Source organism: Felis catus, chromosome A2 (assembly GCF_018350175.1).
Source record: "Felis catus isolate Fca126 chromosome A2, F.catus_Fca126_mat1.0, whole genome shotgun sequence".
NCBI lineage: Eukaryota > Metazoa > Chordata > Mammalia > Carnivora > Felidae > Felis > Felis catus.
Genome location: NC_058369.1, coordinates 21,619,728 through 22,506,681, shown reverse-complemented (window position 1 = coordinate 22,506,681; position 886,954 = coordinate 21,619,728). Strand labels below are relative to the sequence as shown.

The 886,954-nt window shown below is 46.1% G+C and overlaps 9 protein-coding genes, 4 long non-coding RNA genes and 1 pseudogene across 44 annotated transcripts; 9 read left to right on the top strand and 5 right to left on the bottom strand.

Annotated features, from left to right (window-relative positions):
* Positions 1–877: 877 nt before the first annotated feature.
* LOC109496164 lies at positions 878–136,235 on the bottom strand. 2 transcript variants are annotated; one of them, XR_006593539.1, is made up of 4 exons: positions 136,103–136,178; positions 44,522–44,648; positions 25,976–25,985; positions 878–1,500 (listed from the first exon to the last, which is right to left on the bottom strand). It is a non-coding gene; the product is annotated as an uncharacterized LOC109496164 (long non-coding RNA). The 2 variants fall into 2 exon arrangements; XR_002152044.3 differs by lacking the exons at positions 878–1,500; positions 25,976–25,985; positions 44,522–44,648 and adding an exon at positions 69,466–70,340 and having other exon boundaries at positions 136,103–136,235.
* Positions 136,205–143,012, top strand: SELENOK (selenoprotein K). Its single transcript, XM_003982351.6, has 5 exons — positions 136,205–136,362; positions 139,832–139,922; positions 141,641–141,724; positions 142,293–142,379; positions 142,646–143,012. Exons 1-5 carry the CDS (start codon positions 136,344–136,346, stop codon positions 142,647–142,649), a joined length of 285 nt encoding a protein of 94 aa, XP_003982400.4. The 5' UTR covers positions 136,205–136,343; the 3' UTR covers positions 142,650–143,012.
* A 2,398-nt stretch (positions 143,013–145,410) lies between these two features.
* ACTR8 (actin related protein 8) lies at positions 145,411–161,544 on the top strand. 6 transcript variants are annotated; one of them, XM_045051489.1, is made up of 14 exons: positions 145,520–145,661; positions 147,564–147,650; positions 148,635–148,805; positions 150,047–150,157; positions 150,817–150,921; positions 151,472–151,645; positions 153,842–153,935; positions 154,152–154,284; positions 155,987–156,140; positions 157,147–157,242; positions 158,230–158,370; positions 159,311–159,575; positions 160,294–160,457; positions 161,260–161,544. In XM_045051489.1, the coding sequence occupies exons 4-14, from the start codon at positions 150,086–150,088 to the stop codon at positions 161,401–161,403; spliced, it is 1,542 nt and encodes a 513-aa protein (XP_044907424.1). In that variant the 5' UTR covers positions 145,520–145,661; positions 147,564–147,650; positions 148,635–148,805; positions 150,047–150,085; the 3' UTR covers positions 161,404–161,544. The 6 variants fall into 6 exon arrangements, with proteins under 6 accessions (XP_011277938.1, XP_019678502.1, XP_044907424.1 ...); XM_019822949.3 differs by lacking the exon at positions 145,520–145,661 and adding an exon at positions 145,754–146,133; XM_011279636.3 differs by lacking the exon at positions 147,564–147,650 and having other exon boundaries at positions 145,411–145,661.
* A 1,143-nt stretch (positions 161,545–162,687) lies between these two features.
* IL17RB (interleukin 17 receptor B) lies at positions 162,688–178,801 on the bottom strand. 3 transcript variants are annotated; one of them, XM_006928870.4, is made up of 11 exons: positions 178,688–178,801; positions 175,928–175,952; positions 175,047–175,184; positions 173,050–173,177; positions 172,471–172,597; positions 170,535–170,582; positions 169,018–169,160; positions 168,571–168,639; positions 167,436–167,535; positions 165,948–166,046; positions 162,688–164,792 (listed from the first exon to the last, which is right to left on the bottom strand). In XM_006928870.4, the coding sequence occupies exons 3-11, from the start codon at positions 175,165–175,167 to the stop codon at positions 164,245–164,247; spliced, it is 1,383 nt and encodes a 460-aa protein (XP_006928932.1). In that variant the 5' UTR covers positions 175,168–175,184; positions 175,928–175,952; positions 178,688–178,801; the 3' UTR covers positions 162,688–164,244. The 3 variants fall into 3 exon arrangements, with proteins under 3 accessions (XP_006928932.1, XP_006928931.1, XP_044907480.1); XM_006928869.4 differs by lacking the exon at positions 178,688–178,801 and adding an exon at positions 177,964–178,078; XM_045051545.1 differs by lacking the exon at positions 178,688–178,801 and adding an exon at positions 177,627–177,933.
* CHDH (choline dehydrogenase) lies at positions 178,442–218,553 on the top strand. Of its 4 annotated transcripts, none has more exons than XM_023249823.2 (10): positions 178,442–178,499; positions 182,862–182,924; positions 208,956–209,714; positions 210,314–210,465; positions 211,331–211,460; positions 212,430–212,564; positions 213,786–213,928; positions 214,422–214,524; positions 215,250–215,708; positions 216,370–218,553. In XM_023249823.2, exons 3-9 carry the CDS (start codon positions 209,012–209,014, stop codon positions 215,666–215,668), a joined length of 1,785 nt encoding a protein of 594 aa, XP_023105591.1. In that variant the 5' UTR covers positions 178,442–178,499; positions 182,862–182,924; positions 208,956–209,011; the 3' UTR covers positions 215,669–215,708; positions 216,370–218,553. The 4 variants fall into 4 exon arrangements, with proteins under 4 accessions (XP_023105591.1, XP_044907460.1, XP_044907475.1 ...); XM_045051540.1 differs by lacking the exon at positions 178,442–178,499 and adding exons at positions 178,991–179,895; positions 181,844–181,920 and having other exon boundaries at positions 215,250–218,553; XM_045051525.1 differs by having other exon boundaries at positions 215,250–218,553.
* Positions 218,554–220,570: 2,017 nt separating this feature from the next.
* CACNA1D (calcium voltage-gated channel subunit alpha1 D) lies at positions 220,571–650,225 on the bottom strand. 12 transcript variants are annotated; one of them, XM_045051395.1, is made up of 51 exons: positions 522,361–522,818; positions 520,104–520,413; positions 516,292–516,397; positions 376,570–376,709; positions 375,104–375,217; positions 367,638–367,780; positions 363,136–363,288; positions 362,418–362,614; positions 356,251–356,354; positions 324,272–324,441; positions 308,287–308,374; positions 307,948–308,007; positions 306,909–306,935; positions 303,390–303,550; positions 302,383–302,608; positions 302,048–302,255; positions 298,990–299,110; positions 295,354–295,468; positions 294,903–294,972; positions 293,973–294,039; positions 293,076–293,223; positions 290,329–290,458; positions 286,996–287,055; positions 283,565–283,671; positions 281,869–281,956; positions 280,745–280,852; positions 280,606–280,658; positions 278,990–279,136; positions 277,345–277,546; positions 275,116–275,274; positions 273,681–273,791; positions 267,230–267,313; positions 266,683–266,766; positions 259,418–259,462; positions 258,887–259,015; positions 256,583–256,648; positions 254,794–254,885; positions 253,504–253,663; positions 252,569–252,696; positions 252,334–252,430; positions 249,852–249,954; positions 248,420–248,521; positions 243,350–243,480; positions 230,347–230,463; positions 229,292–229,659; positions 228,560–228,586; positions 227,253–227,402; positions 226,726–226,889; positions 223,957–224,078; positions 222,087–222,407; positions 220,571–221,600 (listed from the first exon to the last, which is right to left on the bottom strand). In XM_045051395.1, the coding sequence occupies exons 1-51, from the start codon at positions 522,425–522,427 to the stop codon at positions 221,307–221,309; spliced, it is 6,744 nt and encodes a 2,247-aa protein (XP_044907330.1). In that variant the 5' UTR covers positions 522,428–522,818; the 3' UTR covers positions 220,571–221,306. The 12 variants fall into 12 exon arrangements, with proteins under 12 accessions (XP_044907330.1, XP_044907325.1, XP_044907340.1 ...); XM_045051390.1 differs by lacking the exons at positions 259,418–259,462; positions 522,361–522,818 and adding an exon at positions 649,020–650,225; XM_045051405.1 differs by lacking the exons at positions 266,683–266,766; positions 522,361–522,818 and adding an exon at positions 649,020–650,224.
* DCP1A (decapping mRNA 1A) lies at positions 635,711–694,026 on the top strand. Of its 2 annotated transcripts, XM_003982326.6 has the most exons (10): positions 635,711–635,941; positions 637,953–637,993; positions 640,115–640,242; positions 664,263–664,329; positions 669,908–670,046; positions 675,047–675,160; positions 685,254–686,006; positions 687,944–688,009; positions 689,532–689,750; positions 690,062–694,026. In XM_003982326.6, exons 1-10 carry the CDS (start codon positions 635,747–635,749, stop codon positions 690,140–690,142), a joined length of 1,803 nt encoding a protein of 600 aa, XP_003982375.3. In that variant the 5' UTR covers positions 635,711–635,746; the 3' UTR covers positions 690,143–694,026. The 2 variants fall into 2 exon arrangements, with proteins under 2 accessions (XP_003982375.3, XP_044907453.1); XM_045051518.1 differs by lacking the exons at positions 635,711–635,941; positions 640,115–640,242.
* LOC102902513 lies at positions 662,183–664,254 on the top strand (annotated as a pseudogene).
* Positions 672,611–695,519, bottom strand: LOC111559170. 2 transcript variants are annotated; one of them, XR_002740156.2, is made up of 3 exons: positions 695,385–695,519; positions 674,910–675,143; positions 672,611–673,110 (listed from the first exon to the last, which is right to left on the bottom strand). It is a non-coding gene; the product is annotated as an uncharacterized LOC111559170 (long non-coding RNA). The 2 variants fall into 2 exon arrangements; XR_006593527.1 differs by having other exon boundaries at positions 695,260–695,390.
* Positions 695,520–695,578: 59 nt separating this feature from the next.
* LOC102902144 lies at positions 695,579–713,701 on the top strand. Of its 6 annotated transcripts, none has more exons than XR_006593519.1 (5): positions 695,592–695,607; positions 699,932–699,997; positions 701,083–701,215; positions 705,351–705,562; positions 713,432–713,701. It is a non-coding gene; the product is annotated as an uncharacterized LOC102902144 (long non-coding RNA). The 6 variants fall into 6 exon arrangements; XR_006593518.1 differs by lacking the exon at positions 695,592–695,607 and adding an exon at positions 697,672–698,191; XR_002740144.2 differs by lacking the exon at positions 701,083–701,215 and having other exon boundaries at positions 695,579–695,607.
* A 2,965-nt stretch (positions 713,702–716,666) lies between these two features.
* TKT (transketolase) lies at positions 716,667–742,642 on the top strand. 3 transcript variants are annotated; one of them, XM_023249714.2, is made up of 15 exons: positions 716,742–716,889; positions 725,581–725,626; positions 726,978–727,095; positions 727,955–728,068; positions 728,825–728,922; positions 732,745–732,936; positions 734,916–735,034; positions 736,494–736,687; positions 737,458–737,622; positions 738,716–738,872; positions 739,003–739,133; positions 740,029–740,112; positions 740,219–740,312; positions 741,518–741,640; positions 742,360–742,642. In XM_023249714.2, exons 2-15 carry the CDS (start codon positions 725,619–725,621, stop codon positions 742,533–742,535), a joined length of 1,773 nt encoding a protein of 590 aa, XP_023105482.1. In that variant the 5' UTR covers positions 716,742–716,889; positions 725,581–725,618; the 3' UTR covers positions 742,536–742,642. The 3 variants fall into 3 exon arrangements, with proteins under 3 accessions (XP_023105481.1, XP_023105482.1, XP_019678430.1); XM_019822871.2 differs by lacking the exon at positions 716,742–716,889 and adding an exon at positions 724,941–725,037; XM_023249713.2 differs by lacking the exon at positions 725,581–725,626 and having other exon boundaries at positions 716,667–716,889.
* A 19,837-nt stretch (positions 742,643–762,479) lies between these two features.
* PRKCD (protein kinase C delta) lies at positions 762,480–792,564 on the bottom strand. The gene is made up of 19 exons (XM_003982325.6): positions 792,339–792,564; positions 788,727–788,840; positions 776,272–776,405; positions 774,962–775,161; positions 773,568–773,628; positions 773,234–773,396; positions 773,112–773,143; positions 771,608–771,693; positions 771,187–771,316; positions 770,405–770,505; positions 769,481–769,568; positions 769,164–769,261; positions 768,820–768,993; positions 768,539–768,630; positions 767,895–767,957; positions 766,741–766,879; positions 766,389–766,577; positions 765,657–765,785; positions 762,480–763,207 (listed from the first exon to the last, which is right to left on the bottom strand). The coding sequence occupies exons 3-19, from the start codon at positions 776,384–776,386 to the stop codon at positions 763,049–763,051; spliced, it is 2,019 nt and encodes a 672-aa protein (XP_003982374.1). The 5' UTR covers positions 776,387–776,405; positions 788,727–788,840; positions 792,339–792,564; the 3' UTR covers positions 762,480–763,048.
* On the top strand, positions 773,869–777,201 carry LOC123383524. The gene is made up of 2 exons (XR_006593370.1): positions 773,869–774,415; positions 774,802–777,201. It is a non-coding gene; the product is annotated as an uncharacterized LOC123383524 (long non-coding RNA).
* Positions 792,565–821,852: 29,288 nt separating the features above from the next.
* On the top strand, positions 821,853–860,504 carry RFT1 (RFT1 homolog). The gene is made up of 13 exons (XM_011279564.4): positions 821,853–821,986; positions 825,472–825,557; positions 827,883–827,999; positions 829,104–829,293; positions 830,300–830,401; positions 834,763–834,900; positions 841,453–841,531; positions 844,429–844,479; positions 845,401–845,531; positions 847,107–847,251; positions 850,863–850,968; positions 855,783–856,032; positions 856,594–860,504. Exons 1-13 carry the CDS (start codon positions 821,924–821,926, stop codon positions 856,759–856,761), a joined length of 1,626 nt encoding a protein of 541 aa, XP_011277866.1. The 5' UTR covers positions 821,853–821,923; the 3' UTR covers positions 856,762–860,504.
* The last annotated feature ends 26,450 nt before the right edge of the window (positions 860,505–886,954 follow it).

Below are 886,954 nucleotides of genomic sequence, written 5' to 3'. Positions count from 1 at the left end.
CCAAAAGGGCAGGCCTGGTCCAGCCTAATATATCCTGGGTCCATGCCTCTGTGCTATTAGCAGCTAACGAATCAGAAAATCAAGAGCTGTGACATGGAAGTGTTGCCTTCAAGGAAGGCATGCGGCCCTAGGAGGCTGTGTTTAGGATTAAGGGAATGACAATCAGGTCCAGGATAGCTGAACCAGACCAGTCAGAGTCCCATTTTTCTCTGACAGAAAAATGCTGAAAAGGACCAATTATAGCTTCACCACATCTCAAGTGTCTTTCTTGGTCATTCTCTCCTCTGCTTCATTATTTTGCTTTCCGTTCTGATGGGCTGTTCTCCATTGGCTCCTCTCCTCCCCTTCCCTCGGCTCTGCAGTGGACCCCACCCGCTGTGGGACTCTCCTTGCTCCCCAGCTGGGGTGGTGGCCTCTTGTGCAGAGCATCTTCCTAGGGGTGCTGGCTCTTTTCCCCTGCCATCTCTCACTTCTTCACTTAGCCCACAACTCTTTGTTCTTCTTCTGCCTTGGGCTTAAATCTTAACTGAGCATCTGTCACACCACCCCTCCCACAGAGCCGAGGTCAGCACCTTGGATGGCTCCTGGGCCCTTCTTTCTTTTACTAAAACAATCCTCTCTTTTCATCCCTTTTCTTGGGAGCTCAGGATTCCAACAGCCCTTCTTATCTCATCTTCAAATCCTTACCATTTAGGATTCTTTGTGAGTTAGTAGGATGGTGATAAAGAAGCATGTCTAGCCTTTCATATAATAAAGTTACTCCAGTTTACTAAAGTTTTTAAGAGAGGTAAGAACGCCCCCCCCCCCCCCCCGCCAGAGATAGTTCTTATCACAAAAATCACTTTTCTGTACACTGGAACTTTTTCAGGTACTTGTATCTGGGATAGGGAAGTCTCTACCAAATGAGGCAGCATGGTATAATGACAATGTAACAAACCCAGTTCTGCTCCTTCCCAGCTCTGTGATCTTAACAAAGATGCAGCTTCTTTCTGGTGTAATTTCCTCATTTCTACAACAGGATGATCATGTCGCTCTGCAGGGCTACGTGAGGTCTCAAAATGATGCCTGGCACACAGTGGGTTCTAAAGAAGACCTGCTCTTGGAAAGTTCTTATTCCCTTATTCCCAGTGGTTTATCTTGTGGGAACTACTTCATGTTTATAGGGAAATCTTCATTTCCACTGTCTCACTGGGGCCCATATCCCCATCAGAGTTCAGTTGTAGAATATAGGGTATTCTCTAGCCATCATAAGAAAGAAGGATTTATTTCAAGGTATCAGATGGTTTACAGTATCATTCGAGACTTGACCCTCCCCAGCTCCATCACCGTTGCCGTCATCAGATGCTGTGGAAACATGGCCTCTACCTCATTTCTACCTTCCGGATTTCCCCTGAGCATGTGTGCTTGGCTGAAGTTGGAGCGCATCGGGAAACCTAGCCGCAAGGGAGTCTGGGAAATTCCATCTTCACCTTTCCAGCCTCTGCAGTACAGGAAGGCAGACTTCAAAGAGATCAGAATTGATGCAGAGAATCAGTCTTCCATTTCCACAACAGCCTGACAAGTGATTTTCTGGTAGAAATCTTGTAGCATGGCACCCTGTTTGACTGCTCTTTCCCTGCTGATGGCGCTGAGTGCACTGGGAGCTAAGGGAATCTATGAGCACTGTCTGCTTCTGGAAGCACATCTTTCCTCAGGTCTCTCAGGTGGGACCTGCTTTATTTCCCAAAGGTGGGGCCACTATCTTCTTTGTTCCTCATTGTCACATCCAGACCACTTCCCCTCCTTTCTCTCTCCAAAATCGCAACTCCTGTGAATCCTAGACCATCCTCTCCCTCCCTTTTTAGACACCTTTTTTTAAGAATCTTTTGACTTTTTTAGACAATTATGACTCTTCATTAGAGATTTTATTACCTTGCTCACTGTCTTCCTCTCCACCTCTGCTCTATTCATCATCCTCAGGGACTTCAACACCTATATAGATGATCCTCGAGCACCCTTGCACTGTCCCTTGATCTTTACTTTCACCAACTTTTTCCTCCACCCCACCTCAGTCACCATCTTTCAGCACACCCTAGGCCTTATCATTTCCAACATCAGCACCCCCTCTATGTCAGCTGCATCCATCCTACTTGCTGAACACCACTTCTTGAGTCTCCAGTGCACTTATTAAATGATACCACATTCTTTGAATCTAACAGGAGCTGAAGTCCATTAACCTTTTTGCTTTCTATTATTCATCATGTCCTTTCCGCCTTTACTTCCCTGCTTAGATACCATAGCCCGTCACTATGCTAATTCACTCTATTACCAACTTTTTACCTCTCTACCCCATTTATCAAAACACTTCAGCAAAAGCCCAATCCTAGTTAAACCCAAACCACCCAGCTCTGCACCTGAGCTGCTGAATTTGGCTATAGGGGAATACACCATGTAAACAGGTCTCACTTTAACTACACAACTCTATTTCTTTGCAGTGCCTAGCAATTTACCTAGGAAATCTGCTTCCTAACCCTTGAGACTGTGTTCAGAACTTCTCCTTTCTATTTATTTTTTTATACTGGGTTTTAAGGGGGAAATGAGTTCAATTTTGGAGATTTTGAGTCTGGGATGCCTGTAAGATGTGGAGGCATCCAAAAGGTACTAGAATATACACCTCTGGTCTTAGGAGATGTGTTGGGGTTACAGGTAGACTGGGAAGCATCAGCATATAACTAATACCTGAGCTGTGTTTCCAGTTCTGAACACACACCCGCCCCCCCCAACATACACCCAGATACTCATCAAGAGTCCATATACCACTCAACCTTGACATATACCAATGTCAACCCCAGTTGGACATTTGAGGCCACAACGAAGCAAATCTTGCTAAGTCCTTTCCCAGTTTCTACCTTTTCTCACCCTCAACTTATGACTGTTCAGAAGAGCATTGAGAAAAGTGGGACCCTGTCATTCCCACTTCTGGTCCACCAACCTTGTGAGCTGGACCATGTACACTGCCTTCCTTCTTCCATGGGTGTCCTGTCCCCCTCCTATCTGACCTATTCTGCTTCCTTACCTCCTGTGGTTCTCTATTTAAGTCATCCACTGAATCTACTCTTGTCAAAGTAACCCATGACCTCCATCTTGATGAATCCACTGATCCATCCACTGTGCTCATGTTACCCGTTCCAGGCATGGAATGTTTGAACCTGCCCCCACCCCAGTCAGTAACTTGCCTGTCCTGGGGGATGCTGACCTTGTTGCCTAACCTTAGGAATACATTTCCTCCTAAAGACATTTCAGTTTTAATGGAATAATTCAGCCTTCAGGGTCATGCACACAAAGACGGAGTGAGCTCCACTCTCTTCAGGAGTCCCCTGCGGTGGGGATGGAGAGAGACAGAGAAATGTAAGCTCATGCTCTCTGGGAGTCATCCCACCAGGGGCAAACTGCCAAACCAAATGTCCCTCCGTGGGCAGAGCCATACAGCTACCTACAAACAAATGAATTTTTAGAAGGTGGAAATATTGGTGGCTCTCAGGATTAGACGAGGCTCTGGCAACCATCCAGTCTATTCAGCTCACCTTTCAGAGAAGGGACATGAGGCCCTATGATATAAGGGACTTACACAGGGTCATGCGGACAAGGCATGGTGATACTGCTTCCCTGGGAAGAATTCATTCAGCCAATCAGTACACTTAGCATAGTGGTTGTCTCTGGTCAGGTTCCCTAGAAGCAAAAACCTGAGAGGGATTTGTTTAAAAGGCATTTATTAAGGGAATGATCTCAGGAGAAGCTGCATGGTAGGGAGAGAAGTAGGATAGGAAGGAGAAGTCAAGCAAGAATGTAGTTCAGGTGATAGTTATGTCTAGCCACAGCCTGATTCTGCAGAGAGCTCTAGGGCAACACTGTATCATGGAACTTGCACCACCCTAAAACAAGGTTGCTGGTCTTTTATGTTCTGCTCCAGCTATTTATCAGCTATAGGCTGTTCCAGGCTGGGCGTTGTTACTGCCAGGTACTTCCAGGCAAAGTGGCTGTAGTCTCGAAGGGCAATACTCCCCATAGGGTTTCAGGCGTGAGCTGTTAACAGCAACAACTCTAGCATGGGGGGATGGGTCAAAGGGTCTCCGGAGATCTAGGTGGGGCACCGAGATGTCTGCTACAGTGGTTGTGAGAAAATTCTCTGGATCCCAGCATTAACAGCTGTGATTTAATGTCAGCTCTGTGACCTTAAGCAAGTCACTTAGCCTCTCTAAGCCTCAGTTCCCACGTCTGAAAATTAAGAAAACAATCCTCCCTCCTAGGGTTGTTGGGAACATTTAGTGAGCTAATGCCTATGAAGTGTACAGCCCAGCAACTACAATTTAGTAAGTCTTATTGTAATTATCAGTGCTTACTATTGATAATTATATCACTAAAATGATCACAAGTAATTACAGCGATGATAAAAATTGACAGCCCAGAAAGTGGAGCTGTATGAAGCCCCCCTCTCTCACTGTCCTATGGAACTGGGTACGCACTGTCCACATCTCAACGACAAAATCAGAATTATCCAAGGAGTGGCATTATTTTTATCCACGATGTGGATGTAAATGTGTGCCTTTGCTGCTCCCAGCTCACCACGGAGATAATTAACCAGAAGCAATTACAATGCACTTGGCAAATTGCAGCTTTGCCCTCTTTGCAAGGGACATGTTTTATTTATACTTCCTCCCTCGTGGCTTGCTGATTGATCACATTCCACGTCCAACATTTCCACGTCCAATGAGCTGCCAACGCAGACTTCACCTGGGTTTCCCTCAGGGTTCTCACAGACTTGAGTCTGGGCGAGAAATTTCCCCTTGTCTTTCTGAACGCAGCCATCTCTCTGACAATCCACATATCCGGGTAGGTCCCGATGCCCCCGCCTCTGGCACATGTACAGAGGATCGCCATTGAGTCAGTGCCATATCCTGAGCGAGACACCTCATCTCCTCTGCTTCAAGGACTGCGGTAAGCCAGCACACTTGTAGAATATTGGATCCACAGAAGGCTTTCAAAGTGGACGTTAAAAGTGGAGATCCCAGTAATGCTATTTCTGGGAATCTGGAGAACGAAACCTGGAATGTGGACCTATGCTGAGATTTCTGTGTGAGATGGTCACCTGAGCATTTCTTATTATAGTTAGTGATGGGGGAGGGAAATGAAATGTCCTAACGACGTTTGATATGGTATGTCCAGACATGAGATAGTAGGCAGACATTAAAATAATACAAAGACTATTTAAGTATATAGGAAAATATTGATGAATGGCTTTTCTATACAAAATGAATTTCTTCTATATATTATCCCCATGACCATTTGTATTAGTATTTTTTTTATTGATAGAAGTTTGATATTAATTCTTTGAAACCCAGTGAGTTGCTAGTATTTTAATAAACAATACTCTTCACATATATTAAAGGTTCAAAGTTAATAAACCCTTTATTTTAAATGTTTATTTATTTTTGAGAGAGAGAGAGAGAGTGCAAGCAGGGGAGGGGCAGAGACAGGGAGACAGAGAATCCAAAGCAGGCTCCACACTGTCAGCACAGGGCCTGACGTGGGGCTCAAACTCACAAACCATGAGATCCTGACCTAAGGGGAAGTCAGATGCTTAACCGACTGAGCCACCCAGGTGCCCCTCAAAGCATATAAACTCTTTCATTTCTTAACCCAACACCTGTACTTTTGCATTCAATGAAACAGAAAAAGTAGTACCCACAAGAAATCCTGTATCTTGACTATATTCTCATTTCTCATCAAAATCTATATCCATGGTTTTTGATTCAGATTAGAGAGAAAGATTAGATTTAGATTAGACAGAGAGAGAAGATCTACCTTCATCAGGTGACAAAGTAAGAAAGAGAAAAGGGGGTGGGTGGGGTTATCTTTTGTCCCCGTGAGAGCGGCCATAACAGTGCGGTAAGTTTCACTTAACCACATGGTGTTGCCAGCACTTCCTACATCCTCTCCTTCCCCTGCCTGCACATGCTGAGCACCTCCAGTGGTGCCAACTGGAAAACATCCTCTCTATTAGTCTGCAAGAAAATACTTGAAATAAACAGGATAAACACTTATGTTACATTTTGAAGATTATGTTTCATGCTGATACACTGACACCTAACCTCTGTTTAAAATGAGCTTCAGGGACACATGGGGGGCTCCGTTGTTAAGCTTCCGACTCTCGATTTCAGCTCAGGTCATGATCTTACAGTTCGTGAGATCAAGCCCCACGTTGGACGCTTCGCTGATAGCGCAGAGCCCGCTTGGGGGTTCCCTCTCCCTCTGCCCCTCCCCCACTCGTGCTTGCTCTCTCCCTCTCTCAAATAAATAAATAAACATTAAAAAAAAGTAAAATGAGCTTCAATCACTCTTTTTTTATTTAGAAATTATTTATTTAGCACCTTACACATTTCAAGCACTGGGAGGCCCAGAAAATAAAAATAATGATGAAGTAATCTCTGCCCAGAGGGAGTCCAGAGTTAGTTGGGGGGGGGAGGGGGGGAACACATGTTAATCAAAAAAAGATCCTATTCACTAAAGACTGACAATAGCATGTGCTAGAAAGGAAAGAAGGGATTTCACTTAGTAGAAGTAAGTAAGAACTGAGCTGACACTTGGAGGGTAAGTAGGATTTAATGAAAAAAAAAAAAAAATAGGAGAGGAGGAAGAGCATCCCAAGAAGAAAGACAGCTTGTGCCAAGGCCCTGAGGTGGAGACTATGACCACCTTAACAGAAATTGGAATCAACAAAGAGGTGGGAAAACATAGCACAAAGTGAGATTAGAAGGTTTGAGTACGCAGGAATAACACTGTAAAGGGGCCCTTTTGCTGAACAATGTTGGATGCCTATCCAGCATCTAACCCAACTTTCTCAATAGAATTCCAATTTTGTTTAGGTATTCAACCTACTGCATACAGCTTATGTAATGCAGGAGGAGAGGACACCACCCTCAGCTCCAGGGATGGGTTCCAACAGGTCTAACTCAATCCTCCCAGATCCCAGATTTAGGCACTGCCGTGGGGCCAGAGTAAAAATGTAACCTGAATCGGACCAATCAGACCCCCAAAGGATGGGGAGAATATCATCCCATGACAGGGAGAGGCCTTTCTCTCCCTCTGGGCATAAATAAGGAAGCCTGTTGACCTAATTGCTACTGTCAACCATGGGATGAAGCCAACTGGGTGGACAGCAAAGAGGACAGATGAGAAGAACCTTGGTCCTCGACCATATTCGTATGTCACTAATCAAGCAACCCTGAAGCTTGAATTACCCCTGGACTTCTTAAAATGTGAGACAGATGGGGCGCCTGGGTGGCGCAGTCGGTTAAGCGTCCGACTTCAGCCAGGTCACGATCTCGCGGTCCGGGAGTTCGAGCCCCGCGTCGGGCTCTGGGCTGATGGCTCGGAGCCTGGAGCCTGTTTCCCATTCTGTGTCTCCCTCTCTCTCTGCCCCTCCCCCGTTCATGCTCTGTCTCTCTCTGTCCCAAAAATAAATAAAAATGTTGAAAAAAAAATTAAAAAAAAAATAATAAAATGTGAGACAGTAAGTTTCTTTGCCGTTCAAGCCAGTTTGAGCCAGGTTCTCTCACACCTGCTTCTGAAAGCATCACACCAGATACTTCCTTGTGCGTAAGGATTGTTGCCTTTATCCCAAGCAGAACACTGTTCTGGAATTCGGGTGAAGAGTGCATAATTCTGAGAAAAATGTTAGGGGATCTGGTACATTCCTTACCGCCACTACCCCCAAATATTCCGATATTAAATGAAAAGATGCAGAAAATGAAATTACACATGATCCCAACTGAATTAAGCACCCATGTGCACGCACACACACGCACACACACTGAAAGAAAGACTAGCAAGAAAAGTGCTATGTTAAATTCTTGCTCCTAGGTCGGGATTATGACTAGAGTTTTAGCTGTGTTAGGGTTGGTTTAGTTTGGTCCCCAATGTTCTTCAGCGCTTTCTGACTTCCCTACAATGAATCCACTTTACTTGTTACACATAAACGTCAAAGGCAATAGGTGTGTTTTCCATCTACATTTATACTCCCTGTCACAAAAGAGGCTTTTAAATTTGTTTAAATACAATGGCCAAAACAAAACTAAAGAGTAGCCCATCGCACATAATCTACTGGAAAAGGTAAACATTTCTAGTCTTTAGGTACTATATCCATAGTTATGGATTTTTCCTTGGTCATGTACTAGAATATAATATCTTGAGAGCATGAGTATGTCCAATTTTATTTTAAATCCTCAATTTATAAAATAGTTACTCTTGCTCATTTTCAAGCCCCAGTATATAAAGCAGAGACACTTGCAAATGGTGAGACCCTCAGGAGATATCATTTAGCATCTCTGAGTAACATACTTAATTATCATAGCGTGAGGTACTTTTAATGGCACATTCTAACACCAAGATTGAAAACTGATTTCTGAGAGGAAAATTAAGTGATATTTCCACTCACATGCTTTACTTAAATACAAACCGCATGCATAATTATCCTTGATTTCCACTGCCATTTAAAAAATAAAATTAAAAAAGTGAAAATATGACACACTCATGGAGTTTTTCTTTTTCCATAACTACAGTTACCAAAAAAGTAACAATTACCAAATACCCCTCCCAAATGGTTCATGTACTCCTTATGGGTTGGAGAGCCCTATTTGCTCTATTATAGGACTAAAATTCCAAAGCCAGCCTTCCTGCAATCACACTCATTTGAGAAGGTTTCATTCCAGGAAGTAAGATGGTATCATTTTTACTAATTACCTTTAAACATAAAATTTGCATTTTTTGTTCAATCTTTGCTCAGCTATGCACATCTTCCTTTTTTTCCCCCAAAAGTAACAAATTGAACTTCTTATTTTGCATTACCCATTTACTCTCTAAAATGGCAGGGGCATTTAAAAAAATTTTTTTTAATGTTTATTTATTTTTTTGAGACAGAGAGAGACAGAGCATGAACGGGGGAGGGGCAGAGAGAGAGGGAGACACAGAATCTGAAACAGGCTCCAGGCTCTGAGCTGTCAGCACAGAGCCCGAAGCGGGGCTCGAACTCACGGACCGGGAGATAATGACCTGAGCCTAAGTCAACACTTAACCGACTGAGCCACCCAGGTGCCCCAAGAGGTCTTTGTTTTGATCTGTAATTTGTAAAGCAAACAGGAAATAGACAACAGGAAATTGTCAACATTTTGTTTTAATGTTTATTTTTGAGAGAGAGAGAGAGAGGGGGAGCCCGCACACACACACAAACACACACACACACACACACACACACACACACACACACACACACACACAAATGGGGGAGGGTCAGAGAGAGAGGGAGACAGTGAATCTGAAGCAGGCTTCAGGCTCTGTCCTCTGTCGGCACAGAGCCCAACGCAGGGCTTGAACTCACAGACCGCGAGATCACGACCTGAGCCGGAGTCAGACGCTCAACCGACTGAGCCACCCAGGCGCCCCTGGCAGGGGCATTTTTAGATAACAAAACCAGACAACCTAACAGGTACATCAGAGGCAGCATGTCTTCCCGCGGGTGCTGCTTCTGTAATGAGGGAACGATGATGAAGAGAAAGGCAGTGGGCATGAAGGTGGGGCAGAAATATTCTGGTTCTCCCCTCTGTGAGCACATGATAGGACTGTACTGCTTTGAAAACAGAGTGGCTCTTTAACCTTCTGTGGCGAATGGCTTCTGTGCACAAATGATGTGTGTCATTTCTAAGCTGAAGTTGAGAGAGCCCCACACGGGTCATTACACCCCCTTCCACAGCCAGGGAGGTGCTGGAGGCACATGTCAAAGTTAACCCTCCATCAGTGGGAGTCCTCAAGTGACCACAGACGCAGAAGGCCACTCCCAACCAGCACTGGAGAAATGCCACTGTGATTTGGGGGTTGTTTCTTGGTGCAACATAACCAGGCCTATCCTGATGTACAGAAGAAAAAAAAAATGGAAAAGAGACTGTGAATTCCTTCAAAGGCCCTTCATGCTCCTGTTGAAACATTAATTCCCCATTTGGTAAACTATAAGTTAGTGAACTCCATATAAAAGTATAAAATCGTCCTAGAAATGCTTAAAGGTCACTGTATTATAATTAAAACCTTTTCCTTATAATCCTGAGTTTAGTTTAATTTTTTTAAATGTTTTTATTTATTTTTGAGACAGAGAGAGACAGAGCGCGAGTGGGGGAGGGGCAGAGAGAGGGGGAGACACAGAATCTGAAACAGGCTCCAGGCTCTGAGCTGTCAACACAGAGCCCGACACGGGGCTCGAACTCACAGACTGTGAGATCATGACCTGAGCTGAAGTCGGACGCTCAACCGACAGCCACTCAGGCGCCCCAGCCTGAGTTTAGTTTAACTCTAAACCTGTATTTACTGGGTTAACGGGATGAATTTATGGGTTGCTGTGAGTTTCTAATTTGGGGTTTTCATGTTGATGACTAAAAAAGTGGCCATCAATACTAGCACATTGTGCATAACTTGGAGGGCCAACCTATGCAAGTCAATGCCAGAGCCCAGGTTTACGTCTGTGTTTAGACTTCTCTTGGCACCCAATGGGGCTACTTTGTCAAGGGCTAGGGGATAAAGAACCAAATTGGAAGTGCTGCATTTGTGCCAAAGGAACATTCCAAGAAGACACAATGTAGCTCTAGTCTCTTTTTGATTAGATATTGTTCGAGCTATTTCTTTTTGCTAAGCACTATAACTGATAAGCATTAGGTTTTGTTTCCTGAGACCTGTTTCCTCCCTATGCCTAAAGCTACCCGCGCCTAAAGATGTACCTGGAGAACCAGCGGCCGGTGCTAGAAAAGAAGGACCAATGCAGACCAGTCCCTGGATCCCAGCCACATCAGACGGCGCACATGTGTGCCAGCAATAGGACCACAATGCATATGAAAGTACTTAGAAATCAGCACAGCACTGTCCTGACACAAAATGAAATCAGTGAAGGAGAAGAAAACGATGACAGAGAAGGTGATGAAGACGATGACAGGCTGGATTCTCTCCTGGGTTCAGAAGCATTTAGCACTGGTGTCAGGAACCAGTGACTCCGGAGAGGAGAAAACCCTGGTGAGACACGCGCTCTGGCCTCAATGGGCTTCCAGGCCAGGAAGGGGGCAAAACAAGAAAATGCGCACATCACAGGAGGAGACTGTAGAAAAGAGAGGCATCGGTTCTGCTCAAAACAAAGGTTGGAAAGCAGGTGTTGTGACAGAAGCCACTGGGATGGCTAATTTTATGTGTCCCCTTGACTGGTCATGATTTGTTGTTATGGTCACCCCATGCTAGGCAGTGGGCACCCAGTTCTACGGGAAACCTTGAGCTCGACTCAGCCTTCATGGAATTTACAGCAGAGCTGTTTGTGTGGAATTGTTTCCTGCTCTGACCACACTCTTATACGCTCGTGAAGCACAAATCTCACACACTCCCCATATTACGCCTTTCTTTGATGCCAGTTACTATTAAATAGTACTTTTTAGTTCCTTGTAGCAGGCAGCGGCTGTGCACTCGGCTTTACATTCTATCTGCTCGGTCACTGCTGGGAATTTCCTCCTCGTTAGAACAAATTAACTCCACGCGTTCATCAGAATTTGGCGGCTCACCTGTAAAGGACTGAGGCCATGCACATCGTTTGAAAAATAATGTTCCAGAAGAGTAGGAAGGCAAATTCTGTCCCTACTCTTGAGTTTATTGACTGCCACTCAGTATTCTGGTTTTGAAGAGCACTTTTGAAAAACACTTCCCTCACCACCTTAAATCTGTTCAACTCTATTTTAAAGGGAAAATGCAATTCATCTGATCCTGATTTGTTTGCACTTAACTCATCACAATGTTGTTTTGAAGAAGCTGATGTGCAAAAAGCCTTTTCATCAGCTTTGTGAAGAGCTTTTCTCTTCAAGGGGAAAAAAGAAATCAGACAGTGTTTACCAAAGGTAAACAAACCAAAGCCTTAAAAAAAAAATCCAAGTTTATTTCTAAAGACTGAACACACCAAAGGTCAAGGGGGTTTGAGACTTACAGTCCCTGCTCCCTCACTTGAAAAAAGAAATGTGGCCCAGAATCAACCACCTGGTCTTCCAGGCAGAAGCTGGTGAAGCCCTACAGAATGTTCCAGAGCTGCGATGTGTGTTTGCTATAGCCAATAAACACTCCTAATGATGCTCTCAACAAAAGCCCATATTTTGAGCCTTGTTTTCTCTTTTCTTTTCATGTTGTTTCTCTCAGTGAAAGGATCAAAGCAATGAGGCTACTTTTTCTCCACTCAATCAGACAGGAGTTCTTTGAAGTAAATGTATTTTTTTTGCTTTTGCCCTTTTCCTTTTCTCCTTAAGGAAGAATCTTTATGATCAGAGGCTGACTTTGTGAATTTCCTAACACTAGTGCCTTAGCAGGTGCATGCATGTCCCAGGAAGCAGAGCCTGTCTTTTGCTTGGATTTCCCCTTCCTGTCTTCGACTTGATGAGAGCCATCGGGTGATTTTAATGCACCCCAGGATGGTTGAGAACATCTGAAGACGACATCATCCATTCATCAAAAACATATGAAGACAAAGACACAAGAGTTCAGCTGAACAGAAAAATAAATCAGGGACTTTTGAAAAGGCATTTGTAGTTACAGCTTAAGGCTGTCTTGTGTAAAAAAAAAGTATCAAAATAACTCCATTAATGATCATCTCAGAAGCAAAATGAAGCTGAAAGCTTGTTACTATGGTTCTTGCTTCCACGGGGGAATTCAGAATATCTTATAAAAAATAATGGGATGGTGAATAAAAAAAAAGATGCAGAAGTCAAATTGAACATGACTTCATCAGGAGCCTGACAGTGGCATATACTGTAGAAAACCAGAGAGTCTCCATGAATGGGTAGCTTCTCATGAGTGATAAACAATTAATAACAGTAGCTAATGCAAACTGAGCACTTACTATGTTCTGGACATTGTACCAAATATTTTTACACATTATTTCTTTTAATCTTCAAATCAACCCTATTAAGTAGGTGTTATTTCTAGTCCTATTTCACAGAAGAGAAACTGAGGTTTAAAATACCCAAGGTTGAGGCACCTGGGTGGCTCAGTTGGTTAAGCCACCAACTCTTGACCTCAGCTCAGGTCGTGACCTCACGGTTCATGAGTTTGAGCCCCACATCTGGCTATACACTGTCAGTGCAGGGCCTGCTTGGGATTCTCTCTCTCTCTGTCTCTCTCTCTCTCTGTCCCTCCCCAACTTGTGTGTTCTCTCGCTCTCTCTCAAAATAAACAAACTTAAAAATAAAAAATAAAATAAAATACCCAAGGTCAACATAGGTTGAAAGTGGCTGAGCCAGAACCCAACCCCTGATCAATTTGAGGCTAAAGCCCGAGCTCTGTGGTTTATCATATGTGGCTTATGTGGTTTATCAGAAACCTGTTACTTATATTCATATTCTTTGCTACTCAGAGGCTGAAGTCACTTCTGTCCTGGTTAAGCAAACTGAAGCAATAATCCAATTGTTTTAGACAAAATTCCTTTTTCACTATTAATTAACTCAAAGAAAGAAAAATCGTTTTATAGATGTTTCCAGAAATTCCCTCCATATTCCCTTTTGTAGAGTGGTAGTATAAACCTATTTCCCTGTACATTTTCCTCATCAAAGATGTAATGGGTTTAATGAAACCCATCAAACTCTACACCTAAAATGCCAGCATTTTATCATATATAAATTGTATCTCAAAAGAAATTGTCTCAAAAATAAAGATCCCAGAACACTCAATGGGACATGGTCCCAGTATGTCTTTGCTTCCCCATGTCCTAGATTTTATGTCAAATTATTCTCAAGCTGAACTACATGACATTGCCATATGTACATGTCAGCCCCATATAGACCAACTTTTAAAAGTTTTAAAATAGCATTCACATGCTTGTGCCATATAATCTGCAACGATTCTCACCCTCTGTTCTAGGAATACGTTTTCACTTAGATGAGTTTCTGGACCAGTAAATGCACCGGGTGAATGGGATTTTTTTCATTGCCTGCCTTCTTTGCCTTTCTTCTAGCTTTCCACCCCAACACTCAGCTGGATTACATTTCCCAGTCTCCCCTGTGTTAAGGCACAGCCTTGTGACTGAGTTCTGCACAATAGAATGTGAATAGAAGTAACATGTATGAAAATCTCCTAAAGGCTATGTTCTGCTCTTTTTCCCATCTAAGGTCTGGAAGTAAAGAATTCTGAGGCCTTTGACTGAGGCACAAGACAGAAAAAACCTCGGTCTCTGAATCAGAGTGTGAGAGATCACCTTCCTATCCAGCACCTTTAAAAGAGCAAGAACTCACTTCTGCTGCATTAAGCCACTGAAACATGGAGATTCGATCTTACAACTAGTGCTATTTTACCAATAGTCTTTCTTTCAATAATATTTATTGTGGATTGTCTACATCCCTTAGAGACCAACTCAATGTACCAAAAATTAAACAAATACTCTTCAAAGCTATTGAACTTTGAGAAATGAGGATATACAGAAGATAAACTTCCCATTTATAGAAGCCTTCTGTTATCGGTGACCCATCATTCATTCAGCCACTTCCTAGGAATAGTCTCCCCATTTTTCCTTTGGGAAACCACCCTCCTCTGAGCCCAGCCATGTGATTTAGACGAGGCAGAAACCCCATCTGTGTGTGGGCTCACACTGGCTTAAGCCAACCAGTACTCCTGACCCTCTGGCTCCAAGGACTGGCCAGTGAAACACAAAGGTGTAGGAGGCATTGCTGAGTCCTTCTATCAAAAAAAAAGATTCCTCTTCTTCTGCCAAAGCTAGTGCAGAAGCCAAAGTTTCTTCTGCCAAAGCTGAGAGACCCTCTCTCTCAGCCTAGAGAGTGCATCACAACGTTGTTAAAGCCTGGGACTGTAGTTTTTTTTAAGGAACATTTTTAGGCTCTCAGCAAAACTGAGATAAAGATACAGAGATTTCCCATATACCCCTTGCCCCATACATGCTCAGCCTCCCCCACTATCAACATCCCGCACCAGAGTAGTACATTTGTTACAAACAGTGAACCTATCTTGACACATAATCACCACACAAAGTCCATAGTTTACATTAGAGGTCACTCTGGATGTTGTACATCCTATGGATTTGGACAAATGTATGACATGTATCTACCATTGTATCACACAGAGTACTGTATCATATAGAACAGATTCGCTGCCCTAAAAATCCTCTGTATCTCTCCTATCATCTCTCCATCCCCACTGACCCCCAGCAACCACTGATCTTTTCATTGTTTCCAGAATTTCATATAGGTAAAATCATACGGTTTTTAGATTGGCTTCTTTCACTTAGTAATATGCATTTAAGTTTCCTCCATATCTTTTCATGGCTTGATAGCACTTCTTTTTAGAGCCAAATAACATTCCCACTGTCTGAATGTACCACAGTTTGTTTATCCATTCACCTACTGATGGACATCTTGGTTGTTTCCAAGTTTTGGTAATTATGAATAAAGCTCCTATAAACATCTGTGTGCAAGTTTTCGTGTGAACACAAGTTTTCAACTTCTTCGGGTAAATACCAAGGAGCTTAATTGCTGGATTGTATGGTAAGAGTATGTTTAGTTTTGTAAGACACCGTCAACAAAGTGGCTTGTACCATTTTGGATTCTTAGCAGCAACGAATGAGAGTTCCTCTTGTTCCACATCCTCTCCAGGATTTGGTGTTCTCAGTGTTCCAGACTTTAGCCATCCTAATAGGTATGTAGCTGTATCTCACTGTTGTCCTGATTCACATTTCCCTGATGACTTATGATGTGGAGCATCTTGCCATATGCTTGTTGGCCATCTATGCATCTTCTTTGGTGAAGTGTTCTGTAGCTAGTTTGCTGCCACCCAAGGGAAGCTGGCCTGGCAGACCTGCTGTGTGAAGCCTGCAGATGGAGATCCTGCTCCATGAGGAAAATCTGAGGAATTGGGGGAAATGGGTCATGAAGGACTTCATTCTACTATCTCGGTCAACACTGACCTCACATCTGGTCTTCTGGATTTCTCGGTTTTTTAGGGCTATTACTCTCTTATAGTTCAACCAATTTGAGTTGAGTTTTCAATCCTAAATTATGCAAATTTGCTATTCATTCATTCAACCATTCTGAATTTGGCTGAGTAAGGAAGTATAATGATTACTATGAATTTGAAAATGGACCAAGGAAAACTCAATACTGAAAATACTTATTGAAATGTTCATATTATTGTCTGCCTTATGAAGACTGTTCTTTTTTTCCTTCTTTCACAATTAGTAAAGCTTCCAACTCAAGCCTAACTATAACGGTACAATCACTCCTGCGATGATAATTGAGCCTCGGCATTTGGGAAAAATTCAAGCTGGACCACGGCTGATTGTCAAATAATTTACAGGTATTGCATTTATTTGTACATCCTGCATTATAATATATATTCATTATGTAAGTTAAAGTTGTAACCATTTGTTCTGACACATCACATTTTCAAACATGATATAGAAAAACAGCGTGTAGCTCTAGCTGAGGTGGTGTTGTAATCCTAAGACCTTTTACCAATTGCTCTTGTGTTTTAGCTGAATCTTAGTCTACTCTCCCCACGTCTCTCTGGCCCCTATTACCTTTCATTCATTCGTTCGTTCTGAAATCGAGTGGATAAAGACCGACGATGTAGAAAGTCAACTGCCAGAAGAACACAGGATAGTGAGCACACCACTGAACCTATAGCTGCTTTTGTTTTATTTTCATTCAGTCCCCTCTCATCTTTACTGCCTACATAAGTCAATATTCTTTTGGTGAAAGTGACAACACCCCTACCCCAAATGACATAATCAAAAGAGGGACATAACCTACTGGCTGGGCAACTGAAACATCCTGGGAAGATCAAATGTGATTAGACCCAGAGCTTGGGTGGTGCCAGATGGTCACACAGTCTCAGGCTCCCTGTCTCATGACTCTGATCTCTATGACCACTCACTCCTCATGTAGTTGCCCTCAGAAGCTTGTGCTCTTATCACAGCTTCAAATCTAGCAGAAAAGAGCCTTCCCCAAGGGCACTGCTTGGCTCAAATGCCCATTTCTGAACCAACTGCTGTGCCTGTGGGAGGGGGGGGATGCAATGCTCTGATTGGTCAGGACTGTATTACTTATAAATCCTCTGGAACATCTTCCTGTCCTGTCCCCACCATAGCTACTGGCTTGCTGCCATTTGCTCTTATCAAGCATGGGATAGCAGAAATGGGGTTGGTTTTATAGCTAGATGGACCTGAGTTCAAACCCTAGTTCCATCTGTTTTTAGACTGAGTGAGCGGTTAAGCTCTATGAGCCACAGTTCACTTATTGTCCAGAGAAAGCATTCAACAAGCATTAGATTTCTGTTCTCTTCTCATTATTTCTTCTTCTTTTTTTAATGTTTATTTATGTTCAAGTGAGAGAGAGAGAGAGAGAGAGAGAGAGAGAGAATAAGTCAGGGAGGGGCAGAGAGAGAAAGGGACAGAGGATCCAAAGCAGGTTCTGCACTGACAGCAGTAAGCCTGACACGGGGCCCAAACTCATGCCATGAGATTGTGACCTGAGCCAAAGTCAGACGTTTAACCAACTGAGCCACACGGGCATCCCTCTTCTCATTATTTCTTATTGCAACACCAGCGATACCTAGAGTTTTCTAGGTGTGGCTGATAATTAGTCATCTAAAGGTCCTGGGTATATTTTCCCAATGTTTTGTGGCTAGGGCACTGAAACTGAACCGTACAAGCTCTAAGACTGAGAGAAACCATCCCTTTTAAGAGGTGAATTTGCCTTTGTGTAGTAAACATTTCACTCCCAGAATGCATTTTGCTGACATAGTCATCACAGTTCAACAACTTGGCTAGCTAAGCTAAAAATGAAAAAAATGGAGAAATGGAGATAGACTAGCTCCTCTCCAGGACTTGAATGAGGATAGCAATCTTTTCCTGGGAGGAAGTGGCCCCATTTTGGGAGGTAACTGAATTCTAGGTGCTTTGCAAGCCCATGCCCCCATAGACTGCCACCTAGTGGGAGAAATGAATCTTCCCATTTGCGCACATCAGACCCTAATCCACACTCCTAGGGTGGTAAACACCATGCCTGAGGCTTTAAGCCAACCTTCTAACTCCAAGCTTCCATGTCCTTTCAAAGGAAACTAAGCTGTTTGCAAAGACAAAGCTCTGACCAGTCCCAGTAAGGCTATACCAGGTGGCTAGCTTGGTTTCCAATACTGGGAATAGCCACCCCAGAATTCCCCACTGTGGAAGCTTCCCCACCCAGGTAGCCCTCCAATCTCAGGGTTTTTCTTCCCTTGCTTAACACATCAAAACTCATCTGGTGTATGGCTCATTCGCTCAGATCTTGGCCAAGCACTCAGTCAGTGAACCAACCTGATAATGTAAGGCATGGCTTGCCCATCACAGCATTTCCCAAATAACGTGTATTTCTTTGAGACAAATTACCTCCCTCAATGCAAAAAAGTACATCTAAAAATTCTGGTGGAATGAGTTTGGTTGAGAAGATATCTCTCTGTCCTGGAAATCTGATCAGTTTAGGTTTGGCTAAAAGTATACCACACAAGAAAAGTTGGCTTCAGGACTTGAGGCAGTTAGGATTCCACAAGAAATGTGACTGCAGATACATCTAAATTCCCACCATGTTGCATTAAGCTTCTGGGTAGGAGGCATTATAATTGTAATGCTTTTATCATTTTGTGCATTTGCTCACCAGGCTACATAAAACATCATTATAAAGTACTTTTTTTTCCCCCATTGGAAAATTTCTGGGAGGAAGTCTCTATTTTATCAACAGAATGAGAAACATTATGGTTTTGTCTTCCTAACACAAGCTTTTTCAAGGAACTTCTTTTATCCCTTCTGTTTTGTTTTGTTTTGTTTTGTTTTGTTTCGTTTTTTTAGCTGACCTTCAGAGACTGACCCATAAAAGTGTGCCTGAAGTATGGAAAGCCCAAATGGATTTCATTTCACCTTGGGTTATTCTAACACTCTAACTTCTGCTTTTGAAAGGTACATAGCAGTATAACCATCATGAAAGTTTCTATTCAAGATCCTTTCTGATAGACTATAATTCAGGGCTTTCCAAAAAGCATTGAGGGAACACTTCTCAGAGATTACCCTCCACCCACGGGCCCCAAACCTTGGTATTTGCACCCCAAAATAGCTTGACACACATACCTCACTGGTGCTCAATTTCAGTTGCAGTCACACCTGGATCTTATGCATTTCATAGACACTTGAATATTGAGGTCGCTTCTTAAAAACAGACCTGTTTAAACTTATATTCGGTTGACTAGAGAGAAGGCACTGACATGGCTGGAGCCAAGGCCACTCAGCTTCTGAGAACTGACCTCTAAGAGCAAGGATTCTCATTTTTGTCCAGGCTAGGAGGGATGGAATTGTTTGTTCAAACCTCTGCCTCCCTTCCCTGTGCCCTGAGACAGCTCATACGGTGGAGAGAGCCCTGGCTGAGGACTCAGGAGACTCGAGACTCTGCCAAGAGCTGGACGTGATGTGACCTTCTGCAAACTGTTCTCGGAGGCTCAGTTTCCCTGCTTGCAAAATGGGGTGGGGTATGGAGGCCTTGGCTTGTATTGGACTCAACATTCTCATTGCTGGGACCTGGGAAGGGGGAGGCTTTCCCTTCCAAGAAACAGAGGAGAGGTTTGGACCTTCTCCCTACAAAGTATACCGAGATCCAAAATATTACCTAGAATTGATGGCCCAAGAGTATCAGCTTAAAACTGCCAAGCAAGGTACCCTCAAAACTTCCTTCTCCCAGTAAAATGAAAACAAAATAAACAGCTAATTTTTCATTCCAAAACTCTGATGGCCATGCTCGAGTCTTCTCTTCCTCTCGTCTCTGCCCCCACCCCCACATCTCATCTGCCATGATTACCTGCCAACAAACACAAGACAGATGCAAAGATCCATTTCTCTCCACCTGCCCCACTTCCCCTGAGTCCAAACCACCATGGCGGCCCTCACTGATACCTCTTACCCTGACCTCCTATGGTCCATTCCTTCACACATGACTCCTCTGCCCATTGGATGTCCCAGCCTATCGCCCACCACTCTCCGCCACCAGCCTTACCCTCCTGCTTTCTGCCCCTTGTATCTGCCAAAGTTCCTGCCCCAAGGTCCCTTCCACCCAGACCATTCCATTCCCATAGGTTCACATCCAGTCCCAGTGCAAATGCCACCCCACCTCCCAAAGTGGAGAAGCCCACCTGCTACACTTGTTTTCTGTCCTCCTGTCTTGGTGTCTTCACAGCATTTATCATTGACTAGCATGATCCTGTTTCTCTATGGTTTCCTAGCTTACAGCCCGTCCTTCCTCCCTCCCTCCCTCCCCATCCTTGACAACAAAATGTAAGTCCTACCAGAGGAGGGACCTTGTTTACTATGTATCTGAGCCATGGTGGCTGCTTACTACATATTTGCTGAATTCATTAAATAAAATAATAGTTAAACCATTCCTTTACCATTGTATAATAAAACTAGCAGATTAGCTCCTGTTTTAAAATATTTTAATTGATTCTCATGAAGACATCGGTGGAATGCCATTAATTAGCCCCTAGAATTTATTTCTCCAGATTAAATTACTCTTATTCCTCTGAGCCTTCTCACCAGTGTTATTCTCGTCCTCTTAATCACTTTCCAGGACCTTCCCTGGAGGCTCTCCAATTTCTCCTTGTCCTCCTGAGAAGCTGAATAACCTTGGTCTTAGCAGGGCCCACTGTGAACCTGCAGAGGAGTTAGGGCAATAATTCTGCATGGCAGAGGGCTTCAGAGTTTGGTTTTCTTAGCAGGTGTAGCTTCAGATCTGGCCACTTTCTGGCAAGGTGACCTTGAATGAGGCCCTCTCTCCACCTTGGTCTCCTCCTCTGTAAACTAGGAGTGTTTACACTCCTTAGTGTGTAAGGGCTGTCTGTAGTGAAGCTTCATGGAGCTTTCTCCTACAAAGAATGTAGCACGGGGGCTGGGTGCACACTAAAACCTCAGTAAATAATGACTGACTATTGCTAATAATGAAGTTAAACCCTGAGCCACTTGAAATAAACAGGAGAGCCGTGAAAGGGAGCTGAGCTACAGAAGTGATGTTAGATGGCTTTGGATTTTGTAGGGACAAAAAGATACGTGAGGGAACAGGTTATTTATTAGAACCCTGAATAAAGCAAAAAGGGAAACGGAAGACTATCTGCAGCCTGTTATTGGAGCGGCGCTCGTGAAGCAGACATCACTAATTGTAGTGTGCGCAGTGAGAGAGCAAGCTGAACGTGAAACGGAAGCAAGTGTAGGGGGGCAAAAGGTGAAGCTGCTTGAATGGAAATAACACCTCCTTTCACCTGGTGAAAGATGAGCTAATACCAGGATGTCAGCCAGGGTTTCGCACGCTGGCTTTTTCAAATGCAGAGTTCCTCAACCCTCAGAGGAGTGACAGAGACTTGGCTGTGTTCCCTTCAATGGCCCCAGGACCTCCGCAGAGATGGGAGCCATCCTTGTTAATGGAAGGCCTCGGAGGCCCCATTTGGTTGTGAGAGTCCTTGGAGGATACACATGCACCAAACTCAGAAAGATTATTTTGAGGAGGCTTATATTTAGAGCACACACTTCGACAATGACATGGCACACATGGGTTTGCCCTTAGGGCCCCCCAGAAATGACACATTTCAAACGGAGTTGGGTGAGCCTCCAATGATCTGGAGATCAGGTTTCATCAGGCCACCCATACAGTGGACTACTAAGCAGCCACAGAAAAGCATGAATCAGATCCCCATGTTTGGACATAAAAAGACGCCCAAATGTATGGTCTGGTGCCATACAAACGCCAGGTGCAAGATTCTCTGTAGGATGACAGGTCAGGGAGAACCTTACCTGTCCTCCTCCTCGTCACCCTGCACATGCAGGGAGGAGACCCGCAGCAAACACTTCCCATCTCTGTCTCCACCCCTGACTCGTCCTGGACTCATGCCTCCCCAGGATGGCTGGCCATCCCTTGCACCATGGTTCTTAAAGGGCAGGGGAGTGGGAGAAAGACCCAAGGCCTCCTAGATCTTGAGCTGCCTGCTACCGGGTGTGGCAGGTGCTTGTCCCATCTCTCAGGGGCCCTTCCCTGGGCTTCTTGTCCCCAGGCAGGAAACCAGAAGGATAGGACCAAGAGGAGGTGAGCAGACCTGCCCTTCTCTAGCTCTGGTTTAGCTACTCCTCCCACATCAGGGAGTTGAGATCAGGCCCACCCTGTCCTGCCATAAGGCTGGCCATCTCCAGTTCAAGGTGCCATTCTGGCCTTACCCTGAGCCAAGTGCTCCAATCCAACCATTATCAGAAAACTATGAAAAATATAAAAGTTAAAGAAGCGAGGATGCTCCTGTATCATTGGATACAGGCTAGCCCCCTAAATGCAGCCTAGCACGGGGACTTGCTTGCAATGAGTAGAATATGGCAAGAGCGATGGGGTGTCCCTCTGTGATTAGGTTCCACCAGATAGTAATTTCCAGATGGGCAGACTCTCTCTCTTGCTGACTTTGATGAGCCAGCTGTCATGAAGAGGCCCACGCAGTGAGGAACTGAGGGCAGCCTCTGGCTAACAGCCAGTAAGGATCTGAGGTCCTCCTCAGTCCAAGGGCTCACAAGGACTGCCAACAACTCCATGAGCTTGGAAGTGGGTCCACCCTCAGCCCAGTCTCAGGGGAGCCCCTGCACAACACCTTCATTATGGGCTTGAAAGACCCTGAGCAACCAGCCCAGCAAGTCACACCTGGATTCCTGACCCACAGAACCTGCCAGATGATCAGTGCTCATTGTTTTAAGTCCCAAAGTTTATGGTAATTTGTTATGCAGCAATGGACAACATAAATAAGTAGCAACAATAATAAAATGAGAAGCTATATGGTCTGGTGGTTGAGGGCCCAGGCTCTTGAGCCCAACTGCCCAGGTTCAGATTCTGCTCCCCCAGCTCAACCTCTCCATGACTAAGTTTCCTCATCTTCAGCACAAAGGTAGGATTAGTCCTCCCCACTAGTCCTCCCCACTGGCCTTGTGGTAAGGACTTGATGCATTTCAAGCAGGTGAAGTGCTTGAAACAATGTGTCCTGTCAGGGCCCAACAAGATTGGGGCCTGCTGGTTTGTGTCTGCTCATGCTCCTTCCTCTGCCTCCAAAATATCTAGAGCAATTATCTCTTGCTGGGAGTGTTGTAGGAATTTCCACATTTGAAGATAAAACTTTTCTGTTGTTTTATAACGAGTATTTATAATTTTATATTTGGAAAAAGTAACAAAGTTCTTTTAAATATTCATATTAGGGGGGCGCCTGGGTGGCTCAGTTGGTTGAGTGTCCAATTCTTGATCTCGGCTCAGGTCGTGATCTCATGGTTTGTGAGTTTGTGCCCCGTGTTGGGCTCTGAGTTGAAAGCGCAGAGTCTGCTTGGGATTCTCTCTCTCTCTCTCTCTCTCTCTCTCTCTCTCTCTCTCTCAAAAATAAATAAATAAACATTTAAAAAAATTCCTATTGGCTTTCTGTTGGGCCCTTCTGAGGATGGGATCTCTCTCAGGTTGCTATAGATGACAAGTATCTGTGCAAACTGGCTTAAACGAAATAGCAAAGGAGGTATAGAATGGATTCTGGAGTGGGGCACAGAATACATCCCCAGGGCTTTGAGGGAAGCTGGGCTGGGGTCAGCTAGTATGGTTGATGCAGCAGGCAAGGGAGGCCTCAGCCTCTCTTTGGGTACATGGTCTCTCTCTGTACCTTTCCTTTCTGCTTCTCTCACCTCAGAGTAGGAGGTGGTGACCCATACTGTTTCTATGACCAGACATCTAACAAAACCCATTAGCTACTCTGTGTCCCAATTCCAAATTCCCTGAGGAATCTGATGGATCAGATGAACACTCATGGTCTCACCAGCAATGATCATGAGAGGGGAGCATGGTCCATAACACATATACTGGATAGTTAAGACTACACTAGGCAGTGGCAGAACAGGTTGCAAAGAGGAGAGTAAAGAGGATGCCCAGAGGGTGACTATATCAAGCCCATTCCTTCCTTTTACTAAGGAGCGGCAAGGGAATTGAGCAACTTTCGACAAGAGATAGTGTTTGCCATGAATACTGGAAACCAGTAGAAGTATCTCATTTGGAAATGAATTTAATAAGTCCTTTTAATTGGTTGGGTTCATCCTTTTCTCCTCGATACCCTACTCAGTATGTGGTTGTTGCTATCCCATTGGGCACAGAATATCGAAGAAGTGTAAGAAGGTGGCTCTGCCGAGGTGATACTCAGCCTTAGTGTGCCAGGTCCAACAAGGTGTGTGGGGCCATGGGCACTGGTACTTACGATGCCAGTTAGTGGGCCAGGGTGCCCATTATCCATAACACAACTCAAAGAAAAATGTGTCCCACTTGCTTTGTCCTCCTAAAAGTAACGATTTCAAAGTACAGGCCCAGGTCCAAGGCAAACTTTGTATCTAATGCAATAATGCTAAAGATAAAAATACCATTGAACTTGAAATTATACCTCACTTAGTAGAAACATTATCTCCAATTAGCATAATTATCCAACAAACATTCAAAGGGGAAAAACTAATTACTTGGTTCAGAGGTTCTCCGGGTTGGAAGCAAACTGACAGGTCAGTGTAAATGTCCGCCCTCTCCCCTCGCCCTTCCCAACCCCCAACTGGTACAAGAATCCCCTTTATTGTGTCCCTACCAGGTAGAGGCTGATTTTGCTTCCTACCTCAGCCAAAGCAACACCTCCATTCCTGGATACCTACGGCTATCGGGAAATCTTGACTCGAGTAGGACTAAAAATTGGTTTCCTCACAAAGTCCACCAGTTGGCACAACATCTGCCCAAACTCTGTGTCCAGAGCCTCATAAACAAACCCCTTTGCACACACCAAGGAGAAGCATCTCCTCATATTTGAAAAGTAAGCTCTGCCCGGTGTCAGATACATTTGGTGGCCCAGCGACAGCCATTTCTCATACCTCCTCCTTTTGAGCTAAGAGGATGCTGACTTTGTTTTCTTCCAAGATGGGCAGAAAGATGTGCATCAATGAAAAACATCCCTTCCCCAACCCCAGCGATGAGATTTAGTCAGTCTTTGAAACTGAAGGACCAAAGGGATGGGAATCTGACACAACCTGCCTAGCGATACAAGGGAAGCCCACAGAGAAACTTCTGAAACAGTTTTTTTGTTCCTGATAGAACAGTAGTATGCTTGCAAGAGCCCACTGGCTCTGCCTCTTCCCACTCCTCCATGCCATGAATGCGGTTGTGTGAAGTGTGACTCTTGGATCTACAGCAATCACCTTGGTTCCTTGAGGTGACAAGCTGAAAGATGAGAAATCTAGAAGGAGCCTAGGCCTTAGAAGATAGCAGTAAGTCACTGCTGCTCACCATAAGGTTGGCCTACATCCAGACATCTTGTTCTATGAGACAATCACGTTTTTATCACCCAACCACTGCGAGTCGAGCTTTCTAGAAGTTGTAATGGAACCAATAACAGCTCGCCAGAGCTCTAGGTTCCCTCTGCCTAGATTCATATGACCTTTCGAGCCCTGACCTCAGCCCCACCATTCTCAATACAATCCCTGTTAGTCAGGTGTGGCAAAGAAAGCCCCACATGGGCCGCCCAGGGACAGTGGCCCAAGACAGAGCTGTTTCCTTTCCATTCTCACACCCCTAACTTCACTTTCTTGGCGGCCACCTCACCTCGAGGCTGCCGTTGGCTACAACACATGACGCTTTCCCAGATGCCTAGGCTGTGTCTCTTACCTGCCATTCTTCCTGCAAGATGTCATTTGGACCCAAGTATTGGACTTCGTGTTGGTCTCTGTCATGGACCAGCCTAAAAACATTGCTGTGGCTCAATATTCTTTCATCTAGTCTATTAGCTCTACTCACAGCCCCACGGCAGCCTGGAAATCTGATCAGCATGCCATCAATGTACTCACCCACTCAGATCTGAAAAAAAAAGAAAACAACACTGAATAAGATAGCAACTAGAGACTAAATGCAAACACAATACTAGCAGTTGGTCTGACAACGATAACAAATGATAACTGACCTACCAGTGTCTCCAAAAATACACCAACTTGATACCCATTTGGATTGAGCCTTTTCTGGTATTAATGCCAGCAGGAGAGGAAGGGCAGGATACATCCCACAGGCATTAACGGTGCTGAGGAGGGAACAGTAAAGGGTGCTCAACACACCCCATGGGTCATTGTCATGGCAGTTGTCAGCCTCTCCATTCTGGGCACCCTACAATTACAGCTTGTTAGGTTATGTGCAACAAAACACAAGTTGAAAGGAAGTCCTGGAGATTTAAGAGCTTTGTTCTGAAAAGACCACGTTTTATAGAATGCAGCCATTTGTTGCATAACAACAGAACACTGTCATGATTTATAAAGCAAAGCGAAGATCTATGGTCTGCCATCCTAATAATATATATTTTTATTCTTGACATAATAAGCAGATCCAAAGTAAAGAGAACCCCTAAATGAAGTCAGATACCTGTGATACCAAGAATGCAGGAGATAAAGAAAGAAAAAATGGGTAAAGGAAGATAAATTCTGGAAAAGTAACAATACCTGCTTTTGCATTTGCTAAACTTTACCTTTTGATCTTATTGATGACGTTCAGGTTCGTCCTATACCTACCGCCTTTCTCCATATTGCCTCTAGTACCACCTCCGCTAACAAGAGCGCATCATCACCACCACCAGCACCGCCACCACCGCCACAAACCCGTCACTGCTACTGCCAGCAACAACACCACCATCACTGCTGCTATTACCACCATTATCACTCCACCAACCACCGTGGCCAACCACTAACACCGCTGTTGCCACTCCCATCATCACCACCATCACTTCGCCTCCCACCATCCCCAGGAACAAGACCTGTGATCTTCCCTGAGCGTTGCCTCATGTTCTCTAGAGGACAAGAAGACCTGATTCTGCTTATTAATTGAATTGGTGACCTTGGGCAAGTCATTTTACTCCTCTGCATCTCCGATCAATAAATACATGTTGAATGAATGAAAGAAAGAATTAATTAATATTCTATAGAGCTATTTTGTGTCTGTCCTTCATAAGGTCAGCAGAAACGCCATACAAATTGTACTAAAAGCTCATATTTTTCTAGTTATTGAGGTTTGCAAATTAAGTTTCTATATGTGATACCATTAAATACTACGCATCAAAAACTGTGACTTACTATTTCCCTCAGTGTCCTTTCTGTCAGGGTTGGCTTTTTTTGTTTTTGTTTTGATCAAAAGTCTAATCGGTACGGCAGTTACTTACCTGCCTCTCTAGTCTGAAATAGTTCCCCATCTTTGTTTTGCATTGCTTTTCATGACATCAATATTTTAAGAGAATTCAAACTAGTTGTTTTACATAATATCCTTCAATTTGTATTTGCTGAGTTATTCCTAACAGATTTGGGTGAAACTTTTTGGCAAGAGTATGGCATGACTGGTGCTGTGTTTTTCTCAATGCGTGCCATCAGGAGGTACCTGATATCTTGGTTTTGTCTTGGTTTTGGCCATGGCAAGTTTGATTATGTGGTTAAAGTGCTAACTACCAGATTCCTCCATCATCAAGTTACTTTTTTCTGTTTTTGATGAGTAAATAATCTATGGGATACATGAAAATTATTTTTAAATATGAAGGGCTTGAGGGGCGTCTGGGTGGCTCAGTAGGTTAAGCATTTGACTCTTGATTTCAGCTCAAGTCATGGTCTTGAGGTTCATGAGTTCGTGCCCCACATCAGGCTCTGGGATAACAGGGTGGAACCTGCTTGGGATTCCCTCTCTTTCCCTCTCTCTCTGCCCCTATCCTGCTTGTGCGCTCTCTCTCTCTCTCTCTCTCTCTCTCTCTCTCTCTCTCTCTCTCTCTCTCTCAAAATAAATAAACTTAATTTTTTTTTAATATGAAGGGCTTGAGAAATCTGTGAGATATATAAAAAACTTTTTCAATATCAAGAGTTCAAGGAATCTTAAATGCTGTTAAGGCAAGTCAGCATAAATATCTCCCATCAGTGTTCACCCCCAGGGAATAGAGGCTCTGGCTGAGCTGGGCCCTATTCCCCATGTCTCTTTATTCTCCCAGGACAGGAATCCTTATCCAGGACCCATGAAGTCCCCTGAGACCATACGCAGGAAACGGTGAGCACCCATAGCCTTTAGTGTGTTCTTAAAGTGGTCCCTATCTCAAAACATTAAGAATCACTCTTATGTGCTAACATTGTTAATAAAGACCTAGAAGTTAGGAAGGAAAATCTTACTGAGGGAAAGAAATGAGTTTTATTTTTGACTGACTGATGTGAGGTTATGGAGGGTCATATAGGAAGACTTGTCTCAAAGATACTTAGAAATATTCATTTTCAGGGCGCCTGGGTGGCTCAGTTGGTTAAGTCTCTGACTTCGGCTCAGGTCATGATCTCCCAGTTCATGGGTTTGAACCCCACATTGGGCTCTGTGCTGACAGCTCAGAGCCTGGAGCCTGCTTCTGATTCTGTGTCTCCCTCATTCTGTCCCTCCCCTGCTTGCTCACTCTCTCTCTCTCTCTCTCAAAGATAAACATTTAAATAATTAAGAAAAAAAAGCAATATTCATTTCCTTCATGACACTTGATATTTTGAAATTGTTTGAATGTTTTAATGTCTGTCTTTCTCCCTTAGGCTCCTTGAAGGAAAAGCCTATTTCTGAGTGTTTACTTCAGCCCTGCATCACCAGGACTGGGCACGGTGCCTGGCACAAAGGAGGTTCTCAACTAATTTTACTGAATGAAAAAAAAAAAAAAAAAAAGAAGAACAGACAGATGCATCAATGAGAATGGTTGAGAGAGAGAGAACAGAAAAGCTGGGGGCGGAAAAGGGAACATTTTAAAGTTTAAAAAATATTTGTTGAAGGAACACATGAATGAATTCATATAGGCATGGTTTTTTTCCCACACAAAAGAAAATGGAATAACATGAATCCATTCTGACATGATAAGCCATACTGAATTCTGGTCTGACCTTTTGACACCACCTGAGCCTAAAATCAAAGTAAATTCGTCTTATTTTTAGATAGAACCAGAAATCCAAATTTTAAAACGCTGATAAAATGGAGTGTAACCCAGGGTGTGATGAAAGCAGGTCTTTCGGGGGAACTGGGTTCCCAGCACGTTATCGGGCATTAGTGATACAGGTGTGTGAGGCCAGGTGCTGAGTACTTGCCCCGACAACATCCCCAAGCCCAGCAGCTCCTCTCTGGCTTGAGCCCTTACTGTGCCGGCAGGGTGCTTCCTCTGTCCTTGTTTCTTGGAAGCTGGACTTGGTGGGGAGAGAACTGGCTCGGGTTTTGAAGACTTGGAGTCAAGCGACCGCTCTGCCCCAAGCTGACTGAACACCCCTGGATAAGCCACTGCTTTGTCCTCAGCGTCCCACTCTGCTAACGGAAGGCTAATGAGACTCTCAGTTCCCATCCAGCACCAAACTCCTCTGCCTCCATGAGCGGTCAAATGAGCTTCCAAGCACCCCTCCTCTCCTTTCTCCTCTGGGGATCGATGCCAAGGTCTAACCCAATGGGTTTAGTCAGGAAGCACCTGACTGCTTGAATCGTAGAAGCCAAGTGAAAAAGCCAGATTTTGCTTCAAATGGTGACATTCCTCATTGAGGCCCCCCACATGGATTACTGGGGCGGGGGTGGGGGGGGAATCCTTCTAAGCAAGGCTGGTCCACACTGGACACAATGACTTCACAAAGCCTTTACCCTAAGTACTAATTCTACATGAAGTTGAGTATCAATGAACACAGGTTCCTGGAAGACCTGAGTCACTGTGGACCGTGGGAGACAGGAAGCCACCCACCTCCGCAGCTCCCAGCAAAGTGGGATTAAGCCAGGGTGGGGGAGAGCCAGACAACAACCAGGATTCAGTGTCCAAGTCTACAGAAATGATCATCTCCTTAGAGATGCTTTCATCGCTCTTTCTTTTCTCTCCATTAACCAGATTCCCTAGCAGGTTTTTCTCAGTAATTTGGGAGACTCCAAAATTCAATCCTTATTCACTGTTCATGGAGCATTTAAGGACACTGTTCTGAGCACTCTACATGTATTAAATTCCTAAAACACAGGGTAGATACCTACTTGTTACTCCCCTTATTTGTCTGAGGAAACTGAGGCCCAGCACTGTCAGGGAGTTGACAGTCTGAGCTCCACAATCACAGTGGTCGACAGCCCTGGCCAGTCTCTACCCTTGAGGAGCTGACTTTTCTAGAATAGGGAACCAGAAAATGAGTAAAAGAACAAACACAATACTTTCCAGAACAAATAATAGCAGTGAAGAAATCAAATGTAGGAGACTAGTCCATCTTGTCCAACTTCACATAATGGGTCCCAGGGCCGGACTCTGGGTTCTCAAAGGCGCTTATCCGCCATTTCCAACCTGGCTCCTTTGGGGGAACTGAAGTGAATTATTACACACAAGATAACATAGAAAAGAAGAATTATTAAAAACTGTCTTTCTAAAAATTTTTGGCAAATAAATAAGAAGATGAATGATAATCCTCTTATCTATATTTTGCTTAAACCCTGTACTTTAAAAAAAATTTTAATGTTTATTTATTTATTTATTTATTTATTTATTTATTTATTTATTTTAACGTTTATTTATTTTTCAGACAGAGAGAGACAGAGCATGAATGGGGGAAGGTCAGAGAGAGAGGGAGACACAGAACCTGAAACAGGCTCCAGGCTCTGAGCTGTCAGCACACAGCCCAACGTGGGGCTCAAACTCACAGACTGCGAGATCATGACCTGAGCCGAAGTAGGACGCTTAACCGACTGAGCCACCCAAGCACCCTGATGATTATTTATTTTTGAAGGAGAGACAGAACGTGAGGGGGGAGGGGCAGACAGAGAGGGAGACACAGAATCCAAAGCAGGCTCCAGTCTCAGAGCTGTCAGCACAGAGCCCGACGCAGGGCTCGAACCCGTAAACCACGAGATCATGACCTGAGCCGAAGTCGGAGGCTTAACCAACTGAGCCACCCAGGCACCCCTAAACCCTGTACTTTCTTAAGATGCAGACTAGGGGTGGGATTTCTGGTTCAAAGATTATGCAAAAAAAAAAAAAAAAAATATATATATATATATATATATATATATATATATATATATGTCCAAAATACAGATCATGTTACTGTGAAATTATTCCCACAAAGATTGTACCTATGCAAACTTTTACCAGCTCCACTGCCTATGTCAGAGTATTCATCATCGGTAGGAATTTTTTTAGTTTGGTGGGAGAAAAATGCCATCTTGTTGCTGCCTTCCTTTGCATTTCTTTAATTATTAATAGAATTTTAAAATCCTTATCTTAAACACTTTTTCTATGACTTTGAGAGAGAATTTGTGAACTCGGTGAGTAGGGCATTCATACAAGGAAAAAGCACTGGATATTTCTAACTTAATCATTACATCATTAAAATGAGCTCTGCACAGTGTATCTGGAAATGGGCTTTTGTCTGAGAGACAGAGAAGAGTACGTGTGGTTTCTTTTCCAAATTGGAAGCCAGAAGTCCAAGCAGAGCGGTATCACGGAAGCCGGTACCACCTCCATGTTCCCACCTATCTTGGGTAAGGACCTTGCCAAACAGCTTCCCTTTGCTCCTAGCAATTCCCATTTTAAATCTTTACAGCACCGTAAAGTTTGGGGTATGCATGTATGTATGTATGTATTGAAATTCAAGTCAGTTAACATACAGTGCATTACTGGTTTCAGGGGTAGAACCCAGTGATTCATCACTTACATAGAACACCCAGTGCTCATCCCAACAAGTGCCCTCCCTAATGCCCATCACGCATTTAGTCCATCCCTCAACCCCACACTCCTCCAGCAACCCTCACTTTGTTCTCTATAGTTAAGAGTCCCTTATGGTTTGGGGCGCCTGGGTGGCTCAGTCAGTTGAGGACCCGACTTCAGCACGGGTCATAATCTCGTGCCTCGTGGGCCCTGCGTCGGGCTCTGTGCTGACAGCTTAGATCCTGAAGTCTGCTTCGGGTTCTGTGTCTCTGTTTCTCTCTGACCCTCCCCCACTCACGCTCTGTCTCTCTCTCTCAAAAATAAATAAAAATATTTTAAAAAAGAAAATCTTTTATGGTTTGCTTTCCTCTCTGTTTTTATCTTGTTTTTCCTATCTTTCTCCTATGTTCATCTGCTGAAAGCACTGTAAAGTTTTTAAGAAGAGAGATACAGGAAGCAGTTCTCCAATTTTTTGTGTGTGGCTAATTTAAGTTGTAGTAACACAAAAATACTTTTCACTTGAATAGCCTTTAAGATTCATTTTGAAAACAGCAGTGGCCACCTTGAGACATATTTATTGTAAGTTTTCCGTACTCTACCAGTGGGGGTACAAAGAAAAATACTAAAATAACTACTTATAAAGCTCAAATGAATTTAATTAGCCTGCCAAAGATGAAAAAAATACTAAATTATAAACCACCATAGACATGATTAATTACATTCACATTATGCACAAAGCACAAGAATGAAACCACCCCACCGCTCGTTCTTCCCAGATTCGGAGGTATGTACTGTCACCAGCAAGACGGCTCCCGGTGGAGGCAGACTGAGAGCCAGCAGCTGCAACCCGAGCAGTAAGAGTTTGATCACAAAGGGCCCCTGAGGCCTCTGCAGCCTCCTGACCACCCGGCCACCCTGCTTCCTGGAGAGGGTCCTGAAGTCCCTCTCCTTGGTGTTCCCCAGCCGGATTCTAAGCTTTCCCCCATGCCAGGACTGGCCTTTCCTCATCCCCTCCCATTCCCCGTGGACCCACGGCACACCACTGGTTTTGACCTGTCCTGCCCGCTGTCATTATAATAGGTGCTCACCAAGTACCGAGAGAGCGAATGAGCACCAGGAAAGTGACCTCTCCCTCAGGAGATGAAGAAGACAGGCACATCAAGATGTCCGTGGCGTGTTAAGTGGGAAAAAGTGGATCTTCAAACAGTGTGAAAGAGGATGATCTGATTTTTTTTAAGTTTATTTATTTTAAGAGAGAGACAGAGCAAGAGAACACAAGGGGGAAGGGGCAGAGAGAGAGGGAGAGAGAGAATCCCAAGCAGGCTCCATGCTGTCAACACCAAGCCCAACGCGGGGCTCGCACACACAAACCGTGAGATCCTGACCTGAGCTGAAACTGAGAGTCAGACAGTCCACTGACTGAGCCACCCAGGTTCCCAGAGGATAATCTGATTTTTTATTTTATTTTAAAAAGTATGTAAATGAAGAAATGTCTTTCAAATCCTTGCCCATTAAAAAAAAAAACTGGGTTGTCTTTTCATGACTTATGTTTTAAAAGCCTTATTCTGACTTCTGTGTTGAGATAGTGTATACACAGAACACAAATCACTTTTATAAATGTAAGAAAAAACATGTTTTAAAATATTTTTCCAAAGGTCCTAGTATTGGAATCAAAGGAGCTGAGTACAAGGTCAGGTCCTCACGGTCCGTCCTCGGCCAGGCATGGATTCTGGACCAGGTGTAGGGCCAGAAAACCAGATTCTCCCTGGGCCTCGGTACCCTAACCTGTAAATAGAAATACTGAGCCCTAATTAGGATGTAGCACTGATGGAAGACTGAATGTGAGGAAACTAGGGTACCCGGGGCTTGCGTGTCATGGCACAAGACACAAGGGCAGAGTTTCAGGCTTATACATAGTAGAAAGATGGCTGCATTACCCTAGAATCTTAAGAACCTCAGATATATTTGATGATCCTGTGGGAACTGCATTCTGCCAGCAGGTGCCTGAGGTTGAAGGACTTCTCAAATCAGAGGTATACAATGGGGGGTTTGTAGCTTGACTGCCATTTTTAATTATATCGTACTGGAATTCAATGGTGAGTCTGGACCCATGGGTCCCTAAGGAGGATCATACAATATGAGGAAAAGGACAAATAACTAAGAGAGCCAGCATGTGAAAAATGACTAAACATATTCCACAGGAAGAAAATTAGAAGGAAATATACCATCATAGTCAGGGAAAGCTGCTGTAACAAACAGACGCAACAATACAATGACCTGAGAAACAGAGAATGGTATTTCTCTTTTAACAGTGTCACGGTGGGGTGAGGGGCACAGCAAGTGGACACCCCTCTGCATTCTGTACTCCCCTATGCCCCCCCCCAGCACTGCCGTCACAAACACGGTGGACGCTGGGTGGCCACGTGTGTGGATGCCAGCCAACAGGAAGGGGAATGAGTGAGGAGGGTTCACCCCTGCTGTCACCCCAAGCCCATGGACGGCCCACATTATCTCTTCCCATGTTCCACAGGTGATAACTGTATCACCTTCCAGGCAGGCTGGGACAGACTGTCCACCTGAGCAGATGAGGCCTGACTATCATTCCATCACTGCAGAAGAAGACAGAATGGCTTTTGCTGGACCGTCTGAGGTGTCTGTCACATGCACCAAAACTCTCATGTGGCTGCAACTGTGAAACTGGCTTATGGGTATTTTTATTTTCTTCTGCAGGTGTCTGGATTTTTTCTGAAATTTTCACATGGCCCTCAGGTGGTGTACAAAAGAACAGTGATGGATGTAATAATCTGGGGTTCTGGAGTCAGACTGTCTGGATGCAAATCAGCCTTACTAAGTGGATGACCTTCTCCTCCGTGATCAGTGTTTTCCTCAACTGTGTCCTGGGAACAATAGAACCCACCTCGGTGGTAGCGTGAGCATCGAAGGAGCTAAGACCTGCAACGTGCGTGGCCTCAGGCGTAGTCCACAGTGACTAGGGTGTACAGCACTGGGCATCACTAGCGTCACCTGATGATCACATGAACCGCTAGCATCAGGCTGCCTCACACACGGGTCTCAGTTGTGCTGGGAGCCTCATTCTCCCCGAACCGAGCCTTCTTTATCTTCCCTCTCCTACTTTGTCCTCAGCCCCTTCACCAAACTCATGCATTCACTGATCACTGGAGGCTCCTCTCTCTCCTCTCTCCCTCTGTCTTCATCCCCACCCTCTAACTCCACCATCTCCCTCACCTCCCTGCAGATTTCTAAGATTGGGGACCACTCAGGGGTCCCGCTTGCAGGCAGAAGCCGTGACTGACTCTCAGGTCCCAGAGTTATTTAGATCTGAGCGCAAGGGTGAAAACAGTGCTCCCTGAACATCCCTGGGACCTCCTGGACGGACACTAACACCCTCCCCCCACTGGTCCCCTTCCTGTACCCGAGCTAGCAGGCTGGAACCCCCTCTCCTACATTCTCCTCATTCCCCTTTCTTCATCTCCTCTTTTCCTCCTTGCACCCAAACATGTGCAAGCTTGGGTGAGGAGCCTTTTAAACAGCTCATTAAAACTATTAAAAGCAGAAAATTGACCTTGGGAAATGATTGTGCAATAGCTTTATTAGATTGCTTGGGGGAAAAAAGTTAGAAAGCCTGGCTGTCTTACTACTGATTTCTCAGGGCTCTCCATACAGGCTTCTAAATTTGGATCTCAAGAATTACTGAGCTTTGACTGGAAAAAAAATAAAAAGCGAAAACAAAAGAATTTGAAGTCCTGCCAGAGCCCGGAGTAATTCTCCAGCTCTTTCTCCCAGAGCTCTTAGAGAGGGAAGGGCCTGCTTTGTCCATCTGGGGGAGGGAGGGTCACTGTGTGGAGTATTTGTTGGGGTGGGGGGAGCATAGGCAGATTGAGGGTTCCCTACTAAACTGCCCTCTCTCTTTACAACCCTGAAATGAATTTTTGCAGGCATTCATGATTGATAGATAGGAAGTGAGAGGTGGACAAAACACCAAAGCCTCACCTGGTAAAGACAAGCAAACGATTCAAAACACATTTCAAAGACAAAGGTGCAAGACAGTTCTTTAGAAGCAAAGAACTGCTTCTAAAAGGTCTGTGTGTTGGAGTGGGGGCCCAGCAGCTGGAGGAGAGGTGGGAGTGAGGTGTGAGCACACGCGTGCGCACACACACACACACACACACACACACACACAACACACACGCGCGTGCAGAAGCCCATGTGTGTTTGAGGCTCCAGGTCTGGCCTGGCGAGTGCGGCAATGAGGGCCTGGTGCGGGGGTCAGAAGGCTGGCTTCCAGAGCCAGCCTGGCCCCTGCTCAGAGCAAGGCAAGAGGAGGTCTCTCCCCACCCACACCCCCAGACACAGGGAGAAGAATGAATGCTGGACCTCCAAGAGGGGTCAGATTCTGTGGGCATTTCCTGAGCACCTACTCTGCACCAGGCGCTGTCCCAACCGTGCCCTCTGGCCCTCCTCACTTCATCTCACGGCACTCCCCACCCCCGTCCCAGGGGCAGAAGGCCTGTTTTCCAGAGGAGCAGACTGGGACTTAGCAGGGTAAGGGCCTTGTCCCGAACCCCAGGGCCATGAAGCAACATTGCCAGAGCCCAAACCCAACCTTTCCTGAGGCTGGTCCTGCATGTATGCGCTACGCGGGCTGGTGTGCTTGCACGCACACACGTGTGATAACAGGAGGGGGCTTGGGGTATGACTTTCATTGCAGCAACCTAGTCCTATGCCTCCCTCACCCCCTCCTCAGCTCCGTCCCCACTGTATCCCCCTAGACCCAGCCTGGTGCCGACTGAAGACAGAAGACAAAGAAACTGAAGAAATCCCTTTAGCACCCTCAAGGTGCTGAAGGCAGCGAGCACAGAGCTTTTTTCCTCTACTTTCCCAACCCTGACCAAAATCCATCTCGTGGAGGATCCGGGCAGGCACTGGCCACAGGGGGTGCATCTTGTCATCTTGTTGGGGCTTCCGCCTCAGCTGGCAGAGCCCCTGAGAAGACCTGAGACCCAGCCTCCCTCTGAAGAATGGCCAGAACCAGTCCCCCCTTCCGCCCCCACTCACTCACTGGAGTACGATGTAAGGCTAAAGCTGAGTATCTTATGTGGATAGTTAAGTGCGTAAAGCAGTATTTCAATAATCACATGGCACTGGACAGAAAGACACTCACTTAGAAGTCTGAATTTGCTAGGTTTTAGTTTCTGAGTTGATTCCTCTTTTCTAGAATCCATTCTTATTTTCGTGTCTTCTTTAAAAAACTGGAGGGGAGGAAAGACACACGTACTAATATTGTATTAATGGGGCTCCGAAGTGCGCAATGGAACAGTTACAGGGTGGCTCCCCATTTTCCATCATCCGGGCTGCATCCTCCTTGGCCTGAGCCCTCCTGACCACCATCCGGCCCAGGCCACCATGGGCCCAGCTGCTACCATCAAGGAATGGCCTGTGATATCCCTCTCCCTGCCCTTGAAGCCACCGGGACAGATGATTGCTGTTGACAGCAGCTCCGTAAGGTGGCTCCAAGTAAGAAAGAAGGACTGGATCCTGGGTGAAGCTCACACCTGGGGCTGTGCTGTCCTGCAGGTGAGCAGAGCAGCTCAGAGCAGTTCCTGAACAGACAACCCAGACAACCATGGCCCAAATCTGGTCTCCACTTCCCTGCCGTGGGACACTAGACAAGGGTACTCACTCTTTCTGTGCCTCAGTGTCCTCCCCATAATGGGCAATATGACTTTTCTTCCTTGGAGGATTGAGGATTAAGTAAAATAAAATAACATATGTGCCGAACGGTTGTTGGCAATATTATTGTTTCTCTGCAAATTGCTTCTTTCCTCCGCAAATGCAGAATTCACCCTGAACCCATTTTCTTTTGAAACTTCATTTAAAGAAATGAAGATGACCATGAGATACCACTTCTCATTTATCAGACTGGCAAAAATCCCAAAGTTTGAGAAGATAGTCTGCTGGTGAGGCTCTGGGGAAAAGGGCACTCTCCCCAATGAGGAGCACAAGCCCCTAATCTCTGTAGAGGGCAACTTTAAACACTAGCAAAATTACACATGCCCTTATCCTTTGACCCAACAAAGTCACGTCAAGCAATCTATCCCAGAGATATACCAGCAAAAATGCACAAAAACACATTAAGAGACTATTAACCAATTGCAGCGTATGAACCTTCTTTAGGTCCAGATTTGAACAAACTGTAATCACAAGACAAGGAAATGTGAACACTGGTTGGATACATGATCCTTCTAAGGAATTACTGTTAGTACTTTCAGGTGTGATCATGGCATCATAGTTCTATTTTTCTCAAAGGGTCTTTATCTGTTAGAGATACTTACTGAAATATACATGAATGGAAGACAATGTCTGGAACGTACTTAAAAATAATCCTTGGGGAGGGAATGTGTGGGTGACGGGTACTTGGGGGTTTGTGACAGTGTCCTATTTTTGTAAATGTTTCAGTTTCCATAGTAAAGTTAAGACATTACAGATAAAGCTGAAATTCCCCTTGACCCCACCTAATCCAAGCACTTGGAGAAATTTTACATGTGTATTTTGATTAATCTAATTAATTTTCACCTCTCCCCTTAGATCTCAAGCACTAGGAGGGCAGTGCTTTTTTTTTTTTTTTTTTTTTTTTTTTTTTGCTCACCACCATACACCCAGCGTCCATCACAGTGCCAAGAACATAATAGGGACTCAGTGTATAGTCATTGAGTAAATGAATGAATAAGCGAAGAAACTATAGAATGCCTATTCACATAGGACAACTCCCTCCATTTGCACATTGTACTAAACTCCTACTTCTATCAAGAAGTAGATCTTGTGGGATCTCGCACAAGATCCAATGGCAGAATAGATGTAAACACCTAATGGGCCACACTGGCCAGAATTCCCTTTAAGGTCCTTTTGCAGATATGAAGTTCCTTCTTTTTTTTTTTTTTAATTTACATCCAAATTAGTTAGCATATAGTGCAGCAATGATTTCAGGAGTAGATTCTTTAATGTCCCTTACCCATTTAGCCTATCCCCCCTCCTACACCCTTTCCCATAACCCTCTGTTTGTTCTCCATATTTAAGAGTCTCTTATGTTTTGTCCCCTTCCCTGTTTTTATATTATTTTTGCTTCCCTTCCCTTCCCTTGTGTTCGGCTGTTCTGAAGTTCCATTTGTTAACAACATAGCAGCTCCTTCATAAGTAGCTATAAGAGGTGGCTCGCAGTTGCCTGCCTTTCCATCCCTATAGTAACCCTCAGAAGATGGCTAGTGTTTAATCTGCTATACTATCACTCATGGTCAAGCCTCCTTGCCTATTGGACCTAGTGGGCAGTGTCTAGATCTTAGCTGTCTCTGCCTCCCCTGGGCCTGACAGCTGCACGTCTCCTAACAAATATTTGCTAGAACGTCCCTGAGACAGTGTATGAGTGAAGGAGTTATTGTGGGGCCCTTAAATACCAATTTTCTCCTAGCTGTGAGGTTTCACTGAGTTCTGGTCTAAGAGCTAGAATACACCCCAAAGTGCTTTCAAGAAAAAAAAGCGGGGCTGTCTGGGTGGCTCAGATGGTTAAGTGTCCAACTTCAGCTCAGGTCATGATCTCGCAGTTCATGGGTTCAAGCCTTGCATCGGGCTCTGTGCTGACTGACAGCTCAGAGCCTGGAGCCTGCTTCAGATTCTGTGTTTCCCTCTCTCTCTGTTTCTCCCCCGCTTGCACTCTGTCTCTCTCTCTCTTGAAAATAAATAAAGGTAGGGGCGCCTGGGTGGCGCAGTCGGTTAAGTGTCCGACTTCAGCCAGGTCACGATCTCGCGGTCCGGGAGTTTGAGCCCGCGTCAGGCTCTGGGCTGATGGCCCAGAGCCTGGAGCCTGTTTCCGATTCTGTGTCTCCCTCTCTCTCTGCCCCTCCCCCGTTCATGCTCTGTCTCTCTCTGTCCCAAAAATAAATAAAAACGTTGGAAAAAAAAAATTAAAAAAAAAAAAGAAAATAAATAAAGGTTAAAAAAATACATATCCTGGCCTTGCTGCTCCCTCTCCACAGCATATTCCAAGTCTATCTGGCCAGAATGCCACCCTAAAAGGCTCTTTATTCCCACAGCACAGTGCCAGCTGGGCCCCTTGCTGCCATGCCTGCCTTTGCCAGCAGGTCAGAGTCTCTGAAGGTGTTCTCTGAGCACTGGGCATCTTCTCCCCATGCAGTTCCTTCTTTAATTTGGCTGCCAAAATGTTGAATACCAAGTTATTCTGGGCAAGCCCAGCAACTTTTGTTGCTGGCATATCTGTTTTCCTCCTCTTTCTACCATTTTTTTTTCCCTTCAAAAAATTCTTATTCCATATTTTTTTGGTATAAAAATGTTGGTAAGTTGCTTCAAATTCAATCAAGGAAGGAAAAGAGCCAGACAAGTATCCTGAATAAAATTTTACATTGAAAGTCTCCCCTTTCTGTTTCTACCACATGAATTAGGAAAGAATCTCAAGATTGAAATGATTCAGGCAACATGTGCACCTTCAGAAAATTGCACCCTTCCCTGGAGAAATGGTTGGCTCCAAGGCTGTGGCAGAGAAAGTGCAAAATGAACTTGGAACATCTTGGGCCAGAAGTCAGGAAGTGCTGAAAGAATGATGGGGGATATGTCAAAATATGGCCCAGCTTGAAGGGGCCAAATTTGGGACAATATGAGCATCACAATAAATAATAAGAGAAGAGTTTAACCCATTGCATAAAATAAGAATGAACAATCCCACACTCAATTAATTTATTAATTGTTTGGGGGAAATGTTGTCTTCCTTACAGTAGGAAGACAACCAACAAATGTAAAAGGAATGAAGGAATTAGGAAAATCACCATTTGGCAACCATCACATTAATCATTTTCAGGCAAGAACCATCAATGGATGAAAATGCATTGGGTGGGTGAAAATTTGAGGAGTAGCAGAATATTTACACAGTCTCCAACATCATCAATTGTAGTGGGGGAACCAACACCAAGTGCTTCTTGATGTGATGCATTTTTCTGAATGCATTATTCTGAATTCAGAAAAATGCATCACATCCCTCCTGTGGAATTTTGGTAAAGAATCAGTCTGGGAGCACCGGGGTGGCTCAGCTGGTTAAGTGTTTGACTTTGGCTCAGTTCACGACCTCACCGTGTGTGAGTTCAACCCCCGCATCCGGCTCTCTGTTATCAGCACAGAGCCCGCTTTGGATCTTCTGTCTCCCTCTCTCTCTGTCCCTCCCCTGCTCGCTCTCTCTCTCTCAAAAATAAATAAACACTAAAAAGAAGAAGAAGAAGAAGAAGAAGAAGAAGAAGAAGAAGAAGACGACAACTCACAGTCTGAATCCAAGCATGGGGAAACCTCAGACAGACCCAGTGTTAGGGCCCTTCTATAAGATAACTGGCTTGAGAAATGTCCCTCTCAAAAGGGTGAGTTTTAATGTACAAAAGCTACATCTTGATACACCTGAGTTTTAAAAATTCACTAACCTGCACTCCTTCCAAATAGCAATGTCTGGGAAAACAAAGAAAAAGTAGGAAGTATTCCATATCAAAGGAGACTGAAGAACCTGGACAAGCAAATACAACATGTGGTACCTGATTTCCCTTTGTTAGGAAGAACATTATTGGGACAAGGGGTGAAATCTGAATAAGATTTGTGCATAGACAATAATACTGTATAAATGTTAATTTCCTGATTTTGATAAGTGATACTATGATTATGTAAGATAATTTTATTCAGCAGTAAAGGGACATTTTATCCCACCTACAACTTAAGATCAAACAGTACATGGATAGACAGATTAGATGAATGGCTGGCTGGCTGGCTGGATAGTGTTAAAATAAAAGAGAGACCAGGTTTGCCAACCTCCTAGCAGACAAAAGCAGTTAAGGCACATAGGCAATGCCTATTCTAGCTTATTTCATTAACATAAGCAAAACTTAACTTAGGTTATCTATTGTCAGTACCTCTCATAATCATAAGCAAAACTTAAGTCATCTTCCTAAAATGATATAATAACTTTAACCAATCCCCCTCATCTGGAAAACTTCATTGAAATAGCCAATCATTCTAAAGTTTAAACAACTTCCTTATTTTCTTTCTTTCTTTCTTTCTTTCTTTCTTTCTTTCTTTCTTTCTTTCTTTCTTTCTAGTTTATTATTTTGAGAGAGAGCTCAGGCAAGTGGGGGAGGGACAGAGAGAGAGGAAGAGAGAGAATCCCAAGCAAGCTCTGCACTGTCAGCACAGAGCCCAATATGAGGCTCAGTCCCATGAACCGTGAACCTGAACTGAAACCTGAGTCAGATGCTTAACCAACTGAGCCACCCAGGCACCCCTAAACAACTTTCTTGTTGTCACTATGTAAGCCATCCCATAATGTCATGCTGCTGTGCTACCTACCACTTTCGGATCTGACATCTCCATGTTCATGAACACTTTTTTTCCAAATCAAAATATTCACATCTAGTAAGGCCCTCTGAATTTCCTTTTGACAATGGGTAGATGGATGGATGGATACACAGATAAGATACACATGATAAAATGTAACATCTGGATGATGGGTATATAGGAATACTTTGTACTATTCTTTCAACTTTTCTGTAAGACTGAAATTATGTCAAACTAAAACGTTAAAAGAGAAAACTCAAAATAAAAGAGAGAAAGGTTTGCACCCAAAGCACTTGACCTGGCAAGTAGATATCCTCCTAATCTTTATCACCTTGAGGGGGAAACTTGCCCTCCTTTCTCGAAAGCCTGTGTTGGTCTTCCAACACGTTCACTTTTGGTGGGCCCTGGTTCACAAATGATTAAGAATTTCAAGACAGCAACAGCACAGCATTAAACTAAGCGCCATTGAACTAAGAGCAGGGGGCTCTCCCTGTTCAAGTGCAAAGGCTGCTCACCCATGAAGAGCATTGCCCAGCGCTGTACCTGGTGCAGAAGAGGGGCCTGGTAAATGTTTGCTACACGAATAGATGAGTAAATAAAAGTTCTTAGAACACATTTCCAAGCTGTATATAAAGCTGAGGTCTCCTCCAGCCACAACTTCTATATGGGTAATTGACACAAGCCTTCATAAACCAACTCTGAAAGGATTCTGCACTGCAGAGGGTACCAATTCCCACCAAGCAGCTGAGAAAGAGAGCCCCCAGAGCCCCACAGGGTCCCCCCTCCACTGTGACCTCTCCCAGGTCATCCCAGGCTCTCAGACCTTCTGAGTCTCCACACAGGGGCACAGGTCATACTAGCCTGGTTCACCACTTCAGTGCCTATTTCCACCACCACCCTCCATGCCTGCGTCTCTTCTCAGTCCTACAACAGAACATTCTGGGGAATGTGAGCCCCTCCGGAGCCCCCAGCATGAACAATCTCCAGCTATGCCAAATGGAGGCAAAGCCACCAAACCCCTTTTCACTCGTGACCTACATTGCCACTGGCTCCATGGACTGTGCCTTCTGCAAGTCGAGAGGGAAATGTTACTATGACAACAGCTCCTGGAGCTGCAGGGATGTAAAACACCTACTTAAAAAAGTTCACTTAACCCATATGGCAAATGGACTTCATTAGCTGTTTCTATATCAAATATCCAAGCAAAGGTGGGCTGGAAGGGGGATATTTTTAAAAGGCTAATTCAGATTATGGCACCAGAGCCACCCGTTGAGAGTGAAGAGTACCACAGGGTTTTTTTTGTTTTTGTTTTTGTTTTTTTTTTTTAGAGACAAATATTAATACACATCAGCAGTGTGCTCCCTGGCTCACATGATCTCTTTTGCAAATCCAACTTGGTTGGTTCCTATCAAGTTCCCCTTGTGGCTGTATGGGTTTTCTAGGTCTTTCCACACCAGCATCCAGCAAACACCATGTGTGACAGAAAGAGAATGAGGTTCTTAGGTCTGATATTCTAGCTTGGCTACTGATGAGCTGTGTGATCTCAGGTAAGTTCTTTCTTCTCTGAAGCCCAGTTTCTTTACTAGGACCATTCATTTCTTCATTCATCTGAATGTTCACAAATGTGTCTAGAGCAATCGCTATGTGCCTGAAGTAATAACACCTCTCTCAGGGGGTTGTGTGGCCTGAGACCACTGTTGGGGCTAAAGTCATTATAGAAATCATGACCACTCCTCCTCACTTTCCTCCCCTGCCCCATGCCCCAACCAACAGTGGTAACAGCCTCTTACGACTTCCACAGCCCCCGGCCAAGGTTCCCGATCATAGTCCAATTTGGTTGGGTTACGTCATCAACTATGAGTCTGTCATCTTCTAAGACTCTGAGAAGGCTCCTCAGGGATGAGACGGGCTTCTACCCCAGCCCCATCTCCCAAGACCTGGCACCAAATCATCATAAGCCAGATCCTGTGTGATTAAAGTGGCTGCGAGAGCCAGTGTCAGTAAGCAGTTTTGCATTTCCCCCCCTGTTCCTCATATAACCAATGAATGCAAATCATAACCACCTTACAATGGTGGTTTCAGAATTCCTCTATGGGGGGTGGCACTTAAGAGGGTTGCCTGGGTGCTAAGAGCAGTACCTGATGATCAGTGGTCTTGTTTTAAATAGACCGCTCTGGCACAGCTGTTTGCGGGGAGCCTGACGCTGCCTTCGCAGGGTGTGCAGTCTGTCTTTGCTTGGATTGTTGGTATATGGGGTGACTTGGGCAGGGTGTGCGTGGAGATTATGAAGAGGTTCGGAGCCCCCGGTTCTCGTTACCTTCCAGCCAAGGGTCTGTAATCTGACGGTGCATCTCGCAAAGTGATCTGTGATAGTCATCACTACCCTCCTCCAAAAGGACATCCTTCTTTACTTTCTTAGCTGAAAGCCTGGTCCCAGTGGAGCTCTACAGAGAAGAAAAATCCAAATAAAACAGGGCATCAAAACTCCAGGGACATGAACCTAAATCCATGTCACCCTTCCTTAATTTCAGAGTTTCCCCAGCAGGGCTTGGAGAGAAATGTGGAACATCACTCTGGTAGTCCCTTCTGGACACGATTATGTCCTGGTTACTGCCTCCAGGAGCCTACTTGGTATTTCTCATCTTACTCTGATTGCATTCAAAACTTGATTAGATTCTATTGATTCTGTCATAAAAAAAAAATAAAGTTGGCCTGCTTTCCCCCCTGTGGTCTTTCGCTTGCTTAATATAAAAATCCCACCTGTGCCTCATGGGCTTAAACCTACATTTCTTTGCTCTGCTCCACTTCTAGTCCCTTCTCTTTCCCTTCTTAAAGCTGACATCTCCCCTCAGTCTTGTGCCCGGACTTTAGTTTTTATTGCCGTTATTTGCAGATCTCTGTTAGGGCTATTTGCCGTCCCAGCTACCAGAAGAGAAAGGAGAAATATTTCTCCAATTCTCAGATAGTTTCATGGGGAAAACTGGTTGTCAATGAATTCTTCTCTATTTTTTGTCTCCAAGTGCTATTTCTTCTCATCATAAGCAATTTCCCTTGTGGTGATGGAAAGGCTGACGGTGACCTGCATCGGAGGTCAGCCACCTTGAGGGCTTTGTATGTCCACTCTCTGTGATGTGGCAAATGCTCACTCATCTTTGAGGACCCAACTAAATGTCCCTACTGTGTGGACTTTTCCTTGGCTCCCCAGGGCAGTTGAGAGTAGATGAGAAAGAAGAAGAAGAAAAAAAAAGAAGAAGAAGAAGAAATTAAAAAACAGACCGAGGACCCACAATGGATTCATGAATGATAATCATACAAAGACAGTTTTAAGAGCTCACACTGTGACCATGAGACCTGGGTTGCTCACTTTTCACCCAAATTGCAGTTACTTGTATCATGATTTTTTAGTTACTAACTAATAATTTTTCTTGATGTCTACTTGCTTTTTCCACTTATTTTGAAAGAAATCTTATTAGGATCTCTAAGGGTTAGGTCCTTCCTGGAGTGGGCAGGAGCTAGGCCAGAATTCTGGCCATAGACACACAAGATTAAAAAAATATTTTTTTTAAGTTTTAAAAATCCAGTTTAGCAGCAAAACTATCCTCTCCTCCTATCCTTCTTCTCCTACTGTTTTATACCTTTGTCTCTTTCCAAAGTGTTCTTGACTGACAAGTCCCCTAAACTAGAAGTAAAGACAAACAACAAACAAAAACACTCATGGAGAATCTGTGCAGATACTACTCCCCAGGAAAACCAAACTTCATATGAGGGGATGTTTTAGGGATGGGCCTTAGCTAGCAATAATAATGTTCATTATGAGTGCCAAAAGGGGAAATTCCAAATCCCAGCAATGAGGTATTGATTCTGCAAGCTATGGAACGACCATACAACAGAATTCCATGAAGCCATGAAAAATTATGTTTCAGGAGCATGGACCTGACATGGAGAGAAATTTACTTCATAGAACCAATTCAGGCAGTCTCTCTAGCATGACCACATAGACTAAGTATGAACTAGGACTTAAGATCAAGTATTGCTTAGCTCCCTTGGCTTCTATAAAACATTTCATTCATTCCTTGGGCTACAGAAAATAAAGATTCCATACTCGAGTTCCTTTGAAACACTCTACATGAATCACAGTGAAATGAAGTCCATTGCCACTAAATTTCTCAAAGCTTCAGGTATGCTAATGTGCTTCACAAATCTCCAAGAGGGGTTGCTTTGATGACCTATTTTCTAGACTTACTTAATCATGAAACTGGTGTCCTAGGGACCACACTTTGGAAAAGGAAGATAGATGGATGATTGAATGCATGCATCAATTAATCAATACAGAAGTCTAGAAGGCACAAACAAAATGTTAACAATGGTTCCTTCTGGCTATTAAAAATATAGGTGAATTTTATGGAAGTATTATTATCTGTGATTTTCCTTCAATGAACATTTCTATTTATGTACTTTTAAAATAAGAAAGCTGGTCTATTATTTTTTTAAGATGTTTGGAGAAGGGATGGAGATGGGAGAGTTCTCGTTCTCAAAACCAGCTGTGCATCTGCCTTGTACACATGCCAATGTTAATTATTCCTCTTCGAAAGCAATGAGGCAGATTCCCTGGATGACTTTCCCATTGTTCCCATTGGCCGTCATGGAAAACCCTGCCTTTAACTAGTGCCTAGTCATCACCATCAGCATCATCATCATCAAAGTCACTGATATGATGGCTTTTTCAATTTTTCTATTGAGGTAAAATTCACCTAACATAAAATCAGTGACTTTTGAGTGTACAACAATCACTTTTACCTAGTTCCAACTGATAGGCATTTAATGAGGATGTCCAGTACTGCCTTGAATTTATGCCTCACTCCCCATCTTTTTCCAAAAGGAATTGAGGTGGACTGTCAAAGGAATAGATATATACTAAGGTTAATAAAGCAGAAAATCAGAGTCATGGAAAGAGAAAGGGATAAATATACCACCCATGAGATTAATACAATGCTTGTGGCTGAGCACCATGAGTATCTCTGAACTCCCTGGCAGCCGGGGCAAAATAGGAAACACAGAAACAAATGGCTACTATCAGAAAGGAGAAAGCTTGGTATAACTCAGGGAGTTTAAGTGCTTTTCTGGAACTTAATTCCTTTTTTTTTTTTTTATTTGAGAGAGAAAGCACAAGCTGGAGAGAGGGACACAGGGAGAAAGAGAATCTTAAGTAGTCTCAGTGTGGAGCTCAATGTGGGGCTTAATCCCACAGCCCGGATCATGACCTGAGCCTAAATCAAGAATTGAACACTCAGGGAACGTGGGTGGCTCAGTCAATTGAGCGTCAGACTTCAGCTCAGGTCATGATCTCACAGTTCGTGAGTCTGAGCCCTACATCGGTCTCCCTACTGTCAGTGCAGAGCCTGCTTCAGATTTTCTGTCTCCCTCTATCTCTGCCCTACCCCTGTGCTCTCTCTCTCAAAAATAAACATTTTTTTAAATGCAAGAACTAAAATTATTTAAAAAAAAAAAAAGTCGGACACTCAACCAACTGAACCACCCAGGCACCCCTGGAACTTAATTCTTTTTTTTTTTTTTATTTTTTTTTTCAACGTTTTTTATTTATTTTTGGGACAGAGAGAGACAGAGCATGAACGGGGGAGGGGCAGAGAGAGAGGGAGACACAGAATCGGAAACAGGCTCCAGGCTCTGAGCCATCAGCCCAGAGCCCGACACGGGGCTCGAACTCCCGGACCGCGAGATCGTGACCTGGCTGAAGTCGGATGCTTAACCGACTGCGCCACCCAGGTGCCCCTAACTTAATTCTTAAAGGTTTTCATGTGGATTTCCTGCATACAACATCAATATACACAATAGGCAATGCCCTTGACTATAATTTTATAACAAATGCACAAGGAAGGATTTTCATATAGTTGTTTTCCAACAAATATTTACTAGATGAATTAATAAGTAAATGAATAAATGAATGAATAAAAGAAAAATCTCTAATAGCTCAGCTGTGATATCATCATACAAACCCTTTATGAGTTTGTCAGTATGACAGAACTAAATGAAGATGGCAATCATTGCTAGGCCAATAAAGAAATTCTTTTTGCATAAACTACAACAGTATGGAAGATATTAACTGTTTTAACCCAATGAAAATATTAGGAAAGCCTGGATTATCTCCTGATAGTACTAACGATGTAGAAAAACCATGAGTCCTTGGGAGCTACTTAATTGCTTATAATACGGAGGGTTTTTTTTTAAGTTTATTTATTTTGAGAGAGAGAGAGAGAGAGAGAGAGAGAGAGAGAGAGAGAGAGAGAGAGAGAAAGCGGGAGAGGGGCAGAGAGAGAGAGGGAGATAAAGAATCCCAAACAGCCTCCACACTGGCAGTGCAGAGCCTGATGTGCAGCTCGAACCCGTGAACCATGAGATCAAAACCTGATCCAAAATGAAGAGTCAGACGCTTAACTGACTGAGCTATGCAGGCTCCCCTTACAAGTTTTAGAATGAAATTGTCTCCAGTCTTCATTCCTGATATACATAAGCTGTACATAAGCTCAATTTTTAGTTAAAAAAGATTTTCACCAGGGCCTGGAATGTATCTGCTCTCCAGACCTTGCAAGTATGAGAGAACACAGTCACCCTTTACCCTGCCTCATTCCATCCTGTGGAGTCGACTCATTCCACTCAAAGCTCCAATTCCTCAGTCATTCTTCTCTTAGATTTTAGGAAAGGAAATTCTGCCACCCAACCATGGTTTTATGGTTTTTCTAGACTCTAGCCTCAAGAACAAGTATTTCTCCTCCTTCCGCACTTCCCAAATGAGGAAAACATACTAAAAGTTCCCTGTGAGAGATCTGCAGGAGGATCACAGTGGCAGCTGCAAGAGAAGTGTCCTCGAAGGTATGACCAAGAGGTATATGGTAGCTATACCAGGGTTGACATTACAGACGACTTGTTATTTCAAGGTGACTTTTTCTCTTTGTCATATTCCTCCTTCTCTAACTGTTCTAAAATTGACTCGTGAAAAGTTATTTGGTTTTGTTTTAATCAGAAGGTTGAAAGTGAGAGACGTCATGGTGTGGAAGGCCGCTTGTCTGCGTCCTCAGCAGTTGTGTCACTGGAAGGCCCCTTCACCTCTTGCCCATGTGCCAGAGATAAACATCCCCATCTCACAGACATTCCGGGAGGATTAAATGAGATAATGCAGAACTCAGTGGCCCAGATCGAGCCTACACGTATTACTGCATTATTAATACAATAACAAATGGTAGCTATTAACATTAGTTGCTATTTTTATTTTACATAATAGCAGAAACATTAACACAGCGATAGTAGAAAGAAGAAAAAGTTGTCTTCAATCCCATTTCCCCAACAAATCAAACTATTGTCACTTGCCCACAGCCTCTTCCAGTCCTGACCCATGTGATTCATACACATATTGTAAATGCACTTTTGCATTCTGGTTTTTTTTTCAGCCAACATTATATGATAAGCATTTGCTGCTACAAATGAATCATCAAGTGGTGATTTTAAAAGCTATACGTATTCAGGGACAATAAGATGCAGTGACCCTCTCTATAGCATAAGTAGTCTCCTTTATATTTTCTAAATTAAAATCCCTCGAGATGACCGATGCTGGTCCTGGAAGTAACCAAATTCAGTATAATAAAACCAATGTCACAAGGAGGCAAGGAAATCAGGGTACTTTGGGTGATGGGGGGAGCATTAACCTTTGATAATCTTGAAAGATGACGGGCTTCAGTTTGCTACAATGTACAAGAGGTACCTCTGAATAGGATGGTGATCTCGGAGGATGTACTGCCTTTCTGATGTGAGTGCAGGGTCTGACCTCCAAAACCAAACTAAGAGTATCTGAAACCTGCAGATCAAGGAGGGCAGCTCCGGAATGCGGCTTCTCCCTCCTGCTGTGCAGAGGTCTGAGCAGATGGAAGACAGGACAGGCTGGACAGGAATTTCCAGCCAGAGCAAGGAGGTGACAGAGAGCACAGAGGCTGCCTAGGAACAAAGATAGGGTGCCTTTAGGCAGAAACATCAGGCATGGGTCAGGAAATGTCAGGGAAGTATATTGGCCACACTGGTGGCCTGGAAAATGGAAAGCCTTGAATTCTGCCAAGGAGATTTTGAGTGTAATTGGGTGGGTGTTGGAGGGGCCCTGGGAGTTGTTGGATACGGAAGTGGACCAGCCACGGTGGCCAGTTGGAAAGAGGGGAGAACAAAGTGGTGGCAGTAGAGAGAGGAGAAAGCAACTCTAACAGAGGTATAGGAGACAGGGAATCACAAGAGAGACAGTGGCTGGCTGATAGGAACTAGGTTGCCCTGTTCTAGGTTCTGTTCTGTGTATTTGCCAATTCAATCTTAAAACAATCCTCTGGCTTGGGTACCATTACCGTCATTTCTGTTTTCCAGACGCAAAATGGGGGTCCTGAATTATTGGGTGACTTGGACAACCTGCACGGGCCACAAGATATAAGTGGCAGTGGCTCCCCCAGCACGGAAGTCCAAGTAGGCTGGCTCCAGAGCCTGAGGGCCCCTCCACCCCAGCCTGCCTGTACAGACGCGTACACAGGTGAGGGGCCACCAGGTGTGGGCAGTGGTGACGAGACATGCAGAGACACAGAGATGAAAACCAGTGCGAGACTTACGGGGAAGGCAAAAGTTCCAAGGAAGAGGGGCGCCTGGGTGGCTCGGTCGGTTAAGCATCCGACTTCGGCTCAGGTCATGATCTCACGGTCCGTGGGTTCGAGCCCTGCGTTGGGCTCTGTGCTGACAGCTCAGAGCCTGGAGCCTGTTTCAGATTCTGTGTCTCCCTCTCTCTGTGACCCTCCCCCGTTCATGCTCTGTCTCTCTCTGTCTCAAAAATAAATAAACGTTAAAAAAAAAAAAAAAAGTTCCAAGGAAGAAATCTCCCGGTGCAGACGGACAGGCCAGAGAAGGACATCCCTACTTCTTCGAATCTCTGGGACTGGCAGTCCAGAGGGCCCAGCGACAGAGGCCAGGAAGCCCTGCTCCCCGCTCCTTGTTCCCTGAGATAGCTGACCCCATTCACCTGCACAAGAACTTGGTTTCACACGCTCGTTTACAGTTGGTAAGGATTATTTTGGCTGAGGCTGCCTTCTTTCTGACTAGTCTCAATAGAGTCATTCATCCATCCACCAAACTTTTATTGTGTGCCTCTCAATGGATTTCAGTGCACTGGCTATGCAGAGATTAACGAAATGACACGGTGCCTACAAAAATCCACGCCTGAGGTAAACTTCCTTCCACCCGGCATGCAACTACCTCAGGCAAAGGGTCTCCCTATAAGCTACCTCAAGCCTTCGTGTCCTTTCTTGGGAAAAGCTCATCCCACAGAGCAGTGAGCTTGCGTAAGCCGCTTCCTGCTGAAGAACACCAGGTTTTACTTACTTGCTGCTGATAATACAAGCGGCCAGGATACGTGCTTTCACCTTGAGTACAGCTGCGTAGGAACCTCATGATCCAAGCTGGCGTGTTTCTTGCCATACTCAGACTCGTTCAGCCCAAGGTGTGTCCAGGAAGCCAGCCTCTCCTTTCAGGTCCCTACACCGAGGACACCAAGGTTGGTTCCCCAACATGAGCTCTAAAGATGGAGGTGCTGGAACCCAGGGTCCTCTGGGTCTCTGAGTGCTTCCTCTGAGGGAATGTGGAAATTCTGCCAATGGTGGGCTCTACTCTGCTGCAAAGATATCGAGCTCAGTAGGTTCTCTGAAGCTGGGTCATCCGTGGGACCGTGACTTGAAAATCACTGCTCAAACCACTGTTGTTCAAACAGCCCACTGGCTTGTGTTGTGAGCACCCACCGCTCCATTCTCAAAACCACCATTTCAGTTACGACCTAGCTCAAGACCCTTTAGATGACATCATCAGCACTGGGGCGAACTTGCATCGAGTAGGGGGTATGCGGAGAATCGCCGAGCCTCTGTAGAAGCAGCAAACGGCCCAGATACAGCTCAACACACCGATGGGCAATTCTCACGGAAATAAAGGTGCATTGAAAAGAGCAGCAGCAGCAGCAAAGTCCTGTCTAGCCCAGGTTTGCAAAAGGACCCACAGCTCTACTTAAGAAAGATTACTTCTTATGCAATTAAAACGAGTCTTCCATCCGTCTAAAAACCACTTACATAAAGCACCCCCTCCTCCCTCGCCCCCACAGGTTCTTCATCTGTGGGCCAGGTCAGGCTTTTGGCCCGCATACACCAAGCCGATGGCTAATGTGTGCACAGTCACGTACGGCCCGCTCACTGCTAGGGAGAAAAGCCCCTTAGAGGAGAGCTTGCTTTCAACATCCATAGGAGCAGTCCTCACGTGGGGCGCAGGCTTCTCCCACGACCATTAGCATATAGTTCCATCTGCACCCTGCTGCGAGCAGTTTGGATGTAGAGAAAGTCTGAAAATATTACATATGTATGTCTGTACACACACTCACCCAGAGCATGTCCCTGAGCAGAATGGATGAAGAGGTGGCTTTCCTGGAAAGAGCTCAAATCTTCCCTCTCTCTACCTACACACAGACACATGCTCATGTGTCCCTTTAAAGATGAGGATACTGAGAGGGTTGTTTCCCAAGATGGACTTGAAGGGTAGTACTGGTGGCCTGTTTGCCGCCCACATCCCAGAGGCTCAGGAAGAGGCAACACAAACCAGCCGGCAGGGGCCAGGGGCGGGAGGGCTCCCGTGGCTCCGGGAGACCAGCTGAGCCCTGCCCCCCAGTCCCTGCCCCAGCTTCTCCTGGTGCCCGCCTTCTAGGCAGACCTCGGGCTCACACCTTCCTGCTCGGCCTCCGCGCTCTGGGAGAAGCCACAGCACGAGGGCAGGAGTGAGAAGTTGAAGCCAGCGACAGGCCTGGGTGTGGGCATCAGGAAGGGAGGAACTCCGTCTGGGCTCCGCACTTACTAGCTAAGTGACCTCCACACAGCTTCCCCAATCCCTCCAAGCCTCATCTGCCTCATCGGCGCAATAGGGATGACAAGGCCTGTCTACCAGGCTGCTGAGGGGGTTGGATGAGATAATGCACGCCCAAAGCTTCCTCCGGTGTGCAAGCACACCCCACCAATGGTAGCTCTCCACAGCATTTGGCAGGTTCGTCGTCTCGCCTGCTTAGTTACCGCTTGTGAGACTGTCGCTTCTTTGAAAGCAGGATTAGCAGCTTATTAACTGCTATATTCCAATGGGTAACACAACTGGAATGTGTTCCAGGCACACAATAGGCACTCAGTAAATATTCATTGAATTCACAATTAATTTAGACCCCGGCCCAGAGTATACCTGTGATAGTTATTTTTAGGTGTCAACTTGACCAGGCCATGGCACCCAGGTTGCTCGTTCATTTGTTTGTTCTTTTTCTTTCCTTCTTTCTTTCTCTTTCTTTTTCTTTCCTTTCTGTTTTCTTCTTCCTTCTTTTCTTTCATTTATTTTTGAGAGAAAGAGAGAGAGAGAGAGAGAGAGAGCAAGCACAAGTAGGGGAGGGGCAGAGAGAGAGAGAGAGGGAGAGAGCGAATCCCAAGTAGGCTCTGTGCTGTCAGCACAGAGCCCAACATAGGGCTCGATCCCACAAACTTTGAGATCATAACCTGAGCTGAAACCAAGCGTTGGATGCTTAACCAATTGAGCCACCCAGGTGACCCAATGCCCTGGTATTTTCTAACATTATTCTAGATGTTTCTGTGAGGGTGGTTTTGGGGTAAGATTAACATTTAAATCTGTGGGCTTTGAGTAAAGCAACTTGACTTTCATGATGTGGGTGAGGCCTCATCCAATCAGTTGAAGGCCTTAATAGAACTAAGACTGACATCCACTGAGCAAGAAGGAATTCTGGCAGCCAATTGCCTTTGGACTAGACTGCAACTCTCCCCTGAGTCTCCTGTCTACCTCCCCTGCAGATTTTGGACCTGCCAAGCCTGTACAATCACATGAAATAGTTCCTTTAAAATAAATTTCACTCTCTCTGTATATATACCCTCTTTTGGTTCTATTTGTCTGGAGAACCCTTTAACTAATGTAGTACCTAACCTGCTAATGGAGAAACTAGCCACAGGAGTATGTATGTACACTCTTTAGCCTGGAAGCTTACATAGCACTTCTGTAAGCTTAAATAGCCATGAATCACACCCATTCAACCCAATGCTCTCCTTTGATCCTCACACAGTTTTGATGGCTAGGGATCATGAATGGTCTATTTCAAAAGAAGGGGAAAGTCAGGCTCAGAGAGGCCAATTCACTTTCCCAAGGCCACACAGCATAGTAGTTTGCAAAAATGACCCAAATTCTTCACCTCTTTCTGTCTCTAAGCTCTTAGCCATGTAACTGTAGTGTTCCATCTACTCCAACTCCGGGTTCACCCATGTGCCTTGCTTTGGCCAAATGAGATGTTAGCAAATGTGATGCTTAAACAGTGTCTGTCTGACTGAGCCTCTTCTCACTCTTGCTCTACCACTGCCATGAGCCTCTTCTCGCTCTTGGTCTACCACTGCCATGAGAGCAAGCCCAGGCTAACCTTCTGGAGGCTGGGAGGTAAGTGGCACACAGTCAAGACATCCCATTACCCTGGCCTAGGCCATCCTCAGTCAGCTGTCCGTGACCCCCTAGATATATGAGGAAGATTGTTAAGATCAACAGAGCTGCCTAGCTGATGACCCCAGAAGTGGGACTGATAAAAGCTTTGGGCGCCATGGAGGTTTTCTTTTTTGTTCTGAGGCATTATCTTCACAATTGATGGCTGATACACAGAACGAATGAGTGGTCTTACTAAGCCTGTCCAGCTCCACAGTCTGAGCCTCCCAGTGCATGAGACAGTGCTGGGATGTCACCTGAGGGCAGGTCTCCCAGGTGGGACAGAACTCTTACAAAGTGAAGAAGAGGTTCCCTTGCAAGTTAGCCAGAGAGCAGCATGCCTACCGTCACCATGCTGCCCAAGACGCAAGCGAAGCGTGCTGCCAAGCGTGCTAGAAAAGGAGGGGCAGGACCATGAAAATGAAACTTTTTTTTTAAAGAACTTGGTATTTCAAAAAATAGGCATTGAAGTAGTCATCATAACTTTTTCAGAATTCCGTATGCTATTTTATGGTCTAGGGTTTTTTTTTAATGAGAATTACATTCTAAGGAAGTAGGTGTGTCCCCGGAATCTGTTGCAGGTTTAGGGCCTCCAGGGCCACTGTGCCCCCTGTTCCTTAGGGCTGGGGGGGGGCGGGGTGCGGAGGGGGGCGAGCAGGGACTGCATTTAGCCTGAGGAGCCACCGCAGGGCAGGCAGGAAGTAGCACATGAAGCAGCTTGGGGGGCAGGGGGTGGGGGACACCCAAGTGAAGGAGCTGGGCATCTGCAATCTGTTTCCAACTGCTTGGGCCTATGAATCATCTACATCCACACTCCCTCGCAACCCGCATGTTACATAAATAATGTACCAAATGAGCAAAATCCAGCCGCCGCCATGGCTGAGCTTGACCTTGGCTTGTCACGGTGGGTGGACCCAGGAGAAAGGGCAGCCTTAGAGAGTTGTGGGCTCTCTCCAGAAGGGCAGGTTTGGCTTGGCTTCTCTAGGTCAGTGATAGCTTTTTTAAAAAAGTCAGTCACCTTCAAGGCCCAAGCCCTAAGGAAACGGCCTTCAATGTAAATTTCTCACCCAGTAAAATCCCTGAAAAGGAAAATAAAAGCAGGCTTGCCTTCTGAGAAGAAAAAGGAGCTGAGAGCAATCCCAGAGGATTTGGAAAGCTGGTGAGATCCAACTTGGCGGGTAGGGTGGGTGTAGGAGGGGGATGGTCACTAAGTAAATGAGCAAAAATGTAAGTGCTGAACTCTTTTGTAAAATCTAGGGACACAAAATCTCTATGTGCTTCCTCTCTGAACATTCAAAAGCTACACGAAAATGTTCCTGCCGGATGGGGCTGCACAGTGGCCCCTGGGAAGCTTCCCCACGCTGTAACCTGCTTCCAGGGGAGACCAGCCGAGAAAGCGAGCGGAACAAATTGCCAATGCCCAGCTTAGTTAGCAGGAGAGAAAGGATGAGGAAGAGGAAGGAATAGGAAGGAGGTGGAAGGGGAGAAATTTTTACTAGATGCTTATTTTGTGCCAAGCATTATCTTATTCAATCTTTCTGACAACCCTATGAAGTCATTCTTATTATTCCCATTATATAGATGAGAAAACTCTCAGAGAGCTTAGGTAGCTTAGCCAAGACCAGGGAGCTCGTGTGCATCAGGGCTGGGTTTAGAGCCCAAGTTCTCTGACTTAAATTCCATGAGCCAAGTCATGGACCTATAACCGACTCAAAGCAAACAGCTCCGTTATCTTGACACATATTTGAATGTTTCCCGTTTGGAGAAATGTAGCAAGAGCTGCAAAGCAGTTTATTCCCTATCAATACAGGAAGTGGTTTATTCTCAAAACACAACATTTATTTGTGAAGTAGACTTTGTATTTAACAGAGTCTTTCTTAGCATGCTTTAAATGAATACCACATGAGCTTATTTGGGTAGAGGAGGCCTCCTTCCCCCATCATAGAAATGCTGTTAACTTATATGTATGGCCCTTTGTTCATTCATCCTTCATTCCTCCACTTAGAAATATTTATTGAGGACCTATTAAGTACCAGGCACCCTGCCGGTTCCTAGGACTTAGCAGATGAAGTTCCTATCCTGAAGGGACTCAGTCTGTATCAGAGTTGTTCAAGATGAGATATCCAAAATTCAGTCTATTAGTGGGAGTTTAGGTGTGAAAAACAGAATCTCAGCACAAGAAGAGAATAGATTCTCTTGATCTCGGATCTTAAGAATTCACTGCAACTGACACTAAATGACCAAATGATTATCAGACCTCTGACCGTCATCCATATTTAAAAAAAAAAAAGGCAAAAAAAAAAAAAAAAGAATCCCCACATTATGCTCACAACTCGCTGCTTCCTCATTTGATTCCACCAGTATAGTACACGCCTAAAATAAAACAAAAAGAGTCAAACATTTCAGCTTTCCAAAACTGGACCAAAGCCAGTACACTGGGCTTCTGCTATAGAATAACTAAGACCCTTTCTGTAAACCTATAAATAAATTTCAGCAGATGCTTGGACTCAAAGAGTCCAAGTGGAAAACCAACCCTCTGGTCCTCAGAATTTGCATGCTGCCTCCTTTCCTGACCTCTCTCCAGCTTTAGAAAGCTATTAGTGCAGAAAACAGTAGTTCCAAAATGATGAGTTACCCCAGAAAACCCTGCAAAAAATAGGTAGCCCCATAGAGAAGCGAGTGAGCGCTATGTCCTAGTTCCAAGAAGTCTCTTCTACCCTGAGGTTCTGAGGGAAGCTGGGAGTGAGAGCCACTGGATAGGCCTCTTTCAAGATGCTCTGATGAGCTCCCTGCTGAGCTGCTCCGTCTCTATCACGAGCCACTCAGAACACCAAGTCACAAACTGTGAATGCCCACCCCACCCTACCATAGGATTAGACAGGACATTGAACTGCCAGTCTCCAACTCTGGTTTTGCAACATCGCTGGAAGGACCACATATCTAAAGGGTGGCACATAATTTTCAAAACAAATTACGTTTAATCCATCTCATGTGAAAAAGGTAAGGAGCCTTTTAGGAGGAGAACAAAGAGACCCAATAATGAGTGGAGTAAATAGTAAGAATTAGAATAAACGAGAACCTGGGTTTTTTAAGAGCAGAGACTTTGTCTATCTTATTCCCTGTTGAATCCATGGTGCCTGAATACTCAGGTGCCTAACCAAGTCCACTGAATGGATGGATGGATGATACTAATAAGGACTGATGTTTGCCACATCTCAGATTCTGTGCTAAATACACAGATTTTATAGAACCTGAAACTTACACAGTGTGAGCATTCCTGCTTTAAGGAACACAAAACTCCAAAATAAATTTAGGCATGTAAGAGGATATTTATTTAGGATGAGGAAAGAAATTGCAACAAATTACAAGTGCAAAAGTATTACAAATATCATGAAATCTGGAAAAATAGCAGTAATTTTTATCATCTGCCCGCCATACCTCTATAGTTTTTCCTAAATTTCTTGACCGTATATTTTTTCTATAAAAAGAAAACAAAGATAATATATCTTTCCTGTATTGTGGTTGATCAAAGTTTGCTTTTATTATTGATAGTTGAGGAAATACCTTTCAGCTTCATGACTCATTATAGATGATAGCAGGTAATTCCTTAGGGTTGTCGTCAAATTTAGGTAAAAGCTCTTTCAAGTCTCTTTCATATCTGAGCCATAAAGATTTCAGGGTACTTCAAGTTTCCTTTTCAATGACCAATCTTGAATCAACACCACTGAGTTAACAACACTCATTAACCTGTTTGCTGTTGACAGATGTCCTCACTATAATAATGCATGAATGAATTTTATGTTCTCTTTGTTCTGTGTTAAATCAGCAAATGATTTACATATTTTCCCAATATGCTTCTATGATTCACTCCTCTTCATTAACTGAATTATCAAAATTCCAAGTCCTTCTTCATTATTTCTAGTCCGTATTTCTTTTTTCCTAAATGAATGGAATAGGATTTACCTTTCTGTGAATGAGTTCATTTGACAGGATCTGAAATTTTTTGTCATAATTTTCTTCTCAGTGTCTGTTGATTTTATTGTTCATCTTTGTCACTTCTTTTTCACATTTTTATATCTGTATGAATTTTCTTTCAGTTCCTCCGTAAGTTTTAAGATGGCCACCAAAAAAGTACCATTCACGTATGCTCAAGTCAGAAGTCTGTGATTTCTCACTTGTTTTATTGACACATTCCAAAAGGACATTCCAAACTGCAGTTAAGATGGTGTATTCCCCACTCAACTTCCCCTTAACCAGATCTCCAAAATGCCCTTGGCCATTCTAGCACCATCCTACAAAGCTAAAGGGAGACCAGGGGCAGTCAGAGTGGAAAGAGACAGTAGTCTGAATTGACTATGTTGGCCACATAGCTAGGGCTCCTCTGGAAAGGGAAGCATCCCAGACTTGAATTTTTAGCTTCATGGTAAACTGTCCTTTGCATAGCTATTGTGTGGTGAAGAGCTAATCCAAAATTGATTGGCTCCAGGCCCTGAGCACCTGACCTCTACACATTTGGCTATGTAAGAAATTAACAAAAGGGAGTGCAACTACGTTAGGCATTCTCCTCTAGCAATAGTCTTCCAAGAAGTTGCCAAAAGAATATCCAAGATGCGGGGCGCCTTGGTGGCTCAGTCGGTTGAGCGTCTGACTTCAGCTCATGTCATGATCTCACACTCTGTGAGTTCGAGCCCCGTGTCAGGCTCTGTGCTGACAGCTCAGAGTCTGGAGCCCGCTTCGGATTCTGTGTCTCCCCCTCTCTCTGCCCCTCCCCTGCTCATGCTCTGTCTCTGTCTCAAAAAAAAAAAAAATAGAAACATTAAAAAAAAAAAAAAGAATATCCAAGATGCTTTCTGTAAGGTCACATACAGAATACAATTTCCAAGGAAGCCTTGAGTTCAAAAGGGCTAAGCTAAAACCCAGGTGAAGAGTCCTCGGACAAATTCAAATTCATCACATACCAAAAAATAAGTAGAAAAAGGAAGTAGGAACCAGCTTTGCATCCCCTTGGGCTCTTCTGTGGAGGTCAGCTGGGAAGGCTTGCTGGTCAACCCAGGCCACAGACAGCCCTCCCTTTTCCCAGGCGGTTCCTGCCTGTAAGCACCAGCAGGCCCTTGTAACCAAACTCATCCCCTGAGAGCTGAGATTCCCCAGCCCTCTGGGAATAGCAGACCTTCTACTCAGTGTTGTAATTGGAGACACATCTGTTCTCCTCCCACAGGGGCAGGGTAGGATCCCCACTCCTTTCAAAGGTCTGTGTGTGTGTGTGTGTGTGTGTGTGTGTGTGTGTGTGTTTCTGTATCTCTTTAAATTTTACATAATCCCTGAGAATCATAAACACATATAACTAAAAAAAATTGGTTTGCAGATGAAACATCTATCTTTTCCTCCTACAAATTATTAAAGATATAAATGGAGTATGAATTCTCCATCTCAGAGTCACCAAAACATGCATTCCATGAGAAAAATTCTCATTATAAAATTATTTTATAACTCAATTTTAAAAATCATATTCTTAAAATAAGAACCCCACCTACTCATGCCACTAGAGAATTCACTGTTGCTAAAGCACATGCAAGTATATGTCTACTCTCAATAAATTCACAATCTAGCAAGGGAGTGAAGTCATGGACACAAACACCAATAACACCATGTAGTGAGGAATGACTAAAGAATAGAACTGACACAGAGCGATGGGGGTTCAGATGAAACATATTTCCAAATACTAGAGGCACTTAAAGCAATATCAATCATCGAAATCAGAATTGTATTTAAAAAAGAAAAACCCAACTAATACAGAACTTGAAAATGTCTCAAAAAGTGGAAATAAAAAAAGGAAAGATGACAAACAGCCTCCTTTTTCTTGCCTTCTGTGGGTGATTTTTACACAAAAATCGATATCGTATTTATTCCGTGTAATTGTGCTTCACTAATCAGAGATCCTGTTCTATCATCCTCTCGATTAGCTTGTTTTCCTGCCTCATTTGCTTTCTGCTTCCAAACTCTGGCAATATTATCCTACAACATTATCGCAAAGTAGATTTTAACCGAATTTGCAATTTGAAATCATTGATTTTTTCTAAGTTTAAACAAACAGAAGCAACTGCCAGAGATTTCATAAGGAAAATCTTTTGAAGCGGAGTACTAGATTGTTTCATGTAATTCCAGTCTGGAAGGAGAAATGCCAAAGGCTTAGGATTGCGAAAGTTAAAAATGCATGTGAAAAATGAACAATAAGCAGAGGGGCCTGAGTATTCTCCAGCAGCAGAGGGAATGCGAGATGACCCTCTCTTACTATAAGCAGGCAGAGAACTTTCCCATGAGGCACCCTGCAAAGCCGTGCACGTGCCACTCAACCACCCTTGGCAGTCACTTTCTCTTACGTCCGTTGCATGGGGAGGCTGTCAGAAGATTGGGGAGCAAAAGATGCTATTTTGAAGAACCGAGGATAAGTTTAACTCTGACGGCACTAGAGGGCTCCCTACTTTGGCAGGGATGGGTTTAGCGTCAAGGTCTACGGTGGTGGAAGAAGCACCAACATGGATGCGAGAAACCGGAGTCAGTGCAACAGGAAAAAGCAATTAGGTAAAGCCTCAATGGCAACATCAAGAAGCCAGTGTAGGGGTGCCTGCATGGGTCAGTCGCTTAAGCGTCCGACTTCAGCTCAGGTCATGATCTCGCGGTTCGTGGGTTTGAACGACGTGTGGGACTCTGTGCTGACAGCTTGGAACCTGGAGCCTGCTTCGGATTCTGAGTCTCCCTCCCTCTCTGCTCCTCCCACCGCTCACTCGCGTGCTCTCTCTCTCTCTCTCTCTCTCTCAAAAATAAACAAAAATTTAAAAAAAAATTTTTTTTAATTTAAAAAATAAAAGAAGCCAGTGTAGAAGGACAGGGGAACAGCAGTGAGAAAGAGGGAGCGGCAGAACGGGCAGGCAGAAAACTTTAATGACAACTTGAAGAAAGCTCCAGAAACCTGGGAAAGGAAGGGAAGGACAGGGCTTGAGGGTACTGAGTTCCAAAGAGGACTGTGGATGGGGATTCAGAGCCAGAGACTGTTACCATTGATTGACATCACACCCCACGCTCACTGGTTGCTCTCCTTCTTGAGGAAGGAAGAGACTTCAAAATAGCCTGGGCTTCCCCAGGCACCGTGCAAGTCATATTAAAAGGGCCCCAAATTCACTGGCTCTTGTCCCACACAAAGTCTTACCCAGTGACTTCTGAGACATCCTAAGGTGTCTTGTCTGAATCACAAACAGCCCTTTGGGGTTCTACTTGAGCCCCCAGGTGACGTCAACTCTCCGCAAAGATTCATCCCTGTTGTTGCCGCTGCCCGCCGTCCGTGGGAAAGTGTCCAGGCCCTGAGTGCTCATTGAGACCGTCCCAGAGTGATATTCCTGCAGGTGCCAAGGCAGAGCCAGGTTCACTGGAGTTTTCACCACAGCAAAGCAGCTCTCTCTGGCAGCCTCTGTCCCACTCTGTGCTTTCCTGAGTCTCCTGGGCCCTGAAGGGGCTCATACTGCCACAAGCCACTACCCTAATGAAAACCGCTGCTGAGCATGTGCCTGTAGCCCTCTCCAAAGGACTCGGATGAGGCCCAGGGGCCCAGTAAGAGGACCCATGCTTGAAACATACAACATACCATTCTCCTGTCCTCCCCCCGCCCCCGTCTCTTCGCGGCTGTACGGCTTCCTCTCTGAGCAGGCCAACCTGGCTGCACTAATTCATCAGACACACCCTTGAACTGTCAGAACTGCAAGCACGGGCCCGGCCAGGACTGCTGCTCCTCAGTTAGCCACCATCGCTGGGAGGCTGGCACTTTCGGTAAGATATGAGGCACAGGGGTGCAAGGGGAGAGGGGTTCAGAAGGCCCCTCTCTGAAACACAGAGAGCGAATACGACCTCTGGACTGTTTCCAAGAGCTTTTTACCCTCTATGCCCCCAGGCAGCAGAGGCTAGAGACGAGGGGCTTAGGGTCAGGACAGCTTGAAACAACTACACTGCCTGGGCATTCCAAAAAGATGCAAGAGCCAGAGCAAACTGTGTTAGTGCCAGAGTCATTTTTTGCGATTCTAAATTTACCAATAAATTTTTGGGTCAACCCACCCACTTATCACACAAATGTGCATTATATGAACTTCCTAGGGAGTAAACAAAAGCTCCAGAGGAGTGAATTCCAGACACGAAATTATTAAAGCTATTTTGCTTGTAAATTCATGGAACCTGCCAGGCCCAGATGGGAAATTGGTAATTGATATTTATGAACAATACTCTCCACAGCTGGGGGAACCTGGCTGGCTCGTGGCGGGTCACCCACTCCCAGCAGGCCTCACTTCCACCCCCCATCCCCCCATGCCCATCTCGGCAGTAAGAGCCCCACAGATGGTTTTCCTGACTCCTTTGGCTGTCGCACATTTGCTGGAAGCCTGTGTGGACTCTGGGGCCTGAGCAGCTGACCACGTGTCCCCGTGCCACTCCACTCACCCAGATTCTGTTGATGCTCATCAACATCTTACTTCACGGGAACACCCTGCACCAGATTCTCTGGAGTTCTCAGAGATCCGGGATGAGGAGTCAGTTCTGCTGCCAAGACCTCAGAAATAGCACAGAGTGAAATCTGCCAGCTTGTGGCTTTAAAAAATCCGCTCACCTTTCTCAAGAGAAATTAGCGCATAGCAAGTGAAAATCACTAATGTTCCTATTCATCAGGCACATTATTCCCCTTGGATGTGAAATGGCTCTTCTCAAGGTTGCATCTAATGGACGTCTTGACCTCTGACTTGCAAATCCGGGAGCCGCACGCAGTCAGGTCATCAGCAAGCAGCAAGGGGCAAGGAGCAGGGAGAGGGCACAAAGCTGCAGCCCTGCCTCCAGATCCGCCAAGCACTGCGCATTTTATGCTAGTCCTTTCTGTCCCTGTGCCTCAGTTTCCCCAGGTCCAGAGCATAAACAAGAACTCCTAGCTGTCCCCTCCCTCAGGATATCAAGATCCTACTGGGTCTAAGAGATGCAAACCACTTGAATTCTTAAAAGCCAAAGGAGGGATCAGATGTGGGGCTGATCTGTGGCTCAAAAGACTTGCTAGCTTTGTGGCCTCAGGTGACACCTATTAAGGATCTCTCCCACCCCACCATCATCTGCCATTAACTGGTGTTGATTGGGGGGGCAGAGAGAGGAGAGAGGGTATTCTAGGACATACAGGAGGGGCCTCACAGAGCAAGGAAGGCCAGGGAGGCCCTATTATATTTCGGCTACCCTAATATTTAAAAATGTGAACCACTAAGCAGAAAAAGTAAGAGCTTATTATCTGCATTGTAAAGGAATTCTTAGTACCAAAGAGAATATCAAGCAGCAATACATCTAAGTTCTTGTTTCTGGGCAGAATGGGGAAACCTCGGCTGATGGTCTCCATCACTATGAGCTAATGATGGTGGTACTTTCATGTTAATTATTCCCTCTCGTCCTCCTGCTAACCTGAGGCCCATGCAGGTCAGGTGACCTGCCTGAGGGTCCACAAGTAATAAATGCTGGTGAGATTTCAACTCAGGTTGTTTGACTTCAAGACTTATGTCTTTCCCACCATCCCATACCCTTCCCAGGCACAAGGAGGCTCAACTTAAAATAATAAATAATTAGGTGTCTAGTTTGTGGAAGAGTTCCCTAAAAGGAGGCATAATGTAGGTTAAAGGAAAAATAGCATTCTAGTAAAACAAGTATGTCCCTTCCATTTCAGGCCTCAGAAATCTAACCGCTGTAGAATGTGAGGCTCACCTATATTGCTTTATTGTTGAGACACCCTCGGTTTTTGTCCCCTGAGTAATCGATACAAGGCTCTGTGCTAGGAAACGGAGGAAGATGACCTCTTCACCAACTGCCTATCTTACCATGCCTGGCTCTCAGCACTTAGACCTTAATTCCAAATCCAACACAGAACTTTTTAATTTTCCCCAAGAAAATAAAAAACATTTTATTTGAGTGTTAGCACCTACATCAAAGGAAAAACTTTCTAAGAAAAGATAAACAGATTTGAGTATAAAGTTTACATTTTTTTACACGGCAAGAACACCGTAAATGAAGTTAAAGAAAAGCGACAATTTGGAAAAAATATTAGAACACATGATAACCATCAAGTAAATATTAAATATATAAGGGACCCCTTTATGTTATTTTTTAAATGAGTATCACAAGTGAAAATGGGCAAAGGATCTCAACAGGCAATTGGTGAGTAATCAAAAAGTACAGATTAATACTTTTTTTTTACTTATTAGATTGGTTGATAAGACAACAGGGCAAGAGGAAAGCGGTAAGAATATAGGGAAATCGATCCCTTTGTAAGCTAATTAAATTGGATTGGCACAACATTTCAGAATGGCGACGTGTATTAAAACAGGTGATGTTTCTACCATTTCGGTGTTCTTTTTCTTCAACAAGCATCCACCGCTTTTGCAACAACAAAAAATGAGAAAATATTTTTAATGTGCCCCTTACCCTGACACAATTATTTCCTCAGCATAAATTCTAAGGAACTACTCATGGATGTGTAAAAACATTAGCTAGAATGCATACGTAACACCATTGATAGTAAGGGCAAAAACTGGTGTTGCAGAAGCCACTAGATACACGATAGCCATTCTTCCCTTTCTTTTCTTCCTTTTTTTTGTCTTTTCACGGAACTCTTTTGACTCCCCTTCACAGTCTCTCCAGCAGCTGAATCTGCCCAATGACAAGAAAGTGGACGTGTTAGGTGGGACTTCTGGGGAGGCTATTTAAAGGCTGGGGAGGAGCCCTTTGGAGCCTTCCTTCCTTTCTCCGCTGCACTACCTAGGACTTGGGGGTGATGTCCAGAGCTCCTGCAATCATTTTGGGCCAAGGAGTGACCGTGAGGATGGAAGCTCTCCAGAAAAATGATAAGAGGTGAAAACGTGAAAGAAGTGTGAGTCTCTGGATGTCTGCCATGCCAGCCCATCTCTGTACTATTTTACATTAAGAAGAAATAAACATCCATCTTGGTTAAGCCTCTACCATTTGGAGTTTTCTGTAAATGAAGCTGAGCTGAATTCTAGCTTGTACAGGGGATTAACAACCTAAACATCCAACAATCGAAAACTAGTTAAATACAATTTGTGCTATACCTAAGTAGCCATTTAGGATGGTACTATATGGATGGATGTTCATAATATATTGGTATTTGATAAAGGCAGGTTTAAAAGCACTGTGGGGGCACCTGGGTGGCTCAGTCAGTTAAGCGTCCAATTTCGGCTCAGGTCATGATCTCATGGCTCAGGAGCTTGAGCCCCGAGTCTGGCTCTGGGCTGACAACTCAGAGCCTGGAGTCTGCTTCAGATTCTGTGTCTCCTTTTCTCTCTGCCCTTCCCCTGCTCATACTCTTTCTCTCCTTCAAAAATAAATAAACATTTAAAAAATGTTTTTAAAGCACTGTGCGTACAGTATAATCTCATTTCTGTAAAAGATGAAAATTGATCTTCATGTATTAAAAAAAGTCTAGATGGTTATACACCAAAATGTGACAATAGTTATCAAAGGGAAGTTGTACTACACTGATTAGCCTGTGTTTTTATGCAGAATATCTAGTTAATTTCATATCACAAGTAGGTATTATGTATCTGACCTGTGTGAGATGCTTAGTACCATCTAAACACCTATTCACTTCTAGTTGAACAGAAAGAAACAGAGACAGATATGTAGCCTCCCTGAAGGCAGTGCTACCACATGGCACATGGGAACATGGAGGGCGCTAAGGGGACTTTTAGGAGGGTGTATTCACTCTTGCAGATGATTAGGGAGCCGCTAAATAAATCAAAGCTCAACTCCACAAAACAGTTCCTTTAAGACTTGAAGGGTTAAATACAAAGGCGTATTATTTTCCAGGGGCCATATGTGTCTTAAGCAAAGGAAGGAGCCTGCAGAGTGGTTTCCAAATGTTCAAAGGACAACCTTCCAGGTCTACAGCTGTGCTTTATTAAGGAGCTACAGTCAATATCCGTAAGAATTTGGCGTGAACTTATTCGAGAAAATGTTAACGTGCATTGAAAGCACATTTCATATGTATAGAAGGGGGGGGGGGATTGATCATCCACTTCATGGAACACAGAAATTAAACAGTCTACTAGATGTGTTTAAAAGCTCTCTGTGGGTCTTTGTAGGTATCTTCTCTTCTGTCACTACGGAGCTCAATTTCCTGATGCAAGAGGCCACGGGGGACTCTACTCCACAGAAGGGCATTGTCCCAGAGCCCTGTAATTAGCATGGCACCTCAGCAATGCCGTAATTAAGGGCCTCCTCTTTTCAAGGGTGATGAGTTTTTGCTCTAACATCTCTTCCTTTCCTGAACAGCGGCAGTGGAGTTGGCAGCAAGAACTCGCGGGCAGCCCCTCTGTGCTGTGGTCAGCCATTTCTCAGGCATGTGAAAATCAACCAGGAAAGACCGTTGGGGTTTCAAACAGCTTTATGTTCCCATCTGGCGTCCCAAAAAAGGCTCATTTAACTTAACACAGCCACATTTCTCAAACACCTGGTTCTTTATTGGCATTCTGTCTTTAAAAGTCCTTCTAAAACAAGAACAAAACCTCAGTTCTCATTTGCCCATTCCTCGGTGTGGGTGCTGGGAAATGTTCACCATCCGTATGCTTTGGCTTCAGGTGTGGAACTCCAGAGTTAACAGTGATGGTAATTCACTACCTCAACTGGCACCTCCACACCATTCGAATCTCACTCTTTGTGCTAAGCGCGGGCTAGATAATTCTACCTGCCTACTAAACTAGGCATTATTATCTCTACTGTTAAAATAAGAAAACGGGCGCCTGGGTGGCTGAGTTGGTTAAGCGGCTGATTCTTGATTTCTGCTCAGGTCACAGTCTCACAGTGGTGAGATTGAGCCCCACATGGGCTCAAGCTCCTAGCTGGGTGTGGAGCTTGCTTGAGACTCTCTTTCTCCCTCTCTCTCTGCCCCTCCCCAGCTTGTGTGCTCTCTCTCTCTCTTTCTCTCACCCGTCTCTAAAAATAAATAAATAAACTTAAAAAAAATGAGAAAACAGATGCAGAGGCACCAAGTCACTTGCCCAATTCACACAGGTAAGAGGCCATTCTGAGATTCACACCAACACCTGCTTGACTCTTCCATCATGCCAGGCTTTTTTATTTTTTATTATTTTTTTAACGTTTATTCATTTTTGAGAAACAGAGAGAGAGCATGAGTGGGGGAGGAGCAGAGACAGAGGGAGGCACAGAATCTGAAGCAGGCTCCAGGCTCTGAGCTGTCAGCACAGAGCCTGAGGCAGGGCTTGAACTCACTGACTGAAAGATCATGACCTGAGCTGAAGTCAGATGCCCAACCGACTGAGCCACCCAAGCGCCCCCCCCTTTTTTAATTGTAATAAACATATGCACAACGTGAAGTTTACCATTGTAACCATTTTTAAGTAAACAATTCAGTGTCATTAAGTACATTTCCAATGTTAAGTACAATAACTACCACCGCTATTTCCAAAACTTTTTCAAGACTCAGAATGTAAATACTGGAACCCAATCCAGTAGTCCAATCCCTAGGGATTGGAACCCAATCCCTAGTCTCCCTCTCCTGGTAACCTCATTCTACTTTCTGTCTCTATGAATTTGTCTGTTCTGGATAACTCATAAAAGTGGAATCATACAGTATTTTCCTTTTGTGACTGGCTTCTTGCACTTAGCATAATGTCTTTATGCTTCATCCGGTAGTAGTATGTGCCAGAACTTCACCCCTTTTTTAAAGCTGGATAGTATTACATTGCATGTATAACCATATTTTGTTTATCCATTCATCCATCAGTGACCATTTCGGTTGTTTCTACCTTTTGGCCTCTGTGAATAATGTTACAATGAACATTGGTATACAAGTATCTGAGTTCCTATTTTCAGTTCTTTGAGATCTATACCCAGGAGTGGAATTGCTGGGTCATATCCTAATTCTATGCTTGACTTTTTGAGAAATCTAGACTTTCTCCATACGTAAAGTATGGCCCCAATTTTATGTAGACATAAATATAGACACACTGCACACTCACACCCACACAATCTTTTGTTGATTCAGTGTAGAAAGAGAATGTCCTTGAAATCACACAGATCTGGGCTTAAACCCTTGCTGCACCACTTACTAGATTGTGGGCAAGTCACTTCACCTCTTTGAGCACAAGCTTCCTCATCTGTAAAATGGGAATAATAAAATCTATCTTGAGGATGTGAAAATTTGGTTTCAATTGGACAAAATGACTAGGACGTGCCTGGACAGAATGGGCAATGGATAAACTAACTATTTCCTCAGTTTTCTGCAACAGTAGAGGACTGTATTTTAAACGTATAAGACATAATGCTTCTCTGTAGGTCCAGTTTATGTGACGAGCAGAAGCAAAGCAACATCACGACAAGTCTGGGGACTTTGGATGGCTCGAGGACAGTAGGATCCACAGTCCGCTGGTTCTTGCCCGGGGCGGCAGTGAGTGGGATGGACACACTTGGCTGGCCATCATTAGCTCTCTCTTGTGCCTTTCCTGCGGCCAAGGGATTGTGAATCAATCAACGTCGTTATTCAATAAAGCTCCCTGACTGCACGTGGCTCAAAGCACTAAACAACTAAATCTAATTTACCTGGAATACAAAGACATGTCACATCTCCGCAGATGAGAATAAATGCCCTTTAAATACAGATTATTTTTTAATATATCTATGGGTCCAAATTGGTTGGAGTCAGTGGAACCACTGACGTCTTGCGCAGCAAAAATGGAATCCATATGGCCAAGGATCCTTCTCCCTGTCCTCCTCCTGAGCCCCAACCGAAGACCAGGGCTGCTCCCAAGCTCTGAGTGCGCTGCCCTTGAAGAGATGAACAGCTAGTGTCCAAAAGCAGTGATAACTTACACCCAGAGGGCACTTCCAGAAATGTAACTTGATGAGGGTGATTAACTCTTCTGATCAATTTTGCTTTGGGTTCATATGCATTTAATGACTTTTTATTCCATTTAATAATGATAAGGCTGTTTAACACGATCACTTGTTCCTCAATGTCAATTTTGCAATTTTCATCTTGCTGTGCCGATTTCCTCTGACCTTCCTAAAAGACTGCTATGGATGGGTCTTCGCTTTCTTCTGCTAAAACAGGAACGCATGTTGAGAGATGAAAATTTTACCAAGGATATAAAATTGATGCAATTCAAAAGTGTCCAACTTCCTAACTACAGCCACAGACAGAAGCCATCTTCGAAGAGTGCAGTTCTCACCTGAAATCCAGAGCCTTACTTGTTATTATTTACATCTGAAATTACAGTCCTAACCAGACACTCTGATTGGTGAATTGCTTCAGGAGCTGCCTCCATATGCAGAATCCCTGTCTTGGCTACTTCTCCATCAGAGAGGCCAAGAGAGAAATAATGATATGCTACCAGAAGCTGGATGCCCGTGTTTGGGATAACATAACGAAGTTCAGAGCGCCATGTTTTATCTTTTCTTCCGCCCTCCAAGTCTAAAGATGTAGGCTGACATTTAGAACATGTGAGTACTTCTTCAACCTCCATCTGTAAGCGGAAAATAGTTCATTAAATAAATGTCTGTCGGTAGTACAGCTTGAACATAAAGTCTGGTATTTTATTCGGCCCCGAAGTTTTCTAAAATGATAATGAGCCAGTTCATAAGCACCCTCATTATGTTAATCCAGATTCCTTCAGGAGCAACCAGGATAAAAGCCGGGGCTGACAGAACCTATTGGTGGATGAACAGAGAACTCCCTGCCCTCACATGTCTGTGGTGCATGTTGGTGTGACCGAAATGCTTTGTTCCTAATCTTTTGAGCTGTTCCTTCATTAGACATGTAAAGCTTGCCCCGTCTTAATTTGGCTAGAAGCAGCATGCAGATCATTTGTATTTTAGGAAGGGCAATGGGCACCCAGAAATGTGACTGAAATATTACTGCTGGGCCGATTAGGGAGGTTACAAAGCTGCCTGTGTCTGCTTTGGACAATTGTAACAGGGTGATTGCTCTCGTGCTGGCTGCATCGGGCAGCTACTGAGCATGAAGAGGAGGATCAGAGCATTCAGAGCACCTGAATCACAAGTTCACTACCCAAAAGATTTCACGACTCAGGGCTTTTAAGGGCAATGCCAAGGGAAGACTGTTATTTGGGGGGAGGTTTTAAACTCTGAAGCCTTGCAAAGAGAATTACATTTTTAAGTTCCTTGATTCGAGGATTTCATTCTTTTAAGTAGATGCAAGCCCAACTATTATATGAGATCTTTTCACTCCTTCATTCGCTCAACAAATATTATTTTACTTCAAAAATTGCACACACTTAAGATGCACCAGCACCATGTTGGATGTCAAGAATGAGATAATAAGAAAGTCACATTGTCTATCCACATGGCACTTACAATTTTGTAAGTGAGAGTCACAAAAGTGATGGAGGTGTGACGGATATGATGAGGCACAGAAAACTCACTAACCCCAAGTGGGGTCGGAGAAACAGCAAACAGGGGGGTGGCCAGGAAAAGCTCCAAGAAAAGGGTGAAAGCTGATCTAATTCTTGCAGGAAGGGCAGGATTGGCGGTGGGGGCTACAGGGCTGACAAGTGGAACTTGGGGGATAAGGATGTAGCACCTGTGAATCACAAGTTGGGGAGGGGGAAGACATCCGGCCACCCTGCACAGAGTTGCCATACATCATGAAGGCTCAGGAGATTTGCATTTGGGAGAGAGGATCCTGGCTGATCTGGGGAGAATAGTTCAAGCCAATATCTGAGTCTCTAGGCAGCCAAACTAGATGCCACCAAGTCCATGAAATCACATTTTCCCTTATACCTTAGGAGAGCCCCCCTTGGGAGCCTTATTTCAGTCTAACATGAATGGCAGTTCAATTTTCTAGTTCACAGACTATTTGTAATAGAGAGGAGGAAGGGAGAAGGGTCAAGCCTTAGCGGCAGTCGCAATACCGGCTGCCATTTATGGAGTGGTGACCTTGTTCTGGGTGCTGTGTCCAGATCTCCAGTTCTCACTACAATCACATGGGGTAGATCGTATTATTCATCCCATCAGACAGATGAAGAAAGTGAATTTCTGAAGGTGAAGTGATTTGGCCAAAGTCACACAGCTGGTAAGTGATGTGAGTGGGGCTGGTTCGGAGGCCTTTGAAAGCCAACAGCTACATCCTCAACAAATACATTCCTGGGCTGAAGGGAGAGCACAGTGGGCAGCCGGAGCACAATGCAGAACAGATACCAGTATTTAGAAAGCAGACACCGGGTACTGGGTTAAAGATGGCCAAGTGAACACACCTGTCTAATTTTGCTTCCGTCTGAGACCCTACTAAAATTATCATTAAAAAAAAAAAAATTACTACGGGATTTGGAGAACGGAAGAGGAGGCAATCACACGTCATTTGGGAAGCCAGAGGAGGCCAGGTCATCGGCAGCCAGGAGAATGCTGATTCCTAAGTCAGCAGTGGGGAAAGGAGAGAACGAAGTCTGTTTACATGCAGAATCCCCACATGACAGAGCTTTCTAGCAGGTCCACCATCCAAATAATAGAATTTCCAGGAAGAGAAAATGAAGGAATCATGCAAGAACATTTCCTAGAACTAAAACACTTCACCAAGTGCCCGCCATAATGAACACAAGTAAACCCAGGTCATGTGAAGCATCTTCCAAGCTTCCACAAATCAAAACAGGGCGTCTAAAAGGGTTCTGCAAGCAGCATGGTTTTAGGCCTCTCTACAACAACACTGGGAGCTGGAAGACAAGAAAGCTGAGGAAAAATGAGATCCAACCGAGAATTCCATACTCAGCCAAATAAGTGGTCTGGAGAGTAAAATGAAAACTTCCCCAGTTTTTGACATTTGAACTCTCAGAAAATTTTATTTTTCACACACCCTTTTCCAGAAAGCTATTGGAGGATAGGCTCCATAAAAACGAAGGAGTAAATCAAGTATGAGGAAGGCATGGGAACCCGAATAAAAGAGAGGCAAAGGGAAGCCTGAAGCTTAAGGAGGAGAACTCGGACCCTTGGAACAGCTGAATACCTGGTAAACAGAAGGCAGTCAATCAGTCCAGACGGGCAAGTCGGAAGGCTCTGAAGAGGCTTCTTCAAGAAGACAGAACTGGGGCACCTGGGTGGCTCAGTCAGTTGAGCATCCAACTCTTGATTTCTACTCAGATCGTGATCTCATGTTTCGTGGGGTTGAGCCCTGTGTCAGGCTCTGCACTAACAGCGTGGAGCCTGCTTGGGATTTTTCTCTCTCCCCCTCTCTCTGCCCCTCCCCTGCTTGTGCTCTCTTTCTCAAAATAAAAAAAAAAAACTTAAAAAAAAAAAGATAAATCTGACAGAATGCTTGTGCTCCCTCTCGCTCTCAAAATAAAAAAAACAAACATTAAAAAAAAGACAAAACTGACAGAATGCTCAATGTGTTTATATATAATAATAGGAGATCCTTCAGTGTTAAAGTACTGTTGATGGACTGGTGCTATACACAAACTGTCCCAGAAATGTACTTTTTTTAATATCATAAAAGTATCTATCTGTAACAGATTAGAAAGTGGGAAAAAAAAAGCTAGTCCTTCAACACAGATAGTTTGAGAAGCACTAATTTAGACAATGGGTTGAATCAGAAATAAATACACAGAAAACTGAAGCAAATTTTTAAAAAAGACAATTATTGACTTGAAAGAAAACAAAATTGTGCAGGAAAGGAAAAGTAATTATTGTTTTCTCCATGGTTGAGCTGTGAATAGCATATAGAGTCAAAATAATGTAAACACTGAATGTTGATTTAGCTGAAATTATGATGAATTATCTTTGGAGGATGGAAAGTGAGCATGTGTGGTAGGGATGGGAGAAAAAGCAAGAGTTAAGTCCTCATCTTCCATAGTGGAAAATCAATAGAGCTGAAAAGAGAAAAATAAACAAGTAGCACACAACCATGTTATTTACAGATATGGAAGGAAATTTTTAAGTCGGCTAAAACATTTAAAAGTGCTTCCCTGTGGCAGAGGGCTGATGGGGGCAAGGCAGGCTGGGGACCAGCACTTTTCTTAACAAACCTTACAGAACTTGTCTCTCTGAAGTAGTGCCCGTGTAACTAACAAAACTAAAAATCTGGCAGTGCCCAGGTGGTCAGTAGGTTAAGCGTCTGACCCTCGGTTTTGGCTCAGGTCGTGATCTCACAGTTCCTGAGATCCAGCCTCAGGCTCTGTGCTAACAGTGCAGAGCCTGCTTGGGATTTTCTCTCTCTTCCTCTCTCTGCCCCTTCCCTGCTCACACACTCTCTCTCAAAAATAAACAAATATACATTTAAAAAAAATAACTAAAAATATGTAGTCCAGGGCAAACAATTCTGCATATATTTCAACAGGTAATAAGATTACCTAAACCAACAGATTATTAAAGACTGTCACATGATATAATAATCAATGCTACTGGGGGGCTATGTTCCAGATAATATGTTTAAGAAGGCACTTAAGTACATAGCACATTTCACAAAGATATCTCTGTAAAATGGCTAGAGGAAAAGAAAAGATTTAGTATTTCAAGGGGTAAATCCTCAGCCAATTAGAAAATATCATTATCTGGGGCACCTAGGTGGCTCATTCAGTTAAGCATCCAACTTCAGCTCAGGACATGATCTCACCGCTTCTGAGTTCAAGCCCCACATTGAGCTCTGTGCTGACAGCTCAGAGCCTGGAGCCTGCTTCAGATTCTGTGTCTCCCTCTCTCTCTCTGCCCCTCCCCCCCTCATGCTGTCTCTCTCTCTCTCTCTCTCTCTCTCTCTCTCTCTCAAAAATAAATAAACATTTTTAAAAATAAAAAAAAAAAGAAAAGAAAGAAAATATCACTATCGAAGCCAAATCTTTCCATTAGGGTTCCAGGTAGTATATAGAAAGCTAACCTTGACTATCAAAGAGTCTTAAAGAATAGTAAGTCTAATGATCAATCTTGATAACTTCAAATAATTCACGAAAATATATTCAATATATAATTCATGAATATATATTCTCTCTCTCTGTGTGTATATATATTCTCATATATTCTGATACTCTGTGAGACATGGGTTCTTAGAGATAAACTCCTGGGGATATTTCATTAACCCTACATTGTAACATGGAAACACAAGTTGGCTTATAAATTCCCTTACATGTTGTCAATCTATTTTGTACAGGTTTTTAAGATATTAAGAATCTGTGCTAAATTTATCAAGGCTTAAAGATGACATTATACCACAAACCATATTATTATAATTAGGCATTGTTGAGCATCCAACTGCATTCTATCTGCTGGAACAAATACAAAGACAGAGACAGCCTTTGCCCCAGGGACTCCACTCTAAATAGATGATCGGGTAATTCAAAGGGGGAAAGAAAGAACACAGCAGCTAAGAAAGGCAGCACCATTTTTATCCTTGTTTCTTTGGAAGAGATAAGGTGATTTAAAATGCTGAAGAGGCATGCCTTTGTTCGCAGAATCATAAAATCAGAGAATTTAAGAGCGTGAAAAAGAGCTTTGGAAACCATTTAATCCATGAGTGTTGAGCATAAGAAGAAGGGGTAAACTCCATGAAAGGGTGCCTGAACGCTTCATGCATTTTCCTAGGGAGATGGTCCTCAGTGTTCATCAAATTATCAAAGAAGCTTATGAAACTGCCTAATCCAACTCTTTCATTTGGCAAATGTATGTGTTTTGAAGTTAACAGGACTCAGACTTGTAATGTATGTGTTTGTTCAAGAGAAGGGAGGCCTGGGGAGGAGACAGGATCTGTCCAGCAGGCAACCAGAAAGCCAGTGGCCACGCTGGGAAAAGAATCTGGTTTCCTGACTTCCAGTGTGGGTGTCTCTGCCCATCTCACTGCCTCTAGCTTCTGCCTGTTTACAAATCACCACATGTTTAGGTAATTATATCAGTCTTAACATAAGGAGTTAATTTTTAAGAAGTGGTCAGAGATTTTTATGTAAAACATATTTCTACCAAGTTGCTCAAACCAGAAATCTGTGTAGCATCTCTGGTTCCTTCCCTTCCCCTCAATACCCTCTTCCCCAATATCTAATCTGTCATTAAATCTTACTTTTTCTCAGCCTAAGTACTTCTGAGATTGCCTCCATCCTCACATCCAGGTCACCCACCTACCTCTGACCAGGACAGCCTCCTAACCTGACTCCCCAGAGAGGATGCCGAGGAAAACATACAAGGAATTCAGAATCTAATGGGACGGTTGAGAGTATAATTTAATCCAGTCACGTGGTGACCAAGTAGCCACTATACAGGTAATGAGTTAAAGGAAGCGAAGGGGAATAACGAACAATGGTGAAAGCCTCCCAAAGGAAATGGAATGCAGTGGGTTGCGATAAATCCCAGTGGAAGGTACGGTCATGGAAGGCCTCCACCAAGGGAAGTCAGAAACTGACTGTAAGAAAGGGCCCAGTGTGTTCCCCAGTGCCATGGTGGACGGTAGGTAGCACCAGGTCCCGGTGATTGAGAAGCAACAACGTTTTGATCCTAATTTTTTTGACCTAGCACCCCCAGCCTGCCTACGGTGGGTGGTAAAGTTGCTCCTCTTAACTAACTTGGGTAAGTGACTTTACAAACTGAGGTGGTTTCGAAAGAAGTACCTTAAACTTATAATTTAATACTGTTAACTAAGAGGACTAAGATCTGTAATTCTCAGGACAATCTGTGTACCTTTGGTTTTTTTAAAACAAGCAACGGTTGATAGAGCATATTGGTGAACCTATGTGATTTATTGCAGATGTGGGACTTTTAAAAAAACTTTCAAAAGATGTACTCAAATTTGACCAGGTTGGTATAAGTTTTTAGAATATTTAAAATAATATGGCTTGTGATACTTAAGAATTTTGATTTATTATATTTGCAAGAAATGCTTCAATGCTTAAGAAGCCTGTTGCCTGTGAGGGTTATCAATCTTCCCAACCAGGCATTTGCAGAGCTTGAAAGAAGTCAGATATATTAAACAAATCTATACATGTGCTATAATGTGTTTAAGACCATTTAATTGGCTAATGGTATAATTAGGGATAAATGTTTAGGGGAATTTAATACACATTAAAGAAAGTGATTGCTCTTGTTTGCAGCTCTAATTTAAATACCTGCAACTGTAAATAGTTCTCTCTGAAGATAACAAGGCACTCTATATACGGATGATGTTCAGACTCTATAAAAATACATATGTTTTCATAAAAATAGAACAGGGACCCACAACCTGCAGCAAGCTGCCCACAAAATGAACCCCTTCTCTGAAATAACCAGTCCAGGAGACCAGCCTGCGAGACTTTTAGGAGGTCCGACTGCTATCTCTAGTAATAATCCAAGAAGCCAAACAATAACTTTTATAACAGTCAACCCAAAATGGTCAGGACTTGATGAATCACTGACAGCTTTCCTAATTGTTGTCCCTGCTTCCAACATGGGACCAACCGGAATAAACCAAATACGTACCCCTAACTAAACACATAGAATGCCCCACTTCTGGTTGGTCTGCCTACAGCTCCCCATGCCAATTATGGCTGCTCAGGACACATCTAAAGCCTTCCCCTTTTTCCCACTCTGCCTGCCATTGAGTCTCTGCCCAAAAGCAAGTGGCAGTGTCTGACTCCCTTGTATAGCAAGCTCTGAATAAATAGCCTTTGCTCCTTCTCATTTGGTTGGTCTTCATTTCTTTCCACAAGAAAATACTCCCTTGGACATTAAAAGTCCAAACTGACTTAGGTGTTGGTCTCCCCAAATCATCCTCCATGCTGTGGTCAGAGGCACCTTTCATCCTTCCCCTCCCCTCCTCAGTATCCATTCCAAACTCTACCACCCAGGGAACATGGCTTCTCCCAACCTGCCCTGGCCAACCTCCGTTGCTGCCTCTCCCCTCTCTGTGCCTTTCTCCGTAGGCTCTGGCTCTACCTCATTTTGGTTCCTTGTGCCTGGAACCTCTTTCCCATCCGTATCATCTGACTCATGCCTCCTTGCCCTTCAAATCTTAGCTTAGACACCACTTCTGCTCTTTTGTCCTATGTTCCACCCTAGAGGTACTCACCACACTGGTGTCACTTCTTTTTCCTCTGCCTGGCCTTGACCATGAGCACCACAAGTTCAGACACCCCCATCTGACTTGCTCACTGTATCTCCAGCTACTAGCTCGGTGCCTGGCATATGAGAGGCATTCAAAAAATGAACTCATCAGTGGGAAGCCAGAGTTCCTACAGGTGGCCAATGGCTGGGAACATTAAATACAGTAATGGTTGTAATGGGCCATACTAACAAGAGGATTTTGATAAGTGCAAACAATCTGCGCTATTTCCAAAGAAGGAAACTTATAGTTAGCTATTTCAATTCAACAAATATTTTCTCAATGCCCCCAAATGCTAGTCCCTAAGCCAGGTGCCAAGGATAGAAAGAAAATAAGACATGAATCCCACTGTCAACCACCCCACGGGGTACTGGCGATATACAGATGATTAAGGTGTGCTCCCTGCCAGCAACAGACTCACATTATAATGGTAATAACAGACACGAAAACAAATGCTCACGATGTACAGAGTACGATAGATGGAATCACAGAAATATGTACAGGGTTTAGAAGCAGCACACGCATTTATGCCCACACAAATCACACTTGTCTACCTTCCTCTCTACACCTTAGATCTTCCTGAAGGGTTGTGTGCAAATTAAATCATTTGAAATGCCTCCAAGGTACCTTTCTGTTTAAAGAAAGCTTGTGGTGAGTCTTCTTAAAATCAATTCCTAATTTAATTCTTTTGTAAATTTGACACTTAAATAGAATAATCTTTTTTCTGCAAAGCAGATCACAATTGTATTACATCCTAAGGAGCCAGAATGACCATAGATGAGGGAACACAGTAAACCTTAAGAGGAGGAATTTTCCCTTGGAAGCTTCCTTAGCTGCATTTAAAATTTTTTTTTTCAACGTTTTTATTTTTATTTTTGGGACAGAGAGAGACAGAGCATGAACAGGGGAGGGGCAGAGAGAGAGGGAGACACAGAATCGGGAACAGGCTCCAGGCTCCGAGCCATCAGCCCAGAGCCTGACGCGGGGCTTGAACTCACGGACCGCGAGATCGTGACCTGGCTGAAGTCCCGGACGCTTAACCGACTGCGCCACCCAGGCGCCCCCCTTAGCTGCATTTAAAATACCCCACCAGAAGAGGCCTTCAGGTGTTACGTGTGCAAGGAGGGAGGGGCGGAACACCATCCGGTCACTAGTGCCTGCCTCTTAGGGCCTGGCTGACTTATTCAGTCGCCTGAACAAAGCTTGTGCCACTCCTGATATTGCCTCCTTCTCTCAACTCCTGGATGCTAGCGAGAAAGCTCTGTCAACCATGAAGTGTTCCAAAAGCACAAGTGAGAATTAAAATCCAAAAAGCTGCTCTCAAGGGCAGAGGGTAACCCTTCTAGGGTCTTAAGTTCCAGTGAGCAGGAAGCAAATGGTCTCAGTTTCCAGCCTTCTAGTATTTTAGTTCTCGGTGGAACATCTCACAGGGAAAGGACATTACTGGAGACAAGTTACCCTTGAGATGTAAGCTCCCTGAGCCAGACACAGCAAGGAAGCTCCACCCTATGTCAGCAGAGACGGCTGAGCAAAGGGAGCTTTGCTCCCTCAGGTACCCCGGATTGATACAGAGCACGAGAAATGAAGCGGGGTACCTGGGGGGCTCAGTTGGTTGTGTGTCTGGCTTCAGCTTAAGTCATGACCCCACGGTGTGAGTTTGAGCCCCACATCAGGCTCTGTCCTGACAGCGCAGAGCCTGGAGCCTGCTTCAGATTCTGTGTCTCCCTCTCTCTGTACATCCCCTGTTCATACTCTGTCTCTCTCTCTCAAAAATAAATATATATTAGGGGAAAAAATTCTTGGGGAAATCTGTGGTTCTGTATGTGTAAAGTACATAGTACAGCGCCTGGCACAGAGGAGGCTGTCTTAGTTCTGGCTGCTGTAACAGAACACCAACTGGTTGGCTTAAGGGACAAACATTTTTATTCCTCACAGTCCTGGAGCCTGGTAAGGTCAAGATAAAGGTACCAGCAGATCCAATGTCTAATGAGAACCTGCTTCATGCTCCTTAGATGGCCATCTTCTCACTGTGACCTCACATGGCCGAAGGGCCAAGAGAGCTCTCTAGAGTCTCTTTGATAAGCGCACTAATCCCATTCATGAGGGCTCTACCTTAATACCTAAGGACTTAATTGCCTCCCCAAAGTCCCCATCTCTTAATACCATTATTAGATTAGGTTTCTACACATGAATCGGGTGTTGAGGGTGGGACACAAACATTCAATCCTCGGCAGAAGCACTTGATAAACAGTGGTTTTTATTACACACTTGTCATTAACACTGCTCACTGAATATTCTGGTTCTCCACCTTCTGAGCACATGGTGAGATTATACTTCTTGGTCTCCTGCAATTGAGTAGAAACACACGACCAGTTTTGGCCAATGAGCTGTGAGCAGAAATGAGGCATGTCATCGGCACTGGGTGCTGATTTGAGACCCTCCAGAGCTCCCTCTGCCATAGCAACCAGCCAAGTTCTACCAGCCTGGGTCTCAGAGTAAGGATGATGGTGATGTGGAGCAGAGTACTCAGTCCACCTAATCCAGACTTGTAGGATAAGGGAGAAAAACATCTCGTCTTAGGCTGCTAACATTATAGCTTATTTTCCCGCTCTACATCTGTGGTGTTAATATCAGTAATGCGAGCAAGAGAGTAACTAATGGAAAATACAAGTCAAATGCCACATTACAGTTTTTCTTGGGCCAAAGATGGTATTAGCTGCTCTGCATACAGATTGCCTATTCTGTGCCAGGACCTGGACCGATAGCTTAATGTACATGACCTTATTTAATCTCCCCACAAAAAGAATGTCATTATTCCTACTTTATGGAAGGGTTCTGAATTCAAAAAAGCTAACCATGTACCCAATACGTTGTTGTTGCTGTTTTTAATGGAAAGGACACAATATGATGTCTATTTGACATTGTATCTCGGATTCTGCCACTGTACCCCATCATTGCACAGAGAACTTTGTCAGCCTTGTTGTTCCATCTCAGACAAATTCAAGTCCGAAAAAAGAATGAAAGGAGTAGAATTCTATACATTGAAGCAGCAGTTCTTTTGATCTCTGCCTGGAATATTAAAAGTTTAGTACAACTTAAAGACAACACTAGCTGTGAACTCACAGACATAACCAAACAGACAACTGGCAGGTTGGATGGTCCTTAAGGACATCTGTGAAACCTGCTTCCCCTCCTTTCTTTCCATGACAAATGGAGCATCTGACTACCTGGCTTCACACTAGAGGATCCTCAACACTGTATAGAGACATAGTCAGGGCCAGACATTTTGCTGAACCCCAAGCAGACAATGAGGAAGAACCAAAGCCACTGCCTTCAGGACAGTCACAATACAAAGGACAGACTGACAACACCCAAGTAAGCGAGAAAGTACATAAAGTAACCATCAATTGGGAGAAGGACTAGAACGACGCAGCAAACTGGCCTCTGTTCCTTTTGGGAATATCAGCAGCTCTGGGTGCTTAAAGCAGGTCGGTGTGCTGTATACCCCACTGCTACCAACTTGCTGTGAGAGCAAATCTAGACCAAATTCTGCTCATGAGCAGACATTTTGTTACGGAGCAGGAAAAGTCCTCAGCCTATTGGCAGGCAAGGAGGGCCCCCTCTCTGCTCTGGTATGGGGGCTAGCACGTTGCTGGAAGAGACAGACACCCAGTACACTTAGGAAAAGATCTACAGGCTTTCCAACAGGACCCCAGAAGCCCTGTGCTGCTGCCGGGGTTGGGCCTCCCACTTCCCACATCTTACCCAATGGCCCTCACTCCTGAGCCATTGTGTGCCCTCAGGGCCAGCTTCACAGGCAAGCCAACAGGGCAGGCACAGAGGAGAGCTCACACTTGGGCTTAACGGTCTACAGTCACCTATTGAATTCCCAATACTTTTATCTTTGAATTTGTGTTTTGTAAGCGAAGTGTACAGGGACAATGCAGCAGATGCCGAGGCTCCGAACCACTGTCTGGCCTCCTGCTGCCTCCTAAGGACAGGTTCTCTGTCCTCCTCCTGATCGGCCTCCTCCTCCAGGCCTTGTCCCACTCCATGACTGTTGCTACACTTTGCCCCCACTGGGGACCAGGACATGAGTGTGGAGATTGTTGGGGTCGGCTTAGGTGGCCTGCAGTGTTTCTGGTTGAAACATGGCATGACTGTCCAAACCCCAAGTTGGCAGCACCACAGACACAAGCTCCGCGTCCTGCTCAATCAGATAATTAGCATGTCCTGGCTAGCCAGAAGTTGCAATACTCTTGGGTGCCACCTACCCAGGGTGAGCTAGGCAGTGGGCCCACGGAAAGAGCACGTGCCTGGCTCCCAGCTGGGCAGTGTCCTGAGACAGAGATTGGCAGGAAACTGGAAATCAGTGGGCCCTGTGAGCAAACAGGATCCCAGAGGAAGACCCCTCACCCCCACCTGGGTGCCTGTGTGGGTCTGCACTCCTCCACATGTATCCCTGTTGCCCTGCTGTTGAGGGAATATGGAGCTAAATAAGAAATTTTTAAAACTACATTACAGGTCAAGAAAGAAACCCTGGAAGAAAGAAAAAGCATTATGTCTCAGTATCTTTAATGGCACTTTTTCCTGTTTTTTGAACAAGGGGCCCTGTATTTTTGTTTTGCACTGAACTCCCCCAATTGTGTGGCCCATGCGGCAGACCCTAACCACCATTAATTTCACCAAACATTAATTCTAATCTTCCTACACTTATTAACCAGGCCTAAGGGGTTGATTCAGATTAGGGCTTTTCATATGCTAATGAGCCATCCCCAGGATGTCGGATGGAATCAATTTGTTGGTACATTCATTTCAAAGCCAAACACCAGCCAATCCAATATAACAAAGGAAACACACAGGGCCTTGAGAGGCTGTAGAGATGGAGGGAGATTGTTTCAGGTCCTTCAGGCTTCTGTAACAAAAATACCACCGCCTGGGTGGGTTAAACAGTACACTTTTACTCCCATAGTTCAGGAAAGTTTGGAAGTCCCAAGATCAAGATGCCAGCCAACTAGTGTCTGGCGAGAGTCTGCTTCCTGGTTCATCTCACTGTGTCTTCGCATAGTGGAAGGGGTGAGGAATCTCTCTGGGGTCTCTTTCATAAAGGCACTAATCTCATTCATGAGGACCCGCCTTTGTGACCTAATCACCTCCCAAAGGCCCCACCTCCTAACACCATCACCTTGGGGATTAGGGTTTCAATATATAGACTTGGGGGCAGTACACAAACATCCAGTCCACAGCAGGATTGCTACTTTCACTAAAGTGAAATTACAAACACAGAGAGGTGCGGTAGATTGAATTTACTTGCAAAAAACTTGTCTGCAAAACACACCACCAGTTTCCACTCTTTGTTTTGAGAAATGATTCCAGTTTTGTAGAAACCTATGGGAGTGTTTGTCAAAGGCTGGGGAAAAGGTTTGGAAAGATACACAGCAAGCTGTTGTCAGTGGTCACGTCTGGTGAGGGATGATTAAGTAGGGGTTGGGGGGATTTACTCCTTATTTTTTCAACTTCTTCATCGTTTACATTTTTCATAATGATAGTGATGAAGTTTTGGGGTGATGGGGGGTTCTTGGGGTCCAGAGCCAACGGCCAAGAAAGTATTCTTGAAGACGTCTTTGGTGCAAAAAGGTGATTTTATTAAAGCACTGGGACAGGGCCCATGGGCAGGAAGAGCTGGGGGATGGTGGTGACTTTCATGGACTCCGGGGAGATAAAGTCAAGAGGGAGTTTCCAAAGAGACTTTCCCATGCTAAAGACTTACTGGAGGCCTAGCTATTGTCAAACTAAGGGTGTTTTTCCCTCTACCAAAGCATTAACATTAAGACTGTAGGGAGTTCCTGGACCTGATGGGATTCCCTTTTTCTGGTAGACTGGTGAAGACCCTCATATGTTTTTTGTCCCTTCCTGTTTTCAGGTAGCTGGGAGTATCCAAGGAATATCATACAAGTCCCACCTGGGTGGCGGGGGGGGGGGGGGGGGGGGGGTGAGGGATGGGGGTTGCTGTTAGCCTGTATGTTGTCATCAACATGCCCCATGCTCCCTCATCAACAGCAGCAGGTTCCAGTGGCTTTGGAGTCCATTCGTGTTCTAAGAATCAACTTTTGTTGTAAATGAAGCACCACAGAGCATCTAAGATACCAGGGTGTGTGCTACAGGTTCGAACCAGACACTGCATAATTTGGGGCGATTACTTTCTCTGTGCCTTAATTTCCTCCTACATAAAATGAAGATGACATTAGGCCTGCTTTATAGCATATGTGTGATTAAGTGAACTAATCCATATAAAAGACTTAAAACAATGCCTGCATTTAGCAGTTAGCACATAGTAAGCACTGGCCTGAGGGCCAGGCAGGGACAGGGAGATTACCATCAACTTGACCTCAGGGTCCACAGAACCAGGTCCAGGGGGCTTGAGCAGAGTGGGCCTCAAGCAAGGCTGTTCTGCACTGCCCTGACCCTTCTGGAGACAGAGACCTCACTGTACCGAACAGGATGGCCTTGATGGGGTTTCGGGTGGTGGGCAGAAAGAGCTACACTGAGGCTGTGAAGGGTGTCTGGTTATATACTGTGGAGTTGGGGGAGGTAGAGTCAAGAGGAAGTTTCTTAAAAGGATTTCCATATGCTAAAGACGATTTACAGATTACTGGAGGCTTAGTTATTGTCCAGCTAGGGTCTTTTTTCCCTCTAGCAAAGCATGATCATGAAGATAGTAGGGAGTTCCCGGAGATGAGGCTATTGATAAGACTGCCTTTTTCTTATAATATTACCCAGGTATCTTGTAAACTGATGGGGACTCTAGCAGGTTAACCATTTGTTTTCTGTGTTTTCCTTTGTTCTTGGGCAGCCACGAGTGCCTGAGGAATGTCATCCATATCCCCCTGGAGGGAGGCGGTGTTTGCAGCTGTGGGCTTGCCTGACGCTCCCTCATGAGTCTCCCTGGAGAGTTGGAACCTCACTCCCGGCTCCTTGGCCTGCAGCGCCCACTGCTGAGTGGACCACCGGCCAGGAGAGGAGAGGCTTCCTCCTTTCCCAAACCCTGAGAAAACTGGCAAGACCAGACACAGCACCATGCGGCTCGCCCACCCCCCTCCCGCTCCCCCCAGACCCCCTGCAATGGATAGGAGCTGCCCGGTGCAGGGGGAAGAGGTTTCCCTTGACCCTCTGAGGGCCCCCTGCTGGGTCTGAAAAGTAAACTGGCAAAGGCAGGTTAGCAGGAGAAAAGCACACAAATGTATCTGGTGTAAGTTTTACATGACACAAACGCCTTCACAAGGAAATGAAACCCCTAAGCATCAGTGAGACTGTACTTTTATGTCAGGTTTATGAAAAGTGGACAGTTGTGAAGGAATATGATAGCTTAAGGAGTATAAAGTGCAGTAAACCGGGGGTTTGTTCGGATTCGTCTTGGCATCCCTTGGCCTTCGGAGACAAGGACACTCCTTTTCCCCGGGTACCCCTCTCACATGAAGGTTCCAGGATGAAGGGCAAAGGGGAAGAGCTCAGAGTGGCTCTCCTGCTTGAAGGATTCAATATGCCAATTGGGTAACAGGTCCTGGACTCTATCATCGGGACCCCTGGACTTTCAGTTGAATGCAGTGACACCAAAGGCAATGAACACTGATCCCCCTGAACTGAGTCAGCCCTGGGATTCCCAGACTTACTAGAAGAAGGGAGCCTCAGGGAGAGCAGGACCAGACTTCCTCCCCATATGGGACTGTGGGGATGGGGCATCCAGAGTTTCCACTGGTCGTTACCTCAGGTCACTTTTTGGGGCCACGAATCATAAAGCAGAAGGCCCCAGCGTCACGAGCCAAGGCATTAGTCTCCCACCTGAGGATTTTCAGAAGTAGAACCACACTGCTTGAGATAGTGAATTCTATTTCCCCAATTTCACAAATCAATTAGACATCATGTCTATTCATTCCTTCTTTTCTATCCAAACAATCTGATAGGTGATTGCCGTCTTACCATCAAGCACTCACACCAACGTGCACACAAAAAATGCCTACTGAAGAGACACTCTAAAGACATGGATGGCTTACAAAGAGGACAGAAATGCATTCACCACCCCTCTCCTTGGACTCGGAGGCAGGTGCCAGATGTGCCGTGGAGCTGCAGCGCCAGTACGAACGGCAGCACATTTTCTCTCTGCCCCATAAAGTAGCAATAACAAGTCTTTAATCAGAAAGCTTCATCATCTGAGCGGAGGCTCGTGCCTTTACCGGCACCTGTGATTAGGAACCTCTCTGCTCACAATGAGCGCCTTTCTGTGAAAGGAAGCGGTGCCTTCGGAGGGGCTGGCCTGGCAGCGGCAGCAAGGGAGGCCTGACTGCTTGCTGGCTCTCCTCGAGCCCCCGGCCCTCGCACAGTGTGGGGGAGAAGCGTCGAGAGGACGCTGGTCGACGTGACCCAGTCCCTCCTCCAGCCGAGCACCGACTCACTGTTCTACCCCTCAGACACTCCCCGCACCCAAGTGGCAGGCACGGTGCCGGCCAAGGGCGTTAACAGCGGGCAAGCCTATCACCTTCTTCCCCTTCATTGAGCTCAGAGTCTAGTGGAGCCGTGGGCCATAGTACAAGTGCCTCAGGAGCTTGTGTGCCCACCAAAAGCCATGCCCCTCCCTCTGTATTACAACCGTCACTGAACAGCAGCTGCCCCCAGGAACCAGGCAGCACCATGTTCATGCCAACGGAATGGGGCGGACAGGACTCAGGGAGCCTTCGCATCAAGGCATTAAGGGGAAGATGTGCTCTCGAGCCCCCCTTTCTCCTTCTGCCCCGGCTGGACGCTGAGGACTCAGAGCCTCCGGAAGATGGCAGAGCTATAAGATGGAAAGAGCTTGGGGCCTTGAATCACCCGGGAGAGAACTGCCTAACAGCCAGGAACACCTGCCCTGGATGGCTAGATGCGGGAGAGAGAAAATTCTATTGCATGAAGCCACTGAGATTTGGAGGTTTGTCTCTGCAGCTGGCATTTTCCTAGTTAATACAACACTATAGTCCGACAAAGCAAAGGATGTTATGTAACATCCAGCACCTCCAGGACCACTCCCCAGAGAGACGAATTTCTGAGCTGTAACCTGCAATAGAAGCAGGTAGAGGCATTCTAATGGATGCAAGGCTAAAAAACAGTTTTCCAGGAGGAAGGAATAGCACACACCTGGGCCTGGAGGAAGAAGGAGAATATGAGAAGCTCAAGGAGCTGAAAAGCGTGGGCAGCTGCAGAGCAGCAGTGGTGAAGCTTGGGGAGGGTTGAGGCTGGAGAGCAGCCGAGGGTCGGATCAGCACACTCAGACCTGCAGCTTGCTCCTGAGGGGCATGGCTTTTCATCAGGGAGGCGACCTGGTGAGATTTATGTTTTAGAAGGACGGCGGTGCCTGAGGCATGGAGAGGGAATTGGAGAGTTCTTGGAAGAACACATGTCAGTTATTTCCTCTTCCTGCCAAACATGCACAAGGACAATGCCGCTGGAAGGATGTGAGTGGCCTACTGCTGGAGCCTGGAGGAGATCCCAAACCCCATAAAGGCCTCAGGAGGTTTTAAGGAGCCGGTGCTGGGCCACTGGAGGACAGCTTTAGTGGTCCTTGTGGAGCACATGCCAGGGCGCCAGGTGAACACCCAGGGCCTTGAAGGAGGCCTGCATGTAGGAGGGAGGCTGAGATGAGGACCTCCAGCCCCTCACCGATGGCTGAGGGGCACCAGCCAGTTGGGCTCGTGAGGCACCCATCACGATCTGTGGCACACCTTGGGAACTTGCTCTGCCTGCAGACTCATGGACCCAGGCACCCTTCGAGGCCACTGCGAAGAGCCAGATGTTCTTGCTGTTGGAAGATGACTGTCCCCACCTGGGGAAGCATGAGACCCAACTACCACCATTCCACCTCCAACCCTTTGCCCATCACACATGCCCATGCACCCTTCCTCCTGGGTGCTTCTCCTTTTAAAGCTCCCAAACACAAAAAGGGAGATTGAAGCCCTTTCCCAAACCTTGACGCTCTCTCCAAATGCCTATGACTGCTTACCCTTGCACTAAAGCACAGGAAAGAACGTGCACACACACACATTAAACTTCTGAAGGGGCTCAGCTGAGAAGAGACAGTGTTTATGGAGGACTGCTTGCCCATATACTCCTCTAGATACTCTTAATCTATGCCTTGGTTAAACCAGCAATGCATAGAGAACGTGAAATACCTCCCTTTGATCCCTGTAGGGAGTTTTTGCTGAATTCTTCTAGGGTATGATGTCGCAGGCAGATACAAGTGATAAAACACAGGCGGAAGAATTTGTCATTTCTTCTGGGAGGATGTTGCTGAGGATTCTGCTCACTGAATTCCACAGGGGTCCTGTCTGTGCAGCCTGGTGGGAGAAATTTCTCTCTGGTCTAAGTTCCAGGAATTATTGAGCTGCTTCTGACCAACTGACGTGTGACTCATGGGACTGATTGTTTCCCGCTTTTTGAGCTGGTTGCTAGGAAGCCAAATTGGGGGCCCAAATTTCCCTGGCAAAGACTCAGAGTCTCATGGAGCACATTTTGTATTCCCATTTTCTTATTTTTCCCACCTTTGCCCTAACTTCCTCACTTTGCTAATCTTTGTTTCATCTTGTGTAGTGCATGTGTATTTGCAACCCACCTTAAATCCTTTTTGGAACAAAGTAGGAGTGAAAATAAATAAATAATAGAACTATTAGCTATCTTTTGCCATCATTATTGGAAAGCAGTTACTAATGACCAAAATATAACTTTCCTGAGTTATATGGCTCCTGTTAATTAGGATACAAACTAGAAGTACTTCGTAATTCTCTTCAGTGCAGAATTCTGTTCTGTTTTAGCAAACAGAATAGAAAAGGATGCTTGTATATCAGGACTTGGTAAAAGATAAATGTTACAACCAACTAGCTGGGTGTCTAGCATCGGTGATCTTTGGGGCCACTCAACAAATAGACTTCAACAGTTTTTTATGCAGAGCCAAATTCTTGTCTCACTATATATGCATATTCTAAGTAACAACTTTGCTGGACTTTTACATTCTATTTTGGGGGATCCTTTCAAGAGAGGGAAATCCTTTCAAGGGAGGGTAATATATTAATTATTGTGTATATTATTATATATAGTTATGGGCAGTCATGTATATATATATTCACATATATAAACTATATGTCATGCATTAATGCAAAGATGGTTCGTGGGATATTTTGGGCACACAGTCTTCTTTGGAAACTACGAACTCTCCTTTCCCCCTTGGCTGCACCTTAGATTCAAGATACATGGGTTGTGCACATTATCCTAAACCCTAATCTTTTATTTGCCTCACCACATAAGGCATCACACACAAAGTCATTTCCTAGCATGTCGACCCCAGCCCTCAAAGCTGCTTATCAGTCACTCTCTCGAACACCTGTTGAATTTTAGCCCCAAGCTTAGTTCTTCCAATGCCACGTGGAATTCTTACAAAATTGGTGCTTTCATTTTCCCCTTCTCCTGTCACTCTGCATTCATTTCTCAACAGATCAATGAACCTGCTCAGAGTAGAACAGAAAAGATTCATTTTGAGGTGCCTGGGTGGCTCAGTCGGTTGGGTGTCCGACTTCAGCTCAGGTCATGATCTCGCTGTTCCTGAGTTTGAGCCCTGTGTTGGGCTCTGTGCTGACAGCTCAGAGCCTGGAGCCTGCTTTGGATTCTGTGTCCCCCTCTCTCTCTGCCCCTCCCCTGCTCACGCTCTCTCTCTCTCTCAAAAATAAATAAACATTTTAAAAAATTAAAAAAAAAAAAGATTTATCTTTACAATTTTCCCAGAAAATGTGCTTTTCCGGCTTTCTCTCCTTCCTCCAGGAATGTTTGAGGCCGCTTGGAGGGATATTGACAAGAAGAGAATAAAATTCCTTCATTTTCATGCATTGCTTTCCAGGAAATGCCAGCTCTCTGCCTCAATCCTTCTTCTGGAGAAGTTGGGACACATATTAGTTTCCTACTGCTGCTACCACAAACTACCACAGATTCAGTGGCTTAAAACAACACAGGTGTATTATCTGAGAGTTCTAGAGGTCAGAAGTCTGAAGGTGGGGTCTCATTGGGCTAAATCAAGATGTCAGAAGGGCTGCATTCCTTCTGGAGGCTGTAGGGGAAAATCCACTTCCTTGCCTTTTGCTGGCTTCTAGGGCCTACCCACATTCCTTGGCTTGTGGCCCCCTTCCTCCATCTTCAAAACCAGCCACATCAGCGTAAGTCTTTTCATGCTGTCATCTCTCTGGTGCTGATCTCCCTCTTCCACTTTAAATGACCCTTGTGATTATATTGGGTCCATTCAAGTAATCCAGGATAATCTCTTTTCTTTAAGTTTATATTTATATTTGAGAGACAGAGAAAGCACATGCATGAGCAAGGCAAGGACAGAGGCAGAGGGAGAAAGAGAGAATCCCAAGTAGGCTCCACACTGTCAGTGCAGAGCCCAATATGGGGCTCAATCCCACAAACCATGAGATTCATGACTTGAGCTGAAATCAAGAGTCAGATGCTTAACGGCTTAACCAACTGAGCCACCCAGGGTCCCCCAGGATAATCTCTTTATCTGAAAGTCAGCTGATGACTTCTATCCGCAGTCTGAAGCCCTCCTTGCCCTGTTATACACACAACAGATTCACAGGTTCCAGAGATTAGGGCCTGGACATTTTTGAGGGGGCATCACTCTGCCAACCACCGCACATGAGTCCTCTAAGAGGAAGTCCACACATAGTCTCCCTTAAGGCATTTAATAAGTTCATATTTCTGAAGACACCAACATATGCAGATTCTCAGTAGTTACTTTTGATTTCTGTGGCACAGTCATTTCAATAATCGAGAAGCATCTTCCACATTTATTCCATCAAAATCACACTGAAGAAAATTTCATTCAGGAACATTTATTTGCTTTTCCAGTTCACTAATCAAAGGAGAGACAAAAGTTCTCCTGGATTTTGTTTTTCTTTTTAACAAATTTAATGTTTATATTTGAGAGAGAGACTGTGCATGAGCAGGGGAGGGGCAGAGAGACGGAGACAGAATCTGAAGCAGGCTCCAGGCTCCCAGCTGTGAGCACAGAGCCCAACGCGGGGCTCGAACTCACGAGCCATGAAATCATATCCTGAGCCAAAGGTGGACGCTTAACCGACCGAGCCACCCAGCGCCCCCTCTCCTGGATTTTCTAACTGACAAGCATCCTTTCCATCAATGTCTGGATATCTGCTGCTTTCAGGTTGTTACTCCTCTGAAGTTGAACATGGCCAAGTGACCCTCAATCCTTCCATAAGCCTGGAAGTGGCACATTCATTTCAATGTGAGAGTATTTAATTGGCATTGCCCCGTTCTCCAGGCCTTTCTTCCCCTACCACAATGATTGCCACAGAGCATGTTAGCATAGATGTGGCAGGAGACTGACACTTCCTGGAATGATGATTGATGAATCAACACACTGAGGGCAGCTGCTTTGGAGAGCTGCTCTGATTTACAGTAGACTTGCATGAGTGAGGAATACTCTTTCATTATGCTAAGCCAGGGATATTCGGGGTTACTTGCTATGAAGAGTGGCAGAACATGTCACCCCAATACATGACCGTAGAACTGAGGACATCCCACCACAGAATATTCCTGTTTTGCATATTGATTATTTTAAACTGTAGGCATCTGAAAACAGTATGTGCAAGGAGAGGCTTTCTGTGATCTCCCCTTACCTGCTTAAAGGCCGATCTTCCAAAAGGAACCCAATTATCACAAATCCCCTCCCTGGGAGTTTCATCAACCAGGAAAGATTGACTTACCAGAGGAGAGGAGACTAGGGGTCAATGCCACAACCTGACAAACTTAGTCACAAACTATCATATCTCTCATTTACTCTTTTAAGGGCCCATTCATCTTTCCTAAAAATCATTTACTCTCCCCTAAGAGGCCCACATACCCTCTTCCCCTTTCCCTATTAAGATGGTATTTAATCTCAAATTCTAAGCCACCTCAGAGAGTTACTCATTTCCCCTGGGTATCTCCCATGCATGCATGACATATATATGTCAATAAACTTGTTCATTTTTCTCTTTTGAATTTGTCTTTTATTACAGGGGTCTCAGCCAAGAACTCAGAAGGGCAAGTAGGAAATTATTCCTACAGTTACTGTAACATAATGTTGCCTACCTTGATGGGTATATGGTCTATCTATGAACTAAAAGTACCTTCTTCAATACTACCACCAAAAGAAGGGAAATGATAACATTATCATTAAGGACATTACTGGCATCCCACTCAAGCTGGAGTTTATCTGACGCACTTCCTAAGCTGTCAGATTCTACTTTCGTGATATTTATGAAAGTCCACCACAATACAGTAAGGAACGAATATTAATCTAGATATTCTTATATTGACAAAAAAAAAAGAGCTTTAGAATCCTGATATATTATGTAACAAAATATTTTGCTTGTTAACATAATATTGACAATGAACTTAATAATAATTGTTAATCCTTATTGATGATGCACTGAAGGCTCAGAGGGAAAACCTTTTGGTTAAAGGGGGTCACTGACAAATGCTGACAAATGCTCAGCAACCAGGGGATTTCAGAGCACTGATCATAGTCTGTGGTTGGGATTTAGAAACCAACTCCATATTAAAGTGGAGTTAAACTTTTGTTTTCTTTCCTGCATTCCTAACAATCACTAGAATAGCCGGTGCTTTGGGGACAGATGTTTTGGGCACAGTGGTATATACACGGCAGGATTCTAATAAATACTTGTTGAATGGTAGTATAATCCTCATGGCACCTGATATTCAGAACAAGTCTGTTACTGCATTTTTTTACTCCCAAAAAGGAAAACTTTTCCCTTGTTCCATGCCTCTAGCACTGGTCATGAGAGCATCAAAATACGAATACCAACCCAGTAGTTTTTCCCACTGCAACCCAAACTTCTGATTAAATCAACATGCTTCCTCCTGTTGGCTCAGGCTTAAATGATTGGACCAATCATATGGAATATTAGTTCCACATGCAAATGAGGCATTAGTAATCATTGACTAGTGTGAATCACGAACCATTACTTATTTACCAGTTTAGTCCTGTTGTGTGGAATTTACTAAAAACTTCTCTAATTTTCCAAATAAAAGAGAATGAATTAGTCACACATGACCTTCATTTCCTGAGGAATTGAGCTGTCCTGGAACCTGCAAGTGGGGGTGCCTGCTTTAAGCCTCAGGCTGCCAAGGCACCTTAGGGGGCAGGAAAGAAGAGAGGAATTGGCAGATCTTGCAGAAGGCAGAGACAGCATGCTGGGTGCACTTGGACCCTGATGTGCTGGGCCACATGGACACCCGCAGCAGGTCTCAAGTTCATGAATAGGCAGGTCATGCACCGTCACACACAGAGGTCAATCAGAGGCATGCATAGCTGAGGGATCAGACTAAGGTGACTACACCCCTGTGGGGTCCCACAGAGACTGGGACAAGCCCTGGTTGTTGGTAAAGAAGCAAGTACCTAAAAATGGAACCCCTCTTTTGAACATCTCTCTGCATTGTGTTTATTTCATACTATTCCTTTGTGTGTCTTTTCCCCATAGTCTAAAGTCTTCGAGACTGTGCTTGGGGGTGTGAACAGCTGCACCCCCGCCCTCCCCAATTCTGTTTCTGTCCCTATCAAAGGAAACTGAGAGGGCATAGCAAAAAGGGGACAGAAGGTATTCTTAATCCCTGGGTGTCCAGTCTAGGAGACTGTAAATTCTAGTACAAAGTCAACAGAGTGCTGAAAGAAACACATTCCATAGCTCCGAAGTGCCATTTACCTTGACCACATGTGCAGATGCACCCCAGCAGACTCTGAAGCTTAGGTGGATGACGGTGAGGCCAAATAAGAGACCTAGAGACAGTGATTGAGACATAGGTTTGTTGGGGGAACTTACTACTGTACAGGGAGTCCAGGAGCAGCCAACTGGACAAAGCATCCATTGCTGGAATCTACGTGCAGCAAGTTCTTATATCATAGCAACTAGCCTAGCAACTATCTGTAGCCCTTCCCAGGGTACAGCCAGTGTTCCAAGGAGATCACTGCCTGCCATCAGGACACTGTGTTACAAAGGAGACGCTCCGCCACCCCAGAGCCCCTGACATTGAACACCGAACAGCACATTCTTCTGCACATTCCACTTGATGGGAATATAGAAGGAGGACATGATCTCTACATTCTCAAGACAGTCATTAACAGGAGCATTCAGGGTGTGCTTGCACAAACTAGCTATCCAGCGTGTACCATCCACCACATGCTAGAGATGGATGTAAGGTATTTTTATGCCTGTGATTGGTGCATGGCATGTGGGTCGGATTTATTCCCCCTTCCATACTAAATGAACCCACATTGTAAAACTACTCAGCAGTAGTGAATAGACAGGGAAGATCTCCAAAAAAGATGCTGGGCCACAGATCTCCCATCTGCCACCAGGCTGAGACATGGTGATGAATTTTCATGGGGTGGAAAAGAACAACTATACTATATACCAAGAGGACAGCAAAAAACGAAGGTCAGGGAGAAATCTGTTTCAAAGCAGGAGAAGTTCTGGACACATTTGCACTTGCTGATAAGATCCTGCCTAAACATCAGCTATTTCACAATTAACTTTACTTCATGTAATGCCACCCATACATTGTATTTAATTATAGAGTTAGTTGTTCAAACTTTACCAGTGTTGTATTTCATGAAACACTGGTTTGAAAAGTTAATGTCTTTGCCCCAAATTAACTATTTTTACTTACATTATGTCCAAAATAATTTGGCTATATTTTTAAAAATGAACTAACTGCTTTGGGGGCTGAATGGACTAAACTAGCTAAATATGTTGTGACTAGATGATAAATCTTGGAAGTTTGACGGGTTTCCTCCTTTGTAGCAGTTGACTAGAAGTGGTTCCTAGGAGCTCTGTATTTACAGGGATTCTGAGGTCATGCTCAGCTCAGTGGGAAAACAATTACTAAATGATTAGTGATGCCCACCACGGATGTGTGACAGGGGCTGGGGGTGATGGGAGAGGATGGGGGGTGTGGGGTAAGTAGGGGGTGGGAGTAGGATTTAACGGGGGGAGAACCAGTACCTGTTAAAGGTATTGACCCAATGATAATGCATCTGATGTTCATAATATTGGAGAAATGGTACTGAATAATTGTCATACTTAACGGGACTCCTTGGTCCTTTGTTGAAAACAAATCAAAAGTACAAATATACTATTTACATTTTTAAATTTTTTTCTAAGTACAGTTTTCTCAATTATCACATTAAATTATTAAATAAATATGGCCAAGAACACAACATCCTCTTTCCTGAGATGCACAATAACCATGTATAGATACTGCCTGGCCTTCATAACTTCTACAGCTGAATTGGCTGTTGGTGTGACCTGACCTTTTTCTTCCTACGTGCTGGGGAAGGCAGCATTAAGGAACGAGCAAAATTCGTAACAACTGCAAGTCAGAGTTACTCTGCTTTGGTACGGCAATACATTGCAAACACATCACTTGTAATTACGAAGCCATTAAAGAAACATTTTAAGAAGGTGGAAGTGCATTAATTCTACCCAAGAGAGCAGACACAAGAACATGGTCTGAGATCATCTCTTGGAACACATTTAATGTGTCGAAAGTTGCTTCATTTGAAAATAATAAAAAATGTCCAAGAATTATAAAAGACATTTTAAAATTAAAAGTCTATACTCAGGAAAAGAACAAATACTTTTGGGGGGCTGCCTTAATGACTAATACAAATTATCAGATAAGTGATTGAGCCCTGATGAGAGAGAAGTCAAAATGAACAAAAGATTCTTCTTCATACAGACATAGAACATAAGCTGTGATGGCTTAGCATGAAATCTTAGTTTATTTTGTCTACTTCCAATTCCATTTATCAAATTTCTTTCAGTGCTACAAGAGTGGAAAGCATAAATAAAGAAAATGAAGGCCTAGAAAAATGGGGGTTTGATCCTGAATCTTTCTAAAATATTAACAGCAGTAGTGGCTTCCATTTATGAATGACTCCTGACCATGTCTTGGGCACTGAGCTAGGCATTTTTTAAAATATATCACTACATTTAACATTCAACATAATCCTTTAAGGTAAGGATTATTATTATCCTCAAGTGATAGATGAGGAAATCTCCTTTCCTGCAGAGAGCCTCACCCCCAAACCCCACAACTGTAATGAAAATCGTCTGTTAATACCCCAAATCAGAATTACATAGGTCTGGGCTATCTGAAATGGGAAACAGAGAGCCACAGGTTTGGCTCAGCCGTCAGCTGAGTCTGTCTGGACTCCTGCTGGAAGTCAGAGAACAACTCTATCCCAGCTGCAAAATTTCTTCGCAATACACACAGACACCTGACTTACTCTCTCATTTTCATCCTCCGGAGACTAATAAATACCATTGCAACATCCAAACTTTCCAATCTCAAACTAGCAACAGTTTAGCACGTATGCATCTAGACTGTGTTTCAATGTATACTCTCACACACACATTTTTTTGTTTTTACAAAATTGGAATCCCACAGCACATGATGTTTTGCAACACATGATTTTTGCTTGATTGACGTGCCTATCTTTTCACATCATTATACATAACTCTCCCTTATTCTTTTCAAAGACTGCCTAGAATTTCACTGAATAAATGTTCTTTTGTCTATTAAACATCTTCCCACTGTGCCACATGTTGTCTATCGTTTTTTGTTGTTACAGTTTTTTGCTATTGTAAATACGCTCTAATAAACATCCTTGTATGCGTATTTCTGGAGTATGGATACCCAGAAGTACTACTGCTGGGTCGAAAAGTTAGAAACGCAAATATTTGGTAAGTACTGTCAAACAGCTCTCTAACCGACTTTCACAATTTCTTCTGGTCTGCAGGTGTGTTTCTCTTTTGCTTTGGGCATGGTGTTTAGGTTGTGTGTCCCTACCCTCTGCCCCTCCTATCTGTCTTTTGATGTTTCCTTCCTCTGTTTGATTCTTCTTCTTCCCTCTTTCCTTGTCTACTCTCCACTTCTTCTTCTTTTTTAATGTTTATTTTTTTATTTTTGAGAGAGAGAGAGAGAGAGAGAGAGAGAGAGATTGTGAAGGGATGAGGGGGCAGAGAGGAAAACAGAGAGAATCCCAAGCAGTCTGATCTCTGCACTGTCAGAGCAGAGCCTGACATGAGACTTGAACCCACAAACACAATATTATTTCCACGTGACCTTTGATTTCAATGACCCTGGCAGGGAAAAATGCTCCACCTTTACCCCAGATACACAACAAAATGTCAAAATACATCCACATAGAAAATTTTAAATTCAGTTCATTATCAGAAATTATTTTGGGTACATGGTGCTGAAACATCAAGATAGTTAAGGTTTTAGATATGCAATGTCAGTAGATAGAATAAGATATAAGTTATCATGATCACAGAAAGCAGTTGTGAGAATTATTTTTTTTTCCAGCAAATATTTTGAATAGCAGAATAATAATCAGGGAGAATCTGCCTGACTTTCATTTCTGCATAACCAATTTCTCCAAGGACAAGTCTCCACCTAGTCTCATATACTACGTCCCTCTAGGACGTAAACTGCCCTGGGCAAACACACAGAGGGTAGTTCAAGGACTTGGAACACCACGGAAACAAATCTTGCAGACTTTTAACTTATTTATCAATTAAAAAAAAAACTTGATTTTCTGTTGCTAAGGTAAACTCTGCAGAGAGATGTAAATGGCTAACTCTGATGGACAAACAGAAAAAAACATCTATATGTTATGCAAAGCAAACAGCAAAGTTCATGGAATAAACCCATTAAGTAGAAAAGCTGAAATTTCCTTGGACTACATATAGAATAAGAAATGAAGAAAATACATATGCATGTATATTGGGGGGGGAGGCTGTTTATCTCACTGAAAAAGTCTATGAGGATATCCAAATGCTAATACTGGTATCTCAGAGGTTGGGATTATAGGTAGGTTTGTTTTTTTTTTTTTTTTTTCATTTTGTCTGAACTTCGTAATGTTTCTCTGATGATTACAGATAACTTATTTTTTAAATAATCAATAAAAGTTAAAAATATAAATGTTCGTGGGGCACCTGGGTGGCCCAGTCAGTTAAGCATCCAACTCTTGATTTCGGCCCAAGTCACAATCTCATGGTTCATGAGATCGAGCCCCGCATCAGGTTCTGTGCTGACAACACAGAGCCTGCTTGGGAATCTCTCTCTCCCTCTCTCTCTCTCTCTCTCAAAATAAATAAATAAACTTTAAAAACAATTTTTGAAAATATATAAATGTTTTTAAAAGACTCAAGATATTTAAAAGTCTTTGCAAAATATATCTAAGGCTCTGTCCAACTCCAAATACCTGATATTTGACTTACCAATTTTGTTAGATTCCAGATTTCCACACTTTAACAAGTGAAAGATGGTTCACAGAGTTGATAACTAGTACAATAAAATGGAAATTCCCGGAAATATTAATTAAAGATGGTCAAGCAATTTGGTTGTAGGTATTAAACAAGTCAATATTTGCTTATGACAGTTAATAAGAAATGATATTTGCTATCAAGGACTCTTTCCCAAAATAGTTTAGGAGCTTAGAAAAATGAATAATATCGGGGCGCCTGGGTGGCGCAGTCGGTTGAGCGTCCGACTTCAGCCAGGTCACGATCTCGCGGTCCGTGAGTTCGAGCCCCGCGTCGGGCTCTGGGCTGATGGCTCAGAGCCTGGAGCCTGTTTCCGATTCTGTGTCTCCCTCTCTCTCTGCCCCTCCCCCGTTCATGCTCTGTCTCTCTCTGTCCCAAAAATAAATAAACGTTGAAAAAAAAAATTAAAAAAAAAAGAAAAATGAATAATATCAAAGTGATTCAAACCAACATGTACCCCAAGCGGAACTTCTTAACAAACAGTACTGGATCTGTTACATAAGCCATAGCTGGTTTGGTCTGCCAAAGGACAAACTTATTCAGATGCCAAGGGATGTTCATAGTTTACACCTTAAATTTACTGCAACTTCAAGGCTATGCATTGCAGCATTATGTATTATAGCAAAGACTGGAAACAATCCCAATGGTCACAACCAAGAAACTGGCTGAATAAACCATGGGACATCTACAGCATGGATTACCATGGCAAAGGAATGGGTGCCATGTCCCCCCCCATGGCATAATCACTAGGATATATATTGTTAAGGGGGAGAAGGAGCAGGGGACAAGGTTTACAGCCTGGTATCTTTTGGTGAGAAAGGAGGAAGAAAAAAATAAAACATACATGTGTGCTTATATTTTCAAAAAATGAAACAATTGAAGGATAATCCAAAAAAAACCAAAAAAAAAACAAACTAAAAAGTGATTACCTAGAGAGGGAAGAAGGGGACAAGGAACAGGAAAGGGGGATAGAAGCTAGACTTCTAGAATGACTTTACTGTGTGGTTTCTGACTCAGGAACTGTATGAATATTTTGCATACCTAAATGTTTTAGACAAAAACAAAAACACTTACTGTGTCTTGACTGAAGTTTACTCTAGGTACCAAAATCTTTCACTTTACCTAAGTTGGAATTTCATCAATGGAAATGATGAAGCCTTCTAGTTTCATTATTCCTTAAAGTGAATTTTTTGCCTATTTGATCTGTTAAACCAAATTTTGCTTCCCACAAGTGTTTTTTCCTCACCTATCAGTTTTTCTGTGCTACAGATAGTTAGTGTTGAAAAAAAGGTAAGTAGGCTTTGGGGGGTTGTTTTTTTTATTAATAATAAGACTTCACTCTTTAAGAATAGTTTTAGGTTCACAGCAGGGTGAATTGAGGGTCAGGTATAGAGTTCCCACATACCTTTGCCCTACACATGCTCAGCCTCCCTACTATCAGCATCCCCCAGCAGGGTGGTACATTTGTTACAAGTGATGAACCTACACTGACATCATTCTCACCCCAAATCCATAGTTCACATATGGTTCACTCTTGGTGTTATATATTCCATAGATTTGGATAAATGTATGACATGTATCCATCATTATGATCTCATACAGAATATTTTCAGTGCCCTAAACAATCCTCTGTGGTCCACTGATTTATCCCCTTTTCTCCACCCTCCACCCCCGGCAACCACTGATCTTTCTACTGTCTCCATAGTTCTGCCTTTTCCAGAGAGTCATTTGGTTGGAATTATACAATATGTAGTCTTTCCAGATCGGCTTCTTTCACTTAGGCATTTAAGGTCCTACATGTCTTTTTAAGTGGTTTTTAGCAGTTTATTTTTTTAAGTTTATTTATTTTGAGACAAAGAGAAAGAGTGTGTGTGTGGTGGGGAGGGGCAGAGAGAAAGTGGGGGCGGAGAGAGAGAGAGAGAAAGAGAGAGAGATATCCACAGATCTGGGCTCTGTCAGCACAGAGCCCAACGCGGGGCTCAAACTCAAACGGTGAGATCATGACCTGAACCAAAGTCAGACACTTAACCAACTGAGCCATCCAGGCACCCCTCAAGTGGTTATTAACATACCAGTATCATCTATAAAAGAAACAAACTTCTTATCTTTCATACCTTTGTTCTAATCTTTAAAAAAATCATAGAAACTGGTATTTAAATGAATGTTCACTATATGCCAGGCACTCTGACTTTAAACATTACATATATATTTTCTCACTGGGTCTGTCCAATGACCTATGAGGTAAATACTCTCATTATCTTCATTTTATAGATGACAAGCTAAAGCATAGAGAAGTTAGTCATCTGTCCAGTCACATGCTTTTTCTTAAACAGCTTTATTGAGGTATATTTCACATGTCATAAAATTCTCTCCATTCAAGTGTACAATTCTATACTTTTTAGTTAACTTTACTAAATAGCACAACCATGACCATAATGCTCCAGGTCATTTTCATCTCCCCAGTAAGATCCCTCCTGCCCATTGGTAGTTAATCCTTGTTCATATCCTAAGCCACAGGCATCTGCTAATCTACTTTCTGTTTCTGTATTTCTGAGCATTCCATATAAATGAAATCATACCATATGTGTTTCTGGCTTCTTTCACTTAGCATAATGTTTTTTGAGGTTCACTCACAATTAGCATGTGTAAGTAGTTCATGATATTCCATTGTGTGTGTGTGTGTGTGTGTGTGTGTGTGTGTGTGTGCAATACATTGAATATATACCATATTTTGTCTATCCACTCTCCAGCTAATGGACATTTTGGTTTCCCCAGTTTGGGGCTATTATGAATAACAGTTACGAACAATTGTGTGTAAGTCTTTATGTGGACTTATGTTTTCATTTTTTCTTTTATTTCTCTCTACCTACGAGTGGAATTGCATAATGGTTTTATGTTTACCTTTTCGAAACTGCTACAGGGCTCCAGGTGGCTCAGTCACTTAAGTGTCCAATTCTGGATTTTGGCTCAGGTCATGATCTCAAGGTTGGTGAGATCTAGGCTTTGAGCTGACAGCATGGAGCCTGCTTGGGATTCTCTCTCCCTCTCTCTCTGCCCCTACCCTGCTCGTGCTCTCTCTCTCAAAATAAAGAAATAAACTAAAAAAACAAAAACAAAAACAAAAAAACACTTCCAAATTGCTTCCAAAGTAGCTGTACCATTTTACATTCCCATCCACAGTGTGTGAGAGTTCCTGTTTCTCCACATCTTCACTAACATTTGTTACCATCTGTCTTACTTCTTACAGCCATTCTAGTGAGTGTGAAATGGGATCCCATTGTGGTTTTGATTTGCATTTCCCTATTGACTAATCATGTTGGGCATCTGTTTGTTTGTTTTTTAAGTTTATTTATCTATCCTGAGAGAGAGAGAGAGAGAGAGAGAGAGAGAGAGAAAGGTGCACTGGGCTTGAACTAACTGTAAGATCATGCCCTGAGCTGAAATCAAGAGTCAGATGCTTCACTGACTGAGCCACCCAGGCACCCCGAGCATCTTTTCATGTACCTCTTGACCATTCATTTGGGGGAGGGGGGAGTGTAATTTCCATGCTTACATCTTTTGCCCTTTCTTTTTTGATTTGGTTATTTATCTTATAATTCAATTGTGTTTATATGTTTGTAAATTCTTAATACAAGTCCTTAATTGGATATGTGTTTTGCCAATATTTTCTCCCAGTCTGAGTCCTGTCTTTTCATTTTCTTAATGGTGTCTTCTGAAGGGCAAAAGTTTTAAATTTTGATAAGATCTAAGTTATCAACTTTTCATTTTACTGACTATGTTTTCCTTGTATTGTACCTAAGAAATCTTTGCCTAATTCATGGTCTTGAAGATCCTCTTGTAGGTTTTTTTTTCCTAAGAATTTTATTATTTTAACTCTTCCATTTAAGTCTGTAACCCATTTTAAATTAATTTTTGTGTATGGTATGAGGTGAAAGTCTAAGCTTATCTACTTATCCCAGCACCTTTTGTTGCACAGACTATCCATTCCCCAATAAATTACCTTGGCATTTGTTAAAAACAAAATCAATTGACTATAGATATAGACATATATTTCTGGGCTCTTAATTCTATTCCTTTGATTTATAGATCTATCCTTGTGACAATATCAGAGTGTATATAAGTGCAGCTTAGTAGTAAGTTTTGAAACTGGGAGATGAAAATCCTTCAATTTTATTCTTCTTTTCCAAAATTGCTTTGGTTAGTCTAAGTATTTCCATATAAAGTTTAGGATCCCTTTGTCAATTTTACCCCAAAAAAGTATGCTGGAATTTTGACAAGAATTGCACTGAATCTACAAATCAATTTGGAGATAACCAACATCTTAACAGTATTGTGTCTTCCAATCCATGGACATGAAATATCTATTTACTTAAATCTTCTTTAATTTTTCCTCAGCAAAATTTTATTATTTTCAGCATACAACTCTTGGATTTCTTTTTAAAAATTTGTTCCTATGTATTTTACTATTTTTGATGCTATTGTGAATAGATTACATATATGGGTGGGTGTGGGTGTGGGTGTGGGTGTGGGTGTGTGTGTGTGTATATATAATTTTTTTAGAAAAAGACCGAGCACGTGAGACAGTGAGAGAGAGGGGCAGAGAGAATCTTAAGCAGTCTCCACGCTCAGCCCGGAGCCCAACATGACACTTGATCCCACGATCCTGGGATCATGACCTGAGCCCAAATTAAGAGTAGGCCATTCAACTGAATGATCCACACATGCACCCCTGGAATTATATTCTTAATTTCATTTTTGGATTGCACATTGCTTATATACACAAATACAATTGATTTCTGTATATTGATCCTGTATCCTACAATCTTGCTGAACTTGTTTATTAGTTCTGTGTGTGAGTGTGTGTGTGTGTGTGTGTGTGTGTGTGTGTGTGGTATATGTGTAGGTGCTTCAGAATATTCTATACACAGGGTCATAACATCTGTAAATCAAAACAGTTTTACTTCTTCCTTTCTAATCTGTATGCCTTTTATTTTTCTTGCCTGATTTCACTGGCTAGAATCTCCAATATATTGTTGAATAAAAAAAGGTGACAATAGATAACAGTGCTTTGGTCCTCATGTTAGGAGGAAAGTATTCAGTCTTTCACCATTAAGTGAGATTTTTCACAGATGCCCTTTACCAGCTTGAAGAAGTTCCCTTATATTCCAAGTTTCTGTTTTTAAATCACAAATGTGTACTGAATATTGGCAAATGATTTTTCTGTGTCTACTGAGATGATCGTGTGGTTTTTGGCGTATTATCTTGGTTGATTTTTATTTTATTTTTAATTTTATTTTTTAAAATTTACATCCAAATTAGTTAGCATATAGTGCAACAATGATTTCAGGAGTAGATTCCTTAGTGCCCCTACCCATTTACCCCATCCCCCCTCCCACAACCCCTCCAGTAACTCAGTTTGTTCTCCGAATTTATGAGTCTCTTCTGTTTCGTCCCCCTCCCTGTTTTTGTTATTTTTGTTTCCCTTCCCTTATGCTCATCTGTTTTGTCTCTTAAAGTCCTCATATAAGTGGAGTCATTTGATTTTTGTCTTTCTCTGACTAATTTCACTTAGCATAATACCCTCCAGTTCCATCCACGTAGTTGCAAATGGCAAGATTTCATTCTTTTTTGATTGCCGAGTAATACTCCATTGTGTGTGTGTGTGTGTGTATATACCACATCTTCTTTATCCATTCATCCATCGATGGATATTTGGGCTCTTTCCATACTTTGGCTATTATTGATAGTGCTGCTATAAACATGGGGGTGCATGTGTCCCTTCAAAACAGCACACTTGTATCCCATGGATAAATGCCTAGTAGTGCAATTGCTGGGTTGTAGGGTAGTTCTAGTTTTTTGAAGAACCTCCATACTGTTTTCCAGAGTGGCTGCGCCAGCCTGCATTCCCATATCTTGGTTGATTTTTAGTTGTTAAACCAACCTCGCGTTTCTGGATAAATCCTACTTGATCATGCTGTATAATCTTTTTGGTATATTGTTGGATTCTGCTAATATTTTGTTGAGGACTTTCATGTCTGTAATTATGTGGGGTATTGATCTTTAGTTTTCCTTTCTTACGATGTCTTTTTCTAGCCACCGCATCTGTATGATACTGGTCTCACAGAGTGAGTTGGGAGAATTTTTTGGAAGAATTTGTGCGATATTGGGATTATTTCTTCTGTAAACAATAACATTTAATAAAATTCACCAGTGAAACCATCTGGGCCAGGACTTTTGTGTGTGTGTAAAGATTTTTAATTACTAATTCAATTTCTTACTTATTAAAGGTCTATTTAATTTTTAAAATGTCTTCTTCAGTCAGTTTCATTAGTTTGTGTCTATCTAAGAACTTGTCCATTTCATGCAAGTTATCAAATTTATTTGTATAAAATTGACCCTCAAACTCACATGATTTTAAGGACTGGATCTCGGATTTAAACAGAAGGAGGTCTAATTCACACCCCCCATGCAAGGCCCTATAGCTCAGGGGTTAGAGCACTGGTCTTGTAATTCACACCCCAACTTTTACTGTTATGCATACTGCCTCCCATTCATTTATTATTCAGTATGCTGTTGCAGAAACCAGGCATCAAATGGCAGGCACAATGATGCTAATTCAGTCCAGTCCCCAGAAGTTGTAGCAATGACATGACCCATCTACCAGGGACATGATTTTCAAAATAAATTGGAACATATATTTTACAAATGTGTCCTCCTGATTTTAAAACTCTTCCTGGGTGTTCCCAGATGTGACTTCTTGACGATTTGTGCTCTGAGGTCAAAAGGCCCCCAAATTCCTTTGGGTCCATACAACCAATGAGTGACATTGAACAGGAGCAGACTACAAACATAATATGTACAATAAAGAGCATTCTCTGCGATGGGGGCTTTTCATGGGCAGTCTACGATCCAATTAAAAAAATTTTCTAATGTTTATTTATTTTTGAGAGAGATACAGACAGAGTGTGAGTGGGGGAGGGGCAGAGAGAGAGGGAGACACAGAATCTGAAGCAGGCTCTAGGCTCTGAGCTGTCAGCACAGAGCCTGACGTGGGGCTCAAACTCACAAACCTTGAGATCATGACCTGAGCTAAAGTGGACATTCAACCGACTGTGCCACCCAGGCGCCCCATGATCCAATTTTTAGTAGTTTTGTGCATTCCTATTAGCCTAAATGGAAAACCATACTTGTGAATAAATAGAAAAATATGAATTCCAGAATTTTAAGGTTAAGACCTTAGTGGTTAATCTAAGCTAACTGCACTCTTCCTAGGTAAAGAGAACAGGAACTCTCAGTAGCTTTGGCCAGGGTCACCGAGGCACTGGATGACAAGGTCTTCATTGAGATGTGGTCAGGTTGGTTGAAGAACAGATGTATAGAGGAGAAAAATAAAAGACAAGGAAAGTTGTTCAGGATGGCATGGTCATTTTCTTAGTGCATCAACAATATCTTTCAACTCTGTGATGACTTAAAAATAACTATAGAAATATTTAAAAATTTCAAATGTATAGTATTAACATTTTCAGATTAAGAAACCTGTGCATTTTTGGCCTTTTATGTGTTTATAATGTTTAAAAGAATTTGGTCTAATGAGGCAAGAGGTCATCCTTGTGATTCTAATTTTAAATGTGGACTTGATTTAGACTTGTGGTTTTAAGTTCAAATCATAGTAAGTTTATTATGGAACTGAATAATTTAATAGAACTGAAGGCTTACCATATTTATAAGTTTGATGTATTAGATTTATGAGAGTTATGTGAGTATTCAGGAAGGTTTTGTTAAGTCAGACAGTTACAGTACTTAAAAGGAAATTTAATATATTAAATTTATAAAAGCAGTTTAAAAGGAAATTAACCAAGTTGTAAATTGGACCAAGCATTAATCAAAGACCCCTTAAAAGTGACTTTCTGGGTTTACAAGCAAAATAATAAGATTTACAATATAAACTTAAAAGCCTATGAAATACCAAGTTTCTTTTTTAATTCTAACTTCAATATACGAAAGATTAATTTAAAAATCAACGTTACTTACGAATAATCTCTTTTGCGCACAAAAACTACCATTGAGGACCTTAAAAATCACATTTCACAAACAGAAGCAATATATCTCTTGTTTTAGATATGCTGTCATTCAACAGGCATGTATGAAGTGCCTACTGTGTACCAGACACTATGCTGGGTGCCAGAGACTGAGGAGCTCACAGACTCTTCAGGGCAGTGCTCACACGAAGATTGTAAAGCCAACCTGTACAGGTATTAGCCAGGCAACGAAAAGTAGTGAGTTGCTTAGCATTCTCCATAAAATAAAGCCCTGCTGCTACAGCAGGGTACCCTTTTGATACAGTAGAACACAACAAATACAGGGATCAATGTTTGGCTTTTGAGTTTCAAGAGCATCTCCTTGAGTTAGTCAAAAGACTTGCAAGAATATACGGTAGGGAATGGCTTATCCTGTCCAACAGCGCTCCCCCTCCCCTGCTCCAGGTTAGATCAAAATTCCCCAGACTTGGAGGGACAGAGCAAGTGGGAAAGAGGGGAAGAAAAAAAAAAGATACTGATACATCCCTTGAGAAGGGTCCCTACACCCTGTTTCTCTGGCCAAATTCCTGTGAAGAAGAGGACAGGTTTCTCCCAGATAACTTCGAACATTTGAGAAAGGGAGAGCAATGCCCTTGTCCTCAGGGAGCCCACTAGGTCGCAAGACCCAGATGTCCCCAGGGCTTGTGTGGTGAGATTTGTCTGGACAGCGCGATCCTTACCAAGTGTCTTGGGAACGGCAACATGATCCCAGGTGACCCTGAAGGGCACAGAAGTGGAATCTCCCCAGACAAGCGCGAGGCTGGAGTACTGGCACTGTGCCGAGCATCCTCCACCCTATCTCATCCCACCCTGATGACGGATGGCCCTAGGAGGGAGGCAGTCTTGGGATCTGTACTGGATGCTTGAAAAAACCAAGGCTCTGAATTAAATGACATGCTCAAGGACACACAGCTCGGCAGGCAGTGTTGGAACGAGGACTGGAATGCACCCTTCTAACTTACATGTTATGTTGCTCTCCATTAAATTATATATAATACCTATCAGCTTTCTTGAGAGATGGATGAGGTGGAGACCTGTCTTCATCCCTTGTAGCACGCAGAGAATGGCAGCAAGCCAAAGGCAAGAACCTCAGCAGAGAAAAAGATAATTCAGGCCCTGACTCAGCATTGTTCTTGATGACAGTTAAGCTAATGGAAGCTACAAAACAAAGCCAAGAAAATTCTTTTTTTCTCCATTTGCTGAATAGGATCTGGCTGTTTGGGGGTCATTGGAAGGCTCTGGGGTGTATCGTTAGCAGTGAGCCCCACGCTGGCCTGGTGCCCTTCTCAGCGTCCCACCCCACAATCTGCCTATTTGTACCGGAAGAACCCTGCAGGAGGGGAGGGAGGGATTTACTTTAAAGATGGTTATTTTTGAGTACATTGCTAAGAGAAAGAACAATTACAAATAGCACATATAGTAGGATCCAGTTTTGTCTACTGTATATGTGTGAATGCATTTGTGTGGAGAATGGGTTCTCTCTGGGCAGTAGAATGCTAGGTCATTCCATTAGCTTCAGGGCCCTAGTGCTAGGTGGTTAAGGTACAAGTCCCTGTGCCAGCTGGACTGGGTCTGAATCCTCACTCTGCCTCTTACTGGCCGTGGGACATTGGGTGAAGTGACCGAAACTCTCAGAGTCTCAGGTTGTTCATCTGTGAAATAAGGGGACTAGCGGCACTCCCCTCACGGGGCTGTTATGAGGATTCTTCTATCAATTGTCCCTGAACTGTGCTCAGCGAATTGTTTGGCACATGGCAAACGTGTTATCATATGGGAAGAATTCCTCCCCCTTCTGCCAGAGGTGATAACCCAGCTTCCTGGTTTCATATCTACCTTACAGACCACCTGACCTAACCTCCTACGGATCTGGAGTCCCAGGGCTGAAGTGGCGAAGCTCAGACCGGAGCCCAGGGCGCCAGCCACCATTCCCGCCTCCCTCCAGCCCTTCAGGGACTTCTCTCCCCGGAGCATCTTCTGTGCCTCAGAGTGTCTCCCTTGTCGCTTGTCAGTCCTCTCAGGTTCTGTGTGTTCAGACAAGGAGAATCTGGCTGTAAACAGCTATGTCAAGGAAATCCAAACAAACCCTGTCAGATACTCCTAATCTTAAAGGAATTCTGTGTTCCGCCTAATTCAGAGCATTGACAACGTAGACTATGAAGAACTACAGAAACTATTGCATTGTTTTAAGAATCATGCCACAAATGTACATTCTAAACAGAAATATTATATCAGATAGAGAATAAATGGAATCTAGATACAGCAAGACAGAAACTTATCTCAATGTGAAGTTTTTTCACTTTGAGTCACATGGCTGTTAGACAAGGAGAAACAGAACTCTGTGAGACCAATTTCAGGGATCTTGTATAAAACATTCTTTGAACGTGAGCCCCAGCAGAGGGGTTGAGAGAAAACAGGACAAGACTGAAGATGACTTGAAGTTCTTAAGAACAGAAGTCTGAGGGCTATGGAAGTAGACAGACTTTGGTTTAAACACCTTCTTCTCTACTTGCTGTGTAACCAAGGGCAAGTAACAACCTCTCTGAGTCTTGGTTTCCCTATCTGAACGATGAGAACAATCCCTAACTCACAGAGTGAATGTAAGAATTATAAAAAATGGGGCACCTGGGTGGCTCAGTCGGTTGAGAGTCTGACTTCAGCTCAGGTCATGACCTCACGGTTTGTGAGTTTGAGCCCCATGTCGGGCTCTGTGCTGACAGCTCAAAGCCTGGAGCCTGCTTCGGATTCTGTGTCTCCCTCTCTGCCTTCCCCCTGCTCATGCTCTGTCTCTCTCTCTCTCTCAAAAATAAATAAACATTTAAAAAAATTATAAAAACTAATATATATATGAGAGTCCCTTCCTTACTTAGAAAACTACATCCTTAAAATCTATCAGCAATTTGTTTAAGGCTTATGAATTTTATTTCATGAGGATTTGGCTCTGAGGGAAAGGAATATATGCAAAACTTGGAAGCTGAAACTGTCCAGACAGGATTTAAATCCTATCTCTGCCATTCACTTCCTTGTAACCTTGGACAAGTTGCCTCGGTTTCCTCAAGCGTACACTGGGACCCATCATAGTAACTCAAAGGGGTTGAGGATAAAGCTTGTAAAGATTTGGCATGACCCCTAACATTCTAAAAATGTTGGCTATTTATTTTTGGGTTTGTTTTCATCTCCCTAAGAATTATTCATATAATTGCCTTGTACCTTTCTTTCAACGTATGCCTAAATTCATAGCCACAGATTTTCCATTTCACAGCATGGCACATTTCCACTGCAACAATTTAATCCATATACAACTTGGACAAAAAAAAAATATGGAAATGTTTACTTACATAGACCTGAGAAACTGACATGAAAATAATAGAGCAAAATAGTTTCTCCACTTTAAAAGCACCTGACCCAGTCTAAGACAGCTCAAAGGGTCCATCTGCAGACTAAAATGAAGAGATCACAAATATGTCCAGTAGAAAATTACTACTCAGTCTGCTCAGAGAGTCTATAAAGCCCCTGGCAGCCCAATTAAGTGTGGTGAGGAGGGAATGAATGTTTGTTAAGTAGCTGCTAGGTGTCAAGGGCTACACTTCTATCCTCTGCCTTATCAATCATATTGCCACATCCAGCCACATCACAACTAATGCCGGGCACAGTGGGGTTCTTTGTTCTCTTTTGTTCTTTTTAAACATTTCTTTCAACACTTAACAGAGCCTAACTCATCAATTCCTCTCAATAACCCTTCAAAGTAGGATTTATCATCATCTATTAAACAAAGAACTGAGGCACAGAGAAGTTACATAGATCTGCCCTAGGTCACACAACTAATAAGTAACAGAGGCAAAATTTAACCCCAGCACTAAATTATACTGTCATGTTAATCATGAAGCTGTGCCACCCAAGTGAATCAGCAATGAGTTGACCACTCTGTGAGAATACTGTATGTTAGACTGCTACAGTGATTATCATACATCTTGGGTGAGGTTTTCTCTTTTGGGAAGGGGGGGTGGTGCAAGGGAGATCTCACCATTTAAATATTACTATTATTGAGTTAGGGAATACATTCATGTAGTTCAAAATTCAGAAGGCACAAAAGGTATGCAATAAGTGTCTTCTATCTCTGTCCATGCAGTGAGCATTTTGCCCTGGAAAAAAACAATGCTATTAGTTTCTTGGATATCTTTCCAGAAATTTCTCATGCATATACAAGCAGGTAAATACACACACACACACACACACACACACACACACACACACACAGAGAGAGAGAGAGAGAGATATTCGAGGTAACATTACCCACACATTTCTGCACCTTGCTCCTCTCTTGGGACCCTGGGAGACCACCCCATACATACAGCTTCCTCGTTGCCTGTGAGGGCTGCCAAATTTTCCATTGTGTGATACATCCTTTATTGGATATTTAGGTTGCTTCCAATCTTTTGCTGTTACCTATAATGCAGCCATGAATAATTCTGTCTATAGATCATTTTTCATGTTTGCGAGTACATCTGATAACATCATAGAAGTGGAATTGCTGGGTTAAACACTACGTGTTTTGGATAGATATTCTCGTCTTCCCCTCGACAAAGATCACCCAAATTTCAAAATATGTGATCCCTGTCATTCTTATTTATGAGCATGTGAATCTGTTTGACTCAAGCATCTTTAAAAATTCACCTGCTCATCTGCATGACCTGAGATGCTGATGCTGATAAAATTTTCAACCATAGCTCATGATTTCAAATTTTTATGTTCATCAAAAGGCCATTTCCCACTGATGGGCTACAAAATGAAGGTTCAAAAGTGAAACGTACAATTTTTATATCAACAATATACTGCTTTTATCTGCTTCACGTGTTGGGGTACTGTTCAGGCACCAGCTACGGTTATGCAGACAACAATGCACACGGCACCCCCTGGAGTTGTGCACAACTCTACATGCAACCCGGGCTCTGCCTGAGATTTCATTTAGAAGTACAGAGGAGGAGGTGTTCGATTTAGTGTAAAACGTGTTTGAGACCCCCTCCCGTCCCACATTAGATACAGAGAGTTACCTTATGAATGCTGCTGGGTGCTAATAATGGTGGCTGAATCCCAGTACTCCTTCTAAGAGCTTGCATACTTTCAGGACATTTTTACAGCAATCTCGGATGACCCAGCTGAAATGACACTTTAAACTTTGCACCGAAAGGAAGGCCAGATATTTCAGCGGCATCTTGTCCTTGTCCAAGAGCAGAACACAGAGTAATCACCGGCCTACCAGCTTTTGACCCCTGGATGTCAAATTATCACCCATGGGAAGTTGGATAATGGTACCCAGGGAGCCCTGTCTTGGAGATGGAAGGGGTCAGCCTAGTGGAGCTAAGCTTCATTCGATTTAGATACATTTACAAGTGTTTATCACTCATCCTGTGAGATACACAGAATTAGCTGTGTTTTGGTTTCCATTGAGCATCCCGATATCCTAAATTAGATTTGAGATCAAACTGATATTCACGGGCCTGGCCTGTGGAGGCTGGATGTTCAGGGAATAGGAAGGATCTTTTATACCACCAGCAGGATGGCTTGGCAACTGGGGTGTTGGAAATGAAATGCTGCGGAGGCTGCCATGTTCACTCCTCCCTTATCTCTGGCATCTTATCTTTGCCTTCACAGAAGAGTGACCACAAAGGAGGTGCCAGGAGGAGGAAGGATGTTAAAGCACTGTGGATGGAGAAGGATCGTGTCTAATCCCCAGCAGCCGCAAGAGCTCAGCTCTGGTGATAAAAAGATCTAGCAGTAATCCAACCTCTCAACAAAGAGGCTTAATATCCTGAGGGGTGAGATCCACCTAGCCTCGCAGAGTCATCGGCTGATTTAAGCCAGCCAGGTTTTTTACAGATAGAGTAAGTGACTGTAAACTCCCCTCTGCTTGGGTTTCCAGGACTGATGGCATTTTAAGAGTGTGAATGAATGAGGTAACTTACTCTCTGGCCTGATTTTATGTGATTTTCATATCTTAAAGATACAGTTTATTAAATAAACGAATTACGCTCACTGTGCTGCTAACCTAAATGCAGACATTTCTCTATAAAGTCTGGAAGCCAGTCACAGTCTACCAGGCATTTCCTCTCATTTGTTGTGTAGTGTGGTGACACCTAGTGGGAGAAAGAGGGGCAGCACCCAAGCAGGAACCTGACAAAATTTGTATTTTGGGTAACTATTTCCATGAAGGTTATAGACACGGCACCTTGGGGTGGGCGGGGCCACCAGGTCCAATTTAAAAGTTCTTGTTTGTTCCCTCCACTGCCTATAACAAATGTAGCCTTATCTCCTTTTAAAATCTTTGTGACCTGGGGCGCCTGGGTGGCTCAGTTGGTTAAGAGTCCGACTGCGGCTCAGGTCATGATTTTACGGTTTGTGAGTTCAAGTCCCACGTCGGGCTCTGTGCTGACAGCTCAGAGTCTAGAGCCTGCTTCTGATTCTGTGTCTCCTCTCTCTCTGCCCCTCCCACACTCATGCTCTGTCTCAGAAATAAACATTAAAAAAAAAAAAAGTTTTAAAATCTTTGTGACCTAAATAAGGCAGAGAGGGAAGACATTAGTAAGCCCTGTTCTGTCCAAAACACTTCTCCCACAGAAATGACATTTGTTTTAGGCCCAGGAGAAGCCCAAATACAGCCATTCAAGGACTGGAATGCCTAAAGCAGTTAAATCAAGCAGCCTCACAGCTGGCCAGGGTGCTTTAAGAATAGGCGGGCTAGGGGTGCCTGGGTGGCGCAGTCGGTTAAGCGTCCGACTTCAGCCAGGTCACGATCTCGCGGTCCGTGAGTTCGAGCCCCGCGTCAGGCTCTGGGCTGATGGCTCGGAGCCTGGAGCCTGTTTCCGATTCTGTGTCTCCCTCTCTCTCTGCCCCTCCCCCGTTCATGCTCTGTCTCTCTCTATCCCAAAATAAATAAAAAACGTTGAAAAAAAATTAAAAGGAAAAAAAAAAAGAATAGGCGGGCTAGGAAATAGCCTATTTAGTCTCATACTAGGGAAGCTGGAAAGGCTTCTCTGTCTCCCAAATGTTTACTTCTTCACCCATATCACTACCCAGATTTCCATCTCTTTGTAGCTCATTCCATTGACACTGGAAAACTTTCTGCAGTGCTTCAAAACACGCTAAGTGCAAATGACCCTGACATGGGTAATAGCTTGCTAACATTCTGAGGAAGGAAGGGAAATTAAAGCTGAGACCAAATGACTTATAAAGAAGCTAGAAGGGGAATTTATACATTGAGTCAAATTGGATGACTTCAAGAGTTCTTTGTATGGTTACAGCAACTAGCTGAGGTCTAGATCCTGATGAAAATGGACCAAACACAGTTGTGGGGAAAAGAATAAAGCCTTGGGGGATGAGAATTAAAATGAGAAGAAAGGGGAACCCCTGCGTGGCTCAGTTAAGCATCCCAGCTCAGGTCATTATCTCATGGTCATGAGATCAAGCCCCACATCAGGCTCCATGCCTGCTTAAGATTCTCTCTCTCATTAAAAAAAAAAAAAAAAAAAAGATATTCTCTCTCTCTCTATCTCTCTCCCTTTCACCCTCCCCTGCTCAAGGGCACACACACTCTATTTGTTTGTTTATTTACTTATTTATAAAATGAGGGGAAAGGTAGGAGGAACCCAAGACCCTTTGTCACCTCCAGACTGTGGTTATTCACAGCAGTTCTAACACCAAATGCATGGTGTCTTTTCAACACTTCTCCAGCTATCTGCATCCAATTCAATTCTAACACTATCTACCTGGAGACAGCATCAGACCCCACAGGTAAAGGGCTCAGTCCTGCAAGACTGCCCCCACTTCAGATGCCAGTCACAAGTCCTGTGTTTTCACTTCCAACCAACTGGCAACACATTCAGGGGTTCCCACAACCTCTTCTCAGTTTCGGTAACTCACCAGAACGTCTCACAGAACTCAGGAAACACTTTTCTTACTATTACCAGTTCATTATAAAGGATATTATAAAGGATACAGCCTTTTTAATATATTATAAATGAACAGCCAGATAAAGGGGTACGTATGGCCAGGTCTAGAAGGGTCTGGAGCACAGGAGCTCCTGTCCCATGGAGTTGGGGCATGCCACCCTCCCAGCAAGCAGGCAGATTCACTGAACCCCATCTTTTAGGGAGTTTATGGAGGTTCTAATACATAGGCACAACTAATTTATCAATTGTTGGCTATCATTGGCCATCAGTAATTGTGCTCAATTATTTAGCCCCTGTCATCTCCCCAGAGATCAGGGAATGGGACTAAAAGCTCCAATCTTCACATCATGCCTAGTATTTCTGGGGGTGATGACCAGCCCTCATCCCAGTAGGATCTAAAAGCCCCCAGTCACCAATCATTTCATTAGCATACAAAAGACACTCTTGTCATTCCTGAGATTCTATAAGTTTTAGGAGCTGTGTGCCAGCAACTGAGCATTTTGATCAAGTATTTATTTGTTATTATATCACACTCCCTCACGGTCCTCCTCAGGTTCCACCTTTAAGTACTCCGGGATAGTTTTTTTAAAAACCTTCCTCAGTAGGGTGCCTGGGAGGCTCAGTCAGTTAAACAATCCACTTTGGCTCAGGTCACTATCTCAGGTTCCTGGATTTGAGCCCCCATGTCAGGCTTTGTGCTGACAGCTCAGAGCCTGGAGCCTCCTTCGGATTCTGTGTCTCCCTCTCTCTCTGCCCCTCCCCCACTTGTGCTCGGTCTGTCTCTCTCTTTCAAACATAAACAAACATTAAAAAAGAAAAATTTTAAAAATTAAAAATAAAAACCTTCCTCAGTAAATTTTGTCAAGTACAGGCTACTCAACTGAACTTTTAATTATTTATAAAAACAGACAAATCTGTGCTCGGAAGTTGAAGACTGTGTCAACCGAGAAAGAATTCACTGAAAATTTAAGCAAACAGGCACTTATTTGGGCAATTAGAATTGCAATTCAGGAGACAGGGATTCAGGTAGAAACCTGACTCCTGCTCCAAGGAAGACAAAGAAGAAGTAGAGTTATAGAGGTAAGAAGTTGCCTATGGGAAATAGGGATTGAAACTCAGTTAACTGGGATTGGTTGGGTTGATATGCAAATGAAGGACTGAAAGTTGTGGAATCACATTAGCTCTTTTCCAAGTTAAGTGTGAAAGAAGCCAGCCCAACAGAATGCCTAAGATTCAGGGGTCATGGTGAGGAGGGAGGTAAGTCCAGGCTGAGGGCTTGCAGCTGGCAACAAGTTCACGGTTCCTCTGCGGAGGATGGGCAAAATCCCCTCCTCCCCTATGGCCTCCTGACCCTATCTTAAGAGACAATTAGCTAGGTTTGCTTGCTCTATTTTGAAATCTCTTTTCATAATAGACTTGTGAATTGTATGAAATATTTGAATACGGAGTTTGGTTCAAGATGCAAGGTTGTCTTAACGTACAAAAATTAATCAATGTAATTCAGAATATTAAGATAATAAGAGAGAAAATCCATATAATCATTTCAACGTATGTAGAAAAAGCACTCGACAAAACTCATGATTTTTTTAACAGCTCAGAAAACTGGGAACAGAAGTTCACTTTCTCAATCTAATAAGGTATATGTAAGAAAAAACTACAGCAAAGATCATTCTTAATGGTGAAATACTGAATGCTAAGATTGTGAACAAAGTAAGGATGCCGCCTCTCACCACAACTATTCACCAATGTACCAGCGGTCATAGCCAGTGCAATAAGGCAGGGGAAAAGAAATGAAAAGGCACAGATTGAAAAGGAAAATTATCTCTACAGAACAGGCTTGTTTATGAAGGAGTTCAGAATGTGCCACCCCAGAATGTGCCACTTTGGCATCTTGACTATTTTGAGCCGAAGGCATTTGAGAAACAACAGATGCAGGAAGGGTTCTTTGACCTCCCCCTTTCTACCTAAAAGCAGGTTATAAAATTTCCGGTGAGACCTCACTGCACCAGAAAGAAAACATTCCTATCACCAGACACTGGGATGGGTCAATACTAAAAACCTACTAAAATAAACCTTATCTCCCAATAGCTTCCCCTAAATATTCCTTAGTCACTGTTCCACAACTTACTGTCCCTTGACCAAGTCCCTCTGTTTTTTCACATCCCCACAATTCATTATTTTTGTTTAAAAAGATATATAAGCTTTGGGTCCTAATGGCTTCCTCAGGTCTTCATTTTCCTTCCAAAGACACTTGTAAACATGTCAACGTATCAAACAAAATGTGCATTTTTTTCCTATTAATCTGTCTTATGTAGTTCAATTCTTAGGTCCAGCATGGAACCTAAGAGAGTAGAAGGAAGGTTTCTTCCCCTGTATGTAAATTAGGAAATTCTAAGGAATCTACCAAACAACTACAATGAATAAGTGAATTTAGCAAGATTGCAGCATCCAAAATTAATGTACAAAAATTAATCGCATTTTTATATGTAACTGAAAAATAAAACTTTAAAACAATTCCATTACCAATGCTATTTTTAAAGAAATAGATGCATAGTGATCAATTTAACAAAAGATGTGTAAGATCTCCATACTGAAAACCATGACATATTCTGAGAGAATTTAATGAAAATGATACCATGTTCAACAGATTAGATGATTCACTATTATTAGCATGTGAATTCTCCCCACATTGATCTATAGATTTAACACGATTTCAATTATACTTCCAGCAAATTTTTTTTTTTGTAGAAATTGAAAAACTGAATCTAAAATGTACATAGAAATGGAAAGGGCCTAGAATATCCAAAGAAACCTTGAAAAGGAAGAACAAAGTTGGAAGTTTGAAATGAATAAAAAAAAAAATGAAATACTGATGGATGGGTACAGGCATGGATTGATGGAGAGATAAAGTAAGTATAATAAAATGTGAACAGTTGAAACTAGGGAGTAGATATATGAGTGTTCACCAAACGGTCTTTAGGCTTTTCTATACATTTAAAAATGTTCATCATAAAATGTTGGGGAAAACTTGTATGAGTCTTTATTGGAGGTCTTTTGGGAGGGACAGTTTAAGTCCCAACACACAGAAAAACCTCCTAAAAACCCTCTATTCATTTATTTCCTAAAGGCTCACCCCTAGTTTATCATTATAGTCACGCATCATTCTTCTGTTCCAGAATGTGAAGAAATGCATCTACTTTTTTTTTAATAAAAAGAAAGATCTCAAATGAAGATATCAAAAGTAGAAGCAAGTAAAAATACAAATACCTAAGGCAAGTAACCAACTGCATTCCTTATAATCACAGTGTTTCTGACCTCAGATGGTAACTTAGACTTGATTCCAAGTGACTACAATGTACTTCCCAAATCAAATTTATCTTCAACAGATGAGATCATTCCCCCACTAAGGAAATCAGAAGCAATATGACTAAAGCTAAGTAGGACATTCGGAAGGAAGAGTTTCAAACATGTTGCACACAGTAACAGCATTATCAGAATAGTATAAAAGCTCACAAGATAACTATTTTGAAAAGGACCAAATCCAATTATAGGTATTCATTAAAAGAGCTTTCTAAAATAATTACATTATTTCACATTCTGGCACAGAACAATAATGGGTGTTCATAATGATAAGCTTGTGTTATCAAGATTAAATTACAAGTAGTATACTGTTTGCCACAAGGCATTATAAATAATTTCAAAAGACTTATAATAATAAAAAGAATAAATCTTTAAAGGCTCTGATGCTTGACTATCAGTTATCTGAAGAATTTACTATGTGGGATAGTTCAGTCTATTTCAGAATATCATATATTACTAAATTCACTTCTGAATACATCTTGACATTTTTTTTCTTCTAGCCTGGCATGATCTTCAAGCCAAGACTCCAAAACATCAGCTATTTCTACAGGTGTATTGAAAGATATCACAATGTGACCATCAGAGATTTATGTTCTAGCAGCAACAGAATGACTAAAAGGGGGTAAAAAATTATGTCTACTTCTGTTTGAACAGTCCATCAAATGGATAGTGAATCCAATGAAAGGACACTACATCCAAATGATGTTTTGTGGAGTTTGGTATTTATGGCATATTCCTAACAATAATACCTGTGTGGTTAACTCTCTGACATTCACCCTTTCTCCTCCTTAGGATTCTGGTGAGGACTGAAGGTGAAGACATCACCATGTCCAACATATTCAGTGTTCAGTTAGTGCAGACTACTGTTATTTTTTTTTTATGGATTGTGGGGACAGCATTTCAAAAAGTGTAACATGAGGGGCGACTGGGTGGCTCAGTTGGTTAAGCATCCAACTTTGGCTCAGGTCATGATCTCACCGTTCGTGAGTCCGAGCCCCATTTTGGGCTCTGTGCTGACAGCCCAGAGCCTGGAGCCTGCTTCAGATTCTGTCTCCCGCTCTCTCTGCCCCTCCCTTCTTATTTTCTCTCTCTCTCTCTCTCTCTCTCTCAAATATACATAAGAATTAAAAAAAAAAAACCTTTTTAAGCATAACATGAGAATCATGAAAGAGAAAATGAGAAAATTTTGTTTCTGTTCATTAGTCCACACCCACTAATTTTCCCAAAAGCATCTTTAAAATGTTTGGTGTTAATTACCCAAGTAGTTTGGTTTTGTTTTCATTTTAGTTCATGATTTATATTTTTATCTCCATTGATAAAACTCTCATTTTCAAATATTCATTTTCAAATAACACAAATACTCTCATTTTCAAAAAAAAATCAAAACAAATTGAAACATATAGGATAATATGGGAAAACTCCCCTATCTGCCTCCTAGTCCTGTCCCCAGTCTTCCCAAGAGATGTCAACGTGTATCTGTACCCCCACGTCACTCATCCGCACAGCAAACAGCATTCACATTCCATGGCCTCAGCCTGGGCATTTCAACCTAAGATTGGATACTCTTAGTGACTGCATAAAAATGTCATGTCATCCTACAAGTGAAGTTACCTCTGTAGCTTTGATAATAATCTTGATAACATTTGAAAGGATGTGACAAACCCACCCACCCCCATTCTCCCCAAATGCATGTGCCGCTGGGCTAATTTAGGAATTCAGGAGACAGGTACACCAAAAAAGTTTTGGAGACCCAATTCAGAACCTGGAAATGGGAGACTCAAAAGCTCACTGCTATAGCCAACCAAGTGAGTCATATAACCATCTGGAACTGGCTAATTTCTTCCTGTCTGTCTGTCTGTTCTCTGAGGAATACAGTACAAAATGGGCCACAATTTAATAAAAGTATCATGGAGAGATTCCACAAGGCTGGAAGGCCTCTCTTTCTCTATGCAAGTTATTAGGCTGTGAAATGAAAAAAGTGGCTATCAAAATTAAATGATTCCATAGCAAATACGCCAAGTGGATGATTAAAATTCAGCAGGCTATACTTGCTGTCATTCTTACAGGTGGTTGTCTAGGCAGTCATTATATTTTGTGACAATCTGTTCTGTAGCTTTTGGTATTCTGGAAGGATTGACGACATCCATTTCCTTTCAAATAGAGCAGTTTTCAATTTAGCTACATTCAGCAACCTACAAATCAGTCTGCAAGGCACTATGAGGAAGATGGCTTTCAGACCTCAGCTACATTGCAGGTGAATTCTGCCGAGAACCATGATATACAGATGCCCTGAAACCTTTGATGAGCCGTAAGTAGAACAACATCAAAAGTGAGTTTCCCTTTGAGCAAGACACATGCAAGTGAAAACTTAGCTGACAGCATTACGTCATAGGACTGTTTTCAAATAACGGAAAGAAATGAGGCAAGTGCAGTATTTATTTGCTCTTCGAATCAAAGTAGATCTCCGTTAAGAAAAGATGCATGACATAGAAATAATCTGCAAATTCTTGTGAACTTTATTTTTTTTTTACGTTTATTCATTTTTGAGAGACAGAGTGTGAGTGAGGGAGGGGCCAAGAGAGAGGGAGACACAATTCAAAGGAGGCTCCTTTGACATCGACATGGGGCTCGAACTCACAAATCATGAGATCATGACCTCAGCCAAAGTCGGACGCTCAACCGACTGAGCCACCCAGGTGCCTCTCTTGTCAACTTTAAAAACAGCAAAACGAAAATTGTCACAAAATATTCCTATTTTGTTTTTGAGAGAGAGGGGGCGCAAATGAGCGAGGGAGGGAGAGGGAGAGAGAGACAGAGAGACAGAGACAGAGAAGCAGGGATCACCCAAAGCAGGGCTCGTTTTCACCCAAAATGGGGCTTGAACTCACACGATGTGGGGCTCAAACTCATAAACCATGAGATCATGACCTGAGCCAGTCAGATGCTTAACTTACTGAGCCACCCAGGAACCCAAAATACTCCCATTTCTATAGTCTTCTAGAGCTTTTGTTGAAGAGTTGGGTGGCTTCAAAAAATATCTGGTAAGTAATGAGTTAGTCTGCCAGTGGTGCCACAACAAAGTATCACGAATGGCGGGGGGGTAGGGGGGGGACAGGGGGAAGGGTGTCTTAAACAACAGAAATTTACTGTCTCACAGTTTTGGAAGCAAAAAGTCCAAAATTAGAGCATCAGCGGGGCTGGTTTCTTTTGAGAGAAGGATCTGTTCTATGCCTTCCTCATTAGCTTGTGATGGCCATGTTCTTCATATATATCTCCATATCATCTTCCTTCTATGTATATCTCTGTGCCCAGATCCCCCCTTTATGTATGGGCACCAGTCATATTAAATTAGACCCTACTCTAATGACCTATCATTGATTCACTCTGTAACTTGATTCACTCTGTAAAGACCATATCTCCAAATAGGGTCACATTCTGAGGTACTGGGGGTTAGGACTTAAACATGAATTTTGGGGCACCTGGGTGGCTCAGTCCTTTAAGCACCTGACTCTTGATCTCAGTGTCATGAGTTTAAGGCCCATGTTGGGCTCTGGGCTGGGCATGAAACCTATTTTAAATAAATAAATAAATAAAAATAAAACTTCTAAACCTATCATTTGTGATACATTTCAAGATATGACATTCCTAATTTTCCTTTTACTCTCTTTCCTTTTTAGCCTCAGCAAAATCAGTTTTGAACTAGAACATACTGTCTCACACATAATAGATGTACAATAAATGTGCTGATTTGAATTTGATTTTAACATAACCCTAATAATGAATCTGCCAAATAGTCATCGGATCCCATGGCATTAAGCAGATTCCAACTGCCCACAAAACACTTTGTATCTCTAATTGTTCAGATATAAAATAAATTGTCTGGATGTGTTGGCCTGTGAATTTTTATTCTGTAGAGCTTGCAGGTTAAACATGGCCATAAGTCACCAATTTTTTTGTTGAAAACTAGACATTTCAAATAACATAAAGTGGCAACCTCACAAATAAGGCTCTTCTCCCTCCTCTCATATGTTGTTGTTGTTTGTAGTTTGTTTAGTAACTTTTCAGAAGAAATTCTATAAAGGCTGTATTCTTTGTCACGTGTAGTCATTGAAGTCCCTGCTCAGTTGGCTTAGCGGTTAGAGATTTCTTTCAGTGTTTGGAACCAATAGGTTTCCCACAGTGCTGAAGGACTCTGTTTGTTCGAGCACGCCTTCAATGTTCAGTCCGGCAATTGGCGATTCTACCTTGCCCTTTACTTCCTGCTTGTGCGGAGTCTCAAGGCCAGCCAGGGTTGAGCACTTAGGGCCTTCTGGGGTCTTTCTTGAGCATGCAGTTATCCCTAGGCATGAGCACGATCCTATTCGTACAGGTGACCTTTTAGATTCCCAAGAACATGTTAGAGCTTTTCAAAGTCCCTATGGTCATCTCATTACCCAGTTTTTCCTTTTAAGTTTTTGGGTAGCCTATCGTTTGTCCCAACTGTTACTTGCTGCCTCAGGTGGTCACAAAGTTAATCCATTGCTTTTAATTGTTTTCAAACAAATGTCCCTGGGAAAAGTCTTTTGTACACTTTGTGAGTTCTGGCAGCCTTGCAGTTGGTGTCTGAAAGGGAATCTCCAGACAGGTCAAATAATGACAATTTCCTATTAATGAGGTTTTAGTGATGCACCAAGCCCATTCTGCCCCTCTGGTGGTGGTCAGGCTGAGGGCTCTCAAGACTACTGCAGCCCTGGAGAAGGGAAGGGGGATAGGACAAGTTAACATGCCAGAAAGACTGCTATTACCAAGATTCGGCCATTTTTCTTGATCAAATGCTCTCCAAACAAAAAATGAAAAAATGTTCTCCCAAATGTTGCAAGCTTTTGGTTCATTTACACAGTTCTGAAAAGGTGATTCTGCCCATTTTTGCCAGTTGTCTCACTGCTTTTATGGAGAAGATAGTCTTTGGAGATTCTTGCTCCACTATTTTTGCTGATGTCTTTCTCGTGTACTATTTTTATGATTTTTTTTAAGTTAAAAATACTTCTTAAAAAGTACTGTGGTAATAAAGTGATGGTGGGGGTCTCCATTGTATTTGGTACTTTACTAGTTCCCGGAAAACTTACCACATCATCATTCATCAAATCACCAGAACAGATTTTTCTCCCATGGGTATAAGTTTTGTTGTTTTTTCTTCTTTATTAAGTTTTTTTAATTAAAATGTTGTGTTCATGTATACATTAAAAGAGATTTATCAAGAGATATCAACCAACCCCCCCCCCCAGTATATTTCAATCCTGATTTGAAAAATGAAAACTAAAAAAAAAAAAAAAAAGTGACAATTAGGGGATTTTGGAACATTGGATATTTCATGATGTTGAGAAATTATTGTTAATATTTGGTTGGTGGGAAAATGACATTGCAGTCATATATATTTTTAAGAGTCCTTGTCTTTTACAGATGCATGCCAAAATATTTACAAATAAAGCTATATGAATGATGTCTAGGAATTGCTTCAAAATAATCTGAGGAAAATAGGGAAAGTAGATGGAAGTATGGATGAAGCAAGACTAACTATGAGCGGATAATTGTCCAAACTGGATAATGGGTACAAAGGGGTCATTATATTATTCTGCTTTTCAGAGTTTGAAATTTTCCACAATAAAAGGCTTGGTGCATAGTTGTTGTTTGTCATGTTATGTTTCTTCAGGCCTGGGCCTGTGAGGAATTTTAGCAATTTCTAGTGGGTATATCTTAAAGCAAATATTGTAAACAGGTGATCCTTGGGTTGTATTTGGCCCATAGGCATGTTTTGTTTAGCCAGCACTGATTTTTTTCTTTTTTAATATGAATTAGTTAACCAACATTTTAACACTTTACAACAGGGAAATTTCAGGCAACTATCCATATTTCAAGCTTTTCTTGAAACCATCAGAAGCCCTGGCTACACTGGACCTGCACCCCCATGGTGTCAGCTGACTGGAGTGGAAAAGCTTCTGTACCCTTAAGAGAGGAAAGTGACTCTCCATTTGCCGCAGTGCCCATTTTCCTGGCTTTCACAGTCACCCACATGTGTCATTCCTGCCTTAGTCTGCTTCAAAACCTTGTTGACAATGGGAGATGACAATGAACAATAATCAATAAACTTGAGTTTAATCAATGTACAGTGCAGCTAGACAGTTGGTTCTGAAGAAGAAAAATGGTTTAACATATAACATTTCTCCCATCTACAAAGCGTTCAAAAGAGACAGGAGAATACCTTATGTAAGATTTGATGCCAATTAGAACATTTGTAATGTGACAGTCTACCAGCTAGGCTTCAGCAGGTAGCCGGCAAAGCTACATCAATGACAAAGTACTTGTCTTTCATAAGAGAAAACTTGGAAATCAGATGCTTAAAAAAAGTCAATTCAATTAAGGAGGGCACTTGTGATGAGCACTGGGTGTTGTATGGAAGTTCTGGATCGCTGTATTGTACGCCTGAAACTAATATTACATTGTAGGTTAACTAACTGGAGTTTAAATAAAAACTTTGAAAAAACAGCCAATTCAACTTCATCTCATCATATAAGTCTTACTAGGTTTAAGACATGTGATCACTTGGAGATCTGGTTAAAGTGGAAGGACTTCTGAGTGGTAGATGCAATTTCATGCATCCTTCATTTCATTTCTAGCTCCTACTGCTCCTCTCAGGATCCTCTTTTTTTTTTTTTTTCAATTTTTTAAAACATTTTTATTTATTTTTGAGAGAGAGAAAGAGACAGAGCACGAGCAGGGGAGTGGCAGAGAGAGAGGGAGACACAGAATCCGAAGCAGGCTCCAGGCTCCTAGCCGTCAGCACAGAGGCCAATGTGAGGCTCGAACTCACAGACTGCGAGATCATGACCTGAGCTGAAGTCTGAGGCTCAACCAACTGACCACCCAGGCGCCCCAGGATACTCTCTATGTTACACTTCAACCGTCACTTCTCAGGAATCCTTTTCTTTTTTACTTTGTTTTACTTTAGAGAGGGAGAGAGAGCAAGGGAGAGGGGCAGACAGAGAAAGAGAAAGAATCCTAAGCAAACTCCACACCCAGCGTGGAACCCAACACAGGGTTTGATCCCACAACCCTGGGCTCACGATATGAGCTGAAATCAAGAGTTCCACACTCAACCGACTGAGTCCCCCAGGTGACCCTCAGGAATCCTTCTCTGCTTCCCACCAGGTAACACGTACTCTCCCTCTTCCACATCCCAGGGGCACTTAGTGTGTGATTCTCTTATGGCGCTCGACCTTCCTCAGTCTTACATTAGTGAGTTGTGCTTTCATCAATCCCCCTTTTCCTTGAGGAGAAGGGAAGTTCCTTAGTCACAGACTCTGCAGCCAGACTGCCTGAGTTCCAATCTCAGCTCTACCACTTACTAGCTGTGCACAGATTACTAAATCTCTCTAGGCCTCAGTTTCCTCTTCTATGAAATGGGGATGACAATCATTCCAACTTTATAGAGCCATTGGGAGGATTCACTGAAGTCATACACGTGTAACAGGGTGTTAAAATGGAAATCTTGACTGCAGGGTCTGGATAAAATAGATACAACATTTTGAAAAAAGAACTAGAGCAAGATGTATCTTTTTAAAACAATTTTTTTAATGTTTATTTATTTTTGAGAGAGAGAGCTAGTGAGCAGGGGAGGGTCAGAGAAAGGGAGAGAGAGAATCCCAAGCACGCTTTGCACTGTCAGCACGGAGCCTGATGTGGGGATCTATCTGGCAAATAATGACATCATGACCTGAGCTGAAAGCAATAGCCAGATGCTTAACTGACTGCACCACCCAGGCACTCGTATCTTTTTTTTTTTTTATTAAAGGTGGTTTTGTGGGTTTTTTTTTTTTTTTTTGAGAGAGAGAGAGAGAGAGAGCGAGCGAGCGAGCATGAGCAGGGGAGGGGCAGAGAGAGAGAATCACAAGCAGGCTCCTCTGTCAGTGCAGAGCCCAATATGGGGCTTAATCTCATGAACAATGAGGTCATGACTGAGCCAAAATCAAGATCCAGTCTCTTAACCAACTGAGCCACCAGGTACCCTGAGATGAATCTTTTCAAGGTAGTCATTTGAAAACCAGCTCCTTGTCTACAGCCAGCCGCCAGCCATACCACCCTGAATGTGTCTGAAAACTAGTTTCTGAACTCCTAAGCCCTCTCCACATGGAATATGAAAGGGTTCAAGGGCAGAGACTGAAGAAAAAATTTTTAAGTAAATTTCTCTGGAGATAATTATTCTATGATTCCCACCCCAAGGAGAATGGGTAGACAGCTTCACTACTTTCATCTTAGTCATGAGAGGGAGGCTTTAAGGAAACCACTATAAAGAGGAATATGTACTCCTAAGTTTTAGAAGGAATTTTATGTGTGCTTATTACATTTAAACTATGCAACTCTGTGACAGAAGACAAGAAGAACAAATAGTGTGGATGTTAAAAGATAGTCTGTTAGTAACATCTAAGGTGTGTTAAAGATAACGAGAATAATAGATCATACCATTTTTTTAATGGAATAAATGAGAGTGTGCCTTATGGATAGAAAAGGATGGAAAGACAAAGTCATAAGGTAGGTAATGGACCGTGCCACCTCCAGACTGACAACTACTTTATCTCTAAATCACTCATCCACCTGTGATACCCTTTATGGTCCCACTGTGCTCTTCCCAAGATAGGCACATAAAACCCATTCCTGACACAAAACAGGGCAAAGCAAAGCAAAACAAAACAAACCATTGCTGCTCAACAGGCTAACTGGGTCTCTGACAGAGTAAGCATGTTGGCTCTAAACATCTTCTATATGCTGAGCCCCTTTGCTCATTTTCAGATCTGGTTCTTATAACCACACCGTCAATGGGGAAACTGATGTGGCAAGGGGTCAGGGATGAGAGGGGACATACAAACAATGACAAACAAAGGATTCAGATAGTGTAGCCCTTCAACTCCGCTTGTATACTACCCTAAGGTGTGGTAAACCTACCCATTTGTTTCTCTTTGTTCCTCATTGTGTGTTTTAAATTGATTGAATGAATCATGCCATTTGAGCATCCTATTTTTGTCTATGAGTGATTCTATTCTGTAACCTCTGGGATAGCTTGCCAGGTAATGTACTAGAAGTTACTGCTGCATCAAAGTAATATCCCATATGACAAAGACACACAAGGCTGGTGTCTGCTTCCTGCCTAGAAAACCTAAAAGGTGAGGAATGGTCTGGATCACTGCCTTAAAGGCAAGACTGAAGACACTGCTGCTATCATGTTGGACTTGGTGGGCTCTCCCAAAATTTGTCAGGCAAAGGATGTGGGAGGGACCTGGGATTGTGTTGACCCGGCAGCCTGGCAGGTACAGGGACATCAGCAGAAAAGGCTGAAGGTAAAATGTGGATGACCAGAAACAGAAGAATGATCTGTGAGCAATCCAAGAACAGTAGAGATGCTTCTGGTCTATCAAGGGAGCTGTTCGTGACACATTCCATATAAATTGAGAGAACTTCCAAAGGACCCACAAAAGTTGGGTTCAGAGAGCACCAAGTCAAGATTATGAAGGGCCAAAGGTAAGAAGTTTTCTGGTTCTCTTTCCCTCCCCTCCCATGTCTGGAGGAGTCTGAAACCACAGTAAGCCAGCTCTAGGAGGTGGAGGGAAAACCTGGGCTAGTGGCCAAGAAGAGGGAACCATCTAGTCATAGATACCTCCTGCCCATAGCAAGCCTCACCTGGGGAAGGGAAAAGCCTCAATTTTCAATCAAGATCAGGAGTTTTACCATTACTTAAGAATGGACATTTTTCTTATTAGATAGTCTGACCTATGAGAGACCAGAGAAGTCATGGGACTTGCCCAAATTTTCATTTAGCACCCCCCCCCCCCCGAACAAAATGTAAGGGAGTAGTGGAGACAAAAATAAAATCATTATCAGAACCCATAGTTCTGGCTTACTCAATATGATATTGCAAAGCATTTACGTATGCAAAGTGCTTAGAACAGTACCTGGCATGTAATAAGCACTAAGTAAATAATTACCTATTAGCTATTATTACTATTATTATTACCTTGCTATTATCATCATTGCTTAGCATGATGACTTATAAGAGCTTAATAAATGTTTTATCAAGTTAAACTGAATTCATACTACAGGTGATTGAACAATTTAGTAAATCTTTAAGATCTACAGCAAAAAGTAGTGTCCAGAATTTTGGGGGAGGATCTCTCTGGAAATCTATAGCTCATTAAAAAGGACAGAAAAGAGAATACCATAGAGCATCCAAAGGTCTTTTTTTTTCTTCCTGCCTTAGAGCATAAAACCAGACAAGCTCTGAAATAGGCCTCACATCGTGCGGAGGATCGAAGAAAACCATTTCCATCATGACGAGTCTTAAATTTCAAAAGCAATTTCTTTATCCCGAAAGCTGAAATACTGCTTGAGAGAGAACTAAAGAAAACAAATTGCCTATAGAGGATGTGCCAGGGCACATTTGGTGGGCACTATGCGGACAGATATTCCAGGATTTCTCCGGCCTTTGTGGAACACAGGCATAACCCCGGGTCTCTGCAGTTCATCTCCACTCTGTTTTAGAAAGCGGCTTAAATCTTGCATTTTACTGTATACATATTGAAAAGAACTTATTTTCAGGGTCAACTCCTGCATGCTATTTCCAGAGAGTGCCTTCAAGTTAGGAGGCAAAAATCATTGAGTTGGATTCTAATTTATTCCCCCAAAAGTAAGAAAGTTGCTGCAGTGTATTTTTTGTAGCATCTAAATTCTATTAAAGGAAAGGATGTTAGATCGAACACCCATACAACCTTTTGAGTTTTTGTTCTTTTGTTTTTGAGGATTTATTTTCTTGCTTCAAAGTTACTTGCCTTCATATCAAATTCCATAAATTTTCTTGATTCACGGTTTATTTCTTTTCATCATGGTCCAAACACTGGTAAGATGATTTTACTGTCAACAATCAGCTACCCCAAAGAAGGGCTAAAGATCTATTAAGGTCCATAGCCCTATTTTAATGCTTCAAACAATTTTTTTTAATTGAATTGTATGACAGGACTCTGAAAAGTCATGTTTAAAATGAATGTTTTTGTTCAGTAACGTTGCCAATGGATCATTCACAAAATATGAACATGTGAGTCTGCATTTTGATCAGCTTTTGGGATTATTCTGAGCTGACTAGCAAGGAATTTTAAACTATGTTTACTTGATTCTTACCAGACTCTATTCCTACTTAGGGAAAACCAAAAAACATTGACTAACTCGTGAGGCCTGCTGAAGGCAGGAAGTGTCTATGACTAGGTGGTTCCCTCTTCTTGCCTCCAGCCCAACTTTCTCCTTCACCTTCTGGAGCTGGCTTACTGTGGTTTCAGACTCCTCCAGGGATGGGAGGGGATGCAAAGAGGACCAGGAAACTTCTTATCTATGGTCCCCTGTAATCGCAGTTGGTGCTCTCTGAACCCAGCTCTTATGGGCCCTTTGAAAATTCTTTGGTCCTTTGTGGTCCTTTGGAAATTAATTGCTGGGGATCTATTGCATGTGTATACTTTCATATGTATCATGTGTTATTATACAATGACTTTGTGTATTAGAGCAAGTGGGCACAGCAAACATAACTTTATTAGATACAATGGCCTTTAAGTTGTATCCAAATGTTAACAACTACCTGTGCAAATCCTTTAGTTTTTAATTTTCTATCACTTCTGCTAGAAAGAAATATTTTGGGGCAATTTTTTAACAATTGCTCAAACCATTACATGAAACTAAAGATGAACCCTCAGTTTCTAACAAATGTAACTTTTAAAAATTATAGATAGGGGCGCCTGGGTGGCGCAGTCGGTTAAGCGTCCGACTTCGGCCAGGTCACGATCTCGCGGTCCGTGAGTTCGAGCCCCGCGTCGGGCTCTGGGCTGATGGCTCAGAGCCTGGAGCCTGTTTCCGATTCTGTGTCTCCCTCTTTCTCTGCCCCTCGCCCGTTCATGCTCTGTCTCTCTCTGTCCCAAAAATAAATAAATGTTGAAAAAAAAATTAAAAATTATAGATATCTTAACTGATTTTTATTGCTATTTGATATTATTTATATTTCTAATAACAAAAGGAACACAAATTTATCATAGAAAATTCAAGAACTATAGAAAAGCAAAAAGGAAAAATTATAGCTCTCATAATCCACGTTTAGTGTATTTCCATATACATGCATCTTTTTTTTTGCACTGATATACTATACATACTGCTTTGTTTTTTTCCACTTATCGTTTCCCATTCAAGTATAATATGCTATTATATTCTAAAATTTAGCCAGTTATATGGTGACCATTTTCTTCATTCCAAATAACATGGGGTAAATATCCTCGCACATAAATTCGTTCGAACTCTCATTGTTTCTTTAGGAATTCTAGAAATGGAAACACCGGGTCACGGATATGAACATTTTCAAAGCTTACGATGGGAAGGGTAGTTTAGCATGCTTCCTTTGGAATTTTACATTTCTAAAAGTAGTGACTCCAATGAAATGACTAGAGTCCTCTGGGTGGTTTTCTTCAGCAGCAACAGTCCCAAGGTTGAACTCACCTGTACCTGCTCAGCCTACTAAGTCCCCGTGTGATGTGTCGATGCTGCCCTCTCTGCTGCAGCGGTAAGCCTGAGCACCAGCCCTTCTGTCTCGTGTGCCAGCCCCGTTGGCAGCCTCTACATCTGCTCCGTCCTCATGCCAGCCAGCACAGGAACCGGAGAGATCAAACAGGTCAGCAACCCAAGGTGACTCCATCCATTTCCACTTGCTTCTCCACTTTTCTGGGCATATGGTCTCCAACGCACTTGTGAAATGTCTCAGTCTGAACGTGAAAGACTGGGTGCCACTAAGGAGTAGCTAAATGCGTTCAAGATGAAACGAGAAAATAATATCAAGCAACACTTCTTCAGTTGCCAGATTCCATTTTCAGAGTCTCTGTTTCATACTTCCCATCAAAAACAAGTTAGGGTTTCAAAGCAAAAGAGAGGAATGACTGATAATTGTGAAAGATGATTTCGTGAAGTTAAGAACCATATTTGACTTTGGGTGATGTTAACCAAGCTGCCGTGTTATACAATTAGTAAGGAAAAATGAAGTGATTGGGGAGGCATCAGCAATAGCCTGTTTAGCCAGCGAGTTGAGGTGACAGTGATCTCCTTCATGGTATCCTTTTGAACCTGGTTAGCAGTCTTTCAAAGGAACACCCATCACTGGGTCATAAAGAACTTGCCCCTAAGAGACTATAAACCCATTTTCAATGAACCCATCATTGAAGGAACCAAGAATGTCAAGCCCAAGTAAGGTTTTATTCATCTCTTTGGTAGTAGAAAGATTAAAAGCAGAATGTTTATTGGCAAAATAATTTTTTAATCACCCACACATTTTAATTTGCTGTGTAAAATGATTCTGCTCACAAGTAATAATGTGTTTTGACTTTATTAGGAAAGCAGCTGTAGAAAATTTATTTATACATACATAACAGAATTTTTAAAGTCAAAGGCAGAGACTTAACCTAACTCCTCACTCTGATTTTGTTAAATAAATGCATCAACTTCCACTTCTGCTATGGAGGATTAAGTAGTTTGTACTAACTTTCCTTCAGAGGACAACTAAAAAGAATTTGACCAAAACAATGAGAAATAATTTTTTTCAAAATATCAGAGAGCTAACGAGTGAGAAATTGCTTGATAAAGATCCAAGAGAAGATAGAACTTAAAGAGAGGTGAGTCTGTCATGAAGGTTACTACTGCCCAAGAGGAATTTGCCAAGCAGTGCTTACGACAGCCTCACGAAGTTAGAGGATCAAAATTTAGCATCTCGAGTTATGGGGGAAGTAAGGAGACTTATTCTTCATGGCATACCCATATGTATCTTTTGATTTCTTATATTATGCTCAGGTATCACATTAAAACAAAAATATATCTAAAGACTATTAAATCCTCTGCTCTGAACCATTTAGTGAATAAGAATAATAAATCATGGGGTGACGGGTGGCTCAGTCAGTTGAGCGTCAGACTCTTGATTTCAGCTCAGGTCACAGTCTCACAATTTGTGAGTTTGAGCCCCACGTTGGGCTCTACACTGACAGTGCAGAGCCTGCTTGGGATTCTCTCTCTTCCTTTCTCTCTGTCCCTTCCTCTTCACTTGCACGCATGCATGCTTTCTTTTTCTCTCTCAAAATAAACTTTAAAAAAAAAATAATAAATCATATGTTCCTTAAAATCAGTGGGTACATATCTATACTTCTAATTTTTCCAAATATAAAAATCGGTGTTAAGACTTATAAACATAGTAATAGAATGTACATTTCTATTTCTTCACTCCATTTTCAGGGATCTAGAGATAAGGCTTGGAAAGCAATAATCTTTTTGTACCAGAGAATACAAGTCTAAAAATATTAAAAATCTGCTTTTAATGATGAGTCAAAAAAATGAGACAATTAAAGGGCTAAGATTTCTGAGCCCGAATGCAATAAAGAATACAAGGCAGTAACTGTAAGAACAAACACAGAAAAGGTTAATAAAGAATATAAATGCCAAGTGTTTTCCACATTCCCTAAAGGCAGAATTGAGGGCATGTTATTGTTTTGATGGAACCCATATCCCTTCACTATCTTGTGGTAAACACTACCCCTCTTCAGCTCTCAAACCATGAGGTTTAGGTGAGATTGACTCCAGCTCGAGGTAGCTGTCTTTCAGAACAGCCCATCCCTCTGGCCAAGGGATTGATGTAGAGACGGGAAGGTAATTAACTTGGCTGCTTAGGGGAATTTAATGCACAGGATGTCTAGAAAAGAAAAAACTGGGGGAAGCTATTTTGCAACTGAGAAAACTGAGATACAATCTTCAGAAACCACTTCCCATTCTATGCTGAGGACTACTGTTTTAATAACTGTTATTGTGTGGAGAGGCAGTATAGTACAGGAGTCAAAAGCACAAACTATAGAGCCAGACTTGGTCTTAATCTCTGCTCTGTTTCATAACTAGCTGTGTCATTTGAGCTATTTATGACTCAGTTTCCCCATCTATAAATGGGAATAATAGTGGAGCCCACTTAGTAAGGTTGAAGTTTAAATGAACTAATACATGAAAAGCACTTAGGATATTGCGTGGCACAGGGTGAGTGCTATATAAATGTTAGCTATTATTCTTTTTCTTGTAAGGATTAAATAAACTAAGAAATAGAAAGTGTTTAGAACAGTGCCTGACATATAGTAAACTCTGTGTAGTTTACTATATGTCACTATTCACTATTGTGCTGATGTTGGCAGCACATATACTAAAATACTAGTCATTATTAAGACCATTCATTCATTCATCCATTCAACAAATATTTACTCAGTGCCTTTTCTGTGCCAGGCCAATGTCTTCATTCTGGACCAGCAGTATCCAACAGAAATGTAACATGAACTATAAATATAAGCCAAGTATATAATTTAAAATTTTCTGGCAGTCACATTAAAAAAGTAAAAAGAAATTGTTAAACGTATTTTTAATAAAATATTTTATGTAGTCCAATATTCAAAATATTATAATTTCAATGTGTAATCAATATAAAAAATTGAGATACTTCACATCCTTTTGTTTTTTTATTTTAAGTCCTTGTAACCTAGTGTGTATTTTGTGCGCAGAGCACGTATCAATTCAAACTAACCACATTTCAACTGCTCAACAGTCACATGTGGCTAGTAGTTAACCTGCAGTTCTAGACACTGAAGGTTAGGGAAACAAAGGGAATGGTTTCTTTGTCCCCCAACCACCATGCTACTAATTACACTCTTTTTTCCAATTTGCAAAGTCCTTTCACATTCATTATTTCACTTGATAGCAACATACCTGGCTTTGAAGGATAGATTAGATTTTACGAGGTGGGAAACATTTCCATTCAGAGGAAACAGATGAGTAGAAGCAACAGGACAGGAAAACAAGGGGTCTGTCAGGGAATTAGAAGTCAGGGAGATTAATGTGAGATATATCAGGGAATCCCTCAGTGCCAGACCAGGGAGTCTGGGTATTATTTGTTAGGTGGTAGGGAGGAGAGAAAGCGAAAGTAGTGAGCAGGAAAGAAGCTAGGTTGGATTAAACTGGCAGCTATGTATACCATGAAATGGAGTGACAGGCTAGAGATAGTTCATTAGGAAATCACTGCATTATATCTCATTTAGAAATGATCAAGACAGGGCGCCTGGGTGGCGCAGTCGGTTAAGCGTCCGACTTCAGCCAGGTCACGATCTCGCGGTCCGGGAGTTCGAGCCCCGCGTCAGGCTCTGGGCTGATGGCTCAGAGCCTGGAGCCTGTTTCCGACTCTGTGTCTCCCTCTCTCTCTGCCCCTCCCCCATTCATGCTCTGTCTCTCTCTGTCCCAAAAAATAAATAAACGTTGAAAAAAAATTTAAAAAAAAAAAAAAAAAAAAGAAATGATCAAGACAGAAAAAGAGAAAGGAAGAGATAACTCAGCAGTGTCCGGTACTCAGGGGATCCCCATGTTAGTTCCCTTCCTCCTTTGGTGACTGGGCAAGTTTTCAGAAAGATATCCCCCCCAGCCAACTAACAAATATCTGTGTACCTACTATCCACCAAGGACTAGGACAGACCTTGAAGAGATAAAAGGGAACAAGGCAGGTAGGGCTCATGACCTCTTAGAGCTTATGTTTTCTTGAGAGAGACAAAGATCAATTTTCAGGTAATAAAATAATTTTGCATTGTGTTAAGCACTATGAACAATCATGGAGATGAGGGGCCAGGGAAAGGCTCTCAGAAGTGGTGACACAAACTGAGATCTAAGGGATAAAGGCAGCTGATGTGCAAGGCACCAGAAGACCGCTCCAGGTAGAAGGGAAAGCATGTGCAGAGCCTTGGAAGCATAAGAGAACTTGGGGTGCTCAAGAAACTAAAAGTACAATGTTGGTAGCGATAACATCGGTGGGGATTGTAGAAGATAACAGTTTGAAAGACAGAATCAAGTGAACAGGTCCTGACGGGCCTGAGGACCATGAAAAGGAACTGGATTTCATTTTAAGAGCAATAGGAAATCACTAGGAATGAGGATTTTCATTTTAAAATCATTCTTGCTGCAGTGTGGAAAAACTGCTTAAGGCTGACAAAGGTGGAAGCTGGGATTTCAGGTAAGGCGCAAGGAGAGTAGAGCGCGTTGAGATGATAATAGCGGGTTAAAAAAGTCCTTGGTACGGGGCGCCTGGGTGGCGCAGTCGGTTAAGCGTCCGACTTCAGCCAGGTCACGATCTCGCGGTCCGGGAGTTCGAGCCCCGCGTCGGGCTCTGGGCTGATGGCTCAGAGCCTGGAGCCTGTTTCCGATTCTGTGTCTCCCTCTCTCTCTGCCCCTCCCCCGTTCATGCTCTGTCTCTCTCTGTCCCAAAAATAAATAAACGTTGAAAAAAAAAAGATTTAAAAAAAAAAAAGTCCTTGGTACAATTAATGACCCTTTCCAGTATTTTCTGCAAAAATAATCCATGATTGTGCTGCAAAAATCACAAAATAAGTAAAGGATGTTGTCTTGTTCTGTTATGCACTTTGGGGGGGGGGGATGCTCCCAAAAAATTCAACATTAAATATTTGTTCTAAATATTAGAACATACTTAAAATCTTAACCCAAACTACTAAATGCAAGATACGATTTTCTCCAAAATGTAATTTTCTGCTTCATTTTAAATGAGATGATAACCTTTTTCCAGATAACACATGGCTTCAGCACTGCGGGCTGGAGGGGGGGGGGGGGTCGGCACAGCCATCAGGACTCCATCTAGAAAGCCAGCGAAGTACCAAAGTCCTTGAGACAGGAATGCGATTGCCACGTTCAAGGAACAGAAAGTCGCCCACTGGCTGGCGCAGAGTAAAACCACCATCAAGGCACACAGTACACGGTCCACATTTAATCAGTGACCACCTAATAACTTCTTACACATCTGTCGCGTTCACAATGCTTGCGTGCAGTCGCCATCAATAAGAAACAAGAACAGAAAGGTCTCGCGCTACACTATTTCTTTTTTCACGGTTGCCTTAAAAAGAGCTAACAATTCCATTCACTTCTGGCGAACCAAGAGCAGAAACACTGGTTTTAAAAAGAATGAGTACATCTAGAGGGTGCCTGTCTGTGCATTCCGAAAACACGACAATAGAGCTCCCTACGGTTTGATCACCGCCTCAGCCCGAAGGCACTTCCCTCCACACCCTCAAATACCAACACTTCTGGAATATTCTGAGGAACCCCCTCCTGCCAGCAGTTTCTTCAAGCCTTCGCACATAGAGCAGCTTCGCATTCCCGAACTGGACCCACGGGCCCATCAAGCAACTAGAACATAGCTTTTCTTCACCGTGCGGGGCAAACGAGCTCCTAGAGCTCAAACCCAAAAGGAGACAGGAAAGCGCGCGTTTACGGGTTAAAATCCCAAACATCATTTCCGCTTACCTGACCGGCAGCCCTCGCTCTACCGGAAGTTGCCGGCGTGACGAAGCAAAAAAAAAAAAAAGCCGCCAGTCATGCGCGTCCCCCTTCCAGCAGCCAATGGGCTCCGTCCACCTCCTTCCTCCGTCGCCGTTGTGTGCACCCGTGGGCTGTGACGTCCGAGGGCGGGTCGCGGAGGGAGATACCGGGGCCGAGAGGGGCCAAGCCCCTCAGTCGCTACGGAGGCGGGGAACAAGGGGCAAAGATGGTTTACATCTCGAATGGTGAGTCGCAGGGGCCGCGAGGGCGACCGCTGGCCTGCGAGGGCCGACCCGGGTTTCTTCCATCCTCGCCCGCCGGCCCGGCTTTCCCGGAGTCGCCCGGGCCTGCGCCGCGTCAGCCGAGCGTCCCTGAGCCCGCGGGCGGGGGCCGAGGTCCCGGTGGTGACGACGGTGCCGGCTGCCCGGCGCCCTCGCCCAGCTTCTGACTGTGGGTCTCGCGAACGTGGGCTTTCGCGTGTTTCACGAGGCATGACAACAGGGTCGACACCGTCTGCGCGGTGCCTGTGTTTGGGGCGCAGTGATAGCGCTCTTCCCGATCAACCCATTCGGCCTCTGTGGCAGCCCTATTCACGTAGTAGTTTATTGTCCCGTTTAGGGGTGAGGACTGACGCGCAGCAAGGTCCACTAGGTTGCTCAGCATCACAGACGAAGGGAGGCGACTGTCGGCAGGGTCCTTGCTGGTATCTACTAGCCGGTCTTTCTCTAAAACCTGTAAAGAGAACTAGATATATAGGATAAGGGGGCACCTGGGTGGCACAGTCGTTTAAGGTCCGATTCTTGATTTCCATCTCACTGCTCACGAACTGAGAGATCGAGCCCCATCTCGAGCTCTAGGCTGACAGCGCAGAGCCAGCTTAGGATTCTCTCTCTGCCTGCACCTCCCCTGCTTGCTCTCTCTTTCTCAAAATAAATAAATAAACTTAAAAACTGGATAGGCTCCACCCGCCAGGAGTAGGTGGCTAGTCACACACGCAGTTGTTTTGCCCTAATTCCAAGGGGCACAGGGAGAAGCCCCGCCCCCTGTAGGAACAAAGGTAACTGTTCCTGGAGTAGAGAATCAGAGAAGAGGCTTAATTCAGAGACTCCACGAAGAAAGTGTCTGGAAAGGAAGGACACAAGATCACTGGGTCAGACCGCTGCCAAAAGTGCCCGCCCACCTGTTTGACTCAGGTGGAATCAATGCCTTAGTGCAATCTTAACCAGTAGGATCACTGGAGCTAGGGAGGTCCTTGTTCTATTTGAATCATCCGTCTTCAGAGATGATTAAGGTGTGATGGGGAGAAGTCTGGCTGGGTGCACTTTGCATTTCTTTGCTCTTCAAAATCTCTGCCTCCTCTTCTCCCAATTAAAAATCTTTGAGGGGCACCTGGATGGCTCAGTCTGTTGAGCATCCCACTCTTGATTTGGGCTCTGGGCATGATCTCACAGTTCCTGAGTTACCCCCCCCCCCCAGCCCTCCCCCCTCCCACCCACCCAAGCGCTGCACCTGCTTGGGATCCTCTCTCTCTCTCTCTGTCTCTCTCTCTCTCAAAATAAATAAGCTTTAGTGTTTATTTACTTTTGAAGGAGAGAGAGACAGAGTGAGAGCAGGAGAGGAGCAGAGAGAGAGGGAGACACAGAATCTGAAGCAGGCTCCAGGCTCCCAGCTGTCAGACAGTGCCCGATGCGGGGCTCGAACTCACAAATTGGGAGACCATGACCTGAGCCCAAGTCGGATGCCGGACATTTAACTGACTGAGCCACCCAGGCACCCCTCTAAAATAAATAAACTTAATTTTTTTTCTTTTTTAATCTTTGAAACAAGTAGGTTTATGGACACTAAACAAAAACATTAAAGTTTCATCTTATTTTGGGCACTTGCAGACTTTGTGTTATATCCTTTGTGGGTAAGGCTGGCAGCTTCTATTTATGCATTATTGAGTAATTCTTTGTAGTGGGTCTTTCTGTGTATGCATTGTCCTATTGGATCCACATAAATAACACAAAGTTCCCTTTAAGTTCTTTTATGTCACTTTTATAGTTGAGAAATGCCAGCTGCATCCAAGCAAGTTATTTCCTTCTGCATATGTTGGGAGGGGAGGTTTCTGCCTTCAGAAACTAGGAGAGAAAGTACCAAACATGAGGTAGAACATTGCAAAGCGTTCCTTAGAATCGCAAAGAGAATTGGTATGTTCTAGTTAAATCTCTTTTAGAAGGACTGAATTTATCAGCACTTTACAGTCAGCAAAACATTTTTCTTACTGTCAAATGACTTCTTTTTGAATAATCCTATATTACTAGCCTGGGAATACTTCTTTTCAGAGAAGGAAAATGTCCCACCAGCCAACGAAGCAGAGCTAGTAAGAGGCAGCCACGCTCTGTCTTGAAGTGTATCCCTTTTTTCTCAATAGCTCCCTTGAGACCTCAGGTCCAAGTGAATCCCTGAAAGACTGTCAAAGAAAGAGGAATTGTAGACCCTGATTGAGGGGGTGAAAGTGAGTATGGGGAAGCCCTTGAGCAAATGGAGAGGAGAGGTTGGCACGTAGTTCTTCTCCCAAAATATTCTGACATCTTGATTTGCAAGGCTAAAAACCTTAGAGAACTAACTTTTCATGTTGTAACTTCCATTATTTAAAGTGGTTTGAAAAATAGGTTTGTTTGTGCTTAAGATAAAACTGGAGTCTATAATTAGAATCAACAGCATCCCGTTACAGAAAAATGTGGTTATTTTAATGAACAAGGCAAATTCTCTTTCATACTTAGAGCACACAAATTCTTTGATGTCTGAAAATTTTAACATAACTGATTCTAAACAATTGTAAGAGTGTGTATATATATATATTTTTTAATCCAGGAAAGAGACTTTGCAGGTGAAAAGAAATATTTTGAACACATTTAGGAAGATGGAAGTAGTGTAAACATTTTTTATATTCACTCATTCCATTTGTTTCTTCAAAATACTTGAGTAAAGAGATTCATGCACCAGTATTCATTCATGCTAGCATTGTCACAACAGCCAGTAGGTGGAAGCAACCCAAGGATGTACGCACGCATGAGCGAAATGTGGTACATACATATGATGCGATATGAATCAGCCTTAAAAAAGGAGATTTTGACACATTTACAACATGGATGAAACTTGAAGACCAAAGCCTACCACCAAAGTCAGAATACCGTATGATTCCTCATAATGAGGTTCCTAGAGCAGTCAAATTCATAGAGACAAAGTAGAATGGTGGTTGCCAGGGACTAGGAGAAGGGAGAAAAGGGGAGTTAGTGTTGAATGGGTACAGAGTTTCAGTTGGGGAAGGTAAAAAAGTTCTGGAGATGGATGATGGTGAACGTTGTACAACAGTGTGAATGTACTTAATGCCATAGAGCTGTACACTTAAAAATGGTTAAAATGGAAAATTTTAAAGCCTATTTTACCGCAATTGAAAAAGAGAAAAAATACTTGAAGTGTAACTCACCAAAATTAAGAACATAGGAAGGCATTTGACGTATTAAAAGTATGACCCCTAGATCATTGAGCTTTACTTCCCTGAACCCTTCCTTAGAAGGATGCACATAGAACAGACCTTTCCTTGTGCTGACCATCTGAACAGTGAACAGGTCGAAAACTGAGTCTCATGTTTCCTAAGTGATTAATTGTAATATATCTTGTGTCAGGGATTTGTAGCACTAACTGAAGTTTCTTTTTTCTTGTCTGTAGGACAAGTGTTGGACAGCCGGAGTCAGTCCCCATGGAGATTATCTTTGATAACAGATTTCTTTTGGGGAATAGCTGAGTTCGTGGTTTTGTTGTAAGTGTAATAATTAATAATGTTCTTAATAGCCCTGATATTTCAGTTAACGGAAATACATTGGATACATTATGTGGAGTATCTTACACAAGCTGAGCTTTCCTGAAGCAGTTTTTAATTGTAAGTTTTTTATTATTATCATTAGCTCTTCTAAGGGAAATGAAGACTTCTTTGGTGATGAAGCTGCCCCCAAACATCTTACGAGTATGAATCTGATAGTGGAGTTAGTAAAGCTTGACTGTGTCTTAGCCTTAGTGGTAACGATTTCAGTCTGCAGCTCTGGAGCCAGGCCTCCGTATTCTAATGCCAAATGACAGTGCCTCACTTTCTCTCTACTATTCCAGCTGTAATGGATATGTGCAGCTTTTATTCCATATTGTACAATAAACAAACAAGGGGAATTAGATCTTGATAAAAAAATATCCCAAGGAGTAAAGTTGTTTTTTCAATTGTTAACATCAATACAGGAGACAAAAACTTAAACTTTACTATAAGTCCAAGCAATTCTTAGTTAAATGCATTTTTCTGGTCTTTCCCATGCTGTTTTGTAAAAATTATTCATCAATTACCAACAAGTCTTACTCATGCTAAGTTTGAATATACGTTTGAATGTCACATAGCAGAGAACTGCAGGGATGCAGAGATACGAGAGATCGCCCCTTCCTTTATTGACTCTAATTCATATTACAATGGGTATTGGGTTGGATGTGATTGTGGAAGGTGGAAAAAACACAGGAAAGACGGCAAAGAAGTTTGAATAGCAGACTGCGATCTTTACACTTAATTGGATTGTAGCTGTGGTGTAGAAAAATAATCTGATGGCTGCATGTAGCATAAGTTTAAAGGGGTTAAAGAAAAAATGGAAGAGATGGTTCCATAGAAAAATACAGTGGGACAGAGGGTCCTTAATTTGCCTACTGCAAAACTTCACTAAAGTCTCTTACAAGCTTCGCCTATTCTCTGTTGTTTATTTAAAGTATTGGTTTAGGGGCTCCTGGGTGGCTCCGCCCCTTAAGTGGCTGTCTTTTGGTTTCGGCTCAGGTCATGACCTTATGGTTCGTGATTTCGAGCCCTGCGCTGGGCTCTATGCTAACAGTACAGAGGTTGCTTGAGATTTTCTCGCCTTCCTCTCTGTCCTTCCCCTGCTCATGGTCTCTCTAAATGAATGAATGAATCAATCAATCAATCAATAAGGAAGCAAATAAATAAACCAACTTAAAAAAAAACCAACATTGTTTTAACTTAAATTCGTCTCCCTCTACCAATAAAATTCCATCCAAATGGATTCCCAGAAGCCCTGTGTCTCTAGCATACTACCTTGGGCTCCTCCCTCAGCAAGGTACCATCAAGTAGGCTGTTGGCTGGGGAAGTGCAGGGGAAATGAATGTGCAATGCTGTGAAAACAGACTCTGGGACTTGACAACTGATGTAGAGTAGAGGGAGGAAGTTGGGCATGGCTCTCGTTTCAGAGTCACTCCTAGACTCCGTCAAGGAGAGTTATTAGCACATATGAAGGACAGGAGTGGTAGCTTTTGCCCAGAACATGGCACAAATGCAGACATATGCTCGTGCTAGATGGTGCTGTCCAGCTGGCTTTGAAAAATGTGGGGTTGGAACTAAGTTGGTTTTAGTTATCTTCTCACAGATATAATTGAAACCATGGAAATACATTTTATGTTGAAAGCGGTATTTCTGTTGTTTTCTGCCCCTTGTTTCAGTTTCAAGACTCTGCTTCAGCAAGATGTGAAAAAGAGAAGAGGCTACGGAAACTCCTCTGATTCCAGATATGATGATGGAAGAGGGTAGAGCTTTCTAAGTTGATAATAGATATTTTTACCAGTCTGTAATTTTAATTAAATTAGATATTATGGATAGATAGATATAGTTTGGCTCATGGAAATAAAAGGTTTAAATTCTATTTCACAAGATTAATGCATTGCCGTAAATTAAATCAAGTTGCTTCTGATTTCATAACCAGAGTCAATTTGATAAAGCTAAGATGTATATCAAATATCCTCTGGGCAAAGTCTAAATTAGAGGCTGAAAGTGATGACCAACATTAAATCTAGAGATTTTCACTGTGGAATCTGGATTTCCACTGCTAAGAAAAACCAGAGAAGATCAAGCAGCACTTCCATGGAGCGGAGTTTCAGTTGGGCATTTATTTACAGGAGACACTGTTCAGGCCATCACAGTCCTTGCTTGACCCACTTCCTCATGTGCATTAAGTGTCTGGTCCCTGTAGGGGTTTGAATTTTCTCAACTCCTGACCTAGTTGGTAATTCCTATTTTAAATAGAGAAGAGGGTCTGTTTGAGTGTTTGAAAGGAACCACTTGATGTCTACTAAACAGTAGAAATTTTTCTTTTAGGCCACCAGGAAACCCTCCCAGAAGAATGGGTCGAATTAATCATCTGCGTGGCCCTAGTCCTCCTCCAATGGCTGGTGGATGAGGAAGGTACCGTGAAATCTGAAATTACTGTGCAGAGATTTCGTTTTGAAAATACCTTCCTAGGGAAGTTTTCTTTAGGAAAACAGAAGTTGCCCAACATTTTGTAATTATTCAGACATCTTGTATGGAAAAATATCTCAACCCTTAAAAATTTGTTGAATTGTATTATCAAAGTGTGTTTTGAAAACAGGTAAAAAAAAAAAAAAAAGATAGTTGGACTTTTTTGTGCAGATCCAAATTAATAACTATTAACTTATAATGCTTTCTTTTAGGTAAATGTCTGCTCTAAGAAGCAGACAACTGGACATGCACATCCATAGCAGAAGGAAACCATCAAGAGGTAGAGGACTGACCGTGCTGGACAAGCAAATGAATGTGTATGTCTAAACGAGAATTGCTCTGTGTCCTCACAGACAGATGAGGTCGTGCTGGGAATTCCCTCCCCAGGGATCTGGCATGACTGACATGCAGTTCTATAAATGCACATGTTTGTCTCATTCTTTTTTGTATAGTTTATGAAAGTATTAATATAGTTTTAATAAGTAAATATTTTTAGGTTACAAAACTTGATTTGTCATCTTTGTATAATTAAAAAACTCCAAATTTGAAGAAAAATAAAAGGTTGTGTATTCAGTACAACTAGTGTCTCCTTTTTAACTTCTGAAATACTATTCACTGTTAATTTGTTCTCATTTATAAATAAATCACATTGTATTTATTTCAATAGTATGCATACAATTTTATCTCAAAACATATTTGTCCTGTGAATCTTTAATACAAAATATCGGATTTGCTACCAAATATAATTAGGGTATTTATAAAGCCATAACCAACAAACCTGAGCTACATACAAAATGAAGATTGGCTAGGTGGGTTTAATATCATAGGCTTCTGTGCTGTCTTCACAAATTTGAATTCTAAACCATTGCTTAAGATACTGCCTGTTGGCTTTCACCCCCATGAATGCTAGTAACTCTCATATTCTTTCACTACAATGGAAGCTCTATGAGGTTAGGGATTTTTGTCTTTTTTACCCCAGTGCTTTGAATAGTGATTAAATGTGATAGGCCCTGCAATATTTGTTGGAAAAACGAATAATACAGATAATTCTGCTTTGTGTTCAGCAGTCTTTGAATTTTTTTTTTTTTAACGTTTATTTATTTTTGAGACAGGGAGGGACAGAGCATCAACAGGGGAGGGTCAGAGAGAGGGAGACACAGAATGGGAAGCAGGCTCCAGGCTCTGAGCTGTCAGCACAGAGCCCGACGTGGGGCTAGAACTCACAGACCGCAAGATCATGACCTGAGCTGAAGTCGGCTGCTTAACTGACTGAGCTGAGCCACCCAGGGGCCCCCAGCAGTCTTTGAAACAAAATTTCAGGTAAAAGCATTTTTATATTTTATTTAGAAGCATTTATTTAACCCTGTTTGTCAGGAAATGAGGATGTAGTGGCATGAGACACTGGTCTTCAAACATAAGGAAAGGGACAATTATAACACAATTTTAAGGAGAAGAATAATAAAGACAGTTTATTGACCACTCAAGCCCGTGAGACATTTTATCTTTCACATATTGTTAATTCTGATGCACTGGGTTAGGTAGATGACATTGCATTATACAGATAACATGCAAAGGGTCAGCAAAGTTTTATGATGTCCAGATTGTATGGCTGGTGAACGGCAGGGTCATTCTGTCAAACCTCCACCTAAGGCTGTAGTGGGGAGGAGACCAGGACAGAGTCTCAGGAAGTGACAGGCTTCTCTGTGCATGTGATTGGTGATCCCTGCCGCCCTGCCCCTGCCCAGCACTGCTCTGCAGTACTCTTCTTTAGGGTTATCCTATAGTCCTGACTTCATCAAATATCAAGCAAGCTAAGTACAGATTTAATTCCTGCTTCAAAGGAAATAAGATGACAAGGTAACTGGGGGAGTCTTCTCTGAGGTGACATTTGAGTTGAGACAGGATGAGAATGAGCCAGCTGAGGAAGAGCACCCAAGACAAAGGGAACAACAAGAGCAATGGTCCAATGAAGGGAAGGGCTTGGCACGGGTGAGAAGCTGAAAGAAAGCAAGGGTAGCCGGAAATGCCAACAGAAGGAAAGAGATGAGGTGAACTTAGAGGTAGCAGAAACTGGGTTAAGAATGGCCTTCTAGGCTATGGTGAGTTTGTTTAGATTCTGTTCCACGAACAAGGGGAAACCATGAGAGTAAAGCAGGGGTTTAATTTTTGTCCAAGATAACTCACAGGTGGTATTAAGTGGAATGCTGCATAGATGGTATTGATTACTTCATAATTTAGAAGTTGACATTTGGGCAAGTGCATTAAGAACACATTGCAGGAGGACAAGATGGAAGCAGGGAGTTGGGTTAAGCTGTTGCAGTCCAGATGACAGGATAGTAGTTTGGACTAGGTAACCGTAGGGATGGAGAAGTGGATTCATTCAAGATATATTTTAGAGACTGCAGGATTTACTGATAGATTGGACAACTGCAGAATCAAAGTGATGTTTACTGAGATGGTGAAAATGGGAGTAGGCTGGGGGCGGAGGGGATGGCGCGGGTATCAAGAGTTCCAGTTTGGACGCATGTAAGTTTGCTGTGCCTTGTGGACATACACGTGGAGATACCAAATAGGCTGTTGGTTATCAGTCTGGATCTCAGGGTCACTTCCAGACTGGAATCATGAACTTGGGAGTTATATTCATATGCAAAGCCATGAAACCGGATAAAGTCATCCAAGGGGTGCGGAGAGAGGCGCCCTAACTCAAAACCTTAACATCAGAAGCTGTTCTGAACCTAACCAGCGCAGTATGAGGAAAAGTAGGAGCATTTAGGGTCTAGGAAACCAAGAATAGAGGCTTCCTATTGTGAGAGCAAAACGCGATGCCGGGTGTAGCGCTCGAAAGGAAAAACAAGGAGGCTTCGGGCATCCCACCGCCAGGACAAATCACAGCAACACCCACCCATCCACGCCCCACTCCCGCCCCGTCCTCCTCTGGACAGCGCCGCCCCTCCGCTTTCCCGGAAGCCTCTGGGGCGGCTGTCCGTCGGCCATCTTGGCTGCCGGGCACCAGGCTGGGAGGCTGCGCGTGCGCGGGGGCCCAGCCGGCTCCGGCGGGCGCGGTGCGTCCCTGAGGCTGGAGGTCGGGGTTTGTCAGCGGCCGCGATGACCCAGGCGGAGAAGGGGGACGCTGAGAACGGGAAAGAGAAGGGCGGAGAGAAGGAGAAGGAGCAGCGCGGCGTGAAACGACCCATCGTGCCAGCGCTGGTGCCGGAATCGCTGCAGGAGGTGCGGCGCGGCGCAGGGGGCGGGTCTCGAAGAAGGCCTTCCGGTTGGGCGGGGGTGAAAAGGCAGGAGGCGAGGCAAGGTTTCCGGCCCCCACCCTCGTGGCTGGCGCGGGTGGTGGTTGTCTCTCCGGTCGGCCGCGGTATGGGCCCCGGCCCCTTGCCTGCCTTCCAAGCAGCTGTGGAGTGTCAGTGAGCGCAGGTGGAGTTTAGCGCCGGGCAGGGACACTTGGCGGTGCAGGCGTTTTCCTGTGTGAAGGCTATCTTTGGGAGTGGAGGCCGATTCCAGCATAAAACAAGGAAAAGGCAGACGATCGTCTGAATGGACAAGAAGAGTTTGTGTGTCAAAATCAGAACAAGATGAAGTCATACCAACCAGAAAAAAATTATTTGTCGTAGCATGACCGGCAAAGGACCTGTGTGTGTGTATTCCTACTGATGAATGAAAAAATACCAACATTCCCATAGGAAAATGGGTAAATTCATAGCAAAAATAAGGCATTTACGTGGTCAGAATTTCACGTTGGACATCTGTGAGGCAGCTTCCTAACTGGTGGCTGGGTTAAGGATAACACCCAACTGTTCAGGCAGCTGTAGGATGTTTAGCACCGTGCTGGCTCATGGGAATCCCCCAGGGTGATAGTTACTGTTGCCCTGGCCTGTTTCTCCGCCCTTCTAGTTGAGGGGGCAGGCTGGATGGTCTGTATGGGCCTTGCACATTCCCACCATGTATGATTCTTTAGCATTCTGTGACTGGGAGGCAGGAGGGTAGAGCTCACAGTTGGGCAGCAGGTATCAGGGCATATGGTGTCAGATGGGCTAGTACAGAAGGCCATAGGGAAGTGTTGGGCACACACAGCAGGTGTCTCCTCTGGCCCTGATGGTCTGAGAAGGTTTTAAAGGAAATGACGTTTGGACTAAGACCCAAAGAGTGATTAGGAGTTGGGGGAAATCTCGGAAGGAGAGCAGTGTGGAAGAGACCTGGGTCAGGAGAGGAGATCAAGTGTTGGTGATCAGGGTGTCTGGAAGTGAGGAAGAAGAGGGAGCGAGAGGTGGGACAGGAGATTGTAGCGGGGCCTATCATGAGAGGCATAAAGAAAGAGTCTGGTCTCTTCTGAAGGCAGTGCAGAACTTTGGAAGGTTAGACGGACCCTGGGCTGCAGGATCAATTCGCTTAAGCCTCACAATAGCTCTGTGAGGTAGGAACCTCATCTAGAGCAAGGAAGTGGTGCAGTATGAATTTGAAGACAAATCTGTGAATCCAGATCCTGGGCCCTTAACCACTATAGCAACATTTCCTTAATCCAGTCAGTTGTAGAACACCCTTTAGTTTTTCCGTGTTCTCTATGGTTTTTTCATATCCATTATTTGCTTAATAACTTCTTTTACTTGGTGTTATTTAAGTAATAATATTCAGGAAGTGATGTGTGGGATGTACTGGCTAGTTTTTTCCTGAAATGTTAAAATAAATATGTAGTTGTTAAAAAATATTTGTCCATGCTTTGGAAAACTGCCATTACTACCCCAGAGCTTTCTGATCAATGTGCTGCAGCCTGTGTGCCATTAATGAGGTACAGGTATCTCCAATGGCAAGCAGTTTCATCTTTTCACTCCAGTCTGCTGGACAAATGTCTGCCATAGCACAAAAAAGCTTGGGAAGTACTGTTTAACATCACGCCAGCCATGTGAAAGTGCTGCTTTCAATATCTCCTAGGATCCTGTGCGCTGTGCACTGGGCATAGATAGTGAACGAGACAGAAGTGATCCCTTTTTACATGAAGGTTTTTGTCTGTTGGGAGGGCAGACAGTAAAAAATTACAAGAATGACAAGTGTCAAGAAAAAGGGTACCATAAGGTTATATTGTAAGGGGACAAGCAAAACTAATCTGATGACGTTTAACTTCAGAACTGAAGGGGAAAGTAGGATTTACCAGGGAGAAAGGACGTGGCAGGCAAAGGGAGCTGCCTGTGTGAAGATCTGGAAGTCAGAGTGGTGAGTTAAATCAAGAGATAGCTAAAATTAAAAAAAAATTTTTTTAAATGTTTATTTACTTTTGACAGAGAGAGATGGTATGAGTGGAGGGAGGGGTAGAGAGAGAGGGAGACACAGAATCTGAAGCAGGCTCCAGGCTCTATGCTGTCAGCACAAAGCCGACGAGGGACTTGAACTCATGAGCTGTGAGATCATGACCTGAGCCGAAGTCCGATGCTTAACCAGATGAACCACCCAGGTACCCCCCCCCCCCCCAGGAAATCAAGAGAGATCTAGATTAGGAAGATTAAAGAGAAAGGAAGTGGTCCTCAAGTAAGGTTAGAGAAGTAGACAGGGTCTTGATCTCAGAGGTTCCTGACTGTATCTTATGGGCAAACTATGGAAATGTTTTAAATGGATACGTACAAGAAGACACATCCGTAGCTCAAGGGCAGCTCCTTACTAGCTAAGGAGTCGTGCAGGAATGGTGGCTCTCCCTGGAAATTCTGAATCAGAAAATGTGTAGTGGAGGCTTAGAATCTAAGCATCTTTAAGTGATTCAGCTTTAGCTAGTAGTACTTCACTAGTCGTGGTATTTCCCACGTGTATTCCTTGCCTGTGACCCCTAGTAATCTGAAACTTCTCTGGTGGTCAGGATTTTGTCTTGGTCACCATTGTACCCCCAGTACCTAGCACAGAAATGCCCAGTAATTATAGGTTAACTTGCATTAGATAATTATGGTTTTGTTCATTTAAACAAATACTGACCTGTGTACTGTGGTCAGATCCTGGGAGCACAGAAATACTAAAAGAGTTTGCATTCAGGCAGAGAGCAATAATTGGATGCCTCTCAAAGAGCTACCTTCAGTGAATTATTTTGATACCTTTGAGTCTGATAGTCATAGGAAACTTAACTTCTTAGTCTCGCCTGTTACCTACATGTTATTTAACTTGTTACCTGCATATTATTTACCAAGGTCACACTCCTGTGTTTTGTATTTGCAGCAAATCCAGAGCAACTTCATTGTTGTCATACACCCAGGTTCAACAACCCTAAGGATTGGGCGAGCTACAGACACACTTCCTGCTAGCATTCCTCATGTAATTGCACGAAGGCACAAACAACAAGGGCAGCCACTATACAAGGACAACTGGCTCCTAAGGGAAGGACTAAATGTAAGTCAGAAATGGAGGATCTGGAGAGAAAGCCCAAGGTGGTTTCTTTGGGAGAGCTTACACATTCAGGTATACACAGTATACTTGAATAAACATCTCCATCTTCATAGCTTTAATGCGTTTTAAAATAATAACATCATTCAGGGTTACAAGTAGTATTTTTCATCTGAGCTAGCGGTGTTAGATTGTACACAAATAATTACAACAAAAGTAAATTCAACATTTTTTCACCAATCAATATGAATTGGGTATTGATGAAGGTGATGTCACTCACTTAAAATAATGCCTTAAGGTCTCTATTAACTGACTGCCAAATTTTTCTCTTCCAGATACTTACAGTCTATATTGAGCTTGTATTTTCAATCTATAAGTAAATTGAATTGTTATAATCAGTTACTACAATCTTAGGTCAAATTGTAATCTGAAGGCAAAACTACATATATCCTTATAGGTAGCATTTACTTTATCTTATCTTGCAGATAGTAATTATGAGAAAGTATTTCATGGTAGATGTTAAAATATATATTTTGCATCGTAATCCACGTTTAAGTTTTAGATCGAAGGTAGTTTTAGGAATTTGCAGTTTCTATACTTCAAATAGTAAACTTTAGGATTTTTTTTTTTTTAGCATGACTGGAAGACTGTGTAAGTCCCATTTCTAAGCCTAAATGTAACTTGAGAGTATAAGAGTCTAAATTCATTTATATTTTTGGATCTTACAATTCTTTTGTAGGGCATAAATGTCAGGAGTAAAAGTTGATAGGAAACAATAACTTTTTCACAGAGATGTTTACAGATCTATTCCTTATAATGTCACAGCAACTTGAATACCTGCTGATTAAACAAAATAACACATGAGTGAATGTAGCATTGTTACAAAATCGAGAATAATGAGAATTATGTACATGTACAGAAAAGTCTCTGAAATACTTTATAAATACAAAGTAGCTATCCTGATCAGTGCTGTGAAAAATTTTGTCATTCATACTTCCTTAAGGTTATAGATTTTTGCAAATAGTTGGGTTTATGGGTGAGGGTTCCTTTCTGACTTTTTAATTTATAAATAGTGAAATGATTACTTTGAGTTCTTAAGATTGATACGTATGACAAAGATGAAGGAAATACTGCTACTTGTTGATGAGGGAGCATTTCTTCTTGGTGGATTAATTTAGTAGTTTGCCAAATTGCTTTCTCTTTTCACTGAATCCTTTGTACTGCTCATCTCTCACTTTTCCCCCCAGAAACCAGAAAGTAATGAACAAAGACAAAATGGCCTTAAAATGGTGGATCAAGCAATATGGTCTAAAAAGATGTCAAATGGTACAAGACGGATTCCCGTGTCCCCTGAACAGGTTCACCCTTAACTCTTTCTTCAGATTTATTCTTTAACTGCTATTGTGTCATAATGCCAATCGTGTGCTCTCTTGGTTTCATTATGCAAATTAAAGATAGGATTTCCTTGAAAGAGGAAGAAAAAACCATTCATAACCACCTACAGAATATCCAAATCAGTGTCACAAATGCTTGGGCATGCTGAATAATTGAAAAGATGGTGTTTCTTATGTCAAGTTCATAAACATTTATAGTTTATCTGATGGTCTTAAGTGTATAATTCCAGGATCTGTAAGAACATGGGAAGCTATGTTCTTCCTACATTTGTCATTTTAATATGATAAAAAAATACTGTTAGGAGTGGACGTGAGTTGGTATGATACACAAATGTGTATTCAGTTTTAAGCAGAGTATAGTAGTGATTTTGGACTGCTTATGAATCACAGTCTAGGTTTTAAAACCATGGGTAAAAAAATCACAATTGTAGAAAAGGCCAAGAAAATCTTCCTGTGACCAGTCAGTATTTTGCCAGATATTTAGGGCTTGTGATTACATTTTGTAATCTACTATATCTGGTATGTGAGAGAGGAGAAAAGAGGACTCATGCTACATTTCTCCTTCCCCCTCTCCTTTTTTCTTGCAAAAATTCAGAGAGTTTTCTGATGTTCTTTTATTTCAGGCACGCTCCTACAACAAGCAGATGCGACCTGCAATTTTAGATCACTGTTCTGGAAATAAGTGGACAAACACGTCTCATCACCCTGAGTTTTTGGTGGGAGAAGAGGTAGGGAACTTTGCAGCACCATCCAGTTCTAGTTGTTTCCTAGAATTCACCATCTTCCATCTTCCTTGCAGGCCCAGATACTCACACAGGCTCCTGTGATGTTAGGTACTCCACTCTCAACATTTAGAATAGTGAGCAAATGGGGGCGCCTGGGTAGTCGGTTAAGCATCTGACTTCAGCTCAGGTTCGTGAGTTCAAACCCCGCGTTGGCCTCTGTGCTGACAGCTTGGAGCCCAGAGCCTGCTTCGGATTCCGTGTCTCCTTCTCTCTCTTTCCCTCCCCCGCTCATTCTTGTCTCTCTCTCAACAACAATAAAAAAAATAAACATTAAAAAAAATTAATTAGAATAGTGAGCAAATGTTAATCGTAACTCTGGTCTTAGATTTTTTTTTTTTTTATGAATTTATTGTCAAATTGGTTTCCATACAACACCCAGTGCTCATCCCAAAAGATGCCCTCTTCAATGCCCATGATCTTAGATGTTTAAATGTGAATTCAGAAAATGCCCAAGGAAAGTTTAACGATGCATTCATCTCTCTGTCTTTTCTAGGCCTTGTATGTTAATCCATTGGACTGTTATAATATTCACTGGCCTATCAGAAGAGGTCAGTTAAATATTCACCCAGGACCTGGGGGCTCCCTTACGGCTGTTCTGGCAGATATTGAAGTAATATGGTCTCACGCAATACAAAAATACTTGGAAATTCCACTCAAAGATTTAAAGGTGAGCTAAAATTCCCAGTTACTTGGATTGCCTTTAAGAGTCTTGTCTTACTTGTGTTTAAGTACGTATTCCTGAGTTGTTTGTAATCTAGTGTCCTTGAAGCATTCTCAGCCTTAAGGTGTGGAGGGTATCTTCCTTCTTGGCTGACTTCAGTTCCGGTGCCTTCTCTTTTTCTTACTGTTTCTTTGGTGTCTGTCTCTACTGCTCTGCAACCAGCAAACTTGCTCATGTTTATGCCTTCTCTCTGGGCCTTTTTTGGGACATATGTTTGTCTTATTTTTAATTTCACAAAATTTGTTTTTGGTTTTGGTTTTCTTTTTTAATCGAAGTATAGTTGACATACAATGACACATTAGTTTCAGGTACAGCACAGTGATTTGGCAACACTATACATAATGCTGCGCTTACCCCAAGTGTAGCTACTGTCTGTCCCCATACTGTGCTGTTACAATACCGAGGACTGTATTCCCTATGCTGTATTTTTCATCCCCATTCATTCTATTCATTCTATAACTGGAAACCGCTATCTCCCACTTTCTTTCACGCATTTTTCCCATCCCCCACCTTCCTTGCATCTGGCAACTACTAATTTGTTCTCTGTATTTATGGGTCTGTTTCTGCTTTTTTGGTTTTTCATTTGTTTTGTATTTTAGATTCCACATGTAAGTGAAATCGTATGGTATTTATCTTTCTTTGACTTACTGTACTTAGCATAATACCTTCTAGGTCCATCCATGTTATTGCAGATAGCAAGATCTCATTCTTTTATATAGCTGAGTAATATTCTATTATATGTATATACCAATCTTCTTTATCCATTTATCTATTAGTGGACACTTAGGTTGCTTCCATATCTTGGCTGTAGTAAATAATGCTTCACTGAAATTAGGAATGCATATATTTTTTAAAATTACTGTTTTCATTTTCTTTGGGTAATAGTAGTGGAGTTACTACTACCGTGGATTGTGCGTTATTTCTATTTCTAATTTTTTTAGAATCTCCATTCTGTTGTCCGTAGCAGCTGTACCAATTTACATTCCTACCAACAGTGTTCCTTTTTCTTCACATCCTTGCCAACACCCATTATTTCTTGTCTGTTTGATGCTAGCCATTCTGACAGTTGTGAGGTGATATCTCATTGTGGTTTTGATTTGCATTTGCCTAATGATTAGTGATGTTGAGCATCCTTTCATGTGTCTGTTGGCCATCTCTATGTCTTTGGAAAACTGTGTCTATTGAGGTCCAAGGCCCATTTTCTAATTGGATTATTTGTTCTTCTGGTATTGGGTTGTAGAAGTTCTTTATATATTTTGGCTGTTAATCACTTACCAGATATATCATTTGCAAATACCTTCTCCAATCAGGTAAGGTTGCCTTTTCGTTTTGTTGATGGCTTTCTTCATTGTGCAAACGTATTTTACTCCAATAGTTGTAACTATAGTTATAGCTATAGTTATATAGTTATAGCTTATAGTTTATAGTTTATAGTTTAACTTACAAACTTATAGTTTATAGGTTATAGTTATAGCTATAGACTTATAGCTCCAATAGTTTAGTTTTACTTTTGCTTCCCTTGCCTCAGGAAACCAGAAAAATGTTGCTAAGGCTGATGTCAAAGAATTTTCTGCCTGTGTTTTCTTCTAGGAGTTTTATCATTTCAGGTCTCACCTCTCCATTTTTAATTCATTTCTAATGTATTTTTGTGAATGGTTTAAGAAAGTGGTCCAGTTTCGTTCTTTTGCGTGTAACTGTCCAGTTTTTCCAGCACCATTTGCTGAAGAGATATTTTCCCATTGTATATCCTTGCCTCCTGTGTCAAATTGACCATATATGTGTGGGTTTATTTCTGGGTTCTATTCTGTTCATTGATCTATATGTGTATTTTTGTGCCAGTATCATACGGTCTTGATTATTATAGCTTTGTAGTATATTTTGAAATCTGGGGTTGTGATACCATTTGACAAGTTTTTAATAATTTAAAGGGAAAAAAAAATCCTCACACAACTTCAACATTAGTGTTTTCATTAAACCCCAAAGATAGCAGGGGGGTTGAGGTTTTGTTTCGTGCCCCTAATCATTGTTGCCATCCTTTAGAGAGAATCCTCTCTGAAGACAAATGTAGTGACATTTATTTTGACCGGACTTTAGCATTAACTGTTTTATCTTTTTTTTTTCCCCCTTTGTTTTTCTTTTTAGTATTATAGATGTATCTTGCTGATTCCTGATATCTATAATAAACAGCATGTGAAAGAACTAGTGAATATGATCTTAATGAAGATGGGTTTTTCAGGTATGTCCTATATTCCAGAGAAATCTACCTGAAATGAGATTGGTTTTCTGTTTTTATTGACAAAGTTAATCTAATTCACTGCTTTCTTGAAATGTTTATTCTGAGAGGATCTGCTGTGCTTGGACGATTGCTCAGGGGTTTCCAGCTTTAACTGAATGTCTGTCTTACGATCTTTACTGCTGCCTAGCTGATGGCTCCTCTGCCTTTGTGTCTCAGGGATTGTGGTCCATCAGGAGTCTGTGTGTGCCACCTTTGGAAGTGGTTTAAGCAGCACTTGTATCGTAGATGTTGGAGATCAGAAGACAAGTGTGTGTTGTGTGGAGGATGGGGTCTCTCATCGGAATACTCGGTAAGGACCTTGGAAGGTGGCTTTCTCTGCTCCTTCTCCCCTCACAGCCTGTTCAGCTATAAAGCGTCACAAGTTAGAAATGAATTTTTTTTTTTTTTTTTTAGGGGCGCCTGGGTGGCGCAGTCGGTTAAGTGTCCGACTTCAGCCAGGTCACGATCTCGCGGTCCGTGAGTTCGAGCCCCGCGTCGGGCTCTGGGCTGATGGCTCAGAGCCTGGAGCCTGTTTCCGATTCTGTGTCTCCCTCTCTCTGCCCCTCCCCCGTTCATGCTCTGTCTCTCTCTGTCCCAAAAATAAATAAACGTTGAAAAAAAAATAAAAAAAAAAAAAGAAATGAATTTTTTTTTTAATTTTTTTTTTTTTTACATTTATTCATTTTTGATAGACAGAGAGAGACAGAGCACAAGTGGGGGAGGGGCAGAGAGAGAGGGAGACACACAATGGGAAGCAGGCTCCAGGCTGTGAGCCGTCAGCACAGAGCCCGATGCGGGGCTCGAACTCACAAACCGCGAGATCACGATTTGAGCGGAAGTCGGACGCTTAACAGACTGAGCCACCCAGGGGCCCCTTAGAAATGAAATTTTTATAAGGAATTATATTCACAGTTGTGGAAATACAAATTCTAGCAAGGCTACAGAGCACTGATTTTACCTTTGCTGTTGGAATTCTCTGCTGTGAGTTCACATCAGCAGCTCCTGAAGATCCCTGCTTGGTGTAGTGTTAGCTCTGTGTCTTGTTGTGGTCTGGAGTGAAAATACCAATTATGCTCATAGCAAAGTTTTATTTAGACAAGACGTGTAGGGGAAAATAGGTTTTCAGGTCTGAATTCTCTAACTAGCTAGCATTTGAGTATTTGCTTTTGTCGTAATTGTTCAGTGAGTGATGAGTAGCTTCCTTGTCCGTTCCCTTTGTGATGTCATCACTGATATGAGAGATATCAGGCACAAGTTTGCTGCTTGTCCTTCCCTAGACAAGCCCAACACAGGCAGTGCACATACAGGTTCTCTGCAACATCTTGTGCTCCCAGGATGGCTTCTTCAGGATGCTGTAGTTCTTATCCCTCACATAGGTAGTTTGAGTCACAGGGTAGAGAAACATTGGAAAGCGGGCCTAACCAGTCCCTGAGGAAGGTTAATCTCTATTGCTTCCCACCCCAAGTTATGGTGCATTCGAAAACCCAGTGTGAGTTATTGTGGCTCATCCACTGTTTGTATTGGCTGATGCTGTTGGTTCTTAAAGTGTGGAGAAAATACTGGACCTAGGTCTCCTACTGCTAAAATAACATAGCAGTGTTCTTTCCGAATTGTAGAACCATTCAGTTAGTGGGTAGTACACTCTAAACTTTCTTCCCATGAGTTTGTCCTATGATGTCACTGCCTGTGAACTTGATATGCTAGTGAATACAAGACAGGCAAACAGCTAGCGTATGATAAACATAGTGACTTAGGAATGAGCTGCATTTAGTCATGTGTATTCTGTTTCTTGGACTTTTTGCAAATAGCATGACTTCTCCTAGGTGCCCGCCCCTGGTTGTGTGCTGGAGTCCATTTCTCCATCCCATCCGTCCATCCTGTCCTTTCAGTCTATTCATGCATTAGACATCTTTTGAGACTTGTCATGTTTCTCTGCATGATGGATTTTTTGAAACGCCCTTTGCACCTTCTTGACTGACAGATTACCCACCTGCCTTTTCTTTTAACTCTAGGCTCTGTCTGGCGTATGGGGGCTCTGACGTGTCAAGGTGTTTCTACTGGCTGATGCAGCGAGCTGGGTTCCCTTACCGAGAATGCCAGCTAACAAATAAAATGGATTGTCTTCTTCTACAGCACCTTAAAGAAACTTTTTGTCATTTAGATCAGGTGGGAGCAAAATCAAAATTGCTGATTATTTTTATTTCCAGGAAAAATTTAAGACATTTAAAAGGCAGTTAAAAATGTAACCATGTTGGGGCGCCTGGGTAGCTCAGTCAGTTGAGCATCTGACGTCAGCCTAGGTCATGATCTCACCGTTCCCGAGTTTGAGCTCTGCGTTGGGCTCTGTGCTGCCATCTCAGAGCCTGGAGCCTGTTTCGGATTCTGTGTCTCCCTCTCTGTCTCTGCCACTCCCCTGCTTGTGCTCTGTCTCTCTGTCTCTCTTTCTCTCTCTCTCTCTCTCTCTCTCTCAAAAATAAACATTAAAAAAAAAAACGTAACAATGTTATGCCACCCTTTCAACCCAAGTTGACAGAGCCTTGAAGTGGAAGCTCTTAAGGAGTGAGGGTGTTTTGGTAAGGTCAGAGCCATCAGGATGTGTCTCAGGCTCTAGAAAATACAGCTGGCTTTTTAAAGAAAGAGTGTGTAAGAAATTCCTTTCTTTTTAGGATCTTTGATCATTCCGATAAAGGTTGAAGATACACCTTTACATGTAATAAATATATAGGTGCAGACATTTAATAAAATGGCATCATTTGAAGCACTTAATGTTGCCAACATTGTTGTATGTGGATTCCTACCTTTTTATGCATCTGTGTCAGACTTTTTTTTCCCTAACATTTTTCAGACTATCTAATTCTGAATAATGGAATTTTGAGGAACCTAAGACTGGTAGCATTTCGCAGTTATTGAGAAAATTTGCTTATTGATTTGGGTAATTGTATTCATATGTCTCAATAATGAAAAAAATGCAGATGGTAGAAATTTTGGAATTGTTAAAAGGGAAGCAAGGTACATTTTGACTCTTATTTTACTAAGTTCCAGGTGGATGGTACAAAGTTGCAGGGCAGTCTTGTTATAAGTGAGATTTGGATTGTGGAGAGGCTTAACTATAATTTGAGGAGTTTACATGCACTTTTACTGGCTCACTGACAGCATCTTTTCCTGGAATCAGGACATCTCTGGGCTTCAGGATCATGAGTTTCAGATTCGACATCCGGATTCCCCTGCCCTACTTTACCAGTTTCGATTAGGAGATGAAAAACTCCAGGTAACATATGGGTGTATATTTCTATGGGTGGAAAGAAAGCTGACCTGGTTCACTCACACTGAGAGAATATGCACTTGTGTGAAACCTTGTGAGGTTAGAATGTCAACTGGTATAGATTAGCTGCTAAGCCAGCTTTTTTTTTTTTTAAACATTATGTTTAGTGTTTATTTTAAAAAAAAACATTTTTTTTTTTATTTTAGTCTTTATTTTTGAGAGGGAGAGAGAACATGAGCAAGGGAGGAGCAGAGAGAGAAGGAGACACAGAATTCGAAGCAGGCTCCAGGCTCTGAGCTGTCAGCACAGAGCCTGACACGGGGCTCAAACTCACAAACCGTGAGATCATGACCTGAGCCGAAGTCTGATGCCCAACTGACTGAGCCACCCAGGCGCCCCTGTTTAGTGTTTATTTTTGAGAGAGAGAGGGTGAGGGAGGGAGGGGCAGAGAGAGAGAGAGAGGGAGACAGAGAATCCAAAGCAGGCTGCACGCTGTGAATGCAAAGCCTGGTGTGGGGCTTGAACCCACCAAATGTGAGATCATGACCTGGGCCAAAGTCAGACACTCAACTGACTGAGCCACCCAGGTGCCCCTGCTAAACCAGCTTTTAAGCCACTGATAGAGTACAGATTAGAATAGATGATGAGGGCCATCTTTTTAATTAGCTGCTATGTGATTTGTTACTATTTAGAGAGAGAAGGACTGTTCTTATTAGGAAATTATAAAGTAGCTTATTTGCCACTTGCATTACACGTTTTGACATTTCTCTTTGTGGTGTCACATCACTCATTCAGTTTGATGATTTCTGTTAAGTTTTCTGGCCTCTTGTGCAATAAAGAAATAATGCTACTCCCAAAAGAGAATGCTTATTGAGTCTGCCTTCTAGGATCTGATCTGCCAATTTTGTTTTGGGAAGGACAGAATTTATAGATCGTTTTTTTTTCAGAAAGCCACGTGTCCTTGGTTGATCATTCTTTTCCTTACTTGCACAGGCTCCAATGGCTTTGTTTTACCCAGCAACTTTTGGAATTGTTGGACAGAAGATGACAACCTTGCAGCACAGATCCCAGGGTGACCCTGAGGATCCTCATGATGAGCATTATCTGCTGGCCACGCAGAGCAAGCAAGAACAGGTCTGCAGAAATTCTGGTGTGAGAGGAGACAGCTTGGTCCCTGAGGAAGTTTGCCCGTGATTAGTGGCTCGGCGCAGTCACTGCAGTCTACTACATACTGAAGCTAATACTGTTTTTAGAACTAGAGATGTGATGAAGTCTAAATTTCAAGTCAGATGACAGATTTCTTCATTCAGCAGACATGAAGCCAATTTTCAGAATACCAGTCCACATTTAAAAGTTAATTTAATAAAGATATTTATTTTTGGTGTGAAAGCTATCTACTTTTGAATGTTTATCCAGTAGTGAGTATTTTTAGTAAAATCTCACCTATTTTTAAAATTATAATGTAAAAGGTATGTGGCCTAGGCAAAAAGCTGAATTCTTTTGTCCGGAGCTGATGATCCAAGTAATAGGATGTCTGATATAGGGGCACAAATGAAAGGTCTTCTCTCCCAGTGAAACAGCAGCTCAGGATGGAGAGAGGAGGGCTTATAAACCTTTTCTAGTCTTTGTCCCTGTCCCAATGGTGAGCATGAGGTGGTTGGATAAGGTCTGAAAGTGAGGATTAGGTAGGAGGCACAGGCACAAGAATTCTACTGAAATTCTCCACTTAAAAACTCAGTTCAAGGGGGAAATGTCCGTGTACACTGTCATTTCAATTTGCATATCCAACCAGTAATAGTTGTGAGACTTGCCCTTCTTGCCAATGGCTGCTTTGGAATTGTCAGCACACCCTCATCTTTTGTACACCACGTCTCACTCCCAGGTGATGTGGGAGTGGGTGCAGGTGCTTGGCCACCTGCTAGTGTGTATTCCCTCTGCACCACAGTGGTGGACCTTTGTTTTATAGTAGTATAAAGTAGTGTAGTAGGGAGGGGTGGGGTCTAGCTGGAGAACATCAGCACTATTCTGTTACATTCATACCATCCATTTGATTGTCCTTTTGTTTGATTTAAAGTCTGCAAAAGCTACTGCTGACCGAAAGTCTGCATCCAAACCCATTGGATTTGAAGGGGATCTTCGTGGCCAGTCCTCTGATCTTCCAGAAAGACTCCATGCCCAGGAGGTGGATTTGGGATCCTCCCAGGGAGACTGTTTGATGGCCGGCAATGAATCTGAAGAGGCTCTCACAGCACTGATGTCCAGGAAGACTGCCATCTCGCTGTTTGAAGGGAAGGCCCTGGGCCTGGATAAAGCCATTCTTCACAGCATAGACTGCTGTTGTAAGCACGTTGTAAGATAGCAGTTAGGTGAATTGGTTCAGGCTAGGGTGTGGTTGTGCTGCGTAGCATATGCATTGAAAAACTGTTGGGCACATGCTTTGTGCCTGCGTTGTCCGGTGTTAGGAAGTGGTTCCCAGCCTTGTTGAGCATATAGCCTAGTGGAGGAAACCAAAGAAGTTAAATTGTCACACAAGTGTGAAATTACAACTCTGACTGGTGCTGCAAAGTTGAACAAAAGGGAAAATTGAGCTGACTCTGAGAGCTTCTGATTGAGGGACTTAATAAGGGATTTTTACTGGTAGGAGGAGGTATAGATGGTGGGAGGCAGGGAATCTTTTCTTAGGGAAGAGCCATTTGAGAACGGTCTAGGAGGTGAGAAGGTCACCAGGTGGCATTCCAGGCAAAGGAAGAGGCCTGTGTGGAGGCCAGCGTGGCTGGGAGGTGAGAGGCCAGGATAGGGCTGGAGAAGCAGTGAGTCACGCCACAGTAGACTTTGTAGGCCCCCGTAGAAATTTTGGTCCTAATCCTGCAAGTCGCAGGGTGGGGGGTGCAGCAGCATGTTCACTTTGGTGTTTTGCAAGGTTCTTCTGGCTGCATTGTTGAGGGTGGGTTGGAGAGAGAGCTTTGAGGAGCCTCAATTGTCCAAACGAGATGGTGGTGGCTTGGCCCAGTGGTGGATATGGAAGAAAGAGTGGAAGGAATATCATTGTCTTTTCAGCATCTGATGATACCAAAAAGAAGATGTACAGTTCCATCCTGGTGGTAGGAGGTGGTTTGATGTTTCATAAAGCTCAAGAATTTCTGCAGCACAGAATTCTCAACAAAATGCCACCTTCATTCAGGCGAATTATTGAGAATGTGGACGTGATCACAAGGCCCAAGGTCTGTTGTCCATGGTGCAGTTGGATTGTATGCGAACGAAACCAGCACTGATTCTAATTGTAATAAAATCCTGGAAGGCATGAGCTTGCATCTGGGCAGCTCTTGAGGGTGTGGGCAAGTGGAAAGACTTCTTTCAATAGGTCACAGATTTGGTGCAAGGACCTCTGGGTGGGCACCTGGATTCCTGGGTGTTAGACCCCGCTGTGCTCTCCAGACCAGCACGGCTGGCTTCCAGAAGCCATGCCTTTGGAAAAGGACTGGGTGGGCAAGGAGAAGACTGGCGGGTCTTGGCCAGAAAAACTTCAGTTTTAGCTTTCATGTTAAAGATCTGCTGCTGGTCCCCGGACCAGGGCATCATTAAGGATCCTTTTGGCCTGAACTATCTTGGAAAGAAACATAAGCCCAGGAATTTAGAAAGAGATTGTATCTGTATTTCATTATATCTCACAAACAGTTCCTGGAAATGTTCTTATTTAATTTTAATCCTGAGGGAGGGATTACGGGATACATTTACTCCCCTCTAACTTCAGAATAAGTAATTTCCTTATGTCTGTTTCTGTGTATGGGGCCTATTGGTGGAATAATAGTAGTAGCATCTTCAATAATAAACACTAAAAAGTTTTCCTGTCACTTGGAACAGAGAGATGTCTGTAGTTCATGGGTCCTGCATGAATGAGTCTTTAATGCAGGTTGAAAATCTGGCTGTTTTAAGTATTGATTCAGCAGGGTTTTTTTCTACTCCCAAATACAAGGAAATTATTAAGTATACGTCTTGTCTGCTTTTGCTGTGTCACTGCTCTAGGACATGGATCCCCGGCTGATTGCATGGAAAGGAGGGGCCGTGCTGGCTTGTTTGGACACGACACAGGAGCTGTGGATCTATCAGAGAGAATGGCAGCGCTTTGGTGTCCGCATGTTACGAGAGCGAGCTGCTTTTGTGTGGTGAAAGTGAGCAGGAAGTCAGTGTTGAAGACCAAAAATAAGCATCCTGGTATAAAGACTCTTAAAGAATATATGTATTTTAATTTATTGACTCAGATGCTTAAGTTTCATGGAAAATAAATGAATTTTAACTTTTATGTTGACAGCAGGACTTTGGTGTGAAATTATAAGCTGTTTTTGTAGTCAGGACATTTAAGGATAAATGCGAACTTAGTCTTCAGTGGCAAACTCTCCTGCCCCTTTCTCAGGGTGGCAGGAGCTCCCTGATGACAGGAAATGTTGCTGTTGTATGGCTCTCATATGTATGCCTTGGTTTAAGTTGACCTCAGTGTCCTCAGACAATCACATGCAGCCATAGGGGTGGGTATATGACTCGTGTACCTGAATCCTGAGAACTGTCCAGTCATGCCATTTCCCTCATGTGTTACAGCAGGCACACATGTTGTGACTCCTCTGTGCTCTTGGAATTCCAACTAAGAAGAAAAAAAGGTTTTTTCTTTTTTTCTGTTGGATTACAAAAAAGATAGTGACCAGTAGAGGTTTGGATTTCCAGAGGCAAAGACTTAAAGCTGGGTGGGCCGGCTTTTGTTACCTGACATGCTTCCAGGTGGGCTTGGGGAAAGAAAACCGTCATTATCTGACCAAAACAACAAAAACTGAGAAGGAAAATTCATTTCCTTCCTAAAGCCAAATAGAAATAATTCGGGTATAATTTCGAGTTGTTAACTTCTGTTGTAATTACTACTAACTTAGTCATTGAGCCCCCCAGTTTTCCTGTACCTGAGGAACCAAGAGAAAGGTTTTGGAGCTCTTTGTGCCCAGTACGATTATTTGACCTTAATCTGTGAGCAATCTGAAGCAAAATCTCAGTACAGACAGCTAGTAGCATCAGTGGTCCAGGCCTTGGTGAAGCCTTCCTGGCCCCAGGAAGAGAAGGCATTGTCTGGAGACAGGAGTCAGTCAGCAAGCACAGCACTAGAGGCTCAGAGACCTGGGGGCCTGGGAGAGTGCCGGATCTCTGCCACCCCTTGCTGGGTACCTGCTCCCACCATCTGCTTATCCAGAACTGGAGATGGAGGGGGACAGAGACACAGAAGTAGGGATGGATAAGAGATGGAAGGAAGAGTGGAATATAGAGAAAGAGAGTAAGGGTGGTTAGAAGTCTCAGGATGTGGAGAAATGCTGGTACCAGATCATTTGCATAAATGGAAGCATCTTACATACCTGCTCAGTAGGTCAGGAACAGGGAAGAGCCCACCAGTATAAGAAAACAACTTTAACATGTTGGTACTATTGAAGATGTGTGCCTTCAATTTGAAAATTATGCGTTCTTTATTTTTTATTTTTTTTTAACAAAATATACAATATTGATCTTATTTATGTATCTGGGCTGTTTCAACACAATTTATTAGTGGCTACCTAATTCCAAAAGCAAAATGTTAGTTTTGTTCATAATCTTTTTTTTAAATAATAACATATTCTTATAACTGGTAGATGTTGATTCAGAGGAAGTTGGTTTCTGATCCAAGTTTAGACATAAGCCATGTCCGTCTTCTTTTACCAGCACTTTATTAAGCACCATGAAAACAGATCATGACAAGTGAGCTTAACCACATTAAACATATTGTCTCAGCCATTACTAAGTATCTGCTTGGGGAGCTGAACATGGTGAGTTTTCACTCTGTGCTTCCTTGTTTTGGTTTTTATTTTATCCATAAGACATGTATTAGAAGGGGTGGCATGGCCCTTTAAGGATAGTTTTGACACTTCACGAATATATTTTAACAGTCATCCACCTGAAACTGAGCCACATTCTAGAGCAGATACAGGATTGCATGTGTGAAAGACCAGCAATCTTAGAAAAATGGGCATAACATAAATATAAATAATATATATAGCCCCTTGGTAACCTCTGCATTAAAAAGATGCTTTTAGAGAAAGAAGTTGGAAGACTTAAAATATCATACATTTCTATGTCATGGAGCTCTATGGTAATTTAAACCATTATAACTGATTTATAAAAGACTACTTCAAGAGGGCTAACTTTCTAAAGAGCAGGAACAATTTGTGTTTTGAACATGAAAAGTTAACATAATAACCAAGAAACTGAACTCTTGACGTGACCTCTAATAGGTAACTTTGGGCAAAAGTGGATAGGAGTTCTGCAAGTAATGTATATTGGTGTCCATGTTAAAAGTCACCTGTACGAGAATCAGACAGGTCATGAATTAGTTCAGAGAGGTCCTATACAAGCGCCAAATAGTATGAGCAGTTACCTGTATGCTATGCTATCTGGCCAGCAGAGATGAGTTCAGCTCGTTATTCCCTATTCTGTTTTTTTAAAATAGTTTTTGTATGTAATAGAGGGTTTTTCACCTATGAAGTTACTTGAGTGAATTAGTGAAGCCTTCTTAAATTTGATACTCATTAGTTTAGAAGGTTACAGAAGTAAAGTTTTACCTACAGTGCAGTGCATGGACTGTTCAAGATTGGATGTTTGGCTGGAAGATGCTTTATCACTGCATTATCAAAATGGTTATAATTTTGCATTATTACTCTCCTTGATTTTGATTTAGCTTTATAATTATAAATTTAGTTTCTGTCCTTTAGTTAATGTTACAGTAGTTAGTATTTATAACAGTTTTATTGGCATGAAAGTTTTGATTAAGCTAAGGCATATGTATTTAGTTATGAATCCTCCCTATATTCCTATTGCTAAATAAAGCAGGTGTATGTAAAATCCTCCCTGCACGTAGTCCATACAGAAACTTTAGAATCCTGAGACGCTTTCCCCCTATAATGTGGAGGAGTAGGAAGGCTTCAGGGCCCCTCACTTCTGGGTGGCCTACATGGAACAGGCTGTCAGCCTCTTTCCCGCTGACATGTGCTGCTCGACACGGAGAAGTTCTGTACAGAAAGCAGGAGCGTCCTTCATGAGGCGGTACTTGGGGCAGACACTGAGCGCACTGTACTCATCTTTGGTATCTGCCTCTCTAAAATAGACCACCATGTATTTGCGAAGGGGAGTCTGGTTTCTCAGATCGCTGCAGAACAGGTTAAAGGCAAGGGGGAACAGGTCTTGGGAGTTCTCATGGGGGCTGCCCTCACTCTTGTCACAGGTACTATCACACATGGTGTTGACGTCATTGGAAAGTAGGAAAATGATTTTATCCACTGCTTTCTTCTGAGTGGTAAGCCACTGCACTGGACCCATCTCCGCTATTTTCTTTTTCTGCCACTCTTCAAGAATAACCTCGCTTCTGCAGTGGTTTTGAAGAAATTCAGTGAAGTGACACACTGTGTGATGGAAGCATATTTCAGATGGGTAAACCACAAGAACCTTAATGGGGGACAGGAGGGTGGCAGTAGGGAAGGAGGCCTTCTTGATCCTTTCTGTGGGGGGAAGAGAGCGTTTGTTAGCTAGGAATGGCACACAGCAGGCAGTCAGTCTAGTCTGAACCACCACTAGTAAATGAACCCCAGCGAGGGAATATTGGCTGAGCACCAGGGACGTTGTTACTGCCAGCAAGGAAAATACCCCCAATGTTCCTTTTGAACATACCACCTGAAACACACTGATGCTCAACACAACCTTAAAGATGCTCTAAATGATGTATTTTCAAGTCCCCATCACTACGTCAGTCTTCTTAACCCATATCTTTTCAAATGAAGTCACAGAAACTATTTAGGTTGGAGGTACTTTGTTTTAGGTGGGTGGTTCTAACCAGTATTACATAGTGTCCTATATAAACAGGGCTACCTGACCTGTGCCCTTCACATCACATTTTGAATTAAGTCAACTCAGTAATTGATCCATCTGATGCCTGCAAATGGTAGTCTTTGTGTGGTTGTGTTAGGTTAACTGGTACCCCATTTCAGCTGGAACTTGACTGGAATTCTGTACGTGCTACAGAACAGAAACCACATATGAAAGTACTATAACTAATACAGGCCAGATCATATCCCCTGAATAGAAGTATTCCCAAGGTCAGGGTTCCACATGGCTTTCTTACTTAGGTTATGAGATTAATCTTGTTCTGTCCACAACATCACAAAGGACTCATACGGTAAAAGGAGAAGCAGTGGGCTTCCTTCTCGCGTGTATCTGTAAAAATACTCTGACTTCTGTATTTAAGTTCTTGATGTTTAAAGAGTTGGCAAGGACCCTGAGGTACACAAATTCAAGTGAGTATTGTTCTTATGCTATGGGACAATTATTTTTAAAAAGTAGGAACTAGCTTGGAGTACCTGTTACAGGCAAAAATGCAATCCGCTATTCGCTGTCTTGTGCCCATTGTAGTGCTTATAGGTGCCCCAATGGTAAAAATAAAACCGGTGGTAGTCACCGGATCGAGAGGTCCCCATCCCTGCTTTGCCTTGGTGGTTGTGACTAAGTCATCATTATCAGTATTTTTGGAGAGTTCTAGGGCATTACATCAGTGCTCTTGCCTTGATGCCAAAATGTAACTGCTTCTGGAGGAATCTTTTAAAAAATTCACTGTTATTTCCTCATTCAGGTTTCTTTAAAGAACTAATCATAACACTTACTATGCCTCCATATTACGTAGATCCCAGCCGCCAGCAATGCTGTGGCCCCCAGCAGGGCTGGGAGGAGGAAAGGCTGCCAGCCACCCATCATGCTTCTGCCTGGAGAAAACAAAGTTGATTTACTTTCAGCAAAACAAAGCCAAATTTATCTCCTATTTGTAAACAAGATTTTTACTCTATACTCTGTAGAAGTTTAGATTTCTTTTTTTTTTTTTTAACATTTATTTATTTTTGAGACAGAGACAGAGCATGAATGGGGGAAGGGTCAGAGAGAGAGGGAGACACAGAATCGGAAGCAGGCTCCAGGCTCCGAGCTGTCAGCACAGAGCCCGACGCGGGGCTCGAACTCATGAACCGCGAGATCATGACCTGAGCCGAAGTCGGACACTTAACCGACTGAGCCACCCAGGCGCCCCGAAGTTTAGATTCCTATTAACGCCAAGGGTCAGTAGATCTCTAGGGGGTCTGCAGATTGGTGCATTTTTCCGTAGAGTGTCCAGGCCATTTGTTAGATTCTCAAAAGGGATATGGGACCCAGGAGGTTAAGAAAGTTCTGCCAAAATCATTTTGGCTTCTTACTGCGCTTACATGCAGGCATTTTCACCCTGGTAACCAGAGTTTGCATTCAGGTTTTTTGTTCTGTGATGAATTGATGTTATTCTCAGTGTGATTACTTAATACATGGGACACACAGATGCCATTTTTCAAGGCTGTTTTGTTAGACTGACAAACACGGTGGGTAATACCACCTCCCACAGGAATATCTGTCAGGTAAGCTCAGGAATCCATAGGCACTGTGCCCACACAGAAGTCAGGACTGTTAGGCACCTAGGTTGTCAGTTTGTTGGGCTGAGTTTCTGAGAGTAACACTTTGCAACTTTTGACTCCAGCCCGGGCTAGTTCTGGGAACATTTGTCTGTCTGTAATGAGAGAACTACCATCTCTAAATCCAGAAGGACATTTTCCCCAAATATGCTGCTCTCAGGCATCAGTGAGGTGTGTCTTTGGGGGCCAATATTGCTAATTTGTGGCTGAGTGACCATATCAAATTACAGGAACAGGCCGGGCCACTGAGGCTGGTAAGAAAATCACAGTGCGGTGAAATGCACATTCCCTCATGGACTCAGTCCTTTAGCGCCACTGACTTTTCAGCAGGTCCTTGTAGCACAATGAACATCCATTCTGCGCTGTTTATTTTTCCCCCTTCTTGTGTGCATCCTGTTTCATAAAGGATCTTGTGGTGGATTCCCAAATGAAGCCTCCATTCCCGATCAGCTGTCAGGGCCTCTGGCACGGTGGCGTGGACATCTTCCCCTGCACCCCAGCCCCTCACCGTGTACACAGCAGGGGCTCCTGCACCCTCCTGCAGGTGCATGCCCACCCTGGCCCGTATTGAATGGGGTAGTGCTGCTGGGCCTCTCAGGCCCTGAACCTCTCTGATCACCCTGCACCTCTCTGATCACCCTGCACAAATGGCTGGGCACTTACGACCATCCAGTGGGAAGGAGATGCCAGTCTGTGGGCAAAGCACAACTGTTCCTTTGCGTCGGATGCAGTCATTGCCACAAGTATGGAAATACGGAGTCAGCTGAGGGAAAAACAAGAGGCTTGGGAAGCTCGCATCATGCTTCGGAGCAGAAGCTCAGCATAATGCCTACTCCCACCAAAATGTCTCCACCCTTTCTCTCCTGGTTTGAACTGCACCCCCACCCCAGCATTGTAATAGGGTGAAAAAAAAAACAAAACACATTTTTTGCCTTGGTCACACTTCCATAACAAAGCCCTAAAATCCAACCCAGCAACCTGAGACCAAACACCTGACTCCTGAATTGTGAATGTAAACTTTGTACATGTTGCTAACATGTTGGCTTCCTTATCTAAAAGGGTTAGGTCACAGCCTAATACATATACAAATATTTCATCTAAAAAAAAAAAACAACCCAGAGCAGTAGAGCTCCTATTGACAGATATATCCTCCGGGACTAGGAAAGTCTGGTTCCCTGGAAAAGGGGTGCAGTCACAATATGCAGACAGGTATCTGCTCCCTCTGGCGTGCCTGAGTGCTACCTTTATGTTCCAGGGAATGAAAAACAAAAGCTCCTTATGCCTTGGGTGTGGCGGTGTCCCTCTATGACCCTCCATGTCCCCACATCATAAACTCGGAGCTGAAAGAGACCTGAGAGCATCTGCCCGGGCCAGCTTCCTGTTTTCCAGCTAGCTAGACTCACGTCGAGAGGACAGGCAGCTGCCCTTCAAAGTTCATACGCTGCTCGAAACCCAAACCTTCTGATTTTAAATCCTTTGTTGCTTCATTTTGCAGTTAAAACCAAAACTTGGGAAAATTAAATGGTACTCCTGTCTCGGAAGTTCTCTGAGGCTCTGTGACTAAAACGGAAAGTCAATAGCCACTAATAAAAGCAAAAGGGATCATGGCCTGAAGGTTTGCTTCCACCTTTGCCTCCATAACGAATGAGGCAAGGGTTCCCCACTTGTTGCTTAGTGCAGGCAGCCGGCAGAAGCGAACCGGGGGTGGGAGCTCATCAGCGCCCGTGACCGGTGGCCTGTGCAGCAGCAGCCAGTCCCCCAGCGCCCCTGCCCTCGCGGACGGCTCGGTGAGCCTTACCTGGACCATAGCACCTTCACTCTCCCCAGTCACCGGGATCACCACAGAAGTTCGCGTTGGGGGTTTGTTCTGGGGCAGATTGAATGAGACAGCATGGAGAATCATGAGCCAGGGGAGTGAGAACCAAGATTGCCAGTGAAAAGACTGCTCTTCCCAAACTGACTCAACTCCTCAGACTCTGCGTGAATAAGCATTCATTTCCTACTTCGGATACGTCTACCTCTGGTTGGTTTTAGATTCCCAGGGACAGTTGCAGGGATGTTCCCAGAGACTTGTGTTCATTTGTTAAAGGAGTCAAAACAGCCCCGCACACCTAGATCAGGGACCCACCCGCCTGTGCCGTTACAATGGAGAGCCTGTCCAGGGAATCCTAGGGGACCTGCATTTTCCTCGTCAGCAAGGTGAGCAAGGCTGGGGGTGATGTTAGGAAATGAAGGGAAGAGGTACCTCCAGCACGTTAGAAAACCCGATCACAATGCGATTTTGGATGAGAGCCATGTATTTGTTTCCAAGGGGGCTGGTTGTAAAATTCACTTCCACCACCGTCTTGTTCTTCTTACAGGCAGTGACGTTGGGATCCCACAGACTTCCTGAGTCCAGAGAGAATCACACGGACGGTGTTGCAAACTGCCCCTCATTTAAGTCTCCCAAAGGGCTTGGCCAAAACAAATCTAAGTTCTCTGGCATGCGTGCATCCAAGGGCTCTCTGCACAGTGTACCTTTTACTAGTCCTTGCTCCCAGCATCGCAAAGTACCTGCTGCCCAAGAAAGTTTAGGGGCCCCATATCACCACTTTGCTGAGATAGCTTCCCTGGGCTGGGGGCGGGGGGTGGTGTTGGAGGCACAGATGGGGTTCTACTACTCCCTTCAATTCTCAACATCCATTTTGAGTTAAGGGTTGAGGTCAGCATTTTTTCCTTCCCAGGATGGGGAGGAGGAGCCCCAGGCCAGAAGACATGTTTAAGGTTATAGAGCGAGTGGATACCCTGACAGGCCTATTCAGTGAGACAAAGTCAGTTGTTTGATTTTTGGGACTTGCAAATCAGTACCAGGTTAATTTCCAGGAACAGAAGAGATGGGAGTGTGTGGTGTTTTCCCCACGGGGGAGAGCATGTCAGGCCCTAGCTCAGAACCGTCTTTGGAGGGGGGGTCTAGGACTGATGGAAGGCCCTCAGAGCTCCCCACACCCACTGTGCCCTCCACAGTCCAGATCTCTTTTGGTGGGAGGCAAGAAAGGAAGCATAAAGCTCCAAGTCTGCCTTCCACGAAGGAGTCTGTGTGCAGTTCGGTCTGATGGGGTGCACAGGGATGCCCGCTGGGTTGGGGGTGCCTAAAAGATGGGGATTGGTTCCCTCATGTGCCACTAGCCTCATTAGCATCATAAGACTGTATTACCCAGAAATTTACAAGCACCCTTGTAAAATCCTTGGAAATCGGACACTTAGGACTGATTATCCTCAAGATACTTATTTCAAAACTCCAAGGGTAGAGGCAGGTTCTAATAGTTTAGCCTGTGAGAGGTGAACTCCAGTGAAGACACAAGTTGAGAATATGCTTTGAGGTCATTACTTTAGCTAACACTCCCACCTCGAATGCTTGCTAATCCAAATGGAAGGTTCATTGGGCCCCCAGGGCCAGAGGTCAGTGGAAGGACTTACAGATTCCCCTCCAGTCAGGAAGGGCCTCCAATCAGCACCACTGTAAGTGCAGTTTGTACAGCGGGTGTTTTTCTGTGACTGTTGGCTCATTACCTAAACCTACTCAGAATGGGTCCTTCTCTGGACAGGCTGCTTGACTGAGTCGGCACAGTGCTGGCCAGGAGTGCTGGCCAGGGATCAGCCCTCTCTGTGCAACTTGGACACAGAACTCCCCTGCTCTGGGCCTCAGTTTCTTCATGGAAGATGGATTGGGTTGTGCTGGCTCCAGGTTCCTCTAATGACAAAAGCAAACATGTATTTACTTACCTGCCTTGATGCACTTTTTTTGGTATTTCATTATGTGGTCTAGGCAGCCTGGAGATTTGAATGGAAGTTTTTACGTTAGAAAAAGGGATCTCTGCTTCACTCCCTCGCCAGCAAGCACACATGCACACATGCTTACCACACTTGTAACAAACTGCCAGAATACTCAAGATGTGAGGTAAGATAGCAAATTTAAATGGGACGCTAACATTTGGCATTTGGTGGTTAAACAGAAGACTACCCACGAAGTGATAACCAGAGTCTAATTTAAATACAACCTTTATCAGAATAGTATCTATGATCCCCGGGAGAAGACTTGAACCTTTGAAAAGGTTTGATAATATATGTAAATACCGCCTCTTCCAGGAAGTGGAACTCAATCCACCCCACCCCCCTACCCCAGAATAGGGGGACATTTAGTCATTTGCTTTTTTAAAAAAGTCATAGTAGAGAAATGGAAAATCAGTAGATTTACAAGGGAGATGCCTGGCAGGTACCACTTAACCAAGTGACGATGGTGAACATGACCAGTGACGTGGTGTGTATGTCACCCGCCCCTGATAGGAAGCGAGGACAAGGACACTCGACCTCTGCACTGTCTCTCCAAAAACTCACACCCCCAATCTAATCAGGAGACAAATATCAGACAAGCCCAGACTAGGGGACGTTCTGCAGGATGCCTGGCCGGCACCCTAGATTGTCAAGGTCCTGAAGAACAAAGGAAGACAAGACTCAAACCTGTTACCAGAGGAGACCGAGGGACATGAGGACTAAATGGGACTGGCACAGAAAGAGGGCATTCATGGAAAAGCAGGTGACATCCAAATAAAGTCTGGAGTTTAGTTAATAGGGATGTACCCATGTTGGCTTCTTAGCTTTGATAAACGTACCACGGTGACATAAAAGGTGAATGAATGATCGGGGAAACTGAGTGAGAGCTATATGGAGATCCTTCGGACATCCACACAGTTCTTTGTATTATCTTTGCAACTTTTCTGTAAAGCTAAAATTACTCCAAAATAAGACATTTATGTTTTTTAAAATGGGGTTTGGTCGCATCAAGAAAACTGGAAACTACTATGTAGTAAGTTGTGGGGCAAAAAGAACACCCTGGACCACACTCTCAAAGAACAGCAAGGAATCAGAAATTTACCCCATTTGGCTTGGACACTTTGCCAGAGGCAGAGGACAGGAGTGGAGTACAGAACAGGTGACCCATCCCAGGTGAGGGTGGCATGGGAACCACTGTAGCCGGGCACCGCGCTGGCCCCTCTACACATGACACACGATCCTGTCTCATCCGCGCGGCAGCCCCGTGTGTGACCCTGAAGGTGTGATACTGGAGGGCTGGTTGTGTGCTGTAGCATAGGGGAAATAACCCAGCGTTCAACCCAGTGCCACCTGCATTTCACTGACAGCCCCGGGGGCCGACTGGGGTCCATGTGTCCTCAGAGACCCAGCCACTCCTCAAACACCACAGCCAGTGAGGAAGCCAGCCGACACTGGAGCCCACATTGTACCCACAACATTCTGCATTAGTGGCAGATGGTTAAAGTCACTGATCAAGAAGGCCCAGGGTTGGGACGTCAGCTTCACTCTTCCTGTGTGTGTAACCCAGGGCAAGTCACTTAAGCTCTCAATGTCTTCATCTATCCAACAACCTCAGGGCTGTTGGAAGCTTTGGTGACAGGATGCACGTCAGGTGCTCAGCTGGTGCCTGACGCACAGGAACAGGCTTTTCCCTACTTTTTATCTGACTTCCTCCTCTCCCCCACTCTGTGAGTGAGGTATAGTCACTACTGTGTCTCACGAGGAAACCAGACTCGGCGAAGCCAAATGCCTTGTCGAGGCACCCCAGCCTCTCTGTGCCAAACCACACACCAGACAGCAAGCATCCCCGCAAGACAGAGGATGACAGAGGGAGGAGTGAGGGAGTTACCTGGTGAGGTGAAATTCACAGACATGGAGGGGCTGTCTTCATTTATATTTGCATTGGGGATATTGTGGGCCCCAATGAAGTAGACTGTGTTCAGCTCCACAGGAAAACCTACGTAGGAAAACGTCCACTGCAAGGCAAAGCAAAGAACCCCTGAATTCCCAAAGCACTGCAATGCAGAAATGTAGTGCCTTTGTGTGCTGCCCTTTCCATTTATAATTGCATTCCTCTACCTACTGCTGAAACTTCTGTCTCCAGCTGATGTCTACTACGGGAACAGAGCTCACACCATTTGCCAGTGTAAGTCACAGAATCAGAGAAGTGTAAACTTTTAGAGCCAGGATATAATTTAAGTTCAGCTCCCCTCACTTTGTGGATGGGGAAACTGAGGCCCAGAGATGCTGACTTGCCCACGGCACACAGCCCAGAAGTGGCCAAAAATAGGATTTGAACCCAGGCATCCTACTCTAGGCTCCAAGCTGTGGCCGCTCAGCAGCCTGTGTGTACTGCACGTCACGTCTGCCCCCCAAGCAAAGGGGCGAGCTTTAACGACAATTAGCCGAAGTGCCTCAGCGCGCTCACTCTGCCGCCAGAGGGTCTGGTCTGAGTCTGGAAGGCTTCTGTGTAATTGCACCTCACGCAGCTGTAGGACTGGAGGTTACTCTTGCCTGTCACGCAGATCTTGGTGGCCTTCAACAAGCGGATGCTGGCTGCAGAGACAGGCAAGAAGGCAGCTGTTTATTTAGCACCTACTATGCGGCCAGCTTGATGCTGGAGGGTTTACATGCCTTATCCCAGTTCATATTCACAACAGTCCTGTAAGGTAGGCACCTTTGCTGTCCTCTGTTTACAGATAGGGTGAGTGAGGCTTGGGGGATTTCAGGGAGCACTGCCTAAGCTTACAAAGCTCACCAGTGGCAGATATGGATTTAACTCCAAAACCCAAGCTCTTTCCTCCTCACCGGTAACCCTCAATTTCACAGGATCCTGCAAAGGGGACTCTGGCTCTGCACTACCGTGGGTGTCTTTTAAGAGGAACAGGCCCCTCAGAGTGTCACCATCAAACCAGGCTGTTCTGACTGCCCCTCCCTCACCCTATTCCCTGCCTGGAAGGCTGACCACTCCTTCAAGGCCAAGCTCTCCTGTAATAACAGCTAACAAATGCAAATGCTCACTCTGTACTCGGTGTAGGGCCACTGCCTCACTGCACCACCTAGTTACAGTGCTCCCTGAGGACCCTCGCCAGCTCCCCGCTGCCTCCACCCCATTCAGATGGAGCACAGCTCCTTCTGGGACCCCCTGACACTGAGCCTGTGCCCCTCTGCTTGCCTCCCCCCGTCCTCTGAGAGCCCTACTGGGTGGGAACTGTGGCCGCCTCACCTCTCTGTGCCTGGCACTCCTGAATTCCTGACTTGATGGAATTGAACTGAATTGAGCGGGTGGAAAGCAGAGACATGGGCTTTAGGCCCCCAGGATTGGTTCATTGAAAGAACTTGCAAGCTGCCTTGGAGGAAATGCCAGGACTTTCATGGTGCCATTTGGGAAACAGAAATGTACCTGAGCCAGCACTTTTCCTAAACTTGGTGGTGGTTGGGGGCTGGGGCGGGGGGGAGGGAAATCATCTCTGCACTTACTCTGTTTTCTTCCACAAGATCTAACAAACCAAAGAGTACAAAGATCGTAAGTAGACCACATGATGGGTCGTCACGCTCACGTAGCCAGTACCCAGGCTGAGAAACACACCAGGAATGCCCTTCGTGCTGTCAGTTGCTCCCTACCCAAGAAGAACCACTACTGTGGCTTCCAACCACTTAGTTTTGCATTCAGATGTGGATGTGGACTCTGGAATCTGGTGTCTTATGTTTGTGAGATTCATTCATCCATACTGTGTTTAGTGACAGATCATCATACTCATTGCTGCATCGGGTTGGTTCTGTGATTCCAATTCTACTGTCAGGCATTTGATGCATTCCATTTTTTGGCTGTTATGAATAATGCTACCAAGAATAATCTAGTACAGCAGCACCCCACCCCCTTGCTCACAGGGGATATATTCCAAGACCCCCAGTGGATGCCTAAAACTGTGGAGAGTACTGAACCCTATCTACATTTTTTTCCCTATACACATATACCTATGATAAAGTTTAATTTATAAATCAGGCACAGCAAGAGATTAACAATAGTTGATAATAAAATAGAACAATTATAACAACAGACTGTAATAAAAGTTATGTGAATGTGATCTCTATCTGAAAATATTGTGCTGTGCTCGTCCATCTTCTATGTGATGAGGTGAAGCGAGGTGAATGTGGTTGGCGCTGACATAGCATTAAGCTACTATGGACCTTCTGAAGATACGTCAGAAGGAGGACCGTCTGCTTGCAGCCTCTGGTTGACCGTGAGTAACTGAAACCATGGAAAGTAAAACCACAGATAAGGGGGGACCACAGTATGTGGCTTTTGGTGCACTTATGTATTTACAGTATTCTGTGTGGTTCCCGCCAGCGGTGGAATTAATGGGTCACACAATCTGCACTTTTCTGCTTTAGTAGATACTTTATTGCTTGATGCAGACTTACCATCTGCCCGGAGTACCCAGCTCACATTCATCAAAATTGAATAGTCCATTGCAACTCTGCTTCTAACAGGTTCCACTCGGAGGTCCCTCAAGTCTCCTGGGGTCAGAGTGTGTTGGACCATCCACTCTGGAGACGGTCCTGGGAAGAGGCAAAACTGCCTAAGAGGCTCTCCTCCCTGGCCCTACCCAACGCCATCTCCTCTGAGTGGCCCACCCCGATCCATCCTTCACTCCCTATTCATCTCTTCTTCCTGCTAAGGCAGCACACGTCTCTTAGTGCTGGCTGATTTATGGCCAAGGAGATTGGCAACCTTCCGGCCCCACCCCACAGGGCACTTGGGACCACCCCATGCGCCTGTGCACTTAAGGATGTATTTAGCAAATTTGACATGCTTGTCCCTCATGTATCAGCCTGGACTCCAGCCAGCTGGCCCACACAACTCCCACTTCCTAATCACTGGTGGCCCCAACCCTCCTCCAGCTCACCTTTTTCCATCCACAATTCTTGGGCGGGAGCCCACTCATTCTTCAAAGGCTACCATCTCAAACACTCCTCCTTTTCTAAGACAGCTGCTTCCTGTTCTCCACTGTAAGTGACCTCCTTATCACAGCACTTGATCTCCCAGAGCGGCAGGCTTCACTTTCCACCATGAACGGGGATTCCGGCCCTGCCTGTGCCCCTCTTACTGGCCAGGAAGCCAGCCCATCTGAAACACTGGGAGCTCTGCCTTGCTGGGTAGAGGCTTCATCCACGTTGGCTAACAAAGCAATGTTTCACCCTCTCCCTGGTCTCCAGTGACCCACTGTCTGGATTTGGGCCCTCTAAAAGTCCACTGTTCTGTCAGTATAAAGCCCCAAATGCCCATTCCCTAGCACACCTACCAGGTTCAGAGCCACACTGAATGGTCTGCAAGAGAGAAAGAAACAAAGTATTGTGTTGAATGTCAGCAAACCATAAGCCTTCATTTGCCAAATTAGACAAAACACCATATTTTTCTTAAAATGTATATACGAGTGGCAAACTTTCAGAGAAAAGTTGGGCTGGTTCCACTTCAGTTTAGGGGAGACTAAGCTGGCCCATCGTAGGCTACGATAGACCTTAGATTAGCTATCAATATACTTAGATCCTCAAGCCTGCTCATCGCCACACTTAAAAACTAGAGTTGGGTCTCCACTCTTCTCTGCGCCTCACCCCCTTTCCCTGCTATAAGCAGGGGTGATCTGGACCATCATGAAGACCCCTTCCCACTCTAATGTTCAAGTGTAGATTTTGAGGACCATCCAGAGAACCTATTGATTCTCTCCAGGTTAAGGACTAGCTGTGCCAAGAAGATAAATGGAAGAAAGTTATGAACGCAATCCAAGGTGCTGTCCCAGTGTCTTTAAAATATTCCTCCTCTGATAGAAAAGGACTCACCTGAGCTAGCTATTCAGAAAATCAAAAAGCAGTTGTGATTTCATCATGTTATCTTTTGAAAAGAGTTTTTAAAAACTCTTGATCATTAGTGCCCAAAAAGGCCAGTACTAAATCCTTTAGGGTTCATGGCTCATGTCATTTTAAGAAACAAATAATCAGTACTTTTGTTTTGGAAGAAAATACTGGATCTAAAATATTTAACTTTCAGGCAGCAGCAAGTTCCAGTGACAAGACCCTATACAATAAAAGTCAACCAGCTCTGGAGTCTGATCCCTCTCAGCCTGTACATTTCCAAACATCTTGTAAGACAGAAGGTAAGACTTTCGATGGTTTGAGTAATATGGGTTTGGGTGAAATTGTTAGTCCCTCATCTTTGTCTTTTTAAAGCTGAACTCCAAGTAATATCAGACATTTTTTTAAACAAATAAGACACCATAGTGGGAGCTGAGTTCTTGTCAAAGGGCTGGTGAGACCAATTTTAGGAAGAAGCAAAGCAACAAGGAGAGTAGCTGGAAGCACCAGGGCACATGATCGGGGTTCATCTTTCCATAATCATGGACAAGTAACCACCATGTTTTACGTTCTATGCTAAGACAGCAGGGATATAGTTTCAAATGCTGTTTCATAAGATTTTTCTTCACTAGTGACCCAAAAGATTCCCTCAATCCTTTGAGGCACTGGGGAGAAAAGGAAACCAGCCAGAGTTCAACAGATTACTAGCTCCGGGTCATGGTACCCTAGCACAGCATCAATCAACATGGCAAAAAAGGGCAAGCAGTAATGGAGAAGCAGGGGTTTTTTGTTTGTTTGTTTTGTTTTGTTTTTTAACGTTTATTAATTTATTTTTGAGAGAGAGAGAGAGAGAGAGAGAAAGAGAGAGAGAATATTCTCTATAAGTATGGGAGGGGCAGAGAGAGAGAGAGAGAGAGAGACAGACAGACAGACAGACAGACTGACAGAATCTGAAGCAGGCTCCAGGCTCTGAGCTAGCATCACAGGGCAGGACACGGGGCTCGAACCCACGAATCACGAGACCATGACCTGAGCCGAAGCCGGATGCTTCGGGTGCCTGAGCCACCCAGGCGCCCCGAGAAGCAGTTCTTGTACCCAAAAGTGGGCAGACCTCGATTGCAAGCGTACCAATTAACAATATTGAGTGCCTACCATGTGCCAGGCTCTTTGCTGCTGCCTTGCAAGCCCTGTCGCTGTTCCTCACTAGACCCAAGTGAGTCTTCCTTCTACAGATGAAGACACCGAGCCTCAGTGAGCATAAATGACCGAATCCAGAACACCGGCTGGCATTTGAGCCCGGGGCCCTCTGATTCCGACGCCCCTGACTCGAGTCTGAAGCCCAGGACCGCGTGTCGGGCTGACCCGGAGGGCGCATGTGTGCCCCTTCCAGGGGGCCCTCGGAGAACAAGCATGAGATGGGGCGTCGGACGCCGTCAGGGTCGGGGCTCCAGGGAGGGAACGTGGGAAAGGGGCGCGGGCGGAGGCTTACCGGCTCCGTGGACACCAATCCCCAGCACAGCGCGGCCAGACTCAGCAGCGCTAGCGACATCGCGGAACCCCCTTCAGCCCCCGGCCGGCCGCACTCTTATCACGGCACCCGGGGCCATCCCTCGGGGCCCCGCCTCCTGCAGCACCGCCCCAGCCCCGCCGCCCGCGCCGAGGGCGGACCCCTCTCTGGGTGGCAACGTAGGAGCGCCTGGGCCCGCCTGCCGGGGCTCGCGGGAATGGGCCGCGTCCCAGAGCCTCGGGGCGCCTGGTGAGCAGAGCACCGGTGGTCCCGGCGCGCTCCGGACCCCGTGCACACGTGTGAGCAGTGAGCCAAGTGCAGAATTGCACACGCGCGCTCGGGCCAGCCCGCAGACCCGGTCCGAACCGCCCGCCCGTCGTTCCCCTCCAGGCCGCGGAGAGCGCGCGGTGCGCCGGCGCCGCCAGTTACAGGGTAGCGGGGTGAGGGGCCTGACGCCGCCGCCGCCGCTCCGCCGCAGCCCCCCCCCCCCGCCCCGCCCCGGGCCCCAGCTGCCGAGGGTGAGTAGCATGGGGCGCGCCCCGACCCGCACGGCCCTGGCCGCAGACCGGAGCCCCGGGCGGCCTCGGGCCGGGAGTGGGTGAGTCGGGAGGACCCGGGCTGGACGCCGAGGCAGGAGCCCGACCTTCCGCACCGGCGCTCCTTCCCCCCCCCCCGAGACAAAAGGGTGGGACGCGGGCAGCCGAACCTCGCTGAGTTCTTCGCGGCAGCTAGTACTTCTGAGGAACTAAGTTGTGTGTTGTTAGAGTAATGGAAACCTGGTGTGTTTACTGCCAAACAAAACGAGGTCTGAAAGTAACACTTGGGTGTCCGAAGGCGGAAGCGTTGGACGCTGTCAGGATTTCGCTGTTCGCAAGAATCACGTGTCGCCTTAAATGCAAATCCCCGGCCGGCCCTCAGACCCTTGTTCTGACCCCTGGACACCCACTGGGCTCTGCTTTTACAAGCCCTCTTTTGGTAATTCTGCCGCCTGCGGCTGGCTGGAACCATCCCTTGAGACACAGTGATTTGGGAACAGGTTAACAAAAAATTAGTTGGGCTAACAGTGGATCTCAGAGCTTAGATCTGGGCTGCTGCAGTCCCCTGTGTGCAAAGGACCAAGTTAGGTTGACCAACTCCAGGCCACTGAAACTTGCAGGCCATGTTAGCCGCCTTCCTACAGATGAAGAGATGAAGGCCTAGAGATGGCCCTGAAACTTATGGAGGGAATTGTCAGCTGGTGAGAGGTTGACTTTATCAAGCAGCTGGTTTTGCTGAGGTCCTACTATGTGCCAGGCCTGGCTCACTTGCCGGGTACAGATTTCGGGCTACATGGACTGGAGCTCAGTCTCAAGGTCAGCTAGAGCTCTGGCATGCGTACATGTGGGGCTCCAGGTGACGTTTCCAGAGGATTGGTCTGGTTCCTGACCCTGGAGAATTGACTGACGGGAGATTGTTGCCTCATCACTGCCTGGGGCTGGGTCACTCTGGGCCCCTTACTCAACCTCTCTGAGTTGCTTTGACCTATGTGGTCCTTGAGACCTTTTACAGCTCTGATAGTTGTCTGTCTTCTCAGCAAACACCTGCAGGGTGCCAGTCCTGGGGTGCAAAGGTGAATGACACACAGGTACTGGCTGATGGGCGCTCTCTGGGGATGAATGTGGTGAGTGCATGTTCAAGGGCATGTGTGCCTGCCCTGGCTGTGAAATTGCAGTTGGAGACAGGCCCCTAGGCCCGGTGGAGATCGTGAACTTTGTCCCCGGGTGCCAAGGAACAACAACAGCCGAGGTTTAGGCAGTGTTCAGTTTAAGCTTTAGAAAGGCCACTTGGGTGACTGTGCAGGGCAATGGGGGGCCAGCCCCTCTGACACCAGCGAGAAAGTGGCTGCTAACCAATATGCATTCCCTCAATGAACAGGTGAGTGTCCGTTGTGGGCCAGGCTCCGAGCTATGCTGGCTTTACAGCTGTGTGTTGGGACCATGAGTGCGAGAGGTGTGGGAACGAGCAGGGATGCAGAGCTGAGGCCTGGAGATAGGATTTATGAGTAGGACATTTATAGGGGGTGAAAAAAACCCGGGATGAGGGAGCAGCCCCGGGGGATCAAATGGGGCAGAGAGGTCAGGGTGCGTCACTCGCAGTCAGGGTGGCTTTGACAAGAGGGGATGAAATGGACATGGGAGGAAATGCATTCAGAGATGGGAGTGGGGTGGGGGTGGTTTTAAGAAAAGGAGGGTCGAAGGTTCTTTCTCCAGGGGCAGGAGCTGATGAGTGAAGGGGGAGGTGAGTGTGGTGTGGATGTCACTGAGCATGTGGTAGCAGGGGTGGAAGGAGGGACGCTGAGCAGCGTGGGGTGTGGGCACAGTGCTGACAGCGCCCTGGCCCTCTGGGGCTCTGGGATGGTGATGATGCCCATGACCAGCTCTGTAGACAGGACTGCGGGATGGGCGTGGAGGGGAAGGACTTGTAGCCACCGCTGGTGTTCTCTGTAGACAAGCAAGCTGTGCCTGCTTGGGGGGTGGACGGCGGGGGGGGGGGGGCGGTCCATGCTGGCTCGGAAGGTCATTCCAAAAAGTGTTCTTCATGAGAGGTCCTTGTTGGTAAGCATACAGCCTTCGAGGGGCCCGTTGGAAGGGACACCATTGCTTTGAATACCTAAGCCCAATAACATTGTGGCTTTATAAACTGGAGGCAGGGCCACTAAGTATCCAGGTGTCTTAGCTTCCTCTCTCTCTGTGACCTGTGGCATGTCGCTGCCCTTCTCAAGGCCTCAGTTTCCTTTTCTGTAAAATGGGGCAGATGAGACCGTGAAGTGGCTCAGTGAGGTGACTTGAGCCTGTGAGGGAAGCAGCCTTTGGAGAGACTTGGACCTTCCCCCTTCAGTCCTGAATTCTGCCAGGTCTGGGTTTCTCAAAGGGCCACCACGCAGTGCACCTTTGCGTCCACAGTGGCCTTGGCATCCCGGTATTCAGGAGGCACTGTTAAATGCTTGAATGAATCAATTATGTGCACCTTCCCCCCATGGTGGTGCTTACACCCGCCTACCCGGGAGAGCTGCTTTGGGCTTCTTCCTCTTTCTCCTCTGGTGGAGTGAAGGTCGGGGCCTCTGCCGGAGCCCAGAAGTCCACCCTGTCTAGTCCCTGTGACACCTGACCCCAGACTCCCTGGAACAGGCTCTGTGCCACCGCTGGCAGTTGAGACACCAGGGTTTGCCTGGATGTGCTACTCACCAGCTGCTGGCCTTGGGCGAAGCTCTCATTGTGTTGGAGTCTCAGTTTCCCTATCTGTAACATGGGGCCAGCATCAGCTCTGCTGGTCTGGCAGGGCTATTGGGAGACTACAGAGAGAGAAAGAGAGTTGAAGGATTTCAAGGTGTTGGTCAGTTTAGGGGCAGGAAAGTCAGGATGACAAAAAAATTAATGCCTCCCTGACCCAAATAAGGAATTTCCTTTGGATCCAAGTGCATTGACACTCTCAGGTTCTGTATCCTTTATCGGGCCTTTGTTTCTCTGCCTGGTCCATCCCGGGGAGAACAAGGCCATTGAGGTTGTTGACACTTCCCCTGGGCCCTGCCTCCGCCCAGGTGGAATTTTCCACTTTGCTCCTTTTGCAAATATTAATCAAGGTCCCGGCCAGTAACAGTGGACTCATTGTCTCATGAAGAGCAAGCCGGTTCTGGCTGCTTCCCAGGGCCTCAGCGGCCCACCCCAGCTGGGGCTTGGGTCTAGTGGGAGCACCTGTGTCCTCGGTACTCCTCTCACCCGTGTTCTCCTCCAGCTCGTTGGACTTCGCAGGGTCAAGGGTAATGCCTGCTTTGAGCCAGGGACATGAAGCCTCACTGAGGCCCCGCGCCCACTCTTCCCTGCAGGGCCACAGGACGCTGTTGTCTGCTCTGCTGCCGTGGCGTGGAGGGGCCAGCCCAGAAAGGAACACAGATGGGGCCAGGTGGTGAACTCCATGTTAATATGACTTCTGCTTGTTCTGGGACAAAACCCTGTGAAGTCGCAGCCCACGTGCACTTGCATTAGTGTTTGTGTGTGTTGCCATGCTGGGACCTGAAAGCAAGTCTGAATGCAAAGGGGGCAGGGACTGCTGTTCTCCCAGAGCCCCAGCTGTACATGGGGTGATGAAGTGGGCCCCAAAGGACTGGAGGGAGGGTTCCTGGAGGTGTCAGGCACACACAGGAGGGTTGGTGATCTATTTTTTTGATCAATGATACTTTAGTTAATCTATTATCAGTAATACTGTGTTTGGCCGTGGTTGCACTTGATGGAGGTAGAAACAGGGTGAGTGAGGCTATGCAGGGAGTAGGGCAGGGACAGGGCCCAGGCCACACTGGGAGTGTGACAAAATCTCCATGTGGTTTGGCTTAACACTTTTCATTCTTTGAAGGGTGTTTTTGGCTCTGAGTTCCTTTTGTTCTATCAAACCTACAGAAGAGGTGGCTCTGTTCCCATTTTATGGATGAGGAAACTGAGGCCCAGAGGTGCTAAATAAACCTTGAGTGGCGACGGCATTGGGGCTGCAACCCAAGGATCTTGACCACCAGCTCCCTTTACTTTTTATTTTATTTTCTTAAAAAAAATTTTTTTTAACTTTTATTCAGTTTTGAGAGACAGAGGGACAGAGTGCCAGCAGGGGAGGGGCAGAGAGAGAGGGGGACACAGAATCCGAAGCAGGTTCCAGGCTCCGAGCTGTCAGCACAGAGCTGGACGCGGGCTCAGGGTCTCAAACTCACGAAGGGTGGGATCATGACCTGAGCGGACTGAGCCACGCCCCCCTTCACTTTTTAAAGCCATTATCTTAAGGACGACACCCAGCAGACATAGTAACTGTGTGACATTGCTGTAGAAGTTTCTCAGCTCTGACTTTCTTCTCTTTCACAGACAATCCATAACAGTGTGTATGCTGGCACTGGTGGCCTGAATCCTGCCATATCTGGGTGTGAGGTGGGTTGTTTTTTTTTTTAATGTTTATTTATTTTTGAGAGAGAGAGAGCGCGTGCCTGCAAGTGAGCAGGGGGAGGGGCGGAGAGACAGGGGGGACACAGGATCCAAATGGGTTCTGGCTGTCATCGCAGAGCCCGCCCACCCGAGGCTTGAACTCACAGTGAGATCATGACTTGTGCTGAAGTCCCAGGTGCCCGAGGTGGGTGTTTTTTAACTGAGACTTGAAAACTGCACAGAGCACAGAATGTGTACGCATTTGCAGTGGAATGGTTGGGGACCCTCCAGCCTAGACCTGGCCCCCTGCCTGGAGGGGTTCTCCGGCCTACCCTCCTTTCTTTCCCTCACTCCTTTGGTGGCGATATTTGAGATTTAAAACAGACAACAACAACAACAGCACCCTTTTCTTTATGGAAAATTTGCAGCAAAATTAGCCAGGAGCCTTTGCTGAGCCCCACGTGTCCATCACAAAGCAGCTGTGATCCTATTTTGTCCACCCCCTCATGACGCCCTGGGTTGTTTTAAAGCAAATCCCAAATCCTATTTCTTCTATTTCTTAGTATGTATTTCTGAGAGAGTCATTTTAAACAACATAACCACAGGGCCATTGTCACATCTGACAAGCAGTGACGCCCTTCTTAACCTCCTCAAAAATCCAGCCAGTGTTCACATTTCCAGGGTCTAAGGAAGATCCACACGTTATTCCATAGATTTCCTTCCATCACTTTCTGTCTTATTTTGCACTTGAATCTCTTCTCAAAGAAATCTATGGAGCTTCCCTTAACCTGGGTTCTGTTGATGGGCCCTGTGGGTGTCCTTTCCTATGCTCCTGTGACTTTCCTCCGAATTGGTGGATCTGAGCAGATTCGGGTTTGAATTTTTTGGCAAGGGTATTTTGTGGGTGCGGTGTCTCTCCTAATTGGTTGAGGGCCCCCCAAATCTGGGGTGATGATCAGAAGCTGGTGGCTTGGCCTTCACCTGAGGCAGAACAAAGGAGATAGAAGTTTATTGAATACACCACAAGGGAGCGGCAGGGCAGGACAGCAGAGGAGAGACTGTCTGCCAGGAGGCGGTGGGTGGGGGCTCTTTTTAAAGGGGGAAGAGAGGAGGTATGGCGACATTTGGAATTCTCCCTTTTTTTTTGGCAACTTCCTGGTTGTAAATAGCCCATTGGTTAATTAGGGCCTATAGATATCTTGAGGTGGGTCACCTTATGAGTCTGTCAGTATTCAGCCAGGGGGTTACTGTGGCCCTTTCCACATTCCACGCCTCAATTGCCTCAAAGCGGCCTCTACGGTAAGCAGTGTTGTGTTCTTCCCTTCAGACCCCTCTCTGGACCCAAAGGAGTTGTTCGTCGTCTTGTTTTCTTTGTGTGGAGTTACTTTGGTGAGGCCCAAGCTGACCTTCAGCCACCGTGTGGGGAGCAGATTGTAAGGTGGTGTGGAGTGGGGGTCCTGGTAGCACAGACGCCGCTAGGAACCATTAGGAGGGTCCCAGGGGGAGATGATGGAGCCTGATCCAGGCAGGTGTCTGTGGGGTGGACAGATTCAGCAATACTGGCCCCAGCTCTTGTAAGAGAAGTCACTGTCCCTCTGTGCCTGTTTCCACGTCTGTCTCCTCTCCTGAAGTGAACGTATTTTTATTTATTAAAAAAAAAATCGTTTTTGAGTTTATTTATTTTTGAGAGAGAGAAAGAGAGAGCACGAGCTGGGGAGGGGCAGAGAGAGAAAAGGAGACACAGAATCCGAAGCAGGCTCCAGGCTCCGAGCTGCCAGTACAGAGCCGGGTGTTGGGCTCGCACCCACGAACTGTGAGATTATGACCTGAGCCAAAGTTGGACGTTCAACTGACTGAGCCACCCAGGCGCCCCATGAAGTGAATTATATTTTTTTTTCTAAATTTATTTTTGAGAGAGAGAGAGACAGAGAGTGAGCAGGGGAGGAGCAGAGAGAGAGGGAGACACAGAATCCGAAGCACAGAGCTGTCAGCACAGAGCCCGATGCAGGGCTTGAACTCATGAACCGTGAGATCATGACCTGAGCAGAATTCAGACGCCCAACCGCCCAACCGACTGAGCCACCCAGGTGCCCCGTGAATATATTTTTATATACTAGTCACACAGCAAGTGTTTACTAAGGAACAGCAGGAAACCCTGGGCCTAGGTCATGTAGCAGGTCCTGGCAGAGCTGGGGACAAAAGCCCAGCCTTTGGTGTGGCCTCAGGCACGGAGGCTCCCATCGGGGGGCTTTCCTGACAGCTTGAGGCACATCCCAACCAGCCTCTGCCCTACCCTATGTCCTGCCACAGCTGCTGTACCAGGGGGTTCCCGGGGCAGGTGGGTTCTGTCCAGGCAGCCTGGGGTCCTGTCTAAAGCAGCAAATGATGAGCCATTTGAAGAAGTGAGAAGAGGATTTCTGATTTATTTGTTGATTGTGCACCAATATGTGACAGATGAGATTTCTAGGAAGAAGAACTTGACTTTTGGAGGAAGTGTCTTCTTGTCATAATTTTTATAAAATTAAGCTACAGCATACATAGAGTAAAGTGTACCGGTGGTGAATTTTGATCTCTATATCCCCTGGGGGAGCACCACCACGTCAGGACACAGAACATTCCGTGAGCCCCTCTGTCCACTCTGGCACAGATGCATGAGTTCAGTGGCCGTGTTTCATACTGCCCAGGCTCAGGGCGTTGTAGGCTGCAGGTAGGCCCATCCTCCTTAGGTGTCTGGCCAGCCAGCATTCCAGAATGCCAGCCCCAGGCCAGTGTTGCAGGGGGTGAGGCTGCAGAGCCCTTGTCTCAGGGGATGGGCCTTGGACAGCTCATCTCACTCTTAGTTTGTTGAGATCCCAGTAAGTGTGGTACAAGAAGTCCCACGTGGATGTGGCCAGTGGCCCAGGAAGGTTTCCCAGAGGAATTAATGGCTGAGTGGGGCCTGAGGGAAGGCAAAGAGTGGCCCAGGTGAAAGGATGTGGGGCCACATATTTGGAAAGAGGCGTAGCACATGCAGAGGCCCTGGGTGAGGAAGGGAGGGTGGTCGTGCACCTGGAACCCAGACAGCAAGGCTCATGGTGGGGTGGAAGGTGATAGAGTGGGCAGGGGGCAGACTAGGCAGGGCTGTTGGGACAAGAGGAGCCAGGAGGCCCGGAGGAAGCTAATTCCACCATCTTGGGGAGCACGGATGGCCTGGGTTAGAGGTGGTAGTGAGGGTCCCGTGGGAGGAGACAGCGCCCCAGGGTTATTTACTAGACCTTCACCTCTCAGCCAGGTTTCATCTCTGACCAAGATTCCTACCCTAGGCCATGACCCTGCACTTACCTCAGTCTGCCACAGGGCTGGGCAGTTAGATGGTTGTGCCATTGGGAAGGCTTTGCCAAGCTGCAGGAAAGCTGATCCTTCACCACTTCTTGGCCTCCAGAGCCCTGGTGTGGATACATGGTGCCTTGCACCCTTTCCATGTGCTGACCATGACTTTTTGGCTCCTGTGATGTGGTTTTGTTGCTCAGGCCTGTGGTGGGATGGGTCCTGGCCTCCAGCTTGAAACAGGCCAGGGGCTCCATCCCTCAGGCTTCTGTCCATTTCTGTAACGTGAGTTGATGATGATGATGATGATGATGATGGAGAAGGAGAAGACCCCCTCCCCATGCTCCATCCCCATCCATGTCTCTGGGGGATTCAATGTGCGTGGTGACCCATGTGAAGCACCCCTATTATTACTAGTATAATTATAACTCTGGTTCCATGGCTTAATGGAGCTTCATGGTCAGACAAAGGCAGATTCAGAGCACTACTCATTTTACCCACACAAAGCCCAGCCTAGAAGGTTGAAACTTCATTGGATAGTGATACTTAATAGGGTGAGGTGGCCCCTATATTTGTTGCCCCTCATTGAGTGTCATCTCTGTGCCTGACCCATCCGCTGTGTCCATTGCTGGCATTGGGGGTTGGGGCCTGAACTGACCAAAGCCTTGCTTCCCAGACAGAAGTGCCACAGGGACCAGGTGCCCAGCTCCAAGATGGATGGAAGGGGTGGCTTGGTGCGACTGCCCCAGGAAGACGAGTGTGGCATGAGGGTCTTCTCCCCTGGACCGGGAGCCAAGAAGGGTAGAAGTCTCTGCTTGCCCCTTCCTCTGCTGCTCAGAGCCACAGGAGTGGCCAGACAGGGCCCTAGACAGAGCCAAGGTCGGTCCCATGAAACAGAGCAGGTCAGGGGTAGAGGCATCCAGACTCAGAAGGAAGCCTTGGATGCTACCCCACCCATGATAGGACTCCCCACCCACCCCCCAAACACACACACACCCTCAAATGAACACACGCTATCCTGGCTTTCTCTGGCTCCTTACCTCCACCCCCACTCCAGCCCTCACTTCCCACACCGTCCATGCCAGGGAGCTCCTGTTGGTCTGTCTACCCACCCAGTCTGGAAGCCTGAGAGGACACTGCACTAAGGGTTAGGGGGTCCCCGACCTCAAGGAGTTCCCTTTGGGTAGTGGGCCCTCCCTCTTCAACCCCACTCCCTCCACCCCCTTACTCCCTTGCACACGGTCAGCATGTTGTAGGGCCAGTCACCTTCCAACACTGTGAGCCAGGAGCCTGATTGACTCCTCTGCTTCCCCCAGCCCAAGGCCTGCCTCCTGAGGGGAGGGGGGAGCCAGCCCCTGTTGGATGCATCTCAGGAGCAGGGAAGTGTTGCTCTGAGGTAGGAGCCTGCCTGGGGCAACGGGCACTAAGCCTGCCTGGAGAGAAGAGGAAAGCCCAGCCCCACCCCTGGCCGTGGTATGGGGTGGAGAGCTGAACCACATGCATCCTGAGAAGGGGAAGTGAGAGGGGCAAGTGCCCTGAGCTCTCCTGTCTCCATTATTCAGCAGATCCTGGGTTGCAGTGGGGGAGGGAGGCAGAGGCGCTGGAGGGACTTTCCCAACTTCAACAGAGGTGGGGACCAGACAGATAAGCCCCAGTTTAGTCTACCCTGCCCAGAGGCTGGAGAGATGTGTGCCTAGTTGAAGGCCAGGCCCAGAACTTTGAGAGCAATTAAAGGTCCCTCCATGGTGGAGCATGTGGAGGGGGGTGTTGGAGCCAGAGCTGTGGTAGGAGGTGGGGTTTAGAGTGACTGGGGTCAAGGAGAGTAAGTGACCGGGCATCACCCCAAGAATAAGGGACCTGTCTTCACCTCTCCACAATAAGCTTGGTGCCTCCTGGTAAAGCTGCCACATTGCTTCCTAATCCCGTCGACTTTGATTATTAATTATTTCAGACGTTCAGTGGAGCTATACCAACATACTGTGTCTGTCACCAAGATTAAAGATCAAAACATGGCGGGTGCAAGTGGAAACACCTGGGTACACCCTACTCAGAGACAGTATCCTGGATTTCTTTATACTTTCCTCAGTCCTAGGTTTGAGTCACTCAACCTCCAGAATTGTATTGCATGTGATAGGGGAGAGTTTTTTGCAGTTTTTTTTTTTTATTATGGCAAAATATACATACCATAAAAATCACCACTTTAACCATTTTTAAGTGTACAATTCAGTGGCATTAAGTACATTCACAATGTTGTACAACTATCACTGCTATCCATTTCCAAAACATTCCTCACCCCACACAGAAGTTCTGTACCCGCTAAAGAGTACAGGCATGCCTTGATTTATTGCACTTTGCTTTAAGGTGCTGTGTAGATCTGGGTTTTTCACAAATGCAAGTTTGTGACAATCCTGCATCAAGCAAGTCTGTTGGCACCATTTTTTCAACAGAATTTGCCCACCTCATGTCTGTGTCACATTTTGGTAATTCTTGCAGTATTTCAAACTTTATTATCATGCTATGGTGATGTGTGATCAGTGATCTTTGATGTTGCTGTTGTAATTGTTCTGGAGTGCCACGAACCATCCCTTCAGAAGATGGTGAACTTGATTTGTAAATCTTATGTGTCCTGTCTGCTCCACCGATCTGCCCTTCCCTGTCTCTCTCCCTCTCCTTGCTTCTTCCTATTCCTTGAGACGAAACAATATTGAACCAAGGCCAATTAATAAGCCTACAATGGCCTCCAAGTATTCAAATGAAAGGAAGAGTCCCATCTCTCAATTTAAATCAGAAGCTAGAAATGATTAAGCTTAGTGAAGGAGGCATGTTGAAAGCTGAGACAGGCCCAAAGGTAGGCCTCTGGAGTTAAACAGTTAGCCAAGCTGTAAATGCAAAGAAAGCCCTTGAAGGAAATTAAAAGTGCTACTTTAGGGGCACCTGGGTGACTCGGTTCGTTGAGCATCTGACTCTTGATTTTGACTCAGGTCATGATCCCAGGGTCGTGGCATTGAGCCCTTCTTTGGGCTCCACACTCACAGCACAGAGACTGCTTGGGATTCTCTCTCTTTCTCTCTCTTCCTTCCTCTGCCCCTCTCCCCCTCTCTCCTTCTCATGTGTGCCCTCTCTCTCTAAAATAAAATTAAAAGACCTTTTTTTTTTTTTTAAAGTGGTACTTCAGTGAACACACCAAAGATAAGAAAGCAGAACAGCTTATTGCTGATATGGAGAAAGTTTGAGTGGTCTGGATAGAAGACCGAACCATGGGGCGCCTGGGTGGCTCAGTCGGTTAAGTGTCCAACTTCGGCTCAGGCCATGATCTCGCGGTTTGTGAGTTTGAGCCCCGCATTGGGCTCTGTGCTGACAGCTCAGAGCCCGGAGCCTGCTTTGAATTCTGTGTCTCCTTTCTCTCTGCCCTCCCCCACTTGTGCTCTGTCTCTCTTTTTCTCTCTCAAAAATAAATGTAAAAAAAAAAAAAATTTTTTTTTTTTTTTTTTTAAAGAAGATCGAACCAGCCACAACATTCCCTTAAGCTGAAGCCTAATCCGAGTAAGGCTGTAACTAACTCTCTTCAATTCTGTGAAGGCTGAGAGAGGTGAGGAAGCTGCAGAACAGTTGGAAGCTAGCAGAGATTTGGTCACGAGGTTTAAGGAAGGAAGCCGTCTCCCTAACATAAAAATACAAGGTGAAGCAGCAAGTGCTGATGTAGAAGCTGCAGCAAATTCTTTGGAAGGTCTAGCTAAGCTAATTGATGAAGGTGGCTATGCTAACCAGATTTTCAGTGTAGATATAATAGTCTTACACTGAAAGAAGACACCGTCTGGGACTTTCATAGCTGGAGAGGAGAAGTCAGTGCCTGGCTTCTAAGCTTCAGAGGACAAGTTGCCTGTTTTTAGTGTGAATGTAGCTGGTGACTTTAAGGCGAAGCTAATGTTCATTTACCATTCCAAAAGTACTAGGGCCCTGAAGAATTACGCTAAATCTGGGCCATCTGAGCGGCTCCCGTGGTTAAGCGTCCAACTCTTAGTTTTGGCTCAGGTCATGAGCTCACAATTTTGTATGTTCAAGCCCCACGTCGGGCTCTGCACTGGCAGGCAGCCTAGAGCCTACTTGGGATTCTCTCTCTCCTCTCTCTGTGCCCCTCCCCTACTCGCACTGTCTCTCTCAAAGTAAATAAAAAAGAAAAAAAGAATTATGCTAAACCTATTCTGTCTGTACTCTATAAATGAACAACAAAGCCTGGATGACAGCACATCAGTTTATAACATGGTTTAGTAAATATTTTAAGCCCACTATTGAGACCTATTGCTCAGGAAAAAAGATTCAAAATATTACTGCTCATTGACAAAGCACCTGGTCACCCGAGAGTTCTAATGGAGATGTACAACAAGATCAGTGTTATTTTCCTGTCTGCTAACATAACATCCATTCTTCAATCCATGGGTCAAGGAGTAATTTCAAATGTCAAGTTTTATTATTTAAGAAACACATTTCATAAGGCTATAGCTGCTGTAGACAGTGATTCCTCTGATGGATCTGGGCAAAGTCAATTGAAAACCTTCTGGAAAGGATTCACTATCTAGATGCCATTAAGAACATTCATGACTTAATGGAAGGGTCAAAATATCAACATGAACAGGAATTTGGAAGAAGTTGATTCCAGCCCTCATGAAGGTCTTTGAGAGGTTTAAGACTTCAGTGGAGGAAGTTACTGCAGATGTAGTGGAAACAGCAAGAGAACTGGAATCAGAAGTGGAGCCTGAAGATAGGACCGGATTGCTGCTATCCCATGAAAACACTTGAACGGATGAGGGATTGCTTCTCAGGGATAAACCAAGAGCGTAGTTTCTTGGGTTGGAATCATTCCAGGTGAAGATGCTGTGAAGATTTTTGAAATGAAAACACATTATAATATCACATGAATTTAGGTGATAAAAGTAGCAGCAGGATTTGAGAAGATTGACTCCAATTTTGAAAGAAGTTCTATGCATCACATGCTACAGAGAAATCATTTGTGAAAGCAAGAATCACTCAATGCAGCAAACTTCACCGTTGTCTTAAAGAAATTGCCACAGCAGCCCCAGCCATCTGCAGCCACTGCCCTGATCAGTCAGCTGCTGTCAACACAGCAGGATCCTCCATCAGCAAAAAGATTGACTTGCTGAAATCTCAGATGATGGTTAGCATTTTTTATTCTATTTTTTTTAATATTTATTTATTTTGAGAGGGCACAAGCAGGAGACGGGCAGAGAGAGAGGGAGAGAAGAATCCCAAACAGGCTTCATGCTGTCAGCACAGAGCCTGATATGGGGCTCAATCCCCATATCATGGGGCTCAATCCACAGTTCAAAAACCGAACTGTGAAATCATGACCTGAGCTGAAATCAAGGGTTGGACGCATCATCGGCTGAGCCGCCCACGCACCCCATGGTTAGCATTTTTCAGTAGTAAGATATTCTTAAATTAAGGTATATACATTTTTTTTGGCATAATACTATTGCATACTTAATAGACTGCACTATAGTGTAAACATAACTTTTATATGCACTGGGAACCTAAAAACTTCATTTGACTCACTTTATTGTGATACTTGCTTTATGATCTGGATGATCTTCCAATGATCTGGAACCACACCTGCAGTGTCCTGGAGGTGTGCCTGTAACTCCCCATTTCCTCTCTCCCTAGCCCCTGGTCACCTCTAATCTACTTTCTGTCTCTATGAATTGATCTCATATAAGTGGAACCATGCAACAGTTGTCCTTTTGTGGCAGAATTACTTCACTTCACATAGTTTTTAAGATTCATCCTTGTTGTAGCATGTATTAGAATGTTCCTTTTTGTGGCTGAATAATATTCCATTGTGTGTATATACCACATCTTGCTCATTCAGTCATCTATCGATAGACATTTATGTTGTTTTTACCTTTTTGCTATTTTGAATAATTCTGCTAAAAGCATTGGGGTACAAATATCTGAGACCTTGCTTTCAGTTGTTTTGGGTATATACCTAGGAGTGGAATTGCCAGATCATAAGGTAATTCTATGTTTAACTTTTTGAGGAACCACCAAACTATCTTTTTGTGTGTTTTTTTGTTTTGTTTCGTTTTTTTTGCAGTAACCATGCCATTTTACATTCCAGCTGATGGTGCACGAGGGCTCCAATTTCTCCACATCCTTGTCAACACTTGTTGCTTTCCTTTTTTAAAAAAATTTTGTTTTAGACATCCTAATGTGTGTGAGGTGGTATCCTATTGTGGCTTTAAGTTGTTTTAGTGATGTTGAGCATCTTTCATATGGTTATTGGCCATTTGTATATTTTTGGAGAAATTTCTATTTCAGTCGTTTGCTCAATCTTTTTTTATTGGGTTGTTTGTTTTTTCCTGTAATTGAATAGTAGGAGTTTTTAAAAAATATATTCTAGATGTTAATCCCTTTTCAGATATATCATTGGCAAATATTTTCTCCCATTCTGTGGGTTATCATTCTACTCTCTTGATGGAGTCCTTTGGTGCACAGAGTTTTTAATGTTGATGAAGTCCAATTTATCTATTGTGTTGTTGTTGCCTGTGCTTTTGGTGTTTATACAAGAAATCATTACCAAATCCAATGTCATGAAGATGTTCCCCTATGTTTTAATCTAAGGGTTTTGTAATTTTAGTTCTTATATTTAGGTTTTTTATCTATTTTAATTTTAATACGTGGCATAAGGTAAGGGTCCAACTTAATGCAAGACCAAACTTTCTGCATGGAGTAGTCTTGGCACACTGTCAAAAATCAGTTAACCACATTTTTTTTTTAATTTTTTTTCAACGTTTATTTATTTTTGGGACAGAGAGAGACAGAGCATGAACGGGGGAGGGGCAGAGAGAGAGGGAGACACAGAATCGGAAACAGGCTCCAGGCTCTGAGCCATCAGCCCAGAGCCTGACGCGGGGCTCGAACTCACGGACCGTGAGATCGTGACCTGGCTGAAGTCGGACGCTTAACCGACTGCGCCATCCAGGCGCCCCAACCACATTTTTTTTTAATCTATGAAGGAAGATATTATTATCCGGATATTAAATAGCACATATTACATTTCCGAAGATAAATGACAAAACTACATATATTACTTTCAATAATCTCTAGGCTCATATTTTATGTAGAATTGTAATATTTTAAAATAGTAATTTTCTATTATTTCCTTTTATTGTTTCTTATTATGACACAACCAGAATGACATAAATCAATGAAAAAAATCGAAAATGATTAAACTATGGACAGATTTTAAAAATTCTAAGTTAGCTCTAAAAACCATGTTACTTATTTAAGTGATATGTTTGAATATTAAACAGTCAAAAATTGTCTGATTTATTTTAAATTTGGTATCTAATTTCATTTGAGTAAAATAGTGCGAGAGAAACTGAATTAGCTGTAATTATCTAATTTATTTTATTAACTAGGTATGAATGTGGAAAATGTATTTATTTGTTTTTTAAATTTTATTATTTATTTTTTTAAATTTACATCCAAATTAGTTAGCATATAGTGCAACAATGATTTCAGGAGTAGATTCCTTAGTGCCCCTTACCCATTTAGCCCATCCCCCCTCCCACAACCCCTCCAGTAACCCTCAGTTTGTTCTCCATATTTATGAGTCTCTTCTGTTTTGTCCCCCTCCCTGTTTTTATATTATTTTTGTTTCCCTTCCCTTATGTTCATCTGTTTTGTCTCTTAAAGTCCTCATATGAGTGAAATCATATGATTTTTGTCTTTCTCTGACTAACTTCACTTAGCATAATGCTGTCCAGTTCCATCCACATAGTTGCAAATGGCAAGATTTCATTCTTTTTGATTGCCGAGTAATACTCCATTGTATATATATATATACCACATCTTCCTTATCCATTCACCCATCGATGGACATTTGGGCTCTTTCCATACTTTGGCTATTGTTGATAGTACTGCTATAAAGATGGGGGTGGATATGTCCCTTCGAAACAGCACACCTGTATCCCTTGGATAAATGCCTAGTAGTGCAATTGCTGGGTCGTAGGGTAGTTCTGTTTTTAGTTTTTTGAGGAACCTCCATACTGTTTTCCAGAGTGGCTGCACCAGCTTGCATTCCCAACCATTTTTTTTTTAATGTTTGTTTACTTTTGAGAGAGAGACAGTGTGAGCGGACGAGGGACAGAGAGAGGGAGACACAGAATCTGAAGCAGGCTCTAGGCTCTGAGCTGTCATCACAGAACCCAACATTGGACTCACACTCACGAATCATGAGATCATGATCTGAGCCAAAGTCAGACGCTTAACAGACCCAGACACCCCCAGTTAACCACTTACGCAAGGGTTTATTTCTAGGCTCTCTATTCTGTTGGTGTACATGTCTGTTCTTATGCCACCACCACACTGTTTTGATTACTGTAGCTTTGTAGTAAGTATTGAAATCAGGAAGTGTGATTCCTCCAACTTTCTTCTTTTCTAAGACTATTTTGGATATTTGGGGTCTCTTGAGATGCCATATGAATTTTAGGTTAAGTTTCTCTGTTTTTGCAAAAAAAAAAACACTATTGGGCTTTTGATAGAGATTACATTGAATCTATATATTACATTGTATCTATTACATTGCTTTGAGTAGTATTATCACTAACAATATTAAGTCCATGAACGTGGGGTTTTTTCCTTTTCTTTATGTCTTCTTTAATTTTGTTCAGCCATGTTTTGTAGTGTGTTTAAACTCTGTGGATAAATTTATTTCTAAGTGTTTTATTCTTTTTGATGCTATTATAAATGGAATGGTTTCTATCATGAAAATGTTTAATTTTCTAAAATGTTTTTTTCTTCATCGGTTGAGATGATTATATAGTTTTTATTCCTTCATTCTGTTAGTGTGGTGTATTATATTGATTGATTTTTGTATGTTGAACCATCCTTGAATTCCTGGAACAAATTCCACTTGGTGCATAATCTTCTTTAATATAATGAATTGAGTTTGCTTATATTTTGTTAATAATTTTTGCATTGATATTCATAAGATATATTGGTCGGTAGTTTTCTTGTTAGTGTCTGTCTGACTTTGGTTTCTAGGTAATGCCAGCCTCATACAATGAATTAGGAAATTTTCTCTCCCCTTCATTTTTTGGAATAATTTGAGAAGTATTGATGTTAACTTTTTAAACATTTGGTAGAATCCATGAGTGAAGCCATCTTGTCCAGGGCTTTTCTTTGTTTGGAGGGTTTTGATTACTGATTCTATCTCCTTACTAGTTACAGGTTTATTCATATTTTCTATTTCTTCATAATTCAGTTTTGATGGATGGTCTATTTCTGGGAATTTTTTGGGAATTTCATCTAGGATATCTAATTTGTTGATATACAGTTATTCATAGTGCTTATAATCCTTTTTATTTCTGTAAAATCAGTAGTGATGTCCCCACTTTCATTTCTGATTTTACTAATTTGAGTCTTCTCTCTTTTTTCTTAGCCATTCTACTCAAAGGTTCATCATTTTTTTTTTTTTTTTTTGAAGAATAACTTTTGGCTTGATTTTCTCTATTTTTCTGTTCTTTATTTCATTAATCTCTGTTCTAATCTATTATTTCCTTCCTTCTGCTAGCTTTGGGCTTAGTTTGCTCTTCTTTTGTAGTATCTTAAGATTTAAAGTTAGGTTATTTTTTTTTTTTTGAGATGTTTCTTCTTTTTAAATGTATGCATTTGCAACTAAAAATTTCCCACTTAGCACTGCTTTTGCTCCATCTCCTAAGTTTTGTTATGTTGTTTTCATTTTCATTTGTCTCTAATTTTCCTTGTGATTTCTTCTTTGACAAGTTGGCTGTTTAAGAGTGTGTTGTTTAATTTCCACCTTTTTGTGAATTTTCTAGTTTTCCTTTTGATATTGATCTCTACTTTCATTTCATTATTAGAAAAGATACTTTGTATGATTTCAATCTTTTAAAATTTATTAAGATTTATAGGCTAACATATGTCTGTCCTGGAAGAATGTTCCATGTGCACTTGAGAAAAATGTATATTCTGCTGTTGGATGGAGTATTCTGTATATGTCTACTGGGTCCAGTTGGTTTGTAGTGTTAAATCATCTATTTCCTATTGATCTATAATGGTTATTCTATCCATTATTGAAATTTGAGTATAGAAGTCTCCACTAATTACTGTTGAATTATATGATAACCCTTCAAATCTGTTAATGCTTGCTTCACATATTTTGGGGCTCTGATGTTAGGTACATACATGGATTACATGTTTTGAAACTATTTATATAAAGGTCTTATTTAGGTCATACCATCCATAAGTTTGCTTTTATATTTGAATATATTTCTAGGATTCATTTGTGTTGATGTGAAGTTCTGTGTTCCTTCATTTTCACTATTGTGAAGAGTTTCTTTGTACGACTCTACTACAACTTTCTATGTTCTTTGTATTTCCATATACATTTTGAAGTCAGCATGTCAGTTTCTATAAACAAACATCCTGCTGAGATCTGATTGCCATTGCATTATATCTATAAATCAATTTAGAGAGTATTGACATCATAACAGTGTTATGTCTTCCTGTTCATGGTATCTCTTTCTATTTATTTAGGTTTTCTTTAATTTCTATCAGCGGGTTTTTGTAGTTTTCATTGTATAAGTCTTGCACATATTTTGTTAAATGTGCTCCTAAGCATTTCACATTTCCTGATGCTCTTGTAAATGATACTGTTTTGTTTTGTGGTTGCCCCACAGAAGATGGGATCAGCCCTACCACCACCCAAAATTTGTTTGAATGTTGAGACTGATGACACCACACATATACCAAGAGGCTACGACAGGGCTTGTTTTTCACAGAATGGGGTTTTCTGGGGAGAGCAGTGCAGGCACACGAGTTGTTCTGGGGTAGCTTGAGTGAAGGGAAGGGTGAGTGGCTCCGGTTTTTATTATGGTTGGGGAACAGGAGCAAGGTGAAGATACCTGTGTATAGGTTGGATTTTTATGATTTGAACTCCCCTGTCCCCCTGCCCCAACTGACAGTGAGGGCAGAAATGCCAGGGCTATCTTATTGACTTGCCCAGATACACGGCAAGAAGGAGGGAATGGAGCTTAAACCTGCCAGCAGTCAAACATCAAAACTAAATTCATTTTTTTTACTTACGTTTACATTTAAATTTCCAATTGTTTATAGTATATAAAAATACAATTGACTTTTGTATGTTGACCTTGTATCCTATATCCTTGTTAAATTCGGTTATTAATTCTCAGTACCCTTCATAAATTCCTTGGGAATTTCTATGTAGATGCTCATGTTATCTGCAAATAAAGACATTTATAATTCTTTCTCTCTAATCTGTGTGCCTTCCACTTTTAAAAAACACTTTTAAAAAACTGTTTTTAAATATTTTATTTTTTTGAGAGACAGAGACAGAGTGTAGGCAGGGGAGGGTCAGAGAGAGAAGGGGACACAGAATCCAAAGCAGGCTCCAGGCTCTGAGCTGTCAGCACAGAGCCTGATGCGGGGCCTGAAACCACGACCGTGAGATCATGACCTGAGCCGAAGTCAAACGCTTAACCCTGACTGAGCCACCCAGGTACCCGGGTCTTCCACTTTTATATTAATGAATTAATTAGCCTTAAAATTCTGGTTAGAACCTTTGCACAGTATTGAATAAATGTGGTGAGGGTGAATATCCTTGCCTTGTTCCTGACCTCAGGGAGAAAGTTTTTAGCCTTTCACTATTGAATATATAGTTAGGTGTAGGTATTTCATAGATGCTCTTTACTGGGAAGTTCTCTTTAATTCCTTGGGTACACAGATTTTATGGATGGAATGTGGAATATTGCTAAATGCTTTCTGCATTAAGACAATCATATGGTTTTTCTTTTTTAGTTTCTTAATATGATGAAACATGTTGATTTTTCTGCTGTTGAACCAACTTTGCATTCCTGGGATAAACTGTAATTGGTTATAATGTATGTTGCTGGATTTGATTTGCTAAAAATTTGTTAAAGATTTTTGCATCTTTGTTCATGAAGGATATTGGTGTGTAGTCTTCTTGTGATGTCTTCAGTAACAGGATTCTGCTGGCTTTATAAAATGAATCGGAGAGTGTTCTCTACTCTTCTGTTTTCTGTAGAATCAGTATTATTATATCTTTGATGTTTGTTAGATTTTACCAATGAAGTCTACAGTTTTCTTTGTGGGAAAAATTTAAATAATGAATTCGATCTCTTTAATAGGTATGTAGAGCTATTTAGGTTATATAGTTCTTGAGTGAGCTTGGATAATCTTTCAAGAAATTTATCCATACTGTCTTAATGATCACATTTGTTGGCATAAAAATTTCAGAATACTGTTTTTTATTGTCTGTAGAATATGTAGCAATACCCCCTCTGTCATTTGCTGGTGTTGGTAATTTGTGTTACCTTTCTTTTTTTGGGTAGAGGTTTATTAATTTAATTGTTTTAAAGAACCAAATTTTGGTTTTATTTTTTCTACTTTTAAATTTGTTTTCTAAATAAATGAACTTAAAAAAATTTTTTAAAAACGGGGCACCTGGGTGGGTCAATCAGTTAAGCATCTGACTCTTGGTTTCATCTCAGGTCATGATCTCACAGTCTCTGAGTTTGAGCCCTGCATTAGGCTCTGTGCTGACAGCGTGGAGCCTGCTTTGGATTCTCTCCCTCCCATCCTCTGCTTGCTCTTTCTCTGTCTCTTGTCTCTCTTTCTCTCTAAATAAGTAAACTGAAAACTTTTTTAAAATTTGTTTTCAATTTTACTTATTTTTACTGTTAATGTTTATTATTTATGATGACTCTGGGATTGTTTTTTCTGATTTTTTTCTTTTTTTAGAGGTAAAAAAGTATAGACCATCAATTTGAGATCTGGCTTTTCTAATATAAGCATTATAATGCCATATATTTCCTCAAAGCACTGCTTTACCTGAATTCCACACATTTTGGTCTCTTGTGTTTTCATTTTCATTCAGTCAAACATGTGCTAATTTCTCTTGTGATCTCTTTTTTAAAATTTTTTTTTTCAACGTTTATTTATTTTTGGGACAGAGAGAGACAGAGCATGAACGGGGGAGGGGCAGAGAGAGAGGGAGACACAGAGTCGGAAACAGGTTCCAGGCTCTGAGCCATCAGCCCAGAGCCCGACGCGGGGCTCGAACTCCCGGACCGCGAGATCGTGACCTGGCTGAAGTCGGACGCTTAACCGACTGCGCCACCCAGGCGCCCCTCTTGTGATCTCTTTTTTGATTCATGGGTTTTATAGAAGAGTGTTGCTTAATTTCTTGGTGATATACATATAGATATCTATCTCTCTCTACATAATTTCTAAATCATTTTGTGGACAGACAACATACTTTGTGTCATTTCAGTCCTTTTGCATTTGTTGAGATTCTTATTATAGCCCAGAACAAGGTCTCTCTTAGTGAGGTATATTTGCAAAGAACATGTATTCTGCTGTTGTTTGGGTGTTTAATAATAAGTGTTAATTAGGTCAATGTAGTTCATAATGTTCAAGTTTTCTATATAATGATTTTTTGCCTAGTTGTTTTATCTGTTACTGAGAGGGGAAATGTTGAAGTCTCCAGGTGTAACTGTGTATTTATTTATTCATTTCTCCTTTCAGTTCTGTCATTTTTGCTTCACGATTTTGAAGCTCTATTAGGCACATACACATTTAGAACTGTTTTGTCTTTGATAAATTAGCCCTTTTATCATCTTGAAATGTCTTCCTAACCTTGGTAATATTCTTTGTACTGAAGTCTACATTGTCTAAAATTAATATATTCAGTCTAATTGTTTTTTTGTAGACTGTTTTTATATACAGTTTATGTGGTGCATCTATTTTTCCATTTTTTTATTATCTGTGTCCTTGTATTTAAAGTGGTGTGTTTTTTTTCTGTAGGCAGCACATACTTGAGTCTTTTTAAAAATTCCACCTGACAATTTCTGCATTTTTATTAGAGTGTTTATACTATTTACAGTTAATGTAATTATTGATATGGTTTGATTTAAATCTAACATTTTACTATTTGCTCTTTATTTGTCCTATCTCTTTTAAGTTTCTTTTACCTCTTGATTATTTTATATTATTTTATCTCCACTATTGATTTATTAGCTGCAATTCTTATTTACTTTTTAGTGATTATGATAGGGTTTACGATACATACCTTTCACTTATCACAGTATACCTTCAAATAATATTGTACCACTTCATGTAGGGTGTAAAAACCTTACAAAAGTATACTTCTATTTCCCCCATGCCATACTTTGTGCTTTTATTGTTATATATATTTTAATGCTACATATATTATAAACCCTATTATATATTTTACTACCTTTGCTTTTGACAGTCAATTATATTCTGAAAAGATAAAAAAATAAGGGGAGTTTGGTTTTTTGTCTCATTTTTTCTTTGTTCATTTGTTTCTTAAATTACACATATTAATGAAATTATATGGTATCTATCTTTCTGTGACTTATTTCACTTAGCATTATACCATCTAGATCCCTTCATGTTGTTGCCAATGGCAATATTTTATTATTTTTATAGCTGAGTAATATTCCATTGTGTAATACACCACATTTTCTTTATTCATTCATCTATCCAAGGACACATACGTTGCTTTCATATCTTGACTATTGTGAATAATGCTCAGTAAACAGAGATGCATATATCTTTTTAAATTAGTGTTTTTGTTTTCTCTGGGTAAATACCCAGAAGTGGAATTACTGGATCATATAGTATTTCTGTTTTTAATAATTTGAGGAAACTACATTTTCCATAGTGGCTGCACCAATTTACATTCCTACCACTAATACAGGAGAGTTCCCTTTTCTCCACATCCTTGCCAACACTTGTTTTTTCTTGTCCTTTTGATACTAGCCATTCTGGCTGGTGTGAGGCGATTTCTCATTGTGGTTTTGATTTATATTTCTGTAATGATTTGTAATGCTGAACATCTTTTCATGTGTCTGTTGACCATCTGTATGTCTTCTTTGGAAAAATAGGTCTATTCAGGTCCTCTGCCCATTTTTAATTTTTTTTTTTCAACGTTTATTTATTTTTGGGACAGAGAGAGACAGAGCATGAACGGGGGAGGGGCAGAGAGAGAGGGAGACACAGAATCGGAAACAGGCTCCAGGCTCCGAGCCATCAGCCCAGAGCCTGACGTGGGGCTCGAACTCACGGACCGCGAAATCGTGACCTGGCTGAAGTCGGACGCTTAACCGACTGCGCCACCCAGGCGCCCCCTCTGCCCATTTTTAAATTAGATTATTTGTTTTTCTGGTGTTGAGTTGTGCAAGTTCTTTATCTTTTTTGGATATTTACCCCTTATCAGATAAATCATTTTGCAGATATTTTCTCCCATCCATTCATTCTTCTCTCAAACATCTTGTGTTTTCATTTTGTTGATGGTTTCCTTTCCTGTGCAAAAGTTTTTTAACTTGATGTAATCCCAGTTTTTTCTTTTCTCTTTTGTTTGTTTTGCCTGGAGAGACCAATCCAGAAAAATAATGCTAAAGCAGATGTCAGAATTTACTATCTATGTTTACTTCTCTGATTCTTATGGTTTTAGATGTTACATTTAGGTCCTTAATCCATTTTGAGTTTATTTTTGTGTATGGTGTAAGAAAGTGGCCCAATTTCATTCTTTTGCACATAGCTGTCCCATTTGCCCAACAAAAAGAGACTTTTTCCTATTGTGTATTCTTGCCTCCTTTGTGATAGATTATTTGACCATGTAAGTACAGGTTTATTTCTGGGCTCTCTGTTCTGTTCCATTGATCTATGTGTCTGTTTTTGTGCCAGTATCATACTGTTTTGATTACTATGGCTTTGTAGTGTAGTTTGAAATCTGGGAGCATTATATCTCCAGCCTTGTTCTTCTTTCTGAAGAATGTTTTGGCTATTCAGGGTCTTTTGTGGTTCCATACAAATCTGAGGACTACTTGTTCTAGTTCTGTGAAAAATCAATTGTTACTTTGATAGGGATTGCATTGAATCTGTAGATTGCTTGGTGAAGTATGGACATTTTTTTTTAACTTTTTTTTTTTAACGTTTATTTATTTTTGAGACAGAGAGAGACAGAGCATGAACGGGGGAGGGGCAGAGAGAGAGGGAGACACAGAATCGGAAACAGGCTCCAGGCTCTGAGCCATCAGCCCAGAGCCCGACGCGGGGCTCGAACCCATGGACCGTGAGATCGTGACCTGAGCTGAAGTCGGATGCTTAACCGACTGAGCCACCCAGGTGCCCCAAGTATGGACATTTTAATGATATTAATTCTTCAGACCTATCTTTCCATTTATTTGTGTCATTTCCAATTTCATTCATTGATAACTTATAGTTCAGAATACAGGTCTTTGATCTCCTTGGTTAAATTTATTCTTAGGTATTTTATTCTTTTTGATACAATTGTAAATGGGATTATTTTCTTTATTTCTCTTTCTGCCAGTTGATTATTAGTGTATAGAAACTCAACAGAGTTCTGTATATTAATTTTGTATCCTGAAACTTTACTGAATTCATTTATTAGTTCCAGTGTTTTGTTTTTTTTAATCTTTAGGTGTTTTTGTTTTTGTTTTTTAATCTATAGTATCATGCCATCTGTCAAGAGTGACAGTTTTACTTTTTCTTTACTAATTTGGATGCCTTTTATTTCTTTTTCTTGTCTGATTGCTGTGGCTAGGGCTTCTGGTACTATGTTGAATGAACGTGGTGAGAGTGGACATCCTTGTCTTATTCCTGATGTTAGAGGGAAAGCTTTTAGCTTTTCACCATTGACTATGAAATTAGCTGTGGGTGTGTCATATATGGCCATTATTATTTTGAGACATGTTTCGTCTCTGCCCGTTTTGTTGATAGTTTTTATCATGAATAGATGTTGAATTTTGTGATTTTTTTTCTGTATTTATTGAGAGGATTGCATGATTTTTATTCTTCATTTTGTTAATATGGTGTATCAGGTTGATTGATTTGCAAATATTGAATCACCCTTGCATCCCTGAAATAAATCCCACTTGATTGTGGTGAATGATCCTTTTAATATCTTGTTTTATAATTGGGTTTGCTAATATTTTGTCGAGAAATTTTGCATCATTGTTTATCAGGGATATTGGTCTATAATTTTCTTGTAGTATCTTTGTGTGGTTTTGGTATCAGGGTAATGCTGGCCTCATAGAATGAATTTGGAAGCATTCCTGTCTCTTCTATTTTTTGGGATAGTTTGAGAAGGATGGGTATTAATGCTAATTCAAATGTTTGATACAGTTCACCTGTGAAGCTATGTGGTCCTGGACTTTTGTTTGTTGAGATCTTTGTCATTACTGATTCAATTTCATTACTACTAGTAGGTCTGTTCCAATTTTTTTTTATTAAATTTTTTTTTAACATTTATTAATGAGAGACAGAGAGAGACAGAGCATGAGCATGGGAGGGGCCAAGAGACTGGGAGACACAGAATCTGAAGCAAGCTCCAGGCTCTGAGCTGTCAGCACAGAGCCCAACACGGGGCTTGAACTCAGAAACTGAGAGATCACGACCTGAGCCGAAGTAGGATGCTTAACCAACTGAGCCACCCAGGTGCCCCTGGTCTGTTCCAATTTTTTTATTTATTCCTGATTCAGTCTTGGAAAATTGTATGTTTCTAGAAATTTATCCACTTCTAGGTTTTTCAGTTTGTTGATGTATAATTTTTCATAGTTGTTTCATAATCCTTTGTATTTCTGTGGTGTTGGTTGTAATTTCTCTTTTTCGTGAGTTTTCTTTTTTTTCCTTGATGAATCTGGCTAGAGGTTTATCAATTTTGCTTATCTTTTCAAAGAACCAGCTCTTAGTTTCATTGATCTTTTCTATAGTGTTTTTTTAGTCTGTGTATTTCTGCTCTGATATTAATTCCTTCCTTCTGCTGACTTTGGGCTTTCTTCTTTTTCTAGTTAGATTGAGATTTTTGTTTGTTTCTTGAGGTAGGACTGTATCATTATAAATTTCTCTCTTAGAACTACTTTTGCTAAGTCCCAAAGATTTTGAACCATTGTGTTTCCATTTTCATTTGTCTCTAGGTATTTTTAAATTTCCTCCTTTATTTCTTCATTGACTTATTGGTTGTTTAGTAGCATGTTGTTTAGTTTCTGTGTGTTTGCGTTTTTTTCTAGTAATTGATTTCTAGTTTCATACCATCGTGGTTGGAAAAGATGCTTGATACGATTTCATGCTTTTAAAATTTATTGAAACTTGTATTTTGGCCTAACATGAGAGCTATTTTGGAGAACATTACATGTGCACTTTAAAAGAATGTATATTCTGTTGTTTTGGGATGGAATGTTCTGTATATATCTGTTAAGTCTATCTGGTCTTAATTTCCATTCTAAACTACTGTTTCCTTATTGATTTTTTTTGCATGGATGATCTATCTAGTCTTGAAGTGGGATTTTAAACTCCTCTACTAATATTGTATTACTATCAATTTCTCCCTGTAAGTCTGCTCATATTTGTTTCATATGTTTAGGTCCTCCTATGTTGGGTGCGCAGATATTTACAACTGTTATATTCTCTTGTATTGATCACTTTATCATTATGTATCTCTTGGTACAGTCTTTATTTTAATGTTTATTTATTTTAGAAAGAGAGAGGGTGTGAGGGGGCAAGGGGCAAAGAGAGAGAGGGAGACAGAATCCCAAGCAGGCTCTGTACTTTTGGCACAGAGCCCGATGCAGGGCTTGAACCCACAGACTGTGAGATCATGACCTGAGTTTTTTTTTTTGTTTGTTTTTTGTTTTTGTTTTTTTTGCTTCCAATATCTTTTTCTACTTCTTCACTTTGAATCTGCTTGTGTCTATTTGTCTTTAGGTCTGAAGCGAGTCTTTTATAGACAGCATATAGATGGGTCTTATTTTTGTATTCATCCAGTCATCCTGTGTCTTTTGATTGAAGCATTTATCCATTTACATTTAAAGTAATTATTGATAGGTATATACTTATTACCATTTTGTAAATTGTTTTCTGGTTGTTTTTTGTAGTTGTTCTATACTCCTTTCTTCTTGCTCTCTTCCATTCTGATTTGGTGACTTTTTTTTAGTGTTGTGCTTTGGTTCCTTTGTCTTTATTTTTGTGTACTTATTACACATTTTTGGTTTGTGGTTACTATAAGACTCATATATGACATCCTCTGTATGTAACACTCTATATTAAGTCAGTCATTTAAGTTTGAACATATTCTGAAAGTACTACATTTTTAATGTATATGACATGTTTTAATGTATATGACATAATATTTTTATATCTTTTTATTTTGTGTATCCCTTAACTAATTTTTGTAGGTATAATTGATTTTACTACTTTTGTCTTTTACCTTCATACTAGCTTTTTAAGTGATTATGTTATTACTATGTTTGCTTTTGCCAGTGAAATTTACTGGTGAATTTACCAGTGAAATTTACTTTACTTTTTATGTTTCCTTTCTTAATTTTCTTCTAATTATGATCTTTTATTTTCCTCTTAAAGAGATCCCTTTAACATTTCTTGTAAGGTTGGTTTAGTGGTGATGAACATTTTCAACTTTTGTTTGTCTGAAAAACTATCTCCCCTTTAATTCTAAGCAATAACTTTGCCAGATAAAGTATTCTTGGTTATAGGCTTTTTCCTTTCAGCACTTTGGATATATCATATCCCTCTCTTCTTCTTGCAAAGTTTCTGCTGAAAATCTGGTGATAGCCCTATTGGGGTTTTCCTTCTATGTAGCTATTTGCTTTTCTCTTCCTGCTTTTAAGATTCTCTGTAATTTCTGCCATTTTAATTATCATGTGCCTTGGTGTAGACCTCCTGGGTCCATTGTGTTAGGGGCTTTTTGTGCTTCCTGAACCTGGATGTCTGTTTTCATCCCCAAGTTAAGAAAATTTTCAGCTATTATTTCTTAAAATAAGTTTTCTGCCCCATTCTCTCTCTTGCTCTCTGTCTCTCTGTCTCTCTCTCTTTTCTCTTTCTGGGATCTCTTTAATGTGAAGAGGTTAGTGTTAGTACACTTGATGTTGTCTCAGGGGTCCCTTCATCTGTCCTCATTAAAAATTCTTTTTCTTTTTGCTGTTCACCTTGGGTGCTTTCCCCTACCCTGTGTTCCAGATTGCCGAGCTGTTCCTCTGCATCCTCTAATCTGCTGTTGATTTCCTCTATTGTTCAGTTACTTTTAGGCCACTCTGATTTGTTCCTTTTTATATTTTCTGTCTCCTTGTTGATGTTCTCTCTGAGCTCCTCTACTCTTCTCACAAGTCAAATGAGCATCCTTATCACCATTACTTTGGATTCTTCAGCAGGTAGATTGCCAATCTCCACTTTGCTTAGTTCTTTTTCTGAGGCCCTGTCATCATCTTGTGTTTGGAACATATTCCTCTGTGTCCTCATTCTGTTTGACTCTGTGTTTGTTTCTGTGCATTAGGTAGGGTAGGTATGTCTCCCGGTCTTAAAAGTAACGGCCTTGTGCGGAAGTGCAGTCTCCCCTGGTCACCAGAACCAGGCACTCAAGGAGTGTCCCTGTGTGGGCTGCTTGCACCCTCCTGTTGTGACAGGGCCACAACTTGTGTGGTGTAATGATGGGCAGGACTGGCCCCTGGTGTGGCTGGCTGAATGGCTCGGCTGTAGCCGCTGCAGGCATGCTGGTGTGTGGTGCCAGCTGTCTGCTTCCCCAGGGCAGGTGTCACTTTGGAATGGTGCCAGTACTGGCCGAGGCTGCCTTCCAGGTGTGCAGGGGCAGGAGCCACTTTGGAGGGACACCTGCTGGGGCACGTGGGTTGGGTGGTGTGGGTCCACAGGGGAATGCTGGTGGGGGACGAGCGATGCCAGCAAGGTGGATGAAGTATCAGAACTGGCTCCTGTAAGCAGCCAGCCACCTAGGCTGAAGGAGGGCAAGAAAAATGGTGTCACCAGCACTTCCATCTCTGGAGAAATCTCCTACGGATCCCTGCCCTTTCAGCAAACGTGGTAAAATTAGTCAATAAATCTTCTTCACATTTAAGCCAGGTGCTTTTCAAACTGCTGCTCTCCTGTTGGGTCTCAGACTGAGTGATGTAGCGCACTGGCCCTTTAAGAGCAGACTCTTGGTTTCTCCTATAGCCCTCCAGCTCTCCCACAGTTAAGCCTACTGATTTTTAAAGCCAGATATTATAGGGGCTCATCTTTCCGGGGCACATCCCCGGGGTGGGGATGCCCAGTGTGGGGTTTGATCCCCTTGCTCCTCAGGGAGGACCTCCTCAGGGAGGGAGCAGACCTCCTCTGGGATGGTATTCTCCCCACTTGTGGACTGTGTGCCTGGGGTTTGGTTCCCAATCATGTCTCTGACCCTCCCACCCTTCTTGATAGGACCTTCTCTTTACGTCATTAGCTGTGGAATAGCTGGTCTGCCAGTCTTCAGGTGGTTTTCAGAGTGAGCTGCATTCTGTGTACTTGTTGCCCTCCTGTGTCTGTGGGAGGAGGTGAGCTCAGGGTCCTCCTCCTTCACCGTCTTCCCCTGCTCCTAATCTGTGTCTCTCAAATTTGTGTTAAATGCTGGACCTTATGTGTAACAGGACAGTAGTGACCTAGGTAAATAGTATTAATGCCTAGAAAAGAACATGCCTTCATTCTACCAGGTCATCAGTGTGGAGTGTTGAGCCACGGCTGGGAATTGAATGGTGGGCCCTGCTACCCCCTACTAGTATGGGGCCTGGAGTGCTAGAAGTCTCTTCGGTGTTCTGGCTTTCAGGAGGCCTGGGGCTTCTTTCTCCTGTGCCTGAGTAAACGGGGGTCTGGCTCTTTCTCTACACTCTTACCTCTTAGCCTGCCTCCAGTGGTAGGCTGTTGTTGTTACTTGGGGCAGGCTCATGGGCGGGGGGGGGGGGGGGGGAGAGGGTTTTTTTGAGGCTCTTTAGCTCTCTTGTGGCATCAGTCTTGGGCAGGTCTCAGGTGGGGCTCTCTCAGATGTTCTTGTGTCAGTAGAGTGGGATATCCTGGTTCTTTTTCACCTCTGTGCACTAAGTGTGTTGGAATTAATTTGCACATTGTTGGGAAAGGCCCCTTAAGAAGCTATTGGCATTTGGTTATTTGAACTCCAGCACTCCACAGAGTGAACGTTGAAGATTGTAGCTCTGACCCCATCATCTGCTGAAAAGCCGTCTAGGACACCCATGGCCCTCAGGTCAGAGGCTTTGAGCTTTGCAGCCTCCAGCCCCTCACTCTGCCCTTCCTTCAGTTACTGAAGTCTTGTCTGTCTCCCTAGGCCAGCCCATCAGTCTTGAGGGCAGATTCTTGTTCTCTGTGTACTGCTAGAGATGAAATGGTGCCTGGTAGGGTCTCAGCAACTGCCTTAGGTGGGCGAACAATGAGTGCAAGCCTAGAAAGCCCTTACCTCCCCTGCATTCCAGCAGATAGACATACACCTGCCAGGTCCAGGTTTAGGCACACATGTCACAGAGAGGCCTTTCTGGGGACCACCCTACTTCGCAAGTTTAGAGAGGAGCCTCTCTCCTGTGCCCCCAGCCCTGTGTTTGTCAGCCCTGGCAGGGATCTCACAGTACTGATCTCCTGTGTCTACCTCTGCTCCCTCCTTCTAGTTCCCCAGCACAGGGACTTGCCTGCCAGGCCTGCCTCACCCAGCCTGAGGTGGGCACTTGGTGAGCCTGTGGGGGACCTTTGCAGCACTGATGCAGCTGCCCTAGCTTTGGGCTGATTCTGCAAGTGCATGTCAAGTTAAAAATTTTAAAGCTTCTTTTCCTGTTTTAGGAACAGTGAGTCATCACACTCCTTTTGGTGGATGCACGAGGACTTGGGCTGGAAGCATGTGGAGTGTCCTGCGAGGCTGGAGGAGAAGGCATCTGAGCGCATGGGGAGCCCTGGGGCGGCAGCGGCCCCCCAGTGTCCGTGCTCTGGCCAGCGCGGGCCCCGGGACTGGGGATGAGTACAGTCACGTGGTGGTGGGTGCGGGCTCGGCGGGCTGCGTGCTGGCCGGGCGGCTCACCGAGGACACGGACAGGCGTGTGCTGCTGCTGGAGGCCGGGCCCAAGGACATGCTCGCCAGGAGCAAGCGGCTCTCGTGGAAGATCCACATGCCCGCGGCCCTCGTGGCCAACCTGTGCGATGACAGGTACAACTGGTGCTACCACACGGAACCGCAGCCAGGCCTCGACGGCCGCGTGCTGTACTGGCCGCGCGGCCGGGTCTGGGGAGGCTCGTCGTCGCTCAACGCCATGGTCTACATCCGCGGGCACGCAGAGGACTACAACCGCTGGCAGCGGGAAGGCGCGGCCGGCTGGGACTACGAACACTGCCTGCCCTACTTCCGCAAGGCGCAGAGCCACGAACTGGGTGCCAACAGGTACCGCGGCGGCGACGGGCCACTACACGTGTCCCGGGGCAAGACCAACCACGCGCTGCACCGCGCCTTCCTGGAGGCGGCGCAGCAGGCTGGCTACCCCCTCACTGAGGACATGAACGGCTTCCAGCAAGAAGGCTTCGGATGGATGGACATGACCATCCACCAAGGTAGCACAAGGCTCCCGTCCCCCATCTCCCTGGTTCCTCCTTTTGCCCATCACAGCCCCATCCCCCTGCCCCCATCATGGTAAGTGAGGATAAACGGGCTAGTATGAGGCCGAGATGACAGAGGTCTCACGCCCCCTACAGGCCACAGAATACAATTCGTAGCTAGTGAGAAATGACTTGGAGACAGACTCTTGGGCATCCTTTAGGCCTCTGGCCTCTGTTGTGGAGAGTCAGCTCTTTGACCAAAGAGCCTTACAGATGAGGAAACTGAGGCAAAGAGCACTGAAGTGCCTTGCACACAGCAGGACAGAGGCAGGGCCTGGGTTGACCCAGGGCCCTTGCCTGCCTCTATAGAGTTCTTACCCCCTTGTATTAGGTGCTCCTGGTCATCCTGTTGGGAGTGGAGGGTGTTTTTCCACCCCAGATGGATGTGGATTTCAGTCCTGCAGAGATTGGTTTTAGCCCTACTTTGCAGTCAGAGCTTGTCCTGCCAGGGGAAGGGCACATTCCATCTTTCTTCAGCCCCAGCCCCACCCTCCCACCCCCACATCAGGCAAAGGGGCAGGGGCTGTGCCTGATCGCCTTGCTCTGTCTGCCAGGCAAGCGCTGGAGCACAGCCTGTGCGTACCTGCATCCAGCACTGAGCCGCCCCAACCTCACCGCCGAGGCCCAGACGTTTGTGAACAGGGTACTATTTGAAGGCACGCGTGCAGTGGGTGTGGAGTACATCAAGAATGGCCAGAGCCACCGGGTGAGTGAGTTACTTCCAGGCTGGTGCAGTCGAGATGGAAGGGAATGAGCAGTCACCCTAGCAGTCATGCTTAGTGTGGGTAGCAGTTGGGCTCTTGTCCCCAGGGTCTCAGAGGTGAGGAAGCCCTCAGTCCAGCCACCTGCAGAGAGCCCATGGTGGCTCCTGTGAGCCTCTGTCTGCCCCTCCCCACCTCAGAGCAGGCTCCTAGAACCTTCCATACCTTTTGAGAAATTGATAGGTTTGTACTAAGGCTTTAAAAACCACAAATGTGATCATAATCCGTATTTCAACACTACACTTTTTAAAAATATGTATTCATTTATTTTTGAGAGAAAATGTGCAAGCAGGGGAAGGGGCAGAGAGAGAGAGAGAATCCCAAGAAGGCTCCATTATGTCAGCACAGAACCCAATGCAGGGCTTGATCCCATGAACTGAGCCAAAATCAAGAGCCAGATGCCTAACTGGCTGAGCCACCCAGTGCCCCCAGCACTATGCTGTTCTCCACTTAGCAGTGTGTCAGGATCATTCTGCCTCTATGTGAAGATCTGACTCACTGCTTGCTTTATTGAAGCTGCTTGTTGGAGTGTCTGGGGCTCTACAGTCCCGTTTTTAAGACCATCGTTACAGTGTGACTGTTGCAGAACGTATCAGCATGTGAAGCGCGCTTCAGTGTTGCACCTGCACCCGGAAGCTGCATGTGTGGAGCGCCCTTCATAGAGCGGCCCGCTGAGCATCCCCTTCCTTACTCTGGGGCCTGGGAACGGGATCCCCACCCACCACTCGGGGACATCACACCAAGGCCACACTCTCGGTGTTCTGTCTCGCTTTTCAGGAAGCGTGACCTACGTGCCTCTGCCTCTTCCAGGCTTATGCCAGCAAGGAGGTGATTCTGAGCGGGGGCGCCATCAACTCTCCACAGCTGCTCATGCTCTCGGGTGTCGGCAACGCAGACGACCTCAGGAAACTGGGTATCCCGGTGGTGTGCCACCTTCCCGGTGAGCTCCCTTTGCTGCTGCTCCTCAGAGGGGGCCTCTGCTAATAAAACAGCTTACTGAAGTGCATTAGCGTGGAGCTGGGGAGGGGGCAGCAGTCAGCTTTCCTCAGAACGGCCACATTCTTCCCATGAGCCTCACTGGACAGCCCTATCCCAGGGACCCCAGTCTTTGTGTTGTTTTTCCCCTTTCCTGGCCCTACTGTCCCACTGAGAAGTGATGTCCCTCCAGCAGCGAGCTTCCACCTGAAAAGCCCACTGGGCCAGGCTCGGATATGTCACCATGGCAGCCCAAGGGTGAGAGGGGTCCAGGCCTATGTGTTTTCTGTCCTCAGGACTCAGCAGCAGCCCTGACATTAAAGAAGCCAACTCGGTGTTTCAGAGCATGCTTTTCATGTTAAGACAATTATTCCAAGCCTAAAATTTATCTTACAAACTGTCTTTAATGCCCATCAGAGCTTCTTATCTCTCTTATAACCCAAACTGCCCCCAAAATGACCCTTTGTGTATTGAGGCTTTATCAGAAGAGGTTTGTGAAAGTGCTGGCCTGTGACAGTGTCTGCCCAGCATGACAAGCCCTGATTCCCTCCTTCCCTGGAGGTGCAGGTGGGGCCGTCGGTCCATCTGACAACAGCTTACTGAGTGGTGCCTGCTGAATGCCTGGGCCCTACCCTCAGGGAGGGTGCTGCATGGCAGGAAGGCATCGGGATGGTTACAGGGACTGCCCCGGGAGTGAGTGATAAGGGCAGGTGGCTTGGGCAGCGTGAGAGGACTAGACTTGGCAATGAGCGTAGGGATGGCGTCCCAGGAGGCAACCTTTAAGCAGAAACTGAGGAATAAGCAGGAGCTGGCTCAGCAGGTATGTGGATAGGTTTAGGGGAAGTTTTCAAAACCAGGGGAAGTCAAGAGGCCAGGTACAGCTAATAAGCCCCTCTTGGAAGCCATCTTTCTTAACCATTCCCTCCCATTTCAGGAGTTGGCCAGAACCTGCAAGACCACCTGGAGATATATGTCCAGCAGGCATGTACCCTCCCCATCACTCTCCATTCAGCACAGAAGCCCTTGAGGAAAGTCCGGATTGGTCTAGAGTGGCTCTGGAAGTTCACAGGTAGGTGTGCTGGTCTGGGACCATAGTAGAACTGGTCTGTGGTCAGCACAGCCTCCTTCCTAAGGTGCTGAGCAAGGGCTCTGGCTTCAAGTCACTTGTTCAGAACTTAGCTATACCATCTGCCTCAGCTTCCCTATCTGTATGATGGGGATACATAGTCCTGCCTGGAAGGCTGTTGTGAGGACCAGATGAGGTGGCCCAGGGCCTGTCCAGGGTGAGACTCCCGAACCTGGGTGCCACTCTTCCTTACAGATAGCCAGGGATGGCCTCATGCTGGACACCCTCTGGGCTCCAAGGAGCCTGGAGAAAAAGCACACTCAGCATCCATTTCTTAGCAGTTTGTTTGTTTTCAGAGTCCCAGAGCAGTCCCCCGGGTAGGAAGTGGTGCTTTGAAATCGTATTCAGCATGTGTTTTTCCCACACCTGCCACGTACTGTGTGCTGTGCCAATAAGGCAGGTTCCCTTGGGGAGCTTACACTTTGGTGGGGTCAGTGGAAAGAAACCATGTAAACATGCTTAAGTTTTAAGATCAGGGTGTTAATAAAGTAGAGAATGGTGACAGAGTATATCTGAGAGCTAGGGAGAGCATGTACAAAGGCCCCAGGTCTAGGCGTCTGGTACTTGAAGAACAAGTCTGTTGGGCCAGGGAGACTGCAGCATGTTGAGGAGAAAGCAGGGGTGCGATGGAAGAGACTCCATCATGAGGGTAGGCCGGGACACCAGCAAGGAGTCCACTGGAGCTGCCAGTGAGGAGGGGGTCTCAGCCTGGGCTGAGGGAGGGGGTGGGGGGGTATTGCCAAGTAGATGAATCCCAGTCGATTTTGGAGCTGAAGTCAGTGAGGCTTTCTGAGGGTCAGATGGTGGGCGACGAAGAAGAGGAGGAGGCAGGGACAGCTCGAATGTCTGACTTAGGCCTTGTATGAAAGAACAGCCTGTCAGGGGTAGAGCCTGGGGTGGGAAAGTTCAGGATACCGGGCCACATCAGGCCTCACAGTTGGGTCTGTGGTGGAGGACGCCGGGGGGGGGGGGGGGGGGGGAGGCGTGGCAAAGCCGAAAGGCCCTTGGCATGTAGCTGATTTTAAAACCTGTGGTGTTGGGTGAGCCCACCTGAGGGAGAGACACCAGAGTTGAGCACATGGGTCCAGGCACCAGAACAGAGGCCAGGAGGGGTGAGGGTGGGGGGTAGCCTGCCATGCCCTGATCCACTCTTCTGATCCTCAGGGGATGGAGCCACAGCCCATCTGGAAACAGGCGGATTCATCCGGAGCCAGCCTGGGGTCCCTCACCCGGACATCCAGTTCCATTTCCTGCCATCCCAAGTGATCGACCACGGACGGGTCCCCACCCAGCAGGAAGCTTACCAGGTGAGCAGACAGCTTCATCTTTGTCATCAAGCAGCACCCTGCTCAATGCAGCAGGGCCCTCGGTTGGGGGTGGGGTGAGGCCCAGGAGCCTGTGCCCTGCCCCCCAGCTGCTCAGTGGGTCGGAGGGGAGAGGAGGAGTCTGGAGTCATCATGAGGCAGTGTGTGTGGTACGTGGAAAGCGGAGACCTGCGCCCAGCTGAGGGCAGATGCTCTAGGGATCTAGACTGCCAGAAATAGACAAATGAGGCCAACGGCCCTGGGATTTCCAGCGCCTGGAAGTTTAAGACATCATGTATAAAGCCAGGAAGCAGCAGTGATTCAGCAAGGTGATCACTTGTGGAAGCGGGGAAGGGGGTAAGATGCAAACAAATACTAAAATGTGTCTGCTCTTAATTGCCTTTGGATGTGGAGTCTCAGCCCACAGGAAACCCCAGGGCCTAAGCTACTGACTCAGAAAGTTGAAGGAGGTCACAGCTTCCTCTGGTTCTTCTAGGTGCATGTGGGGACCATGCGGGGCACGAGTGTGGGCTGGCTCAAACTGAGAAGTGCCAACCCCCGGGACCACCCGGTGATTCAACCCAACTACTTGTCAACAGGTAATTCTCCAACCTCTCTGTCTCCCCCGGACCTGGGCTTGCCGAGTCATTTGTTCAATGAATGAATGAATGAATGCCTTCATGGGGTTTACATTTATCTCTGAATCCTACTCCTGGACCACATTTTCTGAGACACATCACCCCGTCCCCCGTCCCAATTCTAGGCTATAAACTGGGCACATGCTGCTAGGTAGTGCCCTGGGGCCCTTAAAGTAACCCTGGGATGTCCTTTTACACAGCAGGAGAGATTTGTTGCTTTCAGAACAATCTGCCAGAAGGTGCAAGGAGATCTGGCTGTGTACACTGGGGCTCACAGAGACTGTTGCTCGTTACTCTGAGTTTCGTCCAGAAGCAGATTACATTCTTGGGCCTGCCTCTTTGCATGCAGCAAAACCGAGCACTCCCCACTGGGCAGGTTTTGCTCGATAATGACCCGTAGCATGCTCACAGCCACACTGGCGGAGGCAGGGTGTACGGTCTCACCTCCAAGTTAAACCTAGGGCCCCCCGGGGCAGGCTGTGTCCACCTAGGGTGCTGTTTGCCTTCCTGGGATGCTGCTTGGTTGCAGTCTAACTGGCTCTGAGTAGGTGACAGGCAATCTGGTGGCTCCATGTCCCTGAACTGTGTCCCCTGGGGCAGCTTACTGAGCCTCTCTGTGCTCAGAATCTGTTGGCAGAGCCAGCATGGTAAAAGGAATCACCTCAACTATTTCTTCTCATCAACAGAAGCCGACATTAAGGACTTCCGACAGTGTGTGAAGCTGACCAGAGAAATTTTTGCTCAGAAAGCCCTAGAACCGTTCCGGGGGAAAGAGCTCCAGCCAGGAAGCCACGTGCAGTCAGATAAAGAGATAGATGCCTTTGTGCGGGCAAAAGCGGACAGCGCCTACCACCCCTCGTGCACCTGTAAGATGGGCCAGCCCTCTGACCCCACTGCCGTGGTGGACCCACAGACCAGGGTGCTTGGAGTGGAAAACCTCAGGGTGGTTGATGCCTCCATCATGCCCAGTGTGGTCAGCGGCAACCTTAACGCCCCCACCATCATGATCGCAGAGAAAGCAGCTGACATCATCAAGGGGCAGCCTGCACTCCAGGACAAGGACGTCCCTGTCTATAAGCCCAGAAGTCTGGCCACCCAGCGCTGAGGCAGTCGCTGCCTGAGAAGCCTCCTGACAAGCCAAGAGGGTCAGCAGAGTCCCTGCCCTCAGTGCCCTTTCCTGAAACTGTCTAGAATGTTAGGATTCAGTGGCTGAGAATGGGTTAATCTCTTAGGATGGGAGACCAGTATCAGGGCAGCAAAGCAGGTTTCTTTTCCCCAGCATTTTCCTGCGGGCCCCTCCCCCTGCCTCCTGAAGGGGCAGCAGAGGGGACCAAGGGACAGGCCAAAGGAGGATGATGGTTAACTTCTGCCATGGCCTTGTCTTAATAGTCCAGGTTCTGGTCAGACTTGAGGGAAGTGGTTCCCTCTCAGGCCTCCCTCTTAAGGCGAGCCGCTCTAAGAGCAGGGTGCTGTGCCCAGAGGCTAGGTGGTGGCTAGACCACACTGGGTTCTCAGGGTGGGGGCATCCCCCACCTCAGGCTGCACGCTGTAGCTGAGGCCTGTGCGTAAGCCTCCGGTGTCCCTGTTTGGAGGGCTAGCTGCCTGCTGGGAGAAACACAGTCTTCCCCCGTGCTTCCCGATCCCACTCGGGCCACTCTGAGGGCCCACCTCGCCAGTGCTCTGGTTCTTACTAAACACAGCCCAATGGGAAGATTTCTGGACCTTGATCGAAAGAAGCTTCTGGAGAGTCTCTTCACTCCCATAGGTTTCATGATTTAACATTTTAAAAGATTTTCCTGTTACCAGGGAAACCTAGAAATCCAGAGCAGACCCACAGACCAGACCACTGCTCCATGCCAAAGCAGCTAGCCCAAGAGGACCCTTTCCCATCAGCCTGGGGAAGCGACTCACAGCGGACAAAGCCGGCTAATTCGTATTCTGCGGACATCCACAGGACCCGACTGGGATGGAGCTGAGGCTGATGGAAAAAGTTGTCAAGTCAAACTAGGTACCCGATCCTGTAAAAGTACAACTGAGTGAAAGAAAAAATAAGTTGACAAAGATTTGAGTTGGGGGGGGGGGCGGAGAGCAGATACAAGAAGCGTTTAAAATAGTTCTTTGATCTTTAAACTTCCTATAATCCAATAATGTAATCCAGTAACTTCTTTTTGAATGGAGATGCCTTAGCCAGACTGCTCTCACAGGGTAATGGAAATTAAATGTGTTTTGGATGGATCTTTCTAAAGATCTCCAAGGCCACTTCCCACAGCAGGGGAGAAAAGGGTTGTTCCATGGAAAGCTGCTGTGCTAGACACAGAACAGGGAGGGGAAGAAAATGGGGGCGTTCCAGGCTTCCCCCCGGGGTCAGAGTGGATCGAGGTATCATGGAGGCCAGACAGCCACAACTTGTGTTTGTGAGACAGACCTTCCAGAAAGATGGAGAGAAGGAAACCATGACACCTCTCCTTCCTTTAAAAATTTTAAGTGGCTCTGGTTTACTCTTACCTGTATCTTGCTGCATTTTCTGTCCCACGGGAGGTTCTAAATCTGCCAAGAGATTGATTTCTTCTAGGGAAATCCCCGTGTGCCCCTGCAGCCGTGGTCTACAACTGTCAGCCTCAGGGCCTGGGAGCCGCCTGCAGGGGTGAAGGAAGATCAGAGGAGGGCAGCTGCCAATCTCACTGCTCTGAGGGCCAATGAGTGACAAGTTGGGTAGGTGGAGGGGTCCAGGCCTGCCTGTGACTGTGCTGACCTTGTCTAGTGCAGGTAAGCCAGGTGACACAGCCATTCTATGGTGGTCTCAGTCTCTGGGGCAGTGGCTGCTTTGCCTCCTGTGTCTGTATTGTAAGATAAGCAGAGGTGAGAGGAGGTACGTGATCTTGCACGGCTGGATTACATCTAGGCCCCTCTCCCGCTCTCGGTCACCGAGCCTCATCCTGTATGATCATACAGTGTAGCCAGATGCAGAAATAGAGTGGACTGCGAGTGTTCTGTATCCAGGCCCCACAGAAGTCAAGGCGAAACACTGTGTTGTCGGGGTTCAGCCACAAGATGGAATAGTGTGCTTTGAAGTGGCTCCTCGCTCCAGCCAGGACAGGGGAGCGTGCAGCCGTCTGGCGGAGTGGAATAGTGGCCCGTGTCATAATAGGCCATCTCAAGGTTCCATTGCCATGAGGGAACCTTCGGCCTCAGAAAGAGGGCTGTTGGCTGGGGAAGCCAGAGAGGGGAGAAAAGTGCCTATCGGGTTAGGGAGGCTGAGCCACAGTCAGGCGTCCCTTGGGGGCCCCCAGAGACCAGGCCAGCACTCAGCCCTGAGAGAATCTTCTTGAAGCCCCTTGGCAAAGCACCCATGATACCTAAACAGAAGAATGTACTTTTCAAAAAACGGTTGAAAAAGCGTAACAGGAAGCTGTGTATGTACCTGAATGGGCTCCGGGCACGGACCCCTTTGAAGAAGACTGCGTTCAAGCTGCTGCACCAACAGAAGGTTCTTCCTGGTAGAACGGAGGACAGACGGCACGGAAACCGGAGCAGCTCGCCAGCAGCATGACCAGGAATGGCAGGTCCTGGAAGCCGGATCCTGGCTTCCAGACGTGCAGCCTCTCTGCTTCCGGGCCAACTGTAGGAATCCTCATTTCCATAAAATCAGATAGCTTCTCTCCAGCCAAACCCTTTTCCTCCCCACAAAGGCCGTTTCCTGTTTCTGCCAACTTAACATCAAATCTAATATCTACATCCTTTTCCCTTAAAACCTAGAGGGAAACACATGCCTTCTCCACCAGCCCTGTCCTGAGACCCAGGCCGTCTCCCATTCCCTCTCTCCTGCCACCATCCCCACAGGGTGTCTGCAAGGCCACTCTCGCTGGTGCTCCCATGTTGGAGGCAAGGGCCCCAGGCCTGCTCCCCATTCTCCTATTCTCGCCTGCCCTCTGAAGCCCCCAGGAAGGAAAGAATATTATTTTGGAGAAATAAAAACTTTGTCAACAATGAGAGCCCAGCTGGTGTCTGTTTTTGAGTCTGGTAGGAGCTGGAGCTCTGTGCCAGACGATAGCTCTGTGGCTGACCAGTGTTCAGAACAAACCGCCCATGATAACAGCGGAAACCTTTGTAGGAGAACAGGCAGTTGGCAAAGACACTAAAGACCATAAAAAATAATGTGAAATAAACTTCCCTGGTTCCTTTCATAAGCGTGGGGTCAGCAGTAAGGTAGGTAAAGCCCATGCTGTGTGCCCTGTGTACCAAGAAGCTTCCCAGGCTTGGGCAGACTCCCAGACAGAGCTAGAAAGCCCCGTCTGGCCAGGCTGCCAGGAGAGAAACAATGAGGATCCTGCTCACTGGTAGTTAAATCCAAACTGACATATCTATTTGTGATATTAAGAAAAACATGAGAAACCAAATGTACTATTTTTTAGGGGGTGGGAGGGGGCCCAAAAAGGAGAGACATTTAATCTTAAAACTTTCTAAAGCAAAGGAAAAAATAACACATCCTCTACAACTTCAGTTTTTTGTTTTTTGTTTTTTTTGTTTTTTTGTTTTTTTTACAAAGAACAACTTAATGGTTGATAGGAGATTGAACCAGGCTTAAAGCAGACCTGTTAAGAGCAGTACAGCTTATAAAAATGCTAGTTTTTAAGTACTGACTGGAAAAGATTGTGGCCTGCACCAAAAAAAAACCCCCATCCTGGGAGGGCAGTTTGGGCTGCTGCTAAGTCGTAGTAATGCCCAGCGGAGACGATGGGGACAGTGGGTTAGCCCTTTAGGAGAAAGTGCTCTCGGCAGCTGGTGTTACCTTCTGCATTAAGGAGGGAGCCGTGAGGGTAACACAAAGTTATGCAGTTAGAGAACCGCCCTCGGCAGAGTGCCCCTTCTGAAACTCTCCCTGCCCTGCTCCAGGTCTTTGCAAGGAGAGCTCCCTAACACAAAATTCTTACACAGTTTTGTTCTGAAGAACATTTTGCGTTTTAATAAAAAAAAAATTATGTCAGGAAATAGTCATTTACAAACCTGGAAGTGTTTTTGCCTGGATCTGGAGTAAGAATGTCTTAAGAAGAGGTTTGTAAGGTCTTCATAACAAAGTGTTGTTATTTATAAAACAAAACGAAACAAAAACCCAAAACATTAACAGGTCATGTAGGTGATATTTAAAAATTTTGAACCAAAAACTGCTACCTGTATTTTTGACTGCAGGGAATCCCTGCCAAGGAAAGTTGACAAACGGCGTAATTCTTTGAAAAGAAAAGGAAGCCTGGGTGGGTCTAATGGTCCAAAAGTGGGTTTTCATCAGGAGGTACAATCGGGGTGTGAGTACGTTCTAATGAAAACTTCAGCCCTCATTCAGTTGCATATAAAAGCCCTCGGAGAGAACACACAGTACAGCAATGTTTTGTAAAAAGGCAACAATACGATTTGTGGACACCTCTGACGGTCTCATCCCACAGATCATCACTTTGCCTCCCCCCTCCCCGTTTCCCCACCCCCGCCCCAACTCCTTATTTAAGACAAGCACAGTAGCCATCCCCAGGGAGCAAGGAAGGGCAGAGGAACTTCAAAAATGCCTTGTGGGGGCAGCTGAGGAAACCACCACTGTGAACGCCACAGGGTCAGAGTAACCAGCTCGACCTACTGTAATGAACTTGTCGAAGGGTCAGTAGAATAAAAGTTGCAACCCACAGTGGACCAGAGGTCCACTATCAGATCCTAGCACTCTTGCCCAAAGCCAAGACTGTAAATCGTCATCTGGTGTATCTTGGGTTAAGGTAGATTTATAGTAACTCAAAATATTTTAGAAAAATCTCTGTAGTGTCAAGTTCTTTCGAACTTAAAATGTCATCCCCAAAAGATTTTTCACTGAATAAAGGAGAATTGGCTCTATTTCTTCTACTTCTGTACAGCCCAAGTAAAAATGCTAATAATTTCTAGATTTCAGTGGGGAACTACCATTATTAGGACCCATAGATATTGCTGCAGTTCAAATACGGTACAATAATTACAAAATATAGACCATCTCTTTACAAATACAAATTATAGTATATTACAAGTCATGTACAGTAAATCTATAATTTTTAAACAAACTAGCGTATCTAAGTTTACCTGGTTGTGAGTGCATGATTATTCCAGTTTACAGTTGCCCTTAACCTGACAGTCAGAAACCAACTGAGTGACGCTCTCTCTTGTAAACTGGGGTCACATAACAGAAAACCTCGTGGATAAGGTCCTGCTGCCCTCTCAGGATGACGGCTGGTAGGTAGGTCCTGATTTACACACTGTATTTCAGAACAGCTAAACAGAAACCAGGAAGCAGTGTATCTGGGGGAAGAGGGTTTAAAAATGGATATGCTGGGCCCAGTGACTGTCTGATATGCTAGACCGATGGCTGAGGTAATGACACAGGTGTGGTGATCGTCATCACCTTTAACCTTCCCCACCATGCCAGCAGGTGGGTGGGCGTGGGTGAGCGCCTGGGGGGGGCACTCTGGACAAGTGGGCTGGGCTTGTCCGACCTCCTCGCCGGTCCTCCCCAAGAGGGCTGGACCTGCTGCTTCCGACAGCTGGAGCCGGGCACATGTGTGCGGCTGTTCCCTACCAGGTTTATGGCTTCCTTGAGGCATGACATCACTTGTACAAAAGTCTAATTGAATATGGACTCCACACTAGTGCCTAAACTTTCCTAACTACGAGGCACTTTTTCCCTGGCCCTCTGGCGCCCCACCTGAGGCCAGAGCCAGTCTGCCCCTCCCTGGGGGCTACAGGGTGGTGATGCATATCATTTCATCTGCCAGGTCCTCCTCATCCCTTCCAGGGTCGGGCTCTTCATCGCTGTAGCCTGGCCCGAAGTCCTGGAGCTCATAGTCCTGCCGGTGTGACACGGGGCCCACACCCCCGTTGGCCCGGGGATGTACAGTCCCGTTGAGCAGGTTGCTGGCTGCACTCTCCATCTCGTCGATGGTTAGGTCACAGGCATCGGCGATTTCGTGTTTTGTGGCCGATACAAATTTTGGGTCCCTTGCATACCGTCCTAAACCTTCGGATATCAGGACCTGTATGGGACAAATGCATCGCGTGAATGTGTTACAAGGCTTTGGGGGTGGGGGTGGGGCGGGGAATGACAAAGGAGCCACCTTGAGCCCTAACTGCAGGACATGATTTTATGTTCATTAGACCTCACACGTGATAGCTCAATGTCAATGGCTTTGAAAACATCACAGACTTCAAACACTACATATGGCCCAACAAGAACAAGCCCCATTGGGGAAAAAGATTTCAGGAGAAGCTGGCAATATTTGCAGGTACAGCACGTGCAATCCTAGGTACAGCTCCTTCATGAGAACTGGCAGTGGTGGTATTTGTATATTGGTGCTGTCCGTCCCATCTTTGCTTTGGAGCAGTGGGCAGTATCGGACAAAAAGCGACACAGCTGGGCTCTAGGGCCTCCCACCCTCACAACCACCGCTGCTCCAGCGGGTCCCCCTCCGCCGGGCGGAGCCTGCCCATCTGTGGCACACTCTTGGGGGGGCCATACTCACTGCTTCCACCAAGCTGTCTGCGCTCCTCTGCTTGTCACTGTTTTTGTTGCGGAAGCTGCTGGGGACAGTCAGGCTGGCTGGTGTGAAAGTTCGGTACGAGATGCCCGGCTCGTCCGTGTACCAGGAGCTTCGGTGCAGGGACGGCAGGCTGCCGTTGACCTGGTCCAGGGCCTCTGGCCGCTCCACCTGGATCAGGGGTGCATAGCACGGTGTCCAGTCCCGGTACGGAGGAGTCGCCGGAGGGGTGGCCCATGACCGGGTTGAGTGGCTCGGTGAATACTTCTGGGCTTTACTGGAATCCAGGCCCGCAACTGCCATGATCTGAGGGGAGAGGGGAGGTGGGAAGGCCAGAGGTCCTCAGGTGCAGGCCGCAGGCCTCACGCAGACCAAGCAGGAGGCACAAAAGCTGGACAAAGGCAGCCTCGGACAATGACTTTAAAAGGACATGGGCAGTAAAAGCCGGCTTTCTAGCGGACCGTTTTGTGTTTCCCCAAATGCGCTGCCTGTGACTGTTCGCAAGTAGGAATCAGCCACTAATTCACGAAATTGCTGCTGAGCAGTGGAGAATTAGGGAAGACACTGGCCCTGTGGCATGTGAACATACCAGCCAGATCACTCTACGTTTAAATATGAAGTCCATTCGGGGCAAACGAGCAGTTCCCAGCCCAGCTGGGAAGGAGCACAGATCCCTTTCTCTAATGCAAGTCCTCACAGCAGCTGGCACAGGGTCTGCTCCTCCCACCTACAGCTGCACCACAGCAGATGCGTCCTGATGCTCCCTCTGCACAGAGGGCCCCGGACGCCCGGTCTTGTGAACAGCACAGTCCTGTGGCCCACTGGAAGCCGTGGCCACCCGAGGGAGGCAGGGCAGACACGAACCAGGCCCTCATTGGGACGGGACGGCAGAGGGAAGGGCATTTTCGCACATGTGCTCGTGTAGACTTCTGTGCCTACTTGGTTCATGGCATTTGACGGCTGGGCCTGCCCAAACTTTGTCCTTTCACAATAAAGTAGGACATGATTAAAAATTAATATAAAAACCGAAGGCAGAAGAGTAAAAAGTTGGCAGAGACCCGTAGTGGAAGCTAGTGTTCGTGTGCTCATGTAGGGGGAGCTGGCTCTCTGCACATGTACGGACTGGGTGCTCCCTGCACGCCTCCCCCCACCGACACACATACATGGTGGACGGCATCTCCGATGCGCTCTTTTCAGGAAGAAAAAGTACCATATTCTTGTCCTTGAGGCAAAGCCTTGGTGAGTGGGCTGCACCCCCACCCTCCCTTCAGACCTTGGGCCCCCTCCTGTCCAACCACCTAACTGTGGACGGTCCTCCTCTCTGAACCACGTGCCCCTCGCAGTCTGGGCTGGGGGCTCACCCCGCCCCCTTGGGGCCACAGGACCCTGCCCGCAGAGGGCTCTAGAGACGTGTTTTAATGAAAGAACAACGTCTCAGAACAAATAAAGGGCCGCACTAATTGTTCAGGATCAGGCAAACGGTCGCCACTCCCTGGGTCAGGGGTTGTACCAGATCCCATCTCCTGCACCCAGGACAGAAGGCAGCGTGCACCAAGGCTGAGTGCCCAGCTTCGGAAGCTGGCAGCCTTGGATTCAAATGCCAACTTGGTTACACACCCCCTGTGTGAGCTCAGGCAAGCCACCTACCCTGTCCCTGACATTTGCTCATCTGTGAAATGGGTTCACGATCGTATCTATTTGATAGGGTTGCTACAGGATTGAACCCGAGTGCACATGAAGGTTCTCTCTGACCCTCCTGCTGCTGGCAGTCAGAGAGAAGGGGGTGTCCTGAGGGTGGGTCCCATGCAGGGTGCCCATCGGGCCCGTGATGTCCAGGCCAGGTGGACCAGCTCACCTGCTGCTGCATCAGGTGCAGGGGCAGGGCTGTGCGGTGGGGGAAGGCGGGGGGCGGCGGGGCCTCTTCCTGGCTGCTCTGCCGGCGCAGACACTCGAAGTTGAAGGAGGATCTCCGGCGGGCTGAGAAGTGAAGCACAGCAGCACTTGTGAACCGAGCGCTCTGTCAGGACACCGGGGCCCTGGGGTTGAGGGTGGCCCGCTGGACATTCAGCAGAGAGCCCAAGAGGAAGCAAGCGACAGGTCCGAGGAAAAGCATCAGGTAGGGAGGCCTCAGAACTTTGGGAGGGAGGATGAAGAAGCTGCCCAGCCGAGGGACGTTTTTAACAAGTTCAAGCTGGTTTCTTGTGAATGCAGTGCCTGTTCTCACGGGGCAGAGCTAAAGGCTCCGGAGTGCGGCTGTTCTGATTCGAAGCCCCGGCCCTGTGGATACGTTGTGGGAGCATGGCGTTTCAGGCCAAGAACAACAAGGTCATTCTAGAATCCTACGGCTGCTTGCTGACTGACCCCCTTCTCACCCTGCAGACATCCTAAGTGTCTCTGGGGGATGTGGCCTCTCGCTGGTGCTCCCATGCTTCTACCTGCTTTAAGGGGTGGGGGGGTGACCTGCTACCAGCTCAGCCAGATACGAAGCAAATTCTTTTGTTGGGAAAGACCCAGCTTCTCTAGCACTGAAGACAAAAACAGAAAAGAACACCTCTAAGGATAAAGAACATGGTTGTCCTATTAATGCCCACTTTAAAGAAAGGCTCCTGCATGGGGTTGAGCGATGACAAGGGATCCAGGAGGTCAGTCTGAATCCTGGGCCCCCAAGCACAGGCCAGAGGCTGACTCTGGAAACAGCTCCACCCTCCAAAGGTGCTGGCTCACTGGGGGCCTGATAGTTTGCAAGGCAGGAGCGAGGTCTGTTTAACCTCTGCTTTCTAAGATCCCAGGGCATTTGTCATGCCCCAGCAAAAATGCTGCACACCCCTAATTCCTGTACTGGAAAACTGCAGAGGCGAGCCTCCCAGACCTCCTGGGACCACACATGGAGCTGTAGGAACCAGGTTCTGTGAGCTCTAATCTAAAAGTGCATGAAGACTGGGCTGAGCCCTTGGCTGGCTCTGCCCTGTGGGCATGCCGGGCCCCCTCCTCCTCGCTGAGTTGCATGACAGCTGCTGTCCTCCATGCACCACACGGGGGGATGGGCCTCCCCTGGCTGCACATCCTCTAGAACCGTCCTAGGATCAGATGGCAAGGGCCAGAGGCTCGGAGCCAGGAGAGGAAGCCACCATCCCTCTCATTTGGGAAGTGCCTTTCAGTTTTGAAAATCGGTCCGCGTACACCTGTCATCTTATCTGCTGTGCACAACCACCTCTGACAGAGGAAGCGATCCCACTGCGGCTGAGAACATAGGTTGAAGACTTCTATGTTCTCCTCCCTGCCCAAAGTCTGAACTGATGGGCAGTAAAGCAAATAAAATACATTTTATTTATTTGCCCTTACGAATACAAAGGGCATCTGCTCTAGCCCACTCAGCTTCACCAGGGCAGAGCCTCTGAATGGTGGGCATTAATGTGGCCACCACAGGGGACACAGGGAGGTCCAGGGAGGGCAATGGTCCTCTGGTGGGCCACGGGCTCTACCTGGCCTCACCTGCATGTGTCATCCAGTATTTATGGAGCTCAGGATTGCTCTGTTTAGCAGCATGTGTTTGGGGCTGCAGAATTAAATATTAACCATGGAAATGGGTCTGATTACACTCCCCAGCAGGTCAGTGACAGCTGGAGAGAGGCAGAGGGCCCCAGGCACCACCCAGCCACACTTGTTATTGCACGCGGAGTTAGCAGACGCGGAGCCAACGTGTCTTGGCTATTTTTGGTTCCTGATTAGAGTCCTACTCACAAATATGCTTCATTCCTCAGAAACACCAGGAATGGATATTTTTTAACCAATCACCAAAATGCCCACGTGTGCAAAATCAAACTCCCCGGCCGGGAGCAGCAGGGGCCACTGCTACATTTCTTACCCCAGCCCACGTTCCTCACTTGGGGTGACCCAGATCTCCTGCAGCACTGCTGAGGCCACCTGCATAGGCAAAACAGGTGGGGAGCAGCCAGCCCCCACGTCTTCTCAGCAGGATGGGATTCCTCCAGCCCCAGGATGGGGGTGCTGACCTTAGAAGTCACCACCAAGGCCAAAACCTGCCCCGTGAACAATGGCATTGGCTGACCCATGGCAAAGATGAAAGATGGGGGGACGGGGAGGTGAGGGGGCACCCCCTGGTGGGGACTGAGAAGAGATGGACATCAAGAGTCCCCAGGTGGCCTTCAGAGGCATGGGGCTGGGTGGGATAGGCCCAGGCTCAGGTCCAGCTCTGCACAGGGCTGATCCCTTCCACCCTCCTCTGACAGGAGAGGGCCTGACAACGATATGGCACACATCTTACCTACCTCACAGGATGGGCCTCGGGCTCAAAGGCAATGATAACATGCACAAAAAGCCCCTTATCAGATGCCACATACTATGGACATTTAGGCCACATACTGCCTTCCTCTGTTCTCAGAGAGTCAAGAACAGAACTAAAGTTGTCCGAGCTCTATCACGTGAGATACAGATGAGACAGAAAGGAAAGCCGGTAGGATCTCCAACCAGGGGAGGTTGGAGGGCTGACAGTCCCTAACAAAGCAGGACCACATTTGTCACACTCCCCCAGGGGGGCTGGGGCTGGGGGAGGGGCACACTGTTCCTTGGAAGGCTTCACCCAAAACAAAAAATCTGGCCTCACATGTTGGGGTGGGAGGTAGTAGGCGTCTCCTTGGAGATCTCCGAGAGTCATAGCAAATGGGTGAGTCGTCATCTTCCAAGAAGCCTTGGGGGTGATGGTAGCCTCGAGGCCGCTCGAAGTCCCAGTTGCTGCCTGGGTATCTGTTGTAGTAGCTGTAGTTCTGCCTGGTGGTCAAAAAGGCCAAAAGAGACGGTAAGGGGCGCCCGAGATCCTAGTTAACAAGTCCTGCCTGTCAGCTCGGACAGACCCACCTTTCTTGAACACCCTGGACTGGCTGAGAGCAAGGCAGTCCTCGGCCTCACGGAAGACTCGGGGCCCTGGTAGCAGCTGGTCTGAAAGAGCAGCCTCCACCCTGCCTTTCTGGCCCTATTCCTCCTGCTCCCGCTTTCCCTCTGGCCCAGAGTCTGTGCTCTGCCTCACTTCCCAGGGCAGGCCAGGTGTAGTGCACGTGGGCCCTGGCTTCAGGGCACGAGGGGCGGGAGACAGCCAGGCCTCCTACCATCAGCCCGAGCCGCAGAGCCGCTCACCTGCTCCCGGCCGGTGAGCCGGCATCCTCGGAGCCCTCCTCACCACTGAAATACTCCTGCTCCTCCAAGCAGCGGGGGTCGCTGAAGTAGCCGTGTACCTCTGGATCTTCCCGGCAAATAGTTGGGAACTGCTCATCTCCTGAGTCAGACCTGCGGTTGCGAGACAGGGCCTGAGCGCCCAGGCAGGCGGCAGACACCTCCCGTAGCCAGGCCGCGGTGGGAGGCCAGCTCCCCCCGCCCCCCACATGCCCCTGACTTCTCCCCGGTGCACCCGGGACTGGACTGCTCAGGCTCCACGTGTGAGCACATCTCTCTCTCGGTACCCTGCACGATGCCGGCGCCAAACCACTATGCCCAGGGGCCACAGCGCCAAAGGAGTTGGTGTAATTTGGGGGAAGAGAACAAGGAAATGGACACAGAGGCCTGCAGGGATCCGTAGTCCCAGGGAAAAGGCTCTGATCCTTCCTGCCCTGGCCTGTGTGACTTCAGGGTCTGGAACAAAGAGGACCCCTAACCAATTTCCCACTGCGTCCACCCCAGGAAAAGTCACAGGGGTTTGCAACTCAGTGTCCCAGGGGGACTCACACGTGTGACACCTGGCGTGTTTTCAAAGCCTGCCTTGCCCACATGGCAAGACTGTCATGCTGTCTCCCTGAAAGCCACCGTCCTGGCCTCGGTCCTCAGGAAAACCAGCCAGGCTCTGTTATATCAACTCCCTCCAAAGAGAGGACTGTGCTCCCTCCAAGTTCATGCTCTCAAGTTGCTCCTGAGCAGCTGGTTTCTCTTGATACAATGAAAGCAAGAGACCAAGCCCCCCGTTCCCAGGAAAATGATCATCCCACTCACAATTCAACCCGCTTTAGCAAATGCGTAGCAGGGTACACAGCACAGACGTTGGGAGCTCCAGGACAGACAGAGAAGATCTGGTCCCTGGTCTTCAGGAGGTTGGGGTCACTTTCTTATCAAGTCCCCACAAGAGGCTTGAACTCAGAGAGCAGCAGGCACTGGCCGGCCTCCCAGGGCCAGGCAGCCGGAAGTGCACAGTGGGCTCTCCCTATGCTATCATGAGGCCAGTGGGCACACTGGCGCATCAATACCAGCACATCCTTGGCTGTAACAGACTGTGTAGTCTACACACATATGGACCTCAAAGCTCATTTGCTTAGAAAGCAGCAGCTACCTCTGCCCCTGGAGTCCACAGGCCCAAGCAGTTGCCTCTAGGGAAGTTTCATCCCTCAGTGTTGAGAGGCCGGTAGGTCACACTTACGACACAGAGTATTTAACACACAAACGCAATGAGCACATACCTAATGTAAGTTTCATAATAGCGGGTTCTATCCAGGACAAGCATAACATGGGAGGGAGGGAGGGAGAAGATAAAAGTTAAATCCTTCCAACAAAATTTAAAATGCAGATATTAGGCTAGTTCTTAGCACAGAGGTCAGCAAACTATGGTTTATAGGCCATATACTGTCCATGAGCTACGAACCGTTCTTACTTTCAGAGGATTGCAAAAAACAAACAAACAAACAAACAAACAAAAAAACCAAAGGAATAAAAATATTTCATCACATGTGACTATATGAAGTTCACATTGCAGTGTCTGTAAATAAAGTTTTATCGGGCTATGGCTGCACCCATGCGTTTACACATGGTCTATGACTGCTTTCTGTCTACAACAACAGAGCTCAGTGGCTGCAATGGAGATTGTATGGTGCCCCAAACCTAAAATGCTTACTATGTAGCCCTTTACAGACAAAGTTTGCCAACCCCTGCCCCAAAGTATGTTGGCATCACTGGGGAAGGTAGAGCCTGTAACTGCTGCTGTTTCAGGGGGCATCACACTTGGATGGCTGGTGGCCCTTTATCTTCCGGGTGCATCACTGGCTAGTGCCTGATGAGGCTGTGAGCTCACAGTACTCCCAGGTTCTAGTGCAAATGCCTCCCAGAAATCTCCCGTGTGTGCCAGAGCACAGGGGAGAAAAAATTGCCTTGGGCAGACACTACATTACCAAGTGCAAACACATTTTAAAGGTTACCTTTTAATACTGGACCTTCTTTGAGCCTCACGGTCACGCTTGTGGGAGGAGTGATGCCCATTTTCAGACATATGCTCAAGGTTCCCAATGCTGGGCCGCTTTCCAGGGGCAGCTTTGGACATATTGGCATTATTGAGATTGGCATTTGTTGAGCTGGGAGCTTGCTTTCCTATGGAATTATGGTTATGATGGTTATGACACACCGAATTTCCTGCTGGAGGAAACAGCGGTTTCTCAGTATCACTTGCAGGTGGAATTGAAGGCCTTTGGACATGCAGGGGACGGTGGGTGGTATTGGTCTGCTGAAGGGAATCTCTCCTATCACTATTAACATGATTGACATGGTTTCCAAGCAGGGCACCATTTCTCTGCAAAATAATGGGAGACAACACCAGGTAATTTAACAAGTATTTGATGCAGGCTAGCTATGTTAGGTAACTTTTTCTACACGAAAAACAAATTCTAGGTAAGCTCCGTAGGATCCCTGTAAAACAATCTGAGTTTCTCACAGATCAGGGTGAATGTGTCTGCGTGGCAGCTGGTCCCCCCTGAAATGAGGAAGGTTACCGATTCCTGAGCTGGGGAGCAAGCTCTTGGCTATCACACGAGTGCGCTCTTGCAGTCGCTCCAAGTTGAGGTGACTTATACCCAGCACGGCTGGCTGGCTGAGGTTGGGCAGAAGGCATACTCTCGGGCTGAGGGGCTGGGGGCCGGCTGGCAGGTCAAAGAACTGGCCCAGGGAAGAAGGGGGTGGTGCAGGTAGGCAGCTGCTAGTGGGACTCAGGATGCTCAGCCACACTGGCCAAGCAGCCGTGGCCAGGCTCCTCTGAAGCTGCTAGTGTGGGACAGAGGGGTGAGCTCAGGAATGGAGCAGGCCTGGCCCTAGAGGAGGTGCCGAAGGTCTGCTGTGGGGAGAGCACAGTCCATAAGCCCCTCTAGGCCCAGGGGCTGCTTTGCATTCTCCAGGCTCTTTTGTGGATCACCGACTGCCCAAACTGGAGTCCTGCCCCACTATTTCCAAGTGGCCAGTGTGTAGCTAGGCGTGGAATAATTACTTTGAATACATCTTCTTCTTCTTCTCGTTTTGTTTCCTCCGGCTCGTCATCTTGCAAATCACATGATATAGCACGCCGGATTTCTGGCCCAATGTCATGCAGTGTCCTTAATCCTGCCTAGATCAACACAAATGGCAAAACGGATTAGACAACATGGATGCGCTGGGCCCGGCCTGGATCCTGGCTCTGCTCCTGCCTGATTCAGCGGTGGGAAGGGAAGTTTCTCCAAAGGCAACCTGGGGAACTGACTGCTCGTGTGAATGTGACTGAAGGGTCCCTGAAGCCCCAGTGTCGAAGGATGTGGTCAGGAATTCAAGACGGTCCTAGGCTGGGATGCTTGAGGTCTTCAACCCAGTAACCTCCTTCTCAATTACCTGCACTTGTAGGGAGCAATGTCTGCCGTGGTCAAGAGCACATGTTCACGTCTAAATGACAGAAGGATGGCCTGCAGAGTCCTCTCCCAGAGCCCCAGAGGGGGCAAGGAACACAATCAGGCCATTCTACAAGGACTCACTGGCTGCGTCCAGGATAAGGAGGTCTAAGTCCAAGTACAAGGGGGCAAGCCGACCAAGTAGCCATCAGGGCCACCGGTTCTGCTAGAAAGCCATGGGAACAAGGGAGTGACACCACACACTACAATCACCAGCACACTCAGGACCATGACGAGATGGGTCGACACGCACACAGACCTGGGCCGCTGTGCAGCGCCAGCCTCCATGGCCATCCGTGGTGCCCTGGCCTGTAGCCTGGGGTCAGGCCAAGAACTTGCCAACAGTTGGATCATCCTCTTGAAGACCACAACACATTGAAAGGGGCTCACCAGCCTCTGGAGGCTGTGCAGGACCCACCAGGTGACCCCTCCTAGGCCCTCGCAGACATACTCCTTTTCCTGAGACTCTTGCAGTTGGCCTACCTTATATTGGGCCCCGGTTCCACTGGGTTCCACGGGGACAGGCCCTGGGAGGAGCCCTTCTGTTGTTCTCCACTTTGTTAGGAGAACATTACAGGTGCTTACGCTATACATGGAGAAAGTGGAGTTGCTGGCTCTGAGAAAATTATATTTTGACCATCAGTTTGAAGAAAAATTGTATGCTGACTTTAAAGACTAATAGGGACAGTACAGCTACTTTATCCCTTTTCAAAGAAAGACTTACTTCCTGCCTGCCAGCAGGCCTAAGCCCACCTGTCCTATCTCTGGGCAGGACCCCCTCATTTGCTGGCAGTCCTTCTGCAACTCAGCAGCCACACTGGAGCATGAACCCCAGCTGTATGGGGCCGCATCTGTAGTTAAAACTCCACATCAGGGTGGTCAGCAGGGGAGCCCTGGGCCTAGAGGTAGGTCATCGGGGGGAGGGGCCTACCTCCCGGCCCTTCCTTCATGAGCCCCAGCGGTATGAGTGGGGAGGGGAGGGGGTCTGGCCAGATCCCACAGGGCTGACCCCCCTGGTGTGGGAACGCTCAGAACTGGTCTTCTCCAGATGCCAGTGGTGACAGTAATTTAGGATGTAAAGTCCTATAGGAACTTCCTAAGAGGCTCCTGTGAAAACAGCCTCATCCACGTGAGTTGATGCTGTTCAAAACGGCATACCAGGCTAGGTCTGGTTTGATCCATTCCTTGGATAGAGGAGGAGGGGGTCTTTCCATTTCGTGAATTGTGGGCATGAAAGAGCTGCCAGATTCAGAGCTCTCAGGTTCTTGGCTAGGAATGCTGTGGTCTTGTAGGGGAAAGACACACGTCGTGGGGCCAAACCTGGAACAGTCTGCGGCATGGTCAGTGAGGCTGCCTCTCACTCTCCTGTCCCTCCGACCACAGGCATGAGATGCACGCACATACGCAGACATGAACACACTCATATCTATGCACACACACACGCTTTCCCTCTCTCAGATCCCCAGGGCCAGCACATCTGAGCCAGGGGAATCATCTGGCTTGGAGGTAGACCCACTTGCCATTCTCTTGGAAACATCAAGAAGGCAACTCTAATGTCAAGTGGGGGAAAGCTCTTTCACATGGAGCTGCAGGCATGTGCAGGAAGGTCAAGCCTAGCACTATCGAACAGCCTGCGGCTCAATCGTTCAGTGTCTTCCAGAGCACGGTCATCAAGGGAAGGTGAGCTAAGTTAGGGTTTCATCGTCTGGTTTTGGATCACAGAGAGGAAAGGGCGATCACAGATCTGAGGCTCCCAAGTCAAAGACCAGGTTTGAGACACCCACTGCCTTGTCCACAAAATAAACATAGGTGACAAAGCACTAAGTCAGTAGCCCCAGGTAAATTATGTATATGAACGCATGTCACGAGGCACCACGGGCTAGGAACACTCCTGAGGTTGAGAAACAACAGATAATCCTATTCACTGTCATTCAACTGATTGGACTGGGTCTGATTAAAAGAAATAGAAAACTATTTATTTGGATAATTTTTAACATCATCCTCTGTTGACGGGTTGACATTTCACTGAAATACACATATAACATAATTGCATCATAAAAACAAAAACGGTCTCCAGCATGTCTTCAATGGTACACAAGATCAGGAGAGTGGTGAACAGACACAGGACAGAGAATTTGTTTGCAACATAAATCATGGAGAAAACTGAGAGGCGGCTCAAGAGGCCACTTCCAAGGACAAATAATGACAACATATTTATTAAAGAGACATCAAAGGAGGATAGAAAGCATCACCCTTCCTCGACACAAAAGCAGAGGTTTAGAGATCATGGTTATGTTTTGCTTGCTCCACGCAGGAAGAAACACATCTTCTGCGAGTCAGGGCCTGACTTGACTCTTTCACACGGGATCTGGGGAAGGACGGGGCGGGGGGCTATGGGAGGTGGGGTGTCTGCTAGGTCTGGGAATGAAGGAAACAGATGTTCCCAAACTTGAACTGAAATGAAGCTTAAGCACAGCACCCTGAATTTATTACATATCACAAAACATGGTAATGAAATTTTTCTAGCACACATATCAAGCTAACAGGTAGCTTAGGCTGCTCCAAAGTTTCCATAGGCACAAATTCCAATCCCAGAAAACTATCTTAAACTCTTGAAAAAATTACTTTTTTTCATACCACTAAAAAAAAAAAAAAACATTTTTTTTTTTTAAATAAACACTTTACAACCAGTAAAATGATCTGTTCTTTCATTTTTCATATCGGTGTCTACCTCAATCAGCAAAATACTACTTTAATTTGAAACGTGGTCATTTAGCACTTAAACCAACACAATGAAAGCTGTATAGTCATTCCATTAACATCACAGTAGAATTATGGTTTTGAATAAACACAGAATTGCTATAAAATAGAAACATTTTTGATTTAAGATGTCCAATCATATAAAATATTAAACAGAATCAAGCCTAGTTTCTGGTTGATTTTTAAATGCTAGATGGTATCATAAATATCTTTTAAAAAAAGAAACGTTGGCGCTTTGCCCGTAGACTGCTGCTTTAAATTTTAGACACCATTTAATTGGAATTTTATAGATATTTACTCTATAGAATGATTAGGTCACCCAAACAAACAAACAAACAAAAACAAACTATAAAATCTCTCTAAATATTTCTGAAGCAATAGCATAAAACTATGGTATTTTAACATCAGATATGAATATTCATTTACCTTCCTTTCTCTCACCCACTGTTAGAGTGAGTTCTCCCTACCTGGGTGCATGAGATGCCGTGCTGGCTGCCTTCCTAAGCTAGCTCTGTCAGACACACCAGGAGCCGCCGGCTCTCAGCACCAGAGAAAGCAGAGACAGACGCCAGAACACTCCCCCGAACATACACTGTAACAGTGGAGATAAGAGATGTGCGTCTCCAGTCGGGACCGGGCCGGGCCATTCATCTTCGGACGCCAGTGCCAGGCTTTCAGACTCCAGCCAAAGACCCCCCCGTCTGCTATAGCCTGTTCTCCATCACAGGCTTCGCTTGGCCAGGGCCGGCCCTACACACCCGTCTCATTAAAGGCAAGTTCTGATTAACCCTTTAGCAGGATTCAGCCCCTGTCGCATCAGAGGGCATTGTTTCAGACTAGCTCCATCAGGAGAAAGAACTGGAGACTGAATTCTTATAGAATAAACCAGCTCATCTACAAGCTGTCCTCCACTGCCCCCGCAAACACACAGGCACACATAGCACACACGGGCACACCCTTTCTTTTGTCATCCTTTTCCTCCAGGGAAAATGTGACAGTGGGGCCTTTGCGCCCATAATGCACCGTCCTTGAGTCATATGTAAAGGGTTAGAATCAAGAGCGCGGCACTCCGTGGGCCACCCACAGGGATTCTGATCCTGGCTGAAAGGTCAACTGTAATGTCACTGCCTAAGTGACTCCTGGCATCGCACTCAGCAGTACACATCAAGTTTGTTACCACCACTTTGAAAGATAAAGGAATCTTTTTTTAAAAAAAAATTAAAGAGATCTATGACGTCTCCCTGCAAGCGATCTGACAGACCTATCTGAGCAACCTTGATTCTTGGTTGTAGTCTGACACCAGACTCAGAGCAATTCCTGCCAGTTTCTTGATAACGGAGTATTACTTAAAGTTCAGCAGAAGCCTCAAATCATGATTTCTATTCTGTTAGCATCTTTGCACCTGCCATAATGATCTCACATACTTTATCCTACTATATCCCGGGAAGCCAGGATTATCCCCATTTGGTTGGGTGGCCTGCCTGACTGACGAAAGCTCAGCTGGGACTCTGGTCCCCAGGCCTGCCCCACCCCGACCACCACCAAGACAAAGCCATTGAGTCTCCAGGAGCAAGGGCTGGGATGGAGTCTCAGTTGTGTGCTCACTTAGCCCTGTGACCCCACACATGACCTCAGTCAAGGTTAACCTTCTTCCATCTAACTTGGCAGAACTCTTGTATCACTAAGGTCAACAGGGAAGTGGACCAGTGATCATAAGGTGTCAAGAAAACTGACCCTGTACTTAGCACACGTCCTGGTCTCAGCTGTGCCGCTCTGAGGAGTACCGATCTTTGAAAACACTGTCTATCACTCAGACCCCCATTCCTCCAGATCAGCATAGGCACGGGGGTATGACCTACGACACTCCTTCTGAACTTAGCTGGACACAGGGCTCACAGGTAGCTTTATGTCTAGTCAGTGGGTTGGGCCTAGGGTGGCACCTGGGAGGGACAAAAAAGTTCAAGGTAGGGGCAGTGCAATATGCAGGAGGCTCTCTCACTAGGGAGATCCTAAAAAGGCTCTAGTACCCTTTCCCTTTGTGGGGAGGGGTATGTGGGATCATTTCCCTAGAGCAGCAGTTCTCAAAGTATGGCCTGGGGACATCTCCAGGGACTGACGAGGTGACTGTAATGTCCACACTACCAGGACATTCTTTGCCTTATACACGCATTCCCTCAGAGCACAATGGGGTTATTTGAAGGCTATACGACATGTGAGGATGTCACCTTTCTGGTACCTTTATGCATGTATATTCTGTATTTTGAAATTTTCTGTTTTATTTTTTAATGTAAGTACTGATATACAAGGGCCCTCAATAATTTTTAAGAATATAAAAGAGACCCGGAAGTTTGAGAACGGCTGACAGCTCATCCCCAGACAGGCCACACAAACCTTTCTTCAGGCCCTGGCCCCTCACCTCACCTACGATTCCTGTGGTTCTGCTGACCTTTCTCTGCTTTTGGAAGAAATGTCCTTACCATGGCTTCTCTTGAGCTAGCCTTTGGCACTTCTTAATGGGGATTGCCTTCACCATGGCCTTAGAATGACGTACCCTTCTGTTACCCCAAATAGTCACCTCTCTTAGATGTGAGGTATGCCACAGAGAACGAATTTGCACAGTTCCCAACCTAGGAACTGTTAGTAGTTGACAGTAAGCTCCTTCCCATGAAAAATTGAATCATGACATACGAGGGCTAATGAAGGGTGTCAGATTGGTATTCTTCAATAGCACACCATGATAATTAAGACCTTTTGCTACTACATAGTATCACCTGCTGTAACTTCTGTTCAGTAATTCTATCTTCTCAAAGTCTTTCGAAAATAATTACAATTATTGTCAGAGGGAAAAGAACTCCTGCCTTTCAGAAAGAGAACAGAAGGCAGTACCCAATAATCCTACGAATTTATAGTTGGGTCCCGCCATAGTGTAATCTATTTATGAACAGCCAGCCTGGTGCCCAGTCTCACAGGTTGTGATGGATACTGGCCTGCATCCTGTCTTCTATCCAGGAGCTTAAGAGTTTAGCACCATGGATTCTGGTGTTGGGTACCATGTTTGCTGAGTGGGGGAAGATTCTCAGATAACTTGAGTTGTCTCCTGCAACGTTTCTACACTCAAAGCTACATTCTTCTGGCAAGGTTTAAGGAGGAAGGACAGAGGCGTCTGCAGTCTGACTGGACGCCAAGTTTTAGGGAAGCCTTGTTTCCCTTTTGAGTTGAAGTCAGAGGTATACCTCCTGACTTCTGGCTGTTTCCATGAACTGCCCTTGGCTAGCAGCCACAGTCAGTGCCGTCACTGAGCAAAACAGCCAGGCCCATGTGGGGCCAGAGACTCTTGTTTCATTTAAACCATTCCCTAATCCCATCTAGAAAGTTCACTGCTTTCTAGTTTTTCCTTATTTGGAAAGACTGCAGAGAGGTGTGTGAAAATGCCTGCCATGCACACTGCTTGGGGGCTGTCCTGCTGAGACTTTACCCTATGGAGACTCCATTTAGCAGTTGGCTGGTCACAGTGGACCTCTGAGACAGGGCCCCTTGATTGTTTAATAAGCTTGACGTTCTGGTGGATCAGAAACAGGGGGTCATTTATCTGATGGGGAATTAGCCCCACACCTGTGCTCCCAGGGCTGACTAGCCTCCTTTTCAGGGACGATACACCAAATTCTTAACAAACGGTACATCCCAAGCACTCCCTGATCGGGGCAGAGGAGACCTTCAGACCAGAGCACAATCCCAGAAATCCCTGCTACAGCAGGCATTAGCCTTTTACCGCCTAGACCACAGAGGGATGTGGAGAGGGGCTAGATGTTGGCAGGGGGGGCCACCGCTGTGAAGTGGCATGTACAGACAGGCTTCAACATCTTCGCAAGGGGTGCAACCATCCCGCGGTGTGCTGGCCGGCTTTCAACCCCACCCCACATCACTGCCCTGGGCGCTGCGCGAAGTCAGACCTGCTCTTTGGCCCCGTAGACTCTGCTGTGAGAATCCATAAAGCCCACCATGAGCTCCCAGACTTACAGCAGTCTACACAACGGGAGCAGAATCAGGGGCCGGACCTGTTTCCATGAGTGAGGCCAGGGAATCCACCTAAGTGCAGGCAGGCCAGACCACTGGTAACATAAGCCACTGTGACCAAAGGGCAAAGGTCACAGTACAAAAGACAACACTGGAACAGCCCTCAGGGCTGGGAGGGACCCTGACGGCTGTGCCCAGGATGGGCCTGTAGGCCTTCCGCTAACACAGTTCTTCCTGTCGGTGACACCACTTGCCCACTTGAGCTGCTCCTGCACGAGTGCAGCCAGGAACAGGGCTTCCCCATGTTCTGCCGGCCCTGTCCACCACCTTCCCCATGCCCCCTCATGCACGCACACACACGCACACAGCCTCGTCTGCACTGACCAGGGCAGGCAAAAGGGGCTTCTAAGACTTCTTTTCTCCAGGTGCTTCAGAAACTTCTAGTTTTCACACTACAGTTACTTTTGAATATTGATTTCAAAACTCAGGTTGGCTCCTCTGGGGGTCTTGGGCTCAGCACTGGATGTACAGACCTCCTTAAGCACCGCTTGTGATCGGCTGAGAATTTCACACGGGACTCCCTCATGAAGCAACTTCTCAGCAAAAGTCTACCATTTGTAAGATGTGAAAACACGACCTGTACAGGTACCTCTGTGTACATCTGTATACACTTCCCAGAGATCTTTGAAAGGGGAGAACTCTTTTTCTCAGTGGATAACTACAGTACAGAACAGAAAAGAGATCAAAGAAAAACAAGAATTTCTTAAAGTTCTGGTAGTAAACAGGCATAGGATATTATTATTGTTGTAGTCTTAATAATAAGCAATTATACGTTCAAAGTGCTTTACAATCACTTAGCTATTCCTCACAACAGCCCTGTGAGGTAGGTCGACATTATTACCCCCATTTTACAGATGGGGAAACTGAGGCACAGAGAGGTTAAGTGTCTTGCCCAAGGTCACGCAGCAAGTGAACGCTGGAGCTGGGACTAGAACCCAGGTTCCCTGACTCCCAGTGTCCTTGAAACTAGACCACACTGCTTCCAAAGAGGCATCCCCAGACTGGCTTTGAGCACGAATTAAAGACGGACAATGTTGGATGAGGTTTGGGTGTGGTGGTGTTTCCCGTGGACACGTTAAGATGGAACCTGAGGTGTTACCTGGACTGGTTTGGGCATGCGGGTGTATGTGTTAGTTTAAATGGTGTGTCTGAGCTTCCTGGCCTGCCCACTTCTCACGCATTCTGGACGGGGTCACTGCAGAGAGTGGGGGCCGGAGGGTCAGTAGGTCATGGCGGACTGGCATATAAAAGGAACTCTGTCAGCTCGGCGCCAAGGGGCCTGCCAGTCTTTGGGAGTTCGGACAAACTAGGGACGCAGAACTTTGGAACAAAGTCAGCTGCCCACCTTAGGCAGGTCTGCTTAATCTTTTTATTGTGTTATTTTTTACTGGCCAGCATCAGGAAGTTGTGTTCATTTCATTCTCTGTGGGGCGGCTGCCCCCCTCCTTTGCTCGCTCTCTCTCTCTCTCTCTCTCTCTCTCTCTCTCTTTCCCTTTCTCTGAGTCTCTGCTTGGAGGGGAAAACTGTTAAGCCTTGCACGTTCCCTTTCATGAAAAAGAGCCACCGTGAGCAGCGTCCGCGACAGGAGGCCATGGCTCTGCAGATGAGCCACGGCCCCGCTTCCGCCTTCTGGAGGAGTGCTTTGCTTGGAAGGGGTCTCCCTGGGGCCTTGGGTTTGCTTTTTTTCTGCATTTCTCCCGAAATGCTGTTTCAGTAGAAATAAGCCCACTTGAGACTTTTCCCTTTCAAGGCCTTAGCCACAAACGCCTTCCGACTAACGAGCTTGGTGCTGTAGCTCAGGCAGAAAATTCTAAAGCATCCGTTCAAGCATCTGAAACAAACGAATCAGCCAGTGAAATCTCATCTGTTAGCATCTGTTCTCTTCTTAGATTAAAAAAGAAAAAAAAGAGCCTTTTTTTATGGCTTTAAATGGACTCATGCTTTTAAAAAAAGAAAAATACCTCACTATGTTTTCAACTAAGGTGCCTAGGTAACAGGAGTCTGACACTGCACAGGTTAAGTGTCTGTGGCGTGAGTTCCCCTCTCTTTCTGCACCGAGCCTCCCCAAGGTGACCACGTCAGGGCACACCAGGGACTAAGAGTCACTGGGTTCCCGTGTGCCACCCCCGCGTCCGCTCGACCACCTGCATCCCCATCTGTCGGCTTTCACATAAACCCTAATGACTCCGTTCTTTACAAGCTGGGAATAATGGTGTCCTCCCTCAACCCAACTTCCAACCAGGTGAGGAAGAGACCATCCCGCTTAAGTCTCCCTGTCATTAACGAAGGGCAGGCTCCCATCTGGGATGCCTGGGGGATAAGTCTCCTTGGATCTCACCAGAGTGTCTTTTGCACAAAGGAAATCCTTGAATGTTGAAAGAAAAAGAAATGAACAAAACTTTTCCCACTTTGGGATTTTTTTTCTTTTTTCTTATCCATGAGACACTGGACTAATTCATGTCTGTATCTTGCATGGAAGTCTTCATCTGGAAGGTCTGGTGGGGCTTTACTATTTGAGGGGAGGGGACTGAGCGCTTTCAAGGCTGCAGAGCTGCGTTCCTTTGTTTACTTGCTCTTGGCGGAAACTTGCGGGTCAGTCGGATGCAGCAATAATGGATGAACAGCAGATGTGGGGTCAAACTCAAGTGAATATGGCACATGGGGGGTGGAGGTGTGTGGGGGGAAACAAAAAGGCAGCCTGATGCAGCTTCTCTCCCACCCGCTCTCTTCCCACAGAGGGTGGGAGAGAAGGCTGGCTTTAATGAAGATGGATGGACAGATGGAAACTGCACACTCATTCAGACCACAGAGGCCAGAGGACACCGGGTGCCGAGCTCCTCCCCACACACGGATCCAGGAGCTCAAGCCATTCTCCCTCATGTAGAAGGGGACACCGCAGCGGGTCTGGACAGAGGGAGACCAGACGGAGCCCATGGGGTTGAAAACCACAGTGCATCTGTGTGCCCTTGAGAACCATTCCACGGGGAGCAGAGTGTGTGGACCAGTGGTGATCCCGCTCAGACAGACTGCACTCTACGCAGCACAAGCACGCACATGCCTACGTCCTCCTCCCGCGCTCACACTCCACCTGCCATGAGCAATCCGTCCGTCAGCGTGTGACGCCCGGGCGCGGCGAGAAGCAGCTCATCCTGCTTCTCAGCAGACCACGCCCACGTCCGTGTGCTGGACCTAGGGACACTGTGGGTGCCGCTGTCATTCGACCCTGTGGCCCTAGCTCCACGGCATCACATAATATTTCATCACACAGAGAGGAAGAGCCTCCTTGCGCTTACTAAATGTAGAGTGACAAATCACATTTAAAGCCACTTCTAGGGCAGAGGAGGCCAAAGATGTAATTAGAGTTATCCTTCAAGGAGACACAAATTTTCTATTTTTCATGTTTGCTTCAGAATCCAAAGCACTTTGAGAATTTATCTGTCAAGATCACGAACACAATTTAATTTTCTAGGCTGTGTACTCAACGTAAATTACAGTCATAGCCTCAACTCCAACCAGGTGTAGATGTGCTGGCATTATCATCTAACAGGAAACGTTTGGATTTCGCCAGGGAAATGAAACACTTTCTACAAACAACAAAATGAAAAATGTTTGGGAGAAAAACATTATCACAACACATAACGTAATTGTCTTTTACCCACGACTTATAAACGTAGTTTTAGCATCATTTGAACCTGCAACTTAAAAGACTCAGGGAAGCCCATCCATGAAATGTGATAATTAATTACTCAGCCATGTGTTGTTTTTCAGGTTTTAAAACATCAAGACACTATATCCAGCTACTAGAGCAGGAACTGAAGCCATCTGGTTGCAAAGTCTTGGGGATTCAGGAAAGGGAAAACTCTGTATCCAGGTGACCATCATACATGCCTTCCCCAGAAAACAGAAGCGTCTCATAACATGGACATTACGGTTACTGGAAATTATGGCATAACCATCCATGAAAGAGTATGTTTCCCCCTCCAGAGAAGTCATCAGGTCCTACCAACCCCACCAACTAGAATCTGAGAATAGCAAGCAGTTTCCTACAGGCGGAGGGAACCATGACACTCTAAAATCCAGCCAGTCTAGGTCTCCAGGCCCAAGGCTGTTCAAGGAAGCTCCTTCAGAAACTCGTTCATCACACCTCCTCCTTGCACCCAACCTGGCCACGCTGCTCTCAAGAGCCCACGGATGGACCAGAGGCCCGTTCAAATCTGTAAACACGTCTTTTCCATTTGCTTCATCTCTCTAAGGCTACTTGTGAACTGTGATCACTTTTGAGGACTGGCAGGGCCAGAAGAGAGAGTTTTACTCGCAAACTCCACAGCCTGAGACGGCAGTGGGCCATTGGACTGGGCCTCTGATTCACTGAGCCACCTTTAGGACAGGCGATGAGAGAAACAAAAGACCAGAAACTGTCTTTAGTTGCTTCCCCTAGCTCTGCGGCTGTCTGGGCAGAACAGAGGCTTCCTCATGAATCCTCAAGTCACTGTCACACAAGGTCATCTGCTAACCCAGCATCTGCATGTGCACCACATTTCTTCACTCACGGCCATTCATGCTCCCATTCTCTCTCTCAGTGAGGCCACAGGCCAGCCCTCACCGCACCTCACCGGCACTCTGGACACCAAACAACGCTGGGACCTTCTCCTCGGAAGGGACTGATAGAAGGACTGTTCCACACTGAACCCTGTTAATAACTACACGGCCCAACCTGAGACATGTGATAAGAGGGACATAAAGGTAATTTTAGAGTAAACAAATTAGCAGGAGAAAAACATCCTTGATCTTATTCATGATGGACTTCAAGCACTCAGGGAGCAGAGACGATGGGGCTTTTGATTAGTTTGGACAGGTGTTTCTGACAGCTTGCCAACAGTTCCCTCGTGCCGGTTCTTCATGCCTTGTCATTCCCTCTTCCCCCTGCCTTTCTCCATCGCCAGCACTCACTCACAAGCTTTCCTGCCTCGCCCCTCTTCCTGCAGGCTTCACGGTGACCCCCTTCCTCCACATACCTGCTTCCCATGCCAGAGCTCTGGGATTACCCAGGATTCTACATCCTCAAATGCACGGACCCCTGGCCGGAACCAGAGGTTCTACACTCCGGGAGCCTGGGGCAGGCCGGGGCTGGCATAGGGGGAGGGACCAGAGGCTGGCCTGGGCACAGAGCAGTGTTTGCACAGCGCAGAGAGACAGACACACCGCAACACACGTGCGCGCACACACATATGCACATACACACACATCAGGAGGTGATGGATGTTACTGAAATGGACCGAAAACCAACAAGCAGTGGGGTAAGAAACAAACAGAAACAAAACAAAGCACTTGCGTTCAGATGGAGAGCTGTTTCCGGGGCAGCTAGGGCCTGAGCCCAGGGCCAGGGCTGGGGAGGTGGGTGCCTACCTAAGGTTAATGCCTTTGGAGAAGCCTGGAGGAGACAGGGTGCAAGGCGAGCGCTGGCCCCCCGCCCGCCAGGGCTGTGCCTCTGCCGCTGTCCTGGGGGCCCTGCCACTAGGGCCACGGCAGGTGCGGGCACAACAGAGAAGAAGCAAGGAGAGGGAGGCACTTACCTCGGAGCCCAGAAATGACTAGTCCACATTTTGGGGGGTGTGCGGTATCTCAGTTTAAACAAAATCCTTGTGGCACTGCTCAACCATGAATAGTCAGCTCTCTAGTATTTCAAATAAGCTTGTAAAATCGTTAGTGAAAAGAAAGGGTAACAAAAGGACAATTCACCTGTAGGGCAATGGTGGTGTTCTTCGCAGGGTATTTTCCCACCAGGCCTTGTTCTTTCCGTTTCTTGAATTTCCTAAAGTAGTCCTGTATCAGGAAAGTGGCATAGAACTTCCCCACGGTTACCTCATCATCTAAACGGAGAGACCAGACAGAGCTCTCCCGAATCAGCACATTTGCACCAGGAGCCTAAACTCTCTCGCTCGGGGCCGGGGCTGGGGGGGGGGGGGGGGGGGTGGGACTGTGCTCAAGGCACTGAGCTCTGGGCTTAGACACGGGAGACTAAATCTAGCAAAAAGCAAGGTTTTGCAAAGCAGTTAAGGCTCAAAATTAGAGTCAGTCACACGAACTGATACTCAAAAGTTGCAGAAAACAATATGTTTGTCATGAGTTTATTAGAGCAGCGTATTAGTAACACTATGAAGTGCTGTCTTGGTTATTTACTTAAAATAAAAATTACAAAACAAAAAGAGGCTTCCTGGGTCCTATTTTCACCCCTGTGCATAGGGATTTGCATGTGTAATTACCATGAACACCGAGGGCAATTAAGCACCCAAATCCCGATGCCTGGAGATAAAGACAGAGACCTCAGAAAGTGACAGACAAGCTTGGAAGAGGAGGAAGGTTCAGGAAAGTGGCTGCAAACCCAGATTTTCACGTGCCCCCGTGACTGTTCCAATAGCCTCCATATGCCATTTCTGCGTTTGTAACCCAGAGCTGCTTGTTTTCGGCACAGCGAGCGACAGCTCCAACTAACCTTGGAGTTGAGCTTATTTCTGCTTTAATGGGAAACAACTCCAGCACGTACCGCTGGGGGCTGGAACTCTGCTGAGCATTTTAAAGGTGATGCATGAGGCAGAATAGAGGCGCTGGCTGTCTCACGGTAAACCACGTCGGTGGTGCAGGTGTGCCTGGGGGTGTCGGCCAGCCTCGCTCTCCCTGGGGTGCACGCTCCCAGATCTGCAGTGGCTCCTAGGCAAGAAGCTTAGGGCCCCAGGGCTTGTAGAGGCCGAGAGGAGGACGGGCTGCCGGCCCTCAGGCCTTAGGACAGCTGAACTTGCACCCAGGCCACCTTCCCCTCACAAGAGTCGCGTGTTGATCTGGGGCAAGGGGCTTGTGGAGCTGTGAACACCACAGGAGATGAAGCCCCGAAGCACTCGGCCTCCTGCCTGGGCTGGAGGACAGTGAGCTGGCAGCCTGCTGACAATGGCATCCACTGCAATGATGGTGGAACATGATGGGTTAGGGGTCACTGGGACCCTCTGTATTCACTAATGCATCTGGGTGGGGTTCATTTGTGCCCAGGTGGGACGTGTCCCCATCTGGACACCACTAGTGTCCTGCCAGAAGCCACTCAGCGTTACTGAGTAAGAAGATGCCTTGGGGAGGCCGGCCTTGAGAAGTGTGCTGCCTTCCTCCCAAACCTCAGCCAAGAAGTCCTGGACTGGGGCAGGGGTCACCAAAGTGACCAAGGCTTTGGGTAGCTTGTAAAAACATGTCCTACATCAGTCTCAGGCTGGTCCAAATGGCCTAATGATGTACTGTCCATGGGCAAGGAGGCCAAGAGGTGAACAGACCGTTCAGGTCTCAGGACTTCAGCCCTGCTTTGCTCCTAAGCCACTCCACATTTTGCCCAGGATGCATCTGGAATACTGGTTCTAGCTGCTGTTACTCTGGGGCACCCATGCTCCCAGAGGAACTCCATGTGGGTCTCATGGCCTCTTCACGACAGCTCTGAGATGGGGGACCTGTTGGTCCCTCCGACAGGCGGGGTGGGGCTGAAGGACTTGTCTTGGCCAGTGCAACTGGGATGTGAGCCCAGGGCAGCAGGCCTCCCAAGCCCGAGCTCCCCTCCTCGTTACCCCCTCAGGGATGGCCCAGCTCTGGCCACACAGAGGGACTTCTTTGGGGCTGCCTCCCCCAGAGTATGTCTCTGTACCGAGCTGCGTTCCGCGGGCGGCTCACAGCTGCCAGCAGACAACCCCGAAAGCCCAGGAAGACTCTGCCTACCGTACTACAGCTGTCCCCTGCAGCCCATGGTGTCACGTCTTCTCCGTGGGCTCCCAGAAAAAACACACTGGGTCTGCAGAAGGCCCACCTCATTCCATACTGGGACGTTTCCTGAAAATACAGGCCTAACCCTCTTCTCCCTGGAGCCGAAATGGCCCAGGGGGCTCCTGAGGCCCAGGGGGCTCTCCCGGCCCAGAACCGGGGGCAACAGGGGGCTCAGCGCAGACTATGGTTCTGCCCGAGCGGCCGCTCCAGAGCACAGGCAGGCCCACCACTTGGCCTTCTCCACTGAGATGCTAAGTTAATTGAGGCTGGGCTGAGGATGAGCTCTCAAGAACAGAAAAAGTCAAAGCTACAGCAGGTTAGAAAAGGAAGGGACAGAAGGAACGGATGCAGTGAGGCCATCCGGGCTCAGGCCTGGAGAGAAAGAGATGGGGTCAGCTTTTTGCACTCTTCGGGGCAAAGGAGCCGGAGATCCAGGTCAAGGAGTAGAGGCCCAAAGGCAAGGACAGCCTCTGGGAGGAGAGGGGACTTCTAAAGAAAGGGCAAAGAGCCATGAAATGGCAGAAGACTAAAGAGCAGAGCAGAGAGAGAACATGAGCAAGATGCAGAGATGGGCAAGGAGACCACTTAGCCCAGATGGTAGAGAGAACGGATGGGCTGTGCCTGCAGCCACAGGCCCCTGCACTGTTCCTCCGAGGCTGGCCCCTGGATGTCACCTCCTTCTCAAGCTTGTGATGGCCTGGGGGCCACCTCACACCCCCTGGGCTACAAAGCCCTGCTGTCACCAGTCCTGTAAGGGGCTCCCTGAGCACCCCACATGGGCCGGTCCCAGGCGCCAGGAGCAGCCAGCCTGGCGGGGTCTGCTGCTCCGACCGGGTTACAGCCTGAGCCCCGTGGCCCTGGGGATCTATCCGTCTGCTGGCCCAGAGGGCTGGCCCGACATTCCCATTTTCCAAGGGTGCCATGATGTGGGTGAGTCTGGGAACCCCTGGTCTACTGGAAGAGAAAAGAAAAAACAAAGAGCCAAGTGGCAAACGCAGGCACTAAACCCTGCCCTGACTTCATTCAGAGTTTGTCCCCCGATGCCTGAGAGGCACTGCCTCGTGAACCTCTTCAGCGCAGTAGCACTTATCTGAGATTGGGCCTGGGTGAGCACCACCCCAGGAGCATATCAATGATGGGAGCCCCACGGCATTCTACCTCCTGCCAAGGCCCCACTGCCTTCTTCTTGGGTTCCACCAAGCCCCCTGCTGCCATTCTGGAAGAGGGTAACACCTGTCATCCTGAACCCCGATCTTTTCTGAGAAATAGAGAGAAAAGGCCAGGCCCAGTTATTGAGCCAAGAAAGCGGAGGGATATTTAGCCTCTGTTGGCAGTCTAGCAGGGCTAAAAGTTGACCTGTTTTTCAGAGGAAGGGTGCTTACAGGGTGAGCCAAACTCTAGACCTTCTCTTTCTGGTATAATTAAGAGAAATAAAGCTTCACAGTGATGTGAACACGCTCGCCAAGATGTCGGGGTGAGACTGGTTTGTGAAGAAGGCGGCGTGTGGACAGAGGTGAGGTGAGGCGGGGAGGGCCTGCCGGCCCTGGGAGGAGGGTTTACTCGGAGGGGCGCAGCCGCTATTCTGAAGCATGCATCTGTGTTTCAGAAACATCGTAGGGGAATACGGCTGCCAAGAGATAACCCTGATTCCATGCCACCACCCTAAAACAGAATTGCTTCAGAATATTCTGAAAGACTGAGACTTGAAAGGAATGGAGGCTGCAGAAAAAGCTCAAGCACATCGTTACAACAATTTTAAGAAAGCAATTTATCTAAGCCATGCGAGCACTGGGTGCAGCAGCTGCGAGGAAAAGAACGAAAACCAAAGAGTCGTTTTAAATGTGCAGTATCCGTTCTCCTGTGGGGAGCCAGCGTTCTCTACGTGGGAGTGTGGGGGGTTGTTGTTGTTGTTGTTGTTGTTCTTTGGTGTTTGGGGGGTTTTGCTTGTTGGTTTTTTTGCCTTTCTCATTTCTTTGGGGCCATCATCCCCTGCTCTGAGCAGGTGGCTCCACCAGCTACTGGGGACTCCGTCCGGTGGCAAAAGCTCACACTGCTCTGGCTTCATGCAGAGGGCCAGAGCGGGCCACCATGCTCCTGTCTCTCTCTCTCTGCCACCCAAGAGCCAGAATTGTCACGTCAGAGAGAGAGGCCTTGGCCATGTCCTGGCCCAGGGTCCTGGGTCGGCTTCTAGGCCTGAGCCAGGACCAACCTGGAAAGCTGCAGGAGAGGTGACGCTAGAAAAGTTCAGTTGGTCGTAAAGCAAAATGGTGCTCACAATGGGCCCAGGGCTGGGGACGGCTAGAATGTGGGTGTGGTGGCACTAAGCCCACGGATGCTGCACCTTTAAAACTGAAAACGAAATAGTCACAAAACAACCACCTCCACGTCTAAGTCCGGTGTACTTAAACAAAAAATGGAAAAACAGCATATATATTATATATATGTGTATCATATATATATATACATCTGAAAAAGTTTAGTCAGTTATTTTATGACAAATAACAAAAGGAAATAAGCATGCCTGTTAGTTCTGTCTCTAAACTCCAGTTGAAGGGACATTCTGGGTAATTACGATGGTAAATTCAGTCTGGAGAAGAACATTTCAAAAATATCATTTTCTGAAAGCTATCTATTTCTTCTGAAACCTTTTCAACAGTATGTTGAAAGATAAGTGGAAACTAGTTTTAAATATTTCATTTTGGTTGAGAAAATATAAGCTTTCCGTTTTGCAACCGTAATCTCATTCCCCAACGGTAAGCCCTCCACCGAGAAAACCCCTGCTCCAGCCATCTGAGTCTTGGGTTTCCTTCCCACTGAAGCCTCTCTTTTTCTGGAATGGTCCTCCTGTTACCCCAAATCATGACACCAAAAGGCCAAAGAGCCTTCTTTAGCTGTGGGCCTGAATGCTCTAGCGGATACATAAAGCATTCTGCAAACACCCTGTGGGCTTGCTGGAGATAACTTTCATTAAAACCAATGTGTTGGCCAAGAACTACTTAGGAAAGAGATTGCACTGACCACCAGCTGGAGGGACAACTTGGTCAAGCAGTTTCATGCTGGTTTTCTTCCAGATTTTCTTTATCACAGCTCGGAGCTCTTCATTAGCTTGTTCCAGGTTCCCTGAATCCAGAAAGCAAGAGGGGAAAACAAGCCTTGTGTCTCTTAGCCAGCTCTCCTGTCTGATCCCACCGAGGCTGCCTCCCTCCCAGCCTGGCCTGGGGCACACCCCTCGGATGGGGCGGGGCTCTCGTCTCCCCAGGGCTCTCCAAGTGGGGGTCACAGGCAAATGGTGGGAACCACTGTGGAACCACTGTTCCACAGTGGGAACAACCACGTTTTATTTCGGAATTCAAGGTCTATGCAGTCTGATCTGTCCTACCCTCCCACAGCCAAGACCCACCCCTTCCTTCCCACCGCCTCCAGCTACAATGTCTTCTCCTTCTCAGCTGCCTGTTCTAAACCCTGCCTCCATCCTTAAAGATCAGACTAAATTTCCCCCAAATGAGACTCTTGCAATCCCTACTGCATGTACTCGTCAGCACCACAGAATCCTGGTCTTTCATTATATGGGCTGATGCCTGTCTCCTCCACTAACCTGTCAGTACCTAAGACCACCCTGCCTTCCGCATCGCTCGGAGACACTGGCTGGGGCCAGCTATGGGTGTGCACCCTGCAAGGGGTACCTGGGAGCTTGGAGAGACTGGCTTTGTGGAGAGGTTCGCCTAGCACTCTGGGGCTGCCAGAAAACAGCCGTCTGCAGACTGTAGGCGTGCCTTGCTGGCCACTCTTCCTTCTGGTCCAGGGTGTCAACAACTGGGTCCTTCACAGCCTCCAGCCTCCCACCTCCTGGTCACTCCTCAACTTGCTTTCTGTCCCATCTCTGGAGTCATCACCGAGCCGACCCCAATGGCCATGCTCCAGGGCTGGGTGTGGCCATGAAGACCACTCTGGTTTGGTCTCAGCTAGGGAGAGGCTCCTTTGAACAGTCCCCAGGTGCCAGCTCTGTGCCCACCCCGCAGAGGGGCTCCCGCAGGTCTCCTCTCATCTCATCCTCAGGACTTCTGATGGAGGTGTATTTCTTTTCAATAGAGAAAGGAGCTACAGCTCAGCACGGTGGAGTCCCTCTCTGAAGATCACACAGTAGGAAGGGACAGCTGGAGTGAATGTATTTGTGACGGTCCTGTCTCTGCCCTAACCTCCCGTTTCTTCTGCTCTGTAGCAAGCAGTGGCAGAGGCAGGGGTCACCTCAAAACTCTCGGGGACAAAGTGAAGCATAAAGGCAGGCGGGAAGGGATGGGGAAGGCAGGGACAGCCAGCTGGCTCAGCACTCACCACCCCCTCCCCAGGGGAAGGCCCAGACAGGACAAGGAAAGGCCTAGATGGGAGAACCCAATGTGGGGTATGGCGTCCCTCGCTCATGTACCACCTGTCCTGTCCCGGAGATGCTCACCTTCCGTCTTGATTTTAAGAGCCGTCCGAACCAAAGCAAACAGAGTTGCATTAAACATGACTGTCCCATCACTGTTGAGAGGCATGTTCATGGCAACTAGTCTCTGTAAACAGAAAGAAGTTTCTCAACAGAAGGCAAATGATGGAGGATGACCACGTCCCTTGACGGTGTTTATTCTCAGTTTATCCCTCACCTTCTTTCCAGTCGACATGTAGTTCAATTCAACAACTCGCTGGGAGAGTACCCACCATCTGTGGGGACCCTGGAGCTGACACAGATCAAAGCTTTATCATGAAATGCAAATGCTGGCACTAAATGGTGTGCTTTGCTTGTTTTTAAGCCCCACTGTTTAATCACCTCACTGTTCAAGTCTTCTTCTCTCCCCTTCTGCTAAGCGGCCATCCCTGCGTCCTGGGGTCGGGCCTCCCTTCAGGGCACGTCCTTAAGGCTGTCATGAGGGGTGAAATAATACACCAGGTACAACCAGCCAGGCACAGGGCTTGGGACTTGGGTCCTCACTGTTCCTAGCACAGGGAGTGTCCTTCAGGGAACCCTGCCCCGTGGGGCTGTCATGTAGTGCTTCCTGTGAGTCCTCGCGGTGGCTCTGTCTGGTCTTCCAGGGCAGGACCCCCACCTCCTGTTCCTCTTCCCGCTCCTGGTCCCTTGAACACCAGCCCTGAGAGCTGGGGAGGGGACTTGAGTGAGTGACACCCTCTCTGGGCCCCAGTTACCTCCCCTGCAAATGCAGGTGGCACGCCTAGCTGGGATTAAGGGAGATCATGGATGCTAAGATTTCGGGGGACGCCTGGCACGTGGTCAGAGCTGAGTTAAGTGCTACTTGTAATTGTTAATAGTTCCAAACTTCTTATTTTTGGCTGGCAAGCCATCCTAAGAGATTTGTAACAATTTTTCTCTTCCCTATTAGCAGCCTGGAATCTTGTGTTCACGTGACTCATCCCACCTAAATTTCTAGCCCTGAGACGAACCATGTCTGTCTCCAAAACTAGCACTGGCAGCCAGGATGGCTAGCATGTGCATTTGCTTTTCCCAGAAAGTTTCTGAATCGGCAAAATGGACCACTTTGTGCCTCAAGGATACTTAGATCCTTTATGTAAAAAGGTCTGGAAACGTAAACACAAAACGGCAGCCATGAGCTGGAACCCATCTTGTTCTTGGAAAGCAGAAAAGAGGCTGGTACTGGAAAATTTAAGAAAAAAAAGTCAACTTCGGTGGCTTATTCTCTGTACCTACATCCGGAGTCCAGGCTACAGAGAAGCAAAGACAGTGGCAAAGATCCCAAGGACTTGCCAACAAGGGTTTCTGGACTTTCAGGGCAGGGAACAAAGAGTTTTTCTCCAAAGATTTTTTGAAAGCCTAAGATGCAGTGTAGACCCCACTCTGTTACAGTGGGTTCTGTCTAGAGCTGGCCCCGCAACCCTGGAGCAGTAAAACCCCCGATCCCAGAAGCACCTCAGACCTGCAGGGAGAGGGCCCAGCTGTCGTGTGGACTGGCTGGATTTCTAGGGGCAGAGTCGCAGTTTCCATCTCCTTCAGAAAGGAGAATTCTCTTCTGTTGCTACTGCTACACTGACTCAAAGCGGTTCCCTGTGAGCTCTAAGGAAGGAGAACAAATCTCAGTTGGGGCTCACAGACAGCTTGGTATGGTGTGAAAACTACAGGGATGGGGTGGGGATCTGGACCCATCCCCGAGAGGCCACTGCTGATGCACGGCCCATGGGGACAGGTGCTCTGGCAGCAGAGGGGCACGCCACCACGATCATGGTCACTCAAGCGAGTAAATAAATGTTCAGGGCACCAAGTCTTCTCCATTCTACTTCCCAAGGAGAGCTTCGGTCGGCCGTACCCTCCTCTACCCCACCTCCACTGCCCTCGCTCTGGCTCCTGTCGCTTTACATGGAGACTCCAGCAGCTCTCAGGGAGGTCCCCCGCCTCGGTTCACTCTCCCGTCGCCAAGAGGCCACTTTCCACCGTGAAAGTCCACCCGTGCTTCTTTCACGGGACTCGGCGTGGCATGGGAGGCTCCTTGGAGCTGTGCTCGGCTTGTGCCTGCAGTCCTCTGCCATTTCCTCTTATGTTCTAGGCACACCAGTGACTCTCCGTTTGCCAACATGGTGACCGTTCCCCTGCCTCTGCATCTGAGCTCTCTGTGTTCCCTTTCTGCAATGCCCTTCCTGCTCCCACAAACTCCCACTTCTCTCCTTCTGGACCTGACACAAATGTCACCTTCCCCTCCACCCACCCAGTGACAAATTACTTAACTCCCTTTCTATTCTTCCTGTCGCTGACAGGGTGTCTTAAGAGTTACCAATGTGATAGCTCCTCAGGACAGGAACCACATATTATTTATCTCTGCAGCCCCAGCACGTCTGATGTAAGGCTGGCAGAATGTTACTTAACGTTTGTTGAATGAAGCAGGGAGTCCCTGCAGAGAGGCCATCAGACACGCAGACAGGACACTTACCTTACAGGCTACTCTGTGTGGGCATAATTTCCCAAACCCCAGGGGAGGCTGGATTCTGCGGAGCAGAGTGACCACATCAAGGTGCTTGATCCTTCCCCTGGAGACAAAGTACAGCAGGAGGTCCAGGGAAGCGTTGGCTGGCCTGAGCTCTCAGCCCATCCTGCCTTCCACAGAAATCATGGCCAACGTTCCAGAAACAGCCCACACAAATCACACGGAACCCTTTTCAACTTACTTTGCCTCAGGGTCATATTCTGACCATATTCTTTTGAATTCATCCAAATGGTGAGGCCCCAGAATAGACCAGTCCCGGGTCAGATAATCAAAGTTGTCCATGATGACAGCTACAAACAGGTTGATGATCTGAAAAAGCAAATCAGAGGCAAAGAAGCTGCAGCTGTCATAGTGGAATGGCTAGGGTTAGACCTTAGTAAGGGCCTCCTAATTATAAGGGTCATGAAACGTTTGGAACCCATTTTTCTACGAGAGGCAGTAAAAACTTTCTTTCTGGAAAATGTTTAAGAAAAAGGCAGGCTTCCAGCTTTCCAAAATGACTTTGGTATAGTCCCGGGGGAGGCAGGGGGCTGTATTATCCTGCCTTTTTGAAGCACATTCATTGCCACCAAATAACTCGCACTGTTAGGTCACTGCTACCTGCAGTGGCTTTGAAACTTTTTATAAAGACACCAGCAGCCCTAAGAAGCTTGGTGAGTGTCCCAAGCCTGTTAGTGAGCCTCAAGCCCCTGTTTACAACCAAGGTGATGGTTATGCACCTGGTGAAGCAAAACCTCCAACTGCCAAATGAAGCCTAGAGTGCTCATCAACATACAATGCCCATAGCAGGGGTGCCTGGGTGGCTCTGTTGGTTAAACGGCCGACTTTGGCTTAGGTCGTAATCTCCGAGGCCCATGGGTTCATGTCCCATGTTGGGCTTTGAGCTGACAGCTCGGAGCCTGCAGCCTGCTTCAGATTCTGTGTCTCCCCTCACCGCCCCCCCACTCTGTCCCTCCCCCACTCGTACTCTCACTCTTTCAAAAATAAATATAACATTAAAAAAAATTAAAAAAAAATACCCCACAGCAATTCGATGGGGACAATATTCATGATCTGAATCCCAAATGCTATACAAGCACCTGTCAATTGAGAAAGGGAGCTCTCGTGATCACCCACCAGAAATGCGCAGAGCATGTAAAAACTGATGAAATAAACAATGGCGAAGTTGCTTCCACACGTGTACTCCTCCCCGGGGCTGTAATCCGACTCGGGGTCACAGAGCTTCCCCGGGAGGCAGGCCAGCATGATCTCCTGCCAGGCTTCCCCTGTGGCACACCTTGTTTAGATTAACAAGAGAAAGGACTTTAGCAGAAGAAGAAGGGATTTGAAGCTTAGACCTTTCCGAAATTTTTAAGAATTTTTTTAAAAACAAAAGTTTTAAGTAGAGCAAAATCTAAGTAATTTGGGGGAGAGGGCACTTCAGATTAGTGAAAATTCTTAAATTGAAATTCCTACTTATTTTCAAATGCAACGTCTCTGAGTCCACAGAGGCCCTGCTACAGCTCCCTTTGGTTTAAAACAATCATTTGAAGGGTGCCTGGGTGGCTCAGTTGGTTAAGCATCTGATTTTGGCTCAGGTCATGACCTCATGGTTCCTGGGTTCGAGCCCCCTGTCAGGCTCTGTGCTGACAGCTCAGAGCCTGGAGCCTGCTTCAGATTCTGTGTCTGCCCCTCTCCCACTCGTGCTCTGTGTCTTTCTCAAAAATAAACATTAAAAAGTAAAAAAATCATTGGATACATGCACATCAATTCTTTTTGCATAAACAGATGTTTGTTTTTGTGTCTTCTCTTCTTTAAATGCTCATGTTCCAATCTTTAAATAATTATTAATTATGTTTTAATGACTTAACACCTGACTTGAGTAGATACCCATTCAATTTTGTTGGAAACAAAGAACTGGAAACCACCCAACTGGCAAATGACTTGCTATTCAATCACTAGAATCATTAGAAAGTACGTGTATAACTTCTAGAAAGTTCTTTCACCTCAAAGCACCTTGTTCACAAAGTTCACTGGGGTTAAAAACAATCCTATAAAATCTGAAATTGTGTATGTTCCCCACTGGCTGTGTAAAGGTCTCTCTGTTCCTGCTAAATTTCATGGTTGTATTTAGACACATGCTCCCATGTGTCAGCATATAACCTACCATTTTCCTGGTGGCAGTAGAAGACCTACTAACTTACAAAGGGATAACTCTTAAGCCAGCCATGGTCTGAATGACCACAGCAATTTTCACCATCCAGAAAAGTTCCTCTGTGACTGACATGCCAGCGTCTCTGTTCAAGAATTCAAAACAAATACAAAAAGCCACCATGATCAACCAGGAAAGGCCCCGCAAAACACATGTCCCGTGTCACACTGGAGCCTGGAGCCTGGAGAGAGATGCGCCTCGTGGGATGAAGTCACCTGAAGAGTAGCAGCACTGCCTGGGGAAAGGTCTGGAAATTGTTGTTCCTGTTGATCTGGTTGTTATCTCTCATAGCAACCTTCCCAAACATCTAGGTGGAAAAATTTTTAGGGAAATAAAGATTTTGTCAAACAAACAAACAAAAAACCCCCACAATTATCCCTCCCCCGCAAAAAACTATCCAAAAAGCAGATTCCACATGTGAATTTAGAACTAACACGAGTTTGATCAACACCCACTAGGGCTTTCTCACGGTGCTTGGGCACTTCATTCACTCAACAAACATGCCAGGCAGGGTGCTAACCACGGGTGGCGTGGTGCTGAAGTCAGGCACACCCTCACATCAGGGAGTAACTACCAGGAAATCAGACAGACAGCCCCCACCCCCGAGGACAGCTGGGATGATCCAGATGGACAAGGAAGCACATAATGTATCTGAGGCCTCTGGAGCAGTGACATTTAGGCCCAGAACTGAAGGAAAAGTAGAGGCTGGTCAGGTGACGAGGAGGACTCAGTGTTCAGGCAGAGGAAGCATGGCCTGTGAAGGAGCAGAGGCAACACGGCCCCGGAGCTCCAGGAAATGAAAAGAACATGAGTGTACACAGACAAAAGATCGGGCTGCAGACAAGCGTGGGGCTGGTGAGCTGCGGAAAGGAGGGCAGCCTCTACTTGAAGGGCCAGGGGAAGTCAGCTGTGGAACTTGGAGGAGCAGGCCAGTTTAGAAGAGTGTGATGCCCGGCAAAGCCTCCCAAGTGAACCGGTGACGGAACGTGCAATATGCAGTGTGCAGTTTCCTGAGACCGCTCTCGTTCTGTGGGAGGACACCAGGTCATCGAAGACCCTTCAGGGCACACAGCATCCCATGCTGAGCTGCAGGTGCTCAACTGTGTCAACTCTATGTTCATAACTCCCAATAAGATCCCTAGCGAACTGCCAATGTTCCTATGCCTTCAGATAAGTAAGCACAGCCACCTCTCTGCTCTGGAGTCCCCCACCTCTTTGACACTCACATCCCTCTTATCTGAAAGACAGCATCCAAGCCAGCAGAGAATGTGGCAGAGAAACCCCCCAGGGGGTCCAGCAGGCTGTGCTCCATCCCCCTCTCCTCCTGGAGGCTGCACCTACTCCACTGGGGCTCAGCAGGGAATGAAGCCCCAATCCCTTTCCTCCACTCCAGGAGAAGCAGGGAACAATCCTGTGGCACCTCAGTCATGGTCACAGAAAGGCCTGGTTTCATGCTTCTTTTTTAAAGGGGGTGCTACCGATGCCAACTAATGGTTCCAGTTCAGCCCCAGCCCCAGCATCTGGGAGCCGCCGGTCTCAAGTAAAAATCTCACTTGGTTGCGATAAAACCTAACTTTCCGGACTATAAACAGCCTTCTGTATCACTAATATCTCCTTAGTTACATCAGTACAGAAACTAGAACAACTACAGCTTTTTTTAAGTGCTGCATTTCCTGTTGCTAAACCAACTGTGGGTTTTCTCAATCAGTTGAGTCTCCCAGGACTCAGAGTGGGGGGTGAAGAGTACCACTAAACCCAGCCTTCCTTGGCATATCCCTACCTCTGCTGGCTCCTGAGCCTGGCTCTCCCTGGCACAGGTGCTTTCCTGTGGAGTGCTCTCCTACAGAGCCACGTCCTTCTCATCTCCACGTGTCTTCAGTAGCCAAGGCGTTTGGCTGGAAAATCACAACCCTGTCTTTCCATTCTGCCTGGCCAAGGCAATCTTGCCACAGATTTGGGGCTACCCAGAGAAGGGGAAGCTAGGGGAAAGTGGCTGGTGCTTACCTGCATGCCAATAACCGCGTAGATGAAGAATAGCATGGCTATGAGGAGGGCGACATAGGGCAGTGCCTGGAAGAGAGGAAGCCTTTGGCTCAGTACCAGCTTCTTGTGTCCCCCTCCACCCCCCGTGACTGCTCAGGTGCAGAATGAAGACCCAACACAGGGTCACATGCTTCTCTTTTCCAGGTTGTGTTGAAAGGATGCCAACAGTGAACAACGACTTTTTAAACCACAGCCCAGCACGATGATTTCAGTCCCGAGGGCACCATCCATCTGTACGCCTAGTGTCATGAAGCTACAGGCAGAAGTGCTTTCCACCATCATTAACAGTGTGCCCTGATCCGAAACAGTGTCAACGCAGACACATCACCCTCACAACAACGTTTACATCCGTCATTAGATTCCTTTGTGAAATTACCATAAGTGATCAAACCATTCCAGAAAACTGGATGTTTGGATTGCTTCCACTTTCTTTTGTGGGCATGTTTGGGGTGGGGGCGAGGGGCTACTGTAGATCACGTTGCAGAGGAACATCTTTATGCAAAATCTCCCATGTCTGCTGAAGTATTTCTTTAAGGGGAGGTCTTAGGAATGACACTGCTGGGGCAGAGGAGAAGAACCCCTTTCCAGATGCTGCTATAGAAAGCAAGATAGCTTTCTTAAAATGAACACCTCCTGAAGGAACCAGAGTTGGGGGTTGGGTCAGGGAAGAAAAGGAGCTAGCCGGGTGGTGGCCAAACCTGGGTTCTCCTTAGGACTGAACATTAAATACACATATATGTGTCGGGTCCTTCAATCCATAATCTTCACCTGCTTTTCTACATCATGTTGTGTGACAGGAGATATCTGTGCACGTGGCACGCCTCCAGGCAGAGGCCGGGTTGTTGAGCTCAATGCCAAGCACACATGCTTAAAGCATCCGCTTTCCCTTTTACTCAAAAAAGACCACCAGAAAGCCAGCGGCTATAAGCTCCCTGACCTGTGCCAGCTCTGGATCTGTGACTGCCAACTGCTGATCAGAGCCCCGCAGAGTTAGTTCCAGGCTTTCCTCACCACACCTACACGCATTTTCTTCCTAGATGACGGAGTCTTTCAGAATTCCTTTGGCACCGTTTCTCAGTTTTTGTGAACTACCACCCTGTGAAATGAATTTATCTACAGCGACCAAATCTTTAAAAAGGAAAACTTTAATAATTTCTTGAAAAGCGAGGATGACACGATTACGTAAAACTATTCCATTTTTTTACAGCAGTTCGTTCTCAGACTTTGGTACTTTATATTAATAACAAACATCTGGGATTTTGTCTCTTACCGAGACCAAGGCTCCCGTGAGGCCCCACTTGCTCTCTCTCAGAGCTTCGTGCCTGGTTCTTCCTACAACCTCATTTCCCCTGCCAGGATTTGGAATTTTCCTTCTTTGAGTTTTTAGATCTACCCCCTTCCCCAGATGCCATCCCTTCCCTTTATGTGTTAAAATCCCACCCACTGCAGAAAAATGCTATGTGGGATGTTAACCGGTGTTACTTCTCAATGTGAATGTTTATTACTTTCAAACTAAAGATAGTCAAACAAAGAAAGATTCATGATTTGCACATAGCTATGGATCCCCTACATAGGTGAATCTTTTTGATGAGAATCTGTACCCTGTCCTCAGTTAATTCCATCTAGAAGACTAGAACGTCTGGGATGGAGTACTAGACAGTACCGGAGAAGCCGGGTCCTGATTGAGGAATAGACTAGAACCAGCCTGCACCAGCCTGGAGAGTCACAGATGACAAGGGAGGCTTGGCTTATGCCCAAATGTCCTCAACGCTCTGATCCTTCCAGGCACTGGGTAACACATTGCTCCGTGATGGTGTGCCGGCCCGGGTGAAGGGGTCTCTGATTCATGTGTAGACCGGCCAACAGATAGGACCATGGCAGCCCAAGAAGCTGTCCTGGCAGGAGGCTGTTAGGTTTGCAGGGGTCACCTGGGACGTGCCCTCTCTCAGATGTCACCATTCACCACTGGGTATCCCAGGGAGGACTGAGGGGCTTCGAGGCTCCCCATCCCTACTAGTCTTAGAAAGGTTACACCTGTCCTCAGCTGTGGGTCCTTACTGCCTTTGGTTTCCTCTTAGCAAGTGATCCTGTTTGATTCACTGAGTCCAGCTGGGTCAGGTGCCTTCCACATTCCACTCCCTCTATCGACTCAGGGGATCCCAGTGGCCATGCCGAAGGGAGTCCCGGTCCTCCATGACAGAGGATGCTCACTGGTTCACATGTGGTCTTCAGGAGCAACAGATAAGCCCCTTGTGGGGCTCTTACCTGAAAGGACTTTATAAAAGTCCACAGCAGTGTCCGGATGCCTTCCCCCCTGCTGAGAAGCTTCACCAACCGCATCACTCGGAAAAGACGGAAAAAGGTGATGGAGATTCTATTGCTCTCTTCAGAGTTCTGAAGGGTTATCATGGAGAGGTCAAACCCAATGCAAAGTAGAACATGCAACACTTTCAGAAAAACAGCAACAGAGGCAAACAAAGGTGACAGAGGTAAGAGTTGAAGATGTGTTTCTAGGGCCTTTTCACCTTAAAAAGCATGATATGAAAGGAAGAGTTACATGCTAACAACACAGGGCTTGGAAAACCGCGTCCACACAGCACATGCATGCCCACGTGGTCTAGTGTGTTAAGAGGAGAACGCCGGGCTGGCCAAGAGTACTGGACACTGATGATGAATGCAAACCACTGCAGACACTGTTCTGGAAGGACAATCATGGAGAATACAGAAACACTAGTGGAAAACTCAGCATGGTCAAGGAAAAGGCCCAGCCCCGGGGGGACTCATCACTGATCTTACCCCGGGTGTAGCGGTGGGGACAGGGACATTGTCACTTTCAGTTGGCTTTAAGAAATCAAAGATTGAAAATGTATTAATGAATGGAAAGGAAGCAGTGGTTCAGAAGGATGGGCCCCTCCCCCCTTTATAACAATGTGTGGTTAATGTCCCAGGACAATGCAGCTGCTCCCTCCCTGAGAAGATGCCAGGGGCTCTGCCTGGACCCGGACTTGAGGGTGGGCAGCCTCGGACACAGGCTCAGACACGCTACTTTCTAATTCACATCCTGGGACACAATGCACCAAGGTGGGCGGGCATCCAGTGAAAGAGAACACTACAGGACCTCAGTTGCTCCCAAAGACAGAAATGCGCGGTGGGACCCTGCATCTCACGGGCAGGCTAGTTCTCTTGGCCGAGGCTGGGTTGTGGGTCCAGGGAACGAACTGCTCTTCAGGCCACCCCTAGCCCCGAGGAACAGAATGAGGCTACTGAACGGGGCAGGGAGACTGGCACCTGCCTGTGGCCCACACACCTCCTGGGCCACGTGCCTGGGCAAGGTGTCCTACAGCCCTTGTGGTGGAGGTGAGCAAACCAAGTCAGTGTGGGTGGGAGAGGGGCTTTAATGCCCAGCCTACAGCCCAGACTGCTGGCAGAGAGGACGGCGCTCAGCACCGTGTGACTCCTGGGAAGCAGCAGCATGGGACCAGCCCGCCCTGAGCTTCCATACTTCCACCTCATCCGAGGTCTGGCTGGGTGCCTCTCACTCGGGCCCCAGGGGGCTGAACCACAGGGCTCGCCACCCAGTGGACACCTGCCTCTTCTTCAGGTTGGGGGCCCCCTGAGGGTGGGACCTTGCTTCACTCCACTTGGTGCCCTGCATGAGGCACTTACTCATTAGATGTTCAGTAAGTGTTTAGGAGAGTGGAAAGAGGTCGTAAGCAAGCTCTTCCGGACGTCGGGAGGCGCCATGAAATTAAACAGAAGACTGAGCAAGAGATAGGAACAGCCTCTCTGTTCCCTTTAGGAGGGTCAGCTCCACGGAAGCAGCTGGTCTACCTGGTAACTGGCAAAGGAATGAGCCTCTTCTGGTTGGGGGCCCGGGCTGCTGAGTATTTACCAGGGTTTCCAGGGAGCCTTCTGCATGGTGTGTCTGCACAGCTAAGGTACATATGCACACACATAGATGTGCACACAAATCTGAGGGAGGGGTTCTCCTCCCTGGGGATACAGGGAAAGTAAGGGCTCCGTTCTGGAATCTCACTCTTATTAACAGCTGCCTCCTGAGACCAAATACAAAAATCACAGAAAACAAGAGTTGGGCATGTCACATCACTACTGAAATTCAGCAGTGTGACAACAAGCCCAGGACTGACAGGTTCTGAAAGGGTGGAAAGGGGGTTCCTGGTTCACCTGGGATGCTCAGAATGCAAACTCTCCAATGGCACAGTCCAAGCCCCTGTCACTGTTTCTATTTTCCTCTTTTCTCTCACCTCAAGACAAAGAACATCCCCTTAAAGGGACAGATGATGGTTTTTAACTTCTGACTTTAACAAATGAAGGAATTCGTTTTCCAAACCTCTGTCTCCCAACCCCATCTCCCTCAGGGTTGTCAGCACGAGGCTTGGGTCGCACCCATGCAGCCAGAGTGCAAGGGCATGAGTATAAGGGTGTGTGCAAGCATGCACACCCCTGCCTGCCTGTGCTCAAGGGGGCCAGAGGGTGCACAAGAGAGAGCACTCTACAGTTATACTTTGGAGATGTCCGACCTGCAAGAATAAGAGGTCTGTTGGTCGGGGAAGACACTCTCTGGCTACGACCTGGCCACAGCCCCTTCTGCCTGTCCTCCACATCCCGTTCCAAGTCGGATGGACCTCTCACCGCCCCCTCCCCCTCACAATGTGGGAAGTTAGCAGCCAAACTGACTTTTGAGAGGGACATCTCTTTTCCAACTGATATCTTTGAAGTATGGCAAATCTTAGACTAGGAACTTGAAACCCTGGATATCCTTTTAAAAAAAGGAAAACAAAGAGGAGGACAAGACAGCATTTGTGGAGGGACAGGTCAGCACAACATGCAGCAAGGGCAGAGACAACAAACAGCACAGCAATCCACGTGCACCCCCAGCGCAGCCTGCGACACCTTCTCCTGCGCTCAGCGCCACGCCGGCCAGGGGGCACAGGTGCAGGGGAGGACGCTGCTGGCCGCACCGGGGGACGGTGCAAGTTGCCAAAATATCTTACGGATTGGAAGGACCCTAAAGATGGCTTTGCCCAAACTACAAATGCCAGCCAGATGCAAAGGGCGGGCCAGCTCTCCACCCTGGGCTGCACATTCCAACTGCCTGGGGGTCTTTGACAGAATCTACTGCCTGGGTTCCACTCCAAAGATTCTTCTCTAATTGGGCTGGGGTGTGCCGGGGCTTTAGGAATTTTAAAAGCTCCCAGGTGGGCGCCTGGGTGGCTCAGTCAGTTGGGCATCCGACTTCAGCTCAGGTCATGATCTCACACTCCGTGAGTTCGAGCCCCACGTCAGGCTTTGTGCTGACAGCTCAGGGCCTGGAGTCTGCTTTGGATTCTGTGTCTCCCTCTCTCTCTGCCCCTCCCCTGCTCATGCTCTGTCTCTCTCTGTCTCAAAAATAAATAAATACACTAAAAAAAATAAAGAAAGAAAAGCTGCCAGGTGATTCTAAGGCCCTGCTAGAGGGGAATGGCAGTCCTAGGCCAGGGTAAAGCTGGGCTCTCTTCAGATGGTCACTCACACCAGCAAATTCCTTTAAGGTGTGGATTGGCCATACCGAGTGGGGCCCCTAGAAAAGCCCACTTAGGCCATTACAGCTGAGCAGTGGGTTCTACTCGAGTTGATGAGGGTTCAGTACTCTAACAATGTAAACAGGTTAGAATGCATCCCCATCTTTCCCCTGGGGGTGGGGGGTGGGGGCTCGGAAACAGCAGGCTGTGAAGTGTGCGGTGGGAACGTGGGTGAGCTGACTCTCTATGCGATTCCAGAATCAATGACAGGATGCTCTCAGAGGCTGAAAGTGGAAAAGAGCTCACTCCCTGGGGAGTTTTCCAAAACCAATCGCCGGGGCTGCATGGCCGGTCCTCACAGAGGGGACTGCGGTGCCACCCCTGGCCTTGGGCTAGTGGGCCTGGGCAGCTCCTTCTAACCATGAGGTGCCAGTGTCTTCATCTGGGAGCCCCACAGAGAGACTGCCCTCAGCCCCAGGTGGCCAAACCATATGCAGGGGCCCAGAAATCTCTGTAGATCCCTGGGAGCTCTCCTGACATTCCCTCCAGCCTCTTCACACAGGAAGACCAGTGAAAGGCTCTTGAGAGGCAGGGCCAGGGCCAGCCCCCAGCAACTATAGGAACCAAACAAGCCCTGAGTTTCCCAAGTGCAACAAAGATCAGTCTGCACTTGCTGTATGAATTCCCATCTTTTCCTGGTAAGGCTGAGATGACGTGGTTTTCCAATTCAGACAGGAAGCAAACCGGCATCCCAGAACCAGTTAACTCAAGGCATCCCACTCTTTGCAGGGGATGGGATGGGGAACTTCCCTCTGGCTACTTCTGACTGGGCACATAACACTGCTGGGAGAGGCAGCTTCTGTATATGGGAATGCTGAGTCTGTGAAATCAGTGACCTGGCCCCTGGAAAAGGGCTGGCTTCTGGAATGGAGAGCTGAACAACCAGAAGCTGAGCACAGCTGTTGGTCACCTGGTCCAAACTGGGTACCTGACAGGTCAGGGACAACTGTTGGGTCCCTGGGAGTACGCTCCCTACTGACTTTTCACATGTTCTTCAGTAAGTGAGAACAAGGCAGTCACGGTTTCTGCACAAATATTTTGCCTCTCCAGCAATAACAACAGTGGGAAAAGACTCCGTGCTGGCAACAGCCACTGCCCGGGTTAAGGAGAATGGGGTGCTCTGTCATTTCCCCATTCAAGGCACCAACAGGCATCTGAGGGGGAGCAAAAGCAAGCCTACCAGTCGCCATCTGACATTTTAGCAGCTTGGTGATGTTACGACCAGATGTGATAAAGACAAGTCTTCGAGAGCCATCAGACCATGGTCAGAGCAGGGTAGGGTATGTGGGGCGGGGGCAGCAGGAGAGGGCTGGGTAAGCATCAAGCAGGACAACAGAAAGGGCCATCCAAAATGTTTTTGCAAACAGTGTAAGCACGAGCTAGGTTTCTCATTTGCGGGCCAGATCAATCATTCTCGAGGACTACGTTGGCAAGTCACAGAGCCAAGCGTGACTGACCAAGACGGCCCTGGCCCAGACCCCAGCTGGAGATTGGACACAGGGGAAAGGAAACAATTTAGATGACCCTGAGCCATACATAGCACACCCCGTGAAACTCAGTGAAAACCACAGGTGGGGGAAGCCAAAAACAAGTATACAGTCTTTAGAGTGCTTTTGCTTTAACGACATCACCGTATATATGTTTATATATACTTGCCGCTACAATTTTCTAAAAATAAAACCAACATGAAAATCAATTAGGTAACAGAAAAGGAAGATCGACAGAGATTGGGGGAGAGAGCACAGCAGGTTAAATATCGCAAAAAATGATGACTTATTGCAGCTAAAAACAGCCAACGTGGACCAAGGGCGTTCAAGCTGATCTGGCCCAGGGTCTTGGGGGATGAGGCCAGCAAGGGGTACGATGTGAGTTGCTCTACCAGGGAACTAGGCATGCGCAGGAGAGGGCGATGTAGGAATTCCCAGCTCCACCCAGTTATACCATCAGGGGTTGAGGACATCTGGTCTCTTTTATCTTTGTGTCCATGACCCGCGAATTCTACGTGCCCAGGACATGTGCGGGGAGAGACTGAGTGAATGAGAAGGTGGCCTTGAGCAATCGCTGTGCAATGCAGCCCAGCACAGAGCTGCCAATCTCCCCTAGGGGTTCTACTTCTACCAGAGTGGACAACCGGCTTGGCCACCAGCTGAGGGAGGTTTTGTCTCAGGCTAGATCTGACCGCAGGGAAAGTCACCGACTAGGAAACAGTAGGAGACTGTTCACCAGTGTGATTTTGAAAGTCCAACTGAGTTCCAGAAATGGGCCCAGTGAAAGGTTGCTTTGTGCAGACACCCCAAAGTCAAGTGCTAACTAGGAAATCCAGTGTGGGTTCTTGTACCCCTGCAGCTTTCCTGACTGTCCGATACAACACGAGGGAGGACACGTGTGAGACACCGATGAGCAAGGCTGGGCTAGAGGGGATGGGCGTGGTGCACGCCTGCCCCCAGCATACGGAAGGGCAGCCAGGAAGCTGGGCACGTGCTGTCGACCGAGGCCACCAGCGCCACACCCTGCCAGCCAGCGGGTGGTTGAGGCACTGGAGATCTGGCTTGTTGGCTCGGCCAACAAACCTTGGCCACATCCTGGTACCCAGAAACTAAGTAGTTATGCCCACTGCCTGCACATCACTTTGAGCACAGAGCACTCCAGGGAGACCTGCTGAAACTGTAGCTTATTCAATTTTCATCCCCATTATAGGCCATCTCTGACTTACGTAAGGGTCTGTTCCAGAACTTCCACGTAAGCATACTTTGATGAAGGCTCTAAGCGGTTTACATCAGGAGACGGTTAAGCAGGCATATGTCTGGTCATAAATTCAGGAGAGAGCCCCTGGCAGCCCAGTTAGGGTCCTGCTGTTCTGCCATTAGCATTAGATTATTTTATAACCGAGCATAACTTACACGTTATGAATGACAACTTTATAGCTGAGTTATGGAATATTTCACATAAAGTGGAATTTACATAAGTCTGGGCTTATGGAGGTTAGGGAGGGTGTATCTTCCTAAGCCTAGTAAAATACCACTTTGCTGCCTTGTCGTGGCATGGATTTGGGTGTCATGAGGCTTAAATCACACCCTCGTGGACCTGTCTTATAGTCCATTTTACCTATCTGTGCACGGAAAATCTACACTTGGAATAATAGCTTTGTATCTCCCTAATATGTTAGGTTTTGTAGCAGATATTTTCACAAAATTTCACCCCAACATACCTATGAAGTTGGAAGGGCACATAGCACTCACCCCAGTCGATCCATGGGGGGAACTGAGGCCCCGGGTCCAACGAGTCAGTTTTGAACCAGGACCAGGACTGACTGTCAGGCCTGAGGAGTGTCAGGCCAGCAGCTGTCCCACTGTTCTGTGCTCCAGGATTAGCTTGGCCCCGAAGCAGTGGCATTAAAAGGGACTGCACCGTCCCTGTTTGATACAGGCTGTCTGGACACCAGGATGGGCTGTACAACCCTGCAAATGTCAGCCAGGCAGAGCGAGGAGGCCTCTTCCCAGCCAGGGGTTGGGGAGGAGGGCTGGGCTGGCCACACGGAGCAGAAAGCCAACACCACACAGCAGTCCTACCCCATGCTCCACTCATCCCCACAACGGGCTCTACACAACAGGGGTACACACGTCGGACACCCACTCAGACTCGCTGACGAACTGGGGACAGACCAGGCGAGCAGGGCCGTTTCTGCTTCACATCTTTCTGGTTTAGGCACGGGTTAGATGCAAGAGGAGCTAGATGGAGGCAGTGCTCCCCGTGAAGGAGGGTTCTTAGGATGCTTCCTGAAGGGTGGGGGTCACTCCACCTACCACACTGCTACTGCACTTGTTTCCTTACTAAAGGGTTTGATCAAGTGCAACAATGGAGAATGGACACCCTCTCCCAATACACACGAGGCCCCCCTTCCCTTGGTCCAGGGCAGCCTTCGACCTACATCATCGTTTGGGGAGCTAGGACAGCGGGTATTCCCCAGTGCCACCAGCCAGACTCAGCAGGTACACAAGGTACAGGTGAGGACACAGCAGCAGCTGCCACGGGTTCATGGTGTGGCTGTGAAGTTTCCCTCCTGTGCCTTCACAGAACTGCTGCGGGTACCAGGGCACACGTTATGAACTCCGTTTTGCAGCTAGAAAAACTGAGGCTCAAAGCAGTCAGGTGACCAGCCAAGGTCACACAGCTAGTGAGTGATAATGTTCACATACTCACATACGTTAACTCCAAGCCCTTAAGAACTTAATAAGAACTTTTTTTAAAAAAATAATGCTTTAGTTCCAAAATGGCAATTCTACATTTACTTCTCCACTCTCTTTTGGGGGAGAGGGGTGGGGTGAGGGAAGGGGGCGACTACAAAATGTTCGTCTTTTAGAACAAGCATACGTCCGAATTTCTAAAGTGTAGGAAGGCCCACGGATAGCGTTTCTAGGCACCCGAGTGTTAGACTTAACAAAAACAATCACGTTACAGGACACAAAATTTGCTACTTACATTCACTTCAGTTATAGCAATATCAACGACGCTACCAACAACAATTAAGGCATCAAAAGTGTTCCATGCATCAGTGAAATAGTGCTGTTAGGGCAAGCATTCAGAAGCCACAGAGAGGAAGCACAACAGGAAAAAAGAAGAAAAGGACAGTGTTATAAAAGGGGAACATTCTAGCATTATGCCACCCGGCTACTTGAAAAATCACCCTAAAACAAACACACGTTACAGGTACATCACTTTGGGTGTTGCTGCTGACACAGCGAATAAAAACAATTAGAGACGCCCATCTCGCCCTGCCTACCGGTGACTTGGGAAATGCTGCAGGAGTCAGCCCTCCAAAAGGTGATCTGTGTCTGGAAAGGCCTGGGATAAAGCTCTACCCTCACAAGCCTCTTGTCCACGGCTCTCATTAGAAATGCCTGGTTTTAGATCAAGTGAAGTTGGGACCTGTGACTTGTCCAGGTGATGCCAGTGCGGGACAGGGAGCGGAATGTGCACAGACAGAGAGAGAACACGAGGCGGGCGGCCACGGCGGGCGCATACTCACGTCGGCTTCGCTGAGGGCCACGTCTATAATGCTGCCGATTACGATGAGGGAGTCAAACGTGTTCCAGGCGTCACTAAAATACCCCTGGACAGAGCAGGCAGGGGGCAGACGTTTATGAGCACGTAGGAACGAAACGCCACACGGATCATACGGGGATATATCCGAGGCCCCGCAGCACCCATGGCAACCAGGTGGGGTGGGAGAGCCAGAGGGAGGCAACAATACCATCCACTGGTAGAAAGGGACACAGGATAGGGGGCACCTGCATGTGTGAGAGAGGGCACACACACACACACTCAAACACGTGCATACACTCACGGCGCAGACCCACGGCCCTGAGCAGCACCAGGCCAAGCAGAGCATCTGCAGGGCAGGGGCAGAGGGGCAGCACCCGGAAATCCTGCCCTTGTGCCTGGGATCACGACTTCACACTTTCTGGGATTTCAGCCCTTACACAGGGGAGTCAGCAGGCCCTCCCCCTGCTCCTTCCATGGGGTCCCCAGCCACACCACGTCCTTCTCTTTCCCAGTGAAAGAGCACTGTGACCAGGCATTTCACACGTTCTCCATTCTGTGCCCTTAAAGCAGCAACCGTTTCTGTTCCTCATGCATGCAAGAGTTACAGAAGGTGTGCTCTGTCCTCCCAGGGCTCTTGGGCACACGAGGACAGAGGCACAGCAATGCACACAGTCCAGGGCACAGAGCTGTGCCAGGGGAACTCACTCTGGGCTGGGGGGCAGGAGACCGTCTAGGGAGCCCACTGGAGGTCTCACAAAGGAAAGGGACCATCAAGGGTTATGATGTGCTAAGCGTCCCATTGACTTTGAGAGAATCCACCTTGGTCCCCAGCTCTCCTCCTTTCCCTCTCCACCCTCCAGGCCAGGAGGACTCCTTGCCAGCCCTCAGAACCACCAACAGGTTCTTCCCCTGCTCCTGATGGCTCTACAATCCCAGCCCTAACTCTGTCTACCCAAACCCACTTCCTCCTTCAAGGTCGGACCAAATGCCCGCCCCTCGAAGGGATCTTTTCAGATCCTCCTGACGTCCACTTCTGCCTCTCTCTCTCTCACGTTCTCATCACTGAATTTTGGGTCTTTTCAGGTTTAACCCACTGAAAACCCTCTATGCTGACTCTTCCATCCCCTCCTCTACTGACCCCACTATCTACCTTGGAACTTTGAGCCTGCTGCTCAACATACTGCAGGGTCTTTCTTCCACTGACCTAGCATCCTATCATCCTTCGGATCTCCATATCCTACAGCGATCATGATGGCACAATGTCCCTAGGACTGTGACTTATCAATCCATCTATCTATCTCCCTATCTACGGCATACATTTTACATATTCCCTCTCGTGGGCTCACACATTTTATGCCTGCTGCCTCCTGACATTCTGTCTGCAAATCAACGATGTCTTTTCAAGAAATCAGAACATGTTTTGGAAATAAAAAATTTCAGGTCTGAATTACATAGAAAGCGGTCAAGCATGCTTACAACTGGGTACACTTAGTGCAGATGAAGAAAACCAGAACAGAAGGTACTTTGAAGTGTCAGGTTCCATGAACTCATGATCAATACAGGCCCCAAGGAAGCCACTGCAGAGCCCAGCCTTTGGCGACACGATAGAAAATGTGGACATGTTGGCCATCCTGATAACTGGAGTAGGGTTGCTTATTCTGGTTACCGTTGATCACTCTAAGTGCATTTACGGGGAAGCTATGATACTGACTGATGGTTTGGGCTTTTAAAAGTTTCATCTTGAATAATGTAAGATTTTCCCACCCAACTGCCATGACTTCTCACCCACTGCTCCCCTCTCTCCTCCCGTCCTCTGTCACATGTTACCTCGTTGGCTGCCATCCTCCCAGACCCCCTTCTCTGGCCTCTGACAGGTAAACAGAGGGATTCTGCCTGCACCAATTCTGATGACCTGTGTGCACATGTCTAAATGGGACAAGTCTTCACGAACACCACATTTAGCGCCTTCTGGCTTTTCTTCCCAATGATCCATGATTCTTGGCTGCCAGATGGGGCCAAGGCCAGCCCCCGTGAGGACCAGACTAGGCCCGCTGAGCACGCCAGTCCTGCTGGCTGGCCAGGAGACAGCGCTCACACCTGGACCCAAATGAGCACACGGCTTCCTTCAGGGGGGAAGGCCTCCTAACACACAAGGCAGCTGGGTCGGGGTGCTGAGTTGCTGCTGTGCGGGTGCCCTGATCGTCCAAGTGCCGGGTTCCCTTATTCACGGGCAACAGGCATCTGACTGGCAGCCTTGCCACAGATTCTACTCTGAGGGCCAGAGCCCATCCTTCCCTTCCTGGATTTAACAGCAACTCCAAAGTTAAGGAGAGGATGCTGGTCATTCCCACCTCCTCTAGAGAGGGGCTGATGCCTCACTGAGACAGCAGGGCACCGTAACACTCAGGCCTCCAGGGTTCAGAGAGCAGCTGAAAATCCCGAGTTCCTCCTCCTCTCCTGTCTGGGCACACAACCAGCCCCTGCTCACTTCTGCACCCTGCACACTGCTCCCCCCCGACCCCTGTTACAGCAGGCTGTTTGCCTGAGGCCAAGGCCACCACCTGCGTACCTACTTTGGACTTTATTCCTAAACAGCTCCTCCCTTGCTTTTCTAGAATTATCAGTACTTACCTTTGGATCATTCCCATTGGCCTACACACTATTCACCAAGTGGCCCATTCTGAAAATCACCTTAAACCAATGCAATAGGGGCTTAACATTGGGGGTCCTGGAACGTTTTGGCAATCTTGTCAACCCTCTTCAGAAGATCCCTTACACTCACAAAATTGTGCCCACGTCCTAGAGGACTCCTGGGCGGATGGTACACACCCCTGACCCAGGCAACAGGCACAGTCTGAGCCCATGAAGTCTGGCCCAAAGTCCTGGCTAGGGAGAGGGATATTTGGTCTCAAGTGTTATTTGGCATTAGAATAAATCATCTAGAGTAGATGTGGTCACTGAAGAGCTGTAACAACAGTATCAAATTTTCTTTCCAGGAGGTGGAGGACGTCCTTGAAAAAGATTGCTAAGGCTTTGTTTGATAGGAGCCCTTATTCCTGTCAGGGACCCTGGGGCAGGGAATGCCATCCCGGGGGGCTGGCGGAAGAAGATCCCAGCCTCCATGGTGTTGCAGCTCTGCATGGACGTATGAGAATGGCACCAAAACACTCTATTCTTCCCCCAAACCCAACTACCCTTTACTTTTCCCAAGCCCAAGTGGCCAGGAGTATCAATTAGACATTTTCGAGGTAGAACCAAGATCAAAATGCAGACCTGGGAACAAAGTGTGGCTGTTTGGAGAAAAGCCCACAGCCAAGGCAGCTAACCTGGCCTCGGGCACATGCTGAACAAAGACAGGTGACATGAGGAAGCACAAAGAGGGGCCTCAGGAAAATGGAAGTGCTCCTTACTTCCTGCAGGGACCAGTACTTTGGAAAAGGCCCTTCTTTTCAATCTCCCTCCCTGGAGCAAGAGAATTCATCAGAGAATTCCAGTGGCTTCCCCTCAGAGTACTGGAGGGAAAGGCCAGGGAAGTGGCTTATTTCTTACTTAAGTCATGACCTCTCTTCCATTTACAACCTGAGGATGGCACAGTCACCTCCAAGTCAAAAGCGCAGTCTAGAGCGTGTAAGATCAACACCGATGGTGGGTTTTCCCTTGGGGAGCAGACAATACACTCAACAGCTTGCTTGCTTTTCCCTAATTCTTGGGCTCTTCGGCTCCTTACCACCCTCCACTCTGGCCTAACCAACACTCAGAATACCTCTTCCCACACAGTGAGCCTGCCTCGCCGGCCAGGGCAGCTCCAGCTCTGGGTTCCCTACCTCGGTCCTCCCTGCTTGTGGAGGTGGGGTGACCTGATGTGCGGATCCCGGACTTCTCCCTAAATGTGTGCTCCTGGGAGGCCCCACCTCTCCATTAGCCTCTTGAATACAGAAGTCCCCATGGTTAGGTTTCACAGCTCCTTTTAACCGATCCTCCTGACAGTGCTTCCTCGTCCATCCATGAGGGAGGATTTTGTCCAACTTCACTCTCTGGATTTGTATCCCAGAAGGGCTGCAAGCCCATCTCTCCTGACAGATGCTGACAAGTTTTCCTAGAAGGTGCTCCCCTCACTATGGAGAATGCTGCCCCGAGGGGCCCTGCAACAAATTCCAAACAGAGACAAGGGCTTTCCTGAGACGAGACCCAGGGGCTAGGGTTCCCAACCCTTTGTCCCACGTGTCCATCTCCTGGAAGATTCTTCCTCAGCAGCCTCTACAACTGGGTTCCTCAGCCCTACTGCTCCTCCGAGAGGGAGGAGGGGCCTCACTGACTTCTTGGTGAAAGCCTCCTCACCTGGGTTGGCTTTGTCAACCCAGAAGAGAAAAACAAGGAAAAGTCTGGGAGCATTTTAAGAAGAGCTTTGTTTCCTGGTGAATTGATTCTTTCCTGCTCCTCAACATAAAATCTGTCTCTCCTGGCTTCAGTGAATGCAGACGCCGTGCTCTGCAAGCAAAGAGATGCTCCTATTGCTATTTTATGCTATGGAAATACCTTGCTGGGCAAAACAACAAAGCAGCACAATTTCTAGCGGAAATCACTCATTTTAAAACCCTGATTAATCAGCACTGATTAAAAGTTAGCTACTCATTTCCCTCTTGATATCAACCACTCTTATCACATGCCACCAAACCCTCCTCCCAGGTCTGGTCTCAGCAGGTTACAGGGCAGAGGGGTGTATGAGCCCCTTGGTGTGCTGGCCGGCTAGCAGGCGCATGTTCGCACGCACGCACACACACACGCATGCACGCACGCGTGCGCTCTCTCACACATACATGCCATGGGTGAGTGTGCCTTCTCTTCAGCCCAGAATAAGCTCTCAAAAACTTCAGAGCTTAATCACCAGGCAGGGGAAGACACGGTAAGGGCATCTAGAATGTTCCAGAGATATGTTCCGTGTTGCATCTTCTCAAGTCCTTTTGATGTTCTTATTTGGCAACCTTTTTCAACAGTCCAGACAAATATTGTTCAAAGAAGTAAAGGTGACAGGGAAGCAAACCAAAAATCTCAAAGGAAATTAAGATGAATTTGGAAAAGGAGGAAATGCTTATGTATGTAGATATGGACAAGTCACAGTAAATAACATCTGGCCATGCATAAAGTGCCAAATTTGACCCCACTGCAATCACCCCAAGTGATCACTTACAAGTGTCCTTTCTTTTTGGTCCACAAAGATCTGATAAAGATTGCATAGAAATTAATTCAAATTAAAGAAAGGAACAGTTTTGGATTAGAATTCCATGTAAATATGGAGTATGTGAAAACCATCACTTTGTAATCGAAGTCTCAGTAAAATCAGTGTCATCGGATACCTTACACACAGATGAACAAATAACCGGGTCATTGAATTCTGTCACCATTTCATTCTAATGGTTTGGGGCTTTTCTAGCAAAGAAGCTGAGGGTCAAATGTCCCCCAGCCCCGCCGGGGTCTGCTCCTCTGTCTACGGTTTTAGAACAAGGGGGCATCGTTACTTGACGATGATGGTGGTGGTGGTCAGAGTAACAGTACCGGCACGTCCACAGCATGTTACCACATGCCAGGTACTTCTCTAAGCATGGCACAGATAGTGATTCTTTATCCCTCACAGCTGCCTTGTGACACAGAACCAGCAGTGCCCTCATTTTTCAGGTGAGGAAACTGAAGCGCAGAGCAGTGAAGGAACTCACTCGCGTTAGCAAACGGGGAGTATGGGTTTGGACCCAGAGTCGTGTGTGCACTTTGACACTGTTCCATCAGTCTCTTCAACCACAGACACTGACAACTAGGGGACTGGATTCGTGCCCTCCCCGAAGGCGAGAGGATATGCTGACTAGCCCAACAGAGTTTGACAAACTTCATGTCTTGTTTGGTTTTAAAGTCAAGTGACATTTTTCTAAGTCAAATAAACGAAAGGTGGCACGGCAGAAGGAGATCTCCAACTGGTAGAACTTTCCATAAAAGGTGAATAAGAAGCTGTAGACCAAGAACAAATAAAACCAAAGTCTTTCTCCTGGAAACCTAAGAGTAAAATCAAGGCTGAATTCTTTCTAACGGGTTCTGTTTAAAACAGTGTCTCCAGTGCTCAAGCGATGAGGCAAGTTTCCTTGAGAAAGCATGACGTGTTATTCTAGAGACTGAAAACTTAGTTTCAAACAATTTCCATTCTGCAAATTCCCAATTCCGTACCCCTCTCTTCTTTTTCTCAGAATTGTTTTTATGAGGTTTTGTTTTGTAGTTTTGTTTTCCAATATGTACCCAGATGCCCTAATCAGATTCTAACGTTCTCAGGTGATAACCCAGTTATCGGCCAGAGCAATTCAGCGTAACTCAGTAACACACAATGAACAGGAAGCGTGTGCTTCTCTGGGGTGATTCAACAACAGTCTTCGAAAGGTGGTCCAGCTACTCACCTTAGGTTTAAATGCAATGACTTTCAAAACCATCTCGACGGTGAACACCCCAGTGAAGACCATGTTCAGAATGTCCATGGCATCATTAAATATCTTGGACTGCTCGTGGTGCTGTGGACGATGACAGAGGCACGGTTCTCAGAAGACCCAGCCCAGCCAGCCTCACGAAAGGAGGCTCCCCAGCCCCCTGGTCCCTGTAGGCATCCACCCTCTGCTTGGACATGGAGGCAACCTTCACTGGTTCTAGCACACGTGATTAACTCACCACAAAGCACAGGGGCGCCTTGACAGAATGAGGATGATTGGAAGATGAAGGGGAAATACATCCATTTCCTCTGCTCAGGATGAAGGGAACCCACCCTTCCTCCTGGCTGGGTTTATGTTCAGGGCCTTGACCCAGGCACAAGGCAGAACCCACCCAAATGTCTACGACTAAAGGTAGGATTTGGTTGGAGATCATTTTGATGCCATTATTAGGTCCACGTTCAATAAAAGGCCATATTATCTTGACCTCACACTTCTTCCCTACATTGGCATGTGGTCCTTCTCGTTCATAAAGACTTCTTAAATTTACAAAAACATGCCAGAAAATGTCCCTCTGGTGGCTTTTAGACCCATTTTCTAAACAGCACTGGGAGTTGGTTTGATTTGCTCAAGTTGTGTGGAAACTGGATCTAGACCTTGGCTTCTGTGCTAGGGCATTATCTACTCAACAGTATAACTGCCAGACCTGCTCACTGTTAATACCAACTTGGCCAACTGAAGGGAGTTACATGCCTTGCCCCTAGTATAGCAAGAAGTAGCTATAATGCAGGTCAAGCTCTTCCCCATGAACTGGAAGATTCCCCACTCTCATACTGAGAGCTCCTTGAGGACAGCAATGTGACTTATGTTTTGTTTTTCAACACTGGGTGTTTACTTTGTGACAGGCCCAGTGCCAGTGCCTGATGTGAATTTTCCAGTGCAAACCTTACCTCTGGCATAGATATGATAGATTTCCTATTTTGCCAATGAAGAAAGCAAGGCTCGGAGGATTTAAATAACCTTGCCAAGATTGCCCATCTGGTAAGGAGTAAGGCAGGACTGGAATGCCTGTCTGTCCAACTCCACACAGACCAAGCTTTAGTCCTCAGATGCTCCCTGGCTGCAGGAGGCCCATAGTAAATGTTTACAGAATTGAATGCCAGGTCCAGGCTCCAGGGAAATGTTACCTATGGTCATGCTGTAGAGGTGGTCTCTTAAACAAGAGGGCCATCCTAGATGCCTGCCGTGACAGCTGTTAGCCAGAAAGGGACTCTGGCCAAACTACAGCCTAGATTCATCAGAAAATCAAACCCATTCTCTTGTGATGGGGTGGCATTCCCCCCTGAGAATTTGGGGCAGGGGGCTGTGCGGAAGGCCCAGACGTGACCCCCACGGCTGTCTCCATTTTTACCTGCATGGCCAAGCAGAGTGTGTTGAGCATGATGAGGACAAACATCATGTATTCGAAAGGCGAGGAGTTCACCACGTACCAGAACTTGTACTGGTAGGGGTTTTTGGGGATGTATCTCCGCAAGGGACGTGCTTTCAAGGCGTATTCGACACACTGACGCTGCAACGGCAAAAAAAAGAGCAAGGAGGGGTCCTGAGCACACCCATGGGAGGCAGACATACTTCTGCCCGCTTTGAAAGGACAGACACGCACCCACCGCGGGGGACTGTGGACCAGGGGGAAACCACAATAGCCACTCCCACGGATGCCTTGGTCACTGGCCAAGGGCCTCTAGCTCTGTCACCTTATCAACCCCTCACAGCAACCTGGGGGGTGGGTTAGCAGAGCACCGAGTCTGCTTCCATTTTCCTTATTAAGATCGAAGTCCAGAGCTGTGAAATGCCTTGCTGGAGATTCTGTGGTGCACAAGCAGAGGAGCAGGGCCTAACCCAGGCCTCATCCCTACCTTTCCTCTCTGCTGGTGCATTATGTCTGCGGTTCTGGCACCTCTAGGAAAGGAAGCCAGGTAACAAGAGGCACAGAAATCCTGCAGAGCCAGAGAGGCTGGACTCACTCCCCAAGACAGGATCCACATGAGACACCTCTTGGGAGCCAGACCATATTAACCACACGTGTCTAATGGTGTGTGTCTGCCTGGGACCTTCTGACACTCGGGAGCTTGTCATGTTCATCTCAGAGCCCCCAGGACATGGTCACCAATGATGGCCAGAGCACTGTCCTTCTCACTCTGGGGCTGAGACTGGTCCACCCTTTGCAGCCCAGAGGGATCTCCAGCCCCGTAGGCTCAGTGTAAGGCCCCACTTGCTCTTAGACCCAGACCAACTCCATTCTCCTGCTTTGACCCTGGGTTCTGACTTCAGATAGGCTCCCTCTGTCCAGAATCTGGCCCTGCTGTGACCCCTCACACTGACTCCAGGGACCCCCAATTCGAACCTCTTCTGGACCTCAAGTGCTGACACAATTGTAGCTCTGGTTCTGCCACCCCAGCCAGCCTGGGCCTCGCCCTGACATTCTCCTTCCAGGGGCTGGGAGGTGGGAGGAGTGGGGGATGATGAGGAGCAGGACCAGGCTTCCTTCTGATCACCCCTTATGGGATCTGAAGGGACGCCCTGACAACTCAAAGCAACATCTTCCTACAAACCAAGCCGGCCCTGTCCTCTTTGCCCCAGAGGGCACAGCTGCGGCCAGAGACAGCCAGCCTTACCACAGCCACTTCCCTCAGGAAGCCAGGCTGGCAGATGATCCCTGCTCCTATGTCATCATCAAATGGGGGTGCTAGCAAACCAGGGCCCAGGGGAAACTCCCAGAGCAGAATCTCCACCTCACCATCTTCTAGCGCTGTAAGGGACCTCTAAAAGCAACTCTTGGGTGCCCTCAATCTACAGCAAGCCCAGAGAGGAGCAGGTCTCCTGGCTCTCTCACATCATCACTCAATCAGAGCCAAAGTCCCCTGCTGCTATCAGATTTGTTCAAACAAGGCAGTGGATAACGGGAGAATGACACCAGCACAATATTAGACCCAGGTTTAAAGTTAGTGACTTTTCCTGCAGTGTGCTGGGTTACTTCCTCCTAAGTCAACCTGGTTGACTCTGGTTCTCAACCCTGGTTCTCAACCAGGGGACATCTGGCAATGTCCGGAGAGGTCTTCTGGTTGTCAAAACTCAGGGCAGCGGGTTGCTACTGGAATCGAGTGGGTATAGTCCAGGGATTCTGTTAAACATCCTACAAAGCACACAATGCTCAACTGAAAATTATCTAGCCCAAAATATCAATAGTGCCAAGGTTGAGGAGGTAAGACACAATCCACGCCCCACCCCCCCATAAGGACTGTGGGAGGAGCAGTGGGTGCTTTCCGGCCCCTGGCCACATCCCCCACCAAGATTGCGAGCCATCACTCGTGGGTCATGCCTGCAGAAGGTGGCCTAAGCATTCTTTGACTTCTCCATAGGGTGGGGTTGATTTCACAATTACAAGGTCTGATCTGTATCTGAGAAGCGCGCTCTCCCCAGCAAGGACTCAAATTGGCTGAGACGGTGCTGTGAACAGGGCCCGAGTCCCCGGGACAACCAGCGGATGCGCGCCTTCTGTGTGCACGGAAGAAGCTGGCAACACACAAGCCACTCCTCTCTTGCTCAAGGGACAGAAGCCCAAACAGTGTGTGACTTTAACCTGATTTTTGTCCAGCTCACAGTTCTTATACTCTTTCTCTCCCTGCTCCTGAAATGTGACGATGACGAAGCCCACAAAGATGTTCATCATGAAGAAAGCCACAATGATGATGTAGATGATGAAGAAGATGGAGATCTCCACGCGGTAGTTGTAGATGGGGCCAACATTCTCTCCGTTGGAGTCGATGGCTTTATACAGCAACCTGGAGAACAGAAGGACTGGGTGAGCCCCGCCGCCTGCCCAGACGTGCACCTCTTCTGACGGCCTCTGCGGGCCCACCCCTGCCTGTCAGACCCCTCCCTCGGAGCCTACCCATAGCCCCTGGACACACAGGTCCCCGAGGCACCCTCCTTGGCATTAGGCCCAGCCGGCCCAGCGCCCAGAGGAGGGGACACCTGAGATACATTTGTTGACTGATGTTTTGAGGACATGAGAAAAGATTTCATGGATATTCAACAATGCTCCTTTTTACTGACAGATGGGAGAGAGGAAGGACACCACGTGGAAGACACTGGCAGAACTGAAAACTGTACACACGCCAACAAGGACAACAAGCGAGCAACCCGGGATTTCCAAAGAACTGAGACGTTCCCCAAACTGAAATATACACAGAAATTAAATGTATGCTAAGCAGAACTCTCAGTAGGAAGGAAGGAAATTACCGTAAGATCCCCAAGTTAAAATTACCCCCACTCTGATGCAGATTCAGCACTGCCAGGGCGCCCACCCCACGCTGGGCTGTGCTACACACTTTCACAGCCATCTGCAAAGGCAGACATTACAGTCATCCCCATCGTACGGAGGCTCACAGAGCGATCTAGGTGACCAAAGTCATACTCCTTGGGGGCAAAGCCAGGAGATGAGCCCAGCTCCTCTGAGCCCCAGGTCCCAAATCTGCTCACTTTCCCTCACCTGCCATCCTGATTTGCTAAAACACACTGCTGAAAACCCAAGAGTGCAGCCAGTGCCTCCACAGAGTAAAGGGGCTCACTCCTGCCTCTTTTCTCCCCAGGACCAGTCCCCTAATGAACAAACCCCACCCAACTGCCCTCTTCCTCCCAAAGGCTCTCCCATAAAACTTCTGACTCTCCCATGCATCTGCCAGCCTGACAGAGTGAACTTGTCCACCTTCTGCAGTTCCTCTGGGCGTGAGAACTTGACATTCGGGACTCTGCGTATGGACGTACGTTTAGGTGACAGGAGCTGGGGCTGGGGTGGGTATCAGAGCACAGGGAACAAAGGTGTAAGAGACTTCCCTTTTGTATTCTACCTTCTTCCCTGCTTCTGGACTTTTTTTTTTTTAACTTTACTCATCAAAATCCTAGCCATTCTTCAGAACCCTATTCTGCACATCTCTGACACGGCAGAAGCTCCTGCCTGGTTTGACTGCCTGATACTCTGACTAGCTCTGGGCCTTGAAGAGAGTATCATGTTGAGACCACTGTTTCTCCCACAGGGCTTAACACAGCACGCTGCACGGAGCTGGTACCAAAAGCACATTTTATGAATGAGCGAGTGAGCGGGTCAGTGAAAGACATGGCACTTTGGCAGCCACCCGTGTCTGGCACACATTAGAACTGGGAACGAATGACTGAACGACTGAATGGGTGGCTTGGGACATTATCAAGGTGTTCTCTATACTTACGCAGGCCAGCCCTCAAACGTGGAGACCGTGAACAGCGCCATCATAGCAGAAAGGACGTTGTCAAAGTTGAAATCACTATTTTGCCAGATCCTCTCACGGACCACAGGGTTATCAACGTCCCCATCCTTATAGAGGATGAAAAGCCCCCTAAGGAGGAAAAGAAGTGTGGGTCATCCTGGCTTGACCCGAGATCAGTCACAGCTGCTCCAAGGCCACGTCCAGGCACCATTGCGCTGTCTGCCAGCCAGGCCCCACCTCTGAGCCGAGCACAGCCTGAGTTTTTCCTCTTCTTGTCCTGTGTTTACTCTAGTCTACAGTTCCAATAATCACTGAGGACCTACTAGTTTAATGAGTATTCTCTAGAGCAACTAGGCAGATATCCAGCATATGCCTGATAACAAATGATAACTACCAAACAGTAAACGCCTCTCATACACGATAGGCTCAACGCATACACTGAAGACTCGGAGGCTTTGGCCTGGAGAATTCTGCAAGCTCCGGGAAGCAAGCCTGGGTACACCCTCCTCTCGGCCTTTTGGCTGTAATCACACTCTTTCTCTTTGTATTAACAATATTCCCAGTTTTCTTTCTAAAATAATTCTATAATTTCTGATACACAATATTTGTCATCGAATTTCATTTCTGGAAAGGGGCCAATGTCTTTATTCCACAGATGGGGAAGCAGAGGCTTAGTGAGAGAAGAGAAGGGGTCTTCACCCTGCTGCCTTGCCGCATAAACTCCAGGGGGCGCCCCCCCCTGGGGTGCCCCCCCACCCCCGCAGCCTGCATGGATGATGCCCCCGGAGGTGCACAATCAGTCACACTGAGGCTGATATACTCTGACCGCACCTTCTGCTGAAAAGAAACCCCAAATGGAATGTAAGCAGTGCAAGCAAGTCCTCAGTCGGTGCCGTCCCAAAGGGATGGGGACACACAGAACTTTACGCGGTCTTACAACCTGAGGCAATGGTTTCATGTCTGCCTTCGTATTCTTCTGGATATGTTGGGATAAGAGGCATGAGTATTTCTCACTTTGTCTCTCCTCTGCCTGTTCTTGTGAATAAAAATATGCCCCGAATGCGGGTGCCAAGAGCAAGGGGAGAAAGGCAGCCTGGAAAACGTGTCGGTAGAGGCTAGCCAGTTCCTGAATGCCAGGGAGTTGAGCTTCGAGTTCCAGTTTGGGGGGGAGGGATTTATCCATGTGGCTGGAAGGTGGGGGGGCTCTCTGGGGAATTTTGGAATTGTTATTTTAGGTTTCAGTGCATGCCCTCCCCCTGATTTTAGAGATTCTATACCAAACATCAAAAGCCATCTATCCATTCTTTTCGGGGTGATAAAGGTTTGGAACTAGAACGAGTAGGCCATGCTTGTCCCACAGTGTGACTGTACTAAATGTCACTGAATTGCACAGTTTAAAATGATTACTTTTATGATATGTGAATGTCACCTCAAAACTACCACCACCACCCCCCACCCACCCTCTCTCCAGCTGTGAGCTGAGCATACAAGCCTCTCACAATCCATGATGAAAACTTCTGAAAAGTGAGCACAAGCAGACCCTCCAAGTGTCTTATTTGTGCTTCCTCGTTCCCCACTCTCACGTTCAGGACACTCACCTGCACTCTTCGGGGTTACTTTTGGCTTCGTCCGTGCAGCGATAGAACTTCCCCTGCGTACAGAAGAGACAGGCAGTCAAATGCAGGCTCCCCACAAAGAGATCAGCTGGGCTTCAGGCCAGAAGGCACATCCGCGTACCTTGAACAACTGGACCCCGATGCAGGCGAACATGAACTGGAGAAGGGTGGTGACGATCATGATGTTGCCGATGGTCCGGATGGCCACAAAGACGCACTGGACCACGTGCTGGGGAGAAAGGAACCCGGGGAAGGCAGAGGAACGTCATCTGCTTTTGTTGTTTCAGCCACAGGGCGAGCTAATACCGGCCAGGATTTTCTACGTTTATGTGCATTTTTATATGATTTTCCAACTTTGTGCCTCCCTTGCGCTTGTTTTTCAGGTAGTTATCTGTGAGGAGTTACCCCCGTTGCAGTGGGGCCATCTGGGAGGAGCACCCTACAGACCAGCCCCTCCCTGGTTTCCTCCAAAGTGGTTTAGTCAGAAGAAACACTACCAGGCGTGGCACTGCCTGGCACACAGGTCCACAAGGACCCCTGCCCCCCGTAAAAGGACTCAGGAAAATGCAAAACCTCTGGCCTTTTATATGACCTGCATGAGAATAGATTTAAAGACCAAAATAAACCCAAGAACATATTATTTGTTTAATTTAATTTTTTCGGTTTATTTCTTTTAGCAATCTGTACCCCAACATGGCACTCAAGCGCACGACCCTGAGATCAAGCATTGCGTGCTCCTCTGATTGAGCCAGCCAGGCACCCCAACCCAAGAAAATACTAATAATTTTTAAAAAGTAATAGAACAGTAATCTCATAAACAAAAATAAATTAGCAAAGAGAAAGAAAATATTTGTAAAATGCTTTCAGCACTTGTCAGAGGTAGTGTCACTGGTTAGAAATGGCCTTTCCAGGGGCACCTGGGTGGCTCAGTCGGTTAAGCGACCAACTTCGGCTCAGGTCATGAGCTTGTGGTTCTTGTGTTCAAGCTCCACATCGGGCTGTCTGTGGTCAGCATCAGATCCTCTGTCTCCTTCTCTCTCTCTGCCCCTCCCCACCCCGTGTGCGTGCACATGTATGCTCTCTCTCCCAAAAATAAAAACATTAAAAAATAATAATAAAATGTTCAGGAAAAAAAAAAAAAAAGAAATGTCCTTTCCAAAGGTACAGCCGTGTAAAACCCATCAAGCCTCAGCCCAGCTCTGGCCCCAACCAAAGCAGCCTGGACCGGAGGGCAGAAATCCAAACCTTGAGTCCTTTCGCTCTGTTGATCGCCCTGAGCGGCCTCAGGACCCTTAAGACCCTCAGAATCTTCACAACGGAGATGGCACTGGATCTAAGGAAAAGAGCAAAGAAGGAAGGCAGAGTGTATTGCAGTCAGATAAAATACTTTGGAATTATTTCACATGGCCTTCACTGCAGGACCATGCCCCGTGTGGGGCTGAGCTCACCTCCCCCCCAGTGCCCCTCCCCCCAGCGCGCGCGCGCGCGCGCGCGCGCGCGCGCGCTCTCTCTCTCTCTCTCTCTCTCACACACACACACACACACACACACACACACACACTCACACTCACACACACATAGGTCTTTCTCCATCCAGCCCACACTCACGGCCCCTCCTGGGCCAGGCCCATGGGACTCACAGAGGCCCTGACTGGGGCGCGGAGCTAAGGCAGCAGAGGCACAATTTAGCAATTTCCTTTGTCCTTTTTGCTCAATGTAAATGCTAGGCAGTCCTTGGCTTTCAGGCTGCAGGTTTGTTTGTTCGGGTTTGCTCTCGGAGGTGGGAGAGCAGCTGTGGTGCCCTGTGCGGGGGGCTTCTCTGGCCTCTGCGGAATTCGCTGTTGGGTGGGACGCAATCACCACCTGTGTGGTGGGGCTGACAACGGAGGGGATGCAGGACAGGCTGCCAGGAGAGCACATCCTCCGGGAGCTGGGGACATGGTAGCCATGTGAGTCCAGGGGTCAGCTGGACAAAGGCGGGGGGTGCCCCAGGGCAGACGGGAGAACACGGCTCACGCAGCCCCACAGGCGGCTGGAGCACGTGCTCGGGAGGCAGAGGGCAGACACAGCCTGGCATTTACGGGGCCTGCAAAGATGCTGTGAGAACACCCTCTCTCTAGCTGCGACTGCTGCCTCCCTCCCCCTGGGCAGTGGTGGGAGGTGAGGACCAGCACAGAGGGCCATCTCAGGCAGGGGTCCTCGGTCTTCTGAGGGGGATGCAGCCTCCCCATTTAACTTGAGCTCGGAGGTAGTAGGTGAGCATGTTTCCTCATAGGGGGTACTGATGGCCAGCACCTGAGCACAGGTACTTGTAAGTCAGCAGGAAAGCAAGACCACGGCGGGACATTCCTACGGGAACTTCTGCCCCAGACCCCTGAGGTACAGCAGGCAGGCAGCTTGCAGCTGGGGCTATTCCCCACCAGACATTGGTAAAGGCCATGGAAAGGCCCTGGGGCCCTGAGTTGTAGCCTCGGCCCCCTTCTAGCTGAAACTTGTAGAAGACAAAAGAAAGGGGTCATGGCAGCTGCTATATCCTGGAGATCAAGGGAGGAAGCCTTTAATATCCAATCTGAAAGTTCCCCCAGAGGCCCCCTCTTGTATGAGAACTGTAGTCCTTTGAGAGGACTACATGATGCCCGGGAGGAAGCTGAACTAGAACCGTGCTTCCCTCTCTCCCAGTTCAGACTTCTCTGTTGAAAGCAAATATCACAGACAGTAATATGCCCAACCTGGCAGGGGGCATGGAGAGAAGGAGAAACACAAGAAACACGAACAGTGCCAATGCCCTCTGGCATGCACACAAATCGGGCTTTCCGGGGTTACTGAATGCACTTGTTGAAGTGATGCCTAGCCTTTATGAATTATGTTAAAATCCCTCACAGAAACCATCCTGCCCAAGAGTCCTGTGCTCACACACTCACGCCTACCCCAGAATACTTACTGGATCCCGAATGATACCAGGGATACCCCGACAACCAGCATATCCAGCAGATTGAAGTAGTTCCTGCAGAAAGCCCCTTTGTGGAGGAAAGCTCCAAAAGTCGCCATCTATTAACAGAATCATGAGTGATTTACTGTGTTTTTTTTTCTTTCTCTCCAGAAGAAAAGAAACCTGGGCTCTTTACAAAACCTCCAGGAAAGTACTTTATTAACAAGCATGCATTAGGAAGCCAGACATATAAACCAGCAGGGCTGAGCAACCAGATATTGGTTCAATAATGGAAATGGGGCAGCAGATTTCAGACACATTTCAGAGGAGACCAGTCTAGACTTCATATCAGTGATGGTAAACTGCAAGTAGGAATCCAACGTGGGCAGGTCCAAAGAGCCTGTCCCAGGAGTGTCCGCATGGCCCTGCTCATCAGGTAACTTGGCTGCCCCACAAAAGGCCGGCTCTGGCCCCTGAGGCCCCAGGAGAACCTACATCACTGACCCCAGCGTGCCTTCACAGTGTGGCTAGCGAAAGTGCTGGAGCCCAAAGCTCATAGGCTCTGTTCACAGAGACTCACATTGTTTAGGCTCCTGCCTGCTGCTAATGGTCCTCCAGCAAGACATCCAGTTTACACGGTGCTTCTGGGGCACCTGGGGGGGGGGGAGCTCAGTCGGTTAAGCATTTGACTTAAGCTCAGGTCACGATTTCAGGATTCGTGGGTTTGAGCCCTGTGTCGGGCTCTATGCTGACGGATCAGAGCCTGGAGCCTGCTTCGGATTCTGTGTCTCCCTCTCTCTCTGTCCCTTCCCTGCTCACGCTCTTTGTCTCTCAAAAATAATGTTTAAATTTTTTTTTTCAACGTTTATTTATTTTTGGGACAGAGAGAGACAGAGCATGAACGGGGGAGGGGTAGAGAGAGAGGGAGACACAGAATCGGAAACAGGCTCCAGGCTCTGAGCCATCAGCCCAGAGCCTGACGCGGGGCTCGAACTCCCGGACCGTGAGATCGTGACCTGGCTGAAGTCGGACGCTTAACCGACTGCGCCACCCAGGCGCCCCTCAAAAATAATGTTTAAAAAAAAAAGTGGTGCTTCCAAGCCCAGTGACTCCAGCACATGCAAGGTGTGGCCAGGAAGCTGTCATAGGCCTCTCCCCAGGGCAGTTGCCCTGCTTTGCAGTCAATGTCATGTGCACCCAGAGCACCACCTCAGGTGCCCCAGAAAGGTGCCTACTGGCGATGCACAAAGGAGTTTAGTGAGGACGTTCCCAGAGCAAAAACAGCAAAGTACACAGGGTTCATTGTGTGCTAAAAAAAAAAAAAAAAAAAAAGGAGGGGGGAGGGCGTCTGGGTGGCTCAGTCAGTTGGGCATCCAACTTCGGCTCAGGCCATGATCTTGCTGTTGCCGAGTTCGAGCTCCGTGTCGGGCTCGTGCTGACAGCTCAGAGCCTGGAGCCTGCTTCGGATTCTGTGTCTCCCTCTCTCTCTTCTTCCCCTCCCCCACTCACTCTCTCTCTCTCTCTCTCTCTCTCTCTCTCTCTCTCAAAAATAAATAAACATTAAAAAAAAAAAAGATGAAGGAGGCTCAGGGGTGTATAGAACAGGAGGGCCAGAGTCATGAAACAGTTACACTGAACCATATAAAATCGCCAACACACCACCATTCTTGACCTACACAAATGGCAGTTTGCTGTGGTTCAACCGAATAGCCATATAGCCTTGCCAGTGTTCCCACGGCCAGCAGGAACCACCGCTTCAGATGCTAGATGCTTCTCGGCGAGTCTCCATTGTCTGAATCCTTCTGGTTTCTAAGCTTGTTTCCCACCCTCTCACACAGGTTTTAAATGAAGAAAACTCAGAATACTTAAGTCACTGAGGCAAATATGCAGAAATTTAAAAGCAACAATGGTTTTTTTGTTTCTTTTAAATAACCCTGTATCTCATTGGCCCCAAAGCCCACGAATGATGATAATCATTTAACAACTTAGACATGTGGGAAGTAGAATAAAACCTCGATGAGCTGAGCTAACAGATTAAGTGGCTCATGTTCCCCATTCAGTTTGAAGAGAAGGCGGCAAATTATAAGGAAAAAAAAAAAAAAGACAGCTCAGGATGAAGTAGAGGCAGGGTGAGTATGCTTGACCCCACCCCCTGTGCATTACGTGCGTATTCCTTATGACGGAGGCCCTGTTAGATTCAGCTAACCCCCGCACCCACTTAGGAGACAACTGTCGGCCACATTCACTGGCTTAAAGGCAGGAAAGTGAATGTGAATTTTTAGATTTTTTAACAAAGGTTTAAACAGAGACTGGCTGGTTTTGTGCTAATGTTTTTATTAATTGAAAATAAAAGGAACTCTAAGTACCCCATTCCCTGGCAAAGCTCATCGAGGTTTCGTTTCATAAAATATTTTGTAAAGAGCCCAAGTTCTACAGTAGTCGAACACGAAATACATTTCTTTTTCCTGAGATGCACACGTAAAAACCCAAAATTGGTTTAAAGGAAATTGTGGTGAAAATTCCTCATCTTGTCTCCCCATTGGGACACAGTTGCTCTGACAGTTGTCACGGGCCACACTGTCCCGGTCCTGCAGTGACCCATGCCACTTAGCACGTCAGGGGTGTTCCTGGCTCTCTGCTGCGGGTCTCCAGACCTCGGCACGCGCGGGGAACGAGCCGGGCCCGGGTGGCCTTCGCAATCTGTACACAAACCATGCAGCAATGGCAACTGTGAGCTCATGCATGGGCAGTACATTTAGGGCGCCCTGTCCAAAGGGTGCTCCTTTGTTTGTGTAAATGTAAGCCCATCCATTAAAGCGTATCAAATATCTTAACACAAATAGGTTATCTTGCAAATCCCATTGCAAGAAAATAGTGTGTTACTATTTTAGGCCACTGAAAACCATTCCATCAAAGAAATGAAAGGAGATACATTCCCTTCATAGGATAAATGCTTTTCCTCTGACTTTGAGGTCAGGAAAGGTGGAAGAAGGTTCACACATAGTGATGTGTCTGTTGTCAGATGACACATTTCAGAGGATATATTTTAAAAGGAGCAAAATAATTTCCAGTCATTATTATGAAGCCAAAGAAGTTCCTACATGCATTTAAAGGTTAAAAAGAAACAGCAAAAACATGTTGAATGGTTACAGGAACAAAAAAAATCCTTTGGTTTACAAAAAAAAGTGTAGCTTGATCACAGAAGGCAAAAAATAAAAAAAATAGTCAAAAGCACTTCACGCTTCTTTGCCGTGTGTCACACAGGAGCAGGCCCCTTCGACACACTGCTGTGGGACCTGTTACCTTCAAAACGATCTCAAATGCAAAAGTACCAGTGAAGACATAATCTGCGTAACCTAGCATCTGGAAAGTAAACAAAGAATTGCAACTATTATTGCTACAGCTGCTTTAGAGTACGTGAGGATCAATGAAAAAGCCGTTACCTTTAACAGGATTTCAACTGTAAAGATGGCTGTGAAAGCATAGTCAAAGTAACCCAGTATCTGCAAGGTACAACACGTTGGAAATGAGAAAAAGGCATCGGGATGAACTCCAACAGCGTGCGCGCCCATGGGCAGAACCCCCACCTGCAGTCAGACACCCGCTCCCCTGAGATAAGCCTGCCGCTCTGGAGGCAGGTGCAGAGACGCTTATAAATGCCCCACCCGGCCCAGTGACAGCTCTTCTTTGTGACCGAGAAAGAGCATCTGGGGACACTTACCTCCTTTCACCACTCATGCGGACTCTCCTCCCTGTCTCGTGTCATGGACAGACAGAAGCTCATTTCTAAAAGCGCTTTGTTAATAACCTCTGCTCATCAGCGCACAACATGGACAAACTTGTGACACCAGATAAACCGGAGCCTTATACACGTTTCAGATTTTTAAAGGGAGTTCTTAGAAGAATGAAATATGGTGTCATATTTCACCATATAGCTGAGCTTCAGTTTGGTGGAAAAATGTAAATAAAGATGTTAAGTGGCATCCAACAGGGCCAGAAGTTTCCACATGCCCCTTCCGATTCCAGCCCGTGAAAACAGGGTGGAAATGCCCCTCCGTCACCTGTGTGCAGGGCTGAATAAGTCCTCAGAGAAGAGTTCTACTTATGGTCCTGCTCTGCATCTAACACTGCTCTCTCCAAACACTGGGTTTTTGTTTTTTACCTAGCTTGGCCCACTCAAAGAACAGACTGACCTGGCCTTTGAATAATCGGTCCAGGCTGCTTTTATCAGTATTCCTGAAAATATCATCTACCCTCCAACTGAGTCCTGCTCAGGGAACCCTTTGGGGGTCCCTGCTGCTTCTCAGAGCCATGGGGGCAGGTAGGTGGGTGGGGCAGGGGGGCCAGCAACCAAGAGTCTGACCGCTCAACGGAGGTTGCTCACGGGGAACCCTCAGCCACAAAGATGGCAGCCAAGACTCTGCCAGTTGCAGAGGCCAAGATCAGAGCTGAAGGGACCGTGGAGAGACCCCCAGACCAACTCTCTTCATGTAACAGAAGAGGATACTGTGGGAGTGTCAGCGGGCAGGCTGCTCAGGTCGCACAGCCAGTCACGGTGTGGCTGGGCAGGGAGTGAGCCCCGGACCCTGTTACTTGAGTGTGGGATCCAGCCCAGGGGAGTCCTTTACTCTCCATCACAGTAAGGAGACGGACCTACAGCAAAGGCCAGCTCTTCTCCAAGGAAGTTCTCCAGAGGGCATTCATTATTCAAACCACTTCCGTTCTGAGATTTACAGATTTTGCTGGAAGCCTGTTGTGTATTTGTGATTCTAGCCAGGCAACGAAAGGTATTTCCAGTACACGGCCAGCCTCTGCCCCTTCCCCCATCCGAGGTCACGGCAGGACTGTTCATGTCAAAAGCACGCGTGTAGCCAAGACAGACACCGCTGCCCACATGTCAGCAACTCGACCCAGTGCCAGAGGTCAAAGCTCTTAGATTCAGGTTATTCTTTCTCCATTCACTCCTCTTCCACTAATAACTTAGCTAAGTTAACACAACAACCACGGAGAAGCCACCGCATGAGTCCACTTACATGGGGTATCTAAAGTAGTCAACCCCTTAGACAGAAGGTAGAATGGAGGTTGTCAGGGGCTGGGGGAGGGAGAAATGGGGAGATGGCCAACGGAGATAGAGTTTCAGTCATGCAAGATGAGTAAGTTCTGGAGACCTGCTGTACAACATAGTCCCTACCGTTAAGAAGGCCGTCTTGTACACTTAATTTATCAAGAGAGTAGATCTCACATTAAGCATTCTTACCACAATAAAATAAACACTGTAGTATTTTAAAAGCAATACACATACAAATATGTACATCTGTTTAAAAACAATAATAACATTCTTGGAAAAAGCAGCAGGGACATAAACTCATGGGGAAGCAATTACAATAAAAATAAGAACACGGGCGGGGCCACGTGTAAATTAACTCTGCCAATCTGTGTTCTAGACTAGCTCCTGACCTCGTCTCTCAATAACAGTATTTTTTTCCCAAACAGCTTCTACCCGCTGTGCCTCATTTCTATGATGGGGCCTGAGGACACCGAGGTCTTTGTTCCATTTGAACGCTTATGTAGAGACAGTGTCAGAATCTCTAACAAGAGCCCTGATCTGTGAGTGCAGATTCAAACAGATGCACAGCCTTCGTCTTTACATCAACACCAACATGTGCCTTGGGAGGAAAGTCTTTTTAAAATCTGCATATCAGAGCGCCCGTGTTTTATCAGCCTGATACATTGGGCCTGCCAGGCTTCAAACCAACGGGACTGGAAACGAAAAGATAGAGCACAAGGCCTGACTGTCACAACCAAAATCCTGGGGTACTGGTAATTTGCCTTACTCCTCAAATTTCTAAAAATCGGATGGACACAGAGAGGCACGAACCACAAGGGGCAGCAATGCCGGACGGCTTCACACACTCGTGGGCCTCCCTCTCCTGGGCTTCTTGACAACCACCTGAGACTGCACTACAGTCTCCAGGCCAGAGCAGACAACAGTCTACTGGTCTTCTGAAGCTGTGTCGCCTCGGGATTGTTCTCGGTGCCGAATGAGCTGACTGCTAAGAGGGGACCCACCTGGGCAAGAACTTCCTGAGGTACCGGTCTCTGCGCAGCACAGATGTGCTCTCCCTAAAGCACGAAACAGACCGATAACAGACAACTTAGCTGTCTCTTTGTTTTCTTTGTAAAACCACCTCCTGCCCTATCAAAACGCCAGCCTTCCTCTCCACTGAACCACTTGGCTCCACACGCCGTCGGCTCCCTCACTTGTATCCCCCCCACTCCACCCAACCCCTCCGCTGAGTAGCGAAACCAAGTAGCTTTGTGAATTTCAGCCTAGGCGGGCTCCACGCCTTCCCGCCAGCCCTAAGGAAGAGCTTCTGGGCACATGACGTACCTGGCTCCATTTTTACTTTTCCTTCCTGCTGGATGCTTCCACCTGGGCAGAAATCTCAAAACAGGCACGGATGTGAATGTGACCAGGGAAGGGAAAACAGGGACCAAAATGTTGGCAGTAAAGGACGAACGGGAGGAGAAGCAGGGCTCCTGAATACACTAGAAGTTGCTGCAGAGTGTTTAAGATGAAGTTTAGAGGACAGGATTCAAAAAAGGTCTGTCCTGATAAGACAAAACTCTTCTGGCACTCACAAACCTGAAATACCCCTGGGGGAACGAGAGGCCTCCTCTAACGTTTAGCCCTGCCTGCGTGACAGTCCCTGCTAGAGAGACGGGTGCTGATCCCAGAGGGAGACCCGCCCGCCTGGCCCTGCTCAGTGGCTTACAGTGTTCCGGAAGGAGTGGCTGCGGATGGGGTCCTCGGCGGCAAGGGCGGCGCTACTCAGCATGATGAAGACGAGGATGAGGTTGGTGAAGATGTGATGGTTGATGAGCTTGTGGCAGCCCACGCGGATCCTGTGGGGGAAACCACTGCATGGACACAGCCCTCGGCACGGCCAGTGCCTCCTGCATGCTGGCGCTGCTCTGAGGTGACAAGTCAGGCAGAGGACAGCTGTCCTTGCCCCAACCCGGCCAACCAGAGCCACCTGACCCTCAGCCCTTCAAAAGTCGTGGAAGGCAGACCCTGAGGACCCACAGTGCCACAGCTCTGTGGGGGGAGGAGGGGCTCCATACACAGCATTCATCACGTCCTTAAAAGTGGGGATTATCATCCTGCTACAAGTGGGGAAACTGAGGCTTAAGCATGTGAGAGGTCTTAAGGCTAGTAAAGACTGAGGGAGATTTCCAATCCAGGTCGACTGTGACGCTTTCCCACCATGACATGAAGCCCAGTGGCTTCCTTTGCCTACCTTTGGAAGGAATCTGAGCTCAGAGCTCACTGCCGCAGCTCACAAGAATGAGAGCAATGGGTAAAGGGGGTCCAGAGGTACAGACTTCCAGTTATAAAAGAAACAAGTCACAGGGATGAAAAGTACAGCATAGGGAATATCATCAATACTATTGCAATGACGTTGTACGGCGACCACGCTTTTCGTGGCGAATGCTGTGTAACACACAGACCGGTCAGATTGCTATGTTGTGTGCCTGAAACCAATATGATGCTGTACGTCAACTGTGCTTCAGTTAAAAATAAAAATTAAGGGGCCCTTGGGTGGCTCAGTCAGTTGAGCATCCGACTCTTGGTTTCAGCTCAAGTCGTAAGTTCAAGCCCCACGTCGGGCTCTATGCTGTCCATGTGGAGCCTGCTTGGAATTCTCTCTCTCCCTCTCTCCCTCTGCCCCTTCCCACTCTCTCTCTCTCTCTTTCAAAGTAAATAAGCTTAAAAATGAAAAAATAAATACAAATTAAAGAGGAAGGAGAGCAACCCCTTTCTAATGCTGTCACCTGGCTGTATGAAAAGGACTACAGTAGTCATGGGTTTGGTAAAACCTCCTGTTATGGGGAGATTCTGTCCTAAGTAGGTTTTTGTTTTTAAACTCTGGAGTTGACCCACAAGCACTCCCAAGAAAGTGAAGAGAAAGCTGCACCGTGCAAGAATCGTGCGGGGATCTTACATACCATGTCATGGTCCTCAGCGTCCTGCCGTTGTCTGATGTCCCACAGGCTAGTTAGCGCCAGACTCAACACCTGACTTTAGAATTTAACCTCAACACCTGACTTTAGAATTTAAAAGACTTTATTTTTGGCCTATAGAATACATATATCTTCCCCTTGAAATTATTTTCCTTTGTAATTTTTTTTAATATTTATTTTTGAGAGAGAAACAGAGCGTGAGCAGGGGAGGGGCAGAGAGAAGGGAGACACAGAATCGGAAGCAGGCTCCAGGCTCTGAACTGTCAGCACAGAGTCCAACGTGGGGCTTGAACTCACGAGCCGTGAGATCACGACCTGAACCAAAGTCGGATACTTAACTGACTGAGCCACCCAGGTGCCCTGTCCTTTTTCACTTTCAAAACTGGAGTCAACTTTATGAGAAACTGACCCCTTTCTTCAAATCCTCCCTTGTGGGGCTGCTTCATGCTGGGATGTGCCCTTGGAGGGCTTGCAAGCTGTTAGCAGGTGAGTCTGGGGAGAACCTTCCAAGGCAGGGAGGGCAGGAGTGTTCACAGCTCTGGGGGGGGGGGGGGGGGAAATCAGTCCATTCCTTTAATATATGTAGACCCAGTGAGCCGTAGGCATCAGTAACGTCAGGTGAGTACCTTTTTTTAAAAAGAGACACCCAAATTCTCTACAGTGACACACTGTAAAAACTACCATCAGATCCTCAAGTCACTAAGGACAGCAGCCTCTCTTCCCATCTGTGTCTCCCTGGGGACTGTGAATTCCATAGGGTTCTTCTCTGACAGCCAAGGACTGCTTCTGCAATTCTAGAAACCCTTCCAGGAGCCATTCATTCCCCCAGGGATGCCATCTATCTCAGATGATTGAAAACCTAGAAACTGGCTACTAATAAACATTGTCTTCTTACCGCACTTGCAGTGCCGGGCTCCCAGTGAGCACCTTATCGTTTTACCACGAGAAATGCTACTTTAAGCAGGATAGCATGGAGCTGAATAGCTACCACCTATAAAATATCATCGAGCGATATCACTTTGTTGCCATCAAACTCAATAGGGAAAAGTGATCAACTAATCTGGATCTCAGGATGAAGATGCTGTGGAGAACTTGGTTGCAAAATTCTCATCCCCAACGCATCTTAACAGAAGACCCACTCATGAAGAAAGGGTCCTCTGGATGGGAAACGCCTCACAGGTAGCAACCCGTGGACACCTGAGCTGTGGGCTCTGACCAGTACAGGGACTAAGGAGGAGGAGAATCTGGGATGGCATCCTCCCAGGACCTGGCCATATACCTATAATAGCCAGGAACGAGGCGGCCAGGGAGAGATGGGCAGAGGGCAAAGGCAAGCTGGAACAAGAGAGGGGTCAGCGAGGACTCAGGGGCTCGGAGGCACAGGCACAGAAAGGGGCTGTGACCCACCCTCCTTCTCCCCACCTCCAGCCCCCCTCAAGCAATCTGTAGGGGGACAGGTGAGACACGGCAACAATGAAATCAGAAAGCAGGTATTTACGGGTTGGTCTTGCTCAGAATGAAGAATGCACTCCCTTCAGGGATGGGGGCGATTTTCTCCTTCATGTTCAACTCTGAGATTCTACGAGGACGGGGGCCAGCTGGAACCTCGGGTTCATCCTCTTCCTCCTCCTCTTCCTCTTCCCCTACTTTAAATGAGACACTTTTTTTTTGTAGGCATGAAATAATGGTTGCATTGGGTTTCAATTATTCTAAATTTCACGTGAAGAGTCAACTTTCACATCTATCGCCTTACATTGGTCAAAACCCTTCAGAATGTGGCCTGAGTGCCTGTGGGGGGCCGAGAAGTGTGCCCGTCTGTGAGTGCATGCAGTTCTGGGAAGGAGGGCCCGGCAAGTCCAGGCCTGAGCAAAGGTGAAAGGTATCAGTGCAGTACTCCCAGCATCCGGCTGTTTCCCCAGTAGCTTTGCTCAGCTTCTGCCTGGAAAACTGTGTGTGGGGCTTCAAGCCACACACGATCAGTGTCCTCCACCCCACTGGCACCCCCGCCCCCAGAGTCCCTGCTACATCAGCCAATAAAGGTAAGGCACCAGCAAATGTGAAAGGGACAGGTGGGCAGTAATAACAACAGTAGTAATGGCTGGTTGCCTCCTAGAGAGATTTCCCACCAGAGGTGGGGCTTGCCCTGATCCACTCACACTTTCTCTCCCCACCACCTGGAATTTGAGTTATGCAAGCTACCTGGGTGACCGAGGAAAGCAGCAGGGTTGACTGCTCCACAGCCACAAGGATGAGGCCCACAGCCTCGGCAGCCTCGCTGCTCACCATGCACCCCAGCTGGGCTAGCCAGCCAGAGACTGAGCCTCTGATCACTGAGTGGTAGCAAAGCCGTATCACCCCTGAACCGAGAGCCTGTCACCGGCCTCTGCCACCATACCTGGCACATCACAAGGTGGGTAGGGGTCCTTGTCTTCATCCTCTTCTCGATAGTCATCAATTGTAACCTACGATGACAGAGAGGGCTTGGGAGGAGGGGAGACTCTGACTTCAATGCACCGCAGAGGACCAAAGTACAGACTCGACCCTGCCATTCAGTGCAGGGAGAGAAACTCTCTCCAAAGTGCACATTGCACAGAAGTGCGTGCGTGCATAGGGACAGCAAGTGTCCCCGTCGATGATTCTGCTTAAGACACAGCTCTGAGGGCAAATGAGGAGAAAACGGGTATAACTTCTATCCAGCCATGGTTAGCCAGCACCGCCATCCATGCGCCTCCCCACTCAACACTGTCCTACACACTGTATGGTAACTGCGAGGTCCTGTCTCCCTGCTAGAATGTGAGCTCCATGCACAGAGGGACCTCACTGGTCTTGTTCATTGCTGATTTCCAGTATCTGCCACACATTAACCACTCAGTAAGTATTTATTGACTCGCGGAACAAACAAAGGAATAAAAAATCCAGAGCTGTCATGAGTGGGATGAAGTCTGACACTACAGCCCTGAGTACCCAGAACCAGATCCTAAGATCCCTTCTGGAGGTAGACATCTGTTAACATCCTTGATTTTAATCCCCACTGAGAAGATATAACAGGTCAGGTCTGGTGACACAATTCCAATAAAGAAAAAATAAGTAGTCCCACCAGTCAAATATTTACCATACCAGTTATTTGGTGAAATATTGATTAATAACCAGCTAGCTGCCTAAATTCACTGAGAATCCCCCTGGGAAGCCAGCATCTATAATGTGTGTCATACCCTCACACCAAAATATCATGCATGATACCTTCCCAGTGTAAATGGTACATTTATGATGATATCAACAGACCCATAGTGAAACAAAAAGAGGAGAACTGTTTTAGGACAGATACCTTATTGTCACTGTTGGCTATCTGGTTGACCTCTGGTTTGTTGTTCTTTTTATTCTCCAGGCTCTCTTTTCTACACAGAAGAAAACATGAGAACCCAAGTAACCATATTGCTATGTATAAAAATGCTAATCCAGATTCTGAATCAACAGTGGCCTGATGAAGGACGGAATTTAATTGGAAACAACCCTAACAGTGAGACCACAGCACAACCCATCCTCAGAGCTCCCTGTCCACCCCAGTGCACTGGGTTTATTACATGGATCATCTTATTAAAATTCTCATCCAAGAGCTCATCAGCATTGAACGCATCATTTATTTTATGCCACCAAAATTAACCACAGAGATTCTTTAAGCATGGGGACGTGTGACTCCGACTCTCAGCTCTGAGGAAATAAGAGCTGAGGGCCTGGGTTCTGCCCAAGATTCTATCCTTGGGTGAAAATGGAGTTACCTGGCAATCTTCTTCCTTTCCTTCTCTTCAGCTTCCTCTTTCTGGGCAGTATTCAAACTTTCAGCATCAGCCAGATTGTCTACAGCGATGGCCAAGAAGACATTCAGTAGGATATCTAGTGTGAATATTTTAAGGGAACAACGTAATTTCTAAAGGCAGCTATGTGTCACTGATAATGGCCACCTCACATCCCTCTGTGTTCTGGGAGGTTGGTAACAGGTGACTGTCCCCTAGTTGCTGTATTTACATGGTAAGACCAGAGGACCAGACCCTGTTTAAAACACAAAAACAACAAAAACAAGACCTAGAAACTTGTAGAAGACAGTCTGGAAAGAAGCAAAATTAAGGTTCACTAAAACCCATGAAAACCTACAAATTTCAACATTTCCTTTCATCCGTGTGCATATGTGGCACATATGTGTATGTCTCTGTACACCAGGTATCTGTAGCTATAACACATGCTGCATAAAACAATCCATAACATAAACATGGTATTTTTATGCATTTTGCTTTATGCATATTGTTTCTTTTAAAACACACACACCCATAACCTATATCCAGGGCGTGCTTTCCAAAATAGACCCTTCTAAAGGCTACATGTGAATCAAATGATGATTCCACAAGATGATGACTGCACAATACAGTCTTGAGTCTTTCTCTTTTGAGATGATCTTCAGAATTTGCAGATACCTCATTCATTCATTCATTCATTCATTCATTCATTCATTCCGCAAACGCTGATGTATTGTCAGATGGTGCCAGGCTATTCTTTTGAATAGTCACACCGTAGCTATATCTTTGACTATTGTGGGTGAATTGTATTTTTTAAAATACTAAAAAGTGAAGTGAGTGAAGGCATTATCAGGTTTTGGGCTCTTACTCTAATGTTGTATGTGTGTCTTCCTTGGATGATAGTGAAAAAAAAATTCTGAATAAGGTTCCCAAATTTCCTAGAAGATGCCTATTTCTTATTCACTAGCAGTTCAATACTTTTTTGAGAAGCACAGGGATCAGAGGGAAATAAGCCAAGACAGCTCCTTCTCTGACCATGCTTCTCCCTGGCTGATGCATGGTCATCTGGGTAGAAGACTGTGGGAGCCCAGGAACTCAGAGACAGGAGAGGGGCACCCATGTCCCACAGGGCCTATGCAATCTGCAATCTCAGGTGCGTAACACAAAAGTAACCTAGCAAGGGGCTGACAAGGAGATACCTTCTGGGGATATCACGCTGCACTAATCTATTCAAGTCTTTAAAGAGGATAGATACATGAATGAATTACATTAAAACTTTCAAAAACGCGTTTGATATGTTAGACTATTTTTTAAGCAGAATGTAATGAGCCTGGGGAAGCAATCTGTCCTGGAATGGGCGACGGCTTGGTAACATGAGCACTCCTCTGACAGATGAGGGGTAATTGTGGCTCTGGCAGGGATCAGTGTAGGACTAACTGGGTTGAGGATTCCTAGCAATGATCTCAATGAAGAAGTAATGTATCTTTACATTACTGTAAAGCTTGCAGTGACACCAAACTCTTTTGGGTAGCAGAAAGCACATCCAGAGTAATAAACCATAGGAAAATTTTACAAGTTCGCAACAGATGGTTTCTAAGAGCTCACACCTATCATCTGTATTTAGAAGCATTACCCAGACCCTTCTAAACAGTGGTATGCTCTGGAATTCATTCAAAAAGATCCACCCAGCACCTCTTTCACACTGACGACTGTGCCGGGTGCTGGGGGCATGACAGACCTGGGTCCCTACTGCCACGTAGCATCTATTCTAGTTGGGGGAGACAGAACATAAACTACTTAGGCGTTTCAGATAGTGATACAGGTATTACAAAGAAAACACAGCATGTAACTGGAATGAGTGTGGCCAGGGAATACTTCTCTGCAGACCCAAAGCGGGTATATTGCTCTGGCCCAAGAGTTCATTGCAAGGAGAGCACAATAAGAAAACACTGATTCATTTAACAAGCATTTACCAAGGGCTGACTATGTGTAAGGCCCTCCACTATAAGCCACAAGAGATGTGAATACAAAGAAGAAAAGATGCCTGAACCAAGAAGTTTATTGCCGGGGAGCCTGAGTGGGTCAGTCGGTTAAGCGTCCAACTCTTGATTCCGGCTCAGGTCTTGATCTCACAGTTCAGATCATGAGATCCAACCCTGCATCAGGCTCTGCGTTAATAGGGCGGAGCCTACAGGGATTCTCCCTCTCTCCCTCTCTCTCTGCCCCTCCTCCGCTTGTGCTCTCATTCTCTCTCTCAAAATGAATAAACAAATGTGTTTAAAAAAGAAGTTCATTGTTGAGTTGAGGGGATGGAGAAGTCCCCACCCCAAACCAGTAGATGCTGGCACCCACGTGCAGCAGGAGCAACAAAGATAACATCTGGCAGGAGAGCTCACCTCTGGGTAGGAGGGGTGTTCTAGCTGCCTGAAGGATTCTACGGGCTTCTATGTACTGAAGGTGGGGATTTCCATAGAATAACTTGAAGCAAGAAGTATTGTCCTGAAAAGTTTGCAACAGGGCTACTGCATGGAAGAAAACTCACTAATGAACCAGAGGAGATTAAGGGGAAAACTTCGGGGAAAACAGCTTGGGACTTCTTACGAGAAGAATCCCTTTAGGATTCTTTAAAATAAAAAGGTGAAGACCGGGGCGCCTGAGTGGCTACATCAGTTAAGCATCTGACTTCAGCTCAGGTCATGATCTCATGATTCATGAGTTCAAGCCCCACATCACGCTCTGTGCTGAAAGCTCAGAGCCTGGAGCCTGCTTCCGATTCTGTGTCTCCTCTCTCTCTGCCCCTCCTCCCACTCATGCTCTGTCTCTGTCTCTCTCTCAAAAATAAATAAACATTAAAAAAAAATTTTTTTAAAAAGGTGAAGACCAAGAGGTGGTATTCATGTTACAGCCACTCTCCCACCAAGCCCTTATTGAGGACTCCATACACCAGGTCTGTGCTGGTCAGGGAGGTCAGAGAGAGAAAGAAGACACTGCCGAAAGTTACAGGGTCCTAAAGGCTCTGATGGAGGGAAAGAGAGATCCAAACCTTCAGAAGTCTAGAATTAGAGAGTGCCTCTTGGCAGGAAAAAGGAATAAAAGGAGTTAGAAAAGAGCTCACAGCCTAATACAGCCACTAGCCAATGGACACCTGATCCCCAGAGAGGTACAGATCACCAAAGCCAGATTGGGTCCGGGGAGCTTAGGTCAAGCCACTGCTGAGGGTGCCCACTGGTTAGGAAGCGTTTTTAAGAGACAGAGATTTACCCCTAACTTCCCAGGTGTGACGGCACAGAGGACAACCGGCTCTGCCCTGAGCCTTCCCTTGGGACCTGTACAAAGCTGTGTCACCAAGCTGGGTGACAACTGGTACAGGCCACACACTGGCCCATGCTCCCTTCCCCAGCTTGCTCAGTCCTCAAAGCCTCACTGGACCTCTGACCCCATTACACTGTCCCAGCAGCCCTGAAGGAGAGCAGGTGTCAAGCTAACAAGGTAAGGGCGTGCATCTCCCCAGCCCAACTGCCACCGCCACCCGCCACCCGCCACCACGACCGCCTCAGGAAAACTCAGACAGGGAGAAACAAAAGGAGATGATGACGACAAAGCCCTGCTCAGCTTGAAGGATACAGTTACCACAAATGAAGAGGATGATGAAGTAGATGCAGACGATCATTCCCGAGGACGATGGGCCGCCATAGGCCATGATGCCATCATACATCACAGCGTTCCAATCTTCACCTGTCAGAATCTAAGAGAACCAAACTGTGGTCAGCCTGCATGCGCTAGACCGCAACTCCCGACGGTCCGCCAGAGCTCCCTGGGGGCCACCCGATTCTGGTTTCAGCTGCCTTTCACTGTCCAGTTTGCGCTCAGCAAAGCCATCGGTTTCCCCGTAGAGTTTTCAAAACATTGTTTTCAATTACACAAACACATACGTTAATTCTTCACATGGAAATAAAGTAACACCACATATAAGACTTATGTACTCTTTGGTGACACCCTAGTTTTGCCCCCACCCCCCGAGAACACGGTGCATCTCTCTCTAGAACCTTTTTGCATGTAACATATAGATACACGTCCAGAGGAAAGAGGTAGTTGGTGTGTTCTCAGATATATTAAACATAAAGGGTGTCTGTCATACTGTATGAATTTTCTGCATTTGCTTTTTTTTTTTTTTCATTCAGCAATATACTCTGGAGACCCTCTGTGTCAGTCAGTGCCCTTCAGTCCTTTTAACGGCTGCCTACTATTCCACGTAGTTAACGTACTGTGGAAATGGAGAGTTGGATCCCTGAACTTGTAAGAAGCAGTGAACTGCAAATATCTCACGTAAGTTTACAAACTACCTCATGAGTAGGTACTAAGAGCTGCCATAAATTTCCAATTTAACCTTCTCTACTGATGATATTTGATAACTCGATCTATCACGAGGTAGAATCGGATAAACCTAAATAGCATTTTAAGAACATACTATCTTCCAGGGGTGCCTGGGAGGTTCTGGCAGTTAAGCATCTGACTTCGGCTCAGGTCATGATCTCACAGCTCATGAGCCTGAGCCCTGCATCAGGCTCTGGGCTGACAGCTCAGAGCCTGGAGCCTGCTTCAGATTCTGTGTCTCCCTCTCTCTCTGCCCCTCCCCTGCTCACTCTCTGTCTCTCTCTCCTTCAAAAATAAATAAATATTTAAAAAATTAATAAAAACATACTATCTTCCAGCAAGAGAAAGAAAGAGGGAGGGAGCACATGTGCTCTTGTATCATCTAGCTGCACCAGATACTTTAAAAAATAGAATTGTCATGGCTGACAACCCAACAGAAACATGGGCAAATGATTTCAAAAGATAAAGCAATTCCCAGAAAAGGAACTATAAATGGCTCTGTGTCCCATGAAAAGGCATTCAGTTTCACTCCTGATAAGAGAAGTAGGAAGACACTATTTTCACCTGTCAGACAACCATCAAAAAGTTTGAACACCCACCATGCTAAAAAGTAGTGAGGCGTCGGGCAGTCTCCAGCCCCCATCCCTGGAGGACAGACCGACAGTACTGTGAGGAGCACGGTAGGCAAGATATCAGAGTTGAAAATGGATTCACACCCTTCAAACCAGCAATTCCATTTCTGGGAAATTTATCCACATCTATGCTCACACATGTGCCCAGGGTGTGAGTTCGACGTCACCCACTGAGCCGAGGCCAGACACAGACAGTCACCAAGCTAGGGACTGGTTGACTTGAAATAGTCACCAAGCTAGGGATTGGTTACATGAATTAGGGGACAGGAACACCACACCACAGGACTGACGTGGAATCGGAAAGGAGGCAAACTCTTATGGACCAATAAGAAAGGTTCTTAGGGACACTTTAAATGGTAAGAAAATGGAAAATGGCAGTTAATATGAGCCACTGTTTACATCATACTGTATTCATGGGCAGGTAGGTGGGTCGCTAGGTTCACTGACTCACATCTATGAGCAAATATATCTCAAAGAATACACAGACACCATCCAGTGGTGGTTGCTCCTACAAGGAGAAATTGCGAGCTGCGTGGGAAGGAGACTCATTTGTTACTTTAAACCCTTTTGTAAACATTTGAATTTTGTGCTGTACACAGGTACTACCAAAACCCACCACCACCATAGGGTTTCTCTGTTTCTCTGAAATAAAAACAGAATAAAGAATAACTAACTAGTGGCTAAGAATTAAGGATAATTCAAATAATTAAAGTATAGTTCAAAAAAAGTATGGCCTATGGCGACAAGAATTCCATCCACCTCAAAATGACCAAGTGGGAATGAATCCTACAGATCATTCCCTCTAGTCTCTTGTTTTTTTCAGAACGGATAGTGACTTCCCAAGGTCACAGAGCCGAGCACTGAAAGAGCCAGCAGGGCGGCCTCAGTGTCTAGGCCCCTCCCACCATGCCTTCCGGCCTCCCCAGATGGACTCCCCCAAAGCTGGAGCTCACTGGCATCGTGTGTGAAAGCAACAGGGGCGGAGGGGTCTTTTAAATTTATATGCCACTCGTTGTTCGAGGAAGGGCTTCGGGTCACCACATGCGGAGGCGGGAGGGGGGAGGTTTAGAACATCCAGCTTAAAGCCAGGTGGGAGCAGACACTGCTGCTTTGAGTGCCTAGCCACCTGAGCACCTCTCACACCGTCCCTCCTTCTCAGCCGCGGTGCCTGCCCAGGACCCAACGGCACAGACATGCTCAGGGCCTGCGTGTCCTCATTACATCACGGGCGGGAGAGCAAAAGGGGCTGAAGGCTGTCACAACTCTTTTATCACCCCGATTCCTCTGACTGCACACCAGAGCATTAGGACTTCAGAATTCACCTCTCTGCACAAATCCGTTAGAGCCAGGGTCCCAAAGCTGGCCTGCCGGCAAAAATTAGCGCAGAACAGGAAGAGGGTTTTAGAGCCTACATCACAGAAACCTCGCAAACCTCACAAAATCAAACAGAAGTTTTTGGTTTGTTGTCCTGTACCATATCCAGTGGTCCTACAAAAAACACTGAATCACACTACACAGACAGCCGGAGTCAAGTGCGAAACACATGGCTTTCACGGTGCCAGATTTGTCAGAGCATTACTGGGGCAGAGGTCGCTAACCACGGCAGAATCATCCCGTCTTCCTGAGTTGTGGACTGACAAGCTGGCGGCTCACACGGGCTCCTCTCGAGGGCTCACCTGGAATACCGTCAGGAGGGCTTGAGGGAAATTGTCAAAGGTGCTCCGCTTGGTCTGCGTTTCGTCAAAATTAAACTTGCCACCAAACAGCTGCATCCCAAGCAAGGAAAAGATGATGATGAAGAGAAAAAGCAGAAGCAACAGCGAAGCAATGGACTTCATGGAGTTTAACAAGGAGGCCACCAAGTTGCTCAGGGAAGTCCAGTGCCTAGAAGTCAAGATGGGGGTGTGAGCCCAGAATGCCCGCAGGAACCGCAGACATCGCTGGACCGGGATGTGGCTGGTCGCCAGCCCCCGGCCAGAAAACACCTGCAGCGAGATACACGCATCCTTACCTGGTCACCTTGAAAATCCTTAAGAGGCGCACACACCGAAACACAGAGATCCCCAGGGGAGACATGATTTCCAGCTCCACCAGGATGGTTTCAGTAATTCCACCACATACCACGAAGCAGTCAAACCGATTAAAAAGAGAGACGAAATACGCCTGGAGACCCAAGCTGTACATTTTTACCAGCATCTCGCAGGTGAACAGAGCCAGGAGGACTTTGTTAGCGATATCTGGAAAGACAGAGGGGCGCACGTGCTCGGGGTCTCATCGTGGGACTGGCTCAGACTCGTTTTCCCTCCTCCCACCCCACCAGTCTCTGCTGGAAATGCCCCAGCACTTTGCCCTGTCTTTGCTGTGGCGCCTGTTACAGAAATGTAGCGTCAATATTTACGGTCTGTCTCCTGGGTTCAAGTCCTGCTTCTGCTACCACCTAGACATGGGACTCTGGAGCAGCCCCTTGACTTCTCTGGGCTCAGTTTCCCAGACTATAAAATGGGGAGGAGCAGTTTCCCACACAATCTCTGATGCTTTCTAGCCCTAAAAGCCTATGATTCTGCATTTAGACCAGCATATTATATTTCTCGTCTCCATCAGTCACGGAGGGGCAATCTGGCCTTGCTTAGGTGCCAATTATAGAAGAAGCAGTCGTCTATCAAGTGGCAACAACCACTTGCCAAGAATACCATACAGGAAAATAAAGCTTCTGGTAGGGTCAGGGAGAAGGGAGACGAGGTCCCTCTCAACTGCAAGATTCCTTGATCCTAGGTTGCCACAGGGTTAAGACAATGAGAGGCTCGGGTGTCAGTCAGCCCCAAGGTGCTTCGCTGACCACGTGACAAGGACTACGCCCCCACCGCTCTGGGTGCAGCCTCTCTTTGGATGGTTCCACTGTCTTCCAAGCTAGTGCCCTCCAGGAATGTCCCGACGTCGCACATCGATAAGACTACGCGGACAGCCTCAGGAGTCCCTAATTCAGAGTCAGAATAAAAAGAGAACAGCCTCTGCTCGTACCTTGAATCTGCGTCAACCAATCAGGCTGGTTGTAGTGCTCGGAGGAAATGGTTAAGGTGTTGAGAAACACCAGGACAATAACCAGCCAGTAAAATGTGACAGACTTCACAGCAGCCCTACATCTCCTGCGATTGAATCGGTTCCAGCGGCGCCAGCGGCGGCTGCAAGAGAAGCAAAAGTTACTCCCTGAATGGCAGACAAAGCATCTGAACGTCCAACAGATGTTATAAGGACATAAGCTGTCTTTAACTCTGGAGATCCAGGTCACGGGGTGCAGGAAGGAAAGATGAGAACAAAGGACGCAGAAATTAACAGAACTCATCATACTAATTGTGTTGGTCTTAAAATACAACTTTTAAAATAGTATCTTGACCTGATCACGCTATCAGTTTCCTTCCTATGGTTTTAGATAACTCCGTAATCTGCCCTAAGCAATCCTCAAACTAGTGAGAAGAATGTAGATATTCATAGATTCATATGCAGATGCAAAACCGAGCCCGCACACATATATGCAGTTCCCACCATATGGTACACGGGTCTGTTCACACTATGGGTGCAGAGAGCCGTCTGGCTGATCATACACATCTCTTGCAGCATCTTAACCATCGTACAGAATTTCTCAGGCAGCAAAGTGCTCCAAACCCAGTTTTCCTTTTAGGGAAACTTTAGGTCCTTTCTTAAATCCGGGAGGTTCCTCCAGAGCCTGGCAGACTTGTCGAAGCTGAGTAGGACATGAGTCTTCATCCTGAGTCATCAGGTGCCCTTGCTAACTAGCGATGCTCAAAATATACCTTTAGGAGAAGAGCCAATATTGAATCATGTTTTCATACAAATAAGATGAGCTGAGCCAGACAGACAAGTAGCATGTCCTCTACTGACTTTCAGTTCTAGTGTGTCGTTAGGGAAAGGATCCCCTCCCTTAGCCTCTTCTCCCCATGGAAAACATTCCCTGCCACAGGATGGATTGGTGAGGTGGGTCCCAGAAAAAAGGCCAGCCAAGTGGCGATGTCAGCCCTGTGCAGGCTGTGTTCACTGACGGGGGCTGTGGGCACCTCCTCTGGGGGCCTGAGTCAGAGGAATCTCCAGGCTGGGTCCAAGCTGCAGCGCTGGCTGACTCAGCGGCGTTGCTATGCTAAAAACACCGTAACCCAGGGACCGAGCAAAGAAAGAACCACGCTGACTCTTCAACAAGGCCTGGCACAAGCAAAGTGCATTTTGTTCTTGCTCCTGCTATGCGGTTTCCATGGTAACAGTGGCTGGAAACATGATGACCAGTGTAGAAAAATCCCACTAAAGACTGTCCCCTTGAGGCTGGGTTTCTCCTGAGATACATAATTCAGTACACACAAGCAAGGTGATCCGAAAAAGAACCAGAGTTGGTGGTTCTATTTATGCTGTAGTGACAAGTCACAAGCATCTCATCATGAGGTCTTGGAGGCTTCACTCTCCCATCCCCTGAAGTCCTGCAGCATTTCTCAATTTGCCCCTCATGGGGCTCCAGACACTGGGTATATGGAGGTGAAGAAGGTGGCTCATCCTGCAGCCTCTGACCTTGAAAAGCACGCAAGGTTGGGGCAAATAACAATTATAAATCCCCACTAAGCGCTTCTCTCAGGGTCCCGAGTACAGGCGGAGACAGGAGCAGCAAATGCTCTCTGCGTGAGGCAGGAAAGGCTTCTCTGAAAAGCTGAGATTTGGGCGGGCTCTGGATAACAGAGTAAGGGTTCACCAGGGGGCAGACGGGAGGGCACTCCACCCCAGGCGACCACATGGCCAAGGGGACTGAGGTGGGAAGAAACCGCATGTTGAAAACTGAGAGCAGTCCAGTTACCGCCACAGAGTGGGGAATAAGGGGGCGGTGTCCGAGGATCAGGCCAGAGAGGGAGCTGGGGGCCAAATTATGAAGGAATGAATACGCCCTCTGGCAACAGGGAGTCAGGGAGGGGCCTTTAATTGTTCTTTTTTAAGTCCAGTTTATTGAGATACGATAGATATGTGGTAACTATTAACATTTAGGAAGAGGGTTTGTAACCACCACCACAGTCAAGAGGTAGAAGATTTCCATCACCCAAAGAACTTCCCTCATGGCCCTTTGTGACAGTTAACCCACCCTCCTCACCTCAGCCCCTGAAAACTGTTTTTTGTCCCTATTGTTTTGTCTCATCCAGAATGTCCAATAAATAGAATCACACAATATAAAGCTTTTTGAGACTTGCTTCTTTCACGTAGCAAAAATACGTTCCGGATTCGTTTGTGTTGTATCTATCGGCAGTTTTTTCCTTCTTATTGCTGAGCGTTATTCTGTCATATGCGCGAACTACGATTTGTCTACCCGTTCGCCATCTGACGGACGCTGGAGTTATTTACAGTTTATAGCGATTACATATAAAGTTGCTGCAAACTCTTATGTAAACATTTTTCATGCAGGCATTGATCTTCATTTTATATAAATACCTCGGAAGTGGAATTGCTGGGTCATACAGTAAATAGATGTTTAACTTTCCAAGCAGCTGTCAACTTGTTTTCAAAAGGGCCGTGTCGTTCAACCTGTAGGAACATATGGGAATCCCCACCGATCTGCATCCTTGTCAGCACTTGGTATTGTCAGATTTTAAAACTTGATCTGTAGGTGTAAAAAATTTTCTAATAGGTGTATAGTGATGTCTCACCGTGATTTTAATTTGCATTTTCCTTGTGACCAATGGTCATGTCACGTGCTTCTTTGTCATCCACCTCTCTTTGGTGACATACCTGTTAAAATATACTAATTCTTTTTTATAGTTTTCCAATTATTCACACCATGTTTATGTATTATTCTTCTCATATACTGGATACTCGTCCTTTATCAAATGTTTTGCAAATGTTTTTTCTTCCGGTCTGGAGCTTATCTTCTCGTATGGCCAGTGTTTTGGGTTTCGTCTCTAAGAAACCTGTGCCTGACCCAGGGTCACAAAGATTTTTCTCCTGTGTTTTCTTTTAGAATGTTTACAGTTTTAGGTTTTACATTCATATGTCCACTTCAAGTCAACTTTTGTAGTAAAATGTTGTTTTTAATTGAAAAATAGCATTTATATGGAAAAGTATACAAATCATAGGTATATGGTTCAATGTGTCATTACCAACAAAACATGTAACCTGCATCCAGGGCAAGGAATACAACATCACTAGCACCTCAGAAGACCTCTTGAACCCCCCTCCATAAAAAACTTGTAAGCAGAAAAGAGACAAGAAGAATCCCTCTTTAAGGACCGACTCTGGGCAGGAGTATGAAGGGTTGATTGGTGACAAGAAATTGTTTGTTGTTACGTCCTGTCAGTTTGTCTTGGGGCAAGATCTTCAGCACCTACTCTGCTGCTCTCCAGGGCAGGTGTTTGATACTTACTGGACAGACCGATCTTCAATATGAACGTTCTAGCCCACAGAGTAAAAACCAAGTCTAGAGCAACTCCATGTATAGTTGAGAAGTTAGAAAGTAAAACACCAGCACACAGGCTTAAGAAAAAAACAGAAGAGACTGACCTGAGCTTGGATTTTGAGATGGCTTGGCTGAAAGAAAGAAAGAATACGATTTCGATTAGGAAGGTTTGAGCATTTTCTCCCCATCACTTCAGCTAAGAGATGGAAAAGCCATGCACAGAAGCCTGGGCTCAGCATCCCCAGCTTCCCCAGTGAGCCAGCAGGGGTGAGAGCAGAGCAGGAGGCGAGGTCTGCCGGGGCCATGCAGGCCAGGCTGACACCCACCGGGGCCCAGGCAGAAGACTCTTAGCCGGCTGCCCTGTGCAGCCCTGTCACAGGCCATTGATGCCAGTGGAGGTCCTTCTCCCCTGACCCCACTTCCCCAGACTGAAGTCAGCCCACCCACTCCCCTGCTTGCAACTCAGCCACACTGTGCTGCTACTACAGCCAGAGAAGCACTGGATGAGGAGTCCTGGCTCTGCTATCCACTAACTGCATGGGCTCGGGCAAGCAGCACAACTTTTTGAGCCTCAGTGTTCTCATCTGTAAAATGAGGATAACGAACCCATCCCCCCGCCTACTTTACAATGTTGTAGAGAGGGTGGAGCAAGACAACGGAAGCAAACGCACTTCTTAAATTGCTGAGCATTCTGCCCAAAACACATTATTTTTACGAATCTCTGCAAGAAGATCAAATTTTCTTAAAAACACCGCCTCTACTTTACAGAGATAAGACCTAAAGGGTACCAGCAGAAAGCAAATGAAATAAAATCGCATGGGCTCCCCAGAGTAGGCAGAACTCTGCACATTGCACACTGCTGGTCCCCACCAGGGATCAGGTTATCTAGACAGAAGCCAACAGGGGTGAATGTGGTGGCGCCCTCCACTATTAGGAGAGGGTGGTGCAGGGCTCCAAAAACAGGTGCCGTGAGCAAAGGATAGTGGGCTCTCAGTGTCCAGCCCCGTGTACGAGGCCGCAGAGAACCCGCCAGTGAAGGAAAACTTAAATATGCAGCGCATTCTGTCAGCCGCTCTGCCATACAAGCGCTTCGTCAAGGCACGGATGCCAACAGCAGACAGGGAGGAGAATCAGGCCTGTTACCCCCACCGCCGACACCCAGAGGGCCCAGCCTTGGCCGTGCCTCTTCGCTTCCACCAGCACCTAGTGGAACAGTGGAATTGCCGGGTTACCTGGCACGCCCCGCAGCAGGCTCTGCCTCAGCAGGACGGGCTGCTCTGGGGGAAGAGGCATGTGAAACGCCGGGGGCCTGGGGGCCTGGGATGGGAGGGGAGACCAAGGGGTCCAGGGTGAGCCCGCCCACCCCTCGTGCACCTGAGGCTATGGCCCCGGGGCTCCACTGAAATCTGGGGTGCCTTCCCCCACACGTGTCCCTCCAAGAAGACAGGAGGGGGCAGGAGGGCCAGCGGCCTCCACACTCACCAGAGACTCCCACAGCCGCCTTGGTTCTCGCCTCCACCACTTACGTTCTCCGTGTTCACAGACTCCGTCTCGCTGGTCGGCATGCTGGCTGCGGGGAGAAGACAACACTTTAGACGGGCACGTTGGTGGCTCTACGTGCCCCGGAGTTGGCTGGATGCAGATCGCCGCCACCACCAGGCAGGCCCTCTGGGAGCCTGGGAGGAGGGTGGGAGAGGGTGAGAGGTCAGGCACCTCCAAGGCAGGGACCCTTTGCTCCCAGGACCTGATCTGCCGTTCTGCAAAGAAAGCCCGTAGGGCACCCCTCCTCCCCATCGGGAGGAAATTCAGCCTAGGGGAGGAACTCTGGGCCTCACACCAGCGTATTCTCTTGACTTCCAGGAATGCACTGCGTGAGGCCACCAAAACAACTCAGTTACAGTGACATCTCTGTTTGCCTCAACTGCCGCTCTCTAGAAAATCTAGACCAACACTTCATACGTGAATTCTTATTTTAAATATACTGAAGGAGCAGACGTATCGGATGCAGGAGTACATGAAGGTACCAAGCACAAAATCTTTTTAAAAATTTCAGAACGCTACTCATTATTGACTAATTTGTCTGATGTCTACATTCCACCAAACCAGTGCGGCCAATACGCAGAAGGCTCTCACCAAAGTGGCCAGAACCAGAGCACACAGAAAGCATATAGTCTGACAGGTAGAAGGTTTGCTCCCAACCAGTGACCAGAGGGCAAAGCTGACCGTGGTCTCAGGGTCACCGGGGTCTCTGGACACGTGTCACTCCTCTACAGCTGGATCCTGAGCAGAGGAAGTAGAGGGAAGGTAGAAAGGCACCGAGGGATGCTAGGAGGTCCCGGGACCCACCATCTGGCACACGGGCATTATTTCTCATCCACCTGACTCAACCCTATAGCATCACAGGCATGTGTTGGAGCCGGGCCAGGAAGGAGATGCAGGGCATAAAGAGGGACACAGCGCTGCACCTGCCTTGGAAAACCAATGGATGCCAATTAACTCAGAAGAGAGCCGCCTCAGGGTTCCGTGCAAGGAGTCCTGGAAACACACAGGAAGGAATGATGAATTCTGCCCTGGGTTAGGAGAGGGGTTCACTGAAGATGGAAATGTGGGAGAACCGCCCAACCACGTGCGCTTCTTTACCCTGATGCCTAATTTTGAACTGTAGTGACCGTCTTTTATAGACCTGATGGTAGCAACGGGAAGGCCTTCCCCCTGTGGGCTCTGCTGACATGGCTTTTCTTAGCAAGGATGCCTCCGGTTTGATCTGCAAAAACGGGCAGTGGTGCTGCAGGGCCCTGGCGGAGGCTCTTAGGCCGGCCCAGGCGCAGAGGGCAAAGGAGCCGGGTCAGCAAGTGCCATGGTGTGGCCGTGTGTCTGTGGGCCCTGCTCGGACAAGGGCTGGGCTCCCAGAGAGCCGAGACACATCTTTCCTGCCGAAGGGAATCCTTTTCCCTCTGTGGGCACCTAAGTCCCATAGCCGTGTCCAGGAGCATTTAGGCAAAAGTATCGAAAGCAAAATGAGCAAAAATTACAGACCGACATCGCACTACAGATATTCTCTCAGAATAAACCTTTTTTCTTCCTCAATTAAGTCAAAAGAAACCAACTACAAGCTTTCATTCACTTTTTTACTACTCCACTCAAAAAAAAAAAAAGACAAAAATAAAAAACCCCACATAATCCAACCGCAGATAAGCCTTTAACAAAAGCTCCATAAACACACACACACGAGCTGTTCCTGCAATTTTCTTCTCCATGACTGATCTGTGCTCTGACTTGAGGATAAAGATGAAAACACTGTAAAGTGCAATGAAGTTCATTGTTAATGTGTTCCTCCCATAGGTCACCCTTGTCTTCAGTGACAAAGAACATCACAGTGGGAGACTCCTACAAACGTGACCGTGAGTCGTCTCTGTGCAATGCTTTTTCTTGGTAGTTACTGTCACTACTAACTAAGGGGACAGAAGTTGAGAGCAGGATGACACGGGGCATGGGGCGGGGCGTCGTCCACAGGCCCCAGTTAGCTGGACAGAGTCCCACCTCTCTGCAGGCTTTAATGTCCCATCTGGGAAGTGGTGTTACTAACTCTCCACACTCTTGAGGGTGACTTCCATCTCTAACAGGTTAATACTTCACGGTTCTACTATTAATCATACTGTAACTGTTATTACTATTTCCAAAAGAGCAAACTTCTGAACAGGCTAAATCTTTGTGGCTTCTCACTCTTCTAGGGCCACGTCCCATGATGCTGTCAATACAGTTGCTGCGTTGCATTCCCGGAGCTCCGTTTTTTAAACACTCTGATGGAAACAGATAAATTACGTATTGGCTTTGGTAAATGCAGGGGGGCATTTTGCATTTCTGACTCTGTGCCAGTTACCAGTGAATTAAATATACTAGTTACTCTCTGGATGTGGGAACCAAGTGGGGAGAAAGATAAGAAATACAGGCAAACTCCCTAGACAGAAACGAAGAGAGGTTAATTATGTGGCACAGTGTCAGGGCTGGCTGCACAGATGGAGAGAAGTTTCCCTGCCCTCCAGGCAGACTCTATCCTTCAGGGGGGGTGGGATGGTGGCTAAGAGCAGGCTCTCCGGTCAACCAGATCTAAATTTAACCGCACCAATGTGGTCGAAGTCTCCAAGGCTCTATGTTCCCATCTGTGAAATGGAAAGTACCCACCTCACAAGGCTGTTGGCAGAATTAAGTGAGATAAAACACACTGTGTGTTTTTCTCACAGTCCTGGGTCATCCTATGTGGGTCCAGAGTGTTGGGCAATCGGTGAGGCTCACACATGGTAACTATCATCTCAAGAAGGCTCTCCCGGAGTCCCCTGGAAGCAAAGCGACACTCCCCTCATGGCCCGAATCCAGGGTCCCTTTGCCCTGACCACTTCCAGTATGGCACAGAGACATCCAGTCTGAACAATCTTCCAGGCTCCTCAGTCAGTTTTGGCTATCACTCTTGGTTTGCAGCTTTTCTGCCTAGCTTAGCCTGATGTAGACATAGCAACTTTTCTATCATTATTGTTTGACATCTAGAGAGCCACAGACCCATAATAAATAACTTAAGCCAGAATGACATCAACCAGGGCTGAGGAGGCGGCAAAGGGGAGGCAAAGGAAGAGGACGGTGACTATGCTATAATCAGTGATTCGTTTGACCCCAGAAATGGACTGTGATCCAGTCCCTGCATCTGAGCAGAGGAACCAGGCTCTGATGGGGCCCGGCAGCCTTTCTACGTGCCCCAGCCCCTCCCTCCCTATCACAGGGTAGCATTTCCTTTCCCCAAAGTACAGAGACCGCAGGCCCAGTGGGCAAAAGCATTTCACCCTCCAATCGTACGAGGCACTCATTGTTTTTCATGTTAAAAAATTGGTCCGAGTTTTACTTCACTCAGCCCCAGTGGGACTTTATCTATGTTTTTAAAATCAAGACAGGAGGATCACAGGCTGTTAGAACTGGAAGGGGCCTCAGAGATTACATGAAGCAGCTCTGTAGTTTCACAGATAAGAGACCTGACCAATCTGCCTTGGGACACACAGGCCTGCGTGAGAAAGCCCTCCTGCCTCCCACCCGGCCACACCCCCTGTGCTTACAGTATGGGCTTCAATATGCCGGGACACGTGTGCGTTATTGATGTATGTTGATATGTATGCTGGTATATCCTTAAAATTACACTTCATATACTTAAACATATTGGTATATGTTGGTATATGTTGGTTTATCCTTAAAATGCCACACACTAAAAGTTCCAAAAGCCAAGTAAGCCTATGATCCAGCAGCCTTGGTTTGTTTTCCCGATGACCTCAGTTAACCCCTAGAAACCTGGCCTACAGCCAGGCCACCTCCAGGAGACCACCCCAGCAAGGAGAGAGAGAACAAGGATCAAGCGGCTATGGTGACTACTGGGACTTAACGAAAATCCACGTAAGCAAATCCATGGGAAAACCGCTGGAAGACATGCCTTTACCCTAAATGGCTGCCCCGTTCAGGGTGACCACGCTGTCCCCTTCAGTACAGATTTAACAGTCATTGCTGACAAGTGGCTCGGCCTCGTTAGGGATGCAGGCGGAGACACCCCTCAGATCCCACCATGTGATCTGCCGGAAGAAGTAGGCCAAGGGGGCCATCTGCACGCAGAGAAGCTGTAAATCCTTTCCCCTCACACATTCCAGGGAATTTGAGAGCTCTGCTGAGCAAGTTTTCACTTTTTTAAATATAAGTTTTAAAACTATTTCCAGGAGCGCCTGGGTGGTTCCGTCGATTAAGCGTCCGACTTCGGCTCAGGTCATGATCTCGCGGTTCGTGAGTTCGGGCCCTGTGTCGGGCTCCGTGCTGACAGCTCGGAGCCTGGAGCCTGCTTCAGATTCTGTGTCTCCCTCTCTCTCTGCCCCTCCACCACTCCCAAAAATAAACAAACATTAAAAAAATTTTTTTTAAGCTATTTCCAGAATCCGGGTGAAACCAGGCATCCGGGTGAGCCCGTCTAGAACAGGATGCTGACTTGCACTGCAGTCTGCCCGCTGGAGATCTAGGGGAGCTCAGGGCCAATGCTCCGTAAGCTATTCCGGGCTGCAGGATCAGGAGGAGACCTCCAGGGCAGGTGCTGAGGCTTACACGTGGGTGGACTGAGAAAAGGCCCTGAGGACGGCTGCTGGTGAGGAGGTGACTCCAGACAGCAGCCCAGTGGGCCCGGCTCTGCGGACGAAAGCCAGCCTGACTTTCCCAGGTGGGGCCCTGCTAGGAGTACTCTCTGTGAACCCGCCCTGCTTCTAAGATCTAGATGCCACTATGGGCAATGCCGCACAAAATAAGCCAGGGAAGTACACCGCTGTTCAGCCCAGCACAACTAACTAGCATTTCCACCAACATGTAAACACTCCTCTGTTTACACTCACTGCCAAGAACATAGTTCTCAACCAAATCTGCCTGACTTGTGAATTCAGAGAGAATCTAACACACACGCGCGTACACACACACACACACACACACACACACACACACACACGGTGAATGAGGCTGTGTGTGGGTTCAAGCAGGCAGCCCCACAGCTATGTTCCCCATTAGCAGGTATAGCAAAATCTCCAACATACTTCCTTCAGTGATGGAGCCTACTTAGGTCAAAAGATGCACACATAAAAATGTCAGAGAAGCTGGGTCTTTGTCACTGGTAAAGTGGGGACAAGTTCCCTTCCCTTTTCCTCCCTGGGCTTAGTCAGCTAATCTATAAAATGAGTTGTTGAGTGATATCATCTCTAAGACCCATTTACCTCTGACCTGCTTGAACTGCTGAAGAGACGAAACACCCACAGGCTGTCTGGTTTTACCGCCAGCCCTGAGGGAGTTTCCTTTGCACTCCCCCAGCTTGGTGAGGACAGCAGGGAGTGAGCAGTATTGTGAAGCACCTGCCCACCACTTCTCAGAAGGGCCACCAGGAGTCCGGCAGCCTGCCCGGGAGAAGTGATGGCAAGCCACCTCCAGGCAGAGCCCTGGGGCAGGGAGCAGACCCCGAGAGGCCTCAGCCAGCCACAGGAGACCCAGGACCCATGCCAGCTGAGCCCAGAGCTCCCCAGCCTTCTCCACAAGCCTGGCACACCACGTGTCCTTCACAGATGTCCTGGGCTTCTTGGAGCCATGGTCCTCTGTTCTCCACAGGACAGGCTCTCTTGTACACTCACGGATGCCTTTCAGCATTGGCCTCCAAGCCTAAGCAACCTAAAACTTCTCACTCTTTCCTTTCAAAGGGTGGAAGCATGAGGTTGGACAACGGAGTGGTGGCAGTCATGGCTGCCTTCTTCAGGGATAGGGGATCCAAAGTCAAGATCTTGTGGTTTTTTTTTATCTTATTTTCATGACAAGCACAAGCAATGCCATGACATCCCCTGAAGGAATTTGCCTGTGCTTGCTCGTAGGGACACGCTTAGCTGTCACAGGGTAACAGACTCTGATTGCTGTAAAGAAGCCAGACTCTTCTTGGGGAATGTGGGTCAAGGCCAGACCAAGGTTTCTGTGTCTAAAGCAGGAACGATGCCCTGACAATAATTATTTCTGTATGACTGATGACAGGGGGAGCACGGCATCCACACAAGGGCCCTCACCCCAACAGCATCATCAGGGGTCTTTTTTAGGATTGTGGGGTGTTTTGGTCAATAAAAGACCTCCCCCACTCAAAATACAACGTTTCCTAAAAATACGAGGCTTCTTCCTCTCCCTGTATACCTTAGAAAGCTAACAAAACATCCTGGAAAAATCCCAAGACCTGAGCCCCGGTCAGGAGGCTGGGTACCTGCATACCCCACGAGAGGTCTCTTCTCTTCTGGGGACAGAACACTTATCTTCTCATGGTGATGTGCCCAGGGCTGTGGTCCTCAGTTTTCTTATGTCAGTGACAATATTTCCCACTTAATTGAAGCCCACTCTTCTGCAGAGGCCTCCAGGAGCTGCATCAAGGCCGGGTCTTCTTTGCAAACCTCTGCAAACACTAACCGAATGTGAGCCAGCCCCAGCTCTGTCCCTAACTGGCCTACCCCCACACAAGGCTCTTTCTCCTCTCGGGGCCACAGTGTGCTCTCCGGAGCGCAAGGACCTTATGTCTGACACTCTCCACTCCTGTCCACTTTCAAGTCTTCTGATGACCGTAGATGCTAAAAGCCTTTAGTCAGTCTGCCCGTGTCTTGTTCAAGTCTGGGTCCTACAATCTACAAGCTCAGCATTCCCATGATGGGAGAGGCTACAGCCAAACATACAATGTAATGTGTCCCCTCTGCTGCCTTGGCAGTTGGCTTTGTGTCCCTATTTACAGTCAAATAGACTCTTCCTCCAGAGTCTGACCAAGGCCCATCTCAGTGGCAGTAACTAGCTGGACTGTGTGATATGCACAGGCAAAGCTTCACGACACTTTAAGACTATAGTGGTGACCTGGCAGGCAGGACACGACATGAGTTGTCTGCCTAACTGCCCTACATGCGGACGGCCCTGCCTCTGACCCCAGGGTTTCTGATAAGGGTCTATGTTTAGCATTCTTTTTTAAAAATTAATTAATTTATTTTTGAGAGAGAAAGACAGCACGAGCAGGGGAGGGGCAGAGAGAGAGAGAGAATCCCAGGCAGGCTCTGCACCATCAGCACAGAGCCCGATGTGGGGCTTGAACCCACAAACCACGAGATCATGACCTGAGCCAAAACCAAGAGTCGAGCACCACCCAGGCGCCCCTAGCATTCTTTTTTATTTTTTTACTTTTTTTTTTAAGATTTTTAAAATTTATTATTCTTAAAATGTAATTTATTGTCAAATTGGCTTACATACGGTATGTAAGGTGTGCTCTCGGTTTTGGGGGTAGATTCCCGTGGTTCATCACTTACATACAACACCCAGCCTAGCATTCCTTTTTTAAAGCATAGCTTGGAAATTAACTGTGCCCCACACGAGCCCTTTCCTCATTCCAACTGGCAAAGGCAAGTGCCCCCAAATCTTTGCATCCTAGGAATAGATTTTTAACTTCATTCTGGAAACTGGAACTACTAGTTTTAGCATGTCCTGGACAAACCAACCAGAGGGTGGAAAACCAGCAGGCCGTTTGAAAAATGTAACCTGGAAAATAAAAATCAATCAAATAACATCATTGGAATTTCTAAACAGTTTAGATGAAAAAGCCTCACTGGGGAAACGTGTTTAAGAAGTCTGTCTTCCAGTGTAAGAACATTCGTGGTGAATTAAATGTTCCAAGGGGGTTCGACTGCTTCTTTAAAAGGTATAGTTCAAACAGAAAGGAAACTGCAATGCTGTCTTGGCCAAACCACACATTTGGGGTAAAGGCAAGAAGAAAACAACATGACCGAGGTTCAAAGAAATCAAGCAGTTCAAACATAGGCATCTTATAAACACACCACACGGGCACATGCACTTCACACCAGGCCTATGTGCAAGGAGAAAGCACCAGAAGCCTCAGGACAGGAGTCTCCTGAGGGGAAGTTCAACCTCAGCCATTTACCGTGATCTTTAGCCCTGCGTTGACGAAAGCCGCAAAACTTCCTTTTCTTCTTATCCTCTTTTAGCAGGTCGGCCACCGTGACTCCTTCAGGTGGAACACAGGCAATGTCATTACGATTCAGTAGAGGGCAGCAGAGAGCAGCAGGAGCAAGGGAAACGGGGCCCAGAGGACCCGAGAGGCGGCCACATCCGCGAATCCCGAACTGTCTTCCTCACGTGGACATCTATCGTTCGGGGTCTGACCAGGAGAGGGGAAGTGCGTTTTCCATAGCTAGGATACCAAATGCCTGACCCTAGGAACCTGTCCTAAATAAACAACCAACTAGCCCATCAGAGACGAAGCTTCCTAGGGTTTGGCCTCCCTGCTAAGAAGGGCGCTAGGAGAGGGCACTTGGCAGCAGTTAGGGGTCCTGGGTGGGCAGGTCCAGCCCGTATCGCCCTGTGGGTCAGGACACATGGGGGTTTGATAGTGGGCTCTGGACTTAGACAGGCCAGGTCTACCCTCAGCCCCACCACTTCCTGGCTGGAAGACCAAGGACAGGTTACCTGATTTGGTAAGTCTTTGCTTATGTTAGTAAACGGTAAACAGTAAACGCAGTAAATATAAGTGTTGGCAAGGCGTGGTCAGCCATTATGAGTATAACTCCCCTGTGGCCACTAGGTCACAAGAAAAATGAATGCAGGGTCCCCAGCTCCTTTGGGCTCTGGGATATGCTATGACTGCAGGTAGGCTAGTCTTCAGGGTAGAGGCCACACGCTCAAGGAAGAGGGCTGCAGGGGCAGCGGGGGGAAGCAGAAGGAATCCTGAGTGGGTAAGGACATGGAGAAATGGGCACCCATAACATGGTGATGTGCATGAGGACCACCGGGCATGACACATTTCTAAAATGGGCATCGTCTGGGACCCAGCAATTCCCTTTCTGGTACTCTCTCCCACAAGAATGTGAACATCCATGTGCATGCATTTGTGCGGATTCACGGTGGCTCATGTGAAAACGAGCAGAACCTGAGTTCAAATCCCAGCTTGTCCACTTGACAAGCATGCGACCCTGGGAAGCTACTTAACCTCTTTGTGCTTCAGCTTCCTCACCTGTCAAGTTCTTGCCTCCCACGGTGCTGTGAGGAATAATGGACGAGTACACCCATGGCCTGAGAACAGTGTCTGACATTTAGGAAGCACTTGATAAACGTGAGGTGTTATTATTCTGTGTTCTTTCATCGAACAAACAATCATTGGGAGCTCATATGTGTGACAAGGACCACGCCAGGTTCCAGCCACACGGTGGAGAACAGGAACAGACCCTGTACCTACCCCCAAGGAGCTCACAGTCTCCTCGTGTTAGAGGAAGACATTTACCAGACAATCACACAAAGGATGCATAAAGACATGCCTCTGACACCTGCTATAGAGGTCCAGGTGCTAGAGAGTATACAGTTCATTGTAGCAGCTTTATAATGACAATTTATTGAAAACAGCTAAAATGTGGTTTTAAAAAACACAGAAAGATGTTTATGACTCATGGTTCAGTACAAAAGGCGAGCTGAGCCACGTGAGCTGATGGAGACCTGAGTGTGGGCTGTCTGTGAAAACCTGTACGTTCTTACAGGCCCAGGTGAGGGAAGCACAGGCCCCCAACTGCCCAGCCTGGTTCCCTCATACTTTCTACACGTTGATTCTTGGCAATGAGCATATATTACTTTTGTAATTAAAACATATTAAAAACAAACACAACCCTGACTTGGACTCTACACTTGGCTATTCCTCATGTCCACACTGGGGCGACCATCCCTGTGTCTGTCTCCCGCCAGCTCCTGTGAGACCTACCCGGGGCAGCCATCTGCCCCTCGCAGTACCCTAAGTGGAGGGGGGTCTTCCAGAAGACCCCAGCGCTGGGCCCACCCCAGTCGGCTCTCCTGGTCAAAAGCACTTCCAACAACCTCTCTGGAGAGGGCAACCCTCCCGAAGCAGGTTTGTCATACGTACCTCTAACTGCAGCTGTTGCTTTACAAAGCTTTTAAATGAACAGTTTCCATTTTGAACTCGCGCCCTGAAGTAGTTTAATTGTGACGAAAGCAGTTTTCTAAGTCATATTTTGAAGACACAGGCTTTGAAACAGGACCCACACATTTCCATGCTGTGTGCTTGCAAACAGCTATGCCCTTCCTGGTTTCCTGCCCAACCCCCAAATCAAACATGAGAGCAAAAGACATCCAAGTGGCACAGGGGAGGCAACTGCTGTGGCAACCTTCCATGCAGACACCTGCTGGGCAGGGGCAGAGTCCCGATGGGAGGGGCAGGGGCAGCCTCTAGGACCTCTGAGGAAGAGGAGAGCTCCTTGTGGGCATCATGCACTCCCACTTACAGAGACTATTGATCATTAATAGTTCCCACAGTGAAACTGTCCTGCTTTTCTGGCCAGAATTTTAGAATGAGCTCCCTTTAAAATGATTTCATTATTTTTAATGCCTTTTTGTTTTCTTCTTTAAAAAAAAAAAAAAAGACTAATCACGGACAATGAGAAGAGTTTAAAATAGAATTTAGGCTTCCAGATTTTAATGGCCCTAGAAAAACGCCATTGTTAACTCAGAGGCAGCTGCATACGTCTAAAAAATCACTTTGAGATTTGGCAGGGTTTCTTAAGAAACTTGAAGCTCAGCAAAAAGTTAAATAAATTATCCTTGAAAATATCCCAAATGCTTAGGAACTAACTTCCAAGGGAATTTTGTCTATTCAATTAACCATGTAACACCAGCTTCCTAATAGCAAATTTATAGAATGGACGTTTTAGATATTCCATGAATGCACAAAGCTAGAATTACCAGTCACCACAGCCACCAGAGAGTCCAGTTATGGACCGACTGCTTCTCCTGTCTTCTTTCAAGTGAAAGCCTAGAACAGTGTGACATTCAGTGTGATAGCATTCCAGAGCTCCTAACCCTGGCTTCACATGGGAACCTCCAGGGACCAGCAGATAAAATCATGCCTGGGTCCCGCCGCAGACAAACTGTCTTCGTGGGCGTGGAGTGATGGCATCAGGATGTGTCTGCACTCCCCAGGTGACTGTCATGTACAGCCAGAGTTGGGTACCACAGACGCAGACAGTGACATTTAGATTAGAGAGAAAAGATAATGTGTACGCAGCTCTAAGCACTTGATTTGACATCTGCTCTCCAACAGCAAGCATCAACCAACCACAAATGGACGTTGAACCAGAAAGCCGTGCTTCGGTATCTCAAACGTGACTGAGTCAATAGGTTTGCCTCCCACCAATACTTTAGAACCGTATAGTCTCTGAACAGGAAGGTACAGGGATGTGTTCCTAAAAGGGGTCCTTAGCCTGAGGTTGTTCAGAGGTCCTGCAGAATCTGCAAGAATAATTCTGTGTAGGTCAAGTTTTACTGCAGTCTGATGACAACAGTAGTAGTAAGTACACTTATGGCAATAGTGACCCTTACTAGTTACTGACCATCTAATCCTCATGACAATCCCATGGGCAAACACCTTTTTTTTAATGTAATATATTGTCCAATTGTCTTACATACAACACCCAGTGCTCATTCCAACAAGTGCCTTCCTCCATGCCCATCACCCACTTTCCTCTCTCCCCCAACCCCCATCAACCCCCAGTTTGTTCTCTGTATTTAAGAATCTCTTATGGTTTGCCTCCTTCCCTCTCTGTTTGTAACTATTTTTCCCCCTTACCTTCCCCCATAGTCTTCTGTTAGGTTTCTCAAGTTCCACATATGAGTGAAAACATGATATGTCTTTCTCTGACTGACTTATTTCATTCAGCATAGTACCCTCCAGTTCTATCCACATTGCTGCAAATGGCAGGATTTCATTCTTTCTCATTGCCAAGTAGTATTCCATTGTATATATAAACCACAGGTTCTTTATCCATTCATCAGTGGATGGACATTTAGGCTCTTTCCATAATTTGGCTATTGTTGAAAGCGCTGCTATAAACATTGGGGTCCAAGTGCCCCTATGCATCAGCACTCCTGTATCCCCTGGGTAAATTCCTAGCAGTGCCATTGCTGGGTCATAGGATAGATCTATTTTTAATTTTTTGAGGAACCTCCACGCTGTTTTCCAGAGCAGCTGCACCAATTTGCATTCCTACCAATGGTGCAAGAGGATTCCATGGGCAAATATCTTTACCCCTCCTCGCAGACAGGAAAATGGGGGCTTGGAGACACTGGGTAGTGTGCCTAGCACTCAAGTCCAAATTCTCAGTCATAGCCCATTCCAGAGAAGGGGCATCTACATGCTGTCTAGCCTCTGCCTCCAAAGTCTCATGACCTCTTATTAATGGCTTCTGATACCCCCTTTGCTTGTACAGGGTGAGGCTTAGCAAGGGTTTCCTGTCACACTGTCACTTAATCCCCCCATGTCTGCAAGGAATCTGTCCCGATCCCATCCAGGACCCAGCTGAAAAAGGGCAGTCAGTGGCATACACGCCCCAAGGCAGTGTGAATAAGGCAAGGATCCCTAGGGAATGTCCCACCCCCTTTCCCAAAGAAAGTGCAGAAGCAGGGCTGGGGTGCTAACTATGCGGGCATGGATCTTACACACCCAGGGAGCACGCTGGCACCGGCAATGCCCACCTGCACTGTCTGCCAACAGGTGACAGAGACCAGACCTGGCGTGTGCAGGTGGTAAATCAACCATCGTCGGCTGACGAGGGGGATGATGCAGGCCTCATGGAAACCCCCTCCCCCTGTGGTTTCTGGCTGTGACAAGAAGAAAATGGATGGCCACCACGGGGTGTCCCTGAGAAACCTCAGAAGCTTTCCTTCTCCAAAAGTTCTGGGCTGCTGGGAATGTATTCAGGGAGGCCCACTTCCTTGCTGGGAGGAGACTTGGGGCTCTTGTCTTAAGTCAGTTAAATCTCTACATGGCTCCCAAAGCCTGGGACTTATGTCTTTTTTTTCTTTAATGTATGTTTATTTTTGAGAGAGACAGACAGAGAGAGAGCTCGAGAGCGCAAGCAGGGGAGGGCGGAGAGGGAGGGAGACACAGAATCTGAAGCAGGCTCCAGGCTCTGAGCTATCAGCACAGAGCCTGATGCGGGGCTTGAACTCATGAGATCATGACCCGAGCCGAAGTCAGACACTTAACCGACTGAGTCACCCAGGCGCCCCTGTATTTATTTCAGACCCTAATCATCACGGCTCCGGGCATCTGGTGACTCGGGAAATCAGAGCCTCACTCCACAGGAAACCCCAGCACCTGGTGGAGTACTCCCACAGAAGGGTGTGCTCTTCAGTATCCAAGGTCAAGCCGGTTACCCAGGCTGAGTCACACGGCACTGTGCACGGCAGAAACCACAGAGCTGACATTCCAGAGATACGGCTCAGCTTTGTGGGGTTGGGAGTCCTGGTTACAGAGTGAACTCTGAAGATCTACCACTTTTAAAGGTGGGTTATTTCTTTCCTTGATTATACTACTAAGCAATGCACTTAAGGGTTTGGAACATTTATAACCGTCTGTACCTTGTTTGTGCGATTTCCCTAGCCTAAGAGGTACGTACCCTCCTCTCTGCCACTTTTCGAAGCCACAGGCTGTTCCTCCCTTGAGCTCAGCAGGAACACCACCTCTTCTCGGGAGCCTCCCTTGCATTCCTCCCAGGGCTGCTTCACTGTGCCTTACGGGGCTCCCACAGAAGACTGCTGGCCCCTGATCACGTTGCTAGCTTGCCCGTTCTGTTTTAAGCTGAGGCACTGCCCCCTCTGTCTTCCCTCCTCAGCTAGGTTTCCAAAGGCAGAGGAACTGATTTTGTCATCACGTGGCCAGGTCCTTTACACACACTGGCAGGGCACAGGAAAGACTGGGCTAAGACAGAGTGGGCTCTCAGGACTAGCAGAAGCCATCGCCTTGAGTCCGGTGAAAACACCCACCCCTCCAGCCACGGGCCACAAGCGCGGTCCCACCACAGCTGCTGCTGGCAGTGCTAACAGGGGCGAGGAAGCTGGGGCAACGAAGAGATGACAAGCTCACACGGCCCCCCACCCCCCATCGGGCACAGCTAAACTGGCCGAGGAAGGCTCTCACTCAGGAGAAGGCACACTTGTGTCGGCTCACACATGATCACATCAGGACAGGGAGGGAAGGGCTGGCAGACCATCCCAGGTCAGCACCAAAGATGGAGTCTGGAAAGGAAGAGGGGAAACGCGAGGCAGGCATCCCCCAGGCTGCAAGTGTGACTCATTGCCGGCCACACGGGAGGAGCAGAGGCTGCGAGGAGACCACGAGTTCAGGCTCAAATGCCTTGAAGACACGCAGACACCCTTCTTACACCCGGTCACCTAAAGGACAGCACCAAGTTTGGAACTGGGACGAAAGTCCCCTTGTGAACTCCCATCTCAGAGTCAGCACACAAAGTCAGCTCTAGAAATCCTCCGGCAGCCTCCTGATGCTCAGCCGCTGAGTCCCTAGCCTTCTCCTCGAGGGAGCGGCACCAATGACGTTGGGAAGCAGCAAGGAGGGGAGAGGAGCGGCCTGCACCCTGCCGGCCCCCCAGGAGCACACAGGACTAAGTCAATCGTCTGCAACTGTGACAGCAGGAAGGCCTCACTCCCCATGGAAGCACGGACCCAGAGTCCCCAGCTGGAAGCAGCCGAAGGCCACCTCAGTCAGCCGTGGGCCACTTAGCTTCCATATGCACAGAGGCAGCACAAGCCCTCCCTCACCCAGCCTCCCCCTGCCTCCCCCTGCCTCCCCCTGCCTCCCCTGCATACCCTCTGTGCTCCGGCCAAAGGAACAAACAACCTCAGTGTCCTCCTCATACCTCTGCCGTGGCTCAGGATGTTTCTCCTGACACTGGCACACCTCAGACCCGTCCATCCTTCCAGGCTCAGGGCCAATGCCTCACAGCTCCGTGCTGGAGCCCTGCAGCCAGCCATCGTCCCCCTTGGCACCCCGCACCCAGCTTGCCACCCCTCGCAATCTGCACCTCTGTCCCCTGGTGCCGCACCTTGGTGAGCACAGGCCTACCCTCCCCCAGAAGAAGAAAACTGCTGATAACCGCACACCCAGCACCCGCCTTGCTGAGTGAAGGCGTGACTGCGTGCCGTCTCAGGGCCCCTGCCCAAGGGGGCTCGCTCAGCCATCTCCTTCCGCCTTGGTTCCCAGGCCTCTTGAGGGACACACACCTTTGAGACATGTTCTTGGTCTTTACCATCAACTATTCTAGACTTCAAACAAAGTCCAAGCGTCTCAGTCAAATCCACTGCTGAATGTCAATCTCTGCTTTTACCTGAGGCACAGATGGCCCAGGAAGCATAAGGGCACATCCGTGAGGAAAGCAGGTGGTGAAAGAGACACCTTGGGTGACAATGACAATTAACGCCAGGCTTTGCTGGGCGTCGGGCCTTCCTGCTGCAGAAAGTGCCCGCGGTGCCTGGTACCAGGGTGGACGACCAGGCGAGTGGGCTCCAAGCGGCTATGCTGACTCCCACGCCACCTAACGCTGCCCAGATGGGTCAGCTGCTTTCTTCCCAGCCCCTGATGGGCTAAGCATCTGCGCCCCCCCCACCCCACCCCCATGTAGAGCTTAGGTGGGGGCCACTTCAGGCCACACGAGGCTGGAGAGGGACCCTGCTCTTCAAGTTCTTGTCCAGTAACACAGCTCCCCCTGAAGGGAAGGAAGGAGCCATGGCTTTGTGTCCTGTGCTGCAGGGTCAACGTGTGTCTTCCCACGGCTGCTGCCCACACAGAAGGGGCTTCCTGAATTCCCCGTGGGTGAGTGTGGCTGACCCTCCTCTGCCTTAAAACCACGTGACCAGGTACAACTCTAAAACCCGAGCCTCCGGCAGAATCTTTAGAGGCGGTACGAGCACACCGTCCTCTGATGGGCAGCCGACAGGGTACGTGACCGCAGGCCGGGCCAGGGGGAGAGACGTCTCTCTGCCTGGCGGGGGTGTGAGTCACACACAAGCTCTCTCTGGTCAGGAGTAGGAAGGTGTTACATACTGTTGCGTTTGCTTTCCTCTCCTCCTTCTTCCTCGTTCTCAGGATCGATGTCCTCTGCTTGGGTGATCCAATCCAAGTAGCCCTTTAGATCCTCCTCTAGCTGCTGCTTCTCCCGGAGCTTCTGGAAATCTCCCCGGGCTTTAGCCTTCTCTCTTTCCTTTGAGAATTCTCTGAGGGAGGCGGAGAGAACAAGCACATGTCAGGACGTCCCTAGGGACCTGCACCGTGAGCCATCTGTCCTGCTGCACAACAGTCTTGTGGCAGGACACACAGCACTGAGTAACAGCCACACAAGCACAGCAACAGAGGCCACACATGTGGACAGGACACAGGACGGTGTCTTCCTAAGCAAGACTGTGGGTGTCAGAGCTGCAGAGACCACATCAACACACATGCGCTGTCTCAGAAAATGAACAATCCCAAGGAGCCCAGGCCAAAATCACCATGTGCTGTCATGGCGGGTCTCCTGACACCCCCCGCCATTAGCTTGAACTCAGAGGTCCCCCACCTCCCCCAGAACGTCCCCAGATGCCAGTGGAAGCTGGCGTCACACTTCAAAGAGAAAGGACCCGGGAGGGCTAAGCTGTGGTCAAAGAGGGTACACACCAAGCTTAGGGCTTCTTCAATATTTTCAGCCAAAGGTAGCATTCCTGACCCTTGTGTCCAAACTAAGAGCCAGGAGGGGGCTCACCCTCATGGCCCGGTTCTCCCTTCCCACGCAGGAAACAGAGCACTGGTGAAATGCTATTGTTGTTCATAACCCTCACTTCTTGCCATGATCTTTCCCCAAAAGTCTTCCCTGCAGGAGATGAAGAGGCAGTACAATTTGTTGCCCATTTATGGGAACACCTGCCCTGGAAAGGCTTTGGCAGACGTGTAAATGTTCCCAACTGCTCGTTGTTTACTCCACCTTTCGCGTCTGCAGTCCTACATCCACGCATACACATAGAATCCCACATGTGTTCAGGCAAGCCTGGGAGTCAGGTGGATGATTACCCAATTTTCATGTACAAGGAACCATCTGCATTTCCAACCGCGAATGCTTACAGGAGCCAAGTTACACGAGTTATGGATTTCGTAAGCACGATTAAAAAGCTGCTAAAAAAGCGGATGAGATTCAGCACAGCTTCTGCGCACACGGCCCTGGATTCTGATGGAGGTTACCTCTGCCTCCCGTCTGCCGTCCTGCCAGCCCGAAGCCCCCACGTCTCCCTGTCAGGGACCTCTTCACCCCAACCCAGACAACCGACAAAGAGGGAAATGACCTGCCTTCATAAAGCCAACCCCTCTTGTCTCTCTTCCCTCTCGCCCTCCACCCTGGGCTATAAAAGGGACTAACAGGTACTTGAACGCTCAGCGACACTGATGCTTCAAGTTAAAAACTGGAGTCCTTACTAAGGCGCTACCCTCTGCCTAGTAAAAAAGGATGACCCTCATTTTTCCCCAGTCACTCACCTCCCGAATGCCCCAGAACCTGTCCTTGGTTCTGTCACGGCTGATCCATCCCCACCTTCCCCCTCTAAAAAATGAGGAGAGGGCAGGGCTATAGGGCATGCTGGGCCCATCCCACAGGGGAGCTGGCCTCAGAGGGTTCGCAGGGCGAGCCAAAGCTGATTAAGACTCAGATGCTTTCTGCACTCCACCCAGGGGCCTTTCCTGCAAGGGAGAATCCCTTCCTGTCTCATGTAGGAAGGGCCATCACAGGCGGCGTCTTGCTGTTCATGCAAACCAGACCCTCAGAACGATTTGGGGCTTCTAGGCCTCCCAGGCCTCCTGAGACACAAGACATGCATAACTCAGTTTTGGGGAGGTTCACCAAGTCAATATGAATTTTGAAGAAGTCACACCCAATCCATAATGTCCATCCCTGGAGAATGAAGTGGGGGCCCTGGAGGCTTACATGTCAACATGTCCCTTTTCTTAAATACATTGTAAAGAACAACCGGGAGGGCCTCATTTGTATAGTCTGCCAAAAGTAAGCACAAATCTTTGTGTTTTGATTCTGAACTTGAAGTGTGAAATTTACACGGTTATAATACAAACAGGGTATTCTTATTCCTAGAGTCATATCCTATCTGAGTTCTTGAAAAAGATTACAAAGATAGCAAAAGAGTTACCAGAAAAATTTAAGGGCTTTATAAAAGAGGATTTTGCTTTAATATCATATTTTATGAAGTGTTTTTTTGCATTAGAAATACAAAAAAAATAACTCTCTAACAAGCTCTATCGCTGTTGTACATTCTTGGTTGTTGAGACACAGGAACACATGCATAGATAAAATCCTACTATGAGTAAAATTTCTGAGAATAAAAACCATTGCCAGGCTTATGGCCCATTTATTTTAAGTAATAGTCGCTATTACACAAGTTCAGGTAATAAAGTTGTTGATGTAAACCCTCTGAACTGCTTTTAGACAGTTCTGAATGGTCTAATACTCAACAGACATGTAACATTTGCTGATTTGGACAGAACTGAGATTTGCAAGCGTAAATCTCCTCCTGTGGGCTCTAAGACAGGCTGAAGGAAGGGGGGTGGGAGGAGGGGTCTTTGTGATGGACCTAGACCACACTGGGCTCTCAGTCTGAAGACCTGGGTTCTAGTCCCAGCTCTATCACTTGTCTCTTCGGAGCTTGGGTTTTCTCAGCTGCAATATAGACACAATACTTGTTCTACTGTTTCACGGAGATTAAGACAATACTGTGGAAATCACAAAGCATTGGGCAAATGTGAAGTTCAAAGATATAATATTTAGCTGCTGAATCTGGGCATTAAAAAGGCAATCAGAGGAGCTTTCTCAAATACCAAAGGGAGGAAAACTGCAAACATCTCTGAGTGGGCTCTAAACTACATGATCCCAGAGGAACTAAGAGAAGCAGAGAACAACGCATGAAATCCTAGGCTCAGAGTGACCCCAATGGGCCAGCCAGTACCTCATCAATCCTGTACCCCTCTCTGCTCAGTTGAAAATAACCCATTCCCATCTCAACAATCCTTCCATTCTAGAAAATTCCCACCCAAGTCCACCGAATTTTGTATCAGCCTCAGTAGATGAAGAAAAAAAGTTTTCCATTTTGCATGAGAATTCATCATTTTAGAAGCCATTACTAAGGGACTAAGTAATAATCACTACTACAAAAGTTGATTTAACAAAGTTATTGGTAGAAACAATCTGACTTTTTTTTAATGTTTACTATTTTTGAGAAAGAGAGAGAGAGAGACAGAGACAGAGACAGAATCCAAAGCAGGCTCCAGGCTTTGAGCGGTCAGTGCAGAGCCTGACGGGGGGCTCAAAGTCACGAAATGAACTGTGAGATCATGACCTGAGCCAAAGTTGGACGCTTAACTGTCTAAGTCACCCTGCTGGTGCCCCAAAACCATCGGACTTTTTACAAGTGCCTAGAAATCTAACAACTCAACATGTGACAGAAGCCTACTTGTTCCAAATCAGAATTCTATTTATGGTGCATTCGATCAAAAGGAAAAAAAAGATATAAGAAAGGCTTCAACAAAAAGGCACCTGGCATTCTACCCTTTATGTATGAAAAAGGGGGAAATAAGGAAACATGCATATTACCTCAGGGTGTATCCAAAGGATAAAGCAGAAAATGCAGAATGGGGACAAATAGAAGGGAGGGGACAAAGCAGGAGGGATACTGTTAAGTATACCTTTCTCTATAGTTTTCACTTTTGGAACCACATTAATGTTCTACACATCACAATTTTTCAATTAAATCAAAAAGGATGGGGTGGTGGGGAAACAACCCTAAAGTGGAAGTGAATTGAGACGAATGAATCTGGTTGTATTTCAAACAAATACCACAACGACAAAGAAGAGAAAGACAAAACTAGCTCGGATAGCTTAGGACCCCTTGACTATATGCTCTCAGCCTTGGGCAGGATTGAGTGAGGGAAGAACCACAAGTAAATGCTAAACTCTTTGCAGGAGTTTTGTGTTTTGTAGTGCTATGGACAAAACAATGCTGGAATCATTTCGGATTTATTACAGGACTTAACAACTGAGTAAATGTGTCCGTGTTCCTGGGAGCCAGGGTCCTCACTGTGGAAGGAGGGACACAGAAACATGGAAGAAAGGAAGACTAGAAAGAACCCTCTGGTGATGGACTGGAATTAGAGGTGTTGATGTGAATTCGTGATTTCTACAAGATGTATATGTATGAATGTAAGTATGTGTATGTGCATGTAAATGCATACATTTCCCAGCTCTGTTGAAAGAATATGGAAACAAAGGCAGTCCAGTTGTTATGAGCACACGTGGCCCCCAGACTTTGGTCTCTAATACATGTCTATTAAAAGAAACCAAGAGTCGGGGTGCCTGGGTGGCTCAGTAGGTTAAGCAACTGACTTTGGCTCAGGCCATGATCTCATGGTTCGTGGGTTCGAGCCCTGCGTCGGGCTCTGTGCTGACAGCTCAGAGCCTGGAGCCTGCTTCAGATTCTGTGTCTCCCTCTCTCTCTCTGTTCCTCCCTTGCTCATTCTCTGTCTCTCTCTGTTTCTCAAAAATAAATAAACGTTAAAAAAATTAAAAAAAAAAAAAAAGAAACCAAGAGTCTTGGTAAAATGGCTGATTCCAGGGCTAGGGTAGAGTAGGTACAGGATGAAACAAATAAGGACATGCTAAAAAAAATTTTTTTTTAATTAAAAGCAAAACAAAAACACGATAAGGGCACAGGAGCCAGAGAAGTATCTCTCACTGGCTAAATCTAGGATAGAAAATGATGAAGTAGGAATAAAGTATTATATTTTAAGAAAAAAAAATCAGTCCACACGTCTTATAGACAGATAAATGAAAAAACAAGATGGTTGCCAGAGGAGAGGACAAAGGGGGATGGGCAACATGGGTGAAGGGCAGCGGGAGATACAGGCTTCTAGTTATGGAATGAATACGTTGCGGAAATATAAGGTACAGCACAGGGAATATAGTCAATGATACCGTACTAGCATGTATGGTGACAGATGGTAGCTACACTTGGGGCGAGTACAGCATAATGTATAAACTTGTCAAATCACTACGCTGTACACTTGAAACTAACGTAACATTGTATGTCAACTATGCTCAAATTTTTCTTCAAAGTGCAAAAAAAAAAGGCAAAAGCAAATGAGATACAATATTAATAAGCATCAAGTGAAGGGTACATGGACTGTTCACTATGTTATTCTTGTAACTTTTCTGTAGTTTGAAATTATTTCCAAAGAGAAAAAATTTTCAAGTGTTTGGGAAAATGTAACCATAGTAACCAAATGCAAATTTATGTTATATTTTCATTTCCGCTCACCAGCTAGATTGTAGGATCCTTCGGGAATGGACAATGTTGTACATTTCTTATGTTTTCCATTCCGCATCTCTGTCTCTTTCATGATGTCCCCCTTCCAGTAGTCATGCAGGTACAAAGCATATGAAATGAGCCCTACTCCTGAAGAGGCCAGAATGCATCAGGATAGAAAGCCCATGATTCCTGGAATCTCCCAGAAGCATGAAATGAGTGTGTCCACGCCCAGACATACCATCTGCAGCAGCTTTCACCATCAGCCTGTCATTTTCCCTTCCCATTTACAGGCCTCATGGGGTGGAATTTCTGTCTCCACGCTGCTGGAGAATCTTCCCTCCAGGTCTATGTCCTTCGTAAGGAGCAATTTCTCGGTGAGGAATCTCCCTGCCAGCTGGACATCATGACCACCAAGCATCTTATGCTGGCCAGTCTACACACACCTCACTGACCAAGGCAGCTGGAACGAGTTGTAGTCAGAGCGTTATCCTGGGGGTTCACCTTCCCCTTGACTTCAGGATGCCACTGCAGACCCTGGCTTCATCCTGATGGTGTCCTGCTCAGGAAGCCTCAGGGTTCCTCAACACTGCCCTCAACACTCCAAGGTCAAGTGCCTTAGCCTGGCACTTGGTGCCTTTCAGCCTTTTCCCATAGACTATTTCAGCTCCATTTCCTCACCTTATAAACATACCTCTGTATTTTGCCTACATTCTTCTCAATTCCTTAACTCTCTGAGCCTCTATCCACAGAACTCCATCCACCTAAGAAGCCTTTTCCCATCTTTGAATTCCAGCTTACCTATCAAGACCCAGATTTACCTGGCTACCCATTCAAAGAGTTCTGCCCTCTGAATCATCAGAGCACTCTATTCAGTGAACACCAAGACACGGAGGTGTGTGTGTGTCCAATCCCAGCCGGCCTCCTCAGCGAGGTATCCCTGACAGAGCCCAGTCCAATCCCAGCCGGCCTCCTCAGCGAGGTATCCCTGACAGAGCCCAGGCCAATGCCTTAAGCCCATCCTCATGGCAGATGGTCAGTGGTGATGGTGGGGCTGTTATTACCCTCATTACACAGAAACCGAGGTAACAGAGGCTCAGGTTGGTCAGACAAGCCCACCTAGCTCCTGAATCGGCCCTTCCAAGGACCTCCATGTGGGCCACATGGGAGGCAGAGAAAGAAGAGGGTAGCAGTATGAATGGATAAGGACAAAGAAACAGCTTTGGGTCAGTGTGGGAGGGGGGCTTAAATCTCAAACTATTTTGGGAGGATTAGGATTACCTTCCTGAAAGCAATGGGGAACCAACAGAAATCTGATAGGAGAAGAGTCCTTATCAGCTTTGTTTTATAGGAGTTCTATGTAAAGATGAGATCAAAATAAGAAAATGGTGCTGAGGCCAGAGGTAATCAGTAAACACTGAGTAATGGGGTAGGTTCGACAGCAATAACAATGTGAATCAAAAGTAACATGTTCTGATAAAATTCCCAACTTTCATGGACTATTTGGAAAAGCACCTGTGAGGGCTGTCATTGCTAACCCCCAGCCATCCCCACACTGTGGTCATCTTTACCTCTCCTCCCTCATGCTGGTCCCCTGGGTCTGCCCCACCCAGTGTCATCTTCTTTGCTAACATGAACCTTCCTCCAGGGCCAGGTGATGCCCCCACTTCCTGCCATGGGAACATTCCACGCCCATGCGTTCAGGAAACAAAGGCAGGTAGGCAGGTGGCCAGGGGGCAGAGGAAAGATGAACAGGAAGGTAGATAGAGATGAGACACCACAGAAGAGCCCCATTCCTGGTCCTCGATCTCCAGACGGCTGCCATGGAATAGAGGAAGCAGGCCCCCTGTGTGCTCCAGGGAGTGGGTCGAAGTGGAAGAAAAGTGATTTCAGTGCAATATAAGGCAGAAACCTCTAAGAGTCGAAGTGCACCAAAGACGAAATGTGCAGCACGGAAAGCAGCAACTTCTGGAGGGGGTGTATGGAGATGGAGACTTTGGTCGAGGACCATCACCAAAGCAGGAAAGCTGGAGTCCCCAGGTGTGGTACAGATCCTGCTGCTGTGTTTCCCCAACCCCACACGACAACCCCTCTTCTCACCCAGGCCAGCACTTGCAACACACCGCCCCGTACTGTGTCCAACCATGGCTGAGGCTAGACCCTCCTGGCCTCCTCTGTGGCTCAAAGGGAAAGCAGGACCCCTCACTGCTGAGAAGTGACCCCTTCCTCATTTTCTGCTCTCCTCCCATGGCAGCAGCCTGGTGCTCTTAGTCCTGGCGGCCAAGAAGTCTGTTGGCATCATTACCAAGAGGCCTGAGGGCTGAGGGAGTCAGATCAAGGGGTGAGTGGGGTTCTGGCTGCAGAGTGATGGTGCAGCCACACCCCCCGGGACACTCACATGGGGCTCCAGCAAAGCCCTGCAGGTGGGAAAGAGAAGGAAAAGAACAAGTAGAAGGCTCTGAGACAGGCACAACTCGAATCCATGGTCCTGTACCTGTAACTGCACCGGCCCAGGGTCCCACCTGTCAACCAACAATCTGAGCCCGCACAGCTGGGGGTGCTGCCTCAGTTTCCTTTAGGGTCTGTTTGGGTCATGGCCCCTTTGTTTGGGTCATGGCCTGTTTGGGTCATGGCCCCTTTGTAGTAATAACAGAAACAAACCTCTTGTGTATTTGGATTTCTATTTGGGGTCTTTAAAGTGTCTTTACATGCTGTCCCATGGGCTCCTCACTACCTCGGTGTGGGACAAGGATTACCACTCCCAACTCACAAAAGCCAAAGTTGCAGTTCAACAAGGTAGCATTACTGCCCCTGGATCATACGCTCAGTAAACAGGATAACCAGGCTCCAAAGTAAGTGCTCTTTCTACAGGCATCCTGATCCCACTGCCTCCTGGCATAGGAGTTGTGTAGACTGGACACTCATTGGTTAGGATCAGGAGAGGTGGGTCAAGACAGAATGCACCACTTACCCCCGGCATTCTGATTTTCCTCCAGAGCCCCAACTCAGGCTTAGCAAAGATGATAATACACTTCCCCCCACATGTTGTCCTTCTCTGCTCAGGGAGACAATCTGCCAGCCAGTCACCCCCACCCCAAGAGTCCCTATGCACATGCCCCACACTGCAGAGAGCTCCCAAACCCTGACATTGCCAGGATTTACAGGCCCTGACAACCTGCGCTCTGGGAGCCCTGGCTCAGTCAACACCACTGGGGAGACAGCACTTAGCCTGAAGCAAGCCATTGCACTCGTATGGCAGCTCAGGTCACACGTGACAGCCACTGCACAATTTGTTCTGGAATTTGTTATTTCTCAAATGCCCCATAAAATAAATGGGCCACTGGAAATCATGTTGATTTAGAGATAGGGTTTTTTCTTGGGTTGTAACGCTATTTGTTTAACCAGACCAACACAAATAAAATTTAGACACTTTGAAATTTGTGCACAGAGAGAGAACCAGCACAAACTAGTGTAAAAACCTCTGGTGAGCAAAGCCAACAGAGCCACTGGGACTCAGATTTCCAGTGAAAAGAAAGGACTCGGAAATTCACACATACGCACAAGCAGCATTCTTAAAAAGGCAGAGTAGGGGGGAGCTGAAGAAGCAACCAAGTTTTTATCAGTGGAGGCCAGTCTTCCTTAGACCTAAATCATTTCCCCTACATAGACATAAAGGAAATGGAACAGAATGAAAAAGTAGTTTGGTTCAAAAAATATTTTTATGTTTAAATCTAATTCTTTGGAAAGCATGTAAATTTAGTTTCTGTTCGAGGAATTCAGGTGTTATGTAAAAAAAAAGAATCAACAATGTGTGGTGTTTCACCATAAAAAAATTTACAAGACTAGCGCTCTAACCCCTAAGCTATGGAGCCTCACCATAACAAAAATTTAAATGAGCGGCAGGGGTTCCAGCTCAAAGTTCATCAAAATCCTTGGCTTTGTTCCAGTTTCCCTCAACCACAAAAGGCCCGGCATTAGCCCAAGGAGGCTCTCTTTGCATGAGAGGAGTGGCCAGAATGCCAGAGGTGGGCTTTGGGATGCCATCCTTAAGACCTGTTCCTTTGCAGAGGTCACAGGGCAAGGCGGGGGCAGGGGGAATGTAACCTGCAACCGTGTCCTTCAATGGCAAGTGAGGCATAGGCCTCCAAGAAGCGGGGGACCCACAGGCTGATAAGAGGGACAAGAGAAAATGGAGGAATTTTGTTTACACAGAGAATATGTTGGAGGAAAGTATTTTAACAATCACTTTTCCATCAAACCACATTATGACCATTCTTTGGGAACTCGTTCCTGAAAATAATCCCCACGGTGACTCTCTGTAAAGAGTGTCAGTGCCTCCTAATTTTTCTGTTCACAAAGGTTTGGGTGTCTTAAGAGATTTTCCCTCAAACCAATGCTCCCCTTTTCATGTTCTTGATTGCTTTTATTGACATAAAAGTCTACGAAAATGCTTTAAATAGAAAATGTCCATCATTTGAGAAGATGAACCATTTTCAAAGCAGGGGTTTCCTAACTTTTTTTTCCCCTTAGCTTTTAATGACAAGGTTATCTGCTGTGAAGAGCAGCTGAGCAGACCTACACATACCAAACCTTGGGGACTGGGTACATATGGCACTGAACAAGGGACAGGGACAGGGAGGGAATGAACTAATGCATGATCTGTCTGGCTTTTTCTCTCTCCTGGCCCTCTCTAAACTCTGTTCCTTAAACTCTGTGCTCCAGCCATCCTGAAATTCACTCCTTTCCTCCGAGGCACAGAGATCTTACAGCTGTGTGTGTGCTGTTCCCTATGTTAACCTTGACTGCTCTTCCCGATGCTCACCCACTCGCTGGATCAGCCTGGAAGGACATTTCTCTTACGTCCTTAGAGTCTCCTGGATAAGAGGCTCACTTGTATAGAATTTATTTCACAGCACTGCAGTTATTAGTTAATATTTTCTTTTACACATTAGACCATAAGCTCTGTGAAGGAGGGGCCGTGTCTTTCTTATCCTTGTATATCAATTCCTTGTCAAAATCGTTGGCCACTGCTCAGTATGAAGAGGCTAAATTTTAATAAACAGTTTTATAGACTCAGGTCTTACATTAACAACCATCATGTCAAAGACATGGATTGTGGGCTCTGCATTGGATGTATCTGATCACAAATGCCCATGTAACATTCTATCACCTAAAATTGTACCCGTTAAAAAACAAATAGAAATGAAGACAGTCAGAGTCCTGTAAAGTCTTAAAAAGTCCTCCAGGGAAATAAAGTGTATCTGGCATCTTAGAATGAAATACACTTTCTTTTTTTCACTGCATCTCCTTGTTGGAGGACAGAAGAACTGCTTTCTCTTTGAAGAGTTAGTTTCCATGGCTACCAAAGACATTCTAGTGCTTCCGGCAGAAAATTTCCCATGCAGGTTGCATGCTGAAAGTTACAGATTTCTTGTTTCAATCTGTTTTGCAGAAAACGTGTTTTAAGAGGCATTCTTCAAAAACATGGGTTCTCTCGTCTCTTATCACTTTCTCTGAATGAAATACATCATTCCCAATCAGATGAGCCAAGCCGACGTCCTATCTTCCATGACAGGCTTCAAATACTGCCACTTAACAAGTCACTTGAGAAACTTCTTGCTAGACTTGTCAGATTCCAGTTTTTAAAGAAAAATAAGGAAAATGTGTTCCTGAAGTCTGACTCAGGAGGGTGGCAGAACCATTAAAACATAAACACGTTTGCAGGTAGCAGCGACCCCAGGGCATGTCCTACTTAGGCACCAACACAGTTTGCTGTGTTACGGGCCTGGCTTTACCGCCTGAAGTGCCGTTGTGTTCCCGCCTGCTGCCAGTGGGGTCTGACCACAGGTAGGCAACGCTGGCCCAGAGAAGAAGCTGGAACCAAACCCATCTGTTGGGATGTCCTCAAAGCAATGCCTGTGGGAATTTCTGCCCCATCCCACCCATGGCCACCTCCAAGGCAAACCGGCTGGTGAGCAGCACACAAAGGAGAGCGAGCCTCTCCCTCCCAGGAGGGGTTCCTTGCTGGAGGGCGGCATGGGCGGGAGGCGCCCTCTGTGGACCATCACACTTAGTTGAGAGCAAGGGAATGAGCAGCATATTACAAGGGACACTTGGGGATTCAGAGAGATCCATCCCCAGTAAAGGATCCAAAAGGACCACTTGAGCTACAATGAGACTTGTTCACGAGCACTTTTAAGAAGAAAAAGAAACCAATGTCTCTGAAGCCTCTGTCTTCCACTCTTCCACTTTGCTTCGGGTGATAAATCTGGGGGGAGAAAGATGCTGACGGAACATAAAGAATACAGCCACTCAGGAAATATCAGCACAGACCCAGCCTGGGTAGACAGGGTCCCACGGTGCCTCCTCACCTGGCACAGAAAGAGGGTCCACCTGATGAGAAAAGCAGCTGGGGCTCTGGAGACAAGAAGCTTGAGACTTAATTCCTGGCTTACCAGGAATCCCTTACTTACTAGCTGTGTGACTTTCAGAAAGGTAAGACCTCTCTGAGCCCTGCTTTCTTCATCTGTAAACCCGAAGCAAGAGCACGTCACTAAAGTACTAGAGAAGATTAAATGAAATTAACTATATACGGGTGCCTGGGCGGCTCAGTCAGTTGAGTGTCCAGCTTTTGATTTCAGCTTAGGTCATAATCTCATGGTTCATGAGTCTGAGCCCTGTGTCAGGCTCTGTGCTAACAGTGCAGAGCCTGCTTGGGATTCTCTCTCTCCCTCTCTCTATCCCCTCCCCTGCTCATGCTCACTCTCTCTCTCTCAGAATAAATAAACATTAAAAAAAGAAATAAACTATATAAAGCACCTAGCCACAGTGCTTGGCACCTGTTTTAGTGGCTCAGTGAACAATTACAAGGAATAAAGAAAAACCCTCTCCCACAATCCATACCCCAGAGTTGACGACCAAATCCACAGACCTCTCCTTCTCATCTCAGAGGCCCCACAACTGCCTTCTGATCAAGCCCTTCCTGTTTATCTCCACCACCACACCCACCCATCACCTCACACCTACCTCACGGTCAGAGCCCCCCAGCCAGGACTCTCCTCACTCCATGCCACCTTGCAGGGCCCCAGCTTTGCCTTTCAGGTCTGGCTCCACTCCATCATCTTGTTCTCAAACACCTCAACAGCTCCCGTCAGTTAAAGAGAAAACCCTGCCTCTCCCATTGGGCTTTCCCAGCTCCGTACCCATTTTCTGCCCCACTGCACGCGAGCCAGCACAGAGCACCCTGGCAGCCTCCCTAGCTCTGGACACACGTGTGCACCAGGCCCTGCTCTCCTCGCCACTTGCCGGGATCTGGAACATGCCCTTCTTTCTTTATATCCTTACAAATGTCCTTCCTTCAATGTCTTTCCTTACAAATGACCACCTTGAGCCTGGCTTCCCCGGGAGAGCCCTCTCTGACGTTCCAGCCCTCCATTATATGCCTAGGGCACGCTGCTAGGTACAGAGCAGATGCTAACATGCATATGACTGATGGCGGGACAGGAAAAGCATACAGTTGGCCTCCATGCTGGACCCTGGAGTTCCTCAGTTACGTCTCTGTAAGCCGGCTCATCAGGAATGGCATAGGATTCAAGGTCAGGTGAGGCTCTGGGAACAGCACACCTCCTGGCAGGCACAGTGCCATCACCCACTGAATTAAGACTCCTTCAGATACAGCAAAAGCCTCCCAGACTTAGAAGCCAAAAATCTGCAAATGCTTGGAGGCTCCAAAGGTGCAAGCAGAGAACTTAACTTAGACCAAGATTTATTTTAAAGCAGAATTTAAAGGGAATGATCTAGTTCTGAACAGATTAATATTTTATCCCTGAATCCAAACCCGACTCTTCTGATAATCAGACTTAGAGAAATTAGGTTATCACTTCAATTGCCACTCGGGTCCTGAAAAGCTACGGCGCCCTGGAGAGAGGAGCCGGCAAGTGGGCGTCCGGAGTGCAAATAAGAAGGCTTTTCAAACACACAGAAACAGTCTCCTTCAAGGAGGCTGCAATCTGGCTGATGCTGAGCACACCTCGTGTTTGGGAAGGTGTGTTCAGTTTACAGGTCTCTTCCCATCCATTTCTCTCCTTGGCTCTTAGGACAGCTCTGCAAGAGAAGTGACAGATGGATGGGGCCATCCAGATTCAGGAGTGAGAAAACCCCAACATGGAGAAGAGAAGCCCACTGGTGAATATCACATCTGCAAGAAGCATGTAACCAGGATGACAGCCAGGTCCATGCACCTGTGCTCTGCCCACTATGATGACCTGTGGGAAGCAGTAACCACAGTGACTGGTCATCTCCTTGGCCAAGGAGCCACTGCAGCTGGGCAGCACTGAGTCCTCGACCCTCAGCTGGACTGTCCACACTGCTGGAATGACCAGCACCCCGTTTGCTCTCTGGAGAGACCGAAGCTTCTGGCGCTCACCTCAGGCTGGGTGAGCCCAAACCACAAGGGCTGATATTGCCCCAGACTGAGAACCCTCCCCCATCAGGAGACCTCACCACCAAGCCTCTGCTCCCTCTGCTGATGACCAGCAAATGCCTGCCCAAAGAGGGAAGCACATGTCCAACACCTTATCCCTATCGCCCAGTGCACAGTTGTTCCCACATTCCTCTGAACCTCCTTGCCACTAACTTGGCCTTCCCTCCCTCTTCAAGCCTTCCCTGTGCCCTCTGGAATTCCTGCTCTTATGCCCCCCACCTTTTCAAAGGGACACTGTCCTCCTTGTTTAGATAGAAACCTGGGTCACCCTTGAGCTTTCTGTTTTGCTTCCCTTGCAGTCCTTCCAGATCCCTCCTCAAGGTGGAGTCGCTTGCTTTTCTGTTCCTCTTAACATTTAGACCAATACTTCTTCATTCTGCTGTAAAAGTCAATTACACAAAAAATCCCATCTCTTCAGGGACAGTACCGGTGGGCACGTGGCCTTCTCCCCTTCCTTAGGGTTGTCTTTGGCCAACCTCCTGAAGACTTTGGCTCCTGGCTGCCAGCCTTCCTCTCCATTCTACCATCCTCCTGGGGGACTCCGGTAGCCCTTGGTTGACCCTGCCAACCCCTAGCTTTGCAATTCCTTGACATATTAATCTCCAAAGGCCATCTCCTCCATGCTGCTTCAGCTACCCAATCCCTGCCACACCTCAAATGTTTATCATCCCTAACTTCATCATAAGTTCCTGCTTTCTGCTTTCTGACCATAACCTCCTCTCCTAAGAGCTGACTTCCTTGCTCCCATGATAGGCACTTTTTTTTTTTACCTCTCTGAAATGCCCAATCCATTGACCTTTCCATTTTCTCCCCATCTGTTACGCCTCTCCTTTCCTCCTAATCTAACTTAGATTTCATGATCCATCAGTGATCCATTCGGTGAAGTTCTTGACAGTAACTAAACTTTCTGCCATCTCTTTACTATATACAGATAGCAAACTCTCTCTAGATGAGCTCGAATGCCTCTTTCTTCCCTAGCTGGAGAAGGGATGGGTAGGACAGGCTGACATCAATGCAGGTCCCTCATCACCAGCTTCACATAAGACCTCAACACAACCTATCACTCTCTCTCAGTTCCCCGCAATGACTCATGTGAGTCTTCTCCATGCTCTTCAAACATCCAACTCTACCAGCTATCCCCTTACCATCAGCAGTTGAACCTGCTTTCTGCTTCAGAGAAACTAGAAATTACACAAGAATATTCCCAGCTTCCCACCATCAAACAAAACTTACATCTGACCCATCCTCTCTTCCTTTCTTCTCTTTATGAAGGAAAGAAACTTCTCTTAATACTACCTGTCTTTTGCCATCTTAATAAATTTGAGCTTTTCCACCCATGATCATATACCCCTCCATTTATTGAGGTCTTCTTTTATTTCCTTCAGTAAAGTTTTGTGTAGAAGAGGCGTTGTACATCTTTCATTAGACTTATTCTTAGGATCTTGATTTTTTTTAATGTTATACATTTTTGTACCTTCCATGTCTCTATTTAACATTTTGAACATACGGAGTACAGTTATAATGACTTTTTAATGTTCTTTTTGCTAATTCTAGCATCTGTGTGAGTTCTGGGTTGGTTTCAACTGATTGATTAAATCTTATTATAGGTCATGTTTTCCTGCTTCTTTGCATGCCTAGTAACCTTTGATTGAACACCAGCCATTGTAAGTTCTATCTTGTTGGGTGTTAGATATTCTGTATTCCTATAAATATTCTAGTGCTTTGTTCTGAGATACAGTTACTTGGATCACACTGATCCTTCATGTCTTGCTTTACTGTTTCACTAGATTAGTCTGGAGCCCTTCCCCATCTAGGTCTAGTTACTCCTCACTAACTGGGCAAATCCTTTGAGTACTCTGCCCAATGTCCCATGAATTATGAGTTATTCCAATTTGGCTGGTGGGAACAGGCTGTGTTCCAGGCCCTGTTAGCACTGAACATCATCCTTTGTAATCCAATCCAGTGTTCTTCCTTTAGTCTTAGGTAGTTTCCTGGCAGACAGGTACTAAAAAGTAAACTCTGCTGCATGTGGAGGGGGGCCTTCTGCTCATCTCCAGGGTTCTCATTCTATGCAGGTCCTCCTCTCCAATTCTCTGTCCTGCATATTCTAGCCACCGTGGTTTCTGCAGACTCTTAGCTTTGTCTTCTCAACTGCGAGAAATCACAGGGCTCCACCTGGGTCCCTCCTCCTCATGCCATGGTCCCAAAACTCTTTCAAGCCAGTGAGTTGGGGCAGTCATGGTGCTCATTCACTTTCCTTCCTGTTTCTCAGGGATCAGTCCCTGTCCTTCGCTGCCTGATGTCCAGTGTTCACATATTTTCTGTTTTTAGTTTTGTTGTTGTTTCAGGTAGGAGGGTTAATCCGGTGCTGGCTACTGCATCTTCCTCAGAAACAAAGTATCTCTTAATTCTACTCTAAGGTATTTTTAAATCAATTTTATAAAAATACAAGGTATGAATAAAAATCCACGTGTTTTAAGTTTGTGGTTTAGCTAACATTAACACCTACTGTACAAACACCCCAATCAAGACACAGAACGTGTATACCACCACCCAGTTATCTCATTCCCACTCCTAGCCAACCATCCTTCCTCCTACTCCAGAAAACCAGTGATCTAATTTCTGTATTATGGATTAATTTTGCTTATTCTAGAACTTCATATAAATAGAATCGTACCATATGCTCTCTTTTGCATCTGGCTTTCTTCCCTCAGCAAAATGTTTTTGAGCTTCATCAATAACATCGTATTAGTATTTCCACTCCTTTGTCCCACTGAATAGTATGCCAATTTCTGATTACACCATAATTTGTGTATTTGCCTGTTGAGTTGGGTTTTTCCAGTTTGGAACTCCTAGGAGCCAAGCTCTAAGAATGTTCACAGACAAGTCATTTTGTGGGCAGAGGTTTTCATTTCTTTTGGGTCTTTACCTGTACAGATGGGACAGCTGGGTCAATGCAGTTAAGTTTTTGTTTTAACTTTATGAGAAACTGACAAACTTTTGCAAAGTAGTTGTACCATTTTATGTTTCTATGAACAATGTATGAGTACATACGATGCTCCATACTCTTGTCAACACTTGGTATTGTCTTTTTTATTTTAGCTATTCAACTACATATGTAGTGGTATTTCATTGCAGTTTAGCTTGCACTTCCCAGGTGGCTGATGATATTGAAATCTTTACATGCACATTGGCTGTTTTTGTATATTCTTTTACAAAGTATTTGTTCAAGTCTTTTGCCAATCTTTAATTGGGTTATATTTGTAGCAGTTAAGAGTTCTTTGCATATTCTAGCTACAGCTCTTTCAGATTATCTATCTATCTATCTATCTACCCATCCAGAGAGAAAATATTTCCCCCAGTGTGTGGAAACTTTCTCAATTTCTTGTTTCTTAAGACAAAAAATCATCTGAAAATTTATATTTTTAGCTGTTTAATTAGATCTATGGTCCATTTCAAGTCAGTGTTTGTGTCTGGTGTGACCTAAGGGTCATGGTGTCTTTTTTTTTTTTTAACTTAAAAAATCATCTTTTCTCCACTGCATTATTTAGCACCTTTGTAAAAAACCAATTGACCCTATATATTTCTGGATTTTCTATTCCATTCAATTATTTTACATATCTATCTTTATACCAAAATGACACTGTATTTACTTTGCATTTTGGTAAGTCTTAAAACCAGGCAGTGTAAGTCCTTCAACTTTGTTCTTTGTCAAGATTGTTTTGGTTATTATTTGGTAATCTGCAATTATATGTGAATTTTGGAATCAGCTTGTCAGTTTCTAAAAAGAAAACTATTAATTTTTATGAATGAGATGCCATTGAATACACAGAAAATTGGAGGAAAATGGACATATTAACAATATTGTGTCTTCCAATCAATGATAAGACATCGTCATTTATTTAGACCAGTTTTAATTTTATTAATCAGTGTTTTGTAATCTTCAGTGTATGGATCTTCCATATCTTTCATTATTTTTATTCCTAAGTATTCTAATTTGTTGATGCTATTATAAATATGTTCTCAAATTTCAGTTTCCACATGCTTGCAGCTTCTATACAGGAATAAAATTAATTTTTGTATACTGACCTTGTATCCTGTGACCTTGCTACATTCACTTATTAATTCTAACAGGTTTTTGGTCACTTTGTGAATAGAAATGAGTTTTTGCTTTCTAATCATTCTGCCTTTTCTTTTTCTTGCCTTAATGCACTAGCCAGTACTTCCAGTACAATGTTGAATAAAAGCAGTAAGAGAGGAATGATTACCTTGTTTCTAATCTTAGGGAAAAAAGCATTCAGTCTTTCACCATTAAAGATATAGTTTTGTGAGGTTTTAGTTTTAGTTTTTTTGTAGATGACCTTCTTTTTCAGATTGAGGAAGTTAACATATATTCCCAGTTTGCCCAGTTTTTATTATGGTTATAGAACACTGTCAGTGTCATTTTCTATATTTACTGAGATTATCATGTAATTTTTCTCCTTCATTTGGTTCATATGTTAAATTACATTGTTTCCAACAGTGAACCAACTTTGTATTTTTCGTATAAACCCCACTTGGTCTTGAAGTATTGTTCCTTTCCTATTGCTAGATTAAATTCGCTAATATTTGAGAATGTTTATGTCCTATTAGTGAAAGATGTTATTATTAGGTCTCTTTAGTTTTGGTACTGAGGTTATTCTGGCCTCATAAAATGATTTGGAAAATGTTCACTCAATCAGTTATCTACAAAAGTTTTTCCTAGGAGTAGCATTATTTCTTTGTAAGTTGTTTAACAAAATTCACTTTTGGGATCAAGTCCTCTAGTTATCTTTGAGAGAGAAGGTTTGTGATTTTGAATTCCATTTAAAAAGCAAATATAGGGCTCCTTCATTTTTTATTTTAAATCAGTTCTGATAAGCTATGTTTTTCAAAGAATGTGCCCATTTCTCCTATGTTTTACCCTATTCTCTTGCTATTGTTTTAATGTCTGTGTTGATGTCCCTCTTTTATTTCTAATACTGATAATTTATAATTTGCTTTTTCTGTTTTGATTAGCTTTGCTAGGGATTTATTGATTTTAGTAAGCTTTTCAGAGAGTCCACTTTTGTCTTTGTTTTTTTTTTTTAATTTTTTTTTAATGTTTGTTTATTTTTGAAGGAGAGAGAGAGAGACAGAGTGTGAGCAGGGGAGGGGAAGAGAGAGAGGGAGACACAGAATCGGAAGCAGGCTCCAGGCTCCGAGCCGTCAGCACAGAGCCCGACGCGGGGCTCGAACTCACAAACCACGCGATCATGACCTGAGCCGAAGTCGGATGCTTAACCGACTGAGCCACCCAGGCGCCCCTGTCTTTGTTTTTTTAAATTAATGTTTTAATATGAAATTTATTGTCAAATGGTTTCCATACAACACCCAGTGCTCATCCCAACAGGTGCCCTCCTCAATGCCCACCACCCACTTTCCCCTCCCTCCCACCCCCCCATGAACCCTCAGTTTATTCTCAGTTTTTAAGAGTCTCTTGTGATTTGGCTCCCTCCCTCTCTTTTTTTGTTTTTCCCTTCCTCTCCCCCATGGTCTTCTTTTAAGTTTCTTAGGATCCACATAAGAGTGAAAACATATGGTATCTGTCTTTCTCTGTATGACTTATTTCACTTAGCATAACACTCTCCAGTTCCATGGCTACAAAAGGCCATATTTCATTCTTTCTCATTGCCAAGTAGTATTCCATTGTGTATTGTGTTTCCTATTTTATTGACTTCTGTTATTATTTATTTTCCACTTAAGTTGGACAAATTTTTGCTCTTCTTTTTCTAGATAATAATGTAGCTCATTGAATTTAAACCTTTCTTCTTTAGTAATATAAGGTTTGAAGCTATAACTTTCCCTCCTAGCACTCCTTTAGGTGGACAAGGTAAATTCTGGCATGTTGTATTTTCGTTATTTAGGTTAAAATATTTTATAATATTTATTGTAATACTTCTCCTTGAATTGTAAGTTAGAGTTATTTAATTTCCAAATATTTGGAGAACCGTCTAGACAGCTTGTGATTGACTTCTACTTCACATTTATTGCTGTTAGAAAAAAACACACTTCTAAGATTTCAATCTTGTGAGATTGAGTGATACTTTTACTGCCCATATGTGGTCTACCTTGGTTAATGTCCCCTGTGCTTTTGAACAGAATGTGTATTCTGTAGTTACCGGATATAGTGTTCTGTAATTATCAATTATCTCAATTTGGTTGATAGTGTTTAGATATTATCTATTTTTAGTGTTTTTGATCTCCTTGCTCTATCAATTATCAAAAGGGGATTATAAGAACTTTCATCGATGTTTGTGGTTTTATCAGTTTCTCCACTTAATTTTTACAGCTTTTCCTTCATGTATTTTAAAGCTTATTAGGTGGCAACACATTTGGAATCATCATGTCTTCTTGATGAATTGATCCCTTTATGAGACACCTCTATCTCTGGAACTACTCCTTTTATTGACATTCCTTTTATGTGGTATTAATATAGTTACCACATTTTTTTTTGTTTTTAATCTGTGTCTTTAAATTTATAGCATCTTGCATTTTTATGCAGTCTAACAATTTGTCTTTTAATTAAAATGTGTCCATTTGCATTCAATGCAATTACTGATGTGGCTGGATTTATGTCTACCATCTTGCTATTGGTTTTTTGTTCATCCCATGTGTTCTTTGTTCCTTTCCTGCCTTATTTTGAATACCTAAATATGACTACTTTTGATGATTCCATTTTATCTCTTCTTCTGGCTTTTAAGATAACACTTTATTTTTTAAACCATTGCTCTAGAGATTCACATATGCATCCTTAACTTACTACAGTCCAGCATGAATTTATAGTATATTGCTTCACATATAATGTAAGAACATTACAATAGTAAAGTTCCATTTAATTCTATCTTTTGTGCTATTGTTGTCATATAGGGTTTTGTTTTTTTTTTTTTTTACAATTATAGTCCCCATAGAACTGTTATTATTTTCATCATCTTTTAAAGAAATTTAGAAATGAGGAAAATTCTCTATTCATGTTTACCATTTTTGGTATTCCTTTTTTTTATGTATATATATTTTTAATCTGGTATTATTTTCTTTAGCCTGAGGAACTTCCTTTAACACTTCCTGTAGTACAGATTTGCTAGTGACCAGTCCTCTCTGAAGATTTCTTTAATTCATCTTAACCTTTTTGAAGAATGTTTTGCTGAATACAGAATTCTGGTTTTTTTTTTTCTTTCAGCTCTTGCAAGATGCCATTCCATTGTTCTATGGCTTACATAATTTTGAAAATAAATCAGTGTATGATCTTACTATCCCCCTGCATATAATTGCCTTTCCTTTCTGGCTTCTTTTCAAATACTCTAGTTTTTATTCTCAGCATTTTGAATTTGATGTGTCTAGATGTGCTTCTCCTCATGTTTCTACTGCCTAGGGTTAATAAAGCATCCTGGACTTCGAATTTATAGTTTTCAAAAAAAATTGCAACATTTCAGCCATTGTTTCTTTAAAAATTGTTTTCCTCTCCAATCTCTCCTTTACTTCTGGGACTCAAGTTCCACATATATCAGATTATTATTGTCCTAAGACTTCATTGATCTTTTTTCTCTTCCAGTGTTCCATCTGCTATTTACTCCAGATATTGTATTGCCTCGATTTCTCTGCTAAGATTTGCCATCTGTTTCTTTAATATATCCATCCTTTCCTTCCATTCTTTACACAGGTTTATAGTAGCAATTTCAAAGTCTTTGACTCCTAACTGCAGCACTGCTGTCATCTCTCAATTTGTTTCCACTGACTCCCCGCCCCCCTTGATTATGGATGTTTTCCTGCATCTTTTCATATCCTGTGATCGTTAATGATGTGGAGAAACATTTGGGAAAACATCTGGATTTTGGTGTCTTCCTGTAATAGGTGTTGACTTTTGTTTTGGCAGGCATTTAATTAATTGGCCACTTAACCTGAACCTTTTGAGGCTTGTTTTTAAGCTCTGTTAAGGCAGGTCTAGAGCAGCTCTTACTGTAGTAGTTAAGTAGCCCCCCTTTCAAGGCCTAGCTTATCTGAAGTCTCAACTGAATGTCCAATGTATTCATCAAAGTCAGTCCCGTCCAACTGGTCAGAACTCTGTTTCCCAGCATCGGAGGTTTCCAGCAGCTCACACACAGCTTTCTAAACAGCTGTTCTCCACCATGCCTCGATAGTCTCGCCTGGCACACAGCAGCTTAGTTTATAATCAAGGATTTAAGAGAATCCCTGGTTAGATTTCTGGAGCCCCTTCTCTGCACCCCTCTCCAGTACTCTGCTCTGAAAACTCCAGCTGTCTCTGCTCTTTGCCTCTTTAGCAAATAGACTGCTGTTCTCTGCTGGGCTCTGCCTCTCCGTGCCACAATTCTGAAAGTGTCTCCAGGCAGAAGGCCAGGACAATTGTGGGGCTTTACTTCATGTGTTTCCCTTCTCTTAGGGATCCTAAGCCTGTGCTGCCTATTTCTATTGTCTGGGGGAAAAAAACTGCTTCATATATCTTGGCCAGTTTTACAGCCGTTTATGGTAAAAGGTCCACTCTGGAACTGTTACTATGTTGTGGCTGGAAGCAGATTTTAACAGTCTGAAATTGGTCTCCTCATATCCATTCATACTGTGGCAGCCAGAGTGATTTCTCTATGCAAATTTTTCCATTTTGTCACAAAAATTTTCAAATTTTCATAGAAATAGAAAGAATTATGCAGGGAACATCCGTATGCCTACCACCTAAATTTCACAATTAACATTTCCTACATTTTCTCTATCACCTATCGCCTATCACTTTATCATCCTTCTACCCATTCACAAAGTCATCTTATTTTTTTGACACATTTGAAGGTAAGGTGAAGACATCATAACACAGAATAATTTTCATAAAACCCATATAGTCACATACATCCTGCTTAAAATTCATCAATGGTTCCTTTACCCTTCAGCTAATGACCAAAATCTGTGACATGACCTAGAACGACATTTACTGATCTGGGTCTTGCTGATCAGTCTTCTTTTTTCCACCCTCCTCTCCCTGTTCCCTGGGTGCCTGCCACCCTGGTTTGCTCAGTTACTCCAACATCCTCTGCTCCTTCCTACTGCAGGGCCTTGCATAACTTTTCCTTTGTCTGGAATGCCCTCCCTCAGCCTCCTTCCCCATCTTGCCTGGATATGATGGCGACTCATTCATTCTTCTCTGCCTCAGCCCCTAGATGTCAGCTCTGCCCTTTCAATACTCACAGCACTATCTACCTTTCTTTCAAAGAATTTACAGAAGTTTATAACTATAATCTTTGTCTCCTCCATTAGATAAAAGAAGCTTCATAAAGACAAAAACTCTGCTTTGTCTCATTGTTAGAAACCCAGTGCCTAGTAGGTACTTGGCAAATGTATCTCCTACCAGAGGTATGCATTAAATAAGTCATTTTTTTTTCTTAACAAATCTCAGAAAGAGAAGAAAAGTATCTAGCAGGATTTTCTGCTTCTTATTAGTCTGTTATGTTGAACCCAACCAAGCAGTACAGGGTCAGCCCTCAATACTGCCTCCAGGCATATTTTCCTAGTCCAGACTGGTGAGGCACACAGTCATTCAGAAAGCCCTCCAGAGACAGGAAACCCACAATTTTTCTGTGCTCTTCTAGACAGTCTAAATTCTTATAACACTGTGGACCCATATCTTCATTTGATTCTCAGAGATACAGCTCTGAATATCAGTCTTGTTTTGTTTCAGAGGGAAAACTTTTTAATGACACCTTTAAGGGTTTAAAACCAGACACTGCTCAATAACTCGCTCCATCCCTCTACCCACGTGCTCTCATCTCCCACGCCAGGGCAATAATCACTGCTCCCCTCCACTTTGTGGGACCTGGGAAAGCGGACTCGTGAGGCAGGATACATCTGCTGAAATATTAAAATGAAACTCCAAGAAAGGAACAACAGCTGAACTTTAATAAAGAAGAGCTCCCTGTACTATGAACATACTGGTCTTTGCATGCTGAGCTGCCCAGCTCTACCAACACTTGATCTCTGTAAGCAGTTTTACCAGCCTGCCCAAGAATATGACACGGAATGAAAAGAAAAAAAAAAAAAGACATAAGGTTGACGGTAGCTTCTTAGGAGCAATCATCAATATGTTTCTCCCAAGAAGTCAAATGATTAAATTCATAAACATCCTTCTCATTGTAAAAGGGATAGCAATTATTAATGCCTCCAATCGAAAGGGGAGCACAGGAAAATTATGGCTTTAATTTTGACCATTAAGTTACCAGCAAGTTTATGAAGAGCTGGGTCTGTGTACGAAAGTACTGTAATGAATTCTCTCCCCCCAGGACTTGGAATCAACAGACTAAATAGCCCTGCCCTGCAACACCGATGCCTGCAACTACATCTCCCCTTCTCCTGGGCTGTACATCAACCACCCAGAGGGTGGTGGAGGGAAGACAGCGGCGGGAACAGCTGCTGCTTCACACAGAGCTCTCCAACGGCAAAATGGGTGCCCAGGAGGGCACACATGGCCAGAGGTGCCCCCCTGGTCCTCAGAGGCCTTTGCTATGCCTTATGAAAAAAGGAACTCAGGAACAGATGATAGCCACAGCTGACAAGCGAGAGAGCTCTACTGAATCTGTTGCTAGTGCCTGGCTGCTGTCCACCGCTGTTGCCAGGGAAACAGACGTCAGCTTGATGGAAACAAGGATCAGCGAAAACTTTCACTTACCTCGTTTCCACCGATCCCAACAGCCATTTCTATGGAAACAGTAGCTGCAAGCCAGCGCCAGAGAGGTTACCACTCACTTGTTAATGTCAGGTGTGGCTACCAGCCTGTGCACTTCAGGTACCATGGTACCAACAGCACCAGGATGCTGCTGCCAGCTACCCCCGACAGCCTTTTAACTCTGCAACAAGAAAGTTCAGTGTTGAAACGTATATATTAATGTTGAGCTTGGTTCTTCATCAGTAAAAGGAAATTTAGCATTCTTCCATTCAAAGCCAAAGTGGGGTTTAATCCCTTGTTCTACCAAAGCCAAACCAGGTGAAGTTACTAAAGAGCCATGGATCTTTCCCTCAACCTTTGACCTCACTCAGGTTACTTCCATGTTCAAGAAAAGAAACATCCTCCAACTGTGTGGACACATCTTTCACATATTAGCCTACTCAAACCAAAGACAAACCCAGCTAAATTATGTGAGCATTATTTTGCTACAAGTGATCATTAAAGATGCCTCTGTCTGGAGTTCTGGCAGTGTGATCCTCATCATCACTAATTACACAAAGAAAAACCTATTTTTTTTTAAATCGTATGATCTACCGAAAACCCTGTACCCTCTTTTTCATTTCTAGATTAGACTTCTATGTGCCTTCTCAGTCTGCCAGTCAAGATATGAAATTAATCCTTTAACTCAGTACAACTTGGGTCTGTGATATAGTGGCACCCAATCATACTGGCAACCCAGTTATCCCATTACCTAACAACACCCCTTCAAGGCTATAAGCAACCCAACTACTCTTCTGAGTATACCAGAGGAGTATGTATAGAAGAAATTCTAGTGTTCATTTTCAATCAGCAGATGCTGGTGAAGTGTTGAATGAGAGCAAAATCTAATCCCAGTCATGAATAATTTATATATTTATGCCTATTCCAAGAGGTTATGTCTCCACTTAGAAAATATTCACAAGTGATACAACTATCATCTCCCTGCTATGTTTTGTCTCCTGAGCCAACATTCAAGGGGAGGAAATCAGAGGCAATCTCTGACCTACCATGGCTCATGACAGTATGAATTCAAATGGACTAGGGTGCAAATGATGGTGCCCCAAACCTGATCCTATTCCGTAAAATCTTGATATAACACAGTTCATACTTCACCACTACCACTACCTCTCCCTCTCCATTCTCTTTATACTGCTATTTCTTAGTAAAATAGCCATGCCTGAGTCTTTGTGTAGACCCTGCGATTCGATGGAACTAGAATGGGATGGAAAGACCTCAATGGTAAAACTCAGAATGATCTATTGGTTTAAAAATGGAGAGGGGAAATGTTTATAGCAGCACTCTCAACAATAGCCAAATTATGGAAAGAGCCTAAATGTCCATCAACTGGTGAATGGATAAAGAAATTGTGGTTTATATACACAATGGAGTACTACGTGGCAATGAGAAAGAATGAAATATGGCCCTTTGTTGCAACGTGGATGGAACTGGAGAGTGTTATGCTAAGTGAAATAAGCCATACAGAGAAAGACAGATACCATATGTGTTCACTCGTCTGTGGATCCTGAGAAACTTAACAGAAGACCATGGGGGAGGGGAAGGAAAAAAAAAAAAAGAGGTTAGAGTGGGAGAGAGCCAAAGCATAAGAGACTCTTAAAAACTGAGAACAGGGGCGCCTGGGTGGCTCAGTCGGTTGGGCGTTCGACTTCAGCTCAGGTCACGATCTCACGGTCTGCGAGTTCGAGCCCCGCGTCAGGCTCTGGGGTGATGGCTCAGAGCCTGGAGCCTGCTTCCGATTCTTTGTCTCCCTCTCTCTCTGCCCCTTCCCCATTCATGTTGTGTCTCTCTCTGTCTCAAAAATAAATAAACATTAAAAAAAATTTAAAAAAAAACCTGAGAACTAACTGAGGGCTGATGAGGGGTGGGAGGGAGGGGAGGGTGGGTGATGGATATTGAGGAGGGCACCTGTTGGGATGAGCACTGGGTGTTGTATGGAAACCAATTTGACAATAAATTTCATATATTTAAAAAAAAAAAAAGAAAACGGAGAGGGGAAAGTGGGTGATGGGCAGTGAAGAGGGCACCTATTGGGATGAGCACTGGGTGTTGTATGGAAACCAATTTGACAATATATTATATTTAATTTATAAGAAAGAAAATGGCCGTTGCTTTTCTACAATGTTTCACCTCATCCTCATCCATATTCCCTCAAAACTTCTGAAGTTAAGATAAACAGGCCTCTAGTAATATAAAATTGGATGAGTGATTTAAAAAGATACCTGTGATCTGGTAAACTGAAACTTATTGGGACACAAAGAACACAGATTAATTTAGAGATAAAGGACTTTGAATGTACAGATGTGGGCTGGGTTTACATTCAATCTTAGGTCACAAAACCTAATTTACAAAGAATATTCTAACAGACAAAGCCTGTTTAAGAAAGTGTTTCAAATATTTTCCCTAAGATGTTGACAAAACCAAAGCTTTGAATTCATAGACGAGTTAAAAATGATTTTAATCTGTTCCTTAAAGCAGACCCAGGAGGTGGTTTATGTAATAATATCCTTCAGTAATCACTGGCTTATGTCATTATATATACACGTGTGTATGCAATAAAACACTTAAAAATATTCTAGAACTTTGACTTTCCACTGAAGCAAGCCAATCTTGGTCAATTATTATTAGTTTAAAAGGGCTGGGTTGATTAGATTTTTCTTGCATCAAATCACATTTTATATACTCTCACTCAAGACACCACAGTAACAAAGAGCAAGTATGCTACGCTCTAGCTCACTGAATCCTCGAGCAACAAAATGTGGTTGGTATTATTAACTCCATTGCACAGACCAGGAAAGTGAGGCTCAAATAGATAAGTAATTTGCCCCAAATCTCACAGTTGGTAAAAGGTAGAGCAAAGAATCAAGTCTTGGCTATCTAACTCTAAAGCCAGTCTGATTAACTACGATGCTACAGAAATACCATGCCCCCAAATTTGTGAAAAAAAAAATCACTGTCAGAGAGAACTTGAGTCACAACCATTTGGAACTGCAAAATTAGCTGACAAAGAACCTCCAAGGTTTCCGTTTGAGGGGGCGCAGAATACAGAATTAATGTGTATACAAACCTCATTTCTCTTGGTCACTTTATGGGAAATCCAGAAAATGGTACACTTTAATTTCCAAAGAGCCCCTGTGTCTATTCCCGCTTCACCCAGAAAGGGGACTAGGATTTAGGTCCATGGATTTAGGATGAAGACACATTCAATGAGTAAAATCCTTAACTTCCACATTCATTACCAGATATAAAACCAGTCACCCTATAGGGAAAGCTGCAGGATGGGACCATCCGTATTTGAGGCACGAAGAGATGGAAGCTCAGGATTACAAGTAAAGTCCCCAGAGTTGGTGTGTGACAATGGCAGGACCAGAACCCAGGTCTTCTCATCTACCAATCTGTTCTTGGGGGCCTGAACCACACCTTGGAGGCCGTACCACAGGTATCCCTGGCATCAGGTGGGTCTTGCAGGGGAAGAGGTGAACCCACAGCCCGGGACCACCATTCTTCCCCCTGAGAATCTGGCAGGGATTCTAAAGAAACAAAGCACTGGAACACCAACAGTCCTCTTATTTTGCCTGTTTACTGACAAAAACCTCAAAAAGGACAAGAAGTTAAATGAACAATTTTAAAAGTAAAAAAAAAAATCACCAATCTTCTAAAACAAACAAACAAACAAACAAACAAAACCATCATGAGAAGAGACATAATCTGCCTGACTTATAGACTTACATGAGACATTCTTTCCAATCCCTGGTCATAATGGACCATCTCTGCAGTGACAACTTCATGCAAAATTGCAACATGAGCTAGAGACATTCCTGGCTCCCCTGCCCCAACCCCCCATAGAACACTATCATCAGAGAGCAAAGTCTTCATCTGTGTTCACGCTTGGTTACACAGGGTGTACAGTTCATAAACTTCATACTCACCTTGAGAAAAGGAGCTGTTGTAAAACCAAAGATTTTTCCAAAGCTTAGAATGCTTTACAAATGTACCAACACCAGATCGGGTGTGCAGATTAAAATCAGTTCACGAACACAATAGGATGGCATGGCCACATGAAAAAAGAAAAAGCCAAGTAGCAGAAACAAGTATTTCCAAGTAGTTAACAGACTTAAAGACACACAAGCATCATTTAGTGATCCTTCACCAGAAGGCAATAGCATGGTCTTAAGTTTCTAAAACGGGAGGCTTTTAATTCAGTGCTTTAAGGATTACATGTGTGCTGGTCTGGTGGTCCCTAAGGGGCTATGCAATGGAAGTCATCTTGCTTTTAATATTTACATCCCTTTGGTTTTGTGATCCCATTAGTGTTTCCTAAAAAAAAAAAAAAAATTGTGAAGAACTCTAAGGTTGAAGCAAATTTTAAAAAATTTCACAAGAAAATGCATACGAATGACTTCTTTTGATTTTTTGATTTTTTGATTTTTGATTTTGTTGCTTTGGGGACCAGTCAAGGGGGAGTCGCTGGGCAGAGGAGTGGGGAATTGTTGGGGAGGTGGGAGCATGTCCGTCATCATCGGTCTTCCCCTGCAGACGCCTTATCGCCTTTCAAGAGCCAGTTCACAGACATGCAGTCTTCACAGCCCCTTGGTCTACACCCCTGCTCCAGCTCTGCCATCCTGCGCTGCTTGACGACAGTCTGCCCACCAGACAACGGAAGCCTGAGCCCAGAGCCTCTGTGTCTTAGACACCTGGCTTGCCTACCCTCTGGCTCAGCAGGAAATGCTAGGCAAACTCGCGAGCATGGCTAAAGGCTCTGCCCTGCAGCCTCGGTTCTCACTTTACACCGAGTACCTCTCCACACTACCTTCCAGAGTGGCCTCATGCTGGAGACCCCTCAGCGTGTGGCCCTTAGGAGCTGGGGAACAGCAGGAAGGGACTGTGGAAATCACTGGGCAGTCTTGGATTTTAAAAATTCACATGCCATTGCATTCTCCTTCAGAAGGGATGTAGTTTTGCTTCGATACAAAAATGTTTTAAAATTACTTATTGTTTTCCCTAGAATATATCCCAGTAACCTGGTTGTTCCATGAGCATGTACTGTTTTTATCCTCCATAGGGGTCAACATTTAATGCCCACCATTATAATAAGGAGCCCCTCCTCTCATCTTTTCCTCCCCGCCCCCCCCCCCCCCCCGCCCCGTTTTGAGCTGCTTCATCACAGCTGGGCGATGGCTCCTGCTCCGGGAAGCTCAGAGATAAGGCATGTCACTGGCACTGTTAAAATTAGTCGTTTCCATGGCCTCAGTCAGTTTGGTTGAACTTGGGAGACGTGGGGCGCCAAGGACTGCAGCACGGAGTTGCTGTTAACCCTGTGTGGACTGTTCCTGACGCAAAACCAGAGCTGTGCTGTTTCTCCAGGGATAAATTCCACCCTTCTAAGCCCAATGCTAACCTGAGTCCACAGAGACTCATCAGGATGAAAGCACTTTTAAAGTGTTCAAACTTTAAAACAAGGGCTTACAGGGCCATTCATCGGTAGACAGAAGGAAGCTTTGCTGGGAGTGGATGATGCTGTCATACCCTCAACCCGACCCAGTCCCCACTCCCCTCACCGGGCCGTCTCTTGAGGGGGTCCTCCTGCCACAGTGTGCATCCATGGTGTAAAACTGACCACATATATTATCCCCTGAAGACAGGCAGGGCAGTTTAGAGGGTAGATGAGGAAAGGAAGCAGAGGTGAAGGACAAGCTGTGAGCCCTGCTCTGGAAAAGGCAGTGTTCAGAGAGATGCAACACAGGATTCCTCAGGGACTCAGCATTCCACAAAGGCATCACACCCCCCGCCCCCCACCCGAGACACAGGCTTGGGAAGAAGAAGATAAAACAGGTGAGGATACACTCACGTGGGATCAAGTGTACCACCTCAAGTATTTCCTGAGGATGTGTGAGTGCAGTGGGTAACAAAGGCTCTTCCGGAGGGAGATGGGCACCCCCGGCCCCCAGCAGCAGTTCCCCTTTCTGGGTGTCTGCGGGTGGGGAGGATACAGAGTCACCCGAGGGGCTTCGGACAGCATCTCCAAGTATGGGCAGGGCAGAGCCCAGGAATACCAGGATCCCCTTCCAGAGCCAGCCTCCACTCTCTACAGAGACTCCTCTCCATGGGAAGTCATCCATTAAGTGGGGGCAGCAAACTGAAATTTCAAAAATGGTGACCGAGTGGTAGGGACTATAAGCCCCATAGGAAGTGTATTTGTAAAAGCTGGTCATTCCTCTGCATTAAAGATTCCACAAGTTAAGACCAATCATGAATTAGAGGGATAGTTCTCATAGTGACAGTAGCAGACAACCAAGCAAATAAATGACTTGAAGGATGTAAGATTTTTGAAATTGTTTAGGGTTTATGTGCGAATCTAGGTTTATTCCTCCTACTCAATAAAATCTGAAACACCCTGGAAATATTCAAGCCACACCATGGGTGACTCAAAAATGCCAGGTTATGTACTAAGTGGGAATAAAGCCACGAAAGACAAAGGGCCTTTCCTGGGGGAGACCAAGGCTGGGACTCCTTTTACTCACTTGCAATCCACGTCTGCACATGGACGTACTAATGCACCTGGCTTCAGGGAACTGTTTTCATTAAATTAATAATGTTTGGCAAGCATCAGAAACACAGAACCTCACAGACAAGATACAGGCAGAGAGAATCACAGTTCAATCCAAAAGCAACACACAGAAGGCACGTCAGAGTCCACACACATGCAGAGAAGCTGCAGGGAGCAGCTGGGGGGACATGTAGAGCTGCCCCACACGTGGCACCAGCAGAGTGTGCAACATGGATCTGACTGCTTACCCACTAAGGACACCAAGAACCAGGTTAAGGACGAAAAATGAGCCAAGGATGATCAGACTAACAAAATACACCCATGGCCATTCCCATCCTATTGCATCATTTACCTGTAAAATGTAAGGAGATCAGTTATCAGTTATCCATTTACTAAAGAGCGGAGCCCCAGGAAGAGCTGCCAGACCAGACCACTCAGGGCTTTGAGTGAAGACTCGCTCTATCTTGTGTTTTCAGGTAAGGACAAGTTGTGCTGCTGAAATCTACAAATATGGCCCACCAAAAGTCAGCCAGGACCAGTTCATTTAGCTACTGTTTTATACCAATTAATCTGCATATTTGGATCCAGACCAATAAAGCAATTATAAGTGTATCTCATTTTAGGACAGACAAAGGGCAGGCAATGGAATCTATTTAAATCCCAAGCAACAATGCTGATTAATTTCTGGTCAATAACCATTCCATAGTTTTCTTTCATAAAGGCTGGTGAGGTTCCAGGAAGCATCCTGGTTTGGGAAGACTCAGCAGAAGAGAAAGCATCTCAGAGGACACAGAATGTGTTTGGCACCTACCCGGCCACCCCCATCTAGCAAAACCTGTGTGGTCTTGGCAACCATCCTTAGGACTCTGCTTTCAAGATGAAAGAGGTGTAGCTTACCCGCTCAATACACCAAGTACAAGATTTAGTACGAAAAATGACCCAAAGATGACGAGACTGACAAAATACACCCAGGGCAATTCAAATCCCATAGCATCATTCATCTGCAAGAAATAAGATAGTCTCATAGGAGCAGGTTAATAAGAGAATCTAATAAAGAGCGAGGGTCACATTAGAGACAGCATTCTATGCATTGAATTAAACATTTAGATTTGAATAAGAGACAACAGTAGCCAAGTCACATTCACTATATATTCCCCACACACACGCACACACATGCGCACACACACAAAGAGTCATCAAAGTTTGGGGGCAAATAACAGCACACTTTGACACAGGCAGGGAAATCAGCTAGAATCTGGCTCTTTCTCACTGGAAACAGTCTTGATCATGGACTTTCCAAATAGATCTTGGTAGAGGACAAAGCTCGTGCTTATCTGGAAAGTATTTTCTACCCTACCCAAGTTGTTAGAACGTCTTGCTTTTACATTTTGTAATGGTGGAAAAGTCTTAATAGAGACAAACTTGCAACATTTAACTCGGTAAGTTCTTTAAAAAAAAACACCTAAAATAATACATTTCCACTGGAAGCTAACCAATCCAAAGAAACCTAACCCATCTGAAATCTAGATTATCTGCCATCAGTGAGTGCAAGCAGGGCCAAATTAATGCAAAGTGCTCAGAAGTCAACTAGCTGACACACATTCAAGAGTGGTTTTGGAAATGAGATGTTTCCCAACTGCACCTGAGGACAGACCCAGAAGGAAAGAAGCCCTTATCCCCCTCACTACCCCCCATCTAGCCTTGACCTAGATGAGCCACCTGGGAGAGCTGGCTCCAGCTGTGAGCTGACTGACACCAGGTGAGAGAAAGCTGGTCCAAAGGAACCCTGTGCTGCTACTACTGGAACAAGCTCAAGCATCACAGTCAGTCTTGGCCCCCGGGGCAGACTGTCACAGGGGAGGTTTGGTCATGAGCAGCCTTCATGCAGGAGCAAAGAGGTGCTTCAAGGTTCACGGCTAGATGGAACTTGCCAGCAGCACAGGTCAGTGTTACATTAGGCAAACACTTCTCCGAGGAAGGAGGTGTTAAGGACCAGTCCAGGGACAGAATGAATGACCCCTCTGCCTGACTTTGCTGGAACACCCAGAATCTTTGGCCAGTAGAACTATATGTAGTCGGGAAGAGTGACTGTTCTTGCCTCACAGGTGAAAGCCCCTTAGGCTTTTAAGCATGTGCTTTCTTCCACATTATTTGGCTCCAGATTTTAGCTTTACAGAATGAGGTGCATGTATTTCACTATGTTTGCCTCACGCAGAAGCCAAACAGGAAAAGAGAACATAAAAAAAATAAAATGACCTAACATCTGTTGCTGAAGTCTAGGGAGAGGACATTAAATCCCTTATGAAACACCTGTTTGGCCACATGAAAATTGATGTGCTTAATAGAACTCGTATCACTCTGCACATCTTACACTGGCAATTAGAGTAATGAATGAACCAGGGCCGTGGCTGCAATTGTTGATCTAATTAAGCTGGATAAACTAATTTCAGCAGGAAGGCACAGGGTAATTCTTCCAAAGCAACACCACCACTAAACTTATTTAAAAACTCGGTGTGTGGAAGAGAAGAACCAGGCTGTCCAGTGTAGTGGCCAGAGCCCAGCCTGGAGTCAGGGCCTTCCATGGAGACCTCTCTGGGCCTGTTTCCTCTCTGCAGGAGCAGTGCAGATGACAGGGGAGGGCATGCCCATGGGGTGAGGGAAGGATGTGCAAAGTCCAGGACTCCCAACAGGAGACCTCAGTCCTGCATAGCGCTGGCAAAGTCAGTGGCCAAGTCAAATGCTCTACCAGTCCTCGTTCAGGCCCCAGTCTGCTGTTCCAGGGAATGCTAGGAACGGCAGTCTGCTCCACTTGGGAGGGCACTTTTTTTTTTTTAATTAAGGAAGCTTTTAATTTCTTAGGTGTAGGTGTTGGACAGAGTCACATTTGCTTGGATCAGAAATATCATCTGGAGTGACAGCTGTGGGCTGGGGAGAAGGCCACAGCAAAGGCCACAGAAAACTGTCTAGATCTCCAGAAGGTGGGAAGAGAAATGAAACTGGGTATCTAAAGGCCAGTCTTTCTCCAAACAAAACCTTCTCAACCCAAGTCTCTTTTCAGAGGCTAGTATTCCTCAGACCCTATCATATACATGGGACAAGTCAGAACTGGTAAGCTATTCTGAAAAATACCCAAATGAAAATAAAGACTCTGCTTGGGATTTTGTCTGTGTGGTCTTTATCAACAATGAAAAACTCAGCATGAGCTGAAGCATTTCAATTTAGATTCATTTTTGAAAGATTTGTATCAAAGCCATCAGGTAGTATCACCTGGTGCCTAGAAAATAACATTCTATTTAGTTTCCTTTTCCCCCCTCATTTCAAAGCCTGAAATGTACATTCATGTCTTCAATTAAAGACCAACCTAAGGCTTTTTGGTTTTTTTTCTAACTGTTGAAAACACTACTGGGAACTTGGTATACTGGTTGGGGCTCCTCTGAGTAGGGAATAAGAGAGAGGCACAGAAAGGCAAGCCCTTGGCCAATGAGGAATGAATTTCCCAGGCGTCTTGAAGGAAGTAGACTGTCAGCGTGACCATGTGGACTTCCCATTCGAGTCTGGCAGCCAGCACCTCCAGAGGTGTGTTCATTGAGGAAAGAGCCTGGCACTAAGGCAGGAGGCTGTAAATGATTAATACATGAGTAGCTCTCTCCTGAAACCAACACTATTTCAATTTCCTACCTTTAAAGACATGTCTTTAAAGAATGTATTCTAACTGTGCATCTTGCAGATAAGAAAACTAAATCCCAGAGAGTTCTGGTGACCTACCCAAGGCCATACACCCAGCCCTACCCAGCCTTCATGCTCTTCCCTTGACCTACACCCTGCTGCCTCCGTAGACAACAAATACGTGTGGATCAGATGGCAGCTTAATTATGCTTATGGAACTCACTTTATAAAAGAGCTCCACAAGAACTTTTTTTCCACCAGAAATTGATGATCCCACTCCCACACATCCAAACAGTTCTCTAAGTATGTTTTCCTGTATATTGGACCCACCTGTAAATTTCTCAAGACCCTGCCAGCCCTTTTCCAGAAATTCTTGAGAATTAAGGCATCAATGAGCTTGAGAACACTGCCTGAATATAAACTTGACAAGATGCAAAATAATCCCTGGCAAAGATTGTGCCCACTATATACAAACACCTGAAGGATTGAGACATTTTCTTGCAATCAATATTTATAATCTAATCTCCCTAGTTATCTCTCGAGATGTTCCCTTTCCACCCTAGTTGTTCATAAAAACCGGTATTTAAACATGGCCTTTCCACACTGAGGTGATGGGAGTGTACAATGAGAGGCAAGAGGAACTAGCATTTGTTGAGCACCTGCTCTGTGCCAGGCACCGTGCTGGTCAAGGATGTTCTGTGCTGGAACACAGCTGTGTATTTTCCACCTGACCGTGGTCCATTCAATATTAAGAAGGCTTAGTGCCTTGGCTCTTGCTTATCTCTCTGATGAGTTAATAAATATAATCAATGAATAATTAAACCTGATGTGTTTCAGAGACCTTAGTGAACTGTATGGGAGATGACTTAGCTGCCCCCTAGTGTTCTACAATGGTTCACAAACCTCTGACAGTAGGGAATACCAAGGAAAGAGTGCTGGGTTCCAGTCTAGAGCAGGGTCACCAAACTATGACGTGTGGGCCAAACCCAGCCCACCACGTGCTTTTGCACAACGCTTGAGCTAAAAATAGATTTTTCATTTTTAAATAGTTGGGGGGTAAAAATCAAAAGACTGTCTCATGACTCATGAATGTTATATAAAACTCAAAGTTCAGTGTCCACAAATAAAATTTTAATGGAACAGAGCCACACCCACTCATTTACATGTTATCTACGGCTGCTTCTGTGTGGCATAGGCAGAAGGCAGAATTGAGTGGCTGTGACAGGGATATAATGGTCCACAAGGCCAAATATACTTACTATCTGGCCCCTTACAGACCCCTGGATCTACAAACCCCTGGATCAAGAACAACAACCACTTGCTATAGGACCCTGGGTCCTGTATGTTCAGTGGCCTCTCTGTATACCACTGCTTGGTCTTCAAAATCCAGACTTTCTACAAAGGGATACAGACTGGGATAATGTTGGTAAATTACTTGAGCTCCTCCATCAGAATAAAGATGCCCTGTAATTCACAGAGAATATAATTATTATATTGTCAAATTATTAACTCTGTCATATTAATGATAGAGATAATAATTATGCAATCCTAGGCGCTCCAAAAGCAATGGATACTTTTGTTTTGGGGTGTATGGAGTTTTCTCTCCTTTAATCACACTTTAAAGAGTTTTCACTTGCTAGACGACAGGAAAACTGTCAAGAGTCCATGTGCAAAAATGTAAAATACGGTATGAAATTGTGCATTAGTCAAGGCACATTGGATCAGGCACATTGGACAATTCACTCTGACAACAGAGAGGACAACAGAGCTGAGAACAGTCACAGATTTTTTTTTTAAATCAAGATGTTGTTTCCTGTACCATTTGCAGGGATGGGGAGGATCAGAGTTTGGGCTATTTGGATGAAGCGTTTTCTATTTATCAGAAACTTCAAGGCAAAACCAGGATTGAGATCTCAACTAATCTAACTAGGATTTGCAACTCAGAAGTTAACACTGACAATGAACCTTTACCTAATTTGAAGGTCCCCTTGCCTTGGCCATGATCTTGGCTCATCCAATATAATTTCCCTCCTTCTTCCTCTTCATGAAAGACATTATCTTATGAATATATAGACATGCATGCCCACACACACGCGTGCGCACACACACACATGCACATTCTCTCTTTCCTAGGACAATAAGAAAAAGGAAGGGAAAAGAGAAACAAGATACAACATGTTAGTGATGCTTAAAACTTTTTACTAAACTGGACTCACGCTTTGGAGAAGAAGATAAAAATATACCTTCTTTGCATAACATTGAATATATAGAGATTTCTACAACCCTGTAAGCATGGTGTTCATTGGTGAAGGGAAGCAAAACCTATTTAAAACCATTGTGTGCTGTGTTCTCTGAAGTTATAAAGGAATATGAAGCCCTATAGAGTATCTACAATGTAGATACTGCCAAAGCTAATTCTCAATCTGTAGGCCTTCTAACTAAAGACTGCCCATTCAAGAAAGTACTTTATTACTAACTGCCTTTTAACCAATAATTATTGGAATCCTGATTAATCTCATTTGAACTTGGGTTTAGGCTCAAAATCTGCACATCAGCTGGTTTTTCCCAGCAATCTGTGCCATGGAAAATAATTTCTAAACTTCTGTGAGCTTTTTCAAATTCTACTAAATAAATAAACAAACTCAGCTCTGAGAAATATCAGGTAAAATACTATTGCTCTTCATTTATAGCAAAGCCTTCTGGCTCTGTCAGGAACAGAGAGCAAGACCTTAGCCAGAGAAAGGACATCAGTCTGTTTTCATGGCAGGTTGGATGGGTCCACCAGCCCTGGAAGTTTGACATGCCTTTCCAACCCTCTCTGCCAGAGTTCTATAGCTCCAAAGAGAAAGGAAGAGAGAGGTAGGGGCTGTGCTGGGCTAATTTATGGTAATGCTGAAAAGGCAAGAGGGAAACAGTATAAAATAAGGAAAATCCATTTTGGCCTTAAGGCTGCACTAAGTTCATGGGAAGCATGAAAGGGATCCAAGTTATACTCCCTATCTTTTGTTAGGAGCTGGTAGAGCAGCCCACCTTTACTTAAAAAAAGACCAAGCCTGTGGAAGTCCAGGGGCCTCTTGGACAATAGCCCCTGGCTCTCTAAGAGTTTAAATCACAATAGCCTTGATCTAGGGAGTGACCTCAAAACAAGGACTCTGCAGGCACACCAAACAGCACTGGGGAGTGAGGCAGCCAATACTACACAGCAGCTTTCTGGAATGGAAATGAAAGACCTGAGGAGGAAAGAGAATGAGTCTCGCTGAGTGAGGAGAGGGTCTGCTTCCCTTCCCAAAGAACTGACTTCCAGGGTTTCTTTTTCAGCTAAGTCTCCAATGGTGCTAACAAATGAAGCCTCTTATCCAAAGAAAGAACACTCCACACACTATCCTCCAGCCGCTTACCCAGTAGAGCACATCTGTCCAGCCCTCCATGGTGATGCACTGAAACACGGTGAGCATGGCGAAGGCAAAGTTATCGAAGTTGGTGATGCCCCCATTTGGGCCAACCCAGCCACTCCTACACTCTGTGCCATTGGCGGCACACTGGCGTCCATTCCCTGAGAACGCACACGGCGCTGGGTCCTCTTCAGCTATGACATCTGCAAACAGAGCACACAGGCTTCACCACTCAAGACACCAACACCAGGAAGCCCAGAGCTGGTGGAAGCTGAGCGCCCTTGTCAGAGCCTAGAACACCTGCCTCCCACCGGTGCTGTCTCAGACTCCCACTTGACCCTCAAGGTCCACTTCAAAGACTCCCTCTTCTGTGGCATATGACACTTAGGTACTCAGAATCCATTGCTCCCTCCTCTGTCCTGACTCAATAGAACCTTTCTTAAGCCTACAGAGAACAATGCTAGGGATGCCTCTCATGTTCTAGTTTTGGGGGTACCTCATCTGGTTTGCCAGGACACATTACATAAGAAATCAGGATAGAAAAGGAGATTAAATCCTCATTTATTCTGAACACAATTCACACTAAGAACTGGCTCAGTACATTTACTGGTATATTTGGTTCCCCCTTGCCATTTTGTTTTAGATTTTCCCCAAACCATGTAAGCTATTGGGAGGAAAATTAAATTTTTTAAAGCTAGGCTAGCTACCATTTTTCATTACTCACCTGAGTCAGCAAAAAAACATGTTTTGTGCATTTTTCCAATAAAAAGTTCCAATCCTATAATAGCATAGATTATGATTACAAATAATACCAAAAGGGCTATGTGAAGGAGGGGAACCATGGCTTTTATAATGGAGTTCAGGACAACTTGTAAACCTGCAAGAGAGAGAAAGAAGTTTGTGAGCCAGGGAGATTCTTTAAGGAGATGGATGGATGGATGGTTTTATATACATATATAATTCCTAATGGTGCCTGCTCCATATATGACACACAGTAATAAAATTCAAAGAGATATTTAACATTAAATTAATATTAGGGGCACCTGGGTGGCTCAGTTGGTTAAGTATCCACCTCTTGATTTCTGCTCAGGTCTTGGCCCCACATTTCATGAGATTGAGCCCTGCATAGGGCTCTGCACAGACAGCATGGACCCTGCTTGGGACTTTCTCTCTCCCTCTCTCTCTGCTCCTCCCCTGCTCACACTCTCTCTCTTTTAAAGTAAATAAATAAGGGGCGCCTGGGTGGCACAGTCGGTTAAGCGTCCGACTTCAGTCAGGTCACGATCTCGCGGTCTGTGAGTTCGAGCCCCGCATTGGGCTCTGGGCTGATGGCTCAGAGCCTGGAGCCTGTTTCCGATTCTGTGTCTCCCTCCCTCTCTGCCTCTCGCCCGTTCATGCTCTGTCTCTCTCTGTCCCAATTGAAAAAAAAAAAGTAAATAAATAAACTTAAGAAAAAAAAAGAAAGACATCACTTCTGAATGGGGATAAGACAGAGGACTGGGTAGCAGCGCCTCTCTTGCTAGGGCCCAAGGGTGGAAGAGGATGGATTTCCACAGGTGGGCCTGGGAGAGGGGCTGCTCCAGACAGAGGGAAGAGCATCAGAAGCATGGCAGGTGAGCCAGGCAACGTGGGCCAGGCCAGTGAGTCTTGGTTGGCGGTCAGTGGAGAGAAGATCAGGAAAGAAAAAGCAGATTGCAGCTAGGTAGCTCTGGGTTTTAAACTTGGGTTACAGGGCCAGACTTTTCTCCATCAGCAAAGGCAGACTCTTGAGAAAGAGGAACAAGGCAGCGGGAGGTGAGGCCAGCAGAGAAGTTGTTGGGGAGTGCTGGGCTCTCCAGGCAGGACAGCCTGAGGATCATGATGAATCTAGCAGCTGAGTTTGAGAGGAGGAGAAGGTGCCCATGGAGGCAGGGTCTTGAGGCAGACCTGTGCGCCTGAACAAAAACAAGAATGTCAAAAAGGAGGCTCTCCTGGATTGAAGGAGGGAGGGAGAGGGGCAAGAGCCCCCTTAGACCCAGGATGTTTGATGGCGGGCCTAACCTTAAGAGGGAAGTGTGCTGCCACTGCCACATGGACCTGAAAGATGGGGCGACAGGAGTACCAGGAAGCCCTGTATACAGCAATGCTCAGAGCCACAACACACAACAAGACAGACTGTGGAAGGAGGGTTTGTGGAGCAGTACTCAGGTCAGGAGGGGTGGGCAGAAGCTGGAGACTGAGGGTGGGTGCTGGGCAGGAAACCAGAACCCACACTGCAGCCAGGCTTCCTAATTACTGTGTTTAGCATCTGGGTTCTTCCCCCCCACCCCACCCCCAACCCCTGCCCAGGAGCACAGCTCCCTACACATATTCAAAGAACAAAAGAGTGTAAGATGCCAAGACGCTAGAAGCAAGTAAGACAGAAATCAGAACACACCAAGTGAAGAGAAGAATATTCATTAGCGATAATAACAAAAGTTAACCATGATTGGAAGTCCACGGAGAGACGTGAGGGATGAGATGGGGAGGGTAAACCGAGAAGATTTCACTCAAGAAGGGCCTATCTTTTCAAGACCCATATTACAACCTAAATCCTAGGTATTATCTTCAGATAGTTAAATGTTCAAATGGTTTTAGAAAAACAAATGATTAATAAAATTTTAATATTTTCACCTTCTATCAGAAATAGATAAAAAGAAGTATCTGCTCTTATCTACTTGGACAGGGGTTTGTTTTTTCGTTTGGAGGGATTTTTTTTTTTTTTTTAAGACATGGATGGTCCATTCGAAATCATCTGGCAGTTAGTGCTTCTGAATTCTATGGTAGTGAGCTGTATGTTTCATGAACGTGTTTGTTCATTGTAACTACTGTATTTCAGATTGGCCAAATTTATGAGATAATGAGGTTTATCTTCATGTGAACATGTAGACTTTCCTGACATTGGACTCCTTTGTACATAATCAGTGTGTACAGTAGAGCTCATGGGACTCCAGTTAAGGAGAGAGTGGGATGGAATGGGAAGAACACTAAGCCAGGAACAGGAAGAAAGTGTGTCTGCTCCCTTTTGGCCACCCACTGGCTATGAGAATCTGCACGAGTTGCTACCCCTCCATAGCCCTCGGCTTCTTTGTCTAAAAGATGATGCACAGAGATCAAATGATCTGTAGGGTTCTTTCCCACTTGATGGTCCAGGATTCTGACAAATATTATCAGAGCATGGATGGTTAAGAACTCCATGAATGCCTGAGGCACTCCCTTTTGAAATACACATTTACCTCCCAACAAATAAATATATATTCACGAACAAACACAAAATCATGTCTTATAGAACAGTCTGAATTCTCTATAGAAGGAATGAGACAATTCCCAGGTAAGTGTAAACAGTCACACCTTCCCTGGCATTTCTAAGAAATTCAGAGTTCTTAAAAAATCACTAGGCCCCAGTTGCCAACCAGCATGGGAAACATCAGGACCCAGAGCCTCTGACCCATCTCCCCAAAGCCCAGTGGGGGCTGATGAGAGACATGGATGTCCTCCACTAGCACAGTGAATAAATATAAGCTGAAAAGTCCTCACACGAGACTTAGGTCCCCATTTCTCCCCGTCCACCTCTGGGACAGTGTGATGCAGAACTCCATCACATTACAAAGAAAAGAAAGAAATATAGTTTAAAACTGTTCTCAAGAGCATCTGGGAACACAAGTCATTTAGTGAAAACCTCATTAGGCAAGGAAGCCACAACAATGATGTAGGAGTTCGGAGAGCTTCACTGGCCAGTCGTGCACGTGCAAAGCCACAGCACCTGCTTGTCCTTACAACACACACTGTAAGCAAGCTGCCCTGTCATGTGCTCTTTGAGGGGGAAAAGGTTGTCGTGGTTACTCTGAGATCAGATTAAGCTATAACGACTAAATCTGAAAGAACGTGTTTGCTCACTGAACTTTTCATTTCATCGTGTTACACATAAGAGAACCAGTCATTTCCAAGGTATTTCTATTTTTCTCAATTGCTTCCAGACAGTTCTGTGGTTTTGACTTGTGCTGATCTTTTTCAATGAAAATAAATGAACCATCTGGAAAAACAAGTACACATAAAACACCACTTCCTACATTTTCGAATGTTAAATTTGGAAATCTTTTTTTTTTCCAGAGAATTTTTGGTGTGTCCTGAGTGCCAACAGGTTTAATAAAAATTTCATGAAGAACTTCTGGAAAGGCAAAAACATGATCTGTGCTCTTTTGATGGCTTTATGAGTCGTGAAAAACAGACACACCCTGTCATCTCAGATCCTTCCTCCAGCCGGAGCAGGCAGCCACCTCACCACCACAGTCGCTGGAGAGGTGCTAGGACATCTACCCTCACGTCCCCAGCAGGGGCATCCGTGCAGGGGCAGAGCCCAGTGAAGCGGCACGCTCCGTGTTCCTCAGAGAAGCAGAAGCAGCCTGCAGCTCCTGGACAGAGCACCGACCAGACATCCGTTCCAACTCAGGTGGCATTCAACCTGGCCTAGACGTCCAGAGCAAAAAGCAGACTAGGACTTGGCATGGAGGGGTACACACCCTAGTGGAGAAAACAGCATCTCTCACCACGGAGGGCCACCTCTGTGCTCCAGACCTTGAACTGGGGACTCTCCCCATATTATCCCTTTCAGTCCTCACAACAACCTGCAAGCCAGTCCTACAGAACCCCAGGGAAGACCCAGAAGCATCCACCTCTCCCCTCCCAAGAGCCAGATGGGCACAACTCTTAATAGTGGAGAGCAGAGTAGACTCTTTGGGAGTCCAGCCTCCTGCTGCTGCTCGCTTTGAAGAAAGGCAGTTGATTGTGAGTGAGCCCTCTGTCACCCTCCTCTGCACAAACCACCATTTTCAGAGGGGGCAGGCCTGGGAGCAGGAGGAGGCTGCAGCAGCAAGGTGTCCAAGGAGGAAAACCAGACTGGAAGCAGGAAGCCTGAACTCAAGGCCCCGTGTCACCACTCACTCCATGTCTGTGTGAGAGAAGATTCTCCTGCAATATCAGGAAGACAACAGTTGCCACTGGCCCTTTCTTGGGGCTATCACTGGGGTCCAAAATGACCACACAAGCAAAAGTGTGTTGTGAACTGTGAAGGCCTCCGTGGTCATCTGCGGACCCCCTGGCTGGCACACAGCAACTCACCTTGCAACACTCAGCTCCAGAATCCTGAGCCCCACCCAGAAGAAAAACAAGTCAACAAACGCCTGGCTTTAGGAAACAAGACGTGCTTACTGGGTACTCCTGACACTAGTCGAAGTGGTCGTAACACTCGAAAGGCTCGGAGGGCTTTGACATCGAAGCCTCCTGACTTGCCACTGGAGTGGTTACCGCCTTCTGTTTCTTTGGTTAATTGTTCCAGAATTACACTAAACAATCTGAAAAAAGGAAGAAAGGAAGAATTGTTAGAGTCTGTCACCCAGGGAAGCAAAACAGGATGATAATAGTAGTTATTTCTGAACAAGGGCTAATTCTGTGGGGCTGCTGCCTAAATAAAGGGGAAGCAAGGCAAAGGCAAGCATTTGAATCCCGAAAGCAACCCCTACATGTAACAAGACTGGCAACAAGGACTGAGTCATCTGTTTTCCTGCCAACAGAGCATCCCTGACCAAGTCAGACCCCACAGAAGAGGGGCTCACCATGGATCCAATGACGACAAGTGGAATTGCCCAAACAGAAGTAACAAGGAAACAAACATGGCGGCTACCATTTATACACATTCACTAGGTGCAAGCACTTTATACATCATTATCTCAATCTTCACAAAGTGCTATGCAGTAGTAATTCTTATTATTTCACAAGTGAGGAAACAAACTTGATGAGAACAAGTAACTTGCCCAAGGTCACACTACTAGGGTAGAACTATTGTATGAAATCCAGGTGTGTCAGCCCCACTAGGATTTGGGTCCCATGAGGGCAGGGACTTTTAATCTGTGTTGTTCATTTGCTCATTTAGTCTGTTCAAGCCTAGTGCCTAGAATGGTTCTTAACACAGAAGCCACTCAAAACTTATCTGATGAGTAAATCAATGGGTGAATATTGACTTCAAAGTACTGAATCTTAATCAATGTGTTATACCATTTCTGGTACAGCCACCGACACACCCACACCCACCTCCACCCTCCCAGGGAGGGATGTTCAAGGAATGATGTAAATCACAGATGCTGAGGAGATGTGCAAAGGCCAGAAGCAGTAAACCAAGGTAAGGTATTAATATCGTCATCTTCTCTTTTGAAATGTGCATAATATTGTATCTGGCAGCCACAACACATTTTTTCCTACTCTCCAAAGGTTTTTAGGATAAAGCTATTTTCAGACAATCTGCTCACTTGACAGTTACTTTTGCTCTTTCAAATAAACATTTATTCTTTGGAATTATTGCTTGTTTTTCAGAATAAATATAAATTTGCCCATTTCAAATAGAATCAACTCTGGCCAATCAGATTGTGGGGATGATTGGCCCAACAACAGAGAAAAGGTTTCTAAAGTTTAATTAGCAGCCAAAGTAGAAACTCTGCCCTCACTGGCATGCCTCTGGATTGCCAAGACACTAAGTCCATAAAATACAGGGTGGTCTGATTACAGTCCTGATTGGGCACAGTCATATCGCTCTGGGGCATTTAAAGACCAGCCATTTGTTTTAACAACACTATGGCAATTAGCAGTGACCCAGGCAGGAGGAGAGGGAGGTGGCGCGAGGGGGGAATAAATCAAGTCTCTACCTTTTCAAACCTTCAAATGGGCTCTCCCTAGTTATGACTAGGGAAATAGACCAAACTTATAACTGGTTTCTCTCATTAGTATAGGGTTGTTTTTTATTACTCTAAACCCCTGCAGCAAGGCTCAAGTTAAAAGTCTCCCCTCCAAAACAAGTTCATAGCTTTGCAAAAACAAAACAGAAGAAAGAAAACCTCAAACTCTTCTGAAATGTGTCAGCCGCAGAATTTTCATCCCAAAGGGTTAGGAAAGTAATTTATGCAGGTGGTGACTGAAGATCACTTTCAAATATCAGTGTTTTACAGGACATACATCATGGTCCTTTTACCCCTCGTTCTTCAGCAATGCCCTTCATAACAGGTGAATGGTGTCTCTCTCCCATTACAGAGGAACCTGAGTCAGAGAGGGAAGCTGGCTGCCTTTTCCTGACAGCCAAGAGTATAAGGGGTTGGGGCTGGCTTCCATTCCTAAGAGTTAGCAGGCACTAGGAAAGCTCCTCTCCTTCTCTGGGCCTCAGTTTCCCCCTCTGTAAAATGAAAAAACTGGAATTAAATGAACTAGAGCCCTGCCTTTCCCATTCTAATACTCTGTGATTCTACTCCCTTTACCACTTATGCCCTCCACCCCCAACAAAAAAAGTACCGCATGCCTAGAGAGCTCAGGACATGAAGACAAAGTATTTGATCCTAGACTGTTATTAAGTTTATCCCAACACAGGAGAAAAAGGGAAGGAGATACCTAGCAGCAACAGAATGAGTCCCCACATCCTTCTTCACAAAGCTTAAGTGATGAGCCTGAATGCTTGAAATATATGTTGACTGAAGCTTTAGGTGGGTGGAATAAACTTTTCTATACAGGGAACACTATCAGCTCTGGTAGACCCATTGAGTACTCTTGTGGTCACATCATTCCAGTTAACATTTTAGAAGTATCAATTACTTTCTTAATGTCTCTGTTAGTGGGAATCTTGACAAAAGCAATAGGTCACAGTTGGCTTGGAATGGAAAATCCACTGGATTGAGATACATCCTGTAGTTGGAAACTTTAGGGAGTAGAAATTTGATGCACATGAAGACATAGTAAGTTTTCTTTTTTTAACTTTTCTTCTGCTCTTTGACTACAATTTAGTGCATATTTTAGATGAAAAATAATCTGATGTTCTAAAGTTCTTTCCATTTATTAAGAAAGACCAATGAGTCCATTCCTACTTTAATTTCCCAGATGAGTTTTTACTTTTTAATTTTATTGCAGATCAATTTATATATAAAATGCACTTGTTTAAAGTATACAGTGAGAGGATTCTTGACAAACACAGAGGTCCAAGTACAAACACCACAGTCAAGATACAGGACAATTCTACCATCCCCAACAGTTCTTTGATGCCTCTGTGCAATCACCTCCCTCTCAGCTCAAACTTGATCCACTGATTGGCTGCTTATCACTTTGGGTTGTCTTTTCCCTTTTCTAGAACCTTTTACAAATCATATAGTATATGTTCTTCTTTTAACTTCTTTTGCTCACCATATTTTTGAGATTTATCCAAGTTGTTACATTTATCCACAGTTCATTTCTTTTCATTGTTCAGTGATATTCCATTGTAGTACATAAATGTACATAATGTAGTACATAAATGTACATAATGGGGTACATATGTAGTACATAAATGTACTACAATGAATGTATCCATTCACCTGTTAAGAGATATTTGTCGTTTCCAGTTTTTCTCCATTATGAATAAAGTCTTTGGGAACATGTGTTTTCATTTATTTGGGTAAGTACCTAAGAGTAATACTGGTAATATGGTTGTGTGGTTAGTGTATGATTAACATTAGAGGAAACTGGCAAAATTTTCCAAAGTGACTGCGCCATTTTCCATTTCTACAAGTAGTGTATGAGAGTTCCAGTTGCTCCATATCTTGGCTAACATTTGGTATTGTCAGTCTTTTTATATTTAGTAATGCTGGTAGGTACGTAGTGCGTCATTGTGGTTTTAATTTGTACTTCTCTAATTCTAATGATGTAGAACATCTTTCCAGGTGCTTGTTGACCATTTACACATCTTCTTTTGTGGAGATCTATTCAAATCTTTTGCCCATTTATATACTGGGTTGTCTTCCTACTAATGGGTTATAAGAGATCTTTATATATTCTGAATGCAAGTCCTTTGTCATATATCTGTATTGTGAATATTTTTTCCCAGTCTGTGCTTAATTTTTAATTTTCCTCACACAATCTTTTCAAGAAAAATTATAAATTTTGATAGGCTCCAAAATTTTAATTATTTCTTTTTTGGCTAGTACTTTTTGGTTCCTAAGAAATTTGCCCGCCCTAAGTCATAAAAATCTATATTTTTACATTTTATATTTTATATTTTTACATTCTATATTTTTAACTTTCACATATAGGCTTATGATCCATTTTAAGGTAATATTTGTGTAAGTTATTAGGTAGGAATAAATATTCTTCTTTTTTTCATGTAGATAAATAGTTGTTCCATTGCCATTTGTTGAAAACTAACTACAATTTATAATTCAACTCTTTGAATTATCAAGGCAGCTTTGTCTAAAATCAATTGCTCACATACATATGGGTCTATTTCTAGATTCCCTAGTCTATTCCATTGATCTTTATATCTACTTCTTATGCCAACATCAGTCTTGGCTACCGGAGTTTTATAGCAAGCCTAAAGATCAGGTTCCAGCTTAGTTCTTAAACATTTCTTTGTCTAGTTTAGGGCCTCTCTAATTACTGTATCAGTTTTAGAATAAATCTGTCAATCTACAGAAATCTTGCTGGGATTTAGATTCAGTCTATAACAAAGTTTGAGAAGAACTGATATCCTAACAATAATTGAGTCTTCCAATCCATGAACACCGTACAACATTCCATTTATTTAGGTATTCTTTCATTTCTCTCAGCAAAGTTTAGTCATTTGCAATGTGCTATTTTCCCCTAAATATTTCATGCTTTTTGATGCTATAGTAAATAATGTCTTTAAAATTTCATTTTCTATTGGTTCATGACTAGCATATAGGTTTTTAAATACTTTTTAAATACTAACCTTCTACCCAGAAACACTGCTAAATTCATTTAGAGCACATAATTTTGTATGATTTTGCTGTTCTTAAATTCATTAAGACTTATTTTATGGCCCATAATATTTCTTGGTCAATGTTCCATGTATATGCATGTGAAAAGAATGTGCATTCTGGTCTTGAGTAGTATGTTCTAAAAATGCCAATTAAGTCAAGTTTGTTGATGCTACTGTTCATATATCCCTATATACCTAGTGATTTTCTGTCTAGATGTTCTATCAACACCCTTCAAGAGAGAAGTATTAAAATGTACAGATTTGTCCATTCCACCTTAAGTTCTTTTCAGTTTTTGTTTAGTGTATTTTGAAGCCTTGTTATTAGGCGTATACACACACACACACACACACACAAACACACACCACACACACTTAGGGTTATTACATCTTCATGAAAGAATTCTTCCATCACTATGAAATGTCTTTTTCCTGGATAATATTCCTTGTTCTCAAGTCTACTTTGTTGGACTAATATTGCCACTCTACCTTTATTCTGATTAATTTTCACATGGCATATATTTTTCTGGCCTTTGAATTTCAAATTATTTGTGTCTTTATAAGTTAGGGTTCTTGTAGACACTATAGAGTTGGGTCTGGTTTTTTACATATAAAATCTGATAAACTCTGGACTCTTATAAGGATTTAGCTGGATTTAAATCTACTATCTTGCTGTTTGTTTTCTGTTTGCCCTGCCCATTGTTCTTTAATTCATACCTGACTTTTTTGAATTAATTGAACTTTTAAAAATTCCATTTAATATCCAACACAGGCTTATTAACTATATATTTTTATTTTTCTAGTGGCTGCACTAGGGCAAGTGTCATCAAAAATCTGTAGAGTGTCAGATAGCAACTATTTTAGAATTTTCAGGCCACAGGGTCCCTGTCACAACTATTCAACTTTGCCATCCTAACACCAAATAGCCAAATAGATATGAGTGAGTCTGACTGTCTTCCAATAAAACAATCTTCCAAAGCACACAGGAAAATACTTTGTCAATGTGAAAAATAAAAAAGGCAATAAACCATATTTGGCTTACAGGCTAAATTTTGCCAGCCTGTGCTCTAGGGTTTACAATATACATCTTGAACTTAATACAGTCTACGTTCAGATAATATTTTATCATATTTACCACCAACTGTATAAGCTCTTTTCAAACGTACATGGCTTTTTCCTTCTTTCTGTCCTTTGTGCTATTGTTGTTACATATTTTACTTTCATAGAAGCTGCAAACTCCTCAATACATTGTTACTACTTGTGCCGTAAATAATCAAGTACTTTTAAAGAGATTTTAAAATGAGAAAAAAAATTTTTTTTATTTACCCATGAATTTACCCTTTCTGGCATTCTTCATTTCTTTTTAATAGATCCATAATTTCTACCTGGTTTCATTTTCCTTCAGTGTGAAGAAATTCCTTTAGTAATTGTTGAGATGAGGGTTTATTGGTGGTGAATTCTCAGCTTTGGTTTGCCTGAAAAAGTCTGTTTTTACTTCAATTTGGAAAGATATCTTTACTGAATAAGAATTCTAGGTTGACATTTTCCCTAGCACTTTAAAGATCTCTCTCTATTGTCTTCCAGCTCGTATGGTGCTGATGAGAAGTCTAGGGATGTCTTTTTCTCTGATTACTTTTTCAGATTTTCCCTTTATCCTTGGTTTTGAGCAATTTCATTATGATTATGACATACTTTGATGTAGCTTTCTTCATGTTTACTTTGCTCGAGCTTTGTTGAGCTTCTTGAATTTGTGAGTTTATGTTTTTCATCACATTTAGAAAATTTGGAGTCATTTAAAAATTTTTTCTGTCTCTCCTCTATCTCCTCTCCTTTGAGACCCCAAATATACATATGTTAGACCACCTGATATTGCCCCACAGGTCATCCAGGGCATGTTCAGTTTTTCTCTGTCAACATTCTTTGTGTTATTGCTAGGTCTTCAAGCTCCTTGATGTTTTTCTTCTATTGTATCTAATTTGCTATTAAGCCAATCCAGGGGAAATTTTCAGCTCTCAAAGTCCCATGTAGTTCTTTCTAATATTGTCCCATCATTTCACATTGTGGCCATGTATTCCTTTAGGTCCATATACATATTCATAATAGCTATTTTTAAAGTCTTGTAAGCAATTCTCTATTAATTCCACCATCTTTGTCATTTCTAGGTCTGTTTCTACAGATGAAATTTCCTCCTTATGGGTCATATGTCTTAATACGGCTATAATATTTGACTGAATGCTGGACAATAGCTAAGTATCTATATTTTGTCATCTTCTTTTAAAGAGTTTTGAGTTTTGTTTTTGCAGGCAGTTTGTTTTGCACCTCAGTTGGCTCCTTTTCAGGCTTCTTCTCAACCATTATTAGAAAGGAATTCAGGTGACCATTACTCTATAGCAGGGGTTGGCAAAACTGTTCTGTAAGGGGCCAGAGAGTAAGTAGTTCAGGCTTTGTGGACCTAAACTACTCAATTCAACTGTGTAAACAAACACGTGTGACTATGTTACAATAAAACTTTATTTACAAAAATTTGTGGCAGGCTGAATTTGTCCTGTTGGCCATATTTTCCCAACCCCTGCTACTAATGGCCATTCTGGGCTCTCTAATGACAGTCCAGGGTGTCTATTGAGGTCCTTCCATTCTTGCTGGTCATAACTTGAACATCTCCCAGACCTGTGTGAGCTCTAGTTATTATTCAGCTTATAGTCTCCAGCTTTTCTTTTTCTCCCTAACAGCATTATTTGACTGGCCTCATGGATTCTCACTCCCTGTAAGTGTAGATTACACTTCAGGCAAAGCTCAAGAGGACTCCAAAGCATATTTATGGAGCTCTTTCCCTGAAAAGCCCTTTCCCTTCTCCTCCCATGCTACACCTGTCAAATTTCAGCCCCACTGGCCTTACTGGATTCTTGTCTCTGTCTCCTCAATGCAATGAGACCACCATCCTCTGTTCAGTTCCATGTCTTTGTGCTCTTCTATAGTCTGAAAAATATCTCCAGGTAGAAAGCTGAGGTAACTGTAGGGTAAGGATAAAAGAAACGGAGCTAAGCATCTCCATCCTGTAGCTGAACAGAAAGTCCTGGGTCAGAAGAGGCACAGTGAGATTGTTCCAGAACCAAGAGTCTTGCAAGGCTCCTGCTTGCCATTCCTTATTAGAGTTCACCAAATACAGGAAGGTACGGACATACCTACTACTTGTTCACTTTAGCTGCACTACCTTTGTGGTAATACTGTAGGCACCATGTACTGTGGTGGTTTTTGCAAAAGCTGAAATTTTTTTCCCTTAAGTCTAATTATCCCACTGGGCCACCATTTTGGATCCCATTTGAACTTCCTAGGTTTGAAAGAGCAGGCTTAAAATTTATCCCACTCTCCTAACATCCAGCTGTCTCCCATGGAAAGCCAAAGTATTCATGAGTTAAAAAAACAACCCACAAGAAAAATTACTTTGCTCAATTTCAAAAGGCAGTTGAACAAAGTTATGGAGATGAAAACAGAGAGGTCATTTAACGATCTCTCTGTAGGACCAAATATAATTTTAGGAGCAACCCACTTTACTGCTAGATAATGAAGACTCTATGAAGGGATAGATCTTCTTTTCCTACCTGGGTATTTGGTCCAAAGGCCTAGCACTCCTCTGACACAGATTCGGTTTTTCCTCTTGCTGGCAAAATTTCCAGGTGTGGAAGGATCAGAATAACACAACACAGGCCACTGTTTTTTAATACCCTCCTTTAACTAAAACTGTTGGTGTGTCTCTTCCTGTGACAGGATTTCAGAATAATGCCTACTTTCTCTGCATTTTCCAGCTTATTTCATTTCATGCCAGATACCTGATATTATTCAGACACTTGTTTTGTTATTTCAAATGGATGGTAGCATGCCAAAGTTTTTCCCACCAGTCAGCAAAAAAAAAATTAATAGCTTTACTCAAGGGATGTTAAATAGCAGAGTATCTCACTTCTATGAAGGATTTATTACTGTTTTAGTGTTTTGTGTTTTTTTTAAACTAACAGAGTGCTAAGTATAAGAGTTCCACTCATTTGAGTCTAACCACTAGCATGGCTGGCCTGTTTGTGAAGACCCAAGGCCTTGTAAAATGAAACCCTCTTAAATCAAGAGCTTCAACTTCCTTCTTTAATACATTACTGGAAGGGAAGTAAAAACAATGAGGGGATTCAAACTGGTCTCTTCCCAGAGGCAGATAGCAGCATCACCCATCACCAGCATCACTCCAAAACACTCCCGGCAGGTTCCGGCCACAATTGCTGGCAGAGAGGAGCAACCATGTTCCCTCAAAAGACTGTGTTTTTCATTGCTCCATGCCTCCCATCTTCCAAACATTTCCCCAAAATAAAAGGGACTTACCCTACTATTACTATAACAAAATCCAGTAAATTCCATCCATTCCTAACATAAGCATTAGGATGTAGCAATAATCCATATGCTATAATCTTCAAAAATGTCTCGACTGTAAAAATAATCAGGAAGGCATATTCTACTTTTTCCTGTAAAGAGAAACAAAAAGGGGGGGGGGGCGTGGAGAGAAGAAGAAAAAGAGACAGGAATTAGATTCAATATCTCTGAGATATAAGCATTTTCTCCAAGCAAAGTTTTATTATGAGAAATGGCACCATTAACACAGCACCTGTGCCAGGAAAGCGTTTTAATTCTAACACTGAATTTCTCATAAGCAGCTAAGTGTAAAACACTTTTCATTCCAGGCTGCATGACTGCATTTTGCCACCTGCCCTGATGCGTGTGCAATGAGTCTGCCTAGGACATAACGGGCATGTTTGTTATTTGCACACATTTGCAAAATGCAGCATGTTTTCCTCCTGAGATTGCCAAATTAGGCCCAGAAAAGCACAAGGGTACAACAAAGATCTCAACAGTGGCTTTGAACAGAATGTCCTTTGGACGAAAGGAAGGTGCATCTGCTTTGACCCTCTCTCTTCCTCTTGGGTTTACACCTGATTTCTAATCCAGGGTCCTCTTTGTCTCAGAGCAGCAAGGTGACCTTGGCAAGTGCCTCCTCTCCTCTGGACCTAAGCTTCCTCACCAGCACAGAAGGGGAGCATATTCAGGATGGCAAATCCCCTGCCTGCATACTGGCATGTGGCCTCTCCCAGCTGACACTGCCAAGTGGTCACCATACACCGTCCCAGGGAGCCTGGGTTCAGCCTCTGTGTCCTTCCCTCCTACCAGCCCCGGCAGCCATTCCCATCTGGCTGCCCAGATCTCTGAGATTCAGCCCTCAGGCTAGGTGACTCTTAGAATCCTTCCCATTCCAATTCATGCAACTCTGTGAGTCCAGAGAACACATCCATCAGCAGGTCTAAAAATGTTGACTCCTTTCCTCTTTTATAAAGGTTTTCTTTATGCAGCTTCAGCTTTAATAGAAATACCAACCCACTGGGATGTGTGCAATTAATTTTATAAGAGGCATTCCCTGGCAAGAGGCTACTTAATAACTCAATGAAAAACCATCAGCAATTAAAACTCTTCCACGTGGGCCATAAAGTCCTCCACAAATATTAATTCTACCCTGTGGGACCTGAGGAAAGTAAGCAATACCTTAGGAAAATGGAAGTCATGGAATTCACTTATTAAGATGCCCAGTGCAAGAGGTCAAATAAATTTGGCTCAGGAAACACTCAGTGAGCACCTATTCTACATAACAGACCCCATACCAGGAGCCAGGATTAGAAAAATGGCTCCACCACGGTCCCCTAAAGGTTTAGTCTGGTGGGGAAGGGAAGGTTTCAAACATAAACACTGAGAATGTCCCAAGACAGGTAACTGAAGGAGCATTTGTACATCTTGAGCACTCTGACAAGGCCAAGGGACTAACTAGTTCATTCCTCCTTCACCAGGACTTTGCTTTGCTGTATGTGACCACTACTAGGTGGGCTAAGCCGCCCTGCTACCAAAGTGCTACCCCTCTGTCACCTGGCCTGACCTTCCCCACGTTTCGCCCCACATCCTCCCTCTTTACCACCAGAGCCACCGTCCAACCACTGCTGGACTCCAGCCTTCACCCTCATTCCTGACTTCCCGCTGGTCTTGCAAAAAGCCAGTTCATCAGTTCTTCCCTCCCGGGTCTCTGTTGTCCTTAACCTGTCCTCCAGAGCTCCCTTTTATCCTTGAACACCATCAGAGAGGTCTAATAAACTCTTTTGTGATGTGAGTTAGTCAGAGTCAGTGTGTTTTCAATGTATAGAACCTCACTCACCCCAACCTCCATACCCATGCTGCCCCCAGAACTCTCAACTGGTCCCATCCTCAGCCTAGCTCATCCCACGTACCCAATACCCTTCACCAGACCGCCAGAACCCTCCTTGACCAGGACCCTTCTCCTTCTACACAGTCGTGCCCTCCAGACACACGTGAGCCTCCAAACTTCCAGCAACTCCCTTCTTTACTCTCCATATTCCCTGTGAGCCTCACACCAGGACCAACTTTGCTCCTGGCTAGGGAGGAGAGATCCCAGAAGGCTTCAATGGGGGCAGTGACAGCTATGAGAGCTAAAAGGAGAAAGCAATTCTGTTACTTGAACCAGAAGCAAAAATCCCTGAAAATACCAATTCACTGTACTCAAATTAGACCCTGACCACCAAATGTAGATTGTCAATATGTTTTCAAGACTTAGAATTCTACGCGAACAAGATAAGCTAAAAACAGCACGCTGGTTTTACAATTCCTCTTCCCTTTTTATCCCTTCTGCTTTATTTACTAGGCCAGACAGAGAAAAAAGGCTTTTGCTGCCATCAATATTCATAGCAGTTACATCCCTACGTCAACACAGTGCTATACTTTAGAGCAGAAAAACAAGGCAGGGAACAGAGAGTACATCGAGCAAACACAGCTTGTTTTTCCTCTTTGGCTTTTATTTGTAAGTAATATTGCTATAATAATACAAGAGTCATTAGTATAACTGAATTGTTTAGGGTTCTTTTATATCCTCTTCTCTTGTCCTCCTCTCTCTCCTTTTAAAGAATTAGGTTTCTCTTTCCAAAAATCCTTAGTGCATTACTTGATGGAACTGATTGTAGGAAATATAACTTTGCTTTAATGTGATTCTTTATTACAGAGACTCTACCATGATGCCAACTGAACCATCACAGCCTGGAGAGCATACTAGACCAGTTTGTTAGAAGCCAGTGTCGTTCTCATCCCCAGCCATTTAAAAGGACTCCTATAAAACAAATACACCTCCACAGTAAGCAAATGCAATATAAAAAAAACTTTTGCAAAACAGCAATCATGGGAAGGAGAGGTAACTATTTACATCACAAAAGAATTGTTCATTTGAGAAAAGAAGGTTGAGCTGGTAATTTGAAAAGGAAGTCCACCAGGAAGGTCAGGTTCCTAACTGGGCAAGGTGGGAATATACACTCAGTGGAAGGGACCCAATCAGATGTTGCATAGAGAAGATATGGAGTCTGTGGCCCAGACAGAGGGAAGCACAGAGGAATGGGATGACTGAGGAAGAGGCAAGCAGGAACCCTCCAGAACTAGACATGAAAGGAGGTATCCTGGGGGCAGGGCTGCTTCATAAAAGCTAACAGCCTCAGGCTAAACAGAAAGATAAAATGATTTCTGCACCCCAGTCTCCCCTCATTTGCCAGGCAGGGCCACATGCCACCCAGCCACCGGCAGGATTCTTCTCGCTGGCATGGGATCCTGGGTGGGCAAAAGCAGCCCAATCTCCTTTTAAAAAACCACCAGTGGGGTGCCTGGTTGAGTGTTGGACTTTTCATTTCAGCTCAGGTCATGATCCCAGGGTCTTGGGATCAAGCCCCACGTCAGGCTCTGCACTGAGCATGGAGCCTGCTTAAGATTCTCTCTCTCTCTCTCTCTCTCTCTCACTTTCTCTCTGACCCTCTCCTATTTGTGCCTCTTTCTCTCTAAAATTAAAAAAAATTTTTTTAATTAAAAAAATTTAGGGGTGGGGCGCCTGGGTGGCGCAGTCGGTTAAGCGTCCGACTTCAGCCAGGTCACGATCTCGCGGTCCGTGAGTTCGAGCCCCGCGTCGGGCTCTGGGCTGATGGCTCAGAGCCTGGAGCCTGTTTCCGATTCTGTGTCTCCCTCTCTCTCTGCCCCTCCCCCGTTCATGCTCTCTCTCTGTCCCAAAAATAAATAAACGTTGAAAAAAAAAATTTTTTTTTTAAAAAATAAAAATAAAAAAATTTAGGGGTGCCTGGGTGGCTCAGTAGGTTAAGAGTCCAACTTTGGCTCAGGTCATGATCTCACAGTTTGTGAGTTTGAGCCGCATGTCCAGCTCTGTGCTGACAGCTCAGAGCCTGGAGCCTGCTTCGGATTCTGTGTCTCCCTCTCTCTCTGCCCTTCCCCTACTCACACTCTGTCTCTCTCAAAAATAAACAAACATTTAAAAAATTAAAAAAAAAAACTAAGCACCACCAATTCCTCTTAACCAGACACCACCCTATGTATGGATGAAAGTCACCCATGAGACCACAAGCCACCAGAAATAAAGGTTCCAAATCTAATTCAGAAACCTGATAGATCTTCTTTGAACACTGAAGCTTCACCCTGCAGAAGGGTCTCTACACCAGTAAACCATACACAGGACTTTGAGAAACTGAAACTGTCAACTAGCAATGGGTGGGAGATGCCAGGATCCTTAATTACACCTGGGTCTCTCCTTTCCTGTTCTCAGGGACCCTTTCACTAGTACTGTAGTATGAACATCCACCCACCCATCCATCCATCCACTCACCCATCCATCCCTGGGCACCTGGGTCCTCCTCAGAAAGCCTGATGTGTATCTTCACAGAGTTCCCAACCTGCTATCCGAAGGTAACAAGGGCTTGATGAGGCAGGTAAGGGTCAACTCTTTGCTTGGGTCATCCATCCACATGGTCCCAAATCTTTGGCAAGGCTCTCTTGGCTGACACCCTGATAGTAGCTGCTGCTCCTTTGCACACCACTCCTCTCACTCTGTGGGTCCCAGGCTCTCTATTGGCAGGGGTCATCTCTTACTGACTTTGTAATCTCAGCACCCAGCACCATACTAGAGTATCATACATAAGGTACTCAACAGGAAGTAGAGAAGAAAAAGAAGAGAAGGAATAGAGCAAGAAAACCAGACTTAAAGGGGGCTAGGAAAACATGAGGTTTTGTGATCCTAGCATATGTACCAAAAAGGGAAACAATGAAGCTATGTCTCTAAGTTGCCATTAACCCTTTCTAGAACAAGCTTGGAAGAAATGGTCACACTGCTGAGTCAACAACTGATCCTGATGTCTCATCTTGCCCTCCCTTTCAATCCTGACCTGCACCCCCAGGTAAATTCCTCAACCTTCCTTCCCTAGCTTCCTCTTCCAGCTTTCTTCTCTTCCACGAGAACCCAGCCCTCCATGCGAGGAGCCACCCTGCTTCCCCTTCTGGGATGCGCACCCTCACGTGTGGAAAGTCCCCTCTCCAGAGTGAGTACACAACCAATACAGGACTAGAACAAGCCCAGCCTGGGGCAGCGGAAAAAACACAGGGCTCGCAGCCACAGCATCTGTTTTCTGCCAGCCCTGGCTCAGCCACCACTTCAGGCCCACGCCCTGTTCCCTCTTTCTAGAATGGTTCCCCCATCTCACTTTTTCATCAGGCTAAGCTCTACTTGTACTCCAAGCCTCGGCTGAAATAACACTCTCTCAGAGAAACCTTTGCTGACCTCCCCAAACTGGGGGCCCACTGTTAGATGTCGTCATGGCCCATTATACATCTTCATGGCCCTATTCACAACCAAAATTTTAATGTTATATCTTTAATGTTTGTCCCTCCAATAAATGAATTTCTATAAGATCAGAGACTATTTCTATTTCATGCATCATTGTATTCCCAAGGCTTGCCATAAAAATACTCAATATTTATAAATGAATAAATGAGCAAAATGAGAGGTTTTGACCCAACATTATTCACCATCCCTCCCTAAGAAGTTCCATAATTGTTTTAGTCTGCTCAGGCTACCATAACAACATATCATATACCAGGGGGCTTTAAGCAGCAGAGGTCCCTCATGGGGTGTCCCTCAGTCAGATAAGTGACCAACTTCAGCTCAGGTCATGATCTCGCAGCTCGAGACCCTCATTGGGCTCCGGGTTTATCAACAACTCAGAGCCTGGAGCCTGCTTTGGATTCTGTATCTCCCTCTCTCTCTGTTCTTTCCTGACTCGTGCACTGTCTTGGTCTCTCTCAAAAATAAACAAACATTAAAAAAGCAGCAGAGATCCCTCATAGTTCTGGAGACTGGAAGTCAGGGACCAAGGCGCCAGCTAATCTGGTGCCTGATGAGAGCTCTCTCCCTACCTTGCAGAAGGCTGACTTTCTGTTATGTCCTCATCTGGCCTTTCCTCTGTGTGTGTATGTGGAAAGAGATCTCTCTCTACCCCTTCTTTATTTTTTTAAAATGTTTATTTATTTTTAGGAGAGAGACAGAGTGTGAACAGGGGAGGGCAGAGAGAGAGGGAGACACAGAATCTGAAGCAGGCTCCAGGCTCTGAGCTATCAGCACAGAGCCCAGTGCAGGGCTAGAACTCATGAATGGTGAAATCATGACCTGAGCCGAAGTTGGATGCTTAACCAACTGAACCACTCAGGTGCCCTTCTACCTCTTCTTATAAGGGCACTAATCCCATTCATGGGGGCTCTGCCCTCACGACCTAACCACCCCCCCCAAAGGCCCCACCTCCTAATACCATCACATTGGGAGTTAGAATTTCAACATATGAATTTGGAGGAGGGGCAGAGGGAAGGGGGCAGCAGCATCCAGTCCATAGCAATAATCTCAGGGCCCCCTTGGCTTTGCCCTATTCCAGGAGAAACGTCCATAACTAAAAGTTAGGGAAAAGCTCTTCTCCATAACCGCAGTTTTTCCTGCTCTAATAGGCCAGGCCGGGCTCTTCCAGTCAGAGTAAGGAGCACATGCAAAGGCTAATCATTCAAGGGTGACGAGAGCACAGGGGTGAGGGACAGGCGAGGGTGGGGACACGAGGCCTCATGGGCCAGGCTACAGGGCTCTCTCTCACCTGGAGAACCAGCAGACTGAACCAGACGGTCTCTTCCAGCTCTAAAACTACAGTTCTCTACCACCTAAGGAGCAAAATCTGGACCTTGGCTTCACAGCAAGGTTCTGCAAGGCCCAGATATCCCCGGGGAAATTGGCCAACCAAAGGCAGCAGCTGTGCTGTCCAGGGGCTGGGTCACTGAGGTCACTGCAGCACATCCAGGCCAGGCTTGCCAAGGGACGCTCCCGCAAGCTGCCATGAACATGGCAGGATGGGACAGTGGGGAGCCTGTGGGAAGGTGGTTACAGTTTCCGTAAGCAATTCCACCTCTAGTAAAAGGGCAGTGGGTGAGCCGCGGGACAGCGGTCAGCAGGCAGGCCTCGGCTCGGGGCCACTTAGGAGGTAATGTTCTCCTCTGCAGGTATTAATGAAGTATGTACCTCTGGCCTCCAACGGAGGTAGTTTAATGCCCTGTTTACAAGAAGAAACTGGCTGCAATAGACCGGTTGCCTTCATTTTTCTTCACCTTTGGTTTAAAAGTACAAATTTTAGATGACGTTTGTGTCCCCTGAGTCCAATGCCAGTCTCTACAGCTGAGTCACCCTGGTTGAGTCATCTGCCCCTGGGCTTCTCTGCTTCCTCATCTGTAGACAGGAGCAACTGTCCTCACTCCACCCACCCAGGCTATGGTGACAATCAGATTAAGTGGAAGGTGGGGAAAAGTTTCGCAAATTGCCCCGCACCCCACCATCAAAGGCCCTCCGAAATGAAGACAGACACGAGGCAGCTCTCTCAGTGGCTGGGAGGTGCCATCCTCACAGAAGGCTCTAGAAACTCTCTGAAGATCCAGTGAACCCATGCGCAGCCAGACAGGGAGGACCCTTGCCCGGTGAGAACAAATGGAGGAAGCCAGCTGGATGGCCTAGCTGACCCCGCCATAGAGACCAGCGTCAAAAAATCTTGTTTGTAGGAGGAGAGCAGCATCACACCTGGGGTGGAGGAGGCTGACCGGGCATTCTCTCTGGAAGCGGCTTCCTCACTCACTGGCAGAGCAGTGCCAGTTGCTGCTTTGAGGCCACACCTAGCTACACATGGCTCCTACCACCCAGGAAACTGCTGGGGTAATAACAGCACCCTGTCCTTCCTCTGAGAAGTGCTCCTTTTCTACTCTCAGTGCAGGAGCTACAGGAGTTGGCATGTGGCCCAGGCTACTGATTCAGGGACAGGCATGTGACCGCACATACCAACCAGGTCCAATGAGAGCAACACCTGGGATTTTCACTTCAGCAGCCAGGCAAAACGTTCTGTCATTGGCACAGACTTGGCTCTGAGAGGCGGGAGGCCTGGAGTCACCAGGACACAGAATGAACCACAAGCAACAAGAAAAGCCAAGCCAAAAAAATGGGGAGAGAGTCAAACAGAAAGAGAATCTCAGAGGCCAAGCATCTGGCTCTGATGCCTTTGTGAGAGTCCCTGAATCAAGTTGAACCTGAAGCCAAAATTCTCCTCTCCGGCCTTGGGCTTTTCACAGTTATAAAAGCCAATTCACTGAGCAAGTTTGGGTTGGGTTTTTGGTCAATTACAAACAAAAATACCCTAGCTAACTACATAGTGATCCTACAGGGTCACTTTGCTTCCCTAAAAGTTAAAGCATCTAAGAGAAACTTCAGGCACTCATTTCTCAAGAGATTTAACTCCTTTGAGGAGTCCCTTTGACCCACAGGCTTAGGGATGATTTTCTATATATAGGACCCATAAGCCCTGCAAGCCGTTGCCTCTGGAACTTCATCTAGGTTGGGTCTTCCAAATTTATTCCTTTAAACCCATCCATTCTCTGTTGCTGTCTTCAATTCCAACTGGTTTCCTGCACATTCCTTCCTATAAACTTGATGCCTCACACTTGCCTTGCTTCCCATCCCGCCCATGCTGGGACCTGAACTGTGAGTCCCCTTGGTAGTGGGTACATTCTGTAGTTGGCAGGCATGCACTTCCTCACCCAGTTCCAACGCCAAGGTTCTGCCCACCTCCACCCTACCATGCTTGGCAGTTCTAGCACCCTATTTCAATTCAATTCAACATTCATAGGGTATCTACTCTATACCAGGCACATTCCTGAGCACTGCAGAGTCAAAGATGGCTAAGATGTTTGTGTCCTAAAGAAGGACATCATAGGCATGTATAAAAATTTCAAGACAGGGGCACCTGGGTGGCTCAGTCAGTTAAGCATCTGACTTCAGCTCAGGTCATGATCTCATGGCTCGTGAGTTCAAGCCCCGCATTGGGCTCTGTGCTGACAGCTCAGAGCCTGGAGCCTGCTTCAGATTCTGTGTCTCCCTCTCTCTCTGTCCCTCCCTCCCTTGCTCTCTCTCTCTCTCAAAAATAAACAAACATTAAAAAAATTTTTTTTTAATTTCAAGACATAGCACATGACAGTCAAAGCCAAAGTAGAGTACTAGGATCTCCTGTGTAGAAACAGAGGGCATGGAGCCACTAATTGTGTCTAGAGCATTTGGGAAAGCTTCTTTAAAAGTATAGGACTGGGGCGCCTAGGTGGCGCAGTCGGTTAAGTGTCCGACTTCAGCCAGGTCACGATCTCACGGTCCATGAGTTCGAGCCCCGCGTCGGGTTCTGGGCTGATGGCTCGGAGCCTGGAGCCTGTTTCAGATTCTGTGTCTCCCTCTCTCTCTGCCCCTCCCCCGTTCATGCTCTGTCTCTCTCTGTCCCAAAAATAAATAAACGTTGAAAAAAAAATAAATAAAAGTATAGGACTATGTCACATCCAGGAGTGCCTGACTGGCTCCATCAGTTAAGTGGCTAACTTTGGCTCAGGTCATGATCTCACAGTTCATGAGTTCAAGCCCTACATCTGGCTCTCTGCTGATAGCTCAGAGTCTGGAGTCTGCTTCAGATCCTCTGTCTCCCTCTCTCTCTGCCCTTCCCCTGCTTGTGCTCCATCATTCTCTCTCTCAAAAATAAACATTAAAAAAATTTTTTTAAGTATAGGACTGTGTCACACCTAAATTCCTCCATATGGCATCCTCAAGGACCTCTACAATCTGTCTGTGGTCTACCTACCAACAACCATCTGGTATCTGTTACCCCACAGGGTACAGGGCCCCCACTCTACCCCATCCCCTTCCTCCTCCTCTGCTCCAATCCATCAGTTCCCATAACATCCTGCACATACTTCATACTCACTAGAACCTCTGGTCTTTGTGACTGCTCTTCTCTGTGACCCAAAGCACTTCTGTTTACCTCAATCCTGCTCACCATGTCAGGGAAGGCTAGGAAGCTTCATATACTCTTGAGGCCACGAAATAGAACAGAGAAGGGCAGGGCACTGCCCTGTTTCCAGGTCCCGGTCTGGTTGGGAAGGAGAACTCATTGATGTGTTATCTTGTACTATTTGTAGATTTTCAGTACCTATGGGCAAGAACCACTGTATTTACCTCTGCAGGTTCTCCCACCATCCCAAGAAGAAGACTGAGCCTCAAAAGACAGTGTGATGGCATCCACCACAAAGAAGAAAGAGAAGAGTCATCATAATCCCAAGGCTGCATTGCTGAGTCCCTGGGCCAACACCCTGTCTCACCATCAGGGTGCAGTGACAGCAGCTGTACCACCCAGGCTAGAATCCCTTTCACCTTCTCCTACTTGGAGATATAGTTTTGCTTTCTTTCCAACCTGTGTTGGCCTTTATATCCCATTCTGACAGCTTGGGTCAAGGAGGATGGCAGGAAGAGTATGTGTCCTGTGTAGGGCTCATCAAAACAACCCGCTGCCTCCCTGGGATGTAAGGGGCCTGGGTCATGTCATAGCTGCCAAACTCCCATCATTCTAGAAAAGCCACATTCTTAGCATTGGTTAGTTTGCATGGCATGAGCCAGTGCTCCAACACGTCCATCTCCTTGGCTATGAACAAAGAAATGAGCAAACATTTCAAAATGGCAGGAACTGAGTAAGCTTAAAACCAAACATTTTCATTTGACAAGAAGACAGTCATTTCTTTTCTCCATTAACACGGCTAAGGACAAGCTTTTCAATTCTGCATGTGGTTAAATTCCCTGACATCTGAGTTACAGACAGAATCTTGTCTTGTTCCCCTGATGCTCGCTCGCGTCCCTGTCAACATGCACATGTGATGCCACGCCTGGAACTGAGGAAACACCTTCCAGTGTCTTACCTCAGCTGACCCTCCAAGCTATGGGGTAAGACAGGCAAAGAAGCGATCACCACTCCCATCCACACGCAAGGGTCACAGACACCGAGTTACTTCTGGCCATGGGCCACAGCAGCAGCAATTGTGCCCTCTGGTGTGAGGAGTTCTGACCACGCCCACCTTCACGCCATCCTGCACCTGCCCAATCTTCCCTGCTCTTCTGTGCTGTTCTGCCTAAGTCACAAGAGGACGTTCTCATCTTAGGGGCACCCAGGCAACCAAGACACCATAAGAATGTGCCTTGGAGGTCCCGGCTGCTAATTGGTTGGTGTTGGTACCTGGGGTGAGGCTGCTCCCACATAAGAAGTGTACAGTCACCCGGAAGTACTTTCATCTCCTACAGGGGAGGCAAAAAGCCCCGGTGCAAGTTCTGGCTCTGCCACTTACACATTATAATGTGACTTTACCTTCCTCCTCGACACAGCTTCTTCATCATAAAATGGAGTGAGGGCAGACACTGCCCAGGATGCTCATTGAGTGTACATGAGGCAACACGTGTAAAACACAAGAACCAGGGTCTGCATGTAGCACACTCCATGGACGTTGGCTCCTTTCATTGTTGTGTCTATGTAATGTGCCCCTGCACAGCCCTGGCCGCCACCCAGGAAAGGCACAGGGCTTGGCATAGAGCAAGTGCTAACTACTTACTAAGTTAGCCCTGGGACAGTGGTCTAACTCCCAGCGAACCTTGCAGGTCCACACATGCACAGTGTAGACATCTCTTCCAGGTGGGCCTGCTCTGGTTAGCACGGGCTCCACCTTGAGGGAGAAAGCTGCCTCATCTACACCTGTTCCTACACCTTCCTACACCCATGTTACCCCCCTCCCTTCACTGTGAAGGCAAAACAGCAGATGTCTGTGGGGCAGTGGGGAACAGGCAGCACTCAGCTCTTCAGCTGTTACCTTCCGCCATAAAAACCACATTTGGCGATGAACAACCCTAATTCACAGTCAGCTGTTTCCCAGTGAATGTGCAGAGAACATAGATCATTTCTTTCAGAATAAATTTATGAATCAAAGTTTAAAAATACATAAAGCATGGAGTCTATAATTGAGATAAAGTATGTAACCCATTCACCCAGAAGATTAATAACCCCATGCCTATAATTCACCATTATTTTAGAATTAGAGAGTAAAATTAAGTTAATTTAAAAGACATGGGTGGCTTAAAAACCAGGCACCACCCAACCGTGGCCTTGAAGTGGAAATCAATACACAGTCAATGACTAAGCAGAACGGATTTTCTGCAGACCCACTCCACGCTGGAAGTGTCACTGGCATTGATCTGGTCCCGCCAGTCAAATGTCTCCCTCATCACCTCACACCTCCCAGAGGCTGGAGGAAAGGCTCTGCACCACCCCACCAAGCTCACGACCCAGTTGGGCTTTCTACAAGCAAGTCCATCCCCAGGAAGATGGGTAGCTCCAGAAGCAGATACTAGAGGAGTCTATTGGGTCAGGTGGTGAGAGCTAGTTCTCCAGACCTAGCTCACAACTCCGCTGTTCTTTTAAAAGTAAATTTTTGTTTAATACCTGCCAAACTCCAAAAAAAAGTACTCTAAGCAGCAAGAATATGAAAATTTGAAGCAGGTAAGAAAGGAATGCTATGTGGCTATTTTTTCTTTTTTTGAAAAGCAGCAAATCTATATGGCAAGGCAAGGGAGGATATCCACAATACATTAGCACAGGAATAACATGAATAGGATCCCCTTGATGTCTGAAAAAAAATCTCTTAATAAGCTGGTCTACAGTGTAGACAGCCAAGAGTGAAGAGGCTCTGAGAGTGAGATCACGGGGGACTTCCTCTCTACTATGAGATATCCCTGATTCGTCAGTCTTTCTCGCTGAAGATCTTTCTACTTTATTTTTTTTAATTTTTTAATGTTTATTTATTTTTAAGAGAGAAAGAGAGACAGAGAGAGAGAGAGCACAAGTAGGAGAGGGGCAGACAGAGAGGGAGACAGAGGATCTGAAGCAGGCTCCAGGCTCTGAGCTGTCAGCACAGAGCCCAACACGGGGCTTGAACCCACAAACCATGAGATCATGACCTGAGCCGAAGTTGGATGCTTAACTGACTGAGTCACCCAGGCATGCCAAGATCTTTTACTTTAAAATCAGCTGAAATTCTAAATATTTAAGATAAAAGAGTAAGCTGAGAAAGAAAAATTAACAAAGAAAACGAAAAGAAGCAGGAGTGGGGCGCCTGGGTGGCTTGGTCGGTTAAGCGTCCGACTTCGGCTCAGGTCATGATCTCACGGTCCGTGAGTTCGAGCCCCGAGTCGGGCTCTGTGCTGACAGCTCAGAGCCTGGAGCCTGTTTCGGATTCTGTGTCTCTCTCTCTCTCTGCCCCTCCCCTGTTCATGCTCTGTCTCTCTCTGTCTCAAAAAAATAAATAAACGTTTAAAAAAAAAAAAGCAGGAGTAAGACCATTACACAGATGTACACTGTGAAGACAGCTTTATTAGTATGTCTCTGAGATTTCTAAATGTTAATGCGAAAGGAGGAAATCAGACCAGTGACACAAGTCACCTTCTCCTTTGAATGAATTGTTTCTCAGCACAGAAAAATATTTCACCAGAGGATTTGCACAGAGAGAAGAATCCACTGACAATACAAATTGAGCACCAATTATGGGAAGTAAAATAACATTTGCCTGTCTTCGTGGGATTTGTACTGTAATAGAGAGAAGACTTTTTAAATGAAATGTATAGGAAATTAATTTTGGGATTTACAACCAGCAATTTTTGAAAAATGAAAATAGAATGAAAAAACCAGAATGCATAGAAAATAGCAGAATCTACTAAGAGTAAGTATGTTTTCATCAAACGTGATGTTTCAGATGACAGACACATATGTGTTTGGGAGCTACAATGTAAAATGTATCTATTGCTGTTGGCCAAGGTTAAAAAAAAAAAGCTGAAAAATACCAGCTCTAGAGGCCAATAATCTGGACCCACCAGTGGACACCAATAGGGATAAAGACCCACCTGGGGAATGGCTCATAAAAGAGACCTGAGTGGGACAGGAGGAGGATGACAGCCCCCTGGGCCCTAAGCCTAGGGGAACAGGTCAGAAAGAAGCAGGACAGGAAGCAGGGGGCATCTGAAGACCCAGGCCATAGGTCCCCGCCCTAGAGTGGAGTCTGTAGGTCAAGGAGGGTCAACAGAAGCTGGGTGTCACCCGTGTCCTCAGGCAGTCATGGGGCTGCTTTGGAACAAAGCTGTTAAGGCAAGGGACACTTGACTTATGAGGAAACACCAGAGAGAAGAGGCTCCTCTTATCCAGCTGCTGTACGGAAAAGGGGACCAGCTCAGATCAAAGCCCCTCTGCAGCTGGGCAGAGCGTGTTTTTGTGTCTTCATTCACTGGATGAGATGAGTCACATGGCGAAGTGACCTCGCCAAAGAAGACTCTTATAAGGAAGCACAAGGCTGTGGGTAATGAAGAGCACGCTCAAATCCCGGTTCTTAGCCCCAGGGAAAGCACCGAGATTCTCAAGCAGCAGAATCCTCACCCTCTTAGTGGGGACACCAGCAATGTCAGGTAATTCAGGGTGAACACTGATAGTGGGAAGTGCCTGGCACATGGTTGGCACTCAGTAAAGTAGCTGCTGTCACCCTGGTGGTTGTGAATTTCACAAAGTATTTCTGTCACATAGAAAGAGATGAGGCGGGCAGAGGACCTCTTTCCAATCAAGGAATCAAGGGCAGGGTTCTGGAAAGTTGAGCAATCGCTTCACCTTATGTTGCCACCATGCTGAGGCTGAAGCAGGTGCACCAACCCCACCGCCACCACCACTGCCATCGTGCCCTATGATCAAACATAGTATTGGAGTCTCAGAAAACACAGGAAAGATCATAAATAAACAAAGCACCTTGAAATCACAGCCACTGAAGTTCGGTTTGGCTTTCTGAAAGCTGAAAACTGTATCTATCCTGTTAATTCGGGCATAGGCAGAGGCCTTTTTAATGGTTTCATAATCACTAAGATCAATCATCATTTTAATAATGATTAGTGTTAGAAAAGGCAACAGGCTTAATCATAACTGCCTCAATTCAAAATTCGTTAACACTCTGTGACCAGCTGAAATCATTACACCGAGCCCTGTACCTCATAAACATGTCTCCTAAGAGAACTACCGCACTGCTTAATTTCTGTACTCTATTTTAGAGCTGCCTCGACAGGTCGGTACAGTTCACCACCCAGAGTCACTGCTGGATGAAGTTCGCGTCCGGGCAAATTCAAATCACTAGGATCACTTTGAGACATCTGAACATAGAGAACCACAAGAGCTTAAACAGCTAAATGGATGCTATTTTCTAAATATCTAGGTCCATTATTTATAAAACATCCTAGAGAGTTCGGGTAAAATGGAGCAAACAAATACAGGTTTTCCTTTAATTACAGTAATGCTGGTGAATCAGATCTCAAATGTCTGGAAATTGCTACTTTCTACAGCTTGTGATTCTGCTCAAATGCCAAACTTTAAAAAAAAAATCCAAATCCAGAACAAAGAGTTCAACTGTAACATCCAGTCTTGCCTTTTTTTTTAAATAGCCCAGACAGAGAAGAGTCCAGAGAGAGAGAGAGAGAGAGAGAGAGAGAGAGAGAGAAGGAAGGAGGGAGGGAGGGAGGAAGGGAGGGAGGGAGAGAGAGAGAGATACAAGATAAGATGAGCCCCCATGATGGCCAAGAAAAGGTAAATAGATGGGGTCTGAAAGCTGAGTGGCTCTATCACCTGCACTCCATAAGTCTGCTACTGACTTTTACAACCAGACATCCATAAGCCAGGACAAGGAAAGCAAAATCTACGTGGATGACTCCTGGGTCCCAGTCCTCAGCAGGGCGGCACAGTGAATTTGGAGTCAGACCGCTGGGGTTGAAAGTTCCCATTTGGTTCAGCTATCTAACCTGGTGCGAGCACTTCACCCCCCTGAGCCTTGGTTTCCTGGCCAGCGAATGCATTGTCAAAGGATTAACCAAGATCCTGTGCAGTGTCCAGCACACAGTAGGCACACAAGAAATGGTTGTTATTAGGAGACTGGAAATGGAGGCTAGCAGTGCAGGTGGTGACCTCTTTTCTCCTACAATAAAAGCTCTCTGGATTGATTTCCTTTTAACCAGTGCAACTGGTGAACAGACATTCTTTGACCCTTTTGGGTAAAATAACCCTGAATGCCTATGCCATACTGAACTCACTTGGCTCCTAGGTCAATTTCTAGACAGCGTATATGTTTTTGTTCCCAACCATTGCATTGCATGCTTACCAAGAATTTGTTATGTTTGCTCTTAAGTTTATATCAGGTGGACTACCTAACTTAAGTGAATACAGCTCAGAGTGATGATACAGGAGTGTAAACAGAGTTGCTGCTTCTATGAAAAACCAGGCTAAGTCCTCCAGAAGTACTGGGAAAGGATGCTGCTGATGGTCTGTTGTTGAATCGGGCAAGAGTGACATGGCAGACAAGATAAGGGAAAGCATAAGCTTTTAGCATTGCTCTAGCTATCTTCTCAAAGATCTACGTTCTTACTCTATTTTTAAATAAGGCTAGAAATTGTAGGCACATTATTGGTGTAGTTTATGCAAGAAAGAAGATGGACACTCTTCCCAGTACATGCATAATACTCAATAAAAGCCTTTGCCATACTCTGAAAGATTGACAAGTAAACATCCATTGTATATTCTAGGTTATAACAATCTTTAAGATGTATTTATATGCTTTTATTTTTTTCAGTTTATTTATTTTGAGAGAGAAACAGAGCATGCAAGCAGGGGAGGGGCAGAGAGAGGGAGAGGGAGAGAGAGAGAATCCCAGGTGGGCTCACTCTACACTGTCAGGGCAGAGCCCGACACAGGGCTTGATCCCACCAACTGCGAGATCATGACCTGAGCCGAAATCAAGACAGTCTTAACCAACTGAGCCACCCAGGCTCCTCCTTATAACGGACTCCTTAGAATAACCAACTTCGAGGTCAGATATAAGAGCGGGTGCAGGAGGAGGCCAGGGTTCACTTTGTCCTCAGCTCCCATCTGAGGTCTGGCATGTGACTATGCTCACCATGAGTTGGTCTCTAGAAACGGCATCACAGAGTGCAGACATGCTGTCAGTCACCAGAAATAAATATATCATATTGAAGTATATATAATGAAACAAATACATGAAACAAATATATTGCTCTTATGATAACCTGTGATGCCCAGGCAGAGCACCGCCACCACCCGTGTAGCTAGGCTTCGGTTCGCCAACCTCCCAAGGTTGAGTGCTAGGTCACCACCTCTTGCTCAAGTATGGGGAAGTGCTCGCGTGCATGTGTGGTGGTAGTGTCAGCATTACTTGCTGGCGTGAGACAAAGGACAGGATTGATGCACTGTGAACCAGCATGAGAAAGAACACGTATGCACTTGAGCAAGACCTACGCGTCCTACGTGGCAGAGGAGGATGGCAGCCGCTGGTGCAAATTCATGATGGGGTAGAATTTCCCCAAATCACCCCAGTGCCGACTGCTACCTCCTGACCTTCACTGTGACTTCCATTAAATTGTCAAGAATTCTTGCATTCTAGATTTTGTTCTAAGTTCGACACCTAGTTCCTGAGCATCTGCTGTGTGTGAGGTAAAGAAAAGAAATAAGGTTTTCTCTCAAGAGTCTACATACATTTCCGCAGATGGGCTCACTTGCGTTGGGGGAGACTGAAGAACAGAACAGCCTGACCTTCCATCCTAGTCAGTGATCACTGAAGTGGACTTGTGTCCACATGAAGGCAACCAGGCAGGGAGTGCCACCTTTTGGAGCCACATTAGACTATCAGTGACACCTCAAAACTTGTACCTCTCACTAGACTAGCGGTTGGCAAATCCCAGCCCACAGACCAACTTGAAACTATAGTTCTAGCACAGCACAGCATGTTTGTTTGTTTGTGTACTGTCTGTGGCCGCTTTTGCATGGGCCATATAGCCTAAAATATTCACTGTCTGGCTCATTACAGGAAAAGTTTGGTGACCCATGCTGGACCCTTAGTGCCCATGAGATAGAATGCTCTTAGCTTTCACTTCTCTGCCAGAGAAAGAAAAAGAAGCCCCTAGTGATTATCTAGCTCTGATCCTTCTTCTAAGATGAATAGTGTAACATATTCTGCTTACTAGCTAAGGCAGGTGTGGGATACTAGCAAAAATCTACGCACACAAACGTTTTTAAAAACGGGTTCTGATAGTCCCTCCTTGCTGCTTCCTGTGAAAATATACAGGCACTAAAATTACAGTGACCACTGAGGCTTTTCAAAACACACACATGCACAGTCACATACGGTGCTCAGCTTTGTTTAGAGGTACACACTACAATTCAGAATCCCAAGCACTAAAGAAACCGCTACTTAGGGATTACTTTTTGAAAGGCCTTGAAGGACTTGATTCCCCATTATTCCCAAAGAAGCTTTCAGTTTTTACTCTGTATTTAACCAAAGTTCCTACGAGACTATAAAAAAACCATAGCCACTGTGAAAATTAGTTAAAATAATAGTTTCTGCAAAATACTTTAAGTGCCATGGCATTCATCCTTTAGAATCGGGTTAAGGAGCACTATAATTTGGTCTGTCAGCACCGATGTTAAGCATACAGCAGACCCGGAACAGAGCACGTTAACTCTCTAAGGTTTGGGGAGATTGTAATAGCCTTAAATAAGACTCAACATCCTTCCTTCTACAAGAAATTATCCTCAGACTTGACAAATAACAGCATCACAGAGAGAACACCAAAGCCACCAAAAGATAAATGTCCTAAATAAAGGGCACGGGTGTGGGGCACCTGGGTGGTTCATCTGGTTAAAGATCTGACTCCTGGTTTCAGCTCAGGTCATGATCTCACAGTTCGTGAGTTTGAGCCTCGCATCGGTCTCTGAGTTGACAGCACAGAGCCTGCCTGAGGTTCTCTCTCTCCCTCTCTCTCTGCCCCTCCTCCACGGTCTCTCAAAATAAATAAACTTAAAAAAATAAAGATAAATAAATAAAGGGCATGGGTTCTGCATTTGATACTTGCACATGTGTACAGATAAAGTATAACAGGAAGTGGAGGTAAGGATAAAATTCTTCACTTTGTACTTTTTTAAAGCTGGGTGAGAGATTTCTTATTACTCAGGTGTTAGGGGACAGGGCTCCCCACTAAAAAGAAGTACAAAGTGGCTCATTTTCTAAGTAACCAACAAATAGGACTGGATGTTCCCCTCCCAGGGCTTACCGAGCCAGCCCTCCACCCCCCTGCCACCCCCAAGGCTACAGTGTGAAGAGGCTCGATGAGGGGGACACAGAGGCATCAGGCTGTCAGCCTTCTGGGGATTACAGTGTCGGGGATGCCTCCCCTTCCTAAACCCATGTGATGTGGACTCAGAAGAATCATAAAGATGGTCATGCCTGCAAGAAGGAAAAATTAGCATCTTATCCCCCCAGGGAACCCTCGGCCTCAGCCACAGTCCTAAACTGCTGCTTCCCCCCCCTTCCCTGAACAGGAAAAAGCAAAGTGGCAGGGCAGTCATCATGCCAGCCCCTGGCCTGGCAAGGACCCGTGAGCCTCCCATAAGCCAAGCAAACCCCACGGGGTTCTTACTAGGCATGAGCCAGCTCTGGGGCCTCACCCAAGGGGGCTGGTCACCACGAGAGGTCAGTCACCATAGTGACAGAGGCTGTGCAGCAGGGGCGAGGGAGGAGCAAGAGCCACACACCCGAGGTCAGCGCCCCTGAGGTGGGGAAGTCTCAGCAGACCTTCCGCAGTACAACGAACGGAACGCCATACCAACCCCATGGGAGCACCTGTACCTGGAGACCGGCCAGAGGGAGGGTCTGCCACCCAGCCCATTGTAGCTACAGAGGCCGCAGGTCTGAGCGGGAAGAAACCCTCCATCATGCCCAGTTAAGGGAAAAGGTGCTTGTCCTTCTCCCCTTCCTCATAAATGGAGGACTTGGAGTGGATGTGGGGCAGGGGAGGTAGGGAGGCTGGCGGGGGAGGCAGCCGTGGGCTGGGGGAGCCCTGAGGTTAAGACACCAAAGGGTAACAACTGAAAGTGACTGGGAAGTTAAGTCTGCCCAGGACCATGTGAAGAAACGGGAGAGGGACAGTGGTTGGGGGAAGGGGAGCGATGCACGAGCCCAGGTAAAGCAGTGATTGCAAACATCAAACCGTCTCCTGCGGGATGCGAGATTCTTCAACCAATGAAATAGACATGGGTAAACTGAGGAGTGCAGGGAACAGACTTCTCCAAGGTCACCAACCCAGACAGTAGCTACAATGAAACTTTCCCCTGCATGACGACACCTGCTAGTCACTTCATCCATGTTTGAGGGGAAAAAAAAAAAAATAGAGGAACTGGCTCAGGCCCTCAGGTCAGGTTTCAGGCCCTCCCTCCTTGAAGACTTTTCCCAAGAGCCTCCTTCAGGCCCTCTGGCTCACCATTCAGCCTTTTCCCTCTCATCTCTTTCTCCACCTTCCAGGCAGATTGCCTCTATCATCTGCCACGCTGCCCCTCTTCTCCCCTCCGTCTGATTGTCAAAATCAATCGAGACCTTACTTTACGTTGTCCCTAAATACTCAGGTCACAGTTCTAAGCTATTTCCAGACCAGGAAATGACTTTTTAGGGATGGCATTTCTAGAACTTGGCCATCAGCCACCACCTTCTCTGCACTCGTCTGACCACGAGGAAGCAGGGATGGGGCAGTACTGACCAAGCCAAGCCCACCACTCCAAGCAGCGAGAGTCCAGACTTGGAAACATCTCTGGCAAGCCCCCCTTTTAATAAGGAAGAATACAGTGGGCGCCAGACCCTTCTGCTCTAGAATCCCACTAATTCTGGGTATCTCATTGGTCAGTTTCCAACTTCTAAGGGGTGAGGGGCATTGAGGAGGACACTTGTTGGTATGAGCACTGGGTGTTGTATGTAAGTGATAAATCATAGGAATCTACCCCCAAAACCAAGAACACACTGTATATACTGTATGTTAGCCAACCTGACAATAAATTGTATATAAAAAATAATAACAATAACCTAGAAAAACTCAAAGCAGCAGGACTAGAAACAAAACTTCCTTTCCCTTCACTCCCCACCCATGCTGTGAATTTTCTCACTTGGCTCCCCCACCTACTCTGAAGGCAGGGGCTAGAGCAGGTGACTCCATGTGACCCCAAGTTCTCTGCCTCAGGTGTCCTGAACCCTTGCATACACAACTAGCCCACCCCTCCCCCAACAACATGTTGCTAGCGAATCAGCTGCCCCACCATATGACTTATTACTCACAATAGATTTGAAGAATCTCATAGATTCAATAGATATGAAGAAACTCATAAACAGATTTGAAGGTCAAATAGCAATGCAGGTGGTTTAAAATTATCTATAGTTTTAGCAAATTCCTTTTGTCTACACTGGACTCAACATGGCACTTAACACTTGCTGCACAGTCAATGAATAAATGCGCCCCACCCTCCTAAAATGGACTGTGTTAGAAAACAGGGCACAAACCTGGCTGAGACAGGGAATACAGGAGAGAGCTCCCAAATCACCTTCCCAGAAGGTGAACAGAGATGCCATGGCCCTCATGCAGCTGAAGGCTAGAGCTAAAGAGCAACGAGGAAAATAAAACATTGGGCTTCAGGACAAGTGCCAGAGATAAGAGGTATATGTGGGGGTGCTAGAAACTGGCAAAGCAGCACACCTAAACCTCTATTACCGGGTGGCTCTGTAAGGGAGGGTAGACCTTGAGGTCTGTCTCCCCAACATCAGTATCAATGCTTGGACCCAGCTGGCCTCACTGCCCTTCGGGGTTCCTTCCAGGGCACGCTCTGAATGCCAAGATGTCCAGACCCAGACATGAATGAAATGTGGTCTTTGCCTCTTCATACTCTGTATTCACTACGGTCCACAGTACTCAGTTCTGTTGGCGGCCAGGGACTCAGGGACAAGTGGAGCCCTCCTTACCCAGGGCTGCGAACAATGGAAGGAACACACGAGCCCCTGTGACATGCCTTTGCAGACCGACAGCCTCTTTCCTCCCTTCCTTCTCCATTCCTTTATAAACACACAGCAATTAATCAGCTTTCTTATGCCCCGATAACACGACATGATTTTCACTGTCACCAAAATGCTCTGGGTTTCTTAGAGGTTCTCAATGTATCCACAGGGTATCATCCACTGCTAGCATGCACCACACATTCTCGCTGGCACCACTAGACAAATCCAGTCTCAGGCCTATTACCTGGGGAACTCACTGTCCCTCATAGAAATTCTGTTTCCAACGACTGCTCCCATCAAGGCCTCAGCTCCAGGATTGAGGGCTGTGTTGTATAATCGAAATAACTGGAATACCACTCAAGGGCTTGTGGGATACAGCAGAGTGCCTCCACTGGAGTCCTTCCCGAGTGAAGTGCCACGTAATGAGAGATAAAGGCCTGGAGAACACACCGTGCGGATGGTAACTGCAGGTGGCTTGGGCTGGCGGGGAGAGGGCTGGTAACGCGCCCCCACCTCAACCCCCCGAGAAGCCTGGGTGGGAAAATCTCAGCATGACAGAAGGGGAAGGGGCCAGGGAAGGAAGGGGCCAGAGTTCACTTGACCAGTCATCAGTTTACTTTCTGCTGTTCTCTTTTATTGTGCAAGAACTAACCAGCCAATGTCCTGAATCTCCTTCCTTCTGGTTTGCCTTTCTTGTGCTTACTATGACATAGATCAGTTCAAAAATCAGGTTCATTGCAAATAAAAATGAGAACAATGTTGCTCTGACTTCATTCCAGAAAAACAAAAAAGAAATGAATGTTGATCTAATCTCTGTCCTCAGTTCACTCTCTGATTATCTACGGTGGTTTAAAAACTTCCCCTTCCCACAAAAAGGCCTGACTGATATGGCTAACTTAAACATCTCTGGTATTGTTGCCTAATGCCCTGAAAGTTAGAGAGAACAGCCACTTCAGCTCTTGTACCCAACATCTGCCATTGCATGGTAGATGGGTGACAGACATCAGAGGGAAAGACATGTCCTAGTTGATCCTTTCTTTAAATCTTTACTAAAAAGCTACAACTTTGTTTTGGTCACTGTGTAGATTTCAATTCAATTTTCAATTATTTAGTAAATTATTTAAAAAAACTTTTTTTCAATGTTTATTATTGAGAGACAGAGACAGAGCGTGAGTGTGGGAAGGGCAAAGAGAGAAGGAGACACAGAATCCGAAGCAGGCTCCAGGCTCGGAGCTGTCAGCACAAAGCCCAACGTAGGGCTCGAACCCACAGACCGCGGGATCATGACCTGAGCCGAAGCTGGACTCTTAACCGACTGAACCACCCAGGCGCCCCTTTAGTGAATTATTATTTAGTGAATTATTTAGTCTTTCCCCATCGCTATGTCCCAATCTTCTTCTAGTTGTTTGGGTTTTTTGTTCTCCAAATGAACAGACAGTGAAAGCAACATTTCCAAAGCTACTCCAGCCACTCAGCACTTTGGGATGATGACATTGGTAGTAGGGGGAGAATCAGAGCGGCAGGGGGAAAAGGAGCTCAAAGGTATCCAGGTGATACAAATGAGTCCAAGAGGACGGAAGGACTCTTTCGCATTTGATAAATCAGCTACATTGCAGAGGCTCCTGTGGTGGATTTTAATGGAATTCTGAAGAAGATCAGCAAAAGAGTCTGTGTAACAAGAGCAATAAATCGCAATTATTTTTCACTCCAATGACTGCACTCGAGCATATTTATCCTAACATTAAAAACATTTTCAAACACACAGAAAGGCTGGAAGAATTTTACAGTGAATACCCACATATCCACTACCTAAACTCTACGATTAAGATTTTGCTATGTGTGCTTTGTCTGGTCGCCCCTCGATCCACCCATCAGTGCACCTCAGTTTCAGATACACTTCAGAACAGGGTGCTGACCTCTACTGCATCCCTAAACCCTTGAGCACCCGTACTATTACAAAACTTGATATTTACCGAGTTTTAATTTTTTTTAGAAAAAAAAATTTTTTAAGTTTAATTATTTATTTTGAGAGAGAGAGAAAGAGAGTACGAGCAGGGGAGGGGCAGAGAAGGAAAGAGAGAGAATCCCAAGCAGGCTCCCTGCCATCGGCACAGAGCCAGATGTGGGGCACAAACTCACAAACCATGAGATCATGACCTGAGCTGAAATCCAGAGTCAGACACTTAACCAACTGATATTTATAGGTCTTTTCAAGTAAAATTTACACATTGAGAAATGCATTAATCGTAAGTGTGTTATTTGTGAGTTTTGACGAATGTATGCCCCTCCATCAAGATACAGAATATTACCATCTTGTCGAAAACTCCTGCTGATCCTCTTGTACCCACACCACGCCCTACATTCTCCAGAGGCAACCACTATTCTGACTCTCACCATGGATTAGTTTTGCCTGTCCAAGGACTTGTATAAATGGACTGTACAGCATTTGCTCTTTGATGAAAGGTTTCTTTCACGTATAGTGATGCTACACGTATCGCTAGCTCGTTCGTGCCTTTTTATTGCCGCGTAGTATTCTGTCGTATGAACACACCACAGCCCAGTCATTCTCCCACTGATTTGCTGGGATTTTCTTCTGTTACAGATAAAGCTGCCATAACCATTTGTGTTTAAATCTTTTTGGAGACATGTTTTCAATTCTCCTGGGTAAATATCCAGGAATAAAATTGCTGTGTCAGAAGCCTTCTAAAGAACCACCCAAGGCTTTTCCAAAGAGTTTGTACCATGGTACAGTCCTCCCAACAACGTGTCAGAGTTCCTGGTTGTTGTACAGCCTCACCAACATTTGGTGTTATCATCTTTTTTTCATTTTAGTTGCTCTGCTGGGTGTGCAGTGGCACACCACTATGCTTTTAACTCATATCTGACTCATGACTATGGTGTTGAAGTTCTTTTCTTTAGCCCTTGACCATTTGTATTAAAAATAACTGTTAGGGGCGCCTGGATGGCTCAGTCAATTAAGCATCCAACTTTGGCTCAGGTCATGGTCTTGCTGTTCATGGGTTTGAGCCTTGGGTCGGGCTCTGTGTTGACAGCTCAGAGCCTGGAGCCTGCTCGGGATTCTGTGTCTCCCTCTCTCTCTGTCCCTCCTCTGCTCACAATCTGTCTCTATGTCTCAAAAATAAATACACATTAAACAATTAAAAAAAATAATTGTTATATCTCCTGCCCATTTTCCAAATTGAACTTTTTTATTATCATTAAGTTATATGAAGGCACTATATATCCTGAATACAAGTCCTTCATCAGGTATGTATTTTGCACTTATCTTCTCCCAAATGGTGGCTTGCTTTGCTTATTCATTTTCTTTATAGCAATCTTTTGATGAGCACAAGTTTTCCATTTTGATGAAGTCCTACTATATATGTTTTTTTCCTTTTATAGTTATTGCTGTCTGTGCCCTACCTGGAAAACCTTTGCTTATGTCCACTCCTTTATTTTTGCCACATAAGTACACTGAACTGTGCTATCATCCTGTTGTGTTCACCCTAGCTCCTCTTCTGAGGCAGCTTGTGAACAGTGCACACTTGGCTTTCCTGATCTCCGCCAGCCCTCCCCGCCCCCGGTCCTCCCCCCGGTCCCCAGTATGGCCAGAGCTGGGAAAAGAAGCAAGGCTGGCTCTGGACACACTTGTCATCCCTTTGGGAGCTCTTTCTGGCTTAGTCCTGAGACAGAAATGTTGAAAAGACAACATGAAGGAGATATGTAGTCAAAACACAGGGCCACCGACATTCAGCCTCAAGGAGGGGCCATGAAGAGAGAAGTCCCAGGAGCCACACCCCAGCCCCGTGCATATTGACTTCTGTAAATTCCCATCCTTGACGTCTTTTGTTCTTTTCCTTCGCTTGCACTCACAGGCTTCTATCTCGGTGTTGAAGGTAAGACTGTTTTCATTTGTAATAAAAGTATATCCTCCAAGCTGTCACATACTTATTGGGCCAAGGGAGGGTTCGGTGCAGAAGACAAAATGGAGTTTCAAACTGGAGGCCGAGGCTGTGTATGCAACTGTATATTCTCTTCCTCAAAGGATCAAAGCACCCTTCTTGATCCTTCCTTGGTGTCCTGGGGACTTCCTCCCATGGCAGAGTCACAGCTAGCCCTGTGGGATAGAGCATTCCTTCTTTCTTGGGCCTCAGAGCCTGCACCTGCGCCCGCCTCCCTCTTTCCTGCTGCTCCCAATCCCCACCTGATGTCAAAGTTTCAGCAGCAGTGGAATCTTTCAGAAGCCGCCCTGAATTAGTCCTCTCTGCTGCGCAAGTCCTCGTATATCTCCTTATCCCAAAAATGCAGGATGCAAACCAAGTTCTTACACAAATGTATGACCACAAATGCTCAGGGGGAGATCTCAGTTGGAAGAAATGTTCCCATACCACAAAAGTACAAATGTTGTTCCTTTGTGCTTTCTTCTGCTTTAAAGAGGGATCAGAACCAGGTTCAAATGGTAGAAATTAAAGATCTCAATACCCTTTTCAAAAAAGGCACTCCCCTTCCCCAGACCCCTATGTATCCACTGCCCATGGAAAGCCTGCTCACTAGGAGCCTGCCCCCCCGCCCCGTCATTGGATTTCTCTGCTTTAAAGAGAGAGAGGCAGGATCAGGGCCTTTCCAGAATGGATACATGATGGTCCTATAATCTGCTTGGTGTGTTCTCATTTTATTGTGTTCTATTTCCACTGCTATTTAATTTTTCATAAATTTTCTTGATAGCACTTATAATAATCTTTTGATTATTTATCTCTTTCCCTGTTAAATTGCCTGTTTGTACAGCCAGAAGTCTAAGATACATTTTTTTCTGTCCAGTTTGCCACCATATTACCAACTCTTAGCACAGTGCCAGGCATAAAGCGCACAACAACTATTTGTCAGTAAAGATACATGTGCTCTATCCCTTCAGGGAGTTTATAAATTTCTGGTAGAGAAGGACCACTTCTCCCTCCTCTGCACCTGTCCAGTGTTCGTCACACTTGAAAGACAGATGGATCAAGGGTGCCTGGGTGGCTCAGTCGGTTAAGCGTCTGACTTCAGCTCAGATCATGATCTCACGGTCCGTGAGTTTGAGCCCCGCATCGGGCTCTGTGCTGACAGCTCACAGCCTGGAGCCCGCTTCGGATTCTGTGTCTCCTGTCTGCCCCTCCCCCACCTGCACTCTGTCTCTCACTCTACCTCAAAAATAAATAAGCATTTAAAAAAAATTTTAGAAGAGAGATGGATCAAAAGGAGCCCTCCGTTGCAGACTGGTGGGCCAGGTAAGCTCTGGAGGACCCTCCAACGAACAAGGAGAAGGCCCAGTGGAGCAGGGAAAGGATACCAAATTAGAGCCAGAAGATGAAGTCTTGAGCCCCAAATCCTCTGTAAAATGAGGACGGTAGCAGAAACAATGGCCCCTTAGCCACATCCAGCACTGAGGGGGCCAAGTCAGTCAGCAACACTGAAGGTACTTGGAAAATGCACACCCATCTAAGAACGCTGGTTATCATTTCCAGCACCTCATGTCCAGGCACATTACCAACGCTTCAAAAGGTTTGCCAAGTTAATTGAGTCAAGGGAATGACCTGACACTATGACCTTCACTGAGAAACAATGAGGGAGAGAATGGAGAATTTCCCACAGTTAATTCCAATTCTGCACATTAATTTTCTGAGGGCCAAGGGAGATAAAGCATGAGCAAATTCAAAATCCAATTCACCCTCTTTCTATCAAGACTGGGTCACAAACAGCCCTGTACAAGGTGCAGGGGCTGTGGGGGTGGGGAGGTAGTGGAAACTGGAGCCACAGAGCAGGCCTTCTGCATCCTGGCTGGACCTGCTGTCACGCTAATACTTCCCACGTCCTGTTTCCACACAGAGGGAGGTGGAGTTGGCCAGTGAAACAGGAGAGATGTGGTAGCAGCTGACTTATGAGGGCCTATTATTCGCCACCTGCAAAGAGCTACAAATACATTATGTGACAAACCCCTGTAACTTCACAGTTGCTCGCCCCACCTCACCAATAATGATACCATGGGCCAAACAGTTCAATGACTTACCCAAGGTCACATGGCTAGTGAATGGCGGAGGTAGAATTCAAATCCCAGCCTGTTTAACAGCAAGGCCAACATTTGAACCACTAGAGCACAGCACCTCACAGACGTGAAAGGTGCGAGACGGACCCAGGTACACTCTAGGTGCTCCGGGTTATACTCTAGGTACTCTGGTGGGAGGAAAGAATTCATTCTGAGCAAGGGGAAGAGGCTCCCTTATGGAAGAAGGCATCTGAGCCGGGAAGGGCAAAAGCCCATAGTGCAATGGTGTGCACAGTGGTGAGACAGGTGCGGTGAATGCCTATGTGAAAAAATCAGGGTCTGGGTGTGTTTGGGGACCAGCAAACGGAAGAGGTGACTGCAGCATGGTTTGGGGGACCTTGGGACTAGGGGTGGGAAAAAGGTAACACAAGAAATGCCGATGGGGCCGAAGCATCCCAAGGGCCTTGACCGCTCTGCTCAGAAGTTTTCTCCTGTGGCCAACCAGACACTAGAGGCTTCTGACCAGCAGAGAGACAGCAAGGTGTGGCTCCTGTTGTCAGAACTTGCTCTTGACTCTGTAGAGTAGCAACAGCAGCAAATCTGGCTGCCAGGGAAGTCCTTCAGCGTCAGCACAAATCAAGGCTGTCCACAAGCTGAGTGCTGCTGCCGGCCAGGCCATCTAAGGACAGCCAACACACTCCCTGCAGCACTGCCAGGACCTGGCGCCCTCACTGCCAGTCAGTGCGTGGGACCTTTCACGCTCTCACCTCTCCATCCAGTTCTCCAAAAGCACAGCTGAGGTAAGACACTGTGTGGAGGGCAGCCGCAGGATGACTCCAAAATGCAGCCCGGGCAGCCGCAAGGCCCAACCCCTCCTGCACTGGGGGACCTCGGGGGACTGGGAGGCCACAGGAGCCGGTCAGGGTTACCCAGGTCAGAGGCACCGCCAGAGCTGTGGCTTAGAGCCTGAGGCGGTTCCTTCTTCGGAGAAGGACCAAGCACCTTCTCTGCACCTGGCCCTGTCCTGGGTACTGGGGCAAAAGGGGAAAATGACAGAAAGCACTCTCCTTACGATGCTTCTGTTCCATTTCTGGGTCAAGTGCTCCCCAGCCACGTGCAGACAGCCTCCATCCTGCCTCTCCCAGCACACAGGGGGCTCTTGTGCAAGTACCCCCTTTGCTTCTGCCGTGCCAGTATTCCAGCACCACCTAGCAGATGGAGCTGGCATAGAACAGTCCAGTTAGCTAACCATCTGCAGTCCTTGCTGGGTAGTCACGACTGACTGTGCCCTCGGGCTAAGCTGCTGACTCCCCACACATCCCTTCCCTCCACCAGGAAATTATACCACCACCACCACCTAGCATTTATTGAGCCTAGACTCTGAGCCAGCCACACGCTAAGTACTCTCAGTTATCAGTTTAGTAGCCCTCACTCTGAAACTAGAAATATTCCTCTCAGTGTTTTGTATGTGAAGAAACTGAGGCTTCCAAGGGCAGAGCAGCTTAGCCAAGGTCACAGAGCAGCAGCAGGTATGTTGCTCCAAAGCCTGTGCTCTTAGCCCAAACTCTGATCTAGCTCTCCCTGCCCCCCCCCCACTCACCACCACCCCCACTGAGACCAGAGGGCCTCGGGGAGAATCGGGGGAGACAACAGAGCACCCAGAGAGCTTGGCCTGCATGTGTACTGCATACAGGGATGGGGAGGGGACTGTTTGTGCTACAGACAGAGTGCCGGGAGGCAACGCAGGGCTAGTCCTGACAGCACCACTAAGTGTGGGGCCTGGGGGGCCAGTCAGGATTTAGATATGCAGAAGGGAGGATGGGCCAGTCCAGCTGTGCAGGAAGTGGTGCGGGGGGTAGACATCACACAGAAGCAAGGCCCGAGGCGGGGATAGATGCTTAAGACACAGGAAGTCAAATAGTCCCAACTATATTCAGTAATACCACGTCCAAAACTCCCCAAGACACCAAATCCTTCCCCGTTTGCCATCAACCTGCCAGGTAGACACAAAATCAGTGCCACGTGCCTGCCTCCATAGAAACCCACCCAGCATATCCTCAGCTCTAGACCCTCAAGGCTCAGATCCCAAGCACGTTTTTAAAACCAGGAAAGGCAGAGCTGGCATGATTTGGAGTTCAGGGCCTCCTGACTCGTTTCCTATAGGCTCGGGCACAGTGCTTATTTGCATGGTTGATTGGATAACCAATTATAGAGTAGATTATTTTTAGGTCTTCATCTCAAAAAAAAAAAAAAAACAGGGACAACATAGTGTATTTCCTCGTAGGCCTGCTGCCACTGCCAAATGCAGCATCAGGCCAGGGAGCAGGCAGGAGGAAGAGCCTGGAGTGGCTGTCTCCTCACTAAGTGTGGTTGACTCCAGAGCATATGTACCTGTTTGGAAAAGGGGGGGTGGGGGGAGAGAGACAGAGGGGATGTGCATCCGTGGGCATGCACCTCTGTGCAGGGATAACAAGGAGAGGGAGGCAGGAAGACATGGACTGGAAACCTCAAATTCCGCCCCTTCCTGTTCTGACCTTCTCCCCACGAGACTGCCCTCAGACTCCACCCCTTCCTGTTCTGACTTTCTCTCCACAAGGTTGTCCCTCCCTCAGTGCCACCAGTAGGTCCCAGTCCATGTCCACAAATATGAGCACTGATCCTAGAGTCCTCAGGTAGAGATAGGACATGATAGTGGAAGGCAATGCCCTTTCTTCAGCTCCAGACAGATGGAAGTCAAGGTCTGGACGTGGATACTGACAACAATGAGAACGCATCATGCCTTGGTGGTGGATGCATGTTAACAGTTCACTCTTACCCACACTGTCCCTACTGACCTCACAGCAACCCTCACAGCAAGGTCACCAGAGAAAAACACATTAGAAGTGCAAGGTTTGAAAAGGAGGATCATGTCCAAACCTCCCGCTCTTCGGATGGAGATTCAAAGATCCAGAGAGAGGGGAGGATTTACCTAAGGCTGCACATCCACTCATGGAAGAAAGCAAACTACTTACACAAATGTGAGCATCAATAAGCCAGCTGTAACAGAAACCTAGAAACCGTAGGAACCCTGGTGTCAATCCAGGGTCAAGAAGAGTAGTCCATGAGTGGCCTGTTGCCTGGAGATGGCTGGCCAACTGAAAGATGGGATGGCTTCCTAATGACTCAGTTATGGTACCAGGCGGAACAGAATACCCTGAAAGGCTGGGATTCTCTTTTACAGGAGGCATCATGTGCTCAGAATCAGAACCTGACACATGGCACAATCTCTCCAATAGCCAGAATGCAGGGATCTGGAATTTAAGGGGTGGAAGTGAAGGAGGCTCCCCTTACCATTACATCTAATAACCAACTCGCAGAGTGTCTGATTCTCATCTCAGCAACTTGGATCTGCTGGTGTGGAGACCCTAGTCCCCCAAGAGAGGACTGGTTCCACAAGGTACACAACCATGGTTTCACAGGATCTGAACATGAGATAACCACCTGGACAGTTTAGTCCCCTCATGCCACTGGACCAACAAGGAGAACAAAGTGGGGGAGGATGTTAATCTATTGACTGTAGAAGCTGATTCTGGTTAGCAAGGGGAAACTAGGTTGCTTTTATACAATGGATGCCAAGGAAGCAGTCTGGAAACCAGATGGTTTTCTGGGGCACTTCTTAGTTCTTCCATGCTCTACAATAAAGATTAATAGGAAACTCCAGTAATCAAAACCGGGCAGGAAAATGAGGACTCAGACCTTCAGGAAGGTAGGTTAAGGTCACTCCACCAGGTAAAAAAAAATCCCAACCAGCTGAAATTGTGGCTGCAAACAGGGCAATTGTGGTCACACGACTAATTTTAGAAATGAAATGTGGACTATAGCAGTTTTGCATATTTTCTATTTGCCTGTCATATGTGTATTTTTATTTGTATTATGTTAATCATTTTCTTCTTTCTCCTTTCCATTTGGACTTTACGTACAAGTTTTTGCAAATTAACCTGTAGTACAATGTAGTCTTTGCGTGACAATATTTGGTAGGATTGTAGGGAGTAATTAACATAGCCAGAGAAGAATGCTATGCCTCCTGGGACTGTGTTTCCTCATTTAGGCAAATGGGGGAGAATTTCTTCACCTGGAGCAAAGTTATCTTCCTCCATAGAAGCAATTCTTATATTGTGCAGGCGTTCAAGTGTGATAAGGCTGCACACTGGTCAGAAGGTGAACAGCCAAAAGAGTGGGCTGTGCCAGTGACAGACGGACAGCCTCTCAAGTCCAAATGCACTCCCAATCCAGCTGTCCTTTAACTTAAGCGTGTGGACCATTTATATGTTCTGGTTTTCATTTGAAGTCTTCTTACTATTTTCTGTTTTTCTATATATTATCTATTCCTTCTCCCTTTTATTTTCTTCCCTTTTTTGGTACAACTGAATATTCTCTACCATTCTACTTTATCCCTACTCCTGCCATATCAGCTATACTTACTTTATAGATCTTTCCTAGGTAAAAGGTCTTTTATATTTAATACATATTTACCATTTCCAGGACTCTTCATTCCTTTGTGTGGATCCAAGTTTCCACTTGATGTCATTTTCCTCCCATATGAAGACTTCCCTTTTTGTTTGTCTGATAATCTATTTTACCATCACTTGGGAAGACATTTTCACTGGATATAGAATTCTAGATTGACAGTTTGTAACACTTTAAAGGTGTTACTGCATTATCTTTGGCTTGCGTTGTTTCTGATAAGAAATTTTCTCTGAATTTGTTTACATGATAGGTATTTTTACGATTTTCTCTTTATGGAAATTTTTGGGCATTGATTATAATGTGAGCTTTTCCTACCTTTGGATTCACAGAGCTTCTTGGATATGTGGGTTATTGTCAAATTTCCAAAGTTTTCAACCATTAGTTTCTGTAATCTTTTTCTGTTCCCACCTCAATTCTCCCTACATTGATATACAGATTCAATGCAGTCCTGATCAAAATCCCAACAAGGCTTTTTGTAGAAGTTAATGAGCTGATTACTAAATCTGGATAGAAATACACAAGACCTGGTAGAAAGCTGGATAATTGACACTACCTGTTTTCCAGACCTTATATAAAGCTACAGTAATCAGGACAGAGCAGTATTTGCAGAAGGATAGACCTATCGGTGGAAAATAAAAAGTCTGGACATAAGCCCACGTATATACAGTCAACTGATTTGACAAAGGGGCCAAGGGAATTAAACAGGGAAAGAACACCTTTCTCAACAAATGGCACTGAGCTCGATCTTCATGTAAAAAAGTGAACTTCAACTCTTACCTCAAAACAGATCATAGACATTTGTAAAAGTTAAAACTAAAAACTTCTAGAAGAAGTGGGAGAAAAATGTTTACATCATGGGTAAGTAAAATTTTTCTTAGGACTTAGAAGGAATGAACCAAAGAAAAAATGCAACTGACCTCAACAAAATAAAAAATGTCCTTCCAGAGACACCATTAAGGACATGAAAAAGCAAGCCACAAACTATGAACCAATAGTCACAAGACATATCTAGGAACTTTTTTTTCTCTAAGAACTTAAATACAGAATATATGAAAAGCTCTCACAACTCAGTAAGATAACAGCTGGATAAAGAATGCACAGAAGATATGAACATCACAACAGATAATCTACAAATGAAATAGAAATTAAAGCCATAATGATATATGACTACACTCCCATCTGAAAGGCTACGATGAAAGACACCCTGACAATAACAAGTGTTGTCAAGGATATGGAGCAGCTACAACTCACAATTATTGCTGATGGGGATATAAAATTGTATAACCCATTTGGAAGGGTTTGACAGTTTCTTATAAACATACACTTAGCATATACACTAGTTTTCTGTTGCTGATGTAAGAAATTACACAAACTTAGTGGCTTAAAACAACACAGATTATCTCACTTCTGCCATGTCAGAAAGTCCGTAAGTATGGCTGGTTTCTCTGCTCTGGGTCCCTTAATGCCAAAAATCAGAGTGTTAGCCAGCCTGGGTTCTTATTGAGGATTTGCTTCCAGACTCATTCAATTTGGGTTGTTGATGGCATTCAGCTATACACAGCTACAAGATGGAGGTCCCCCTTTCCTTGATGGCTGTCAGTCAGGGGTCACTCCCATCTCCTAAAAGCTGTCTGCATCATCTGGCTCATGGCCTCCTTTCTCTACGTTCAATGTCAGCAATGGCGGCTGGGTGGTTCCCACTCTTTGACCTCTCCTCCTAAAGAGCTCTACTTGCCTCTCTGCCTTCCTATTCTGATGCTTCCATGGGATCATACTGGGTCCATCCATTTGGCCCAGGATAATCTCCCTATCTTAAAGTCCACTGATGAGCCCCTTTAATTTTGTCTGCAAAGTCCCTTCTGCCACATAAGGTAGCATTCACAAGTGCACCACGAGGGGGGAAAAATTATGGGGGCCAAATTCCTGCCTGCCATACCATATGATCCAGCAATGCCAGTCTTTGCTATTTTTCCTGAGAGTAATACAAATTTATGTCCACACAAAGGCTAGTATAAAAATAGTCACAGCAGCTTTATTTGTAATAGCCAAAAGTTGGCTATTTATTTGTAATAGCCAAAACAATGTTTCAATGTTTGGACCCAAATGTCCAACAGCAGGTAAGTGGATAAACAAATTGTGGTGTATCCTCACAATGGAATGTCAGTCACCCAGCAATAAAAAGGACAAAACTTTGATACACATACAAGAGTAATTTCTATGAAACTCTAGGAAAGACAAATCTAATCTATAATAGTAAAAAGCAGATCAGTGTCTGCTTTGGGTCAAGAATTAGGGGTGGGGACTGATGACAAGAGAGGGTATAGGGATCTTTGTGCAGTAACAGAAATGGTTTACATCTTCACTGGGGTGGTGGTTAGAGAAGTGTAGACATTTATCAAGACTCAATCTGTATACTTTAAGGTATACATTTTATTGTATGTAAATGAGACCTAAATAAGGTAGGTGACTGTTCCTTCCTCAAGCACTTGTGGAAACCAAACCCCAAACCATACGTAAGCTCTGGTGATGGCACAGAAAGTCCATGGTCCCTGGCCTGATGCTGTGCCCCACACCCAGACTCCAGGCATCTGTCATTCCCGAGTCTTCCCTCCTGTCTGCCACCAGAGTGTGTGGGCAATAATGCTGTTAAATGTACTTCACAACTGAAGGTAATTCATGCTGTCACGGTAGCTGTAACCAAAGGTCTCGGGAGCCAGAGAGACTGCTCACAATAATTGTAACTGACAGCTCTTCCCTCTTTCAGGGGATCCTAGCCCTGGTGCAGGGGATTCTTCACTTTGGGTTCAAATAACCCCAGATTGACCTCTCTATTTCTTTTACTTTTTCTTTTAGTGAAAAATAACAAAGATGGGTAAAAAGAGACAGTTGGGAAATCTCAAATCAGCCAATTAGATGTGGTAGCAAAGCTGATTTCAGCACTAGGGGCTGTTATTAGGTCCAAAAGGACCTGAACACTGACTTGGTTGATGGCTTTCTCTGACTTCTGTGTAGCCTTGCTGCTGTCTCCCAGCCTTTTCCTCCTGGGTCCATTTAAGAAACAGGGAAAGAGTAGAAACAAACAGGCCCAGGAGCCATCTCCCCAGAGCCATGCTCAGAGAATGATTGGGGCAGCTCTGGGGAGAGGGGGACCGTTTAGAAGAGTACAATACCTTCTTCTACAATGGCTTGGTCCCGGGGTGGGGGGGGGGGGGGTAAGCCTCCAGGGGAAATACCACACAGCTCTGGAGATAGACACTGCAGACTCCATACCACACCTATCTCTGCCTTTCATTGTCATCAACGTTTTTCTTATCTTTGGAAAATGAGAATAGTCCTGCCTCATAAGATGCTGTGAACATTAAATAGGATATTTGTAAACTTTCTTTGAAAATCAGAAGCAGCGTGCTATGCTTCTGTCCTAAACTCTGGGCTGTCATGTTTCAAGGTGTCACAATCCTCCCCCAAATTTTGTTTGCTTCCCCAAATTTTGTTACCTGCCTGGCCCCTGAAGGCATCTGAGTTCATGATCCATGTAGAAAATGTTAAAAATGCCAGATGCTCTACATGGAAGTTATTATTCTAATTTGCATTATCAACAGCCAGCTAGCTAGCTCCCTATCCTTTAGTGTCTTGATCAATTAGATGACTTAAATTAATTTGAATCCCTTCTCTCTCTGAACAAATTCTATAGAACCTAGGAGCCCACCATTCATTTGGGAACAAGATCATTTACTGTGTTCCTGGAAAGACTGAAGCACTTTGAGGATCAGAAAGTGATATCCACTCTGTCTCCCCAAGAACTCCCACAGTGCCAGATACATGGGAGCCCTCCATGGTGGTCTCAAGTACATGGTAGCTATTGATGTCTGGAAGGAACTCCCTACCTGAAGTTGTGGTTCTTACCTTGACAACCACTATGTGGGGTATCATATGTCATTTATTGCTAACAACATAGTATCAAAATCCAAATCATCTATTATGTTTTGGGTTCTCTTTCAATCAGGTGGATTCAGAGTTACCTCTTCAACGATGTCAATCTTGCTTATGTATAGCAATAGCATAGGAGAGAAAGGAACAGAGTCACAGCAGAGCTTGGCAACTGGGCATAACCAGCAACCTAACAGCTATAGCCCACAGTGAGAAACCAGTAGACATACCATTACAGCTGTAACCACCAGGAGTGAGCTCCATACTTTGCCCTGCAAGAGATCTTAGGAAAGTCCAAACTCCTATGTTTTAGACCATGAAGTACATGATGGTGAATGTTTCTAGATCTTTAGATCTGAGGCTCTACCTCCTGGTAGCGAATATCCCCATCTCCATCCAGAAGTAGAGCTTGCTCTCTCCTGCCAGTACCAAGGGCCATGCTATGTACATATCATAGATGATGTTTCCGTATGGGTGAATGGTACTTTACAATGATGAAGCCACCATTCATAGCTACCATTCCATCCATCTCTGTAGCAGCTCTGCAAAGCAAGGCTATTTATCCCTACTTGTAGCCAAGACCAACATAACCAGACTGGCTGCCAGACACTGATCCAAAGACTATCACTGGCCCATCCGGGCATCTCACTTAACTTTTAGGATTTCCTAAAAGGCTTTTAAAGACATTTTAGCTACAATAAGTACAGAGTATGTGTGTGGGTGTGTGTGGGGGGGGGGTGAGGAAGTGTTCAGTGACTTTCAAAAAGCCCTCCATGTGTAATCTTCTTCTTTCTCTTCAATAGTATGCTGGTCCCTCTTTCTATTTAGCACATGTCCCCCAGTTTGTTCCCTGCTTCTGGACTAAGGAGTCTGCCATGACTCTTTTTAAGCTCTGTTCCCCATCTGCTGGCCAGTTGCCCAAGTGCCTGCTCACTAAATCTCCTGCACCACTCCCTTCACCTGCAGCTTCCACTTTTGCAAAATCCCACAGAGTGATTCCATGTTCGCATTCAGACGCGGGAGCCTGGTGTCCCTACTACATACCAGGATCCAAAACTGCCTGCCTCCAAATCCCTTTTCAATTACATTCATCCCCACTCCTCACCCAGTTAGCAGTCTCCTCTGTCACTTTACCCCATGGCAAGGGGACCAGTCAGCCAGTAAAAACCGACTTTGAAAAGAAACAGAGCCAGACTCTCAGCCCCAGGCTTCAGGTGTCTTTAGAGGTCGAGAATTTCTTTCAGACAAACCTGTGTCGCCTCTCCCATGTTACCTAATGAAAACGTATTTAATGGTAGACACCTGCTGTCAGACCCTCTGCTAAATCCTGTAACCTGTTAAATATAACCAACGAATTCCATTAGACCATCCATGCCAGGAGTTCCTAAACACTGGTCCATAGACCAGCTGCACCAGAATGCACCTGGAGAGCTTTTTGTAAAATCACAACTTCCTGGGTCCACCTTTCCCCATGCCCTGCATAGTCCTGATTCCACTGGTCTGGAAAAAACCACGGGCTGTGTATTTTGAGTTCCCCGGGGATGTTAATACATGGCTAAGTTAGGGCATCACTGCTCTGAGGAGCTTGTTCATGTCTGTGGGCTCTCCATCATCTCCGACTGGCCAATTTTATTGCTACTGCATGAGTTGGGATTACCAGCTATAGCTTAGGCGACACCGTCCCATTTCTTCACCTTTTGTCGCTAAGAGGATTTGAATGGTATTTTGCAATTTATGGAGCATTTTCATTTGATTTAGAGAATTAAACGATGCAACAACATGTCAACTAGCACATACTATGCCCCAGGGGCTGTTCTGAGAACTTTAAATGGAGAAAGTCATCCAAGGCTCCTGGGAGCCCCGTGGGGTGGGTCTGTTATTGCCTCTGGTTTTACAGATGAGGAACCGGAGGCACAGAGAGGCTAAGGAAGCCATCCAAGGTCTTACGGTTAATATCAGAGCTGGAATTCAAACCCCAGCAGCGTTATAACCACCGCGAAAGCTGCCAATCACTCTGTTCTACTGCCCTTCAGAGCAAGCATAAGCTTTAGTTCCACTGTAAGGAGGGGGCACTGGAACAAGTTTTCAGGTGAGAGTACGTCTGCTCCACATGGCAGCTCTGGCCTCTCAGAAAACCCCAGGTGCAAAATCATGGTACGGAGCACAGTTCCATTGTGTATAAGTCTGTGCCTCCCCTTCAGTCCTCCCCACCTTCAGGGCTCTAGGATCTCACCCGTGCCTCAGCTGCACCTCACTGTCTGAGAGGGACAAGTGGGTCAGCTAGGGAGAAAAAGCTTGTGAAAGCTGCACCAGTCTGACATCAGATGAGTTCCAGGAATGGAAGGAACTATAGGGACCATCAAAGTCAAGAAACAGAAAACAGGCTCTGGCTTACATTTCAGCTCTGATTAACTGGTAACGTTGTGAGGCTTAGCTCCAAAAAAAAGCAAGAGAGGAAAGAAGGAAAAGGGAAGGAAAGGGAACCATGACCAATTAGTGATGGATGGCAAGGGGGCTTCTCCAAGTCACAAAGCCCCTTAATGACAGGTAAGACTCAGAATTCCGCCTCAGCTCTTACACCAGGCTCCAAGCATCACCCACCTAAACAGGAACTCTAGGCTGGTATTACCTTGTATTAACTGCTACTTTGACAATAAAAGTCATCCACTCTGACCACAAAACTGCTCATCTAGTGAATGAGACTACACCCAACCCTCATTCCAGAAGGGTTTGCAACAGCCAAAACAATACAGTACAAATCAGCTGGTAAAACCTTTGCGATCCAGCAGGGGTAGAGGATGGTAGCGGTACTCTGTGCATGTGCTTTGAAAGCTGCAGCAGGGTGTCATGGTTGGGAGGGCAGGGCTTTGAGCTCAGGTAATATGGGGTAAAACCCTTATTACCAGCTGTGGGAGGTGAGGGCTGGGATAGAGCCAGGGCCCTCTGATCTTAAACAAGGGTGAATTACCTATAACAGGGGGTCACTATAGGGATTAAATGAGTGCGAGAAGCTCCTCCCACAATGCTTAGCACACACTGCATAGTAGCTACCCTCATCTTCATCGTCCTCATTATTATTAGCCACATAATTTCATGCTTTCTGTGTGAAGTCAGGAAAATCAGTGATTGAGCTAGAAACAGAACAGTATTCGCAGGGGTGACTATAAGTTTGCAGGGCTCTCTATTCCCTTCTTCAAAATCATGCCAGCTATTTTTAGAATCCCAGGATTTCCAAAATCCCAGGACTTTTAGAATCCTGGCATTTGTTTTAATCAGTCTTCTGCCTTCTCCTCTGCTACTAACCCCGTGGTTCTTAACCAGGGGGCGCACCTCAGAGAGGGCCACATCTTGGTAAAGTGGACAGGCTCACAGTAGTGAGTGTAGATGAAAGGAGCATATTTAGTATTAGAATGGAATTTCATAGTCTAAGATTTAAAACCCTAGCATAGGACAGGAAGCAAAGCTTGATCAAACCTTTGCTGACGGGATGTACGGAGAAGGAACACAGCCCTCTTTGCACATTAATGATCCTCAAGGAGGATAGGGCAGTGGCAGTGAGCATGCACAAACCCTGGAAGGCTGTATCCGGATCTCTGCAGCCGAGCCGGAGTTTTTATATTCATGACAAGAGGGTGTGACCTTTAAAAGGGGAGACAGAAGAACACTCTGCGATGTGAGCCAGAGATGGTTTCCCTCCTTACGTACTTACAGGGTACTGTGGAATCACAAAGCAGATCAATCCACGTGCTGGGACCACCAAGAAACAAAAGAACAGATTCTAAGTGATGGCTGGAGTGGGGGTGTGTAGTAAGGAAGGGTCATCGATTTTGATCACTGAGAACAAAATTCTTCAGGGATTTTGGGGTTTAGAGTTATATATCAAACCGGTGAGGTATTTTCATGTACTAATTTATAGCCATTTTGTTGCTTCTACTGTAAGAACAGGGACCGCATCCTTTTTTTTTTTTTTTGAATGCTCCCATGCAACAGTTGTGTAAATGGTGAATGAGTGATAAATCCCATGGTGTAGACAGATACAAAACACATTCTGATAAATAGGTGTCTGATGAAAGGTGGTACTGTGCAGTGGTTAAAAGCGCCTGCCAGTTAGGTGTCCAACTTCGGCTCAGGTCATGATCTCACAGTTTGTGAGTTCAAGCCCCGTGTCGGGCTCTGTGCTGACAGTGCAAAGCCTAGAGCCCAGAGCCTGTTTCAGATTCAATGTCTGTCTTTCTCTCTCTCTCTCTCTCTCTCTCTCTCTCTCTCTCTCTCTCTGCCTCTCTCCTGCTCACACTCTGTCTCTCTCTCAAAAAATAAACAAACATTAAAAACTTTTTTAACAAAGCACCCACAATAAAACTATATTCTGCAAGGATTCAAATCCCAGGTCTTCCATTTACTAGCTGCACATCTCTGGGCCCAGCCCTTTTGGTAAGCCAGTATCCCTGCGGTATTCTTATCCCACGGACTGTGAAGACTGACAAAAGGGGGTGTTACACACTCTGGAATCCCAAACTCAGCTCAAGCTCTCCTGTTGGCCCAAATAATGGTTTTAACACAAAGCAACTATTTAAGGGCCTCTGGGGCCCTCAGTCAGCAAAAGGAGAAAAAGAACCAGCAAATGTCTCCTCTCTATCAACCAATGACGAACCTGGAAGCAAAGGCTTTCTCAGGGAGAAGCTCAGAGCTCCTCAGAGGAGGAGAGAAGGAATAACGTTCAGATACAAGAGGACCAAAAGAATGCTGATAAGTATGCTACATCTCAGGTGGATTGTCCCGTGCCGCTAAGGACAGAGGTCCTGACCAAAAGCCACCACAGGCCCCTTAGTTTCTGATTTCATCAAGCTGGCCCTGGTGCCTGTCAGTACCTCAGTATCTGCAGAATTTCTCAAGGCTGAGAAACCAATTTCTGCCATGCCTGGGTAATTCCAAAGCAGCTAAATGGATTGCTTCATCTAGCTGCAAATAAGCATGAGAAATTTCAGCCTGATTAGTTTGTCTGAACATATAAATGTCTGAAGGCAGGCTTTCAGAATCAGGACAGACACAGAGCAGCAAGATGGCAGTGGGCTTGCCTGTGTCTACAGTAGCGGCCGGGAAGCCAGGGTGGGCTGGAGAGGAGGCTGGCTAACAGTCCAGGCCGTTCTGGTGACCGAGAGGAGGTTCAGGAACAAACCAGAACTTCCACACAGAGAGTTCATCTGCAGCCTAGTGTTTTACTTACATGACTTAATTAATGCTTGCATGCAGTTGAAGGATATTAGGATGCCCATTTTATAAGCGACGAAACAGAGGGCACTGGGTGGCTCAGTGGGTTAAGCATCTGACTTCGGCTCAGGTCATGCCCCTCCCCTGCTTGTGCTCTGCCTCTCTCACTCTCTCAGGAATAAACAAACATTAAAAAAATTGTTTTTAAATATAAGTGAGGAAACAGGCTTGGTGATGTGAAGCAACTTGTATCTGACCTGAGAATCCAGGCTCTTGAACACTCAATTACTTTAACATCAAAATTTCTCCGTTTTTACTCCCTTTTAGAAATCAACAACAAAGCAAATGCTTTGCAACTCCTACCAAAGACCGAAGAATTATGTAATCTGTATATTCTTTGTTACAGCAGTTTCCTATCTAAAATTTGATTCAAAGGAAATAATCGTGGAGGTACATGGTGACTTTGCCACAGACATATTTGCTGCAATGTGGTTTATGGTAGTGAAAAGAGGAAGCCCACCTTGATGTCCAAAACAGAACATGTGTTAAATGGAACAACCATTTTAATGAAATTAAGCAGCCAGCAAGGACAGATCTAGATCACACGACATGTCAAAAGGCATTCACAGTACAGTGTTCTGTTTCAAGAGTCTGTTTTAAATGAGCCCATATTTTTTTTGAAGATATTATTTTTTACCATGCCTTTGTTTACATTTCCTATACGTTCTGCAATGAATATGCTTTTTACCTTAACACATGTAAAGGCAGCATGCAGACAGAAAATGCAGACAGAGCTTCCCCTTCAGGAGAACCTAAATATTTTAAAAAAGTAGAAGATCCTTTTCATTGGAAAACTACTTAAAATCCAATTTACGTACACGTTCCTGTTTAGCAGGAACTGTGGTTTTTTTTTTTAATTTTTTTTTCAACGTTTATTTATTTTTGGGACAGAGAGAGACAGAGCATGAATGGGGGAGGGGCAGAGAGAAAGGGAGACACAGAATCGGAAACAGGCTCCAGGCTCTGAGCGGTCAGCACAGAGCCCGACGCGGGGCTCGAACTCACGGACCGCGAGATCGTGACCTGGCTGAAGTCGGACGCTCAACCGACTGCGCCACCCAGGCGCCCCATGTGGTTTTTTTTTTTTTTTTTTTTTTTAAAGCACACTGATACCACATCCAAATTTGGCCAGCTAAAATGTATGTACTTCCATGACTGGCTAATCTGCTAGAGCCCTCGAGAACATTTTCAAATGGCATCAGGTTTCTCAGCTGTCCTGGGGCCCAGAAAGGTCCCCCAAGATGACATGGCTGTCAGCTGCAGGGCTTTGTGTGCGGAGACTGGTCTCTCAGCGCCCAGGCCGGGCACGTCCCTCTCCACTGGGGATGCTTGGGCCTTCGCTAATTAACTAGAAGTTCAATTCCTCTCACCGCGGCTGGCCCCAGGGGTCGCCTCTGTAATTCTTCTGAAGGAAGCCTTTCTTTCTGCTTTGTGTAGAAGTCGCTGTAAGAAGAAATCAAAGGGAAATAGTCCCAAGCTGTGTACAACAGGACCACCAGCTTTTCCTCAAACCCCCTTCCACAGAAGGCTCTCCAAAAAACAATCTCTGAAATCTACTGTCTGAGCCTGTGAAGACTTATTAATAAAGCTTACTAATTACTTATGGATTATGACTTGTGAATGTTTAATATGGAAACATTCTATTTCCACTAGTCTTCCACTTTCCAGTCAGAATTGGACCAGGGAGTGAAGCGAAGGGGGACGGAGCTCTGAGGACCAGTTTCAGAGTTTCCCTCTGAAGACACGACAGCTCCCTAGAAAAATGTATTCCTAAATGGTGGGCGATGATGAAAATCAAATTGCCTGGAAAAGGCCATGCTGCGGAAGGAAAATAATCATGGAGTATTTTCCCCAGAGTTATGGCCTTACTCTCAGGCCTCCGTGGGAAGATGCTGGTGTCCCATCTCCCACGGGGTGGGCAGGGGGCAGAAACGGGGGCCCGAGCACCTTCTACACGAGCCCGCTGGGTTACCTGCTTCCTTGGCTCATCACCAGCATCAGAACAGGTCCTAGATTTCTGGTGTTTTTACTGGAGAGATGGGAAGGAGTTTAAAAAAAAAAAAAAAAGAAACCCAGAATGACAGCAACTTTTTTAGCAAAAGCCGGTAGCGAGGACTCTCCTTGAAAATGTGGGGGGAGTCCAAATAATCCAAGTGGAGCGGAGCCTTCCACCAGCCTGAGACAAGGACCAAATCAGGCCTCTGGATTCCAATGGATCTGGGTTTAAGCGCCTTCTACCACTCCCTGGTGCTTATTCACAGGTGGGCATCATTCTGCTCGATTTTCCCCAAAATGACACAGTAAATGACAAAGACCACTCCCCTCAGGGTTCCTGCCTCCCAGTGGATTATCTCCCGACTCTGGAGTTACTGGTCCTCAAACTCAATGGCCCACGTGCAGAGGTGCACACGTGCCCATAACCTCTGCCACGTGCATACGAATATATTACTGTAAAGTGACAGAGCAGGGGTCACTGAGGGCAGAGGTCCAGGTCACAGAGCAAGCTTGTGGGCATCTGGGACTGGAACCCAGGACCCTGGTCCAGCTCGCCTTCCCCAGAGTCGTGAGGCCTGCCTGGGCACTGGCCGGAAGGAGCATTTCTGCAGTGCATGGGCCTTTGCTCTCCACCTCTTTCTCCTTCTCCTTGTGGCACTTAAAGCTGCAAGTGGCTACGCCTGGTGTCTTCAGTGAAGCCAGAATTCTACAACTGAAAATAAACCCCAGGAGGTCAAGAGTGTCCACCCTGACACCAGCCTGGGCTCTTTGTGACAACAGAAGCCACTACCTCGTAACCCATTCCACCACACAGACCTGCATCCCCTCCTGCTTGACCCCTCTGTCCGAACGACCCTCTGGGGAATAAAGTCACAATGTGCCTTTATTACTCATGTTGTTGTGCACACTAGACTGTAAACTCCTTGAAGGCAAGAACCATGAAAACATTTTTTTTCCACGAATTCTCAACTGGCACCTTCTACAGGTTCAGCTGCATTCTAGACAAGCACAGTCCAGTCAGGCAGATGTTACTAGGAGCTGGGGCCAGTACAGAATGGGTGATGGTAGGCAGGCAGGCAAGGGCCCGGGATGACCGTGGCTCTGGCCCCAGTCAGTGGGCTCTGGTGAGCTGGGTCAGGGAGCATCAGGGAAGTAGCCCTGAATGCCAGTAGCTTCAGGGACCAGCTGGAGATGGAGAACAAATGGATGGATGGCCCTTCCTGGTCCCTAGGGGCCTCCACTGTGATCTGGGGCTTCTATGTGGGTGAGGGACCCAGAGTGGGATTGGAGGGAAGGTGCTATTGCCTTCACCCCTGGCTTACTCTCGGAAGTTATCTTTCTCTTCCAAATGCAAGTATTCTTAGGACTCAGCTCAACTCCCTCCAAATGCCCAGTGTCCTCACGTGGCTGGACCTTTGCATTCTTCTGTGGGTAGCAGCACACTGTCCAAGGAGGAGCTGATCATCACAACTACCAACTCAAAGATGGACTGAAACACCAAGGTGAAACTCCCCATCAAACAGCTGTGTGCAGTGGTTGTGTTTGAACTAACGAACCGTTTTAATGGCTCAACAATTAGCTTCACAAAGAGAGACAACCAGGGGACAGACCGCATGGAGAAAAGACAATCGGTAGGAAAGCTACAGCGGAATAATAAAGCTGCAAGGGAAAACACTGCCGCCAGTGCACAATTCTAGATCAACGGGGGGATTCGGGAAGATGGAATTTTCTTACTTGGGTGATTGGGGGGAAAATGGCAGAATGGCCAAGTCTCAAGACACTCATGCTCTGCTCAGAAATCTTTACATCTTGGGCAAAAGGGAAGAAAGACAGCTCAGAAAAAGAGGATCCTGGTGCCCATGACTGTGCCTGCCATTTACATGCAGATCTGTGGAGTTGCCCAGGAACATGAGATTCACAGAAACCACTGTTCTCCTCTGCACCAGGAGGCATCAACTGGCCTCCTTTTTGCTCCTTAAAAACACTTCTTTCTGCATCAAGGTCTGTATTTCCCTCCTGCCTTGGAAGCTCTGCCCCAGAGCCATCCAGCAGGCCTACCACACCGCCTCACTTTCTCTCCTTCATAAGGTGGGTGCTCTGTGAGGTCACCTTCTCTGCTCATCTGTTGCGTGGCTGTTCCCCGCCCAAGAGAGCGTAAGCTCCACGTGGAGCCTGTTCACCCATCGGCCCCAGGACCAGGAACAGTGGCTGCCACCTGTAGGTGCTCAAGAAATACTTGCTGAAGCGGTTGAATTAACTAATGAAAGTACATGGCCTGAGGAAGCTGGGCTCTAGCTTCTTGTCTGGAGTATCAGGAAGCCAAGAGCATTCCAGTGACTTTGTCCCCATCCTCAAGTAAGACTGAGACAGCTGCCTTCTAGACCAGCTAGATTATTTTAAATGCTTTCAAGTGACACAACACACAGCCTAAAGCTGTCCTCTAAGTTTGGTTACTAATATGAACCAGACTGCATACTCGGAAGTGAGGGCCTTTCTGTCCATGGGAATCCCATTTCTTCTGCCTTTAAACACGCATGTGTGTGAGCACACACACCACACACACACACACACGTGCATGCAGGGGACTGCTCCCTCCCTCACACCCTCCTTAGTCACACAGACTGTGCCTGATGGCCTGGTGGGTTCTGTCGCTGAACTTAATTCCCATTCCTTTGACTTCAAAGATTCTACCTTCCATCTTTCCTTTTTTACACCATCTAAGAAAAGCAGCAGCTCCCTGAAGAATGGATTCAAACATCATCATTTCTGACTGAAGCTCTTACAAAGGTGCCTGGGACTTCAGCCGTCTCTGCTGGTGACCCGGCTGTGCAGGCAGGACGCAAGGCCACTTCTCAGTCCAGGGGCAGGTGAGGCACCACCTTCTGTCCACCTGCCATGTTGTGGAGGGTGGGGGCAGGGAGACTGGGCTGAGAAGAAAGAAATTCCAGCTGCTTGGTATAGCCTTGGCACACGGTCCTTGTCCCACCTCAAGGGTGAAGGACAGACACCACCCCGGGCCCCACCCATCCCTCCCTCTCTCTTCCCTCACTAGCTCATGACTTCAACACCAACAGGATGGCCCTGGGACTTTTACAATCCTCAGAGAGAGGGGAACAAAGCCTTTGGGCAGAGCTACAAGCAGCCCCCTGTCATTGCCGCAACAGGTGCAATGGCCAAGGGGTTTTACAGAAGCCTGCTTGATGGTTCTCTGGGTTTGAATTCACATCTCAGAACATCTCCCATTGAATTCTTGCATACGTTTGTGTCTTTCAAACTGTGTATAACTTTTAAAATCTGCACGTCCACAATACCATTTTAAAATTTGAAAGAAAAAAGTTGATGTCCGCGAGAAATATTTAAGGTTCTCTGGTTTCACCAGTAAAAGACAAGTTTTGTGGTGCCAAAAACAAACCAAGAAGAAACCACACTGGGTTTGGGGTATATTTCCTCCAAAGTGTTTACCACTTCTATACATGCTGGGAGAGAGCAAGCAGGAGGCATTAGAGTCACTTAATCCCACCTACACTATAGCCTTTTTGCTTTGGGCCTTCCCCGTAATTAGGAAGGTGCCCTTCTGCTAAAATGCAAGTAACTTCCCTCCTCCTATGACTTTGTTAGTTCGATTTCCTCAAGCTCTTGAGAATCGAAGGTGACACTACATAAATTGTGTCTCTCTGCTCCTCAAAATCCTCGAATGGCTCCCCATCTAGTTGAGAATAAAATCCAAGGCCCTTTGGGAGCCTGTGCTGTCTAGTCTCCCCTTGCTGTGTCTCAGCCCCTTCCACTCTCCCCAGTTCAGCCTTTCCACTCTCCCTGAAGGTACCTCCTCGTGATCCTCCCAAGACAGCACTTGCACACCCCTCTCCTCAGGGCCTTGGTACGTGCTGTCCCTTCTGTCTCAAATACTGTTTCCTGGATATCTGCAAGGATATCTGTAAAGTTTGCTTCCTCACCCCATTCAATCCCTGCTCACATATCACTTCATCACAGAAGCCTCTCCTGGCCACCAAAACCTGCAGTAGTATCCTTACCCCCTTCTTTCATCTCCCTGGCCAGAATGTAAGCACCATCTAGGGAGGGGTTGGGGCGGGGGTGTCTATCGTCTGTCTCTTCCCACCAGAACATAGCTCCACAAGAACGGGAGCCCTTCCTGTTTGGTTCGCTGCTGCTCCTCGGTGCCCAAATGAGTCCCTGCCTGTCACACAGTAGGCATGCACTCAGTCCTACTGAACTGCTGAATGAGAACAAGGACACCGTAGTGTAGAGAGGGATCACATGCTCCCGGAAAGGCAGGGAAAGAAAAGGCGGGGAGGACAAGGTCCTGTCAGCCGGTTTTGCCAAAAGTTGATGACAAAATATGCTGAGCGACAAGGGATTTAACCAGCATCCCAGGGGACACCTGACATGCAGATACCATACATGAACACCAGCACTAGGTCAGCCGGTTACTGCCTTCAGTCAGTGAGCTTTGCCTGAATGCCTGAGAAGAGTGGAGTTCTTTCTATGCTTAGTGCGGTTCCCAGGAAAGAGGAAACATCACTCCTGCCTTCGGTAGTTTCCAAGTTGAGAATCAGAAAGCGACAAGGTCAACGGTCAGCAGACACACACTCAGGGTTTGTGAAGTTGGTAATAAAGGGGATGGTAGGACACGATGTTGGGTTCAAGGAAAGACCTAGAGAGAGTATCCCAGGTGGACAGAATGAGAGGAGGAAATGCACGAAGAGGAACTTGTTCCGTGTGTGGGAGAGGGAGGCAAGCGTCGAGAGCGAGGTGCCACCCGGAGTGGTGGGGGCCAGGGACGTGGGAAATGAGCTGTTTACACTGTGGGCTCAAAAGCCAGCATCCAGTGCCTTCTCCAGGTGCTGGTCTCTACCTACAAATGTTTATTGAGGCCTATGTGTAAGAGAAGCACGTGGAACACGAGGCAGTAGAGCCTTACATCCCCCACCATGGCAAAGAACAGCTCACAAAGCCAGCACTTCCTGGATGCTCACCTGCACCCTGACACCCTCTATGTGCCCCACACCTGAATCAGTGCATTTTAATCCTCTCACTACCAGGGGGTGGGTACTGTTATTTCCCACATGCGGAAATTCAGGCTCCAGGCAGGTACCTGACCCAAGGCCCTCTAGCTAGAAGTGGTGAGGTCAGGATTTAGCTCAAGCACTTTGGTCCAGAGCCTACACCCCTCACTAATAACCTACCACACCTCCAGACAATAGGGATTATCGCTGAAGACCACAGGGATTTGAGAAACCAAAAATCAGGACTCTCATGCTGCCAAGAGATTTGAGCTGCTTCGGAGTCACAGAGATAGTCTGAGAGACGGCATTCAGATGCCACAGTAATAGGATTTCTGGGATCTTTCGTGGGCATGAAGGAACAAAGATCTGAAGTTAGGACTGCCCTGGGAAGCCTGGGCCAGGTCTTGAACACACAAACAAGTGATGACCCTGAGTGCAGAACAGCCCAGCACAGTGTGCTGAGTGAGCACCTGGTAGGAGAGAACCTATCTCAGCCAGGCAGCCAGAGAAGGCCCCCTGTGATGCAAATGAAGAGTTGGGACCAGAAGAAGTGGATGAAGACAGGGAAGAACAACTCGGGAAGCTGGAACAGTGTATGAGGATGCTCTGAAGTGGGAAGGAGGTCAACTCAGGCTAGTGTGGCCCAGCAATCATGAACAAGGGGGGGTGGTGGTGGTCAGGCAGCCAAAGCCAGAAGAGCTGGCTGGATTCATCCAGGGCTGGGAACTTCCCGGGAAGGGACAAACGGGAAGGGCATTTAGGACAATGATTTGAAATGTCTGGATCTGAGCCAAGCCAGAAAGCAAAGTTCTGCAAAGATTAGGGAGGATGGAGAACAGGTCCCAGGGCACTGCTGGGCAGGCAAGCTGGGAGGAGGGGCAAGGTAGGTGTCGAGGGAGAGGCTTAGGGGCTGGAACTTACCTGTGGCTACAGACCCAAGGTACAGGGGGGTGGGGGAGGGGGTGACCAACTAAGGGGAGAAGAAGAAGGTCCCTGGAAATGAGAGACCAGAGTGGGCTGAATGGGCATCCATATAATTTAGTCCAGACAGAAAGGAAAATGAGAAGCCGGCTGCCAGGGTCATCAGTGAACCAGGGGACTCTCTGGACAGTGGGCAGGTCAAAATGACTGTGAGTCAGGGGAAGGGCACTTGACTCAAGTGACCCAGTAAGGATGAGACTGACCTTGACCCACACACACATCTGTCCTGCCTCCACTGCCCTGCTCTGTCTCTGCCACCTCACAGCTGTGCTGCAGCCAAAATGCTGCAGGAACAGTACGCATTTAGGACAACTTCATCTCACAGAACACACGCACTCAATTTGTCCCCCCAGGTGAAAGGCACATGCAACCAAGCCAGCTCCTCCCACAGCACCTGTAAATGCCCGTGTTTGTTGGCACTGAGAAAGGCGCACGGATGGTCTTTCCCCAACTCCCACCCATCGTCCCTAAAGTATCATCCCTCCTTCAGTAATCTATTTGCTTCTAAATTATGCTAATGAGGACAGAGCCTCATAAACGACATTAATAATGAAATACAAGACATGGAGTTCGTTTGATAAAATATTCATTAAAGATGTAATTAAATTAAAAAAAAAAGACACTGATTTCGGCGTGAGGGAAAACCCTACAGATCCGTAGAACTGAAGAATCACACATCTGTCACCATTCAGAAGCTTCGGTAATTCTAGCAGTGACACCATGCAAAATGGAAATGTACATGAAGTGGCTGAGAAATGAAAGATGCTCTCCAAAAACTGTGAACACGACAAAATATTAATCAAGATCTTTTCTGTCATTCTCTACTAGAAGAGATATTCCCACACCAACAAAGGATATCAGAATTTGTTTTAGTTTTTTATATATAGTATGTACATCTAACTGTATCTAGTTACTCAAGTCATAAGTAACATAAAATTTCCAATTTTACGAATGATTTCTCAGGAGCATTAAATAACTTTACGGTCAGAAGAAATCTGGTTAAGAATTCAAACCTCAAAAACTAAATGGTAAAAAAAAAAAAAATGCTGGCCAGGCATGTGGCTCTGGTCCTCACATGGGCCTTTTCCTGTTTGTGGGTAAACTGGGGCTCCGGGGGCTGACCTCTGTGTGCCCTCTGGGCGAGAGTTCTCTGACTGCCAAAGAGACAGTGGAACAGGGCTGTTAGTCATCTCCACGAATTCAAGTTCTTGTCACAACCTCGGTGAAGCCCTTTCTCTGTGCAGAAGGAGCATCTCCCTCCTCTAAACCACCCCCCCCCCCCACCTCATACAGAACTCAAATAAAGCAGAGCTCATCCTTGGCTGCAATTATCAGTGTAACATCTACCCAGCTATTAGGCTACCAGCCCCAGGCTGTAAGCAGGGCAAGGTCTGAGTCATGTTTACGTTCCCAACAGACGGTGCACGGTGCACAGCCAGCACTGATGAATGAGTCAGTGAATGAGTGCTTCTTCCTCTAGTCTTCAGAGTGGCCCCCAGAGGGGGTCCCTTGGAAACATAGGGAGGGCAACCTTTTGGGAGTTGTTAAAGGACAGGCCATGAAGCTCTTGCCCCAGCAAGTCCGGAGTTCTTGTTGACACCCACAATGGAGTGCCTCGGTAACAGGAGTCATAAAAATGTGTGTACTCTGTTGCCGAAGAAGGCAGCCTCTTGGTACTTATCCAAAGAATCCACAATTTGTAAACACTATGAAGGTCTTTCAGAATTATTTAATTGTGTAGTACACCACAGGACCTACTGATTTAAAACTGGTGGAATACACACAGCCATGAAAAAGTGTCACCAGAAACCATGTACCAGCCTTCCCTTCAACCACCCATAAGTTATGAAATTAACAACACTCAGAATACCAAGTTCATTCATTGGTTCCGCTTGCCTACTGGATTTTCTTTTGGTCCCTTTACTGGGACCCAAGGAGCAGCCTTTATTAAACTGACTCCAGACGTGGTAACAATGCCCTTAAAGCTCTGGATCCTAGCCCAGGCCCTAAGTGAAACATCCTCTCAACAAGTGTGGTAAAGATGAGAAGACACAGCATTTGGTGGCCTAATCCATTTCAACTACTTACTTTGTGTCAGTGGATCCAAAATTCACACTACCAGTCTAGTTTTCTCTTCCAAGCCCCAGCCAACTTGTCTAAGTTCCTATGGGTGTCTCCTCTTGGATATTTTCAGGCATCTCAAACTCAGCATGGCCCAGACAGAGTCCACGATCCCTACCTCTTGATTCCCCAAGCTGGCCTTTTCCCCAGGGTTCCCGAACCCAGAAAACAGCCCTACCCATATCCAAGCCAAAATCCTCAGAATACATCTTTACTTCTCTTCCTTTAAAGAAGTCTTTACTTCGGCCACAATCAAACAGTTTCAAACTGTTCAGTCCACTCCCCAGTTGTTCCTCAATCTGTCCCCTTCTGTCCAACCGTGCTATGCCCACCACAGTCCATATAACCTTATTTCTCCCTGAGCAATTCCAGCAGCTGCATGACCAGACTGCCCAATGCATTCTTGCCCCACCATCAACACATATCCCCCCAGTCACCAGGTCAGTCTTTCTGTGACACATGGCACTCCTCTGCTTAAAACCCTTCAGTAGCTCCTCACAGTCCTCAGGACCAAATCAAAGCTCTTGGCCTGGCTTGTAAGCACCCCCCCCCCATGATGTGATCCTATAGTCCTCAACCCCTTGCTCCTGTTTGCCCAACCACGTGAAGCTCTAGCTGCTTCCCTGAACATGCCATGCCCTGAATAGTCTTCCTACCTCTTCATCTAATGAAAGTCAACTCACCATCCAAGTCTCATTTACCCACTGCTATCTCAGGAAAGCTCACCCTGACTCCCTAGACCAGTGTAGGTCCCTCAACATATTCCCCTTATACCTGTCTTAATACTTTTCTCTGTATTTGTTTACTGTCTTTCCCAAATACATCATTAGCTTCGTGAAGTTAAAGACAATGCCCGTCTTATTCTGAACTAAAGGATCTGGGTTCAGGTGTTCAGTTCAGGTGTTCACTAAACTGGCCAGTAACTTTGGGCAAGTTCCTGATCCAGATCTTAATTCTCTCATCTGTAAGATGGAAACATTTAAATATCCGTTTATCTAATCCAAATGGTTTCCAGAAATGACAAGTAAGACAACAGAAGTAAAGACGGTCTAAAATTTTTAAGCTCTTTACAAAAACATGAAGGGTTTATTGCTGTTGCTTTTTATAATACTAATAGTCTCTGGTCCTTGTGAATATTTTTTGTTGAGTACAATGACTGGAAAAAAAAACTTAAGTGGATTAAGTTTGCTTTGGTATTTTTTTATGACACCCATTCTTAACACTAGAGACACTGTAGCATGTCACATAAATTGAGTGAGGAATCGTCTCTGAGGCAATCAAGAAAAGCAAAGTAGTGGAAAAGGAGGCTACTGATAAAACCACAGGGTATGACCCTTGGGACGAGGAGCCATCTTGTCCTCCAAGGGGGAAGAAAACTCAGAACAGAGGCCAGGAAAAAGTCAGTGGGAAAACCCTCCTCTCTCTTTCCTCCGCATGAATTCCTCTGGCTAATGCACTGGCCACAGCGTTGTTCCTGTTCTGCCAGGAACTGAGACCTTTCCCTCATCTCACCAAGGGGTTCACCATGTGACAAGGTAGCTCAGGGGAGTTCACTTTCCCAAGTTTTCCGGAAGAGTGAGCTTTCTGGCCTATTACACACAGATCCTACATGCAGTCTGGGGGTTCCTTTGTTCCCAAACCACAGCTGGAACTACTTAAACCAAATGAGAAAGAGAACAAAGGATCTGGAAAGAGGAGGAAGCTCTCAGAGGCGGGGCCTCTGGGTCAGCGCGGGGCCTCTGGGTCAGCACGAGGACAGGTCTCAGTGACTTTGAATGTTCTCACCTAGGCTCTCTGACCACCTGCCTGTGTAAGCTTGTTTCCTCTTCTGTGGAGCAAGGAGAATATGGCCTGCCAGGCTTCCCTCCCCAGGCAGCTGTCAAGGTCACACAGGAAAGTATAGATGCCCTCTGTGGAAGGTGCCACCCTGCAGGCTAGCCTAGACATCTGCCGTCCTCGCCTGGGCGGCCCTCCCCTAGGTGGGGACCTGCTCGAGCAGGCTAAGGCTCAGCCCCCAGACCCACGGGAAACAGAGTTCCCCCAGACAAGGTCTTCGCATGCTCTCCTCCTCGAATCAGGTGTTCAGTTCATGTGACACCAATAAAAGCACACTCAAAGGTAGAATCACAAAGCAGGCTTTGATAATGCTGTGATGAAAATAGGTCAACCTGTTTTAAGATTCAAACCTGGCCTTATCCCGGAGTCTGATTTTTTTTTTAAGTCAAATCCTTTTTTTTTTTTTTTTTTTTTTAAGACAATGACAACTCTTCTGGCATTAGGACCGTAAGTGGGCCAGCCACATCTGCTAAGAAGCAAATCTATGCTCCACACTGTTGATGCATGCCCCAGCCTGACTCCCAGAACCCTGGCTCCCCAAGTGCAAATCCGCCTCAGACGGCAGACGACTGGCTCGGGAGGGACGCCACCCCAAAGGCTCTCTGGGCAGGCAGAAAGCCATGCTCGGCATTGTCAGCCCTGTGTGTCACCTTCCCGGCTCTGTTAATTAAGCTTTGTTGATGAGGCAAGCATGTCAGCAGCAGCCTAGGTGTGAAGAGACAAAGGCGCGTGAAGATGACAACTCTGACCCACATTAAAAATGAATTAGGCAGCTTAAATTGACACATCCCCTTCTTTTTCTTCTGTGTTTTTTCTTCTGTGTGTGTGTGTTTTTTTTTTTTTTTGGTTTTTTTGTTTTGTTTTGTTTTGTTTTTTAAGAAGCGAAGCATAAAGAAAAGGCATGAATGAAGCTTTTCATTCTTCAGGAGAGCCTCGAGCACAAATACACCTTGGGGATCTTTGCCTATTAAGACATTATATTTTTTCCCCAAGTCCCTCCCACCACACTGGATTTCCAAATCAGAACGAAGAGCCTCTCATGGAGACATCCATGCAGCCTGGCAAGCAGGTAGGCAGGCAGGCTTTGTAGACATTATGTTCACCCTTTCATTAAGCAAATACAACAGGACTACAGTTCCAGCAATCCACTGACCAACAAACCTTCCCCTCTGCCAAGAATATCTAAGAAGAGATCGTCTTTGACCTTCAAGGAGTTTACAGTTAAGCTGGGGAACAAAACCCACGGTGCAATTTGAACAATGAGAAGGCAATCAGAGATGAGCTCCCTGACAGCTGGGGCCAAGCCTTCTTTCTTTCTGCATTCCTGTCCGAGGGCCTGTCCGAGGGTGGCGGACAGATGGAAGAACAGGCAGATGATGGACACAACAAAAGTACTATAAATGCAATCAGATGTTACAGATGGAAACATTCTTTAGTGGTAAAGATTCTGCAGGTTTTGGATAAGAGAAAGAAAATACGAGCATCTGTGAAGAAGCAGGACCATCAATCCAACCACCTCCCCATCCCACCCCAGCACGCATCCCAAAATTTCTTAGAACCTTAGGTGCTACCTTGCATTATAAAAAGCTCCCTGAAGGCAGGATCAGTGTGGATCTGTTCGCAGTCTCCCTCTCAGCACGTGGTAGACAATCAGTGAGCTGCTGAATGGATGAGAATGGGGCAGAAAGGGGAGGGTGCACGGGAGGGGCAGCACGGGTTTCCAGATCCCTCTCGGATTGGGACTGGTCGGACTTGGCTTGTCACTCTGAAGCACTACACGCCACAGTCTCGGTCTTTCTAGGTGAAGCCAAGACCCTTCACGGTAGAAATCAAATGCTCTCCTTGTGCTTTCCTAAACAGGATAAAGAGGACTCTGACAAACCAGGAAGGAGGCCACTCTTCTGCTTCCATCTCCCCCACGGTGCTGTAACACAGTCTAAGCCAGATGGGCAAATGACCCTGCCGATCCCACTCCCTGGAGCTCCCCAATGGGCTACAACTTGCACACCTACTTAACAGAATGCCAAGGCAGCTGCCAGCGGCCCTACCATCCACCTGGCAGAGCTCCTGATTAGAAACCGTGCAGTCACCAAGCAGAAAGCCCCTGAGGAGAGTCCCAACTGGTGGTATGCAGCCATGGGATTCCTCACACTGCCAAAGACAAGCTTGGACCGGCGCTGGCACCAGCCATTCTCAAGTCAAGGAGGGGGAGATGAGGTTCCCAAGCATGGCCCTCACCCTGCAACAGGTGAGGAGGTACCTTTGGGTCTAGCCATACACCTGTGGATCATGGGGCTTAAGAGCCCTCTGGGAGAAGAGAGCTCAAACTGCATTTGTCAAGTGCTGGGCAGACGCACCCAGCCCTCGGCTGACCAGCAGGATGTGCCAAGGCCTGTCCCTGAGCTGAGGAGGGAGGAACCAGACAGGGAGACTGGCACTGGAAATGTCTGCTCCCCACAGGGCCAGCCTCAGGATCCTACAGGTGGCCAACTGGCCTAAAAAGTCTACTCTATTGTAGGTCAGCACACATGTGCACTGGTATCCACATCAATGTTTTTTATTTCCTGAACAAATATCACAAATACATGTCCAAGGCCATGTTCCAGGCCAGGTAGCAGGGTGGGGGTAGACAGAAGAACAAGACCCAGACCTGCTTGTCAGGATGCAGTCTAAAGAGATGGGTGGACCGTGCATGAGATGGGTGAAGGCATGCGAACTTTCCCCAATTGACTTTACAGGATTTGAGTGTTTAAGTTGTCAACATCCATTCATACACCAACCTTCCTCCTAGACCATAAGGTGCATGTCCTTTCAAGGATAACAGAGACCTCTAACAACTGGAGGGGTAAAAAGTACAGATACAAAATTATGCATGTAATTTCGGTCAGTTCCCAGATGCTGACACCCACTGGAAGGCTCCTTAGGAGTCCACGGACCCCCGGGGCAAGAGCTCTGTCCCAAAGGAAAGCTAGTTGCACTAACTTGCCAGGGTATTTGCACCAACAGCATTGGAACAGGAACAGAGTGAGAGACCAGGCATCCCCAAGCCACAGACTGCAAAGGGAAGGACTCAACTTGCTTCTACTGAGTACCAGAGCCTAGGATTCCTGGAGTTCCCTCTTGGCTGCCCCCAGCTGGGGACTCAACCCTGATACTACCCACCTCATACTCTTTTCTCTGGCTGGAATTCTTCCCCTGCAGCCTCCAAGTGCTCAAGCCCTGACCATCCTTTCCAAGTCAAGCTCAAATGTCCCTTGTTTAAAAGCCTTGCCTGCCTCGGACACCTAGGTGACTCAGTTGGTTAAGCATCCAACTCTTGATTTCAGCTCAGGTCGTGATCTCAGTCCTTAAGTCTGAGCCCCACAGCCGGCTCTGTGCCGACAGCACAGAGCCTACCTGGGATGCCTTCTCTCTCTTTCGCTCTCTGCCCCTTCCCTGCTTGCACTCTCTCTCAAAAACAAACTTAAAAAAAATAAAAATGAAAAAGTAAAAGCCTTGCCTGCCCATCTCCCTACCTCTGGTAAACACGAGGAAGGTCTCCTGCCACTGAGGACCCAGAGCACTTTCTCTACCCTTCTCTTGGCTCCCTGGCCACTTTATAAATTGAACTATAATTTTCCCGTATGCATGTCCCCTCTCTTTTCAGACTCAGATCCTGAAAGCTAGGGGGCTCCCAGATGCAGAATCTTCCACAGGCTGCCCTCACTGGGGACCTCAAACATGAAAGGTTTGCTGGTGAATGAAAGATGGCTCAGTCATACAGCTCCAGAAAGGGAGGGGACAGAATCACATGCCTGTGAGAGAATGAGGGAAGGGATGCCTATAGAAAGCAGGACCCTTCCCACTGGGCTTGAGAGGCAAGACAAGGCAAGAAAAATGTTAGGATATTTAAGGGAAAAGCACAGGAGAACGTATTCCCACCAAGACTCACATGTTAAGTCAAGCATGGGGAGTCTGCACACAACACAGACAGTGATAACCAAGAGGGAGCTCCAGATGTTGACCGACACACAAGTCAGCATAATGTTGTGAGAACAGTCAGAAGGCTCTACTGGAGACAGCTGCTCTGAGACACCCAGAGCTACCCTGAGACAGAGTAGGACCCACAAACCTGGAGACACAGGCAAAACTAGCCAAGCACTGACTTCTATGCCCAATAGACTTCCTGGCATCTGCACTTCAACTCGTTAGCAGGGAGTGGAGGTGAGCAGGTCAGAATCATTAGCAGGGAGTGGAGGTGAGCGGGCCAGAATCATTAGCAGGGAGTGGAGGTGAGCGGGCCAGAATCATTAGCAGGGAGTGGAGGTGAGCGGGCCAGAAGAAAGCAGGCAAGGTCTGGAGGCTCAGCTCTGCTACCGTCCAGCCCTGGGGCCCTGGGCCTGTTTTTCTTCCTGAGCCTTAGTTTCTCCCTGTATTTAAAATGAGGATGTTCGATTATAGCAAGGAATCTTCCCAGCCCTGAAGTTTTAGAAGTCCATTAAGTATTCAGCAAGTTCCGACTCTGTCTTGCACCAGACTGGGCCCTGAGCAAGTTACTGAAGAAATGGTAAGACAAGGCTCTTCCTTTTCTTGCTATTGGCAGCTGCTATGGACTGACTGTTTGTGTCCTCCAGAAATTCCAATGCTGAAGCCCTGATACCCACTGCGATAGTATTTACAGATGGGCCTTTGGGAGGTGATTAGGTCATGAGGGTGAGGCTCTTGTGAATGGGGTTAGTGCCCTTACAAGAAAATTTGAAGAGATGATCTCAATCTCAATCTCTCTCTCTCTTTCTCTCTCTCTCTCTCCCCCTCCCTCTCCCCCTCCCCCACCAGATGAAACACATCAAGAAGGCATCTGCCTACACAGCAGGATGCAGGCTCTCACCAGACACCCAATCTGCTGGCATCTTGATCTCGAACTTCGCAGCCTCCAGAACTAGGAGAAATAAATGTTGTTTAAGCCACCCTGGCTCTGATATATGTCCTATCAGCCCGAACTAAGACAGCATTTACTTCAGAAAACAAGGTGATACAAAGATAACTGTTAGATCTGTTAGATGACCGGAATCATGTCGTGTGTGTGTATGATGTGTGTGTATACCTGCCGAGGCTCTGAAATATTCCACAAGGTTAATAGTGATTATCTTTGGCCTACTTCTTTAGGGTAATTATTGTTTTCATATTTCTGCTTTTCTATGATTTCCAAATTTTCTACACTGATAGCATATCTCACTTATTTATCTATTTATTGACATAACATAAAGCCACCAGTTCTCAGAAAGGCCTGAGAAGCAGGTGCAACCACATCAGCCACACATCCACTATAACTGGATTCCATCGTGTTTTGGTGACAAGTTCCCCATGGCTACCAGACTTAACTTTTTCACAAGTTGGAGAAAGCCATTGTGGATGACCAGGGCAACCATTAGTCCTTCTGAACTGCAAAATAGCCCCGAGATAAGCAGAGCAGCAACTGGTAGCTGAACCCCATTTTACAGAGCAGGATACCAGCCTACTTAAGCAAGGTCTCCAGACTAGGCAGCCCGGAGTCCAGACATTCTAACTCCCAGTCAGGGCATTTTCCTTTGCCTACTGCCACTTATTTCATTCCCTCAACAAATACCAAATGACCACTATGTGCCAATCACTGTGTTGAGTGCTGCAGGGAGGGGACAGGGGTGGGGAGGTCTTCAGGTCTCAAGGAACTTGGAGACATTGGCACATGACTCTTAGAGATGCGCTTCTAATATGTAAGAAAAACAGGCATATCTATTTATTTACCGATTCACTCAAATATTTATTAAGTATCTGCTATGTGTCAAGCCTTGCGCTAGGCACTGGGGAATAAATGCTGAGCAAAATAGAAACGTCCTCTGCCTTCACAGCTCTTGGTGCCAAAAAGAGCCAAGTGAGGCTCCAAGGATGCTTTAGCACAAAGCTTTCCCTGCACCTAGAATTCAAACTTCACACTCTACAGATGGTGAATGTCCCTTTCTTCAGACAAGGAAAATAGGATTAATTCAACAGCACATTTATTGATTCAGCCAACCACCAGTGCCTACTGTGCAGAGAGCAAGGAGCTCCAAGGAGCTGACCAAGTGTCTACAAGCACTTTCTCTATTCACTGTTCCAGGAGATGCTCCTAATAACTAACAAGGACTGAGCCCTGATGGAGCAACACTCACCATCAGTGCAACAGGAGTATCCAAATGAAATCAAATACATCACAATCATTGCAAAAGGGAAAAGCAAGGGAACACTTTGTTTTCACCTCGACAACTTCATGGGTCTCCCTCAAGACATCAGGTGTTCTTCCACAATCCCCTTAAAAAAGAGCAGCAGACATAATCTCCAGTTTTAGAGAATGACACATCTGGATGGCCCCAAATTACTCCTTCTGTAGAAAAGATGCACAAGTCAAGAGAAAGTCATTGTGGATGGCCAGGTGTAGTGCAACACCACGAGGGCAGGAAGAGATGTAGGGTGGGGTGGGGGGAGGGTCTTTGTACTCGCTGGAGCCCCCTTTTGATAAAAACATAGACGGCATGCCCACCTGTCCACACGACCGCAGTGATGCCCCTCCATCTTTTCACAAGTCTCTCCTGGGTGCCTCTGGCCTTGAGCTGCCTCCTCGATTCCAAGACGCCCTAGCACAGCATCTGGGGCCTGGACGGCAATGCCTTGACCTCATGTCCTTGCAACAGAAGTGCCTTGTCTGTGTCTGCACCAGACAGGAAACGGTCCGGAGCCAAAAGACCAGACCCAATAGGTCAAAGCCACATGCCCTTCCCACCCGGATTCTCAAAGCCCTGCATGCTGTCACCCTAAGTTCAGGGCAACCTTGGTTTCCCTGAAGGGTGTCTTTTAAAGATCACTAGGTAAATACACAGTTGTGTTTTTTTTTAATTTCTGTGCTAAGTTAACCAGAGGAAATAAATTCCTCCATGAATCTTTGCAGGAGACAAAATAACCACTTCCGAAACCTCAGAAAGGATGTCATTTCCCAAATAAGGTTTTTCGGTTTGGATGTCATGTATCAGGCATCCTTAACTGGGGTGCCCTATAATAACAAGGTCTTTTAAGTAAAAGAAACCAAAAAAGGAAACTACTTAGGAAGATGCTTCAAAATTAAATAAGGAAAGAGAAATGTGATTATGATTAACTGAAGTTCAAGTTGTGATTTACTGTTTTTAACATGATTGCTTGGTCCATCTGTTGGATTCCAGAATGCCTCAGAATGTCTTTTCTGGTTATTTTACATTCATTGAAGGAGGCTGCCAATGTCAGCTTTCGCTTACTGTCGAGAGTAAAAATATTAGGACAGTCTTCTAAATTTTGGTTTGGAAAACCAGCCTTATCCACCAAAAGTCCCCTGGCTCAGAGGGTAGCGCTGAGCACAAGAAGACCCCAAGTCCAGAGCCAAGGCTAACTCTGGCTCCTCCCTCCCCCTGCCTTCACATTCAGTCTGCTTCTCAGGCCTGGCGACAGGTGTCAGATGCGCCCTTTCCCTCTCCATCCTCCTTTTACCTGCCCTCACCTGGGCCATTAATATCCCTTTCTCAAAGCTATGCAAACAGCTTCCCAATTACTACTTCTCCTCTGCTCTGGCTCTCCCTCACTCCAGCTGGACGTGTCCTAAAGCACAGCTCAGACTGCTATCACATCACCCCCTGTAGGCTATGTAATTTGCAGAGCCCAGTGCAAAAATGAAAATGCATGGCTCTTTGTTTGAAAAGCACTAAGGATTTCAAGACTACAGCAGAACATCAGCGAAGCGTGGGGCCTGATGCAGCTGCATAGGTCACATGCCCCTGAAACCTACCCTGGAGAGCTAGTGTCTCAAGAATCACGACCAAACTTGTGAATCGGGCATTCAGGGCCCTCTACTGCCTGGCTCCACCTTATCTCCTCCTGGTGAACCTCCAGCTCCAGAAACACAGAGCTGGTCATTTCATGGAGTCATCTTTCACCATCCCACCTCTATGCCTTTGAGTATGCTCTTCCCCATCAGGAATGAGAGTGGACAATCCCCTCCCCCATGCCCTCGCCAGACCCCATACAGACTTCTACCTGGGCATCTGTGACTCTTTGTGATATTCTCCCACTACTAGAGCAAAGATTGATGATTGGTCTTTGAATGCCCAGTGCCAAGCACAGAGCCTGGTGTAAAGTGAGCCCCAAGAATGAATGGGTTATCTCCCTCTCCCTTACCTCTCCTTCTGGGCCACCCCCTCTTGCTCCTTACAGCCCATGCCTACAAAGCCACACCCCACGTTCAAGGCTCGGCTCAGACACCATCGCCCCATCAGCTCTCCTGTGTTCTTCCGGCTAGATGGGGTCCTGCTCCATTCTGTGCTCCATTCTGGCTCCAAGCCAAGAACTCAGAGACCACCAGGGAATTTCTCTAATTTTTCTAGTGGAAAAAAAAATGCCCTTTTGGCTGTGTTGCCAGGTTGGTAAGATATGAATTGGAGGCTACCAATGGCCATCTTGCCATCACAGGAGAAGAGAAAGCCAAGCAGAGACTAACACTGCTGAGAGATAAAGAAACAGCCCCTCCCCGGCACCATCCACCAGAGCTGGGATCCAGCCGCACGCCTGGCTTTCTGGCTACATGAGCTTGCAACCCCTCCATTCTGCATACTTTGAACTGGGTTTCTGTCACTTGCAACTGAGGGAGTCTCAATGGAGTCCAAGTCCACAAGAAGGTACGCATCAATCCCATCTTACAGAGGCAGAGGCTGAGCCTCAGGTCTGGTAAAGCACACAGGCCGCACAGCCAGGAAATGGTGGGCCCTCTGATGTCTGTGTCCCACCAGAGACCGGGGTTACCGAGTAGAGGCCGTGCAGCTCTGAGAGCCCCACGGCAAGATGAAGCAGAGGAACTGGCCGTAAGAACTACACTGGCCACATGAGTTGAAGTAACGTGCCCTGAAAAAGATCCCACACACACAGGCAAACAGTGCGTCTGTCAGTTCTACTGACTGAATCACATGAAGAAGCGTGAACACTGAATGGAAGACAGACTTTCCTCCTTCACTGGTGACACAAGTACATTCCCATTGGCTTGTGCTCGGACTGGCTGCCATGTTCCACCAGATGGTACAGGCCAAAAATAAAAACTGCTGTGAACGCAATTTAGGCAAATCCAAGAATAATAGGAGTAATGGCTCCATGATAGGTTATTAATGGAAGTTCTCCATATTTGAACCACACAGCCAGGCTATTAAAGTGATGGCAAGAAGGGGCACCAAGCCCTCCCACTGGAACGACCCCCCCCCCCCATAATCCCACTCTTGGCATCAGAGTGCTGGACGGGGAAAACCATTAGTCTGATGGAGAATGGAGATCCTTACATTCTTATAGGAAATCATTACAGAAAGCAAGGATTCTCTGAGTACGATGTTGCCTTTAGTATTTCTGCACACTGAAGAGTTCACTAAGAATCATCACATCCACAGACCACGTTTTATTTGAATCCATTTAACATTTAAGAGAATACACTCACCGGAAAATGCTCATTGGTCACCATTTTAAGAAAGCAGAGGGACCTGCAGGTCAAAATTTAGGACCCTCTGGTCATTCTTACAGTGTAACAAGTATCAGTGGCATCCAACTCCTTGGGCCACAATGATGGAAACAAAAAAGAATATTTTCCATCTGAAAGACAGTAGCATATCTCTCCACTGGCATGTATCTGGCCCAAAACCAAGACATCCAGCAGAATAAAGGAAAGGTTCCATAAGGACCATCAATCAGCTTCATTATGTTTCAGTGGGTGGCAAGGAAGTTGCCCATGAGACACAAAAATGTCCTCTCAACTAAAACCTGACAGATAGCTTTAGAAAAACAACAAACCTTTTCATCCATTTAGCTATTTATACACTTAATTTTGAGAACAAGAAAACATTGCCAGTTAAAGCATATTCTTCCCCTTTCCAGCAACATTTGAAGGTTCTCTTAAGGACTTCTGCTGATCAGGAGATAAAGGTGTGCACTCTGCTGTGGAGGTAAAGTAGTATCAATACCGCGATTAAAAATCTAACACCAGGTCTTGTCACATGAGTGACTAGAAGTGCCTAGCACCCTTTAACACAAATGAAGAGAATGGACTGGTGATATTCATGGACATAACTAGTTAAAAATCTATCAAAGTAGGGGTGCCTGGGTAGCTCAGTTGGTTAAGCTTCCAACTTTGGCTCAGGTCATGATCTCACGGTCTATGAGTTTGAGCCCCGCATCGGGCTCTGTGCTGACAGCTCAGAGCCTGGAGCCTGCTTTGGATTCTGTATCTCCCTCTCTCTGCCTCTCCCCTGCTCGCTCTCTCTCTCTCTCTCTCTCTCTCTCTCTCTCAAAAATAAAATAAAAATATTAAAAAATTTTTTTAAATCTATGAAAGTAGATTAAACCAATTGGTAGGCATCTTTCTCTCATGAAGTAACATGTAATAACCTAAAAGGACACCACTATATTTCTACCGGGTTGGGTAGTCCCATGAGCTTACGTAACACTGAATGCCATCCGGTGCCAGCAAAATGATGACTGACCCTGGGCCCTGCAAGACTGTGGAAATTCAGGAATTCCCTGACAGGTACGAGTATGTCTAGTGAAGGCAGGAAACAGGTCAAACCACAAATGATGAGAGCTTGAAAACAGAAATGAAGATAATCCAACTAGATCCATTTCCTGTCTGTCACTGACAAGACAAAACAGGAAGCTGACCCAAACCATAATCCTACCCCACATTCTGACTCTTCTGCCTCCTGCTCCCCCCTCTGCCACATTACAGACCTCATGCCTACACAGATACCTTTGTGAACTCTCCCCTGACCTCCACCTGCACCCCAATCCCACACAGCAAACTTCTCTCCTCAGAGCTTTCACAGCCTTCTCGTGCACGGAACAGGTTGGCATTTGTAACACCATCAAGTAGTCGGGTAGGGACAGCTGTACCTGCAGGATGGTGCTATAAGTTCCTTGGGTGCCTAGCCTATGCTCAGGTGCTCCCTGAGCTCCCCCAAGCCAACACAGCATCTGGCACATGGTAGGTGCAGTGGGGAATTCAACAGAGAAGACCCCACACCCTCAGATGTGCCTGCCCCATGTTTCTGTCTTAAGACCTGAGCGGGGACATGAAGAAACGACACCACTGCAACATCACTGAGAGATCCAGGGCAGGATGTGTAACAGAGAGGAACAGGAACCTGTCATGTGGATTTCAGCAGGAAGTGCTTAAAATGGCAAAGTGCACAAAAATGTGGGTTCTATAGAATTCAACAAGGTTGTGGGGAGAAACTATTATGGGCTCGAAATAACCCCTCCCTTTCTATCCATCAGGGAGATTTTCATACTCGATGATTTTGACCCACACTTAACATTTTGTGTTCCCTGTAATCTGGTTTCCTTTAGAATTTAAAATCAACACTGCCTTGCCATCAGTGGAATAATCTCCTAACGGGTTAATGAGAACAGCACCAAGGGGGACAGGTAGGGTCACCCCATCGCGTGGGTCCAGTAAGAAAGGTTCAAACGCAAATGAACATCTCTTTTCACACCATCCCACAAGCTCAAAACATTAGAGTCAAATCCTCAGATGCAGAAGAGAAGGGACATGGGTATGCATGGTGGAGAGAGGGGACCCTCATTGTTTACAACCAAGACCACACAAAACATGTGCCACATCCTTGAGCATCTTTGCTGCAGCTGCCAGGCCATCTGAGAGGCCACTCAGATGCCTCTTCTCACCCTCCCTCCTCCTAGCACGATGCAGTGGGAAGAACACTGGGCCCCAAGTCAAGAGACCTTTATTGTAAACCTGCTATTCATTCATTCAGTTACTCACTTATTCTTGGATACGTTCAGTTCAGAAAATAAAGAGCAGATGGTGGGGATGGTTGCACAACAATGTGAACATATTTAATGCCACTGAACTGTACACTCAAAAATGGTTAAAATGGTACATGTTATGTATATTTCACCACAATAAAAAAGTGTGTCGAGTGCCCACTCTGTGCCATTCACTAAGCATACATTATTCATGCAAGTGTTCATTCATTCAACCAACATTCAAGATACTGGGCATACAGCACTGGAAGAAGAGAAAACAGAACAGAAAGAACAGAAACTCATGGGGTGTTCGCTCCAGTGGGGGAGACACACACAGAAAGTAAGATAAATAAGAAAGATGTGCCATATGGTAGTTGGTGTTAAGTACAAGGGAGAAAAATAAAGCAGAGAAAGGCAGTGTGAAGTGTTAGGGGGCAGGTGCAATTTTAGACATAGGGGCCAGAGAAGTCTTCACCAAACAGGTGACTGTGAGTTAAGATCTGAAGAAAACAAGAGCCATGCAGATAATGGAATAAAAACAAGCAAACAAAACAAAACAAAACTTTCTGGACAGACAGCCCAGCAAGTACAAAGGCCCTGGGGCATAAGTAAACCAGGTATGTTTGAGGAATGGCCACAAGTGTGGCTGGCGTGGGATGAAGGAAAGACAGAGTAATAGGAGATGAGCTGGAGATAGAGGGGGATTTATATGGTGAGCAAAACAAACATAGGCCTTCCCTATTGGTCTAGGAAATAACCAAATTAACAAACAATTATAGATATGCTATCAAGAAAAGAAACTGGGTACAATGATAGAGAAAACTATGGCAGGACTTTGTAGTTAGAAGAATTAGTGAAGGACAAAAGGAAGGGACATGTAAGGTAGGAACTAGTAGATACAAAGGAGTTTCCAGGTGGGAGGAACAGGTTTGAAAGCTCTGTGGCCCTCAGAGCTTATTATCTGAAAGACCCCCAAGTGATGCTGATGTGGCTGAAACATCACAGGCAAAGGAGGGAGGAGACAGGCTTGTGGGAGGAAGGCAGAGATCACACAGAGCCTCACAGACCCCAATGTGAAGCCCATGCTCAATTCACAGCAGAAGGGTCTAAGAACGGGTGCCTGGGTAAAGGAGTAATATGCTCAGGTTTGTTTTGAAAAGGCCACCTGGCCATTGTGTGCGGAAGGGAACGGAAATGCAGAAGATGATGGCAGTTTAGGTTAGGGAGGTGGTGGGAGAGACATGGAGAGGGTCAGAATAAACCCAGAGGCAGAGAGGACAAGACGGCTGGTGATGTGATCGTAGGATCAGGGATGAGAAGGGTCCGAGAGACCCTCAGACTTGTGGGCTCAGCACCTGGGGCAAGAGGATCCCATCTGCTGGGACAGGGAAGGCTGAGGGCGGCCAGGCTGAGTGGAGATGATCTGAATTCCACTGGATGTGTTGAGCTTGAGGTGCCTTTGAAACATTCAAGTCAAGGTTACTGATAGATCAGGGGTCGCTATATAAATTTAGGTCTCGATAGCAAACAGATATGAAACACATCAGTCCACAGGCTGAGAAGTAGCTTTCTCATTTGTAAAGCCAGGGTGATGCCTGAGGCATTTCCAGGGAATTTTATTAGCCGCAGTCATCCAGGGTCATATGTTCCCCACCCCCCCACCCCCACCTATTATTTAGAGAGTGTTTATCAAGCAGACCCAGGACCAGCTATGATCCATACTGCCCAGTGAAAGCAAAACAGCTCGGAATTCACGATCATTGTCACACGGGTTATGCTCTCAGGTAAGCCTGTGCCATAAAGCCCATGGTCTTATAGAGACAGACATTTAAATTGGGGAGGTCCTAAAAAGACAATATTGTTTTCTCATTTAGCGTTCGTGTTTAAGCTAAGCACACATCTGCAGTGTGGTTCCTCTGGAGACGTGTGGCTGTCCCCCTATGATAATCATAGCCCCTCTTTTTCCAGCCTCCCCACCTGCATCCTGGCCTCTTTGCCGACAGAGAGCCCCTCATGACTCACAGAGAAACCTGTGTAAGAGTGTGGGCTCTTGGCCACACACCTCTAGTCAGTACAACCAACTATCCAGTCATGATTTCCTAGTAAACAATCCAGAGCGCTGAGCAAGTGAATCGATTTATATACAACTCTCTCCAGCAACCCCACTGCTCCCATCCCTGCCACAGGCATAAACTATGCACTTGGATTTCAGCGGATGGGGAAAGTATCTGTGAAAGGTTCCACATGTTTGCTTCTGTCTAAAGCCTGAATCTCCTTTGCCTTCTTCCCCAGAATCATCCACCACGTCCCCAGAGAGAAGCCCAGAGCCAAAGGTGGCCCTCATGGATCCATCTCCAAAGCAAGAGCCAGACACACACAGGAAACTAATGGTTCAAACACTTTCCCACAGGGGTGCCTGGGTGGCTCAGTGGGTTAAGCGTCCGACTTCGGATCAGGTCATGATCTCATGGTTCATGAGTTTGAGCCCCATACCGGGCTCTGTGCTGAGCTCTCCAGGGAACCTGCTTCAGATTCTGTGTCCCCCTCTCTCTCTCTGCCCCTACCCCACTCACACTCTGCCTTTCTTTCTCAAAAATGAATAAACATTAAAAAACAAAACACTTTCCCACAATAAACTTGTTCCTAAATCTCCCCTCCCCTCCTCTCCCAGCTTGAGAGGCCCCATCTTGACCCAAAGTCCACAAAGTACCCAAAATCACAAGTGGCAAACGAGGCTATGACTTAGCGAATCATAAGCTGTGCTCACATGAAAAGCTGTGTGGAGATCACCAGACTTGCCCCAGTCCTCCAGGGGTGGCTGTGGACTGGCCTGAGCTGAGCACCACCCACTTGGCCCTGTCTGGGCCACCCCGGCAAACTGCAGCAGGAGAGGCAATTCAATGCCCAGCTCTAATCTCACTTTTCCCAGGAAGCCATCTCTGATCACGGTTAGCCTTTGATAATCACACCTTCTTTGAAATCACGGTCCTTAAATCTATCCTGTTCACTTGGTACCTACCACACATTGCTCAGTGACATGCACTGGACTGTATCTTGCACTGGATATTTTGTTCTCGAGTTACCATTTAACGGTGTGAGAGTCCATGTGTGCACGTGTATATCCATGGAGGGGTATGTTGGCGTGCATGGCCTCAACTTCACTCAGCTCCCTTTGAACTGGAGTCACCTGCAACCCTTCTTATCCAAATAGGTACAATCAATAAATAGTTATCCTGAAAGTGGCTACTGTTGACATTTAGGGATCAAAACCAAAGACCTCCTTTAAGATATTTTTAGGCCTATGTTAAGCTTGTTTTTAGGACCATCGCTTATACTTTCTATAGCTCACTGCTCAAGGACAATCAGTATAGAAATTAATGTCTCTAAGTTCAAGACAATTAACCAAGTATTTATTGAGCATTCTCTGTACACTTGGAATTATGCTCAGTGTACATATAAAGGCATTTTAGGAAGAGCCTCCCCCACAAAATGAGTTCCTTTCTCATTAATTAGGAGATTCAATTCCTCCAGAACATTCCATTCCTAAGCACTCTGGTTAAGTAAATTTTACTGAAAGGCAGACCTTGAACTCTGTAGCAGAATAAATTCCTGAAAAAGACTCTGTAAGTTGAAGCAATGTAAATCAAGCCTAATTTTTACCACAGAAACAATGTTTTATTAAATAATTATGTTTTTTGACCAAAGAGCAACTGCCAACATTTAAAAAGAAAAACAGAAAAACTTTTATGTCAAAAGTTTTAGAATTGCAAGTAACCCTAACTATCATCTATGCAGCTAAGGACAGTAACCATAATGGCTGTCACTAACCAAATTATGTCAGACGCATTCCATACAGTCAGCAATTCCTCCCAACTGTCTTACGAAACGAGTATCATTTCACTTCACAAATGAGAAAACTAATGCCTAGTGTTGCTATGTTTTGACGAAGGCTCTGCTATTTAGTGGCAGAACAAGAATTTAAACTCAGAAGTATCTGGCTGTAAAGTCAAAGATCTTTCCACTACTCTAAATGGCCTCCTTAAATCACTCGTAAGGAATATACTTAACAGTGCATACTAAAATGTCTGAGTTCAGTTAAAGAGGGCTATATGGAAACAATGATATCATCGTGCCAGATGGATTTATTATGAATATTTCCAAGACCCAGACCCTCAATGTGGAGCTAGAGCCTCACTGGATGCAGGGAGAGTGGAGACTGTGCATGAGGATGATGGCTTATCACAGTCTGCACTGAATGTTGAGACCTAATAGTCTTGGGTGCTGTCACTACAGCAGTCGATCAAAAATCTTCCCTTGCAGAGAATCCATTCTAGTGGTGGACACAGAGATGACAGCCACCAAGTTGGTGACAAGTGTTTTAGAGAAAACAAAGGGTGGGGAGGATGGGACATGGCCCTTCAAGGGCAGGCAGGGGAACAAACTTGGAATGCAGAAGCCAGGCCTGAGCTGGAGGCATGCAGGACATCAGCTTCTGGATATTGCTGAAACCACAGACTATGTAAGATCCCTGAGGGAGGGTGGGCACCTGGGTGGCTCAGTTGGTTGAGCATCTGACTTGATTTCAGCTTGGGTCATCTCTCTCTCTCTCCCTCTGCCCCTCCCTCCGTCCCCCTCCCTCTCTTAAAAAAAAAAAAGATCCCTGAGGGAGCGAGGGCTGCCACAAATAAGGGGAGGTCCACCTACCATGTCCCATCCCAGAGCGCTCCAACATGAAGGGGTCCAGGAACAATCAGGAAAGCAGACAGAGAGGGAGTAACAGGTGAGGCAGGGGAAACCCAGAGAGTGCGGTGTCCTGGAAGCTATAAGAATGCAGGGCAGCAGGGAGGAAGGGTGTTACAGGTGGCAAATGAATTGAGCATGGTGAGGGCTGAAAACTGGCCCCTGGGTTTAGCAACAAAAACAGCAATCGTGATGTTGAGGGGAGCAGTGTGGACTAGTGGTAGCCAAAGTGTAGTCCAAAAAGGAACAGGAGAAGAGAAATACTCAACAGGGAATATGGAAAGTAATTTGAAAAGTTTAGCTATAGAGGAAAAGAGGAAAATGGTGTAGCAGCAGAGGACTGAAAAGGGATCGGTAAAGGATTTGCACCTACATGGAGGGCAGGTCGCATGTTTGTGCAGTGGTGACAAAGGTCTCGCACGGAGGAATAAAGTGGCAAAGCAGGAGAGACGCAGTGCCGTGTACTTGAGCAGGCAAGGCTGGACATGATCCAGAGTGCGAGTGGCAGTCCTGGCCTTGGCCAGGGGCGTGGATGGTTCCTCCATAGCAACAGGGAAGCAGCAGCATCTGCGGACGATGCAGGCAGATGGCTGCAGGTACCAGACATTTCCTGATACCTTCAATTTTCTCAAGAAAATGGGTGGTAAGGCCTTCAGCACGGAGTGAGGAGGGGAAGGAAGTATGGGAGGTTTAAGGAGAGAGGAGAATATATGGAATTGGCATCAAGAAATGAGAGACAATGGACCAGATTAAACATACTATCAGTAGCAGTGGCATTAAGTTCTCACTTGGGGTCAGTGGTCCTTTTAAAGACCACCATGCACTGGTGGTGGGAATGCAAACAGATGCAGCCACTGTGGAAAACAGTATGGATGGAGGGTCCTCAAAAACTCAGAAATAGAATTACCATATGATCCAGTAACAGCTCTACTGGGTACTTACCCAAAGAAAACGAAACCACAAGTTCAAAAAGATATTTGCACCCCTATGTTTACTGCAGTATTGTTTGCAACAGCCAAGATACAGAAGCAACCTAAGTGTCCATCAGATAAAGATGGACAGATAAAAATGTTGTGTGTGTGTACACACACACACACATGCACACGCACACACTGGAATATTACTCATTCATAAAAAATGATTAAGTCTTGCCCTTTGTGAAAACACTGGATGGACCTGGATGGTGTCATGCTAAGTGAAATAAGTCAGACAGAGAAAGACAAATGCCATAGAATTTCACTTACATATGGATCTAAAACAAACAAAAAGCAGAAACAGACCCACAAATACAGAGAACTGATGGCTGCCAGAGAGGAGGGATGTGAAGGAGAGTGGGAGACACAGGTTTCCAGTTATGGAATGAATAAGTCATGGAAATAAAGGCACAGCATGGGGAATACAGTCAGTGGTAGTGTCATAGTGTTGTGTGATGACAGATGGCAGCTACACTGTGGGGAGCACAGCATAGTGTATAGGGAGGTGGAATCACTACCCTGTACACCTGAAACGAATGTAACATTGTGTCAATACAAAAAGAGAAAAATGCAAAAATCAATAAATAAAAGACTTAGCTGCCTGGGGTGGGTGCACGAGCCTGGGGTCTTGGCACGAAAGTATACAACACTACCCTACCATCTTACTGTCACAGAACTTCACTGGCCACAAATGTAGACAAAGATTCACATTCCCACGCTCGATGCAAACATTGCCCCATGATGTTTCTGCCTGTGTTCAGGGAGGACACTGAGGCTTGAGTGGGTTAAATCACTTACACTGGCCACAAGGCTAGGTCCTCTGACTCCTAGCCCAGTGCTCTGCCCAGGCCAGCCCCCTTCCAGTCAGAAAGAAACCAGACACTGCAACTCCTCATTCTCTAGGAATTCCTGGTACAACCCTGACTGGCAAAATTGGCCAAAGTTCTGGCACTTGCTTCTGCCTAAGCACGGTCCAGCCGCACCCCAGGCAACGGATAGAAGATGTGTCTGTGACTACATGCAGGTTAGCTCACCGGCTGCTCTTTATCACAAGCAGCTATTATTAGGTGAGGGTGTTCTGAACTATAGATATTTGACTTTATTGGTTTTTTATGAATAGTTTTCCATCAGTGGTGGTGCTGTCTGCCCTTGAGTTCTTTAATCCTGAAACTGTAGGTTCTCATTCCTCATTAATCAAACACTTGAGGCCTAAACTCTCTGGTGAGGAGGAAGCAGGAATATAGCTCTATTTTGGAAGGTAGGTGAGTTGTTCAACGTCACAAGGGCACCATTAAAGGAAGTAAAAGTAACAGATTACTCAGAGGAGACTCTGAACATTTGAGAACACCCTGAATAGAGAAGGGGGTGCACATCTGTCTAGGCCTTCTTGTTCAACATCACAGGAGGTCAGGGGGGCAACAGAGGCTCTTTCACAATAAGAAATTGTTGTTCCTGGGGCACCTGGGTGGCTCAGTCGGTTAAGCATCTGAATTTGGCTCAGATCACAATCTTGTGGTTCATGAGTTCGAGCTCCACGTCAGGCTCTCTGCTGATGGCTCAGAGCCTGGAGCCTACTTCAGATTCTGGGTCTCTTTATCTCTCTCTGTCCCTCCCCTGCTTGTGTTCTCTCTCTCTCTCTCTCTCAAACATAAACTTTTTTTCGAATTTTTTTAAAAAAAAGAAACTGTTGTTCCCTATAAATCCTATATGGAGAGTGTAAATAATTTTGGTGATTTTAAAGAGGAGTTTTGACATTGTTAATAAATTTCATGTCAGCAAAAGGTAACTTGTGCAATGCATTCTTAGTAAACATTTACCAAGCATGGTGTCAGGCATTGTGTGAGGCACTACAGATGCCACAGTGAATAAGACAGACTGGCCCCTCTCTCATCAAGATTGTAGTCAATGGGATTTGCTTACACAATACTCAAGGAAAGTACCTCCAGGAATTGAGTGGAAATGCTACTTCAGCCAGAAGTTTACATAAGAAATTACAGTGTTGCCTAATTTACTGCTCTTCTCCCTGGGGTAGACAGCCACTATGAAGACCCTATTGACAGAGAGCCTACTATGATTCAGGTAGCGTGCAAGGCTCGGGCCTCAGCCCTAAAGGAAGGGGAAAAATATCCAGTTCTGACCTCAAGGAGCTTAGCATGTAATGAAAGCAACACCCGTGGAAAGAGGTGCATGTTTCTGATGGAGGCAAGCAAGATGCTGCCGGAGAACTCGGGAAGGGGCCTGAAGGCCGGCGGTGGGGTACAAGTCTGCTCCGGAAGTCCCCTCTGCCCACCTCTCTCCAGCAAGCAGCTTCGTTCACAGCTAATAGCAATCAAGCGGTCTCTGCGTGGCGGGCACTGTTCTAGGCACTGAAGATACAGCGGCGGAAAAGTCCCTATCCTCCACAAGCTAACCTCCCAGTGTGTGGTCAGGGGCCAGGGGAGCAGCCGATACAGCATGTCAGGGGCCACATGGGCAATGAGGCAGAGAAGGCAAAACACAGGGGTGGGGGTATAGATGGTGTTTTAAAAGTGGTCAGGGAAGCCATCTCTGAGAAGATGGCATCCGGGCAGAGCCCCGGGCGAGTAGGAGTGAACTGATCTGGGGAAGCTCATTCCAGGCAGAAGAAAGGAGAGGGTCAAAGCCTGAGGTGAAAGTGTGCCTGGCACTCTGAGCAGCAGGGAAGCCACGGTGGCCGGAGCAGAGTGGAAGGGGCGTGAGTAAGGCATGAAGGGGAAACTGGCAGAGGACCGATTTCTCTGGTCCCTGGTAAGACCTTGCTATGACCTGAAGGCCCGGAAGCCTTCACACTGTCAGACTTTCCTTAGAGAAGTGGAAATTCTCAGCCCCTCTGTCAGAAAGAAAGAGCAATCATCATTTTCACAGAGCCTGCTCCGCTTTGGCCAGGCAGGTTGGGAAGGGCTAGGACATAGAGCACCAGTGTTACCTGAAGGGTGACTGCCATTTTCAGTGTCAGTAATCCTTCCCTCAGAGAGAAGGGCCCCAGGAAAGAGCAGGGGGTGCCTGAATAGGTAACACACGTTCTATTTCTAGCACTCTGATAAACTACTTGGGGGGCAGAAACATTCCCCACGCAGATGCTAGGCATTCGAGCTCAATTCCTTCAACAGAATCAAGACAACATAAGCACCAAACTGTACATTGGCCACTTCAGACCAGTTGGACGCCATCCTCTCTTTCTTGTCAAATAAGGCAGCTTAATCATAAGATGTAATATCTCGGTTTTCAACTACAGGAATCCTACTACAGCAGGCTCTACATGCCTCTTGAAGTTCCTCAGCATGCACTCTGAAACTGCCAGCGTAAGTGCACTTAAACAGAAGAGAGCGTTAACCCACCGCACTGCCCTTGCTTGCCTTCCCCTTCCCCTCCATCTCACAAGATCTCAAAGCCTTCCAGAGGCCGCCATGATACGCACTGGAGGAGACGTCTGCCTGAGGATCAACGGAGACTGAGCGAATCAAATGAAATTGGGGCCGCTTAACTTCCAGCAAACAAGCGAACACAAGAGCAATGACGAATCATTTCCAAAAGCCCAGTATGTGAATATAGTGTTACAGTGAGAAACTCCCCTGCTGTTTTGCGCACAAAGAGTGAGAAACTTTCCAAGACACCCTTGACGGATTAGAACACGGCGGAAGGACGACTTCCCAGAGAAATCATGGTAATTAACACAGTGTGGTGCGGATGCACGAACCCACCACTGAAGCTAAACTGAGAACTCACGAACAGATTTGTGATTTGTGGTGGAGCTTGTGTTGTAGAGGAGTGGGTCTGGGCTGGAACCAAAGATTATCCACATGGGAAAAAAAATGGACTGTATTCCTAAGTTTCAGGGAACAATGTAAGAGAATCGTCTGCAGGAGATTGTGGTAGGAAAGGATTTCTTTCTTTTTTTTTTTAATTTGTTTATTTTTGAGAGAAAAAAAGAGTGCAAGCAGGGGAGGGGCAGAGAGAGAGAGGGAGACACAGAATCCAAAGCAGGCTGCAGGCTCTGAGCTGTCAGCACAGAGCCTGATGCGGGGCTTGAAGCCACGAACTGAGATCATGACCTGAACTGAAGTCAGACACTTAACTGACTAGGCCATCCAGGTGCCCTGGAAGGGATTTCTTAAACAAGAGTTTCTCAAACTGCCTGTGTTCAAATCCTGGCTCCACAACCTACTAGCTGGGTGACCCAGGCGAGTCACTTGATCATTCTGTACCTCAGTTCCCTACCTATACAATGAGATAACAATATTTACCTCTAACGTCATCATGAGGGTTAATTGAGTAAATATGTGTAAGGTGCTTAGAAAAGTGTCTAGCACATAGAAAGTGCTCCAGTAGGACTTGTCAAATAAAAAAAAAAAAGAAATTCACAAAGGAAAAAATGGATAAAGTCAGCTCCATGAATATTATGAACTCTGTTCATCAAGAGACCTCACAAAGAAATCAAAAGGGTGAGCCACAAACTGGGAAAAATATGTGTATAACATGTAATGGATAAAAAAAATTAATATCCAGGACATATAAAGGACTAGTGGGGGACAGGTGCCTGGGTGGCTCAGTCGATTAAATGTCCGACTTCAGCTCAGGTCATGATCACACGGTCCAGGAGTTTAAACCCTCCGTTGGGCTCTGTGCTGACAGCTCAGAGCCTGGAGCCTGCTTCAAATACTGTGTCTCCCTCTCTCGCCCCTCCCCCACTCATGCTCTGTCTCTCTCTGTCTCTCAAAAATTAATAAATCTGGCTATTTGCAGCAATGTGGATGGAACTGGAGGGTACTATGCTAAGTGAAATAAGTCAGGCAGAGAAAGTCAGATACCATATATTTTCACTCATACATGGATCTTGATAAACTTAACAGAAGATCATGGGGGAGGGGTAAGGGGGAAAAGAGTTACAGAGAGGGATGAAGGCAAACCATAAGAGATTCTTAAATACTGAGAACAAACTGAAGGATGATGGGGGTGGGGGAGGGGGGAAAGTGGGTGATAGGCATTGAGGAGGGTACTTGTTGGGATGAGCACTGTTGTGCGGTATTGTATGGAATGTGATGTGTTGTATGGAAACCAATTTGACAATAAATTATATTTAAAAAATGAAATGTTAAAAATTTTTAAAACAAAAGGACTAGTGGGAATAAGGAAAAGATGATCCGATTGGAAAATGGTCATGAGACTGTCTACAGACACTTCGTGAAAGAAGATAGCTAAATGGTTCTATAAAAAGACGATCTCAGAAAAATGCACAATGATAAACCACAATGATGCATCATTTTGGAACCATTAGATTGGAAAAATTAAAAAATGTGATATCAAGTGTTCACAAGGATATGAAAGCAAACTGCCCTCAGACATTATTGGAGGGAAATATAAATTTGTACAACCCCTTGGAAAACAACTGGGTATCATCCAATGAAGACGAAGATACACACACCCTATGACCTCACAACCCCATACTATCCCTTGCACATGGGCACCAAGAGACATCCAGAAGACCACTCACAGTAGCATCATTTGAACTAGAAAAAAATGGAAACCTTCCAAACATCCAACAGTAAATGTATAAATAGATGGGGGTATATTCCAATATATAAGGAAGACGAGTGAATTACAGATAAGCTTCTGAAATATAATTGAGAGAAAACTGCCAGTTACAAAATATATTCAATATCATTCCATATACCTAACCTTCCAAAATGTGCAAAACTAAAGATATGCTGCTGAGGAATTAAAACTTAAGCGGTAGAACTATAAAGAAAAGCAAAGAAGGATAGGCAGCAATTCTGGATCATGGTCTCCTCTGCATAGAGAGAAGGGGATGAGGAAGGGCACACGGGAGTGAAAGGTGATGGTGATTTATTTCATGGGAAGCATAGGTCTGTGGCTTTTCACTATATCTTGAGTTGAACTCCCAAAATATTTTAAAGATATTCTTTAGTATCAACTCAAATAAAAAACGAGAAGAACATGATCTCCTCCATCTCTAAACAGGCAAATTCTACAATAGGCTCAGCAGTCATGCTATATCCTTGACTTTCTCTTCCAGACTCCCACTATAGTTTCCCATGGTCTTCCATTCAGCCTTGGGTAAATGAAGCAGTGGTCAAATCAAAGTGGCTAGATCATACCTGGGTTCGAAAGAACATTAAGTCAACTATACAATTAAGACATGCAGGGGTGCCTGGGTGGCGCAGTCGGTTAAGCGTCCGACTTCAGCCAGGTCACGATCTCGCGGTCCGTGAGTTCGAGCCCCGCGTCGGGCTCTGGGCTGATGGCTCGGAGCCTGGAGCCTGTTTCCGATTCTGTGTCTCCCTCTCTCTCTGCCCCTCCCCCGTTCATGCTCTGTCTCTCTCTGTCCCAAAAATAAATAAACGTTGAAAAAAAAATTAAAAAAGAAAAGACATGCGATGTCAAAGTGATTTTTTTTAATACTAGAATGAACAAAGAAAGCAATGAGCACTTCCATACTACCCCATAAAGTCTTCAAAATGTGCTTTACTGGCAGACCAGACATCAAACAGGGTAAACCAGTATTGCATCAAGGCCCATGTTTTGGGGGATTGTTTTTTTTTTTTTTAATTTATAAACCAATTTTATTTAAGATCTGAAATACAATTCCTAATTGTTTTCTGGAGAAAACCATGGCTACACAATAATGCATTGCCTCTATCATGTTAGAACATGTGTTAGACTCCAATACAAAAACCATGAGACAAACCACCATCCTTCAACAATCTGAGCAAAGACGGAATGCCCAAGGAACCATATAGATGGACTTGCAGAGGATGGGCTATTTTATTTCAAGAACCACTAAAAAAAAAAAAAAAAAAGGAGCACAAATGCATGGGTTTTGAAGTATATACATTAAGTGAAACTTTGGCACTAGGAATCAGGGCATTTTATCAGATAGCATTAACACATAGTAAAAAATTGTGTAGGGATAGAACCACCAGCATTCAAGCAATGTTGTCAGCTGGGCAATGGGGTGTTCCACTCAATGTTTCTTCTTTGTCTAATTACTGCGCACACTGGTAGCAACTCCAAAATAAGAAAAGGAGCTTGCAGAAAACAGAACCAAAAACAAACTGAAACATAAGCCCTGTTACACATTAACAATTTTAAAGAACATCAATTATACAAGAAAAAGACTAAGAACAAAAAGAATGCTTACAGATAGTAGACATAACAGTGAGTGGTCAGTAGACCCTTGCAGGACTTCGAGGTGGTACTCCGTCAAAACCCCTTTGTAATCGCTGGCAGTAAACAGAGACACAGCATTCTTTGCCAGGTATTTTAGGAAATCATGCAAAAAGACCAACAACAATGCAAGGCTCTTCTTGTCAAGAGGCGTATGTGCCAACATTGCCTTGATTCTTACAAACAATCTCAGTAGGTGTGGCTCCAAGGGCCCTGGTTTCTTTAGCATTATTGTGGACTTTCACTGATAAGAGGTCAAAGAAAATGGAACTTATGTGGCCAACAATAAGTCAAGGCATAATCTAGGAGTACACTGGTGAAACACTGAAGGTCAAAAAGAAGGGATATGTGTACTCGATTCCCTTTGAAGCTAGAGAGCTCTACATCAACAGTCATCTCAGTGTAGTCCCCAGACCAGGCTTGTTCTCTACAACTCTCCCCAGCCCCTCCAGAGATGAAGGGCACCATCGTCTCTTCCTCTACTGCCAAAACCCACAAACCCACAATGACAGAGGAATAGACACTGGCCAGTCCAACCTCTATTATAGAAGCAGAAAAACTAGGACCCAGAGAAATGAAGAGACTTGCCCTGATTCATGCAATAATTCATGAATGGGTCCAGACCAGAGCACAGGGGTCTTGCACACCAGGTCTTTCGATGACCTATACGTTACCGACAAGGCCTTTTTTGGCACAGAGACAAGTCAAAATGGAGAACAGAGATCTGCACTGTTCTAGAGTGCAAAGAGCAACAGCTCTGGTGCTGGACAGGCCTGGATACAAACTCCCATTTAGTCATGATTTGGGACATGCTAGTAGCTGTCTCTGTGCCTCAGTGTTTCTATCCATACAATAAGGATGAAAGTGTTTACAGAGTAAGTAATATGGGGATAAACTCAGATAAAACATGTAAACAGCCTCTGTCTCTACACAATCTAAGAAATATAAGTTTACAGCCTTCATCTACAAACCCTCCATAGGATTTCTGGAATCTCTGATGCTTTTGTGCCTTTGTTTCTCCATAACAAGTAGAAAATAAGCCTTATGATCAAGAAAGATTGTTGGTTAAGGCCCTACAGCCATCCACGACAAAAGCCCGGGGTGAGCAATCTTAGTCCCACAGGCTAAAACTGGCCCGCCAACTACAAAATGGTTTTTAAAAAATAATAAATAATGGTGCACCTGGGTGGCTCAGCTGGTTAAGCCTCCGACTTCGGCTCAGGTCACGATCTCACAGTTTGTGAGTTTGAGCCCCGCGTTGGACTCTATGCTGATAGCTCAGAGCCTGGAGTGGCTTCAGGTTCTGTGTCTCCCTCTCTCTCTGCCCCTTCCCTGCTCATACTCACTCTCTCTCAAAAATAAATAAAAACATTTTAAAAATTAAAATAATAATAATAATAATAATAATAATAATAATAATATATTCCACGACACATGAAAAATATAAGAAATTTAAATTTCACAGTCAATAAAGTTTGGGGCTTTTTAAAGTAGGCTTCATGATCAGCATGGAGCCCAAAACAGGGCTTGAACTCACAACCCCAAGATCAATACCTGAGCAGTGATCAAGAGTCAGACACTCAATGAGCTGGGCCACCCAAGTGCCCCCAGAGTCAATCAAGTTTTACTGGAACACAGCCATCCTCATTAGTTTATGTATTGTTTATGATTGCTTTTGCACTGCAACAGAACAAGTTAAGAAGGTGTGACAAAGATTATGTGGCCACAGGACAAAGGTTTACTATTTGGCCCTTCATAGAAACAGTATGCCAAACTCTCCTTTAAATGAAAGGAAATGCAAACTTATTTAATCATAAGCACTATTTGAGAATTCTAAGATACACATTAGAAACACATCCCCGGGTCTCAGAAAACCAGACTTAGTAAATCCCACCATCTGCAGGGTTTCGTTCATAAAAACGATGTTTAGTCTAATATGGGGGCTCTGGTTCCAGGAAGATGGAGTAAGAACACTCACCTTGTGCCTCTCTCTGAATGCAAACGTAAAAGCTGGACAGGAAACATGGAGTATCTGAAGTCTCTGAAAAGCATAAGGTAGCAGATAGGCTGGGGAAGGAAACTAGAACTCACAGCACCACAAACCAGCAGTGAGTTTTCCATTGTTGTTTTCTTCCCTCTGGTATCACCCAGCCTGGATTCAAAGGCCCAGAAGTGCTCACTAGGTATAGACACAAAGACCGGAAGAGAAACCCTCACTTTTCTAGACTAGGGAGCAAAAAAAAAGGAACTCCTTATGTTCAGAAAAATCCCCTGAATTGTTTTTGCTTTTTCTGATCCCTTTCACCTCCACTCCAGGCAATCACACAGTGCCACAGAGCAAAGGGCAGAGGTGAGCATCTAAAACTCTGAGAAAAAAAGAATGATTCTAAGAAGAGGAGTGTAGTTCTAAGAACAAGAAGGTGAATCCTCATCACCGCTGCTCCTCTCTGGTCTTCCACTGCTTGGCTCTGGACAGTCACGGGAAGTACCCAGCATAGCAAGGGAACCAAAGTCCTGGATTTCTGGCTGGAGGACAGCAAAAGAGGACTTCAGTGAATCAGAGATTGTCAGAGGGACTGCAGAGGGAAGGAAGTTGAAGAGAGTGGCACCACAAAGTGGTCTATTACATTTGGGCTCATCTCCAAACTGTTCATTGCAGATCTGATCCAAAACCGCATGGCAATGGCTTTGAGATTTGCACTCTGAAAGAGATCACTGCCCAGGTCCCACACTGGACAATGGATCACACACACACACACACACACACACACACACACACACACACACACGCCAGATCCAAATGACATGGCAAAGTTTCTAAAAGCCAAACTGATGTTGGAAACATAGAAGGCAAGCCAGAACCTGCAACCGGGCCAAGCATCTGCTTAAAGGAAAAAAATAAACAAGCAAACTCCATAAGATATAAACAAACTCAGAGAAACATAATATCCAAAATATCCAGAATTCAATCTAAAATTACTCAAGCATATGAAAATCCAGGAAACTCTCAATTTGCAAGAACAACAACAATCGACAGACACCACCCTTGAGATAACACAGGTACTGGAATTATCTAAGAAATAATTTAAAATAGCTGTTACAACCATGCTCCAAGAAGTAAGGCTGAACGCTATTAAAATGAATGAAAGGATAGAAAATTTCAGCCAAACAAAACAAAACAAAACAAAAAAACAAAGAACCAAATGGAAGTTTTAGCATTGAAAAATACAGAAGTTAAAATGTCAATGAATAGATTCGGTAGCAAAATAGAAGTGATAGAGGAAATAGTGAGTGAAGTTGAAGAGGGGTCAATAGAGAGTATCCAATGTAAAACACAAAGAAAAGGTATTGTAAAAGTAAATAGAGTCTCAGAGACCTGCAGGACAATACCGAAAGATCCAACATTCATGTTGTTGGCATCCCAGAAGAGAAGGGTGTTATGTAGGAAAAATATTTGAATAAATACTGGCTGGAAACTCCCATATTTGGCAGAAGACCTAATCGACCGTTTCAAGAAACTCACAAACCCCAAACTGGACAATCTCAAAGAAATCTACATTTATCCACATGTTGCTGAAAATACCGGCACAGAAACAAATCTCTACAACAGCCACAGAAAAACAACATTGAAGATATAGGGAATAATTGCTTCAATGACTATGGATTTCTCAGAAGAAACCATAGAGGTCAGGATGAAGGGGAACAACATTTATAAAGTGGTGAGTGAGGGGCGCCTGCGTGGCTCAGCTGTTTAAGCGTCGGACTTCAGCTCAGGTCATGATCTCACGGTTTGTGGGTTTGAGCCCCACAACTGTGCTGACAGCTCCGAGCCTGGAGGCTCCTTTGGATTCTGTGTCTCCCTCTCTCTCACCCCTCCCACACTCTTGCTCTGTCTCTCTCTCTCTCAAAAATAAACATATAGGGGCACCTGGGTGGCTCAGTCGGTTAAGCATCCAACTTCAGCTCAGGTCACGATCTCGAGGTCTGTGGGTTCGAGCCCCGCGTCGGGCTCTGGGCTGATGGCTCAGAGACTGGAGCCTGTTTCAGATTCTGTGTCTCCCTCTCTCTGCCCCTCCCCCATTCATGCTCTCTCTCTCTCTGTCTCAAAAATAAATAAACATTAAAAAAAATAAAAATAAATAAACATATAAAATAATTTTAAAGACTATAAAATGGTGAGCAAAACAAACTGTCAACCTAAACTTCATATCCAGCAATAAGCATGCTTAGAAATAAAGGAGAAATGACATTCTCAGAGGAATAAAAACTAAGAATTCATTTGCAGGAGCCCTTATTGTCAAGGAAATGCTACCCAAAAATTAGACGATCTACACGAAATGGACAAGTTCTTAGGAAAATACCAAATTCCTAAAACTTAAGAAGAAATGGAAAATCTGAACAGGTGTATGATAAGCAAAGAAATGGGATCAGTAATCAAAGAACTTCCCACAAAGTAAAGCCAAGCCCCATCTGGCTCAACCAACTGGCCCAACTGGTAAATTCCACCAAATGTTTAAAGAAGGATTAACACCAACCCTACACAGAAATACACAGACACACACGCACACACACTCATGGGAATACCATGGGGCCAGTACCCGAATACCAAACCAGACAAAGACATCACAAGAAAATAATATACCAACATCCCTTAATATATAAACATCCTTAACAAAATACTAGCAACAGCATTCAGCATATAAATACATAAAAATGATCATACACTATAACCAAGTGAGATTTATCCCAAGAATGCAAGGCTGGCTTACCATACTGAAAAAAATAGTCAATGCAATACAACACTTTAATGACATAAAGGACAGAAACCACATGACCACCTTAATAGAAGCATACAAACAATTTGACAAAATCCATACCACCGCTCATGATAAAAACCCTCAACAAATGAGGAATAGGAGGGAACTTTCTCAACCTGATAAAGATCATCACAAAAACCCATAGCTAACATCATACTTAGTGCTGGAAGACTGAATGTTTTCCCCTATGATCAGGAACAACAGATACATTTACATGTATCTTACCTATTAGAGACAGGAAAATTAAAACCAAAATGGGAGACAACTATACACCTATTAGAAAGAATGAAGTAAAAAAAAAAATACAGACACTATTAAGTGTTGGCAAGGATGTGAAAACAATCAGAACTTTCATATGTTTCTGGTGAGCATACGCAACATGGTACAGCCACTCTGGAAAACAGCTTGACAGTTTCTCATAACATTAAACAGACCCTTACCAGATGATCCAGCCATTCCACTCCTGGGTATTTACACTACATATATGAACACTTACATCTGCATAAAAATCTGTATGTTTACAGGAGCTCCATTCATAATCGCCCCAAAATGGAAATAACCCAAATTTCTTTCTACAGCTAAATGGATAAGTCAACTGTGGCAATCCATCAACGTAATCCTCGTCAGCAATAAAAAAGAACTAACTACTGATGCACAGTATTGAACACATATGAATCTCAAAGGCATTATACTGAGCGATCTATTTTTATGACATTCTATAGGAATGGAGTACAGATCAGTGGTTGCCAAGGGTTAGGGGTGAAGGGAGAACAGAACTACAAATAAGGCAGGATGAAAAAGTTTGGGGAGGTGATCGAGCTGTTCTGCGTCGTGATGCAGTTGGTGGGTGTGAGGATTTATGTATGTGTTCAAGCTCACGGAACCGTACATCAAAAATAAAAAGTGTTTACTGTAGGCAATTTTTAAAGACAAAAGAAGAATCTGGGCAGGGACTATCCAGGTAGGACAGAATTCCCACGGGCAAGAAAGGAACCCTTGATAAAATGCAGGCAGGCACTCTGACTGCTAAGAGCCACACACGGTTTAAAGATTCTACCTTCCCAATAGATCACCTGCAACTGATAAGAAAGAGGGGGAAGTGAGAAATGGAGCATCATTGAGAATGATTTAAAGAGAAAAAAGAGATGAGTCAATATAGCATTAAATGAAAGGGCTCTGAGCTTTAGGTACAGAAAGTCATAAATCCCTCTTTTATACTTGCCTTTTGTCCACTTATTTCTCTATTCCCTGGGAAGTACCTCAACAGAAAATTGAAAAAGCATCTAGAAAGCAGTAGGGGAAAGGGCAGGAGATCCACCCTCTGCCGCCACTTTCCAAATGAACTCCATCAGCAGAGCCCCAACCCTGCATCCTGTTCTATCACTGTGACTGAGATCCTTGTCCAAATGTTCAATAACTTCCATGGTTTTGTAAAATATGGGGCCATAAAAAACAGAGCTGGAGATTCCGGTATTGACTCATCTCACACGTCCCTAACACTAAATGCTTGATAAGTCTTTCTCAGTTTCTACCCCATCGTTTGGGTATGTCAGATACACTCCCCAGACACAGCGAGTCACAGGCTACAGGAAACGAAATTGTGCTCCAGAGCCATTGTCATTTTTCACCTTGATTGCATTTCAATGTATGTTCTTTAAAACTTCACATAATCCTATATACTTGCCAATACGATTAATGCAAATTTAAAAGAGGAGTCGTGGTGTGTGATTAAATCAATGAGAGTCACAGGGAGTCTACTGCCTCCCCATCCCAACAGAACGCTTTCCCATTCAGAACCAGAATGCAAACAGTGCTCTAACTCAACAGAATGCAGGGTCCTAGAACCTTCATCACTTTAGGAATCACTAATCAATGAAATATTTTATTGCTTCCTAGGTGTAAGACCATGAGCTGGACCCTGAGTGGCAACAAAGGAAGAAAATGTCAGCCACCAAAGTGTTAGAACCTCATGCAGTGAGAGAAGGAACACAGAAGCACTAATCTTAACCTTGAGGACACTCCAGTGTAACTGAGGAGGGCTGATGAATGCATTTGCAACAGACCCAGGAAACAGGAAAGAATTCTAAGTGCACGTTCAATCCAATCGCCGTTCTGTTGTGGGCTGAAAGGTCGTGGAACCAGGCAAGGAGTCTCGTGAACTCGTCAGGGCAAATTCACAGAGAAGTGACGTTTGGTGGAAAGGCCCATACACATCACAGTGCCTGGAGAGTAGGAAAAATCCCCCCATGTGCTAGGCTGGGGTGAGGCTAAATACAGCAGGACTTAAAGGAATGGCATGTGATTGGTAAGAGCAGTGAATCTAGTCCTTGTAAAAAGTGGTTTACTAGCTCACAATTTCTGTCCTTTTTTGTAAACAGTTTTTATTAGATTATGTATCTTTTTTTCTATGCTGTGATACTGCAAGTTCCAGTTTTAAAAACATACATACACACACATAGCTTAAGACACTCTGAAAAAGTATTTATACTACTGTGTTTTGTGCCATAATTTTCTACTTTGACACCAGTTTGTAGGTAACAAAAAGTTGTATGGCATATGGAGAGCTATCACAAAGGCTTGTCACGGTCTGTAGAAGAAACTTTGAACACAATTTTAGCAGTCCTAATTGTTACCTCCTCTTCCAATGCAGTGGCTAAGTGCCAGGGGATAAAATATGTTGACCGCACAGAGTTAAGTATTACAGAATCATACAGCTTATGTGTGTTGTGTGCTCTCGTGATTTGTGATATAGCTGGAAAAAGATCCTAATCTAGTGTTACACTGTTTCAATCGCTTTAAGAACAGTTCTCATTACAATTTTTTAGCAGAATTATTCTTTTATAATTATACAGTATTCCTTGTAGAAATCCTGGAAATCACACACACTCATGAATTACTCTGTTTTAGAGATATATGGTCAAGTCCTTAGGGTCTCTAGGTTGTGAATAGTCTGAAGATGCTCACACATACATATGAACACAAAGAACAATTTTGGACTCAGTAGTGTTTCTTCCTCTCTGGTCTGTGTGTGTGTTTTGTCATTACTGTGCTGTACATCCAGAGCTGTACTTTGGATCATAATTCTGGTACCCGCACTACTCTCTAACTGAACCATAGGTAACTTTCAGCTGACGATCCTCCTTGACTGCTCCCCCCAGCCCCAGACCCCTGGGTTATACTCACAAACAAAACAGTAATATTTAGCCTGTGTCCCATCCTGGGGGAGGGTCTTTCTCCTGTGAGTAGGCTCTGATTACTTTTCAGTTTGCTGAATGTAGCCTTAAAGGAAAAAAGTCTTGTTATCTCCCTCGTTCACCCCACTCTTTCAAGCTGTGTGATCTCAGCACGTCACTTAAACTCGCTGACCCGCCCATAAACTAGGACTAATCATGGCAACTGCCTCACTGGATTCTATAATGCATGAATGGGACAATATGCACAGACTCCTCAGAATAGGGCCCGATGTAAGAGTGCTCATCCATCACTCCTAGCCCCCATTAGCGGCAGGAGTGGGGCAATGGTAGCAGCAGCAGCCATGTTAGTAGTATCTCCACTTAACCACTACCAGTGCGCACCCTTGGTGAACGGAAGGAACTTGTTCTCAAAATGCAAGGGGGAACAGGAGAGCCGCGGTACCCCTGGGGACTCTGCAGCCAGCTGGTGAAGCACACAGACAAGCTGCTGTAGCAACGGCATCACCACATTTTTGTGTAACTTGATAACAGAGAGGCAGGGATCGTGTATGAACATAAGCCCAGCCTAATTAGTCAAGTCACAGAAACTAGGAATGTATTAAAAACTTTACTAACCCGCTCCACTAATTGGTACCAAGGCCATTCTGAATCACCACTCTGAATCACCATGTCAACTAGAATATGTTAACATAAAACATTAAACTTTGTTTCCTAAGTGAAAATTGTTGCCTTATACTGGTCCTTGTCTCCCTGTTTTAATGTGTGTGCAGGAAGCTTGATTTGTTTCTGCAAGTAATTGTTTAGTGTGCCTGGGACTTGTTAACAGGACTTGAAATTAGCCGCTCCCCTATAGGTTCAGCATGGAATCATCTGCCCTGTGTTTATTAAGCACTCAGCAGGTAGAGGTACACACAGAAGAATAAAATATAGTTCCTGACCTGACCTGAAGAAGTTTATAGTTTAGGAAGGAAGAAAATTCATACGAATAGTAAATCCTTTTCAAGTGTATCATGGCAGTTCCAAATTCAGAAGAGAGTGAAGTGGTAACATGGTATCTTTATACTACAAAGTCAAACAAAATATACACAATTAAGAAAAACTTCCTATCCATGTGTATATACACGTATAAACACGCACACCAGGTGCAACCAAACAAGAAAAGGAAATAAACCTTACACTTATCTGTCAAGAACAGGAAAAGAATCTGGCGGAAGGAGCAGTGTGGCAGAGCCCCTGACCCCACCCTACTCCTTGGGGAGGCAAAGAAGGACAACCAACAAAACCCCCGATGCTTCTCGGGTGGGGGTTCCAGGCTGGAGAGGCACAGGTAGAAGAGGTAAGCCCACTATGTGCAAAGTGAAATAAAACTGTCAGGCATAGAACCTCGCACACAACACGGAGGGATGTGGGCGAAAGAGAAGAAATTGCCATCTTCCAGGGTACTGAGATGCCCTGGGGAGTGGGATGACTCCTGGACGGAAGAGTGGGCTCTGGCAGGTCAGTAAGGGGATACCAGAAGAATGAATGGGAACCGGACCCCTGGCGAGAGCCCTTGCCTGTGTCCTTGCTTCCCCTTGCCAGCCAAGACCCCACATCCCGCCTCCACACCCTCAGGTGTGCAGAAGAGATGACTGAAGACAATTCCCAGCACTCCACCTGTAGCCCCTGGAGGAGAACAACTATTCCAGACAAGGCAGGCAGGGTGTCAGGGAGAATTCACGCAGCCACCACGGAAGCCACGTGCAGGGCTGCTCTATCAGCTGCCACACAGTGAGAAGCAGCAGCCCAGCCAACAGGCAGGGGTGAGTCGGGGGGTGGGGAGGACCAGCCTGCCGGGAGTGAACGAAACGTTCACGAAGGGGCCCAGCCTACACGCCGTGGGTAAGGAGAGACCCAGCAAAGGTACCTGACCGGGGTCGGCAAAGGTCCTCAGAAGGTTATCACCGTAAGCCTCAAAGTGTGGCTTTAGGAAAATTATGGTTTATTCTTCCCAGAATCTACCACAGTAGGTGGCAGATAGTAAATACCTCACGGTCCATTTGCAAGCACCTCGCATGAACAAGTGCATAAACGTGGGAGCTGGCGATTCATGCACGGTAGCCGTGGTGGAGTGGGTATGAGGAAGAGGTCAGGTCGTACTGGGCAGCAACGCGCTTCTGCGCCCACTACCCCCCTGGGGTAACAGAGGCTTGGGACTCTGGACCCTTCCTCAGAGGGCTGCATTTATGGGGAGCTTGACAGAGTCACAGCTCCTTCGGGGTACTTGACCTTAAACCTGCCCAATTCTGAAACCAATCAACCCCCTGGAAAGTCGCCATGCGACCTTGGCCAAGGAAAAGCACTGCTCCTGTGCTATTTAAGTGCACATCAGCACTAAACTAAGGGAGAACATTTGTTTCTGGGATGGAAATCTGGCACCCTGGGGCTTAGACCCAATGCAAATGTATTCCTCAACTATGGAAACAGTCATCTAATTAAACACTGGCCAAAACAAGGAAGGAGAACTATATGTTCATCAGTTTAAGATGTTTTTTGGCATAGAAATCCCCCCCAAAACAACATAGCTTTAAAGAAAATTTGGCAACCAATTAGGCCCTAATCACTTTGCCTTAATACCTATTCAAACATCTTAAACAGGAATGATATCATCACTGTAATTTTATTTATTTCAGAGGGAGCTGACAAAACAAATTTCCAAACAAATTTCTATCCCTAAGTCAAGGATATAATTGCTCATTTAAGTAAAAAACACTTTGAGGCCTTGGTCTCTCCCTCTCCCCCTCCCCTTCCCTTACTAAAATCTCTAACTCAAAAATCTATATTTCCCCTCGAGCATTCTCTCACGCCACCTCTCAAGCAGGTTGGACTCATATGGGTCTGGGTCCTTCTCCAGTGGTTCTACTCAGACAAGAAGCAATAAAATAAAGACAACAAGAGAGCAACTCTTCAAAAGTCTGCAATGACTGACCACAAGGAAAAACAAAAGACCACTAATCTCAAAGAGCCAATGAAAAATTATCCAACCTTCTAAAACCATGTTGCCTATCCACGGAGAATCTTCACAATGATCCATGAAATACACATCTTTTCAAAAAAGAAATTGGCAGTGAGCAGGTCACATGGTTGCCTGACCCGATTATAGAGGAAAACCTGATGGCTCACGGAGACTCAAGGAACGCAGACTAGGGGACTGACCCAACCCTGGTGTCATGGAGACTGCTGAGGGGGAGACCCGGACTGGGGGCGGGGGGCAATGGGCATCAGCTCTCAGCCCTGCGCCATGGCTCCAGGGTCAATCACACATCACTCGGCGCCTTCGCACATCTTGGTCATCAGGGAACATTAGAAACACAGAGGAGGTCAGGCCCACTTCTCTGTGCTGCCTGGTCAGGTGCTGTAGCACACCAGCTCAGGACAAAAGCCCCAGGTGCAGAAAGGGACCTTGAAGGCCAGCCACTCTGCTGCTGCCACCTGGTCTCACCAGCAGCCCTGAAAGGCCATCCCAGGCTCTGCCCCTCCACCCTGTGTCCTCCAGGAGGCCCTTCCCTGGGGCCAGGGAGAGCTGACTCTTTCTCCTGAGGGGCCATCTGGGTCAACACCACTTACCACCTCCCCTCCCAGCAGCTCGGCAGGTGTTTCAGATGATGACCTGGCTGCTGTCACCCTTCGGTGTACCCATCTGACATCTCCACTCTAATGCCCTTTATGCTATTTCCATCACATGCAGACATGCAGAACTGCTCAGGGAAAAAACAATCCTTTGAGTAGTTGAAGGGATGAAGACTTTTCTCCCATTCTAATTTACTCTAAGTTAAAAGGCCAACGTGAACAGACAGTATAAAACCATCATTAACAGAAAATCTACCAATTTAGAATATATGATAAATTTGTCAGAAAGAGATCTACAAAGCATTTCTGTGCTACCTACAAAGAAAACACTGGAAAAGTCAATGGAGAACAGGAAGAAATTTTTCTAAATACACAAGACTCTAAGGGAAAGTAGAATAGCCTTAAAAGAACTTGTAAATAATTTTCTAAGCTAGTGGTTCACATTTAAACACCACCGCTTATTATAGCCCTCTTTAGATCAAGCACCTGTAGACTGTGTCTCTAGTCATGATCATTTGAGATAGAATACAGAATCTCCATAGAATGTTCCAGACTAGAAATTCTGTCAGATGTCCTTACCTCCTCATTTTAAATTTAAGGAGCTAGAGGCCTGGTGAAACTAATCATTTCTGCTCAGGGACCCACAAAAAGTTAACAATAGGGGTAAAACTGGAGCCTAAGTCCACTGACAAATCACCTACAGTTGAGTTCACTCTACAGTTGAGTTCACAGGGTTTCAAGGACCTATGCACATGTATATTCAAATATGTAGTTGCCATTTCCATCAGAAGCGATGGTAAGTGTATTTAAATGAAAACACATCCAAGTTGGGGCAATTGGGCTGCATAAATGAACACAAAGTACATCAGTACTGTGACATCAGTACATGTGACAAACAAAAAAATGACTACTGTACTCAGCTGTCCTCTGGTCTGCAGAGCTGAACTCCAAGCAGCAATAAGGAGCCTGCGTTTGCATTTTAGTTTAATTTACGGACTGTTTCTAGCATTCTCAAAGCCCTGTAAGTGTTCTCAAACAGCACAAAGATTTATGAAGCCCTGTAAATAACCAGACTATTTATTTAAGAATATTCTATTATTCGGGGCGCCTGGGTGGCGCAGTCGGTTAAGCGTCCGACTTCAGCCAGGTCACGATCTTGCGGTCCGTGGGTTCGAGCCCCGCATCGGGCTCTGGGCTGATGGCTCGGAGCCTGGAGCCTGTTTCCGATTCTGTGTCTCCCTCTCTCTCTGCCCCTCCCCCGTTCATGCTCTGTCTCTCTCTGTCCCAAAAATAAATAAACGTTGAAAAAAAAATTAAAAAAAAAAGAATATTCTATTATTCAAACTCTTTTACTGTTACTGTTCAACACCCCCCCCCCACCAATTATTTTTAATTAATGATGCTCCACAAGTACAACAGAGGCCTCCAATGGATGCCTGTTGAATTAATTTCCTGTATTTCAGGCAAGGATATGTGGTTGCCTTCTTGGCTGCCCAGTTCCTTCTTCTGTAAAATGAGGATGGTATTATCCATCCCCTACAGCTGGAAACATTCACGTAAAGCGCAATTGCAGTGCCTATAGTAAGAACCCACTACATGGCAAATGTTGCTTGTGTATTTCAAAATGAATTGCTCTCTTGTTTTAACGTTTATTCATTTTTGAGAGACAGAGAACAGAGCGGGAGTAGGGCAGGGGTAGAGAGAGAGGGAGACACAGAATCCGAAGCAGGCTCCAGGCTCTGAGCTGTCAGCACAGAGCCCGATGCGGGGCTCGAACCCACAGACAGTGAGATCATGACCTGAGCCAAAGTCAGAAGCCTAACCGACTGAGCCACCCAGGCGCCCCAATTGCTCTCTTGTTTCTGAACACACAGATTAGAAGGGGAGAGAAATTGCAAGTAAAGGAAACACCTAACACCTCGGGGGTGGGGGGGAAAGGTACAAGATTCAGCAAAGTACGAGAGTAGAGCCATTTACTGTAGGGGCATATGAGCAGAAGGCATCTTTCCTTCAGCAGAGCAGAACCTTGGATGTTCCTAACAGGCGACCCTGTGTGATAGACAAAACATCATGGTAGGTTCCGAGTGGTCTGCTTAGGAAGGCACTGTATGTGTAATATGTAATACATTTCAGAGAATTTCCTTCCAAAATGGATTTTCAAAAATAAAGAAAAGCTTCATTGCTTACAATGGAGAAAATTCCGTTTCAGCACTCCGGAACAAATCCAGCTCGCTGGAAGGATACATACAATCTGTGAAGGAACACAGCCAAGGTGTAGATTCTTCTTCAGTTACTTTGTGCATCATCAACTAAGCCACAAAGCTAGTGTATTTAACATGATTCCTTCTAACGATTCTGCCAAACCACCTTTCAGGAGAGAAAGTACAAGGAGGAAGAGCAAAGACCAGCCCCGAGGCAGAATGAATCAAAGGACCTAGAGAGGAAGCAGGACACCAAACCACAGAGAAATCTGCAAATTACCTCTATTCTCTGATTGAAGGGAAAAAACTTTCTGTGTTTGATGAGCCCAGACCTCCCTTCCACCCACCTAGCTGTGAAATCTGGGATAATTTCCCTCAGCCTGATGCTCCTCTTTTCTGAAACTCTACCTCTTACTCACGCTGGAAAGGCTGCCCAGCAGTGCCAAGGAAGTGGTCCCATTTTACTACTCCCTTAGGGGAAAGCTCTGGTAAGGAGAGGATGTTAGAGAGACAAAGGCAGAACTTTACTGTCATTTCCAGCTCTACTCAGAGCAAGCAGACCAGTATGAAAATTTCACAAGTAGGATGAGGGGTCTCAGTGAAAGCTGCCAAGGTCCCACCATGGGTCATGACAGCCAGAAGGACAGACACTACCCCCTTTAGGGACCACTGTCATCATCTTTAAAATTTTTTTAATGTTATTTTTGAGAGAGACAGACAGACAGACAGACAGAGCACGAGTGGGGGAGGGGCACAGAAAGAGGGAGAAGCAGAATCCGAAACAGGCTCCAGGCTCCGAGCTGTCAGCACAGAGCCCGACGCGGGGCTCGAACTCACAAACAGTGAGATCACGACCTGAGCCGAAGTCGGACGCCCAACCGACTGAGCCCCCCAGATGCCCCCACTGCCATCATCTTTAAGATGCATGGTGATGGATGGTAACTAGACTTGCAGTGGTGATCAGTCTGTAGTGAACACAGACATCAAATCATAAAGCTACAGACCTAAAACTTATGATTAAAAAAAAAAAAACACCCAGATATGCCTCTTTGGAGGAACCTCCCTGTGTCTTTTCATCTTCGAAGCCCTCCCAAGCCCACACTAACACAACCTCCATGATCTACAACCCCCAAGCACACAAAGTCTCGAGGAGAGGCAGTCAGAACCCCCACTGAGGCACCCAGCTAAGGAGCCCTCTTGGGACTCCCCAGAAGGAGAAAGTGAAACAAAACCCAAGGTGGAAGGAACCAGGTCTCTCTCCACCCGTGGCCCTGGCATGTTCACAGGATGAAGAGAGAAGACCAACTCCCAGTAACTGTCAAAGTCTGCCTCCCCTACTACTAAACTAGGTTCCAAGAGAGAGAGCCACATCTCCCTTGTTGATGGCATTTCTAGCACCCAGCAGAGCGCCTGGCTGCCGGGCCGCCTCAGTCGGGAGCTACTCAGCCAGCGAATGAGGACCGGCCAGTAGAGGCCAGCGAGTGGTCAGGGCCAGGCTCCAGGAGCCCGAGTGCTTTGTACTCAGCACACAGTGATGAAGATAGTGCTGGGCTGGGCCAGACTCACGACGCCCAGTCGTCCTACTGATCTTGGTGTTTATTCAGTAAATGACCCTGGACAAGTACTCGACATTGGGGCGTCTCAGCTTCCCTCATTAGTACAATGGTGGGGGAGGCGGGGCGCCTGGGTGGCTCAGTCGGTTGAGGGTCTGACTCTTAATTTTGGTTCAGCTCATGATCTCGTGGTTCGTGGGTTTGAGCCCCGCATCAGGCTGAGCACTGACAGCGTGGAACCTACTTAGGATTCTCTCTTTCCCTCTCTCTCTGCCCCTCCCCCGTTCACATGTGCCCTCTCACTCTCTCTTCAAATAAATAAATCAACTTAAAAAAAAATGGTGGGGGAAGAGTAACAATTCCTGCCTCTTCTTTGCACAAAATTGTTGATGGGATTAAAAAGGAATAACAAAATAGAAGCCCTTTGGGCAAATGTTTAAGTACTATATAAGTACAGTATGTAATACTGTGATTTTACTACAAACAACTTTTCCACAGGAAGTCCCACTTTACATATGGGACAAATGCCATCTTATGTTTGTAAATGTTTTATCATTTGAATAACTTTGGCACATGTTTCTTCATAACCATGTTGTATACTAGTATTATCATCCGCATCGTAAACATAAAGAAACTTAACTCAGAAGAGTCAGCTATTTGCTGGCTGTTTTCTATGCATTTCCTTGGCCGCGGCTTTGTACAATGCACTATACTTAGTAACGGTGATGCTGATGAGGCTGGGCTAGCAAGGTGAGCCCTATGTGCAAAACCACCAACATTACAGACATGGTGGGGGGGGGGGGTTGGCTTGGAGCAGAAGACAAGGGGCAAAAATAAATGAAGAAATGTCCCATCCTAAGAGCAGCATGAACACTTTGGAATTGGCTTCTCATGCCTGCCAGCCAAATCCTGGCTCTCGTGGCCTTTCAAAGGCTAACTCATGGTCGTGAGCAGTCAGTCACCAGAAGCCTAAGCCAAAGGGTTTCTAAAATAACAAAACCAAGGATGGAGATTAATCTGCACCCTGACCACTAAATAGCTACATACTCAGTGCCTACACCTGAGGGTACATACGGTTTGGTTTGGGGAACCCTCACCTCAAATTCTGACCCATTGAGGTGAGGGCCCAAGCACTCCTCTGGGGGCTCCTCGAATCAGCCAGACTCCAAATCCAGCAGCCAGTTCCCCCAGCATCCACATCTCCCTCACAGCACTGGAGGGAGCAGCCCAAAGCTGACCTTTCATGGTTGAGCAGCGGTAACATCTAAATGACAAGCTCTCGGCCACCACTGCAGCCACTGTCTTCGCACAGACAGGAAATGCAACCAATTCAGGAGCTGGCAGGACCGACCAAAGCAGCCCAGGATGCAGTAGTCATGACCCCTTGTGGCCACGGTCACTCCTCTAAGAAGGAATTTGTCTTTTCCCCATCTTTCCACACTGCACCCCTTGTAAGCTGAAGGCCTGTGTACATCAGGCATCCACTCTAGAGGCACTGATTCACACTGCTCCTGTAATTGCTTTACAAGTGGGCATGTGAAATGGAGAGCGACAAACCAAAGAGGGCACACGGAAAAAGAATTCCATCACCTCACACAATAGAAACAATCTGGCCTTTCCACTGTTGCCAGGGTGCCTCCTCCCTGCCCTTTGCCCCAGTGCTACTTTATCCTGTGCCCTGAATCCCAACTGCTTTTAGAATAAGAATAAAGTGTCCAGATTTGGCTAATTGCTCCAAACAAATTGAATTTTTACCTGATGATAACCAAGGATTTTTGAGGTCAGTCTTACAAGTCTCTATGTTTATCCTTGGACCCCAAGATACTTTGTTTTCATCTCTAAAGCACACCAGCATGGCCTCTGAGCGGTCAAAAGCCTACAAACTACTGCTCTACTATGATAATCCTAGCCTGAAGCTCCCCTAGGAATCACTTCTCCCGAAATCCTCACCCAGCCTCTCCAAGAACCCCTCTCCGTCTCAATTTCAAGATGAGGCCAAAAGCCCAGTCAAGGTGCATCCATATTTCACATGTTCATTTCTTTTTTATTTTTTTTTCAACGTTTATTTATTTTTGGGACAGAGAGAGACAGAGCATGAACGGGGGAGGGGCAGAGAGAGAGGGAGACACAGAATCGGAAACAGGCTCCAGGCTCTGAGCCATCAGCCCAGAGCCTGACGCGGGGCTCGAACTCACGGACCGCAAGATCGTGACCTGGCTGAAGTCGGACGCTTAACCGACTGCGCCACCCAGGCGCCCCTCACATGTTCATTTTATAGGGAACCCAGCCTTAACTTTCTAGAAAATAAATGTTGGAGAGAAACTCTGAGTTCTTGGGAAAGCAATGTCTGCAGAAAATGGCCAGAACAGCCATCACCCCATCAATGGCATGGGGAGGCTCAAACAAGGAAACACTCTGAGAAATACTTTGTATTCAACAAGATATAGTTTAAAACTACACAGTTGTACATGGGGTGGGGGTGGGCAAATCCAGGGAAGGTCAAAAGGCAAAAATTTCCAGTTATAAAAAAAAAAAAGTCCTAGGGATATAATGTATAGCATGACAACTAAAGTTAATAAAATGGTATCCCTTATCTGAAAGTTGCTAAGAGAGAAGATCTTAAAACTTAACACCAGAAAAAAAATAATTTGTAACTATGAAGGGTGAAAACAAAAGCAAAAAAGTACTACAGACTCATGGAGTTATAATCATTGGTAGAATCTAAGATCATTTAGAACCACCCATCATCTTATTGTTGAGGAAACTGAGGCCGAAAACACTAAAGTGAGTTGCCTACGGTCTCATGGCATGGCTTTCTTCATCAATACAAAGGGGAGAAATCCACATTTTCCAACCTTAATATCCATCTCTCCCCCTTCTCTGGAATTATGAACCATTAGCTCATCTTTATTGAGCTCTTACACTGTGCCAGGCACTGGGCTACCCGCTTTTTGTGCCTTATGTCACTTTGCCCTCCCATGAACCTGGGAGCCCGTGAGGCAGGTGCTGGGGGCGGGGCCCACATTCTACAAATGAGAGGCTAAGCATTCTGCCAGGTCACACATTCGAAAGCACAACTGCTGAGATGACAACGGTGCTACGTGGGCACATCTGAGCCTTTCACCATAATTACACCCTGCTACCCTCAAACGGCTCCATCAGCTACTCCAACCCTCACAGCTATTAATTCAGAAAGGAAGCTCTAACCTGCCCTCTCTGCCCCCCCCCACCCCGCCGCCTTGCACTGGAAACGGGCACAACTGCAGGTGACCCCCACCAATCACCAGGCAAATGACCGGTGACTCATCGGGTTAAGTCCCATCTGATTTTTTTCCCTCGCCTAGATCCTCCCAGCACTGGAGGTTCTCACGACCTTTTCATAGTACATGGAACTTTCTCTCCCAGATTTGCAGGTTTTTAACTGGCCGAGAGTCAGCCACAGTCCCATCTGTCTCAGGAAGTCTCCAGCCAGATCCTGTCCTGCACCCCCACCTCACGCACCCCGGCAATCTCAAAGCAGCTACTGTTAGCCCTGCCCTTCTCCCTAAGGTAATTGTACAGGCTGCGGAATGTGCCCCTTTGTAGACATTTTTCTTCAAATGTCTCACAGGAGACACAGTCCAACAGTCGGGGGAGTAGAGAAAGACTGGGGGGGGGGACACTCTGGGACAAGTAAGACCTTTTCTGGCTGCAGCATGATATGAATTTGTCAGGTCAGGGTCTTCCCCTGCCCACCGGTCCCCAGCCCATGAAACAGACTGATTTATGACTTGTTCGTCCCAAGGTCCTCTAATGAATTAGCAACAGCCTTCGACGATGGGCTGACAGAGGTTGGGTGGATATAAAAATAAATCAGAAAGCATAAAAACAGATTAGAAGGAAAATACACAGAAATGGTAAAGATGGGCATGCATGCCCACGTGGTAGAGTTATGGGTGACTTTTTTTTTCTACTTTGTGCTTTTCCTTGTCCTTTAATTTGTATTATTTGTATAATAAAAACATTACCAATCCCTTGCCTCCTCTCTCCTGAGAAGAGAAAGTACTGACAGATATGGGTGTGAATCAACCACTTCTCAACCATGTGACCTCGGGCAAGATACCTAAGCTCTCTAAATCCCCGCCTCCTCACCTGTGAAATGATGCGTGCCTCCATCATCTCAGTTGGGAGAACCTACCAGGCTTTTCTCCTGCTTTTATAACAACTTGAAAATGTGCAAGCCTAGCACATAATAAACAATCAATAAACGTTAGCTATTATTAGTATAGTTATTATTCACAGGTTTGTCTCAGGCAGGCACTATATTCCCCAGGTAACCGCAGCGTTCTTACATAAGGACAGACGGGCATTAGGAACTCAATAAATACACATGGACTCCTGGGTGTATACACTTTACCTACGCAAAGAGAGAGCCCTGAATCCTGCACATTTGGGGAATGAGGACTGCCAACTCAACTATAGGCACAGAAGTCCTTTACCCCTGTCCTCACCCTGGGCATCAGAAAAGGTTTACTGAGAAATAGGGGGTGAGGGATGGTAGCATTTAAAATCCTTACTAGTGATAAATTCAGAGAAGTTACAGAGCTTTGAGTTAAATGAGCTTGAGATGGGGAGGTGGTTTGTGGGGAGAGTTTGGTTTGGGTTTTTTGCCCTGCAACAAGAATACTGTTGACCCCTTCTTTAAAGGGCCTCCAAACAGAACAAACAAACAAACAAAAACAAAAACAAAGACAAAGACAAAAACAAAAACACCAGACTCTAGCGATGGAGAACTTGTGGTTTCCAGAAGGGAAGGTGGCGGGGAGGGGGGGCGGATGGGTAAAATAAGAGAAGAGATAAAGAGTACACTTACTGGGATGAGACCTGAGTAATGTATTCAATTGTTGAATCATTATATTGCATACCTGAAACTAATATAATACTGTATATTCATTATACTTGAATTAAAAAATAAAATGAGATAAAAAAATAAAAAGCATATGAACAGCACTGGCTCATGGAGTGAAGAAAGGAATCACACAGTTACTTTCCTATCTGTTGGCAAGGAAGCTGGCTATTTTATGGACATCAAACAGGCATCTGTTTTAGGACCCTTCCTTCAGGCCTGGGAATTCTGTACCATCCATTCTTTTAGGTAACCATGGAACTCACACGGAAAACCTCACAGAGCCAGGTGAGGAAAAACAGCTGCATTAAGTTTATTTTTTTACATTTTTTACCAACTTCATTGAGGTAATTCATATACCGTACAATTCACCCGCTTAAAGTGTACAATTCAATGGTTTTTAGTATATTCACAGCTCTGTGCAACCCCTGCCACAGTCAGTTTTAGAACATTTTCATCACTTCAAAAAGAAGCCTTGTACCCTTTAGAGGTCACGCCCCCGTCCCCACCTCCAACCCCCATCTCCCCAGCCTCCCACCCCAGCCCTAAGCAACCACTCATATACTGTCTCTATACATTTCCCTATTCTGGACTTTCCTACAAGGGAATTATGCAATATGAGGTATTTTGTGACTGGCCCAGCTGCTTGGATGTAAACGATGTCCTGAAGAAAGTAAAACGCAATTCATGCTCAAAGCCCATGACAAAAATAGTGTACTACCTAAACTCCTCTGTGTAATGGTACTCTGTCTGAGTAAGCTCATCATCAACCCTCCACCTTCCCCCACAGCATCTACTATTCCCAGCAACACAGGTGCTCAGGAGATATCTGAGGAAAAATAGCTATACTCGAAGAATCACTAAAACATGAGGGGGGAAATGCATTTCAATTTGAATAAAATCAAAGATCCGAAAGACCGGTAAGAGTTCCTTCTTTGGGGAGGATTACTCAGGAACCCAAGCACACTCAAGTTAGTCGTCAAAAAGAACACCGCAGCCACCAGAAGAGGCTTCTCTGTGCTCGTCTGATAGCATACTTAAGCATTTGCTTGCCTCCCGGTCCCTTAGGGACGCATACTTAACACAAGTGCAGACTCTCCCATGAAACAGAATATTTGGCATCTGTATTATATGTCCTAACCTACCTCAGGGCTCAGGGAGACTCCCTAAAACAAGACCTAAAAGGCACAAGAACTTGTGTTAATCAAAAGGTGCCATAAAGTGAAAAGCCACAGAATGGGCCAATGAGAATCTGTATCCAATACATATAAAATGCCCATAAATCAATAAGAAAAAACAACTCAGTGAACAGAGACTTCACAAAGGGAGAAATCCAAATAGTCGACTGAACATATAAAAAGATGTTTAACCTCACTGGTAATCAGGGAAATAGGGAACATAAGTCACCATGAGATACCATGTGAAATCAACAGACCGGCAAAAATGTTACAAGTCTGACCATTCCAGATGTGGGCAAGGACATGAGGCAACAGGAACACTCAGGCTCTGCCGGTGAGAGCAACAGTCAGTCCAACTCTCCGGGGGAAAAAGATACACACACCTTGGGGCCCCACAATTGCACTTCTATGTACAGACCTTTCAGAAATGATTGCACATGCACACCAGAAAACAGAAAAGAGGATAGTCTTAGCATTTTCAAATATTTGCTCAAAATTGGAGACAACTCAAATGTACATCAGTAGTAGAATGGATAAAGTGTGGTCTATTCGTTCACCCAACGGAATATCATACTGCAAAGAAAATAAAACCAAGTAAATCTTATACTGTTGAATGGGAGGAGATATCAAAGAATTCATGCAGCATGATCCATTTGTATAAAAATGCAAAAGCAGACAGAACCAAGCTTTATTTGCTTAGTGATGTGCACATAAATAATAAATTAAAAAGAAGAGCATAAAAATCAACACAGTGGTTACACTGAGGGGAAGAAAGAGAGAATGGTCCCTGAGGGCCCACTAGAGTACTTCTGAGCTTCTGCCACGTTCTACTTCTCAACTGAGGTGTTGGTTCCATAAGTGTTGTACATCATGTACTTTCTATGGGTGTTTTTTACTATAAAACCTGCTCATGGATGTGTCCCTTTTGAACCTCAATTGTGGTCTTGAAATACAATTTCCCCACTAAAAAGAAACAGGACTGACTCCTTGGAGAAATGGCCAATTCTAGATCTGGGGCAAGACATGTACAGGATGAATACAAAACATCTTGTCACACCACATACAAAGAAAGCTCTCAGAGACTCCTGGGCTCACGTCAAAAGGACTCAGGGACCAACTTGAAAAAGCGAACACTGGCCAAAACAGGGATACTTTGAGCATAAAAAACTTCAATGGAACACATTAAATGTTTAAATTCATAGTGTTTTTTAATTACATAAGCAAACAAAAACAAAAAACAAACCAGTAATTGTTAAAGGATGCTAAGACAACAAATACTTTCAGAACTGGTAAATATAAGAAAAATCAAATATTTCTGCTGATAAATGGCAAAGGAGGGGCAGAATTAGAGTAGTGCACCATTTTACGACCCATAATGAATGACTGGATGTGCACAGTAAACAACGACCAGTGCTAACATCACAAAAGAGATAACCAGATATCAAGTGCCTCCTACTGGAAGGATTTAACACCATCTATGAAGTAGCCTAGCTAAAAATAAAAAGAAACAAGATGAATCTTGAATGTGATCGAGCCATTAGATCCAACTACCAAATCAGAGGACAGAGGGACATGTTAAAACCATGGGGATGAGATACAGGACCTATGACATAACTTCCTTTCTTTGGATAGTAAGTGCCAAGCAGGAAAAAAAAAAAAAAAAGAGGTCTGGAAGGAATGTACAAGTTAAAATTTACATAAAGGACAGCCATCAATCACACTGTGTGAATCTTATCCAGATCCTGATTCAAACAAAGAATAAATTATTTAAAAGATAATGGAGAGCAGAGTGAAAAAAACAAAAAACAAAAAACTAATACCCAGTGTTCATACTTACATTAAGGTATTACTGTTTGTTTGGGGGTTTTTATTCATGTTAATGGTTAATGGTTATATTTTTTAAAAGAGTCATTATATTTTAGAGATATGTATAGAAATACATATTTACAGATGAAATGAGGTACCTGGGATTTACGTCAAAATAATATGGGAAGTGAATTCTGTAAATGAAACAAGATTTGACCAGTGTTTGAAATGTTAGAGGGGCGCTGAATGATGGGTTCATGGGGTTCATTGCACTTTCTTGTCCTATGATGTAACATTTGAAACTTCATAATAAAAGGTTAAATACTTGACTAGGAAGTATTTTACACTAAATTAAGCATGCTATGAGTTTTATTTTATTTTTTTTGAGAGAGAGAGCATGCAAGTTAGAGCATGTGAGTTAAGGAGGGGCAGAGAGGGAGGGAGAGAGAGAGGATCTCAAGCAGGCTCCATACTCAGCACAGAGCCCAATGCAGGGCTCAGTCCCACAACCCTGGGATCATGACCTGAGCCAAAATCAAGAGTTGGACTCTCAAATGACTCTGCCACCCAGGCACCCTGAGAAGCTTTCTTAAAAAGAAGACATTCATAGATCTTCTGGAATAGCACCCTCCCCCAAATACTTGGAATGTTAAATTATTAACAGTGTTTCCTTTGGGTGGAAGAATTGGGGTAGGGAAAATGTGGAGAAAGACTTTTATTTTATACCTTTATTAATCCATTTGAAAAATAATTTGCCATGAGCAAAAGTTTGTTTTTACCAACGAAAATGTTGAAAAAGGTAGTCTGAGTAGTGGCATTAATGGACCATGTTTGATCTTCTTTTTCTTTATCAAAAAAAGTAAAAGTTAAAAAAAAAACCCACAGTTAGAAGGTAAACTTCAAAAAAAAAAAAAAAGCCATATATCAATTAGTGCGTACGTATTAGAACTAAAATCCCTCACCATCTAGACCCAGGATTGGCGATCTCTTTCTGTAAAATTCCAGCCAGTAAGTAAGTCTTTTAGGCAACTACTCAATTTTGCCATTATAGTACAGAAACAGCCCTCAACAATATGTAAACACATGGGTGTGGCTGTGCTCCAATAAAAGCTTACTTATGGACACAAATGTGAATTTTATATAATTTCTACATGTCACGAAACACTATTATTCTTTTGATTCTTTTTTAACCATTTAAAAATTTTTGTGTGTGATGGTTCATTTATTTTTGAGAGAGAGGGCAGGAGTGGAGAAGGGGTAGAGAGAGCAGGGGACAGGAGATCTGAAGGGGGCTCTGCACTGACAGCAGCGAGCCCAACACGGGGCTTGAACCCACGAACCGTGAGATCATGACCTGGGCCAAAGTCAGATGCTCAACTGACTGAGCCACCCAGGAATCCCTTAACTGTTTTTTAATGTGAAATACCATCCTTAGTTCACAGGCCACGCAAAAACAGACAGCAGGCTGGGTATGGCCCAAGAGCCATGGTTTGCTGACCCCTTCACCAGACATTTCTCATGCCACTTGGACCCTCGAGTCAGGAGATACCATCTGGACTGTATGGAGTGTTGGCTATTTTTATGACTTTTAACCTGGTAGTTCCCATGCATTTCAACAATGCTTCTGTGAAAAATCAGTACCATATGTTAACAGGACTGTTTGCAATTACTTCATTAGAGATAGAATCTATTTTCTCAGTTAAAAAAAAAAGTGAGTGGTCAAGAAGACACAGATTTGCTTCAACCCATGCCAAGTTTGGCTTAAAAAAATGACCAGAGTAAGAGAAAAATCTTTGACTCTTAACCTTCCCTGTTATTAATTACATGACTTAAGCTTCAAAATCTTTTGCAAAGAAAAAAGGAAATTCAAAACCTTGCAGCCTCTTTTGAAGCCACGAATCCTTTCAAAATTTCATGACAACAGTATAGTTAAGACCTTAAAAGCGCCAGTGTCCACAGAAGCACCAACAGCATGTGTTACAAATATCATAACAAAATAAAACCAAAAAACAAAGGCAAGGAAAAGGACTCCCCAGGCCTTCCGTAGGCTTATCAAAAGGCTTATCAATTACTAATATTTATCGAATGCATAGTGTCTGCTTGGCATAAATTTTTCCCTTAATTGTCACTGCCACCTGTGAGGCAGCAATTTGTATTCCCCTTGAAGAGCCAAGGAAACCAGAGCCCAGGGAGGTGAAGCGACTTGCTTCTCACTGCACTAAAACCTAAAACCCTAGAGACTTAATCCAGTATTCTTTGTGCTCTATGGCCTACAGAATTTAACCAAATTATCTACGTCTAAATGCAGTTTTTCTCTTCCAGAAAAGGAATAGAAATCCATGGTCCCAGATACATCACAATCTTCTCGTACCTCTGCCCCAGCTTTTATCTAACTTTTATGGCTGATAAAACACGATTTCAAGTATTCATTTACTTTCCGCTAGCCTGGGAGGAAGGGGATCCTTGTTTGCTTTTTATAACCTCAGAAGAAACAACATGTTCTAATTCCACTCCGCAGAAAACATTAAGAAGATAGAGCCAATGCAGAGCCTTAATTTATAGCCCTGCATGCAAGCCTTTTCTACATGGGAGGTAATGCCTGTCAGTCCGTATTCACCCACAGGCCGGGAGGCAAGAATTCTAAGCCAAGGATAGATTTTTATTTACCTTTAAACAGAAGTGACAGTCAAATACCACATACTCTATTCTAACGCAGCATCTGCTATTTTCTGTCGCTGCACTCAGATGCCTCACAGATGGGCTGGTTTCCCTACCACCCATTTGTGGGGAAGGGGATCACTTGGGACCACAGGCCAGGGAGACTAGGCTAGGATTGCTCCTGCCCTCCTTCCTTTGCATCAGCAATATACTCCGGGGATGGTGCCCAGGCTCCATGTTCCCCGCGATCATGGTGCTGCCGTATTAGCGGGCCTCGCAGAAGGGTAATAAAGACACGGGCATGAAATTCTAGTTCTCTCCTGGTTCTTGCATGCAGCATCTTGACTGAACCCTTTTGGTTCCTCCTCACTCACCCAGTCTGTGTGTGCTTCCAAACAGAGATGTATGGGGAGGGAAATATGCTGGCCTATTTGAGTTATGTGTGTCTGAGAGAAAGACAAAAACACAGAGACGCACACAGAGCGAAGAGACAGACAGACACACACACACACACACACACACACACACACACACACAGAACCAATGAGGGTCGTAGTAAGCGTCCAGAGGGGGAGCTGCCAGCAGTAGCCATTTGCAAACAGCCATCCAGCCCGCTGCCGACAGCCAAGGCTCTTACTAATATGTGCATGAAGAGACATATTGATATTAAAATAAACATATTACATATTTAATTATACCAACTGCAGTTCACGATTTAGATGAACAGATGCTTGGAGTAAAAAGAAATAGTGAGCATGTAAATGTGACAGAAGGTAAGGAAAGGCAGCCAGCAAGCAAAAGGGCAGGACAGGGGGGCGGGTGGTGGGAAGGACACAGGTCAAAAGAAACAAGGGGGCTGAGAGTGATGGGGAAAGAGGAAGCAGGTGCTGGAGGAAGCAAAAGATGTCAGTGAAACACAATGACAAGGGGGACACAGAAAGGAGAGGTTCCAGAGGTTGAAAAGCACTCCCCAACTGCAGCCACCTCCCGGTGCCAGAAAATGTAGAGATTATGCAAATCCAGTCCCTATCCCCTCGGGATAGGAGGGAGCACAGAAGTGCAAGGGACAGAATGAGCACAGGCCCCAGTGATGCTCTGGAAGTGCCACGCTGGAGGAGATAAAATTAGATAAGATAAAGCTTAAGCCAGCAATTTGGAAAGAAAAGCAATCAGTTGAATTACGGAAAGGAAGAGCCACTGCGGGGGGGGGGGGGGGGGGAGCGGGGGGAGCGGGCAGTTAGCCCAGCCAGCCTACATACTCTGCCCTCCCACCCCATGTCATTTCTGGAAATACCTCTGGCATCTCTGAGGGCCACACACCAAAGGCTGAGGGATCTGAGGCACTTTCTTGGTAAACCCAGATACCCGGCATCACAGTGAAGAGGTGTCCAAATAGAACCTGACACACAATGAACACAGCCTGGAAAGGGGATCTCTCCTCAGCCCATTGCCCCAGGGTAACCGATGTCCTCAGTGTCTACCGCGGCCTCAGTTCCTCTACTAGAGCTGCACACATCTGCCACCAGGAGTCTTTTCAAGAGTATTCCTGGGGCATTTATCCAAAGGATACAGGAGTGCTGATGCATAGGGTCACATGTACCCCAATGTTTATAGCAGTGCTTTCAACAATAGCCACATTATGGAAAGAGCCTAAATGTCCATCAACTGGTGAATGGATAAAGAAGATGTGGTTTATATATACAATGGAGTACTACTTGGCAATGAGAAAGAATGAAATCCTGCCATTTGCAGCAACATGGATGGAACTGGAGGGTATTATGCTGAGTGAAATAAGTCAGTCAGAAAAGGACAGATGTCATATGGTTTCACTCATATGTGGATCTTGAGAAACTTAACAGAAGGCCATGGGGGAAGGGAAGGGGAAAAAATAGTTACAAACAGAGAGGGAGGGAGGCAAACCGTAAGAGATTCTTAAATACACAGAACAAACTGAGGGTTGATGAGGGGTGGGGAAGAGGGGGAAATGGGTGACGGGCATTGAGGAGGACACTTGTTGGGATGAGCACTGGGTGTTGTATGTAAGTGAGAAATCATGGGAATCTACCCCCAAAACCAAGAGCACACTGTATGTTAGCCAAGTTGACAATAAACTATATTTAAAAAAAAAAAAAAAGTATCCCTGGGGCACCTGGATGGCTCAGTCAGTTAAGCGTCTGACTTTGGCTCAGGTCATGACCTCAAGGTTTATGAGTTCAAGCCCCACGTCAGGCTGTGTGCTGACAGTGCAGAGCCTGGAGCCTGCTTCAGATTCTGTGTCTCCCTCTCTCTCTGCCTCTCCTCTGCTCGTGCTGGTGTGTTCTCTCTCTCTCTAAAATAAATAAACATAAAAAATTTTTTAAAGAGTATTCCTCCAAAATGTGTGGCCTCTGTGAGGATTCCATCGTGCTTGTGACTATTAACGACTCTGCTGTCATCACTGAGTGCTGGAAAATACAGCACCCACTTCAGTGCCCAGAACCCAGCCTAGAGTTGATGTCAAATAATTGTTTGTCGAGTAAATAAAAGCTACTTCTAAAAGCCAAGCTAGAGAAAGAAGGGCAGGGGCAGTACACTTAGTAACTATGCCCAATGTCTTTTCCTTCCATATTCAAAGATTAGCCCAAAGCCCCACCCCCCATATACCACCCCACACCCACCCCACATCCACGCAGTGGCCTTGGGACCCCAGGTGAGCAACGGCAAGCCCTGACCAGGAAGAGCCAGGGGTGTGGTCCCCACAACCTCAGGGACTCCCAGGTCTGCCTCCAAGGTCAGAGTACTTTCATCAGGAAAACAATGTTTGTGAAGAACAACTTCCCTCTGATGTTTACCTCACATGAGAGGACAGTAAGATGTGCTGTCTAGACCATTTGATAGTGAATAACATAAAAAGGAGTTTAAACACAAGATCTATCCCAAACATTGACCAAAGTCACCCAAATATGTTTTCCATTTGTCTAATGGCCCTTCTCCCCCAGAAATGATTTTTCAATGTATAACTGACCTACTTCTCAAAATGATTTAAGGTGATATGCAAGAAAGGACACAGAAACAAGATGATCAAAATAAAAAAGAAAAATCACATAAAGTTAAAAAAATACATATTTAAAACCCTGGCCAACCCAGCAACTATAATCAAGCAATAAATTTAGCTCTGGGCTTCTTTGAAGCCAAGACGAAAAGAAAAACATGATGGGGAGTGCAGATACATTCGCAACTCATACAGAGATGTCTCAAGAGGGGCATGGCTAAGACATCAAAGAAGTTTGACCCAGTAAAGAGCCCGGGTCCGAGTGCCAAGTTCTCAGGCTCCATCTCAGCTGTCCTCGCTGACCAGCTGCGTGGTGGTCGTCAATGCCCCCCGAACAAAACCATCCTCACAAAGCTAGGAGTTCACTCAACGGCCCCAGAGAAAAGGCCACAGGGCCAGACTCCTGAGCCTGACACTGCGCATCAGTACCTCCACTCCAACGATGTGGCATGTCACACACAAAGTCACACAGCCAGGTCATGTGGGAAAGGGACCCGAATCTAAGTTTGCTGCCTCTGTTCAGGACACCCACCATCTATCTCTCCAATTCCTCCTGGCTATAAAAGTGATCTGCCTCAAAATTAAGAAAATCCAATAAATGTAAAGGCTTTTCAAAAATAGCGATCAAAACCATAAAAGCAACACACATGCAAAAGTCAATTCAACAATAGCATAATCTCAAACTCTAGCCAGTGTCGCTTACCCTGAAAAGACAGGTGATAAAATTCTGGTGTTACCGAAAAGCACTTAAAATTGGTCCTTATCTATCTCTTCATTCTTTTCCCTTACCCTGAATGCCCACTTTCCACTTATCTCCAAATTGTACTCCCCCACCTCAATACAGCCTCTTGAAGCCTCAGTTTACTCCTCCGCCCTATGATATGGTTGTGATTATTGGGGACAGTGCCTGGAACGGAGCAGGGACTCCATAAATGACAATTTTGTAGTTGAAATCCTGCCTCCTTAGAAAGTATCCTCTGTCCTCCCCTTGTTCTCTCTCTCCCTTAATTACTTATCACCCCCATCACTACACAGGACAAAGAGTAAAGCATCCACAGTCTTCCTGTGGTCCTAACTACTTCCTAGGTGTTATACCAACGACTTTTGTCACCATTGGACTATTTTGTAAGCTTCACACCTGCAGTTGGGTAACCAGCATGAAACATGCCTTTGCAACATTTTAGCCAATCTTAACTTAATGACCCTCACCTCCCTTTGGCTATCAACTATTAAGGTCACCCCACTTGTAGTGTCAATTGGGAGAGCACTTACTGAGTGTCTGTGTTGTGCAAGGACCAATGGAGCCCTGGTATAGAGCAAATAGAGACCCACTTAGCTGCCATCAGAGCCCCTGTCAGGCACCAGGCATGGGACATGCATCCTCTCATGTTAAAATCATCATGTTAAACCCAGCCAGAGACATCAAGACCTGAGATAATTTAACTTTGTTTCTTTTAGTATAAACTATATGCTATGATACTCTGTACAACCTAAATTTTCTGGGTTTTGCAAACATTTCATCTCACCTTGCAAGGTAAGACTTGTAGTTCTTCTTTTAAAAAGGGACAGAAGGAAAACCCAGTGAGACTGGCTTGCTCAAGAGGACACAGCCTGGGATCTGATCGTGGGATGTCTCTGACACCACTACCCTAAAAGCAACTGGGAGAGGAGCCTCAATAAGAAGACATCTAAGGTACAGAAATCAAAAGGGATAAATAACAAAAATTCAGATGGAGTGGGTATAGTGGAAAGATTCATTAGTGACAAGAAGGGACCTCTATAGAAAAATCTCACCATATAGTCTGAGACTAAAGGAAATAAGGCAAGATCCAGGAGATTGAGCCAGAGACATCAAGACCTGAGACAATTTAACTTTGTTTCTTTTAGTATAAATTATATGCTATGATACTCTGTACAACCTAAATTTTCTGGGTCTTGCAAACATTTCATTTCCCATTATTAGTACAGAAATTTTTTTCACTATTTCCAAATAACTAAAACCTGAGACCGTCAAGTAAAAAAATAAAATGCCTCTACTCTGTGTTGCTTTTTAAAAAATCAGATCTAGTCTGTATCTGTTGATGTAAACCTTGTCTTCTTAATTCAGTTCAACATGAATTATCCTTAAGACTATGTTAAGCAAACACACACACAGAATAAATCCTAAAGAGAAGGAAAACGGGGGCTTGAGAAGTTGGGGAAGGCTTCCTGAAGGAGGCTGGACTTGAAATAAGCCTTCAGGAATGAGAGCAAGGAGGGACATTTCATGCTAGGGAAATATCCTTCACAAACACAGGAATGGTCTCCAATCCCAATACCCTGTGGGGTAAGGATCCCCCAGAGGAACAAGTGAATCTGCAACAGGGGACAGCACCAAGGTCAGGCCTGTGGCATCCGAGAATGTGCGCACCCCTCCACAGGCATCATGCGACTCAGCCTACCATCCAGGAACCAGGGACAGTGGACATCTGTCGATCAGAGGTCACCAGATGCTCTAGGAAATGTTGTGGGTCCCTGCTGATAGGGGAGTTAGAATTCATCTTCCCTGGACTCTTGGGAAGGAAATAGGGGAGAAGATCCTTCTAAATCACATGGGGACATGACTCCCCCAGAAGTGCCGGTCTCTAGATTTGAGGGGCTAGAGAGAAGCACAGTAAATACTGCTGAACATGTCATGTAGGATGTCTAAACACATCATCTAAAGACAGAGGTGAAGAGTTGGCATGCTTCCTGAAGCATCATGACGCCCAGAACTCTTCCATGATTCCCGTTTTCCCTGTACTTTTCCTGGATGCACCATCATTATAGGAACAAGGATGGTTGTTCCCAATTCTCTCTCATTCACTGCTTACTTAACACAAGATTTCTACTTTACCAAAATTATTTTCATAAAAAAAAAAAAAGATTTCATCTAACTCCATTCCACACTGAGTTGGACTGAATTTATAATCCTTCCTTTTGAACAGAAGACCCCAAAACAGAGACCTTAGCAGCAGTAGCAACCTACAATGCCCCCAGTACAGATGGAAAAGTTTATTTCATCTGAGCACATGTGACCAACTTTATGCAAAATAACTCAACAGGTAAAAACACTAGCTGACTTATGAATATAAACTTTTATTTGGGAGAAATACAACCAAAAGAGGATTGGGGGGGGGGGGGAAGGAAAGACCCAAATATTGACATACAATAAAACCTTATTAGTTGAATATACCATAAATTACAAAGGAATAACAATCAGATAATTCATTCCTTCAGTGATAAAAGATATTTCACTAATAAAATACAAATGCAATTTAGAGTATGGGAGAGTAGGAATTTATCCCACTCAAGATAAAATATTCTCCAGCATCTTTGATGCATTACTTCATACAAACAAATATACTCTTCCATAGATGTTTCATATGTTAACAAGCAGAAATTCTTAGCTGGTCAGGAAAACAATTTCACCTCTTTTACCTAACAGCTATTACTTTATGCACTTAAAAGAAAACAGGAACTTTGCTGCTGGTCATGACAAAGTAACTCATTCCAGACTATTCATTTTGTGAGGCCAGCACAACCCTGATACCAAAACCAGAGGCATTACAAAAAATTACACACCCAATACCCCTCAAGAAAAGGCATGCGAAAATCCTTAAGAAAACATTAGAAAATTAAACGCAGCATTATATAAAAGGGATAATATAGCAGGACCAAGTGGGGTTTATCCTAAGAATAACATTTGGTTTCACATTCAAAATTCAATAGAATTTACCACATTAATGGAATAAAAGAAAAGCCATATGATAGCCTCAATACATGCAGAAAAAGTGTTTGATGAAATTCAACAACCTTTGTAACAAAAACTCTCAAACTAGAAACAGAAGGAAATTTTCTCAACCAATAAGGACATCTATGCAAAACCTACAATTAACATGGTACTCGATGAGAAACTAAACACTTTCCCTGTGAGTTCAAGAATAAGACAAGAATGTCCACTTTCACTTCCATTTCAACACTGAAGATCCTAGCCAATGCAATAAGGTAAGAAAATACATATATACATACAACTTAAACATTGGAAAGAAAGAAGTCTTTATTCACAGAATGTTTATATTCATATAAAATCCTCAAGAATCTTCAAAAAAAACTGAAATAAGTAACTTGGACAAGGTGACATACAAGGCCAATATGTAAAAATCAATATAATAGCAGTAAATACCTGGAAGAGTTTTCCTAATTCCATTTACAATAGCATCAAAAAACATTAAGTTTTAGGGATAAATTTAATAAAATATGATGAGGCTTCTACACTGATAAATTGCTGAAAGAAATTAGAGGAGATCGAAATAAAGAGATACACTATATTCAGTGATTAAAAGACTTAATATTGTTAAAATGTTCTTCTCCCCAAATTGACCTATACATTCACTGTCCTCTTAATCAAAATCCCATAAGGCTGTTTTGCAGAAATTGGCAGGTTGATTCTAAAATCTATATTAAAATGAAAAGTATCTATAATAGCCAATACAATCTTGGAGGAAGCATGGCGAGCAAAAATCTGACAACTTATACTATCTCATCTTAAGACTTACAACAACAAAGCTTTGGTAATCAAAACAGTGTAGTAATGACATAAAAGGTAAATAGATCAATGAAAGAGAAAAAGTCTAGAAATAGGGTGTATTTAATACTGTCCATTGATTTTCAACAAAGATATCAAAGCAATTCAATGGAGACAGGAAAGTGTTTCCAACCGATGTTGCTGGAAGAACTAGATATCCAATGGGGGAAAGGGCAATGAACTTTGACCCCTACCCTCAAACCATAGGGAAAAAAAATTTTACATGGGACCACAGACCTTTTAAGTGCACGAACTAAATTATCAAGCTTCTAAAGAAAACAATATCTTTGTGACATTTGTTAGGATGAGAAAGTATGGACCATATTCTTTTTTAAACATCAAAAATTTTAACTTCAAAATTAAAAGTAATAAAACTAGTGGCACCTGGGTGGCTCAGTTGGTTAAGCCGTTCATCGACCCTTGATCTCAGCTCAGGTCATGATCTCATAGTTTCTAAGCTCAAGCCCCGCAGGGGGGTCTGCACTGAGAGTGCAGAATTCTGACAGCAACTTGGAACTTTCTCTCCCTCTCTGTGTCCCTCCCCACCTCTCTTGCTTTCACTTTAGCAATATAAATAAATAAACTTTAAAGTAATAAAACTAGATTTCTTCAAATATTCTTTTGTTTTAGTTTGAGAGAGAGCATGTATATGCAAGTGAGGGAGGGACAGAGAGAGGAAGAGAGAGAATACCAAGGAGGCTCCATGCTGTCAGTGCAGAGCCCAATGCAGTACTCAATCCCATGAACCATAAGATCATGACCTGAGTCAAAATTAAGAGTCAGACTCTAGGGATGCCCGGGTGGCACAGTCGGTTGAGCGTCCAACTTAGGCTCAGGTCATGATCTCGTAGTTTCATGGGCTCCTGGGTTCGAGCCCCACGTCGGGCTTTGTGCTGACAGCTCAGAGCCTGAACCCTGCTTCAGATTCTGTGTCTCCCTCTCTCCCCACACTCTTTCTCTCTCTCCTTCAAAAATAAATAAACATTTTTTAAAAATTTAACAAAATAGAGTCAGACGCTTAACCAACTGAGCCACCCAGGTGCCCCATCTTCAAATATTCTGTAATTCAAACTTGAGTCTTCCTGTGTAGTTATTAGTATTATTTAGTATGGTCTGACTATGCATATTTGAGAACACTTCCAGAATGTTCTAAGACATTTGGAAAGGGAAAAGAAAAACAGTTGTTGCTTAGATTACACCTAGCATTATTGAAAAATACTTCCAAATATAGCTAAAACTCTAGCTTCTCCAAGGTAAAGGACTACAGACACTGATTCTTCAGGATTTACTCAGACAAAAAGAAAAAAATCAGGAAATGACAAATGTCAAAGAAGAGACAGGACTAATAAGACAAGGAATACAAGTGATAAATTAAAAAAAAAAAAGAAATAATGTCTCTTTCTACAAGGTTTTTTCCAACTATTCACATTTAATATGAGGGAATCATTCCAAGGTAGGAAGAGATAGTTGATACAGCTAACATATTCATTAACCCTGTCATACATTCAAACGTCATCTACTACACATGATGTTATACATAAGCAACCAGGACTGTCCAGTGTCTATGTGGAAGATGTGGGAGTAGGGAGGCGGCAGGGAAGGAACACCCTCTCCGCCAGGTAAAGAAAAAATACGCAGTTCCAGAAGCTTCCAATTTCATGGAAGTCCTTTCTCAGGCAATGTAGACTTTCCTTGGCTTTTATACGATTTCGTTTCATCATGTTTCCAGGGCATCTCTTATCTCAGAATGTGTGCTGCCCACCAGTATAAATCAAAGGTTTCTCAAACCCTTTTTACGTAGGTGAGTTCTCAAGCCAAACTTAACTGCCAATACCTATCCTTTTGACATTGAAAGAAGCCAGACATACAACAGTACACACTGGATGATTCCATTTAGAATGAAGCTCATGAATAGTCAAACCTTAACTGATGCTGGTATAAGTCAAAATAGTTATTTCCTAGGGGAGGAGGGGGAATTGGGGAAGAAGGGGTCGGCAAGGGCAGGAAGGAACCCTCTGGAGTGATGGAAATGTTCTACACCTTGATCTGGGTGGTGTTACATGAGTGTATACATATATATAAATTTACTGAATTGTGCACTTCAGATTTGTGCATTTTATGCACCTCATCATCATTTTAGGCATATCTCAAGACATCTGTTATTAATCTGTGCTTTGGTCTCAGATGCTGGTGTATTCTACTGCAGATGTCTTCCCAGAGGTATCCGTGCACTTTAGCAATGTGAGTCAAGACCTTGTGGGTCTTCACAGAACACTCATTCCTGGTGTAATAAGAGACCATCAATCTGGTTTTAGTCTCAACCCTCAGTCAACTAGATATGACTCACCCTAAAACCCCCTAACAACAGATAAACCTGCCTCAGATGATCCTGCTTTTGCTGATTCTTGTGACCATTTTGCTCACAAAATGAGACAGTAACAGACACTTATTGTGCTCAATGCAGTTGACTAATCTGGCCTACATTTTCAAAGGTCTTGAAATAGAACATTATTAATACTATTGTGTCTTTTGGATAAGCCTCTAACAATAGTCTACTGGCTACTAGGCACACACTCAATTTCTCTCAAATAGTTAATGCCATCGTAATGATTATCCAATAGTTTAAATAGTAATAGTGCACAATGCTTTGAGAGGCATGGCTAGGAAAAAATGAGCTAAGTGTCAATGGTTTATGAATTTAGGGTTTAGCTATCTTTCACAGGAGTCCAACCTCCCTGAGAAATCCTTACCTTCACCAAGATAAATGACTTGGACCTCAGTTAAGGCAAGCTTTTCAGGTTCTAATTAGGAATCTTCCAACTGTAACTTTGAAATGTGATACACTTGATTTGTGTTACTTCATACAACACAAACTGAGCTAATTTGCTCTAAAGACAGGAGAGGTTTGTGATACAACCCTGATAAATCAGGCCAATGAACAAAGACAAAAACAAAAAGACATTTTTCAATAAATGAACCCAAGGTTTATGTCAAGGAACTATACAATGTGGCTCTCCAGTGAGATCCATCTGAAACCATGGTAGATATTCAACAAATTCAATGAATTATATTAGAAAGACAAACACTCCCTGGAGAAGCAGAATGCCACGGATATGGGGTGTCTGAGAAGATGCTGGCCACAGGGCTTGCCGCACAACTTTGCAGCCACCACGCCCTCAGAGAAGTCATTCAACCTCTCGAAGGACTAAGTTTCCCGAGATATAAAGAAACTGTGATTCCTGCTTTGTTTCATGAGAGGCTATTCACAGGATCAAGTGAGAAAGAACACAGAAGTGCGTTGTGAACTGTAAAGCACTATACTCTGTGAGGGCTTTGAGGGCTTCCTAGCATCTCACCCCAAACTCTGAATGGGGGTGGGAAGATTTTCATAGGTTTACAGGATGGAAACACTGAACTTCAAAGACATTATCTGGCAGTACACCCCTGCTCATTTGAAAAATTAGGAAATAATAGCCACTTCTTATGGACTATTTACCATGTCCCAGGCACTGTGGGGCTTTTTAATTATTTTTTATTTATTTTTGAGAGAGAGAAAGAGAGTGTGAGCAGGGGAGGGGCAGAGAGAGAGGGAGACACAGAATCCAAAGCAGGCTCCAGGTTTTGGGCTATCAGCACAGAGCCTGACGCGGGGCTTGAACCCATGAACCACGAGATCACAACCTGAGCTGAAGTCAGACACTCAGCTGACTAAGCCACCCAGGTGCCCCACCAGGCACTGTGTTTTTATTCCCATCACTTCACTTCTCACACATCTACGAGTTATCATTTTACAAATGAGGAATCTTCAGTTACGAAGTCAAGATGTACACTGGGATCTTTCTCCAAAATCTAAAGTCTGAACCAAGTCCCACTCTGCTATATAAACCCCAGAGAGATTAAAACATGTTTATCTGAACAATGTGGCTAATTGGGGGTGGGGGTGGGGGGAAATGCCACTGCACCAACTGTGCTTATTCACCCTTATGTGTTGGAGAATTTCAAATATTCATTACCATCTAAGTTAGAAGATTATAAGTTAACTAATATTGGAGCCAAGGCCCCAATGCTCACCTGAAGTAAGTTTCCAACTCCATCCTGAGCCAGAGCAATGTTCTCAGCAAAGACAAGATTTGGTGCCTAAATATATGACCCAGCTAAAACCACAGGGTAACAAGATGCTGTACTACAGAATCAATTCTGACCCAAGGGTATGTCAGGTGGGAATACAGCCCCAAGTTCGTCCTGCCTCGTCAATGGCACAGACCAGAGTTCAAAGACTGATACCTTTCCCCAACAATCAGCACTCTCTCTCCATTCTTAGCCCAGGGTTTTAGGGTAGAGTTGGCTCCACTGGGTTCAGAGGTGAAGCACAGGACCAGGGCTCAAGCCATTCAGTGCTACACATGCCCCTGGCCATGTGACAGATTCAGGATGTGAGCATGATGCAGCCTGAGCCAACGGGATGAAACAAGACTGATGGCTGGGACAAAGACCCTGACACTCTCTCTTACTGGAAGGAAGGTGGACATATGCAGACCTAGGAAATACGGACAGCCATTCTGCAATCATAGGGGGAGGCGTCTCAAAGAATGGTGTCAACACACAGGAAGTGGAGGCAGGATGGGGAGAGAGAACTAGATCCTGAGGACATCATTTGGGCTCATGAACTAACTCCGGATTTATCTCTGGACTGGTCAGTTATATGAGCCAATAAATTCCTCCTGGATTTAACCCAGTCTGTGCTGGGTTTGGGCTTATTACTAATGACCAAAGGAGTCCTAACACATGCTAAGGCTTACTAAAGGGTCATCTACTCCCTCCAGAACTGTGAGCGCCTTGTGGTCAGGGACTGACATCTCACTCTCTTTGTTAACGTTCAGCGAGTTAGGCTGATCCTCAGACATTCTGAGGACTCCAAATACAGGCATTAAATAGGTCACCTCCAGGCTTTACAGAGCAAAACTGACAGTCAAAGCAGAAAATAACAAAAACCAGAAAACAACAATAACAACAAAAAACAAATATAGGGCAAAGCCCTATCCTGACCACTTATTCGTCAGTTCTAGTTTATTCCCACTGTGTTCCTATCCCCACCTACAAACCGCCATGTGTTATATGGCCTACTACCTACTCTGCATCCCTGGATCTTCTCCTCCATAGGAAAACAGTTTAAAAGAAGACAGGAATGAATTCATACCCTGATCTCACCCTTTTATATGTGTAAAAAAAATGGGGGTAATGCTGAATACTTTAAGATGTCTGTAATACATAGAAATCACTTCTTACAGAGCCTGTGCTCACTGAGGATACCAGGTTTCTTCTTCTGTGGCCCCTGAAAAGCGAAGCAATAGCCATGAGTAAGAGGCAAAAATCGAGACCTCAGTACAGAATCTATCCCGCAGCTCATGGAAGAGGAAGGAACAAGAGCTGAGCCCTAAGTTTTCAGCCCGGGGTCCCCACAGACTGAAGTGAGGGTAAGGCACAGAGCAATCTTCTCTGGACTGCCTACATAAGGAGTTTTGGAAACTTTCCTCTCCAAATGAAATCTTAAACGCAACCTCACACGCACACACACACACAGGTGCACGCACACACAGGCGGGCGGGGTGCTGCTCTGTGGGGAACACGGAGGGAGAGCACAGTTCCTCTGTCCCTGGCCTCTCCCCCCAGCTCCAAGTTGCTGCAGCACCTCCAAAGGACCCTTGAGGCCTGCCCTCGTGTCCTCTCATTGCTTCTCACAAGACACAAAAAGCAAGGAATAAGCAGCAAATTAATACACGGTTGAAATTCATGACTCAAGTGAGTGTTTAGAACCATTTCCATTTTCCTTGGCTGAGAAGGCCAGATACCCGCAGGCTATGTGAAAAAGAAAACACAGGCAATGGTCCAAGTAATTCAGCCTGAAAACTTACTCTGCTCCAACCAGAGAAGCTCCGGTCCTGGTAAAAGCTGCACAAAGAAATTCATTTCAATGAACCCAAAAAGGGGCTCCAAAGGCCAGGCAGACAGGTGCTCAAGCCTGGGTCACATCTCTGTCCCATGATCTTGTCCCTAGAGCCCTGTCCCTAATAACTCAACTGAAAGGGCACCAGCCTGAGCCTAAGACACTTCAACCTGTTTTTAAGATTTTCGTCAGATCTTTTATAAATTGCACGTCTAGTGCTAAGCTGGTGCATAAATTTATCTTGCAGTTGTGCATGCTGGCACAGTAGTCATTAAGCTTGTCTTTGGAAAGAACGGTCTTCCACCTCTGGAGGAGAAGGCAGAAAAGTTCCACTATTAAGTGAGATATTCTGTTTATGGCATGGAATTCCTTCCACAATTCCCTGCCTGCCCCTCATTGCTCTGGGACTCCTTCCCAGGATGTCCTGTTGGGATAGGTCCACCCACTGCCCAATTCAGCAAAAAGTAACCCTTACTTTCTCAGCACAAATGTAAAAGTTCTTCAGCTCTTATAAAGTTCAAAGGCAAAATGGGCAACTCTTCCTGCAACAGACAGAAAAACGATCCCATTTCTTCCGGTCACTATTTCCAAATCAGAGTGGACAAATATTCAGGATCATTAGGAGAAGGGGCCTCATACCTCCCATCAAAACCCATCAAAAGGGGAGTTTTCCTGAAAGACAGAAGTCCACAGATACTCACTAAATGAACATGCTGGGCCTGTCCCCAAGTGGTAACAGGGACCATGTGGCTCTTACCCTCAAGACTCTTCAGTCTGGGGGACAAGGCTGATCTCCAGAACAAGTCTGTTTCCAACACTTTAAGATCAACGACAGATGTTCCTGCAGATAACAGACCCTAGAGACTGGCTGGAGAGAAGGAATAAGAACCTGGGTGACACCACCTTAACTGAAAAATTTCTAAATACTTTCTAGTGATGAGAGTGGCCAAGGAGGGTTTACGGCAAGACCTAGTGCATAATGGGTTAGATGAATTCTTGTCTAAGCCCAGGCAATGCCTCAAAGTTGTTGTTTGGTTTCTTTGCATGTGAAGTACCTGTCACTTGTGTCCATGAAGACATACAATAAGGCACATAGAACATGCATGAGGCAAGGTGCCACAGGACCTGGATTCTAATCTCTGCTTTGCCACCACTAACTTGTTGTGAGCCTGGGTGAATCCCTTTCTTCTCTGAGGTATTTCCTATGCTCACTTCTGGTCTAATATTCCAGTTTGGTACAACTGTAAGGTGTTCCAGCCTTTCACAGATAGCACTTCCTTTGAGATTATTTGTGCAACCCTAGTGACCTTGGGATCAGCAGTTCAGATGGTCCTCAAGGTTACACGTACTCCCACAAGAGCACTAAGCAGGACTAAGCCAGAATCTGCCTTGTTACTTTCTCAGGACACCAGGGTTCCAACCCGTCCTGCCTCCCACCTCCACATCACCTTGCAATCTTGAAAATTCTTGAGATCAACTACCTCTCCAGAGACATATGCATCTGAAAGGCCACCAACCAATGCAGCCAAAAGTTCTTCATCCTCTTCCCCTTGCCCAAGGGTAGATCAATTCATTCATTCATTCTTAGGAGTTAGCCTCTCCTCTGTGCTGACAGCTCAGAGCCTGGAGCCTACCTTGGATTCTGTGTCTCTCTCTCTCTCTCTCTCTGCCTCTCTCTCTCTCTCTCTCTCTCTCTCAAAAGTAAACATTGAAGAAATTTTTTTAAGGAGTTAGCCTTTCCAAGGAGGCACATACTCCTTTAAGCACCTTTCAGCTCTGTTTCTGCAAGTCACATCTACTGGCTGAGGTGAGGGAAGGCCCCAGTCTCTTTCCTGGCAACCAAGTCCAGAAACTACAGAAAAGAAGGGTCTCTGCCAGCAGGGCCCACAACCATCTGATCCGAACAGGGGGCTCACCAAGAAGCCCAGAAGCAACCACAGAAATAGGAAGTCTGAGTGGCAGGTGGACGAGGAACACACAGAAGACAGATCAAGGCTGCAAGTCCAGGATGCCAACCTGGGTCGGGGGCCTGGACAGAATGCCAGTGGGCAGGGGATACAGGTGTCTCCAGACTAGTGCTGCCCTACAGTACCTGCTGCAATGATAAAAATTCTCCCTGTGAACGTTATCTAATATGGTAGCCGTATGTGGATTCTGAACAATGGAAAATGCAGCTTGCATGACTGAAGAACTTAATGTTAATCTTTATTTTAATGAATGTACATTCTTATTGCCACACGTGACCAACATGTTCAAGATACCACTGCTCTAAGCAATTCTCTCATGCTGCGCACCGTCTGAGAGACAGGATCAAATTTCTGACAGGACAAAAATAAATGAACTGTGTCAATTATATTTCAATAAAGCTGTGGGAGGGGGCACACAAATGCACCTTAGGGTCAGTCCAATCTATAAGCAAAGTTTGGAGTCTATGTGCTTCAAGGGCGAGAAGCACTACCCACTCTCTTGCCTCACACGTCTAACACATTTGACCTAAACTTCCTACCTTCAGAAACAGTAGGGGTAGAAATAAAGGATGCACAGAGGTGAAAATCAGGAGATGAAACTTGGCCTGTGACCGTGAGGAAGACCCCTTCTCTCGGAGCCACACAGCCTCCCATCACTAGGACAAAGGGGCTGGAACAGGCAACCTCAAAGACGCTCTCAGTTCAAAGATTCTAAGAATGTGCATGCCACTTCATCAAAATTAAGAACTTTTGTGTTCAAATGACACCATCAAGTAAACGAAGAGACAACCCACAGAAAGGAAATGAATGCTTGCAAATCCTATATCTGATAAGGGACCGGTATCCAGAATATCCAAAGAACTCTCACACAACTCAAGATTAATAGTGCATGCTATTTCTAAATAATATGATAAAATATAGAAGAACCTAAAAAAATTAATAACCTACCTATATATGCATAAAAGTGTAATTCATGAACAAAAAGCATGCATGTTAATAGTTACCATTAAATGAGCAACTACTAGGTGCCAGAAACTTTATTTAAAAGACTTATCTTTATTACAAAGTAGATTTTATAGATAAGGAGTCTGAGGCTCAAGATCACGCTGCTAGTAAATGAAGGAAATGGAATTTCCTTCCTTGGATGATTTCAAAGTCATAGTCTTTCCACGATGTTCATCTTCACCACGGAGTTACAGGGTAAGTCTTCAGAATTAAAAAATAATAAAAATTCTTACTTCCTTCTCAAGTCTTATGCTCAGAATTTATGTTCTCTGATTTTTTGTGGCTTTTTATAAATAGGTTAACTGGGAATATGTGCAATTAAAAGAGATTCTAATTGGACAAATACCATGTAAATCCTAAGACCCTGGAATTTTAAGTTTTGTTTCTACCTACCAAAGTATGTCCTAGATATGTGTTTCATTCAAAACAGAACACAGATCAGAGATTGTCAGGATGAGCTCTTTCTCCTAAGTGGGAGAGAAGATCTGTCTAAAGGCTTCTAAGATTTGCCAGTTTTTGCCTAATGGCATGACTTCGGTTATCTGAATTTTGATATTTTACCATTAAATGAATGGTTATACATTCTAGATCAAATGTAATTTTAAAAAATAAGCATTCTCCACAATAACAATATTGCCCTATTTTTTTAAGGGGCAAAGGGTCTAAACAGACATTTATCCGAAGAATGTATACAAATGATTAATAAGCACATGAAAAGGTGCTTAATATCATTAGTCATTAGGGAAATGCAAATCCACAAGGATCTACTACTTCACATCCACTAGAAAGGCTAAAACCCAAAAGACAGACGATAACAAGTATTAGCAAGGAGAAACAGGAACCCTCATATACTGCTGGTGGGAGTATAAAATGGTACAGCTGCTTTGGAAAAGTCTGACAGTCCCTCAAAATGATATTAAAGGTACTGTATGACCCAGAACATTCCACTCCTAGGAATATACCCGAGAGAATTAAAAGAAGTTCACACAAACACCTGTACGCAAATGTTCACAGCAGCATTCTTCACAATAGCCCAAAAATGTAAACAACCCAAATGTCCACCAGTGATGAAGGGATAAATGAAATGTAACTGATCCCTACAGTGGAATATTATTCAGCCATAAAAATGAATGAAGTACTGATATGTACTAGAGCATGGACGAATCCCGAAAATATGCTAAATTTTCATAGATCATATTATATAATTCATATAAAATGTCTGGACTAGGAAAATCCATACAGAGAGTAGATTAGTGGTTGTCTAGGGCCGGGGAAGTGAGGGTTGGAGGAAAATAGGAAGTGACAGCTAATGAATAGGGGGTTTCTTTATGGGCTGATGAATGTTCTAAAATTTATTTTGATGGTGGTTGCACCACGTGGACACAGTAAAATCCCCTGAACTGCAGAATTTAAAATGGTGAATTGTATGGTTTGTGAATTATAAAGAATGTACATGCCATCATCCCAGAATTGGAGACCAGTTCTATTATTTATTGCCCCCAGGTGCCAGGGCCACAGGCCAGTGACCAGTGGTGATCATGGGAACCCAGCTACAGAACACTGACTTAAGTCAAAGATGCTCCACTTACAAACAAGGAGACTATTTTTAAAGCCGGCTTTGTTGTCTCACACAGCTTCACATGCAGCAAAGGTGGAGCTCTTTGCTGTTGCTAAGATTAAAAGATTTAACTTAACTGGCATCAAAAGTACATTTTTTTAAAGGCAAGAAGAAAGAAAGGCAGAAACTTACGTATTCTTCTTAGTCAAGCCCAAGGAGTCCTCCTGGGGACAGAATTCTGTCTGCCCGTCTAAAGCATCCGAATGACAGCTATGAACGGTACGATTACATCTGTTCCCAAGGACCCTGAAGCCCTGGCAAGGGTCAGGCATGTATCCTCACTCCCCACAACCCCACGACAGAGTCTCTGGACTCTGGAGGAACGTGAAAATGTGCCTTGCCAGGGACGGGAGGAGGGCTTTCAGAACCAGGCTATTTTGGGGGGGGGGGGGTGAAACATCTCACTTGACCATTTTCCTGGGGCCAGGGGCTAAAGAGCACAGCCTAGGTGGAAGAATTCTTGGCATGCAAAGAAAGCCCAGGAGATGGAGAGACTGCAGACTTAAGAAGTGGGACTGGGAAGCGTTGAAGGCGTTCTGTTTAATAAGCTCACCAGAATCATGTAAATAAGTGCCACCCCCTTCAGAGTAGTAAGTTTGGGAAGCTGGACACCTAATTTTGGTAACATTGCCATTCCTCAGAACATTCCCAGAATGCCATTGTCAGACCGTCTTCGAAGCCCATGACATTCCTCTCAAGATCCTCGAAGATAAGAAAATGCGGTTCTTTAAGGGTAGATGTGATTTTCCTACAAACAACCTTTAAGAAAAGGCCGTGGATAAGGTCAGTGATCAACCTTGATCACCCCAATTTTAGCCAGAAGCAAAGCAAAATGAAAAGTAGAAACCGACTCTGAAAGTAGTTCTGGAGACAAGCATCCCAGCATCACTGGGAAGAGGGTGCAGCCCCGAGAATAACCACTTTGAAGGGGACACTGCGTTTTGGATGCTTAAGTTCTGCTATTTTCATTAAGCAGTAGACCAAAGGGGGTCAATCGGGCACACGTGCACGTTCCCTCATTCTGCTCCCAGCTTGGAAGGAGACACCATCAGGCCTATGTTAAGAAAATAGTCAAAGCAATTAAAGCAACCTCAGGGTGCCTGATGTAGACACAGTTTTGCTTCATTAAATACTCAATCGTTTACCAAACCGCCCGTGCCAGGAGGTGGAGTATTTAAGACAAAGGGAAGGCTGGGTCCCTGCCCACAAGAAGTTCACACTCTTGTTAGAAGTAAGAGAACAGCACAAGATCAAACACAAGCAAGTTTGTGGCTCAGAGGACCGGGTTGCTTCCAGCCCAGGGGGTAGTCTTGAACTTCTACAAGGAACACACCAGCTGATCTCAGTGCCGCAGCTTTAGCGCCCCCACCCGCAAAATGCACCGGAACGAATCAGGGCCCACGCAGCAGAACCTCTAGCCTCGATAACCACCCAGCTGCAGGCTGGGACTATACTCAGCATTTCCGCTTTTCATCACAGACAAAAGGAAGACAGATCTAGGAACGGAGTGAGGAGGTGATACTAACTATGCTCTGTTCACACTTAGAACCAAGAAATAGCATTTGCTTGCCTACAGGGCTGGCTGGGTCACAAGCCTATCCTTTAATAGGCAAAATCACTTGTAGTTTGCATCGCCCAAGCACGGTGAATTCCACAGCTCTCAAGGAACTCGAGGAATAGTCAGGACTTCAAATGACAGCTGGTTTCTGAAAATCGTGAGGGGTGGGGGTGGGTTGCCTCAAGCTTGGATCTGATTGGTTTTGTCTCTGCCTGCACATCAGCCTCTCTCCAGCACCCCAGCACCCTCACTGTGGCTGTGCTGGAGGGGGTGACTTTTCTCCTGTGTGGGGCCCACGTGTGGCACTGGCATCACTGGGACTCAGCCTGGCACCGCTTTCTAACGGCATCCGAGGAAAGGTGAAGCCAGATCCTGTCCTTGGAGTCACTCAGCAGACAAGAAGGATAATGCCTGACATGTGCACACTGCTTTCTAGACTGTAAAACACTTGCACACACATCCCACTGGTCCCTACTTCGCGACTAGGGAGGAAAGCAGGGTCGCACAGAAGTGAGGGTACAGAGCATAAACTCAAGGCCATGTCACTTGCCTCCAAGTCCAGCGTCCTTTCTGTGACATGCCTCGTACACCCGGCAGGGCACGGTCCTGAAACAGTGAAGAGCGGCCACACAACCTGTTGATAATCTCGGGGGCTCATTACCTCATCAGAGAGTCGTTCGGTTAACCCCTCTGAGCTTCATTTGCCTCACGTGCACCACGGAAGTGCCGATCGCTGCCGCCTGACTGGTTGTGAAGACAAAACAGGTGTAAAATGCTGGGCTGGGTGCCAGAAATCAAAGGGGGCAAGGTTCAAGGCACAGGCCCCACGGTCTCATCTGAAACATCAGTGTGGCCACGAATACCAACCCCAGAACCCACAAGCCACACTTGCTCTCCCAGCTTCTGATTGCTGAAGACCGAACGCAGAGCTCCCTGCTGCTGAAAACGCTGACCTCAGCACGTGGGCAAGCTCAGCAGCGGCCACGCGCTCCACTGCCATGAGCAGGCCCCCATGCATCTCTCCCTCCGCTGCCAGCAAGCCTGGAGCTAGAAGCAGTGACCAGACCCTTCCTGAAGAACAGGCAAGGGCATGCCCCTCCTCCCACCCTCCTGCCCTGGGCTGCATGGGGGAAAAAAAATCTAGGGCCGAGAAATGCAATACTCACAAGAGAACACAGGGACTTAGCGGGCACAGCTTGTAACTGCGATTTAAAACACCCCACAGCACTCCAGCAGGGGTATTTGAAGGTACCCCCCAATGCTCAGACATTGCTGATCCCCAAAATTCCCTGGGAAGGAAGAGACGATCCTCGAGAGCATTCCTGACAAAGTAAACAGCGTCTTTTGATAAAGTGCAGCTCACCCACATGTTATTTTCTTGACTCCTCACAAAGACTCCATGCTCATCCTACAGATGAGGAAACCAAGGCCAAGGAAGGGAAGAGAATGTGTTCAGTCACAAAGCTAGTGAGCAGCAAACCCGGGGCCCAAATCCAGCTCGGTTTCCTACAGTCTCTGCTCTCCTAAAGACAGAACACAGGCTGAAGACAGGAAGGGGAGCAGTCAGACAAGGACGTGCCCCAAACACCTGAACAAGTGAGGCCTGAGGTAGAAGGAAGTTAATGGTGCGGCTCCCGAATTTCAGATGGTTCCCTTACAAAAATCACTTTTCATCCTCTCAACAACGTGATGCATGTGTCGCCTCACCACTCCCATCTCACAGGTGAGGAAACTGAGGCCAGGAACCACATGGCAAAAAGCCAGGGACAGCCGGGGTTCTAGGAAGCCTTAGTTCGGGCAAGTTCCGGCCCATCTGTAGGCCTCAGTCTCCCACTGGAGGGAGGAGCAGGGACTCCTGAGGTCCAAGAACACGGCTTGGGAAAAGGCTGGAGATGTCTGCGTCCCACCTCTGCCACTTCCAGGGCCGGATCTCCCGCCCTCCCTGCCCCAGCGAGCAATACACACAAGGCAGCCGGAGAATGAAATTAGACGCCCTGATGGGCGCTCCCCTGGGGTGCTAGTGGTGGTTGATACTCCAGCTCCAGACATCACCCCTTTTTCCTGTGGGAGCCACGGCAGTCAGGCCAGAACTCTCCACACCCGTTTTGCTCCTTGGAGCTTTTGTTTCCTTTCCCCTTCTAAGTATCATTTAATCAAGAGATGGTCAGGGGTCTCCCACCTGGGCCGAGCAGGAACAAGACACAGCTGGTAAGCGGATTCCTAGTTAGCTGAGAAAGTAGTCTGTGCAGACACCCCCAAGCCTCGTAGGAGGGTGTTGAGCTCTGGATTCTTCTACCCTGCCTCAAGATGACTCACTGTGTAGAGGCAGCCTTCAGCCTTCCCAGCTGTGGCAGAATCAGATCCTGACCATTAAATCCTTTCTTTCCTTGGTGTTCCCAGGGAAAGGAGAAACCCTCTACTGTTTGTTGTCTGAGCAAAGGCAGGCTACGGTCCTGGCCTAGCTCTTCCTCCTACAACGGAGAGGATAACTTTCAGGCACTTCCTCACCAGGGCCACCCCAACACCTGCCAGGCCCACTACCACCTTAGACTGGGTCAGTCTGGTGAATACATCTTCCATAGAATGGCTTTGGAGAGCAAACCCCCAACACAGTACATCGTCAGGAAGCATCTCTGGTGTGGCTCGCCCAATCCCATTCTGCCACTCCCTCATCAGGTTGGGAGTTCGTGGGCCGGTCTTCCTAGGCCCCAGTTTCTTCCCTGGTCTCTAAGGCTGAGGACAGCCACCCCTACCTCACACCACTGTGCTGAAGCTTAAGGACACGTTGCCATGGCTCACAATAGTAGTGACAACCCCCAATGACTCCGTGTTTTCCAGGAGCCGGGGCCTGGGCTAACCCCCTTAACTGCTGTATTTCCTCTTTTCCAAAAGAGGAACAGACTCGGCAAGAAAAAGCAGCTTGCCGATCACAGACAGTGCACAGCAAAGCTGGGGACTGAACCCAGTTTGACTCCAGGACCCATAACCCTAACTGTTTCATCCTACAACCGGCCAGTGCTCAGCACAAACCTCCTACCCACACCGCAAAAGTTCCTGCACTTTCCACTTGCAGGAAACAACTTTTCAAGAATTAAAATGCAATAAAATCTATTTGATACCCAATTTCAACCTCTCTACTCATTCCCACTTTACCTGGATAATTCAGAAGGTTGGCAGAGGGCTGTAGGGTTGGTAAAAACCTCCATCCAGATCCTCTCCAGCCACAACCCCCACCTGGAAATGTCTCCGGGTGGTAGGAAGGAGGAGGCATGGAAACTTCTATGCCAGGGGAGCTTCTATGCCAGCCCCCACACCTAGGCTCCAAACCCCAACCAACACCATGAATGTGAAAACTTCCCCGAGGACCCACCTGGATATTCTGATGCTGCTTCTCCCCTTGGCCTCACCCTCCCCTGCTCAGCATTAAGAGGACATCAGTCATGAGCCTCAGCTTCCCCTCACAGCCCAGTGGAGGAGCCTGGGGTCAGAAAGCCTGGTGCGAATCCTGGCCCTGCCCACTCCTAGGCCTTATGGCCTGGTGTAAACAATTGACCCACTCAGCCTTTTCTCCTCACGTAAAATGAGAATTGCTTGGGAGTTTATGGCAAGGATTAAATGAGAATTAGGGCAATTATAGATATAAAGTCCACCTAGCTCAGATGTCAACCATGAGCCAGTAAGAAAGACAATTATCTCCGTGCCTCCAGTTACTATCAAAAGGCAGCATATGCGGGGTGCCTAGGTGGCTCAGCTGGTTAAGTGTCCGACTTGAGCTCAGGTCATGATCTCGAGGTTCGTGGGTTTGAGCCCCACGTCAGGCTCTCTGCTGTCAGCTCAGAGCCTGGAGCCTGCTTCCGATTCTGTGTCTCCCTCTCTCTCTGCCCCTCCCTGACTCATGCTCTGTCTCTCAAAAATAAATAAACATTAAAAAAAATTAAAAAAAAAAAAAAGGCAGTGTATGCTACCGCACCCGATCAAGGTAACAGAGGAGAGACCAGTGCATCTATCCTCCAGCTCTGCCAATGCTCTGCTGCCCTCCCCCTGCCAGCGCCCTGACTCCATAAAATAATGGGTCTGTCTATGGTCAAATGATTGCCGCATGTTGGGATGCGTGAAGAAAGTAAGAGAATAATTTCTAAAGTAAAACAGGGCAAGGAGGAGTGATCAAAACTCTCTTTGGGAAGATAAAGAAAAAATTGAGGAGAGAATTAAAAGTCAACTGAATCCCCAGCATACTGCGAACAGACATTCTTTGGTCATCTGATGTCCCAGCTGTCCCGACTGCCCCTGGTATTCTCAGACACTGCCCTGTCAGAGGGGAAGTGCCTGGCTTCAACCCGGACTCACAGCTGCGGGAGGGCGTGGGAAGAAACAGGCCGGGGGACAGGAGACTGGCTTGGGTCCTCAGTTGGTTCCTTCCTTACCATGGGACCCTGGGCAAGTCAACTGCTGAGTATGAAAAGGAACACATCCGTCCGAAGGGCTCCAGGGCCCTTTCTGATCCCAAGCTCAGCCGGTCTGTGATTCACATCCAGCACCACTCCGGGTAAATGAGAATCGGCCATCTCACCTCCCGCTGCGCCACATGGTTTCCATGACGAGGTGAGCTTCCGCAGCTGGCCAGCGCCTTCTCGTCCCTGACCACACTAGTTCCACTCCACGTGTCGTTCTAGAGAAAGACCTCTTCACCACCCCTCTTTTACCAAATTCTTGCTGGGTGTCACTACTTCTTGAATTCGAATTCGAATTCAGAACTGTAGATGTTCTCATTTCTTTCCCTCCCGATAAAGCCTCTGAAAAGATTGATTCAACATTAATTTATAGTTCAATAATTCAGAATTTGTGAAAGCCCAAAGAGAAGTTCATTTTTGCAATATCGTGAGAAAAAGTTCTAAAGGGGGTAATTACTGGCTGTTTTTGTACAATTCAAAAGGAGTCATTTAAATATAAAGTCATTATACTCCATTGTTATCTATTTACAGAAGGACATTCAAGGATGTCTTTTTAAAAAATCTATTGGGGGGCGCCTGGGTGGCGCAGTCGGTTAAGCGTCCGACTTCAGCCAGGTCACGATCTCGCGGTCCGTGAGTTCGAGCCCCACGTCGGGCTCTGGGCTGACGGCTTAGAGCCTGGAACCTGCTTCTGACTCTGTGTCTCCCTCTCTCTCTGCCCCTCCCCCATTCATGTTCTCTCTCTGTCTCAAAAAAAAAAAAAAAAAAAAGTTAAAAAAAATTAAAAAAAAAAAATCTATTGGTCACTGCCTTAGTCCACATTAGAGTGAAATAATAAAACCACATCTCTTCAAGAATGAGAGTTTTGGAGGGGTTCTCTGCATAAATTCATAGCGTCCTTTTATGTTCTGACTTATGCAAGTTAGGACAGTAAGCGAATGTGTTTAATGGACTCCATGTTACACATAATAAACGCTCAAAAAAGTACTTTATGCATGATTTAATGATAGCTGTGTTAAACTACTCTTTTTCATCTTCCCATCTTTACTTCTATCATGATTTATATAATCAAAAAGCGAAGCTCTCACAGAACACAGAAGTTCCTTCATTATGCCACAGTTCAAGGTTGCGCGTGAACCCTTTGGAAACTACGAAGCCAGAGACCATCTGCTCGCAGGGCGTTTCTGACTCTGACAAAAGCACAGCGACGATACGGCTCACCACGCCTGACAATGCACTTTGTACAAGGACCCACGCTGCAGATTCCTCCTTGGATTCGGCTCCTAAAAAGTGCATCTCTGAATGAATGCAGCCGCTTCCCATTGTTGAGAGGATAAAAGCATTGTAACTTAGGATGTGCCTCCTTTGGCCATCACTGCTGGAAATCCTGAAGGCCAAATCAGTGCCCAGGTGTTAGCAATCCATTCGCCTCGAGCCCCTGGGGCAGGTCGACTTTGTTTTCATTCCACATTGCCCCTTCCTTCACCCACTCCTGTTTCCTAAGCTGTCTCAGAGCTTTTAGAAGTAGCGGGGCATAAACCTTATCATAAATACCATAATAACAGTGAGATTGTCCTATGCACGAAAATAAAATAATTAATAACCAAAGAACATGGGACACTAGAAACATACCAGGTTAGATATTTTCCCCCCCAAATGAAAGGAACTGTAAAGGCAGTGTTCACCTTGAAACTGTAGCAAATACTCCAAAACTAAGAAACTTATTTACCTATTAGCTACCTAGAATGAATATTTCACCAGAAACAACTACAATAATCAAGCGTATGGCAAAGTACTACTCAAAGTGGGGAGAAGAATGATAAGCATTGGGGCCTTTCATCTGGATCTGCAGTTCAAAAGAGATTAGGAATCTAGTGCTCGGGGTCTGTGGACTTTCTGCTCTAACCAGAGGCTCTGGATGCCTGCCAAACATCCAGGAGGAAGGCTGAACCCTATTCCCAAAATTTCTCTTCCCATAGCCTGAGATGAAAACAAACGAGGTCAGTCATCAGAGGTGAGTGACAGCCGATCATTTCCAGGAGATGTGGGGGTAGGAGTCTGTATGGATACAGGCTTACTGGACAGTGATGTGCCAGTAAGTGCAGAAATTAAAAATGCACTATCCTCCCACCCAGAGAGTTGATTTCTAAGTACTTATCCCAGAGAGATGTTTCCTTGTATGCACAAAGAAGCACGTTCAAGGATATTCAGTGCAGTACTGTGTGAAATAGCAAAACGTTAGAAACTAGCCTAAATGCTCATCAGAAAGAGAACAAGTAAACCACGGCACATTCGTACAGGGCATATTTTACCCCAATGCAAGTTGTTAGCTCTCCATGTACAGATATGGAAAGATCTGTATGATATGTTAAGTGGAAAAAAAAAAGAAGCTATATGATGCATGCATTCTGTTCCCACTCGTGTAAACTTTAAAATACATGAGTATGTATGGGGGTGCCTGGGTGGCTCAGTCGGTTGAGCATCTGACTCTTGGTTTCAACTCAGGTCATGATGTCACAGTACACAAGTTTGAGCCCCACGTCAGGCTCCATGCTGACAGTGCGGAGGCTGCTTGGGATTCTGTCTCTCTCTCTCTCTCTCTAGTTCTCTCTGCCCCTCCCCCACTTGCGCTGTCTCTGTCTCTCTCAAAATAAATAAACTTTAAAAAAAAGAATGTTAAAAAAATAAAAATAAAAAATAAAATACCCAAACTATATAGACACCTGCTGTGCAAAATGCACAGGTTACACACATATACGCACACAATGAAAAACAATTCTGAAAGGGCCACACCAAACTGATGACTGATTAGAACGAGCTGGACAGGTAAAAAGAGACTGTCACTTTATATTGTTTCCACTGTCCAGAAGAATGCATTCGTGTAAATGGTGAATGATGATCTGTTGTGAGAACACAAAATGTGGAAAACAAAGAGGGTTGTTCTCTGACCCCAGGTTGTGGGTTTTCCTGGGCACAGCAAGCCAGAGCATCTTGGGCTATAAGTCAAGGACAGGAAAGCCTGGTCTGCCCCACATAGCAAGTCTCAATAAAATATCCTTTGAATAATGGTGCCTCAACTCCCTGTCTTATAAATAAGAGTCCTTCCAGCTCTACAAAATTATCTGTGAGCACGTTGTGCTAGACTTCCCCATGGACACAGAAAAAGGAGGCAGGGAAAGGTGGGAGCCTCTCACCTCACCGGCTTGGAGGCCCCAGGCTGCCATGTCCCTCCTTCCCAGGCTGGGTCCACCTGCCAGCCACGTTCCCCCTGAGCAGCCTGCAACCTGCCTTCCCTCCCTCAGGTCAGCCTCCCATTTCCCTCCAGCCTGCCCCTCAAGGTCACTTTTTCAATAATTTCAACAGATGTCCTCTGATTTCTAGAATTACCACTCAGCCAATAGGGAGCAGGATAAAAAATTGGCAGAAAGAATTGCTTGGAGGCTCAGGAGAAGAAAGTCATTTTCCCCTGCGCTGGACAATGTCTGGGGCCCTGCTTAGCAAAAATCACCAGAAGGCTTCATTCTTCAAGGTGTGTGTCAAAACCACCCATCCATCCTTCCACCCACCCACATCTCTGCCCACCACCCCACCACACACACACACACACACACATAGGACTAGTCACCTCAGGCAATTCCCCCTTCAGCCCCATCTTCAGCTTTGCTCACTGTGTCCCCCACCCCACCAGCCACAGCTGGCTGTGCTCCCTAGCCACACCGTTTTACTGTCCGCAAGAACCGTAGCAGCAACAACTCCAATCCCACTTGAATTAAAAAGGGAAGACACCTTCTGCCTCTTTCCCTACTCTGATCACATGGGCAGAACAGGACTTGGGAGACATAGCCTGTGCTGTTGCTGGCAGAGAGCCCCAGGCGTCTGAGCACAGTAGGAGGAAGAAGCAGGGATGCTACCGTCTATTCCTGGGTGACCTGCCAATCTCCCACCCCCAGGACAAGGACACCCACCGCCAGCCCTTCCCTTGGCACATCATCTGAGCAACAGTAATGCCCCCTGATGTCCTTCCCTATAGCTCAACCACTAGAATTTCAGAACATCTATAATTTCTTTAGGAACTTTGTTAGGGGAGGAGCTGTTGGGGGTCTGTTCTAGAGCCCCACCCCACCACCACTCATATCTAATGAGACATAAGTATCTCTACTGCTGGGCAAATTGTCCCCTCTGATTTCAGAACTTCTCACATTTTGCAGACAGTTAAAAATTAAATACTGATGGGGAAGGTTAAAAAAAGAAACTATCCACAAATCTGCCACAGGGGTCTCTTGTTTCTCACACAATCATTTTTAAAATACTGAACTTGAGCTGAGGTTAAGGAAAGAATGCATCTTCCCACAGACCCTCCCCCAGATGGGCTAAGAGGGATGCACACTTGAGATGGTGTGTGAGACAGACCCACTGCAGGCCAGCCAGACCCTGCCACAGACACCCGAGGGCCAGGGTGCAGGCTGGCATCCTGATAGCCTCTTTTTTATATGTATTTATTTAGAGAAAGGGAGAGAGAGAGAGAGAGAAGAAGAGAGCATGAGCAGGGGAGGTGCAGAAAGAGAGGGAGAGAGAGAATCCCAAGCAGGCTCCACACTCAGCATGGAGCCCAATACAGGGTTCAATCTTATGACCGTGAGATCATGACCTGAGCTGAAGTTGAGAGTCAGATGCTGAACCAACCAACCCAGGTGCCCCGATACCCTCTTTTAAGCCCCTTTTTCCAGCTGCCTCTGATAGGACTTCTACCCCTTGGATTTTTTAGGTAGCTAAGTTCATAAATCACACACACACACACACACACACACACACACTTTTTTTTCCAACTAAGCCAATTTGAGTTGTGTCTCTGCAACCCGTAATCCAACAAGTGCTGGCTAACACATCAATATATCCAAATATCTTCACTCTAAGCCAAGCTCATTTTTAAAGGGTCTGAGCAAGGAAATCCCGGTGCTTAAGGTAGGACTATAAAACAATGAGATTTGCTTTTGTAACAAACCAGCCAAAGGACTGAGGACCCTTTGGAACCCTTCTTAAGAAACTTGACTAGTAGCAAACTTGAACTCTTTAAGAGCTGGACTTGGTCTCTGAAAACCTGTCAATACCCAACCAAAGGCCGTTCAGTAAAAGATGGGGCCACGTAACGTGTTCTTTGTCACAAGGTAAGACTAGAAAAGACATATGATGGTTTGTGTAGCACATAAACCGGTTCACATTTTATGACTAGGAAACCAGTGTTGGGTACAGTGTTACCACACAAGTCTGTCTCCTCTGGTCATTTTGCCGCTTTCCCTCCACCCGTCTTTCTATGAACTGTGATGCTCATGCTCCACCCGCGCGCACACAGTGCACACACTGGGCACACGTACAACACTGAACACAGAAGCCAGCTTACGATTCAGAAAGTATCAACAAGTGTCTGTCTGTCTTCCTTCTCTCCTGCCTCAGATGTAAAGAGTTAAATTTGCCAAGAAAGACACCATCCTGAAATTAAAGGCAAACTCTGACAGGTGTTTCCTGGGATTCTCATTAGACTGGACAACGAAAGTCAGCCTCTTGGGCAAACATTAATCATTAGCCAATTGTTGAAAATTAACGACTGATCCGTAAGGACTTACCATGAAGCCCTTGTATGGCCATTCGTGTATTTATTGGCTCATTCCACATACATTTCCTGATGCACCTACTGTGCACCGGGCACGGGGTTACGTTTGCAACACCATAGAGACCGATCAGACTCCAGCCTCCGTCTCTAGGAACTCATATGCTGATTTCATCCAAAGTAACTCAGCTAATCAGCCAAAGAACCAGGCCTTCAGACCCCACAACGCATGTGCAGAACCACGAAACACAAACCACTCCCCGTAACAGTTATAAAGCGAGGAGGGGTTGTTATAAAAAGGACCTAATGTCTGTAAAGACGAGGACTTACTGTGCTTATGGGAGGGCAAAGAGAAAGCAAGTACTTACACTCTGGCAGGTGGGGTGGGAGGCAGGAGCGAATGAGGCTCAGAGGAGGCTGAGCTGAGAAGGCAGCACGGGAGCTGTCCCAGAACAGACAGAATCTAGCTGTGCAGAAATAAGAGCGCACAGTTCAAACAGAACTCTTTGCGGAGCAAAGACCTGGTGCGGATAACATTCTGAACTAAAACCCACCTTACAGGCTAACCCCAAGGAACCAAGTTATGAAACTGTGTTTTGGAAATTCTCACTATGTGCAAAAACAGTGAGATGCTAAACTATATGACCACACAGACCCAATGTGCTCACTTTTTCAGCCCAGGAAACACCGTGCATTGGGATCTCAGCCACGGAAGAGAGAACACAATCAAAGGACACCGTCCCACGACATTCCTGGCCATTGTAAGGCATCTCACAATGGTCCCACTGCCAAGAGCCCACAGCCAGCATTGCTGCTCAGAGACCCACCACTCCGCTACTCTGAGCACAAAACATTCTAGACGGCTCAGCTCTGAAACCCAGCTCCCAGGGCTCCATCAGCCAGAGGTGCTCGAGGAGCAGAGTCACAAGACGCTAACCTTTTTAAGAATATGCGCTTATAACTTCCCACCCACTCCCAGCCAAGGACCTCCTCCAAGGAGTCCACAGAGGGACCTGCCACACAGGAAATCCCGAATAAAGCTCAGAGGAAAGAATGGGTTTGGTGCTTCTCCTGGCAATCACATCAACAACACGTGTTTACTCAACAGCTACTTTGTACCAGAGGGCCAGGCACTGTGGGGGATTCCAGAATGATTCACTATGAGTTGTGTTCTGCAGTCAAATCCTTGACCACTGAGCTATACTCCTTATGAATTATATTCTGAAAATGCTTGATAACATAAAGATGGGAATATAAAGAGCTAAAATATAGGGTATTTTATATGCGAGTTTCCACCAGACAGGTTCAAATAAGAGTGTTACTTTGGGGACACCAGGGTGGCTCAGCAGGTTAAGCCTCTGACTTCAGCACAGGTCATGATCTCACCACTCATGAGTTCAAGCCCCACCTCAGGCTCTGTGCTGACAGCTTAGAGCCTGGCATCTGTTTTAGGTTCTGTGCCCCCCTCTCTCTTTACCCCTCTCCCACTCACAGTCTGTCTTTCTCTCAAAAAAAAAATAAATAAATAAATAAATAAATAAACATTTAAAAAATTGTTAATGAAAAAAAAAAGTGTTACTTTGGATCAGGGTCAGAAAATCCTTCGTGGAAGTGAGTAGTTTGAGATTATTCCTGAAAAGCTACGGTGACATGTGAAGAAGGGGCTGGGGGGGGGGGGGCACCTAGGTGGCTCAGTTGGTTAAGCATCTTTGGTTCGGGTCATGATCTCACAATTCACAGGTCCGAGCCCAGCATCAGGCTCTGTGCTGACAGCTCAGAGCCTGAAGCCTGCTTCAGATTCTGTGTCTCCCTCTCTCTCTGACCCTCCCCCACTCGTACTCTCTCTCAAAAATAAATAAACATTAAAAAAACCTGGGGGGGGGGCGGCGCCTGGGTGGTTCAGTTGGTTAAGCATCTGACTTCGGCTCAGGTCATGATCTCCCGGTTCGTGAGTTCAAGCCCGGTGTCGGGCTCTGTGCTGACAGCTCAGAGCCTGGAGCCTGCTTCAGATTCTGTGTCTCCCTCTCTCTCTGTCCCTCCCCTACTTGTGCTCTCCCTCTCTCTCTCTCAAAAATTTTAAAAAAAGAAGGAAGACGAAGAAGGAGAAGGAAGACGGAGAAGAAGGAGAAGAAGCAGCAGCAGAAGGAGGAGGAGGAGGAGGGGCCAGGGGAGAAGAGGCACTGCAGATGGAGAAAAGCCCAGGGGGCGGGCAAGCTCACAAGAGGAGTGTTTAGGAACTGTAGGTGGACAAATGCGGGGGGAGGGGGGGTTCAGCTACAAAGAGGAACCCAAAAAGCTCAGACGGCCCAGGAGGACCTGGCCGCAGCAACCTGGGTGTGGATGGGGAGGAGAGGAAGACACGAGGGGTTCTGTAGATGCAAAATATCAACTGGCTAAAGAAAAAACAAAGGGGCCTCAACTCAACAACAAGATGAGAAAGGGGGCGGGAAAGGGGCAAAGCCTTGGTAAAACTGCCTGTTGAGTAGAACAAGCAACTTATTGAACACCCTTTATCCACCGCTGTGCCTGATAAAGGGATAGAGAGGCCTGGGCCAGAGGCCCTGCCCTTCGTGGGTGGCATCATTAGCAGACATGAGGGAAGGTCCTAATTGGCAGACAAGCACCCCCATTTGGGACAGCTCTAATTTGGGGCAGCTCAGCACTACAGAAAGCTGGGCACCGCCTGGGGCTGGGGACCCCGCTGCACAGGCAGAAAATTTCAACTGCGTCAGTTTGCATATGAAAAACTGAAGTTTGGGAAACTAGATAGAGCATCCTTCAACACACTGAAGTACAATACTGTGAGCAGCCTCGCTCCGACACCCCATGAAGCAGAGCTCTCCCCTCCGCCCCCCACCCGGGCTAAGAAGAAATTAAACAAATGATATACACTTTCAATAAGTGGAAGCGAGGAGTTCGCGCTACCCACTGAGCCAAGAAGGGTCTCACTGTGGGAACTCAGTTGTACCGTTTCCATGGCTCCAGCCTCCACCAGTCCCTGCAAGTCCACAAATGAAAGCTGCATAGAAACTTGAGATTGTTTATATTTAAAAAAAAAAATCTAACCCTGGGAAAACTTGCTGCCCCCAAGGTAGTTTCTAGATCTCCAAAGCTGGCTAAGTTGCATGCAACCCAGACAAAATACCTATCAGACCAGTGAGGATGGCCACCCTTCCTACCCAACAGAAGTAATCACCTCACTACAAATGACCTGTAACAGGCAGAAACAGCTTGTACCAAGCTGGCTCTAAGAGTTCAACATACACATTTCCCACAGAGCTACGAAGCAAAGCAATTCGCCAGCACCCTGACACGTGCAGTTCTGCAACCCGTATCGGTCTCTGCCCTTTGCTTTGCCATTCACGTTAACTGAAAGGTATTTACTACAGATGAAAAATAAGCTTCGTTCAGCTGCCTCTAAACCGATCCCAAAAATAGAGCAATCACTTTGGTACAAATTGGGTCAAATGTATTAAAAAAAAAAACAAAAAAAAAAACAGCTTCCTGGCAGGAGCACCGACATGGCATGGGACCTTGCAAAGAGTCAGGGGGAAACCCACAAAGATCTTCCCTTCCCACAGTGAGAAAGGAAATATTTAAAGAGTCAAGCAGAGAATAAACTCATCTGGCCATGTGACCATCCAAGTGAAACAAGACAGAAACTCGAATGCTATGAGTTTCAGAGCAGTAAGAGGTCAAAGGAATACATGTTGGTTTTTAGAAAGGTCTGCCAAACTAATACCCCGCCTCTCCCCCCGCCCCTAAAAATACCACTGCTTAAGAACTGTCGAGAAAGGATCCGCTAGGGAGGGACTGCAAGGGAGAAGAAAACAGATTTACCCATTTCTTATAGTTTATTCCCTTACTCGTTAGCTGAGAAATCCAACTGGTCTTACAGCAGATATCAGTGCCCTGAATTTCCCTGGGAAAAATCAGAATATTAATTGGCTTACACACGCAGCTACATTAATTATTCCATTGATCTGAATTAATCTGCCTTTCTGAAAGGTATTTATTTTCTAAGTTTGTTTAATCATGTTCTCTTGAGCCACAAAAAGCAACAAACTGGGTCACCATCCACGTTGTTAAATTTGGTAACAAGGCTGACACCATCTGTGGCCTAGACTATGATGATCCATCCCCATTGATGGGGGCTTTTTGCCACTTCTTTTCCTTTCAAATGATCATCTAATGTCACATGCCTACAACCAAATCAGAAGCTGTTTAAAATATCCCAAAGCACACAAATCACCATAGTATAAATGCACACTGATGGTAAGGGTGTATACATGCATCCAGTCCTGTTGAGTTGTATCTTCGGGAGCGGTGTCCCCAAGTTTATTGCACTCTCTGGAAATCAGACCGTAAAAGCCTGACCGTGAACAGACATCACGTTATTATGGGACATACGCCACAACATCTTACGTGTGACATGAAATCCTGTATATAGACCATTGAGGCTAAAAATCACAAGAGCATAATTTCAGGATCTTCAGAACCCAGCAGAGCCCTCCCCACACTAGTTTTGCCTTTACAACACTCGGTTACAAACCGCCAGCCCTACTAAGATACAGCTTCAACATGAGAAAAATCAGAACAAAATGAATCTTAAGAGAGGAGAAAGCAAAACAATAGAGGGAGCTCCCTGTGACCCAGCGCTGGCCCCGGCCCCACCTGCCTCTCTGGGCAGGCTCTGCCAAGGAGGATGCCACAGCTGGAGAAAAAATCCTGACGGGCCTTCTGAATCATCGAGAAAAGATTACGGAATATCAGAGGTAAACACGATCCCAGGGATCTTCTCACCCAACCCCCTAGACAAGTGGCTGACTGGCCACGCAGAGAGGATTTGGGGAAGTGCCCCAGAACACAGCGAGCTGCCAGCTCCGTGGGACAATCACGCTCCTAGTCCCAACTCTGGTGCTCTTTAGGGCTTTTTTTCTTTCTTCTTTCTTTCTTTTTGTTTTTGTTTTTTTAACTATACCAACCTTTCCCAAAGGAAGTTCCATGAAACACTGGTTTCGGCGATACGTTCTGCCAAAAAACTGTTTGAAGAATCCATGACCAATTACTTTTAGGGACTCGCTGAGTTAAACAAAATGAAACTGGTTTAACTACAGACCTTCCCGGAGCTCTTACTGAGCTAATGTGCACTATAAATCTTTAAGAGGGCAATAAAGTTATGTGAAAGTATCCCGATTTATTTAACCAAAGAATCATCTTATCTTGGGGCATTTCATAGGCCGCTCCTAGTAGAATACTACACTGTATTCTCCAAATTAGGTTCCACATAACTGTATTCGTTTTCTTGTACACTGCTGCTCTAAAAATGAAGAGTTCACGGGCAAAGTCCACGGTAATTCTCTACTTACCAGAAAAACTGACCAAACAAAATGCCCATCACTCCCCAATAGCACTTGATTTAAAAAAAAAAAAAAAAAAGCAGCTCTTATTATCCTAAAAAGAATGGTAGACGGCAAAAGTCTATGTGTAAAGAAAAGTTATTTTAAAATCTGCTACAAACCGGAACCTTCCGTGAAAAAGTTCCACATCTCTTCATACAAGATTCAGGACTTTATACACTTTCATTCAGTATAAATTTGAGAATACAGGTCAGAGAGAAAAGCAAACAAACAAACCCCCTGTTGGAAAGCTCCAGGAATCATCCCATGCATAGCTGTAAACTTCAGCCACCCAGAAAGCTAGCTGCCAGTTTAAGTACAGAGGCAAATGATAACCACACATCAGGACAAGCAGGAACTCTAAGGACACTTACCAAGTTATGATTTGTTGAATTAGAATCATCTTCAGGGAATGGGATGTAAATAGCTAAGGCCACACAATTGGCAAAAATAGCCAATAATATAAATATGTCAAATGGTCTGAAAAATTTTGTTAAGGTATATATGTCTTATGCAAACGTAAACCATCTCTCTCATCACATTCCCGATCATACCACTCTTGAACCACTTTTGAAATGAAAATTATACACACAAATCCCTTCTCGACGAACTGTCGAGACCTGCTTGGTCCCCAGTAGATGTAATCATCCATGGTCCTCTGGCAAATCTCGCTATCGAATGACTTTTCCGTGTCCTTTCCTTCTTCTGCAAGGATCACATTGCGTTCATTCTTTGCCGTGCATTTTATATTGAAACCTAAACACACATCCAATTAGGGCAGCCTCTGAACCACGTTTCTGCTTCTTAAAGTTTTAAAAGTGACAAAGGCCTTAGAACACTAAATTCCTGGCTGTTGTAGACACAAAGAATAGTCCTCATGAGACAAATCTCTCCCACAAATCCTTGCCTCCATGTGTTAAAGCCATTTTCTCAGGGGCTATTCTTGGCTGGGTCGATCTCCTGTCTGGACTGGGGCAGGCCAAGTCACCAGGACTTTCTGCATTCTACCTGTGACTGTCTCACGGCATGTTCCAATACCTCAGACACTGTAACCGGCAAGCCAGGCTCCAGCTCCCCCTCTGCTTCCTTTACTAATCAATGCCTATCACTGTTTCAGATTACAGCTGGACTGGAGCTCAGTTTATAATGAGCTGTTACTGCATTCAATTTATAAACAAATTAAATAAAAAGCCATAAGAAATCAGCACCAGACACTTGCAAAGTACAACTGAACAATTCTAAATCTCGGGGGTCTGTCTGGAAGAATCACTTTGAAATCAGCTTTCAACAGACACTTGCTTAAACATTCTGGTGTCATTAAGAGACATGGTCGAAACTGGCAGTGCAAGATTCGACTTCTGCCAAAAGGACTATTTATCTTCTTTTGGTTTTCAGCCTTTCCGAATACAAGGTTTCTGAACGCCAACATAATCTGCAACCTGGGCGGGGGGCGGGGGGCTTGATTTTATAACAGTGCTTCTCCCATAACCTCACCCACAAAAGGCAAAGCCACTGGTTTAACTAAACACCTTGAAATATTCAAGCTTTGAGGATATGAACAGACCCTTCTCCGTGCATCCCGATATCCTTCCGGGAAATCCAAAACTGCCGGGAAAACAAAGGCACCTTACCTCTCTGGGGATACCCTGAGTCTCATGAGAACTCAGCCCTCTGAAGAGCTTCGACACTCACTGAAATAAGGGCATGAACGACATTACTCTCTTACTAATTTTGATGGGTTTATTTTTAAAGCCAATTAGCTTTCATTCATATTTACTCTTTCAACTCATCTAGTATTACAAAATCTCTTATCTAGGGAATCTAACTTTGAGACAGTTCCCCTTCAAAAGACTTCAGAATCTCCTTTTCGGTTTTTCCTTTTCGCAGTTCCTGCTGAAACTTTAAAAGCCAACCGCCCCACTGCTATTCTACATAGAAACATACCCATGGCCTCTCCGTCCCCCGTACCCCACCCTTCCGTTTTAGTTCCCAACACTTAAATGACGGACCAGGCAATCTGAGAGATACCAATGCTGTTCAGGAAGGCCAGACGTAATGCTTTTTCTTTATGGTGGTCAGGTTTCAGTTTCCAGGTGTTGGTGGATACTATCTCACTGCCACAAGACTTTTACAAGCCACGCAGAACAGACCAACAGAGAATAGATGGGTCCACTCCTAAAAATTCCTTCTGATAAGGCAAACTCTCCTCGTTCCCCTAAGATGCAGGACACCCTTCCTCGCCTGGGTGTAAAAACAAACGAAGCTGTCACACATCTTGTCTGACTGGGCCTGGCTTCACTGGCTTTAGGAGGATTTCTACAACCTGCTCCCTGAACTAGAAGGAAACCGTCACTTGGAAAGACAAACAGATCACACGTTGTTTAAAGATCTGTTCTCCAGGCTGTCCCGTTGCAGGCAGGCTTCTCCCTGCGTTGGCAGCCACATCCCCTAGTTCCTGTACACATGTGTCTGGCAATGCGGGAAAGGGAATCAGCAGCATGATCCAGGAATTCACTCCGTACACATAAATCCCTATATACAAATTACTGTGCACGAAGAGAAACGGCGTCAGGCCTCCTACTTCACTCCACGTGAAATTAATGACCCCAGACAGGTCTCCGCTTACTCAGAGTCATGTCAAGCCAACCTCAGGAGGAGGAGACCTTTCTGCCAGAGTATAAGCATGCCTCCGACTCCAGCGATGCCACTGAGGCACCCCCTATGCACCTAGCTGCCTCCCAGCTGACACTGGTGTTCATTCTCAGACCAGAAAAGAACTTAAAGAGAAAACACATCCACACAACCCCAGCTATGCGAGAGACACCGTAACTCCCTCTAGAGAAGAGACATCTGTTCTAAAAAGGAAAAACACACGAAAACCCCTCAAATCCTACCCTTGCATTTGGCTGCCCTCTCCAAAACCTTTCTAAACAAAGTTACCTCATTTTAACTTGCAGCCGTAAGCACAGAAAATAGCCAGCTAAGACAGAAGGCATGCAAATCGCTGCCTAGCTAGGTACTCAGATTATAAGGGGGTTTCAGCGCCACCTTCCAGCTGCTGGCCAACACCCTCCCTTTTTAGCCCGTCCACTCTGGGCGTGGTGGGCGAAGCCCCACATTCACACTCTTTCCTATGGTCAGGAGCTGCTCTGAGGCTCCTGTCAGCCCCAAATACACTTCTGGGAAAAGGAAATGCTTTGTTTTACCCAGACCAATGAATCATCTGACTAATTAGAAAGCCATTTGCTCAGAAAGGAGGCCTCAGTCAACCTTTTCTGAAGGGTGGCAGGAACTGGGGATTGGCCTCCAGATTTGGGGAAGGGGATGAGCAGGCCGAGGACCCTGGTTTTCCAAGATCTGGGACGTAACAACCATCCTGGGGCATCTGGAGTTCAGTTTTAAAAATACAAAGGAGACACCCAGAAATGTAACTCCAGTCCAAGGACCCAGACAGAATGTTTTATAAAGGCAGCAACTGCAAATTCCCCCACTGACAGACTGCTCTCTAACTCACAAGGGCTCAGGAAGAAGAGGCGCACCCCAGCCTCTCCCTCCATACGCTCCCTCGTGCTCACGTTTCACATGCTTTTTTGGAACCTGTCAAAAGGAAATTCCGGGAAGTCATAGCATTGATGAGCATGCTGCTCCCTCCCTATGAAGCAAGCGTTCATATTTGTAGCTACCTGAACAGTCAGAAGCACCAGATGTCAGAGCTAGAAGCAACCTTAGCATTAGCCGGAGTGGCAGAAACAAATCCCAAACACCAGAATGAGAAGGTGCCACTCAAGGTCCAAAATGTATTTCTTCCCAGCAGAGTCTCATGCAGTCTTTTCTTTTTAAATCAGCATACCTTATCCGCATTAGGTTCAGTGTATGTCACTGCCCCCAAAAACAATGGTGGGTTTAAACCAAACATCTCGCGTCAAGTGACCAAAGGTCCATTTCGTATTTAATGAACACTCACACACACACGCACACACACACAGCTAAATATACCCTCAGAGCAGCCCCTCGCACCCTGAGGAGACAGGAAGGTATACACGACGAAAGCCTTTCCGTACAGCTTTTCTGTTGCTCCCATTCCAGACTGCTACAACTTTGTAAGTGCCATTTCAGAACGCAAATCCTTTTGAAGAACAGATGGTAAAAGAGAAAATGAGAAAGACTTCCCCCAAAAAAAGGATACTTCCATTCCACTATACTAATGCAGGCTCTTCGGATGGGGTTATTGAGTGATAAACAGAAAAGGGCACGGGCAGGTCGGCTGTTGGACGAGTTACCCTGTTTTTTGCTCTTGGCGTATTGCTGACGTTTTCTTTGGGAGAGAGATCCTACAGGTGGGGGTGCAGAGGTGCTCATAGTTTGGGCAGCCTTGGCCTGTCTAGCAGCATCGATTGCAGCTTGCCAAGACAGGACAGTTTGCTTGGAGCTATTCGGCTGAGAAGTTGGTCCTTCACCAGAAAGAGGGAGTCTGGTGCCTCTTGCATAGTTTGCCTCTGGGAAGAAAGAGAAAAAGAAAAATTAAAAAACAAACAAAAAAACCGGTGAGAACCTAGTGTGAGAAAAAAGCAAAGGTTGTCTCTCATCAGTAAGAGGGGAGGGGGATCGTCCCCACGTCTCCATTTTGAACCTCATGTCCTATTTTTCAGGAGCAGGAAGAGAAATCCACGCGCTCTGTGCAGAGTATCGGTGGCACAGGACCCACTGCTGCAATGGGGTGAATGCCTCTCTCCAGGTCTTCACAAGGCCTCCGCTCGTGCCTTGCTTCAGACTGAAGTCATCCCACACTTATTCCACCCTTTCTGACTTTTAAAACCCATGTATCTCTAATGAGTTAACAGATACGTACAACAGCTTTTCTCCAAAGTAACTACCACCATTACCAAAAAAAAAAAAAGGGGGGGGGCAGTCCCAATAACTCAATAGTCTTAATCATTTTCAGGGTGTTACTCTAACATCTTTCCACAGCCACAAATGCGTTTTTTTTTTCAGCACGGGGGGGGGGGGGGAATCCTCCACTGGCACCAGGGCAATACCAAAAGCCCCATAACAAATATCTAGATTATGCACTGACACTTCCTGCAAATGAAAATTCATGATGCTTGGGACTCATTTCCTCCACAGGCTTCCGAAAACAGAAAACATCTTTAGGCCTTTTTTGCATTTTAAATTGCAGCCGCAGCAGCCAAGCCAGCATCCAGAGAAACAGTCAAGGCGGGCAGCTTGCACCCCTACACCTAGGAAAGACAGACTGGATTATGCCAGGGGCCCTAGAGGCCCAAGCAGGAAATCATCTCAGTGCAGGCTGACAGCCGCCGACACGCAGAACCTCCAGAGGACTCCATGTGCAAGGGCCCCTCTGATTTGGGGTCAGACCACTACCCAGGCAGGTCTCCCAGGCACGTGCCTACCTTGAGTCACAACCTCTTTACTGACACAGAAGTCAAAGTGAGAGTGGTGGCAAGGTAGAGAGATGCGCGTTTGCAAAACCAATTCTTGCTAATCAAAGAACAAGACAGAGTCAAAGGAAGCACAGGTCTGCCTGCCCAGCAGCCTGAGAAGGGGGGCACCGCGGGGGAGGGGGGCGTGCGGCAGACAGTCCCGAGCAGGGGAGGAGTTGTTCCCAGCCCTCCCATGGGAAGCGCTCACTCGGGAAGGCTGTGAGCCCACTGAGGTCGTGGGGGGCGCCCTGGCCTCCAAGGAGGAGGTAGGAGGGCTGGCCAGAAGCAGGTCCAGCCTCCGTGGACCCAGCCGGGCTGGCGTGGCGGCTGGCTGCACGTGGTGCCCAGGCCGGGCTGGGGAGGGGAGCCCCACAGCGGCAGCGACTCCCCGGGCATTGCTAGGTTACCGACGTGTGCACACAGACGCTGGGAGCGGGAATACGCTCCACCCGACCCCCTGGCCGAGATTCTGAGACCCGGCCTCCCTCTCCAGGGGCGGGGTGTGCTTCACCCACCGTCGCGAAGAGGGAAACCGGGCAATCCTAGAATTTTCCGGATGCCACTGGAGACCAGGGGGCGGGGAAGGAACGGAAGGCGAGAAGAGGCTGGAAAGGGGGCTCGGGCTGAGGTCTAACAGCCACCCCCCCCCCTTCCATCGCTCGGGAGCGTTGGAGGAAAGTTGAGCCCGAGGACACTGAACCCGAATCACCTCGGTTCGCCACCCCTCCGGCGGCACAGTACTCCGAGGACTCCACGGCCGCCCCCACCCCACAAATGCAGAATTAACTCTGACATTCAAGGCCTGAAGGGGAGAACGGAGTGGCTGTCACGCATCTCCCCTTTCCATGTAGATGACACCGAGCTAGAAGCATCCTCTCCAGCCCCCTCAACCCACCCAGCGCATCAGAGACGGGAGGGGGTGGGAAGGAAGAGGGGGTGGGAAGAGGAGGACCATGACAAGGATTAGATTTGGCAGCGGGTGCCCAGGCTCTAGCTGCTCACCGTTCGCGTGGTCCGCTTGCTGCTGCCGTTGATGGTGCATGTTTTTCATCATCATCATCATCATCATCCACGAACATTTATTGAGCGCCTACTGTGTGCAGGGCACGGTGCTGGGCGTCGGGGCGGGGGGGAGGGACGGGTAAAGGGGTTACCAATAGGTTGGAGCCGCGGTCCCTGCCCTTATTGTGGCTTCAGCAGGGGGTGGGGAGGGACGGGGACAGATAGCAGAAAATAAGAATAATTTGTAAAAACCGCTCGCCACCCACGCTCCCTCTTTTTCAAAAATGGAGCAAAATAAACTTTTTTTTAAAAAATAAGATCAGATGTATATATTATCTTAATAATATATACAGGTAATTTTTTGCTGCAAAGGAGAATTGGCTTGGTCCCCTCCTCTAGCGGAGGGACGCCGCGCAGATGCCGGCCCGGCCGCCGGGGCCGCTCGGAGCGCCCCCCATGCCCGCCCGCCCGCCGCGGTGCCCGGTGCCCGCCGCCGCCGCCGCCGCCGCCCGCGCCGCCGCTGGCTCGGGACCGCGGGCGCCCGGAGCTCACATCCGGGGACGGAGGCGCTCGCTCGCTCGCTCGCTCCGCGCCCGCCGCGCCGCGCCGCACGCCGGCTTCGCCCTGGCGACGCTGCGCGCCCGCCGCCGCCGTCCCCTCCCTCCCCCCCCGCCCGCCGAGCCTCCCACGGGCCGTGCCGCGCCCCAGGGGCCGGGCCCGGCCCGGGGCTGTCCCCGCTCTGCCCGCGCGCCCGGGGTGGCCGCCGCGTGGGACTCGGGGTGCCGCCACCCCGCCTGGCTCGGAGGACCCGCGGGCGCCCAAGGGTTAAGCGCGCTCTGGCCGCCGGCTGCCGCTTAACCCCCTGCGCGCCGCGGTGTGCTCCCCGCTCTCCCCCGACCTAGGCGGGCGGGGCCTGCGGGGCCCGCGGACGCGGGGTGCGGATTAACCGCACCTCCCCTGCATTTCTTCGGGGTGACAGGGAGGAGGGCGCTGGGGAGTGCGACGCTCAGGCTGCCGCGCCCGCCTTAGCTCCCGGCGTCCTTCCCCTCCGCACACCTGGAGGAGGCCCCGCCCCCTGGGAGCACAGGTGCAAGCGGGCGGTCGTTGCTCGGTGCGGAGGGGCTCTGCCAGGCTCTCTCCACGCTCTGCCGCAGGGCAGGCGTCCCTCCCCCTTTCCTCTGGCTCTTTCTGGTTGCGGGGGGATGGTGGAGCCCTGCTGTCTGGAGATCATTCACTGCCCCCAGGTAACGGCACCTTGAGATCTAACCGGGTTTCCAGAGCGTGCCCCCTCCAACCTCTGCCCGGCGCTGGATCTGGCGCCGCTGTTGGCTCAAAGATGCTGGCGGGGGTTGGGGGGGGGGGGGGGGTGGGGTGGGGTGGGGAGAGCTGTCTCTTTCTCTCTCTCCCTCCTCCCCCCACGAGTGTGTGCGGGTAGGTACTAGGAAGTAAAGGCCAAGGTCTTTCGAACAGCGAGTGTTGCTTAAAGGAGTAGGTAGTGCGCTAAACTGCTGACTCCCGTGTGGTAGCTGAGAAAAGTAGTTCGTTTCCTGGTACCTTCACTGTCTAGTGTGTGGGGTGGGGGTTTCTGCAAACGGCAGCTCCTGTCTAGAGGGGGAAATACTGTATCTAGTGGATGACTGATAGTTCTCATTTAACGTTGTGCTGGCTGTTTGGAAGAAGGGCTTCTGCTTTACTTCACAAGATTCGATTTATTTGCTTTTGTTCCGATCTGCATGTTCCTACGGCGTTTTAGAACGTTTGAGAACAGTGTCTTTAAAGCAAAAATAAAGCAAAAATCTCAGCGTGACTTGAGAAATAAGAAGCGTTTATGGGAAGGTGCTCCTTGGCCAAAGAAAGCATGCTGGGCATCTTCAATTGTTGGGGCCCCCTGGGGAGGGAAAGTGGGGACCAAACAGAAGGCTTTCCAGAGGCCTTCCTGAGACAGGCATGGGGACTGGAAGGATAAAAATAATCAGGCCCCTTGTTCTTTTTTCCTCTTGTGCTGTTGTTGTTTTGTTTTGTTTTGTTTTGTTTTTCTTTTGGGAGACGTATAGAGACAGGGGAAGAGCCCTGTGGCCTAGTAGCAAGATAAAGCCGGCCTGGGTCACCTCATGGAAGGCTGCTTCTGAGCCCAAATCTGAAGGGACAGAAGACAGTTGCCTTCAAAGAACTTTCCAGCCACGGACCCCCGAGTGCTGACACAAATATAAAATTCACACGTTAATCTGTCACTTTGAGACTTCTAGGCCTAAAGCCTTGCCTCTAGAGACCTAACTCTGCAAAATCCCACCCTGACCTTTCCTCACGATTCAGTGCAGCCAGCACTCACAAGGCACCTGTTAAGAACAAGCTATAGGCTGGGGCGCCTGGGTGGCTCAGTTGGTTAAGCCTCCAACTTCGGCTCAGGTCATGATCTCATGGTTCGGGGGTTCGAGCCGCACATCGGGCTCTGTGCTGACAGCTCGGAGGCTGCTTCAGATTCTGTGTCTCTCTCTGCTCCTCCACTGCTTGCAGTCTGTCCCTGTCTCTCAAAAATGAATAAATGTTTAAAAAAAAATTTTTTTTTTAAAGAACAAGGTCCAGGCTAGGTGTTGTCGGGACAAATCCACACTACATCCTCTCCCTCATGGAGATACAATCTAGTGAAGGAAGAAAAGTGAGTGTACATCTGTAACACCACGTGGAACATAGGAGCTATAACAGGTATGAAGAAAATGCTACCCAAGCATCAAAGAGATTCATTATAATGGAGTAATTTGAGACGTTTTCATTTTTCACTGAAGAGATGGCATTCTGATTCTCAAAAACTGATGAGGGGGAAGGGGGAGGGGTGAGCTGATGGAGCACAGGGCAATTTTAGGGCATTGAAGCTATTCTGTATGCTACTGTAATGAATGTAGGACATTATGCCTTTGTCAGAACCCATAGAATGTACAACACAAAGAGAAAACGCTAATGTAAATGATGGACTTTAGTGAATAATAATGTGTCAACATTGGCTCTCAATGGTAACAAATGTACCACACTCATCCAAGATGTTACTAATAGGAGAAACAGTTGGGGGAGGCAGTATATGGGAACTCTGTACTTTCTCTGCAATTCTTCTGTAAACCTAGAACTGCTCTAAAAAAAATAAAGCCTATTAAAAAACAGGTGACTAATTTTATTGGGCATAAGTGGGGTAAGAGGAATGAGCTTTGGGGGAAGAGTGAAGGCAGGGGAGCCTGAAGCCCAGGATGGGATGTGTTTGAAAATAAGCAGGAGTGCAGTGGATTGAAGCGCAGTCCTCGGAGGCTGGGGGAGGAAGGAGGCTGGGAGGAAGCAAAGCCAGTCGAAGAAGGCTTGCTGGCTTGCTAAGAAAACCAGATTTATCTTCTCTGCAGTGGGAGCCAGTGGTGTTTAAGCTGAGAAGTGACGTGATTATATTGTGACTTGGGTCTCCAGGTTTTACACTTTAGATATTAAGGAGTTTATGGAATTTGCATTTTTAACATTATCCCATCCCAGCTTCTGAGCCCCATCTTGCCAATGTCTCCAGTGAGTTTTGTTGGTTTTTTTTGTTTTTTTTGTTTTTGTTTTTTTTTGGCGGGGTGGGGGTGGGGGGCTTTATTCAGCACAGCTCTGAATGCTTTGGCCCACAGGTAATTTAAATATTTATATTCCCATACTAATGTGAATTACGAAATAAATAAATAGCGGCTAGTATTTTTGGAAAGGCCTCCTATCCCAGACACTAGTATAGCTACTTTACACATATGAATTTATGTAATTCTCATAACAAGCCTAGGAGACAGGGCCCACTGACACCCTCATTTTACAGATGACAGGACCAAGACACTGAGGAGTTAAAGCGCTTGCCCAAAACCACACGATTATTTGGTCTCTGAGACAGTAAGACCCCAGGAAAGGCTAGAATAAAAAATTTCAGCTCCAGATCACCCACATGTGCTAAGACCCAATTATGTCACAAACATACTATTGTGGGGCTTTAATCCCCATGCCCTTATACATAAAACACTCCCATTTAAAGGCACCCAGCGGACATTCTGGAAGTGGTTCCCTGCATGTGCTTTCTTTCAAAAAACTTTGCTGGTACCCCAGTCCAGAGCCTCCCCCCCTCACACCCCTGGATCCCTAACTAGATGCCCCACCTCCACAATAATCCATCCTGTGCTCAAAAAACTCCATGTCACTTCCTTAACCAAAAAAAAAAAAAAAAAAAAAAAATCTGGTTCCTCCTTCCTTCTATGGCCAAGCTAAAATCCTCTGACCAGCTTTCAACCTTATCACCTCACCCCGTTCACCTTCACCATGGTCAGCAGTCTCATTAGGCCGTGGACATGCTGTGCTCATTTCTGACTCTCTGCTCTGGCTCCTGTTTATTCGCTGACCTGAAATCCTGCCTTGCTGACCTCTAGCTAAACTTTCCCTACTTAACAAGTCCCCAGGAAGTCCCTGCCTCCTCCCAGAAGCCTTCTTTGATTTCTCCAGCCACTGCAAACACAGATGCACCCACCTCTGCCTCCACCTCCCTGTCCCTGAAGGCCTAACAGCACCCGGTTATCCCTTTGGTTACATACATTCTCGTGTCCTGTTTAATTACTTCTTGGCTATAAATCCTGTGTCTCCGACCACGGCGCAGGTCCTGAAGCAAGGATCACCTCCTTAACCCCCTCCCTCCACTGCCAAGTGTTCTGCTCACAGCAGGCACTAAATACACTGATTCGTCTGTCCTGGATCATAAAAGCCCACAGATAGCACTAGAAATTGTCAGCTAATATTTACAAAAATCCAATACGTTTATGGCAGGACACTTGGCCCTTAGATAGTATAACAGATAGATAGTATTGTATATATATTTCCTCTCTCTCTCTCTCTCTCTCTCTCTCTATATATATATATATATATATGAACAGAGGGGAAAATTGGGTCCTTGGCACTCTAGGAATTCTAATTAAGGAAAATAGACAAACAGATTCTAAAGACTAGATGCACAATACACCTTTAAACAAACTGAAGTTGGGTCTCAATGAGTCTCTCCATCCTGAGGCCTTCATGCTAAGATGAGAGCTGGGACACAACAACCACCAGATGAAGGTCAGGACATGTGTTCCCGGTAAAGGAACCAAAAAGGCCAGGCAGAAGAGTCCAGAACATGTGCACAAATCAGTAAGGTGGTTAGGCTGGTTCCTGGGGGTACTTCGGAGATGGTGATGATAAGTGAGGTTGCAAAGACAGGACAGAGTGGGATGGCAGAATGTCCCTAATATCTGGCTCACCAGTCCAGGTGTCGTCCTGTAGCCCAGCGGTTCTCAAGATCTTTGGTCTCGGGACCACTTTACACTCTTAAAAATTACGGTAGGCCCTAAAGAGCTTTTGCTGTGTCAATTTTGTCTGTTGGTATTTACCATATTCAAAATTCAAATGGAGAACACTTAAAAATCACTTATGGTTCCCTTTTAAATAACGTTACCATTTTTTTCACACTTTAACATGTTAACATTTTTGAAAAGAAAAGTTAACTGTATTTCCCAAAACCAAATAGTGGGAAGCATAGTATTGTTTTACATTCCTGCAAATCTCTTCCCTGTCTGGCTGAAAAGACACCTAGATTCTCATACATTCAATCTGTAGGGATAGGATGTTGGGTTGAAGTATATGAAAAATATCCAGCCTCATACAGGTCTCTGGTTGGAAAAGGGAGAACTGTTTTAATAGCCCTTTCAGATAATTATAGATATTCCTCTTGGCTATGACATTAAACTTGACTTTTAAAGGTTAGTTGAAATGTGGAATTTGAAACCAGATCAGTGAAACTTCTCATACTATTAAAATCTATCAGTTTATGTTGTACTTTGAATGGATCTTGTTACTCGTGCATAATTTGGTAACATCATGCATTGGTCATTTGGAAAATATTGGCTCTACTGAGCCCCAGAGACTTTCCAAATGTTGACACATTTCATTATACAGTATAAAAAACCCCACATTCATTGTTATCACCACCAATCTCATCAGAAAGTCTTTAAATATTGGGAAGCTGTCAAGCTCTCAGTGGTAGATAGAAGTTTTTCAAAGTTCTAGTTTTCACTTGAAAGCTCAAATTTTATAATTGGCACAAACACTGTCAAGTTTTTTCTTTGCAGTGACTGGCTCACTTCATTCATTTTCAAGAAAATATCTGCCAAAAACTTAGGTATAAATAACCAAAATTTGTCAGTAAAAATGGTGTTCCGTGAAAAAGCAACCCGCTCTGCTCCCACCTCAAACCTTCACAACCTAAGACGACCATTGTATGCAGCAGTACGTTTTATGCATCTGTCCTAATTTGTCACCCAGAATATTAAGAAGACATCTACAGAAGGGTTAAGATTTAATAAGACTAATAATTTGTACCTGCTTCATTGAGGAGATTCTTAAGTAAAATAGGCAAATATAGACACTGTGCATAATGCAATGTCCACTGGTATACATTGATGTCACTGCCTTGAATTCGTATTAAAACACCAGCAGTTTTAACTACTCCTGGATTTGTACCATCGGTGCAAATATCAACACACAGAAGAGGCAAATAAGTCTTAGCGTTACTATGAAAATAGATCTGACCTCAAAGACCCCTTGCAAGGGTCTTAAGCTCCTGCAGCTGGAATTACTAGACAAGATACAAGATCCTCAAATGTTTTGCAGGACATATTGATACCAAGAAATTATTTTTTGTTTATTTAAAATTCAAACTGTATGGGGTATCCCATATTTGTAAGGTAACCCTACAACCTTACCTCTAGGCATCCATAGACCACTCCTTACAAACAGCTACTGTGGGACCATTTGGGAGCAGAGAAGGAATATCAGTTGTGCTTCATGAAAATAGCTCTAAAGATCGATCAGAAGGTGGAAAGATTCCTTGGTGCAGGAAGCTCTGATGTTACTTTTTTTTTTCTTTTTCTTTAAGTTTATTTTGAAAGAGAGAGACAGAGACAGAGAGAGACAGAGAGAGACTCTCAGGCAGGCTCTGCACTGACAACGCGGGGCTCCATCTCAGGAACCGAGATCATAACTTGAGCCAAAATTGACAGTTGGACGTTTAACTGATTGAGCCACCCAGGCGCCCCTCTGATATTCCTTCTTAAGTGTAGTTATCGAGAGAGGCAAAGTTATTCTAAGCCTGGGCAAGGAAAACAGAAAAACCGTACCAAAAGCAACTCATCAGTCTAGCCTACCTAGCCACCCTCCTTCCAACACCACTCCTCCGCCCACTATCAGGACTTCTTGATTACAACAGACTTAGCCCCCACCCCGCACGATTTAAAGGCCTTACTTCTTGCTTTCGCCAGATGGAAAGTAGAGGCCAGCTGGTCTTTATCCTTCATCAACTAACTCTTCACTTGAAGAGCAGGATTTACATTTCATATCAAACTAAGTAATTCCTGTTCCTCTAACTGGTTCATTCCCATCCCCCTTGACCCAATTCTTAAATCTTATCTACGATTCTCTGATGCACTAAATCCTCTCCATTTCCCCAGTTGGGAAATCCTGGAGGAGTCTAATGTACACAGTCAACACCCCATTATCCACACTGACTGAAGGAAGCAGTGAAGGGGGCAAGCCTTAAGTTTCCCATCTGTGAAGTAAATTGGGTTATAAAACATGATCTCTAAAGGTTCTTGCCATTCTAATATGATGTATTGGACAGCCTAGATTTTGGAGTCAGATTGATAAGGGGCTCAAATCCTGGCCTTGCTGACCACTAGCTATGTTATTTGGGGAAGCCATTTACCCTCCTGGGGTAATATCACCTGTCTTATTGATTTATTGCAAAGATTTAAAACATTGTTGTAGAGCCTCTGACACATACCATCAAGTTGAATCATATGCCTTATATGAATTCAAGTACATGCAGTTACAGAGAGAGAAAGGAAGGGAGGGAGGGAGGACACCATTTAAGTATACTATCAGGAGTCCGCCGTTCCTCTACTTGGTCTTAGTTCTTACCTTTATGCCTTGACTTACCCCATTAATATCAATCCACCATAGTGGCTGTCCTTTTCCTTAACAGCATCCTGTCATTCAATATAGTCCCAAAATAACAGAACACAATTGGGTTTTTTTTAATAATCTATGTATTTTTGCTAAATTTTAATTACTCATACATGCTTTAGTATGTAAGATTTAACAGTCCCTATTCATAACCCCAAACCAGATAAAGTAGAAGGATGGAGATAATAGTAAAATACGTATTTACATACACACACTGAAGTGCAGCCCCATGGCCTGTGCTGAATGTGGAAGTGAACGCGCACGCACACACACACACACACACATACAACATTGGGTTTAGTCAACAGCACTGCACAGCCACCTCCCGGTTAAAAGCATTAGCTAACCACTGGAAATAAAACTGGTCTGTTCACACACTGTGATGGAAAAATAACACAAGTCTGCATCTAATCAACCACAAGAGCAAATTTATGAGGACAGGAAGTAGGGAGATTCAGAGTCAATAAACGTCAGAAATTTTATAGTTCGAACATTATAGTTTCCTTTCTGTTTCTTCAGAGCAGTTAAGTATTCCATTCACAAAACAAAAACTGAAATTTAAATGGCACCAGCAACTGTCAGACCTGGCAAGATGTATACAGTTGACCTATTTACGTTTCTTACTTTAAGAAAAAAATCTAAGTCATGAATCCTTGGTACTGACAAGTCTCTTCAACTTTCAAATCAATGTTTTTGGTGAATCTTGAGTATCAAATAATAAAAATATTAAGAATCTTCGGGTTATCAATTTTACCCGTAAAACCTTTAGAAACAAGCAGCACAAATCTTGAGTGATTTGCACCCCCTTAAGTCCCCTACAATGAACAAAGTGGAGAGTACTCAGGCAATTTAGGAATAATTTCTTTTTGTTTGACAAAAAGGCAATATAAAAACGCAGTAACCTCTGCTTAGTTTCATGATCACAGTCATAAACAGTTGCTAAAATTTGGAATTGGGGGTGCCTGGGTGACTCAGTCGGTTGAGAAACCGACTCTTGATTTCAGCTGACGTTGTGATCCCAGGGTTGTGGGACGGAGTCCCCTGTCAGGCTCTGTACTGGCAACGTGGAGCCTGCTTGGGATTTTCTCCCTCTCCCCCGCCCGTGCACACTCTCCCTCCCTCTCTCTAAAATATATATATTTTTTTAATTTCTTTAAGGGGCACCTGGGTGGCTCAGTCGGTTAAGCATCTGACTTCAGCTCAGGTCTTGATCTCGCAGTTTGTGATTTCCAGCCCCGCGTCAGGCTCTGTGCTGACATCTCTGAGCCTGGAGCCTGCTTCAGATTCTGTCTCTCCCTCTCTCTCTGTCCCTCCCCTGCTTGTGCTCTCTCAAAAATAAATAAATTTTTAAAAATTTTAATTCCTTTAAAAATTGAAATTGGACCTTGCTTTTGAAAATTTGATAAAATAGCCAGATCTTTTATGGGTGCCTGGGTGGCTCAGTAGGTTAAGTGTCCGACTCTTGATTTCAGCTCAGGTCATGATCTCATGGTCCGTGGGCTCCAGCCCCACTGACAGCGCAGAGCCTGCTTGGGATTCTCTTTCTCTGCCCCTCCCCTGCTCCTGTGCGTGCTCTCTCTCTCTCTCTCTCTCTCTGTCTCAAAAGAAATAAATAAACATTTTTTAAAAATTTGGCCAGATCTTTAAATATCCTAGGTTATTAGAACATACACACAGGAAAAAAATATGCCCCTTTTTAAAAGGTTCCAATTTGAGAAACTTTTATAAATGAAGAGGAACATTGCAGGAGCCAAAAATACTTATTTGAAGAAGACTCATTATACAAACTTAGATAACTCACTAAGGATTATCTGCTTCGTGTTCTAATAACCAGGTTGGCACTGTATCACATCCAAAAATATGGACCTTCTCCTTTGCTAGTTTTATCTTTTTTTTTTTAGGTTGCTATTTTTAATGTGTGTTTATAATATACTGAAGACATCTTAGTCAATCACGTATTGAGCAAAATAACCACCACGGCAGGGAGTCACACATGGTAGTCTTTATTGTCAACATGTCTTATAAAACCAAATAAATATTTGTTAGTGTTCCATTTTGATAAATACAAGAAACACATGGGGCTGAAAGGGAACCATAGCAAGCGCTCCATACTTTTTCAAATACTGACACTAGTCTAATGGTAAATAACAAAGAATGCCAGGGCAGATGGGAGGGTTTTTGCAAACACACCACATCAGAAACAGACCAGACCTTTGATGTGGCAGAGTAAAACCAAGGAGCTAACAGACAGAACATTGGACATCTTTTCCCATGAAGCTCCATGTGGAAGTGGTATGAAAGGCCTTTCGGTTTCCTAACTTTCTACCCACAGCGTGCTCCCCTTCCCTTCCCTTCCCTTCCCTTCCCTTCCCTTCCCTTCCCTTCCCTTCCCTTCCCTTCCCTTCCCTTCCCTCCCCTCCCCTCCCCTCCCCTCCCTTCCCTCCCCTCCCCTCCCCTCCCCTCCCCTCCCTTCCCTTCCCAAGGCCTCTCCTTGGCTTCCTTTCCCAGACCCTGCCTGACTGGGCTCCTCTCATCCCTTAGAGACCTTCCTTCTTGGAAGGTTCTTCCCCTCCCCACCCCACCCCCAGCCCTTTCACTTTCCCTCTCCAAATATTTCTCCCTAAATCTCCAGAATACCCCAATTATTATAGCTCGCTGTAGACTGCTGAAGGCAAAGGGAATGAAAAGGATCCTACAGAAGGAGTTGGAAGGTTGAGGTCCTCGTTCGGACGACACTTCGCTGACCTCCTACAACTTGGCAATGGTACGCGTTGGAACCAGAGAAAGGGCAAGAAGAGTGCCAGTCTCGGAATCCCAGCTCTGCTCAGCGCCAGTGGGGTGACCTTCAGCAACCACAGACCTCCTGAACTTGCTTCTCCGTCTGGGAAGGACCTACCTCACACAAGGTGGCAGAGGGCCACCGGAGACTGGTGTGGGAAATACAAAGCATGGGACCCACGGCTTCCCCGATGCACTTCCCGAAACAGCAGCAGCAGCCGCTGCGCCCAAGAACTTGTTAGAAATGCAAACTCTTCAGCCCACCCCAGACCTACTGAATCACAGAGTCTGACGTGGGGCCCGGCGCTCCGTGTTTTAACAAGTCCTCCAAGTGATTCTGATTCACACTGATGCTTGAAAAAACACCGCGCCATACAGATGAACTGGCTTTCGTGAGATTTCTTCTGGCTGAAGCTTTCTCTGGTTCCGGGGAGATTCTGCCAGTGTGATAAATGCGAATACCCCTGTGTCGCAATGGTCCTTCTCATGTGAGGAGCACACCAGCTCATTCTCCTCTGTGCTCCTCTGGGTTCCCACAAAATCCTGGCAAACTCACGCAGTTGGGCCCATTTCAGGGAATCCCAGAGCCCTGATGATGTGGATCGTACAATTTATGATGTCTTTGAGGGCTGGGAAATATTCTACCACCAGGCCAGCCCAACAGCTTGATAGAAGCCAGTGCACTACAGTTTCAAGGATACCAGAAGAATCTAATCCTGCACATTTCCACCCACCGCACTGGTGCCAGAAATCCCATCATTACAGCCTGAAGCTTTAGTCCAACACCGAGAAGCCACTATCACTGGAAACATCACAGCGAGCCCTTTACCGCTCAGGTAAGGGAGAGAGAAGGAGGAGAAGTTGAATATCTCGTTCTCAGGAAGTGGGATGCCCACCCCACTTGGGGAAGCATACCCTAAAGACGGCGATCGGGTCACTACAGGCAAGTTTGCTAGCTTCACAGTTAGCAAAGGCCAAGTGTGCTCACAGAACCAGGTATGGAGTGGAGGTGTGGAGACCACTTTAAGGGCTAACTTGGGGAGTCTCGGGCTGAAGGAGGAAGAATGAGTAGACCAGCACAGGGCCAGAACCACACTGGGCTGGTTCTTACTTTTTGGTGCCCTTGGAAAGATAGAAAACCTCCCGAACGATCATGGAAATGGGCAGCCCCATTGCCTTTGGTCCTCGTCCTCCTTCTCTGCTAGTGTGTTTGTTATATTGCTCGCCTGCACTGTTGTGTCTGCTCACTGCGGCCCAGTGAGGAACAGAAAACTCCTCATTTTACTGAGGAAGAAATGGGCAAGCCTACCTACTGGTGGTATGGCGGTACGGGAGCAGAGCTGACCTAGAGTCGAGCCCCAATCTCCAGGCTCCGAGCCTGCTTCTTTTGTCTCAGTGTGTGTTTGCAGTCTGGTTCGCACCCTACTGCCAAGACGACCTGTGTGCTCCTGCTCAGCTCCCCGTAGTCCCTCTGGGAGAGGGAGGCCAGGGCTCCGGAGCCCCGGTGCAGGGCGCGAATCCCAGGCCTCCAGCATCCGAGCATGTCCCGATCTGCTCCCGCTGTGTACCTCCTCCCTGCTTTCAGAGCACAGAGCTTAACGACTCCACAGATGGGCAATTCTGTCAGCCATGGAAAAGAGGTTCTGCTACACATAATTGTACTCTGAAAATATCACTGTGGAAGTGTGTAGCTGAGTCACAGAGTTGGCAGGGGAACTTCACACAGGCTAGGCTCTAACTCCATGGGCCCCTGCAAGGTGGCCCCAGGCAGTGTCCCTCCCTGAGCCTAGCAGGGGGGTTGCTGAGGTCAAGCTGGAAGGATATTCCTTGCCCTATCACTGAGGTCAGGACACTTGGTTCACACATAGAAGTCTGGCCTCAGGGCACCTGGGTGGCTTAGTCAGTTAAGCATTGGACTTCAGCTCAGGTCATGATCTCGTGGTTTGTGGGTTTGAGCCCCATGTTGGGCTCTGTGCTGACAGCTCAGAGTCTGGAGCCTGCTTCAGATTCTGTGTCTCCCTCTTTCTCTGTCCCTCCCCCGCTCGTGCGCTCTCTCTCTCTCTCTCTCTCTCTCTCTCTTTAAAAAATAAATAAACATTAAAAAATTAAAAAAAAAAGAAATCTGGCCTAAAATTTTCTAAAATTCCTCCCAAGCCTACCATCCCAACATGTGCACAACAAAGGCTTTATTTTGTGATCCGGTCACCTTGGACCATTTGTGTGATTCAGGCTCCCCTCTCTGTGATCGTGGGTTACAAATCCATGCTGTCCAGTCCTGCCCTTTAACCTATGCTCCAATGCCACACCACCTAATGCTGCCAGGCATAGTCAGCATCCAATCTAAGCAGAAATGTCTGAAACCAAACTAAGCGCTCATTATCCTCTCCAAACCAACTCCCCACAGCAACTTCGAGCAGAACCATTTTCTCGATCACCAAGACTCAACCTGGTGAAGTTGTCTTCCCCTTCGTTTTGCGTGTTTGGTTTGCCGTCACTGATGCCTGCTTCCTGAGTTCATCCTTCACACTGCTGCCTAACTGATCCTTCTTAAATCCTTCACTGTGCTTTTCTCCAATCCAACATTTCTTTCTTGCCTTACAGCCATGGAAACAGCATTTCTCAGCCCTGGCTACAGATTAGAGCTTCTTAAAATCCCCAATGTCCAAGTCCCGTCCCCAGAAAATTCTGGCTTGGGGGTGGGAGGGTCTGAGGTGGGGCCCAGTCATCAATATGACGAGAACCATTGTCCTAAATGACAGTACTTTTCAAACATTAAGGTGCATAGGGTGCCTGGGTGGCTCAATCGGTTAAGTGTCCGACTTCGGCTCAGGTCATGATCTCATGGTTCGTGGGTTCAATCCCCACATCAGGCTCTGTGCTGACAGCTCAGAGCTTCTCTGCCCCTCCCCCATTTGCATTCTTTCTCTCTCTCTCTCTCTCTCAAAAATTAAATTATAATTAATTTATAATTAAAATACATAATTATTTTATATTATTTTAAATTATATTTATAATTAAAATATAATTAAAAAAGAAAAATTAAAAAATAATAAAATATCAAATGTTAAGGTACATAGGAATCTCCCTAGGGTCGTGTTAAAATGAATATTTGGGTTCAGTAGGGCTGGGATGGGCCTGAGATGCTATGCTTCAAACAAGCCCCCAGGCAAGGAGCAAGCTCCTAGGTCCCAGGCCACACTTTGGGTCTCAAGGCCCAGCAGGTATAGGAGCACTGGCATCGCCTGGGGGCAATGGGGGGCACAAGCCCTTCCTCATTTCCTGGGCTTCCTGCTCTCACCAGGCCTGCTCCCGACTGCCCCCCACCCGGCCCCAGGCACACCGGCCAACCTTGCCTTCTGGTTTCCTCAGAAAGCCTCACTCCCTTCTCCCTGCCTTGTTAAATCTCCCTCCTCTGCCAATTTCCAGCCTAGGCTCTCTTCTGCCATTTAGTCTTCCCCAACCGCTCCACGGTTTATTCATCCTTTACCCTCCGTCTCCACAACTAGGGCAAGTGTGGTGACCCTCCCATCGCATCATGAGCTCCGCAGCCGAGAACGGGGAGGGACATGGATGGGGGAGATATGGAACCCGGGCAGCGTTGTTGACACATTGTAGCTGCTGGCAAATCACTTTCCCTTTCTGAAAAACGCCCCACGAGGTGAGTGCCCATCTGCTAAAGGTGGCTACATTACATCAGTGCTCTCGTTCTATGAAAATCACTTACTTTATCTTTAAAACCTCCTCAGAAACTCGGCCCCACAGAATAGTTCTCCGGACATGCAACATGGCATCGGCTGAAACTATTCCTCATGACAGCGAAGCCCAGAGGAGATTTAGAGATCACTGGTCCAGCTCCCCCTTTCCCTGTCATTTTATTAATAAGGAAGCCGAGGCCGCAAGAAAAGAACAGCTTCCTCCCATGTCCAGTTGGTTAGTAGCAGATTGAGGACCGGAGTCCGGATTCCCAGTTTGGTTGGGCTGGTGACCACAAAGCACATCTTTCAGAACAAGAAGCTTTTGAAGCAGGCTCCAGGTCTTTAGAGAGAGATTGAGACAGAGCACAAGTGGGGGAGAAACAGAGAGAGAGAGGGAGACACAGAATCTGAAGCAGGCTCCAGGCTCCAGGCTCCAGGCTCCAGGCTCCGAGCTGTCAGCACAGAGCCTGACGCGGGGCTTGAACCCACAAACCGTGAGATCATGACCTGAGCCAAAGTCGGATGCTTAATGGACTGAGCCACCCAGGCGCCCCAGGAACAAGAAGCTTTGACCCTTCCAGATACAGCATCCACCCTCCTATGTGTCTGGGGGAAGCCACCATGGTAGTCAGCAAAAACCGTGCCAATGCACTGTGAGTAGCTGGGCTGCATAAAGTCAGGAAGCATCGGTAATGGCAAGATGTTACAAGATGGCACTCCACAGGGTAGGACACCTTTGCCCATTGCAGAATCCTCCCACCCTGTTCGAGGTCAGGCCCTACAGTCCAGTACGACTGACTCCTAGCTTCACAGTCTCCTGTGACCTGGCCTATCCGAAGGTTCCAGCATCCCTCCCTACTGGGACATCCTGCTCAAGCCTGCTATTTCTCACACATGCCTTATGCCATGGCTGATGCTGAAAGCAGCAGATCGCTTCTGGGTACAGGGACCCATGTGGATGAGGTTAACTCTGCTACTTGACCTTTGATATCTTTTTTTAAGTTTATTTATTTATTTTGAGAGAGACAGATGGGGAGGGGTAGAGAGAGAGGGAGAGAGGATCCCAAGTAGGCTCTGTGCTAGCAGCACAGAGCCCGACGCAGGGCTTGAACCCATGAACTGGGAGATCACGACCTGAGTGGAAACCAAGAGCCAGACACTTAATCGACTGAGCCACCCAGGTGCCCCTGACCTTTGACATCTTGAAGTTCGGAATTGAGCCAGGCAACTTCTCAGTCTGAACATGGGTCCAGACCTCACGATAGTTCTACCCTTTCAGGAACTGTGGGCCTGATCTTTCCAGGATAAAGAAGTTTTTCTTTTCTCTGTTGGCTTCCTAATGCCACCTCAGGTGAAGTTCTCCTGTGTGGAGCCCAGACAATTGTCACGCTGTGGCCAGAGATGTTTAATTGGATTTTAAAAGATGAGAAAGCAGCAGGGAGCTGATTGTCAGCCCTCTGACAAGGCCCAGCAGCAGAGGCGGCCTAGCAGCACGGGGGAGGGGTGTCCTGCCCAGTGTCGATTGCTGTCTCCACCTGGGGGCAGGGAGGGCTGAGGAAAGGAGGGGATGTGTGGCAGTGACAGTGGCAGCCTGCCTTCTGCAGGCTCAGTGCCCCATTGTCCTATTCTGGTTTTACTTCCAGAATTTGACTCTCTCAGAAGGCAACCAAGGTTTCCCTTTTTAACTTATCCCTCCTCTGGGTGCCTGGGTGACTCCGTTGGTTAAGCATCCGACTTTGGCTCAGGTCATGATCACATGGTTCATGGTTCAACCCCCGTGTCAGGCTCTGTGCTGACAGCTCGGAGCCTGGAGCCTGTTTCGGATTCTGTGTCTCCCTCTCTCTGCCCCTCCTCCACTCACGTTCTGTCTCTCTTTGTCTCTCAAAGGTGAATAAATGTTAAAAAAAATTTTTTTTAACTTATCCCTCCTCATAAGAAAAACTTCTCTAAGCTGTCATATCAATAACTTATTTTTTAATGTTTATTCATTTTTGAGAAAGAGAGAGCACAAGCAGGCGAGGGGCAGAGAGAGAGGGAGACACAGAATCCAAAGCAGGATCCAGGCTCCCAGCTATCAGCATAGAGCCCAACATGGGGCTCAAACCCACGAACTGTGAGAACATGACCTGAGCTGAAGTTGGACACAACTGACTGAGCCATCCAGGTGCCCCTCAATAATTTATTTTTATATTTTTAATAACATTTTTCCATGCTCAAGCTATCCTGTAAGCCTCACAAAGTGTCTGAGGTAGGTGGTCAGGGAAAACATGATCACCACAGTTTATAAAGGAGGAAACTAGATTAATTCAGCTGAGACCTGAGTTTTCCCAAGGTTATACAACTGGTAAATGGCTGAGCCAGAACCGGAGATCAGTTGTCACTGATGAAAAAGTAGATAAAAGCCATTTCATACATGACATGTATACAATTTCAATTCTGCATCTTAATACTATTTCCCAAAGAAACAAATCTCCCTTTGTTGTGACAGTGCAGGGAGAGCAGGCTGTGCCCTAAAGGCTAATTAAAAATGGAGGTTCCCACATACACCCTTCATCCTTGGATTGACAGAGATTTGATACAGAAACACAGACATTTCCAGGGCGGCCGAGCATGTCTGTGTGCTGCACTGTTTCTAGGCACCGAGGAGTTTATCAGTCCATGAGAAAGCTAGTGGCTAAGGAGGAGGACCCACCGATGTTACTCTGAGACAGAATGCATAGCGTGGCCATGAACCCAGATTCCTAGATTTATCTTCAAGATGAATAGGGCTCTGGCAGATCGGATCTGCCACTGGAAATGTGAAGTGATTCTTTTACATTATTTTTCTCAGGAAGACCTTAGGAGAAAACCATGGGAATAAACATTTTTCTAACACTGAACTTTAGACTGCCCCCCCTCCAACACACACACACACACACACACACACACACACACACACACACACACACACACCATTTTTAAAGGCTTGGGGGACAATACTTTTCCTGAAACCATGGACAGCATTCATCCTGTGGGCTTTGCCTGTGAAAAGATTTTCACTTTTCTATCAATACGATCTACACGTCACTGAGAAGGCACAGGGTATAGCTATAGCCTGGGAGAAAACTGGGTAAGTGGAGGCCAAGAGCAGTGGTTCAGAGAAGACAGGAATATTGAAGTTTGTTTCTTAGACAGCAACTGAGCCAAAACAGCCAGAAACACGGACACTTTTCAGAGAGCTTTGTGTGTGCAAAGCACCTGGATTTCAACATGCATTTTGTGAATGTATCTCTTATAAGTCCATGGTGTCGAGAAAATGCAAGAGACACTATCCTAGCCCCAAAATTTACAACCTAAATATGCTTAAGAATAACTCAAGAGACTTTAGGTTTCAAGAGCACAGAATAAAGTCACTTCCACCCCCATTTCCTTTCCAGAAGTTAATTCTAACAATAATAAGGAAAAAAATCCATCATGGATGAAATGTAAAGACGTTTGTAATCCTGAATCACAGTACATGAGAAGAGTAAACACATGAAGAAAGGTTAATGACTTAAAGAATAAGGTAAAAATTGAATACCTCCAGGGAGAGATTCCAACAGGAAGCAAACTAATTCAACACCCCTCAAAACACAGAAAGTCATAGGAATCAGGGTACCAGGTACTGTAGGGAGCTATGGCTGATTCCAGTCTGGGTCCAGTAGAGCAGCTTGATCAAAATGTCCCGCTTACAAATGACAATTATAAAATCAAGACAAAAAAATTTTAACTCTGAAAGGATTGGATATTGACCTAAAGGATACAGAAACTGGAGGGAAGTTAACCCTTGAAAGATGGGAGCTGCACTGGGTGAGACGTCATGTTTGTGGCTTTTTGCCTGAGGGCAGTCCCTTATCTGTGCAGCGTGGGCTGGCACAAAGCTGTGGTCTTGCTGCCTTGACATGTTAGAGACAGACTTCAGGCTACCAGAGAGGTTGGAAAGATATAAGGGAAATCCCAGAAAAGAGGGCTCCACAGAGGGTGGGATCCCCAAAATCTGAGCCTACATTCTACACAAATCCTCTGTTGACTACTGTACTATCGTTTCATGAGGGAGACTCTGGGAGACCAAAGAAAAGTCTGAGCGATAAGAAGTTAGGGGAAATTTCAGCCATTGCCCACCTCAGGGGAGACAGAGTTTTGGAGCCCAAGTCCCAGTAAGTTAACTTATTTCAAGAACAAAATCGACACTTTTTGGATGACAAAACTGAACCCAGAGTCTGAAAAAATTACCGTTCACAATGTCCTACATACAATCAAAAGGTATTAAATTTAAAAAAACAAAACAAAACTATGTGATGCATAATCAAGGGGATGAAAAAGGAATTCATAGAAACTAATTCGAAACACAGATGTTGGAATTAGTATATTTCATTATAAATATATCCAGTGACTTACATAAAAACATAGATATAATGAATGAAATGAAGCAGGCTCTCAGCAAAGAAATTGAAACTGTAAAAAATAAAAAGTCTAGAACTAAAATATGAAAAATTTTAAAATTCACTAGATGGGCTTAAGAAAAAAATTGGAGATGCAGAAGAAAGAGTCCATGAACTGTAAGACTGATTGCCAGTAACTCATTCAATCCAAAATAGAGAGACATAAAAGATTAAAGAAAAACAGAAGCTCAGAGTCTCATGGTTGCACATGAAATAATCTAACATAACTGCCAAACACTGAAGAAAGAATAGGACATAAATAACGTTTGAAGGGGTGCTTGGTGGTTCAGTCAGTTAAGTGTCTGGCTCTTGGTTTTGGCTCAGGTCATGATCTGATGGCTTGTGAGACTAAACCCTGTGTCAGGGATTCTCTCTCTCCCTCTCTCCCTCTCTGCTCCTCCCCAGCTCATGTTCTCTCTTTCTCTCTCTCTCAAAATTAATAAACACTTTAAAAAAATTTTTAAATAATAATGTTTGAAGAAACAATGGCTGAAGCTCAGAAAGTTGCAAGCAAGATAAATACCAAGAAAAACCACACCTATGTACATTTTGATCAAACTGTAGAGAGCCAAAAATAAAACCTCAAAAGCTGCCAAAGAAAAACAACATATTACATATAGACTGAAGAACAACAAAATAAGTGACAGAAGATCTCTGATCAGAAAAATTAAGAGGGCGCCTGGATGGCTCAGTCGGTTAAACTTTTGACTTTATCTCAGGTCATGATCTCATGGTTCATGGGTTTGAGCCCCACATCGGGCTCTGTGCTGACAGCTCAGAGCCTGGAACCTACTTCAGATTCTGTGTCTCCCTCTCTCTCTACCTCTCCCCAGCTCATGCTCTCTCTCTCTCTCTCTCTCTCTCTCTCTCTCTGTCTCTCTCTCTCTCTGTTTCAAAAGTAAACATTAAAAAAAAAAAGAAAAATTAGGTACAGAAACCATGAAAGAGTGTCTTTAAGGTGTTAAAAGAAAAAAACCCATTCAAGTCAGATTTCTATTTACTTCAAAAAGGAAGGTGAAATTAAGTCATTTTCAGATAAATGAAAACAGAGAATTGCAACTTCACTAGAAGAAATGCAAAATAAAGTTATTTGGGCTAAGGAGGAGTTTCTCAGACACTAGATGGACCCTAAATTACCAGTTTTCAGAAACTGCAAATATGCAGGTAAAGACAGATTACTATACTTTCTCTCTTCTTCACTTTATTTGTTTTAAAGATACAGAATATTTAAAATCTATATTATAAAACTATATTGTAGGGCTTATAGTACACATAAGTGAAAATACATGAAACTAATAGCAAAAAGAGAGAGAGAGAGAGAGAGAGAGAGAGAGAGAGAGATAAGTGGTCTATACTCTCACAGGTTTCCTATATTTTTTAAAGTTTATTTCTTTATTTTGAGAGAGAGAGAGAGAGAGCACATGCAAGCAGGGGAGGGCAGAGAGAGAGAGAGAGAGAGAGAGAGAGAGAGAGAGAGAAAGAATCACAAGCACACTCCGCACTATCAATGCAGAGCCCGACGTGGGGCTCAGGCTCACAAACCATGAGATCATGACCTGAGCTGAAGTCGGAAGCTTAACTGACTGAGCTACCCAGATGCCCCACAAGTTTCCTATATTTTATGAAGTAAAGTAGTACAGTATTAATTGTAAGCTGACTGAGATAAGTTTAAATTGTGCATCATAATCCCTAGAGCAACTGCTAAAAATATACAGACATATAACTTAAAGGAATTAAAATGGCATATTAAAACCTATTAAGTCAACTCTTAAAAATGGAAAGAAAGTAGAAACTGAGGGACAAAAATCATATCAGACAAATAGAAAACAAATGAAATAAGAGATATATATCCAAACATATCAATAATTACTTTAAATGTGGATTAAGTAAATACAATGATTAAAAGAAATAGGTTTTTTAGACTAGATAAGAAAGCATGATTCAACAATATGTTGTCTATAAGAGGCTAAAAAAACATTACCAAGATAAACTGAATTATGTCAATTCTCCCCAGATTGATCTACCTATTCAGTGCAATACAATCCGAATAATAATTATTATTGTTATTATTTTGAAATTGACAAGCTGATTCCAAAATTTATATGGAAGTGTCAGGGCTGCGGATTGCTCAAAACAAAAATAGTTTTTAAAAACTCACAATTTGGAGGACTTACTCTACCTGACTTCAAGACCTATCATAAAGCTAGAGAAATCAAGACAATAAGATATTGACATAAGAATAGATAAATAGGTCCATGGTAAAGGGGGAAGAAAGTGCAGAAACTGACCCATGCTTATATAGTCAACTGACTTTTGATAAATTTGCCAAAGTTGGGCGCCTGGGTGGTTCAGTTGATTAAACGTCTGACTCTTGATTTCAGCTCAGGTCATGACCTCGCAGTCATGAGCTCGAGCCCCACATCTGGCTGCACACTGAGTGTCAGGCTTCATGCTCAGCATGAGGCCTGCTTGGGATTCTCTCTCTCTCTCTCTCTCTCTCTCTCTCTCTCTCTCTCTCTCTCCCTGCCCCTCCCCTGCTCATGTTCTCTCTCTTTCTGTCTCTGTCTCTCTCTCAAAACAAAATTGCCAAAGCAATTCAATTGGAAAGGAAAGTTCTTTTCAACACATGGTACTAGAACTATATATCTATGTAAGATTTTTAAAAGAACCTTAATCCCCAACCTCATACTATACAAAAAAAAAAAAAAGAATGATTCAATATGGATAAGAAACCAAAATATAAAAAGTTTATATAAAACTGTAAATATTTTAGAAATAAAAAAAAGATTATATCTTTGCAAACTGGAGTTAGGCAGAGATTTCTTAGGACATAGAAAGCAATATTCATAAAAAGAAAAAAGTGACAGATTAGGCTTCATTAAATTAAAAACTTTTGTTCACAAAAAAAAAGTCATTAGGAAAATGAATAGGCAAACCATGAATTGGGAAAAAATACTGACAAAGCATAACTGAAAAAGAGCTTGTATCCAAAATGAAGAATTCCTACAATTCAACAAAGGTTAAAAAGACTGTCAACAACAAGTGTTGGCAAAGATATGAATTAACCACAACTTTCATGCAATGCTGTTTTTATGGAGCAGAAATCCACAAAAAGAAACCTCCTTGGGAAGCAGGTACTGCAGTAGGAAACTCTGAACTGTACTGACAGGTTGCTGGAGTCTCAGTGTGGACAAATCTAAGATATAAGAACTCCAGGGCAACATAGGCATCCTAGGAACTCCACACTTATGTAAACTTTATCTCCAGGAGCTCTACCAGGTCCTCCAGTGAATATCAGAGAAAAATCCCCTTGTGCTTCTGGAAGTGGGAGGGAAAAGGGAACCATTCTGAAATAGACCAGAGAATTCTGCTCTTAAAAAGGTCTTCCCAGAAGAGAAACATTTCTACCAAAAGCCTAACCTTCTGGAATTTTGTAAAAACCTAACTACCTGGGATAAGAAAAATATCCAACTGTGGCACAGGACAGCCATCCTGTCCCACCTAAGGGAGTGAAGAGAGAAGCACTTAGGAAGTTCACAGTCTAGAGGCACAGGCTCACTAAAAGACTGAAACCTAATCATAAGAGTATAAAATACTTCCCTTCCCCACATCTCACCACCACATTACTAAAGGTCTATTTACTGAAGTTCCTTTTACATAGTTCATCATGTCCAGCTATCAAGAAAAAATTATAAGACATACTAAAAGGCAAAAAGAACAGTTTCAAGAGATAGAGCAAGCATCAAACCAGACTTGGGTATGGCAGGGATATTGGAATTATCATAGTAAAACCACTATTATTAATATGCTAAGGGCTCTAATGAATAAAATAGGCAGCATGCAAGAACAGATGGGCAATGTAAGCAGAGAGATATAAGTTCTAAGAAAAAAGCAAAAAGAAATACTAGACGGAAAAAAAACACTTTAACAGAAATGAAGAATGCCTTTGATGGGCTTATTAGTAGAGTAGAAACAGCTAAGGAAAGAATTTCTGAGCTTGAGAAACTGCCAAAACTGAAAAGCAAAGGGAAAAAAATTTAAAAAAGAAAACAGAGTATCCAAGAATTGTGAATTAACTACAAAATGTAAAATGTACACGTAGGGGTAATACCAGAAGGAGAAGTGATAAAAGAACAGAAAAAATATTAGAAACAATAATGCCTGAGAATTACCCCCAAATTAATGTCAGTTGTCAACCCACAAATCCAGGAAGTTCAGAGAATAACAAGCACGTTAAGTTCAAAAACAAACAAACAACTTATATGAAAGCATATCATATTCAAACTACAAAAAATCAAAGCTAAAGAAAAAATCCTGAAAAAAGCCAAATGAAAAAAATACCTCACCTACAGAGAAGAAAAGAATTACATTTAATTACATCTGGCTTCTCAGAAATCATGCAAACAAGAAAAGAGTGGTGTGAAATATTTAAAGTGTTGAGAGAGAAAAACCACCAACCTAGAATTCCATACTCTATGAAGTTACCCATCAGGAGTGAAGAAGAAATAAAGACACAAATAAAGAAGAAATAATGGCTGAAAATGTCCTTACCACAGGAAAGAAAAAGACATCCAGGTCTAGAAAGCTCAGAGTGTTCCAAGTAAGATGAAACCAAAGAGATCCATATCAAGACACAATTATAATTAAAATGTCAAAGGTTAAGGATCAAGAGAGAATCTTAAAAGGAGCAAGAGAAAGCAAAGTGTTATGTACAAGGGAAACCCCATAAAGCTATCAGCAGATTTCTCAACAGAGACTCTGCAGGCCAGAAGGGAGTAGCATGACATATTCAAAGTTTTGAAAGGAAAAAAAAGTCCAGCCAAGAATATTCTGCCCAACAAGGTAATCATTCAGAATTGAAAGACAGATAAAGAGTCTTCTAGACAAACAACAGCTAAAGGAGTACACCACCACTAAACCAGCCTTATAAGAAATGTTAAAGAGACTTCTTCAGACTGAAAAGAAATGGCACTAATTAATAACAAGAAAACATACAAAAGTAAAAATCTCAATGGAAAAGGCAAATATGTAGTAAAGGTAGTAGATAAATAAATAAATAAAATAAAGTTACAGGATACAAAATTAGTATACAAAAATCTGTTGCATTTCTATTTGTTAATAATGAACTATCAGAAAGAGAAATTAAAAAAAAAACAATCCAATTTACAATCACATCAAAAAGAATAAAATATTTGGGGATAAATATAGCCAAGGAGATGAAACACTTGTACACTGAAAACTGGAAGACATTGATGAGAGAAATTAAAGAAAACACAAATAGGAATATATTCCATGCTCAAGAATTGGAAGACTTACTATATTGTTTAAATGTCCATACTACCCAAAAGTAATCTACAGATTCACTGCAATCCCTATCAACGTTCCAATTGCACTTCTCACATAACTAGAACAAATAATTCTAAAATCTGTTTGGAACCACAAAAGACTCTGAATAGCCAAAGAATCTTGAGAAGAACAACAAAGCTAGAGCTATCATGCTCCCTGGTCTCAAACTATGTTACAAAACTGTAGTAATCAAAACATTATGGTATTAGCATAAAAACAGAATCAATGGAACAGAATAGAGAGCCCAGAAAAAACCCACACGTATATGATCAATTAATTTATAACAATGGAGGCAAGAATATACAACAGAGAAATAAACAATCTCCTCAATAAATGGTACTGAGAAAACTGGAAAGCTACATGCAGAAGAATGAAACTGGGCCACTATTTCACCATATACAAAAATTAATTTGAAATGGATTAAAGACTTGAATGTAAGACCCCAAATCATAAAACTCCTAGAAGAAAACATAGGTAGTTAAGCTCCTTGGCATCTGTCTTAGCAATGTTTTTTTTTTTATCTGACTCCAAAGGCAAGGGCAAAAGAGCAAAAATAAATAAATGAGACTACATTGAACTAAAAAGCTTCTGCAAAGCAAAGGAAGCCAGCAATAAAATGAAAGGCACCCTACTGAATAGAAGATATTTGCAAATCACTTATCTGACAAAAGGTTAATATTCAAAATAAAGAACTCATATAAGTCAATAACAAAAAAGGCAAATAAATAATCCAATTTTAAAAAATGGGCAGAGAATCTGAATAGACCTTTTTGCAAAAAAGACATACAGATGGCCAACAGACACGTGAAAAGATGTTCAACATCATTACTCATCATGGAAATGCAAATCAAAACCACACTGAGACATCAAATCACACATGTTAGAATGACTACTATCAAAAAGACAATAAATAACAAGTGTTGACAAGGATGTGGAGAAAAAGCAACCCTTTCATGCACTGTTGGTGGGAATGTAAATTGGAGCATCCACTGTGGAAAACAATATGGAAGTTCCTCAAAAAATTATAAACAGAATCACTATGTGATCCAGCAATTCCATTACTGGGTATCTATCTTTTTGAAGGAAAAAACACTAATTTGAAAATATGCATATGAACTCCTAAATTCATTGCTGCATTATTCACAATAGCCAAGATATAGAAGCAACCCAAGCGTCTATCAATGGATGAATGGATACAGAATGTGTAGTGTACATATGCAATGAAATATGACTTGACCATAAAAAGGAATGAAATCTTGCCATTTGTGACAACATGGATGTACCTTGAGGGTATTATGCTAAGTAAAATAAATCAGAAAGACAAATACTACATAATTCCACTTATATGTCAAATATAAAAAACAAAACAAAATCCAGATTCACAAAAAACAGATTGGTAGTTGACAGAGCGGAGGGAGGTTGGAGGAGTGAGAAATGGGTGAAGGGGATCAAAAAAACCTTCCAGTTATAAAATAAATACATCATGGGGATGTAATTTACATCATGGTAAATAGAGTCACTAATATTGTATTAACTTTGTATGGTGACAGATGGTGTCCAGACTTACTGCAGTGATCATTTGCAATGCATACAAATATCAAATCACTATGTCGTAGACCTAAAAGTAATATAATATTGTATGTCAATTATACCTCAATAAAATAAAATAAAAAAACAATGAATACCCTAGAGAGAAAAAAGTAAACAGATGGACTTTCTCATAATATAAAATAGTACAAACATGGGGCACCTGGGTGGCTCAGTCGGTTAAGCGTCCGACTTCAGCTCAGGTCACGATCTCGCAGTCTGTGAATTCGAGCCCCTAGTCGGGCTCTGGGCTGATGGCTCGGAGCTTGGAGCCTGCTTCCAATTCTGTGTCTCCCTCTCTCTCTGCCCCTCCCCCATTCATGCTCTGTCTCTCTCTGTCTCAAAAATAAATAAACGTTAAAAATAAAATAAAATAAAATAAAATAAAATAAAATAAAATAGTACAAACATAAAGCAATAATGAAACTGGGCCTCCAAAGCTCGTATATTAGAATATAATAAAACATATATATGAATAATTCATGGCTTTAAAAATCAATGAACATTATTAAATAATTATAATTACTCATAAAATGCAACAAAATTAATACTTAAAGGATGATTTATAGGTCTGAATGTATATATTAAAATATAACAAATGTTAAGAATTATGATCTTCCCAAGCACTTCAAGAACTTATGAAAAGAACAAAAGACTAAACCCAAATGGACGGAAAGAAATATTGGTGGCAGTAATTAATTAATGAGATTAATGAAGTAGGAAACAAGGAAATGGTAGAGAATAGTACCAAACACAGATTTTTTTAAAAAAAAATATTAATAAAATAGACAAATCTCTGACATGGTTGGTCAACAAACACACACAAAGGAGAATAGGTAAATAAGCAATATTAGCAATGAATGATAAATTCATTATTTAGGTAATGCTAACTAGTAATAAACTTCAAAATGTCGATGACATAATGAATTAAAAGTTTATGTCTCTATCCATTCATCAGTTAATGGACATTTAGGCTCTTTCCATAATTTGGCTATTGTTGAAAGTGCTGCTATAAACATTGGGGTCCAAGTGCCCCTATGCATCAGCACTCCTGTATCCCTTGGGTAAATTCCTAGCAGTGCTGTTGCTGGGTCATAAGGTAGATCTATTTTCAATTTTTTGAGGAACCTCCACACTGTTTTCCAGAGTAGCTGCACCAGTTTGCATTCCCACCAACAGTGCAAGAGGGTTCCCGTTTCTCCACATCCTCACCAGCATCTATAGTCTCCTGATTTGTTCATTTTAGCCACTCTGACTGGCGTGAGGTGATATCTGAGTGTGGTTTTGATTTGTATTTCCCTGATGAGGAGCGACGTTGAGCATCTTTTCATGTGCTTGTTGGCCATCTGGATGTCTTCTTTAAGAAGTGTCTGTTCATGTTCTCTGCCCATTTCTTCACTGGATTATTTGTTTTTCCGGTGTGGAGTTTGGTGAGCTCTTTATAGATTTTTGGACACTAGCCCTTTGTCCGATATGTCAATTTGCAAATATCTTTTCCCATTCCGTTGGTTGCCTTTTAGTTGTGTTGATTGTTTCCTTGGCAGTGCAGAAGATTTTTATCTTCATGAGGTCCCAATAGTTCATTTTTGCTTTTAATTCCCTTGCCTTTGGGGATGTGTCAAGTAAGAAACTGCTGCGGCTGAGGTCAGAGAGGTTTTTTCCTGCTTTCTCCTCTAGGGTTTTGATGGTTTCCTGTCTCACATTCAGGTCCTTTATCCATTTTGAGTTTATTTTTGTGAATGGTGTAAGAAAGTAGTCTAGTTTCATCCTTCTGCATGTTGCTGTCCAGTTCTTCCAGCACCATTTGTTAAAGAGACTATCTTTTTTCCCATTGGATATTCTTTCCTGCTTTGTCAAAGATTAGTTGGCCATACTTTTGTGGGTCCAATTCTAGAATCTCTATTCTATGGGTAAAGAAATTGTGATTTATATACACAAAGGAATACTACGTGGCAATGAGAAAGAATGAAATATGTCATTTTGTGGCAACATGGATGGAACTGGAGAGTGTTATGCTAAGTTAAATAAGTCATACAGAGAAAGACAGATACCATATGTGTTCACTCTTATGTGGATCCTGAGAAACTTAACAGAAGACCATGGGGGAGGGGAAGAAAAAAAGTTAGAGAGGGAGGGAGCCAAACCGTAAGAGACTCTTAAAAACTGAGAACAAGCTGAGGGTTGATGGGGGGTTGCAGGGCAGGGAGGGTGGGTGATGGGTATTGAGGAGGGCACCTGTTGGGATTAGCACTGGGTGTTGTATGGAAACCAATGTGACAATAAATTTCATATTTAAAAAAAAGTTTATTTCTCACTCATCTAACAGTTGAGTGCAGACATTCTGGTTACCAGGAGGCTTTTCTCCACTCATTAATTTAGGGAGCCAGGTGTACTCCTAGTTCTTGGAGCTCTCACATCCCCTGGGGCTTAAAAACCTTCTTCATTAAAAAAAAAAAAAGTAAATGTATGGGAAAAATACACCATATTTATACTTATCAAAAAAAAAAAAATCTAGGGGCGCCTGGGTGGCTCAGTCGGTTGAGCAACCAACTTCAGCTCAGGTCATGATCTCACAGTTTGTGAGTTCGGGTCCCGCGTCGGGCTCTGTACTGACAGCTCAGAGCCTGGAGCCCACTTCGGATTCTGTGTCTCTCTTTGTCTCTGCCCCTCACCCACTCATGGTCTGTCTCTCTCTGTCTCAGAAAAAAATAAACATTAAAAAAAATTTTTTTTAATCTAGAGTAATTCCAGACAGAGAAGACTTCAGAGCAAGGAAAGATATCAGGGTTAAAGAAGAGCATTATATAATGATAATCCTTAATGTGTATGTGCCTTAATGAATATGTGCCTTAATATGTATGTGCCTAACAACAGAGCATCAAAATACATGAGGCAAAAATTGGTAGAACTGCAAGTATAAACATATAAATCCACTTACTATAGTTGGAGTTCAACATCCCTCTCTCAGAAATGGAAAGGTCCAGCAAGTCAAAAATCAGTAAGGACAAAACTGGACTCAACACCATCAATCAACTAATACAATGGACATCTACAGTCTACTTCATCCAACAACATCAGAACACACATTCTTCTCAAGGCCACATGGACCATTTACCAAGATAAACCACATTCTGGGCCATAAAACACATCTCAAATTTAAGCATAAAGAAATTACACAAAGTCTGCTCTCAAGCCACAAAGGAATTAAACCAGAAATAAATAGCAGAAAAATAGATGGAATATCCCAAAATACTTGAAGAGTAAACAACATACTTCTAAATTACACATGAATTAAATTTTTAAATATTTTAACTAAATGAAAGTAAAAACACAACTTAACAAATTTGTCGGGTAAAGTGAAAACAGTACTTGAGGGAAATTCATAGCACTGAATGTATATATTAGAAAAGAAGAAAGATCTAAAGTCAGTCACCTAAGCTTCCACCTTAGGAAACTAGAAAAAGAGGGGAGAAATTTAGGGGCACCTGGCTGGCTCAGTTTGTAGAGCATGCAACTGTTGATCTCAGGATCATGAGTTTGAGTCCTGTGTATTGTGTACAATTACTTAAAAAAGAAAAACCAAAAGTAAATTCAAATTAATCAGAAGTAAACAATAAAAAGAAGAGCAGGAATCAATGAAATGGAAAAGAAGAAGCCAATAAAGAAAATCAACAAAATCAAAATCAAAAGCTACTTCTTAGAAAAGATCAGTAAAATTGATAAGCCTCTATTCTGACTAATTAAGAAAAAGAGAGAGGACACAAATAGCTAACATTAGAATGAAACCAGGGACATTACTACAGATCCCATGAACATTAAAAAGATAATAAAAGAATAATATGAACAACTCTGTGCCCACAGATTTGATAACCAAGATGAAATAGGCCACTTTCTTGAAAGACACAATCTGCCAAAACCCTTGAAAGAAGAAGTTGTCTGAATAGGCTTATATCTATTTTAAAAACTGAATAAATAATTAATAATCTTCAAAAATAGAAAGAACCAGCCCCAGATGGGTTCACTAATGAATTCCACCAAACATTTAAGGAAGAAGTTATATCAATTCTCCACAGTCTCTTTCAGAGGATAGAAGCATAGGGAATCCTTCCTAACGTATTCTACGATGCCAGCATTATCCTAATACCAAAACCAGACAAAGACATTAGAAGAAAAGAAGACCACAGATCAATATCTCTCATGAAAATATAAGCCAAAATCCTAAACAAAATATTAGTAAACTGAATTCAACAACATATATGAGAATTATACTCTATAATCAAGTGGAATTTATCCCATGAATGCAAGGCTGGTTCAATGTTTGAAAATCAATTAATGTAATCCATTACATTAACAGACTAAAAGATAAGTATCACTTGATAATATCAATAAATGCCCAAAAAAGGCATTTGGCAAAATCCAACACCCATTCATGATTTTTTAAAAGGCTCTCAGTAAACTAGAAATAGAGGAGAACTTCCTCTACTTGATAAAGAACTCCTACAAAAAAAATGACAGCTAACATACTTAATAGCGAGAAACTAGAAGCTTTCCCACTAAGATCAGGAACAAGGCAAGGATGTCTCCTCTTATCACTTCTTTTCAACACTGTACTGGAAGTCTTAGCTAATACAATAAGACAAGAAAAAGAAATAAAAGGTATAAAGATTGAGAAGGAAGAAATAACACTGTCTTTGTTCACAGGTGACATTACTGTCTATGTAGAAAATCCAAAAGAATCAGAAAAAAAACTACTGGAATAAGCAATTATAGCAAGATTTCAGATACAAATTAATATACAAAATTTAATCACTTTCCTATAAAGCAGCAATAAATAAGTGGAATTTGCATTTGAAAATAGAACACCATTTACATTATACCCTTCAAAATAAAATAGTTAGCTATGCTATAACTCTAACAAAATATGTACAAGATCTATGTGAAAAAAACTACAAAACTCTAATGAATAAAATCAAAGAACTAAATAAATGTAAAAATATTTCATATTCATGATAGGAAGACTCAATATTGTCAAGATGTCCATTCTTCCCAACTTGATCTGTAGATTCAGTGAAATCTCAATCAAAATTCCTGCAAGCTATTTGTGAATGCCAAAACATTCTAAAATTTATACGGAAAACCAAAAGACCCAGAACAGACAATATTGAAGGAGAAAAGCAAAGTCAGAAGTCCGACACTATCTGAAATCAAGACTTACTAAAAAGCTACAATAATCAGGAAAGTATGGTATTGGTGAAAGAACAAGAAAATAGATCAATGGAACAAAATAAAGAGCCCAAAAATAGACCCATATAAATATAGTTAACTGATCTTTGACAAAAGAACAAAGGCAATCCAAGGGAACAAAGATAGTTTCTTCAACAAATGGTGCTGGAACAACAGGACATCCCCATGTAAAAAAAAATGAAGCTACACACGGACCTTACACCCTTCACAAAACGTAACTCCAAGTGGATCAGAGACCTAAATGTAAAAATGCAAAAAATATAAAAATCCCAGAAGATAACATACGAAAAACTTAGATTAACTTGGGCATGGCAATTAATTTTTTGATTCAACACCAAATGCATGAGCTATGAAATAAATAATTGATGAACTGGACTCCATCAAAATTTTAAAATTCTGCTCTGTGAGAGACACTATCAGTTGAATGAGAAGATAAGCCATGACCTGGGAGAAAATATCTGCCAAATATACATCTCATGAAAGATTGTTATCTAAAATATAGAAAGAACTCTTAAAACTCAAAAACAAGAAAACAAAGAACCCGATTTAAAAGTAGGCCAAACTCTACCCTAAAAAATAAATGAAATATAAAATTAAAAAGTGGGCCAAAGACCTTAACAGACACCTCATCAAAGGAGATATACAGATGACAAAGACATATTAAAAAATGCTCTCTCTCATATGCCATCAGGGAAATGAAAATAAAAACAACAGTGAAGATACCACTACATACCTATTATGATGGCCAAAATCTGGAACACTGATGACACCAAATACAGGCAAGGATGTGGAACAATAGGAATTTTCATTTATTTGTTGCTGTTAAGAATGCAAAATAGTACGGCCACTTTGGGAGGTCATTTGGCGGCTTCTTTGAAAATGAAACATACTCCAACTATACATTCCAGCAATCACACTCCATTGTATTTACCCAAAAGAACTGAAAATTTTATGTTCACACAAAAACCTGCACACAGATATTTATAGCAGCTTTATTTATAATCACCAAAACTTGGAAGCAACCAAGATGCCCTTCAGTAGGTGAATGGATAAACCGTGGGCCACCCACACAATGGAATATTATTCAGCACTAAAAATAAAGGAGCTGTCAAGCCATGAAAAGACGTGGGGGAAGCTTACATGCATATTACTAAGTGACAGAAGCCAATCTAAAAAGGTTACATATCGCATGATTCCAACGATAGGACATTGTGGCCAGCTCCTGCCATTCTACCTCCATCCACTGGCTGACCGCGATTGTATGAGACACACGGAGCAAGAACCAGCAAGCCAACCCTTCCCAATTCCCGACCAGAGCTGTGGGGGAAAGTAAAATTACTGTAGTTGTTTTAAGCCACTGAGTTTTGTGATTATTTGTCACGCAGCAATAGATCACTGGAACAGTGACAATAGAGTTAACCAAAATTTGAGATATAACTATTGGATTATGGGATGAGGAGAGGGGAGTGAAAGAGGGATAAAAGTTTTCACCTACCAGTTTTTAAAGTTGGTAGATAATGTACAAAACTGACAAATCATGAGATAGTGTATACACATAAAATACTTATAAATATGGAGGATAATGCCCGAGAAGGGAAAACAGTTAAGCAGTTAAGAAGTGGTTATTTCTGGGGAACAGATTAGAATGTGTGGTTGGCAGGGACTACTGTTTTTATAAGCCTGTACCACTTTTCAACTTTTTAATGTATGTTCATTTATGACTTTGTTAAAAATAAAACATTTTCTAGAATAACAGAAGACTTTCTTCCCTCCAATCTTCAACAAAGAAAAACATGGCCTAGCTTCACATAAATACCACACATTTTGGGTGCCTACCGTGTATAAATCACTGTGATGTGCTATCGCTATGGGATGACAGACATGCACACACATGGCTCCAGGCTTTGAAACACTTGTAATTTGGTAAGAGAGAAAGAATATAGAAACTGAAAAAGGAAATAGCACAGATTACCAGGACATAATCAGCTAAGTGGCATGGGTAGGCAATGCTACAGGAAGAGAAGCTGACCACCAGCTCCTCTCAGGAGGAGGAAGATTAGAAAAGGTGTTGCTAAGGAGGCCCTTATCTTGGGACTACAGATGGGACCTAGTGTCCGAGTCATATTCATGAACACACTCACTCACATCCTTTGGAACCTCAGGTACCGCAGCCCCATTCTGTCACTGTGCCCACTCTCCACCATTCCCACGTACCCCTTCCTGCTGCCAGCGAGCCAGCAAGTCTCAGAGCCCCAGCACTGATACTATGGATGGTAAACTCCCAGAAAATCAGCCACAAGAATGATAATCATGACAAAGGGGACACCCGGGTGGCTCAGTCAGTTAAGCATCAGACTCTTGGTTTGGTCTCAGGTCGTGATCACGCAGTTTGTTAGGTCAAGCCCTGCATCAGTCTCTCCCTGACAGTGCAGAGCCTGGTTAGGATTCACTCTCCTCTCTCCCTGTTCCTCCCCTGCTCTCTCTGTCTCCCTCTCTCTCTCTAAAAATAAATAAATAAAATTTTTTAAAGAATAATCATGACAAAGGTCACTTACATGTATAGAGTACAGATCACAAAGCTTATTTCATTTCCTCCTCATAACTGAAGCAGGCAAGAAATTATTATACCCATTGTACAGATAAGGAATCAGCAGACTCAGAGATGTGAACCAAACCCCCTGATGTCCCACAGAAAATAGAAGGCAGATGGGGATGAAAATTCACTTCTGTGACTCCAAGGTTGGTAGATAAATTCAAGCCATCCAAAACACAGATTGGTCTGATCCTATGCCTGCTGCCAGACTCCTTGGTCAAGCCAGAGCCATTGGGTGAAAAATGGAAAGAAAGGGGAAAGGGTAACTCTTAAGTCTTCAAAGCATCAAGGGTGCCTGAGCTATAGTAGAGGAGTTGGGTTATAAATAACATGCACTGGAAGAACCACAGTGCCCAACGTTCATGATCTTACTAAAGGCAGAGGGGATTCTTGATGCAGCAGCGATGTTCAGAAAATAGACCAAAAAAAAAAAAGAAAAGACAACTACAGAATGGAAGTCAAGTAGTGTACTCGATCCTGAAAATACAAGGAAAAGAATATTCAGGAATGAGCAAGCAGTCTCCTCACAGATCTTGGAGGAAAAACGGAACTCGGGGACACTCCCAGCTGGAGAAGGGAGCATTAAATGAGTTCTCAAACTGAAGAGGTCTCAAAGGAGAAGAGAAGTAAAAAACTAGAAACATCAACACCACTTCTGGGAGAGAAAAGTAGAGTGGAAATCAGACTCAGCCTAACTTTCAAGCCTGGGAATTAGCTTTCAGAAGAATAGTTTGTCCAGAAACACACACACACACACACACACACACACACACACACACACAGCTCTCATCAGTGATTCTAATATTGCCTTCAACCACCTAAAACAGGTGCAAAAACCAAGTGAACAAAGACACCAAAGCCAGACCAAATTCCCCCAGCAGTTGTGAACCGTGAGATATTTACCAAGAGTCAGATGGCAACATTAGAAATGCCATCTAGCAACCTTATGGCCTTTTTTAGAGCTCACCAAGCATTTTTACATACATTAGTTGCATTCATGGAGTCTTTCTCCTGTTTGGTGAGGAAACTGAGGCCCCCAAAAAGGTAAAATTGCTTATCCAAGGTCATACAGCTATTTAATGGTCTAACTAGAAATAAGACTCAGATCTTCAGAATCTCAGTTGACTTCAGCTTGGAAAGTTTCTAAAAAGATTCTACTTGTTTTAAAGCTCAGAATTCAGCTTTTCTAAACATCGGGGCCTTTTTTTTAATGTTTACTTATTTTTGAGAGAGACAGAGACAGAATGCGAGTGGGTTGGGGCAGAGAAAGAGGAACAGAATCCAAAGCAGGCTCCAGGCTCGGAGCTGTCAGCACAGAGCCCGACGCGGGGCTCAAACTCACGAGCTGTGAGATCATAACCTGAGACGAAGTCGGACGCTCAACTGACTGAGCCACCCAGGCACCCCTAAACATTGGGGCATTTTAATTTGATCACTGCTTAGTCCCTGTGTAAACTGATTCCTTTCTGCATACATGGGCGATAGGAAGTAGTTGAAAGACTGGATTGGGACACAGAGAGGAAAACTAGAATTTCCACACTTGTGAGGAAATGTAAGTTTGACGAGCCAGATGAAATCCTAGAAGAGGGAGAGAAAGAGAGCACAGCCCACATTAAGGAGATAAATATTTCTGCCAGTCTCGAAATGTTACTGAGAACACTAGCATGACTTCAGATATTCCCCCACTAAACCCTGCAACCCAGAGGCTCACAGGCGGCAGAACCAGCATGGGACAAAAAGCTCACCTCCTGCACCCCGCCTGCCCCTTTCTGTCTCCTGAGAGCAATTTCTCTCCACTCCTGCACCATCATTGTCTTCTGACCCTCCTCCCCTTTGGCTCAGAAAAGACTCGAGCCTCGGTCATGTGCACCTGAATATGTATTTAAGGTATTATGTTATCTTTCGCCCAGGAGTTTGCATTTTAAGCCTTTTCTTTAATGGAAGAAAGACACCACATTAGTGAAAGGAATTTTCAGCATTAGCCAACCACTTTAAGGAAAATGTGCCCCCCTCCAACAGAAATACACCACAGCTGAAGAAGCTTCTTAGTGTCCCTAGAATTAAAGTCATCCTCAATTTTCTTTAGAAAAAAGAAAAAGTAACACAAGTTTGTAACATAAGGGAAAAAAATACCTAAGCAGGCTCTCCTTGACATTAAAAATAATGAACCAGACAGGGGTGCCTGGGTGGCTCAGTTCGTTGAGCATCTGACTATTGACTTGGGCTCAGGTCACAGTCCCAGGATTGTGGGATCAAGCCCCACATCGGGTTTGGTGCTGAGCATGGAGCCTGCTTGAGAGTCTCTCTCTTCCTCCCTCTGCCCCTCTCCCCCACTCATGCTCGCTCTCTCTCTCTCTCTGTCTCTCTCTCAAATAAAAAATAAATTAACAAAAAAAAATTTTAAATAATGAACCAGACAATTGTACACAAGGAAGGAAATAGGTTTGGAAATAATATCTAACAGAACCTCTGTACTGATTCTGTGTTCTGGTCCTATCTCCTGTTCACCAGGCACTGCGCCAAATGCAGTATCAAACATCATCACAACCCCACATCCGCTAACAGGTAAACTCAGCAGTGTATGCTTGGTGTAAACAGTCTTTGGTCTGGAGGGAACCTCACATTTTCCCTTGTATGTGTAACATGAGGTCTTAAAGCTGTTCTTCTTGTGTACGTATTGAGTCCCTATGATGGGCCAGCACTGTGTCAGGTGCCAAACATAAGAACTTGAAGTGTGATTGTAAAAACACATGCCACAGTGAAATTAACAACGACCAAAACAGAGGAGGGAATTGGCCTCTGCATCTTCTGGCTTCGAGTGAATCTTTCTCCGCTCCATTGCACCTACCTACTGTCATACTGTCGTCACACACACACATGCACACGCGCACACACACACACACACACACACACACACCTTCTGCTTTTCCAACTCAAACTCCAACCTCCTATTCTTTTGGTATACTTGCACCAGTAACCCAACCACAAGAGTTCTTAACACCACTTTAAGCCACAACACACCTTCTCACATCCATCAACCTCTCTCTCCCTCCACTGCCCTCCTATGTTCTTTGTTCCATCTTTATAATCACCTCCTTACAAATCCTCTTGACACTCTTGCCTCTCCTTTCTATTCTTGTACTGCCCTACCAAAACCTCCTGCCAGGATGTATTTGGGCATCTTCCTTTATCACATCTGCCCCTGGGCTCTGGAAGCAGCACATCTCACATCTGGGAATACTGTCCAGACTCATGTACTCAGGGGCATTGGAGGACTGCACGTTTTAAGTGGTCTAGAGTAGGAAAAGACTCTGTAGCAAGTCCAAGCAGCGACACATTCAGGCTTGTAACTTGGACCATCCAACCTGGCAGAACCTGTGATTCTAGAGGCATATTGAGGGAGGAAGATGGGGAGCAAATGCCATGAGGAGTTTATGGTAAACTCCCATAAGAGAGTCACAACATAAAGCCCAAGGGTTCTGGAGTCAGGCTGTGATGTCTACAGCAGAGAACTATATACCATTTTTTAAACTTCTGGTGTGCTGCTGGGAGGTGAGACACAGGGAGTGTCTGGTGATGGGACATCAGGTGACTATATGGCCAAGGTTGCCCACCGTGAATTTGTTTCTGTCAGTCCCACCAAGTCATAAGCTAGTTTGGGCCCAACAATGATACCTCTTAAGACTGAAGTAATACATTGAGGACTGAATACGAGGAGGGATAGAAGGCACAAAAAAAACGCATGAAGCAGGTAACCCAGACTCCCATGTCCTCCACTACTATTGTATGTCTCCTTTAACCCCCACCTATGGCCACCTGGGAGGTCCTGGTAAAACAGCTGACAGAAGAGCAAAAAGTCAGAATGTTTCACAGACAGAGTGACTCAATATGTAAGTATAAGCCAAAAATAGGCCACTGCTGCACTCTGGGGTGACTGTGAAAGACAGCAGCCATGTACATTGCACCTGGTCATCCACTTTTGTGGAAAGAGAAGTAGCCTGAAGTAGGAATATACATAGACTTATGGGCAGAAGTGAATGGCTTGACTGGTTGGTCAAGGGCATTGAAGGAAATGACGGAGCCAGTTGACATCAGCCATCCTTTGTCATTAGCTACCATACAGCTGATGCCACGGGCTCATGAATGGAGTAGCGATGATTCATGGATGCAGGATACACAGGGGTCCAACAGCCTGGGCTCTCATTCACCCATGCTGATCTTGCCACTGCTGCTGCCAAATATCTGAGTGCCTGATGATGCATCATTCCTGAGACTAACCAGCTACCTGGTGGCAAGTTGATTGCATTAGGCCCCTTCCTTCTTCCTGGAAGGGGCACCATTTCATCTGCTGGGATTTGAGAGTTTACCTTTGTCTTTCATGCCCTCAAGGCCTTGGCCAGCACCATTATCCAAGGGCTTGCAGAGCATCCAGTCTACCAACACAAGACCCTGTACAACAGTACATTAGACCAAGGGACTCATTTTACAACAAAATTGGTAAAGCTGTGTGGCACAGAACCATGGTATCCACTGGTCCTACCATATTGCTCATCTCTCTAGAAGCTGCCACTGTGGCAGTGTAGTAGAATAGCATGTTGAAGGTTCATTTGAGGTGGCAGCTTAGAAATGATACCCACAGGGTATAAACAGGTTTACACCTAGAGCAATGACCATTATATTGTGCTGTGTCCCCAAGAGGAAGAATGCATAGGTCTAGAGCCAAGAGGTAAAAGTAAGAGTGTCCCCACTTGCTATCACCCCCAGTGAGGGAACTTGTGTTCCTTTGCCTGCAACTTCAGACTTTGTGGGTCTAGAGATCTTGTTTCCCATAGAAGTAACACCTCTACCAGGGGACATTTTAGCTGCAGCTGCCACCTAGTCACTTTGAGCTCCTTGTCTAAAAGACTAGCAGGAAAGGAAAGGTGTCACCATACCAGCAGAGGTCATCAATCTTGCTCCTCAGCAGGGGGTAGGACCACAAGTATACAAGAGGGACAGGGAAGAGTGTGCTTGACACCCAGGTGGCCCATTTGCACATCTCTTGATATTCCCCTGCCCAATTTGATGATACATGAATAACACAGCAGACTTGGATCCCAGATATTTCAGGAATGACCAAGGGTTCAGCCCTCCCCACATGAGGTAAGCTAGCAGCTGTGCTAGCCAAGTGCGAGGGTAATTTAGAACGGGTACAGAGGAAGGATACAATTGCAGCCTTGAGACCAGCTGCAGTAGAGAGATATTTCATCCCACTAACTTTGCCCTTATAGGTTTTCTCAGGAAAAGAGACAAGCCAAGAATCTCTGAGAACTTCTTCCCAATTGGGGTAAACAGAAGTGCAGCGTGTCATGGGGGGAAGGCTTTACTCTGAATCAGAAGTCAGGTTGAATCCTGAGTTGGCCTGGACCGTATTTTAACCACTCAACTTGACTAGAAAGCTATAGAATATGCCAAACATTTGCTAAGAAATGGAAAATTGGTGAACAAGGTTGAAAGCAGTCACTGGGGAAAAAATAAAGCTGTTTCAAGTCTATATCCAAATAAATTGAGAATCCTCAATGAACAGTTTATTCTTGTTACTTGTCTGTTGTCTGTCTTTCCCCCTCCTTGGTAACATCCAGGAGGACAGGAATCACTATCTGTTCTGCTCAGCTAGCACCTAGGATAGTGCCTGGCACAAAGCAGGTACCAAAACGTGGCTATAGCTGTTGTGCGGATGAATGGAGTCATAAATTGTATAGAGAGGCTGCAAGATCCAAAAGCCGAGAGAAAGCAATGAGCCTCCGGTGGACAGAATAAACTTCACAGGGTCAAGTTGGAATCTCAAGTGTATCTAAATTTCCCTTCTTTCTCCTTGTAGGGTACGGTAGCCTCTCTTTACTGGCAGCTGTAGCTTTTTGGTCCCATGAAGCTGCACAAACAAGTTGTTCCAAAAAACCACTGCTTTACCCAAAATATGTGAATTCTTTTAAAACATAACAGCATTGCTTCCAAAAGACTTCTCCATTGAGGAATCACTATACATTAACCTCTTACTGTGTGCTTAGTGTTGTTTTAAGTGCCTTGCAGTAACTAAATCTCCTTGGGAAGTTTCAAGACCGACCGAGCTAATACCGAATTCATCTCTACAAGTGTGAATACTGCGGTAACATTCTAGGATGATCAGCTTTACATTTAGAGACCAGTGAACAAGATTCAACCATGGAACTATGGAAATGCTATGGCCATCCTAACCCTCCCCTTTCAGGTAACCTGAAACACCACCACCTCTGCCACATGGATCCAAGGATGTGAGAGAGATGCCAGATCCTCCAAAGGCAAGTCAGAGAATGAGAAGGTCTGGAATAGGGAAGCTCTAATATGACTGAGGCAGGTATTTTACTCTGATCAATAAAATTTCCTCAATAAAATCACTTCAAGTGTTTGAAATAGCTAAAAAAAAAAATGAGACTCTCAACCTATGGTTTATTAGTGCAGCTTCCTAATTTTTTCACCTGCCCGTGTCTAGCAATTCTACCAAACAAAATCTTCCTGTTCTGAAAGACACAGGGAGGTTTTGCCTCTTTAAGTTTGCAGGAGTCAACCTGCATTTTCCTTGGGCAGGGAAGTCTGTTTGCTGAGCGTAGGTCCAGTAGGCACAGCTCCATAAGCGTATGCAAAAGCACAACTGTAACAATACAATTCAAGCTAACAAAAGAGGGAAATCCCCCTATTCCAAAAAGCCAAATGCACAGAGCAGAAGCTATTCCTTGAGGCACCTACCCATAATGATCTCTCTCCCTGCCAACCTCCACTGTACACGGAATATACCCACTGAACTACCTAGAATCATGAGCCTGGGCATAAGCTCCTTGGAGCTTGATGTCTCACCTAATGCCTTGCACAGTAAAGTTCTCTGTAAATGTATATGAGAGATGGAGGGTGGACGTTCACAACTGTGTAGTCAGTGCCAGCCCGTGGGTGTTTGAAAAGCTCCCCTGCAGCTAGAACAGCAAAGCAAACAGATAGCACTTCTCCCCATTCCTAACGGAGGTGGAGGCAGGAAGGGGGGCGGGGAGAAAGGAAAGCAGACAGGGACAAAAAACGTACCCTAATGTAACTTCTCTTTTTTTTAGTGTTTTATTTTATTTTGAGAGAGAGAAAGAGCATGAGCTGGGAGGGGCAGAGAGAGGGGGACAAAGGATCCAAAGTGGGCTCCATGCTGACAGCAGTGAGCCCGGTGGAGGGCTCGAACCCACCAACCATGAGATCATGACCTGAGCCAAAACCCACCAATCATGAGATCATGACCTGAGCCAAAGTCGGTCATTTAACAAACTGAGCCATCCAGGCGCCCCACCCCAATGTAACTTCTGCTTGCCATTCGAGCTCTTGCTTCCCCCAAGGGCTACAAGTCCTTTCTAGAACTTTCCTAGTCACTATGCCTGTGAATTGGATGGATGAATGCTGACTGAGCCCAGAAGTTCATTGTGATTACTTCTTAAACCATGACATTTCCCAACATCTACTTCATGTAGCGTTTAGGCCCAGGAACTGGCATTGTCATTAGGTCAGTAATGTTTCCCTCCACTAAACTCCTCTAGTGTTAACAATTAACATTAGAGTACATGTTATCTGCATACCTAAATTTGTCCTCCTGGAGAATTTCCCTATGAAATGAGCGCACTGATTTTATGTGCAGTGAGCACTTACACGTTTTTCCAAACTTGGTCAAGAATAGTTCTTTTTTTAAAAGCTTGGCAGACTATTGGGAAAGGCCATTCTTTTAAAGTACATACAAAGATTATTTCGGAAAGCTGGAAAGTGGAGGCTTATAAGTTTACCAAACGGTCTGAAGGAAAGGTAATGGGGGTAACTGAAAGAGAGTAACTGTTTCATTCCCTTTCATATCTACCAATAGAAACAATAGGTACCTAAGGAAGGAAACAGGTGCTTTCTTTAGAGCTCATTTATAAACCATAACTTGGTACTTTCTGGTGCATATAACACTCATTTTGTGCACCTTAAGAATCTTTTTAAGTGGCTTAAAATAAATTGAATGGCTTCTAATTGAGTTGTGCCTTTTAAAATTTCTTACAATAAAAATAGTATACACTCATCTTATTTTTATCCTTTAATATATTGTGAGTTCTTTCTCGATGTTATTAAACAGTCCTAAAAATCTGATTGTTTTTACTTTTTAAAGTACCTTCAAGAAGACCTCTTTTAATGTCTGCATAGCATTCCAATGAATGTGCCATATTTTATTTTGTTGTGGTTTTTCCGAGTTTGATCATATGACTACTGTGTGATGAACATGATGGTACCTCTATTTTTGCTCGAGTTTCTGATTATACCTTTAAGGCAGAGTTCTAGAATGACAATTACAGGATCAAAAGGTATCAGTCACCTGAAGTGTTGACTGTAGATGGGACTTCTCACCTCCTCCTCCAATCCCGTTTCACACTTGTTTTATCTGGGATCCTTTTCCTGGTGTTCACCTTTAGTACAAAATCAAGCAGCGTCTGATAAGAGTTTCCATTTGCCATCAATATTTTTAGATGTTAAGCCTATCCCCAAGGAGATGTTAAACATCTGGATGAAAATGTTTTCGGGGATTTTTCAGGATCAAGATGGCCTTCTTCTCTCAAAACTCTCCAAAACAAGGAAGAAAAGAAACGAAAGAGAAACCCCATATAAAGTCAGAAAGTGGATGGAGAAAGGTTGAATGACTTAACAGAACAGAAAAAGGTCAAACCTGAGGGCATACAAAAAAATGATGCTAGTGAAAGAGAAGCTAATTCACCCACATGAATTCTAGAAGAATTCAGGAAATGTTAAGCACCAGATAGAAAGCATAGGTGAGACACAGGCAGCAGATAAACCCCAAGATCCTAACCGCCACCTTGTATATTCAATTGATTCCCCTTCCTATAGTCTAGAGGATATTCGGCTTAGAGAGGAGAGGGTTTTTGGAAGGAGCAGAACTAAAAATTGGGAGGTAAAGAAATAACTTGCAAATGAATATAAGAACCTCAGCCCCTCCCCCTGCATAGCTACAAAATAATGGCAGCCAGGATTCTCACAATTCTTGGGCAGGTATTGGGTGATCCTTTCTTGGAGAAGTTGGGTGATCCATGAACAAAGACCTACAGATGCTGATATTTGAGAGTCCCCCCAAAAAAGCCAGCCAACCACCCATCCATTTGTCCCTGATGGGTTGAGCCCATCAGACTTGCACATCACATTCATTCATTTAATAAATATTTATGAAGTGACTACTATGTTTTAGGTACAAGGAATTCCATAGTAAACAAAACAGAAATCTCTGTCTTCATAGAGCCTCCATTCTAATATGGAAAAACAGATAGTAAACACAACAAATAAGTAAATGACATAGTGTATGGAGAAAACTAAAGCAGGAAAGGGGACTTGGAAATGCCAGTACTTCTAAATAAGGTGATCAGAGAAGGACCCGCTGAGAAGGTGACACCTGAACACAGACTTGAAGGAAGTGAGAAAGTGGGTCATACAGATGGATACTTGGGAGTAGAGAGGTTCTAGGCAGAGGGAAGAGAAAATTCAAAAGCCCCAACATTCCTGTGGCTATCACAGAGTAAATAAGAATGACAACTGTAGGAAATAAGGTCAGAGAGGGAACAGAGAGCCAGGCCATATAGAGCATTTGCAGCACAGAGTCAAGTTGGCACCCCACCTTCACCTCTTGTAACTCCCTACTTCTGAGTGTGGACAAGATCTGGGACTTGATTCTAACCAAAAGATTACAGCAAAAATGAGAGAATGTCTCTCTCATGGTTATGTTGCATTATGTGAGGCTGTCTTGCTAAAAGACTCACCTTAGTCTCTGTCTCTCTCTGTTTCTGTCTCTGTCTCTGTCTCTCTCTCTCCTTCCTGGCTTGAGGAGGCAAGCTGCTATGAATCCTACCACTGCAAGGAACAACTGCGCAAGTTAGAAAACAGGTGCTTCCCTAGTCGAGCCTCTAGATGAGAACATAACCCTGGCCAATACCTTGACTGCAGCCTGGTAAGACCCAAAGCAGAGGAACCAGCTAAGTCAGGCCTGGACTTCTGAACCACAGAGGCTGTGAAATAATAAATGTGTATTATTTTAAGCCACTAAATTTATGGCAACTTGTTACACAGCATAGAAAACGAATATATCATCATAAGGACTTTGATTTTTATCTGGAATAAGACAGAGAGCCATCAATTAGAGCATTTGGAAAAGAAGTGACATAATATGACTTACATTTTTAAAAGATCACTCCAGCCTCTGTTGGGAATAGTCTATAAGGCATTGGTATGCAAGCAGGGAGACCAATTAGGAGATACTTGCAACGATCCAGGCAAGACATGATGGTGGTTTGGAACAAGATGGTACAGGTGCCAATGGTGAGAAGTGGTAGGATTCTAGATATATTTTGAGATACACAAACAGCTCTTTAGACCTCATCCTTAAATATGAATAGACAGCCTAGGGTCATCAGACATTTGAGAAATATTAGAAATATTTCTAATATGATAGGAGAAAATAAAGCAAACAAAAACTCGGAGAAAACAGCTACAATCCAGGGAGCAGGAAAAAACTCATTAAGAATCTCAGAGAAACAAGAAAAAATATTTCATCCTTGAAATAATAATACTATATATAAAAGCTTTAAAGTCATACTTCAAGAATGAAAAATGGGAATGCACGCTGATGCAGCCACTCTGGAAAATAGTATGGAGGTTCCTCAAAAAACTAAAAATAGAACACCCTATGACCCAGCAATGGCACTATTAGGCATTTATCCACGGGATACAGGTGTGCTGTTTTGAAGGGACACATGCACCCCCATGTTTATAGCAGCCCTATCAACAATAGCCAAAGTATGGAAAGAGGCCAAATGTCCCTCGATGGATGAATGGATAAAGAAGATGTGGTATATATATACAATGGAGTATTACTTGGCAATCAAAAAGAATGAAATCTTGCCATTTGCAACTACATGGATGGAACTGGAGGGTATTATGCCAAGTGAAATTAGTCAGTCAGAGAAAGACAAAAATCATATGACTTCACTCATATGAGGACTTTAAGAGACAAAACAGATGAACATTGGGAAGGGAAACAAAAATAATGTAAAAACAGGGAGGGGAACAAAACAGAAGAGACTCATAAATATGGAGAACAAACTGAGGGTTACTGGAGGGGTTGTGGGGGGGGGGCTAAATGGGTAAGGGGCACTAAGGAATCCACCCCTGAAATCATTGTTGCACTATATGCTAACTAATTTGGGTGTAAATTTAAAAAAATTAAAAATTAAATTTAAAAAAAGAATGAAAAAAAACCTTTTTATGTTAAAAATACATAAAAATTTTGAAATCTAGGAAAATCTCCCTAAAATTAAAAGTAAAACAAAAAAGGCCAAGAAATGGACTATAATAATGAAAAAAAAAAAGGAAAGTAGGAACAATCCAAGAGGTCCAATTTCTTTTTGTTTTGTTTTGTTTATTTAAGTAATCTTCACATCCAACGTTGGGCTCGAATTCACAATCCTGAGATCAAGAGTCACATGGTCATCCAAATGAGCCACCCAGGTACCCCCAGGAGGTCCAATTTCTGAATAATAACTCCAGACAGAGAATAATAATAACAACAACAAAGGAGTAGGAAGGAAATTATCAACCAAAAAAATATATATCAACAAACGAAGAAACAAAAAAAGCAGGGAAATTTCCAAGACCTAAAGGGCACAATCTTCCAGACTAAAAGGGCCCATAGACCAAGTGTCCAACACAATGACTGAAAACTGACACAGGCAAGGCAAATTATCTATCATACATTTTCAGAGCAGTAGGGTTAAACAAAAGATACTAAAACATCCAGTGAGAAGAAACTGGTTACCTACAAAGGAGTGGAAATTCAGTGGTATCGGACTTATCAATAGCAACACTGGAGCTGAAAAGCACTGGAACGATGCCTTCAGAATTCTGATGTGCAAGGAAATTATTTTTTATCCAGAATTCCACAGAAGTGGAAAATATGCACTCGTAATGTTTGTAGTTTCTAAAGATTTTTGTCTCATCTATACTCTTTTTCAAGAAGCTACTGGCAAACGTATTTCACCAAAATAAAGGCATATACCAAGAAAAAAGAAAGATGGGAGAGCCAAGAATTGGGGGCTGGAACAGAGGATGATATAAGGAAAAAGGACCCATCAGGATTGTGGCAAAAAGAAGGTACAGGAAAACCACCCTGCTCTGCAGTCCTGGGAAGGACAATGCTGATTGAGAAGGAAGGGTGGAAGGCTCTCGGGGGTGGGGGAGGGGGGATGTTTGCAGGAAAGAAACCCTGAAACCGAAGCTAAACTTTGCATCTGTTAGAATGAGGACAATAAATAATGTCTAAAACAATGACCCAAGACAAAAACGATGACCCAAGACATCATGACATGTAAATATTGCTTTTCTAATATAAAGAAAACTTGAAAAAATGGCTTAAAAACGTAAAGGTGGTTGCCTCTGGGACTAGGAGAAGCCGTGGGACCACTGGTTTTTGCTATTTGTCTTCCTTGAATTGTTAAATATGTTAATTTATTCTTTCGCCAGCAGTCAGAATTAGTTTCAAAAAATTTAAGTGGTTTATCACCCAGAATTTGGCAACGTCACAGGAAAAAAAATGCAACAGGCTATGTAATTAGAGAAGAAAATCCTGTCTAATCACAAATAGAGGAAATGCTATGTGTTATAGAAAGTGAGACTGCCCAGCTCCTCTCATCCTCAAAATTACTGATTAATTCAAAGAATCAGAGGGAGTTGGGCAGAGTCAGATTGTCAAGAAGCTAATGAAGCTTGTTTGCACAGGCCTTTTTCAAAGCCCTGGGAGTGGCTATAAGCAATGTGTCAAGGTATATATACCTGTACATTTCCAACACACACAAATATACATTCATGTGAAATATATTAAAACTTAAAATATTTTTTTTAATTTTAAAGAAAAAAGAAAAAAAAGGAGGCACCTGGGTGGCTCAGTCAGTTAAGCATCCAATTCCTGGCTTCAGCTCAGGTCATGATCTCATGGTTCCATGAGTCAAGCCCCATGTCAGGCTCTGCTACTATTAGCATGGAGACTGCTTGGGATTCTCTCTCTCTCTCCCTAGCTCTTTGCCCCTCCCCCACTCGTGCTATCTCTGTCTCTCTCAAAATAAATAAATAAACTTAAAAAAAAATTTAAATAGGGGTGCCTGGGTGGCTCAGTCAGTTAAGCATCTGACTTTGGCTCAGATCATGATCTCACAGTTCCTGAATTGGAGCCCTGTACAGGGATGTCTACTGACAGCTTAGAGCCTGGAGCCTGCTTTGGATTCTGTGCCTCCCTCTCTCTGCCCCTCCCCTGCTCGTGCTCTCTCTCTCTCTCTCTCTCTCTCTCTCATTTAAAAATTTTTTAATAAAATTATAATTTTTTAATATTAAAAAATATATTTTTCAAAGACCATGTGCAGAAGTAAAATATTTCAACCATAGTTGTTAAGAATTTTCTCTTTATGCTCTGACTTCCTTTCTATCACACTTCTTCCAGAGATGAGTACCATTAGACAATGAGTCATTTTGGGAATCTGGATAGGGGAAAGCTGAACTGTAGATACATTTAGTTTTGTGTTGCTGGGAAATATTTGTGTGGGTCAGAATAATTTCTGAAGAGAGGTAAATTTTTGCTTTCACCTCCAAGCTAGGAAAGACTTCTAGGAATGTTATCATCCACTCTGCTGACTTACCTGGTATCTATCATGGCATGAAGGAGCAGAGCTAAGGCCATGGCATGATATGAGCATGTGCTACAGCACCAGAAACATATGAAAGATAGAGGGGAAACATGGTTCAAAATACACATCACTAGGGGCACCTGGGTAGCTCAGTCAGTTAAGCATCTGACTCTTGATCTCAGCCCTGGTCATCATTTCATGGTTCATAGGTTCGAGTCCCGCAACATCAGGCTCTGTGCTTGCAGCACATAGCCTGCTTGGGATTCTCTCTCTCTCTCTCTCTCTCTCTGCCCCTCCCTTGCTCTCTCTCAAAACAAATAAATAAAGTTAAACATAAAAATAAAAATAAATAAATGTGCATCACTAGATGCCTGTCTATGGAAAATTCTTCCCATCGCTGAACATGTAAAGTTGTGAATGAAGGGTAAAGTTTTCATCAATGCCAAGTCAAAAGGGAAGCCCTCTTCTAAAAGAAATATACTTGATAATAAGACAAATGCCAATATAAAAACACCACTATTTTCCTTTTTGGAGAGAATCACAGAAAATAGAATTTATTGGAATCCTTGCCCTTAATTTCTTGCTGACTTGACATGAAATGCTGACTTTAATGAAGATAATATAAATGAATATTAAGCTACTAACAGAATATCAGTGACAAACTGGTTAATGAGTATTTGTCAATTTAAACAGTGCTTATGATTGGTACTGTACAAAAAAAAAATGTGTTTCTCTTACAGCTTAGATATAAAAGAAATGAGAAGTTTTCCCAAATTTGATAACAACCCTAAAAATTTACATGATAACCAAACAAAAATCTGTGAAGCCAAAAGAAGCTTTTCTAAATGGTCACTAATAGAAACAAAATATGATCAATTATGTTAAAGGAAAGATTGAACCATCCTTCCTTGCGTCTACAGCAAATGATATTCAGGGTATAGTGCCAAAAATGTAGGGAAAAAAGTATTATAGAGGCATGTCAGGCAGTTATTAATTTAAAAAATACTAGAGGTTTGAGATGTTTGTGGTACTTACCAGCATGAAAAATGCCTGTACTTTGTTATTTTTTTCTCGTTGTAAATAAATTCATGTTCCTACCTAATTTTGTATTTGGAATTTTGAGTCTTTGTTTAAAGAAGGGGCTCCCCCTCCCCAGTAATGAATAAGTTTTGTGCCCCACAATAACTGGGCCTGGCCCTGGTCAACCCGACACAGAATATCATCCGGTTCAGTAATTCTTAGGGGAGGCAGCGCTGCCCACTGCATCCACTCATGCCTCTCCCCACTAGAGTTTGTTTTGGAAATTGTGGTGGGTGTTTTTGTTATTCTAATAATTTGGAGGGAACCCACTAGCGTTTGGTGGGTGGTGGTGGTGAGGGACATTCAACAGCCTGCGATGTGGAAAAGTCCCTCCCTCCGCAGAGCATTGTCTCACTTCCCCCTTTGACTTCCCAATGTCCAGCCGGTCAATTACATAAGTAAAAAATATGTATTTAATTATCTGAGCCTGGAACAAAATTCCTTTCTACATATAAGTACATGGTATTTTTTCCCCTTTTAAATACACACCAATTTTTTTTTTTTAAGATAAGCAACCAAGAAGAGAAGATCATAGTTTATTTTGTTTGGAACTTTACCAAGAAATGTTCACCATTTCAGAAAATCACATCACTGACAGCAATACCACTAGGTGTATTTGATAGCCAATAAAAATGACATACGAGGGCCAGGACCACACACTCCTAGCTATAGCATGTTCAACTGTCACATTTATGATTCTACATATAGCTGCAAACATCTAACTAGTATGTCTTCTGGTGTGGGTGGGCCTGAGCATTTACATATTGAAATTCATATTGTTTTATAGAAATACTTTCCTTTTATGTCTTTCTCTATTACAGTAAAGGCACTGTATTGATTTTTAAATTATGTGTATAAGTAACTCATCTCTGGATTTCATTTCAGAATAGTAAAAGGGGAGCTACCAACAAAAGGAAACACTGATACGGTTGCTATGGCTGAAAACCACTGATGATGTTTAACTGCCTCATTTTGTAAATAAAGAAACTGAGGCTCTATCCATTCAATTGGTCCAGGCTACAGAGTCTGTCAAGAACAGTACTAGGACCAGAACCCAGGACCCCTCTGTACCTTCGGGGGCCATACCATTAGACCAACCAACTTTCCAACGTCATCAGACATTACTAAGAATCTGACCCCTATTAAGATAGGAATGTCACAGAGAAGGGAGATAAAATGTTATAGTCCAACGTTAACACCTAAGTTTGAATGGTATGACCTTATTGTTTTCAAGAGACCCGAAGTTTAGAGAAGCTTCCAGACACTGGGAAGACTATCAAAGCAGGAAAGATCTATTACGAAAGGACATGGAGAAAAACAGTGACAAAAAAAGCCAAAGACAAACTTCCTCAGTGGCATTCTTTTTTGCTAAATGCCAATCCTGAGAGGAATCCTACCAGAAAGGACATTTCATTTGCCATCTGACCTGGCAGTGGCAGCGCTGTGACTAGTGCATTCCACCTATGCAGAGTCTCAGCCCATGTCTGACCCAGGTTGCAGGAAGGGAGGAACTATCACTAGTCATAGGGACTGTCCTAGAAGAGTTGCCATTGTCATGAAACTTGACAGGACTCTCATGTAAATGGGCTTAATTCCAACTACTTTGAGTCAAGCTCAAGACATTAATTTCCTGGGTGTACAGGACCTTGCCTAGATGGAAGTGTGAAAACCAGGTGATTTTCTCAAGTAACCTAGAAATCCAAACTGAAAAGGAAAAGTGGGGTCTTTCAAACAATCCAAGGATTAATGATGAGGATAAAGAGGCCAGATCTGCCATTCAGTCATGAGTAGCTTAATTCTGATACATTTTCATGAATTGGGAAAATTAGCTATAAAATTAGCTTTAGTAAGTAATACGAACATGCATGGCTCTGGTATTCTGTAGTATCCCAAGTAGCATGTCTACAACCAAACTCATATCTTTCCACCACTACCACCCCAAACCAGCCCTTTCTTCTTCTGATTTCTATCATTCCACTCAGGGTGCCACTATTCTTATAAGCTCCAAACCTCAAGGGCATTTAAACCATTTCTGGTTCCTTACTTTGTACACTCAATCAGTTGGTAGATCTCCTCTGAAATTTATGTCCCCATTTTGTACTCTTTCTGCTACTAGTTTATGACTCATTCTTTTTTACCCAGATTACCATAGAAACTGTCTAACTTCTCTTTTCTTCATTTGCCTTGCCAGGAATGTCCTTAGAGTCATCAGCAAATACGTTTCCATCCATGCATTGATTTGCTCATTCTCTTTCATTCATGCATCAAATACTTACGCCATATGTGCCAGGCAATGGGAATACAGTGGCAAGCATGTCACAGTCCCCCTTAAAGGAGCTTACTGGACATGGACACGGACATGGACACTGGACATGAACACAGAAAATTCAGCAAGTATTATAGTTCAGAGTGGTAGGTGGAATGACAAGGTAACCATGGGGGCCAGAGACACACAGGACCTGTGCCCAACTTCATTAGTAGGGGACAGGAAAGACTTCTAGAAGAAATGATAGAAGAAACCTCAAGAACAAGTTAGAGTTCATTGTAAATAAAGGGATGGGAGAGAAAAGGAAGATACAGGTGCCATTAGAACAGGGAGAGTTTGGTAACCTGCAGGTAGATCATTATTTTGGTGGGTATGTGCCTATGAGTAGGGATGGGCACAAAATGAGGCCAGAAAGACCAGTGGAGGGCAGATTGAAGTTATTATAAACTGTTAAAAATCTTCAAAGACTTACCAAAATCAATGCAGTCTCCTCTCTCCCCGTTCTGGCACTCAAGGCTCTCTCCAGTGTGACTCAGACTACCTCCTAGCCCTCTCTCTCCCTTGTCAGCCTTTAACACTGACACCACCTATTCTGAGATGTGGCTTCTACTTCTTCCCTCTTCCTCACTCTCGGCTACTCCAACCCAAGCTTGGGTTTTCAATATGCGAACACACACACACACACACACACGCACGCACACATATGTGTGCACACCAAAGGTGGAGCTAGCTTTAAGAAAATTCAATATTGGGGTGCCTGGGTGGCTCAGTCAGTTGAGCATCCAACTTCGGCTCAGGTTATGATCTCACAGTTCAGTTCGTGCGTTCAAGCCCCTCATTGAGCTCACTGCTGTCAGCAGGGAGCCCTCTTAGGACCCTGTGTCCCCCTTTCTCTCTCTACCCCTCTTCTGCTCATGCTCTCTCTCTCAAAAATAAATAAACAGTTTTAAAAAAATAAGGATAGTCATCTTTCTTCTCCAAATAGGAATCAAGAATAAAGTCATATTCTATTTGCTGAAGTTCATTTTGCATATCACTTTTTAGAAATGTATTTCTCGCAAAAATAAGACATACTTAAATTATTCACTAATACCTTCATTCATCCAACATTTGCTGGATACATCCATGTGCTAGGGAGTACAGTACACAGTAGGAATAGACCCTTGAATACGGTGGGCTTTCAGAGCACACTATTTGGTGGAAAAATAGTCTCACATCAGGAAATACAATAGTCCCTAACACTGGCCTTGCAGCCTGTATGGGTCAAGGAAGATCTGTTTCAGATTAGATGATGAAATCACAGTAGGGTGGAGGCAGGATGAAAGTAGCTGAAGCTCAGTTTCTTAGTCCTGATTCTGTCATTAAATTACTAGATGGTTTTGGGAGCATGACACGTATACATTTTGGGCTCAATTTCCCCACCTACAATGTGCGGGAGTGAACGAGGTGGATTCTAAAGTCCTTTCAATCCAGTATGAATCAAAATGGACAATAGTTATCAGAGGCAGGGTTTTCAACACCAGGTAGACCAGTGAATTATGCAGGTGACTAAGTATGATCACTGGAGTGTGGAAGGGGATAGTAATATTATGTTCAGTGTGGTTATGTGTGTACATGTTGTAGAACATGAGCATGGTGGCTATCTTCAAGAATCAGTACAACCTATAGACATGACCTGATTCAGCTCCCCAATAGCTAGGTTTGGAGGAAAGTAATATGATAGATATGTTAGAGATGAAGAAACTGAGCAAAGTTAAATGCCCAAGATGATACCACAGATCCTTCACAAATACAAAGAATTTGCACCAGATTGTTTATATGCTATTCTCCCATGGGTCCACATTTGTTCCCCACATGAGTAATTTATTCAGAACTTACATGTCTTCAACACTGTGCTCATCAATTACCACTACCTGGTGTTAGATCACCTATTTGGTCTATTTATTGTCTGTCTTCCCCACTAGAGTGCAAGATCCATGTGGGCATGAACTTTGTCTCATCTTACTGTATCTTCAGTACCTTGAACTAGGCCTGATACAGAAAAAATATTGTGGATGTGATAGATGAATGTTAAGTGTTCTGAGAGAGGAAAACAACATAAGATAATTTCTCAACGCAAAGAAATTTTCATTGGGCACTTGGAACTATTGAACAATGCATAATAATTTATAAGCGAGCACCAAAGTATTTCCCATAGATCCATGCTATAGTGTTGAGAAAATAGAGTAAAATGATCAGTAAATGCTATAGTGACTGGGGAAGCCTCCAAAGAAGTAGAACCTGAATCAGACTCTGAAATATGGAAAGTTTGGGGTTTGGAATAAGGGAGATGGAAAGGAACGAGCGAAAGCCAATGAAAATGGCCCATCAGAAGACTACACAGGGGCGCCTGGGCAGCTCAGTTGGTTACGTATCCAACTTCGGCTCAGGTCATGATCTCGCTGTTGGTGGGTTTGGGCCCTGTGTCGGGCTCTGTGCTGACAGCTCAGAGCCCGGAGCCTGCTTTGGATTCTGTGTCTCCCTCTCTCTCTGACCCTCCCCCGCTCACACTCTGTCTTGTCTGTCTGTCTTTCTCTCTCTTTCTCAAAAATAAACATTTTTTAAAAAAAATTTTAAGACTAGACAGATATTAGGAGCTCCTTTTGGGAAAGAAAATGGGAGGTAAAGTTATAAGAGCAGGTGAATCACAGATTACAGAAGATGTCCAAGAAAGAGAAGAGTCCAGCATTAATGTGATAGGAAATAGGAAAGAAGCACAGAAATAACAAGATTAAAATCTTGCCTCCCAGATTGGATTGTAGCAACTCTCCTTTCCTTGGGTCTTCAGCAAACAATGTCCAGGGCTAGTCATACAGTAATTGTTTAATTAGCATTTGCTGAATAATAGAATTTCAATCAAAGATCTGAGCCTTCCATAATCTTTTCTTACTCACAGACCCTTCTGGAGAGGGGCAATTGCATAATGTTATTTCTCATCCATCTTTTGTGCTTTTTTTCATGTCTGCTGCTGTTTATAGTCCAGGGGAAAAAAATGTATTGCCAACTAAGTCATTGCCTCATTAGGAAGCAGGGTCTGATCTGAAACCAATTTTTCAGAACAATGACTTGTTAAGTGCTGGAAAATGCAGTGTTTAGTCATGGAGAAAATAAAGACAGATTCACCATGCAATTGCAGGGGGGGGGGGAGTTGTAATACTAAAAAATGAGAATATGAACAAGTGGAAGGAACTGGTCCATTATCAAGTCTCAACTCCTTCAAAATGGGAAACAGAACATGCTCTGTGGCGCACAAACAAAATCTTCCTTCTCTCCCGCTCCCTAGATTTCCTTACTTAACATTCAGAATGAATGTCAGCCTTGTAATAAGGTGAGGAAACTCAGAAAGGAGGGTGTTTAAAGCTCAAAACAAATCTCTCTGTGAAGGACAAACTGGGTGAGCAATTTCAGGTGAGTGTGCGGTGAGCGGTCTTCAAGGGCTATGTGGGTGGCTGATTTCTCCAAGAAGGGTGGCCAGCTCCGGTCGCTGAGAACAGAATTACCAAGTTCAGAGAGTAGAAGATTGCCCACAAACATCGAAGTGAGACGGACCAAAGGTGATGTCAGTTTTACTTAGGAAGTATCTCAGAATAATTGAGTGGGAATAACTTCCATCCTATCACACATATGGTCTCTGCAAGATAAATGGATGGAAAATGGAAAGTAGTTGACTCCATCCATTAAGAAGTCGCCTGAAGGAAGCAGTGTGGATGATTATTCATGCTGCAATATTGTTTTAGCCCAAAATAGAAAATGCCCCCAAGATGCTTCTTTCTGTGGCCCTGAGTGCAGAGTTCAGGGTTCATTTCCTCTGGGAACTGGTTGCTTTCCCGCTGCTGCTGGCCACGGATCGTAACTGTAACCCCAACAAGACAGACAACAAATGTCACAAGGGAGACCAGATCGGAGAATGGGAATAGTTCTACTCAAATTTATGTTCACTTTTGGAGAAAATATCTAAAACATAGTTTCAAACTATGTCCACCATACCAGATTCTTATCTTAAAATGTAACATACCGTAAACAAAGAAAGCAGAGGACCTCTCTGACACAGGGCAGGCTTTCCAGAGGGTCAAGCAGTTGCCACTCCTTTATCTCCATAATCCCATCCTGTCTTGTTGAAGAGGATGTAGAAATATAGGCTTTGGGGGCATAGCTCTAACTATTTTAGCACACATTCATCATTCCCTGCCCCTCTCCTTTCTTCCGGCTCTAAGGGTACATGACCGTAGATCCACTGTTAATTTAGAGTTATGTGGTTTGGTTCTTTTTCATAAGCTATATTATAATTATACTTTCAACGTATGAACGTTAATCTCCTCTCCCCATCTACTGTAAATTGTAGGCTTTTTGGAATGAGGGATTATCTTCTCTTTTGTGTCTTCCAAAATGCCTATAAAAACTTTGGAAAACAGCTTGGCAGTTCTTCAGAAAATTAAACATAGAGTTATCTCCAACCCAGCCATCCACTTATACCCAAGAGAACTGAAACATCCATTCACACAAAAACATGTACCCAAATATTCAGAACAGAGTTACTCATGATTGCCAAAAAGTGGAAACAACCCACATTGTCTACCAACCTGTAAATGGATAAACCAAACTGGTACATCCATACAAAAGACTATCATGTAACCATTAAAAGAAATGAAGTGCTGATACAATGACATAGATGAATCTTGAAAATATGCTCAGGGAAAGAAGTCAGACACAAAAGACCATATATTGTATGATTCCATTTACATAAAATATTCAGAATGGACAAATCCATAGAGGCAGAAAGTAGATTTGTGGTTGCTGGGAACCAGGTGAGAGGGAAGAATGTGGAGTGACTGCTAATGGGTACAGAGTTTCTTTTTGGGGTGATGAAGATGTTCTGAAGTTAGACAGTGTTGGGCACAGAGAAGAATTAATATTTGAAGGTGAAGTTTCCTGAAGTATTTTAGGGGGAGAAAAAAAAACAGAATTGGGGATGCCTGGGTGGCTCAGTTGGTTAAGCGTCTACCTTTGGCTCAGGTCATGATCTCACATTTGTGAGTTTGAGCCCCGCATTGGGCTCTGTGCTGTCAGCACAGAGCCTGCTTCAGATCCTCTGTCCCCACCCCTCTGCCCCTGTTTAAAAAAAAAAAAAAAAAAAAAAAAACAGAAACTGTGCCTAGTGACCTTTGTACAATTGTTCCTTCCTTTTACCATGTTATGAGCTAGATAGAGGCCTTCTCCACTCCTGATGTGTCCCTGAGTGAGGCTGCACTGCCCCCTGGAAAACCCAGCTCATGTCCCCTGCTGCAGAGAGCATAAGCAACTGATGGCCCCAGCTGCTCCTGCTCTAGATTTGCCACCACATTTGTGCCAGGCTTCTGCTGGCTGCTCCCCACTGATGACTGAGCACAGCAGGGGAAGTAAGGCAGGCTCATCCCAGCAAGATGCAGACTCCTCCATCAGGCATCTTTGGCTTGAGGAGTCCCCATCCACCTGGCATCACTAAGAAGTTGAGTGGCAGCTCTCCTCTTCAGCCAAGCTCATGATAGAAACAGCAATCACAGAGCTGGTTTCACTAATATCCATGGGAAGATGGGGCCCAAAGTAACAGGGGCCTGGGAGGCAGTCAAGGGGGCCTGGCACACATAGCATTTGGAGATGGTTAATAGGGCACAGAGTTCCTAGGGGTAAAATAGATAAGCAAGAGTATTACTTAATTCAACATCTATAAGAAAAAAAAAAGCAAAAATGTAGGAACAAGAGGCTGAAAGTGGTTACCTCTTTAAAAGTCACTTTCCCTGGGGCACCTGGGTGGCTTAGTCGGTTAAGCCTCTGACTTTGGCTCAGGTCATGCTCTCACAGGTTGTGGGTTTGAGCCCCACATCAGGCTCTGTCTGACAACTCAGAGCCTGGAGCCTGCTTCAGATTCTGTGTCTCCCTCTCTCTCTGCTCCTCCTCAGCTCACGCTTCCTCTCTCTCTCTCTTTCTCTCTCTCTCTCTCTCTCTAAAAAATAAATATTAAAAAAAAGTCACTTTCCCTTCTCAGTTCCAAGACTCATGGCAAGTTCTAGATCTGGAACCCACTGCCTAAAAGAGGTGAGGTGCACAGGGCAATCAGACTCATAATGGCATAGCTATATGTATGTGCACTATAGTGCATACTATAATGATTCCCCAGTTCTCCAAAGGACCTACGGCCAGTTACTCATGTTATTACTGAGTGGAGATAAGGAAACTCCCAGACTTTTTGAGAACTATTTGACACAGAATCTGAGTTAATATTGATACCTAGAGACCCAAAGCATCATTGTAACACCCCTCTCCTGGGGGCACCAGGTAATAAATAGAGTCCTGGTTATAGTCTGACTCACAGTGGGTCCAATGGGTCCATGGATTCACCCAGTAATCATTCCCCCAGTCTCTGAATGTATAATTTGAATTGATATACTTGGCAGTTGGAGGAACCTCCACATTGGATCCTTGGCCTGTGGGCTAAGAGCTATCATAGTGGAAAAGACCAAGGGGAAACTCTGAAACTGAACCCCCACAAGCCAAGAGAGTAAATCAAAAACAATATTACTTGGGGGAGATGGAGATTAGTGCCATCATTAAAAACCAACAGAATATAAGACTTACCATGTTTCCATTTAATTTACCAGTCTGGCCCCTGCAGAAACCGAATAGATCCTAGAGATGCCTACAGACTACAAGCTCAGCTGAACAGTAGTCCCAATTGTAGCTGCTGTGCTGGGCATAGTATTAATGCTAGAGTAGATGAATAAGGCCTCAAGTACAGGATATATACTTGATTTGCAAATGCATTCTTTTTCATTCTGCATTCATATGGGACCAATGATAATTTCATTAGCAATATTGCCTTAGGGTTGTGATAATTCTCCTGCCCTCTGTCATGATATAGTCTGGCTTCCTGGACATTGCACAGAACACCACACAGATCCATTCCATTAAAGACAGGACAAGCAAAAGGTAGCTAGCTAGTATGGCTGATGTCTTGATAAAGCACATGTGTGGCAGGGGGTGGGAGATAAACCCTACGAAGCGTCAGGGACCTGCCACCTCATTGAAGTTTTTAGAGGTCCAACAGTCAGGGGCATGCCAGAATATCCCTTCCAAACCAAACATGCAGCTGGCTGTATCTTGCAGTCCGTACCACAAAGAAGAAATACAGTGCCGGGTAGACGTCTCTGGGTTCTGGAAGCAACACATCCCACACCCAGGAATCCTGCTCTAGCCCACACCAGGTAACATGGAAGGCTGCCAGCTCTGGATGGAGCCCAAAGCAGCAAAGGTCTATGCAGCATATATAGCAGACCTGTCTTGCTACGTGGGCCTTAGTCTCTGTAAGACCCTGTCAAGTTGGGGGTGTTAGCGGTAGAAAACAAGATGCACTGTGGAGCCTCTGGCAAGCCCCAGCAGGAGAATCACAACGCAGGCCCCTGGGATTCTGGAACAAGGCCATGCCATCTGCGATGGAGTGTTTTTATGCCTTTCAGAAAACAGTCCCTGATGGGGCCCCGATAGAGACACAATGCTTGGCCCTGAGGTAATCGAGAGAGCATACAGCTGTCCATAACGAGCTGGTTAGCAGGACCTGCCAAGCCCTGAAGTGGGACATGCCCAGCAACAGTCCATCAGGAGACAGAAATGGCACATCGTGACTGAGCCTGAGCAGGACCAGAGAGCACAAGCCAGCCACATGAGCAGGTAGCCTAGACCCCAGACCACCCACCACAACTGTGCAGGGACCCCCTCCAGGCTTGCACCTATGGCCCAGGAGAGAAAGAAGAAAGAGCAGGAGAAGGCCCAAGTGTGGTTTACGAACAACTTACAAATCCACATGGGATGTGAATTACATGTCAATTTTTTTCAATGTTGGACATAAGCTGTTTGTGGATATGAGCCGCAAATGGACAGCAGCTGCATAGCAGCCACATTCAGAGTTGGCCTTGAATGCCAGCAAAGAGGTCTTCCCCCACAGGGTCCCAGTCTTACAGGCTGGCAAGTAGCCTGAGGTGAGAATATGCAAAGGATCTGGAGGGGCTGGTAGCCCTTTCCTCAGGGGCCCCGGGGCACTGCCTGCTGGTATTCCCTCATCCCCTTGTAACTGTAAACAGATAAACAGATAGGCATAGCAACTCCAGCCTGAGAAGGGTACGATTACCAAGGGCTCAGACCCTGGAGACGGAGGTTTGGGACCCAATACCAATAAGTCACTGTGACCTGCCAAAGTGATGGCTGAGGGTGAGGGGAACTTGGAATGCATGGGAGGGGGAGGGGGAGGGGAGCCCCCGGGAACCTGGGACCAACCGCAATGTGTTGTTCATCCCATTAACCTCTCCTAGCCCCCCTCCCCTGCCCTCAGGAAGAGAGATGGGCAGGGACTATGAAGAAGCTGCTCCCTGAGCTGTAAAGAGGAGAGATTTGTGCAGGGCAAGGAGTGGATGCCAGTGGCCATGGAAACACACAGCTCAGATCTCCTGCTATGTGAGTGCAGTTGACCCTCAGCCCCAGTCCATGACCAAGCATGGTGATGAGGTCCTTCCAAGACTCCTCACACAGCCCTGCTTCCTTCCCTGCCTCCTTCCTCAGTTGTCAGACCTGCACGTGGATGCCTGCCTCCTCCCGCTCCCTCCCCACAGACATCTCTTTGCATGTCTCGTGCCATCTCTGAGCCTGCTTCTCTGCAGACTGAATCGAACATAGGCTGCATTTTAGCTGAGCTCTGTGAGCACAGAGCAACGTGGTGAAAGGCACTTTGTGGGCACAGAGGATTTTATCATTATCCACTCTGCCCAGAATAGGTGTCATTATTACCTCCTGCCAGGAGATGAGGAGTGATTGAATGGAGGGCACTCGCTATAATCTAAAACACTAGAAATGATGAATGAGGTAGATGTGGAAACTGCCTTTTATCAGTTCTCTTTAGCCACTCAATTTCTACTCAGTAGACTGCGGACGGTGCTGGTACCTGCATGGTTCCTTGCTCACACGGCTGGCAGCGCTTAGGATCCAGAGACCACGGAGGAACTCGGATTTCTGTGCAACTCAGTAGGACTTGAGTGAAACACTCGATGACTTGGAATCTAACTAGAAAAATAGGCACGCTCCTATGTTGCCGTAGGAGAGCTCCAAGCTCCCAGCAGAGCAATCCAGTGAGCAGCAGCCAGCCCAGCCTAGTTAGCCTAGCCAGTGAGGCAAACATCGGTAGACAGCCAGAGCTGGGCAGCATATTTTCAACACACACCTTGCTCCCTCCTGGGGCCCCTACCCCTCTCTTCACATCTGGAGGCTCCTCCATGTCCTAGGGTGTGAATGAGTGACAACAACCTAGTATGCCTCCTTTCCCAAGACTGTAGAACCCTGAAAAGACTTCCAGTGACATGAGCTTTTTGTGCAGGGAAACTCTTTTGGAAAAGAGGGATCCTTCCATTCACTTATCACTTGTAACAGTGCACAGGAAACCGTATTCGGTTGGCTGAAGCTTTAAAATCAGAGGTACCTCATTCAAATATACTGTCTCATGGCTAATAAGATTCTCAACCAACAGAAAGTAAGCAGGGATTGGCGTCCTAGTCCAGAGAAAGGAGGCTCAAAGATGAAGGAGTTTGCTCAAGGTCACAAAGTCAAACCCTGTTGTTCTCACTTCCCTACGAGCTTGCCTCACCCTAAAGAGCATTTAGTCTTTAAATTTATGGCTTACTCTTTACTACTAAGATAATCACTAAGAAATCACTACTAAGATAATTTCATCAACAAAGGCAGATGAGATCAGGGGATGTCACATTCAAGATTTTTTAAATCCTAACTACTGACTGTACTGGAAGCTGTGACGCTCTACACAGGTATTGCTTTTGGGATAAAAGTCTCTCCCAGCTCCTAGGTGGGCCACCAGCAAAAAGCCCTCAGCTGTCAGCCTCTACACAAATCACCTCAGCTCACACAGCCACATTGCCAAGGTCAAGGCCCCTTACCAAAGTATCCTGAATCCAATGACTCTTTGATATGGGGGTTTAAAGACTCAGCCCTCTTGCCCCAACTTGGGACAATCTTAAAGGGTCATGCCACCCCAGCTTCTGAACTCCCTCCAGGGTCAGCTGAGGCTGCTACCCAGACTGCATCTCAGCTCAATTTCCCTTCACTTCCACAGGGTCCACAGGATCCTAAGAGCAACTCCTAATAAGTATGCTAATCTCCAACTGGCACCAGATGTAGTCTGAGAAAGCTGACAGTAGGTCAGGATTTGGGAGCTGGATCACACAGTTGACAGTGAGGATCCCATCACTGGTGGGACTGTGTGGCACTAGGTGGCACAAGGTAGCAACGTAATTGTTAAAATTCTTAACTGTGGTGGAATGGGGTGGTACACTGGTGGAAAGAACAGCACTGGCTGGTGTAATGTACCAGGAATTGGAGAAATATAGGCAACATAGTGACAATAAGGATAATGAAATTGGATGGCTATGGCCTTAAGTGGAGGCACGCTGGCGGGGCCACAGGAGACCACACCACAAGGGAGAGGCGGGACATTTGTGGCCACAGGAGTGAGGAGGGTACACATGGCCTGGATCCTGAGAATGCTCCACCAAGGAAGGCAGAACATAAGGCTCAATAATGGAGGGTTTATCGCTTTGGGAGTGCTCTCCTGGGATACGTGATATAACACCCTGGCAAGGATCCCGGGAGACGGTGCACGTGCTTTACTAGGATGATTCCTAGAAGCATAGAAAAGGCAAAGGGCCACACTAAGTGAAGTAGAAATTCCAGAACTAATGGTGGCAGATAACAGAATAAGGATGAAACAGCTGGTTGGGGGGCGGGGGGGGGGGGGTACCACAGTGGATATACCATGCAAGGGCAGAAAACCCACCAGAGGACATACCACTTACCAGAGCAAAGAAGTTCAACTGTGGCTGCCTTCTTGGCACAGGGACCACAGTAGAGATGTCATTGCAATGCTGAATTTATTGATAGCGGTGAGGATGAGGATCATGGGACCCAACCCTGGAACCCCACCTTGCTGCTGCAAAAAAAAGGCTGGGCTGCCAGAAGGCAGGTGGACACAAGCATACAGTGAGTGGTGGGGTTGTGAGGGCAGCCCACAGGCCCAGGACACCGAGTTGTGGAGGTGATTCTAGAACACAATATTCCCTGGGGACAAATAAATAGGATGCCAACAAGAGTATTGCTCAGACTGTAAAATCAAAAGAAATCAAGTCTACACAATGAGGAGGTTGAGGGCCATTGTTCCCCAAAAATGTTAAGGTCCCTTGCCTAGTTTCTGAACCTAAGCCAGGTTTTTTTTTAATTTTGTGTTATTTTATTTAAGTTTTTATTTAAATTCCAGTTAGTTAACATACAGTGTAATATTAATATCTGGTGTACAATATAGTGATTCAACACTTCCATACAAGCACTGGTCAGTGCTCATCACAAGTGCACTGCTTAATCCCCATCACCTACTTAACCCATCACCCCACCCACCTCTCATCTTGTAACCATCAGTTTGTTCTCTACAGTTAAGAGTGTTTCTTGGTTTCCCTCTCTCTCTCTCTTTTTTTCCCCTTTGTGCATTAGTTTTGTTTCTTAAATTTCACATATGAGTGAAATTATATGATATTTTTCTTTCTCTGCCTGACTTATTCCACTTAGCATAATACTCTCTGGCTCCATCCACATCATTGCAAATGGCAAGATTTCGTTCTTTTTGATGGCTGAGTAATATTCCATTGTAAATATATACCACTTCTTCTTTATCCATTAATGAATCAATGGACACTTGGGATGCTTCCATAATTTGACAATAGTAAATGATGCTGCTAAGCCAGTTTTTAGACACAGGAATAATTCCCTGAAGAAGAAGCCAGACCCTCAAATGGAAGGATCCTGTAAGACCACAGTAAGTATTCCTGGAAATGTTTCCCTCCATTTCCTTCCCAAATAGTCCTGAAGCCATTACTCATATAACTACACACTGAGGAAAGGGGACCACCCAAAAGGACTGGTGGACACAAGGGCCAAATTTTTTACATTAATTTCCAGAGACCAAAAACACCAACGCTCCCCATTACAGTGGGGTCCTAATGGACTTAGGTAACAACTGGAGTTCTGGCCCTGGCCCCATTCACAGAAAGCCCTCTGTGTCTGCAATCCACATAGCAATCAGTTCTCTGATCCACATCAGTGGGGTAAGAGCTGTCACAGTTGGTGGGCGGGGGGGGGGGGGGGATTTAAACGTCCAAAACTGATTCCCAACCCTTGGCTTACAAACAAGCCAAGATAGTAAATCCAAATAAATTATATCCAGGGGAAATGGCAAAAATGGATGCCACCCTTAAAGGGCTACAGGATGCAGAAAGGGTGGTCCCCATCATGTCTTCATTTAATCCACCTGACTGGCTCCTTCAAAAAATCACACAAATCCTGGAGGATGGAAGTAGACTATTGCAAATTCAGCCAAGTAGTATCCCCACTATTGGGCCAGATGTGCTATCTTTGGTAGAGCAGATGAAAAGGGCCTCGGGTATGTGGTCCAACTTGGACACTGCATTCTTTTCTAGCTGTCTCAGAAAAGAAGTCAAAAACAGCTCACACTCACTTAGAACAAACAATAGTATGCACTTATAGTATACAAGTATGCACTTGTATACAGCATATATTCATAGCCTTGCCCCAGAGCTACATAAATCTCCTATCCTCTGAAAAGACCTGATGGTCTGGCTGCAAACCCCACAGAATACCACGCTGACTCTCTACAGAGATGACTATTATGCCAGCCGGACCAGATGGACAATTGGCTAGTCTGCTGGAGGACTTGTTAAGACACATGCTCTCCAGGGTTGCCTGGGTGGCTCAGTCAGCTAAGCATCCGACTCTTGATTTCGGCTCAGGTCATGATCTCATGGTTCGTGAGATCAAGCCCCGTGACAGGCTCCTGCTGACAGCATGGAGCCTGCTTGGGATTCTCTCTCTCTCCCTCTCTCTGCCCCTTCCCCTGCTCATGCATGAGCTCAGGCCATACTTCCTTATTGTCAAAGTCCACAGCCAATGGCTGATCAGAGTAAGGGGTAAAGGCTAAGCCCCAGTGAAGGGCACCAGCTTCAGAGCTCCCCATGTACCCCCTGCGGTGTCCTCTGAGCCACCATCAAAGCTCAGCTTCTCCCTCTACCCAGTCCTGCTTTCTCCCCTTCCCTTTTACACGTGTTAATCCCCAAATCACCCCCTATTAAATGTCCTGAATGGTAATCTCAGTCACAGAGTCCGCAGCTTCCCGACCTAACCTGCAGCAATGGCAAAGCTGGAGGCCCCTTGAACTGTCATTCCAAATCCTGACCGTGACACCCCTGTTTGAGAAGACAATGAGTCGACTCCTACCATAGTCCTGGATCGATATGTGGACAGAATAGAGAACAATGCCGGTTATTTTTAACCATTTGTGGGGAGCTATAGGCCCCTTTTGAGATTCTGATGAATGGTTCCTAAAAATGCATGTGTGTGTGAGTGTGCAAAATAAGTGCACACATACACACATATGCATAAAATACTGCATAAACTTCAGATAGCTCATGAAATATCTGAACCCCAAATTAAGAATTCCCAATTTACATCATCTCCAATAGACCCTAAATCTCCTGAGATCAAGCCACATTTCCCATAATGAGACATTTTGTAGTATTCGGTAAAAGTCTGCTGATTTGCATTTCGTAGGCACTCAATAAATACTTGCTAATTTGGTGTGACTTCAGATACAACTAATGGACTAACACAAACATTTTCTCTCTGATTGTGCCACCCACCGGTCTCCCAACAGTGGTGACTGCTAGAAAGCCCATCACTGCACACCTTTATCTCTTCAGCTTATAGCTTTGCTTCAGCTAGATGAAGGTGCTCCTGAAAGATCTCAAAATAACTTATCATAAACCAGTTTACCCAGCATGAATCAGTTCACATTCATTCTTGAGCACTAGTGTGACTTAGAAGTGAAGGAGAGTCTTCAAGAGGGCTCTGAATACCAGATGGGCCTTGAAAATTGATGGTTTGGGGAAAGATGAAGGGAAATTGCTGGAAATGAGTACATGTTTCCCCCGCTATCTGAAAGTAGAGCATTTTTATGAAACCTCTTATAAGCCAACATGTCAAGGGAAAAAAAAGAAGCAATGATTATTAATTTATATGGAAAAATTTTGAGCATTCCCAGACCCAAAAAGATAACCTCTCTTCAATTTTTCTGATACCTTGGGACACATCTTGCTAAGAGATGCACAAAATAAATCAAGATAAAGCACAGATGCTCACAGACACGGTTCAAAGCTCCGGTAGCCTGATGCTGAGATGCTGAGTGTGGTTCCCTGAGAAGGAGGAGCTCGGTGGGCCGCTCACTGCACGGGTGCACATTGCCTTTCTAAGGGCTTGCTGCAACCCAACGCTGAATGCTATTTTTGCTTTCTGCCTTTTTTCATAAAAGCGAAAATCCTCTTTGGTTTCTTTGGTTGGTGAAAACAGGTACTGATGTAGGTTTTTCATAAGAGTGAAATGACATAATGTGAACTTTCAAAAACTGGGGGACATCTGTAGAAACCTTGCCAGCTTCAGCGATTTTGCATTGGAAACTTCTGCATTCAAAATGATATGGTGCCAGATGTAAGCTCAGAGCAAATTATAGTAACCCCAAATTTTGCCTGATAAAAATATGTAATTACTTTGTGACATTCTTTTTAAGGAAAAACAACAAGCCTGTTATAATAGAGCCACTGTGTTAATGTAACTGATCCTATATTAAATTTAATTTCCTAAGAGGTATGCAAGATCTTTTTGAGACTGTGTGATTCTTATCTGCCCCTCTTACTGTGTTCCCTCCCCCCAATCTCCTCCGCAGGGCCCCAGGTAGGCTAAAAGCCTTACACAGGGTCTCAGATCAAACATGTCCTGCTTCCTAACATGTTCTAAGTAAGGGAGAAGACACATGCATAACACAGACCCCCAATTCCAGGTCTCCTGGCTTTCTTGAGAAACCATTCTTATAAATGGAGTGACAAGGGGATACAACACGGAGAGAACTCTGGCCTAGAAGCAGAAGATCTGGTTTGAAGTCCGGCCTTGCATTTGCAAACTGAATTCTCAGGCAAATCACGTTCCCCATATGTCCCCTAAAATAAGAATATTACCTGTCCTGCCTGATAGTATTCTTTGAGGACCGAGTGAGATACTATATGTATATGTGAAAGTACTTTGTAAACGGATACATTAACACTCAGGTAAGTTTTATTTCTATCACCTCTGAACATGCCTCTCCTTCTCCTCTTCATCTCTCCTTTCAAGGCCTATCACTTCGTCTGAGATGTCTCTAATCTCTTCCACCTTCGTCATCTGACTCTGTTCAAGGTTCCTCGTATCTACTGATACGTTTCATGCAATCCTGCACTTTCCGTACCGCCTTACACTATTCACAATTTCATGTATATTCATCCTCTCTGCAATTTGCATGTAAGCTAGTTATAAATGAAGGCCATATTACATATTCTTAAACCACTTTTCTTTAGTTGAAAACATGATAGGTCCCCAATAAATAGGAATACGACAAGCTGATTCTAAAGTATATATATAGAAATGCAAAGGTCAAAACATAGCCAAACACCCCTGAAAGAAAATAATATGAGAAGACTTTCTCACCAGGTGTCAAGACTTGGAAAATTATAGTAATTAAGGTCATGTTTATTGGTACACAGATAGAGAAAGTAAGCAGTAGAACAGAATAAGGACAACCTGGCATGCATGTATAGAAATGTACTATATCTCAAAAGTGACATTGTAGATCACATAGGGGGAAAATGGGCTATAATGGTGCTAAGACAATGGGTTATCTACACAGAAAAATTAAATTGGATTTCTATTTTACACCAGGTATAAAAATCAATTCCTTAAAGACTTAACTGGGAAGGGCAAACACATTTTCAGAAAATAATTATCTTTATGACATTGGGATAGAAAAAGATTTTTTAAAGAAGAGGAGGAAAGTGCTAACATTTTTTAAAAATTTGAACATTTTTACTGCATTAAAATTAATAACTAATTTAACTAGTTAATTGGTAATCTACCCACCAAGATATCATAAAGGAAATGAAAAGGCAAGCCATAGTCTGAGAGGCTGTATCTGCAACACATCTGAGGAACAAAGGATTTGTACCCAGAATATGTAAACAGTAATAAGAAAAAGATCGCTCAGCAGCCTTGACAAGGTCTGCGGGGGAGACATAGTTTTGGAGTTTGAGTCATGCCAAGTTTGAGGGGGTGTGGGTGGGCTTGCCACAGATATGGGCTTTGCACAGATCCATCCTAACAAAGCATGAAACTAATTCTGCATAAATTCAAGGTGACCTGCAAGTAGTTGAACTGCCTGCTAGAATAAAAATCATTACCCTTCAGATAAAGATAACAAAATCCAGGTTCTCTAAAATATATCAGGAACAATTTCCAGTATACAATTCAAAACTATTAGACATGCAAAGGAATAGGAAAATGTGACCCTGAAGTAGCATAGATGTTGGATTTAGCAGACAACTTTAAGCAGCTATAAGTATGTTCCAGGAGTTAACAGAACATATGGTCCCACTGAGTGAGCGGACAGAGAATGTCAGCAAGAAAACAATTTTTAAAACTAAATGGAAATTCAAAAATTGAGAAGAACAGTAACTGAATTTCACTAGATGGGCTTGATAGAAGAAAGTATTAGCAAACTTGAAGACAGATCAATAAAAATTATCTAATCTTAAAAATGAAAAGAATAAGGGATGCTCAATGTCACTGATCATCAGGGAAATGCAGATCAAAAACACAATGAGATCTCACCTCACATCTCTCAGAATGGCTAAAATAAAAAATTCAAGAAACAACAAGTATTGACAAGGATGTGGAGAGAAAGGAGCACTCATGCACTGTTGGTGGGAATGAAAACTGGTGCAGCCACTGTGGAAAATATGGAGGTTCCTCAAAAAAAATAGAACTACCCTATGATCCAGTAATTGTGCTACTGGGTATTCACCCAAAAAATACAAAAACAGTAATTCAGAGGGATACCTGCACCCTATGTTTATTGCAGCATTATTTACAATAACCAAATTACGTAAGCAGCCCGTGTCCATTGATGAATGAATGGACAAAGAAGATGTGGTATATCTATACAATGGAATATTACTCAGCCCTTAAAAAAGAATGAAATCTTGCCATTAGCAACAACATGGATAGAGCTAAAGAGTATAATGCTAAATCAAGTAAGTTAATCAGAGAAAGAAAAATACCATATGATTTCACTCTTATGTGGAATTTAAGAAACAAAACAAATGAACAAAGGGAAAAGAAAGTAAAAGAGAAAGAGAAACCAAAAAAACAGACTCTTAACTATAGAGAACAAACAGATGGCTACCAGAGGGGAGGTGGGTGGGGGAGATGGGTGAAATAGTGAAAGGGATTAAGAGTGCATTAACTTGATGAGCACTAACTAATACACGGAACTGTTGAATCACTCTATTGTACACCTGAAACTAATATAACACTGCGTGTTCATATACTGGAGTTAAAATTTAAAAAATAGATGAGGAAAAAAGAAAGAAATTCAGGGAATGGATGATATTTACCCAAGGCTAATTTTATAACATAAACAGAAAACATTAACTCCTTCAAAGGGATATGCAGAAAAACAAAGCAACAACCAGAAAAAGAAAAAAAAGAAAGAATAAAATTCCAGAAAAGTAAACTGAGCCTCAGGAATTGACAGAACAATTATCAGTCTGTATATGTGTGGTCCGGTTTTTGGAAGTAAAGGTTTATTAGAACACAGCCATACCCGTTTACAGAATTGAGTAGTTCCAACAGAGACTGTATGGATTTCAAAGCTAAAATATTTACTATCTTTATAGGAAAAGTTTGATGAGTCCCAGGCAAGAGGGACAAAGGGAGGAAGCAATGTTATAGAAACATGTGGACCACAGTTGCCTAACAGAAGCTAGAACCACAGTGGCCTGTCCAGAAGCTCAAGCCACTGCCCCAGAAACACCACTCAAGACAGAAAGAGGAGAGAAATACCTGGTTTCTCTCTTCCTTGTGCCCTCCAATCTCCCCCACCACCCAGTGCCTCCCATCTGCCCAACCCAGCTGACACAAAGTCTGAAACATAAGGAATCAGCCTCCTGCAGGATAAAGCAGAACAGCAGAAGGTCAAGAATTAGATCTGAGAGTAAATCAAAGCAGAACTGTCAGATATCTTAGAAAAAGTCTTGCACATCTGTACCAAGAGACATGGATCAGAATGTTCCAGCAGCATTCTCAGTAAAAACCTGGAAACGACCAAAGAGTCAACCAACAGAAGAATGGTCAAAACTCTGTAGAATATTCACACAATGGAATGTTACACTGCAGGGACAATCAATGAACTACAGCTACACACAGTAACATTTAAATCTGAAAAATATGCTAGGCGTAAAAAAAAAAAAATCAAATACCAAAAAATATACTGCATGATAGAAATTATCTGAAGTCCAGAAATGTAAAAGTAAACAATATATTGTTTTGTGGTGTATAGCCACGTATGAAGATTATAAAGAAAAGTAAGAAAATGATAAACACCAAATTCCAGCTAGTGGTTCACTGAGGTGAGGATAGGGAAACACAGAAATGAAATTAAGAAGAAATTCAGAGGTAGTTTCAAAAGTATTGGTTTTGTTTTATTGAGTATCAGCCTCGTTGGTATTATTTTATTATTCAACTTCATAACTTACATGTTTGTGTGTGTACTTATACACACATTTAGTTATGCATCAAAATTTTTGTAATAATTATTTTAAAAGAAATGAAACTGTGTTTTCCAGTTATATTTTTTTTTATAACATATTTAAGTTTATTTCTTTATTTTAAGAGAGAGTGAGTGAGCGGGGGAGGGGCAGGGAGAGAGGGAGAGAGAGGGAGAAAGAATCCCAAGCAGGCTCCACACTGTCAGTGCAGAACCCGATGCGGGACTCTAACCCATGAACCATGAGATCATGACCTGGGCCAAAGTTGAGCACTTAACTGACTGAAACACCCAGGCACCCCCTCCAGCTATATCTTAACTCTGTGTCTTTCCCTTAGGTATTTTAAGACCCCACAAAAAGAGAACTGTCTCTTCAGATAAGGAAACATAAACAGGAGCCTTTGCCACAAGAACAGCCAATTGTAACTGTAATATGGACAAATGTGTTTTGGGAATGTCACTCTCTGGTATAAGATGAGACACATAAAACACAGATACCTTTTGAAGGGTTAGTAGAGATGACAGAAAGATGCAAAAGCATCACCATAGAAGCCCCCTGCATGCTGTACTCTGCTTGAGGGGCTCCAGGAGCCTACAGTCTAATTGTAGAAATGGAACCCAATATAAGGTGTGAGAGAGAACAGCCTGGAGAGTGGCTTCTGTAGGGAAGAGGTGGGAGAGATCAGGACTGACCCAGGAGGTGAAGGAAATTCTCAAAGGAGAGGAGACAGTGAGGACCAGGGAGGGTGGATGAGACGCTTTCCGTTCATGACACCTGGGGTCCCAATACTGCAATGACTCCCTACATGATTTGAGCAGGTCAATCATGCCTGTATCTCAGGTTCCACTTTCTGGGGGGAGGTAAAGCCCATCTTCTCTCAAGGGATGTTTAGGAGAAAATGCAAAATTAACAAACCCCTTATTGATAACGATTAATAGGAAAAAGAACACCATACACCAAATACCAACACTTGGTCACCTTGTCCTCTAAATTCCTGAGAAGTCAGCAGAGCAACCCCGGCCTTTGCTAGACCCCAGCCGCTTTGTGCGGTGTAAGGCATCCTGCCACGGCTGCGGGAGTTAGTCCCCTGCTTCTGGCATACTGATGGCAGTGAGGATGATAGGGAGAGGGCTTTACATCCAGATCCAAAATATAGCAGAGGAAATAATAAATTTAAAAAAATAAAAATTAGGGGCTCCTGGGTGGCTCAGTCAGTTAAGAGGCCAGCTTTGGCTCAGGTCATGATCTCAGGGTTTGTGAGTTCAAGCCCCATGTCAGGTTCTGTGCTGACAGCTCAGAGCCAAGAGCCTGCTTTGTATTCTGTGTGTGTGTGTGTCTCTCTCTCTGACCCTCCCCCACTCACACACTGTCTCTCTCTCTCTCAAAAATAAATAAGCACTAAACAATTTTTAATTAATTAAAATTTAAAAATATATATAGCAAAGGACCTCATGCATACTAATTGATTCAATGCTTAACGAATAAATGATCTGCCAGCTAGCAATGCACAGTATCAGATGATTCCTCAGAAATAAATTGCATGGGATTCAACACACCTGGATATATTAAAACAGAAAGTAGTGTCAATGAACTTAATTGGTACATTTAATAGGTCAGCATAACCATATGCAAAATGTGCCCCAAATGCTTATATGTAGGATCTTGTTCTTAAAGACAGGGTATTTATCTTTCCTGTAATATATTAATGTTCTCTTGGTTGTTTTATTAGGCTAAGGCCAAATGAATCTTTCAACAGCCAAACTTCAGAGATAACTCAGCCAAAACCCCATCAAAACAAGCTTCTTTGTGCAACCCAAGGGGCCCTGGGAATCTTGGTGTTGGGAAGGAACTTTCGCTCCACATGTTAGCCCACTTCTCCAGCATCCCCAGTCACTTAGACTGCGACACACTGACCCTACGGTGCAGTGAAGCCTAAGAATTTCATTCTCCTGAGATGGCAGGTGGCTCAGGGACGTAGGCGTAATGAATGAATGAGAACAAAAGGAGTGAAGTCAGACAAGGTCACCATGAGGGTTTCCAGTAACCCTGGCTGAAAACCCTGAGCTCTCTCTCTCTCTTCTCCAGATCAGCACATCTACTTTAACATTCCACAGCTGATCATCAGATGCGTATTGTGAAAAACACCAGAGGGAAAATACATGATGCAAATCTGTCCCCACTCACCAGCTTACACCAAGTTTAGCTGACTTTGTGGCTGAGAACTGAGGTTCTTCATAAAGATCCTCACCGTTCAGAAGGTAGCTTTTCTTGCCATGCCTTGTCTTCATAGCTTAAGACTCCACCAAACACGGGCTGTTCAGCAGACCTAGCTGGAGCACAGCTTCTCTAGTACTGGCCCCTAGGGGATAGCGATAAGCCACCTGTCTCTTCCCTCTTACCAGTCCTTGCCGGTGGGTTCCAGGAGCTGCATGTTCTTAACCACATTCCTTTCATTGTAGTAAAATGTGTAAACAACATAGAATTAGCCATTTTAATCATTTTAAGTGTAGGATTCAGGACCATTAAGTATGTTCACAATCTTGTGCAACCACTACCACTATCTACTTCCAAAACCCTTTCCTCACGCCAAACAAAAACTCTCTAACCATGAAGCTGCAACTCCTAATGACCCCGCCTGCCATCCGCTGGAAAGCACTTGTTCTCCTCTCTATGAATCTGACCATTCTAAGTACCGCCTAGGAGGTGAATCATACAGTATTTGTTCTTTTGTGTCTGGCTTATTTCACTCAGCATAATGTCTTCATGGTTCATCCATTTGGTAGCACGTGTCAGAATTTCCTTCCTTTTTAAGGGTGATTAATGTTCCATTGTGTGTATACACAATGGACACCTGGTCCATTGGTGGACATCTGGGCTGTTCCCACTTTTTGGCTACTGTGACTGATGCTATGAGCACTGGTGTGTGAGTATCTGAGTCCTTGCTTTCAGTTCTTTGGGATATATATTTAATTCTTTGGGTACATTTATTTAGAGTTCCATTTTTATTTGTTTTATGATATTTTCTAATATACTGTTTTATAGTTTTGTGTTGGTTACCGTAGGCGTTGCCTTACAGATATGTGGAACTTATCACAGCCTCCTTGTGCTGACATTTTCAAGTGAAAAATGAAGTGTAGAAAACTTGTTTCCATTTAGGTTGCTTTGCTACCCCCATTTTACAATATTATCTCCTCTACATATGTTGGGCACCACTTCAGATGGTGTTACAGTGTATTCTATTATGTTCACGTGTGTTTTTACTTATTCTGTTGTTCTTCTACCCTTTCTGAAGGTCCCAGCCTTCTTCTGTTAGTGTGTGTATGTGTGTGTCCGTCTAGAGTTTTCTTTATCCGTTCTTTAATGATAGGTCTGCTAGCAACAAATTCTCTTACTTTTTCTTTGATTGAGAATGTCTTTATTTCCCCTTCATTCTTGAAGGGTAATCTGTCTCAATACAGGATTTGGGGCTGGCAATTCCTTTCTCTCAGCATTCGAGAAATGCTGCATCACTTCCCCCTGGACCCCTTGGTTTCAGAGGAGAAATCTGCTGTTAGTTAAGTTGGTGTTCTTTTACAGATAACTATGTCAATTCTCTTTGGCTGCTTTAAAGATCTTTCTAGGAGAGTCCGGGTGGCTCAGTTGGTTGAGCGTCCAACTCTTGATTTCAGCTCAGGTCATGATCCCAGGGTTGTAGGATCAAGCCCACCATCAGGCTCCACACTGAGCATGGAGCCTACTTTAGGATTCTCTCTCTCTCTCTCTCTCTCTCTCTCTGCCCCTCTCCCACTTATGCTTTCTCTCTCTCTACAAAAAAATAAATAAAAATAAAGATCTTTTTTCTCTTCTAGTTTTCAAAAGTGGGTAGATTTCAGAAGCTGGTGTAGAGGGGTGCCTGGGTGGGTCAGTTGGCTGGGCATCCCACTTCAGCTCAGGTCATGATCTCATAGTTCATGACTTCGAGCCCTGCATCAGGCTCTGTGCTGTCAGTGCAGAGCCCACTTTGGATCCTCTGTCTCCCCTTCTATCTGCCCCCTCCCCCAACCCTGTCAAAAATAAATAAACATTTTTTTTTAAAAAAGAAGTTGATGTGGATTTCTTTTTTTGTCTTATTTGGAGTTCACTCACTTCTTGAATAGGTGAGTCTAAGTCTTTCACCATATTGTTGGTTCCAGATTGCAGGCCTCTCTAGCACTGGGCCAGGGGTATGATAGAGACAAAAAGAGAACTCAGGAAACTCACCACGTTCTTCCTCATATCCTAAATTTTTCTACCAGTGTGCTTCTACTTTCTAGCCTTCAGAGTCCCTTTATCACTGTCTGTTCAATAATTCACAGTGTGTGTAGTTGTATTTAAGGAAAAGGACCAGGGAAAAGTGCATCCACTCCATCTTGTTCCAGAACCAGCAACCAAACTCAACTTTAATAAATTTGTATTATCAAGTCAAGCTATCACCTCTCAATTATATAAAGAAGTGATTAAGTTATATGCAGGAATATCAACAGAGACACACTGTATAACAAAAAGCAATAACTACATGAAGTCAATCTAGTGTTTTCGTCTCACCCATTCTGATTGCCATAAGTTAGAATCAAGGCCTTCTATAGTGCTTTACTTTAGAATTGAAGAAAGAGAATCAGCTAAGAACAGATTAATTCCTAGCAAAATTCCAACATGATCTTAATCAACTTCTAGGTGACATAGTAAGTGGTAGAGGGAAAAAACAAACACTACTACTACTTTTGACTGTAATCACTTCTGACCCAATGGAAGTGGCATAATTCTGTCCAGAGCCCTGGACTTTTATGTACCAGTACACATTGATTTAGGTGCCCCAAAGTGAGGCCTCAGTCATGACTTAGAAGAAAACTGGGAGACCAAGAGATAACTAAACTCTTCTGCCCAAGACATAAACAGAAACTTGGTGATGAGACTGAGTGGAGATGTAAGAAAAGAGAAGTGGCAGACAAGATAGAGCAGTGGGACAGCAGGGAGGTGACACCCATGGAGATACATTGATGAAGGACAGGAGTCTCTGATAACTACTTTTTTAAATTCTTTGCCATGCAGTTATAAATCTGTGCCTTATGCAGAAGGGGTTTTTGGGATTTGCAAAGAAAAACATTGTGTTCCATGTCTAGGCAAGCGTCAAGGAGAGAAAGAAGAACATCTGAACGACAGTGAGACCTGAGTGAAATCTTTAGTTCCAAAGAACAATAAGTTATTCTAGAGGTGACCATGAGAACACAAGTGCCCAGGAATTCACAGACCAGATGAGAGCTAGTGGGTGTGGGTCAGATGAGTTTTCTGTCTATCTTTGAGGATAAGGTACTCTCAGTTGCAAGAAACATGTGCATCTGTGGTGTGGGAGCCCATGTGAGCGGAAGATAAAGAGGCATAATTGACAATCCAACTGCTTTTCTCTCATATAAGTGTGGCCAGCCATGAGACTACAGGCTGGAGTAACTCATAGGTAGAGATAGTAATAAGGAACACAGTAGAGACATAAGACAGACTATTAGAAGAGGAACACCAGAAAGGAAGGGAAAAGTCTAACCGTTCTGCAGAAATGACATACTTGAACCTCTGTAGACTGAGGACCATCCCAGCTGTGTTTTTAGAGTCCCTTCTTTAATGGCATGTTCCCTTCCAGTTTGTTAGAATTACTATGAATTCATATTTTGTTATTAGGCATTAATTCATATATTGGATATTTAAATTTTTTTAATGTAATAGGATATATAAGATTCTACTGAATCTTTGAAATTTTTAACATGACCTAAGCAAAGACCATATGAAATATAAAATAAAAGTCAAAATTTAATCTGATTTATTAATAAGACAATAGATATTGACAGTTGTGATGTGTTTCTTAACTGAAAGAAAGGAAAAATTAAGGAGTCTTGAAAGGCAGAAAATGAGTTTTTTAACATCATCCAAAAAATCCATCACGATGGAATAAAGTATCTGCTGCACATTCTGTCAGTAAACCTCAGAGGTTTTGATCACATAGGAGTAAAAATTCACAAGGTAAAAATCTAAGAGAATTCCAAATGACTACACTAAATTCCATAGCTGCAAAGCTAAGTATTTTGGGGAAAAAAATGATACAAGTCTTCCTACTCTCTCACAGAGAAAAGATAGATCCAGCCTCTGTAAGAGTCCTGGGTAGGCTGGAGCTGTCGTCATGGCTGCTGACCATGTTGTACAGGAAAAGTGGCTGGAAGGTGGTGGTGGAGCCGGGGGGGCATTTGGGGAGAGGATGACTCAAGGAAGAAAGAAAAAGGAGATACTGATAATGGATCTTCTGCAGACTGACCCTGTGGTAAGCCTGTGTCATAAAAAGGACTGGCTCACTTGGAGAATGATGAATACCAACAACCAGAGGCATTTGTAGAGTATTGATTTCCCTGAGACTTCCACAGGTTTTCACATGACTAATCTAATTTATAACCAAGCAGTTCCTATGATGAGTCTGATGAATCTCCTGTGTGAATCTATAATATTCCTTACATCTCATAGAAGAGGAAACTAAAGAGAGAAGGTATATGGCTTCCCCAAAAACCACATAGAATCCATACAAGACGGATGGTCTCCAGAGGATTCTAGAGCAAATTGTTCCAAATTACATGGATGACCCAGAGTTAAGGCATTGGATGTCTCCAATCGACCTTCAAATTTAGTTAAGTCTGGAGAGTTGTCATTAATATAATTTTTGGTAATGTAATTTTAAATCTGAAAGCAATCCTCAAATAGTTCTTGAAAGAAATAACACACAAAGCAAATGGTAATTTAATAACATAAATAGCAAGCACTTATATCTTGTTTACTATGTGCCAGGTACTGTTGTAAGTGCTTTACGTATATTACCTCACTTAATCCTCACTACCAGACTTTGATGAAGATATTACTATCCCCATCTGTCAAAGGAGGAAACTGAGGCAGAAGAGTTAAGTAAGCAATGTCACACTTATAAGGGAAAGAGCTGGGATTTCAGGCAGTCTGGTTCCAGAACCTTAACCACCATTCCATGCTGCCTTTCAGTACTACGATTACTAACCATCCAAAGTGAGGTTCCTGGAGTAGATCTACAAAAATTGGCAATGTCAGGGGATTGAGAGAGGAAGTAAAACATGCCATTTTTTTTTTCATTTCACTCTAAAGAAAATCAATTTCATTCTTAAATTTGATCACTTGAGAAAAAATACATTCATATTTAGAGAACTGGAGGGAACATGAGGGGAATTTTGGGGGACGATGATAAAGTATATCTTTAAATTTTTTTTATTATTGAAGCATACCTGACATACAATGTTATATTAGTTTCAGGTGCACAATATAGTGATTCAATAATTCCATACATTATGCCGTGCTCACCGTGATAAATGTACTGTGATAAATGGACAGTTACCATTTGTCACCATACAACATTGTTACAATAGCATCGATGATCTTATGCTGTACTTTGCATCCCCATGACTTACTTATTTTATAACTAGAATTTTGTACATCTTGATCCCCATGAAATGTACATCTTGATGGGAGTTTGAGTTACAGGGGTGTAGGTGCCTTTGTCAAAACTCAAATTTGTGAATTTCATTTTATGTAAATTTTACATCAAAAAACACTAAGTAAATATTGAACTCTAGTTAAGGATATTGAAGTACTGAAGTACTGAAAGAGAAGTTTACAAATGTCTAAAATGTGCTTTGAAATGCATCCGAAAATTAGATGGACTGATGGATGGAAGGCGGGGTGGATACACAGCCACATATGCGATAAAGCCAGTGTAGTAATGTATTAACAATAGAACCCTTGGTGAACTACCTTCCATGTGCCCCTAATCACAGCCTCCATCTCTGCCTCTAGAGTTCTAATCACCTTCTTGTGCTACATTATGGTTTTATCACCCAAGTGTGCACAGTAGTTTAGTTTGCTCCCTTTTTTAATTTTTTTAAGTTGTTTTTTTAAGTTTATTTATTTACTTTGAGTGAGAGAGAGAGAGAGAGAGAGAGAGTGTGTGTGTGTGTGTGTGTGTGTGTGTGTGTGTGTGTGAGCAGGGGAGGGGCAGAGAGAGGAGGAAGAGAGAATCCCAAGCAGGGGCTCTATCTCACAAACTGCAAGATCATGACCAGAGCCAAAATCAAGAGTTGGACGCTTAACCGACTGAGCCATCCGAGCACTCCTGCTCCCCTTTTTAACTCAGTATACCCCACTCTGTCCCATTCTCCTCCTTACACCATATCTGTTGAAAGACCTACACTGTTTCACCTGTGGAGTTTCCTCCAATCTGGACGCCAATGGCCGCGTACTCGTGGTGCGGTTCAGCGCGTTCCTCTATCCTCTGTATTCCCTGCAAATTGGCCTCTGGACCCAGAGGATGGATGATGCTCAGAGTCCATCCTTTTGACAAGACGAAGCGGTGGTGTGTTCTTTCAGCAGGAGGTACAAAGTGTCTGCTTTTCTCTCTTTTTACTGCTGGCAGCTGTTTGTGCTCAGTGCCCAGGTTTGCTTATTCATTTGAGATAGATGGGATGGTGGTATTTAATTTTATCACATTTTTTTTCATTGGTGGGATGGAATGATTTTACAAAAAGATGTTTCCCCTCATCTACCATTTGGTTACTTAGTTGCACAGTTGATAAAGGACAGGCAAGATAAACGGTCAATTCTTTGTTTTTATTCACAGTTTTCACCACAATAAATTGGTAATCTGTCATCTTCAGAAGGTGGCCAATTAGTGTTCTTTTTGGGTATTATTATGAATCAATGGGTTTACACATATTTAAGCATTACCCTCATTGAGGTTCAAATTGTTTCACCCTTGACCTGTAGAAGCCTCTTTCAAAATGGCTGCTGAGCCTTTTGTCCGTACTCGGTAGTCTTTGAAAGCCTCTCTGCCACATGGTAGGCCGAGATGCTCCGGTTCATCTGTACATTTCCTACTCCAGACCTAGAATCAGCCATTTCTCCAAGAAGCCCTAGTTTCTTTTAATGAAACATAGTATTTCAAGACCATCCTCTGGGTACTAGAGCTGCTCCTTGCTCCTGGGGGATTGTATTTCCTTTCTTCCATACTAAGAACCCTACTTCTCAAGGACCCAGAGGATGATTGAACAGAATATCCCATTATTTACTCTAGCCTATAATAACTGTAGAGTCTCAGAATCATAAAAATAATGTCACTCCCAGTTATGATTAGAGAAAATAGTTTAAAAAAATTTTCTTAGACCTCATTCTCTCCTCTTTTTCAATGTTTTACTAGATCTATGTTGATAGATCATATTACCTTTACATATTATAATCTCCCTCTTTTAACCCTCATTAAGCCTTAGCTCTACAAGTAAACGTGTATCTCACCATCAGTCTTGTGTCAGTGTCTCCCTAACCTATGCAGTGGACTTGATCACCAGCAGATACTCTAATGAGGGCGCATGAAAACAGTATTCCCCGAGTTCCTGCTAGTTGATCAAGTTTGTGTCAATCTTACTGGATATAAAACCTTTCATTCTGGGGTCCTGGGTGACTCAGTCAGTTAGGCAGCTGGCTCTTGATTTCAGCTCGGGTCATGATCTCACGGTTCATGGGATTGAGCCTTACATCAGGCTCTGCGCTGACAGTGAGGATCCTGCTTGGGATTCTCCCTCTGACTCTCTCTTTCTCTCTCTTTCTCGCTCTCAAAATAAATAAATAAACATTTAATTTTCAGAACCCCTTCACTCACATTTTCTTTCCTCGAGTATCGTAAATATATTATTCCGTTTTCTTCTGGAATAAAACTTTGCTGTCAAAACTCTGGCAATAATCTGATTTTCTTTCCTTCATGAGTCACATGCTACTTGTGCCTAACTGCCCCAAGAAGAATTTTATTGTTCTTTAAAGTCCAGCGATTGTTCTAGAATAAGTGCTGCTATTGGTAGATCTGGGTCAGTATTCTTCAGCACATGGTGTACTCTTCCAATCTGTAGTACAAAACATTCCAGAAAATATTTCAGGAAACTTATCTTGATTTTCAGTTCTAACACATGTTCCATTCCATTTCTTGGCTCTTCTCCAGTGGCTCCTATTATCCATATTTCAGACCTTATTTACCATCTGCATTTGTCACTTCTCTCAAGTCCTTTTTCTTTCTTCTTTTCTTTTTGGTTTTTAAATTATAATTCTTTAAACCTTCTATTATGTCTGCTGTAGCATTCATCCTGGTTTGGCCTCCTTTTCTAAAATTATTTTTCTCCTTTGAATTCTAGTCGTTTCTTGAATTCTGTGGTTTTTATCTTTTATCATTTTCTTATTGCCTTTTAGCTCTTCTGATATAGTATATTACTCATCTAGATCTTTTCCAGAAGGTCAGAAGGACCTGAAAGGCATGCTTTCGTCGTCTACTGCTCCATTCCTGATGTTGACACAATGACAGTAGGTCCAGAGTGTTTACTCATACAAGTTCACTTCTTGGAGCATGAAAAACAACTTAATTTTTAATTTTTTTAATGTTTATTTACTTTTGAGAGAGAGAGAGAGAGAGAGAGAGCATAAGCCAGGGAGTGGCAGAGAGAGAGGGAGACATAGAATCTGAAGCAGGCTCTGAGCTGTCAGCACAGACAGCTGACAGAGCCCAACGTGGGGCTCGAACCCAGAAACTGTGAGATGATAACCTGAGCCAAAGTCAGACGTTTAACTGACTGAGCCACCCACGCTCCCCAAAACAACTTAATTTTTAAAACAAATTTGCATTCAGTGTTTTGTTTGGAGAAGCAGTTCACAAAACCAAGCAGTCCACAAAGTACTAAGAACTCCCAAAGGCAGGCCAGCCTTGCTCCCAGGGTTGGGGTTTCTCTCAGGTAACTGTTGGTCTCTTTCATACTTCAAAAGCAAATAAGCCATCAATTTAGTCAGAAAAAGTATACCCACATAACATGCTTTCAAAAAAGCCTAATGAATCTGAGTTCCTTTCCTCTGCCATGTCAGTTCAGCTTCTGCCTTTGAGGTCCTACAGAAAAGAATCATCTCTGTTCCTCTGTATGTAGCAAAGAGAGAGATCAATGACATATTGCATTAATATGAAAGGGAGTTTCAAATGCAGACACCGTCCACCACCAACGCTGAGCCTAAAACTGTCTTCGCTGAAATATTTGATCAATTGTTTGATGCCAAGTAATATTTATTTAATTAGATATTTGTCTCTCTTCACATAAAAGGACAGAGTACTATATTTTACAGAGGAATGAATTTAACAATCTATCAACAAAATAGAACTTTGCCCTCAAAATGTTTCAACCACTTGAACTTTGAAATGCAGGTTGTTTCCATGGTAATTTGCCATTTTCTTTGGATTGATAAAAATAATCTATTTAGTATTAAGGTAAATTCCTATGAAAAATAAGTACCTGGCATAGGAAGTATAGAAACACCCAAGCACTCCTTCAATTGGGGACAAAAATCTCCAAGCTTTTGCATATAAAAAAGGAATTATAAAACTTGGATAATTCTGAAAACCTTGCAGTAGTTCTGGCCACCTAAATAGAGCCTCTCAGGTCCATAAAAATCCCTTTAGACTTTCACAGCAATAATTTCCCATGCATTGCCCTACTTGCACCCAAGACTTGGTCAAGGTCATTCCCAAAGTGTAACAAAGCCCACAGCCCTGTGCTCAGACTACCAGGTACTAAGCAATACATAAGGGAATCGTCAATAATGTTAAACTATAACTTGAAGAGGAAGAAGAAAGAACAACAAAAGAAAAGAAGGAGAAACTTAAGGGGCGCCTGGGTGGCTCAGTCGGCTAAGCATCCGACCTCAGCTCAGGCCATGATCTCACGGTTAGCGGGTTCAAGCCCCCCATTGAGCTCTGTGCTGACAACTCAGAGCCTGAAGCCTGCTTCAGAGTCTGCGTCTTCCTTCCTCTCTGCCCCTCCCCTGCTCACTCTTGCTCTCTCTCAAAAAATAAATAAACATTAAAAAAAATTTTTTTAAAGGAGAAACTTAAAAGGGGAAGATGGACATAAGCTGGGGAATAGGACAAAAGGAAAGAAAGAAATGCTTGGCATCCATCAATAATCACCTCTAGGAATGTCCAGCATGGTGACTACAGTTAAGAACACTGTATTACATGGTCAAACCCTGCTAAAAGAGTAGGTCTTAAAAGTTCTCATCGCAAGAAAAAACTGGTTCGTAACTCTGTGTGGTGATGGATGCCAATTAAACTTATTGTGGTGACCATTTCATAATGTATACAAATATCAAATCATTATGCTGTACACCTGAAACTAATACAATGTTATATGCCAATTATATTTCAATTTTAAAAAACACCTGTCTCTCCTAAAAGAGATTTAGGAGATCTTCATTATCTGTCTTCATTATCACCATCCTCATCACATGGAAACACCATTTATCTTGCACTTGTATATCAAGCACTGTACTTGGTGCTAGGCATGCCCTGTCTCACTTTATTTTTGCAACAATCCAATGAGGTGGCTATTCCCATTTAAAATCATAGATTGATTTGTACCTGGCTGTTTGTGGCAGCATTGCCCCTACTAGCCAAAAAGTGGAAACAACCCCAATGTCCATCAACTGATGAATGGATAAACAAAATCTGACATATCCATATGAGGGAATATTATTCAATAATAAAAAGATAATAAATAATAATAATAATAAATAATAAATAATAATAAAAATAATACATACTACAGCATGGAGAAACCTTGAAAACACACTAAAAGAAAGAAGCCTATTATAAAAGACTACATATTGTATAATTCCACTTCTGTAAATGGTCCAGAATAGGCAAATCTGTAGAAACAGATTAGTGGTTGCCTAGTGCTGGGGGGAGGGGGAGGGGGAGGCGCAGTATTGGGTAGTAAGGCTAATGAGTACTGGGTTTCTTTTTTGGGTGATAAAAAGATTCTAATATTGACTGTGGTGGTACTTGCACAACCTATGAATATACTAAAACCACTGAATTACACACTTTAAAGGGATGAATTACAGAGCGTGTGAATCATACCTTTATAAAGCTGTTTTTAAAAAATCATAAACTGAAAATACTAGTTACTCCTTGAGGAAAGGAGCCCAAGACTGATTCGCGTAAGCATAACAATTGGCCCATTTCTGAGACATTCAAGGGGCCCTCAGAATATGGTAGAAAAAACACCTCCCCACCCGATCTGGCAGCCTGGGTTCTGAGTTCTAGGTGTTCTCCACCAGCTAGTTGGTAACTTTGAATATGCAAAATCTTGAAATATTGGGGGAGGGGTACAAAATCTGGTGTTGCTGAAGAAAACATCATGCCAGTTCTACTTTGTAGGCGCCTTGGTTTGTAAATCCTTCTCTTTCCTTCAACCTCCGTCTAATCACCAAGTCATGGGGAGTTCATCTCCTCAATTCCCCTCCCATCCCATTTCCTTTTCTCCATTTTCACCACCCACCATCCTGACTCAGGCCTCATTACTTCTGGATAGTCATGTCTATCAGGGTCTCTCTTCCTCCACTATATTTTTTATCCATTCCTCCAACCTCACTGCTGCCAGAGTGATCTCTTTAAAATTAAGGTCTTAAGGTGCCTGGGTGGCTCAGTTAGCTAAGCATCCAACTCTTGGTTTCATCTCAGGTCAGGATCTCATGGTTTTGTGGGTTCGAGCCCTGCAACAGGCTCTGTGCTGGTAGCACGAAGCCTGCTTGCAATTCTCTCTCTCTCCCTCTTTCTCTCTGTCCCTCCCCCACTGGTGCTGGCTCTCTCTCTCTCTCTCAAAAATAAGTAAATAAAATTAAAAATAAAATTAAGGTCTCAGTTATCAGGGAAATGTAAATCAAAACTACAATGAGTTATCACCTCATACCCATTAGGATGACTACCATAAAAAAAGGGGGAGGACACCTGGGTGGCTCAGTCTATTATGTGTCCAACTCTTGATTTCAGCTCATGATTCATGAGTTCAAGCCCCATGTTGTGGGGCTCTGTGCTGACAGTGCAGAGCCTGCTTGGGATTCTCTCTCTCCCACTCTCTCTGCCCCTCCTCTGCTTTCACATGCTTTCTCTCTCTCTCTCTCTCTCTCTCTCTCTCTCTCTCTCTCTCTCAAAATAAATAAATAAACATTAAAAAATAAATAAATTAGGGCACCCAGGTGGCTCACTTCATTAACCATCCAACTTCAGCTCTGGTCATGGCCTCATAGTTTATGAGTTTGAGCCCCACATTGGGCTCTGTGCTAATAGCTCAGAGCCTGGAGCCTGCTTTGAATTCTGTGTGTCTCTCTCTCTTTATGCCACTCCCCACTCATGCTCTGTGTCTCTCTCTCTCTTAAAAATAAATAAATTTTTTTAAAAAATAATAATTAATAATCAATCAACCAACTGATGAATGGATAAAGATGTGGTTTATATATACAATGGAATACTACTTGGCAATGAGAAAGAATGAAATTGGGCCATTTGCACCAACATGGATGGAACTGGAGGGTATTATGCTGAGTGAAATAAGTCAGGCAGAGAAAGACAGATACCATATGTTTTCACTCACATGTGGATCTTGAGAAATTTAACAGAAGACCATGGCGGAGGGGAAGGGGAAAAAACAAAAGTTACAGAGAGGGAGGGAGGCAAACCATAAGAGACTCTTAAGGACTGAGAACAAACTGAGGGCTGATGGGGGGTGGGGGAGAGGGGAAAGTGGGTGATGGGCATGGAGGAGGGCATTTGTTGGGATGAGCACTGGGTATTGTATAGAAACTGATTTGACAATAAATTATATTTTAAAAATAAAGTAAAAAATAATAATTAATAATAAATAAATAAATAAATAAATAAATAATCAAATTCATAGGTGGAAAGTAGGATGATAGTTTCCAGGGACTAAGGGTAGAGAGAAATGGGGAGTTATTTTTTAATGGGTAGAGTTTCAGCTTTACAATATAAAAAGAGTTCTGGAAATGGATGGTAGTGACAGTTGCACAATAATATAATGTATTTAATACCACTGAACGGTACACTTAAAAATGGTTAAGATGGTAAATTTTATGTTGTATTGATTTTACCACAATAAAAAAAATTGGAGGGTCGCCTGGATGGCTCAGTCCGTTAAGCATCCAACTCTTGATTTGGCTCAGGTCATAATCTCACAGTTGTGGGATTGAGCCCCAAGCTGGGCTCTGATCTGAGTGTGAAGCCTGTTTAGGATTTTCTCTCCCTCTCCCTCTGCCCCACCCCTGCCCCTGTTCATGCACTGTCTCAAAAACAACAACAACAACAACAACAACAACAACAACAACAACAAAAGGAAAAAAATTACTTTTGTAATTAGGGAAAAAAAAGTACACTGGTCTTAGTACCACTACCACTACCTGCCCCAAACCCTTCCATGCCCCTTTGTTTAATAAGATGAAAATCACACTGCTTCGCTCCCCATCCCTTGATGAACTGGCTCCTAGCTTCATCTCTGTCAAACTTCCACCCAACAGAGACGACATGCTCTCACCCGGCTGATACGATGCCAGAGGACTGAAGGTCCCTTCCATATGTCACAATTCCTCACATGTCCATGCCTTTGCACACTGTTTCCCCCCCCCCATAGAATTCCCCTTCCTCTTCCCCTTTCTATTGTCAATGCCTAGACCAAAGACAATTCATCTGATTGCCTCTGCAGAGGTGGATGGGGGTGGGGTACAGGCTGGAAGGAAGCACAAAGAAAATTTCTACAGTGAGGAAAATGACTTGTATCTTAATTGGGTGGTAGTTACATGGATGCATGCATCTGTGAAAATTCAGTGAACTATTCACAATCTGTGTATTTTACTTAACCTTTTTCTACTGGTAAGCATCAAGGAAAAGGTTCGTGCAAAGTTTCCTTTCCTAGAAGAAGTTTTCTCTGAGCACCACTAGCACAGGTTGATTTAGATCCCCCTCCTCGGGGCCACGTGACACTCTACAAATGCTTCTATCACGGGACTCAACTTACCCCACTGCACATACACGACTATCGAATGTATTTGTCTGCCTTGCCAGGCAATAGGCTTTAGAGGGCAAAGACCAGGTCCTAACAGCTTTATTTTCCTAGCACCTACTACACACTTGTGGCATCTCCAGGACCACAAAAAGCACTTATTAGACAAATGTCTATTAAATGGATAAAAATGAAATATACTGATAGGCAGATGACAGAGGTGGCAAGAGAGTGACAGGAAGAGATCTCTAAAGTTGTCCTATAACCCTAAAAATGTTACATTTTAGTGAAATGTATCACAATTAGAATCAGCTTACAAACCACCCTCACCATTGGCTACCATCTTCCAGCCTGTAGACACATATGAACAATCCCTCACCATCGCTCTCTTTACTGCTCCTTTTCAACAGTTCACACCAAGATTAACATGTCTGGGGTCGTGGGAGACACCTTCCCAATATGAGGTGAGATTTGTCTGTTTTTCCCTTCCTGCCCCCAAAAACAGTCCTCAAAAGAGACATTTAGAAGTCATTTCCACAGTGAACTTATATCCTGTTGAATGACTAGCAGAAATGATGGCAAATCAATTTTCCCGGAAAGGCTTCCCCTGCTTCTCATTCAGGGAATTCAATTCTAATCTCTTCAAAACACATGTCTAAGTGAGCTTTATCATGCCTATAATTAACTTCATTTAGATAAATATTAGTCTCCAGAAATTTTGTTATACTTGTGGCTCTGGTTGAGCGCCCCAGGAAGGCCCCACTGTGCTGCGGGAATCAATGAAATGTTAACAAGCATTGACAGTTTAGCAGGTGTCATGGAGGAGAGTAGAATCCCAAACAGGATTGTGCCATGCGTCCCTGCCCCACCTCACCAAGGTTATCTGCTGGTTGCTTTTCCACCTGCATTTACTGACCCAGAGGCACAGCCCAGGCACACCGTGAAATTCCTCCCCACCCATCACACTTCCCCCCTACCTTTCCCTCATAGCACCTCGCCCATGAAAACCTCTGTCAAGAAAGAACTGAGACTCATTCACTCCAAAGTAAAATTGACTGATACAGATCCATGGTCTCTCCTGAGCAATTCCAAATCCCGGAACTCTGAAAACCAAAAAAAACTTTTTGAAGTTTGATGCAAACTCATTTGACAGCACGCCCTGGCCTGAACTGACATGAGACCATTTGTAATCTTTATCATACTTCATTGTAAATATTCATCATTGTCTGATTACAGAGAGCTGCCTCAGGCTGTGCTGGCCATATTATATAATATACGGTACATGCAACGTATCGCCGTTTTAAAATCCAGATGCTGAAAGACGTCTGGCACCAAGTAGTTTGGATATGGGATTGTGGGCCTGAGCCCCCTAGAAGGCCTGTCAGATCAGTTTGTAGTGGCACCCACAAGGAAATTTCTGGGTCCACATGGAAAGAGCAAGGACATGGTAGGTAGCTTCTGGGTGTCTGACATGGATGACCTAGCAGGGAGGGGGCCGTGCCTGCCTGACTCAGAGCAGCACCTGGTCCAGCAGGCCCCAGTGCAAGGAGCCACAGGTTAGCCATGACCTTGCTCTTGAAAGCAATTGTTAGGAGATGATGAGGACACACTCACTGCCTTGGACACAGGGCCCTGATGCAGACCTCAGAAGGTACCTACCAGATCCAGCCCGTGGAAACAGACCTTATGAAATGGCCGTGGCTGGGAGTCATCTCCAAAGCAGCAGGCCACTTCAGTGAGCTGCAGTCCCCATTTAACCACACCAGTTTGTTGATGTCATACACACATATCTGGAGGTCGAACTGAATTGCTTACTCGTTATTCAAATATAACACATACACAGAATGGTGCTCACATCAAAAGCACACCGCCGGATGAATTTTCACAGATTGAACACACTCGTGTAAACGGCGTCCCGATCAAAAACGTGAACATCCCCAGAACTGCAGAAACCTCCCTCATGTTTCCTTCCGAGTCATAATCATCCCCTCTCCCCACCAAAGGCAACTGCAATCCTGACTTCTGCTTTCTCCAGCTTGATTCTTAGATTCTGTTCATCAAATGTCTTGCCATTAGGTAGACCCAGCTTGAGTGATGAGTATGTCTCCCCCACCCCACTTCTGAAAGTGCTACTGTAAAATGAACTGGGGGGGGGAGTGGAGGCAAAACAACCATAATACAGGTCCTGATACAACTCAAAAAGCCCGTGCCCTCACCCCAACTTGGCAGGGCCTCAAAATCAACCCGACGGAATATTTTAAAAAGCAAACTTTGCTTGCAAGAAAGAGCACAGAAACCTAATTTAAATAAGATGATTCAAATACACGTATCACTTAAAGCCTGCAAAATGTCATTTCTTATTGAGATAAAATTCACACAACCTAAAATCCACCATTGTAATCATTTTACAATGTGTGCTTCAGTGATATACTCACGAAGTTGTACATCCATCATCGTGATGCAACCGGCTAGCTTTTCCGTTATGCAAAAAAGAAACCCCTTATCTGTTAGCAGTTATTCCCGACTCCCCCTTCCTCCCAGCCCCTGGCAACCACCAACCTACTGCCAGTCTCTACGGACTTGCCTATTCCGGACAATTCATGTAAGTGGACTCAGACGCTATGTGGCCCTCAGCGTCTGGCTTCTCTCGTTTAGCATCATGTTGTCCAGGCTCATCAATTTGCCACATGTGTGTCATTCCTTCTTTGGCTGAATAATATGTCATGTGCATTCACCACACTTTGTTTATCCACTGATCAGTTGATGGACATTTGGGTTGTTTCCTCCCTTTGGCTATTAATAATGCGGCTATGAGCATTCATGTACAAGTTCACTCGTGTGATTATTTTCGTATGAAAACATGTGTTTTCAGCTCTCTTTGGCATGCACCTAGGAACAGAATTGCTGGGTCAAGTGGTAGCTCTCATTTTGAGAAGCTCCCAGTGCATGTTTCCCAAAGCGGCTGCCTGATCTTACGTTCCCACCAGCAGGGGGTAAAGGTTCCAATTTCTCCATGTCCTCACCAGCACTTGTCATTTTCCATTGTTCTGTTGTTGTTACTACTATAGTCATCCTGGTGGGTATGAAGTGGTATCTCATTGTGTTTTTGACTTATTTTCTTAATGGTAAAGATGGTGAGCATCTTTTCCTGCTTTCATTAGCTATTTGTATATCTACTTTGGAGAAATGTCTATTCTGATCCTTTGCTTATTTTTTTAATGTTTATTTATTTTGAGAGAGAGAGAGAGAGAGAGAGAGAGAGAGAGAGAGCGAGCAGGGGAGAGACAGAGAAAGAGGGAGAGGGAATCCCAAGCAGGCTCTGTGCTGACAGGGACAGCACAAGCGTCCCTGAACCTTTGCTTATTTTCAAATTGGATTATTTGGGGGCACCTGGATGGCTCACTCAATTAAGCATCCAACTTTTGATTTTGGCTCAGGCCACGATCTCACCGTTCGTGGGATCAAGCCTCGCTTCAGGCTCTGTGCTGACAGTGCAAAGCCGGCTTGGGATTCTCTCACCCTCTCTCTCTGCTCCTCCTCTGCTCATGCTCTCTCTCTCTCAAAATAAATAAACATTTAAAAATGAATAAATAAATAAATTGGATTATTTTTTATTATTGAGTTGTAAGAGTTCCTTATATATCTTAGATACTAGACCCTTATCAGATACAAGATTTGCAAATGTTTTCTCTCATTCTGTGGATTGTCTTCTTACTTTATCAGTAGTGTCCTTAGATGCATAGAAGTTTTTAATTTTTAAAAAGTTCATTTTATCGGGGGCGCCTGAGTGGCTCAGTTGGTTAAGCGTCCAACTCTTGGTTTCTGCTCAGGTCATGATCTCACTGTGACTTTGAGCCCCACATAGACTCTGTGCTGATGGTGCCAAGTCTGCCTGGGATTCTCTCTCTCCCTCTCTCTCTCTCTCTCTCTCTTTCAAAATAAATAAATAAATAAATAAATAAATAAATAAATAAATAAATTTATTTTAAATTCATTTAATCTATTTTTCTTTGGTTACTTATGCTTTGGGTATCATATTTAAGAAACCATTGTCCCAATCCCTTATCAAAATAACACCAGAATTCTTCACAGAGCTAGAACAAACAATCCTAAAATTTGTATGAAACCAGAAAAGACCCCAAAGAGCCAAAGCAATCAAAGCCGGAGCCATCACACTCCCGGACTTCAAGACATGTTGCAAAGCTGTAATCATCAAGACAGTATGGTACTGGCACAAAAACAGACACTCAGATCAATGGAACAGAATAGAAAACCCAGAAATGGACCCACAAACATATGGTCAACTAATCTTTGACAAAGCAAGAAAGAGTATCCAATGGAATAAGGACAGCCTCTTCAGCAACTGGTGCTGGGAAAACTGGACAGCGACATGCAGAAGAATGAACCTGGACCACTTTCTTACACCACAAGAAAAATAAACTCAAAATGGATGAAAGACCGAAATGTAAGATAGGAAACCATTAAAATCCTCGAGGAGAAAGCAGGCAAAAGCCTCTTTGAACTTGGCTGCAGCAACTTCTTTTTTTTTTAATATGAAATTTATTGTCACATTGGTTTCCATATAACACCCAGTGCTCACCCCAACAGGTGCCCTCCTCAATGCCCATCACCCACTTTCCCCTCCCTCCCACCCCCCATCAACCCTCAGTTTATTCTCAGTTTTTAAGAGTCTCTTATGGTTTACCTCCTTCCCTCTCTGTAACTTTTTTCCCCTTCCCCTCCCCCATGGTCTTCTGTTAAGTTTCTCAGGATCCACGTAAGAGTGAAAACATATGGTATCTGTCTTTCTCTGCCTGACTTATTTCACTTAGCATAATACTCTCCAGTTCCATCCACATTGCTACAAAAGGCCATATTTCATTCTTTCTCATTGCCAAGTAGTATTCCATTGTATATATAAACCACAACTTTTTTATCCATTCATCAGTTGATGGACATTTAGGCTCTTTCCATAATTTGGCTATTGTTGAAAGTGCTGCTATAAACATTGGGGTCCAAGTGCCCCTATGCATCAGCATTCCTGTATCCCTTGGGTAAATTCTTAACAGTGCTATTGCTGGGTCATAGGGTAGATCTATTTTTAATTTTTTGAGGAACCTCCACACTGTTTTCCAGAGCGGCTTGGCTGCAGCACCTTCTTACTCAACACAAGGGAAGGCAAGGGAAATGAAAGCAAAAATGAATTATTGGGACCTCATCACAGTGAAGGAAACAATCAGCAAAACTAAAAGGCAACTGACAGAATGGGAGAAGATATTTGCAAATGACATATCAGATAAAAGGTTAGGATACAAAATCTATAAAGAATTTATCAAACTCAACACCCAAAAAACAAATAACCCAGTGAAGAAATGGGCAAAAGACATTAATAGACACTTCTCCAAAGAAGACATCCAGATGGCCAACCGACACATGAAAAAATGCTCCACATCACTCATCATCAGGGAAATATAAATCAAAACCACAATGAGATACCACCTCACACCTGTCAGAATGGCTAACATTAACAACTCAGGCAACAACAGATGCTGGCAAGGATGCAGGGAAAGAGATCTCTTTTGCACTGCTGGTGGGAATGCAAACTGGTGCAGCCATGCTGGAAAACAGTATGGACGTCCCTCAGAAAATTAAAAATAGAATGACCCTATGACCCAGCAATTTCACTACTAGGAATTTATCCAAGGGATACAGGTGTTCTGTTTCAAAGGGGCACATGCACCCCAATGTTTATAGCAGCACTATTGACAATAGCCAAAGTATGGAAAGAGCCCAAATGTCCATTGACAGATGAATGGATAAAGAATATATGGGATATATATACAATGGAGTATTACTCAGCAATCAAAAAGAAGGAAATCTTGCCATTTGTAGCTACGTGGATGGAACTGGAGGGTGTTATGCTAAGTGAAATTAGTCAGTCAGAGAAAGAGAAGTGTCATATGACTTCACTCATATGAGGACTTTAAGATACAAAACAGATGAATATAAGAGAAGAGAAGCAAAAATAATATAAAAACAGGGAGGGAGACAAAACATAAAAGATTCTTAAATATAGAGAACAAACAGAGGGTTGCTGGAGGGGTTGTGGGAGGAGGGATGGTCTAAATGGGTAAGGGGCATTAAGCAATCTAGTCCTGAAATCATTGTTGCACTATATGCTAACTAACTTATATGTAATTTAAACAATAAATAAATTAAAAAAGAAAAAAGAAAAGAAAAGAAACCATTGCCTGTTCCACCATCATAGGTTTACAACTATGTTTCCTGCTATGAGTTTTATAGCTTTGTAAAATGTCATTTTATTATATGATATTTTGGGGCACCTGGGTGGCTCAGTCAGTTAAGCATTTGACTTCAGCTCTGGTCATGATCTCGCAGTTCATGGATTTGAGCCCCATGTCAGGCTCCACAATGCCAGTGCAGAGCCTATTGGGATTCTCTCTCTCTCCCTCTCTCTCTGCCCTTCCCCCGCTCACACTCTCTATCTTTATCTCCAAATAAATTTTTTAAAATAAATAAATAAAACTAAATGATATTTTGATTTAGGTAAGACAACTGTTATGCCAAAGCTCTTCTACTATAAGTGTTATAAAAACATAAAGAAAACACACAAAATATATTCTAGTTTTATCTTCTATAGCATAACGGTTTAGAATGTAGTTACCAGAGTCCAATCCTAGATTCAAAGGAGCTTTTTTGGAGAATCTGTGTGCCCTGATTGAGAATGAGTGTTCCAAATTATATGTGTGTGTGTGTGTGTGTGTGTGTGTATGTATGTATATATATATATATATATATATATATATTCCATGTATTATCTATAATTATTTGTATGTCCAAATCTACATAACTATAATATATTGTCCTACTACCAGAAACCACTAATGTGGGGAAAAAAAGCAAAACAGAAACTTTGTATAGACTGATATACTCCCACACCTCTAAGCCATAGAGAGGCAAAGGGTATGTGAATGGCAAAAGAACTGCCCATTGATACAATATTAATGGTATATTTTAAGACTGAAAAACTCAATCCCAGTTACCTAACCTCTTCTAGACTCAACAGTTGCCTCTGTAATATGGAGATGATGGTATACCTACCTCATAGGTTATGAAGATTAGATATGATAATGTATGAAGAGGAATAATACCATCTGTTATACATAATATGCTTAAAAATGTTGGCTGTTATTATTTTTATTGTGTTATGTACATTACATTTTTTGTAGTAATTTTTTAAATAATGCATTTTCCTTGGGACCCTCTCTGTTCCCTCTTCCCCATAGAAAAATATATGCTCTATGCAAGCAAATGACTAAATAATGATTTGAGCTAAAGTTAAATTGCCTGGGAAGAAATTTACAAAATTAGAGAGATAAGCTGGAAACCTTAGAGTGGTTATAGACCAAGAAATGCTCATTTCTCCATCTCTTGGGTGATACTTCAGCTACTTGTCTACTGGCACTGAGCTTCTTGAGAGCTAAGGTTCACCTTCTCCAAGATAATTTAATTGACCATTTTCCTGACTATTTCTTTGTTTACTGGGAAGGCAGCATTATGTATTCCAAAGATTGAGAATCATGAAACCTGAATTTGGCTCTGACTCTGCCATTAACTGTGTGACCCTGGGTATTTGCTTCATTTCTTTAGCCCTTGGTGTTCCATTTGAGGAAGGAAGGAAGGAAGGAAGGAAGGAAGGAAGGAAGGAAGGAAGGAAGGAAGGAAGGAAGGAAGGAAGGGACAGGAGGGGAAGGAGTGAAGGAGTGAGGACCAGAAATGCCCTTCTAATTCTGAAAGTCTAATTGTTTGAGACTACATTTAGAATTTCTTATCATCTCTACTTGTAGCCAGCAGAATTGTTCAAACCAGTTTTCAAGCTCTTTATGTGTGTCAGCCTTTGTGATGGCACTTCTATCACATTAGGCTTTTGGAAGAAATCCCTAGCCCAAAAACTAATCTTCCTGTCTTTGTTTGGCATCTCTACCCAAAAGCCAAGCATCGCACATCTTGAGGGCAGGAAGGCTCTCTGCCAGGCTCATGGATGGGCATAAATATTGACTCCCCAAGGACTGCAGGAGATCAAAGGGGGGATATGTGCTACTTGAAGGTCCAGTAGGAATCACTGTTGGCCCAGAGCTCAGAAGGACTCTGTCATCCCTGACCAGCCTAAGTTCGGCAAAGAAACAGAGGACCCCTACCACTTCACATCAAGCAGAAGGCAACCAAAATCATGCTTTGAAGTTTCTGTTTTTGCCACATGTCTCTGCGAGGAAGATGAAGTATATAGACAGTTTATTCATTCTGCTCAATGAAAATATTTTGAGAGCCTACAATATGCCAAGCACTATTCTAGGCACTGGGAGTACAACAAGGAATAAAATTAAGTTGCTGTAACAGTAGCCAAGTTATGGAAAGAGCCATCAACTGATGAATGGATAACGAAGTTGTGGTTTGTATATACAATGGAATACTACTTGGCAATGAGAAAGAATGAAATATGGCCTTTTGTAGCAATATGGATGGAACTGGAGGGTATTATGCTAAGTGAAATAAGTCAGGCAGAGAAAGACAGATACCATATGTTTTCACTCATATGTGGATCCTGAGAAACTTAACAGAAGACCATGGGGGAGGGGAAGAGGGGGAAAAAAGGTAGAGAAGGAGGGAGGCAAACCATAAGAGACTCTTAAACACTGAGAACAAACTGAGGGTTGATAGGGGGTGGGGGAGAGGGGAAAGTGGGTGATGGGCATGGAGGAGGGCACCTGTTGGAATGAGCACTGGGGGTTGTATGGAAACCAATTTGACAATAAATTATATTTAATATAAAAAAAGAAAGGAAGAAAATTAAGTTGCTGTATCCACAAAGCTTACATTCTGATGGGGAAGATAGGCAAATGGACACGTAAACAATTAGGTGTATGTGTATGCATACACGTATGCACATGTGCAAAAATGTGGGCATGTGTGTGCTATACATGTACATAGGTGGAAAATGTGTGCATGAGTGGCTGCAAATGCTTACATGTATATGTATGTGCCAGTAGGCAAGTATTTTAGAAAAAAAGAAAAGCAGAGAAATTGGCATAGGGAATGTGGAGAGAGAGTTGGGTGCAAGTTGCTATTTTAAATAGTGTGGTCAGAGTGGGCTTCATTCATTAGGTGACATGTAAACACAGAACTAACAGATGAGGAACTGAGACATCTGGAGGAAGAGCATTCTAGGCAGAAAACAGAAAGTGCAGAAGCCTTGAGATGAAAACATTTTGTTGTATATGAAGGAAGAATGGCAAGGAATCCAGTGCAGCTGAATCCAAGAAATCAAGGTGGAGAGTAGCAGGTGGTTAGTGTGATGGGGTAAGGGGAGGGCTCATCATGTAGGGCTTGTAAGACACTGTAAAACATTTGGCTTTTATTCTAATTAACATAGGGATCCACTGAACAATTTTGAACAGAAGAGACATATGATCTGACTTGTACTTTAAAATGATCCCTGGTGGGGTGCCTGGGTGACTCAGTCGGTTAATCGTCCGACTTTGACTCAGGTCATGATCTCATGGCTGGTGAGTCCGAGCCCCGCATCAGGCTGTGTGCTGACAGCTCAGCCTGGAGCTGCTTCAGATTCTGTGTCTCCCTCTCTCTGTGCCCCTCCCACGCTCACGCGTGCATGTTTGCTCGCTCTCACAAAAATAAACAAAACATTAAGAAAAAAGCTTTAAAAAAAATAAAATAAAACGATCCCTTGAGCTTCTAATAATATACTATGAGGGAGGTAGCAGGGACACCAGTCAGGAGTTTACTGCAATTATCCAACAGGCCAACAGGGCTTGGACCAGGAGGGCTTAGCTATGAAGGTCATGAGAAGGAGCTGGATTCTGGATGAGTTTTGAAGGAAAGGCCAGCAGGATTTGCTCATAGATGCAGTGTGGAGGTGAGAAAAATAAAGTCAAGCACAGGCCTATCAAATTTTGGGTCTGAGCAACTAGAGCGAAGGCAGTGGGAGGAACACATTGGAAGGCAGGCGGTGTGGTGACACATTGCTTTTGCGATGTATGCTAGAGACCCAGGGAGAGATGAGGATACAGCGCTGGAATTCAGAGGAAAGTCCAGGCTGGGATACCAGCTTAGGAGTTGATGGCATGTATGGGATGTAAACCCACGAGACTGGATGAAGGCCCTGGGGAGGAGGCATAAAGAAGAGAAGAGGTCTGATGCCTGAGCCCTGGGGCTTACCCACGTTAAGAGAGACTGAAAGATAAGGAGGAAGAAGCATTTAAGGAGGCTGAAAGATGTGGCCGGAGGAACATAAGAAGGAAGTTGCTCCAGAAGTCAAAAGAAAAAGAAAAATGGTCATCATGTCAAGTGCTCCTGATAAATCAGTATGAGGATCGCACCATGGAGGAAACTTTTAAAACAGTGTAAGTAAGAGAAGCCAGTCACCAAAGGCCACATATTATAGGATTCCATTTATGGGATGTCCAGAATATGGATATTATATATGGAATGCCAAAAATGTCCAGAGCAGACAAATCCATAGATTCAGAAGGTAGATTAGTAGTTACCAGAAAGGGGGGGGGGGGGGGAGGAGAGTAACTACTAACGGATGTGAGCTTCCTTTTGCGGGGTGATGAAAATGTTATGGGATTAAATAGTGCTGGTGACCGCACATCTTTGGGAATAAACTGAAAACCACTGCGTTGTATACTTTTTAATAGAATGAATAATATGGCGTGTGAATTGTGTCTCAACTTTTTAGTAATACATCTTGGCAACCTTTACCAATGTATTTCTTTTAATGGCTGTAGTGCACTTTTTAAAAAGCGCTTTGTTGTCTGTCATACCTTAGTCTCGTTGAAACATAGAGACCAGATGGCATTCTTCAGATAACAAAACAGACCCGGAGAGAAATTAAATGACCTCTCCAAGGTCTCACGGGAGTTGGAAGCTGAAGACTAGTAGGCCGGGGGTTCCTTTCTCTCCCTGTGCCACAGCGCCCCCCAGTGGCGCTCAGGAGACATTTTCCGCCCAGGGCACCCGGCTTCCAGCCTCCTGACGGATTCACCAGTTCTCAGGAAATTTTTCATTTGAATTGTTAAGACTGTATCACATCTGAAGACAGCTGTCCCTTTTTAAGATCTGGTTTATCTTTTGGTGAAATAATTTCTATAACCATGGCATTGGGGTTTGAAATTCTTAAAAAAATGTTAAGTTGTAGGATCCTATGCCTAACATTCCAAGACTTTCAAGTAGAAAAAGAAGTTCCTTTTTATCAGTGCTTTAAATTGAGTCCAATGTACTGAGCATTTTCAAATGTTTGTGGTTCCTAACCTTCTGGGGAGGTTGGGGGACATGGCACTTTTGGAGAATTTCAGGAAAGCCATCAATCCTCTCCTGAGACAAAAGCACACACAAAATCTTGCTTTTAATCCCAGGACATTCACAGAACTTCGAAGGGCCATCCACAGGCCCCTGGATAAAAACCACCTCCCAGTTTTGCTACACCCAGGTCTATCTATAACATTTTCATCAATGCCACTACGTGCTTTTAATTCATTCTAACGTTTAGCATATGTGCACATCTTCTCAGCCTGACTGCTTGTTTAGGGATATCTCAGTACAAACTCAACTATCACAGGCAACCTGAAAACCCCGAAATATTTTGTTTCCAATGTTTTAAAAAGGACAGAATTAAATTTCAATTACAACTGAAAAAGGTTTTCAACTAATAAGATATTCAAATTAAGATTTGGTCCAGATTACACAGTGATGCGTTGATGTTCGGTCTTTAAATACACTGAGGACAAAACCAAACCAAATCAAACTCTAGGCTTTGAATATGGAGCAGAGGGGTACACGGGATAGACGATTTCTCATAACAGCAATTAATTATTAACTTCAGAAATATAAGGAAGCTCAGGGGTAGAGAAATTTGTCTTTTGAATGGCAAAAACGCTCCCTAAAGAAAATTCTTTCTTCTGTGACCTTTCAAATCCTCTATTCAGGGGCACCTGGGTGGCTCAGTCGGTTGAGCATCCAACTCTTGATTTTGGCTCATGATCGCCAGAGTCATGGGATCGAGCCCCACACTGGGCTCCCCACTAAGTGTGGTCCCCATCGAAATGGAGTCTGCATATACCACTGTCATTAAATAACAATAAAAGATTGTATTGATTTTTTTCTTCACATTGTTAAAACTACCTTTAATCTCTCTTTTCTACCAGGTGACTATCCAACTCTCTGGTCCAAAAGCCATTCTGAACAAGAGTTTGGTCATCTGCCTAAAACATTAGAAGCCTATTTTCAAATATTTTTAAAAGTGACCCCTTTTTTCACTGTTTAATGATAAGGCGAGGAAAAGAGGGTAGTAATAATATCATGATTTTTGAGGCACCTGGCTGGTTCAACCGGTGGAGCATGGAACGCTCCATCTCGGGGTTGTGAGTTCGAGCCCCATGCTGGATGTAGAGAGTACTTTAAAAAAATAAAAATCTTTTTTTTAAAAAATAACATTTTCTTACCTCTAAGAGCTTCTCCTGATGCCCTGTTCCTAACACCTCATCTCCCAGAGAAAAAACACTTTCTTCAAGACAAATCCAACCCTCCTCTACGGACTTGCTGGGTGTCTGAGCAGGTAAGAGGGAACAGAGGCCCCTGCAGACGAGAAGGTGGTGACCTTGCCGTGCTGCAGACGGGGTGCCCAGCAGAAGCAATCCCACAGAGCCACGGAAGCCCCTCCCTCCCTGTGGTTGTAGCACAGGTTAAAACAGGTGATTGTACTTTGTGGGGCTCGGGGGAGTTTTCGCCTTAGATCCATTTCTCTGAATGGAAAACTTTGCCGTTTGTGTTATTGCTTTTACTATTGTTAATTCAACAGAAACCTTGGAGCATCAGGACACAAGACTCATAGGTGTGTACCTGATTCATTCTGAAATTATGTTTGGCTTTTAAAGGGATATTATTCAGCTTGCCGGGAGGACCGAGGGCTGTGATAATGCAACCTCCCCCTTTCTTTAATTCCTAGTCTTACAAGAGGCACCAAAACCAGATTCTCCCCCTCACAGTGGCTGCTTTTCCAGTAAGAAGTTTCAATCAATTAAACAGAGCACATAGGCTATTTCTCCCTCTCTTTCTGCTGATAAAGAGCAGGTTTAACCAGTATGTCTGCTCCATCTGATTATACTACTATAGGATTTTGGACGGCCACCAGGAAAATATATGTAAGAAAAATTACTGTAGCTCTGTGCCGGACTAGCTCACTGAGAAACTCCTGATTACCTAGCAGTATGCACTTGTCCTTGGCTAACGAATGTCCTCACTTTTTAACATATATGCCTGGCCTCAGCACTTTTCGGTCCTAAACTCCGCTGTACTTCAATCCTCTTGACAGCTAGCGTGTGTTCCAAGACTCTCTAGAGTTGTGGATGGCAATGTACCAGGAAGTGTGAACCATGGTGCCACCATCCATTTCCCAGACAGGGATGAGGGTCTTTGGGTGGCCACCAGTGAGAGGGCAGGCTTGGGTTTCCAAGAAGGTTGACCCACATTCCAGAGACACGCATTTCAGCAGAAGTACCACATTCTTCACATGCTGCCAGGGGCTATGCTGATTGTCCTCTACTTATAAAATGACAAAGCTAATTTATGGACTGTGAGAAAAGAAAAGAACATTGTGATTGATTGAGCCCTTACCATGTGGAAAGTACCATGTCAGTTAATTTGCCCACGTTTTCTCAATACAGGCAAATTTCTACAAGCCTAGGAGGTAGGTATTATTAACCCTATTTTTTTTAATTTTTTTAACGTTCATTTTATTTTTGAGAGAGAGAGAAACAGACAAGCTTGAGCGGGGGAGGGGCAGAGAGAACCAGAGACACAGAATCCAAAGTAGGCTCCAGGCTCTGAGCTGTCAGCACAGAGCGCCCAGCTGTCAGCACAGAGCCCCACGAGGGGCTCAAACTCACAGGCTGTGAGGTCATGACCTGAGCAGAAGTCTGATGTTCAACTGACCAAGCCACCCAGGTGCCTCTCCCCCTTTTTTTTTCTTAGATGAGAAAACAGATCCAGAGAAGTCATTTGACTTCTCCTGAGGAGCCAGCCATCAGGTGGCGGAGCCAAGACTGGGGTTCTTTTTTGACTTTCTGCTTTAGAATGCTCAGACATCGGTGTCTTAAAGCCATTGGTGAGATACTGCTTCAGCACATCACAGCAAATAGGAGACATGGAGAACATTCTTTCCAAGAATGTTCCAAGAAATATTACTCAAGAATGTAACCCCAAAGAGAATCCATATGGTTTTCTCTGTAACAAAACAAAAGGGGGGGGGAGAACATTGGTGTCTTCTCTCCTCTCAGCCTATCCTAATTTCACCCATCACCAAGGTTCAATTCCAGTTCTGTGTCCTCCATGATGGCTTCTCTGCACGTCCTTCATCTGGGACTCAGCCCTGGCTGTCAGTACTATTTCCTTGGCACTTAACCATATACTGCTCTGTGTTGCTCATTTCCCTCCCTCCCCTAACTTCCCTTCTTAGCTCCTAATTACCCGATGGAAATTCTGATAAGCAGAAAAATGCTAAGAAAAGAGAAAAGGAAGCAACCTAAGTATTTATTGATGGATGAATGGACAAAGAAGATGTGGTATATACATACAATGGAATATTAATCAGCCACACAAAAAAAGAAGGAAATCCTGCCATTGGTGACAACGTGGATGGACCTTAAGGGCATTATGCTAAGTGAGGGAAGTCGGACTGAGAAAGAGAAATACTCTATGACCTCTTACATCTTAAAAACAAAATCTTAAAATCTTAAAAAACAAAACAAAAAGCCTCACAGATACAGAGAACAGATTGCTGGTTGCCTGAGGCAGGGCATAAAGGGTGAGTGACATGAGTGAAGGTGGTCAAAAGGTACAAATCTCCAATTATAAAATAAATAAGTCAGGGGCACCTGAGTGGCTCATTCACTTAAGCATCTGACTCTGGTTTCGTCTCAGGTCATGACCTCATGGATTGTGAGTCGGGGCCTCATTTCGGGCTCCCAGATGACAGCATAGAACCTGCCTGGGATTCTCTCTCTCTCTCTCTCTCTCTCTCTCTCTCTCTCTTTCTCTCTCTTTCTCTCCCTTCTCCCCAACTCATGCTTTGGCTTGCTCTCTCTCTCTCAAAATAAACAAACATTTTTAAAAAATAAATAAATACATAAGTCATGGGGATGTAAAGTACAGCATGGTAACTCTAGTTAATAATACTGTATTGGGTGTTTTAAAGTTGCTAAGAAAGTCGATCTGAAGAGGTCTTTTTTTATTTCATTTTAATTTTTTTTAATTTTTTAATGTTTTTATTTATTTTTGAGACAGAGAGAGAGACAGAGCATAAGCAGGGGAGGGGCAGAGAGAGGGAAACACAGAATCCAAAGCAGGCTCCAGGCTCCGAGCTGTCAGCACAGAGCCCGACACAGGGCTTGAACTCATGGACTGTGAAATCATGACCTGAGCCGAAGTCGGATGCTCAACCGACTGAGCCACCCAGGTGCCCCTGTTTCTTTTTAATTTTTTAACGTTTATTTATTTTTGAGAGACAAAGAGACAGAACGCAAGTGGGGGAGGGCCAGAGAGAGAGAGGGAGACACAGAATCCAAAGCAGGCTCCAGGCTCTGAGCTGTCAGCACAGAGCCCGACACAGAGATCAAACTCAAGAACGACAAGATATGGCCTAAGCTGATGTCAGACACTCAGCCGACTGAGCTACCCAGGCGCCCGTGATCTGAAGAGCTCTTACCAGAAGACAAAAATGTTTATAACTGTGTGGTGACGGTGGTAATCATTTCACAATGCATACAAATATCAAATCCTTATGCTGTAATCTGCAACTAATAGGATGCTATATACCAATTATATCTCAATTTTTAAAAAGGTTTTAAAAAGTGAATACCCTGGACATTCCACAGATCGGATCATCAGCCCCTGAGACCCAGAGTTGACTCTATTACAGCAGGAGCACCGTAACATCATGGTATCCCACCTGCAGAGAAGGAAGGGAAGCCAGGGACAGATGCCCCAACATCCCGTCCTGTCAGAGTGAATGTACTGAGCTGTTCAGCAATGAAGGAGCAACAGACAAGGAAGCAAGCCTGTGCTCTGCTTCAAGACAGAAAAATTAAGAGTTAAGTCCACCATGAGTGCCTTCCAAAAATAGTTCCCAAAGTTTTTATGCTATCTAACAAGATTTTATGGACGCTAGAATTTTTATGTGTTTCTCCTGTCTTGTTTCACAGCCCAGTTCCATTATCCTTCTAGCATAAAACTATCTTTAATACTTTCTGAAACAGCCACCAGAAAAGCTCTAGCAGGATAGCTCAGGCGAAATGCACATTACCTGGCAGTGGTCCACTAGACCACCGTTGGTACATTAGCATTTGTTTATCAGTTTTGCTGCCTGATGTTCTTGGATGCCAAGGAGCCGAGAACCCAGATGAGTCCATGGACAGCGAGGCAGAGCAACCTTGTGGGATGGGCCCCGTGGTTGTGGGTACTGGCTCCGTCACTTAGTTTACCGGAACGCCCATTCTCCCCCAAATAAAACAAGGATAAACGTCCTTGCCCTGTCTTGTGTTGAGGATTAAAAGAGGTAATAGATACGCATGTTCAGTGAAAGCGATAAATATTTCCACAGCAGTGATGGGGTTCAGGACACATTACCCCAAAATATGGCATCTTGGCACATTGAATATTTCAGGCTCCAGGAACTTGAGAAAGCAGTAAGGACTCTCTGACCTTCCCCTGAAGCAGGTCATAAGACCCTCACATGAGAGATGCCCTCCTTAGACCCAGAGGAAAGAAGCTTTCTTATTTCAGAAGACACAGGGACACAGAAAGGAATTTAAACAGACCTTGCTGAATTCCCCTCAGTTTACACTTAGCTCATACTCTTTGCCCTATCATGTCTTTCTGCAACTTCCCGTTCTTATCAAACCCAGCATAAAAACACTGAGGCTTGGGGTGCCCTGGTGGCTTAGTCAATTGGGTGTCCAACTCTTGGTTTCGGCTCAAGTCATGATCCCACAGTTCATGAGTTCAAGCCCCGCATAGGGCTCTGTGCTGGCAGTGCAGAGCCTGCTTGGGATTCTCTCTCTCCTTCTCTCTCTCTACCCCTCCCCCACTTGCTCTGTCTCTGTAGTTTTCAAAATAAATAAATAAACTTTAAAAAAAAAACACTCAAGCTTAACCATTTTCTTTGGATTTTCATTTCCTCATGATGAAGGAAGTCTTGGGTCACGTAAAACTTGAATTAAATCAATGTGTATGTTCTTCTCCTGCTATCTTTGTCATTTTGAACTTCAGACTCAGCCTATTAAGGACCCTAGTATGGTTGAGGAGAGCTTTTCCTCCCCTACAGCAGGGAGCGTATTAAAAGATCAAAGTACCGGAAGAGTGGTGCTTTGTCATCATGGCAGAGCTCAGATGTAATTGACCAATTTTCTTATCCTGGAACTGTTAGGTCAAGATTGTTTGGTCAATTAATTCTATGCAAAATTGAACTGCCTAATATTTATTGAAAAAGATGCTACTGAATCCTCAAAGGTTTGTTGCTATGATTTTGGTTTAGAGTTAAAAGTAAAGCGTTTTGGGGTGCCTGAGTGTGTCCGGCTCAGGTCACGATCTCATGGTTCTTGAGTTTGAGCCCTGCATCGGGCTCACTGCTGTCAGCATAGAGCCTGCTTTGGATCCTCTGTCCCCCTCTCTCTCTGCCCCTCCCCCACATGCATGCACATGGGCTGGTGCTCTCTCTCTCTCTCTCAAAAACAAACTTAAAAAAAAATAAAGTATTTAATATACATATAAGTGATGATGATGGTTTTAAATAAAAGTAGATTCAAAAGCTGGGTAGAAGATCAAAAGAAAGCCATGTCTGTGTTTTTCTCTCAGCTTTTAAAATGCCCTTTTCTCCCCATCTGCATCTTGGAGGACAGGTGACCCTAAGGCACGGCCACACTATGAGATTGTGCAATCAGCAGCTCATTTTGCTCAGCTCAGTTCTATGCAATGCGTGGGTCTGGTGGATGTGGGCCTAACCTACATTTTCATAAAAGGTCAGTTCTTTTTTGTTTCACAATGTTAAAGCATTTACCCTCTGCCAGACTGAATAAGAATGACATAAACTCATTGACTTTGCCTCTGAAACCTATTTTGCACTACCAGTCTCGAGTTTGAAGGACAAAATCCAAAGACTGCTCCTTTTTTATAGCCCCTATTACTTTTTTTTAACATTTATTATTTATTATTGATAGAGAGAGACAGACCGTTAGCAGGGGAGGGGCAGAGAGAGAGGGAGACACAGAATCTGAAGCAGGCTCCAGGCTCTGAGCTGTCAGCACAGAGCCCGACATGGGGCTCTAACTCACAAACCGAGAGATCATGACCTGAGCCGAAGTCCTATGCTTAACCAACTGAGCCACCCAGGCGCCCCCAGCCCCTGTTACTTTTTAAAAAGAACTTTCTAGCTCACATCAGAAAGATCTATGCTATTAAAACTTTAAAGATCAGTCAACTTCTTTGTAGGGCCAAGAAAAGACTCCTGGCTTATTCTGAGAAGACACACCAAAATATGACATTAAGATTACCTGTCAGTTTGGTTCAGCTGATGTATTTCTAGCAATTGCAAGTTACACGGTTCATTTCTTTGGTATGATGTGCCTTTCAACAGATCTCTTGGCTGCTTCCCTACAGATGATGTACTCCAATCCTCAGGGATTCGTGGACTAACGAGTTCGAGAGTTTTATTCGCATATATGCTATTAGTATAAGCTATGGGAGGGAATTTTTCCCTCCCAAGCCTCAGTTTCTAGTAGATTACTTTAAATGCAGGCATCTGTAAAGAGCAGAAAATGCCCATATGGTAATGTTTCACCTGAGTAATCATATTTCCATTACCTTTACTTAACCTCAAGGCAATTTAGCTCAAAAACAGATAAATGGAAGGTTTGGAACTGTGTATGTTTTCCTATGTTTCATTATTGAAGAATAAAAGGCCATCAGTGGAAAGCGAAGATAGGAAAGGAGTCACTGGAAAAGAAAACAAAAACCCTCCTATATGAAAGCATCCATCAATACTTGGGAAATGCATGACTTTTAGACATTTACAAATAAAAAGCCCCATCTCCCCAAATCCCTTAAAACTAAGTACATTTATATCCAAATAGTCCCACCTAGATTATTTTCCAGCATTAAATATACAAACATGTGTGCTCTAAAAATGCTCTTAAAAAGTACAAAGACTTAGAGGAGTCTGAAAGATTAAAGAAACATAAATGAATAATTTTTCAAAACTATAGGTCTTTAAAGAAATAATTTTGCCAGCTTTTGGTACAGGAAGATTTCACATAAAAATAACTATATCGTGTTTTTCACACAATTTTATCCAAAGGACCATTAATATAGTATAATATCTTAATGCCATATCCTTTTACTTCACTTTTGTTCTTTTGCTTGTACTTATCAGCGACCTAAGTAAGACAAAATTACAAATATACCGAATATACACAAAATGATTCTATTTGGTTCACATTTTAACATTACCTTTTTACACCATCTGCCTCGGGATTTTCAATAAAAATTCTTTTAGTTTGAAAATCTTCATCTTTGCCAAAAGACAGTTTCTAGAGCTTTGGAAAGTTGTCATGTTAATACAATCAGAAAATGAAACGGCACGGAGCAGCTTAGGAAGACACAGGAGAGTGGGTGTTTTATTACATTTCTGTACCAGATCATTGTTTCTAGGAGGTAATCCATAAATTTTTAATCCTTCTAGTGTTCTTGAGCAATGTAAAAAGGACTGCTCCTGACCTAGTTCAACCTCCTTTATCACAGTAGTGGCAACAATTTTATTGCACAGGAGAAATGGGTTTTTCTATTATCTTTTGGGTTAATGTTTATTGGATAGCTAAGGGTAATTTATGCTCTTCTCCTCAGATAATGAATATTGATATCTCCTTCAAGGTCCAGAACAGGGAATAGTCCTTAAATTCAAGGCTGCAGGCAACATACAGATGAGTGAATGGTTTTTCATATTGTGACAGCTAATCTCCGTTAAATTACAGCATTTCCATAATTCAAAGTGCTTTTTAGTGTACATTATTTTGTGTTTAACATTATTTTATGTTATGAGTGCAATTGAGTGGGGAAAGATAGGATTAACTAATATTTGTACCTTCAGGATAAATGTAATCAAGTTTACCAAAATAACATAAACTATATCTGGACCATATTTGTTATTCCACAAATCATGTAATAATTGATTTACACAAGAAAGCCTCCCACGAATCTTGTGTCAGTTTTGCCTCAAGCTCACATGTTGGATCACATATTGGATACCCAAATTAAGACAATATGTAAGCAGAAAAAACAAAGCACTGAACCCTTTAAGAATGTAATACTGTGTGGGGTTCCTGGGTGGGTCAGTCAGTGGGTTCGAGCCCCTCATCAGGCTCTGTGCTGACGGCTCAAAGCCTGGAGCCTGCTTCAGATTCTCTCTCTCTCTCTCTCTCTCTCTCTCTCTCTCTCTCTCTCTGCCTTTCCCCCACTAGTGCTCTGTCTCAGTCTCTCTCTCTCTCTCAAAAATAAATAAACATTAAAAAAAATGTAACACTGTGATTTTACCTCAAAGTGGGAGGGTACAGTGAAGATACATATTCATTGTGGGTTTTTTTAATGTTTATTTATTGGGGGGGAGGGGCAGAGAGAGGGAGACACAGAATCCGAAGCAGGCTCTAAGCTCCAAGCTCCGAGCTGTCAGCACAGAGCCCGAGATGGGGCTCAAAGTCACAAACCTCAAGACCATGACCTGAGATGAATTTGGGCACTTAACTGACTGAGCCACACGGGCACCCCAATACATATTCATTCTTAAGTGTATCTGTGTGCACATCCAATCCATAAGAGTTCAACAATTTATTAATATGCTTTAGCCACTGAACAAATTTTGTGTTGAAGGGAGCTAAGACTCATTAAATGAATTAAATGCATATGTAGAAGTGATTATGATGGCAATTTCACCAGAAAAATAAATATTAGTAAATGAATAATGGTTATATAAGACTAGAAGCAAACCAGAACTAAAACTGGAAAGATATAGAAAAGAACTCGTGAACAAAAAAAGTCTCTAAGTTCTGTTGTCCATACTTAGTACATTTCGTATTAATCTGTAGAGTCAACAAGGAAGATTTCAGGTTACAGAGTTAACACAGCAGATTGATGCCTTTAAATTCTTTCTTATTGTGTTGGCTTAAGAAATACAGTTGATCCTTTAGATGAACAAATAAAAGAAGATGTGAGATAGATAGATATAGATATATATCACATATCACACATATCATATAGATATGAATATATATTCATATATATCAGTTCAATATAACTGATTGAATATATATATATGAATCATATATATGTGTGTATATATATATATATATATATATATATATATATATATATATATGATTCAGCCATAAAAAAAGAATGAGATATCACCATTTGCAACAACATGGACGGACCAAGAGAGTATTTTGCTAAGTGAAAGAAGTCAGAGAGAGAGAAAGACAAATACTATATGATTTCACTTATATGTGAAACCTAAAAAAATAACACAAATGAATAAATGAACAAAAAGCAGAAACAGACCCTTAACTACAGAGAAGAAGACGGATGGTTGCCAGAGGGAAGGGAGTGAAAGGATGGGCAAAATGGGTGAAGGGGAGTGGGAGATACAGGCTTCCAGCTATGGAATGAATAAATCACAGGAGTAAAAGGTACAGCATGGAGAATACAGCATAGTAACAGTGTTGTGTGGTGACAGATGGCAGCTACGCGATGGGGAGCACGGAGCACGGCATAGTGGATACACTTGTCAAGTCACTATGTTGTATGCTGAAACAAATGTAACATTGGGTGTCAACTACACTTCAATAAGAAAATAATAATACAAGAAGATAAAGGTGCTTTAGAAGTGGGGGAAAAAAGAAATACAGTTGATTCTTGAACAACACATAGGTTGGAGCGGCAAACCCCCACACAGTTGAAAACCCAGGTAAAACTTTCGACTCCCCCAAAAACTTAACTGCTACTGTTGACAAAGCTTTACCAGTAACATGAACAATTTTTGTATGTTATATGTATTATATGCTATCTTCTTACAGTAAAGTACGCTAGAAAAAAGAAAATGTCATTAAGAAAATCATAAGGAAGAGAAGACATATTTTGTCAATTTTTTAACGTTTGTTTATTTTTGAGAGAGAGAGAGAAAGACAGAGTGTGAGTGGGGGAGGGACAGAGAGAGGGAGACACAGAATGTGGAGCAGGCTCCAGTCTCTGGGCTGTCAGAATAGAGCCCAACACGGGGCTCGAATTCATGAATCAGGATATCATGACCTGAGCCAAAGTCAGATGCTCAACTTACCAAGCTACCCAGGTGCCCCAAGAAAATATATTTATAGTACTGTTACTATATTTATCAAAAAAAAAAAAAAACCTTCCCATATGTGGACCCACACAGTTCAAACTCATGTTATTCAAGTGTCAACGGTACTTGCATTTTAATACGCCCAAGGGAGAAAGACAGAATTAAAAGAAGTCTGAGAGCATCTGTGGCAACTGTCATACAGAAGTACATTTTAAACGCCAGCCTCCCAATTTGGCTTTAGTAGGTTATTTCATGATGCAATTGCAAAATCAATTGCCTAATGGTATAGGCAAGAATATTTTTGGTCTTTAGCCACTTTGTGACTCTGCAAATTTGTGCTTATAACTGATTGCTAATGCAGAGCTCTGGCTGGAGTTCTCTTGAAGTCTTGACTTATTGTCAAAGCACTAAGCAATCTTCTGGTAAATCATATGCTTAATTTTAATTCCACTTCAGAAGCCTGAAGTTTTATTGCTGACTTTCTGAACAATCTGGAGCAGTACAATTAGTTGGGATAGGCTAGACCGAGGTAACAAAAAAAGTACATAATCTCCCAAAGTACATAATCTCCCAAACCTAACACAGTCTACTCAATCATCTAACAGTCTGAGAAGGATACCCTGGACAGCAAGCAGCTCTCCTCTTTGTGGTGATTCAGGGTCCCAACCCCTTTCATCTTAGGTCTCTGCCATTCTTCATGGCCCCACGGTTGCCTGCACCCAGACAACAGAAAGGGGAAAAGCAAGTCAAGGGGAAACATGCTCCTTAAAGCTGTGGCCTGGAGAAGCCACACATCACTTCTGCCAACATTCCACTGGCCAGAATTGGATCAGAGAGCTGTACCTAAGCTAAAAGAGTTTGGGAAATGAAACCTATCTGTGTGGGGAAGGCAACAGAAAAGGATAAAAATGACTGCTGGTGAATAGTGTACAATCTCTGCCTCAGGGAAATCAGCTCATCTTGTACCTTTGGATGCCTTCATTTACAAATGCCTAACAATTATCTACATCCATATACCAATCTTGAGAGTTTGCGAGTGAGTATACCTATGAAGCACTTTGCTGTTCCATGGAGAAGCAGTATGTATCAGTTTTGAATATACTGCTAGTGTTTATACCACTGCTATGCTATGGTTAATGTGAAACGTTCCATTGGGTTAAGTAACGGCAAAGGATGTAGAACTTTCTCCCAAAGAACATTATCAAGAACACCATGTTAAACACAATAAACAGATTAACTAAATGGTATGCTAATCCCATGTGCTTTTATTCCAGTTACATTACCCCTTATGGAGATTTCTTTCTCCCTGGTTGAAAGCATTAGTATGTCTGCTCCAGAACTGACAGACTAAACTAGTTCACATATCAGAAATGCAATTCTAGAAAGCATCTAGTACCTTTTAGGATACTTTCATAAAGCTATGGGAAACCCAAAAGATTCCACCAAAAAACTGCTAGAACTGATTCATGAATTCAGCAAAGTCGCAGGATATAAAATCAATGCAGAGAAATCGGCTGCATTCCCATATACCAACAATGAAGCAACAGAAAGAGAAATCAAGGAATCGATCCCATTTACAATTATAGCAAAAACCACAAAATACCTAGGATTAAATCTAACCAAACAGGTGAAAAATCTATACACTGAAAACTATAGAAAGCTTATGAAAGAAATTGAAGAAGACACAAAAAATGGAAAAATATTCCATATACCTGGGTAGGAAGAACAAATATTGTTCAAATGTCAATACTTGGGAATGCAAGCTGGTGCAGCCACTCTGGAAAACAGTATGGAGTTTCCTCAAAAAACTAAAAATAGAACTACCCTACGACCCAGCAATGGCACTATTAGGCATTTATCCACGGGATACAGGTGTGCTATTTCGAAGGGACACGTGCACCCCCATGTTTATAGCAGCCCTATCAACAATGGCCAAAGTATGGAAAGAGACCAAATGTCCCTCAATGGATGAATGGATAAAGAAGATGTGGTATGTATACACAGTGGAGTATTACTCAGCAATCAAAAAGAATGAAATCTTGCCATTTGCAACTACGTGGATGGAACTGGAGGGCACTATGCTAAGTGAAATTAGAGAAAGACAAAAATCATATGACTTCACTCATATGAGGACTTTAAGAGACAAAACAGATGAACATAAGGGAAGGGAAACAAAAATAATATGAAAACAGGGAAGGGGACAAAACAGAAGAGACTCATAAATATGGAGAACAAACAGGGTTGCTAAAGGGGTTGTGGGGGGGGGATGGGCTAAATGGGTAAGGTGCACTAAGGAATCCACTCCTGAAATCATTGTTGCTCTATATGCTAACTAATTTGGATGTAAATTATAAAAATTACAAAAAAATAAAAAATAATAATAATTGACATGCATGAAGCACAAAAGTGACAGGTCTTCCAGGGAAGAGGAAGACACTTTCCCATCTCTGACCTGCCCAGCCACCTCTCCCTTCTCCAAGTAGTCTCCTCCATGGCCTTTTAGGCGTTGGGTTTGAAGATGGCATTCACTCATGAATATTTATGGAGAATCTACTCTATGCCGGGGGCATAAATACTAAATACTAGAGACCCAACAAAGATGCACTCGCTGCCCTTAGCCTGTAGTCTAAGACACAAGAAAGATCTTAAGGTTTGGTTCACAAACACAAGGCAAAACCATGCATCAAAGCAAAGGGGGAAGAGTTTCAATTCCAAAGTATTCACATTGTCCTTAATATATCTTGAGAACTGTACAGAGCATTACAGTCAACATTAACACGTTTTGGGCCATGCAAACATGCATTTTTGAAGCAATTTTCCATCTGAATATTGGTAAATCTATGTAAGAAAAAAATGAATAAGTCATGGGGATGTAATGTACAGCATGATGACTATAGTTAATAACACTATGTTACATATTTGAAAGTAGCTAGGAGAGGGGATCTTGAAAGTTCTTACCACAAGAAAAAAAAATTTGTAACTAGTCATGGTGACAGATGTTAGCTGGACTGTTGTGGTAATCATTTTGCAATGTATACAAATAACAAATTAGTATACCATACACTTGAAACTAATACAATGCTATGTGTCAACTATACCTCAATAAAGTAATAATTTTTTAAGAGAAAAAAAATCACTTAAGTTTCAGGTGTGTCTTTGAATTTTATTCCAAGGGCTTGCATTATCTATTCAAAAAATACATATATTTTTTAAATTAGGGCACAGATTTTTAATTATTTTATTGAAAGTAGGTGGGAGTAAGACTCATTCTCAATGATGAAGAAAGGTAGCCATGGTGTATAGGAAGGGAGCCCTGGGGGAAGGCAGGAGTCTCTGGATTCTAATACCAGATGCCCCCAGACTAGTGTGGAACTGAGCCAGTGATTTCTCCATCCAGCTTCAATTAAATCACCCGCCAAATGAGGATGATCACACCTTCCCTAGCTCACCATTAGACTGTAAAATGAAAGGGAGCCCTTGCCTTTCTTCTCTGGTGAACTCCTACTCACCCTGGAGCACTAATGCAAACATCATCTCCTCCATGAAGCCTTCCTAGACTCTCCTGACCAGATGGAGTGAAATCCTCTGGGTTTCAAGAGCAACATCTCTAGCCTGGTCCCAGTTTCCTTACATTGTCCTACTTGTTTCTCCCGGAGCCAGGAAGTTGTCTTAAACAGTCTTTAAAGCTCCCGAGGGGCTACCGGTGAAAAGGGAAAGGGTTAACATTAGGCAGAGGGAGAGAAAGGACCTTCAGGGAGGCAGACTGCAGCTACAAGTGGGAGGCTGAAGAAAAGGCCAGGTTTGGAAGGAAAAAAAAAAGGATGAAGGTATTCCAGACCTACCTGGGCTAGGTGCCATGCCTGCAGTCTCACAAACTTTCTGATAAGGTCCCAATAAGAAGTCAGGGACAAAATTCTTCAGCAGCTACCCAGCCGGGATACATCTCACTCTTTAGAGCGTTATACTTTCCCTCAAACTATCGCTTCGCTGTTTCCACAAGATTCATTCGACTCCGTGAGACAAAGACCAGCGTCTCTCCAACCCTCCTGTGACACCAGCTCACACCTAAAAGTTCCGGATACTTAAGGAACAGTGAATGACTGACACGCTTCCTGTCTGCCTTTGCACATGCTTCTCACGTGATACTGCAAAGAATGTAAGACATGAAGTCTCTTCCCATTCACAAATGTAAAATCATAAATATAAATATTACAGGGCTTTTTTTTTTAAGTTTATTTATTTTGAGTACGAGTGTGAGTGGGGTAAGGGGGGGAGAAAGAGAGAGAGGAGGGGGGGGAGGGGGAGAGAGAGAGAGAGAGAGAGAGAGAGAGAGAGTGAGTGCGTCCCAAGCAGGCTCCATGCTGTCAGCCCAGGGCCCCACCGCCGTTTCAGGAAACATGAGATCATGACCTGAGCTGAAATCAAGAGTCGAGGCTTAACTGAGCCACCCATGCACCCCGGGGTTTTTTTGTTGTTGTTTTTTTTTTTTCCTTTCAAAAATTCAATTCCATTGGGGTATCTGTTCAATGTAAGGAAAAAAAAATTTTTAAACAAGTTGAGTGGTGTGAACAGAGCTCCGTATAGTCTCCGTTGTTTTACTCTTTAGCTAGTACCTGGCTCTTCAAAATGTGTTAAAATGCCCAACAGATGTTTGCTAAAATAATGTATTATCTTTATCTTTTTAAAGCTTTAATCGATATAGGACAAACCCAGGCCTTCGTGCTCTCCTCCCAAGACCGGATGGAAGGAGTTACATGAGACCAAGACGAGGAAAATAGGCAAAAGTGAATTGCACAAGTCATTCCTGTGTAGTTACAGGAGGCTTAGTTTGGCTTTTCTCAGAATTTTCCTACCGAAAAACACCAAATTGCTGGCGATAGTGATCCAGTGAGATCCGAGACCTGGGGCGACTTTCAGGGTACCCGCCCTCCCTGCTCCCAGCTTCTCGGTGCTTTCCCCCCACGACCTGTGGAGTGCCGCACAGGCACAGCCGGCTTTTCGTTCCGCGGCCCGGCCTGCGCGTCCTCAAGCGCAGGCTGCCCCCGCGTCGGCCTGCTGCCTCGTCCGGCAGGACCCCATAGAAAGCTCGAGGGCAGCCTCGATCCCGCCGACAGGACATTTTAACCCGAGTACAGGATGCGCCTGCGCCCCCGCCGGCAAGCTCGGCCGCCAAAGACACGCCGGACCCTAGGAGCCCGACGATCCCGGAACCCGGCGCCCGGGCCGTGGACACAGCGGAGCATAATAGCTGTTGTACCGCCCCGCCGCGAGGCCCGAAGGAGAAGCGGAAGTTGAGGGTGCTGACGCAGCTGGGGGAACCTTGCCTGGATGGCACCATCCTGCCCGCGACTCCGCCCCCGCTGGAGGGGCTCGGCTCCGGAATTCAAGATGGAGTCGCTGAGCCGAGCTGGGCAGGAGATGAGCCTTGCGGCCCTGAAGCAGCACGACCCCTACATCACCAGCATCGCAGACCTCACGGGCCAGGTCGCTCTGTACACCTTCTGCCCCAAGGCCAACCAGTGGGTGAGTGCGGCCAGGCCGCTGAGGTCGCCCGCCCGGCCACCGCCTCTTAAAGGGACCGCGCGGACTGTCCTGGGTTGGGGACGATTCCGGAGGCCAGGGCGGCAGAGGAGAGGCCAGGGACTGGAGAAGAGACAGGCCGGTCCCTGAAAGGTGTCAGGGGCTTCGAGGATTGGGAGAGAGGAGCGAGAGAAGTAGGCCCAAGACGTCCCGAGGGAAAAGCCGATAGAGGGGAGGATTGCAGGAGGATCAGTCCCATGGGGTCGGGTCCGGGGACATGGGCGATCTGCCTTCTTTGCAGATGTGTTGGAGGATGAGAACGGTGGGGTCAGAAAGATACCTGAAAGATTGCGTTTGAAGCTGTGAGGGTTATTAGGTAAAGTACATATACATAATCTATAAACACCCGTGCTCTCCCCCAACAAGCACGTAAATAAGAGCCCCCTTCATAGAGGTCATTTGGATTTAAAGCTTGAAATCCAATTAGTTTCAATTCTTGGAAGGGAGGTGGTGGGGATAAATCCGGCTTTTATCTAACTGCACTCTGTTTCCAGAGTTTTGGAAAAGATTTCAAGGCACTTAGGAAAAGGGCTTCCATGTTAATTGGATTCCCTTGAAACCTTTGGAAAAAAGACCCTGTAAATGTGTTTCGTTCCAGCTGTGCTGCTGGTGATGTCACCTCTGAATGCTCCCTTCAGACTAAGTACTTTTTGGCTTTTTTTGCACGGGAGGGTGTCTGAAAAGTTACATTCAATCTGTTCTCTGACTTGTGAACCCCTGTTTAAAAGTAATGTAATTTCCAGTTTTTAGTAATTGACCCTCAGTAATTTGCTCATTCAGCTTTAGGCTTTACATTTGTCAAATAATCTGTAAATGTTTGTTGGATTGAGTTCATAAATGACTAATGTTCACATTTCAGTAAGAAATGAAATGCTTATACTAACAAAGCTCTGAAATATTATTGTAATATATTCTTTGAGGTATAAAACAGAAACATAGGTTATATTTAATCAATAATTTTGTAAGAATGATTTGACATTTATAAACACTTAATTCAGATGAAGAAAGTGTTCAGAATCCTCTTGCTTTACTTTATCTTCTTTCCTTTACCTCCTGGAAGAGAAGGAGATATGGAAAGTCAAAAAGAACAAAATTATAGAATTTTTTTTTTTAGTGTAGCTGTTTTAGACATTGCCTTAGTTTGAATTGTTCTGAATCATTTTACTTTATTTGGTCTGCATATAAATTTGTGAGCTGTGAATTGCAGACAAATGGTGAAGACTTGGGGGCAGGAACTTATGACTAACAAGCTTTTATTTCTAGTTTTTCACGGATTTTCAGTGTTGTGGAATTTTAATTGTGGAGTCCTGCTTTACATATGAAATGCAAGCCATAATCTGAATTGAAAAATAAGCTGCCGTTATTCATTCATTTGGATAATGGCACATAGAACATAAGCAAAACTTTTTCTTTGTTATTTTACAATGAGTTGTAACTTCTCACAAACTATGTTGCTTCAATGAACCAAAGATAAAATTAAAACTATCATCAATGTTTTGGGGCACCTGTTAAGCGTCCAGTGGTTTCAGTTCAGGTCATGATCTTGTGGTCTATGAGTTTGAGCCCCGAGTCAGGCTCTGTGCTGACAGCTCAGAGCCTGGAGCCTGCTTCCGATTCTGTCTGTCTGTCTGTCTCTCTCTCTCTCTCTCTCTCTCAAAAATAAATAAACATTAAAAATTTTTTTTTAATTTTAAAAAGAAAAATGTTGCAGATAATAGACATGTTGCTGTATTGAACATTGTGTATACATTAGTATGCATTAATAGCATAGAAAGGATAAGAAAGAAACTGGTAACAGTAGTTTGTGGAGTAAAAGAGTTACTTGACCTGTTCCAAAGTGAGTAATTTTAAAATAAATAAGCTCATTTTAAACATGAATTATTTCTTCTCCATTAGGACCATTTGGGGTTGAAGTATGGGGGAAAAAAACTAATTGACTCATTGTCTATTATAGGAGAAGACTGATATAGAAGGGACCTTATTTGTATATCGAAGGTAAGCTTTTTAAAAAAATGATACATGTCTATTTTTAATCTAATGGTGAATAGTGTCCTATAAAGTTCAGCGTTGTTGTACATTTGTCTTTGGAACCTTCCTGCTTGTCCCTATTCATCCATTTGTAGCTGTGAGATTCTAACGAAGTTATGTCCCTTCTTTGAGCCTTCCTATGATTCAGAGCTAGTAATGTGTAATTTTAGCTTGAGAGTCATTTAGAAAGCCTGGATTACTCAGTTGCACACTTTATATTTTCAACTTTTCTGAGAGGTCATTATGTAAAACAGGATTGGTTTACAAACTACAGCTTTTGTTTTATTAGGCAACTTTTGTGTCCTAACTGTAACTGACAGGAAAGGATAGTCATGAGTCCTTATTTTTCTGGATCTCCCTTAGGTCTTACTCTGACTGGGGCAGGTTCTTTCCCATGGTTTCTAAAGCAGAGGGATTCAGCAGGAATTATTGCTGACATCTGGTCCTCCCCACCTTTTTGTATTAGCAGTTATCTTTTAAGGATTGCCTTTCTCCATTGATGGTAATTAACAAGAATTTGTCAAATATTCTCTAAATTCTGGTGTATGGCTTTGAGATCTTGTCCAAATACACTGCTTTTTTTTTCCTTTGTATGTAAGTGCTTTGATATTACATATTAACTATAGCAGCTCTTTAGTCTTTGCCACTTTGTTCCCTGCCCTTCATCTTTCTCCTTTAAAAAAAAAAAAAAAAAAAAAGCCTTTATCCTTCACCTACTTCATTATTCTTTATTACCTATGTAAATCTCTAGAAACTCATTGTAGTTAGAGCCTTGGTATCTATGATATTTGGAAAGTACTTTCCTGGCCTTACTGTTACAGAATAGTACAGGTCCACTGTTTGTAGAAAATATGAAGTTTAGTATATAATAAATGATTTGGTTTCATAATATTCATAGAGGCTTACACAGTGTTGATCCTAACAAAAGGAAACCAATGAAACTATTTGGGAAATGTGAGAATATTTTATGTGCCTTGGATTAAGATCTGCCACAGTGTCAGAATATCACTTTGCAGAGACCTTAGTCTAGAAGAAGCCTGGATTTGGAGTCAGAAAACCTAAAGCTGAATTCTAGTCACATTATTTGTGTGACTTTGGACAAAAGCCTTAATCATTCTGAGTTTATTTCCTAATCTGTAGAGTAGTATTCTAAAATCTCTCCCATGTACACAGAGAAATGAATGAGAAACTGTGAAATGTTGTATACATGTGAGGAGTGTCTAAAGGGTCATGTACTGACTCACCCTGATAGGAGAACCAAGGACATTTGTTATTATAGGATTCGATGCATTTTCTGTCTAACTCAGGAGAACTGTGGAAAGACCTGTTTGGTGTAAGAAACAATCATGATTGTTACGGTTGACAGTCTATACTACAACCAAGTCTGTACCGTATTTAAAATAAGTGATATTTTTGTTGAGCGAATGTTTATTAAACATCTACTGGCTATCTATCTTGGGATACAACTGCAAAAAAACAAGACAAGAACCCTATTTGTGTGGAGTTTACATTCTAGTGGAGAAAGACAGTAAATATAAAAAATAATAAGTGGTATGGGAAAAAAGAGGTGGGCTGGAGGTATTGAACTTGGGAGCAGGCTGGGAACCTGAGAAAGAGTAGTTCTTAGGTAAGTGTCACTGAGAAAGTGGTATTTGAGGAGAAGCTTGCAGGGGGTGAGATAACTAGATTCGGGACAAGTGTTCCAGGCAAGGGTCTTTAGGTAGAAGTGCTCTCCTGTAGGGAAAGTGAAGAGCTCGGTGTGGCTGGAGCAAGAGAACAAGGGAAGAGGCAGAGGAGAGGAAGGCAAGGAGGACACATACCAGCCAAGGCCCTGGTGGCCTTAGCAAGGCCATCGGCCTTCAGTCTGAGGGACTAAGCCCTTGGAAACTTCTGAGAAGAGGAGGGATATGATCTGTCTTAAATTTTTTTTTTTACAATTTTAAGTGCTAACAATGTTGTGTAATGCAATAATGTAGTTATTCTTTGAAATGGAAATAAAGAAGTAGATAACATTTCTGTGAATTAAACAGTGACTACAGGGTTGTTTGGTTTTTTTTGTTGTTGTTGTTGTTTTTTGTCAAATCTAAGGTCAGCCTCACCTTACCATGGTTTTACCATTGTGAATCGACTGAATATGCACAATCTGGTTGAACCAGTGAATAAAGATTTGGAATTTCAGCTCCATGAACCATTTCTTCTGTATAGAAATGCAAGCTGTAAGTATATCTGTCTTATTATGGTTCATATGTTTACAATTAAAATTGAGTGACTTTAGTTTCTATCACACTATTTTTGGATTTGCAAGTTAATAATAAAAAACATAATCTATGCTCTTATGGTTATAAATGAGTCTCTTAGTAAGATCAAGCCTTTTAAATTGAGCTTCTAAAATTGAAACAGTATACACTTTTGTATACAGTAACATTTATATTGTTTTAGTTAAATAAACTATTCCATATAATAGCATTACATTATATTCCTATTGTTTGTTTTATGAAAGTAAGTTTCACCCTTTGTTTTGGTTGTGACATTCAATTATTGGCTGTCCATGCCCCTGAACAACAGAAATAGAACTTAGTTTGAGAGATACAGGATGGGGACTGATACTGATATTTCTGTCCCTAAAGCAAGTACTATCTTTTGCCCTGGGAGTGTTATTTTTCAGTCTGTTTATTGAGTGTCTGCTGGGTCCAAATTCTGGGCCACGAGCTGTTGTACTCGCTGTTAATGATACAGTAACCTACGTACGGCAGGAAAGCAGTTAAGTCAGCTGTGACTCAGATGCAAGTGGCAGCTACTCAGTTGTAGAGCGACTTCTAGAGACCTTTCAGGCATTTTACAGACTCCTCAGAATGGTTGCATACAGTCCACAAAGCTCTTTCAAGAAGTAAGATACTAAAAAGTAACCTCAATTCCTGTATTTCAGTATGGGTGTTGAAGATACGAGTGTTTGAGGGCAGAAGAAAGGCAGTTTGTTTGGCACTGAGTGTAGGTAGATCAGACCTGGTTGTGGTAGCAGAGCGACTGTCACTATCATCCAAGGAGATTGCCAGAGAGATGTTACTTCTCACTTAAAAAGGACAAGTTACTCTTTGGATTTCACTTGACTGGGCGGTAACTAGTATTGAAGGAATGTCTTCAGTGTAAAATAGAAGTAGCTCTGGAAATTAGGCAGCTTTTAATTCCCTGAGTGAGAAAGGATGTTCTTTCAGAGACAGAAGCCCCAAACTCTTCTCCACAGCTCACTTTATGTATCTGAGTGAAATAGAGTCTCTTGATTTTGCAGTGAACTATTTGTCCAGAAAGTTCCTCTCTGAGATTTAATTTCTGGGGACATACTGGAACTAATGTTAACAGCAGAATTACTTCAGATGGCAGCTTTCTTTGTGCTGAACTTTCTATTAAAGGGAAGATTCTGCAGCGAAACACAGATCCAGTTTTGTGTGTGTGTGTGTGTTTTTTTTTTTTTTTTTTAAGGGAAATTGGCTTAATTCTGCTCCTTACTACCTGGAAACTTAATCTAGCTATTGCTTCTAACAAAAGTTTGAAAGTAGTCTGGAAAATTATCAGAGACCCATGGATTTCATAACTATTTAGCATAAGCCTAATGTGAATCATAGTATTTCTTTCACAAGCAAAGGTTCCTGTGGAGTTGAAAGTGCAACATAGCACAAATAGAATTAAATCACGATTAACCAGAATTTCACTAGTCAGAGCCTCGGTTATCTGGAAAGGTAGATCAGACTTTTTTTGTGCACATCTAGCAGATACCTGGAGTACAGCCTGACGTCACCATAAAAATGTGCTGTAACTTTAACCCCACTATAGTATCCTAGATTAATTTGTTGTGATGGTAAGAATTTAAATCGTCAGGAGTGTTTATTACGTTAATTAGAATATTCTCAAGCAGAAAGGTACACTAATGCATTTTATTCTAGAAAGATTTTCAACAAGAAGTTGAAACAAAGGTTTCCTTAGTTGAACAGAAAACTCACTTAACCGAAGTTGTCCAATTCCCCAGTTAGTTGAGGCACTGAATTATTTTCTAAGGGCTGTATGGTTTCTGGTATTGCTAATTAGAAATGCGAGAGCACATCAGCTTGTTTTCAGACTAGAGAAAGGCCTGAAAAGGTCAAGTACAACACTGTGGGTGTATTAGAAACAGTCTACAAGAGGAGCTCGGGGAAGGTATTTAAAGGAACAGCTGTATCAGGGAGAAGTGACAAGGCAGGGTGAAGTGATTCTGGGAGTGTGATGGCCTCTCTTGGGTCTATGTTTTGTCTACCTAGTCTCAAATGTGGAAAATAGTCTTGTCAAGGCTGCAAGCTATTGAGTTGTTAAGGGATTTGTTCTTTAAACAAAAAGTTAATTAGTGTCTGATTGTGTATACAGGTAATTATACCTGATTCTGTGGCTGCTCTTCTGTCATTGTCTTGTGGGAAATATCACTAAAACACTGACCCGTTTCACTCGTTATACCTTCAGATCCAGCTTCTTTCACTCATGTCCGTTTTTGGAGTTACTAGAAAACTGTGCTCTCATTTTTCCCAGTTCTAAATAAATTGTGTTGTTTTATTTTATTTTTTAGTTTTGATTTATACAACACCCCACCCCCACCCCCACAAGGAAAAGGTAAAATCTTGCAGAGAAAATGCCTACACTAGCCAAGGGCTTAGGTTGGTGATTCTGTTGAATATTCTGGAAGTAGTATATTCTATACTCATCAAAGGGCCTTTTGGCAGTCATGAGACCCCTATGAGGCTGTGACGAGGGTTGGGAAGACTGCAGATTCTGTAATTGATTAAGCAAAGGTGTAGTTCCTAACACCTTATTTCTGACTTATAGTGAGGAGACAAGAGTCCCAGAGAAGTTAAGAAACTTGCTCAAGAGTCACAAGTTTGTAAGTGACATAGGCAGAATTCAGGTCATCAAAGCCCGTGTTCTTTCTGGATGGCTGCAACAATAAAATTACTTAACTTCATCAATCCACGTTCTAGAGCAAGGCTGTCAACTAGAACTCTAATAATGGGAATAATGGAAATGCTCTGTATCGGTCCTATCCCATAGAGCAGCCACGAGCTACCTGTGACTACTGTTGAGCATTCAAAGTGTGGCTGGTGCTACCAAGACATTTTCTTTTCCATTTTAGTTTATTTAATTTAACCAGTTTGCATGTAAGTAATCATATGTGGCTAGCGGCTACCATAATGGACAGAAGAGATGTAAAGCATGAACCCATGCTCCAAACACACCCTTTTGTTGTGCCATGTCTGAATTTGGATTAGATTTTTATGCCTCTCATTTAGTCATTCTTTTTTAAAATTTATAAGTGATTCCTAGATACAAAGGCTGCAGAAGATATCCCTGAGGGTGGCTTTGCCATGGTAACACTCTTTTGGCATGAAATTTAATTTTCGGAAAAGAATTCTATTCTAGGCTTTGCCATTTTCGGGCTGTAACCTTGAATAAATCATGTAAACCACTGATCTGACCTGCTTATCTTAAAAGAGCATCATATACATGAAGGTATTTTGTCAGGCACTTATAAATATAAAATATTATAGACTGTGTCTCCATCTTGGACCCAAGCCAAGTGATCTTTTTAAAAAGTGGAAGAGTTGTAAGGGATTTTAATATTATCCAGGTTCTCTTATAACCCAGGCCCGTAGTGTCCTTCTTCACATCCCTTCTAACTAGCACCAGGACAAGCTGGAGACTCTGTTTGTCTTTACAGGTATTATTTTCGGATGTTATAGGGGCCATTACCAGACAGCCTGAGGTATGATAAGTTGAAAATCTATACATGTTAAAAATGAGAAATATTAGAACGTACAAATTTGTTAACGCTCTCAACAGAAGCAGTTCTGGTTAGTGGGTCACAGTGTTCATTTTGATCAGTATACTGGAACGCAAAGCACCCTCCTGTCTAAAACTTGGGATTGAGGTAGGTGTTTTATTTGTGGACACCTCTTCCTAAAAAACACTAATGATAGTTTTTTTTTTTTTTAGTTTTTTTTAATGTTTATATATTTTTGAGAAAGAGAATGACAGAGTGTGAGCAGGGGAGGGACAAAGAGAGAGACACAGAATCCAAAGCAGGCTCCAGGCTCTGAGCTGTCAGCACAGAGCCCGATGCGGGGCTCGAACTCAAAGTGTAAGATCATGACCTGAACCGAAGTCAGACGCTTAACCGACTGAGCCACCCAGATGCCCCCAAAACATTGATGATAGTTTTAATTTTATTTTTGATTGGTTGAAGAAACAGTTTTTTTGCTGTGTAAATATGCGTTACTACTGATCTGCTGATCTTCTGTTCTCATTTGTAAAGAGAATCCATGTTACCAACTGTATTAATAAAACCATTCTTTGGAGACTCTGAACTTCCAGGAGTTCCATGGCAGAGGCACATCAAAGTAAATCTCCTTCAACTCCTGTCCAGCAGTAGTATCATGACAGAAAACCTTCCTCCTACAAACATTTAGAATTGCTGTATAAAATATTAAATGCATAGCTTAGGCAAAAAGAGAATAGGGGACATTTCAGTGGCCAGCATCAGAGTGAGAGCTGAGGGCTGAAGTGAGGAGCTTATAAACTGACACTGGCTGCCAGCTGTTAGAGCTTCTTATGTATGGAGCTCTCCTTCAGTAAGGACCCCATTACAGTGACACGGGGCCAGGAGACAAGGCCATGAACTCTCACAGGTGGAGAGGTGGAGCTGAGACACCTTTATATACATACAGCCAGGTCCCCTAATGCGCTACATATTAATGAATCAGAAAGATAGCCCACCAACCAAAGAGGAGGACAAGGCAAGTTTATCTATCTCAGTAGGGGCGGTGGTTAGAGAGAAAATGTCTCCCCCTGAAAATTGTGGCCATGAGCCTTCTCTCATACAGGATTTGGGGTTCAGGTTATACCATTCATTTGGTATAATTTCTTACCCAGGCCAAAAACTGACAACAATTGATCCTCAGCTGGTGAGTACCCTAGGACACCTGGTAAAAGCAAATGCAAAATTCTTCTAGAGGGACAACCAGATTGCCCCGGGGAGCTCATTGATAAGCCTCCTGGTCTAAAATTACTAACAAGGAGTAATTATCTACAAGGAGATAATTCACAAGGAGTGTGAATTATCTACAGGGAGATAATTCACAATCAGTGAAAGGTAGAACACAACAAACAGGATTAGCCAAACCTTCCCAGGAAGTTTAGTTAATGAAATGATCAGAGACGTTAATGGATGTAAATGTCACATGTATAAAATAAAGTGACAGGTAGCTTTGAAAAATAACCAAGTCGAATTCCTAGAACTTAAAATTTTAATTATTGAAATAAACTCTGCCTGGACTCAGCAGTTAATTTGTAACAACAGAAAAGAGAATTGAAGAATAGAAAAGGACATCTGAGGGAATTCTCCAGAATTCATCCAAAAAATGAAAAGAAATGGAAAATGGGACCAAGAGCATAGGCTTGGAAAGTCTAGCATGTAACAGAGAAGAATTTCAGAATGTAAAATAGGTTTAAGAGAGACAGTATTTGAAGAGATTACAACTAAGAATTTTCTAGAATCCTTGAAAGACATGAACCTCAGATTTAGGCAGTAAAATAAGGCACCAAGCATAGTAAGCAGAAATACACAAAAAGAAGCAACCAAAGGCTACTTGAGACTAATTACTTACAAAGAGCACCAGTTAGACTGACAGCATATTTAGTTGCAGCTCCTGAGTTCGGAAGACAAAGGAATAATGTTTTCAGAGTACTGAGGAAAAAACAACCCACACTTCAGTAGTTCAGGAGAACAAAATAAAGACATTTTTTCAACAAAAATGGAACTTTTGCCTCCAGCAGCCCCTTTCTGAAGGTGCTTCTAAAGCAGTGCTGCCTGGTACAATAGCCACTAGCCGCATATGGCTGTTGAGCGCTTGAAATGCTCCTAGTGCAACTGAATTCTGAATTGTATTTAATTTGGTTCAGAAATAAAATTGAGTACAGAAGTAAGAAATGAAGTTTACAAACTATAATGAGCAAAGAAAAGGAGGTGAGCCAAAGTAAGCATGGACTGTATAAAACAGTGAAATAACTGACGTGAGCAGAGGTGCTAAACAGGTGAAGCAGGATGCTGGGGAGGCTCAGTCGGTTAATACCCGACTCCTAACTTTTGGCTCAGGTCATGATCTTGCAGTCATGAGATCAAGCCCACCTTGGGCTCTGCGCAGACAGCAGGAAGCCTACTTGGGATTCTCTCCTCTGTCTCATTCTGTCCCTCCCCTGCTTGCGTGTTTTCTCTCTCTCTCTCTCTCTCAAAATAAATATTTTTTTAAAAGGTGAAGCAAAAATACTAGACACTAATAGCTTAAGGTAAAAGCTCTTCAAAACCTAAAGCATCCCACGAATAGATAAATTGATTAACCATAGACTTAAATCAAGCTGTTTGTGTTCAAATGATTCAGGGTAACCACTGCAAAACAAACAGGATGTCTTTTAAACCAGTGCAAACCAGGATGGGGAAAGAAGTGAATGAACACCACGGGAAATAGAGAGCCCAACATAAAATGACATAAATAAATCAGTAACTAGAACAAAATGTTAAGTGAACTAAACTTGCCAGTTCAAAAAGATTGTAGGACAGGATGAAGATACAGAATTTGTGAGTAAGGCTGTTTTCAAAAAACTTAAAACTCAAAACCTGGAAAGGTTGAAAGTAAGGGGATGGAATGCAATCTATCAGGCAACTGTTAACCGAACAGAGCTGCTGCAGCTGTGCTAATCATACCTGATAGACTCCAGGTGAAAAACATCAGGGGCTAAAGTTGCCACATAATGAGAAGAGGAATGAATTACCTAGAAGATAAAACTACCCCATATGGGATATCCCATACGTATACCTAGTATATGCCAGAAATACATATCAAATGTTAAAAATCCATAATCATAGGGGGAGATTTTAACAGGCCACCTCAGTAATTGACAGATAAAGCAGATGGTTGTGAGTTACTGAAACAGTACAGTTAAACTTGATCTACCAGGCATATAAAGAACCCTGCCTGCTTCCAGCAATTCGAGAATTTGCATTTTTTTCAAATACATATTAGAATTTTATAAAAATAACCATATGTAGGCCACCCAGCCCAAGAAGTTACGAAAAAAGAGAAATCTGGGTTAAGTTGGAGGAAAATACAGATGAGTAGCAATTAACTGCAGAACAAAGAAATTTCACTAGAAGGATAGAACGAAATCAACAGCAAAAACTCTCCCCCATAACCTGATTGATCCAACAACAACAAAAAGAGTGGGGATGGGGACAGATCGGGCAATATTAGGAATAATCAATATATTTTTTACATATTGCAACTAAATGTAGGGAACACTTGTTTTAAAAAAAACAAGAAATCACTATGAAAAACTTTCTGCCTATATGTTTAAGACTTAGATTGTATGGTTTCTTAGAAGAAGCATAGTATAACAAAACTTATTCAGGAATAAAGAGATCTGAATACACTCAGAAACAATAAAATGTTGGGTCAGTAGTTTAAAATCTTTCCCATCACATCTAAATAAAATGCTAAGAAGAATGTCGTATTCAGTAAGTGGTACGAGGACAGTTACTCTCCATTTAGAGACTGGCCTCTGAAAAAGCAGATACAGGATCTGTACATTTCTGATCTTCTCACAGGACACTTATCTCGACAGTCCACTCTTCTACAGTGAAGAGATCATGATTCTATTACCCACTATTCCTTCAGCAAGCATTTGGCAAGCCCCTGCTACACGCAACTTAGCTTACTACTCTGTTTCTTCTAGAAAACGCTTTCCCTAAGACCAGTGTCAGGAGTCCTTTGATTTCCACTTCCATGGAAATTTAATTTTGGAATGCCCCAAGACTATTTTCTGTAAACAGGGTTCTGAGCAATTTTTTTTTAATCCAAAATTTGGTATTATATGAATCAACAAAAAAGTAAAAGCAAAATTGGTTTTTCTCTTTGTTACAGCAAGACAGTCTCCATCGTAACTTGGTTCATTGAAAACATTAAAGTAAAGGTTTGTGGTCCCAATAAGCTCTATAAAGTCAATTCTGGCATTCAGTGATTTCCTTTTGCAAAAACTATTTCGGTATTGTCTTTTACTCTGTTTTTAAACAAACAAGCTGATTATTTAACTCAGACGTACACCTTAATACAGTGATACTTAATGAACATCTGTCATTTACCAGGCACTTTACCAAGCGCTATATATACCATTTCGATTAAACCTATGAGGTACTTTTAAAGAATTTTAGTTATTTTTTTAATCCTTAGGTTCTGTTGCATTTTCTTAGAAAAATTATAAGCAAGAAGTTATTAAATTGTGTTAGAACTCTACCTTTCTGAAAGGGTCAGGATTCTTAATGAAATATGTTACTATATCAATCCCAGTGCTATGACTATTACTCCTAAAACAGCTCTGTTAATTAATGGTAAAACTTAATGATTTAAAATCTGTGATTAGAAATATCAGCTATAAATTTTAATGATTAGGCTAGTACTAGTGAAAATCTGATCCACCAGAGACTGCGGAGGAATTTACATGTTTAGGGTTTTTTCTTGGTCATTTTTAGCAGCAACACTGATCCATTAATTAGAAGACATACACAGTCTAGATTTTGTCTTCTCAGACCTAACTTTATTCCTTCCTTAGACCAATGTATTATGGTGGTTTTAGCAAAAAAAAAAAAAAAAGACTACTTTACTTTATGTGTATGTTAGACTTTGCATTTTTTTTTACTGAAAGATAAACAAGGACAGTTATTCACATTTCCTGCATCCAACACCTCAGGGCATGGATCTCCCACTGAATGACACTTTTCATTTTTTTAAATGTTTTCTATAATCCAAAAGCACTTTTGGAAAAATGAGCAAAGTATGTTGCCCTGTAACCTGCGTAACGACAACAAATCACTGTAACAAGCAAGTGAAAATAAAAACGTTATTGCTATTGAATATTTTTAAGAACTTACCTCCAAAAGTCTGTGAGAAGTACCTCTTTGTTTCCGCTTCACTTACAACTTTTCCTTTATATCGGGCATCAGTCTCTTGATAGAGAGCATTTTTAATTAAAATTAGATCACTAGAAAAGGCAGGGAGATTCATTTCCATAGTGTTGAAAATACAGCTGCCAAATGGAAAGTTTTAGTAGAAGAAACACTGTAATGTGTACTTTTTTTTTTTTTTTTTTTTTTTGTCTCTGCTTGCCCTTTCTCAGTTCAAGGGCAAGACTCAGAACAGTAGAGATGGTAGGTGGCTCCTGGCATTTGCACAGATCTTCAGACTCCAAGCACAGTGCAGGAAATGTCCTTGCAAGAGAAGTTTACAATTTGTCAGGTCAAAAAATGTGACTTCTACCTCCAGACTGAAAGAGGAATTTATAAACAATTCTAAAAGCTCCACAGTCCATTCCCTGTGATCTTTGAATGCAGCACAGTGCTTCTCGAGCAGCCTGAAGAAAGGCAGGCGGTGTTCGCCATCTGCAGCAGCAGTGCTGTGGTTGGTGTGATTCCGTAATCAGTGGAGGAGAAAGGACCTGTGGCAAGTGCATTAATCTGGCCTTCTGGACAAAGATAAGGAAAGAGGCTTGCTGTTGCCACGTTAGTAGATTGAGGAGGTAGAAACACCATGAAAACATAGAGTGTAACTGAGACCCCAAGGCTGACCTGGTGACACTGTCAGGTCAGACATTCCAAAGGTCTCTGTTGCTCTCTCTGTTGCAGCCACTGTTTGGTGTTCTAATAGAGCCTGTAGTGTTCCAGTGGAGTCTCTAGTAGGGCCTCTGCCAAGTACCTTCTGGTTAACTTTGTAAGTCCGTGAACATTTCAGAATTTCCAAAGCAGATTCATTTAGTGTATCTCACTAAGTACTGGCTTTTTTCCCTCCTAAAGTAGAGTTGTCAGGTAAAATGCAATTTTATCTTTGTTTTTTATTGTGGTATTACCATAATTATAAATATTTTAAAAGTTAACCATGCATGCACCATTTATCTCTTTTAGATAATTAATAGTTTCTCTTCTGAGAACTCGCAAAGAAAAGCAAAAATTACTTATAGCTAAGTGGCAGAAATGTGTTCTTTATATGTATGTATACAGGTTTTCACCTCTTGTTTACAAAGTGAAGTTCACTGTGGAGGTAAAAATTGAAACAGGGGTGCCTGGGTGGCTCAGTCGGTTGGGCGTCTGACTTCAGGTCGGTCAGGTCATGATCTCACAGCTCGTGATCTCTCTAGCCCTGCCTTGGGCTCTCTGCTGACAGCTCAGAGCCTGGAGCTTTGAATTCTGTGGCTCCCTCGCTCTCTGCCCCTCCCCTGGTCGTGCTGTCTTTCTTTCTCTCTCTCTCTCTCCCTCCCTCCATCTCTCTCTCTCTCTCTCTCTCTCTCTCTCTCTCTCTCAAAAGTTAAAAAAAAATTTTTTGAAGCAGAGTAACCACTAGAAGATTTGAAGCCACTCTGGAGTAGGCAGAATAAACCTCAAGACTGAGGTTCAGTCCCCTGGAGGGTCCAGGCAGATCTGAGCTACTTACAAAGTCACTACTTCCAGGGATGCTCGGCACTTTTTTTTTTTTTAAACAGAAAGGCATGGGATAAGCATTTGCTACCATTTAAAAATGACATTTTACACAGACACCTGGATTTCTACCTTTCCTTCTTATGACAAAGTGGCTGTATGGCCATACAGCACCTGCATCCCTGTAAGCACTGATAGTCAGGAACTCTGGGTAGGGCATGCCCCCCACAGCCTCACTGATCCCACCACAGCCTCACGGATCCCACCACACCCTGTGTCTCTTAGACTATCATGGGCATTTGCCTTACAACCCTGGTTTGGATGCTCTGTTAGTAAATCGGCAGAAAAATACATATATAGCAGAGAAGTTAGGGAAAGGAGAGAAAAGAAGTTCCCTCTTTTCTCACCTACTATTTGAACTGTTTCCCAAAGCCCTAAATGTGGATTTTTGGGAGCACAGAAAAGAGGAACTCAGCTCCTTGGAGGCCAGGGACCATGCTTCCCAACCTTTGTTGTCCCTTCTGATACATAAAAGTGATCATTTCTGTGTGGGACACTGGGGTGAATAGACCACTAGGGGTCGGACAGGTCCAACATTTGGCATACCCATAATCACTTGCAGCGACCCACCCCCACCCCCAGGGGAAGCTCTGCCTTGGGAGCAGCAAGTACTGTGTGGCAGGAAACTCTTAACAGCAGGCGTCAGACCCTGGTGTGACTCCCAGTTTTGTTTTATTTACTTAGAGCTGCCATTATTTAAGAATAGGAAGTCTGTAACTGGAAACAATCAGTTGTAATATTCTTTGGGTTTATTTTCTTAGTTTCCCAAAAAAGTTAGTGGTCATTTCATGTATCTGAATCCCATACTAAGATTACAGTGTTTAAAGGGACTATGGAAGTGATATTGCCAGTAAATGGTTTCAGGATTGATTTAATTTAGAGAGGGGCACTAAATGTGAAAATACTAAACCAAAGAGTGTGCAGAATAACATTTTAAAATTTCCTGACCTATGTCTTTAATCAGTGTTCACTAAATAGACACTGCAATTTTTTTTTTATCATTTATTTGTTTTTGAGAGATAGAGACAGAGCGTGAGCAGGGGAGGAGCAGAGAGAGAGAGGGAGACACAGATCTGAAGCAGGCTCCAGGCTCTGAGCTGTCAGCACAGAGCCCGACTTGGGGCTCGAACTCCCAGACCGCGAGATTATGACCTGAGCTGAAGTCAAGACACTTAACCAACTGAGCCACCTAGGTGCCCCTAGACACTGCAATTTAAATTTTTTTTTTAATTTTTAAAAAGTGTATTCATTTATTATTTCTGAGAGAGAGAGAGAGAGAGAGAGAGAGAGAGTGCACACGGACAGAGGAGGGGCAGAGAGAGAGAGGGAGACACGGAATCCAAAGACACAGAATCCGAAGCAGGCTCCAGGCTCTGAGCTGTCAGCACAGAGCCCACATGGGGCTCAAACTCACGAACCACAAGATCCCACCTGAGCCAAAGTCCGACGCTCAACCGAGCCACCTAGGCACCCCTGCAATTTAAATTTTAGAAAGTATAGGGGCGCCTGGGTGGCGCAGTCGGTTAAGCGTCCGACTTCAGCCAGGTCATGATCTCGCGGTCCGTGAGTTTGAGCCCCGCGTTGGGCTCTGGGCTGATGGCTCAGAGCCTGGAGCCTGTTTCCGATTCTGTGTCTCCCTCTCTCTCTGCCCCTCCCCCGTTCATGCTCTGTCTCTCTCTGTCCCAAAAATAAATAAACGTTAAAAAAAAATAAATTTTAGAAAGTATACTCTCTCTTCTATGTTTGTGTTCATTGGTGTTTTAAGATGTGTGTTCTTTGGCCATAACAGGTAAGCTGCTGAGGTAACTGAATCCCATTTACCAGCTGCATGTATGGATTCATAGCATTTTCCTGCCTGCCTGTTTGCCGCCTACCACAGTTCCTGTCAGAATCCTAGGCCAGCCAGGCTGCGGCCCCACACCCTTTTTCCTGTGTTCTACTTTCCACCTCGGAGCCTTTCTCTTCTCTCTTTCCTTTAATGTCGATGTGGAGCCACCAGGCTAGGCTTATTGTCCTAAAGGAAATGATCTTTCAAGGCAGGGGCATTTGCTGTTTCACTAGCCGGGGCAGGCTACTGTTTACATAATCTATTCCATTCTTACATTTATAATCAGAAGGATCTTCCTTATGTTTAGAGTAGATGTTTTTGGCCATATTCAAAACACATTTTCTTGTTTTTCCTTCCTGTGTAGAGGATCTTTGTCAGTATCATCTTTAGAAATTTTATAACTCTTAACACCATTGCCAAAAAGCTTTTATCAAACCCCTTTTGTGTTTGGCACCATACTGAGAAAATCTCCAACCTCCTCAGATCCTTTTAGAAAGTAGGTCAGATCTAAATAATAAATGAATCAAAAAGACAGCATGTACACGAGAGTGATTCCCAGCTCTGTTCTTGTGACATTTCACAGCATCTCAAGAAGTCTCAAGGGATTTTACAAAGCCTCCAAATTAATTTGGATTCTCTTGATCTTATACATGCCGTATACCATTCCAGATGAGAAGCAGAATGAGATGTAACATCAAATCATAACGGGCTGCTGGATCTGCAAACTGCGCTCTCTGGGAAAATGGAAAACTCTTGCTCCTCAGCCTTTTCAGATTTCTCAATATTGGGGCACCTGGTGGTTCAGTCGATTAAGCATCTGACTTCAGCTCAGGTCATGATCCCGCGGTTCGTGAGTTCGAGCCCCGCGTCGGGCTCTGTGCTGACAGCTCAGAGCCTGGAGCCTGCTTCGGATTCTGTGTCTTCCTCTCTCTCTGCCCCGCCCCTACTCGCTCGCTCCCTGTCTCTCAAAAATAAACATTAAAAAAAATCTTTAAAATTTCTCAGTATTAAGTAATCTAATGGCTTTAATCTTTTGTCTTGTTTTTCATGATTTTAAAAGAAAGATGCTGTCATTTAAAAAGCAAAGGAAACACTTAATTTTCGATATTCTTTTCTGCATTTTGATGTTTTTCATGGAAGTACAACTTAAAAGTGATTAAATATCCTACCACACTCCCTAACTCTTTGGTGACTTGCCTGTACTGCATGACTTACTTGGGATAGCTGTTAACAGCTGCAAATATGGTGGGGGGTCCAATAGATAGATAGTTCGCTTTTGTCTTGAGAAAAGCCACTTATAAATCAGGATGCCATCATTATTTGCCACAGCAAAATAATACTATATTGTCAAATCCTTAAATTGCTGTGGTTAATCAAGGAAAATTTTGTCGGGATGTTTCAGCAAATGAATTGTTCACGGTATGTGTTGGGCCTTGGAGTGGAAGTTCTCTTGAGAGAAGAATACTTGGCTTTGGCTTGGAGACAGGTCCTCCGTGATCTGAGCTATCTGGTAACTTGTCTGTCTTTACTCACCGGTGACAGTGACAGGCTCAGGGGCAGCTCTCAGGGCTTTCTTGCCAGTTGCATGCACTGTGCATTTGATATGTTGGCAGACAGAGCTGATTCTTGGATGCGTGTCTGAACCTCTACAGGTCCACTTTTGGCAGAATCGAGTGTGACTCTTATCCCGTACCCATTAAGCTATCGTTATGGCTTCCTTATCTTTATTTCTTCTGCAAACATGCCTTTGAAAGTGTTTGGGTCTCTTTTGGCAGTTTACTTGATAATGTACAAGAGTGGAAGGCGTGTGTCTTATTTCTAAATTCTAGAGTATTTCTTTAAGGGAAGAAGAGAGGATATAAGTAAAGTTTTGTCAACGTAAGTTGATAGTTCTGCTGGGTTTATTTTGATTATCCATATGGAATTCTTTCTTAAGAGTTGGGCTTTCAACCCCCTATGAAAACATTATTAAATGCCCCTGTTCAGCCCAAAGAATGTTCTGAGCCTAATGTATTGCATATCACAAACTTTCTGATCAGTCTAAGTTACATGGGTGTGTCCATCAGAGGGAAACTGGAATCTTGTATTTGGACTCTTGTGTTTTGTGTGTTCTTTAGCCAAGGTTGGAAGAGGCATATTTAAAGAAAGATAGTTGCATGTACTTGCCATATATGGAGTCTTTTCAAAGCCCAATCTGATTACTCTATGTAGGAGCAATCCTTAGCCGCGAGGAATAGGAACATAACCAAAGATACTGCGGAAGATACTGCTTATATCTTGTCTGTAACAGAGCTTCCTCTGTGTTCCTTGTCAAAGGGATGTCAAAGCTAAATTTAATCTGTTTACTTACATGTAAAATATTCCAAGATTACTTGTTATTCATTAGACATTGATTCTGCTTGAAGCGTTGGTGGTGTTTTATAGTTCTGTGAACAGAAGAGGGGCTGTGAACCTGGATTCCAAACATGGAAAACTCTTCACATCAGGCTGCATGAAGGCTCAGAAAACAAAAGCCAACCTGGTAGTGTGGTAGTTAGTGTGCACAGTCACCTGCAGGACACATAGCCAGACGTGGAGCCCAACAGTCAAGGACGGTTTTAGTGAAATTGAAGGGTTTCTCTACCAGAGAACAGGTTAGGAAAAAAATTCACGTTGATGATTTCATTCATAAAATGAAGCCATTCACTCACTGTATCAATGTTTTCACTCCCTTTGCAAGGACAACTGAAAAAAATCCAATTAAACTTTTATTTCTGTCAAAAAAGGAACTTTAAAGTTGTGATTGGCCATGAATGTTTTTGTAGAATATAATGACGTTAATTCAGCATGAATAAAAATTTGCCATTAAAAAGCTTTTGTACACTGAAAACTATAAGACATTAATGAAGGAAGTCGAAGAAAACACAAAGAATTGGGAAAATATTTCATGCTCCTGGATTAGAAGGAGTAATATTGTTAAAATGTCTATACTGCCTTAAGCAATCTACAGATTGAGTGTATTTCGTATCAAAATTGCCATGACGTTTTTCACAGAAATAGAATAAACGATCCTAAAATTTGTATGGAACCACAAAAGACCCCAGATAGCCAAACTTGAGGATGAAGAAAAAATCCAGAGGTATCACAGACCCAGATTTCAAGATAAACTGCAGAGCTGTAGTGTGTAAAACAGTATGGTACTAGCACAAAAATAGACACATAGATCAGCAAAACAGAAGAGAGTACCCAGCAGTAAACCCACACATATATGGTTGAGCTAATTTCCAACAAGGGAACCAAGAATATACCATGGGGAAAAGACAGTCTGTTCAGTAAATGGTGTTGGGGAAAGTGGACAGCTACCTGCTACTATCTTATCTTACACCATACACAAAAAATAAATTCGAAATAGATTAAAGACTTGAATGTAAGACCCGATACTGTGAAACCCCTAGAGGAAAACATAGGTGGTAAGCTCCTAGACATCAGTTTTGGCAATGATTTTTTGGATTTGACACCAAAAGCAAAGGCAGAAAAAGCAAAAATAAACAAGTGAGACTATATCAGACTAAAAGCTTTTGCAGAGCAGAGGAAACCTTCAACAAAATAAAAAGGCATCCTACCAAACAAGAGAAAAATGTTTGCAAGTCATATATCTGACATGGGGCTAATATCCAAATTATATAAAGGACTCATGCGTCTCAATAGCAAAAGAACAATCTGATTAAAAAGTGGGCAGAAGATTTGAACAGACATTTTTCCAAAGAAGACATACAGATGGCCAACAGGTACATGAAAAGATGCTCCATATCACTAATATCAGGGAAATGCAAATTAAAACCACAATGAGGTTACTCCACACATGTTAGAATGGTTCTTGTCAAAAATACAAGAAATAACAGGGACACCTGGGTGGCTCAGTCAGTTGAGCATCTGACTCTTGATTTCAGCTCAGATCATGGTATCATGGTTCGTGATATCAAGCCCGGCATCTGGCCGTGCACTGACAGCACAGACCCTGCTTGGGATTCTCTGTCTTCTCTCTCTGCCCCTTCCATGCTCAAACTCTCTCTGTCTCTCAAAATAAATAAATAAAACTTTAAAAAAATATATAAGAAACAACAGGTGTTGGAGAGGATGTGGAGAAAAGCAAACCTTCATGCACTGTTGCTAGGACTGTAAATTGGTGCATCTACTATGGAAAACAGTATGGAGATTTCTCAAAAAATTAAAAATGAAACTACCATATGATCTGGCAATTCCATTTCTGGGTATTTATCCAAAAAAAATGAAAACACTAATTTGAAAAGATATATGCACTTCTGTGTTTATTGTAGCGTTATTTACAATAGCCAGAATGTGGATATAACCTAGGAGTCCATCAATGGATGAATGGAAGAAGAAAATGTATATATGCACAATGGAATATTATGCAGCCATTAAAAATTGAAACCTTACATTTTGCAACAATATAGATGGACCTTGAGGACATCGTGCTAAAATGAAGTAGATCAGATAGAAAAAGATAAATATTATATGATCTCACTAATGTGTGGAATCTTTAAGGAAGAAAAAAAAAAAAACAGGATGCCTGGGTGGCTTAGATGGTTAAGTGTCCAACTCTTAATTTTGGCTCAGGTAATGATCTCACAGTTTGTGAGTTCGAGCCCCTCATCAGGTTCTGTGCTGATAGCTCAGAGCCTGCTTGGGATTCTTCCTCTCCCTCTATCTCTCTGCCTGTCTGTGCTCACTCTGTCTCTCTCTCTCTTTCAAAATAAATAAACTTAAAAGCTCATGGATATAAAGAACAGATCGATGGTTGCCTGAGGTGGGGGGAGGGGAGATCAAAAGGTACAAATTTCCAGTTACGAAGTGAGTAAGTTATGGGGATGTAATATACAGCATGGTGACTATAATTCTATATTCTGTCATCCTTTTATTGTATGTTTTTTAACTTATTTATACTCTATTTTATGTATTAGTTTAGTCTATAAGCATAATTAAAGCTCATTAAGTTTTTGTTTTATAAAAAAATGTGTTCTTTCATGTAGTGAGGCAATGGCTGTGTGGTGTCAAGACCACTGGCCTAAGAGTGAGAGTACCTGAGTTCTAGCCACAGTGCCAAGACTGTTTTCTTCTGATTTGTAATAAGCTATTTAGCCTTCCCATGAACCTTAGTTTCCATCCATAAAAGTGCACAGTGAGACTTCTGATCCAAACAAGATGGCCTAGACTTACTTGTCTCTCCTTGCTTCTCCCTGTTAAGTACAACTATAAAACCCAGAAATAACACAAGAGACAATCAGTAGAACTCTGAAAGGTGGAAAGGGGAAGACTCAGAACTGGCAAAACAGCACAGCAACAGGGTCTTACAACCCTCTCGCCCAACAGAAGGTGGGGACCCAGGCCTGGTATTTGCTGACCTCCAACCTAGCAACACAGGACAGGTCAGGTAGGCTCATTCCCCTCCTGGATCAAGTGGTAGTCCTGCCAACAGTATCAGGTGAGCCCAGAAAAACTGGCAGAAAGGATTAGAGGAGCCCTACTGACAATGAGTGGCCACCAGGGGGAGTGCTTTCCCTCCCTCCCACGAAGGGGAGGGAGGGGTGGAGGAGGAGTCGCATCACTGGCCTAGTCTGGGAAGCAGTCTTCATCTGTGAAAGTCAGAGGCTCTCTTCCAGGACAGGCACACCAGGTGGCCTAGCCATGGGGAACTCCTCCCACACCTTCAAGATACTTGGCTGAGAGCCGACTAAATTCTTACTTCAAGAAATTATAAAAAGAAGAGCAAATTAAGCTCAAAGCATACAGAAGTAAGGAAAGAATGAAGATAAGAGCAGAAGAAATCAATGACATTGAAAATATGAAAAGAGAAAAATTAGTGAAACAATAAGCTGGGTTTTTAGAAAACTTTTAAGTTTATTTTGAGAGAAACAGAGACAACACAAGTGGGGGAGGGGCAAAGAGAGGGAGGGAGAGAGAAAATCTCAAGCAGGCTCCTCATGTCATTACAGAGCTCCGTGTGGGGCTCAAACCCACGAAGCAATAAGATCATGACTTGAGCCGAAACCAAGAGCTGGACGTTTGACTGAGCCACCCAGGCACCACAAATTAAAAGATCAATAAAATTCACAAACCTTTTTACCAATACTAAGAAAAATAAAACACAATGTACCAGTATCAGGAATGGAATAGTAGGTATCACTATAGATTCTCCAGACATTAAAAGGGTAATAAGCTAATGCTGTGAACATTTAAGTACTTTATTTTTCTTTAATGTTTTTTTTTACATTTTTTAAAATTTATTTTTGATAGACAGCACAAGTGGGGGAGGGGCAGAGAGAGACAGAGACACAGAATCCGAAGCAGGCTCCAGGCTCCAAGCTGTCAGCACAGAGCCCGACACGGGGCTTGAACTCACAAAACTGTGAGATCATGACCTGAGCCAAAGTCAGATGCTCAACCGACTGAGCCACCCAGGCACCCCCTGTGAACAGTTTTATAGTCATAAACTTGATAACTTGGAAGAAATGGACCAGTTCCTTGAAAACCCAAACTACAAAATTCAACCAAGACAAAATAGATAACATGAATAGTCCTATAGCCATTGAAGAAATTGAATTCATAATTCAAAAGAAAAAAATCTCCAGGCCTAGATGGTTTTACTGGAGAATTCAAAGAGGAGTTAACACTAATTTTACATAGTTTCTTCCCGAAAACAGACAAGGAGGGAACAATTTTCAACTGATTTTATAAAGCCAGTATTACTCTGATACCCAAACTAGGCAGACAGTACAATAAAAGAAAACCACAAACCAGTATCTCTCAAGAAGTAGGTTAAAAAGGGGGCACCTGGGTGGCTCAGTTCGTTGAGCATGTAACTTTGGCTCAGGTCATGATATCACAGTTTGTGAGTTCAAGCCCTGCGTTGGGCTCTGTGTCGACAGCTCAGAGCCTGGAGCCTGCTTCAGATTCTGTGTTTCCCTCTCCCTCTGCCCCTTCCGTGCTTGCACTCTGTGTCTCTCTCAAAAATAAATAAACATTAAAAAGCAAAAAAATTTTTAGAGAAGTAAGTTAAAAAAAATCCTCAGCCAAATATTAGCAAACTCAACAATATAGAGAAAAGGGTTTTATTCCAGATCTGCAAAGCTGGTTCAGTATTGAAAATAAGGGGCGCCTGGGTGGCTCCATCAGTTTAGCACCTGACTCTTGGTTTCAGCCCAGGTCATGATCTCACAGTCATGAGATCGAGCCTCTTGTCAGGCTCCGCACCAAGTGTAGAGTCTGCTTGGGATTCTCTCTCTCCCTCTTTCTCTGCCCCTTCTCCACTTGTGCGCACACACATACCCACTCTCTCAAAAATAAACATTTAAAAAAAATACATTGAACATCAGTTTAATCCACCATATCAAAAGACTAAAGATGAAATAGAAATATCACATGATCATATTTAGTGTTTTTGATGCAGGGAAAAAACCCATGTCCATGCAAGATAAAAACTCTTAAGTTGGGAATAGAAGTAAATTATGTGATCTTGATAAAGAGCATCTGCAACAGACTTACAGCCAGCATTATACTTACAGTGAAAGGCTGAATGTTTTCCCTTTAAGATTGAGAACAAGGCAAGGATGTCCACTGTCAACACTGCTGTGCAACATAGCACTGAAAGTTCTAACCACTGCAATAAGGCAAGAAAGAAAAATAGGCCTACATATTGGAAGAGAAAGGGGAGAAAAATAATAAAAATGTTATTCGCAGATAACAGACTAAGTACAAATTCCTAGAACTAATTAGTGAGCTTGGTAAGATATGAGAATACAAGATCAACATTCAAAACTCAGTCACAATTAAAAACTACCATTTAGGGGCGCTGGCTGTCTCGGTCGGCAGAGCATGCGCCTCTTGATCTCGGGGTCATGAGTTAGAGTCCCACGTGGGTGTAGAGATTACTTAAAAAGATAACTTTAGGGGCGCCTGGGTGGCGCAGTCGGTTAAGCGACCGACTTCAGCCAGGTCACGATCTCACAGTCCGTGAGTTCGAGCCCCACGTCAGGCTCTGGGCTGATGGCTCGGAGCCTGGAGCCTGTTTCCGATTCTGTGTCTCCCTCTCTCTCTGCCCCTCCCCCGTTCATGCTCTGTCTCTCTCTGTCCCAAAAATAAATAAAAAACGTTGAAAAAAAAAATTTTTTTTTAAAAAAAGATAACCTTAAAGACAAGCCACCATTTATAGCCCTTACAAAGAAAGTTAAGTACTTAGGCATAAATTTAACAAAACATGTACAGGATCTGTGTGCTGAAAATTACTGATGAAAGAAATCAAAGAAGATCTAAATAAATGGAGAGATAGACTGTACTTGTGCATTGAAGTACTCCACATAGTACAAATTCACCTATTCCCAAATTGCTCTGTAGGTTTAAAGCACTTTCTTCTATCAAAATCCCAACAATGTTTTTTGTAGGCATAAACAAACTTATTCTAAAACTTCTATGGAAAAGCACAGGCCGTAGAAGATAAAACAATTTGGAAAAGCATAAAGTGGGGGGGATTATTAAGGCCTATATAGCACACGAATCAAGACAGTGTGGTACTGGTGGAGGAATAAACACATAAATAGGATAAAATAAATCTGGAAATAGACCCACACAAATACACCCAACTGATATTTGACAAAGGTACAAAATACTCCTCAATAAAGAGAGGAGAGCATTTTCAACAAATAATGCTGGATAGAACATTTAGACCAAAAGAAAACCTTAACCTAAACCTTTTTATACAAAAATTAACTCAAAATCAATTACCAACTGATGGAGCGCCTGGGTGGCTCAGTTGGTTAAGCGTCTGACTTCGGCTCAGGCCATGATATCATGGTTCTTGGGTACAAGCCCGCATCAGGCTCTGTGCTGACAGCTTAGAGCCTGGAACCTGCTTCAGATTCTGTGTCTCTCTTTCTCTCTGCTCCTGACCCTCCCCCCCCAAATCTTTCTCAAGAATAAATAAAACATTTTTTAAAAATTGATTACCTACTGAAATGTAAAACTATAAACCTTTTAGGAAAAATCATAGAAAATTTTGTTACTGCGGGTCCATCAGGAAAGAATCCTTGACACCAAAAGCATGATCCATAAAAAGAAAAATTGGTAAGTTGGACCTTGTCAAAATTAAAAATCTTTGCTCTGGAAGGACCTTACTAAGAATGAAAAACAAGCTCCAGATAGAAAATACCTTCAAACCATATATCCAAAAAAGGCCTAGTATCTTGAATATCTAAAGAACTCATAAAATTCAACAGTAAAAAACGTCCAATTAGAAGGGGCAAAAGACATGAACAGACATTTGACTAAACAGAAAATATGGATGACAGAGAAGGACATGAAAAGATGTTCAGCATCATTAGCTTCTAGGGAGATGTAAACTAAAACCACAGTGAGATGCCACTATATACCTGTCAGAATGGATGAAGTTAAAAATAGAAGAACAGATGCTGGCAAGGATGCAGAGAAACTGGATTGCTCATATGTTGCTGGTAGGAATATAAAATAGTACCAACACTCTAGAGAACAGTTTCTTCTTTAAACTGGACATGCAACTTCTGTGACTCAGTAACTGTGCTTTGGGGCATTTAACCCAGAGATGAAGACTTATATTCACACGAAAACCTGTGCATGAACTTTCATAGCTGCTTATTTGTTAATAGCTCAAAACTGGAAACACACCACGTGTCCATCAGTGGATGAACATTTGAACAGGTATGGCCACACCATGAAATACTACACAGCCGAAAAAGAGAGTGGGGGTGGAGATGAACAATTGATGCAAGCAACAACTTGGATGAATATCCAGAGAATTATGTTGGGTTAGAAAACTCAATCTCAAAAAGTTGCATGTTATATGATTCCCTTTATATTCTGTAACATTCTTGAAATGACAACATTAAAGAAACAGAGAACAGATTAGTGTGTCTGCCAGGAGTCAGAGATGGAGGAGAGGGACCAAGGGAAGAGGGTGTGGCTATAAAAGTCCACCAGGGATCTTTGTGGCCACAGCAATGTTCTGTAACTTGACTGTATCAATGTCAGAAGCCTGGCTGTGAAATCATACTATAGTTTTACCAAACGTTACCAATGGAAGAAACAAAGGGCACATACAGTCTCTTTATTTTTTCCAAGTGTGTGTGAAGCTACAATTATTTCAAAATTAAAAGTTTAATTTAGCCCTTTTCCTTTGGAGCACCACTGAAAATCCTGGTGTCGCCATGGTGTTACCGGTATTGTAAGAACAAAACATACCCAAAGTCTCACTTCGGCAGAAGTGTCCCTGATGCCAATATCCAATCTTTGACCTGGGGCAGAAGAAGGCAAATGTGAATGGGTTCCCACTATGTGGCCACATGACGTCAGATGAATATGAGCAGCTCTCCTCTGAAGCCCTGGAGACTGCCTGTATTTTTGCCAGCAAGTTCATGGTGAAAAGCTATGGCAAAGATGGTTTTCATATCCAAGTGCAACTCCACCCCATCCCCATCATCTGTATCAACAAGATGTTGTCCTGTGCTGGGGTTGACGGGCTCCAGACAGATATTTGGAGTGCCTTTGGAAACCCCCAGGGTACATGGTTAGGGTCCACAGTGGCCATGTCATCATGTCCTTCCAGAACCATGTGATTGAGGCCCTACGGAGAGCCAAGTTCAGGTCCTCTGGCCACCAGAAGATCTTCATTTCCAAGAAATAGGGCTAAGTTTAATGTGGACAAATTTGGAGACATGATGGCTGAAAAGCAGCTCATCCCAGATGGCTGTGGGGTCAAATACATCCCTACTCATGGCCTCTTAGACAAACGACAGGCTCTGCACTCATGAGAACCTCAGCACTGCTCCCTCCTTATTCATGCCCACCAATAAAGTCTACTTCCTGTCTTAAAAAAAAAAAAAGTTTAATTTTTAAAAAAAGACATAATGATATCTGCACTGCCTGTACCAGTCATTTTAAGTATGAAGGAAGGTGCAGCCTGGGCCAAGCTGTGAGTGTTACGGTGGGCGCACGTGGTAGCAATGAGCCATAGCTATTCATATGTTTGTTTTGACTTACAATTCAGTATTTCTGTCCCACCTTATCCAGAAAGTGTTTACAGTGGTTTTTATGTATTGTTAACCTTTAATTATAAAGCTCATTTATCTAATCACCAAATAGTTTTTGAAGGTTTTCTTAGTGTTGATCACACCACACGTGCTGGGAATGAAAAAGGAAAAGAAGTGTGATAGACTGAGCTCAGCCCCAGCATTTCCATTTCCTGCGTGAACGATGTTGATCATAGGCTGGATCTGGAGCTGGTGTTTGTTTTTATTGTAATTACTGATTCCATATTTCAAGCTTCGAAAGATTGATGGAGGTTCTGTTGTTTGGTTCTGCTGGTGTGTGAGCTTGGTTTTCGATAATTAAGACACCTTTTTTTCACATTTCACTGTCAATTTGAAGTGCATCTCACAATGTTGATTCTTAGTTTAACAGCACTTTCCTTTCTTAGTAACACAGAAAATAATGGTACCTCTTACACTTAGTGGCACCTTAGGCTCAATGAGATCTGGAAATCACGTCTGAAAACTTTCTTTCGCAATTTTCATCTGAATATTTTACCTATCTTAATTTTATTAATAATTTTATTAAGCAGTTTAAGGGAGAGGCTTTTTTTTCTTTAGAGGAACTCTTAACAATTTGAGGGTTTGATGGTGAATTCTGTTGGTGGTAAATTCTCTGACATTCCGTGGTAATAATATAGTATTTATGTATACTCAAATGTTGAAACCACATTTCCCATTATCTTTTTTTCTCCTTTGTTTTTCAAGTGTCGATATACAGCATCTGGTTTTACGATAAGAATGACTGTCACCGCATAGCCAAACTCATGGCCGAGTAAGTATTTCTTTTACAACATAGATCTAATTAATGATATATGAGAGATGAAAAAATTACTTTCCCCCTCGCTTCTGTTTGCTACTGAGTCTACTAATTTGTTTCTCCCCTGATTTCCTGCTTATTGTCCAAAAATTGGAAGAGGCAGAAAAGCTTAAAACTAGAATTATCTGTAACCCTACTACTCCCATTGTTAGTGTTTTAGTCTGTTTCCTTCCCGTCTTTTTATTTGTACGTTAGGTCGTGTGTGGTGGTTTTTTACAAAAATAGATCACCCTGTACCTCCTACTTTTCAGTTCAACAGCCTTTTTCCAGTTTACGCTAAAGAGTCCTCTGTGGTATTTGTAATTTTATCCAGTCCTGAAGACAAATCTTAATTTAACCAAACCCTTATTGTTAAGCATGTGCTTAGGGCTGACCCCAGAGGACGCTATCACGCCCAGGGCACAGGCAGGCGGCGGCGCTAGGCTCTGGCGAGACGAGTGGTGCCGCGCTCCGCAGCCAGTAGAGAACTCCTGCCCGCCCGCGCCTCCTTGACGTGAACTCCGCTGTGGCGCCGACTCTAGGTGTAGTGGTCCCCCAGTTCACTGATGGGCTGTGTTCCAGGAGATGCTTTGTATGTCAGAATCTTGGAATTGGAAAGCAATTTCATTGAATGAGAGTTCTAAAGGGTGGCTTACTGTCTTTTCTCAAGCTAGCCCGCAGGAGCCACCCCTCATCTGGCTTCTCTGTGCTGCTGGTGCTGCTGGTCTGGGTTCTGGGAGCCCGAGACACCGTGGCGCCGGAGGGGCCTGTGGTGCTGCGACCACCAGTGTATTCTGGCTCACCTGTGTTTCCTTTTCGGTTTTTGCCTAAATCTACCCAGAGATGTGAACCCCCACCCCATCGTCGGAATTCCTTTCGTTCTCCTGCAAGGTTTTTATCTACATCTTTGGAAGAAAACCGTCTTAATTTTTTAAGAAACAGTCCAATTTCACACTAATTTCTGTAAAAGTGTAAATAAATAAGCCCCAAACCTCAATTCCAGGCATATTTGCATTTTAAAAGAAGCCCATATGGCTAAAGCAAAGTTTTAATCGAAGACCACTGTCATGTCCTGATTGGATGTCTGTCTGCCTTCTGCTTTGATGGCTCTGGACGTGAGCTCACAGGATAGGCTGTGTTTATTACTGCGGGCATACACCCCTGAAGACATTGTTCCAAATGAACATGTTGGAAAACATGTTGCCTCTCTAGAAACACCCTTCCTTCCTTTCCTTTCCTTTCCTTTCCTTTCCTTTCCTTTCCTTTCCTTTCCTTTCCTTTCCTTTCCTTTCCTTTCCTTTCTTTTCCTTTCCTTTCCTTTCCTTTCCTTCCTTCCTTCCTTCCTTTCTTTTTTTTTTTAATTTATTTATTTTTTTAATGTTTTTATTTATTTTTGAGACAAAGAGAGACAGAGCATGAGCAGGGGAGGGGCAGAGAGAGGGGGAGACACAGAAGCAGAAGCAGGCTCCAGGCTCTGAGCTGTCAGCACAGAGCCCGACGCAGGGCTCAAACTCACAGACCGTGAGATCATGACCTGAGCCAAAGTCGGACGCTCAACCGACTGAGCCACCCAGGCGCCCCCTTCCTTCCTTTCTTTTAATGTTTTACTTATTTTTGAAAGAGAGAGAGAGAGAGAGAGCGCGAGAGCGAGCAGGGGGAGGGGCAGAGAGAGGGGGACAGAGGATCCGAAGCGGGCTCTCTGGCTCCGCACAGACAGCAGAGAGCCCGATGTGAGGCCTCAGCTCACTAACCTCAAGGTCATCATCTGAGCTTTGCGAAGTTGGACACATAGCAACTGAGCACACTTTATTTTTACAACACCTTGTCCCTGGAAATGAATTAAAACTACTTTTTTTACAAAGCCATTTACTTATTTGATGACTACTTTTTGTATTTTTGAAAGTGACAGCAAAGGCAGTTTACTTCTAATTACTTAGAAGACACAGATGTATTGATTCTTGGTTATCCTGAAATCCAGAATATTTTTCTGAAATGTCTAAACTTTGGGATATGTTAGTATATAGACTTTCTCCTGCAGGTTGAGAACTTTTGGGCCCCAAGTAAGAAATATGTTTCTTTTAGCTTTAATAGCTACTTACAGGAAACCATTTTGAGCTTTTGTCTAAACTGTCAGGGCCAGTGGTACCCCTCATACAAGACTTCAGGTGGTAAATGAGGCAGAAGACTGAAGGCCTATCTGAAAATATTGTACTGAAACCAAAAGTAGGATGAGGAAGTAGAAACAGAAAGCAAAAGGGAAAAGGAGCATTTGAGTTTCTTTCACAAGAAATGCCCAAAAGAAGCACATTTGCTTATGCTTCCAGCTGGTTTTACTAGAAGCAGGGGAGTTATTGAAAGTGATTAGAGAGTGCCCTCATGAAACTGTTAGTAATGAGTTTTCAAGTGCCTGGCCTATTTATGGCCGAAGAGAACACCTTATATGTTAACATGAACTTTGTGATAAATGGTGTTGTGGTCACCAAAGATAAAGAAAAGACTACTTTATCTTTCTTTGCTCTGACTTTGCCTGTGTACAGCCTCTGTTTGCTACATAATTCAGATTATTATCTCTGCCCACCAGAAATACAGGTGTGTATTGGCAGATTGTGTGTGTGTCTCAATAAATGTGCCTGTCGGTGCCCATTCTGTTAAATCACTGTTTCAGCAGCTGCAATATAATAAAAATTCTCCAAGTAAAGAAGTTGACTTATTCCAAAAGATGTTTATAAAAACTGAGAAGCTCTGCGGTAGAGCATGCACACCTCTAGACCTGTACTGTATCCGAATTTAGAAATCCTCTCTGGTCAGTGGCAGGGTTGAAAATCCACTAAACTTGGGAAATGCTGACTCTCCTGAAGAGGAAATCCACCCTGCCAGAAACTCTTCCTAACAATAAATACTTGTTTGAACGGTTGCCTACGAAGACTATGGAATTTGGAGAACTCGTGGAAGTGAGCCTTATTCCTGATTTATGGGTAGTCTTGAGGGCATATTTGAGAAGAGGGTGCTCCTAAGAGAGTTTGGATTGGAAGAGGCCTGATGGAGTCCCAGCATCTTTCCTGTCCCTTCTTGCCACCTGGACATGCTGTTGAAAGCAGAAGTGAACATTGTAAAGAGGCCTGTTCCACCGGTCTAATAGTGGCGACTATTAGAAATGTTTTTGGGGCACCTGAGTGGCTCAGTGGGTTGAGCGTCCAACTTCAGCTCAGGTCATGACCTCACAGTTCACAAGTTCAAGCCCCGCATCGGGTTCTGTGCTGACAGCTCAGAGCCTGGAGCCTGCTTTGGATTCTGAGTCTCTCCCTCTCTCTCTGCCCCTCCCCCGCTTGTACTCTGTCTCTCTCAAAAATCAAACATTTTTTTAAAATTAAAAAAAAGAAAGAAAGAAATGTTCTTTTGGGGGGCGCTTGGCTGGCTCAATCAGTAGAGCATGCAGTTCTTGATCTCAGAGTCTTGAATTGCAAACCCCATGTTGGACATAAAGCTTCCTTTATAAAAAAAAAAAAAAAAAAACAACAAAAAACTGAACCAAAATTACAGATCCAGATCCAGTCTGGAGCAGGGATGAGGGGAATACCGGGATGGACAAACCAGGCAGCCTGGCAAGAGGGAGGAGAAACAGGCTGTGTGACCGGAGTCTTCAATGAAGGTGAATTCAAGCTGGTGCAGCTTGTAACTGAGTACAAGTACAAGTCTCTTGAAATAGCACTCTTTTTTTCCCCCTCGTTATTAAAGGAGTGCCTGTTAATTATGGAAAATGAAGAAACGGACAAAAAAGGAACGGGAAATTGCTTGTGATCTACCATCAAGAAATAACCAACGTATATCTCTCCAGTCTTTTTCTCCTTTGCAACAGGCCTCACAGTTGGGGCCATATAGTCTTTCTTGTCTGGTATGGATATAAATGAGACAATATGGATGCTAATTGGTCTGATCTTCATATCACATACCAGTCTTCTTTCATTCTACTGTAAAGTCTGTGACTGTACATTTATTTCAGAAATAATCCTCGTATTCAGAGCTATAAGCATCTAGATAGAGAAATAACACCATTACTTCAAAGCAAGATCTTCTAAACAGAAATCTTGCCTTAGGAGAAGATTCTGGTCAAGTAAATTTGGGGAAATGTATAAGCCCACCCTTCTTGGAGAATCAAATATTCTTTAGTACGTTAAAAACTCAGAATGAGTCTGCTGTTTAAAAAAAAAAAAAGTGCTTAATACTCTTTAACCCAGTGTTTTCAAATAAAAGCACCATCCCACGCACATGAATGGGAGCTCCTAGGCAGGTTGTTTTAAAGCAGTGAACTGACACGGAAGTGGCCTATTCTTGTCCTATTCCTGTTGTTCAAAAAAACCCAAGGGGGCACCTGGGTGGCTCAGTTGGTTAAGCGGCTGACTTCGACTCAGGTCATGATCTCGAGGTCCGTGAGTTCGAGCCCCGCATCAGGCTCTGCTGATAGCTCAGAGCCTGGAGCCTGTTTCAGATTCTGTGTCTTCCTCTCTCTGACCCTCCCCCGTTCACACTCTGTCTCTGTCTCAAAAATAAATAAACGTTAAAAAAAAATTTTTAAAAAAACAACAACCAAGAAACAGATGTTCTGCTACTGAATTGTTTTATTGCCTGTCCTTATCACCATCCAGAAAGTTTTCAGCTTATACAATAATCAAGTTGTCCTGTGCCCATAATATCCTGTGGCAGGTAATCCTGTTCATTAGAGCTGGGATTAAAACCTAAATGAATCTTAAAAAGACCCCAGCCCTCTCTGGCATTCTTAACCCTCAACTTTTCTTGCTTTATTTTCAAGTGCAGAATTAGCCTGAGCACCAATCAGAATGAATAGCACTGCCATGATCACCCTGACCTCACCACCCACTTGGTGATTTCTAAGGAGAGAATAAGGGAAACCTTTGAAGATTTGCTGAAATCTTTTTTTTTTTTTTAAGAAGCTCCTCTCCCTCCCTCTCCCTCCCTCTCCCTCCCTCTCCCTCCCTCTCCCTCCCTCTCCCTCCCTCTCCCTCCCTCTCCCTCCCTCTCTCTCCCTCTCTCTCCCTCTCCCTCCTTCTCCCTCCTTCTCCCCCCTTCTCCCTCCTTCTCCCTCCTTCTCCCTCCTTCTCCCCTCCTCCTTCTCCCCCCCTCCCCCAGTCCAGTGTCAGTACAGACTTTCCACAGTGGTTGCTCAGCTATGCAGCCTGCCCGTGTCTTGCTGACTACATGCTTTTGAAAATGTACTTCACCTGGTAGTTTGAGTTTGAGACTTCAAAAAAGAGAAATAATTTGGTCATTTTTAACATATCTGCTCCTACCATCTCTAGAAAAGAATTCTGTACTCTGCCCTTCTAACAGTGAGACACGTCAGTTGGCATTGTTGCACATGAGCTGGTAAAGCAGTTAGTTATGTACTCCCAATACAGACCGAGGCCCTGCGATTGTATTCGGAGGAAGCGTATCCTATGACATTCTTCCCGTATCCTCGGAAGACAAACACCAGGAGAGTTCGTGGGTCAGATTGTGCCTAAAGAAGTCTTTCTAAAATCTGGTTCTCCTCCTCTAGTGTGGTAGAAGAGGAGACACGGCGGTCCCAGCAAGCTGCTCGGGACAAACAGAGTCCCAGCCAGGCTAACGGCTGCAGTGACCACAGACCCATCGACATTCTGGAGATGCTAAGCAGAGCCAAGGATGAATATGAGAGGGTGAGACGGACTGGGAGGACCAAGAGGGGAGAAGGAGGCAGGCGGGGAGTAGGGGGAGGGGGCCTGGGGGCATGTGCTGGGGAAGTCACCTCTAGGCCAGCAGAGATCATTAGTCCAGAAAGAATACATGTCTTACAGTTTTTAGCCTAAAAGGGAAAGAAATTTGCTTACGTCCAAGCCCTTGACTTGGTGTGAAAGTTTAGAATGCTCTTTTTCTGTTCCCATAAAATTACTGAAAATGGTTTCAGGGTGCAAAAGTTAGCCTGCAGCAGGTAGTTCTTCAAAAGCTTCTTGCCTGTTCTTCACCCCTGCGGCCTCTGCTAGGGTTTAGGAATATGTGTAGCCTGATCATTTGCACCTGCTAATACAAAGGGTATATTTATGGTCTGCAGTTGGTGGTAGGTTCACAGCCTTCATTAAGCATTATTTGGAATTCTACCCACGTGTGAAGCTTTTCTAGATTTTTTTTCTTTTCTGTATATTAGTTTAAAAGTGAAAGGATGGCGTTTTCTCCCTGAAATTGAATAAAATGGAAGTTGTAGTGCATTTGTTAACTTATTCACTACACACTTACGAACCATCCACTATGCGTCAAGCAGTGGGCATTTCATTAGTGGTCTTCAAACTGCGTGGCTTTGGAACTGCCCTGACTTTTCACTTGACATGGGCCCCTGAGAGCTTCACGCTTCATAGGAGGCAGACTGAAGGTTTCCACTGCTGCGCTTTGTTTCAGTGGAATTGTAATTGTCACCTTACTCTTTACTCATATGTGATTAAGTACTTTTGTTTTTTGTGTAATCCTCACCTCACCAAAAGTTCCAGGGACAGGTGTGAAAAGCACTGTCTATGGTGTGTTTCCCAAACAATTCTGCTCTAACACTAGCCTCTACATAGTTAACAGGTGACCCTTAGGAAAGGTTCCAGTTGGTCAAGTGAGTTAAGGAAATATTGTTAACATGGCTCCTCCTCCCCCATCCTCCTGGGGCTTTGGGCTTTGCAATGCTCAAGACTCTGAGGGGCCCTACAATAAGTACAGCAGCACCGATTCCCAGGTTGATCGAACTATGGGACCATTTTTCTCATATTCCACTTCAGCATCTCAAGAATCTAGAGTTTAGGGAGCAGACTTTGAAACAGTGCTCTGGAAGGTAGTTTCCTCCAGCAAAGGAAAAGTCCTATTCAAACACCAAAGGAAATCTCACTTCTGAGGTAGAGAAGTGTACATTAGAGCCCCTGAGAAGTTCAAGTTGCATCAAATTCCTCAGTGTCTCATAGAGAATTAAGAGGAATTTATGGAACTCTGAAAATTAATACAGGAAAAGCAGTGATCTCTGTAGTGGATGCATGAACACTTAGGATCCTAACTGGATGAGAATAAATTCTGAGAATAATTTTCTGTTCTTTTAGGTCATCTTATATTCCCCCAAATTCCCTCTCATATCCTTAATGAGATCTGGCTATCTATATAAATGCCTTGTTCTGTTTTTATAGAGGCCTTTTTGTGTTCTGAGAACAGGTAGCTAATAAATCCAGGGCTCTGTCATGCATTCCTAGTGATGACTAGATCACGGTGCCACACGGGACAGAAAGTGTAGGTGCTGTGCACCAGAGCTGGTGCTCTGGGAGGTGGCCTGGCTTACTCCTCAGCCTAAGAAGCAAGTAGCCACAAAACGAAAGAAGGAACAGAGCCTTGGTTTTGTCCACAAAGCTATAAAGGAACTCTAAGTCAAGCAGGCAATCTGAAAATGTGACACATTGCAAAAGGTAAGAATGTGGAGAGCGCGGTAATTACCGTTGTAAAGAAAATTCCCCCATGCTATGGAATAAGTAAAATGATGTCTATGGCTAGATTAAAACTAATAAACCTTTGGGAATTTTGTAAATCTTTGGTACTTCCTTTTTATAATGCATTCTTTCTGGTTTTGAAAACTATCTGTAAATGGGTGGAGCTTCCTGAAAGAGCGGGTTTTTTTCCTGTCTACACTTGCCTGTCGTCCAACCAAATGGGAGTTGGAATTCGCAGTGACCCGTGAATTCATAGCCAAGTGTTTGCATGGGCGCTCTCAGCTGCCGCGCAGCTCCAGATGGCCCTTTGTTTATCTGTAGTAGAGACTTAGATTGACAGTCTAGGGCAGAGGTGCAAGCCATGCCTCAGTGATGGCATGTAACCCCAATCCTAAATCTCCCCCACCCACCGTGAATGAAATTCCACGCTTTGGGGTGAAGGATTTATAGTAAAGACTGTTGGGAAATTAAAACTCTATAGTCAACGTTTTCTCCTAAAGTCCTATAGTTTGTTTTAACCAACTTACCTTTTTTAAAGGTAAGTAACAGGCCCCCAGGTGGCTCAGTCGGTTGAGCGTCCAACTTTGGCTCGGGTCACGATCTCATGGTTCATGAGTTTGAGCCCCGCATCAGGCTCACTGCTATCAGCATGGAGCCCGCTTTAGATCCTCTGTCCCCCTCTCTCTCTGCCCCTCCCCTGTCATACTCTCTCTCTAAACAATAAACAAAACATTAAAAAGTAATAATAATAAAGGTAAGAAAGATAGCTAAAGCCACAATCCTTTACAGCGGCCCTTACTGAGTTGCTTGTAGCCACAGGATATAATCCTGGATTTTGGTTGAGAGGTTGTTTCTATTTCATATTTAAAGATTAGAGTAAAAGAAAAAAACATAATCCCACCACCTAGAAATAATCACTGATAATACTTTGTATCCTTCCAAAAATATGTGTAAATGTGTCCCAGAGTGTGTGGTATGCTTCTCTACACTAGTTTTATTATTAACTAGTTTTAAAAGTCGCTTTCATTAACTCTTTTGTAACCAGTTTTTTCTTTCAAAGAACAATACCTTGATGACAGTAGCTATTTATTCATCTCACAGGGGAGTCCCTGTGAGATTTCTTTCGGTAGAATGAAAACTTTTTGAAAAAGAGAAGAGTGGTATTAATAGCTGCATGTTTTTTCTCCCGTGCTTTACATAAACAATATGCTGTTCTTTTCTGATTCTCTTAAGAACTCAGAAATATATCCTGTGGCTAAGTCTTCATGTTCAGCATTTTCTGTTAAGATAAACCATTTGAAATACAATTGGTAGATCGAAGGATTTTGTCATTTTTAAGGTTTTTACTAAATATTATAATAAAATTACCCTCCAGAAAGTTTGATTGTCCATTTCCCCGAATCTGTACAAATAGCAAGTATCATCTACAAACTCAGATTAAACCTTCCAAGAACAGCCCTGCACATGTATAAAAAAAATGTCTGAGACCTTTTAAAGTACAGCCCATCTTGTAGTTCATGTTGAGTTAAGCAGAGAAGACTAAACTGCCCCCAAAACCACATGGGCCATGGAAGCACATGTAGTGGGTGGGCCAGGGTAGCCCTGATGCAAACAGAACCTGGCCCTGCATCAGAGAGTCATGTGCAGCTCAGCTCCAGCCAGTTGTTGCAAAGGTGTCCAGCTTCTCTCCGAAAATAAGAAGCTGGGATTTTTATGTGAAAACTCCCAATTTTGAAAATGTTTCTGAACATTGTATACCCTCTGCTCTTAGGAACTTGTTATGAACATTGTTTTGAGCTTTTCTGTGATGCAGTTTAATTCCAAGAATTCTCCATAATGTGTTAGTACATATTGATGGTGGTGTTGCACAAAGGGGTAGAAAATAAGATATTTCATAGGCAGTTGAAGGGGGTTAAGAAGTACAGACTTCCAGTTATAAAATGAGTAAGTGATGGGGATGAAAAATACAGCACAGGGAATATAATCAGTAATGTTGTAATAACTTTGCATGGTGACCACACTTGCCTGGGTGAACCCTGTGTGATAGGTAGAATTGTCTAATCACCATGTTGTGCACCTGAAACCAATATAACATTGTGTGTCAACTGTATTTCAGTAATAGATGTTTTTAAAAAGATATTTCATAGGCTGTCCCAGGCTATTTCACCTCTGTCTAAATGGATAACACTGAATAAAAAGTGTTATAAGGATTATGTCATTTGAATAGAATAAATGCATTTTAGCCATTCATTTAACATTGGAGTACCTAACGCTGTGCTAAGCACAGTACTTATTCTCTGCTATCAAAATTAATGTGTCCCTGGACTGAATTTGGGGCTTCGTTTTTAAATCTGGTCTCCTGAGTGTTCTAAACTGTTTCTGGTGTCCATTGTGACATGGGTAATGGATCACATAGCCCAAATATAATAACTTCAGTTCCTAAGAATTCATAATTCTGTGCCCACCTAATGATCTGTTTTTAGGATTCTCTTTAAGACCAAAAGTATTTTCACTTTTGGTGTTACATATAAGTTAACAGGAATTTTAAAACATTTAATGACTGTCATCTTGATGGTGATGCTTAGAGATCTTTTTAGTTTGAGGTTTAAGAGTATACAATGATTTCAACCAATAGTGTTGGGAACAATTGGCCATCCACATACAAAAAAGAAAAAAAAATCCATAACATAAATGTAACACCTTATACAAAAATCAACTCAAAATGGCTCCTAAATCTAAATTTAAAACTACAAAAATTTAGAAGAAAAATGCATTTTACCATATGACCTAGGTATACCACCGCTAGGTATTTACTCTAGAGAAATGATGCTTTTGTCCACACAAAAACCCGTGCATGAGGTTTTATGAATATAAAAGCTCTGTACGTAATTACCAAAAACTGGAAATAGCACAAATGACCTCCTATGGGTGAGTGTTCCACAAGACAGTAATGTGGTCATACAGTGCAACACTACTTAGCAGTAATATATGCACTTCAAGGGATATAAAAACAATTGTCACTATTATCTAAAACCAAGTGCTCAACTGTCTAGAAATTTTATTTTTTAAGTTACTTACCTGAGGGTCCAAAGCAAAACATTTGGGGGAATTTTTGCTTGTTTTTAAAATAGCATTGCTGATAACCTCAGATGTCTTATGGACCAAATAGTAGTCAGCAAACTGTTCACATGATATACTTTTCCTTTTAATTTCAGAATCAGATGGGCGACTCCAATATCTCCAGCCCTGGGTTACAGCCAAGCACTCAGCTCTCCAATCTGGGAAGCACCGAGACTCTAGAAGAGACGCCATCTGGGTCACAAGATAAGGTTTGTACAGTTAAAGCCCTAGCTTTGCCCAGGGTACAAAACACAGAGTAATATTTTGTAAGGATATCAGTGAGGTACAAAAAATATTTGTTGTTTACCTGTCGAGGTGGATACATACAGGCAACAACATGGTAACTCCTGTCATTTGCCCTGTGTTTCCGTCTGGATTTTGCAGGAGCCTCCGCTCTGGTTATAGAGCTTTTGCCATTGCCACTCCCTTCCCTGCTCTTCACCCAGCAGCCAGAGTAATCCTGATAAACCAGAAGTTAGAGCACGACATCACGCTGCTCAGAACCGCCCAGTAGTGTCCCATCGCCCTCCATTAAAAGCCAGGGCCTTGTCACTGGTCCATGGCCTCCTGACCCCTGCCTCATCTCTTACTTCCTGCCTTGCTTGCTTGGCCCTGGTCTCGTTGGCCCTTCTGCCTTTCCACAAATGTGCCAGGCTTGCTCCTGCCTCAGGACAGGCCTTTGCACTTGTTGCCTTCGCCTGGAGCACTTTCCTCCCATATAGGGCTTGCTCCCTTTCTTCCTTCAAATCTCAAGCATTCTCCATACAGGTGAGGCCTTCTCTGGTCACCCTGTTTTAAAGAACCCTTACCCCTGTCCTCCCATGCCTTATTTTCTCCCTAAGGCTTCACCAGCTAACCTGGTTTGCTGTTTTCTTACTGTGTGCACTATGTCTCCTCCCCATCCGAATGTAAGCTTTTGTGGGGGCAGGCACTTCTGTCTGCCTTGTTTGTTGCCATATCCCCTGCACTTAGCATTGTAAATATTTGTTGACTAAATTAGTTTTCTTTATAACCAATGGCTTGATAAATGAACAAATACCAAGTAAAACCCATAGCTTTTTAATTAAACTTCTTATTTTGAGATAATTACAGATTCACATGCAGTTACAAGAAATAATACAGAGGGGCACCTGGGTGGCTCAGTAAGCTAAGCGTCCAAGTCTAAATCAAGACATCTCAGGTCATGATCTCATGGTTCGTGAGTTTGAGCCCTGCATGGGGCTCCTCACTGTCAGATTGGGGTTCTCTTTCCCTCTCTCTCTGCCTCTACCCCTCCTGCGTGCACGCATGTGCACATGTACGCTCTCTCTCTCAAAATAAACTTTAAAAAATAAATACAGAAAGATCCCATTTCTGTATTTACCCTTTACCCATTCCCCCACTGATGACAGCTTGCAAAATAAAGTACAATATCACAACTAGGATACCGGTAAAATCTACCCATCTGGTTCACATTTCCTCAGTTTTATTCATATTCACTTCTGTGTTTATGTGCATGTCTGTATTTCTGTGCAATTTTATGTCATATGTAGCTTTGTATATCCAACACCATAGTCAAGATACAGAAGACTTACATCAACACAAGGATCCTTTGTGTTGTGCTTGTATTCTCACACTGACTCCCCTGTCATACTTCCTTTCCCTGTCCTCCCATCCTTAACCCTGGTAGCCACAAAGCTGTCCCCATTTCTATAATGTCATTTCAATGATGTTATATAAATGGAATGATATAGAAATCTTTGGGATTTTCTTTCTTCATTTAGCATGATTTCATTGAAATTACTAGGTTTTTCAGTAGTTTGTTCCTTTTTACTCTTCCACCCAGTCAAGTAGAAGTACCAAAATGTGTTTAACCATTTCTGGCAGTTTGCCTGTTGAAGGACATCTGGGTAGTTTTCAGTTTTTAGCTGTTGCAAATAAAACTTCTGTGAACATTTCTATACAGGTTTTTGTGCAGAAATTTCCATTTGTCTCGGATAAATGCCCAGGAGTGCAGATGTTGGGTCATTTGGTAATTTCATGTTTTAGTTTATTAAGAAACTGCCATAGTGTTTTCCAGAAAGGCTGTACCATTTTACATTCCCATCAGCAATATATCCATAATGTTTTTAGATATTTAGATGATGATTTAAGCCATTTTTTAATACTATATTCCCATGCTTCGTTTTTACTGTGTTTGCATTTAGAGTCCTGAAGGTCAAACATATATTAAAAACTGTGCTATATAAAATGCAATTTTTGCAAAACATGTGTTGAGGGAGAGAAGGAACAGCCTGCCTGTGTTCCTTCTGGTCCGGCTTATCAGCCCTGGGTGTTCAGTGGAGGCAGTCACTTCCCCTTTGCTTTCTGAATGATGTGCTTAAGGGTTCTTGCGCTGCCAACTCCCAGAGTTCTTGTCAGAACCAAATGAAGAAACAGACCCAGGACCCAGAGAACCATTTAGAGCACAGACCTTAGGATAAAAGAGGTTTCCTATTACTGATCAGTATTATAATTCAAACCAGGCTCAGGAAGTCAATGCCTGCTTTCTGAAAGGGTAAACAAAGCTTCCCAGAGCCCTGCCCAATATCCAGAGTCTGGCCTCGGCACCGCAGCAGAGTACTCTCCCGTCTCAAGAGTACAGCAGGTGGCAGGCCACACTCTTCTTGGCTGGATAGGTTTTGCAGTGGGTTGGAGCAGCACGTATTACCACGGCCAGGAGAAGGGCGGGGAGGAAATGAGAACTACGCAGAGATTTCCAGGCAATTGCAAACAATCAAAATGCTCTTAAGCTTTGTTTCTTAAGTCCAGTAGCACCTGGTGTCAGCATTTTTATTGTACAGAGAATAGCTCTTCACATGGCAACATAAATTATATAATCATGAGATGAAGGTAGCATTAATACCAGTATTGTGTGTGTGTGAAAACTGAGACCCAGGCTAATTTTTTTTTTTTAATTTTATTTTAAGTAGGCTCCACATCCAATGTGGGACGTAAACTCACAACCCCGAGACCAGGAGTCACATGCCCTATTGACTGAGCCAGCCAGACACCCTGAGACTCACATTAATTTTGTAAAACTCTAGCTGCTCTAGGATTTGAACAGTTTCTTACTGGGATATAATTAATACATAGTATACATATTCAAATCTAAAGTGTCAACCTTGTAACATTTTATAAATGTAACTTAAACATTGTAACTACCACCAAGATCAAGAGATAAAAAATTTCCATCACCTTAAAAGCAATAAAAAATGAGTTCATTTGCCACAAATAGGGCAACTGCAATGAAAAGGAGAAAAAAATCTTAATCATTATTTTATTTTTTTTTTTTTAATTTTTTTTTCAACATTTATTTATTTTTGGGACAGAGAGAGACAGAGCATGAATGGGGGAGGGGCAGAGAGAGAGGGAGACACAGATTCGGAAACAGGCTCCAGGCTCTGAGCCATCTGCCCAGAGCCCGACGCGGGGCTCGAACTCCCGGACCGGGAGATCGTGACCTGGCTGAAGTCGGACGCTTAACCGACTGCGCCACCCAGGCGCCCCTATTTTATTTTTTTTTTAACGTTTATTTATTTTTGAGACAGAGAGAGACAGAGCATGAACGGGGGAGGGTCAGAGAGAGAGCAGGAGGCACAGAATCTGAAACAGGCTCCAGGCTGTGAGCTGTTAGCACAGAGCCTGATGTGGGGCTTGAACTCACGAACCGCGAGAACATGACCTGAGCCGAAGCCGGATGCTTAACCGACTGAGTCACCCAGGCGCCCCTTAATCATTAAGTTTAAAGACATTTATTTTTATGCATAGCTTCCATTGTATTATACATTAGAGACTCTTTGTAATAAACTTTCAAACCAAGTTAATAACAGGGGGAGTGAGAAATGGACCCCAAAGAATGCCTTAAGAACCATAAAACACTGTCCATTGAAAGATGAAGGAAGAGTGTGAGGGGCATCTGGGTGGCTCCACCTGTTGAGCGTCCGACTCTTGATTTCGGCTCAGGTCATGATCTCACGGTTCATGAGTTGAAACCCGGCATTGGGCTCTGCCCTGACGGCTCAGAGCCTGCGTGAGGCTCGTTCTCTCTCTCTCTCTCTCTCTCTCTCTCTCTCTCTCTCTCTCTCTCTCTTTCTCTCTTTCTCTCCCCCCCCTTCCTCTCTTTCTCTCCGTCCCTTCCCTGTTCACACACTCACACACTCTCTTTTTCTCTCAAAATAAATAAACTTAAAAAAGAAAGAAAGAAAGGAAAGATGAAGGGGAGTATGACGAGCTGTAGCTGCTCAGCCTGTCAGCAAAAGCTCCGGTGTTGGATCTGTGGGCGCACAGGGTTTCGCTGGGCACACAGAGAATTGTACCCTCCCGTGAGAATAGTGCTGCCGCTATTCCCTCCTTCTCACAGTCTTCTGAGATCCCAGTTTATAGGTCAAAGTGATCTGGATATTGTCAGAAGCCATGTGATTGACTAAAATTAGCTTAAATCCATAATCAACCCTCCACACAGATTGTACACGTGTTTAGTAATGCTGCCACCTGGTGCTGAGGAGCAAATGCTGTCAAGTCCCGATAATATTCAGTTCCATTTCAGTTTCACAATTCACAAGTCCCTTGGGACTATTTCCCTGGTATGTTTTATATTGCTTTTGGTTCCTAAATAATACATAGCTTCTGGTGTGCCCAGTACACTGACCAGGTCGGAAATCTGACATGGACACCATAGGTCCAGACAGAAATAGGAAATTCCCTAAGTGACAAGAGCTGTGGAGTGAGGAAGGAATAGAAAAGCCTAATTCAGTATATTGGAATTTGGCAGTGCACATACTCTTCCTCCCAGAATCCCATTTCACAGGGAGAATGGTGAGACTAACCCTTGATGTAAGGGAAGCATTGCAAAACATGGAGTCCAGATTTGAAGCATATTCAGACATGAGGGAAGAAGAAAATTTCCCTTTTCTGTGGATGAGGTGAGATGAATCCATGAATAAGTAGTCCAAGTACCAGAGCAGTGCAGCCAGTTTTTCTTGTCCTGGGCAGAAGGTAGAAGGGTCCTCTCAAATGCAGAGACCGTAAAGCTTTTGTGTGGAGAAGCATGCTTCGTTCGCGTGTCTCTTGTGACTGATTCAGCAGCCGGGTACATATTTCCAAAAGTTGGGCACGGTTTGACCTGTAGCCATCTCTTAGGTGTATCTCTGTTTTCCGGAAGTCCTTATCATTATCCAGTTGAGTAGGTGTCCTAGACTATACTTACTCGACATCTCAGTGCAGGGGGATAAGGGTCAAGAGCATGGACTTACTGTTAGCACTGGGTTGGAGTCTGGGTCTGTCGTACTCGGGTGTCACCTACAAAGTGGCAGTGCTACTAGCACTGCCCTCACTGATGAGTGATGCGTGTCAGGTGTGCAGCACAGGGATCTCCCCCCCCACACACACACACACACAGTACATGTCCTGTCTGAGGTCAGTCTTCCTGCTGTCGTAACTTCGTTTATCTCTTCTTACAGAGATTCCTCTGAAACCCTAATGAATTACCACACGTCCTATTCCAGACACAGTCTGAGAATGTTTCTGACCTGGCAGAAGTTGTAGGGAGGCTGCATGGAGAAATCTCGAAGCTTTCTGCTACTTTTGCAATCAGGGTTCAGGGCTCTCCAATATGGTTTCTTTTTTTTTTTTTTTTTTTTTTTTCTTTTTAAAATTTTTTTTTTAATGTTTATTTATTTTTGAGAGAGAGTGCAAGTGGGGGAAGAGCAGAGAGAGAGCAGGCCCCAGGCTCTGAGCTGTCAGCACAGAGCCCGACACAGGGCTCGAACTCATGAGCAGCAAGATCATGATCTGAGCCTAAGTTGGACAGTCCTTCAACTGAGCCACCCAGGTGCCCCAGTTTCATTTTTTAACGTGAAGTCAATTTTAAACTCTTAGAAATACTTTTTTTTTTTTAAGCATAAGTGTAAAAACATTCAAAATGTACATGCAGGTAATTTTAATTGTTCAAAAGTCCATTTATGTTCCACTAGACAGGTAAAAATTGCTACCTGAATCATGCCATTTTTGAAGCCAAAGGTGTATTTCATGTTGAGTTATCTCTATGTCGTGTTGTTTGATTGCTCCTTTTCTTATAATGTAAAATATTTGTATTCTTACCTGGGAAAGACTCAAGTTTTTGCAAAGTAGAATAGCCCCAATGTGGTCTGTATTTCTCAAAGTATGTACATCCACACGTTGTTTTGTGTGTATATACATACATATAAAACAGGATGTGGTGGTTAAGATTGACATAATTTGTATTAATGAATAAAAATTAGTGTAGTTTTCCAGTACTTTTTGCCAAGCAGTCTTGACCATTTTGTTCTAGACGTAACGTGTATAAAAAGAGAATTAACCCAACTCAAAAATGGGCAAATGACTTGCATAGTCATTTTTTCAAATCTACAAATGGCCGATGTGTTGGCAAGAACGTGGAGAAGTTAGAACCATTTTGCATCATTGGTAGAAATATAAAATGGTGCAACAGCTTTGGAAAACAGTTTGGAAGGTCCTCAATTCTATTCCTGGGTATATACCCAAAAGAATTGAAAACAAGGATTAAACATACTTTACACCAGTGTTTGTAGCAGCATTATTCACAATAGCCAAAAGGTGAAAACAGCCCAAGTGTCAATGCTCAGATGAATGGGTAGACAAGATGTGGTATATGCATACAAATGGAGTATTTGTCAGCGTTTTTAAAAGGAAGGAAATGATACAGCATAGATGAATTTTGGGGACACTGTGTCAAGAGCGAAGTAAGTAAAGGCCAAGTATATGATTGCACTTAAACGAGGTACGTAGAGTAGGCAAATTCATAGGAACAGAAAGTAGAATAGAGATTATCAGGGGCTGTGAGTGAGGAAGTAGATAATGGTGGTAGTTATACAGCATTGTGAATGTACTGAATGCTGCTGAGTTTTACACTTAAATATGGCTAAAATGGTAACTTTGGTTATGTATATTTTGCCATCACTGTCAGAAATCGGTGGGGAGGAGTGGAATTATGTCTGTGCTCATCAGTGGACATTTATGATGCCAGAGATCTAAAAGTGAATCAATCCTAGTGCCCATCTGGGGAAATGGAACCTATGCACCCCTGCTACTAGTTATGTGGCCTGGACAGAGAGGACGAGAAGTGTGTCCCAAATGGGAATTTGCTGTCTGTTTTTGAATTACCTTGAATGGATTTGAAATGATACCAGTGAGTTTTAAATAAACAACTATGTCTTTTTTTTATATTTAACGTTTATTTTTGAGAGAGAGAGAGAGAGAGAGAGAGCGAGCACAAGCAGGGAGGGGCAGAGAGAGAAGGAGACACAGAATCCTAAACAGGCTCCAGGCTCTGAGCTGTTAGCACAGAGCCTGATTGCAGGGCTTGAACTCATGAACTGTGAGATCATGACCTGAGCCGAAGTCAGACGCTTAACTGACTGAGCCACCCAGGAGCCCCAACAACTGTGTCTTTAATGAGTCATTGCATCAGGGCATGACAGATTTATAATACTACAGCCTTGATAGCCCATTAGGTGGTAGTGTTATTTTGCATCACGGGGTATGATATTCCAGAAGGATTTGATGAATTTTTAATATTCTAACATAGTATTTGATGTTTCTTAAAACATATACAAACACAGGTTTATTATGATTGCTAGTAAGACTGTCTGGTGTTCATATAATGATAATAGCCAACTTCCATTTATTGAATGCTTGTTGGGCACCAGGTATCATTGAGAAATTAACTTTCACATCAACTCTGTGAGAAGTAATTGCCATAATTGCCCCCATTTTTCAGATGAGGTAACTAAATAGACTATAATTTTCCCAGCTAAGCTGGGAATTAAATCTGGGTGTCTTTGATTTCAGATCCTAAACTCTGCAACTTTTTCAGAAGTAAAAACATAAGGAAATTAAACCGTATACAATCTTTTGCATTTTTTTTTTTTTTTACCTCCACAGTTTATAATAGATGTTAGTGCTACATTGTATTTGAAGTAAGATCCTGAATCTGGAAAATTCCTTAAAGTACAAGAAGTGTTGTGACTACAGCATTAATGGGGGGGCGGGGGGGGGGGTGGGGCCTGAATCTTGCCATTTGAGAATCCCTTCACTTAAAGCCTTTTGTCCCATTAACTTGCCAAGAAATATCACATTAATTCTCTTTACTGGATATTTTCTAAGAAGAAATGATTCGGTATGGAATTACAATTTTGCTACAACTAGAGGAAGTTTCTGCCTCTTCTCCACAACTGTTCCTTTGCCCCACCTCCGTTCTCTCACCCAGCAGGTGATAAGACACCCCAGTGGCACTCCCTTTCCATCCACCCCTCACAAGTGAGCCACCCTGCACACCCCCTGGGTACTGGCCTCCTTTCCCCGGTTCCCTCCACAGCAGAGGGAGCCTCAACCCCTCCCCTAAGAACCTGCTGCCAGTAAGTCCCTCTCTTCCCCACCCCACCCATCTCAGCACAGTGTCCTGGGCACCTGCTAAACCCGATACAGGTGTCCCCACCGTCCCCTTTTCAAAAGTTCACATTAAGCCACTTTTGCTTTTAGGAAAGACCCACATCGGTAACTGTTTTGCCAACCGAAAGAAATCCAAAGACAGTTTTTGCTTGTGTGAGAAGAGGTAAAAAGTCAAATAACATTGGACATTTGAGCTACTGATGCAGCGGGCACCCTGGACAGAGGGCAGCCCTGCCCAGCCCCTTCCCCAGGAACCACACTCAGCACCCCAGCCTCAGGCCGCCACAGCCTTGACCTGGGTCTGTGAGCACCTGTTAGCAAGATGTGTTCTAAGGTATCAGAAAAGCCGAAGAGAGGGGCGCCTGGGCGGCTCAGTTGGTTAAGCGTCCAACTTCAGCTCAGGTCATGATCTCAACCATTCATGGGTTCGAGCCCCACGGCAGGCTCTGTGCTGACAGCTCAGAGCCTGGAACGTGCTTCAGATTCTGTGTCTCCCTCTCTGATCCTCCCCTGCTTATGTTCTGTCTCTCTCTCTCTCTCTCTCTCTCTCTCTCTCTGTCTCTTTCTCTCAAATATAAATAAACATTAAAAATTTTGTAAAGAAAAGCTGAAAATGGGTTATTTTGGGGACCCAGAGATACTCAGAATTTTTCCATATGAATCAATGGTAATTGCTTCTTCACTTTCCGCCATTTTGGCTTAGAAACATTTCCCAGGAACGCTCCCCCTTCAGATAGCAGGGAAACCTGTAACTACTTGTCACACGGATGTAGCAAACACTTGCTGGGGAAAACCAGTGCTTTTTTCCTGTAGAAATGTGGTCACACCATAGTGCACTCATCCTTCTGCTTCAGGGGCAGTGTAGTGTCGGGCCTTTATCGGCCTTCTGAGGAACTGAAAACCGTGTGTTTCAGCGAACCGTCTTTTTCCACGTGAATATATATCTGAGCAGCTAAGTAGTGTACACGCTTATGGAATAAAACCATATGTCGAGGCTGTATGTGTTTTCAAAGTACTTAGGTCAGTTCCCCACTGGAACACAAGCCCTGTCAGGGTCAGACTTTTTTTGTTCCTCCCTACTGTGTCCTGGGGGCACAGGTCAGCGCAGGTCCTGGCACCCTGCAGGCACTCTGAAAATAAAGGGCAAATGAATATGACCATAGCACATGAAGGGAAGGTGTAGGAAAGCTCAGGAGTGGAAAGTGTAAATATCCCCCCTCCACATCGTTGCAGTGGTATCAGTAAGCCAGACCACTACAGCAGATGCAAAGTGAACATTCTCAGACCTACATGTCTGCTGCTTCTGAAGGAATCTGTGATCTTGTAGTAGAAGGGAGGAACGGCCTGCTATTTTAAAAAACAGTTCAGTTTATTTTCTGGTACTTAAGACCCAGTCCTCAAGGTGCAGTGCCTAGCTTTTTATCAAGAACTATGAAAATAAAGATAGGATTACTTACTCAGCGTTTGGTCCCTCTGTCCTCTTGAGTATTATTTCCTTGCTTGTGTTACTGGTACAGGGCAACCAAGCACTATTTGTAATATTTCTCCTTTACGTTATATCCCTTTGCCAAGAAAACAAGGTGAATTCTAACACTATCCTGGGAGTCCCTAAAACTTGGATCTTAGTACGAATGCAGATCTCTGCCCACCAGCTCGGGGAGACAAGATGCATTTTGGCCTTAGTCCCTAGCACATCTGCAGTTGTTCCATTTCCTTATTTTCAGACTCCATCTATCGTTGCTTCTGCAAAATGTTTTGGTTCATGGGAAAGAAGTCTGGTTACACTGGTTTGCAAGAGATTTCTTTCATTGGGCAGTTTGATTTGTTTTTCAGTCTGCTCCATCTGGACACAAACATCTGACAGTGGAAGAATTATTTGGAACCTCTTTGCCAAAAGAACAGCCAAGTGTTGTGGGTCTGGAGTCAGAAGAAGTGGAGAAGCTGCCAGGAGATGCCTCCCAGAAAGAGCCCAGCTCATTCCTACCATTTCCCTTTGAGCAGTCAGGAGGAGCCCCTCAGTCGGACAACCTGGGTGTCCATCCTGCCTCCCACCACTCAGTCCAACCTGAAGTCCCCACCCCGGTGCTGATCACTCCCGCCTCCATCACACAGTCCAGTGAAAAACAGGCCCCCGTCTATGCCGTCCCGTTGCGCCCTGTGCTCAGTCCGACTCTACCAGCAGAAGCTCCTACGGCACAGGTTCCCCCCAGCTTACCCCGAAACACCACCATGATACAGGCGGTGAAGACCACGCCAAGACAGAGGTCTCCACTTCTGAGCCAGCCAGTCCCTGAACTGAGCCACGCCAATCTGACTGCCACCCAGAGCCCCTTCAGGGCCCCACTGAGTGTGACAAACACAGCTGGTACCTCGCTCCCAAGTGTTGATCTTCTCCAGAAACTCAGGTTGACCCCACAGCATGACCAAATACAGACGCAGTCACTTGGGAAAAGTGCCATGACATCCGGCTTTTGTTCAGCAGCCGGCCAGCTGGCCACACCTGAGAGCTTCATAGAGCCTCCCCCTAAGACTGCAGCCGCGCGAGCCTCAGCATCCCTCAGCAACATGGTGCTTGCTCCCCTTCAGGTACCGGCAGGAGGGTGGGGGGCTCTAACTGGGTAGGATGGGGCTGCAGAGGCCTTGATGTTGACGCCCATGAGACAGTCACTTCAAAGAGACGACTGTTCCGTACACCCAGGGCCGGAAGACAGGAGGTGGAAAGCCCAGTAATGAACAGCTAGACCGTTGGTACACGGTGTTGTGACTCAGTTCCACTTTCCCAGATATCTCAACTGATACAAGCTAAAAAACAATATCGGTATTTTCCTGTCAGGGCATGCGTTGTAGGGGGTTTTGTTTGTTTCTGCCTGACAATTCCAGGAGTCTGCATTTGACTCAGGACCATAGATCCAGATTATCCCCAGCGTTGTCCCATCCCCAACTCCCTTGGTACTCACTGAGTGCCCACCTCGGGCCATAATCACATCCGATTTGGAGATACGGGATCAAGTAAAACTTCCCAATGAAGCTCATATTCAGCTGAGATCTGAAGACTCAGTAGGAGTTAGTCAGCTCTTTCCTAGACGTAGAGAAAGTGTTTGAGGTCAGGAAAATAGTGTGTGCAGAGGCCTGGAGATGAGAGGCATTTGCTGAACTTAAGGACCTGTAGTGTGGCCAGGCCTCCTCTGGGAGGACCTTGGGGGCGTAGGTACTGGCTGAGGAGCGGGACTTTGTAAACTCCGTGAAGCAGTCTGAGGCTTGTTCTCACAGCCCCAGGGGGCCTTTCTAGGGCTTTAAGGGGAGGTGGTGAGCTGGGAAAGGAGAAGCTGGAAGTAGGGCCACCCGAAGGAATCCAGACAGTTACCCAGGCTTGAACTGGTGCGGCCTGACTTCGAGAGTGTGGACCAGCAGGTTTGTTAACAGGCGTGGGCAGTGGGGCCTGGTGGCCGATTGGGAGTGGGGCGTGAAGAAGAGGCTTGCCACTCAGAGAGGGATGAGGCTGGTGAGTGTGCAGATGAGAGTCAGCTCCAACTGCGGTGATGCGTACGAGATCACACAGCTTCTCGAGAGGGGCAGAGTCTTCTGCTTGAGAGCAGTGTTGCTTGCCTCCCAAAACTTCAGTCCTGTGCCCTTTGATAAGAATCCACAGTCTTAACATCATACCGAACAGTATTATACAGACGAGCCCATCATAATCATCGTGTGGGATTTCTTAGTTAGTGGACTGTTCTGTTCCAGTCCTTTAAAAACTTGCACAGAAAGAAAGGGAGTTCAGTATCTTGGTTATATTGCTCAGTTTTCATTTTGGGCCATTTCTGTTGAGGTTCTCTGTAGTATAAGCAGAGAGAATGTTATAACAGATTGGTGTCACCCCCTGACACACCCGTGCCACCACTGTTCTGCCCCCTCCATGTTTTGGCCTTGGGGACAGCTCCCAGCACTCCAGTGAGCCTCCTCACAGGGGACACTTACATACGTGTATATTTCCATTTCCATTTCATTTAAGGCCTGGGGCTTCACTGAATTCTAATGCATTTGCTCTACAGCAAGAAGTTCTTTGTCTCCCAGTGAAGGAGGACAAAATGTAGCAAGCACATGGAAGGAAGGTGACTCTGCATGAGGACTGTTTAGTGCCGCCCTGTCCAGAGTCCACACGGCCTTAGCAAGGTCTCGTGCTGCCAGAACATGGCGTCTCTACAGACTCAACAGCAAAAATGTGCTTGGGCTGTCCCCAGCTCTTAGATACAGGTTTCTGCTTTCCTTAGAGACCTCTTGACGGCTCTGCACACAGCCCCTCTCTTAGGGAACCCAAGCGGTTCGGAGGCTGTCCCAGAGCCCTGGCCTCACAGATGACACATTGGTTACGTTGTTAAATGTTGCTGTCAGCCTCTTCCCTCAGGAATCTAGGAGCTAGTTAATGTCTGAACTATTCCTTATTGCTAATGTGGGTTTATCCCCGGTCGCTGGGAAATCTTCATGGAAACTTGTTAGGTCTGTTCATCTTTTCTTTTTAAACATTGCAGTCTATGCAGCAAAACCAGGATCCTGAAGTCTTTGTCCAGCCTAAGGTGTTACCCAGTGCCATCCCGGTAAGGACCCCCTTTCTCTGAAGAACACATTATATTTCAGTTCTTCTGCTGTGAGTGCCATAGAACGTTGTACCTTTCAAGCCTAGAGCCCTCTTAGATGCCCCTCCTAGGCCAGGCTCCCCTGCCACCCCAGCCGAGTTCATCGCCACGGCCCCTGTGGGCTTCCAGTCACCCAGTCACCCTGGGCCTCCAGTCACCATCTCTGTACTGATGTCTTCCCCGACCGTACGCAGGGCAGGATCAGCCACCAGCTGGGCTGGGCGCTCTGTGTGTGTCAGCTGAGTGCACGTCAGCCTGGTTTCCGTGAGGAGGAGGTGCTCTTTGCCCCGGAAGAGCTGTGATGCCCTGGTTACGAGTCGCTGTTGTGCTCTGGGCGCTCGTTGCTCCCCGCAGCTATAACGACAGCGCCTCCCAGGCCTGTGTACTCTGTCCTCTGCTTGTTCTCTCCTGCTTCACTTTTTAAATGTTTTCCCCACCCTCCATTACCTACCAACCTCAAAGTGCACACTTATTTTTTCAGTTCCTAAACTTCTATGTTCCCATTTGCCTTTGAGCCTTTGCACCCTCCTCAAGTCTTAGAACTTCAACTGCAGCCAGCTCCTGACTGGTGGTATGAACTGGTCTTCCCTATATCTCATCCTGCTGCGTGGGGATCAGCAGGGGCGCTCAGCCTGGCATGGCACCAAACTGTGGCAGTTTATGAATGGGAGGGGTGACAGAAGAAAGGAATGTAGATGCCTGCTGATTGTATCAAATGTGGGAATTATTAAAAATGCTGATTATTACTGGCTTAGTGTATTCTGATGGTTAGCCATCGTTAGCATAGAAGCACATCTAAATGGGGGTAGATGTTCATTTTATTTGTAAGAGGTTGTGTCTTTGTTTTTTAATTTTTTTAAGGTTTTTATTTTTGAGAGAGAGCAAGACGGACTGTGAGCAGGGGAGGGGCAGAGAGAGAGGGAGACACAGAATCTGAAACAGGATCCAGGCTCTGAGCTGTCAGCACAGAGCCCGACACAGGGCTCAAACCCACGAACTGTGAGATCCTGACCTGAGCTGAAGTTGGATGCTTAACCAACTGAGCCACCCAAGTGCCCCAAGAGGGTGTATCTTTGATACCTGTAGTGGTATAATAAATGTATTAAACACTACAGAAGAAACTAATGCTTCATATAACTGGATTTTTTTATTCCCCCCCCCCCCCCCCATTTTTTTTTTGAAGTAAAATACAGATAAAGTGCAGGTGTTTTATGAGTTTTAACACACATTTATTCCCTTGGGTAACCACCCAGTCAAGACATGTAACATTTCCATCACCCCAGAAAGTTCCCTCTTGCCCTCTTCCAATCATTCCTGTGCTCCCCATATAAAACTTTACATTTTTAATAACCATAGGATTGTTCTTACTGTTCATATCTGGCTGTGGTCCTATTTCCTTTCTATGATGATCAGACTTGGCATCCCAATAAACAGGCCCTTCGTCCTTTAACAAGCTTTGTTCATGACCATTGCTCCCCTGCAGGTCGCAGGCCCCACGCTGGTCACTGCAACAACCATGGCAGTGTCCTCAGTCCTGCTGTCCCCAAGTGTTTTCCAGCAGACAGTTACAAGGTCCGCAGACCTTGAGAGGAAAACAGGCGCCCCCTCTCCCCTGACTGTTGGAACATCAGAAAATCAGAGAAAGCCTTCCATTATTCTCAGCAAGTCTCAGCTCCAGGATACATTAATACATCTAATAAAGGTATGTAGGACATCAGTGGAGTCTTTAAACTTTCATTCTTTAATTAAAAAAAAAATATGTAAGTTCTTCTTAGAAAATCCGTTCATAAAGTAAATTCAAGCCTAGCCAGGAGTAATGTTTCTCTCTTTCTGAACATACACTCCTAATGGAAAAGTGACTGAGTGAATTCCGAAGTATGGTTTGCACTTGTCTCTGGGTGGTGAGATTCTTTGGGTGATTAGTTCTACAAAGCATTATACAGGTTTTTTCCTAAACTTTTGTCAAGGAAATAAGTTCTACTGAGGTAAATCAAACATTACCATCTCTTCCAGAATGATTCCAGCTTCCTCAGTACACTTCACGAAGTCTACTTGCAGGTTCTGACCAAGAACAAAGACAACCACAACTTATGACTGGAGCAGAATAAATCCGAAGGCAGAATGTCGACCTCAGAAACAAATAGGCCTCGTCATGGAAACTTTAAGTTGTGAGAATCCTGAAATTGAGCCTATGAGAAAGAGACTCATTCCTTAAGAATGTTTTCCAAGTGACGTTCTCAGTGATAATGGAGGTTTCACTGTGAAGCATCACCAGCAGACCTTTGTTTTGACAAAAAAAAAAACAAAAACAAAAACAAAAAAAGACCGTTGTGTTAAAGTTGTGTGGGTGTTTTCATCAGCTCTAAGAAAGGATGTGAAATTAGGAGTCTGATTTTCAGCTTGCTTTCACTTTCAAGGTCTTAGGAGGGGTCACCAGCCTTGCAGCAGAATTCAGCCCAGCCGCGCCCCTTCCCCTGCTCCTCCCCACCCTAGAAACTCGAGTCTTAGGCTCATAGTCAAGTTCTGAAAAGAGCAGAAGTCTGTTCTGCGCAAAGTAGCTTTGAGTTTTAAGGATCAGAGTTTAAGTTGGCGAATTAAGACTGATTTGTTCCAAGTGAAGTATATTTTATATGAATGCCCCATCTGGGCCTTAAAAGTTCTGAAATTTCTCAGTTGTGCTTTGTTTCTAAGTGTCCCCCGTGCTGCCATGCAGCGGCTCCCAGGGCAGTGATACCATGAGAAGAGGGCCCCGCCAGGCCCTGTGACAATATGGGAGTAGCATGTCACACCTTGGAAGCAAAGGCTGGGGCTGGTAAAGACCGAACGCGATCAGAAACCTTCACTTTATGTTAAACTCTTGAGTGGTTTGGACAGTGTTAAGTTTTGTGTGAAGTGTAGCCTTATTTTCCTTTTCTGTCTAAACGCAGAAATCATTGTTGATTGTTTTCCTTAACACTTTGACAAAAGGACCAGTGGACCAATCTGACAAAGCCATTCTGGTTCCATTCCTCGAGTCTACTGAGAGTAGTTTTAAAGCTATGCAGAAAAGGGAGCTTTTATTCACACTGCCCTTACTTTATTGTAGAATATGGAGGTAAAAACAAAGTGTGAAATTCAGAACTTTACCAATGTATTCCTAGGCTGTGAGTACTTGTGCAGCCCAAAGTGTGAAGATGTGTAAAGATGCTTTGTTATGCTGCTATTGACCTGCCATGATTTATATTTATTCTTTTATGGCATGTAATGGTGATTAGTAATATTTTAATGTAGATTTTGATTTACTTCAGCAATAGTAATTTTAAGATACTCTTTGAATGAAAGTGTCTTCGTTTCTATGATACAGATCATTTTGTAGTATTTAACCAATTAAGATGCACTGCTTACTTTTCTGAGCACTATTTAATGATGGGGTAAAAACCCAATTGGCTCAACCAGCTAGCATAAGGATTAGCTATGAATAATGCTGATGGATGTGATGGTTCCTCGGAACAATCATTTAAGCTTTAATGGTAACTCAATCATAAATCCATAGATTTTTTTTTTTTCCTAGCTGAGATTTTAGAAAACTACTTGTGAATGACATACTTGTTTTAGTTTGGTCTTAGTTCTTTTTTAGCATAAAGATTACTTTAATTGGCTTTTGTTGGTCTAAACATGCTTCCTGGGCAACTTTTCTGCTTGTCAACTTAGTGTCTTCTCTTCCTGTCTACCTGGTTATTTGTGAATTGTTCAAAAGTCAGGGAAGCTCATACATTCTCATACTCCATTGGGAATAGTTTGTTTTCAAAAGTAGTGTGTAAATTCAGCAACCAAAAATGAATTGCTCGTACGTCACCCAGGAAGGAGAACATCGAAGTAAGATACAGAGTGTTACAGCAGGAGATGGTGTTGGGGGAGCCCATGTGACTCCAGAAACAGGTTTTCTCAGAGAAGAGGTTTGACTACACCCCCAGTGTAGCTTCAGTGGGCTTTGGCACGTGGAAGAATCAAGGGATTCTTGTTGTGATAGGCATTTGACTTGAAATGCCTTGAGTATGTATAATATTATGTGGGAGTTAAGAGCGACTATCTTAAAGAGGGTCTGCAGTCAGATCTGTTAACGTTCACCCTTTAATTCCAAGCAAGGAAGATGTTAGACAGAAAAGAGAATCTATGATAAGGTTTCTTTAGTGGGAAAATAAACTTTTAAGTGCCCAAGCCATGGAGACCTGAAAAGGGTAAGCCTGTTTCAACTCTAAGATTCATGTATGATTAACTTAAAATTCAGAAGCCAGAAGTTCACTGTCACGATTACCAGGAAGTTTAGGCCAGAATGAGTCCCCAGAAAAGTCAGGCCAAGCCTGAACAGTCGCAGTTGTATGACCCTGGCCCAGAAGTCACAGCTCAGTTGCCTTACTCCTCGGTCACACTTACTATCCAGAACCTCATGCTGGCTTAGGTTGCATGTTTACGTTGCTGCGGTGACTTCACTGGAACCTTCACTTCAAACCTTAGTTCAATCAGAATGGACATCAAAACACAGATGCTTCTTGCTAGTTCTGCATTTAGGCCACCATGTCCATCTGTGCGCCACCCTCCACCCCCCCCCCCCCCCCCCCCGCCCCAGGCCAGTGGGTGGCCCTGCTCTTGTGTTGTAGTCACATGGTGTCCTGAATGGACTCTTGCACCTCCCAGACAGCCTTGTTCCTTTAAGGCAGAAGCCCCTCCTCGTCGTGCGTCTCTCCAGAGTTCCTAAGGTGGGACTTTGAATCCTAAGTTTCCAAGTGACTGTCAGTGTCAGGAGAAGCCTCTCATACTGTCTACGTGGGAGTGTCCACAGCTCACCTTCCAAGGCTTTTCAGCAGCCTTCACAGAGTGGTGTCTTGCAAAGAGCCCAAGTTGACTTGGGTCCTCTGCTGAAGGCTGCACACACCTTGTTTAGAATGTGTCCGGCCCAATTTTGCATGTCAAGCATCTGTTCTTTTCCTGCCTGTGTTTCCTTGTAAGAACTATAAACCCTATCAAATCCTGTACTAGGTAAATATGTTTAAACCATGCAGCTTTATTCTTCCCCCCACCCCCCCAAGAATGTAGCTTGAAGTTTTCTCATTTGGGTAGAAGAGGCCATAACTGCCATTGTATTACTAATAATGCAACATGAAATTGAAGGTGCCTAACTGCTTAAAAAACAAAATCAGCCATCACACAGTAACTGGGCAAAAGGTAGAAACAGGAATGAGAGGGGGCACAGGCACGGGGCGTCTGGTCCACGTGAGTGAGGACAAGGATTCACGGGGACGGGCGTCCCGCATTCTTGCTGCATATTTGCTGCTGAGCACACATTTCTTTCTTACCTAGCTTTGGTTTTCTTCGGTTGTGTTCAGAGTACCTTCTGGAACCAAGAGTGCCCTGTGTTTTCAGGTGTATAAAATGTTAAGATCTAAACCAAGTAAAGCACCTTGCACGGGCTTTTTAAAAGCTGTGCCTGAGAACATTTCCCTGAGTGGGCCGGGGCCTCAAGGAGCCTGTTTTCCAGCAAATTCAGCAGGAGAGATGTGTGCAATGTTCCGCTCGGTTTTGTATTTGACATCATTTGAAATGCTAAGATGCAATATCGTTCACTTTGGGGAAAATGCAGAAGCGTGTTTCCCTTTTACCTGTGTGATCCTTAAGAAATGTGTTTTTAAAATATGTGTTCTAAATGGTTTTTTATTCTGTATTACTGCTTTGGCCATGTGGCTCTCATGACTTTCCGTGTACCAGATTCTCCGCTCCCTGAGGCGTGGGGGTGAGAAGCTCTGGAATTACAGCAAGATTTTGTTCCATGAGCGCAATACTTCATCATTAACATTTTTAATGGTATGGATTTTATACCATCTGTGTATGTTTGCAAATATTAAGTTATTACATGTTTTCAAATGAGCATTTTTCATCCTAAATTTTATATGTTTGCAAATATATTTTTTTAATAAAAGTTCAAAACCAAGTTTTAGCACCTACTACATTTTAATTGTGTTTTTATTTAATTTATAGAAATGGAACTTCTAAATGAGTTGCTACCGTTTGCCAGAGCCTCGCACTGGTGAGATGGGTTAAGGTGAGAGAGCAAAGCTGCCAGAGAAAGCCTTTGGCTGTGTGTTTCCATCCTGGGCCCGGCCAGCTGGGCCACAGGCCACACGGGCTCCTGGGCCTGAAGACCCTGAGTCCTGGCGTCTGTGGATGAGCGCCTCCTTCCCTGGTAGCTAAACATTAAGTGTGTAACTTCTGTGAGTAGACAGCTAAAGAACTTCATTTACTCTGCTGTGGTTTCCCCAGATACAGAGTATGCTTTTTCTTTTTTCAAAATTTTATTTAAACTCTAGTTAGTTAACATACTGTGCAATATTGGTTTCAGGAGTAGAATTCAATGACAACAACTAGTGCTCATCATGATAGAGGGTACGCTTTTTTTTTTTTTTTTTTTTTTTTTAAGAAAGAACAAGCACAATCCAGGGAGAGGGGCAGAGGGAGAGAGGGGGAGAGAGAATCCCAAGGAAGCTCCATGCCATCAGTACAGAACCCAACACGGGGCTCGATCTCATGAACCGTGGGATTATGATGTGAGCCTAAATCAAGAGTTAAAACATTTAACCTACTGAGCCACCCAGGCACACTGAGAGAGGATCTTAAGCAGGCTACACGCTCTGCATGGAGCCCAACTCAGGGCTCTATCCCATGACCCTAGGATCAGGACCTGAGCTGAAATCAGGAGTCGACCACTCAATTGAGCCACCCAGGTGCGTCTAGGTTACGCTTCTAATCACAGACAAAAACACTGTTCTATGGGAGACTCTACAATCTGGGGTCAGTTCCCACATTCACTCCATTCATGAGTATCAAGCTATAATGTGCCCAGCATCCAGGATGGTAAGGGAAGAAGGAGGGAGGAAACTAGAATATAATCATTATAGGAAATAGAGAAAAGTTTAAAGAGGAAAAAACTGGTTAATTACCCATCTCCCTAACAACTGTTAACATTTTAGTAAAATCCAAAAGAAATTTAGTTTAACTAAATTGTCAACAATTTAGTTTCCAAGCAAAATTCTCCATAAAATGTTTGTTATCCATGCCTACTTTCTTAAGGCAGAGAATAAGCTAGCCTGTGCTTTATGGCTGTTTACACACACACACACACACACACACACACACACACACCCCAGTCATGTACAGCCGCATGCTCCTTCAATACTTACGGATTGCTGTTCTTTATTTTCTTGGATATTCATGGTGAACCATTTTAGGGAGAGGAAGTCGAACCTGAGAGCGGCTGGGGTTATGTGCCAAAGGTCGCTTATTAAGCCAGAATGGGGTCACAGACCTGAAGCCAAGCAGGCCGGAGAGCTGGTCTAGAATTCCTTTCTTGACTCTGCTGTCTCCATGATCAATCATCCTGGATTGCTTTTTGTAGTTTCTTGGGTCTCGTTACCACCTCTACCAGTGTTTGTTAAAAGCTAGAGTGGTCTGCTCACCTGCTGGTTTGTATCTGTCGGCGCCTAGGAAACCAGGTAACTAGGCTCATTGGAATTTCTTGAAAAACTAAGGTCAGTGGGTCCTGAATAAGAGCTGTAGCAGATGGGTTTTAGGTTTCTTAGTTGTCTCTAATGACGTGTTTGTGTGTTTGGTTTTTGGGGGGGGTGTTTTGGCCAGAGGCACTGGTTGTGCTTGGACTGATGTCAGTCCATCAGTCTGAAAAGGGCCCCAGAATGTGGAGCCCAGAAGACAGCCACAGTCCACAGGAACTGTTTTCTTACCAGGTCCCTGTCACTCCAGAAAAACGAGTCTGGTGCTGCCTGAGCCCTGGCAAGGCCTGGGTGGCTCCCTCAGCCAAACCGCCCCCCCCCATTTTCTGTGAAGTCTCTCGAAGATTTGGCAGCGGTGCCCTGGTTTCTGAAACAGGTGCAAACCTGAACCCCTGCACACATTGCTACCCAAGCCCCACTTTGTTGTTTCCCTGACATGTCCCCGCTCCCAGAGATTGTCCTTGCCAGACCTCTCACGGGCAGGGGTCTCTGCCTGAACAGAGCTGGACACCCTCTTTGTCCCACTGGCACTGAGAAGCTTTCCCGACTGAGGTCAGACCCCACCCTCCACCAGGCTCTCTGGGTGAGGAAGGGGAGTCTAGTAATGGTGTGTGGGCTGTCGCCCCCATTGAACATGAACGTCCAGGGGCTCCACCCCAGCAGGCACCTCGCCCCCTTTTTAAACAAATATTTTGTGATTCCTCCTTTACCATCCTGACCTGGAATTCACATAGAATAAACCTATGCCTGCACACACAATTTTAAAATAATATCCTGGGGCACCTGGGTGGTTCCGTCAGTTGAGCATCTGACTTTGGCTCAGGTCCTGATCTCACACTTTCATGAGTTCGAGCCCCACGTTGGACTCTGCTGTCAGTGCAGAGCCTGCTTTGGATTGCCTGTCCCTCTCTCCGCCCTTCCCCTGCTTATGCGCTCTCTCTCTCAAAAATAAATAAATATTTTTTTAATAAAATAATATCCTAATTGTGATATAAAGGAGAAGTTTTAGGGGTGCCTGGGTGGCGCAGTCGGTTGAGCGTCCGACTTCAGATCAGGTCACGATCTCGCGGTCCGTGAGTTCGAGCCCCGCGTCGGTCTCTGGGCTGATGGCTCAGAGCCTGGGGCCTGTTTCCGATTCTGTGTCTCCCTCTCTCTCTGCCCCTCCCCCGTTCATGCTCTGTCTCTCTCTGTCCCAAAAATAAATAAACGTTCAAAAAAAAAAGAAAATTAAAAAAAAAAAAAGGAGAAATTTTAGGGGTGCCTGGGTGGCTCAGTCGGTTAAGTGTCCAGCTCTTGATCTTGGCTCAGATCATGATCTCATGGTTTGCAGGTTCAAGCCATACCTCAGGCTCTGTGTTGACTGGGCAGATTTTTCTCTCCCTCTCCCTCTCTGTCTTCCCCTACCCTGCTCACGCACATGCACGCTCTCACTCTCAAAAATAAACATTTAAAATTTTTTTTTTATTTAAAGGAGAAATTTTTAAGTATTATAATGAAATGCTCCATATTAAGTATGTAAATGTTTGAGCACAACGACACACATTCCCCAAATTTGTAGAGAAGCCCTGCTTCACTCTGACACTTGTCCCCAGCCCACTCAAAAGATGGCTGCTCTCTGGGCACCTCGGTAGCTCAATGGGTTAAGCCTCCAACTTTGGCTCAGGTCATGATCTTGCAGTTCATGAGTTTGAGCCCCACATCAGGTTCTGTGCTGACAGCTCAGAGCCTGAAGCCTGCCTCAGATTCTGTGTCTCCTCCTCTCTCTGCCCCTCCAGCACTCATGCAGTCTCACTTGCTCTCTCTCTCTCTCTCTCAAAATTATATGAGCATTGGGGCACCTGGATGGCTCAGTCGGTTGAGTATCCGAATTCAGTTCAGGTCAGGATCTCACGGTTCATGGGTTCGAGTCCCACATTGGACTCACTGCTGTCAGCCTGTCAGCATGGAGCCCACTTCAGATTTTCTGTCTCCCTCTCTCTGCCCCTCCCCTGCTTGTGTTCTCCCAAAAATAAATAAATATTTAAAAAATCAAACGATCAACATTTTTTAAAAATTAAAAAAAAAAAAAATGATGGCCCCTCTCCCACAACCACAAAGGGCCTGGCCAGGGCCCCACACACCTGGGAGCCAGCCTCCTCCACCCCTCCGTCACCGCAGCCTGGCTCTCAGCTCTCCGCGCCCAGACTCACTGTGCCTCTTCCAGAAAGGAAACTGAGGAGCCCTTTTGGTTCTTCAGACCTCGGAGAGAGCGAGGGCATCAATTAGGACTCCTGGAGGGCCCTGGGGTCCTGAAATGATGGGCCGGTGCCGTGGCTGCTGCTCTCTCGACCAACCACCACCTCCCCAGGCTGTGTCTCAGGGAGAGGGCAGAGGAAGGCGGTGGGAAAGGCGGGAGGAGGTGACACACCAGACGCTAGTTAGTCCTCATCTGCCCCTCGCAGGTGGGGGCGTCGGCCCTTCAGCCCCAGACACCGTGCTTGACACCAGGTGTGCACGCTCGAGCAGAGGCACCCACACCCACGCATGCGTGTGCCGCTCCTGTGACACCATGGCTCCCTGCGAACCGGACTGCTGGAGCCCCTCTGCACCCACACCACGGCCCACGGTAGGGGTGCGTGTTACAATTGGTGGAATCGAGTGAATTTCACCCTCAGGACCACCTGGGAGACACAGGTCGTTACTTCATTTGTCTGATGAGGGAACTGGTGATTGAGTCATTTGCCAAAGAGAATCAGCCCAAGTTCACCCAGATAGAGGGCAGCAGAGGCCAGAGTTGAACCCAGCTGTGCATGCCACCTCCCTCTGGGTTTGTGGTTTGTGGAGAAAGTCATGGAGGTTCCTAGACAATTGCAAAGAGCATTTTGAAATGGCAATGGTGTTGCTCCCCCTGACAGGGGCCATTTATCCGTTAAAGGACTGCCTCACCTGTTGTGATTACTCCCGGTCATCTCCACACATGTGGCTATCATAGGTCTTCCTCGGCCCTAGGCCTGAAGGGGACAGGGCAGGCCCAGAGGCATCCTGTCCAGACACTGCCTAAGCAGGGTAACTGAGGCCCAGGGCAGGAGGCAGGTGTAGACCCATCCTGCTTTGCCCCTCCATAGCCATTGCTGCTTTCCAATTCAGTGTTTTAGAATTTGAAATGGGTTTACTGTTTTGTTTTGTTTTTTAATTTTTTTTAACGTTTATTTATTTTTGAGACAGAGAGAGACAGAGCATGAACGGGGGAGGGTCAGAGAGAGGGAGACACAGAATCTGAAACAGGCTCCAGGCTCTGAGCTGTCAGCACAGAGCCCGACGCGGGGCTCGAACTCACGGACCGCGAGATCATGACCTGAGCCGAAGTCGGCCCCGCTTAACCGACTGAGCCACCCAGGTGCCCCATGGGTTTACTGTTTAAAAAAAAAAAAAAAGGCACAAAATGGAGCTACTTGTGCTAAGCCCCAAGTCAGCAAATTAATTCCTAACCTACTTGCAGATTCAACCACTCCCTGGGAGTGGAATTATATTTTGTTGTTTTTGTTGTTTCAAATTTTTGTTTAAATTCTAGTTAGTAATAGCCAAATTGTGGAAAGAGACTGAATGTCCATCAACTGATGAATGGATAAAGAAGATGTGGTTTATATATTCAATGGAATACTACGTGGCAATGAGAAAGAATAAAATCAGGTCATTTTCAGCAATGTGGATGGAACTGGAGGGTATTACGCTAAGTTAAGTAAGTCAGTCAGAGGAAGACAGATATGTTTTCACTCATATGTGGATCTTGAGAAACTTAACAGAAGGCCATGGGGGAAGGGCAGGGGAAAAGAAAAATAGTTACAGAGAGGGAAGCAAACCATAAGAGATTCTTAAATACTGAGAACAAACTGAGGGTTGGTGGGAGGTGGGATAGAGGGGAAAATGGGTGATGGGCATTGACGAGGGCACTTGTTGGGATGAGCACTGGGTGTTGTATGGAAGCCAATTTGACAATAAATTATATTAAATAAATAAATAAATAAATAAATAAATAAATTCTAGTTAGTTAGCATACAGCGTAATATTGGTTTCAGGACTGATGGGTTTTGCCTGGAGTGGAATTTCAAACCAATCAGTCTAGAATTTCCTAATCAACACTAGTAAAGTAATTATGATAGACTTTGGCCCTTCCCCCAGAGGAAGGTAACCTGGCCTGAAATAATCCTTTGTTTTGTTTGTGACTTCCTTGTCCCTGCCCACTTCTGCCTACAAAAGCCTTCTACTTTGTAAGCTCCTCCTTGCTCCTTCTCCATGCAACAGGAGATGCTGCCCCAGTCATAATCCATTAGATCTCTAATGCGCTCCATCGAATTTTGTTTTTTAGCAGAGTTGGTGGCAGCAGTGGATTCTGGCGTGAACTTCCACCAGCATTTGGGGATCAGAAACACAGGTGTGGTACCCATGGGAACCCCATTTTGATCCTTTCTTGCCATTTCCGAGGGCCATGGGTAAGTTCTTCTTGGTCCTGAGCTCTGCCCCCTGCATTGAGGACCTGATCTAACTGGCTTTCCAATACACGGCTGGTCAGCTTGAGCTGGCAGACAGTTCCACCTGGAGCCAAGCCCCTAGCCTTTCAGACCAAACTCCCAGGTTTCTGATGGAAGACCCTCAACCCTTAGTTCTGTCCAAAGATCCGCATAGGAACTGTTCACGTCATGCACAGTTCTCCATCCATGCACAGCCCCCAGCCCACAGTTTGGAGCCGCTGGTTCAAGGTGACATAACTCCTACTGCTTCCCTCTATCCTCCTCTCAGTGCTCAGTCTAGTAATCCTCCATCCAAATGGCCTTTCCACTCCAGAGACTATTAAACGTTTATTTATCTTTTGAAATAATACCACCAACCACTACAGGTGAGTCTCTCAGGTATCTTTCACTCCTCAGTCAAAGGCCAATCTAAGGGCCATGGTCATGTTGTCCCTTCATTTCCCAATCTAAGCCACTGGTTATTGATCTTTGGGGGTGACTCTAGGTCTTATGAAGATGATATCTTCTGCACCCTCTTTAAGGATGCCTCTCAGGTCCATGGGGTTGTTTAATACTGCCAGAAATACTTGACATTTTGTAACTGAGTCCAACCTGGTTATGCTCAATGAACAACAAGCCAGTTGGGGTAGGGAAAGCCAGCAAAACCAGGAGATAGCAGACTACTGTCCCAAAGAACCATTTCCCCTGGGCATGAATTTTGAGCTTCTTTTTAAGTTAGCAAAAGGAGGGAGAAGGAAGGTGCTGGAGTCCAAGGTGACTGGCATCTGTAGACATCCAAGGAAAGTCCTGTAATTTCTTTGCACCTGTTCATTTGATCTTTGTGTGTAGGAATCCGATCATGTCACTCCTGTAGATATTAAACATTGCATAGTCATTTCTGTACTCACTTCCTTATCTCCTTGAATGAGGCTGATTTCGGGGAAAACACTTTTTTGCAAATCTCAGCTATAAACAAAATTTCTTTGATGACTAACATGCCTATGTGCAGGGCTAAGCAGAAGTTTCCAAGCTCTGTGTCACAGCAGCAAGGGAAATGGAAGCAACATGGAGTCAGACATGCTAAGTCTCTCCCTGTGACAGTTTGTCCCAGCTAAACACTGACAAGATATGTGAAGAAATGTGTAAGTAGCTCTGTGGTCAGAGGTTATCCAGGTTGGGGGCTGATATTCAGAGTCCGATAAGAACTTTTTTAGTTAGATCTTTTCCCCTAAGCTAAATGTACCCCCGGGGGGAATAAAGACATCCCAGCACAGTTGGGTGGGTGTGTCAGTCCTTTGATACCATTTAGACAGTAACACAATTCGTTGAGGAAATAAAAACAGCGGCTCTTGTGTTTCCAATCTAGTCAGGGTTACAAGACCAGAGGTGTGGCCCCAGAAACAGTTCAGAGTCCACCACCAATCCTTTTTACCAATCCCAAACCTCCCCTATTTATCTCAAAAGCCTAGTCCTTGTGCCTTTGAGATGTAAATATCCCACGTAGTCTTCTCCATGCACGTTCATGTGTGTCCCACATAAATGTGTGGGATTTTACACCTCCAGGTGGTATTGACAAAATTAATTTGTAAACGAGCTCTAGTTTAATTGGCTTAAAGAAAATTAAGTGCTGAAATAAATTAAACTCTGAGAAATATAAGAGAAACTTAATCCAAATGAATTTCTGGTTCACATGATCTGGGAAACTATTTGGTATTAAAGCTAGTTTAAGTTCGTTGGTTTAATTAAAACAGGCATGTCTATTTTTTTAAATTATTATTTAATGTGTATTTATTTTTGAGAGAGACAGAGCAAAAGCAGGGGAGGGGTAGAGAGAGACGAAGACACAAAATCCTAAGCAGGCTCCAGGCTCTGAGCTATTAGCTCAGACTTAACAAACAGTGAGATCATGACCTGAGCCAAAGTCGGACGCTCAACCCAGTGAGCCACCCAAGCACCCCTGAAACAGGCAAGTTTCTAGAGTTATCAGCACTAAATATAACACTTTTTTTCTACCCAGGTTTCCTAACTGGTCAAATGTCATATTTGTGTAGGTGTATGTTGTCAGTGTTCCAAAAATTGTATGCAATTCCTAAAGTCTGATATGTACTGGCATTAATGTTATCATCATAATTTCAGTTATTTAAAAATATTGTGTTTCACAGAAATGACCAAATTTCCTTTTCAACTCCATGATAATGAATTCTCATCAGATCTTTAACAATGGACATGTCTAAGTCTTTGTCATTTGCAAAGAGCTGGTATTTTACTCTGATGCTTGTGCCTGTAAAAGTGCCCCATCTTCTGGGAGACTCATGAAGCATGCTCTAGGGTACAGGTTCCTGGTAACTTGAAGATCATAAAACTGAACTGGTAGGAATTTCCAGAAGGGATAGACAACCTGGATCCAAGGAGAACAAGAGTTAATAACACGAGAACTGAAGAGCATGATTACAGTTGTTAGGACATGCCTGTAATTGGACGGAGTCCTGAATTCTTCTAGTTTCCTCTATCTGGCTCCAACTCAGCAACCTAATATTTCCAATTTTCTCCCATCCTTCCAATTTGGAATCACTAAAAACAAAGACTGCCCTTAGATCTCCTTAGAAGGAATTACATCAGGTCCTCCTCACCACCCAGATGGCTGCCAAACTTCAGGGACTTGAGTCTTGGTACACTTCCATTTTTTTTTTAAGGTTTTTTTTTTTTTTTTTTTTTTTTTTTTTTTAAGTAATCTCTACACACAACATGGGGCTGGAACTCACAACCTCGAGATCAAGAGTTGCACACCACCAATTGAGCCAGCCAGGTGCCCCTCACCCGGGTACACTTCTTACAGCCGAAGGAGGCCCCACCAGACACCTGGTCCTATACAGACCTGTATCTTTCCAGGTTGTTGCTAAGGGCAGGTAACCTTTCAGACTGCTGGATTTGTCATCAAAAACTCTGATCTGTCCGTGATGCTAGAGACCCCCTGGTCTGTTTCCCTATGTCTGGTTAACAGCCCCAAACTTGGGGAGCATTGTGTCCAAGCTCTACGCAAAATAAGGACACAAGGGGAGCGCCTGGGTGGCTCAGTAGGTTGAGCGTCGGACTTCTGCTCAGATCATGATTTCATGGCTGGTGGGTTTGAGCCCCGTGTCAGGGTCTGTGCTGACAGCTCAGAGCCTGGAGTCTGCTTTGAATTCTGGATCTCCGGCTCTCTCTACCCCTCCCCCGCTCATTCTCTCTCTCTCTCTCTCTCTCTCTCTCTCTCTCTCTCTCTCTCAAAAATAAATAAATATTAAAAAAAAAAAAAAGACACAAGAAAGGGTAACCAAAACTGCCTGTGTTGTCTACCAACCCTTAAAATTACACACGTCTCCATGGCAGTTACCTTTCCAGTCCTGACCCAGAAAGTCAAATGGAATTACCAGGAGGCATTCATGATTCAGCTTCCACTTCCTTTGGCAGGGGCCCTGCTTCCCTACTTGGGAGTAAATGTAAATGAGGCTGTAATCAGGAGCATCTCCTTTTTTGTTTGTTTGTTTATTTATTCCCATGAGATCATGACCTGAGCCAAAGTCAGGCACCCAACCTACTGAGCCACCCAGGAGCCCCAGGAACCTCTCCTTCATTCTTGAAAATACTGCAGAATCTGCTGCTAAAACAATAGCTGGCCAACAGAAATGCTTAGACTGTCTGGCCAAAGTTGTTCTTGATTACATGATAGCCCTTGATTATCTTTTAGTTGAGCAAGGAGGTGTCCACGCTGGGGCCGACACCACCTGTGGCATGTGGATTAACACTTTTGGGGAAGTTGAAACTCAATTACATAGGATCACTTAGCAAGCCACTCAGTTTAAAAAGGTGACTCCTGGAAGGAGCCTGGGTGGCTCCGTTGGTCAAGCATCCTACCCTTGATTTCAGCTCAGGTCATGATCTCAGCCCCACATTGGGCTCTGGCAGCACGGAGCCTGCTTGGGATTCTCTGCCTCCCACTCTCCCTGCCCCCTCCCCCACATGCGTGTGCTCGTGTGTGTGTGTGTGTGTGTGTGTGTGTACACACGCATGCTCTCTCTCTCTCTCCCCCCCTCACAAAATAAAGAAATAAGCATTAAAAACAAAAAAAGTGACCCTTCAAGGGGGGTTGACTTACGTTACTTCGATTGCTTTGAGTCTCGGCTCCTAAGTACACTCTAGACGTTGGGACTTATCTATTTATAATAGTCATAGTTATCTCCCTGGCACATTGTATTCTTGCCAAAGCTTTAAATGCACGTTTACAGCTGCTAACCACCAAGGCAATGACCTCCCTAAAACTGGAATGTCAAGAAAGGAATAAACAAAATAACCGACTAAAAAATTGTGAGCCTGAATTGTGGCCTATGAATACTACAAAGATTCAGCAAAAACAAACAAACCCTGCCTGACCTGCGAATGTCTCCCAGAGGGTCAGGAAAAGCTGTAAGAATTGGCAGAGCAGGGGCGCCTGGGTGGCACAGTCGGTTAAGCGTCCGACTTCGGCCAGGTCACGATCTCGCGGTCCGTGAGTTCGAGCCCCGCGTCAGGCTCTGGGCTGATGGCTCAGAGCCTGGAGCCTGTTTCCGATTCTGTGTCTCCCTCTCTCTCTGCCCCTCCCCCGTTCATGCTCTGTCTCTCTCTGTCCCAAAAATAAATAAACGTTGAAAATAAATAAATAAATAAATAAATAAATAAATAAATAAATAAATAAAAGAACTGGCAGAGCAGTAGCTAAGAGTGGCTGGCTCTGATGCCGTAAGTGTGGATCGCATCTCCCTCAGGCTGAGATTCTGATCAAAATGGGGGAGTTATTAAAAAAAAAATGGCCCCAAATGGAGTAATTTGTACTAAGCGTCACGTCAGCAAAACAAAACTTAGTACCTAACCTAATTGCTCAATTCAGCCTTTTCTGGGAGTGGAATTTTAAAGCAGCCTGGAATTTCCTGACCAGCACTAGTGAGGTCACCTTCATGATAGACCCCTGGCCTTCCGGTTCCCGCAAAGGAAAGTACCTTTCCTGAAATAATCCTTTCTTTTGTTTGGGACTTCCTTGTCCCTGCCCCCTTCTGCCTGCAAAAGCCTTCCACTTTGTACAGCTCTTCTGAACTCCTTTCTACTTGCTAGATAGGACGCTGTCTGATTCCTGACTCCTTGAATAAAGCCAATTAGATCTCCAAATTTACTTAGTTGAACTTTGTTTCTTAACAATTGTCTCAATTGCCCTCACCCATACCAGCTTGGCACAGGTACGATTTTTTTTTTTTTTTTTTTTGGCAGGGAATACTATTATTTCAAAACATGCTGTCCATGGTCACCTCTTCCTTGGAGCCTTCCTTGATCTGCAGCCTCAGCAGGCAATTCTTTGTCCAGATCACAAGACAGATGCACACATGGCCCCTGCTAACCTGTGACATCCTCAGAGCCAAGTACAGAGACAGGATCACCGTCCTTCCCCGAGCATCTAGCACAGCACCGGCACACAGGCCTCGGTACGTGGAATGAATGAGTAGACATGGAGTCAGACACGGAATGAATGGTGAATGAATCACAGGCCAGTGATGGCAGCAGCTCTTCTCTGTCCTGACTGGGTGACTGGCTGCAGCTGTGCTTCTGTTTTGCACAGGAGCACGGAGCAGATGCTTTCCGGAGGCCTCACCTAAGTCACCAGAACAGGACAGCAGACTGGGTGCCTGGGTGCCGTTGCTAATTGTGGGGAGAGATAGTAGAAGGCCTTGTGTTTGGAGGGCTTGGGACTTTATCTCCTCACTAATGCTCCCACTCCGCCCTCTGAGGGAGGCCCCGCTAACGGCTTCACGTTTCCCAGGAGGAGCTGTGGCTCAAAACAGGAAACAATCCCTCTCCGTGCCTTTCTCCGGAGAGCTTTAGTCCTGCCCTAAGCAACCATTCACTTCAGCTATTCCTCAACAACCCCCCCTACCCGGGACAAAATCCACTTAATCTCTCCACACTTAAACAAACACATTCATCTTTAATATCCACGGGAACAGTCTAGCCACCTCCACCAGCCTGGCTTACTCAGGAGCTAGCGGAGAGAAGGACGAAACTGAGGTTCTCCCCACTCAGTCCTGCAGACCACGCAAGGCAGGGCCCAGCTGCCCTAAACGTGCCCTGAGTGTCAACAGTACTGCCCTAGCCGGGCCTGGCACGGCGCCCCTGGGAAGGAGCTGACGGAGACTGTTGAGGCAGCTCCCTGCTCCCCACCCAGGGAGGTGCCCAGGCTGCACTGTTCACACTACAATGACGAGGCACCTTTCCTTTGTGCACAAGGAACGCACTTGTGCGGTCCTTGTGGCGCTTGGCTGGGCTCCACACTGGTGCTCGCCTTCCATCAGTGCCAGGTCTCTACAGCCCCAGGCCTTCCGGGGCGACTCCAAGGGTCAACCCCCCGGGTTAGTCCTGGGATTGGCCAAGGAGACACAGGGTCTGGTCTGCAGGAGCAGCCAGAAAAAAAAGCCTTCTCCCAGAAGCACAGTGCTGGCTAGAGCAAGAGCACAAGTATTCCTGTTATAGCGTGAACCCAGGAGCAATGCAAGCATCCACCCAAGGGGGACAACAGCTGACTTTCTCCGAGCCGGCGACAATCCTGGGGGAGAAAAGCATGCAGACTCTGTGCGGAAAGACTTAGGATGTACAGTGACAAAAGCAAAAGCAACACGTGTAAAGGGTTTGAGACCTTTTTAAATTTTAATTTTAATTTTTAAAAAATGTTTTAATGTTTATTATTTTTGAGAGACAGAGCATGAGTGCGGGAGAGGCAGAGAGAGAGGGAGACACAGAATCTGAAGCAGGCTCCAGGCTCTGAGCTGTCAGGACTGAGCCTGACGCAGGGCTCAAACTCATGAACCATGAGATCATGACCTGAGCCGAAGTTGGATGCTCAACCGACTGAGCCACCCAAGCGCCTCTTCATTTTAATTTTAATTTTTTTATTTTTATTTTTTCCAAGCAGGCTCCATGCCTAGTGCAGATCCTAATGCAGGGCTTGAACTCATAATACTGAGATCAAGACCTGAGCTGAGATCAAGAGTCGGATGCTTAACTGACTGAGCCACCCAGACACCCTCTTATTTAATTAAAAAAGAAATTCTTTTTATTCAGTAATTTCTATGCCCAACATGGGGCCTGACGTCATGACCCCAAAATCAATGGTCAAATGTTCTACTGACTGAGACTGCCAGATGCCCTGCAACCTGGGTAGAAAAAGGGGGTGGGGGGGGGGGGAAGACTGGAAGGAAATACACAAAATGTTGACCGTGATGATCTCTGGATGGTGTGATTTGGGGGGATTAAGGGATCCTTCTGTGTGTGTATCAGTTGAGGTTCAGAGAAACAACTCAAAGGAGGTCTATATTAAGAGCTTTGTTGAAAGGGATTGACTTATCCATCGTGGGCACTGGCCAGGCAAATCGTAGACGTGCAGGGCAGGCCTAAGGAAGGGCAGCTGGGCTTTTAGGCACTGCTGCTTCAAGTACAGTAGCTTTTTTAAAATAAGATTTTCTCTTTTTTTCTTTTTTTAAGGTTTATTTATTATTTTGAGAGAGACAAAGACAGGGCACATGGGGGAGGGGCAGAGAGAGAGGGAGAGAGAATCCTAAGCAGGCTCTGCTCTGTCAGCGCAGAGCCCGATGGGGAGCTCGAACTCATGAAACCGTTAGGTCATGACCTGAGCTGAAATCAAGAGTTGGACACTCAACCGATTGAGTACCCAGGTTCCCCTTAAGATTTTGTTTTTGAGTAATCTCTACACCCAGCATGGTGCTTGAACTCACAAACCCGAGATCAAGAGTCTCATGCTCTACCAACTAAGCCAGCCAGGTGCCCCACTTTTTTTCTTTAGCCTTTCAACTGAATGAATCAGATCGACCCAGGTTACATCTAGAACAGTCTCCTTTACTGAAAGTCAATTGATCACAGACTTCAATCACACCTAAAAATACTTTTCTAGCAATATCTAGTTATTGTTTGAACAACTGGGAGACTATAGCCTAGCCAAAATGACACCTAAAAATGGACCATCACAGTATTTTTGTTAAATTTCCTAATTTTCTACAAGGAACATGTGTTACTTATATAATGTGGGTTTTTTTAAAGCAATGAATGACTACCATGAGATACCATTTTGCACCTACAAGATGGTTAAAATAAAAAAGACCTGGGGTGGGGCACCTGGGTGGCTCAGTCAGTTGGGTATCCAACTTCCCGCTCAGGTCACGATCTCACAGTTCATAGGTTTGAGCCCTGCGTCAGGCCCTGTGTTGACAGCTCAGAGCCTGGAGCCTGCAGCCTGCTTCAGATTCTGTGTCTCCCCCTCTCTCTGCCCCTCCCCTGCTCGAACTCTCTCAAAAATAAGTAAACATTAAAAACAATTTTTTTTAATAAAATAAAAAAGACCTATGATAACAAACGTTGACAAAGCTATGAGGAAATTGGAACCCTCATCCACCGCTGGTAAAATTGTAAAAATTATGTAACCATTTTGGAAAAACGTTTGGTGGTTCTTCAAACAGTTGTTTAAAAAAGGACACAATATGGGGCACCTGGGTGGCTCAGTTGGTTGAGCGCCCGACTTCAGCTCAGGTCATGATCTCGCAGTCTGTGAGTTCGAGCCCCGCGTCAGGCTCTGTGCTGACAGCTCGGTGCCTGGAACCTGCTTCGGATTCTGTGTCTCCCTCTCTCTCTGCCTCTCCCCCCGCTCATGCTCTCTCTCTCTGTCAAAAATAAATAAACATTAAAAAAAATAATAATAAAATAAAATTTAAAAAGACACAATAGGGGTGCCTGGATGGCTCAGTGAGTTGAGCATCCAACTTCAGCTCAGGTCATGATCTCATGGGAGTTTGTGAGTTTAAGCCCCACATTGGGCTCGTTGCTGTCAGCACAGAGCCCACTTTGGATTCTCTGCACCGCTCCTCTCTGTCCCTCCCCCACTCATGCTCTCTCTCAAAACTTAATAAACACTTATTAAAAAAAAAAAAAAAGATAAAAAAGACACAATAGACCCAAAAAGGAGTCATTTGTGCTAACGCCCACAAAAGCAAACCTAACGTAATTGCAGATTCAGCATCTCTCAGGAGTGGAATTTTATTTATTTATTTATTTTTTAACATTTATTTATTTTTGAGACAGAGAGAGACAGAGCATGAACAGGGGAGGGTCAGAGACAAAGGGAGACACAGAATCTGAAACAGGCTCCAGGCTCTGAGCTGTCAGCACAGAGCCTGACACGGATCTTGAACTCACGGACCGCGAGGTCATGACCTGAGCTGAAGTCTGATGCCTAACCGACTGAGCCACCCAGGCGCCCCATCAGGAGTGGAATTTTAAACCAGATCAGTCTGGAAACTCCTGACAAGCATTAGTGAGGTGATGTGTGTAAAAGACTCCTTCACTCTCTTCCACCAAGAAGGATGACCTTGCCTAAAATAAGCCTTTGTTTTGTTTATGACTTCCTGTCTCTTCCCCTTTTGGGCTGTAAAAGCCTTTTCTGTTCCTTTCTGCTTGCTAGGTGGGATGCTGCCCAATTTGTGATTTGTCAAATAAAGCCAATTAGTTCTTCAAGTTTACTTGTGTAACACAAGTAAGCACAGAATTGCTGTATAATCCATGCCTAGGTGTATGCCCAAGAGAATTGAAAAGCTATGTCCAAGGGTGCCTGGGTGGCTCAATAGGTTAAGCATCTGACTCTTGGTTTCAGCTCAGGTCATGATCTCACAGGTTTGTGAGTTCAAGTCCAGCATTGGGCTCTGCCCTGGCAGCGTGGAGCCTGCTTGGGATTCTCTGTCTCCCTCCCTCTCTCTCTGCCCCTCCCCTCTCTCTTTCTCTCTCTCCAAAAAATAAATAAGTAAACTTAAAAAAAGAAAATATCTATCCACACAGTTTTACATCACCATTTAAAGCAGCATTATTCATAACAGCAAAAAAATGGAAGCAACCCAAACGTCCATCAACCCATAAATGCATCAACAAAATGTGGTCTGTCCATACAATGGAAAATGATTCCTCAATTAAAAAAAAAGGAATAATGCACTGATTCGTGCTACATACAACATGGATGAGCCCTGAACATATGAAATGAAAGGAGTCCGTCCCCCAAAACATGTATTGTAGGATTCCATTTATCTGATACGTCTAGAATAGGCAAATTCATGGACACAGAAAGTAGCTTTGAGGTAGCCCTGGCCTGGCAGGGAGGGGTAAATAAGGAGCAACCAGTAATAGGTGTGAGTTTCTTTTTGGGGTGACGAAAATGTCCTAAAATTGGATCATGGTAACGATTGTACAACTCTAGAATTCTATGATTGCACAATTCCAAAAATCACAGAATTGTACACTTTAAAAGGGTGGATTTTGTGATGTGTTAATTACATCTCAGTGAAGCCATAGTTTTTGAAAAGAAGCATTACATGAGAAAGGAAGGAGCCACGTGTGTCTGGGTCCCAGGAAGTCAAGGAGCTGGTGCGTCATCTCCTGTCTCCAGGTTCCCTTTCCCATCCGCTCCTCCTCCCCATGTGCCAAGGGCCCCAGGGTCTGCAGATGTCCAGGAGAAAGCCATGTACAAAATTCTATTCAATCAAAGAGGATTCTCTCTTCTCATTGATCTTCCCTTGGCGTGCTGGCCACTGGGGTCCAACCCCTCTTACTGCCAGCATAACACCGCCAAGAATAGCTCCCAAGCCTGTGAAAAAGACAGCAGCCTTGCAGCCCTGCTAAACTCACTTGAACTGGCTTCCTGCAGGCAGAGAGTAGCCCAGCAAGGCTCTGAGCCAGCACTCCGGGCCTGGCACAAAGGGGAAACTCAGCCTCTGTGTTGCAAGCATGAACCCATTTCCTAGATATGAAGAAATTGAGGTCCCGTTCAGAAGGGCAGGGATCCACCCAAGGCCATGCAGGTTTCAGATTCCCTCTTCCACTTTCTACCCTGAGTGCATGCTGGGACATCTCCAGTGAGAGACAAAGGTGACTGAGTCACAGAACCACTTTCTAGAGAGTTCTTTGCCAAATATGTATCAAGAGCTCTAGAAGGGTTGCCACCCTCTGACCCAGTACTTTCCTATTTAGAACTCTGGGTTCTGGAGATAACCTGCCAGGAGGACAAAGGTTATAGGCACCAAAATGTTCACTGCAGGGTAATATAGAATGGTGAAAAATGGACACACTCCAAATATCCACCACTAAGGGGCGGCTAGTAAATGAGGACATCACTCTATGACAGGACGATACACCGCTATTAAAAATGAAGTCTCGGAAAAATTTTAGAATGCTGATGAGAAAATGTAGGAGAAAAATGGCAAATTGTATACGATCCTGACAATGTGTTAAAAATAATAATTTTGAAAAAGAACCCGTAATAGCAAACACATATTGAGCAATGACTCTAGTTTTCAGCCGCACCTGATACCTGGGGTCCAGATGTGTCCTGCTGCCCCTCTCCAGCCCTTCTCCAAGACCTTGACCTTTGACCCTGCTTTATTTTCTTTATAATAATCCTAATGAGTCAATATTCATCAAATGAACAAACGACTTTTAACCTTCTTTGGATGGAATTATGCATGATTTTATTTTACTTTAAAATTTTTCTGTACCTTCTAGGTGTTTTTTTAAACTAATTAATCAATTTATTTTGTGTATTTATTTTAAGTAGACTCCATGCCCAAGATGGGGCTTGAACTCACAACTTTAAGACTGAGAGTCACATACTGTACCAACTGAGCCAACCATATGCCCCTATACCTTCTAGGTTTTTGCCCAAAGCATGTTTTACTTTTATTTTTATTTATTTAAAAAAAATTTTTAGTGTTTATTTATTTTTGAGAGAGAGACAGACAGACAGACAGAGCATGAGCAGGGGAGGGGCAGAGAGAGAGGGAGACACAGAATCTGAAGCAGGCTCCAGGCTTTGAGCTGTCAGCACAGAGCCTGACGTGGGGCTTGAACTCATGAACCGCAAGATCATGATCTGAGTGGGAGTCAGACTCTTAACCGACTGAGTCACCCAGGCACCCAAAAACCTGTTTTTAAAAATGAAAACAAAAGCAAAAACAAAAGTCAACTAACAAAAAAAAAAAACAACAGAGTTTTCATGAGTTGAACCTTATGTGATCTCACCTTCCTGGGGGCAACATTATCAAAAAAGGCATTTTCCCAAACATGCCTCCAGAATGAAATTTGGGGCATTGAGAGGAAAGATGGGTTTATGAAAACTTAATTAATCAATGTACAAGCCTATAGAGAATGTCCGCAGTGGGCCCTCTACTCGATCTCGGTGGCCATGAGGCTAGACACACACTCACATAGGAATTATTCCAGTCCCCTGCAGGCCGCAGCCCTGGATAGGAGTCCAGGAAAGTGTCTGGAGGCCCCGGACTCGGATGCTGGCTCCGATGCAAGCCCAATGCCAGTGCCCAGCCCAGGCGTGCCGCAGGAGCATACACATGGGCCTAGAGCTGCCAAAGCGATGCCCAGCACTGTCACTCAGGAATGCAGCTGCTTGGGACTGTTCACGCCTCATCAGTGCCTACTCAGTGGATGTGCAGGAGCACATCAGGGCAGCTCTGCCCCAAGCTTCACGTGGATAGCAAAGCAAGGACGGGAGGACTGAGCACCCACCGCCTGGGGGTGTGCTCCCAACCCCAAAACAGCCAGGGCCGCAGCCTGGCTTATGAAACACAGGGGCAGCTTTACATAATCATGGAAAATCATGAGAAAAAGTGTCTTCATAAAAAGGCATCCCCTGACCTCAACAACATTTTTTCAAGATAGAATTTTGTTTTGCTTTTTTTGGACTAGAAAAGTCATCCGTGTTCACTGGCACTAAATTCCAACAAAAGAGAAATCTGAGAGCCCACCTGCCTATCTCTGCCGGCTCTCCTCGTCCACACAAACTTACAAACACGCACATACAGGGGCAGCATGCACACACATGCTTTTAGCTTTTTTTTTTTTTTTTTTTTACTTTTTTAATGTTTATTTATTTTCGAGAGAAAGAGTGCGAGCAGGGGAGGGGCAGAGGGGGAACAGAGGATCCGAAACGGTCTCTGAGACAGCATGACCTGAGCCGAAGTCAGATGTTCAACCTACTGAGCTACCCAGGCACCCCGTTTTGTGTTTTTTTTTTTATCTTTGACAGAAGTAGAATCACACTCTACCTGTTGTTCTACACCTTGCTTTCACCCTGTTACCAACATATCGCGACATCTTCCCACCAGATGCTGAAATTTCAATGCCTAACCGGCTGTAGCACACTCAGCCCTAGAGGGCACCCAGCAAAGCATTGACCCCAGGTCTGTTCAGCTCCAGAACCCAAGTCCTAATGGTCTTCTCGATGTTTTTCTCTGCAGAGCTCTTAGAACCCCCCAATAGAATTGCCTGAGAATCTTCTTAGAAGCGCAGGCCCCACCTCAGAGACTCTTGATTCAGAAGGTTAGATGTGGTGCCCAGGGAGCCGCATGCTGAGTAACTGCTTCAGGCAATTCTAATGATGTAGCCACTGAAAGGACTGCCAAGTCTGGTCTTAGGGGCCATTAAGGACCTGCATTTCCCCCACAGGCCCTCCTGATTGTGGTCCCCAAGTCAATAAACTCTGAGTAAATGAGTAAACCCATTTCTGAGGTTTGGTCTTCATGCTGATCTGGTAAAATGACCACTCAGGCCTCTGCCAGTCCCTGTCCTCTGCTGCCCAGACCTGTTTGCAGCCGGGGTTTCCCTCAGGATCATCTCCCAGGTATGGAGCTTGCTGTCTAAGGGCATGAGCATTGTGGGAGCCTTTGTGCTGGAAGGGCTGGCTGGACGCCATGGGCCAAGCAGCAGAAGAAGCCGGGCCTTGGCTCTGCCCTGTGCCTTAGTTAAAGCACACAGGCTTTACAGGGGGCCACAAAGGTGCTGTGGTGATGCCGCCTGCACTCTCCAGGGCAGGCAAGAGAGGGAAATGGCATGAGTGAGTGTATGTGTGTGTGTGAATGTGTGTGTGTATGAGCATGTGGCAGTCCCATGGTTCCAGCCATCTCTGCTCCCGCTTGCGCCCAGCCCGGCTCCCTGCAGTACCCAGCTGAAGTGGGAGAAGCATGCCTCCCACTCCCAGTCTCCCATACCAGTCGCCTCTGCTCAGCATTGCTGATGGGTCCTGGCATTTCCTTCTGAAATGTAGCTCAGAATTCTGTGGTCAACATTCAGCTCCAGGCAGCCATTACAATCCATCAGCACTGTCGTGGTGACCAAAAGCTACCCCCAATAACAGTGCTAGGCTGTATGTTACCCCTCAGCACCCCAGTTTCCCTCTCTAGCCCCTTCCAGTGATCCTGGAGGTCCCATGGGGAGCCGGCTGTGGAAACTTACATGGGGACTTGCCCAGGTTGCCCTAAGTGTGCCCTTCTCCCCAAGTGCTGTGTGGGTCCTGGGGATGGCTCAACCTCCTGTGCACGGCTCTGCTTTCAGGTCTCTGTGGCCTTTTGCTGACACCTGATGCTGGCAGCAGCACAGCTGTGCCACCTCCTATCCTCCAGCAGTGTCCCTTTGTGTCCCAACTCCTAAAAAGCCAGATTCCCTGCCCTGATGTCTCCCAGGGACACTCTGTCCCTGGGTGCAGCTCCAGCAGTTGCTGTCTGTGTGACCTTGGACAAATCATGCAACGTTATACTTTCATTCCCAAGGCATTTACTGAGCACCTACTGTATATGAGACACAGTCGTAGTCCCTGGGATAAAGCTCTCCAGGAGGTGGCAGGGGACACCACAGATGGGAAAGAGGGCTGCTCTGGATCCAGGCCATGCGAAGCGTTCAGGAATGGCATTACTGACTTGGGGAATAACACATGCGAAAACCTCTAGGTGGAGTGGGCTTAGTGTTTTTTAAGGAAAGCAAAAAGGGTAGTGTGGCTGGAATGGTGTGGGTGTGGGGGCACCATCAGAGGACAAGGGAGAGAGGTGGGAGTAGCAGAGCATGCACACCACAAGGAAATGTGTTCTACGGGTGGAGGGAGAGCAAGGGGAGCTTAGCTGGGAGGCAGCAGAAGTTCTCTCTAGCAGCCCCAGGGAGCATAACCAGGAGGCTGAAAGAGAATGGGGGTGATGGGAAGGGAGTAGAGGAGCAAAATGGCAGCTTGACACCAGGCATAAAGCCGTGACCAGCAGGACCCAAGGTCTCCCTCCCGATTGCCATGTGATTTATGAGGTGAATGTGGCTGAATAATGACTCAGGACCTGGGGACAGGAGTACCCACTTGGACAAACACCTCCAGTCAACTCAGGATTCTGGTCCCGAAGTGGACCCTGGGGAAAGAAAGCCAGGAGCCCCTGAAATACGATTGAAGCCAGGATGAAACAGATCTCATTCACCTGGACCCAAGATGAGAAGCTGACCCCAGGGGACCCTAGAGCCCCATGGTGGGGAGGGGGGCTCCATCACTACTGGGTCTCCAGAGCCTGGTTGAGTCTCCTGCCATCATCAGAGACCAGGGTGGGTGCAGAGTGGCAAGGATTAGTCCCACTGGGCAGATGGGGAAATTGAGGTTTGGAATAGGAAACCACTGTTCTAAAGGAAATAGAGTTGGAAGACACAGAGCTCTCAAATGGTTTCAAAGCCATGTCCTCTTTTTAAAAAAATTGTTAATGTTTATTGATATATTTTGAAACATAGTGCAAGTGGGGGGAGGGGCAGAGAAAGACAGAGACAGAGACAGAGAATCCAAAGCAGGTTCCAGGCTCTAAGCTGTCAGCACAGAGCCTGACCCGGGGCTCCAACTCATGAACCTCGAGACAATGACCTGAGCCAAAGTCAGATGCTTAACTGACTCAGCCACCCAGGCACCCCAAAAGTCATGTCCTCTTTATTCAGACCCTGCTAGGCCTCTGACCATGATATACCCTGGTGATACCTCCCTTTGATCTTGCAGCCCTTAGGCCCTAATAATTTGTGAAAGGCCTGCCACTTGTAATTTCTCAGTTAACGTCAGCTGGTATTATCATTACTACTACTGCTAATTCTCATTTTCATAATCCCCATCTTATAGGCCCCCAAAGCCCTGGGGCTTACTCTTTTGGGACTGGGGCTTGTAGATGGAGCCATTCTGCTAGGGAAGACCTCTGCACCCACAAGCCATGTGACCTTGGCTGGTCTCAATTTGCTCATCTGTAAAATGGGTTACCAATGAAACCTCCCCTCTCAATTCCACCCAGAGCTGTGCGGAGGAAGGAGACAGAACATTCTGCAGTGAAGATGTGAGTCAGGCAAACTGAGCTAAGCCTAGAACCTGGAGTTATTATTACTTGTCTGTATAATTAATTCCGGCAGGGCAGTTCTGTTTCAGGAGCCTGGCAGCCCCAAGCTGCCCAGCAAATGTCTGGGTCCGAACAGGGGGAAGGGGAGGTTAGGCAGGTGGATAGAGTGGGGCTGGGTCCCTAGGCGCCCAGGACGACGTGGTCCTGGGTTTCCCGGAACGGCGCGGGAAGGCTAGGCTACTGGTCGCTCTTGCGGCCAGGGGGCGGGGCGGGGGCGGGACGAGGAGGGCTCCGCGGCGCAGAGGCCTGGGGTGATGCCGGCGCCCCGCCCTCGTGGGCGGGTCCGGGGAGTCTTAACTCGCCCCTCGCGGCGCCGGGCCTAGGCCCTGCCAGTCATCGCCGGAGCGGTAGTGCAACCCGTGCGTCTCCGCGACCGCGTCCTCGTCCTCCCCATCCGCTTGCCCGCCCGGCCACGCCATGGAGGGCTACCATAAACCTGATCAGCAGAAGCTGCAGGCCCTGAAGGACACGGCCAACCGTCTGCGCATAAGCTCCATCCAGGCCACCACGGCGGCCGGCTCGGGGTGAGTGCCAGACGCGTGGCGGGGGAGGGCGGCGTTCCGAAGGCCGCGGTAACTGTGGGCGCGCCAGCTCCGTGTCGCTCTGCACTAAGCCTCCTCGAGGGAGGCGGCCGGGTCGCGGTCAGGTAGCAGAGGCGCGCGCCTCGCAGGGCCCGGGCCGGAGGCGCCTCCCGCCGCGGCGCGCGCTCTCTGGCCGGCTTCCATCCGGTGGGCCGCGGCTCCCGCTGCGCTCGGGCCCGCCCTGCCCCTCGCCGGGCGCCGGCTCCCTTGCTGCTCCGCGGCGCGCGGACTGCGCTTGGGAATCCGGAGCCGAGAGGGCCACTATTGTTGCACTGTGGCCGAGAGCCCGGCGCTGTGCCATGCGCTCTGCACGCGCGGCCCTTTGTGGGCGCCACCGCCAACGTTCCACCTTGCGGATGGGGAAACCGAGTCAGTTGCTCAAGGTGACACACGGCGAGGGCTGCAATTGAAATGCAAGCTGTCCTACGCGAGAGCGTCTGTTTTAACCCTTCATTTTGCAGGTTGAGTGGGGCCGGGCCCTCTCTCCGCCTCACAACCTCTCCCCTTCGCCTCTTCACGTTCCTGCCACCCTTGCTTTTGGGTCTGATTCTGGAGCAGGGGTCTGCTGAGATGCAGAGTGGGGAGGAAGTGGCCGTGTGGATGCAGAACCCTGGCACGCAGCGTGCAGGGGAGGTCTAAGACGTGACCTGCAGGCCGGAGGCGGGAGGAATGGGAGCGGGGATTTGGAAGGCTGAGAGAACCGACGATAGAGGACAAGGTCCCAGGGCATGGCCAGCCGCCAGGGGCAGGGGCGGGAGGCCCATCCCCCAACATCCTTTCCCGCCAGGCTTTCTGGCTGAGAAGGTGCTGAAAGGCTGCTGCTGATCCCAGGGAGCCGCCTCCGAAGGTAGCAGGGACATAATGACAGGGCGCTGTGCTGCTGGAGGCAGTCGGTGAGGTCCGTTGAGAGGGTGGGCCAGTGAGTTAGTTACTCCACAGGCTTTTTCACTCTGTAAAATGGGAACAGTGGTAGCTCCCACTGAAACTGGGTGGTTTCAGGGATTCCAGCACCTCCCTTGGGGCCTGGCATGAGGCTGCAGAGACTGCCCTGTGCTGAATTGATGAAGTGATCTTGAGGGTTGGGTAGGGGTGATTTTCCAGGAATCTCTCCAATCAAGCTGTGTGTTTAGAACAACCCCAAAATTCTGGCTTCTGGCCAGTGTCATACAGGGTACATTAATAAGTAAATCTCTTCTGACTTTCAGGATGGGTACTCACTCACCTTTTATGCCTTCAAGACCTCCAGTTCTCAGAAGGGATTAGACCTCCCCTGGCGGGCAGCTTCTCCTGCCCACCACCCCCCCACCCTCCCACCCACCCCCCCCCACCCGCCCCATGCATGCTTTAGAGCTGTTATTTCTATCGGGTTTATGTCAGACTTGCCCATTCTGATTGACGTCCCTTGCCTTATCGCAGTGCCTCTCCCCTGCCAGACACCTTGCAGTGCCCCTCCCCTGCCTGACACACAGTAGGTCTGCACACCCTGTGTTGCTTGCTGGGTACTACTAGATCTCCTTCCCTTGACCATTTCAGTGGGTCATTCACCCTGCAGGGCCTTATTGATCCCTACTGTGTGCTAGGACCTGTCTAGCCAGGCTCTTGGGGATCTAGCTGCAGAGACAGCAGTTACCCGACTAAGTGGTGTTACATATCTGAGCATCTTGCGAGGCTAGATATGACCTGCAGACAATTGCAGGGTCCTGCCCCCAAATGGGTATCCCTGGCATGACACAAAGCATCCTTTATTGCTAATGTTGTCTCATGCGTTTTGAGAATAACCGTATGAGATAGATGCTGTTACCTGCACACTTTACAGATGACGAAACTGAGGCTAGGGTGTTAAGTGAGCTGCCCAAGCTGCTCATTGGTGGCTAGCTATTCTGTGCTCCCAGTGAGGGGCTAGGGTTGATAGGAAGACTCATGGGGCTGGCAGGGAGTGCCAGGCTGGAGGACGGAAGTTGGGGAAAGGAGAAGGCCAGGTGCAGTAATGGCAGGTATCAGTCAAGTCAGTCTGAAGGCACTTGGAGAAATGAAGTAACATTATAATGGAAGGGGCCTCCCAGGGGGAAGTTGGAAAAGGGAAGACCAGGTGCAGTAATGGCAGATGTCACTCAGTCTGAAAGCATTTTGAGAGAAATAAGATAACATTACAGATGTTGGGGGTGGGATCAGTGGCTCTCCTGGGTCTCTGTTACGTGGTTAAAAACCTGCAGGAAGAAGATACAGTGTGTGGCCCTGGGAGACACTCAAGTTTACATTGTAATGCCTTTTAGAGGAACTCACTGAGCTCAAAAAGTGTCCAGTTGCCAAAAGGAAAAAAAAGAGCGTAGAAGACATGATTCCTGTGTTGTTTGTGAGTGTGTAAAGACGCAGGAGAGACTTAGAGAACACTTCTTTTTCAGAAGGAAGTAACACTGCTACACAACCCCTGTCACGAGGGGTGTTCGAGGGTGTGTGCTGAGCTCTGTGTGTGCACAAAAGATGGCAACAGAGGACTCTGGATGTTCACCTTGAGGCCCTACCCACTCCCCACAGGGAGTGAGGCCCTGGCCCAGTCTGGGCAGCAGCCACAGCCAAAGTGACCATCCCTTCGGGACACCCCTTTTCTGGGGAGCTTACGCCCTGGGGGAGAAACAGTGCTTCGGCCAGGTCTTTTCATGGCCCCCCACAGGGGCTGCGCTCACACGTTCTGTGTTCAGGAGGGTTCTGGATTCTCGGGAGCTTTCCCATTCGTCTGCCATCGCTGACCCCATGTCAGCTCCCCAGGCCCCAGGGAGTAAGGACACTGGCCTCTGTGTCAGAGGCGCTGAGGGACAGAGCCTCACAGAGGGCTCTTTGTGGAGGTAGCTTCAACAATGGCCAGGCTTCTCCGGGGTCCTATCCCTGCACATGCTGAGGGAACTGTGGCAGGGAGCCAGCTCATCTAGGCTTTAAAAAAGTGAAACCCGGTGGCCTTGTCAGAAGTGGCCTGGCTGCTGAGGCTGGTGATGAAGATTTTGTAGCTCTCATTGACCGGGGCTCTGGGCTGTGGCATTATCCAAATAGTGCTGAGTGCTGTTGGAGGACACCTTTAGAATTAGGCCTGAAGTGTGGGGTGGGGGGAGAGGGGGCACGATTTGTGCCTGTAGCGAGTCCCTTGGGTTCTGACCCACAGTGTTGGGAGGGATACCTGGGAATATAATGTCTGGCCAGACCTGGCTGGTGAGCAGAAGACGACAGGAACCTAATCCAGGCCCTGTTCTGAGCATCTGCAGCGTCCGACTTCAGCTCAGGTCATGATCTCCCAGTTTGTGAGTTCGAGCCCCACGTCGGGCTCTGTGCCTGGCTCTGTGTCCGGCTCAGAGCCTGGAGCCTGCTTCAGATTCTGTGTTTCAGTCTCTCTCTGCCCCTCTGCCACTTGTGCTCTGTCTCTCTCTGTCTCTCAAAAATAAATAAAAATGTGAAAAAAAAGAAAGGCCCTTCCCATCCCAGGGAAGTTTCCCCATCTTGAAAGGAGAAGTCCTTAGGTGGTTTTCAAACTGGATCCCTCACGAGTAGCCTGGGGGAACGGACTGAGCAAGCTCTGGGGTCCTGCCCTCTGCTGTTATGAGCTCCACTTTCTGGCGGTCCCTGTAACTTTGAAGTGACAGGAAAGACATACCCAGCTTTGGCATTCGAGGATGCTTTGGCTGAGTGCTCAGAGGGCCCCTTCATGGCCTAGGCCCCTTTGAGTCTCTGGCCCCATGTATGCCCTGTCTCTCTGGGCAGAAAGCTGCTGCCTGGGCCTCCTTTTCCTTGGGGGCTGCTTTCCACCCTATCCTGATGCTGATTGAGGCAAGAGCACACACAGCCCATTGAGATTTCCCCAGCAGCAGCATTTCCCAACTCAGTGTGAAAACACCAGCCTAGAGTGACTCAGTTCTTCGCCTGAGTGACCTTGGAACTCAGCAGTGCTGGTGGTCAGTGTTTCTTGAAACCAAGAACCAGCTTAAGGTCTGACTGAGATGTTCCATGGTTTCCTGTCAGCTCTGAACGCATTGTGGCCCCTGTCACAGCCCTGGTCCCTGGGCTTTACTTCCTTAGGCAGCTCTGTGGTCACTAGAGCCTGGGTCACAGCATCTGGAACTTCCATAGCTGTTCGCCCCAGATGCCTGGAGCACCCTGAGGGTGGGGGCCTGCCCGGAGGTTTCTGTGCTCTTGCGCTGACCAGTGAGGCAGAGTCTGCTCAGGCTGTTTGTGGGGGTCTAGGTGAATCACTCCAGCGGCAGGTGGGCCCGGCTGGCTGGGCCTGCACGGTTTGGGCTTCTTGTTCAGAAGTTGCACTTGTGGCCTGAATGGATCTCTGAGGGCTGTACGACGGGACAGGGAAACGCGGACATTCGAGAACTTCCTCCACTGGGGGCTCCCCACCCCTTTCCTCCTTTGAAAAACAAATCTGGGGGCACCTGGGTGGCTCAGTTGGTTAAGTGTCCGACTTCCATTCTGGTCACGGTCTGACGGTTGGTGAGTTCGAGCCCCACAGCAGGCTCTGCGCTGACAGTGAGGAGCCTGCTTGGTACTCTCTCTCCCCCCACCCCTACCGCCTCTCTGCCCCTCCCCTGTTCACTGTCTCTCTCAAAATAAATAAATAAACTTAAAAACAATCTGCAACAGCTCTATTGGGTATTATATGCAAATCATAACATTTTAAGTGTACAGGCCGTGGCTTTTAGTAAACTTAGTAAATTAACCGTGATTGACACTTCATCAGGACACTTCATCATTCCTAAAAGGCCCCTCTTGCTCATTTGCACTCACTCCCAGCTCCCAGGTGACCACTAATCTAGTTTCTGTAAATTTAATTCTTCTGGGCATTTCATATCCGTGGAATCATACATAATGAGATCTTTAGGGTCTGGTTTTTTTCACTTAGCATAATGTCTGGAAGGTCCTGCATATTGTAGCATGTGGCTGCAGCACTTAGTTATTTTTGTTGCTGAATATTCCATTGTGCGGGGATATACCACATTTTATCTGTTTAGCAGTTTCTCTTAGTATTTAAATTTTTTTTTTTTTTTTAACATTTATTTATTATTGAGAGAGAGACAGAGCGTGAGTCAGGGAGGAGCAGAGAGAGAGGGAGACACAGAATCCAAAGCAGGCTCCAGGCTTTGAGCTGTCGGCGCAGACCCTGATACGGGGCTCGAACCCACAAACCACAAAATTATGACCTGAGCTGAAGTCGGATGTTTAACCAGCTGAGCCACCCAGGCGCCCTGATTTTCTCATAGCATTTGCTTTTGTCCTAGCTCTTCTGTTGGTAGACTCTGTGACCTTGGGCAAGGCACTTCCCTTCTGTGAGCCTTAGTGGTTCCATCCTCAAAATGAGGAAGATGTTAACTTCATCTCTGATATGTTAAGTGCAAATATCGAACAACTGCCATTTTTCTGTGCACTGTGCCCAGCTCTTTACACATACACTACCTCATTCCGTGAGGTTCTGTTACTATCTCCATGTTTACCGAGGCTCAGAGAGGTCACATCCTTAGAGGCTCAGGGCCAGGATACATCATTTATTCATTTGTGCATTGTGTGCCAGGAGCTGTTCAGGCCTGAGGATACGACAGTGAAAAGGCTCAAAGTCCCTGCCTGCCCGGAGCTTGTGTTGCAGTAGGATAGACAGGCAGAAAATAGGCATGTGATGTCAGGTGGTGGCAAGTGTCAATGCGGGGAACAAGAGGTCTTTTTATTTTATTTATTTATTTATTTGTTTATTTATTTATTTAGAGAGAAAGAAAGAATCTTAAGCAGGCTCCGTGCTCAGCACGGAGCCCAACGCAGGGCTCGATCTCTTGACCATGAGATCATGAGCCGAAAATCAAGAGTTGGACGCTTAACAGACTGAGCCACTCAGCCGGCCAGAAGAGGTATTTTTAGATAATGTGGTCAGGGAGGGCTTCTCAGAGGAGGTGGCATGGGATAAAGCTGGGAAAGTCTGGAGGCAGTCTTTCCAAGCAGGAGCCAGCTAGGGCCGTCTGGGAACAGAAAGAGGTTGGGACTGCTTTCAAGGTTCACTTCCACCTTGCACCCTGGGATTCCCTCCTGAGTATTTTTGTTTAAATAAATATATGCCTAAACAAGAATGTAAATAATGCTGGGGCACTTGGGTGGCTCAGTCAGTTGGGTGTCTGACTCTTGATTTCAGCTCAGGTCATGATCTCAAAGTTCATGACCTGGAACCCCACTTTGGGATTCTATCTCCTCTCTCTCTGCCCCTCCCCTCCCCCAAATAAATAAACAAACCTTTTTTAAAAGATATATAAATAATGCACATGTTATAAATAACACACTGTATGAGCCTACCACCAGGCTTAAGAACTAGGACATTACAGTGCTTTAACATTCCTGGATGTCCCTCCTTCTCCAGAAAGAGCTACACCCTGAATTTTGCATTTTCAGCCCATTATTTTCCTTATTGTTTTAAAATATTTGTATATCTCTGTAAATAGGATGGTCTTCTCTGGTCTGCAGATCCTTCTGTAGTGCACTTTGCTCACATGTGGGTGTTGGGTCTGTCGTTCACTCATTGTCCCTGTGCTGCAATGTATTCCCTTACCTGAACATAATGTGATGAGTCTATTTTGTTGATGCACACATGGGTGGCCTCCAGGAGTAGCCATTGTAAACGATGCAGGGACAACTCCTGTGTTTCCTAGAGGACACATTTTGCTGGGGGAACGTTGCTACTAGTGGAGTTGCTGGGCCTTAGTGAATGTGCATCTGCAGCTGCTAATTGGTTTCTTTGTAACAGTTCAAAGATTACTTGGGTTTTCTATTTCTTCTGGAGTTAGTTTTGATAAGTTATTTTTTTTCTTAAACATTTTCCTGTTTTGAAACTTATTTGCGTCAGGTTGTTTAGAGTATTGTATCATCTGGTATGCCTGTCCTTCCGCTTCTGACACTGGCCTTCTATTTTTCTGGATCTTGCCTTGTCAGAAGTTTTCTAAATTTGTACTCTTTTGTTAAGAGCTATCTCTTGGCTTTGATTTTTTTTTTTCTTATTGTATATTTGCTTCCTATTTCATGAATTTCTATTTTTTATTATCTTTCTACTGTCTGAGCTCACTCCATTTTTCTAACCTTCTAAGTTGTTTCTTGACTATGGGTTTTCAACACTTGTGATTTTTACTTTCTTCATTGGGTACTTACTTCCTCTTCACAGTAGATGACTTCCTTTGTACTTTTACACGTTGGGGTCTCCCTTGGTGAGGCTGTTTGGCATCCCTGGTTTGTTCTTTTGCTGAGAAGCCTTGTGACTCCTTATGATTTGGCCCAGCTTGAGTATGGGTGGAGAAGCGTCATTTTTATGGAGACTCGAAGCCATATTGATAACGGAGAGTAGCCTAGTCAGAGGGGTGAGGGACCTTCTCTGCACTTTTCCTGCAGGGAAACTGGTGAAGATATGGAGTGCATGCTAAAGGGAAGAGAAGGGGAACACCTGGAAGAATGTGTCTTCTGCTAAGTGGGACCATTGAGACACTTAATCAGGCCTTACTCTAAGCAGCCAGTGCCCTCTTCATAGGTTAAACAAATCGAGGCTGAGAGTGGACCGTTTACTTTGGACAAACTTGTAGTCCCCATGCGTCACAGGGAGTAGGATGTAAAGTACCCTACAGCCCCCCACCCGTCTCTACCCAGTTTGTATCCATGGGTGTGTCACAACACCAGGGGTGGGGCCTCCACCCCCAGAAGTCTGCCCCCAGGCAGGCTGGGGTTGCTGGGAAAACTCAGGCCCTGAAGCCACAGACTCCATACACTGGGCCCTGAAGTCCCTGTAGTAGGTTGAGCTTACAAGTAACCATCTCCTGTGTGCTCAGCACTCTACAGTTTTCAGCCACATCTCAATCTTTGGCTTGTTTCTTTCCTCCTGCCTGCCGCATGGTCAGCAAGGCGTCATGGTCCCAGCCAGCACGTGAGGAGTTGGAGTAGCACTGAGAGGTTTGGCATCAGGTCCTCCAGCAGATGGTGTGACCAGTGGTGACAGATGCATTATGTTACCGGGCCTCCCGGCACCCACCCCGCCTCCCACCACAGCATCCCCATTTACAAGTGAAGGAGCTGAGCCTTGGGGAGGTGAAGCACTTGTTCTTTCTTTACTCTGTGGGTACCAGGCCAGCAGTGAGGCTGGGATGCAGGCTTTGGCGGGAATAACACTGTAGGCTCACTCATCATGGACCTAGCAAGGAAAGGGTAAAATCAACACTCTTCAGCTTCTGGAGTGTCTTCACGGCTGACCTTCTGCCTCCGTCCGCGTCTCCTCTGCCCAGGCCTGGGCATGCTGCCGCCACATGAAGCCCCTGTGGGGAATGTCACCTGGGTTCACATGATGGGCGGGGCGGGTTGAGCTGTTGCACCTGCCTTCCTTCCTTCTTCTCTGAGAGGTTGGCCCACTCTCCACCCGCCTCCTTCCCCAACTTCTCATCATGGGGTCATAACTTCCGAAACATGGGGTCCTCAGAGACCGGGCCACCCTGGGAGGCTCGGGAGGCCTGACATCAGCCTAACTGGTGTTGATGGGGATATCCTCCAGCTGAAGTTCAGCACAGGAATGAGGGGGGGGGGATCCTGCCGCAGAGCAAGGTTTCCTATTTACATCTCCTCACCTCCCTCTTTCAGGCCTAGTGTCTTTTCCCCATGACCAGGAGTTCATAGAGATGGCTAAGTATAAGATGATTGTGTGCCGGGAATGCGGTACTAAACCAGCATGGGCAGTTCTGGGTTTCTCTACTAATGTGTCTGCGCTGGGAGTGACTCACCCCCTAACCCAGTGGGGGGAGCAGACTAGCAGGGGAGGAGGGAGGTGCGCGTGAACTCCAGATGTTGCATGCCCCCTTGGGTTTGGCATTGGGCATGTTTCCACGTGGACCTCCGAGCAGCATCAGAGGGCTATGCTAAGCTGCATGGAGCGGGTGGCTGGGAGGCACTGGGCTCTGAGGCTAACATATTGACAAAACTGTGGACAAGGGAGGCTTCAGGACCAACCAGGAATTACAGCATGTCCCCCAGTCTCTAGCCCCAGTGCTGGGTTAATTGTGTGGGGCCCAAAGAGACCTGAACAACTCTCAGCTAAGGTAGAACCTTTGCACTTTCTGTTGTTAATGCAGGTTGTTATTTGCTCTCTCAAGTAACTGTATTTCATAGAGCAAGAGGCTAAAGAAAGGGGAGACCCCTTGACCCCACCACTCCAGGACCGGAAGGGCAGTCTCTTGTGTCAGCGCCCCCTGCAACCCTTGTTGGGTTTTCATTTTATCATGATCTTAGCCTTTGTGGAAGATGAGATTATATGTTTTGCCTTTTAAATTCTGCACAAAGGCTTGGCTTTTAATGGCTATACCAGCTTTTAAAATGCCCGTTGAAAAGCTTCCAGGTAACCAGTGATGTCTCGGAGAGCCCAAAGCCCCACTTTTCCGACTGCCGACCCCATGGACTGAGGCTGCTGGGAGATTTGTGTTCATTCTATGAGCCTTACTCCCTCACCCCCCTGCCCATGGCCTGAGAGAGCCAGCACGCTTGGCAGCCTGGGAGGGCAGGGTATCCCTCACAAGTGGGCACCGTCCTGAGCAGTGCCTCCGGGATATAGCTCACGGGTCGGACATAAAGGGGTCACTGCTTCCCGGTTGCTAAGCTCTCCCAACTGCTGTTAGGAGCCGTGAGGTAAGAACTAGGCTGTACTTTCCAGCCTCAACACTGCCTTGCACCGGGTCTATTCTGGGCCCAGTCTCCGGGGCCCCTTCTTTCTTATTCTAGTCTGGCCCCAGAAATATTCAGTTGCTGTGTCTCTGGGGACCTGGACTCTTGGGCCCCAGGAGGGTGAGACCCCGTGCCACCAATACAGCATCCTTGAGACCCCGTGCAGCCCTCCCAGGAATAGGAGCACGTGGCTCTGGTTAGCCAGGCCTGTGACTCCTTAGCACATGCACCCCCCAGGACCCCATATGTGGGCCTGAGGTGAGTGCTGTAGGTCAGAGGCCCAGGGCCATGATGCATGCGTCTGTCTCTCTCCTGGCCCACAGCCACCCCACGTCATGCTGCAGTGCCGCGGAGATCATGGCTGTCCTCTTTTTCCACACCATGCGCTACAAGCCCCTGGACCCCCGGAACCCTCACAACGACCGCTTTGTACTCTCCAAGGTAGGAGCCCAGCCTGCCAGCCTTCTCCTGGGCCAGGTGTCTCACGGGCCCTGGAATGGTGAGAAGGTGCCGGCAGCGAGTGATCTCCAAGGGGGCCTACCCCCTAGTGTAAGTCTGGCCCCGGCCCACCCTCTCCACCCACGCTCCCCGTCCACCGGCTCGGCCCAGCCCGTCTCTTGGTGTCTTTGTCTGTGCTGACCCAGCTGGCACACTAAATCCACGTTAAGAAGTAAACAACTGTTGATAGGGGACCGTGAGAATAATCTGCCAGGTGTTCTCCCCCTGTTTCGTGTCAACAGGTAGGACTCAAGTCCATGTCTGGGGTACAGCTTTGTGGCTTTGTGCACACATCTTTCTGTGCTGGGCCAGCACTCCAGGACCACTGTGTGCTCCCTGAGGAGTGGCACACCACAGCAGGGTTTGGGATGAGCCGCCCTGTCCTGCCACTCACTCATGAGAATCACAGCCACAAACTATTCCACAGACCCCTGAAATCCACCTGTACCCAGCTCTGGCCCTGTGGCCTCTGGGCTCCCAGGGCAGGCATGAGAGCTTAGAAGGCTGTCCAAGTCCGCTCACATGCCAGAAACCAGGGATTAGGGCTGCAGGCTGTCTGCTGGGGATTTGGCATCGACCGGCCCCACAGCTGTGCTCCCCCTGCACCTGTCCCGGAGCCCACTCGGCCTTGGCTGTGGGAGCTTTGAGCTGGAGAGGGATGAAGGGGGAACGTGGCCTTCACTTGCTACTGCCTGGAAGGGCCAGCAGGATCGGCCGGGCCCCGCTTTCAGTGTGTGGCAGGAACAGCCCCCAAGTCTCAGCTCCCCAGCTGATGCCCCCTCCACCGTTCATCCCCTGGCAGGGCCACGCGGCTCCCATCCTGTATGCCGTATGGGCTGAGGCCGGCTTCCTGCCTGAGGAGGAGCTGCTGAACCTGAGGAAGATCACCTCTGACTTGGACGGGCACCCTGTTCCGGTAAGCAGCCCCCACCTCGAGCAGCACAGGCCTCTGTCTCCACTTCCTATTTTTCAAGGGCTGTGGGAAAAGGGGGCAGGGTGCTCACCGAGAAACCGATGGTGTGGAAAGGGGGAAGAGGGCGTTGAGGTGAAGACGGAAGGATGTAGTGGGGGTTTCCAGGGCACGGTCTTCACCCCAAGCTGGTCCTTAAAGACAAGCAAGGTGTTTTGAGGCCCCAGCCCAGGGATCAGCTGCAGAGACGACCTCTCCTCAGGCACCACACATCCAGCCTCCTTGCCCCGCTGGGCTTCCCTGGCTGTGCAGACAGGTTCACCGGGAAGTCAGTGAGGGTGTCACAGCAGGATGCTGGTGACACCCCAGGGAAGGGTCCCAGCTTACTCCTCGAGGTGCTGGCTCCTGCGAATGTTTGGAATTCGTGGGTCACCATGAAAACTCACCCCTGTCCCTCCCACCAAGCCGGGCACCCACAAGGGTCAGATGTTTCATCAGTCTTGTCATAGACTCCTCCCGGACACTGTGTAGTAAGGTGGGTGATGTGGGAGCCTGAGGTCACACAGCAAGCTTGTGGGCAGGGCTGGCACAGTTACCGTTACAGGAGAGTGAGAGGTCATACCCTGGGTGGAGGCTGCCCGCCCTGCACCTGGATCAGCGGTGGGGGAGGGCGGGCCCACGACCGGGTTCTGGGAGGGTAGTTGGGAAATGCTATTGCCTGCTCTTTCCCCTGTGAGTAACTGTGGCTCTCTGCTATGACAGAAACAAGCTTTCACCGATGTGGCCACTGGCTCCCTGGGCCAGGGCCTTGGGGCCGCTTGTGGGATGGCCTACACGGGCAAATACTTCGACAAAGCCAGGTAACACTCGCACTCCCCAAATGCTACCCTCAGTAGTTTTGGGAGGGGTCCTCAGTGGCCCCGCCTTAACCGTTGCACCCAGGTACCTCCTCTTGGGGTGGGGAATAGAAGCTGAGTAACCATGCATGCGGGACCATGACCGGCCCCATTTCCAGATGAGGAAATAGGCTCATAGGAGCAGAGACATGCCCAGTGTCCCTTCCTAGTGACGGCAGGGCCAGGAGTGCACCGAGAGTCATTGGGCTGGTGAATTCCTGTGGCATTCCCCAAGACCAGCATCTGGACCCTGAAGTCTCAGAAGGCCCCACCCCTCCGGTGTCTGGCCACATGCCCAGCCTCGAGCCACATGCCTTCGTCGTGGGGAAGGAGATTATGTGTTCTGCAGGGTTCTGGGCATCCCTGAGCCCCACCTGTCAGCCAAAGAAGAAACAAACACTGGGGAGATTGACCTGCAGAGGGTGGGCAGAGAGGTTTGCCCCTCCAGCCCAGGGACGTGTGGAGGAGAACCCCCTTGCACCAGATCTCAGTCACAAGGCTGTGTAGTGTGGCCAGATTGGGCCTGCAGACCGGTGTCTTTATTGGTAGGAGGGGAGAAGTGTTGGCTGCGTCAGATGGTTCCTTCATTCCTTTATTGACCGGGACCCTGTGCTCAGTGCTTTCTAGGGTTTCACCTGGATAAGCCCCCTGTGGGCTGGGTGGTGACATGACTACACTTACCCCTCTCACAGATGGGAAAACTGAGGTAAAATACTTTCCTAGTGGTGGCGGCAGGATTTGCACCCAGGACCAGCATCCAGAGTGTATTAAGAGGCCCCAGGCTGCTCTGAGGGGCCCGAGGGAAGCAGATTCTGGGAGCCCGTGAGTAGGATTCCTGGAGGAGTCCCTTCCCCAGTGCCCTGCAGTCCACTGGCAGGACAAGGACCACAGCCAGGGCAGTCAAGAGGGTATGGTGGTCACTGTGGATCCAGTGGAGAGAAGGGCTACAGAGAGCCTCATAGGATGTGACACTATGTGCAGGGGAAGGGGCTCCTGGGACCGCTCTCCAGGAGGTGAGCTGAGGCTGGGGGCTTTCAGACCCTCTTGGGGCCTAGCTCAGCTCCACCAGAAGTGATTCACCATGAGGTGAAAGGCACAAAGAATGGGATGTATGTTTAAGAGTATTTTATTTGGCCCAGAACCAGAGATGTGAGTTAATTATTCCCTACAGATGCTTGAAATAATTCCCTGTGAAGGGTCATTTCCTGACCCTAACATAATGGAACAAGCCAGTGTAGGGAGAAGGGGTTTAGCTGGGTTCTCAGCAGCCAGGGCTGGCTAAGGCTCAGGCCCTTAGACTGTACCTTGTCGGGAGCGGGCGGGGATGTCAAGGGAATTACCCGGCTCCCGGAGGTAGTGTCCTGATCCGAATAGATCTGGCCTCGGGTCACGTCTCTCCTGTCATTCAACCAAGAAACATACGTCAAGTTGGCTCACTTTCATTTCTCTTTTAAATAATTTTGTTTGAGTTGTCGAGTACAGTTACAGCTCATGTGAAAAATATGGAACAGCATTAAAAAGAAATGAACCGTTTTCCTAGTCTCAGCTACCTCCCATTTGAATCTCATTTAATGTACCATATTTCCTCCATGTTATTGAGAGAAGAAACTTAGAAATTTGTAATCTTAGTATGTATACAATTTTACATTCTGCTTTTTAGAAAAATCTAAGCATCGTGAATATTTCTCCCTTAACTGTCAAGAGCTAGTTTTTTGCTTTTTTTTTTTTTTAATGTTTATATTATTTTTGAGAGAGAGACAGAACGCAAGCGGGGGAGGGGCAGAAGGAAAGGAGACACAGAATCCAAAGTGGGCTCCAGGCTCTGAGCTGTCAGCGCAGAGCCTGACGCGGGGCTCGAACCCACAAGCCATGAGATCATGACCTGAGCTGAAGTCGGATGCTTAACCAACTGAGCCACCCAGGTGCCCTGAGAGCTAGTTTTAATGATTGCGTAGTGTTCTCTTTTATGGATATAAACCTGTTAGGCAGTCCTGTTGTTGGACATTTGAGGTGCTCTTCAGATAACCTCTGCAGCAAAGGTAGGCCTCTCTTTAGGGTTCCTTCTCTTCAGGGTAGTTCACGACCATGGGCATTTGCAGCCCCCTCTCCAAATCTAGCAACTTCAGTACAGAGCCTCAGGGTTAGCCCCAGCTTCTGTGGGGCCCCTTTCCTGCTCACGGGCTTCCAAGTGTCTCCTCAGGACCTTAGCATGCCCTCCTGATCTGAGCCTGAGGCTACGCTCCACCCTTGGCCCCAGTGTGACTTCCCTAGAAGTGGGCTTGGCCTTGGGAAGGCAGCCAGTGTGCTTCCGTGCAGTCTCCTGGGGAAGTCAGGTTCCCTACCAGTCTCCATCAGGCTCCTCACTTTCTGGAGCTTCTGTAACAGATGCGACCCCTGCAGCATCTCTGGGCCCCCTTGCAGCCTGCAGAGGGGACAGGAGACCAGCGTGGGGACAGAACACAGCTTCAGACAGGCCTTTTCGAATGTGGGCCCTGAAACTCCTGCTCTTGGCCCAGGACCCAGCGGCCTGGTCTGCTGGAGGCCACAGAAGGGAAGGCATGGGCAGAGGGAGGATGCTGGAGCCCTCCCTGACCTGGCGGCCTGCAGAAGTGCTGAGTCATGCTGACAGCACACCCCGGCTGTCCCCGCCTCTTTTCCAGCTCCCCTGCCTTGGCCTGGAAGTCGGAGGCCCTGAAGCTAGAACAGTTCAGCTGCGGCCCACTCCAGGGCTTGCCTGCTGCAGCAGCAGGCAGCTGTGTCCCCTCTGAGCCTCACTCCCTGGGGCCACACAGCTGGACCCCAGGCCAGGAAAGGGAAGGATCTCCATGTCCTGTCACTGCTTCCTCTGTGTATGTTCCTAGACAGCAAGGAATGAACAGTGTGGGCTAAGGTCCCCAGCTACGTGATCTTTAGACAAGACCCTCGATTTTTGAGCCTGTTTTCTTGTCCGTGTGATTTGGGAACAGCAAGTACACTTACCTCAAGGACAGGGCTACTCAGTACAGGGAACCCCTAGGTGCCACACACAGGCCCGTGGATGATGAGGTCATTGGATCTAACACCTGTGGCCGCTACCCCTCAGCCACCTCCGTCCCCCCACATCTCAGAGTCTCTGAACTGGTGTCCCTTCCTCTAGCCTCATCCCCTTGGCTCCACCCTCCTGGGATCTAAGGAAGGCTCTGTTCACTAGGTAAATTGCCCCCAAGTTCAGTGCTCTTTTTGTCAGGTAGCACTGCCTTTGAAGCCATCATGGTTGCCTTGTGGACTCAGGACAAGGCCCCCAGGACAGAGAAAGGGCTAGGCCTAGCGTGAGTCTTGGGGTGAGAAGCAGCCTTGGAGCCTCAGGGAGAGCCCGTCCTAGGATGCACTGTTCCCACCGTGATCCCGGTCCTCAGATGCCCCTGTTAGTGACCCTTCTCCCACCTGACAAATTGCCCTGGGATGCTCCTGGTGCCATGTCTCGGCCTCCCCATCCTGCCCCTGGGATCGAGTCCCCAGGGCTCCCCAACATTACTAGTTCCTGGGCAGGTGGAGAGAAGTAGACCCACCCCATGCAGGTATCTCAAGTCCCGTGCCCCCAGTGAGAGTAACCCCACCAACTGTTCATTTACTCAGCAGAGCCCTGGGTGTGGCCCCAGCTGGGCAGCAGGGACCTGACGGATGGCACTGTCGGATGTCTTGTGCGGCTGCTGTGCCCTTCTCTGGGGACAGCTCTCCAGGAGGGACGGGCTGGGAGCACGGGGCCCCAGATGAGGGGTTAGCCTCTGACCCACTTCCTTTCTGCAGCTACCGCGTCTACTGCATGATGGGAGACGGGGAGCTGTCGGAGGGCTCTGTGTGGGAGGCCATGGCCTTCGCCAGCATCTACAAGCTGGACAACCTGATTGCCATTCTTGACATCAACCGCCTGGGCCAGAGCGACCCCACCCCGCTGCAGCACCAGGTGGACGTCTACCAGAAGCGTTGCGAGGCCTTTGGGTAAGTACAGGGAGGGCTGTGGCCTGAGCACGCTCACGGCAAAGGAGCCATCCCAGCTGGAATCTTTTCAGGTTCAGGGGCTGAGTCAGCTGCGAGCCAAGCCCCATCTAAAGGAGGTGTCTGTTTTTCAGCGTTCGACTCAAAATTTCAGACTTAAACTAGCAACCCAGGCCTCCAGCTGGAGTTGTGGGCTGAGGCCCAGTGTGAGTGAGTTCCTTTATTGGTGAGGCTGTGGGACATGATTGTTCTCGAGGGGTTTGAGCATCCGTCCGGTGGCCACTACCTGTGTGTGGCCCTAGCCAGCCTGAAGGGCAGAAGCAGGCCCCCTCTCCTGGTGAAGTGGGAAACACGGGGTTTTCAGATTTCCTCGAGGGGCCATGAATGGTTGGGAATTTGGGGTCACGTACTCCCAAGCAGGGAGGCCATCTGGGTGGGTGTTAGCCAAGGGGGGCCCTCACCTCAGTGTCCCTCCCCTGACCCAAATAAAAGCTGTGCTGTGGTTGAGGCTCTAGGGAACCCAGGCCCCCGCACTCATCCTCTGCTGAGGAGGCCCTGGGCTGGGGCTGTGCAGGGTTCCAGGGGCCAAGGGCCTCCAGGGCCGCTCTTGTAGAGGAGTCTACCTGGCAGAGGTCAAAGGTGGGATTGCAGTCTGTGGTTACATAGCAGCCACAGGTTGTTCTCTCTGGTGACTGACAGAGGAGGACACTGGGCCGCCAGTGTCTCTAGAGCCTCCTCAGGCCGTGTTGGCTGAGGACTTGCAGCATAACCCTGGCAGTGTCCCTGGGTCTGTGTCCATAACCTGTGTCCACAAGTCCTGGTTGTGTCAACAACTTGCATTGTGAACTTGGGCAGGCAGGCTTGTTCCATCCTCGGTGCCTCAGTTCATGTGTCTATAAAATGGGAGAAACAGAGTGCCTGGGTGGCTCAGTCGGTTAAGTGTCTGACTTCAGCTCAGGTCATGATCTCGTGATCTGTGAGTTGGAGCCATGCGTCAGGCTCTGTGCTGACAGCTCAGAGCCTGGAGCTATTTCAGATTCTGTGTCCCCACCTCTCTCTGCCTCCCCCCGCCCCATCTCTCAGAAATAATAAACATTAAAAAAAAAAGTCTTTACATTAAAAAAAAAAAAATTGGGGAAACAACAGTACCCAGCCCAAGGGATTGTGGTGAGGCTGCAGTGGGTTCATACGTGTGGTGCTCAGTGAGCACCCACAGAGTGCGCACTCCGGACACGTTAGCTGCTATTTTATTGCTACTAATTTGATTGCTGTTGATTGCTACTGGAGTCCCAGAAATGAGGGCCTGAGAGAGAAAGTTCGGCCTGCCCAGGCTTCTTCCCTTCTATCTTTGTCAGCCTGGCTCACTTTGTAAGTGTTTCCAGCACCACATCCAGCATTTATGGAGTGATGTGTTCCCTGAATAAAAGGCCAACAGCAGACACATTCCAGACCCAGTGCATTGTCCCCAATGCAGCTTTCAGGAAATGAGTAGATTTCAGGGAACCGAGTAGATCAGAAACGAAAGAGAAAATAAATGGACCAAGCTTTGCAATACTTAGGAAAGAGAAAGAAAATCTATTCAGAGGCAAATAAGAGGACGTAAAAGAATGTGTACAAAGGAGAAAGAAAAAGAGAAAATGAAACCAAAAGTGGGAACAGAAAGTCCACAGTCTTTTTTTTTTCTTTTTTTAATGTTTATTTTTGAGAAAGAGCAAGTGGAGGAGGGGCAGAGAGAGATAAGGAGACAATCGGTAGCAGGCCCCTGGAGGTCGGTGCAGAGCCTGATGTGGAGCTCGAACTCCCTAACCAGGGGTCATGACCTGAGCTGAAATCAAGGGTTGGATGCCCAATCGACTGAGCCACCCAGGCGCCCCTGACACTCTTCAGTGTTTCCCAGCCTATGGCTGTGCAGCAGAGTGAGGGCAGCCCCTCGGGGGGTGGGCCCCGTCCCTCACTGCTCACTCTCCTTCCTCTGTCCCCAGCTGGCACACCGTCATCGTGGATGGACACAGCGTGGAGGAGCTGTGCAAGGCCTTTGGCCAGGCCAAGCACCAGCCGACGGCCATCATCGCCAAGACCTTCAAGGGCCGGGGGATCTCAGGTCTGTCTGCACACCCTGCCTCGCTCACCCCACCCCTGGGACCAGGCCCTGTGGCCAGTGGAGGCAGTAGGGCTTTCCACAGGTGGGGGTGGTCTCCGAGGTCCTGTGTCTGGGGTAGTACTGACCCTTTGCCACCTTACACCGCATGCACCTGGCTGGGGAAGGGGGGTCAGGCGATGCTGTGCTCTGAGAAGTGACTCGGTGGTCAGCGTGGCTGAGCCAGGATTGAAGCCCAGGTTGGGCAGGAGGAGAGGAGGGCCTGCAGGAGGACTCACGAGTGACACAGTCCCCCACACCCTTCCTGGTTGTCATCTGCACGGCATCCTTGGCAGCTCTCGCCATCTGCCCTGAGTGGAAGGGCTGGCGCAGAGGGCCCAGAGAACCTGGGAAGACCGGGTAAAGTGCGTCCAGAGTCCTGTATGAGCAGAGGGCCTGGAAGGGTCTGGAAGATGTTCCTGGCTGGGCCTGAGAGCATGATGCAGGTGTAAGCCTCCTCCCCAGCACTCAGGCTCCTGGGGCTCCAGACCCCTCGGGCTGAGGCAGCCCTGGCCCATGGTAGACATGGGAAAACATGGCTAGAAGTGGTCAGGGAACTTGCCCAGGGACATGGGGCCTAACTGTAGACCTCGGGCCAGCTTCCCTGTGCCACGTGCTGTGGCAGCCCACCTGCCCACGTGGACTCGGGAAATGAGGACAAGTACTGCTGTGTGGGAGAAGGTGCGTGGGTCTGGAGCCTTCTGGTGGGGGGTGGACATCAAGGAGAAGACCCTTGGGATCCTCCCCACCCCAGTGCTGCTGCCTGGCACTGATGCCTCAGGTGTTACCATCAAGTGGGATCTGGAAACCGCAAAGCTTCTGGGGCAGGTGGTGGTCTGTGGGGGTGCTGCATGCTATGTGGGAGGGTCAGTCCTTGGCTCTGCCTGGGCCGCAGTGACCTCAGAGGAGGGGGCTCTTAAGCCTTGCTGGTCCTCACACAGCAAGGCAGCATGGTGAGGAACGTGCCTGGGTGCCATTCTGCTGCACACCAGTGTGTTGGGTGACCTTGACCGTGCTCCCTCTGCTCTGGGCCTCAGCTTTGCCTCTCTCATGGGCAGCATTCCTCCTGACCAACCCATTCAACAAACTGAGTAGGTTTCTACAACAGATCCCTCCCTGCATGTAGGGAGGCAGTACAGCGGCCCATGCATGCTCCCCTCCCCCGTTGGCTGTGGGCTCCTGGAGAACTGCCGGCTACTTGGTGGGCACTAGGCATGTGGACTCATGGTCACCACGATCCTCTTTTCCTGACCCCCGTAGCTCCCAGCACAGGGCTCTGCCTCACTGGGGCAGCAACCTTCCTGCCCTGTATTTTCTCCTCCAGGGAGGCCTCCTGGCCTGCCCTCAACTGGTGGAGCGGTTTCCTGGCCCTCGGGAACTACTGTCTTACTGGGCCCTCTGCCCTCCTCTGTTGCACCCACAGGCATAGAGGACAAGGAGGCTTGGCATGGGAAGCCCCTCCCCAAAAACATGGCCGATCAGATTGTCCAGGAAATCTGCAGCCAGATCCAGAGCACGAAGAAGATCCTCGTGACTCCCCCACAAGAGGATGCCCCCTTAGTGGACATCACCAACATCCGCATGCCCAGCCCACCCAGCTACAAAGTTGGCGACAAGGTACAGAGTTGGGCCTTGCTTTTCTGGCCTGGCTGGCGTAGTCGTCGTTCTCTGGTTTCCAGAGCCTGGGGCCGAGATGTGTCTCTGGGAGGCTCAGAAAGGGAGAGAAGAGGGATTTGCTGGTGAGGAGGAACCCTGAGGTGTTGGTCCTGCCATTTCCTCCGTGGGGACTGCCAGCTCTGGAACTATTTACCTGCACAGGCTCAGAGAGGACAAGAGACTTGCCCAGTCACACAGCAACCTACTGGTAGTGCTGGGATCAAAGCCCACAGCACTGAGTGTCTCTCCATCCCTGGCCCTTCACCCTGAGTCCCTAGGTCTGAGCTCAGGACTCTTCCCCCCCCACCCCCCACCCTCTGGTGTGTGGCCTAGCAGAGCCTCAGCAGGCCTGTCCTGCTCCAGGGCCCTCCCCTGTGTGAACCATTACCAGGCTTTATGACTCCCAGGCCCTCTGTGTATTCCTGTGTGGAGTAGGGTAGATTCATGGACCTCTGCCACAGGAGTGGGGGGATCTGTTAGAACATCTGCAGCTTGGAGGGCTCACAGCTGGGCTCAGGACAAGAGGCTGCAGGCACTTCCAAGACCTGTAGAAGTTCTCGTTGGCAACCTTACAGAACTTAAATTTCCATGGGACTGGGTGTTGCCGGGCTTCCTTTTTCTGCCCCTATTGTTCTCCTTTTCCTCCCTAAAAGTTGCAGCCCCTCCGCTGAGGCCAAGCCAGGCTTCAGGCCATCCCGGTGCTCAGAGCCCTCATGCTCTATCCCCCACAGATAGCTACCCGCAAGGCCTATGGACAGGCCCTGGCGAAGCTGGGCCGCGTCAACGACCGCATCATCGCCCTGGATGGGGATACCAAGAATTCCACCTTCTCAGAGATCTTCAAAAAGGAGCACCCAGACCGATTCATTGAGTGCTACATTGCTGAGCAGAACATGGTGGGTGCTGGGGTAGGCAGGCGGGCACAGAGCCAGCCACAGCCTTGGGGCTGAGGTCCTCCTGTTCCCCTGGGGCAGCTATGTTGGCAGTGTTAGGTGCCTCCTGGAGGCCATCCCAGAGAGACCACAGGAACCGCCAAGACCTGGCATTGACCTTGAGTACTGTAGTGGCAAGGGAGAGGGATGTGCCCGTGATCGTCGGGTGCACATATCCCGGATGAGGGTACAGACGGGACCTGAGTGAGACTGCGGTCACACGCAGGAAATGCGGTGTGGAGGCCACACGTGCTGGTGAAAGGCGTGCAAGGCTTGTCTCTTGGGGTAAAGGGCCTTCCAGGTGGTAGGACAGGCACAGTCACAGGCTGGAACATAATGGGTCCAACAGCCCTGGTCCTCTGGCCAAACTGCCCAGCCTGGCCTACAAGCCCCCAGAGACTGGGAGCTTCCTCTGTCTGAAGGCCATCTGGCCCTACCCTATCCAAAATTCTTTCTCCCACTGAACTTGAAGTTCTGTCTCTGAGGCTTCTAGTCTGGGCAGCTGGAGGGTCCAGACCAAACTGGCAGGGTGTGTGGGCTGGCGTGGGTCCAGGGGCTGGGGAGGGACGACTCACATCAGGAGGCAGCCAGTTTGGAACCACTGCCTGCATTCGGTGCTTCTAAGCAGGGATTTGGGTCTAGTACTTCCTCAGGCATAAAGAGGGTTGGGGAGGACTGGTGTCTGTAGAGGGCTGGGGGTTGGCCAGGAAGATGGGGCCTGGGGTTTTGCAGAACCCCAGGAAAGAACATCTGTGTCCAAGTTTATTAGCCTACCCTCTGCAAGGTCTTGCTTATTTGCTAGAAAAAAAATCCCCAGGAAAGTAATTTTAAGAGAATTTTTGACGTGGCTATTCCAAGTCAAAGGAGTTTGATGTTCAGAGACAGACTGTGGAATCTGTGGGTACCCAGGGATCTCTTGCATGAGGAGAAGGGACTTCACTTACTAGGATGACTGAATCCTCCGACCCTCAAGAGGGGTGAGACGTTCTGGGCTCTCCGGCCACCCTCTCCCCCATCTTTGGGGCCGACACTGACCACCCCCCTACCTGCTTCCCAGGTGAGTGTCGCCGTGGGCTGTGCCACACGCAACCGGACAGTGCCCTTCTGCAGCGCTTTCGGGGCCTTCTTCACACGGGCCTTCGACCAGATTCGCATGGCGGCCATCTCTGAGAGCAACATCAATTTCTGTGGCTCCCACTGTGGTGTGTCCATCGGTGAGTTGAACGGGGCCAGGACGCTTGCACCTGTAACTTCCCCAGACTTTCAGATCAGGAGGTTGGGGGTCCAGGATTCCATTCCATGGGTGGGGGGCTTATTTCAGTTGTATCCTTTCCCACACCCCAGGGGAAGACGGGCCCTCTCAGATGGCTCTGGAAGATCTGGCCATGTTTCGGTCAATCCCCACTGCAACCGTCTTTTACCCAAGTGATGGTGTGTCTACGGAAAAGGCAGTGGAATTAGCAGCCAATACAAAGGTTGGTCACATGGCTATTCTTTTTTTTTTTTTAATGTTTGTTTATTTTTGAGAGCAAGTGGGACAGAGGATCTGAAGTGGGCTCCGTGCTGACAGCAGAGAGCCTGGTGCAGGTCTTAAACCCACGAACCGAACCACGAGATCACGACCTGAGCCAAAGTCAGACACTTAACCGACTGAGCCACCCACAGGGCCTGGTCGGTCACGTGGCTATTCTTGACCAGTATGGGGGGGGGGGGTGGTGTCAGCATGCCAGCCAAGAGCTGGTCTGGTCATTGACTGCCCCACAGTGGTGTCTCCTGACCTTGCCACTGGTGTTTGTAGTTTGTAGAGGTTAGATCAGGAAAAACAAAATACACATGCCCCTTCCTGCCACATAGCAGACATTGCTAACCCAGCACCGTACTCTCCTCGCTGAGAATCTGCAGCTCCTGCACCATCGGGCCGTTGACGCCTGTCTGCTCCCCTGAGCTGGGCTCTCCAACACCGAAAGAATGGGCTGAGTAACGTGGTTTTGACCAAGAGCCACAATGCCGTAGACCGGGGTGCCCCCATGGGTCCCCTTCCTTTGCCAGATGCCCTCTGGGGGAAAGCCCGACTTAGAGACCAGCCTACCTGAAAGAAAAGCCATTTTCTGTCTGGGGCCTGGGGCTGGCCAAGCTGCTGGGCTGCTCTCGCTCAGGAGGAGTGTCTGGAGAGGTCCACTCTGTTGAGGAACGACAGTCCCTTTTCCTACTGGAGGGGCAGCCAGCATGAGGTGGCTTGTCACACACCCAGGGGGGGACAGCATGGTGGAGATTTGCAAATGAGGAAGGCTGGCCTTTCTAGAAGGAATCCGCTCCCTGAGGTTGGCCGTGCCGCATCCTATAATCCTTTGTCATTCTGCTCTGTTCCAGGGTATCTGCTTCATCCGGACCAGTCGCCCAGAAAACGCCATCATCTATAACAGCAATGAGGATTTCCAAATCAAACAAGCCAAGGTCAGTGCCATACATGCCCCAGTGAGATCCCCAAAGCATGCCCGAAGCCAGGGCTCACCCCGGGCCACCAATCCCTGAGCCTCATTGGCATCCATGTCCTCCCCAGGTGGTCCTGAAGAGCAAGGATGACCAGGTGACTGTGATTGGGGCCGGGGTGACCCTGCACGAGGCCTTGGCTGCTGCCGACCTACTGAAGAAAGGTGAGGAGGGAGGGACCCAGCAGGTCCCAGGTCGGGTGCCGATGGTGTACTAGGTCTTGGGGGTGAGAATGAGTCTCCTTGAATTAAATGGTAGTAATAAAAGCCACCTTTTGAGCACTTGTGACTATGTGGCCAGCATGATGCTAAACGCTGGGGCTGCAGTGGCCATAGGCCCAGGGCCACAGGGCAGGACTTGAGGTGCCTCAGCACGGGGGTCAGAGCAGAGGTCTAGAGCCTGCCAATAGGCCTGAATTGCCACTTAGTGGGGGCACTGGTTATTAAGCATCACCATGCCTCAGTTTCCCCATCCATAAAATAGAGATACTATTACTTTTCCGGTGGGGCTGTCCTGAGGATTTAATAAATGTGACCTAGCATTGTTATCACTGCAGCCTCACAGATGTTAGCTACTGATACAGTAGGGGAATTAGCCCCCACCCACACCACAGAATCGCAACAGACGCCTCATCGTAGCCGTGCTGAGCAGGAAGGAGAAGGCAGATGTGGGTGTCCTTAGGAAAATGACCTCAGATGTGGGTAGGAACTGATAAGCAGAGAGGCCCAGGCAGAAGGAACAGTGTGTACAGAGCTCCAAGTTGCTGGAGAGAAGCCAGGGGCAGCCCAGCCCTGTCAGGGATGGAGACCCAGGGGGAAGACTTGAAGCAGGCACGGGACAGACTTGTCCTTCTGAGGCCATTCTGCCGGGTCCCCGCCTGACCTGGCACCTGGGCCTGCAGCCACCGCACCCCGTGAGCTCCGGCCCTGTCTCGCGTCAGACACCTGGAGCTGTCCTCTGGCTTTCCCTGTATCTTCGAAGGTACCTGGGAGGATGAAGCAAAACTGTGCAGGTCCCTGCCGTGCCACTCCGCACTCTTTGGTGGTGCAAAGGCTGGGATCTCCTGACCCAGGATATGAGGGAAGAGAGAGGGGCGCTTCTGTTCCCCAAGACCAGATGCTCCTAAACCAGGGGGTGCGGGATGGGCCCAGAGGATGTGGGCATCACAGATCAGCAGAGATAGAGGGCAAGCCACTGAGGGTTGGCAAACACTAGCCAGGTGGAGGGAACAGAGGGACGGAGGATGCAGGCCTGTAACTGTGCAGCAACTCTTCAGACACCTCCGCCTGCCCCCACCTATCAGAGGACACACCCACAGCATCCAGCACATTCTGCTCAAACCGCGCCCTTGTGTTTTCTCCCCTCACAGAGAAGATCAACATTCGTGTGTTGGACCCCTTCACCATCAAGCCCCTGGACAGGAATCTCATTCTCAGCAGCGCCCGAGCTACCAAGGGGAGGATCCTCACCGTGGAGGACCATTACTACGAAGGTGACGAGCCTGAGCTAGAGAGGCAGGGGCAGACGGGTCAGGGGAGGGCCAGGGCCACAGGACCACAGTCAGAGGGCTGGACGTCTCTCCGTCCCCCGCCCCAGGAGACCCAGAGCCGTCCTACGGAGCAGCTAGCACTTGGCCTCTTAACGGGCCCCAGGCTTGGCCAGGGACCCAGCAAACGCAGCTGCTGGCATGGCTCCTTGGAGCCCCTGCCACCCAGGGAGCCCGTGAGGATCTTGACCTTGCCTCTAAGAGTAGAAAAGGTGGCCTGTGTCCCTGACATAGTTGGGCGTTAAGGCTGTTGTACGGGATCACACTGGGAAAGCAACACAGAATCTCTGTCTCGTACGGTCCTGTGCACAGCAGCCCCTCACTAGCACACTCCATGTGTCCTCCAGGACAGGCTCCACTCCAGGGGAAGAGATGGGCCTAGTCTCTGGGATCAAGTCCAGATGCTCATTCGTTTATAACTGCTGCCCAGAGGATGGTGTTAAAAATGATACAGAGGCTGCATTTGGGCCTATGATAAAACAGAAGTATCGTGAGTGATTGGTGATGTCTGCTCTGGCCGCAGGCCTGGGGGAGGGTGTATGTGTGCGGTCTCTGTCATCCTTGGGTAAAGGAATAAACTCAGGTTAGCAGAGGGCCGGGGAGGAGGTGCCCACTGCTCACCCTGAGGCCCACGTCACCTGACTCGCCTCCTTTCCTTTACCCAGGTGGCATAGGTGAGGCAGTGTCCTCCGCCTTAGTGGGTGAGCCTGGCATCACTGTCTCCCGCCTCGCCGTTGGCGAGGTACCAAGAAGTGGGAAGCCAGCTGAGCTGCTGAAGATGTTTGGCATCGACAGGGATGCCATTGCACAAGCTGTGAGGGACCTCGTCGCCAAGGCCTAGTAAGGGTAAAGTGTGCAAAGGGTTCTACACATTCCCGAGATTCTGGCAAAGGTGCTCAAAGATGTAGTGAGAGGAGTAATAAATTTATGTTTTGAGAAAAAAATGAATAATCCCTGAAGTGTTTATTTGATGTGCATGCAGCCAGTGCCGGTAGAGGGCGAGGGAAGGCATCTGGGTCTTGGTCAGTCACCTCCCCTGGGCCCAGCATCTGCCCTCAACCACCAGAACTGCTCCTGCCCCCAGACACCGCCAGACAACGTTAAACTGCAGCCTGCCTTCCAGCCCAGAGGCCACAACGCAATCTCACCTCACCCTCAGCCCGCGGGCTCCGTGGAGGTGAGGGAGCCTCCTCCCAGTCTGGAGGGCCCCTCAGGGCCGCCTCACCTTCCTCACAGCCCTGTGGTCAGAGGTCTCCCTGGGTAGGGAGGCGCATTTGTTTATTGTCCCAGCTCCTCAGGTCCTCTTAACGAGTAGCCTCAGAGAAGCAGAGAGAAACAGGGCAGTCCCTCTCCTGGGGAAGGTCACCCCCTCAGGTTGGCATCAGAGCGGCAGGTGGTGAGGCAAACGAGGAGGCCCAGCTGCGACCCGGCACCACAGACCAGAAGTTCTCAATCCCGTGTGCAGAGTTTATGAAGATGCAGGTTCCCAGGCCTTGCCTCTGGAGCCTGGGATTCCATGTGACAGCGGGTCCAGGAGCTTCTGTTTTCACGCTTAATGGGCTCCGCAGACCTGGGTGCCAGGCCTGCCCCACTGCTGGTCCTCTCATCCTGTGACCAGAGGATTAGTTCTCCCCCTACCAGCCTGAGCTCAGCTGGGGGGGCGAGGGGGGAGCAGGCACTACAGAAGGCCCACATGTGGGGACCGTGGGAAGCAGTCTAGCCCTCTCTTACTACATGGGAAAGGGAGGTGGGGGGAGGATAACTCTCAGCCACAGCACTGGGTCCTGACACAAGTGTGATTGCCCCTTTTTGTATAATCCAAGATAAAAACAGCAAAACCATAGAACAAAAACCACCAAGGTCTGCAGGCAGCAGCCCCGAGACTGAGAGCTGCGGTAGGTGTGCCACCTGGTGGCCATGCCTGGTACCGCGATGCCTTAGAAGCACGAGGAAATCCAGACAGAGCTGGAGGTGGGTGTGCCATCTCGTGGCCATGCCTGGTGCTACCTGGCCATGCCAGGACAGACTCCTGCCTGGTACCAATGAAAGGCCCTCCCGGCCCAGCTGGCAAAGAGGGGAAGCTGGAGATCACATTTCTTCACACCACACAGTCATGCACGTGACATGGCTACGGGGGGTGTATGGGGTCATTTACAGTCCCCAAGCTGCTCAAAGGAGGCTGCAACTTGCGAGCCTGACAAAGGGGCAGGCAGGGAGGCGGCAGCCTCAGAGATCCCCGCAGACCAAAACCCTCTGGTGTAAGAGACCTGTATTCTGTTCCCACCTGCGCCACTCTCCACTCTGCCACTGGGGGATCATCTCCCCAAGCCTCAGTTTCCTCATCTGTGAAATGGGAATAACGGCAGCACCTCCTAATAAGGCTGCTGTGAGGACGCAGTAAGGGATGCAGGAGTACCATTAGCACTGTGCCAGGGGGCTGAAGACAGCTGCAATTCAGAGCGAGTCCCAGGCAAGGGCACCAGCTCTACCGGTAGAGTGGGCACTGGGTTATGTGTGACCACAGACGAGTATTCAGGACACACAGGATTCCAACTGCTGCAGCCCAGGCTGGTTTCCAACACCTGTTAGTTTTTCGCGGCACTGTATGGATATACCATATTTTATGTATCCGCTCATCAGTTAATGGATACTTGAGTTGTCTGTATATATTCAGGATACAAGTCCCTTATTAGACTTATGATCTGCAAATATTTTACCCTATTCTGTGGGTCTGTCATTTTAAAAATCCTTTTTCTTTTGAATTATAGATTCACAAGAAGTTACAAAGAAAAGTATAGCGGTCTCTTGACCCGTCGCCCAGCTTCCTCCCAATGATGGCATCTTACGTATTAGCACATTACCAAACCAGATAATGGACACTTTCACAATGTCTCAAGTGACCACAGACTTACTCGGATTTTACCAGTGTTCATGTCTTTCTCATTCATAGGACCCAAGGGTTTTCCCTTTTTTTTTTTTTTTCTGTGAGGAGGATGGGGAGGCAGGACTGTGAGATACGTCACCTGCAGTTAGGGGGTGGGGGGGGCCAAATGATCCTTCCCTCAATGAAGTTCCTCTGCTTCCGAGGGGCTGAGAGCCACACAGATGCCTCTTGCTGCAGAGATGGGGTCATAACTGTGCTGCCCAATCCCACCAAAGATTTCCTCCCAGATGGTGTGTTGGAGGTAGGGATCTGGGTCCCCCTCACAAGGAAAGCCACCACCTCAAACAGTCTATCCCTGCTTACCGGGCTCCAGGATCTGGGGCTTGGGAGGATATTACTTTTATAACTAAAGCATTTTGGAGGCACGTTCCAGTCACCTTCCCCCCCCCCCCCGAATATGGCCCACCTGGGCCTTCCCTATGCTCTCTCTGTCCCCCTCTGGGAAGGGGAAGAGGTAACAAGACATCAAGGGGACACCAGGCAAATGCCCTGGGCAGGGTTCCAGAAATCACTGACCCTCGGGGATCTGGGTGTTAGGGATATGTGGATTTGAAGTATGGATCACAGACAGTACGTAAGTGCAGAAAGTGGGAAGAGGAGGGGACAACCATAGGGCTCCTTCCCCTGCCCCAGGTGGCAGCTCAGTGGGGCCCCCCAGCAGGGATACTGCTCCCACTGTCCACTCCAGAGAAAGGGGGTCACCCAGACATGGCCCCTAGTGCAAGAGGAAGAAAGTTTCCCCTGAAGTGGATGCCACAAAGAGGCCCAGGTTGGGAACACAGGGTCTGTGTTCCACCCGTTTGGTGCTGACATACTTGAGGCCAGGTGCAGCTGTGGGAAGAACGAGCCTTTGGTCCAGCTGGCAAGGCAGGAAAAGGCTGGGAACTTTCCAGGGCTGTCCTCAGGGTTGGGGGTCCTGCTGCCGCCCCTATGACCTGGGCCTGACACCGGGAGTATCCTGCTCCCAGCCCCTCTGGGAACTGGGAGGGACAATGGGAGGGGCAGGGAGGGGCCCAGGAGCTGCAGAAGCCTCTATGTTAGTCGGCTCAAGCCACCATAATAAAATCCCACAGGCGAGGTGGCTTCAACAACAGAAACTAAGTTGTCACTGTTCTGGAGGCTGGGAGGTCCCAGATTGAGGTACCAGCCAGCTTCTGGTGAGAGCCCATGTCCTGGCTGGTAGATGTGGCCTGCTCTCCACAGACGTGTGGACACAGCGTGCGATCTGGGGTCTCTTCTCATAAGGGCCCCAGTCCCACTGGGTCAGGGCCCCCCTGCTCATGACCTCATTTAACCTTTAGGTGCCTCCTTAGAGGCTCCATCCCCAGATGCAGTCACATTGGGGTTAGGGCTTCAACCTATGAATTTAGGAGGGACATAGTTCAGTATGTAAAAGCCTCCAAATCCACCAAGTTCACAGCTTGCCTCCTGCTTCTGCCTGAGTCTCCATCACTCACCAAGGGGGAGTTTACTGGTACACAAGTTACACACGGCCCGTCTTGATGCTCCTGTTGGTGACTTCAGATCTGAGCATTCGGTAAGTAACGCTCGTCACATATGTTCTCGGAGGGGAGGGTGGAGGGCAGCTGACCAGGGTTTTAACAGAAACTTCCTGTCCATGTGCCACACCCTGAATTCAGGGGGTTTCCACCTCTCCTCCTCCGTGCTCAAAAGACAAGGAACCACTGCCCAATTCAGAACCGGATGAGAAGCTTTCTCTCTACAAGAGAGCATTCGGAGCCAAGCTGGGGTCCACCAGGGTAGGAGTGGGGGGGAATCGCACGTTAGCTGATCTCAGGGACACAGGTTCAGCCACTAGCCAGTCTGGCCGTCAGCAGAGGACCGGGTTGCATATCCTGGGAGGAGGAGACTGGACCGCCACCATGAGGAACGGACTCATGGACCAGAGACCCCGGGCTGCCGCAGTGCCTCCTGGCAGTCAAACAGCACCGAAGCTGCAAGATGCATGCTGGCACAAAGAGGAAGCTTTCAGGCAGCTCCCATGAGACTGCACAGGGCTCTTCCCCACTAACGCCCCAGGTCCTATTGATTTTACTGCCTACATGACCCCCAATGTGCCACTTCCTGCCCCATTCATCCTAGTCCAGACCTCCATCACCTCCCCCTGCTCAGGTGACAGTCAATGGCCTCCAGCCACCTCTTGACCTCTTTCCATCCCCTCAGCTCATTCTCAGTGTGGCAGCCCAAGGAACCTTCTAGAACCTTGTACAAATACTCTCCTGTTCAACAGCCCCCTTTCCATGACTCCCACCAGATGAAGCCCAGACACTGGCCGAGGCCCTGAGTGGCCTTCTGCCCTCCACTCGGCCTCCCCTCAAACCGTCTCCCCCTCACTGTCCAGGCCCCAGTACAGGCCCAGTTCCAGCTTCTCTCGGTTCTCTCCCACTTCCTCTTCTGCCTCCTACCCCTCCCCAGCCTGGGCTGGTGCCTAAACACTTAGGGCTGGGGAAAACACAAGTCAGTCTGGCCCAGGAAGAGAGGACAAAACAGGAAGAAGCGAGAGATTGGTGGGGGTGGAGGGTACAATCACAAGAGGCTGCTGGGAGGAGGTTGCATCCAGGAAACAGACTGGATTCTGACAGAGTGGGCTGTGTGTGCATGGGGGGTGGGTGAGGGCCTTCCAGGAGGAAGGCACGGGCTATCTGGGCAACAGCAAACATCTAGCTTGACTGGAGGCCTCGCGGAAGGGGTGGAATGATATGGCCTTGAATACTTCTGATTTTACTTTTGCAGGAAGAGGAACTTCTTTCTTTCTTTCTCCAGTGTTTTACTGAATGCTTTCCATTGCCCAGGTTCTGTGCAAAGAGGAATCCAAAGGTGAGCCAGCCCCAGTCCACGGCCTCCAGGCCTGTGACTTCCCAAAGCTGGTTAATGAAGAGATAGGAAATTTCCTTCTGCAAGTACCAGGTCCTAGGCCCCAGGCAATGCCTTCCTGTGGCTTTCCTTAGCAAAGACAATGCAGACTACAAGGCTCAAAAAGGGGTTTGCTAAACCAAGAGAAAATAAAGGCAGAGAGTACTTGGAGTCTGAAATTAAATCAAATTCAAACTAGTCAGACTTTCCAGAGGTTCCTAAACTTCCCAAACCAAAATATCATCGGACTCTCTGTTCATATCGCCCACACGCTTGGGAAGTCTGTGCACAAGCCGGAAGTGTGGTGGTGATCTCCAAGGCCACTCACCCTCTCACCAGCCTCTGGAGATAGTTAATCTAGACATGGTGGGGGCAAAAACTATCTTCCCCACGCCACTGCCTCACTGTCTGTGCTCATGTCCGTCCTCTCTCTCTCCTCCCAACTCAAACACAGTAGGATAACAGAAGGTGGGGGAGGGCAGGATGAAGAAGAAGGAGAAACTTTAATATTTTAACCCAAAATTTACTATTTAAAAAAAATTTTTAATATTTATTTTTGAGACTGACAGAGAGCCTGAGTGTGAACAGAGGAGGGGCAGAGAAAGAGGGAGACACAGAACCTGAAGCAGGCTCCAGGCTCTGTGCTGACAGCTCAACATGGGGCTCGAACTCATGAACCATGAGATCATGACCTGAGCCAAACCAAAAGTCAGATGCTTAACCAACTGAGCCACCAAGTACCCTTGATTTGCCTGGACTCTGTTTTGGTTTTGTTTTGTTTTTGGCTTTAGCAAGGTCTGTATTTTCTTTCTTTTTTTTTTTTTAATATGAAATTTATTGTCAAATTGGTTTCCATGCCTGGACTCTTAAGTACAGTCAGAATCCACTTTCTTTCTTGTTTTTTTTTTTTTTAATATTTATTTTTGAGACAGAGAGAGAGAAACGGGGGAGAGGGACAGAGAGACAGACACAGAATCCGAAGCAGGCTCCAGGCTCTGAGCTGCCAGCACAGAGCCCAACATAGGGCTCGAACTCACAAATCGTGAGATCATGACCTAAGCTGAAGTCGAATGTTTAACCGACTGAGCCACGCAGGTGCCCCAGAAATTTAATATTTTAATAAGTTGTCAACCAATGACAAATAAGTTGCAGGCTTTCTGAACTCAATATTTCTAAATTCTCATGCTTTAGAGGGTTCCCTAGAAAATGGCCTTCCTGAGATCTCTGGCTAGGAGAAATCTCTTCCTCTCTTCTCTGTATTTCTTCCTTTCATAAGGGAATTCGATTTATTACCTTCTATCAAGGCAATGTGTTCTGAGTTGTGAAATCCTTAAAACCTGGGTAATTTCTTGGTTCGTCTTTATTTTCTCCACATAGCCAGGGACAATGCTTTTGCACAGGGCAGATGTCACATGAATGGCTGTCCAACAAAGTGGGTAATTAAGAAAAGAGTAGCAAAATAGTACATCAGCCTGAGAAAACTCTGTGATGGTGGTTGGAAGAGTTCCATGTGCAGACACATTGCCGAAGGTTTCCTGCATTTCGTCACCATAGAAACACAGGAGTGTGTCCACTCCTATAGCGGGAATGACTTTTACTTTTATAAAGGAATGTTAAATCATGTGACCTCTGGGATGGCTTTGCCTGCCTTTGCAACTCCAGATGACAGTTCGCCGAAGCTTCATTACTATGCCAGCCACCCACACAGTCACTGTCGCTGGTGTTCTTTGTTCCTCAGTGTGGATCTATATTTCCGTCTGGAATACTTTTTCTTCTGCTTGAAAGTCTTCCTTTAACATTTTCTATACGTGTTGGAGATTAATTACTTTGGCTTTGGCTATCTGAAAAACTTTTTTTTTAAGTAAATTCTGCTCCCCAACTTGGGGCTTGAACTCACAACCCCCGGATCAAGAGTCACATGCTCTACTGAGTGAGCTGACCAGGTACCCCTGAAGACTCTTTATGACACCCTTGCAGGCCATAGAATTTCAGGTTGACACGGTTCCCCACCCCCCACCCCCCCCCCCGCCCGCCTTTGATATTTTAAAGATTTCTCCTCATTGTCACCTCACTCACATGGTTTCCAAAGAGAATCCTTGTGTTTTTTGGTTCCTCTGTAACATGAGGTTTTCCTCTGGCTACTTCAAAGATCTTTTTACCACTGGTTTTTATCAATTATTTATGTAATTCATTGTGACATGTTTTGGTGTAGTTTTCCTTCTGCCTAGTGTGTTTGGGGTCCATTGAACTTCTTGGCTCTGTGGGTTTATAATTTTCATCAAATTTGGAAATTTTCTGCCATCATTTCTTCCAGTATTTTTTTCTTTTGCACCATTATCCCCTCCTCCTCCTGAGATTTCCCTTACGTGCAGATTAGATTGCTTAAAATTGTACCACAACTCAGTGGTGCTCTTTGTTTTTTTGTTTTTTGTTTTTTGTTTTTTTCCTCTGGGCTTCATTTTTGGATACTTTCTAGTCCTGTGTCTTCAAGTTTACTAATTGTTTTATCTGCAATGTCTAATCTGCTGTTAATCCCAACCAGCATGTTTTTCATCTCTAGAAGTAGGATTTGGGTTTTTCTATCCTCCATATCTCTGGGGTTTTTTTTTGTTTGTTTGTTTTTGTTTAATGGGCTATAATCTTTTAGCAAACCTGAGTGGGAGGTGCAGAGATTTCCCATACACCCCCCCATCTCCACATATGCACAGCCTCCCTCCCTATCAACATCCCCACCAGAGTGGTGCATTTGATACAGTTGATGAACTTACACTGACACATCATTATCACCCCCAATCCACAGTTTACATTAGGGTTCACTCTTCAGGTTATATTTTCTGTGGGTTTGCACAAACGTATAATGACATGTGTCCACCATGATAGTAACACACAGAATAATATCACTGTCCTAAAAACCCTATGTGCTCCTGCCTAGTCATCTTCTATATAACTTTTTTAATACATGGAATACAGTTATAATAACTTTAATGTCTTTGATTATTCTAACATTGTGTTGGTTCTGGGTCAGTTTTTTTTTTTAATGTTTATTTTTGAGAGATAGAGTGTGAGTGGGGAACAGGGAGAGAGGCAGACACAGAATCCGAAGCAGGCTCTAGGCTCTGAGCTGTCAGTACAGAGCCCAATGTGGGGCTCAAACCCACAAATTGTGAGATCATGACCTGAGCTGAAGTCAGACGCTTAACCAACTGACCCGCCCAGGTGCCCCTGGGTCCTTTAAGTTTATTTACTTACTTTGAGAGAGATCGTGCAAGCGGGGGTGGGGTGCAGAGGGAGAAAAAGAATCATAAATAAGGTCCACATCATCAGCACAAAGCCCGACATGGGGCTCAAACTCACAAACTGCGAGATCATGACCTGAGCTGAGATCAGGAGTCAGACGCTTAACTAAGCCACTGAGGCACCCCGGCTTTGGGTCAGTTTTAATTGATTGATATTTCTACTATTTCTTTTCGTGTCTGGTTATTTCTGATTGGGTATCAGACATTGTGAATTTTACCTTACTGAGCACTGGATATTTTCTGAATTCTCATAAAAATTATCAGGCTTTTTTCTAGGATGTACTTTCTTGGTATTTTATATAGTAACCCCTAAATCATGAGCTTCTGCAGTCTGGCTTCTGGGAACAGATCCTGTTCCACCCCTATGTGGGTTCTGAGGATTGTTCCCTCTGATCCACACAGAGGGCTCTTTCCCCAGCCTTGGGGCTTTTCCTTGCACATACGTACCAATGGGCACTCAAGCTGAGTGCTCAGAGAGGATCCTGGGCATCTCTCCAGCCTGCTTTCTCTCTCTCTCATCTCCAGTAGGCTACACTGAATTCTAGCCACCTTGGCTTCCCTGAACTTCTAGCTCCTTCTCCTCGACTTGAGGAGCCCACTGGGCACCACCTGTGTTTCCCTCCCTGTCCTCGGCCTGGAGACCGTCTGCAGGCAGTAAAGCCAAGGCAATCAGAGGGCTCACCTCCTTTGTCCCCATCTCTCGATGTATTTTTTTTTAATGTTTATTTATTTTTGAGACAGAGAGAGACAGAGCATGAATGGGGGAGGGTCAGAGAGAGAGGGAGACACAGAATCGGAAGCAGGCTCCAGGCTCCGAGCCATCAGCCCAGAGCCCGACGCGGGGCTCGAACTCACAGACCGTGAGATCATGACCTGAGCCGAAGTCGGACGCTTGACCGACTGAGCCACCCAGGCACCCCTGTCCCCATCTCTCAAGAAGCACTGCCCTTCATTGCCTGATGTCCAGCATCTCGAGAACTGTTGTTTCATTGATTTTTTTTTTTTTTAGTTTTTTTTTTTTTCAGTCAGGAAGGTAAATACAGTCCCTTTACTCCATCTTGGCTGAAAGCAGGATTCTACATCCTTTATTTAGATAAATAAATTGTGTGTAGGATGGAACATCCATGCATGGAAAGCAATGCCTTAACCAGTCACAGAAGACTACATATTGCATGATTCTATTTATATGAAATGTCCTGAAAGGCAAGTCTATAGTCAGAAAGTCAATTAGTGGTTGTCTAGGGTTGGATAGGGGAGAATTGGGGTGTGGGGTTCCTTTCTAGGTGATGAGGCTGTCCTCACATTGACGGTGGCCATAGTTCCACAACTCCACGAACACACTGAAAGCCACTGAACTTTGCACTTTAAATGGGTGAATTGTATGGCATGAGAATTTCAAAGTTCTCACAAACAGAAAAGAACAGCACGTGAGCTGCAACACTTAGCAAAAATCAATTTTGAAAGCATGCCCGGGGGATATCCAGGGGCAGCAGGGTCCTCAGGACACAGATACTGTTTGTATGAAGCTTAAACACAGGGAAAACAACTCCCTAGACTATGTTCAGGGATGCCTATAGGCCTGTGGTGCAGAGAAATGCTCCACATACTAAAAGTGGCTTCTGGCCCCTCTGGAAGAATAGAGAAAATGACAAGGGTGTGTGCTGGGGAGGGAGGTACAAAGGGGGCAGTTTTACCTCCAATGTTTTATTTCTTAGTCTGGGGCAAAATCCTTCTCTATCCTTTCCTATATGCCTTAGAGTTTAAAAAAAAATAATAATGTTTATTTTTGAGAGACAGAGACAGAGAGACCGAGTACAAGCAGGGGAGGGACAGAGAGAGAGGGACACAGAATTTGAAGCAGGCTCCAGGCTCTGAGCTGTCAGCCCAGAGCCCGACACAGCTGAAACCCACGAACCATGAGATCATGACCTGAGCCGAAGTCAGAGTCGGAAGTTCAACCAATTGAGCACCCCTGAGAGTTTTCTTAATAGGATCACTTGTAGGACCAATCACTCTGCACTCCCACCCAAGTCAGGCACCCTGCTTCCTCGTGTAGTCCAAGCCCCTTGCCTGGGTCTGACTTCCCATCTCATGCAGGTACAGAGAGAGCACCAGAGAGTTTAAGAACCCAACCTTTTCTACTTGAAGCTTATTTTCTCTCCCCCAGAGTAATGCAGCTTTGCCATCATCCTTGCACATGCCGTGTGTTTCCCAACCTTCTGAAAGCCCAGGAAAAAGCCTCCCAGCTCCTAAAGACAGCTGCCAGTGGAACCACGTGAGGTGCTCCTCTGTACCTCCCCCCAGGGCTCTGCCCTCTCCTGCCACCACCCCCCACCGCCTCCAAGAAATGCCAAGCTCCTAGTAACCCCCACCTTCAGGCCGCATGCCCAGCAGGCACTGGTTGAAAGACTTCACTGAAGCCCTCCTCTCACCTCCAGCTGGTGTCCCTCCCTGAGAGCTCCATTTCTAGCCAGCCTCACGCAGGCTCGGGGCTGAATCAGGCCTAGCCCCGAGGTGCCAGGTGGGGAGAGGGGGGCCCAACCACAGATAGGCAGGGCTGGGAGCAGGACTGCCACTCAGGGGACCACTTATCCCTGGGGGACATGTATATAAAGGGCTCTGCCCAGCTCCCAGGCCTCTGCACTCACCCCTGCCTGAGGCTGCTTCTCTGCCCCCAGCCTCTCACCTGCTCATTCTTTTTAACTTAAAAAAAATTTTTTTTATTGTTTATTACTTTTGAGAGAGAGACAGACAGACTGAGAGCAAGCAGGGAAGGGGCAAAGAGAGAGGGAGACACAGAATCCGAAGCAGGCTCCAGGCTCTGAGCTCTCAGGACAGAGCCTGACACGGGGCTTGAACTCACAGACCGCGAGATCATGACCTGAGCTGTAGTCGGCCGCCCAACCGACTGAGCCACCCAGGAGCCCCTAACTTTTAAAAACTGAAATGTCACCTCCATAAAGAAAAGCACATAGAACAGATACACAGTGTAACAAATCGTTAAAAAAAGAGATACCTGTGTAACCAGCAGTCAGGTCAAGAGACAGAATGCCTGGCAGTTCTTTAAAAAAACTCCTTTAAAACTCACGATACATTCTGAACATAAAGATAGTCACAGAGATTAAAACAGCAGCTACAGACCCTCCATGGAGTTCTATGAGCCTCTAAAGGTTTTCCTTACATGCTTCAGATTTGTCTTAAGAGGCAAAACATTACAGATGGAAGTTGAGCCCTTCAGGTACCCTCCAGACCCCATGCATCTCTCTCACCCCCAAGAGGTGGCCAGTGTCCTGGCCCCACATTCCCGCCCCTGGTCTGTGAACTTGAACTTCACACCGAACTGCAGTCTGAGCTCCACACAGTACTATTTCATCACTTTGCACTTACCCTTCCGCAATGTGATCTGCCCTCAACTGTGGATTTGAGATTTTATCAGTGTCGAAGCCCTGAGGCCGGCAGCTTTCTCCCACAGAGAAAGCAGAGGAACCAGTATTCTGCCGCAGGAATCCACCTGCAGTTCTGGATCTAGTCTCCTGTTGAGGACATTCAGTTGTTTCCAACTTTGTATCTTACAAACAACGAGGCAACGAACATTCCTGCACCTGTGGCTCTCAATGTCCCCACCAAGACTTTCTCCAGCAGTGCAAACTCTGGGTCCTCAGCCTCCCCAAAGAGTACCAATTGCTTTCCAGGAGAAGGGGGCCAATTTACAGCCCACCCTTGCTAACAGGGACCCACTGCTTCGAACGTCAGCAATTAGCAGATGGTAGGGGTTGCAAGGACCTATTCATTCTTTAGATCTCCAGATTAGATGTCTCCTCTTCCAGAAGGCTTTTCTCAGTCCCCGCTGCTCTCCCAGGAAAAGCCAGCACACCCTCTCCGTACCCACAGTCCACCAGGCGCCTCACCCCATCCTCCTGCAATTGTCTGCTCACACACCTGCCTCCCCCAGGAGACCATGAGGCCTGTTCCTTGTTTGCACCGGTTTCCTCCCATCCTGCAGAGGCCCTGACAAACAGTCAGTGCATACTAAATGCTCACAGATGAATCGGCTTTCTTCTGGGAGTCATGACCAGAAATGTATTAGAAAAGCCACCCGTGCAGGATCTGACCTTCATAGCTACTAGAGAAACATCAGTGCAACCTGCCTATCCCCGCAGCCCAGATGCTACCAGCAGGAGATGCATTTGGGGGCCTCGGTGTGGGGGGCAGGGGGGGTTCTCCAGCTCTGCCTCTGCAACATGCTGGGGAGGCTCATGAGGCTTGAGGAGAGATTTCAGCGTGGGGTGTAAGACCCACACAGGAGGGGGCAGGGGTTCTTTCTGCCGCAGCCATAACTTTCAATAGAATTTCATGACAGTGGTAATTACTGCCTTTCATATCACTTGGTTTTAATTTGTGCCAAGAGTGGGGGTATTTGACATTCAATTTTTCTTTTTCATAACTTTGATCCACATGAGACCCACTCACCGTTCATATCAGCCTTAGACCCTCATTTTCCTGCTGTTGAGCTGGCTCATGTCCAGAGCCCCTAGCGAGGGCAGCAGTGAAGGACGTTGCTGCCAGGTCTGGAATCCGCTCCCAACTCACAATCCACTGCTCTTCACTCCCGACCCAGGGAAACTACATCCTCTCCCTTTCTACAGGTTTCCCGGATGCTACTAGTCTGGGCTTGTACTGACAGCCTTGTTATGAGGCAAGCATGCATGAAGTAAAACATTCACGGAGCTCATAAGAACAATAGTCTCAGATTCCCTGAGTGCTTACCGGGTGCCAAGCTGCAAGAAGGCTTCCATGCAGTAGCTTCACAACCTTATAAAGAAGGTGCTGTCGGGGCGCCTGCGTGGCTCCGTCGGTTAAGCGTGCGACTTCAGCCCAGGTCATGATCTCACGGTCTGTGACTTCGAGCCCCGCGTCAGGCTCCGTGCTGACAGCTCAGAGCCTGGAGCCTGCTTTGGATTCTGTGTCTCCCTCTCTGCTCCTCCTCTGCTCATGCTCTCTCTCTGTCTCAAAAATAAATAAAAACATTTAAAAAAAGAAAAAAAAAGAAGGTGCTGTTATGAACAAGCTACAGGTGAGGAAACTGAGACTCAGAGAGGCCGAGTAACAGCTGGGGATGGGTCAGGCAGGTGTAGACCTATATCTGGCTCCACACCTGCATCCTATGGGTTGGCCATAAGCACTGCCACCATCTGGCACACATTAGGCTGAGTATGAATACGAGCCCAACAAAAACAGGGGCGTTTGATATCCAGCTATTGACAAACCTGCATGAGGACTTAAAGACAATCTTTTTTTCTTTTTTAAACATACATTGTTTTCAGGGCACCTGGGTGGCTCAGTCACTTAAGTGTCCGACTCTCGACTTCGGCTCAGGTCATGACCTCATGGTTTGTGAGATCAAGCCCTGCAGAGGGCTCTGTGCTGACAGAGCAGAGCCTGCTTGGGATTCTCTCTTCCTCCCTCTGCCCCTCCCCCACTCAAAATAAATAAATAAACATTAAAGAAAAATAAAACCACTGGCACATTTAGAGGAATAGCTTTAAAAAAGACATTGTTTTCAAACGGGGCATTCAAGAACATTTAAGCTTAACGAGATCCATTTTTAATTCAAAGCAAGCCTTTTATGAAATGCATTATTTTTAACTTATTTGATTCAAAGGATGCTTAATTGTTTCTGAACTCATGATTTAAAACCCAGGAAGTTGCTTCAGAGGACTTGCCAATATTATTGATGGCAGGTTTCTACTGGACTGTGACCAGCCGCAGCTGCCTTTCTCTTAAACGGGCTTTGGATCTCTGCCACCCACCAGATGGTGGACATCACCTTCTGAGGTCGCTGGGTTCTGGTCACCTGCCACTGCTAAGGCCACCCGGCAGGACTGGCAGCCTCCCCTGCTTGTCCCTACTTACCCTTGACCCTCCCCATCCCAGAGCAGGGGCAGGGGACAGAGAAGGAGGGGCAGGACAGTGCTGGGGGTATAGCAAGTGCTCAGTGGATGCTTCATGCTCACTCGTGTTCATTCATCAGCGTTTCCTGACTGCCCACTGTGTGCCAGGCTCGGTGTGAGCCTGCAGTGGACAGAAAGGAGGAGGCACGCTGCTGCCCTACGGGAAGGGGAAGGCTGGGGACACAAATGGCTGTTCCCCCTGAGGGTCTGCCTTTGTCCCAGCTTCTGCCTCCCTGTGTGACCCAGCCCAGCCCCTTTTCTTTTTTTTTTTTGTTTTGTTTTTGAAATGTTTATTTTTGAGAGGCAGTGTGAGCAGGGGAGGGGCAGAGAGAGGGGGACAGAGGTTCTGCACTGGGCTCCATGCTGACAGTAGCGAGCCCCATGCAGGGCTCAAACTCACGAATCCAAGATCATGACCTGAGCCAAAGTCAGTAGCTCAACGGACGAGCCACCCAGGTGCCCCACCCCTTTCCTTCTTTAAGCTCGGTTTTCCATCGTGAATCCACAGAGATCCCCACTGAAGATTCACCCTCTCTGAGGGTCCTTTCAGCTCTATGGCAGCTTGCCCATGCCCCATCCTACCTGCCCTCCATTGTCTCTGCCTGTCACCAGGCCCACCTTCCCTCTTCCTGGAGCCTTTGGGGACCAGGGCAAGGGACTCACGTGCTCTCCCTAATAGCTCCTGAGCAAGCCCTGGAGACTGTGGGAGATTTCTTGTCTCTGCAGAAAACATCACAACAGAGCCCCCAGCCCAGAGCCCCAGGGCAAGTTGTCCTTGACCTCTCAGAGACTCAGTTTGCTGATTTATAAAATGGGAAGACTACCAGTTTTCTCCTCATGGGACTGTTGTGAGGATGAATTGTCTTCGATGCTGTAGGGAAAGCATCAAGCACAGTGCTAGACTCAGGGTGTCCCCTTCACGAGCTCTTAAAACACACACACACAGTAAGTGCTAGATCAGCCCTGTTGAGTGACAGCTCCAAAGGCTGCCTGTTGAGCTCCTGGCACAGAGCAGGCACCCATTCTGTGTCAGAATGCATGAATTTGGTAACAGAGCCCCAAACTGCCATGCCACCCACAGAAACCGTCCCTCCACCAACACAGGTGAAATCAGCAGAAAGCTAAACTCCCATCTCAGAAGAATAAAAAGGAAAAATGTCTTCCCCCAGAAGACTTGGAGCTTTGTATGGTGCTTAATGTGGGCTGAACAGTAAATGGCAGGGCTTTCAGAGTATGTATTTCTCAGCAGGGAAAGAGAATAAATTGGGGGTCTTCTAAGGTCGCTGAAAAAGCCTGATTTGGGGACTGGTGTTAAAGTTTCAAAGGTTTATTTTTTTTAATGTTTTTATTTATTTTTGAGACACAGAGAGACAGAGCATGAGCAGGGGAGCGGCAGAGAGAGAGGGAGACACAGAATCTGAAGCAGGCTCCAAGCTCTGAGTTGTCAGCACAGAGCCTGACGCAGGGCTTGAACTCATGGAGTGTGAGATCATGACCTGAGCTGAAGTTGGACGCTTAACTGACTGAGCCACCCAGGCGCCCCAAAGTTTCAAAGGTTCAAATCACTGAGACTACAGAGGGCTGTATTCAATCACATGAAAGACCCAGGGAGTGCCCCAAACCTCACAGGTCTGGCCTCACCTGAGCCGTACTGACTTGGGCCTAGAATCCACCTTTGAGGGTCTTCCTTTGCCCCCCTTCTCCTTCTCTGCTACCAGGTTCCATTTTCCAGTTGTGCGCATCTCCCCTTCGCCAGAACCAAGGAGATAAGAAGGTGCCTGGGAAGGTAGTCAGGACTCAGAGGAACCAACAGGAGCTTTTCCAGCCTCTAACCACCCACAGGATAGTCTGAGGTCACCTGCTGGGCACAGTCAGGCCGCAAGAGGGAGCCAGAGGTCCCACCCAGCTTAGAGGGGCCAAAGAGAAGGCAGGTGCACGGTGGGCTCCAGAGTACAAACCCCCAGCCTGCTGGAATGAGGCCAAGAGCATCCGTGGGAGGTCCTGGACTCACTAGCCCCTCCCACCTTGGCAAATTCGACACACCTCGTTTCCTGCTATTAAAACTTGAGGAGAACAGGGAGCTCCCAGCTCATATCAGCTATGCACACTTTAATAAGGAATAAATTAAGGAAATGTGACTGTAATGTTGGGACGAATGCCAGAGAATGGGTTAGAGATGTGGACTAGCCCCAGGATCCTCTTACAGGTCAGGACAGACGTCTAGATGTATAACCTTCGCATCCCTGAGTCTCTTAAAAATGGTCCTCCAGCATCTCCTTGCTGGAATATTTCCCCAGGGACTACTGACACGGTGGGGATTAAGAACTCAACACAGTATCTGGCACAAAGCGGGTCCTCCCTGGCCTGAGCCTGCAGCAAAACCGGCCACCAGAGGGCGCTGTAGCACAGCCAGCTTCAGGCTTTCTGGCCACGGAGCTCCTGGACTCAGGGTCCCAGCGGTAAAGGCTGGTGACTTCACCTTCCAGGGTGTGGCCTGTTCAGAGCAGCGTTTCCTTTTTATTATGTTTTTTTAATATTTACTTATTTTTTGAGAGAGAGAGAGAGCCGGAGAGGGCGGGGGGGGGGGGGGGGGGGCGGAAACAGATGATCCGAAGTGGGCTCTGAGCAGAGAGACTGATGCAGGCCTGAACTCAAGAGCCGTGAGATCATGACCTGAGCCGAAGTCAGACTCTTAAACCAACTGAGCCACCCAGGTGCTCCAGAGCCGCATTTCCTGACTTCCCTTGGACGACTGGGCAAAATGCAGATTCATGGCTCCCACCTAACTGGCTCCCAATCCTGATGCAGGTTGGACCCTCCAGGGAGCTTTAAAAATGCTGATGCCTGGTCCTTCTCCAGAGATCACCATTTTTTATTAGACACAGGCACCCTGAGCATGGGGTTCCAACGTGCTGTCAGCGCTGAGACCTGCTGCTTAGAACTTGGCATAGTGGCCATGTCTCATCAGTACGTGCTGCACGCTGAATTTGAGAGCCTTAAAGGGACTTTGGTCTGGGCAGTCCATTCATTCATTCATCCCTCTCTGTAGCCCCGCCCTGTGCTCCCAGAACCTATGGGTGCCTTCATAAGCTGGCACATAGAACTACTGGGTGGAGTCACTCTGAATCTTTCTAACTTGCTCATTTTGGTCTCCTGGCCTTGCACCACTTTTTATGTTGGGAAAGTATTCAACCAGCTCCCCAACTGCTGGGCTTTCTGCTTCCTTCCCAATTAATCCATGCAATGGCAGGCATCCTGGGCCAGCCTCCTGGGGCCTGTGGGTGAGGTTCCTCTGGGCAGCTCTGCCTGAGAAGGGGGATGGCTGGGACATGGGGCGGGGGCGTCTGAGGTTTTAATCGAAACTGCCAAGTTGCCCCCCACTGTCCAGTCAGAGGCCAGGAATTCAAACTGCACGTGCAGCTGGTAGGTCCTCTGCCCTGAATGAGGGAATGGAATCACATGACTGCTGTTGACTAAGCCTATTTTTGTGTCCTGAGTCCGTGGGGAGCTCTTAGAGACCTCCTCCTCACCCACAAGCAGCAGCATGGTTATCCCCACTTCACAGAAAAGGAGGTTGAAGCTCCAGGAGGTTGTCACTCCCTGAGGTCACCAACTAGGGACAAGCAGGAGTCGAACCCGGGGCCATCTGACAGCAGAGCCCATGTTCCTGCCCCCCAGGCCCTCCTGCATCCGTTACCATGCCTGCCCAGCACTGAGTTCGAGGCCTGGCACACATTTCGGGCAGGGCACAGCACTCCATCTGACCCCTGCAGGGGGTGAGGGGGGCTGAGCTCACTGCTCCGTTTGCACACCTACTTGGTAGGTGGAGGGGAATAGCCTGCCTGCTTCTGGATCCCCAGGTTTCAGTGTAAATGTGGTTCTGGGCCCAGCCACAAGAGGCATTTCCTGAGGCTGCTGGGTCAGGCCTGGCACCTACCCAGCTCTGACAACAGGCCTGGAGCCACACAGCCTCCCAGGGAGTTTGGCAGCACCCTGGCCATTGCTTCCCCTTCCCGGGCTGCTTGAGGTGGGCTCCATAGGCCCAGCCCCTGCCCTTTCCTGGGCTCTTGTACCCCGTGGGGTACAAGCATCAGTCCTTAAGGGGCTCCCTAAAGCCAAGAGCTCCTCAAAGCAGCAAGATTGTCCCATTTTACAGATGAGGGAACTGAAGCTCAATGAAAAACCTCGTGGATGGCAGAGTGAAACTCAAACTCCAGGCTCCTGACTCTCAGCACCACGTTCTTCCCATCACCCTCTGCTGCCTCTGACTGATAAACCACTCATCCCCACTCCACACAGGAGGAAGCTGGGGCTCTCGGTGCAAGGCTCTGCCTTGGAGCTGCAGAACAATGGAAAGAGGCTTGGAGTTCAAACACCAACTGTACTTTCGTTCTAAACTCACTCTGCACAGCCCCACGGGGTCTCTCGGGGCCTTGTGTGTATTGCAGCAGAGGTAGGGGTCGGGATCCCCCAGCACAGCCCATGCCACGCTGTCTCTTCCACCTGACCGTGAGTCCCACTTCGGGGGTTTTCACTGCTGTTCAGCAGAGGGGGGATTCAACGACTGCTTTCCAGAGAGTACGGCTGGTGGATGGAGAGGGGAGGGGGCCTTTAGTCTCTCTGGGGAGAGTGTGCTGCCCCCATCCCCACAGCCCCCTCCCCTGGCCAGCACCAGCCCCACCTCATCCCACCTCTCTCCAGCCTTGGAAACTTGTACCTCAGCCCAGAAAAATGAACTTGCTGGAAGTCAGCTGCCCGGCTGTCAGGGCCAACCAATCAGGCACTGGGGCATTTTGCCCACCTCCAGGGATGAAGGGCCAGGGGCTGGACCAGGGGGGCTGGAGGGCAGGCCCTGCCTCAGGCCTGTGGCCCAGAGTGGGGGGGTGGTAGAGAAGGGGGGAGGAGTAGGGAAAGAGGCTGAGAGGAAGAAATGGGAAGCCAGAGGGAGGGAAACACCGAGGTGGCGGTAAGGGAGAGCTGCCCATGCTCAGGGGTCACTGGTCGCCACCTTTGTCTCTCGGAGCCAGTGTCCTCACCACACCGCAGGCACACTGGAGCATGGTGCTCAACCCCGATGCAGCTGCTCAGCATGTTCTCATCCTTCTTCTCCCATCCTGCTCCCCTCCCCTTCCCCAGGCAGGCAAGGACTCTTGAGAAGTAGATTCTAGAACTCTAACACAGACTTCTCTGTGGCAGGGACAGGGAAAAATAGCGATGAGATACAGAGTTCCATCTAGTTATCACCTCGCCTTGTCCCCATGTTGCAGTTGAGGAAGCTGAGCCTTAAGATGATTAAGTGATAGGCCCATGTCTTTTGGCTACGCTGGGATTTGAATCTAGATGGGCCTGAAGCCTCAGCCCTATTCCTCTTCCTCTTCTCTGTCCTCCCCAGTCCGGGCCAGCCTCCAAGCCTTTGCTCATGTCTCTCTGCTCTTCCAGACTGGCCCTCACTCTCCTAACACAGCCTGTGGTGGGTCCCACCTCCTCCCATCGCCCCACAGACACATTCAGGACTCCCTTCAGCCACCCAGAAAAAAGGTTTCTGCTTTAGGCCCAGGGCCTTAAAGGCACAGGAAACCCATAAATACAAACACATTTGCATGAAAACCCAGGTGTCTGTGTCTGCAGCTAACAGCTCAGTTAGCTTCCGGGATAGAGCTTCCAGAAGTGGGAGCAGCGGCCACCAGCGTTCCTGGGACAAATGTGTCCCGACAGCCAGGTCAGTACCATTTGGTGTTTATTCAGACACACAGATAAAAGAACCTGGTGGTTCAAACAGCTTGTGCTCTTTTTTGTTTTTTGTGGTCACATATATGTATCTGTGTATATATGTGTATATATATACATATATATTTTAAAAAATCAATAGATCACCAGTCCCTCATATGTTTCTTCTATACTGAGCAATATATACAGCCTATTATATATATATGTGTGTGTGTGTGTGTGTGTATAATATATTTTTTCAATAGATAACTACATTCAAGTAATGAAACACAGGATTTACAATTTCCCTCTGATGGCAGAGGAAAAGCAAATTCACACATAGTTCACAGAAGTACCATAAGAGCCCAGCCAGACAGGAGCTGAGGCCCCTCCTGGAGGTAAGGGGGTGGCAGCAGCAGAAATCAGACAATCACACTGTTGCTCATTGTTGGGGGGGGGGGCGGCGGGCAGGTACCGATGAAGGGGGACACCCAGTCTGCTCTGCCTCGGGCTGGATGGGCAGGCCGTGCTGGCTGACGCAGGCTCCTCAGCTGGGGAGGGTTGGGGGGCATGTCTGGAAGTCTCACTTTTCCAGGAGTCTCTCAAATTTGGGGTTCACGAAGGAGAAGCCAGCAAATGCAGTTTGGTCCATGGAGTCGATGAGGTTCTTGTCGGTGTAGGAGAGGCGTGCCTTCTCGTTCAGGAACTCCTGGTCAAAGTTGCTGTAGTCTCCAGGGGACTTCTGTGGGCAGAATGCAGGGGCAAGTGAGTGGGACCCAAGGGGTGGCCCTCCAAAGGTTCCTGAGTTCCCAAGACTGCGTCCCAAACACCTCAGAATCCCCATAGTGCTGGGCCAGACCAGAGCTGGCCTTTTTTTTTTTTTAAATGTTTATTTTACTTGTTTTTTTTTTAATGTTTATTTATTTTTGAGAGAGACAGAACATGAGTAGGGGAGGGGCAGAGAGACAGGGAGACACAGAATCCAAAGCAGGCTCCAGGCTCTGAGCTGTCAGCACAGAGCCCAATGCAGGGCTCAAACTTGTGAACTGTGAGATCATGACCTAAGCTGAAGTCAGATGCTTAACTGACTAAGTCACCCAGGTGCCCTGAGCCAGCCTTATTAAGAACAGAAAAGGGAGTCTCTCCCAAGAGCCTGAGAGGATCCCAGCTGGTTAGTGGGTGCTATCTCACCAGGGGGATAAAGGAAGCCATCAAGGAACTCTGGGCCTGGATAAGGAGAGGTGGGCATCATCCTGAACAGGGTTCTAGCAAACCACAGCCCGTGAGCGAACCCCACCCACCAAAAGCTTTAAGAATGGCTTCAAAAAAAAAAAAAAAGAATGGCTTTCACATTTTTAATGTTTAGGGAAAAAAAATCAAAAGGAGATTAATATTTCATGATATGTAAAATTTAAATGAAATCCAAATTTCAGTGCCTGTAAATAAAGTTTTATTAGTATAAGACTATACACATTCGTTGACAAATCTTCTATGGCTGCTTTGAGACTGGCCTGCAAAGCCTGAAATATTTAGCACCAGCCTGTTCCAGGACAAGTTTGCCAAGTCTGCTTCTGAGGATACAATGGAATGATACTAGATCTCAGGCTGGTGGCCTTCAGGCCAAACTGAGCAGGTAGGTACAATCATTTTGACTGGTACTGGGTTTTAATGGGATTTGAGTCAATTATTTTTTATTTTTTAAAAGAATTATATATATATATATATATATATATATATATATATATATATATATATATAATGTTTATTTATTTTTCAGAGAGAGAGAGAGACAGAGCATGAGCAAGAGAGGAGCAAACACAAAATCCAAAACAGACTCCAGGCTCCAAGCTGTCATCACAGAGCCTGATGCGGGGCTCAAACCCACGAACTGCGAGATCATGACCTGAACTAAAGTTGGACGCTTAACAGACTGAGCCACCCAGGCGCCCCTAGCCAATTGTTTTAAAATTGGACAATTTGACATAAAAACCCAGATTTCTGGCTTCTTTTGAAAACTGGCAGAGCAAACAGCCTTGGCCCCATTTCCCGGGAGGTCCACTCTTGGTACTGAAGCCCCTCGGACAGCTCGCCAGAGGCCCCGTCATTTCCCACTGACGGCCCTGCTGACCTACACACCTGCCCTGTGTTTTCTAGTGCAGAGAAATAAATCGGCCCCTCTTTCTAGCAAAAGCGAGAGACTGAAAGCAGGCTGTGTGGCCTTCCTACAGCTGGCCTGGGCTGGTGATACAGTGCCCAGCCCAGGGGCCCCCGAGTTTGAGACCCCTGGAGCAAGGGCGATGCTCTCTGGTGACAAAACACAAATGTGGGGCACATTACACAGGCTGCCTGCCTGGGGGCAGTGTGTCCTGACAGAGACAAAGGGAGCGAGAGGGAAGAGCTATGGTCAGAGAAGGGCTACAGAGTCTAACTTCTTACCTAAGAATTCTGGCCCCAACCTGCCTCTGCTCTCCTGCTGGCTCCTAGGTGGCCTCTGTAGATTCTGGGCCTTTGTGTGAACATTCCTCCTCTGTCTGGAATGCCTCGCAGCTGCCCTCTGCCTGGCCTAGTCTCCCTACCCTGCCCATACCCCACTTCTTCTCAGACCCACTCTGTTCTCTACATCTGGGCTCCTGCTGACAGACCCTCCCACCCCCGCCCAGTGACAGCTGGTCATGTGTGGCCTTGTGACAGCTCTCATACTGTCGTTTCCTATCACAAATGATCATCAGTGTGCAAGTGATGATCTCCCCCAGGGGCTGGAGTTTCTCTGGCTCTGGGCCTGGGAGTGCAGCTCAGCACGGTACCCATCAGGCACTCAACAGGCAGCCAGCAGGCTCCCAGCATTTCCAGTATTTCTTGGAAGACAGATGGGAGGGAGGGAGCGAGGTCTTAACTCTGATTCCCAAAGCCTAGTCGCCTGCATACAGGGGGCCCTAAAGAATGTCTGGATCTGCAGTTCCCACTGTTTCTTGACTGACTGAGTGAGTGAGGGAGAGAGAGGGTGAGAACACAAGGGTAGAGGCTGTGACCGAATGTGCAGGTGAGGCCGGGAAAGCAGGTTTGCTGGCAGAATGGAGAGGAGGAAGGCATGTAAATGAAGCAAGAGAGAAGCAGAGCAAAGGAGATGCCCAACAGGAAGGCAGCGGAGGGCAACATCCAGTAGGGGCCCCCATGGGAGTGGGATCACGTACCACTTTGGGCTTGAAGGGCGGTTCCACGGCTCGTTTCTCCAGAAGAGTCCAGTTGATGGTCTTGAAGAAGGGGTGGATTTTGATGTTCCCTGTCACTCCCAGCCTCTTGGTTGTATCCCTTTCAAGCAGCTGCAACCCAGTAGGGGCCCTGGTTAGCACCTGAGGGCTGCAGGCAGGCCAGAGCCTCCACAAACCCCCCGAGCAGGCCCAGGGGTGCCCAGGCGGGTCTAGTCCAACCCAGCAGCACAACCCAGGGCCCCTGGAGCCAAGAGGGTCCTCTCTGGCCCCGCTGCACCGCTGGGCCCCTCAGAGATGACAGTCCATGGAGTAGGGCTGCCAGGACTTCCTGTTGGTAGGACCGTGCTTAAAAGCAGTAGAGTTCATTGGGTGTTTATTGTCTGCCTGGCATAGACCTGAGCACCACACATTTATGGTTTTTTTCCCAAAAACTCTGTGAGGCAGTTTCCCCTGTAGCCTCCATTTTGCAGACAAGGAGACAGACTCAGTTGAGCTTCAGCTTATGACCCTAAGCTCATAATCACCATACCAGGCTGACTCGGCGCAGTGGACTCAGGAGCTCCCGGGAACACAGAGAGCGAGCGATACCTCCCAGTGTGTTAGGACCAGAGCATCAGTGAGGCTACCATTCCAGAGATGAGGGGCTTCTGGCCATCCCACGATCTGAATGTGTACTGACCCCTGCCCCAGCCAGCCCAGCCCGGGGCCTCCCACCTTCTCCAGAATATCCTTGGACTCCTTGGTGATCCAGCGGGGATAATGTGGTGTGTCCACACGGATGGACTCAAACAGTTCGTCCTCATCGTCACCATGGAAGGGGGACTGACCAATGAGCATCTCATAGAGAAGGACTCCAAAGGACCACCAATCCACGGAGAATGAGTACTTCAGGCCCTGCAGGATCTGGGACAGGAGAAGGGGTGCAGGAGCTGAGAGGTGCCCCAGGGCATGAGCAGCACCCACCAGGCCTCTTCACCCTCCTAGCTGTGGCTCGGACATCACAGTCCCCACCCCCACTGAGACAAGGTATCTCACTGGGCTGGTGGCTGGGACGGTGCCCACTCACTTCGGGGGCGATATAGTCAGGGGTGCCACAGAAGGTGCTGGCCTGTTTCTCCCCGAAGATGTTCTCTTTGCACATCCCAAAGTCGGCGATCTTGATGTGGCCATCCTGGTCCAGCATCACGTTGTCCAGCTTGAGGTCCCTGAGAGGATGGTGTGGGAAAGGGAGTCATCAGGGACCAATCCCCCTCCTCTCCCCTCAGCCCCCATGGCCCCATTTCCAACCCTGTAAGCCTAGGAATCTCCCCAAAGGGACAAGGGAATAACAAAGAGGCAAGGATGCAGAAGGAGAAAGACGTGCTAAAAACGGGTGTTCCCTGCAAAACACCTGCTGGTGTGCTACATGCTGGATATACACCATCCTACTTCCTAAAGCCCGAATCGAGGCTCAGAGCGGTGATGTCACTTGCCCAGGGTCACCTAGCTGGTCAGCAGTGGAGGCGGCCCCGAGCTCAGTTTGGTCTGACTCCATGAGGGCAGGGACCACATCTGCTCTACACAGTCTGTGGTTGGAGGAGGTAATTTATGCACATGGTAACAAGTACCAGAGAAGGGCAAACAGCACAAAGTCCATTTTCCCTAACCTCGATACCCAGAGCGATCCCAGGCACGGACAAGCACATCACCATGTGCCGCTCACCCCCACCTTCTAAATCCTGAATCCCAATATTCAAGGCACACTGTCCCACGGATTAGTAACCCACCTGGCAACGTAGCTTAGCCCCGTCCCACATCAGTGCACAGTCAGCCTTTCTGATGGGTCCTTACTAATCCACTGCAGGACGGGACTGTCATTTATTGGGTGAGAATTGATGGAACAAGTCCCTACTGATGGAAGCTTAGACTGCTCAGATGGGGCCTCGGAGCAAGATCGATTGCTCCAAGGAAGGGAGACACTACCAGGCAGTGCATACTCCCACCAGTGGAACCAAGTATGGGCAATGAGTCCCCAGTGCCTGGAGCTGGGCCAGCCTCAGCAGAGGGGCCACAGGAATCCCAGCAATGGAGTAGGAGGTTTAGGCAAACACCCAACTAACAACGGACTCTAAGCAGAGATAGGGCCATGGCTGGGCTGGGCCTCACTCAGAGCATTGTGGGGGATATGATGGGTTGGAGCTTTCCCTCCTGAAAGGCTCCCAACCACTCCCCTCCTCATACCTGTAAATGATCCCTTTGTTGTGTAGAAACTGTAGTCCACAGACGATCTCGGCTGCATAAAACCTGGATGACAGAGAGAGACGAAGTGTTCTGGGATTTCCGTGACCAACTCCTGCTTCTTCCTGGGCCCTCACCCCTATCCCCAGGGTCAGGAAATGCTGCAAAAAACCCCATGGGCCACCTGGGTCTGATTAAGCACATCTTGTATCAGGCAAGAGGGGGAGGGGGCCTGGCAACCAAAAAGAAAATTATTAAGGAAAAGCTCCAAATGAGACAGTTCTGTCATGAGTGTATACATTTATACAGACATATACACATACACACACACACACCACAGAGTTTGGGAAGGGGTACATACTAGTCTGGGGGCCACACACCAGGGTCCTGTGTTGTACAGCATTACCATCTGCAAGGCTGCCCAGGCTGAGGCTCAAGGAGCAGGGGACAGGACCCCAGTACGCCTGTGCTGTGCTGTCAGCCAGAGCTCACTCGCCACCCGTGGCTTCCCATATGGTGGGGACAGCCCCAGGCACCCCAAATCTCTCCAAGCCCAGCTCTAGCCCAGGCTGGCTTCTCCAGGGACAGGGAAGAAGGAAAAGAGGGCAGACCAGCAGGGCTCCTCCCCCAACAGGTCCCTCACATACGTAGCACGGTAGAGCTCGAAGCGGCCTTTGTCCTGGATGTGGTACATCAGGTCCCCCCCGTTGAGGAACTCCATCACGAAGAACAAGTGGTCCTGGGGTGGAAAGAGCGGTGAGCAGAGGCACAGAAAAGGGCTGAAGTAACTCTACTGAGAGCTACCAAGGGCGGAAGGAAGTAGGGGACAACTCTGCCCTGGAGGACACAAGCAGGGGAGACATGGCCCCGCTGGGAGGCCAAGGGGGGCTGTGGCTCCAGACACAATGACAGTGGGAGGACTGGGTACCTTGGTCTGGAATGTACAGAAGAGGTGGGTGAGAAAGGGATTCTCCCAGGCGAGTGCCAGCACCCGCTTCTCCACCATGGTGCACTCCACATCATCATCGATCAGAACCACGTCCTTCTTGAGGGCCTTGACCGCAAAGAACTCCTTCCTGCCCTTCAGCTCTGCAAGCAGCACCTGATGGGTGGACAGGATGACGAGCGGGGGAAGCCCAGGCCAAAAGCTAGGACACCACAACCGCACCCCATCAGGAAGAAGCCAGGTAGGGTGGGATGCAGGTGCCCCTGGGCTCCTGGGTTCCTGGGCTCAGGTCCATTGAGTTGCCCCAGGGCCAAACAGCCCCTTACCTTCCCAAAGCTGCCTTTGCCCAGGACCTTGTGGAAGGTGAAGTTCTCAATGTTGCACCTGGTGCTGCCCTCCCAGATCTTGCCGTAGGTCCCATTGTCTGCCCAAGAGATGGCACTTTAGACTCAGGTGTCTGTCTGCTGAGTCCCCTCCCCTGGGGCCAAGAGGTGGGGTGGAGTAAGGGGCCTCAAAGAGGAAGGGACTCCCTCTCCAGGGGTGGTGTCTCCCTTCAGGTCTCAACAGTAGAGGGAGGTTGGGTCCCATCTTGGGTCCTAGTGGGGAGTGGGAACTTTCCGGGGGTAAATGGGCCCAGCTTCACCTGGGACAATTTCTCCAGAGATTTCTGGCTTCTTCTCAAAATTCTGGTAGATCCCAACAGGCTCTGTTTCTGACTTCCGGAAGGGTCTCTGGAGGAGAGGGTAGAGGTTAGGGAGACATCCAGTCAGTCACACCAGGATCAGAACTCTTAGCCAAGAAGGAGGACCCCAACCATCCATGACTCCACTCTCAAAACCAATGGGGGACAGCAGGGGCAAAGCCCAGGACTCCAGGGAGCGCACGCACGCGCACACACATACACATACACATACACACACACACACACACACACACACACACACACACACACACACCCTGTAGCACAGGGATACCTTGATGGCCTGCCCAGGACTCCAGGGAGCGCACGCATGCGCACACACATACACACACACACACACACACGCGCACACACACACACACACACACACACACACACACACACACACACACCCTGTAGCACAGGGATACCTTGATGGCCTGGAAGGCACTGAATAGAAAGAAAATTTTGTACATTGAACCCTCCCACCACTTACTCAATGGATTATTTGTGTTGCCTTCACTGGTAATTGATTCTAGAATTTTACCTTAAAGTGTTATGGCATTTCTCAAGCTCCACCCACACCCAAACACACAACATACACAACACATAAAACATACACACAATAAGGGCTCTTAGTTCCAAGCATTCCAACCTTGTGGTCCTCCGGGCTCACCAAGTACACAACCACTTGAATAATTTCTTATATGAGAACAAGCCCACCACCTTCTGCTAATTCTTGGACTACATCTTCCAGAAGTGGGGTCATGAATACAAATGCTGCCCACCCACTCCCCACCCCAGGGTTCTCTAATAGTAGCATGAGCCCTGACGGCCCACCCCCAATCCTGCCACCTTGTGTCCAGGGTTCCCACCGTGTCTGCCTACCTGGCTCACTTGGTTCAACGCCTCAGCCAAGAGCTTCTGGTTAATGCCACAGAGGTTGGCCACCTTCTTCTGGCACTTATGGTGCACATTCATGCCACAGTCTGGGGTGAAGCAGACACAGGGCCATCAGGGCCCCCGTTCAGGCAGGGCCTGACAGGCTGCCGGCAGGCTCTGGGAGAACTGTCCCCGTTCCCCCAGGCTCAGCCAAGTGCAGGGAGGAGGGAAGGAGGGGAGGAGGGAGCAGGAGGAAGCAGGGCTTTGGTGGAGTCTGCTGGGTTTCTGGTCTTTAAAAAAAAATGCATCTGAAGCCATCGTGAGTGCTTTAAATCTTTCATTATTTAAAGAAGAAAAAGAAAAAAAGGCACAAGATAGGAGACCTAATTCTAAGCCCTTCAAAGAATGTCTAGGGCAACCTAGACAAGCCACTTTTCCTCTCAGGGGGCCTCCTGTTTCTGCCTCACTAAAGCCTGGGGCCAGGGAAGGGGTCTGTGAAACATGTTTGCTCAACACCTTCCGCCTGCTTGTCCCTCAGTGATTCCCTGGGCCCTACTCTACTCTTACCCCTATCTTCCACTTGAGGACACTGAGCTCAGAGCAGTGGGGACTCCTGGTCACACAGCAGGTAAATGGGGAAGCCAGTGGGGAGGGGACATCGAGGCCTTCCCCAGCAGTGGGGCAAAGGCAGCATTAGTTAGTGGGAGTTTAGGAGGTCTGGGTGGGCAGGCACCAGCTGGGAGTGCCCTCCTGCCCAGCCCTAGTCCCCGGAGCTGGGTGGCACGCACCTTCACATTTTAGTCCCTGCTTCACCAGTCCCCACAGCAGGCTGCCACAGTGGTCACAGAAGGTGGGGCTCATGTAGTTGTAAACCTTGAATCGGTGCGGCATGTCGATGTTGAAACGTTCTTTCTGGAACTGGGAAGGAGAGTGTCACAGGTTGAGGGTCACATGCCAGCTCTAGCTCCTTCCTCAACCCCTAGCTCTCCTCAACCCCTTGCATGGCAAGATGCTCAAAAGGGCTCCACTGGGCCATGGGGTAGGGGGGGCAGGGGGGAAAGTGCAGGAACTGGGCAATCTGGAAGTCCAAGGAGGCAACCAAGAAAAATGGGGAGAAGGGCAAACTCCACAGGGAAGGGGTGGGGAGAACCCAAATCCCTCCCAGCTGGCCAAGCCCCCCCAGGTCCCCCGCCCTGGGCCCAGCCTCACTATGGTGTCCCGGCTGTTGGCTGCGGTGCCGGTGCACCGGCCGATGATCTTGTCGATGCATTTCTTGTGGATGGCAGCGTTGCATTCTTGAGGAGGCACAGGCCAGGAGGGGGATGGGAAGGCACCAGGAGGGGCAGAGCTGTGAGCTGGCGCCCGCTGGCCCAGTCCAGCCCTCTATACAAAGCCACTGTTCTCCCTGCTCGCCCACACCCTCACCCCACAGACGCCTGGGGCCCACAGCTTGCTTTTTCTCTCCTCCTGCCTGCCCTGGTAGGAGGGGCCTGGAAAGGGGAGGAGCAGGGAGGGCGGGCCAATTGGAGGATCTCAGAGATTAGGGAAGGTTCAAGGGGTCCCAGTAGGCAGTGGGGGCAGCAATGAGGGCACAGAGTATTGCAGTGAGAGGACTGCAGGCAGAGAGCCTCCTGTCTCTCTGCTATGCTTGGGACAGCAAACGGGTCCTAAGCTCTCTCATGCACATGCATGCACACACACACACACACACACACACACACACACACACACCACCACCACCACCACAAAGACACCAGAATATACACACTTCTGCATAATGACAATATGCTCTCTATATAAAATGCTTACTATGTGCCAGTCACCTAAACTGCCGCTTTATATATTTTATCCCATTTGATCTTCATAAAGGCTATTATCCCCATTTTATTGAGGCACAGAAAGGTTAAGTCACTCTAAGGCCCTACAAATAGGAAGTGGCAGAGTTAGGATTCAAACCCAAGCCATCTGGCTCCAGAGCTTGTGCTCAATTTTTTTTTAATTTTTGATTTTTTAAATTAATTTTTAATTAAATTAAATTTTTTTAAAATTTAATTTAAAATTTAATTTTAAATTAATTTTAAATTTTTTTATTTTTTATTTTTTATTTATTTTTGAGATAGAGGCAGAGCTTGAGTGGGGGAGGGGCAGAGAGAGAGGGCGACACAGAAACTGAAGCAGGCCCTAGGCTCTGAGCTGTCAGCACAGAGCCTAACGTGGGGCTCGAACCCATGAACCATGAGATCATGACCTGAGCCGAAGTTGAACGATTAGCTGACTGAGCCATCCAGGTGCCCCCAGAGCTTGTATTCAGAACCAGCACCACTGTGGAGGTGTCTTATATGTGTGTACCCATATACACACATGTCTAAACAGAAGCACATGTGCAGCCAAGGGTATACTGTAAAAGGTCTAATAGCCTCTGCAGGGGAAAAGAGCCATGATAAGTAGCATTGGCTGATTTCTATGTAAATACTGCGCCGAAGCCTGGGAAAAGACACAGAGAACTGGCTTTCATGAGCCAGAGCAAGCCCGCTCATGCACCCACTGAGTGTGGTTCTCGTACACACTCTGACGTGGAAAATCTCACATGCACACATGCAAGCACACAGTCTAGACATGTGATCCCTGCACAGGGACATGGGCTTTCCTGAGAACGCACGCGGGTACTGGCAGACACACGTGTGCAAACAGACCGGGCAGTGGAGACACTTACGCCTGCATTTGTAGCCTTGCTTGTTGAGACCCCTGAAAGGCAAATCCCCAGGCAGGGTGAGTTCTGGGTGTGGGGCCCTCCCTCCCCAGACCCCACTCTCAAGAGGCACAGCCAGCCCTCACCAAACAAAGTCTTTGCATACAGAACAGAAGGTGGGCTGTCTGAAGAAGGTGGCAATAAACTCATGGTTCTTGATGTAGTGGATCTTGGCCTGCTTGATGGCTCCACGGCGGTTCATTGTTGGGAACTTGGCCTCGTCTTCACCCCGCATAGACTGTTTGCAATCTGGCGGCCGAGCAGTAGTGAAGTCAGCCCCAGCCCCGGAAAGGGTAACGTTCCTGTAGTCCCTCCCAGGGTGGCCCTGGACAGACTGCCCACAGGGACTGCTTCCCTAAGGTTCTGTCCTGGCTCTGGCCTCTGAACCTACACCCCCAGCCCAGATAGGGAGGGTCTTACCTATGTCTTCCAGGAAATACTGCACAGACATCAACACCTTGGCCTGGGGTTGCAGGTCCAGCTGCAGAGGTGAGGGTAGGGAAAGGGTGGGGGTGGGGGGTCAATGAGGGCGGGCTCCAGCCATGCTGGACTCAGAACCCGCCCCATGGTTGGTCCCCCAAGGCCAAGGGAGTCCTGGCAGCCTAGCCAGACACCTGTCTGCCCAGTGTGGGCACGGCCCCGCCCCTGAGCCCCGCCCCCACCCTCTACCCAGAGGTATTATTACATTTGGGGAAGTGAAAAGATCCAGCCCACACCCAGCCCGGCCACATGGCCCAGGAACAGAGTGGGAAGGGAAACTCCCCACCCCCACTCCTGGCTGCCCCCTTAACAAGGATCTTAGAATGCCCCCCCACACCCCCAAGTCCCTGCACACACAGAGACACAGACACATGCGTGTTGAGACACCCACGCTGGTTCTCTCTGTGTCCGAGTCTCTGTATGCCCCGTCTCCTCACATAGACTGGCTGCTTCTGGCAGGACCTTCACCTCTGCCAACACCCATGCCTGGTGACTGATATCGTTTCTTGGTGGAGTAGACAGACAGCACAGCAAGTATCTCTACCTGACCAGCCAAGTGTTCGTACAGCCCTAGGTCAACTTCTCTCCTGGCCCCTTCATGCCTCACTGGAGGCTCACCAGAGTCCCTCACGGTCATAGTGTCTTTCCATAGTGTCTCCAGTGGGGACATCTTGGCTGCAGGAGCCCACATGTAACCCGAGGGGGCAAGAGGTGCTCTGCCAGCGCTGACACCCGTGGCCATGAGGGCCACATGGCCATATGCGTGTGCGAAGTCCAGGTTTCAGCAGGTGAGTGATGGCCATAAGCCTTCCCTTTCTCCCACCTTCCTCACTGTTGAGGAGACATAAGTGTGTTCCCTAATGCCTGCCTGGGCCTGGAATATCTGTGAAGGCTCCAAACAGAACTTGGAACAATGGGGGCCTCTGAGAAGTGGGTGCGATGCCTGGTGGTGGGGCCAGGACATACCCTTACATACATTCTGAAATGTTTTACCTTGTGCATATCGTGCTTTCACAAAATTAAAAGGGAAAAGAGTAGTCGCAATGGCAAGGATGGCTCCCTTTAGCACCTACTATGTGCCCAGCGCTACAATAAGCCCTTGGCATCCAGTGACTCATGTCACCTGAACAAATGACCCTGAGGTGGGGTCTTTTACTAGCTTCTCCTTTTACAGATTCAGAACTGGGCTCAGAGGGGCTGGGATCTGGTAAATCACAGAGCCAGCACCGATCGCAGAGCTGCTCCAGTGGCCAGACAGGACCTGCACCCCGCAGCCAGGCTCACCCAGGGGCCCGCACACGTGCGTGCACACGCTGCAGCCCTCGCGTCCTCACCCAGAACTCGGCCTTGCCGTTGTTCTTCTTGCAGCGCTCGGCCAGTACCGACACACCCACTGTCACCTCAGACATCGGCTCTTCGGCTGCTCGCATCAGCACAATCTGGATGACGCGGCCCTCGTAGATGTGGGCATCGAATGTGGACTTCCACTCGGGATACATGGTAGGCTTCTTCTGCACCAGTGTCTTCCCGCGCTCTGCAACATGGCCGGGCAGGCAAGGTCCGGCTGGGGTCCCTCTGTCCCACCACCCCACCCCCAGACTTCCCATAGCCTTCAGCCGGAGAGAATCCGCCTGGCTCTCCCTCTGACATTTCCACTCCCCCGCCTTCACAACTGTGCTCTGCTCACCTCCCCAGCCTCATGTTATTCCTAACACACTCCAGAGCACACAGCTGCCTGCAGCTCCTCTAGGAAGCCCTGCTAGGTCCCATCCCAGCCCCTGCTCTTCCCTCTTCCTGTGACCCTCTTCCTCAGCCCCACTTAGCTGTCACCTCCCCTCATGCACTCAGTGAACAAATGTGGAGGCCCGTCATGCCAGCCTTGGCATTTGGAGGTAAAGAACACGGCAGAAAGAAAAGTGAAAAACAGTGCCTGTCTCCCTAGAGCCCAGTCCAGGGCAGAGACATGAGCCCATTAATTCCTCAAGTAAATGTTAAACCACAGCTGTGATGAGATTGAAGAAAGCAAGGCCAGGGCTTTACACCTGCTCTGGGTCATGGTCAGGTGGCATGCCCCAGCCTAAGGGTCAGGGAATGCCTCCTGGAAGAAGGGACAGCTCAGCCGGGACCTAAGGGACGAGCCAGGGTCTCAGCAAGTGAGGACAGAAGCAAGAAGGAATGGTGTGAGATGTTTGCCTCTTCCAGGAGGACCTTGCTGAGAGCCCAGCCTGGGACAGTGCTTCCTGTGGGCTTCCCTGTCACGGGACTCATTGTCTGGCTCCCACACCTGACTGTGAGCCCCATGAGAGCAGGGCTAAGTCAGCCCTGGAGCATGGCAGTGTCCTCAGTGCCCAGCACAGGGGCTGGCACAGATGAGCATGAGGAAATTGTTGGGTGAACCCACCAATGGGGGAGGAGCCAGAATCCCCCCTCCCCCCCACCTCCACCCCACGATCACCCTGGAGAAGGCTCTACACAGCCAATGCTAGAAGCCCTACGGGCACTCGGTGGTCTCCACGGTCCTACATCCACAGCTGGGCTGGGCCGGGAGGTAAGGATGAGGAAGAGAAGGATCCCTCGGAAGTTCTAGGGGAACAAGGCATGGGCCCTGCAGGGCCTCCCACCGAGCCTGGATTCTCAGTCCTACCTGTGCTAAGTGCCTCCTTCATCTTCACGGCACAGAAGGGCTGGCTGGCCTCGTCCGCAGCCTGCAGGGAGCCGAGCTCATAGGAGGTGAAGGCGATACGCAGGAACGGTGCCATGCTGGGGCCTGCAGTACGGCTGTACAGACAGAATGGGTGAGGCCGGGCAGCAAGGGACAGTCCCAGGAGGCGCTGCTCGGGTGCCCCCGGGGGACTCTCACCGCATTGAGTTTGGCCCATTCAGTTAGTGCTTACAGGGCACTAGTTCTAGTTGCTGTTGCCAAAACTGAGACGTTTTCTGGAAGTCTGGATTTGTGGCATCCCTGGTAAAATGAAGATGTGACCTCAAGCACACTGGGCAACAGCTGGCTGGCACCCCTGCCAGTCTACTCCAGGCCAGGGGCCCCCTTTTTACTCCTTTCCAAAACCTACCGGGACCCTGGAGGCATTGAGTCTGTGACCACGAGTCATTTATCTGGGGACTCATTTAAGGACCCCTGTAATACCCAATTTCTGTGCACGTACTATGTGCTGAGCACTCGGTATATGCTGGGCTCCAGCACGTCAGTGCCAGCCAAGATGGGCAGGACGGTACCCCCGCCTCCCTGCACCCTGTTCCCTTGCAGATCTTCTTGGTTTTCGAAGTTTGTTTTTTATTCATAACTACCCAGGAGGACAAATAGGGCCAAGATGACCACCCCCACCTTTCAGATGGAGAAACGGAAACCCTGAGGCTGAGCCAGAAGCTAAAGCTGAGATTCCACTAATTAAGCACCCACTTCATTCAGGGACCAGGGCAGGGAAAGGCCCCACCCTCACCCCTGACCTTTTGAACCCCAGCCCCTCTGGGTCAGGTGCCCCTCATCCTACAGAGGTTGCCTGCGCTTTCCAACTAATTTTTCCCAAATATAAAACTATTTTAATGTTGAACGTAACACTGAATTTGTTTGTTTTTTTTTTAATTTTTTTTTCAACGTTTTTTTATTTATTTTTGGGACAGAGAGAGACAGAGCATGAACAGGGGAGGGGCAGAGAGAGAGGGAGACACAGAATCGGAAACAGGCTCCAGGCTCCGAGCCATCAGCCCAGAGCCTGACGCGGGGCTCGAACTCACGGACCGCGAGATCGTGACCTGGCTGAAGTCGGACGCTTAACCGACTGCGCCACCCAGGCGCCCTGAATTTGTTTTTTAAACCACACAGGTCACCCCCACATCTCGCCCTATTCCTTGCTCTTCCTCAAATCAAGGGTCACTCAAGGAGGTGACCCTGAGGGTCTTTTGGGTTGTTGTTCCTGGAGGAGGGCCACATGTGCAAGCCCCTGGGTGTACCCTCATACACCTACGTGGACACTGGCTCTGGGCCCCACACACGAGGCTGCTCCATAAACATGGTTGAACGAACACTCACTCATGTACATGCACATACGTATATACTCACTCCATATTGAACGTAAGCCAACGTGGCGGCAGTCTCAGACACGTGCCCCTAGACCACCCCCCCCACATACATGTGAATATGCCAGAGCCGCCCTGCCCCCGGGATAGCTCCCCCAGCTCCTCCACAAGGCAGCCAGAGTAGCAGCCGGGTCTGCCGAGAGCTCCCAGCCCAGATGAGCTCACAGGAAACACTGACCTCAGCCTGAAGCCCAGCCCAGGGGCCCCGCCGGTCTTCTGAGGCCAGCAGCCAGGGGAGAGGGGAGGTGCGCCAGGCGAGGCAGACCCCACCACGTCCCCTGCCCAGGCCTGGCTCCTACTCAGAAGGAGCCAGAATGGGTGTGTAAGCTCACATCTGAGCTCAGATCCCAAAGCCTTCAGCGTAAGACCAGCCAAACCAGCCACTATGACCTCTTGGTAGGCAGGGAGGAGGGGCCAGCCGTGGGGGGCTGCTGGCTCCTCCCTGAACTCAAGCGTGTGTGAGTGTGTGAGCTGGCGTGTCTGAAGTTGTGAGTGGGTGGCACAAAGTGGGCACTGAGCTAATGTGAATGGGAAAGAGAGTAGGCTGCATGGGCCAGGCTGGCTGTGTGTGTGTGTGTGTGTGTGTGTGTGTGTGTGTGTGTGTGAATCTGGGTGAATGTCCCAAACTGTCGGGCAAAAAGGACATCGTGCCCTTCGTGAGGCCACCCTGCTGGCCTGGGGACCCAAGGTGTGGAGCACCCGGCTGAGTTCTCCCTGGGGGGTCCAGATGATCGGCAGGGCCCCTGCACAGCACACGTTTGCCACAAGTTTGCATCCCAACCCCCAGGCCCGACCCCAGCAGACATGCTGGGCTGTGTGCTTCCCAACAGGATAACCCTGGGACCCAGGGTGGGGCACTGACGGGCTTTCTGAGTATCTCAGAGGATGAGGGCTGAGTGGTCACACCAGCAGGGACAAAGGAGCAGTAGTCACGCTGGAGGGGCCTGGGTTCCTGCGAGAGAGGGGGTCAGGGTAGCCTTGGTGGCAAAATGATCTGGGCATTTGAGGCAAGCGGTCAAGATGCCTCCCCACCGCCTCCCCTTGGGGCCCAGTCCAGATGGTCCCAGGCTCCATGACCTCACCCACCTCTGTCCATGGGGACCACCCCAGGGGGCTGCATGGAGGAGATGGAATCAGAGAAGCCCCAGGAATGTGAAGCAGAGCCCAGCCTCGCAGGCCGCCAATCAGGCCTGTGCTCCAGCACCCAATGATCACACTCAGAGCAGCTGCTGCTCAGTTAGAAGCCACTGGAGGGAAACCGTAACCACAGCAAGCCCCAGCCCTGGCCCCAAACCTGTGCAGCCAGGCCGCAGTGCCATGAGGAGGGGGACCCATGGGGCTACTCAGCAGTAACCCCAGGGTTGGGTCACCCAAGCCCCAACTTCGTAGATTCAAACTAGGGCATGGGCCCTCCACCCCACTGCACGGCCCAGACCCAGGAGGGAGACAGACACCATGAACCAGGATCTTCTTCTATTACCACGTGACCCTGAGAGAGGTCTTGGGCCCTGCACAGTGGAGCCAGCGCTGCCCATCTACCTTGCAGTCTGAACACTGGTGGGGAAACCAGGGACTGAAGTAACAGCACAAAAGCAAGGTGTGCCAATTATTTATAGCCCCCATGCAAATAGGCCCAGGCCCACAGGCCCCAAAGGAAGGCCACTGGCTCAGCCTCACTGCCGCTCTGCCAGGCCATGGAAGTGGCAAGGGCTGATCCCACACAGACCTCCATGGGGACCTGCCCCTCAGAGCCGGCTGAGGCCAGCCAGGCCTTTCCCAGCTAGCAGTGGGCTGTTAATCTCTACTCTCCAGTTCCTTCAGCCCATAGCAGAGGCAGCCCTATGAAGTGGGGGAGCACCGGACACAGAGTCAGAGGATCTGGGGGTGAATCTCAGCACCCTCACTTATAAGAAGGATCATCCTTCCCTAAGGCCAACACACACCAGATTAACCTTGTAATGGCATTAGCTCACTTCGTGTCTGTGCTGGTTCTGGAAGTGGGTATTTTACTGATGAAGAAACAGATTTGGAGAGGTTAAATGCCCTGCCCAAGGTCACACAGCCAGTAAGTGGTAGAAGGATTTGAATCCAGGCCTGCATCTTGCAGCCGATGTTCTTTCCCGTATACCATGTCAGGAAGAAGAGACAAAGGGAAAGAGGGAGCAAAGGTACAGACAGATAAATGTGCCAAGCACCACACACAGACACTGAGGACAGAGGAAACGAGGAGAGGGGTAAGGGCACCAGGAGAGTGGTGCCCTGTGCTTAATCAGAGTCTATCTGCCCAACCCCCTCTGGGCCAGTCCTAGACCTGACCTTGAGGACCTCTTCCTTTTCTGTACGAGGGTGGTACAGACCCCTGAATTCTACCTTTCCGCCCATCCCAGCCCCTTGGGCCAGCCTCTGGTGCTCAAAACCTGGGGAAGCCTAGGCCATACTAGATTCCAGTCCCAAGGCATGAGGGCCCACTGACTCGGCTCCCCACCCCACCCTAGACCAGCCACCCAGAGGTAAGGAAAGGTGGTGCTGGGCAGGACCAGAGCAGGCAGGTCACCTCCTCCAGGGCAATGTACTCCCAGGCCGTCCAGGGCAGTGGACGAGGCCAACCTTGAGGTGAGCAGAGTGACCGCACTGGTGAGGACTCCTGGGGCACAGAGGACAAGTGTGCATGCTGCACATCCACGTGTACACCCGTGAGTGTGTCCCAGCAATGGGGGTGATGTGGGAGACATGGCCTGAGGTGTGCCATCCGGAATAGAAGTGTACTTTCTAACTCTTCCACAGCAATCGCGTGTAATTTGTTCAATAACAGTTTTGTTAAAGGTGAAAAATAAAACCCATTAAGTCAAAACATATCTAAGAGATGGACCTTTAGACACTGACCCGCCCATCTCCTCTTTGCAGGGAGGGGGAAACCAAGAATGAGGTCCTGCAGTGAGAGTCTCCAGGTCCCCAGACCCGACCTGGCCCCTCTACTCCGGTCCTTCCCTGGCACTGGATTCTGTCTCATAGGCCACAGGGACACGCCCACTGGACCGAGGAGCAAAGTGGGGCCCCAAGAAGAGAGTCTTGGCCAGGCTCTTGGGGAGTGTGTGCAAACATAGATGGAGGCTCCCTCAGAAAATCTGCCAGAGAAATAAGAGGGGGCAGGCTGAGGTCGAGAAAGGCAAGCGAACAGAGCCGGGGCAGCTGCTGGGGCAGAAGACGCCCTCCTCCCATGCAACCCTTTCCCACACATATCTGCCCAATCTTGGGGCCAGCCCCTGTCGCCTGCCCATGGAAGGCACCACCCGCTGCCAGTCAAGGCTGGGTGGAGTTGGCTGCAAAGTGGAGGCAGTGTCGGCCCAGGATTTCCTCGGTATACAGACCCGGCCTGGGAAGTAGTTCAAGGTCTAGCCCACTTGGGCCTAAAAGGATGAATGAAGGAGGGAGGACACATGAGGCCCAGAGAGTGGGAGTGAAGGCGAGTGAAAGGCAGTGTGATCAGTAGTATGGAGCAGGGCTGACCCTGGCAGAGCAGCAACAGGGCAAGGCAGCCGGGCTTGGCAGGGAGGATGGCCTCCCCAGATGGTCTTCCCAGACGGAAGCAAGTCAGAGAGGCCACAGGGGTTTCACAACCCAGGAAATGGGCTCAGCAAGAAGAGCAGGAGGTGGGGGAGGGGAAGGGCTAGGCAAGGTCCCCTCTAAGGCCCTTCCACCAGGTCCTGTGCCCCAGCCTCCATATGACCAGCTTTGTCTTGGAGGAGGACCAGCTACGGTCTCAGATCATAGCCAAGTCCCAGAGCAAGTCCAGACACTTGCTCCCAACCCTCAACCCCCACGAGTGCTCCTTCTTGCCCCGCTCCTCACAGACCAACCACTGCAGTGGACTCTCCTCCCTTTCCCCAGCGACCCCAGTCACCACCAACCCATGAAACGTCCTGGGCTCCCACTGCCCTTGGAGAAACCCCAGACCTCAGCCTGGCCCTGGCTTGCTTCACCTCAGGTCTCACCTCTGGCTACTCTGTGAACTCCTGTCTCGCTTTTAAGCCCCCTCTTTTACATATGCTATTCCCTCAGCCAGAATGTCCTGAATTCCTACATATCCTTCCAGACAGTTCTAAAGGCCAACCCTGGGGAATCAGGAAGCCAGCTTCTTCCCTGCCTCATGTACTCACTACAGGTACCCTGTGCAGTTGTCTGAGAAGTGCATGCTGAGGACCTGGGTCTGTTCTCTGGGCACTGTCTCAGTCCCTGTCTTGGGCTTCTCAGCTCTGGCCACACATATGAATGTCCTGGGGACATTCAAAAGTCATTCTGCCAGGCTGACCCAGTCCACAGGGATCCAGTGGGAATCACAGGTGAGGCCTGAGCAGCATGAGTGAAGCCTCTGCAATTGCAAAGGGGTGGTCATACCCTGAGAACCAATGAAAGATGTGGACCCTCTTCCCAGGAAAGCACGTACAGGTGGTGACATAATTCTGCACACGATGGGGTGGGGGCTCTAAGTCCCAAAGGCCCAGTCCAGCCCTCCTCAGGCCCAGCCAGCAGGCACCACAGTGACAAGACATACGGCCATGGAACTCACAGCTAGGAAGGTGGGGGACAGTCACATAAATATGTAATTACAGAGGAGGATATGACCGCTGCTCAGGTAGTGAGTGGAAGGGAGCGAGAGGGGCTGGGGTAGAATGGGGACCAGGCTTCAATCTGAGAGATGTGCAGGGGTGCAGCTGGCCCAGCCAGTCAGAGGATCTGGAAGGGTCTGAGAGGCAAGACTTGGGACCCTGGCTGTCACTGGCTCACACTCACTCCTGCCAGCACATGGTAAGGGGAGGGGTGAGGATAGGACCTTCTTGGGGGCATAGTCCATGCCAGGCCCAGGCCTTGAGTCACTCAGCTAGTCCTAGGATTGGGGAAGCCCTGGGCTCAGTCAGAGGGAGAGTTCCAGGTACCCCCTGAGGGAGAAACAAAGGCCCCTTCACGGCAGGACTGAGGACAAGGGGGCCTCTGTGAAGAGCTGGGGTGGGGGGTGCATGAGGGTCTTTCCCAGAATAACCACACATGTGTGCACACACGGGCACACCCACCAACCCAAACACACAGTTACACATGGGGAACCCTGCTTGCAGTTAGACACACACACAGATGGTTGTAACCACAGGCACATACACACTCCTAGGATGACTCAGTGACACACACTGAGAAACACCACCCCCCACAACCGCTGTCACCTGTTGACAGACATCGATACACTCATGCACTCATAAGCACAGAGAGATCTGTGTGCACACACAGTATCACCAGCACAATGGACAGAGATATTCCAGGCAGACACAGGGATAAACACACAAGTCTGGAAGCACCCACACACGTCTGGCTAGGGTCTGGCACCAGGAATGTCCAAATGTAGCCTTTTCGACCACAGCCCATGGGGCACAACGGCTAAGGAGGGAAACAGCAGCTGGGTGTCAGGCAGGCTGGGCCTCTCCACGGAAGGAGGCAGAGAAAGTCCCTCCTGGCCCAGAGCAAAGTCCAAAGTGCACAGAGGAAGAAGTGGGCCAGTCGCATACATCACTGGGCAGGCCTCCCCGCCCACCCGTCTGAGGGGACAGCGGAGGCTGAGGACGAGACCGGGGGTCACAGGTGGCAGTCCGAGGCCTGGCACACGGAAGGAGGGGAAGGTTCACACCTGTCAGGTGGGACGGCCACGCCAGGTACCTCACACATGACCTCCAGGGAGCTCAGGCTCACTGAGCAGAACTCAACAAAAAGAGAGCAATTCACCCAAAGCCACAAAGCCGATGGGGCAGCCCCGTGGGGAGGCAGAGGGGGACCCTCCAGTTCTAACTCTGGAACTGGCCACCTGGCCTCCTGTGGGGTGAGGGCATCTCTGTGTGCCTGGGGGTGGGAATGGTTCCTCCTCCAGCCTCCAAAGAGGTGGGCCCCGAGTCTACTTCCTCCACCTTGTCCCTCTGCACCCCCAGAGGCCTCCTTCCAGATTCCCATGGTTCTCCCCATAGTTGACATTAATCTCTGTGTTTGGGAGAAGGTGAAATGGGCGCCTAAGGCTTTTGCCACCCATCACCACAAGGGGAGCAGGGCTCGGATGACGCCTCCCCATCTGGGGATCGGGAGAAGCCGGGAGAGAGGCAGGGCCATGGCGTGCCATCCCATGGCGGGCAATGAACACAGGAACTTAGGAGTGGGGGCCTGGGTGTGGGTTGGACAGGTCTAGTTCAGACCTGGTCTGCTCCTTGGTGCCCTGTGAGCCTGGTGAAGGTGCCCTGGCGAAGGTGCCCTGGCATCCCCGTCTGTAAAAGGGAGTGATCTTGCCCTGCCTAGGAGGCTGTGCTGAGTGCAAGACCTGGCACCATCATCCTTATCACCTCCTCCACCCTCACACCTGGCCTCTCCACACCTGCCCCCCTGCCCATTTCCAGCCGTCCTGTCACCAGGATCAGTGGTAAAGGGGCTCTCTCAAGCCTCCCACCCCTGTAATGCCCTGCTCTGGACTGCTGCTCTGGGAAAAGACCAGGCTTGGCAAAGGCAGCCTGAGACCATTGGCAGACCCTGGGCTAGCTGCTGTCTCTCTCAGGGCCTCGGTCTCCCTGTACTGATACTTCAGACCCACAAGCTTTCTCCAGCCCTAGTTCTAGAAGGCCCTGCAATCCTCCTGTCTCCCTCCACCCTAGTCCGGGCTCCCAGCCCCTGCAGCCCACACCAAGCAAGCATCTGATCTAGCCGCTCCACTGTGCCTGTTTACCCAACAAGCCAGTGACATGATCCAAAGCTTCCGGGGCTGTTGTGAAAACAGTGGCTCAGCCACCACAAGCCTGCCCTCCTGGGCACCTTGGCAGGGACCTTCGAGGGACAGCCATCCCAACCCCATACCGAGGGCCTCTTGAACTTTCCCACCAACGACCCGCCGAACCCCGTCCTCCCCAGCCCAGGCTTGCACGCTACCTCTTGACTCTCATGTCTCTGCTTTCAGCTCAGGTCCCACAAACTCCAGGCCTGCCTGTGGGCCCACCTGCCTCCCGAAGCTCACCATGCTCTAGAGACACAAATGCACTTGAGCCAGGCCTCCTCATGTCCTCCACGCAAGTGTCCCCTCATCTCCTAGCAGGGCCAGCACTGGCCCCATGACACCAGAGGAGGTGGGGGGTTCACCCTCCTCCCCACACAGCATCACCATCAGTTCTGTGCTGCATTCTACCCTGAAGTCATCTCTTCTGTCCACCGCTGTCCCCATCCTAGCACCCCATCACCTTCCCCAGGCTCTGCACCTGCTTGCTCTCCATCCTCTGCTCTGGCCCCACAGTCCTTCTGCCCCAGCAACTAAGGCAGATCTCGTCACTCCCTGCCCAAGTCCCTAATGGTTACCTTTTCCTTCCCAATAAGCCTAGGCGCCTCCCCCGGGCCTGACCCACCCTCCCTGACCTCCTCGGCCACTGCCTTCCCCTCACTCCTCTGCCCCAGGCCACAGTGACCCCTTTCAGTTCCCTGAACAGCCAAGTTCCTTCCCGCTTAGGAGTCTCCGCATTTGCTATTCTGTCTTCCTGCCCCTCCTCTGAAACACACACTGGCTCCTTATCATTCAGGACTCAAATGGACAACTCCTTGACCTTCCCATTTCACAGATGAGGCAGCTGAGGCTCAAAGCAGTCTAGTCACTGGCTCAAGACTACACAGCCAGTAAATATCAAGTGAGAATTCAAACCCAGGTCCGTCTGGTGCTTGCAGAGGTCTTGCTCCTAAACCTTCAGGATATGCCCTCACTCAAAACTCCTAGCCCAGGCCCCTGCCAATCTCCAGCCCTCCAGTCTTCTGGCCCCCGCCTACAATACCACTATCATTACCACACTAACACCCGAGGCCCCCAGCCTCTGGGCCCTGGATAGCAAAGGGCTTCCCCTCCCTGTCGCTAGCACAAGCATGTCCCTGTCACCAGCTGCCACGTGTCAAGGATGTATGTATGGACATGTGTGTAGGGGGAGTTTCTATCCCCAGATGTCTACCCCCTTCCCAGTCCACAGGCTGACTCCAGGGGTCCAAAGGGCAGGCAGTCTGGCAGGAGGGCTCACCACCCACCCACCCCCATCACCAGCGTCAGTTTCTCCAGGCCCAACGTCCCGCAGGGGACCAGAGTCAGGGAAGGGGCCCAGGGGAGGCTGAGGGGGCAGCAGGCAGCTGCCTTTCTCTTCCCTGCATCCATTTGTCATGAGATCTATTTTCCTCCCTTTGAAAGGGAGTGAGGGGGCTGGGCTGCTGAGTGGGCACAGCTGCTCCGCCCTGCAGCTCCTCTCCTCAGAGGACATGGAACGTACCCTCCCCACCCTGCAGCATTGCCACCGGGAGGCAGAACAGAGCGGGAGCGAAGGAGCCTGAGACCTGGCTTCTCAGCCGCGTTGTGCAGCCACCTGGCCCTGTGACACTGGGCCAGTGCCCAGGCCTTCAGACGATAATAACCCCACCATCAGTACCACTTGCTGTGTTGGGGGATTGTTACCACAAACTGAGTGCTAAGTGCTTTACATAACTCCAGTTTCTACCCCTTAAACGCTAATAAAGTGCCAGGCAAGATGCTAGCTACTTTGCATACATTATCTGTAGCTGCCGGCACAACCACAGGAAGATGGATGCTATCATTGTCTCATCTGTCAGAGAAGAGAGATGAGGCACCAGGCATCAAAGCCACTTGTCCAAGTTCATTCGTACAGCTTGGAGCCGGCTAATCCCCGAGACGCAACCCAGCCGACGCCAGTTCACGCGACGCGGCTCTGCCTGCCAGAGTTAGCGCTCTGAGCCTCTGAGCTCAGAGGAAAGGAGGAGCTGGGGTGATGGGGGTTGCAGGGGACTTCATAGCCTCAGCTCCCCGAGCCCTCTCCTCGGGCCTCTGTCAAGGCCTGGTCAGCCCTGGCAGCGGGAAGCCTGGTCAGTCAGCCTCACCCACTGGCCAGGCCCTGCTCCCCTCACAGGCAAGGCCGGGGCGGGGCAGGCCACAGCCGGAGGGCTGGTCAGTCCCACTCTGAAACCACTTCCTGGGCAGCCCAAGGGAAGTGAGCCTCCGGAAACACCTCGGATGGACAGATCTCTCCCTGGGCCCAGGCCTTGGAAAGTGTACAGACCGCCCTGGGAGAAGTACCCTGCTTGCCTCCCAGTCGCCAGAGCCCAGCAACTCCGCTGTGGGCACTGACACTGCGGGGACAGAGGAACTGATTGGACCCCCACCCACCTTCGAGCACCTTAGCCCCATGACCACAGGCAGCCCACTTCCTCCTCTGCGGCAGCAGCCACAAACGGTGCCAGCACAGCTGAAGTTGTCCCCCATCGTCCCTCCCCCCACCCCCTACTGAGTCCTGGTCAGCCGGGGGGGGGGGGGGGGGCGGGGGGGATCTGGCCCAGGTGAGCAGGACGGCTGGTGAATGCCTGGGCAGGCAGAGCCCACCTCCTGGTGTGGCCCAGCCCCCTGGAGCACCTGTGGTCACAACCACACCTCAAACCTCACCCTCAGTGCCAGACGCAGGCTGGGTTGTGACCCTGACCAAGGACCCCATTTCCTGACCCAGGATGGGCAGTGTGGTGTGTGTGGGCAGGCTTCTGAATGCAAGGGTGACTGGCCGAGCACCCGAATGCGTGTTTGAGCATGCCTGTGGATGTGTGTGCGCATGTGTGGTGCGTGTGTGGACACTTGAGGGTGTGCAGGCCTGGGCACAGAGGGCAGCTCAGTTTCTATATCCCTGTGTGAGCATATCTGTGTCTGCGCCGGCTGGGAGGTGAGGTTTGAGCTTTGAAAGTGGGCTGGCTCCAAGACTAATTGGTTGAATTTCTTAGGGAATGAGGCTCAGTGCTGGGAGTGGGTGGGTCCCTGACCTCAGGTAGCAGAGGCCTCCAGCCCGCCAAGGACACGTCACCTCCTCCCCTCACCAGGTTTGATGGTAAGTTGAATAAACAGCAGACCCAATGATGACCCTCCCCTTGTTTAGCCCCCACTCCCATCCCAGGAGCCAGGGCCCTGCCCTCCTGCCCTCCTTCCCCTCCAAGTTAAGCTCCGAGAGCACAGCCCCCACTGATCTATTCACCACCACCCCCCACCCCTGCTGCCCCCCAAAAACCTGTAGATACCAGTAGGGGCGGGAGTGGGGCAGTAGGGGCAGGAGCAGGGGTTGATCAGGGAGGCCTCCCTGAGGAAAGACCACCTTTGCCACCCCTCCCCACTGTCACTCCCTAGGTTCCAAGTGTCCTCAGCAACCCCCCCCCAATCACACCCCAGAATCTTATCCACTGAACTTTGGACATTCGATAGGTAACTCTCAGGGCTGTTTTCATTATAATGAGGGCAGAAGGAAGGAGGTCTGGCCCCAAAAGAAGGAATCTTTAGCTTTATAAGGAGCCTGAGTGCAGCCTTCCCCAGTATTACTTAGAGACTGCCTAACTCACCCAGAATCTGGAGGCTGGGGGGGAGAATTGTGTATCTCTCCTTCACCCCAGAGAAGATGGGCAAATGAGGGAACTGGGATGTGGAAAAGAACTCAGGAGAGACCTCATTCCATTCTCAGTTTGGTGTCCAACGCACTGTGGGGCCCAGGGGAAACCTCAGTTTCCCTGTGAGATGATGAGAACAGCCTGAGGCAGAGACAAGAGACCATAGAAAAGCTGATACATCCACCCTGAACCCTTGGCACATGCCCCGCCTTCTTTCTAACTGACTAGCAAAATGTCACCCCTCCTCACCCCAGACGGCCGGTGGGCCCCAGGCCTCTGAGCTCCAAGGCCACAGTCTTCCCTGGGCCAAGAGCCAGTGTCAGGCAGGGAGCCCTCATAGGCAAGGCCAACTGCTGCCTGCTCTGGGCACCCAGGCCCCTCACTCAACCCAGGGACTCTGTGTGACCCTTCCCCTACCCGACCCAGCCCCAGCCCCAGCCCCAGCCCCAGCCCCAGCAGATGGGGAGGAACCCAAAGAGGAAGGCCACCCCGGCACACTGTCCATATGTCCATCTGTCTAGGAGGATCCAGTCTTACCTGGGGCTCCTGGCTCCGCCTTGCACTCAGTCCTGGCTCCCGCCGCGGCCACCGCCACACTACCACCACCAGAAGTAGGTCCGCTGCCCTCACCTGGGCCAGTTCCAGGCAGACCTGCAGGAACAAGAGGCAACAGCTGAGCTGGGAGGCACTGCCAAACAGGCTTTCCCCATCAGTCAGCCCCAGAACAACCAACGCAGGCCTGGCTCAGCCCCATCTGGCTCTGAGGCCTCAGCCTCTTTGGACCCAGTTTTCTCTTCTGTGAAGTGGAGTGTTGGGCCCAACTTCTCCAGGGCACCGGCCCCGTGTCCTCTCCACGCTAGGGGTTGGATCGCTGTGTCTCAGCCCTCAGAGCATTTCCAGACTACAGATGCAGCAAGAAAGCTCCCACTGTCCGCCCGAGGTTGTCCTAATCTTCCTGTCTGCAAGAGGTTGCCCTATGACTTAGGAGACCTAGTGGCAATTGGGGGAGCCACTGCTCTGTGGCCTGGGGTAATTTCCCTGAGCCTCGGTTTATCTTATCTTTAAAATGAGGAGACTACATCTCTCCAGGTGGTTCTGAGGCCCCAGTGATGCGGCATGATATAGCTCCTGTGCTAGACTCACCTTGGGAGTACCAAATGAATAGTGACATTTTTAAAAAAAATTTTTATTTATTTATTTTGAAAGAGGGGGCAGAGAGAGAGAGGGAGAGAGAGAATCTTAAGCAGGCTCCATGCTGAGCACGGAGTGCTACGAGGGGCTCGATTCTGAACAAGGAGATCACGACCTGAACTGATATCAGAAGTTGGATGCTCAACCAACTGAGCCACCCAGGTGCCTCATGACACTTTTTTATTCTTTGTTTTACACCTTTTAGCTCAGGTGATTCTCACATTAATATTGTGCCCATTATACAGCTGAAAAAAACGAGGCCCAGAGAGATCCTAGAAGGAAGGAATGGCAATGGCAGCAAGGTGTCCCAGGTCTCCTGGCTGAAAGGCCTGGGCCTCCACAAAAGATTCCTCTCCCCAAGATGTAAGCTCCTCCTCCCACTGAAGACCCCCATCACCGCACCCTAGGGACTGAGGCATCCTCAGGCTTGTCTGTACTTTATTTCTAATTTTAATTTAAACTCCAATTAGCCGTGGCAGCTAAATGGTGTCAGCATCCTGCAGTCAAGCTCCAAATCACCCCCCCCCCCGCCAGCCCCTTCTTCCCCATCAGTGTTGCTGAGACTGGGCAGGTGTCAAGTGGGCTGAATAAGGCTGCTGGGGTCTCTGCCAGCCCTCGCCCTTCCGAAAGCAGTCTGGTAAAGGGCACGGGAGGGGGCACCAGACACATCACAGAACAGAAACTGGGTGGGGGACTATCTAGGCTTTTATTAGCCCAGCTCTCAGGAAAATGGAGACCATAGAGTAGGCAGGGGGGAGTGGTCTCCAAATAAGACTTAGCATGTGCTGAGCTCTGACAAGCAAGCCTGTGTTAGAGGACTGTTGACACAGGACCTCAAGTCCTCACAGCAACTTTCTCCATTCTGCAGGTAAGGGGACTCAGTCTTAGAGAGGCCTAGCCCCAGTCTTGCGCCCGTAAGAGGCACAGTGAGTATTTGAGCCCTAGGTCTTGGTCACAGCACTGCAAACCCAAAGACTTGCCCTCGGGTATCCTTCAACTTGGGGGAGCAGAGGAAGGCAAGAGATAGAGGCCTTCCCCAACTCCCCAGGAACCAGGGCTGGCCTTGAGGTGCCCCGTGCACATCCACACCCTCACAGCCTCCCACATGCTCACACACACTGGGGCTCTCACCTTCCTGCCCAGCACTGTCACCTCGGGGCGCAGGCACCACACTCTCGGTTCCCTACAATCACAGGGACTCCCTAGCACACAGACTGGCAGTTTCATAGTCAGACTGTGAGTCTCCCACCAGTCACACACTCACCAGTCTCGCCCAGCCACAGTTCTGAACACACCAGATCCCTTATACCAGCCTATAGCTAGGTATAGCTGTCCAAACACCTCTACATCACACACAGACACACACACACACACACACACACACACACACAAACAGGACTGCCCTCTACCGGCCTGTCCACCGCACCCCAACTCAATCCACAGCAGGAACAAGGAAACTCAAGGGACCAGTCCCCTCCCTTGGTGACCAGGTCAGCCTGGTCACAGAGGCTCAGTAGCAGAGGGAGAGGAAGAATGAGTGTTACACACATACCCACACTCAGACACACACATGAGCCTGGTGGGCTAACACTCTAACACAGGCTCCCAAAACTAACAGCTCAAATGTATTTGGCCAGTGGGTCACCATGGCACGCCCAGTGTACAACATAGGACTGTCCAGACACACAAGGGACACATAGGCACTCAAAGACACACACACACCCCAACACATTGACAGGAGTCTGGTGATAAAGGACACACCAAGACATAGTGCACACAGAGTTGCGAAGGGCACGCAGAGCCTCAGGACACACAGACATACACACATGTACATAGGAAAGGCACACAGGTGGGAAAAGACCACAGAGGCAAGTTCCAGACACAGTGACAAAGAACACACAGGCAGACACAGACACACAATGTACCTACATGTCCAGATACAGGCAACTCACTACAAGGAGTCAAGTCCAACCGTATAGGGTAGGGACCAGAGGAGAAGGGGATGCTCTTACGCACAGCAAATCCTTCTGACCAGGTGTGAGTGGGGGGCTTAGTGGGGCTCTCCCTTCTCACGGGAGGAAATGAGAGTCAGAGAAGTAGGACAGTTCTGACGGTGCCCACCTCCAGCCTCTTCACCCCGAATCTCCTCCACTCTCTCCCCTCACCTGGCCGGGACCCACCGGGGGAGGGGTGGCGTCTGAATTGCGGAGGGGCTAGGACCGACGGGACCTGGAAGGGGCCTCTAGGCGAGGGGGCTCAGAGGGGCGGAGGGGTGGGGCGGTAAGGGGGATGGTGGAGACTGGAGCCACGCCCAGCCGGAGACAGATGGAGAAAGACCGAGAGAGACACCCAGACTGAAAGGAGAGAGCGAGCGAGACGGAGGCGCCGCTCCGGCTGGGCCGGGCAGGGACCCAGGGGCGGGCGGCGAGGCAAGGCAGGCGGCCTGGCTTCTGCTCCGCGGTAGAAAAGGAGAGGCGGCGGGACCGGCAGGGGGCGACGAGCGTGGGTTGGGGGCGCGGCTCTGGGAGGACGGGATCCAGGGGCGGCGGGAGGTGCGGTGGGGGTGGGGCACGCAGAGGTCTAAGGACAGACAGATCAAGATTAGGAAGACGCGGACGCGGGAACACAAGAGGGGGTGGGGGCAGATGGACCGACCGAGGGCCCCAGGGAATCGACGGGGACGGGCGGACGCTCGGAGGGTCTAGGGACATACTGGCGGGTAGAGGGGCCGGGAGCAGACCAACGAGAGGGCCTCGGCCCGTACCGCTGAACGGAGGGACAAACCGACGGACCGGGGACGGAGGCACCGGCGGGTCTCGGAGCGCGGCGGGGACTTTCGCTGGCCGCGGCTCAGTTTCTCAGTTTTGGAAACGAGAACCGGATTGGAGAGGGGGAAGGGAGGGGCGGCGCGCCCTAAGGGTAGCCCGGCTCCCTCGTCCGGTCCCGGCCCTCACTCACCTCCCGCGCACCTCCAGGCGCCAGGGGTCTCGACGTCTGGGGTCCAGCTCCCTGCTCCGTTCCGGGGCGCGCGCGAGGACTGGGGGTCGATGCGGGCCCGACCGGGACGGGCCCGGAGGCCGCTGAGTCCCGTCCGGGCCTCAGCGCGGCGGGCGGATGCCGAGGGTCGCTCCGGGGATCCCGGTGCCGCAGCCTCCCTCTCTCGAGCCGCTGCACACGGAAGTGCAAGGGGGCGGGGCGGCGCGACCTCACCCAGGTGCCTGCCACGGCCCCGCCCCCGCTCAGGGCCCGCCTTCACAAGGGCCAGCCCCCTAAGGCCCCGCCCCCGCCGCGGAGAGGAGGGGGTCCCGGCCTCCGCCTCCCGGTGCCGGTCACTCTCGGCCGGTCCCGGCGCACCTCGGCCCCTGCCAGACGTTGGCGCGCGTACCAGCCCTCAGAAGGGGCGCCACTTTACAGAGGAGGACAATGAGGCCCGCGGGAGGAGGACGCTCTCCCAACCCCCCCCACCCCATTCTCCACCCTTCTCACACCGTAGCCTGGGAGGTGCTGGCGGGGCTTCCCCAGCTCCCAGCGCCCACGCCCGGGACTCCCCACCGGCCAGCTGGCCCGCCGCGCCCGGTCTCTCTCTCTTTCTCTCTCTCTCTCTCTCCCCCCCGCCCCTTTTTGTTGGTGGGAGTGCAGACGCGGCTGGGCCCGGTGCCTGCTGCCAGGCCGGCTCGTCCCGTCCCTGGCCCTGAGAGTGGCTGAGAAAGCTCCAGGGTGGGAGGCTCTAGCTGGTTCATCACTGCTGGTCGAGAGATTCCAGGAGCAGCCCCTATCCTGACCCCTCAGCTTTCTGCTCTCCTGCCCCCACCGTCCATAGCTCCCCACCGCCCCTAATAGGCACCTGAGCTTCCTCCCACACTTGAAACTTGGTTGTCAGGCATAACTCATTCATTCACTGGGTACCCTCTGGGCCTAAAGTCTGGGGATGGTGAGGGACCCAAGGAGTCCATTCCCTTGCCTTCAAAGCTCAGAAAGGAAAGAGCTGATGACTCCATACTCCAAAGAAATGTCATTTTCCAGAGGCAAAGAAGAGGGTTCCAGGTCCCAGACCTTCCAGGGGAACACCTAGACAGCTCTTCCCTGCTGAAGCCTAATGATTGGAAATGAGGGGCAATTCCTGAGGAGGCCTGAGTTGATCCAAGGGGCTCATGGCAGAGACTTTGGTTTTCTCAAGGAGCAGGTGGTGGCAGCTGTTACACTGGAGTGGCCTCCTGGGAGAATGCATAGGGACAGAGGCTGCCACATTGTGCAGGTTGGAGGACCCTGGGTTGTGAAAGATGTATGGGGAGAACAGGACAGACCAGGTGGGTCATGGGGCTGTGGTTAGATTGGGAGGAGGAGGTGTTTAGTGAGACCTCCAGGGATGGAGAGCCCTGGCAGAGATGTGGATCCCAAAACTCTGTTTTAAGGGGGGTGGGTTTAGACTGGAAAGAGAAAAACTACAATGACTCTTTCTACCACAGAGCAAACAGGGACACAGGTATCCTATACCTGGAAGGGAGGGCCTATTTTGAGAACCGGTTTATGTCCATGTTTGTAGTCCTATTGCCCCATTGGGGTAGGCTTTTTCCACCAAGCTGGACCCCTCTGACCACACTGGATATCATTTGGAAAATAAACCTTATGCCTTACCCCTCACAACAGGACCTTTGAACATTCTATTCTCTGGGCCCCGAATGCCATTTCCCACCCACCCCCATGTCTCTACCTGTCTTGGTTGTGTCCACTCACATGACACTCCTCCCTGATGCCCAGCTGTGAATTCATGGTACTTCCCTGAGCTAAGGGAACATATTCATTAGTGTGTTTTGTGTCCTCATTCTCTCACCCCCACCCCACCCCATGGCTTCCCTGGAGTTGGGCTGGAGGGAAGGTGAGCTTCAGGTGACTTTTGTCCACCCGGGATCAAGTTTCCTTTCTGGTTCCTCCCTCCAGGTCTACCTCGGCAAGTATTCTCTCCCTCAGCATCAACAATAGGTCCACCCTGTACCAAGGACTGCTGGAGAGAGGGCAAAGGAGGGTTGACCCTTGGGGATCTCCAGATCCAGCCACGGGAACTTTGCTCCCACACCCTGAGGTTCACCTTAGAAAATGGAAAGGAAGAATAATGGCTATCACTAATGGAGCTTCCCCAGTGCCAGGCCCTGTGCCCAGTATTGGATATGTTCAATTCAATCAGTTCTCAGACCCTATAAGGTAAGGGTTACTGTTAGTGTCACTTTGAATGAAGAGCAAACTGAGTCTCAGAGAGAAGCAAGGCCACTTGCCCAGGGGTACAGAGCTAGTGAATGGTAGAAGCAGGATTCGAACCAAAGTCTGCCTGGCTCCAAAGCCCATGTTTTATGTCCAGAGTTCTCAATCTCAGCACTATTGCCCTTTGGGCCAGATAATTCTTTGTTATGAGGACTGTCCTGTGCCTTGCAGGATGTTTAGCAGCATGCCTGCCCTCTACCCACTAGATGCCAATAGCACTCCTCTCCCTCAAGTTGTGACAGATAAAAATGTCTCCAGACACTGCCAAATGTCCCTGGGGCAGGGAGAGGGGCAGGGGAGCAGGCAAAATCACACCTTGTTGAGAACCAAGGCTTTAGAGCAGGGCTGGTATTGTGAGAGCAAGAAAGATTGAAATTAGACACCAGGAAGTACTTTTTGGGCCCTGAGGATTATGCAGACACGTGGGCTCAGGGGCTGTGAGCACACACTGGCCTCAGCCAATCTTTCTCTTCTGGAGACTTCAAGGGGAAGTGTGAGAACCCAAAAGGGGCAGAGAGGCTAAGTGTGTGCAGGCCACATTGTGACAAGGGCAGAGGAAGGATGCAGAGACAAACGCTGCAACCAGGGGCCCCAGAGAGAATAAGCTTGGGTGGGGTCCAGGGAGTCCAGACCAAAGTCAGCTGGAGCCACTGTGCATGGTGGAACTGTTCCTGGGTGCCACACTGGGTGGGCCAGGGCAGGGTCCATGAGAGCTTGCCTCTGTGCCCTCATAACCTGCCTGCTCCAGGCCTTCAAAGGGCCTACTGAGGCCTGGAAGCTAGCCTTGGCTGTATCACATGCTAACTGTATGACCTGAGGCAGGCGACCACACCTCTCTGATCCTGAGTCCTCACCTGAAAAAGGGGCTGATGACAGACTCATGTCAGGGGCTGAGTAAGGGTTAGGTGAGATGATGTGTGGGAAACCTCAGCCAGGGTGGACACCTGGTGAGGGCTCAGCTCACACTGGCCAGGGGCACAGGTATCATCACTTTGCTGAGTCACAGGCTGTCAGCCTTGGAAGAGCCCTTGATGGCCTCTCATGACATAGGGTGTAAATCCCCAAACAGGGCTGGGCTCATGGCAGCCACCAGGAAGTGGTACTTTCTCTTCTTCCTCCTCCGGGTTTGCAGCCAAGGAAACAGGCCCATCACAGATAGTGGTGGACAGCATCCAGTCTCCTACCCCCAGCATCCGCCCAGGGCTAGTTCTCTGTGGATTCCCTAGAGGGTTTGTCCAGAGGAGGGCTAGCATGACCAGTGCAGCCCCTACCCCACCCATAGACCATGAGCCCTGGGGGCCCCCAGGCCCCTCTGCAGGAAGTCCAGGACTCAGCCAAGCAACCTAGAAAAGGCCTAAACCTTCTTCTGTCCCTGGGGCCCACCTACCTGAGGGCAGGATGGGGTCCCCCCCACCCTTGATCCCTGCCAAGAGTTGGTCCTTGTCCTGGCCTCTCTGCCTCTCGCTCTCTGTTTCTGCCTCTCCATATCATCATCCCCATCCCTGAAGCTTTGGCTGCCAGCACCATCCTCATCACACCCAGAGTGCTGGCCTGGCCAAGGTAGAGTCACTCATGTTTCTGGAGCAGGAGGCCCGGGCCAGCAGGGGTGTTGCACCTGGGTGATTTCTGGGGATGGCAGAGCAGTTAGGGGATGAAGGTTGGAAGGGCACATGGGACATGGTCCAACCTGTGGCTATACCTCAGGCCACCAAAATGGTCATGAGCAGGGATTTCAGCCTCAGGCACTGGGTAGGGGGCAAGCAAGGGCAGTGGGTTTGGGAGCAGCGCCACATGGTAGTAGAGTGCCAAACCAAGGCCTAGAGGGGTCAGGTTCACATCCTCCTCACACCCTGGACCTGTGACTTAACTGTGCCTCAGCTTCCTCATCTGTGGAATGGAGATGATAAAGGTAATACTGGCCTGGTGGGTGGTTGGGAGGATGGGGAGACCAGGCTCACGGGGCACTAGGCATGAGACTCAGTCTGTGTTGGTGTTAACTGCCAAATAAAGAGTTGATGAGGCCCAGCTAATAGTCCCCAAGTTCTGTAGTCAGTATATTTGTGTTCAGGTGAAACTTGGGGAAATACTTGGGAGTAGGCAAGGGGCAGGTGTTTTCTGAGAGCACGGGACACGGGGTTTTTTCTGGAGCTATTACCGGTATGCAGCACCTGACCTGCCCCAGTCCCACGTTGACCATGGCACAGCCCCTGTCTGCCTGAGTCCCCACTTCTGGCTCCACACCCAAAGGGGTGTGGAGGGGGGCTGGATAGACGTCGGTGCTGTCAGAGGCAGAAACAGAAGGAAGGCTTTTTCTTGACACAGAGACCCAAGGGAGCCTTCTCCACCACCTCCACCTCTCCCATCCCGCACACGCAACAGCACCCTCTGCTCTGATCTGCTGGGTCTCACACTAGGCTCTGACACCTGGGAGTCTGAGCAGCCCAGTCACCCACAGGGCTTGCCAGCCCCCTGGCCTGGCCATGCCTCAGTTTCACTCCACACACACCCCCACCCCCCCAGCACGGGTAGCTCACTGAGCCCTTTAGCCCGTGGGGAACTGGAGGCAGGCCCAGCGCGGGAAGGCAGCCCTCTATGTAGGGAGGGTAGGGAAGAACCGCAGGCACACTGGCGTCCCCCGTGCGGCACAAACATCCCACCCCCACCCCGACAGCCACACGCGCCCCCGCAGGCACGTCTCCGCGCTCGGGTACCCACTAGCCGGGGGCCCGGCCCCGCCCCGCCCCGCCCCAGGGAAGCCTTTCCGAGGCCGGCCGGAGGCCCCGCCCATCCCTGTGACGTAAGCCTGGTATAAAAGAGACGGCTCTATTCCGGGTTGCGCAGCCACCTGGAGGTTGGACTGGCGCCGACACCTGGGCCCTGGCGCCGGGCGGCGCCTTCTTCTCCTAGCCCTTCCCCGCTGCCGGCTCAGTCCCGGAAAGTCGGGGAGACCTGAACACGCCCATTTCATGGATGGTGCAACAGAGGTCCTGGGAGTGAAGGTGGTCCAGCATCCTGCTAGCTAGCTGGGAACCTGTAAGAAGATCGGAGGACAGGGGTGGATAGGGGATGAGAGATAGGGAGAGAGTCACAGAAACCTAGAAAAGTAATGTTACACATTAGCGGTTGCTGATGAAAAACAGAGCAAATAAGGAAAATAAAGACTAGCTTTCAGAGGAAAGTAGAAATCTCCCATAATTCCTCCAATAACTTAATCTCCCCTGACAGACCTACCCTCCACGCTGTGATTGCATCTTAGAAATTGTTCTGTTGGAGGCCAAAATCAGGGCAGGCTTTCTAGAGGAGATGACAGAGCATTATGGGGCTCAGGACCCCTTAATAATTTTGCCCCGAGATCAGGACTGGGGGATCCTAGGTTCCTGACCAAGACGTCACCCAGAGTTTGCCAACAGCTTTCAGCAGGACTGTGAGCAAGGCCTGAAAAGAAGTGGTTGGGCCAGTTGGACCAGCAGAGCCTGAGCAAAGTGCCCACACACTCCCATAGCCAGCACCCTCCATCCCAGGTCCTCAAGCGGTATAAGAGGCCCTGGGGCACCAGGACACCCTAGCCAACCCACTCACCTGCCCCCTCCCACTCCCCCCCCCCCCCCCCCACTGTTCATCAAAACCCCTGCCTCTGCTCAAGCTGTGCTTTGCCACTGGAATGTCATCCCATCAAGTTCTTAACCATCTAACCAGGCCCCCTACAAAAAAAGTCCTCCTCCAGGGAGCCTCCCAGATGCCTGCCCCTAACCAAGGAGGTCCTCTGCTTTCTATGAGCTCTCCCCTCAACTCTACTCACCCCACCCACCCCATCCAGGGTCTCTCCTGAGGCACCAACCACATGGGGCAGAGGCTTCAGAGTAGGAAGAACTAACATGCAGCTCCACACTAACTGGCTGTGTGACCTTGAGTAGCCCCCTTGGGGCTCCCTTACCCCTTAGGGCTGCTCTGAGGATGGATTGAAATGTTGGGAGCAGGGGTGCCTAGGTGGCTCAGTTGATTAAGCATCCGACTTCGGCTCAGGTCATGATCTCAGATTTCGTGAGTTTGAGCCCTGCTGTGGGCTTTGTGCTGACAGCTCAGAGCCTAGAGCTTTCTTCGGATTCTATGTCTCCCTCTCTCAATGCCCCCACCCCTCTCGTGCTCTCTGTCTCTCTCTCAAAAATAAACTTAAAAAAAACGTTTTTTTTTTTTTTTAATTAAAAAAAGAAAGAAATGTTAGGAGCAGAGGACCCAGCCTGTGCCCAGGACTAGAAACAGACTGCTACTGGGCTATCCAAGCCACCTCCCCAGACTGTGAGCTCCCTTGGCCGAGACATACTTCTGCCTGCAGTGGGCAGAGACAGAAGTTAACCTCCTGGGGGATTAGAGTCTCACCCTCAGACTACTGCCCACCCCCACCGCCTTCACACGCCTGAGCCCTGCCTCTGCCCACAGGCTTCTGTGGGCACAGGCTGTGGCCACCTTGGCCACAGCAGCTAGGCAGGCAGCCAGGCTGCTGGGCAGGCCTGGGCAGCAGGAATGGTGAGCCCTTAGGGCAAGAAACACAGCCAGTTCCCAGGCCAGCCCCTTGGGGCCTGTGAACAACTGGGCCCTCATCCCAGGGCAGTGGAGGAAGGGGAGGAAGAAGGCTGAAATTTCTGGATAGAGGATGGCATTTGGGTCAAGGGCTGGGGTACAGAATCTAAGCCCTCAGGCAGATTTCATGTGGGGACCTTTACACCCCCACTCTAGGCCAGTGGGGGGAGGACTCAGGCCAGCTGAGTATAGCTGCAGCAGGCTTCCCCAAAGTGGGCACTGGAACGGAGGCCTCAGCTCCAGGTACCAGGCCCAGAATCATAGGAGCTGCCAGGTGTGGGGGAGATCTAGGATCATGCTTGGGGACCTTGCAAAGAAGATGAACTAGACTTTCAACTTGGCCTCAGGTTTCACAACCTGGAAGCCTGAGAAGTTCATGCTGATGTCTGCTCTAGTTCCATCATGTTACAAAGCAGCCATGCTGGTGTGTCCTCTGGGGTGGGAAGGTAGCTCCCCTGGGCCTGTGTGTGTGCCCGCACCACTCCTTTCCAGGGCAAGCCAGGAGGAAGATAAAGCAGGAATTGGGGAAATTGTGAGGGGGTTTGAATGCTGGGCTTTAGGGGCTGCAGTGGGAGTGTTCTGTGGCACCTGACTTTGGGTTCTTGTGTGTGTACCTAAGGTCTGATGGTGTATATGTGGGTGGGTGGGGGTGGGGTGGTTGGAAGGGGGGGTGTGGCAGAAATGCCCAGTTTTTCCTCCTGTTCCTCAAACCCCCTCCTTCCATACCTCCTTCCTCATGAAGCCACTGGAATCTAGAGAGGAAGGCCCCAAGGAAGCTTCCACACTTTCTCTCAGGCTTTCAAGAAGGCAGGTGGTTGGGGGTGCTGTGTGTGTGTGTGTGTGTGTGTGTGTGTGTGTGTGTGTGTGCCTGGCACAGCCATGTTACAAAGTAAAAAAATAACATAAACTTTTCTTCCCTGAGGCAGAAACCTTGTTCCAAAAGATGGGGAGGGAAGAAAGGATTCCCAGAGGCTGGGATGGATGGAAGTGAGCCTGCTCTAGGCAGCCTTTTGGCCTTCTCCCATGCTCAGTTTCCCCCACACACAGTGGTTGCCACCCCAGCCCGGCCCCAGGTCACTGTGGAAACTTTGTCCCCTCAGCACCTCAGTCTCCCATTCTGACTTCTCACATTCATTTGTCCCCACTGTCGCCATCCTGGCCAGGGCCACTGGTGTCTCTTGCCTGGCCATCTGTAGTGTTGTCTACTCAGGACCCCACCGCCCCACCCCCACAATTTTTTCTCCTCACAGCATCCACACAATCCTCCTAAAATGTCAAGGAGTATGCACTCCCCATCCTGAAGGATCTCTCAGGACAAAGGACAAAGTCCACACATGACCACCAGGCCCAGCGTGGCTTAGCCCCTGAACTCCAGTGAGAGGAAGTTCTTTCAGTTCCCACCGGACAACACCCTGCAATTTCTCACCTCGAGCATTTGCCTGTACAATTCCCTTTGCTTTGTGCTCCAGGCCCAGCTATCTTCAGGCAGGTCCTCCTCTAGGAAGCCTTCCCTAACCACGTGTACCCAGTTAGGCAGACCTCAGCCAACAAGGCACAGTGTGCCTTCTATCCCTGGGGAACACCACCACCCAGGATTTCTTCTTCACTCATCCTTGTCCAGCTGCCAAGCCTGAGCCTCCTCCCTCAGGTCTCTGAGGAAGAGAGAATAGAATACAGGGAGAAGTAAGGGCAGGGGACAACCAGGGGGTCTCAGGATGACTCCCGGAGCCCTGTCCCACCTGCTCTATAGGGCCTCAGCTGATTGCTCCTATCCCAATTATCTCCTGAGTCTGCATTCACCAGAGCCACCAGGTCTTGGGTTACCTGGACCTCAGCATCCTCCCCCACTGATCGTAGTCCCCTAGCTGAGTCCCAGCTCAGAGGGAACCCTAGTAGCTGAGGGCAGGCCTGGCATCCTGTGTCTTGTCTGATGGGAGGTAGGCACAAGGTAAACTTCTGGAGGACTAACCAGGGGTGGACCTGGAGCACAGCTGAGGCTAACGTGGGCCCCCAGTGGACACGCGTGGGGAGATGCCTGGGCAAGCACCACAAGGCTGGGGGCTTGGCCTGCCATGCCTCTGACTCTGGCTAGCTGCAGGATCCCGGCAGGCCCCTGCCCCTCCAGGCCTTGATGGCTCCAGCTGTATGAGGGAGCGACAGCATGGTACATATCAGTTTGCCACTAGGATGATACTGGGTCCTGCCAGGGGCTGAGCAGTTCAAAACAGCCTCTTGTTCAATGCTCAGGGCAACCTGCAAAGTCAGGGTAGCCCCAGTTTATAGGTGAGGAAACGGAGACTCAGATAGGTGAGGCTATTGCCCGAGGCCACTTGGCAGGTCAGGTGGCAGGGCCAGGTCCCCAGATCTGTGTGAGGGTACAGCTTCCAGGCTTTCAGGAAGAAGAGCTGGTGGCTTTAGAGGCAGGGGCCCCTGGTGGTTAAGCCTGAGCCCCAGGCAGCCAGACTTCCCCACGGTTCAACCTTTTCTGGCTGGGTGACCTTGGGCAGGTAGGTCAGCTTCTCTGAAACACTACGGAATGACCATGAGAGACCTAGTTCTCTGTGACCACAAGGATTAACTGACCAAGTGAGGGAAGGGGGAGGAGGATTCCTGCCTTCCCCATCTCATCTCTCCCTCCTTCCCAGGTATGCATGAGGGTCTGCCTAGGGCACAGATGGGAGTACAGTTTGGAGGGGTGTAGGAATCATGTCCTGCAGTTCTGCCCAGCCACACTCTTCTCTTTACCCCTTGGCTGAGAGGCTCCCCCACTTCCACCGAGAGCCCGCTAATTGCTGTCTAATTGCCTACACCTGGGTAGAGCAGGCGTGCCGATCCCATCCCACAGGTGAGGAAACCGAGGCTCGGGTGAATCCTTGCCCCAGGCCACACAAGTTACTGGAGGAGACTGAGACAGGAGCCCAGGGCCTGGTTTGTCCACCTGTCCTGCAGAGGGTCTCTGGTCCCTTCTCTACACAAAGGATGGATGCTGAGGTGGGGGGCAGGCTCTGCCACCCAGCAGTTGGTTCTGACAGGGGCATGGCCAGGACAACTTCTCAGGAAACTGGAAAGGGGGCAGATATTTACAAGACTGTTTGGGCTGGGCCCAGATTGACTTAGAAGTATCCCCACCAGAGGAGGGCATGGGGTCTAGCATGATTTAGGAGGCCAGGCACCTGTTTTCCTCTGGCTGGCAGGGATGCGGGGCTGGAGTATCCCTGCTGCCAAATGCATGGGTGACTGCCCTCCAGAAACCCCTATTCCCTTTTACATGCCTATGAGATTCCCAGCTCACAAGGCAGCCCAGCCTCTGAGCCCGAGCCTCCTGAGATCAGGAATAAGAGTTAGCAAAAGGGCCTATCCTTACAGCTATTATGTTGGAGGGCAGTGGCTAAACATAGAGGGCCCTGGTAGGAGGTCAGGAGCCCTTTTGGGATGATGGGGGCTGGCCTTCTTGCAGGGAGTTCAGCCCCTGAGCTGTGTGACCTTGGGCAAGGCACCTTGCTTCAACTCCCTTATCTATAAATGGGGCCCTTTGTACCCCTCAGAGCTCAGGGAGTGTGGACCAGACAAGGGTCTGGCACAGTGCCTGGATCAGACGCATTCTCCATAGATCACTGAGACTTCTGCTATATGACTTAATTTTGTTATTATCGGGGTGTATAGGGGGATGGGCAGGGAAGCTTCCACAGCCTGAAGCCTCTGCATTAAATCTAAGGTTCTTAGAAGCTTAATGCAAGCCATTTCATCCAACTCTGATTTAACACTGTGTCATGGGAGACCAAGCTTCCGACAAGCAAAGTGACTCCCAGGTTACCAGCAACAGATCCCAACAGAGCTGAGAATAGAACATAATTCATTGTTCTTTCCTTCCTGCCATCATTTCACGGGCACCTACTGTGTGATAGATTTTGTATGGGGGTGCTGAGGAAGCAGGGCAGGCTCTATTGCAAAGGTGCCCCTGGCCCAGGCCAGGAGGACAAGGGAAGTGGGGGTGAGAAGACAGAGAAGGCACCCCAGGCAGAAGGAGGAGCTGGAGCAAAGACTCAGAGCTAATGAACTCACTACATCTAAGCCCAGTTCCAGTAAACAGTGAGGTGGGCCTTTGGGGCTTGTGCAAGGTAACCCAAGGGTCAGTTGTGGGGCGCGGGGGTGGGACGGTGGTTACATTCTCAGTGCCTTGGGTGCCATGCAAAGGCCTAAGCCTGCAGGTGGGCCTGTGCTGAAGACAATGGGGAATGAAGGCTTGGGGAAGGGGTTTCCCAGACAGGAATGAAGGGAGAAGATCAGGAGACTAGAGCTTTCTAGGCAGAGGACACAACGAAAGCAAAAGCCTAGAAGCAGGAATGGCTGCAAAAAGCACCTTGAAGTGAATGGATAAATGAAGGCATGGCCTTTATTATTCATATTCATGCTGCCAGGCGTTCTTGGGGCCCAAGGGGCAGGGACTGGAGTGCCCTGCCCCATGCTCTTAATGGCCCTGGCCCAGTCCAGTTGGGGTGGGGAGACAGAATTCTACTTGCTCAAGTTCCCAGCTTCCCTCCCTCAAGGCAGTGCCTGAGGCTGATGACAGCCTGCTCCTTGAGCATAAGGTTTGGCTACCTGAGAAGGCACCAGTGGGTGTGAATCCAAGGAACCTTCACCAGTCTTTGCCCTTCTGACCTTTGAGCTTGGTGGCTCAGCCCTCACCAAGGGCTACTGGGAATCTGACCAGCAGCTCAATGGTAAGGGTATGAGTGTGTGGAGGGGGCTCCTGGGCCACCTCAAACACACTTCTTTCCTTCACCGTTGATCCTGGAACTTTTGTCCTTGGGTCTCGTACTCCCTGGTGCCACAGTTCTGGCATGTGACCATCTTGGGGCCTATATGCCTGCAGGGTCCCTCCCTTGAGGGCCATGTCCTCTTCTCCTGGTCACTCCCTATGCCACCACCCATGTGACACCACCTGTGAGGGCCAAATACAGTGTGGACACATAGTAAAGACTGGCTTTCCTGTGGTGGCATCCCCCTGCCCAGAGACATGGCTCAGAAGCGTTTGTCCACCACACATTTCTTGACTTCCCCAGCTCAGGGTCTGCCCTTGAGGCACCCTTACTCCTAGCCACCCCAGTGGGAGTCATGCCAGCATCTTCCCACATAAGACCAAGGCCTGGGTGGCTAAGGGGAGGAGGAGGTGGGGGAGACCGAAGGGGAGGGGACGGGGATGGAGAGTCCACTGTGGGTCCCTGGCTTCCCAGGCTGCTCCATACTATGGCTTTACACTGTGTCTAAGAGTGCCCTGGGTGCTCCCCATCAGGTTTCCCAGCTGCTCCAGGCTCCTCAGAGCAGAGGTGGTTCTGGGGAGACGTGGGCTCCCGAAACCTTTGCACCCTGCAGAGGTCAACCTTTTTGGAAGGGCCTTCTCCCCAAAGAACTCAACCTTTATCCGTACTAGGCAATGGCCAGCTGGTAAGGGCTGCCCAAGAGCACTGTCTGGGCATCATAATAAAACTTGACAATAGCTGCTCCTGCTCAGTGCCCCAGAGCTCCTGCGCTGACCCTGCTACTAACCTTGTTAGTGCTGAAAGAGAATTGTAAGTGGCCTGGGATGGCCGACTATGCACCGCACAGAACTCGGCCAGCTCAGGGGCCACGGAGCTACAGGGAGCCCCTGCCTGCCCCATCTTGCTCTGTCCTAGGCCTTCAGGTTCAGAGCATCCCAGATCCCCAGCACCAGGACCTGCCACCAGCCTGCGCGTCTACCAGTCTTGGAAGTGGTCCCCTGGGAGTCTGGGTAGAATCTGGACTCTGCAGATGGTGTGGAAAACATGAACTTGGTCTCAGATTAGAAGAATAATAATAATAATTCCAGCCCCCACCTATCAAGTGCTCACAACCTACCAGGCCCTGAGATAACACCTGATGTTCTTTAACTGACAAGCCTCCCACAAAGCCTTTACGATGTGAGTGGGTACCATCAGGAACCCCATTTCACAGGAGGGAATACTGAAGGCCAGGGAGGCTGAATGACATGCTCAAGACACAGCAAAACTGAGCCTCACACCCCACTGTTCTGCATTCCAGGCCAGAGTTCATAGCCATTAGGCCAGGCTTCCCCTAAAGCCACAGGAGCAAGGGTGTGACAGTTGGTACCTGGCCTGGGTGGAGCCAGACAAGAGACAGGTGTGGAGGCATTGGCAGCTGGCAGGGGAAGGACAGAGCTCCTCTTCCAGAGCCTTCTTCCCCAACTGTGAATGTCTGTGCGGATCCTGCCTGCATGGCCTCACAGGGTAAATGCCCAAGGGGCAGTGGGAGTTGGGGGAACAAGGGTAGCACATATGATCTGGCAGCCTCACAGTTGGCCCTCTCGACCCTGCCACCCCTCCCTGGGGGCCCGCCCAGACTTTCTCAGCCCAGAGGGGACATCCTGCCCATCCCTGCCTGCTCTGATCCTACTAGATTCTTCCCCCACAACTTGGAAAACTGTGTGAGGGCAGGGGCTCACGCAGAGCCCCACCTGACCCTGTGTGCCCCTCAAACAAGCTGGGCCCAGTGGGGACACCCGGGTCTAACAGGCATGGAAAGCTTGGGCCTGCCCCCTGCAACACAAGGCCCCAACACCTGGGCCTTGGTCTGGATTATCTCTGGAATTTGCCTTGGAAAACTCTTGGTTCCTGCTTACTGGTGAGGGCAGAGCCAGGCCTGCCCTTGTCCCTGGACTCAGGGTCTCAGTCACATTGCCAGGAAATCCTTATGAGCATCTGACTTCTCACTTGCTTTCTGTTATTCTTTCCCATTCTCTCCTCTCTATTCCCTTCCTGGCTCTTACAGATACACTGGTAAAGAGGCCATGTGTTCGTATTTCCATCTCCACAAAGGGTGATGACTTCTGCACTGACCTTGTTAGCAATCAACAAGGAACCCACCACCCTTTATTTTGTCCTCTTCTGTTCAGAGAGCTGAGAAGTCAAATGAGGGAGCAAATTCTGAGGTGGGCTAGTGCGCCCCACTCTGCTTGTGGCAGGTATTGGTAATCGATCGCAGCACTTCTTGCTGAGCCTGGAGAGATACAGCTCAAACTCCTTCATGTATATATATACATGAGTATATATACATATATATATATATACACACACATATATATGTATATATATAATATGCAATATTATATATTATTATATGCATTATTTTATATATATATAATTTTTTTTTAATGTTTACTTATTTTTGAGAGGGAGACAGAACGCAAGCAGGGCATGGGGAGAGAGAGAGGGAGACACGGAATCTGAAGCAGGCTCCAGGCTCTGTACTGTCAGCACAGAGCCCGACACAGGGCTTGAACCCACAAACCACGAGATCATGTCCTGAGCCGAAGTTGTACTCTTAACTGACTGAGCCACCCAGGTGCCCCTAGAATCCTTCTTAACAACAGCTTCAGGGAGCCATCAGCAACCAGCCGGAATTGACATACAAGTCGAAACCCATCTACCCACCCTTCTGCCGCCCACTTTCTGCTGAGGATTGAGGCCAGGGTCAGGCCAGGGCTTCTGTGCAAAGCTATCCTTGTCCTGTCCCACCTTGCACTGCCTGTGCCCTGATTTCTTTGTCCTCGTTCTCAGCGCCTGACACAAGATGGGAAGAGGGTAGACAGGATCATCTGTCTTCACGTCTTAGGTTCCTGTGAGGCAGTGATGGCCTGGTTAGGGACTTGGCCCCAAAGTGGTGCAGTGCCTTGAGACCCAAGGTATCTGGGCTGCTGCATCTGAGCACCTTCCACAGCTGCTGCATCAGGGACCCTCCCTGAACAAACCTCTTTCCAGGGCTGCCTTGGGGCCCAAGAAGCACAGGTCTCCTTGCCGGGCCTCCTGCTCCCCAGACCCACATTGTGCCTTCCCACCCAGGTTGAAGACAAGGTCCTGACCATGACTTGCCTTTTGTAGTCTTTCATACACATAGATTAACACCCACTGAACGTCAGAGCCTCTGGCAGGGGTCAAGAGCCTCCCTGAGCAGAAACAGAGGGTCCCTGATTCAAGGAGTTTGAGGTCTGCAGGGGAAAGGGGTGTATTCCCAGATGGGTTATTGAGAAAGCATCAGACTCAGGGAGGGCCAGACAGGTGGGAAGTCAGTCCCAGCTCTGCCACTGGGGCCTCAGTTTTGTTGTGTGTGACATAGGATTATAGTAATAACACAGCAACACCTGCCTCACAGACTTATTTAAGGATTGAACGAGATGACATTCCATCTTTCAACATTATTCGTTGAGCACTTACTGTATGCCAAGACTTGCATTCAACTCAAGGGATGTGATTGCTCTCTTAGAGCTGACAGAGAGAGAGCAGGCAAATCACCAGGAAAAGACCTCACAGAGTGAGCAGAGCCCAGATGGGGGAAGTCTAGCAGAGCCCAGATGGGGAAAGCACTGTGAGAGTCAGAAGAACCCCTGACCCATCCAGAAAATCAAAGAAGGCTTCCTGGAGGAGGTGACTCCTTAGGGAGGAGGAGGAATAGCCAGGCTTAGGGACAAAGGTGTTCCAGGCAGAGGGAGCAGTCTGAGCAAAGGCTAAGCAGTGAAGATGGTGCATAGGAAAGTGCCCAGCACTGGGCTTCAGCATTTGTTTAAAAAATACAAGGCAAGAGACAGGCCCAGACAGAGTGCTGGATGTGGGACAGATGAACTGGGTTGAGTGTGTCCAGGGAGCTGCATTATTTACTGTCCCAGCTATAAAATATTTACACGGGCTTCCTGATGATTTATGGTGTTTGCTTTCCTACCTCCGGGCTCCAGCAGGTAAACCACGTGCCCTAGAGCTCACCCTGGGAGGAGTCCTGAGGTGCGGGTGCCAAGTACCTAACTGGGCCAGGAGGAGGGCTCTGGTCCAGCCAGCCAAGCTGTGCGCTGGCTCTGAGTTCTAATGAAATGTAAGCCCCACAGGCCTGAATCCCCTGCCCCCGGGGTCCCCAGGGCAGAGCCAGGAACCCAGGATGACAGAGGTCCAGGCTGCAGAGAGAGGCAGACCCAGACAGTGGCCCAGTGCTCACTGGATGTGTGGTCTTAGGTGCTGGGCCTTTCTCACCCTGTTTTCTCCCCTATAAAATGGGTTAATAGTAGTATGATATTTTGAGTAGATTGAGATCACATGGCACAGGATATGAGCTCAGTGACAGGAAGCTTGAAATTTCTACATGTTTCACTAAATGTCTGCAAAGTGTAATATTAGGACAACTTGTCAAATGTAGCACACCTCAACTCTTATAAAGTGATTCAAAAGTGTTTTATGACGTGGGAAGTGGGTATATTTGAACCTGCTTGGGTTGTGAGCTGAGCCTGCAGAAACCTTAGAAGTGTCTGACCTCAGTTTTCATGGGAGGGAGATCAGCTTCCTCTGCTCCAACTCCTCTCTTGGAGTCTTTCTAGAAAGTGGCCCAGTTTCCGGTTCATTTCTGGAAAGGAAGAAAGGGAGAGCCCCAGACAGTGGGAGGGCAGTGGGGTAGGGGACTCAAGTGGACCTCTGTCTAGGCCAAGTGGTGCCCCCTACTCCTCTGAGGGGAAGTAACCCCTCAGCCAGGCAGAAGGCAGAGCCCTGATGGCTGGAATCACTCCTGGCCCTGTGGGTGGGAGGTCTAGACTGGGGCTGATGGGCTCTCAGGCTTATGCAGATAGGACTACAGGGAAAAGTGGGCATAGGACCAGGTGGGCCCCAGCCTGGGACAGCAGGATGAATAGGACATTAGGTGAGAAGGGATGGTGAGGTCAGCAGATTCCTGAGGGAGGCTCCTGGAGAATCGTGGCCTGGTTGTGGATGTGGACCAGGGTCTTCCAGGGCCCTCCTGGACCTGTCTGACCAACCTCCCCATTGAACAGATGGGCACGCTAAGGTCAAAGAGAGAAAGGATCAAAAGGCCACATAGAATCAGAACTGGGACCAGAACTCAGGGATGTCATGCCCTTGCTCTAAGAGTCACAGATCTGTGGACTTTCAGAGAGCAAAGGTCCTCAGGGACCATCATTTTCTGACCCCCTGTGACAGTGCACAAAAGAGGAATGTGCACATCCTGGACCTGGTTGCTTTTCCCAGCTCTGACCTTTGTCCATGGAAAGGGCCCAATCTCTTCAGGCTGCACTCCCCAAACGTCTGTGTGGCTTGGTTTAGCCTGTGGGGGTCCTGTGGGGGAAAATGGACAGAGACAGGAAGAGAGACCCCTTAGGCAATGTCTCCAGCTTGTGGCTACATCTCCTTCATGGACTCAGACCCCCTGGACAGACCCAATGAGGTTTTAGCTTCTTCTGGATGACACGCATATCAATCAGTAATACTTTAGTGAGAATCAATCGATTGGTTCCTTAAGTTCAATGCATTCCCAGGCAGATCCATAAAGCAGAAAAGCTGGCACAGAGGTGGGGTGAGGAAAGGAGAGGAGGCTGAGGAAGCAGAGAGTGGGCTGCCACAGGTAAGCCCCTTCATGCTGGGCAAGTAGCCTCACCTCTCTGGACTTCTAGGGTCTGGCAGCAAAAGAGAAGCCAGTCTAGGTATTTCAAATAGACGGAATTAAATGTAGGGAATCCATTGCGCAAGTCGTGGAAAAGTGGAGACGTTATACAGGGACTGGAAAGGCAGCCCAGAGAGAAGCATCAGCAGGCAGCCACCACTAACCCCAGGGTAAAGGGACAAAGGATGAGGTGGTGGTGTGCATGTGCTAGCCCTGGAGATCCCCTCCCCAGAGCTCAGCAGCCTGTTGGATTTTCCCCATCGTGTTTCTCAACTGGGGTGTTTGCAGCAGCAACTTCCCCATTTTGCACATACTTCCGTCCCTTGGCTGCAGCTCTAGGGCACACAGTCTTCTGGAAAACTGCTGCTTCATCTGCCCAGCTTGTCTGGGACTGGAGAGGCTGCGGCCTGTGCATCACTCCTACAGTGTCCAGAGGGGGCCTGCTGGGCCTTTACACTAGGGACCTGGGGAGAGAGCTGAAGAGTGAGGCCTTCTGATGAACAAGGCCCTGGAAACCCAGAAAGTTGAAATCTCCATCCCACCATCTAAACTCCAAATAGCAACAGCCCCTCAGGGTCTTGAGGCCAATTCTCCATCAGCCAGTGGACCCACAAATCTTTACTGAACACCTACTGTGAGCCAGGCACCTTTATGTCACCTTGGTTTTACCTGACTCCAAACCTGTGAGGTAGGTATTCTGATATAAGCCCATTTTGCAGATGGGGAAATAGAACCTTCAAAGGGTCACTTGCCCAAGGTCCCGACACTAAGATGAAGCTGTGCTACTTTACATTTATTCCCGCACAGCCCTGAGGTACAGACGTGGAGAGCACTTGGCATTTGCCATTTCAGCATGAGGGGCTTCGAGTGTTTAAGAGTAACTGCAAAGATCAGGGACTTTCTGTCATTCAATGCATGGCTGAGGCATGGATTTGAACATTGTATAGGTCAAGGCAGGCGGTGGGAGGCTGATTTTGAGGCTTAAGCGAAGCAAAGCAGGCTGAACTCCTCACCAGCACCCTGTGGGAAGGCATGGGGGCTATCAGGCTCTGGGGTCAGGTTACCCTCCCACCCCTGCCCCGACTACAGTTGCCTGTGAGCCATCCCTTTATCTCCTCAGCTGTAAGATGAGATACATAATCTTGACCTTGAAGAGTTCTTGTGAAGACTGCAATCACATATGTAAAGGTCCCAATGCTCCAGGCATAGAGTAGAAGTGAAGCTGATGTTGGCATAACTCATGGCTACATGGCAGGCCATGAGGCCTGAGTCAGAAGGAGCTCCGAGGCAGCCAGGGTGATTCTAGGGGGTCAGGGAAGTGAGGAGGGTCCATGCAAGGTGAAGGTCAGGCAGGCAGGAGGGGCTGAGGTGTGTGCTCAACGGCTCTGGCCTCGGGGATCACAAAACTCCTGGGTGCAAATGGTGGCTCTGCCCCTTCCTGGTGGTATGACCTTGTGCAAGTTACTTCGATGGGGCCTCACTTTCTTCTGTAAAACGAGGGTGTCACCAATGTCTATTTCCTAAGGTATGTTGAGGAAGTGAAATGCAATAATGCACCTGAAATGCCCAGTATGTGCCTGGCACATGCTAAGTGCTTTTAACTAGCATTGATAGTAGCTGTTATTTAACATCCGTGGTTACTATTATTTTCACGATGGCTGGACAAGAGCTTTGGGGCATGAATAGACGGTGACTGTCCTCTATGGCTCCGGTGGTATTTCCTGGGTCCCAAGGCCCACTGGCTTCTCAGCTTTGGCCTTGTCTGAGGGAGCATTCCTCCGGTCCCCATCACTTCCCATCAGACTTGGGCTAGGGGAGTGGCCGAGGCACTTCTGACAGTTTTACCCGCTTCTGTGAGGCCGAGGTCACTTAAGAAATGGGTCTGGATACTCTGCTGTGAGTAGCTGGCTCCCTGCCCTGGTCTCAGCACTGATGTCACTCTGCAGAGGCCCTCCCTGACCACCCCACTGAAGTAGGCCTCGGATCGTACCACCCTGCCTTCCTGACTTCAAGGCACTTACAGAGATCTGGAATTACCTTATCAACTTGCCTACTGGTTTGTGGTCTACCTCTCCACACTGGGAGGAATGCTCCTTGAGGCAGGGTCCTTGTCTGTATCTTAGCTCCCAGTTTGGTGTGTAGCACTTAATAGGTACTTGGTAAACATTTGCTGAACACACGGATGAGCGATGACAGGGAGGCAAAAGGTGAATCTTGTAGGAGGTACAAGAAGAACACTGGACAGAGACGAGAAGGCCTGAGTTCCCAGCCTAGCTCTGCCCCAGCTGTGTGCCCTTGGGCCACAGCCACCCCACGTGTACCATGAAGTCTTTGGTAAAAGGAGCTCAGAGATCTTTTCGGGTTCCAACATTTTATGCCTCCAAGGGGTGTCTGCCAAGCTGCAACTCAAGGAAGCCTCCTCTGCCACTGGGTAACAGGAAGTCCCTATGACAAATGCAACCAGGTCTATATTGAAATACGTTCTTGGATTGGCTATGTCTGAGCTCTGGGTGACTAAGCCCAAAGAATTCTCCCTTTCCTCGGGGCTGCTTTCCACAGCACGTGACTTGAGGCACCCACACACAGGAGCACATGCACGCACACATTATTCACACACACGCACAAGCTCACGCACTCACACAATCTGTATGCACAACTCTTACACCTGCATATGCATACTCACGTATACCTGTTCACACATGTACACGACACAACACAGGTGAACACTCACCCACATACGTACTCTGTGCATGCTTACTCAGACACCTTCACACTCACACACATACATATAGATGCTTCCTCACACATTTACATATACCCTCTCACATCTGCACACACACACACACACACACACACTCACATTTACTGTCACACATGCTTACTCACACAGTCAAGTACAAACTCATTCAGCCACATACACATGCACACACTCATACACAATCACATACACCCTTCTGTTGCACAAGCCCAACCCCCACCTGTCTGGCAGCTTGTCCTTCTAGAATTGCACGGGCCTGGCCTCGTCTGGTGGCTTCTCCCTCCTCTCTTTTCCCTCTTGGTTCCATTTATTTTTCTTAGTCATGATGAGCATATTTGGAGAAGGGTCTATTTTCACCCTATCTGGAAACATATTTCCCCTTGGCCATGAGCTCGGCAGATTAGTGAGAAGGCTCAGCTGCCATGATGTGGGCCAGGAGGGCTGAGGCAAAGCCAGGATGGAGACCAGAGAGCCACAGAGGCCGGAGGGCTTCCTGGGGTGGTCTTTCTGCCCAAGCTGGGGCCCCAACTCTGAAATCCCTTTTGGGTAACTCTGAACTCAGGGCACCTGCTTCCCAGAGAGGCAACTGTGCCAGGGGGAACTTGGCACCCCTCTTTGCTTTTTCCATCTGACCTGGGGGTGTCCCTAACTCCTTACCAACCTCTCTTTTCTCTAAGGGAGTCAAGCCTTTAGGGATCGTCTTGTCCCTCACAGTTTTCAGATGACAAAATAAAGAACATGAGTTATATTTAGTGAACATTTCCTCTGCCCCAACCTGTGTAAAGGCCTTTACATGCATCATTTCATTTCAGCCTTATAACCACCTTGAGAGATTGTGCTAGTATTCTCCTGTTTCACAGATAAGAAAACTGAGGCTCAGGGAGGCCAAGAAACATGCATAACGCACACAGCATTGGGGACAGAGCAGGGTCCTTCTGTCTTCTTATGGCTCAGGCCTCAGCAGCCCCGCTGTCACCAGCATCTACCCTGCAGAGCTGCCTGGAGATGACCAGGAGTTATGTGGCTGGCCATGGCTGGGTAGTAGTAGGTTTAAATCAAGAATCCCTAAGGGAGCATACTCAGGGGGTACCTGCCACTCCGGTCAGCTTCTGGCTGCATGGTACTGATCACACCGGTGTCAGGTGTGGCAGGGCAGCCAATGGGCAGGGGAGGCCCTGGAAGGGTGCATTGCACAAACAGAGCCTCTGAAACCCGAGGCCCTTGTCAAGTCTGTGCCTCCTCCCCTTTTTGGAGCGGTGTCCCTTCCTTCACACACATGCTCCAATGCAATACTCCTGGGAGGCAGAGCAGGGCAAGCTTTCATGCCCCAAGCAGAGTCCCTAAGTTATGTCAGCACAGAGCAGGTGCTCAGTAACCACTGGCTAAAATAAAAAGAACTTTAAAATTGGCAAAGGATTTGAACAGACACGTCTCAAAAAAAAAAAAAAAAGACACGCAAATGGTCAATAAGCACATGAAAAGATGCTCAACATCATTAGTCATTAGGGAAATGCAAATCAAAACAACAAGTTACCGCTTGACACCCACTAGCATGCCTATGATCAGAACATGGACAACAGTAAGCAATGGTGAGGGTGTGGAGAAATCGGAGCCCTCCCATGCTACTGGTGGGGATGTAAAATAGTGCAAGCCACTGTGCCAAACAGGTTAACATAGGGTTGGCACAACCCCACACCTATGTACCCACCTGAGAATTGAAAACAGGTATCCACACAAAAATCTTTATACAAATGTTCAAAGCAGCAGTATCCATGATAGCCAGAAAGTGAAAACAACGCAAAAGCCCATCAGCAGTTGAGCAGATAAACAAAATGTGGTCTACCCATACAATGGAGTATTTATTATTCAACCAATAAAAAGGAAGGATGTCCTGACACATTGCACAACACGGATGATTCTCACAAACATTATGTTAAGTGAAAGAATCCAGATATAAAAGACCGCATTCTGTATGATTCCATTTATGTGAATTATCCAGAGTAGGCAAATCCAAAGTGATACAAAGTAGATTCTTGGCATGCAGGAGCTGCCAAGAAGTCGGGAAGGGGAATGTCTGCTAGTGAGTCTGGGGTTCCTTTTTGGAGTAATGGAAATGCTCTGGATGAGATCAGAGGCAACAGTTGTACAACTGTGTGAATACACTAACACCCCCTAGATTGCACATTTTAGAAAGGGTGAATTTTCTGTCACAGAATTATGAAAATAAATATTTAAAAATGTTTAAATAAGGCTAACCAAAAAAAAAAAAAAAGTAAAAAAAATCTCTATGGGGGTGGGGGATGGAGGTCCAGAAAGATTCAATGCTTTGTCAAGGTCACAGGGAGAAATGACGTCAGCCCCGTCGTAGCAAATCCGGTGAAAATGTCACTGATGGCTCCTGTTGATGAGGCATGCTCATTCCATGTGCCTAGTGGTATGGCGGCCTCTCCATGCATGACCTCATTCAGTTCTCACTGTAACCCACGGGGCAGGGGCTATTATTACCCGCATTATACAGATGAGGAAGGGAGGCTCAGAGAAGTGAGATGAGTTGCCCCAAAGGCATTTGACCTCAGATCAGCCCACCTCCAAAAGGTAGGGACAATGATTTGGAGAGACCCTTTTGTGTGTTGCTGTTTGTTTTGTTTTGTAACATGGCCAGCCAGCCGACTGCAGGAAGAAAGACAGGAATGCAAGTTGGTGCTTGGTGCTGCAGCAGCTAACGGGCTGGTGGGGCCCAGGGAGGGCCTGCCCTGCTTCCCAGCTCCACCAATGGTCCTCAGTCCGGGATCCTGGCCTTGTTCAGGGGCAGGTGCTTCACAGCAGGCCTTCAGGCCTTCAAGAAACTAGCACAGTGGAGTCTGGGACAACTCTCTATGCTGGGCTGCTGTTCTAAAGAGCAGGACACACAGCATTGCTCAGGCTAGGGGCCTCTCGCTGGCTCCAGCCCAAATTCTTTGGGGTTTTGGATAAACAAGGGCTGCTCCATTTCACCTCTGTGTGACCTTTGTACGTGTGTAGCCATGGGTCCCAAGAGCCAGGCCCCAGGGACAGCGCCTTCCTATTTAGCCCATGAGTAGCTCTGGGTGTCTGCGCCACATCCAGGCCAGCTAAACACCAGGGCATCTCCTCCCCAGGAACTTCACAAATTGCTTAGCAGTTGCTTGGAGGAAATGGTAAGGGGTAGGCCTCTGGGGTCCCACAGCCTGGGCTTAGCCTTGGCTCTGCTACCTGGTGGCTGAGTAACCCTAAGCAAATCACTTTACTCTCCTGAGCCTCCGCTTCTTCCTCTGTAAAATGGGGATAATAACAACTGAGATTATTATATAACTATTGTAAGCCCACCTCATAAGATTGATGAGAGGATGAATTGAAGTGATGCATGGCAAGTGGGGGCCTGACTCTACAACATTAACCATTACTACACTCACAGGGTCTAAGGACCCAGAATCAGCCTGAAGGCTGACTCCCAGAGCAGCACGCGTATTTGTCTACCTGCATGCATCCACACCTTCAGATCCTCACACGGTGCCTGCACTGCACGTGACCATATTCATATGCACATGTGAACTCGCAAGCATGTAGCCATCATGTGCATGTCTACATGCGTCCTTACACAGACTCGTATCTGAAGGCAGACCCTGGCAAATCACCTGCTCACACATGCACGTGCACACTTGCCTTCCCCGCATGCATATGGACACATGTACCTGAACTTGTATTCTTTCACACATATGTGTCCACACCCTTGAACTTGTTCTTCACGGAGCCCTCAGTCCAGCACTAGGCCCCAGACCAGTCATAGAAGTCTGCACTCCAGGGCGGTCAGAGTCTATTCCTAAATCCCCCAAAGGGCTCTGCCAGTTGCCTCCTATGAGCCCTCACTGCTACTGCTCTCTGGGCTCAGCACGTCCCTCTGTTTGACCAAGCCCTCTTGCCCTTTCAGGCACAGCTCAAAAACAGCCCTGGCCAGAAAGCTTCCCTGATGTCCCAGCCAGAAAGATCTGACCCCTCCCCCTGAATTCTCCCGGCCCGTTTTTTCCACCTCAGTGGGCCTCGTATCACTCTTGTGTTTTCCTGGAGAGGGACACTGGGGTTCTGAGAGGACAGTGGTTATGGCTCATTCACCCTCATGCCCCCTCCCAACGAACAGCACAGGGGAGGCGGTGACTCTTAAATAGAGGCTGTTTTGAAGTGAACCACACTGAGCATGTCAGGTTACCCTCTTATCTCTGCACAAGTCAATGACCAGAGGAGCCAGCAAAACCAGGGGTCTGGGGCTGCTCACCCTCAACCCATGGGCAAACCCTGGGCCCCCAGTGCTGCACTGTACACCCTTTCTGGCCTGGAATTTCTCCAAGACCGTCACCTAGGCACTGCCTCCAGCCCCTGCTGCCCTGCCCACTGACCCAGAGCTGAATCCTGACAGCAAACCCCTGCAGCCTGGACAAGCCTGAGGGCAGATCTCAGGACTTACTTTGCCTGCTTTAAGCAGACAGACTCTCTCAGCTCATCGAAGGAGATTTTCCAGGGTGCCTGAAGAACTGCCCTTAAGCAGTGCTTCTCGGAGCCTGGTGCACTGTATCAGAACCATCTAGGGTGCTGGTTCATGCATATATTCCCAGGCCCACCCCAGCCTTCTTGAATCAGAACTGCTGAGGAGTCAGCATTATCAATAAACACTCTAGTTTAGTCCTGGTTTGGAGTCTGAGAGCCATACTGCCAGGGTCAAATTCCAGCATCACCATTTACTAGCCCTTCAGCAAGTCCCTTAATTTCACTGAGCCTCAGTTTCCTGGTCTGTAAAATGGGGATAATAATAATGGTGCCTACCTCGTGGGGCTGCTGTGGGAGTAAAATGAGATCATGAAAGCGAAGTGCCCGGCACAGTGCCGGCATGGGGTCAACAAATACGGACTATTAGTCGCACAGCCACGTTCTCATGTCCGGGAGTTCTGAATGAGGGGCAGAGCCTTGAGGTTTTCCTGTGGGGAGGGGCCCCTGGGGGAGGTCCTCCGGGCAAGCAAGAAACCTTGGTAGAGCAGGGCCCTCACCCAAGACACCTGCCACCTAGCGGCTGGTGTATGGGACCGTGCCCAGCTCTGTCTCCACTCTGTAGAGGCCAGGGGCACCACTTGCCCTAGCTTCCCCCCTGCCTCGCCACCGCCTGGCAGCCCCCCTCCTTGCCTGCTGCCTGGGGAGCCTAGCTGGCTTGGCGTCAGCCCTGGCACTCCCTCTAGCTTTGTAATAAAATAGCCTGTTTGGGTCAGCTTTCCTTGGCAGGGAGGCCACCTGGCACAGAGGGCAGGACAGAGGTGGGAAAGCCTGGGGAAACAGATCCTTCAGTGACCGCCGATTATAGTCTGGTGTTCTCACTGGTTCCTCAAACCAGGTGACCCCTGAGAAAGAACACTTCTTGTCTTCCTGCTTTTCCTAGAGTTTCATCATTCATTTATCCATGCATTCACTCATTCAATAGCAAAATGTCTAATGCGTGTCAGGCACTGAGGCTTGACGGTGATCACCAGGATTGGCAAACTTTTTCTGTAAAAGGCCAGATAGCAAATATTTTCAGCTTTTCGGGTCACACTCGTCTGCTCTTGTAGCAAGACAGTAGCTGTAGATAGTATGCAGACAAATGGGTAGATGTGGCTATGTTCCAGTAACACTTAATTTGCAGACACTGGAATTTGAATTTCATATCATTTTCATGTGTCATAAAATATTCTTCTTTTGATTTTTTTCCCCCAACAGTTTGAACGTGTAAAAACGATTTTTAGTTCACAGGCTGGATAAAACAGGCAACAGCCAGCAGATAGCCGTTCACCATCGTGAGCTTAGCCCTCCACAAAAAAACCGTGGGGTATGCCATGCCCTGTTGGTGCCAATGCTGTTAGGAGAGGAAAGGCCTTTGGAGAGGCTCAGCACGGAGGTGAGGGAAGCCTCCAAGCCCACGGCCGCTCAACCACTGCAGCCCTCCCAGAGTCCATCCCTTCAATGCCACATAAGTTCCTTGTGGTTTAGATATGCAGACTCTTAGGTCTCCTTTGGGACTTGCAGCTTTTTTTTTTTTTTCAAGTTTATTCATTTATTTTTGAGAGACAGAAAGCACAAGTGGGGGAGGGGCAGAGAGAAAGAGGAAGACACAGAACCTGAAGCAGAGTCTCGGAAGCAGGCTCCAGGCTCTGAGCTGTCAGCACAGAGCCCAATGCAGGGCCCGAACTCACAAACCATGAGATCATGACCTGAGCTGAAGTCAGATGCTCAACCGACTGAGCCACCCAGGTGCCCCTGAGACCAGAAGTTTTTGAGGGCAGGAACATCTTCAAGCATTCAGTCAGAAAGCATCTGGGTTCAAATAGCAGCTTGACTGCTCCCTAGCTGAATGACCTCGGGTGAGTCACTAACGTCTCTGTGCTCCGTTGTCCTCCATTGTAATACCCACCCCATGAGTTCAAAGGAGTTGAAACACGCATGTACAGTGCACACGCGAGTGCCTGACATGGAGCCAGTGGTCAGTGCTCATTGACACTGAGCACAGTCCTTTCCCCCACCCACCCCAGCACCCAGTATGGCTCTGGGCACAAAGTGTGTGCTCATTCTCTCCTCACTAAGTCCTAACTTCCAGAATGAGAGAAAAGGCCCCCAACTCCATGCCCAGGATCCCCTCGGGGTCTGTATCCTGGACTCCCATGAGGCTTTGCCCTCCGGACTTCACTTGGAGCATTTCCCTTTTGGCTTCTTTGCCCCCAGCGAAATGATCTCCTTGTCCCTCCTAGACCAGCCCAGAAGGTTGCCCAGGGTTAGGAGTATGTGGACATGAAGAGCTCTTGGTTGGTTCTGCTTCAGGGATGAGCTATGGAGGAAGTGGCTGCTTGGCTGGGAATAAAAGGAGTGGGAGCCTACCTTGCCTGCCAGCCCAAGCTCCATGGCGGTGGACAGCCTGCCCAGGTCAAGCCCTGGGGCATCGCAGCCATTGGGCCAGATACCCCAGCCTCCTAGCATTTTTTTCCCTCCTCTCTAGGTACACTCCTCTCCCACATGTTGATTTACTCTGCCTTCCAGAACAGCATCCTCTCTCCCGCTCCAAAAACCTCTATTACCTTATTTATTTCATTTTTTTCATAGCACTTATCACTATGTGAAATTTTATTTTTATTTATGTCTTTAAATGTCTATTTATTTTGAGAGAAAGAGACTGCAAGCAGGGGAGCAACATAGAGAGAGGAGAGAATCCCAAGCAGGCTCTGCACTGAGCCCCATGTAGGGCCCAAACTCACAAACCTTGAGATCATGACCTGAGCCGAAGTCAAGAGTCAGACGCTTAACCAACTAAGCCACTCAGGCACCCTGAAATTTTATTATTAGGATTTTTTCGGTATCCCTTCCACTAGAATTTAAGTTCCTTAAGGGCTAGACTTTTGTCTGTTTTGTGATTACCTTCGCAGAACAGATGGATAGATAATCTCTCTTATTTAATAGGTGAGCATACTGGGACACCTGGGTGGCTCAGTTGGTTAAGGGTCTGACTTTAGCTCAGGTCATGACCTCACAGTTCATGAGTTCAAGCCCCGTGTCAGTCTCTGTGCTGACAGCTCAGAGCCTGGAGCCTGCTTTGGATTCCGTGTCTCCCTCTCTCTGCCCCTCCCCTGCTCATTCTCTGTCTGTCTCTCTCTGTGTCTGTCTCTCTCTCAAAAGTAAATAAACATTAGAAATTTAAAAAAATTGGTGAGCATACTGAAGTCACCAGGTTAGTGAGTAGCAGAATGAAGATTCAGGGCCAGGTCTGTCTCATAGTCAAATACATTCTGAACCCCTACCATAAGACAGAGCTTGATGAACCTGGCAAGATGGAGTGGGGGAGGAGAAGGCATAGGCCTTGAGTCCCATAGTCTGCTTCCAGCAGCAATAGCAGCTATAACAGGGCAGGAGGCATTTATGGAACTCCTAGGAGCCTTCTCCAGCACTGCTGCAGGAGGCAAAGTCAGGTGGGCTTCACTCTTGCCTTCTTGAATTCAGCTCATGGGCTGTTTAGACAGAGACACACATTCTAGCCTCTTCACTGCAAAGCAGACTGCACTAGAAGCTATAAAGTTCACAAAGTGCTTTCCAGGTGCTGTCGTAGTCTGCTTAGACTGCTATCACAAAATAACATGGACTAGGTGGCTTAAACAACAGGAATTTATTTCTTGCAGTTCTGGAGGCTGGAAAGTCCAGGATAAAGTGCTGGCTGGTTTGTAGATGGCTGCCTTCTTGCTGTATCCTCACATGGCAGAGAGACAGCATTCCTATTCCTCTCTCTCTTGTCTCTTCTTAAAAGGGCACTAACCCTATTCACGAGGGTACCCCACTCATGACCTAATTACCTCCCAAACGCGCCACCTCCAAATACCATCACGTTGGGAATTAGGGCTTAAACAGATGAATTTGGGGAGGGCAACAACATCCAGTCCACAGCAGGTGCTGACTGTATTACTCGGGAAATCCTGGACAATGGGGTCTTGGAGAGTGGTTGCAGGGGGAATGCCATCAGAGAAGGTGCTTTGGGCAGAGGGCAACAGGAATAAAGGCCAATGAGAGAGGGCCTGTTTGAGGAATGGTAAGGGCTCCGATGGCTAGGCCTGGAGAGTGCTGGGGAATGGCGGTGATGGTCTGAAAGGTGGTTCAGAAGGTAGGCTGGGGTCAAATCACGGAAAGCCTAAAAGAGACTGGGAAAGTGCCCTCCCTAGGGATGCACAGTAGATAGTAAGAACAAGGACAGAGCAGCTGATGCTGTGTGTTGGGTGCCTTACGTTTTACAAAGCAATTCCCAGCCATTCCTCTGCTCTGTCCTCACAGCTGGAACATGCGAGCAAACGCTGCAAGTTTAGGATCAGGAGCCCAGGGTCCGCTCCACTGAGGCAAAAGTTGTGCAGTCTTGAACAAGTCGTCTTACATCTCCACTGTCTCCCCTTGCTCCTCTGACAACAGGACCCAATTCTCAGAAGTTTAGGAAGGATTACACAAGAGCACACACGTGAAAAAATGCTGCACTTAACTTCTGGTCCTCAGTCCTTTCTTTGTAAAACAGGGACAATTCCTGTCCTGCCTCATTTAGGGGGCTGTGGCGCAACTTTGTAATCAAGGCCAAAAGGGAAGAATCTTATTAACAAGGCCGGAGAAATCAGTGTTTCTTGGTTAGCAGGCTGAGAGCCTCAGGGAAGAGGCTTTGGGCTACTTTAACAGCTTCTCCTAACTTATTTGGGACGGGGAGGGACAGGCACAGAAAACGCCTGAGCTCACACAAAAGGGAAAAGGGATGCGGCGCAGGAACACTGACGTCACTCAAGCCGCTCACTTAAAGGGCCAGAACGTTTCTTGCCTCGTCCCCGCCGCCCCCAAATCACCAATCAGAGAGCGAGCCGCCCCATGACGCTATCTCCCCGCGACTAGGCCGGCTGGCGGCGGCGGCGTTTCCTGGTGACCGAGGCGGGGCGCAGAGGAGATGGGCAGCCGAGAGGTGCTGGGCCAGGCGGCCCGGCTGGCCTCCTCCGGTCTGCTCCTGCAGGTATTCTGCCCCGCCGGCAGCAGACCAACCCGCAGTCCGGAGGCGCGGGGAGGCGGTCCTGGGGCCCTTGAGAGCGCGCTTCGGGGCACACCCAGTCCCGGCGTGGACCCCCACTACTGAGGGTTCAACAGGAGACGGTGGCGGCGGAGAACCGGCACCTGGGCAGGAGTTCAGAGGCCTGGCTGGGAGACTACAAACAAGTCGTTTTCCTTCTGAGCGTTATATTTCCCATATGGTAGTAGGACAGGGTTAGGTCAGGTGGCAGGGGCGCCTTTGGTGCTCTAGAATTGGATATTTTTAAGGCAAGGAGTTCACTCTCTCCTTCCCCCACCGCTGACCCTCAAACATCTTCAAGCTCTCTGACTCTGACTGAGTTCATAGAGACAGTATGGCATAGCTAAGAAAGAGATACCTGGGCTTAGACAGCCCTAGATTGGAAACCTGGTTCTACTACGTGCTTTCTGCATGAACCAAGACAAAGGATTTCTTTTGCTAAGCCTCAGCTCCTCATCGGGAAAATTGGGGTAATAATAGTACCTAGCTCATAAAGTTTCTATGAGGCTTGACTGAAGTCATTCAGATGATTGTATTTAATGCTGTACCTGGCTCTTGGTGGGCACTTAGTAAATGCATTTTCCTTCTGGCTATGTGACCTTAGATAAGTCACTTCCCCTTCCTGGCCCTAATTTTCATCATCTGTCATTTAAGGTACATACCAGTTGGTCCAAATGGTGTCTAAAGATTCTTTTAACACTAGGAGTTAGTCATTCTAAGTGGCTCAGTTCAGCCCTTATTCAGAAGAGTCCTGAATCCACCCTTCCCCTGTATTTTAGAGGCAGCATTTCACTTGGATATTAAGAGAGAGAACCAGGCACATGTGAGCTCAGGTTTGGTCCTTGTCACTTGGTAGTTCCCTGCCCTTTTGAAAATCGCTTTACTTTGAATATCAGTTTCCTCATCTTAAATGAGAACATTAGTGCAACCTCATGGGGTCATTAGCAAGATTAGATGACATGCCTGTTAAGTGCCTGGCGCATTATAAGTACTTAGTGAATGTTAGGTATTTTTATTATAGTAATAAGGATTTTCTTAAATGGTCATTATAGGAATGGAATGAAACAATTTACATAAAGCATGTAGAAGAGTTCCTTGCACAAGTCATGTGCTTAATAAACATTCACCTAACCCTAAATTAACTAAACCTTGAATGTACCAAGTTTTTTCTTCTATCCACAACATAAAAAACTGAGTTCATTGCTTTATCTGCAGTGCTGATTGTTCAGGCTTTGATGATACCTTATGGCCCAGATTGGCTTCATAAAAAGAAAACAAGTCTTGGGGCGCCTTGGTTGCTCAGTCAGTTAAGTGTCCAACTCTTGATAGTGACTCAGGTCGTGACCTCGAGGTTGTGAGGTCGAGCCCCGTGTCGGGCTTTATGCTGACAGCATGAAGCCTGCTTGGGATTCTCGCTCTCTGCCCCTTCCCTGCTCGTGCGCATACACACTTTCTCTCAAAATCAATAAACATTAAAAAAGAAAGAAGGAAGGAAGGAAAACCAGTCTTAGCAGAAAACACAATGGACTGGGAGTCAGGTGGCCTACCATAAAGTCAAGCTGGGTCATATGATTATTATGTGACATTGGGCAAATCACTTTGCTCTGAGTCTTAACTTGCTTCCTGTGCATTTATCCAATTGCTTTTAAGGGTCAAATAATTAACAGATGTGAAAGAGCTTTTTTAAAACTGTAAAGTCCGTTACAAAGTTAAATGAAGACTGTGTTGCTACTAAGGGCCACTTACATGGAGCAAATACTGGGTCGCATGAACAACATTAGAGCTTCATTAACTCGGCCCTTTCTTCAAACCAGTTAGGTTTAGACCATGGTAACTTTGACATTAAATTTGACACTAACTGTATGTACGTCATTTTTTTAAAAACAGCCATAATCTAGGCTTCCTGAGTGTTTTAATCTGGTCTTGGATGTATTCTCAAATTACAATGCAGACACTTGAGGTAGCTTTGCAATTACATTGTATCCTGAAAGAATTTGAGCTGGCCATAGTGAAAGTGTTAATTCCTTTCATTTTTTTAAAAAATGTATTTATTTTGTAAGGGAGAGAGCTCATGAGTGGGCAAGGGGTGAGGAGAGAAGGACAGAGAGAATCCTAAGCAGGCTCCATACTGTCAGCAGGGAGCCCCAGGCAGTGCTCAACCCCGTGAACTGTGAGATCATGACCTGAGCCAAAATCAAGAGAGGCTTAACTGACTGAGCCACCCAGTGGCCCCCATGCCTTTCACTTTCATTGTCAAAAATGCTTTCACCTCTAAGGTCTTATTTGATGGTTGTTATCAACCCTGTAAGATAGGTAACCTCATTTGACAGGAGGAAATTAAAGCTTATAAGAGTTAGGAGACGAAGGGCTTAACAGCTAAATGGTGATTTGAGACTCTCAGCTGAGTGGTTTTTCCATTCAGGGCTCCATGAATTGGCTTCAAATGTCTAAATTTGAGTAAAAAATTTGGTAAGTAGGTATGTATCTGCATGTTTCCAAGAACTACAGAGGTTTCATCAGACTCTCAAAAGGCCGCCTTTGACTCCATATTGTGATATCTTGGCTTTGGATACCTTGCTGCTCTGTGACACTTCAGGGACAGTGTTAAACTGTACTCTCCCTTTTTGGTCATACCTTTCCCTGGAGATTTTTAGACTGTTGTGGTCCACTGGCATATTTTGATTGAGTCTTTCAAATTGCACCTGTTCACAGATAACTATGAGAGTGATTTGTCATTTGCTCTGGAGCACACTGTGGAGTACACCTGTCATGCTTCCTGGATGCAGACGGGGGCTGAGGTTTGCACCCCACTCAACATCCCCCTTTAGCATCCCCACTTAGCACCCTGTTGTTCTCTGTCTCATGGAAGAATTCTTTGCTCAGGTTTGAATTGACAGGTTTGAAGTCTTGGGATATATCCCTTTCAAATGGTAATAGCTGGAAAGAGATTGAATGTCATTATCAGAATCCCCAGATATTGCTAGGCAGAGAAGAGAGATTAGACCCTGTGATTCCTAGAGATTCTGCCATTCCCTGCAGGCTCCCACTTGCTAAGTGTGTGCTATTTCTCAACAAGCTGGAGGGAGGGCCAACGTGAAGCACTGACTAGAATTCTCTGTCTCCTGAAGTGCCTGACTTTGAGCCCAAAGGAATTCACTGACTTGTCAGGCCCTCCCTCTTATCAGTAAATTAGAGAGATTTCCAAGTGCCTTTGTGCACTGTTCTACCATTGCACAGGAGTGCCAGGGGACCCCTCCAGGAATGAAATTTCAGCAGAAACAGACAGGTGGTAGGTCTTCAGGAGGGTCTCTATGGCAGAGCTGCCGTACATCAGTGTGTTATTAGAAAGAGCAGCCACATTGTTTTCATTTCAACAAAATAAATGTTCCCAACATAATTTATTCTCATGTATTTTTCTTCTTTCTCTGTAGGTGTTGTTTCGATTGATCACCTTTGTCTTGAATGCATTTATTCTTCGCTTCCTGTCAAAGGAAATTGTTGGCATAGTGAACGTGAGGTAAGAAGGGAGTACCCTGGCCTTGCCCACAGCTCACGTCCCCAGTCAGGGCACCTGTGTGTCACCCTCAGATTTTGGAAACAGGGGCCTTTACTGGAAGTGGAGTGTTCTAGCAGTGGGCTGAGGAAGAGCACGCTGGGATGGGGGAATGAGCAGGCAATGCTACTTTTAATGGACCCATGGAGTGTTTTCCATTAGCAGCCTCCAAATGCACATTTCTCTGCCAGCTGTTCCGGTTTGTCTGCTCTTAGAACCCAGGAAAGGAGTGGGAGTAATTCACTGCAAACCCTGTCTCAGGTATAATCCGGTGTTCTTGTCCTGCTGACAGCACAGGAAGCAGGAATCCCGCGGCTGGTGAGGATGTGCTTCGTAATTGCAAGGCTGGAGCAGCCTGCCTTCCCTCCTCAGTGACTTTTATAATTGGAAAATGGTGGTTAGGGTGACAGTGTGCATCCTTGTCATGAGTCCCTTGGCAGCTCTTAGAAAGCTGCTTGCTTTGTCTTTTAGACTCCATTTGTTCCTTCTACTCTCTTTTCTGTTCAAGGGCACCCACGCATATTCTGTATTCACAAATGACATAAAAGTCTATGAAGTGATGTGAATGCTCAGGTTAGCTCAGCTTCTCAGGTGTATCTTCATGTCCTCATAAACAAGACCATATGTTCCAGACAGCATTTTACATCGAATACCCACCAAACGTATGCTCTGGGCTCTGTTTTCAGAGCTTAGAGAAGGTTCTCAAACTTTGAAGGGCAAAGGAATCATCTGGGGGAGTTTTGCACTAGGTGGGGCTGAGAAGAGGTCCAGAAATCAGGATTTTGACAAGTTCCTTAGGTGATTTTGAAGCAGGGATCGTATTTTGAGAAATACTGTTTTAAAAGTGGGAAGGGGGGCACCTGACTGGCTCAGTGGGTCAAGTGTGTGACTCTGTGATCTCAGGGTTGTAAATTTAAGTCCCATATTGGGTGTAGAGATTACTTAAAAATAAAATCCTAGGGGCACCTGGGTGGCTTAGTTGGTTGAGCATCTGACTTCAGCTTGGGTCATGACCTCATGGTTCTTGGGTTCGAGCCCCACATCAGGCTCACTCACTGCTGTCAGCACGGAGCCTGCTTTCTCTGTCCCCCCCACCCTTTCTCGGCCCCTCACCCACTGGTTCTGTCTCTCTCTCTTTCAAAATAAGTAAACTTAAAAAAAATCTTAAAAAAATAAATAAATAAAGCAAGCAAGCAGGAAGGAAGAGGACCAAATCTCTTAGGTGTTCAGATTTGAAAGCAGTTTGGGCCTCTTGCCATCTGGTCTTCCCCAGATTCTCAGGTCTCTGCTTTGACAACCTTTATCTGGCCGGCCCTCTGCTTAACATACAGTTCAGTCTCCTCCTTCCCAATGTTGGACAGAAGCACTGGATAGCAGCATGATCCTTGGACATCCTCAGAGAGACCTTAGCCCAGCTAAGGTCTGTCTCCACGGCTGTTGCCACTCTGACTTCATCACACATGGCCTGTTGATGAGGGAAAATCTCAGCTCTTACTCATGCAGGTGCAAGAGGGTCCACCTAAATATTGCCCACCCGGGAAAGATGGCAGACAAGCCTTGCTGACCTGGGCTGCAGCGGCCTCTGTAACGGCCACCAGCCTATTGCCTATTGCCTATTGCCTGTCCTGAGATGCTTTTGGCCAGAGCTGCCACTCAGAGCCTCAGCTTCTCTCATAAGAGCTCTCATTGGTCACCAGTCTCAGGGTGACCAAGAGGTCCCCTTGCTCTGTGTGGTCATATCTTGTCCTTTTCTCCTATTGTCAGAGCCATACCTCTGCCTATAGCCATGAGGCCTTAGGCTTTGGGGGCCACTGTGGCACTTTCTATCCCGGATATAATGCTCTATAGGCACACACTCAGGTGTCCTTTGTTTGGTTCCTAACTCTGTTGTTCAAATGGATCAGACTAGTACGGGGACCCTGTAAAAACTCACTGCCCTTCACATCACCACCAGTGATTTATGACCAAGACTTTCTTTCTGTCGCTGGCAAAATCTCAGAAATTCTCTCTATGAAAAAAGATTAGAGTCACTATTGATTATTTTTTGTTAATGTTTGTTTATTTTTGAGAGAGAGAGTGCACAAGAGCGAGCGGGGGAGGGGCAGAGTGAGTGGGGGGCGGGGGGACTGAGAAACCTAAGCAGGCTCCAGGCTCTGAGCTGTCAGCACAGAGCCCGATTCAGGGCTCAAACACACAACCCACGAAATCATAACCCAAGCTGAAGTCGGAAGGTTAACCTACTGAGCCACCCAGGCACCCCCATTATTGATTTCTGCTTTTCCTTTAAAGGCTAACACTGCTTTACTCGACCACCGTCTTCCTGGCCAGAGAGGCCTTCCGTAGAGCATGTCTGAGTGGGGGTGCCCAGCGAGACTGGAACCAGACCTTCAACCTCTTGTGGCTAACGTGAGTTGTGCTTTGGCAGGAGACCGTGCAAAAGCAAGCGTCGTAAGTGTTGTAAGTTAAACAGCAGCACTTGCCCAAAGCTGAATTGTCTCCAGCCTGGGTTTCTGGGGCCTGGCTGGGCATGGGACAGGAGGGAGAAGGCATCCAACATCTTGACTGTTTCCTCTCTGGATGGCCAGGAGCCAGGAGGAGGATGTGGGTGGGGGCTTCAGGGCCAGGTTTCTACCCTCTTGGGAGGTTGTTTCTGCCATTCCTGATGCCCACTCTGGGCCCCAGTGGGCCTGTGCCGTCTTCTTTAGTCCTAATCTTTCCCCCTCCCTGTGGTCTTTTCTGAGCTTTTAACAACCACTTAGCATTCTTTGAAAGCCTTTTAGGGCTTTCATTATATCTTTCTTCAATTTTGTAATGTTGATTTCAATTCTCAGCCCTTGAGAATATTCTTGAAGATCAAGTACATCAGCTAAAACTTGTAATGGCCTTTCTGCAGTTAGATTCCTGCAGGGAGGGCTGGTACTTGAAGTTTTTTCTCAGTGCTGCCTTCCGTAACTCCTTCTTGCCTCATGGAAATGACTGTCACGAGGCTGGCAGGTGTTCATTTTATTAGAGGATGACTGTTGGCTACCCAGTCATATTTAAGTGCTCTGTGGTGCACATGCTAGGGGACACCGTGCACTGGACTGTTGCTTATTTGGGTGCAAGAACTGACTGTATACTATATTTTAGTCATTTGTGTGCAAACAACAGGCACATACTTGCCAGTTTTGTTTATCTCGTCAGTGTCACACTGTGGATAGGAGCATAGACTTACGAGTTAGATGGGGATTGGGTCCTGCTTCTGCCCTTGGCTAATTGTCCATGACCTTGGCCAAATTCCCCAGTGCTTATCAGCCTTAGTTTCCCCATCATTTCAATGGGGTAATAGCAGGATCATTGTGAGGGGTCTGTGTAAAAGGGGTAGATCTGAGTGCCTGGCATGTAGTAAGTGCCTTAATAAGTGGTAGCTATTTTTAAAATTCTATTTCTTTTCTGTTTAATGTTACTATTTTAATATATATATTTTTTATTTTTAGCATATTAAAAAAACATTTTTTTTTCTTTTTCTAGGGTCCCCCTGGGTATGTTTTGGTCCTTGCTCCTGGGCTGGGTGTGGTTACAGTTGCTGGAAGTGCCTGATCCTAATGCCGTCCCCCACTATGGAAGTGGAGTGGTGTTGTTCGGTCTTTCGGCTGTGGTGGAGCTTCTGGGAGAGCCCTTCTGGGTCTTGGCACAAGCACAGATGTTTGTCAAGCTCAAGGTCAGCATGCCTTCTGCTCTGATGGGAAATTCGAAGAAGGGAAAGAGTGGTTTCTTAAAAAGATTTTCTAGGGTGGCTCAGTCGGTTAAGCGTCCGACTTCAGCTCAGGTCACGATCTCGCGGTCTGTGAGTTCGAGCCCCGTGTCGGGCTCTGGGCTGATGGCTCAGAGCCTGGAGCCTGCTTCCAGTTCTGTGTCTCCCTCTCTCTCTGCCCCTCCCCCGTTCATGCTTTGTCTCTCTCTGTCTCAAAAATAAATAAACGTTAAAAAAAAATTAAAAAAAAAAAAGATTTTCTAGGAGTGATGATTTGTTTTCAGATTTGCATTTAAAAAGAAATTTGGAAAAAGGTAACATGATCAGTTTAATTCATTCCCTTGAAATTTGGCAGATGGGCTGGGCTTAAGTTTACATATGCTATACTATTAATGCAAAAACAGGTTTGCTAATAGGGAAGTTATTAGCTTAGATAAGAATTTAAGAGGACTGTGAAGGTTTTTCAGATTTTCCTAGTGATTCTATATTTAATTGTGTGCTAATATTAATTTTTCGTGTTTTAAAATCTGTTGTTTAATACGTACAAAAGAATATATGCTGTATGTGTAAATCTTTTTTTTTTAAGGTTATTTATTTATTTTTGAGAGAATAGGGACAGTGTGAGTTGGGGAGGGACAGAGAGAGGCAGAGAGAGAGAATCCCAAGCAAAGAGCCCTGTGCGGGGCTTGAACTCACAAACCGTGAGATCATGACCTAAGCTGAAATCAAGAGTCAGACACTTAACCAACTGAGCCACCCAGGCACCCTGCTGTATGTGTAAATCTTAAATCATGATAATACTGAAAATCTATGAACTTACCACCCAGCCCAACTAGAACATTGTCATGCTATGTCTAACCACATGCCCCACCCCCATTGCTGGGGTAACCACTATCCCAGGTTTCTATTTGTCATTCCTGTGCATCTTTAGTTTTTAATAACGTAAAGTGCACCCTTTACTACATATTTGCAGGTGATTGCTGAGAGCCTGTCGGTCATCCTCAAGAGTGTCCTGACAGCTTTTCTTGTGCTATGGTCGCCTCACTGGGGGCTATACATTTTCTCTTTGGCCCAGGTAAGGGTTATGGCTTTTCACTTTTGTATAATCTATGTTTCTCCATTTGATTTTCTTCTTCTTTTTTTTTTAAGTTTATTCATTTATTATTTCTGAGAGAGAGAGAAAGAAAGAAAGAAAGAGAGAGAGGGAGGGAGGAAGGGTGAGTGAGCACAAGTGGGAGGTGGGCAGAGAGAGAGAGGGAGAGACAGAATTCAAAGCAGGCTCCAGGCTCTGAGCTGTCAGCACAGAGCCTGAGGCGGGGCTCGAACGCTGACCGCGAGATCATGACCTGAGCCAAAGTTGAAAGTTTAACTGATTGAGCTACCCAGGTGCTCCTGATTTTTTTCTTCTTGTTCCCGTTACTGTGTGGTTTACATTTGCAGTATTCGTGCATGTGAGGCAGGCTGGAAGCTCTAGTAAGATGGTCGTGCCAGTTCTTTTCCTTTGGCTGTCCACTCTACACCACGTGCTGATGCTACTGATATCCCCAGGGGCCCGGTGAAGGCCCAGCACTCGGCCTCATTGTCCAACATAACAACTCCTTTAGATGTTCTGTGGGCGAGCCCATACCAAACTCACCTTTGATTGTCTTACTGTCTCATGGAGGAGGGAGAAAAGCAGTGAGGGAGTGGGGTGAGAACCAAATTGCATGTGTGTTTTTTTTCCCTGGATTTTAATCAGTTGTTCTCAGGATAGGAAGAAACTCTGCCAAGCCTGTTTGAAACTTGCATTGAAATCTCACACAATGCAGAGCACATGAATTGAGTCTTAGCAGGCGCGCTCTCACTTTCAGCAGCTCCGGCCTCGTTGCCATCCCAGTTTCTAGTTCTAGTTCATATCTGTAGCTTGAATAAAAGTACGACTAGGGTATAGTGCCCATTTTAAAAACGAAACCTAAGATCAGATAGATATCAGAACATCTTATAGGGCAAAGCAGTTTGTAATATTTCTTAATGTATAGGAAGGTAAATTAAAATTCTTAGTCACAGTTTTAGTGAAAGTCTTTCCTGTGTCCTAAGCAAAAACCGCAAATGTATTTGTGAACACAGTAAAAGTAGATTTAAAAATAATATTATAAGAATGACAATTACCTCCCAAAAGTAGTTTGCAAACAGTTGCATATTTTAGAGAAGTTATTTGTGATTATTTTTGCCATGTTTTATTAGATCTGGGATTACAGTACTCTGCATTCATCATGTTTTTGATATATTCTTCCTAATAGAACAGGAGGCCATGGAGATGCCCAGTTATTGGTTGGCCCTTCTTGGGAAAGGCGCTTGCATTATGACTTTCTGATGGTCCTAGCTCCCACTCAGGATACATCATAGGTCAGCAAGGCCCATTCTAAGTTTATTTGCTTACTTATTATAAGACTTCAGAGAGCTCTTCTCTGGTACATTCTCTGTCAGTGTCTGTGTGAGAGGCCTGAGGGCCATCAGCACCTCATATCAGCAGGCGATCCCTGCCCAGGGCTCTGGGATTCTCCTTTGTCCAACGCACTTCCAGGTTCCTCCTTAAACAGCTCCTTACCCCATCATATATCAAATACCTCATCTTTAGAATATATAAAGAATTCTTACAACTCAACAACAAAAAGACAGACTACCCTAAAAGTGGGTAAAGGAATGGAATACTACTTGTCAATGAGAAAGAATGAAACATGGCCTTTTGTAGCAACGTGGAGGGAACTGGAGAGTGTTATGCTAAGTGACATAAGTCATACAGAGAAAGACAGAGACCATATGTTTTCACTCTTATGTGGATCCTGAGAAACTTAACAGAAGACCATGGGGGAGGGGAAGGGGAAAAAAAAGTTACAGAGAGGGAAGGAGGCAAACCATAAGAGACTCTTAAAAACTGAGAATAAACTGAGGGTTGATGGGAGGTGGGAGGGAGGGGGATGTGGGTGATGGGCATTGAGGAGGGCACCTGTTGGGATCAGCACTGGGTGTTGTATGGGAACCAATTTGACAATAAATTCCATATGAAAAAAATAATAAAATAAATAAATAATAAAAGGGGGTAAAGGACCTGAATAAACATTTTTCCAAAGAAGATATGCAAATAAATAGCCAATAAGCACATGAAAAGATGCTTAATATCATCAGTCATTAGGCAAATGTGAATTAAAAACAATGAGATAACTTTATACCAATTAGGATGGCTGTTATCAAAAAATAAAAGTAAAACCCAGAAAATAGCAAGTGTTGCTGAGGATATGGAGAAATTGGAACCCTCATACATTGCTGGTGGGACTATAAAATGGTGCAGCCACTGTGGAAAACAGTTTGGCAGTTCCTCAGAAGGTTCAAACGTAGGGGTGCCTGGGTGGTTCAGTTGGTTAAGTGTTGGACTTTGGCTCAGGTCATGATCTCCCGCATCGAGCCCTCTGCTGTCAGCACAGAGCCCACTTCAGATCCTCTGTCCCCCTGTCTCTCTGCCCCTCCCCTGCTTGTGCGCTCGCTCTCTCTCTCTCTCTCTCTCTCTGTCAAAAATAAACATTAAAAAAAAAAAAGTTAAATGTAGAACTGATGTATGCCCAGCAATTGCACTCCTAGGTATATACCCAAAAGAATGAAAGCATGAGTTCAAACAACTTGTACACAGCAACACTATTCGCCATAGCCAAAAGGAGGAAAGAACCAGATGTCCATCAACTGATGAAAGGATAAACAAAATGTGGCATATCTATGCCATGGAATATTACTCAGCCATAAAAATGATGATGTGCCACGACACCATGAACTTTGAAAACATGATACCAAGTGAACAAAGCCAGACACAAAAGGCCACCTATTGTGTGATTCCATTAATATAAAATGTCCAGAATAGGCAAGTCCATAGAGACAAAGCAGAATTTGATTGCCAGGGACAGAGGAGTAGAAAGTGACTGTTTAATGGGCACAGAATTGCCTTTTGGAGTGATGGAAATGTTCTGGAATGAAATAGTGGTGATGGTTGTACAGCACTGTGAATGTACGAAAAGCCACTGAATTGTATGTTTTAAAATAGTTAAAATAGTCAACATCATGTTATGTGAATTTTTCCCAATAAAAAGAGGGAAGGATCATGTAGTTGGGATTCAGTGCATGAAGACTACTCACAGGTTGTTACTGCCCCCAGGCGCTGCTCTGTGGGAAGATGAAGGGAGGTAGGGAACCGGTCCTCTTGTCACAGAAGATGTTGCATCTGGTGCTATGGCTCACAGCAGAGCTGCTGTGTCTCAGAGGGCTTGAGGCATGAAAGAAGGATGGTGGATGGCGGGCTCTGTCCTCAGGCATGGATAACGGTGGAGAGCTGAGGAGCCTGAACCCACTAGACAAGACTCCCCTTTCTCCTTGCTCTGTGCCTTTGCCACAGGAGCAGGCCTGACGTTACCAGATTGAAAGTGGGGCCTGGAGGTCCTGTTCCTTCCTGAGCTAGTGCACATTGCTGTTCCCAGGGGGGAGAGAAGGAAGAAGAGAGCTTGTGAAAGGGGCTGTTTGGATACTCCTCCCAACCTGCAAACAAAACCCCAGGCTGCCGCTCCTGGCCAAAAGCCACCCTTTTGTCCTGGGTGAGTGGAGGGAAGGGTGGGCCCTCCTGACTCCCTCCCCTGTCCTGTAGTAGCTCTTGCCTTGCCCACACAGTGGGCTGAGAGGAGGGAGCCAACAGCTTATTTCTGCTTTGTAATCACAGTGTGACAGGCTTCCTGGGTTTATGGAAAAGCCCCCATCCTAGATGATGGCAAGTCCCCAGATATTAGCACAGTACATATGGGTCCTCACGGTGTGCTGTCTAGGCGGGAGACTCGTTCCTTTGGCCAACTACAAACATTTTGAGAACATATGTGACATTACTGTGGTGGTGACACTATGGGCTGTCTGTCATGGAAATTATGTTCTGCCTGCCTGGAAGCACTGTTCTCCTAGTCAGGTCAAGGGTTTGGAGCACTTTTCCCAGAGATGCCCCAGCAGAGCTGGCTTTTAGTGAGTAGTGCTCTTTTCCAGAGGGTGGGGCATTGCTCGCTAGAAGGTACAGTTAATAAAGACGGTTCTATTTCTCTTTTTTTTTAAGATTGACTGATTGATTGATTGATTGATGAGAGAGAGAGAGAGAGAGAGAGAGAGAGAGAGAGAGCAGGAAGGGCAGAGAGAGGGAGAGAGAGAGAATCCCAACCGGCTCTGCACCATCAGCACAGAGCCTGACTCAGGGCTCAAATTCACGAACTGTGAGATCATGACCTGAGCCAAAATCAAGAGTCGGATGCTTAACCAACTGAGCCACCCAGGCACCACAAGCCATTTCTTGATTGGCCTTTGAGGTCAAATTCATAGTTATATCTTAATTCTGCCTATATTAAAACTGTGCAATTTAAATCCATTATTTTCTTTTTTCAGCTTTTCTATACTGCAGTTCTGGTGCTCTGCTATGTTATTTATTTCACAAAGTTATTGGGCTCCTCAGAATCAACCAAGCAACAGACTCTTCCTGTCTCCAGAATGACAGATATGTTACCCAGTATTACAAGAAGTAGAGTAAGTAATACATTCTATCTCTTGTCATTTTAATCACAGATCCTGATTATCCTTGAAAGGAAGAAACTATTACTTTCTTGTTTATTGCTATAATAGCAAGGATAGTTCCATAGCTTATATTTATTGAGTGCTCGCTAAGTGCTAGGCCAAGGTTTCTCAGCCTTGACATTGTTGACATTTTGGGCTAGATAATTCTTTGTTGTAGGGGGCTGTCTTGTAGATTGTAGGATGTTTAGCATCATTCTTGATCTTAACCCAGTAGTTGCCAGTAGCTACCACCTCTCAGCTGTAGTAACCAAAAATGTCTCCAGACACAAATGTCCCCTGGGGGATAAAACTGCCCCCCTCGAGGACCGCTTTGCTAGCTCCTATGCTGGGTGCTTTCGTGCCTTATTTAATGCTTATACCAACTCTGTGAGCCTCACATTATTATTGCAATTTTAGGGTTAAGGAACTGAGGCTTAGAGACTAAATATCTGCCCGAGGTGAGGGTCAGAGTGAGGGCAGGGGCCTGGAGTGGCTTGAATCGCCACAGAGCACAGGCTGTAACCACCGCGGGCCACTCTCTGTTTTGCTGTGTCTTGGTTTTTCTCAGGACTGCCTTTCAGCGCAGATGGTCCAGCTTGCTGACAAAGCAGGGTGACCCCTCCAGAGCTCCATTACCTAGTGTCAGGCCAGTCTCTCCAGTGACCCACTTTCCCACGTAGACCACTAAGGATTCTAGCTGCTGATGTGTGGGAGCGAGGAATAACCTTTTTCTTCTGAACTCTCCAGCTCTCGGTCCATTTGACTTTTATTTCCTGACTCTGGTGGGGTCACTGCTGCCTGTGGCCCCGGCGTGGTACACGTGATGTTATGCCACGTTGCCTCTGCTCAGATGCTTTGTGAACTGGGCCGACTCACTTTCCCTTTTCCCATACTTGTTTGCCGTCCACATGTGGTGCACATAGTGGAGGTGAGGCTTCAGCTGGACTTCTCCTTATTCCTTTTTTGTGATTACTTGAGAAAGTAGGAAAGTATTTGAGATATAAGTCTCAGAACTTATGGAATCCTGTTAGACAGCTTTTCAAGAAAGACCAGATGTTATGTAACGAAGCCAGATATGTTCTCATTTGTTAGATAAGCGTTCTCCATTCCGATCACACAGATCTCACCTTTAGCCTAAATCAGCATGGCAGTTTTGAGATACCATGCTGCCTCATCTGCAGACTTGGAGGATAAGGACTTGGGATCGCTTCTCCTGCGTAGAGCTTCTGCCATCTACCCACAGAGCAACTTTTCATACCGGGCCAGCCCCTGGGCCTGGCAGTATTTTGGAAAAGAGCATTTGGACTATTAACACAGGCAAGGAGAGGGTAATGAAAAGAGCCTCAGTGTGTATTTAATTCTGTGGTGGGCATACAACTCTGAGCTGCAGTTTACTTGTCTGTCAAATGGGGATACTAAAAGTACCTTTCTCCTAAGGTGCTTGTAGGAACGGGATGAGATGGGGCATCTGAATACTTAACACCATGGCTGGCACAGGTGGGTGTCCATAAGTGACAGCTGATACCATGCCCCCGCCCCCCATGCCGCTGCTGCTCTCAGTAGGGATAGCTCCACCGGCACATCCTAGCAAAGCAGCCACTGGTGGCATCGGGGCAGGAACCCAGTGGTTTGATCTGGCACTCCGTCCTGAAGGCACCCAGGCTCATATTTCTGGGACAGAAGTCTTGACCATGAGAAGGTATGTGTACCTGTTACACACAGTGGGCCATTCCTGCTGACAGTCAGAGCACAGCCCTTTGCCAGGTGCTGTCTGGGATACAGATACGTAAGGTGATTGCTGGGCCTCAGGGAGCTTCCTGTGCTTTTGGGAGGCAGTAAGTGCTGATATGAAGCCTGCATCACTCTCTCCAGACCTCAGGGTCCTTATTTTCTTTTTTTAATGATTTATTTATTTTTGAGAGAGAGAGAGGGAGAGAGAGCGCATGAGTGAGCATGAGTGGGGGAGGGGCAGAGAGAGAGAGGGAGACACAGAATCCTAAGCAGGCTCCAGGCTCTGAGCTGTCAGCACAGAGCCCGATGTAGGGCTTGAACCCACTAATCATGAGATCATGACCTGAGCCGAAGTCTGACACTCAGCTGACTGAGCCACCCAGGCTCCCCAAAGGGGCCTTATTTTTAAGGTGAGATAATTAGTCTGCACCACCTGTGAGGCCCCTTTGAAGACTTAAGGAATTGTGAAAGTATTTGAACTTCAACAAAGAACCATTTATAATAACTGCCACTGACTGCATGCTTACTCTGTGAGTGGCACTCTGCTAAGCACTTTACATGGACTCATGTGCTTAAACCTCATAGTAATAACCTTATGAGATATTGTCTCCATTTCACAGATGAGAAAACTGAGGTTCAGAGTAGTTAACTGACCAAACCAAAATGCCACATCTGAATTTGGACCCACTTCTCTCTAACTTGTATCTGTGAACTAATCTTAGTCTGTGTTTTTAATCTCCCTGCTGTGTAGTCTTCCAGAAGAAATTGGCTTATTGCCCAAAGTAGTTATTTGTTGACTTAACAATTGGGAAGTTCTAGGTAGAACAATTCATTATTCAAGTTGTGGTTTTTTTTTTGTTTTGTTTTAAGAGAAAAGAAATGAGCTGCATCTGAATGCAGTGGATGGCTTTACCACCAGCAGCATGTACCTACCTTGACCCTTGGGAGCAGTTTTCTGCACTGGGGGTTCCCACATAGAGAGCTGGTCAGTTCTATTCAAAATCAATTTGGCCAAAATGGGAGATTTATTTCCTGTACTTGTAGAATTCCATCTTCTGAAAAAGAGACTTACTTAGCCTTAAAATAAATAAGTGATACTTCAAATAATGGCTGCTTTTAGATCTTTTCTATTTTTTGACACTTCTGAGTGATTTCATATGAGAGATCTGCTAATATTTAAGTAAAGCTGAGGCATTTAACACAGCAAGCATGTCATAAGCAGTATTCTGTGTTAAGCACTGTACCAGGTGCCCTGAGTGGGGTCCCTGCCCTCAGAACTTGCATTGTGATGGGGAGGTAAGATGTGTATTGAACTAACCATTGCAAGACAGTGTGTGTGTGTAGTGTTGACAAAATAGAAGCACAAGGAAGGGACTGATGAATTCATGCAGCAGCATTGAGGAAGGCTTCTTGGAGGAAGCTACTTTTGAACTGGGCCTTGACACATGGGTGGACAGAGGTGAATGGGCATGTGTGGTAGAAATGCTCACCTGTGGCTGCGGGAAGAAGACGTTTGCTTGGGCCCCATTATCTGCCCATCACTGTGTTGGCACTGGGATTGCAGAGATGACTGGGGTACTTAGGTTGGCTGAACAGTGGCGGAGGGGAGAGGAAACAAGGTGGAAGGAGTTTATGGCCTGCTGGGCTAAGGCCAGGTAGAGGTGGCCTTGGTGCTGTGGAGCGTGGGCTTGATTCGGGGGCAGCGGAGCCTAATGAAAGGTTTGTGAACAGAGCTGTGATCCAGGTGCCTGTGTCGAGGCACTTACCATCTGTTTCAGATTTATCAAGTGTCTTGTTTTCTCTCATTCAGTCCTCATACCAGGAGATAGACTCCTTATCCCATTTTGCATATGAGAAAACTGAGGCTTAGCACTAAGAAGTTGGGAGCTGCAGTTTGAGCCTCAGTCTGTGAGCTTGACTCCAAAGCCTGAACCCTTCCAGCAGGATGAGCTAGAGAAGAGGCTGGAAGTGAAGAAGCTCATGAGGAGGCAGTCCAGATGAGAAGTGATGAGGACAGTCAGAGGACATGTGAGCGTGAACACAGCTGGGGCAGAGGCCATAGGCCCAGAGCAAGAGGGAGAGGAAGGGGTACTGTGTGGGATGTGGAGGTGATATGGAGACTAGACCGTGGCTGCAGACTCCCTGGTGACTGTTGTCAGTGTGGGAGGCACGTGGCTTCTGGACCGTCCTAAGGCAGGAGAGTTTGGAAAGGGGAAGAGTGACTCATATTAAAGCTTTGTGAGCCCCCAAGTTCAGATTGCAGACATTCCCCTGTGGTTCTGCCCATTACCTTTTGCCATCCACGCCTCTATTTCTCCATCAGTACAGGAGGCAATGGAATGGCTTGTTGGTCAGGGGATTCCAGAGAAATGCACAGCCACGTAGACCAGCTAAGCAGTACCAACCTAGCTCTTGTGAAATAGGCCTCTTTGACCTCCTGCCAAGTGACATATCCATCCTAAACAAAATAGTAAAAGCCCAAAGAATGTGCTGCTTCTTTTCTCCCACTTCTTCTTCTCAGCAGAGACCACTGAGAAAAATCCAGTCTTTGATCAGACTTCCTGCCTCTATGTCCTGAATGAGCATTTTGGAGATAGTAAGCAGCGTGACCATTCCTTCTAAACTGTGGGTCCACTTAAATTGAAGGCATTAGGAGAATGGAATGCTCACGTGTGAGCTTTCAGGTCAAATACACTGTCAAGATTTCACTCTGGTAAACAATCTTTTTTTTTTTTTAATGTTTATTTTTGAGAGAGAGAGAGAGAGACAGAGCATGAGTAGGAGAGGAGCAGAGAGAGAGACACACACACAGAATCAGAAGCATGCTCCAGCCTCTGAGCTGTCAGCAGCAAGCCCGATGTGGGGTTTGAACCCAGGAACTGTGAGATCATGACCTGAGCAGAAGTTGGACACTTAACCAACTGAGCCACCCAGGTGCCCCTGGTAAATAATCTTTTAGAGTTCAGTCATCTTCCCAACCCCATTTACAACCTCCTGGCAAGTAGGCTTCACAAAAGCCCCATGGGCAGCTGTAACTGTTCATTTCCTTTGAAAAGAGCTCAGGCACTGCTGTGCAGCACCCCCCACCCCCCACCCAGCCAAAAAGGACCACTTGGCATTGGGGTGCAGGCGAGCTGCCCACGGCTCCCCTGGAGCTAAGGGAGGGATCGGTGCTGGCGATGATGTGGCTCACAGTGCCCCCTAGTGGTGGTAGGTACTCTGGCGCTCTTTGCTCTCGGGAAAGGAGATGCCCAATTTCCTTGACACTGGGGAAGATTTACTCCTGGGTTAGTGCTCCCCATGGCATCTGCTCCAGGTCCAGTGATGCTCTGAGGACAGCGTGGCTTGGGAGATTCAGGCTTGTCCTCACAGTGTCTAGAAGAAACGCTCTGAAAACAAGGAGTGAAGATATTTGAAGCCTGAAAATGACCTTCGTTTTTAAGGGATGCTCTAGACTTCCTCTGTCCTGAATGGTAGCCACCAGCTACCCTGGACATCGAGATGGGCCGTAAGCACACCATAAGCGCTGGATTTCAAAGACTTAGTATGAAAAAGATAATATGAAATGCCTCTAATATTTTTTTACATGTTGAAATGACAATATTTTGGGCTAAGTAAAATATATTGAAATAATTTTATTTCCCTTTTACTGTTCACTGTGGCTGCTGTAAAATTTAAAATTATATATATAGCCTGCATTATATTTCCACTGGTCAGCCGTGCTCTACACAGATGGTTTTGGGGCCAAGATCAGGGGTTCATGTGATTGGGACAGGTTCCACATCTGCCCTTGGGCCAACTTCCATAGCTGTAACTGATCTTTTGGAGAGGTGGAGTGGACTTGGCCTTTGTGATTCACCCCTTTCCTCCCAAAGAGCCCTCCTGAAATCCTCCCTTTCAAAGTCATCACTTTGAGTTAGTAAGAATTTTTCAAAATGCAGGTACCCTGAGATTAAGAACCTAACACCTAAACTGAACATTATGGGATCTCAGGATGCCTACATTAGAGAGGAGGGGCCTCCAGAGGGAACTGGGGGAGATAGAAAGACAAAAGTCACATCCAGCTAGCTGCTCCACTCTTCCAGTTTGTGGTCAGCAGTCTGGCCTTGAGACCGCCTGTCTCTTACAGGTTGAACTCTGCCCTTCCTAAGCATTTACTTTCTCCTTACCTTCCTATCCTTAGGAAATGGGCAGTTTGGTGTCTCCCTGGGAGTTTTGGAAGAGCCATATCAAAAGTTTTGGGTTGGTTTTTTCCTCCCCTGTATCATAACCGTTTTGAGTGGTTTGACTGACTTGGGAAGCCCGACTCCCTTTTGAAATACACAAGCAAAGCTCATATACTTTGTATAAAGGGACCCTGGATGGCAAAATACAGCATTAAGATGTGGGGTGTGTGGAGCAGAATTTGTTCTGCAGCTTGGAATCCTTCAGACCTATCTCAAGGAGATAAACGACTGAGCTGTGTGTTAGATACGGTCAGCTTACCATCTGTGCAACAAGGGGGATAGCACAGTTCCTTAGGGGTCTCAGTGAATGAATCTTTGTAGGCCCTTTACAGAGAGGCTCTTCCCACCTAGGACTTTGTCTTCATGTTTAGCAGTGAGAACTCTTTGCTAGGATTTGCCAGGATTTGTTGGTTGCCTTCTGTGTGCTTAGCATTAAATGAAAAATTAGTGGACACTCTCCAAATTGGGATTTAGGCACCAAAATGAGTTTCCCTCTCGTGTAGCATTATTGTACCCTTCGACTTGCAATGCCTGGGAGATTTTGTTTTTGTTTTGTTTTCTCTTCTAGGCTTTTGTAAATTGGAAAGAGGCTAAACTGACTTGGAGTTTTTTCAAACAGTCTTTCTTGAAGCAGATTTTGACAGAAGGTAAGTGAAAGGTCACCCTGAGCAGTCTGGATACCATAGTGTATATAAGTGAGGGAATTTCACAGAACTGCTGATTACCTAGACCTGGACCATTTGCTTTATAGAGCTCCCTGACCTGAGGAACCTCAGAAATCGGAGCTTTTTAAATAAGGAGGACACTGACATTTACATACTGAGGGTCAGTGCCATTGTCTAATTTCTACAGGGTCCTACAGTAATGAGGAACGATTTAATTTGAATCCACATCTAATTCCTAAACCCCATGTTTTATCATTTAAAGAAATGTATTATGCAAGTTCTTTATGAATTACAGAAAACTTGGAAAATAAAATTATCCATAATCTCATTATCCTGTCCTAACTTTTTAGACATTTCTTTCTTTGAACTTTTTTTTTTAAAAACCGAGTTTTCATCATTTTATTTTTTTAAGCAGTCAGAGTCACCCTTATGTGATAGTGTGGCCAGGCTTCCAGTTTCTTAAAGCTTTCCAGTTTAACAGTGACAGAGCAATGCAGGCAGAGGGTTGGCACAGAGCTGCACATACAGCTAGTCTTTCTCCATGTGTGTATTGGTTTATTTATGCCCAGCTGTAGTTCAGAGAGTGAGGCTGGAGGCAGCTGGAAGCCAGTAAAGGCAGTGGCTTCTCTCCACATAAATGTCGTATGTCGTACACCTACATATTTGTTACTGAACATGTTTTTAAATCTTTTCAAAAAATTATATTTTAATTATAAAAATAATATAATTCATTACAAAAATTTTAGAAAATAGAAAGTTCCCTATAATTCTAGCATTCTAATATAACCATCATTATTATTATCTCGTTATTTTCCTTTTTTCCCCTGTCTTTATTTTCCATTAATTATGGTTCCAAAGGGAAGTAACTCCCCTGAGCCACTTTCCCCGTCTGTGAGTTAAGGCATAGAACCAGGAGGGCTCTGAGGGCTCTTGAGCTTTGACAGTGCTTATTTCTAGCCTGAGTCTGTAACATTGCCATTACAAAAGTGAAACTCGCTCATAGGACTTCTGGGGAAAGTAAGGTCAGAAGCCTTTGGAGAGCTGAGTGAAGGTGCCTTACCTCTATGTTGCTTGGGAGCAGGATGTGCTGTTTACCACCATCTCCCCGTTTACCACCATCTCCCCAGAACCCTGCTGGGACTGCTTGTGATCAGTGTTCAACAAATATTTATTGATAAAGGTATCTGTAGTGAAATTGTATATTGTGATAGTTCACATTGTTAGAATGGGAAAATCAGTGGAGGGAGTTTGGAAAGGGCATTTGCTTTTATGCACTTTGTTTTCCTCCCGGAGTTTTAAGAGCAGTTGAAATGAGTTAAGAAGTGGATCCAGTCAAGCAATGGCCTGATTGTCTAGATTGGAGTGGCTAGGTTTGTGGCAGCAGGTGTGAGTTAGCCGGGCCTGAATGTGGTACCGATGGCTTCCACGGTGGGGCCACCCTGGCCTGACTGCACAGGGCTGTTAGGAACCTCTCAGGGCTTTCATCTCCATGGCTGTGAAATGAGGAAGTGGCTGGACAAGGACCACCCCCACAAGGTTCTTTTTATCTACAAACTACAACTCTAAAAAACAGTTGAAATCATTCATTGTAATAGCAAAAATATAGGTGCTGTTAACTTCTGCCCCCACATTTCCTGAACACTGTGTGCCAGGTGCTGAGAATACACAGATGAATGAGTTACAGGCCACAGCCTCGAGGAGCTCATTCTCTCACCAGAGACACAAACAGTTGTGTGGTTAGCTTTGAACCAGGGCTGCGAGAGCTATACTTGGAAACATCAGCTCTTTCGAGTGCCCTCGCATTTCCTGGAGCTCTGCTAGGAAACGAGGGACAGCAGTGTGAGGGAGATGTGGTTCCTTCCCCCAGGGAGCTTACAGAGTTGGGAAGGAGAAGCCGCTTGTACCAGAACACATAGAAGTTCCTGTGGAAAAGCCAGTCTAGGTGGCCAGCATGCTTAGAGTCGAGGCTGGGAGCAGGAGGGGCCCAGCCTGAAGCAGAGCAGCTGGAGGGGCTAAAGCCTGATGGGGCAAAGCAGAGGATGACCATGTGATGATAGGTGGGGATGAGGTTGGTGAAGGAAAGCTGAAAAGATAGCCTAGGGTCGATTTACAAAAGGCCTCAGGTGCAGAATTACGGAGCCTGGACTTTTTGTAAACATCAAGAGCCATTTAAAGGTGTGATAGCAGGGGTCACCGTAAGATCTGTATTTGCAGAAGCTGGGACTGTTAGCAATGAGGATGGATCAAGGCAGTGCAGAGACACAGATAGGAGCTGGTGATGTCCTGTGGTCATGTGGGCTGAGTCCGAGAGGGTGCAGGGAGGACCAAAGGGAGACTTGAGAGAAGATCCTCACTGCTTCTAGTCTCTGAATATCGCTTTCCTTTTTGAGCAAGTTGCTAGGAAGTGAGAAATTTGCCCTTTACGGCTGTGGGCACTGCTCAGAGCTCTATCCATCCACAGTGGGCCGCACAAGGAGGAAACCTGATGAGCCTGTGCACATAATCATGGACGTCTCATTTCACAGAACCTACACTTAAAATTTGGAACAGTCATTTTTATGATTAACATATAGTAATCTTACCTTCCTCCCTTTTTTTAAGTTATTAGACTGTCTTATTGATTTTGTTTTTGTTTTCAATTTAACTGGTTTGGAGATTTGCTGTCAATAAATCCCCCATCATTTGCCGTTATTACTATTTTGAGATTATGGATAGAATCTTGTTTGAAATCAGTATTAAGAACATGTCTTTAACTGACTATATAATTTTTCTCCTTTGAGAGTATTTGCCAGCTGGAAAGTTGATAGTCGATAAGAGAAAAGGAAACAAGAAAATAATGTGCCCTTGAAATGCTAATTATTTTGGTTTTCTATTTGTAGGCGAGCGATATGTAATGACCTTTTTGAACGTGTTAAATTTTGGCGATCAGGGTAAGATGAAATTCTGTAGTGAACACCGTTAGTAGATGATTAGTAATAGTTTTCTCTGCGGTTTGATACATTTAATGAAAAATATACCCGATGATTATAAAAGATGAATATTGGAAAAAAATGATTCCTAAAGATTGAAAATTGTTGGTGTCTGTAAATATATAGAGTGTACTGACCGCCCCCTCTCTTGTGACTCGGGTGGCAGGTTCTCTGTTGAGATCCCCCGGTTCCTGCAGAGCTCTGGTGTCCATCTGGGGTTTGGGGGCACTGACAGAAAAGGGAGCTTGCCATCACAGTCACAGAGTTGCCCTGTGATCGTGCGGCTAGATAAGTCTCAATACTTTCTTTGTATTTATTTTTGACTATAATCCTGAAGTAGTGGAAAGAAAAAAAAATTTAAATCAACTTGGCATTAATGGTTTCTATAAAAAAAAAGTGCTGGTGCTGGAAATGTTCTGTCTTGACTGTGTCAGTGTCAGTATCCCAGCTGCAATACTGTGCCCTGCTCTCACAAAATGTTACTATTCATGAAACTGGGTAATGGATCTGTGATTTCTTAAAACTACCTGTGAATCTATAATTACCTCAAAAAAGTTCCATTAAAAAAATTAAATTAGTGGGGCACCTGGGTGGCTCAGTCGGTTGAGCATCTGACTTTGGCTCAGGTCATGATCTCAGGGCTCGTGAGTTCAAGCCCCACGTTGGGCTCTGTGCTGACAGATCAGAGCCTGGAGTCTGCTTCGGATTCTGTGTCCCTCTCTGGCTCTGCCCCTCCTTCACTCATGCTTTGTCTCTCTCTCTCTCAAGAATAAATAAAACATTAAAAAAAATTTTTTTAATTAAATTAGAATGTTAATGGTGCCATGAAAACTCAAATCAGAAAACTAGTAGGATTATTGTTTCTTCCTTTTTTTCTTGTAGGTGTATACGATATAGTGAATAATCTTGGCTCCCTTGTGGCCAGATTAATTTTCCAGCCAATAGAGGAGAGTTTTTACATATTTTTCGCCAAGGTGCTAGAGAGAGGAAAGGACGCCACACTTCAAAAGCAGGTAGTCTTGGTTCTTAGGTCACTGTCTCTCTGGTGAATTCTCCAATTTCAGGGTAAACAGACTGAAATGTGCAACAGCCAGTTTCCCTTCTGTTTGATCTGAAATTTCCTTCTAGATTTCATTCTTCCATCGCCTTCCAAATGATGGTAGGACTCTGAGCTCACTTCTTTTGAAGCCTTCTCCCTTTGCCCTGGCTGGCCCCTCCCTTCTCATTCTTAGTCCTTCTTTGTAAGCTCACTCTTGATCCAGCCTTCTCAGAACTCTCTGCAGCCATCCCCAGTGCGGCGCATACCCCTCCCCTGGTCTAGGCGTAGCTGGAAGAATCGAGGTTGCCTCCTCCATCCTCACATTCTCAAGAACCACAGGCGAGCCAAAGGATGCAGAGTCTGGGACAAGTCTCGTGTAGGGCGTGGGGAGAAAAGGATGTGGTCATTTGAGGTCACTCACCACACCAGTTGCTTAATAAGCTTCTTAAAGGGGTGCCTGGGTGGCGCAGTCGGTTAAGCATCCGACTTCAGCCAGGTGACGATCTCGCAGTCCGTGAGTTCGAGCCCCGCGTCGGGCTCTGGGCTGATGGCTCAGAGCCTGGAGCCTGTTTCCGATTCTGTGTCTCCCTCTCTCTGCCCCTCCCCCGTTCATGGTCTGTCTCACTCTGTCCCCAAAAAAATAAATAAAAACGTTGAAAAAAAAAATAAGCTTCTTAAAGACCGTGAAGTGCCCAGAGCTACACTCTTCTATATACTCCTATTGATAAATAACAGAAGAGATTTTAATCCAGGCATATTTGGTTGTCGAAACTTCCCTTTTTCTAAAACCATCGAAAATGTCTGACTTCTCTTAGAATTAAAAGGAAGCTAAGTCACCCTCTTACATGTCTTAGAAGACATTTTGAAAAATACAGTTTATGCACAGTTGACTGGTTCTCAGTCGATTTAGGAATATTTTCCTAAGCATACTTTGACAGGAACGTCAGAATTTGGAGACGTTTGTCAGGAGAAGCACACTGACAAAGCTAGCCGGCTAGCAATGTAAAAACTTGCTGTCCATTTAAGAATAAATACCAGGGGCGCCTGGGTGGCTCAGTTGGTTAAGTGCCAGACTTCGGCTCTGGTCATGATCTCACAGTTCGTGGGTTCGAGCCCCGCGTCAGGCTCTGCGCAGACAGCCTGGAGCCTGCTTCGGATGCTGTGTCTCCCTCTCTCTCTGCCCCTTCTCAGCTCACACTCTGTCTCTCCCTCTCTTTCTCTCAAAAATAAATAAACGTTAAAAAAAAAAAAGGAATAAATATCAGAGAGGAAAGCTAATGTTTCCTAAGCAACCTTTGAAATAACTTATCCTGAATGAGTTAAAAACCAGACCTCCCCTGAACTACCTAAGAAGGCACAGATTGTCTTTTTTTCCTTCATTTCCTTCGTGCTAATTGACATGGAAACAGCATAGGCCGCAGAAAAGCAGTGACGCCTCTCAGCAGGTGAACGAGTGATCTGTAAGACAGCAAAGAGAGAAAAGGCCAGATGTGAAGTTTTTCTTTAGCTCATGATTCATCCAACTTCCTTCCCTCTCCCCCTGTCCCAGGAGGACATGGCTGTGGCCGCCACCGTGTTGGAGTCCCTGCTCAAGCTGGCCCTGCTGGTCGGCCTGACCATCACCATTTTTGGCTTTGCCTATTCTCAGCTGGCTTTGGATATCTATGGAGGAGTCATGCTTAGCTCTGGATCAGGTATGCGCAAGAGTTTTGTCAGATTGATTCTAATTTCTAATCAGAAATAGAAAAGTCTTATGAAATTCAAAAACTTGCATGCATACGGGTTGATACTTGTCAGTATAGGGGACATTGTCAGTGGCTGGGATTCTGAGGCCGTTCCCCTCATACAAGGTCAGAAACATCTGGGTACCATTAGGGGGGTTTGGCACCACATCAGCCAGTCCCCCAAATTCACTTGGAGAAGTCGTTATGAATCTTTGGCTCTCCTCCCAGGCTTAAGATGTGTCTTGCGGGGCACTTCCCTGTGCACCCTCTTGGATGAGGGAGGAAGGCAGAGAGCAGGCTCTAATGAGTCTCCACTTGATACTAAACACATCTGAAGGTAGTAAATGGCACATAAATCTCACGGCCTGATGCATGAGAGCCTCTGAAGGATAACTCGGAGCCATTTGCAGAGAATAAAATTGATCTCGGCAAGTAAAATGGTATATTTAATCCAGTGACTCTTGGTCTTTGAAGGACAAAATTATCGAACGTGTCTAACTTTGAAACATCGGTGCCCAGGCCACTGAGCACCTCACAGCACTTGCTAGGCCCTGGGGACTTCACCAATTTCAAAATGTGCTGGGCCACAGGCTGGCAGTCCACTTGCAGTGTTTCATCTTGGGTTGGGTAAAGATGTTTTCAGTTCCTCAGGGCACTAGACAAGAACCCTGAAGTCTTCTTTCTGCTGCCCCATCTCAATGTAAAGGGCTTTGTCAGATGCCATTTTACAAGTTCCCTGGCATGTTTTGGTCTCCACTATAATGGTCCCAAACTTAGGGTATTACGGAGGAGGGGCCAAGTTTCTACACAAGAGCCAAGGTCATTAAGTTTGGAGAAACACCTGCTGTGAACCCAATGAGGTGGTTTGCAGCTCCCTGCAGCTTGTGCTGTGAGACCCTGGGGTTCCATCAGACAGGCAGGGAGGCCTCATTAGGAAGCCATTAGTATGAGTCAGTGTGCAGAGATTGGGGACTTGACTATTTCACAGTAGCAGGGCCTCCTTAAAAAAGGTAATCACCAAGAAACAGCTTGTATTGTAATGAAATCACAGGACATTTTCATGAGGAGAAGGCTGTCTTATCAATACAGTGTTCACCTGGTGGAGTAATTAGTCATAGAAGGTACAGAAACAGACTGCTGTGATTGTGTAGCCCTTTTGCTCAAGTAAGAGGCTGGTCCCAGTTTTCAGCATTGATAATAGATTTATCAGTTACAAGGGTCAGTGTTAGTTGATTTCTAAGGTAATAAATTCTGTTTCTAATGTTTTATGTCCGTCATTAATAATTTTAGATTCAACATGATGAGCACTGAATAATGTGTAGAATTGTTGAATCACTATATTGTACACCTGAAACTAATACAACACCGTTAAAAAATAACAATTTTAGATTCAAAAAGATATTCCTTTGGTATCCACTTCAGAAATAGAAGAGTCTTAAGAATAGTCTGGATTCTCAGTCTCTGAAAAAAAATGTGCTGTTTGGTGAATCAGGACTGTTGTTATTTCTTGCCTGGCCCAGGGTTCCATCAGTGCCACTGTCCTAGCAGGGTCTTCTAGCATTTTTCTCCTCGTGGTAGCTGCCTCTCACATTGACCGAACTTTCAGCCCTCTCTCTAACACCAATGGTGGCTTCTGGTAGTATATCCCCAACCTTGGCCCCTGCTGGCTTTCCTTCCCTCATCTCCTTGCTCTGCTCCTGACTCTTTGGACTCGTGCTGTGGATCTGAATGCCTTTCCTTTGCCAGAAAATATGAACACTGGATTTCTTTTAGTGACTAAGTTATTGAGGCCTAATTTACATAGAGTAAGATTCTGTACTCTTAAGAGTACAATTTGATGAGTTTTGACAAATATATACACCCATGTAACCAATATCCTGGTTGATAGGTTCAACACTTTCATCACCCCAGAGAGTTCTCTCAGGACCCTTTCCAGTCATCTGCCTCCCTCTACCTCAGAGGCAACCACTGTTCTGATTTCTATCACTACAGATTAGTATTGCTTTTTTTTTTTTTTTTTAAATGTTTATTTTTGAGAGAGAGAAAGCAGGGGAGGGGCAGAGAGAGAGGGAGATGGAATCTGACGCAGGCTCTTGCTGTCAGCACAGAACCCAGTGCGAGGCTTGAACCCACGAACCGTGAGATCATGACCTGAGCTGGTCAGAAGCTCAATCAGCTGAGCCACCCAGGCGCCCCAGTGTTGCTTTTAAAAGGGACTTCATATAAATGAAATCACATGGGGCACCTGCGTGGCTCAGTCGGTTAAGCGTCCAATGTCAGCTCAGATCACGATCTCTTGGTTCGTAGTTTGAGCCCCGCATCGGGCTCTCTGCTGTCAGCACAGAGCCCACGTTGGTTCTTCTGTCCCCTTCTCTTTCTGCCCCCTCTACTCACTCTCTCTCCCCCTCAAAAATAAATAAATAAACATTTAAAAAATAAATAAGTTTTTTTAAAAAGCAAATGAAATCATAAAGTATGGACACTTTAATGTTTGGTTTTTTTCCCTCAATATACAGTTTTTGGGATTCATCCATGTTTTGACACAGATCAGTAGTTTTTTTCTCTTTGATCATTTCTCTGAGAAGTATTCCTTTATATGGCTGGCCCACAGTTTATTCTTTCTCTTGTTGATGATCAGTTTGGGCTATTATGAGTAAAACCGCTATGGACATTTTTGTACAAGGGGTTTTGTGAACACATACATTTATTTTTGTTGGATGGATATTTATGGGTGGAATTGTTGGGTCATAGGTTTTACTAGAAGTTGCTTGGCTGTGGGGCGCCTGGGTGGCTCAGTCCGTTGAGCATCTGACTTTGGCTCAGGTCATAATCTCATGGCTGGTGGGTTCGAGCCCCACGTTGCTCTGTGCTGCCAGCTCAGAGCCTGGAACCTCTTCAGATTCTGTGTCCCCTCTTTCTCTCTGCCCCTCCCCCGCTCATGCGTGCTCTCTCAAAAATAAACAGGAATATTAAAAAAAAAAAAAGTTGCTTGGCTGCCTCTTGGTAATGGCCCTCCTAAAAGAGGGGATCAGTTCCATTTTTAAGGCTCCCAGTCTTTTGTTAGCAGATTTTTGTGAAGCTTGTTAGTTAGCTATAGAACTACATCACTATGTTTTAGAAGAAAATAACACGATGGTTACTCTGATTCTCCCTGCAGATTTGCGGAGGGGTTCTGTCTCTAGTTTTCTGCCGCTCCTGAGCCCTGGGCTTCTCCCCAGTGTCTTTTGTCCAGGACCTGTTCAGCCAAGGTTCTCATACATGCAGGGCCACTAGTGGCCTTGAGTGCTCAAACCAGCAGACCTCTTCGTGCAGATTTACAAAGTGAGAAGACTTGCTTCCTGGCCAGATGAGAATTTAGTTGTTAAGAGAGATTTGTAGGCTTAATCTCAATTGCCCTTTTGTTTTTAGCCGTTTCTTTTAATCGGTGCCATGGAATACTGGGAGGCCTTCCAGATAGTTAAGACCATAGGCTTGAGCACGTGTCTGCCCATTGACGGTACCAGCAGGGCTCCTGAGCCAGTTCTGGTACGTGTGGGCCTTCTGTTTGGGCTCTAGAGTCTTCGTGGGTTGTTTCCTCATAGGTCCTGTTTTGCTGCGTTCCTACTGTCTCTACGTCCTCCTGCTTGCCATCAACGGAGTGACCGAGTGTTTCACATTTGCTGCCATGAGCAAAGAGGAGGTCGACAGGTAGGTAACCTGAAAGACCCGCCTTTAATCATGGCCTTCCACCGAGTTGCCAGTCTTCTCTCTTTTCGTCCTGAGCGTGGATTCACGGAAAGCTCTCGCAGAGGCAGCACCTACAGCACTAGCGCCATGCCCGGGCTCTCCAGTGGCTGCGCACACACCATCCGGTTAGTCTTCCCCACTCACGGCTGGGGCAGCAACCCCCCCTTCGCCTCCCTTTGGAGGAGGAAGAAATCCGGGCCCCATGGGGCTGTGTTAGTCCAGGTTTGCAGAGACAGGCACAGTGGCCCTGTGGGTTACCACGGAGCTTCTGCAAGATGCAGAGTCCTCCACCTGAGACTCTGATTTGTAGGCCTTGGAGAAACTCAGGGATCTGTGACACCTTTCCTCAGAGAAAGGCCCAAGTGCGCATATATGTTTGCCACAATTTTTTCCCATCCATTGACCCCAGATCAGGACCTCTGCTCTGGTGCCTCAGACTGGTTCTTAGCAGTGGCCGTCAGTCAGAATGCCCCCTGGAGCTTGTTCGATGTGCAGATTCCTATCGGCCCTTCTTCCACCACTCTCCTAGCATGCTTGTGAAACCAGCCGCCCCCCGACATACGTGTTTTTTGAAAGCTCCTCAGTGATTCTGACACCACCTCCTAGCTTAGAGCTTCTGACCCTCACCCAGCATCATTCATCTCTTGCGTCCCAAATGCCAGAAGTAGCATGGCAGTATCTTAAGGCATCACTACAGGATGAGGTTGAGGAGAGGGGTAAAACTGATAGGGGAAAAGGAGAGGAGGAAAAGGGAAAGACCGTAGAGGGACGGGTGCAGGACCAAGTGGTCCTGGTGATCCTCTTGTCCCTTGAGGCCTGGATCCCTTGTGGGAGGTCTTGTACTGCCTTTCTAAGGCCTTGAGTGCCATCAATAGCCCTCAGGCCCAGTGGTGGAGGTGGGACAAGAAAGGGTAACTCTGAGAATTGGAGAACCTTCCTATCATTCAGAGCAGCCTCTTTATGCTTCCAGCCTGGGGCTGTTTCACAAGGAAGCTTGGTGACTTTGCTACTGCACAGTCGAGAACTGGAGCCCAGAGCAGCATCTTAGCCCAGACCCACCAGAGTCCCCTAGGAGTTCCAGCCCCTCCTAGACCAACTGAATTAGCCTGTAAGGGGCTGGGGCCAAGGAATCTTTCATCACATAGCTCTAGGAGATGTCTGATGGACAGCTACGGTCTGAGGAACCACTGGCCCAGACCAGTTTATCAGTAAAAACTACATTGAGCACTGTGACCCTGTACATATTAGGTGGACATGACTGAGTGAAGCCCTCACGAAGCAGCAAATACCCCAGTTATGTGCAGACACACTGATGATTCTTAATTCTGTTAGATTGCATTTTTCAAACTGCCATGTCATGACCCAGTAAACTGATTTCTCAGCCTACTTTTAAGTCACAACCTGCAGTTCTCAGATACTGGTCCAGATAGGGTTTTTACTTCAGACAGTTAAATGTGTAACTATAAAACTACTCGGAGTCATCCTCCCCACCCTTTTTTTCCCCATGGATGAAAAGGTCTATTTAAGTTTAATTTTGAAATACTGTGTTTTTATTTGAAAGGTGTTTCAAACGTGAAATAATTTTTAGATATAATGTAAAATATACTAAATGAGGCACTGGGCCACAGTACAAAGAGCTCTGGACAAGGAATCTATCTCTTTGGAGGGGATTTTGTTGTAATAATTTCAGCATTAGTGTTAAGGGGGAGAGTCAGCACTAAGCCTGCTTAATATGGTAAAATGTATCTTACAATCAAATCATGAGGGAATATAGACAGTGGCTGGCTGCTTTCTTTCCTCTTACATTGCAATGAACCAAAAGAAACAACTTTCTAAGTTCGCTGTAATGCGATTTTGATGATATATAAACATCTGGAAAATTATTTCCACGGTATTAGTAGTCAGCATGGAGAAAACACAGAACCAAAGCGCCTTCTAATGCAGTTTTCATCTGTAGCAACACACTTCCCCAAAGAGTGAAATGTGTTCCCCCTGTGTGTATTAAACCCAGCAGCCAGGTTCTGTCTGGGCCTGCGGCCCAGCCCCCAGCCCCCATGTGAGCACATGGCACCTGGCCTCATCACAGACCACAGCATTTTTTTATCTCTGTAAATTTAACCAGACATACAACTCCGGTAAGGATTTTTATAGTGGGTTTGGGCAGTTTAGTTAAATGTTAGGATTGATTTACATTGGGCATTTTAGATTCTGAATTGAAAAAAAAAAATAGTGTATTGATAAAGTCATGGGCTTTTACTTAAAACTTTAATCAGTGTTTTTCTAAACTAAAATAGGGCATTTGGTTGGACCTGGAATATTAGAAAATCCTTTGAATTCCAAGTTTTTTTGTTAATAACCTCATAATATATATAGACTCTGAATGATGGCTTTTTCGTCTTCCCTGTTGAAGAATTTTTGTTCTGTTTTGTTAAGGAGCTCTCCATTTCTTTTCATTTGACAAATGCTTTTTGAGCATTTGCTCTCTAATAGGCATCGTGTTAAGCTCTAGGAATACAGCAATGAAGAGACAGACGAGATCCCTGCTCTCCTGAAGCTGACGGTGGGGGAGGCAGACAGCAAACACGTAAATAAATAAGGAAATACTGTGCAGCTCAGATAACTACAACAGGGTTATGCAGAGAGAGTGAGGCTCTTTTGGATCGGGAGGCCCCTCTGAGGAGGTGGCATTCAGGCTGAGGCTGGGTGACCAAGCAGAGTCTGCTGTACAAAGATGGGGCAGAGCCTCTCAGGCACAGGGGACAGGGACACAAAGGCCCAAGACTGCTTTGTTGGCCTTTGAATGTCCAGCGTGGAGCTGGTCTCCATAATTGTTGAGTGAAGGACGAGTGCCATTTTCTCATGTTGGCTCATCAGAGACTGGCACCATCCTTTTCGTGGCTGTGGAGGCCACATTGATGGCTGTGCCTTGATGTGCTCAACCAGCACCCGCTGGGGGATACTGCAGTTGTTGCCACAGCCCACATCCTTGACCATCTGTGTCTGGATAAGCATGATTTTGAGCCTAGAATTTTCTTGGGGCCATGAAAAAAATCAGCATTCATAAAGAATTTACTGTTGACAGTAACCAAACCTTATAGAATAGTCATTATTGTCGCTAATTTTGAATTGATTTAAAAAGTGGTATTTTAATTGCATCTTTAAATTTCCCTTATTTTCCTGAAGTGGATTATGCCTTTAAGGCTATAGATTTGTGAGTTCTGGAAATTTCAACAGCTGTAGAGCCATCTTCTGACAGTGAAAAACACTGGACCCTTATCATTATCAGCTCTTCCCAAATGGCCACACCAAAGAAGCCACACTGTTGAATTCGTCGCTGCTTGAATTAGCATGAATTAGCTACTGGTTTCACCCATTATTGACATTTTACTTAGAGTTGGGTGAGAATGACTTTGAAAGTTTTGGAATCTCTTGCCTCAAATCCAAGGATTAGTATAGTAGAGCTGTCTGAGATATTTTCTTGGGGAGAAAAAAAAGATTATATAGCTCTACTTCTTTTTGTAAAAGAGGTCACATAACTGGTCTGTGATGGTCCCCACCCTCAGTGGCTTGTTATGAAGTTGGCCATTCTGATCATTGATCAGTTGTCAGTGAAAAGTACACCTCCCTTGTTGGAGGATTGTGTGTGTGTGTGTGTGTGTGTGTGTGTGTGTGTGTGTGTGTGGTATTCTTATCACCTCCTCTGATAAAGTATATCTCCATAGCACCTTGGGCTTGGTCAGCCTGAGGACTAGTACCTGGGCATTTGGCAGACATAGTGGCTTTCTTACCATCCCTTGCGTGCTGAACCTGGGTGGCCTATGAGGTTTCCTAACCCAGCAGACATAGCTGGGGGACCTAATGGTTTGGTTCCCTCAAAAACTATGTACCTAGAATGCCTGTTGCTCGCTAGGCAGAAACCAGATGCTGGAGAATTTTGTTCATGACTGTACAAGCCTTTTGGAAGACTACAGCAACTGTTTTCTCTTTGCTAAGACTCAGTTGCCCTTGCTGAGACCTAAAGGTAACTAAGCTCATGCTGCTTGAAGCCAGAGTAGAAGGGCAGCATAGTCCATCCAGTCAGGAATCCAGAGGGCTCTGGTGACATGAAGAGCAGATGGAAGGATGGGGACACTGCAGTGATTCAGGCCTTGCTCCCTGTGTGCATGTCACTTTGGAGGCTGGTCACCTGTTGCGGGTATAGTCTCCTGGCCAAGGTTACAGGGCTTCTGCATTTCCCAAGGGAAGCAGTATGCGTTTCCCCAAGTTTAGGGCCCAGAGTCAGGTCATTCCTTAAGTAGATTATTCAGCCTCTGTGCCTGGTTTCCTTGTCTGTAAAATGCATCGAAGCCTCAGAGCAGGGCCACGTGTGTCACTCACCAACGTATCCCCGCACCCCTCAGAGTGCCTGTCTCAGAGTTTGCATTCATATGTAATGATTACCCTGTCATATTCTTTGTGCCTCACATTGAAGACTTGGGCTGAACAGGATTTTTATGTGTTTTGACCACAAAGTGTCAAATCACTTATCCTTAAAAACCATAAACATCTTGAATTACTCATTTTCTCACTCTTCTATTCGGTGGGGGGCCGGGGGGTGGCAGGACAATGACATTTCTGTGCTACCCATATAGCATTCATGGTTATGAAAACTAGCTGGGTCATGGCAACTCAGAGGTGCTTCCTGTGATCTCATGTTCACAGCCACTTATTTTGGAGCAATCTTATCTTGGGAGAACGTACCCACTGCCCTGCTTTGCTTGTCTCCCTCTCTGCAGGTACAATTTTACAATGCTGGCCCTATCATCTTCATTCCTGGTGTTATCCTACCTCCTGACCCAGTGGTGTGGCAGTGTGGGTTTCATCTTGGCCAACTGCTTTAACATGGGCATTCGGATCACACAGAGCCTTTGCTTCATCCACCGCTACTACCGAAAGAGCCCTCATAGGCCCCTGGTGGGCTTGTGCCTATCACCGGCCCTCCTCGGAGCATTCGCCCTCAGTGGTGGGATTACTGGTATTTCTGAGGTGAGACTCCCGGCAGCCTTCACACTACATGATTTTGCAGGCTGCCCACTGTCCCTTGCTCTCGGCTCCCCCTTCCTCCTCTTCCTGAATCAGCTGGGCAAGTGCCATGAAACCTTGGTTTGTGAGCATAATTCATTCCAGAAACATGCTTGTAATCCAAAGCACTCCTATATCAAAGCAAATTTTAGGAACCATTGACTCAGTTGTGATCATGTGACATTCAGCATCACATACTACTCGTTTTGCAAGACATTGCTCGTTTATCAAGTTAAAATGTATTAGAAGTGTTTGCTCATCTTGCAGAACACTTGCAGAACAAGTTACTCACAATCCAAGGTTCTACTGTATTTGCCACCCCTTCCCCTAAGCCTCTAGGACAGCATCTTATGATAGACGTGGCCAAACAGTGTTATCAGTGGGAACAGAGAAGCCCTTCGGTGTGCGGTTGTCACCCCTTCTTTCTGACCTGAAGCTGGAATATTAGGGCCTCCACTTTCCCTGGCTTGCCCCAGAGGAAGGCCATACGGATGGAGGGGTGATGACCATGCTTTCTTCCCACAGGTGTTGCTCTGCTGTGAGCAGGGCTGGCCAGCCAGGCTGGCGCACATTGCCGTGGGGGCCCTTTGCTTGGGAATGACTATTGGGACAGCGTTCCTCACAGAGACCAGGCTGATCCACTTTGTTAGGACTCAGTTAGGTGTGTCCAGACTGGCTGACAAAACCTTGTGACCGCAGAGGCATGGACACCTGTGGCACCTGGACCAGCCGCGGGGCAGTTTTGTGCAGGTGCAGAAGAGCCCTGCTGGGGGTCTGCAGTGGAGTAGGACTGACCCAGGCAGGTGACACGTCGGAGAGCTGCCGGACTGAACGCCGTCTGTTCGAACCTCCCAACGGGAAGGAGGAGCTCCGCTTCTAAGGGAAGACCAAAAAGCTCTTTTAAAATCAATACGTTATTTTTGTCACCAGTCTGTTCTAATCAGTATTTTTCCCTTTGATTAATGTATTCCTTTCTGCTGTGATTGACCTAAGGTGCCACACACACCAGCAAACTATCTCCTGGACGTTATAGTTAACATCCTGGCCCGGAAACAGATGTGGCCACTTGACCCTTCACAGGAACATGGAACTTACTCCGTAAGAGAAGGAAGGAGACCTGATGTTATGCACCAAATTAGAACAGAGATGGCCCTGGAGTTGTGGCTTTCCCCATGTCAGCACTGTGGTCTGGGTTTTTAGAGAGGGAACAACGTTCCTCAATGAGAAACCCAAGAAATGAAAACGCAGAGTCTTTTGGGTCACATTTCCCGGAGTTAGCTAGGAGGAGTCACACACCTCATCTTGGCTGCTGTGCACCCCAGACCACGTGCCTTTCCCGATTCAGTGCAGGCTGGCTCAAGACCCCCGGCTTGGCCACCTGCAAGAAGGCTCTGAGGGAGCGGTGACCTGGTGTGAGCTTCCTTGGCCCCTGAAGGGAGCGCTGCTCTCGCGGAGATTGCGCAGATGGCAGCTGAAGCGGAAGTGGGGTATTTTTTTCCTTCAGAATAAAATGGGGTGCTTTCTGTGTGGCCAGCCCCTCCCTCCGGCCCATTGCGTCCAGCGCTTCTCAGTAACCCTGAATGCCAGCTTCCGGACAAGAGTGGCAGGCCTGGGGATCTGGTCCTCCAGATGATGGTCTGAGCCCTGCATCCCGCACCCTGCAGCCAGCAGGCAACATCATCAGGCATCGTTCTCAGGTGGCAAAGCATTTTTCTTCTTTCACTAATATATTAATTCCTTTTGGGTATCATTGACACAACCCATATCCTGGATGGTAATAGTGATAATGGTGATGGTCATAGTGGTCCTGATGTCCCACACTTTCCATTTATACCCAGAAACAGGGCAACTTGTGTCAGGTGGTGGTTTGGCTAAAATGCACCCCTTTAATACACACCCAGGGGCCAAGGACCAAGACCCACAGCACGTGGAGACTAGCGCCAAGCCACTTGGACTTTTTATCTGTTCAAAGGGAGAATGCTTTGTGCTAATTGGAAAAGTAGCTAAATGCAAGGTATCATTGCCCAGTCAGAGACCCTCCCAAAGCGTGGCCTTGATTATGCTCTTGTAAGGCATGGTCAGGCTAGCTTAGAACTGATTGTCCTATGGGGTGGGGTGGGCAGCACGCACTGAAGCAGCCCTCCCTCCCTCCGTGTACTTTTATTTACCTCTTGAGTGTACAGAAATCGACCTTTAGGGCTCACAAGTTCCTCCTCTGCTGCCCTTGGCCACCACCCTCTCCCCTGGAACCCTGTTACCCACTGCATGCCCATTTGACCCCAGACTCCAAAAGTGGCCCTTAAACTACCTGCCTCAGAATTGCCTGGTTGCAAGTTAGAAATACAGCTTCCCAGGACCCACTCCAGACCTTTGGAACCATCATGTCTGGGGGCAGGGCACTGGGAGCAGCCTTTTTGGCAAACTAAGGTTAGCACACCCCATCGTCCTCACCCGCATCAGGGTTCGGGACCAGTTGTGCACACGTTCACAATGTTCATTCTCTGCTCCAGGAGGAGCTGCTGTTGCCTGACAATATTGCCAACTCCCCAGCTCTTGGGAATGGGCCCAGCCAGGTTTCTGCTGTGCTCCCCGGTGTGGAGGCTGTGCCTGACAGCTGGTGCTCTGGTCTCTCATCCCTCACCCCGCACGGTCCACCTGGAACTGCTGTCAGCACAGGGCCGCTGCGGTCAGGGCCAGCTCCTCTGTTGTTCTTTATTTTTTTATTTTTAGTTTATTTATTCTGAGGGAAGACAGAGAAAGCGCAAGCTGGGGAGGAGCAGAGAGAGAGAGGGAGACAGAGAATCCCAAGCAGGCTCCAAACTGTCCACGCAGAACCTGATGCAGTGCTCGAACTCACAAAACCGTGAGATCACGACCTGAGCTGAAACCAAGAGTCGGTCACTTACCCTACTGAGCCATCCATCCTGGTGCCCCAGGGCCAGCTCCCCTTGGAAGATGGCCAGCTAGGCCAGCGGTCCAGGGCTCCTTCCCATGTCCTACCTCCCTGTTTATAGGAAAAGTAGTCCCACGGCTGAGTTTTGGGCAAGCGGGTGTGTTCTCACTATGAGCACCTGCCTCCTGGGCTGTCAGCACGTTGGCAGCAGGCCCTCTAGACTCTGCTGACCTCTGCCTCCTCCCCCTGGCCACCTCCTGGAAATGTAGTTGGGCCCAAGCGCTGGCTCGAGGGCTTTCCCTTGCCAGTGCCCTAACGCCACACCATGTTTGTGGACATGTGTGCCAAGCTCCCTCACTGTACCTGAGCAGAGTTTCTGGGGGGAACCACACATTTGGCTTTAAGTACCACTCAAAATACAGTGAGGCTGCTTCTCCATGGAAACCAGTCTCTAAAGCACATCCTTTTAGTATATGTGCTGCCGCAACAAGCACGTCCTCTTATGAAACGAAGAAGCCTTTGATGGTGAGAATAACAGTATTCCTTCTGTGCTGCTCTGGCCGTGTGCATGTGTCGGTGACTTCAGATTCGGCCATTTGGGTCCCTTGGTGAGGGGATGCTGCTGCCACGCTACTTAACGCTCACTCCTGGCTCTGGAAGTGCCGTGTGGCCACGTGCCAGCCTGCATCCAGCAGGGGGCACACCCTCCCGCCTGTTTCCTGTGGAATTCGATTGTGTTGCTAGTTTCCTGTCAGTCCCCTGATTTTAAAACAAATCCATTCTTTTATTCACATCTTTTCCTTCCACAGAAGAAAAAAATTCAGAAGGACGGTGGGCAGATAGCTGGAGTATGTGAACCACCTTTATTCCTCCTGGGAACTTTTTCTCCTGCAGTGATGCTGTGACTGGCCTGTGGGCCCTAACTCTGAAAGAGGGGCAGTTTCCCAGCCTCTGCAGGGGGATCTTCTGTGTCTGGGACAGAAAGGCCTAGCAGCACGCTCCTCTTCTCCCCTTCCTGCCCCAAGCACCGTTTCCCATCATTTGCTGGGCTTTTCTGTCTCCTGTCTTCTCTGTCTGGCCTGGTCCTTGTCTTGGTCATTTTTTAAAAATTAAGCAGCCATCCTTTGACGGATCAGGACTCCTGTCAGGCAGGTAGGGCAAGTGTGTGATTTTAGACCGTGATTTGGGGGAGTCCTGGGTTCCCTCTCACCTTCACATCTTCCTCCATCAGGTGCTTGACCATGTATGTATTTAATTTGGAAATTTGACTTTTGAGCCCATCAGATGCTCTTGTTTTATTTTGCTCTTACTTGCTGTACCTGGGTGAAGTAGCCCTTAATGTAAATATTTCATTTGCTAGTTAACTTTCAAAGAAAGAAGAAAAAAGGTGCTTTATTTGAAAAATTGGAGGGAAAGGAAGATGCGTACTGATTTGCATCATCATCTGACCCCACTTACCATGGCACGATCAGTCCTGTTAGTCAATGTCATTGCTTTTTAACCAGAGTCATCTGGGTACAACATAGTAAAATTGGAAAATTGGGCTCTTAGTGTCATTCAGCCTCCTTTAGGGGCCTAATTAAAAAGGTCTTATAAATTCTTCTTAATGAACAGAAGTGGCTGGGTGCCCCTGTCCCAAAGTGCAGTCAATTCCTTGCCCAGGAACTTCTCCATCACTCCTGGGCAATGCGGCATAGGTGGAAGGGGCTTGGAAGTGTGATGCAGGGAGTTGGGTCTTTCCCCTCATGAGTTAAGTCCTCACCAGAGTCCGTGCACCCAGAACTCCGTGCTAGCCTCTGCAGGCCCCAGCACCCTCTGGAGACCCTCCCCATGGCTTGTGAGACCTAGTACAGTACCCTGTGCCCCCCACTGAACATAAAGGGTGCACAGGTGCACAAGAGCCGTAGTTGGCCAGTTGGCATGCTGTTTCGTTGCTGTGTCAGGTTCCTGAGGAGTTGAGGGCCCCTGGTTGCTGACAACAGGCCCCGGGAACTCGGGAAGGGGGGCTGTGAAGCCCCCTCACCATGAGGCTGGAGGTGAGGCACCAGCGAGCTCCTGGCCCTCTCTGCTTCTCCTGGCTTCCTCCTGGGGTGATTCTCACCTCTCCTGGGGCCCCAGATGGTGGGCAGGGCGGTCGGGCTGGCGGGCGGTGCCAAGAGGAGTCTTCAGAACCAGATGCTGCCTCAGGCTGAGCAGCACTGTCATTGATGAGACCTTCCTTCTCACCACCTTTTGTCTCCAGCCCCCAGTCCTCTCAGCTGTAACTTCTGTTCCCGATGCCAAGCCCCTGCAGGAAAAAAGGATCCGGCCCAGGTTGTCCATAGCGGGCAGAGGCTGTGGGGCAAGGTCACAGTGAGCCAGGGGATGGGCCGCTCTTGGGGCAGCTGAGCCCCGGTTCAGTCAGCTCTTGCTGGGTAGGGGCTGGGCGGGGTGGCACACCTCATCCAGGGCTGCTCCTTCAGCCTCAGGAGCTGCCTGAGGGCCTGTGATGGAACAGCCGACTTGCAAAGGAATCTCCGCAATCACCGTTGATTTGTCTCGTTTCCTCCCTCCCTCCAAAATGTAAATGTGTCCCAAAGTTATGACCCCGTTGGCTACACTGTCTCAATGTTGCCCTGGCCTGACAAGTGCATTTGGCAGAGGCCGCCTGGCTCACAGTGCCAGGTGGGAAAGGGGCCCGGAAAACTGACACCTCTTGGTCCTTGCCTCTCTTCTGCACCACCCTGTCACAAAGTGAGGCCTTGGAGCAGGGCTCTGATTCCGTTAGAGCAGGCAGTGAGCAGGGACTGATTAAGACACGACTGCATTAGTCACATTGGACATGACAGCTGAGCAGCATGTTTCTGGTTCGTGTCTGGGAGACCCTGACACCCTTTTCAATTATGTGGAAGTAATAGTGTGTGGCTTCCACACGGCCATGTCTGGCGAGGGAGGAGGCGGTCTGGAAGGAAAGCGTGACTCACTGAGGGCAGCGCTGGTTTGTTCCCGGCTCACCTACCCCACGCTCACTCCTTTGCACTCGCTTTTGTAAATCACAAAAGGTGACACAAGGGCAGAATGGCATACAGGGTACCAGAGGGCCTCTCCCAGATGGCCTTTTCGTTTCCACCCTGTCCCCAGGAGGACTGTGACACAATTCCGGTGACACGGGAGCCTCCATCCTTTCGACAGGTGCGTGAACCCCTCAGCGCTGGTTAACTCCAGCCTCCCCGGTCTCGGAGCACATTCTTGTCCAGCCCTCATCAGAGCCTCCCGTGGCCATGCAGGGGGAACCACGAAAACAGGAAAAGCGAGACTGTAGCCATGACAGACATGGGAATGTTTTCCTCCACACGTAATCCCAACCAAACTAGGGAATGTTGCTAAAATAGCTTTCCGTTTCCCCTAGGGCATTAACACAACAATTTTATGAACAAACCAGATGAACAGAGCGCATTTTTAATGTCTGAACCACAGCACAAGATTCCTTTCTTCCTTCTGTAGCTCATGAGATCCCTGAGTGGCATCTCTCCAATGACAAAAGAATGCTCTGGCAGGTGTGCAGATGTCAGGCTGTGGGGGGTCAATAGAAGGGACAGAGCTCCTTTCCATTTTTTCTTTTGTATCCATGAGTAAAATCATGCGTCTCCCTGGCTCCCCAGCGGGGCTGATGGCATGATGCCCAGGCACACTGGCGACTTGTCCTCGCCTCCTCGGCTCTCCTGCAGCAAACCTGCAAACACAGGGCTGAGAGCCAGGCTCTGGGCGGCAGGACCCCAGAGGCGTCCTGCCTGCGGTGTTTGTTCCATCTGCGGGGTCACTGAGGAAACCCGCTTGCATCCATGTCTGCCTTCGGAAGCACACAAGCAGGGTTTTGTTTTGTTTTTGTTTTAATGTTTACTTATTTTTGAGAGAGACACAGATAGACAGAGCGTGAACAGGGAAGGGGCAGAGAAAGGGAGACACAGAATCCGAAGCAGGCTCCAGGCTCAGAGCTGTCAGCACAGAGCCCAATGCGGGGCTCAAACTCACAAGCTGTGAGATCATGACCTGAGCCGAAATCGGATGCTCAACTGACTGAGCCACCCAGGCGCCCCAGGGTTTTGTTTTTTAAATGGCACTTGGTGGTGAACACATGCCGTCAATTATACGCCAGCCTGGCTGCCCTTTCCTCACTCACTGGGTGACCTTGAACAAGTCTCCCCGACTCGGCCAATTATGGAGCACTGAGCGCGTGCCAGGTACTGGGTGACCACACACTTGGTATGTGTTAGCAGTTAGACCTTCAAGCTGCCCCATCTGTCGTCTGCGTGTTACAGGTGAGGAAGCTGAGGCACAGAGATGTGGCTTAATTTGCTCCTTGGCCACCCAGCTAGGAAGAAGGTGACAAGGGGAGCCTGGGTGGCTCGGTTAAGTGTCTGACTTCGGCTCAGGTCATGATCTCATGGTTTGTGGGTTTGAGCCCCATGTCAGCCTGCTTTGGATTCTGTGTCTCCCTCTCTCTCTCTCTCTGCCCCTCCCCTGCTCACACTCTGTCTCAAAGATAAACATTTTTTTAAAAATTAAAAAAAAGAAGAAGGTGGCAGAACTGGGGTCGACCCTGTGTGCCTGCTTCCTGAGCCCTGCCCTGGACCCCAGCCCTTCCTCCCTGATGCGGGCCCGCTGTGATCTGTGGAGGTAAGGCCTGGGCCTGAGCAGGTGCAGGCGCTGTCCTGCTCCTGTTCCAGCAGGGGCAGTGCTGATTTTATTCGTTTTGCAATTTGAGGCTTAGTTTAAGAGTTTGCTTGACAGAAAAATTCTTTTTGTTAGAAAACAAAACAAATCCTGAAATCCACAGGGTTTGATGTTTGAAAGCTCTGACCTTCTAGGGCTCGTTTTCCCCTGCAACTCCTCCCCTGCCTCAGCCTTCGTTTCGTCTTAAAGAATGCAAGGTCACTGCTTTGCGCAGCCATTAGCATTAGCTTGAATAAGAAATATCTGGAAGAAATAAATCTGGCCAAAAAATGATGTACGTTACAAAGAAAAAGCTCTCTGAAGCCCACGGCCCCCTATCTATGAACGTCCTTGACCCCAGGTGACAGCCACCAAGGAGTGGGAGGGCGGCTGGCTTTGGGACTCCCAGGCCACTTCCTTACCAGGAGATCTTGCTCTCTGTCATCTGTCACTAGGCACCCCGCAGGGCCCAGGGGGCGTGTAAGAACAGAGGCAGCTCTGAGAGCTGTGGGAAACAGCCCACAGCAAGTCTTCCTAAACACCTCGTGGTCCTGTCTTTCTTTTCTGCTCTCCATCCCTTGGCCAGGTTCACACTCTGGACACCCCACCCACATCCGTGCCCACCCAGGCTCCACTCTCCCACCCTGTGGACCCAACTCAAAGGCCTATTTCTGGATGAGCTAGCAGAGGAGAGAGAAGCACAGGCATTACACCCGCGGAGTTCACTGCTTTTCCTTGGCTCTGTCACCCACGAAAGGCATTGACCCAGAATGCACGGTATTATAAACACAGTCCCCGTCCCTTTCCTCGGCTCCTGCCCTGGCTGATGGGAAGGGCGCCCTGGGGAACCCAGCTGCTGTCCACACCTGTCCAGCCTCCAACCCTCACACCTCTCCTCTCCTCCCCGGCTACCGGGCGTTTGCCCCGGTCAGGCTCAGTTGCCTGTGCTTCTGACCTTCCAGGCTGCTCTGTCCCCATCCCATGCCTTTCCCTTTCTTCCGACAGCCCTGTTTTCCTTCTACCTCTAGAATGAGGAAGGTGGTTTTTGGTGGGGGTCCCAGAGAGGGGCCTGGAGGCAGACCCTTCAAACTGTGTGACCTTGAGCAAGGCAGTTTCCCTTTGAGTCTCCGTTTACTCGTCTAAAAATGGGCATAAGACCACTTGCCTCATAGGGTGTGGCAAGAAATAAAGGCGAGGCTGCAGAGGGTGCCCAGCACCAGCCTAGTGTTTGCCCTGTGAGTGGAATAAGTCTGCCAAACAGCGTTAGTGAGGAACTGTGGCCCTGGGAGCATTTGTTTCACCCCTACCTGCTTCCTCTTCCCCATTGAACCCCAGTCCACAGAAGCTATGTGCCTGTGGTTGAGTCCTTTCTTCCTTAAATAGAAACCTTTCTTTCTCCTTTCCTTGAAGGCAAGGCTACAACTGAAGAGGAAATGAAAGCCCCTTCTCAGCCCAGCTTGCCTGGAGGGGCTTACAAGGGTGAGATATGGGTCAGGGAGACTGCGCAGAACCAGGCCCTAGGGCCCCTGAATCTCGGTGAACTCTGGTAGCCAGGCCCAGAGAGGCAAAGCCACAGCTTCCGGGGAAGCCCAGCCTGAGCGGCTCCCCAGAACAAGAGGGGATGCTTCAGAAGCCTGTTAAATGATTTTCAGCCGTTTCAGAAATTGCCTCAGCTTGTTGTTTAGATTTCCCTGCAGCCTTTGATTAAAGCAGAAAGAAAAAGGGCCCTTGGCGATAGAGGAGAACGTGGCTTTGTCCCAGGAGGGCCAGCCGCTGTCAGCAGCTCCCGAAGAGAAGACGGAAAGGCCTGAGTTGGTCCTGCCATGTGGGTGGGCGGCCGTGGCTCTGGCTCCCACAGCCTCAGCTTTAGGCCCAGGCCGTGGCACCCCTACACGGCCTCACTCACCAGTTTGCCAGTGCCCTCACCTTGAACCCACTCATCATGGCTGATCTAAAACCTGTTGAATTCTTCCTCCTCACCCTAAAAAAAGACCACAAAAAACAAGCACTATCTCTGCAATCAGCCCATCTGATTTAACCTCTGTAAACTCCATGTTTGTTCCTTGTGATTCCCTGGCTGGACTGGGAGGAGGGTGCCAGGTGCAGATCAGCTGGCTTTCTCCTTCCAGAAGCAGCCCGGGAGAAAGAGAAAGGCCAATTGTTGGGGGTACCCATCGGGTGCTGTCTTGAGTACTACTGTTAAGGTGGGTTTCCTAAGAAGGGACGGGTGTTCTGGCCACAGTTAGGACTTGTAGACAGCACAGAGGCACCAGATGTGTCTGATCCTTGGGGGAGGAGTAAGGCTGTTGACATTCGGTATCTGGGTCATATCTGAGTGGCAGGGGTCCATCAGGCCTTCCTTTTGCTCCTCTTGTTCCTCTTGCTCCTCCTTAAAGAACTGTGACTTGGGTTTGCCTGGTTGTGACTCACACAGCCCACTCCCCCAGGCCCCCCATTCCCATCAGCCTCTGTGGGCCATTCCTCCAACCTCTGCCAGGGTTCCCGTTGCCTTCGCAGCCTGGGAGATGTTTTGGCCCTGGGACCGGCTGCTGATCCAGATGACCAACAGAACCAGAGAGCCTGAGAATCACATTCTAACTCCACCCCCGCCTTTGTCTCTTGGTAAGATCCTGGGGGTTAACTTGACCTCTTCTCCATCTCCAGAAGGTTCTAATCCCTGACCTGTTGTTCTGGGGCCATCATGGGAGCCAAGGAAAAGTCCCCGTGCAGCATTTCTCAGGGGCTGGCGTGGTGAGCCGGAGAGCAAGTGTGCCAGTGTGCTCCAAGGCTGAAGCAGGGAAGTAGACCAGAGTCAGATGTCTGCATGCACTTTTTCCTGATAGCAAATGATTTTATGGGCACCTGGGTGGCTCAGTCAGTTAAGTGTCCGACTCTTGATTTCGGCTCAGGTCACGATCTCACAGTTCGTGGGTTCGAGTCCCACATCAGGCTCTGTGCTGACAGTGTGGGGCCTGCTTGGGATTCTCTCTCTCTGTCTCTATCCCTCTCCTGCTCACGCTCTCTCTCCCTCTCTCTCTCTCAAATTAAAAAATAATTTTAAATGATTTTATCTCCTGATACTGTTATGTATGTTATATATTTTGTAATATTACATTATAATTTATAAATTATGCCAGGGCAGCCCTGTAGACAGTTAAAAAGACAACATCCTGTCCGTGGTCTCTTCACTTCGCATGTGGTGCACTCACCTTGCCCTGCTTATGTTGCCGTCTGCAATGCTCTTCCTCACCTCCTGGTGTACAATTTAAGGCTGCCTGCAGTTTTTTGCTGTTATAAATTGTATGATAGTGACTATCCTGACGTGGAGACCTCTAAGTATCAGGCCTTCTTCTGCATTTTGCCTGCAGATTAGCCATGATAGCCACTTGCTATAGCAGAGCAGGTCACTGTCTCGGCACTAATCTGGGCCCAGAAGCCTGGGACGGAGGGAAGACTGCCAGGGCCAAGCCAAGGTCATGACTGACCGGCTAGAGAGCCCCGGGCTCAGGACCTGCTGGCCAGTGGGCCGAATCCCTCCTTTCACTTGGGTTCCATGTCTGGAAAGGACTACACATGATGCCAGGCACCCAGCAGTGGTGAACATTAACTGTGGTGTCACGACAGCCTGTCACTCGGTCATTCAACCGACAACTGCCGAGGCCAGGAAAACCCTGGAGGAGCAGCGGGCCTTGCCGTCCCTGGTGACCGCAGCCAGCGACCGGGACCCGAGACTTCAGCCTCCACTGGATCCTCAGCCGCAGACAGAAGGGTGCAGCAGGCTCGTTGCGGGCAGTGTGCGTCTGTCAGAAGGCATTGCTTCCCAAAAAGTGTCAGGGAAGTCACTGATGCCCCAGCTCTCCTTTGTTTCAGATGACTAATCAGCCTGTCTACATGGAGGACTTGGGGACAAAAGCCACCGGTAAGCAGAAAGGAGGCAGAACAGTCTGGGAAGGCATCTCTGCTTGCTGCTCCCGCTTTACCCCCGGGATGATGTGCCCTCCATGGGCTAGTGGCTTTGGACTTTGTCTCCCCACCCAGAGGCATGGCATGCATCCCCTTAGGCTCGTGGCCCATTTTTGCAGCCTTTGTGGGTGCTTGGTGAGCTGCCCGGCCTATAGATTGAGTCCCTGGTGTTGACAAGGTCACCCCAAGCTCTCGTGCCTTTGGCCACAGACCTGAGCACCATGCTGTCTCCTGACTCTGCGACCCTGGGTGGTTACTCCCTCTCGGGCCTCAGCCTGCTCTCTATCTAAACCCTATCTGTTTTTATTTTCAATTTTTCTTTTTTTTTTTTTTAATGTTTATTTATTTTTGAGAGACAGAGTGCAAGGAGTGCGGAGGGGCAGAGAGAGAGAGGAAGACACAGAATCTGAAGCAGGCTCCAGGCTCTGAGCTGTCAGCACAGAGCCTGACGCGGGCCTCGAATTCGTGAACCACGAGATCATGACCTGAGCCGAAGTCGGACACTTAACTGACTGAGCCACCCAGGCACCCCTTCAATTTTTCTTTTGGTCAAAAATAATACATGTCCAAAGTTTTAAATGTGGAACAATACTACAAGGCTGATAGCCCCACACTGGCAGGTTCTGCCCCCACCCCAAGGTCCCCTCTCCTTGCAGTTCTGCTGGCCATTTCTTCTTCTGTTTCCCTTCTTATTTCTCAATTTGCTCATATTGCTATTGAGAGAGAAGGTGGGGAGGGGGGGGGAGGGGAGCAAGAGTGGGGGAGGGGCAGAGAGAGGCGCACAGAGGATCCAAAGCAGGCTCTGCACTGATAGCAGAAAGCCCAGTGTGGGGCTCGAATTCACAAACCGTGAGATCATGACCTCAGCCAAAGTTGGACGTTTAACAGACTGAGCCACCCAGGCACCCTCTATGTTGCTATTTCTTGATTTTCCCCCTTTAGAATATAGCCTCCATAGTATGGGGCCTCATAGTAGGAGCTCTGACAGCCACTTCTCCATACACTTCCCTCCCATCCTCCCAACGTCACAATCTGGGGCAAATTGATATTCAGTGTTTATGTGTCTAAAACTATGTAAACATTGTTCTCTGCTAAACCAAGTAGTACACTATTTCCTTTTGCTAGAATCCATTGTTTTTCCTCAAGCTATTAATTATCTCTTTTTTTCCATTTGCTGCTTCTTTCTGTGTGTGTGTGTTTTATGCTGTCCCCTACCAAATCAGAAAACTCTGAGCAAACACCATAAAGCTCTTATCAATGTGACTAAGCCCTGCAGTCTGGTAGATTCCATGTTCTCCCCAGAGACGTTGCCCCATGCCCTCACTATCCCACCCATGGGCCCTTCTTCCCTGGAGGGAAAATACTGAGGCTGAGACAAGTTGGGGGACATTGCCAGACAGCCTAGAGGTAGTAGGATCAGGTGGACCTGGGGGCCTAGACCAGAAGACAGCCTCGAGCTGCCACAGCCCAGCAGGGTGGTGGCTCTGTCAGTGGAACCTCGCAGAGGGTTTAACGTGCAGCCCTGCGGAGGGCTGAGTGCGGAGGGCAGAGGCAGGTCCCGCTGCTCATCCCGAACGGCCCTTCCCGGGACGTTGCCCTGTACCTTCCGTCCTTATCCCCAGGCAGACTTGACCACAGGCTAGGCCACTCCTTTCTCTGACCACCCTATGGCTACCTTCCCTTAGACACACGAAACCAGGCCGCATCCAGCTGCCAGGCTGAAACCGTGAAGAGTCGTGGCTCTATAACAGGGGCCAGGGATTCAGCATGAACAAGGTGGGCCTTCCCAGCCCTGGGGGCAGCTGGCACCCAGGGTAGGAGGTAACCACTGACAGCTCAAGCCCTCTGGAGAGAAGGACCCATCCGTGCACGTGATGCCGCCACCCAACCGCCCTGCATGCCTCCCAGGGCCACCAGTGCCCTCCTCATCCCAGACAGGGCCATTCTTTCCCACCCCCCAGGTCTCCCTCATCCGGGGCCTGATCTCTGACCCACTCCCCACCTTTGCTGGGCGGAGTGGCTAAGGTCAGCTCTGTGGAAAGCGTGGAGGTTAAGGTCATTCTGGGGGCCCGCGGGCCCACTCGTCCAGTTGTTCACATAAAGGCAACTCCCAGCCGTGGCTTTCCAAGTCCCTAAAAGCAGCACACATCCCTGACGGGGACAGAGAGAGCCTCCTGAGTCCAGAGCTCTTGCCAGAAACCCATTGTCTGGGGCCACTGTCGGCCACTGTCCAGCTTACCTCAGAGGCTACACACCAGATGCTGTCCGTGTGATTGAGCAGGTGGGAAGCCAGATCTCAGGGGGTCTGCCACTGGGCCAGGACCACCCCAGGGGCACAGGAAGCAGTGCTCGGCACATCTCCCCTGCTTCAGCCATCGGGAAACAAGGAGTGGGTGTCAGAGGCACTTGGGAAATTGAAGATGCATAGATCTCTCCAAGCAGCCACATGCTTTCGAAACAGACAACTCACTAGGATTTAATCTGCAACTCAGATTCAATCTGCTAAGTAGAAAAGAAGGTGTGTGGTTGTCATGGCAACACCAAATTGCCCGGGACTGGTTGATCTCTAAGGTGGGGAAGGGAGGGGAGCAGAGCGAAGTCTCTGTCTCCCTGGCGGGGATGTGCTGGGGGATGGGGGCCAGGCTGGACACACCTGCATTCTTCCCATCACCCCAGCTCAGGACTGAGGGCCTGAGCCTTGTGGTGTGGCACAAAGGGGGCTGGCCGGCTCAGGGCACTCACTCTGGGGTCTGGGCTCAGGCGTAGGTGTTCCAGCCCCATCACACAGCACCTTGGACTTGGAGTCCCTTGCTCCTCCCGACCCCCCGGCCTGGGCCTTCCTGCCAGGGCTTGCACCCACAGGCCTGCTCACTGATGGCACATCCCCTGTGTCCAGTCTGAATGATCAAGGGAACAGCAGCCTCACCCAGAGAGTGCCAACCACAGCCGCACGGAGGAGGATAATGGGGCTGATCCTTCCCGTAACAAGCACACCATGCTGCCAGCCTGGCTTTTTTCTTCCCACCAAGAACAAAATGGAGCCAGCCCAATGGGTTGCCAATGTGGTCCATGCCAACCTGGGTTCAGGCCTGGGTGGGGGTGAGTGGTAGAGGAAGGAGAGCGCTGTTCCAGTGGAGGAGTTAAGCACCAGAACCTTCCTACCCTGAGGCCCACCTTATCACTGGTCGGCCTCTGACCATCCAGTGCCCTTAGGATGAGGTCCTGACCCTCAGCTGGCCTCGAAGGCCCTGCTGATGGCTACATGTCATTTTTGTGGTTGCAGGGCCTGGCCATAGGAGGGGCTCAACGAACACTTAATGCGTGAATGAATGAGTGGATGGATGCATGGATGTGTGAGGACTGGGAGGAGAGGAAATGAGAGGCCAGGTTGGGGTGAGTAGCTGGCGTGAAGGCCTCAAACACGAGGCCGAGAGGGGGCTGTTTGTCAGGCCCCCCATCCCCCAGCTTCTGTCCTAGTCTTGGAGAAGCCCCCACTTTCCAGAGGGACCATTGGGGTCCCTGGCAGATGTGGCCTTGTCATTTGATCTCCGCTCAGAGAGACAGGGACCCTAGGGCCCCGTCCCCCAAAGCCTTGCTCACCTGGCCCCTGGTGGGGCCTGCCTCCTGGGACCCTGCAGACATGACTGTTTTTGCTGCACAGTCTGTGAGTCCTCCCTCTTGTTCAATTAGTGCTAATTGGGAACAGGAAGTCAGGGGCGGGGGGCACTCTGATGTCCTTGGCAGAACCTAGAGGCTTCCTGGAACAGGCCCTTCCCCAGAGCTGCAGGGTCTCCTGTGGGACCCAAATGAGATTATACCGAACCACATGTGCACAGAGTCCTTCTGTCCAGGGGGCTTGGGCTGTCCCGGCCACCTCCTAGCCATGGTGCCAGCTGCCCCCAGGGATGGGCAGGCCCGCCCACCCTTGTTCGTGCTGAATCTTGTGCCTGGCAAGATCCACTAACTCCTCAGTTTCAGACTCTAGAAACGAAGGGTAGAAGGACGCGGGGCCTGGCATGGAGGGGTTGGGGGTCTCCTGAAGCTGGGGTCCCAGCCTCAGCCCATGGCTCAGTAAAGGCAAGAAGAGCCTTGCTTGTCTGCCCAGGCACACACTCTTGCCTCCCTGGAGAGGTGGGACTTCCCCTTAGATTCCCCTCCTCCCCATGTCCCTTGCCCCCTTTCTCTTGGGGCGGAGATGGGGGTGTCCAGAGGCAAAGCACATTTTGTGTCAAGCTCTAGGCTAAGTTCTCAACTCCAGTGATACTTCCCCTGCTACAGGCACTGGTCACAGCCTGATGACAGAGGCTACAGTCAGGGAAGACCCCACGCCAGCCTGGGCAAGACACATTCCCCATTCCAGAGCTAAGGCTCTCCTACCCCCCTGGAGTGCTTGTGTTGACCATCTGTGAGTGCCCTCATGCTGGGCACAGGCAGGCATCCCTCATAGCAGACTCAGACCCTGTCACCCTAGGACCATTCAGGGCCTCGGGCTAGGGGGCTCATATCTGGAAGCAGGGCTCTCAGGGCTCGAAGGAGCCCATAGATGAAGATTCCTGGGTGCTGGCTCTAGGGACCAGCTCAGTTTCCATCTCTATGAAATGGGCTTGTTCCTGTGCAGCAAATAGGCACTAGAGAAGGCAGAGGGGGAAGTGGGCTCCTATGAGGCCCAGGAGCTGGGGAGAGGTCCGGCCACCAGTGGCCACTAGAGGGCAGAACCTTCCCATGTGTTTCCTCCAGAAGGCTAGCGAGCAGGTGAGCCGGGCTGAAGGGAAACAATGGCGCTGCGGGCCCCTGGATGCTGATGCCTTATGCTACAGGGACGCTCTTAGGCTCCAGGGGAGCCTGGGATGCTGGCCAGAAGTCCGCCTGGGGCCCGAGACCCCACAAAACCGCCCTGTGCCTTTAGACTTTCACTTCTGGGGTGGGGGTGTCCGTTCCTGAGACTGCCCAGTCTCCTCTTCTTAGAACATCAGCAGGCGAGGAGCAATTAGAAAAGGCCCTCCAGCCTCCTCTGGGTACATTAAGGAAACAGAGGCAGGGAAGGATTCACCTGACTGCATCCTGACATTTGGGTTGGGGTAGACATTTCCTGGGAGCTGACCATGAGCCAGGCAGCCACACGGTAACTCCCTGTGTCAGTGCTGTTAGAATTACCCTGCTTTTGCAGATGAGGAAACTGAGGCTCAGAGTTTTCATTTGCCTGAGCAAGGGTGGTACCCAGGTTCCAGCCCAGGCAGGGTAACGGCAGAGCCTCTGTTCGAGCCACCACACGGTTTCGATCACACACCCTCCTATAACCCTCCTGACATGAGTATGTGTCTGCATGCCACAGGGCCCCTAGTAGCTATGGCAGGAATGGGGTGCCTCTCCCAGCCTTGCTCTTGCCCTCATCTGGACCTGGCCAACAGCGAGGCCAAGGAGCACTGCCTCTGGGGCACATGCTCCATGAGGATGCTCCCCCTCCACTCCCCTGGGCCAGAAGCTTCTCCATGCTCTGACCACTTCTCATTTAGGCCCACTTGGTGCTAGGGGGAAGTGGGTGCTGATTAAGAGAACCAATGGCAGATCGCTGACCTCATGAGGCCGTGCCTGCAGCCACAGAGATCAAGGACCAGCTTTGAGCCCTCTGCTTGGCCTAGCTCCTTCAACCAAGCTTGGAGCTCTCTGACCAGGGCAGGGGATGAGTAGTTCCTGGCTCAGGCAGCCCCACCTCTGCCCTGTGACAGAGAGGGAGAAGCCCTCAAGCCCTGGAGCAGCTGGGCATCAGATCCCTAGTGACAGCCCAGGCAGTTGGAGGCTGATCCCAGCTGTCCCGATACTGCCAGGGAGCACTGGAGATCCAGGGTGGCTTGGGGGCCTGTTCGTGGAGCTGTTGTTGTGTTGTGGTCCATAAAGGGCTCATGAGGTTGATTGGAATGGAGACCCCAGCTTGGCTGTTGGGTTGGAGTTCAGGGCCCTGTCAAGGGCTGGGGTCCGATGGGGAGGTAGCCCTGAAACCAGATCTTTCTCTACAGCCCAGACTGGTCCCTGGTGTGTTAAAACCATGAGCATCAGGCAGGCCTGGGAGGGTAACTCTACTGGCAGTACAAACAAGGGCAGAGAGGAACCTTGCCCTCCAGCCAAGTATCTGGAGAATAAACCCTTCAGACTGCAGAGTGCACCCCCATTAGTGCAAGGGTCCTCTCAGCAGCTTCAGGGCCCACAGACGAGGATACCCTGGCTCAGTCTTCACCACCCTTTTGCCAGTAGCTTCTTCATGGGTCTCCTCAGCTTCAGTTTTTTCTTTTTCTTCCTTATTTTCAGCTTTCAAAAAAAATTATTTTAACTTCTAAAAGTAATTATTTAGTTTTTATTATATAAAAAAATACATGAACACATCCTCATTTTAAAAATGTAATACACAGGGCGCCTGGGTGGCTCAGTCGGTTAAGCATCCGACTCTTGATTTCTGCTCAGGTCATGACCTCACAGTCGTGAGACTGAGCCCCACATCGGGCTCTGTGCTGACAGGGCAGAGCCTGCTTGGGATTCTCTCTCTGCCGCTCCCCTGGACGCTCTTTCTCTCTCCCTAAAAAAAAAAAAGAAAAAAAAAAAGAAAAAAAAAAGAAAAAAAAAAAGGAAAAATGCATATGCATTGTGATAATCAAGATAATCAATACATCCATCACTTCACGTAGTTACCTTTTTTGTGTGCATATGGTGAGAACTTAGGATCCACTTTCTTCCAAAGTTCAAGTACACAGTATGGTATTGTTACCTACAGTCACCATATTGCACACTAGATCTCCAGAACCCATTCATCTTGCATAACTGAAACTTTGTACACCTTGATCAATGACTCCCGATATAGCCCTCCCCCCAGACCCTGGTAACCAGTCTCCTTGCTTCTGTGAGTTTGAATATTTTAGATTTCACATATAAGTGAGATCATACAGTATTTGTTTTTCTGTGTCTGGCTTAATTCACTTGGCATAACGCCCTCCAGGTCCATCCATGTCTCCACTGGCAGAATTTCTTTCTTTTTTAGAGCTGTATAATATTCCTGTATACGTGTGTACATTTTCTGTATCCATTTATCCATTGATGGGCACTTAGGTTGCTTCCATGTCTTGGCTATTGTGAATAATGCTGCATCAAACCTGGAGTATAGATGTCTCTTTAAGATCCCGATTTCAATTCCTGTGGATAAATAAGCACAAGTGGTGTTGCTGGGTCACACGGTAGTTCTACTTTTAATTGTATGAGGAACCTCCATACTGTTTTCCATATTTTGCATTCCCAGCAACAATGTACCAAGGTTCTCTTTCCTCCATGTGCTAACCAACACTTACCTTTTTGTCCTTGTTGTTGTTGTTAAATAATAGCCATCCTAATAGGTGAGAGGTGATATCTCATTGTGGTTTTGATTAGTGATGGTGAGCACTCTTGCATATAACTGTTGGCTGTTTGTCATCTGTGTGTCTTGTCTGGAAAAAAGTTTATTCAGTTCCTTTGCCCATTTCTTAATCAAGCAATCTATTTTTGTTTTTGATTTTGAGGTGTCCAAGTTCCTTCTATATTTTGGATATTAACCCCTTGTCAGATACAAGGTTTGCAAACATTTTCTCCCATTCTGTAGGTTGTCTCTTCTTTTTAAGTTTTTTTTTTTTTTAATGTTTATTTATTTATTTTGAGAGAGAGACAGAGAGCGTGAGCAGGGGAGGGGCAGAGACAGAGAGAGAGAATTCCAAGCAGGCTCTGCACTGTCAGCACAGAACCTGACCCGGAGCTCGATCCCATGAACCATGAACCTGAGCCCAAATCAAGAGTCAGATGCTCAACCAACTGAGCCACCCAGGTGCCCCTCTAGGTTGCCTTTTCATTTTGCTGACTCGTCTTTTCTAATTCAGTGATCACTTTTATTTCCTCTTCTATAAAGAGTCTGTTTAAAATTTTTTAAGTTTTATTTTTTTATCTGTAAGAGAGAGAGAGAGAGCGTGCACGCGCCCAAGTGGGGGAGGGGCAGAGAGAGAGGGAGACAGAGAAACCCAACCAGGCTCCCTACTGTCAGCACGAAGCCAGTTGCGGGGCTCGAACTCAGAAACCGGGAGATCATCACCTGAGCTGAAACCAAGAGTCAGATGCTTAACTGACTGAGCCACCCAGGCACCCCAAGAGTCTGTTCATATCCTTGGTCCATTCCCCACTATGTGTTTATTTTTTTCTTATTGATTTGTAGCACTATGCATTAGGAATTTTAATCCTTTGTTACACATATGGCAGGTATTTTCTCCAGCCTTTCACTCACATTATAACTTTGTTTATGGTGTCACTTGTCACACAGACATATATTGCTTTCTAAAATGCATGCCTGACATTGTCTCTTCCTTGCAGAAATTCCTGGCTGTATCCACAGAGTGCAGTACACGCCTGCAGCCTGTCAGGGGAGCTCAGGGACTGAAAGCCAGGGCCTCCACAGATCGTTCCTGGAGTGGCCCTCTCTGAGCCTCAGGGTTCACAGCTGTCAATAGGGCTAATGCCAGTCCCTGCCTCTGGCGGCTGCGGTAGGAAGATCACAGTAGGAATGAGCCCTTGGTACTGTCAGCGTCAGTATCATTACCATCCCAGCATCAAGGGCTTTGTGATCAACCCCCCCAAACCATTTCTGGTCTTATCTCCTGCACTCCAGCCAGGGGCACCGCTCACCGTTCCCTGCACCTGCCCACGTCCCCACCTCCAGATCTTGTCTGTGCGGTTCTCATTCTCTGTCCCTGACCTCCCCAGGCCTCTCACAATTTCTTAGTCTAACCCCACTAGATTTCCATCCCCCCTCCGTTGGTGGAGACCTGGCGCCTTCACCCCACCCAACTCCAGGACCCCTCCCACTTTTCTCCCTCTCCTGAGGCCCACCCCCTGCCCTTGATCCAGAGCTACCATGATTTGGGGCCCAACTGGTCTTCCCATTGACGGTGCTCTTCTCAGGGAGGGAAGCCAGGTGTTACTCATTTCTATTAGCCTCCCCCCTCCCTGGCCCATCTGAGAATCTCCCTGGGACCTGTAGCCTATCCTGCCCTCTTATCTGAATTACCAAACCAAGGAGGTTCACACTCAGCTCACGTGGAGGGGCAGGAGGAGATCGCCCTAGGGCCTGACCTCTGCCCAACCCCATGGGTCATGCCCAGATTACAGAGGTGGGAGGCACCTGGTCCCAAAGGTCTTTGTGTCTACTGAGGCAGGAGCTGTCTGGTAAGGCGTCTCAGGAAGCACAGCCTGCCAGCCCCTGACCTCGGCTCCTTCCCTGAGCCCGGGAGACCCTGGAGACTGGGGTCAGCTGCTGGAGGGGCCCTCTCCTCCAGGCTGGACCTAGACTACACCCTGGCCCCAGGTTCTCCCTGACATCTGACAGCAGGGCTGGCTGAAGATGCGCCTGGCATGGTCCTTGCCTGGGCCTAAAAGTGACCCACTTGGAAAAGGTCAACCTTTCCTGGACCTCTGCCTCTGGATGAGTAATCTCATTATATCTGGCTTTACTTTCTGCCTCCAGAAAATGGGGTGAAGGGGCACCTGGGACAGGAGGTTGAGAGGCTTTGGGCAGCTGGAAGTTTGGGCCCAGGTCCTGGGAACTCCATGTGGATTAGGTGCTGGGAGAGGCTCAAGTGTCCTGGACCTGTGTCAAACGTTTCTGTACTTCCTCCTAGAGCTCACCATCCCTCTCCCATGCCCTCCCACAAAGAGCACTGGAGATTTCTGGCTAGCTACCAAGGGCTCCAGGGAAATAGAGTTGGGATGGAACCCCAGTGTGATGGAAAAGCCTGTTCTTAGGAGGTCCCAACTCACTTCCCTTTGACCAAAGAAGGCTCCGCATGCGAGGGGGTGACCAAGGGGGATGGCAGGATGGGCCTTCTGCCTGACTGAGGCAATTTGGAGGCCATGTTGGAGAGTGTCTGAGTAGATGGTTCACAGGCAAGTGATTGTTCTCTGAGCTTCTGCTTTACAGTCTGTAAAGGGGCAGGCTACTGCCTACCTCACAGGGCCGTGGTGAGGACTGGCTGAGCTGGCACGGGGACAGACCACCCAGCACGGTGCTGCATACATACGACACGGGCCACAAGCGATTGCTCGACTGAAATTGCCCTGGATTTAGTAGATTGATGCCCAATCCATGGTGACTGCTATCCCGGTGCCGGTTGTTAGTAGGGCCATGTCTGCAGCCCCTGTGCACATCTGTAAGTCCATGCCTGTTGCTGTGGGTCCTCCTGGGATGTGTGTGTGTGTGTGTGTGTGTGGTCTGTGTCCACGTGAGGACAACCATGTCTTGGCACAGGTGTAGGTGTGGGTCCCTGGGGATCATTTCTCCTGCAGAACCAGCGCTCAGAAGGCAGCAGGTAGGAGGCAGTCTGAGGAAGGCTGGTGCATGAGTGGAGGGAGGAAGGGACAGGTTGAGCTTGGGGAGAAACACGGCAGGAAACAACAACAACAACAACAGAGACAGGTCACTCCATTTTGGATGCAGTTGCTGAGGTCTGTTAGCGGCAAGCCCTGTTGTCTCCTACACCAGGGCGGGCCCTCAGGAAAGGGTTGTGCTGAGCACCACCTCCCGGCAAAGTTGGCTTTCACTGGCCCTCATGATCCACCCCAACCACGCCATCCAAGGGCCTCAGAAAAGCCCTGGGATCCAGCGGCAAAAGGTGGTCCAGCTCACTTGAGGGCAGGAGATAGACTATCAGGCTGTGATCTGCTGGCCAGTGGTAAGAGTCTCCGTGCTGTAAACCCTCCATACGTGTTTCTGAGCTCCTTCCCCAGCCAGTGGGCTAGACATTCAGTTGTGACTGATACCCGAGCAAGGAGGATGAGTTCCCAGCCAGGGTCCTGCAGGATGGGGTGGACGGAGAGGGCACTAGTGTGCAGGCACAAGCCACCACCCACTTTCCCCCAAAGCTGCCCCTTCCCAAGGGCACACCCTGGAGGCTAATTTTTCCTATTGAAGAATAACTTACATTCGGTAAAGTGCACTGATCATAACTGTGCAATTTGACGGCATTTATACAGATGGACACCTGTGTAATTGTGACCCTAAGCAAGATTCGTCATTCCAGAAAATTAACTTGTGTCCCTTCCCAGTCAGTATATCCTACCCCAGAAGGAACCACTATTCTGACCTCTATCATCAGAGATTGGTCTTGATGTCCTAGAACACCAAGTAAATGTACTCATATGGTATGTTCGTTTTTGGGTCTGTCTTCTTTATTATTATTATTATTATTATTATTATTAACATTTTTTATTTTATTTTTGAGAGAGACAGAGTGCGAACTGGGGAGGGGCAGAGAGAGAGGGAGACACAGAAGCAGGGAGAATCCGAAGCAGGCTCCAGGCTCTGAGCTGTCAGCACAGAGCGCGACGTGAGGCTCCAACCCACCAACCGTGAGATCATGACCTGAGCCGAACAAAGTCGGCTGCTTAACCGACTGAGCCACCCAGGCGCCCTGGGTCTGTCTTCTTTTGCTCAGTATAATGTGTTTTAGATTTATCCTTGCTGTCACGTGTAACATCCATTCATCCCATTTTATCACTGGGTAGTGTTCCATTGTATGAGTGTACCACAATTTGGGTATCTTTTCTTCTGTTGGTGGGCAATTGGGTTGTTTCCAGTTTTTATCTATCACGAATAAAAGTGCCGTGAATGTTCTTGTGCAAGTCTGTGTGTGGACGTGTTTTTATTTCTGTGGTTTTATTTCTTCACCTATGAGTGGGGAAACTGGATCACAGGGTAAGTCTACGTTGACCTTTGTAAGAAACTGCCAATAGCAATGTATGCAAATTTCAGTTTCTCATCCTTGGAAGTCCTTCTGCTCCAAACCCTCAGGTGCCTCAAAGAGCCCACTGCCTGGCCCCATCTGGAGATGAACCTGGCTGTTAGAAGTGGCAGACCGCCTCCAGGGACCCAGAATCCTGCTGCATTAGAGGGGTCTGGCTGATGTGGGCAGGTGAGGGCTACACCCTCTGGGAGGGAGAAGGGAACTCACATTTGGTGAGCACCAACTAAAAATCAAGCACCACACAAAAACCTTTAGGTACATGGTCTCGTGGAATCCTCTGGTTTCTGGGGTCCTGTGACAAAGGGCAGATAAGACTTTGCTGTTTGAAGACAGCCTGCGCCCAAGGCTGCCTGTCCCTAGCAGCCCTTCTTCCCCTGGCACCATATTGGATCTATTACATGACCCAGCACAAGGGCACTGAGAAGGTCTGTAAAGCCTCTCTTCAGCCTGCCCACCCACCCCACCCCCCTGCACAGAGGAAGGGAAGGCCCTGAGAAAGAAGGGATTGTGCCCCTACAGTAATAAGCAGAGCTGGGTTACAACTGAGATTTCCTGCTTCCTTCTCAGGAGAGGAAATCAGGCCTCCTCCCTTGGAGAGAGGCTTTTTCTATGCTCCTCTGTCATGGAACCAGCCCTAGGGAGAGCTTCACCCAGCTGGGAACACCTCTGGGTGCAGGGCATGTCACAGTCCTGTCTGTGAGCATCAGCTCAGCCTGCACAGGCACACAGCAGGCATCAACGAGAGGAGGGATGGATGAGTGCTTTAGTCTGGCTCTGCTGCTTGGAAACATGCTAGCAAAGTCCTTCTCTTAAATGGTCACAAGTGTGTTCACAGCTCAAACCCCGAATCTCAGAGCTGAAGACATCATTGGGTGCAGTGCTCGGCTTTCAACAGCCCGGGTGCTACCAGCCAAATTTTAAGGATAAAGTAATTGATATCAGGAAGTGAAGTGACTGCCCCAGGTTTTGTACTCCAGACCTGACTGGATGAAGACAGTGGAGAATGGAAATTGGAGGCCTCAGGAGCAAGACCCAGCACGAATGAAGATCACACATCTCAGGAATTACGTAGTAAGTAATGAGAAAATTAGGATTCAATTGACCACACTTCATTTTGTACAAAGCCGTTGGGTAAAGCAAGGTCCATTGGCATTTTCCCGGATTATGTCTATAATATGCAGAAATCTCTTTCCTCCCAAATCTACCCAGTGCTGACAGGCAGGGACCAAGTTGGGGGCCTAGAGGCAGCACCATGCTTTTGGCTGGTGAGCCTGGCCTGGTAACTGTGAGGCTTTTGTGCATCAGGGAGATTAAGCTGCCCTGTTACTATAAGAGGCATCAAACAAACATATTAAATGTCCTTGTTAACATTTTATAGATTCACACCAGTATGCTAACAGTTATTGTATATAAGCTGTAGCTCAATAAAAAAAGGGGGGCGCCTGGGTGGCTCAGTCGATTGAGCGTCCGACTTCAGCTCAGGTCATGATCTCACAGTTTGTGGGTTCGAGCCCCACATGGGGCTCTGTGCTGACCGCTTGCTCAGAGCCTGGAGTCTGCTTCAGATTCTGTGTCTCCTTCTCTCTCTGCCCCTCCCCCGCTCACGCTTTGTCTCACTCTGTTTCTCAAAAATAAATAAATGTAAAAAAAATAATAAAAAATAAAATAAAATAAAAAAAGGAAAAATGGCAGCATAGGAAAGGGTGGGGGGTGAGACACAGGGCTAGGACAGGTGGAGACTGTGGTCTCCAGTTCAAGCAGGCAGGGTATGGAGAGAGGACCTGGGCATCAGAGGGATTCAGGCTGTGTTTGCGCAAGCCCAGCAAGTGGCTCCGGTAGAGAATAGGAGGGTCTGTGGTCACATCTCCCTTTACCTTCTCTTCTCCTGGTGGGCTTGAGCTGCCGACTCCTTTCCAAGGGCCCAATAGCAAGTTATCTTCACAAACGTCCTACTTTTGACCCTCCAAGAGGGCCATGACAGATCTGGAGAATGTTCTGTGGCTAAGCTGGCTCTGCTCCCTACTCCTTCCTGGCTCTTGGGCTGCAAGCAGCCAGAGATAGGAATCCTTGGCCGGCACAGGGAGACTTGGTGTCCTGGCTTCAAATGCCAGCCCCTCAGCCCCAACCTGACCCTTAGGTTTTAGGATTTGCCTTTCTGGGGTGAAGCCTGGGTGACTGTTTCTTTTCAATGTGCTATCCACAGCAAATGGGTAGAGGACCACAAGGCATGGGGACGAAATGGCCCATTAAGGACATACAAGTTAAATAAAAGTGTGTGTTTATATATTTCCATATATAAGTGTGTGTGTATATACTTGATATGTATGACTGTAAATAAGGCATTTATATATATAGAATATATTTAATACATGTTATATTATTACATAATACAATTATAGTATATACATTATTATAAAATTACATTATATTTTCATTTACATATTATATATTTCACATTGCATATACAGATTCACTTACTATTTCACATTACATTTTATTATATATATTTTCATAAATATGTTATATTACTAATTAATAATTATATGTTCATAACAACCCTACACTGGAAAGAACCCAAATGCCCATCAACAAAGGAATGGATAAGCAAATTGGTGGTATATCCATACAAGGAATACTACTCAGCAAGAAAAAAGAATCAGCAACTATTAAGTGCAATAGCATAAAAGGATCTCAATATCATGCTATACGAGAGAAGATAGTACCTATCTTCTCTCAGACACACACACACACACACACACAAACACACACACACACAGAACCTATTATATAATTCCATTTATATAGGATTCTAAAAAATGCAAACGTTAAAATTTTTTTTAATGTTTATTTATTTTTGAGAGAGAGAGACAGACAGACAGAGTGTGAGCCCGGGAAGGGCAGAGAGTGAGGGAGACACAAAATCCAAAGCAGGCTCCAGGCTCTAAGCTGTCAGCACAGAGCCTGAGGCAGGGCTTGACCCCACCAAACTGGGAAATCATGACCTGAGTCGAAGTTGGAGGCTTAATCAACTGAGCTACCCAGGTGCCCCAAAACGAATCTGTAGTTTAAAAAAGCAGATGAGTGACTGCCTGAGATGGTGACGGAGGGAGGGATAGATTGCAAAGGGATGTGAAGACACTTCTGGGGATGATGAAAATATTTGTTTTCTGTATTGTACTGATGGTTTCATAGGAATGGTTGCATGTCAAAACTAATCATGTTGTGTAATTAAATATGTGTAATTTATTGTATGTCTTCATATACTTCAGCAATGTAAAAAAGCATTTTCAATCCCATTCCTTTCTTTAATGATATCATTAATATGATTTTCTTTAATATCATTATTATACAATCATTTAACATAATATTTGATATTTTCTCAACTCCCTCTGAAAATATATATTTGCATATGTTTTATAATAGATGTGATGTTTTACCAGAATAGTATACATGCATAAAATAATATGATTTAAACATAGATAAAGGGGCGCCTGGGTGGCTCAGTCAGTCAAGCGTCCGACTTCGACTCAGATCACCATCTCAGGTTCGTGAGTTCAAGCCCTGCATTGGGCTCTGTGCGGACAGCTCAGAGCCTGGAGCCTGCTTCAGATCCTGTGTCTCCCTCTCTCTCTCTGCCCCTCCCCTGCTCATGTTCTCTCTCTCAAAAATAAAATAAACATTAAAAAACATAAATAAACATACTGGAAAGTATGTACTGAAAATGTCACTGATGTGGACACAATATTTTGAAGACCAATAGAATAAACAGCTGCTGAACTTCCATTCCTTGGGCATTCTGTATGATTGAAATAATATTATTTAACCAGAAATAAAGGAGTGGTGGAACATTAGAATGAAAAAAAAAAAAAAAAGAGGAATCATCAGGGTGCCTGCTGGCTCAGTTGGTAGAGCATTTGACTCTTGATCTCAGGGTCGTGAGTGTGGAGCCTACTTAAAAAAAAAAATCATCTTCTGATGCATCCAACAACTGTGGGTGAATCTCAAAAACAGACACAAAAGAGTACTATTCTATGATGAATTTTTAAAAAGCAGACAAAACTTATCTACAGAGATAGAAATCAGATCAGTAGTTGCCTGTGGGTGGGGGAAACCCTGGAATGGGATGAGAGGAATTTTGTGGGGTGATAGAATGTTGTATCTTAAAAAAAATTTTTTTTTAGACATTTATTTATTTTTGAGAGGGAGAGAGACAGAGCGTGAGCAGGAGAGGGGCAGAGAGAGAGAGGGAGACACAGAATCCGAAGCAGGCTCCAGGCTCCGAGCTGTCAGCACAGAGCCCGATGTGGGGCTCAAACCCATGACTCATGAGATCATGACCTGAGCTGAAGTCAGACATTTAACCAATTGAGCCACCCAGGTGCCCTCAGAAAGTTGTATCTTAATTGTGCTGGTGGTCACTTCTGTCAGCACTCAGAGAACTGTACACCTATAAAATGGGTACATTTTATTATATGCAAAGTATACCTAAAAAAAAAAAAAAAAAAGAATATTGTGAACAACCTCACTGTGCTGCCCAAGCAATGTACCACATAGGTCACATCTGACCCAAGAGTTACCAGTTTATGTCCCCTGTGACAGTCACTATAGACTGTCTCGTAGACTTTTCTCAAAAATCAAAATCTTTTTACTGTTTATTTATTTTTGAGAAAGAGAGTGGGGAGAGGGGCAGTGAGGGAGGGAGACATAGAATTTGAAGCAGGCTCCATGCTCCTTGCTGTCAGCACAGAGCCCGATGCAGGGCTGGAACCCAGGAACCACGAGATCATGACCTGAGCCGAAATCAGATCCTCAACTGACTGAGCCTCCCAGGTGCCCCTCATAATTTTTTTTAAAGTAAGCTTTCTGTCCACTGTGGGGCTTGAACTTATGACCCTGAGATCAAGAGTCAGATGTTCTACCAACTGAGCCAGCCAGGTGCTCCTCTCATACAATTTTTTGATTGAGGTCCTAGTCACATACCATAAAATTCGCCCTTTTAAGGTGTACAATTTTGCGTTTTTTAGTGTATCATGAAGTTGTGCAGCCATCACTGTATCGAATTTTAGAACATTTTGCCACCCCAAAGAGAAACTCCAGCCCTGTTGCCTTTGCATTGCTGAGTGTCCTTGATGCCCACCCCCCCACCCCCACCCCCAGCCCTTTGGTTTCTGTGAGCTCTCGTTAATAGATAAGAAGTTGAAGGTGCAAAAAGGCTTAACAAAATGCAGGACCCAGTAATATAAAATTGAGAACATTGTGCTCATTAATTTATTTTCCCCCCATCAATTGAGAGAAGAGGGCTGTGGAGGCAGAGAGGGCCCCCTGGGAATGAGTGTAACATAGCCTTGGGCTTGTAGCGCTCAAGGATGGAAAATGGAGTCCTGAGGCCTGTGCCTTTCCCAGGATAGGCAATTGGGGAGCAACAAGCTAAGTGACTTAGGCAGACAGAGAAAGAAATGGAGAGATCTTGAGAGGCCTCCTGGAGGAGGTGGCTTTGGGGCTAGGCCAATTATTTCTCACAATTCTGTTGTGCTTTACGGTTTGCAAAGAGCATTTACAAACGTTATGTCCTTGGATTCTCAAGACCCAGGCAGACGGGTGGCTTTGTTCCCATTTTACAGAGATAAGGAAACTGAGGTCCAGAGAGGTGAAAGCTCCCGTAAAGAAAGTCCCATAAAGAAGCAGTGACTACTAAATCTGGACTTGACCCCGAGCTGTCTGCCTCCAAGCCCACTGTTTTTTCCATGCCAACACAGGCTAGGAGAGAGGAACCCTGGTGGGGGCGTTTGCAGGAGCTAAAACATGGAGGCGGATCAGGGCAGGTGTTGGGGGAACATATGGCAGTAGCCTGTGCCCCCAGGGCAGCAGGCCCAGCAAGTGGACCAGGCCTCCGTGGAGAGTGGCATGATGTGAGCAGTTACTTGGTGGTGGTAATCACTTGATCACCTGGGTAATTAGCCACAGGGAGTCATTATGTGACTTGTCTCACTCGGGCTGATTAAAGGGTGCTGGCTGCCCAGTAGCAATGGAGGACTGCTGATTCCTGACAGGAGGGCCTGGCAGGCTTTGGAACTTAATTAAGTTTTTCTGGGGTTGAAAACAGCCCCAAGCCCCGGTTGAGGGCTCTGTTGGTTCCCAGGGTCCAGGCCCGGCCCTCATGTTCTCATTCAAAACAAGGCCCTGGGTGGATACACACCCACAGAGAGCAAGCACTCACTCCTTGGCCAGTGGGAATGGGAGGAATAACCTCTACCCCACAGAGCCAGTTTGAAGTAGAGACAGTGTTAGGAATGGCCAAGGTGCCTCATGGGTGTGCCAACCTCTGGTCTTAGATGCTGCTGGCTGACGTGGGAGTAAGCCTCTCAGCCACCCACTGCCTGTCAGGGAAAGGGCTAGATTCATCTCTGCCCTCAGGGGGACTGAGATCTGTCTATGGGATTAGACAAGGTGACAGAAGCCAAACAAATGACAAATACAGAGGTAAATTATAAATACCAAGTGTAAAGAAAAAACTAGGAGGGAGGGAGGGTGAGAAGAGAGAGAGAACCTGTTTATGTGGGATAGGTAGGGAAGTCTTCTCTCAGGAGACCACCTTGTTAAACAGATACTGGAACAATGGGAGGGTACCAGCTATGTGAAGGTGGGTGCAGGAGGAGAAAAGAGTGTACCAGACATTGGAAACAGTGTGTGCAAGGGCCCTGTGGTGGGAAGGAGCTTGGCATACTTATGGGATGGAAAGGAGATGAGCACAGCTGAACCTCAGCAAGCAAGGCAGATGAGTGGCGACTGGTAAGGTTGGAGGGCCAGGCTCATAGGCCAAAGTCAGTCTTTTGGACTTATTCAAAGTGCAATGGAAATCCCTGGGAGGCTTTTAGGCCAGGGTGTGCCATGACCAGAAGTTAGTTTTCTCCCAGCTCTGCTGGGGGCTGCCCCTTCTGTGCATGATTCCCACCTGAAATTCCAAGCAGCAGAGCGGTTGAAGAGCTGGTGTACCTGGTTAGTGGCCTAGCTCTGCCTCTCACTAAGAGTGACCTGGAAGTTCCCGGTTTGCTCTTTGTCCACAGGGAACACCACGATCTACCCTGAGGGATGGTGAAGGGTTAAAGGAGATTTTGTGCATGTGCACCCACACCCATACCCACACCAGCCGGGCACAAGGGAGACTCTCCAGTGGTAGGTTTTAAGTCTTCTTTGTGGCTCTCCTCTCTTCTTCTTCTTCCTCAGAGGTCATGAAGTGGGAGGAGGCAGGAGTCAACAAAGAACCTCGTTTCTGAGTTTTAAAATTTTCAAATAAATTGAAAGATAGCACATGTCCTGGTTGGGAAGATGAAATTTTATAGGATATTTAATCTGTTTAAATTAATTCATAGGTTTAATGCAACTCCATGCAAAAACCTCAGGTTTTTTAGGACTAAAAATATCAGTAACAACAGCTGACATTTACTGAGCATTTACTATGTGCCTGGCATTGAGCTTGTGAAGCAGGGATTACTTTTATCCCCATTTTATATATCCCCTAGGCCTAGATGGGATATGTAAT

Bases quoted from the DNA above. Each gene is read 5' to 3' on its own strand.
- PRKCD (XM_003982325.6), bottom strand. From the start codon at position 776,386: ATGGCACCGTTCCTGCGTATCGCCTTCACCTCCTATGAGCTCGGCTCC. The intron at 773,629-774,961 runs GTGAGGACGCGA...TCACCTCTGCAG, and splicing joins ACGGCAAGGCCGAGTTCTGG to CTGGACCTGCAACCCCAGGC. The intron at 770,506-771,186 runs GTGCGTGCCACC...GCTTCACCCCAG, and splicing joins GCAGGGACTAAAATGTGAAG to ACTGTGGCATGAATGTGCAC.
- IL17RB (XM_006928869.4), bottom strand. From the start codon at position 178,023: ATGTCGCTAGCGCTGCTGAGTCTGGCCGCGCTGTGCTGGGGATTGGTG. The intron at 173,178-175,046 runs GTAAGTCTGCAT...CTGTCTCTGCAG, and splicing joins CTGGGTACTCCGGGCAGATG to CCAGCATCCGCTTGTTGAAG. The intron at 167,536-168,570 runs GTAAGGCTCACC...TTTTTCCCTCAG, and splicing joins GTGAAGGTGCTATGGTCCAG to CTGACTCCGTATTTCCATAC.
- ACTR8 (XM_011279636.3), top strand. From the start codon at position 145,539: ATGACCCAGGCGGAGAAGGGGGACGCTGAGAACGGGAAAGAGAAGGGC. The intron at 145,662-148,634 runs GTGCGGCGCGGC...TTGTATTTGCAG, and splicing joins TGCCGGAATCGCTGCAGGAG to CAAATCCAGAGCAACTTCAT. The intron at 154,285-155,986 runs GTAAGGACCTTG...TTTTAACTCTAG, and splicing joins GTCTCTCATCGGAATACTCG to GCTCTGTCTGGCGTATGGGG.
- TKT (XM_019822871.2), top strand. From the start codon at position 724,956: ATGTTACCGGGCCTCCCGGCACCCACCCCGCCTCCCACCACAGCATCC. The intron at 740,113-740,218 runs GTCAGTGCCATA...TGTCCTCCCCAG, and splicing joins TCCAAATCAAACAAGCCAAG to GTGGTCCTGAAGAGCAAGGA. The intron at 741,641-742,359 runs GTGACGAGCCTG...TCCTTTACCCAG, and splicing joins GGAGGACCATTACTACGAAG to GTGGCATAGGTGAGGCAGTG.
- CHDH (XM_023249823.2), top strand. From the start codon at position 209,012: ATGTGGAGTGTCCTGCGAGGCTGGAGGAGAAGGCATCTGAGCGCATGG. The intron at 209,715-210,313 runs GTAGCACAAGGC...TCTGTCTGCCAG, and splicing joins GGACATGACCATCCACCAAG to GCAAGCGCTGGAGCACAGCC. The intron at 212,565-213,785 runs GTAGGTGTGCTG...TCTGATCCTCAG, and splicing joins GTGGCTCTGGAAGTTCACAG to GGGATGGAGCCACAGCCCAT.
- RFT1 (XM_011279564.4), top strand. From the start codon at position 821,924: ATGGGCAGCCGAGAGGTGCTGGGCCAGGCGGCCCGGCTGGCCTCCTCC. The intron at 829,294-830,299 runs GTCAGCATGCCT...ACATATTTGCAG, and splicing joins AGATGTTTGTCAAGCTCAAG to GTGATTGCTGAGAGCCTGTC. The intron at 834,901-841,452 runs GTAAGTAATACA...TTTCTCTTCTAG, and splicing joins CCAGTATTACAAGAAGTAGA to GCTTTTGTAAATTGGAAAGA.
- CACNA1D (XM_045051390.1), bottom strand. From the start codon at position 649,158: ATGGAAATGAATCTCCCTGCCTTTTCTAGTGATCTAATTTTAATTAAA. The intron at 295,469-298,989 runs GTATCCTTCAAG...TATTCACACTAG, and splicing joins CCTCTTCATTTGTGGTAACT to ATATCCTACTGAATGTCTTC. The intron at 230,464-243,349 runs GTGAATTGTCCT...GTGTTGATCTAG, and splicing joins ACACCACCATTGCCCTACAG to GCAGGATTAAGGACACTGCA.
- DCP1A (XM_003982326.6), top strand. From the start codon at position 635,747: ATGGCACCATCCTGCCCGCGACTCCGCCCCCGCTGGAGGGGCTCGGCT. The intron at 637,994-640,114 runs GTAAGCTTTTTA...GTCAAATCTAAG, and splicing joins ACCTTATTTGTATATCGAAG to GTCAGCCTCACCTTACCATG. The intron at 689,751-690,061 runs GTATGTAGGACA...CATCTCTTCCAG, and splicing joins CATTAATACATCTAATAAAG to AATGATTCCAGCTTCCTCAG.